Genomic DNA, 963,103 nt, shown 5'->3' with positions numbered 1-963,103 from the left:
GGGAATCTCTCTTTTCAAAACGATCTTATCGGCCGCAATCCCAAACCCAGAATCAGAACCCGAGAAAGAAACGAACGATCCTCCGCAAAAATCGAATCTTAGAAGAATTTCCACGCGAACCGTTTCGAAACCGAGGTGTATAATGGTGTAAGTAGGTGTGGAGTGGAAAAACGGAACGAAGGAAATGGAAGGATGGAATCCTCGCCGGAGGCGTTAAGCGGGCCGGTGATGGCTTGGCCGAGACCTTCTTCTCGTGAAGGCTCGACGAGCAGGCACGTCACGGTTCGGTAATAATCACGGCTGTGGCCGTGTATCGCGAGCGTTCGCGGAGTAATTGAGAAACGTTCTCGTGTTCGACCACGTCTTGGCTACCGTTCTCGCCGGGGCCTTGCTAATAGGCCAGTTGGCACGCACGCGATTCATTCATAAAATCCGAGCTTTCGTCGTGGCCGTGCCTCGACGAGATCTTCCTTGCCAGAAAGTATGCGGATCCCAACTTTCGAAATATTCTGTATTCTATCTATGATGACAATTTTATAACGTATATAAAATGATTCAATTTTTATTAGACGCTTTTTCGAAAATTTTTCTCCTTTTCGATCAATAGATCAATTCTCTCTAACTTTTTTAACGATTGAAAATAGTTTTTAAAATAAGTAAAATATATTAGACGTGCAAAATTAAGAGAAACAATGTTCGTTCTAATCGTTGAAACAGTCAGGCTGCCACAATTTTAAATTACAACATAGAAGAGAATATGTTTATGAATCATAAATATAAGATGTAACATCAAAAAATTTCCATCGAATTTCCTTACAGCAAGATTCAAAAAACAAAACGATTCGATGAACAATAGATAAGAAGAATCTTTCTCCGAAAGAAAATCCGGAAAGTCGATTAACCAGAAACTCGTCCAAACTCGCCCATGCTCTCCCCTTTTATCCGAAGAAACCCAAACAGAGAAGAAGGGATCCTCGTCGTTCATAAACGAGAAGAAACCAGCGGCACTTGATCTCCATCGAGCGTAAAGGCGGAGCCAAGAGCCGACGACTCTTTTCAGGCTTCGCCAGAAGTCTTCGACAGACGCGAAATAGAAGCGAGCACAGCCCGGCTGTGATCCGATCCTTACGTACATACATAGAGCTTCCTTCTTCCGTCATATCCCCCTCCTCCTCCTCCTTCGAGCTCGAGGTCCTCCTTCCAAGATTTCCATGACCTGTAATGAGGTTTTTTTTCTTCTTCTTCTTAAAAAAAAAAAGAAAAATCGCGGGGACAAATCTCGCGGTCGGATTAGACGGGTTCACGATCTCTCTCTCTCTTCCTCTCTCTCTCTCCTCCCCATTTGTCGCCGCTGGAAGGATGATCAGGGAGGCTACGTGTCGTCGGATTGTTAGTCCGCTGGCATTCAGGCAAAACTTTCTTGGGGGGATAATTGCGATTGTAATTAAAATTCTACGGGGTGAAAAGGAGCCGCGGCTGGGTATCCGCGCAGAAATGAGCAAGGAAGAGCAATCGTGGGGTGGAGAATATGTATATAGATACATATATAATATATAATATATAATATATATATATATATGTATATAAGAGAGACGAAGTCGAGTTTCGTAGTCTTCATAAGGGGTTGAGAGAAAAAGAGAGAGAGAGAGAGGTTGTTGGAGCGTCGACAGGCTGGAGTGCCATAATTGGAACGGTCGCGTGCGCCTGCCGCAGGACAATGGACTCGTCCGAGTGCAAATTATTAACGCGGCCCTCTCTCTCTCTATCTCGTTCTCTTCGTTTCGCCTTTGCACCGACGATCCCTGATTCCTTCGACCTTCCTCCTCCGCCACTTCCTGCGCGGGAGCTGCCTTCGAGGAGGAAATCTCGTTCGTTGGCCCACCTGCTCGGCCGCTGGAAAATGGAGACGAATTCGAAGGTTTTGAATGGTGAAAGGGGTCTCCTGGGGTCGGGTTCAGTTTCCTTGGGTAAGGTTTTCTTCTTCTCCTTTTTTTTTTTTTAATTGTTCCTGGAGTTCCTGGAATTTTCGAGTTGAAATATTGAATTTAAGACTCCTCTCTCCCTCTTTTAAGGCATCTGCGAGATTTTTCGATTCATGGATTCGATTCATGGTTCGAGGATGAATTTGTTTTGAAATTTTTCAGAAGAATCTCCTCCGTAATCCAATTTAATATCTCTCTCTATTCTAGGAAATGAAAATCGTAGAATTGTGAAATTTTAATGATGATTCCTTTACGAGGAAATCTCGTATAGAAGCGAGGCATTATTCTCATCTAAAAACATTATTGCAGATAAGCGATTAAGCGAGAAAGAAAGACAAAAAGCATTCTCAACCTGGAAACATCCAACGAGAATACGTCTCGCGTTTCAGTGGAATAGGGATCGTCCCTGGTCAGACACGGTTCTAAATTAAATTCCAATTCTCCTATTATCCTTTCTCGCTTGTTCCATCAAAACCTTCCATTTTAACATTATAATTAAAAACAATCATATATACTTGCTTTATCGCCGAAATTCTTAAAATCTCTCGCACATTTAAACGCATTTTCTAACACTTTTCCTCGAAACGTTGTAATTATTCAAAAATGATTACAATGCAGACAAAGCGTTCGATTCGACTCTGCCGGGCTGTTTATTTCCATTAATCCTAAAAAAGAAAAAGAAAAAGATAAATTTCCTCCCCCTGGAAACACGAGTGGAAAAAACGAGATGATCCAGAGAATGATAGAAGGCGAAAGACCTTTCGAGGGGCAACTCTATCAATACAGAGACTCGGAAGACCACGAAAAATTCGGTCGGTTTCCATCGGCAGCAATTCCACCGGAAATCGGGGTTGATCTCGAATACCGGTTCCACAGTGTTCACGAATTCGTTGAAAAGAGGAGCGCGAGAGCCTCCGGTCAAACCTGGCAGGATCGGGAGAAAAAAGGAGAGAGAGAGAGAGAAAGGTATATATAGAAACGAGAAGGGGAAAAGGAGAAAAAGATGGACCGCGAGCTTCGGCGAAAATCTCGAAAAGAGGATAGCCGAGTTCTCGATACTCGAATTGGTCGGCGTTTCTTTGTTTATCCATCCAAGTTCCAGTAATAAAGAGAGGGAGAAAGAGAGACGAAATAGGCACGATGATAGAAGAGAAAGGGGAGAGGATTATAAAGAGAGGAGTATCGAGGGATGGTGGTTCTCTTCTCGCGGCACGAATCCAAGCAGGCAGAGAATCCTTCTGACCCCTTCGCTCGCTCCCTCCAACCACCTCCCCTCCCGCGCTCGTCCCACGTTCCGCCTCTTCTTCCACGGAGGAAGAAGAGAAGTGAATGGCGTGGAAGGTGAAGGAATGCGAAGGAGGAAAACTAGCCGGGGGGGAGGCGAGGGTGGAAAGAACGGCTAGGCGCCGTTTCGACGCTGGTTTTCTCGAAGCTGATGGTGGTGGTGGCGTTGTAGTTGTGTTGCTGTTGTTGTGCTGCTCGGGAAGAGCCGGATGGTGGTGGCGGCGGCCAATCAGGGGTGAGTTCCATTTAAACTGCGCTCAGGGTGCTCAGCCGCGGCTGAAAGGCATTTAGCCAATCCAAAAGGCCTCCCCCTTTCATTAGACATCTCACTTTGTCTCTTTCTCCCCGGCTCTTCCCGAAGGTTTATATTTTAAATGCTAATTGCAAGTTTTTAATGGGCCGTGCCGAGGCCTCTGGCCTCCCTTATTGTACCCGGCCTCTCGCGCGCGCTCTGCGAGTTCTGCGCCCAAGGAAAGACGAGTGAAAGAGGGGGGAGGGGATAAATGGTTCTGATACACGAGAAGAGAAACTCGGTTGGAGAAACAAGCGGAGAGAAAAAGAGAGAGAGAGAGAGAGATCGGTTAGAATGGAAGGAGAAAAGGGGAAAGGGGTTACAATTGAAAGGTAAAAGCGAAAGGGGAGAGTTGCAGAGAGAAAGATAAAAAAAGAAAGAAAGAAAGCTGGAAAGGACAGGAAAACGTGTACACACACACACACACACCTGCGTATCGAGTTTATACGCGTAAATTCCGCTGCTGGGACGAGAAGAGTGGCAAGAGAGAGAGAGAGAGCGCTTCAAGCAGAAACCGCTACCGGCGCGCGGGTATTTGTTCCGCCGCCGGTTATAATGAAAAAATTACGGCTTTCGCGGCCGTTATATGTACGCGTGCACACGTACACAGGCGCAGGTGTGCAAGTGGAGTGTGCGAACGCGAGAGAACGCGGGGGTACGTGCGTGCAACCGCGTTCATAATTTCTTCCCCCTCCGGAACCAGACCAGCTCGAATTAAGCGCGGCGCGAGCACACGCGTGACGCGCCTCCTCCCAGCGACGCCAATTACCCAGACACCACCACGGGGCCTTGTTACAACCCTACAAGTCTCTCTTCTTCTTCTTCCTTGGCCTCGATGGGTCTATGTTGATAAATCGGCCGAAAACAATTTTCCATGTTTCTTTCTATTATTATTCTTTTTTCTTCTTGCTCCTTTAAGAGAGGATTGATCTTTTGGAATTTTGTATTTGTTTTATCATCGATTCATTGTTTTTTCTAACGCTAGTGTGAGAAGGCGCCACACGCTCGAGATCATGCTGGCTCTCATGGTAATTATTAAAATATTTCGCATAATACACAAATTATCCGTTACACGCGTTGTTACGCGCTTAATTGGTCGGGTCGATGTACGATAACTTGGAAAAGAAATAACCGTTTACCCGGTACGCGATAAATAATTCGCTAGAGAATAAAAATTTACTACGAAGATAAAGATTGATTAATCGCAAAAGTCTTTTCCCCGTTCTTTTCTTCCCCAAATTTTCTCTCCAAGAGAATCCGCCGGAAATTGACCCATCGCGTATCTAAACTTGTTGTTTCTTTCCCGAACGATGTAGCGAAACTGGACGATGTGGCGCGAACCGTAAGGAAAAAACGCAAGAGAAGAAAAGAAGAAGCGAAAGAAACGCGTCGGGAAGAAAGAATGAATACGCAGCGAAGGAAGAGGGAGGGCAAGGAGATGTGGTTGCAGGAAACTGACAAAAAGAAGATGAGGAGGGTAAAAAGAAGAGAGGAAAGAGTAAAGAAAGAGGAAGGAGAGAGGAGTGAAGAGGAGGGCATGGACGGGTGCTCGCATTATTAGCACGTCGAATGCTCGGAAACTTTAGTTAGAAAAGCACATTCATATTTCAGGCTGAATGGCATTATGAGAGCGAAGGGACAGAGCGTACGATAACGAGGTTGCTCACTCGCCCAAGGAGTCAGGAACAGGCGACAGAAGGAGGGAGAGAGAGAGAGAGAAAAGAAGTATCAACAGAAGGAGCAACATGGAGTTATAAGGGAGGAGAGAGGGAGAGGAGCGCGTATGCGAGGGTCTCGGGGAAAGAAAAGAGAAAAGAAAGAAAGGGACAACGAAGGGCTACGGGGATGCCGACGACGACATCGATGGGAGAAGGAAAAGCGACGAAACGAGACGACTTCTTCAGGATCCTTCGAACCGACCATCCCTCTCCCCCCCTCCCCAATGCTGAAAGGAACAACTCGCCGCGCGGAGGAAGAGGATTGAAAAGTGCCGCGACTGAAAGCCCGATTATTTTCCGCTCCTTGTCGTTCCCGCCTAATCAGCGAATTAAAGCAAGCCTTCGGGGGCTAGCATCCACCTCTCCCCCTCGCGTTCCTCGTTCGTTCAACGAAGGAAGGAGGAGGAGAGAAGACGTCGGTTGGACAACGAGATCTTTCTCTCTCTCTCTCCCCTGAATACCTTTCTTCTCGCGAGCAGGAAGTTGGATTGTGTCGATCCTTCGTGGACGAGGAATCGAGGAGCGAAGGAAACCTCCGCGTGGGTTCCTCCGAGTGAAAAGTCGCGTTGGATGATGACCATTGTCGAATGGTCGCGACCTCTCGCTTGCGTTCCAATTTCCTTTCGACTCTCCTTTGGGGGAGGGAGTTTTCGATGGATTTGGGGAAGAAAATCGAGAATCGTTGGCTTGTGTAAAGGAAATTAATCGATCGATCGATTTTTCTCGGTTTTCTTGTTGCTAGCGATAGTATTTTATATATATATAAAATATTTTATTCCCTTCTCCGTATTTTCGATGACGATACACACCGATAAATCGAAGGGAAGCGAGACTGAAATTGTGAAATTTCGTTCGAAAATTTCGTTCGATCGGTAAGAAAGGTTTTCATCGCGCATCGTGAACGCGTTTTAACGGTTCGTGGGAGTTTTCACGCGATAGTCGGCGGGTCGGGGAGAGGAGGGGGACAGGGGGGACCACTCGTGTTTAATGTAAATTCGCAAATTGGAGAGGGCCAGGGTAATCAACTAACCGCCAACGAGTAACTCCGGTAAACTCATTGAAATAGTTCATAACTTCGCCCGCTAGTTTGAGTTTCGGGGGTGGGAGGAGGGAGGGGGAGGGGAGGGGGGCTGCAACTTCCACGGAATTTCCCACATCATACCGACCGACCGACATTGGCCCGGCATTGTTACGACGTTCCTCCTCCTGCACAACTTCGCCTCGGTTCTCCACGATTCACCATTCTCGAATCCGCGAATACGTTCGCATCGAGACTGGCGAGCGATCGATCGAGACGCGGTATCCTTGGGCAGAAAAAGTATGTAAGGATCATCGAAATATTTATAAAAGATGAATATATCTTTTCTTAAACAATCACGAGCAAGCGAGATGATTGACATTGGTTGGTTGAAAATTCGAGTTCGAGAAACGTTCGTTTGTTCCACTGTTCCAGGTGAGTGTTTAGGAAATTATGATTGATGGGTAGGAAAAAAGGTTAGGTGTAAAGAGTGTGAATTATAAATATTAATTGTTAATATTATGAATTTGGAGAATATTTTAGATGGGCAGAAATTAGATCGGTAAAGTGATTAAATATTATCTTGTAATTCGAGTTTTCGAGATATCACGTGATTGGGGATGTTCTTACTCGATTATGTATGCCTGAATTTATTGACAGACGTACAAGGGGAAAAAAGAATTATCCCACGTTGGAGATAAAATTATTTTGCGAAATATACCGATAATAAATGCGGATATACTTTTAATTTGTTTATTTACATTTTCAAATTGCTTGTTTACATTTACGCAACATTTATTTACATCTTCACTCTTGTTTATTTATTTACGCTTTTCATTTATTTATTTACACTCCGCTTCGCCCGTTTACATTTTCGTTCCCGCTTGTTTACATTTCCCTTTGACTTTATTTATATTTTCCGCTTATGCGCAAAATATCGAACGAAAAACAACCCCCTCGTGCACACCATCGTGTACAAAGAATTACAAAGCATTCTGGGATAACGAACTAAACGCAGGCCAACCCAGCAGCCTCGCGATAATAGCGCAGCTAAGCACAGAATTACAAAAATCCCATGGAGAATCGTTTCAAACGCGAAATCCCTCCCCCCTCTCAAACGGTCCATCAACTTCTGCAAACCCACGTTTCCCGCAACCGCGTTTCGCGCAACTGCGTTATCTCTGGTAAATATAAAAAAGAAAAAGAGAAAAGGAGAAAACAAACCGGTAGATAGAGGCTATTTATCAACCATCAAAGAATCAAAAGTCACACTTGAATAGTATCGATCGAATGTAATCGTTTGTCGGGGCGACCATCGAAAAAGGCGCCTCTGAAACGTGGACGAAAGACTGGACTGTCCGTAGGGACAGCTGACCGGGCCGTTTCGTGCCAATCGAATCGATTCGCGATTGTTGGCGCCGTTCCAGCGATGCCTGCTGACTGCAAACGAATAAAACAGTCTGTTATAGTGGAAACACGGAACGAAAGGGAACAAGGGCGCGAGAAAAGTCGGAGGAGGAAGAGGAGCAGGAGGAGGAGCTTCGCGAAATCGTCGTGCTGTGAGGGGAACAAACGAACGCGCGAATAAAATCGTTCGACTGTGACCGTGGAAATAAGAGATACCTTGGTTGAGACGAATAAAAAGGTTCGCTTGAAAATAACTTGCCGATCCGATCTTTTTATAATAAGAGTAAGAGGTGAGAATTTTGTTTTCTCAGTCTCAAAATTTTTGATAGCTGTAATTGTAAGATAATTATTTCCCAATTTTTCGTTTATCGAGCTGAAAGTAGAATATACGATTGGAAGAAGAAGTGGCTTCTGAATACTTTAGAGAAGAGAATTGCGTTGTAGATTTTGAAAATTTGCAAAAGAAAAATAAACATTGCTGTGATAGCAATTGTAATCAAAACACGTAATTTTTCACCGTCCAATTTTACGTCAAAATTTTTCGCTCGCTTATTGAACCGAAAATGAAATAAATCGGATTATAAATATAAATTCGTGATAAATAAATATCTCGCTGCTTTTAAACAAATGAATAAATCATCCCACGACGTAAAATAATTCGTAGCCGGATAATAATAATAATAATAGTAAAAGATAAATAAACCCCCGTAGTTGTGCATATATTTCGAGGTGGAAACACCGACGGGCAAAAAACCCGGTCTCCCGCCATCATCCCAATAATCCCAAACCCCCGTTTTAAATGAAAAATTTCAAACGTGAAACGAAACACTCGAGAGAACAACTACCAGAAACAAATTATCAAACGCAGTGTCTCTCTACTCTCCTTAATCTACCTGCCTCTCCTTCTTCCTCTCCATTCCAATCTATTCTCCATCGTATCCCCCTCCCTCTCCATTCCTGTTTCGCTATTTTTCATTATTTTTTTTCCTTTTCTCCCTCTCTCTCCTTCCTCGCCCACTTTAATTTCTCTGTTCTCCTCTCTGCCTCCGTTTCCACGGCCTCTTCCTCTCTCTCCGCCCCTTTTTCTTCTCTCTTTCCTCTCCTTCCTCCACATCCCCCGCTCGCCAGGACCCTCGACCACGTACACAAAGCCCAACGGGTCTCCTGCTTTTATTATACGAGATACGAGATAGCCCCGACCATCCTCCTCCTCCTCCTCCACCTCCATCCCCCTCTGTTGGCCGCCTCTATGCGCGACAGAGAAACTCGCGCCGCGCCAACGTGTGCAAACCTCTATTGGCAAACTTTGCGAATCTTGGATCACGGCGGATTAGGTATCCTCGACAATATCACCCCGATGCCCGTCCAATTCTATGGGACGCGCCGCGATGGGGATCATTTCCTCTCGCGCACAGTGCAATACATTATATTAGCCTTTGAGATCGGGGAGAAGGTTTTTTGGGAATGTTACTTTTAATTTTCTCCTTTCAAGAGATTTTAATTTTTTTTTATTTCCAAAGATATGATTTGGAATTGGAATAAAAATTCGAGTGAGTTTTGCAAGAGAAAGATTAGAGGTACTCGCATGCTCTTCTTATCTTATCTTATTGAAATTTGAGAAATTTGGAAATTTTGCGAAGATTGTGAAAAAATGGATGAACTTTATAAAATTTAAACTTAAACGATACAAAGAAGAAATTAATTGTATTCTTTCGAATAACTATATATTCTGATAATTTTAAATAGTATCACTGATTGATCTTTTTATTTCGATTCATCGAATAATAATTGTATATTCCTTTTAAAAGATCAATGAAAATAATGCAAAATTAATATCGTGTAATAAAAATCTGCTACGCAGAAATTTGGAACAAAATCGAAAGAAGATTTCGGAAAGAGAAGACTTGATATACGTACCCCCCTGAGAGATCCAATCGTAGGCACGAGTTTGGTCCTTTACGATTCGGGGAAAGGGAGGTCTCCCCTTCGAGATTAACAAGAAGTGGGAAATCGAGATGTTAGGAGGATAGGAGAGAGGGGGAGGGTTTTGCGCACTATGAAGAGAGAGAGACGGATACCGAAGAAGAGAAGAGGCTGGTTCCAATATACTAAGAGCGTATCCGCAAACCCACAGTCAACAGCCAGTCAACGCTGTTCGACGCTGGTTGTTGCTTGCCGCCTATCGCCGTTGCTGCCTCCACCACCATTGTTGTTGCTGCCTTGCTACTCTCTTGCCCGTTTCTCTTCCTTCCTTCCTTCGTCCATTCTTTCGTTTTCCCTTCCTTTGCACGAAGAATGCCTGCTCATTGTGCACGCCGGAGTTTATTCACGTTTCCGAAACTTTTTAATCCGATGAGATAGCCGACTTCCTTAACTCCGTTAGAGACATCGCTTTGGAAATCTTAGCCGATCGCTTTCGAGCGCAATCCGATAGGAGTTAATCGATTTTCGAGGCGACCACATCGAGAAAAACCAATCTCTTCTTGGTTTCCATTTGATCTCGATTCTTCCCAGAAACGAAATGTCACACGTTTATACGTCTTTACCCTATTAAAAAATGCAATATTTCGCGTAATTACAAAAGGGATTAATTAAAAGGGGATCGCAGCTTCGTTGGTAACTACGATAAAAACTTTAATTCCATTACGTTTCGAGAAACGTAAAGAAAAGATAAATGCACATATCCAGGAGTTGTTAGTAAAAAAATTTGCCTCGATGTAATTAATAAAATAATACTCACGTTCAGATTTTTATCTGTATATATCTGTAATTCGAATAGATTTCCTATAAGAGGCAACAACCATTGTTACTTTGAAGGGGAGAGGACTTATTACCCGATACAAAGAATATCCCAACTATCATAAAGCATAAAACGAGCCAGATTGAACCGAATACCTTTCTACCTATCCTCCTAAGAAGCACGCGATTAAATTTAATTCTTCGACGAGTCGCAGAATTTTCCTCGGACCTCTCTCGCGTTCAAAAGTCTTTCTCTACTCTGGAAGGTACTCCGGGGGAGAGGAGGGGCGGCGATACGGAATAACAGAGGCAAAGGCGGACTTAAATCGATTAGAGGATAGCCCCGTGAGATGGAATCGGGTGTGGGAAACTGATAGAGCAACGAGATTGGATAGAATGGGAAGCCCTGCAAAGTGGATGAGAAGAGGAGGTATATATAGGCGCCTCCCCCGCGCTGCAGCGACCGAAGATCGTCTGCGAGAAGTTGCCCAAGTAAATTACTCTTTCTTTCACCGTGATCCGCCAATACGCACCCCCCGCACCCAATCGGCCGGAGATGAGGAAGATCATGGGAATTTTTTGTCAAAAGGTTATCTTTGAAATATCGTCTGAAAGGCGAAGCAATCTTTGGCTATAGACATTTTGCGCTATATTTTTGCGTATAACTTTCGTTTCGCTCTTTAATTAATTGATTAACTTTATATTTGTAAATCTTCGATATTGAAATTTCGTTAAATTTATTTAAAGTTTAGAAAATTTAACCTCGAGGATAATGCGTGGAATCGTTACGTAGAAAATTAAAATTGATATTATACAAAAATAATGATTTCGATTCCAATGATTTCGAAATCAAAAATCGAATTCTTCTCTCGCGAGGCAAAATTCGACGAATTTACAGAATTTCAAGAAACGTTGAACCAAAGAAATCGAAGAAAATTCGAAACTGTGAACTCGAAATTATACAACTCTCGCCGCCACTTCCTTTCCCAAATACCTTTCTCCGCGACCGTTCGACAAAAAAAAATGACGCTGCGTAAAATTCGATATGCGGTTTTCGGAAGTTTGGCCGTGCAATTTTCAGGGCGGGCGGGGCGAGGGGAGGGGAGAGGACGTAGCGCGAACGCGACAACGAAAAACGTGCGAGCGTTGAAGAGAGAAAGAGAGAGAGAGAGAGAGAGGTGGCAAACCGATATGGATTCCATAGTCGGAGAAGGATGGGTGTATAGCGGTGGAGGGGAGGAGGAGACGCTGGAAGCTGTCCGGGTGCGAAAGCCAAAACCGCAGAATGAAATTACTCCTGCTCAATCGTTTATAACGGGAGGATAAATGGATTAAACCGTCGGCGCACGGCTCGCAGTTTATTTGTCATCGTACGCGCAGAGTCGCCGCCCGCCCGGCCACGTTTGTTTACCAAAAGTCGCACGACCTTGACATCCGGTGTCCAAAGGTTTTCGAGACTTGTATGTTCGTGACTCAGTTCCTCGTCGGATCGCGGACAGTTAGACATGGGAAACGCTGTTCCCTCGAACGATAGTTTCGACCAGTGTAGTTTCAAACGGGTAATGCTACGCTCGATCGGAAATAATTCGAAGAAACGAGAGGGATTCTCGAGATGTGAGTAAGATTCTGGATAACAGGTGATATATAGAAATGGGTTCGTGGAGTTTTAGAATTTTTTTGGAGTGATTCGAGCTGATTTTGATAATTAAGAAATTTAACGCACGTAAAATTACAAATTTTCGATGAATTATATATTTTATATTTTTAAATCTTTCTTTCTCTTTCTCTCGTAAGACACCGCAGGAATCTTCATAAGAACTTTTTCTTTTTTTAAACATCTCAGAGATTCTAAAGATATATATATATATATATATACAGTTCTCGGGCTTTCATCTGAATTTCCTTAAACTCCTATCCACGCGAGAGGCAAGGAGAAAAGAATCATTTAGCCGGGGATACGCATTGAAGGCATTACACGTGTACGTAACGAACGAACCGGTGAAGTGAAATATCACAAAAGCCGGCACACGAGGGCTTTTTCATCTAGAGGGGGAGTCTTTCCGTTTGCGAGCCACTTAAATGGCCGAGGAACGAGCGCCTGCCCAGGGTATATGCATTACAACTCCCTCCGTGAAAAAAGAGTCCTGCGTACGATAACGAAACCGCAGCAAGCTGTAAATCCCCAAAGTAATCTCCGCAAAGTGGCGTGTGCCCGTTCGTCATCCGTCGATTCGCCATTTTCGATCCACGATCATATCCAACTATATCCTCGCCACTTGACGTTTGTTAAGCGTAACAAAGTCTATTCTTCGATCCTTCGTACAAATATCTCACCCAAATTAACGTCCATTCTAGCATCTATAAAATACCACTCCATTCCATCCCTCCATTGTTTCGAAATTTCAACTTCACGAAACATGAATATATATGAAAAATTTGTAGTACAAGTTTTATTTCAACATAATCTAAAGTTGATATAATAATTTACGCATACGAACCTTTATCATTTTTAAAATTTATCCAATAACGAAATCAATTCGCACGGAACAGATACCTCCTTCGAAGAGTGATCCTAGATTCCTATCCTTCCCAAAGACGAAGAGAAACACAAACAAGGAGCGGGGGGGGGGAAAGGGGTTATTTCTTCGCTTGTTCGAGCCAATATTCCGCGGCGTGTCGAAAAGAAAACTGTTCGGGCCCCTCCCGGGATGGAAGAAACGGCAACGGGTGGAGATTCACTAATGAAAAACCTCCGTGAAGGGATGGGCGGTTGATACGAGAAGGTGGGCATAGGCGGTGGCGGATGAACGGAGCTTTGAGGGGGGTGGGGCCAAGGGGGTTGTTGGGAAGGAGGGGAGAGGAGGGGGTACGGTTGGTCGATGTTCTCTCGCATTCGTGCGCGGAGTACGTGTGCGGCGGCGGCGAACAAGGGTGCAAGAGTAGCCTGGGTATTGTTTGAAATGCGAACACTTAGTAAAGCGGCAAGTGAAAAGAGACGAGACGAGAGAAGGAAGGACACTTCGGTATATGTATATATATATATATGCACGCCTGAAGGAGAGAAACAAACGAAATAGGAGGAAGAGTGAGAGAGAGAGGAGAAAGTGCGCCACCCCTTCCTCGGTCATCCCCCCAAACGAGTGGCCCTGGCAAAGGCTTTTGCTTTACGCATTGCAATTTTCCTGTCGGAGCTTCCTACGCTTCTCTCTCTCTCTCTCTCTCTTTCTCTCCGTTTTTTTTTAATTTTTTTTTTCGAGGGGAAATGTTGATGGTAACGGTGGACGGACACGGCAGCGGTTATCGCGAAATATCCGTAACTGCGGACGATATTTTTTTTTTTAAACGCGCTTGTAACGTGGCACGACCGTTTTCTGTACACCCGTGACGTCTCCCCCCTCCCCTCCCCCCTCAATGTATCCGGGGTGTAATGGCGCTGGTGGATAGGTTACAAAAAAGTGTACCACCGTGTACGGTCGTGTTGTTTGTGCGCCATGGTTCACGGATTGGAGTTATTGCCGGTTCCGAGGGTGTCGATCGAATGGATTAATCCGTTTTTGGGATTGGTCCGATTGGACGGATGGTTGGAATTTCGTGGAGGGATTCTCTGATAAATGGGTTAGAAAATTTTTCCCCTTCTGTTTAACGATATATGATTCGATATGACTCGTAGAGACGTCGGCCGATGAGGAAGAAGGAAACTTGCACAAAATGCAAAGTATCGATGTAATAATAAGCCTTTTTTCGATTCCTCGAATAAACTTCATATCGTTCCAATAATTCCCATCCTACGATACGACCTCGGATGAAAAGACATCCCTCTTCATCCTTCGATGAAGGTTTTCACCTCGAGAGGAGAGCACTTACTCCACGAGGATCACCGACTAAAAATCACCATCCCGTCCCCTTGAAGAGAGGGAGAAGGAAGAGGGAAGAAGAAGAAGAAAGAGAAGCAGGAGGAGGAGGAGGAGCACGGTCGATTATATGCTCGACGAAAGGGGAGAGGGGGGCAGCAAAATCGAAGGGAGGATCGTCAAACCCTCCCCTCTCCCCAATGGACAAACCAGCCGACTTAGCGGAAATCCAGCGGTTTATGGCTTTCATAAGCGAGGACCGTCGCGGGAAAGAGCGTCTTATGGATCTAAAATCCGCGACCGTTTAAGTGTGCGCCGCTTGTGTGCGCCGCTTACGCTCTTTCGAGGATGACGACGACGATCGCGTCGTCCACCGTTTAACAATGATGCGCGGCGGGTGTATTAAGGCCTCCTTTTAATGCACGCGCGGCTGGAAAATGAGGAAGAGCGAAATAAGGAGCCGGGCGGGATAGCACAATGGGGGGGCTAGCAGGGAAATCGTTAGACGGCTTAACCGCTTTGATTCTCGTCCGGACCGCTTCTGTAACGAACATCCTCGGGATAGACTAATTTCTGGCTGCGGTTTCTACTCGTTATCGGTGAATCGAGCGCTTCGTTTCCTAGACTAGTTTTCTTCCACGAAGTTTCATTCCCTCTTGCCATTCGTGTATAATTTATTACGTTACGGGTGAGGAGATTTATCGTGTGACCAATTAATGGTTAAAAATTAACGGTGGTGCCAATGATGATACGAATGTATTTGATTATTTCTTCGCTTTCAAAGTATAGTGGATAGGAAGTGATGGTGCGAATCGGGTCAAGATGTTTCAAATCGAAGATTAGGTTGCAAAGAGATATCGTTAATAGCGTTATTGTTGATAGACAGTGAGACAGATCTTTGCTAAGTAATAGAAGAATACTCTGTATTGTACTCTGTTACACATTTGAGTTACACATTTATCGAACGTCGTTGGAGAATCGATTCTAATTTTCGAGTCATAAGCTTAAACGAGACGAGACAGAATCTATGATATGATGGAAGTAAATATTTCTTACTTGTATTTAATATCAATTATAACTTGATATTTTTCATTTATTTGGTTTCTCTGGAATGAATTTAGCTTCAACGAATATATTAATATGCTGTATGATGAAAATGTTTTAATTATTGCAAAAAAATAACTTTATTTAGGAAAAAGATTTAGTCGGATGGAATTAGGAATGCCGCCATTTTATTTTTCGTGCACATACTTCGCTTTTCCTTTTCCACCCTCTTCCGAAACGCGCATCAGGGGTTGATGCTTGCTCGCGCAGACCCACACACGCCTCCTCCTCGTGATTTCTCTATCGACTCGAATTCAAGATTAGCTCTCAGAATCTCTCGGAAATTAATTTTTTACAATTAATCTCGTTTAACGAAGGAAACAACAAGCAAAGGTGGATCGAATATATTTGTTTTTCTGTACGAAAATTTTCAATTCAACATTTAAAAGTCGTTTTCATCAATTTATCGCGAAAATACGTTAAATAACGATTGCAAAAATATATTTCGCTTCGATAAAACGCAACATTTTCAGATCAAAATGTATCTCCTCCTCCCTCAACCGGATTTCAGAGGAAGTCAAAGAGTTTATATTTACAAAAATTCGCGAAGAAAAATATCGAATGATGGAAAACAAACCAAGTTATAACGTTTCCTCCCTTATATCCAACCGCTTGCACAGCTTCAAATGATCTTCCATAAGCTGATAAAGCGTCGGAGAAGCAAAACTGAAAAAGTCCAGCAGCCCCCGCGTCTCCGCTCTCGATTACAACGTCCGCTCGAAAACGGCGCTCGTGCAGTATGCAAACATCCGTTGAAATCACGTCAATTATTCAGAAAAATCCGTGGGGAAAAGGGCGTAGCGAGAGGATTTGCAGGACTTAACGAGAGGCGCGGTCGCGAGTAACGACTAGCAGTAACGTGGTGTACTGACAGTGGTATCCAAATCCATGGTGCATGCATTCATGCAAATCATATCTGGCCAAACCGTGCCTCTTACACTCGAAAACGCATTATACACGAGCAAAAAAGGGAAAGGAAAGGAAGAGATCTCGGTTTTAATCGCACTACCGATTATTCGAAATCCTTTCCTTCCCTTTTCTTCCTTCTTTTTCTCCTGAAACAGAAAACAATCTCAAACGTAGACCTAGTTGTTCCTCTCTGACCGCCTTAATCCCCAATCAGCGCCGGTCTAAGCTGAACGTCGAGGCGGAAAGCAGGCGTTTGCCGAATTAGCGGAACAGGAATCTTCTGGCGGATGCAAATGGTCGACTGGCTGGTTTCATATTTCAAGGGTTGCGCTTGGGGTATCAGAGATAAAGAGAGAGAGAGAGAGAGAGAGAGAGAGGAATGGGAGGCGGTGGTTGAATGCGAGGGAGTGTCTGGAGGTCTCGCTCATTAGCGGCGACACAGCGAACCGCGCCCCTTCCTACCCCCTTCGACCGGCAACATTGCCAGCGATTCTCTGGCCACGCTTATCTCGAATATATATATACGATCCCGGTTTCCTTTTGCCGAACTATGGCGAAATTTCTTCTTCCTATTCCCAGAATTCGTGAACCGAATCCCGAATAAGGGATGAAATGGAAAATTGGGGCCGATATAGGGATGATTCGTATTCGTATCGAGAACTGTATCTGGATGGATTAATTGATCTGAGAATTTGAGTCTCAGGAATTTCTTAAAAGGGGATATCAGACGATTCGTGTCTTTATGTGCATCTATCTGCATTCGTATCAACCCGATATATTTACCTAATATTTCTTCGTTTTAATCAATTCGCCAATTCCCGATATACCGGATATAAATAGCCTCTTTTGAGAGAAGTCATCGGGACGGATCGAGAGTAAACCGAGAGGCGGAGATCTCGTCGAGCGAATATTAAAAAAACGCACGATAGGATAGGGTTAACGACCGTGTCAAGGGATGAAAGGAGGAGAGGAAAGGTGGCCGGTCTCGGTATTTAAATATGGCATCGATGATGCGTCCGGGGCAAACGCTGATGAACGCCGCCGGCCTTCCTTTGAAGAATCGCGAACCGCTGCTACTTCGCGGGAGGGGAGGGGGGTGGAAGGGGAGGGGGAGGAAAGGAGGAGTGAAAAGCGCCACGAAATATCGCGGCTGGTGGTCGAACGTTCCGTTTGACGGGGGACGAATTCTGCATTAAGTAAGTCAATTACCGGCCGGAATCGATAATTACGGAACTAATTGAACGAGCCCTTGGCGGGCCGCCCCCGTGATTATTGATCGTCCCGAACGGAAAACTCGGAAAACGGTTTTTCCCACGCGAGTGTTTCTCACTCGCCCAACTGAAAACTTAACTCTTAATCTTCTCCTCTCCTTATCCCCTCCCCATTTCCCTTTCTCCCTCCCCCCTCCTTTCTTCCCTCCACCAACGATGGTGGAAAGTGGCGATGGTTGATGGAGGGGGGCGAGGGGGCAGAAAGCGGCGGCAACTTAATTGCCAGGGCATATCAAACGTGCCAACGTCACAAACGACGCGGCTACCGGCACGCCTGTAACTTTCGCATAAAGGCGGTCGCTTGCTCGAGGACCGATTTCAATGGAAACGTCGCAGGCCGACGTTCACTCGTTATATTAAAAGATTTGTGAATAGGGTGGATGGGGGGACGGGGAGAAGGGGATGAGAGAGGAGAATATGAAGGCGCGGTATAAAACACAGGCATTGTAGCAATTAAAGCCGCACAACCGGCTCGCGACACGTCCATGTTGTTGTTATTATTGACGTTGCCCATTAATTTGTATAACGCGCCGAAATAACGAACAACGGCCGCCATTACGCGCGAGCATGGACGCGCTGATTTTGAATTTTGATTCTCCCGCCAATTTTACTCGCTAATCGAAATCTTGATTTTTCTTTGGTTTCTCGGATGAATTTGTACTAGAATTTTTACAAGTAGGACAGAGTTTTTTGTTAAAGAAATTTTCGTGAGCCGCTTTGGCGAGCTTTATTTTGGACGGCAAGTTGGCAATGATTTATTCCAAGATAATAATTAATATAGGACGAGTAACGAATGAATCGAATATCGAACTTGATTCAGTATGACAGAAACATGTTTTTTTTTTGCTTAAAATTTGAAACCTCAATTTCAACCCTCTTTTTAATAAAAATTAAACGAATTCAACCCGAATGAATTCGCCGGAACGTTTAATTGAATCCTCGTCGGTTCGACGACGATCGGGTGGCGTTCTCTTTTGAGAGAACGCTGCTCCCGCGAGAAGGTCTTAAAGCTCGTGGAAAAGAGATCAAAACAAATCGGCTTTGCCCGGGTTTCCGAGGCCTCCTAGAGGAGGGTGGACGTCGAGGGTTATTCTTAATATTTGTAAGGTTTTCATCTTGCCCCGTCGGGGAAGCGAGTTTCCTCCTGTTTCACTTCGCAGGGTGAGGAGGAGACGATTGGAACCCTCGAGCATCCCTGAAAATACGCAAATCCGGGATTTAGAGGCGGAGGGCGAAAATATGGGATGATCTTCGTTTCTTCGAGCCATCCAGACCGGTTCGTTCACGAACGCGAAGAGGAACGGGGTTTTTGATTCTAGGAGGGGGATGAAGACACGGGGATGATGCACGAGGAGGAAATTAATTAACGAGCGTCGCCCCGGCGCGACACCAACCAAGCCTCGACGATGATTCTCGTATCGAGATGCGAATAGTGCCACTTTGACAATCGAGTCGTTAAATTTATGGGGAATCAGATTGAATAATTAACGGGGGCTTGGCTCGGGTCACGAGAGATCGCCGACGGGTTATTAGCTGTAAAAACTTGACACGAAGACTCCTCTCCGATCTATCTATCCTCCGATTTTCCTCATCAAGTATGTATAATGTAATATAATGGTTTATATACGAATTTCGTTAGAATTACATAAACCATTATTGAGTCACTGCTTTTATATGATTTCATGAACACGGATCAAATTGGGAATAATTCAGAGTGGAAATAAAATATTGTTATAAATATATATTAAACGCAGCTTGAATTAGTTAAAGTTAAAATGATTTTATAAATATTTTTATAAAACTATATTTCGTATATTTTTGATTATTATCTTTTTTCGAGAAAAAACGTTTTGTGAAATTCTCTCCTGATAAACTAATTGAATAAAGTCAAAGTTGATCGACTTTTATTTATTCCCCAACGAATTCTTATAGAACAGAATTCTGTCATAATTGAACCAATCTTAATGGTTATTATCGATGTTTAAAATCAATTGGTTTTGATAAAGCAAAGTGAAAAAAAAAAGGTGTTATGTGCAAAGAGTGGGACGCAACAAAAGATACGTAACAGAAACCAATGCAATAAATCCAGAAGTGATAAGAAGTGGATCGACAGTCGAACGATTTCTGTTCTAAAGCTCATCATATAACCTTGCAATAGCGAGAAAAATAGCATGCGATTAGAGAAAGATAGAACTAGCTTCGAAAATATGCTCATCGTACATTTTCACGAAAAAATAAATTGGCTATTATTTTTCCGTGTTCCCAATCGTGTTTCGAATCGATCGAAACAATGAGAAGCAAGATCAAAATTTACAAATGAGAAAATTGATCCGACTTAAATTCTCAATTAATCGAATATAAATTTCCCTCTCCTCCTCCTCCCCTTCCCCCTTTAAGTTTTCAACGAAATTTCGAATCAATCGCAGCAAAGACCATCATCTCTTAGAGATCTCATCTATTCCATGGAACGTACTCACGATCAATTGTCACGATCTTCAAGCCAGCCAAAGACAGAGAAAGAGAAAGAGAAAGAGAGAGAGAGAGAGAGAGAAAGGGAGGGAGGAAATCGGGGTTGGAGGACCATTCCACGGCAGGTGGAAGGGGGTGGCTGGGAGAGGAGGAGGAGGAGGACCAGTGGAAATTTCGTGGACGGGCAACGCTTTGTGGCGGCCGAGTCCGCGGACGTGACAAATGGAAACCGGTGGCTGTTGGCAGCTCGTTCGTCGCTCTGCCTGGTCCGAGAATGACGCCGCTGGTTGTAGTTACCGTTGATGCTGCCGTTGCCTGCCCGCCTGCCTGCCTGCCTGCCTGCTGTTGTTGTTGTTGTTGTTGGTTGTTGGCCGCTAGACGGAGAGGTTCCAGGCTGCCCTGGGCTCGGTACCGCGGTACAAGGCTCACGGCTACGTAACTAATTACCTGATCCTACAACGCGAACAACCGAGCGAGTTCATTGGCGAGGAAAGGGACGAAAAGGGGGAGAGGGGGAAGTGGGGGCGAGGGGGAGAGGGAGAGGGGAAGGGGTGGGGTGGGGCAGTATGGGGCGGGTGGTGTGCTGCTCTGCTGCTGACACCAAAGACTTCTCAACTTCCAACCGACGCTCGAGTCGACTCTCTGGTGCCAGCCGTAATACAACTTCGCCGCGTTGTATGAATACATTTTAGCCGTAAACCACCCTTGCGACCTCGAAATACACGGCCGAATCCCTCGATGACCGAAACCGTGGAAGAGGGAGGGGGCAAATTCACGCGTGGATTGGACGATTCTTACCGTAGGGGGTTTAGCTTTTGCGAATATATATATATATATATATTTGTATACGCTTGAATAGGATAGTATGCGATTAGCGACGTGGTCAAGTATTTATCCTCTTTTGATTTTCTTTAATTATTAGTAATGTTATTATTATTTTTTTTTTTGGTTACTATTTTCAAGAAATTTTGAATTCATATCGAATAATTTTTTGAACTTATTTTATTGTAGTGTATAATAATATGTATACTTGTACATATTAGAAGATAGAATTTTTAGAGAATAGTCAACGGATATTATTGTACAGTTTATAATTTTGAAATTTTTCGAAACGATTTGTTTCGAAACCAAGTTTGTGCAATTACGAGTGTAAATACTTTCGACAAACTTATTTACTTTAAAATACATCTGTGTATAATGTATACTCAGGTACACAGAAATATTAAAGATAACACATAGAACGTCGACGAAGATTAATTAAATAATCGCATAGTAAGTGCATGATTTGTTGCATCAATCGAACACATTTCCAATAGTATACACGTTGTAATTACGAAATAGAAATTAAAATTTAGTTACATATATATAATTTTGACACAACATTTTATTTAAAACACTATAAAATACATTTCTCTCCGTCTTCTCCAAGAAGAAACTAAACTCTATGAAGAAAAACCAGAATTCTTCCCGATTTCCTCGGGAATCGTCGTGAAGGAGTCATCCTCCTGTCGAATCGAAATCACGCGACTCTCTCCTTTTCCACTCTGTCAAATTACTACTGGGACACGAGGGGAGAAGAGGAGAGATCGCTCGCGTGCGAACGGTAATTCGCGAAAGCTTTCATCCGTTAAAATCCGGAACTCTCCTAAGGCTCTTACACCGATTCCTTCTCCCTTCTTCCTACAGATATACACGCACCACGTTCATCGTGAAACGCGCGCGCGCGCGAACAGAAGATCGTACGTCGTGTAATCACATCACCGACTCCTCGAACGGGCATCCGCGAAGAGAAGAGAAGAGAAGAAAAGAAGAAGGGGCTCGTTGGATGCTCGATCCCGTCCTTAAACCGGAACGCCGTTTGCCACGGATTGAAATCACCGCAAATGGATCCACCTGGCAAAGGGAGAGTCGCCGGTCGCCGGCTGTCAGAGGGGGAGGAAGGAAAAAAAAAAAAAGAGTAGCAGGAAATTCCTTTTCAATGACAAAACCATATATCGGCGGTGGCGCGATATATAGGAAGTCGCTGGCCACATCAGACTGACGCGTTGTCATATCGGCCTCCCGATGATAGGAAGGTATTTACACGTATCCTGGACAGAGGAAGGAAGGGTATTGTATATATCAGGAGATGCGCGCGGAACTGAGATGGGGCGAAATACTGATGGAACGTGGGATGAGGAAGGGGGAGGGAAGTTTCGATTCGATTTTATCTCGCGTGTCCATCCCTCTTTTCTCCTTTGCACCTGTGTATCCGGTGTATGTGTGTATTCGAACTACAGGCGCAAGCCTGGCGTTACCTTTAGCCGCTTAGTGTGTTAATACCTGCAGGCCGCTGGTATGTAGTACTACTACGCACACGAATCACGGCCGTGGTAGGCAGACGTGTCGCGACAATCTGCATGGCAAATGTTTAAGGTTTGTCGCCTAACGACCCGGATCTGTGTGTTCTTGGCTCGGGGACACGCACGTCTTGAGGCGGCCTGGACGGTTCGGGTGGCGGCGGGATTTTAAGGATGTACTTCCATATCCCTTGCTGAAATAGTTTTTCTCTCCTCCGATTTATTTGTACACCATTGTATTTGACATTTTGGCTCAAACAGTTTTAAACGGTCTATAGGATGATTGTAGATTCCAATCGATCAGAAACAAAAATAAAGAAGCTTTATTATTTATCTTTTGAATGATAGTACAATAGCAGTGACGATATCGTAACAGTCAAATATCCAATAATCGTCGAGCTCGAAGGCTTTGTTGCAAGAGGTGATTAATCAAGAAAAAAAAAAACGACTAAACATAGACGCTCTTCTACAAAAATATCCTCCCCAATCGATCAAGCATAACATCATCCTCGCAAGAACATCGTAAAAGGAAACGGCCTATGAATACATCCCGACTTCCCTTCCCTTCCCTTCTCTTCCCTTCCTCGATATCAACGATAAAATCGTCCAAGCCGCCGCGATTCATCTTCGGAAAAAATCCAATCACCGAATCAACGGGAGAATCACCGCCACGGATATCTCTCCCGTGCCCTTTCTCTCTCTCTCTCTCTCTCTCGTGTCCACCAGGATTGGGCCGAGTTACGTAAAGCATCAAGGGCGGGGGAGGGGGAGAGAATCTCCTTCGTCGAAGAACTCCTCTATCAATCCGGCGGAACGCGATAGAAGGTAACCGTGAGGGAGGATTGGGAGGGGGCGGGTAGGGGGTATAAGAGCGAAAAGAAAAGGGAAGTTGGGGGTGGGTAGAAGGAGGGTGGGCGAACACGGTGATGGTGGATCGATCGTATTTTCCAATCTCGGCGGAAACCTATCTAGCCCGGAAAGCCTGGCAGCAGGGGGGAGGGGGCAAGCAGAGCACACCCTCCCCTCGCTACACACCCCCAACGACTGTATTTGAATTCCAGCGCGTAGCTCGGACGCGCGCCGCGCATAGAGCATAGTAGAAGCAAGCAGCTGGTTACCTCTCTCTCCCCCCTCTCTCTCTCTCTCTTTCCCTGTGTATACGTTCTAGGGGTGGCCGAGAGGAGAGAATATATCGGTAGCCGTGTTAGACCTGGCAGCATCCTGCTTGTGCACCCCCTACTTGTACATATATATATATATATATATAATATATATATATACACATATATATATACAATATATATACATATATATACATATATCTCTCTCTGTCTGGTGCTGCTTTATGTGGGTAGTTGCGGCCGGTGCTGCGATTGAATGCTAGGAATTTCATCATGAGTTGAGTCGTGGAGACGGCGGCGCGGGGCACGACGTCGGCGGAGCGAAGCGAAGCGGCGACCAGAGAGGAATCGCGGAGGGGGAGAGAGAGATACGTCGGCGGAGAACCGCCCCCGGGGTTACTATAGCCGAGGCCAGCGGACACCGAACTAACGGGGCCAGCGGCGGCAGCCCCTTGCTTAGCAGCCGGCCGCTTCCAATCATGATTCCACGCTCCACCGTTTGAAGTCTCGATTGAAAAGGGGCGGAGGTTTGACTAAAGAACGAATGCTACGCCGGGTTTAGAGCCCGGTCGCCTCTCTATACCCAAGACCGATCCCTGGCCCGGCCAAACGCGCAACCTGGCCCACCGTGAACGGGCTAATGTATATATATGTATATATAATGGTAATATTAGCGGTGGAGCTTGATTCGGTTGATTCTACGTCGAAAAATAGATGGAAAATGTGCGATATAATGTTTTTTTTGTCTCTGATGAGTAATGGGATGTCGATCAACAGAGAAATCGTTGAAAATGTCGGCTGATTAGATCAAAGCGGTGGGAGAAAAATCTCTTCCCCTGGAAAATGATGATCGATGAGGAATATACAGACAAATATTTTCCATTTCGAAGGGGTAAGTAAAATCGAGAGTGTAAACTTGGAGCTTAATTCCGCGCGAGTTCGAATCTGCTTCGTCCGATAGATGAACACGTCCATCTAAATCCAATCGATGATCGAAAGTCACTGAACTTTCTTCTACACGAGTATGTAACATCCTTTTTTACGCCAATAATGAATGGAAAGCACCGCTACCGCCCCATTTCACCGATCAAAGGTCAAACCAATCCCAATCGCGGAAAAACGCATCGGGAAGGAAATGAAGAGGGGGGATAGTAAATGAAGGGATGGGGCGGGTAGAGGAAGAAATGAAAAACTCATAACGCAAAAGCTGGTAGAGTCGGCCGGCAATCTGTTAATCACCCGTAGATCCGGAAACGAATCACTGCCACAGTTTCGATCATAATCCCACCGATTCTTCCGCTTGACCCCGTGTCGATTCATAGCGCGCGTAGATCGGGAAACGCCTTATTAGCGAAATGGGGTGGCTCTCTCTCTCTTCATCCGGGGTCCTTGGAAAAAAAAAAGAAAAAGAAAAAAAAGAGAGATAGATCTCTCTTCTGGGATATTGCGCACGTATATATACATATATATATATACATATATATACGTATATATATATATATTATATATATATATACCAACCGAGAGAAAGAGAGACACGGTTCTGTATCATTGTGCCGGATCTCATCACAAAGAGTGGCGATAGCATCGGGCCTGCTGTCGATCCAACCCCTCCTGCGCAACCCCTGCTTCTGCGTTCCGTTTCTTCGTCCATTCATCCGTGTTTCGGTTCCCCTGTCGCTTTGCAGAGACCCGGCCAACCTACTACCAACTATATATACTCGTTTATACGTGTTTATACGAAGGCCGGTTGATATGCGCTCGTCGACGTATATATATATAGGCCGTGCAGAGGTGGTTGCTTTGGCCGTCGGTAGGGGTTGGGTCGGCTCCGGTAATCCGTAGGAAATTACATATTATTATGACATGTTATTAAACGGGTAATAACGGGCCGATGCACGGTGCGCCAGGTGGCCCAGAAACAGCGCCGCTCTGATGGAGATCGCGATAAAAAAGTCCATGGGCTGTTACGCGCCGGCGATTCATCGTTCCGATCGTGAGCCGGGATGCTGTCGTTGATTCGACGTCCGAGATTCGGGTGAGATTTATTCTCTCGAGGCGTGAGAGCGAGGGGGAGGGGTTTGAGAAAGTGACTCGGTTGTTTCTTTTTTCGGATCGAAATATTCTCGTGCTACTCATTTGCACGCATTTTAATGTTGTATTATTTTGTTTATCAAGAAAAAAGGCAATGACAATAAGAGGAATTAAAAATGTGTATAGATTAACAATTTATACGAAACGAATAATCTTTAATCTTCTTCTAGTTTCACGCGTATAGAATAGAAAAATTCGGACTAATCCGAGAACACGCTTTGACCGTAAAATTATTTATTACACGTTTCTTTCGTCGTCGCCTCGTGAAGAAGATGAAGGACAGGCCCTCTCTTTCTCACTTTCCCCCAGCTTGGTAAAGACCGCGGAGACGAGAGGAAGAAAAGGGGGGCACCGGCGTATCGGGGGCCGAGCACAAAGTGCCGAGCTAGTTTGCGCTATAATCTACTATCTCGTCGTTTGCAATTAACTTCTCTTGATGATGTCACGTTTCGTTCGCGCCTCATTTCCAACCGTGCCGTATAACAATCTGCCGTTACCCCTCTCTACGTCCCGGGGTCGATCCTTTTAACGCTCGCTTCTAAATTTCGTAATCAAGTTTTTCCTCGTCGAGGAAATTTGCGAATCTCTCTCTCCCTCTCTCTTTCTCTGTCTTTCTCCGTGTTACACACTTTCCGCGTGTTTCTCGATCTTCTTCCCTCGTCCTCTCTCTCTCTTTCCTCGTCTCGTACCACCCCCCGTCTTCCACGATGGATGCCACCCTCTTCTCTAGTACTTTGATGTCAAGCCGTGAACGTCACCAGCCGACCGTTTAATTTATCGGTCGATGTGTTTGAAAGCCTCTCCCCTCCCCCTCTCTACTCCGTTCCGCCCTCCTTCCTCCCCCTCCCCCTTCTTGACGCCCATCAGACATCCGTTTTTGGATCGCCGTGCTCCACTTCTTTCTGCGCCCGTATTTTTCAACCCCTTCGTACATTTTCCGTTAATTTTTCTTCGAGCATTATTATTTCTTCTTCAAATCATCGTCAATCATCAGTTTATAATATAATTATAATATAAAGTAACGTAAAACTCGATAATTATTCCTCGATATACGAAATATCATTAATAATTTCTCATTAATACGAGAAAATATTTACTCGTCATATAAGTACTCGTTATAAAATTATAAGAAAACTCTCTCAAATTTATTTTCCTTCCTTTCAAACGTAAACGAAATAAATAGCAATTCAAATCTAAATCTAAATCTTCCAAAAATAAATACATTCATTTTTTAATTATCTTCTAAATGCAAGATTTATTCCTCGATTTCGATCGACAATTACCAATAACAATCGAATAACTCGATTGCTGAATAACTCGTCCGTTTATCGACAGAATCACTTACTGGAAAATAATTCCAAAACGTGCCCAAAAGATCCGGAAAAAGGGAGAAGAAGGAAAAAGAAAACTCCATCCTCCCAAATCGATCCCCCTCCTTCGCTTTCTTCTCCGTCAACGAGACGACACTCGACAACTAACAGGTAGCGTTTACACACAGTGAACAGAGAGATTGCTGAGTAACTTGTCCATTCATCGACGGAATCACTTGTACTCGTTGAACAGGTATATTAGCAGGTAGCCGCGGCGGTACCTCGTCCCGTTGGCAGCCGCCGACAGCTCGTAGGATATATAACCCCCCGCGAAACTTTTCAATGTCGTCGGTTCGCCACGCCGTTCAGCCGCGTCCGAGGAATCGATGATACCGAAGGCTGCCGCCGCCCGCCTCTCTCTCTCCACCGCCTTGCCCGCTCGCTTGCTTGCTCGTCCGTTCCGGCTCGTCGTACCGGCGTATAATTTACTCGGATAGGCGTGAGCTTGGATTTATGATTAACGAGCGACGACGCTCCGTGGAAATCAATTATTCGACCAGCTGCGTTCGAACGTTGTATGCACAAACGATTTCCTCCTCGCAACGGTGATTTCGTTCGACTTGTTGTCGGCTTCCACTTTCTGTGTTTTAAACCTAAGTGTGTACGTATTTCTTTCTCGATAATTATTCTACGGGGTAGGGAGAGAAAATTTTATTTTATTTTTCTCGAATGGAGAAAGCTAATCAAGGAATGTAACGAATTTCATCTCAGCATTTCTTATTTCATTATTTATTACTCACAGTTAGTTTTTTTTATTAATGTAATTGCAGATTAGATCAGGTTAGATTGTAAGATGGTGTTGGAACGTTTAAATGGAATTATAAAGAGTAGTTGTTGGTTTTATATGGAATTTTGAACAGTATTCTCGAGCAATCGCTCTTGTAAACGTAGTTTTATTCTTTTAAATGTATTCCCGTTCGGTATTGTTTTATATGTGTATTATTCGTGTGCGAGTCTAAAAGAAAAAAATAAACAACATTATAAACGATGAAATTTTCTACGAATCAAATATTGCTTTATTTATTTCGTTTTTATGCTTTTTTTAATATTTCGTTCCTTTCATGTTTAATACTAACCTTGTAACACATCGCTTTCCGTATAATTTATTTTCTTTATTTTGGGGTTCGTTATTATCGTAAAATGTATAGTAGAGAATCATTTGTGATAAAAATACGTGAACAAGTAATATACGTGTCAAGTGTTCAAATATTCTTGGAATCGGTCTTGGAAAATATCATGATTTTTGTAGATTGATTTGGAGCAATTTTTAATATTTTTTTTTTTTTTTAATATTTTTAAAGGGATAGATTATTTCATACGATAAGTAATAAGTAAGTTTAATTTAGGAATGTTGTAGGATTCAATAATAAAATGATAACTTGTATTCCGTAATTCATTTTTATTTTTTGTAAGCGGCTCGAACGAAGCTTTTATTATTCTATCGCATTTTTATTTATCTATAACGAAAATTTTAGTAATAGTATAATTGAATAATAAAAAAACAATATTTATTCGATCCCTTTGCAATGCAACGCTGAAAAATTTCCACGCAAAATCGAATGTGAAAAATGATAGGAAATTCTATTCGATATTTGTCCGGTATTTGTTATCATTGCTGATATGATACATATGCATCTCTCGAAAATTTTCTGTTCATTTTTGTATTTTGATCTATGGCTTTCTGTATACGTACAATTTTAAAACAAATGAAAAGATTTATATGAATTTATATATAAAAATGAAAACATAAATAATATTATTTGTTTGTCAAAGGATATTCGAGGAAATCAAATACATTTTTTTTTCTATTTGAGATTACATCGAGCATTTGTCTAAAAATATTTATTTATTATTACAAAAATATATAAATAAGTAATGAATGCCAATTAACGAAAAAGATCAAATTGTAAGAGTTAAACCAAAAGAGCTCTACTAGATATTTTTCTTCTCTCTTCTGTTTTCGAAAGATCTAGAAAATAAATGAAATTTATAAATAATAAGATTTCATATAATATTAATTTACGAGTCTAAAATAAATTAATTTCAATTTTTTTCAAAACTACTTTTTTCAATAAAATTACTAAAATTTCTCTTTTATTGATTTACAAATATTCATTAATTATACTAAAGAATTACACTACAAAAAAATTGCTTGATCCTTTGAAATTATCGGATGTATAACTTTGAAAAAAGCAATATTAGCTATTTCAAGTAAGATCAAAAAAAAAAAAAAATATTCTTTTACACAAATTTTCAATTCAACTTGAGATTATCGTCTTGTAATTAAAACAATAATCCTGAACTGATATACTTCGATCAATTTTTTTTTTCACGCGATCCGTAATCGACCCTGACAGAAAAGTTGCCAATTTTTATTAACACGCCTCTATATCCTAGATCGTTCAGGCAAGCGTTTTTTCGTCATGATTGGATGGACCTTTTTAATTTCGTTTTCGACGGTTCGCCGGAAGTAGCATCGCGTGTCGGCCACCGCCGCTGGCCCACTGGAAAATTGATTTTCCATTAAGAGGCGTATAATTTGTACGCCTATCGGTCCAATTTCGATTTCCGATAATTAATCGGTATGCGTATGTGTGCGCGCGCGTGTGTGTACTTCTAGTTTTCTGCGCTATTCAACTTAATCGTTTCTCCGAACAGGTATATAATCATCGAAGAAATTAACGCCGAATATTATAATTGCGTTAATATTAATCACGATTATTTATAATTATTATTAATATGATTGTTCGACGTTGTATGTATAAATTTTTTGGAGATATTTTTTTCTTTCTGATGAAATATCACGTTGAGGGGATGCTTAAATTTTTATGCTTCCGCAAATATAATTGAGATGTTCTGGTGATTTATCATTCTGTTGAGAGAAATATTTAATTAAAAGAATAATAATAAAAATTTGATCAAAATCAAATTTTAGTTGAATTAGTGAATTTTCTTATCACGAGATCGGAGAAAAATTTAATTTTTCCAAGAAAAATAGAGGTGAGGATCGAAATCGATCGATTTTTTTTTTCTTTTTACGGCGAACCAGTATTAAAACTGCACACCGTGATTCCGGTGAAATCGTTTCCTCTTGCGCGAACCACAGCGCGATTTTTTAACGACCGCCAGTCGTGCTTTCGAAAAAAACAATACCGCCGATATATTCGTTCCCACGCAAACACCGCCGCCATATATAAAAGCGACGGAGTGCAGAGAGTTTTGCGATAAATAAACTTCAGACCGACTTCTTTTCCACTACAGTGGAATTCGTTAACCAATATATATACCATTCGATCGCTCTCGATTTCTTTTTTTTCTTCCTTTTTTCTTGATTATAAACAAACCTCTGATCCCATATCGTTATCAAGAGATTCGCGATTCATATTTAAACTTTTCCTTCTTACCAAAAAAACATTATCGAAATATATTTCCTTTTCTTTTTATTGAATAACAATATTCCCGAAATGACAGTACAACAGTGGCTGTAATTCCTATAAAAATACAGCGCTAAACTAGAATTTCGCCGATAATATCAACTCGTTTCTCTCGAGTCCCCCTCGATCCGTCGACGACCCTGCATAAAAATCCATTAACCGACTCGAAACTTTCGTCCCCTTTGATAACCCAAAGATCTCAAGATTCCCAACTTGAACCGTCCCCGCCTCTATCGCGTAGCGTGGAATCGGGAAATCGGGTGACCTTGACGCAAGTGCACTCATCCAGTCGCGATATTAACGTGGCGAAAGTTGGCGGAAGTTTTCGACGGACGATGCGCCCGGTCAAAGTGTGCCAAAGTCGAGGACGGGGCGAGAAAACGGCGAGGAAAAGCGAAAGGTGGATTCCTATATACGTACGGATACAATTATGTGATACGTATATTTATACATTTGTACATTTATATATATATGTATATATGAGTGGGTGTAGAGCTAGGGACCCAGAGGCATAGCAAGTGGAGCGAAAATCAGATTTGCTCGTTGTCGCCTCCACCCACGAGCATCGCCACCCACCTACCTCCGGTCTGCCGGCTCCATTCGAGCCACCCCCACCTACCACCCTATCGTTCGCCCCTCTGGCCCCGTTACCGGTCCACCCTCGCCGCCACCCTCCCGCCCCGTGCCTCGAAAGCTCGAACGAGCACCGCCCTTTGATCCTGCCGACAGCCACCCTCCTCGACCCTCCGCCGCCGACCTAACTCCATCCCCCACGGTCCCCAGGCCCTCGAACTAAAATCACCCTTCTTCCCCTTCTCCCCTCCCCACTCCCTCTGTATATCTATCTTTATTTTGAAAGAAGGAACGTTTCATTTCCTTTTTGAATGAATTTTCTCGCGCTTTGCCCCTCCTCGCCTTCGAGCAATTGGTAAATTTTGGAGAAACGATTTTTTGGCATAGAGATATCAAAGTGATTTCGCCTTCTTATTTCGAAGATGCATCGTTCTCATGTAGTTTGGAATTCAATTTTTATTCACATTTTCAATCCTCTTAATTTTGATAAATACGAGAGAAAGAAGGGAGAAAGAAAATCCAAAATTACGTAACCAATGAATTTTCGCGCGTGCGAAAGGATGGATGGAAAAATCTTTTTCATTCTCTTAGAAAAAAAAAAAAGAAAAAAGAACTCCTCGACCGTACGCCATAAAATCTCCATGAGTAAGCTTCATGCTCGCGTATGTTATTAAATCCGCGCAAGCATAATGCGCAAAACACGCAAAACAAATTAACAAACATATATTGCATCGACATGTATCGAGTCCCGTAAGACTTTTCAACGCGAAATGTTAATAATTTCGAATAATATCGAATCACCGCAAACCAAAATCGTTAAAAACCTTCGAAAAATAAAATCACCATCGTATCAATCCGCTTATTAAAAGTCTCCATATGCGATTCCACCGATTTTCGAAATGTAGTATAAATCTCGATCGTCGTTCCTCCCCGGGGAATATTATGCCAATATACACATATACACATATATATGCACACACAAATATGTGTATATTCGTGGAAGAATTTTTCGCGAAAAATTGCCGTTCGGCCCGCTCGCAGTTGCGCCGGGCACAGTTTGCAAGCGCGAGCGGGGGAATATTAATTTGCCGCGCGTCGCATTAACTGGTTTTTAACGAGCACGGAAATTGGCGGCGGCGGTGCGCGACGCGAGACGGTCGCGTTTAACAAATTAAGTTAATGCTGTTTTTGAATACATAAATAAAACGACCTTTTAACCGGCCAATTTCACCCGCGCGTGTTTCACCTCCCACCTTTCGCCCCTCCCCGTGGAAAGAACCGAACAAACGGAAAAGAGTTGAAAGAAAACGTAGGGGGAGGGGGAGGTGGCGCACTCCTCCCCTCCGTTTCTAAAAAACGATCAATTAATCGCTGCTCGCTCCTAAATAAAAATATATCCGTCTGTTGTGATCCGTTCCTCCAACTTTCATCTCGATTCTTTCCCACTTCCCCCCTCCTACCCCTCCCTCTTATCATCTCCCCTCGTCGTGACGCAGATAACCCGAAAATTCGAACTCGAATGGAAGAAAAGGCTTATTATTGAGGGCGAAAATTTGTTTAATTCGCGTTCAAAAGGAGGGGGGAGACGGAGAAGGGGAAAAAGAAAAAGGAAGGGAGAGAGGGAGGAGGGGAGGAATGATCGAATAATTTCATTTCTATTTTCGGCGGGAGAAGCTTTTAATACCGGATGGTGAACCGGTTTTTAAACCGGGTCCGGACTGAGTCAACAATGACATTTGCCGGTGAAAATGCGCGCGAAAAAAAGGGGTGGCCAGTCCACGGGTATTTAAATGGCCATTGGCAGATTACCGATATCGGCGTACTGCTTAGTTAAACGAGTTACCGCGAAAACTCAATACTCGCGCTGCTCGTGCACATAGAGTGGCAGAGAGTGAAAGAGACGTGTATATGAGGAGGGAGGGAGGGAGGGGGAGAGGGGAAGAGGTCGAAGGGTTGGATGAGAAAGACAGATAGAGGGCGGAGGGAGGAGGGCTAGGAGAATCGAGGAGGCGCGATCTACGTGATGAAATCACATGGCGCACGGTTTCGAAATATTCGAAAAATCGTTTTATCGCGAACGATTTCCATCTTTTTTTTTTTTTCTTTTTGACGTTTCTTGTTGTTAGTTTCACGTTCGTTTATAGCTTTACGTTTTAATAAGAATTAAATACCTTCGGTATTGCAATTTTTTTGATTCCTTTGACGCATTGTTAGAAGTGTGATGTGTAAAATATATATTTGAGAAAGTATAGAAAGAGTTGTAGTATCCGTATATTTTCATGGTGTTTGATAGAATTAATTTTACTGAGAAGAGAAACTAATATTATAGAAAAGAGATATTATAATTCTTATAATCTTTATTTTTGCAAAAATTATTTCAATTGATATACATGAAATACATAAGAGATATATTTTTAACAGTTATTAAATAATAATAATAATATGTTAATTATTAAAATCTTACGAATAACTGTAAATATTTACACGATGCGTTACCTATTTTTATCTCGAGAAAATTAATTTTTCCACAAACTTTTATCAAATCCATTATCACACTCGCTTGTTACTCGCATTAGATACAATAAATCCAATTCACTATTGGAAATGTTAGAAACTCTTCACAAAACAATTTAAACGGCAGAATAATTTTAAAGTTGCACGCTTATTCGTTACTCGTTATATACTGCGATTATATCCCAATTTGCGAGCATTCGAGAAATCAACGGGACACGTGAATTCCTGCCAAGTTTCGAAATAAAGGTACAAATTCGTGGCACGCGATACGTACGCGTAATGCAATTATGCGCAAACAATATATCCCTCCTCTGAAAAGCGGTCTATCTAAAAATACACCGAAAAAAGAAATAATTTAAAAAAAAAAATCCCATACACTCTCATCATTTTACACGCACTTCCGAATAGGGAAGTTACATTCGTTGGAATGGGAAGAGGGAGGAAAAAAAAAAAAAAAACGAAAAAAATGTTTTAAATTCCAACGGTATACCGTGAAGTTTAATTCCGCCAAAACGACCACTATAAAATAAAACCGAAAATTCCGACAATATATATATATATATGTCCAGAAAAAAAAGAGGAGGAGGAGGAGGAGAGGTGAACTCCACCGAAACGAGACCGAGCTTGCGCTCGAATCGTCGCGCCGACAGACGCGTTTCCATCGCGTAAAAAAAAATCCACGCACTTACGTAATTAACACGCCGCGGATCCGATGAAAAATTTGCATCGAGATCGACACGGCCGCGGCCAAAGAAAAGTTTAATACGTTTGTCGAGCTATCGCGCACACCTTTACATTAGTTTGCACAAAGAACTAGCGCGGATCAAACGCGCGGCGCCGCGTTAATAGGGCTCGTGGCAATTACGCAGCTTGCGGGGCTTCGTTGCATTTTCGACGAAGATTTCCTTGGCATCGTGCTTGATAATCTTCTCCTTTCCCGTCCTTTTCTTCGCCCGATTTTTTCAAAGGGCAGTCCCGATTTCTCTCTCCTTTCCTTTGAGAGTTGCGTTGTGGAAATGTTTGAACGTTCTTCACTTTTCTTCCACTTTTTTTGGTGATTCGATCGAGAGATTTTGTTTGATGATAAAAAATATTGAATCTTCTCCAAATTTCTCTGAATCTCTTCTATGTTGATTATGGGTTTCAGATTTTTATTATTGAGAATATTAAAAATATGTAACTCCTTTACACGATAGTTGTAATGACAATAAGCTTTATAATTGATATCTTTTCAATAAAATTTTACGAAAATCAATTCCCAATACATTAAACACGTGCATCGTGTTAACTTTCTGTGCAAATGGTACAACAGTGTTTCCTATACTTTTCTTTAATCCTCTTATTCTTTCTTCGACACAATTAAGATTATTCTATAAAATCTCTATCCAATTTTTCCACACAAATATAATATCACCGTATCACGTCAACAATAACGCCGAGGTATTAAAAGTCTCGCTCCTCCACTTCCCTTCCACTTCCGTTCGTTTCGACAATTGTAAAAAAACATAATTTTCCTCTAACAATCTGGGGAAGGAGAGGGGGGAGCAGTAATAAACAATGGCCGACAATGCATTTCTCTCAATCCTCGACTCGCGGGTGTCAAACGGGAAAAGCTGAGCAAGAAAAACTGAACGAAAGAGAGAGAGAGAGAGAAGAAAAAGGAGGAAAAGAAGAGGAAAGTCGCGGAATTGGAAAATCCGCGGCGGGAAATAGACTCGAGCCGCAAAAATTCCCGTAAAATTCCGGAGGGCTGCGCCTTTGGAGAGGAAGAAGGGAAATCGCGGGGATAAAAATGAGAAAGAAGGGGAGGAGAGGTGGCAGAAAGGAAGAAACGCGTCAGACGGAGGGGCATGGATCAAACGCGAGCGCAAGTTAATTGAGCCTCGTGGCAATTACGAGCTTAGGTGGCCGCGCTTAATACATTTTCGTTTCGTACAGAGATTTCCTCGGCTTGCGCCTACCCACCCCGCTGCTTGTAACCGTGCATGATGGCCGTGCACCGGATACACGCGTGTTCTGCACCCTGCCACGCTTCGGTTTCGCGCCGTTTCTCTCTTTGTCGAGCCTTCTCCTTCCCCTTTCGCTCGCTGAGGGAAACCGACAGAGAGTTCGGTCGCGAAAAAGGAAGCGAGGTGGAGGAAAAATTACCGGGAAACCGGGTAACACGTGTGGCGTGGAACACTTGCCGTTACGTACGAAGGTGGTTGAAGGGTGTTAAAGGGTATAGAGGAGGGAGGAGGGGGAGAGGGAGGAGAAAATTGAGAGAAGCGAGAATTGAGAGAGTCTATATACAGTGGGTGGGGAAGGAGAAGTGAGAAAAAGCTGGTAAGGTGATTAAAACGGAGAAGGGAGAGAGAGGGGGGAAGCGGAGTATAAAAATGGACGTGGAGGTAGGAAAAATAGGGAGGAAGATATATACTTAAAATGAAACGAGAATTGAGAAATTTCGTGGACAATTTCCAGGGGCCAACGTGGAGGGAGAATGAAAAATATGAACTGAGTTATAAACTGGTGAGTTATGGATAACTTCGGGATGAAATATAGAAGGTGAAAAAAAAGTAAATAAATAAAGAGAGGAGAAAACAGAAGAATTGATGCAAAGTATTTAGGTTAAATTTAGCGAAACTCGAAAGGAATGGAGAGCAAAGGCGTTGTGAGATCAGTAGTAAGAAAGATGGAGGAGGAGAGTTGGAAGCGGAAATTGCACGGGAGAGAAAAGGAAGATGACAGGAGAAGAGAGATATAAAATCGACGCGACGAGGAAACCTCGTTTACGAGGAGCCGCGATTTCTCGGATCAAACGCGACAGCATGGCTGATTGCTCGGCATCCGGGACACACGTCGATCCTCACGCGTGACGCCTTCTTTCGCTCTCTGGAAAACTCTCTTTCGCGACGCGGTGGCTTCCGGCGCCGCTGAAACGCGTATACACGCATACACGCGTTTTGTTTAGAAAACAAAAGGGTGCAACGCGCGAGTTTGCCGGGGATAAAGCGCTTTGGGCCACCCCCGTCTCTTCGATCGCAGTGCCTCCGTGGATGGTGAGTGGGAGCGATTCGAATTTTTCTTGGAATTTTCTTGCTCGAATTGAAATGTGTTTCCTATGAAAATTCGAATTATTCTTTTGTTCGATACATTCGAATTTTTATTCCTTTTAATGAATTATTATTAGGCGAAAGCGTTTCATTTTACTCGGAATTTTCTCGATCAAGGAAAATGTTTTCTTACTTGGAATTCGGTATTAATGCGCGCACAGAGTTATCTGTACGATATTGAAAATTCCACGAATTTACGATCTTCAAAATGTTAAAAGTGAAAATTTGTATGTAGATTATTGGATTATCGCAAATTGGTAATGGATAAAATTAATTGATAAAATTAGGATCAGAAAAAGGAACCAATTTTTTTTATTTCATCTTTAAGATATCATTACATATACATAGCGTCATACGTTTAACAGCATAATATCCAGATCTTTTCTTCTTAAGTTTTCTTTTTCGAAAGGATCAAGAAAAAGAAGTTATTACCCTTATTTCACGCCAGAGTAGACCGGCGGAAGAACGAAGTTGAACGCGAAGATCTACGACCTCTCCTCGACTCTTCTTCTGTCTCCCACTTCACAATTTCCTCCGGCAAGGTCGAAATAGAGTCCACTAAAAACGCATTTACGTTCGCGAAGAAGTTGGTAATCGTCGCGAAAACATTCTTTTTTTTTCTTTTTTTTTTCTTCTTCTCCTCGTCGAGGAGAAACATGGTTGAACGAACAAGGGGCCAAGGAAAATGGAGAGAAGGGGGGAGGGTGGTTATGCGCACGTTCTTTGATGCCATTCTTGCTCATCAACCCCGCGTATCGTCTCCCTTATTCCCCCAAATAGGTTTTTCAGATTAAATAAACTGTTTGCACCCTCGAAGGCAGCCGACTTTTTCCCGAACACTTCGCAAAGTGAGCGAACAACCACCACCACCATCACCACCGCCGCCATATCCCGAATCAAAAGCTTTTTCTACGTTTGAAACCGCGGATTATACGGAAATGCCTCTTTTTCGCCTGGCCTCCCTCTCTCTCTCTCTCTTTCTCTCGTTTATTTCTCCTTCTGTTTCTTTACCGCACAATTAACGCGCTTACTTTTTGAACGAAGCGGCGAAAAGGGGGAAGCGAAAGAATGCAAATGACATTTCATTAAAATCGAATCCCGAGTGAAATTAATATATATACACTTGAAACAAAATTCTTCTTTTTTTTTCTTTTTTCTTTTTTCTTTCTTGTTGCTGAAAAGTCGCGAACATTCGTGCTGTATTATATATATAGATCCGGAAGGTGCATATCTTTTTTTCCTCTTTTTTCTTTTTTTTAATCCTTTTACCCCTTCCTTTTTTTCTATTTTTTCCCCCTCCCTCTCTTTTTTCCAGAGAAGACGAATCCTGATATCGATTTCCCCGGTAATTCGTAATATGAAGAGGCCACTCTATAACAAATATCGTCGGTCTAATTAAAAGGTTTCCAGCCGATTCTCGCGACAAATTGGCGAACAAGCTGCTGAGCCGAGACAAAATTTTAATTAGCATCTGGTCAGCCTCCAACCAGACATTTTTAACGAATTAATTACCATCCACTTGTGTCACGGTACACGCTCAATTTCCCCGTGAATTAACCCACTCTAACTGGCTACATAGTCGTTTTAAAAAAAAAAAAAAATTAGAGAGAGAAGGAGGGAAAATAGAGGGGAAAGAGAAGGCACGGAGGAGAGGGGGGAGAGAGAGGAATCTCCACTTTAAACAGAGCGGAGGATACTTTATCCGCTCGAAGTGCACGCCGAGACTAAACGCGGGGTTGGAGGGGGCAACTTTTCCTCAGGGTTACGACTGCATCGTCGATGCATGGCATCATAAAATGATGTGTAAAGTTGCCAAGCAGCCGCGGGGGTGGTTGGAACGGTGGAAACGAAGTGAAAGTGGTGAGCATCCTTCCGAAACTTTCTGCTCGAGAAAGAGCACAAATTACTTTTCTTATACGGCTTTTCCTTTTTTTTTTTTCCTTTGTCTGATCCATGATTTTTATCGTTATTTTAGGAAATATCTTTATTTTAAAGATTTAAAAGATTTTAAATAGTTGGAACTTTATTTGCTTGTGAAAATTAAAAAATTTGTAATGTCTTATGTTTAAATGAATTAATTACTTAGATATTCTGGATTTATATATATATTTTCATAAAATAAAAAATCTTTTATAAACATTGTGAAATTAATTTATAATTAATTTATGGATATTATTACGGCTTATACCAAAATTAGTTAGTTGAAAGTGATAAATACTTCAAGCAAAGGAAAAACTAATTTTATAATAATCAGATATATATATATATATTCGTGTATATCGAATAGTTTCGAGTAAACGATATCTAATATCTTTCTCACTTGCCAATATTTCTTATCATCGACGAACTATCCGAAGATATTTTTTTCTGGAAAGCAGGTTTCCATTACATAATGTTCGCGTTTTGAGCTAGGATCACAATAAGCAGCGACTGCGCATGCGCTGACGAGGGAGTGTCCGCCAACCCTCTTGCGAAAGGGCTCTTTCCCCTAAATCTTCTCAGGCCGGCATTACGTAATTATATATTCCGTGGAAATGCAAGGGCAAACGTAATGGGCCGTGCACCTCGTTCCAGGATCGTTCGCTTCCACGGGACTCACGGGAACCTGTAATTTTCCGTTTTCCTCTTTTCCCGCGGCCTTCATCGCCTCTTTAATGGCTACGCTTCCCTGTCGTTAATTAACATCGCTACGATGTCTGAATAGGATTCACGTTTTGATAAACGTTTTCGTTTTTATTTTTGTGCAACGCAGTTATCGATAAATAGAATAATTTCAGTTTTGTTCGTTACAATTTTTGAGTATATATAAAGTATTTATATATACGGTCAGACTTTGATCATCTGACTGTTCAGATTATACAAATTATTCTTTGGATAATCGAATTTGTTTGGTTTCTTTCTTCGGTTAAAAAATAATTGAATAAATATTTCATGACTTACGTGAAATGTATATTCAAATTGGAAATTGTACATCCTTTTAAATATCTATTTGTCTATTTATGTATTTCAGAAATTTATTTTCGAAAAATTCTTCGAGAGATCACATCTATTTTTGAATTTTATTAAATGCAATATTAATGTAATGCACATTGTAAGTATTATTAACAATAACATCAATTTTAATTTTGTAGTTGAAATTGTAACGAGTGTGATTCACGATTACCAAATTGCAATAATTCTTCCCGTCGCGTTCAGTCAAGTAAGCGGACTGTTGAAATTTATATGCATATAAAATTTGCAGGATAAAAAATATATGCACGCGTATATATCACTTGGTATTTAAAGAGGGAAGATTTATAATTCTATTTCTGTGCCCATAAAAATTGTAATTCGCATAAATATCTGGCCATAAGTCAGGAACTATTTGCGTTCCACGGAATCCACCACTTCGAATTGCGAATCGCCCTAATTTCACCTGCTGATACAACTCTCACCACGCCGCAGAATTCGCCACTACAGATCGCTCTAATTTTACTCGCCACTGCAACTGATTTCACCGGGTTTCCCGGTTTGTTCATTTGATTGCAAGTAACCGTGACATGTATTTACGTGCCGTGACATAACATTCGATATGATTTATCTATTTGAAATTATTCGATATAATATACATTAGAAGATGAAATTTTAGAGGAAATTTTCCATAATCTCTATTGAATTTTCCAGTATAAATTTCTCGTTCGTTTCCAGTATAAACTGGGGATAAGAATTGGATTCAATTCAAACGATCCAAACGTAACAATTAAATCTATTTTTTTTTTTTTTTTGGAATAAATTTACATTATCATTGGGGGAGAAATATAAAATTCTCTTCATCTTTTGAAATTATAATTTCTTCGTTTTAATATTTTAAATCCCTCCCTTTTTTTCAGTTAAAAGTTTAATAATAAGATTTCTGGAAATTTTGTATGTTACGTCATTCCACGAAAGTTCAATTTAAAAGGATGATTTTGAGCGACTTGAGTCGATCCATCGATTTATTTGGCTATAAATTGATTTAATATAATACGGGGCGATATAATATAACGAACAATATTATATCCGGGCAACGTGTGTTAAAATGGTGAATAATTTATAAATTGGTTTAATATCGGTTACTTTGGCTTTAATATAACGAAACAGCACTGATATATCAATTTCACAATTTTCGGACGATGATTTAAAGGATTTGGAACTTGAAGGGTTAAATCAAATATAACAGGAAAATCCAATAATAATTCACGCTCTCGCAACGTGATATTTATTACAAACAGAGCTGAGGAAAATTTGAGATAAAATATTTAAAAAACTGAGATATAAGCGAATACTATTTGAAAATATTCTTGTCACGTTCAAGTTGAACTATTTCGAAAATATTATTTAACGGTTAAATTATTCTATTCCATTGTTTATTAAATATTATCGAAAATACCAATCACAAAAACTAAAAATAATATATATATATATATATATAAATATATAATATATATATATATATATATAAATAATCTAAAATTAAAAACTATTTATCTGAAATGTTATTTTCTTGTTTCAAAATAATTTTTATTTTCAAAATATTTAAAAAGAAGGCAAATTTAAAATATATTATCTGGAAGAAAAATCTGAAAATCTATTTTCCCTTCCTCTTTAGCCTTAATTACGAATTAGGAGGGAAGAAAACGAGGAAACACTTCGAATTTTTAGGCTTCAATTAAGGCTCGTAGAACGGATCTTCACCGTGAACTTCGCACAAGATGAAAAGCAAACGAAGCAACACGTTTCTCACATTGAGCATGTCTCATAACAGGCGCGGCGGTCGCAATTTAGACACACTTGTCTTCCTACTTCATGTTTGAATGACTTCTTTTGTACTTTGCGTGGCCCGTGGTAGTGAAGCACGAAGATACATAGGCGGAGGGGGACCCGCGTGAAGTAGAATAAGAAGAGAGCAACCACCAAGAGAAGCAACAGCTAGCTCCCGGTTAGCCGGCTTTTCGTTTTAAGTTTGTCACAGTTATAACTCGCGGCCACGGCTTCGCGAAAGTGGGTTAAACGAAGTTCCATGGCACTTCCTCGTGCCACGGTTCGTCGAACAACCGCTGATGCAATCGACGTCGACTAAAAGGGGGAGAGCGGGGAGAAAGATCACAGAGAGAAGGAGCCTTCGTCGTCCTCTCTTCTTCATCCAACGATCCTCGATTAAACTCAGACGATCTCTCTAAATCGAGCAAGATGCAATCTTCCCTTTTATATTCGAGGGATATAAAGAGGGAAAAGAAGAGAGAGAGAGAGAAAGTAGCGAGCACCGTTGGCGGGAAAAATAAGATCGAAGCATAAAAGTTGAATAAATCTGGAAAACATCGGCGGAGGAGGAGGAGGAGGGAGAGGAGGGGTGGTTCAGCTCGAGGCACGTCAAAGGGAGAGAAACTTGCTGGATTCTAAGTGGCGTGCAAACAAGACGAAGACGATAACTTTATTTACGCAGCTTTATGCACCGGGTGTCCGGAAAAATGACTTTTAAACCCGTAGTTGCTTGTACAACCGTTTCCCCTGAAAACAGGGAACCAACCCACTCTCTTTGACCATCTCTTCCGCCGTCTACGTGCACTCGTCTAAACTCATCCTAGCACCGTTTCCACCTACAAACGGTCGCGATAAAAAGTGGGTTAAAGGCGAAATGGTATAGCGATATACATGTATATATATATAGATGGGGCAGGTTGCTACCCCTTTGGCGACGCGAGGAACAAAGAAAGGAGGGAAGAGGTGTGAGTGGAGGAAAAGGAAGAAGCGCGGGGAAGAAGGAGGGGGAATTGGCATAAAGAGGGAAAGATAAATCGTATTAACGCCTATCCTCCAAGCCACGAGTTCGGTCTTCCACCTCCGATGGACGCACGCAATTTCGTGCACACAGGGGATGCACAAGTGGCCGAATACGTACGTGTACGCGCGAGGTTACACAGTGGAACAAGGGAATACGTCGATACGCGTGTACACGCGACACGTACACAAGATTATCGCGTCGAATTGCGTGTTCGTAGCAGGTATTTGCGCATTCCATAGGTGCACAGACGCGCGCGGCCGATATATTTAAATACAGAGAGGGGCGGCCTCGTAGATGTGTAAGGGCGCCGCTGTGCCACGTTTGCGAGGAACACGTCTGGACGCAGGCGCCGGTAGCCATGGCGACGATTCCTTCGGATTGGCCGCAGCTTCCACTTGAATCCCCTACGTCGACCCCCGCAGCCGGCCTCCGGCTCTGACGTACTATCCGCCACCATCGATAACCCCTCTGGCTCGTACCTCGTTCTCTCTTCCTCCCTCGCGGCCAGACCAACCCCCAGCTTTCCCCTCTCTTTCTCGCCCTCTCTGTTCGCCTTTCCACCCTCCTCGCCGTCTTCTTCCCGCCGTCTCCTCCTACGTTTTTTCGCTCTATGTTTCTCTCTCTCTCTCTCTCTCTCTCTTTCCTATTTGTTCGTCGACTCGTCTTTTTCCACAGGCCCCTGAATCCAGAAGTTTGCTCGGCTCGTTTCTGGACCGTGCTCCTCCTCGAATTTCTCGATTGAGATCTCGGTGGCGAAGAAAAAGTTGGGACGAAAATATTAAGAGATTCAATTATGGATGGATGGATGTAGGGTGATACAGGTGGAAGCTTTGTTGTCGATCTGATAACGTTTATGCAAAATGATAAAGGGGACAATAACAAGGAGTCGGCGTCGGGACATTCCATTCTTATCCGCGTGTAAATCCTGGCAATGGTTATATTATTGAAAATTTTAATAACGAAAAATTTCATTGCTTATTTATTTCAATATAGGTATATGAGAATACAAATTAATAAAGGTGTGTTTTATAGTCTTTCGTGGTGGGTAATAAAGGGATAGTAAATATTTGTTATGACGTTGGAAAAAGGTTGCCTCTTTCAATGAATAGTTTAAATAATTTTTTTGACATCGCGTTTAACCTATGAATTTTTTCGCCGATGCTTAAACAAGTATCAATTGTGCACAGCTTATATTCGCAGCGTAATGCATCGCGAATATAATAAAGGATTCTAGCTTGCTGATTAATTAACCACCATGCATTATTGGCGTATTATTAACGTGCTGCACTCTCTCGACACGACCGGCGCAGATAAGGCTGTGACCACTTCCGGGTGCGTACACTTCGCGAAAGGTGAAACGCGAACTCCAACTCCAATTAGCATTCTCTTTAATGCGAAAAGAAACGGTGTGCAGTTTCTTGCGCACCGTCCTTTCCAACCCCCTGCTTCTCGACGCAATTGTATTTCCTTAAGCGTCCTCTCTCTCTCTCTCTCTCGACACGAGCAACGCCTGTTGCTCCCCGCCATAATTGACGAGCAATCGAGCTTTATTTATCATCTCTCGATACTCATTTCATTTTAAAAAATCGGAAATATATAAATCGTTCCTCAAGATTCTCGACTAATTTTTTGAGAAATTTATCTAGAAAGTTGTAAAAAGAAAAAGAAATACTCGTATTTATCATAGTATCGTTATAAATAATTGAATTCATTTTGCGAAACTTTCGTGAAATTAGATGAGAAATTAGAGAAAATGAAATGTAAAAAGATAGAAAGAACGCTTCGTTAAAATGTAAAAGTGCATATTATATTCTTCGTGAAATATAACAAAATTTCACATACCTATATCTGAACTATAAAAAATTTTAAAAGTCCGGTAAATTAATAAAAAAGTATCATTCGCAACTTTAACGCAATTATTCATCGTTCTCTACCCTCCATCATCAATATCGTACGAAACGTTCTTTTCAAACTATGTTATCCTATCAAAATTCAATCCGATATAAAATCGTTTGCATTATCGATATCTTCTCTCCTAATCGATAAAATCAACGAAAGATTCCACGTAGTTCCACAACTTTGGCAACCAGCCAAAAAAGATTAATTCGAATTGATGGAACGAGTCGAAAAAAAGAAAAAGGCAGGTGAAGACAGTTTGTTCACCTCCAATTAACAAACAACGGCGGCTCGCGCGGAAGCTCGCGCAGCAAAAAACTTAGGAAACATTGAAAACAAGATTACTCGTTGCGACTCGGCGGCATAATGATTAACGCACCCCCCATCCGGCTTCCCCGCTATGGCGCGCGAACCAACATGCTCCCGGAGAAGTGGCGCGCAGCTACCATGGGCTAACGAATATCCGCGCCGTCGTTTCGTAATCACCGTATAGAACGGTGGTTTTTCCGCGAGAGAAATGCGGTTAAATCGTCGGCCGCTCGTGACGGAAATAATGGTAAACGCGCGAACGCGGCGCAAGCTCGTTTAATTCGTTGCGAGCGAAAACAGCCTTTTTTTCGTTCGTCATTGTTATCGGAGGAGGGGAGGAGGAGAACGACGCGTGTGGAAACAACGCGAATTCTGAATTTCGACCGGGGAGCCTGGAATTTTCTACCTTCGTATAAGGGTGGAGATGAGCAACCATTTGTTACATACGATTGAATCGGGCTAATTAATTAAATTCGAGCGCCTAGTATGTTTAATCATTAAGTTTGTATTAAAAGAATTGGAATCACTGATATTGGATCCTACGGAATTCGAGAATTTAGAAATTTGTATTCTTATTATTGTATCATATATTACTCTATGCACATTGAATAAAACGATACATGAGAATTTTCGAAATATTCTCAAAAAATTGTAGGTAACATCATATGGAAAAAATTTCTCGAATAATTAATCATCCATTCTTACTGAAACGCGTTTCGTCTCGTCGTATTCACTTCCTAATTGCTCCGCATTTATCCTGCTTACAGACTATCAAAAATTTACCCAAGTTTTTCTCCGATTATATATCCCCTCGCTTCCAGCAATTTGCTAGTTCGATTCTCCTCCATTTTCTTGTGAAACAACGAAACGAGGCAAGGGGGTGGGAGGGAGCGTCGTCACGGCGGTAAACGTTTCCGATGTTGCCGATGTTGAACGAAGCTCGTTAATGAACGCGTACAACAACCGATAATTTAAAGGAGGCAAGGAAAATGGGTTGAAAGCACGGCTGCCGCCGAAAATCGAGGCTGGCTGGGAAAGGAGAGTCTGGAGGAAACGGGGAGAAAATTTCGCGACGATGAGTTACCTTATTAAGTGTTCGTTAATTGCATTGTTTGTTTCGTAACGGGAAAAGGACTCTTTGATGACGTCTCGCCTTTCAGATCTTTGGCAAAATTATATCTTGCCTGATGTCGTGATATTTTACATTACTTTCACAAATTTATTTTCGTATTATTATTAAGAGGATTATTATTCGACAAGTTTTCGCGACACTCGATAATCGAAATTATATCGACAATTCCAATGGAAAACGATGGGATAGATTTTACATATCTTCGATTTTTCGCGAAACCGTCAAAACTCATTTTCACGAAATATCAAATTTCCTTAAACCTTACGCTATATATAAAATTATTAATTCCACGAAATATATTCCAAGAACAATATCGCAATCCAACTTTTTACATTTGGAAACATTCACAGATACACGGTGTTCAAAATGGAAATATATATCCTTCCCGAAACACCGCATGCCATCGCATCGACCAGCAGTCGGCTAGACGAAGGTATCGATCATTATCATGCGCGAGAAGACCGGTGACGGTTTCCAAACCTCTAGTATTACCGGGCTGGAGAGTAATCCAATCCAAAGCCGGGGGACTAGGGAACGTGTCGCGATACAAAATTCGAAAAGAATCCGTTGGAGGATCGTCCGAATCGGTAATCGTGTAACGCGAGCACATTGCTCCGAGATGCGAGAACATTCGATACCGGAAACGAGGATGCTCGAGATGGTTGTGCAATGCGCCATTCGCCGTTGTCCGATCATAATACCTCCGCCCTGTGGTGGAGAAAAGAGGCGTTAAAAGTTATATTCGACGAGGGATGTTGCAAAAAAAAAAAAAGGAAAAAAGAAAAAAGGAAAGAAAAGAAAGAAAAAAAGTGGAAAAAGAGAAAAGAATAAAAGGGGAAAGGGATAGAAGAGAAGGAATTAACGAAGAGACAACAACGTCTGGCTGGAGATACAAGGAGTGGTCTTGAGAAGAGACGAGTATTGTTCCATTCGAGGAGTAGGAACAAAGGTTTAGGGAAATTGTGAGCTGGAAGTGGGAAATGGACCACGAGGACGTTTCAAACTTTCGTACAAAGAGTTGTTATAGTATTTTAAGTAATAAGATGGGAGAGGGATAAATAATAGAGACCAGAAGGGATGCATAAATGGATAAATAATAGGACACATGTAATAATCGTGGAAAAGAGTAAGTTTTTCGGTAAAAAAATTATTCGAGGAATCTAGGAAATCGATAAATGTGCGACAATTAATTAAACGAAGAGTTATTAAATAAACTGAATAATAAAAGTAGAAAAAGAATCTGTACAAAATTAAATTGAATCAACAATTTTTAGAAAACTGGATAAAACATGAACGTGACAATTGAAAGTTAAATAGATAAACGATAGACTTACTGAAAGGAAAAATCTCTGAAGTAGTAAAATTTTGAATTAACCCCAACAACTTCTCAACAACTTCTCTTCAATGACCGTTCGAATAATCGAATTGAAAAAGGTAATAATAAACGTTGATCAAGAGAAAATCACGGAGAATAAAAAAGATTGATTTCGAGAAATTATTCGATTCGTCGTCCAGAAGGAAAGATGGCGGAAGAAGGGAGAGGATGCATATACAAGTAGGGTGGTGCGTGGGTGGGCATACATGGATGGACCGTGTACAGTCGAATACGTTGGTAAATATGTGGGCTGTAACTAGGAAGCTGAGCACGCGAGAACCGTGTCCGTGGGATAGTCGTCGTCGACTTAAAAAAAAGAAAGAAAAAAAAAAGGAAAGGAAAAGAAAACGAAAAAGGAGAAAAAAAGAGAAAAAAATGGAAAGGAAAAGAAAAAATGCGAAACACCGATGCAGCGCCGGCCATATACGGTATGCTCGGTTTAAATGCGCACGCTCAATTATTTCCCAAGATATACGGTCGCTGGACTGGAGGAGGGTGGAACATTCGTTGCGTTATTACTTTCCGAGACTTTAATATCACTCTCAGGTTCTTTTTTTTTTTTTTTTTTTGAGGCAGTTTAATCAGACTTGCAATCGATACATACACTGCAACATTTTTCACGAGTGATTTAAATTATAATTTTCAGTGAATTATAATTTACTAAATTCAAATTATGGAATAAATGATTTTGAAAAGTTTGTAACAAGAACGAAATCTTTTATTTTTCTTTCAAGGAAAAATGAAAAAATCACTTTACGATTTTAGAGATAGATTTAAATTTTTCTTCGATAAAAATATCCATCGAATACGTTATCTCGTACAATAATTATATCCTAGAAAAATTTAATCAACATTCGATAAGAATATTTTTATTACGAACTCTTTCTCTTCCTCTCCCTCTCTCTTCTCTTATTAATAACACGCGAAAATTTAACGAAATAAAACTTAGAAAATTCGGATCGATTTGTCCGCGCAACGATTCATGGTATCCACAGGCGAGGGGGAACGAATTGTCACACAGGCACAAATATGATACGCGATGAATGCACAGAGGCCACAGGTGGACGTACGATTAATCCTTTCTGGGTAACTGGTTCCACCGGTGAAACCAGAAATTTGTATCCCTTTTCCAATATTTTTTTTTCTTCCTTTTTTTTTTCCTTTTTTTTCTTTTTTTTTTTTTTGTTATTCTTCTCTCTTTATTTTTCGGTGCCATCGGTTCAATCGATATTCGGAGAGAAAATCACTGTTGGGAAACGATGAGGGCGTGAGGGCGCTCTCTCTCTCTCTCTCTCTCTCTCTCTCTCTCTCTCTCTCTCTCTCGTCCCTGTTGTTTTTGCAAAATCCTCCGGAACGAGGAAAAGCTTTACGTTCCAGAGGATCGCGAGAGGAGGAGGGAGGAGGCAGAGGGGTGACATCGAGACACGGAATCGCGATGGAACGCGCGGGGGACGAGGGGGAGTGGGTGGGATGGAAGCGAATTTCGAAGCACGGTAATGATTTATTTTTTACCGAATTTACAGAGCGGGACTGCATTTTTCCTCCCTCCCCTCCCCTCCTCCTCCTCGAATTTATTAAAGGGTCCGACGCGGCCGTTTAATTGAAAAAGCCCCTCGCGCGAATTTACCGTTAAATAATTGTTGTGTTTTTCGACGCGGCGACCGGAACGCCGGCCGTAATTTCGCGGGCGCGAAAAAACGCAATCTCGCCCAATATTTGCCCGTGGCCCTGTTTTTCCCGCCGATAATTCCATCGTTTCAACGTTTAACCCCGAATCATCCTCGAAATATATATATACATATATATATTACACGTGTCATCATCCGTATATACCCCCGTTTAAAATCCTCCTTTAAAAGTACCACCGCGAGGCTTAAAACGTGGGAGGGAGAGCGCAACGTGTCGCGAGCACAAAGGGGAAATTACAAGGAACGATTATTTTAACTCCAAACACCGGCGCGAAGAAGAAAGAGAAAGACGCGCACACTCGCACACAGAGAGAGAGAGAGAGAGAGAGAGGAGGGGAAGGAAAGGAGGGAGGAAGAGAAACTTAACGGATAAAACGGAAGGGAAAGAGAGATCGATTCTCACGCAAGGGTTTGAATAAGGAATCCCAATGCACGCCGCTCTTGCAAATAACCGTGGAGAGATAAATACCCGAAAGCATATAGGGGTGAAAGACACACACGCGATTAGTAGTAACTCTTCACCGGGTAGAGACGGGGAGGAGAATTGGCGGGGTGGCGGGCGGCGAGGCGGGGAGGGGAGAACGATGCACGATTTAAAGTTACAACGACGTCCGCCGGTCGTGTCTCGCCGCGTCTGTACGTGGTCGTACGCCGCGAAGAACGGTCTTTCCAGCCCCTCCTCCTCCCTCTCGCCTCCCCCTCCCCCTCCATTCATCCATCCATCCCATCCATCTCATCCATCCATCCATCCTATCCATCCATCCATCCATCCATCCTATCCATCCATCCATCCATCCGTCTCTTTCCATCCTCCGGGGGCGAGGTGTATAACCACCCCCGCGATGCGAGCATGGGTCTCGGTGTGCAGCGGGAACCCTCTCCTCCGCAACCCTCGTGGCATGGCCCTGGTCGACCGAACGAACGAGGGAGAGAACCCTTCCTCCCTGCCCCCAGAGCGCCTACGCCTCCCGCGTTGCCCCGGCAACCCTGGCTTGGGGTTGGCCTCCGCCTCCTCCGCGGCTCCATTCACGGCAACCCCCCTCCCCCGTCCCTCCTCGCCTCACCTCCGCAGAGCAGTTTCTCTCCTCGATGCCACCACACGACCACCGCCACGAGGGATGGATAAAACGAGAGATACGTAAGGGAGGAAGAGAAAGAGAGAGGAAAGCCTCTTTCCACCATCCTTCTACGGTCGTCGCGCTTCCTCGCTTCGCTACCCTCCTCGGCCACCCTGCTCGCCGGAGCAAGCTGCCTCGACTGCTCGGTCCAACCCCCTCCCTCCTCGCCCTTCTACTAGCCTCGTTTCGACTCGAGCAGAAGAACCGTGGAGGAGAAGAACGAACGTCGCCGCCGTCGACGACGACGACGAGAAGGCGACACGGGTTGGCCGCCTCGATCGCTGTGTGCGAAACAGCGAAATTCGAAATAGGCAGGGAGGGAAGGAAGAAGGATCCTCTGGAAGCCAACCGGATTACCGTATCTCGAATAATTCATGCATACTCGCTTCTCGTGTGCATACGAGAACCGACGACCACCATCGGGCCAATTTCTCTCCTCCCCCTCTCCCCCCTCTTATCCTTGTCTATCTAAGGGAGAGAGGGGGACAGAACACGTATCCGGTGAACCGGCATACCGAGACAGACAGAGAGAGAGAGTTCTTTACCGTATAATAATATCATCCTTGTCCGTGGTGACGTGTATTCGCGCTGTATTGAGAAAATATTATCGATCGAGAGAGAGAGAGAGGGAGAGAGAGAGAGAGCGAGAGGAACACGGAGAGAGTGGCGCGCGCGCGCGCACGACCGCCCCTGCGGGGGCGGCAGTGCCGCCCGCGGGGGCGAACGTGAGAACTTGAGCGTGGTCGATCCCGCTTCCCTCGGTGGGACGACGACGATGCGCAGTTCGGGGATGTAAGCGAGCACCGAGCCGGCCGGAAGCGGGGCGCGCAGGTAATCGGGGAAAGGAAAGTCGGAAGGGCAAATTGGGATTGTTAACTCGTGCGACGAATGCTCGAGCGAGACCGGGACACACTGGTCTCGAATATCTCCGTTGAACCGTTCGGAATTTTAAGGACTTTTCTTTTTTTGGACTGGTTATAATAAAATCTACGGTTATCGGAGTATAGAATTTGATCAGATCGGTATTATGAGAAGAGATGGTTTTTCTTTTGATCACAGGTGTTCCTTTGATGCGCTATGCGTTGGATTGAAAAATTAATTCAATAATAATAATAATCAGATCAAATTATGAGTTTGCAGTAGAGTATAAGTTTATAGTAGATGACTAGTAGTTTATGATTATATAGATGTGAGTTGTAACGATAATCGAATGGCTTGATAATTCTGAATTAAAAAATTCTGAGTAAGAATTAAGTTATATTAAGAGCCGAGAATATTTCGTAAATAAGTCACAATCATTTTGGAAATTTCAAATATATGATTCTGTATGTATAAAAGATGTATAAAGTTTTATATACGAATAAATAAGATCATAAAAGTTTTAGAAAGGCAAGAAATAATATATAAATATATAATTAACGATGTAGCAGCATACAGATGGAAAATGCAAAAAAAAATCGTTTATAACTCGCAATTTTAAAAACTCGTGGTATACAAATATGAAATTAAATAATGATAATAATAATTTGGTGTAAATAGTTATCGATATGTTTATTCTTCAGATTTCTTGCAACATAAGATTTCAATCGAGGCAGTTATTAAAGATATTTATAACTCTCTAACAAATATTTTAAATTTATCTATATTTTCTTTCATATGTATATATAGAAGTTCCTCGTACTTACGAACGAAGTTGCATGTGCATTTTTTCAATCCTTTTACAGGAGGAACCTCGGGGCGAATCGACAAATGTAAAATTTTATATTTAAATATACGATTATTTTCTGTCATATGCACAACGTAATTACTGCAATTTATTGCGCATAAATAAATAAAGTGAAAAGTACTTACGTGACTGGTATTGTAAATGCAAATAATTTACACAATAAAATCGGGTAGTCGTTACTTTTAAACTTCTCATCGGCTGTTACTTTGTAAAAGAATTAAATCTAAACTTGTTTGCTTGCAATTATACCGTTTATAGTATTTTCACTGAGTAATCTACTTATAATAATAATAATAATAATAATAATAATAATTTGCTATTCCTCTTACGAACGTGAAACGAACGGAATTGCTTTTTCAATACTAGAAATAATAAATCTTATTACAAAAGATTCGTATTTTCGTTGAATTCAAATTGTATATTTGTCATAATTAATATAAATTAATTAATGTAATTAAGAAAAAACAAATATAAAAACATATAAAAACAAATATAAAAATATAGAAACAGATATTGTATAAAAAATTATTTTTCAAAATATTATAAAATTAATATTATACCATATATATAAATTATATATAAATTAATAAAATTTTGCAATAAATACATGCTAATCCTTGCATGAATACTCAAAATATTCTAAATATACATTATGATAACGAAATTCCAAAATTGAAACGTAAATCAATAACAAATATGATAAATGATGTGAATCCAGCTGAATTAAACAAGTTTTAATTTTATCTCCGATAAAATGAAACACACTGGTAGCCAAATATTGACATAAGTGACGTATACTGATTCGCGTTAATATTCAGACACCATTGCAACAGATTATTACATACTTTTACATATTACATGTGCTATATGTATGTTCATAATTGTGCTATTGAATTATATTTTTAATTATATTAAAATATTCGTGTTTAATAGTAGTTAAAGATATAAATCTTCAATGTAATAAATTTTTTGGAAAATTATATTATCTAATATCCCAAAAACTCGTTATAATAAATTATTATATTCAATTTGCTTTATTATCCAATATTTATTATATTTTTTTTTCTAAATATAAAATAATATACTTTAACGCCATTGAATCTAAATAAATCTGTGCAATTTCTGGAAATTCGACTTGAATAATTTGAAACTCAAATACAAAATCTTGAAAGAAAATCTTTTTCCTTTGAAACTTGAAATTCAAAGAAAAACTTAGATAAAGTAACCAAGAATAAATAATATTACTAGCTTGTATCTCTCCAAAAAAGATCGAATAATAAAATGAATCACAATTCCCTACTAACAGAATATCAGATAAAAATTATTAATTAATTGATTATTATAAAATATCTCTTATGCATACGTCTTACAGGAATAAACATTTAATCAAATTCTTTTATATTATGAATTTAATTATCAAACTCATTAGTTTTATCATTAGTTTCACAATCTGTAATCCCTTAAAATTATAATAAACGAAACACCAAGATAACCAAATATCGATACTTGCCCCGCCCTCTATAAATACATTTATCTACCTATTTATCTCGTTAAAAATCCGGCCATAAATAATAATCCATTAACAAACGAACGGCTCTTTGAACGATCTCTCGCGCAAATCCTCCATAATACACCCTTTCGCCGGCCCATAAATTTCCTTCCCTCCCGGAACGGAAACTGAAAAAACGCTCGGTCGCGTGGGCGTTTTAAACTTCTTCGACGCGTCGCGTGTTGCACCTACGCGGCTCTGAGCGCAGCCGAGCGGATCGAGTCTCCACGTGCGTGTCAACCGCACAAGAAACCGTAGAGGGTGCAGGAGGAGGGAGAAAGACGAGAGAGAGAAGGGGAGAGAGAGAGAGAGGAGAGGAGAGGGCGCGCTTTCCTCTCCGCGTCAGGCTGTAGCCCGAAAAGCGAACAACCCTCTTAACGTCGCCGAACCCAGTCTCTTACGATGTTACGCGGATGGCGAAGGGTGGCGAACACGGTTGCTCCTCCATCCGCTTTTTCTATCTGAAATAGGGTGAATCGAATTGACGCCGCGTAAGAGGCTGAACGACGCTCGTATTCGATCTTCCGGATGGAGGAGTCGCGAGCATCTCGCGACTTCTTTCCACGAAAGGGAAACACCGCATTCGAGGGGGTTAAATCGGTGGTAAACTCTTATTCGGTTCACGGCGGCGACGGCGTTGAAAAGGAGGAGGAAGAAGATGGAAAGATGGGAATCGTTATTGGTGGGGTGCGCTTGCCTGTTTGCCTTTAATTCCGAATTATTTTATTCGATCGTTTGAAGTGGTTGGAAGGATACTATCAAATTCGTCGAAAAGACGAATTTCGTATGTTTTGTTGAAATGTTACGGATATTTGTTAAGGAAATTATGTATTGTATTTTATTCTCGTTTTAATTATAATTGTTCGTATGCCAAGTTTTTGAATATTCATCATTGATTAAAGTTAAGGTTCGTATTTTACATATGTATACTTTAGAATAATGTTTCCAAATCTTCTTAATTAAAATTAAAAAGTAGTTGGCGATACGTTATTGGATGAAAATGTTGGTATTTGTTATGATTTATTTAGAAGAAGAAAAATATCACACAATATAAGAATATTACAATTTATATAATTACAATTTTTCTCCAATTTTTTTATTCCTAATTTATTTTTAACACGGAAGATATTTATGCTATATTATTGAATGCTTTAAAAAATAATTCAAAACAATTTTTACAAGAATTGCAAAATTTTTCTTTCTTACGTTTAATTACAACTGCACACATTTATAATGTTGCATGTATCGAAAAGATGAAAGCGTTAAACTTCACCTTATAAAAAAAGGAATAGAATAAAAATTAAAAATTCCTCGATTTTCCCTCTCGAACGAAATGAAACGGGGGGAGCAAATCCACGATAATATTCTAAGATTCTATTGCATTCGATATCTTCGACAATTCTCCATTATTCTTTCCCGAACGCCCATACGTTTCGCGGTTAGGAAATATTTTTCTCCTACGAATGGTGCGTTATCGCCATCGCGAAACACCGTGTTGTCATTAATTTTCGCTCTGTCGATACACAGAGCCGGCCCCTGTGTGTCGCACAATGGTGAGGGAGCGGGAAAAGGGCGTGCAGATACGCGATTATCGTCTTTAAAACACGGTTCCGCTCGGGTCAACGGCGGTACATGGAAAAGCTCTCTATATCAGGCCTATAACCGCGCGGATTGACGGCGTTCCGGGACAGATAACCCAATTAAAAGTTACGCGGCACCGTGTGCATCGAGGTTTCCGTTGCAAAGAAAACGCGTCGCGCGCCGGTGATACACACAGCCATCCGGCCACACTTTCCCCGCTGTTTAAAATCGTGAAAACGGGTACGGCCAGTTTCCTTCCTGGGGTGCGGACACTCGTGCGCCACTTTGATATTTTTTTTTCCTCCTTCTTTTTTCCTTTCTTTTCTTTCTTTTCTTTTTTCTTTTTTCTCCCGACGTTGCCGCTTTTTTGCTCTCGACGGTGAAACGCGCGATTTCGCGCTCACGTGATAGCGTGTACGACGCAGTAGTAAGTAATGACTTCGATAGCGTTGTTATATGGAGTTCCTTTCTTCTTCTTTTTTCTTTTTCTTGAATTTTTCTTCGCCTGGTTTGAGAGTCGAGAGTCGTGATTGGAATTTCGATTCGAATATGGAAGGGTATTAGTGCAGTGATGTCGTTTTAAGAACTTGATTAAGAGATGAAAAGGATTGTAATACTGGGTAATGGATAAAAGTTTTGTTTTAATTGAGAGGAATTTGAGAGAGAAATATTCGTTCAATTTCGTTCAAATTTTTGTGGGGTATAATTTTCATTTCTATTGTTTTTGTTAGTTAAGAATAGAATGACGAAATGAAACTATCGAGATTTAATTATAGTCTCGTGATGATATAGAAATTTTGATATTGGTAGATATTGGTTCTTAAAATTTTATGACATGTTATAATTTTCTACTCTAGATATCATTTTGGAAGAATAATTAATCTTAATTTTATTTCATTTTCCTTAATTATATTCTATGTCTTATTTTCCAAAAAAATTCTCAATTTTAAAAACATTATTTTCAAAAAATTATTCGATTGAAAAATTTTTGAACGAGCAAGATACAAAATCATTCATCGTTTCTCGCAGTTTGTTTTTTCATCAGTGTTATCGATTCAACTTATGGTTCTAACATAAATTTTAACGAATAAAAATTTATTAATAAAGGATTTTTAATCAATTACTTTAATTAATTTAACATTACATTAATATTATATTTGGGTATAATTGTAACTTGATGAATATTACAAAAAAAATTATCTCCATTATTTATCATTAATAAAAAATTTCGATAGAAAGAATTTTCTTTAATTTTTAAAATTAATACTTAATTTAATTTTTAGATCAATCTTTCTAATAAATTCCACGAGAAGATTTTCCACCTCATTCTGAGATTAATTAAAATTTATTCTCCATCCATCTTTCTTATTCTTTAAAAGTTGCAGCCGCATTGATCAGATTTTTAAGATCACGGGCGAATCTTATAATAAGATTCCTTGAGACGAGATTCATATTTGAACAAGGGAGGAAGATTTTCTTCCGTTTAATAACGAGAAGAATTCTGAAATTACAATGCCAGTTGTTAATGATTCAATCGAAAGAATCGAAAAGCATCGAATGATTTTCGTGGGAGAGATTACCGATTAATGCCGTACTACGCACGATCCGGATCTACTGTGTCGAACAAAACGTTTTTCAACCACGTTTGCCTGAGCTTTAAGGGCCATCCATACGCCGCTTCTTCAAACTTTGTGCAAGCTCCATTTTGCGTGAATTGTTCTTTCGGTCTTGCTATTCGAGTTTTTATTATAGATTATTGAAAAGGAAAAAATAAATGAATATTCTATTCCTAAAAAAAAAACTATTTTTTTCATCCCAAAAGTGATTTGGAAGATTTTATATTAATTTATTAAAAATTGTGGTCAATTAAAAATCTTTTTTTTTTCATAAAAGAATTTTTGTTTACAGAGTTATATTAATTGAACACGTATTTATATTTATTGAAACGTTTCTCAAGTGATTTCAAATTTTGATACAAGATGTTAAAAACAATTTGATAATCAAAATTATTTGTATTACAGTAGATAAAAATAGTTACCATATTATATACATATAATATAATAATAATTTTTTTCAATATTTTCTGATAAATTCTAAAAAATTAACTAATCTAAAATAAATCGTTCTTCTGTATCACAAGAATAATAGAATTAACGATAACCGGGATTTTTATTTAATTAAATCCGTAACATTTACATCCATCCTTCAAATAAAACGTGATATGAAAGGAAAAAAAAACACATTCACTTTTCACATAACATCGTGCAATCTCCACGAGTGAGTAACAACATAATAACGATTTAAAAAACACTTGCTTCGGAATTTAAACTTACCTATTTTTGACAATATTTGATTAACAAATAAACAGTAACAGCGAAATCATATTTCCTATTCAAGCCTCCTATTTCGCGCCAACCCTCCTTGAATTTACGATTCGAATCCGCCACTCGCCGAGCCTAGAATCTCTCGTTTCCGCGCAGGTGTCGTGTGGACGGGGCTTTAGATCGGATCGCGGTGGCATGCGAGACTCGAATTCCGGACGTGGAGGAGACAACGCGTACCGGAAAGTAATCACGCATATACCCAGGCTGCAGGGAGGAAGGCTCCGATCGATTAGCCTGTATCCGCGATACGTACGCCACCGCCGCGCACCGCAACTACGTGACAAATATTATCGCGATCGACCGACCAGCTGCGTTTGATGTGGACGCGTTTATGAAATGCCGACACGCCGATAATCATGCGCGACCAGCGCCCAAGGCTAAATCCGATTTGCAATATTAAGCCGCCCCCGCGCGCCCCGCGTTAGAGGAGAACGCGAGGAGGGAAGGAAACGGGGTGGAGGAGGGCACACGGTAGTGGGCACGTCGCGCAGCTTTTTTTCTTCTTCTTTTTTTTTTTTTTTTAGACCCTTGCTGGCTAATTAGCGCGAGGAGCAGCAGCAGCTCGTACACGAACGACACGTGGTCGAGATCCGCGATAAGGAAGGCTTGTCTTTTTTTTTAGGGTTTGGGGGTTAGGGTGCGAGGGGGTTTTTTTGTAGGATGTCTGTCGAGAGCTCGTCTGGATGATTGGATGTAGATGAATGATTTTGGAGGGATTTTGAAGGGAAGTTGGGGGGAGTTGAAGGAGAGTTGAACGAGAGTTGAAGATCGAGAAGGTGATCGTGATACGTAGATAGTTGTAAAATTTTTGAAAAATTTATCTTGGATTTGGATACGCTTCAAGGAAAATTGATATTAAAAAGATTTGATGCGTCGAAGGATTTGAGAAAAATTTGTAAGAGAATACATATATAAGTACGATGTTTCGATCAATTGAGCAATTTGCAAGAAAAATATGAATGCCTTTATTTTTATTTTTTTCACTATCGTTTGTGTAATATGCACATCGAAAGGTTTTAGTTTTAAGGATCCCTCGACGAAATTGTTAAAAAGCATCAATTTCTATATTCTATATTTTAATAATATTGCCACAAATATCGATAAGGGCTTTTGTTTTTTTATTTTCTTTTAAAAAAATGTGCGTCACGATTGAAGAACAGCTTTACTAAAATTTCAAACCGTGTTGGTCGGTAAAAATTGAATTCGAACGTAGACACTCGAAGCTAATGGAGCTCCAGGACGCCATCGAGGTTCGAGCCAACACTCGACGCGTCGTTATCGGCGTCGATTTCAATTAATCGTTTCACCAAAGTGAATAGATAGCGAACCAGGTAGATAGGTCACTTTTTTCCAACTTATAATCGGGAACTGTGATATTCCACATCCAATCATCCTTCGTCTAACACTCGAACTCTCTCCATTCTTCTTTTTCGTATTATGAAATCTGAATTGCTATGCCTTTCAACTTGTCGTTTCTATCATCTTATACGTATTCTCCGATCATCGAATGTTTTAAAATCAAAAATGGATAATTCTTTCATTTCCTGTTCCGTGAATTTTAAAATAACATCTTGTTAAAATTAAAAAAGTCCGTGAATAATTCAAATTCTATAAACGAAATTTTGTCGTTGGTCTTATTTATCCATAGATAAAAGGAAAAGGGAAGGGACGAAAAATTAATTAATTAATTCTGGCCACAATTTGCCGAACCTGAAATGTCTGACCGATCGCGTCTTATTCCCCTGGAACGAAACGATAGGGCAATACACGAACCCGAATGGCTGGGAGCGCTGATCTTTCGCTCCAGTTACGAAAAAAAAGCCTCGCGAGAGGCTACCTCTCTGCCGTGCAAATTGGAGCACCGATAAACGTGGCTCGCTCGATCAACCCCCTTTCCAAGGGGAACATCTATTCCGGTAACTGCGTTCTACGACACGGATACACTCAACCCCTCGTGCACCCTCCGCGATCCGTGGGAGAGACCGTTTACACTCCGCTTTAAAACTGTGCACTTTTTTTCCTTCGAACGATAGATAGATGTTTATTCGTTTGTTGCAATTTATTATCCCCGCATATTTCCCCTCCTCCTACTTTTTTCTCCTTTTTTTTTTCCACAAGTCGTTTGCAAGTTGTTAGCGGGTTATTGAGGATGTGGAACGTTTTATCCGGAACGATTATCGATAAGATTTGCAGCCGTGTGCGGGATATGAAGTATCTCATATTAGTTAACGCTCGATTGTACTACTGGAAGAAAAATAAAACGCGGTTGGGAAAAGCTACTGAAGGTGCATGCGGGATAAATATTCTTGATCATCACATGGTACACTCGATCGTCAAGTAAGTCACGAAGAGCAGGCTGTTAGTCATGAAGAGAGTAACGTGACTACAATCTTCAATGGGAAGCATCACTTGTAATGATAGTGCTGCCTCGTGTTTTCTTTTAACTTCATCGAGCCCTTCATCGTCATTCCTTACGATACGAGAATCCTCTTCTGGAATGAAGTGGTGGACACAGTCCGTCCCCCGACTACGAGAATAAACAAAATCAAAATGTCCGGCGTATATATTTCTCTAGTTAAAAGAAGACAAACATTGGTACGAATATTCAATAGTTTTATCGATCGTAAATTTAAACCTCCATCGTTGATGGTTAACGTTAACTATAATTGAACGGAGCTTCTCGAATATGTAACGTGTCTCGCAACACGGTTCAACTTCTTGTCTTGCATCGACATCTTCATTCCTGGAAACGTTCGATACTTCGTATAACTTCTTTATTCTGCATCATCGTATTTGCGCTTACTCGAAAAGATGTATCGATCCATTCGTGAATAACGATTTCTCTCTCGAATCGAGAGAGCAACCGATGAAACCAATGATAGAAACAAATGAACAGCATTCGTTGAATAAAGATGGATAAGCTATGAAATTAGATACGTCGGATGAATATCTTACGCGTATCGCACGTAAATCGCTGGATCCGTGTGAAAGAATAGATAGGTGGCGTATCGCATACGTATGAATCGTTCCCCCTCGACTCGCATCGAGACGAAATTTCTGATGCAGACCTTGTCCTCTAAATTGGCCATATTAAATCGCGATCCGAAACAATTAATTTTTTGCTTTCAAAAAATGTATATATATATATATATATATATATATATATATATATATATACACGTATCTCTTAGCACGAAAAATCTCTTTCATTTATTTTCTTGACGACGTAGAGAAGCAAGATCAATCGAGCCGTTATAAACAAACCGTTCCCGATATATCGGAATGGAAACATAAGAAATTCGGGGGAGAAGAGGGGAGGAGATAAGCGAGACACGAATGGTGTCGCAGTGGCGGGATCAATCGGCACCGCCACTTGATACGATAATTTACGACCTCGCTATTTCACCGTCACCGTGACTTCTCCCAACCTCTTGGCGACTGTACATCCGCCGCCGGGCTACCGCTATCTCTCCCTCTCCCTCCCTCCCTCTCTCTCTCTCTCTCTTTCCTCCCCTCTTCCTCCGCCCTCCAGTTCCTCCTGACGGCAGCAGCGTGTCTCTCTCTTTTTCGCTCTCCCTCTCTCTCTCTCTCTCTGGCTCGGTTCCCGTGGCGCGCGCTCGCCCGTGTTCCCGTTCTCTCGCTCTATCCGCCCCCGCCCCCGTGGCATGCCAACCAACGAGCCGGGGCCGCTTTCGCTTTGTGCGCGCCGGGGCGGCGGTACATCAAAGCCTTCTAGTTCCCGCTCCGGCCTTTGACGGCTGCGTCGCGGCCGCTCGCTCAGTCATCGCTCGGTAGGCGAAGCCGGCACGCCGTGGATGAACGGTCGCGCGCGCGCCAACGCTCGCCGAATCCGTGGGATTCGGTAGCCGATTTAGCTTGGCCAATTTCGCACGGGATTCGACGGGATCCTCCTGCTCGTCGTTGTGGACTATGTCGCCCCGTGGCAGCAAGTGCGCGACGCGGGTCAACCAGAGGCCGACCGCGAAAGGAAGGCGCGGGCCTAATCATCATCATCAGCATCAGCGCGATCAGCAGCATAGGAGACGGGCGGAGGGGGCCGAGGAGGGGGCCGAGGAGGGCGACAAGGAGAAGAAGAGCGTCGAGGGTGGCGAATCGGTCGAAGGAGGTAGTAGTACGACGACGACGACGACGACGACGACGAGAACGAGTAAGTCTGCGGTGGCAGCGTGCGAGGGTCGATCGTCGTGGGCGGGGCGCATGCGCCAGCCCCTGGAGAGCGGCCTCGAGCCCCGTGAAAACGGCACCCTGATGCAACAACGATGGCCGACAAGCAGGCAACGCCGCCGCGATCGGATCGCGGCCGACGAGGATGATTCGAGGAAGCAATGCGGTGGTGACGGGACGGTGTCCTCGTCCATCGCCTCCTCGCTCTCCTCGCCTGCCCTGTCCTCCTCCACGGACGAGGCCTCAAGAGGATCGACCTCGCCTCCGTCGAGCGTATCCTCGCCTGCACGCTCCACCTCGTCGACCTCTGTCGGCGCGATCTCGCGGCACGAGAACGGCAAGCACGGGAAGGAGGAGGAGGTGGACGAGGAGGAGGAGGAGAACGATCGAAGGGAGGAAGACACCGGGAGGAAGGATCCGAGCTCGTCGAGGGTTGGGAACGAGGTGCATCAGGATAGAATTAGGAAGAGGAAACAGGAGAGGCAGTGCTCTACGAGAGGACGGGGTGTCGTGGTGAGCGCGGAGAAATCGGCATCTACGGCCTCCGCCAGCAACTGTATTCCCACCATCTCCTCCCCCTCGCCGTTCTCCACCTCCTCCGTCTCCGACAAGGCGAGCCCCGAACAGGCCAATCCAAGAGTTTGCCCGGCCGTCTCCCACTCGTCCGTTGTCGAGAGCCTGAGGAACGCTCTGGAAAGCTACGACCGAAGCAGAATCTACCTCGCACATGTGTCCTTTCTGGATTGGCGGGACCTGCCCGGACGACGCCGCGCCACCGCCGCCGCGGCTGGCGACGCTGAGAGGGTGTGGGTGGTGGGGGCGGCTGATCACGAGGGCCACCACAGGACGCGGTTGCTGGTAACGGGCCGCCATTGGCGGCCACGTTGCCTTAGACGGGTGAACATGCTCAGCCAGCCGGTGATCTACGCCGGCGGCGGCAGGGGTTCTCTGACCGTGGACCTGTTCCTTTGGTGGTTCCACCGAGAATTCGCGGTTACCGCGATGGCAATGCATCCCGATGGCGCCGTGTTGGTCGCCGAGACAGCCGATTACTTGCCGCCCGAGGCCGACTGCGTCGCCGCCGATGGATTGGTCCGATTGTTCGTCGTGCCGAAGGATTGCCTCGAGACGAGGATCGTGGTGAGGGAGTTGAGGGTGAGGCTCGCGACCGGCGTCCTCACCAGAGCCTGTTACGGCGTCTATCGCAACGCCTCGAATCCCCCCCTTGGAAAGGAGACGACGGCCGACCCCCTCGCCGCCTATCTCAGAAGATTCACGCTGAAGGAGGCGTTCGCCGATCTCCACCGTGCCTGGCTCAGCGTCAGGTCGGAAACGTTCGCGAGAAGTTGGATCCTGCCGCGCGACCGCGACGACGCGGCGCCGATCGGCCGCTCCGGCAACGCGGCAGGCCTCGTAGGCTTCTCGGCCCGCGTCCACGCGGGCTCGAGCGAGGCGCAGGAGGAGGACAGGATGCTGTTGATAGAGTTGCAGAACGTGGCGAGGGAGGCGGGTGTTCGGGTCAGCGACGAGGAGTTGAGCAAGTGGATCCTCGAGGACGAGAGCTGTAACGATACCTCGTTGTCGTCGTCCTCTTCCTCCTCGTCGTCGTCCTCGTCGTCGTCCTCGTCGTCGTGGTGCGTCGAAAGGAAGAAGGAGCATCATCGGCACGAGGAGGAGTTGCCGCGTTGCCGCGTGAAGATCGAGGCGGAGGAGAAGTGGGCCGATTACGAGGGCGCGGGGAAGCAACAAGGGACGGACGGGGAGGAGGAGGAAGAGGGGGAGAAGGAGGAGGAGGAGGACGAGCCCACCGCGGAAGAGACTGTCGGTCTGCTGTCGAGGGTGCTGACTTGGATGGAAAGGGAGCCTCTCGATCCAGGACTGTTACTCGCTGTCAGATCGATGCGCGATACCGCCGCACTCATGGTAAGCACCGACAACTGATAAGAGACAACCACTCGAGGTATCGATCCCCGCCGTCGGTGAACACCGCCGGTGGGAGAGAGAGGGAGAGAGGGAGCGAGAGAGAGAGAGAGAGAGATCGTGCGCTGCGACCTTGCGAGCCTCCGTGGCCAGATTGAACTAATTCTCTTCCGGCTGCGATGGAAAGTAGGAGCCGGAGGTTGAAAGAAGAAGGGACACGGAGTGAGAAGGAGAGTGAGAAGGAGAGGGGGGAGGAGGGATAAGAAGGGACGCGACGAGTCGCGCGAGAGGACGGTGAAGAGCCACTTGAATTCGGCGATACGTCGCTCGAGCCGACGAATGGAAAAGCCGAACGAGAACGAACCCTCGAACGTTCGAGGAGCGCGCGCCGCCGTCTTTGCAAATTAATGCTCGAGCTCGATAAGCGCGCTTTCCCCCCTTCGAGTAGTTTATTGAATTGTATATTATATTTCCTTCTCGACGAGGAGAGAGAGAGAGAGAGAGAGGAAAAGGGAGAGGGAGGGAGGGAGGAGGGCTTTTTACTCGTCCTCGTCCGTTCTCCTTGTTAGACTGACGGAAACTCGTCCAACGGGACGAGCGCACAGCCCCGCTGTTCGAGGACGAACAGGGATGCTAATGTCTATGTTAAATAGGGAGGAACGGAAATGGTACTCGACGGGGGCCGATCAAAGAATCGGATACTACCTTTGTTCGATCGTTAAAACAGCCTGTTGGTGGTATAGGACGCCGATAAATGGGATGGTTTCTCGATACCTGGCTTGTTGATCAAAAGGATAACTATAGTCGCCACTTGATCAATAGGGTTGTATTTCTTTGTCCAATTTATTTGTTATTTGTTATATTAGATCTTCTTATTTTTTTTTTCTCTCAAATTCCGGAACAAGAGAGAAATATATCTAGATCTATATAAATAGATCCTCTCCTTCGATAACACCGTGATATCTTTAAGTTTCGAAATTCGATTAAACCGACAACGACGCATCATCGATCAAACGACAGGGGTACGATGAAAAGAAAAATCAATTTACATATATCGTCTCACGCAAACACCTGTCGATGCTTCCGGGGGCATCAATTAATTAATTGATATCCCCGGGCGGACTGCTAATTACCTGGCTGCATTAACGAAGCATTAATCAACACGGCATTAATTAATTACTCGATAACGATAATGCAACGCTGACACGCGATGCTATATACGTATTTCTATCGTGCCCATATACCGCGTCGAAAACTGCGCAGGATAACATATATTATTATATCTATACTTGTTACGCGATTTCACGACGTGTTTCGTATTAAATGTTTCCATCTCTCTCTCTGTTTGATTTACAGGCGAGCAAGATGGGCTTGGCGGGGACCCATCCGAGCGGTTTGCCCTTCTTTTGCCCCAATGGGGACCACCTGACTCAGCCACCGCCTGCTCATATGGGAATTCCACCGTACGGGACGCTGGATGCGGGTAAAGCAGCCGCAGCGGCAGGTGAGTACCAAAAATATCGGTATTTAAACGAAGGATTCGGATTCGAAAAAGAATGTTTTGGAAATTTTATAAAAGATTGGAAAAAAATTAACACTAAAGTTATCCAATGTCAATGGAAATATACGATATTGGCTTTTTATTGAGAAGCATAATATAAGATTACTTACTGAATATTTAAATATTTATTTAAATAGTTTTAGTGTTAAATAATTTTTTTAATGCGTTGGAAAAATGATATAAAAGTGATGTGGTTGTAAAGGACGAGTATCGGAATGCGATATTAATGTTGCAAATTATAAATCTGAAAAAAATTCAGAAAGAATTTTACATTTATTTTTAATATTATTATTGGAACCCTTTCGATAAACGATTAAGAATTGGCTCTCCAAACTCTTTAAACTTCAATAATTGTACGAAAGTAAATTTGAAACATTACAAAAAATTAATCAAATCATTGTATCCTATTAAACGAGAGCGAGTGTTGATCAAACGATGACTTTTCTATTTCTTGATCTTGAAAATTAGCCTTAAACTGGCCTTCGACTTTTCGCAAAATATACGCAACGGATCCTATGCTATCGGTTAAATCAATAATTCTTTTACGAAGTTAAATCGCTAGTGTCGGTACAAATATTGACAACCCTCTCAAATTGTAATTGATGGAATACTTCTCTCATCCCTGTAATAGAGCAACGCAACGGTTCACGGCAACACTTTGCGTATTATTTCACTGTATCGATCCATGCAAATATTAACATCATCTCTGTGATATGCGAACAATATAAACAGGTTTTCACTGTGACTGGTCTCGATCAACAATAATCAATGTGGAATGATTCAAAGCTCAATCCTTCATTTTATTTTCTCGAGAATGGAATTACTCGAATATGAAAAAAAAAAAATTCAATTTCTATTAAATACTGAAATATCCTACACTGGGATATAATAACGAATCATTGTTCATGGTAAAAAAGACAATCATCATAAATATAAAATGATAAATTTCTTTCTTTCGCTCACGTATCACTAAATCCATTGTCTTTGTTCAACGATAAAAATTTGTCAAAGGAACATGATTCCGTGTAACGATTCCAATTATAATTTAACGAAAAATAAAACCTAAGAATTCCGAGAAATAAAGAAAAATTTCTCTCGAAAGCGACATCTTTATAAAAAAAAAAAAAAAGTAACTCGTCAGCTCGGATCAGGTGTCGCGCAACAATCCCGATTGTAATTTAAAAATAAGAAATAAAATTTAAGAATTTTAAGTAAAAGAAGGAAAAATTTTTCTCTTGACATCGTCTTTTTACATAAAATAAAAAACTCATCTCGATTAAACGCTCCTCTCTCGAAAAAAAGAAAACAACGATCGTCCATCGGATAAAAATGATCGAAATATTTTGAGAAAATTTGTCCCAAGAATTTCTCTCTCTCGTCCTCTTTTGCACTCGAGGCAAATTAAAACTTGTCTCTGTCTCCGCGTGGCCGTCTCCTGTTGGCAGCCGTGCAAACATTGATATTCCTACGGGGTCCTCTAATTGAAGGAATATTTCTTATCGAGTCAAGGGTTCGCCGTCGATGTCGAGGCTGAGGGAGATACAGAGAAGAGGGAACCGGGCGTCCCCAGAGGGGAGGATGGAGCGAGGGTAACAAAGAGGGAACGTGGGAGAGCGAGAGAGATTGATGCGGAAGTGGTGGTGGGATAAGAGAGAGAGAAGAGAGGCTCGCGAACTGGCGTCAAGTAGGAGAATAAGAGGAGGACTCACCATTAGGCTAATCAGCCAGGCATGCAGCCTCCCTCTGGCGGGTCAAGGGGGTTTCAACCCGCCTCTCTATTTCTACAGCTTCTCTTCTTCCTACCCTCGTTGCACCCGCCCCCGAGACCGCCTCCCCTGCCTCTTTGGGGAAACCCTCGCCATCAACTCGCCAGCCAATGTGGATTAACAGTCGATGACCGATGTATCTTGTCGAGGTGGCAATGGTTTTCAGCTAGGATGCTTCTTTGTTCCACTTTTTATGTGAATGAAGTCACGATTTCTTCTTTAGTGGTGACACGGATTTTTCTTCTTCTTCTTCTTCTTCTTCTTCTTCTTTTAAGAAGTGTAGCCGGGATCAGGTCGAGTGCGAGGGAATCGGTTTTGAAGCGGTTCGTGGTTTCGCATTAATTCTCTTGAGAATCTCTTGATATTTTTAGTCGAGTAGAAGTTTCCGTATTCCCTCACATATTTTACAAGATATATATATTCTTAGAGCTCTTCGTTCTTTTTTTTTTTACTACGCCAGAAGTAAAAAAATCGTCATCAATTTCGACAACGCACCGATCACCGAGCCCATTATTATTCTTGTAATACGTTCCTCTACGAGATTCGATCGGGGAAATAAAAATTGGGTGGGAGAAAGGAGAACGATTCGAATTCATCATCTCTTTCTCTCTGTTGAATAATAGGTTAGGTTCTGCGCGGAAGATAGTAGAAGAAGAAGAAGACGAAGAAATTCGAGAGAAATACACGGTAAACCGAGGTGGAGATTCTGGACGTGTTTGCGCGCGCGCTATCTTTCTCTCCTCTCCTTCTGCCTCGGGCCTACCTCGGGCTCGCCACCCTTCCTCTTGCTCACCCACGTCCCTGGAATATGTAGATGGGGTTGATAGCGTTTATGCACGACTACGAGTTCGTACGGCTCGGGTTCTTTGTCTTGCAAACGAGCGAGCATTTTGTCCCTCTTCCCCCTTCTCCAACTCTCCTCCTTCCTTCCCCCGAGTTCGCTCTCCCAGTTTCTTCTGCTCTCGCACTATCGAGAACGGGAGAGAGAAAGAGAAAGGGCGAGAAAGAGAGTCTTCCACCCATCTTTGTCCCCCTTATAGGGGTTCTCGGCTCTGTTCAGCCGCCACCCACTCACTCACTCACTCACCCACCCGCTCTCTCGTGCCACGTAGCACCCGACCGAGAGCACTGCCGCCACCTCTCTCGTTCAACCATCCCCCCGACCATCCTCCTCTTCTTCCTCTTCCTCCACCGCGCCTCTTCATCTCCCCGTTTCTCTGTCCTCCTCTCCGTCTTCCCTTTCTCTTCACCTTGGTGCGTTGCCCAATAATCTGTCCTCGTCCGAGGACGCGCGTTTCACTCGCTCCGTCCCCAAGCATATCCACCATGTCCTCTCTCCTCTTCCACGATTCGAGAGTTTCCAACGTTCGAAACCCCGTCCCCTTCCGCGAAACCACCCCCTCTAGCGCTAGCGCCACCACGGCTCTTTCTTCCTCGCTCGCGATTCTCGCTTCCAGGAAAATATTTCTAATTAGCTCCACTTTTCGATCTCCGCCGCGTGTTTATTTCAGGATTTTCTATGGAACAGAGAAGTGTCGAGGGGATGGGGTTCGAGGAGAGGAGAAGGAGAAGGAGGGTCGAGAGGATCTCCCGGCGTTTTTTTTTTCCACCGGGGCTCCACCATTGATCCGCTTAATTTTTCTCTCCTCCTAGCGCCACCCACGCCGACGGCGATCTCTCACTTCTCTTTCTCTCTCTCTCTCTCTCTCTATTCCACTTTGGTTTTCTTTTCTCTTTGTCTCGGCCTTTCCGCCGTTTCTCGCTTCCGTCGCGATTATGAGCTGTGCTCTACCCAATTTTTTTACCTCCCCCCTCCTTTCCTCTCTTCTCTCTCTTTCTCCCTTTTCTTTGTCACGTTCGTACGGTATTTTTATCCGCCGAGTTATATTTCGATTGTGGACGGAATGTTTCCGTTGTTACCGGCGGAGGGAGTCTCGATGGTTGATTGATTCCTTTGCTTTGAGCTTTAAACGGTTTTGTAAATTAATCTTTTCGCACTCGATGTTGCCATGTATGCAATACAGCATTTTAATAGTAGTGGGTATATTTCTATTTGATGGAACAAGAACAGGTTAAATTTTGATAATTATATCTTCTACGCAAGAACATTGTAAAAAGAATATTTCTCCATTATTAATAATTGGTAAAACAGAATTGTTTTCATAACCTTTAAAAAGTTTGATTCTAAAAAATGATTGATTCAATAGAAATAAATAGAACATTGGCGATAATGATAGGATAGATATGAAATTAGTCTAACACTTTTCGTTAATATATTTTCTTTGTTAAAATTGTTACGATTTTATTTTGCATTACTTTGTTATTTTTTTTTAAATTTTATGTAAACTCGTAGTTTAAATTAGCAATATATTATCATTAATAATATTTAAAATCTTTTGGGATAAATTGTTAAAATTTTATCACAATTTTATTTTATTCTTATTTTAGCTTTTATTTTAAACTTCTATACAGTTTCGATATCTTTTATTACACTAATAAAAATGAATAATATTAATAGCAAAGTATTTTTATTAATGATATTAAATCCTCTGAATAATTTTAAAATTTCTTACTTTGCATCAATCTTAGTTATCAATCTTCTTAATCTTCTAAAATAATCCATTGCTTTATAACGACGTCATAAATTTTCAATCGTGATAAACGAAACTTTCTCCCTATTATTTTCTATCAATTCATATACGAGACGAATAATACAAATTTTTTACACCGAAACGTGTTCTCAAACGCCATAAAATGAAATGGTATACTTTTAATTCGCAAAAGGGTACAGCCTTTCACCCCAACCAATTTGCACCCCATTCAGTCGTGCACAGAAGTGACCTAACCGAACATTGTGGATCTTCATTGAAAGTAAATCAAACCAGTCGATTAATGAACATAATAGAACGTCAAACAAGGCGGGGAGTATCACAGTCACCCCTGTGCCATCCTCGGCGCTCGCGCGCGCGCGCGCAAAGCCACTCGGCCTCTTTAACCGTCGGCTGCGATTCTTCGAGCACCGTAATCCTTCACGAGTAGGTTCTCCAGTTTTCTCACCGCTTCGAGCGGTCACTTTGACATCTTTGTCGGGGTTTCCATGCGTGTGTCGCGGCCTCGCGCCACCGTAAATACACTTTTCCTCTCGTTCGAGTGTTAAAATACCACTTGAACGTATCCTCCTCGCGAGCAGATCTCGAGTGCCACAAGCCTCGAGTGCGCGCGCGCCAGCCGGAGAGCGAAGTCCTTCTTTTCGCGAAAGAATTATTCTTTCGGCAACCCCCACCTCGAGGGGGAGAGCGAGCGCCCTTCAGATTATGATAGTTTTTCCCCTAACGATCCTCTCGTCCGTTGTAAGAAATTAAAACGGTTAGAATCATCTTTTTCTCTATCGTTTTCTGTTATTGTCTATTGTGTTTTTTAAGAATACTTGGTATATTAATTATGAGTAAATGAGAGAGAAATAATTCTACCTCCTTCTAATGAGAGATAAAGAAGACAAATCGTCTCATTTTTTTATTAAAAATGAATCGAAAAATTTATGAATTATATTACTCGTACATCGAAATCGATTAATCCATCCACAAAGGAAAACTTCTATTCTGGAATCGCCTTAACGATGTTTCAGGATACGATTAAATAATCTATACGGTACATCCATCGGAGCCTAACCCTCCCTTCCCACGTATCATATCCCTTTGTCGATTTCGCTCGAGGAGAACCATATTTCCTCCCCTCGTAGCGACATTCCTCCCCTTTTGTGTCTTCCGCCTGTAACTATGACCGGGTAAATGTTAACGATACCCTTTACCAGAGCGAGACTGGACTGGACTTCTCTTCCAGGATTCTCTCCTCCTCCTGAAAGGAAGGAAACGAGAGAGGTAAAGGAGGAGAGGAAGAGAAAGGGCGAGGGGGAGGAAAAAAAAAGAAAATAGACTTCGAAGAGCATCGAAGTCGCCGACGATCGAAGGGAGATGAAGGCAAGGAATAGAAAAGCGTTGGAGGCGGCGAGACGAGGACGGGACGAGGGGAGGGAAGACAGGGAATATCGCGGTATACACCGGGAGCTCGAGTTGTTCGAGAATAAAAGAGTAATTTTCCGGGTGGTGAGACCCCGATAATGGGGTTGCAGACTGCCGAGTCGACTGGAAAGTGATTAAGCACACATGACGGAGCCCGCGGACTCGCCAGGATATTACGAGCCACCCCTTTCAACCCGCCCGACCCGACTCCCGCCCCCGCCACCCTACCAAGCTTCCCTTATATCATCCAGCTTCTTCTGCTCCGCGCTGCTCGTACTTCTAATTCCCGTCCCTTACCTTATTCGTACACGGTATCGGACAGATAACGACCCCTTCCTGCGACCGACCGACTGCACCCAAACTACATCCCTCTCTCCTTTCCTCAGATTATCCTTCTTTAGTCTGTGAACCGAAGCTCTCTCTCTCTCTCTCTTTCTCTCGTTTGTGTTCCACGTTCTTCGATCCTGTGAGAAGAATAGACGTTTTACGAGATGAACGTATCTTAGATATTATATCGTAATGAAGTGAAATGCAGATAAGGATGGATCGAGATGGGTGAGATTTGATTTTTGATTGTTGCATAAAAAGTATATTGGATCGAAATAGAAATGTTAATTGTTAATCGTTGTTGGAAATGGATCAGAAAGAGGGGAGTGGAATAAAGAAAGGAGGAGAATCGATGTTGAAACACAGATGCGAATGAGAGAATTTTGTTCCTTTTTATTTTTTGTGTTAAAATCGAATGAAATTCGAGATTCGAGAGAAGATCGATATTAAATATATCTTGGAATTAATAAAAGTATCTTATACACTTATTGAGTTGTTAAATATCATCATAATAATACAATGATTTCCACCCTTTTCTTTCGATATTTTCATTCGATAACCGACGACTTTGCCAGAATCAGGGATTTATTATCAAGAAATTATACAGGAGCAAAGAAACATCCTTAAACATCGTTAAATAATTTAATCCACCTGCAGCAAACCATGCAATAACTACTTCGTCTTGTCCCTCGAAACGTGGTGAGCGTCCAGTAATCGAGAGCCCTGGGCGGCCGATCTCTCCACACGTGATGGACGGTCGTTATCCGGACCACTAGGGGAGGGGGGAAGGCTTGGAGTGGCCCTATCGTGGAAAACCACGCAGTTGACCGATTTCGTAGTGGCACATGTTCGACCCGCGAAACGCAGAAAGGGGGAGAGGGGGGAAGGTGAAGAGAGAGTGCTATCCGTCCACAGTTGGATAGCTTGGCGTAGTAAAAGAAGGATAACGAGAACGAGGGAGGGCGGGGGGAGGGGAAGAGAGAAGTATTGGCCTCGTCAAGCGGTTTCAGGGCTTGCCGATATTCCGGCCGCTTCTCGTCGACCCTTATGAAGCCAATTACACTTCGCCTCGCCAAAGGCACCCCACTTATAGTCGACGTTTCTGGGGGCCGCGACCGGTTCTGCAACACGTATACGGTATTAGATACCGCCACTGTGAAAGCTGGGCCACCCCTTTTCCACGTCTACGCCACCCTGTGCAAGCCTCGTGTAACGACGATCCAGGGTGACGGCGCGGATCGAGGGAGAGGGGGAGGGGGTTTCGAGTAATTATCGATATGGGGTGGAACCAGGATTCGAACGACGATTTTTTTTCTTTCTTTCTTTTTTCAATTCTTGCGCAGCGAGAAAGGCATGGCTCTTTTTTCTTTATTGTTATTGTTGTTCGAAGGTGAAAGAATTGTGTAACTTATTGCTCATTATTGTTAACATATAATGGATGAAAAATGGAAACAAGAAAATTTAATAAATCTTTATTTTAATCTTTGACGGATCTTACAAATCTCGAAACTGTCCCATTTTGCATCGATATATTATCATAACAAAATACATAATTTATCGATTTATTATTTGGAAATAAAAAAATCATTTCCTTAGAACGTTGCACTCTTTTCGCAGAAAGTAATAACAAACCTATGATAAATCGCTTGTTCTCTATCTAATAAAAACTGGAAAAAAAACTGTGTTTATTCCTTATCATAAAATCACTCCAATCGCTCTAATAATGAAACAAAAAGAAAGAAAAATTGGTAAAAATTTCGTTTAGCGTATAATATTTCCCATAAATACAATTCGCGAAACAATACAATCCAAACTCGATGATAGTTTACGAAGATCATATGCGATGCAAATTATTATCAAACAGATATTGTCGACATAGAGAGAGAGAAAAGGGTGGTGAACGCCGTGGGGGTTGCGGCCAGTAGTGATCAATGCGACCGTTCGCCGGGTCATCCGATTCGTGTTTGTAGTGCAAACCGGCTCGATATTAAATACATAGTCCTCCTTTCCTCCAATCGGATCGTTCTTCTTTGATCTCCCCCGTAATAATGTTTATACTGCATCCGTTGATACGCGGCCAGCAGGCGCGACGCCGACGGCGCACCGTATTGAATAAATCAACCCTGTGGAAAAGTAGCAAGGATAAATTGCGGTCGCCTCCTTCCCAGGAATTTTCGTTAATTATCTCGTTTCGACTGGTCAAACGATGATAATTAAGCGATAAGAGAAATAATTAATTCAACGAATCGAGTTTTTTAATTGAAGGGAGGGGATATATGAGCTTTCTCTCCTTCTTAGAATAAGATCTGATTGATTGAATTTTCGTTCCCGATTAAATTATTTCGAATTATTCGAAATATCACGAAAATATATTTTTTCCTCCGTTAAGAAGAGGAAGCGAAACCTTAAACTTTGTTTTCATCGTCACTCGGATGAAAAAGAACTCGGTTTCTTAACGAGACGCTTAATTAATGAAATTTAATTATTATTTTATACTTATCCCCAAGTTATTACAAAGTGAAGTTTCTTGATGAAGGATCAAGAAGTGTGGGAAGCAACAAACTTCTAAAATTAACTCTTTTAAAATATTCGCCATTTTCTTTGAAAACACCCTCTTTGCTCGTCTTTAATCATCGGACAGAGATATAAGAGACAATGAGACAAACAACACGTTTCGTTTTTTGTTCCAGGCTTGACAAGAGCGCCGATGTATCCCTTCTCCACGGGTCAATATCCGTACCCCATGCTTAGCCCGGAAATGACGCAAGTCGCCGCTTCCTGGTAAGTCAATACACTTTCATCCGTCGATATAAAACCGTCACCGGCAAGAAGGCTGCATAAACGGATCTCATTACGTATCCATCTATCTATCCATCTCTCTTATTATAAAATAACAGAGTTAATTAACCATCTCGTCAATCGTGGGCAACAGATCGGAATATTACGATTCCTCGATAATTTTATGTCTCTGTAATTAAATCGTTCGTCATTTCCTTAAACCTGTGTTATATGCAGCATGAGCTAAAGGGAGGAGGAGGAGGAGGAAGAGAGAGAGAGAAAAACTCGAATTGAATAGCCACGGAATCAAACACGGTCTCAAATATACCGATAAAAGTTAAGTTGGACGAGGGAGAAGTGGGCCGATTTACATGAGAAACGTTCGATTTTTTTCCCTCCTCCACGCTCAAGCAGTCGTTAATTCCTTCTTTCGCGTACTAACGATTCAAACCCTCGAACCCAGCGACACTCGACCAGGATAAACGTGATTTTTATTTAGACTCCCTCTCCTCTTGGGAGCCTTTCTCCTCCTCTCAACCCCTTCTTCTTCTTCTTTCTTTCATCCTCTCCTCGATCCTTTCAACCGATGAAAAATAAAGAAAATCGGGGAAGGGGTGGGAGGAGATGCGGAGGAGGGAGGGGGCCAATGAATTTCTCGATTCGGGTCTCGTTTTTCCGGCCGAATCACGGCCACGTTTCCTCGGTCATCCTCTCAGTTCCGGTCTATTAGACCGGCTGACGTTCACCGACGCCCGACGTTGTACCAGATATAACCACGCCGTTGACCGCACCAACAGAAATCAACCCTCTTGCAGCGCCTCTCTCCCTCCTTGTTATTTGCTTTCTGCTCGAACCGTCTCAAATTGAGATTTTCCACGGATGATTAGGCCCGTTCTTCTCAATTAGGAGGGGCGGAACCGCGGCTTTTCCCCGGCGATTTCGTCGCGTTGGAGTAGGAGGGATATCTTCGAAGGATTTCTGGAGGGGAAATTGCAAATGCGGGGAATTTTAATTTTTCGCGATTCGAGGATTAAGAGGATCGCGATATTTTTTGGAGGGAGGGAGAATTTTCGAGAATTTTTTTTTTGATCTCTTGAGATTTAGAAGATTAATAGAAAGTTAAAGACAGAGTTTTGTATTTGTTAGATCGTTTCTCCTTTTCTCAAACTGATTTCGAGAAGAGTGATAACAATAATTCGAAGACTTGCTTTCAGGCGATGCTTCTGTTTGATCAACAATTTCGTTTTCAGGCACACACCGAGCATGTACCCCATTTCCCCGGCAAGCACTGGTTTCCGAAGTCCGTATCCCACGAGTTTGCCCATCACAAGTTCTAGTTTACCAAGGTTAGTAGGTGATCGAATTTGTCAAGTTCATTCAAACATTCTAATTTCTGTTATACATTACTCTCTCAACTCTGCGTTTCCGTACACGACGAATTCTATCAATGGACAGTTTCAATTTTCAATCTCTTCGCAAAGGAGAAAAAAACTTTGAAATTTTGTAGAAATTGAATAACAAAAAATTATTTAACGTCGAATAAATTAATAATGAGTTGAAAATTTAATTATAAATCTAAAGAAATGTATAATTTATCTCCCATTTTTAAAAATCGTTCCAATCTCTTCTTCAAGAGTTATATTTTTCTGATAATAAAATTCAGAATATATTATTCAAAAATTATTCAATATAAGTAAGTGTAACAGTTTTTTAGGATAATATTTTGAACAAAATTTATTTTGAACGATATATACAAGTATCTTCGATATCTTCAAAAGATTGGAATTTCTACGCCACTTATTATATTTTAATTATCTTTCAATCATCGTGAAATCATATTGTTATTCAATCTAGCATACTTGCAACCTAACACTTTAAATCACCAAATCTTTAATAAATTTTCCAGTGATCTCTACCGGTTTTCGCCGACGGGCCTGATGCCTCCGCATCCTGGACTAAGTCCGCACGCACACGCGTTGGCGTCCCACGCACTGGTGTCCTCGGCGCCGAAGACGGATCATTCCACCCTGGATCACAATCACAGGTTCGTTCCTCGTCGACATTTCAGCGACACCTGGACCCTTTTCAACGAATCGAACGACACGACTCATTCAATAACTCCATCACCCTTTTCCCCCATTTCCTTTCCCTCGGTCACATCCACATTCACCCCGACATAAATATCGATCCGCCGCCCCGTAGAACGAACCCTCCGAAACTGTTACCTTCGATTGATCGAAAAGATATTTCAATGAATAATGGAGCAGGAGGGTGATTACGATAATAATCGGTGGTGATGATCGATTCAAGTGGACTCGATCTCGATCGAATTATCGGCCGAGAAACTGGAGGAGAGCCGTGATGGACGAAGAGAACTTTCCACGAGCCTAATTTTCACGATACGCACGTTTCTTTCTTTGTTTTTTGAGCAAGAATTAACCGAGCAGCAGAGGTTAATCCAGTCGATAATTTACTGGATAGAAGAAACCACCCCATCAATCTCTTTTCGTCCTGATGGAAAATGGATTTTGCAAAACGATCAAGCAATCATCTAAATGGAAACATATATATATAAATAACAATTCTTCTTTCATCATTCAAGATACAATTTATCGGATACGATACGTTCTACGAGTTTTATCCATCACCTACGGATGGACAACCCATGACCGACCGACCCAAGATGTCACGCAAAAACACTCGATACAGCCCCGTGATTGAAAAAAATGGTTTTCACATTCTTCCATATCGATAAAAGGAAACGCCGCTCCATCCACCCCCGTCCGTTGATAAAGAAGCAGCCGGCAGTCACAGTGTATCAGGGGTTGTGACGGATAGTTTCGGTGACGACCATAGGGGGTAGCACGTCACGGGGTAGTTCCAACCCCTCGTGCAGTCGTTCCCCCTTCACCGTCGAGGCACGTATAACACTTATTGAATGACTCTCTTCGCACAGCGTCTGCGCCTGCCGGCGCCGCCACCACCGCCGCCGCCGCCGCCGCCGGTTATGTATTGATCATTACCCTCTTAAACAGATTTCTAATTTGCATTAGTACCCGGCCGATCGCCTGGCCCGAGCATCGTATATACAAAGCCGCATGGTCGCGCTTCCTACATTCGAGGCACGCGTGCACACAACTCCATGCACGCGACACACGCCGCGTTGTGTGGATCAGCTGGCAGCTGCTGGACGACCAGCCGCGTTCTCGAAGAGGGGAGGCCGAGGGTGCCGTGCCGCGTAGCGTCGGGACGCTGTCACGGATTTTTACGAGCCCACGTACGAACCAGTCGTTGCCCCGTCCGTGTATCCTCGTTTCACCACACATTTCTTCTTCCATCCGCCACGTGTGCGCCTCCGTTCGATCGAGAATTCAACCCGTCCTTAGATCTGAGCAATCCGAAAGAGAGAGAGAGAGAGAAAGAGAGTAATCTGAAAGAACGTCGCACGTGGTTACTTATAATCCACGTTGGATAATCGACGCGGGAGCGACAGAGAGAGAGAGAGTAACGAGGATCGATCAGACTCACGTGTAGGATCGGAAGAAGAAGAAGAAGAAGAAGAAGAAGAAGAGGAGACTCGTCGTTGGAGTTTTCTTTCTTATAAATAAAGGTAAAGGGAAAGAGATAGAGGGAGAGAGATCGATAGGAAGGTGAGGATATATAAAAGCAGCTGATCCGTGGAGACCAAAAGAGGACTATCCTCTCCTGGTGTCGTCCGGTGCAGGTGGCACATATCGTGGTGGTGTGCGGTGGTGGTGGTTGTGGTAGTGGTGGTGGTAGTGGTGGTGGTGGTGGTGGTGGTCCCAGGCAGAGAGGGTGTAAGAGGGAAGTCGCCGATGGTAGCGCCACGCAGCCCGCCAAAAAAAGGCATCACGCAGGGAAAGCGGAGAGAATGCAATCTTCACCCCCCACGCGCGAATTATACATCGGCGGATGGTAGGGTGTCGTTGCTGCGGAGCCATGAATCGCGATGATGGCCCCACGGTGCAGCCCTCCACCCCGCCGCCCCTTCCGCACTCGCGGATAATCAATCGTCGTAACACCGCTCGGTGATTCCACCGACGCCAGGAACGACGCATTTTCGCTGGATGCGGGATACACAGGGTGGTGGAAAAGAGGCAGAGGAGACGGTAGTACACCGGTATCGGATCACGAATCTTCTTTATTCTACCCATCTACCGTTATACATATATATATATTTATATGTAAATATATACATATATATATATATATATTTATTTGTATCTCTCCGACGTGCTACTTCTTGTGCGGAATAATCGTGACGAGAGAGAGAAACGATATAAACGCGCGCGTGTGTCCGTACGCTGGTTGAGAGAACGAGACGAGAAGGAGAAGAAAAGATCTCTCGTGTGCGAGAGAGAGAGAGAGAAAGAGAGAGAGAGAAAGAGAGAGAGAGAAAGAGAGAGAGAGAAAGAGAGAGAGAGAGAGATAATCGAAAAGAATAGTGGAGAGGAGAGAGGTTTTTTTTGTCGCCAGGTTCTTGTCTCATATTTTTCGGTGGTGGAACGGATCAGAAGTAGAGAGAGAGAAAGAGTGAGAGAGAAAGAGAGAAAGAGAGAGAGAGAGAAAGAAAGAAAGAGAAAGAGGGAAAAAGAGAAGAGCGGCGGGCCCGAAGAACGAGATGCCGCCCCTGGAGACATTTTACCGTGCGATTCGACGCTCATGAATGTTTGAATACCATCCACACGACGATATGGAGCCGTTGAGATGTACGGTGATACGAGACGTGCAGACACGGATGGACGGGACGTGGCGTGAAAAGTGTTTCCTCGAGTGCTTCCGGGTTGACGCGGCCACCACTACCGGTGTTGTCGTATAGTCTCGAGCGGCAGCAAGCCGCCGTCGTCGTTCCCTTCGTAGATGTTGTCTTCTACGCTTGTACAAGTGCTGTTTACAACCGTAAGGGCCGCTGTTTTTCGACCGCTCTTGTTCGATCCGCCGCGGGTACGATGATAGAGCGCGGGGATGCAAGGATGAACAACGGCGTGCGGACGGGGTGCAACGTAATACGAAGCTGCTACGCGTCCACCGATTGTATTTTCCAGCTTCTCGATCCCGTTTTAATATTGTTACGCGAGGCAACGACGTGCTCGTGCTACGACGATGCTTGCCGCACTGACGAATCGATGAACGAAGAAAGGATCACGATACGTTGCTCGTCGAAACTGTACGCTGTCGATCACTGCGTGATCAACGTTCACGTGTACGGGATACTTGGCACACGAGAACTCGAATAGACGAATATCGAGGGAGGATATAATAGAGAGAGAGAGAAAGAGAGATAGATATACACATATATCATAAAACAGAGGGAATAGAGAAGTGAGATACGCTCGCGGTATCGCGATTTCGATGGATCAGTTTCGAGCGTGTCGGTGGGTATAAACGGGGACCCACGAGTGCGATGGAGCCCGAGTGTCTGGAGCCATTGAACCTGGTGATAAAGAAGGACGACAACACTGAAAGCGGGCCGGCTACCAACGTGACAATCGAGGAGGGCAGCAGCGAGGCATCGTCGATCAACAACAGGTCGATCGACGAGGAGAAGTGCAATATCGATCCCGCCAAGACGACGATCGAGGACAACATGACTATACTCCAGGACGCGATGAAGGCAGGGGAGGCTGGCTTACCCACCGCCGATCACAAGATCCTCACGGCTCTCTATATGAGCAGCCTGATGCAGATGTCGAACATGAGCATGCCGAGGAGCGTGACGCCGCCTCCGTACGGCGCCCAGCACAACTTCGTTCAATTGCTCGCAATGGTCGAGGCCAGGCATCGTATGTGGCAACAGATGAATTGGCCGTTGCCGCAGAACTTCCCCAGGAACCCGTTGACCTTGCCCGCCCAACCTTACTTCGACGGGCCAGCCACGAATCTCACGGAGCAACTGTGCAATTCCCAGAACTCCACGCCGACCTATCCCCTATCCTGCACGAAACCTGACCAACAACCCTTGACGAACCGTGACTCGAAGCAGCCTTACTTCAAACGGTAACGTAACGGGAACCTTACGGGGGGAGGGAGGGGTTGGGCTTAGATAAGAGATGATATCTGTATCCGAGAGATTCTGAACTGAATTTAATTTATAAGGGGATGGGGGAGAATGGGGAGGGTAAATACAGGGGGATGAATAATTTTGTGGATGGTTTTCGTGTTGGCAGGTCCACGGTGGAGCAGAAGAATTCCACGTCGTTACCGTCGGACAACGCGAAAGCACAGGACACAGGGCAGCAGAACAATCAAGGTAAGGGCTCGTTTAACGGACCTGACGGCTTCTGTGATCAGTTTACCGTTGATTTTCACACTGTAGAGTCCACCTCTCATACCCGTCGATGATGTTTGACAGATAAAAAGAAACCCCATATAAAAAAGCCTTTGAACGCGTTCATGCTGTACATGAAGGAGATGAGGGCGAAGGTCGTCGCTGAGTGTACCTTAAAAGAGAGCGCAGCGATCAACCAAATATTGGGAAGACGAGTGAGTAGATGGAACTACTACATTTCGTTTAGAAGTGTTCTTGTGTAACGTTGGAGAGTAACTATTGCATCAGGGTTTGTACGATTTTTATTTGATCAAGATTTTGATTTTTATGAAATATGTATTATTGTATTGTCTGATGATATTCTTTGAGTTTTAGTTGGGATCGTGATTGTTTGTGTACAGGACCATATTTTGGCATCGTTGTTCGTGGTATAGGTATAAGAAAAAAAAAAGAAAAAAGTGAAATAACTTTTTGATGCAAGGAGCCTCATTTTCTAGGAGAATGATAATTTGAATGTTCTTGTGTATCTGATATATTCTTGTATCTGTACATGATTCATATGATTTAGATGATATCATGATATACAATGTTAAAAATTGTTATTAAAAATATTGTATGGTAATTGTCAATTCTGTCAGTCTTTTAGAAAGAAATGAAACGGATGATTGATCTTTTTATAATTATAAATTCGTGATACTTTCTTATTGTGGATCAAGAATTCAAATATTTAATGAGAATTTAGTTTATTGCAAAAAGTACATGGAAAAGTTAATACTGATAATTCTAACGATAAATATATCTAGTAATAGGTGTATATTATATACAGAAATGATAATACTTTGTAATAAAATTACCAATTATTCGATATCGTTCAAAGTAATTCTTTTATAGAATAAAGCTCCATACGACAAAAAGTTATTTGATCACATTGAACCATGGAATAATCTTACTTTACTTGTACCACGAATTACATTTCATTATATATAAAAACTATTTTTTCTTATTGCTATTAACTATAATGAAATGTTTCAGGAACAAATCGTGCGATTGAAATTCGTTTCCATTTTTTTTTCTTTTTTTTTTAATTTCAAGAGTACATAAAATAGAACTGAGAAAGAGAACATTTTCGGAGCAACGAATTAATTCCTAAAACATCTTCCATTATATCGTAGTATCGTTAATATCGTTAATAGCAATGGAAATACTTCAAAAGTGTATTCGAACGAGCCCTGATGTAAAAGAGAAGCGCGCCAAAGTCAAGATTTTTTTTTCGAATCAACTCCTCCAATATATGAATAATAACGACGATTTAATGAAAATGTATCGTCGAAAAAATTATCATAAAAACGAAATGTAACGAGAATCAAGTATCGTAGAAACGAGAAGAAAAAAAACAGAATTTTCCAAACCAAAAGATTAAATTGATTGCTGTGAAGTGAATAAAGGAAAGAAACAAAATCGTATTGATTCGAAAGCAAAATGTTGACTTGGCGAGCGCGAAACGATCAGAATGCACCCTCGAACACGAAAAGTGTCTCGAAGGACGATCGAAAACGCTGATGAGAAAAAAGAAAAGAAAAAAAAAAAAATGAAAAAGTTGCATGCGTTTTGTTAACTCTTTCGTTGATCCGCGAGATTGATAAAAAAAAAAAAAAAAAAAATATCGAAGCACTAACCGTACCTGCTAGTTAAACTCAATACGATTTAGATAGATAGAATAGAATAGAATAGAGAGAAAGAGAGGGAGAGAAAGAGAGGGAGAGAGAGAGAGAGCATCGTAGGTGGGATCTATGGAAGTGTCTCTGCTATGATAAATAATGGGGGATTGTTTTCTTGGGGGATGGATCAAGCGAAACGGGGTCGGGATTATTTAAAAAAAAAAAAAGATGATAATAATAATAATAATAATAATAATAAAAATAAAAGTAAAAATAAAAAGACTTCTCTCTCTTGGTGTGTGCATCCACTCGATGAGGGTAAAACGAGTCTCTAAAGAGTAATAATAATAAGAAAAAAAAAAAAAAAAGTAATGGGATAATAAATTTTCTTATGATAAAAATAATAAAGTATCGGAAAAAATGTACACGTAATAAAATAATAAAAAAAAAAAATGGGACGTGGATAAAAATAAAAAAGGGACACACGGTGCACGGATAAGTACTGTGAGACTGTGAATCTGTGAATCTGAATTTTGGGGGTATGACACGCAGTGGCACTCGCTAAGCCGGGAGGAGCAGGCGCGGTATTATGAGGCGGCCAGGCAGGAGCGCCATCTCCATCAGCAACGATACCCCGGCTGGAGTGCCAGGGATAACTACGGATACGGCAGCAAGAAGAAGAAGAGGAAGAAAGAACGGTCCGCAGATCCCACCGGAGGTACCACTTTCCAGTGCTAGAACAGCAGGCCCTTAATAATTCATTATAATAATAATAATAATAATAATAATCATAATAATAATAATAATCATAATAATAATAATATAATAATAATGATGATATAATGATAATAATAATAATAATAATAATTCATATAGATTACCTATTACTGGTTGATATTGAAACGATCAAAGTCTCTGTGCAAAGTTTCATTCTGTATTTTGTTGATCTCTTTTTTTTTTTTTTTCAACGAACATGTTTTATTCTATATATATATATATTTTTTTTTTCGAATTTTTTTCTAGTCTATCGTTCTTTGTTTTAAGCGTCCATTTTGTATTTGTTGTTTACACGTTCCTCTTATTTTCTTTTTTTTTTATTACCTAATTTTTTTTCAATTTTTTTTTTCTCGTCTCATATATATATATATATTTTTTTTTTATTTCTCCGTTCATTTATTTTTTATTTATTTATTTATTTTTTTTTTTATATATATATATTCCGTCTTGACATTTTCCACTCTTCGACTCGTGCGAACTTTTGTTTTCTCATGTGTTCAAATGAATATCGAGCAGAGCCCTGTCGGAACAAACACACGTACACGCGTGCACACTCTCGCGCTTTCGGGGTTGTGTAACGCGCGATTGCGTGCACGCGCTTACGTACGTACACGTGTTTCCGTTCTTTTTTTTTTTTTTTCGACTCGATTGCATTTATTGGATTGTCTGTTGGGGACGGATTCTTTTGCGGATTCTAATGCGGCCGATTAATTATGCATATGCGGCGGCACAGCAAGAGGGAAAGAACGGAGTTTCGCGGCATGCGACGATCATTACGCAGATTCTTTTTTTTTTGTGTATCTGGCCAAACTCCCTAAAGCGGTATCCGTTCACGGGGATACAAAAAAAGAATGTGGAAAAAAAAAAAGAAAAACGATTAAAAGATGAAAGAAATGTATACCTTTCGAACGAACGAAACTATAGATATCGAAACTGCGATTAATTCGGGCGATGAGCGACGACGACGACGACGACGACGATGATGATGATGATGATGATGATGATGATGATGATGATGATGAGAGCCTTTAGGTACGGGATGTCTGGTAGAGATCGAGGAACTCGTCGTTTTCTCTTCACGATCGTTTCGAACGGGACCGCTCCGCTTCCCTTTTTGGCCCATCGAGACGTGTCGCGGAAAGAACTTGTAAACTTTTTATTTTGAACCAATGAGGACATTTTGTTGGTCAGATCACTCTGTTTCTTCCTTTCTACGATCGAATTCTTTGAACGAACGAAATTCTTTTTTATGATCGTGAACGGTAAGTTAATTGGAAATTGGCTGTCTTGGAAGGATACACTGAAAAAAAAAAAAGTAGAAATAGTTTCCGTTTATATTTTCAACATTTTCAATATCTCAATAGTAGAAAAATATATATAAATATATGAGTGTAACTTGTGATCATAGGATTTTTTTTCAGTGTATAAATCACCCAAGTCAACGTACTCTCGCGAATTCAACATGTAACGTTCTTGTCCGCCATATAAATATCGATTCTCTCTATCAGACACCCTGTATCGTCAAAGTTCTTCACGATAAAAGTAACGATACGACGAGTAGCGGTACAAGCGAGGGGGAGGGGAGAATCTAGGCTGTTCTTCTAGCACTTTAAACGGAAAGTAGGGACCCCAGTGTTACTGAAATATGTTCGAGCAAAATGGCGACGATGCGTTGAACGAGCATATAGATATATATATATGTATATATATATGTATATATATATATGTATATATATACTATTATACAAAGCGCATACGAACGAGAGCAACGAGATTTTTTCGATCGCTTAATACAAGAAAAGAAAAAAGAAAGAAAAAAAGAAAAGAACAAGTTTAAAAGAGAAATACATACAGCTAAAAAAAAAAAAAGGTGCAAATTAGGGTGGCGGTAGTAGCATTAGTGAACCTCTTTTTTTTTTCTTCTTGATTAAAAATAATTGTTTAGCCCACGGTTCATGCACAATTACAAATAGTGTTTGGTTCTCTCTCGGTAGTGGCACGCGCTAGGGCGAGAGGAACAGGCCAAGTATTATGAGTTGGCGCGACGGGAGAGACAGTTGCACATGCAGCTGTACCCTGACTGGTCTTCCCGCGCAAATACCAACCGAACTAAGAAGAGGAAGCGCAAACAAGACACAAACAGTGATCCTGGAGGTACCCACATGCCTCACTCCACACATTCTTACAAGCTCCCCCCGCCCCACGAACAGCAACAACAACTACAACTTACTATTACTACTACTACTATTTACTACTTACTACTTACTACTATTACAACTACCAACACAGCTACAGAAATTTATTGAAATTTATTACTACCCCCCTTTTTCAACAGCCCCCCACCCCCTCATTATTACATATATACTATTATATAATTATTATATACATTCTTATTGCTACACTACATTATGTTGCATGTTTTCCCCCCGTCTTGGGGTTTTGGGACGATATATATACATATATATATATCATATATATATTATATAATATATATTCTACATATATATATGTATATTCGGTTATCATTACTATAATTATTATTATTACTATTATGTACATGCATACGCATATATACATTCATATATATATATATATATATGTAACTTATATCTATTATTATACATGGTCTTTCGTAATTTTTTCAGTTCTTTTTTTCTTGGATAATGAACAAAAAAAAATAATTATATATATATACATACAAAATATATATAGATGGAAGGGAATAAAAAAAAAATGCAAAAAGAAAAGAAAAAGAATAAGAGAATGATGTTCGAGAAAAGTTTAAAAAAAAAAAAAAAAAAAAGATATATAAAACGTATGAATGATCAAAACTCGCGCGAGCGGGCGTGCACGTACGCATGCGCACGTGCGTGCCTCCATAATGTTCCGACAGATTTCCATTATATATATTGGCTGTCAAATATATAACGGGAACCAAAAATAAATGGGACACGAGCGCATTCAGTACACACGTACACGCACATGACACAGCATTATTAATTATTAATTACGTATACAACTTTGGGGACGCTGGCCATCTTGCATTTTTACAGGGACCTATACTCCGCAATCAGACAATCCTAAGCGTTTTTAATTTTCACTCAATCTCTCTGTGTTCACCTCTTCTCTTTTCTATCTTTTTTCTTCTTTTTCTCTCTCCCTTTTCTCGTCTTCTTCCGCCTCTTCTCTCTTTCCACGTTTTTCGTTGCGCTCTTCTGCCATTTCCACCCCCTTTTCGTATCTCTTTATTCTTCTCTTTCTGTCTTTTATGTATTTCTTCTCCTCCATACTCTTTTCATCTCTTATACGCTGGTTTCTATTCACACCTCTATTCTTTCTCTGTTTTTATTTTTTTTTTTCACTCGCCATTACCTTTGATCGTTTCAACATTGCCTGTTAATTATTTCTTTAATTTTTAACTTTTTTTTTTTTTACTTTTTTTCTTGTACAAAGATTATTTATTTGTTCATCCACTATTCCCTTTTTTTTTTTTTTTTTTTTTTTTGATTCTTTCTATGGTCACCTCTAATCAATCACTCAATTATTCTCGACTCTTACATGCGAGTTGTTTCGTTCACGACGCACGAGCGCTCGAGCGTCCTTTCGTTTTCCTATTTTTCTTTTTTTTTATATATATATATATACATAAAATATATATATATATATTCATTTTTTAATATTCATTGTCTAGAGCTTGCGTTTAATACAGATCACGACATTAATAATTATTGAGTAGATATGATCTTTGATCGTGTTTTTTACGCCGTTTTTAACGTTTTTACGCTGCATGCCGTTTTTTATTCAGCTTGATAAATTATCTCTTGTTTATTTTTTTTATTTTTTTATTTTTTAAATTTTCTTGTTAATTCGCAGGTTCATTCTCCGAAGACTACATGTCTTGCGTTGAAAATTATTCAACGTTTATTTAATAGTACTCAAATGGATGTATGTATGCACCTATTCATAAGTCATTAAACATTTGTTAATTTTAAACATAATAAAATAAATTCGTACAAAAAAAATCTTTAAAATTTACATAGGATAAGTTAATTTCTTTTTTCAAAATAATTAACAAGTGGCTGAAAATCATAATAAAAATAATTTTTCAATTTTTCTCAAAAAAGTATTATTCTTTTATAACTGCCTATATTTAAATTATATATACAACACTATTTTATAAAATTGTTTTATTGAAACTGTTATGATTCTCGGCTCTCGTTTCATTATCAAAATTCATTAATTTTGTAATAATTTCGTATGTTTAATTATTCTTATCTTGAATCAATTGTTTAGTGACTTATGAATGATTTTAATTTTAAAAAAATATAAAACTGTCTTCTGAGAAGATCCTGCCTCGCTGGTACATTGTCAAATTTCTTGACCATTTGAGCTTGAGCATCGCGATTTCACATTTCTTGAACGGTTTGAAGGGATTCAAGGGATTCTTCAATGGAGAATTATTAAAGTTTCACCAAGCTAATCAAGCTCAATCGGTCGCGAACATATTGTTGTACGCATGACTAGTTGACAAATAAATTTTGACGCGATCATTGATGTTCAAGATTCATTCAAAAAATATATCGTCCGTTTATTTGCAGAAGAGTAACACAAAGTGGAAATTTTTTTATAGATTTAAAGATCTAAGAAGATATTGTGAATTAAAAGAACAAGTGATTTTCAAGATATTTTTATTGGAAAAAATAAATTGGTATTGATATTGAGTATTTGAAAAAGAGATAGGATACTTTATTTAAGATGTTCAATATGAATGAATGATTACAACATTTTTCTGCCACTTATTGCTTATTTTTTACTTTAAAACGATCACTTAAAAATTCATTATTTTTTAAATTAAACAATAAGAAAATGGTCAAACGTCAGGAATATCTTTTTCTCACTGAATATTAAAAATTGAAAATTACTAGTAAAAATTATTACATATAAAAATTTAAATATATTTTTAATACATTTTGAAGAATAAAAAAAATGATAGATTAAAAGTTTTTAACTAAGAAAGTGATTATTTTTTTTTAGCTGATATCATCATCTTAATAATCTAATAGCTAATTTTTAAAGTCGATAATTATATATCACAATCGAAGTGTATAACTCTTCTAGCAAATGATATTTTATTTTAATAATAATAATTTAATCTTGTTGAGATTCGTCCTATAATATTTATGATTATAGGATAATCACCATAGGAGAATCATTCTATGGCTCGAACGTCACAGTCATTCGTTCAACGAAACGAAAGAAATTCGACAATACACGGTAGTGCTTCGTTAATTGGCCATGGTTCGATTCATATCTGGCCAATTTCAAAAGAGATATCCTTTTTTTAAAAAATCGAAAATTTCATTGGTCGCGAAATTAAATTAATTACTAAATAACGCCAAAAGTTAATAATTTCCTCTTTCTCTCGTTTAGAAGAGGAGAAAGGAAAAATATTTCCAACGAATCAAATGAAAATCATCGCATAGCGAAAAAAAATCTAGTCTAGTTAACGAAGCACTATTGCATTATTAAGTGTTATATACGTGATATAGAACGGGAAAAGAGAAAGAAAAAGAAAGAAAGAAAAAAAAAAAAAGAAAAATAAGGGAAATAAACGCTAACCCCCAATCCTGTTCACAGCCTAAGAAGCTGTGCAACCCGCTAATCGGTGCACGTTTCGCATTTTCTAGGTAACAACATGAAGAAGTGTCGTGCAAGGTACGGATTAGACCAGCAAAGCCAATGGTGCAAGCCATGCAGGTACGTGTGCATCGTGTAGAGGGTTTGACTCGTTGCTTCTTGAGAGAAGAATTTTATATACCGTCATTGTCGACAAGCTGCGCACGCTATTCCGGTCGCGTGTACATACGTATTTCGATATTGAGAAGTGTTGAGAAGAAACTAGAAGTCTCACGTCGATTCATATAGTAGTGTGAACACTAGAGGAAATTACTTTTCTTTCTACATGTGGTAAATGATGGTGAACGATACATCGGATTGTCGATGATCGAGTATCTTCTTGTGAAAGAAAAATTTTTATATACAATGAAAGAAAAAAAAAAAAGAGAGAGAAAGAAAAAGTAGCTCTTTTGAGAATTGACAAAATAGAATTTTTTTTAACAAAATGTATCTTGAAATGGGATTTTTATTTATAAAGGAGGAGCAAAATGGAGGATACTCGTTCACGCAATTTCGACGCAACCGGATAAAGATGTAAAATAAAAGCAATTGACCGGTGATAAATCGCGGACCATCACGTTCGACGTAAGAGACTTGCAAGACCCGGGCACGAAATATAGTATCTCTCGATTATCATCACTTCTTACTGTTATCGTCTTCTACTCCGTTCCGTCATCCACATGTTATCGTGGAACTTGAAAAAAAAAAAAAGAGAAAGGAAAAAGTGTTGAATAGCGACTCGAAATTTTATCGCGGATGTAAAATCCATGAGAAATTAAGTAAAAAATACGAGTAACAAATTCAAAGGGTTTATTAATTATATAATGCAAAAAATTATGTCGAGTCCTCGCGATGAAAATCTAGCTTGTCCGTGTCATGTTCGATCGGATAAAGAGAAAAGAAAAGAAAGAGAAGAACGAACTAGAAGCGACCGTCAGAAAATGTGTCTTCCAAAAAAAAAAAAAAAGAAAGGAAAAAAAAGAAAAGAAAAAATAGATTTTTCTAGCACGCTGTTGGATCGATCCGAAAACGACATCGTCCACTTGTACTTTGCTTGTAAATATCTTGACTAGATACCACACTAGTAGTTTATTTGCGGCATCACGAGCCACCCGTTTTAGCGCCACAATGATTTCCGTTCTCACTGTACGTAATCGCACAGTGCGCCCAAACGCCCCCAACTCCCGGCTGGGTTTGTGAATCTCATGGACCTCATTAAAGGGGCGATGTGACGAATCCCAACCACATTAAAATCGTAATTCATTCAAAAAAAAAAAAAAAAAAAAGAAACAAACAAAATATCACAACACTTGGCTCGAAATTTTGTAATTCTAAAAGTCAAAGGACCGTTGTTCGTCGTTCGACCACTGTTTTCTTAAAAATCTTCCTTCAATGAGATCCCCGGATCATTCTCGATACAGTGGCGACACACGGTGGAAGCTCCGTAAACATGGAGCCAACTTGGGAGACATATTTTCTGATTAGACAGAGCGACAAATCGCTGACAAATCGTTCGGTCGGATCGCCTCGTTCCACCTCGGTTAATAGATCGAGTTCGTTCGTCATCGAGGTCGCCTCTCGAAAAAAATCCAACGCTTCGATCTTCCTCTTTCTGAATGAACGAAATTGACGAAAATAAAAAAAAAAAGAAAAAATTAAATCTGTAAAAAAAAAGAAAAGTACCTCGAACCGAACGATCGTCGATCGTAAATCGTAAATCGCGATTCGAACAACAATTTACGAAGAAACGGAAAAGCGTGTAAATCGCGAGGAAACAGGATGAAGGAAAAACAAAAAAAGAAGCGAGAGCAAGCCGCGAGTCCGCCCGCTTTTGGACAGATATCTCGCGTTGTCCACGGACTCGGGGCCGATGCGTGTGGGTGACGACGATACGGTGTGGGATTAAGATGGGATTAAAGTGATAACGTCGATGCGACGAGCGCCCCTTTAATGGCTGGTGGTTGGTTTTGGCAGCCCAGTGGAGCATGGAGCGGGGATGGGCATCCACGCGAGCATAATCCATCACGGTGTGGGAAGTAGCGCGGGGGCAGGGGTCGGGGCTGGAGGCGGTGGAGGGACGGTAGGGGCAGCGACTGCCCCTCCAAACACCAACACTGCCTCCAATGCCTCCTCGCCTCAGCAAGAACCCACTTATGTTAATCTCTAGTCAAGCCTATCGCCTCCCTTCTACTGCAACACTTCTTCTTAAACAGTGGTCAGTCCCGACTTAAACCTAAGGGCGTAGCTGGCCCTCGCTATGCTCAGCCAACTCTGCTCGTTGCCCGTGAAACTTGTGATGAAGCGAGTGAAATTAAAAAAAGAAAAGAAATGGAAAAAAAGGAGAAGATCAAGGAGTGTATAAGTATAATGATGATTTTTGGGGGTGAGCTCAATCGTACTGTCGTCGTTTTTTTCTTTTTTTTTTTTAACGATACAATTTCTTTTTTCCTAGCAATTTTACATTTTGATAAATGATCCATTTTTTTTTTATCTAATTTTGGAATTTTATCGAATTTTATTCGGAGAGAAATGGAAGAGGGGGAGAGAGGGAGGGATTGGTTAGTGCAATTTCCGGTTGTCGACACGAGCGGGCTGGCATAGTGAGCGGCACAGCGACGCCTTAATGCTCGCATTGTTTCTCATTGTTGTGGCTCTTTGCAGCTTATTATTGTTACATTTGATTTACCCTCGTTTAGTTGGACTTTACTCAGTGTTGCCCTTAGCATGGCTGGTCTGTAATACATATAATACATTTGTATGTATATATTTTATATATATATATATAAATACACACACATACACCTATGTTTATATATATATAAATATATACATTTATTGCGTACGTCTACTACGTGTAACCAAGATATATATATATATTATACTCTCTGTTTACAAACAAACATTGTTTTTTGTTATGTTGTTCGGTTCGGAACGTTTGGCTATAGAGAAGTATACAATATACATATAATATATATTTATTACATATATTTATTATTATGAATCTGATATATTTATTATGATTTTAATGGCATGGCAGTTCGTGTACGGTAATTATTACGACGATTAATGTGTTGGTAACGGATGTGTTGGATCTTCTTCTTTTTTTTTTTTTTTTTTTTTGTTTATTAGTACGTATACATGATGTCATTTTATTCCAATGTTTTTTATCTTTTTATTTTTTTTAATTTTTTTTTACCTTTGATGTTTTCCGTTCTCTCTACTTTGTTTATTTATTTATTTTTTTTAAATAATTTTCATCTCTTGTTTCTTGTAATGTCGTAAGATGTATATTTGTTGCATTATTAATAATCGTATTACAGCCGCGTATTCGTGATCTGATTCGAGATAACACCCGTCTCCGTTTCAGTGGAACGGGACGTTCGATGATCAGACCAGGCGCGTAAGACTTCGAAGTTCAAATTTCGCGCGTCGCCCATCTCTTTCGCTTCGTAGAACGCGTTTCATTCGCTTTCGCGTCCAGCTGCTGAATATATTTTCGAATAGAAAACCATCTTTTATAAATCATTCTCTTTGGAATAAAAGAATAACCCTTTGGAATAAATTAAGAATTCGTGCAGAATAGAATTTCGAAATTTTATCCGTGATCGAATTACGTTTATAATTTTATCTATAAATCTACAATTATATCTTTTCTATTTTGGTTTTCTCAGTTTCGAAATTTCTTTCGTTAAATTTATCTAAATGATACAAAAACTGATTACGGTAAAAGGAAGAGAATTAATACATAATAGAAAAATTCTTTTGCACACATGTGAATACTTTCATGAATACTTTCATACGTGAAAAGTCTTCGACTCTTTTTTTTTTTAGAACAGCCTGCATTCTTCCTATTGTTTGTTCGATATTAATTGGCCACTCAAGACCACTTAGCCAAACCGTGAATAACGTCACGAGTGACCACCTCTTCTCGTCGGCTCGCTACATGCTTCAGTTTTCTTTTAGATGGCCTTTGTAACAATAGGCTGAAACAAGCATAGAGCGAAGATGCAAGAAAAATGTAGAGAAAAGAATAGCTAAAGTCGCATAAATGAAAGGGTTATTCTTTCAAGCAATCGTCGATTAATTTTAAACGAAGTAATAATAAAAAATTTTGCTCGTGAAATTTTTTGGTTCGTGAAAAAATTCATGAAAGATCGAATCGAATTGATTTATTTCTCTTTCTTTCTTTCTTTTTTCTTTTTTTTTTTTAATTCAAGCAGCTGGACAACGATATAAATCAATAACGATCAAAGTGTGTGATGATATATTTCGATCTTTTAAACGCTTTTTAAATTCAGACGTGCCTGCGAACAATTGACGTCCTGCTCCAACAATCGTGATGATATATAATTCATGTGTACGAGAGAAAAAAAGAGAAGAAAGAAAAAGAAAAGGAAAAAAAAGATTAACTGGCTAAGAGATGAATAATGAGAGCCAATGGCAGAGCGATAAATGTCTCGACTGCGATGCAGTTAGCAAACGAGGTCGGTCGGGCTCACTTTTCGGGAACTTTGCAGTAGTAAAATAATAATAAAAAAAAAAATATATATCCTTTTCGTTCCGTTTTTATCGCGTAATAAGAGAAGAAACGAAAAATTTGTCACGCGGTCGAAATTAATAAAATCGGTTATCGTCTCTCTTTTTTCTTTCTGTTCGTTTCAATTTTCATTTCCGTTTCATTTTCCTCGATGAAAAAATTGTAATATCAAAAGAAAGAAAATTAATAATAATAAAAAATATATATATATGATATATTTTTCGATCGAGAAAGAGAGAAAGAGAGCGTGATGAAAGTTCCAAGTTCCACGTAACATTTGATCACATTGATTCGCGCGGGCACTTTCGCGAATTTTTCTTCTAGAAAAAAAAAAAAGAAAAAAAAAAGAAAAAGAAAGATAGATCTTTGGTTGAGCTTTTTTATTTTGCAGCGTGATTCCGTAATCGATTTTTAGACGACGCGATACAAAACAGCGTTTCACGCTGCTCGGGACACGTAGTTCTCGCCTACGGATTAAAACTGCGCCACCCCCATCCTTTCCAACAACTCCACCTCGCCCACCCTTGTGCCCATTTGGCATTTGAATTCTTTTTGTTGAGACTTTCGTTTTTCACGTATACATTTATTACACCACAGTTATTTGCTTGTTACATCTGAAGTTTTTGAGCATGGCATTTGCAGCGAGTGATTCCGTGTCGAACGATAAATTACCAAAGCCGGCTGCGCAGATATCTCGTTCAAACTGTCATTGAAAACAATATTATTATACGTAGTTAAAGTTATATACGAGAAAGAATCTTTGAAATGGGAATACAGATATGTAAAAATAAGAAAAAAATTGGTTATAAAATAACGTTTCTAATTTTTTTAATATTCTTCTTCACTTAAGAATCTAGCTTTCGAATGTTGAAATTATTAAATCGTGATATTCAAATGATACTTAATCTATCATGACTCGCGAGTTTTCAAATCGAATTAATTATTAAAACTCTGTCTCAAAAAACCGCGAATTCTCGAGATGTCTGCGCGGTCAGTCCTGCTACGACCACGAGTGACCGCATGCTCTTTTAGTTGGTATAATAATTCTGGATGTAACCTTCCACGGGAGGCTTCGAACGTTGTTCTAACCAAACTAACACACTTTCAATTAAAAATTTCATCTCGTCGCAAGTTCAAAAGAAAAAACGCAACTTCTAAAAAAGAAAGAAAGAAGAACAACATTTAAAGCCCTCCAAAATTAATTTTACGTAACCACACCATCATACACAACCGTAACGAGCCAAAGGCCAGCAAAGACTAATCTCGAGTTGCTTGTTCGCAGACGTAAGAAGAAATGTATCAGATACATGGGGGAGGGAGGAGAGGGCGACGGCGAAGCGGATGGCGAAGGCGACGACGATCACTCGGAGGACAACCTCGGCAGTGTGGGGGAGGCAGGAACTCCTGAGGAGGACGAGTCTCTGAGCAGCCCCGGGGGCCTGTCCGCGTTGTCTAGTCTGGCCAGCCCCTCACTGGTGTTACAGTCGCCCTCGAGCCTGGCCAGCCCGTGCCCCTGCCCCCTGACGCCCCCGGTGCCGCCCCCACCCCTGCCCAACCCCACGAGCCAGCCGCACAATCAGCCGGTGCAACCGCCGCCCCCGCATCGTAACCCGGTCGGCACCAATCCCCACGATATCAACAACCCCCTTAGCGTGAACCAACTGACCGGCCAGTGTATAAAGAGTGAAGTGGTGTCGGCCCCATCGGGCACGTCCAACCCGGCGATCAGTGTTACGTAGCCCCGGCCGGAACCACGTGACAAGACTGTTGCTGCCACCTTGCGTGTAGCCGACAACAGGGTCCGTGCACGTGTTGAACAGACGACGAGGTGCTGGATCATTAGGACGATTATCTGTGTCGCGATTATCCGGCCGGCCGTTGAAAGCGTGGAGGAGGGCCGCCGCGACCGGTGGCTTCTCCCGGTGTCCATCCACGTTCGGTTGCCCTTCGGGAGAATGGGGGAATCCCCCAGGTGGTGGTGGTGGTGGTGGTGGAGGATAATACCGGAGGTGGATGAAGAGGAGACGGTTTGTCCGATTTGGACCGATTGGATGGAAAGTTTGACGGGTGGTTCGAGATCAAGGATGGGAGATAAGGATAAGGCGGATATGGAGGATCGTCCTCGATCGTGATGAGGGGATGGTTCGATGTGGCGAGACGTGGAGGGGAGGATAGCGAGGAAAGTAGCCTGGGATATTGTGACCCGGGTAAATAATCCAACCCCTCTCCTCTCTCTCCCCTTCTCCTCCCCCCTCCTCCTCGAATGAATGTTGCACTCAATTGATTTGAAGTGTACGAAATGGGGAAGAAAATTGGGGGAAGGGGGAGGGGGAGGAAGAACGTTTACGTTTCGTGCGAGAAGGTGAACTATGGACATGAGCGAACAAGATGTATGGGGGGAGGGGAGGGAGGGGATAGAGATGAGCGAGGGAAAATACGATGCAGAAATACTCAGGACCAAGTGTCTGGCTGTAGTCACCCACTCGAGAGAGAAAGATTGTTAGGTGATCGTGCGTGATGGAGAATGTGATGGGTGAGAGGGAGTAAGAAAGAAAGAAAGATGTGATGCGATTGTAGGACGATTGTGTGTGAATATTGTGTGTGAAAGAGGGTGCGTATATGTATATGGGCGAAAGGCGTGATTAAAGGGTGGCGATAAAGAAGTGCGCGTGACACAGCTTGTAGTCCTTGTTACGTTGTGATGCCAATGACTGAGAGGTCATGTTCCTGTGCCAGGTACTATATTCTATAAAGTAATTATACCGCAGACGTAATAACTAAAGGTTAAAAACGAGGAAGCAAGGAAGAACGAATCGGGAAAATTGAGAAATATATGTATGTGTTACGTGTGCAAGAGAGAGAGAGAAAGAGAGAATGAAAGGACGGATGACGAACGGAGAACAAAAGGAGGAGAAGAAGAAGAAGAAGAAGAAGAAGAAGAAGAAGAGAGCAAGATTTAGAGGATGATGAGTTTGGACAAGACGAGAGAGCAAGACGATTTTCTCGTATTTCATTTTCTTTTTTATTCGACCTCATTGTGTCAAAATACCTATTCTTCTGTGTACGTAATTTGTTATTTTTTTAAAAGTCTATATACACATACACATACCGTGCGATTGATTAGCGTGTAAGATTTTCTTTTCTTTTTTTTCTTAATTTTTTTTTTTTTTGAGTTCTTTCCTTTTTATAAATCTTTCATCCTATGATACTTCACCCTATCTACCCTTTTCACAATTTTCAATTAGATCGCGACGCGATCCATAGGCGAAGAAGAAATTCAATTCGCCTCTTTAATTCTTTAATTCTTGTTTTATTAATCGGGACTACCCCGGGAATCGATCTCCGTTGCATAATAATGAACTATTTAGACAAAAATCTCAGGAATCTTTATCGAGCACGACGATGATTCTCTCTTCCCCGAACGATCTTCTCGTAATAATTTTTCACGAATTTGAGGAACAAAAGTATACGAAAATATGAAATGCGATCGAGGAACGGACGAATGGAGGACGAGTATAAGCCACCACCCCCCGCGCTTTCGAGTTAAAAATCGATCGAGACAATAACCAAGAGACTGTTCTGTCGTCGAACGCGCGTCCCAGAGCTTCCATTAGAAACCATGTCTAAGAGTGGCTATGTATACTCGGCTTCGTTTCTCAATGATCGTTCATGATCGAGGAAGGAGATACGATATAAGTTTTATTATTTAACGAATGTCGTTACCGATCGAGCAAAGAGATCGTTTTTTCAAGTGTTCGCTTCTTCCTCTCTCTCCCTCTCTTTCTCTCTCCCTCTTTCTCTCTCCCCATCTCTCCTTCCCACAATTAGTTTATTTTCTTCTTTTTTTTTTTTTTTATTTTTTTCACGCCACATGCCACAATATCTTCCCTGATGAAACGGGAAAGATCTTAATCAGACTTAATTCGTTAATTAAATAATTAGTTAAAAAAAGAGAAAATTCTTCTTTTCTTCGAAGAAAATATTTTCTTTTTATCTTTTTTTCGTTTTTTTTTTTTTTTATCATTTTGTTATCCTTTCTCCAGAAAATTTTAAAAGATCAAAGAAAGGGATAGATAGATTTTGGAGTTTTTATTTAATGAAAACAAATCCATCTATCCCCGCGATTTTGATGTTTCCTCTTGTAAAATTTTCTTTGGAGAAAGAGGTGGAAATGTGCAAGAATGAAAAATTGAAAAATTCGTCGATATTTTATTTCGTAATTATGATTATAGCGTGATTAAATGTTTGTTCACTCGAATGGTCGCAAGCAACGAGTTTCCGCCATGCCTCTTTTGTCACATTTATCGTGTTGTTTTACGTGTAATAGGTAAACCTCACTACTCATTGTTGTTGTATAGGAAAACAATTAAAAGAAAAAGAAGAATATTTTAGTTGATCGTGAGCCCATTTTACCTTTTTTTTTTTACGTTTCTTTTTTTTCCCCGTCTCCCTTATTACCCCCTGTTTTCTTTATTTTTTTCTTTTTAATTGCGCTCTTGCGTTTTGAATTCTTGTTATCGCGGAATAAGCGCGCGAAGCGAATCGAGGATTTTTTTTGCGTATATGTCTCTGCACACAGCGCGACGATACACGTTTGTATTCACGTTTTATGTTCATTTTATGTTTTTAATTTTTCTGTATTGTAATCAGAGATTCACCGACGATTATTATTCACAAAGCATGAAGAAAAGGGAAAAAATAGGCTGATCGTTGAATAATTTCGCACAGAGTTTTATATTTAGAGTTTCTTTTTTTTTTTCTCTCTATATTTTATAATTATCATACGATTTCTTTTATTGTTTCCTTCTTTCTTCGATATGTTGATTACGATAATTTCCAATGATCGTGAATTTTATATTTTCTTTTTCTGTTTATGCAATTTTAACGATCGACGAATCGTTTATTTTTAATTCGAATTTTATTTTTAATTCCGCGAAATTATTATCGCGAGAAGCCTTTTCAAAATGTTTTCATTACTCTTTTTTTTTTTTTTCGTTTGTATCGTTTCTATGTACATTCGTATGTATGTATAGCGTGAATCCTCGGTGCGATCTCTCTCTTTCCCTACGCTTCCCATCGAAAGAATTTAGATAGAAGAAATCAGAAGCGAAGGAACACGAAAGCGAAAAAGGAAACGAAGAAACGAAACAATTTTACGAGAAATTTCATTATCGAACGTTTTGCGTTTTCTTTTTTTCCTTTTTTTTTTTTCTCTCCCCCGCGTTTTCATTAGCGAAGCATCTTTTATGTACATAAGATAGAGATACGTTTTTTTTTTAAAAGTTGCATTTGTTGCGTCGAATGGGAAAGTGCAATGGAGGAACTGTGACGAAGAAGAAAAAGAAGAAAAGAGAGAAAAAAAGGAAAAAAGAAGAAGAAAAACAGGAAGAAGACGAGGAAAAAGAAAAAAAATAGCAAAAGAGATGCGTTGTATCGAAGTCACACGAAACGTGTCTATACGAGAAAAAAAAAATAAGAAAAAGGAGAGGGAATGAAACTGTGTATGTATGTATGTGTACGTGTGCGCAAAAGTAAACGAAACCATTAAAAGAAATATTTTTCTTTCTTTCTTTTCTTTTCGCCATTTTACGTATTTCTCTCTCTCTCTCTCTCTCTCTCTCTCTCTCTCTCTCTTTCTCTCTTTCTTCCTTCCTTTTCCATTATTTTTCCATTATTTTCTTCTGTGTCTCCATTTCCACGTTTATTATTCTTCTCGATAACCCTGACTGAAGCGACCACAATGATGCCTGTACAGCGTAAGAGCGTAAGAGCGTAAGATTTAAAAAGCTTGTAACACGCGTCGACCGATAAACGTGCCATAACGACATCATGCCAATATTAACGATAATACGATACTTTTTTACAATTACGATCCGTTTCGAACAGCAAAAGAAAAGCCTCTGTCAGTCAGTGTAACGAACGATTATTTGTGCGTTCACCACGGGCTTGCACGCCTCTCTGCTTCTTTTGCCGCGTTTTTACCTCGGCCACCGAGGTTTCTTCTCTCCCTTCATTGCCTCGTTCCCTCTCGATCGCGATTGCACGCGATCCTCGCATTCTAACGCCACGAATCCCAAAGGTTCTTCGAGATCCAACCACGATCTTCCCCCCTCCCCTTCCCTCCTCGATAAACCAATAAATACGTTGGTCTAAGTGATCCCAGTAGGGGCTGGGTCCAAGTTTAACATGCTGACAGAAAGTGTTCGAGCATCGTTTATAGAGTTTATAGATAAATTCGCGTCTTTCGATTTCGATTTCGATGAAAATTTCAGCATAAGTGATATAAATCTTTTGAATAAAATAACAAAGTTCTCATTTTCTTCCAATTGAATTTTTTTCAAAAATTTTGCTTTTGTTTTTTATCTATAATAATAAACTTGCCGAGACGATTCAAGTGGTTCGGTTCGATTTTAAAGTTATTATATTTATAGTTATTATATTTTAAAGGATGGTGGAATACTTTTTGCCAAGAATTGCGCTTGGACGAATGACGAGGAATCTTTTTATATCTTCGACTATACTTGTTATTTAACCCTTTGCGGTCGTAATGATTTGTGGCATCAATGATTGGTTGTAAAATTGCATTGCGATGAAATCAATTTTCAATTTTTTTCAAGATATCCTTATTATAATTTCTTTATAATTTTTGTTTCCCTTTTGAATCAAATATAATTACACGTAAAATTGGATCAATTATTGTATGAAAATTTGATCGATTAAACTGTAAATTTTATTTGAATTTATTTTATTTAAATAAAATGCGATTTCTCGTTCAAATAATAGAAATTCACATTCATATAATGGATTCAATTGGCAAAAGTTCAATCAATCGTGGACTAACTGAAATTTCGTTCCAAATAAATGAAGTTCAGTACGATTGTATTATATTCTATTATCAACAGCATATATACTTTGCCACATATCTCGATCGCAAAGGATTTAAAACTCTCTAAAAATTAACAAATAAATCAACTATAATATTCAACCAGTACTTAATCTATCCTAATTTCTAGAAATAGAGACTTCGATTTTCCTCAAAATTTTCAAAAATTTTTACCACTTTCGATATCCTTTTTTTGTCCACAATTTCAATATCTCATATTTTCCCTCCAATTCCTCAATCCTCTCCAAAAATTTCACGTCTAAAAAGATTTCTAATTTTTCCAAAAATCTCGATTTTCATCTCGAAGATCTTCAATATATATAAAAAAAAAAAGAGAGAAAAACAAATCACACGTGCGAGAGAGAATGTAAAAGCGAAAGTTAAAGAACAACAATGAGAATCGTATCGGATCGAGAGCCGATCGAGGCGTCAAACGAGCGGGCAAGGACGACCAGCGGTTCACGGAACGAGCGCGAGAAAAAGAGAGAAAGATAATGAGCGAGCGAGAGAAGAACTACCACCGATTGTACTGACAGACGTTAGCCACAAAGACTCGTTAAGCCGTGCGATGTATTATTCCGTGAGTGTATGTATGTATGTATGCATGCATGTACGTATGGTGTGTGTGTTGCGTGCGTGAGCGCGTGCGCGTGTGCATGCGATACGATGACTTGTGTGTCCGAGTTGCGGGGGCAGAGAATACGTACGATGAAACGGACGATGCTCGACTCTATAGCAGAATATAGGCATACGAACGAGCATTTAAACGCATTTCCTCCGCACGTGGTTGTTGCAACGAGGTTTGTTAGAGAAAGAAAATTATTCCACGAGCAAGCACGGTCGTCCCGATTACCGTTCCAATCGCTCGAGGATTCGTAGATTCGTTCTCCCGTATAACGTGATTCTTCCCTGGTGATATATCTCAAATCTTCGAAAAGAATCACTGTATATATACGATACACTGTATACGACTCCAAGATTCAAGTTTTATTCTTGATATACGAAAACGGATTCTTCCTTTCGGGTAACGGGAGTCGGGACGACGATTTTTCTTTTTCTTTTCTTTTCTTTTTTTTTTTCCTTTCACCGAGTCAGTTCGTTCGAATCGTTCGTTCGTTCTGCCCGCGACACTCGGCGTTAATTCACTTTGCGAGGAACGAGACGACGTCACGAGGGTCCGTCGTGGCCCCCACGAGTGGTCAAGGACGAGGAAGCTATTCCTCCTCGTGTGATACTTTTTAAGAAGGGAAGAAAAAGGAGGAAGATAGACACGCCTTTGACACGTTCTTGCGATTGAAACGAAAGCAAACGTCGTCGACGAAAGAACGATCGCGGGTGTGGAATAGCTTCCGGGATCCGCTTGTAAACACGGCCTACAGACCGCGTGAGACGTCGATACGTAGAGTCACTCGGAACGCCCTGGCCGTGGCCGATCACGAACCGTGCTTTTTCTTCGAGCTTTCACGAGAAGAGAAGAGAAAGGAGAGAGGAGAGATCCCGCCGCGGTTAGGCTCGTCTCGCTTCAAGGAGTGCTTGTAACATATTGTAAAGTATCACCGACAGTTTCTCAGCTGCGTTGTACAGTGTTTTCTAAGTATCTAGTTTATATAGCGTGTAATTGAAGAGGATACATTGTATTTACACTAAATAAGTGATCTGTATCAAATTCATTCTCGTATAGCCTGTACTCCTACTCATTGTAGATGCTAAAAGTGATTTGTGTCATAAAGAAACCTATAAATAAAATTAGCAATTTGAGAATGTTGTCGACCGCGTGGATTCATTGACTGTTTCACCTCTGCTTGCCCGTTCTTTGCACGGAAATTAATATCCGTTCGGATAGAAATAATTGATGATTATTAATCATTACATGGAACAATGTTTCTTGTAATGTTTTAATCAATCGACTCGTTTTCGTTCGTAATCTTTGGACGAAGAACGGTTTAACACGTGACAGGGTAAATTTTTTGCTACGATTGTAGAGAGATCAATCCCCCATCACTTGGAAGTCGCATAAGTCGACAGTTTCTAGCCTCGAGCTGCGATCAGAGTATATACTTTTTCCCCTGATTATATATTATAGAAACGATTTCGTGGGAAATTCGGAAGAGAGCAAGCGAAGAAACTGGAATGAAAATTTAAAAAATAAAAAATGCTAGTCTTGTGAGAATGTTTGTCTTTTCTTTAATATACTCAACCGACCCAACTCATCATCATTATTGTTGTCAACTAAATCAATCGAACACAATATAAATTTAATCTATACATATATACAACGAAATATACATACATGTATATTTCAAACATATTTCGTTTCGTATACGTAATTCGAAGTAACGTTAAAACTTTAATATATAATATATAACGTCAAATTTTTTTTCTTATATCAGCCTAAGGAAAAAAAAAACAAAAAAATTAAATAATCTTTATTTTTACTGTATGCATTTCGGCGGACAACCGGTCTTCGCATCCGAGAAAAAGTACAAGCTCAACACGTTCACGGCGTTCAACGTGTACACGTTCGGTGTCTTTAGATTGCAATTAGTCACGAACATCTTGGCCATTTTCATGATGTTCTCGCACTTCATAACGCATGCCGCGCCATCGAAACTAGGCCTTCCTTGATCGTTCCTCGCGCAAGGATCGAACAGATAAAATTTCCCGTAATGCTGCATCACAGCGACCGCCATATTCGTTGTGTGAAGAATCCCGGCGCAGTTCGAGCGGAAGAACATGGTTAACGATTCCGATAAATCGAACGCGTGAAGCAGACCAGCCGTGGTATGATTGTGAATGTGTATAGTGGCTCTGAAGTCGCCAACGATGAAGACGGTTAACAACTCGCTGGGTGATAAATTCCTGTTCCCTGGACGGGTTGCCCGTACGCTGTCCGAGTGTAAAAAATCCCCGTATCTCAGGATAGCGTCGATCAATTCGGGCGTCCAGGTGGAAGGCACGTGGAGGAGGCCGACCACGATGCCAACAGCCGCGATCGCCGTACTCTGGAAACCTCTCGTTTCCGCGTCCCAGATCCGATGGTGCATGTGCAGGGTTCCACGAAGTATGCTAAGCTCCTCGTCCACGATATTGTAATCGGTGACCGTCTCTACGTCCAACGTGGTGTTCCTTTTCATGGACATTACCGGGATCAGGGGAGTCGTGCAATCGAAGTAGGATCTGAAACCGGCTGGACAGGGCAGAGGCTCGATCATGGCGGTCTTGATGATGACTCTGCAGATCTCGTAGCGGCCGTACCTGTCCTGCTCGTCTATGTTCGCGAACATAACCTCATAGAGGGGTTCAAGACAGGCGAACCACATGACGCAAGAGGTGCCGTAGAAATCCGGTAAGCCTTGATCGCTTCGCGCACGGGGATCGTACATGAAATAGACGCCCATGTCCTTCCAGATGGCAACAGCTCCCCGATCGGTGACCAAAATTCCAGCCCGATTCTTCTCGAAGAACTGCGGAACACCCTGCTCGAGGAGAATGGGCGGCGGTGGCGGGGCTCGAACCCTAAGAACTCTCCTGGTTCTGGTCCTCCTCCTGTCCACCGTTCGTTTCGTCGGTTTTCTCACCTTCTTCTTGTCCTCGGGATCGGGCGGCGGCATCGCGACTATACCCGCCACCGTAGCCGACTCGATGTCGGCTGTCAGGATATTAACACCCACGTAGAACACCCTGATGATGTCTTTCGGCTTGACACGAACCAGGGTTGGCTTTGCCTTTTGCGTCTCCCTGTGGACGTTGATACCGATCGCCAGAATCTCGTCCATGGTCTTCTTCGTCCAAGTGACCGGATTCTTCACCACGGACATGCCGAGGGCTACCACGCAATTCGCCGCTCCCTGCTTGTTTCGCAACTGTTCCGGGAATATCTCGTCACCCTGGTGGTAACTGCCCCTTAAAAGTGCCCTCGCCTCGCCCCGGACTCTCCTGTACGCGTTCAAGGGAGGCAAGTTCGAAGGGCGCACGGCCGAACTCGGGTCGAACTTCCACGGGGGAAGCTTGTTCCAATTGACCACGTCGATAGCGATCATCTCGTAATCCCCTTCGGTGCCGAGGAAATTTTTAAGGTAATCGATGAAAGTCGCGATGTTGATGAAACGTAACACCTTCGGCTTCACTATCTTCACATCGTCGGATGTGGTTACCCAATCGGGTATCAAAGCGTAGTAATCGTTAAAGGACTTCCAAATAGCTATGTTCCTGTTCTTACCGACGGTCAACGCCCCCGAATTGTATCTCGAGAAGAAGTTGATTATACCCGTTTTCAGATCTTGAACCTTGGGCGGTTTGGCTGTCAGACTGCCGGCCTCCACGCAGTCCTTGATACTCAAGTTGATCCGACGGCTCGAGAGGAAAAATTCCGTCATTATGTCGTTGATCCTAAGCACGGCTCCTTGCCCGAGTCTTTCCACACACTTCGAGTGCAATTTGTCACCGGTCACTATCACCTCGTCGAGCACCGCCTGCGTCCAATATCTCGGCTCGTACACCTTCGCGAACACTATGGCCATCACAGCAATGGCGGCGGTTTGATTGTTTCGATTCGCTTTCTCGAATTTCACATCGTCCATGGCAATCGTACCGTCGATGCTCCACACGCCTTCGGTCATCTTGGGGAAATGATACCAGAGACTGTCCCCTGAACTAGGTTTCGCTGGCCGTTCCTCCTCGGCCACCCTCGTCTCGTACGCGTTGTCCATGGTGACAACGTCGATCACGAAATCCTCGCCCGTGGCAACCGCTTGAATAGCAGCGGCCAATGACGCAATATCGGTGAACCACATCACGGCGGCCGCACCGTCTTTCTCCCTCGGCTCTCCCCTGGTATCCCTACCCTTAGGATCCATCATGAAGAACGCCTCGCCCTCTCTCCAGAAGGGCATTATCACGTGATTCTGCCTGAATATACCCATGGAATTCGTCTCGAAAAACGTTTCCAACATCGATGGCAAATCGGTCGTCTTCCCGGACGTCGTCTCCTCCTCGAGAGTAACGTACATTCGATTCACCCCAACCGCGAAATCCTCGCTAATTTCACTCGGAAGAAGATACGTCCTCGGGGACTCCTCCTCCTCCTCGGGAAGATTCTCCAAATTGTCCATGGTTATTTTGTCGCCTATCTTAAGTATATCGTCGACCACCTCTCTGTACCATAAGTGAGGATTGTACAATTTCGTCATGCCCAATGTTGCCAAAGCGCTTCCGGATTGCTGCTTGTCCCTGCTGTGTCTCTTGAATATCACCTCGTTAGCCTGGTTGAAGCTGCCCAATAATATGGCACCGGTATCGCCCATGTTGAGATAATTGTTCAAGTCGGGCTTCACAGGGATTTGCTTGTCCGCTTCGATCTCCTCTTCGGTCATCTCGGAACCGATCGAGACCACTTTCATGTTATGGATCGAGAACTCGTTGCTTGTCTCCGGATCCTGGCCGGCATTCGTTTCGATTATCTTCGCCAGAACGGACAGATCCAATGTCCTGATGACGCAGGCCGCGTTTTCTATCTCCTCTTCCTCTTCCACCGACCAAAGCCCCTGCCTGTTCCTGGGATTAGGATCGAAGCAATAATACGCTGTTTGAAGAAGAATTTCGTCCTTCTGTTTCACTTCCTCGTCGACTTTCCACACAGCCACTGCCAGGTTCTTCACATCCACGATACCATAAAGATGCTCCTCGAAGAAACGTTTCAAACCATCGTTCAAATTTGGGACGTCGCTATTAGGAGGCGAAGTCAAATCCCCGGTGATGGTGCCCTCCTCCACGTCGATCTTCACCTTCCTGTGTTTAAAGTACAGATTCTTTTTCAAGTTCGATACGAAAAAATATCTCTCCACGTCCTCGCCCACCTCTACAATCGGATTACACCAATTGTAGTAAACGTCCCCCTCTCGAACTATCGTATCGACAGTGTCGTTAATCCACTTTTGAGGGAGTGTTTCTTTCGCACTGATGAGCGCTATCACCGGCATGGCCAATCCCTGAATACCTCTACTCTCGTCCTCGAATTCCTCGTCCTCGTTCGATATAGTCCCTTGAAGAACCCACGTTTCACCCGCAGTTCCGGGCTGAAAATCGTGCCACGCCCTTGTCCCGGGAATATCGTCAGGGATCGTGATGTGCCTGATGGTGAAACGATCGTTCTTCTTGTGCTGTTCCACGTTCTTCACGAATAACGCGGCCAGCGCATCAGTGGTGGGGAATCTTATCACGCAACAATTCCCCTTCTTTCTCTCAGAATTTTCCGCCTTTGCGCCTCTTGCGGCCTTCTCCTCTCGTATCCTGGTACCTATGGAATCACACTGGCGGGGATCGAACATGTAGAAATAATCGTCCTGGCTCCATATCGCGACAGACATGGAGGAAGACTCGATCACGCCCTCGGTATTAACCAGGAAGAATTCTTCCAACGCTTGCTTCAGATTCAATACCGTTGGAATTTTGGACGTGAGGGTGCCAGTTACCGTGATCAGATCCACATCTATAACTATCTTCCTTCCCTCCACATCGATTTTCGTGTCGTTCAAATCGGGGGCGGTCATGTTCTTCATCATCGGCTTGGCGGACTTCACCTCGGCGTACACGGCATCCCCCAACGCCAATATTTCGTCCAATTTCGGCCTCAACCAAGTTTTCACCGGGTGGACCTTTTTCATCGCGATGGCCATCACGCAATTGGCAACATTTTGCGCCCCTTTCCCCTTGTACATCTCGCTGTGCTCGTGGGTCAACCCGTGAAGGATCGCCATGTTGCCGGGAAGCTCCCTGAACGTGGATGGAACGTTCACGTGCATGTCCTCGTACGTGTAACCAGTGTCGAATTTGTTCTGATCGACCAGTGGATCGGTCGCGAAACGTTTGTCGATGCTGAAATTCGAGATGGTGATCGCCAACGGTTCCTTGTGAATCTTGGCCTGCGTGATCGTTTTTATTTTGTCCCCCTTTGGCACCGGTTTCGTACAGTCCATCTTGTTCTCGTCGATGTCGACTGGGTTGATGGATCTCAGCACGTTTCTGTCCACGTGCAACCGGGTTGGACTTGGTAAACGATCAAAGTATCCGCGACCCACCTCGTTCACCCTCAACACCGTCACCTTGTCGATACAATATCTGGAATCGTACTTCGGGTCCATGTTCTTGAGAAAATGGTCCCGGATGTCGTTCAAACATTTGAATCTCATCACGCAGGCAACACCATCCGGATGATGGATACCATCTTCGTCGCAGGGTGCAGGATCGAAGAAGAGGAAACCGATTTCAGGGTGGCGCCACATAGCCATAGAAGTTCCTTGGGCTGTGATCACTCCGGCATCGTTGTTCTTGAAGAATTTTTGCAACCCATCTGCAAAGTCCGGGCAACCAATCGTTTCGCTGAACAGATTCCCGTAGATTCCCGTTTCCTCGACGCAAACTAAAATTTTGTAATTGGCGATGTAGAATTCTGGATGGACCAGGCTGCTCTTCATGTACTCGTTCTCTTTCACTTGATTCCTCGTCACGCTGGTGCGGAACACTTTGTCGCCGTATTCTAATATCTGATCGACATATTCTTTCACCCATTCCTTCGGCTCAAAGAGACGCCCATAGACAATGGCTACGATCGATGCAGGGGCGGCTTGTCGGCCACGGCTTCTGTATTTGAAGTGTTTATCGGTCATCGCGTACGAGCCGCGAAGAATCGCCGAATTCGGTGTTAAAACGCGGAATCGATGCCATCGTTTTCCCAATTCGTATCGTTTTTTCTTCCTAGGTTGGGCATCACCCTCGCCAGATGTACCTGGAACACCTGCGATGCCCACTTTCCTCTCTGCATCCGTCATGTTGATTTTTTTGGATTTACGTTATTACTTGGAAAAACAATTTTTATCTTATTTTCGTAAAAAATATTTATTTTATATATATATATAGTACTTCTCTATGATCAAGCTCTCTACGTTTTAGTTAACCAATTCATGATTAAAAATCGAAAAAGAATGGTACTTTGTCTGTACCAATTTATATAAAATCGATTTCAATATGAATTTCGAAGAATACTCATCTTTAATGAATCAAGGTGAATCAACGAACGTGGAAGGTTTTTTGTAAACTTTTACTTGCAAATTTTCCTTATACATGTCTGAAAAATTTCGCAGATTACTATCACGAAGATCGTCAATGATGAAATGGGACGAAAATCAAAACTGATATCGATACAATAACGTGAAATTGAATTTTCAAAGTATATAGGGGTTAAAAGATAAAAAATCAAGGGATGATTTATTATTTTTTTATTGTAATCCTTTTTAGATATTCGACAATCTCAAGAATATCTTTTCGGAGTAAGTTTCAACAATATGATTTATATGTCACTCATAAATATAAAATTTATGTATATAACATATTGTATACATACCTGATAAATATGTATGTAAGTATATATTTGATGTATAAAGATATTATATCAACAAAATCACGAAAAATTATGAAATTAAGATATCCGGATTAAATATGTGTTAAATTTGATGCAAAAAAATAAATAAATGAATATATATTCCATTTATTATGAAAATTGAAAATAATTCAACTCGTCAGATAAATATTTTTTTATAAATAGAATGAGAAAAATAGATAAATCTGTTCGTAATAATTCTGATCGTAATAATAAATTTTTTTTTTTACTAAACAATAAAATATAATGATGCTTTTAATTTATATATACACAAAAAAAAATTATTTATTTAAAAAAAAACACGTGATAAATGTATTTTCAATCAAAACTAGATACAGTAAAAAAATGCAAAAAAGTAACAGTTGCAAAGTATATACCTAAACTTTATTACATCAACATATGAAAAAACGTAATAAATATTATAAATATAGAATACAATATAAAGTAAAATTGAATACAACTTGCTTTCGTTTTGATACGTAGACTCGTTTTTTTTCCATACTAAACAATTTTGAAGACTTAATAATAATAATAATAATAGTAATAATAGTAATAATAATAAAGATAATAAAAGTATATAATAATAATTATCATAATAATAATAATAATATATATATATATTTTTTTTTGTTATGTACATATGATCTACGGATCATGGATAACGGAAACCAAGATTGTACGCGTATATATCAGACACAGTCGTTGAATAATTGCAGATAGAATACGATCGTATCGATATCTCGTATAGGCACAGAGAAAGAGAAAGAAACACGAATAAATCGCCAGTCATTGAAGAAGCCTATTTAATTGTTAAAAAAATTTGTTTAACGTTTCCGTTAATACAACGGTTAACAAAACCATCATTTTGATTCATTTATTCTATTGAAAAATATTCGGATCATAATGACAGGCAGAAGCTTTCTCTTCAGCTATTATTTTTATATTTACAACATATATTTATAATATATATATATATATATATATATGCTTAACTAATAAGATTATTGTAACAAGTTACCAAAAAATATCTACACAGTAAAAATATATATATATATATATGTATATACATATATAAACACACATACACAGTATGTCGCTCGCTCGCGCATGCGCACGCGTACATACATATGCTACGGCTGCTTCTTTCTCTTTTTATATATTCCTTCTTTTTCTCCCTTTTTATTTAACATTTTGTTCGAGACAACAATTTAGATTTTGAATTATCCCATATATTATTCTATTTTCGATCTTTCTCTTCATAAACATTAACGAGGCCTATTTGTTTGCTTTATTTTTATATTTATCATGTGTGCGTGTAAGATAAATTATTTTCTTACGCGAGTTTGCCTATGTATAAACGCATCTACAAACACGTGCATCATGGAGCACGTTATAACGCGCGGCATGTGTACACTCGATGGCTCATATTTTTTTTTTTTTGGCTGATTCGATCGCGTTTAATAATATCATTCTGGCAGATCATGACGCTGTTATTTTACTGTTCTAACTTGGACTGACATCGCTTTCTCTAAACGATTTCAATAGTAATTCTCTAAATCCACAGTATTGATCTATGCAAGCTTCTTTTGTATATCATCTATACGTTCATCTATATCAGTTTTTAAACATGTCCGTCCAAAAAAGAACAACGACAAAATATTTTGCAAACATATATGTGCATATAGACACAGTCGCACGTGCGATAATCGATATTTGCGATTTCTCACAATAATTATACGCTACGTGGTTTCCATGTTATGAATCGATTCAGTGGCTCGTATATATCTTTGCATGCGTTCAAAAAATAAATATGTATATCTCTTTTTCTTTGCTTTTGTTGTTGTTTTTGCTAAATAAAAAACCGTTGAATATTGCGTCACTTAAAAATATCGCTACGAACCACATTTAATCTTATTAAAATATATACGTGTATTCAATACACGCATCTATACGAGCCTTTTAACTCTCTATGGTTTAATTTATATCATCAATGTTATCTCTCATTTAATCTTTAAATAAATACCAGATTTGACAATTAAATCGATTTTTTCTAAGAATCATAGTTACAATATTGTTAATGACCGGAAATGAATCAGAATGTTTTATATGGTTAATTTAAGTAAAGGAAGCAGACCATAGAGAGTTAAGAACAAATATTAATAACTATAATGGATACGTCATATAAATCGTTTCACGAATGTAATTTCGTTCCACGATCAAGAATTCACGACGACGAATCTGTTTTTTTTTTTTTTTTTTTTTTCATTATCATCACAGACGAAAAGAGACTTAATTACACGTAGTAATAAGAGCCAACAAATTTCATTCAATTTATCCCGCTGCGACCATTTTTTTTTTTCGCTTGGTCGCGAATGTCTCTTTTTTTTCTTCTTGCGTCGTTTTTTCTTCGCGCGCATGTCGAAAAAAAAAAGATTTTTAAAATAGGATCATCGACCGTATCGTTATATTTGCATTCCACTCCAAAACGAACATGCATTATTTGAATGTAAACATCTCGTATAACGAATAACGAGGATTATACACGAGGAGTATTAACAATAAATCGTATGTGCATAAGACAACAAATCGCCGGCAATGTTACTTAAACTATTCACAGACTTTGTAAGCTTAACACTTTCTATCGCAACAAAAAATAATTTCCAATTTTTTTTTTATCTTTCAATTATTTCTCAATCTTTTTTGAATAATTGAAAATTTATATAAAACATTCTTCCATTACACCTTTTCATTGTAGAGATTCTATGATTTTGTGCTATTTATCTTGAAGAAATATTATAATGAAATTAAAAATTGCTCTGACGAATAGATCGGAGCAAGAATCCATAAGAAATTACTTTGCGAATTTATAAGATGATAGAAGAACAAAATAAAATCGTGCAAAAAATGAACTATTAGAGAACATTCTTTGAAAGATTTTATTTTATAAGATTTCTTCCGAGGTTTTATTAGCATCAACACGTTTTTTTTTTTAAATGATTTAATATCATTCACGAGTACGTGACAACATCTGGTATGTGTAGATTATAAAGACGACCTTATTCCGAGGAATTACGAATTTCATTGACATGCACACGTAATACACTTGGTTTCTCAATCGTGTGATCGCAGATAAATTTCATCAATCGAAGAGAACACATTGCGATGCCAAAACGCCAATAAAGACGCTTATAAATCATGATCTAAAAAATAGAGCAAAAACCTGAACATTTGAGAGCTTTTTAATATATGGCTATACGAGTATTCTATTGTCATCACGAAAAAAATTACTCACGATCGCTACTAGAAAAGTAGTACATTTTCCGACTACTCTTTGTATTTGGTCCCACGAAATTGCACGATCATTGGTTGAATTTTAAAACTATGCCAATCTTTCACTAACTGCTTCTGCGATAAAAAATATTCGTTTAAAAAAAGGCTCCAATTTCGAGGGAAAATTGACATGAAAAATTATAAAATAGAAAACGAATAATAATTGACCGATTTAACAATTCGAAAATTGCGATTCGATTGACTTTCATCGGAATAAGGCATACCGCCGTATGGTAAATACAAAGAACATCGTTTTGGTTATTTGGAAGTTGAAAGATTAGAACATATTTCGAACAGATTAATCAGAGGAAAGTCTCGCGGCAATCAAAAATTCACTATTTTTTTTATTTTTTTTACCTTATTTTTATCGAAGCAACACCTTTTTCTATTTTTTTTTTCTTTTTTTTTTTTCATTTTTAATTTTCCAATACGTATCGTTGTTCAAATGAAAAAGATTACAAAAAAATTCGCCTCTTGCTTGTTAATGCTACGTTCAACAAGACAGTTTTTGCATTACTACACTTAACCGAATTACGGTACGGTAGCATAATTCCCTTCTTTTTTTTTTTTTTTTTCTTTTTTTACATCTAAGTATTTCACATTTGGAGTATCTGAAAATAGAGATATCTAGCATTTTATTTTATACACTACTTTGTTGGTAACTTTCGAATACCTCCATCTCTACATGAATTCATTGTGAGACTAAATATCTCGATCTATCATTTACCTAGCCTCTTACATTGTATGTATAAGTCGTATCAAAATCAAGAAAAAAATAGGTTTCGCGATTGGACGATAACGAACATGACGGTACAAGCATTTGTTTTCACTATCGTTCATGTTTTTTATCATAGTTTTCATTATAGTTGTTATAGTTGTCTTTTTCTTTTCTTTTCTTTTCTTTCTTAAAGAAGTGAACACCGCAAGTTTACATCTCGAAATTGAATTTACTCATCAATAATGACGAAAACTTGCACACAGATCTCTCGCACCACTTTCTAGTAAAGCTTTATCTTCATATTTTTATATGCCTAGGTACGTATACATATATGTTTATATATATATACATAAATTACAACAAAGTAACTCCGTTGTTTGACAGCCTCTATCATGAAATCAGAGACAGACATTAACTATCCCGATTAGGGTGCTTGGCAAGGAATCGTCGAGGCCAGGGTAAAGGCCAATCGTATTGTCGTGGCACCGTGCCGCCCACGTTTTTCTCAAAATATTTAAAGATAGGAAACCACCAGAGTCGGGCCAAAAAGTTGTTTGGTTCGTATTGCTGTAATTTTATTTCAATGTATTCAATATCCATGTTCAATCTACTTTATATTCAAAATATATATATATTTTTTTTATTACTAATTATTATTTATTCGTATTTTTTGTAATACAGTATCAATTTTTAAGACAAAGCATTAATAAAAAAAAAAGTTCAACTTACCTTAAGATGTGAATTATTAGCTAATGTATGATAAATATACCATAAGCGTGTAGTTACATAATATGCTATAAAGACATCTACGGTATAATGTCCGTGAGCTACCAAGACCATAATCACCCCAATAAGAACAATAATGCCCGCTAGCCAATGTATTGGTTGACATCTTCTCGGAGAATCTATATTTTTAAATATTCATTTTCTTTTAATTGTTCGATTTTTTATACGTTTTTCGCAAATAAATAACATGTCACGAATATTTCTATATTATTCTAACTAGTATATATATAATAGAAAAAATACTTACATTCTTTGATAATCAGGTAACTAAGTACAAGCACGACTGTATGACCGCTGTAAATGTAATCTCCACAATAAGTATGCTTGCCGTTTATAGACAAGCCAAAGCCAGAAATGAGTTGCAAAACCCTTTTTGTAACGAGTAAAGGACTGGTATTGTTTGCTTTTGGGCTGCAGTAATATGTTTTACTGGCAACAGGCAGTACTGTCACGTACATCGTGATACTTCTCATCATGTACAACAATCCCATCAAAAGAAATATCCGTCTAACAACGATAAACCTAAAAAAACCAATATAATTTGTAAAATAATAAGTAGATACAAACATTACCTACAATAATGACCAAAAATTCTATTCTCGTTAGCTCAAATTTGATGATTTAATAATTTGAAGAAGTGGCAAAATGACTGCCTTGTAATTTTTTTACGCTGTATTAATACTAATGTTACTTGTTTTTTACATCTGATCCAAACCTGTCGAGCAAAAATTCCAATTTTTATATATATATAAATTTATCGATATATTCGTATACAATACGTACCTATGTTTATGAAAAATAATAAAAACCATCGCTGAATTGGACAATATCATAATCAAAACTTCCGACACGTTAAGGGCCCAATCCTGTGCGGCAATATTGTCTAACACTACATCCGGCAGCGGTCCGTATGTATTTCGATCCGGAACTCGTTCGTGCACCATTGCGAGGGACGCGGTGGTTAATATGAAGTTCACGACCATGAATAGAAATGCTGCAACATAAATCATATTTTCAATATCAAAAGATTCCAAATAAAGATAAATTCATAAAAAATTCTTATCGTTTCATAAATAGATTATTTTAGATTATTTTCTTTATTTTAAATATTTATGATATTTCTTGTACGTTTTTAATTAGAATTAAAAACGTTAAACTTGCCGTAAAAATAAATATTATATAAGAGATCAAAATTACATTTAAAAATAAATACATTGATATATTTTAAATTATTTTTTAAAAATACACGTATCTTTTTTTTTAATTAAAATAAGTTTCTTTCTTTCTAAAAAATAATTCTTTGAATCTCAATCTTATTATATTGATCATTCGCAATTAACCACGATTATTTAATTTAATTAAGTAATTCGTTTAATTTAATTAAAATTCGAGGAAATCGTACAATGTATCATTTATTTGCCTTCAAACAATGGCAGCTAACATGCATCAATCGGCTGAAAATAAACTAGTGATTCAAGCATGCGGGTCACCGCAGTTTAGTCAAATATCGCGCGTGCACGATAGAATACAGAGGTAACAGTCATCGTGGTGCATTTTATAGTCTTCTCCGTCGGTGAACATAGAAACGGAGTTAGTATTCCACTTTGCACGGCTATGCTTCCTTTGTTCCGAAATTTCTAACAACTCGGTCTCTCCTCTGTTTCTCTTTCTCTCTTGCTCGTTCGCGCTTTCCTTCTCTGTTTGCCGCTTTTTTTCAGGATATTCCCTTTCGCTTTGATACAATGCATAATAATATATATTTCAAAAGTAAAACGCCAGAGAGCGCATATATCTACCAGATGTATAATACATACTAAAATGCGACAAACGAAATTTGAAATAAATAAATAAATCTTATATCTTCTTATTGTTAATTTCGATTCATTATATCAATTTATTTATAAATTCATTATGTATTTCGTAGCATATATTTTTTTCGTTCGTTTTTCTTTTTTTAAATGAGTAAAATAAATAAGTTCAACGTTCTTATATAAGAGAACATTAAATGATAAATTTAAAAGTAAAAAATTATTATTAAACTCTTCTGTATTAATGATGAATCATCTGACAAATAATATTCTCTTTATTTTAAATTTAACGTCATTAAAATTTATATTAATCATAAAAATATATATTTTAGACTTTCACATATAATTCTCTCTCTCTTTTTCTCTCTCTATTTTCCTTTCTCTCGTTTTCTTAAAAAATTAATTAATTATAATCCATCGCCATTTATCTTAAGACACTCTGCATATATTAAGCTGCAACATAAAAGCTGCTACCACGATAATACACATTCTCAGGAAATGGCATCATGCCAAAATTTAGTTGTTCTGGCTTTCAACCAACAAGAGAAAAACTTTTCCACCTTCAAACCTGTTCATACATCCGCAAACATTCATAGAACAATTTCATTTCTTTTAGTCCCCCGAGTCTAAGAATATGACAACAAAAGAATGGATTAACATATTCATTCATTAACATATCAAGTATTAAAATGTATATTTCAATTGTCGTTAATCAAATTAAACAGAAACTTTTCCCACGTAATACATTGATTGAATTATCATTAATTGAAACCCGAATAAAATTTTGTTTCTAAAATTCTACGTAGAAATTTAATGCAGTAAAGGTAAGATTATAATATGACATATTTATATCTTATCTTGTAAAAAAAATAAAAAAGGAAAATTATTATTTAAACTGTCACTGATAACAACTGAAATGAAACACGAACGGAGAACTTGTTGTCACGCAACAATCCAGTTCTGAAACAAAATCAACTTCAACGGGTGCTGTCGGTAATCCGATTTTAATAAGTCATTTTGGATTTATCGTTCAAGAACACATCAAGCACCTCTGTATTAGATCAGCCAGATCTGCATCGAAATACCAGGCCACGTAGCGACCTCGATCTCGATTTCGATGGACACCCCGTTCGTGTGAATGGAACGCGTGTACGAGAGAAGTTTGGCCCTAAAAAGATCAACGAAGTTGGAACATGGAATATATCTTCTTTTTTCGCGTTATCGTCGTATCTTTCTTATAAATTCATATCTCATGATTTTTTCAAATTAATAACAACATATCTAATCAAAATTTCGTCCAATTGGGATTCAATATCATGATGAATTCAAACGTAAGTCACACACGGCACAATCTTTTTTTTCTTTCGTTTTTATAGTCTTTTGTATAAAATAACCTTCAAATTCAATCTCTCGAGGTTAATAGTAATAATCTTTGATAATCTTAAAGTGGTCATCACAAAGAACTTAGATACACAATATAATAATTAACGATAAACTCCTTAGAATAAAAAGCGTTTTTTCCTCTTTTCTTGAAATGATTAACTGTATATGCGTGTGTTTGTAAGAAATTTTTTGAGCAGGATAATACGTTCAATAAAAAAAATAAGCGATAATCCCAGAAAGATTTCTTACCAACATTGTTGTAGAAACGCGTTATTATATGACGTCAGACTATGCCGTGAATAACAGAGAATAATCAAATTCCTTTTTTTGAAGGAAAATTAACATACTCGATGACGTCTGACTCATACTATAGACAAATGATGAGGATTACTTCGTTTATGGTTAGACACACGACGCGGGTGATATAACGACGTGGGTGTAGAGTGGGAGTGCGAATAATGTGACGTCATTATTCCCTCTCGAGGGAATTTCTGTCGGCGTGATATAGATTCAGTTGGCAGTCAGTTTGTTCGCCCTTTTACTACTTCTAGCGTAAAACATGACGTCAGACGATCTACGTAACCGCCTCCTCCTCCTCAAGTGGCAAATTGTGCACAAACAATCATCTCAAATCTGATCAAAAATTCATATCTCAATACGAAGAGCGGAAAGAATCCTTACCAAGGAACGTTTTCCATTTCTCTTTAGGAAAACGAGGTTCTTCCCGAAGTGGTGCAGGTATGTCGAGTTTAACGACACCGTTCCCGGAGCCATTTGGTATGCCAGGATGCCGGCCAAGACTGTCGATCTTCTCGTCTTCGTCGTCCACGTAATAGTCGGAGCCGGATGCCACGCCGGACCACTTATCCTTACCCTTGGTCGGTGCACCAGGTAATAACGGCTGCCGTTGATAAACGTCGCTCGACTGTGCCATACCGTTGCTACTTCCATCAACCGCCGCCTCGACGTCCCTCTCGTGGCCCTCTCCGGCGCCCAATGGTCGATCGAAGCTTCCGTAATCACTATGCAGACTCGTGACCTTGGGGTCCAATACCATCCTGCGAACAGAAGACGCAACTATCATCGCAATTGCTCGTCGCACCGCATGTCAGATAAGTCGAACAAGTCCCGAGAAGTTGAAAAATTTTTTGTTTGAAAAATATATATGTATATTGGGTGGACTTAGGTGGAAAAAAAATAAGTTTTCTTTTAATCGTTCTTTTCTTTAGTCGTTTCTTTTCAACGAGTTCTAAGATGAAAGATAACAGCAGTGAACGAAAATGGTATGGAATTTTCTGAGCAACGATTAGATTATATAAGAGCGTGAACGATTAAGTACCATTGAATTGATAGGAAGGAGATCGTAAAATTGTCGAGATTGTTCCTTCTTTGTCTTTTTTCGAATCGAAAATGAAAATTTATTATTTTTTTTTTTAACTTTCGCGTATATTTAATTATAAATAAATGAAGCTGTTTAAACAGTTTGAGAGTAAGATGTTGCATGTTCTTTTTTAATTTTACGCAAATTATAAATACATGAATAAATAACAAACGAAGCATATGTTTTGTTTCAAGATTGTGCGTTTCACGATTACAAATGCATCTTGTTTTTATCCAATACGTACATTAGACTCGCGTGTTTAAAATATCGCTTATTTTCCTCGTGTTATTAATATTACATTTTTATCTTTCAGAAACTTCGAAGCGATATTATGTTATGTTATGTGAGATTTTCTAACCAGCCTCGGCGAAATCCGCTCAACAGTTGAACAATTTAATGGCGCCACGAAAAACGACAGATATCAATCTAAATGCAGATGAACCAGATTATTTATAGACAATTCTTGCACGTTAAATTCCAAATCATCGGCTGTACGGCACACAGCATTTTCTATCTTTTAACCAACAATATTATTCTCTTTATCGACGATTTAAAATCATGTCGCTAAAGGAAAATTCGTAGGTTGCTCTTTAAAAAAGCAAAAATTGGGATATGAATTATACATACATATATATATATATACGTGGTACTCGATAAGACGTTCGAAGATCCCGCATTTAAACCGGATCGTTGCCGCTGAACGATACAGTATAACGTTCTACTTTTAGTTATCATCGCATTGGTGGAGTAAAAGGTTATCGTGTTAAGGATACGTGTTGACGTGGCTCGCTTTAAAAGCGACCTGCCTTCGTTGAAATCCTGAAATGGGCGAGGCCGACCAGATATCCGGGCAGGAAGTTTGCGGAAAGTGCAGAGACATTCCGCTGATAATAGCCTCGCGATGACAGAGGAGAACGTTAACGATTATTATCATAACGCGACAGCTTGAAAGATTGTTGATCTTAATAAGTATCCGAATGCTCGGTATATTTTACGAAAAATATCATTTCGTTTTACAACGTTATTCGAATGATAATTTAACATAATCATTAGTCTATCTTGAAATATCTAATTTTATATTTATTTTACACTAATTTATTTGTTGACTGGAAAAAATTTAAATCAAAATAAAACTCATAAAATGAGCTTGAAATTGAAAATCATTACGTGCACAATGAAGGATTAAAAAGTAAATATTTAAAGAAAATAATTTTGTAATCGATTTTACGAAACACAAAACCGTGTTGCAATAATAAAATAAGAAAAAAAAAGATTAAAGAAAAAGAAACAAATTGGATCAAATTTCCTTTATAATTCAACCTCTTTCTAGTAATCGATTTTAACGCTTCGCTAATTTATGGCTTCCAACTTTAATCGTCTGACACAATAAATTCATTCGGAAATTATTTGAAGATTGCACGGTTATCTGATAATGATTCGAATTTTAATTAACTCCGCGTCAAGAGATTGTAAACAACCGGAAACGCGACTTCAATTAATTGTGGATTTATCTTTTTAAAACGTGGTAACCACTGCATACGAAAAATTGTTGATTGGTTTCTTTTTTCTTTTCTCTTTTTCCCTTTTCTTATTTACATTCAATAGATTCTTTCCATTCATGACGAAGAATAAAATGATGCGAAGGAAGAAAAGCTCTATCGTGGGTGGCGCCGACCGATAAGAGGATTTCTTGTAGGCGGATCTTTGGTTTTACGTATTGAATAAAATGATAAGTTCTGCGCAGATAATTCGATGGTTGATCGAGTGACATAAAAACGCACGATGTTTTGTGTTGTTCGAAAAGATAATAAATGAAATATTTAACATCAAACGTGGAATTATAAACAGAATTATGGTGTACAGAATTGTATAAAATAATAATTTTCATAGAAAATTATATACAATGGTTAAATTTGTGTAATTTTCTGCAAATTTGTTAGAATTTATAAGATACGAAATTTTATTCTTTTAATCTTTTTATTAAATTTTTTTATTAAATTACTCTTTGAAAATTATCTGATTTATTAATCTGACATTAATTTTTTAAGATAAGTGAATAAATTACACGCGTGCTTAATCATCATAAAATTTGATCAGATAAAAATTAATAGATAACATAGATTAATAGATAACATAACTTTATAACGTTGTTTAAAAAAGCTTACTCATTTTCTTCATATAATAAAATGATGAAATCGTGGAAAAAGTATCTCTTCTTTGATTTCGAGTTATTTGAGATATTTATAAAAAAGATTATTATTACACAAAAATTAAAAAAAATCATTGAAATTAATCATAAAAATAACAAATAATTAAACATAACAAGTTTATAAGTACTTCTATAAGTATAATAGACAATATACTTATTATAATAGACAATATACTTCTATAAGTATATTGTCATAAGTACTTGAAGATCTGCAATAAAATTTTTCGAATAAATATATCGAATCTTATATTTTTCAATCTGATTTAAAAAAATATATATAATTTTTCATTGTGTTTCTCAAATACTTCAAATATTTCTTCATTTCTTTTTTTTATAATTACTCAAATGTTTCAAGAAAAAAATTTCTTCGTAAATTCAAAATGACTGTGCTTTTATCCATGATTATGTACCGTAAAACTATATACTTATACACTATTATATTCTCGTAGTTATAGATAAGTATATACTTATAATTACAGGGAACGTTATGAGGGACAATGATGATGATAGTAAATCACACAATCTTTGTATAAGTCTAAGAATGCGATAAGAATCAACCCTCCTTCACGAATCTTATTATATATTTACAAATTCGTAAATTCTAATTCTTTGATTTTACTTTATAATTATATTAACAATATCTTTTTCTCGAATTTTAAGAATATTTTAACAATAACACGATTTTGTGAAAAATAGCCCAAGGAAACTGATTAAAACTGATTTTCACACAGATAATATATAATATAACAATTACTTTGTCCCGATAATTTGAGATTAAAACGATCAATAAAAATCTGTTACAAAATTTCTCTTATTATCATCGTAAAATCGGCACGAGTTGGAACTAAAAATAATTCTAATGATAATATTTCGTGAAAAAAGTGAAAAGAATGGAAAAGTTTCAGAAACAATATTCCCGACTTTCACATGATCGTTTGCACGGGAATTTAGAATTTAACTTCTATGAACTTCGATAAACGTCAAATGAGATTTTTTTTTTACGATTCTTTACGACTCCACGTTTTAGACCGATAACCCTTTGAACCAACTAAAATTACTCTATCGCCATTCGTGCTATCGCACGCAAATTTCTTTCTTGTAAGAAAACCTTTTAAAATTCATCTCGATTGCTTTATATATATATATATTTCTCGCGATAACTTCCACTTTTGATCGAATACAAAATTATTAATTTGAGACTGAAATCTCGATCCTCCATCTATCACTTTTTTTTCTTTTTTTTTGGATAACAATTTTAAGTCTATATACAATAGCGAAAATATAAATAAAAAATGTTCTAATTTATATAAACTCAAAAGATAATACAGAAAATTTTTATATTTTAAAAGTAAAGATAAACACACGTATGGTACATTTTATAATAAAAAATACAAAAGAAATTGCGTTTTTTATATCAATTAATTATTTGAAATAAATCATAAATTCTCTAAGCAAAATTGAAGCTACTTGAAGAATAAAAAGAAGCAACACAAGATTTACGCATTCGAAACTCATAAATCTTGTCACAATAATAATAAAAGCGTGATAAAACGAAATTGAACTTCCAACATATCTACCCCACCTACGATAGCCAAATCCGATTCAATTTTGGTCCATGAGCAAGTTTTCAAATAATAAAGATCGTCACAGAGATCTATAAAAAGCCATTAGCGTTTAAATCGAACCAAATTACGAACAGGTCAGCCTTGACACCGAATTACCGAGGTATTAATCTCGATATCCTTTTATCCTTGCAAATTTCAATCGCGTTCTCTTTCACGAATGGCATCTTAGTTTACACGAAGGCCACACAAGCAAACGGAAAGACTGGTTACTAAGTGTGGAAATGTGTATTCCTCTCGGCCAAACATGCGAAAAGCATGCGTCAATGGATTTTCACGTGAAGAACATGAGCGCTGGTTCTGATCCAAAATATATAAATCATTCCTTATTTTTTTTTTCTCGCTCGAATCGTTCCTATCGATCGAAGGATTAAAAAAAAACACCAACGAGGATGGTCCAATCAAGATCTCTTCGATCTATTCTTGCCTCGAGAATCCTATATCGAGAATTATTATTTTTTATGTTCTTGTGTTCGCATAAATCACTTCGATTCATTACTAATAGCGAAAAATATGTCAAATTTATTTTGAAAGAAGAGAATTGTTGTCGTAAAATTGTACGTGGAAACATGGATACACGATGCAATTTCAACAAAGGGAAATCTCGAAACGTAAAGAAAAATATAACAAAGTGTATTAATGATAAGTTTCGTTGAATAAATAATATATAATGTAATATAATATCGATATCGATATCGATAATATAATAACAGCCGATATCTCGGATCAGATCGATTAATTTACTGCGATAAGCATATTCACAGAAAATTAAATTTTTCTCCGGGTTTTCGATTTCGTTTATCGATTAAAGAAGATATAAAATAATGAGTGAAGAGGCTCGAACGAAATTCTGCCAAGCAGAATTCTTTACTCAACTTTCGATATCAACTGAAGATTTATTTTTTAGAAAGTTAACGGATAGAGATTCGTTTTCACGTACGTTTTCTTCGCGATTTCCTTAACCACATGCGTAAGTATTTAAATTTAGTTCCAGTTAATATACAACGAAGCCAACTGTTTATCTCTTTGGCGAAAATGTAAAAATATTAGTCAAGTTTGGTCATCGAATATTCATATACATTTCGTCTTATCATAACTGTGCTACCTTTATTTAATGCCATTTGCTCGAAAAACGATAATGTAACGACCAGTTAACACGGCCTTGTGAATTTTTAAAACGTTTCGTACTCGGGAAAAAATTCAACCATTCTACGATAACTTTAAATAAGAAAAACATAGTCTAGCACGTAGTTTAGCATTTACGATTACATTTGTAGTCATGCATTATTTTTGTATGGAAAGTAACACACGAGATTTCGTGCGTGGAAAGAAAATCTAAAAAGAGAAGCGAACATTACTCATCTGGCAAAATATTCCACTGATTCCTCTTAACGAACAAATTTCCTTTAACTAGATTAATATCTTTATAACCAATCAAAATAAATATTAGATAAGTATATCTATAATTTTCAAATCATTTCAATGCAAATATAACGCAATAATTTCTTTTAAGTTTTATCCTTATCTTTCAAATTTTATTACTTTAATCGGAATTAAAACAATCTCAACGAGGAGGAACGAACATAATCACGAATAACTTTCAAATGACATTGAACGTCAATATCATGATCTTAATAATCTTTTATAACTTTGTGTATCAACATTACGATTTGGAATATTCTATAATGCAAGGGATTTCAATAATTTTTGAAAAATTTATATCGCAGAAATATTTAAATAGAACCGATATAATATAAAAAAAAACAGTTGTTCGAAAGAAAATATATTGGAATCGGAAATATATCTGTTTGTACCATTGGCGATTAAACAATTACACAACCGTGTTTATTTGTTACCTACCAAAATTTTCTCTCCTATGTTAATACATGTACCACATATATCTAAATGATTAGGGTATTAATATTTAAAAAAAAAATTCAATTTTTTTTCCCAAACTTAAAAAGTTATTGCTTCGAAGCGAAAAGAAAAGAAATGCATAATACAATTAATTTCCAATTTATAATCGCCAATTAATCAGTCCGAAACGAACTCGATTGGCAGGCTACGCAAATAACACAATGACGCGTGGTTATAATTAACGATGAGCATGATGGACGACAAAGAAATTATTGTCTACCGATGGATGGCTTCCCAAGTTGATCCCTAAAAGATATGCGGTTCGAATTAAGGTTAAGCTTGTCAAGCGATGAATTCGTATGATTGCGTTTAGCAAATCGCAAGAACAAAATAGATCGAAATAAGTCGGCCAACGTGTTCCGTTCATTAAGCATACACCGGATAAATAAAAATTTTATTAGTCCATTTATATGTATTTTACGTGCTTTAAATAGGGCTAATGTGGCCCTATTTAAGACGGTATATACGCTTTTAAGAAGATATTTTAATGCCAGTCGGTCCTAAAATTACGCGTAACAAGATTTAATGTTCTCAATTAATATATATAAAACTACATTTTCGAGCAAATTTAAGAATATAATTTACATTAACATGGATTCTTTACATATTTTTATATATAGGATTTCATAGGAATATCTATAGAGAAATAAAAAAGAAATTGCGATTTATTTAATTTATATACGATATACTTAATCCATTTTCAACCTACTCGTTGTTAAAAAATTCACTGTACGATACAGAAAAATAATATTTTAACATATAACGCTATTAAGGAATTTCATGCAATGAATGTATATAGTATGTGTATAATATTTAAATATTAATAATAATATTAAAAATATATTTCATTTAATTAAAATATTTCACTACATTCGTAAAGAGAATATGACAATTTTATTAACAATCTAAGAAATCAAAGAATCAATTGAAAAAGTTAACACTGTCAACTATTGGCTTAGAATCAATATTAATTTGTGGCTATCGAGAACTATATAATTTATGGCAATAATAAGAATATTTATTAGGTCAATTATATTAAAAAAAATCTACATGACAATGCCTCCGGAAGAGCGTTCACGTTTATGCCGAAAGGTCAAGTAATTCTTCGCGGAAAGCCGAACAAAGCGATTCAAGTCAATTGTTCCCAAGGCTTTCCATTCCACCCCTTTTTTCCATGTCGCTGGTCGATTTTGAATCGATACGAACATTCTCGAAATTGAAACCTGTACTGTACAGGGCAACTTTTACCGTGGGCACCGGGGAAACCCGCATTCCTCACCAATGACTGTCTTTTATCGAATATCGAAGCCCGAGAAACCAAGAAGTCGGTTTTTTCAAACGTACATGTTGGTATATGGTTTGAAATATTTATCATTGACCCCGTGAAACGTAGCATAAGACCTGCTTATAGCAAAATATACACAGATAAGTTGTATAAGTCGCTATTAAAGATTCTTTAGCAACAGGTTAATAAAACGTGGAGCGATACGATCGTATTCTCAAATTAAACGAGAAGGAATAAAAGTCAAGGAACTTTTACGTCGAAGACACACGATATGTAAGCAAACAAAATATATATATGTGTAATCGAAACTTTGTAAAATAAACTTCTAAGATTTTTAATTTTTTTATTTATTTTCGATTCGAAAATTCCCACAAGTCGAAATATTGAAAATACACCAAATTATTTACCACGTATTTAGATAATTCAATGTTTTTAAAATTAATCTTCTAAGTTAAAAGTTAAAACAATTTTTGCTTTTACAACGAAAACGTATTACGTGTATATGTCATAATTTGTCGACAATTAATCATTCGACGTATTATCTTTTTTTCTTCAAATGTTAAAAATCGCGAATCGAATGCGAAGACAAAGATGACACTTTCAAATTTTTCTTTTTTAAGTAATTAAAAATATATTAGCAAATTCTCTGTGTATTGAATTTTTGTTCTTATGAAATCTCTCTTATTTCGATAAAATGAAATTACCGAACTACTAACTACTCATAGAAAATTTTATTCCCTCTCTTGAGATTCCAAAATTCTAAATATACTATATTATTGATATAAATAAGAAAATCTTAAAATAGTAAAATACCTCTACCATACACGATCGTATTTCAATTTGAGAATCGCGCTCTAAAACTAATGAAACTTCATTTGCACAATTGATCTAATACCTTGTCGATTCCATCGTTTGATCTTCTCGTTCCACCTGCAACCCTCTAATTCCACCCGGGATTTCTTTCCCACGATCGTCCATAGAATAAAACAGACTAATCTGATTCGTTTCATCAAACTGTCGTTCCACAATCACGTTCATCATCCTTCGAAGCAATTGAAGCACATGAACTGCTCGTTGAACGATACGATGATGGCAGCCCGAATGGCATTCACCATCGTCCGATGATCAAGGCATTCGTTATTCAATCACCAGCAGAAAAGAGAATCAAACCCATACAACGAGTAACATTTTTCTACATAATGGAACACTGGATAATTTAAACTTGGATAATCAAGTTCACACCGTGAAATTCACATATGATATGAACGAATATGATCGTCAATAATTGTTTCAATCGAATACTTGACGTTTCTACGAGATACAAAGACTGTTGTATCTTTTCGTTCAACCGTTCTGCGGAATGTTTACGCCAGGCATCGAAGAAGAAAAAAATAAGATAAAACCGACCGAGTTTAAAATTATATGCATATCTCCGTGGTGTATATATTCGAGGGCAACGTAGAGTTTCAGAGAAATAATTTAGGGAATAATTCAGGCAAAGAACGATAACAATAGAAGAGAAAATGAATATTTATCTCGATCCTTGTTCCTCCCAATAATCGTTGCACTTTCGAATGTATGGATAGAGGGTAACTGACTTCTTCCGCGGACAATTAACTCCCTTATCATCGTGAGACGCACGGACAAGTTTTCTCGAGACAATGAACCGATTTAAAACTGTCTTCGTGAATCGATAGTATGCGCAAGAAATGGTTAGATGATTGTGCGTTCGCTATTGTCCATTCTTCACAAGAATGCACAGCGTTCGATGCGAGTCGAATTATAAATAGGACGACTAACTATTAGTCAGAAATATCCCTTTCACTTTTATAATTCTACTATTTACTCTTCGTTTTAGAATTATGTATTCAAGAAAGGATTTATATTGTTTATACTGCTTTTCTAATTATTTATCGATGAAATTGTATACATCTTTGCATACAACAGAAAATAAATAACTTTCATTTCGCGTGTTGGTCGATTAAAAGCTATAAAACAGTTATCTTACGTTTTCGAAAGTTTGTGAAAGATAAGAAACGCCGATTTCTTACAAATATTTCAATCATATGTGCGTTGAAAGTATATTGCATGAGTCATGAGATAATCATCGAGATACATATATATATATATATATATATATATATATATATATATATATATGTATGTATATAAAATCATGTATATCTACTACTTATAAATATTCATAAGAAACTTTGTAGAAAAAGCAAGAAAACTGTAAATGCATAATCCATACATTATTAAATATTCTTTCAATGATATATGCTTCTTTCATTATAAACGAATAAATATTAATTTTTATTTGCAATTATTACTTTCCAAACTTTCTTTCGAATAAGTACATACAATTGAAATAACTAATGATTGACAGCAAAGCAAAAACAAACATCACACAAGATCGAAACCATTGTCTGTTTGCATAGTTTACATAAGTAAATAAATTTCTTTTATAAAAACCGGTATAAGTTATTTTATGCGATTATTAGAGTTTTTAATTATTATCTGAGCCAAAATAATTGCTACGTATTGAAGAAATGTCATTATAACATCGTGCGAAATTACGAAAGATGCAACAATCAAACAGAAATCGATAAAATACAACGCAAATATTATAAAAAGTATTGATTCAGCTGCACGTTTCCAGATCACACAGAGATTCTGGAATGATAAAAAAACAACTGGCTTGGATAAGAAGAACCAAGCTTGTATAATTACGCAACAATTTGCAAATTGTGGGTTATGTAAAATCGCAAAACTATCATAATTGTTCAATAAATGCCTGTATATAAATAATATTATGAAATGTTGAATTCAAAATTTTAAGAATATTCCATATGAATTAATAACCCATATTAATTAAAATAAATAAGCGATTATATAAATTGATAAAGATCACTTCGATGCGATCAATGATATCTGCAATGATATAGAAATATAGAATGATAGAAATATAGAAATATGATATATAGAAATATAGAATAGAAAAAATTACATTAATAATTAAAAATAAAGTACAAATCGATTAAAAGGCTCAATAATGATGATAAGTCATTCGATAACTATTAAACTATTAAATAAAATTAATAAATTATTAATCTTGTTCTAATATTGAAGGACCAATTAAATTTAATGGTAGAGTGAATTTTATATAAAAAAAATATTATGAAATATTAGTAATTTCATTTTCAAGTAATTAGAAACTTTCTAATTTATGAAGTATTAACTAATTTCTGAATGAGTTTAATATTTTATCTTTTTAAAATCTTCTAAAAAGTTGTAAACATGATGAGATCATTTTGAAACTAAATTTATCAAATTTTTATAATTTATAATAAACATTTATAATATAATGATGCATATCATTTTATTATTCAAAAAATATGAATGTAACGCATAAAATAAAGTTCAAATGAAAACAGAAAAAATTGAATTTAAAAAAAATATAGTTCAAAAAATGTTAGAATCCGATGCAAAATAATCTAATAAGAATGTCATTGTGATAATTCTGACAAACCGCGAAAAGTCTTTATGTTCATTATAAAAGATGTTTACGTCATACCCGGTTTGTGACTCATTTCCTTTTTCCTCGTAATTGATTCACAACTCCACCTACATTAAGTGATGCATTGAACAATCTTCGATTACAAACTCGAATACATCAATGGATCGATAGATATTCGAGTTGGCGCCGAAATATTTCAGATGTTCAAAAGATAAAAAAAAAAAAAAAAGAACAAAATAAATATATAAATTTGTGAACACACTTTAAATATTTTTGATAACTTTAAATATTTATAAATAACTATAATCTGTTTCAAAATATGAAAGATTGCATGCCATAGCAAATTATCGAAACAAGTAATCATGATGTGACTGTAAATGAACATAACAATATATGAAAGAAACTCCAATACAATGTCATACTATACATTAAAAAAATTTGTTTTACTGTTTATCATCAATTCAATACAAAACTTTCTAATATAAAATTCAATAATATACATTTTAAATTTAAACCATACCGTACATGTAAGATAGGTTTCTTAAGATTAATTATCTTAATTATTAATAATTATTTATTAATATATATGTTTATAAATTTAAATAGTTATTGATTTTTTTATGCAAAATATTAATTATTTATATTTTATTATTTTATTATTTTATTGTATTAATCTAACAAAACATACTTTTCTGTCTATGTATCTAACAATATTCTTTTTTCGTAATGATTCCAATTTTTTTCAATTTTTTCTATATTATAGACAATATCAATTTTATTTATATTCTACAAATTTAATTTTGAATAAACAATATTGTTCAAGAGACTATTTTCCGAATACAAAGTAAAATATATATATATATATATATATATATATGGATGAATAGTAAATGATTTCAATTTTCAATACGTAAATAAATTAATCATATTAATTATGAAAAATATATATAGAATCGATTATATATTTGTATATCTTCAGAAAATATATTGATCGATAATTCTTTTCGATTATATACAATTTTACTATATTTTGATATTCTATTAATAAACTTCGAACATTAACAAAAGAATTTTTATGCTATAAAAATTAGCAAAAAGTAAAAAATATATGTAATATTTATCACTATATAATTTTTAAAATTTTTTGATAATAAAAAAATATGTTGCATTCAAATATTTTATTCTTTTAATTCACATGAAAAAAATTGTTTTACTCAAATTTCAATAATAGTTTCAACAACAGTTAATTATCTGTCATCTTGCCAATAAATTACTCTAAATTTTATTACTTATTCCTATTAATCATTTTTAATCATAAAATAAATGCAAATCTAATAATAAATAGAAAATAATTATTTTTTCATCAATAAATAAATAATATCAATAAATAAAAATTCTTTACTTGCACATAAAAATGTTTATAAAAAATAAAAATTCATGAAATATTATTGAAAAATAATTATGTGATAAATATAATATGCATTTAAAATCATTATAAATATATAAGTACATTAATATTATTGGAGAAAAAAACAAAAACTAAATAAAACCTAATAGCTAATCTATCTACTTACGCATCCAACAAAATAACAGTTTGCACAGGCTTCACATTCATGTGTAAATACTACGAACCACTAGAGCTTAGTAAGTAGGTAAAGGAAAAAGAGAAAGACAAAACAGAAACCAGGAAATAAACACAAAATCAACAAGAAAAAAAATATAAAACACTACATTATGGTATATAACTGATAAAAATCAACGAAACCATAAAAATAATATATATAATTGTCTATATCTATTGTCATATCTATTAATATGGACATAATTAATTTCTCAAGCAAATTTTAAATTAAAATATTTGAAAATCAAATAGAATGTTTCAAATATAATTAAAAGTGTTATTTTCACATAAATATTGAAAAAATATCAATATTAAATTATTACGTTAGTGAAAAAAAGAAAATGTAGAAAATAAAAATTATTAAAATATGTATTTATACTATTCTGTTGCAATTAAAAATCAACATTTAATATATGTTATTGACAATATTTTACATACTTGATAAATAAGAACTTCCTGATGGAACTTAATGTTATTTCATCACATAAATTCACACATTAACACATTTTGAATTATCACTAACACAAGAACAAAATTAGCTCGAGACTGTCATAATTTTAATGTCCAGCAACAGAATTTTGAATAAAGTCTGAATCGACTATACCAAGGTCTCGTGAAAGGTGCGACACCGAAAACTACCCGAATCATGTAACTGTGGCTGCATTACTCGGCCAGATTCGAAGGTTCCTGCACATTCACATTACCGACAGTACATTAAATAATACATTTTCAAAGAAATATATCAACCATTATATTAATTACATTGCTACAAATATGACCATGACTCAATTCAAATTTCAAAATCAAAGTTTAAATGATGAATATTTTTTACAATATGATTTTTGATTTATATTAAAATGAAAGTTAGAATTGTGACTCGTGAAAAGTACGATGCCAAAAATACACTAGGAGAAACGTTAACATAGGTGAGCAGTCGAGAGTCGAACTGTTCGTACTGTTCTCTAGATCAGTCGTTAGGTGCACGTGTACCCGAGAAACTGCGAATACGCGCGCGCGAAAATATACACAGGTGGTTCAGGAAGAACTCGCATTTACTTCATCGCCCTTCGATAAACGACTACAAATGATCGATCACTTGCTTCGAAGAACACACCATGTCAATTTCAATGAAAATTCTTATTACGTTTTTTTGTTTTCATTGATCCTTTAATCTATCTGATCCTTTCTCTCTCTTATTAAAATTCCAATAATTTTATAAAAAACTATAATAATAAATAAAAAATACGAAAAAAAAAAATTTTTAATTATCTTATTATGAATTATATATTCTTATTATATATTATATACTCTTGTATTATTTAATAATTACAATATTTTATAATATATTATATAATTGAAAATAATGTTGAAAATTAAATATTTAAATAATTTTCGTCACTTCATAAAAACTTGATTTACATCAAATAAATAATAATAAAAATATATAATTATGGATCACATTAAGACTATTTTTAAAACATTAAAGCTACTGTACTTGATGTCTCACGAACGAAGTTCATAGAGAAACTACTAGAAATGTATCATAGGAAACGAGAAACTAAATGATATGAGAGTTAGAGTTAGATGGGTAGGGTTCTGTAACTTGTATTAGGTTTTATGATTGCCAAGGTCAACTGCTTTCCATAAGAATAGCGGCGAGAACGTCTTACAATTGCAGCTCAATTAGTAGAAGAATAGACATTCACTTCTACTATAATGTGATGATAATAGAATTAACATATCTTCATATGTGTTATATATTATATGATAGTATAAAGATTTTATATTTGAAATAAATTTACATATATAATACATATACAATTTTATTTTGTCATAATTATAAATCAAATTTTTATAATATACTTATATTAATATACTTGTATTAAATTTCTTGAATTAATGATGTAAATAATTTTTATGAAATTTTAATTTAACAATAATTTAACGATAATATAATGTAAATAATGTAAGTAATGTAATAATGTAAAATGTAAGTTTATGTTTCGTTAGAATAATTACGATAATATAATCTCAAATAATCTCAAAAATATATATATATAATCAAATCAAATCAGTAGCATTATTTGATTGCATATAATTTTTTTTGATAATATATATAAAAAAATTAGAAAAAAATTAAACATTGTTTTTAGACTAAACTATTTTTTTTAATACTTTTAATACTTAATACTTAAATACTTTAATAGTACGTATAAAATCCAGTTTTATATTTGAAAAATTTTTCAATTCTAAGTGTAATCTAATAAACTTTAATCCAAACTTAACCTAACTTAGTCAAAATTCAAACTCAAATCCAACCTCACTTGCATATAAATTTAATACATTAATTTATTCTTTAATGAATATGCTCTTCTTAAAATAAAAATAACTTCGAATTAGAAATTTCGAATTCGAATTATTATTATGAAAAAATATACAATTCGAGAAAAATTTTTTAATACTCTAATTTGAAATATACATCTTTTGCTGCATTATTTTTTTTCACATTTATTAAAATCAGTATATGTGAATTTAAAAATATTCTTATGTACTATTATTTTTATGATTACTTTGGTTATTTAATAATAATAATTTTATCTGATATTTGTTTTAATAATCAATCAAATCAATAAAATAATAAATCACATTTTATAAGAAATATTTCGTATGATAAAACGACATGATAAAATGATAACAAAATATTAATTATAATTGTTAAACATAAATTATATTATTGAAAATAATATGACTAATTTTTCAATTTTTTTATCAGATAATAGAATAAAATATATTAAATTCTCAAATTTTGTAATTTTATATTATCATATATACATACAACACTGCCAATAGTTCTCAATACAACTAGAAACATGCATAATACAAATCTAAATTTCTATAATTTGCATATTTCTAGCAAACATAAACAAAATAAAAGTTATTAATATTTTAATTTTTATTTTACATTTAAAAAATAATAAATTTGAGCAACAATGTATCGATACTAATATTTTTCGAAAAGTTAATCTCAGAATATAACAATTTCATGTAATTACACTGCTATATTTAAAGCATACAATTACTTAGAGTGTTTTTATGTTCTATAAAAGATATAAATAGAATTTGACTGAATTTATTTGGAACAAAATTGTGTCATATATTATATCATATATTATAAAAAAAAGATAATTAATTTCTATCAATTCATTACCGTAAAATAATTGTTTTGAAAACATGACATCTGAAAATATAATTTTACGATATACACTACATAAAATTATAAGACAATGCATGAAATCAAAGAAAACAGTTTGTATCGATACCTGTAGATCAAATATCTTCATACCTTGTTAAAGCACTGGGCAGCAATTCAACCTTGACAGGTAATCTTAACTTGTGCATTTTATTTCTACATACACACACTACTTTATATTTTCAATTTTTCACTACTCGGAACGTGCTACAGAAGCGTGCGATTTACGGCGATTACAAGAAACATAACCAATAAACGGAGACTCGATTTTCTTCGTTTTAACAATGTGTTTCGCGAAAGTGCAACAGAAAAATAAAAAAGAAAACACATGTATCAAACAACACATAAACTAACCAACAATACTTCAAAGGGGAAGAATTCAAGTGAATGACTTTTACATGGACACTTGGACTGCTAATGACTCCTTTCTGGTTCACAACCTTTCAGGGATGGTTGAAGACTAGATCTACGACGCAAACTCATATCGCGATCATTCTATCATTTCAATTTAGACGATCGGCAGTTCGATGTTCGTTCATTACACTCACTGATCACACTCATAACGTTTTTATGATATCCACTATGTAACATATAATTCCATAAAATTGACACTTAAACAAAAAAACGATTGAAGATGGCGTCAGCCAAAGGGCCGTGAAAGTGTAAAACGAGAAAGACCAGTTGAGAGAGCCAAAGCGTGTTCTGAATCATCATTACATTTTCTTCTTAGTACAAGCCATCACATTCCTTAGAGCAACGCGCACATAGCGGCGATTGTCGTAATTGATTGAAGTTTACTACCGACAGTTGTTAATCATTGACTTTATCGACATATATATTGGCGGTGTATTTAAATGTTTTAAAAATTTCTTATTAAAAATCTTTTAATTTTGACTCAATTAAAACTAATTATAATATAGAAAGTTATTTAAAAGTTATAATAATTGTATTCAGAAATAAATCTAATAGTTATTTTTATAAATGTATAAAAATATAAAATATAAAATAAAATTTCACATTTTAAAAAAAGAAACATAGAATTATTTGAAAATTATTATATTAAATTAAAAATATTTATAATTATAATTTAATAATTTTGTTTAATTTTTATAATTGTGTTTAATGTTTATTTCTGTTTATTGAACGTTTGTTTTTTTTAAAAATATTAATATTAAAATTGTTATATTAATATTAATTTAATATTAATATTAATTTGATTATATTTTTTATTAATAATTTAATGTTTTAAATCTTTGAATATTTTTTATCATGACACAATACAATATTATACGATTATCTAATACCGTAAATAGAAATTTAAACGTTATGTTGCTAAACAAGCTTAACATTAGTGACAAATATTAAAAGCATAAGCAGCTTGTTTGGAATCCTCATTTACTTGCTTACCTAAGCAACGCTTTCCTCCAGCAGTAATCCGTTTCGATTACAAGCAACTGCAATTTCATCATATATGTCGACGTTGCTCAAGACATATAATATTGTCGTCTGATGCTCGTTCGAACACCAATTTAGAATCTTTTCCACCTTCACGAATTTTGTGCGAATGTTCCACTATTCAGGGCGCGACTTGTGAACGACCTAATTCACGGTTATCGATCAATCAAAAACAAAATGCTCATATATGTAGATGATTAACTAACAGGAAAAACATAGCGCAGACTTCCATAAATTTCCTCTATCTTTTCAAAAATCGTTGCACGTTATTCGAAATTTCACAATATATGTATCACGCACCAGGATATACGATGATGAAGTTTCTTCGTTTTTACCTTCCGATTGATTGTTAAATGTTTTTGCAATTTCGTAGCCGTTTAACTTTCTTGAAAAAATACTCCGCAAATGGATATGGTCGCATTTCGTCTGGTCGCAATGAGATTCTAGTTGTGAACGAAAGGAGCTTTCATCAAGTCTCCATTGGAAAGCCCAAGAGCGCCGCGCAGCAAGTCATTTTGAAAAGCGCAAGCGCTCTTTCATAGATCGCGCTTTTCTTATAAGCAACTCGATGGACTAATGGCAACCAGTGACGTCACTGCAGAAAGAAGATTCATTCACGAATATTCGACGCCTTCGTATCTGTAAGGCCAAGGACCTTCTCTTGGAAATTAGGCATACATAACCAATTTAATTCCTAAAAAGTACTTCCATACAGAATATAAATTATGATTCTATTTCATATGATATCTCAGAATAAATTTTATTTATTTTTTAAAACATTTTCTTTACATCTAATTTTAAAAATGCTACTTATTATTATTATATACAGGATATTAATATATTTATAGAACATTTTTGTAAGATTGATTGTAGAATGTCAAACAAATACAAAAATGTTAGTTAAACTTATTATTTTATTATTAAGTTATAAACAATTTAAATTTATGTTATAAACGAGATGAAAATAGAATGAATCTATTCTATCTCCGTTACATTGTTATCGCATTATTTCTATCTTATTTCATCTAATATAAATTTAAGTTGCTTATAATTTAATAAATAAAACTCAATTGATATTTTTGTATATTAACTTTTGTTTGATGTTTAGAATTGATCCTCCAAAAATGTATATTAATCCTGTATATTATTTTAATAGTTAACTATTATGTGAATATTATATAATAATATAAATTCCATTCATAAAATTTGATTAATTATAAGAAGTTATCATGGCATATTATATTATATAAATTTTTATAATAAAATCAATATATCTATTGATATATATTGAAATTACAATTCCATATTAATAAATTTGTACATTTTTAAATTTTAATGTATAATAGAAATTAAAATATTATATTATAAATCCTTTTATATGTTTTATAATTTATAGTATTAAAATACAATTTAAGATAAATTTAATTTAGCATTTTAAATATGTGTAATAATATAATGATTTTACTATTTTTGTATTTTGTTTATTAATTTAATGTATCAACACATATGTATATAAAAAGTATTTAAAAAATATTATCTCTGATTTAAGGATCATAGTTAAATATTAAATATAAAACCAATTTATGATTGGTTAAAGAAACAAACAATGCTCCAAACAGAATTTGTGTTTAGAAAGAAGAACCAATGAAATGAAGTGTTTTATATGATTATATTGTCCGTGAGTGTCTACCTTATTTTAACTTTTTGCCTTTAACCTGACGAACTACAAGTAAACAATAATCAACAAAGGAGCATTGCACAAGATCTATATATTAATTGTTCTTGTCAGTTTAAATATATAGGTAAATTCATAATGGTAAGTTCTTATCAATATTCAATTATTTCTTATAGTGTTTAGGTGATTTATCTTAATATAAGATAACCTCAAATGTAATCGAGATTTTCTTCTTAGGATGTATTTCTAATGATTCGACGAAAAAATATGACAATATTTACTGATGCCAAGGATAATACTACAGTTCTTGAACTTAAAAAAATTATAGAAGGTAAGGAATATATAATTTACATGTATTGTATTAAAGAAATCTTATAATATTTTATATTATATTTTACAAAAGAAATTTCAATTTTACTTTTTCTTTTTTTTTATTTAAATTTTCATAAAATTTATGAATATTTAATAAATATAAATATTTATAGATTTTAATTTAAAATAATTTAGAATTAATGTAATTTTTTTATAGGTATTTTGAAAATATCACCTGTGAATCAACAGCTGTTCAATAAGGATAATGTTCTTATGTCAGATAGTAAATTTTTATCTGATTATGGATTAACATCAGCAACTGCAAAACCACAATGTCCTGCATTAGTAGGATTAGCTATACGTCAAGATAATGGTCAATTCGAACCTTTAGAGATGACACCATTTTCATTACCACCTGATTTACCAGATGTTATGAAATCTCAAGAAACTAATGGACAAGAACAATCACCTTGAAACATTGTGAAACAACTGATGATAAAGTGTTGAATTCAATACAATTTTATAATTGTCAAATATTTCCAAAAAGGCTAACAGCTTAAGCAAACATGATGTGAATATTAGGTACATACAAGTTTATACGAATATTAAAAGTGTCTTGAGGCTTTTTAACTTCTGTAGGTAAGACTACTGTTAATTTTTTGGTTAATTAATTTTTTTTTATTTTTGTTGTTTTTTGTGAGTAATGATCAAGTATTATTTGTACTTGATTATTTGACTGAAAAAATAATAAAATATAAAATTTATAATACAGTATACCATCCAAGTTTATTGTAATCTTTTATAGGTATAAAAATATATCAACACTTTGTTATTATTGCCAAGATAGATCAAATACCTCAGTCACATGTAAATTATGATTGTAGTTTGTATTTTATCTTACAATGTTTTGTAATTTTCCCTATAATTTAACTCATATCTAATTCATTTTTTTAATTTATAAATTTCCATAAATTTTTTTTATTAAGCTTTAAATATAAAACGCCTCAAATTTTGTAAAATATATATAGCAACATCAATTTATTACTTAAAATGCAAAATTAAAAAATATTAATTGTAAAAACTTTGAAAATTAAGTTTTACAAAATAGAAATTTGAAAATGTGATACATTATAAATAGTGTACGTAATTTTAACAAATTGATTACATTTGATACATTAAATCAAGTAAATAATCATTTTGGTATAAAATACAATATTTCTATCAATTATATTTTGCTATACCATAAAATTTTGTTAACTTTATTTGCGTGTTCGTTATTTTATTTATTTGATGAATTGCATGTATATTTATTACATAGAATTATGAATTGAAAAATGATATACTTCTATGCAGTATTATGAATACATTAAATGTATTCATATATTTAATATATATAAAATATTCTCAAATATGTTGCAGTATCATTATTCAAAAATAAAAATGTAACACATTAAATAGCATTAAAAATGTAATGCATTGAATTGTTTGCTCTAAATTAATAATATTATTAAAAATTAAAATATCACTATACTGTAATAAATTAATTTAATTATTGAGTTATATGCATTAAAATATAATATTCTTAAAATTATTAAACAATGGTTAATATGTGTAGACATTATTAAGAAAATTTGGATGCTAATATTTCAAAATGCTAATAACATTTATAAATATACACTACTGCAATAGTAATTTATATAAATTTACATATCTTTAAACTAAAAATAATGGATAATTACAATATATAAACCAAGACAGTTGATATCTATATAAGCATTTAACTAACTTATTACGCATAAAAAATATATTTCATCTTAAATATATCATAAAGTTTGTACGAAAGTATGAATATTATTAAATTAAGTAATTAATATACTCTCTCAAAATAAATAAATTAATAAATAAGGCACTATTCAATACATTTTTAATATGTAATTTAAGTTCTCAAATACTGAATATTTAAAATTAGTAGTGCCTTTTATACAATAATTAAGCAATTTTTAATCATATAATACAATTAATATGAAATAGTAAGCAAATATTGATCAAATTTGAATAAAATCATTTCAATTTATTATTATATTCAAATTCTCTTGGCTATTATATATAACTCCAAATATAAAATGTTAACAAATTTCATTTCTAGTAAATATTATACAATGTTTATTTATAATTGATTTAAATAAATTTACTAATATCGCTCTAATATTTTACTTGTACTTATATTTTACAATTTATATAGTAGATTTATATTGTTTATATTTTAATATATTTTAATATAAATATCTTTTATATATCATAAGATATATAATAATTAAACATTTCTAATTATTTTTGTTTTTATTTAAAAACATTTTCATAATAAATTCTTTATAATATTCTTTCTTACTTGGTACATAATGGCCTCCTTCATGTGTCATTTTCATTTTATTTATAAACATTTCAATAATTTCTTCTGCCATTTCTGTTAAAGAATGTAATAATTATTTATATTATTAATTTAAAAATCAAAAATCTTACCTGTTGGTATAACTTTATCAGTCTTTCCATATATGTGTAAAGAAGGTATGTTTATTTTTCCATCATAGTATATTGCATGAGGTGCACATAATGACTTAAATCCCGATATAATAATTGCAAAATCAAATTTAATTTGTAACACTAATAAGAATATTATTTTTAATATTATCTTATTTTATAATTAATATTTCTTTTAATAATTTCTTTTTATATAAACCATAAACTTACAATTTTTTTGTTGCATAAAACAAAGTATAACAACAAATGCTGCACCTTGTGAAAATCCTAAAATGCCATCAAAAGGTCCAGATTCTTGAAATATCTTTTCAATTACAGTTATACTATCTTCAAAACCTATAACTGAGTTACTTGGCACAATTGCTTTAAATATATGATCTTTTGTATTGAACCACCATCCATATGCTAGTAGTTATAACATTTATTTTCATTTTATTATTTTAATATTAAATTATTTATAAATTAAAAATATAATTATTATTAATTAATTATATATATAATATACATATATAAATTTTATTTATTTATTTAATCAAATATAAAATTTATGAAATACCTTCTTCAACATCATCAATATCAAAATTACTTTTCATTGGAACTTTATGTGGTGCCTTTAAAAATACGAAATCAATTTCTCTTTTAAATCCTTTTCGTAAAGAGCCTAATTTTGTTTTAAAAATATCATCTGATTGAGCATAGCCATGAATTGCAAGTATCTAATATATAATATGAATATTTTAAAAAATATTTTTATTTATACTTATATAATGATTGTTTCTTACCCGCAATTTATTTGTTAAATTACTCATAACGTTAATAAATCACTCAAAATAATTATTATTAAATATATATTTATCATTTAGTTTTCATCTTTTACTAAATTAGGAATATTATAAAAAATAACTTTTTTTATATTGTAATCGAAACAATTTAATCTTATTTAATAAAAGATATAGATTATATAGTTTTCTATATTATTTATAGAATAATAAAAATAGCAAACTTAAATCAAAATTACACAATTTAAATATTAAAAAGATAGGTTAAGGTGGATAAGGTTGTCAACCATGGAATTATATTTTGACAGTTGAGAAATTTATAATTGCATCATGAACTTTTCTAAAAAATATGAAAGATGAAAAAATTTTCTAAATATCTGATTTTTCTTTCACATATAATATTTAATATAAATATTATCCAACTATTACTAGTTACAATTATTTTGTATTTTAATGTATTTACTAAATATTTATTTTGTATTTATCAATATGCGCCATTGAATGTATTAAATTCCATCGATGTTTTAATAAAATATGTCTATTTATATCAAAATCGAAAGTAAATTAAAGAAATGATATTAATTTTATAAAAATTTAATTTATAAATTACATGTTTAAAATCTAACTTTAAAATAATATTAATTTGTATTAAAACACAATATAAATTAAAAATGATTTATTGATATTGGAAAAACCATAAATAAAACATGAAATGTAAAGATGCAGTATTTCTTTTAAATATAAAATTTTGATAATAGATTTTTTTACATATTTCATTTACTATGAAAATTAACAAAAATTAAAATACTAAGTATTCATTTTCTTTGAAATAATTCCATCAACATTAAGAAAATAATATTTCTTTGCATCATTAAATAAAAGTAATATCCTTAAAAATAATATAGATACATAATTTACAATAATATTCTTAATTAATTATTTAGATGAGAATATTTAAAGATCACTAAGATCTACAGCATCAATTTCCATATTATTAATATTTTCATTATTTTGATTATTTTCTTCTGTTTCTTCTTCATTTTTTCTAGGAAAATCTAATTTTGCCCATGATCCAGATTCTGCTTTCTTTAATTTGATCTCAACTTTAGTAGGAAGCATATTAACACTACTTTGTGTGACATCAACAATCTATAATTTATACAAATTAATAATAAGAATTTTAATATGTTTAAGAATTACTTTAAATTATATAAAGATATATATACATACTCCTCTTAATTCTATATCAAGATTATATCTAGAATTTTCTTCTATAAAGAATAAATCTACAGATAATCTTATAGGATTTAATTTAACAAGTGATTGATCTGGTTGATATTTTTTAGCATAAATTGAAACTACAACAAATGATCCCGTTTGATGCCAATCCATTCTGCATTTAACTTTTTTATCAGTATTCTGAAAAATAATAAATTTTTTATAAAAAATTTATTAAAATATTTAAAAATATTATTAAAACTTATATCATTACATAGAATATAAATAAAAAATATTCAAATAAACATTTAAAGCTTACTTTAGAAATCCAAATATGTTTTCCTTGTGTACATCCTGGTTGTTCTAAAAATGTAGAAAAATCTGTAGTTTTTTTTTGGCAACAAGACCAATATTTCATTCCTTCATGAAAAATAGGAGTTCCAGGATGATGATTACATATTTCATTTTCAGATGCAGGACCATTATATGTAGCTTTACATGAATTATTTTTACAACTTTGTCCAATTTGAACTTTAGTATCAAATGTACTTTTTGATACATTAGAAATTAATCCTTTAATTTGTTCTAATAAATTAGGTGACACATTGGGAGTTAATGTCATTTGTGGAGTATCAAAAGGAGGCCTTTCTAAAATAGGTTCATTGATAAGAGGTTGAGCAATTACTTCAATTATTTCATTTGATTTTGACTTATCAATAATAGGCTTTTCTGGCTCTATTGGTTTAATATTTGAATGACATGATTTTGCACATCCTTTAATATTTAAAAACTCTGTGAAATCTGTACATTTCTTATTACAACAAGACCAGCCTTTATAAGCATCATGAAATACTGGATGTCCAGGATGATAAATACAGTCTCCTGGAGAAGTAATACAATAATTTATAACAATTATTAAAATCTTCTTACATGATTTTTAATTATATATTGAAAAAATAAATAAATAATTTTTCAAACTTTTTCAAATTTCTAAACTTTTCTAATATAATTTATTTTCTAAATATTTAACATACCTTCTTTATTGTCATTTGGATCAAACTTTTTTCCACAACCACGATTATAACAGTGCAATAAAGTTGCTTCTTGCGACATTTTTAACTTTCTTTTATTTTAATTTATACACGTATTATATGGGATTATAAGAACGTCAATCAAACAAGTTACAACAACGTTAGCAAATGATTTAGTACATAGTAGTACTTATTATAACCTTTCTGTTTTTACAGTTCCGAAAAACTTCTAGCATGTTCTAGAGAATTTCAACCTCTAAATAAAGCATTTAATAAAAGTTTGAATCGATTGAAATGAACATATTATCATGAACAATATAATAATAAGACAAGAATTATATTAAAATTTATAAAAATTATTTAAAAAATTTAAAAAAACAATTTTTTAAAAATATTTTCTTTTGTGTATACAATTATATTGTGGTTATTATTTATTATCGTCAAATATAAAAGAAATAATAAAAAATATGACATATTTAAAATAAATTAAATAATATTTCAAACATTACAGTTGATCACCACTGAATATATTTTAAAATCAAGCAACATTTCCATGTATTTTATATTAGAAAAAAAATTATTTATATTGAATATTAGTTTTACATGATACAATGATAACATACAATGATAAAATACATGATACAAAATTATAAGAAGTAAAATACTTGTGATGTGAGAATATTCTTAAAAATATTCTTAAAATATAATGATAACAAAATTTAATATGCATACATAATAAGAAATATTCTAATAAATATGAAATTTCAAAATATATTATATTATATATTATTTATTATACAAAACACTTGTAAGTTTATAATATATTAAATTAAATATATATATAATATAAATATATTACATTAAATATAATATATTCAAATTTATTATTTATTAATTTTTAAAATATATGCATGATTAATTATAACTTTTAGATTTATAAATATGCTTTTTCAGATAGTCTTTATAGAAATCTAAAATATTATGAAACTCTTCATATATCTCATTTTCAACATAATATTGTAAAACGGGGTATTCAACACAGTTATCATCCCTATAATAAGATAAATGAATTAGAATTTTATTCTCATGGACGGTAATATATTTAATTATATATATGTATTTATAATAAATTATAAAAGAAATTATTCTATTTATTAATAGGTATTTTCGATTAATTTTAACACCAAGAAAAGAAGTTATTCATTCCAAATTTAAAGCATATGAAGTTAATGGTGATGGAAAAGAAAAAACTATACATTTAGGTAAAATAATATTAATATATAAAAATAATTATTATAAACAATATATTTATACATATTTAATATATATAAAATATTAATATGTATAAGAATATTTTATTTATAAGAATAAAGATCAATTTTTGGAAAATTAAAACAAATATATAAAGATTAAATAACAAAAACAATAATAATAATAATAAAAATTAAAACAAATAGAAAAATTGATATAAAAAAGTGTTAATTGAGGCTGATGTATTAGCAATTTTACATTAAATGAAATGAGATAGAAATAAAATGAAACAATTTTATTTCATATTGTCATTTTTCTCTATTTTTGTTTTATTTATCTAATGAAAAAAACTTGAATTTATTATAACTTAATAAATAATTTAATATAAAAATAATATAAAATAATATAAAATAATAAATAATCTTAATTTTATTATAACTTATATACTAATATATGTATATTCATATTAAATAAATATATTATTTTATTTTATTTTATTTTATTTTCAAATCATAGAAATTGAAAATTATTTTAAATCATGAAATTCACTCTATTTTAGATCATGAAAGTTTTTATCATGGACGAGTATTTGGTGAAATTGATTCTCATGCACAAATGCATATTGACAATGGTATTCTTACAGGCATTATTGCAATCTCTGATGAAACATTTCATATTGAGGTATGAAATAGATATAAATAATTATATAAATTTCAAGAGAATTGTAATCAAATTGTAATTCTTTATTTATTATTTATAATAGCCATCTTGGAGACATTTACCTCATTTAGGAAATGAAACAATGATTATTTATAAATCATCAGATGTCAAATTTAGTTGGGAACATTTTCAATATGGAGAAGGGCATACACATAGTGCTCCCAAAACTTGTGGATATGTAAAAGAAGAATTAGGTTAATTTTTTATCTTAAATAAAAAATTTTATTAGAGATTATAATTCAGATATATAATCAGTAATATATTTTATATAAGATTTATATTACAGACATTCCAGTAAATAATAAAGGAGAGGAAGATATAGAAGAATCTAATTTTAAATTAAATGAACATTCTAGAATTAAAAGACAAACAGAAACTTATGAATATACTCCAACAAAAACAAGATGTCCTTTATTATTAGTAGCTGATTATCGTTTTTACCAAGAGATGGGTGCTAGCAGTACAAAAACTACAATTAATTATTTAGTATATGATTGCATTATTTAGTATAAAAATCATAATTTATTTCAAATAATAATTTAATCTTTGTTTTTTAGATAAGTTTAATTGATAGAGTACATAAAATTTATAATGATACCTTATGGCAAGAACGCCAAGAACAAGATGGTTTTAAGGGAATGGGTTTTGTTATTAAAAAAATTGTAGTTCATAGTGAACCAACTCGCGGAAGAGGTGGTGAAACTCATTATAATATGGTTAGAGAAAAATGGGATGTTCGTACATTACTTGAGGTAAATTTATTTTTTTTGATATCTTTATTTAAAATACTGGAGTCTTGTTATAATTAAATGAATCATATAAATTGTGCTTAGGTTTTTAGTCGAGAATATAGCCACAAAGATTTTTGTTTAGCTCATTTATTTACTGATCTCAAATTTGAAGGTGGTATTCTAGGATTAGCATATGTTGGATCTCCTCGTAGAAATTCAGTAGGAGGAATTTGTACACCAGGTACATTAATAAAATTTACTTTTAATCATTTATAAATAATCTATTAATTTTATTTCAATATTAATATGTTTCAGAATATTTTAAAAATGGTTACACATTATATCTTAATTCAGGTTTAAGCTCTAGTAGAAATCATTATGGACAAAGAGTTATCACAAGAGAAGCAGATCTAGTTACTGCTCATGAATTTGGACATAATTGGGGTTCTGAACATGATCCAGATATAACAGTAATTTTTTATTTGCAAGATATCTAAAAAAAAATTAATTCAATAAGAACAATCTAATTTTTATATATTAAAAGATAATATTTTTAATAGGAATGTAGTCCAAGTGCTAGTCAAGGAGGTTCATATTTAATGTACACATATAGCGTCAGTGGATATGATGTAAATAATAAGGTACATTCAACTTACATAAAAAGAGAATAATAATAGTAAGAAAATACTTATTGTTAATTATTTATGGATTAGCGTTTTTCACCATGTAGTTTAAGATCTATTAGGAAAGTATTACAAGCAAAATCAGGTCGCTGTTTCTCTGAACCTGAAGAATCATTTTGTGGTAATTTACGAGTTGAAGGAGATGAAGAATGTGATGCAGGATTACTTGGTACAGAAGATAATGATGCTTGTTGTGATAAAAATTGTAAACTTCGTAGAAATCAAGGAGCAGTTTGTAGGTAATTGATCATTATTATAATTATATTATATAATATATTATAATATTATAATATATAGTCTACATTCTATAAATTAAATATTTTGTTTTTAAATTTCTATATTTGATATATATCTTTCAGCGATAAAAATTCACCTTGTTGTCAAGGTTGTGCATTTATGCCATTAGGTGTAAAATGTCGTGATGCACAATATGCTACTTGCGAGCAAGAATCACGATGTACAGGAGCATCTAGTGAATGTCCTAGATCTCCACCAATGAAAGATGGTACAGGTTGCCTTGAAAGAGGTCAATGCAGACTTGGAAAATGTGTACCATATTGCGAAACACAGGGCTTACAAAGTTGCATGTGTGATACAAGTATGGTTTTTATATGTTATATTTTATATGTATAATAAATAGATAATAATATAAATTTATATCAAATTCTTATTTGCAGTTGGAGATGCATGTAAAAGATGCTGTCGAATGAGTTTGAATGAAACATGTTTCCCTATAGATCCACAAGATATTTTACCTGATGGAACACCATGTATTCAAGGTTTTTGTAACAAGGTAATGTTATTAAATGAATTTATTTTATGTATGCTTTATGCTTTATGTATACTTTATATAATATAAAATATAAATAAATATTTTCAGGGTGTTTGTGAAAAAACAATTCAAGATGTAGTAGAACGATTTTGGGATATTATTGAAGATATAAACATTAATAAAGTTATGCGTTTTTTGAAAGATAATATAGTAGGTGCTGTTATAATTATTACTGCCATTGTATGGATTCCTACTAGTTGTGTTATTAGTTATATCGACCATAGACGAATTAAAGAAAGTGAAAAAAAGTGGCGTTGGAAACATACAGATGAACTTATTCATCCAGATGAGCAAAGGCAAATTATTTATACTGGTGGACAACGACAAAAAATATCGCAAGTTACTCAATAATTATAAATATTTCATTTATATATGATTGAAAATACCACGCACAAAAATATTTCTAGTCATTAATATTATTATTCATTAATATTAATAAATGCTTTTAATTTTTATATTATATATGATTTTGTTTGTTATATGAAAAATTGTTTTAATATAAATAATATATTCGTAATAAATTTAATAATATTTATAATTATACGAAAATTGTATTTGATTATCATAATATATAAGTAAATCATAAAGAAAATTCTAATTTGAAAAATCCTAATTCCTTGATAAATTTGGATTAATTAAAAAAAGTTTGATTTTAATGAAAATTCATTTACATATAGAGTATAACATAGCATTATATGAAAATATGAAGCAATTTTTTTGAAGAAATAAAATCAATTTTTTTAATCAATAGTTTTAACAGTTATTATATATATATTTTAAATATAATTTTGTCTGAAAATTTTTATGCAACAAAATATAATAGTATAATAATAAAATAGTATAACAGAACAATAAAAATTAAGTATTTTTTATTTAAAAACTTTTACTCTATTTACTCTATTTAGCATTTTTAAAAAAATAAAAAATTGTACACTAAAATTTTGAATATTGATTTCATTTCTTTCAAGGGAATTTTGATAAAAAAGAATTGTTTTATATATAATTTATTATATTACTTATTATATTTTACATATTCATAAAGTTTTATTATAAATAATAAAAATTTTTTATTTTTTAATTTTTTAATTTTTATAGAAATTTTTTATTTTTAATAAACTACTTTATAAAATATAATGAATTATATAAGAAATAATATTTTTTCAGTAAAATACTATCTGAAAAAAGTAAAATCAACAATTTTTTTAAATATTAAATTATGTTAAATAGAAAAATTTTTCAAATAAAAAATATTTATAATTTATAATTTTTAACATTACACTACTATAAAAAAAAATTCCCAAAATTATATTTAAAATATGAAAAAATGCTAAAATTTAATTTTATCCCTCGATTTCTCATTGATCAAAAAAATTATTTCATTAATAATTCATTATATTCTATATTATACTCTATATATAAATTTTTATTAAAAATCAAAATTTTCGGGAATGTGAATTTTTTTAAGATAGTGACTTTTATGATTGACTGTATATTTAATAAAATAGTTTAATTATTATATAAATATTTATATAAATTTTTTATATGTATATATATTTAAATCAAGTTTTAATTTTCTGTATATATTAAAATTTTTAATATTTAATATTAAATTTAAAAAATAATAAAAAATATATTCTTTGTTCGAATGTTATGTTCACCTTTATAGAAACACGTGCTTCAAGTCAGTGCTAACCTCTAAAATTTCATTACGTGTAATTTGGTAACGTGTTTCTTCTGATACATGACACCTTGAATTCGATAATTGCATCAACGTACCAATTGGTACTAAATATTTTCTAAAATAGTTTTCTAAAATTTTATAATTATAAACATGAAAGAAAAACTTCCTGAAACAATTAATTTTTCGAAAGAAGAAGAGATTATTTTAGAATTGTGGAAAAAATGTGATACGTTTCAGAATTCTTTAAGATTGTCAAAAGGAAAACCAAAATATTCATTTTATGATGGTCCACCATTTGCTACGGGATTACCTCATTATGGACATATACTTGCAGGTACAATAAAAGATATTGTAACAAGATATGCTTATCAATCTGGTTATCATGTGGAAAGACGATTCGGATGGGATACTCATGGTTTACCTGTCGAATTTGAAATTGATAAAACATTAAATATAAAAGGTCCTGATGATGTTATGAAAATGGGAATAGAAAACTATAATAAGGAATGTCGAAATATTGTAATGAAATATGCAACAGAATGGGAAATAATTGTAGGTAGAATTGGTAGATGGATAGATTTTAAAAATGATTACAAAACATTATATCCTTGGTATATGGAATCTATTTGGTGGGTTTTTAAAGAATTGTACAATAAAGGTCTCGTATACCAAGGTGTTAAGGTAATGCCATATTCCACTGGTTGTAACACACCTTTATCTAATTTTGAATCAGGACAAAATTATAAAGATGTTATTGATCCTTCCATAGTTGTATCATTTCCATTAGTAGATGAACCAGGTGTTTTTATTCTTGCTTGGACTACTACACCTTGGACTTTACCCAGCAATTTAGCTCTTTGTTGTAATCCTATCTTTGAATATGTAGAAGTTAAAGATCACTCATCTGGTAATATTTATATTATATTAGAATCAAGTTTAGAACTTATTTACAAATCTAAAGATTTATATACTATACAAGGTAAAAGGAAAGGATGTGATTTAAAAGGAAAGATTTATAATCCTCCTTTTCCATATTTTCAAAATTTAAGAGAGAAGGGTGCCTTTATAATATTAAATGATACATATGTCACAGCAGAAACTGGTACAGGTATTGTTCATCAAGCTCCATATTTTGGAGAAGATGATTATCGATGTTGTTTGGAAGGTGGTGTAATAACAAGAGATCAAGAAATTATATGTCCTATTGATAGCTGTGGATGTTTTATAGAACCAGTACATGATTTTGTTGGAAAATACGTAAAAGATACTGACAAAGATATTATTAAGTATCTTCAGACACATAAAAGATTAATTTATAATGGCACTACTAAACATAGTTATCCATATTGTTGGAGATCTGATACACCATTGATATATAAAGCTGTACCTTCATGGTTTATTAGAGTGGAAGCCATAAAAAGTAAACTCCTTACAGCAAATAGTAATACATATTGGATACCAGATTATATTAAAGAAAAACGATTTGGTAATTGGTTAAAAGATGCTCGTGATTGGACTATTAGTAGAAACCGTTATTGGGGTAATCCAATTCCTCTGTGGATATCAGAAGATGGACAAGAAATTGTATGTGTAGGAAGTATTGCAGAATTAGAAGAATTAACTAATACAAAAATAACAGATATTCATAGAGAAAATGTAGATCATTTAACTATACCATCAAAACGACCAGGATACTCACCTTTACAACGTATACCTGAAGTGTTTGATTGTTGGTTTGAATCTGGATCAATGCCATATGCACAAATGCATTATCCTTTCGAACATCAGAAAGAATTTGAAGAAAATTTCCCAGCTGATTTTATTGGTGAAGGTATTGATCAAACTCGTGGATGGTTTTATACTCTTTTAGTTATATCAACAGCTCTTTTTGGGAAAGCTCCATTTAAAAATTTGGTAGCTAATGGTTTAATACTTGCATCTGATGGACAAAAAATGTCTAAACGTAAAAAAAATTATCCAGATCCTGTGGAAATTATTAATAAATATGGAGCAGATGCTCTTCGTTTATATTTAATTAATTCTCCCGTTGTTAGAGCAGAAAATCTGCGTTTTAAAGAAGAAGGAGTTAGAGATATTATAAAAGATGTTTTTTTACCTTGGTACAATGCATTTAGATTCTTAATGCAAAATATTGAAAAATTTGAAAGAGAAGAAAAAATTACTTTTGTATATGATGATTTTAAAAATGTATATTCTAATAATATAATGGATAGGTGGATTTTATCTTTCACACAAACATTATTACAATTTTTCAAACGAGAAATGCATGCTTATAAGTTATATACTGTCGTTCCTCATTTAATAAAATATATTGATAATCTTACTAATTGGTATGTAAGAATGAATAGAAAACGTATAAAGGGAGATGGTGGTGTAATCGATTGTCAACAAGCTTTGACAACCTTATTTTCTGTTCTCTATATAATGGTACGTGTAAACGCACCATTTACACCATTTTTAACAGAATTTATGTTTCAACGTTTGGTTAAATTACTTCCTCCATCTAAAACTAATATGGACAGTGTTCATTATCAAATGATACCAGAATCTAATTCAAAATTAATAGATGAAAAAATTGAAAAGGCTGTATCTTATATGCAAACTGTAATTGAATTAGGACGTGTTATAAGAGATAGAAAAACAATTCCTGTTAAATATCCATTACCAGAAATTGTAGTAATTCATCAAGATGCTGAAGTATTGAAAGAAATAAAGTCTCTGGAATTATATATTCTTGAGGAACTTAATGTAAAAGAATTAACTATTACTACAGATAAGGAAAAATATGGTGTTAAATTAAAAGCAGAACCAGATCATAAAATACTTGGAGCTCGTCTTAAAGGAGAATTTAAATCTGTTACTCAAGCTATTAAAGAACTTTCTGATGAAGAATTGCAAATTTTTGTTTCAAAAAAAGAAATTATTATACAAGGTCATAAATTAGAAGAACAAGATTTACGACTTATGTTTAGTTTCACAGGTCCAGCAGCTGAAAAATTGTCAAAACAGTATGAAGCTCATAGTGAAGGAAATGTTTTAATTTTATTAGATGTTACTCCTGATGAAAATATGCATAATGAAGGAATGGCAAGAGAAATAATCAATAGAGTTCAGAAGCTAAGAAAGAAAGCTCAATTAGTTCCATCTGATGAAGCCATTGTATATTATGAAATACAAGATCAAAATAGTAATTTGGCAAAAGTAATTATCAGTCATAAAGAATTTATTGAAAATGCAACTAAAACTCCACAAGAAAATATATCAAAAATGTCAAATAATGCAAATATAATCATAGAAGAAATGCAAAAAATTAAAAATATTAATATGAAACTTATTTTAGTAAAACCTGATATTGAAAATGATAAAAATAATGTAGAACCTTTCTTAAAATACGTAAATATTGAACTTATAGGCATAAAACCAAGATTTGGTGCAACTAATTGTATAGGAACTATATTATTAGAAACTCCTAACACATTAGTTCCTATTTCTTACGATCAATTAAACTATGAAATTCAATTAATATTTGGTATTTATGGTTGTGCTTATAATTTATATGTTGATAATAAACCACTATCGGAAGAAACAAATATTTTATCATTGCATCAACAAACAATAAAAGTAATAAAAGTAGGTTTAGTTATAACTCAATCATTTTCAGTATTAAAACATCCTGTTTGTAAATTCATTAATATTAATAGCACTTTAGGGAAAGGTACTATTCTTTTAGAAAATCCAAAAGGAAACTTTAATTTAAATAATGCAATGTTAAAAGAACAATTAAATATCTTTTTTAATAAACTTAATATTTCTGAACCTATACCTGAGGTATTAAACGAATTTTGGGGAAAAACATTTCAATTAAGTTAATTTCTATTTAAAAGTGATTTTTCATTAATTATTTATTTTACATACGTACATCATCTTTAAAATGTTTTTCAAAATTTAATAATTTCATTCAAATTTAAATTGAAATTCATATTAAATATTAATTCTACAAACTATACATTGTATATTTAAATACCAATTCTGAATTGGTGGTAACTTTATTCACATATTATATTTATTTATTTTATATAAGAATTTATAAATCATTCAATTTTGTGGAAAACAGTATGTAATTACATCATTTTTATAATTAAGAATTAATAAAAGATTATTATTATAAACTATATAATATACAAATATACCTTTTTTTTCATTGAATTGAGAATTTTTTTAATTCTGTTAAATTCAAATGAAAAATAAATTTTTATTTACATAAAATCAATTGAACTATGAAATATGCTAATACATGAAAATGTCAAATAAATAACTATTTATTTCATATTCAATAAAAATTGTGATATTATATAATTTGATTTTTTTTACCACTATAATACAGTCTATTACAGAAATAAGGATAAATCGACATCATTTGTCAGAAAAAGTAATAAATTTTCTTTTTTGAAAGTAATATAAACTGTATGTTTTAATAAATTATAATTTTATGATTGCTTAATACATTATAAGTTATATGTATATATACACATTGTTAATAACTTTTATTTTTTTTAACAATTCATAATGCTCAGTAATAATGCTCCAAAAAACATTAATATTATGTAATTTTCATTCTAAAGTTAGAAACTTTGGAAGATTTATAAAAAGTATAATAATTTTGTTTCAATAATTGCAATTTATAATAGTTATACATAGTATATTCAAGTTTAAGATATATATAGATCAATTCAATAGTAATTTTTAAATTCAATAAAAATATTATAAATATGTAAATATATAATAAATTTTTTGTTGAAAATGATATAGCATTATTGCAAATTGTCATTTATAACATTTATTATGACTAATTCAACAAATGAATAATATTTATCAAAATTAATTTCGCAAATATATTTAAATGAACAAATATTGGCTAGTTATCAAAATATTAATTATTCGAATTTATAAATTTAATATTATATACGTTCCCATTTATAATCATAGTTTTTTATAAATCCAACGAAATTTCCTTTGTAAATATATAAATTAAAATTTTGAGTTAAAAAAAGAAAAAATGCAGATAAATTGATTTAAAATTTGAAATGCAAATCCATACTATCTAAGTATACTTGATATATTATTCATATGAATTCCTTTATACATTGATAAAAATCACAATAACCCTTCATGTTCTCTTTTATGTCAGGAACCAATGTGTTTAAATGATGTTACACTGAAAACACACATTAATGTTTACAAAATCATATTTCAAAATAATATCTTTAACTGTTTCTTTGCTATAAATTCACGCAATATTTCTGATGTTGCATTGTTGATTGAAAAAGAAATTACTAACTAATGACATAATATTAAAGCTACTGACATTGCGAAAATTGCAGTGAGTGCATATAATGCGAGAGTTGTACTCGCGGTAAAAAATTGAGCATAATGATATCGGGAATACCAAGCGAAACCTAACATGACAGTCAAAATGACCACTAATGGTCTACTCAAATCCCATTCATTATGCACAGAACTAATTCCTGTGCCAACAGGAATATCAGAAAATGATTGAGGGTTAAAATAAATTGGTGATGAATTGTCTAATGTTGATGTTTGAGATGATACAGGATTTGGTCGTGGTTGATGAACCAAACAATGAACTACACAATTGTTATATAAGCCACATCTTTCCAATGTTTGATTGTCAGGTTGCAGTACTCGACCATTAAAAACTAAACGCACTAATTTTTGTGCATCTAGCTCTGTTTGAAAATGCCTCCTGAAAATATGTAATTATGTATTTCATTTCATTATGTTACATTACATATTTTATTTATAAATTAATAAATTTTATATAAATATTTATTTAGTATACAAAAATTAATATATACCTTTTAAAATCTCCAAGCAATTCTTTTAAGCTACCAGTAACCATTTTTTGATCATCATTTATAAACTTAAGCTTGATGCTAATTTCATTAGCATCTGTTGTTGAAAGAGTTTCACGTTCATGTTCTATAGAATCATTACATGTTGATGTTGATATACTTGTTTCTTTAGAAGAGCTTAATTTGGTTTGTTTTTGTAATTTTGTTGTACAATCATTATTAAATGAATCCATAGCTTCAATAAGTACTTCCTCTGTAGCTGTTGCTTCAGATGTTCTATGTGTGTCAGGAGAAATTTCTTCATTTGTGTCTATTGTGACAGACAATAAATAATTCTAATATTTTTATTATGTTCTTAGAAATATTTTAAATAGGACATATCACCTGCAATAGATGGTTCAGGACAAGCTTGTGAATTGCCATTATTATCATCTGCAATTGGTTCTATTGTTTCTTCTTCAGTTACCTCCAAATTTGGAGGTCGTGTAAATGAGCTTGCATTTTGATGATTAGCTCTAAGTTCAGCAAGACGTGTGCGTGTTCGACGTAATACAAGTACTGTGCGGATTAATGGTTGATCTGTAATACTTGTAGAATACCATGCAAGCCATCCTATTAAGAGGACAGCCACAACTATAAAAAAATCTGTCACTTCATCTCCAACACCCTCGATTAAAGTCATTTTTATGATGTAAGATTAACCTGTATAAAAAAATATATAGTAAAAAAAATAATATTGTTATAATAAGTGAAAAAAATAAATAATGTTTTATAATAATGAATAATTCATGAAAAAAATTTATATTTATGATTATGTTTATTATAATAATCTTTTAATAATGAGAAACAATTAAAATTATATTATTTAATTTTATATAAAATAACAATATTATTGTTTTTTTAAATTTTATACGCATATATTTATAAAAAAATAACCCTGATTTCGTTTCAATATCTTTAAAATGAAATCAATAGTATTTTTTTATATAAGTTATTGCATAGGAACAAATGTGTAAGATAAGACAAATAACACCTTGAAAAATTATTATATATTTGCATTAATTTTTTAATATTTTTTTAATATAATAAACGAATGTTATTATGCGTCTCAAAAAAATATACATACATAGAAATAATATAATTTCATATGTTTTTTTTATCTAATAAAATAAAATTTTCATTGCTATATAATCCTTTATCTCTTTTATAATTATTTATTCTCACCTTAATTTTTATGAATTAGACACAACAGAAGAAAATTAAAGATTCGCTAAAATCACTTATAAAAATCTCATCTGCAAATATCTAAAGATGACGCAGATAATTTATGACAACCAGCGACATACGCGATCTAGTTCATATAATTAATAAAAATATGCAACTCTACAAGGCGCGAATTCTTTTTATGACTTCAAAATACATAATATGCAAATGGATAATTATTAATCAAAATATTTTTTATGGTCATGTCAAAACAAAATGATAATGAATTATATTGTGATAATATATTCTTATATATATTTATTTGCTTGTTTAACAAATTTTAAATAAATAAATTTTAAATAAATTAATATATCTATCATTTATTGTAGATTTTTATATCATATTATTTTATTGAAAAATTAATATTATTATATGTTTATATTATTATTTATAGAAGATAAATTTGTGAACATAAATAAAAATGATAATAAATTTAATATTTAAAATAATTTTTTAATAGAAAAATAATATGATATGTTATACTTATTAAATTCATAAATATATTTTTAAATTTAAAAAAATTTTGAATTAAAAAATTTTGCTTATTATGTAAAATGAAAATATGTATATATATATATATATATATATATATATATATATTATATATATTACTATAAAAATATCACGTGTCATAATATTAATTATATATATAATGAATATAAAATATCTTATCGTTAAATATAAGTAGATAAGTATATAGTAAGATTAGTAAGTAAGTATTTAGTTTGATTTCAGTTACACGTCAAAATGGCTGAGTTAATCGCAGTGCCATTAAAAAAACCGTCTGACGTTGATGTAATTAAGCCGCTTACAAATGTTATTAAATCAACGTATAATAATCAAAAAGATTATACAGAAGCAATTGCAGATTTTAGTAAATTAAGAAACAATGCATTATGGCGAGCTTTTGAGAAATATGAAAGTTCTTTAGAGGTTATATATAGGTATGAGTCATTTTTAAGTAATTATTAATTAAAATATTATAATAAGAAATATAAATATTTCATTGTATTCTATTTTTTAGAAATGTATTTATTATAAAATATTACAATAAAATAATTTTTTAAAATAATAAATAATATGATTAGTAGTATTTAACTTTATATTTTTGACATAATTTTATTAGAATAATATTTGAACATTTATCTTTTAAAATATAATGAATATAATTATTAACAATATTATTTTATTTCGATTAATAATCATTTCCTAGATAAAAATTCTTTTTTTTTTTTTTTAGTTACTATGATCAATTATGTGCATTAGAAGGCAAGATACCTGCCCATGAATTACAAATTCCATTTAAATGGAAAGATGCATTTGATCGTACTATATTTGGTGGAAAACTCAGTTTAAGTAAGATTTTTTTAACATATTATTATAAAATTATTTATTTTAATGTATCATTTTTATTGTCTATAGATTTTAAATGATTAACAAATACATAGATAAGATAAAATTATTATTGATTGGCCCCATATTTAAAGCTAAAAAAAAAAAATTTTTGATATTTATTTTATAACATTCATATTTAAAATAAGATATGATATTTGATATTTTCAGCCATTAGTACATTGTCATATGAAAAAGTATGTGTATTATTTAATATTGCTGCTTTACAAAGTTCAGTTGCAGCAGCACAATCTTTAGAAAGTGATGAAGGATTAAAACTAGCTGCAAAATTATTTCAAGTAAATATAAATTCCATTAATTATACTATAATGAGTAAATTGATCAAAAAACTAATTTTTCATGAATTTTAATGGATTTGAAATATCTTAATTTTAATTCATACTGTTGTAGATATATATGCATTCATATATAAATAAATAAATAAAATTCAATATTATTAGCAATTATTGTTTGCAAATATTTTGAAAACTGATTGATGATAATATATATAGAAAAAAGTTATTTAAAATTTTATCCTATAATATATATATATTATAGGATAAATATATAATATATAGGATATAAATATATAATTATTTAAAAATCATAAAAATCCATGAAAATATTATACATTGATAAGTCATTAAGAAATAATTTATTTAATAATTGTTAAATAATTGTTATTGTTAATTATAGCAATCTGCTGGTATCTTTAATTATCTTAAAGCAAATGTTATGATGGCTATTCAACAAGAACCAACACCAGATATTAGTCCAGAAACATTGGGTGCATTATCAGCATTGATGCTTGCTCAAGCTCAAGAAATATTTGTATATAAAGCAATTCATGATGCTATGAAAGATGGAATTATTGCTAGATTAGCTTCACAAGCAGAAGAATTATATGCAGATGCATTAAAATTATTTCAAAAGGAGATTTTTCGGGCATTTTGGGATAAAGAATGGGTTCCTTTAGTATGAATCTTATATTACAATTATATTACAATCTTATAATACAGAATTCATATAATTATATAATTGTATGTAATGAAATAATATAGATTGCAGGAAAACAAGCTGGATATCGTGCAATGACTGAATTTTATCAATCATTAGTATGCAAAAATAATAAGTCAATTGGAGAAGAAATAGCAAGATTAGAAGTAAATCTTAAAAGCTAAAAAATATAATTATGAAAATCATGAAAATAATCTAGATATAATTATAAAAATAAACTAAAATTAATTAGAATATATATTTTTAGCGTTCTGTTGAATTATTTAAAGCTGCGCAACAACGTTCAAATAAACCTCATTTATTTCAAGATTATGCTAATAGAGCTCAAAGAAATCTGACAGAAGTAAAAAAAGATAATGATTTTATTTATCATGAAAGAATACCTGATATAAAATCTTTGGAACCAGTTGGTAAAGCTTGTGTTGCAAAATTAATATCAATGCCTGAAATTTTCAGCTCAAATTTTAAAGGTATTATTTTACATATATAATATTAAATTTCTTAAATTAAATATAATTATTTTTTACATATTTTATGTTTTTAGATCTTTTTAATGATTTATTACCCGTTAGTGTACATCAAGCATTATCATCTTATGAAGTTCGTCGTAATGAATTAGTGAACTCAGAAATATCTAAATTACGAGAAATGACGCAAATTCTAAATGGGTATTAATTTTATAAATTTATTTAATGTTATTATTATTATTTAATGTTATTATTTAATGTTATTATATGTTATTATAATATATAATATTTAATTTATTAAATGTTAAATTTGTAATTAATATTCAATTATATTTTTAGTGTATTAGCAAGTTTAAACTTACCAGCAGCTATTGAAGATACAAGTGGAACTGATTTACCTCAGTCTGTATTAGAAAAAGCTCAACATGTAAAAGAAATAGGTGGAATTAATGCATTGGAAACTTCTATGAAAGAATTACCTGATTTATTACAAAGAAATAAAGAACTTTTAGACGAGGTAAAAAAATTTTCAAATTTCTTTTCATGTAATTATTAAATTTTTTATTTTTTTTTTAGTGTGAACGAATGCTTCAAGAGGAGCGCGAATCTGATGATCAATTAAGAGAACAATTCAAAGATCGGTGGACAAGAATTCCTAGTAGTCGTTTAACAGAACAATTTAATATTACTCTTCGAAAATATCGTGAAATTATTAATAATGCTGTGGCAGCTGATAAGGTATAAATACACATATAAATATATATATATATATATATATATATATATATATATATATATATATATATATTTGTTCAGGATATTAATATATTCATATATATAGGATATTTTTAAAAAATTGATTCTATGTATGAAATTTAAGAGCTTTATTTAATTTGTAAAATAATTGTATATATTGATATATTATATATTGACTTAAAATAATTACATTTTGAAGGTTGTACGTGAGAAATATGAAAATCATAAAGAAGGTATGGAAATTTTGAGTTTAAATGAAAATGATTTAATTAATGCTGTACCAACTGGTTCAGCAGTTCAGGAAAGTAATACTGTTATTCAACTTAGAAAGCTAATGGAAGATGTATGTATTTTATATATAATATTGTTTTTAATCATTTCTTTAAATTATTTGTATTAATATTGATTTTTTTCCAAGGTTGAAACAATCAAAACAGAACGTGATGTTATAGAAAGTGAATTAAAATCTGCTACTACTGATATGAAAACAACATTTTTGTCAGCTCTTGCAAAAGATGGTGGGATTGATGAACCAAATTTATCAATAGAAAGTATAGGAAAAATATATGGACCTTTACAAAAACAAGTGAGAGATAGTGTTTCTCATCAAGAACAATTAATTGCTGAAATTCAGGTAATATTCATTTTATATTAATTATATTCTTGCAATAGCTTTGCAGAATGGATTCTAGAACCCAAAGATTTTCAGTTTTTAATATAATAATATTGATAATATAAAAATTTTGATTGAGACTTATCTATTAAATAATTGATTTATCAATTGATTTTAAAGATCAAAGTCTTTAATATAATAATATCGATAATATAAAAAATTTGATTGATTTTAGATCAAACGAAATGGAAATAAAATAAAACTTTAATTTTATTATATTGCTTTTATCTTATTTCATTTAAAAAAAAATTAAATTACTCATAATTTATTTATTAAGTCCAAACCAATATTTTTGTATTTGATCTCCAAAATTAATGCTACAAAAATATTTATATTTTATAAATACAAATACAAATATATTAATATTTTATATTTTAATTTAAAAATTTTAGAAGTGTCATACAGAATTTACAGCTGAACAATCTGGTAGTGGTAGTTCAAGAGAAACAATGTTATGTAAACTAGCAGCTGCTTATGATGCATTTAAAGAATTGAAAGGTAACTTAAATGAAGGTGCTAAATTTTATAATGATTTAACACAGGTAAATATTATATTTTTATTAAATTATAAATTAAATTAGTTATATTAAAATTATATTTTTAATTTTTTTTCAATAGTTATTAGTAGTCTTCCAAAATAAAATATCAGATTTTTGTTTCGCTCGGAAAACTGAAAAAGAGGAACTATTAAAGGATTTGACAACAAATTTGAGTAAAACTGAATCAATTCCTTCTAACATTTTATCTCATCATGCAGGTATGAGATTATAATTTTATAAATAAAATTACATCTATATAATTAATTTTAAAAATATAGGGATGTCCGGACAAAAGCAATCGGGAACAGAACAAAGTGGAACATCGCAATTACCATATCCTACACATTTTCAAGGAATGCCTATACCTTATGGAGCTGGTCCTACTACACCATATCCTGCATATATTCCTCCTCCTATGCCTACAACATATAATCCATATGCAACAATGCCTTATCCCACACAAGGTAATATAAAAAATGCGAAATCATTCGTTGTTATATAATTTTCGCTTTATTTTTAGGAACTTATAATCCATATCAAGGTATGCCTTCAGCTCCTTATGGTGGATATGCAACTCTTCCCCGTTATGGTGGTAATCAACATTCTCATCAAGGACATCCATTTTGAAAAGCAAAAAATATTTTATATATACTGTGATTGCAAAATAGTCATGTGGAATTTACAAGAATGAGAAAAATGTATAAGACATAATATTATGGAAATTAATATGAAATATGTTTTAATCTGTCCAATTTTGATCAGTAAAAAAAATTATATGTTGAATTAATTTTGAACAAATTATATTCCTTGATTGTTATTGATACTTATTACAGTTGAATTTCTATAGAATGTATCAATACGTGATATATATTAAGCTTTAAATCATGCTTCAAGAAAAAAAAGAGCAATTTATAAATATATTTTGTAACATAATATAACGTAATAATTCTAACAATCGTAATTATTCCATTGTTATATTTTAATCTTTTTTGTATTTATAAACATATAGTTTTATGAATTCTCTAGTATTTTGCTGCATAAGTACTACATTTATAATTGTGTACTTTACTTTAGAAATGTTTATTATAACAATTTTTATTACAAATAAAATTAAAATCAGCATAAAAAAATATATAAAATTTTTTAATGTATTCACTAAGGTAAATTTTATAAAAATTTTATTTTATAGGTTTTGTTATTGTTTGAATTGAATTTTAAATATATTTATACTTATAATATATTTAATTTGATCTTTATATTCAACTTTTATTATTTAAATATTTGAAATATTGAATAATTTGATTTTGAAATCTTGGATATAAATAGTAATATAAAACAAAAAATAATCTTTTCATTCAATATATTTTATAATCCTTTATATGTCCTTTATAATATTTTAAAATCATTGAAATTAGTAAGATATGATTTTGTCTTGTCTTTTTTTCTTGTATAATATAATTATTTTACGCTTGTATTTTTTATTACAATACAATGAAAATAATAGTTATCATTAAATCAATTTATAGTTTTTCTATAAAGATAAATTTAAAAAAAAAGATAAATTTAAAAAAATATAATGTCATTAAAGCTAAGTTTATTTATACATATTGTTATTATATATTGCATTGTTATATATTGTATATTGTAGTATATTGCAGTAATTGTAAATATTTATAATTTATTCAATACAAATAATAAAATTTTTTCTAGCATTTTCAAAAAAAAAATTTTTTATTTAAAATTTTTATTTAAAATTTCATACATTTATCTGCTAAATATTTGAATTTTAAATAGTTTTTTGAATTTTAGAAATATTTATTTTTTATATATTTATCTGTCTTTTACAATAAAATTTATTATTATTAAACTACAGTATTAAATGTTTTTTGATTAAATTTTTTTAATTTTAGAAAATTTAAGTTATATTATTAATTTATATTAATTTATAATTAACATCAATGATGTTAATGTTGTATTAATGTCAAATTAAATTTTAATTTTAATTACGATTAAAATTATAATCATTTTTTATATATTGAAATTTTAATGTCATATATGATTTAAAATATTAAGAAAATCAAATGAACTTAAATTTCTATGTTATGAAAAAGCATTACATATCTAATTTGTATTTTTATCTACTATATATATATAATATATTCTGCATTTATCTGTATTATAACTATCTTATTTGTGCTTATAAATATATATAAGCGTAAAAAATAATATGAATTAAAATTTTTTGTACTAATAATAATCCAAAATTGCAAAAGATTTCATTTATTAATATAATATAATAATCATTTCAGTTTTTAAATATTCGAAATTATAAAATATATACAATCAAATGGTCTAAGAAGTTTAAATACATATTAATACAATTTAAATATTTTTTTAAATATATACATAACAATAAATCTTATTCAATCATTGGCATTTCAGTCCTAATATGTATAAAATTATAAAAAATAATTTACTACATATTAATAACAAGCAATCATTATCAATTTCATTACGCTTGATTTTAGAATAGTATAAATTAAGATTTTTTTTTGAATTAGCAATAATCTTTTGCTATAATCTTTGCTTTATTAAGCATAGCTTCTACATGTCGCGGTAATAGCGCTTGTAATTCAGACGACATTGACATATATTTAAAATTTAATAATCTTACTAAACCATTTTGATAACTAACTACCATCCATAGATAACTCCATGCATTCGGATTCCAAGATATCTAAAATTTTAATATTAAATAAAATTATAATATTAAAATAAATTAAAACAATAATATACATACATACACATATATATACGTACTCTGTTTACTGACATAAATGGATATTCTTCAATTGGAACTTCTGATTCTTCTGCATATAACATTCGTTTGAACATTATTTGTTCATTTTCCTTTAAATATAACAAATTCAAAATATTATTTGTATAAAAGAATATAATTTATATATAGCATAAAAAATGATTAAAAATACTTACTTTTAAATTATCACAAAAAATAATACCGAATCGATCTTGACATTCATCATAAGTTTCTGGCATATAACGATGATCTTTCGGATTTTTATTGTGTTTTTCATCATCCATATTATCTTCTTTGTCTGAGAAGTCCTCTATTTTAATAAATGAACTCAACTAGGAGAATCATTCATATTTAACTTTATGTGAAAGCATTTAAAATATAAAATATTAATACAAACATATTAATATAAAAAAAAAAAAATACCTTGCTTTTTTTCAATAAAGCTTTTTCGAGAGCCGTTTCATATACAAGTTCATGTGCAAATAATGTTTGAACTTCTCCTGCTAATGTACCATGTGCAATACTATTTGCATAATCAGAAACGGCTAAAGCCTATAAATTTTTAAGTAAAAATTTAAGTCATATTAAAATATTTAAAAACGATTTCTAAAATTACTTACATATGTAGAAGAATTTGATCCTAATGTAGGATAATATTTGAATTTATATTCTCTTAATGGAATTAAATGAGAATTTGTATGCTGATTCCTACAATAACATAAAAATAATAATAAAAAATATATTCTATTATGAATTTAATATTTTTAATTTTTTAATAATTACCCTAACGCATCATCAAAACTAATGATAGCACATGGCCAATGTGTCATCCATGCACCATTTACTATAATAGTTTTTTGCACACTAGTTTGTGGAGTATTTATATCTTCTAAATTCCAAAATTTATATGATCTATCTAAACTAGCAGAAGCCAAAAATCTTCCTCCATTATATGGAATTAATGCTACCACTATTAAAATGATATTTTATTTTAGCATTAAAATTTTTTAAATTTTTATAAAAAGAAAAAAACAAGAACAAATGTACTTACTACTCACAGCATTACTATGAGCATAAAAATGCTGAAATGCATTTATGAAATATGTATTTTGTCTTTTTTGCATTGATAATGGTGATTTGTATGTTAAATCCCATAAAGCTATGTAACCATTTGAAAATCCTGCAGCAATGGTACTAAAAGAATTAGAAAAATGATATAATTTTGTTATTATAAAATTATAAAATAATAGATATACATAGAAATATAGAAATATATTATGAAAAAATCTTACTTATGACCATGTTCTTTTGTCCATGACAATTTAGTACATTGCCAAGTTTGACCATTATTATCATATATTGCAATGTTTACAACTAATGTTATTACTGGATCAGTGGAATATATAGGCCACCTATAATAATATTAATAAAGACAAGAAATATAATATAATTTGAACAAATTTTCTACTTACTCATTGTGTATAGATTTTTTAAATTTAAGCTCCTCTGGAAAGGGTAATGAATAAATATGTACATTTCCATCTGAGCAAGCTGCTGCAAGTAGACCCATTCGTTTAAGATTACAAGGATTTTCTTTTTTATAATTATTTAAACTTTCATCTTGATAACATCCAGAAGGACACCATTCTAAACACCATATAGTACCATTGTTATGTACAATTACATATGATAAAGCAGGAGATTCTTGTTTACTATCAATTCTATATAAAAAAGAATATATTTTGAAAAAAATGTAACCATATATTTTTTAGTTCATTAAGTTGTGTTTTTTTATTACTAACTCATGATCTAAATGACCGACACTCCAAATTTGTATCATATTATGTCCAGTGTATGATTTTCCAATAGTATATTCACTTGCCATTGTTGGATGAGTACTAATTGCAATATATTGATGAGGTTTTCTAGAATACATTGGTGATGGAATAGGTAACCAAGCTAATGCCCACACTGGACCACCAGTAAAAAAAATTGAGGTACCTGAAAAGATATTTATATAATATATAGATAACTATGAAATATGAAGTATGTAGGTAAGTAATACCTTCATCTAAACCACCCTCAAATCGTTTCCATTGCTTCCATGGAATTTCTGTATCACACAATTTTTCAGATATGCTTTTTCTCTTTGTTCGCATGGAAACTTCTAATTCTGGTAAATATTTAAGAATATCGATATTGTTTAATAATGTGAATTGATTTGGAAAATAATCATTAAATAAATAAAATTCATAATTTTTTTGTTCACTGTTAAAGAAAGAAAAATAACATTATTACTTAATAAATATGTAAATATTATATAAAAAGATATATTAATTCTAAAATATAGTTATTTACAATTCCATAGTCCATCGTATAGCAGGTAAATATGTTCCTGTCCATCGAATTTTTTGATATTGTTCTTTGCCCAAAAACTTCATCGTAAAAAATACTGTTGAAAAAGAAATCATGAAATTTAGTAACTTATAAACTTAATAATTTTAATTTTACATTACAATAAAATTTATTTTTACATTCATCTGAATTATAATCTTCTTCTTCAAAATCGGAATATCTGTCGATTCCTTCTGTTGCTATATGTTTCGCTGTTACATGTTTTGTTGCATCTTCATAAGATATAGTTGAAAATTTACATATTTTACATATATAAGACTGTAATAAAATCAAGCATGTTTAACTGTTTTGATTGTAATAGAAATAACAATTAATATTATTATAATTATTATACCTTTTCAGGAATGAAATTACAATTTTTAAAATGATTACATATATCTTCAATAGAAGTACACGTATAAGTGCAACCTACATGACGACAATTTGTTACTCCCACTGAGAATAATTCTTTTTTCCATATGCATTTCCATACAGATGGAATAGGCATTTTATGTTTGGGTATTTTGATTAAACTTTTCTGTAATATTAATTTTATATAATTATTTATATAATACAAGATTAATAATAAGATTTTTTTAAAGATATATTATAAAATAATTATATACCAGAAGTTTCATTTTTTTTTCAGGAGGTGGACTGTTATCCTTGAAAAATTCAGAAAATTCTAAAATTTTTGAAACTGCTCTGTAATTAGAATATTATATTAGTATCTTTATTTACATTAAATTATTAAAAATTCAAATATATTAGCTTACTTTTCAGCAGCTTTACGTTTTACTTTTTCATTATCACTAGTACATAACTGTACTTCTGTTACTTTATTTTTTTCTGATAATCTGTGAGTTCTTTCATGTATTTCCATAGAAGATGGCATCATAACAGCACCACAAATTGTACAAGTTACCATCAAAGCTTTCTTTTCCTAATATAAAAAATTATAACATAATTATAATAATTATAATTATTATATATATAATATATATCTTTTAATTATTTCTCTAGTAAAATCGATTTTGAGTTATTAAAAAATAAATAAATATATTTTTTAATTAATTTTTTTTTCAATTTTTGTTTTGTTTTAATATAAATTTTATTAGGAAAATTATTTTTAAATGTTTACAATGTGCACCAATCACAAATAATGTCATCTATTTTAATTTTAAGATATTTAAAATTTTAACTTTAATAATTATAAAAAATTGTACATACTTCTTCTGATTTTCCACAAAATTGCATATGAGATATAAAACCATTCACACTACGTTTTACAGCTCCACATTTTTCACAACACAAATGACCCTTTTTTTTTTTAATTGCAGATGTCAAAATCTTTCTCCATAATTTAATATCACTTTCATAATCCTGAAATAAAATTTTCTAATAGAATATTAGAATAATAAATTTATTAAAGTTTTAAGTTTTATATTTACCATAGGTTCATCACCCTTTATCCAACTCATATTGTTATGATGAAGTAAATTATGTGAATCCCATTTATTTTTTAACATATCTATTTCACATTTGGCACAACTTATTAAATCTACCTAAATTAACAAATATATATTTATATAATTAGAAATAATATAATAAAAAATAAAACAAATATACATATATTTTAATATTTTATATAAAATTTACTTCTGATGTATGAACAATAGCATTAATTTCATTTGAATTTTCTTTTTTTATTTCTTCCATAATAGTTTCTGGTCCCTTTAACGTTTGTATATATTCAGTGTCCAATGTAGAATGAGATGATGCTCTGCCTCTGCCTCTACCTCTACCTCTACCTCTACCTCTACCTCTACCTCTACCTCTACCTCTACCTCTTCCTCTGCTACTTCCTCTGTCTTTTTCTCCTTCTTTTTCTGCTTCTTCTTTTTCTTCTTTTGATCCTTTTCTTTTTTCTTCTCTTTCTATTCTTTTTCTTTCTTTTCCTCTTCCTCTCCCTCTTCCTCTTTTATTATTTGCAATTTTTTCTTCTTCTTCTTCTTCTGCTTTATCTGAAGATATATCTATTATTTTATTTCTTTTTCCAACAATAATTGAAATTGGAATGTTATCTTTACTACTATTACTATTACTTAAGCCATCATTTTTATTAATATTATATAAATGTTCATTATGTCTTCTATTATGAATTACTGTTTCTGCAATAGAAACATCATTAAATTTTTGTGAATCTTTTAAATTTTCTTCTAATTTATTTGAAATGTCCATAATTTTTTCAGATGTAAATATAATTTTTTTAGGTCTTCCTCGTTTTCTTATTGGGGGTGTATTTATTAAATTTTGACTGTTATCATTTTGATTTATTGATTCTGTATTAAAATTTGTTTTGTTTAATGAAACATCTGATGTTATGAGTGACAAATTTATTTTATTTTCATTAATACTTGTATTTTTAACATTTAGATTTTCTGATTTTACACATGATTTTAAACTTTCGTTTATTACAGGAATACATTCAGTTACAGAGGTATTTATTGATTTTATTTGTACTTCATTATTACAATTATTATCATTTAGCTCTACATTTCTCAAATTTTTTTCTTTCAAATTTTGTTTATTTATTATATTTTTATTGTTTTGCAAATGCTTTACATTACTTGTAATATTAGAATGATTTCCAGAATTGTTGGAATTCAAAGGCAGTGAATTTTTTGTTATAGCTGGTGTGATAGAAATAGAAGAAACATATGAATCAAATGTAGTTATAATTTTTTCATTATTTTTATCTTCAATTTCTTTTTCATATATTTTTCATTAAAAACTTTTTTTACATTTGTTTCAATTCTATTTGATAAAGAAGTATCAGAATTTATTGCTTGTTTTAAATCTTTATTAGGAATATTTTTTCTTTTTTTATCTGAAGTTGTAGTTTCTTTTGTGCATTCATTTTTATATTCTATAATGTAACCATCAAATTTAGTTTTTTTGTTGTGATGAATACATTCAGATTTACCAAGTAAATTTTCATCCATTTCATATATATTTTCTGCCTTCTTATTTTCTTCTAAATTTGTATTTAAATATTTTTCATTAGTATTTTGTTCAAATCTTTTATTTGTTCTTTGAGACTTTGGTACATCCTTTGAGGTAGTTTGATTATTTTTTGAGTTTTCAGCAGTAAATTTTATGTTCTCTAATGTATTTTGATTTTCTGAAATATTCGTTGAGTTATTTACTTTTGTGCTGTCTTTTTCTTTTTTTATATTATTATGAAGATTTTGCATCTGTTGTATACAATTTGCTTTAAAAACAGACTTTTCTTCATTTGTGTTAACTTTAGGCACTTCTGTGGTATTTTTTAAGCTTTCATTATCTGCATTATCTGTCGAATTATTTTTATTAATTTTTATAACTGTAGTTGGTTTTATTACAATATTTGAATTTAAATTTCCAATAGATGTAGAAATTTCAAGATTTTTACGTTCTTGAATTTTGATAGGATTTATATTATTATCTTTTTTTATAAATTCTAAAGCTGACATTATACTTTCACCTATAATAAAAAATTAAATTATATACATAATTAATATATATTAAATTTAAATTACATTAAATTTAAATTAAATTAAATTGTAAATCTAATGATAATAATTAATTAATTTACCTTTTTCTATTGAGTTACTAAGACAAATATTTTGTAATACATTTGGAGGAAGGATAAACATTTTTGTATTATTAGATGATTGACTGGATTTATTAATAGATGAATTCATATTATCAGATGAAGTGTCAATATTCACAGTCTTTTTACTCATTATTAATATAATCTAAATAAAAATTAATTTATGTAAAATATAATATATTGAAGGGGATATTTAATCAATTTTTTAAATTATTTTATAATTTTATGGTTAATTTAAAATTTCACATATACTTTGTTATTTTTTTTAGAACATTTTAATATTTAATAAATTCCAAAAAAAACTTCAATAATTTATTAAAAAAAAATTTATACGAGTTGGATTTGAACATAGAACGTTTGATGATGAAATGAATTATATCTATTCTAAAATCCTATAAAAACTGTCATTTCTTAAAGACAATCACGTGGAATAATGTTATTATTTAATAAATATTATTAAAAGTAATTAAAAATAACTAAAGTATATAAAGTTAATATTAATGACAAAATAAGGTTAAATAGTATATATGTATAATACTTTGTCGCATAATTTTAATATTCAATGATTTTTCATTTTTTTTATAAATACTTACCAGAATTTACTAAAGAATTTTTTCTACATTAAAAATAATATTCAATTGAAAAATATAATATTTAATCTAAAATCTGTGAAACATGATTCGAACCAGTACACTTCACCTCTACACACCATTCTCACATTGTAACAAGGCATGGGGCACGGCACGAATCGTACCGCACGATAGATTATTCAATATATATATGTAGTAATTTGCGCATGCGTTATGTTACATTCCGGTATTCAAAGAAAAAAATATTTTTATAATTATTCACATTATTGAAATATTATAGTGATTGTTGATTATATTAATAAATAAACATTATACATTGTATTAATAAATAAACATAATAGACATTATATATATGTCATTTTTATGCAGTTTATATTTATATATTTATTTTCATTAATATGATATAATAAGTTTTTATATAATCGCAAAATTACCAATATTTGAAATAGCTTTAAAAATAGTATTAAAATTTATCAATTATAAATTGAAATATTTAATTATAAATTTAAATTTGTATTATTATTATTAAATAAGTATATAGTGAATGTATAGATAAAATATAACGCAATATAACAAGTTTTATTTAAACTTTTATTTATCATGATTTTTATAAATTTAAACCATTCTCCTGAGAAGTTCATTGATTTTATCTTCACGATTACCAAAATCACCACCTTCGACATAGTGGTTAGTCTTCTTACGCCAACCTCCATTAGGTGTGTTGAGCTAGAAATAAAAAAGATTAAAATTATTAATATAAAATATAAATATTATATTAAATATAATTATTTAAATAATTAATTAAATGTTTGAGTTTGACTAATGAACGCAAAATTACATGCGTACAATAAAGAGAAACTCGTATTGCTTTACGACGTAATAGGAGATTTATAGAATAATGAATTCCTATAATCATGCCTACGTCGATGTTCGAAGAACTAAAAATTTATATACCTTGAATGGCCATAGGAAATTACTTGCAAATTTGAATTTTGGTCCAACTGTGAATATTTCATGGATTAAGTCTTCTATGCAAATAATACCAGAGCGTCCTGTAATAATTTATATTTCACATAATTATCACAATAAATATTATATCAATAAATATTGATAAAAAATATTAAACATTAAAGAAAAGAAAAATATTTTATATAATTTAAAAATGTAAGAACCGTCGCAAACTTGAACGTAAAATATACGAAAAAGTTTTTCAAAGATTCTATTATTTTTTGACAAGATGGAAGGGAACAGATAAATACAATGCAACTCCCATGGACTTGTCAAATGCAATAAACTATAGTACTAACCAAGTTTCTTTTCAATGATGGAGTTACTTGTGATAGGAATACGTTGTCTATTTATTTTAGCAAATCCTCTCTTATAGATCAATTCTCTAACTGATTTTAAATTTGGATATCCCCATGTAATATAAGGTTCAACAATACGAAGCATGTTGATTGTTGCTTTATTTAGTTTCACAAATACACCATTATTAATTTGCTTGAGACGGAATAATTGAAGTACTTTACGTACTTTAGGAGCAACTTGATTTACACTGAAATAATAGTAAATGATTACATTATAATATTGTATAAATTTGAAGCATAATTTTAATAAAAGATCGATTATATTTACCCCCGAATACGAATAACAAATGCAAGACGTGCTTCTCCAGGTATATAATAATTACCACGATTTTTAGCTTGTCTCATTAATCTGATTTCATCTCTTTCTTTTGTCCTATATTCTTTTACATATTTTTCAGCTCTTTTGAAGATTGCTTTCCTTTTCTTATAACGATTTGCACGTTGCTAAAATTAAAATAATTATTATAATCATTTTAATTATTTTCAAAAATTTAAATAATTAAATTTTAAAAAATATATTAATTAAATATTTAATAAGTACCTTAATCGATATTTGAAGACGTGCAGCTCGTACTGCTTCACGAGTTTTTCTTCTTTTAAGAACTGATTCCGGCACTGCCGGTAGCTTTTTTGCTGCAGGCTCACTTTCTTTCTTCCTATGTAAGTACAAAATTATTAATTATATCATTTATATAAAAATAAATTGTATAATACAGAATCTAAATTAGGTTATATTATTTTGAAGAAAAGAATTATTTTGAATACTCATAGAAAATTGATTTAGTATGAGATAAGAATTTATGTTTTATTAAAAATATAATATTTTTGGTATATTATAACAAAATGTAAATTATATTTCATATTGGTTAATGGTATGATTTGTTAGTATTAAGTAAAAATTTTCGTGAAAAACATAAAAACTATAATAAAAATATAATATAAAATCAAAAAAGAATTAATAATAACTTATTTTAAAAATATTAAAATAATATTAATTATTGATGTTTTTAGATTTCGTTAAAATTGTGCAAAGTACTTACGGAACCGCCATTCTTCCACTAGGTAAAGAAATTCTCATTCGTAGTGCATTTCAGAGCTCGAAGCATTAAATTTGAAGTTAGATACAATTCTGGTGAACTTTGAACAATAGCGGGAAATTTTAAATTTAGTTTGAGAATTTCATAAATAATCTTTTGTGGAAAAAAAACATATTAAAAGGAATGGAAAATACGAAATGTAAAATAACAAGAAAAATCATCTTCTTTTTTTATATAATGCATCATTCATACTATTACATTATTTACAATTGGCAGATAAATTGGCATTTTAAGCTCTTTGAAATTGGTCCAAGGATTTTGCTCTTTATTCCTCATAATCATATTATCATTATTTGCCTTTTTTTGAAAATACGAATATCGATAAATTATATTCACTCATTTCGCGTATATCATCATCTCGCTTTATTTAATAAATGTTGGTGATAATTCATTATTAGAGGATCCGAGAGAATACGCAGATTATCGATGATCTTATGAATATTTAATTACACGTGGACCAAAGATAATTACTCGAGTCAAAGAACAAGACCACTGTCAATACTAACCAATTAAAGTTACAAGAACACCTAAGAAAAAAAGAAAAAAAGAAAAATATAAAAAAAAATAAATCACAAATTGTTTGTCGATTGATTGCTAGTAACATTCCACGAAAACAACAAATAACAATGTACACATGTGTCGATCAGTTTTATTCACTCTAAAAACGCAGCAAAAATCATCGAATCAGCAAAAGTTAATACAAAGAAATGAATGGAATACGATACAATATATCTCTATCGTTATAAAGCAGTACAATAAAAATATAATACCGTCGCACGATATTTTAAATTACGGACAAGAGACAATATGGCAAACGTATATAATTACAAATATTTTTTAGCTTATACGCTAATAATGGTAATTTATTTGGAATAATATTGAATAAACTCCTGCGAAAATATCGCTCCATATACGCAACACATTCGCGTCTTCTTCAATTTGACAGAGGTCTAAATCTCCTATAGAAAATCGATGGATTTGGTCCACGTTAAGCAAGCATACCACGCGCTCACGGAATTCACGGATAACTTGAACCTATTACGCAAATAATATATATATGTTTTTTTTTTAATTGTTTTTTCTAAACAAAAGAAAAAAATACATAGGCAGGTTTCATCGTCATCCTCTAGAATTGTCGAGCCGTTGGTACGAGTCGTTCGTTCCGGACGAACGGCTGCCATTTAATCTTACATAAAGCAAGTCGGATCAACAATAACAACAATGCACATTCTCGCAGCAACAATCCATAAATCTACATTCTTTCGTTCTCTCTCTCTCTCTCTCTCTCTCTCTCTCTCTCTCTCTCTCTCGTTCTTTTTTTTTTTTCTATCACGCTTGCTTAGGGTGCGACGCAGTCGCCGCTGATTCTGGCCGGAAACACGACAATAAGAAACCGGTATACATGGCGAATAGGACGGTGATCGCAATTAGCATATATATATAGATGTTCAATTCTGGTTGGCGATATCTATTCTTGCGTAACCAATCTAGTACGTCTTGTTCTTTGTGTAAATCACCTAAGAAAATAAATAAATAAATAATTTAGAAGAATAGTTATTTAAAAAAGATTCTAATTTTTAATCAGATAAAATAATCTAAATAATAAGGAGAATTTTACCTCGATAGATACTGGGGAATCTTTTACGGAAATAGACGATAGCAGGAAGCTTCGTGACGCCCCATTTCCTGGCGTATCTTGTATCTGCCATTTTTACGAACGTGATATCCAAATTATCCGTTTCTCCATCGATGTTCTCTAATTTCTCATTCACTTCTTCGCTTTCTTTATTGTTGTGTTCATCTAGAATCAATAATTATTTATTTCATTTAAATAACATTTTAATATTAATTTAATAATTTTTTTTGAAGATATTTACAGAAAAATACAGCAAGAAATTCATTTTCGTCTAACAATTTATCCAACATTTTTTTATTAACTTCTTCGATTTCGTTTTTAATTTCGAAAACATCTTGAGAGGTCAGCCATTGGAGAATTTTGTCTTCTTGAGTTAGATCGCTGTCGTAAATCAGAGGTGTCTTTTTACGGAAATAAACAAGTGATGGAACGTTAAGAATCCCAAATTTCTCTGCAGCTTCTGTGCTGAGAACTTTCACGAAATCAATACCAAATAAATCTGCTTCCCCATCGATTTTCTCCAAAGCTTCCATAATTTCGTCACATTCGGGACAGTCTTCATCGTCTAATATAAAAAAATAGTCAATTCAGAAAATGAAAATGAGAAATTAGATTGATTCAAATTAAACAGATTTTTTTTAAAGCTTACAAAAAAATACAGCTAAGAATGGAGATTCTTCGAGAAGTCTTTCCAACATCCTCTCGTTCACAGATTCAATTTCATCAGCCAGTTCTCGGTTATCGTCATCGATCAACCATTCAAGAACTGATTCCTCATTTTGCAAATCACCTGATAGATGTAATCAAAAATTATTAGATAATGAATCTACTAATAATTGTGAAATAAAACATCGATTATTCAAATTAATTGGATGATAAATATTTTCGAGTAACCCAATTTTTAGAATAATCAAAGAACGAAATTTGTGAACATATTGCGAAATAATTAAAAATTAAACAATTTTAAAATGTGGATATTTATTACATAATAGAAATCTATTATAAAAAAATTAATTAAATTCCGATTGTTAACATTTTCATATATATTAATTTAAATACGTACTAATTTTATATATTCGATTATTGAATAATCGATATTCTACTATGATTAGAAAATTTAGAAACCTTCGAATAAAAGAGGATTGCCGTTTCTGAAGTACACTAGGGCAGGGAAAGTTTTAATGGAATACCGCTTAGCTAGCTGAGGATCCTGAATTTTTACCAGATGAATACCGAACACGTCGCATTCGTCATCGATTTTCTCTAATCCTTCCAAAATCTCGTCGCATATATGGCAGTTTAGTTTATCTACAATGCAACAATGCGATTTAATCCTTTTTATATATTATATTTAATATAATAATAATACATATACAATATCAAAACTTACAAAAATATACGGCGAGATATTGAGTCTCTTCAACAGACGTTTCTAACATCATTCTGGTAATTAATTCTATTCGATCCTCTGTTTTCTGAGTAATTAACCATTGTAGAACCTCTTCTTCCACTTTTAAATCTCCTGTACGAAAATATATATAAAATATATATCCATGAAAACAAATAAATAAGTAATATCAAATTAACAATGAACCTTCGAACACATTTGGTATTTGGTTCTCAAAATAAACCAGTACAGGAAAATCCGTGACCCCATAATCTTCTGCCACTTTAAAATCCTAAAAATTTTTATTAAAATCTAAAATCAGTATCTCGAATAGAATAATTCCATGTAAATTATTTATCATTTATTATCATTCATATTTACACTCACTTGTGTCTTTATGAATGTAATACCATGTCTGTCGCAATCATCGTCAATATTCTCCAATTCTTCGAGAATACCCATGCATTGCTCGCAATCTTCGGCATCTAAAGAGAAACTGTATCGTTATAAAATTCACGAATTCGTGTAAGATAGATCTCTACTCGAAAGACAACGATCTATGATGATCTAGGTGATGATCTAATGATTGGACGATGATCTAAAAAAAGCGGTTTTTCGGCTTTAACTATAGGGAAGACTAACACTATCGAAAAATTACGAATGATTTTTAATGAACAGATTGAATTCGCAGCTTGTAAAAATATCACTACTATTTATCCAAATACGGATAAATAAAATCGATTGGCATGCTGGTCAGCGAAAGGCAACTATGAGATAGCATTTCTGTAGAGTCTGGCTCTAAGATTTTTTCTGTGCATGCTCTCTAAACATGCAGGTACACCTATGATTGGCAGTGTGAGTAGTGTTATGTAAATATGAAAAAAAAAATATATATATACATTGAAAAAGTTTATGTATATTTACACGTTCAAAATTAACGAATTAAAATTTTGTTGCGAATAAAAAAGTAATCCTCTGAAAAAGATATATTCAAATATAAATATGCATATCTATATCTATATGCATTATTTTAAAAATGAAACTAAAAATATTTGGTTTCAAGTTAAAAAATATTCTTAAAAACATGGATAAAAATATATTGATAGTGAGTAGTGCTGGTGTTTCTGGGTAGTGCACACGGAGATGAACTATCTGGAACACATTCTAAATCGGTAGAATGGTAAAGAAAAAAATTGATTCATCAACTCAATTGTTCTTTTTTTCTGTGTTCACGTGTACCATCGAGTTCCTCGGCTGCATCGTGTTCGACGATCCTTCGCTCCTTGTGGCGGGTCTGCTTCCGCTGATATTTTGCTTGACACAAGTCACAAAGCGTTCTGTTCCCTGCGGCATTAGCAGACAACGTGTACAGCACGTATGGACGGACAAGAAGACAGATAAAAGAAAGACAGAAAGAAAAGAAAAAGAAGAAGAAGAAGAAGAAAAAAAGACAGGCCAAGTAGCAACGATTAAAATGAAGAAAAGTATACGTAGAACACGGACGACGGACAATTTAAAATAGAAAAAAAAAAAATTTTGGTTAATCGTTGCGACACATTAAGCACAAATTGCAAACAAATTACGAGACCAAAAAAAAGTTCGCGTAACATATATACATAGTTTAGTTTCGAGCCGCGTTTTATTCTTGTCGGACAAGAAATTTGTTGCTTCAAAAATTCAATGCCGTTGTTTCCAGAGCAGGAATTAATATATATAGCAGACAAGTTGCTGGCTATGATCAGCTGTTATTCTCTTTAGCAGAGAAAAACATGTAGCGTGGAAGGAAACAGGATATGATATAATAATTAGGTAATCCGCTCAAAATATTTCAATATATACATATGTACAATAGTAATATTATCGATCATTACAGTTAAATGATCGAATGAATTTTTATCAATGAAAAGAGATTTGAACCATATCGATATTTAAATGAGAATATTTATAATTGAATTTTTTATGATTCATAAAAGAAAGAAAGAAAAGAAAAGAAGAAGAGCGGAATGAATTATGAAATGTAAAAAAGAAAATATGAAAATATTAGAAATATAGTGCCGTGCAACAGGCTAGAGATACATTCCTGCTTGGCAGCTGGCCGAGGTTGAAGGACTGTCAGACTTACAGAAGTACACTGCTAATGATTCCGATTCTCTTATCAAATGTAAGAGTTCTTCTCCCTCCAAATCTTCGATTACCTCTCCAGATGGATCTTTTTGCGTTAATAACCATTGCAATATTTGATCTTCATCATACAAATCGCCTTTGAACGGATATTATTACGGAATAAATTAATCAATGGATCAATACCATTCGAGTTCTAATTTATAACATATACCTGCGTAAATGACTGGTTCCTTCGAGGACATCTTAAAGAACAATATCGCAGGCAATGCGAAGACGCCATATTGTTTGGAGAGTTGCTTATCGTCGATTTTGACGAACTTTATTCCCACGCTATCCGCCTCGTCATCGATGTGCTCGATCTCTGTCAATACCCTGCTACACTGTTTGCAGTCGTTGCTGTCTAAACATATGCGCGTTATCGCGTTCGATATGCTCGAAAATCTCATTTTTTAAAACTGTTTTATTCAATGTTATATTAGATAGATAAAATAGAAACTTGTAAAATATTTTTAAACTTTTCGTTATTGGAAATATCTTAATTAAACTACATTTCTCTAAATATAAATTTAATTAATCGATCAGTGTTTCGATTCTATCTTTGCCATGCGATAATATCGATTTTGAAATTTTGTTAAAAATTCCTTTTTAAATACTCGAATACTCACAAAAGAACACCGCCAAATAATCAGTGGTCTGTCGTATTTTGTGAAACATCTTCTTATTAATCCGTTCGATGTGATCGGTCAGCTCCATGTTTTCAGGATTGGTCAGCCAATCAAGGATTTCCTCTTCGTCGTCTATATCTCCGTCATAATTAATATTCTTCCCTTTGCGGAAGTACGTGATACCGGGTGGATTCCGGAACCCGTACTTCTTCGCCATTAATCGATCCTTCATCCTGACGATCTTTATGCCGTATTCAGCAGCCTCGTCGTCGATCAATTCGATGTGCCTAAGTACTCTAGGACTTTCTGGATCTTCCTCTTTGTCTATGAGATCGAGATTTCTTTTTTTTTTTTCGTAAACGAGACGATGCGACATCTACCCCTTAAGCGTTCGTATTTGATTCTTATCTTATAAGGAGGATTAAATAAGGGATGTGATTTGAAAATTTCTTGATTATTTAGAATTGTATTGAACTATTGTTCGAACACTTAAGAGATGGATTTAATTTTATTCAAACTATATCAAATTATAATTTGTGAAAATTTAAGCAAGATAAATAATTAAGTAGAATATAAATTTTTTACGATAATTCAATTTTAAGAGTGTATAATAATTTTTACTTATCAATTGAATTCGAAACAAACAGATTCGTTTTACGAATTATTGAATTTATTAAATTATGAAACTAACTTTCGTTCCCTTTTTTTTTTTTTTGAAGAATATTTACTATATCTTACAGAAAACGACAGCCAGGAATTCTTTCGTCTCGATATATTTGTTCAGGGTGTCACGATCGATCTCTTCAATACTCTCGTCCGTCTTCTGCTTCACCATCCAATCGAGCACTTCGCTCTCGTCTAGCAGATTACCTAAGTTATCACAATGTTGTTCGATGTACTATCATCCCTTTCATATAAGATGTGTTAATCGAAAAAAAAAAAGAAAAGTTTCGTCAAAAAAAAGAAAAAAGAAAAAAAGACTAATAGATTTCTAGATTCTATTTATTTCAAAGATCTGGAATGGCTGTTTTGGAGATTTCTAGATGCACAAGAAAACTTACCCTCTCACAAATCATGTTCAACGATCGACGCCAGAGATATCAGAAGAAAATGTTCATGGATAAATCATAAATCGCTCCATTTACGTAAAAAATTTTTTCTTAAGTTTTAAAAAAATTAAAAAATTGTTAAGCAACGTGCGATTTCTTTTTTTTAATCTGCCATTAAAAGGTTTACATTGAAGGATAACATTGAAAATCCTATGTCGAGTATTTGTAGCAGGAGTACCGTGATATGTGTTTCGTCGAGTTTTATCATTGTGTCTCTGACAAGCTGACATAATGAACGGAAACAAACGGGAAAAATACACGAGAAATACAAAATCATGTCAGAATGAAACGAAATATCAGTTCCATTCAGTTCAATTCGAACGTTCACGAGTTGTACGTAACTTTCATTTTTATGGATTTAACGTTTATTTAATGGAGATAAAAAATCTATTTCTAGCTAGTCTGGATGAATTACAAGGGCAAGGATGCTATATCTACCATTAGCAGTAACGGGCGAAGCAAAATACAAAAGGATACTAATTGGTACTAGGAAATATATTTATTATCGAGTTTTATTATCGTACATGTTGCTCTTATGCGATTAACGAGGATGCCGTACGGCAGAAATTTGCGCAAACGTTTAACGAGCATTAAAATAATTCCATGCCTGATAATCGCGATCACAGATGCAGCGCGATTATTAAATTTATTATCTCTATTGTATGAATAGACATTTGATAAATAATTAATCGATGCAATTTTTATCATTACATTAATTCGAATTATTTTATATTTTACATTTACACAAAATTCAAGAGATTATTAAGTTTTGATCAATGACCACCGAATTAATCGTTTAATTATCGCGCTAGAGAATCGATGATCGCGACAGAAGTACAGTGTCCACGCGAGATTTATCTTTGTATCAACGTAGATTTTGTACAAATTATCATCGGCATTTAATTGATTTTCGGTCGAAAACAACAATGAGTACAGAAATCAACAAATAATAAGATAATTGTACAAATAAATAAATAAATAAATAAATAAATAAGGTGAGCGTTTTTCATCCGATTTTCTTCTGCCTGGTTTTTATCCAGGGAGAAGAAAGAACAAGAATTCTCGATGTTTCGTACTCCATATCTTTTTTTTTCTTTTTTTATGGGGGGGATTTTTCATTAATTATTCATCTTTTTTTTTTTTGATTTTGATATATTGTTTAGTGCTCGCTTGTGCGGCCCAATAAGCGATTAAGCGATTAGTAATAGCTGGCGTAACAAGAAACGCACGTGTTCCTCGACGTTTTATTGTTGAGGAATTTCAAAAGAGGGTATGTTTATGTCGCAGCCACGATCAATAGATAGGAAAGGGGAAAAAGAATAATGTGATCGATATATCATATGTTTTATCCTAAGAAGTGATCCGAAACGATTATAGAATCAAAGATACGTATGTACAAAGTCGAGATTGTTGTGTCGCGTGTAAGTATAAATTATTATTATATAAGTGTAAAATTATCAATACAAGAGAAAAAAGAAGGAGAAAGAATGGCGGAGAAAAAAAAGGATTCACGATTCAAAAGACAGAAATAACGAAATAATTCTCTAAATTGGCAGAATGTCAATCTGCCATAATTTGCATAAGCGCAGAATCTGAAACGAGATAAATAATTATAATCCTCGAATCTCTGGAATGAGATCAAGAAAAGTAGCAGTCGTTTATTCAGGATCAATATACGATCTCCATTGGCTACCAAATGCTATGTCGTTTGCATTGCACTTGACATAAACATACTCTTGAGAGATCTGCAGATTAAACAATTATAACAATTAAGAGTTTGTTTCAACCCTGGAATTGAATTACGAGGATGGTGATACGCTTGGTGATCAAATATATATATATATTGTTTGATCGATGATATATAGGCGAGGTGTTCCAGGATTAAAACCAACGTGAGTGAAAATAATTAATTCAACGAAAATACGTACGTCGCTACAACCTATACCGCGAAATCTAGGTAGAACACTACGGAACGTTCGGAATAAAATATTTCTCCAAAAAAAAAAAAGAAAAGAAAAAAGAAGAAAGAAAAAGAAATACTTCTTCTAAAAGAAAGAGTCCTACCCCGTTCTATCGTGAACGTTACCGACCAAAAATGCAAATGGAATAGCGGTATCTTGTCGTCGCGACGATTAATAATAAAACAACGATACGCAAAATTAATTAATGGCAGGAAGATCAAAATGGATATACCGGTCTGTTTGCGGCGGCCATCTTTGATCAATTGCATTCATTTCGATTCACGCGCATGTAAGGCTTTTTTTGCACGAGAAATGCATGCATGGATTTATTATTATTACTATTTTTTTTCTGATTTTTGTTTTTTTCGTTTTTTAAGTAGTAGTAAAAATCGTTTTAATAGTAGAATGAGCAAGTCTTATGTTTCTCGAAAATGAAAAGCAATGTGCAAGTTTGTTGTTCACTTTTCTTTTTAATGTTTTAACAATATTTATTGTGAATCAAACGTGACGCGTAATTATGATATTATTTAGATTCGCTGGTCTATTTGCAGATTTTTTTTTTTCTTTCTCATGAAAGCTCCGACAAGAACGATTATTTTGCAGTGCTTTTGGGTAAATACATTATGAAAAATAAATATGGCTCTTTTTTTTGGGATTACAAAAATGTTAAATGAGGGATGCAAGACGCATGATTCTTCTATGATCGATGCCGATCATGAATTCTTGATGAAATATTTATTCGTGACGATGAACGTGGAGGAGATAAATGATTACATCGATGATGATAATGTTTCGAGATAGATATTGATGACGAATTGAAAAAATGACGATAACAAGTTTGTTCAGAAAGAACGAAATTTTTTTTTCTTTTTTTTTTACGATCTTTTCTTCTTCAACATTTCTCCTTCTCTTCTTCGTCAGTCTATCTAATCGATAGACGATGAATTTGGACGATTCCTGCTTTCTTCTACTTGATTCTCCTTCCTCATTATCATCTTCTTGCCTTAGATAACATCGGTTTTCTCTCTTTCTCTCTCTCTCTCATTTTGATCCATTTCGTCCTCCACCTCATGCTTCCTTCTCCTCGTTCTTTAGACTTTCATGATGTATGGAAGCCCGGCCACAACTGCAACAGGCCACAACCCCGACCCAACTCTCAGTGAGACGTAGAAAAATTGTATCCTCACGATCCTTTCTCATCGCGGAATTTTTTTTTATTATTATTTTTATTTATTTATTTTTTTTTTCGTTTCATTTTCATTCTAAATTAGATACATTCTTGGTTCCCACGATTATACGTGTATATATATATATATATTTTATTCTTTTTTTTTTAATTTTTGTCTCTTCGGAGTCGACGAATATATACGCCTATGGTATAGTTTTGTGAGTCGCGTCGTAAGCAACCTTTTTTTGTTTTTAATTATCACGAATTTTCGATCGACGATTACAAGGTTCTTGGACAGACATACACAACGTAATAGGAGATAGGAAAGGATCTGATAAACACATCTGTGACGGAGCTATAAAGAAAAATATCTCTAATTACAATTGTCAAAATATCTAATCGAACAAATCCACTTTAATTTAATTCGATCCATTTTAAATTAAAATTCGTTAAAAAAAAAGAAATAAATCTCCAATTAAAGGCAAAATTAAAGAGAATTATAGCTCCGTCGCGTTTGAATCGTTTTAATAGTTACGTATCTATTGTATATCCGGTACGCGGACGCTCTAGAATATTTACAAGATGGCCGATCGAACATGTGTTAGAAGACTAGAGATTCTCGCGGAATTGTTATCCCGACGATTCGAGGAATCCGAGGAGCCAGCCCACCGGCTTTCCTAGGCACGTTTCTTGGATCGTCTTGCTCGTCCAGAACTTGCGGCTCGTGATTCTCTTCATGGACCGCGCGACACACCTGCATCCGAGATACGAAGACGTTTCGTCAGCCGGCCCTTTTCTCACTTAACGTTTCTTTCCAGCCCCCGTCTTCATACAGTCACTTCGTTTCTATATCTAACTACGTCCTCCTTACATTGCCGATCAAATCACTGCCCACATAAACACGTGGACATTGATTTTCTTTTATTACGTTCATGGTACTTGAATATCAAGCAGAGATAAAAAGATGATCACTGAGCGGCCAAATCGATCGAACAAAAGTGATATTTTCGATCATTTCGTGCATGTATTTAGTGTAGTTTCGACGAATGATTCTTTCATCTTCTTCATTGATGTAGTTAGTTGCAAAATTACTATTGTCAAAAGCCATTTTTGCAATATAATAAGATAAATAAAATAAATAATGGATATATAAATAATCCCCTGAGATCCCTTTTTCTTTTTATAATTGCATAAAAATATATTTTTGATAAAGTACACGAATTATTTTATTTTTATTCATGTATGTAGATTAAATGAAAATTAGAAAAAGTTATTAAAAATTTATTATGTTAGAAATAAAATATTTGATACGTATTATATTAAATATTTGATGAATCTTTTTGTTACGATAGGCCATAAATCTTTTTTACTTTATATGTAGATAAATATACTGAAATAAAACAAAGAACATCTTACAAACCAAAAATAATTTTGCAACCTCTTTGGGGAATTATTTCGCAATTTACAGATTGGAAATCCATAATTTAAAGATTTCAATACTTCACTTTTGCTCGATCAAGTTACATAATATATCTCCTCGTTATATTTTATATTATATTATGTTAATGGTTAAAATTTTAAATTTTACAGATGTTAATGAAACGATGAAAACACTTAAATGATCTCTGCGTAATGAGATGTTACGTGTATAATTGGTATATACAATAATTTCGATCGATAACAAAAATCCTATTTTTGTATCCTATTTTTGATGACTAAAAGAAAATGAGATTGTATATTAATGCTACGCTTAACCTACGTTCTTTCCATCATCTTTTCATCTCTGCGCACTAAAATACACATCTAATTCTTCTAATTCTTCCTCGTTTAATTATTCTTCAACATTACCATCCGAATAGATCTTCCATGAGGTATTCGTGTTGAAATACTTAATCTGATCCTGGTCGTGTATGGGGGCAGTGATTCAATCCCGCGATAATCACAGCCAGTCGAGATATTTACCGCTTCCGAAGAATCCTTTCTTAGTCTTCTGGTCACTTGATTTGCTAACCCCAATCGTCGCCATTTTTCTGCTTTCCTTCGCGGTGAGTTTGTTAATTGGCTTCAGGCCGGGCAGTCCCAGCTTTTCGGATCTCTCATGAGCTTTGCCCTTGTCCTTGGCTGCCGGACTGATTTTCGTGGCCTTGGCGATCTTGGTGCCGTGGGCGACTTTGGCAGGACAGCACTGGTAGGGCTCATAGGAGGGAATCTTGGGTTTCGCGCTTTTACCTCCCATGCCGATGTAGAAACAGCCGTCGCCTGCAGTAAGCAAATCATACAACGAGTCAGATATAGAGAGTTTCCAGACAAAGATGTATGGCAGAAAGAAAGACAGAAAGAGAGAAAGAAAGAAAAGAGACATAGAGAAAGAGAGAGAGAGAGAGAAAAAAAAGAATTGATTTATTCCTTCACGAGTCAATGAGGATAGGGTAGATTTGATGAAAAAGAAAAGAAAAAAAAAATAAAAAAAAAGAAGAATTTAGAGAGGAGTGTGAAAGGTAACAAAGAGAAACAGATAGAAGATGAAGAGATGAAGATATTGATAAAAAAAAAAGATGTGAAGAAAAACAGACAGAGATAGACGTTAAGAAGATTGATTCGATTGACTCGTGAGAATTTAACTCGTGAGACGTTAACTAGTGCAGAGAGAATGTGTCACTTCAATCCCAATTGCGCAGCAAAAGCCAAACGTGCATGTTTCTCATTAAGGAGAATATCTCGCGGCGAGTCGACGACTCTTTTACGTTATTTTGGCGTGGACCAGCCTCCACTTAAATTTTCATCAGAAAAAAGAAAATAAAGTTAAAAAGTTAAAAATAGAAATAAAATTGCTTGCTGTATTTTTCAATTTCCATATTTTATCTACATTTTAATCACAATGAGACGTATCGTTAAATATTTTTTTTCAAATTTTTTTTATACAATTTACACGCTAATGAATCGAAGTGCTTTGAAATTTGTTGAAATCACGCGAACAAATAGAATTGTTGGCATGTTTCATGGTGATATTAGTTGCGAGATATTCCGAACGAACCCCTCCCGTGTTATCTCCCCGCTTTATCAAGCGGAAGCCAGTCCGATTTTCTTCGACTCGGAGCTCGCTGCAGACGACAGCTGTCAACTACAACAGGAACCATCGGCTCGCTTTGGAGAAATTGTTATTATTTCTTATGTTGGGTAGTAAAAGTGCGATCGAGGTTTTCTGGAGCTACGATACCATTTGAACCATTTGAACAACAATAATTTTACTTACCTAGAGAGAAAGAGAGAGAAAGAGAGAAAGAAAGAAAAACAAAATAAAACAAATAAAAAATAATGACTAAAGCTTAGCGATAAATGTATATAATCTAATGAATGCATGAACTAGATCAATTTTCAAAATGGCAACTGTATTTGGTCACGTAGCTCCATTGATGAAGGGAAATGTCATAAGGCTGGCATGCACGAAGGTAATTCAAAAATTTTAGAAAGTGGAGAATAAAAAAAAAGAGGGGAGACAAAAAAAGGAATCAGATTGAGTGAGTTAAGGAAAAGAAGAATAAAAAAAAAAAATAACAAAAAATAATTTTAATTTTCATGCAGGTACGCCCTACGGCCACCAGCTCGACCGTAAACGGCGAGTGGACGGCCATGTTTCATTCAAGATTACTTGTTATATCCGAATCGTTTACTGATAATATAAAATACACATATATTTCTACGTTTTGTTTTCTGCAGGGATATCATTTTATAGCATTATTGCTTTCTATTTTATGTTTTTTTTTATAATATCGCGCAATACAAAGCCCGTCACACTTCGATCTCTCACGTGAAATCCTCTTCGGCCTCCTTGGTTGGCGTTGGACCTTTACCTTTGTCCAGGATATTCTTCAAGGCTTTGTTCAATTTCTTATTTTTTTCTTCGTTGTCGTCATCATCGTCATCATCATCATCATCATTATTATCATCATCATTATCATTGTCATCATCATCTTCATTATCGTCATCATCGTCTTCGTCATTGTCGTCATCATCGTCGTCTTCGTCATCATCGTCTTCGTCTTCATCGTCATCGTCTTCATCATCATCATCATCATTATCATCATCATCGTCATCATCGTCATCATCATCATCATCATCATCATCATCATCATCATCATCATCATCATTATCATTACCTGCATATTAACAGGGTCATCGATAACATTCTACGCGACCGGAAATGAGAGCGTGTACCTACGTTTTTTGTGATCGATATGGCCTCTCGGTCCAAGGGATGCATGCATTTTAGAATGGATCACATTATTTATATATCACAACGAACACGTATGAATTTGTTAACGATATTGTTTTCTGTATAAACGATTGCAACATATGTTATATATGTAGTATGTGCAAAAAGATGTTGCATGTTCGCGTGTATTTTTTTAAATGTGTGTATTCGTCGAAATTTTTTCAATTTTTCTGCTTGTACTGTTTCGTCGCCATTGATTTCATTTGTAAAAAGAGAGGAAAAAGTACAAAAACAAATAAGAGACAGTTCTTCCTTTGAATTATAAAATCTTTACTTGCGATCTCTAATTCTAATTAAATTAAAATTCTTCAAATCAAGAGCTGTCTTGTAGTTTTTATAATTTTTTTTTTATATATATATCGATCGACTCGACAGACGACGAAACAGATCAATGGAAACGCGGTCAAAGAAAGACCTCTTGCATCACAAATGTGCTCGAAAGCCTTAGATTTTAGAAAAATTTGATTAATCATCGATTGATCAGGATTTATTGTAGCTATACGCTCTGCTTTTGTATATTTTCTTTTCCTCGCTTGAATCGAAAAACCGCGCTCTCGCCGAAACAGACGATCTATATTGCTGTTGAATATTGCTGCAGTGTGGCGGTGTGATAGAGCATGTGATAAAATGGAATATAAAATTAAAAAAATAAAAAAATAAATCAGATATTTATAAGAAATAATGAATCAGTAATAGAAAGAGAGACAGAGAAAATGGATTCAAGACAAAATTGAAGCTCGCATTGTATGAGTGTTGGTTTTAAATGCATTGTGAACGGGTCAGTTGGCCAGAGCGATTTTGTGCGCGCGCATCGTTAGAAGCTAGATCATGAATCGAATTTATTTTTGTTTTTCACCGAGCTTTGTGAGATCTTTCTTTTTTTTTTTTTTTTTTTCGTTCTTGTTCTTTTCTCGTTTACTTCAAACCGAGCAATGAATATACATTTCATTCACCGCCGATCCTCTTTCAATCTCTTAAACCCTTTAACGCTTAAAGAATACATTTAATTACATAAAATAAAATTAAATATTAAACTAAGCATATATAAAATTAAACCAAGCATATATATGTATATATGTTTAAACATGTACGTATACACTAATTGAAAATATATATATATATGTTCATATATATGCTTATATGTATATGCATGTATATACTAATTAAAGAATCGAACAACAAAAACAACTCTTGCCAATTTTAATTTTTTTTCCAGAAGGATAGAATGATAATTTGGCATGATTAATTTTTATTATTTACAACAAATTAAAATTTTCTTCTTACAAAAATGTTATTTCTGATTATGTTATTATAAAAAAGTAATATCTGATCAATCAAGAAGTTGTAATAGATATAACGATCATACGATTGAATAAAAGTTGTTTTTGCTGACGAAAGTTTCATGAAATCTTCAATTAAGTTTCTTCTTGCTCGAATATATATATCGATTATTTTAAAAGAATATTATAAAGAAATTATATATTTTAAGCGTCAATATTATATGCAAGAAATCGATGATATAATTTTCTTTGCTTCTTATTTTTTTTTTTTTGTCGCGAACACGCGGTCATGAGGATTGCGATTGTGACAGAGTGATCGGGGTGATCACCATGGCGCGAGTATTTATTACTCGTAGCCAGGTGGTATAGTTACGACCGAGATTAACGTCACAAAGAACAGTACACCAATAATAATAATCATCGTCCTAGAAATCTCCTTACTTTTCTGTTCGATTAGCCATTCCAGAACTCTCTCCTCGTTCTTAAGATTACCTACAAAAGGCACACACGCATATCAGGATCAGCTCAGTTGCATGGTGTACCGAGATTTTTTTTCATTTTTTCGGTTTTGCAGGGGGTTTTTTGTTTAAATTTCGAAAGGGGTCGCCAGGTTATTGGTGGCGGGGTACCTTGTAGGATGGGTAGTCGGTTGTTCTTCCTTTTTTTTTTGATTTTTTTTTCAATCTCGTGTTTCTTTTGTTTTCATTTCAATAAGATTTGTTTGTATGATGTTTATTTTATATCGCTTGAGTACCAAAAAAAAGAACTTCTTACTATTTTAATTTAATAATTAAATAACAGAAATATGTATTGAAATACATTTATGATTTATAAAGTAAAAAAATTTAATTAATTAAAAGAATGAAAAGATTACTATAATTGTTACTTATTTTACGGTACTCAAATGATTATCAATTTGTTTTCAAACAAGAATAATATTTACTGTTCGATGAATCTTCTTGAAATCGATCTCGAGTTGATCGATTTATCGAGTATCTGGTTTCTCAATCTTAATTACGAATAATATAATCTGAAACTGATTTTATATCGTGAACCATTTACAATAAAATATTTCGAGCTTCAATGAAAGAAGAACAATGCAGAGCAAAAAGGGATATCTACGAGGAATATAAAGCAGAAATTTCTACGCGTCTTTGTTTCAATAATTAATAAATAATTAATAAATAAAAGAAAAAAAAAATATCATACCAAAAAAAAAAACATATAAAGAAAAAAAGGAAAAAAAAAACAAAATCTAATTAAATCTAATTAAAAGAAACAAAGACGATCGAACGAAGGGAGCGCGAGTCTTGATTATAATCGAACAAACCAAAGATTGAGCAATCGAGACTTACCGTCGTACATGATGGGCACGCCAGTTTCGTAATAAACGAGCGCCGGAAATGCGAAAACGCCGATTTCAGCGGCTAATTTCGCATCGTTTGACTTAACGAATTGGATACCGTGTTTATCGGTATCGTCATCGATGGTCTCTAGATCTTCGAGGATTTCCGGGCACGTTTCGCATTTATCATCGTCTGTTCAAAAGAAATGTCATATTTTCTAAAAGAAGTTTTCTTTTTTACTCTTTAGAATTAATGGTCTCTTAAGATATTGAACTAGATAATAGAACTCTATTTATAACGTGAGCTTATGTTATAATTAATATTATTAAAAATTTTATTTATGCGATAAAATATAGATAACGCGATTTCAATATATATTGATTTCTGTTTTTTTTTATCAATAGTGCAACATTTTTTTATATTAAATTCATGTCAAATTCATGTAAATTATAAAATTAAAATTATCTATAATAGCAATAATTATATATATTTTTATATTTAATCGTATATTTCATTCGTGATTATGATGCGAAATTATTATAAATTTATTTATAAAATAAATTTTTTATTCAATTATTTAAAATCTATTTATAAGCATATATAAGAGTGTTAATATATCTCGATATCTTTGGAGTATGAATTTTAAAGGTCAAAATAAATACAAAAATTGATATATAAAAAATCAAATGTTAAATTATAAGCAATTGAAGTTTGAATTAGTAGATGACGAAATAGATATGATCGTTTTGTTTTAGTTTGACTTTCCTGTTTCATTCAATACGAATTAAAATTAATTATATTATAATAAATAAATATAAATGAATCTTTTTGTTTTATACATTTATTTATTTTGCCTTCTAAAATTGATTCTCTAAAAATGAATATATTAATACTCTATATAATATGTGTATATATTGTATTTTAATTTTTCGATATCCATTGTTTGGAATCATTTAAAATATGCAATACAATTGTAATTTACATTAAGATAATGAAATAATTTTTTAAGATCATTCTAGTAGTAAGTTTTAGATTTATAAATTTTTTAAAATTTTATTCAATATAATATAGTTATTATTTATATAAATATATATATGTTATCTTAATATTAAAAAATAAATGTTTAATAATATTGGAATTAAATGATGATATACTTTAAAAATTATAAATTTTCCGTTTGATATATTAATAATCGGAATAAATAGAGTTCTATTATATTTATGTATTTTATTCAATTAAATATTGAGATTTGATGAGAAATTCTAGGATATAGAATACACTTACAAAAGAATACAGCAAGATGCTCGACGTCATTGATCAATACTTGCAGCGTCTTCCGGTCAACGTTTTCGATCACGTCCGGGGTTTGAGTTCGAAGGTCCAGTATCCAATCCAAAATCGCTTCTTCGTGCATCATATCACCGTTGTAAACCTGACGGAATTTGTGTCTGTAAAACGCCAATGCCGGTAGACCAGGAAGATCATATTCCTTTTCGATTCCTTCGTCCGAAATTTTTACGAAATCGATGTCTTTCTCTTCGCACTCGTCATCGATATTCTCGAGCTCTTGTAAGATCTTTTGGCTCTTCTTGTCACCTTCCTTATCTGGAATAGAAAATCATAATACAAACGATTTTTCATTTAATAATTTTTTTTATTGTAAAATAAATAATATGATGTTAAAAAAAAAGTTGAATTATTATTGATTAATTATTAATTTCCAATAATTATGTGGTTTGAATTAAAGAAATCGATAATGTGATGTTGAGAATACTAACAGAAGAAGATAACGATATAATCGTTCTCCTCAAGAATGTTCTCTAGCATCTTGGCATTCACTTCTTCGATCTTTCCAGGGATCTCAAGAGTATCTTCATCGGTGATCCACGAAAGAACTTCGTCTTCATCTTCGATATCTCCCTTGAAGATCAAAGGTTCTTTGTTCCTAAAGAAAGCCAACGTGGGGAAGGTCTTGATTCCTTGTTTCTTCGCGAAACCCATGTCCTCTGTGGTGACGAAGATGATGCCAGTTTCATCCAACTCATCGTCAATATTCTCCAACTCTTTGAGAATTTTATCACATTCGTCACCGTCTTCACAATCTCCACCTGATAAATCGTATTTACAAAAGTTATCAAACAAAATTATTATACTATTCATCCAAACAAATATCCAAATATTATCATTTGAACGTTTATAAAATAAATTATTACACGATACTTAAAAAAAAAAATATTAAAGTATAAAAAAATAGAGAACCGAAACACTCACTGAAGAATGCGACGACGTATTCATGTTCTTCGATCAGATCGACCAGTATCTCGTCCGTGACTTCCTCGATGGTGGCAGTGTTCTTTTGCTCGATCAGCCATTCGAGAACCTCGTCCTCGTTCAACAGATCGCCCTCGTAGATGGCTGGGATCTTGTTCTCGAAGTAAACCAGAGTCGGAAGGTGATCGATACCGTATTCCTTTGCCTCGGCGTCGTTGTCTATACGGATGATCACGATCCCTTCCTTCTCCAGCTCGTCGTCAATGTTCTCCAACTCGTTCAGGATGCGTATGTCCTGCTTGTCGTCCTTGTCGTCTACGGAAGGGAATCAATTCGTGTCTCGTTTTCGCTCGCGATCGACCAACAGCACCTACCTAACCGGTAACAGTGGAAGAATGTTAAAAGGAGGTAGAAAGACGAATCGATCGCTTACAAAACAGGACTGCCAAGTACGGCGAAGTCTCAATCAGCTTGTCCATCATCTCGTCCGTCACTTCCGGTATCTCTGTGTGCTTCTTCTGATGCAGTAGCCATCCGAGCAGTTGATCCTCGTTCATCAGATCGCCTGTGGAATAGAGATAAATTTTGTTTTGTAATCGAGAATTTTGTAAAAGCAAATAATATGCAATAAAGTTAAATCTTTTAATGATCGATCAACTTTTTTGTGAAGCTCAAGATTTGTAAATTTTTTTTGACAAAACATTTGATGATTTTTATTTAAACGTTTTTTTCGATATAAAAGATATGAAAATACCTTCGTATATGTGTGGTATCTTCTTTTCGAAGAATACCAGCGTCGGCAGAGACTCGATGCCGTATTCCTTGGCTTCATTAAGGTCGGAAATCTTCACGAACGCTATGTTATGTTGATCGCAGTCATCATCGATGTTCTCCAATTCACCAAGGATCTTCTGGCTCTTCTTCTGATCCTTATCATCTGTGAAAAAGATAATAAAAATGAATTCGATGCACGAAACGAATGTTTCATATAATTTTTTTCTATACATATTTTTAATATAAACGTAAATAAATGTTAAAATGAAAAAGAAATTAATCACTGACAAAAGAGGACGGCTACGTGAGGCATCTTGTCGATGACCATATCGAGCATCTCGTCGGTGATATCCTCGATGTGATCGCTCTTCTGTTGCTGTTCCAACCACTTTAAAACTTTTTCCTCATCCTCCAAATTTCCCTCGTATATCGTCGGTATTCCCTTCTCGAAATAGATCATGCTGGGAATTTTCTCGATACCATATTCTTTCGCTTCCTCCGCGTTGTCGATCTTCACGAAAGTCACCCCTATCTGATCGCATTCGTCGTCAATGTTCTCCAGTTCATTGAGAATCTTTTGGCATTTCCGGTCGTTGTTGTCGTCTGATAATTTACAATTTTTGTAAAATTATAGATCATATTATTGAAAGAAAATATATATTATTGATTTTCAAATTAAAAAAAAACCGATTATTCACTGAAAAAGTGATGCAACGATGTTTAAATTATCATAAATATATAATTAAATTATTTATACAATTTTCTCTGTAACACTATTTTTATTTTTCAATAATATTTAATTCTATAATTTAATTTTTGTGAATAAAGGAGCTTACAAAATAGTACGGCAAGAGTTTTCCCATCCTTGATTAGACGATCCAACATTTCGTCGGTAACGTCCTCAATCTCATCCTTCTCCAACTGCGACAGTAGCCACTCTAAAATCTCATCCTCGTTCTCCACGTCTCCTACGATCGTCCAATTTTATTTTATTTAATCTCTAATCATACATCCAATTCTCTTTTCTATTATTCATGTCGGTTTCCCCAATTGTTCCACCCATCTACCCACCATCGTAAAGATTCGGGATTTGTTTTTCGAAATACACAATTGCCGGAAGTGAATTGATCCCGAAATCCTTGGCCGCTTTCTCGTCGTCAATTTTCACGAATTGAATCCCGTGCCTGTCGCAATCGTCATCGATCTTTTCCAGCTCGTTCAACACCTGCATCGAATCCTCGTCACCATGGTCGTCTAAAGGGTTTACAGAACAACAATAGATAAGATAAAAGTATTAAAAAAAAAAATTACGCAAAAGATGAATAGAAAAATGCGTACAGAATAAAACGACTAGGTTATCGATATTTCCGATCAGAGTTTGCAGAGTTTTCGCAGTCACATCTTCGATCACATCCTCTTCATCTCCTGTGCTCTTGTTCGCTACCAGCCATTCCAGCACGTCTTCCTCTCTGCTAAGCTCGTCTACGCGAATTTTCAATTAACATCATGCAAGAATATTCTTAAATTATTTTTTTTCAATTATATATGGAAACACAGACTTGCCTAAGTTATTTAAATTTTTGTGCTATTTCTTTCAATTCTTCTCAATTATATAGATATTTTTTGAATATTTTTAAACTTTTTAATTTATTTCATTGTTATACGATTACTTAAACTCTTTTAAATTTTTTTAAATTTTGAAAAAAAAATTATTCTGTTTATTGTTTATATAAATTCGCAGGATTCTAAATACATTAAAGATTCATTATATTGAAATTATATTTTTCTTTTTGAAATCTTAATCGTTTTAAACATATTTTTAAAATACGGCTTATTTTACAATCGGCAATGCTTACGCTCATAAATTATAGGAATCTGGTGCCTGTAGTAAACCAGAACCGGAAGAGGACCTAGATTATACTCGTCTGCGAGTTGTTCATCCGCGATCTTCACGAAACCGATTCCCAATTGATCGGCCTCGTCGTCGATGTTCTCCAATTCTTGAAGAGCCTTGAGACACTTTTTGCAGTCAGGCTTGTCTGTCCCATTTGAAATAAAGAACAATGTTATTCAAGTTTCGGGATTCTTTAATTGATTACATATGACAAATAGACTTGGATATAAAATTAGGTTAAATTGGATTTTCATTTACGTCTTCTTTTGATACACGAAAATTTAAAAAATCATCAAAATATCTATACAAATATATATATGTATATTAATATATATGTAATGTTTTTATATAAAAATTATTTTACATTTTTTTCTTCTTCTTTGGATTAGTATACAAAATTTGTCTTAGTCATCATTCACATTCCTTCTATTCTAAGGGACAAAGGGATAAAAAATAATGCATATTCTAACATTTAAACATCGTGACTATTTTTAAATGCACACGAAACTTCAAAATTAGTAATTGAATATTTCATTTTATTGTTTTTTTTTATTTATTCTTTTTGGGAAATAAAATATTGTTTATTTTAATTTTTACTATTTACGATTCTCGAGCTTCTTTGTCATCGTTTTCTCTTTAGACTTTCAGACAATTCTTCTAATATTTAATACAGTGAATAGATATATAAATCATAATTGCTGAAAGTAATGCAATATTCTTTAATTTATTATTCGATAATAAATGTTTGTTAAGAACATGTATTAGAGGAATAAATATGTACATAGAAATAACATATAATTAAGCATCAATGATTACCACGTTTAAGAAAATTAAATGAATTTATATATAATATATTTACTACACATATTTTTCTTTTATCAAAATTTATATCGAAATGAAATAAAAATCGACTTCCAAATATTTAAAGATGAGAATTAAAATTCTCATATTTTATGTAATATTCGGAAACTAATTGGTTTAAAAAAATGATTCAGTTAGAGCAAAAATTATAGTATGATTACTAATTTCTTTTTGCAAAATTTTAATTTCATTTTTACGAAGATTTGTATTTATAAATTTTAAATAATTCTAAAAGTTAAACTGGAATTTCGTTGTCACAAAAAAATCACTAGATTTCCAATTTTTTTTCTAAACTTTTGCATAACAGTAATTAATAAAAAAATATTAAAGTTCTTCTATGCCAAATGCAATTTCTTTCATTTTTAAGAAATCACAAAAATGATTTTATACAAAATACAAAATACATTTTTTTCTTTAAACGTAATAATCAGTACATCATAATACATGTATAGAAGCATTGAAAAACAAAAGCTGTGCAACATACATAGCAGTGATTTCCTTGAAGTGTGTACTTACTAGAACCGACGCCAGCACACCGTTGCGTATCCGGACCTATCCATACCAACACACACAAGAACGTTTCACATATATGTATTATTTACAAGTATGTCGTAAGTGTTCGAATCGCAAAGTGGAAAGAATTTCCAAACTTGAACCGCGAAACAATAAACTCATCTTTCACTTGTAATCCATCATTTAAATTCCTTTCTATAACATCGATCTACTTTGCGATGCGTTAATAGTATCACAACGGACAATGATGAATTTTTTACAGACGAATGGGAGAAAGACGAATACTGACAAAAGGATAGAATAAAAGGAGAACGTTCATGGCGCTCTTTTAAACGAAGAAAAATTTTAATGAATCTTCAAACAAATTTTTCTTCAAATACATAAAAAAAAAATTCTAGTGTTTCAAAGAAGATAAAAGAGACGAACGAAATATTAATTAACAAATCTTTAAAATATTTCAAAGACATGGAAATTTTATAATAAATAGATATCTCAAAGAAATAAAAGAAAAAAAAATATTTAATATTTAATACATTTGTAATAATAATTCTAGATATAAAATATTGGAGAAGATGAAATTAAAAGAAGAAAATTGTTCTTCGCGTTCAAAGTTAAAGAGAGCGTTAAGGCGGGACAGGAAAAAGGATATACGAATGATCTGCAACATCGTGAGATGGTAAAAGACGTATCTACAAAGTAACAATATGTAACAATATCTCGATACGGTATAATTATGTGAATATCAGTGAAAATAAAATCAAAGAAATCCGCTTGAGACGTGATGTGTTAATGCAATCGAGCTTCTCAGCTGCTTGAACACTGATCAAAGCTCTGTTAATCGTATCATACATTTATACATAGTGTCTGCACAGACATATTAGTGAGACAATAAAATAATAATAAGAAAAAATTATGTATTATGTACACGAATTATCTGGATCAATGTACAATATATATGCATTTGTGTAATATGTATTTATGAAATAATTCGAAGTAAATGAATTATATATATGTGTGTATAGCTGAAATTTAATTTAATTTAATTATATCCGATTTTTTTTATCCATCTTTCTCGTTGAGAAAATTGTCAATGTATATTCAAATAAAACTTTGGCGGGAAAATTTGATTCTTTTTACCTTCTGGAGGTGATTTTATATAGGTATATGTTCATTATTATATTCTTCCTGATGAAAAGGACTTGCTTTTGGGGGAGAGAAAGACATGATATTTTAAGAGAAGATTGTGCTTGGATTACGGGGGGAAGAAAACTCACAGAAAAGAACTGCCACGAACTCTGTCTCCTCGACGATCTTCTCCAAGATCTTTGAATTAACTTCCTCGATACGATCGGGTAAATCCATCGCTTCTAGACTTGTCAAAAAATCTAGCACGTTTTCTTCATCCATCAAGTCACCTGAAAAAATGGAACGAATAACGAAGGAAAATTGTGGATTTCTTAAAAATAAATTATTATTAATAATATAAATTTTTATAGTATAGAAAAATAATATTTTTTTCTATTTCCAATTAACATATAGATTTAATAAATTCTAGTTTCTAAAATAAAAATTTATTTATTAAGATAATAAAATATTTTAGAAAAGAATATAGAAGAGTTGCTTTCTAGTTGATCCAAGTTATAAAAAAATCTATAAATTTCTAATTTTTCATTTTCTAATAAGTTTAAGAAACATCATTAATTTTTATTATTAGATCGATTCTATATCTACATACTTCGTTTGCAAGACAAAAGAGTTATTACTTAAAATATCTTGGCTTAACTGGCTATATACTAATTCTATACTTGTTCTACGCATAAAATAAATCATTTAACAACATATATCTTTAATCATGATTTCTTGTCGCTTCTATTTATCATCTCGAGGTGTCAAAAATAACGCCTGTTGCATTAGCTACAATGAAAATAGATGCAACCTATCGTTACATCATCGAATACAAAATCAGTCGAAACAATCCTAGGTAAAAGTTAATTTTATCGAGTTTTTTCTTTTTTCTTTTTTCCTTATTATCATTTTATCTCGAACAAAATGTACGAAATATTTCGTGAATCTGTTTAATAAATCTTTGGCAACGTGGTTGCTGGTCACAATGTAACATGATTGATGATCACACTTGTATCTTGGTCCACTTCCGTATTACTTGTCCAATCGTCTCAAATTTCTGAATTTCTTTCCTTGATTTCATTAACAAAATTTCATATTTCGTTTTTATCTTTGAAAACCTATCATTTTTCGTCGAATAATTTAGTTTTTTTACTAATTAAATCAATTAAATATTTTATATAATTTTATAATTAATTAAAATTTGTGCAATATTAAAAAATAATTTTTAAAGAGATATTATTATTTAAAAAATAAAATCGAAAAATATCGAAGAATAACGATATAATAGTGATTGTTGTTGAATTTGGATTGTAATATTATTATAAAATAATTAAACAATATTAAAAAAAATTAATTAGAAAATATTAAATTTATTGTTAATTTATTGGAACAAATGTCTTTATTAAAATGCTTTTAATATTTTAATCAATTAAAAATTTTCATTTTAAAAGAAATTATTATTTATTAAAATTTAAAAAAATGATTATTATGTATAGATTATTATGTAATAATCTATATTACATCATACTATTATATATTATTATTACACATTTTTTATATAATATAATAAATTAATATATATATAGCTACATGAATGCCAGCTATATATTAATTAATGAAAAAACTAGCAAGATTGACTAAGTATAAAAATAAACTAAAAAAAAAAAAAACATTTTTTTCAATCGAGATCTTATTTTTTTCAAAATCAAATTTGAAAATTTATCGAATATATGAATATCTTGCTATTTTAATTCTATTATTTTAATTTTTGATTTTTTTGAAAACAAAAACTTCAATAGGAAGATTTCACTCTATGCTTGTTTTCGGATATAGAATAATCTTCTAGTGATAGTTCACTTAAATACAGTTGGGAATTAGCCACATTTTCCTATATTTAAAACAAATTTTCAAACTTGAAAATCCTGAATGAAGCTTCAAATATTCTTGCTTTTCGATGTATTTTATACAATAATATGTATATGTAATATGTATATAAAAATCACTAAAAAATTTATTACATTTTAACTATAATAAGACTATGAAAATCTAAAATCGTCATCTTGGTTATATTAATCCTTCATTAGTAACAAATTAAATTTTCCAAAGATTTACCATACATTTACCTAATTTAATCTATCCTAATCTAACCTGACACAAGATCAGTTTTTTCATGAAATCGATTTAATGCTTCATATCCGTTTCTCAATATTTTTTTTCGATCCTCTATATAATCTCGTACTGCTAAATTACGTTATAACAGTACCAATTTCATTTCAAGCAAATGTATCCCGATGTATCCCGATCTAAATGTAGAAAGCGAGCATCTCAATGAAACCGTAAGTCTTGCCACGCGACGTTGCAATCGCGTTATTACGTAACACGCGCATTCCTTGCACTCTATTAATTTCTTCTGTTCGGCTGTTTCCGTATCACTGGCCAACCGAAATCGCGTATTCTCGCCAATTCAAAAATCGATATCGCCGTGATTATTCGCATCGTCGAAACGAAGAGTGGTTATATCGAACAAAAGTCGAGCACACGTTGTTCTACAGAGTAACCTCACCGAATACCAACGGCTGGGCGCGGTGCCAAATCACGAAGATGGTCTGACCATTGCTACGTGCTACTACTCGAGTTCGCGAAAATTTGAACACCCGTCACTCGAATAATGCCGATCGTTTTAATCTGACTTAACTCGATTATTGTCTCGATATTTTTATTGAATTGGGAATATTTTGTTTTCTTCTTGGCACGGTATTTTATTTTTTAAATCGAATTTTTAAATGATCATAAAAGTTATTGTTTAAAAACAATTATTATGAAAACAATATTAATATTTCTCTCTTTTTTTTCTTTTCTTCCTAATTTAAATGTCTCATCTAGGAATTCGAAATATATACTAAAATTGGAATTTATCATTCCTTTATGCTTTTTTAATTAATTAAAATGGAACTTTATGTTTTTCTATAGCACATATCTTTTTAAACTTTATTTAAATATTAAAAGTCGTATTAGATTTTAAGTGTTTCAATGTATCTCTAAAAATAAAAATGTTAAACAATTTGTTGCAATTAAAATATGCAATGATATCTAAATATAATTTTTTAATATTATAGCAATAATAATAATTATATTATTTATAATTTAATAAAAGTGAAAGAACTTTATTTATTTTATTATCGATTTTGTTACTGTTAATGCAAGAGAATTTATTAATTTTAGAGACATGTAAAAATTTTTTAATAGTATCGATCAAATTCAAGAAAACTCAAGGAGAATGATACGTCAATGTTTGATTATAACAAATTCGAACTACTGGAACCAGATGAGCTCATAAAATTCGCGAAAATTCGAGCGATTGTTCTGCGGATTCTGGGTCAAGTACTATATCGCGGCGAGTCTCGAACCTTGTTTCTCATACCTGGCAAGGTTACCGAGATCGCGGCCGGATTCTAATAAAAGTTTGGCGAACTTTCAGCCATTAGGAATCATTACTGACCGCTTTTGTTCGTCGTACGGGCGAACATTTTGTTAAATACTTAATAGAGGACCTCCTTTGATTCTGACATTTATTATAAAAATTTTAAAAATCGTTATGTAACCTGACCTTCGTAAATGATCGGTTCCTTCTCGCGGAAGTATGTGAGAGCTGGAAAATTCTTGATGCCATATTGCTTGGCCAGTCGTTTATCATTGATTTTGACGAAATCGACACCAAAATGATCCGTATCATCGTCAATCTTCTCCAGCTCGGCCAACACTTTGTCGCATGTCGTGCAACTTCTCGCATCTGAAAGATACCATATTGTAGTTAAATTTAAATCATAATAATTTATTGAGGATCGCTCGAATAATAAAAAATATTTATTTATTTTTTTTTTAATTCTATTATATCAAAAACAATTATGAAACAATTAATCAAGAATAAATGAAACAATTAACAATTATCAAATTATCAAAATTATGTATAGAAATATAATAATACGATTTCGAATACATTCAACATAAGCAAATAATTCAACAAAATATCTACAATTTCACGATGAAAAACAATATCAATATTTCATATCAGAAATTCTACTTCGAATGGAAAGGGACAGGATTAACGATCATTTCCTCGCACCGAAGTTTTACTTGGGTTTGTACCGGCCTTGCGTTGCAGAAAAAGGAAAATTAATCCTTTGAGCGCGAAGTTTTATGCTTATCGTTGCACTTGGTTGGCAGTTCCAAGCGTTCTTGGCCGGCTTCGAATCATTCCGCTCGCCTTTGCATGGACCAGTTGCGCGGGTGTTGGGTTACAATCATTGGATACGGGTACCAAGGTGTTCTACCGTGATTTCTCCATCGATTCTCCGTCACGGATCTGGATCCACGGATTCGAACGAATCGAGATCGAAACGAAGAGAAACGTGCGGACGCACGAACGAAGAACAGCGGGTGAACAGGTGGACGTCGCCATTTTTGGCGACCACGTCCTCAGAATAGAGCCACAATGGCTGTGAGAGGTGGATTCGACTCTCTTCTTCACTCTTTCTCTTTCTTTGCCGCTTCCTCTCGTACATACCGCTTGGTACCGGTGTTCGATTCTATTTTTGCATGGCTACCAGGAGTTTTGTAAAGCAACAGAGAAAAAGCAAAGTTATCTTTATTTTTTCTTCTGCGACTTATCCACCCTATGCACGTTCGCCTGTTCGCTTTCGTTTCTTTATTTATTTTCGTGTACGCGTGATTTATTTGTTTCCTTCGTCTACGTATTCTTCTTCTTCTTGTTTTGAATTTTTTTTTTACGGCAACGATGTCTTTGAGACGAATAGGATTTAAAGGTTAATTTCAGACACTTCCATAAAGTGAAGTTGAAGAAAAAGAGGAAAAGAGAACAAGCGAGATCGTTGAAAACCGTGTGCCAGTTAAATTGGACTGATTCCACTGGCTTTGTGTTCGTGATGGTTGATAGAAAATTGGGAGAAATTATACGGTAATGATTACGGTTGGAAAATTTTTTATTTACTCGTCGAGATAAACAATATTTAGAAACATTTATTTTATGTCAGCAAAATGAATTTTTTATTTTTTAATTATTTTTAAATTGACAATTAATATATTTTCAATCAAATTTTTATCGATTAAATGACTAAATATGAAAAATATATATATATATATATGTATTTATTCTAATTGTTTAGAACTTTTTACATTCTATTTTAAATGATTAATAATATGATTTAAGTTACTAATTGAAAGAAGATATTCATTCAATGAATATTTACTCTAAAGATTATTAATAAAATAGATTCTATTAATAAGTAGATAATAATCTTCACAATAACTCTTTGCCGGATACAAAAAGATTATTAATAAAATAGATTCTATTAACAAGTAGACAATAATCTTCACAATAACTCTTTGCCGGATTCTCAAACTCATCTTCCCAGTGGAGCAGAGAGCAAACAAATATAAATAGAGCGACACAAAACAATTCTATTTTTATTTCCTATCGTGTCCACCCACTCGTTTCACTCTTAAACGGATCGTCGAATTGGGAACGAAAAATAAGCGATACGCCCTGAACCCGATTTCACGCTTACCCTTTCGATCATCATGGTTCACTCATCGCATATGATTTGTTTATATCGTCTTGGATATTTAGCTGATACAGCTTTTTCTTCTTTGCTAGGATGTTACATCAAAAGAAATTGAAAAAAATGATTGATTACATCAAAAGATTACATCAAATTGATGTTACATCAAAAGAAAGTAAAAAATGATTGATTTTTAATTTTATATTAATTATTTCTATTCGTATTTTTAAAAGCATGATTATTTTTGCAAATCATCTATTTTCTCTAATAATATTAATAATATTAAAAAATTTTATTTAATCTTTGTTGCTAAATTATTCAGGTTTTATTTATTGAACTTTCATTATTCAATATCTTATTATAATTTATAAAATTTAATATTTTTCCACTTTCAATTTTTTATTATTTTTTAGTTTTTCAATTTTCTAATTTCTAATATTTTCTAATATTTTTCATTTTTTTTATTTTCAGTTATTTTTTAATATTTAATAAATCTTAAAGTATAAATTTTCAAATTCTATTCTTAACTTTCAACCCCTAAATTTCTAGGCATCGTGTTCTAATTTTTCTCTCAACATTCATAAAATTAAAAAAAAAAATACGATCACAATTTTTAAATAAAAATAGATAAATGCATCAAAATTCTAATTCCTTTTAAACAATATATCACTTTTTAATCTCCAGTTTGAAATCTCTCTTTTCTACAACAAGGCACTCGTTCACAGTGGCTGTCCATCATCATTTGTCTTGTCTAATCGGCGTCTAAAACAAGGCGCCTGACAGAAGTACATCGATTTAAATAACTTTAGGAACAAATCATCCGTTGATATCAATGAGAGTATTTAGATGAAAAAAATCAGAATTTTACTATTTTTTTTTAATGAAAAATATTTATGTTTAATTTTCCGAATTTTGTGCAAAATATAAATTTTTGAAATATCTTAAAAAATAATATTTCAACTTTTTGCTTTCTTTAAACATATTTTTAAATATATTTCTTACTTTTTATTTCTTATTTTTATATTATCAATATTATTTTTTTCTTATAATACATAAATTTATTCTTATATTAAAATAAGTAATTGTAATACAATATTTACGATATTTAAACAAGTAAAAATTAAAATTAGAAATTTTTGTGAAACGATAATTTTCTATCTTAATCTATTTTCATCCAAAATTATTTTTACATAATAAAAAATATTATTTCTGAAAAAAAAAAAAATAAATTATTCTAAACAAAAATTCATAAGAAATCGACGAAAATTATAATTTTTAATCGACTTGCAGTATTTTAAAAAATTTACTGATTAAATTGCGAGCAATGCAACATTTATTCGTTATTAGAAATCACGAATAATAAAAGGAAATTTTATTTCTATGTTTATATTATTTATCTTATGTCATCTACTCGGTCTTGATTTCTGAATAGAAAAATATCTGATATAATTTTGTTCGATCAGCTTATCGATCTTCTTCGACGTTTCAAGGTGGTGGAATACTTGAGATACTTAAATGTGTGCGCGCGTTTATTCGAAAAGTCAGCCCCTGCTGGTTGAGAAAGAGAGACGACGAGATCGAACGATGGCCAGTGCCTAGTTTACGAGCCACTAAAAATACGAGAACGAACGGCCTCGCCGTCTATTACAACGTTTTACTTGCCGGTGTTTCGTCTTCTCGTGAAGATTTTTTGCTTTGGGGGTTAAAAAGGAAAGATAAACGGACGAAGAAAATTAGGATGAAACGAATATTCATTTAAATAAAAAGAAAATATCGAAAGAAAAGTAATTTGAAACGGGCGACTTTGAATTGAATTAAGAATAAAGAGAAGAAAATCACTAAAGAATGATAATAAATTTATTTTCTGGAAAAAGAAACAGAAAATTGGAGGAAAAGGGTTGAAAGGAGTAAAATGTATAAAAAATTCAAAGATCCTCCTAGAGCAGCAAAAGAATATTATATGACTTACAAATTTTATTAATATTGAAATTTGAAGTTGAAGTTGACATTGAATTGAATTGAATATTGAATTTGAAGTTCGATTCCAATTTTTAAGAAAAATTATAAGAAGAATTAAAAGAGAAGAGATAAATAGAAAAAAAAATATATAATGTACAATTACAATTACAATTACAATTACACATACAATTTTAAGTTGAATGTAAATTTGTTATTTAAAAAGAAATATAAAAAAACTTGAGAAAAAATAAAAAGTAAAAAATATGAAGATCTTCTTAGGACAGTAGAAAAATGTCCAGAAGATTTAAAAATATTCGTTATTAAGGGTAACAAAGGATATATAAAATTTTGAATTCATCAATAATATACATATTATCAATAATTTAAAAATGAAAAAATTGAAAAAGAAGAGATAACAAGAAGTAAAAGTGTACAGAAAATTTTAAGTCCCTTTTGATAATGATTTTTCTTGTGTACGAAAGAGGGAGCATCGCTCAGTGGATGGTTTTATTTATACCGGAAGAAGCATTTGAATCAGAAGCATATCTTCAGGGTCCCAGTCCGCCTCTAAAGATAGCCACTCAATCGGCCGTATTTCTTGTCTCGTTCTAGACGCGTGGGTCGTGATTGTGTTGGTATTAGTGAGATTCGGCAGCGTGAACCAACGATTTGGGACATTGCGTGGGTGCTGCAGCTCAGGTACAACCCGTGCACGATCTTCGGTGTACTACTATTGTTCCAACACGTTCATCGATGATTTTTCTTCGATGATTAATGCACGTGTAAAGCACGTTTTATTTATCCTTTCTGAATCAAAATTCTAATTAGAAGGTGATCCCTGAATTTTTTTTTTAAAAGATCGAATTAATTAGATTGTAAAAATTGATATTGGAAAATTTATGTAGATATATCGCTTTTGAAATATATACGATGATTGGTAAAAAGAAGTTTTATAGATTTAAAAAAGTTTTTTCTAAAAATCTTTTTTCAATTGATCTTTCAAGACTTTTGATTAAGCAAAATTAAAGAAATATGAAATGTGAATTAGAAAGGTTGATGGCCAAGGTTATAAATTCTATGGCATCAAGGTGTGTAGTGATATATTTGGCGATATTATTAGTAACTGTTGTTCTTTTTATATCTTTGCAAATTTTATGCAAATCGAGTTTGTTGCATTTCTTTTAATCTATTACTGTCTATTTGCTTTCTTGACAAGTGGCTTCCTGTAAATATTTCCATTGAATATTTTACATGCCTGCAAATCTATAATTTTATTACCGTCTTGCTCTTACAAACGTTAAACAAACTTGAAAAATCATAAATGAATTGAACAAACGTGAAATTGCGTTTTCTTATCAAATTTATGATTTTCATCAAAATTATAAATTACATAAAAAATTTTACTAATAAAATAATTCATTTCAGCATTCTTAAAAAAAAGTATCTAAATACTACTTTCAACGATCTCTTTTTCAATTCTACGTATTTAATGTACTAAAATTTTTATGAATCAACATAGTGATTTAAAAAGAATAATTCTGAACAGAATGATTACATTGAATTATTTTTAAAGAAGTTTCAAGTACTCAAGTATTCTAACGAGTACTCTCTTCGAGAATGGCTACAATGTTGTAACAAAAAAGAAAAAGAAAAAAAAATAACAGTGCGGTTAGCTTATGATTAAAGTAGCGACGACGTGCTCAAGCAAACATACTACCGGCCATCTACTCCTGAATAAACAACCTATAGTATCGAATGTATATATATCCGAGCAACGCGAATAGTTGGCAGAGAATAAGCGGTGCTTATCACTGAATTAGCAATTTTCTCATTCTCACTTTTTCCTGGCAAACCGATAATTAAATTAAGCCGTGGACAGGTGGCCAAGAATGTTTTCAGATATTTCATCTTTTATATTTCAAATTTTCTCTGAACAAGCAACAAAACTTTTGTCACATTTAATATTGTTTCTTAATATTTCTTATTTTGTAAAAATTATTATTTATATTAGAAATTTAAAAATTTTTAAACATTAATGTTCAATTGTTCGGTGTAAACTTTTTTATTATTTTCAATGTAAAAATATTTGTTTTCCAATCTGATATTCTGATATCAAATTAATATTTGATAATTTATAATTTCCTTTCTTTTTTACGGACAAAAGAATGCAATTCGAGGTGAAAATATTCTTTTGAATGTTCCCCGTTGCCAAATCTCGCAGATGTGGAAAATCATCGAAGTACCCCTCGAAACAATTTTAGATTCTGAAATTCGAAAGATGTATTTTGTTCTCTCCTTTGTAACAATCACGGCCTTGGAATCGATAACCTAACCTCAAACGTGGAAACGCGCGAAAATTTAAACTTCGCACGTTCCGCGATCATAAATCCATGCGTTCAAGGATACAATATTTCCACAGTTTTCAATTTCCCATTTCAATTTTATGTTTGTAGCTAATGAGAGTGAAATTCGAGACGATAGTTAAACCAGTTGCACGCAGCTGAGAAACAGTTTATTAGTGGAACGAAAGCTATAGCGAAACCATTTTCCTCGACGAACAGTATTTCTAAGCCAATGTTATGTATTTCTGGTTTCATCTTTCCTTCTCTTTTCAATGGATTCTTATTAAGTCACGATGAACAACACTGTATGTGAACAAACTGTAAATCACAGTTTACACGGGGATGAAACGTTTACGCGTAAAACGTTACGCGCATTCTGTTGAGCGGTTTTCAAGCCGATTAAAGGGTGATTGTTCGATATACATAACACGATAAAAACGAGGGAATATGGTTGGACAAGAAATCCTCTCCTTAATTGACCGAGCGGAAAGAGCTCGTCTTTTAGGAAGCTCGAAATGAAGGAGAGAACATCTAGAAATATCCACTTGAGAAGACTGTGTTTTCCTATTACATCTTTTGATTCTTTTGGAGTCGTCTCTAAACTTTGAAAATATTTTCATTGTCGATATGGATGATGGGATATAAAGTTTGAGTTTAGTTTGGAACATGGAACATTGTTAAATTATTTTTGAATTTTAATATATTGAAATTTGGAAATTTTTGGATTTTTTTTTATATAAGATTAGGATTTTATTGCTATTGAATTATTTTATTGTAGAATTTTGTAATATTGAAATTTTGATTGTGTCATTAAGTTTAATCTAGAATTTTTAATGAAAAATAATATTGAGATTTGGAATCTTGTTAAATTTTTTGATTTAGAATTTTGAATTATTGGAATTTTGAGTTATGGAATTTAGATTTGAACATTAAATTAAATTATATTTTAATTCAAAATTTTGAAATATTAGATTATTAAATTATTAAATTATTACATTGATGTAAATTTTTGAAATATCTAATGTTAAATTATTTTAATGTAAATATTTTGATAAGACTTTATAAATACCTTTACCCTAACTTTACCTTAACTTTAATTATAAATATCTTAAAAAATGTTGAGCAATTTGATTGTACAATATATTTTCATAAACAAAATGATCAAATCTACTCTTCAATAGTAGATACATAATTTTAAAATTTCAATTAAATTGGCAAACTGAAAATCTCTTGTTATAAAAGAATTACATTTGTTACAGAAGAAATATCTTTTAATATAAAAATACTTTAAATATTTTTTAATATAAATATAATCATCAATTAATTTAGCTTTTTTAATTATGAATTCATTAAACATGAACATTTTTTTCTCTTTTTTTTCTTTCATTTTTTTTTCCTTTTTCTCTCCTTATTATTATCTTTCATTACTCTTTTTATACATTTATCGAGAGAAATTAGTCAATATTATTAACATTTCACAAAATAATTTCTAATAACTTTCATTAAAAGACTACAATAATTCTCCAACATTAAAATCTAAAGAAATTCTACTAAAAATCTATGAAAAATCACAAGCAAAATTAATTCTATTCAAACTTTCTTTTGAACCAATCCAAAAATTTTTCGAGCTTCGTGAACTTCAAAGATTCTTTTGTTATTGACACGAAGAATGTGAAAGCTTTGAAAATCAAAAAAAAAATTTATATTTAAAACACGAATTTCTAAATTTCAGACTTCATTACATACAGAACTTTTAGATATTGATAATTTTGAACATTAATAGATTTCTAATTCAGGGACTAAAAACAGAATAGACTAAATAGACCCTCCAAGTTGGAAACATCTTTTGCAGGAAAAATTGGGATTCGCGCAAAAAAACTGCGAGGACACGATGGCTGGAAATAGGTGTACATTTCGAGCTCGTGATCCGGGTCTTCGCGACGAGTCTGCTCGAAAAACTCATCGCCATCTTGATCTTTCTCCGAAACCTGAATGCTTAAAATCCAGACGTTGAATTCTCGAGTCGCTCGATTGAGGCACAGGTGAACCGAGGTGGATCATAGGTGCAGGGTGGTCGAGGACGATATGTTTTCAGGCGAGACGATAGCGAGAGGCTTGGCGGCAAGCGCTAAAATAACTCGAACGTGTGCTAAAAGCGGCGGCTACCGGAGCGCCGGCCTTGCTACGGCAAGCTTGAAGAGGTGTCTCTTCCCTGCCGATCGACCAGAACCCCGGCCAATGGAGTGTTTCTATAAAAATGCTCGAAATAAATAATTTTCGCGTGTCCATGATCGAGGCCGGGGTAGGAAAGGGGTGGAGCGTGAGAAAGATTTCTCTCGAAGGACTATTTTTACAGGAGGACAGAGAGGAGAAGAGGCGAGAAGAAGCGCAAACGAAACGTTTCTCTCGCTTCACACTGGTGTATTTTCAGAGTAACTTCGTTACGTCACGGAACGACGTCGAGGATGGTTGAGGAAAGAAGCGGAGAGAAACTTGGTTTTTCAGAATGATACGAATAGTGTAGATTTAATACTTTATTATTAAAATTCGCGATCCAATTGTGAATTAGGTTAAATTGGAGATATAAAGAATTTTTATGATTCAAAGAAAGATATTTTGTCAATTGTTAAAAAATAATTCCTTAATAATACAATATAAGGGAAAAAATTTAATCGTATAAGTTGAATGAAAAAGAAAATAGAATTGGCGAATTAGACTGTTGACAAACTGAATAACGAATGAAACACAATAAGAATTCAGAGAAAAATAATTTATGACAGTGTTTCAAAAGTGTTTTCTATCTCTTAAAAAAAAATTAATTAACAATTCCTTTTTTCAACTTCAATACAAAAAAATATTGCAATCATAAGCCTTTTAACAGGTCTCTAAATCATTGATCTTCGAGCCAAATTCCCTCATATTTCTTCTTTTCTTTGCTGACAATATAATTTCCTCAACTAAGTAAGCCTATTAAAAAACCTATTCCAAAGATAATGCTATTGATTAAAAACCGAATAACTAATTAGCGAATAAAGACAAATATAAAGGGAAGGGAATTAATAAGAGATAATGATTAATAAACAACTGATTCGTCGAAGTGATTTCCTCCTCTTGGCACAGGGAATGATGGTCGATACAGCCGTCCGGAGCTGTTTCGGCGTGGATGGTTGCTGTTGGTTATTTCGTCCGTCTTCTAGCATGTTAGCCATTACGTCAGACGGTATTATGAAAACGTGATTCAGGGGAAAATCGCGAGCGGAATGCAGCTTACGTGACACACACGAGTATATGCCAGGAACAGGTTGTCAAGAGAGAAAGAGGAAGACGACCCATAGCCCGTTGACTTCGAAAGGTCTTAGCCCTTATTAGACCAGGTGTTGGTTTATCTTTACACGTGACACTTTGCCCGTCATGCTCCACTTTGCCGTTTTCCGCGCCATTTGACTTTGATCGCCTCGTTTCGATTCACGGTGGATGAATCGAGGATCTTGGAATTTAAAACTGTTGCGGAGAGGATTAGTCGGGTGATTTGAGCAAATTATAGAGCGGAGAAAGGTAAATCGATAATTCTCGAGAAATCAACCTTCTATAATTTGGATTTCTATTTTTGAACCTACAACTATATAAAAATTATCGTCATTACTTTTAGACGAATCATTATTTTTATAGCGATTTGAAGAAAGTGTTGAGAGAAACATTACGATTTGGTAATTGTATTTGTATTTTTTAAAAAAATGTTTCGTTTATTCATTATTTTATTATCGTTGTTTTTATACTAAATATAAAGAATAAATATAAAGAAGAACGAAATATGTTTGTGAAGTTGTCTTGAATATTTTATTCATATTAATGAAACTTATATTTTATATATATTTCAATTATATTTAATCAATCTTTAGTTTAAATTGATTCAAGATTTTTTTCTTGAGAATTTAATCTCAATCTAATTTTTATTAATTTTTATCAATCTTTCCTTCCTTTTTTTAAATATTCAAATCAGTATCGATTAAATTCAATATCAATTAAATTTCCATTCTCTATGCGTTCTTTTAAAAGTAATTTAAAAAAAGCTAATTTTCATCGTTGCACGCGAGCTACATCTATTGAATTAAATAAACAGCTGGCAGTGTATCTCGATATGCCACGATCGCCATCAGTGTGCGTCAACGATGTTGAGTCAGTGGCCGCTATATTTCCTGTATTGGAGTAATAAAATTACAGCCAGACTGACTTCTTGAGTTCCCTTCGGTTCTCACCAAGCTCTATGTCCATTCTTGATTTGAATTTCTCGGTGAAGGTGATCTCGTATGCCTTCCACTTCTCTCGCGTGACAATATCGATATGTTAATTAAATTTAACGTAATTTACATAAACTATGTTTCTTCATCTCTAGTTTTTAAAAAAAGAATTTTAGATATGTATTTTCATCGTGTTTTAAAGTCGTATTAATGGTATAATTATTAGCGATTATAAATAATTTTAGGAATTTGATAGGGGTGTCTATTTTCTTTTTTGTGGAAATTATTTTTTTTACGACGATTTAACATTAAAAAAATTGCAATGATTTTTTTGAACATTGTATAACAAATGAATATTTATGAGTTCGTAATTATGGCCAATTCTAAGATTATTATTTTATTATTTATATTCTAGGTTTTGAACAAGATTTTCTTTTCAATTTATTGTATTATGTCTATTAGAAAACCTCACAAAACTTTATGCTCATCTATGCATTGTGCCAACTAGTTTCAAGCACACACACTGTTTATATCCAATGTTCGATGTTTCGATACAGCCTTTACGCATTATACCAAGGCGTGGCTTCTATATTTACGCGTTTAACTACAATTTTAAACGAATCCGTGATTAATGCCTTCTTCAAACTTCCATCTCATTTAGAGTCCGCAGACGTCTAAATTTATATTCCTGCGTAACATGTCAACACGAGATTTTTACCTTAAAGAAAAGCAACGATATCACGATCGCACGAATCATTATTCGTTTATTCAATTGAAAATATTCCGTAGAACGTTGCAATTTGAAATTTTATTTAAATCATCTCACATCTTGGAAACAATTCGTAATTGCATTTAAATCCTACGAATGATTTATCTGTTCATATTCTGATAAATGTTTCATTGTGCCAAGGTGTTACCAGTTTCTATATTTATGCATCCAAAATTGTATAGAATCAACAATCTCGTTCGACGTCTCTTGTTACATTTTATCACAATTATTGTTGCTTCTTTGACATTTGGACGGTTGAAAATAACGGTTGAACGAAATGACGAAGTAACGAAGGAATGAATCGTAACGAAAAGGATAAACGATAACGCAAAATCACACCGACCTATTGCACCAATTATTACACGTCTGCAAACGTTCACGAAGGCTTGCGTTTACCTCGAGACGGCTTGTCCTACTGAGCGGACCGGCCACTTGGCAAAGGGAGAGAATTTAATACCTGTTAATTGTCATGCGAATGTAATTCGCGTGCATAACATTTATATTATACATAGAGTGTCTTAAGACGAGTGATTTAATCAGAAGATTATTTCATTAAGTCCAAAAATTTTTCGTTTGAGCCTTCTCTCTTTTTCTTTTTTTTTTTTTTTAGAAAATCATGTTCGAACGTACGCAAAATAAAAGTCATTCAATTTTTTGTTGGATATAAATAAATCGGTTGAAGATAATTTTACAGAGAAAAATAAATTTTTCCTTGAAAATATAGCATTGAAACATTTTCGAGAAATGTCGATTCGAAATAGACTTCTAATCTTTCAACAAATATTGTATCAATATAACTATTAATGGATCAGACATTATAGCTGTTTTAATCGAAACGTGCCACGTGCGCTCGACAAATTTTCAAAATGATTAAAATTAATTCCAAATCCCTTCTTTTAGATTTATTTTTACACACGAAATTTTACAACGAATTTTCTGAGATATTTTATATTTATGTTCCACGTCGATACGAAATTCAAATTTAAAAGCGAAGAAATATCATTGAATTTCGCTTTTCTTGACTTCTTCGAAGCTTTATTTTCTTTATATTCTTTATTTTCTCCTGCATCTTAAATGTTACCCTCATTCATCCTGGAGAATCATCGGAAAGGAAAAAGCGAGGAGAAGATCAACGAGATTGGTATCTTTATAGAGAAACAGAGGCGTCAATCTCCTGCTGGGGGATTTATTTATAACGCGCGAACGCGCGTCTCCGCCTTGGTACATTAAACCAGTGCCCATATTGACGTCTCACTTGTCGTCTTTTGCAAGCGAAACGATCTCAATGACGAATCGCGTGCTGCAGTTCTGGCTTTCATCGACACCCACTACGGCACCGCCGCGGATTATGTAATTTCTCGAAGAAGGAGAAGAGGAACAAGGCGAAGAGGACCTGTAGAAACGTGGAAAGGGTAGAAGATGTTTCTTGTAGCCAAGAAAATTCTACGATGAATCCGATTAATTCTACCCGATCTTACATACTTTAAACAGTGTGTTCAATTATTTTTCTCTAATTTACAATACATAAAAACAAATAATATTCTTATTGATAAATTATAATTTCAAATATTAGGCAGTTAGCGAGATCTCTCATCGAAGAATTCAAGTTTTAACCTAGATTTCTTTTAAAAGACGCTTGGAAAAACTTGGAAGGTGGTGGAGGAGAATCGAGAGCCAGCAGAGTCGGTGAACCGAAAGGAATGCAAGAGTGAAAATGGCGAGACGGAATGATTGAGAAGAAGAGGGAGAGGAAAGTAAGGTGCCCCTAAGAATTTGATGACAGTATCAGATGAGTAAAGAGTCTATCGAAACGAAATTACATAATCGACACGTGTCAATGGATGTCTCGCTTCTGCATTTCCTGAATTCCTGACTTTTGCAATCAATTATTGGGATGCGATTTAAACGTATGGAGCAGTTAATCTGTTAATTTTTGACGTGTAAAATTTGATTTTTATTCGAATTTTGCTTAAACATAAATAAAATGCTTGAAAAAATTCTTGTTGAACATTTGTTAATTTTGTGTTTAATACACATAACAAATATATAATATATAAAACTTCAAATTATAAATATAATTTTAACGAAAAAACATATTACGTCACAAATCCAAAAATTGAGAAAATTTTTCAATACAAAAACTGCAATTATCATCGCTATTTCGATCTAACTTCAAAACTATGAGAAAATAGTACATAGTACATTAAGTAAGTTACATACTAATTCTCAAAACGAATTACATTACAAGAAGAAGATAAAAATCGGGAGAATGGCAATCAACGTCATTCATTCGATTCACCCCCATCCTTAAAGAATGTAAATCTTTCATCTACTCCCATCTTTTCGTTAAAAAAAAAACTATCGAATTATACACTTGGCTCAGAAATCGAGAAGACAATCCTAAAAACGAAGCATAAGAATCACGGCCATCATCATCATCACCATTTTGATTCTAACCACTCTTCGTCAAAGAGTCGCCAAGATCCAAACTCCTGATTCACCTGATCCCCGCCAGAAGAGATTAGAAAATTCTCCTGATGGAAAATACACTTACACCAGTACACGGCAACAAAGTCCTTCTCGTTGAGGAGCCGCTCGAGTTGCTTCGCGTTAACTTCCTCGATGACAGGCTCGGTCTCCTTGTGGCCTCCCTTGGGCCGGGATGGCTCGTCAGATTTCGCCTTCGCGGCGGCGTCCACGGTGGCCAGGAGAGCGCATAACACAGCGACCACACCGAGAAGGACGATCGTCTTCGCATATCCTCTCATCGTTGTTGGCCCGCAGGTAGTACTCCTCCTTCGTCTCCGCCAGCACCACCACCACCGGCCGAAACGTACCGTCGAAACGTCGTTCGCCGTCGACATCGCCGCACTGACTGGCACACCGGCTATTTTTGATTTTTCGGACAGCGCCGCAAGAAACCGACGACGACGGCCACGCCACAATCGTTCTCAGCTTCCTCGCGCCATCCCCTGACGAGAGCGAACAGGAGGACCTCGGACGTGGGAAGCAGAGCTTTCCTTCTTGTATCCGGTGAATGGTTTGAATGGTTTTTGTTTTTCACTTGACACTTTGGAATATTTAGTTGTCGTATCCATATTTTTTTAAGATTCTTGTTTCTTTTTTTGAGAGAATCATAGGAGGAATCATAGGAGGTTGGATGGTTTTTTGCATGATTGGTTTTCGTTGGCTTGGTTTGGAATAGTTTAGTTGCTAGCTGCACTTTTCGAGATTTTTGTTTCTTTTTGTAGCGAGAGAATCGAACAGGAGGATCTGGCCATGGAATCATGAGAATTTTTCTTCTTCTGGTATCTGGTAAAATCTTGCATGATTTGTATTTTTATTGGCACTATTTGCGATGGTTTGCGATGGTTTGTTGAGGTTCTTCTTTGTTTTTGCAGTGAGAATCGTGATCAAACAGAAGTTTTCAACTGCCTGCGGGGAAACCAGTGAGAGATCTCCTTCTTGTTTCTGGTGAATTTGCATTCTGGTTTTTGTTTCTATTGGCAACTTGGAATATTTACAATTTTTGAAGTTTTTTTTTCTTTTTGTAATGAGAGAATCATGATATAGATGGATTTTTTATTTGCTGTTGGAGAGAGCTTTTTCTTTTTGTGTTTGTTTTTATTGGAGATTATAGAGTATTATATGTATTTATAAATAGTTGATCTATTCTTTGCTTGAATCTTTTTTCGATGAATGGCTTCTTTTCTTCTTGTGTTGAGAGAATTTTTAGTGGATTTTGATTCCTCATCTGTTGGAAGTTTCTGCGGTGATTTATCTGTCTTCTTGCCTTAAATCTTTTGATTAGTGAAGATGAAAATTTAGATGATTAGTGGAATATGATCAAAAATATAAATCCTTGACTATTTATAGTGAGACAATTTGCTGGATCTTTATGTCTTTGCATTAAGAGATTCAGCGATTTTCGATGGATAAATTTTTAAAGATACTATTTTTCTAGTAGAAATTTTGTAGATAAATTATTTTTGAATCCTTCTATATTGAAGATTTATTATTATAATTATTGAAAATGAATGTTTAATAATTCTTAGAATATGATTTTAAAATATATATATATATATATATCTCAAGCATAGGATAAATTTATGATTATTTATTGTTGAAGACTTATCAATGAAATATTAATTTTTGAAGAAATTCTTAAATATATATTTGAATCGACATAATTATAATTTGACATAATTATGATATATGAAACTGATTTAACTGATTTAATAAAATTATTTATAAGATCTTTGAAATTTTTAAGAATTTTGTAATTTTTAATTTAAATATTTTAATACCAATATATAAAGTGAGACATATAAATATTTTGGTTTGATTAGATAGATAAAAAAAAATGTCAAATAAAACATAGTGTCAAAAATATATAATTTGATTAAATAATTTTTTTGATTAAAAAATTTTAATTACGTGGAAGAATAAAAATCATATAAAGATTAACTTCGATTTTTTAACTTCGAATTCTTTTTGGAATAATATACTTTTTTGCATAATTTGAACAAAAAACAAAATTGATTTCATATGATCTCTATGCGTTACTATTAAAAATCAATATATATTTATATATATATTAAATTATATATCCTTCGATCATGTAAGTTTGATATATTTTTATTTTACCATTAATAACAACTGAGATATTCAAGTGACCTGTTTTAGATGCCTAACTCTCTATATATATATGAGTAAAAGTGATCACTTGCGTGAGAATGAAATTAAATAAACCAGTTTTTATTGTAAGTGTTTGAATTCAGTCATGTTAATATAATCTTTAAAATATTATAATATTATATAAATAACAATATTATTAAAAGCTATAAAATTTTAAAAGCTAAATTTTTAGAAAAATAATATTTTATATTATTCATTAAATACAATTTTTTAAAATGAATAAATAATAAATCTAATTTCTAAAATATTTTGAGATTTAATATTTTTAAAAAAATTAATGAATTTTTACTTCCATCAATAATTATATGTTTAGCAATATCAATTCATTCTTTATTAAAATTAATCATATTTTTTACTTAATTTTTTTTCTCATGTGAACATTGTATAGATACCAATTTTTTTGAATTGAATCATCATTTTTGTCATTGATGAGATTTTTTAAAATATCATTTACATTGATTTCCATTAGTCTTATATATGTTTTTCATTAATATCTCCATTCAAATATCATGTTAAAAGAATTTAACATCATTTTGAAAATCTTATTTTTTTAATAATATCACTATTACTACTAATCACTTGTCAATTTTTTTTAATTTTGTTTTAATAAAATATTAAAATATCCTTGAATATTATTACTTACAACTTATAACTTATAACTGATTAATTTTCATAGTCTATGTGAATTCTATTAATAATCTATTCAAAGGACTTAAATAGTCAAAAAAATTTTAAATTCTTATTCTAAATTCAACCACTGTTTCTGATTTTATCATTATCATATATCGAAAAAGTTACTAAATTATTTTGAATATCTAATGATTAGATAAATCCTTTGTTATTTACAATCTCTTTATTGATTAAAAACTATTTACTGTACTGTGTTCGAAATTTCACTTTAGATTTCTTAACTATGAAAAGATTGATTTTATGAATTCAACTTATTTTTCTTCTTATTGGTCTTTCATTATTCAAATGATTTCTTCAAAAACAAACAGTTATTAATCAGCTTAATATTCTCTTTTTCTTTCTAGAATTTCTAAATTCTTCTCTCTAAAACAGCAAATATATAAATTTGAACAAATCAAATAATTAGACATGTTTAGTTATGAAATTCAGATATATAAATACCATCAAATTGTTGCATATTCAAAATGATTTCCGCCAATTCTGTTATAAATTATACTATGCATGTGTTGAATGACTTTTTAAATTACAGTATCTTTCAGTTTGTAAAATAATAAATAAAATATATATATTTATATGTATATTTTATATATTGAATATATTATATATTGAATATGTTGATCACTATTATGTAAATTATAAAAGTATTACTCAGTAATAGCTTTTGTATGGACATCTTTAACTAAAAAATAATTGATTTGGTATCGTATTTTATATCAAATAATAATATATTAATAATAATTAATATTTATTGGATCTAATTAATATCTAATTAGATTAGAATTAATATCTAATATAATAATTAAAAAACACAAAGAGATACAGAGAATTTTGATTTAATCTCTCTTCTATCTCTCAAATCATCGCAATAAGAATATCAAAATTTTTATAATTTTACAATTTTACAATTATCTCTATCTTTATAAATTATAAATCTCTTCTTTAATTTACTTCATTCTTAAGAACAAAAAGAAAAAGAAAAATTAAATTCAATATTTTATTAATTATTAAGATTGACTATAAGTATTGTAAATAAATTTAGTAAATTTAATATCTGTTGCCTTCAAACAAAATCGTATTCTTCGAACAAATTGTAATCCTGACACGTAAATAAATTGATCGATTTTTGTGTCATTTGCATCTTCGATTTCTTTGTATTTCATTCAGGCGATTGATATTTTCAGAAAAATTTTCAGATTATTAAAAAATTGACAATAATATTTTAGATCCAATGTTAAATGACTCGCTCAGTATGTATATATAGTAAATATGTATGCTTGCACGATTATGCTAAGACAGGTAGTTGATCAGCGGCTTCGGTGCAGGACGGTATACTATGACGGTCACTGATCGAAAGTCGCGAGTCGTCATAGTAGGGGGTGGTTTGGTGCGTGTTTCGATAATTTTTCACAAACGAGATGATTTTAAAATTTACAAGAACTTTAAATCAAACAATGCCGAATCAAGATTTCAAAGATTTTTAAAAATAGTGAAATTTCGATTTTTTTAGGTCGGTTCTCTGGCAGCTTGCTTTTTTGCGAAAAGGGGTCATTCTGTGTCTATTTACGAGTATCGTCCAGGTGAACTTTTCGATTGGAGAATTAATTCAATCGTTTTCTTTTTATTTGTTTATTCAATTTTTTAAAAATGTATAATTTTATTTTATATAGAATTTTTATTAAATTCTAGTTCAGATGACTTGAAAACTTGAAATTGAAATTTTTTTTATGTTTTTTACACTTTTAAGGAAAGAGGTATTTCAAGTATATAAACTTTATTTTTATTTTTTTGAAGAAATATACAAGATAGAAGAGTTCGCAAGGAGCATACGTAAAAATTTTATATAATACGAATACAAAAATTCTGTGGCCACATTCGTTTCAGATATCAGAACAGAGGATTGTTGGGGTCAGAGCATTGATTTGGCTCTGTCAATCAGAGGGCGGGAAGCTTTAAGGGCAGTTGGCCTTGAGGAGGTTGTGGTCGATCACCATGGTATTGCTATGCGTGGTAGAATGATACACAATAAGAATGGATCGCTCAAAGAAATACTTTATGATGGTGTGAATCAAAACGTGAGTGATTTTACAATATTTCGATTTCTTTTTTTTTCCTTCTTGATTCCAAAAGAAAATCGAGTAAAAAATACGAAGTGCATATGAAGTTTTTTTGCTACTTTCATTCTCATTTTTACATTTTTACAGTGCATTTATTCAGTTACCAGACGATATCTAAACATTGTTCTATTAAATGGTGAGTAAAATTTACTATACAATAATATTATTAGAATTTTTCCCCTCATATTTTAGTTTAATCTCTTGTTTTATCTCAGAACAGTTACATTACATTATGTTACATTACAGTTTATCTGATAACGAAGACAAAATATGAAATAATTTACATGCACTCTAATTTTATTTTTATTCACTTATAATGAAAATAAGTTAAATATGTATAATTTTTCAATATTTTGTATTTATCATAGTATCAATTAATAATTAACAAATAAATTAACTGAAGAATCTTTTTAAAGAAGAAATCTAAAAAATCTTTCTTTATTAAATCATATTATTTGTCATTGAGAAAAATAAAAAAATTTTGCATTAAATTATCTTGATAAAATTGAAAATTAAACGTAGATCCTTTTATACTGAAGAATAAAAAAATGGCCACTGAATATCCGATGACGCGGTAGTGCGTGAAGCCACAAGAATTCGAGCGTGTCGTATTTCTTTCTACCACTAGTTTATGCTTCTTACGATCTTCTATGCACTCGTATATTCTATGCGCTTTAGTGCCATTTTAATCCGATATACATTTATTTATGTATGAAACTTTCGTTATAAGCTGATGCATGCATACAAGTGTTTTCGAAGGATTTATTAAGTTTCAGTTCGATCATGGAGGCATTAGATACATTTCATTGTTAGATTGATTTTATTAAAAAATAATATAGAAATGGTTTATAAAGAATTTTTCTTATAATTAAAGCCATAATTGTATGGAAGAGGACATTTTTAATTCTATTTTTGAAAAGATTGAAACAAATTATTGCTTAAATTTTTTATTCTAATCTCTATAATCACAATGTAGAATGTTTGAACGTGTTGTATAAATTTTTTCAGACTTTTATTTATTAAATAAAATATAATATAATAATTGTTATTGATAATTTAAAGTTGAATATACTTTGATTGCAAAAATAATTTAAAATTTAATTTAAATATAGTAGTAAAAATAAGGTAATTTAAATATCAATTAGTTTTAATTCGTTTTGTTATCTTTAGCGAGTTTTTTTAATAGGTTTTCTATGGTTAAAAAGTTTTTGTCTTCTTTTTTTTAATTTTTAATGTAATTTTAATAAAAATAACTGGGAAAAATGGACATTAAATGATGATTTACGTTTCTAATTTTTTTTCCAAAAAGTTTCATAATTTATTTATTTTTTTTTTTTGATTTTATATGACAAAGGATCAAAAATAAAAATGTTATCTTAAATTAATTATCTTAAATTATTTTTTTCGTTTTTCGGGGATTTTGTATCGAAAACATAGCTGCCGAGAAGTATTCCGAAGTAAATCTCTATTTCAACAAGAAAGTCGTGGATGCGGATTTAGACGATGGAAAGCTGACGATATTGGAGTAAGAATTAATAATTAATCGAAAACAATTCGAAAAATATATCTTCATATAATTTCGTTGAATTTTTTAGCACGAGAACTCGAAAGATAGAGAAAACGGAAACTGATTTGATAATAGGAGCCGATGGTGCTTACTCGATCATCAGAAGAACAATGGCGAAAAAGCCGCGGTTCAACTGTAGTCAAACTTATATCGAACATGGATACCTTGAATTATTCGTCCCTTCTGGAAAAAATAACGAGGTAAAAGTCTTTCTTTAACCTTAAAAATTTTAGATGAAAATTAGCTTTCTCATAATTTTAATGAATCTGTTGTAAAAAACATTATTTCGAATAATTTTTTTTTTTTACGATTAGTCTTAGTTTTTGAATTATTCGTATATAAACTTCGATGCTGTTGTATTGAATTTTCATATGTTTATACAGAGTAATAACACAGTAATAAATATCATTATGTATATATCTATAGTAAGATATACTTTGAAAGAGAGAAAAAAAAAAGAAATTACAATTAAAGTAAGATTTATTGTAATTCTCATTGTATTACATTACACATATTAGAAAGGAAATTTTAACAAAAATTTTAAATTTATAAAGAAGAAAAATTTTGAGTTTACCTATTATATAATTGCTAATCACTTTTAATAATCATATATTGTTATTAATGTACGCGTATAGACAAAATTCAATAATAAGTTAGAAAGTTTTTTGTAATAACTAAAGTTAACTATTAATTATATACAAAGTAAAGTTCTTTATAATATATTTTAAGCTCATTAAAATTTTTAAGGAGGAACAAGATAGGTCAATTTTTAAAAATTTTTCCGATAAATAACTTATTCTTTTTAAATTTCCATTTACATGTCTATGCTAATTCTTTTTTCTTTTAATCTGATAAATTTCATAGACATCAATCTATGATTAGTTAAAACAACAAAATATTCGATTTATTCGATAGATTATTCGATTAGAATTTCGATTAGGGATTATTTTTACCTTTTATTTTTATATGAGATTATTTTTAAATTCATCAGTGATAAAAATTGATTTTTATTTATTCATTAATATTCATTAAGTTACATATAAGATATAAGATATAAGTTTTATAATTAATAATAATTCTATAATTCATGTTAGATGAAACCAGATAGAGTGAAACCTTTCTGTCAAACCTTACACCTCTATTTCTATCTTGCTTTATCTAATATGAATTTCAATTTCTTACATAATTTAACATAATTTAACACAATAAATAATAACTCTCAATTGATATTTTTGTATTATTTTTTATATTTATTTTGATCTTTAGAAATATTTTACACATCAAAATCTTAAAATAAAATAAATATTTTTTAAAATATTGAAATCTTTTGGATTTCAAGTTTACGATGAGTAACAAGCATCTTCATATTTGGCCACGAGGAGAATTTATGATGATAGCTTTGCCCAACGACAACTGTACTTTTACTGTTAATTTATTCGCCCCCTTTTTAACCTTGGACAAGCTGAAAACGCCTCAGGATCTTTTGAGTTTCTGTGAAGAATATTTTCCTGATCTAGTGGAATTAATTGGAAGGCAGAAATTGGTTAAAGATTACTTCGAAAGAGAACCAAAACCTTTGATTTCCATAAAGGTAATTTTAATCAAAGTTTTTATTGATCGATGAATAAAATGTAATTGAAAAATATTTTAAAAGAAGTATTTTAAAAGAAAGTTCTAAAAAATTTTAGTTACAATTAATCGATTAATCAGATTGTTTATCTCAAGATTTATAGAGATTTATAAGAGATTTATAAGATTTATCTCAATCATTCAAGATCTTTATTATCCAAAATTTCGATTATTTTGGATCTTTTTATTACATAATATCAAAACTCCTTTCTGTTTTTATAAATTTTTATAATTAATATTTTTCTTCATTTAGTTTAAGGTTTTATTTTAAAAATTTTATTATTACTCAACGAAAAAGAAATAATTAAATTATATTAAAAAATTCAACATATCAAAATTATAATAATATCAAAATTCTATTAAATTCTATTAAAATGTTTAAATCATATTTTATTATTAATTAAACAAGAGAACTTAAACAAAGAGAAAGGAAATGATTGAAGAAAAAAAACAAATTGCAAACACTAAAGTATTTTTTAAGTTTTTTTTTTTAATTTCTTAAAATGTTTATTTATTTAACATTCATTTTATTGTATTAAAATTTTATAAAAATATTATATTTATTATTAATTATGAAGAGGATTTTTTTTTAAATTTTGAAAAAAAATAAAGTTAATGAATTATAAAATTCTATTAATTTACAGATAAATATTAGTTTGAATATAAAAAATTTATGTGATAGTTGATAGAAATTCAAAAATTTTCAAATAAGATAATGATAAATAATAAGTAATAAAAATAATTATTAAATTCTAATTCACTATTAAAACTATTTTCTTATTTCTTACAAACATTTATAGTGCAAACCTTATCATGTTGGAAAAACCACCCTTCTTCTTGGGGATGCTGCTCACGCTATGGTGCCTTTCTATGCCCAAGGAATGAACACGGTGAGTTTCACTCGATCGATTGAACGATTTCACGTCTTCTTGCTCGTCAGAAAATTACCTTTCACGATTATCTTCTCGTACAATTTAGATGTCCATAATTATTTTTGACTCCACAAATATTTTTGTAATTCATTTTATCATATATCAGGGTTTCGAGGATGTTTTACTTCTGGACGAGTTAATGGAACGTTATAACTCGGATTTTAGCAAAGTTCTTCCAAAATTCTCGGAATTAAGATGTGAAGATGCACATGCCATTTGCGATCTTGCTATGTATAATTACGTCGAGGTAATTTTATTACTTTTTTATTACTCATTAAATTTTTATCGAAATTAAAATTAAATAAAAATTAATAATTATAACATTAAAAATTAAAAAAATATATATATATATATATAATGTTATAATTCACGCAAAGAATATTGGGAAAAATTTTCAAATAAGGATTCATTTCATTTTTAAAAATACAGATGTAAAAATAAATTTTAAATATTATCAACATAATACTACTACTATTACTATTAACTTAATATAAAACTTAACATAAAATTTTCCAGATGAGAGATTTAGTGAGAAAGAAATCTTTCCTCGTTCGAAAATATATAGACACGTTTCTCTATAAACGAATTCCCAAAACGTGGATACCTCTCTACAGTACAATACACTTCTCAAGAATGAGGTTTCGCGATTGCATTGCAAACAAGCAGTGGCAGGATAAGGTAGGTTGAAACACTATGAAAAAAATCAACAATCGAATAAGAATTATTCAAAATGTACTCGAATAATTATCTTTTTACAGATATTACGCAGAACCGCTTGGTGCACGATATTCTTAATCATAGCTATATTAATGGCGTCTTTCATCCAAGTATCCACAAAGAAAAGTATTTTATATTAAATTTTAATACAGATTATTATTATACAAAGTGCACAACCAACGTGGATATGTGTGCGTATGCATCGATTTTACAATAAAACTAATTGTTGACTAATTTCATAATTTTTTTCCCTCAATTTTTTTCCTCTAGAAATTAACTAAAATAGCTAGAAATTTACAATTTTCTATTTGACTGAAGATCGATTAATTGTTTGCACAATTTGAGCAAATCTCGTTTAAGGCCTTCACCTTTTTCTTATTCTTCTTCGATGATAGAACATCGGCCAAGGTATATAAATATTCTTTCAATATAATTATTCTTCTATCTTAATTCTATTGGTTCTTTTCTATGGAAAATTCTTAAGCTAATCAATCTAATTGACTAAAAACCTGTCGCCCAATTAGGTATATCTTTCTGTGTCTACTCGGCACTTGTATATCTAAAATCACGCATGATTTGTTTGAACTTTAAAAGTGATTCTTTCGTCCTTCGGATAATCACTATGAGGATTCATTAAAAAATATTTATAGTATCTTGTGTTTGTTATCACTATAGAAACTCAAGCTTCACCGAATCCGCATTCTTCATGTAATTGTGCTTCTGATTTTCAAACAACTCCACCAGGTGATTGACGAATTTCTCGTGATATTCGTCGATCTGTTCCGTTGTAGGTTCCTCTATTTTTGGCAATTCCAATGGACTACCGACTGACAAGAGACAAAAATTTAGAAAATTATGAAAATATTATTAAGTATATTTGTAGATATTTTTATTAAACATTATTTGTTCTGAAATATTATTAAAAAGTAAATATTAAGAAATATTATAAATAATAATATTAAAAATAGATATTATTAAAAAAAATTTTAATGCTACGAATTTGCTATAATATAAAAATTAATGCAAAATTCCTTTTTTTGTAATAAAAATTAATGTTCGAGAGAGATACTAATTATTATTTTGAAAATGGACTAATTCTGATTATAATTAATATTATGTATCATGTCTGATTAAAACACTCACCGACAACCGTGACTGGTTTCCGTCGCGGAATAATGCCAAAAGAATATTGAAAGAATCCTCGACCTTTCAAAAACACTGGCGCCAATCCGATCTTTTTACGAACATAATGCTGTATTCTTCTCATCAATGTGCCCTCTGGCCAATAATATTGATCGTATATATCTGTTTCTCCAAACGAGATGACAGGTACTAAGGGGGCCCTAAAACAAATAAACAAAATTATTAATTAAAAAATTTTAATTATCGATAGTTCATTTCATATTATAAATGAACGATTCTCTTTTAACACGTTCACTGTCCAATATTATAGTACTGTTTTCTATTATTTTAATCCATCATTATTAATGTTCATTTATAATAATGTTGTTAATTATGTTGTTAACTAAATTAAAAAAACATTTATTCAATTTTCTTCTATTAAAATATAATGAATATTTTTTAAGATTAGTATTTTATGTTAGTATTTTGAAGGATTTATTCGTATAATTTTTTTTTTTTTATAAATGAATTATTTATTGTTATGTAAAATTCAATCATGCAAGTAAAAATAGACTATTTTTTATATAATATTATGTATGAATTTAATATGATAAAAAATGTGCATTTTACATGAATAAAAAAATGAAAAATATAAATTTTTGAATACAATTGAAATTATAGATCAAGAATTCATATTCAACATTTAAGAAATTTTTAAAATCATTTTCATTAATGCAAACATAAAACAGAAATATGTTCATTCATAAATGATAATGATTGTAATTGAATAATACTAGATTTATTTATATCATGATTCATTAAAATTTATTTATATTATTAAATTTATTTATATTATTTATATTATTTATTTATTATTTTAATTACTTAATGGAAGAATCATGATCATTGTATGAACAAAGTTGAACAGATTAATAATAATATTTAAATTGATCAAATTTTATCACGTCAATCAATTAAGAAATAATGCTAAAATTTTGAACACTGAACGTATTAAATAATTGCAAAAATTGATGTAGATAATAATCGGTTTGCGGCAATTTACTGCGATTTATATATCTTTTTTTTCTTTTTTTGAAGATTGTTTTTTCTTTTCGAACTTCAATGTCAATTTTTTTAACGAAGGATAAAAAACTGATGTAATACGTTATTGTAAATTGTTTGATTTGAAAAAAAAAATCTAAAAGAATTTAAAATACGTTAGAACAAATATTATCTGAAAATATCATTTCATTCAATATTTAAATCAATTTACATTCGGATTGTCAATAAAATGTTCATTTTTCGTTTAATTGAAATGAAATAATCGTCAAAGATAACATTAATTATAAATTATAATAATTATAAATTATAAACAATTTAAATTAAATATAAATTAACATTGATGAAGCGAAATAGAGAACGACGATAGTATAATAGAGACAAAATGGTCTCACTCTAAATCCATCTCGTTTCGTCTAATGAAAACTTCAATTGCTTACTAAATAAATAAATTATTATATTTTATAATAATAATATAATTTTTATGTTTATTTGATTAAAAATCCTTCAAAGATATCCAATATTGCATAATATAATATAACATGTTTAATTTTATGATTTAAAATCTAAAATTAATAATGTTAAATAAAAATATTTATTTTTATTTATTCATTTTAAAAATCTATTTTTCTCGATCTTGAAAACAATATATCTTATTATTTCATAGTTGAGCGGCAGTGTATATTTCTAATAATGAATATAATGAATGTTTATAAAGTCGCAAAAAATTTTCATAATTTTTTACGTGACTTGTTTTATATAACGTTATTTAATTATGTTAATGTTAAAATATATTGATGACAAACTGCTGCAAGCCGTTCTTTTGCATAATGTTAAAAATTAAAATGATGTGCGTTACGTTCAAAAATCATTGTTTTCGAAAAATTATCATATTTCGTTTTTCTTACAAAGAAATCATATTTTTATGATCTAGTACGAAATGAAATTCATATTAAATATGAATATTATTATCTTTGTTTATTGTAATTTTTAATGAATAATAAAATAAGAAAGATATACTTGGAACATCGTCTAAAAAAAAAGACATATTTCGAATGTTTGCTATGAAAAGTTATATGAGTGAGTTTTCATGTACAGTTTATAACGATGAAAAAAATGAAATCTGATGTAATCTTTTTGATTTTAATTTTTATTTCATTTAAACGTGATTTTCTTTGAGAAGAAAATTATTTAAATATGATTTTTTTTTATAATGATGTTACTTTAATATACTATTTCTCATAAGTTAAATAATAGATGTTTTTTTCGTAACGTACATCATAATAAAGCAGATAAATGCACAATTTTATGTAGGTTTTCTTTTTCCAATATTCTCGCGAACTTGTAATACGAATCAATGTAAACATTGATAATTCTAACCCATGCTTCAGCGCAATCTTAACGAAGCCTTTTCTCCTTTTTAGCAGGATACGATATTTGCCCGGCTTACATTCCAATGATTCCCATGCTCCACCGATAACAAGAATGGTTGCTCTTCCAGTGAATGGTGCCTCGGGCTTCGTCGATAGCTGATGGATTAAACTCCTTTGAGAACTGCTGATACCCGCTATGTTTTTAAACAAAAATTAGAAATATGAGAAAAAAAAGAAAAAAATTGGAAAAATTAAAAATACGAAAAAATTAATTTAAACGGGCTTCGTTTCAATATAAATATTTTTAAATATTTTCTTTTCTTTTGATTTTTAAATAATTCTTTTTACGCGAGAGTATAATTGCTCTGATTATGATTTTTTATTTAGACTTTTCATGCAGTTTCTTTCTTTTTCTCCTCAATTAATGATAATTAATTTTTTGTAAGAAAACTTAATTCAACATACAATTCCAAGAGCTAATATTTAATTAACATGCAATATTTATCACAGAAATATCTAAAAACTAGAAATAAAGTATTTGAAAAATTATACATAGTCATAATTTATTTGATTATGTACATTGTTATCATTTTTATCAGTTTTTATTAGCAATTTTTATTATTTTATGAAAATATTGAAATAAATATCTTAATAATCTATATTGACTTTTTTCTTTAATATTTTCTTCACAACTGATAGACTTTATTTACAAAAAGATTTCACATGGAATAGATAATTTATGTAAGTCGAGGAAAAAATGTACTTTATACTTTGAACGTTTGCTTTGAACATTCTTTGTAACATTCAAATTAGTAACTTTTCGTAACATTTATTAATAATATTACATCAAGCAAAATAAAAGAAAAAAAAATTTTAAAATAAAAAAATAGTAATAAAATTCTGTAAATTTTTATAAATTCTTCATAATTGATATATTATTGAAGTTATAATTCTATCTTTAAACAAAATTAAATAATGTGTTTTTTTTGTTTCGTTTGTGGAAAATATGTAATATGTAAATATGTAATCATTTTACATTACACTTACTTGTTACGCCACATGCGTTAAAATAAAAATTTATTAATGATACGTACCTCCCATGTAGGCATATTCACGGAAGAACGGGATTTTAAAGTGTTGTTCCAGTATCACGACCCGGAAATCCAAACCCGGAAACACTTTTTTACAGTTGAGATGATCCGTTCCGAATGCGCCGAATACTCCTGTGGACAGAATTCCATGTGGAAAGCTGCAGAATAAATACGACTTGGTCGGATCCAGGTCGGTAGTTTTTACTAATTTTATAGGGAAATAGTTGCAAAAGTAACGTTGCCACGCATTGCCTCTCATCAATCTTGTCCATCGTTCGCTGAAACAGAGAAATCGAGAATTCGTGATGCATTTTAATTATAATGTGTAATGAAATAGACGTGCAAAAGGATGAAATAAGAAATATTACGGTTGTTTTTTAATAATGAACGAATTTTACCATTTATCTTTCAGTATAAAAAATTTTTTAATTTTAATTTTTTTAACATAAACTTTCAAGATGTAAGAATCTTGAAGTTTATTTTTATCAAAAAAAATATTTTTATTATAAATTTAATAAATATTATTAAGAAATATTACTAATTATAGAAGATAACTTTTTATTTTAATTAGAAGCCATGAATGGTAAAAAGAAATTATACTTCTATTATATTTGTTTTTAAATTCTTATCGACAGACTATCACGACAGACTAAGAGAGTAAAGGAATTTTAATTAATGTAATATTGAAATTTCATTTGCATAGATCAATATCCGGGATAATAAAAATTAAATATATATATACTTAAAAATTGATTATATTTCATGATTTAATTTATAAATTAATTATATTTGATTAATTTAAATATTTATTTTAAATAATATTACATGGATTTAATAAAATATATATTAAATAATTGATAGAAAAATGTATTAAATAATTAAAATTTTATCACAGTAACTTCAGAAAAAATTCGAAGTAAAAAATTCAATTCTAAATAACAAATTTTAATTCTATTCAATCTATAAATATTTCATATAAAATAAACTATTCAATAATAATAATTCAAAAACATTATTAAATATTTCGATTCTTATTTGCTTAAAAAGAATTTTATCGATTACTTATCTAAAACAAATTTATTAAACGATAAGATCATAAATCATGCCAGATGTCTAGTTAGAAATCAAATGAATTTTGCCAATATTTAAGAATATTTAAAATATCATTTTGAATAAAAAATATTATATATACAATGAAATGATTCTCAATCTTCATTTTCAAAATGTAGTGATATAAACTGCAAATAATTAAATGAATTTAAATTACTTAACTTTTAATGATTGTTTATTTATTAATAATTATTTATTTATAATTATGTTTTACAATTATTTAATTAATGATAATTTGTAAAAAAATAATCCAAAAAATCAATTCTATTCATCAATTAAAAAATATTTCATCATATAAAAAAGAGTAAGTTAATTTATATATTATATAAAATCAATTTATATTGATTTTAAAGTAAATATAAATATTAAAAATTAAGTAATGCATATGTATTTATTACTTTATCATTCTCGAGAACGAAAATACGAATGACAATGTTTGCATATGTATAGTTTTTTTATTCAAAATAACTTTTCAAATATATTGGCAAAATGGAAATATCTTATACAGGATATCCCGTAACTAAAATGATAAAACTCGACAAAAAGTGACATGTAAAAGAATAAATTAAAAATATAGAACGAAATTTTTATTATTTAAAATTCGAGTAAATTAAAAAAAATTTCAAGTACGAGTTAAAATGGTTATTTCTGGATTTGATAAATTAGTATGGATTATCGATAGGAGATAATTTGATGTATGAAAAAAAAGATAAAAAAAAATATAGAATAAATTTTTTTCATTTAAGAATTAATTTTCGACAAAGAATGAATTTGAAAATTACACGTATATATATAAAATTTCGATTTTTAAAAAAATGAAGATTTAAGCGGTAAAATTTTATATTTTTTATTTATTTTTACATCTAGTAGTAATAATAATCATTTATCGATAGTTCATTTTTATTCAATCGGAATTAATCAATTTCACTTGATTTGTATTTAAAAAAATTTCAAATTTGATTTATGAAAAGAAAGTTACAAATCAAAAAAATTTTATTCTGTATTTTCGACTTATTATTTCATGCAGAATCATAATGGGATGCGAATCGAAAGATTAAGAGAAATCGTAAATATATTTAGAATTTACCTTCTGCCACCTTTATTACATGTATCCCAATCGTAGTACATCCAGAGTGTGTAAAGCAGCACGAAATAGCGTGTGATTTTCGAGTACAATAGGAGATAAGCAAAAAGAAGGTAACCTATTAAATCTCCTCCGCTTAGAAGAATGATCCATAACGCGGCTGAAAGCGTTTCTAATCTTCGTTTCAATGGTACATTCAACGGTGCGAATTCCACGCCAAGAATCTTCATTGTTTTTCTTATATTTTCTTCCTCTTATCGTGACATCAAAGCAGTTCTTCTGAAGTAGCTAATAAATCATTAAATTATGATTTAAATGATTTAATTTTTTTTGATATATACCTAAGCTATGAAAAAAATAGTAATTTTAAAATAAAAATGAATTTTTTATGTTGTTAGTATTAGATTTTGCTTTGATAAATAATAAATAATAGTAAAACATGTTTTGTTAAAAAAATTAATAAAATATTTATCGTTTGTAGATAAAATAAATATAAGTAAATACAAATGAGAAGAACAATAATTATGTATTAAGTATTTTTTCTTAAAATAATAATGACAAAGTTTATCTCGATTTGCTATAAATATATTCTTTATAATTATACTATTTATAATTGATCTACAACATTTATTTTATTTTTATTATAAATAATTATTATAAATAATTTCAAATTTTTTCAGGATTCTTTTTGAAAATTTAAAATGTTGAAAAAATTTTAAAAGGATAAAATGGATGGCAAAATACCAAAATATTAATAACTACTTAATTACTTATATATAATAATAATTATTATTATATTAATTCTATCCTATTAATCTATTAAATCCTATTAATTCTATTAAAATTAATAATTTGCTTTGTAAAAAATTAGTTAATAATCATATGTAATATAAAATTTAAAAATAAGATATAAAAAAATAAAAAACTTTTCAGAAATTAAAAAAAAAACCATTTGATTTTTAAATAATCAATCAAATTTATCATTTTAAAATATTTTACATTATCAGTATCATTTTTCAAATTCTTCGTTGCACGTATCTCTATATCCTTATTGCGACGCTCCAAGAATAGAGATATATGTGTATATATACTAAGTACATAAATTGGATGGACATAACTGTGCATCGTATGATTCTTTGACGTAGGACTTAGAAAATCTACTAACCTTGGTAACTCTGCCCCTTCTCCAAATTTTATACCTGAAATGATTCCGGTCGGACTACTTTACTGCCAAGGCAAGTTCTAATGTCTCTCTTAACGAACAAGGTCAACTCGAGGAAAACATGGTACGACATATGCTCTTCGAACAATGTACGATTATTTATAGAAACTAAGCACGAGAAAAGAAATAGAATCGGTTCATTCGATTGGATCAATTTTATCTTCGTTTGCCTCGATGTCTATATATCTTGGGAAAAATAAAATTTTTAAAATAAATGATTTGATTTAAATGGAATAGAATCATTTTTGAACTACATTGGATTTCGCAAATAAACTTCTCTTTGAAATAATAATTACTTGAAGAAATAATATTTCAAATTTTGATATCATCTTATACAAATACTATTTTAAAATGAAAATTTACTGAAATATAAGAATAAATAATAGATATCTATTTCGAATAATGTTTTAATAAATGTAAAAGCGCTTTTATATACGCATGCATTTGTACCGATACAATGAAGAAGCATACTTCTGTTTTCTAATTTTTGACTGTGTCAGTGTCACATGCATGCGATTGTTCTCCAGACATAGTCTAGACGCAGATGCAGTACATTTAGGTTGCGTTTAGAGTCTTACTCAAGTTCATCGTATATTCGTTTTCTTAAAGTGTTTTTAACACTTACAACGAATAATAATTCTTTTTATCTACAATTAGATCTATTTATTCTTTACTGGCAGGGCATCATTCATCATTATTGTTTGTATTATTTGTGTTACACAAATAATATGTATTTCTTTTTTAAACTTTCATTTATTGCATTATTATATAAAATATATCATATAAAATAATAGCTTTGACATGTTGTAATTTGACATATTGCAAATATAATAGTACAAACAGTGGCTATTAATGACATAACTGATTCTGATATTCTGATATTTGTGAATCTATGAATTTTCGATCCGGTATCAATACGTATCAAAGGCAAAAATATCGAAGGAAGTGAATATATATCTTTGATATCTAGAAGAAAAAATATTAGATAGTATTACAGATATTAAATGAGTATTGATCTTTGTGAAGTATCAAATGGATTGATTCAATACAATATTGGCTTGATATTGAATGAAGAGGAATCGGTATCGATAATCGATACTAAATATTTAAAATTTTGATACGTATCGATACTTTCTAGTGAATGCTTTGGTATTCGATTGAATCGATAGTATCATTAATAGTATCGATATTAATACTATTACTGGTTGTACGCGTGAACAGTGATCGAAATAAAGTAATCAATGATAATATGACGAAGAACTCTTTTCTTCATCTCGATTCTGAATCTTTTTTGAATTTCGATATATCTGTATACAATGTTGAACAATTTTTATTTCCATTTATAATACTTTTTATTTATTTATCTAATAAATAAATGTTCTTTGTTTCTTTATCTTATCTAATTGGGGCAATTATTGTGAGTTTATCACGAAAAAATTTTATAATTTTGCTATATTTTAATATCGCAAATTTAAATTATTTTATGGAATTTGTGTAATTGCATTAATAGAAAAAAAAAATAAAAGAATCGATTGAAATATATTTTAAAGTTTAAATCATATCGATATATTCATTTTGACATTATTGTAACATAAATTATTAAACTTATTAAATCTTTCGTAGTAATTTTTTTTTTAGAAAAAGACGTAGAGTTTAGATATGATATATACTTATTTATTATTATTACATTTATTATTATAAATAAAAAAATTTTTATTGATATGGCATGTAATTTTATTTCATATTATATAATATGTATTATCAATATATTTTTGTATGTTTAGATAGCATAAAGAAAAATTAATAAAAAAAAATTTGAAAGAAAATATATATGAAGTACAGAAAAACAATATATTTGTAATGATTTGGACGTTTTAATTAATATTGTCAATGTTCTTTATTTATAATTTTATTTATAAATTGATTTTTAATTAATTAAAATTTATTTTAATCATTTAATTTATTAAACTTATTGTCGTACAAATTCGTAACATTTGATTAAACGTAATAATATTTTTTCTTATTTTGGAATTTCATTATATCTTAAGTTATATTTTTTCTTGACATAATTTTTTATGTTATAAGTATTACTAAATTTATTATTATTAAGTTTATTATTAATAAAACGAAGTTATTAATAAGTTATTAATAAGAAGAATAATACGTAATTGAAACAATAACAGTAATAAAAAATATAATTCAAAAAACAAAAGATATGTTTATTCAAATGATGCAACAATATTTTTTTTTCTATAAAAAATTTATAATTTTATGTTAAATAAGTAATTGATAAATATATATAGTTTCTTTAAATATTTATTTATTTATTATTTATTAATTAATATTGAAAAATAGAATATATTAATTTAAAGTTGAATCATATTATTGCATTTAATCAAGTGTCGCAGAACAATTCTTGTATAATTCTTAATGTATTCGTAGAATATTTTTGACTTAATCTAGAACTAATTCTAGAAATCAAAAAGATAAAAATTGATATATGAAAATATAGATTAGTAATTTAATGAAGCTTATTCATTAAATTAAAAACAAAATTAAAATTTGTATTAGATGAAAAGAGATACGAATTTTATCTCTGTCACATCATTGTCTTTTTATCTCGTCTTAATTTACATAATATTTAAATTTTTTATAATTTAATAAATGGATTCAATCAATCGATATTTTTGTATATCAATATTATGTTTGTTTTGACTTTTAGAATCTTCCACAAATATATTAATGCCGTATATAATTCATAATTATATTGACAATATTTATATTTTTTGATTTATATTTGCTACTTCATTAAAATATAAATATTGTATCCTTGAGAATAAATTGTAATATGCATAAATTTTTATTAAAACTATATTTTATTATAATGCATTTTTTTGCATTTACAAAAATTATTTATGCATTTATACATATATAATCAATCTTATATAAGATATATAAATCCATTTTATTACGTTATAGTATACGTTTTTTAGTTATAATAATGAAATATAATAAATGTTAATAGAATTACATATTGCATTATTTACTGATACTTATAACATGATGTTTTCAAGCTACGATATGAATATAATATGTAACGAATATGGTATAAAAAACATGCGAATAAAAAATTGAATTGAAATGTTATTAATATTTATTAATTAATTTATTAATCATGTAACTAAGAATATAGAAATTATGAAAGTAAAAATTATATAAAAAAAATTTACAAACTCATTTTTGGAAAAGAAGAATTTAAAATTCTGAAATTTTATTTAATAAATCAACGATCTTTATTTGAAATTTTAATAATAAACAAATAAATTCACGGAAAATTGAAATTTTATTGATCAATTACTAATCGGCAGCAATTTAATTTAATAGGAAAAATATACAAGATAAGAAATTTAGTTTAGAAATTACTAAATGTCTATAAAATAGTATTTTACATTATATTTGTTAGAAATATTTTTTAATGAATAACCAAAAAAAAATTTTTATTGATAAGAAAGATTTATTATCGAGATATATAATAATGAATTATAATAATAATTTTTATGCGTATATAATAACATTTGTATAATATGCACAATATTCTATATATAATTTTATAAAACAATTTATAATGAAAATTTCAGAAAGAAAAAAATTATCAATTTACAGTTTAAATTATCGATATAATTAATATTTTAAGAATTGTTGTATATTTACAGAAAATATGTGAATTTTTTAATAATATCTTAATCTTTAATATTACAATAATCTTTCTTAGAATTTAATAAAAAAAATGAATTTAATAATTTCCCGATATTTGTTTAAGGAAAAAAATCCAAATAATTTTTAAGACAAGAAAAAAAGAAAAACAATTTGTATTGAGAAATGGTTAGATTATTTTTTTTTTTATTTTAATCATCAATTTCTGAGAAATTTCATAAATTTTTCATATATTAGATTTTTTAATATTAAACTATCCTTCATACTTAATCACTAGCAATGAGGAAGTAATCATAATCATTATCGAACCACCATGCAAAATCTCTTGCAACCTGACCTGATCTCACACAAGCTTATTGAAGCGATACCAAAAAATTTCTGTTCTCACTCAATGTATCTCCTTTTCACGAAAATCAATTTAGTAGCACAATCTACTAGATTCTCGTTTTAAACCTTGTCCTGACAAACAATTTCGTAATATCATCACCATCCATCTATGTGAAACTTCCATTAATTGATTAAAAATTGGTTATTATAATTGATTGAAAGTTTTAATTTGATGGATTAATAAATAGCAATATCTTTTAAAAGGTAATGAATCATTTAAACATTGCGAATAAATTGTCGTTTTAAGTTAATATGTCTTCATGATTAATATATTGTGATTAATATATTTAATATGTTTAATCTATTTATAATTCTTTAAAATTATACTAGATAATTATATTAGACATATTTGGATTTGGAAAATTTGATTTTTACATTGATAAAAGAATTGATAAAAGAGATAGAATTAGAAACTAAGAAATTATTTCTGTGGAATTATTTATTTGAATATTATATGAAATAAATAAATTAACTAATTTAATCGATGATCAAACAACAAAAAAATTATTTTGAATCATAATTAAATAATAAAATAATTAAAAAAAAAATTATATGTTTGTATAAATAAAATAATATATTTATTTGAAAAAAAATATCTATCTAAATAACATGATATATCATTCAAATAAGAAAATTATTAAGCATTAATAGGAATATATTTAAATATTATATCACAATTACATTACATTTTAATATATAAAAAGATAAAGAAAAGAAAGACATGAAAATAAAATACGAGAATAAAATATTTATGATAAAAATGCGGCATTTCTTGAAAAGAATTTAATTTCATTTTATTTTGACTTCTATCGAAAACAAGATCATAATTTAATATCAAATTTGCCATTTAAATATAAAATTGGTCACTATAAATTTGATTGATAAGTGAGAATGCGAAATTATTTACTATGAAAGTGGAACATTTCCTTTTATATTTCCTTCTATATTATAGTTAAAGTAATAAAGTATATTATACATAACGTAGAAATGATTAAAAAATTATTTTAGAATAAAAATTTTATTTTAGAAATTATTCATTTGTTTAAGCTTAAATGTTCCATACAAAGATTGTGAATTATTTAAATTATTTAATTTTTTTATTACTATTGAAGATTGTTCCTTAAAAGTGAAATTCTATTTTTATTATAAAAAATTATTGATTAATTATTTCAAATAAAAAAAGTAAAATTGTTTATCAATAGATAATTTCGCGATCAATAGATATTAATAGATAACATATCAATAGATAATAGTATTAGATAATAGATACAAAACATTATATAAATTATGATATTATCTTATGTTTTAAAAATAAAACCTATTTCACAGAATTTTAAAAACGATATGGGAAACGATAACGATTCAGATAAAGAAATTAGATATTCAAATGAAAGACAAAGAAAAATAATTATAAAAATTAAATTGTCAGAAGATGATATTTTAGATAATTTAATAATTTGAGATTTATGATATAATAAAATAATAATAAATAATAATAAAAAAAAATATTTGAAAAAATAAAATATAATGAAAAAAATAAACAGACAAGAATATGCAAAAAAAAATTGTAAAATTATTTCAATCAGAAAATTTGTGAATAAAAGTTGCTGGAAATATTACATAAATCTTATGAAGAAAACAAAACGTAAAAATATTTTTGAAGTTTTAAAATATGGTAGATTTTTATAAATAAATATTTCTTTATTTACTTAAATATTCTATGTTATGATATGGCAAAATATTAAAATATAATAAAAAAATTCAAAAAATTTATGCTTATAAATATTATTTAATATTTTTGTGCAAATATTTTAATATATAACAAATTTTAAGAATTTTTTAATATTTCTAAAAGATGAATTGATCACATTTTGATAACAAAAGAAAAAATATGAAATTAAGTTGCACTTTAAAAATAAATAATTTTTGTTCATCCGTTACAAACAGATTATTATATAAATTTTTTCATCAAAATATAATACACATAAAAAACTTATACTTAAAGTTTTAAAAATCTATTTTTTTGTAAAAAAATTATTTAATTTAATTTATTTATTTTTTATTTTTAATTTAAAAATTTTTTTAAATTTATTTTGATTTTGTGTATTTTTCTGAAGGAATCTTATTTAGAATTTCATTATTTTATAAACATTCTAAAATATATATGCATATATCTTATCTCCTTAGTTTTTATTTTTATAACAACTAATAACTATTTTTATTGTCGAAATTATCTTGAATTTATAATTATTGATCAAAAAAAAATTTGTTTTAACATCTCTATTTGTTTTAAAATAAAAGCTTATTGAAAATTTAATAATTATATTTACATTTTTTAAAAGAATAAATTAAAATTTATAATATTGAATTATTTCTAATCAGAGTTTTTATTCAGTTAAAGTTTCTTTCAGTCATATCATTCATATTGTCTTTTTTATTCAGTAAAATTTTACGCGTCTGATTTCATCAAAAAAGTTCAATTTTATCAATGAAAATATCGAATTCTTTTATTAAATATTTTAAAAAGCTCATTATTTCTTTTCATTGAATTTTTTTCTAAAACAAAACTCACGAAAAAATAATAAAATCAAAATAAATATGTTGAATTCAGTAAAAGATCTATAAAAATTTAAAAAATTTTAAAAATTATAAGAATAAAAAAATTATAAATTATCGAAGAAATAATATTTTTATTATTTATAAGAAAATATTATTATTAACTTTTACGATTTCGATTAATATTGAAAATTTTTATTTATTATAAATTATTATTATCAATTAAATCATTTATAAAAAAATAAAGAATGAATGATTATCATTTCTATCCCGGAAAAGAATACTTTATATTAAGATAATCATAGATATTTATAATGATATGACAGCACGTTGCGATTTAATTGAAACATTTCATCCCACACATCATAATCTTCAAATATTATTTCATTTGAAAATTTCATATATATTCATATTATGAATATAAAACTTTTTTGATAAAAATCAAAAAATACAAAATATAAAAAAACACACATATATATGTATTTAAAAAAAATATAACTCTTTTAAAGAGTTGAAAAAAATATTTTAAAATGACAGAAATTAAAAAAACAAAATACAAAATCTATAGACAAACTCTATAAAAAATTATTATTAATTAATATTTTTCGTATCTAAATTATAATCCACTTTAAATATCTCATTATCTCTCAATAAATCTGAATAAATATTGCATTAACATATCAATTTAAATATACATACAATAACAAATAAAATAAATATTTCATAACACGTTTTCCAAGAAAGTGAAGTAGAAACATATAATGAAAACTGAATTGAAACATAAAAAATATTCAAGGCTCTCGAAACGTGTAATGAATATCTGTCGACCCACTCAATCACCAAAATAGACAATACATATAACACGAGTGACATCCGTACGCAAGCGTTTCCTAACGCTTACCTGTGACCACGATGGAGCCTGTTTCCATTTGCAGACTCCAAAAAATTTCCAGCGCCACCGGTCGTCCGTCCTCATGCACTGATCTCCGGCGTCGGTTTTTTCGAGTCCAAGTTTATACAACAATCAGGACGAATAGCACAGGACGAGGTGGAGGAAGGTGAACGCTCGCGACGAAATGCTCAGCTCAACGTTACAATGTTCACTGGCTCGGCGCCTTGCGAGACGGACGGAAGAGGCCCGCGTGCGTGAACGTAACGCGGCGTACAGCAGCACGCGGCTGAATCAATGAAGGGAGAGGAGGCGTATCTGTTGGCGTCTCTGTCTTTTTCTCTCTCTTTCTCTCTTTTCCACCGTAGCATTGGTAGGCCGCGCGCTGTTGAAAAATTGATGCTGCCCGATGCAGTTTTATATTATGCTCTCTTCTCGATCGATAATCCGTGGATCTAGCTGATGAGACGAGTAGACGGTGGAGATTGCAGATTTGTGGAGGGCGGATAGAGGGCGCGTCCTATTTATGGAAAAGAAGAATGTCTTTTCCACTTATATTGTGTTATACTTTGTTTATTTCACTTTGAGGATGTTGCGTGTAAGTACTTACGAAAGTATGCGAATACACTTTTTATAGGAAAATTTTATGAATAGCGCTATGTTAAACTTTATGAAGTATTATTTTAAACTTTATAGCATTATATGCGAGATTATATGCGGGTAAAGTTTGAAATAAATGTGAAAATATATATATATATGTAAGTTGTAAAATGTTTATTATTAATATAAATACTTTGCGAAAGTTACGAAAGTATTTAAATAATTAATCGATGTTGTATTAATAATAAATATTATGATGTTATTTTAATATAATTGTATTTTATTATTCAAATTTTATTATTGAAAGTATTAAAATTTTATATAATAAATTTTTAGCATTAATTATAATTTTTTATCTATTTTTTAAAATATTTTATGACGTCTATGAAATGTATAATAAACATATTATATCTTGTTATAATTTTAAATTTAATTCAAATTTTATCTATATAATCTTGATAGTTAAGTCTTTATTTATGATGATAATGATATGATATAATATTAAAGTTTTATATGACATATATATTATATTTAATTTTTGTAGCAAGTTTTCATATATTTGTGAGTTTATTTTACGCAATTTAAATATTAAACGTAGATTATAGATTTTAATTAATTAAATAATATTTTAATTACTTTAAAAACTTTTATTAAATTAGAGATTATTTAAACCTGTATTAAAAAATATGTGGTAATAGATATTATAAAGAATATATGATACATATATTCTTTATATATGATAATATATGATATTAAATATATATAATTTCATTCCTGTAATTTATTATAATATAAACAAAATAATTAAGTTTTAATAGAGTATTTCATATTATATTATTTTAATATATAATATATAATTCCAAGTTTTACAAGTATCTTTCTTCGATTTTTTGGAAGGGAATTTTGAAATAGTTTATCAAAAGAAATTATTTTCGAATTTGAAGAAATTAAAAATAATTTTTTTTTTAAATTAAGAAAATAGAATAAAAAGACGAAAGAATATAAATTAAAAATTAAACAAATATATCGAATTAAGGAATTATGAATTAAACAGTCTATTAACAGTATTTATTTTTCTTACCAACGAAAATTTTTTAACAAAGAAATAAGTTATTCTTCTGCATATAATATTTTTTTTTTATACAATTTCTTTTTATAAATTCAATAAAAAATTTTCAATTAAATTTTTTACGAAATGTCTTATCAAAAACTTTTTATAATAAATTTAAATTATTCTTTAAATTTGAATTTTATATTTCACTGATATAAATAAGGCCAGCGATAAGATAATTTTACTCTTCTTTTTTTCATATCTTTTCATGAGCCAGCAAAATTACTCTTATATATTGTATCATCATAACCATTAAAAATTTTTCATTTTATTTTTAAATAATCTCAATGATAACATTCTTTAATAGACAATTTCCTTTTTATTTTGAATACAAATAATTTCAGAAAAAAATACAAATATTAATTTACCAATCCAAAATTATTATTTATTCAATTAAAATAAACATTCGTGATTTACGTAACTTCACATATATATAATGTGAATATAAATTCACATTATTCATCACATGTGCGTATCAAATAAATCTTATCTTTTTGATATCTGGATATGGATTGGAAACGAATCAGAAGAAACAATAATTCTGTTGAAACAATAAGTTTATTGCTCGATCTATAAAAAAACAGATGAAAGGGCAAAGTGTGCACCTGTTAGAGGCCGTGCATCGGCACCGAGAGAAAAATATATACCTCGATTAATTAGAATCTATTACCATCGCGACAACAATTATAATTAGGTTAACCAGTATATCGTAATACGCGTATACGACGTATACATACAATAATGCACGTATAATTTCCGAAGCTTCCGATCTCATTTCTCACCGGGTTGAGATTTCACGTTTGATAAAAAATCTTTATTTAGAAAAAAAAAAACATATTCGTCTCCTTAATCGACGAGATTTAACGATTCTCGGGAGAAGGAATTACGAATAAGTAGAAATTCGCAAGAAATCGCCATTGAAATTATGAATGCATCGAATGAAAATTATGAATCCGTCATTTTTTTCCAAAAAACGATTCAATTAAAGAATTAGGTTTTACATTTATGTATATATATATATATTTTTTTTTTCTCATATAAAATTCAGCTTTAATAACACGTTCAACGATTAATCCTAATAATAGCAAAATTTTGTGACTAATGGAACGCAGTTCAACAATTAATTTCAGCACGATTAATAGAACAATATCGCTTCTAAATTTATCTCGTTAATTGATGATTACACAATGATTTGTCGTATCGAATTTTTGATTCAATGATAAAAAAAATAGATGAAAAACATGAGAATAATTTTTCCTCTTTTGAAAATATTATTTTTCTCTTTCTAATAATAAAATATACAACAAATTTTTTTAATTTAGAAACAATTTTACTCAGTACGTTTTAAACTCAGTTTCTTTTTTTAACGAAAATTCTTCTAATAAATTTTCATTTTTATATTTGTTTCTCTTTTGCCTCGAGTCAATTCTTTAATCATTCGTTTAACGAATTACAATTGGAAATATATTACTGTAAGACGGCATCGATCCTGATGCCTATGGCTGTGCACGATCATAAAAGTTCGGAAAATAAACGTGAATCTCAGGATCCTAAGGACGAAACACTACCGTTACGCACAGTTTTACAAGCTCTTCATCATTCGATTTGGCCGTTTTTCGTTTCGCAGTCCTTAAAAGCGAGGAAACAACGGTTTCAATTTAATTTCTTCTTCTTCTCTTTTTTTTTTTTTTAATCTAAGCCATAGATTATCTTCTAAGCATAAAGCCTAATGTTCGGTTGTCTATTTTAAAGTCCTATGCAGTTCAACATTTGTAGCTCATATTCTCGATTTTTTCCCTCGAGATATTTCTTCATAAAGAATTCTAAAAGGAGGACGATTATAAATTTCTACTATTTTTCTTTTTTTATTTCATAAATTTTGAGAGGCATCCAGATCTCTTATTTCTTGCAATTAATCCATGCTAGAATTTTTAATTCATCAATCTAGATTGTTTTGAACATTAAATATTGTAAAGTTGTTTTATGTTCTCTAATTAAAATCAGATTAGGACTTTGAAATAGATCCGGATAGTATCTCAGCCCCCGCTAAGCACGCATTAATTGAATATTGTCACAAATCTTTGTCTTATCTACGACATTCACAAACGCTGCTCCAACGGTTACACGATCGCGACAATAGCAACGTCCGATCGTCCAAACTGTACTCCAACAATCGATAAGCTTTTTTTCATTTTCAACAAACGGTGAGAAGGATGTTTGGACGACACGTTGCGAGACGATTGGCTACTTACTATAAACGATTGTCAGGGACGGACAGTGAGGTCGTTCAACGTAAAACGTCGAAAATAATTGTCACGTGCACGGCCGATCGACCACAAGTGACTTAAGATTTCATATCACGCTCAAATCACTTGTGCCCAGTATACGCAATTTAAAAACAGGTTTTTGAAACAGAAGAAAATTATTTTTTAGCTTCCATTGGTATCTCGTAATTCTTCGTAGAAATATTAAAGAACAATCAATCGAAGAGAATACAAAAAAATGGACAATGAAGATGATACTTTGATAAATGGTAGATAAAAAAATGCAATTTTTGATAAGCATTGGAAGTAAAAAATTCGAATAATAAAATGAAATGCGTCCAATAAAATACAAATATTTTCCGATGTGATTTTCTTTTTTATCATGGAAGAAAAAATGCCGAGTAAATAAAACGATCTTTCGATTGAGATAAACGATTACACCCTTTCATTCCACGTTTGTTTCAACGAAACACTATTCTCTAAAATGCTATTCTAACGTCAACGAACATCACCAAATACAAGTAAAAAGTAATAAAAAGATATCTCAACGATCAAGCATACTCGGGCTATTTGGGGGTTAATAATAAATGTAAAATTATAATATAGATACACATCTCTGAGGTACGGTCAATTAACCCATTGTTCTTGGTTATTTAATCAATCAAAAGCCGTCAAGGATTCGACTAGATTTTTGGATGATTTTGATTAACTTTGACGAGGGTGAAATGACGCGAAGAAAATCCGAGAGAAATGGGTTAATTGAATAATGATCTACGAACGCGATATCGTCAACACTTTATTTTTCGCCTAAAAATGCTTAACAACGAGTATAACGATTCTGTCCCACGAGATATATACATACATACGTACATACACGTACATATGTATGTATATAGATTGCGAGAAAGCTCTTAACGTTTATTGCTTCATCTAATCTATAGTTAAATCGCGAGTACGACCTCGGCACTTAGCCATTGAATTTTTCTGGGATTATCGTTTCGATGATGAATCGATCGAATGTATTTGCAGTCCTTCCGAACTCATGGAACAACTTCAAAATAACATCCTTTGATTCATCATTAAATTTGAAGCTATACATATATATATGCATGTATATATATATGTATATGTATTTATATTATATACATAACGAGTACTTAACGTTAATCAGTTCTAATACGTTGGATTAAGCGATCCACGTTAATGAACCGAAGCTGTAGCGCCACGGAAGGAACCAGCCACTCTCTATTATTATTATTTCTCGTTAGTCGCAACGTTACATTAATAATATTCTTCATCCTTTTAATCCTTTTTTTCTTTATTTGTTTGTCTCTTTCTTTTTTCTTTTTTTTATCGAAAAATACTGCGCGCCAACGACCGCGACTCCATTCCATCATCGACGTGACATAATAAAATACGATGTACAATAATCGACGATTATATAATTCGCTATACAACGACGGATAAGAAAATAACAAAAAAGCGATCGACAGTTTCCATTATTAAGCCGTCATTTAATTCTCCATCCTCTCTCTTCCTTCTAAATCCGTACGAATAGCTAGCTATTTATTTAAGAACAACAAGATCATCACGCTCCGTCGTAACAATGACGACGAGAATACTGATTATTGGTGTTTTGGCAGCCGATATCCGCGCAGCACGCGAAATAACAATCTCCTCATCCTTCTCCCGATCGATCTTCGCATTCTTTGTTACGCGATATCCAACACTCAATGTACTCCCCTCGTAGATAGACAAGGAAGAAATCTCTTTCCATTCCTTCAGGCAATTGATGATTGAGAAACGAACAGGTGGGCAGTGGTTTCTTGATTTTTCAACGATCGATCAATTGTCGCATTAAGTATCCGACTTTTTTCTTCATCCTCCAAGCGTTTGACGCCTTTCGTCTGTCACCACCAGGCACTTTTTCCCGCTCTCGAGAAGCCGATTCTGTCCCTGATCGATCGAAGCAACGCATCTTCTGAGACAGATGGGAGTCGTCGAAATCGACGTGATCGTGTCGAGCTGGCGGAAACGGCGTACGAGCGTCGTTACAGACACTGTACTATCGAGTGGAACGATCGATCCGACTGCTTCGTTCTGTCCAGTGACTCGCAGACTGGGAGGCTGAGTCGGAGAGTTACGTGGACGTCGATGGCGACGGAGAGATTGGGTCTGGCTGGTAATACCTCATTCCGTTTATCTGGAATATGAATATTTCAATTTTTTTGTAGTTTATAGATCATGACGATATGCTTTTTCTTTTTTTTTTTTAAATAGTTTTTTTAACTAGATCTCGCGATTAGTGACAAATTTTCTTCCTTTTAAAGAAGAAAAAAAATTGTATCTTAACAGAAAGAAAAATTCTTCGATTCTTTGTTTTTATTTACTTTTTAATTTTTAATTTTACTTGAAATGATTGATTGAATTTCAGAGTAATATATTTAATAAAATGAAGATTGTTTGCAGAAATGCACACAATTCTAAGTGCAATAATTTTATAAATGATTGTTTGATTTTATCATATATATTTCTATCAAAAAAAAGCACTTTCTTGGTTATTTTTCAAGTAGTTTCGATTTTATTACTAATTGCATGCTTTGAGATACGTATATTTATTACTTTAACATTGTCCAAATAAAAAATAACCTAATATGAATAATATTGTCAGGAATAGCATAACTGATATAAGAGAATTATTTTTTTTAAATTAATTATCAATAATAATAAATAAAATCAATTATTTTTTTTAAAAAAGACAAATATATTTTAGAGAAATTTATAAGAAAAGTAATAGTATTATAAAAGAAATTCTAAAGAATCCTCACCGTCATATCATATTCCGTGATGTAAGCTGGGATCTCCAATTGTTCAGGAGACATCACTTCATAAAGATATTCTACTCCAGGTAGATTGTGAACCTTTTGTTTGATGGCTGGAGCCATGAACGTCGTGAACCACCACGTCATCATCTGCAAGAGATAACAAACGAATTATCAAATAATACTGCCACGTATTTTCATAATTCCACTTAAATCAATTTCATTCTAATCGAAGAATATTAGCATAATTTCTCCTGCCATTATACTAACGAGATGGAACAAAGAAAGAAAGATCCAATTATTTTCCTTCGCCTCATCGACATCCTCGCTCGTCTTATATATGATTCTTTTGAATCTTTAATAATCTCGTATCTAGTTCGTGAGATAATAATTAGCCTCGTGTAAGGATCAAGAATACGTTTCCCATGGATTTGCAAATCACCGTAAAAATGCATTTCGTTAAATGGATACCGGAAAGACAGGAAGTTCGATACGATCGTTCTATTAACACTGAAGAGAACGTGAGAAATGAAAAAAGACTGATTTTGCGTCTTAAAACTTGAAGTTTATCGATATTCTTTATCGATTCTCATTATTAAATTGTTACATAATAAAATGCCACTCCTCGAAAAGATCTTGTTTGACCAGTTAATTTAAAGTTATGAAGTGGATTACATACGGATCGTTTTTGTTCGCTTATTATCTTGTTCAGAAATGCATTGGTCTATTTATTCCTTTTACCGATTTGATAATATTAAAGTAGCTACAATTGTTACAAAAAAAATATTCGTGTATACTCTTATTTTCCTTTAATTAAGCACATTTTTATTAAATTTTCATTTTCATACTCAAATATTAATATACTTGAATTTAATTAACTAGTATATCTTCCGCACTAATTATTTTTTTTATACATTGATTAGTTGCATCATAAATATAAATTGGATTTTTTTCTGTTTGGAATAATAAATATTTATGATAAATTAATGATTTGTTTTGTTCAAAAATCAGAAAGAATCTTTATATATTGTAATTAAAAGAGTATTACAATAATTAGAAAATAAATAGCTGATATTACTTCATTTAGTAGCAATTTCATTATATTATTAGTTTTTAAAGTCGTATTATTAAATCATGATTTAATATACTTAAATATATTTTTTTATTAAATGTAATAAAAAAATAAGAATGTTTCGCAGATAAAAAATATCAATAACTTTGAGAAAAATTAAAAAAATTTCTTCACTCAAATATTCATTTATGTCACGTCAAAAATAAAGGAGATATATAAATCTTCAATTGTGACACATTGTATAAATAATATAATAAATAATATCATGTATAAATAATATGATAAATATAATAATGTACAAATACTTTTCATAGCTATTTATAATATTAAAAAAGAGAAAAAGTTGTATTTTTAATTTAATTAGTTTACATTAATTATAATATTTACCTTGGTCCAAAAAGTCGGATGAATAATGTAAAAGTGTTTTAGATTCTTCTTATATCTGTAACAAAAATATTTCAATATAAGTAATATTTTGATGTTAAAAAAAGGATGATATTATATGTGCATATGCATTTTATTAAATTAAAATAATATATATCTATATCATATTTTATGATTTTTCTTTGAAAATAATCGGTTTGAAAATAATTTAAATCAGTTAAAATTCTTATTATTATTTCAATAAAATAACTTTTTTATTTAGTCAAGTTTCTAAGATAAAAGTATAATGCAAAATTATTATTTAAATTATTATCGCGAATACTAATTACTATAGTATAGTATAATATAGTATAGTATAGTACATAATGTATTTTAAATAAATATAATAGTTTAATTTTTTATAGCTTTACGTAATTGAAATTTGTAAGTCAAATCGACATCAATTACTGCATTTTAAAGAGTATAAATCCATCAGATTATTAAAGATAATTTTTTTAAAAATGAAAAAAACAACTGAACGTGTTATAAGATTTAAAAAAACAGAGCCTGGAAATTTATAATAAAAAAATTAAAAAAAAATTCAACAAATGAAAACACGATTATTGAAAATCTCACTTGTAAGGAAGCACGTTGTATACTTCGCGCAACCAATGTAAACTGGGATAATTGTTGCTAGTCGTTAACGTATGAAAATAAGCGATCACGTAATCTCCTTTGACAATGGGATCCAACAACTGTATTAGATATAGTAATGCCTGAAACAGAAGTAAAAAATTTTTCGTTAATAAATTTTTAAAAATCTTTTTTCGTTGTTATAATTATATATTACATAATAGCTTTGCCATTATAATTATATTCCAGTTTTTACGAATATTTTTCGAATAGAGTCTTATGGATACTGGCAAAAGATTAATGAAATTTATGATACCAATGGAAGCTTAAACAAAATGAATTGCATGAAATATAAGAACACAAATAATTAATGTGACAGTGTAAATTCAGAATGATAATATAGGAAATAGTAATTTTATATATAGAAAAAAAATTATGATTATTCATAAATCTGAAAGGATTCATGAATAATTAATTATTTTTAAAACTAAAATTTTTTTTTTAAAAATTATTTAATCAAAATATTTTATATATATTCTTCAATAAATTCTAAATTATGAGTATTATTATGTGACAGTTATTTTTAAAATGACATTATTTGACAGTAAATTTTTAAAATAAACATTATTAATTTAGTTGTAATAACATTAGTAATTTAGTTTATCAATTTAATTTAGTTGATACAAAATATTGCAATTCAAAATATTTTTTATTTTATTATTTTTGAAAATAAAATTACATAATCCATAATTTCTATTTTTTTTAAATTTTCAAATCAAATCAAAACTACATTTTATATATCAAATTTGTTATATATCAAACCAAATATTATATAATTCTTCAAAATTTTCCAAAAAAATTTTCCAAAAATTTCTCAAAATAAAATTACCAATTTTACTATCCGTTAGAACGATTTTACTATCCAATCATTAATTTTCAAAAAATTTCCTAATTCAAAGCTTCATTTTCATTTTATCATACTTTATAAATACATCACTTTATATTCTTTATATATCACTATTCAATCTATCCAACACAACTCCTCAAAATCAAAACTACCCCATCATTTAATGTATCCAAAAATTTTCCAAGTCGATATAATTTTACTATATATATAATTTTATTATTATATTCTTTAATCTTCAATTATTAATCTGAAAAAAATTTTCAACACAATTCAATTCCTCAAATTTTTGAATCTTCATTTTCTAAAACTAACCAAAATTATTTCAATTAAACCGTGTCATGAAATTGACCAAATGTCACATGAGATACACAGGACAAACGTCAGTCTTTGATCCTGGCAAAGCGCACTCGTCATCACGTTTTAATCGATCGTGCCGCTACAACTAGAATTAGTACTCTGGTTCCTCGCCCCTAAAGCGGAGGTCGTGGAAATCAGGTCGGAGGCCTTGTGACGGGAAAAAGAGCAACCAGAATCTTTGCGCATTGACAGAGAAACGTTCAAGATGGACAAAGAAAGTATAAGGAAAAGTCGAGAGTTTTCTTAATGTCAGATATCGATTCGACAGAACATGGTTAGATGGAATGAAAAAAAATTTGCTAATTTAATTTTTTAATCTTTTTAGCATGAAAATGATTAGATGATTAAAGAAATTCCATTTAATTCCATAAGAAATCTTGAAATTTTAATTTTTTATTATTATTATTTTTTTAAGTTCATATTTATATTATAAATTACCGAATAAAAATTTATAAAATTACGGATAAATAATAATCATTTTTAAATAGTATACGGCATTTTAAATGATTGTTAAATCAAATTCAAATTTTAATAGTTAGAGAAAATATTTTTTGGTCTGTTAGAAGAAAATAAAGAATTAGCAAAAAAAAATTTATTATGTTTCGTTCCGTTCTATAACACACTATGTGGAAAAGTTTGTGATCGAAAGAGAAATAAGAGAAAGTCGATCGTTTCCTTTTGTAGATATCGTTTCGAGAAATGAAGGATGGCTGATATCAGTTGTCGAGGATCTTTACCACCCCATACTGTTTTTTCCCTTTCATATCTCGACGTCATTGATGACGTCAAAAGGTCTGCGCGGGTGTATTTTAATCCGATATCACAGACGTCTAACGTACATATGGGTCGAACGATAACGATATAATATTAAATTCTGCGTTCTGATAAATTAGGGCAGATCGAAAAGAAATGAAAAAAAAAGATCGAAAAATAGGTTTTCTTTTTTTTTTTTTAATAAGAAATTAAAATATTAAAGCTTAGTACAATGTTTTCTTCTTCTTTTTTTTTTTTGATTTTCGTGATTCTCTTTTGTAATAGACAAATGACCTGTGATATCACCCTTATAATAATGATTCAATGGATGGACGAATAAAAAGTATTAAAAATTAATTTTTTTGGAATATAATTTGAATCTAATATTTAAAAATATATTTTATTTATATTGTTATTATATTTTATTATTATATTATATTTATTTATATTATATAATATTTATATTATATAATTATATTATATATCATATAATATATTTAATATTGAATTATTTCAAAAGTTCTTTTTATTATTTTGAAACGTGAAGTTTTAATTAAAATTTGAGAAATATAAAGTTTAGTTTTTTTTCTCCCTCATTTATATTATTTTATTTCTTCCAATTTTCCAATAATGCATCCGTTTCTTCATTAAATATTCTTTTTGTAAAAATTTACCAATTAATAATATTATAAAAAAAATTGATTAAATTTCTATTTAAAATTTTATAATTATATGTCAAATAAAATAATAAAAATAATACAAATGTGATTCTTCAAATAATATTAAATCTACTTTAAATAATTTACAAATAAATTAATATTATTATTAACTTATTTTGGAATATTTGGAATAATAGAATTATAGAAATTCCAAAGAAATGGAATTTGAAGAGACTCTGTTAAAAAGATAAAGATAAAATTTTATAAATGACAAAATACTATTAAAATGATTATTATATTGTTATATGATAGTTATATTATATATTAAATGCTATAATAAAATATAATGCTTTTATGTAATTATTATAAATATTAATTTGGAAAAATGAAATGAAAAAAAAAATAGAATCTAGAAAAAATTTTTAAGATTTTTCTAGATTTTTAAGATTTTTTTAAGATTTTTAAGAGAACTTAACAAAATAATCTATGAATATATCTTCGTGATAAAATTTAAAAAAAATTATATTCTCTTCGCAAAAAAGAATTATATATTTATTTTAAACAAAATTAAAATAAAAATTGAAACACTATTCAAACAAAGCTGCAATTATATTTCCGAATAATATAACATATTGCAGGTATTATTGTAGATCTGAAGATTTGATTTACGTCAAGTCATTTGATTCTAAGTAAATTAAAATGTCATGAGATGTTGTAATTTTTACGAATTATTCCACGAATAAGAAAATAAATTATACGTATATGTTTTTATCTGCGTCAGAATATTTACTTTGTGAGTATTTCATATCTATCAATTCGCGATTAAAAGATGAAAAATTTATACAATTAACAAATTTCCAAACTGTAAATATAAATGAGAAAATTTTTATTTTTAATTTTTAATTTTTAATTTTTCATTTATTTCATAAATGAGAAGGATTATTTTATTCCTTTAATAAATTAATTTTTTAATTAATTCATTATTTAAAGATATTTTTATTATTGATATATTATTTATATTTACTATTGATACACTATTGATTATGACATGAAATAAAAATTATTCAAAAAGAAAAATCAATTTCATAAATATTATATTTATGTTTGCAAAATCAAAATATAATGTGAAATTAATTCTATCAAAAGAATATTTTTATAAAAATTATTTTATAAAAAGATACATCATATATGAAGATTAACTTTAATTTTTTCAATAGAATATAATTTCATGTAATTTTTATTGTATTTTAATTGATGCAGTTTTTTATTTCTATTATAAAAAAAATACTAAATTATTTTTCTTATAGAAAAGATTTTTTTTAATATTTTAAAATTTTTTAAAATTTCAAGTTTATCAAATTTAAATTAAAAGATAAGAAGGAATTGCGAAGTAATAATCTATTTATACTTTTTTTTTTGTTTTTTATATAATTTTACTAATTTTACATTAAGTTAAAATATTTCTTATCTAAAGATTTTTGTCGACATAAATAATTTAGAACTTTCTATAAGAAATAATCGAGCCGTATCGATTAGTGAAATAAAAATTATATTGTTTTATTTATATATAAAATTGAATTTATATATTACAATCTATAAGAAAAATTACATAATGTTTCTTATAAAATCTTACTAAAAACTTTTTGTTTTTGTATAAAAAAAAATTGTCTTTGATAGAGTCAATTTCTCATGATATTTCGATTCTAAACGAGATATTTTGTAGAATTTTTATAATTATTTTTATATAATTATATAAATATATTTATAAATTATATCATGATATTTTATAAAAATTACTAATTTTATAAATATTTATAAAAAAAAATTAGAAATAAGTAATGAATTGATATTTAAATTAATTTCTGCATAGATTTTTAATATTTTCTAAATATGTATCTGAAAATAATCAAATAATTGTATCATAGTAAATCGTCGTTGATCTCACATTTTTGTATACTATTATAAATCTATATAATTACAACATTAATTTATATAGAACTTTATAAGTGTTATAATTCATGTCACAAGTTAAGAGGGAAATGATTTAAAACAAAGAAGATGATTCAATGTTTCGTTTCGGTAATCAAATATGGAAATTTGTAAAAAAATGAAACGGATGCGAATGAAATAAATTTTCAATTGAACGAATTTACTTGCTTAGCATTATCGGCACGAAATCAATTAAATTTAAGTTTTTTTTTTTACGTGCACAAAAATATAGCAATTAGAAGAATAAAGGTTCGTTAAACAAAATGAAAGATATATGTAGAAACAACTAAGTGGCTTTTGTATATTCTTGGAATCCTTGTAGTGCGTGATGAATCACACTGATTTTGCTTTGAAAAAATGCTTCACTTTGAAATATCTCGTGATTCTACGTTTTGCGGATGATGACGTAATGACCGTGAGTCTCGAAGATTTAGTACGTATACGTGAAGAAACTAAAAAACTGTTTGTTTAAGTTCAGAATCTTATATGATATTCTAATAATAAAAATAAATTAAAACTTTGAAATATCGAAAATTTATAAGTTATAAATTTTATAAATTTGGTAACTTTTTTTTTTAAACTTCAAGAAATTAAATTTTAAAAAGTTTAAAAAGTTTGAATCTTCAGAAATTTGATAGTCAAAAAATTAATTAGAAAATGCCAAATTTTCATGCAGAATTCAAAATTTTTTAAAATTGAAATTTTAAAAATTTATTAAATTTTAAATTTAAAAATCTTTCTCTCTCTCTCTTTCTTTCTTAGAAATAATTTTAAAATTTATAAAATTTGCAGATTTGAAGTCTTAAAGAAATTTATTGATATAAAAATTAAAAAATAATAAATTGGAAATCTTTTTTTTGTTATAAATAGCTCTCTTTTTTGTTATAATATTACTAAAATAGAATTTCTTTTTTATTTTGTCAAAAGAGAAACACTTGATGATTTCACCACAATGTTCCGATAATTCGAATAAAAGAACAAAGAAAAAAGAGAGATACTCGACACCTGCTCGATTATAAAAAGTTGGGATCAAAGACAGAATATTGAATAAATAGAGCCAACGACTTTCTCTATCTTATCAAAGAGGAATATCCTTAAATATCGATGACTTAATAAGGGTATATAAATTAAACCTTGTAAAGAGCTTTTAAATACTCGTTATCTGTATCGCGACCCTGAAATTTTGTTATCTCGGCACGTTTAATTAACGTTCGTTGATTGAGCATCAGAACTCACTCTTTCACTCTTGGGTTATATAACATTCGAAAAAGCTCCGCGGAGCGAGAAAAATTTGGACCACCTTTTATCATGCATCCGTATATAATTATACGCGTATACGTAGCATAGTATATTTTTAGTGGCAGCCTTCTACGATGCAGTTATCATTTTTATCTTATTTCGTTTCAAGGTGGTCGAAAGTAAAATTAGTTGTACGTCAACAAAATAAATAATAGATATTCGTTTAGTATTCTTTATGCCTCCTCCATCCCAAAGTGTCTGCACGGAAATATAAATCGGAAAATCATTTTGTATTTGAATTAAATAATGATAATTAGAATATGATTAAAGGAAATATACAGGATGTTGATGGATTCGTGAAACATTTTGTGTCGATTCCAGAGATCAGAATTAATACAAAAATTGACGTACGATATAATGTCAGTTAAGATTTATTTATTAAGTTATAAGTAATTTGCGTTAGATGAAGCGAGAATGAAACAATTCGAAAATTTAAATAAATTATATATATAAATTTCAGTCGATATTTCACGATATATGTTAACACTACATAAGATTTTGTAAGTTTTGATATCAGATATTATCAGATTTATTTGATTATCGAAGATTTTAATTTAAAATAGATAATAATCGATGATATTTTAAATGATATTTTTCTTAAGAATGATTGTTATTCTTGAACTTCGATTTATCATAAGATTGCAATGTAATGTATTATTGTTAGTAGATTACGCAAATTGAAAGTCACCAGAACATTATATAGGATGATGAATTTTAACTAGTACCACCTTAGTAGATTACTATGTAATGACTAATGATATTTAATCATAGAATTAAATTGTGAAAATTTACATTATTAAATTTCATAGAATGTAGATGATATGAAAAAAGATATATTCAATTCAATATATTCAAGATATAATATATTCAAAACAAAATATTTACACATTTAAAAAATGATTTTTATTTCAATTTTATATTATAATTAATGTTAAAAATTAAAAATTAATTTAATGATATGAATTAATATTTGTAAAAGACAATGATGTAATGTATTCACAACTCATTATTTAATTTTATTTAAAATGAATTGAAATAATATTTAAAAAAAAAAGAAAAATCTTCTTATTTTCAATATTGTATGTATAGCATATATTAATATGTTTATTAATTAGTGACTATACTCTTATATTTATAATCTATACATTTTCAATTAACATATTCTAGTGAAATACAGAATGAGCATTACTTAATGTTAACGAAAATTTGTCATTTAAAATTTATCAAGTATGGCATATGATAAAACATTTTTTATTTTCATTTTTTTGTATTAAACTTTCAAAATATTTTATTTTTAATAAAAGTTCATATTTGAGTTAAATTATGTATTTCAAATTATGCATATTTTTATTAATAATATATTTATATTATTAATATTTTTATAAAGTATTAAATTATATTCCTTCACGTTATTTAATTTTATTTATTTTTTTATCAAGATTTTAATTATGCAGAAATATATATAAAATTATAAAAATTCACAAAATATATAAAAGCTACTAAATTTCCTCGACCATTTTAATCTCCAAAATATCAAGATGAAGCCAATCTTACTGGAAAAACATATATTCTGAATGAATATAAAAGAAATCAAAATGAATTCGAACGTTATCTTGATTTTTTGCAGTCGAAGAAAATGGCATGTGAGAGGATTGTCGATAACTTAAACGTCAAGACCACGAGGGTATTGAATATGGAATCAGAACATATTCTTTCGTCGCAATTTTTTTTTACGATCCGATAAATGTGTGACCTGAAATTGGTCTCTCACGAGGTCAGGGGGAGAATGATCGAGTGCGTCCTTGAATCTCGGACACCGACCTACATTCGATCAGGACGAATCATTGTCGCCGATTTCTTTCGTTTTCTTATATATATAACGCTCTATAATATTCTTTTAAATTTCTTTTATTGCCTTATCTGTCACCAGAAAGAACATATATATATATATGTGTGTTATGATATTCTTAATTTTCGCATAATTTCTTCCTCATCCGTTTGAACAATTGATTTATATTCATTTTCTTACGGATAAATTTCGTGATTTTTAGAAAAATCCTTTTCCCTCTTTCTTTTCTTAAAAGAATATAACATTGTACTATAATGTGAATGACAAAAGTCGATTTGATTTCAAGAAAAATGAATGAAAAATGGAAAAAGAATCATTGGATCATATCAATAGGAGATATTTAAAATTTTAAAAAAATATAAAATTAATATTATATTTCAAATTTTAAAAAATTTAGTAATCGATCACGATACTTAAAACTTTAGAAAATATTATAGGAAATTCGAATAAATTTTGATACAATATTATTTAATCTCGATATTTACGCTACAACTTAAAATACAAAAGAAATATAAATCACACAAATTTATAATATATCCAAGATACTCTTGTGTTTCTCTAAAACATAAATATTTCTAAAAACAGAGACAAAAATCGCATTGAAAAAAAAGAACAAGTTTCTTTGAAGGAAAATCGAAGGGAGGAACTCGTTAATACAAGGATATCCCATAAGTCCATCGATCACGATCAACGTCATCCGTGAAACGGAGGGAAAAAAAAAAAAAAAAGAAAAAAAAAGGGGTGATCGAAGCGAGGTCGTCCGCAGGCGTTTCCGTTTCGATCGTTCGCGGTTATTTCCGGCGGCCATGGCTCTCCTCCTCAAAGGAAGTGACACGCGACGCGCAAAGGGTCACGTGTAGGGACGAAAACAAACTTTTTTCTAAAGCGGATCGCTGCGAGACAATGTTGCAGCCTCGTGCGCCCTCGGCTGCTCGGGGAGTTGTTCCGTTGGACGGTCTATTTCTGGACGTGTAAATATCGATTCGCAGCCAGTGGTGCCGCTCGTCGTCACTCACGAGAGGGATGAGGACGAGAGTGGCGAGAGAACGGGAGGAAGGAGCAAAAATGATATTGATACGCGTAGAAGTAATGAGATCCCGGTGCGAGTGACGTTAGACGGAGGAGGCATTATTGAATCGAATGTTTAAGAAGTTGGGCGGATGGAGGGAGATATGGTATTTCGTATTTAGTTGGCTAGAATGGCTTAGTTTGAGATAGATATAGAAATAGTGACGTGAAACAGGGATGATGCAGTAGCAAGCAATTTGCTCGAAATATATCTGAAGAGGATGAGTCTAAGATAATTGTTCATCTTGAAGTCTTTTTTATTAGTCCATGATATAGTACAGTTCTTTTTAATTTATTTAGTTTTTTAACGTTAACGTATGAATGCAATGAAAGTGTGTTAAATTCCGTTCTGAATTAATATTCAAATTTTTTTTTTATAAAAATTATATACTTAGCTTATCTTATTCTGGTATAATTTTAAAATATTATATTTTTAATAAAGATTAATAATAATTTTCTTTGACGGATTAAATTGATGGATTAATACACAGTGTCCTATCGCATCAATGGATAAAGAGAAATCGATGGATAAATCTAGATGTAAAAAAAAATTCATATGCCCTGTTTAATCTTGTTTTTGAGTCATGAATCTTATATTGGAATAATTTTATCGAAAGATATAAAAGTATTAATTTCATTACTTATAAATGGAATTTATTGTTACTATCAGATGTCTATCATATACAGAACGCTTATTATTACAAATGTCAAAATATTTCGAGAAAAGAACAAGGTTTTTATAAAATAATAATTTTTAAAAAGATATAAAGAATAAAAGAATCGAAAATAAAATATTTTCAAATATTTTCAAAATAAAATATACTAAATAAATATTAAAGAAGAAATTCGTTATAACTTGAAAACAAGATCAAATCAGAGCACATATTTATATGAACTTTTTTTATTAATTTTATATGTAAATTCATTGAAGTAGTTTCTTGATACAACATGACTATATTAAGCAACTTGAAAACTAATATCAAGTTCATATTTTATTCGATTAAAGTTTGATTTATATAAATGATTTTGAATAATTTAAGATTGATAAATTTATTCAATCAATCAAGAATTGCTTAATATAAACGTGATTTTAATGAATAATATTTTATTTAATTAATTGGTTCAATATTGATAATTTTGATTTCAATATAACGAAATAGAACATATATAAATATCACAATTTTTAAATAACGACTCAAAAGTTTAAAAGAGGAACTTAAGGAGGAGTTAATAAAAGATGACGTGATAAGAAATATCTTTAATGTCTTTAAAAAATTGTTTAGAGTGCAGATAAAACGAGGATGATGAGAATTTTCTGATAATTTTGCATCATATAAGATATGGATTTGTTTCTAAAGAAGAATAGACACTTGACCTGTTTTATATCATTTACTTTAAGGATATCTATACTATAAAAGATAGAGATTTTATACATTGTGATGTATTACAAGATTCTACTTATAATAACACTTTTCAGAAAAGCTCTTCTATAATTTGAAAGATATTCGAAGATATCAAAAACTTTTGGAAGAATTCCATATTTACAATTCGTGAAAAATTTAGTAGAAGAATTAATAAAAGTTAGAAATCTATAAAAATGCAATTTTTTAAATAAAACATCTAAATAAAATTAGTTTTTTGATTTCGTCTAAGAGTTATTCACTATTAAACTTTCTTATCTTTTTTTGTATCCAATATCAATCTCGACTAGAAAGAGTTGTTTAAACTGTTATAAGTGGCAGTGGAAAGTAGACAAAGTTGGAAGAAATCGTAAACCAAAGAAAAATCGGTCGTCCATTAAAGCGAAAACGTTAAGTGAAATTCAACTTCAAATAAAAACCATTTCTTAAATTTGCAACAAAATACTTCATCATAATTGGAACTATTATACATATAATAAATAAATTGAATAAACAAATGCAATTATCTTGGTTTAGATTTTTTATCTTACCAATTTTTATTATTAAATGATTTAAATTTGACGAAAGAAATATATTTCCGATAACTATTTAATAAAACTTTTATAAATAATTTATATAGGATGATGATGGTAACTATAATTCTACAAAAAATAATTTCATTTTTATACTTTATTTTATACTTTCGATTTATTTTTTCGAAAAAAATCCATTATTCTATTATTATTCTATATATGCAAAATGTTAATATATTCATGGAATTTTTCAAAATCAATTTTATATAAATATTAAAACAAATATAAAAGTTGATATATATGAAAATATTATTTATTAAAACTATAAACAATTTAAATTTTCATCAGATGAAGAGAGATATAATGTGACAGAAACAATCTTATATAAATATTAAAACAAATATAAAAGTTGATATATATGAAAATATTATTTATTAAAACTATAAACAATTTAAATTTTCATCAGATGAAGAGAGATATAATGTAACAGAAACAATCTTACTCTATCTAAATCTTGCTTTGTCTAACTGCAACTTAAATAGGTTATTAGCAAACAAGCAAGATTTACATTTACACCAACTTTTGTATTTGTCTTAATCTCTAAAATAAATTCTCTTAAAATATCCTACAAATATATATAAATATATATGCTATAAAATGCAAAATTTTTTTCTATGATAAAATATGTAATATGCATTAGAAATATTTTCACGAACGAAACTTGAACTTTCACGTTCAACTTTGAACCTCGTCTATCTTGATCAGAGGCAGCGTCAGTGATGCAAGATGATTCACTTAAAGGGCTTAACATAGCAACCTACGGTCAAAGCGATCAAGCGACAATCGTTTCAAAGTGGATACGTCATGCAGGATTTAGTGGAATCATCGAATAAGCAACGTTTTGAATAAACATTCGATCGAGCCAATAAATAATTCTAATCATATCCGGTTATTCTTTCTGACTTAGTAATAAATAATTCGTTAATTTTTTTTACCAACGTCCATTGAATATTTCTTCATATATTATTCATTTTGTTTCAACGAAAAAAACTTTCTAAAATCTAACTCAAATAGTTGAACATCCTTTTTTAATGAATTCAAATTGCAGTTATCTAAATCTATTTTTTATTTGAAATCTATTTCATTCGATTATCATTTTTATTAATCAAACATATAAGATAAATAAATCTGATTTCAATAAGTTAATTTAAAGATATAATTTGATTAAAAGACATAATTAAGTGAGCCAATAAGACAATTAATGGTCAAATATAAAAGATTCAATCCAATGATATAATTATAATAGATCCAAATATAGGAGGATCAATCTAAGATATAATTAGATTATATAGACTTAAACATAAGAGAGTGAAGGATTAATCCATCAATTGAATAATGTAGATTCAATATGGAAAAAACAATTCAAAAATTGAATCATACAGATTCAAATATAGGACCATATAATAGAAAGATTCTCAATAATTGTTATCATAACGTCTTAGATCTTTTTTTTGAAATGTTATTTGAAATCGATATCTGTTCCATAAATCAAATATAATCCTCATTAAACATTACCATATGTATTTTACCAAAAATATATTTTACAATTTTTTTTCTATTCACGACAAATTTTTTGTAAGTATTTATAAAAAGGTACTATATTTTCCATTTTTGATTTTTTAATATGATTTTAATATGTCAAGATCATCACACTGAATAGTTATGAATATTTTACTTGAAAATTATTTATTAAAAAATTATCAATCTAATCTAATCTAATTCAAACTCAAACTCAATATATAAACCATGAAACTAGAAATAAAATAAATTTTTCTAATAGATTAATTTACATTAATTCTAAATTTAATTTTATTTCAAAATTTAAATTAATTAAAAAAAAATTAAAAACTCACTATTAATCGATTTAATAGTTTGCATTAGGTTTGTTTGCTTTCTTAATTGATCAGCCATCACAATTGTTATAACAGTAACCTGACTTAATCTAACTTAAACCGTTTCTAAGAACCGCAATTATTATTAGAACACCGTTTTTGTTAATAAATTTTTGATAAACAAAATCTTAATAAATCATCCAGAATGATAATCTCAATAATATATTAAAAAATTATCAAGATCGGAGGTGGTTACTTTTCTCTAAATAATTATCGAAATTTCCTATAAAATTCGTCAACAAATTAAATTTATCATAAAAATACTCTCATCGCGGAAAACCGCTAAAGACAATTTCCTCCAGATGTCGAGGTATGTTAAAACGGATCGATCAGCTTGTAAAGAACCGCTAAACACGCTAACTATAATAAAAGAGGCGAGGCTAACCTACCTAGAGGCGCGTATTGATTTCGTGCTCTTGCTTTACAACTTTGCTCTATGTTTTCGAATCACGTGGTGGGCCCCTGCTTGTTCACGTGTTCACGACGATTCCAAAGGTGATTAAGGATCTGTGGATGAACATTTGAAGCGGCGCGAAGCACATGTGAACGAAGGTTGATTGCTCTCCCGGGGAGATCTGTTAGATTTTATTTAGCAGTATCTGCGCGTTATTAGATCGATAGATATAGGATGTGCTTTGAACAGTTATAGCTTCGTTTGTGATTCTTCGAACGATTTAACACTTTCGAATGTAGCCCTAATATTTATTTATCGTGAGATTGTAAATTTGTTTTTACGAAATGTTCGTGGGTTCTCTTAATTTATGCAAGGATGCGAAATATTTTGTGAATCTTATAGCTCGCTTGGATGTATAAATATGATGATAAATCTTTAGCAAAATATTTATCTGATATCAGTTGTATATACAATATTTGGCTTGCGATAAATTTTCTTTGATGTCCTCGTGACTCAGATTGTGTTGAACTTTCAACGATGTCTGAAGTGAAAAGGAATAATTTGATCTTTTGTCTATAGTACTTTTTTAGATAGAAGCGTTTTTATTGTTTTCTATATCGATTTAAAATTTCTATGTTATAAAAAGTATCTATAAATATAAATATCTCAGAAGAAAAATTTGATATTACATTTTCTAATATTTATATAAAATAGATTTAAAGTTGAATTTGTCGACTTATTACGCTTATGAATCAAATCGTTATACTTTGAAATTTATTAAATTTCTTATCTTTTTAACTTTAATGGATTAGGATAAATTAAGTTAGGTTAGGCTACATTACATTAAATTTATCTTTTTAAAATCTAGATTTGGAAAATTTGTTTTTTTTCTTTTTCATTTTTATTTGTATAAATTAAAACTGTTCTACCATTTATTTTGATTGATAATAATTTTTGCTTTTGTGGATGAAAAAATATTCCTAAAATGATACTCACATATTTTGAAACATTTGCAAAAATTTGAAAAAGTGGAACGAAACGTAAATGTAATCTTTTAGAATTCTTCAGTAAATATTGGATACAATTTCCTGCATTTTGTATCTTTATGACTGGTAAGAGACAAGGAGAGAGTGTTAATCTTACGCACAGACATGTTCAAACATCATATAATTACATGTTCGTGTTGTAAGTGTGGAATTCGTTGATTCTGAATAATAAGTAATATTATCTGTTCATTGAGAAAAGAAATCTTAATAAGAATCTTTAATAAACTCGAAAGAATGAATAGCTACGTTAAAAATTAATATAGTTATTGTTAAAATTATTCAGATATCGCTACAATGATTTTTATTTTTTAGAAATAATTCTAAGGACTGAAATAAATATAGAAGTTCCAATGCATATCCATTGAAGCTTATTTTTCAAGTTATAAGCTATTTAACTTTATATTAGATGCAGCGAGACTCTATGTCTATCGTATTCTATTTCCGTCTCGTTCTATTTAGTGCAAAGATAAAATATTCATAACTTGAAAAATAAGATTCAATGGATATTTTTGTGTTTGTTTCAGTATCTTTTTTCCATTTTTTTCGTCAGAACATTCTGCAGATATCAGAAAATAAAAAAAATTTTTGACTTACAAATAAATAAATTATTGTTCAAATATTCAAAGGAGAATAAAAGGAAATGATTATTTATGTTGTAAAATGTAAAAGTATTTGAATGTTTTATAAATCCATGATAACGAAGTACTTATGATAATAATTCTTTTTATGAAACGTTTATTTATTTTGGTACATTTTTTGATGAGTAATGTGTTTAAAAAATGTGTTAAACATTATATTTTATTAATAATTATTATTGTATTCTTGTTACTTTTGAAGTTCATTTGCCTCGTAAATTATATCAATATCTGAATATTTTTGGGAATTTTAATTTTTTAGAAAGATTGAATTGATTCTTTAAATTAATCTCTTATATTATTTTAATACAATAAATAAATAAATAAATAATATTTAATTATTTATTTATTTTAATCATTCGCTATAGATATTATATTAAAATAAAAGATACGATATATTTTTTATTTTTAGTCTTAATGATAATTTATTAAAAAAATTAGAATTATAAATCGATAACAAAAATTTATCAAAAAGGAAATTGAATTGTTTTTAGAGTATCATGCAGAGTCTTACCTTGTCTAGATTGATTTTAGTGGCAGGGAACCATTTGCCGACGAATACGACGACTGGTCGACCCTGACGATCGACTCCACTTTGATAGAGGCAGCCAATTCCTGAAACTTCCGACAGATCCTCTGTCTTCGCTCTTCTGAGGAGCCTCTCGTACCTGGAACAAGGTAATAAGAGACAATTCGTGGATTGTTCTGAACATTTGATCATGCTAATGTTAATTTCAACTGATAACAAGTATTTTTTTAGAAAACATTTCTAATGTATCTTTCTCGAAATTGGAAACAGTTTGAAATTATTTAAATTATTATTATTTTAGTATTTTTAGAGCGTGAAGTAATGTTGGCAGCAAAACATCTTTTAAATATTTGGAATTGTAATGAATTTTTAATTAAAATTTTGCACGCGTCTTTTGCTTATTTTAATAAAATGAATTTTTGTACGCATATATCGTATGTTTTTAATTATATTCAGACCGAAATGGAATTTATACAGACACATTTGCAAAGAGATCAGCGTCAAAACGATTTATATTCTAGCAAAGAAGTTCTGTTTGCAAATCATGCACAACGTGAAGATTATTTGAGCCACGTCATTCTGATAACCAAATAAAATAATAATTGTCTCACACTGACATAATTATAACACGCTGACGTTCGATCATTCCTACAATACAATTTAATAGATACAAATAAACAAAGAAAGAAAATATTTATGTTTATAATTACAATTACAGTTTTGTGACACGCAAGTTTTTTCCATAATTATTTAATTTTAAATAAAAGATCAAATCAAATTTACTAATTACTAATTATTTACAAAAAAATAACACTCTTTGATCTTGATGGCTTTTTAATATATTACCATCACTCTGAATCGTAAAAATTTTTATTTGGCGGTCGCTGTTCATTAAAAAGTTATTAATAAAAACGTTCCTTCGAAATAGTTTATATTATGTTGGATTAGTTTTAGCTTTATCGCTACTATTACAATTATAATAGTCAGATTAAGAAAATTAATACAAACCCAATATAAACCATTAACAGCTAAATGAGTTTTTATTTAATTTACGATTTTCTGATTTATATTGAGTCTTAATTAGACTAGATTAAATAAAAAACTTTTTAATAAATAACTTTTTAATAATTGTTTAAATTGTTAATGCGATGATTTTGATAATATATTAAAGAAATCATCAAAATCGAAAGATCGTATATTTTTTTATAAATATTTATCCAGATATTATGAATCATAATAATGAAATAAAAAGAAAAGGAAAAGAAAAAAATTGTTTGAAAATATTATGATTAATTTCAACAGAGGAAATTATAAAATTCCAAAAATTTCATTGCAGAATATCTACGATAATATTTTGTCACAGCGTTTCAAGTCACAGTCGAAATAACGAATCTCAATGTTTCGTCATCGAACGTGAAAATTACATGCAATTTCATCGTTAATCTCCATTCGTTACGGAGAGTTCGTGGAAAAGAAACATAAAGCTGACCAACCTTAAATATCGACGCCATATCACGTAGCGTGAATTGTGACGACGAGAAAAGCGTGCCTGGTTTTGCAAAAACATGCAAGACTCCGGATAACAATCTCATAACACGAACCTCGTCTAATCTTTTTAATGCGAATGTCGTAATTAAAATTTTATTACCTGGCCGTAAGAATGTGAAATATTCGCACATTAATTTCATGGTATACGATGGTATATTAATATGAACTTATGATGCGAAGCTTTTAATACAGAGATTCAAGGGATGAAATTTGTAAATATTAAATTCAAGGCTGAAACGCGTAATTGAAATATGAAGTTTACAACATAAACTTGACAATATGAAGTTTACAAACTTTGAATAATATTAAGAGCGTTGCAATAGAAAGCTTATAATAGATATTTCACAAATGCGAAGCTTTGAAAATGATATAAAGTCTTCACGATATGAAGATTCAACAATTTAAATTTTATGATATAAAGTTTAAAACGGAATGTTCAAAATTTTACAAAGTTTACAATATTTTGTACAACATAGTGCTCGTGGAGCTTACATTAACATGAATCTTAAAATAAGAACTTTATAATATAAAGTTTACGATATAAAATCTTTAATAAGAAGACAAATATTTATAACATCAAAACACTGTTGATGTAAAACTAACATAAAACTCAAGGTATAATAAATTTTATAAAAAGTTTTATTATCAAAGAAACAAATTTTTTAAAAATAAAAAAAAATAAAATTTCTTTTATTTTTAATAAAATTTTATAATTACTTATAGGCAGTAATTTTTTTCAGCATTTTTATCATTTTAACAAAATAAAATGAATAAAAATTTCAATTTTTTTTTTTTTTAAAATATAATTTGTAATGATAGAAAGGAAATTTTAAATTATAAAATATTTTATATCTAATATTAATTAATTTTATATCTCTGTTTATAAATATTCTCAGATGAAATTGTATTCAAAATTAAAAAAAATAATGGAATTTTTGAGGGTTAACTTTACTTACTCAAAGAGATTCATTCATCGAAATTTGTTCCATATATATATATATAAATTTTCAATAAAATCAGAAATTTTCCAATGAATTTTTTTTTAATATAAAAATACTTTTGTTTGTATATTGATTGTATATTAAATTTATGCTTCAAAAATCATAGTATAACTATGTATATCTAATTTTGTGAATCTTGTCGCATTGGGCCACAACACTTTTTCTTTTATGATTTTTCTGTTACCAATTTTGAAATGTATTATTGTTCAATCTAATAAATTACATGAATTCAATATGATTTTTTATATACAAACAGATTTCATATATGAAATACAGAACTTTTAATTGCTTAATCTAACAAATAAATCCAACTTTATAATATATAATTTTTTATATATGAAATCGCAGTTCAAACGCAGAAATCGTAAATCATAAAGAAATTTCAATATTTTTTTATATTAGAGTTGTAAATATAAGAAAAAGGAGAACAACAGTTATTTATATATTTTAACAATAGATTATTGATTTATTGGAAATATGTTTTACATATTTATAAAATATTGATCATTATTTTTAATTTATCTTATTGATATTATTATTATTATTATATCGATTTTTTTAGTTCTAAACTTTAGAAAATTTGAAAACATTGAAATATTTATTGAAATTTCTGATTAGGTGAAATATTAAAGATTTTTTTCAAACACAAATTCAAACACGTTTTAATAAAATTGAATGAAATTTCTTCTCGATCTACAGCAAACTGAAATTACTTGGAGAGACAAAAATGATTTATTGAAAAAAGAATTTATATAATAAAAATATAATCCTCAATAAATTATATCTTCTTTTTCATTCTTTTTAAAATATCACACGTTAACACGTTCTTCATTCTTTACTTACTATATCATATATTAACAAATAATTTTATTATCGAAAATTCCTATCTTATAAAATCTTAAGTACACGAAACTTGAAAACTTGAACAAAAATATCATATTTTTATTATTTTTTTTATTTTTGCATAGAAGACTTTTCCTTTTCTATAATTATCCATTACTCGCTAATCGTAAAACATTCAATACTAAAATGTTAATTAATGTGTTAAATATGGGTTATAAAAATTTATCAAGCGTCAATAAATATCTTAAAAACTTAAATCTACCACGAAATTGTGTGAAAATATTTCGTTTAATTCTAAAACACGATAAAATATTATATCAGATTATAATATCTTTGTTTCGTTGAGTTACTACAAATAGTAACTATACTAAATTCGTGTATATGCCAAGATTAATCATCAAATATCGAAGCTTAACCACGAAATTGTTCGATTCTAAAAAGCATCGATCAGAATTATTTATTGATATACTATCTCTGTTTCGAATATCGAAGCTTAACATGTCAAATATACCATGAAATTATCCACCCTTCGATCGACCCTCGACCAGTGCCATTCCGCCGACACGCGACACAGCGGTTTCGTCGCGTAGCGTCGCGCGTGGACGCGTCCATGAATATTCCATTCGGGTAAAATCAATGAGCACGTTTCACGTGCGCCTCACGAAACGTTCCGCCTAACGTCGTTAATCGAGTCGACCACAGTTGAATGCGATTCATCCGAAGAAACGGAATTTTTTCTTTCAGATGGAAGAACGAATTAATTCTGTTCGACATCGATCCTTTCCAAATCATTTTTTTTTTTTTTGCTTGCTTTTATTTTTCCCGCCGCGAACCTTGTTTTCTTCAAGGCCGCGATACCAACACTACGCTCATATACGGATGATATACACGCATATAAATCAAACGTTAAACAATTTCATCAGCTGATTTTCGCGATGATGACTCGATTTATCTGACAATGGACGATTATATGATTAACGATAGTTACGATTGTTGTTTCTTTAATCGCTATCAATGCCATTGTCTTTTTCTTCTTTTCCTTTTTTTTTTTGCTTCTTAATCTCTTAGAGATATCGTTCCGCGAGGAAAAGAGAGAGTGAGCGTTTTCAGAGTTCATCGATGTAATTATCTGTCGATGCTTTCTTATGTTAGGATCATTAACAAGTTTTGCGCAGTGCAAAGTTTCAGAATGGTTTTAAAAAATTTAAAACCGGAATAAAACTAGATTTTCACAGATTAGATGTTAAATTCGATTTATAAAATATTTAAATAATATCATTAATTGAAATATAAAATTTTATATAAAAAGAATAGTTCACGGATTAAGAATTTTTTACAATTATTCACAGATCATCTATAATAATGAATCGTTGAATCATCCGAGATTGCAGATATATTGATAATTCAGTCAACGCTCGATATGATTTTTCTTTTCATTATCACCTAACATGAAATGTGTAACGACTAAATGCACAAAATACTCGCTATGATATAATAATTAAGTTTGAAAATTGAAAATTCTAAGAGCGCAAACGAGGAAGGAATGAAAATGGAAGAAAAATCCGTGTTTTCCTTCGAGAACAACAAATCTCTCCTATATTTTGGAGAAATCAGTTTCTTGGAGCATTACCAAAAGCCAACGAAGGGCGCAAAACAAAACTGGGCGTTGGACCAAAAGAGTAAGGTTCCCGCGTATTGGAAAACGATTAAAGCTCAGCATGAAAATCCCCTGGTACATGGTATGTACAAAACTGAACTCGAACAATATTTTTACCAAACTCCATCTCGTAAACCAAAATCGGGCAAATTTCCAAAAAAACTCGTTATTCTCGAAAAATGATAATCGTGATAACAGAACCGATCCCGCGTCAAAAATCGGAACGCGTCAGATGCGGAACATTTACGTAACGCGGAAACACACGACGGTTCGAATTACCGACGAAAGGATAATACAGTAAGAAGATACACGATACGATATTCCGTATATATAATACGCACCGGTCCTCGTCCTCGATCACATCCACCATGTCAATCATGACCATTCTGATAATACGAACACCCCGTTGTCGAAAACGTTGCCTCCACCTTCTATGACTGAAAAATCTTCTCCGATCTCTTCTCTCTTGAACGGAGCAATATTAAAATTTCCTTCGACACAAACTCTTTTTCTCTTTTTCTCTCTCTGTAAAGTCTCATATATATGTATATATGTATATATATATATGTATATATACTACTACATTAAACGAAATAATAACGAATCCTTGCTGGCGACATGGTCCAGATGCCAACTACTTCATCGTACGAGGATTCTTATCGTTTTTTCCTTTTTTTTTTTTTTAAATTGAATACGTTTCGAATAATATAATAATATGCACGAGTAAATATATGTTTACGGATCCTGGATATTAAGAAAGAGCACGGGCACACGAACGTATCGCGGGATGGAAGAGTGAACGAGGAACGCGACGAGCCTTGGCGACGAGTCGCGACGCACTGAGCCGCTTGAACGAGGAAGACGGGACTACGAGAGGAACGACGTCGAGACGCCGCACCGCGTCTTCGTCGGTTTCGTGGGCGCGCGCCTCCGCCGGCTGCGTCACGGCGCTTGCTCGGCTTTCGACTACTACGTGTTCGATGAGTAAAAAGCCGGGGAAATGGCAGAGTAGGGGCGCGATCCGTGGTAAGGTTGTTATGTTCGATTTCGCGAGGCGTTGACTAATTGCTCGGAATATCACTCGGTTGACCGTAAAAGGTTCAGTTATGGGCCATATATATATGTATATGATGCTCGTTGGGATGAAAATTGAGAATTTCAAGTTTGAATCATGAATTTTGGAAAGTTTTTTTTTTATTCGCTGGTTATTGCAGCAATTTTGGCAAGTTTGGCGGTTATTTAATTTTATTCGTGATAGAGGGAAGTTATTATGGTTATTTGAAATATATATTCACTTTATGATATTTTATTAAGATTGTCACGTTTGATTTTGTGGAGGACATTAATTAATTGTCGAAATGTCACACAGTTTATTGTAAAAGATTTAGTCGTGGTAAATGTTGGATAAATATTCGTGGTACGATGAAAATTTTGGCAAAATTTTTTTGCTGTTTGATCATTAAGGGTTTTAGAAAGTTTAGTGGAATTAATGTTTGGTGGAATTAATGTTATTTATGGAGATATATCAAAGAGAAATTATGTATATCTATTTGAATTATTTATTACGAGGTATTATTAAGTTTGATTTTGCAGGACTGATTCATTGATTTGATTCATTGCTGAAATATCATTATATTAATATCATTTGGTTGATTGTAAAAAATTTAGGGAATTCTTTTATTGTTTAATCATTAGATTAAGAAGAAATTTTGGTAACTTTGAATATTGAAATGAAAGTTCTTCCTGGAGATATTAAAAAGAAATTATACATATATTTGAAATATTTAGTTTAGTTTCAATGTTTATTACGTGATAAAATTATTACGTTTGATTTCGCAATATGTTGATTTTGATGATGATTGTTAATATAAAAATATCGATTGATCATAAATCAAATGAAATATATTTGTAGTGCGAATTTATTTTGAGAATTATTTTCTTGTTTGACGATTTTTTATTCAATATAAAAAAAAATTATGTAATCATTAAAATATTTAATAAACAGCACGTAATTATTGTTTGATTTCGTAAGATTAATTGCTGAAATATTATCAATTAATCATGAAAACTTCGGTTATTTAATTTGTTTGTAAATTTATTCTGAGAATTATTTCTCAATTATTAAAAAAGTTGAATATTTGGAGGAATTTGATGTTAATCATGGAAATATTTATATTTAATTATACGTCTTAATTATATGTCTGTACGTTACTAATATTACTATAAGTATATTTGTCACATAAAAAAATTATGATTACTATTTGGAAATTTGAAAATTTTAATGAAAATTAATGAAAATAATTTAATGTAAATTTTCGATATTTTAAAGGAAATAAAAAAAACTGTACATGAAAAATTATACATGATGTGCATTTAAATTATAATTTTAATTAGAAATTAAAAAAAAGAATTTATATCTATATAAATTATTTTGGTAAGATATATTAATATATTTAAAATATTTTAAATAAGAATAAAATAAAAAATAAGAAAAAATAAAAATTTCACTTGAAAAAAATTCTAATGTTTTAAAATGAATAAAAATCGAAATATTTTTATTCAACATGTACAGTGAATTAGACATCGTTTCATACAATGTTATTCTGCAGGAAGAGATTAAACTTATAATTTATTATTTTTTCCCTATGTATTTAACTTTTTTTAAATTTTTTTTCTTTTCATAAAAAAATTACGAATATGTTTAACATACTTAATATATTTTTTTATTAATACTTTGATCGTAATATGAACAGTTTAATTAATAGTTTAAATATAAGTATAAAAGACTGTTTTCAATCTCAATATAAATCTATTTTAAGCCATTAAGCATCAAGCAATAATGCGCATTAAAGATAACATTACTGAGAAACAATATTAGAGCAATTTATATATTATTATATAAAAATATAAAAAAATATATTAGAGTAATAAATAGTTTATTGCACTTTTATTCCATTATATAAACTTATAAATTTATAAAAATTTCCATACCTCAAAGGAAAATGTAATTTATATATATCATAATGCTAAAAATATTTATAATATATAATATATAATTTATAATATATAAGAAAGAATACAATTTTAAGAATGAAAAATATATTTAATTATATTCATTGAAATGATTTTAAATTTTTTTCCTATAATAATTTTTAAATGTTTACAAAAAATATTTTTTTCAAAGATAGGAAAATTCAGATCAGATTGATTTTAAAAATATTATGTATCAATTAATCATAGGATTAGTAATAAACAAAACATATTTTGCAATATATATTAAGATAAAATTAAGAACGTGCGAATTAAAAAATTATATTTATATAAAAATTATTGATATTATTAAATAAAAATAAAATAACAAAAATAAATATTTAATGATATAGTTTAATAAAAAATAATAAAAAATAATAAATTTATTCGCACTAATAAAAAAAAATATTTAGTTATAATGTAGAATTCTATGGAAAATTCTAACGACAATATTTTATATAGTAATTGATTTGCAAAAGCAGTATTTCTCATAAAAAAAAAAATTGATTAAATTTTTGCAATTTTTTAAAATTAGTAAAATAGAAATTTATTTCTTTAAAATGATAAATTATATTTTAATATTATAAAATAATTAAAAAATTAATAAAAAAATAGTAGAAGTTCAATTTAATTAATATTAAAAATATTATTTTATATAATTATTTCTAATCAATTATGATTTTTTACTTTTGAACAACAGATATCTTCATAAATATCTAAGTACTTTAATCCGTTTAGACAGCTGATTATTTTCATCTTTGAAAACAATTTTTAATTCCATATACTAAAATGTATGATTAGTGTTTTATTTTTTAAAAATCAAATAATTTATTTTCAAAATATATTTTGTTATTTAATAAAATTAGATAAGTTTCTATATTTAAATATAAATATTAATAATAAATTAATATTAAATATTATTATGTTTACTAAAATTCTCATAAAATATTCATTACGTATTGATGTAATCATATCACATCAATTTGAAAATACTAATAAATCCTAGAGATCTATATTATTCAAATCACATTAAACAGATTTGAAATTTTTATTCGAAAATCCACCTCAACTATTGTAAATCAATGATACCTGCATTCGATGTCGCGAATTATTACAGGAAGCGCATATATTAATTCCAAGTACAGGATTCCTTGAATCAACATTGATGCATGATACACACGTGCAGCTGGAATATGCGAAATTGGCAACATTTCCAAACGGAAAGCCATCTCATTCTATCTTATAGCAGCGGTGTTGACTGATTATACGAATAACATTTGGCTAACGCAGGCTCGACATAGTATGATATATATTTTCGTTTAATGAATTTTTAGCAAGGAATTCCGTAGGCCCCCGTGAATGCATGATACACACATGTTTTGTTGGAAGACCATTTATAGCTCTAGCTATTTTCGAATCGTTATTACGTTGACTAATTCCAAGTATAAGAACCGATTACCATAAAAGAAAAGATCAAATGCATTACTTAATTTTCACAGTAAACGTAAAAAATATTTATATACACTTGTTAAATTATGTATTATTACTATATTATATTATTATATTAATAGATATCTTTTTTATATTATTTTTTTATGTATTAATGTTTTTTTAATTTTTTTAATTTAATACATAATTATAGTATTAAATCAACATATTATTAATTGATATTGTAAATATAAAAGAAAATATAAGTAGATTACGATTATTTATGCAAATTCATATTTTCATTATTATAATTACGAGATAAAAATTTACAATTTAAATATAAAATAGCAAAAATAGATTGCAAAAGAATTAAAATTTAATTAGTATAATGAAATCTAAATCTAAACCACAAAAAATTTTTTTTATATGATTGAAAATCACATATATCTAAATTTCTTAAATAAGACGAACAAAATAATTTGATCTTTTTGAACATCTCGTTTAATTTTAACAATAGGAAAAAAAGTTTTATATAAAAATTGAATGATGCAGTGAAGAATAATAAGTTGATATGAATAATTTATTTGCAAATAAATTTAAAAGTTATATGAAGATCAATTTCGATATTTTTATTTTTATGCAAGTTAAAATCTTCAATAGTTTTTAATTTAATATTAATTTATTATTAATTTAATAAGTTAATAAATTAAATTATTAATTTTTTATAGGAAATGATTTATCTGACTGATACATTAAAAATTTTTTAAATTCTATTTAAACAAATAAAATTGATTTTCATATGATGAATTCTATATTCACTTGCAAAAAAAATTATTAGCATCAAATTATATCTTCTTCTGAATTCAATTTTAATTTTTTTTTTATCATCAACATTAAACGAAATATTCAAGGTAATCAATTTATTTTGCTTATACATGATAAATATATTTTTTAATAAATAAAATTTATATTTAAAAATATGTTTAAAAAAATAACGAAGCTTTCTTCTCATTTTCCTCTGACATCGTTTAATTGTCACACAAATTTTGGAATTCAAATCATTATAATAGAACATTACAATTATTCGAATTAATTAAAAATAAAAAGACAAGTCAAAAAATCAGAAAATTGATCAAAAAAAAAATCAAATTTGTAAATATATCACGAAATAAGTAGAAATTAAATCACTTTAAAATATGGACATTACTATACAAAAACACACATATTTTACAAATAAAGAAATAATATATTTCTTTATATTTATATTTATACTTTACAAGTACAAGAAATAATATAAAAAATAAATTAATCAGATTTTTCAATCAAATAAGCTCTAGAATATATTTTCCAAAATAAATCTTTTCAGATGTTAGTTCAAATATAAATATTCATCTTGTGTTCGTATAATTGATAATTGAATAAATTTGGATAATTGACGTCCTATTATATTTTATTTATATAATTGACTAATTCCGTGATGGATATATTTTCAATGCTTTCATGGTACGATGCAAAATTACGTTATATTTTCACATTTCTGGGTCGATTGGTTTTAATGTAGCGCGGTGTGTTCGTTTAATCGAAACCAGCTGCTACTGTTCGATCGTTACACTCGTTTATCGTTTTAGAGAGCCCAATTGGAAATGTCAGAATACGAAGGATTGAAATCAATGTGATCTTAATGGCTTCGTTATTTTACATTTTTTTAAACCGGCTCTGATAGTATACAGTGAAACGATCTCTAGCAATATATTGTTTTTACATGATTTTCGATTTAAAAAAAATTGAGATTGATACAGAAAGATATAAAAAAATATTCAACTACATAACTGGAACTATTTTAGAAGTGTTATACATAATAATAATTATTAGATTTATAAAAATTAATTCGATGCCTTTTTAAAATAAAATAATGATGAAAAAATTTATTATTTATTTAGAAAGAAACTATACAATTTTTATTCTAAGAAATATTCGTTATTTCATTCTAAATTTTGTGATTTTATATTATCCTTAAAAAAAGAATATATAATTTTCAAATTTCTTAATAAAAAAAGAAAAAAAATGATTTTGATGTAATAAAGTTATTTCTTTTTTCAATATTTGAAAATATGTATCTATAATCAAATGATATTTGAAAAAATTTAAATGAATTATAATCAAATAAAATCAAATTAGATTAATTTATATCCAAAAAAATTTTTAAATTCAAGAAACAAATAATATTTTTTATTATTATATTTTTTTATAAGATATGCTTGAAAGATTTGTGATCTTCTGTGACTATTAAGTTGTTTTTTCCTCTCAAGTTTATTAATTTTACTAAATGATGCTAATGCGATGATTTGAGGTTTACTAATTGATGATGTGAAGATTTGGAATAATTTTACTATACTATATTTTTACTATATTCTTATTTTAAATTAGATATTACAAATATAAATATATTTATTGTAAATGATTGCAATGTATTAATATATTAAATATTATATTTAATATTTAATAAATATTAATTCAAAAAATTGATTTAGACATTACATGATTGGCGAAAAAAGAGCATATAATGCGTTGTTTAATTTTTTTTTTAATTATTTTCGAAAATTTCAAGAATATATTTTCAATTATTTAAATGAATATCATATTAATGAATAAAATATAGTAACAAATTTATTAAATATATATATATATATATATATATATCTTATATATAAAGAAATATATATTTAAATCATGGATGAAATTCTATTCGAAAAGAAAAACAATATATATATACAATTCATATACAATACGATTAATTCATTATTGATTTTCAATACAATTATTTCGATTTTGTACTTTCGATGAAATGAAAATAGGACAATATTCGATTTTTTTTTGCACTGAAAGTTACAGCAAGATTAATCATCGATGCACACGCAACGCGGATAAATCGGGCCTTTCTTCGAACGCGCAAATAAAGAACACATGATTTTAGAATTTCCTGTGGAAGCAGGAAGCATAATTTTGAGTATTTTTCAAGGTTATCTTGAATCATAATAAACAGTGCTTACGTTGCCTCGAATATTGAATATATACTTGTGCTATTATTACATTTTATAAATTCGCGTTGACATACGAGTGTTATATCTATGAATATCATTGAACGTCGTAAAAAATAAATTTAACTATTAGAATTATAACTTCTCGAAATAGTAAGTTTTAAAGTTTTGATTATTAATTATCGAAGATAAAATTAACATTAATATTTAATAAAAGGAAAATATGTTATATAATTATCATAGGATAATCATGATTAATCATCAGCTAATTATGGTTAATTGCATCAGATCAGAAAATGATTGAAAAAATTAATCAAAAAGAAAGAATAAAATTTTTTTATTTGATGCTTCGTTTTCGAATCAAAGTGATATTATTTAATTCTTAATTGAATATTAATTAATTATTGATGAATATAAAATAAAATGAATATGAATAGAAATGTGAATAGAATAGAATATGAATAATATGAATAAAAAATAGATATGAAAATAACCAAAAAATATAGAATATAATTTTATTATTTAATAAATTTAATTTTATTATTTTTTGTTTTTGAAAAAATTAAGATTGAACATTTAAATATAATTAAGAACTTATAACTTAATTTGAATTTTCTGAATTTTTAAAATTTTTCAAAATTTTCTTGAAAATTAATATTTTTAAATAAAATATATTTATTTTATATTTTTTATTTATTTTTATTATTGCAGAAGAATCAATAGTTTCATATATAATGGGAAATTAGCTATTTTCATTTAAATTTGAAAGAAAATTAAATTTTTGATTTATTTGAAAACCAAGCAAATAAAAAAATTTTATTCTTTTGATTTACTTTGTCATAAAAAAATCTAATCTAATTTCATACAATTTCTTGTATAAGTATGATTTTATGTAGAAAAATAAAATAAAAATATAGAATAAAATATTTTCACATAAAATAATTCTTATCTGACTATATTAATTAACACTATATACATATCTTATTTGTAATAATTTAATTAATTTATATTAAGTAATAATTTCAATTGATAATAGAAAAAAGCATTTATCTTTTATGATAAATGTTTTATTTAAGTTAAAATTCCTGTTTTATAGAAAAGGACCTTCATAATGGTTTGGATCGATTTCTCAATTGATCGTATTAAAGATTTCACGAGACCGTGGCCTCAATTATAATGAATCCAAGGTGTTTCATCAACAAAATGATCGGTTGAACCATTTCTTTATCGAAATCATTAATCTTTTAAGACATGTCTTGAATTAGTGGAAAGGATAATAAATAATCTCACATAATGATCACTCAGAATTTATAGAAGATTAAAAGATCAAAAAATAATATTTTATATTGAAAAATATAGAAAATATTAGTAAATGAAAAATGCTTTTACGTTAGAAATATAAGAAAGTAAAGAAATAAAAAAATTTAATAGCTTGCCAATCTTGCATTTCATTTGAAAAATATACGAAAAATTGTTGTTAAAGGCGCCAGATATTCCAACATTTGACAGATCTACGCTAATGTTTACCAGTACTGATGAATTCAAATAAACTATATGTATCAAATAAATATTTATCTCGTGTGGGTGATGCATGAATATTTTGAAAATATAAGATATATATAATAGAAGATTCAAGGTTACGATCACGAAGATACTTCGTAAATGATACTTCGTCATTTGTTCATTTTAATTTGTTGCAGAAATTAACATATTATTTTTTACAAAAAATTATGAAGTTTGTTGTTTGTCATAATAATGATTTTTTTATAATAATGTTATTTTGTATTTTATATTTTTATATTAGATAAAAAAATTAAAATTTGGAATTCGAAAATATTACGAGGATTAACATTTTAGAAATCATGGATATTACAGAATTTTCTTTTTATAAAATAATAGAAAAAAGAAAGAAAAAATGAATAATTATTATATAAGCATCATTTTTCATTTTAAAATTAAATACTATATTTGATTTATCTAATCTTACAAAAATATAATAAATACAACAAAAAAATAGATTCTGTTAAAGTTTTATTCATTCTACAAGAAATTGGAACAAATTGTAGAATCTTGTTTCTACAAAATTCCAAAACTCTAGATTCTTAATTTAATTTTATATTTATAAGATTTCATTGCAATAAAATAGCATTAAAATTTTGAAAAGAGCCTTAAAGAATTTATTTTGTTTAATGAATTGTCACAATTAATCGAATGATGAATGAACCGAATTTCGGTAATGCAAATATGAATGACGAGCTTTCGTAAAAAATTAGGTAAATAATTACTAGAATATTCTAGACATCGAATATGTTTTATGCGTATCATGCTATTTCGAGATACATAAACGAGTTTGCAGCGTAGAAAGGTTACGAGGCCGTTTCTATCAACAATATTATTGACGAAAGCTTTTTATATAAAGAAAAAATTTTTTTTTCTTTCAGTAATAAATAGAAAGAATTCTATTGATAAATAAATAAAAAATCGATATCTCATTTTTAATTATCATTATAATCTAATCTATAAAATTATAAAACAATTATTTAATTTTGGATTATGCATGTATGTTCTTATATTAATATAGAGAAAAACTATAAATATGTAGAATAATTAATAAAATAAATAGCATATTGTTTAAGTTGAACAAGTATTTAAATCACATTACATATTTATATATGTGCAATTAAAGAATTGGATAATCAAATACATCAATATATATATATATATGTATATATATATATATGTATATATATATATATATTATATTAATAAATAATATATATATATATAATAAGTACGAATTATTTCTACAAATAATAATCTTTAAAAAATTGATTTGCTTCATCAATGATAATATAATATAATAATTATTGAATGAAACATTCATAGCAATAGTTGATATTGAAGAAACCTGCATTCGATAAGTAAGAAATTTTGTCTTTTTGAAACATCTTATCGTTATGTTAATAAATAAAAAATAAGAAGATAGATATTTATTATTTTTTAAAAATTAGAGAAAATATATTTTTTAAACATTAAAAATCTTCATTGGAATTATTCTCAGGCATTAAAATAATTCAATTCTATTCTCCTTTTTTATCGACCAATGATATATAATGTATGAATCATTAAATATTAATAAATCAAGATTTAATACAATAAGAAAATATAGCTATTTATGAAAGATTTATAGATATTTACATATGAAAGTAGTATATATTATGTTTCTAGTTAAAATAGTCAAAAATAGCATCATGACATATAAAAGTAATGTGGCTTTTATGCAAAATTATATTTGTAACATTCAAAGAATTAAATTATAGGTTTTATTATATTTTAAAAATTAAATTTAATTTTTGTTTATACTAACAAAGAATATATAATATTCTTTGTTAAATATTTTAGAATCAAGTTAGTAATATTAAGAATTAAGTTGATTTTAATATTTTATATGAAAACATTTCGATATGAAAAATTTTAATCTTTATCGGAGTGCTTCGTATATTTGTCAATAGATTGTCAAATTTAGATTTTATTTTTTTAGATTGTACATGAAAAATGGTGTATTATTTCATATGAATTATATCTATATATTATTTATTTATATTTATATTGATTATTGTTACTCAATATATTGGGGTCCTTAACATAGTTAAATTAAAATGGACACTGAGAACACAATGAGAGTCCGACAATCACGATTTTACATACCTATTTACATCGTCCACTTCCAATACGTATGTTCGACACATATTTTTCAATAAAAAAAAATTTTTTTTAACAAATATTCGTTATACACTACTTTCATACAAATATTTATAATTAAATTACAAAAAATTAATTAAAACTGCGATAGATTTTATTATAAAATTGGACAAATGATCGATTTGTTATATACTGTTCAATTGTTATGTTAGAGTTCAATTGTTATGTTACTATACACTCAATAAAGATTAATTCAAAAAATATTTTTAATCATACCTTTCTTTCTGTTGCATTTGTTTCAGCATGATATCTGCAAGTGGATCGGCAGGTGGTCTTTCTCCAAGAAGTCTTTGTCGATCTAAATCACCCTGCATTTGTGCAAACGCATGTTCACCAATATTCACGGATGTTTCTAATTGCGCAGATAATTCTACACTTTCATCACCTATAAATAAATAAACGTAATATTGTAGCACATAACTCTTTTTTTAATAATTAAAATATATTATTTCTAATAATCGTTGTTGTTACCATGTAAAGCATGTTGAGGATTATCGATGATTCTAATTTGTCGATCAGGAAGTAAAGGTTCTCCATCCGTTCCACCTATATCGTTCGGTAGTTGCCAACACGCGTTATCTTGTTCTGCTAAATTTCTTGGGAAATAGAGTGGAAGAAGAACTTCGTAAATTCCAAGATCACACGGTTCCAATACAAGTACAATACATGTAACAGAATCGCCATATTGCTCTAGAAATCTTCTTATTGTTCCTATTATAATGAAATATAATTGGGGATTATTATCGTATACTTAATGGATTTAAAAATAATATTAATTTAATTAATTTACACTTACTTAGTGCAATATGTGCTCCCGCATCGGGAGGATAATTTCTTCGTACAGAATTAATTACAGGCAGCGCAATCGTGCGTAAACCAAGCTCTCGTGCTTTTTGTAAAACATTTCTAAAAACATGAGTAATATTTTTATATATGTATATTTAAATATTTTTATATATGTATATTTTATGTATATTTAAATATGCTTTATATTATTTATTATAAAATTTACCTATAGCAACAATGTAATGTATTTTGAGCTGCTGTTTGGTACTTTACATTGTATACTGGTCCTACAGTATGAATAATAAAGCGTGCTGGTAAACCATGAGCTTGTGTTACTCTTACTTCACCAGTTTTGCATTCTGTAGATAATTATTTACATTACATAATTCAATATTGATATAATTATTTTATTTTCAATTTTACTTTCTATTTTATAAACAATACCTTTGATTTCATTAAATATTTCCATCTTAAGTGCTGATCCAGCTCGAACAAATATTCTTTGGCACATAGGACTATTATCATCCATTGTTTCATTTGTGGAATTAACTACTGCATCCACTTGTAAAATAGAAATATCCCCAGTCCTAAAAAATAATAATATATAAAATAATAATAATAATAATAATATAACTTTCCGTAAATTAAATAAATCTTTGTAAAATTATTTTATAGCTTATACCATAACGCAAGCTTGTTATTAAGCGTTGGTTGACATGGAAAAGGACTTATAGTATGATGAGTTGGTTCTCCAATAGAATTGGAGTAGTCTGTGAATCGGTGTTGGACGGGAAAGTCGGACCATTTTTTCAATGCGCCCGTCTCCACCACATCCGGGGCAACACCCAAGGGTTCCATGAGCCTCATTCAGCTGAAAATAAAAAATATTCCATGTTATAAATAAAATACAAATTGCTTCTATACATACATATAACCTCACATTCTTCTGTCAACTAAAGTTTAAAATAACCCGATACAAATATTTCATATATTTCCTGAAACATCTATGAACCTCTTCATGCAATATTTCATCACTTTTCCACATCATTCATTCACGAATATCGAATTCGCTTTGTTATACTCTTTCGCGAAATGTCACGCTGACAGTTAAAGCGCATGCGCGTCATAGCGCTCGAAGTGACGCGAAATTCAAATCATATCAAACGCCACGTGTTTTATCGAAACAATATAAGAAACAAGATACCAACATTATACGTTTGAATCATAATAGAAATTAGACGATACTATATACGGATATATGGAACTATACGTGTGAAGGGAAAATTTAAATCGTAAGCAGTAAAGCAGTGAAGAAAAACGAGGTCGATAGATGGAATCTTCCCAAACTGAAGATGAAATAGTTGCTGACGCGCGGACTATCTCCGATATCGTAGAAACCTAAAAATAAATAGTGCCATCGATGAAAATCTGGGACACACCCCGGGCTAATGGGAACAGCGGACGCCCAAGGACGTAACCCCGATTGGGAGTTTCGAAAAACAACTTAATTCGTGGACGACCCGTGCCGTCCTCCTGTGCACATACAGTCACGTGTTATGCGTTAAAGCCCGTCTGTATTTGTCTCCCTCTACAACAGTGTTATGTGTGCGTTCGTTGTTGGACGTAGAATGTAGGCTTCCCTAATGGCAAGGAGACAGAACTTGGCGCCGTCTGTCCTGCTACGGAACTTATATCCTGACGACCTCATAAAGAAGGATCATCGACCTTCTTGTATATAGGTCCTCACAACCTTTTTTGAAAGGAAATTTATTCAACCACCTGAGGTTTCAGACATCAATGTTCGACAAGGGGTAGAAAATTATGTTGATTGGCAAAAGGATTTTTGAAAGGTAAGAATCTCCTTGAAGAAAATAATTGTATTTCAATTTTTATTCATTAATTTTCTAAATTTTATAATTTATTGTAAAACAATAAACAATAATTTTTCAAAAAACAGAACTTCAAATCATTAATTTTTCAAATATTTTCTAGAAAAAAAAACAATTGATGTAAATAGATGATAGACGAGGAGAGTTAAAAATTCAGAATCATCAAGATTCAATTCACAATTCATCAAGATTCATTTCTTATCGATCATTGTCTTTTTTTTCATCGAAACTTTCTATCGAAAGAAATTCGAGATATTATTTGCATAAATCCATTCGTTCAATTTATATTACAAGAAATATTGATAAAAGTAAAGAGGAGAAAGAAGAAGGAAATATCGTGAAAATATCGTATATATATATATCTATGTCTGATGTTTATTAATTTGTATTAATAGGTATATAGGAAAGCAGAAATAGGTTGTGCTTAAGCATTCATAATCTCGTATGAATACCGTTTTTATCAGGAACAGAAACAGAATTCGAGAGGCAAAGTAATCATCGTACAATGGAAAAAATTAGCATTTTTATGGAGGCACCGCGCGCAAGAGATACAAAACCTTGACGAATGTGGAGCAAAATGCTTCATCGATCCTATAAATGAATTCTGATGTTTACCCTGTAAAGTTCTCGAGCGCGCGCGTTAAGAACACATCCGGTTTAATCGATTTTAAAGGGAAACATTGTCTGCAAAGATCGAACCAGAACTACGTGTAGGGTCATGGCCATGTATTCTAGATATTCATTTCATAAAGTGGAACTTCAATACTTTTTAACAAACTTAATCATGTATAATGTGAAAAGTAATAAAGATAAAAAAGTTTCTTTCTTCTTTTTTTTTTTAATAAATAACGATGCAGATATATACTGAGCTTTCATTATTATTCCTGATATTTACTGAAAGTTATTTAATGTTGCAAGTTATTTAACGTTACAAGATTATAAACTTTGAAATATTTCTTGCGTAGAAAATAGCACTTTTGTATAACAAACGAGTACTCTGACGTTCTATTTCTTGGAAAGTTTTTAATTAAATTTAATTTCACCAAGGAGAATGAAAGGTCACTGACGTGAACTAGCAGCATCTTTTAATTAAATGAAACTATCAAACAAACTATAAACATACAAATATATATATAAAATAAAAATTTTTAAAATTCGTGAAATATGAAATATACATATAGTTTTGAAACGATTTTGAGAAATGCAAACATGTTGTTGCACTAAAACTGTTGCTGCTTTTGAAAGATCACTTCAAACTCGACTTGCCACGAAAGGGTTAATATTTCGATCTATTCCAAGCACAAAGGCAAATGGCGAAGAGTTAATCGGCCGTAAAGGACCCTCCACTTTTACCATCAACATCCTTGAAGATGCATTCGAAATGAAGCTTCACAACCAAAGTACTCTTCTCAACCTTGCCTATCTTTCTTTATTTCTAACAAACTTTCAGGCCATCAATCATTGAAAAAAAAAGAAAAATTCCTAAGACAGGAGAAAAGAGAGAGATAAAAATTTCCTTGCACCGAGACACAAAAGTGTTGCAAAGTTTTCTCACTTTTCCTTCCTTTTTTCCAACAATTTTACGCGACATCGCATCGATCGAACGAGTCGTACTCGGCTGTCTGATGCAGTTCTCGTTTCGTTCGAGGAAAACTTCCATCTCCTTTGTCCCTCCTTCTGCCCTGGAGACCTCCATTTCTACGGTTTCGTCTATCCTTGACGAAAGATAAAGCTATCTCCCGCTATGACCTAGATTAAACGATTATCGATAGAGGCTGTTTCCTCTTCTACCTCTACTCAAAAGCTCAACCCTTTAGTTGGTTCTGCGCGATTTTTATTCCTCTTTTATAATTCCATTCTTCAGGTGCAAGTCTTGTTTTCACCTTGCGTGACTATGATTTTTTGCTATTCAACTCAATATATAGAATCCTGCTAGAAGTTTAACCATATATTGGACAACTAAAATTGAAATATTGTCACGCTTTATTAATCATTCAAGTCGTTTATTGAATTCTATTCTATTTGATCGCTTAATTTGTGCTTAAACTTGTTGAACATTGTCTTTTTTTTTATTAAGTCATTTAATACAGTATTTTCTAATCTTTTCTTTTTGGATTAATTATGCATTTTGAAATTAATGAAGATTTTGCAGTATATCGTAACTTTTAGCACGAAAGTTATTGTTATTTGAAATAACAATACAATATTTGTTATATCTTTATTTATTTAACAATTTTTTTTAAATGTATCAATATAAAAATATTTATAAGTGTAATGAAAGATTCAATTATTGATTATCAATAAAATTGATTAATAATATAAATAATTAAAATATTGATTAATAATAATTATAAATGATTTATTTTACTATTTTTTTTTACTATTTTTGATTTATTATAATTGGTTATAATTATCATTTTTATTTTTATTTTAGCGAAATTTTAACAAAATCAGAATATACTTGAAATATTTTCGTAATATATTTATATTTCCACACAGCGCAACAATATTGAAAAATATTGGTTAACACAATTTCATTGTATATATTATTCAATCATGATACACAAATTTTATTAGATATCGTTAATATATTTGATCATAATAAGATTTCATATGAGGGTCGAAGTAATTATATGCAGATTATTTTCCGCTCAGATGATATTATATAAATTTTTGTTTGATTTAATAATTTTTACCTCGATGAGTGAGTTTTTGCTTTTTTGATGGAATGAAATGAAGTAAAATGTATCTTCGTTTCGGATAATTTCGGAAAAATTTAATTAGCCCCGAAGCTATACATTTTCCTCTCAATCTTAACTGCATCAAGCTCAAACGAGTTATTGGAAATTGCCATTACTCAACAAGGTTCGCGGAATAACGTATTCGGCGAAGAATCGATCGGGAACAATAAACGCAAATTAAGTTCAGAAAGAACACTCAAACCATACTTTCCTTTTAAATAATTTTTCAGATTCTTTCTATTCCGTAATTTCATCAATTTTAAATAAATTTTAAGTAAACCAATCAATAGAGTTTACTAAAAATAATTTTCTCAAAAACTTCTTTGATTTTTTAAGCATGATGAAATAAATATGGAATTAAATTCGATATTGCTTGAATAAATAAGGTTTCGTTTGACTGAAGAATATAACTTTATCAAACAAATGTTCATAAGACTTTTTGAATATATTTTTAACTATGTCAAATAGACTTGAATTTTCAAGTATTAATGAGAATTAAAATTAAATTTGACGAATATAATAATATATATGTATAAAATATATACAATTATCAGAATTATGATGTTATTTATAAACTGAGAGTTTTATTTTTTTAATTATATTATATAAAATTATAAATTAAATTATTTTATAAATAAAATTTCAGAAATCTAATTTCAATTATATGGAATAATTTCTTATAAAATTTTAATTTTAAAATTAAATTTTTTCATTTATAAATTATAAACGAAGAGAGATAAATAATATAAAACTTTAATAAAGAAGCGAATTGCAGAAAAATTTTTTAAAAATTCTTAAATAATTTAAATGATATTAATGCATTACATTATACTCAATTATATAATAACATTATTTTATTATATAATTTTTAAATAATAAAATTTAAAAAAATTAATTATTTCAAAGAAGATAGAAATTAGGTAAATTATTACTTATATATTATTTTATTTCAAAATATAATATAAAATGTGATATAAAAAATAAGCATAACTATTGTTAACTTTTATTAAAATAAGATTTTTTACAATCATCATTAGATGACTTAATGAATATGTTATAATTACATATGTTATTTACATATGTTATAAATAACATATGTAAATAATTAACATAATATTATTAAAATAATTGAATATAATAATATAATAAAATAATAAATATAATAAAATGTTTTTGTTTGTAAAAAAAACATATTAATTCTAAAAATACTGCACATTTTTAATAATTGCAAAAGCAGAAAATTTAAAATCAATCTCATCATTTTGATAGTTCAAAAAACATATTTCTCTCAATCCAACCAATCAAAACGTTTTTCTCAAAAAAATTTAGTTCTCCAATCGACAAAAAACGATAATAAATAATTTGATTGAAAATTTAGCCAATTAACAAAATCAAAACCGCGATACCGTGTGATTGCAAACAAGGCTTAATATTCGAGTACTCCAGCCCAGAATTGAAACCAATAATAAATTTAATTAAAATAAATCTAACCCAAAAATAAAATTTAATCAAACTCGTCGAATTGATGTAATTAAAACCTTAATATCATCCATTCTTCGATTATACCTACCTCCAACGAATTCAATCTTCCATTTTTCTTTGTTTTTCTCCATCTATAGAAAAATGGGAGAAGAGGAAGAAGAAGAAGACAAAAAAATAAATGAAACTAATGAATTAACAGTGAAACCATTGCTTGTTCCCATCCAGTTGACCGATCTCGATTACGCTCGCGTTGTAATTGGCCCTGTTTCCTACCTAGTCAAAAGGGAAACCAACCACGAAAGCCACCTCAAGGCTCGAACGAAGAGAGAGAGAGAGAGAGAGAGAGTAGGACTTTCATTCGCCGCGTGTCGCCAGGGCCGTTGCTTTTAGACGAGCTTTGTTTCCCCATACATACAGCCGCCCACCCAGTGTCCCGCAGCCGCCTTTCTATTAAACAACAAACGACCTCACACACGGCTCACCGGTCAATCGATGTTCCACATTCGAAGCAAGGTGAACATTTGCGAGCTATGCCCTTCTCGTTCTCCCTTATCGTAGCTTTCCGATGAAAATGCCTCGACAACTCGAAGAGAAACCAAATTTCCCGCACCTAAAGAAACATGGCCGATCATTGGATATATCAGTGTCTTTTAGAAGAGATTTCGATGAATTGGTGTCGAAATGGATTTTTCTTTTTTGATTATTTTGAAAAGAAAAATCGAATCTTCTTATTATATGATTATAAATAATATACGTTACGTTATATGGTTATTAATAATATATTATATTGTATATTATAAGACCATATGTATATTTATTTATGTTATATTTATAAAGAATATATAATATAAAAATTTATAATTTATGTTATTGATAGATATAAAAAATATATATATATTTCTTCTAGTTTTTAACTCTAAACTTTTTCTAAAATTGTGAAAAAATCAAAATATTTTGAGAATCTATAATTTTATTCAGATTCATAAAGTTTTAAAAAATAGAAAAAGATTTTGTATAAAAATTATGTTAGTTGCAAAATATTAATATTATATATACATCTGACACATTTTACACAAAATCATATATTTAAAAAAAAGAAAAAAAAAAGTAAATCAAAATTTATTTTAAACAAATACAAATATTTGTTATTTTATTATTATGTTATTTATTAATAATTTATGAAATAAAATTATTAAATTGAAGAACAATTGTAAAATTTTATAATAATAATTGATTCAAAATATTCAATAATACTAAAAATAGTATTAAAAATAAATAAAACATTTTTATGATAAATTTTAATACATATTTAATACATATACAATGTAAGTTCGATTGACATTGATCATCTTGAAAAGGATAAGAAATATTTTCAATTTATGTATGTAAGATAAGATAATAGAAATCTAAGAGTAGATAACAATTTTTTTAATCGAAACATAATATTTTAAGAATAAGAAATATATTTAATTCAGATAAGATAAGATAATAAATAAATAAAATAAAAATCGAAAGGAAAAAAATTATTTAATTTAGATACAATATCATAAAATTCAATTACATTCATGATCAACGAAAGAAAAAACACGATCAGCGTGTCATGGAAATAACAAGAAATAGCGGATGCATGTTTATGCCAATTTCGTCTGGTATGATACTCATCCCATTAATATTTTACGTTGACGCGTGATCTCGACCTATACAGATTTATATATGCAAATAATAATACCGTTTTCATCATGATATTCCTCGAATCGTGTAATTGCCTTTGGCTATGTTAGACACATATGTCTTTTACAATGTCTGCTCAGCTTTTACGAAAGATCATAGTCCTTTGATTTTTCTACTCGATTGCAATTATGTATGTAAAAGATACATAATTGCAATATGTCTTATTTTAAATATTACATACGTGGTGAATCGAATTTATCGAATTTAGAATCTTTATTTGGACGCATGCATGATTATTTTAGATATTGAATAATGTTGGATATTAAATATTGATGGAGATAATGTAGGAAATGCAAATATATTTTTAATTATCTTATGTCTTATTTTAAATTTCGAAATTTTTAGAATCTTTATTTATATGAATATTACATTATTTACATTATTTTGAATAATAAATTATATTAAGTGATCAATTTTGGAATTTTTTGATTTGGATTATAGAATTTCAGAATTTTTATTCGAAGGAGTATGTATTATTTTGAATATAAAATGACGAACGATTGCGAAGATTGCAAGATTGATATTCAAAAGAAATATGGATTGCCTCGTTAAATTATTTTTCCAATTTTTTCTCGATTACGATTTTCATATAAGAAATAACAAAGAATGAAATTATCAAATAATTTATAATATATATGCTGATGAATATCAGAAGAATATTAATTATTAACAATAACATTAAACGTTGACAATGAAAAAGAACTGAGAACCATAAATAATCAGCAATGTACGTATAGCATTGAGATAATCAATAGAAGAACCATTGTATTCCCTATTAACTTTATTATCATCTTCACAATTAATACAAATAATCTAAATAATAATATTCATTTAAAAAATCTTTATGAATATTTATCATTAACACATTGGAATAGCTCAAGGCAATTAAGAATAAAATTATCGAGAAATAAAAATAATTAAAAAAGCATTGATAAATAATAAACCAAAGATTATTAAAATCTTGGATATTATTCTCAGTATATTCTCAGTTTTTTAAAGCATGAAAAATTAAAATTAATATTACAATGAACTACAAGGATTGTAATTAACGGAAAATGTATATTTAATAAATGTTTGATAAAAAAAAATAAGTGATAATTTTTGCAATTTTGAGTTATCTGTATTGAATTATAATTAAAATTACAGTGAATTCCAATTCATTAAGAGATGAATAAAAATAATCCAGAATGCATCGACATATTGTATGTTTAAAAGAAAATATTGAACTCTTGCATAAATTTCCAATTATAACAGAATCAAAATTGATAGGAATATAAATAAACGAAAAACGTGTCAATAAATATTTGACAAATTAATATTTTTATATTTTAGTAATTTTCTCGATTCTCAATACAATTAATTTTGATTAAAGTTACAACAATTTCAATTTAAAAAATATAAAAATAACTCAGAAAACATCGATAAATAAAATAAATCGATAATATTCGATAAATAAAAGAATATTCTTAAATAAATAAATAAATATTTACAAAAAAATATCATTTATGATCTCGATGATTTTGTTTACCATGTTTAATTATTATTTTGAATAATATTATGAAAATTTTATTGGTTATTATTTATTAAAAATTATTAACAAAAATATTTCAATTTCATTAACAAAAAACAATTTATGTTAGTTTTAATCAGATTTATTGCTATAGACAATTAAGAGAGATAATCGAATTAAGAAAATTAGTCCAAATCTAATGCAAACCTTAAATCAGTATACATAACATATCATTAAAACATCAAGCTTGAAGGATAATATCTTTTTATAAATAATTATTTATTGAATATTGGACTTTTATGTAATTTTCCAATTAAAATAATAAAAAAAATTATAAAGGATGAAAAAAAACATCTAATTAAATGAAAGATAAATAAAATAAAATATTTAATAAACAAATAAATATTAAATCGCTGAATTCACAATTTCCAGTTAGAGAATAGTATGAATTACCAGAGATAAGAAGCGGCAATAGAATGAAGTGTCACGCGATCGGTTGTGTGCGACCGTATAGGTAGAGTTTAAAAGTGACAACGCTGACCCACGAAAGGGGTAATTGAATGTGTTAAGCGCGGTAGACGAATGCATAGAAGAAGCCTTTTCGATATGCAGTGTTCTGTAATGCGGGGCTTCCAAACAAATCCTTTGTGACCAGCTATTTCCGCCAATGAAGCTGAAAGCAGTTGGCTTGGGGAAAAAAAAAGAATATCAAGGGGAAAAGAGGATCTCCAGATTCCGCTTCGCTCGATCCATTAATTGCGTTATAGTGACCTAGATATATCGTCGAGTTTTTGGTTGGTATCTCGAAGGATGAAGATGTAATTAACTTTTGAGCAACTTGGAAATTAGAAATGTCAATTATCTTTCGCAATTGAAAGTATGTATGTATAAAGCTTTATTTTGTATGTAGATATTCATATATGATAATATATGAATATGATAATATATAATATATGTGAATATGATAATTTTGCAATAAATTAAAATAAAATACAAAAAATAAATTTAATAAGTGTGTATTTAATGTTATTTTTATTTATTTAAATTAATTCTGAATATGATTCGAAATAAAATTAAAATCAAAATTGAGTCAAAATTTAATCATTTTTGAAAAAGTTTGAAGATTTATTTTACTATTAAACTAATATTTTGAAACTTTACAAAACTTCATAAATTTATCTTATTTTTATTTAAAATTGTAACTATGATTTATAAATTATTAAATTATTAAAATATTGTGTAAATATTAAAAGTTATATAATAAGATAACTGATAATAAAATAACTCATTTCTTTTTTTTTAATTTTTATCAATTGTATTTTTTTGATAATTGAATAAACTGATTAAAAATAAACATATGACTAGAAAGAAATTTTTCAAAAAAGAAATCCACGTTCTTAAAAATTATATTTCTCATATGGTATAAAAATTATATTTCTCAAAAACGATTTTGAAAATAAGATTTTTGTTATATTGAAAGAATTCTATCCCGAAAGATAGATTAGAATTACAGCGGATGTTAGAACTCGAGATATCCGACAGAATCAATCTTAAAATGGTCGTGCCATCTTAAAATGCAAAATAGATAAGAACTATTCGGAATGCCGAAACCAATTTCTTGAAAAGTTTTACGATTAAAAATAAAACTCCATGCTTTACAAAACTGAAATGCTTTACAAAATGATAAATACAAAATGATGAAAGCATGTCAAAAGAGTACAATAAGAAAGAAAATGAAACTTTGAAGATGAAGACTCCTCCTTATATTATTTTAGTGAAATTAATTATATATATAATTAGAAATTTTGAAAGCCATTATTAACAATATATTTTTTGGAAAAAATTTATTCTCTAAATTGATGTAATTTAATTGAATGAAATTTATAATCTATTCAAAGTTTTATCGCTAAACATTTTTTAAGATATGCTTATTTATTATTATTAACTTATATATATTAACTTATATTAACTTATAATAATATATATTATATTATTAATTTATATATAACTTATATAAGATATGTTTATTATTAACTTCAAATTAATATCAATTTTAATTTTTTTTATGCATTTTTAATTGTATTTTCATATTATATTCTATGTACATTCTAATAAGATTCTTAATTACTAAGACTTATTTATTTCAATTCCAAATGAAAGCACTACTCTTCATTCTCCATACTTTTAAATTTTCTTTTTATTTTCTTTTTTTATATTTTATGTGATTTTCAATAAACTTCTTTCTCCTAAATAATATAAATAATATAAAATAATATAAAATTATTTCTAATATTTTTGATATATTACAGAATTATTTAAGAACACATTAATTATTGTACTATGATTGTTTTACAATAATTTAATTGTATTTCTATACGAACTATAAGAATTGAAATTCAAGAATTATTAAAATGATTAAAAGAATTTTTAAGAATTTTTTTTATTTCTATAGATTTTTTAAAGGAACGAAAACATAGGTATCTTTTCATCTATACTAAATTTAGTATATATTTTGATGAACGAAAATTGAAAAATGTTGACGTGTCAGAGCAAAGAGCTCTTGACACGATACTTTGTTCTTTCATTAGAAGTAAAGAATCATGATGGCGTGCCTGTCGAGAGTAGAGCATCTTATCGATTAAGTATCTTACATTGTCGGTCGATTGTTGGCCGCGATTGCAATGAATTCGCGATTCACAATTGTAACTGAGAAGCGAGAGTGTCAAGCCAAAAATCAATCAACCCTATCAAATATTATATGTTTCTATATACAGCATCTAGAAAACCAAATTGACAGAAAACTGTATTCAATTTTCTGATTTTAAATGAAAAAATCTTTACTAGTATCAAGAGGAATTACTTGTTTTTTTCCAATTTATCTTTTTTAGATCGACATGTGATATCATCATGAATGAATTTTGATGATTTTTAAATACTTTATAGAGAACAAGATTTTAAACAATTTTTTTTTATATATTATATATATATATATATAAATGTCGGTTAGTTTTCGAGATAAAAAGTCATGCTACGATATTGAATTCTAGACATTACTATATATCATGGTCAGCATTCAAAATGTGTCTTACTTTGCTATTTATCAGTGTCATCTCGATTACATAAAGATTATTTTATATTTTATTTTTGAGATCTGAATCTCAAATTGTCAATGGCAAAAATTAACATAAAATTGTGATGATTTCGGCGGAATGTCTTTGATATTAGTATCTATTTTTTTGCAAATTTTATAATAATTTCGAAAATTGTATAATATAAATAAAAAGAAATTATTCTTATCCTCTATAATTTAAAAATCATTAAAATCTGTGAAGTCATTCATAGATATATTTATTTTTTTCTTGTTTTTAATAAAGATCTACAAATTAAATAAATTCGATATAATATATTATTGTTACATAACTGCAATTAATTTTCAAATAGTAGAACATTATTGTTTTATGTATTTGTTTATTATGATTAAATTCAATTGTTATTTAATACACATAATTTTCTGCAATAAATTAAATATCAAACTTTATAAATATATAAATGGCGAAATTCAGATATTTATAAAAATATTAGGATATTTATTTAGTTAAGAAAAGTAAAACAGTAATTTTTTATAAAAATTAAATATTGTATTTTATATTCTATTTTTTTCTAGGACACATTTTAAGTATTTTAACATGTCAAAAATTATCTTTTGTTTCATAATTTATTCTTATTTTAGACGAATTTATCATTTTTCTTTAATACGTATTATTATTTTTTACATATTCCATTGTTCAAAATAATATTACGTATGAATAATAATAGAACTTACTACACAAAATTCGTTATCTTAGTTTGATAACATATATAAGATGTTAACAATTCTTATATTATTAATATAATTCAGAAAATCGATTTTTAAAGGTCATATACCTTTAGAAATTATAAGAAATATAAAAATTGATATATAAAAATATTGATTTATTAAATTATAAACATTAAATTAAATAAAATGACAAGTATGACAAATATAAAGTTGTCTTACTTTAGCTATATATATAATTTTGTCTTATGCAAATTTTAATTATTTATAACTGTATAAGTTGATAAGTTGATAAATAATCCTCAATATTCTTGTATACTAAGGAGTATTATATTTATATTCTAGAATCTTTTATTATATTAATATCCTATATTTGCAATGCGTTCAAATTATTCTTGTAAAATTAATTTTCCTTTGGCTTATTTTGAATGCTCAGAAAATAAAAAATAAATTCAATTAAATTGTAATAAACAAATATATAGGTAAACCATGATTATATTAATATTAATTCAAATATTAATTCAAATATTAGTTACTTATAAATATATAAGTATAAGCCTCTTATATATAATCTTGAATATAATCTTGACAAAAATAATAAATATTATTTAAATCATTGTATTATTTGTATTATTGTATTATTTTTTAAATTTATCTATTACAAAATAAAAGAATATGAAAATTCATAAGCTTTGATAAAAGTTTTGCAAATAGATAAAATGTGTAATAAAAAAAAAGTATTATATTTTATAAATAAATCCTTTTTAGAATCCTTGTTGCTTCAAATTCTAAACTATATTGATGTAACTATCATCAATTAATAATTGTGCATTAATCATTGTAAACTATATCACATCTTCCTAATATGGAGAAAAGAGAGGAAGAGAGAAAATTTATCGAGTGAAAAAAGAATTTATTTATTTATAATATTTAAAAATGTTAGAAATATAAAAAGAGCGTTTGAAGTTGAGAAAATATATAAATGAATTTTTAATCCATAAATAGTTAAAAAAGCAGAAAAAAAAAGAAAAAGAAACTATGTTTATTTAATAGATAAAATTTGCAATCTTGGATTCTATTAATTAAAAAAGAGCATTAATAATTCAATCATTAAAGCATACACTGTATTTACATCCAAATCTGGTTTTAAAGTATATTAACTTTCTATTATTCATTGCTCTAATTATCGAAATATGTTTCTTATTCATAACATATTGTTCAATTTATCAATATTATTACTGACTCATGATAAATTAATACAAGCAGAATAGAAATTTTGATGCAATATGCAAAAAAAAAAAAAAAACAAGATCAAAGTATTAAAATCGATTTTAAACATTCTAAAATCTTTTTAGAAATACTTACTTTTCATTCAAGATACACAATGTCGACAACTTTGAAGAGAAAACAATTTCACTTAAACGATAAACTTCAGTAAGTAAAATACACAAAGAAATAACTTTTTTCCTTATCGGTCCCCGTTTCAACAACAGACCGTTCGATTTCACTTTTGCTTAAGTATAAACGTTGGAAATTTCCCGAAACTTATCAAAAGGTGGCAAGCCATGCATCGATGTTGGCTTATCTGGCAAAAGGAGCGGCGGATTCGGTTAACATCGTTGATCGTTTGATTCCATGTCGTTTGCGCCGCGATAAAGAAGATCACCTCCTCTTTCATTCCATGCTATGGGCCAAGGTGTGTGTGTGATTTTTATTGGCCCCAAAGGGGAAATTTTTTCCCATCCAATGGTGATCTGCCTTCCAGGTCACTGTTCCCATCACGCGGAATAAATAGAAGAAAATTTGCATAGAGAAAAGAATCCTCTGGGACAGGTGATGACATTAATCCTTGAAGGTTTTGAACTTTTAGAAGGTTTAAGGTCAACTTAAGAAAGTATAGATTGAAAAAGTCGTAGAACTTTTTATTTCTTTTGTTTGAAGTTTGTTTCAAGTACAGAGTTTTTGAAATTATGGTAGATGGAAGTGGCCAGGTGACGATTCTATGCGTAAAAATAAGTTTAAAAAAAAATACTTAATAATATTTTTTTCCTTTTATTTTTAATGTGAAATTTAAGAAATATTTTTAAGTATTAACGAAATTTTCCGATCAAATGACTAAATGACATTAAAATTTCACAAGAATATATAAAAAAAAGAAAAAGAAATAAAACAAATTCAGTATCTAATTTGTATGAAATAATTAAATGTGATTACAAAAGTACTTAGTATATTATTAATCTCCTATAAGAGTTTCTTCTTAAAAAAAAAAAAAACTAATGTTCCAAATTCTATGAATATTTTTTTCGATTTTTCCTTATATATGTGCCAGAATTAATCGTTATAAAGATAATATCGTTATAAGGAATAATCGTCAGCAGAATTAATCGTTATAAAGGAAATTGAGAAGAGAATCGATGTTTTTAATTGATCCGGAAGCGAGGATATGTCGATCGAAAGTAAAATTGCGGATAGCAAATTTTCGACGATAAAATGTCATCTCGTTTCTTATTTTTCGCGGATAATTAGCATTCTTGCGAGAAAAAGTTGTTAAACGAATTATCCCAGTTAGGTCGTGTTGATGGGAGAGAGCGCGGAATTTCCAGCTTTTCGTTTCGGATATTCATTAAATCGAGAGGATTTACACGTAAAGATGTGAAATATTGTGTTTATTATCTTTCGTGAATTGGATTCAGTGAAAAAACAGAATAATAATCTTTTATTTCTTTAATTCATTATTTTTTTCAAGAGTGCTTGTTTTGTAAAGAAGATATTAATTATTTAATAAGTAAAAATTAAAAATATTATTATATTATTTATATACAACAATGAATATGAAAGAGTTAATATAGATTAGCATTCTTACTCAGTATTGGTTTAACAATGATATTTAATCTTAATATATTAAAAAAGATTTAACTAGTTTCAATTATAATAAGTATATAATTATATAAATATTGCCTTTCGAGGCAATGATGAGATATTTCGAAGGAATATAAAAAAAGTTTAAAAAAGAAGAGTCTTTTTTTATTATTTTCCGGAAAATATAAAGAATTGTTTCTTTAAAGTTAATAACGTAATATTATTTAAACTATAGATTATTATAAAAATAACTAATATATAAAAATATATATAGTTATACATATTAATTAATTTTATAGAAATAAAAATATGAGAATGTACATATATTTAATATGTATACATATTAAAACAGGAAAGCATTAATTATATAATATAATGTAATATATGTAATATAACGTATAATGTAATATAATAAATATAATGTAAGCATATAGATTTACAAAATCTGATATTACATTCTGATTAGAAGTTATAAAGGGAAAAAAGCTAACTGGAAACAGAATAACATAACGTGACTGCTACGCCGCCTACCGGAATGAGATTATATTAAGATATATATTATTACATACTACATATAATAAGATTCATTCTTACGCAGCGATAAATTGTTATTTTTTGATAGTCACGATATTAAATGCCATAACACTTTTATTGTCGTCACATTATTGTAATTATTAATTTTAATTTTAATATGACATTTTTAATATGTCACGACGAAAACCATTTAGTTGTGAAAACGTATCTTAATATAGATATCTCAATAGACAGCGTAACAATTGCATGTTATTCTCTTTCCAGTTAACTTTTCCCCTTTTATTATTTCCAATCAATATGTGACGTCAAATTCTGTAAATGTAGAGTTTATTGTCTGGTAATCCTGCATACAAATTATAACAGGTCTCGAAACCAGTTTATCAAGTATAAATCCATTTTTGATATTAAATATAAAATGTTGTTCATAAGTTTTATTTCTTTTGCTAATAAATTTGATTAATTAATTTGTGTGTTTCGTCTCTGTAATTTTCTAAAGAAAATAAATCTAAAAAATATTTCATAATTGAAAAATATTATTCATATGTATTATTCATTTTTATAGATATCTTCCATAAAATTTTCACCCATTCTGAGGTAATCATTTCGAATAATTTCACAATCGATCAGAAAATTTACAACGATTGAAGCAATGATTGATCACGGTTCAACAAATCAGTTGAAGACTCACAGAGAGTCAGTGAACGACGCAGAATCAAGATCTCGGTTAGGTTGTGCTAACAGTTGGTCGAGGATCGATTATCGATCAAATATTAGCTAATTCATTGGTGTTATCTCCGCGCAAACGATTTGTCAACGAAGGTTCCGAGTATTGATAACGCTCTTCAAACAATCATTCGTCTCGATAATTTCTCGAGTACTATACAGTTGATTGTTCAATTTAATCACGTGAAAACTTGAAACGATCGTTTTAATACTTCGAGAAAATTTAACTGATTTTCAAATATTTTAAATCTTTCTCTATCGATCTATTTTATTTAATAACTTTTTATCATTTTTATCTACTATTTTAAAATTATCAATACAATTTTTTATTCAATATTTCTTCGAATTGTAACTCATTTTTATTACAGTTAAACAAGAAAACTTTTCTATAATATTTTTATACTATTCTATACTATTTTATACTATTTCTATACTATTTTATATTTCTATACTATTTTAAAATTATCAATACAATTTTTTATTCAATATTTCTTCGAATTGTAACTCATTTTTATTACAGTTAAACAAGAAAACTTTTCTATAATATTTTTATAAATAATAATGTTATAATAATAAAATATTACAATTTAACAGTATTAAAATTAGTAAATGATAAAACTTCTAATAAAATTTTGTATAAAAATAATTCCAATTATTTTGTTTAATATTTATTTTTCTATGTTATTTTCTAGTATTTTAAAATGGTATTTTTCAATAAAAAAAATTTTGTTTTTCGATAAAAAAAATAGAAATTCAAGAAAATAAAAAAAAAGAATTATGATTATTTTTTTAAATAATTAAACGATCTAAAAATTTTCTTATCATTCTATTATACTTTTATAAAAATAAATATTATAATAGTGAAATATTGCAATATTTATTTCTATATTAAAATAAATGCTAAAAGATTTTTTAATGAAACGTTTATGTAAAAATAATTCTAATTAAAAATAATAACTTAGTTTATGTATATAATTTCTTAAAACTTTTTATATAACCGTTCATGCGTAATATTTACTTGATATAAATTAATATAGAAATAAATATTTATTACTATAATTATAATTAATTCTTTGGTATTTTATTTGATTAATAATTAAATACCCAGTATCAATTGATAATTAAATAAAATTCAAATATAAAATATATAATTTTAAGTATATTGTTATTATATTATATATTTCATATTATTGTTATAAGCATGACAATTATAATGTCGAACGTCATAGTCAATATAAACCACGGTAGAGATGACAACATTGGCCGTCATTGAAATTAGATATATCGATAAAATGAGGTTTGATATCGATCATGAATCAGAACGTACATATTGTCCTCCTCGAGAATATCTTATAATAAACGAATTAACATTGTAAAAATAAATCCAAATTGAATTAAATTATTCAAATTAAATTTTGAATTGTATATTGTATGTGCAAATAAAATTACTGTAGAAGAATGAGTGACAAACAAAATATTTACTTCATTGTTATTTTATTGTTATACTTCACAATTATTAAGAAAACATAAAAATCACTAAAATATTTAAAAAAAATAAATTTTAAGAGGGATAAATTTTTACAAATTTGTATTTGTAGAATATAAAATAATGTCAACATTTTATTTGATAATTTTCTTTTAGTATCTATTTGATATATCAAGAAATAAGATTATAACTTTACAAGATACTTATATAATCTTAACACGTAATTTTGTAGAATTGATCGTATTAGGAAATCGATTCTACGTATTTATTATATGCTATATTTAATCTTTGTTAAAATTAATTTAAAATATGTTTAAAAAATCTTAATCTTTAATGCCATTGAAAAATTACGAGAAAATCGGTTCTATCTTATCCGGTTATCCAATTAATAAATGATGTCAATTTCTTTATTTTTATCTAATAAGAAAATTTCTTTAAAAACTGTATATCGATTTTATCAATTTTATTTTATTTTTAAAATAATTATAATGTAATCACAACGTAATTATTTAAGGCTATTATCTTTAAGAATGTTCATTCAATCTTCATTCTTTTGATATATTCGTAGTTGAAAATTTTTCTTATGCTATTTTATATAAATAAATTCAAAAATTTTTGCCATTAAGATAAAGATAAAAATTATAAAATTTATTATTAACAAATTTTTTAATTAATGAATAATTAGAAAGTTTAAAATTAAAAAACTTTTACATTATATATTCGTAGAGAAAATATTAAATTTTACATATGAGAAAAGTTGAAAGAATAAAAGATAAAAGACAATTATTATACAAACGGTATTTTGAAATGTACAAGTAATAATAAGTATGAAAAAAATAAAATAAATATTAATAACATAAGTTATTATAAATAAATAACAATTTGAAATTAAAGAAATTAGGAATTCGTAGAGTAAAAAATAAGAAAAATAAATGATATAAATTCATACCAAACACTTATTCTATGTAGAAATAATATTTGAAATGATGTGAATTTATATTAGAAATTGAAAAAATGTGTTAAAAACCTTAAATGTTATGATCAAAGTTAGTAATTTATAATGTATATTTAAGATGATTTTTTTTTCAAACAAAACGACTGGAGTATAATAATAAAACGTTTTATACTGTGTTAATTTGACAAGAGAAACGAGAAAACAATTTGCAACAGTCATTCTCGAATCGTAAATGTTTTCAGTTGAGACTGCTTGTCTCTGTAATTGCGTATTTGACAAGAAATTTGTGGCTTGAAACTTTATGTTTGGACTTAATACAACATTCGTAAAATTTTCTTCGGATTTTTATTTTTATTAATTATTATATTAATATTGCATATATTTTTGATAATTCTTAGATAAAAATCCTTCGATAATAAAATAAAATAATCAAATGAATTACTAGTTTAATTATTTTAATATGTAATAAGTAAATTTTATATACAATTAATTAATGAAAATGAGAATAATTTATTATTCAGAAAAATTAGAATAAATTAGATTAAAATGTTTTCAAATTTATAACATGATAATACATAGCGAGTTTAAATATTTATAAGTATTTTTTTTTGAAAAATATTAAAAATATTATTTTTTCTTTCGAAGAACTTTATAAAATATTTGTTCAAGGAAAAAAAAAGACATTAAAAATATTTGCAATGAATTAACAAATAATCACAGGTGAAAAACAGACAACAATCTCAAATTAAATAAATGAATTCGAGAAATAATAAATGCGTATAACGTTTACAAAAAAATCATTGATTTTCTTATCTCATGAGCAATCGAGATTATCAAAGCGAAGTTGTAACAACGTGCGAAAAATAAGGGATAATAGGATTACACGAAGGATTCAGATAAAACTTTTGATAAGATTATACCATAGAACGATATCGAGCTCGTTTGTTACATTTTGTTATTATTATTATTATTTTCTATCTTCCATAGATAAATCTCTTTGATACCACGTGAAGCTGCAATTATGCTGAGAGGATAGTTAAGAAAATAATTAGATATTACTTTAACAAAGAAATACTAATTCTTTTTATGCGTAAATCTTTTGTTCTCTCCATATTATTTTTATCATATTATTTTTCTTATATTGCAATTATTATTATTACTCTTTTATTTTTTCTCACATTGAAATACAATCCTTTAATACTGAATGAAGGTGGAATTATCTTGAGAATATAATTATTTCAAAAAAAAATTTAGATATAAAAAAACATTTTTTTTTATTCATCTCTTTGTTTATCTGTATCATTTATCGTACAATTATTCATATTATCGGTCATCAAAATATCTCTGAATTTGTTATTTTATATTCGTGATATTAAAATATGAAATAAAAATATAAAATATTTGGAATTCATATTATATATAAACAATTTTTAATAATAGTGTAATTTACTATTAAACAATTATATTTATTTGTATAATAGATTTTAAACATAAAAATGTTTTTTCATAGATTTATAAATTCGATTCTAATCGATGAAAAGAAATAATTTATTTATAAAATTTATAGCAAAGTATATACGAATATATTTTGAGAATAATTTGCAGCATCCTAACTTTTCATTAATAATCTTCATATCCTTTTTTCCACACACATTCTTATTCATTCTATCATAATCCTTTTATTATTATATCTCGTTTTTATAATTTCACTAGTTAGTATTGCAAAAAATTTCAGTTTTTCTCAATTATGTTCTAATTTGTAATTTACACTCAACGAGTCATTGTTACAAAAAATTCCTTATAATTATTCTTCGATCTATAATTTACTTTTTATAATTTCAATTCATCTTGTGTTTTATATTTCATAATTGTTTGAGATTATAATAAGAAAAAAGCGCTTTAACAAGTTAAAATTTATGGACAGAGCTGTCGATACCATTGTTAATTAAATCTCGATAGATTGTCACACCAGTTAGATGAAGCGAATTTTCGAGAAACGAATGACCGAGTTCGATTCAATTCCTCCATTATCTATCGCACGAACTGAGACTTGGAACTACTTAATATCATCGTAAATTATTTTCGATCTTTCTTCGGGACATAACAATCGTTAAGATGATATGTAAGAATAATGATTCTTGCTCGTGACCTAACCACCCGAATATTACCGATTTTATCATTTAATACAACAATCCCATTTACACGATTCCTTTTATAAAGAAGAGCAAACAAATATTATACAAAATATTACACGAAATTTTATGAATTACACATTATAATTTAAATTATAAATTCGAGAATTGATTTCTTCCATAATATTATTTAATATTACAACTAATAATCATTTTTTAATATATTCGAAAAAGAATATTAAAAGATTTTAAAAGTCGAAATAAAAATAAAAATTGTATTATGTATAAAAATATTTATTGAAACTTATTTATTTATTAAATTAAGCAATTTAAGTTATGTTAGATAAAGTGAGATAGAGACAGCTAAATAGAGATATGAGAAACATAGAGTTATTTTACTCCATTTATATCTTCTTTCATCTAATTTCAATTGTACACAACTTTAACAAAATTAATAAAATAAAGTCTGAATCGATATTTTCATATTTGTTTTGTGTTTGTTTTAATCTCTATAATCGATTCTAAAAAAAATATTACAGATATTAATATCCTATATATTTAGTTTTATGATTTGAAATATTTCTAAAATAAAAAATAAAAATTTTACAAAAAGTTTCAATGCAAATATTAAAAATAATAATATCTGCATGTTTTTGATATTTACAAAAAAATAATTAAAAAAAACAAAAGTTAATTTTTTTTACAATTTCAATAATAATATTAAACTATTTAATGTTGTTATATAATTATTTAATTAATTTCTAAATAAATATTAATATATTTGAATTTGTTATCAAAATTTTGTTAAGTTATGTTTTAATATTTTTTATCAATTTAATTTATTTATCAATTTAATTATCAATTTAAAATCTATAAATTTTTTCACATTGCATTCTTGAATTTGATTTTATCAAAAACATTTAGATCGAATGACGGTATCTATATAGAAGTTTAAAAACTTTATGATCGTTTGAAAACAGACCATATTAAAGTCTTTTCTTAGATTAAAATTGTTTTCTCAAGAGATTAATCTTTTATCAACCCAGTTGTAAAATCTAGTAAAAGCGCCACGTATATGCATCAATAAAACGAATAATAATATTATTAGATATATAATATAATAATAAATAATTATATAATGTATTAGAGAAATGATATACAATATTATGAAATCTGAAAAGTTTTCGAGTTTTCAAATTTTGAAAATTTTTGCAATTTGATTCAAAATTGTTAAAATGATAAAATCTAAAGTTTTATTCCTTAAATTAATAATTTTTTTAAAAATAACTTACAAAAATATTGTAACCAATATGAATTTATTTTTATTTCATTGATATTTCATTTATTTGAGTTTTTGTTTAGAGTCTTGATTCATCTTAATCATTTTAATACGATTTCAATAATTTATATGGAAGTACAATGAATCATATAAATTTAATTTTCTGTAATTTTCTATCAAAAAAATAATTGTTTTTATTTTAAATTGATCACGAATCTGAATTTGATGAATTTTAAAAATTTATTAAGATTACAATTTTTGATAAAAAATCTTAAAAGAAAGCAAATATTCTAATTTTCGAGATTTTAAGATTATTTTAAAATTTTAAATTCTACTTAGACAAATTTAAATTTAATTTTTAAATTTAAAATTTAAATTTTAACTCGTCTCTAATAAATAACTTAAAAATCCTCTCCATCTTCGTCAAGATTATTCATAGAAATTCGTATCACTGAAATTCCAAACATTTCGCTCATAGTTTCATTGGAAAAATCTCACGTATTTACAATACAGGAGGAGGAACGATGGATGAATAAACTGAACAACATTGTATCGATGTTTTCATATCAGACAGAACATAAGTAACTATATACATAATAAAACGATTCGAGAACAATCACGAGAGAAAGAGAAACGACGAGTGTCTTTGCTTTTAAGTCTCAGTCATTGTTTGGAATGGATGAATATTATTTTTTTCTTACGATCGAAAGGAGTCACATGTATGCAACGATGATATTTGCTGTGATATAAGAATTCGATATTCGTGCACAGATCATTTAAAATGACGTTATCGTCTTACGTCACTGGAGGAGCATCTAGTTGTAGTAAACTTACTTATATACTTATATACTTATATATGAGTAAAATGTGGAAAGAACCGGGTTTATCTCGTTAATTTGCACGATTTTCCTTGAAGATATGTTCATGGATTGTCGTTTGATATTCTTAGCCAATAATAATCATTTATTCCAGTATAAATAAGGAATTAAACGACGATTTATATTTATTGCGGTTTTGAAATACATACAGTGAAAGGCAAAAGTATTCGCAAATTATTTTATCTAATCTAAAAACTTTGATTTTAATGAAATTTTATTTGTATAGAGTATAATGAAATTATATATAAAGCGATTCATTTTTTTTTTTAGCTTTTATGTTTGGAAATATCACTTTATCAGGGATAGAAAGTCAATTTTCAAAGTTTGATCATTTTTTTTTCACATTTCGAGTACAATTTTGCTTAGGAAATATTTTTTATACGATAGAGTGATAGTTTATTAAAACTTCAATGTTTTGTAATTTAAAGTTTTACTCCATCTCGCATTATTACAAAGTTTTAAAAAACCGAGAAAAGAAAAAAACAATGATGCTGTAAAGATTGATTGAAGATACAGAGAGAAAAAGTTAATTAAAATTCCCTTATAGGGAAATGTTCAAGATGAAGAAGATCTGGAGAGCAAGAGAAATAAAAAAAAAATATATATATAAAATACATGAATCATAATACATAAGTCATATTATATACATTTCTAAATTGTAATATTACAATTTATGTAAATCTCTTTCTAAAATATTCACATATACGGACAAATAATATTTACCATTATATTATAATGATTGATTTTTCTCTCTCAATGCAATATAAATTATAAAAGAAAAATTGTTTGTAATGCTATTACTTATTACGCTTGACATACGCACAAAGTTCCATTAAAAACAAATTTTCATTGGTTTTGGTACGATTGATTCTCGTTGATTGAGCTCTCAAAAAATATATGAAAACTTTTGTCTCTCACTGTACATACGTAGATGATAAAGGAGAAGTAGTGTCGCGGTAAATTGTGGTCATGAACGACAACCACGACTCAGTTAATTAGCAAATGATTCATTCCTCGTTGCATGGTTGTCGACGAAACAGTATTATTAAGACATATGTATGTGCGGTACGGAGATTATGCTTAATGTTTCTGGACTTTCTTTATTTGTTCTGGATATTTGTTAACATGGTTCGTGTAACATTATCTGTGATTCATGATAATCAAGAGCATCATTTTATTAAGAGAGCGAGAGATTTATTTTGCAATACAAGATTAATTTTTGTGCGTTTGTTTCAAATTTAAATATTATTTTCTATATTTGTAAAAATTTTAAGGAACTGACATTCGTGTTTATAATTTTAAATTTTGAGATTTGATATAATAGCGAGAATTGTAGTGATTAATATAGTTTTATTTTTTCAGAAATACATGTTTATTAAAAAATATCTTATCGAAGCAGGTTTACAGATTAATCTTGAAGTGTGCATTACATTTCATTTTCTATATATGTCGATGCGAAATATGGAACGTCTGGGAAATGATTTGATACATATATATATATATATATAAGTTAGAAACTTTTCGAGATATTCTTCTTTCCTCGTGAACATATCGAATTTGCATCGAAATGGAAGATAGAAACTTTATAAAAAATTGGAAGAAAATTCGATGATAAAATGAACGTCCATCTTTATCTTGGTTATTTCTTTATTATTTTTTTCATCATATTTCCATTATATCTAGAATCATATTGATAAGAACTATTTTTCACTCATTTTAATATCAATATACAACTAAATTCTTTTTATCGGATCACTTTATATTTCTTAAATAACATAGCAAAAAAAAAAAAAATAATAAAATATTTAGATATATAATAATTTGATAAAAAAATCATGATTTATATTAGTAATTAAATACATTTGAATTGTATCGATATTTAATTATCGATATAGGTACATGTCGAAAATAAATCATTTATTTAAATTAAACATTTTAAATAACATAACCATAAAATAATTATAAAATATCATCACTAATTATGATATTTATATTAATATTATAAATGTATATTGATACATAAACAATATCTTTTGTATTGTTAATTATCAAACCACTTGTTTTTACATTGTTTCTTGATTTCCAGCTAAGCAAACATTTATTAAGACAGATTCTTAGATAACAAATTCAGACAGAAATTAACCAATCGCAAATTTTATGGGAAGTTGGTGATTGGTTTATTTCCCTTGCGACCTATTACGTTACAGCAAATACAGATTATATATCGAATATTCGAAATTTCGATATTTATGAATAAAATATCGATATTGGAATTGTATACATAAATATCGATATAAAATATCAATATTTGAAAAGTGTTGATATTCGGAATATCGATATTGCATCGCCCTTCACTACACAATGTACACCAAACGTAGAAGTTTTATTAGAAACAAATATCGTAAAGAAATAGAATATTTTATAATATCATTTTATATTATTATAATATAATGTTAATTTTTATAATTTTTTAATTCTTTCGTTAGGATCCATACACTAACCAGATTAATTTCGAAACTGACCGAACAAACAGTGTATCATTCAAATGTAGAAACTTGTTCCTAAAGGGAACACCGAAACTTTAGTCTGGTGAAACACATCGCTCCAGAGACTTGTATTCTTTGAAAGGGAATAGCGTATCGTTGTGTTGCAGCAACGCAGTTCAGTGTACCCTTAATCTAATAAAACGGATCCTATGTTTTCTCCGGCTGATTCATGTTGTGCATGCGCTGAATAAATTCGCAGCCTTCATGCTGGTGATACCATGCTGAAATATAGTTCCTTTCGTCCACTTCGCGATTGCAAAATGTTTTACGCAGTTCCACGGGAGATGCTGCGCAATATATAATTATCTGAAGGTGGATTCAATTGTTGTTCGAAACTGGAAAATACTGGTTCTTTCGTAACCCTTCTTTAAATTCAAAGCTAAACAACGAAGACATGATAAGTCCATTTGTGTTTTAGCCGATTCTTATATTTACTATTTATTTTTTTAATTGAAAGAAAGTGAAAAAGTTATGAAATAAGTTGAAAAAATGTTATGAGATTTTTAAAATTTATTAGAAATTTGGAAAATTAATTAGGTACGAAGATGCGAATCCTGCGAAATATGTAAGTAATTATAAATTTGATAATTCGAAATTCAATGACAATGATGGAAAATAAATAAAAATGTAAAATTAAAAGAATTTTATTGGATGAAGAGTTGTAAGAATTGCATTATACATAAGATTTTCAAATAAGAATATATAAGAGTAGATATAGAGGATATAAAAGATAAAAATACGAAGAAAAACAGACTTGACAATTTTTCAGAAACGTAGAATATGCATGACGGAATTTATTTTCATTAGAAATAATGTAATAGTGACATTTTTAATTGCTAAATTGAGTCATTGACGTAAAACCCTCTTATTTTTTTTCATTATTACATGTACGAATAATTCTTCGAAAAGAATTAATATTTATTTAATTCTTTTAAATTTGAATTTTATTGAATTATCTCATCATAATATAACAATTTTTTCTTCGAAAATCTAAAAATTTTTATTTAACATATATAAAATCTTCTGTATTCCGTTATAATACGGAATTGAATGTTTTATTTTGATTGAATAAACAAATGGCTTATATGTTATTATTTATGAGAATATTTTATTTTATAAAATGTCTATTCTTATTTAGAGTTAGAAGTATAGAAACAGTTGTAGTAGTTAACATAACATAAAATTATCTCAATCTATATTCATCTCGCTTCATTTTAAATTCAACGCAAATTTAAATAAGTCTTAATCTAAATTTTTGTACATCAACTTTTCTGCTTATTTTACCTCCTAAAATCAAGTCTTCAAATGTATCCAATAAATATATATTAACTATTGTGTACATTCTAAATTCAAATGAATTAAAAATTGAATATCCAAATAAATAAATATGTAATAAATTGTTTTACTTCTTTCAAACTTGATATCAAGTTATATTATATTATATTATTGACTAACAATATTTTTATAATATAGTATTTAGAAAGCTTAAGTTAAGATAACCGAAAGATTTGCAAGATTTCGAGAATAAAACTGGACAGAGCGATTCATGTGAAAAATTTAAAAGTGTAGAGTCGCTCAAGTTTCAAACGATTTTTCGATTCCTGGAGTGTTACATGATGCCATATATGAAAAATTCACGTTGCAAGCCTTTTGGCACAGATCTGTATGAAAATCGTGAAATTCTCGTTTAAAGGACAGAATTGTGATGCGAAGTGAAAATATAAATATAAAAAAAAATTTAATTATGTTATAATAAAATAATCTAATAATAATAAAATCAATTTCGATTTGATTAAATATAACATCTTTGTAAATAATTATAGATAATATAAATATTTTGCAATAATATATAAGAAACATTTTATTAACTTCTTTAAGATTAATATAAATATTAAAATATACACATACAGTAGTTACGAAAATATTTGAATAATATTTTTTTAAAGGAAAATTTATTTAATTTAAAAATTATAAATATTTTAAAAGTTTATATTTATATAGGATATAACGAGTTATATACAGTGCAATTTTTTTATCGTTAGAAAATTTCTTTATTCAAAATCTTTTGAATAAAATTTTATTGCTGATATTATATTTTCATAATGGAATTTTATACATTTAAAATATGTATCTATATATCATTACGAAATTATAAAGAATTAAGAAGTTTTGAGGTATTTTTAATATTTTACTTTTTTATGATATTTTTTACAATATTTTATGATATATTTTGCTAAAAAAAATCTGGATATGTTTGCATATAATCTCAATACGTATCTTATATTAATAGTTTCAAACTTAAGTTTAATAATATGTATATATTTATATTGTTAACAATTTTATGTATTTACAGCTATTATATATATTATATAATATTATATTATAATATTAATTGTTATTAGCAATAGTATCCTTATATCCTTTTGAGATTATGTTTAAATTAACATTAAAAATTAAAATTATTTCTTTTATTATTCTTCAAAAGATAGAAAATTTTAACTTTAGAGATTAATTCAATAAAAATTCTTTTAAAAAGAAGGGATATATTGTTATGAATCTTTTAATTTTAAATATCAAAGGATAGCAATAATCAATGATAAATTCTCAATTATATCTGTAAAAATTAACGTATAAACATAAGAATCTTGATACGAAGCGAAAGTAATGAAGAAAAGGAATTTAAATCCATCAGATAACAGGATAATTTTAATAACACCACAAGCTGACAATAACCGATGATAAATTTCTAAAATCACGGCCGTTCGGTCTTATCTGCATTATCTTTATTGCCACTCACTCTTGAGCCGGGTTTCCGGGATTCTAATTTAAAATTCTTTCGGGAGACAGCTTTATTGAGAGACAACAACGGAATTCCAATAAAAAGAAAATCGGAAAAATTCGAATAAATTATCCTAGAAAATATGCAAAATTATTATACATTGACATAGAAACAAAAAATTTTTGGAAAAATCGATGTTAAAATATTTAAACGTTTGATTCTACGTTGACAATTTTGGAATCAATTATTTTTATGATTATAAAAAAAATTGAAGAAATTTTAGTTTAGACATTTTTTCGTGATCCTCAGTTGATTTTCATATTTTTCAATTCACTTGTAGTAATTTTTAAAACAATATTAATAAAATTAATTTTAAATTTTGAAAATTCTTATAAGGATTTGTATATAAATAATTTGTAATATAGTTCTTTAACGAATTAATTGTTAAAATAAAATTTTTATAGATATATTTGAAACATAGATTACTTTAATATTTGTTATTTTATTTGATACAAAACAATTTAAATAATAATCATTATATATAAATAAATATATAAATAAATTTAATTTATTTCTCGAATAAAAACTTAAAATATTTATTTTCAAATTTTTTTCAAATTCAAAAATGTCCAATTCTAAAAAAAAAATCTAAAAAAATATGTTCGATTATTTCGAGAGTATACAATTGTGTTTACAATTGTACCAACTAAGAGAAATTTCGAAGTAAGTTTATCGATCGCAAATCGTTCTTTCTTTATTTCACTGAATCGAGAACAAGATAGACAAGAAGAAGACATGATGAAACGAAAGAAACGAAGCATAATGGAGCCTCGAATGTTTCAATGGAATCAAATTCGAGGAGGGTGCATCTCGTGGCACGTGACGTCCCTGATTTTTTGCCCTTTTGTACATAACCTATTTCGTCCCCCATAGTCTGCTTGTTCCATCTTATCCGCGTGATTCCGCTCGTTTTACCTTTTATTCGACTGTGAAGGCGACGCGTGTCCCGAATGTCGCGGAACGAGGATCACCGACTGAGACGAATTCATCCTGATCGATACGAGACCGTCCGTGAAAAACACTGAATAGTTTACGTGGAAATGTAGGCAGAAAGCTGACGCCCACGCGGGTTTCGAGGCCAAAAGAATAGAATGGAAATTATGAGGAGGAATTTTTTTTTTTGGCACAAATTGAATTTAATAAATCGATTATCCTTCGCGTAAACACCAATAACATTTTTTAGCATCACTCAATGATTCTGATTTTCTCTCGTGATAAAATCTCTGGTAGAAAAATTTATCTTGGAATATAAGTCAATAAGAATTATGTCGAATAATGATGAACCAATTAGATTTAAAAATCTTTCGATTTAGGAAGATAGCAAAATTTAAATTTGATCTTAAGTGAAATGGTACTTGGATACTTGGATATCCGGATATTGATATAAGGATAAAGATGGAAAGTATTACAGATGAGATAGAAAGAGAATTGAAGATACTAATGGGAATTTAATTTATTATAGACATGCAAAAGTAATACATAAAATATTCGAATGAAAGGAGAAAATTTTAAAAAATGATTCTCGAGACTAATACAAATACAAAAAATGTCCGTTAAAATTTATTTTTTCAATTTATAAGTTATTTAATTATGCGCTAGATAAACTGAGACGAAGAAAGAGAGAGAGAGAGAGAGAGAGAGAGAGAGAGAGAGAGAGAGAGAGAGAGAGAGAGAATATAATAAAGATAGAATTATTTCAATCTAACTATCTAATGTAATCTATCTAATGTAAAATTATATTGCTTTATAAAAACTATATTGAAATTTTTTTTTGAAAAATAACGAACATTTTCGCATATTTTTATAATTTTTGTGTTTATTCATTTTTATAAAAACATTTTTTAAATTTTCTTTTTCGACTTCATCGAAATGTTGTATAATAATTTTTTTTTTAATTAATTAAATTAAATATATCTTTAAAATAATAATAAATGTTAAAAAATCTTTGTTAGTATAATGATTATATTGCCATGAATTTATGGATTTATAAATTTGCATTAAAAACTGAAAATTCTAAGATAGCTATATATTTTTAAATGCGTAATTGAATAGAGTTGAATGCCAATATTGGTTCTTATGTTGGAAGATAGTGAAAAGTAAGTTTATAGATATATCTCATATATAAGTATTTCGGTAATTATTGCACAAGCGAATTCTATTGGCGACTGTCCATAAGTAAATACTTTTTAAAACTGGTTTTTTGCATTTTTTGACAGAATATATTTTCCATTACAATTAATCTTGAATAAACTTGAGTGATATAAGTCATTGCATCGATTTTGAAATATTTTATTATTGGAAAATATATTTAATTTTGTTTAACAATGTATGATATAATGTATAGATTTTAAAATTTTACAGAAGATTTTTTTCTTATAAAAGCATCTACTATTGAATCTAAAATAGATCATTAAAAAAAAAGAGACAATATCGATATCTGAAGAAGAATTGAAAACATGGAGATCAAAAAGAAGAATATCCTTGAAACGAAATAACGCATGAGTTGATGTATTAATTTAAATGTATAATTATATTTATTTATACATACATCTGGAACGAGTGATAATAGACGAGTCGTATGTAAATCTTGTAAACTCTTTGCGAATATTTATTTTATACATAAAAGTGTATATAATATGCAAAAATATAAAATATTCAAAGTACAGCACTCATTATCTTTATCAACAAATCTTTATTTAATTTTCATTTATTTAATTGCTTTCGTAACATGAATTTATATAAATATCCAAATGTGCTATCATTTACATTACTAAATTGTATATTCATAAAAAATATCAAAAGATATGAATATTATCTTCAAATAGTATGATATTTATAAAAATGGTTCCTGAAATTTGTTTCTTAATTTATGGAAATAATTTATGAAATGGAAATACCAAAAAATAGGATATAAAATTAAAATAAGATAATAATCTTTCTTTATTTTTATAACAATCATTAATAATACACTAATACTAATATCAGGCATTGGTAAATTATTTAATTCGTTTTTAATTCTCGTTTAATGAAGCTGAATCATTTTTGACCCATTATTTCCAACAATGAAAATGATATTTAACATCTACAACTCAGATATGAATCAAAAATAATCCAGATTGGCCATTTTTGGGGTAATTAAGATGTTTATTATATTAATCAATATTTTCAATCTATTTATTTTTAAATCCATTTATTTTACATACAGAGATAGATATTTTTAAGAGTTTCCTTTATAAATCTGATAACAATAAATTTTTGGATTAATAACACTTTTTCAATATCTTAATAATTTAATTATATCAAACGACTACAATACCTAACTATATCTTTTGTTATATCATTTATAAAATAATTACAAATATTTCGAAACAACTTTTTTAATGAATCGATGATAAACACGAAACTTAAAGCACGAATTACATTCGCAACATAAAAGGATCCAAAAATCTTACTATCGATTTCACGAACCAACTTCGAAGAACTCGTAAATCGTGGAACAAATAAGCAAACAAACCAATTAATGTCTTCGCGACTTTACTTACTCTTCCCATTCGATATTCCTCCCCCGGGAATTAACCTAAATTTAAAGTCGACGCAAATAATGGGGTCGTCCGTAAACCGCGCTCGATAAATTCACCACCCATCCCGAAAATATTTTCATCTCGCGCGAAAGAAAGCCTATTTTCCCCCTTGTACGCGACTCCAGTGTGACAGGGCGGTCGGTGATAATTAAAAAATTCAATTTTCCGTGTTAACGCCGCGACCCGAAATTCCACGAGCGAAAATACGAAGGAGGATGATGATAGGATTTTATAATTTTTTCCGCGTGCTTGTCCCCGCTTGGCGGCAGATGCTCGAGAGTGTTGAAGCAGTGGTTTGGAGAATCCTCTCGAGCCGCGAAAAACGTCGTCGAAAACGAAAGGTTCGCTAATTGGAGAACAATCCGCGAGACGCTTTTGCCTGGAACGGCTTGTTAGGTGACCAGTGTTGAATTAAATAGACTAGTGGAGAAAATTTATAATCGCTTTCTTATTGTTCTAATTATAAGTCGAAGTTAAATCAAGCAGGCTCGAGGATGAAAATTTGAGATCGCGGTGTTAAATTAAATTAGGATATTGGGAGTATAATTGATTTCTTATTCTTATTAGTTAACAGATCGAAATTAAATTAAATAGGCTCATGAATGAAAATTTGCAAACACTTTATTATTGTTATGTATTATTTAAGATTAGGTTGAAATAAATTCTCTTTTAAATAATAATTATACAAATAAGATTTTTGTATTACTTTTTACAATTTTAAAAAATTTTACAATTAACATCCAATCTAAGTCTTCTCTAATTTTGTGTAAATCGAATCGTTTCCAAATTACATTAATATATATTTATTTTAAATACATGTTTTATTTTAAATAATATTATTTGAAAAATTCTTATATTTGAAAGATAAATTATTTTAATATTTCTTATTTGATTTGATACTTCGATATCTGTTATTTCATTTTTAGAAAAATATTAAGATATTTTTTTTGGTATAATAGAATAATTTTTCTATGCAGAATTTCTATCTTTCAGAATCAATTTTCTAAATATAAATATATAAATATTTTTCGTCGTAACTTTTCTTAATCTGGAGATAAAATCTGTATTTTTTTTTTGTATAAAAAATTTTATTATTTCCTATCTTCTACTTTTTTTATTGTTATTTTTAAATTAATTAATATTAAACATGTACATAGATAAACAAGTATTAATCTTACAAAACAAGATTTTAAAATATATTTATAAACATTTTTATTTCGAATCATAAATAATTAATTGTTATAGAAAAATTTTTTTTATTTTCGAATTTATAATTTAATGGTATTTTTAAATTATTGTAAATTTCTTACTCTTGTATTTTACATAAATCAGATTATCTTAGATTTTTTTATTTTGAAATATATCTTAGAAAATATAAGTAAAATTTGTCAATATTATTAATTTACTGAAAAGATATACATTGATTATAAAATTAATACGAACTTTTATGAAACATAGAACAATTAATTATAAATAAAATTTTGTATATGTACAAACATTTTAATGTAAAATTAAATTCTAATTGAAAAATGACATTTTTACATAATTTTTATTTTTGTTTCAATTTGACAAATTTTAACTTTTCTTTTCAATTTTACAATCATTTTTTAATTTTAATATACTAAATATGACTTTTGAAATCATTTTTTTCCAGATTTTATATTTTTTAAAAAGGCCAATGTTTTAATCTAACAACAATAATAGTTAATCAATTTTATAAAATATAATTGATACGAAATAAAATAATTATTAAATTATATAATGTAAATATTTTTTTTATTTATTATCTCTTTCATATTTGCAATCTGTCAAAAAAATATAACATAAAAAGCAAATATATGTAATTTTGTTTGTATAATGTCATTGTATTTGTTTAATTAGTTTATTACTTATTTCAAAATAATACAAATATGAATAATAAATTTATTTATTTCAATATATATACTTATTTTTGTCAACATCAATACTAAGTTTCAGAATTTTTTAAGCTTCATTTTTTAAATTCCTAAATTCTGCGGTATGTATAGTAATTTCAAACTTTTGGCTGTTAGTGTATATATTGGATATCTGGGTGATATCACGTAAATTGGATTGAAAAACTTTATTCTTGACCGATATGTTACGTAATTATATGATGAATTCGATTACAACTCGATGGTATACAAACGAAAATTACACCGCGTGTTATTCGAATAGAGAGTTGTATTAAAATTTATAGTTTATATATTTCTTGTTTTTAGAAAAAAACTCAAATTTTTAAATCAAACATGAACATCTTATTTCCAAAAAAATCTATATTTAACTACAATTTAAAGAATCAAGCTTTTATTGCTTTTAATCCATTATAATATAAAATAAAAAATTATATAATTATAATTTTAAAAATAAGAATCACAAGTTCCTTTTATTTTTAATTCATTATTTTTGTCATAAAAATATCTAATGAGAATATCAAGTTTTAAAAATTATTAATACTACTTTCTGTTTATTATAAATATTATAGCGTATAAAATTTTAAAGTAATATTAATTATTCGAATTAATTGGAGAACAAATTCAAATAAGCGATCAGGAAAATAATAAAATTTATCGATATACGAAACAATTAAAAATTAAACAATTCTTAAATACAGATGTGTATTATCTTAATTTTTTATTATTAAAAAGAATACAGTTAATTAAAGAAATGTATTGCAAAAAATAAATTATCATTTTTAAATACTATTCCAAGATACGTGTTCCAGAATGCAAATATTTTTTAGTTTAAATATATTATATATACATTCATCTTATACTCGATATATTATATTCGATAATTGAACAAAACTTTTAATCACTTTTCATATAGAAATAATTATTTAAAAAATTTTCTAGTAAAGGAATTATTTCTTTTTTTTTTAAACACTTTTTAATAGCTTTTATAAATGAAACGATGAAAATTTTTATCTCTTCTCCTATTTCTTTCAGAAGAAAACAATCTTCTTTTTCTGTATTTCATAACTGTAGAAGAACAAAGTTAACGAAGTTAATTATCAGAAAAAAGTTAAAAAAATCGTGCAAATGTTGAATGATAACATCTTCATACAATTTTTATTTGTTTTTAAGCGTAGGAAAATAATATTGTATAACATTAAAGTTGAAGATCATATAAAATTAAATATTTTATCTCTATTATCTATACCTTTTCTTTTTTTCAAAGATAAACAAAATGTTTTCCCGGTCATTAACAATAAGTTTTATAAATCTAGAATAAAACAATTCTAAAGGAATTTTTTTACATAAATCCTTGGTTTTCGTTTATTTACACTCGGAGAGAAGCACCCTTAGGAGGAGTAATGAGTTTTACAAGAGGGTGCAAAGATAAGAACTACCTGAAAAATCCTTTTTTTTCGAGAATCTTTTTCATCGTTAAAACTGGAAACACCGTCGAAATTGCGAAAATATTCGAATTCAGAATTTTTTTTTCTATTTTCTTTTTCAGAAAAAAATCTCGTTTCAATTAAATACTGCGAGTGTTCCCTATTAATATTTAATGAGTTCGTGATAGCATACATCTATCAAAAAATGCAAAACGATAAATGATATATATTTGCTGATATATATTTGCTTTTCGAATGAACGAAGATATGTATTTGAAGGAAAAAGGAAAAAAAAAAGAAAAAAAAAGCATGGAGCAACAGTGATTATTTTACGGTTTTGCGATGCTGCAATACTTTTAACCTTTACTGCAATACTTGTGACCTTTTGAAACGAGCATGAAAATGAAAAGTACAATTAATAACGAACATACGTAATGATTACTGCATATGTACTAATTATCGAAACGATGTGATAAAAACATCAAAAATTTATATTCAAAAAAAAAAATATTATAAAGTGTGATTTGTGATTATCACACATTGAAATACAAATTATCATTTTAATGTGTGGTGATTATTTATAAAAATAATTATTTATCACGCTTCGTGTTTGATAATTTTTTAATATATTATCAAAGTTATCAGTTCGAATAATAATAGGAAGATTTTACTTGGCAGTCGTTATTCGTTAGTTATTAACAAAATTATATTTCTTCAAAACAGTTTAGTTAAGTTTAAATTAGTTTTAATTTAAGATTTATTATTTATTACAAACAATAGATGACCGGCCGCTTTATAGCAGCCAAATTAAGAAATTAAGAAAGTTTTCCAAATGCAAGTCATTATATTTAATGACTAACAATTAAATAAATTTTTATTTAATTATTTTATTAATATTAATTTGACATGAAATGAAATTTAGAATTAAACTAATAAAAATTTATTTAATTTTTTATTTTATGATTTATGTTAGATTAATAATTTGTGAGATTAATAATTTTTTGATAAACAACAACTAAAAAAAGAAAAACGCTATTCAGAATGCTATTCTGTGTGATTTTTACGACGATATTTAAAAATTATCAAGATCAAAGGATAATATCTTTTTACAAATATTTATCTACTATTTTAATCGAATTTAACGAGAATTAAATACATTATGAATAAAAAACAATAATATATCATACAACTTTTCACGCATTTCCTATTTTTTAAAGACACGTGGCGCTTAACGTTTCTTGTTTGCGTGTGAAACGCTCGTAAAGAGAATCGTATTTCAAGGCATCGCTCGTAAAATTAAACTATTCTGTCAATCTTGAAATGCTTATCCTATAAATAACACTTCTATGTCCAGGTGCAAATGAAGGTTTTCTTTGTGCGCCAGTGACGGATGTATTTTAAAAAAAAACTCATCAAATATTATCTCTTACTATATCATTTATGTTGAAACCAAAATTACTGTAAACTTTATCGATATTCCTATTACATCGATCGTAATTTCCTAACTTCTAAACACCTACAGCGTTTATCAGAGTAAATTAATTATGAATTATTCAACTAAGTTATGCAAAGTTTCGCATAACTTGTGGTTCAGCATGAAAGGAGATAAAAAAAATAAAGTAATATAAAAGTAATGTAAAAATGATGTAAAATATTTTTATTCGATGCTTCCAACGAGATTTTAAAATAATTTAATAATAATCGTAATTCAATAATTATAATAATTCGATAATATTAAACAAATTATATAAATTTCGAAATCTGAAGGAAAAATTATCATTTGGAACTTGAATAAGGAGCTTTAACTCTAATAGATACTTTATAAGTACTCATATCTCTTTATTAAAGATGGAATTTAATATTTTTTGTTTTCTAATTTCGAAAATTTTTAAATTTATCGTTATTTATTTTATTACTGATTTAAATTTCAAAAATTTTATATTAGAAATTTATTTATTTATTTATTAAAAAGTTACATTAGATATTGATTATGATAAAAACAAAACTATTTTTGTATTAGTTATTATATTATTTTGATATTATATTATATACATATTTTACTTTTATTTTATTTATAATCTTAAATATGATACTGAAATAACCGGCCATTTATTTATTCGGTCAGAGAACTCATAAGGATCCGTTACAGAGAGTCTATTGTATTAAAATCAAGAAGTTTAATGACATAAAATATTTTTGATACTGATACAAGAATTAAAATTAAAAACTAAAACTAAATATATAAAAATTCTTAAATTGATGTAATCATTTACAGATCAATTTTTTAAACAAATTTTTGAAAACAAGGCATAATTATTTACAAATTACTATTTAAACTCGTCCCCTCTTAACGATACGTCTAGACGTCCACATTATCATCATCATCGATAATCTTCGGTGCCTACTATCATCCATTCAAATTTCAATTAGCCACGTTCGCTTGCTTTTTCTTTACAAGCTCTTCGATCCAAGGATTCTTAAACGGCGACTCGAGAGAATACTTGGAGAATACCATCGGTTAACGCGAGAAATAATGCGCGACCTAAATCGCCAGTTAAGAGATTGTCCATTCCGAGGACGAGGAAGGCCGCTTTGAAGGAATCGACGGTAGCGGTCCAAAAGTGCTATGCCAAATGATAGCGCGAACGAGGCGCGGGTTGGCACGACAGGAGTCGAGTGGAAGATCGCATGGAAGCGTAATGTCGGAACGTTGACCCGACATTTCCCCGAGGAATGTTATCAAACCGGTATCGATTATGTGCCGGAAAACCCCTCGATATGCTCGGCTCGACTCGGCTCGCGGACGTTCCACGGGCTTCGAAAGCTTCTTAACTCGTCTTGGTGGTTTTATAGGTGAAAGATCTTTTTTTTTTTCTTTTTCGTCTCTCTTTTGCCGGTTAAGGATGAACGTTGTTGTTCGAAGATGTAATATTTTTTTTTTTTTAGGATTTGAGGCGATAATTTGGATTTTTAACAACCAATTAAGGGATTTTCAAGGAAAAGGATAAGGGATTTTCGAGGGAATTATAATGAGTAGATTATTTTAGAAGTATAAAATATATTTTATATACGGAAAATGGAGGTGTAAATGAATGAGTGAAGATAAAATTGAAAAATATTGTTTTCAAAAAAAATCTAAATTTATAACTGTACTCGATAAATTCTTAAATTTGATCAATTTTCTAAAATTAATCTTGAAATGAAAAAGTTTTATTCCATATTTATTATTTATTATGGAATAAACATTTTTTTTTATTTTTAACTTCAAACTTTTTTTATTTTTAACGATAAAATGAAAGTATGATATATATTTAAGTACGAATATTGATAATCTTAACAATTTTGAGTTCAATAATTATTTTAGTATCTATACTATCTTTTAAAAAAGTATAAATTTAAAGTTTTAACAAGTTATTGAATTGCATAAAAAGGGGATGATATTTATAGGAAGAGAAAAATAATTTAATAATTCTTTATTATAGAAAGTAATTAATTCTTAACGGATGTATAACTTCTGACGTAACATTGTAACTTTTTCTATCAGACGTATGTCGCCTTTCATATTGTGATATTGTAACTTCACCCTATTGAACGTATCTAGATTAGATAGAACGTACCTATAAACTAAATCTTTGAAATCATACAATTGTTGAACATATCAGTATCTGAATTTTTATTTTATGCATAAACGAAACATGAATAAATGAATTGTTTATATTTTTTTCTATTAAATATGATTTATATATTGGATTATAATTTGAATTAAGTAAGTTTTATCTTTCTTGCGTTTTTTTTCCGATAAAGAATATACACAGAGTATATTTATAGCGTAAACTCGAATAAGAAATTAGGAAAATTATTCGCTATATGCTATAAATCTATCTATTGATTTTGATTCTATCTTTATTCTTGAGCCTAGAAATAAAAAAAAAAAAATAGTAACAACAAGTTAAACTCTTTCAGGGAACAAATTTTTTTATAAATAAGAGTATAACTACTTTTTTTTATTAATTATTAATAATAGAAATTCTTCATAAAAATTTTTTACAAAGATTTTATAACTTTTATAAAAAAAAACATATATATAATGTACTAATATTTTTTCATCTGCAAAAAATATATTATTCAGTTATTCAGTAAGAAATGTCCTTTTTTTGTTAACACTAAAAATGTTTAATCAAAATATAATATCACTTCGGTTATATCAAATTTTCAAATCTAACCCAAGCTATTAATCATTCATTACCCATTACAAAAGTGATTTGAGATTCAATCTCTCCACTACAGAATTTTTTAAACGAAATATTTTTCGCATAAAAAAAAAAGAAAGAAAAAAAATGAATCAAACCACAAAATTTCCCGAATTCTCTCTCGAAAATCGTAATGGTGAACGATGGATCTGGTGTCGAGAGATATCGATTCGCTGTCACTGACAGTGTCGATTCTCGCGATGCCACAGTTCGAACAATAACCGATAGTTGTCGCGTATAATAACGAACCTATGTGTGTGTGTATGCGTGAAAGAGACAGAGAGGAACAGAGGAAGAAGAGAGGAGGAGAGATACACGCATGACCTGAATTACGAAATCGTGGCCGAGCAACGGGGAATCGAATACATCTTTTTATTCCATGCGTTTTGTTGCGTTCGATACACTCGGCTCGCTTAAATAACTAATGGCCGGTGAAGGGTGGAAATCGGTGCGCGCTTCCGTCCGGATATGCGATACGATGGCACACGAACCCTTGTCGTGAGAAATACGATTGAAAAGATCGAAACGCGACTGAACTGCGACATTCGAATTGCGGCGTGCAAAGACAAGGCGCATTCGATAATAGAATCGATATCTTAACGATAATATTGTGAAGATATCGTTAATGGACTAGAGTTCATATTTTTTTTATCGAAAGTTATTGTTTAAGTTACGTAAAAATATTCGTGACAAGTTATAATAATGATAATAAATTTTATTATATAAAATTTATAGTGTAGTTTATTTGAGCCATTTTTATTAGTTATAATAGATATTTTGATATTTTGAAAAAATCAACGAAATATTGTTTATCCATGGATAATTATTAATCTTTAATAATAAATTTGAATAAAAAAAATGCGGGAATTTTAATTATTTTTATCGATACAAATATTATACGATAACGTCTCAATAGTTTTTATCAGGTAATTATTTTGTTATACACATTCGAAATTTGATTTATTTGAGATGCACATATGCGCTTAACTTTTATATAGAATAATGTATAAAGAGGTTATAAAAATACAAATAACAAGACGATCGAGTTTTACTAATTGAATCGAGTTTATTGACGATACTTGGCTCAGAGTCAGTACTTTTTTACGAATGTCACTAATTTTCTTTTTCCTCGATGCACTTTCAAAGAAAAATTCCATTGTTTGTAAAAAGAGACTAACCGTTATGGTCTGTTGATATATAATGACAATTGTTCAATAATATTCGATTACAAAATTCATTAAAATAATAAACAAATTTTAGGTTGAAGTTACAAAAAAAATGATTTCAATGATTTTTAAATATTACTTACAAGGATTAGTTATAAAAATGAGATTTGAAACAATTAATTTTCGAGATATTTGCAAGAAAAGAATAATTTTTTACATAGAATTTTATCTATTATCGCATCCATGACAACGTGCCTAATGCAACTACCACTTATCTTTTGTTAATATAAACATATCGCAATACAACTAACACGTATAACGAGTAAACTCATTAGAAAGTTATTTCCTTATTCTGATAAACTTGAAATATCTTCAATTCATGGTTTAAGCATTCCGCAGAATTTTTTGTATTGTTAATATTTATTCATAGAAAAAAAAAAATTAAACAAAAATAAAATGTAAAAAATTCTCGTAATTTAATAAATTAAATTTATATAAATTATAATTATATGAAATATACTTCCTAGAATTCTTATTACGAATATATTCATTATGAGCTTCCAAAATTGACATACAATTATTGAGATACTTGCATTTTTTTTGAAAATAATAATTATCCGTATGAATTTTTTTTAACGAAACAAAAAAATTTATTCTTGGCATTGTAAAATATATTTTAAAATAAAGAAATTTAAAAAATTTAATTTAATTAAATACAGAAGTAATTTAAAAATCATTTGATCATTTACACTTAATGTTCCTACAATATAGTAGGAAAATTAACATTGGAATTAAATTTATCAAAATGATTTTCAAATTTTTCCTTTATAAATATACAATTTCTTTAAAAATATGCAAACAAAAATTGATTTCTAATGTTGTCTCGATTCTTTGTTTTTCGATATTGTTAGAAAATCTATATAAGTATTTGCGCGACTTAATCGTTTGTTTGATATTCGATAGTCTTAAATGAATTTAAAGTAATAAGAGAATTAGTTATTAAAAATATTTAAGAAGGATTTATTTCTTAGAATTTTTTTAAATGGAGGATCAGATATATCTATTGAATTTTTCTCAGTCCATAAGTGATCAATCATCCTTTGATCAATTACAAGAGATAATGTTGCAACGTAATAGGTATAGTAATTCTTGGATACTGCATAAATATATACTGGCTACGGAAAACGTATTCAATATTCAAGCAAATAGATATATGGAAAAAATCATTATAGAGAATAATTCACGTACTTCATCGAAAAGATCATATATTTTTGCTGCGTTTAAAATTTGATAAAATCCTTTTAGATGTAATAACAATATTTTTGCTTAGTAACAGACAAAACATAATAGCTTTAACAATAAATTGAATCTATAACAATGTCTATTTCAAGAACGTTAAAAGTCATACACAGAAAACAAAATTTAATAACAAATGTTGCAACTTGTTAAGTTTATTATTCAAGTGATTATTACGTCAATTACGAAAATTGGAAGAAAAAAATTAAGTATTCCTCTTATCTCACTAAAACTCTTCTAACGTATTAAAATTATCGTTATTTTCATGAATGGATGTAATTTTAAAACATTTTTATATACAATAACAAACTCTATGCACTCTATGTACTCTATACAATAAAAATGATGTTTTTTTTTTATTCTTAAAATCTGACTACTTCATTAACAAAAAAATTAAACTTATAAAACTGAAAATATTAAATTGAACGAAAATCAAAATCACGAAATTTTATAAACTCAAATAAAATCTAATCAAAATAATAAATTATAAATATAATATAAAAACTAATAAATCAAACATAATTATAAGCATAATTGTAACACAATTGACTTTTTCATTCGAAGTGACAGAATATTATATTTAAATCAAATTTATAGAGAGAGTCAAAACAAATACAAAAGTCTGACAATTTTAAATTGATCATAATTCAATAAATAAACTTCAATGATATTTTTATACATTTTGATTTGCTTTCAGAATTGATCCTTCCATAAATATATTAACATCCAATATAAAATATTGTCATCTTTGTATAATATAAAAATTCAGATACATTTTCCATTTCTGTTTTTTTATTTCAATTTCGTAATAAAGTTATATTATTTTTGTATCTTTTATATTTGTGTCTTTTATTCAAAAAAATAAAATTTATCCATAAATAAATAATTATTAAAATCAAATATTTAAATATATTTACATTTTCTTCAAAATTCTTTTAAAATCGAGTTCAAAACAGGTATTACAAATTATTAAATTATATCAGAATAAATAAATAATCACGTTCCCCATTATACGTTATTTAATCTTACATAGAATATTTTCATAGACCACTGAATTGTCGAATGACATAGTTACATTTATACACTTATCCGGGCGTAACTCGGCGACACAATGAAATTCGTTTAATTAATGCTATCGCAATATACATTGATATGGTTTGAACGTAGCGACTGATAAAGAGGATCGATGTAAAGGCGATGCGCCTCGCCGAAAATGCATGACCCAAATTATTAATGCGTGACCTCTATTAACGCGATAGATCGACCGGTACTGTCGATTAATCCGTAGCATCTTGAGAATGAACCGCAGACATTAGTTCATTTCATGATAGTCCTTAATTATTCTCTTGTGAGAAAACTATCTAATTGATCGATCGCCATTTTGAGAAACGAATGAAGATTTCTTGATAACAATAGAAATACAAGAATTTATATTGTCATAATTAATAAGCTAATTACGATTTGTGCACGAATAATGAATCTCTCTTATCATCTGTATAATCATCTGTACAAAATGACTTTCTATTTTTACATTTGTGCAAGAAAATATCGTACAGATTTTTCTATATTTTTATAATTAAAGATTCGTGCTTTTGAATTTTTCGATTTTATTTCGATAAAATTTTTGGCATAAAATTGGGATTTAATGTTGGAATGAAATCGAATCGTTGGAGGAAAATTTCATTTCTGAATTTCTCCAAAGCGATTTTTATTTTTGCTTAATTATAAACTTTTTAGATATTTGAATAGATGAAAAAGTGTATAATAAAGTAAACATTTTAATAAATATTTCAGAATTTTTAAGAACCTAATACAATGAAAAGAAAAAAAAGAAAAAGAAAAAAGAAAAAAAATATATAAACGACCCAGAGAAAGAAAAAAATTATCAAAAATGTTTGCTTATGAAGGGTTAATTAAGAAAAATTTTTTTAGCAATTTAAAACCACGATTAAATTGAAAAGAATAATTATATTTACATTTGTGATTAAATTTTCTACAAAAATAATTAAATTAAAAATAATTAAAAATATCCATGACAATTTTTTAGAAAATAATTTACCTTAAAAATTGCAATGTTTAGAATGTCACAAAAATTTTTATATTATAAAATTCTCAAAGAGAAGTTTCTAATTAAACATTTTGGAGAAAAATAGTCCAATGAAGACAAAATGATTCAATTTATTTATTAACGCAGGATCTCAAAAAGTTTGTTTGAGCGGACAGTGCAAAGGTCAAAGAATTTAATTTATACGGAAACTTTGTTGAGAAATTAGAGATTACTCTATGACGAAGTTGAACATAATCTTACGCGACGTGCAGAAAGAAGCTTCGTTCGCTTCGAATTATCGTGGACTCGTCAAGATTTCCGTTTAAAGAATCAAAAGCAAATTCTTCGGGCACTTTATATATATTCTTATTACTTTGTATATATTCCGACTCTGCGATATTACTCTATTACCATAAATATCATGGAAAGTTAAGTATTTTTGCATTTTACATAATTTATTAAGCAAGTTTGTTTGTTTTTACTTTCCTTGTACATTCTTACAATTCAAACTTGGAATAGTAATATAAATTTTATTTTTAAATTTAAAAAATTTGCCTTGTCAAGTTTTCAAATAATTCGAATTGAAAATTAATTCAATCATATTATCATTCATCTTTTTTTTACTTCGCTTAGTATTCAAAATTGAAGTATTATAAATTTTACTTTTAAATTACAAATTCTCAACTATGAATTTTAAAATAATGCCTTTACTTTTCATCTTTCTTTGTTTTTTGTATTTGCCTTTTTTATTCAACTATTATTCGAATTTGAAATAACGATGGATATAAATTCTATTTTTTTATTTGTTTGTTTATTTATTTATTTTTATCTTCTTTTTTATATCTAAAATCTGTGTAAAAAAAAATAACCAAATATACGTGATTAATTTTATCATATAACTTTTTCCATCATGCGAAATTACCAAATTTTATTTTTGAACACTAAATCTTTCTCATCAAATTTCCAAACTAGTTTGAATCGAGTAACACGTTCACTTTACATTGTCAAATTATCGACTACTTTCACGTAACATTTAAGCATATCGCTTTTCCTTTGAATGGCTTCAACGACAGAAATAGCTGGGATATCTTTTTGGGATCCGGTTTTGCGACTTTTTTATCATCTGGTTCCGCGGCCGAAGCGCAAGGTCCTCGGAATAATTTACGGTAAATTCACAAATCCGGAACCGTGTAATTGAATGGCTCGATCTGCATCTTGTCATGCTCCGATTATCGCCCATTGTGTCTCGATTGATTCTTGGATATCGAGTTTCGCGATACGTCCACGCTTTTTTAACTCCTTCGCACGATCCCATTATGTATTGCGCGATAAATGACAGAGGTCATTTAACGATCAGATTACTAACTCGTGACGTGACTGCGTCGATCGGTTATCACTTTGAAACGCAAAAAAGTTATGTAAAGAGAGAGAGAGAGAGAGAGAGAGAGAGAGAGAGAGAGAGAGAGAGAGAAAAGAAGAAAAATCGAGTTGATAACGTCGTTTGTTATCGAAGAAAAATTTTTTAACATCTTGAAAGTGTAGAAAACTGTTGAATTATTGTTAGATCGATGCATCGGTATGGTATATTTTAAGATAATTGATGCGATTAAATGGATAAAAGACAAGATATGTTTTTAGTACATGAAAACAATTGAAAAATATTAAAAAAATATTTATCCAAGTATTTTTATTTTTTTAATGAAACTCTTCGGTATACATTTTATTTTATTTTCAAACAATTGTATAATTGTAGAATGAAATAGATAAACATTTATCAAAAGTAGGTCTTGTGTTTTCTTTTATCGATATGATAGAGATATTTTCATATATTCAACAAAAATCAATCAATGCATATTATTATGTTTATTATAATCTTTTCATGAATTTGGTTTAAATAAAAAATTATATAAAAGGGATAATTATTTAAAATTAAGTATTTATTTAATTCATTATTTAATTTTTTGAGTAAAAAAAAAGTAAAAATTAATATTTTGTATCTTACATCTTTTAAAATCTAAATAAAAAATAAATTAAAATTATTAATGAAATTGATAATAGTTTTGATTTTAAATAAATGCTAGTAAATGTATTAGAATTAAGAAATTTTTATAATTTTATTAAATAATTATAGAATAAAAAAAAGTTTTATAATTTTTTATTATATAAAAGGAAATTAAAATTTTTTAATATTGTTATAATAATCGTAATAAGAAATTTCTGCTGTTTGAAATCAATTTAAAATTAATTAATCGGCAGATATTTTACATTCGAATCTTTAAATAATTAAATCTTTAATAATCTTTAAATAATTAAATAATGAAATCAATAACTACATATATTATTAATCCAAAGAATATCTAAAATTATCCTCTGAACATTTTATTCGAATATAAATTTTTGAAGTAAATTTATTATTTTTAATTATCTAATGTTTATTTTTTCCATAAAATTAATTTCTACAATATTAAATACGTAACATTTATATCACATATTCTAAACATTTAGAAAGAAAAAGGAAAAAAAGAACATTGAGATGAAATACTCAACATTTTTCATGAAATCTTTCAATTTTACTGATTAAATTTTTCGAAGAATCGAAGATAATTATCCGATAGAATTTCATTTCTGCAATTTGGCTAAATATACTTGGTCTGTATTAATTACAGTATTTCCATTGCTTTGAGTATATTACAGACTATTGCGACTGTATGTCGCCTTTTGTTCGATTCATAAAGAGAACGATATTGAATACACTCTTTGCCAGGCTCCATTGTAAGACTTTCTGGAAACCTTAATACAGAATGTGGTACATCGAACTTCTGAAATGGAACAGAAAGGAGATTTCCAAGTTTACCTAAGCAAATGTTCAACTAATTGACCGGTTTAGCATTATTTCTACATTTTTTCTTTTGTTATCTCATAGGATGATCTAATGCTTCGTTCTTTTTTTTTTTTTCTTTTTTTAAGTATTTTCCTATTTTCCTATTTCAAGGTAGAAAGTTTTAAAGTTTAAATAAACGATGAAAATTTTTATCGTATTACAAAACTTTAAATTTTCTTTGTAAAACTTGGTATTAAATTATTCAAGAACTTTAAACTTAAGATCTATTTTATTTTCGCATTTGACAATTCTTGTTTTTTATGTAAAATACTGATGATGATTATGACATAATAAATGCTGATTTTTCAATTAACATAAATTGTACAAATGTAAAATAAAATTCAAAAAATATTTTACATATTCAATATATGGATATTTAGAAGAAATATTTATTTTTATTTTCTCATATGGATGTATATTTTTAATATCAAAATAATTTTTTGAGAATTATTTTTAAAATATAATATTTTGAGAAAATATTTGGAATATGTAATATATTTTTAATTTTAAAAAATTACTTATTTCATATATTTTGTTTCACTTCGATCATTTATATATCAAAGATTAATTATTTGTGTGTATATACGTGTGAAACAATAAGTTTTAAATTAAAAATATTTAATTTATAATAAAAGAATTAATCTAAAAGCTACGACAGTAAATTCAAGTATGAAATTTACGAACGAACTTTATTCGAAAATAATTTTAGAAGAAAATTTAAAAAATCTATGAAAAAATATATTCCAAATGCAAACTCAATTTAAACAAATAAAATTTATGAAAATATTTATAGAAAATATATATTCCTTGCATGAATTCGCAGTTTATTCAGAATAGATGCAAATTTGTTTAGTTTATTTAACATTTATGGCAAAAATGATTGAAATTTCGACTTTAATATTTCAGATGAATGCTATAGAAATTCTATAAAGTTCTATGATGAAGAAGAAAGTTTTGCTTCTCCGAAAATCAATCGGAATTGACACATTTTCAGTGAAACAAACTTTTATTTCATCAAAATTTATTCATAAAATTCAATCGTATTCTAAAATTGCAATTAAGCAATAGATAATAATCAAATAATATTGAAAATTATGATATTAGATTAGATTCGAATTAGAATTTATTCCAAAATTAAATTATTCAAAATTTCAATTTCAAAACCACCGTGTGATTTTTATTATTCAATCTTATTCATGATAAATTTAATACAATTTTATCATATATTTTCAATATAATTTAATAATGTAAGAAATTCTAATTTAAAATTTTAATTAGTAAATATTGAAAGTTGCGACCTTTCGTTTGAATACAATGGAATTTATTTTTAAATTATGTTAAGCTATTTGAAATTTCAATCTTTGAATTATCTATTTAAATCATATTTATCATATTTGCACTTTCAATAGATTTAACATAATTCTACATATTACAAATACAATAAATACAATAAATGTAATAAATACACATACATAATCTGTAACTAACTCCCACTCGTATCAAACTAGAAAAATTATTCTACGATACCTCCAAAATCGATATGTTCGAAATTTTATTATTCTATCCTAATTCCTATTTCTTCGAATTTGTTGCTGCCTAATAGTAAAATTTTTCCACGTTTGACAGTTGATAGGCAATAAACACGTTTATACTCAAGGATCGAGAAGGAACACGTTGTAAACAGGTATCGATGCACAGCTGAGAGGGGAACGAGCGGATTGGCGCGAAGACGGCGAATACGAGACAGAGAATGCACGACAGGAATTATCGACGCGCGCGGCTCGAGTATACCGCTATACCAACTGTACGATCAAGGTCGCGAGCGAAGTTCTTCCGCTATATATATTTAGGAAATCTAAGAGAATGCTTAAAGACCGTTACTTTGATCCTTCCAAATCGTTAATTTCGACCATCAATTTGTCTCGATTAAATCTCGATTAATTCATTGATGGAAAAAAGACGAGCAAAATTCGAAATTAAACATTTCGAAGCAGTTTGAAAAGATTGCTCTCTTTTTCATATTCAATCACCGTTTATGCAATCATTTTTTTGAGAATCGAAACAAGAGGGATACGTGTATTTGAAAGATCTGTCAGGAAAGGACAGCATCGATAACGATCCGTGTCTCGAGCAGAGCGCCTCTATTAATCGAATTTCTGTCAGTCTCCTGTCAAATATTCATCGGTCACTTGGAGCTGTCACACAATCTCGGAATCATTCGAGTTCGTGAATTTTCGAACGATAATAGATAAAAAAAAAAAAGACGAAATTTTGAAACGAAAAAGATTGAGTATTGTTTGAAAGAGATATGAATACGTATTCATTGAGATGCGTAGAACTAAATGTCTGAATATACAACGGATAGACACGGAAATTTTTCATTGAAATCCGTGAACGTGACAAGGATACGAGAGAAAGCGAGATGGAGAAACCGCGTGCTTAGTCGCGCCGACGCATCGTTTACAGCTCACTCACCTGCGAATCGTCCGCCTATCAGCGCGGCCAAAGTTGGACTAAAATGCAACTTCAAGTGCTCGACAGGTTCTCCGTGCGTTGGTGTTTCCTATGTACAAGTACCACCTCGATGCTGGTCTTTATTTTTCTTGTATATAGTTGAACGTTCACTGTTTCCTTCTCGTAGAAACGTCACCTTCGTTTCCTCGTTGCTGAGCTGGTCTCGTGAACACAGCTCCGAGCGAAAACCCGCCAAGACGTTCGGGTATTTCGTCGCATTCGTGCACGAACAGTAACTGGCGGCCTTGTCATCGAAGCGATCAGTACGGCACCTGAGCGCGCGTGCACTCCAGAGAGCCGACTCCGGAATTGACCAATAGGAATACGTCGCGGTAGACGAAACGCATGCGCGTGTCATCTACAATATGGCGGCATTTTTCGAAAATTTCTTTTGTTGAATTTTCATGTGTAATGCGCATTACAATAATTTTTCATTGTCACTTTAACACTAAACTTAACTTTCGTTAATTAATTTAATTATAACACATATATATTTCTCTACAAATGATCAATTTATATTAATTATTATTAATTTATTCAAATTTTTCTTTTTCTTTTAATAATTCGTTATATGTTAGGAATATAATAATTTTAAAGAATATACTTAATATGTATGATTTATATAATTTACAGTAATATATGAATTAATCGAATAAAAAAATGAATTTTATTAATCAATATGTTTACAATCAATAATAATGATTTGCGTTTATAAAATAATTTATATTTGAGTTTCATGAATTCAGATTTATAATTATTATATATATACATATATATGCACATAGAAAAAATCATAGATTTAATAATGTAATATATTTTTCTTATATAATTACGATATTTACACTTTTTAACTCTATTACCACTTTTTTGTCATTTTCATCCTTATCAATTCAGCATAGAAGAGATTACAACGCTACCAATGGTTAGAATTGAAACTAAAAATGAAATGGCATCTTATGATACTTCGTGTTCTGAAATACCAACCTCAAAGAAAAAGAATCGAAGTGTTTCTTACGCCCTCTATGATTAATTACAATTATACAAAATATAAGAATTAAATTTTATTTTCGATTTATTATTTAAATAAATAAATTATCTGTTTAATTATTAATCGAATAAATATAAATAAATATAAAATGAATATAATTTTTTGTTTTAATTATAAAAATTCAAAATTCCTAAATTAAAATTTAAAATAAAATAAATTATTCAAAAATTATAAGCCAAAACTTATGCTGATTATGCAACTATAATTTTAGAATAAAATAAAAAAGAAAAGAGAAAAAATTATATTGTCTTTAATATATCTTTAAACTCTCAAAATATCATAATGTATCTCAAATATTTCTATTATTATACATATTATACATGTGATAAACTGATTGCTTTTTATTTTTACTTTTAATCTACCATTACATTACAGACAATGATTTATTTAATATTACAACACATTTTGGTTATTAGTTATTTTTTAAACTTTTTTTTTGATTAAAAAAAATTGTACTATATTTTATCTATTATCTATTATTAAATGAATATTTTATTTTGAAACATTGATTTGAATGTGAATATTTAAAAATGAATATTTAAAAATAATAAATAAAAGACTATTAATATCTGTTTAAGTTTTTACCGGTCACCTACTGAATACTGACTTTTGCATATGATTATTGTTAATTATATAAAATTTATTATATTCTGAAGAATATTAAAAATATTATTATGTAGTAAACACTGATTTTATTGATCACATTGCATGTGATCATAATGATTTGATTTAAATTTAATTTGATATAATTTTTTCAAATCACTTATCAGGAGGATATTCTTCTAAGAATATCTTCAAAGAATATAAAAATAAATTATTAAAATTAATGTAAAATATATAAATAAAATAGTAATAATGATATAAATGATATAATAAATTTAAAAAATTAAAGATATTAAAAATAAATATTGATTAAATTTAAAAAATATAAAATATAAAAAAGATATTTTTTATATAAATCTAAAAAATTTAAATATAAATATTATAAAAATTGAAAAAACACGATATGATCAATAATGTTTCAATTTTTAAATTTTTATTGTTAATTTATGAATCTAACAATTTACAATAAATAATTAAATAAATAAGTAAATAAGTAATACTATATATTTTTAATTATTTTTATAAATTTAAAATAAATTTATACTTTTTGATTATTACAAGTTTCATGGTGTTAAAATATTTTAAATTATACTATAGAAGAAGTTAGAATAGTTATATTAAAATAATCATATGTTAAATCGATTATTAGTCGGTCAGTGTTATACTATTAATTATTTCAATTCGTGTAAAATTAAAAATACTGAAGTATGCAAGATTTGTAATTCTTCTGTTTATTAAATTCTCTATATCAACGATGGTTTGATCATCTCTTCTCAAATAATAAATGCACTTTGAATTCGACTGTTTTCAAAGCGATCTCTTGATCTCCTCTTTGGACTTTGTTCCTCTGTCATAAAATATTCATGAAAATGTATTGCTGTGCACGTGGCACGTTTCATTGTCAGTATACCAATGGAGTTCATTTCGAGAAATTAAGAACGAAATACAGTATCGACGAAAACATACTTGTATATTATACAATACAAGAGAGAGTGAGTGAAATCTTATCGATTTTACACGGTAACTAATTACATCGTACGAATATATACGATAATCGAATTTTTGAGGTTCATACATCAACGCGTGATTGGATCGGAATTTTTCCAAGAGGATGGACTAATCTACAGCAATATCTTACGTTTGAATACGTCACTGTATCACCTAAGAATTTATCGAATTTATCCAATCGAAATATTACGTTTTTACATACTTTCCATCGAGAGGTTATTAAATATTATTATAATAATGCTATCGACGATTCTTAAATTTAATGAATTCGAGGATTTTCTTTCATTTTAATTCCTAATCTTTTTCAAAATTTATTATTTCAATCTTTGATTTTTTCAATCTTTTTTAAAATTTATTACATTTTCATGTACGAGAAATGCTAAGAATTAACCGAATAAAAAAATGCTAAAAAATAATTTGAATGAAATTGGAATTATATGATATTTTTATTATATTTTTCATAATTAAATAAAATGTTAATAATAATAATTAAATAAATTTCAAATTCTAATTTGAAAATTTCTTTGATCTTAAGAGGTTCACGAATTATAATTTAAAAAATAGATACAAGAAATTTTATAGATCTCTTTAATTTTATAAAATAACTTAGAGTTCATTCAAAATATTTAAGAATAAATAATTAATAAGATTAAATAATTTATGAATCATAGCAAATAAAACAATTTTCGATTTCCATCGTTATTTATTAAAAACTCCATATACAGGCATTGCCAAACGTCGATTATCAATTCGTTTATGTGAGCAAAGAAATAGAAATCTTGGGAACCAGTTCTTATTTCCGCTTCATTGTGACCCCAAATGTTCGTCCCCTCGATCTAAGCTCGAATACGCCGGACGTAAGTGGAAACTTGTAACCGGATGATTTCGCAATTTCCGATTGGTCGGTGCAAACGTCAACTCATCATTAAAAATCAAATGAAATTTTTCAGTATGATATTGTCAACGATAATCATATACCCACGATTCTGTCACCGACAATCGGAAACACGGGAAAAATAATTGGATGTAGCCGATCGACCGACAATATCGTTCAATCGTATCGTACGAGGCGATCGTTTGGAGATCAAAGACAGAAAATGGAAAGAACGTGTCGATTTTGCTCGAAATCGGCATCCTTCACAACGAACAGAGTAAAATAAATATAGTTTTATTTTAAAATCTTGTATCCTTTTATCGAATTGTTTTCGTTTTAATATTAGAATATTTCGTTTAATTTTTGATAAGAAAATTATGAAGTTTATATTACAAAATTGAAAAAAATTATGATTTCTTTTTCTTGATTTGAAAAATAATAAAGTTTACATTTACTTGACACAACAATCGTTTTTAGAAAGTAATATTATTTTTGGTAGGATCAATTCCAGAGATTAAAACAAACAAAAGTTAGTATATAAAAATGTCGGTTGAGACTTATTTATTAAGTTATAAACAGTTTAAATTTGCTTCAGATGAAACAAGACAAAAGAAATGAGATACAACTTCTTTTCACTTTATCTATGTTTCATCTAATAAATTTCAACCTATATTTTTATTTTATTTTGGAGAATCGGTTCGCTGAGAATGTTCCATGAATACATTAATAATCTGTATAATTTAAAGTGATTTTAATTTTAAAGTGATTTTTATAACATTTTCAATTTTCGAAATTTAATTGATCGATTAATGATTTTTAGTTGATTATCATTATCTTTTTATTATCGCTCTTTTTCCAAAAAGTTTCCCAATAATACATCATCATAAAAAAATTTTATCTTAGGTTCAGTTTTTAGTATTGCATAATGAACAACTCGTATCGAGAGTGAACCGTCTCACTCGTGACTTAGAATTAACAGAAGCAACTGTGAAAAGCGAAAGAATGGCGCAAACAGTTTTGACAAAAAAATTGCAAGCTTACGAGATGTTCATCGCGGATATGTTTAAATGTCTGAATATTATGGGAACTGTAAAGATTATGGATAAATCAGGAAAAGAGGTATACATTTTATCTTTTATGTTTGTATCTTATTTTATTAAAATTCACTATCTAAAATAATTTATCATTTGAAATATATAAACAAGTTAAAAAATTTGAATCATATCGAGTTTTATGGAAAATTTTAAATTCTATTGATGCAATTATTAAAATAAGAAGATTATGTGAAATGAATTTTCAATTTTTATTAATTCATAGAAAGAAAATAATTATATGTTATTGTTTCAGATGATTGTACAAAAAATAAAACCAAAAGATCTACCTCTAATGCGCGATGAGGCAGGTGATAAACCTCTTCCTATTCTTGAAGTTTCAATGTTGAATCAATCCTCTGAAATGAAAGAATATAATAACGAAGCAACAATAAAAGTAGAACGAGTAGAGAACATTCCTCAATTACCGGTAAAAGTTTATCTGATAGTAAAAAGATAATTATGATTTTTCTCAATTTTAATTATTTCATTATAATGTCTTTTTAAATAGTTTCATTTTATCATTAAAATGAAAAGTTAAGTAAAGGAGATTGAGAAAATAATATATTTTTTAAAAAAATATTTCTATTATTACATAAAATTTTATCTATACATATACATATATGTAGATAAAATTTTATGTAATAGTAGATATATATATATATATATATATTTATATATATTTGTTAATATCAAATGTAAGAGCAGTAAAACTTATTTTTTATTTAAAGTAAACATGATCACGATGGTAAACAACTAATACATGTAACGAATGAATTGATTAAAAAATTACTTAATGAATTGTGAAAAAATTAAATTTGAAATATTTCAATCCAATAGAGTTTGGATATTTCATAGAAATCATTGAATATTAGTATTTTTCTATAGAAAGCTTGCGGAAATATGAAAATAAATATAAAACAATTCTTAAACGATTGAATATAGCTATAATAGTAATGACATGAATTTCATCACTTAGTATCTATTAATAAATCTATTCATAGCATCTCTGAAATGTTTAATCTTTAAATCAGTTAAAGTTAAAATAACTTATATCAGAATTTAGAAAAAAAATAACTTTTCGTTCATCCAAAATTTTTTTATGTTATCCAAAATATATGTTTCTATTGAGATAAACATATATAAAAAATAAATGAAAATCATATATTTATATGCATTTATATGGATTCTATTCAAAAAATAACAAAGCTATTTATGTTACAAAATTATTTAAAGAAATAAAAAATTGTAGTGAAAATTGAGAAAATGAAATTGCAGTTATCGATAAAAATCAACATTTTACAACGATTATGTATAAAGAAATAATTTTCTTTATAGCACATGTTCAAAATAGAGGATAACAAAGAAGTTATGATTAAGAATTGGAAAAAAGATATAGAGTTCTCTGTGAAAAAAGAATTCACGGCTGTCAAAGAAGAAAAAAAGTTTGACATTAGCTTGTCCGTGGAAGAGCAACAGCCTCAGTTCGATACGAATATTTCGATAGAGGCGACAGGGATTAAAGAAGAGGATCATGAGAATCGGCGGTAAGAAACGGGTTGAACTGCAGATTGCAAATCTAGCAGCGCGTTGTTTAATAATTCCAGCGGTTCTTATATAACGAAAGAGGCCACGGGCACAACGAACGAACCGGAAGATGATACATGCAAAGCCACTTGTAAAATCGAACAGTTTAACTGTGCCGAGGACAAATTAGATGATACGAAAAATACAATCTATGATGAGAAAAATATCAGACAAAATATGGATTCGTTGATAAGCGTGGATTCGTTAAAATGTTGTTGCGATTGTCATTTGAATACGTCAAAGACGCTTAGTATTAACAAAAAGATTGATAATGATAATGTGAAAGGTAGATAATAAGATTAAGTAAATATTCATATGAGAATAAAACTACATGCGTATTTTCATTTTGTTTATTTTCTTTCGAAGAATGGGCGCTTCAATGCGAATGTGATTTGGAGATATCCGATGAAATGTATCAGATGATCGATAACTATGCGGAACGGCGTCATAGTAGTAGCATTGACGTGACGAAAAATGGCTTATCCGCGATTCTGATAAAGGGTAGAAATGCCAAATTTGGTGTTATCAAGTAATGAATGTTTTTCAAACTTTTTAATTCTTTTTATTTGAATTTTTTTGAAGTTCCAAATTTTAATCATCTTAATGCACATGTGTATATATATATATATATATCTTGAAATTTGAGATGTCATTTAAAATTCAAATATCTAATTTCAAAATTCCAAATTTTCAGTTTTTCAAATTTAAAAATTTTTTAATTAAAAGATTTTCAAATATTATATCAACATATAATACTAATATAAATATCTTGAAGTTTAAGATGTCATAAATTTCATTTTTAAAATTTTAAATTTTTAAATTCTCAAATTTTGAAATTTTATATTTTTTTTATAAAATTATCTAATTGTAAATTATATATTATATTCTAATGTGCACAACTGAATTCCTAAGAAAAAGCTTTCATTATTTTTATATTGTAAACACAACAAAACAAGTGCATTATGACATGAGTCATCTTTGCAAATATATTTTACAGGTATTAATCCACGAAATTAAGCGGATTCTCAACAACAAGTTCCATCTTGCGAAATTTGTTATTGTTGTCATTTTAATTCGCCTAGCAACAATAGAGAATTTAGCTAGTGAAATTTTGTAAATAATAAAATACTTGATCTTTAAGATAATCTTCGAATTCATTCTCTTTTATGTTAAGCTTGTCACATTCAGTGTAATATTATATCGAATAATATTATACTTTTCGTATATTATATTCAATAAATTCATTCTTACAAAAATCTAAATTTTCGTGATTCACGATCACTTGGCCATGAAAATAAATTTCGTATAATAAATAGTGATAATAAGTCCCTGCATTGTCTCTTAAATTATTTTTAGATAAAAATTCTTATTATATTGCATAAAAGCAGATAAGCTTAATTTGAACAAAATAACGAATGAAAGTTAGTCCTTCATTTTATAATTTTAAAACTTTTATAATCCTATTGTCGATATAACTCGTTTAATGAATTTTAAAATTACTTTTAACTTTATTTAAATCGTCTTAAAATGAACAAAATAATCCGTTGAAGATGATTCTTCATAAATTTTAATTTTAAAATGGTATTATCGATAAAATTTGTTCAATAAATTTTATAATTAATTTTTATATAATTAAGCTTAATTCCTTTTTTTATTCCAATACTATGTTGTCAGGAAGATGTCGTACAGGAAGTTGAGATGTTTCTGTTCACAAACACGTGTACTGCTGCGTCGAATCATTCGAAAAATTGACTAAATATAGATTAAGAGCGGCGCTATTGTTAGATTCAAGTAGTGTTTTCGTTGCGTTTCTTCTTCGATTTCGCTTTCGTATATACTCGTCATGGGGCTAGTTGTAAATTTATGATGCCAGAAAATTTGCCAAGCAATCGCAATTAGTATATGATTTAATATTTCCATATTTTATTTTATAAATTGTACGCAGTTCTTTTGGCATAAGTTTCTTTCTTTTTCTGGAAATTGTTTTTATAAACAGTGATTGACGTTGTCTTTTTATTTGCCAGAATGATGCACGTTAGATAAACTAGTTGATAGTTTCTTCACAATTTGTAAGTTCAAATACTATTCAAGATTTACTGAATGATATTTATCACTTTTAATTTGTGAAAACTAATTTTTATATTAATATAAAATATATATAGAATTAATATACAAATTAATATTAACGGTATATGAACAAATAAGTATGATCAATTTTAACAACGAACATGTGCCAACAGCACTTGAAAGCAGTAATTGCTACTTACGAAATCTTAATAGGAATGTTGGATCATAGACAGACTAACAAAATGTAAAATAAAGTAATAATAAGTGTTACGTTTATAAAATAAATTAATATAATAATAATTTTAACGATATAATGACTCTTTTTGTATATGTTATGATAAAAAATAGATTAATAAAATGATTTTTGCGTATTATATTTGCATATGATAATTTAGTCATTATTTCATGAATTTATTATTATGATAAGAAAATAATTAGATTTGTAAATTCCAATGTAAGTTAATTTATGTATACAATTATATATATATATATATATATATATATATATATATATATATATATATATATATAAATTAATATATTTATATTGTAAAATTGTAAAATATAATTTATTACGAAATTTTTTCTAATTTTTTACGAGTTAATAATTTTATCGTTTATTATTTAATAGTTCGTTCAGATCAAGTTTTATTTTATAATTCGAAATTCAATTACAAAGTTAAATATTTATTGACACGCATTTATTTCACAACATTTATTTCGATATAAATATAAAAAATATTCTAGATAATTGAATTTATATTTTCTTTTATTATTCAGGATTGAAAATATCTTTTAGATTTAATTGCAATAACTAATTCACATAAATTATTTTCAAAATTCAAATAAGAATATTGTTTACGATAAAATGAATTTATCATTAAACAAATATACATATGTCATATAGTATATGTGTATAAGTCATATAACTCTTTATATACAATGCAACAAACGTCAAATCTCTCCTTCTTCAATGCTCGGATCACAACAACATTAAACAACGAATTCGATTCCTCGCCAAAAAACCGATCACCTCAACGATCCAGGAAGTTTACTGAAGCTAAAGTACCGACTCTCTAGATTACTCTACTGGCGTTATACGGAAATGGCGAGCGCGCATGCGCGTCTACCGAAACAAACGCTCCGCCGTCCACGCGCACGCGGTCTTTCGAAACGATATTTTTAGAGAAGTGAGTCGCTGGCCGCAAGCAGCGACGGTAGTCAAGTGTCGTCGTTGACCCTAAGGAAATCGAACCCTATGAACCACGATTCCACGGATGACCACCGGGTGAGTTAACCAACGATCATCCCGAAAGATTCAATTTTCGGAAATCAACTTCGATCCAATCAAATTCACGTCCAAATAGTTTCCGCTCGATTCAGAACCACTGTTTCGCAATTTCCTCTTGCTTCTGCGCAATCTCCATTCGTGACGTAGCGATTATATCTACCAAAACTTGTGCGAACGTTTTTAAATTATATACTCGATAGAATTCGAAGCCGTCACACCGGACCGTTCTTATGGATCTAAATTTGGATCGCGTGTTGAACTGCTCCATACATCTATTTATGATGTATTTACGGCATCCGACTTGCGACTCGTGTTCTCGTTTGTCTCGACCGATGTCCCGTTGAACGTTTGTGTTGCAATCGTAATTGATTATTTGTGATCTTACTCCCTTTTCGCAAATCTGTTCAATCAATCGAATTTATTGTTCGTTTTTTTACAACTATAAATATAAATTTATAAATGTATGAAATCGAAAATGTGAGATATCGAAGAATCATGCATTCATTCTTTTGTTTATCATTTTAAGAAAATTATTTAGCGAATCTAATAACTAATTGATCCATATTCCGAAATAATTCCACTTTTTAAAAATTGTTAAATTTTAATATTGTTTAAGCTTCTAAAAGCTAAGTTAATGTGTCTACAATTTTTTCTCGATGGGATTTAAATTTTCTGCATCATTTCTTCGAATAAGATTTTTTATTATCTTAAAAGCACATTTGTACGAAGCAGTATGAGATTTTGAAGAATGTTATTCTTTGTTTTCGTTTCGCTGGAAAATGCGCGGCCGTTTTCGATCGAGTTATATTTAAGCATATTTACATCGCGCCTCGTATTGCGAGGAAAGACGTGGCGGCACGCGAATCATAAAGCTTGTTCGAGGATTCTCCGCTATAAAAGTGGCACCTTTGATCTCTCTAGCAGAGGAGAGAAGAATTTCAATCATTGAGAAAGAAAAAAAAGAAAAAGGGAAAAGAAATTTTGGTTCATTTGTTTCCATTCAAAATAACGAAATTGCCTTTTCCCGTTTTGTATCTTCGTTTTTTCTTGTCAAGAAAGATTAATACAAATTTTTAAAAAAGATCTAGACCGATCTGTCTTCTAAAAATATGACCCGGTTCGACTTTTTTCTTCTGTGCCAACTCACTCTACGAAGTTAATTGAGATTTCGTGCATTAGCGACAAGACTAACGAACAGATTTGTTTGACTTGGTCCAGACTTGATTTTCTTGTTTCATAACTCTTCGAGGATAAATTGGTAATTTTGGAAAGTTTGAATTGATGTTCGTATAAATGATAAACGAAACTTATGAGACGTCCAATATAAGATATCCAATTCCGCCTTCATGGAAGTTCAGAAGAACTTTTTATTAAAAGTTTCAAACATGAAAGAAGAACGATTAAAAATTTTAAAACTAAACAAAAATTTTAAAAAATCATAGAAATTAAGATTTCCTTACGCAAAAATCCACTTTTCTCATTTACAAACATTAAAAATATCAAAGATCAATTAAAAATTTAAAAAAAAGACTAAAAATAATTCCAACTTCTAAATTCCAGTAATCTCTTTTTTTCTTAAGAAAAAAATTTGTGAAATTGTGATAGAAAAGAATAATTAATAAACTGAAAAATCATAAACTCATATATGTGTGTGTGTGTGTGTGTGTGTATGTGTGTGTGTATACATACACACACACCACATTTTATAAAAAAAAACTTTCAATTATGTAATTATTATTAATACAATAATATATTATATATATTGTAATTAACAAATATCCAATGTCGTTTCAGATATTTTTCTCCAATCATTATCGAGCAGAGTGAACAAATTTCAAATCACGACACGTACGAGAAGATTAACGTTTTCAGTGAAATAAGTGCAACATGGGCGCGGCTGGCAGTAGTAACAGAGCACCGTCCCCGTCGGCATTTTTGAGGGGACGTAACGAGGAGGCGTTTGTCTACGGTGCAGAGGAATCCTGGTGTCCGGAATACGCGAACGAAAATATACGACAAAGGACGAGGGCCAACGCGTTCGACGTGGGTGAAGAACCTCGATCTCAGGTTAAATATAAAACGAATATTTATCGTCTTGTGAAACGGATAGCGGGGCGGATAGCCGCGAGGAAACGCGTTTTACAGGCATTTTACATATTTCGGATTTTATTTTAATTCTGCGGAATCTTGCAGGGTCCGAGTCCTTACGCGACCTTCAGAGATGAAGAGTCATGGTGGAGTCAAAGACCATCGGCTCCGAGTTTGTCGAACTTGCGATCTCCTCAGCGAGAAACATTAGTGAGTAAAGCTTTTTCCTTAAGTTCTGAACGAGACAATAAAGGAGATAAAACTTTTTCTTTTTTTATCGATCTTCCGGGTCTCTTGAAAAAGCCAGTATTTGCCCAGTATTTTCTCGTTTTTTCTTTAAGATATTTGATCGTGCTATTCTGTTGTTAAAATGAATTTTCTACGTATTTTTCTATATTATTTTTATTATAATCAAACCAAAAAGCGACAAAGTTGCTGATTATATATTGTGTTTATTCGAAATGGTTGCGCGTTCCATAAAATTCATAAAATGGAATATTATTTTGTCAAAAATCCATTGAATTAACAATAGTGAAATTATTATACTATTGATATATATAAATATATAAAATAATTTAAAATTAATAACAAAATTAAAAATAGAAAAGAAGATGAAATTCTAAATTTTAATAGTTTATAGTCTTAAAAGTGAAGTGAAAACTTAAAAGTTTGTTCTTGCTTCATTGAAAACGCAGTTTTAAACTGCAGTTAGAATGATTGCAGTTAATCTGTTGAACAAAAATATATTATCGTTCAAGTGAATCGATCTACGTACGAATGTTTGGTACACAGGAAATCCCAGGATGACAAAGGAAGATAGATATTATAAGTAGAAAGTAGAACGTAAACAAGATCATAAATTCATCCTTTGTATATTTTTAGTCGATTAATTTTCTATGGATTACATCACTTTTCAGAATCCTGTAGAATTAATATATACTTTGCATTCGATTTGATAGTTTTAAATATCATACTATTTTTCTGGAAATGGATTATTTAAATACATATATATTAACTATTTGATTCCATAGATCAATACTTGTTAATATCTACTTAATTTTTTCTTATTAATAAATAATACATCTTTTACATATCTCGTCAAAATTCAATTATGAATCTATCGAAAATATGAAATTAAATAATCTTAATTTTTTCGAATTTTCGAAGAAATAGATATCTCACAACTTTCGAGCGAAGTTATATCATCATGTATTCCTGTCTCATACGTATATTTTTATTTCCATCTATTCTGTGATTCTTCTAGAATTCTAAGAAAAAGATCCACAAAATATACAGCAATATCTCCCACATCACTTCCTATGAATTTACTCGAACTATCAAATTACTACAAACAACCAACTACCAACCTTTTTCCAATCCTCGAATATAATAAATATTCTACAATTTTCAAGCCAAAATTCATCTTCATGTCTATATTTTTATTTTCATCACTCGCGTGATTCTCTTGGAATTGCCAGAATCTCAAGAAAAAAAGAATCTAGTCACTTCCTATTAAAAAACAGTAATAAAACTTGTAAATCCTTCACTCGGTATTCTCGAAAACGATATCCTTCTCTCCTTTCCTCTCTTTTCCTTTCTCTCTCTCTCTTTCTCTCTCTCTGTGCAATCGATTGTACGGTACAGTAAACGTTGGTGGTTTTTGTCTTTTCGAGGAAACAGTGGTATCGTATCGATGGAATGCCGGGAGGAAATTTTCCGAGGTGCGCTCTTTTGTTCCGCGGAAAATCTGGCCGGGCTCCAAAAAGCTCTTGGTGATTTGGGAGAACACGCTGAGTCACGGCCACTGTGGCGCGGTGGATTCGCAGGCATCGATAGCGATCACGTGCCCCGAATCTCGAGCCTCCTCAGAGAACTCCCTCATCCTCGTGCCAGTGCATTCTCGTGGATCGTTCGACGTGGATCGAGCTTGAAACTCGGCGACGATCGATATCGTGGGAATAATCGGTCTCCTTTGCAATGTTTGCATGGAACCTTAGGGCGATTTAGGACGGTTTTTAGAACTAAAGAAAGAACTGAGAATATACATATCGAATCCTTTTGGGATCGGCTGGTGCCGTTTATTACAGTAGGATCTTTTGTTAGGTCTTTTATTCGTTGAATTTTCTTTTCTTTTTTTTTTTTTGACGAGTTTTAGTTATCTCTTCTACGATCAATGATGCGACTTTGGAATTATTTTTTAAAATAATTTTTTTTTTATTAAATTTTGTAAGATCGGTGATGATAGATTTAGTTTCGTTTTGTGGATCATTTATTTTAAGAAATATGTCGGTATTTATTTTATCTTTCTATTTATAATTATTTTAAATTTTACTTTTATATTTCTTCATATATTTGAATTATTTCAATTTTTAAATTTCATTAAATCAATTGGAATTTTCAATCGACGATCAAAAATGTATAAAGATTAATAATGATATAATTCAGTGAAATACTCTTGTCTATCTATGAACGAACAACATAGCCATAGATACAACATAGATATATACATAAATTCAACGATAGATTTGTAATTTTTCACATTTAAAACATTAATGAAATCGAACTTAAAATCGATCTTATAAAATTCTGTTGATTGCCAATTCTCATTTCTTTCTTTTTTTTTTTTTGTTTTTTTTTACCATTAAAATCACGTAACACATGACGCAAGATATCTCTCTCATTTGAAATCCGAAGAAAGCATCTGACCGCGTAACCATTCCTTGAACCAGAATTCCGATCGTCGATTGTCTCGATTCAATTAGCCTCTCTGAAATTAGTCCATTTATTTATATTGCAGTTGACGTACGCAGCGCAGATGACAGGTTGGCAGACGGCCGAGGGGCACGGCCCTTCGTTCTCTCATCACCAAGAAACTATGGAGCTGTGGAAAATGATCTCGCATCTCTCAAAGGCTAATCAACAATTGGTCTCCGCGCATACCGCAACTTTGGCCAATTTGGAGGCACTATACATCGAGTTAGCGAGGGAAAAGAAACTCAGAAGACGAGCAGCCACCTCATCTGACACGATGGACGAAGCTTTGAAGAAAAGACTAACGATGGAGGACAGGGTTGATGAAGATGATGAGGAAAGGCGGAGGATGGAGGACAGAATCGAGAGATTGGAAAATCTTTTGGAAGATGGTTGGGACACTTATGAATATAGGCAGAGGGATATTCGTCAGGAAAAAGATAGGAAGCTGAGATCAAGGATAGAGAGATTAGAGGCGATAGTGAAGAACTCTCGAGAACTTGACAAGGAAGACGAACGACAAAAATTTACAACGAATATTTGTGATTCAACGAGGAATCAAGACTTACACTGTCGACGGATAATCGATGATCTTTGTAATAAGCTTCCAAGTAGTATTGAAGTAGTACCTGAACACGAGTTTAAAATGCAAATCACGACCGACGAGGCTCGAACGAAGAGCATTTCTAGAGTAAATATCGGACATGTTGATGAGCAATTCGAAAGATCGAGGTCTAAGGACGAAACAGATTATTTGATGAAGCGTTTGCATTTAGAAGAGCCTAAGGAGCAAGAATGTAGAATAAGTGATGAAGAGGAACGGAGTTTCGATAGGAAGGAAGTGATTAGGTTGTTAGAGGAAATCGAAAGTCTGAAGGCCCAGCGATTGGAATATCGGCATGAAAATGAAAGATTGGCGAAAGATTTGGCGGAGCAGAGGGCGATAGTGAAGAAGTTAACGAAAGATTATGAAGTAAATTTGATTAAATTTTTAATAATATTTTTTTGTTTTACAAACGATATTGATATTATTTTGTCAACATAGTAGTCAATTAGTTTTTATGCATTTAATAGTTAATTAAAAGTAGTCATTTTATGCATTTATTAAAAAGGATATTATATAAAAAAAGGAAAAAAGGATATATTATATTAAAAAGAATATATTATATAATTATTGAAAGTGAACTGTTTTTAATTTTTTGTATAATAAATTATTTTTGCCATTCTTTGATATCTTAATATTTTAGATTTTACATAATATTATTTGATCACGTTATTATTTGTCAAGGAATTATACAATTTGTATAAAATTTATAAAACGTTTACAATATTTTACAGTATTTAATGTTTAATATTTAATATTAATTTTCTATTGAAAAAGTCAAGAGACCGATCAATATGGAAAAATAATAATGACCTTATAAGATAATTATCTTATGCATAAAAAATCAATAATTATTTTTTTATAGGAATCAAAGGCACGACAGGAACAAATAGAATTCAGTTTTCAAAAACATAGGGAGGAATACGACAAACTAAAGATGAAATTTGATGTCGCCACGAAGGAAACGGAAAGGCTGTTGAAGGAAATTGACGAGTTCAATGTGTTAAAGAACATTGCTGAAGCGAGAATCTCTAATCTCGAACAAGATTTGCAAAACTCGTTGTTGGAGAAGGAGGAAATCATAAATATCGAGAGCCAGAAGACTTTAAAATTAAAAGCACAACTATCAGAGGAAGTTTCTGATAAGAAGAAGCAGATAAAGGCTCTTGAAGACGCTTTGGATGAGATTCAAAGACTGAAGGAGACTATCAAGACTGAAAGAAAGGACATGGATGATGACCTAAAAGAAGATATTGGTAAGTTTAAGTAAATTAAATATCACTTGATAAAATTAAGACAATAATTGAAATTAATATGTTTATGTTAGTAGAAATAAAATCTTTTATAACAAATCAATTTTTTTTTATATTGTTATTTTATAAAAAAGATGTAAAAGTAAAAATTTTTAACTTTTATAAAATGTAAATTTCGAATACAAAATAACAATAATATTTATCCTGCCTTTTTCACAACAAATTCTGATTATTTTATATCGAAAGTCAAATGTTTCAAAAAATCCTTCATTTTTACTGAATTTTTTTTTTATATGTCTACAATTTAAAATGCTAAATAATTTTTTTTTATAATTCCAAAAATTTTCTATGATTAGTATTTAGAAAATTAATTGATTTATTTTAAATAAAAAAAATATATATATAAATTTCTAATTTTTTCTATTTCTTATATTATATTTATTATTTTTTAATAGGTCCAATAGAATCAATAGATGATCCACAAGAGAGTCCCCCTACTGATCGCGCAATGAACATTGAAGAATTCAAGAAAGAATTAACCTTGAAGAGGGAAGCCAGACAAAGAGCAATAGCGGCAGTTTCATCAGAAATGGAGCGACTCAGACGAGAATTAGATGCGGAGAAAGAAGCTCATTCGGAGACTTCGAGAATGTTGGATCTTTTGAGATCTGCTCAGAACGATGCACAAGCTCAAACGAGCGTGGTAAATAATACTTTAAAAAGGTGTACAGATATTGATCAGAAACAAGACGAGCGTGATTTAGTTATGCAACGTTTGGAGGCTCAACGATTATCCAACATTTTGAAGGTAAATTTTTTTATGTTTTTATCATTTTAGAAAAAGATTTAGATAAACGTAAAATGAAAGGATATTAAATTGATTAAATATATATTAAATTCGTTGATTTGAATTAAGTTCTTTGTAAAAAGAACTTTTACTTTCAAATTTTGACGAAAGAAATATAGTTAAAATATGAGCTAATTTACCATTTTCAATTGTAAAACAAATTTTTCGTAAAAGAGAAGTAAACTGAACCAAACAATAGAATAAAGAGGCAAAGAGAGATTAAATTGAAAGTATAGTTAAACGCATTGATATAATCTACTTTCTTTTGTCTTAAATGATTTCATATTGCAATAATATTATAAATAATAAATAAACTTTTTAATGATTTAATTACAATACAAATTTTTTAATTTAAGCCTTCGACTTTGATGATTTATAAGTCATATATCCATATATTTTAAAGAAAATTATGAAATTGATTTATAGATCAATTTTTGCTTCTATTTCATTTGTTTTCGTCAAAAATTAATTTGTCAAAAACTTTTACTTTCTATTAACATTAAAATTAAGTGAAAATCAGATACATATTTTTATTTTTTATAAAAAGTTATCATTCTTCGACTTTGATGATTTTTTAATATATTATTTTGAGTTGTGTTTAAAAGATTATCTGACGATCGTTTATTAAAAAATTATTAACAAAAATATTTCTTCGAAATTATTAAATCAATTAATTAATTTTAATTTATTACTATAGACAGTCAGATTAAATTAATCCAAACCTAATCAACACACTTAAATAAATTTTTATTTAAAATATTAAACTTATAATTAATGTAAATTAATTGATATCAAACAAAAGTTTATACATAATTTTTTATTTATACATAAAAGTTAAATTAGATTAATAAACAATATTTTAATCACTATTGTATTAATTTAACCATTATTTCTTATTATTAATTTTTTAATCGACGATAATTTTTTAAATAACGATTTTTACAACTAAAATTTTTTCACTTAGTACGATGACAATTATAGACAATTAGTACTTTGATAATTTATTAAAAAATCATCATTATAGAAAGAAAGATTTCTTTTTATAATTAATTCTATTGAATTTTCTTATTTCGACATTAGATATCCGATGAGTTGAGGAGCGACATCCGCATTCAAATAGACAAAGCAGATGATCTCCGCTATCAGCTGGAAACGGAATCCGACCAGCATCGGTATCGCATTCGTTGTTTGTCAGACTTAACCAACCGGACGCGAGAAGCCGTTTACCTCAGGGAACGCCGTGCCAACGAGCTGAAGGATCACCTAGCGCAGATTCTTCTCCAACTTGGAGACAGAAGCTTCTTGGAATTGAAGGACGACGTTGGTTTGGAGTGCGAACGTCAGCTAGAGAATATCAATAGCCTGAAGAGCCTCTACAACGAAAGGCTGAAAGTGCTGAACGAACTGAAGGAGACTGCCATCAGGGAGCTCGCGGAGACCAGGGTGAGATTAGATCACTCGATAAAACAATGCGAGTGTTTGGAGGAGGACTTAAAGAAGGCTGACGAGAAGGTATTAAAAAAGAGTGTTTTCCCATATATTGAGTAAAGCTCCGTTTCTATAAATTTATTTATTCAAGGGACAAATAGATTTATATAACTAATAAGTAATAGGAATCTATCTAATTCTAATTACTAGTTATAATTTTTCGTTTAATTTATGTTTATTTATTTAAAATTATACCAATTTAATTTTAATTTCTATTATTTAATGAATTGATTCTTTACTTGTTATATATAAAAGATATTATTTTATGTTATTAATGAAAAAGATGTTATTAAATTTTATTAATGATGTTCATATAAACGGAATTTCATTGTTTATATTTGAGATGTATTTTTTTGGGGGGGAGGACAGATCGATGCACAAGATACGGAGATAACAAATTTGGAATCCCAATTGGGTCTCACTAAGGCGGATTGTAGGGATCTCCAGAATCAGATGTCATTAATTAATAGCTTGTTCACGCAAATGCTATTAGGTGCCACTTCTGCTGACATGGATCTTGATCGATTAACTCAATTACTTCAGGTATGAGAATTATTCTTAATTGTTGATTAAATTTGAAATTCTTTTATCAATATCCAGCAGTGATTCATGAAAACGTATGATAATATCTTAAAAAGTTATTTGCATTATATTTTTTAACATTTCTTCTTGCAATCACAATAATTACAAAAATTTTCAAACAGGAGAATCACGATCTGATATGCGACATGGCGAGAGAGGAAGGCACCGAGGCTGCAGCACTTCCAAAACTTCTTCTCGACTTAATCGAACAAGTCGAGGGCAGTAAAGTATCTGAAAAACGTGCTGATAGTGAAAACGGAATTGAAGGTGAAGCAGAGAAGAAAGAAGACGACTTGCAGCAAGAAGATATAGCCCATAATTTGCCCAAAGTAACGCTCAAAGATTTACTTTATATCATTATTTTAATTTTTCTGATTCAAAAAATTTATAACTATAGAGATACTTACTTACTTGTATCAGGTATGGCGTGTTCTGTTGGAATTGTTGAGTTGTCATGCAGAAGGTGCTTCATCCGCTTCCGCAACATCTTCCTCGGACCCCAATATCTGTTACAAGTCTGTCGATACTCCGACTGGTCCCAGATTAGTGATTTCAGTTAGCAAAACATATATTCGTCTGAAGGAATTGATATTAGAGAAGAAACATTTGGAGAAGGAGATGAACAGAATGAAACAGTTGAACGTCCATTTGGAATGTAAACTCGGAGAGCAAGTTAGAAATAATAATCTTTCTCTATCTATAAAATATTATTATTTTTTATAAAAATTTCATAAATTAAATCTGTATGTTTCTAGGAGAAGAGATTATCAGCAGTGTCAGCGGAATTGAGCAAAACTTGGACGATAGTCGATCGAATGCAGGTCCAACACCATCAACTTCACACACATGAGAAAATTTTGCGATACGAATTGCAGCAAAAGCGCAAAATGTTGCAAGAGTTAAAACAAGAATTGGAATACTGTCGCGAGAAATGGGAATCGGCTAGACAAAAAAACACAAATACGGAGTTGGAATGGAGAAGCTTGAGGCGAGAGTTTGCTGCTAGGAAAGCTTTAGTTTCTCATGATTCTTTCAACAACAGGTAAGATACATTTTGTAAAATATATAAAATTAAAATACATTTGTATTTGTAAAATATCTTTAAATTATTATCCTTCATTCTTTATTTATAGTGCGGAAAGTGGATTCAGTGATGAACGAGGAGATGATACTGATGAAGAGGACAACGCAGTGGAAGGAAGAATTAGACTAGGTCCACGCAGAAGACCGCGAAAGGTTGAAAAAATTTATCAGTGATATAATTCGATATTTATTAAAATTTTTCTTTCTTTTATGTAATAAAAATATGTATTCTTTAGGAGAATCCTCGAGCACCGACGCCAGATACAGAATCGGAGCAGCCAACAGACACGGAACTATCCGAGCCGAAAACAGGTTGCTCGGCAACATTAGAACAGCGAACACCTACTCCAGAAACGGAAGCAGAGTTAGATGACAATGAAGTAGCAGATGTAACTTTAAACATTGAATCTACAAATATAACAGAGTCACCAGTAAGTTAAAAACTATCTAAAATCTAACAATTATATTCCTTAAGATTCCTCTTTCGCAGCATTTGATGTCGGAAAGTCCACAGGAACCGTTAAATCCTCTGGATCAAGCTTTAACAAACGTCATCCAGGATCTCATAGGAATAGAAAGCATAACCTCGGCAAACTTTGCGAGTCAAAATGACGAAAGTATGATAAAAGACATGCCCAAAGAAAGTCGTTCAGAAGAACTAGACATCAAGGGGCCAACTATAGAATCTTGGTCTACATCTTCAGAAACCATTGCCAAAGATGATCTTATCTTCGATAGCTCGTTAGATAATCAGTCATTGATAGCAATTGATCAAAATCCAACAAACATGGATGGTGAGAAAACAAAGAACGAAGAATCTCTAATATCGTCCTATGTAACTAATGTGACTAGTCCAACCAGTATACAGCCTGTCTTCTCTATCGGGCCCTTTCCTTCCAGCGTGCCATCTTCGATCGTGAAAAACGTTCAATTTAGCGATCCACTGATCGTCGGTCCATCTAATCCATTTTTTTCTCCAGTTTTTGGCTCGTCTTTGTCAAACATACGAGTATCATCGTCTTTCAATTTATCAGTGAGCGAAGAGATGGAAGCCAAGGAAAGACGAGGCGCTAGATCATTAGACAACGTCGTTGATTCGGATAACGTGTCAATAGATTCATCATCGAGTTTGGAAACGGTCAAAGAGTTCTCTACTGAGAGTGAATCTGGTTCCTCGTGTTTGTCAGGTGAAACTGGCAAACGAGTCACCAGTTTGGAGGCTGGTGGGTTAATGAAACAGGAGGAAAAGAAAGTTGTTGGTGGAAAAAATAGAACACCGGAAGAGGTTTTATCAGCTAGGGAAGATAGATTGAAAAGATTGGAAGAACAGGCTAAATGGTTAATGAATAAAATGAACGCGACCAATAGGAGAGGGTCTGCATTGAGCACTAGACTTGAAGAGCTTCACGAGGTCTATGGGGAACCACCAGTACCTCCTCCTATGCCTGATGTTTTGCCTAGTAGAAGATTAAGGACCACATTGTCAGATCTACCTCGTCAGGTAAGGATATTTTATTTATAAAAAAATTTTTAGTTGAATTTTTAGTTTCCAAGTATTTGGCATGTTTCCTAGTCTTCATGTTCACACAATGATAATTTATGGTTTTGCTTCATATGCTTTTGTATATTGTTCTATTAAAAATGATCAAGTCATAGTATTATTCATTATTTGAAATTTATTACTCGATTTCGAGAAATAGTATTTTTATTTGTTTCTTCACTAAAATTTTTAAATAATTAAAAATAGTCATGGAACAATATAACATAATTATTTAATTTTAGAACATAATAGATGCATTAAACATTAAATATTTTAAAATTAAGTAAATATATTATGAGCCAACAATTTTTATTAAATTACATATTGTAAATTATATCGCCAAAATTATATCTATTTGTCAAAAAAAATTTTTAGCAATATTTTTTTAGTGATTCGTAAAATTTTAATAATAATATTATTAATATAATTATGCAAAAAGGACCTAGGTAACGATTGATTTAATTATTATATAGAATTATACATATAATATATAATATATATATTTATTAATATTACTTATCAATTATTTATTTATATATTATATGTAACGTAATAATAATATAAAGTTTATTAATTGTATATATTTATAATTTAACGATTAAATTAAAAACTAATGTATTTTAATCGTATTATTGTTCAGGTACCTGAATCATCGACTACTGAGGATACTAAAAATATCGAGAAACCCGTCTCGAGTGGCGATTCTAATGAACCATCATCCGATAACACGCCTTGAGACGCCTACACTTTTTTAATTACACGATTACGCCGAGTTTATTTCCGTCGAATACGGAAATGTGAAAATCACGCGTTCCTCGCTCGTGTTTTGTCTCGAGAAACGTGTTGGCTCCCAAAGAGGAATTATATAATTTGAGATGACATGACCAATTTCTCAAATTTTCATCTTCAGAAATAATCTAAGTATAAATCTAAAAATATCTAAAAATCTAAAAATCTAAATCTAAAAATCAGAAATAATCTAAAAAGTAGATTAAGAATAATCGATCTATTTCTTAAACTGAAATTAAAAAAAAAACGTATGAATTAAATGTGTTGTCTCTAATATAATCAAATAATTAAATTTTTGTAATTTTAAGAAAGACTTTGGAACATATCATTGATTCAGAGCTATCAAATATTTCTATTAAATATTCTTTTTTTTTATCTTTATTTTTTTCAAGTACGAATCTTTTTTTATTATCAATATGCCGTCATTTTATCAATGTAACGTCTCATTGTTCCTAACTGAGAATTTGTGATCACTTTTGAATCCGTTCCTGTTTTGTACCTTATACGAATTGTACCTACTAATTTCGCTGTATAAATAAAGAATTTATCAAAAAACCAACAATTAAATGTGTACAATCAACTATAAAGGGCGGGTAAGAGTTTTAAAAAAATTCGAATGAAACGAGAATGTATCGTTGATGGGATCGATATGATTTATTTTAAAATAATTAACAATTTTCAGAGTCTAAAACTTACTCTTTTCATTCGCATATTTGAATCACTACGCTATATGATAGATATGTATAATATTCACAATGCTTTTCGCACTTCGTGGATATAATAAAATTCGTACAAAATCGTTTGTATAGAAGAAAAAAAAAGGAAATTGTGAAACAGCATTAGGTACGCTAAGTTTTTAAGACTTCTCTATGCACTTGTCAACTTTTTTTATCGTCCAACGATAAATTACGATTACGAAAGGCACACGTTATTTTATAAAAATTAAAGAGATTCTAAAATCGTTTCGGTCGATCAACCGAACATGTAATAATCTAAAAATGCTTTCTCAACTATCTTACGATTTATTTTCTTTACAATGATTTTAATGAATAAACTGAGGATGTTTACATAAAAATTTATAAAATATATACGATATACAAAAATATACAAAATAACGAAATCAAGGCACTAAGTAATAATATATTTTTTTCTAAATTTTCTTTAATTATTTTCGTAAAAATATAAATTTGCATAAACATCCCCAATTTAATTATGAAAGTCATACATACCAACGAATACGCACATATACACACACATATTTGATACATTCTCACGAAATGAATAACTATCATGCACATTGTCTATGAGCATTAATTAATAATATCTTACATCACTATGATTTATCTACAGAGTTTATATCCTAATATTGGCCGTCTACGTTTTCCTTTTAATCTTTAATCTTATTGATAGCAATTTGTGTCTTCATGTACAAGAAATATTTAATGTAATATTTAGATATTAAGTATTACATCATTGTCTGTATCACGTTGGTACACCACTCGTCGTAAAATTAAAAGATATAATTAGGATGATACAATAAAAACATGTTGGCACGTTTTGAAAAGGTGATATAAAAATACCATACAAAGATATCGAAAAATATTTCGCAATTTCTCACGCAATATATGTATATTATTATTATTTTTATTGTGCTGTCCAAACAAGCTCTCGATTCAAATAAGATCTCGCGCGTAAGCGTAGTGCTTTCAATAGTCTTATAAATCTATAATTTCTTAGAAATTTCGCTTTAAAGAATTTCAGATGATAAACATGTTAAATATGATTATTCAAAAAATAATAAATTAATAAAATTTTGCACACTCATGCGTTTAGCTTAATTCGTCCATAAGGCACTTCGTTATACAAAAAAACTACAAACGACATTAGCAAAAAAAAAAAAAAAATAACATATTTGAACTTTCTTGTAATCACTTTGATTAATATTAATTAATCATTAATTAATCACCGAGAATCATCCATTCATAAATTTATAATCTACGATTATATAATATATAATAATTAAATTAAGTGATCGATTGCCGATTGATGTTCAACAAATACAAAATACATTTCGTTTCTTCGAAAAACGAAGAGACCGAAGAAATTCTCTAGTCTTTATCAAAAATACAAAAGTTTGAATCGATGTATTCCTCGCGCTTATTAAACGATAGTATAAAAAAGTTGCAATAGAAAATATATCTATTTATATATTTATATATAGAAAATATATCTACATATATATTTCTATATTTATATCATGATTTAGATTCATTGAATCATCTGCAAGTATCTATTCTCTTCGAGCAATGAGCTCAGAGACGAAGTCATGTCGTTTACTACCATATTGGCGCTAGATGGCAATGGCTGCGGCAATGACATTGGATGAGTGGAACTAGAAACGTTTGTCTCATGAGTCTGAGCATTTCCAGACCAATTTCTGCATTGTTGCACATATTCCAATGTTCTTCTGTACGAATCCTGTCTCATTCCTTGAGGAGGCTTTATAGGAGATCCTTGTTGAGATTGACTGATGTCTCTACATTGAATTTCTGGCATAGTAGAACCAGTTTGCTCGTGATAACACTGATCGTAACCCCATTGACAATTACAGTTATATTGGTGATTCGGTGGATTAGTTCGAGCTTGACAATTATGCGTACAAGTGTGTTGCTGCTGTTGCATCCTGCAATTGGTTTGTTGAGCAGAGCACAATTGTGGTGACGTTCTCTTGGATAGAGTATTGTCTGTAATTGGTCGATGACCGCTGTTGGGATGAGCACAATTGGCCATTTGTAGACAGGGAGTAGTTGGTTGTTGAACTTGTTGTTGACAACCCTGGAGATTGGTTATGTTGGTAATTGGTTTGGACTGATTGTTCATATTTAATTGAGAACAGTGCGGCGATATCTGAGCGCATTGATTAGGTACTGTGGTCTGTTGGACAGGATGTAAATTAGGCATCTGACCATTGGGTGTTACTATTGGCCTGGTACATTGATTGGCAACTTGACCACACTGTGTATTAGGATGACTTATGGTTGTCTGATTAGGTATAACTGGTTGTTGGGTACAATGCGAAGATAATTGTTGACAATTGCCAGCTGAACGCATCTGCACACATTGTTGTTGGGTCATAGCGCTGTGATTGGGTGGAGCACATGCGGAATTCGTATGATGGTTCACTTGACCATTTGGATTTCCAGTACAGTTTGCGTTCATCTGTCCTTGGCAATTGTAATTAGGATAATAGCCATGATGCATATGGTTCTGAGGACAGTTTCTGGTTAGTTGAGCAGAATTTTGTGGAAGATTTTGTGGAGGGTGTTGAGGTGCTAAAGCACCAGCTGCTGGTGATGTTAGAGGTTGATCGCTAATATGACTGGAAGCGTAATGAGATCCTGGTGACATGACTTGACCTGCTGCTGGGCTAAGGACTTGTCCACCATTTGGTTGCGATGGATAAGTTGGTGGAGGACAGTATTGCGAGTTAGATTGAGGAGGTCGAGAGCTAGGGCATTGATTATAAGGTGATGGGGAAGTATTTTGATAATTTGTGCAAGGTTGAGCAGATTGTGATGGTGGATAACAGGTTTGCTGATGAGATTGGTTGTAGTTGCATGTAGGCTGTATTTGACGTTGATAATGCAAAGGATTGGTGCAAATTGGTGATTGACAAATAGGTAGAGGACTGCGACAATTGACTTGAGTTCCGCCTGCTTGAACCTAAAGAAAAAATGAACAAATTAATAAATAAATTTTAATATTCATGAAAATCGATTGAATAATCTCTGAGAAAAAAAAACATACTTGATTCAAATACTGCATCATTTCATCAGGAATTACCAATTTATTCTCCACCATTTCGCCTTCTCCAACCTCATCCAGAATAACCTCTTGATTAGGATGATGCTCTGGAAGTTGAGCTGATCTTGGCCTAGGTGGTACAGGAGGTGAATTTCTTTGAGTCTGATGACCCCTTGTAGGTTCTGACATACGACGATCACCGGATAGTTGCGTGCAATGACCACTTGGACCGTTCCAATCTCCTGGTATACCCTGGATTCCCTAAATTCATCAGATGTTGAATATTTCGCGTTATTAACAGACACTATAATCAATAAAAAATTAGAACAGAATATCTATCTACTAACTTGGAGAGACATATTCTGCGTTTGAACAACAAGATTGCTTGTAGAGTAAGGTCCTTGAAGATTGGGTGGATTCATTCGACCAGAAGTAGTGCTCATCTGACTACTCCTTCTTGAAGTTCCAGGACTAATCGGATCGTAGAAGCTGCCAGGTCCAGTCTGACCCATTCTAACAGCACTGACTCCACTAGCTTGGCTACTTCTTCTGCTACCGAAATCCGTGGATTTCATACTACCGTAATAAGTGCTCACTGTACTGTTGCTGTCCCTTCGTGGTTCGCTCAGAGGTTGTAACCTGAGTTGTAAATCGGATAGGCTCGTTTGACGAGCAGAACCGCCACCCTCCATTTTCAGGTCAGTAATCCTCCTGTTCAAATCACCAATGTTGCCTTGAGGACCCATACCACGTGTCCCTCTCATGCTGGATACACTGACAGGCAGATTTGGCATGCCTTTAGCGTTCAACCTGCCTTTCAAACGATTCCTTGAGGCGGGAGGAGGAGGTTGTTGTTGTTGTTGTGACTCCATTCCACCAACCTGTGGAATTAGAAATAGATAATTTAATATAATTTTTTTTGTTATAGATATTAATATTTTATAATGATTTATAGGTTTATTTATTTTTCTAAGTATTATACTTATGATATCAATTTTTCTGGATATTATTTGTTATTAATTTTTTTAAGATGATTCATTTATTATATTCTTTGAGTGAGAATAGTTGTCATGTTTTGATATTTTACGTCGATAATGTGCACATAAAATCAAATGTCCTATCGTATGAAACTTACCATGGCACGAAGAGCAACTGGCAGATCGGCAATGTCCAAGTCATCAGGTTCCTCGTTCCAAGGTTCCTCGGCCAGAGCCACGCCATCGCCAGTTAATGTACCTACGCCAGCAACTTCATCGTTGCAACCACCAACCAATGGACTACCTTGCTGTTGCATCATGCTAGGTGGACTGTTAGCTTCGCTTTCAGATTTTACACTAGGGCTAGACAAACTAGGTGTCTTCGGATGAAGATCCTCGCTTCTGCTAGGGCTGTGACCGCCTGCACCTGCTTCGTCACTTCCTCCGCCATCTCCACCGCCTCCTTTATGCTTTTTATTAGCGTAGAATTCTGCACCATGTACAGTCTTTACGTGTTTTCTTAGGGATGATGGATCGGTATACCTCTTCGTGCAACCTGGAGCTTTACAGACATATGGTTTCTGCAAATCATATTTAAATATAATTAATATTAATGTTTCAGAAATGTTAAGCTTTTCGACTATAATCGACTATAATCACACTAAAACTATTTAAAGAAGTTTATTTACATATAATAAAATTATATAAAGTTAATTTTTATCAGAAATTAATTATGCAATTGTAGATAAATTATATTTTATAATTATAAAAAAGTCTTCATACATTTTGAACATTATCATATAATAGACTGAAAAATAACTGTTATTGAATTTTCAAGGGATTTAGATTTAATTTTTTATATTTAATAATTATATACCTCATTGGAATGAGTTCTATTTTGATGTTTCGCACGATCACTGGCGTTACTAAAGGCTTTGCTGCAACCAGGATATTCACAAGTATATGGTTTTTCTCCAGTGTGGGATCTGAGATGCGTCTTCAGATTTTCCAAACGCGAATATGCCTTGAAACATCCCTCGAACTGCAATTTTAAAATTTATAATATCGATATTGAACTCATTTAACTCGTATATTAAAGATTTTAAATTTAAAGTTTAATGTACTCACTGTACACTTATGAGGTTTTTCTCCGGTGTGCCTTCTCATGTGCACTACCAACATATATTGTGCCTTGAATGGTTTTTCCTCCCTTGAACATTCCTCCCAACCACAAACAAAACTTTTTTTGTTTGCATGTATGTGATCATTGTTAATGTGTTTCACTAAATCGTCCTATAAATAGATACAATCATGTCTTTTAAACTTTACAATAATAATTAATTATATAATAAGTTATAATATAATTTAATTTTGATGTACAGAATGATATTTTTATTGAAGTACGATAAAATATCTTTAAGAAAGAATATTTTTATAAAAATTGTTTAATCGATATAGTTTGTTATTTTTTATAAAAAAATATTATGTCAAAAAATCTTTAGTATAATAGATATTTTGTAAAACATCATATGAAAGACGAAGAGAGCATAGTCACATAATGTTTCTTATATAAAATAAATTTTATAAAATTCAAAAGATAAAATATTTACAAGAAGCGGTTAAAATATTTAAATTCTTATTTTAAAATAAATAATATTTAATATTTTCTTGCAACTATATATTCAATTTATATCTAATATTTGTTTGTTTTATTTTGAATTTTGATAAACAAATTTAATAATATTTTTTTTCTTATTTTTATTTATAAAATATTTAATATATTGACTAAAGATGAAAGATGAATTAATTATTTATAAAAATATGAAAATAAAATTGAATTATAAATAAATATTAAAAGTAATTCAATATAAATCAATACGAATAAAATTGTGATTTAGATTAAAAATGAAATGTGAAATGTAATTAAATGCTATAAATTAAAGAACGATATAAAAATTTCAAATTCTAACCTGGGTTGGAAATTCAAGACCACAATCTCTCCAGTGACAATTCGTCTCGATAAAGTCACCGGGCTCGTCTCGGAGATCTTCGCTGGGGCTCAGCCCTTGGGGATGAGTCGGTGGTGCAGTGGTCGTCGTGGCGTTCGACGTGGTCGTCGCAGGTTCTCTTTTCACCTTGGTCGAAGTTCTCCTCGAAGATGTATCCGCCTCGGCCGTCACCGACCTGGTTGTCGATTCCGACGCTTTTCTGCATGATTCAGCGCTCTGCAATCGCGATAATAACAGATGATTACCAATCTCTCTTTCCATTATCCACTTTCAGAAATCGACCAATTCTGTTTTTATGTGATAGATGGGTACACGAAAAAATCGTACGGAGAAATTTGGTGCATGTCAAGGAATAAAAGAAACATGATTTAAAAATAATGAAAATATAAACAATATATTGTTCATATTATTAATATTATTACACAGATATTTTTATTTGAATTAAATTATTATATTTATTTAATTTATATCTATTTAAATATATTATATATTATATAAATATATAAAGTACTTCGAAAAATATAAATAAATAAAAGTATTGCAAATGTAAATCCAAAGAATATGAAAAATTTAATTCAAATGGATATTTAATCAGAAACAAAATAAGATTTAATTAGTGATACAAAATCGCGCGAATGACTAGATATAATCCCGCGTCAATCTTAACTAATTTAATTTGTTTGAATTTCGTCCAATGTTAAAGAGACGTTTCTCAGTTTCAACACGACAATTACACGCCAATGTTAAATCGAGTAAAATTCACTATAATTTCTCGCGTCACGGAGTAAAAAAGATTAATCACGACCCGTGTACATATATCAAGGCCCAATTCACACCGTGCGAGCAATTACGATTGACTCGGTAGCCACCGATAGCAGATGCTAATTAGATCGCCCGAGGAATTCAGAAGGTAGATATCCAGCGATCTTTGACACTAGGCTAACAATTTTCTGAAACAAACACCGGCTTTCAAGAGATGCCAGTGCTGGAAGCGCCTCGTGACACACGATCTGCACGCGATCTCGCAATTATCGCGTACCAACATTGCCGATCGATCGATTTGCTTGCCCTGGTAAACCGATGGTTGCGCCTCTGCGTTATGATACAGACATAGTTCTGAATATCTCCGCCCACGTTGCGGTTTGTATCTCGTGTTAAATTGAAAGCGAAATGGAAAGGAAGGTTGAACAGTGGTTCGAGGATTTAATAATGTAAAGGAAATAAGAGGGTGTTTGAATTGGCATGAAAGAAGCTTTGTTGTAGGATGTTTGAAATGATATGAAGGAATTTTGAAAAATATTGTTAGAATCTTTAATTTGATCATATTGCAGATATATTTTAGAATGTACTTAATTGTGTTTGGAAAATTATTAGAATTTTAATAATTTTTTTTTTTTGGATTGTAGATTATAGATTTTGGATGTAAGATATCAAGTTTAATGATATTCCTTTTTATTTTTCATTGTAATTTTTGCCTATTTTAAAGCAAATATAAATTGTCTTAAAATTTTAAATTGAATTGTATTATAAATCATAATAAAATACAAATCGATATTATGAATCTAATAAATAAATTTTAAAATAGATATAATTTAAAAGGCAAAATTTCTAATTTTTATTCTATTTTAATATTAACTTGAAAAGAAATTTCTTACAGTTTTTGTTATTTTAATTTTAAATGCTCTGTTTTCGATTAAATTGATATTAAATTGCATTGATTTTGCATACAATTAAAGTGCATTTTTCTCTCTGTGAAAATGTGACATTAATTTTATTTTCAAATTAGTTTTTCTGATTTCTCAAAAGGATAAAAACATAATGAACAAAAAGCAAATTCGAACAATTTTTCTATTCTAATTCCAGGACTCCAGATTTTTAATCAACCGGAATAACAAAACTTGTTTCACGTTGGCAAAAATGTATTGATTGCAATGATCTTTATTTTGATTAATAAAGTTTTGTTTGAGCTAAGATATGTGCATTTGAATTTAATAGTTAAAAATCTCAAGAACTTTCTTTCCAACCTAATATTTTGCTATTACTATGCGATATTCTGATGATGGATCTATCGAATTCTGCAAGTTTTTTTTAATTTGACAATCGACAACATCAAAATTAATAGAAATACAGGAAAGACTCGGATGAAAGTAGTTTCAAGGTTAGGAAGATATTAGGCAAACGTTCCTGGAGAAAACTTTTAGCACTTTCTGGTAGCCCAAGGAAAATATATTAGAACGTAGATAGAGATCATTAACACTTTCAAGGAACTTTCGACGATACACCGTCGTTGCTATATTGCTTATGTGCCGAGAAACGCGTGAATGCTTTACTGGAATTTCCTTCAATTAAGTTGTCCAATCGAGAAATTTATCGCATCCACATCGATGAATACAATAAAACATACGTGTTTATAGTAAACAGTAGCAGCAGTAGCTCATGTTAAACCAACAATCTTTCATCTATATACAAGATAAGAAATTTAATATAGAGATTAAAATGAGAAAATCGGAATAAAAACAATAAATATCGATTTTTTAAAATTTGAATTTAAATTTTTACATTTTAATTTTGATATCGTTTCATTGCTTAATATAATTTTTTAAATCATTTATCAAAAATATATTTTTTAATTCTAGTTTAAAAGTTTATTATATTTCACTTGAATGGCATATCATATTAAAATTAATATACAACGAAATTCTATATTCCATATTTATATTTCAATATATACAAATTCAATATTCCAAATCCAATTTTCATTGCATATTTATTATTAAAAATTTCTTATTGTATGATTTGCTTTCTGCCATCACAGTTTCACGATAAATTTCTAACTTTTTGTTTATTTATTAATCCGATTCAAAATCGTGAACTATTATCCTCTTTTTCGTTAATTCTCAAAAAAGTTAATTTTATTCGTTCGATATTTAAAAAAAGATTAAAGATGAATATACATATTCCACTATTTAAAAGTGAAATTTTCTTTTTCCTTTTTTTCCAAAATATCACAAAAACTTAAATATAACTCAAAATTTGTCTACTGCGTTATATCAATATTTATATCTAAAATAATAAATTTTTAGATAAATTTTCGTATCCAATATTTATCATTCGACTATAAAAATAGATTTATTTTACATCGATACATAAGCATAAAGATGTCATGAAATGAGGATTCACGTTTCTGAAAGTGACGTTTCCAAGCCATCCATCAGACTTAATCCATGCGAAATAAGAGGGAAGAAGCTCTCGATTACGAGGCGCCTATAAATCCATCGATCACCTCTCGGTGTGGGAACGCGGAACGTTGCACTATAGTCGGAACGCAGGGAGAAACACGAGTCGATGCAATCAGGATCATGAAACTTTACAGCGTGCGGACACGCGGCGTGTCGTGTAGAAAATGAAAACGCCGCGTGTGGATATATAAATAAATCAGAGCAAACAGGAGAAACAGAATGCCGGCTAGAAACGTAGATTCGAGAAGGCCGCCATAATGGAACAGGGAGACTAACAAAGAAGCTTGTGATACACGTGGACCGCGATTAACAAGAAGAAGAGGAGAATCCTAGGTGAATGGAAAGAGAGGGAGAGAAGAAGGAGAAAGGGAAGAGGAGGAGGAGAAGAAAAAGGACGATGGTCAGGTGGATGGGGGTGGAATCTGCGAAATAATGTGCGCAAGATTGCTTGTAACCCGAGGACCATGCGAGGGTAACCCAATCTTTTTCTCTTTTTCCCCCTTTGCTCCCTCTCTTGCGTGCCGCGAAGATGAAGCTGAGAAGTCTTCGAGATCCCTTGAGGGCTCTATGAGAGTCCCTTGGACAGTGGGCTTCCCTCAAAAGAAGTCGAAATAGTCGATTAGTTGTTTTATAAATTGTATCAAATTGTTTCTGTATAGGAACAATTGAACAGATCCCTACATTGCACGATCGTGCCTGAGATATTGGATCATTTTATATGGAAATAGATATTATGATTTTTTTTGAAACATTAAAGTAATGTAAGAAATATATTGACAAAGAGTTATTTATTTTTGTATATTATAGGATAATAATAATTATATAAAAATTCATAATTTTTAGGATAATTAAGATTATACTTAGATTATTATAGTATTATAATTATTATAGTATTATTATAGTATTATAATTCTTAAAAATTATTAGACATTAAAAATTAAACATTAGAATTATGCTTTATTCTAAAAATCTAAAGAATTTAGTTAATCTGAATGATTTATTCTAAAAGTAGTAAATAATTACTGTTCAAATATGAGAAATATATCAGTAATTAATTACTAACAGTTATTTATTTTTATTTCAAATTATATTAGATTTTAAAATGATTTAGATATTTCTTAAGAATAAGGTGAACAAGATTTTATTTGAAAACTGGAAAATATTAGAATTGATGTAATTAATATCGAGGTAATTAATATTGAAAATCGTAAAATTCTTTTCTTACCTCAGTTTTGGGCGGCAATCCTCCCCCGTGAGGTCCAAGAGTTGCTGAGGCTGTAGAATGGGGTGGCACGCCTGCGTACAACTGCGAATGCGGCGATAATCCATGGGCATGAGGATGTGGATGAGGTGGTGGTGGAGGTGGTGCAGGGGGTTGCAGAGGATGAGCATGGGGTAGAAGCGCTGCGGCTGCTGCACTCCTCAAAAGATGCGCTTGAAGTTGTTGCAAATGAGGCGCCATTCCCGGATGCATTCCCAAAGCTGGGCTCATTGCTGTAGCAGAAAAATAATTTAAAAAATTAATAACATGTGCATGAGAAGTAAAATATAGAAAAGATAATAGTGTATTTATAAACTAAAATTAATATTTTATTTTATTCGTATATTATATTTTATTTTTTTATTACAGAAGAGATTTATTTTTACTCGTATATTTTCTATTCTTTTTTTTTATTTTTTATTAAAATCTAACAAGAATACTTCTTGTTAGAATAAAATTTAAATAGAAATAAAAATAAAAATATTGAATTCTCATTTCATGACATCTTTATCAATCAGAAATAAGAAAATCTTAATTTTAAGAATTTTTAATTTAAACATTCATACAACGCATATGATATAACGATAAAGCCCATGAGCATCCAGCTTAACGGAACAACATCAAGAAACACGAATAATCCTTCTGACGACTTAACTCGTCACTCCCAATTAACATCTCGAATAAAAGCCGAACGCAATACCAACAACCAACTCGTGTATCTTATCGTATCAAACGTTGCGTACGTTCCTCCCATGCCCGGAGCGCGCTTTCACGATAATTAATTACGAGGAAATCAAGCTGACCGTTGTAGAAAGCCGAAAGCCGATACCGTTACAACGCCGACAAGGGGGGAAAAGTTAACATGGAATTATTCGTGCGAACAGTGCTGATTTCACGAGTCGATATACACACATGTCCAATCCCTGCGTATGTCGTTGTTAGGTTTAACAATTAACGCGAATCTCGATGGACGAGGGTGGCGATATACCGAGGGATAATCGATCGAGAGATCGAAATCGAGACCGCGTCCATTCTCTTGATAGTCGGGACACGCCACGCCGGACTTCCGGCACGTAGACCAAGCTTGCATTTCAATGCTACGAGCCACTCTTACGAAACCATAAGATTGTGTATGTGTGATCGTGTGGGCCGTGTTACCTGCGTTGTTGTCGTTCCTTCTCCCCAACACGGGGACGGAAAATGATAGGACATGACACGCGGTTCGATAAACGTGTACTTTAAGAGAGACATTTATAAAACACCGGGTGGACATCGCGTACCAATGGAATTGAGTATTATCTTTTCTCGTTATAGGGGATTCGCGGTATATAATGAAGTTCGTTTATGTTGTGTTGGTACAGATGAGCGATAGGACATCGCTCGTACGATTGCTGGTTTTAAAGCTGGTGTAAATGAGAGAAATGCGTTATGTCGAAATGTGCCATTGTGATTTTCAGATAGGGCGCGTTGATATTAATTTCAAATATTTCGATTCTTAAGAGGAGAAAATTTTGACAGTCGGTCGTTAATCTAATTGAAGTTTCGTTGGTATGTGATGGATTACATTTTCATTTCCAGTGATGAAATTAGGAAATGTAAAAACGATTATTAATTATAAAATTTTTACGCACAGTTTATATATCTTTGATTTTAAATCGCTCATTTGATTTTTCCTATTCCACATTTCTAATAAGTAGATTACAATAAATTTGTAAAAGAATAAGAAATATAAAATTAATTATGAAAATACATAACAATTTTATAATTCGATGCTTTTTCTTTTATTTTGAAATTTGATTACCATTGCTCATAAAAATATTATATTTCTGATTTTAAATAGTTTATTTAATCTTTCTTACTTATGTGTTTCATAATTTTCATATTTTATCATATAACATCGAAACATATAATATCGAAATAGCTAGTTCTTATGCATTGCATAATCATCATAAATATAATGAAACATAAATGATACAGTGATAAGAAACCGCAACATCTGCATCAGACCATCTGCATTTGTCATGTTACGATCTTTGATTTTATCATCTGATTTGCTCGTGCTACGTCAATGACCTGAATTACATATCCGATGTTGTCGAATTTTAAAGCCGCATATAATTGAATATATATAATTGAATAAAGTGGCAATTTAATCGGTACACGATGAAATATTAACGATACGATACACAGTTGCCATCGAGTTCGCTCAATTGCCACTGGCTAAATTAGCGTTGTCGTTCGATATGGCGATGTCGGTACGTTACGTGACAAGCTTGACGATCATGCTTCCTTCTAATCGGAACCTTTCGATTGACAGACTCCATATCGTTGTTCTATAAATTAGATCTTCCAATATTTACATTCTATTCTTAATTAATTTATTATATTTCGTGCTATTATATTTTATTCATTGATAAAAGAAAAATTTATTTCGAAAAAATTAAATTTTCTAAACAATAGAATAATGAATTTTAAACATATGATTCATAAGATTTACAAAATTGTAAAAATTCTTGAAAGAGAATCAAGAAAAACATTAATTTAATAAAAAATTAAATTTCAGATAGAAAGAAAAATACAGAACAAATTTTACAACTAATAAATATAATAATTTTTAGATTTTCCTTTCGTAATCGCAATGAAAGAAATAAAACCGAATAACGTAAATTAATCGAAAAAAAGGAAAGTTAGAAATGTTGCCTTAACACAATATTGACTCTTAATTTCGAACTTACAATAATTTGTTGAATACAAAGGGAAACATAGATGATGAGAAAATCGCTATTTATGTCCAATGTATCGTCTCCAACGACAATGCAATGAATCGTAAATTGAAAAAATTTTCCAACGCATTCCCATTCAATGACATCGGGATTCGCGTTTTATGAAATTTTTTGCATACGATCATCGGCATCGCACAGTGAAATCATCGGTGATTAAGCGATTATCGTTCAGTGTATGAGTAGACAACCGGTTACCATTACGATTTACCATCAATTCGATAAAATTATAGTGTTCTTGAATAAAGCATCGTAGGCGTGCATCTCAGTGTGTTCCTCCGATTTTATATCCATTCGAATCATGACGAGCGATCAATGCGCCCCAAGATATACACAACTCAACGAGCATTTTACAGTCTCACACATAAAATGTGATTTTTTTTCTTTCGTATATATCCAAGAATAAGACATAAACTTGGCATATGAAATATCAGAACAAATTGTTTTTCTATTTGCTTATAATTTTATAATTTTTCGATTTATCGATTGTTGAAATAAGAAAAAAAAAATGATTTTTTTATTTCAGAAAAATTTATTTGCACGCTAGATTTTTGATGATAGAAGATTTAAGAAATGTTTATTTTTGGATAAATGATATTTATCCAATTCTCTTTTAAGTTTTTCATAACGTTTTTTTTGCAAACAATATTTCTTGCACAATAATTTTGTGAATTAAATATTAAAGAATTTACAATTTATATTTATAAATTATAGAATTTTTTTTCACTTATAATTACATGTTTGATAGAATAAATCAAAGGATTTGATAATTTTTTACAAAATAATTATTTAAATGATTTTATATATTTGTATTTTGCAAATAAGTCAGTTTGATCAATAAAATAATAAAAATTTCAAAAAGATGAAGGAAAATAGTTAATCTTACTACAACACTTTTTATATTAATCTTTCGATGTTTTTTATATGTTTTAAGAATCAAAAAAATTTTTTTAAATTTTAGAATATTTATTAAAATCCCTACTTCATTATACAATAACTCGTTCTGAATGAAATATTTAAAAATTATATCAAGAAGAATTCCTTTTAAGAGATTCAAATATTTAATTTGAAATTTTATTTTATATTATACAATATAAATGACTCACATTTTTCACGAAGAATTAAATAAATATAACAAATTTTATAAGTGATAAAATATTATGTTTATTTTAATATAATATACAATGTATATAATCAACTTTATATTTTTATGAAATATACAAACATAAAAATTTCAATAATATAATCTGTATATAACATGAAAACGAAAAGAATTATTGGGACATTCTTTTTCCACAAAATCGATATTTGCAAATTTCTAAAAATATAATGATCAATCTGCATATTCATTATCAATTCTCTTTATCTACTTTATTGACAAGGATCGATAATTAATTTACGATGCAAAGAAATATATTAAATTCCTGTTTCATATTTCTCATGTTCGACGGTCATTTACAATCTTTTGGAGACTGTTGCGTAATTACTAAATGATACGTTTAACTCGATAACCGTACAGTTTCTCAGGAAATGGCCACCGGTCAATGTTTCTTAAAATTATGAATCCTCTGAAAGTTTCGTTTGATTAATGTCATCGAATTGAGAAACATCCACCAATATTCATCATCGTTTTATAACGAACCACCGATAATCGTTAAGAGTCCGTGTTCACGCAACGTGCTCGCTTTTATGAAGCACCGCCTAGAAACGTAGACAATCATGGGCGTGACCGATCGCCTAAGCACGCGTTGTGGCACCGTTGCATCGACGATTGACTGTTAATTGGTAACGCTATTCCGTATAGAATAGATTTTCAAACGCTCGAATGCATTTTATATCTGATAATATATTTTGCAAAATCGAAAAGTTGAGGTAAATATTGAGATAGCTAGGTGAAATTTATTTCAAATAATAATTTGAAAATAATAAGCGAAGTTATTTATTATTTCATAATAAAATATATATAAAGTATATTGCAATTGAGATTAGGTTATGGCAAATATTTCATGATGATCTGAATATAACTCTGAACAAAATTCATTTTAAATAATAATTTAAAAATAATGATTTTTAATAAGCTTTAAAGCTTTTTATTACATTTAATATTTCATTATTAATAAATATTTTAATTGAGGATATTTCTTTATTCGATTAATTTGAGGTTAAAGATAATAAATTGACTATTTTAGAAAATAATATTTATTTCCTAATGAAAAATTCGTTGTTAAAATAACTTTTAGAATATATATTGAATAATATATATAATAGTAATAGTAATAAGCGTGTAATAGTGTTAATCAAAAGCAATAATAATATAAATATATTGAGAAAGTAGTTATTTTTATCGAAATTAAGTAATAAATAATTTATTTCGTGAAATGTTAAATAAATCATTTAATTGCAAATATATTTTCGTATGAAATGAAATATTCGCATCATTTGAAAAATAAATTATTTCTAAAATAATTTTAAAAACTAATTTTAGAATAATGTAATGAAAATTCCTTAAAATGCCTATGTCTACGATGAATTAAGTGTTTGTGAAAGTACAAGGATTATTGAACAGGTATTTGCAAGCAATAAATATTTTAACATGGACATCAAACTGATATATTATATTTATATTATATTTATATTTATAAATTATAAAATAATAAATATATTATAAAATTATAATTATTTAATTATACTTTATGTTATATATATTTATATTACTTATGTCCTTAATAATAAACTTTAAAAGAACTTTTAATTTAAAAGAACTTACTTTAAAAGAATCTATTAATTTCAGAGAATCTTTTTTATTTAATAATTATATTACACTATACATAATGCATAATAAGAATACATCTTTCCAAGCAATAAAAGAATTCTTTTCATTATTATTATACATAAATGTAATCATTAAATATAATAATATAATTTACAAATCATTCTATATATTTATAAATTCTAAATTAAAATATACTTTATCAAAAATAAATATATAATAACTTTGAACATAATGTTTCATGATTAGTGCTACAAAGAGACAAGATGATTCTATTCATGCAAAAACGTATTCTGTCAAAAAGCATAACATTTTTTAATTTGAAATTTTGTTTAAAAAAAAAATTGAATTTAAAAATTTGTCAAATACAATTTAATTTTTTTTCAGTATAAGATTATTTTATGAAAATAAGTAAAAATAAATATATACATATATACATACTATATAAATATTTTTTTTTCTAATTGAAAAAAAAAAATTTAATATCAATCAATACAATACAAAATTTAACACAAACTTCTCCCATCGTTAAGATGAAAATATTCAATTAAGAGATTGAATACAGATCTCCATTACGCGAAAAAATTCCCACTGAAAGGCAAATTCCACGAATTCTTACTTCTTCCTCGCGACTCAACGCGTTTATAAATGCGCCTTTTTTCTTCGCGAACCTCCTTTCTGAAAGAATGCTCCCAAGAAAAAAAGGAAAGGAATCACTGATCGGTAGCGCGCGATGGCGTATTTCAATGAGCGACAGCGCCCTACGAGGCATCGTACGACGCCAGGCTGACAAACGACGCGCGTCGCTTGAATTTTAATCCGTTAATTACTTCATTTAATCGCAAATTACCGGCTACCCTTAAGTCGCGAGCAAGGAGGTCCGGGTCCCGATTTGTGGGACGAGCGCGATTCCTCGTGCACCCGGCCGCATAATGGCTTCATGCGCATCGCCACCTTAATTCGATGCCCCTGCCCTGCCTCTTCGATTCCCCCTTCTGCACGCCCTTAAACGTCAGGACCTGATCCTTGCGAGGACGAGGCCCTCCTCAACGCAAATCACCAATGACTTTATTCGTTTCGTATAGGTAATTATGGTAATTCGGGCCGACCAGGGGCTCGCGTTTTCCTGAGAAATCGACGATTCAACGTTTTACGACGAATGTTATATCTCTCCATGCGATGAGTAAATGATGTGCACCCGGCAATAATGCTTTCGTGATATTATAACGTGATTCGTGAGAATCGTTACCCTGTTTGGGAATGATGCAAGTGAAGTGTACGTGTATGAGATAGCGAGATGAGAGATATTGATAATTTTGAGGTTAGGGATTGGGGAAGATTTTATAGTTCGTTTAAAAATTGAGATAAATAAAATTTTTTCTTGAAAAGAAATGTTTTGTAGTAATTGATTGTAGTTATTGTGCATTAAATGTTAATTAATGCAGTATAAGTGTACGTATACAAGATAGTGAGATATTAGTAATTTTAAAGTTAGAAGTTGGAAAAAATTTTTTAACTTGTTTAAAATTTAAGCTTGCAATGATACTAATTATCATATATAATAAACACACATTAATTCTTGTAGAAGAAACTTTTTTTTAAATAATTTTTGAATACATTGAAATTATCTTAATATTGAATGAAATTGAAAAATTAAATAAATTATATTTTTAATTATTACTACTATTAAGAATAAATAATTGAAATTAAGTTTGCCTTAAAAAAAAATTCATATCTTCAAAATATGAATTCTTATATTTATTAAAATCAAAATTTTTTAAATTTTAATTATACGTACAACTTGTTATTAGAACTTACGTAACATGACATTTGATTGATTACTGATCTTACTAATTTTAGGAGAATATCAAAAAATACATATTTCCATTATTAATCTATGCCAAATGAAAAAAAAGGAAAAAATATAATCTTAAAAGGATCCAACGTCCATCATTCATCCTTGATTAAGCTTGATTAAGCATAGAGCTGAATTCAAAATCGAGAATGATAAAATACTAAATTTTCAAATTCTACTATCCCTTGATAACTGCGAAACGAGACCAACATACAGCGTACAAAAATTTGACTCCTTTGAAAGCTCCATATCTCCGTGACGTTGGCAATAACTCGGAAAATACGGTTGTCACGCGGTAGTCGCGCATTAACAACCGAGCGCTGCCCGACTACACGTGTAATTACAAGCGTATAATTCACGTGTCGCGTACATACCCCTCGCGAAACGTTTATAGCCGCGCCGAGGCACCGATCGACGATGAACCAGCGCCAGTAATTACGGGCGATCAATCAACGTTACCATGGTGAAAATACGCCGAGTAAACACTCGGTGACTTACGTTTTCGGGGCCCTGTAATGCCTGCGCGGGTGATCTCTTAATTGCTTCTTTCCCTGTCTCTCGCGATTCACCCGCTTATTTATCCGTAGAAAATCGCTCGTAACGTCTCTACCTCTAACGTAACTCCCTTTTCTTCTCGTCCAGGGAGGTGAATAATTAGGCACAGGTGTTTTCACGCGGATCCAAAATTTACAACCGAGAAATGAGTAATCGGGCCGAGCAACTGGTAATAATTATTCACAATTGCACGGAGTTAAGTTCAACGTGTTGGACTCGAGCACCGTATATACCGTTCGATACCGATTCTCTTCGCTCGTTTCGAGTCAACGTTTAATTAATTATGCGGTAAATCTTGTCGGGATATAATTCAATACGTAAAGACAGGTTGGGTAATAATGATACTGTGTAAATGGTCGCTTACCAGCGGAAAGATGGCCGTAACTGCCGCTCGCGCTGCTGCTCCGAGAACCGTTCACGATGGAGGCCAAACTGTTTGGACTGAATCGGATCATGCTGTCGATGTCGAAACGATCCGAGTATGGAGAACTGCTTAGCGCCCGTTTCCGGCTCGCCCTGATCGCGGACGCTCTTGGACTTCCTAGTCTTGATGATGCCGACACTGAAAATTGTAAGTATCATTTTTTATATAGTTTTATTTCAATTAGTTTCGAATTAGAATTGGGTTGAATAATTTTAGTGATGAATCTTTCAAAAGTTGAAATTAATTTTCTAATAGTAGAATTGGGTTTAATTTGTTAACTATTTATATATGAAACTTTTTCAATATGGAGGAAATGTTTACGACGAATTTGGGATATCATTTTATTTAGCAGAAATAAAAAAATTATTGCAAAGGGAAGGAATAAAACTGAGATGAAATTGTAGAGAAATTAATAAACTATTATATATTTTAAATTTTGAATAATATATGGAAAATACATATTTGAAACTTTAATTAACTTTAGTTTAATTAAAAAATTACAGATTAGAATGAAAATATAGATTTCATTAAGGTATAGGTGTAATTTGGAATAGCAGTGATTTCTAATTTTAATTTTCATAAAATTTATTCTCCATTATTATAACATAATCAATTGATTATTTTTTAAAATCTTCGTTAAATATAAATCTTCAAATATTCTATATTCTATCTTCATCTTCAGCAACATAATATTGAAACTTAAAAACTTAAAATGTTATATTTTACATTTTTGAAATATTTGAAAAATTCACATGAAATTATAAAATTAAATAAATAAATTAAATGATTTACTTTAAAGTTTTAACTATATTTTAATTATGATTGAATACTTGCTGAAAAATTTTTAGAAATTAACGTTTTATTTTTACAAATTAATTAATTAAATTAGAAATATTAAAATTACAGTTTTTATAAACATCAAAGTTAATAGAATTTTTTTCAGATATCTCGATATTTCAAATTGCCAATAATATTCTAAATATTTATTTTTTTATTATTCTGTTTAAAAAATTCATAGAATAATTTTTTTAGTATTGCTCTTATCTTGATAATACCATGATAATCAGATCACGAGGACTGCAGTTTATAATTCTATAAATTAAATTTTGCAAACTTTTGATAAATCATTTGCTTGTGACAATATTTTTAATATGCTTATCTTTTTTTCGGCTATTACATTTTTTAAAAAATATCTTTGATGATTGAAGCTAGAAACCATTTGTAAATGAAAAAGATATTTAAACGATATTTAACATTATTATAATGAGAAAGACGAATCCTGAATAGAGATCCACAAAAAAATTTCTGCTTTGAGTTTGAGAAAATGCCATTGAAAAAAAGTTTGTATACTATTTCGAATAAAATATCAATTTTGAGGAAAATCGAAACATTGCATTTTAAAAATTCTTTTTCAAAATAAAATTATAATTATTGAAATTAATACGAATACACTCACGGTTTAACGAATCCAAATAAAAATTAAAGACTTATTTATAATAAATAAAAAAAAATACATATCCATGGTTGATACAATGTCGTAAATATATGAAAGTAAAAAAATAGCAGCAGCAAATATTTTACGCGAGAAATGCGACGATCATATTCAGGATCATCGCCGGGCATTAAAGTCTCTCCCAGCATACTCTCCCTGGAATCTCGCTTTCTCAACAGCATAAATATGAAGATAAAAAAAAAAAATCAAACAACGTTGAAATATCGATATAAGAAGGCATCGAAGGATCAATTCGTAACGCGGATTCACCGGTGCGAATTTCCATGCGAACCGTCAAGACGTTGCAAAACCAGTTCAATTAAGCGCTACGAATTCTTGCGGCTCGTACTACCTCGAAGGAATATTCTCCGACGTGGATTTTAAAAGACTTGCCTTTCGGTGCGCGCGCTCGTAACCAGGTAGATATCCAGAACTGACCAGAGAAGGTGAAGGAGAGAAGTCGGGTAAGGATGGAAAAGGAGAAGATCGGAGGGAGAAGGAAAGCCTGATTTTGCGGCCAGAACGTTTTAGCGGCGATTTGCCTGCGACCGCAGGCCAACGACGTAATATACAAACCACTTTCTTAAGCTCGTGGTGGCGGCTCGCTTGTACAGGACATCGTTTGGTTATATGATGGTGGCGGTTCTTCGCCTGCTTTCTTTCTCCTTCTTCTTCTCCTTTCGATACACCGCTTTTTCTTGCATCGCCAATCCCTATTCCTTTTTGTAACTTTTATCGGAATTTTCTTAATTACACTGTTGTTTTATCGCCTTTGCAACTTGTTCGTAGTTTTCTTAAGCTCTTCTTTCATCCGTCTTTTCTCGTTTCAATCGAATTGCATTTTCTTTCTTTCTTATTTTTCTAATTAGGCTTCCTTTTTTTATTTTATGTTTTTGTTTCAAGTTTATTTTCAAATTTAACACGAAGATCTTGCTCTCTCATATTATATTCCATCAGCGATTGAAAAATTCATAAGAAATTGTATTATTTGATTTTGAACTCGTGATTTTTTAAATCTCGAATTTACTATTCTTTCTTCACTTAAACTCCTACAAATTCTTTTTCTTTTTTATCTTTCTAAAATGTTTATATGCTCATAATTTTCAATAATTCCATCATTTCCTCCTTCCTTTCGTTCCCTTTATTCGCCAATTCTATCGTTTTCTATCTTGAATTTTTCTCAATTTTCCTTATTCTCTTACTCTCGCTAAAATTTCTCTTCTTTTCATAGCATTCTTTTTCTTCTCTTCTTCTCCCTTCTCCGTTTTAACTGCCTCCGCGTGTTCCTTCCCGGGCTTCTCTATCTTCTCGTGTCGTCTCGAACGGGCAACGCGATACAGAGAGGCACGAGGAGGCTCGAAGCAGTTCTTTCTCCTCGGTTTCCACTCGGTTGATCGCTCGTTCGCGCACAACTGGTATAAAGTTACTCGCGGTTGGGGCTCCTCGCCTCTCTTGCGTCCTTTTATTCCCTGGCCCGGTTATTAATTCGAGCACTGATCAAATTTACGATGATCAAGAAGAGGAACGGGAAGAAAGAGGAGGAGGAAAGAAAGGAAGGGGACCTGTCGTGCGGTTTTTCCACATGAACTGAAACGTTTAAGGTTCCTCGTGGACGGTCTCGTGGCTGGATCGAGGTCGTTCGACCTCGTTCCCTCCATTACCTGTTCCTTCTTCTTCTTCTTCTTCTTCATTCGAGGCTTCTCGGTTTCGTTCCGTGACGATGGCGAATTGTTCTTGCAGCGCACCGGTTAGCCGCCAGGCATTTGCGGTTTTTATTATTTTCAATAGAAACTTTGATGGTGTTCATTTTATCTTTGTTGTATGATTTGATTTATTAAATATACCCCTTATTAATTTTCCGCGATTTCAATTTATTGAATGTTTATTATTTAAAATTAGCCAGTTACTTTTCATCCGATGTTACATGTCCATTTTACATGGAGAATCATAAGGATGTATATGTCCAATCGATGAAATGGAATATAAATTATTTCAATATACTCTAATTGAGAATTAAAGTGAAATCTCAATAGTGAAATCGGACAATGTAAAAATATACGAAGGAAAAAATTCTTTTCTTAAATAACAATTTCTAAATATAAATATTCTCAAAATATGTTCTGTGTGATTTATGCCACTATGACTCTCAATTCCTCATATGAATAATAATAAAATTTGTTTTATAGTATTATGCTTTTAAATAGCTATTAAATTAAGAAAAAATCTTCGCTAACGTCTAATAATATTTTTATTGTTATTTTATATCTTTTTGCTATTTATGAAATGACATAAATTTATATCTAGCATTAAAATATTAATAGACTTCTTTAGTAATAAATTCTTTAAGTAATAGTCAACTCTCACCCGATTTCTCTCAAATAATTACTCTTCAATTAATCGATTGATGAAAAAATTAATCAATTAATTCCTTTTAAGAATTAAATAAAACGGAATAAAATATTAAAAAAAATTACATTTACATTAAAAACAAATATATACAAAAATACACGTAGAAAGAAATATATCACAGAGGATTAATCAATTGCTCCGGAGCAAGGATGCTTTCTCGACGCATTTTTCTTTCCCCGGAGGCGAAGAATAAACCGATCGCCTTATCTGTTTCAGGGGGTTGGTTAGCGCTCGTCGGAGAAACCTCGGTCTTTAATGAATATGCGAACGATTCCCTCGTCCAGAGACGAACGTCCTCGTGACCCACGACCCTCTGGACTCTACACGTTCCCTACGTTCCACCAACCCCTTGCTCCTCGGATCCCCTTTCGAGAGACTAACATGGAATTGAGACATGTAAATTGGTGCAATCGGCCACTACGATCGACGCGGCTCGTCCGACTCCGCTTGGCGCACGCTACCACGCTACAGCTCGTTTCAAAATATGGAATCGTGGGAATTTTAATGAATTTAAATAGATAAAATTTATTTAAAAGCTTTCTTTCTCTCTTGGGTTGATTTAATTTTAATAAAGAAATTAAGAAAATTAATATAGATACTTAAAAAATTTTTTGTAATGGAATGGAATATTTATATAATTTTTATTTTACGGTAGATTTTTGATCATTTTTATTCGCTTTACAATAACTACTCAATTACAAAGTATTTATATTAGATATTTTTGTTTCAACAAATAAAAAAATCTTCTAATAATTTGAGAAAAACGAAATTTAAACGAACAATAATTACAATTCTCATTTATTATTCCTATATTTAAAAGAATAAAAGAATACATGTTCTAAAATTTTACAATCCATTAAAATATTGTAAAAGGAGATATTGTCATTCTGTTCAGATACTTTTCAATATTCAAATATTGTTCTTGAATATATTATCCCATAAGAAGTTTTTTAATTAGAAAAAAAAAAGACATAAAGAAATTTTCACTTTTCGTTCAGATATCTCGATATTCAAATAAACCGAATCGGTAACTTCGTTTATGAACGAGTTTCGACGAAAAAGAGCTGGTAAAAGGGAGCAGAGACGAAAGAAACGAAAGAAGGAAACAGAGGAAGAAGAAACGTGAGACAACCTGTAGGGTAGGCGCTAAGGTGTTAATGAGGTCGTGTCGCTCCGAGTCGATTCAATTATGCGGCGGTGGCGACTAACGAGGCCCCGTTTACCCTTTCAGTCGTCTTTTAGCCTCTCGGCCTCTTAACCGGTCGATCTCCTACCTGCTGCTAGCTGCTGCTACACCTACGGCTAGCCGCGGGTACTGTGCATCAGGATCTTTCATTAGATTCACTTGTCGTCCTCGAACCAACTGGCGAAAAAGTTTCTCGTTTCGTTCGTCGAATCGGCTCGCTTCGAGAATTTTAACTTAAAACTTAAACTTGTCCTTGATTCTTGTCCTTTGTTAAACGTTAAGCTTTTATCACGAAATCTTTTATTGTTAGAAAAAAAGATGGTTAATTTTTTATTTTACTTAAGATATAAAATTATGAATAATAAGGTGTAATAGAAGTAAGTGCAACTAGAAGAAAAATAATTGCATTGGATTGGACATTTTGAGAAAGAAATTAAAAGATTGAACTTATTTACTTATTGCTATTATTTGTAATAAATAATAAATTAATTTTTTTATTAATTTACTCTTTCTTTTTGTATATTTATATTTGAATATCTTCAATATATATTCAGGCTTATTTTTATTATTAATTTGGTAAAATAAGCTTGGTAAAATGAATTTTAAAGATTTGTATATTATTGTTAAATAATAAATTTATTTTTTGAATTAATATTTTGTTCCTATGTAAATTAATTTAAAAATTAATAAACAATTGTAGTTAAATAACAATCTATATTTTCAATTATTTCATGTTATCATGAACTTAAAAGAATATATATGAATATAATAATTTTTCAAAAAATTAATTATTATATCTTTTAAATAATTATTGTAAGTAAATATATATCATTAAACTTTATCTTTAATGAAATTTTTAAATTTATATATTCAGGTATGAAATATTGTCGGTAAACCTTTCGAAAAATATATAAAAAAAAAAAATCCAGTTATTATCATATAACATTATATGATAATTGCACAAAATTTATATGATTGAAAAACTGAAGATACGAACACATAGTAAACTGATTTTTTCTAGTATATAAAACCGAGATTATTATTATATTATTTAATATTATTATTAGTTCTTTGCGATTCTTGAAATGGAATTTTGAACGTGTTTTTTATACGTTACCAGAAAAGTTAATGTGGCAGAAAAATTTTTTATGGAACACGTCATTCGAGAACGATAAAGTTATAAGTTCTTTACAGAAGCGACCAAAGTTTCAAGCTTGAACACGTTGGGAGAAATTTTTGACCCTTGAAGACTAAAAATGCGGTATCGAATATCAGTGATTTTATCGATCTTGTCACATTGTATTAAACTCGTTCACGAACCATATTTTGATTTTGATAGAAGATAATTTAGAAGACTATTTTTTTTTTAAATAGTGATGTTTTATTAATATAAAACTAAAGACTTACCGTCAATGGAAAAAGGGAATTCTGAAGAAGCGAGGGTGCTCGCTGGTCCTGCGGCATGCAAGAGGTACTCGGGCCCCAAACCACCCAGTCCTGAGATGAAAAAAAAAAACGATTAGATGGGGGAACAAATTTCATTTCAAACAGGAAATAATACTATCCCGTATCATGGGCCATGTCTAACGAATTCAAAGATCTCAAAGAGATTCTTCCGGCGGAAATGCGGGCTCCTTACAGCTTCTCCGTGTTTAATAACAGGGATGGTATACTCTACTTCTTTTATTATTTTATACCTTTATCGGGGAAAAAATAACGATGAAAGAGAGAAATTGAAGAAAGAATATTGTTAAATTCAAAGGTTTGTTCTTTTGTACAAAGAAAATATATTGTACGATTAATAAATATGCAAGATTAATTTTATAAAATTTGTTCACAAAAATATGAAATTGAACTTTTCAAAAATCAAATTGAAATTTAAACTATTCATAATATTATTATAGGGTTCGTAATAATATTACTACGATATTGTTCAAATTATTATTTATAATTTATATGTGTATCTAATATTTAAAAAATTAAAAAATTAGTATTTTTAAAATTAGATTATTAGAATTATCATAAAAAAATTCTTTAAGAGTTTTTCAAGTTTATAAATTGAAAATTAGAAATTAAGGTAAAATTTGATATTTTGTGTTTTTTTTTATTAATTTTAATTATTGAAAAGTTTTACGTTACGACAAAATATTTTACGTTTAAAGATTTTAAGATTTAAAAAAAAATTTTTTTACATATCCAATCATTAATTTATTTATAAATATAATTAATTTAATTGTCGAATATTAAAAATAAAGTTGGTTTTCATTAACTCTTTTTATTATGACATTTATTGACATATTATACAATTATTGAATGTAATGACTAAGTTAATAAGAATTAAATAAAAAATTGTGGATTGCAAATTCTATAAACTAATTAATTAAGTTATTGAAAGATTACTATAATAATATTAGATTATAATATTAGATTATAATATTAGATTATAATATTAGATTAATAAACTGTGATTACATTTTTGCATCTTATACATAAATCAGTTTACTTTAAGCAATAATAGTACAATAATAATAGTACAATCAGAACAGAAGAACAAAAAATTTTAAAAATTCAAATTATCCAGAATTGAATAAACAAATTTTCAAATTTTTTCTAATTCAAATAACAACTAAATACACTTGAAATATTTAATTTCGAGAAAAATTATATTTAAAACAATATTATAACAGATATACAATATATCGAGATAAACAAAAATCATAAAACTGCATTTCAACAATAAGAAACCTTTTGGTCGATATCCAGGATGTTCAATGGCGAATAAATTTCAAGCTCCCGACATGGACGTGATCGAAATTAGGCAATGTACCCAGCATCCTATCGTTCTAATTATCTCGAAACAAGTACAAGCCAAGGTAATTACCGTGTAACGAGGCGTTGGGACTGTGCGTGGAGGCCTGAAGCTGGTGGTAAAGGTGGTCCATGTAGTTGAGCCGGTAGGCGGGATGCAGGGCCGTATGCTCCGAGAGGGGGTGACTTCTGCGTAGGAAATCACCGCCGGAAGTCCCGTTGCCGGCTGCCCCGCCACCTTCGCCTCCACTACCACCGCCACCTCCACCACTCGTACCGCTACTCGCTCCGCCACCGCCACCGGTGGCTGCACTGCCGATCGCCGTCGTGCTGCTGGACAATCTGAAATGAAAAGAAATTTTAGATTTAGAAATGTTCGTATGTCTTTATGTTTTCAATTCTGGAAAGAATTCTATCTGTGAAATAGAGTCGTTTAAAAATCGTAAGACCTTTGCTATCGCTTGAGGAATTTTATTAATTATTTATAGGATTGTTATTTTAAAATTATTCGAGATAATTTCAATTATCTTATATAGAATAATATTATTTTATGATCTTATTATTTTAGAATAAATTCTAAAATGATAAAATTTTTTAGTTAGATATAAATTAGTTTTAAATTAGTAGAAAATATATTTTTGCAATGAAAGAAAAAGTTTGTAATTATACAATTTGTATTTATTTGAAAATTGGAATTAAACAATATGAGAAAACATCAAGAAGATAAGAAAGTATTAAATGATTAAGAATGATATATTAAAAAATATAATTTATATAATTTAAAATCTATAATTTTCAATAAATATGTAATAGAATTTTATTGAGAATAGAAAATATTTTAGAAATCTTTTTAGGATTCTTTCTAAAATGTCAATATATTTTATTTAATAGACCTACATTTTATGTAAACTTTTTAAAATATTCATTTTTGAAAAAATACATACAGTTCATGTATTTATATTTGTATTATATTGAATATTTAATATTGATGATTATATATAGTATGATTACTTAATATTATTTTATTTATAATTTTAAAATTAATTACTATTTAATAATACATATATATTTTTTCTTCAATACGGGATTTCATTTTATTGGCAAAGTGTCATAAATCATAAATAATATAAGTCATAAATAATATGTTCAAAATTGATAAAGAAGTTTACAATATTAATTCATAAGCAATCTTAGTTTGCAAAAAAATTAATTAACATATTTCAAATAACATCTTAATTACAATACATTATGTTATTTTAGATTTGAAAGATATAAAATAAAAAAGAAGATTTCTAAAGTCGGAACTATAGAAAAAAATATTTTTATAAATATTATAATTATTATGATTTAAAATTAAGAGTTGAAAAGTTGATCGATTGAATTTATATTAAACTTATAATTATTATAGTCAATTCATGTAGAGAAATTTATAGCTTGAAAAATTAAAATAAACAGAGTTTCATTAAAAATTATATTGTTAAATCTTATTAAGAATATCATATTCTTCAAAAAAATAATCTAGACTTTTAAATTTGCAAAAAAGAATAGATCTTAATTGTTTCAAAGAAAAACTAAACTAAACCTTCTTCAAAGCGACGTTTGTCATTTTGATGAACGGTTAAAGAAGCAAAGAAGCTTTCTCGAAACAGAGACGTAATTTAACCAGGAGATTAATCATCCCGAAAGGACAATATAAAGAGAATAAACGCTCGTTTAACGAATGAAATTACGACACGCTCGAAGCCGCGACAAATGGCGCGTGTCACTTCGTCAAATATTCTATTTTTGCCTTAGTCGACAGAATCTTCTAGCAAAAAGAACAGGTGTCTTCTAGCAAGCTTGTTTCCCACCATGTTCCTGAAATCTATGTTCAAATTTTTCCTTTTTTTCGGTGGACAAAGATATGTCTCAAGAAACTGAGAATAAGAAGAAGTCATTTATAAAACCAGGAACTGCGAGTAGAGCGCGCCATAGTTTCGATTCTGAACTGTGGACCGTTCGTTACGCATGAAATATTGGGAAATGACGCGTATCTCATATACCACTGACCCTGTTTATCTTTGAAAATTATCGCTGGTTCGCTTGTGTACCTTTTGTGCAATTTTATTTTCATCCAATTACTAATGACGAATTGACCATAAAATGTTATTGTCTAAATATATAAAGCATTTTATTAATAATTTTGTTCCAATTATATATTAATATATTATTATTAATTTTTAACGTATCTTTCTATTCTTTAAATTTCTAACAACGAAAACTTTTACAACTTTTTTTAAAGTTTTGATGAGTATATATTAAAAAAAATTGGATAATGAATATAAAAATGAATATCAAAGATTATAAAAGAAAAACGGCTAAAAAGTTAATTTTAATTAAAATAAAAATTCTTATAATCATTATTATTAAACATATTACTGAATTGAAATAAAATAATTCTTCATTTGTCTATTTAATATTATTAAAATTTAAACAATTTCTTATTTCCGTGAACGAATATTTTTGATTAAATATAAAGCATAAAAATAGAAATTTCTCCATATTCGGTCATATGACAAGAATCAAGGGAATAACATCTTTACACGATTGCGATCCAAGAAGTCAGTTTTTATTATTCATCCGTGATGTGAAAAACGACAAAGAGTATAGAAACTCGCGAGAATAAAGCAGCTTGCGTTTTGACTGACGACCATTCGCCACGCTCGAATCATCAGGAAATGGCGCGTGTCTCGTAGTTTCAAAGATATTCTCTCTCGACAGTTTAGTCGTTAGTGCCTCTTTACGAGCACCTCTCTCTTTCTACGAGGATCCGAGATTCTTCGAGGATTCACAAAGGACCGTCAGGTGGCCTGAGATCTTTATTGGAAACTTGCTGAGAGGACCTTGTGTCCACCGAGAGAGCCTTCGTGTAACTCACTGCCAAGGTCGAACACTCGTGGAATTTCTTTGGTATTTAGTTGGATACTTTTGAGTAAATTTTGCTATTGTAATTTTGCTAAAATTTGAAAATTATTGGAAAAATTAATATTTTTATTATTATATGAAGAAGATCGTATTTCCTTTTTCTTTTTTCCCATTAAATATTTTGTATATCTATCAATATGTTAATTTAATTTTTAGAAGAATTTGATTGTATGTAAATTGTATATTATCGTATGTAAATTGAATAATTCTTTTTTTTTTTTGAAGAAAGTATTTCCTTGTACTATTTTGTAGGATGTAAATATTTAATTGATGCACGTCTTGTATCTTTCAGAAATTGTATCTTTTATGAACATTTGATAAACAGAACGCTATCTTAAATTCTGAAGTGAAAACGTTTACAAAGGGATCGTAGAAGTCAGAGAAGTTCATTAAAATCACGGATCGGTATTTTACCATCTGCCTTTAAATTAGCTTGTTTGACTGTTTCCTGCATTCCAGTACGTGTTCCAAGAGAAATTCCTGATATTTACGTCCACCCTTCTTTCCAGTCATAAATTTTTATCCAAGGAACGTATGCTTCAGTAACTAGACGCGTTTCTACTCCTCATGTCAACAGGAACGATTTTATGGGGACATTCATTATATCATGAAAAAATTAATGAACTGAAATTCAGTAGTTCAAGTCAATGATTTCCGGTTTCCATTCATTGTATATTAATATTCTTCAAAGTATTTTCATCAATTTTATATTTATTTGATTAATTAATTAAGTTTCATATCAGCGACATAAGACATAAAGAATTCGGCACTTAATCTGTTAAAAAAATTCAATTATAAATATTCTATAACAAGAATAAGGATTCTATAGAAAATTTTGAAAAAATTCGGAAAAAAATGGATATTTAGAATGAAAGAAGGAAAGAATATAATGTAAAAGATTTGAAAATGTGAAGAAATGAAAACAGCAACGAAACGTGGAAGAAAAAAATTGTCAGAAGATAAAGTGAAGAAATGTTGGCAAACAATGGAAGAGGAGTGACAATTTCAACGCTAAATGAATCGCAAGGAAAATAATGAATATAAATACGAAAGAAATGGATTACAATCTAAAAAAGAAAGAAGAAAGAACAAAAAATTATATCTTCAGATTTATCTTGTTCCTCGTTAATTGCTTATCGTATTTGTTTTCACTGTGTTACGAGGAATAATAAAATGGCATGGCGTTAAAAGCAACAGGCACAAAGATGGACCCACGGGGAATAGAGACAGCAATTGGCGCGTGTCATAACGTTTTAACGCGTATTACGATGTTTGAGCCGGTCCCTGTCTAAATATTGGCTCCACACTGGCGCGAGTTTGCTGAGTAAAGACAACCGACACGACTGTTTGACTTTACTTAGAGTCCACGGATCTCGATTACTGCCTACTCGTTACCTGCTTTACGCGGACGCCCCGTGTTAACAGGTTTGTTATACAATACGCGATGTGTCGCCACCGAAAAATGAAAACACTTCTTCACTCGTCTCGTTTCTCTCTGAATATTGAGACATTATCTTGAAAACAGTGAATTTTTTAATCACGATAAATGTTTGTAAAATTTGATTTTAAAGTTTTGATTTAAGTTCATTTTTATTTTTATTTCAAATTCATTTTGGTTTATTTAAAAATTATCTCTATATTATAACTATAGATTTTAAATTTCAAAAATTTTTCTCAAAAGCTTCAAAAATTCACATTTCTTGAAAATATCAATAAACTTATCTTGAAATTTTTAGAAATTTAAAATTTTCTGAGAAATATTAATAATATATTCTTAATTAAATTATGGAAAATCCAAATTTTCTTAATTTTAAGATTTTCAAATTTTCATTTAATGATATCGTTTCTAAATTCTGAATATTTCAAATTTTTTAAACAGACTCTCTCTTCAAACTCTGATTTTTTTTATAGATGGCGTCGAAACATTTATGATCCACAAAATCGGAGCATAATCGAGCACAATTTATTTTACATTCATAGAAAGTTAAAACAACGAAAGAAAGTTAAAGAAAGTCGAATTAAAATCAATTTCTATAAATTTTGTTAAGAACGCAAGTGAAAGAAACTAAAACGGCCAAATATTTTCGTTTCAAGAAATAGGTCAATTTCATTTCGAAATTCACGATGAATTGAAACGGGGTCGTAGAGAAGCCGAGGAACAAAAATTAGGACGCTTTGACAGGCTGCTTAGTAGCAAGGCCGTAAAAAGCTCGGCCACGAGACCAGTGAGAAGGGACAGGGGACATAATTACAATGAAAACATCGTCGATCCCGTCGACTCGACGTCTTTTTGCCCATTGCTTTCTACGCGCTTGTTGCCTAACGAATGACCAACAGAGATGGAAAATAACTTGCCAAGGGAGGAGGGAATGAGACCGATTCTATTTCGAATCCTGCTGAGTGCCAGATGACTCGTAGTGTACGCTTCCACCTTTTCCTTTTCTCTTCCTCTTTCTTTCTTTTCCTTTTGTGCGTCGAATCGCTCTATCTCTTTCCTTTCTAATGTCTCTCTTCCAACCCCCTTTGGTTGTTTTTTCTTTGTCAAAAATTTATTTCATTTTTTTCTTATTTTATTTTATTTATGAGGAACTATTTGAGATGTTGGAAAATTTTATTCTTTTTTTTATGAAATTTATGAAATTAAAATATACGAATGAATGTTGTTTCATTGTTATTATTTTTCAATTTTATCAAAAGATTTTTTTATGATAAATGTTGAAAAATTTTATTACATCTTATTTATTATATCTGTTTAAAATAAATTAAATTCTAGATTAAAATAGGTATTGCAAAAAAATGATTGCATCGAATCATTTTGAATTATATTGTGTTACAAATCATTCAACTTGTCATAAAATACATATGCATATACATATAAAAAATGGCACATCTTTGAAGAATACTAAAAGTATAGAAGAAGAAATTTAGAAATATAAATAACAAAAATCCGTTGTTAAAATATTAATATTTTGAAAAAAAAATTTTAAATAATATCGAAAATGAGAAGTTAATCTTTATAAATCTCAGTTCAGAGAACGAGAGGATAAAATTTTTATGTCATGTTCACCATTTATCCCTTCCGTTTTTCCACACCGTCCTCCAATTAAGCTATTATTAATTTCTCTTTCGGTGTTTTTCTCACCGTGTATGTTCCATTCCCTTTCCACGCTTTCCGGGGCTGACAGTCGGCGAGGAACAAGGGACTTGGAGGGAGGATCGACAGATAAAACTCGAGTCGTTAACTCGACACGCCGGAAACCGACGCATCTATCTTTATCTACGGCCCGTCTGCCGGCGAATCTGGGATCTTCTTGAAATTCCTTCGACGACTCCTTTCTTCTATCCCGTTTCTTTTTTCTATTTCGTTACGACCGATTTTTTTTTTAAATTCTCATTAATTTACTTATTTATATATAAATTTCTTATACAATGTCTTCTTGATCGATTATTTTTCCATTTTTATTTATCTAATTTCTTTTACACTTTATTACCTAATACATATAAATTTTGTATATCAAATATTAGTATTGAGTTGAACATAATTCAATATTTGAAAATTTATTTCAGAAATCATAAGAGATATTTAAAAATATTTTTCTTTGTTCAGCCAAGTATATTAAATTATGATATTAATTAGTTATAAAAATAAAAAATATTAAACAATTTTTGGATAAATTTTAAACATTCTGTCAAAAAATTTTGTTAAAGAATAAAAATTTGAAACTTCGAAAATATATGAAAAATGTATGATCATTTTAGTTACTGTACATTATACATAATCTAATTATTAAAAATTTATTAAAAATTATTTAAATCGATATTATAATTTTAAAAAAATTTAAATTTTATTTCAATCATAAAAAAATAATTATTGTTTTAAATTCCTTTATGTAATGACATTATCAAAAGATTAATATATGTAATGATAACATTAATAATATTAATATACTTTCATATCTTATTTCTTTTCAACATAATATAAGAAAAATAAAAAAGATATTATCGATTTTAATTAATAGAAGAATGCAGACACATGTTCTTGTAACTTATTTTTGCAGATTAACTGGTATTTATCGTAACTTACGTCTTAGCAGGAAAAGAAGGGAAGCCTGGTGAAGTATTAAGGGTCGCAAGCTCATTAACAGGAACTTGTGATAATAAGGCAAGCTAAGCGCTACTCAGGAACATCTGCTAGGTTTCTTTTCTGTTCTAATATAAAATTAAGAATTAGGGATCAGAAAGGAGTTTTTCACATAAATAAAATTTGAAAGAAAATTCATAAATTTTTTTAGTTTCCTATCCTAAAATCCTATATTCCTAAAATCCTATATTCCTATCCTATCCTATATTCCTAAAATCCTTTTATAAAAATCCATCATTTTTAATATCATAAATAGTATTTAATGAGTATTTATTATATTTGCTTTTAAAATTATTTAAATCTGAACATATACAACTTAACATGTAAAATATTTTAAAATAAAATTATATTTTTATTTTCTTTAAATTTTCTAATTTTTTAATTAATTTCTAAAATAATTAAAATTTTTTAATGATTTTATAAATAAAATCAATCCTTTTAATGTTCTTAACAAACTTTTACACCAATTCACTCATTCAATTAAATTAATGGGAAAAAAAAGAAATTATTTAGAAATGTGGTCTTCTAATCTAATTTAATCTAATCTATAATCCATTTTTAATCTATAATCCAATTTTTCTTTTTATATTAGATTATATAAATATATGATTTAACGGATAAAATTTTAATATGTGAAATTAAATAAAATTATTTCAATCAGTTATTTTAATAATTTTTTATTTACTATTTATTCAGTCAAATGACAAATCAAATATAATATTTATTATTTAAAATTATTATTTTATTTGAAATTTTAATTAGGTATTTTTTTAGCAGATTAGTGCTGAATCTCATCAAACAATCACCTATATCAAAATTCAGGCTATGAATACTTATAACGTAGATTAGAAAAGTTTTTTGCAAATATCTTAAAAACTAAGATGATTATTCATAAAAAAAATTGTTCAAAATCTCTAAAAATCAAAATATATTTACGAGAGAATCCCGTTCTTAAAATAGTTATTAAAATATTCTAATTTATATTCTATATTAAACCATATTTAATATCTATACATTTAACATAAATATTAAACACAAATATTAAACAATTAACAAATCGACAAAATTCCTGTTAATCAAACGATTGACAAAATTTCCACTTACAGAAGTTCAAAGTTTCGTTAATCGATGCGAAAATCCCTGGATAAGCAAGGTGTCGTCCATTTCGAAGTGACTAAACACCAACACATACTGAGGGAGACGGCTTTGCCTTGGATTAAGTCGGGAGTCTAACACTTCCACAGGGTTTCAGGTTATGATATTTATTCCCCTGGCTCGGTGAGCAAGCCGCAGGATGATCGAGAGGGAAAGGAAACCATATGGGCGACGTGGCACGCGCTTCAAACGCGGCCACGAAAAGAAAACGAGTCGTGGAGGGGAAAAGTGGGAATTTTTTTTCCCTCCGCGTATTCGTGGGATCTATTCTTGATTTAAGCTCGACTGGAAAGGAGGAAATGGATCAGGAGAATAGTTGGTAGCGATTGAAGAGGTGGGATGGATGGAATGATCGAGTATAATAAGAGTTGACAGGTGTCACGCGTGGGTGGAGTGTGTTGGTGTTTATCGATGGAGTTATTAATTTGAGAGACTGGTAACGCTTTTTGTTGATTAATTTGGATTGGTTGATAGGCTGTCGAATGATTGATGAATGGAATCGGGAAAAGTGGTTTTATTCGTGAAAAAATTTAAATAGTAGATAATGAATGGAGATTAATGAAGAAAGATCGTGAATATGTTAATTATAGGATTGAAATAAACTCTTGTTCAAATAATTGTTCAAATATTGGAATGAAATTTTAATTTTAATTTTTACTTGGTAATATTACTTCATAAGTAATATCATTTAAATAATAGTTTTAGAAGATTATTTTAACATTTGATATCTTATATGGTATTTAGATTCGTTTGATTTCACTAAAAAAAAATATAAAGATATTTTTTTATTATTTTCACTGAAACTATTTTTCTTAAATTTAAATAGATATATCTATTATCAAATTATGGATGTTCTATAAATATTCAAATATATCTGAAAATATAAAAGTTTAAAAAGTTTTCAAAGAATATTTTTTATAAATGAATATTGATTTGAAAAATTTTCTCAACAAGAGAAGAAATATATAATTATATTCCTTTTCGTTTTCACCGTTACTTCTTAATTTAAAATCTATATATTTGTAAAAAAATATTTTTTTTAAATTTCTTATTTTTTATCATTATTTAAATTAATCGAATGTTTTATATAAATAAATTATTTGAAAATAATTTATTCCTCAAACAAAATTTTAAATTTGTAAACATTTCTTGTCAAATAAATATATTTTATTTAAAATAATTATTTATTCTTTTAGATTATTAAAGTAGAAAAAATATCCTAATTTTGAATAAAGGTAAATAATTGACATTTTTTTCCCGTTATATAATACTTATTTTGTTTAAAACCTTTCACACAATTGTTTCTTTTTTTTTCTTCTATTTTTGACTTATATTAAATAAAAGAGAAATGATTGATATTCAAGATAAGTGTATCTATAATACTTCAGGCGCTAATGGAAACACACACTGTCAATTTCAGCGATTTTCTGGTAATTTCGTAGACCCTGTCCACGATTCATCTCGTTGAGTTTGGCACTTTGCCAGGGACGCGTCGAGCAACGAGCGTCGAAAAGAGCCAAGAGAATTTCTTACTGCGAAAAGTCGTGAAATCCTATGTTGTGCGGGGTTATTCTCCTCGTTCATACGGATATAGTCTTTTAAACGACGTTTTCACGGGGTCGTAGTTCATTTGCGAGACTTTATATTTAGCCCCACGATTGCCTGAGAACGAACCTGTAGGGTCATTCTTAATCATCCGACCAAAGCTTGATTTTCTTTCTAATCTTGGATTTTATTTGTTGAAATAATAGAATAGAACATAACATTTTCGAAAATTAGTAGAAATTTTAATATATTTAAAAATGCAACATTATTTTTACTTAAATTTATTATATTTAATCTATTGAATGTTACCATATTGATTTTTAATTAATTTTTAATTAATTAAAATTCTCTTATCTAAAGTTTATGATAGCTTTCTTAAGCTTCAATGTATTAAAATTGTTTTACTTACTTAATATTACGCTATACTCTTTTATAAAAATATTATGAAAAACATTTCACATCTAATTACTTGATTAACAGACCAACAGACAAAAAACGATCCATAATTTCACTACAAATTATTTCAACGTGCAACATAAGTAAAATTTGAAAACAATAGTAAAACCTAACATCAAAAATATAAATAAACGAAAAAGAAAAATCTATTTTTTCTCAAAAATAAATCAATTCATAAACATGAATTTCACATGGAAACGTATTGTGATTATAACTTTTGTTCCGTCAATCGATAAAGAAGGAATTTTCCCTCATCGAACGGTCCAAAAAGCCGGTTAATTCCAAGAAATCGTTCACCACAGTGAGTACATATTACAAATCCAGCAAGAAACGTGTTTCTCGTCAAACGGTTCTCCGTAACGACTCATCGAGCAACAGTTCGAGTCCATAAGTATTCCCTTAATCGACCTTATACGTCTCGTGAGAACTGACCGCAATGTTTTCGTGGCCAAACAAACTGTCCCTCTCTCCCTCTTCTTCCTGTAAACACCTCGACAAGGGCTAAATGAGGGCCTCGTTAATCAAGATATTTACACGCGAGCACGGTCGCCGTGGCATCGATATGCAAGCCGTGGCCGCGGCTCGATCGAAGCCGCTCCTTCGTTGAAAATCCGGCCTAACGCCGTTCTACGCTAGCGCGTTATTTATAGGCTATTCGAACGCTTCGTAGCGCCTCGCGAGAGTACGTGAGTCTAATTCATTTAAAGCGGATACACACATTCGCGGCGAGAATTCGTCCATAGAAAGAAGGGGAATATAGAGGGAAGACAGCGATTTCGAGAGCTCGTTACGACGGAATGTTTCTTCGATTAGCATAACGAATTAATATTACACCGGTCCTACCACGGGACCGTGTTGAAACGCGACGAATCGCGAGATGTAGAGGGAACCTGTTGCGCCTGTTCTGGAGCTATTTATTGAAGCGACGACGAGAAAGGTTCCTTTTTTATCGCTTGTTGTTGAAAGTATCTGATAAATATGTCAAAAATGTAGAAATGTTTTGTATACATTGAAACGAGTTAATTCCTTCGAGAGTTATGGTCCGTTTTGAATGTGTCACGAATTTTACGTCGTTTTTTATTATATTATTTTTGGAAAGGCAAGAATATTTCAATAACTTATAAAAATATACTTAATGACTAATTCTTATGTATATATATGTGTATGTATGTTTGTATTTCTGAGCATTTATAATATTATTGAATCTGAAATGATTGAGATTGTTAAAAAAGACAAGTCTATTTTCGTTCTAAACGAAAACAGCTTATTTTATGAAAAGAATTATTAAAATTTTGTCAATAATGGAATCTAAGAGGTTCTAAACAGTTAAACGTAAAAATATAATAAAGTAATTATTAAAATTAAAATTTTAAAAAAATACCAATGTATTTAATTTCATAATAAAGTATAGTTTTATCATTATAATATCGAGTTAAAAAAAAAAATAATATTTATCATTTATTTTTATATTATGGAATATATATGAAAGACGTATTATTTTTTTTCATTTTTGTTATATTTTATACTTATTATATTATTCCAATATGTAAATTATATATATATATCTTTATGATACCAATATATTTATCATTTCTGCTATATTATAATTTTCGTTATACGATAATTTAACCTAATTTAATCTTTACAAAATTAATTAATAAAATATTTTATTAATTTTCTTTGGTTTTGAGGATATATTTGTTTCTAATAAAAAGAACTTACTTTTTTTTTTAATTTTTTCTAAATAAAAACAGATATAAACTAATAATTATTTAAAATATGAAATGAATTCAGTGAAAAATTAATTAAAAAAATAATAAATTGATAAAAATTAATATATTAATATTAATATAATTAGATGTGATATAATTTTTAATTACGTATTACGTATACTAATTGATCATAATTTTTATAGTTATTAATTACTAACTATTTCATTTAAAAATAAATAATGCAGCTGTACAGGTAAAATAAAAGCATAATTATTTATACTAAAATTATCTATTATTTTAATTTATGAGATCCAAATATTATACAATTATTTATTCCATATGTACTATTATATATTATAGTATAATTATGTATTATACTATTACGTACCTACACATAATTACCATGATGTAAAAATAAGTCAAGTTCTATTTACTCCTTAATCTTAATCTTAATCTTTCGCTAAATCTTTCTTAAATAAAGTAAAAAAAAAGAAGTTGTATTGAACGATCAATTGAAGAGAAAGAAGAAACATCTTGCTCCCCGATGATACCATTTTAAGAGAACTTTCTTGGGATTAAAAGAGCGATCAGTGAATGTGCCGGTCTTTTTTACTTTCTTTTTTTTTCTCTTTTTTTTTTTTCACCGTTGCCATTAGCAGTTTCTCTACGAATGATGCCGGTTACCTGTCTTGTCGCGGGGATGTGCGGTCGAGCGACGTTAATGCGCTTTTTGTGTTTCCGCGAAAGAAATTTATCGCGCCACCCGCTGGATTTATCGCGCCTCTCCCTGCCATCGTTTCTTCTAACCCTTGCGAACGCGACACGGAACGGTCTCGAAGAGGATCTCGACGAAAACAGTTGTTTTCCCTTTCGTTTCTTTTTTTTTTTTTTTTTTTTGCATTAAAGAATTACCGATTTGAGAAAAGAAATTATTTCGTTAATTGTAAATAATGATTGTTATTTTATGTAAATAGAGTAAATGAAAAATGATATAATTTTTTTATGAAATAAAAAGGAAACATTCCGAGAAATCAGTAACTTTTAATTTAATATAATAATAAATATAATTTTTTTTCTCGAATAAAAAAATTCTAAATAATCTATAACTTGATATATGTATATAAAAAAAGCATAACATGAAATTAAAGTAAAACTTTCTTTCTTATTTGTATTTTTTCTTATTCCTATTTATGTATTATATAGTAAAAGATTTTTATTTAATGTTATTTAACACTTTGTCTTCTAGTAATATATTCTGAATATTGATATTATTTAAGAATTGCCAGAGTAATTTTAATAAAATATTATTAAAAAACAAGAATATTTATAACTATATGAGAAATATTATTAAATTTTTGTAAATTTCAACGAACGATTGAACAATCGAATTAAATATTCATATTAATGTATTATATTTAAGAAACGCAGAATCTTTAAATAATAAAAATAATGATAAATAATAAGCTTTGAAAGTATTATTGTAATGATGCTTTTAACATTTTACAATATCCCTCTAAAACTAAAAGTAAAAAAAACTAAAGTAAAATTATTTTAGTTAAAAATTGGAATTCACATTTATTCATCTAAAATTAATACTCAAAATTAACTGACTTGAAAAGCAATAAAATTATTTCGCCCTTCCTTTAATAATCCCTTTCGCTCAAAATATAAGCAAAACGAAGTAAAAAGAAGAAACTCGAATTCCGTCCAACACCTTCCTCCGGTATTATTAAGTCCACAAACCCTTTCGAGAAACAAACTGTCGAAAGCGACCATTAATATTCAGGAGGGCCTGTCACGCGTGGCCAATTAAACGTTGCGCGCCGTTGCGGCGCGAAAAACTCGGGAAACCAATCTCTCGATTACTAATCGAGACGTTGGTCCCCGTCCAAACAGTATTTCCATGGCGCCCATGGAGGCTTTCCTCTCGCGTGCTGATCGAACGGCCCGTTAAATCACCGGCCACGCTTTTCCCTTAATTAACGATGATCCGCTCGTCAGTAGACGTGACGTGGGGAGACGAGACTAAGGGGGGTGACGGCCGATTTACACGCGAGATTCGACTACCGTTCCCCGGTTTTTCAGGGATATAGGGACGTGGATACGTGACGGGTGTACGGTATACACCCCCGGTCGGTTTCATGGCATAGAAAACCTACCGGGCCTCTTTGTCGCCTTCTTCCTTTTCAGGTTTCGGTAAAATCGACATGCAAGGCAGGCAGCGTGGCCTCTGTCGCTACGACAGGATGCGACTGGTCGACTCTAATGAAGTAATTCGTGCGCAAAAACGTCGCGGTGTACACCGTGAATTATTCATCGGAGCGGGGCCGCGCGCTGGAAAACGTTCCGCCCCATGGGGATGGGGAGTTCGAATGCTTATGAGGAGCTTTTCCTTCTACACGGCGCCGTGGTACTTTTTCTTCTTCCCCACGTGGGAATTCGTTAATGTGGAATTGATTCATCGTGAAAGAAATTGAGAGTGTTTTGTCGAATAATTGGCGAGGGAATTGTGGAGGGTTGTTGTGATTTCGGATGGTATTTTATGGACGAAGGAAAGGAAATTTATTTTGATTGTCGTTAGAGAGATCGAATCAAATTGAATCGATTAATTTCATTTTATTGTCATTAATTCAGTTATTTTTAGAGTTATTAAATATAGTTATATTTTTGGAAAAAATTAATATTAGTTTTTCTATAATATTTAATTACTTTTACAATAGTACTTTAATTTTTCATTCATGTTGTTGTTATTTAGAATACATTAAAGAATATATATTATAATATAACTGTTATAATTAAATAATTATTAACTTAAAAATAATCTAGTAAAAATTAGTTATAATCTTTGAAATGACTAATTTAAATACTAATTTTTGAAATAAAAAATGTGGAAATACGTATATATATATATTATATAATCAAGAATATAAACGAAGAAAATGAAAATCAAAAAGGGGAAGTAGATTTCAAAATCATCATTGAATTAATTATTACAGATATGTAGTTTATATTTCCAAATATAAAATTTATAATGTACAAAAATAACAAATGTAAAAGTCAATATACCTATATACCTCATACATTAAATCATATGTTATTAAAACGATATAATATTAAAATTATATATAAATAATAAGATAATACACAATTAGTTGAGAGAAGATATTGTTAATTAGTACATTGTATAATATAATTGCAAGAGAATATCTGAAAGACGTTTACCACGTGTCAGTGAAGGATTCAATATGGAATCTATGGAGCTACGTCAATCCCTTAGACCGCTGGTTATTGTCGACAGCTGCCATATAATAATGCTCGATGATTGATACCTCGCACCAGCTATGCATATCAACTCGATAAATCTCAGTTGGCAAAACAATTGCGATTCACATAGTTATGTAGTAATACTTTTATTCGTGATATTATACATTGCTTAGAACACTGCGAAACTAACCATGGCGGAAATCCGTCACGCGTAATACCCTCCATTTATTTTCTAACTCAAGATTAAGTACTTTGTCCTTTGAATCGTGATTTCTAACTTTTAACTCTAATCGTTCCAACATATGTATTTATTGTATATTAAAAAAAAAAAAAAAATGGGGAAACTTTTCGAAATATAAAATATGATTTTTAACTTTCATATTACAATTTTGTTATTTACTTTTTATCAGAAATTATTTCGTTAAAATGTACAATAATAAAATCCGTTTTTCCTCTAAAATTCATTTCATTCCTCAACATATACAATCGAATAAATTACAGATCAGATCGGAAGATGAAGACTTCTCTCGAATCATATGAACATAAAATTCGGCCAAATATCCCGTAATCCCATCCCACCAATAAATCAAAATACAAAAGCCTCCATCTTCTTTCCCTCTTTCTCCCAACAACGTATCCCGTTCGATCCCAGAGAGAATTGACTCAATATTTGCGCAACACGTTAAGACGTTGCCGAAGAATAGCGGACACATCGTCGAAAGACATTCCGTGCCGTGTGGGAAGTAACGATCCGTGGAGAGATGAGAAAGGGACGAGGCAACAGCGCGATGCAAGATGCTGTGGGCGCGGGGTTAGGTGGAGAAAGAGAGAGAGAATGAGAAGAGGGGAAAAGGGAGTTCGAAGGAGGGAATAGGGCCCCAGGTAGAAGAGGAACGAATATCGTGGGTACACCGAGGGCCGTGACTAATGACTCTATTGACGCTCGGACAGAGAAGTTGGAACCAGAGGAGAACCGAAGGTCGTTTACCGGCACAGAGGAACCGACTTGTCTTCTTTCTTCTCTCTTCTCCTTCTCCTCTTTTCTCTCTCTTTTTCCTTCTCCCTCCACATTTGTTGAACCATCGTCGATGGCCTCCTCTCCGAGTCGCTCGTTATCTCCGAAGGAGTTTCGAAAAGGAAGGTCAGAAAGTGTCGCGGCTGACCTCTCGGTAATGAAGCTAATGCCGAACGCGACGGGTGGCTGTGCGGACCAGCATTTTTCACCACGGTCACGCTCCTCACGGCCTTTTCTTTTTCTTCACTGGATGGACCAGGTTGCATCGACGGTTATTAGGAGATTGAGATCGCTTTGAACTGGTTGGGACTCGAAAGGAGAGAAAGTTTGACGAGGTCGTTGATGAAGCATTCCTTGGGTCAAAGTCGTGGAAATTGTATGAAATTAATCGTTGAAGAAGAAAGGATCTTTAAGATTTGTGTTAAATTAAGATGTATGTTAAATGATTGGAAAATTTAGAAGTTTTGATTGAATATTAAGCAAATAAATAGAAATATAACGAATATTAGGGAATTGAAATATTTTTATAAATAATTATTACAAAAAAATAATTATTTGAAAATAATATTTCCTTTAATGTTTAAATTATAGACAAATTATTAATATTTATTATTAATAAATTTCTATAAGTTTTTATAGCTTTCTATAGGTTCGATGTTAATAAAATATTAAAACAAATATTTTATTCTCAAATAGAAAAAAACATTTATTATATTTATAATATCCGATGAATAAGTATTGAAAATAACTATATTCCATTTTTTATTTCTTATTTCTTACATAGTATTTCTATTTATTCATTTTTATAAAAAATTTATGTTCCTGATAATAATATGTAATGATCGTTAAAAATTTTGAATTTTTTTTCTTTAATTCCTATAATTATATTTATATTATAAAAACTTCTTGGTTAAATTCTATAAGAAATATTTAATGAATCGAGAAGAATGAGTTTTACTTATTATAAATATTATTTCTTAGGCATATAAGTTCCTTATTCAAAAAATATATTGGAATTCATAATCAGTTTAACAACAATCTTAAACCTAACTCTCACGAACTACAATTACAAAACCTCTCAACTTCTACTTCTCACGAAACTTTCATTCCAAACAAAGCCGCCCCAAAAATTTCTAATCCCCATCAAGGCAAGAGACACCATGACCAATCGCACACAAAAAATCTCACCAATCCCCTCTCTGTGCTCACAAGAATTTCCAAATTGTTCAAGTAAATCAAGGGATGCAACAAAGATGATACAAACTCTTCGAAGCGAATTCTTCGAGAGGAAAAAATCGCGATACGATCAACGCAGAAAAACACTCCCGTTTCGTTCAACCTGGTCTCCTGATCGTTCGAAGTTACTTTTTACCCCGAAACTCTTTCCCCTCGAAACTCTCGCCCCATGGGCAGGAACGATGAAGATTTTAGTTATGCCCTGCTCTCCCCTCCCCACCACTATTCCATTCCAAATTGAAGAAGCCGCTACGTTTTGTCACGCTTTTTAGGCAGAACGCTGTAACGCGGCCGTGATTGCCTCGTACAATTACCTTCTCCGTCTGTACCCCGCCACCACCATGGGTCCCATCGGGCCCAGTCGTTTTTCTATCCCCACCGGTGTGTACGCACACCTACAGCCTAATGTACAACACGGTGCGAGCAAGGCATAAAACGACGAGGTGCCTCTTTTTGCCCGGACGCCACGCTTCATTCCGGCCGGGCGAAATTACTGGCCGCTTCTCTTCCTTTCGGTGGAGTGAGAAAGAGAGTAAGAGAGACCTTAGACAACCTAACCTCGATCACGACACGCACTTCTCGCCAACATGAGATTAAGTTCTTCCGACGAATTTCTCATTCGTGGACAAATTTTTAACTCGTGATCTCGTGGTGATGTTGAATGTGGAACAGAGGGAGTATAAGTTGTATAAGTTGTATTTAGTATATAATATTTGTGAGATTGAAAAATTGATTCTAGGTAGCCAAAGTAAATATAAAATATAATATACAAAAATAATTGGAATGATTTATTTATTAAGTTATGAATAATCAAAGTTTACGATAGATTGAAAGAAAATGAGATTACTGTGCTTCAATTATTTATAATTTAATAAATTATTAATCGATATTTTTGTATACCAATTTTTGTTTGTTTTAATCTAAAATTGATTCTCCGCTGTATTCTATGAATATATTAATACTTTGTATGTATGAAGGAAATTCTAGATGTGATTCTAGATGAAGAAGAAGAACTCTTTCTTTAGTAATGAATAATTAAATTTAAAAATTAGAAAATATTATATATAAAATTTAACACAGTAATTATTATTATTACATTAGTAATGAATGATTATTATAAAAAATAATTTTGATATATTAAATATCTAGTGAATAATTATGAATAATTATATAAGTAACAATAAACAAATTAATGAATATAGTCAAATTTCAAAAAATTTTATTATTCTTCATACACAGAAATTTACTAAAAATAAATTCGTTTGAAAGACTTCCTTGAAAATTCTATAACAAATTATATAACGTTCTATAAATCAGTAATTAGCTGACATTGTCACAGATAATGAAGATTAATTTGTGATTAACAATAAATACTTATGATGATTTTTTCATCATTGATACAATTTATAAAAGAGAAACAACTGCTATGGCTGGATTGATTTGATGTTTTGCAAACAGTTGCTTTAAAGTCGTTGACAATACTGCGAATAAAGCGCAGCCATTGTATATTGCACAATATTGTGCAGGTTTGATGTAGACATCTCAAAAACATAACTCAACTTTCTCCCTGTAGACAAGTCTAGTGACTACGAAAACATATCGAACGTATCTAGAGATCCATATCAAGCATATATAAAAATACAGAACATATCAGATCCTGTAGTGCAGCTAGGTTCAAATAATTTCTCGATTTTATATTCAAAATGATTAGGTACAAGCTAATATATATAGAACATGTATTAACGAAAACTTCTCCAAACATGATACACTATACATATCATACTCATAAAGAGAAAGCTAAACTATTTAGACATCCTCGACATCGTTATAACGTATCCTATCATTAACAATAATTAATATTAAATAGACATATAATGGATATGTAATGTAAATAAAAATTTCTTGTACATTATTTAAATCGATTGATTTAATTTTTTATACTAGATAAGATATTTATTAAAAGTATTGATTATTACTTGTGTTTTTAAATTTTTCTTCGTCTTCTTAATAATATGAAATTATACAAAATGAAAAAATGAAAAATGAAATTATACAAAATAAATGAAATATGTATTTTTACTTCAAATATAACAATGATGTACATTATAATTGTAAAATGTACAGTATAATTCAATGAACATGTATTTGCGATTCTCATATTTTTAATTATTTTTATATATTTCATATTTTTATATATTTTTATATAATTTTGCTATGCATTATTTAATATAATGCATATAATGCATAAAATAATATAAAATATAATATAAAATAATAAGAAGAAATAAAAGGATATGACTATTGAGAAATTTTGATATGATTTCTAATATAATTAGATTTGGACCACTTTAAAATATTCTTTAATCAAAAATATTATTGCTTTAAAAATTTTACTTTTTATTATTCCATCCCACTTATCTCTAATCAATTTTTTTTTATCATTATTAATTAAATCTATCAGAATCCTCCCATTATATTTCATTTTACTATATACTCGAATTTTTATGACTCAATTTCACATTTTATTTAATAAACAAAATAACAAATTTGTAATATTTAAACAATAATTTTATCATGAGATTAAAAAAATTCTTTTACATTTTCCACTTAAAGATATCTCATTCTATCATTTCAATTGTCCCAATGCATTCCATCATCAATTTCACATCGATTCATCATCGATCCGATGAGAGCCATCCCTTAACCTCTCTCTAAGAATAAAACAATTCGATCAAAGAAGTATCGTTCGAAAATATGAGGATTGCGTGCGATGACGATCAGGATCTACGAAAAGGGTGGGGGATCGACGCGTCGTCGTTAATTTCTTCTTGATCCTACGAAGCATCATGGTCGCGAGCGCGAACAGCGTCGTAATAGCGCGGCGTGTGCTCGCGCGAAGCAAGGTCGATGCGAGTGCGAGCTTACAAGATTCTCTCCTGGCCCTCCGCCACGCTCACGACCTCTTCCTTCTTCTCTGCGCCACCGTCCTCCTCCTCCTCCTCGTCCTACTCCTCCGCCGCCTCCTCGATCCACCTACCCCGTCGTGGCCGCGCTAATAAAATGCTGCACTCGGCTCGTTCGCATCGCGAGGAGCCCCTCTTTACATTTACATGGCTTGCTCCTCGAGGCCGCTCGCGAGGACATCGCGCTCATGAATTTATCCCGTGAATCGCGCATGGAAGAGAGGGGGGAGAGATGATAGCCGGATAACGTTGGCCGTATCATTGGACCAGTTCTTGGAGATGCGAAACGCGAGTCGCGAGTGAGAATCGAAATGGATAAAATTATTTGAGTATTGGTCAGTGTTTGTGATGTGGTGTTTTTTGTGATATCTATCGTTATTCTTAGAAATGGAGGTTGACTATGTGAATAAATTTCTGAATAAAATTTTGCATTTTGATTTTTTGTGTGATTCATTGAATCACTTGTTTGAATAAATGTGGATGCTAAAAAGAGCACTCTTATGATTGGATAAAATAAAGTGTTATTATAGATTCAAAAATGAATCATTCAGTAATGATTATTAAACTGTGAAAGTATTTATGTATTTATTAGAAATATAAAAAATGTATATTATGATATCTAAAGATTGTAACAGATGTCTATTTCAGTTCCATTTTTTAGTTATGATTTATGAAAATTTAAATTTGCAATCTAATCATGACACGTTTGCATTTCGAATTCATAACGTACCTAAATTATAATAAAAAATAGTATTAGACTGAAAATAAAAGTTAGTGAGACATCTAATGGTGAAAATAGGAATGATTATCATATAAACATAAAAATTGTATTATAAATAATATAATATTTCTTTAGAATTATATATATTATATATAAATTTTCAATATTTATTAAAAAAATTCATTTGAAGAGATATCTATATTATTAATTGATTCGTTATATAACAGTATTACAGAAGAATAAATAAAAGAAATTTATCACATGTCAGTTAAAGATGTAGAATTCAAAGAATTATAAATTCCTTCGATTATTAAATATGGAATATTAATTATAAATATTAATTTGTGTGTTATTTTTCTTAATATTTCTATTCCAATTCTATTTACATTTTTAATATTTTTTACCTAATTCTATAAAAATTTTATAAAATTCTATAAAATTCTATAAATAATATAATCTTATAAAATTTAAGAAAAATGAAAATCTTTATATAATAAATTACAATTTCTTTAAATTAAGAAAATTTATTTTAAATTTATAGTAATATAATTTTATATAATTTTATATTATATAAATATAATATAACATATTATATTATTGTATATCTTTACTAGTATATCTTTTTTTATTTTAATATAACAATATATAATTATATGTATTATATATACAATATATAACAATATTTTTAGTAATGTTTTACGTTTTCATATATTCTTTTCTTATTTGATTCTTTTATTTATTTGATTACAATATAAAGAATTAAATATCATAATTAATTAGTTCAATAATATTCATTTATTCGTATCATGAAACATTAAAACAAGTTATAGATGAAAAAAAATATATAAATGCTATTTAAATTTATGAATTAGTGATGAACTATTATATATTTATTAAGAATAATATCTTTTCATTAAACTATTAGATTACAGAATTTTAATTATTAAATTAAATATGTGATTTTCTATTATAATACTTTAAAAGATAAATTATTTCTTATGAAATAATGATGTAATTAAGTTATATTATAGAATTTGGTATTTATATAGATTATTCCATAGATTAGCAATTATATAAAATAAAATAATAAAATATGAAATCATTGTTTCAAATAAAAATTACACGATATTAAAAATAGCTAAGCATCAAAAATTTAAGCAATATTATACATGATAAATTTCAATAAGATATAGAAATAAAAAAAATGTATATATAAAAAAAAATTGATATATAATTCGTACAATTTTTTATCCAAAACTTCCGTTTCATTATCAATTTCTGTCAACCAAAAACATTTTTCAACAAAAAAAAAAAGAATTTCTGCGAGATAATTTATTAAATGAATTTGAATTTTATCTGTATGTCTTGTTGCCTTTACCGGAATAAAATATTACACTTGTAGTTTTGAATAATATCGCACAAATAAATTGATCATATCTTCATCGATAATGTCCATCTTTTACAATCTTTCCTCCTACCGGTCAAACATCGAAATATCTTGAGACTAATCGATTAAGAAATTTTCCATTTGATAGAGAAACTTGGCTCTATGCAAAACAGATAATTAAAATATTTATATCATTACACAAGAGCCGGCTTCGTGTTTAAAAGATCAGTGAAGCGAATCGAAAGGAATCTACCACAATCCTAAAAAAAATTAATTCGATCGCGAACCATATCTAAGTCGATCGCGCGAAAGTGGAACCTTCCTTCCCTCTCTCCCCTCCCCCTAATTGAATCGAATTTACTATATATTTATAAATACATTCCCAATCTCTTATAGCGCTATATAACGTATAATCCAACCAATCGAAAAATTCCAACAAAAAAAGCCTCGAGAGAATATGTATTTCGTTTGTAAATTTTTGTTTATTTTTATTTATTTTATTTTTTTCTTTTTTTTTAAACCCATGTCCGAATCCAGAATCCTTCTCGATCATTTAAATTCCAGAAAGCAAATCGAACGCTCCCACATCGCGTCGGCCATTTTGCCCCGTTTGAACGGTCAACCAAACAATCTGGTCGCTCGTAAACCCGGTTGATTTATTCGACGGATCAGCGTGGAACACCGGCTAATTAGCGCGATTAGCTTGCGCCACACGATCTTCGTATTCGTACCTAGTGATCATTCGACGGGCATGAATGGACGCCTCGAAGTTGGCTAATGCCTGAAACCTGGCTGATCGGGCGGGCAACGAGCGATCATGTTGAAAGGTGAGTAATATCTAGTTACCACGAGGCTCGTTCCACGCTTCGTCGTATTTTATGAACGGCGAATTCTAAGAGAGAGAGAGAGAGATCGTTGTGTAGACTGTAACACACATGGTCGATCATTATAACCTATTGACGCGACGAAGTTGGTTGTCAGCGAAAGTGATGGAGAATTAACGATGGGATTAATTAGCGAATGATGGAGGAATTTTGAAGCGATAAGATATTACTGCATTGTAATGGTAAGTCGAAAAGTTTGAAATTTAATCGATGATGAAATTCTGAATTATGAGAATAGGTAAGTGGAGATAATTAATTAATGAACGAAAATGATTTTATTTTTATTTTTTCAATTAATTTCTATATTGAAAAAAAAATAAAAGTTCGTTCATCTTGATTTATATTAAAATATGTTGCCATTTCATTTTGAAGATGAAATTTATAAGAAATATATTTAAAAGAAGAATGGTAGTATTTTTTTTTAAAATATCCAACAATACAATTATGATATTTTAAAAAAATCATATTGAAATATTTGGTCGTGGATGTTTTAAATTATCAATCTATTAAAAATGAAAAAAAAATCTTTGAAACTAGCACCATTTTATTAATAAAATTATTTCTTGATTAATTATATAATTTAACATTCGTATTCTATTTATTGATAAATGATTATATTTACTCAAAATCAATTTAAAATTTCATCTTAAAATATTGTAACTTAAAAAAAATTAATAAAATGGAAGACTGAGAAATCATAATAATTAAGTCAAATCTATAAAACTATAATTTATTTTAAATTATTTAGTATAAGTTATTTCAATATATTAGTTACAAATTAAAATCAACCTAACTTTTTTCTTAAATATTAATTTATAAATATGAATTTCTCAAAATAATTTCTATATGACTATCCCTTTTCACTATATACGATCTTTCCATTTTAACATTACATTACATTAACCCAAACATACAACTATCTAATTCTAATACAAATATATTTCTACAAACCAACCTCATATCACACAAATGAATCTAACAAGATAAATCTTCAAAATATTACACATAAATCAAATTCACTGCACCAATTACTTATTTATATAAATCTCCAAAATTTCCTTGTCCATGTGTGAAGCAAATGCATTAACTGTTCTCAGCGGTATCACCGAAAGCACGAGTAAGAAATAACTAAGAGAGAGAAAAGTGAATTCGAGCTCGCTCGTTTCCCAAACGTCTCAAGCACGGCGAAGATCCCCGGGGGCCTCCACCCCCGTGCGCGCCGCGGAAAGGTCATCATAAAGCCCCAGCTAAATTATACGACGCGCCATCGAGCGCATTCAATTAGAGAGGATACTTTACAGCGAGCAGCAAAGCGAGCAAACTCTCGTCCAGGGTTGATCCGCCCCTGGTGTGCGCGATCACGCAGGTTGCGCATAAGGTGGCCACAGGCCCCATTCGTATAAAGAGTGGAGGCCTCGTGGCCTCGTGTGCGCCCTCGTGCATGTGGGTGCGCGCTTCGTGGTAGAAGGTGGTGGAGGTGGAGGTGTGTCGACAATCAAGATTACGTGGGCGGATACACGCGCAACCCAGCGCCGCTGGCTTGGCTGTCCTGTCCCGCTTCTTCTTCTTCTTCTTTGTCGTGGGTCTCCTCCCTCCTCTACTCTTCTTCTTCTTCTTTGGCCTCTTCTTCTGCTTCTTTTCGCTCTATCGTTTCTCGTATGCCTGCATAGGTTTGTCCATGGCCAGGATGTTCTGTACGGTCACGTCTCCGCACTATTTACAATTCCCTTGCAAGTACGGGCGCGCTTCAGGGGTATATATAGTCTAAATCAATCTTCCTCTCGTTTTGAACGGTGATAATTAACTTGTATAATTGTGGAATCTATGCCGAGGATGCTTTTTTTTTAGAGTTTTGAGATTCGTTTCGCTTTTTATATTAGGATGGTTGGTAATTGTAATTAATGCTTTAATAATTGAAAATTATGGTCGATTTGAACTTTTACGATTAATCGAAGAATATGAAAACGTGTTAATTAAATTTCATGGAATAAAAAATGTACATGTTTATGTAATAGTAACTCAATTTTTTTTCAATTCTCAAAGTGTTTTATACATAATTTTTGAATTTACATATAAATAAAATTAGAAAGATTAGATACGATAGAAAATTAAAAAAAAAAAAAAGAAAGTTTAACGTCTTGAAATTTTTCTATTACCACAAATAATCCCTTCAAATGTAACTGTCCTTCGACGATATTCTCCGACATAATCCCAAAACCAAAAAAAAAAAGAGAATCCTATACACGATTATCTTGTCAGTCAACGATGACACCAGGCAAAATGGTTACGTCAAATACAATTCTCATTTCGTTCGGCCCACAAACGACCATCCCAGTCTTTGTTCCCAGCCATATGTTTGCGGGAAACCGCGTGTTTACGCGATTCCATATTAAATCTGCGTGGGTGACCTGCCCTCCTCGTACCCCCTCTTCTTCCCTGCGTGGCATGGAGAAAAAGGGTGCTCCGACAGGGAGAAACCGGGAAACAAATGAAGGGACGAGAAGCATAATGGCGCGGTCGTGGAACGAGGGAAGGGTGGGTGGTTGGAACAGGGGGACGGAGAGGGATAAGAAATTGGATAAGAACGTAAGGAGAGGATCGGTGTGCGCGCACGACTAAATTTCTGCCTGTCTGCATGCGCTTGTGCGTGCAACAGGGCCAAGGAAGAACCATAGGATGGCGGGGGTGGGCAGGGGGATGGAGGCAGGTTGGATCCAAGGTGGAGGATTTATGAACGACCGAAACAGGCTGCGTACCCTGGTTCCCTCGCTGTGCAGAACCTCCGCCTCTTTTTGCTTTGTATTTCGACCTTAGCCTTAGCGCAGAGTATATATATGTATATATATATACTTGACTCTTTCTACCGTGTTTGTAAACTCTCTGTCCTTTGAGATCCTGCAAAAAACGCAACTTTTCCCATTTGAACTTTCGAATAGAGTGTATGTGACTTATTATTGTTGCGAATAGATTGCGAATATTGATTGTTTCGATCCATTATTCTCCCACGTTTTGAGATTTTAAAAACATCTTTGCGAAATTGTTTTTTTAATTTTGGGCATAAGAATTTTTGTAATTTTTTTATCACTATTATTTAATATTAGGAAATTTTTGAAATATAAATTTTCTCAAATAAAAATTACTTCGATCTCTGAAATATTTTTGAAACAAAAAAAATAAGAATTTTTGAAATTTTTCTCTAATTATCTGTTTTGTAGAATATCTGTAATTTTTTTTATTCTATAATTTTTTGAAATTTATGAAACACAAACATTTTCCACATCAACATTAATCACATAATAATCAATATAATAAATAAAAATTTGTTGAAATTTATCAAGATCCAACGATTCCCTCTTCTGGTTATGAGAATTTCTATTTCCTCTAACTTTTCAAATTAATCTTTTTATTAGAAACTCAAATTTTTCTAATTTTTCTTCGATCTTTTCTCTTTTCTGAATTATTTATCACGATGTATTCTGTTCGATCGATCTCGATGAAATTGATTTAACAACTCGAAAAAAAAGAGAAAGAAAAAAAAAATCGTTTAACTTGAGGGAACCAGTAATAAACCAGCAGCGAGGTTTCGTAACACGGAAGCACCGCGAGCGAAGATCCGCGATAGGGGCTACCATCATCGGCTCCCGTCATAATTCCGTAATTCAAGGATCCGCAACTTTATTGAGACGGCAGCACGGATACTCTTAATTAACGCGAGGCCTCTCTCGCCGCGATCCAATCGGTCCTCGGGATCTAAAATCAATTTAGATCCCTGCTGCACGATACTGCCTCCCCCTTGGTCTCCACCGTGCTGATTGTCCGAGTACCATCGAGAAAAGAGAGAGGAGAGAGTGTGTGTGTAAGGGGAGAAAGCCAACGAAGAGAGCACACATGCCGTGCCCTACGGACCACAATCTACGAGGCGAGCGACGAAGATCGACTACGAGGCGTGGAGTACACAGAAGATCCAGCATTCTGAATGTAGACTCGTTCCCGTGAATAAAAAAAATATTGTCGCGTATGGTGGTGAATTTTTTTTTTGTAATTTTTAAGTTTAATTTGAAATTCAAACATTGTCTTATGTTGTTACAAGTGAATGAATACGGTCAATGGCTATATCAAATTAATCTAGATCTAGATTTTATCTTTTAATCTAGATTTTAATTTTCGATAATTATTGCCAAACGTTAAATTTTATTACACCGTGTGATGGTGTGAAGGTGAAACGAAAATTTAAATCCTCTCTCTAAAATTAACCTCTCAACTTTGCTTTTTCGAATTATACAATTTTCATGTGTATAACAGTTCAAATTCAAAGCATTGGTATAATATTAAAAGTTAAGCAGAAATTCTGTTTAATCTTAAAATTCTTAGGTACATTCAATTAATATTCGCTTCACCAAACTCTAAACCAAGCTTCTCGCTTGTCAATCATCCCGATACCACAACTCGATTCAACTCGTCGGCTTCAATCTCCGCCATGTTCACTTAACGAATCGTTCCTCATCCGCTTAATGAACGATTAAATTCCACTGGCTTCGGCCAAAGCGATCGATGGAGGTTGGGCGCGATTAAATCGGCAGAGGAGCCGCGAACGTTGAGAGAAAGAAAGATGGAAAGGGAAGGATGGAGAGAGAGAGAGAGAGAGAGAGAAGGGAGGGGGATCGTGTGCCCATCACCGGCGGTGGTGCTGGTGGTTAGAATCCATGGGGGCCTCACGGTGCCCCGTGGTAACGTGGGTAACTTAATATTCCAGGTAATAAATAAGAGAATGCGGCTCTGTCCGCCCCACAAAAAACCCCCCGCAGGCCAAAGAGCAAGACGCCTACGCTTCTCGTGGTACCCACAGTCCACACAGCCTCTCCCCGTCCACGTTTCTGGGTCCCACCCACCCTCACCCGCTTGACCAAGCAGTACGAAAAGTTTGTGCCTCCCCCCTCTCCTCTCAACTTAACCTCCCGTGGCCACCACGCTCAACACCCAAACGTTATCCGACCATGGCATCGCGTAATTAAGTTATTACGCTCGCGGGGGAACTCGTCCCGCTGCTCGTGCGCCTCCTTTGGAGGGAAGAAAAGTGGCGATGATGGATCTCGCTCTTTCTCTCTCTCTCTCTCTCTCTCTCTCTCTCTCTCTCTCTCTCTCTCTCTCTCTCTCTCTCTCTCTCTCTTTATCTCTGATGCATGAAGTTATTGGTTTTGAGTTATTGGTGAAGGTGAGGACAGTGTTGGAAAAGAGTGATATAAGTTGATAGTTGGAATTTTATGAAATTTGTTGGTAAAATGAGAAAAATTTTCTAAAGAGATCTATTGAACTATTTTATCATAAAAGGTTTAGGATAGACACGTAGGATTTGAAGAAATGATACTTGATAAAGAGATTCGTTGATAAATTGTTGTTAAAAGTTTGGAAGTTGAGAGTAAGATTCGGTAACGAAAATTGGAAAATGTCTTCTAAATGATTATATGATTCAATTCACGTTGCGATCGTGAGTATATAAATATTAATCAAAAGCTTGATGTTTACAAATGAGATAATAATATTGCGTGATATAGGGATGAATTACTTCCTTTATTCTCCGTATATTTTCTATCTTGATACTTGCCAATTTTATAAAAAGAAATTTTTATGGAATTGATAACATGGTATCATGGCTGGTAAAGCTATTGGAATAATTCTGCAATAAAAGTAACTTGATAAGTATAAATTGCGGATGTAAAATAAAATTTTTATAAACACGGAATGGAGGTTAATGCTTTCGATACCGTTATTTAAGGAAAAGTGCTTAAACCCGACGTCCATCATATAATGTATGTAAAATTTTTGTCAATCGGGCGAAGTTTCAAAATAAATCATTAATATATAGAAATCTTTAATAAAAATTGAAATAAGAATTGATACAACATGTGTATCATATTCTCAATATTCTGTGTAATATTTCGTACATTTAAATTGTTTATAAATGTATAAGTATTCGCGGTCGATAAATTAATCAATCATTAGTTTTTAAACGAGCAAAATTATCCGAACAAATAAAACAGGCGATTGAATTTGAAAAAAATTACGAATGCTCGAAATTTTTCCAACGCTCGAAATTTAGTTGATGAAAAATAAAGACATTTAAAATTCTCGGGGTTCAGGACTCGAAAATGGTTATTCATCGCGGCCGATCGCAATTTCCGTTCGTCAACCGAGACCTCAGTGTGTTATTACCGGGATAAAATATGTGTTCCCTCTTCTAAGATCAAGCCGTTCCTTTTTCACGCGTCTAAACCCACCTCCCCCTTGGGAGAGCGCACTCGTAATTTACAATTTAGAACCCTTCCATTTCCTCTGTAATTACGAAACGGCCGACAATCCCGCTCGCTTTATAATACGAAGCTGCAGATGTTCCTTCTCTCCCCTCTCCCTCCCTCCCGCCCTACAAAGTTGCGCACGCAAAAACGCCATCGAATCGCGCGCGTTCCTGCCTTTTCTACGCGAAGAAGATTATCACCTCGTCGAGACTGCAAAAAGCGTCGCCGTGAGATGGGACACAGGAGATCGGGAGGGGGGATTTGTTTTTATTTTGCCATTAGAATTAGGGAAAACAAGAATTTATGTTGATGATTCGATTAGATCTGGTAATTAATACGCTCCATGGTGCCAAAATTTTGAGAAAAATACTCGATATACTTGTACATACGTGTAAATTGTATATCGTGATATGATAATAAAGCTTTAAAAACTTTAAATAATAGATGGCAATAATAGATGATTGATAGATTCGCAATTTCTTTAATATAATTTGTAAGTTGATCGAAGCTTAATTGGGGAAAAAAAATGGACAACTATGTTCAATATAAGTGGACACTTCAAGATCAATCGAAGATCATTCCAAAATTGTGCAAATTTGTGAATCAAAGTTGAAATCAAGATCGATAAGAAATTCTTAAAATAACTAAAAAATTCAGAGACAGTTCAAATCGAGAATAACATAAAATACCCATATTTTCTGTTAAAGTTAAATAAATTTCCTATACTTTCCTGCACTTTCTTCCACCTTCATTATCAAATATAATATAAAACCTGTAGTAGTGGCAGGTGTTTTGCACCGCACTTTGCATGGTAAGACAACACGAAAAAATCGAACCAAAAAAAAGGAAGACCAAATTCGCAAGGATCATCCACGAAGGAAGCCAGCACAGTGTCCCTGGTCCTTAAAAGTCTGCCCTCCCTTGCCTGGACTAATGTTCCACGGACAATTAGTCAAGTTCCAAACTTTTTTCGAAGATGCATTTTCGGGAGCAGGTGAGAGGGCCCGGAGCAACCCTTTGCCGGTTTCACCCAGAAGAATTCGTGTGCTCACGAATACACACTCGGGGAGCAATGCACGGGGAAGGAAGGTGTTCAGCTGGTCGTTAAGCTCGGGAAAACACGAGAGGTGTCTGGCAATTAAAGCGGACAAAAACCACGTTTCGGACTCTTGGATCGATCGAGATGAAGGTCAACGGCAACATGAGGTTATAAGAACGTTTTACTTGATGAAAATAGACTTTGCTTACGAATTATTTCAACATATTCGTTGATGCCAATTTTTTTCTCGTTTATGTCAATAAATATCATATGACATTGTAATTTATTGAGGATTAAAAATTTAATAACTTGATAAATACCAAAAATATTGGGATGAATTTAGTGTGCAATATCAGTGCATTTAATTTTCAATCACTTGAGAAAAATATTTATAATATATTTATAAGTATTTTTATTAATATATAAGATTAATATTATATATGTTATTTATATAGATCATATTATGATATGTTGTACATATTAAAAAGTTAATATATAATTTTTAATCTGCAACGAATAACGATAATTACTAACGTTACTAATTCATTTCTTCAATTTTAGGATAACTGCTCATAAAATAAATTCGAAGAAGAAGAAGAAGAAAAAAAAGAAACCTGTTATGACGATTTCCCCTTTAACAACCCACCAACACGAAACCAACAATATACCATAGATCCATCAGAAAGGCGTCATAAAACAGACGACACCCAATCTACTCATTCTCACGATATAAAGAACATTCTACAACCAATCAGGCACGTTGTCCTGAAAGGTTGTCCAGCTGCGCTTTATCTGGTATCCTAGTGATTTCAGAAAATCCAACGTAGCTTCTCATCGGCTCGTTACCTATCACCGTAGAGGATCGTCGTGTCGGAGAAACGTGTCCAAGAAGGTGGAGAATGACGAGCAGCGAAGTCAAGCTGGATAAAGTCGGCCGGCGAGAAAAGAAGAAGAGCAAGTTGAAGAGGAGGAGGAGGAGGAGGAGGAGGACGAAGAAAAAAAAAAGACGACGAAAAAGAGAAGGTAACAGCAGAGGAGAGAAGGAGGCCAGTGGATGGAGGTAGGAATGCTAGTGCGTGGGTCTGTTGCCTCTTAGACAACGTTGCCTCGAAAGCCGCGTCTCTATCAGCCACCATAAATAATTCTCGTCGCTATGTTCCTTCTTTGTCCAACCGTGAACAGCGGTCTTCGTTGTACGTTCACGGTGTTTTTCGGCCACGTTGTGAACACGGTGGCATCGGTGTGCGTACGTGGACCGGTTGGGCTAGAAGCGTTCGTATATACGAGCTGGGCTCTTTAAAAGAGATAGCACTCGAGAGTTGGGAGGGGGAGAAAAAAGAAACAGGTGGAGGGGAGATGGGGGGAAGCAACGCGGTCTGATCGAAACTGCATCGAATTTGGCTTCGGGTCTTAATTCTTCACGGAGCCTAGGAGTGGCCGCGTATTTTCTCCCTCTTGGAATTATTATCGACAAAACATTGTTGCATAAGGGGAAGGAGAATTTTGGGGGAATTTTTTCAAATGTAGAATGTTGGACAGAGCGTGAATAAGCTGCTTAATTTCTTTGATTGATTGATACAAGATTTGATATTTACAGTGAAGTGTAGCTTTACTTTCTTCGATGTTATATTAGTCTTCGATATACTTTGAGTTGCTTTTTGTTCCTTCGAGATTTTCATAACATTTCAAAGGGATGACTGTGTCATTACGTTTGATCAGGAAAGATATATATCCAAAAAATTGAGTACATTAATTGAGCATTAATTTGTATTTCTTACGTTTATGGAATCATTGCTACGTCATCATGAAACATCAGTTATAAACGTCAGCCGAAAAATACAGCCCGTAAAAAAAAGAAAGAAGCGGATTTAATGATGATACGTACTGGTATTACGCATATACACGCATTGCAAGAAACGCGACTCTCATTAGTGGCACTAATTACGAGCAGTCCTGTAGTCCCCGCGCCTTTAATGATTAGCCTGGCGATGGAATGCGAGAGAAAAAATTCTAATGTCGATGGAATAGCTTTTAATTCACGATTAACCATAGACTTGACCACAAAGATATTGAGGATAAAAGAGAGAAGAACGAGCGTGATTGCTTTTTATCGTTTCTATTGTTTATCTTATACAAATTATATTCCATTAATATATTTTATTTTATTATATAATAAATTCAAATTGTAATTTGGACTTGCTAATTATGAAATTTAAATATTTTTGTAATGCAACTATTAAACATTTAAATAAGTACAATATAAGTATTAATTTATTTCATTGCACTTTTTTTCAAAGTATCTTTCAATTTAAAAAATCCAAAAATAGAATTATCTTCTTAGAAAATAAAGAAATATTTAATCCTATGATATATATAAATTTTCACTTTTCTTCTATTTTTATCACAAAAAGATGAATCATCTTTGATCCTTTTGTTATAGGCAATGAAAAGTCTCAATCACTAATTAAGCACGTGGTAGAGATTACGAAATACACCGTTGCTCTCGTGGATAACAATGTAAATTTTAACCCCAAAAATCCAGAATCTTACGATCCGATCTTTTAACTCGAAGACATCCCTAGCTTAATAGACTCGATGTGTTCCTTTTTTTTTCTTTTTCTTTTTCTGATTAGATCAATGTTTTCCAAAGAAACGGAACGGTGACTGGTTTTTCCACTTAGGTACATGATTCGTCGATAAAATCGTTCGATAAATCCGAGTGAACGGGGTAATTATACTGAGTGAGCTATTTGGAAGGTTCGATTATCTTAGTTTACTATATACAAAGAAAGAAGAAAGAAAAAAGTTTTTCAAGAAATATTATTCGATTCTAGAAACACGATCATATATAATTTTCACAATTTTTAATATATCTAAATATCGATTATTATTCAATATCATATTCATAATATCATACTAAAATATTCGGTTGTTTTAAAAGTATTTTTCTAGATTTCTCATTTTTTTTATTGATTCTATTAATTATATATAATCTCGTTGGAACTTCAAGTTTTTTCCAAAATAAATCTTTGATCTATTTGATCTATTTTTACTATTTAAAAATATCCTATCTATCTTTTACAGACAATCATTCTATTCATCATATAAATTAATCAATTTATAATTCAAGATGAACTATAATTTAAATCATTATAGAGAATATTACGTTACATTTAAAAATTATTCTCTTCGACCGATATAGAATAATTTATCAAACATTATCTTCACTACCGATTATCTTCGACTTTCTGTAACAACTAGTTACTATAGCTTATCCTCGAGAAACACGTCCACGTGAATGAAAAAAAAAGGAAGATTTGAAGAAGAACAAGCAATACCGATTCCAATCGCACGCAGCCTCACCCTCATCGATTCTTCGTATTCCACGAGACAGCGGATTCAATTAGGCCTTTCCTTCTGGGTGTCTGCGTAATTGGCCAACGAAAGTCGTGAGGAAACTGTGGTAACAGTGGGAAAGGGCGATTTCACGGTAGTTGGCAGGCGAACGATCGCCTCATCGGAATCGCGGTGCGTGTCGATTACGACGAGTTCGCCATTAGAAAGACGGAGAAATAAAAAGAAGAGGAAGAGGAAGAAGAAGAAGAAGAAGAAGAAGAAGAAGAAGAAGAAGGAGAAGAAGAGGAGAAGAGCAGGTAAAGGGGGAATCGGTGGCCCGATAGAGAGGCGGCCTGCCAATCGTCCTTTTTCCCTCTCCTTAGCCGAGGCGTGTTCGCGATTCCAGACGAGGCCTCCTTGCCCTGGAAACCAAGTCAACAAGCCGGAGGTCTTTATTCGGATCACGAACGCGAATCACGTCCAAACCGAGGAGGGACTGTCTCGTAACAAATATGCATCTCCCTCGAAACATGATGAATCGTGCTGCGGGACTCGAACCAGTTGTGCGTCGCGTGCGAAACGCGACTGGGCTTGATGGTGCCTCGAATCGAGTACACGACTAATTAAGAGAACTTTCATTTGATCCTTTGATATTTGTTTCTTCGATAAAGAGCGCGAATGTTATTCTACTGGGGAAAACGAGATGAGTGAGTGATATTCTTGGGAAGAGAAATTCTTCTCTTTCGTTTTATGTTGAAATGGATGCTGCATTTGAAATAATTATTTTTATACGATGATGGAAAATATATCATGCCATGTTATTTATTTGCTATATTATTTAATACATATTCTATTTATAATTGTAAAATGAAAATAAAACGAATATGTACAAACGAAAAATAGGAAAAAAACCTGAAAAAAAGAAGTATTTGCTAAAATAGGAAAAGTAATAAATAATTTATACATATTCTCGAAAATAAATTATGCAATTTTATATTATGTATCTTGTATCTTTCAATACATTTTAAAAGTGTCATGACAAATTATTATATCTAGTTACTATTTTGACGAAATATTTCGCTACGCATGATTTAAAAATTTTAATATTGGAAAAAGTAATAAAATTAAGTTATTATTATTTGTTATAACATTAATATTCTTTCGATTTTCATTCCCAGCAAATCGAGAATATTTTCTATATGAAACGAGATTATAAATTAAAGATTTAAATTTTAAAAATAAGAAAAAATATGTATACTATTGAAAAAATTTTATTACTAAAAACTGAACATTATATATATTAAATTTAACTTAATTTAATTTTATTTAATTATGCATTTGTCCGTTAATTTTTAGAAAAATAATTTGCTAATTATGCTAGTTATGCTAATTATAATATATTTTTTTTTGTTAGTACTTGATTATTAAATTTATAAGATTATATACTTATTTCATAAAAGAATTAAATACTCGTTCTACATCATAGATGCTTTATAACAGAAAAATATATAAACAACCAATAATTACGATTACAAAAACCAAATCGCAATTACAACACACAAAAGAAAATCTTATTACATTTACAAATGCCAAATCTCCAATTCTGAGCTCACCGATGATTCTTAAAATAATTCCAAAGAAACGAAGAAGAGATACGAAGCAAGAATTCAATATCCTCGCTTGGACTTGGATCGAGTATTCCGGGGAAAAGCGGAGACGAACGGATCGAGGCTGGAAACAGAGTCAATCAGCGGGGAGATCTTCATTGGAATCGCGGAGGCGAATCACGTCCACGCTGAGAAGGGACATCCCCGTAACAAATATGTATCTCCCGCGGACCTCATACCCGGTGCATGCGACAATGCACACAACGACAGCCTGCACAGTTGAAATATACGGTGTGGCGCACGCACAGGGTCCTACCTACGGCTACCAATGCCATCTTCAGGAAGGAGAGAGAGAGAAGAAAGGATAGAAGAAGAGAGATCGTGCATCGTTTTCTCGGGCCCCGGAGAGTCCGCCAACGGGTCTAACTAACCATCGTACACGTTCCACTCGAGCCCCGACCTACACGCCGCTTATGCGTGCGTCCTCGTAGCGATGTGCGCGAGTTACGAACAATTCTATCCTTTTTCTTTTTTTTTTTTGATGAGACAAGAAAAATTGGGCTTCGATCTATGGATTTTTATTTTCGAAACTTTTGCTGTTTTTGTTGGGTCTATTGTTGCGTGGATTTAATCTGTTATTTATTGGTATTTAAGCTGTTTTCCAACAAAAATATAAACTAATGCGATATAAACAATAAAATAATGAAAGTTTCAAATAATTGATTATTGTTTTACTAATATATTAATCTAATAAGTTATAATAAAAATGGAGAAAATTATACCATTTCTGAATATTCAAATAGAGTATAACAAAAAAAAATATATAAAGTATTAATACGATTATAAGACACAATAGAAACTTTTCATTTAATATACATTCTTCACAAATCTATTTTTGATAAGCAATTTCATCTTATCTTTTATAAAATTTATCATTATCCATATCTTCTACATCTTATTTTACATATAATCCGTTTCTTCAAATTATTAATTTCCAATTGACCAAATCCAAAATAAAAATCGGCACGATATAAGAATATCCAAACTATTATTCCTCGTAATTTCTGTAATCTAATCCAAAGCAGATTATAGCTCAAAGCTTTCACTACGACGTGGAACGAACTAGACCCTCTAACAAAGAGATGTCTGCCCCGTCGGAGTTCTCGAGCGCGGGTGTGTGCGTCCGTCCTCGGTGATTACGTTCGTGTTACTTCGGGCATCCTCGTGTCCGAGTATTCGTCCCGAGGGGCCTTTAAGAGGGATTAAGGGGACGCACACGTGACGTTCACGAAGACGGGGCCTGATGGGTACACAGCCAGAGTAAAAAAGAAAAGCCTTCGATTATCCTGTCGGGACCCACTCGCTAATTATCCCGTGGAAAATGATCAAAGCGACAAATTTTTTTTAAAATAAACGAAACGAATCGATCGCGATTAGCGATCGAAAAATCGATGACTATTTATTTTTGCCTCTATCTCGATCCAGCATAAAGTGGTTTCACAGAAAGGTTGGATCCTCGAAACTTTCACTTTCCCATCCATTTACGATCATGAAGAAACGCATTTATTCAGTTCAATCGATCGATCATGAACTTTTATATTCGTCCTCCAGTTTTTCTTCTTTAACGAAAGAAATTGATGGTGGCCCTGTCATCAATTAATCTTGTGAAATTTTAGGACAAAGTGATGATTTATACGACTTGAAACGTGATCGATTGAAACTTGTATCGAACGTGTTCAGTCCTTGGGCTCCAGTTTTTATTCTTTACCTAAAAAGGATTGATTTTTGATCTCTCGTGAATCGATCTTATGAAATTTTTAGAGTGGTAAATGATTTATGGAGATTAAATTAAACGAATGTTATTGATTAAAACTTGAAACGTGAAATTATCTTTGTATTCTTTATTTTTTCGTTCAACAAAAATTGAATTCTGGTCACAATATAATTTTAAAAATAAGCACAGGAGATTCGTAAATTAAATTTCTTAGAAATTTTATTAGTAATACAAGCACAAATGTAATATCTCTATTAATATATTTAATGTCGTTGGTACAACTTTTAATATAAAATAAATGTACCATCAATGGTACATACAATATTACTTCCTTTACATGTATACAGAGAAAACATCAGAGGTTTGAAGAGAAAGTTTAGTGTGCGTGAAGTACGTATATGAGATCCACGTGCCAGGAAATGTGTTAACCCATGGCATACCAAAGTGGGGTCACTCAAAGATCCCAACATAATACATCTATAACAATAATGGGACTTACATGCTAAATAAATGACATTTATAGCAAATAAAATTTATTTTTATTTCGTTTCATCATTAGTTTCATTATTCTTGACAGATTCAATAGAAACATTGTTATCACTAATGAACGACAATACGACCAATACATTGAAGAAAGTTTTACAAGAAGAAAAAATCAATCGTCTCGTTATGACATGTTAAAAACTAATTGGAAATATATATTTTTGGATATCTCACTTATCCGTAAACTCAATCATTCATCATATTATGCATATGTTGCACAAAATCACATATATTGAATAATACTTCGATTTATATAATCGAATAATAGATATTAATTTATATTTATTTAGATTTTAATTTTAATAGAATTTAATAAATACTTTGGATATATCAAAGTACTCCAACATTCCTTTAATTTTATTAATTTTAAACTTATTGAATCTTTATCTCAAGATCATTTGCATTTTATATTTTTATCTAGAAAGAAAATTCGAATAATCGAATCTTCAGTTAATCAAAATCATAGATAGTTTAATTATCCCTTTCGATATAAAATCATCATCTCAAGGTATTTCACATTAATTCTAAAAATGAATATTTTTTTTTGGCATTAACGATAAGAAACATATCGCAACATACAATTTTATTAAAAATTTTGAAAAATTTTTTCCCATAATTTACCATATTTTACAAATTCTGTTTCATAACTAACAATCGTTCAACCTATCTCACTTATTCTCAAAATCTAAAAAAAAAAAAAATTCCACAGATATCTCATAAACTATCAATAGCTATAAATTCAACAAAACGGGTCCCTCGTACCATCGAATACACAACGAAGGCAGGGTCGATACGCCGTGGTCGGAGTTAAATAAATCGTTATTAGGGAAAACGCATCCCAAGTGAAGCGGCGACTTATCTTTCGTACCTAGACGCCAGCTTTTTCTTTTCCAGCCGGAGCAGTTTCAGGTAAGGAAGGTGGAGCGAGATAAAGAGACGTCGGTGAGCGGAGGCGAGAGAGAGAGAGAGAGAGAAAGAGAAAGAGAGAAATTTCGGCTGTAACGAGGCGCGGCAGGGGTCTACCGTGGTACCGGGGATCCTACTTACTCGGAAGTCGTCCTTAATTCATGCCACGATGCCTTTTTCTTGGCTCGGCCGTTCGCGGAAGGCCCGTCGATTCGGTAGTCTGACTAGGGCTACCGCGTCATCTCTATTATACCATTGGGACCGTCGATAAAAAACTTTGCCTATTTCGTCCAATCAGAGACAGCAGAGACTACATCGTGAATCTCCTCGATCTTTTTCATTACAACCGAATTGGATGCATTGAGAACGAGATAATTGAAATTGGTGAACTTGTTTCATCAATTTTTTTATTTTGTATCACTTTTATTAGGTTAGAAATTTTCAATTAAGATTTTTAATTCTTTGTATATTAATGTATATTAATGCCATGGATAAAAGAAAAAGCATTTAAAAAGAAAGAAAAATAGAAATATCTTGGTTATTAAATTAATGATAAGCAACGACGAATAAAATACACAGTGATCTCTATGTTTTTCAAATATGACGTATTAGGGTTCCTAACGCAAAAAAAATGAAATTAATTAATCTTTCATTTTTAATATTAAGCAACCTTTCTTAGAAGAAAAATTCATTTTCATCAAGATATCATACTTTACGTTCTAACTTCCAACATTCTCTCAATTTCTCATTATATTCCGCATTCCTCTCAGCATTCTTTCAATTTCTTCGAAATGAAATTTCACAACTCGTGCACAATAATTCTCGTAACATCAAATTCTCAACTTTTCAAATCAAATTTTTAGTCATCCCTCATAAAAATAATCCTTCTCTCTCGGTATTCTCTAAAATTTTCTTCACGAAACGTGGCGAGTCACGCACGCTAATCTCTTTGAACGTTAAATCTTCAATTCTTTCTCGAAGCTAATTTCCCACTTGTTTCCCACGTTAAATCTTTTCTTTTTTTTTCTTTCATCTTTTGCATGAAAATCAACAGGTTCGTGCCAGGTTATCGTCGTCGAAGGAGGTCCACGGAACGACAGAACACGTGCCGGTTCCACGGGCTGCCGGTTCGAATCTTATCTCATCGGGTTCGAGTCAGCTCTGGAAAGTTCACGTTGTACACGGTACTCGATCTCGAATCCCCGGCCTCTCACAGAGGGGACAGAAGAGCGCTCGTCGAGAGATCCGTGGAACCGGTAAGAACATCTCGGGCGTTTCGATCGTAACGCCTCGCGAACGTAACGACTCCGCATTCCGACAAGAAAAATGTCGACCGGGAATATTCCTGCTGCTCTTTCTCTCTTTCTTTTCCTCCTCCTCCTCCTCCTTCTCCTACTTCTCCTCTTCCACCGCCATCGTGTCCCCGTCGTTCGCGAAGGGGACACGCATAACGCGGGAAGAAAGAGGGACAAAAAGAAGAAGAAGTGGAAAAAGAGGGGAAAATAAAATGGGAAGAAGTAAGTGGAAAAAGAGGAAGAAGTGGAGAGGAGGTGGGAGGAGGGTTTAAAGGAGGAAGGAGCGATGCTTGCGCGCGAAGAAACGCGTGGAAGAGAGAGAGGAAGGCCCTCAAGCTGCTTCACACGTGGCGACAGTCGCGACGTATTCACGCGTGCGTACGTATTTATAGCGGCTGGTACATTGTCGGCGGTCTTTAAAAAAAGAACACCGGGCTTGACAGCGCGAGGAGAAGGAAACGAGCGGATCTCGCTCGAGCTTGACGATCCGCGAGACTCTACGAACCTTTGTCTTTTCCTTTCTATGGGTATGGCAAATTCTGAGAGAAGTTTTATTTTCGCAGATACTCTTCTCTTCATGTTCGAAAGATTCCGTTCTATTAATTGAAACGTTTTGTTTTCGTTTCTTTCCATGTATGCGATGCGACTTTATACAAATAAGTTTCTTTTATTTCTTTTTTTTTTTATATATATGAAAAATTTTAATATTTCTTTTAGTTTTAGATAGATTTTTTTTAAATGTTTTGAAAGATTCTTTTTTGTTAATTGTTTGTTTTATTTTCGTTAAATTTTTCTTTTCATATTTGGAATTTAAATAAAAATGCGTTGGAAAATTCTTATGAGAATTATTAGATATTATTTTTATAAATTTTTCTTCATGTATGAATGATTCAAAAAAATAAAAAATGTTTTTATCTTCATAAATTTTTCTTAATTCAAGTTTACAAATGAAAATTTTTGTTATTTTCGTTTTAAATTTACGAATGATTTTAAAACTAACATATTTGTTTCATCTCTATAGATTTTCTTTTCCATCCAAAGACATTGAATTTTTGGAAACTTTAAAGGCTTGATAGTGTATTCCTTTGGGGATTTAAAAGAAATTTAAAAAATAGTGTATACTTGCTATGTGTTTATATGTCAGGTGTTTATAAACTCTTGCGGTTTGCCAGAGTCGTTTATTGTGTTTTGCGGTATGTCTGCGGGGGAATGTGACTCAATGTGGCCTTTGATTAGATGTTTGGAACTGATTGTTCAGGGTAAGTGCCTCCAGTAGACAGGGAACAGGAAGTAATTAACTTTGTTAGAGTATAGGAAATTGAGGTAAATATAGAATTATGAATTCCATATTTCAAATTATATCACATGCAACTTATTAAAATTTATCTAACTTTCAAAATTTTTCTAATTTTTTTTAAACTTATCTTATTTTAACAAATTTTAAAAACACATGATATACATGCTGATTTAATTCCACAATAGAAATTCTCAAATAGAATATTTCTAAGAAAACTAATATTAATTACAATTTCATTCCAATAAAAAATAAATTTCTAATTAAAAATAAAAAAAAAAGAAACAAAAATTTTTCTACATTTTCAATACTAAAACTATATCCAACACATAATTTGCATTATCAAGACATTACTTCAAAAACATTCATATAAAATGAGACATCAAAGCCTAACAATCTCGAATAATTTCTGTACAATATTTCTCTCGGTTTGACAATCGTTTCATAATCAAACAAGTAAGTCCAATCATCTCCGTATATCTCTCCACCAGTCACCATCAGTTTATCGTGTATCAAATGCTGACCGCATTTTAAATGCATCGCGATCTTCAGAAGTTTCGTCGACTCGCCCTGAGGTCAGTCAATTAACGATATTTCGAGCGATCATAAACAAGCCTCCTTTCTCTCTCTTTCTCTCTTTCTCCGAATCGCTCCACCACCCCCTAAATACTTGCCTTCGACGCCGACGTCGACGTTCTTTCCCCTTTTCTTCGCGATAGCCTCTCCCGATTCGAAACAATGGCCGATTGTTTCGCGTTGTTTTCGCCGCGGCGCCGATTGTTTGGCAAACAAACGGGCCGAGTTCGCGGCTCATTGTTGGCCATCGAGCATGGCACACGCCTGCTTTTTCGACTCTCTCTCTCTCTCTCTCTCGATTCTCTTGTTTAATGTCTTCCTAACATCCCTCTTTTCCTCGCCCCCTGTCGAACGGTGACCGCGAGCAGCACGCAAAATAATTATATTGTCGCGCAATAAAGTCAACGGGGGTACGTCATGCCGATTTAGTCACAGTCCAGTGGGCTTCTATTGTGGCCGGAAACGCGGTGACAACGCCTCCCTTCCGGATAAGGAGCCGCGCTGGAGCCGCGGATCAGATTAGGGTTGAGGATCGCGAGGGGTGAAAAAAGGAGTGGATGGATGGTAATTGAACGAGAGAAGGGGAGAATTGATCGATGCTTGTAAGATCAATGCGTCTTTGTTGATATATTGACGGTAATCGTTAACCCTTTTTTATAGGAGAACGATTAAGGGCAGCTTTGCAGAAGCAAGGTGGAAGCATGGCACACGCCCAGTTTCCTTTTTTTTTTTCATGTGATCAAAGGATTCGTGATGAAACAATGGTGTATATCGAGATTGAGCACGACGTTTGTACGCTTCGATGAACCCTTTCTTCCGGATTCGAGTTCTGGAAAGTCAATAGACTCGGATGAACGGTGCTTGACTTTCGACTGTTTTGTGATTGGTGAGTATAGAGGTATTTCGTTTTAGAATTTATGAGTAGTTTGTTATATGGTATTTTTTATTCTTTTAATTTTCATAAATTTTTATTGTTAATATTTTTTTACTTTTCAAAATTAGAATTAACTTCTTTCCGTATAATCACAATAATATTTCTATTTTCTATTTTCCCCAATTTTCATAAATCTTCATCATCGGTAACTCAATTAAAATAATTTTCTTATAAACTAATTACATTTATATCTTCATAATTTATATATTAATATTCAAAATGCCCAATTTCAACGATTTTCAATGAGCGAATTCTAAATTATATAATAAGAAATATAATAAGATAATAATAAATATGTCAAATAATAATCGTTTGATTTAAAAACTCTTTCCATAAAAAGATAATAAGCAGTATTTCGTCTTAGGTATCTCTTCATATAATCAATTCATCAACACCTCTTAATATTCTAATTTTCAAATCAATCATTCCTTTTCTAATATTTTAATTCTTAATTTCCTCATACATGACCACAATTTCATCTTTTTAAAAAAAAAAAAAAAAATTTCCATTGAAAAACTCTCATAAGGATTCCGATATCACACGAACAATAATCGAATCACGTGCGTTTTCTCCTCGCTAACCTTGCCCGAATCCTCCAAAGCAAAGCCATACATCCCCCTCTCACCATCACGTAAAGCCCGAACGGCTAACGGCCGTTGTTTTGCTGGCGTTATTCTAAGCGCCAACTCCTTTTCTCTCGTCCCGATTCTTTCTTCCTTCCCCGCGGCCGCAAAAACCGGGGCGAACAAAGACGATCCGCGGTAGGGCGCCGCTGCGAACCATCCAATTTGCATACAACTCTCGCGAAACTATCGAAACGAACCGCGCACGCGAAACGTCTTTATATCCGTGTCGGCTTTCCGCATGATTCGCTTCTTTCACAATTCGTTCTTTCGCAATTCGAATCAAGGCGATGTAAGGTGAGCGCTCGTTAATGCGAACCGTTTGAATTTTGCACGATCGTTTCCGCGTGGATTCCCGCTTTCTGCCAGGAAATTCTCGTGCAGGAAGGTGCGCCACTGGTGGCGCATGCCTGGTGTTAATTGTTCCCCGCCACGAGGAAACAATCGAGTTCCATTCGATAATGGAATGATCAATGTCGATGGAAGGGATTGATCATCTTACCGCGTTTCGTTTGTTTATCGAACCGTTTATGGCATTTTTTGGCGTGTTTCGAAGCAATGTTTTCAAGGCGGACCACCTTCGTTCGCGAGAATGGCACACGACGAGATTAATTGTTTGAATCGGTTGAAAATAATAGTTGAACGGTGGTTGAGGAAAATCGGGGATTGTGTGCAGGCTCGTGGATCGATTTACAGATGGATGGGTTCTTTTTTGAGATTCAAGAGGCGAAGAAGTTTAAATAATTCATTGAATCAGTTGGTGAAGGTGATAGTGGTTCTGTTTTGCTTTAAATATGTAAACATATGTCGGATAAATTATTTAAGGTTCAATTATTTTGGAGTAAATATTCGTTAAAACGTTCAGATTAATTTGTTTTTCCTATAATAAAATGTAATCATGGATACAAATATTTTTTTATATAAAATAGATATTATAATTTTTATATCTATAAAAATCGATCATAAAAGTAAATAAAAAAATTAAATGTCATATAATTTACATTGTTTTTACAATTAAAATATAAAAATGCATTTATAAAGAATTTAATTATTTAAAAATATAAAAAATCTATATAAAAAGAGAAAGTAAAAAAAAATATTTAAAGTACTTCTTAATAATATTTAGAAAATGAAGCAAATCTTCGTTTATATTCCATTTCTTTAATTGTGTTTATCAAATTGTGATATGAATATTCGAAATTTAATTATGTAATATGATTGTTAAAATTTTGTTAGAAATGTCAAAAATCTTAGAAAAAAATAATTATTAAAAAATAAAAATTTAAATTTCTAATAATTTTAATATTGAATTGATTTGCAAATATCAATGATGATTTATTTAATAAAAAATATAACGTTAACTTTTTTTTTTATTAGGCAAATCATTTAATAATAAGATAGATGATATAAATGGAACTTGTTATACGAAACTGCTAATATAATAACCAACGAAAAAACTGTTCCATGAATCAATCAAGAAACATTTGCTTATGCAGTGAATAAAGAAGATAAGATGTTCGTTAAAATGCTCCTTTATGCTAATACAGAAGATGTTCTTAAATACCTCTCTCGAGAAGCTCATTATAAATTCGAAGAATATGCTACTGTTGCTTGGATTACTGAAATTTAGCCGCTAAATTCTATGACATCACATTCAATATCAAGTTACGAAACTGAAAAAAGCCTAATTTTACAAAACGATATCTTAATTCATCCATAAGATTTTATTTATTCTCTTAAGAATAATTAAGAAAAAAAAATTTTTTATTTTTTTTTCAATAAAAACAAAATGAATATGCAATATGTATAAAAATATTAATAATAATCGTATATTTGATTCAGAATAAATTTACCTATGAATATATTACAATAAGAATATCTTAAAAAAAATATTATAATTATAAATCTGATGTAGAATTTATCTATGAATGAAGTAATAATAATTTAAAAATTCATAAAACATATTTAGAATAGATATTTAAAAAACTGAGAACGTATAAAGAATCATTTGTATTCTATCAGTGTTATTTCAATTTCAAATTTCTTGTTTGAAAAATATTACTCTAAAAAATAAATCGTTCCATTTTTCCATGTATCTTATTTTCAAAAATCTCTTTTTTTGAAAAAATTTAAAAAAATCTGAAATAAATAATAATTAAGCAATAATAATTTACTGACAAACCTATTAAGAATAATTAAAAGTCTGAAAATGCAAAATAATTCCACTAAAATTATTTTGATTCAAATTTCTCATCTTCTTCAATTACTTCAAACAATAAATCATATTTTTATATTTTTTACTCATCTTCTTTTTATCAATCTTAGAAAATAAATTAATGATGAAAAATGAATTAAAGAAAAAATTTATTTACAGATATATTAAGAATATATTAAAAATCTAAATCTGAAAAACTAAATCTAATTCAGCACAATTATTTACATTTTCTCCATCTAAAATAATAAAAAATTACATCATCAATTTCCATTCATCCCTTTACGAAAATGATTGAATATCAAAATCTTCTAACTCCTTTTATTGAAAAATTCTGTCATAAAAAATAAATTAACAATTGTAAAAAAAACTTACTTACAAATTAAAAGTAATTAAAAGCATCTGAATTTTAAGAATGAATCTAATTTTATCATAATTATTTAAATTCCCTCTTAAACAATAAATTACACTACCACTTTTTCACTCAGTCTTCAATTTCTTTTACCAAAAAAACTAAATTTAATCTTGACTCGGTTTTTATCGACTAAGTTAAATTAGCAAAAAAGCTTTTATGAAAAAAGATTAAATACCAAAATTCTTTCAATTAAATTTGGAATCTTTTCTGATATAACACGAACATAATCATTTTAATAATTCCTGCACTGGGGAAAAGCAGGATCAAAGCAGATCCCATGAATTGGATCTGGGAAAATACGGGGTGAGCGAAGTTGTGTGCAATCATGATGATCTCTAGTTTGCCAAAGATAATTGCAGGTTGCCACGAGCATGATTCGAAACCGAGAAGAGGCCAGATCTGGCAAACTTGTCCCGTCAAAATTAAGAGATCCGCGTTCATCGCATAATTTCTTCATCTTGCAATCAAAGCCCTGTCTTCTTTTAATTTCCTCGTATAAAAATTCTCGAAAAGCTTGTTGAATTTCTTGGTTAAGGAAGGTCGAAGGTTTCCCTTCGTTGCTGTAATCCGTTTTGAGTACTGAATGGTGAGAAGATTTCGTCGACCCAGATAGCTTAATTGGTTTGATCTTTCGATGGATGAGGCTTGCTTAAAGAAGATCCGGTTCGGATGAAAATCGTCGATTGTTGCTTTAAAAGTGATTGTTTTTTAAATAAAAGTGAATATAATATGTATTTTTTTTTAATGTATTCAGATGCTCATTTCAACGAGATTATAAGCAGAAAAAGCTTTTAATCTGGGGAACTTGGATCATAATAGTTATTTGATAAATTATTTGATAAATTCATATTTATAAATTGATATTTAAGAAAAAAATTGCTTTTTTCACATATTTTTATGTTCTCCCTTTAATATTATATCTGGATTATTTAATAACATTAGCATAATTTCATTTTCAATCTTTCTTTTGTGTTAAAGATGATTGAATATTTATATTTTGAATTATATAGATACATAATTTATTTTAAATTTGTATTATATTATATAAAGAAATAGAAATTAATCTTTTTGTGACACATTAATTAATTAAGCTAAATTAAAAATTGTCATTCTGTAAAGAATAATTCAAGATGAATTGCTATAAACAATAATGATAATATACATTTATGCAAAATTTAAACAAAAATTTACAAAATGCATATGACATATAAAAGAAGTATAAAATATTCAAGTACAATATATTATATATATTTGACGAAAAATAAGAAATCTATTCTTATTAAGCTCTATAGATTCTTTAATCATGTTCATACAATAAGAATAAAAATAAAAACCATCCTAATTTAATAATTAATAATACTCTACGAAATCGGGGAGAAAACAACGTAACAAATTACCTTAAAAATTTGAGAACATAGTCACCCTCGAGTCGATGTAAAAAGATCCTCGTTCAAAGATTTTTTTTACGACAAAAATGGCAACAATCCCAAATAAAGGTAAGTGAACCAAAAAAAAAAAAAAAAAGTCAATGAATCACCACGAAAAAAAGATCAAGAAGCATCGCTGCCCTCCTCCATACATAAATTCATACATTTTCGGCCGGAAATATCGACAAAGGAGGTGGAGCTTGTCAGTCTTCCCGTAATTACCTTCATTAAAAGAAGTATACGACAAAAACAGGGCTGAACATCGAGCGGCATAAAAGCGCAAATTACCCTTTCGCTGCATTAACGTCGAATTAATGAGTAATTTAGCGAGTGATCCCTTTCCCCCTCACTCTCCATCCCCCACCCCCTTTCATTCCTTCACTCCAAAATAATCGCGGTTCATAAATCGGGGGAGGGTTACGACGAGACCGCCCCATGCGTGGGACGGAGAAAGGCGAACGTGGAGACGTGGACGAGATGGACGAAGACAGGGAGAAAAGGAGGGAACGCGCAAAAATAAATACAGAAACCGGTGTGCGTGGCGATGGTGATTCTTAAAGTGCGCAGTTGCAGCTGCCGATGGTCGCGGGATGCGGCCGCGGAGAGACTTTTGCGATCGCTTTTGCCCATGCAGTCGGAGAGTTTAACAACCAGTAATTGTCCGGCCTGGCCTGTCGGAGCCGTAAAATCCGAGCGAGAGCAAACAACCCGTCGTCCCGCGATCTCTTCAGGGACGGCTCGCGGCGCTTTGACGCCCGGCGGATTAACTTTTGCCACAGCCGCCATCGCGGGGGGATACGTGGGGAGGGATGGGGCGAGTTTGCTTCGTTCGATAGAGCTTGCGCGGGAAATGGGTACGAAAGGGAGAAGATTTTGCACGGTGTGTTGTATTTTAGATGATGTTAGAGGCGCGGTGCTTGGTGCTCTGAATTATGATAATTAAGGAATTCTTTCGAAGATTATGTTGGTTTAAAGGCATGGATTGTGGACGGTGGTATGCAATTTAGGGATATTAGGCGGAATCCTCAATGTAATAATGTGGTAAGTAAGATTTTTTTAATTTGGAAGATTAGCTGCAAATATTCCGAGTAACGATGATTTAGATCGAGACAAAATTTATTTCGAAGAATAATAATTTAAAAATAATAATCCGATTAATGCGATTCAATTATTAACAAATTGAAGAATTGATTGTTTGAAGAAAACTCTTCGTTCTTGAAACAAGTTATTTTCATTAAAATAGCAAGTAATTTATTTCGTAAAATATTAAATAAATAATTTCAAATACATTTATTTAAAATTCGGCTCTAATCTAAATGAAACAAAACATTTCAGATAATAATATAAAATTTAAGAAAAAAATGCTTTATCTGAGATAAAAGATCTTTTTTATCTTTCATTTTTTTCCTACTGATACATAGTTTATATATTTTTATAATTTCTAATATAAGAAACATCATCCAATTTCATTATACATATTATATTTTTTAAATATCAATAATGATTAATTATCATTATTTTTTCTTTAAAATATCATGTATTTTATAAAATATTCTTATTTAGTTAGAATATTTCTAGCGTGTCTAATGATCATTTCGCAAATACAAAAACATGCACCTCATCCCGATCATAAATCTTCCGTCAAACATTGTTTAATTAAGCCACGGATCACCTCGGCATTTACCGCTTTCCACGATCAATTACTCATACACCCGATCATCTTCCCATCTCCGTCCATAATTCCATTGAAGACAACCGGTTCATTAATTATTTTTCACCGAAATTTTTAATCGTCCATCGACTGGATCGAACTGGTAAATATATATAGTATACCTACACGTTGAACGAAATGGCGGATTCATTAGATCGGGCTCGAGACGAGCTTCCAGATGATGGCTACCATCGAGGGAATCGCCTCGGTCACGGTGTACTCCCTTCTCTCCCTCCTCACCCTTCATCTCTCTATCTCCACTGTTTTCGATCGTTTAATCGTGACCAAAGTTTAGACACGATCATGTCTCATATTCCTGGGAACATGAGAGAAACGTGTTTCGTTTCTTCGTTCCCCGTACGTTATATTCCTACGAGAATGGAATGCAACAACAAGGGCGCGTGGATGAAGTCATCGCGACCGCGAAATTTATGAACGTCGAGCGTTGAAAGCTCTTGGAACAAAGTTCTGGAAGCTTTATGAAGGTTTATTTTAGAATAACGCGTTAGAATATCACTTCTACGGTAATTCGAAAGCAAACGAAGAATTGGTGGACGAGAAATATGGAGAGATACGGTGTATAAATAATCATTTGGAAATTTCGTTTATTATCATTTAAATATTAATTATTAAAATTCTTTTTATTAAGATTTATATATATATTTTAGAAATTGATTCTTTTCGGGAGAAATTTTTTAAATTTTAGTGATCTCTCAAGAGCCGAAATAGCTCAGTTGGGAGAGCGTTAGACTGAAGATCTAAATGTCCCCGGTTCAATCCCGGGTTTCGGCATCAGTAATTACTGTAATTTTATGTTTGTAGTAATTTTTTATTGAAATGCACAAAGAAACAAAGATGCGATGCATCATAAGATGCATCAACAAAATTATTTCTAACAAATCGAACAAATGAACCAACATATCATATGTGTAACTAGCATAATAAAATCGTTATGATGCAATGGATACTTTTTTTATTTGTTTTTATCCAAATATATTATAGAAACTATATACAACTTTATATAATTTTTTTCAAGAAGACATCTCCAAAGGAATCATTAAAATTGAGCTACACATCGAATAATAATTGTTGTCTCACGACAATCTCAAAGAACCATCATACCACCGTCATTATCCAATCATCGAACGATGCTCTAAATAGAAATGATTTTTATAAGATCGCCTCTTTCACTTTTCGCATGCATGCTCCATCTCAGAATCGCGTAATCGCCGCCGTTTAATATAATCCATAGACACGTCTATTAACATCCACGCGAGCGGACTCGATTCGCTAATTACTCCTCGCGCGAGTCGCACGCGAGGTTGCATCGTCGCGTGCAAAAGGGAGCGAAGAAAGTCCGCGCGATTAACATGTGGCAACAGGTAAACCCGTTCGTACATGCGCTCAAAAGATCGATCATGTCTTTCTTGAACTCTCCCTCCTCTCTTTTTCGCTCCATTCCTTTTTTTCCTTTATCTCACCCGTTTCGTCTCACTTTTCTCATCCCGCACATCACTGTGTATGTATATACCGTCGTTATTCGCGTACGAGAAACTTATTGGCCGGAGTTGTAAACCGGAATGATATCAAGAAGGAGGGAGGGGAGGAGGGAGGAAGAGAAGAGAGAGAAATTAATGAGTTTTTATTGGGAGCCCGACCATTCTTCCCTGTGCATCGTATTATGGATGCAAATAGGATGTAATTTCATTAAAGGGACGTTACTTCGAATTACTTACGACCGCGCGTCGATAGGCCCCCAACCCCTTCCTCTTTCGCCCCATCTTCCTCCCCTCTCTTCCTCCTTTTCGATCTTGTTTACGCTCGATAAGCGGTGTATTGCGCCGCTCGTAATACAGTTATTTGCGATTTTAGCGGCCCCCATGTTGCGAATTATAATGTCCTCGGGAAATTGATACACGAGTCCTGGATATATTGGTTAGCTGGTCTTGACAGGGTTGTTGAATTATCGATGGTAATCGACCGTGGTGAACGATCTTGTAGATTTTTCATTAATTTTCAGTCGATACGTGTTATTATCTACTTGATTTTTGCGTGAATGATTTTCTTTTTTTTTTCTTTTTTTTTTTTTAAGAGACTGGTTTCCTCCTTCTTCAAATTTTTTTCGTTTTTTAGAAAAAACAAAAAATTTGTCGAACAGAATTCCTTTATTTTGATAATTCAAATTATTGATCAATTGGGAGAGGAGTTTTACATTAAGAAATATTATATAATTATAAACGTAGTTCTCAACTTTTATAAAATCAGTAATATCTTTATTTATAAATAGTTCTAGTTACGTTTATGAAAGGGAATGTATAAGATATAAAATGAGAATTAAATGTTAATATTTTGCTAGTCAAACACAATTAGTGAACAATTAGTGAATAATTTTATGTAATGTAATTTTATGTAATTATTGTCTTTATTTCGATTAAAAAATAATAAATGAAATAAAATAAAAAGTTTAAAGTGAGAATTATTTGTGCTTGGATTTGAAGATATTTAATCTATGGTGAAGGGATTAAACAAACACGTGAAGTTGACAAGAGACCAGGGAAGAAAATGGCGAGGTTCGAATAGGAACCGCGAATGCCGGCGGGCAATCGTACAGACGGATGGACATAACACGGGAGAACCAGTTCTCTCATTTCATTGCGTTCGTTGTCCGATAATGACGCATAGCACAGCATGCACGCATCTTGGCATGCGAGCAAATATCACGAGAAGTTTTCCACCCACTGTTCCTCCATCCATTGAAATTTTCTCTTAATCTCGATTCTCTTGAAGAGACTCTAAATAGAATATTAGAATATATTTCTGACTACGTTTTTCGAGAATAATATTTTTAAAGATGGAAAACAGACAATTTTAAAAACAGACAAAAAAAAAGTATGTAAAATATCGGTTAAAGCTTATTTAAACAATTGAAATTTAATTTCTGTTTTGTTTCATTTAGCGCAAAATTCAATTGCTTATAATTTAATAAATTAATTAATTAATTTTCATATTATGATTATCAATCCAAGGAAATTATCATTACTCTTTCCAATTTGCAATAATTATTTTTTATAAAGTTGAAAAGATTAAAAAAGTCATGTCGTTATTAAAGTAAATAATTTTCATATAATTAAATGAAATAGAAGTGATATTACATTAAAAATCTTGTATTAGATTTTAATAGAATGATAATTTAAAAATATTTTCAAAAAATTTAGAAAACAGATTATATGAATTACATAAATAACGAATCTTATATGAATTTACATCAATCAATTAAATAGATTTATAATGAAGATATAAAGTAATTTGAAAAGAATTTAAAATTTTTTTATTTATATTAAATATAAGTTAAATCAAATAATCTTGCTATGAATATAAATATTTATATATCTGATAAAATATTATAATTAATGTATGATCATTATCGATGAATTTTTAATATTCTCTTTAATAACAATTTCAAGAATATCAGGTACAAAAAAATTTCTATTCAAATTGAGGCCAAAAAAAAAGTATTTAAAATATTTTAGATATACATATTTTAAACTAATTAAAGAGATCTGATTCCGAGGAAAAAAAAATTCCAATTTAAATTTTTTTTAAATTAAGTTAATCGCGAAAAACATCTTCATCTTCGAGCAACTATCAGAAAATAATTTAATAAAGTGATAAAGATTAATATTCGATAATGCAGGATGCATGTCTCTTGATAAAACAAAGATCCAGATATGCGATCAAGAAAAGATCTTTTTACTCGTTGAGCTCGCTAAATTTCTCGAATATTATGCTATATCTCGTAGGATGTGTTCAGAACCTGTTATCTTTCACGATAATTGCCGTAAATATTTATGACATTGCCAAGGTAAATCTTATCCGCTTTATCTCGAAAACAATATGGACAAAAGTCGAAGAGTTTATGAGTTTTGCAATTAAGAAATAAGAAGGTTTATCGAGTGGATGATAATTACGACATATAAAACTGGCGCAGTTTATTAATCATAATAACATGATAACGAAATCATAAAAATATCTATGAAACGTTTTGAAATTTATTTAATAATTTCCGCCTTCTTAAATGGATTTATCAACAAGATAACTGGTTTGGTGATAATATTCGATGTGTTTCGATATTAAACCAGATTTTTTTCTTTTTAATTTTAAAAACTAATTTTTTGTTCAATTTGAAACCGTTATTATCACGTTATGTGTTTGATTGATATCGTAAATATTTGCAGAAGATATATCTATATTGCTTGAGAGATAATTTAATTTTAAATGCGCAGAGTAAGATTTTAAAATTATTTACAGTATCTTGAAATTCCTCCTCCTATTATTTTTCTTTTTATTAATAGAAAACAGATAGAGAACAGATAAAATTCTGATTTTGTTAAAATAAAAACTTCCAGATATCTAGTACAATTTCAAAATTCAGAAGTATTCATAAAGATTTCCTTTATAATTCTTTATAATTTATATAATTTTGATGCATAATTTTAATTTCAAATTTTTCTCTTTTTTATTAGAAATGGAAACAATATCTAAGTATGCATTACCAAAGCCTATATATATTCGAATAATTTTTTTTTCGTTTAAAAATTCTTATTATTTCAAATTTTCTTTTTATTTGTCGACTTCTAAATAGTATTATTAAAACTTTATGATTTTAAATGATTTTCTACATTCTTTAAAAATTCCTATTTTATATATATGTATATATCTTTACATTAAAAATCTCAATTAAAATAATTTCCAAGCAAAATTAAAATCATTAAAGTTTTATAATAATTCTAATAATTTTCTTTTCATTAAAAATATCTACTATCACTTTTAATTATTTATTTATTTCTATCTCAAAAGCAAAAACAAATTCTAAATGCACCAAAATTTATGATTTTGAAAAATTCTGATTTAAAAAAATTAAAAAAAGTTTTTGTTATTCTATATTTTGGTTTATTTTATCGAAAACAGAAACGAATTCCAAATATACATTACCAAAATTTATGATTTTCAAAGATGTCCTTTAAAAATTTCTGTTATACATATACATCCCTATAATCTCAATTATCAAATTTTCTTTTTCATTTCCATTATCAACAAAACAAAAATTTATATTTCCAATCGAAAATATAATTTCTAATAATTTTCTCTTCGTTCGAAAATGACAACTAGAATTCTAAACTGACTTTGAACAATTTTTTCCACCTTTAAAAATTTCCAATTACCAAAAATTGCTCTCTTCATTGTCGCAACCAAAACGAAAACCATCGAAAATTCTGAATTCCTAATATGAATTCCCAATCGCATATCTCATCACAACCTCTCAAACACATCCGTCACGCGTGTTTCTCTCAGCAGAATAACCTCGAAAGAAAAAACCGACGACAGCGTGTCCATTCTCTATTCCTCATTCTTAATCCTCTTTTACGGAAATGCAGATCATCCAGAATATTTTCCACCGTGTCACGTTACTCTTCCATCGTCGTTGAAAAGCACCTAACGACGATCTCTCCTCCGCGTTTTTCCATCATGAACATCGCACGGCCATTCATCCCGCGGTCGGTCATCTCCATGACAATAATAGAGATATTTTTCTGCGGCGATGGTCGACTCGAATTCGAGAAAGCAACTCGTGTCCCCTTGTGGGACGTAGTCCTCGACCCAATGGCAAGAGCAACGGTGAGAATAGGAATTAGGAATTAGGCGTCTCCGTCGGCCCAGGGCTCCTTGGGTGAAACTCTGCCGGTGGAAAGAATAAGAAAAAACGGTGAATGGGATCCCGTGGTCGGTGCGCATACCTGGACTTCGCCCCCCTCCTCTACAAACGTTTCTTCCTCCAGGCAACACGAATATCCGGAAAATTCTGGCGAGAAAATGTGGACGCGGTTGGCATTGTTACGAAACTTTGTCGCAATGTTGGGACGGATGTAGGATTCGGTATGAATTTTTTTGAATTTTGAAAAACGAAGAAACATGTGAATAAGTTTGGATTTTAGTAAAGAATTAGTGAAGTAAAGATTTCTTTTTTTTAAATTAATAGATGGAGGGAAATATTTTCTAACAGATCGGCGATTAGAGTTTCGAATATTTCGTGTGCTTTGATATTTTAAATTATTATTATATGAGTATGTAACATATTATACGATATTATACGAGTACATTAAAAATATTATATTTTTTTACAGTAAATTTAAATCTAATTTTTATTAATTGATTAGCATCATAATTAGCAACTAAATGGATTGGATCAATCGATTCGTTTCGGATAAACAAAATTTTTGAATTTAAAAGTAAAGAAAAATATTTGTGTTTTTTATTTAATTTAATTTATTTCTTGATGTTTTATGGGAAATAATCATAGAATAGAACGATAATCGTGTTAAACGAACGATACAAGATTATTCCTAATGATTAAAACAAGATTATATGAAATTGTCATCATCATATTTCCTATAATATTTTCAAATATCGACCAATACTCGTATTAATTCCTTTCCCTTTAACTTCGAAATAAATTTTTAAATAATAGACAAATAATTGTCACGTGTTTTACGGTATCACACACTCTACAACGATAAATCTTTGAAATGAATTTCATTAAGATAATCAAAACTCACCCTGTTCCCCCACTCCCGAAAGGGAGAATCTTCACATTTTGAAGTCCATCGGGAGCCACGATATCAAGCAGAAGCTGATCTCCTCCACTCACGATAATCGTCCCTCAATCGGCAAAGTCTATCGAATCGAGAAATCGAGGATCGATCTACGAATCACGTGGCGCAACATCGGACGTCTTCATCTGGGTACGTGTCCAAGCAACTCGAAGCGATTTCTCTTGCGAAGCTCCTTTCTATCTCTTTTCCACGATATCTCTTCTTCTCTTTCTCGGTTCGCACAACTCACGTCCAGGCAATCAGGTATGATTGGCTCGATCCACGCTTTCGCACTAACCACTTTATCAAAGCGCCCGTTCTAAATAAACCTGCATTTGATTACAGCCCGCGTGCCACCTTGTCGTTATCGTCCCTTATACCATCTCCTTCCTTCGCACCTACCGATCGAATCGTTTCACTTCACCGCCGAACGAATTATCTCGTCGTTTATCCGGCCGCAACCGATCATCGGCTGATCGCCTCTCACGGAGAAACAAAATCGTCAACTCGCGCTTCGGGAATCCCTCTCGATTCTCTCCGATTTATTGATAGCACAATTTACATCGTGAAACTTTTCCTCATCACTACTGTATTCCTCACCAAATAATTCAAAATAAGATTCGTACGAACGAAACAATAATCAAAATATGTGTTCGCGCAAGATTTCGAGAAGGCCCAAGAATGACTACTCTCATCTCACGAGTCGTCAGCGGCTATTAACAATCTCGACGATGGCTTCGGCCAATCCTTCGGCTTGACAGATCCCCGAGTCTGACAGACGCTCGGCTTCCCCAGCACCACACACTCGGTTCCTCCCACGGAACGAGCTTTCTACCTCCGACACTTTTCACCTTCGCCAATCAGCTCCGACTAAACCAATCCCTCCGAATCTCTCTTGTCGTTCCCATTCCAACACGTCCGCGACACGTCCCGTCCTTTTCGTCCTCGTCTGTGAACCCCGCCCGTGCAACCTTCACCCCTGTCACCTTTGAAAATGCTTGCGTGGAGTGGGGAATCACGGAATCAAACACGATCAAACGTGATCAAACGCGATCAAATGCCCGTCCTGCGCATGTTAAAATCACCTTTTGCGGAGGATGGACGAGTGTGAGACGACAGTGTGAAACGACAACGTGTGTAAACCACAGATGATCGATCCAAGTGTCCCTCCTCGTCGACGATCGAAGGAACGGGTGCGTGGAACCGGTAGGAAGGTCCACGGCGTGGCCTGTTCCGCCTGTTCGGTCTGGGGCTCTGGCCCAGTGCAGTTGGACGAGAGAGGCAGCACACGACACCCGTGGTGGATCGAAATAGTGTTCGTAGTGTTGGCTTGAAGCGCGTCGGAACACAACTGAAGCGGTAGGACCACCCAGTCGGTCGAGGGCCCCTGCCCCGTCCGGATACAGTTCCCTGAGTATACCGTGCAAGCTCTCCCACTACCGCCTTCTGCCTCCTCTCCGCCACGCTATACTCCCTGATTGAGCTGGACTCTAGCAGGTGCCTCAATGTCTTACTCCGGGGATGGAAGATTGCTTTGGCAAGGGAGGAAAGGAAGGAAGGAAGAAAGGAAGAGAAGGGAAGGAATCGAGGAAAGGAAGGAAGGAAGAAAGAAAGAAGGAAGAAAGGAAGGAAGGAAGGAAGGAAGGAAAGAAGGAAGGAAGGAAGGAAGGAAGGAAGGAAGGAAGGAAGGAAGGAAGGAAGGAGTAGGTTGGCTGACTACCTCCTGAGGATCGTGTCTGATGCCTGATTGGAGAGGGTGGAAGCAAGGTGGACGCCAGTGATGGAGAAACTCGGTATTTATTAGGGGGTTCCAGCGTCCTCATTTATTCTGCGTATACAATGATGAACCTGTGGATGGAAGCGAGACTTGTTCCCGGAGTTGATGAAAGGATTGGGCGCCGAGAAATTTGTACTTATGAGTTCGTAGTCGATTTTGCGTGATTTAAATGTAGTTTTGTGACTTGTGTTTATAGATATTTATTATTATAGGATATTTATTGGTCGATTTGATCTGTAAGATTTGAGATGTAATCGAAATTATTTGCACAAATGGTTAGAAAAATACGCTAAAAATTTGTTTCAATTTATTTTTTTTTTTTTGTTTTGAATATATTGATTTATATATTTTGCATTTTTTAAATTATATCTAATTTTTGATTATCACACTATTTGCGTTTGAATTTTGCTTTCTTGATGTTACAATTACAAAATAAATTTCTTGAGCGTAATAATATTGAATATTAATTTTTGAAATATTACAAATCTATACAATTAAAGTCTCAACACGAAACATATGCTGTTTTTGTCTATTTCTACATATGAAGATATTACGAAATGAAAAATGAAAAAGAAGAAAAGATATGAGATTTCAGAGAGAATTATTTCAAACGTAAACAAATACAATTATAAATTAATTTTATTCAGTGTAAAATGAGGTTATCTAGCAATGATTTTTTCGTTTTTTATATTCTCTTTTATTAATATTTCTCGAATATTTTTCTATTATTTTTCTTTCTTCTTATATATTATATTTTTTTTTTTCATTTTATTTCACTTTTGAAATTTTTTAAAATTTTTCTTTCATTATCGATTTCAAATTTTAAAAAATATTTTATATTTTAAATAATGTGTATACTTACACACACATTTTTCTCCTTATCATTTTCATTTTCCATTCTTCATAAAAGTTGTACATATATATACCGAATAATCCAGAAAATTATTTCACTATTTAAATAACAATTAAAATTCCAAGATTATTTCTCACAATCACAACAGCAACTATTCCCATTATATAAAATACGTAACACCTTCCTATAAACCTCGAATGCTACTTAATTAAAAAAACAAACCACTGTTCTCAATTTACGAGCTTTAAAACTCTATCTCGCTTCACCACGATTTTCCATCGATTTCTCTCATAGAACGTGACACATCGACTTGTAATTTCCACGAAAATAAAAAAAAAGAAAAAAAATTTGGAAGAAACAACGGTTAAAAAAAGAAAGGGGGAAAAAAAAATAACCAGCAATTAACGCAACGAATCACAATCCGATCTTATCGGCGGCGAGACGATCGTCTTAAACGATCTCGTCCCCCCCCTCAAACGCAGAAGATAACGCAGAACGAATCTCGAGGATTTAAGGACTGTCATTAAGGCGCCTCACCGTGATGTCTCCCTTAATGGGTATCGTTAAATTTGCATCGGAGCGCTTATCGTTGGATGGTCGTGCGTTCAGATTAAAACCGAACCCGGAGGAAAAATCGCGTTTCTCGCCTCTGAGATTCTTACATTCGAGTTTAATTCGATTACGAACTGGCGTGATCTAAATATCGCCCTTCGAATCGACTTCGATCGACGTACGTGGGCACAAGATAAAATGTTTGCCGATAATTTGCAACTTCTCTTATCGCCACTCGGTGAGTAATCGATTCCCCATTGAATTTAATTGCGTTTTCACGGAACTCTTGTAAACTTCGCTGGTAGTGCTTGTGATCATATTTCGTATGATAAAACGTACGATTATTTTGGATTGAATTCATTTTTTTTTGTGTATAATTTTTTTTTATTTGTTATTATTAATAAAAAAAATATCTTCTCTTCAAATAATTTTCAAATCCAATTAGGTCATTGTCATTTGACATATTTGCTATTGATGTATATGTTTCAAGTTTAGAATTCACAAAGGTTAAATTGACAAAGGTTAAAATCATTTAAATATTATTAATAGCATTAAAATATTCGAAAATCATTTTGATGGATTATTGATTATTAATATAAAGAATAAGATAGTATGAAGAATTTAATATAGATTTTTTTTTATATTTTTCAGAATTTTGTTTTTCTTTTTCTTTTTTTTCGAAATATTCTATTCGATGAAATGAAAGTATACAAAATATCACTTTCGACATTTACATTATACTATTGAAAAGACAATTGAAGATTAAATATAAAAATATTCAATTATATTGTGGATTTTTAATTCAAAGTTTAATCATTTTTTTAATTCTTCCGAGATTCGATTTTAATTTTTTTTAATACTTTGTATTTCATGTAAATAATTTCATTGTAAATAAATAAATTAATTAAAATTTTCTGTATAAATTCGAAAGACACAGCACTAAATCTAAAAAAAAACGAATACTAATTCCGAATGACAAATTGCTTGTACTTTGGTAGCGTAGAGAGTTCATTAATTATTTATCGTTCTTCGTATACATATTGAATTTCAATTGAAGATCATGAATGTGGCAATTCCCAATCAAATGGTGAGTAGAATATTTCCCTACGTAATTATGTTTCTTTCAAGAGAGAAATCCTTAATTGAATTATTTATCCAAACCGAGAATTCAAGAAGTTAGATCGTTATCGCAACACTTCCATTCATAATTTTATTCGTTCTTTTAACCTTTTCAACAGCGAGTGACAATTTTAATTGATTACATCTTGATTAAATCGTTAATGCAACACTTGTATATATTGTACAATCTTTTTTTCATGAAACTCTTCATTAATTTATTTCTATTTTGAATAGCATTAACATTAACGCTATCATTGAAAAATTTGAATGGAAAAGAATAATTTATTATGTTATTACTTCTCATTTATTTTTTTGTTGTGCGAAGTAAATTTTATATTGAATTAGTTATATATTAAAAAATAAAATTCAAGATCAATATTAATTCGATATATATATATATATATATAATATTTACTTTGAAGTATTTTTCAATCTTCCTGAAGAATTTTAATCCAAAATAAAAAAAGAAATCGTTTATACAAATTATATTTATGATTTTTTTTATTCAAATACTTTGATTCTCATCACAAAATCAATATTTTTAAAAAATTGAGAAATTTAAATAATAAATTGAAATTAACATTTCAAGATAACCAATAATTTACAAATATTCACATTGTTTTTTAATATTTTTAACAAATATTTCAGAATATACTAAAATTTTAAATCTGTTTTATCAAAAATAAATTATTACCGAGTTTAACAAAATATTACATCATATAACATCAAGCGCGAAAATACTCTCTTTATAAAAAAAAAACGAAAATTATTCACTAAAATTAAACACTATTTTTTCTAACGAAAAAAATCTCACCAACATCAAACCAGAGAAACCATTCTCCTTCTCACAAGAGGAACTCATAACTTCACTTCCTAACAGATAGAAAACCCCACACATTCTCATAAACAGCAAATTGTTCGCGAGCAGACAACTCGATATTTCTCCACGTCAAGTATCTGTCGCATAGCTGTACAGGCGAACCCATCAAAAACGGCGGCGCGCATAAAAGCATGAGACTCAGGCACCGTTCCCAATGGTAAATCACGCCACACCCCCATAGGGGTCGCCTCGATGAAGGCCTTAACCCAAGCGCGTGCGCGAGCATACGCGTTAGCCGCGCTCGTCGAGAGCCCGCTTTTCCACAATCTCGATTGGGCCCGTGTGCAATTTTGTGCGCGACTTACGTGCATGAACGCGAGATTTAAGTATATACCTGCTTACGACGGGGGTAATTCCACGTCGTCGTACCGCCATAAAGCCACGGCGTGCAGAGTTCACGGTTATGGGAGTCTGACGTTCTCCTCTCTTTCCATCTAACCTCTACTCACTTCTCAAAGCGCAGCACGCGCGCGTCTTCTTTTCACCCGAGAAGTCGTCTCTTTCCCACCTTGACTCGGTTTCCGGCCTTTTTTCGTCTCTCTTCCCAACGCGGGTCTTACGAGGCTTTACGGTCAGAGGCATGGGATCGTGGATCCTATGATCAATGGGGCTTTGGCTTAACCCCCTTTACTGGACTGGACCGTGTTGCCTCTGGCACGCGGTCACATACATGCACACGTATACAGACATGATTTTTTACTCGATCACTCTTTATTTCTTCCTTCGTGTTTTCCTTTGGATCTTCTCGCGAATCCCTTACGGTATGTCTACCTTTCGAAACGCGATGGTTTATTGCGACGCACGCGGAGCATTCAACGACGCCACCTAGCAGAGTTGATGGGGATTCTAGTGATTCATGCGGCCATGTTGGGACCAAGCTGAGCTTGAGATATTCGCGATTAAGCGGCGAGATGCTTGTGGAGGACGTATGGCGAGGGTTGATGGCTGCTTAAGAGTTTGGATCGTTGAAATGGCGGTGAAGAAGTAGGGGATGATGGTGGAATCTTATGGTGATAATACGAGTCATTTTCGGATATACATTGTAAATAATGGACGATACGGTGAATTTTGCGTTTGCCATTTGAAATGATTATTGATGTTTGATGTTATTTTACGCGTTTTATATGAATTTATATTATATTTTTAATATTGTTTATCTACAAAAAAATAATTAGTGAAATAGCAAAGAGAAAAGAAGGAGATTTTTGTTTACTTTGAAGAATTCTCGTAAAGAATTCTTTCTATAAGAACACATTTTAACACAATAATTAACACTTTGTTTACATATATATGTGTATATATATATATGGAACGCCACGATGTTTTGAAATCATCACTTATTGCTTTATTCCAATTGCACTCGATATATTCAATTGATCATTCGATTTGTGAATATTTTGGCCAATTATGATAAGACATGTGATATAAAATGTAAGGTGTATCAGGCAATGATCATCTTTTCGAATCGAAACGAAGTCAATAACAATTCTCAAACCAATCTTAAACCTGCCAATTCAGCTCGCTCAATATCTTGATCCACCTATCCCGAAACCTCACGGCACCTTCGATTCGAAAAAACAGCAAACATATCGGGCTATCACCGGGTGGAAGCCGCGAGCAACGAGAGAAGTCATCATTGCGGGGCAATCGTTCGAACTAATTGTACGATTTCGTTACGATTCCGTGCCGATTCTCTGGTGCGTGGCTATGCCCCTCGCAGCCCCTAATAATATGTGAACGTCGAGATCGTGATGGGATCGAAGGGATTATTACGCTCCTCTCCACCATGAGAGGAAGGCCTGTGTAGGGCAGGGAAGGCGGGCGATGTGGATGAAGGGTGGGATGAGGGATCGAGATAAAAGCAGGAAGAGGCCGCGGCCACGAGGGGAACGAGAGGGTTAAACAGCGGTTTCGTTCGAGCGACGAGGATAAAGGGAGGGGGCCGAGTGAGAGATTTGAGAGTAAAAGAGGCAGATAGGCGGATACCCAGGCCCCAGAGAGGATAATTGAGTTATTACTGCAATTGTAGACCACCTTGGAGGGCCCCGGAACGACCATAACAGGTTCTGAAAATCGCATTCGTATCTGCCTACAATTCTCCGGCTCTTTAGCGATAAAGGATTATCGTGTGGGGATGCGCAGGCGCGTACGCGACCACGATTACGCGCGCACGGGTAACCACCGGCGGACGGAATGGCGATGGCCACCATGCCTACTTCTAACCTGAACCTCCTCTTGTGAGAATTTCGCGTTTGATGGGAAGAATTGATTATGTTTGAGAAGATTCAAGTATTGTTAGATGCTGAAGTATTTATTTTGTATTTCATACTTTGCATTTTTGGTTTTTTTGACGTATGATTTTTCATTGCAATAAATTTACAAATGATTGTGAAATGTTTATCTAAAAGATTTTTAGTTAAGTAGATTTTTAGTTAAATATAAGTATTACATTAAAAATAGATTTTGTAATTTTATATGCGAAAAATAATTAATATTTAATTTAATTCTAATTTACATTCTGATTCAATTCATGTATCTTTAGTTTAAATTTTAATTTTGTTATTACATGTTTATGTAAATTCGTTTTTACTAGAATTTAACAAAATTTTTACTAGAATCAAACAAAAATTTAGTTCTTTTTCTGAATATTGCAATAAATATTTAATTTTAGATATTTTATATATTATGTATTTTCTATATATTTTTATACGTTTAATAAATTATAAATGTTTTCACAATACTCACCACAGCCATAATAATAATTTACTAAATCACAAAAAGTCAGGATACTCACCTGAAACAGAAAAAAGAACAGATGATTAGTTGATAATTCTGAAAAACATATGATGAAAAGATGAAAAGGCGCAAACAATATTGTTTCTTGAAACTGAAAACAGATCAAAATTAGAGACTGAAATTATTGAAACTTGATTATCGTTGAAATCATTGATTATCTCAGAACGTATTTAAGTGACCGCACGAATTTTCGAACGAAATTGGCTTCTTCCGTAGACAACTACGCGCTTATCGTTCCAATACTTGGACTTTTTTACGGAGAACACCTGACGCCGTGTATTCTATGGCCATCACGTGGCTGATGCGCTTCCGAAACTTTTTTAATCATATAATGAATATTTCATTATAAATAATTTTTTATTAGTTTCTTAAATATTTAAAGATGGAAAAATAAAATTAATGAAAATAAATTGATGGAAACATGTAATGAAAGATTTTGATTACGAAGTTTTAGAAGCAAAAATATTATTAATTTTACTATCCAGATTTTGAATATTTTCGAACTTTATACTTTAATTTAGAAGATTTTGATTATAATCAATTTTAGAATATTATTAAATTAATTGAAATTAAGGACGTCATATAATTGTGTTCTTGATAATAAAAACTGAAAATATTTGATTTAAAACTCTACTATTTTATTTTAATATTTTTAATCTTTATAAAATTTAATCCCAAATTCTAAATTTATAAAACGTTCTCCATATCGCAAAGAATTGATCATTCACGCATGTTTAAGTTGCAATAAAAAATGTATAATACGTTAAATAAATTTAATATTTCATATAAATTTTCCACAAAAAATTATAATTTTATTTCAATTATATTATAATAATGATCAATTTTTTATTTAAAAACTTAACAACACAATATTATTAATATTCTTCCAATGTTTTAAAATTTTTTAAAATTACATAATCGTAATTGATTTCGCAATTATTAATAATGCGATTTCACTGATTCCACTCATTTCACATTCATTTCATTAGCAAACGACAGCCAAAGCCCCGTAATATCTTCATCCAACCACAACACGATTTTCTCGTTCCCGCCACTCGTTATCAAACCGCCAGCAATCTCGAGATACCGCCACCACGATTTGATAGAAACAACATAATAATCCTCTTTGCGCGTGAGTGAGTCTGACCCAGTAGAGGGAACCTGTGTAACGAGACATGTAGCATGTATACTAGATATTAATGGACGACCACGAATGATACTTGAGCGAGGCTGTTCCTCCAACGTCCTTGGCCAACTAACGTCGAGAACCAAGATTTTAATCTCGAATTTCTTCCAAAAGTCAGATCGCTCTTTGCCACCACGGTAGCTATTGCGGGGAACGCCGTGAAAAAAAGCTTCGTTTTCCGAGAAACGTATCGAAAAGGCCCATTCCGCCACCTTGGCCGGATTAGGCCGAGCAAATTAAGTCGTTATTTCGGCAGATGCTCGGTTGTGCAGAGAGATCGAGCACGTGATCCAAACTCGGCGAGAGAAGAGGACGCATGTAACGAGCGTCAACCTCTTCTCCGGCCATCTGTCTCTCCGCTTAATTGTCGGGGATGGTCCAAGGTCGAATCGAAGTCGCGGTGGTTGCACACACGAAGCGCAGGTGAGTTTTTCGGATGATCGTGTTCTTAGATTGGAAGGAGGGGATCGGGTAAAGGTGGAGAATCTTTTTGGAAGGAGAGAGGAGTTGGTTTTACATGGCTTGATCTTGGTAATTGGATAAGATGGGAATTAGGGAAGTCGTAGAGGAAGCTAATAATTATTTTGGGGAATGCTTGAAACTTGATTTTAGGAAGATATGAGAAGATAAAACATTATTTCTTAAATATTTGTTATTTCAGAAATTCATTATGTTTCATTGTTATGTATCGATACTGATGAAACTTTATATTTTTTATTCCTTCTGTTAAAAGATTTTCAAATTCAATCAGCATCTTTATCTGATAAATTTGTTATTTAATTTACGTGCCAAATAATTAGAATCTTCTTGTCAGAAAGTTATTAGAAACTCAGTTACTTCTCGAGTTACATAAAATTTAAACGATATCGTCTAAAATAATCATCAATCAATGATATCGATATTGATTTCAAAAAAAAAAAAATAATAATCAACATCAGAGAAGCGAACGAATTTTGAAAAATGCAATAGAATTCTCTCTTCCAATCTTGTATTCAGCCTGAACGGTCGTGTTCGTCCTCTTGTCTTCTTGCTTGCGCCGATCGAGCCGTCGAGGATAAATCGTCTTAGCAAGAGTATTAAGAGGAGCCACGAATTCGTTCTCATATACATACGCATACATCTCCGATATTGCGCGGGTATCGGCCGGTTTCAGCCACGAAAAACGTTTCGTTTACGGTCATGTGTGCGTTTCTAATCTCAAAAACCTACACCCCATGCAAATTGCGAGAGCGCCTCGAGATCGTAATCTGGATCAGGCCCTAGGAAAAGGGTGTCTCTCGCGCGCGCAACGTAAAGCCGGGCTCATGACTCAATCTACTATATTTTCTTCATTCATCTTTTATCAAAATAGATTCCAATTATGAGCATAATTTAAAAATTTTAGAAAATTAAATTACGAATTGAAAAAGTTTGTTCTAAATTATGATTTGAAAAATTAACTCCACTTTCCAAGAGATTGAGAAATTTTGTGATTTTGCGGCAAATAAAACAAGAATTATTCTTCTTTTAAATTTTAAGAATTTCTCGAATCTTTCTCTAAACGAGTGAAAAAGACTCGCATATAACTTGAACTTTAAAAAATATCATAGATTCAATCGTGTGAGATTTTAAAAGGCGATGAAGAAGTAGCGATTCTTGATCCTCCACGAAACTCCCTCTCGCAATTCTTCTTCCTCCGGCAAGAAAGCAAGGCTCTTGACGCGAACGAAATACCAAACCCGTTTATTATTGTTTCGTTCAAATGTTTTACGGCGGTTCGGCTGTCAGGAGGAACTTACGGTGTACGAGATATACGAAGGCTAGGGTCCCTTTAAAATGTTGCAAGGTGTTCAATATATTCGGCAGTGTTCGTGTTGCTCCGAGGCGGTTGAAATCGTCTTCATCCCATCACTGGCCGAATTGCCTCCAGCGATGAATTCGTAATTGAGGCGTTAAATCTCGAACGAGCTGTTTTGGCTCCTTCGTGAATATCTATCCGGATAGGGGAGACAACAAAAATTCGGGATCCTCGATCGGTTATAGAATATTATTTTACATCCAGTTTACGACTCCCCAAATGATTATCGAATCATGCGTTTTTAAGGAAATTTTCATATTTGGATATAATCTGTTGGACAATTAAGTTTCTATCTTACACAGTTTAATCATCGTGCTGGAAGTCAGGTAATTTTTGACCCATATTTCGAATGATGTAAATCATGTTTGATTTTTATTTAACAGGATTTCAAATATTGAATAAATTATAGCTTCTTTTTGTTATAGAAAAGTTGATTTATATATTTAATGAATGACAATTCAAAGAATTATCAAAAAAATAATAATTAATCTTACAGTTAAAGAAAGACATGTTAAATTGATCCACATATTATAAATTTTCTTTCTCTGAATTACTGAAAAACGCAATAAAAAATAAATCTTATAAATTGATATTATCGTCGAAGACTTCTTCTATTTCTTTTCAAGCAAAACTGACTTCTCTTTTCAATGTTCATAATAATATATAAAATATAAATTAATTCAATCTAAATTAACTCAATTCAAATAATCATCTCGATCGTTGTAAACATCCAATAATCATAGTGTTTCCAGAAAAAAAAAGCTATTGTACAATTCTATTCAAGCTACGCTACTCAATTCACAAATTGATTCATTCCTGAAGAAGCAACAACCCAAACAAATTCTCCAAGGAAGACGCTAAGTTCAACATCAAACGGGGTTCTCCATTATCCACGTAAGAAAACGAGCCAGTTACGAACGTTCGAACCGCGACCTAAGCGGTGAGAGCTAACCAAAGACGCGTCCATTGTCTTTATTTTGTGTTCGTGGAACCGGCCGGCATGCGGCAGCATATTTCGGAGCTTCTTATACGATCTTCCACGATCGGCGACCATCCTCCTCTCTCTCTGCGTTTCCACGTCACGTATACACATACTCATACTCCACGCTCGACATACTCGACACACTTATATACACGTATAATATGTATACACATACTTGGAGAAGTATTCACAAGCTACATAATAGTCGCGAAGCATCGAGGTTCGAGAGATAAAAAGGGAGTGCAAGAAGGAAGAGGGTGGTTGGCGCGAGAGGAGGGAGAGAGAAACGGGTCGTGGCGGAAGAGAGGGCAGCCGAGGGAATACAGAGAAGGGCATGTAACGGGGATATATAAAGGCACGATGTATCGAGGTATACAACGGGGCCTAGTAAGTTACACCTTCTGCCCTTATCTGTGAAGATCGGTTCGGGTACTCGGATACCCGGCCGCCTTTTGCCTCCACCTTCTTTCTTCTTCCTCTTCTCCCTTTATCTCTCTTTCTCTCTCTTTCTCTCCTGCCTGCCCTCTGAATAACTTTACTACCGGTTTCGTGCTCTGCCTCGCGCCAGCCACTAAACTTTCGGGATAACGCGACTCCTACGCCCGCACCAACTGTTCTTCCCCCCTTCTTCTGCGCGATCTACGATCTCGAAGATCGTGTGGGTGCTGCCGTATGCTATGAGAAAGTGGATCATTGGGATATTAAAGTATATTGGAACGCTGTTTGATGGATACAATAGTGTTATTAATGGGAATAGTTCGATTTGGAAATTTTTTTTTTAATGGATTCAATTGAGATTTCGAAAATTGGAGAGTATATAAATCGTATTTTCTAGTGGTAATAAATGTTATAATAATATTCGAGATTAATTCAACGTAAATCTTATATTGTGAAATTTTAATATAATGTTCCATTATATCTGATATTCAATTCGATTGTTTTCGATTTATTGTTTTAATTAGATTGAAATGAGTAGATATAAGCTGTGTCTTATCTGATTCAATGCTGCCGTTTCTTTTTTATATTTATATCTTTTTTATATTTTAAATTTAATATATATCATACATCATTGTATTTATTTGCATTGCATACATTTAGATACTAATTATAATAATTTTGTTCATTAATACATTTATTAAATAACGATATATCCATATATTTTTTTTAAAGAGCAAATGAATATTTCTATACGTATACAATTATAATTCTCTATTTGTCTAATAAAATCATTTAATAGAATTGCATGAATTGTACTAGTCGCTAATTTAAACTCTAACAGCAGCACTGTTTAGAAGTCACGAATGGAATTGCTCGACGAACCCAATCGACTTCGATACTTTCACCCGGACGTTTATCCCAATTTACCTCAACAGTCACGAAACAATATCGCGAGAGGAGGATCGACTGTCTCGCGTCGTCGATCTCGAGAGACTGATTCTTTCTTTCTTTTTTTCTTTCTCTCTCTCATATATAGATCTACATTACCTGAATCTTTTTTATTGGGAAGCTGGCGTCCCTCTATATTCCCTCTTTCTTTCTCAGGCGCAGTTCCCCTATTCTTCCCTCTTTCATCGAGGTCTGGGAGGATTGCGCACTTTCTTACAGAGAGAAAAGGTAACATTTGCATTCGAGACGCGTTTGCACAGAAGCTGTGACGGCTTATTAGCCTTGGAGCAGCTGCGTGCCGGTAATGAGGCCCAATCTTGTGTATAATACCCGGCCCTTTCGGCGCTGAGTAACCTCCCTCGCTTCTTTTTGATAGTTTCCTCGTAGATAATTATTGGCTTTTTACTTGTCTGATCGCTTCTTGAAGTTTTTCTCGCGAGAAGATTCAATCTCTTGAGAACTGGTAAATAGAAAATAAGCAATTGTTGGGCATTGTTAATAATATCTAGTATCTATATTATTGTATGTAATACTTCTTAACTTAAATTTATAAGTTGAAATATTTTTGAAATATTTATTTATCTACTTCAAAATTCCACCAAAATTCTAATTTTACGATAAGCTTTCATTTTATTTTTGAAATTAGAAATAAAAAAAGTTATTGTATATCTGCTGGGAATTTAAAAGTTATAATGAATTAATATCAGTTATTGATAAATTGATGAGACATCTAATACATCTATCTATATCGGTCACAGTCATTCTATTCAAAATTATTCAATTATATTTTTCGAAAGAATACGAAATATTAAAATTCAACTTTCTATATTCTTCCAATTTTTTCATTTACTTTCCATATTCATCTCTTTCGTTTATACACAGAATAGATAAAATCACAAATAAATTCTATTAAAGGAATTAGTGATAAACTAATTCTCTTTCTAATATATTTCTAATATTCATCTCATTTTGTTATTCTCTTTCTTCTTCCTTCCTTATTTTTTTTTATCGAACAGGATACTGCATATAAATTCTGAAAATTCTACGAGAGCAATCAAGTAATAGAAGACAATTTCCCTAATATATCCTTGCTATTCACTTCAATTTCTCTACATCGTTTAATCTTCTACCTCACAATCCTTCACTCTCCCAATTTTGCCATTTCTTCTCCCTTTCTTTTTTCCCTTTATTGCACAATAATAAATCCCAAAAATTCTACGATCGAGCAATTTTACTTAAACATTCGCTTATACCTTATCTTTCACCTTTCGCCTCATGCTCCTAACTATTTTCCTCCCTCGCTTCTTCTCCTCCCTTCCCTTCTCAAATACAGAAGGACGTTTTCCAACTTCCCACTAGCAGGCATCCTCCACAAACGTCTCGAATTCCAATAGGGGGAGAGATTCGTGTGCAATTTCGGATCCTCCCAGTCAAACGTGGCACGCAAACGCTTATAACCGCTTCATCCTGTTAACCTCCACTGTCGATGGATGGATGGATGGTCCCCCGTTTACACGGGAATTTAATAATTGCCAGCAGACTGGAAAGAGATAAAACGTCGAAGCCGAGGAAAAGGGGGTGGTGAGCGTGTTTACCGGCTGTTTACGCGGCGAGAGGGATGTCGAAACGGCGAGGGTTAACCAATGTGGATGGGAATGATGGAACGCGGCCCTCTTTGTTCGTTGCATGGATACAAAGAGAGGAAGTGGCGTGCACAATGTCTTTCTTATGACGAGGCGGGGACCGGTAAAAAGTCGATCGGTTACAAAGAATCGGAGGCCGCGGAACGTAACGTGGCAATTTAACCAATTTGCAAGGAATGGAAGCGGCCCACTACATTTCATCTACCTGTCGTCGGTCCCGTGGAAATCGCAACGAGCTCTGAATTTTTACGTGTGTTTACTTGCAATTACACAGGGAAGGGACGGGGGAGGATTTTAAGGGTTTGTAGTAATAATTTCAAGCAAGAGAAATGAAAAATATTCTGCAATCAATTCTTTCGATAAAAAATTTTTATTATATCGATATTGAAAGTAAAATATCGAAATATATTGAATAATAACGAAAGGATCGATTCAGGATAACATTAACTCAATATTTTCAGAACAGAATTACTAATAGTAACTGATGTTATAAATAGAAATTAGTTCACAGACGCGAAAAAAGTAATGCATATTTTATTGCTTTGTTTCGTTAAACTTCATTTAAGTGTATCTCTGTTAATTATTATTGGTAATGTTAATAATAATTATATTGAAATTTTGAGCTATTGGATCAATTTCTTTATTTATGTTCAATATCGAATAAAATATATATAAAATCGATAAAAATCGATTTTATGTCAAAAATTTATTGCAAGATTGATTGAATATTTTTTTGATGAGTATTATAAATCTTTAAAAAACTTCGAATTTTTTCATATATACACATATATATTGTGTTCCATGAGGGAATACTAGAAATAATATATAAATATGATTTTTATGACGTTCAAGAATAGCTGCTGATAGATTTGAGTTTTTGCAATACATTATATAATAGAATTTTGAATCTTTAATTGATATGCTTGATGAGTGTCTAAAAAACTTAATTCTAATTTTAATCTTGTATTTTGTAATTTGATGTAATAAAATGTTACATATATAAAATGTTACAAAATATAAAATTCAATTGATTCAATAGTTCAACTCTATTTATTCTGAAAAGTATTTGTTCAAATAATTTAATTTTAGGAATTACTCAATCATTTGGATATTAATTAAAGCTCGATTCTTATCGATGGAATTTAATTTTATAAAATATATTTTATAAATGAATACATTTATATAAAATTTTATTTCTTCTTGAAATTTATCTTGACGATTTATGCGAGAATTATTACAAAATAAAATATTTTAATCGATTAATAATAAATAAATTAATAATAAATCATTTCATTTTTAATTCAAATGCAATTCAATAATTGCAAAAATCCTTTCAAAATCCATTCCAACACAGCAACAAATATCAACTCATTTCACATAACATCATTTCAAATAACATCCTTTTACAACATTTCATTAAGTGATATCCGTCAAACATTGGAATTATCCGAAAAGACAACCGAAACACAAGCTACAAACGGATAACAATAATTCTGTTACATAACAATGGAATTCCTATTATCTCGAACCTTTTCACCACACGTTTCGAGAATGAACAGAGGAACGTCGATGTTGTAACCATCCCGAAAATAATAAAGTTGTTCGTGGACCCATGGCCTCGTTCGTTTTCACGTTGGTTCCTCTTCTCTTTTACTCGTGTAAATGTTATACACATATATACAACGACCAGTCCGAGCATTGTATCCACCGTTTTATGGTAAACCGTCATAAAGTCGTAGTGTACCACCGTATTCGGTATCCATGGTATACGTGAATATCGCGCGTCCAGGTCGCTTTTTACCGAATATTTACGACTTTTCGACGTTCCTTTCCCATTAAAATAACCATGAAATCTGTTGACGGATTATTTCAACGTGTTATGTAAAACCATCGAAGGTGCCAATTCTGATTTGTTTCACAGTTTCTTTTATTTGTTAAAAGAGGTTCCAAGATTTTATAAAATATTACATACATTGTTATTTTTTTTTAATTGTATCAATTAGTTGAAGAAAATTAATTGATTTCTTTTAAAGGATTTCATTAATATCGATTTTATTTAGTTATAAAATGATTCGAATTTCACTTTCGAAGAAATCTTTCACAAATTTATTATTAAAAAATTTATCACATAACGAAATAATAATTTTTTATTGCGGAAGGAATCTCATTGAGATTCGATTCAAACCATACACGGTATCACAAAGGTTAAAGAACTGAAAAAAAAATCGAGTTATCCAGCAACAACAACATTCAACAAGAGGCTCTCAGCCCAGTCGAGCTCATCCTTGTCTACCGCTGCTTCCGAGAACAATGATCGAGCGAAAGCGGGGGTTAGCCAAAGCGAAATGACAAAACGAAGAGGCGATCCTGGGTGAAAAAACTCGTCCCAGTCCCCTTGGACATCGTGGGGCCACTCGTCTGCGGGGCCCGCGAGCGGCGTAGACGCACGCGCTGACGCGACAACCTCATTTGTGCACGACGGCTTCCACCACCACACGATCCAAGAAAAGGAAAAGAGCATCCACTCGGGAAAAGAGGCGACGTGCACTCGTGAAACGAGGACAAAGTAGTAGTATATACTATGGTAGACGGCTAGAGCATCGAAGAAAGGACAGGGGTGAGTCGAGATACTAGGGGGAGGAGAGGTTCCCTATGTCTTCGAGAATGGTGTACAACTGAGAGGAATAGGAGGTGGAAGACGGAGAAGAAGAAACACGGATGGACCGATGGACGGTCCAATCAAGGGAGTCTGGGTATCGTGCTGACGTGATTACAGCTGCCGCGCGTGACCAGAGTTGGTTCGCTGACTTGTTCCTTCCTCCCGTGTGTTTCTTCCACGGAGGAAGCTTCTGCCACCCGCAAAAGGATCGTCGTGTAACACCAACGTTCTTGGGAGTGTCCAGCTTTTTGGTTGGTTGTAGGTGTATCTGCTTGTTTCAATTTTTAACATGCAGAGTATCTGATTAGTGCTGATATAATTAAATAGTAGATGATTTTGATTTTTTTTTTTTTGAAAAAGTCGAATTTGAAAACTGTAAAACGTAGCTAATTTTTGATTAGTTACAAAAAGAATTATCGGTGGAAAGTTATTTTAAGAAATTAAATAAAAAATATGAAATGATTTGTCTTAAAAAAAATTGAAAAGAACTAACAGTTGTGTGACAAATTTTTACATTTGATTCTCTTTAAAAGAATGGAAATGAGAAAAAAATATTTTATATTTTTTAATTAAACAAATTTTCCTATTTGTTTCCAAATTTGATATTCAAAATGAAAAAATCATCTTATTTATTCGTACTATCTGTTACGTTTTCATTTTATTTCTGATAATAAATTCATGATTTTGAATATACAATTTAGCAAATATCTAATAGTAAAATTCTGACAATTATACATATAAGTTTATATTGTATAAATTATATAACTTATGAGATGAAGAGAACTGAGAATTATGAATATAATTTGGAATTAGAAACTTTTTTATTAAATTTTCTAACAATTGCATATAAAATTGTTATGATAAAAATTTAACAAAAAGATCAATCCTTGCTTTGAAAATAAATTTTTCAAATCATCTTCGAATCTGTCTTACATCAAATCTTCACAATTCCAAATTCAATCCAATTGATCAATCTTGAAAATTGAGTCGTTTAACCGCAGTCAATCCGTTATAATTACTTCTTAGAGAAGAAGAAAGAGGAAGAGAAAGTGATGAGGATAATTGAGAAATAGCGAGAGTACATTGTCTCTAGAGATCTGGTCGTCTAAGCCCGAAGAGAGAATGAGTCGAGTAGGATTGGTAGATGCATCCCTGCATCCGAAACGACTTTACAGCGGTTCGCCGGGCCTGTTTTTGCGTCAGGCCAAAGTCTTCAGGGCCTGGTGCCTCCCCGTGTTCCTTTAGGATTGTACGCTCGTACGACTGGTGTAAGTCGATGGTTTCTTAATCACGAAAAGAAAACGAAACTTCTTTGTTTTATAGATTGTATCGATTCGATATCAGGAAAAGTCAATCAATAATGTTTGAATAAAAGTTATTTGACCCTTTTCAGGTTTTGGTAATTTTATCTTAAATTATTTGATTATTATTGGAAATTTACAATACTTATTTATACAATAGTTTTTTAGAAAATACTTCGATAAATAATTCATAATATTATTTGTCGATAATAATTTTATTGAATAAAAGAACATAAAAATTCCCGTAATTAATCAGATTCATAAAAATGAATTATGTACAATACAGATGAATTACTGAATCGTTATAAAATCTTCCACAAAAGAAATATAAGTTTTAGAATCTTCAAATTAGACACAAATAAAAAAAATTAAAACTACAGGATATATAAGAATTGTCTTTGCTTATAAATATTGCATAAGTTAATTGTCGAAAGATGGATTAATCCCATTTCCATTTAAAAGAGATCAAACCATGAATCGAACGCCCAAGATCTTCGCACAAGTAAAAGGGGTTCACCAGTATAAGAGATTGCCCTTGTCTAGAAGCATTAATTAAGACAGCTCATCAAAAGATGGCCACGAAGATCGACGGAACCAGAGGAAAAGAAAAAGGGCGAAAAATATGCCCGTATTAGAAGCTCGAGGGGAACCGCTCTATTTGGTGGACCGTTGCGCTCCATGTAAGGGGTATAGGAGTCCCTACTTCGCCCCACTTCACCGTATCGTTGGTTGCTGGATGCCTCCCCCCTGAGGACCTTGTATGCGCGCCCTTTTACGTCCTACGATCTTCGTCCAGGGGAACGGAACCACGCCAAGGAGAGACAGTCCCGGTGGACATGTTTATTATTTCAACGTCGAAGCCTCTCCTGAGATTTAGTAGCCTGGACATGGGCCCCCTCTGCCCTCTCCCCCTTCACCCATCGCGCCGCTACAAGCCAATAAGATCAGAGGAACGAAAGGCCTGGTGAACAAGTTGCGTGGAACACGTCCAACGGCCCCAACCTTTTCACTTTCTCGGGGAAGGAGGGGGGACAAAGACCGTTTTGGTACGCGATAACTGTGTTACTCAATGATGCTCTATGTTAGGATCACATGGAAATTGAGAATTCAGAGTTGGATATGAGTTTGAGTCGATTTGAAAGTAGATGAATAATTTGATATATAATTTGCATAGATGAATAATTTGATATAGAATTCGAATATGTATACTGAATTATGAACTGTTTTATTTTGTTATTTTTGAAGATCGGTGTTGAGCTAATTAGAAGATGAATGATTTATTGTTTATGATTTACGATAGAGTAGGGATAAAAATTGGAACTGATTTATATCCTACATAAAAATGTTGATGGATTTATCAATTGTGTTGACAATGGTTTGAATAAGTTGAAGATATGTGTGTAAGACGTTTGAGATATGATATAATTGATGGAATTTAGGAAATAAATTAATAATGATTTGTGGAATAAATATATGTATATGATTTGAAATTAGAGGCGATCGGAAATTATATATTTCTGTAAAAGATTTAAAAAATGTCGAAGATAATTTGATTTGATTTATAATCAAGTTGGAAATGATTTAAATTAGTTGGAAAAATAGATAGTAAAATTTTTTTTCTCGCGTTATATTTTACACAAATATAACGCAGAGTTTCAATGGTTCTTGGTGGAATTTCGGCGGAAGATCGTTCGTAAAAAAGACGGTGAACAATCATAAATTTTCATGGTTGCGCCACCCCGATGCAGGTCGATAAATCCGATAAGCCAAGTAAATAGAAAGCTTTTACAACTGGACAATTAAAAATATAGAACATGATTTTTTTTTTATATAAGAACTCATACTTCATTTAATAGTCGTTACATTGTATATAATGAGGCAATCAAGTAGCGTGGAAGGTGGGTACTTAAGTTCGAATTAATTTTTTTCTTATCAATCGATCTTCACGCCACTTTTTGCTCGTAAAACAGCCGATTATCTTACTTGCGATTATTTAAAAACCGCACTCATGAATGTAATATATGTGCGCGCAAATATCTGCGATCTGATAGAATCGATTATGAAACTTTTTCATGTCACGCATAAGATCGTTAATTTAATTCTCATTTAAATTGAGAAACAAGGAAATATATAGAATATAGAAACTCGAGGAAAATTGCACACAATAATGATCTTGAGAATTGATAACGAATTGATCAAAATACTGTTACATATATAAAGAAAAGAAAACGAATTGTAACGTGTATCGGAACGAATCAATTATTATTTTTAATAATTTTTGAACGAATTCTGGCCAATTATTTATAGGTGAATATACGTGTTAATAATGTTATTATACACATGAAATTCTTATATTGTATACGAAATTCTTATTAATAAAATGATGAAATAATTTTCGAGAGAAATTGTAATATTAAATTAATCACTTAATAATAAATAAATGATTAAATATTTTACTGGTTAAATATATAACTTTCATATTTTTTAAATCTACAATTGATCATTTGTACAAAAATATTCTATAATATCTATTTTTTCTTTTCTCCAAAAAAAAAAAGAAAAAGTTTAATTTTTTCATTACATAGTTAAAATATATTCATGAGATAGTTCCAAACATAAAGTTATCATATAAGTTAAATAAAGTGAGACATTTATCTTCATTATAGTATTTAACGCAAAATTGCTTATAACTTGATAAATAATCCACCTTTTTTTTTTATTATCAATTTTTGTGTTTGTTTTACATAATCGATCTTTCAAGGTTTGCAATATGTCTTATATAATATATCAATGTCCTATATAAATCAAAGATCAATTTATCCCGAAGAGAATCGATCGAACCAAAGGATTTTCACGCGTGGTTATTTGCGGTTTACACGCTCACCGCGTCGTAGCTTCCGGTTAGGATCGTCGCCGGCGAAACAGCAACCAATCAGGCGCCAATCGTCTCGGATGCTACCGACTTAACAGCTCTTACCTTCGATCCGCTTCCTTCGACCTTCTCTCCCTCACTGCCCTTCCAGAGGCACTCGCGAGACCCCGCGAGAGACTTGGCAACGTCGCGTGGGCCCGAACCAGAGCGAGGGAAACGGGCCTGGATCGAAGCAGGAGGTAATCGTACGAAGCTCGTAAGGAGATGATCGGCCTGCTTTGTTCATTAGTTAGTTAATCTCTATGATAACAAGATATTTTCTTGTCTTTTTAAGTCTAAATAAGAGATCTAGTAAAAGTGTTTGTTTCTATTTATTGAATTTAAATTTCAAGAAATGCTCTTTTTATTTTATTTTAATTTATGTATTAATAAGAGTAGAGTAACATAATGTTCGAAATATGATGATAGAAGTATAATATAGTATTATAGAGAGTAATATAGTAATGTTAATAAAAGTATAAATATGTATACAGTGACCAAAAAGTATTACTTACCAAAAAGTATTTGCATATATTTTAATCGTTCAATAAAAAGCGTTTCTTTTTTTAAGCTTTTTATCTTATTTTGATTGTATTAAATTTCGTTATATCAAATTTTTAAAATCTTATTCATAAATAATACAAAATTTAATATTTATAACTTGTATCTAATTAATTATTATTTAAATAAACAATAATGAATATTTGATGTGCTAACAATCATTTTGTAATCACTGTATTTCTTTCGTATTTTTATAATTATTTAATAAGATGTAACATATTACAAATAACTTATTAAAAGTAGTAAAATAATATAAACAAGAATATACTATCATGATGTTGGAAATATATATATATATACATATCAAATAATTTGTAAAAAACATCAACAAGTCAATGTATTTTTCCAATACTCTTCAACCATCCTACCATCTTATATATACTTCAACTTGTAAAGAAAAATGCAAAACAAGATTCCTTAATAGACGAGTCATCAAGACCGATTGAAATTCGATTTTCTAAACATCTATTCAAAGAATTAGCCCTTCTTTTTATATCGCTGATTGTTTAATAGATCCAACGTAAAGGGAACATGGAACGAAGAAAACAAAATCAAAAGGATTCATGAAACGAGAACGAAGAAAAGAAACTAAGGAAGAGGAAAGGAGACGAATCTAGAGCACGTGCTTCGTATATCAAAACGGTCTAAATTATCAGTTTGCCAGAATACGAGCGTCTCACGGCCGCTAATACCCACTTTTTCCCTTCTTTCCTTTTCCTTTCTTTCCTTCTTTTCTTTTCATTTTTTAATTTTCTTTTTCACCTTCGGTTCGATGCGTTATTCTGCTCGAAGGAAGGATTCCGTCGGCCGGGAGATTACCAATTAAAGGAGCTGCCACGAAGAGAGAAGTTATGCACGGTTAGATGCGGCCCTGCGCATGCATCGTGATGCATCCTCGAACGAGAAAGGCCTCAAGGGGGGACGAGAGTGGATGGAGCAAAAGCCGGGTCCCGCCTCAGTCCCGCGATGATCTATGGCTCTATCGCGTTCAGACTCTCAGATCACAATCATCCCCCTTTATCGTATTCTCCCCTCGCGAGTTTTCTTCTTTCTTAGCAGGTGCTCACCGATATATTACGTACCGGGTGTCCGGTTCGCCTTTCTATCGTTCGCCGTGTACGATCTACCTTTAAAAATCTTTTATGTTAATTCTTCTGCGTACTCCAATCAACTTGATATCACTTGGTTGAGTTAAGTGGATTTCTTTTTTTTTTTCTTTTTTTTTTTAATATCAGAGACAACGCGCGTGCATGAGAAGATTTTTTTCTATAGGTGATTTTAATATATATTTTTATTTTGCTTATTTATTTTTCTTTTTTTTTTCCGGAAATAATGGTAGCGGTAATCTTGCCGTAACGAGTTGATTCAAAGTCCAAAAGTACCATAATATCTTTCGACTTGGATGTCATAAATCACTCTTAGTGACAAAGGATCCTTCTTCTTTCTTTTCTTTTTTGCTATCTCATTGCCTGCCAATGAAATTATTATACCAATCAGTAAGATCTTCAAGATCTTTGTTCTTTCTCAAGAAGAGATTTATATTTTCAATTCTTTCGTTTTTTGAGAATTATTTGAAACAAGGATGTACGAAGAAGCAAATTTAATATTAATTAATATCTTATCGTGCAAATCGCTTGTCCAACGGAAACGGTAGTTGATGACCTTTCACCAAAATGATTTATAAAAGAATCAGTCACAAAAAGAGAACAAAACTCGGTTCAGGAAAGTCTGTTCTTATCTATTCCTTTTTTTTCTGATTTTCTTGTCTCTGGCCAAACTTGGTGAAGGAGTGGCCGACAATTAGGAAGGACAATATAAATTTGGATCTATTTGTAATTAGATATTGGGGCGTATCGTTGCATCCTTAGCTTTCCTACATTATTAAGAGAGTGTTTAAAATTGGAAAATATTCATAACTTAGATGTTATTTTGTATCTGGGGATATTTGTTTTCAGATGTCGATCGATGGTTCATGTAAACAAGAAAAAAAGGTATGAAAGAAATAAACGTTATTGGAAAAGAATAATACGGGTCAAAAGTGTGACTTATTCTATAATATCAAAATTAGAAAAAAATTCAATGTAAAAAAGAAAAAAAAAGATTCTAAATTTTTTATAGTGGATATTAATTTTTTAATAATATAATAAAATTTCAATTCGAAACAATGTTGAAAATAATTTTTCTAATTTCAGATATAAACATATATATTTGATTTTTCATAACCAATAAATTTAATAATGTTTAAAGTGTATTTATATAAATTGTAATAATTTATTCGAGCTTCATTCAGTTAAAGGATTGAGATTTCGATCTACAAGAATCAGTTATATGATTTTTGCTAATTTCTTCTAATTATTTATTTATTCTTCTCTTTCAATGTATATAAATATATACAATCTAAATTGTTCAAAATTTTCTAAATTTTTTTTATACAGTTAGAAAGTGATTCTAAATAAATAAATACCTATCTCTAATTCATACTAATCATATTATTTCCATAATTTCAACTACAATTTTAATTATTCAATCCAACATAAAAAAAAGAAAATCAATTTTTAGTATACAAACAATATTTAACGAGAAATTTATGAAAATATATTATATTATACTGATCCTTTCATATTCCAAATTTTCCTATTACAGATATCATTAGATTTTTGTCAAATATTTCAAAATGGTGTCACGCAACATGTAATTTTCAATAATTATTCCCCCGTACGCACGTATGTTCGACGTCATACAAATCGATTCAAGAATGTATATATATCAAAAAAAAAAAAAAGAAACAAAAAAAAAGGAAAAGGAGAAAGAAAAAAGGAAATAATAGAGCCCCGTTTCGAGATACTGGGAACCGGCGTAATCTCGAGCGTTTGTCGCGACTGCGGGCCTTGTAATTAAGTGAGATCAATTGCTCCCCGGTGCACCGGTAATCTTGTTAGTCGCCGTTAAATGGCGGCTTCGGTGGTGGCAGTAAAGCCCGCTTTTTGCCTGGATCGACTGTATGCAAATAAGCAAGCAGATACATATTCATATCTATCAGTCTTTACTGGGAAAATAAGCACGTAGAAAAAATATCGATCAATCGGACGGTCATAATTCTATTTCAATCTTTCCCTTATATGATCGCGTGTTTAATGCCAGGCAATCTGTACTAATTTAAACCGAATATCTTTCGTTTAACACGAAAGAAACATTTATCAGTAGGATTAATGTTTTTTTCGCGATGCGTAGGTATATGTCACTTGGTGAGTCTTATTAGAATGGTATGTTGGTTTTATGTTCTATTTGTAATATTAGTTGGTATCGAATAAACAGTCAAGTATATCCTTTAAAGTTAAACTTAAAATTAATAATGAAAAGATTTGTGAAATTTAGCTGAATTATCATTACTATTGTCATAATTACTATCTAATTATTTAATATATGAGTAAATATGAAATATTGCGATAAAAAGAGTAATGATATTGCAGCGCAAATTGCACATAAAATTAAGATAAAGATAAGATTTGGTGAAATAAAATCGTTATCCAAACTGAATCTGCTAAAATAAAATCCATATGATAAACTTTCTTTCTTTATATTTAATTGAATTCAATTTTTGTTTTTGGCGTGAAATTTCATATTTTCCCTCACACAGAAGCAGGGATTTCAAACATGACCAGATCAAAAGACTTCAAGAAATCTTAATCCAGCTCACAATACTGAAAACCCCAACGACAAAACAAAAATCTAATGATCGTTACAAATCGGTGAGACAGCCAACAGTTGAATGGCAGCGAGGCGAGCCACGTGTCTCGAATTTCCTGAAATCGTATACAAGTTCCAGACACACTCGTCGTCAGGCAGTCGCGTCTCGATATATCGCTACTTTGTAGTAGCGGACTCCTCTACGCGCGCGTATATCGCGAGCTAGAGGTATCGTGGAACATCGAATGGTACATCGAAGTCGCGGGGCAATAGAGATGATAGAGGTAGCCGCGGTAGAAAAGAAAAAGAGAGCGATAGAGGATAAAAAGAAAACGGAAAGGAGAGGGAGGAAAGAGGCAATCGAAAAAAAAGGAAAAAGATGAAAAAGATGAAGAAGAAGAAGAGGAGAAGAAGAAGGAGGAAGAAGAAGAAGAAGAAGAAGAAGAAGAAGAAGAAGAAGAAGAAAAGGAGAAAGAGGAAGAAGAGGAGAAGAAGAAGAAGCAAACAGGCCCTTCCCGTATTGAGAGCGAACTCGATCTTCGACTGGTCGACATCAAGACATTCGAGACTTCGACAGGGCAGCAAGATCGACTACAGCTCAATCACTCTTCGTCTCGTATCCTCTTCCATTCCTCCACCTTCCCTCCGTCGTCTCGTCGCCTCTTCTTTCTCTTCCTCTTCTTCTGTCACTCTCCTCTCCCCACCTATCTTATCCTCCTTTTCCTCCCACCACCTGGTCCATCCAACTGGGCCTCTCTCTCTCTCTCTCTCTCTCTCTCTCTTTATTCGCAACCCCTTCTCTTTCATCTCCGTTGCTCCACTCGAGGCTTATCGCGGCCCGATCTCCGGGCCTCTCGGCTTCACGTGGCGTGCCCTAATGACGTCTTGGAACGAACGGGTACCACCGCCATCTAACAAGAGACTTTTTCACGTTCCAATGCTAATCCCCCGGGAGTCGTCCCCTTCTGCTCCTTTCTTTCCTTCTTTCTTCTCTTCTCTTGGCCTCGTTCTTCTCTGTCCTGTACACGATTAACGCAACACGAAACAGGCCCCGACTTTTATTCTTATCGTCGTTCTTTTCGTTTCTCTTTTCGTGTTCTTGGTTCTTTAGCAATTTCCTCTTAGAGGAGAGCGCGTGAAACGAGAACGGAAAAGATTGTTATGTGTGAAGTTTGATTGTAATAGTTATCGTCAATAATTCATTGTCATTGGTTGATATCTTTACAGATATTTATTTGAATCTTTGGAGAAGGAACGAATTGGTGATGGAGTGGATATTGTGAAGGATGTTTTGTAAAATCTTTGAGAAAAGTTAATAATTAATATCAAACAATGCATGTGTATAATATGTGTATATGTATGTTTTAATATCGTATATCAAACATTGTTAATTTTCATAAAATAAAAGTAATAAGTAAAAAGTAATAAGTAAATAATCGAAATATTTCTCTTCAAATGGCAGTAGCAAAAACGTATTAAATTCAGTTATTCTGAACTAATGAAATTTTTTTTCTTTTTAATTTCTTTTAATCTGAATAGCAATTTGACATATCGATGATCAGTATTCATGTTTTCATACGCTTTTTTTTATGATACATCATCTTTATGATACAAATATAAATACTTGATCTATATTACACACAAAAAAAAAGAAAAAAGAAAGAAAAAAAATACCTGACTTAACTTATCCACAATAAATTCAGATAAAACAAAATTACGAAATTACGATCGAAATCCAGAAGCCACCCTAAAGCGTTTCAGGCTATTGGCTCGCCAACATTCCCCGTACACGATCGATTCGTCTTAATTGCTTCTTGCCTGCCTCGTTCGCTCCTAATTATTCCCAGGCTCTTCATTTGCCGAGATTGCACGTTCCCGATCTTTCCCTCCCTCTCCCCTCTGTCGGGGTCAAAGCAGGCCTCCAAGGTCGACTTCTCGCGGGGATTCATCGCGACTCGTCTCCTCGTCCTCCTACTCTCTCTCTCTCGTCGCAGGCAAGAGGGAGAGGGATGGATGGATCGAGAGACATTCGACTGTATACGGGAGCCGATTGAATCGGTCGTGGCGCGCAAAAAGGGCAACCGGGACAAAACAAAGGGACTCGGCTGGAATCTCTATCGGCGAGAGGGTCGAGGCAACAGAGGGTCCAGCGGAGGGGGTGGGAGGGGGGCAGGAGCGACAGAGTCCAGAACCAGAGTTGGCTCGTGGAAAAAAGACCTTGACTGAGACTGTTCGAGTCCTGAGGATGGTCGAACCAACCGCCAACCGCTAAAAACCTAATTAGATGTCATAATTATAGCCAGTGACGCTCAACCAGCATCAAGGGTCCTGGTTTCAAGTCCTGAAGAGCAAGATTTCTGCGGGCGTATGGGGCTTTTATTCATGGGATTTATGTTAAATAGCAATTGGAGAAGGTGAAGAAGATCTGCTCGATGCTTTTTAAGAAGAAACGTGAGATTCTTGTGATGCGTGTCGAGATTGGTTTTGTGATGAGTAGGAAAATTCGGTCCGAGTATTCGAACGTTCTATAGAATTTGTTACATATGTCGTTTCCGAATATGTCGGATCCGAGGAATTGGTTCTTTTATTTTCGTGATTTGAAAATTGCTTTTGCATAAGAATCTAGCAATTTTTCGATAATCTTAGATGCTATAGAATGTATATGTATAAGTATAAATACAATTGATAAAGAGTATAATTGTATCTATTATAATGTCATTTTTCGAGTAACAGATTGTGAAACTTTTAATGATTTTGTAAAATGTTTGTGATTTATATTCGATTTTAATTGAATTTTCCATTTATTAGTAAAATGTACAATATGTAAAGTATATATGAGTACATAAAATTTTAAACGAATTCATATATGCAATTAATTTCATATTGTTTAATTATATGCAACACAATAATAGATTATGAATACATTTTTTAATGAAAAAGAAATATCTTCTAAAACTGAGTTTATTGAGTATTGAATGAGTTTCATTAAGTATTGTAAATTTAAAAAATTGTTTTCATAATTAAAAAACTAAATCTTAGTCTCTGAAATTTACTTTTAGATTATAAATTGAATAAATTGGAATTAATCCTTTACTTTCAAAAACTTTTTTGAAGTATGTTTGTTATAAGAAGAACTAAGAATATAAAATAAGCCAAAAACAAAATATCTGGAACATAACAAATTATGTCATTATTGAAATATTTGAACAACTATAAAAACGATTTTGTAATTCTTGTGAAATATAATATATATAAAAATGATTAAGAAATATATTTACCTATTGCAATATTAATTTTTTCAATCAATTCCATATGAAACTAACAGATTTACTTTCGTAATGCAAAAAATTAAAAGTTAAAATTTATTCAAAAAATATTGATTATGTAAAATAACCAAAAAACAAGCATTCTAAAATATACATAATTCTCTTTAACTGGTACCAAAATAATCAATTTTATCTCTTTCTATCAATTTTATTAATCAATTATCTCGGATAATTCAGTCCTATACAAAATAGTCAAAAAAAAAAAAAAGAATTTACAATTCCAAAACAACCTTTTCTCCATCTTTAAATTTCAAGCCCGCTATCCAACCTCATAAACAACAAGCCCAAAGAATCTCGGCCCTTTGCTCAAGCAGCTCGGATCAAATACCACTTAATCCACCTGATTCGATTCAACATCTCTCCGAGCAAACAATTACTGAGCAACATTCTTGCCAGGGAATCGATATTACGCCTCCGATTGATGCGCTCGGCGTCGATCGGGAGTAGTGTCCGGTTCACGATAAGTTTCGCGCTGCCGCGAATCGATTATCAAACCCGTTCCCTTCGCCTGTATCCCCGTCATTCGTTGACCTCGGGCAGGCATCATGTATCGTCCCGGTGATCGATTTGATCGCGATAACCCCGTCACGCCCCGCGATATGAAATCGCACGGTCGCGCGCTCCAACTTAACAGGTGGTATCATCGGAGGGGCCCATGGAGGAGTATCCTGTTTCAAATTGCGCACTGTTGCTCGGCCGGTAGGTTAATTGCACAAGAGGCGGGCAGAAATTCCATTAACTTCGCGAACAAGTTCATTATTCTATTCGATAGAGTTATTTATATTTGTTGAAGTGTGAGAGAGACAACTTGTTACTCGATTTCCTTATTTTTTTCGTTCCTTTGTTCATTTATATTATTTACATTATTATTATTATGAGTCGATTATTATTGTTTAATTTGTATTAGATTGAAGAGAGGCGTAGATAATTTGTTGCTCGATTTCTTTGTTTTGTTATTATATTTATTATTGCTTCAAATTAGTTCAAGTTATTTGTATTAAAGAGGAAAATTTCTTGTTCAATTTTTTTTTGTTTATTTATATTGTTACGTTATTACTGATTTCATGAATTTTCATTCGTTTATTTGCAAATTATAATATTTGCAGAAATTTAAGTTTTTTGCAAAATGTAATAATATTAGAAAATTAACAGATTACTAAGTTATAAACTATTATTTTGCAATTGTATAGCAAGTATCTATTAAAAGATGATTTAATAATTATCTAATAATAAAATAAATTTTTTAAATGATATTAAAAGTTATCTATTTGCAAAAAAAGTTATATTGGAAAAATAAAACATCGAAAGAATGGTATTTCTCTAAGAAGAGAACCAAGTGCGGGCTCGTTTCGAAAATTGTCCATGAATCTACACAGGCTGTTTTTCACGTCTTTTCACGGCCGTATTCCTCGTTTATCTATATATAATCTATATATAAATATCGAATTTTGAAAAAATAAGATAATGAAAGTTTCAAAAAAATACGAAAGATACGATAGAGTAAAAAAAATAAAAAAATTTTTGAGTCAATTATATAAATATTATATTACATTTATATAAATATTACTTATATAATATTTTTTTCATATCATATCATAATATCATAATTTTTTATTTTTATTTCAATCTTAAGATTATGAAATTCATTAAATATATGGGTATGTTTCTATTTGTACTCGTTAACTATTTTAAGAATGTATAGTGTTGGGTGTAAATTCCTCTATTAGAGTTAAACGTCGAGGAATTCTGTAAAAGATTCTTGATGCTGGTTATGCGGGTAACAAATCAGATAATGAGTGTTCATTTGTAAAGATTATTTTGTTTATAGTAGGAAGTATTATACTAGTGAACTAAGATTCATGAAGAATATTTTAGAGTATTTCGTTCAAGTGTGATGGATTTAATAATATATGTACAACATATGTAGTATATGTACAATTATTATAAATAAAAAATGATTTTTTCTTTATATTTTTCCAATATTAAAAATTCATTTATTTAGCATTAACAATCTATTTAAAAAAGTAATTAATTAATATTTTTATAATAATTTTATAATATAATAATTAATATTAAATAATTAATATTAAATAATCATTAATATTTTATTTAATTAAAAAATCATGTATATATCTATCATAAAATAATCTTCAAATCTAAAATTTTCATACCTTTATTTATTAAACTGAAATAAAAATAATATTGTATATAAATAAAAATAATATTTGAACTCATATTAAAAGACAACACATTTGATTAATCATCAAATATTTAATTATCATCATCTAATTCATTCACTAAAATGTTTAAATTCAGTCGTTACTATTAAACTTCCTATATTTTAATCTTTATCAAATTTCTTTACTTATCTACTTGTCAAATCAAAATAAATAGAATCAAAGTTGATTGATAAGAAAAATATTTATATTAACGAAATAATATTTATATTATGATCAAATATCACTGTCACTTGATATACGTTCATCGAAATTTCCTTCAATTTTCAAAAATATCAATTATTTCTATTATTAAACGATATTCTTATTTTCAAATCTCTATTAATTCATCAAATCAAAACTATTACTATTATTAAATACAAATTGAAATAAACACATTCAAACTGAATTAAAAAAAATTATAATTGAAAAACTATGATCAAATTATAAAATTATTGTTATCTAATGCACATTCAAAATTTTCTTCAACATCAATCATTGTCATATTACTAAATCTTCCCATCTTCAAATTTTCATTAAACACTCTTAATCAAACCAAAATTATATCATTGCTATTTTATTAAATACACACACATTGAAATTGAAACAAACATATTCAAACTTACAATAGATGATAGAAAAACCTATGATCGTATATCCAACAACTATCGTCATTCGGCTCACGTCCATCGAAAGAATGGTATTTCTCTAAGAAGAGAACCAAGTGCGGGCTCGTTTCGAAAATTGTCCATGAATCCATACAGGCTGCTGTCTTTTCACGGCCGTATTCCTCGTTTATCGTTCGTGTCAACGACCGTGAGACAGCGGAATGCCGAGGATATTTTAACAGTCTCGCAGCGTTAATTACTATTATACGGCACGCGGTGACCAAGCATCGCTTGAGTAACAGTGTGCGGCTTGAAACGAGATACTCCGCACCTTGGACACGTTGATACCACCTGTTGTGCCTTAACGTCGAAGTATTTCAAATCGCGAGCCAAAGAGGAAACGACTCATGCGGGGGCCTCGATGGTAGATGACGATGAATTTTCCCCATGTGGATGCTCGAGAACGAGTTGATGTTGCTCTTTGATTGTGAAGAATATGAAAATAGCTTGAAAATAGCATGTTTCTTTGGATAAGTGACGAAGAATATTATTAGCAAGGAGAGAGATCCGAAAGACAATTTCTTGAAGTCAGATACACAAAAATTGGATCTTTAGTGATGATTAAAAGATAATGTGGTGATATAAATCAATGATTATTTATTAACGTTTTTTATGAATTTCAAAATTTCAAAGTATCTAATTTTTAAATATTTTAAATTTTTTAAAAAATGGATATTTTTTTTTTTTGAATTAATTAAGGTTTATTACAATTGCTTAAAATATTTTAAATCGTTTTAATTTTAGAACAATTTATTTTTAAAATTTTTAAATTTTTTAATTTGAAATAATTTGAAATTTAAGAATACTCTACAATTTAAAAAATTTTTAAATAAATATGGAATTCTAATTATAAGTAAGAGGAATTTATTATTCATTGAAATATAATTTTCTAAATTATTTAATACTTTTTTGATTCTCAAATTCAATATAACTTTTACAAAATAAATTTTTCTATATGTCAAAATAGACTTAATAAATAAATTTTTACAATTTAAAAAATTTAAAAAACATTTTTAACAAGATACAATTTATTCTTTCAAATTTTTTACCTCTTCGATCAAAATTCCTTAGATATTATTAAAATAGTTTATTTTGAAAAATTGAAACCGTTAGGATTCCATTGACATTCTTGAAATCAAGTGAAAAACGACAGATCTGACTCATTCCAAGAATGTAAGATGAACGAGGATAGAATGTTACACCTGTTCTGACACGGTTGAGGGTGAAATTGGAGAGAAGCCTGATTTGAACTCGAAAGCTGCTCGACGTATACCTCGGGGCAAATTGTACACGCAACCACCTGTTACTGATATAGTATAATTGTTTGCGATTGATATTCCAAATCTAATGGCGATAATCTCTTAAATTTGCATTTACATGACTTATGTATTGCACATGAATTACACATGAAAATAAATTGAACTTCCTCGTTGTTTTTGCTACCATAACTGTTAATATTTCACTATATATAATAAATGCAAAATCATTCAAAATGTAATTAAATATATCATTAAATAATACTTATTACATATCAATTAAAAGTTTGAAAATAATATGATTTGAAATTTTGTTTATTCATTACATTTTATTATAAACTATATTTTAATATTAAATTTGATTATTTTTTTTTCGTATAGATTAAAAATTCCATATACTATTATGTGTAAAAATTCTTGATAACATTAATTGAAAATTTTTAGAAAAGATTATGTCTGTCATTAATATTAAAAATTTAAATTCTAATAATAATCAATTAATTATTTGTTTTTTAATATTATTTTCAATGAAATTAAAAACATTAAAAATTCGAACATTTTATTATATGTGACAGTTTATATGTAACAGTTTATATCTAACATTTGACTACAAAAAAACTCGATTTCTTTAACTTGATAAATGGAAATATAACATTAATTCAATTGACAATTAATCTTATATTAACAAAATATAAATTTTTTTATTTTTTTGGAATTTTTTAATTTATAATAACAATTACAATAAATTAATTAAATATACAAAATTTATTTAATACTGATTAAATGATTGACATTAAATGCTTAATAAAATATATAGAATTACAGTTTCGAATTAAAATCATTCAAATCAATTTTTTAATTGAAAAATTATCGAAATTCTATAGTTTTTTATTTAAAAAAAAAAATATTTTAAATATTATATTTTCAAAAAAATTCATCAAATCCAGTAAAAGTTAAATCAAGAGTAAATCTATTTTTTTATATCTTAATCCAATTTTCTTTCAATCGATAAAATTATAGGACATTGAGATTTACCATTAGTTAAATGATTTTAATCTAATGATCATGTGTTATACATGTTGTATGAAGTAAAATTATTGCAATCACAAGTATCGATATCTTCGAACAATCTCGGTCTACTTCAAATTCTATTAATTCAAAACTTTACAACGGTTCAAAGATCCAGAAAACGAATAGCCCTCGTTGCCGATGCAGGAATCAAACGTGAAAATAATTTTCCACTTTTGCTCAGCTTTGCCAGCCAGATTGGCGAACGAGATTACGCAATGCAATTACGCATGGATTGCTGGATTTATTACACAAACTGTTGGCCAGTTCAAGATTACCCAAGCGGAAATTGGAAAATTAATGGATCAGACTAGAGGATTCGTAAGCGGGTAGTTTGAGAAATTCACCGAGGAGATCGCGCGATGAAAAGTTAACGAGTTTTTTAAAACGAGTCGAATTAATCATCCGTTTTAGTTGTGCTTGTAATTGATCGAGAAAGAAGATCTATGGTGAACCATGATGAAATATTCCATTTTGAATATCAAATTTATGATAAAAACACCATAATGATTGTATCATAAATAAGAAAACTTCTCTTTTGTCTTTTATTTGTTCGAATTGTTTTGGAGTTCTATTTTCTATCACTTCACTTTGTGTCTACTTTTCTTTTTTTATGAAATTGGTCGAGAAAGATATGGATATTTCAGATTTAACTTTTATTGCAGTTCTGAATTAATGAAATAAACATCATAATTTTGCTATATATTTTGCATATAATTGATATTGTAAAATATTTAGTAAAGTTTATAGTAATTTTTATTAAGATTTTATACGTTTGATTATTTCAAAATAAACGACAAACTAATTTTATGATTTTTTGATTTGGTATTGGGAACATTTCTTATTCAAAGATTTCTTTAACAGTTATAGGAAAAAAAATTAATTTTAATTAATTCGATTTCTGTTATTTATATAAAAATCAGTCATCGTATATTCGCGCTATAAAATACGTACATAATTAATAAAAATATAATGAAATAAACGATTCTCCCTTCTTCTTCTGTAATTTCCATTTTAATTATTTATTATTTTTAAATTTTTTTCATAAATTCTCTATCATTTTTAAAATTTTCATAAAACATAAAATTATTATTATAAATTAAAATCAAAAATTACTCGATTGAATTCAATTCGATTGGATTCTCACGACATTCTTCCATCATCTCCGCAAAATTTTGTATCTAGCAGAATAAACAGTTATGCACTTTATTCTTATACAATCTGAATTAGCCAAATTACATTCAATTTCTAACTATCTAAATTTCCTTTTTCATATTTTCAACAATTTCTATTTCGATTCTTCTTTACAATTTTTCATTAATCCGAAAATTATAGCATTTTCAATAATTTTCAGCCAAACTTTCTTTTTCACACATTTTTTTCTCGATCCTTCTCTATGAATTTATCATCCTTATCATCCTTAAATTTCTACAATTTTTCACGAAAATATAATATTTCATAATAATTTCTATCCAATTTTTCCTTTTCATATCAATTTCTACTTCTCCGTAATTTTTCCACCAACGTGAAACACGAAGATTTCACATAATGTCAAGTTGTTGGTTACACAAATTACACGTCTCAAGCTAAAATTACTCAATCAGACACGATCCGATTCCCAGTTCGGTCGCATTCTCACGGCATTCTTCCGCCGTCTCAAAGGAATCTCGTAGTGAGCTAGCGCGAATCCCTCGACGAATTAATTATCACCGCGAGAATCGCAAATTACGTGGCCGGTGTTTTTGCCTGGCGCCTCCTTGTTGCGCGACTCCCGCGCGGACAAATCGAACCGAGTACATCTCGGGCGGAATACACAGCCGTGTACAAATCGCCTTTAGGCGGCGTGTCGCTCGGTCGGCGGCCGCTTTTGATCAAAAGCGGCCGCCTTCAATAATTCATCCGCGAGTCGAACGTGTAGAACGGAGCAGATCGCTAAGCACGGCTGATTCCGATCTTCGCGCGATCTTTCGATGGGTTGTTCAAATAGATAGTCTCGGGTGTATTTAGAAATGTTTGACATCGGCGCAAAGAATGTTGTTCAAGTGGTATTCGATGTAATGAGTTTTTGCAATGGAATTTAATTAGAATTATGCGAGCGTAATTTGAATTTTTTGATGAAAATGATTCGATCTTTTAAAATTTTCTATCGATTGCTTTGTGCTCGAAAAATTTTTTTTATTGAATTATGCAAATTTTAAATAAAATCATTCGATAGTCGTTCGGAGAATGTTGGTTAATTTGTGTGACGAATTTTTTAAATGGAATTTAAGTAATTTGGATTTTGAGAAATAGCTTGAATTATATTTTGAATTTAAATTTTTTATGAATTGTCAAATTTTTAGAGATTCAAAGAATATTACTTAAGAAGAATTCGTATGATGAATTTTTGTAATGAAATTTAAAAGAATTACGAACGATATAGTCTTTGAAGTTTAATATTGATTGCTTTATATTCAAAAAATCTCTTTTATAAATTGTTAAAATTTTATTAATAGAAGAGAATCAATGCTGGTTTTGATCAATAAATAATTATAATATCATATATTATAATATCATAAATGAATATAACACACTATATTCATTTTTTATTTAAAAAATATTAATCTTTTATGATCTTACACGTGGCAGTACATAAATTGTATTCTAATGAGTTTTTAATATCAAGTCTCTTTGGACAACAATTTTATTTTGATAAATTTTATGTTTAGATTGCATATTTAGGCAAGATATTTGAAATGTAACAGCATTATTATTTTTTCATATTTTATCATAAATTATTTAATTTTTATTAATTTTTATTTATATTAAATAAAAGGTTAATATCATAGGGAGACATGATATATGATGACTATAAAGAGAAAAATAAAAATCAATGTTAATCTGTATGTACTTTTTCCTATATCTATATATTATCCATCAATTAATAATCCATTTATCTTAACATACAATTAATGTAAAGGTATTGTTTGCAAATATTTTTTTGTAACATTTATATATTAATTAATTGAAACTAAAAATAATTATATTTTATATCATTTAATACTTTCATATGTATATTTTTATTGCAAAACATTTTAATATTAAAATAAATTACAATACGTTGACAAATTTTTATTAAATTTATAATGTAATTGTTAAGATTGAAAATCGACTTCAATGAAATATCAACATGAATTATCCCTAACAATATTAAAATTAACAATATTAAATTACACTTATATTTTTGTGTAAATAGATTATATTTATGATAATATATAATTCATTTATATTTCATTTTAATGATATCTTCATTCTTTGAAGGAATCACAATATATTTAATATCATTGCATTTTAAATTTATAATATAAAAGTGAATATTTAATTAATATTTATTGAGCAAAAAATATTAAGATTTAGATGAAAAAAGAGAAAGTATTTTACAAGAATTACGCATTCGAATCTCAAAATATAAATCGAACATCGGCAGGTTTATAATTAATATTATAATATTATAATTTATAATAATTAATTTTATTATATAATATTAAAATTCATGTTTTAAATAATTAAAATTCTATTGTATTACATTTTTTTATCACTTTTGTAAAAAATTTTTTTTAATATATATTATTTTAATTAAAAAACATTATCAAATCTAAAGTTATATTATTGTGATTAAAATTTTAGTAACTTATTTATACCTTAATTAAAAATATCTTAGTAAATTCCCTAATCGAATATTCCTCAGGTTAAAATATATTAAGATACTATTGATGAATAGTAAATATCTTTACAAATAATCAGAAAAGTTTCTTTTTCTTTCAATAACAATATTAATAGACATCTTAAAACTGTGACTTCAATCCAAAATAAACAATACATTATTATTTTTTTAATCCTATATTTCAATTAATATTTTGTTATGCTCCAATTCATCCCAAAAAATTCCCTCCCACTATTCACGAATCAACCCCCCTCACTTCGACTAACTCGAGTCGAACCACTCTCGAGTGGAACCAAATCCCAAATCTTCCCGAACAACTCTCGTAGAATTTTCGACTTGGTCCAAGAAGAAAAGTGCGGCCCTGGCGCAGCCTCCCGTCGTGGACCGGTTCAAAAATACCACGGATGCCCGCGCTGCGGGCGACGGGGGCGGGTTGCCTCTCCAACGAACGAACCTCCGGCGCGAGTAAGATAGAACGACAGACAGGGATAGCATGATCGGGACAAGAGGCATGCGACGACGATGGAGGACCAAGAGTGAGACATAGAAAGGGGTCGGGGTGGCACAAGGGGGTTACATCGGAGGTAAGAATCGTGAAGAAGGACGAACATGGCGAAGGGATGCGGGATATATATAAGAAGGAGAAGGATGGACACGCGAGGACCGTTCGAACGGCGAATCTTCGAAGCAAAATGTACGGCCAGACAGAGGGTAGAAGAGCGGAAGGAGGAGAAATAAAGGAGAAAATAAAAAGATTCCAAGAGAGAGGGGGAGAAAGAGAAACGAGAAAAGAAAGAGAAAAAGAGAGAGATGAAGCGTCGGGCTGGAAGATGGCGCAAGATAGACAAAGAGGGAGAGACAGAGAGGGAGATGTTGGAAGACTGTGCGGGAGAAAAAGAGACAAGGATTAGAGAGAAGAGAGGAAGAGAGAATCCGGAGGTAGCGGCAGAACGCGTCTTTATTATACGAACGGACCAAGAGACTCCAGACCTGCCTCTGATGATGTTGTACTCACGACTCGCACGTTCTCTCGTACCTACTCTCGTACTCGTTTAGCTTTCTCGCGTATATGTGTACGAGCGTGCTTCGTCCACGATGGAAGGACCTTCGAGCCTTGAGGGGGGAGGAAATCGGCGCGATCGTTAAACGGTCAATTATCACTGGACCCTTATTCCCTCTTCTATCTCCTTTGCTTGTTCCTTGTTCTACGTTTCGTATGTATTTCTCTTGCTGTTGCTCTATTTTGAACTTAATAAAAACTCGGACATTTATTTAATTGAGTGACGAGTATCTAAAATCTATATTTCAATTCGAATTATTGAAATATATTCTTGGATACTTGGATTGAAATGTAGGAGTATTCAAATGGATTTAATTATTTGAATGTTTAATCTTACTAAAAATGATTTTCGAATTTTTGTTTCTTAAAATTCTTTTTCGTTTTAACGAAAAGATTTTAAACAGTTTTCAGAAATCTTTACAATAAAATTGAGATAAAAGATTGTATTAATAATGATTTTTCTCTATTTATTTCCCGTTTTAAAGATATTTTAGTAACAGAGTAAATTTATTGTCCAAATATAGAATCTAATTAATCGAAATTTCATTATATTAATAAATTTATTTCAATTTAATCTGTTTAATAAGTTTCAATTTTTGTATCACAATTTTTGTTTTAACTTCAAATATTTTCATTTTTTAAAAATATCCAAAAATATAATATTCTAGATAATTGTAATTATATATTTACGAAATATGTTTTCTAATTCATTTTTATTAATAATTACGATATTCTATATTTATCTATATATCTATCTAATATTTAAAATTATTAGTCGGTATAATTATCTCACTATAATTTTCGAATGAATCAAAATGAAAATATTGCAAATTATACAGAAATTTTTTTGTCATTGATATCTAAACATTCTTATTATGACTATGACTATATTAGAAAAAAAAATAACAAGCAATAATCATTATAAGGAAACAGAAATAATAATTGCTAAACTTATGCCTTCTAATTCTCCTAAAAAATTTAGGAAATCTCTCCAAACAACCGAAAACATGGATTGAATCTTAAACTCTTAATAAATACAGAGAAACATGTTCGAACATCCCAGATTAAATTTTTCACCGATTAAGTCCTCCGACCATCATTCCCCCTTCTCCTTCTCCCTCCAACGCTGCCACACGCTCCTCCAATATCACCTCGACGAAACGGTTCGACCAAACATCTTCACGCACGAAAAATTCAACAAAAACCTCTCGTCTCGTTTCACGTTTCGAAGAATCCCGCCATTATCGAACCACCACTGCATTAACAAGCCAAACAAGGAACCAACTTGTCCCGTATCTCGAGCAAAGGATACCCAATAACCAATTCCACCTCCGCGCTCATCCCTATCTTTCCCTTGTCCCCAATTTTTCTACCTCGAAACTCGTTCAAAACCCGAGTCGCTCGCGCCATCGAAATCTCGACTGGAAACCTATGGAAGGCCTATGGCGTGACATCGGCGGTAGGTACTACCACGGCAGCCGTGCAAACGAAGGTACGACGTGGTAAAATGAAGAAGTTGTGTGGTGGCCGGCGCGAAACTCGCCGGATCTGGATCCACCGGGCCATTAGTCGGCCGATGGTCGGGCCAATAAAAGCTCGGTGCTGCCGTCCACCGGTCATAAAGTCGTAGGATTCCTTGTTATGTGGCCGTGTGAGCGAATCTTGAATGAAAAACGAAAGAAGAAAAAACCGATGGAAGAGACGGAGATAGAAATATAGGTGCTGTATATACGAGAGATCTCGGGGAAAGAGACGGGTGAGTACACCTTTAGGTATATGGATACGATAAAGATGGAGAGATGGACGAAGGGAGAAACACGATAGACGGGTGGGAGGAGAAGAGCTTCCAGGAGGGAGTGGAGGTTAGAGAAGCAGAACAGCTTCCAGATTTTACTAAAGGATAAAGGAAAAAAAAGACTTTATATACTGATAAAGAGCGAGGCAAGGGTAAGAGAAATCTACAGGGAAGGTAGAAAAAGGTAGAAAAAGGCGTTAAGAAGGCGCGGCTCTTATAAAATCGTGGCCAGCTCCTTTATTGGCATCGGGGCGGGAAATTATGTGTACGTTCCGCCGTGGAACCTGTTTCGGCCCGTTTCTCGCGTATAATTGGAACGTTCGACCCAGCTTCAGGACACACAACAACGTTGCATTCGTTTCCTCTTGCTCGATCACTTTCCTTTTCCTATGTGTAGTTCTTGCGCTTTCTGTTGGAACTCTGAAGGAGCAAAAAGCTCGAGACTCGGCCAACCGTTTTCCATAGAGACCCTCGTCCGACCGCGATCGTAACCGGAGAACGGGACCCGAACACTTTTCGACGCTGAAATATCGCTGGCGATTTATATCCTCCGGAAGAAGAGGCGGTAGGGATTTTTCGAGCAAGATTGGAACTACACAGCGAGGAGAATGGTTTGTGATTCGAAATGATTTTTAAATTTGATATTTAATCGGGGAAGAATTTTGATTTGATGAGTGAGTTTAAATAGTTAAATGAAAGAATAATTTAATTTATTTATCATTTTTTAAATGATTTTAGTCTACTGTTCTTTTTTTTTTACAGGTTAAATATTTTGGAAGCAACTAATTGAAAGAAAAGGAAAGAATATTAGGATTTTATGAGATTAAAATGAAGAAAAATGTGTAATTGGGAAAATGTATTAATTCAGTTTTTTTATTAGAAGTTTATTAATTATAAATATTAAGTCATTTAAGGACAATCAATTTTTGAAGCATCGATTTTTATACAAATAGAGATTCAAGATATAATTTATAATTAAAAAATGATTTAATTAAAAAATTATTTTTATAATTATTTTATAAGAAAATAAAACACATAAAAAAAATTATATTGCAATGAAAAAAAGATTAAAACTCAAGAGTCAGTTAACTTTGACCATGACAATGAATCTATTTCAAATTCTTTAAACTATTTTTTTGTTGAAAATATTCTATTTATAATGTTACCTGGGTTCTTTCATCTTGTCAATAATCAAATTATAATTGACAAATAATTGATAAATAATAATCAAACAATTATTTGAGTTGATTTAATTTATAATGTCAGTTTTGTAAGAAAATGAATTACAGATTCTGGAAAATCTTCCAATTTTTATTTTAATATTATAAAAATCATGAATAAATTTATAATTATTCACAATATATATATAGTATAACTAAAGTTATTTTATACATTGGAGAAACATACAATATAAGAATAAAAAAGTAATAATAATATAATAATATAATATAATAAATATTACAAATTAATAAAATAATATAATAAAAATTAATATAATAAAAATTACAAATTAATAAAATAATTTTTGAATATAGTAATACCTATAATATGATAGTAGAAATGAAAAATTTATTATCACTATGAAACTTTTTTTTAAATTATAATGTGAAATAAAGAAAAGTTTTAAATTATTAAAATAAATAAAAAAGAAATTATTCATACAAATGAAAATACCATTAATATCGACTATGAATATTGTTTAATATCTTTTTACATAACGATATTCAACTAACACGAACAATGACAAAATTCATTCTTTCAAAACCATTAATAATTCAAAGCTCACTAAAATAAAAATTAAAATTATTCAACAAAAAGAAAGGAACAAAAGACATCGTTCCTCGAAAAAGAAAAAAGAAAAGAAAAAGAAACGAAACTTAATTCATCGTTATATTTTAAAGAAAAGAAAAGAAAAAAAAAGAAATCCTCGAAAACCAGTTTCTCCGCTATCTGATAAAAACTTAAAGATATTCCCTGTATGCTCCTGAAATTTTTCAAAGTGTCGAAGAATCGGGATACGAAATTACAAGATTTCGCTTATGTCACGCGAGCAGAACGCGAGCGGGGTACGAGACGACGACGTAGCCAGATATTTACGAGGGGAAAAATGTGCCGACGTGGTAGCGAAGATCCGCCGAAAATTAGCCCGGTGACAACGATTAATGATCTCCGCAGGCTCGCTCGCGCGATTTAAATCTCGTCCACGACTATATCCGCGCGTTCTGCCTCGCATCTGCCCGTCACTTTTTGCCGCCTCTTTCACGACACCATCTCACACAGGGTTATCCGAGTCCCATGAACCCGTGAACTCATCCCTGGCCTTGACGAATCATGTTCCGCACCAATATTTGATCAGATTTACTTATCATCTTTTGAACATGTTACAACTCCCTCATAGAGAAAATGTTCAAGCTAAATTTTTTAAGATTTATAGATTTTTGTAATAGGGTAATTCCGAGATGGCTTTGCGGATCAGATGATATGATTATCGTGAAAACTATGAAATGTTCTGATTTTCAATTATTTTTAATAATATATTGCGTTAATTTTTGTTTGTTTTCAATTAAAAAAAAATTAGGTAAGTTATATACATAAAATATGAAAACTGTACTTAAAAATATCTCCGAAAATATTTTTTGTATTTTTTAAATCACAATTTATTGATATTTTATCAAAAAATGATTTTTTCGAAATTCAATGCATTAATATAATGTTTAAAATTTATATTTATCTTCGTATAGCAAAATATTATCGTACGGTTATGGGAAAAACAAATGAATCATCATTTTCTGACTTTTAGGTTTAATGGTTTAATGGTCTAACTTTTTTACCACAAAAATATATATATTTACTTTAATCTAGATTTCACTTTCTCTTTTTCTAAATAATATGTTATAAATGTCAATAAAATTATAGAACCTAATATAAACTTCTAATGAAGACAATAGATACATTTTTTATGTCTCCTTGTTCTGCATCAAGTAATTTTAATGAAATTTTATATTATAAAATATATTTTAAAAAATTTTTTTACACATCATCTAATAAACTAATTCTTCTAACTTTTCAAAAAAAAAAAACTTAAATTGTCTACTGTCAAAGATATGAAATTATTTATTTTAATTTATTTATTATTTATTATTATTATATTCATTTATAATTTTTATTTATTTATTTTATTTAATTATTCATTTATTTTAAAGTATACAATTTTTATGATATTGTTCTATTTTATTTTTATTTTTCAAATTTTCAAATTCTCTAAAAGAAAAAATGGCCATAACGAAGCCATTATGATTTTTACAAATAACGTAAAATTATGAAAATAATTCGTATGCAGGATTTCTTTGTATAAAATACAAATGATATTCTTTCTTTTTTTTCTTTTATACAAAATCTTGCAGTATTCTATAATCAAAAAATTATCTTTTCTTCTCGAATTTATCACATTTATGAATTTAAATTATTTATATTTCATTAAATATGATGTTATGTTTATAAAGAGTTATAAATAATTTGAATAATTATTAAAATGAAAAAGAAATAAATTTTAGACTTAATAATAAATAAAATTTACTTGAAAGATATTGATGTTAATAATATTGAAAATATTTCGTCAAAGTATATAACATAATTATATTTATGATTACTAGAAAATTATTAATTTTTCAATAATGAAAAAATTTTCCATATTAATGAAAAAATTACTATTTATTTAACAAATTTAAATTTTTAAATATTTAAATAATATAAAAATCAAAAAAAAAAATTATTTTTCTTACATTTTAAATAACATAAATAAATAAATTTTATGATAAAATATATTATAACTTAATTTAATTATTTAAGACAGAATAAGGTAAATAAGTATATAAATATGCACAGTATATAATATTAATGTACAAGATAATAGATACATCTTTTATTAGTCATATTTTATGTAAAATGTAATAACTTTCATAAAAAAACTAAAATGAATATAAATATTGCTCACTCGACTTGATAGTTCCAAGAATATATAACTCTATTACTTTACAAAGTTACGAATATCAGATAAAATTAATTGTTCAATGGAAATATCTGTTTTAACTTTCAAATCAGAGACCAAGACCAGTAAATGAATCAACCACCTTGTATATGAAATCGGTCGGTCTCCATCACAGGCAAGCCACTATGTCTTTATTAAACGTCCGGGTCCCTCTTGGAATTCCCATATATTTTGCATAAGCCAATGAATTTTTTCCACTCCCCGTAAAGAACAATCGCGAGAGAGAGAGAGAGAGAGAGAGAGAGAGAGAGAGAGAGAGAGAGAAAGAGAAAGAGAAAGAAGAAGGAAGGGTAAAATGTTCCACGACGTTCCATAAACAATAAATTAAGCATTTATTGCGCGCGCACTCGATTCCCGGAATACAAATGAATGATAATCGCGAACGGTGCGAAAGAGTCTCCGTCGTTCTCCGTTATGGAAGGAAAGAAAAAAAGAGAAGGAAAAAGAAAAAGAAGAAGAAAGAAAAAGACAAGAGAAAAAAAGAAAAGAAAAGAAGAAAAGAAGCAAGAAGAAGGCAAAGAGATGGAGCCTTCTATCCACGGACATTTCATTACCAGCTGTCTCACTCGTTCGTTGGTACCTGGCCTAACGAAACCTCGATATAATCGCCAGCCTACCGAATTAATGAAAGCAAAATTAAAGGGCCAGTCGCTTCTCATTAATCTCCGCCGTACGCGTAAGAAGCAAATGACGGGTGTCCAGGCCACGAAAAGATGATGGACGCGAGTTTTCGGGACACCCCGTAGAGTGGACCGGTCGGTGCACGCTCATCGGGCCCTCTCCGGCTTAAGTGATGGCGGCCATAATGTTTTATGCAACGGAGTAGGCGGATGGGAACTCGAACCCACCGCGGCCTGTCAACGCGCGATCATAATTATTTGGCGGTCCGTTCGACGTGGATTCTCTTTGATATATATGTGTATGAGTGTCGAGGAATGGAGGAAAGTGATTGTGTGTGCGTTAGTACATAAAACTTGCGAAGAGGCGCACATGATTTTATGCGAGGATTGATAATGATAGATGAAGACATCGATTTTGATTTATCATCTCATTTTGTTGAAAATTTGCCGAAGGAACAAGAATTGATAGGAAATGTAGATGGAAATTTTTATGATTTTGAGATACGATAAATATTTAGAAATTCTAGAAAATTTTGAAAATTAGAAATGTGAATATTAAAGATTTTAAAAATGTTTAAAAAAATTAAATTATTAAATATATTAAAAGATTTGAAGGTAAAATTAAACGATTTGAGATTATAAAGGAATAATTCCATCGCAGCCTTCGTGATATCGATCAATTATATTTTTGAAACTTCAAAATTAAAAAATTATTACATTATATTGTTAGAAAAGATCCTATAAAATTATATGTATTTTTATATGTTTATTATAAATAATTTATTATAAATTCATATATTCATATAAACTAAAAAGTATCAAAGTAGCAAAAATTTATGCAATATATTTATTTATTACCAATTATATTATATATTGAAATTAAGCTTAATTTCGCATCTTTTTCATTTTTAAGAAAAGATTTTTTTTTAAATTCTAGTTCTAATTATCTTACTTCTTTCTAATTTTATAAATTAGTTCCTCCAAATTTATCATTAAACTTTTTTCCACAAAACTTTCTTAATTCATAGTAGAATTATTTCAGATAGAGAAGTTTTTTAATCCTTTAATTTTCAATTTTTAATCTTACTCCTTTCTAATTTTATAAAAAATATTTCTCTTAAATCTATCAAACTTTTCCAATTAATGGATTTTCTCAATTTTAATAATTTTCCAATTTTAATCATTCCTCTTCCTAAAATTAAAAATTTTATTTTCCCAAAATCCAAAATTTTCTAATTCAACTAATTTCAAACAAAGAAATTTTATTTCAAACGAAATAAATTTCTGTTTGATTTCCAATTCTAATCATGCCATTTGCTTTATAAAAATCCTCCAAATCTTATTTCTTCCAAATCTATCATTAACAAACCACCAAAAAAAAACAAATTTCCTAATTTTTCGACTTCCAATGCCACGAAATCGCCTTACTTTCCAGCTACAGACCCGCACAGTCCACTTCTTGAAGCTAATCGAACTCCCTTATCCGTACTCGGTGATGCAGATAAAGGCGCACGATGCAAATGGCCACGCACACGGTCCCACGCGAATCCACGTATCCTGCACGTTCGCGTTTTCTTTTCCTGGAACAACCTGCTGAGCGGAATTCTCTCTCGCGATAAGTCAACCAGCCCCTCATGGACGGACGCGGCTTCAATTAACGCGGCCCATTAAGGTCGATTTACATCAGCGGCAGCCCGCGCGAAAAGAATGTCTCGCCATTCAGTTTAATGGACCTGTTTGCACCTACCCTTCGTACGCTCCTGCCGCGTTAACGAGCCATCCGAGTTGCTCTCCGTACTCCTAGCGACGCGCCTACATCCGGATTGCATCGATTACCAACTGGATTACGCTTTTTTATCCACCTGCCATAGCCAGCGCCTTATGGATCGTCCAATTAACCGATGCACGATCATCGATCCGATTCCATAAGCGACTACGAGACGAGCTGGAGGGACGAGGAGAAACCGGGATAAGAGGAGGTTTTCTTGTTGAATGTTTCTTGTTGCGTTGATGCGAGATGGATATGGAAGACGGATTGATTGAGTTAATTCTGTCTGAACAGGGGTTTTATTTGATTATGGGAAAAGAAGTTTTTATAGTTTTTTCGATATAAGAAAATCAAAGTTAAATTAACTTTGATTTTGGATATTTTTAATTTTTTTAAAAATTAATATTAGAATTATCGACTATATTTATATAATATGTATTACATAAATATATCTGTAAAAATGATTTAAAATATTATTATGAAAATAATTAGACATATGCAATTATGTTTTTTCAATCAAAAATGATATATAAAAATATTTAGATTTATTAAATTTATTTATTAAGTTATAAACTTTAGAGACAAAGATGACGAAGATGAAACTATCTCATTTTATAACTCGCTTTGTTTAATATAAATTTCAATTATTTATAACTTAATAAATAAATCTTAACCTTATAATATTTTTGTATACTAACTTTTTTATTCGTTTCAAACTCTATCATATTGGTTCATGTATTTTCTGGAACTGAAAAGAAATTCTAAAGATCAAATGCGATTTTTAATTTCTTCTAATAAAATTCTTAATTATTAAAAATGACATTTATACTATTACCCAAAAGTTTGAAATCTTGAAAAATTTATCATTGTAAGTAATAACAGAAGATTCAATGTAGCTATAAATTTTTAAGTCTGTGAGTGGAAAATAATATTTTTCTTTTTCTATTCTGTTTTAGATAATTCTTCTCAATTCTTCATTATATGTAATTTATTTAATATCGATAATAATATAATAAAATAATTATTATGTAGTTATATAATAAAATAATTATTATTACAATAATAGACAACAAATAAAATTAAAATTAAGATTTTCACAAAAGATTACCTTAGAAATATTATTATTCTCTTTAAAAAACGAAATTGATTGATATACAAATTAGGGTAAAAAATATTTATCATAACACAAATTTTCTTATAATATAATGATCATGCAATAGGATAGTAGATAATGACTGATTAATGAAAACTGTACATTGATGAAGTTAATATAATAAGTAAAAGAGAGCAACAAGACATTGATTACGGTAGCTACACTCGTTGCCGCTATTGTAAATTAGACGCCTTAATCGTATTCATCATTTCTCCATACATTGATGAACAAGCGTAATGCATCAAGTCGCGAAAGAAGTTATTTCTATTAAGTGAATCTCGATAGTTGCCAAGATTTATCGATACGACGTGCGTGGTTTATTCCAACAATCTTGTATGACCACTTGTTACTTGATTTTTCTAATTATAAAATGGTTAATGATCACTGTATAAAATATCTGTGAACAATTTCAAAACTCTTGAATCTATATTTCACTGTCATTTCATCAAATTTCTTTATATATAAGTTTTTCTGTCTTGTAAGTTTCAAAATAAGAATATTTGATTTATCATATTTATTACCATTAAGTTAATATCTTAAGAGCTTTCTCTTATCTTCTATTATTTCTATAAACGTTAAATTTAACATTAATTAATATTTTTATTATCAAATTTTTATACCATTTTTTTATTCAATTTTCAAATACATCGCCGTTATTTCATTTTCTATTATTTTTATATTATATTGTCTCCTATATACTTTTATTACTTCTATTACTTTCAATTTAATATTAAAATTATACTAAATATTAAAATCACAAAATTATTTGAAATAATAAATTTTATTATTAACAAATAAGTAAACATAATTAAATCATTTCCATCCAAGAAAGCATTTAATTTTAAAACATATCATCTCTTATCCACGATTATTTCATCCCATGCAATTTCAATTCTCCAATACAAACCTAATCCACCAACACCAGTATTCTCGTACTCCAATTTACAATCACCAGAGTCGCCATTAATAAACAACTAATCTCTGATTAAATCATCTCCATTCACATTCGTTCCAAAACGATTAAACTCTTATTCAACTTCAAAACGCATCATCCCTTATTCACGATTATTTCATCACACGCAATTTTCATGCATTAATTCCCCAAACATAATATAAACAAAATTTAATCCATTAACACTGACATTCTCGTATCCCAATCTACAATCACCAATCTCGCTATTAATAAATAACTAAACTAATTAAATCGTCTCTATTCGCCATTTCAAAGCGTTCAAAGGCGCCCTCTATCCAACTCCGAACCACGCCATCATTTACCCGCGCCTATTCCATCCTACAACGTTTTCTCCCATTAATCTTCCCGTAATAACCAAACGAACGAGGCTCTGGCCACGGGAGAAAGAGATCGTTCTGTCAGTGTCAAGCTAAGCCGCGTGTTTCGTTAATCGCGGAAATGCATCTACCACCGATCGGTCTCGCTAGAGGGTATCGAGCGCGAAAATATCAGCGTTCCTCTCTCCAGCGATTCCTCCAATTAGAATAATGGAGATTAGGGAGGCGGAGGTGAAGGAGGAGGAGGGGGGAAACTCTCGTTTTGCTCAGCTTGGCGACGAGACGCCGCGGAATTACGTCGGGCTATTTAAATTTATTAATTGAGCGATATCAATGAACTCGTGCGCTAACAGTGCCCTCATTGAATTCGCCCTGGCTATACCGCCTTCGCGATAACTTCTACTGTTTCTTGCGCCACGCAACGATTTTTCGCGACACGCGTTTCTTCTCGCGTCCGCGTTTCGTGGCCCGTTTTTACACGTTGCTGAATGTCCATTGGTGAGCATTGGTCAGGATAAGAATATGTTTGAGAACACTCTCAAGACTAATTTCAAAGGGTAAGAATACGTTTGAGAGTGAACACTCAAGAGTTGATTTTTCACAAGTGGATATGAATAGGAATAAAAATAGGAATAAAAGAAGAAAAGAGCAACTGTCGAGATTTTTAATTTGAAACGTATTTGTACAATAGTGCAAATGTTGAGAGTAAAAATATTTTTTTAAAGCAGTATTGACAAAATACGATTCTCGAGAGACTTTTTTAGTTTTAAATGTATTTGTAAAATGTGAACGTTGAAAATAACTATCCATTAATAAAAACTATTGAGAATTCTTCAAAGTGTATTTAAAAAATTAAAATTACATTAGAAAAAAGTTAATTTTTGAATATATCATGAAACAATTTGAAAATTATATAATTTTCAAATATGAATATTATATAAAAATTATATAGAGTAAGAAAATAAATTAATTGTTTTTAAATAATATCCCACAATGATTAATTAATATTTTATTACAATTGTTTAAGATAAATAATAAAATTTAACTTGGATTTGATATTTTTTTCTTATCATATATTACCGAATATAACATTTGCTTTTATATATTTTAATGTGAAGTAATTAATATATCTTTTGTTTTTAATATATTTATGATACAAACTATAATGAAATTTCTAAAAATTTTATATATAAATATATAAATATAAATATCTATCTTATATAAATATCTATTTGATTCGATTTTCCATATTTTTCTTATTAAAATTTCTAGATTATTTCATAATATTATTGTAATTGATAAATAAAAATCGACATAAATAATTATTTTGTATAAATGTTTCTTCAAACTTTCTATAAAAAAAATAAGAATTCGAAAAAAAAATATCTACTATTTGTTTATTATTACTTACAACACACAGAATAAATAAAAATAAAAAGGTAAGGGTAATAACTACCAATTACATCACTGAATTCTCTACTTTCAAATCTAAGATCTAAGATACGCAAAAAATTAAACGTACGAAATATTTTTCAATGTAAAAAATGGAATTGGCGAAATGTTTCAGAATGTTCCAGTCCGGTTGAAACGGCTTTCGCTTTGATTCATGGGGCGGAATGCGTCGTGCACGGGTACCAGTTGTCGAGGCGACTTGATTATTGCTGGACCAATCATTTTAATGGCTAATGTCGAGGGCGACCGATAACCCCGCACGATAAAAGGATCGTTTCTTCCTCTCTGTCGATAGGTTCAACGAAACGCGATGACAGTACGACTGTCGCGGTACAATATCGACTTTTGCAACGATCGACACGCTCCATCCGTCGCTGTTTCCTCCCGGCCAACTCCTCCATGTCGAATGAGTTTGAGGAGAACTATAAAACCCCTGATACCAAGTGTTATTATCAAATTTAAACTATATATCATAGACAAAGATATTTGTTATGAATATAAATAACAAAGTATTTGATAAGAAATTGTGTATTGTAACAAATAGAGTCTACAAAAATGAAGAATTTTAAAACGTTAAGATTTAATTGAAAGAATAGAAGCAATTTTTCTAAACTTTTTCAATGAATTTTGGAAATATTTTTTATTCTTTCATTTCGTTAAAAATTTAAGAAGAATTATAAAATCTCTAATATCAATATATCTATTAGGAAAAATAAATTGATATGTATATATCATATGTATATGTATAAATTGATGTAAAAATTTTTTGAGTCCCAGAAACAAAGAAAAAATATATTGAATCAGTTATAAATTGAATTAATGGAGAATAGAAAGTTGAGCAAGAATTTTTCTAATACTTTTGTTGAGTTTAGAAATATTTTCTAAGCTCTATAATTTTTTTATTATTTCTAAAGAATTTTTCAAAACAATTAATAATCAAAATCTAAAGAATTGCAAATATCTTAATGATTATACTGTTGGATGTAAGAAAAATTTCAATAACATTTTTTGTATCTTTAAAAGAATAAAAGTCCATTTAAAAATATTGAAAAATATTACGAAACATATTCTAATTTTGTCAGTTTTAAAATATAATAATGAAATTTATAAAGTATTTAAAAAAAAGATAGAATTTAATTAAATATTTAAAAATTTTCAAATTACAATAATTGGAATTAACATTGGAAGAATAGAAAAAATTTTGAATCAAATGTTTGTAAAAATAAACTTTTTCCTTAATTATAAACAGTTTGACATAAAAAGTTTCTTGACAAAAGAACAAAAGACGCGAAAAAATGGCGCAAACTTGAAGAAAAGGGACGGTAAAATTGAGTGAAACAAATCTAAAACGAGCGTTCTCGAAAACGAAGCAAAAACGAAAGATGACCATTTTCACTCGTGGCCGGTTCCTCATTGAAATCAAAGACAAGAAGAGATTTTAACCCTTTTCTTCGACCAGACGTGTTCGCGACAAAAGAGCGTAAAAAGAACGGGCCAGCCACAGATCTTTTGACAAATGGACAGTCGGTAGCGGGAGGAAGAACCGCGTAGAAAAATAAATCAGAGGGCGCAACGTGAAAAAATATCAGAGTGTTTTCGGCCATGAGCGTGCTGCTTAATCCTGATTAATGCCGTTGGAAACTCGCGCTAATGCTAATGCCACCGATCTGTGTGTCCGCGTTCTTCTTTCTTCAACCCTTCGAGCTTTCTTTCTTTTCTTTGAGAATACCTCAAGGAAGAAGGAACGATTTGCACTGTAATCTTTTATTGAAGAATTTATTTCCAAAGACGTTTTTATTTTTGAGACAATTCGTGGTGCAAATTGTGATACAAAAAAATGACTGAAAATTAATTTAAATGATAAAATAATTTAATTATTCCAAGATTTTCTTTCTAAAAGAGAATATGATTTTTAAATTTTAAATACTATTCGAAATTATGAAAAGTTGTATATTAGTTAAAATTTTTTTAATAAATTTATTATATTTTAATTTGTAATATGTCTTTGAAGAATAGATTTTACATATCAAAATAAATTCAAAAGTTAGTATACAAAAATAAATAAGCTTGAGATTTGTTATAAGGAATTTAAGTTTGTCTTAGAAATGAGACAGAAATGAGTTAACAATATGACAAAAGTAAAATCATCTCGCTTATCTCCATTTCGCTTCATGTAAAGAAAACTTAACTGATATTTTTCTATATCAATGTTTGTGTTTATTTTGGCCTCTAAAATCGACCCTCCAAAAATGTTACGAATATATTGATATTGTATTTCTTTCAATAAAAGATGAACTTTTTTTTTATAATTAAAAGTATTTCATAAGTACGGCAAATTAAGAACCTTTGATCTTGAAAAATATATCTTTGATAATTAATTGATGATTTGATTAATTGTTTGAGATTCAATCTATTCAAATAATTTATATTTATATTTTAACAAGTTAATTTCATAAAATGTTTATAATTTCATAATTAATAATATATATTTCTTATAATAAATTTTAATACAAAAAGATTATAAAATTGAATAAAATGAAATAAAATGAATCATTGATATGTAAATGAAACTGAAACTTCAAATGTATAAGGTATTAATGTATTTGAGGGATATATTCATAATATCTATTTATAATATATTTATAATATTCTATATTTATAATATTCTAAAAGCTAAAACAAATACAAAGTTGATATAAAAAAATATCAAAGACTTATTTAATAATTCAAACAATTGAAATTTTTGTTATATAATATGTTAAATAAAGCAAAACAGATAGACACTTTTATTTTCATCATATTTCCATCTCGTTTTGTTTTCCGCTTGCTTTATTTAAAACAAATTGCTTATAATCCATAATAAATAAATTCTTAATCTTCAGATCTTTTTATTTGATCCTGTATAAAAAGATGAAAGATCATTTTATTCCAAAAAGATACTTTTTTCCAAAAAAAGTTCAACAAAGGAATTTCATAGAAAGATATTTACAGAAAAAATTTTACAATTTTAGGCGAAGTCTGAAACCTTATTGTTCCTTACTTTCTATGTACACAAGCGATACAGATATCCATTAAAATAAAAAAGAAAAAAAATTTCTCTTCGATCTCGTGGATGACATTGACCATACTATCTAGCATAAGTCTTTCAGAAAAAATAACAACTCTCTTTCTTTTTCATTTTCTTTTTTCTTTTAACCTTTTTTCTAAAAAGAACATTCTTCCAAAATTTGGTACAATTTAACCAAAAATTTAGGAAATTTTATCATTATTTTGTTCTTACGTTAACAATTATCATGAAACTGGAAAATTCAAAATTTTTTATTGAATTCTTTTAAATTTTAAATTATGAAAGCATCGCATTTTTAATTAAAAAATTATTTTAGAATATATTCATTAAAAAATTAACTTTTATTTATTTCCATCATATTTTAAATTCTATTAATATCATTTCACTATCCTTATTCAAAATTAATTTTTATATATAATATATTCATTATCCTTAATCATACAAAAATTAAGAATATAAAATAGAATATAAAAAGAATATAAAAAACTTAACCTCTTTCATTGCACCATAATTTAGCAAAATTTGATTACAATCTCAATCAAAACACTCAATCAAATATTCTATCAGTGATTTTCAAGCAAATGATACAAAACTTTAATGATTCTCAGCACTTATCTTTTTCATAATAATATAACATATTACATATTACATATTCTACAGAAATATCATTAATTATTCTATAATAAAACTAATATAAAGCCATATTAATGTTTTAAATTTTCTTTATTTTATATATATACAGGGGAGAAAGGGATACAAATTATTTAAATTATCACAAAAGAAAATCGTAATTCAAACACGATTGTAAAATATTGTCCTAATTATTCTAACAAAATTCCAGATCTATCAAATATATTTATAATTCACAATATTATTATATAATTGCCATTTACTTATTCGATCAACAATTAGCCAATAAAATTAAAAAATCCAAAACCAACGAGAAGAAATCCGCTAATCGAATCGATTTCGGAACCAATGTGAGAGCCGCTTAAGGATCGTGACCGGCGATTGAGTTGTATCCAGCGTTTGTTAAGAGTGCTGGAGAGAGGAAGACAGAGGAAGAGCGAGGAAACCGGCGGTGAATAGGTGGGAAAGAGAAGGAGAAACACACGATCGAGACGCACGAGACGATGCATCATCTCCGGTCCGCGATGAATCGGACAAGGACGAGCGTGTGGGCCCTTCGTTGAACGAGAACCGACGCATAAATTCACGTGCACGTCCCCGCCACGTTTGAAAGAGAGATACAAGTGGATGAGAACGAGCGAGAGGGTATAGGGGCCTCACGTGTGCGAGCATGCGGGACAAAGAAGCGCTCGTGCAGTAAACTCGCACGATCTTCGTGGCGCAATCCGCCTATGCCAGTGCTTTCTCTCTCTCTCTCTCTCTCTCTCTCTCTCTCTCTCTCTCTCTCTCTCTCATACGGATCGCACCCACACTATTCCACTTGTAAGCACGCACGTGCGTGCTATGATGGGGGTTGTAAAGTGAAGAAAATATGGACTAGTCCTCTTCAATTGGTTTTTATGTAGGTTATTTTTTTTACAATCGTTAATATTTTTGTAAAATCTATATTATAAGGATTGTTTATTGATATCAATTAAAAATAATTTGATAAATTATTAAAAAATTTATGCTTTTAATTTATATGCTTATGATTTATAATTAGAAACAATGAATGATTTGGATTTCATAACAGAATACTTAGAAAAATTTAATGCTTAAAAGATTAAAAAATTTTTTCCTTAATTATGATTTATAAAATCAAAATTGGTTTTTAATAATATTTTTGAGTATATTTTTTTAAATAATAAAAAAATTTGAAGAAAAAATTGTGAAGAATTATATTTTAAAGATTTTAGAAATACATATTTTCATTTTTTTTTAAAAATTGTATTTCCCAAAATTCCGTTTTTGTTAATTTTTAGATATATTATTTTGGAAAATAATTAAGTAAAAAAATTAGAAAAAAATTGAGAAAAAAACTGGATTTTAATAGATAAAAATTATTGTAAAAAATGAATTTAGAAGATTTTGAGAAAGTTATATAATTTCATAAATTAATAAAATTATGAAACTTTATTTCATTAATTTTTTTCTTAAATCTATTAATACTTCATATTTTCCACTCTAAAAAGTATTCTATATATAATAATTCCTTTGAAAGTATGTAAATTAGAATTTTCCTAGTATCTCACAATAGTTCAATTATTCTATAATGAATTCAGTCTCATGAAACTCTTACATTGTGATTAAAGTTCTTTTTTTTTTTTTTTAAAGAATATCGCTTCGATTTCGAGCATCGATAAAGCTATTTCATAAAGTGATAGGCATAGTTTCCCATAAAACGGTGTTTTAACGATCATCTACATAAGGTCATGGAAGAAGATGAGAGTTGAAAAGTATTTAAATTCAGGTGATTTCCTGTTTTCAATGATTACAGTCATATTCCTCGAGAACCAGGCTGCCTTCGCCTTTGCATTCATGCTAGAGGCGACTCACGCCGCACCAACAAATATACATCATTCTATATATATATGTATGTGAACGCACGAGTAAAGATTACAACATACGATTAAGAATATTTGCGAACTTTCTTAATTTCTTTGTTGAAAGAGCGGCAAAAATATTGATACTTAAAAAATTACTAATCTCGTAATTTTTTTTTACTAAACTTATAATTTTTATTTATTTTGTTTGGCAAGAAAGATTTTAAATAAAAATATTGTATTAAGTAATAATATTAAATATTAATAAAATTGCGATATAAATAAAAAATTTACGAAATCTTCTAAATCCTTCAAAAATTTTGAGATATGATCTTTTTTTGTAATAACCAAAACTTATGAACTCTCCCTTCATATTTACATAAAAATCAGGAAGAATTTGCATGAAAATAATTTCACGTAAAAACATTCATGATCCACAAATAATTAAAATTTTCTTTTATTTCTAATTTTTTCTTTAACATCTTCACTTTATAACATTCTATTATGTAAAATTACACTACCAAATAAAAAATACCTAAATAATTTCCTTCAAAAACTTCCATCAGTTTTAATTTTATCTAATCAAAAACTATTAATTTTGTCAATTCTAATTTTTACATAATAACATAATTTTTACATCCCTCTTGTAAAAATTCAATACGAAATTAAAATAATCAAAAATTTGTATCATCGATCTATCTCAATTCTATTTATTTCCCCCAAAAATCCTCTCGAATTTCCAATCAAAGCTACCACATAATCTCAAGATCTTCACTTCCACCAATTTCTCTTTAACGACTCGATCTTAAAGTAGCTCCTTAGAAATTCCTGCGAGGGCATATGTAAACGTATAATCACGAAGAAATGGTTTCTCATAGTGGAAGATAGGCGAATAGTTAGAAGCGCTTCGCTCTCGTCAATGACTTTGTACCGGTTTTTCCGGGGATTTCGCGTTCCAAGATCGAGGAAGCCGTTTCTAGCTCTTCCTCCATCTCTTCCCTCCTAGATGTTCCTTTCCTTTTGAACGAGAATACACCGTGGATAAACGACGATCGTTTCGACCGGTACAGGGCTAAGTAAACCTAGGCACAACCCTCCGGGTCGGATAAGATCGCGGCGCGGCCTCGAGTGGACGGCGGAGTTAAAGGATAATTTAGTAATTACGGCCAGATGCTTGGCCCGCGGCTAACCTCCACCACTCCCACGAACGCGCACTCTCGATGTGTACATGCTCGATATACAAGCTATATACAACTCCACGACAACGTGGTCAGTTTTGAACCAGGATCCAGATGTCGTGGACACGTTTGTTAGTTTCTTTTCAATATCAATTTGATGAATAATGAGAATAATGCTTGAACATTTAAATAATGAATAAGAGATGTAAGATATTATGTCTTTTAGTCAGTTTTTTTTTACTAAATGATATAATTATGATAAAAAAAAATAAGCAATTTATTGCAGATTAAAACTGATCTCATTATTATTTTGCGAAAATTTATTGTACTTTAAAAAATTCATTCAAAAATTAAGAGAAACTTATTAATTCGAAAATTTATTATTATACCTTTTAATACTTTTTTCATTATTATATTTTTATTAAAACTTATTATATTTTATATATATTATTTTAATAATAATATTATTTTATTAATGTTATGTCAAAATATTTTTACTTTTTAATATATAAATATGAATTATTTTCATTTTCTTTTTGTATAATTTGATAGAATTTTATATTTTACTTTAAGATAAAAATATAAAGTATTTCATATTTTTAAATTATTTTAATTTCTTTTGTTAAATTTATAATATCACACGAAAAAATTTTACAGACTAATAAATAATTAATGATTGAATAAAGAATAAATTAAAACATAAAAATAAAAATGTATTTCAAAATAATTCTGTTATATCTCTTGCAAATTTGATTGTACATAAAAGAATAAAAATATTCTACAAATATTCTAATTTTTTAAATACTAATATTTAAAAATTAACACTAAAAATTAAATTAAAAATAGAAATTAATACATATATCTATATGCATAAATTATCATAGATTATGATTTGATCATAAATAAAATCGAATTTGTTATAAGACAAAAATATTCACAGTATCTTTTACTCAGTATTTTTTCACACTTTTTTAATCACACTTTTAAACATTTATCATACACTACAAAATAAGTATTTGCAAAATTTCATTTACGTATCCAAAAAATTAAACAAATAACATTAAAATCATAACAAGGACAAAAATATCCCTATTAATTGAGTTAATAACACCACAAAGATATAATACAAACATATCAAAAATATAACATAAATTAAAAACAAAAAGACATAAATATCATTATAAATATTAAAAGTAATCAAAAACAGTCAAGATCACTAATCAATTCTAACATTTTCCTAAACACCTCTGCAAAATTCAACAATAAACAATAATTCTGAAAATCGTTTCACTTTATCAAAATCAACGAAAACACAATGAAAACAGAAAGAGTGCAAATCTTTGTTCAATCCGGTTGCAGAATTCGTGGGGCAGCGGAACGGCGCCAGAATAAAGAAAGCCAGTTGAAAAGGGGGTAAAGGAGGAGGTGGAAGCAACTACGAAGATGAAGTTTGCAAGGGAGTAGCACGACCGAGTCGCTGGTACCATGCATCATCGATCCAGACAGCTTCTCTCTCTGCCCTCTCCTCAGATTTCTCTTCGCCGCCGTGTTCCGCTCCGTTTCGTTCCTCCTCAAGACTCCTCCGGTTGGCCTCTTACCTCCACGAAGATCCTCCTGCCTACCTACCGACTCTAACCACCTTCGAATCACCTCCCCGCGAGATGGCAAAAAAGGCCCTGGATGCTTGGCCCTGCGAGGGGTCGAGATCGATCGATCGATTGCGCGGTAACCTGGGACGATGGTTGGTGGCTATCTGGCCACGATCCATGGTAACGTGCTCTCTGGTTGGCTCGTGAAAGCTTCTAAGGAGATTTTTGGGGAAGTCTTTGTGAAGATGATATTAAGTATATTATCGATTTGAAAAAAAATTCTTCTCCCTTTTTGCATTGAATTTTTTTATAATTTTAAGTTTGTTGTATATTTCTAATTGCAAAAAATCATTTATTATATGATTAATGTTAAATTGTCAGAATTGTAGTTTGTATTAATGCAAAATTAAATGAATAATATGCCAATGTCAATATACAGTGAAAAAAATAGTAATAAAAGTTAAACGATATAATTAATATTAAATTCACATTCTCACCCAATATTAAAGAATTACTATTTATTTTTATTATTTTTTTTTTTTATAAAATCTTTGAAAATAAACGAATAATTGAAACACACAAAAATTCATATTTTCGTGCAAAAATTTAAATAATATATAATTTTAGTTCAAATTCATATTTTAAACGAAATTTAAAATATTTGTAACTTATATCTTTCATTTTTATGAATATTTAAATATTTATTTATATTATATATTTATAATATATTTTTTTATTATATTTATTTATAATTATTCTTTTTTACTTTATTTTATTTCTTAAATATTCTTACATAGATTTCATTTTGAATAAGTTTTCTAATTCAACTATACAATATTTATTTCAGAAAATGTGTATAAATTAAATAAAACAAATAGTAAAAAGTCTTTTTTATTTACAAATAAATAAATAAATAAATCGATTCTTTACGATTCAAATTAGGCATCTCGGTAGTAGAGAGTCAAATTCTACATCTATGTCCAACCATTAATCACCTTTCTTCATCCTATTTTTTCTACCACTTCTTTAATCCCCAATTACTCATTCTTTTTACACTCACTATGGCGTCCATCTCGAAAAAAGGATGAAGACACGCCGATCACAGATGCCCGCTGAGAGCACACATTAGGTGCCAGGATGCATTCTCACCACGTATCCTTCACTGTATCCATCCTCTCGACAAAATGCATGCAAACGCTGCTGTTTTACGTCCTGGAGCGATGTTGCGCGATTACCATCGTTATCGTGTGGAAACGATGCTGAATCGCGATGGAAAACACAACTGCGCCTCTCTATAAACGTCTTGGCACTCATCAAGCAACGAATACTTAATAGTAGTGGAAAAAAGAAGAACTATGAGTCAAGTCTAATTTCTGTGCAATCTTGTTAGTCGTATTGGTTTTTGTGACCTAGGTGGATGAACGATGAAAATGAAGGAGTCGCGAGTGGATAGGTGTTTCTTACTGTCTCGATTCTCTTTTAAACAGAGATACTAATTACCAGTGACGTCTGGGAGAAAAGACTGGAAGGCTACGATTGCTGGGCTATCACGATGAGCGAAAGAACGAATATCCTGAGGTTTAAAATATAAATGGTTGTTATTTAGTAGTGTCTACTTTGTGTGCCCTTCATTTTGACGGCACTCTGTTAATTATTATTATCATAATACAAAGAACATGCATCTTTCAAAGAAATAAAGAAAAGTCTAATTAACATTTCTAAATTTTGATTTTTTTTTTATTTAAAATTCTTTTTAATCTTTTAATTCCTTTTAAGATTTTTAATTTTCAAAGAAATAAAAAAAAGTCTTTAAATTTATTAATTAATTAATAATTTGAACAATTATCATTTCGAAAATTTGAACTTTTCGAATTTCAAATAAAAAAATCAAAAGAATTTTGAAAATTTGTGAAGTGTTCAAGTTTTTGTAATGTTTTTAAATCTAAAAGAATAAAGAAAAATAAAAAACCAAATTTCTTTTTATTTCCCATATTATAATGCAATATATTCCTATTCCAATTTATAATAAATTTTAATTCTATTCTAATTCTCAATTCCTCGGCATTCATTCTTATAATAAGATATCCAGGAACCATTAAAAAGCATATGAGAATGATGAATGAATATTATAAAAATGAAGAATGATAAATTATTATTTATCATTTTGAAATTTCTATTTATAAAATTTAAATATTTCAAAAAAATATATATTTTTAAACTTAACAAAAGTCAAAAAAATTATTCGGAAAAATAAAAAAATATTTATATTATTAATCAAACAAATATTATTTTTGAAATTCAGATATTTTAAATAATAATATTTTCAAATTTAAAACATTTTCAAAAAATTTCTATCTTTAGAAAATAATTTCTTTAAAAAATAAAGAAAAATATAAATTACTACTAATTATTATTTTTAAATTTTGAAGACTTCCAATCTCTCTTCGATATTTTTAAATTTAAAAAATAAAAACTTTCAATATATCATAATATTCTAAAATTTAAATAAAAAATGTTCTTTCAAAAAGAATATTTTTAAAGTTAAAAAAAAATATCAAAAAAATCCAATTCATTATTTAAATATTCACCATTTTTAGTATTCATATCCTCCAAAGAATAAAGAACCAATTTCTTTTTTCTCATCACCCAAATAATATTTCCATTCCGATTCATCATAAATCTCATTCTCAATTCTACAGCATTCGGAACAAGATGTCCACGAACCATTATGGGATCACACGCGAAAGACGGAGGAACATCCTTTGGGTTTAGATAGACCGGTCTTTTCGTGAAGCGTTTACGATCGTGCAGAAATTACCGACGGGACAAGATTTTTTTGCAAGAAAGTTTACATCTCACCATCTTTTACGATCCATAAACGCTTTCGGTACCACGGACGTCGTTCGTTAATTTACAACGAGGAAGCCGCGATGCCGGCGTGTTTCCATCTCTCCGTCGTCGATACGAAAATTTACGATCGTCGAACACTCGATCATCCGACTGCTCCACCGATATTCAACGTCGGAAGCCACAATTCCCTTATGCAATCATTACTTCGGAACCGTTTCGACCGATCGTTTCGAGATGATCGAAACATGATCGAATTATCGGCCAATCCGGCCACGAGTCGCTCGTTCGATACTTTTGATTCGTTGACGATAAATATCGCCTCTGGATCGAAAATGGAAGCCGATGAATGTTGTGCAACTGATGAATGTTGTTCTTCCGGGCGATTTGATTGCGGATCTCTATATTATCTCCATATTATTTTATATTTTATATTATATATTTTATTTTATATTATTACTGTTTTGAGAAGAAGATTCATTTAGATATAAAACGAAATTTATTGTTGTTAATTAGAGATTTTTTTTTGGTTAAAGTAAAATTCATAAATGGATAATAATGGATATGATAATTTTGTATGATATAAAATATATATATTATATCATTAATTTTGTTGATATATTTTTTTTGCACACATATATATTACAAATATATTTATGAAGATAATTCTAAAATTTTGTTTATATAGATTTCCTTTGAAAGGAGAATCGAAAAGGCAACAATTGACAATTATTCAAAATCTATAAAAGAAATAAAATTAATTAATAATTGATATAACATTTATATATTATTACAATATTTCTCTACAGTAAAAGTTTATTTAATAAATTAAGAATTAATACAATTTTTATTCGAATAAACAATATCATAATTTTTTCGATTAATTAATTCTTTGAAAAAAATGATAAAAATTACTGATGTTATTTAATTTAATTCTTTATTTACTTGTATAAATTATTATAATGATTTTTTTCAAAATACAATTCCGTAAAATACTATAATTATAATACTGTATTGATTTTCGTTATAGAAAATATTAAGACAAAATTGTTAATCAAAAACAAAATAAAACAAAATAAATAAAATAAAGATTTTATAAAAAAAACTAAAAATATTAAATTTTTATATTATGAAAAGTTAGGAATATATAAATAAAATAGAATTTTATTATTAAAAATTCAAATATTGCTCGGCAAATGTAAGAAAAATTTTATTTTATATTTCAATTAATATTTTTTTTACTTCTTAACAATTTATCCAAAAAAAAGTCATTAACATGAAAATATAATTAATAATTAACTCTTTAATGCGAAATAAATTATAAAATATCTTTAAATTATGTATTCCAAAATTTTCAAATCATCACTAACTGTTTATTCATATTATAATATGAATAAACATATTATATACATATATATACATAACATGTATATATATATACATTTTTTTGTATCAAATAAATATTTTTCATAAACTATATTTAATGATAATTTTACGATATTAATCATTAATTGAAGAAAAAAAAAGAGAATTTCAAGATAAGAATCGAAACAAAAAGCACGCAACTAAAGTTCATTAATATTAGCAATTTTAATCTTTTTTACTTCACATAGTTGACCCCCTTCAAAGAAACGATCACGATAATTTATCACCAATTAGTGGCAATCGCATTAGAAACTTGAATCTTGATACTTTAAATTATTCTTTTTTCCACGAACACTGTAATTTCTTGACTTGTACCGGAATATTGATAAGAAGATCGGCAGTTTCAGAGGCGAACTCTGTTTTTTCCAAGAGTCGAAATTAAACAGAGATTTTCTCTGAAACATCCACATTCAGCTAATGATTCAAATGTTCAAGCAGTCCAAGAAATTCTATTTTCATTGGCGCGATATCATTCAATAACTGATAATTTGTATAATTTGTATAATTTGTATTATTTTGAATAGAAATGCGAATTATGCCACAAAGATATAAATCAACAAATCAACAAATATAAAATATTGATTTTTAATTTTCGTTTCTAATTATTTTTTATTAATTATTAATAATAATAATTAGTGAAAAAGTTATTTAGGTTTTTGATTCTAATGAAGTTAGATATGCTAGAAATGGTTAATATAATAATATTTTATGATACTATTTTTATGAATTACTTTATCTTTATCTGACCTTAGAAATCAATAGATTAAGCTATTGTGATAATTAAACAAGATAATTTGTTTTTAATTATTAAAAATATGAATTTATAAATATAAATATTTATATCTATAAATATTCTTTGAGGAAATATTTTTTGTATATATTTTTAAAATGTTACAAGTAAATATATGTGTCAGTAAAGGATTTATCAAATGTAATAGAATTTCGAATTAAAATACAACATTACACGTATAACGTATATATAACAATGTTTAAATTAAAAACAGGAATTAGAAATATTAAATTTGATAAAAAAGTGATATTTAAATTGGAATAATATCCAATTGTTATGAAGTGTTTTGCATAAGCATATATATATATATATATACTGATTGTATATAGTAACTATATATAGTAATTATATATAATAACAATAGTAACACAATCCTTATAGATCTGAGATCCATACGTATATATTAATCATTGTAGATTCTATCTGATCTCTTTAATATTAAACTTTAACAATAAATTTTCCTTATCATATCAAGTATCGATACAAACAATATTTCTTAACATCTTTTACTAATTTCTCTTCAATTTATCGTCTTAATCTCCTTTAAATTTCAGATGGCCACGACACTTGTCTTAAAAGTCTCGAACGTAGGTGTATTTTATTAAGTGAATTCGATAAGAAAATTTCGAAGGTACTTTTAAATTGTCACCTGAGTTCCAAATCGAGGATATTCGAGCGGTACATGGAAATTCGAGCGATTTCGATTGATGTAATTCCTATAGGATGGGTAGAATGCGTGGGTCGAGACACAAAGTGATCGTCCGCACCCACACGCACACTGATATTGTATTTGTATGTGGATGCTTAATGTGGGTGCACAGTGCAAGATGAACGCGTGCAAGCAGGTACGCAATAATTCTACAATGCACGTGCTCGCGTGATTCACTCTGATGTCTCTGTTTTCGACACGCCATCGATATAGTTGATACGTCGCTGGAAGTATGTGTAGTATTGAGATAACACTGACAATCTTTAAGTAAAAGGACGAAATATTTAAAATTTTGACATTTATGATAAATATGTATAAAAATGTCAATAGATATAAAGAAGAAAAACTTTTTAAAAAAAGAAAAAAGACTATTGTTTTATACATAGTTTAATAAATATTCTTAGTATCTATAAATTATTTCTTATAATTTCATGCTAATAAATTTTCATTTATTTTTATTGAATTTCATTGTTTATATTTAAAGTTTATTTTTAATGAATTAATATTTCTTGTAATAAACTTGAGTTACAAAAAATTGTACTTACTTAAATTAACTTAAAATTACTTTATACGAATTCAACTGATAAAATGTGTTATCAAAAAATGTGTTATCAACAATAATTCTGTTTTATATGAAACTTTGTAAATATTATGTGCAGACCATAATAGATATATGGAAAAATTTTTTCATTAAAATATTTATAATTTCTTCAATATTTTTTTCATTTTTTAAAATATAATTGAAAATATTACATATATAATTTATTGTAACTTAATATATACAAGTTTTCATTAAAATTAGAATTTTCGATTTAAATGAATTTATTATATAAAGATTTTTTTGATTAACTATTTTAATATATATTAACATTATAATCATTTAAATGTAATAGCTAAATTTAAATGTAGTATAACAATATTTTCTTAAATAGCAATGGGCTAAATACAGTTTTGAAAACTTTTCACATAATCAAGAATTTCTCAAAAAAAAATTTTTATCTCGAAAATATCTTAATCTATTGTTAAGAAAAACTTTATTTTATTACATGTATGTATATACATATTATCATGTATATATTTATATATGTTATCATGTCATATATGGTATCATGTATGATTTACAATAAAAATTTTTTAAAATTAATTAAAAAATGAAAATGATCAACAAATTCAGCGAAGTAAACATTGTGTACATAAAATACAATATGTATATAAAGATCGATCCAAAATCGATTCCAAAATTTATTTAAAAAATAATTATATTTGCATTATCATTACACAATTCAAAAGCTAATTATACTTGTCATTCTCATAAAACTTCATATCTTAACAAAAATTGTTTTCCGCTGACGTGGAAATTATTTCAATATATTCCCGTTATTTGATCCATGCTTGAAAATCTCCCTTTCACGAAGCCAGGAATTTCGTGCGGCAAACACTGTTCCAGGAAATGAGGTTGAGACGCTACCGTTCTCAGATCACGATTCAGAAGATTTGATGCAGAAGATCACATAGATCTCCCCTCCCCCGAGGCCTAAGCTAGAAGCGACTAGGCCTCTCTCTGGAGAGCAGAGATTGAGTTACCAAGATAATCGGATGCACGCCCATCCGCACGCGGCCACGCATCTCGATATCTGTTAGGCCCAGTTCACAACGCACAGGGTCCCTGTATCCGAGATACCCTTCTACGATGACCCGAGATTCCAACCGGTGAAGGAAGTTACAAGATTTTCATCCCGCTACCTTTTTCAACCTGTATATATCGATCGATTACCATCGATCGGGGAAGTAAAAAATGATCGTGTTTTGAACGATGATTTTGAAACGTCGGTATGTGTATTCGTTTTGATCGATCGAAGAAGGTAAATACCGTTTGGTTGATTTATTGATTTGAATTTGATCTGGGACATTTATTCTTTGAGAATTCAATTTAATTTTACGAGAGTAATTTTGAATATTGGTTGTTAGTTTTGATTAGTTTTCGTACGGTCCAAAATATAATCGATTCTTGCGGAACATGGATTTTCGATTATACGTGGATTTTTTTTTAAATTTGTAACAATTAAGTCAGTTGCAAACAACTTGCAAATCAAAAATTTTTTGAATTGTATAATATTATTATTATTATAGAAAATGAGTGATATTATATTTTTCTTACGTTTTTCATAATTATATAATATTAATCTTCTTTTTATTTAATTTTTTAAATTTAATTTATTCTAAAATATAATATGAATATAGTAAAAAATTTTAGGGGAAAATCTTCATATTGTTCACATAAGTTCACGTAATATCTATTGGATTTCGATTTTTCGATTTATAACTCGGAAATATTAATATTTAAAAATAAAAATTGCATTTTCGAATGAAGAACGATGAAAATAAAGAAAAAAATTAAAAAATTTCTACATGAAATTATGAAACGAAATGAAATCATCAAACTAAATAGTAACCTCACAAGATAAAAATATATATTTTTAAAGAAAGAAACAGGTGAAAATTCACTTTTTATAAACGACGAAAGGTAGAACGAAGGAGGCGAAGAGGCATCGGCTCACAATGGCGACTGGCCGAGAGTTCTGGCACAGAAATAAATTTTTTTTCGAGGGAAGGCGAACGTTCGCGCAACAAGTGCCTGTGAAAAGATCCCGGCCCTTGGCGGAACCAAGGATCTATAGATCTGACCGGGCCATGGAGCCAGATGGAGCAACGAACACAAAGCGATAAATCAACGTAATAAGGCGGCCCCTGGAAGAAACACCGAGTCTATAAAGATGTTGGTTTAGGACGCGGATTTTCAAGGCGTTCCCCCGCGGCATTGAATCTCTCACTCCCCATAGAAAATCACCGATCGCCTCTGCCTCTATAGCGCGGCTTTCAAGGAATCGGATGATTCATTCTAGATTTTGTTATATTTTTGTTACATAGTTACTTTTTTCTTCTACAATTCTGATGTAACTGATTACATGTTTTCTTACATTTTTGTTGCAATGATTCTCTTTCTTTTATTTATTCCATTGTTATCGTATAAATTTGCATTGTTATTTTTGATTTCTTTAAAGCTTTTCTTTAATGTTTTTCTTCTCTGTTTTACTTTTAGAGTAAAGTTTTTATGTTTTGTTAGATTTTATATTTTTATATTTTTGTCAATCATCAATATCGCTTTATATTTTTGTTACACGTTCCTTGTATACTAATTTGATATATTTTAGTAGATGTTTTATCGTCGAAGAAAAGTGTTTTCTATTTCTCCTTTCTATATGAAGTTTACTAGTTATCCAATCAATTTTTGAATTATCATTATCATAACATTACGCTTAGTATTTGATAATAATTCAGTTTATCGACTTATTAAATTTCATTAAGTATTCGATTGAGAATGATATGGTTGTTCGATTTAATATATTGTATTACCAGAGAAAATAGAACAAAGGTATTACAGATCGTAATGTACTATCAACTTACATATAACTTATAACGTAGGTACCGCGTTTCATTATATAATGAGCAATACTACTCAACGATATAGTAAATAAATTTGATATTGAATGAATTCAACAAGCGTTGTATTATATTTCTGCTTAAATTTCAATACAACTTGTTTTTTCAAATTGTTTATAAATAAATTAGATACAAAATTAAATTCAGAGATGAAATATATTTATTATCTGAAATATATATTTGATAAATATTCTTGAAGATAAAAGAAAAGAATATGAATTCACGTTCGAATTTTATTTTTTCTGAAATATAATACATAATACATATTTGTTAATATTTAATATAACGTATCTAATATAACGTTGATATTTTAAATAGATACTTTAATTTTAATTTTAAATTTGATTTTCTATTCATATTAGATTAACGAATAATTATTCAATTATTAATTAAAAGAAAAAATTCTTTTTTGTCAAAATAACAAAAATATTTTTCAATTTTTTTCATAGAGTAGATAAAATATATTAAAATTTAATTCATCTAAATTAAAATAATATAATATTGCTTATAAGCAATATTAGGGATGAAGAATTGATTAAGTCTTTTTCGAATCAACCATTGTTTCCCAAAAGTGAATTTATCTGTTTATTCCTAAGAACTCGAAGAATGTTTTAATTCATTCTCCAGGAGAGAGATTCGATTCGGCTGGTACAAACCTTTCATTCCGTTCCGAGAACGAAGGAAATCGAACCGCGGTGAGGGTAGAAGCGTAAGATTAAAGGGCGGAGTTAATGGCTCAATTAGCGCGCCGGCGGCCAACGAAACATCGACAGGGATCCCGCAGGAAAAACGCGCTTCCGATTTTTTCGATTTTACAAAAAAAAAAAGCCGCCGCCAGTCTCCCGTTAGAACTACCATTTTTCTATCGGATTGATGATCGTTTCTCGAAGAACCTTGATTTCCTTGGTAGAAGAAGAAAAGGAAATAGCAATACAAAAAGTATTGGTAAATTCTTTTTTGAATTATTGCAATATTAGAAATGTTCAAGAAATAGTATTGGAAAATAATTAGAATCGTGATATAGTGAAATTTTAATAATTTAATTTATCCAGTAATTTGATCCAATTTGACGCATAATTATAATCATATCTTATGAATTATCAATTATTTATCAATTATTATTGCCTTTATATATGAATATATTTATAGAAAGTGAAGTATGAGGAAAACAGATTATTTGAATATCTCGATTGTTATTGGTTGTTCTTGATAGAAAAAAATCAGATTAAACTTTTATAGTGTCAAATAGCATATAATTTGATATAAATAATTTTTTAGAAGTCATTTTATGAAGATTTATTTTATCTTTTATCTTTTATCTGAGTTGTATTAGAAAAATATTAAAAAATGTTAAAATGTTCTATCACTTAATATATAAAACAAATTGTTTATTTCTTCTATTGTTTATTATATTATATATTGGTTATTATATTGTTTATTTTTTTTTTTTGAAGTTCAATTTATGAAGTAATCTTAAATGAACTTGAATCAAATAAGCATGTAAGAAGAAACATCCATTTAAAAAAAATGGAATTGATTTTTATATAAAATCTACACTTATCAAAAAACTATACCAAATTATATGTGCTCTTTGACATCATGCAAATTTGATGTATCTTTTTCTCTAATCACTAATAACAGCTGAGATATTCAAGTGATCAGTACCTAATCTTGTTTTTCTCCTTATATATTCTATATTATATATATCATTTCTATTTTTATGATGATAAATTGCATATATTAACATAATAATTTCTCATATTATTTTTTTCATTCCATTATATTCCATTAGATATATTCGAATCTGACAAATAATAAGTCAATATTAAAGTTCTTAATATTCTATGCATTATACATACATATACATATATATTTTTGTAGCTTACAATGTATATTTTTGTACGTTACTAATTTTATTCTATTTTATAAGTTAATTTATAAATATTTTTTCTAATGGAAGTTATATTGATTCAAATGTAAATCATAATTATAATCTTTTTTTAAAATTTATCATATCAAATTTATCAATTTTAATAATTATATAAAATAATACATTATATTCAAAAAGCATATATTCAAAAGATGAAATATTATAAATATAATACATAATTTAAGTGCACAAATTATATAGACGATTTGCCATTTAAATTTTATTAAAATTAAAAAAAACTAAAAAATGTAATTATAAACATTATAAAAATTAATTTTATTAAAGAATATTTTAAAATTATAGAAAAGATACATTTATTACATCTAATATAGCAAAAGAAATATGATAACATAATTTCACTCATAATAAATCTATTAAATAAACGAATCAATTAAAAGGCAATCCACATTTTAAAAAATCATGTTGATCTACATACTCACACACATTTCAAAACATTAGAAATCTTTTATTTAAAAATTATAATATCAATGGCACATTATTATATATCAAACGAGAAAAATTCTAAAATTCTTCTTCAATATGATTAGCATATTATACATCAATATTAATTGAATCAAAGAAAAATCTAAAATCATTCTTTAAGAAAGATACAAACATACACAACAAGAATATTTCATCCGAAAATGAAATATTCATATCACAAGCGATAGGAATAAAAATTATTTTGTTAAATTTACATTCATATCATAACGAATATAAAAGCCAGCTAGTACGTAATAATCCTCCAAGATTGGAAAGTATATTCATAATGCAGATATGAAATTTTCGAGTTCTTGAAATAATTCAAATATTCTTTTTTTTTTTTTTTTACACGAGACAGAATCACCGAGCATAAGTTTATGGAAATCTCGGTTTTATGCATTGTAACACGAACGAGATACATTCCATTCCGGCCTCATGCATTTCGTATCTTTATTGCAACCCCATTATCACGTCTTATTATACGTTTCCCTTATCACGCGCTCGCTTGGTCGACAAGCGTGTGCAAGCGGAATGCAGCTCGTAGTGGCTCAGAATATTTTTGCGACTGGTTTTATTGAAGCTGGCACAGAACTTAGAGGAAAATGTATCTTTGCGCCGCGAATTCTTTTGTTTAGAGAAAAATATTATCGCCGTCGATAAGGACCGTTGAGTGATTCGAAATTCTTTTCTAGCTGGAGTGTTTTTAATCGCTTTATGTTAATATAAAGTTTGGAATTTGCTATTTTTATGGAAAATTTATTTCTTAATTAAAGTTTGATATAGATATTGAAATTATTGAAACGTTTTATATCGATATAAAATTTGGAATTTGTTATTTTTATGAAAAATTTAGGATTTCTTTTTTTTTTTAATTAGAATATTGGCGGAAATAAAATTGTTAAATAGTTCCATATAATATAAAGTTAATATAATGTAAAGTTTGAAATTTGTTAATTTTATGGAAAATTTAGAAGTTTATTTTTTAATTAATTAAAGCTTAGAATATTGATAAGAATAACTTAATTCAAACGAGTTTAGCATAAATTATTTTTAATAATATCAACAATTAATTCTAAAATCTAAAATTTTAATGTCTCTAAAAAAAATAAAAAAACTTAATATAAAAAATCTTAATATAAAATTTAATATAAAATTTAAAATAAAAAATCAAAAAAGATTTGAGAAATAGCAAAGTTAATAAGAATAGAAAAATATAGAAAAGTTAATTTGAGTTTTATCTTGAAAACACTGTCTTTTTCGTCTTTATCCATAAGTTTAAGAAACTTTAAAATTATCTTTGTAAAATAAAATATTGATATTATTAATATATGGAAGTATACGTGGAAGAAAATAAATTATTATTAATCATTGTTTACTATAATATACTATTCTTTTAACTTATGATATATTAATCTATCTTTCAGATTTTGCACACAAAATTTTATACACATGTAAAATTTTGAAAAAATTCATTGATATATTTTCAAATGTCTATTTTTAGATAGTTAATATAATTAGATATTCAAAAGAAAATTATGCAAGTTTTATATTTAAAATAATTATGCAATATACTAAGAAAAGTTTATTATCTTAGTAACGAAAGATTTTAATATATCGCCAAAATTATTCAAACTATTATTCATCCATTTCTAAAATGAATCAATATTCTTCAAAAGTAACCTTAAAAGTAACCTTCAAAAACTCTAATATAAAATGATTACTTTAAATAATTTATTTAACCTCTTCCAACTCACAAATTTCTCCAAAAATCAAACCCAAACTTTTCTTAAACCTAAACTCTTTAAACTATCAAACTTTTAAAACACTCTATTCATAAACAAATTTCACCTTCTACAGTTCCAAGCAAGTTTCAGGTATTACAAAGGAGCGGCTGCCGAGCCTCGAGACGATGAACGCGTTTGACGATTACCACACGTCCCGAGTAGCTTAAACGGAGGCTGGAATCGATGATAAAATCGAAAAGAGCGGGCCCACGAGGACGATCGGCATTAAAGTTGTCCCCGTCCAAAGCGATTTTACGGTTTCCGCGGTATACGAACGATTTCCAGTGGACGGTTGTGAAAAGAAACCGCGAGGAACACTCTCGACTCAGGCCGCCGCCTCTGTCAGCTGTCATTAAGCGTCGTTAACTTGACAGTGGACAGAAGTCAATGACGGTGGATCCCGGGCACACCGGGATTACCAGTCGCCTTGCCGCTTCTCGAATAGAGCGGTTATCTTTATGTCGTTTCTAAGAAGATTCTCTCTTCCTCCTTGACGCTCTTCCACCACCTTTGATCATCCTTTTAAAGCTTTCCACTTTCTCATATTCCGGGCTCCTGGTTTCTCTGCGCGGACATCGCAATTCGCTTTGGTAATTTTATCTTCAGGTAGATTGCGGTGTTTGTCGAAGAAGGTGTTGTTTGATCTTTGGTGTATAGTGCGAAGAAGTTTGAAATAGAAGTGACGTGAAATGTGAATTATTATTATTATTACTTTTGTGTTACTATTCCTTTTGATAGTTGTGAATTTTTTTATCAAATTCCAGCTTCTAGTTTTTTTTATATGTATTTCGTGATTCGCGTTGTTAATTTTATTTTCATTATATATTTATTTGTGAGAATGTTTTATGCTAACGTTGATTATTCAAATGTTCGATTATCCAAACATAGGATGAATATGTATATAATAATATTTGTATTCCAGGCATGTATGCTTAATTTTTTTTATAATAAATTTGTTTTACAAATATATATATATATATATATTTATTAATAAAATAAATGTTTATATTCGAAAATTATTTAATCTTTAATTGTATTTACAAATTTTGATTCTTATCGAAAAATATTTATCTGAATTAATTATTCGTATATCGATGTTCCATTGTAAATTGTGTTCATTGAACATATGAAGATATAGACATTAAGAAAAAATTGATGATTGTTACTGTAATTCATAAGTTCATACCTATTCCAAGAATATGATGTTTTTATATAATTTTAAAAAAATTATATATAAATGAACCTTACATTTATCTATATTTTTACTTTATTTGATTTGTCTACTTATTTTAAATACATATTTCATTTAGAAATAATTCATAGATCTTATACATTTTGATTCAAAAAGTCAAAAGAAAAAACAATATTATCTTTATAAATAATGATAATTTCAATTTTAGTAACTATGAATAAATTTTCTAAAAAGAAATATTGTACAAAAAATCTTCGGCTATCATATCTTCTCTTCTCGTCCTAAAATCGTGCGGAAGTTCGCGGAAACCAACGAAAACAATCATATCTATCCGACTAACGAATCGATCTCGTATCTCAAGAGAAAACCACGCGACGTGTCGTTTTCTCAGACAACAATGTCTCCGTCCTCTTCATCATCCCGTTGCTCAGAAAGAAAGAAAGATCGACTTCAAGTCCAATCGGTGTGAACACGCCGAACGAAAGAGAGGAAGGGCGGAAAAAAAGCGAGAACGAGGCCGCCGCATCGAACTCTCTCTCGTTCAAAGCTCGTCAGTGAATAGAAAATCGAGCTTCCTCGAAAATCTTCTCGCGATGTCGATGCGTTCTTCTTCGCGCTGGTGCATAAACAACACCCAGGAACCCGTGGAAGCACGCGCAGCTCGCATAAAATCTCATAATGCCCTTGTCCAAACAAACGCACGGTGGCAGTGTTATGGCGTTCGAGAATTTACCACTCTGAAAAGCGGCGAATACAGTGAGGGACGATGAGAGCAGAGGCAGCGATGAAGACGAAACAGAGAGAGAGAAAGAGAGAGAGAGGCGGGAGTGGCCCAAGAAGAGAGATCTTCGCGCGTAGGAACGCCACTCGAGAGAGCTCTGCTCGTTTAAATCCAACTACAAGGTAAACCTCGAACCCTCTGCCCTCTTTCTTTTTCGATCTCCCTTCTTCTTTCTTTTCGAGATACTTCTTTGCCGAGATACTTCGATCCTCGTATCTCCTGTGTCGGGACTACAACCGCTAATCCGATTGTTGTCGGTTTGCCGCGCATCCCCTCGGGGAATCTCCGGATGTGGAATTAAGAAACTATCGATGGATCGCAGACGGAATATTTGTTCTTGACTGGTGTTAGCCGGCGTGTTAGATTGTTAGATTGTTAGGTTTTTTTTTCTTTTGGAAAAAGGATTGAGGATTTTAAGATTCAACGTTTGGTGAGAGGAAATCAAGAGGTGGATTTGTGGATAGATGATGTAATGATAAGTTTGTCGGGAAGAATTTTTTATTTTTCAGTTTTAAATAGATATATAAAAATATATTCGAAAAATTCGTATGATTTTATCAGATAAATTCCGAATTGAAATTTTAAAAGGATTTTTTTTAAGGAAAGTATAGAAGAATAAAAGATTTTGAAAGTATTTTGAAAAATTAAGAATAAAATTAAGATGATATTATAAAACTATTCTAACATTTACTGTTTCAAAAACTATCCTCTCAATAAATAATAAAAATTCTTCCAGTTCTTAAAATTGGAAATCTAAAATTTTTTTATTCATAAATACTTGAAATGTTTATTATTTAGATTTTAACTCCTTAAGCGGTGGAATAATTTTATTTGCCATTAGGCAGTCAACGATATTTTATAGTGTAATTAAGTTTATATTATACAATTTTATAACATAATATTAACGTAAACATAATTTTATAACGCAAAATATGAAGGGACATAAAACGCGAATATAATACTTAAATAACAAATCTCGACATTTATTTTAACAGCAATGCATAGATTTTCTTAATCTGTCATGCAATTATGTTGATGCGCTTTCTCCACATAAAATATTAATGAACCTATGAAAGTATATTCATAAAATTACAAAGATATAACTTTCCAAGACACATCGTTTTAAACATTCCTATTTAAGAAATTTTCTATTTAGAAAATTCAATAGATATTTGAAAAATTGGAACTTGGAAGAGATCCTTAAGAAGTTTTCACCTTTGAACGAGGGTTAATTGGCGAACGGATGGTGCAACCCTGTGTTTTCTGGGGAAATATTAGAAGAAGCAGTTAGACCCGGGGCCGGAACACGAAGCAAACGTGCACGCCACGTGGCCAGGCTTTTCTTGGCCAAACAGATTTACACTGGTGTTGTCTTTAGTCCGCAAACATACGAATGCCGTGCTGCAACCACTTCCGCCGGTTCGAATCTCACCGTCACGCGTGTCGTTGTCCTGAACCACATTGTTTCACATACTAAGCAAATATTTCAAGAGGAAGAATATAGTTTGTTTAACCGACTTAATGAACCAAGAAATGAGTTTTCGATATAACAATATCGGTTTTTGATATTTTAATTGATTGTTAATATATCTCGTTGGAATTAAGAACAATGAATGAATTCTTCAAATAGACATTAAATGTCATTATTTTTTTTTTAATGTTAAGATATGTAAAATTTATTGTATTGTAAATTTTATTATTACATATAATTTATATTATTACATATAATTTCACCCCAAAAATTCATCTATTGATTATTCTTTCAATATAAAATTCTATTTTATATAGATACAAAATATAAAAGAAACCAAGTTGTTTTTAAATTTAATATTCATACAGTACAGTAAAATATTTAAAAAAATATTTTTTTTAGATATCTATAAAAATATTTCACAGAGATTCCAGAATTGTAATTCCAGAAAGAAATTGAAAATATTTGTGATTTTTTATAAAAATTTTTCATAGAATTGAAAGTTTATTTCAAAATGCTTTCTAAATATCGAATCAGCTATTGCATATTTAATAATACAACAATCTCTATACCGAAGACTATTAGTTATAAATATATATATAAAATTCAATATACAATAATAAAAATTTTTCTTTTATTATTTTTTTTATTATTTATTAATATTTCTTTAAATTAATAAATATTAATAAATTAATAAATATTAATCAATATTAATTAATAAATAAAGTTGAAACTTTATATCTCTTAAATTTTGTGTCGATCAGTTATTTTTCAATTTTATTCATATTTTATTTGAGAATAGAAATTTGATTTTCGAAGTTATGAATTTGATTTTCGAAGTTAGGAAAAATTATGAATTCGCATTGATTTTAATTTAAGGGAAAAATTTCGAAATTGAAATTTTGCTCGTACTTCCAACGATTTTCTTGAAAAAATATAAAATTAATAAATCTTTTCATAAAATATCATCATTCAAATAAATCTATTTCATATACATATATTCATACAATATTATTAAACGATTATTATTGATAAATATAAACATGTAAAAACTATTTCTATAATTCGATCAACGTCCGATAAACATTCTTTCGATGGCTGTCTTTCGATTTCCACGAACGGTCATCGATCGTCATGTTGTGAAGCTGCAAATTTATTTATCGAGCAGAGTCGCGATAACGAATATTTACAAGAACGATCCGCGAGAAATATTTGGACACGGTAATCTCTCCAACGAGATACAGCGTCCGGCAAAGCAGACAAAACAAACTGGGATTTATCGGCGGCTATCATCGACTAATTGTCTCGTTAAGGCGATTAGGCCTTTTCGAGCCGGACGAGGCGGACTTGTCGCTGCCGAGTGGCGTGAAAGTCGCGCTTCTCCCCTCTCTGCTAAAACTCGATGAATCTTATTGGTTTGACGAGCACGCTCCTGCTTTATGACACGGGATAAACTTGGGACACGACAGGAGTATAGTACTCTGTGAGAAGAATTCGTGTTTCATTTTTCGGGGTGGAGGATTTGAAAATGTTCGATTCGAGAGGTTTGTTAAATGAAAGAGTAATAAATATATTTGGATTTTAGGGGACAAATTGTTAATCTGTTATTCTTTAAAAATGAAAAAACAATAATTTATTTTTTAATATCGAATTCAATTGTAAATGTAAAAAATTAATGAATTATATAACTTTATGTAAGATAATTATTCTATTATCAAGTATCATAGTTATTACAATCTATTTTTGGAATTATTTATTATTAAATTTACTCTAATTTTCTAAAGATCTAAAGATTAATATCTTTATTAATCTCTTCTAAAGATATTATCTTTATCTTATCACAAAAACTCTTATCAATTGCAATAAAATTATTATCAAAAATTAAAGATAAGAATAATAAAAATCATAGACACTAATCTTATGTGATTTTTTATCAAATTTTGAAGCAAACAAAAATTCTACGCTAATACAAAGCCATAGAATATATCGTTTATTGACGATATATTCATATATAACTCAAAAATTCGTAACTTTTTAAATTATTTTCGTCTGTATTTCTCTTATATTAAAATTTTATATAATAAATACACTAATCCGACTATTTATAAATTTTTGTAATAAAGTAAATCATTTCTGGAAAATCAATTCCATTCTCTTCTATTATCTTTTTTTTTCCTTAAAATAAAATACTTCAAATTTCTATCTATTTCTACAAAAATAACAATAAATTATTTTTCAGAAATTAATTCCAATTATCTTATCTAAAACCATCTTTATCAGTTTCCAAAAAAATTATTCACATCTTTTTCTCTCCTTAAATTTTCCCCTTTCCTTCTAAGAATCACGAAAAAATAATAAAAAACCATTCACGAAATATCATTTATCAAAAAATAAATTTCACTCGTACAAAAACCACCCTTATCTCTTCTAACAAAATTTCTCACTCTTTCTAAATTCTATCTTTTCTCTCTCCTCTCTTCTTCAAACTCCTAAAATAAAACTACAAAAAAAATAAAATAGAATAAAAAACAAAAAAAAAATGAAAGAAGGCAACAAACGAGCAATTCACCCCCTCGATGGATTTCTTCGTTCTCGCGTTACCAGTCTCACCACGAATGCCAATTCCGCGCTACGTGTATACATGTGTACGTGTATATGTGTGTGTGCTTGCGAGTCTTATCCCGCGAGCAAGCAACGTAACAGGCCCACGGTGTAGGCCGATTGTGTTATACGCTATGGTGCTCGGTATCGTCTCGGTATCGTATCGTGCTCGGGTATCGTGTGTCCCTTTCGTTGTGCATCGCGGCGTGTACGACGCGGCATCGTGGCGTTATGAATGCCTGGAATTTATCAATGGATGCCGCGCCAATGATAAATCGCGCGTGCGCTTCGTATCGTACCCGCGGGCCCTTTCTATCCAAGCGAGAAAGGGGAGGAAAGAAGAGCGAGGGTACGCAGCCACAACGGAACGTCTTCCTTCGACGAGCTCCTACCGTGTACATCGCGATCCCGCCTCGCTGACAAATCGGCTCCCGTTTTTACACGCGCAACGCGCCTCGAGCCAGGACGGACAGGGAATACGAGATAGAGGCTTCTTGAAAATCGTTTGCTTCTCCCTTCCCTCCCCTTCCCTCTTTCCCAGTTTTTATTTTTCTCCCCTTCAATTCCTTTTCTTTCATCCTATTTCTTCTTTTTCCCCACTGGTTTCCTTTTATTTGAGGCGAATTCTCGGGCCCATTTAACGCCACCAAGGTGGTATGCAATGTAATTCGTGAATCCGTTTGCGGTACGTCTGAATAATATTCATAACATTTCATATTCGGCTCGAAGAAATATTTATTTTCGATTGCAGGATCTTGAGGTTTGATACGCGTAGATCGGATTATTAAAAACATAAATCACAGTGAAATGATGGCGTGCCAATTGGATCTTATCCTAACTGGTTCGTACTCGATAAGATACTTTCTAAAATCGTTCATAATTAGAATGTATTTCCATATTTTCGTAACCAATCATGTAGCTGTCTACGTTTTTTTACGCTTCTATTAACATTTATCATTCAAACTGGTAGCAATGGTAAACACAAGCTAGCATTTTGCGTCACGTTGCATTGGTCGAGATTAAAATCAGGATTAAAATTTGATTGATTGAGATTAGGTTATAATGTCGTGGCAATCTTTCTAAATTCGCTGCCAGGAGGATTCTTATCAAAAACACGATTCTCCAATCTAACCAATCAAATTCCCTTCATTTTTCTCGATAAAAATCACGAATAGATTCAGAAAAATTATTCCCTTTTTATTATTTCCCTTTTTCACGATCCCTTTTTTTCAAATAAAATATAAATCGAATAGCATAAAATATCAAATTTAACGTGAAGCAAAGAAAGTGAGGTAAGGATGTGGTCCAATAACGCGGTAAATGCAAAAATTTATATTTAATGGTATATTTTTGTTCAAGATACAAAATGAATTCGTATATAAACTGAATTTTCTAACGATTCCACCACGTCTTCCATTTCCTCCACACAGACGAACACTTGAGTTACTCCAATCAAGAGCAACAACTTCCCAGACTTGTACAACCGAATCCAAAGAGGATGACATTACTCGCGACGTCCAAGAATTGCTATCTGCGCCCGCGAACGGATCGAACCCAGCAAACGACCTGACATAATCGTATCTCTCGCTTCTCGGAAGAGGACCGCCGACTTGATCGAAACAATCGGATTTGAGTGGTCGCAGACGAAACGACCGACGCACGAAATCGCGTAAATATATACGATATATTAAATTGTTCCATAAATTCGTGGTATGTAGTAGTATTCGTTTATGTAGTAGTCCATGATGTGAATTTTATCTTTTACTTGTGCTCAATGAGAAAGAATCATTGAGGATAAGAAGTGAATCGGATGCAATGATTCCTAAAGGAAACGATTGGAATGAACAGAAATGATGAAAAAAATTAGAATGGGTTTTTGGTCTAGTTAAATACACATTAGAATTTATTTCTAGAGAATATAAATATAGAATATAGAAGTTGTAAAAAGTTGAATTCAACCTTGAAAATTTTTTGTCTTATTATTAGGAAAATTTAAAAAAAATTTTTAAATTATTTAGAACTATTTTCTAGATATAAAATTACTAATTATAAAATAATAATCTTATTATTTTATAATTAATAATAAGATCATTTTATAATTATTAAGAAATTAGAATTATTCAATTATTGAATTAGTTATTGTACAATTTATCAAAACTTGAAATTGTATAATTTCGATAGATTTGTTAAAAACTGATTTTTTCATCTTTTAATCCGATTTTCTTTCTGCCGATACCGAAATGATGAAATTATGAAACTTCAAAGTTTAATAATTTTTTACTGCTAGTTTAAGCGATTCTAATTTGATGAAGGACTGTGAAATACAATTTACGTGAACTTTCTTCTAAAATATAATTAGGATAGAGCAAACATAGAAAATTTATTTTCGAATATATTTTTCAAAATGTTCAGAATTAACAAAAAAATCTGTTTTTATAGCAACTAGTTTTTATAGCTGGTATAAAATAATATTTTATATGATGATCGAAATGATACGCATTAATAATATATGAAAAATTGATTCTCGAAAACAAATACAAATTTGTAACAAATTTCGAAAAAATTTACTTAAATATTTACCTAAAAATTCGATTTATCTTAACCTATTTTTGCTCAGATATTAACATCTATAAAAAAACTGATATAAAATCGTAATTTTTCAACCATTTCCTAAATAAAATTTTAAACACTTTTAAAATTTTAAACTCAATTAAAATAAAATTAAAATTTTAACACTCTTGTATTGCAGGATCCTTTTACCCCCTTTCTTAATATCCCTCTTTCCGCTCCGAGCTGATAGTTCGTCTCTTCTCGATTTGCGCGACAACCCGCATGTTTCGCGCGCCCCATGTCTCTCTTTTCCCCTTATAACCCTCGTTGGGATGACCGAGATGTGCCCACGCGACCGACAGATTCATAAACGGAACGCAAGCGTTCATTGTTCGCCAAGGGGGACCAGATTTTCCTCCCACGAGCTGTGTGTGGGGCCTCGTCGATCCTGATAAAAAAATGCGCCTAAGGACGACCAGATACCTCGATTTACCTGACGTTATGACCGCTCGCTGCTCGACTTCCTCAGGGAATCTGGAGCTTCCATGCTCGGGCAGATAAGGCAATCGATTCAAGATTCTTTCCGTTTTTTCTCCTTCTCTTTTCTCTTTTCTCCTTTTCGTTTCGTTTTTGTAACTGGACACGAAAACGCGAGCGAAGGGGTCTGGTGTCGATGCTCGAATTATTGGTGCAGTCTCCTCGATGGTGGACACCAGAGGTCTTGGAGATTGTAGATACAAGATGGTACGCGGGATGGGATTTCGTGGTCTTTGTGAATTTCATATGGAAGTTGTTTCGATTTTTTTTGAGGCTTCGTTTTGGAAAAGGTAGTTTAAGTGGAATTTTAAGTTTTTTTATAATATCGAAATTTGAATGTTATTTTTAAATAAATAATAAAGAAAAGGGAGATTTCTTGGGGATTTTAAAATTTCAAATTTTAAAATATTATTTTTCGAATCTTGAAAAGATTTTCATTTTTTATTAATATATTTTATAAACATTCAATTTTATTGTGATTGTATGATGAGATTAAATATCATAAGAGTGTATAATAAAAGAAAGATTTCGAAATAAACATTCCACAGTCAGATTTTTCGAGAAATAATAAAAAATAAATCAGGAACATAAATAATACAAGTTTACTTTATAGCTACAAGAAGAGGATTACAAAAAAATATATATTTTTTCAAATATATCTTTATCTCAACTATAATTTGAAAAATCTGTATATAATAGAATTTCTCTTAGTATGAACATTTCTCTTAGCATGAAAAGTATAGAATTACTTCGAATTCGAATTATTTGCTACATTCCTAGATGTCTTATTTTACTTCTTAAATGTAGTGTAATTCGATCTCTGTAAATAAAAATTTACTTCTATGAGTAAAATTTTTATTGTTACTACCTCAACAACTTGAAGTAATAATACTTTACAGGTTTACAACCTGCCAGTAATCGACCATTCGTCATTAACGACAACTCCTTTCTCTCAACTCGAAAGTTAAGAAAAAAAACACGACACTTACAAATTTTTCTTTCTTTAAACATAATTACAATTGTAAAAATATTAACTCTAATACAAAATCTCTATATATCAAATTTTCGTTTCTTAAATTTCGAAAATTTTATTTTTAAATTTTTTTTAAAAATTAAAATAAATCAAGAATTTATTTTGATATTATTTGATTCATTAGAATTGTTATGCATAATTAAAAATAATGAAAAATTTAGCATACATAAATAATAATAGTCCATATTTTCTATATTTTATTCTGAAGAGATTCAAAATGATTCAAAAATATATTTTTCAATGTTTTTTAATATTCCAAAGTAATATTTTCCATTATTAAAAAATTTCAGAAAATAAAAAATAATAATAATAACAAGAATACAAAACATCTTCAATGTCATAGCCTAATAATCATTAAAATCCTTTCACGAATCGATTCATTTAAAATAACAACAAAATTCTTCGATTATCTTCAAATCTCTCTTCTATTTTTCCTGGCGACGAAAAGTCTTGAATCATAGAGATTATAGCGCGTACAACTGGCGTAATGTATTCGCGGACAGCTTAGGCGAGTGTTACACGCGGGACACGTTTGCTGGAGAAAAACGACAACCGTTTGCATTTGCAATCGGCAAGTGCACTTGGTATCGCATTCACCGTTGGCCAGGAAGTGTCTGCTCGATCCTCGAATCCCGTCGTGACGAGCAACGAGCCGTGGATAATGAGTAACGGCTTGATTGTGCCGGAAAATGTAAATATCATTGGTCTCTCGTATCTTGGGATGAATCCTCGTTAAATCGAAGGGAAACTGACCGAGTACGAATTGTTTCTTGTTTTAAGAGACGCGTACGATTTCCTGTTTACGCTGAGAATTTTCAATCCGCGGTTTGAAGCTCGATCTTGGATCTTCTCCAAGAAAAAGTATCGCGACTTATTTCGTGAGAATAATGATTGATTTTTGTAATGAATGGAATATATCTTACGCTCTTTAGAATTTTGCAATTCTTAATGATATTTTCGTTTGATTCAAGCAATTCAAAAATAGTAAGTAACGAATTTGAAGAAAGTTATAAGATAAGAGAAAATTAATTTAGAATGTTAATATAAATTTTTATTTAAAAATTATTATTCATTGAAAAATATATCATATATGAATGATATGATATATTCAAACTTTAAAAATATTTTAATATAGAGTAACGTTAATTAAAGCATAGATATTAGCAAAAATGTGTTTTATTTGTTCTAAAAATTTTTTAAATTTCAGTGTTTTTTTTATCAAGAAAGAAAAAGAAATAACTTCTATTAAATAAATTAATTGAAAATGATAATTATTTTCATTATTTTTATATTGATTTTAATTTATTACGATAAATTACAGAAAAAATTTTCTATATATATATATAATTTATCAATTTATCAATACATATATAATTTTTAACATTTTAAAATTTTCAAAAAAAAATACTATCATTCATCTTAAAAACAGGCTCGACTTATATTTAAGAAAAAATTATAGCAAAATTATATTATTAATAGACAAATTAATTATTTTTATAAAATTAAATATTTAAGTTTGAAATAATACAAATAAATGTATTTGCATTGCATATTATATGAAATAAATTATTTATTATTTACCATTGTTATTTATTATTTGAATTTAAATGGAAATGATTAATTTTTTAATATACAATGCCAAATGTTTTATATTATTATTATTCATTCTAATTAACATTATTACATTCTTATTACGATTATTACTACATTTATAATATTCAACATGTATTCTGAAAATAATCAATTCTTTAATTTTTTTTTCTTTAATTCCAAATATTTGTCTTACTTCAAATTTCTTCAATTGATTAAATAAAAAATATAACTTCGACTGAAATACATTTATTTATTAAATAACAGATAGCTTTCTTTAAACTTATTTGAAATAAATTTCGTTCATTTTATTTAGATTATCATTGAAATATTTGCTACATTTAAGTTAACCTAATCTAACCTCATTGAAATATATTACACGATATATACATTAAATGCATATGTTGTGATAAATAACACTATTTAAAATTATTTTTAAATTATTATTTCAAATAAATTCCACTCAGATTTGCACGGAAATAACGACTGGCATCACTCCGCTATAAATTCACCAATCGAATGCGTCATATTCGAAATCTCGAAGAAATGTCGGCGCCAGTCGATGATTTTCAGTCAAGGAAAGAAACACGTCGGAAACGAGCGCATCCGCTGGACATTTAGGCTCGTCACGGAGAATGAAATGGACGATATCGCATAGGGTAAGGCAAAACACACGCTGATGGCAAAAATACATCCGCATCTCTCGTATCCTCGTAAAGAGACAAAAATATCCGACGAAACAGACAGAAGGGGGCACACCGAATATGAACGCAAGTCGTGAATTTTACGCCGGCCGACGCTGCTCGATTCTTCGACCATGTTTTAAATCGATTTCAAACTTGATACGTAATCTTACAGATCAATAATTCTCGAATTGTGATCAGTAGATAGCTTTGAGAATTATTAATAAGAGATCCTCCAAGATTTTTTTTTAAACAAAAATTTGATTTGTTTTATTGTGCTATTTCACTGTGAATACAATGAAAATATAATATATATAATAATAATAATTAATTTTCACAATCAATTGCTAAGATTTTTCATTCATATAAATGCAATAAATTTAAAAATTTTTTAAATTTATTTAATGATTAGGAATTAGACAAAGTATTCGATACGAGTAGGATTAATTTCATAAGATTTAAGAACTGTTATTTTCAAAAGAAATTATTAATTAATTATAATTGGAGTAATTTTATTCGTAGATGAAATTATAATATAAAGAAATTGATGAAAAAAAATATTTGAGTAATTATGAATGAATTTTTACAATAGAATTTAATTTATATGAAATCATGAAAGAAAAAAAAATTTAATTGAAATTCACTTAAAAAGATATTTATTTACGAAATTAAAAGATTGCAATGATTTTTATTGAAAGAAATATGAATTATAAAATTTTTAATTGTACATTTTATTGGATTGATACAAGAATTTTCAAATTTTTTGGAAAGATTTTTAAATCTTATGAATCTTTATTAGAAAAATTACAAAAATTATTCAACATATATAACTTAATAAATAATTAAAAAATTAAAAATAGAAAAATAATAAATTATAAAAATGAAATAATAATAAATAATAAATAATAAAAGAAATATCATATTTAAATATTGATATTTTTTGTGAATTATTTATTATTTTTTGTGATTAATTCAATCAAATGTTCAAAACGAAATAGAGATATGAATACAGATCTATTTAATATTTATAGTTTTAGACAAATAAAATGATCAAAAGGGAAAGAATCGGAGGACGAATACGGATTTCACGAATGATTGAAGGGGTGGTATCAATCTGGCTAGCTGGTGTAATTAAACGCTTAATTGAACCGATACTGCTCTGGCCAATTGGCTAATATCGAACACCTGCTACTTGCTTGTTCCTTCGATCTTACGATCGTAATTACAACAGAGAGAGAAAGAAGAGATTGTTTTACTTTTTTTGCTTCCACTTTTTCTGCCCCTATGTATCTTGATTACATTTATCTTGTCAAGTAATTGGTATGTAAGAGACTCGTGCAATAAAATTTTTGGAAAAGATAAACGATACCTATCAACCAAAAGTTGAATTATTAGTCATACAAATTTCACAACTTAATTCTCAATTTTATGTCCTTTTTTTTCAGATTATCTTTCGAATACTTATTCACTTTAGCTTTAATCTTAGATTTAATTCTTAATTGAGAGAGAGAATATTTTCTATTTGTGATTATAAGTTAAAAACTTAAGTAAAATTATCAAGAATTAAAACATAAAATAATGAAATTTTAAATATGATTTTATAAATAATTTAATTAATTTTTTTTTAATGATTTAATGATCTTAATGAACATATTTTTGTATGATATATATTAATTTAAATATCATCAAAATAACACTATGTAACTTTTCCAAATAAAGGAAGTTTTAATATATTAAAACTATTATTATTACTTTTTATTAATGTTAAATTTTAACATTAAATAATAATGTTATTTAATGTAGAAACTTATGATTCATAGTTCATAAAAATTCAATATCTTTGATATCATTCTCAAAGCATGTTAAAAAATTAATATTTATTTCTTTTTTCTTTATCGATCATTCACTAAAAATATTGATTACGAAAATATAAATGAAATGAAGATATAAGATTATAAAAAAAAGTTTAGAAAAAAAATTAGCAGAAATTTCAAATACTAGATTATAAAAGATTTAAATTTGATTTCAAAATGTAAATTTCATCATAATTTTCATTCGATGAAAATATTGTTTCATGAAAACACAAAAATTATAAAAAGAAAATTACAAAGTACAAATTTATCTGAATTTTTTGTTATGCTCGACAAAAATTTAAAAATTACTTTTCAAAATTAAGGATTAATTGAAATGAAAAATCATCGAAACACTGTTCGAATGAAGGCAATCGCTACTTCCATCCGCATATCGTTCGTGAAAAGGGTTAAGCAGACCGTTTAGAAACGTCCAATTATCCTTCGGCGTCGGCTTGAACATTTCCACGAGCCCGTTAACCTATGCCTTAACAAGTCGCCGAGGTAATCTCATTGCGTGCAATAGCGTGTCATGTTTGCAGAACGTGAAAACGTGCGAAACCGCCTTAATTAACTAGATTAAGACGTAAAAAGTCTCCCTCTTTAACAGTCAGATTCACCATCGTTGAGTCGTTCTCCGTTTCATCCCTTTTCTTTTCCTTCTCTCGTTTCTTTCACTCTCTTTAACATCTAGCTATTTATCGTATCCTATCTTTTGTATCCTTATTAAAAATTAATTTTTTGTTTGTTTTTTTTTTGTATAGATGAAGAAACATGACGATTAGAGATAGCATTGTATAAAGTATTGTATAATCAGAAGAATTGATGAAAAATTGTATATGTATCATTATAAGACTGCGGATTTTTAATTTATGCATTTATTGAAAAATATCTACAAAATGCATTTCTACATAATATGGAAAAAAGACATAAAATATTCAGAATATGATTCGCATCGTTTTATTTAAAAAATGAAATTCTGTTTAAGCTCCATTTTTTGAATCGTGTTCGTACAAATTTTATTTTGCATAAATATTTGTAATCTATGCAGTCATTGTATATACATTGTAAAATTTCTCAATGAAATTAATATGAAATGATTAAGAAATTTTCATTATAGTGAATAAAAATTATTTGAATAATATGATAGAAAATAATCGATTATGTAAATGTACGGTAAATCGAAATTTATCTTTTTCTACCTTCTTTTTATACATATATGTAAAATATAATAGAAATATTTGAGAAAACTGAGCAATTTGATATTTGATTTTATAATATGTTTTGATACCTTGTCATTTATGCTTTTATAAATTACAAATTCTGTAACATAGCACGCGAATATCTTTATATGTAATTATAATAAATGTTTATATTTAAATTTTTAATAGTTTATTTCAATAAATTCTAAGATATAGAATCTGTTATTTATTTCGTTATGATGTTTGAATACTTTTATATTCAATATATATAATAAATAATGTACGATTTTTAGAGTATTTGAAAACTAATAATACAAATTAACAGGAGATTTTATATGTGAAAATGAAAAAAAAAAAGAAAATTTTTTCGTGCAGAATAAATTCGTGCAGAATTTAAAAACTTCAAATACAAATAAAATTGATTAATTTTCAATTGGATACAAATGATCAATAAAACATTTTTTAAATGAACGAAAAACAAAATACATTTTTTCATTTAAAAATTTGATATATAATCGAAGTATAATTTCTTAAACATTACCTGTCGTTTCTGTTATATATTTAATATCGATTTTCTAAAAAATAAAAAGAAACTTTTAAACAATAAAATTTTATCTTTACATGTACATAATAATTTTCCATTAATATTATTTTTGAACTCACGTTCAACTATCAATCAATTTCACTTACTCTTGAAATCTTCAAATTTGATTTACTCAAAAACAAAATTTCAAACAAAAGAAATTTATTTCCACTTCATTTTTACCTATACAATCTTTACCAATACCAACCATAAAAAATTCAAAGTGATCGGAAAAAAAATTCACATATAATCAAATCCATGTTTCTTGAATATCAATTGTATTTTTCTGCAAAAAAAAAAAGTATAAATTATCGCGATTCAGACAAAACAACATATAAAAAAAGTAAGTACGTAAATAACCTCGTGTTTGTCAGGTCCCCAAATTCATTAAGAGTAATTAAGAGCCGTGAATGGAATCGATGTTTTGATAGATAAGCATAATCGAGGGTGATTCGCGGCATAGATTATCATTGGGTCGCGGCTCGTTGATTCTCATTCAGCGCGCGTTCCGCGCCGACGAATCGTCGGGACGCGCGTCGCCCGAGTTTTACGCCACTTCAAGGTGCACAAAGTAACCGCAGATATATAATTGAATTAAATATCGCGTGAAGCAAACTCGTATGAGATCACTTGACATGCAAACGCGATCGTTTATTCTTCCAGGATAAAAGAGGTGATACGCTGTTTAAGAATGATCTATTGCGCCAGGAGCGGTTCAATCACAAGAGGAAAGATGATGTAGGAGAACATTGCTTAGCGTTGGAATTCTTAATGATTTTCAATGAGATATTATTGTCGATTATTTCAGAAACTCGTTCCTCTTCGAATAAGAAAATTAGCGGAATCTTAATTCAAGAAGTTTCATAATAAAGACACGGATTTATGTTTAGATCATGTATTATTTTTTTGTAATTTTCATTCATTGAAAAGTAGCTTTTATAGAAGTATGTGTGTTTGTTAATAATTTTAATGCATAATAATATTTTAAATTAAGTGACGAAATTTTTTTGTATGAAAGTATCTAAAGTAGTTAGAATATCAAGATTATTTTTTGTGGTTTTCTTGGATAGGTAATTTGTAAAATGCTCAAAAGAAATATGTTGAGAAAGATTTCTTTAAGAAAAACAGTAAAGTTTCAAATAGTCATAATAAAATTTAAAAATTATCATTCACTGTAATTACTATAATAAGCATTTAATGACATCTAAAATGTGAATAAATTGCAGATACGTGTTTAAAGGTGGATAAATTCAATAATAATAAAATAATTAATGATTTTCTAAATATTACGTAGATATAGTAAAATGACTTAATTATTCTGCATATCTGAATAAATATTTCTTACTAACAATTGTCTTCTTTCATTAAACTTTGCATTTAATAAATTTCTAAGATATTTTAACTTTCAATATATATTTAAATTATATATATAAATTATATATAATTAATACATCAAAGATCGATCAAAATTATCTATTTATTATGAGGTATTTAATATTTAAATTATCATAGTTTGTCACACAATTGAAATCTATATACTGCCTATCTATAAGTCAACCATTTCTGACTTCCTCTATTACTACATCATTCATAAAAATAATTGTATTCGATTTCTAAAAACATCAATCATCCCCAAGTTTTACTATTCTCTATTTTATACACCACATCAACATTCAAGAAACATCTATACTATACTACTTTCTGAAGATCAATCATCTTCAATTTTCTCTTTCACCGAACCTATTCTCAAGTATCTTTTAAAAATCGTTTCAATCAATTCTTTTTCTTCAATTTTGTATTTTTCAAATTCGTTTATTCAAAAAAAGATTTTGAAAAAAATTTCCAAGAAATGCATTTTCAATTCTTAATCTTTATAAACGAAATATTTCACAGTACAATTTTATACACATAACATATAAGATTACATGTTTTAATATTATATTTACATTTTATTTTATCTTTTGTGTATGAATTTTTTTTATTCAAATCTATATTCTCTTAGATTAAAGCATAAACATATCTTCTAAAATATTTCATAAACCACTTTATATCATAAATGATATATCATTCTTAACAATAAAAGAGTTAAATTCAAACTCCTTATTTAAAAAGACTTTCTTGAAACTTTTAAGAATCTTCTTCATCAATCTTCAATAATCTCGTGCTTACAAGTTATTCACAGATACACATTTTGATAAACATATCAAAAAGTTATTTTTTGAGTGATTTTAATAAGTTGTCATTTTTTATTTTTAATTTACTAATAAAAATTTATTATTAGATAATCAGAATATAGACTGTTATCTCATAACAATTGTTGTAACAATTGATACACATATAAATATAATTATTATGATGCGGCTATGTTAGAACATATAATAATATATCGTGTAAAAAATTATGTACATAATTCAAAAATTAAATCTAATTATACAGATTAATATAAAAATGTAAAAAATTTAACAGATCAACTTAGGGATTCAAACAAATAGAAAAATTCTTATTTAAAAATATCTAAAATATCAAATTAAAAACAATTTATTTTTTTTTATTAAAGTAGAAGAACGATTGAATGAGATAATTTTTATTTCTCCACTGTCTCACTTTATCTAACTTAATTGAATTGCTTAATATACAATAAATAATCAATCACTTTGCACACTAATTTTTCTACTTATTTTTTAATTTTCAATACCATTTCTTAAATTTTCTATCTTTTATTTACATATAGAAAGAAATTGCTCAAAATGATAAGTCTAACAATGTTCAATTTCAAGTTCATTGAAATCTGCAACAACGTGTCTCAAGATGCATACACATCAGCGAAAATTATATCTATGAGCTATTTGTAGGCGATAGAGTTGGGCATTAACGAATTAAAAAATTAATTAGTTAAAATTTCGAATAATATTATTTTAAATGGTAACTTTACTTAAAATTTTCACATAACATTTATTCATAGCTACTATAATTGACCATTCGTCGGCTACGTTTAACAGTGATTATTCAATGCTTTGAATGATAAATTGTTATTGACGTAATTTTATTTTTAACACATTATTGGTGTTACGCAATAGAAGAAATAACATATAACTAATGAAATTTCGTTTTATTAAGGAATATTAATTGTATAAAATTCGTTAAATTGTGCAAAATACTTAAATTTATAATTACAAATTTAAGTATAATTTGGTAATGAATATAATAAACTAGAAATAATATAAAAATTCTTGATTTACAAAAATAAAAAGAAAATAAACATTGTTATTCATTGAAAAATCGAAATTTTGTCTTTGAAAGAATAAAAAAAAAGTTACGTGACACATTATTAGAAATTTAATATTCGAATAATCTAACAGATTCGATTTTATTTTTCGAATCCAACGAACTCTTCGTTTATGTGATTATTTTTTTTTATCAAACACTTATTTCGAACATTTTTCAAGAAGAAAAATTAAAATTAAACAAACCATAAACCGATCTCGTGTATCAAATCAGACATTTAATTTCAATAGATATATCCAAAACCAAACTCATTTTAAAAAGTCGTAAGTCTTAATTTTATCCTATCGGCTGATAATGTGTTAAAATTTGAATTCATCTCTAGTTGAAAGCAGTTTCATATCTTCTTAATAAAAAGCAAGATCGAAAAAAGACTTACGGATGAGGTGGTGGAGCGTGAAAAGCGGCGGCGGCGGCGGCAGCCGCAGCGGCCGCGTGATGCTCCCATGCGGCGGCAGCGGCCGCAGCCGGATGAGGCGGAGGTGGCGGTCCATGGTGCGGATGAAATGGTGGAGGCGGTGGGTGCGGATGCGGGTGGAAAGCCGCGTGGAACGCCGAGTGAGGGTGATGTGGGGGTGGCGGGGGCGGCAACAGGGAGAACGCCTCCTGATGATAAGCGACCTCCTTTTCCGGCATTTTGTTCTCGCTGCTCCGCGCCACAGAGGGTGACTTGGCTGCCTGTTCGTCCAGGATCAGGGAAGATCGTCCTGTATGACACCCCGTGCCCGACCACCCTCGATCCACGATTGCATAGTCCGTCGATCCTGAACAGACTTTTCCGCTCTTCGATTAAGATTCGTTTCCTTTCTTGTACAGCTACTTGGACTGATTATTATTGGATCACAGGCAGATGTTTGTTGCTAGTGAATGAATTGTATTTCATCGTATTATTGATGTTGTTGATGAAGGAGATTTGATGACGGTTACTTCCCGTCGGAGCGCGGCGGATGTGTTCGAATTTTTGATATGTTTTGTAAATTGTTATGAATTAAAAAAAAGGAGATTTTCACTGATCATTTGTTTCTCCAGGCAATGGAAATTGGTTGGTTTTGAATGTTTCTTTGAATGTTTCTTTTGAAGATCTGCAAGAAGTTTCTCTTAGGACTTAAAGTTAACTCTTTAGTCACTTAAACAAGATTGATTAAATCTTGAAAATCATATAGTAAGCAATTGCACATCGTACGATCCACTGATATAATATTAATCAGTTGACAAAAGTCAATAATGAAAGAAATTAACACTGAAAAGTTTAAAATTCGATATCGTTTCAAAATTACGATCACCATATAGCAATCAGTCCCATTACACCATGACGAACACCATAATTGGTCAGTTTCACTGATCGTCACACCAGTCTTTCGCTCCAAAACCAACAAAACATCAACGATCACCACTAACGAACAATCGAATCGACAATAACAAAATGTCCACACAAATGGATAAGTAAGTATTGTCGGGATCCAAACACTGGACACGGATCCAAGTCGGTCGCGGAAAAAGTCAGTGGCAAGTAAAGTGTTCCGGGGGTTATAGTCCCAAAAATCCGCGGACATGTGTGCGGCCTGTCACGGTGCTCGTGCTTTGGCGGGTATGGCGGTACTGAGGCTCCACCACCACCACCACCATTACCACCACCATCACGCTCGCCACCACCACTACCAGCATCAACAACACGAGCAACGGAACGGTGGTGGCTGGCGTGTGACGAGGATCGTGCTACGGAGGAAAACTCGCAGTTAGAGCGAGAAAGAGGCTTTCGACGTACGCCCCTGGTTACCGGCGTTGGGCTAGCGACACGAGCGAGACGATTCGAATCGTTGGATACGTTGAAGGATGAAGAGAGAGAAAGAGTGAGAAAGAGAGGGGTCGAGCGTGGATCCACGGACGGTATGGTGGGAAGAATCTCGCAGGGAAAGAGAATCGAGGCGGGGGAGGGGGAGAATTTAGTGGGGACGAAGGTCGAAGAAAGAAGGTCCGTGATGTCGGGAGGAGGACGGAGAACGCGTGTCAGCTCGACAACTCAACTAGCACCAGCCGTCCCTGACTCCCACCTTCGCTTCTTTCTCCCCGCTCCTGGCCTCCCGCACCCTTCGTACGCAAAGGCGTATGAGGCGGAGGATCCAAGGGGAAGGGAGTGCGTGGGTGACACGCGGGGGAATACAAAACTATTTCAGGGGGAGAGACTATCCATCAGAGTGCGAATAGAAGGGCCCGTGTCCACGATGATAGGCACGATTAGCGAGGCCCGTGTCCTGTGCATCGAGTGACGGAAGAAAGGTTTTCAGGGATAAGGTTTTGATTTTTTTTTAAGGGATAAAGAGGATGTTGGGTGGATTTTAAGAGTTGAACTAATTTGGGAAAAGCTGAAGGATGAAGGAAGAAGCAATTTTTTTGGAGATTGATTAAGGGGAATAAGAAAGGGTTAGTACGCGTTAATTTTGAGATGAAATATAAGTGTGATACTGTTATTTATTCTATATTCTTTTTAGCATTAATATTTTAGAATTAAGAGTTAAATATTGTCCATTCATTTTCGATATTTTCCTATTTAATCTAATAACACACATATGAGATGCTGAAACGTAAATATTCGTGTAGAATGAATGTAGTGGATTATAATATAAATATTACAAAAATATTATGCTGTAATAATGTTCATAATATATTTTTAAATGAATAAAATTACACACGAAATTTTATTAGAAGAAATTAAACATTATTTAATTGGTTGTTAATTTAATTTAGCACGAACCACATTGAATTATCAAAACAATAGAATGTTCTAGAATTTTTCTCTGTGCAACAGGCATGATTGTCACACATGTGTTACAACTAATCCATGGAAACACGAAACCGTCGGAAGCGAAAATACGAAGAAAAGATCCAGGACACGTTGACAGTAGGCGGTTGGGTTCTCAGGAATTTGTGTCGTCGACTAGCCAGATTTCTCCACTTTTCGGATTCACGCGCTGAAAAAGATTGTTCTGAGAGCAGGAAAAAATATTTGACCGGCTATCTTTGTGAAACTTCATATCTGCCGGAAGCTAAATACTCCATAAGCCACTTATGTTCCTTGTTTAAAGAAAGTTCAACATTTTCGCACATGTTGCATTTTTGTATTTCATTTGTTTTTTTTAATAACAGGAAAAATTATGAATTTAATGATATATATATCGATTATAAATGTCATTCTAATTAATTTCTGTTTATCTCTATTAAATAAGAATATTAAATAAGAATTTGTTTTCTTATGTTACTACTAATAATTATTTTTTCTTGAAAATAAAAAAAATTCTAACAATACAGATTATCCTTCCATTTTTCTATTTAATTTCATTTTTATTTACTATAATTTTTATTTACTATATGAACTATAATTCAAATCTAAAATTAGATGATAACATCTTTACTTTATTATAGAGGAAATGTAACATGTTTAAAATATTATTTTCTTTAAGATAAATAAATAAAATTGTAAAATTATAAGGAAATCAATATATTATGTTTCGAATTCTGAATAATATTAAAAAACCAGATATCTTTGATTTAATTAAAATGACACAAAGTAAGAAAGTAAAAATGACGATATTTAATTGATTAGTAATATTACAAAACTAAAAAAAAAATTATTAAAATTATTCTCTTGTTATTCTCTAATAAAATATATAAAAACAATATAGGAATTATAATATTAAATAAATATTGATTATTTTCAATCTTAATAATCTTCATAGAGTTTATTCTCCATTATCATAACATAATCAATTAATTGTTTCTTAAAATTTTCATTAAGATATATGGCCAATTATTTCTAGTTTGCAAAATTGGTTAATCGAATATTCCTTCATTTTCAATAAATTACCTTCATTTTTGAATTAGCAACATAACATTAAAATTTAAAATCTTATGTATATATTCTTGAAATATTTGCAAAATTCATACGAAATCAAAATTCACTGTAAAATTATAATGTAAATGAATAGATTAAATTATTTACTTTAAAGTTTTGATTATTATAATTTCAACAATTATTTGTTCGAAAACTTTTGAAAATTGACATTTCATTTTTCCGTAAATAAAATATTAAAATTATAATTTTTATACAAATATCATTGATTAGAAAGAGATTTGCTTTCAATATTTTCAAAAAATAATTAATAAAAATTTTAAATTCGGAGCTAATAACATTCTTCACTTTATATACTCATGAAAATTTAAATTTTTTCAATCAATCATTTTCAAGCCATCAGAACAATATTAAATAAGAATTCGAGAATTTCAGGAAGAGCAAAAATCTGTCAATCGCGTTTCGATTAATCATCTCTAAATTTCTAGAGTAATATCAATTCATGCATCCAATTCGTATTTAAATTATCCTTTCTCCTCGTAGTAAACCAATTGAATTTTTTTGATTAAATATTTCAAAACAGATTTACAAAAAATATTTCAGACCTTCAAAACAGTATCTAGAACACTTCAAGACACAAAGATCTCTCATTCCCTATTTCTCAGCGTTCAAATTATCGGTTTCCCTCATAACATAAATAATCCCGAAAATTAAATTTTCTTGATTCTAAAGCAGTATTCGAATATCCCAGAAAGAATAAAGATTTTTCGATGGCGATTCTTTGATGTCATTCAAATTATCCGTTTTCCTATTAAAGGGGAGATTCTCTCCTTTCTCCTATTCTGCGAGGACGCATCTGCAAGGATGCTATCATCGAGGAACGGTATTATCATCAGGGAGAGCGGTGCAATTAGGGCGGCGCGGATTTTTAGCGAAACAAGACGCTCTAAACGTGTTGCCCGTCTTCGAACGATCCATCCGGATGGAGCACACGCGACACCGGTGGCCAAAGGAGCGCAAGAGCTGTTGTTTTCGTGTGTTGATTGGCTGGTCGTTCCAGGATAATTAGGCTCCGGCCAAAGAGGCCTGGAGTCGGATGGGAGGGGGCCCGACAAAATCAACAAAATAATAAGCGGCCACGGGTGTTTGCCGGAGACGCGGACGTGACGCGTTCTCGCTGATGAAGAGAGGTACCGTGAACGAGAGAATTACGACGCGAGGATTGGTTTAGGGGATGAGGATGAAGCAGTAGAACTGTTGGCTAATGGCTCTATAGGGTTCACTCGTTTCGCTTATTGTCAGGACTGAGGAAAATGAAGTTTTGAAATGGATAAGTAGGAATAAATATTTTATCCCTTGAAGCGTTATAAAGGATTTTGCAAGAAACGTTTCTTTGAAATGGTTGGAATGGTGATGGAATTGTTGCATATGAATTGGCATATGATTTCACAAGTCTGTAAAAATGATGTTTTAAGATAAATGATTAATATAGCAATATATATATATATATATATTGAGCAATATTTGCTGTAAACGTAATATTGAAACTTCAAACTTGATAAATATAACTAGAATATTTTTTGTTATGTGGGCTTGAAATTCAATATAAAATAAAATATAAATATTAACGAATTAATAAATGTTGAATGCCAATTAATAGATATAATCATAGAAAAATAAATTTCGAATTAAATTTAAAAATTTTCAAGCAAAAGAATTTCAACAAAATTCAATGTATATATATTTTTCCAATAAAGTGAAGAAAAAAGTTCACGAATGTTGTCTTTTATTTTCAAGACATTAGTGATTGAAAATAATTGAAATAATTTTATTTATTATTGAATCTACGTATAAGTAATAAATATTTAATAATATTTATAATATTTTTAATAATATTTAATAATATTATATAATATTTAATAATAAGTATTTATCTATGATATAGATTTATTAAATGAAATAATATCTTCAAAATCTGAATTAATTTTCCAGTATTTATTTTAACTTATTTTAAATTTTTTTCAATTCTATGTATTAATTTTAATAGAATATCAAAGTTGGAATTCGAAAAATTCTCAATTGATATTAATTTGAATCTTGGATTTTCAAAATTTCAATTTATTTTATTTTTATTTTTATAATTTTATATAATTAATTTATTTTATAATTAATTTTTTTTATATAATTATATAATTTTTTTAATTAATATGTAAAAATATATAATTTCTTTAAAATTTCTTTAATTTTAGTTTATAATTATAGTTTTTTTAAAAAATCTGTATATCTATATATGTATTTTAATTTTTTTAATTCTACAACTTTTTTTTTTTAATCCTTGCAATTTGTTATTAAAAATCCATTCTACAATAGCATAAATTGTATTTTTATTATTGTATTTTTTGTATATATTTTTTATTATTGTTACATTTTATTATTTTAATCTTTCATTACTTTTATTAGTATTATAATTATAAATTAATTTGTTTTCTGATAGTTATTCTATGAAAGATGATATCAAAAGAAAAGCAAAAAGTTACTTTTATTCCAAAAAACTTATTTTTTTCTTTTTTTTATAGAATTCTTTTATAAAAATGAAAAACTTAATAAAAATAAAAATTTGCACAAAATTTCTAATTCAAAATTGAAAATTTCTTTGAATTATCAACAATTTGATTATAGCAAGCATACTTAATACATAATTTAAATTTATTATCTATTAAATCTATAAAAATCAAATGATTTCTTCCATTCAACAATTAATTTCCATTCAATTTTTAAAATTCACGTACGTAATAAATTATATACATGTATCTTTCAATGAATTCTTTTACGTATTTCTCCTTCCGATTACACCCTTATTATTAATATTTATTAATCCTAATCTCTTTAAAAATCAAAGGATTCCGAAAGAAAAAAAGGAAAGAAAAAATCAAAGTATAACAACGCTCTGGCGCCAACTTCTTTAGCCCATTACTATCCTAGAAATTATCCAGATTTCTAGTCACGTTCGAGTCTTTCTGTTACGTGATATCATACCGATATTAGAATCCATTTAAATTAAACGTTTCTTAGATGGCTTTCCTGTTAAACGATCGGCAAGAAGGTAACGATTATCTTCCCCTTGTCCATGGAGACAGATAAGAAAGATATCAATCAGCGGCTTTCACCGTCGATATCTACCACGTAACCATCAATGACTCGACGATCAACACCAAACTGATATCCAAGTCGGGCAAAAGCATAGATGCCAATGACTTGGAAGACTTGAAAGCTCCTGCAAAATGAGATCCAAGAATGAAAACCGAAGGTGATGCTGTTGGCATTCGTCGTAACGAGCCGCGTTGTTGCCAGTTCACTGGTACCACTTGGATAGAGCATGTAACATGCGTTTCCTTTTTGTTTACACTGCATTACATGAAGCTACCATGAAGCGAGGGAACCGCTTTTTGCCAGAGTTGTAGCATTCGAGAGAGATCGGACTGATTGGATCTACCGGACAACCGCGAGTCTGTCTTTCGCGGGGTTGTTCCAGCAATCGATGATGATATGTTTTCCATCCGCGATACACCGATTTGTGCTGTGGAAAATACTGGAGAATATAATATATTTTATTATATTTATTTATTATAAGAATTTTTAAATTGCTACCAAGAAATTACGAAACTGATATAATTTTAATCTATGGAAAAAAAATTTGATATTTGAGCAGATATATATCGTCATAATAATGTTAATTTGTTTAATAACAATGTAATAGGTATTTTAGGAAATTTTAAAAAATGGACAAAAAAAATAACTTGAAAAATATAAAAAAAAGGAAAAATAACAAATGAAGGATAATATAAAGATCGATGTTAAATTTTTAAATAAAAATCTATTTTTTCGTTAATTATATATTACTATATATTATTACTGATATTGAAACATTTCCGAACCACGATCTAAATTTCTTTTAATATAAATTGATTTTGAAATATGAATTTTGAAACATAAAATTTGAAAATTTCTTCTGCTGTTCAATTGAAATTCAATTCAATTATTTACAACTTACAAATTATTTATTATTTTAACTTTTTAAGTATTTCATTGCCAGATTCTATGTTAAAATTACATTTAGATCAAGATTTTTAATCGACGAAACAAAATGATTAAGAAATTATAAACGAAATTTTACTATAAAAGAAAAAAATAATAAAATCATGAAATTAAATTTTAGTTGAATTAAAATTATTCTATTTAATTTAAAAATTATTTAATATAGACATAACTAAAGCCACAACATAAAAATTACCAACAATTTAATTATTAATTTCTGTTAAAAAGGAAATAATCACATTTTTAAATCATATTTAAACAAAATAAATAAATACGATTAATTTTTATTCAGAAAGAAATTTATTTCTATAAAATAATTGATAAAAAACAAATTAATTCATAACTATAATACCAACATAACAAAAAAGATAGATTTTAATATAAAAATATTAAAAATCATGTCAATAAACGTTTTCTCATTTATGATATATACATAACATTATTTCAAAATTTTAAAACTTAAACAAAGTGGAGGAGTCAAACTGAATTTGTAATGAAGCAATTAAGCGGAATAAAAATTCAAAAATGAAGAATTGAGGAATGTATCAGCTTGTCCGGTCTTCCTTGCATGCGGACAAATTATTCTACCGAGATGACTTAATTAAACGACAAAATTATGCTGAAAAAAAGAATCTCATTAACCGCATCTCGAGTCGCTGGAGAACCATTCTAGGTACGGGATGTAGGGTGCTGACTGCAGAAAGGGAGGACTGAAACCCTTTAGTCAGCCTGTGGTGGGAGAGTGGGCCGGGTCAATGATGAGACTCCTTATGGGGGCCTTACCAGGTACCTGTTGGTCAGGTGGACCCCACTATTGCTCCATAGTGGCTGTGTCTCTTTCCATCCATCGTCTCAGCTTTCTTCCCCTTCTTCTTTCTCTTCCTCTCCTTGTTAATCTTTGGTACACCATCTCCTTTTATTCCGTTCCAGGCATTGGACCATCGCGAGGATTATTTTTCGGACCCGCTTTGATCTTTCGGCACTATTGCTTCTCATCCAACGGCTCTGGTAGAAGTTCTTCGAGTCGCGCGAACGATGATTTCTCAATGCGTCGATTCTTTCGGTGTTCCCTTTGAAGTAACACCACTTCGGCCGCTTTATAGCCCTAAATAATAATAAATAATAATAATGTTTAACAAGCAACGATAAAATTATTGCTTATAACGGAATGATCATTTAAATAGAAAGACATTTGTATTCTAGTTATTCGCATTGTACGATTAATTAATAATTCTTTTTTCTCTCTCTCTCATAAGAAAGGAATATTGATATTCTTGGCAAGTTCAAATTCCATGTGTTAACGTCTAAAAATGATCTTTCTATGATTGTCAATTCCATTCGAACGATTGCGAATGGAAGAGACCGTTTCGTAGCTTCTAGCTATGATGCATTCATTCCTGCGAATACAAACGAGCAGGGCAGGAATTCATTATCGTTAATCACTTCAATCCTCGACCTCCTCAACGAGCCATCGTCATCAGCTCGTACATCTCCGGAAAGTCGTGGTTGTCTCGTTCTCGGTAGTCCAGAACGCTCATAAAAGCGGGCAAAGGTTTCATGCGAGAAACGGAACCCGAGCCGAGTACACGATGGATAGAAAAGGAGAAGATGACGATGAAGCGAAAGAGAGACAGGGATAAAAGAGTGAGAGCAATATGCCGCAATTCGTGACTTCCTAGAAAGGTGGAAGAGAGCCTCCAGGGCCTGGAGCAGCTCCCCCGTGGTTCTAGCTCATTAACCGTCATCCTTCCCTCTACCCTGCTCTCATCATCCTCTTCTCCACGTCGTTGGCGTGACGGCGGACCCCTCGAAGACGTGCGTGTGCGTCTATATACGCTCATCAGGTAAGAAAGAAGCCGCCTGTGCCGACACGCGAGGCGCTAGGCGCTGGATCAGTTAGTTAGTGAGGAAAGAGGGGAGAGAGAAGGAGTTTGAAGCGAGTAGTGGGGAGTTGGGATCGTTTGGTGGGGCGTGCAGTCATGTGATGGGACTAATACCGCTGGAGACGAGCGTATGGTGGGAGAAACGGGCCCCGTTACCCCCTCTACTGGCCAGAGTTAGCCGCAACGAACGGTCTCGTCACGTTTAAACCGGTGTACGTTCGTCTGACGAGATAATTTGTTCCTCGTTTCCTGGGATTTCGTAAGCGGGAGTCAGCAACAACGTGTCCAGGAATCTCTGAAACGAGCTTCCTGCGCTTGACCATCGACTTTTCGTCGATGGAGTGAAATTTTCTCTCCAACATGATTACATTGAAATACATGAAAATTTAATTTTCGCTTGCGTGGTTATCAGGTTAAATTATGGTTACAACTCGTTTTATATTATCCACAAGGAATTTAAAAGCAGAATCTAAGGTATACTGTGTAACGACGATCTTCTTTCGATCGTTATACCTACTGGATATCGTTTATTATGGAAAAATAAAAATTCGAAAGTTTTGGACATCTTTTCTAAATCATTATGATTTAGAAAATAAGTTATCTATTAATCTTTTAAGATTTATGAATTTAGAATAAAAGAAAATATCTGATATGCTTGCACGTGTTGTGTTTCGGATAGAATTGTTCGATTACTTGGAAATTACTGATTGGAAAATAATTAAGGCAAATTTAAAATTATACGATTAATTAAACACGTTTAGAATATATTTGAGAAATCTTGTACTATTTAAAGATATTATTTATGTTTCTTTAAAAAATTTCTCATATATAAAATTCCCTTGCAATAAATGCAATATATTACTGTTAATGTGAAACATTCAGTAGCTAAACTAATCCTGAATAATTGCCTAAAATCCATCAAAATGAACTCTAATCTATCATCATTTTTGACATGTTCTTACAACGAATCACAAATGATCAATCATAATGATTCTTTGATCACTATATTCATTGTATATTCTTTTAAAAGACGATCATTGTCCAAAACCAATTAAATTTTTTAAACTTCAACATTTCTCGCATCCATGTATGTCTTTCATGGCGAAAGACCAAGTCAGGTGCCCTGCAGAAAAGAAGAAGAAGAAGAAGAAAAGGTAGAAAGGGAAAGGAAGCACGGCAAGGATTGGACCAGAGGTGGCGCGAGGCAGACAGGTTGGTCCGTTCGCCACCCGGGGGCGCCCCAAGGTGGCCGGTGCTCGCACGTCGTGATGTGGATAAGGATAGAGCGAATGGGGTGTTATGGATGCGACGAAGATCGAACGAGACTCGAAAAGACCCGAAGAAACATGGTGGCCTCGCCCCACGCGAAGACCTCCCGAACACGGGCCCTGAAAGGCTCGACCGTTCGATAAGTTTATCGATGGTGCCTGGTAAAACTTCGACTCGCAATTTCAGCATAACTTCTGTTTTCATGAAATACAATTTTTTTAATGCATACGAATTAATTTTTCTAGTAATTTTATTTTAATAAAAGTTCATTTTAATAAAATATTTTGTAATCTTTGCTTTAAAATTAAGTTTATGTATATTTTAATTTCAAAATAAAATATTATTATTAAGTATATAATCAATCAAAAAATCGTTGATTATCTTATATTAAAAAAATTGTTAAGGAAATTGTTAAGGAAATTCAAAAATTCATCTCAAAACTCTTGATTTTAATGAAAAAGTGCATAACATTCTCTCATTAATTTTTCTTTTTAAATATAATTTCGTCTGGGAATTTTTTCTTACAATAGAAATAAATTTAAATTTTTATTTTATTTTATACTATTACAAAATTTAAAAATTACAATATTTAAAAAAAAGAAAAAAAGATTTAAATTCATTTTTTTATATAAAACAGAATTATTGATTTTGATAGAGTTTTATTACTTAAACATGTTTGAGAAATGAAGATTTTTTGATTATAGTCCATTTTTAAAAGAATCCAAGAAAAATTATTTGAATTAATACATTTTTGCAGTGGATCATTTTATTTTCTTAAAAACTTAATTTTTTTTATCATAACCTGGTAATTTATATTTTTAAATTTTTGTATGAAATATAAAAATTTTTACAATAATAAAATAAAAATAATAAGACTTTTGAAACTTTCTATTTAAAACAATACATAAATAAAAATAATTTTCATTTCTTTTATTACTTTAAACGAGATTGAAATGAGAAATTTATTAAGCAACAATTTAATATCAAAAGTTTTATTTTATATAGATAAAATTTATATTGAAATAAAGTTATATTAACCGAATATTTTACTCAAGATTGATCGAAATTCGAATTCACTTTAATTGTCATTATTTAATATATTTATTATTAATGCGAAGATTATAATATCATTACTAAACAATTATTAAAATCAAGAATTAAATGAAAAAGTTTCAAGTATATATATATCTACGAATAAAAAATTGTAGAATTTTGTAATCTATTGTTCTATTCTTTTGTTAAATTAATGAATTATGAAATTCTATTGTTAAATTAATGAATTATGAGCATTAAGAACATTTGGAATAATGGAAATGTTCACAAAGTTGAATAAACTCAAATAAAAAGCTTCCATTTTGGTTGAAGAAATTCCTGTTCGGGTTAAAAAGGCAACGCGTCAAGTGGGAACACTAGAAATCAGTGGATTCGTTTGGGTCGATACGGATTATCTTGGCCGTGAACAGAAAAATCCACCTGTCTTTTATTTATGTATCCTTCTTTCCGTGGCCTGACGCAAACATCTTTGTCGGACGGCCGCTTCCGACCCAAGATATTGCCGCGGTCCTATTTACGTCCTATCCTCGGCCATCAGACTACAACGCTAATCTCGTCCTTATTTCGTTCACGATCGTCGCTGAAATCTTTTTCTCGCGTGTTTCACCAGATAGAATCTTAAAACATTATCCACATTGACAGTCCTTTTTCGAATCTCGCTGATTCAGGATCTTTTGGAGAAAGTGATGACTAATTAATTTTGTGTAATTAAATTCAATTTATCACAAAGATCTGTGAGAGAGTCATAAACTGTTGTGATACTATAATTAATAATTGATACATTCGAAGTTTAAAGAATTGTTGAAATATTATATTATGAATTTTTAAAAAATGATTATATCTCTCAATTATTTGATAAAAATAAAATGAAAAATAATCATGTATGCAAATCCATTTTGATGAAAATAAAAATAAAAATTTCTGTAATTGAATTATATTATTTTTTATTCATATTTTTTTTTTAAATTTTAATTCAATAAATATTTAGAGCATCCATTTTTTAAATTTATATTAGATATCTAAAAAATAATGTTACAATATGTTTAAATTTATATGTTAATCTAAGAAATAAAATGTTTCTACTTGATTATTTCTCGCTTTTATTAGGTTAAATAATCGAGAGATGTATTATATTATATATAATGTTATATTGCATATTATAAACTTATGTTATAAACTTTTAATTAATAATAAGATTTAATTTATTTAATTATCTTTAAAAAATTATTAATTATTATTTACTCACTATTATAATATGATATTATAATATGCATGTATAATATTTATAAATATTTCATTAAAAATAAAATTAAATATATTTTTTACTCAAAATAAAATTTAGAGATTTGAAAATTATTAAAATATAAATAAATTGTGATAGTAAAGTCTTTTAAAATTCTTAATTGATTAATTCAATCAATTTGCAATATTTATATGTTGTAACATTATATCTACTTAATAAGAAAATCTTTAAATACTAATAAAAAAATTTTTATTTATTAATTCAATTACTTTAAATAATTATAAAAAATTCTATTTTCCTTTTTTATATAATACAAAATTAAAATATATTGCAAATATTTATATATTCTCATATATATCATATTCATATGATTTTTCAATTACTCATAATAAAAAAGTTTTATGTATAGTTGAATAGTTTCAAGGAGAATATACAATTATATATTCCTTATAAAAAACTATTCACTTATTTATATATATTGACGTACCATTAATTTAGTAATATATTAATTTTAATATTGCTATGAAATTATGATTTTATATTAATATTAATGAAAGATAAAAGAACTAATATTTACATTTTAATATTGTATATCCAAATAATATTTATTATTTATATATAAAACCTAGAACAATATCTATAATACAATACCAACATACAATATTAATATATTATTAACATTATATTATTAACATTATACATATTATCATAAAAAAATAATTATTATAAAAGAATCCGTTTTCACAACAATCATTGAACAATTGACTAAAACATTATCAAATGTAAGTGAGTAAACTATAATTCTATTTCATCGATATTATAGAATACGAGTCAAACATAAAATCTCCAATAACTACAATATGTGTCAAGAATCAATTACAGAATAAATTAACAATCGTTAATCGCTCGAAATTCAAATAGATTTAAACAAATTCGAGAGGGGATGAACAGTGTGGAAGAGACTTTAATCTTGTGGTGGACATGGCGCGGTGCCCCCACCGCGCGCGTATGTCCTCTAATCATGGCTGGAAAGGCCGCCGCGGTCCAGGATAGAGACGTTCCACGGCCTAATTGCTATATATATGCCAAGAGGGGGGGCCCCTCGGCTCAGTCTCGCTCAGTTATGCCAGGGCCTACGGTGTTATTAAATCCTCGGGGCCTCAGCCCACCTTGCTCCACGTGGAAACGCGTCTATTGGAGTAAATGGTATGGACGAAAAACCGCGTCGAAATCGAAGATAAGAATCTCGAAAAGCGTAAAGTGTGTACTTTTGATTATTTTGGAGTTAAAAGAGGAATTTTTGAAAGTAATAATGAGAGAGTTTAAAATTATTTATGAGATTTGAACAATTATTTGTTCAATTTTGGTTTATGTTTGGATTTTATATTTAATGTATTATTGATTGTTAAATGATCATTGAAATTGTCAGATTAGTGGATAAAGATGGATTTAATTTTGAAAATTATTAACCAAAAAAGTTCTGCAATTTCTTTTTGATGGAAAAAAAATATACAAAAAATTCAAAGAAAAATTTTTTATTTAAAGTAAAAATTTATTTGTTTAAGTAGAAACTTATTTATTTAAGAAAAAAATAAATTATAAATACCGATTTTATTAAAGTTACAATAAAACAGAAGTAAAATTATTTTTTATAATATTCTCTTTTTTTTTATTTTTGATTATTTTTTTATAACAGGTATAACGAGAATTACATATGTAATAATATGAGAAGAAAATTTGAATAAAAAAATTTACATCTACAAATCTTCTAATAATTTTTTTTAGAAATGTTTCATGAATATAATTGTAGAAATAAGCAGAAAGATATACTTTTATATATAATTTATATCCAACTTAAAATTTAATAATTATTTGTAATTGTTGATGTACTATAATGTATAAATAGTTGTATATTTTATCATATATTTTTATATCATTAAAAACTGCTTTATGATTATATAATATTTATTTCCAAGAAAAAAATTGAAAAAAAATATTAATTTATATACATAAATTAGTTAATAATGCAGTCCAAATAAATATTTTTACTATTTTAACTGCTCATATATTTCACATATATAATTTATAAGATATATAGATATATTTATATTATGAGTATTTATTAGAAATTAGTTATCGTAAAATACTTTTATAGAACTTTTATAGAAATTATGATCTCCTAAATTTTTTTAAGATTATCAATATTAATTTTAATATCAAAAATAAATATTAAATTTAAAATAATTAATTTAATAATAGTAAGATAAATAATAATTAGTAATTTAATAATTAGTAAGATTAAAAAATATTTAAATTAGATGTTATATAATTAGATGATATGAATAATTGAATTTTGCTATACACATTTGCTAACAATTTGTAGAGTTTAAACAAATAGATTAATAAATAAATTTAACATTTTAGTATTAATACGTACTTACAATAGTTATATTTAGATTAAAATAATACTTCAATTAAAATTATAATTTATTTTCTAAATAAATATTACTTATTATTTTTATACATATTATTAATAATATATATAATTATGTATAATTACATATGGTAATATATATATATTACTTATTAATTTTATATATACCTATTATTACCTATTATTATTATACATTATATACATTATATAATATATTTATAATAAAACCAATAAACATATCTTATATATATATATATATATTCCATAGAAAAATAATACAAAGATAATACATATAAATTGTTCAACAAACAAGATCTTGACCAATAATAGATATTCGATTCACACAATCAACTTATGTACTTAAATTCCGATACATTATAAACTCGATACATTATAAATTCGATACATTATATTCCATCTTAGAAGGAAATAAAAAAAAAAAGAGAAAGAAAAATGAACGAAACACAAGAACAACAGCATTTCTGTCCGATATAAATTATCCTAAGTATTTCCGACAGAATAAACGAATATGACTAATATTTTTCAAGACCCCAAGCCTTACAACACTGAGGCGCACTGTAATAGGTTTCGAAGCAGACATCGTGGCCGAAGAAGTGTCGCGCGTCGAAGGAAAGTCGATAATAAACTTATAATGGATCTGCTCGCCAGATTTACAGCTCCATGTACCATGTTCCTCTATTTCCTCGTTCTTGGTCCATCATCTCTTCAGGTTACATCTCTTGTTCCATTTCATTTTTTCCTTTCTTCTCGGTTACAGAACGAGAATACGCTCGCGGAAAAAACGTTCGAGCGCATAAAACCGCGCGCAAAGGAAAAAGAAGGAGAAAAAGTTAAAAGGAAGAAGATGAAATAAAAGACGTCATAGTGAAAAGTCCGCGGGGGGTGTCCATCGCCCATATCTATTTCCACGCAAAGGAAATTGACGAATTACGATTTACGACGCTACCTGACGCTTCCCGAAACGAATCTCCTCGAGAATTCCCTAAAGAGGATGCTGGTGTTTCGCCCCTGTGAGTTATCTTCCCGACCGATCTGCACGTACCGAGCTGAGATACGTCCATGCGACCGATCTCTTTTAACCAAGCTCTGTCTCGGTTGCGCTGGCACGAGGTGGCTGGACACGAGGTAACAGGGGAGCCAGAAGGGGAGAATTTACCACCGAGGTGTCGAGAGTTAGTAGCTTGCTCCCAAACGAGATTCCGAGATAAGCTCGTCCACGAATTAGCGAAGACTCGAAAGAAGAGAGAGGCCAAAAGAAAGGGAGAGGAAGAGGGGAGAGAAAGAGAGAGAGAAAGAGATGATGGAGACCTTAAAGAAAGTCACACTTTCAGAAGAAGACGGGAGGACGATGGCTCGAGACACGGAATGTTGAGTCTGGAGTGGAATCCGGGGATGGTTCACGTGAAAGTCAATGGATATATTTTTATTGATGGGAATCGCAGTTTGTTTCTTTGTGTTTTTCACTATGTTGCGCTTTATGGGAATTGATTTTTATATGTGATATATCTCGCTTTTTTGGAATTACGCGAGAGATACGTTTTTCGTGCATTTTTATAATATGTTTAAATTTAATTTTTTTCTTTGTTGAATATTAAAACTGTAATAAAATTTTAGAGTACTTGACAATATTTTTAGTGTATATATTGTTGAAATTAGGGAAAAAGAAAAGATAAGGAAAGACTTTAAAACAAAATTAGAGTATTTATATTAGAGTTCGTTAGAATATTTATGATATATTTATATGCATATAATTATATGCATATTAATTAATTACTATATTTTTTATATTATATCATATCATATCATACAATATAATATTATTTTATTATATCATATTTTTATTATTTTTACATATCAACTCAATTCATAAGTTCGAGTGTTAAAAATATATTTAATATAATTCATAAAAATAATTAAAAAATAAGATATAAATGAAGAATTATAGATACAAAATAATTTCGAATTGCTATATATATCTAATATTTAACAATATTTCCATGTTAGATTAAAAATTTTTGTAAATTCATTTTTATCATTATAAATTGTTAAAATAGCAAATCAACTTAATTAAAAATTTGCAGTAATCCAAGTATCAATAAGAATTATCAATCAATAAAATATCATAGTAATGTATCAAGAATTCTCACAAATCCAAGAATAATCATCTCTAAATTTTTTCAGATTCCAATCTTCAGAATCACTTCCAGAATCTGCATATATAAACTTTTCTAACTATTTAACTTCTTTTTAACTACAAATGAAATTCTTAATATATTTGTAATAATTCAAACAAAATATCATACTCTTAAGATTTAAAATTTTTTATTCTAAAAGAATTATAATTTTTTCGTTATCGATTTTCAAATTCTACAATTCAAATCTAACATCGTTTCTTTTGAAATTTGTCATTGTTTACTTCAAAAATTTAAAACTTTATTTTTTTTATTAATTTTATTTTTATTATATTATAACTTTATTTTGTTTATTATAAATTTAAAACTTTTTGTTTTTTATTTTGAATAAAACATCTTCAGAATCTTCTTTAACAAGTTCTGGAATAATTCTCAAAACTAACTTCGTTTTTTCGAAAATTAGTATTACTTAATTCAAAAGAATGATACTCATTTTCTGTATTCTAAGTTAAAGATCTTTGACTTGTCAAAAATTTTTGTAATAAATCCAACAATGTCTTTTTGAAATTTGAAACATTTCATCACTTTTTTCTTCGTTTTGAAAGAGTTTTCACAGATTTTTTTCTGCAATAATCAAATCTAACTTTGTTTCCTTCTTTTAATTCTTAAAAGAATCATAACTTTTCTATATCCCGCGTAAAACATTTCTAACATAAAAACCTAATCTAAATTTTGTAACAATCAAAATCCATCATCCTCTTTGAAATTTAAACTTCCTTAATCCAAAAGGATCAGAATTTCTTCCATATTCTAACTAAAGCGTCGTTAGGGATTTCTGTAGCAGTGAAGGAAGGAACAGAAGGAGGAAGGACGACCTGTGGCAGATGCGCTGGCGAACCAGCCATCGTTCTCGATTTCTTGTTTGCTTCATGGCGAATCAGAAGGGCCGCGGAGCAAGTCCAAGTCCGATCGGGGCCGCCTCATTGTTTTTCCACGGCTGAGGCCCCTCTCGTGGCCTTTATGAGTCTCGAAGGGCCCCACGATCTACGGTCAGGAGCGTAAGAAGCATCACGGCAAGAGTTTCGCAAGTCACCCTTTTGAGGGCATCTCTTTGTTCGAAAGTTTGCTCTGTTTTCTTCGCAAAAAGAGGAAAAAGCAAAATTGATTCTATCTGAAATCGGCTAATCCGATACGCGAAACGCTGATTCCCGCGGGAATGTGTTAATCGTAGGATTCTGTGCTTATTTTACTAATGTATTTGTTGGATTTCTGTGAAAAGGCTTCAAGTTTGTTTATTTTAAATGATGAATGAAGTTGTTGAAATTGCGTTTTTAATTATTTTTTTAGGAAGAATTTATGAATTTATTAAATGGAGGATTGAAAATAATAATGATGTAAATCCAATAGATAAAAGATAGAACTATGCTATAATTTTATGTACACAATTTAAAGTCAATAATAATATGAAATGAATATATAAAAATATATAAAATAAATTAATCTATTCTTAATTATCAACTTAAAAATGTGAATTTCTCAATAATTTGCTAAAATACTACCATGATTTTTACATTCATAAATGATTCTACAATTTTTCTAGTATAATTTTTTTAGTATCAAAGACTTAAAGTTTTTTTTAAATAAATAGAAAAATATATTTTTTTATATATATTTATTTTATTTATAAATTATTAAATATCAAAATAAAACAATAAAGTAATTAAAATTATCATAATAATTAAATTAAGATGAAATTTTGGTACATAATTTTGAGAAATTATAAAATGGCATCAAATACACAATAAAAGTTATTAATTTAAAATAATTTTCATGTAATTTGCAAAGATCACAAATATAATCATTGAAAACATTTGAGAATAAAATATAAGTCCATTTTTAACAAAATGTTAAATCCAATGCCATAATGGGCAATATATTTGTTTCTTTTTGCCTCTCTTGATTTTAGCATTCTAGTTCTTCTTAAATTTATTTCTTAAATTTTTGTTCTTTAATTCTTCTTTATTTATTTTTTTTTCTCTTCAATTATATATATTTTGATAAGAAAATTATTTATGTTTTTAATTTAAAATAAAAAATTTAAAGGAACTCATTGATTTTGAATTCAACTTTATAAATATTTATATTATTGTTTTTATATGAAGTTTATTTTTTGTCCACAAAAAAATAATGAGATACAATAAAATAATAAAAATACAAAATAATAATATATAAAATTGTGAATTTTTTTTTAATGTTCGAATAATTAGATATAATGTTTATTTTTTTTATCATTTTTATTAATATTTATAATTCGATTTATATAATATTATATAATATTTATATTTATTGTTATTTTTTAAAAGAATTTAAAAATTTTGTCTTGTCACAATTTCTCGAATACTAAACTTTAATTAGATTTCTTTATTTTTTAATTTAAATTTTAATTACGGAAATAAAAAAAGTTTGTTAGTATTACTAAAAAGATTAAAAAATTTTTAAGACACAGAATGTATGTATACAGGTGCATTTTCATGCAACACTTACTATCTCTTATCTGTACATACATCAATAACCTTAACAACTTTTTAAATAAAAAAAGAATTTCTGTACTTTCATTCTTCTTAAATTTTTATCTCATAATTAAAATTTAAATTGAAAAATAAACGGTTTCAATTTAAATTTTTATTCGTATTATATTTAATATCAGCTTGAGATAAAAAAATATACACATTATAAATTTTCAGTGTATTTAATATTGTAGAAAATGTAGAAAATGTTATTTTTAAATCATTAACAATATCTGCTTACTATTCGAATATGTAAATGATATATATATATTTTGTATAATATTTTTATTTTATTTGCATTCGTGAAATAATCTCTGTTGATGTTAATAATTTTGATAATTTTAATCTATCGTACTTTTTAATAATTAATTCTTTTATTTAATTACATTGCGAAGAAATTCATTTATATTGAATATTTGTGATAAAAATCAATATTGCAATGAAAATAATTAATTATAGGATCTATATTAATTTAATATTTTTTTTTTGCTTTTTTTGATAAGTACTTATCATAAATTTTTAAATCTTTGCACTCTTAATTTTTTTCAATTTTCTTCCCAATTCCTTATTATTTTAAGTTTCATTTGCAATATATTTCAATAAATTTTTTATATATAGATAGAAATTAATTAAATAAATTAAAACTTTTTTTCACTAATTTTATTAAAAATAATATTTAAACTTTATTGTAATTTCATATTTGTAGAATTTCTAAATATTTTAAAAAAACCAATTTATTTTTTCATATTTTATATTTCGAAGAATGTATGATAATATTTATTTTCTTTTTTAAAAAAATATTTTTCTATTAAAACGAATTATATACTCATTATATTTTTATTTTAAATAATATAAAATATAATTCCATTCAAACGTTCATTTTTATTACTTATTCCAGATTTTTTTAATTTCATTTTTGATACGAAAATCATCAATGATTCTTAATAATTCCAAAATTCTTTATGGATTACGGACTGTTTTCCTTCATTTTTTAGCTTTTTCTTTATCTAGAAAGAATCATATAATTTACTTAAATAAAAGAAAGGAAAAATACTTTTTAATTTTTGAAATATAGTACATATTATATTAGCATTTAAAAAATCTCAAATACGATTCGATATTGAAGTACTTGTAAATGGAGTTCAAAATATCAAAATCTTGGATTCATTTCTTTTAATATTTTCTCTATAACCTTATATAATCAAGTTTCACTTCCTCTAATTTATTCAAAATTTCCTATTATTTCATTATTATGTGCATTTTTTTCTCGCACGTATCGAAAACGAACGAGTTCATAAAGGGTCAGGATAGTATATAAAGGAAATGATCAACAGCGTTATTTACAAGGAAGGAGGAGAAGATTGGGCGCGATTTTTCATTTTCGAATAGGCCGAGGGCAACGCCTGGCCGAGGAAACAGGGCTAGTAAAGAGCCGGTAATCATCTTGTTCTCGACGCCTGAATAACACAAAGGATCGAAACTGGCGCTAATTACGTCGCCATTCCCTTTTTCACGACAAGCGGGGGTTGCCGCCCCGGAAAGAGAAGCAAGCCGCTGGAACGAATGCGGTCCAAGTGGAATGCCGCTGTTCTGAGAAGAATTTCGCTCACGGGTCAGTGAAGATGGTTCATGGAAGGCGGAGTTTCAAGATTGTAAGAATTCGATTCTTTCTGTTCTTTGGATTTCCAGTTAATTGTGATGTTAAATGTGACGGGTAGATCCTTTTTTTAGTTTCTTTTTTTTCCTTTTGACGTGAAAGTCGAAATGTTAATGTGATCCGTGAATGAAGATTATCTTTGGGCGGATTTTTATTTTTGATGTTTTGATCTGAAGAAAAAAGGAGTGATAGAAATTAATGTGAGAAAATTTTATAGATTTAAAATGGTAATAATTAAAATACTAAAATATATATTTTTTTCTTTTTAATAAAGTATATGAAGCAATGATACGTCAATATGCTTATTTAAAGCAGATATGATCTCTATTTATAATAAAATAAACTGCGATTTCTTATAATTACATGAAATGTATTTTTAGAATTAAATTAAATATTTTATTTTTTAGAGATACATCAGACAAGGAAGGAAAATGTCAGTGAATTATTAGTGAAATTAAAAATTCTATTCTAACTTAATCTAACTTAATATAATCTAACATAATCTAGATCATCTTAATATAATCTAGACCAGATATAAATTAAGAAACAATTTAGAAAAAAATGTATTTAAATGTATTTATATACTAGTACCAATATCTAATGTTTAATATATGTATTTTCATGCAAATATTAATTTTAATAAAATATAATTGCAAAATATCTATAAGATACATACTTGCTTTTTCAAATTATTTATAAATAATATTTTATATAATAATAATTTTTTATTAAATTATATTATATTTTTATAATATATATATATTTTTTTTATATTTTATATATTTTATATATATAGAATATTATTACCACATTAAATCGATAATAATTCAAATTGTATATGTATGTCATTTCATACATTGTAACATTAAATTTCAGCTGTCTTTTCTAAATTCAAATAATTTAAAATTAATTATCACTTGAAAAAAAGAAAACATTTTTTAAAATTAATAATTAAATATTTTTCTAAAATTTCTTAAATATTTTTCATAATAATCCCTCAAACGCATATCCTTAACCCTCAAATTTAAACACATTAAATCGTATAATCATATACTATTGTATGAAAGTTAGCCATGCAATGCTAACATAGAAAGATGTTTCTCCGTAAACCATGTCACGGCTGAAAATTCCTCGATTTCCCATGACTTCGATATACTACCAACCTACCTTTATTGCAACACGTTCTGGAGATTTGAAATGCCGCGTGGAAAATAGAAGCCGGTTGATGCGCCGGGAAACGTGTTTCTCGAATAGCGGGTCACCATGGAAAATCGGATTTCATCGTCTGTTTGTTATTTTCGTGGCACGATGAAACGCTTAATGGCCGTCGAGGCAAAGACGTGTCGATGTACGATCTTCCGAAAAGCGCCGACTCTGTGGCGAATCGATGCACACTGCCTTGGTCATAAAATGACACCTCGAAACGAACTCTTGTGGCCATTTATGGGTCTATATTGAACCGCTTGGGAATCAGTTTCGTGTTTGGTTCCAATCGTTTCAAATTATCATTAGTCTTCGATATCTTTAAATTATTATGCTTTCCTTAACGGTTGATAAAGTTAATTTCCAATTTTTATTTCTATATTTTATATTGACAGATTTTGTAAGATATATTAATATCTTACAAGTAATTATATGTTATATGGTAAATTTGTTATTCTTTTTTCTTGATTTGCCCGTGAGATATTTTAGTTTTCTTAAAAATGTATTTAGTATTTAGATTTATAGTTTATAGTTCTCGTTTATAGTTTATTATAAACATATTTTGCTCTTCGATACAACTTCATTATCAACGGTTGCGTAACCCCTGTAAAGAATGCATTGTGTAACCAGACTGATAATAGAGAAATGATGAAAAAAATGGAAACGGAATGAAACGGGATTCGATGATTGGATGTTTTGAAATGAAATAAAATGGAATTAATAAGTAATAGGGAATATTAAATGTTTAATCGTTATAAATGAATAAATAAATAAAAAATTATCTAATTCAAATATGTTAATTATTAATACAATTGCCAATCCCATTTTAAATTCAAAATTTATTATTTTTTAAAATATTAACATTTAGATATTAATATTAATTATCTAAAAATCTTTTATGAAACATTATTTTTACATTAAATACAACTATATATAAAAATAATTCTTACTTACATCAGATTTCTATTTAATTACTATTATTATTCATCATAATCATTAAGATTCTTTTTATTATTCGCAAGCACAGACCAATTCCTTTAAACATAAATTAATTCTAATCTATTCAACAATATCGTTTAACAATTATAATTCTTCCATTATCCTCAAATACCAATTTTCTCATCATCTTCGCAGAACTTCACCCCATTATTCACCCATTATCCACGGTTGTTACCTCATCCACATATATTCCAAAATCTCAATCTTCGTTACAACTCGAAAGCCATTGGAATTCAAAAGCCAACGAACGAGACAAACTCATTCCACTTCTCCCCTTCCTCTAACATCTCTTTTTTTCGAGAGGCCGTGTAATTCCTCCGTCGAATTCGAATAACGTATCGCGGACGAACCGTGAGACGATAGCCACAATTGTCGCGCTCATCGTTCACGGTGAATCGGTCCATAAAACGCCGAAAACCAGACACCGACCGTGACACTCGTTACAACGTAATTTCCCTTGCAAAAGTGATGGATCGGCCATAGTGAACTCGCGTGTTCCGACTGCGATGAAAGCCAGTCCCCGTGGTAAATGACGGGATACATCCGGCTAATGTCCTGACTTTGTGTCACTCTTCACCCTGACGTTTCAGTACCTGTTCACGGTGACCGGCCGCAAATCGCATGCGCCCCGACTCGAAAGCGTTACGCTTGTTAGCCGAGTGGAAAATCGGAGAAAGTCGACAGGTGATGAGTAGATGTACGTTTATGATTTGATTCGAGATGTAGTGCAGGGTTTACCAATGTGTGAATTTCAAAACTTTTTAGAAGGAATCGAAATTATATATATAATTATTTGCGATTATTGATAAAATTTTATAATGGCTCTTATCTTATATTTATTTGTTTCCAAAATGTTTAATTTCATTAAAAATTTATATGTGGAACATGATAGATTTAAGGGCAATTTATTTTTTAATGGAAAATTTCTTTGAACACTTGAAATCAATAATTAAATTTTTAACCTTTTTTCATTCATATAATTTCGCCTGTATATAATTAATATTTTAAAAATTGAAATTTTATTCCATTTCGTATTATTATGAAGTAATAATCTAAAAATTATCTAAAAATTTTAAGGATTGATTTTATCTTCTCAAAATAATAGTTTTCTAATATAATAATTCTAATAATAAATAATAAAACAAAACTTGAAGAATATAAAAAAGTTTTTAATAAAATTTAAAAAATTATACGCTGGAATCATATAACGAATTACAATAAAAGTTAATAAATTCTGCAACAAAAACGTAGATGTAAGTGACAATTTACTGTTAAAGACTTCCCTTTTCAACAAAGTAATCGATTTGATATAAACACAGTGTATATCATCGTTAAAGTAAAAACTAAACTAACTATGGGGTATGTATTCTAAAATAAAAAAGAAATTTATCAGCGAATCATGCACCGATCAATTCGAATGTTACAACATGATATTATCCTCAATTTTATAGTAACGAAACTGCATGCACGAACATTGAAGAAAACGTGTCGAATATTACAGAGTACAGCAAAATGAAACCTGAAGAAGTTTGCTACTCAAAATCGAAACGAGTCTATTAGCAGAAAAGTACCGTGTCATCTCGTCTTCAAAGAACTTCCCTGATCCCTCATTATCTTTAATGATTTCCGGTTGAGATCTTCAACAAAGCGCATTAAGCGCAAGCATTTTCCAAGATTTCCCGGACAAAGAGCAAAAAAAAAGAACAATTTTCATCGAAAAATATCGATTGTCATCATTTTCTGCGCCAATGGCTCATCAATTCCTTTCACATAGGGGAAGAAAGATACCGAGAAGTAGTCGTTTGCTCGATCTACGGATGAAATTGCTCCTTTCATGATTCTTGCACGACAGCTGGATGACTACACGCTTTTGTAATGAATTGCAATTTTCTCAACACTGGGAACATTGATTATATTGTTTCTTATATGTTCCTCACCCTTTCACACGATAATTAAATTTTTTAATAGTTAATTTTTAAAGAGGAATATTACTATAGATTTATTATGGGACAAATTTGATAAGATTGTATTTTGATATTTTAATTAATTTATTAAGGATTTTTATTTTTTTTCATTCGTTTATTTGATTTTTGTTATATGAGGAATAAGAACAAAAAAGAATTTAAATGAAAAAATATTTCAAGGAATGAAGAAATAAATTCAAGGAATAAGAAATACATTCAAAGGAATAAAATAACTTTTCGCTATTAAGATAATTAATTTAAATAATAATTAGAAAAATATTAAAGATAATTAAACAATAAAAAAATTAGAAAATACTTAATAATATTTAAAAAATACCATATAAATATACTGCAAGAATAATCATTACTATACATACATTTAAAAAGTATTTAAAGATTATAATGAATCATATATACAAAGAATTCAACTTCAGAAATCAACTTAAATTTAATAAAAAATTTCAATATAATTTTCGTAATGATACAAGTTACAATAAAATATAAAATTGCAAAATATTTAAGTTTTATAACACAATTCTTTGTTATCCTATTATAAAAAATATTTTCAGTTGAAATTGTATATATAAAATATGAAAAAATAATAAAAATTTGAGAATGAATTTGATACATTCAAGAAGATTTTCGGTTAAAATATAAATTATTATAATCTATTATATTTTGCATACATCAAAAAATTTCATTAAAATTAGATTTTTCAAAATATTTTCCTTGCAAGATATTATATGAATACTTTTACGATTGAGTGAATATATATGCTATTTATAGATTTTTAAAAATCTTAAAAAGAAACTTAACGATCCCATAAATCTGTCATAACACCCTAAGCATTTAACATCATATTTATAGAACGCTCAAACCAAAACAAACGTTTTTCTAAAAATCCAACAAAACCTCCGTAAAAAAAGGGCGAAGAAAAAAATAAAAGAAATTCGACACAATGGACAAACCGTGTCAAAGAGAGTTCATTGAACATCGATAATCAGCCTATCCAACCAGATACGCCTTCGGTAGGCAACCCGGTAGGACCGTTTAAAAATGGCGACATCATTCGTGTTCGAATTTTCTGTGAAATCCTTTTCACGCATCTCGGTTCCGCGCGAGCTGAAAGAAGAACATGCAAGTGATTTTGCGGAGATGAAGAGCCCATGGACCCATCTTTAGATCGCATCGTGTTCCGTCCCATAGATCACGAGGCCTAGCTTTCTTTTTCGTCCCTCTTTCAGGAAGCAATACAATACAAGCTTCACTGGGCATTGTACGTGGCCATGGCCGACAATGGACGTGAACTTGGCCATTGTACCGGCCCGATTCGAAGCCTATAGCCAGTACAGAATGGCCTTACCTTTTCCTCGACTCAGTTACTAAAGAGATGTCTTCATTAGCGCGTCCAGCGTGTCGTTCTGCTCGGTTAAGCCCAATGCAGGAGGGCAACATTATGTTGCTGCAATTTTCACAGTAGTAACACGTTTAGCGATCATACTTATTCAAAAATTTGTGAACAATTTGATATCACTTTTCCAGATATTAATTATATCGAATCTTTTATTAATTTTGTTATTAATGAGAAATTAATATTATGGATATCGATAATAATTTTATTTTTATTTATTTTTGAATCTTTTTACATTGTGAAATTCTAACTTAATTTCTGGATAAATTTTTAAATTTTTATAACACGTTAGAGATTCTAAATTTTTAAATGATATATATTTTTAATAGACAAATTCATTGAATCATTCGAATATTATTGAGTTACTATTGAGGATTTCGAGTTCATATTTTTTTAGATCATTAATAATAAAATTCAAAATTTCTGAAATTTTGTAAAAATTATAACATTATCTACATCAAAAAATATAGAGGATTGAATAGGATTAACAGATTTTGAAGAAAAAAAATTGTATAAAAAAATTACATAATATTTTAACGATTTCTTTGTATATTTTCAAATTCATTATATTTTTGAGGAAAAACAAAAATTAAATTTTTTAAAATGAAATCAATGTTAAAATAAAATTAAATTCAATGTTCATGAGATATGAAACACGAATAGCATCTATTGAATTAAAAAATTTTCTATAATTTGTTTATTAGAAGATATTTATTAGAGAATAAAGAATAGATTATTTTGGCGAATTTTTTTTATTCTAAAAGAACACAGCTTACATTTTAAGAATGATTTTGTGACAATTGAAATTACTATTATATTATTTCTTTTAAACTTATTAAATGAATATTCGTATCATAATGGATAGTTTATCTAATATAACGAGTTCAATTATTTTCATTATAAATGAACATTATACAATTTCTTTTATAACAGATGATATAATTTCAAAAAATTTAAGTAACAGTATTTAGTTTTTAATATGTTTTTTTTTTTTAGCAAAAAATTTATTATCTATTCTAATGGAATAATTTTATTTTTTTTTAACTCCTTAATTCTGTAATGATTATATTATATTTTATGACATTAATTTCCCTTTTGTTACATAATTAGTACTATCATAAATAATTTCTTCAATCGTAGTCATTTCTCTTTTCTATATTTGCATAATATTCCCTCCTCTTTCCATAATTCAAAACTTTAATATCTCACAATTTTTACAAGCAGCATTCTCTCAACTATGTCATCCTAATAAATTCTTCTCAAATTACCGCTCCAAACTGAATCACCTTCTCCTCCATCCATCAACTTCATTCAAATTCTTCTCCTTTTAACCCTCACACAATCTTCATCTCACCGAAAAGAACTCAGAGCTCAGAAACTTTCATGAGAAACCCGTTCACGCGTTCTCGCTAAGATCTCAACAATCTCTCAAACAACGTGGCTTCCTCGACACAGGTAGCCGAATGGAGTTTCCATGCCGGTTAAAGCGGTTTGATCGCGGCGGTATGTCTTTTATGACGGCAATCGATCCGACGGTGGAGCAGAGAGGGAGGTGAAGGCTGGAACGATCGTTATAAATCGTCCGCTCGAGGCTGATCGCGGCTGGTTTACAAACAATGCGGCAAGCGTGCAGCTTGGGCCACAATGGCGGCGATCGGGTGACGAGGATTCACGCGAAGTCCACGGTGATTCCAATGTGCAGCCAGCCACGTGATAGGTGGTAACTGGTAACTGGTACCTGGTGATTTGTAACTGGTAGCCTGTGGTGCCCAGCTAATCCCACAAAGAGCGCCGACCTTTGAAATTTCTGGACAATTTATCTCATGGCATGCTGCACTGTGCGCCAATCTCCTGCGCCGCCATTGTCGCAGCCAGTCGGAAACGAACCTGCCGTTTGAACATCGGTTTTCTCTTTTTCCTTGTTGAGTTCACGACGATGGTGTGACGTGGATCGATTCTTACATAAAAAATTTTATCGTTTGTGATCGAAATGGAATGAAATATTTTCTGGTCGAATTATTAGATTATCATAATGTAATAATATCGTTTTAGATTATTATAATGTAATAATATACTTATTTTTGATATAATAAGAGATAATAATATTTATGTTTATTTTTATTATAACATATTTTTCATTTTTTGAGTTGTTTTGAATAGTTTTTAATAATCTCTTTGAAAGATGTTTTATCTTTTTAATTAAAAACATTATTTTGAATTTTAAATTTTAAATTATATGCATAATCTTTATTTTCAAAAAAAATTTGTATTATAGAAATTTTGCAATGAACAAAATAATTCATAATTTATTGATGTTGGATATGAATAATTCGTTACACATGATATATTAAATTATTTATTCTTTTGCTATAATACATTATAATAAAAAAAAAGAACATTTTTATTATTTGTTGATCATTTATTTATCACAAATTATATAAAATTACATATTATCTATTTAATTTTTCACAATAAATTGCAAATAATTTTATTTCAAAATTCTGCAATAAATTTTTTGGTTTTTTACATTTCTTACAACTGAATTACTTTTAATTAGAAATTAACATGCCATTTTTAAATTACGTATAGAAGCTTGTTTTTGTTAAATATTATCATATTAATTGTAGTATTAATTGTATTTTAAATGAACATAATTATTTTAAAAATTTTATTAAATTAATTTTTTCCTAAAAAAACAAAATATTTTTTTTTTATAAAATTTTCGAATATAATCGAATCTTAATAATTTCATACAATTTCATCACAAAAAAATATATATTCAGATCATTACAATATAAATTTATCAAAAACGTATAATATAACTCAAAATTATATACGTTGACTTGAAACGTAATTAATCAAATCTTTACACATATGACGATCTTATCTCAGAAACAAAGTTTTAAATTTTACAAAGATTTTATTTTATAAAAGTTTTCAAATAAAAAAAGTTTTAAAAATAAAAATTCGATGTACAAATATGTTATAATAAGGATTAATATTTTTTTAATTTTTAAAAAATTTATGAATTATATAAAAAAAATATTTGAATATTTAAATTTTTTTATAATAATTTATAATATTATATAATGTTATAATAATTTTATTTGAGCTTTTTTTTGAATATTTAAGAAAATTTTAATAACACTTTATAAGTAATTTATGTATTATATATTTTATAATATTCAATAATATATAATTTTGGGCTAATTTACTCAAATATATTAACGCCAATAATTATTAATATGAACTAATTTATTAATATTGGCTTATTGCCGATATTGACTATTATCTTATTGTTTTAATAATACTATTATTAATATAAATTTAAAAATGAATAAAGAACATTAGGTTAATTTACTATCACAATAGAATATAATAATTATAAGTGCTAAATATAATATCGAGAATAATATTATTTCGCTATGATCAATGATTCGTGAAGCAAATATCAATAAATGTATAAATGTATAAATGATACTGGAATATGTTGGACTCATGTTAGAAGTTGACTAACAATTAATTAGTTATAAAATATAAAAATAGCATAATATTTAAAAAAAGATAGATTATGTCATATAATTGTTTCGAAGTATCAGATTAAAATTTAAATTATAGTAGTAAATTTCACTTGATACTTTAATTCTAATTATAGAGATAAAATAATGCGCCTAAATACTTACTAATAATTAGTTTTATACAAAAACTTTACAACATTTGTTATACTTTACAAGATTTGTATATTATAGAGATTTTTTTTATTATATAATATAAAAATAATAATAATAATAATTATTATTATTATTATATTTCAGTTTCAACAAAGTAATTTCAACATTTCATGTTTTCTTCCATAAAATGACACACAGTGTCATCATTACAACAATTCTCGCGGTAAGGGTGAAGCGGAAACGATTGTAGGCCCAGTATGGCGCGACAGAGGAAAGATACAGTGGCTTTTTTTCCCGGAATTGTCGGCCTCGACGCGTTTTTGCGACGCGTTGCGCGCGCCTCAGTCGAAATTGGAACCCTTGAGTCCTCGTGTTTCTGGACCCCCGTCGATTTCTCGGTGCTCCTTTTCCTTTTCTCTCTACTTCTTTCGAAGTGTCTTCTCCACCGATCTCACAGATAAGATTTCATCGAAGGAAAATACGAGTAGTCCCTTGAGAGTGGTCCTCGCGCGCCAATGCTCCCCACGGATACCGTGAAAGAAATTTGTAACTGAGTTTTTGGGAATTCCAATTTGTGGATTCAGTTTTTGATGTATGGAGGATCTGGTTTAGACTATCGTTGCACGTACGCGATATTTCTTAGGAATCATATATGAGGATAGATGATTTATTTGAGTTTAAATAGGCTTAATAATATAAATTAAAAATTTATATTATTTATCGAGGGATATAACGTTATGAAAGACAGGATGTAAAAAAATATATTCGAACGATAAATTATGTTTTATCGAAACCTATTATATAAATTAAGTATATAAAAAAGATTTCCGCGATTTGAAAAAATGATTTTTTATAATATAATATAAACGTGAAGATTTTAAAAAAAGTTGCAATATTAAATAAAATAAGGAGCGAAAGAAATATATATTAAGCAAAATTTTTTGGAATTCTATAATTCTTTTAATATAATTATTATATTAAAAAGTCAATCAGCTAAAAGAATAAAAATAAATTTAGAAAATTAAAAAAATGGTAAATATAATAGATTAAAAGAATAATTAAAAAATTTAAAGTGAAATGATAAAATTTCATTTCTATATTATTTTTTATTTAATTTCATATTTTCAATGATTAATTTTTAATGATAATTTAAAATCGTATTAGATAATTAATTACAAAAAATTTATTTAATTTTTTGAATTCGGGAAATTTTAAACAAAATTATTTATATCATTCTTTCTCTTAACAATTAAAAAATTTTATTTGTAAAAATACTTTCCAATCAAATTAATTGAAAATTATTATTGCTTTTTAAAACAAAATTATATGCTAAAGAAAATCATAGATTTTTTTAATTGTTTCTCAAATAAAGAATATATATATTTTACTTTATCATTGCTTTCTTATAAAATTATGAATATTAAACAAAAATTCTGTATGCTTTTTTACACAGAAATTAAAATACATACAGTCATAAGAATAAATTTTTTTATCGTTATCATAAATCAAAAAGTAATAACTAAATATCAAGAGATGCGAGAATTTAATAAAAATCTCAATTTTTTAAATTCCTTAATTCATATTAAATTTTTATATACATAATTTTAATATTTGTGTCTTATTATAATTATAATATTATTTTTGAAAAATCAAACGTATATTTTAAAATTCTATTTAAAATTCCAATATCCAAAATTTTCTATATGTGCTTTCACTGTATGTGCCAAAATCACTTCAAAGTTTATATATATATATATATATATAATTTTAATAGTGTAATTAATATACCTTACAGTAGTTATAATATTATATTAAAAAAATCAAGTGCAACGCATAAATTTTTACCGTTTAAAATTCCAATAGCAACAAACTTTCCGATACTTTTATTAGCCATTATACGTGCTTGACTAGCGTCGAAAGGCTTAAATCCACGGATAACATACAACCTCATGTTCCTCAAGGAACGTTCAAAAGAACTCATCTCCGCCTCGACTTTCTTTTCCAACGAAACGAACAACCGGCATCGCGACGCAAGTCGCGTGTTGCACGTAAAGCTGTGTTCACGTAACGGTCGTCTCGAAAAACTTGCACGCCTGTTCGGTCGTGGTAGTAATTTCAGCCCGATGGCCGGTGTGGGGGCAGGCGCAAAAAACCACGCGTCCGACAAAAGAAGGCCCCGATACCAGCGAAATTACCTTCCGACAACCTTACACGGCTACGGATCGGGGAGTCCCTAATAAGGGGCGACGGTATAAATAAAGTCATTTGCGGTAGTCGTCGTTCGCGCCGGGTCTCTTCGACGAATTGGCCCTTTCGTCGCGTTCGACCGTCCGCGGGCCCCACGAAAATGCCCCGTCGCGAGATGGAGGCACCGAACTCCGGCCCCCTTGGACAGGATCGGTTTGTTTTGCGGATTAGCCTCGTTTTAGCCTTGCAGGCCATGGCTCGCGCCGCGACGAATCGAGAAACGGGGACCGCTGCACGTCCCCGCTTTTTGTGCACGCGAGAATCAAGTTGTTTTCGTTACAGTGGCGTAGCATGATAACTTTGAAAGGTTTTCGATGCTTTTCGAGATTGACGGTGATAATTGTATCGTGGAAATTGTGGTAAGAGGGAAGTGAAGTTGGTTCTTTCAAGGAATAAATTGATGATGAAATTTCATAAATTTTTTCTTTATTTAATTAAATATTACAATTTATTTAAATAATAATGCTATCAAAGTTAGTTGATTTTGATTTTATTTCTTAAATTTTGTTAGTGATTATACACTTAAATTCTTATATATATATATATATATATATATATATATATATATATATATTTTAATTTTAATTTTAATTTTAATTTTAATTTTAATGAAGATACATCTGTTGTAAAAGATAATAAATTTATATATTATAAATGATGTAATTTTTTTTGGTGGAAAAATTGTTTAAAATTTCAATATTCTTTCATATATTTACTTGAATATTTTTTGAAATAAAATATTAAATCATTATTAGCAAAATATATTTATATATTTATATTTATATATTTATATATTTATATATTATATGTTTATTTAAGAAAACAAAAATTAAGAATTCATTTCACTCTTTCAAAATAATATTTGGCTAAAAAAATTTTCATATGTTATAATAATTATAGTATCAAATAGCATATTTTTATTATTAACAATTTTATTTATAAAGAATATTCATGAATTATTATATATTTCGAAACTATTTATTAAATCTGGTATAATGTATATAGCAAAATATAAATAAAAAGAATAATATTTAAAAATTTAAAAATAATATTTAAAATATACATTTACTGTTAATATTTAAAAAATGAAACAAACTTGTATTTTTATTTCATTAATATAGTTTTATTAATAAAAATATGAATATTTATATAAATATTTTTACTCTCATTATAAATAGATGTTATATATGTATTTTTAATCTAATTCTAATAATAATCTAATAACAATTCTAATAACAATTTATAACTGCAAAATGTCATTGAATCAAATGACAATCACTTCAAATTTTTATTCTTGATAAATCTTTCAAACGTTTAATTAAATGAACGATTATATAATGAAATAGAAATTTCAATAATATTTCAAAATTTTGTCATGTTTTTGAAAAATTATTACAATAAAAAAAAAATAATCATTCAAATAATAATGCAAAAAAATACATTTTTGTTCATTTTCTTCCGAATAATATTTTTTTTTTGATAATCCTTGTTCACTAATTTGAATATTAAATCGATTAATTGTATATATTAATTACTTTGAATTATTTTGTTACATAATATGTATATATTTACATGTTATATATTATGTATTTTCAAATTTATTTTCTATAAAATATTAATAAATTTCTTAAGCAAAAAATTAAATAAAACGACCAATTAATATTATTTACTTTTATTAAAATTACATACAGATACTAAGTATACAAAAATTACAATAAAATTAAGTAGAAGAGGTTTTCTTGGAGACGGTATGTACAACAGAATTTATTTATATGTATTATCATATTATATATTATATTATATTTTATATTATGTATAATATATATAAATCAAATATCTCTATATGCATACACATGCGGTATATATATATATATATATATATATATATATATATATATATATATATATATAAAGGAGTAATTTCATTTTGGACATAGAAAAAGGACAAGTTAGTAAGTTTCATGTGATAATACAAGGTACATACGAGGTTCGTTTGTCTTCTTCATTTACGATTACGGACATTCATTAATTCATTTGGTTAAAACGCACGATCTTACGATACTGAGGGGAAATAATTAACAAAAAAAAAAATATATATATATATATGTAAGAAGTATTATCGTTAATGATACACCTGTCCTCTGCTTAATGGATCCGCTTACTCTATTTATTGAGCTGAATAAAATAAAAATCAAGTTAAATGCATGTGAGTTATGCAACACGTTCTGCTCGCTCTTCCTCGAATCTGATTTAGCGACGTTGCCGCGGCTTCGTCACCATCAAGCACAATTCATTCGAAGTCCAATTGACCACCGCCATTTTGTCCCCTGAGATCGATCACGTTTAATTGACTATCGCAAAAGATAATTAAAATCGATGGATTATATAAAACTAGAAAACTGTGAATTGGCCAAGAATATCAAAATATTAAAAAATAATATATAAATCAGAATGAAAGTCGTAGTAAAATAAAATTGTTCTTATAAAGCAAAATTTCAATTATAATCTCTTATTTTACAATTTCGTTAAAAGTTATCGAACCAAGAGGTATGATATAATTTTATTTCAAAACTTTGTATATGAATTGGTTGAGAAAATAGCAAAAAGATCAAATTATTTAATTATTAATTCTATAAAATATAATAAAAACTCTATAAATTCTATAAAATTTAAAATAAATAGTTTTTAAAATTAATTTCACATTAGAAATCGAAGATTAGATTTCATTTTAAGAAAAGAAATTAATTTTGATATTAAAATTTTTCTCTCTTTAAATAAATGAAATTTCAATTATAGAAAGCTATAAATTAATACTATTATTTAAATTTTTAAAAAATAAATATGGAAAATATAGAAAAGATGCTCGGCAAATTTTTTTTCTCCAAACAAAGAAATATTATATATTGTATAATTATTTAATAATATTTTGCTTCCTAAAATTGAAATTAATATCGTTATAGGTTTCTGGGTACAAACTATTTAATTTAATCAAGAATAATTTCATAAAAAAAACATAGTTTGCACAATAAAAATTCTACGTATAGTTATTAAATTATGAAATAATTAGGATGAATTTATCGCGCGAAATCATGAATTAATAAATTGACGAAGCCGGGCAACATGACACGATCCGGCAGAAAATAGACTAAACAAACAAACAATAACAATAATTAATAATAATGTCTGCCTCCGTGGCGATTCGCGCCCTTCGCACGACTTATGACACTGTGTTGAATCACGCGTCGATTCGCATGCAGCGTTTGCCGAGGACCATAGAAACGCTTATAGAAAATTCGATTATGCTATTATTCGAGAACTATTATTTTCATTTGTATTCGTGAAATAACATTGTCATGTTTATTTTAAAATCATATTTGAAAATTAAATCCTTCCTGATATCCTTAGCTTTTTTTGTAACATTTCACTTTTGAATATCTTAATTATCGTATCATTTATTATTTAAAGTTATTAGCAATTCTAACTTTTTTCAGAATTTTTTGTAGATTAGAATACTAATAAAATTTTTAATTCAATAGAATGAATCCAAGGATATTGCAGAAGGTTAATAATCAAATTTTAAAATTTCCTTGTCGATAAGTCTCTGGATACTTATTGTTATAATAGAGATAAATAATCATTGTAATTACAAATAAAATAAAATAAAATAAAATAAAATAGACAGTTGTTGTATGTGTAAATATATCATAAAGAAAATTACATAATATTTTTCAATTATCTTATTATAATTCTATTTTTTTAAACTTCTTATAAAATATGGTATCCAGTTACTTATAAACAGGATTATATTGATTATTTATATATTATTTATAAGTAAATAATTCTAAAAGAAATTTTACGAATACTGATAATAAATAAATAATAGCGAACATTTCGCCACGATAATCAAACTTTTAAAATATTGCGTTCGAGTCCTGGGCGATCGATCGAAGAAAGAAAAATATAAAAATGAGAATAAGAGAGAGAAAGAAAGAGAGAAAAATGAAAACGATAGTAGGAAAGGCGAGAAACAATTTCCCTCGCAAGCCTTCCTATTCATTGGTTGTATTTTGGCACGGGAATGAGTAACCAGCGCATCTCTTTGAATTTGATAAAGTTATATTCGCGTTATGAATATTATCAAATATAATTTTTTTCGAATTCCATCGACGGCAAAGAGAGCGCTCATTGAAAAGTTTTTACGTTATGTAAAAATCATAGTGCAAATATAATAAATAAATAGAGGAAAACGTTGTTCACAAATTTATCTTTTTTTTTTTAAATTAAAATTAACATTGCTTTTTATATAAATCATTTTGGTAATACCAGAAGAATTATTTTGTTATTAATTACATAAATATAATTATTTATATATATATATTTATGTTTTTATCAATATGCTTTCCTTTGAATAAATATCGTTTTAATTTAATAAAATAGATGATTAAAGCTTCCCAATGAGAGAATTAAAGATATAAGGTTCTTGATTCATTTGTTGTTTTAGATTATTTATCAAGATAATTTGTTCAAAAGTTATAAGATTCTTTGATTCAATATCAATGAAGAAGATTTTTCTTTTTATTTTATTTGCTCGATTAGCGAACTTGTGGAGGTCACCGGCCAGCGGTTACATCCACAATCCTCCGTCGACCGGATTTCCTTTATTAATTGCATAAGGTTTAGAGAGAGTCAAAGTTTGATTCTCGATCGCTGGTCTGAAAAAATTATTTTTCATAATTAGATATTCGTAAAATTGTTTTAAATTAAAATAAAAAAAAAATAATTAAAGATTTATTGATAATAAAAAAGAAGAAAAATGTAAATTGGAATTCAAAAAAAGAGATATCGATAAATATAAATTTATTAATTACGAAAGAATTATAAAAAATTTATTTTACAAACTAAAAAAATGAAAAAGAAAAGAAAATTGGAACTTTATGGATGATTTAGAAGTTATTTAATAAAAGTAAAATTTAACTATAATCAATATAAATTAAATTTAACCTAAATTAATGTATAGTTAACAAATAAATTAAATCATTATTTTCATATATACATAATAAATTTTTTTATAGTATTGCAAAATCATTTATATTATATATAACATATTATATTATAGAAGGATATAGAAGAAATGAAGAAATATATTGCAATTGTACACAGATTTTACTCATTAATTATTTCTAATACAGATTCATTTTAGAAGTTTATAAAAAATATATATTCCTTTGCGATAAATAAATATTATATTCTTAAAAATACCTATTAGATGTGTTTCTATATTTAACACATTAATATTTATAATACCTTTAATCATATCATTTTTAATGTTTCATATTGATTACTTTCAATTAATTATTTAATTAGAAGATCATTTATATCTCATATACGTATATACAACAACAAAAGAAACAAAGAACAAAGTTGAAGAAAAAAATATAGAGCTCAAATTTCATTCTTAACTCACTCTGTCCGGGCTGTAAAGAGGCGGATGCTGCGCCGGAAGTCTCAGCGTGCTTCCCAGATCCCTTTCAGCCATTGTGTGTCCTTCGCTGGCACTGTCTCTTGTGTCTCTGTTGTCTCTGGCGTCTTTAACACTGTTTCTTCTAGTATCTGCGACTTTCGTTGGCGGTTGAATCGTCGTTTCACCGCAGGATCTGGCTAGAGTCGAACCAGCTTCGCCTAAATCAAGCCTCAGCTTCGTCGGTGCTTGAATGGTTGTCTCGTCACAGGAACGAGCCAACGTAGAGCACAAATCACCTTGGAGATCCCCGGTTCGCAATACTTTCGTCGCTGTCTCAACTGTAGTTTCGCCGCAAGAACGGGCTAACGTCGAATCGGTATCCATTTGACGAGTTACCGTTGCGGACACCTGAAAAAATATAGACATATTTTTATATAAAAATTATATTGATGTATGTAGATATTAAGAAATATTATAAGACAATAGTTCGAATAATTCAAATAGAATAAGTTATTTGATATAAGAGATTTTTTTTTTTAAATTAAACTATAAGAAATATGTAAATCAATTTTCGTTTCTTGAAAAGAACTACAATTTTTTTAAATCGCAACTAGTTATAAAAAAAAAATCACTAAGTCACTTATGTCAAAAAGTTCTATTTATTTTATTATTTTAAGTAAAAATATTTTTGTTTGATGATCTTAATATTAAATTATTGAATAATAATATAAAAAAATATAAAAATATAAAATTATTTATTGTTAAACTAATTATGTTTAATATGAGATATTTTATGTGAGATATTTTAATTCATATAAATTTTGGAAACAAAAGTGTCTATATAACATTATATATTTTATTTTTCAAGATTATAATTTAATATTTCTTTCATTGTTTATTTATTTATTTTTATTTTTTTCTTTTTTTATAATACACTCATCTATAATTTTATTTCTCATGATTTTAATAAAATTTAATTTTTCTTTAATTCATAATCAATAATTAATCAATTTTAATAATTATAGTAATATAACAAAGAGAAAAGTTTTAGAATTTTAATAAATTTTAATAAATACGAATTTCTTAGAGAAAATTTTCTATTGTTAAAAAATTGAATCATCAGTAAATGATGAAAAGTACCTGGAAACCAGCGCTAACAAGAGCTCCAGTTGGTGCAGCTGGCGCTCTGATGATCTGTACATCAGCCTCCTTGCAATCCTTTGCGCTGGATACACTTTGCTTCCTGTTTCCGGTGTTATGCGTGCCGTTCTCGAGATAGTTGAGCAGCTTGTGCTCTTCTGTCGAGAACGTGCTCAACCCGGACTTGTAATTCTGCGGAGATTGGGGTGCCGATCGATATTTGGCACGAGGGATCATCACTGTCAACGAACGATCTCTTTGTTCGTCGTTCACTGGCACTATAGCGATTTAAACCATTAAACGATAAAAATATTTTAATATTATACAAGCAAATCTAAAAATGAAATTTTTATGATGAAATGAAACAAAAATAAAATATTTTTATTAAAACAAATAAATCTATTAATAAATAAGATTCTATTAATTTGGATAATTAATAAAAAAAGGTTACAAATAAATAAAAAAGATGCTTATTTATAACAATTGAGAAACTTTTTTTTATATATTATAATATAATTTAAGATTTCTAATTTCTAACCAAAATTTCTAAATTTTTTTTTTATATGTAGATATCCTCCACTTTCTTGTAATGTATAATTTTTTTATTTATTAAAATTTTTTAATATAAGAAAATTTATAAATTTTCTTTTCCTATTAATTCCTCATTTTCGTAATAAATAATTTCATTTTTTTTTAATCAAAAATAATTAAAAAATAAATTTCGAAAAATATTTACCTGATGCAGGTATCATGGTAGTCTTTCTTGGCAGATGCCTAGGTTTGGTGCTGATCTTTCGAGTAGGTCTTTTGGTCGGTGGCAAGGGTGCAATCATTTGTGGGGGTGGTGGCAGAATGTGCGGTACGTGATGTGGAATTGCTAGATCTGTCACGCTACCCTCACTACTGGTATCCCCGCCAGTTCCAGGAATCATGGCCCTTCTGTCACCAGTTTTTCGTTTCCGATTTGGTTGACGGAAACACGCCATGCCAACGCACACCGCCAAAAGGCCTAGTAATATTGCACCGGTCGTAACCAGAGCTATCAGTAACACTGCAAACAGATTTATGATATAATATCGTATTACAATACTTTTTAAAATATGAAATAAAATTTTCTTATTTTTTATTTTAATATTTTAAAGATAAAAAATAGATGGTCATTTTGTTATTATATATATATATATATATATATATATATATATATATATATATATATATATATACATTAATGTATTTATGAAATATATTTTTTTATTTTTTATATTTGTAATATTTTAAATTAAAGATAAAAATATATTAATTACAATATGCCTACGAAGTTTTATAATTAAATTAATATATATACATGTTTATTAATTAATAATATACTACGAAGTTTTATCTAAATACAAATGAATATGAAATATTCGTTTTGAAATAAATACTATGAAAAAAAAATATCCTTCTAAAAATTGTTTATATAAGAATTATGCAATATTAAAAAATTTTCTATAAATAATGCATAGAAATAAATAAAACATATGAAATATATGAAAGTAATATTTGTTTTATAAAATAATAGTTTTTTAAAATAAAAATCATAATTTTTTATGAATTCATTACTATTTAAAAAAGTTAATTGCGTTATTTATATTGAAAACATTATTACAATATTTTCTAAACTATTGATTTTTCTATATAATTGATAATATTTTTTATTTTTTTTAAAATAAATCAAATTTCATAAGCTGCATTATATAACAAAGTAAAGAAAAAGACTTTATATAAAAATGTAAAGATTTCTTTCATATAATTTTTATGTATCTATTCATAGAAAAATTAATTATACTAAATAAATTTTTTAAAAAATTTTTTCATGACATTCTTTCCAAAATAAAACATATTTTATAATTTAGTTTTATTCTCCTTAATAATTGAAAAAAATCTATCCTAAAACTTTGCAAAAATATATCAATTTTTTCAACTCGTTCTAACAATTTTATAAATATATAATAAGTTATAATTTTAAAATATAAAAATTTTTACTTATGTCATAATTTTCTCATTTAAATGATAATAATAATAATTTGTTAGTAAACAGAGATTTATTTTATAATTCGAAATTTGATAAGCTACTGTTCATTAATTCATTTGATAAATAATTTTTGAGAAATATTATTATATGTATATGTTTCATAAAAATAGCTGTATTTTTATCTTTTTTAATATAATATAATTATTTGATTAATTATATCTTTCATATAATATAATTAATTGAAAAGAAATGATCTACATTCTATTGTTATATTGTCATTGCTTAATTTTTATTAATTTCGATAAGAATAGAATATTTTATGAAATTCATATGCTTGTAAAATATATCATACATTTAAAAAAATTTTAAAATTAAAAATTGATATAACTTTTTCACTAATTTCAGAAGTAATTTAGTAATTACAGTTTTTTTTGTTTTGAATAAAATAATGTGCAAATTTAAATACTTATTTATTATATTAAGCCAAGATAAATTGCAATGCAAAGATAAATTAAAAAAAAATAAAATACAAATAATATAAATAAAATATAAATATAAATAAATTCAATTATATAAATAACAATTTTGTTAGCTTTTGTTAGTTTGTTAGCTTTTGTTAGCTAGTAAAATTAGTTACTATTATAAGATTTGCACAGATAATTTTACCTTTGAGATTAACCTGACATCGTTGACCACTGTGCCAAGGGAAGCATTCACAGACTTCTTGACCGTTAGTATTCGTTACGCAATGCCCTTTGTTGTTACAATTAGGACAACCTAATGGCGCCTGAGAGCAAAATCTTCCAGGATATGCAGGATTCTCAGACAAATCTGCCCAACCCTCTTTGCAAGAACATTGATAAGAACCTCGTAGATTGAAACAGGCTGCATTTGGCGAACAATCGTGATGAGGGCCTCCGTCTTCTGCTATGCATTCATCAAAATCGATTGCTTCAATCTGAAATAAAAAATTTTTATGTATTAATGATTTGAATCTACAATTTTTTCATTATCATTTTAATATTTAAGCATTATAAAATTTTTTATATGATAAGTAGAATGCAAATATTTATGCATTGAAATATATCAGAAAAATTTATATTTAAATAGAAATTTTATTCCTTAAAAATATATATTAAATATAATATATATTTTATTTTCATTATTTTACACAATTAAATTTTTCATAAATGCATAAATATTCACAATATAATAGTAAAAATGCAGAAACTTTCGAAGATCGTTTATAAAGAATTTAGATCTTTTTGTTGATTTATTCTCTCTCTTTTACAATATTTTTGTTTGAAAAAGAATATTTACTATGTCAAGGTTTTTCGAAGCAAAGACTTCAGTGCCTCCTAAACTATAGTTACTTCCAATCAGATATTTTCGAAGTACTTCCTTCAGTCTTGTTTCATTAGCATTATCACTGAGTTGAACATGGAATTCTACTTTCGTTGGATCAGATGTGAAACCAGCTATCTTCAGTCCCCTATAAATGTCTCTGAGATCACTCTGCATTAAAGTCCTGTCTAAGGCGTCTTTAGTAGGACCTAATAATTTTCTGAAAGCTGTTGACGTCGAATTGTTCATGTTAGCTTCGTAAATCACTGGTTCGTGTCCGATTCGATCCAATCCAACTCGTAGTGTATAGGTATAAGTAGCTACAATTATAGAATAAAAAGGAAAATTAAATTTGAAGAAATTTTTTTAGAAATCGATAGTGGATTGAAGTCAAATGAATATAAGAAAAAACAAAACCGTATTCATTCCTCATTTATTCTATTATTAGATTTTGTTAATCAAATCATCAGATCAAATTAGATAATAAATTGACAATGAAATGTCAAAAATGTTTCATCTTTATCATCAGATAATGCAATGCAATTCTGTCGCTAATCTATAAACTCAATTATACGAATAGAAATAAAATAGAACGTTTCTGGCAGGAATTTGTCTTTAAAAGAATCTATTATATTTCTGTAATTAATCTGTTCAAAAATTCTGTTATAATTGTGTATCAAATTTGCTGCCATTCTGATAACAAATTTGGTATTAATATTTTGAAATGTATGCTAAAAATGGATTTTCTTATTAATTTCATTTATATTTCTTCTTTACAAATTCAATAATTCTCTAATACTTTCTCGTAATATGTAAACCTCTCACTAATATGTAAATCGTAACGTAATAATCAACTTAAAATAAATTAATTTGAATAATAATTTGTAACTTACGTTTACAAGGTCGATCAGGAAACATTCTTGCAAAACCTGGTCGACAAATGCATCTCATTTCAGTTCCAACTTCCGTACATATTTCAGCTCTAGAGGCTTTACATTCAGGAGTACATTGATTGACAATAGGTTGAAGAGATACTATTGGTGCTCCAAGAATTCCACCAGCTAGAACTCTATGAACTTCATTTCCAGCTGGATCTTGTTCATCTCTTGAAATATCACCATATTCAGCTTCCACCTAAGAAAATACTCATATTAAGTAAAAAAATTTTATTATTTTCTATAAATAATCTATAATAAATAGATTGTATTATATAATAATAAATTGTTTATGTATTTATATGAAATTTAAAATTTTAAACAAAAATAAAAGAAATAATATAGAAAAATATATTTATAAAAATGTAAAATACTCTAAAAGTATTGATTTTAAATATTGAAATAAACAACTTGATATAAAAAAAATATCATAAACAATAGGAAATGAAAATTTAGAAACACAAAATTTCAGATAGTCATATATTCATATATTCATATTATTTAAAAATTCTCAAAATTTAATATAGCGTAATAATTTGTATAAATATGTAATTAATTTAATTACATATTTATTTAAATATTTAACATAAATATATTATGTATATATTAAGTATTGCATATCAGAAATTTTCATATAATATAATAATTCATTATATGCTGATATGAATTTGCATATCATATTTCAATTGTTTATTGAAAAATTCAATAAAACAAAATTAAAGTTTCAATGATATTCTTATATTAATTTTTATATTTTTTTTAGAAATTGTTAGAATCTCTCATATGAGTCTTTTATAAAAATTCTATGTATACATTATATATATTATAATATATGTTTTTTTAATTTTTATACAAACATACAATTGCATTAATTTCTGTGATTTAAGAAACATATAATATGACTAAGATTAAAAAAATATTTATAAATAAAATTTATTTCTTACATTTACCTCTTCAGCACCAGGTGCCGGTGGTTTCTGATCGCTCATCACTACGAAGATGGAATCATTGTCGACAATGTTTTCGTAGGATGATGGTATTCTAGTCACCACCGATTGTAAAATCGTTGATGTAACCGTAGAAACCACGCTAGTTGGACGTAATAACGTTTCTGTCACTGTTTCCACTGTAGTTGATGTCAACGTGTGGGTAAGAAGTAATGTTCGAGTTGTAGGTGGTGAACCCAATACAGCTGTTTTCGTTCTCGTTATCGTTGATGTCTGGAATCGTGTCACCTGTATGATAAAGGATTATAACGACAATTGAAACGTAATTTTTTTATAATTCATTTTTTTTCCTACAAAAATTTGTTTTTTAATTTCATCAAACTTTTGTTAATTTTTTAAAAAAAATCTATTACTTAATTACTACTACAATATGGAAAAATATATTCTAGAATATTATAATATTTATAATTATTATAATTAAAGTTTATTAAGATTAAAATTTATAATTTTAATTTATAATTTCAAGTCTATATTTTCTATTGAAGAATATCTATCAAGAGAATTAATTTATTTAAAAATTATATGGAAATTAAAAAAAAATTTGAGTTTTGAATATCATTTTAACGACAAATATTGAAATGATTTTAAAATATTTAATAATTTTGTCTTAATTTCTATTTGAATTAATATATCTCTTACTTCTTTAGGCTTCATGTACATAGTCGTCGTTGTCTCATTAGCAACTTTTCGTATATTGCTGACACTCTTCGTCATCTTAATCATCGATACATTTCTTCTGTCGACATTCTCCAACAACGTATTCGTCACCTTCGTTATCGAACTATCAACCCTGGTGACCATACTTGGCAATTCCTTTAAAACTGTTTCATTCTTTCGTTTAATTTCCGTTACCGGTGAAACGATCACTTTCGAAACTTCGTTCTTTGTCATAGTAGGCCGCGATTCTTTCTTCTGACTCGTGCTTATCACGTAAATCAAACTCTCCGTAGCTTCTACCTTCGATGATGGTAAAACGATATCGTAACTGGACTCCAAAAATACTGGATGCTCTGGTCGTTTTACTGGATTTTGTGGAATATCGATATTGTGAGATCGAGTTGGTTCTACTTCCCTAGTAGAAGACGATCTGCTTGGTTGAATGTGATCCACTTGGACTGGTCTTAGTTTCGTTGGGATTATTAAGTTCGTAGTTAGCATTGCTGTTGATTGCAGCGATATTCTGCAAGATTTCATCATATATCAAATATATAAATAATATATTTTGAAAATTTTAATATATTTTGAAAAAATTCAAAATTGACGATATATTAATTGAAAAAATATTTTTGAATACCTAGATACAGGTCTGGTGTCGAATGGTCGCACTGTGTATATGCTAACGTGCTCCGTCTTCCTGGTTTCGATTGGTCTAAGTATTTCAGGCACGTCTATGACTACTGGAAGATCAACGGTACCGTGTATGATAGGTATCTTCGATTCGATATCTTGGACTACTGGTATGTGGGATGTTGCGACAGCTGTCGCGATTTGAATCGATCCAGATACTGCTACCGCTGGTCTCACAGTGGCTATTTCAAGTGGTCTCGTTGTCTGAGTTACTGGTGGTGGAGGTACCATGTCCTGAAAAGTATAAAACTTATAATAAATCGTTTGAAATGTTTAAGAAATTGTGTTCAAAATTATTTGTATCATTTTCATATCATCATTATCATATATAAATCATTAAATCTAAATTTCAAATTTCAAAGAAATCTCAAAGTACAAACTAGATTTTTATATAAAAGCGTATTTTGATATTATTATTATTATTTTGCATATATTACAATTAGTTAAAATATAAGTATATGCATATATGTTAAATATTTCAATTAGGATTTCATATTTCATTCGTATTTGATTATAAATGATTAAGATATTAATGTCATAATATTTACTTCAATAAACTCAAATTGTTTAAAATATAACAGACATTAAAATACATTTATAAATATTATTACAATCGGTTAGCCTTAATAGATTTCAAAAAGAAATATATTCATATAAACTGTATTATTATTATTATTTATAAAATATATCTAATAGTCATGTAAAAAAAAAAATAAATTTAAAAAAAATATATATCTAAATTATATGTAATGTAGTAAAAGTCAGATCATGTCTATCTAATAATGTCTTTTATATTTTATGATATCAGAACGGTCATTTTCAGTATAAATTAATATTAACTAACAAATATAAATATTTAACAAATATCAAGAAATTACTTGTAATTAAATTACTTGTGATTTATTATAATGTCAATTATTAAATAATTAAAACAAAATTATTAAATATCCAATATAAATAATATTATATATAATATATCTACATTGATTTGTATATATATATATATATATACAAATATATATATTTTTTATGCATATTCGCATATTTTATAAGTATAAATTTTCTATGCTATAACATATATAATAGTTTTTAATACAGCTAGCGATGAAATGCCCAATTTTTAATAAAATTTTAAAAAATTTTCAAAATTTTATTTAATTCAGCAAATTAATATATAAATTATATAATATTTATATAATATATAAATTTACCTGAGACAATAATTCCACGATGAAAGGCCTAGTAAGAGATGGTCTTGGGCTAGGAGGAACCATACTGATACTGGGCAAAGGCGCAACAGAAGATTCCTTCAGAGGAATATACTTAGGAGGAGGCTTCAAACCAGATTCATTAGCAGTAATGAATGAGAACTTATCTTCCATAGGGAGATTTGTTGTGGTAATATCTACTGGTGGAGGCGACAAACCAACAACATCTCTTGAAGGTATGGGTGGTGGTTTCAAATCTTCCTCTTCGTTTTTATTTGATTGATTGAGGCCAATTACAGATCTTAATGGTGGGGGCATCATGTCTCTAGAAGGTATGTTCATTCCTTCCATATTAGTCAACATGTCCCCAGTGGATGTTTCAATAGGCCTTATTCGAATCTTGCTCTCGTGATTCTCGGAATCATCTTTGTTCGCATCTTGAGTTGCAAAATTCATCTGATAAGAAGTATCTATCTTCTCTATGTTCTTTTTTTTGTCACTCGAATTCGTTGTGATCAGCATACTTGGTGGTCGTTCGGTTTGTGTCTTACTATCCATCTCTTCGCCAATTGCCTCCACAGACAGGGAGAATTTAATGTTTGGTCGAGTATTAGATTTGTTATTAGCTGTTGAAATAGTGATTGGGCTAGGTACTTGAGGTTTAGGTTTGGTGACTATGTGAGGATATTCTGGATGAATCTTAGTTGCTGAACTATAATCTTGTTGAATTATCACAGCATGATTCTTTTCTAATTTGACAGGGTTAATGCTCGTCTGAGAATACTGATTTTCCATTTGATGAAAAATGGAGTTGTTTCTATAATGATTCTTCATAATTTCGCTCCTGTTGACCAGAATTTCTTGTCTTTTATCGCCTGCTTTCATTTCATTCTCCCAATTAAGATCCATAAAACCACCTAATTGAAAGTGGCTCTGATTTAATTTTTCTGAATAGCTCAAACTGTTGTTCCCAAATTGTTGTTCTGAAATATCTAGTTTATTTTCATTAGGCCGATTCACATGATCTGGCCTAACTTCTGAAGTTTGACTGATGATCTCTGGTCTAGAATACAACACAGGTCTGGTTTCCACTTTATTTATAATAGTCGGTCGTGGATATGGTCTATTAAGTTTGTCCAATTCGGGAACGAATTGCGGAATGATCGCTGGCGGCTTCAGATCTATAGTATCGTCATGTTCATGATTAAGTGGAGTAGATGTTTGTTCATGCTTATGGTTGATCTGCATCACTTTATTTCCATAATACATCGATGGTACACCCTGAACTATGTCGTATTCGGATGTTTCTTTCCATTTGTAACCATAATTTAACTCTTCGTGTCCAGTGTACACACCAAATGGTTTTCCTTGAACTATTGGCATTTCATGGGGTTTGGTATTGTAATAATTAGATCCATACTGTGTTTGAATCGATATGCCTTCATTTTTATGCGCAAATGGAACTCCTTGATTAATCCAAATAGGTTTTTCCTTTTGATTTTGCTGAGAATCGATTTCACCAACTTTTCCTATCATTGTATTACTAGAGGCTACATAAGAATTCTTGTTTGATGATGTATCGTTACTGTGATCGTTAATCAAAGACGTATCATCTTTCGTTTTATCGTATTTTTCAATTTCTTTCACCTGATTATGATATTTGACCGGTTCAGAGGCACCACTTTCTGAATCCAATGTTTTCTCGGTCTGTGTACCACTGTACCAGGTTTCTTGGCTCTCAGACTTGATGTCCTGATTAGGTGAAGCCTGATTGAAATTTTGCGTTTGAATGCTTGATATAACTGGCTTATCATTTTGTTTTATCTTGAGATTCAAAGGATTGTGATACTCAACCGCTCCAGTGGGCACGTATTCCTCTGTTCTTTCGGTTTGCGGCTTCATCTGTTCTATGCTCGTTGGTTTCTTTTCAGAATAAAAATGAGGTGGCCTATTTTGAAGATTTGTCTGCCAAAAAAAAAAAAAAATAGAAAAATTAGAAATAAGAAAACAAATAAAATTAAAATATAAAAATTAAAGAAATATAAATGTTCCATTTATATAAAAATTTCATTTTACCTGAGGTCGAGTCCCAAATGAAGGTTGTTTCTCAGTTACCACATCTCTTATTAATTCTCCAGGCATAGAAGTTGTCATTTTATGTGGTTCGTGATGAATCTGAAGATTGGTGATAGGACGATGAGGAAGCACAAACGTGTTTGTGTTCTGCGCTTTCGTTGGAAGCCTCTGAGATCCGCTGTAAACTGGTTTCCTGATGCCAGGCCTTTCTGGGTAAATCGGCCTATCCAGAGGAGGATGAATGGTTGTCGATCTCAACGGTAATCGTGGCCTCAACCTGTTATTCATCAGAATTCTTGGCGGTTTCTTATCCGACTTCCAATTGGAATTCAAGATAATCTCGTTTCCTGAGTCTGGTTTAGCCAACAAGATGTATCGATGCGAATTGTCCGATGGATTCGACATTTCTGTTCTTCGAGGTGGCGTTCCGGGCTCTGAAATAGGCTTTGGAATTTTTGGATATTGTCCTCGTGGCGGTAAATGATTGTTGGAATGTATGTGAGGATGAATAGCAGGATGAGGAATGCTTTGAGGTCGAACGTTCACGATTTCCGGTCTGTGGTGAACCAAAATCTCTGTATGCACGTGACCTTGGCCGCCAAGGACACCTGAGTTATCGGGATGTTTGATCAAATGCACGTCAGATGGCTTCTTTTCTGGCCTGACCAAAGATATTTCTAATTTATCTTGCGGTCTTTCATAATCGAAATGAGCTGGTGATAAAGGGATGGTTGCTGGACGATTGGAAGAATGTTTCTCGGATAACGTTTTGAAGTTGAATGGTGGTGATGGGGGTACCATGTAATCTGCTGGATCTTTTCCATTGTTATATTGGGATAGATCTTCTACCTATAAGAATGTTTGAAATTTTGTATTTTCATTCAAATTGTAAAGTTAGATTTTTTTAATAAAAGTTAAATGAAAGTTATATTTATAAGAATTATATCTGTATATTTCTAAAAATTAAAATAAATTGATATTAAAAATTTACAATAAAATTTTCCATTTATTATTAAAAATTATTTTTTTATTTTGTTGATAATGATATAATATCTATACGATAATATCGATATAATTTTTATTGATTTTTTAATTATAAGGAAATTGTGTATTATTCTATATAAATATTTAGAATATTAATATATTTGATTAATTTAAAAATTGAAACAAATAAATCTCGGTATATAAAAATGTTAATGTCAAATTATTTAATAGAAATAATTAAAGTTTGCATTAATGAAACGAAAAGAAAAGATCATTTTGTTGCACTCTGTTTTCATATTGCTCTCATTTAACATGAATTTGTTTGAATTAACATGATGTTGTTTGTAATTTAAGACGTAAGCCTTAACCGATATTTTTGTATATCTTTTATATTTGTTTTAGTTTTTAGAATTTATTTTTTAAAGATATTCTACGAATATAGTAACATATGATAATATTGATATAATTTCTATTAATTTATTATAATTTATTATAAAGGAATTGAAAATTACTTTTCTACATAAATATAAATTTTATAATATAATAATAATATCGTTTCAATATTATTGTTTATTTTTTGTATAAACATTTAAAATTATTCTATTCTTAATAATGCAATAAAATCATTTTTGACTTGAATGGCAAAATTTTTTTCAAGTTCAGATATATACATTATATGAAATTTAAGTCATATGTTTAATTTCCGAATTTAAGAAATTTTAAAATCTACTTACCCTTTGAATTCCAAGGAAACCTAAACCAACTTCTGATTCAGGATAGGGTGATGGATCGTCAAAATATTGTCCACTGATATGAGGTTCGCTCGTGTCACCGAATATCAATGCCTGAGTGCCACCTTGAGGAATTACCACGTTGGCCACTTGACTCGGTTGGATATTAACCAATAAAGGTTGCCCCGTTGATCTGTCGATGACGTGTGGTACTTGATGAACTATGGGTTCCGCTGGTGTCGGTTTGGATTCCGAAGTTTGAATGATAATTGGAGTTTCGGGAAGCAAAGGGTCTTTCTGGGCCCATGGTGGTCGCTTTTGTTCTTCGGATGGAACAGTTGGCCAAAGTTTATCTATCGATGGCTTTCCCAGATCGATTTTCTAAAATATTGATCATAATATAGAGTTGTAATTCGATTTTTTTAAAATTCAAATTTTAAAAAATTTGAATTTTTATAATTTTAAAATATTATAAATCAAAATTATATAAATTGAATTAAAATCGATTGAATCGAATTACAATATTTACAATAAAGTTAAAGCTTTAGCAGTTTTGAGAATTTTAAGAATTCAATATAAAGCATTTTGAAACTCAAAAATAGACAATAAAAGATTCTAAATCTAATTATAAAATCTTTCTTTATTTGATATAGAATAAAACGTTATGAAAATAAATTATGATCTAAATAATTATTCAAATAATTAAATTAAATTTCTATTTCGTTTATTTATCGTATTATTATATTTTATATTATATTATTACTTGCATAATAATGGAAAGATAAATTATCTTATTATTTTTTATTATTATTCGAAATAATCATACATTTGATGAATAATTCATTTTTCAAATAAAATATTAAAATTATTAGTATTTGCAAATATATTTATTTAAATAAATTTATATATATATATATATATATATATTATATATATATATATATATATATATATATATATATATATTTAAGTAAATTTATCTTTTAATTCTAATTTTAATCTATTTTAATTCTAATTTTTTATTTTAATTATTTTTATTTGAAAGATATCCAATCTTATTTTACATATAATATTGTTTTAATCTTAAAACTTAATGTAAAGTACATCGTCATAATAAAACATAATACATGATAATAATATATATTAAAAGAAACAATATTATTATAATATTATAATATTAATAAATAAAAATTAAAAATTAAAAAGCCGTGCATACCTGATCAAACTGAGGATGAGATGGAGGAAGCTTCAGGGGATCCTTAGCACTCCAAGGTCTTCTTGTCTTATCAGGATTCCATTCCGGTTCTTTTAGATTCATATTCGGATTCGCATACTGTTCCACGTTAGGTCTATCGGGTGGTTTCAATAAAGGATCGTTGTCTAACATATCTTGCTTTGAACCAATTTTCTTTGGGGGAGTTGGTTGAACTGGAAGCAACTTTTGAGGTTGTTTTAATGTAGGATTTGTATTGATAGGCATAGAGATAGGTATTTTCAAGTGTTCCTCGTAAATCTGATGCGCAGGATATATCTTTATCTGTGGACCTTTATGGCTCTGAAGATTTTGTTGAGGCTGAGCATCATTCTGATCATTCTCTAGAACTTCGAGAACAGGATGGACTGGAATGTTAGGAACTGGTAACGGTGGTGGTTTCATTCCTATATTCTCTTCGTCCTTTAAGAATGTTTGAGGCGGTCTTGGTGCCATCTTTCCTGGTTTACCGATGATCACGTCGCTATTCGCAGTGATTACCTCGCCTGGAGAAATTGGAATTCCATCTGCCAGGCTAGACGCAACTTTATGACGTGTCTCTGCGATGTAATTGTGGTTGAGGTTTGCCAAATGTGTACCTTGGAAAATTTTTATTATTATTTTATTGTTCAACTGTTGAATGAAATTGATTGATTCTTTTTATATTCTTTCGATGAAATAATAATTATTTTATTTATTTATTTTTGTTTGAAAATATTTCTAGATAGTATTTCTTTTTGAATATTATTTTTATATTATTTTTTGTATTTTAGTATTTGTATTTTATTTTTATATTATTTTAAAAAATCTTTATTATGAAAAATAAATTATTTATTAAAGACAAATAATAAATTTTTAATTATAATCATTAATCACTAACTTAATTAAATAATTTATTTAAATTTCATATTATAAATGAATTGTGTGAATCAACCGATTATATCTTTTTTGTTTTACAAAAAAAATTACCTATATTTTGACTTTCAGCAGCTTCAATGTCTCCATCAGCGAACTCAGCGACAGGTATGTAAATAGGTGATCTTTGCGTGGTGACTTCCTGCGTTTCCATCTGTGGTATCGAATCATTTCTTCGTGTTGCTGTGGTTTTACCCTGAAGTAGACCAGCCATTGCAGTAATCACTGGTCCCAAAGCCGACAAACTATTAATTCCCAACGAACCTAGGCTTAAAAGATTGCTCACTTGAAGATCATTCGTGTTTTGATTGATAGGTTTTTTGTTCTGTCCAGATTCTGCAGAAACTGTTACATTGCTCTCCTATAATTCAAATATAATCAAATTAAAATCTTATCGTAACAATTTTAATTATATATAAGAAAGACGTCGATTATTAGAAATTTAATTATTCAAATTTAAATATACATTTAAATTAACACATCTAACAATATTTGCATTATGGAATACGTATCCTAGAAAAATTAATTTACTTTTTATATTAAATTTTTCTTATTAAGTATATTCCTTTATGTAATATTTGAAAATTATTTATTTTTTAGTTGTAATTATTTATTTTTTAAATGATATGAAATTTTTTAACTGAATTTTTCGATTACCTGATTAATTTGTTCAATAGGTTTTAGATTTGATTCGTTAACAACTGAAGATGGTTCAGATACGAAGCTAGATGAAATCATTTCATCTTTTTGTACTTCCACCGAAGAGGTAACTTCCGGGAAGTTGGTGCTGGTAGTAGGATCGATCTGGTCTTCCTCATCGAAGAAAATGATCGTCGAACCAGTGACCACATTTTTCACAGGATCAGAATGATGTGCAGTTGTTAATAAAGCGTTCATATAACCAGCATCTAGTAAACTAGGTGCTATCGATTCTGTTACTACGTTTTCTACAATGTGTGACCTCGAAGAAACTGTTGTGGAAGTCTCTCCATCTGGTCCCGCCTGAAAACAAATGGAAATGTAATTTTCAAAATTTCTAATTTAAATTAATATCTATCATTTGATATTTTTTGAATATATGAATAAAATATCTTGGCGTAATGTTATTTTTTCATTCGAATATGAAATGTTTTGTCAAAAGATTTGTTTAAACTCCATATCTCTGTAATTAAATATAGAAACTAATTATCAAAAGTTTATATCTCAATAATTTTTTACGTTCTTAAATATCATAAAATTGCTAAACATGAATCGATATAAAAATGCCAAAAGAATAACGACAAGAAGTAATTTTGTAATATTTTTTTTAAAAAAAATAATTCTTAAATAAAATATTTCCATAAAAAAATTAAAAGTGAAATATAATTTTTCTTTGTTCTATTATTTTTAAATTATTGACATTTAATATTTTTTTTAAATATAATCAAACATTACACTTTACAATGAAAAATCCATTTATTGATGATTTATAATCTTGATGGGAAAATGATATATAAAAAAATTATTATATGTTTTTTTCAATATTTTCAAAAATTTTTGTTTTAAATATTTTTTAAACAAATATTTTTTAAACAAAATTTAAGTGAATTCATGTAGGTGTAAATTCAAAATTAAATAATTCATTCTATATATAATATTTAAATATAAATAATCTAATTTAATTATGATATTTTTATTTTATGATCATCATTGTTAATTTAAAGAATTTACTCTGATTATTACATAGATTTCAGAAACTTGTTCATTTTTCTATACTTTTTCTATACTAAATCTATTACTTCTAAAGAAAACATTGAAAAGCAATAGAGTAAATTCTATATATTTATATACAATATATGAATGGATATTCAGTTGCACGCATAAAACTTAAAAGAATGAAACGTTCAAGAAACAAGTTTCTTTTATTTTTTTCATACTCTTTAACAATAAATAATATTCAATTACATTTTAAAAAATTGATAGATGAAATATATTATCATAAAGGATATGGCATCACAATATTTTTTCTATGAATGTAAAGAAGAAAAACCTATTAATAAATTTACAAATGAATTCTTAATTTTTTATTTTTTAACAAAATCTATTTATTCCATAAAAATTTATGCGTAAAATCTTAATTTTGAAATAGAAACCACTATATTTTATGACTATAATAAACATTAAACTCACGATCTCTAATATCTTAATTAACCGACTTACCTGAAGCAACGTCGTAAAATAGGTAAACGTGGTTAGATACGTTTTCGTGGCAAAGATTTGAATAGGTTCCGGAGTAGGATTCACCATAGTTGTCTTTGTGGTTTTCTTGACAGGCACTTTCTCTAATACAACATCAGTCGACGTTGCCACGTTCGTACGAACTACTGTGCTCCCTTTCTCCAGGAAAGTATTGTAATAAGTATAAGTAATGTAATAAGTTTTCATGACGTCTGTCATGTTTTCCTCCGTACTGTCTAACGCTGTTAACGTGGTCGTGACACTAGTTGGACGAGGAGGTGGTGCAGATTCTGTTACTATAAGCTGAAAATTAAATGTTATCAGTCAATCTATTCATCTATTAAAACATGATTAGTTCATTTTTAAAAACTATAGTAATAGTATTTTTTTCATAAAATTTTTTTATATTAAATAAAAAATAGAAAATAAAAAAATATAAGAAAATTTTTTTATATTTAAGAAAATAGAAAGACGATCGAAATGAAAAAGATTTTAATATACAAATACTATAAATAAAAATAAGAAAATTTAATTGAAAAAATATGAAATAAAATATGAAAAAGAATATTTTTTCATAATTTTTTCATAATTTAATAATATTTTTTCATAACTTTTTTTTATATTAAATAAGATTTATAAGAAACATGATAGAAATTTTTAATGTAAAAAAAATTATAAAATTTGATTATATGTAATTATCTGTCTTTTATCTGTCAATTATCTGTACTATGATTATTTCATTTAATATCAATAATTCTTAACTCTATTAATATCAATAATATTTAATTGATTATATTATGTTTTATGTTAATTAGAAACATTCTAAATTTTAATTCTAATTAAAAGTGAAATTAATTAAATTATAATTACATCGAAGAAATAATTTAATTCTATTTTACAAATAATAAATATAAATTCCATACAATTATCACGAACCTGAGTAATGGTATCACTGGTAGTTTCTATTTTAGTACGTCCATCTTCCATGAAAGTTTTTTCCAGTAACCTGGTGCTAAGATATGTGTTTGTTTCCGGTCGTGGAGCTTCTGATGGTTCGAGAATCATATCCAGGTAATGTTGAGGGGCGGTAACCGTATTTGCAATTACTTTAGTACTGCTTTCCAAAGCGTCATTTATATCTGAATGATCGGTATTTAGTGTTAAGTAGGTGTAAGTGGTTTTGAACACTTCTGTGCGTAATGTTGGCGATGCTTCCAATGTTACTGCTGCAGTTTCTGATCCAGGTTTTCTGTGACGTTCTTCAGTTGCCGTGTTTGCTATTACCTGAAAGAATTTATTAAATTCTTATAATACAATTTTATAATATATTTTAAATATTAAATATTTTAAAATATATTTAAATTATTAGATAAAAATATTTTAAAGACATTATATTAGTATTGAATTAGTATTGAAGTTTAAAAAGATTAAACTAGGAGAGAGCTTAAGAAAAAAAGATATGCCATATTTTTAATATAAGTTTAAAAAAACAAATTGAAAGAAATTTTTATCGATGATGACATATAAATATTGCAATATTTCCAAAGAAAAAAATGAGAAATATTTTGAGTGTGAATATTTAAAAACTAAAAAGTAATATTAGCATTATATATGTGATATAATAATATTAGCATTATATGAATTCATATATTATACAATATATATAATATATTATATTCATTTAAATGTTATTCATTCTGAATATCATAAACGAAAATAACATATTTATAAAAATATGATAATTTAAATATGATAATTTTAAATAGTAAAACATATATAATATTTTAAAAAATTAGAAATGAACAAGTGAAATGATATAAAAAAATAAAAATATATTTAATATGTTTTTTATTCATTAAATTCTTAAATTTCTTAATATCTTTTCAATAATATGATTAAAAAAGATAATAAAAAAGGAAATAAAAATAAAATAAAAATATTACCTAAAGGTAAATAAATTCTTGAATCGAAATATAAGAAAATTTGAAAACATAAACAAAAATATTTGTATTCGAAGAAAATTAAAAAAATATAAAAGAAATTAAAAATATAAAAAAGAAACAAATTCATGTTCATATTCGAAATATGAAAGAATAAATTAAAATTCAGGTTGAACGAATCAGAGTTGAATAAAAAATAAAAAGATAGAAAAAGTTAAAGAGAAATTCACAGACTTAAAAACAGGAAAGAAGCGTGACATACATAATAAAAAAAGATTATTCCTATTATACTCTACCTGTTGCTCCGTCGACACGATAGTTGTTCCATCCTTCGTAATAGTTGTAAGATACGTAAAGGTAGTTGTGCATGTCTTTGTGACAAATTCATTCGGTTTATCTTGTGGAAGCATCATGACGACCGCGTCAGACAATGTCAATGTAGGCTGAGGAATCGAGTTTTCCCATCGTAGAGCCGGTGTTGGTCCTGCCACAATCACTTCAACTCCATTCGACATGATGCGGGTGGCCAAGTTAAACCTTCGACCTTCTTCGTCTTTTCCTTCTTGTTCTCCTGTCATTATAATTTCACGATAAAACGATTATAAACGATTATCATATTTACACTTTAACAATATCAAATTATATAAAGTTATTTATTTTTTTTAAATAAGTATATCTGAAATAAAAGTGAAATAATACAGAATATTTATAGTATTTATAAATACGCCTGAGTAATCATACATAAGAAGTATGCTGGAAATAATTATTCAGACGTCACTAGTAGTAGACGATCACTGTACATGGTTAAAAAATAGTTTTTCAGATAATCAAGAAACAAAAATACAGAATAGACTATAGGAATATAATAAATAATAAGAAATTGAGTATGTACAAGATATCAGAATTCATTTACAGTTTTGTACAATTCACTCAAAGTATCTATTGTACAGAAAATAATTTAGACCGCCATAAGCCAATCGAAATGAAACTTAAAGAAACAGTCTGTACATTTTGAGCGTGATAGCCACACGAAAAAAGAGAGTCTAAAGAAAAATATTATTTTTTACAATGATCATCTAGTGTTCTGAACTAACCATTCTTTAACGATTTCATGACTTTCACAATTTTATAAATTTTTTTAAAAATATTCTCAGAAAAGTTACTAGTTTCAATAATCTTTATTTTCAAATATCATTTCATGAATTTTTATGAATTCATATAAATATTTTTAGAATTCAGAAAATTTATTTTCAATTATCACTTTACAAATTTTTAAATTTGAACGAAATTTCTTTATATAATTAACAATGCATTAATTATTTTAAAAAAGGAATATTAACGGGATGTTTTTAACAAAATTTTGAAGAACTTTAAAAAGAAAAAATTCGAAAGCTATAAAAAGCGACAACTTCAGAACACCTAATGATCACAATAGAAAAGGCTTAGCAGAGCCAATTGTAGCTACTCACCAGCAGCGGGTGCCGGGTTATACACAGACGAAACTGAGTACGCTGACGACTCCACGGTAGGAGTGACGGTCACCGTGACGGGCACTGTCAACGTAAGAGTCGTTACTCTTGGTCGGACAGTCGTCGAGGATGTCACTTTCGTCTCCAGTCCGTTTAGTTGCGTCACCACATAAGTATACGTTCTCAGTCGTGTCGATGTAACCACTGTCTCGGTATAGTAAATGCTTGTACTCGGTTCTAAATCTGAGGTTTCGGATCTCGTCTCGTGCTTCACGTGCATCGGTTTTGACGGCAGAATTTCGAGAAAGTCTGGCCTCGACAGGGATAAATATAAGTCGTCTGCCAATCCTGCCTCGATTTCCTCGGGGGTTGGCGATGAGATAGATGTCGTCACTATACTCTCAATGCTAGGTGTTGCCTCGAATATCACGGAAGTATTCTTTAAGCCAGATATATACTCGACACCAAGGGGGATCACGCTTGGAATCTCGGAGTCATCCAAATAGCTGAGAGTGTTGGAGTCATGTAATTGGGATGTTTCTAAAGGTAGGACACTTGCGAAACTGGGAGATACATCAACGAAAAATGTTGAAGACGAAGTGAATTCCATAATTGGTTCTATGGGTTGTACTGTCAGATTATCTTCTTTTTCTTCAAATTTCGTTGTAGTTTCTGGTATTTGTTTAAGAATAAAATCTATCGTGTCTGGAAAAGATCTTTCAGTTTCTGATTTAGAAGTCAAAGTAGAATTTATTATAGTAGAATGATTATCAATTGAATGAGATTGAATCTCTTTATTGAGATATTCGGTAGGTTTTTTTAAAGTTTCAGATTCTATTTGAACCTTTGTGATTTGAGTTTCTATATCCTTTTTCTGGTAATTTTCAATTTGAGAAGAATTTTTGGATTCGATTTGAGTTACCGTGACATGAGATTCGATATCTTTTTTGAGAGAATCTTCTGTGTTTTTAGATAAAGATTTCTTCTCCGGGTCAGTTTCAATTAATGTAGTATTGAATTCTAAATGTTTTTCAAGAAAATCTTCACGATTTTTAGATGAAGTATCTTCAAAATCAATTGCAATAGTTGTAACTTGAAATTCAATATCTTTTTCCTGTGATTCTTTATTTTCTGATGAAGAATCTTGAAAACTAGTTTCAGTAGATGATATAAGATGTTCCGTGTTATTAACTTTTTCTTCTTCCTCAATAATTGTTGTAGTTTCTCTATCAAAAGTTATTATAGTCTCTGTTTTTTCTTCAGGAACAGTGATTACTGTAGTTTCTTCCACAGGTACTGTAGTTTCTATCATCTGGACTGTCGTTGTATGATCTTTTTCTTTTTCATCTTCTTTCTTATTGTCTTCTTTAATCTCAGGATAAATGGTCGTTGGAACATTTTCTTCCAGCGTTTCTTCAAAACTTTCTTGCGTTGTAGTTATTATTTCTTCATCTTTTGTCGATTTTACAGTTGAAACTTCTTCAGATTTCTCTTCTTGTTTCGAATTAACAGATATTGTTCTTATTTCATGATTAGCAACATTATGTGACGTTTCTTCAAATTTTTCCAATGCAATTTCTTTTTTCTTGGACAGATTAGAAGTCACAAATGTAGTTAACGTGTTCTCTCTGTTCGAAACATTTCCATCTTCGTCTTTTGTCGATTTAGTCATCGTTGGAATTTCTTCATTTACATTTTCTTCCTCAGTTGTCATATCCATATATTCTTCTTCATATTCATCTTCATCTTCATCGTCAGATGGTGGAAAGAAGAAATTATCAGTGATAATAATTGGTGAACCCATAATACTTTCTTCGACAACTTTCGGCTCAATTTCTTCTGTTTTACTTTCAATCTCAATCTCGCCCGGTTTACTATCGATGATATTAGGCAGTTCCTTCAATTCAGGCGTGACTGTGGAAGTAATATCCTCTTTGTTTTCCATTTCATCATCATTATCTTCCTCGGAATATTCTTCGTCGTATTCAGATGATGGGGCAGTAAAGAATCCAGTCGTGATAATTGCGAAACTAGGTGTAGGTTGTATCGGTCTAACAGCAATCAATTTCCTTCTAGTAATCCTGGTTCTCTTTTCAGTAGGCATAATTGTAGTCGATCCAATTTTCCTACGTCTGGTGATGGTCACTTTGTGCTTTCCAATTTCCGGTTTAAAACTATCAGTCTCCAAATCACTGTAAATAGAATTAGCCAATCCCAAAGTCCTCACTCGTGTCACCACTATTCTTCTCGGAATGTGACTGGTCACGGTCAACGGAGATTCTTCCACTTTGGAGGTAATAGGTCTTCGTCTGACAACTGTCAATTTATGTCTTCCATTTTTTTTAAGAATAGGAATGCGAATTCTTACGCGTTTTCTGGGAGTTTCTTCGAGGTAGTCCTCGTCAAATGAAATCACACTCCTAGAATTCTCTTCAGACAACCACATGCGTTTGCTATCGACATCGCTCGTTAGTTGGTAGTAGTTATCAGGATAGAAGTCATCTGAAAAGACGACGTTTTCTCGCTTGCGTACACGCACTGTGATCCTCGCCATCACGTACAATATATATTCAAATGTGTGTGTGTGTGTGTGTGTGTATGTATGTATGTATGTGTGTGTGTATGTGTGCGTGTATGTGTGAGTTACAGCTAGAACAATCGTGAGCAACAGGCGAAAGGACATATCGAATCGTCTCAAATGTTAGGCCAGGTCATCCGAGAGTTAAATAAAAATATTGTCAAATACATTCCTTACTCGTTCGATTTCGTGCACTTAATAGAATAGAGTATTGTTATTATATCTTCCGGCGCGATCTGTTGTCCGACAAATAACCATAGACAAAAAAGAGTACCATGCGTTGCGTGTGAGAGCTTGTCGCGTGTGGGCGCGTGTGCGGCGGCGGATTCGAGGCTATGTTAATGAAATAGGGAGGAAAGAACCACAAGTGAAAAGAATCAGGAAGGAGAAAAGAAAAAAAGACTGGGAATGCGAACAGGACGTGAGATGGACGTGAAAAAAGCGGGATAAGTCTTTTCGATCAACCGAAGCTGCGAGCTTTTCCTGAGGCTTTTCCTCTGAAAAGCATTTCTACGAACGAAGAACAAATCTTCGTAAGAATTCGATCTGCACGCGAGACGTATGATTATCTTAGAATTTGTTGCAACACGTGAGCATAAATGAGCTAGGGAAAGGTCATCAGCTTCGGTCTAGGTGGGTTTTTTTAATGGATTTCGTGATGGACATTATTGATCAAATGTTAACTATCAAGTTAAGGACAGAAGAGAGGAAGGATTATCTAACGACATATGTATGTCCGGATGTTAGGTGTGGATAGACGTGGAAATGTGCCGTCCGACATCACCCACTACGCTCTCGAGACTCTGTGTCGGCGCATGTGTATCTAGCGAGTCCTCGCTTCCCGCCAAGACAGTGATCTCCTCCGATCCCTCGTGCAACGCGGGTGGGATAGATGGTCGTACCTCGATGACCAAGTCATCGCTGGTATCTCGTCGTTTTCGGGACGAACTAGCCGTGTCAGTCACTTTCACGGTGCTCAGAATAGTGCTGAATTCCCCTGGCCTCCTACCGGATACGTACAACGTTACTACACTGGACTCTTCCTTAGGTGCATTATCCTCTTTTCTATCGTTCGATTTTCCCCTGCTATTCCTCGTTCTGGATGACTTTTGATACTCTTGAACATCCTCCTCCTCGTCAGAATATTCATAGCTATCGTGTTTGTAATCCGAGTCAGCTGGCTGATGCCTTCTCTCGACTTCACCAGGTAAAGTATTGCTCTGGGTGAATGGAGGAGCAGCGAACAAAGGATCCAATAGAGGATTTGTATTTTTCTGGGGCTGGGGTTGCTGAAGCAACAGTAACAACGAGTTCAAATTCGCAGCTGGTAAAGCCGCCGTGGGTGTGACCACTACCGTGTCTGTGATGAACTCTGTCGCAGTCACTATATCCGTCGAAGTGTCCACCAGGGTCGTAAGGATTTCCTTGCCACGAAAAGTAAGCGGGATCACAGTACTCTGTTGTTTAGTAATCGTGGTCACATACGAGGTGGTACGAGTATTGTATTGCGTGGACGGTGTACCTTGGGGTTGAAGCAAGGGATTCGCCTGGCCTAACTGACCGAGAAGTAATTGTGATAGAAGAATGTTTGCTAGAGGCGCGTTTCCAGGGAGAGTAGGTTGTACTGTGGATATCACGTTTTCTACGGAATAGACAGTCGAGGGTACAATCACTGATTGTGAGGCCCTTCGACCACCTAGAGTGGTCAACGTGTAGGAGACACGAGTAGTCGGCGTCTCGTGAAGTAAGAATCGGGTTATCTCGGTTTGACCTTGAGGATTTGTACCGGTTATCTCGCTAACAATCACTATTAATGGTTTGCCGTTTCCACCTGTCACTGTTCTGTATTGAGATGGACTTAGGACTTCGGTACTAGGTTGCGCGGTAATGATATTTCTGTGCTCTGTGATACCATTGTTGATTACGGGGATTGTGACTTCAGTGGGCACGTAATGGGTAACCGTAATGGTACCGTCAAAGTCTGGATATACAGTGGGCGCTTCTCTGATATCCTCCAGAGATCCTCTTGTTCTGCTGGAAGAACCTCTTCGATTACTATTTCTGTTGGGAGTTCTTGAAGAACTGCGATTAGAAGGAGGTACGCGTCTCGTGCTAGTTGATTCAGAAGATTTATTCGAACCATTTCGCAATCGTGGAGGTCTTACATTATTGGATCTTCCATTCGATCTAGATGTAGATGAATTGGGTCTTTTGTAACTCGATCTGCTAGAAGAAGTTCCATCTTTCTCTCTTAACGTAAATTGTCTACCATTGCTAGAGGTTGATGTCGGTTTTATCCTGGAAGACGTGTTTCTGTCATTATTCCCCTGTTTCGATCTATTTCTAGCCTTGTTCTGATTCAATTCTGCAGACTCTGCTGATGTTTTCTCATTGTTGGATGATTTCGTTGGAGATCTGGATACTGTTAGAGACCTTCCACGATTATTGTAACGAGCAACAGGCTTGGAATTAGACTTTGAAGTTTCTTCTTTGCTGGATACGTTCTCGTTTATGTCTGATTTTTCTTCAGACTTCAAACTTGACTGACTAGGCCTTCTAAATCTATTGGTCAATGATCTCAATTGACTTGCCTGTCGACGTATTCTTCGCCTAATGAACGGTCTGATTTGTACAGTGGGTCTAATAGATTTGCTAGAACGACGATTGATCCTGTCTTCATGTTCAGATCCTTCATAATCATTATCAATTATTTCCTCTACAGGCTCATCTTCGAAATTTTCTTCTCCTTCGGTTTCCAAGTCTTCGTTAGGCTCTATCTGCTCCTCGGTGGGTAGTTCCTGTTTTTTTCCAAATAGGCCTCGAGGCGGAAACAATCCAGTGTTACTTTGCCTTGGTCTCGTCGATATTGGAGTGTTTCTTCCATTAGTTCTGGTGTTAGTTACTTTAGGAACAGTAGGTGAAGTTGGTCTATTCAAATTTCCGTTTCTTCTTGTAGTTGTTGGTGATTTAGGTGTTGTACTAGTTCTTCCAGAATTATTGAAACCAATTGGCCTACGGAATCTTAGTAAGGGATTTGTGGATTTTCTCGATGACTCTGTAGTCGTCTGCAAAGGCGTTGTCATAGTTTCACCATCTTCCGCAATATCGGTATAAGGAGTTTCTTCAGTAATCAAAGTAGTCGTTGTGAATTCGTTAGCATCGTTCTCTTGATCGTCATGTTTAATCGTCGATTGACCTCTTAATAAAGTAGACGACGGTCTAATTGGTGATCTATATCTGGTAGAAACTCCAGGAAAAGCAGAACTCGAGCCACGAGATGCAGGTCTAGCAGACGATCCTCTAATGGATGTCGACCCACGTCTATTACCTTGAAAAACTGAGGATGGAGATATTCTGGATTGAGGCCTACCTCTGGTACTTCCGCTTATGGTGGAAGAATATGAACTGGCTGTATTTGGAGAACCTCTCCTTCCAGCAAATCTCCTGGAGCCTGATGGAGACAAAGTAGAGGAATATGGGCCTATCGGAGAACTAACTCGACCTCTGGATGAAGCGAATCTATTACCTTTTCCAGCCAATGTTGCGGTTATTGTAGGTGTTATGTCTGTTCTAGTAATGGTTGTTGCACCTTGAGCACCTTTCCGTTTCGGATTGAACGTAGGTCTATTTCTAGATGCAAATGGTCTGATTACCGGAGTAAACGTTCTTTTTCTAGTAGAAAAAGTCAGCCTAGACTTTTTCTTAGAACTTTGTCCATCTTCCCCTTCTTCATCTTCTTCTTCACTTTCCTCGTTCTGCTCTGAATCTTCGTCTTGATCTGGAGATTCCGTTGTATGTTCTTCTGATAGAGATGATTGAATTACTGCAGGTGAAGGTGAGATCTCCGAGATCTCAGTAGGCTTGGTAGGCGGAAAGGTTGAAGTAGGTGAAATACTTTCTGTTGGAGTAGCAGAAAAGAAGCTAGAAGTACTCTCTATGATCTGAGCGTATCTACCCTCGATACTAGTTCCAATCACTTTTGATTGATAAAATGTAGTAGTTCCATTATTTTCGATCTGTCCTTGAATTAACCTTACCAGACCAGTTCTGTGACCGTGAGTAGGTGAAATAGTTGCTTTTCTCTCCTCGTTTATCTTTGTACTCGAAGTACTTTCGATGACTTTTGCATATAGACCATCTAATAATGTTCCAATTTGCTTCGTAGTAAAGTAAATCGTAGTGATTTCATCAGCATCTATTACAGTACCTTTATTCATCGATAAAATACCTGTTGGTAGCAAAACTGGGCTAGCTACAGACGATGGCAAAGGTGGTGTCTCTACTTTTGTTGAACTTTCTACAATTTGAGCGTATAATCCATCGATATATGTGCCATGAATATCCGTCATATAATGAGTGGTAGTACCATCGTTAACTTGGCTAGATCTGATCGTTGAGATTAATCCAATTTTTGGAAGTTCACTAGTTTTTGAGGGTATAATTGATTTCTCTTCAGTTGCTATAGTTTGTTTGAATACTGGTCCATCAATTGCTCTTCCGGTTGCCTGTTGTTGGGTGACAATAACTTCAGGTATGGAAACACTTGTGACAGTTTCCAATCTGCTGTTCATAATCGTTTCGTTGCCAATATAGGAAGTTGTGTAGTAAGTATAAGTAGTATAATACGTGGTAGGTTCAGGTGAAATCGTCGTGGATTCTACAGTATTCTCGAAAGATGACGAAATAATGTCTTTAGAAGTCGTAGTGCCTGATTTTTCACCCTTAGAATTTTCAATAGGAATAGCAGCTGAAGGTGTCACTTCGTTATCAGCAGTGACTTTGGATTCTTTTTCGTTGATTAGACTATCACTACTATCCTCAATGTACAATGTCGTTGGTCTATAAGTCATGATTACTCCTAATTCCACAGTAGGAGTAGGTAACACTCCTGGAGTAATAACATTACTGACAGTTTCTTCACGACTAGTGGTAATGGTATCGCCATCTTTGTAGAATGTTGTCCAATAAGTGAACGTCGTGAAATATGTAACTGGTAAAGTACTCGTCTCCATAGGTACTACTGCTGTTGGCCTGATAGTCTCAGTCACCACATTGGTAACCGTCTCTAGTCGACTCACTACATTTGATTCATCACCTTTGTACATTGTCGTGAAATAAGTGAAGGTAGTGTAACTCGTCTGAAGCAAAAGCGTTGGTACTGGCTCTACATCATGATGGTTCGATTCTGAAAATTCTTGATCTTCGGGAACCGCGTTTCTCTTGTCCATCACATCTAATATTGTACCTCCTCCAGAACTAGAAGATGATACCACGTCAGTGATCATAGATCCTAAAATTTCTCCTTCGATTGGTGGATTTGGCGTCACCTGTGCGTTTACTTCGAAACCTCGAAACAAATTTTCTGTAATTGGTTGATCTTCAAAAGTACTTGGATATTCTGTTGTAGTCTCTGTTTTAGCCTCAGGCACAGTTATACTCTCTTCATTATGAGTGGTTCCGTGTTGTTGAACTTTTTTGGCAAGAAGAAACGCTTCTTCTTGCGATTTTTGCCTTTGAATAGCTTCCAAATATGCCAAGATTTCTGGAGGCGGTTTCTTGACTGGTTCCTCTATTGGTGAAGATAATTTCTCAGTTTTTTGGACAAGTGGAATTACAGCGGTTGGTTGAATAGTTTCTGTTACTACATTGGTGAATATTTCTGTTCTTGTTTCTACTTCTGTCTCGTCATCAACAAATATTGTAGTATAATATGTGTATGTTGTGTAATAGGTCTTGATCTGTTTCCTTACTTCTTCAGTCGGCAAAATTGGAGTTGGACTGGGTTCGATTTCAGGAATCGTTTGTTTTGTGTTTTCAACTTCTTTTTCAATAATTATTCCCGATTCCGTTGGAATATTCTGATCAGTAGTAATATCTTGTTCTTGCAACGTTGTAAGAGTATCTTCTGTTGTTTGTTCTAAAGTTGTTGGATATCTTTCAGTCTCTTCCTCACGTTCAAGAGTCGTTGAAGGCAAACTACTGTCCGAAATTTTCGTTGGCAATATTAAAGTAGGTTCATCTTTCTCGAACAACCCTGCAACTACCGCAGACACTCCATTCGGACCAATAGTCTGAGTGATTACATTCGTTTCTACGACTTCGCGACTGGAGATGCTGGAAGTATTTTCCTGGAAAAAGGTTGTCAAATACGTATATGTGGTATATAGAGTCTTAAAGATCAACTCTATCTCTTCGTCCTGTTTAGTAGTCTGCTCCTCTTCAATTGCTTGACTCGTATCTGGAGTGGTTTTGGTCGATATAGATTCAGTTATAGCCGTAGGAACAATAGAGGATATTGTTTCACTTGGTAGAATAAGCTCCGTCAAATAAATAATATCTGAAGACACAACTTCTCTGGAACGTATGGAAGTCGTAGTATGATCGCCATTAGGAATGAAAAAAGTAGTGTAATAGGTAAATGTTTTATACATTGTGGAAGGAAGGAGTCTGGTAGCCAAAGAAATTTTTTCTTCCTGCTCAATAAACTCATGTTCTTTATGATCCTGATGTTCAAGATTGTTCTTCGAGTTACTACTTTTGATACTACGACCCTGAGGATCTCCAGGAACTATATCGTTAGGGATCTCATCATCCAAAGTTGGAGCAATCGATTCTGTGGTACCAAGCACTACTCTTCTTGCGCTCTCCAGAATATCTTTCAATGTCGTTAATGCAGAATCAGTGGTATCTTTGAATGGAGTAGTTAATTCGTTCATCTCTGGAACTTCCTCACTAGTAGTGATTATTCTCGGTGTGGTACCTGTTGTCATTTGCAATGTGGTGTCTTGTTCTTCATCAGATTCAGTAGCAGTTGTTCCATAATCCATAGTAGTATCCTCGGCATCATAAGTAGCAGTGGCTTCATCGGGAAAAAAGTATACGTTCGATGAGGTATGGATAATTTGAGCATAATTCGTACCGATATAAGTACCATAAATCAGACTCTTGTAATGAGTAGTAATACCATCCTGAGAAATAGTAGAATCTAAGACTTTCAAAAGTCCTGTTGGTTTCACTAAATCAGTTTCAATGTCTGGTATCAGAAGAAGAGGTTCCGTGAATGTCGTTGAAGACTCTTCGAATTCTTCTATAACACTAGGTTGAATATTCGCTCTGTTGATAGCATCCAATAAAGGATCATCCGTTTCGCTATGCGGATCAGACGTGCGTTCAGGATATTGTTTGGTCTTTTCTTGGCCAATAATTACGCTAGTAGGCCTAATCTTTACAACCGCAATTCCATCGTCAGGTCTTAAAGTCGCATCACCTTTGATCGTAGTAGCTGAACGACCAATAGGTGCTGGTGACGTACTTGGTGAAAAAACTATAACCGTTTCACCAACGGTAGTAGTGAACTCGGCGAATCCATGATACGTTACGGTTGCTAGAGGTTTTAAGTCCAATTTCTTCTGCACGGAAGTTTTGGCTTGAGGCTTGAAAATTTTGGGCAATCTGGGTCTAAAACTCTTTGGCTGGTCCTCTTCGAGATTATCGAAATTATTGGTTACGTACTCATGTGTCACTGTATAAGTCGGAAGATTATCAGCAGGTCTGATCTTTGCAGGTTTAAATCTCTGTGAATCTGATCCTATTTCTCTCCTACTAAATATATCATTCTCTCTAGATAATTCATCCAACTTCATCGAAGACTTTCCTTCCCCACTCTGACTATCAGAATCTTTTTCTAATCCAGAATTTTCGATATCTTTCAAAGCTTTAATGGGTGCATTATCAAGGGCCACCTTGAGTTGCCAATCATCATCGGTAGTTCTCGAAGGATAAACTACATATGGCGTAGGGGAATCTGGCATAAATTCCTTGTCATAGAATACCCTACTAGATGTGGCCAATATTTTGGCATATACACGACCATTATCTAATGTGGTACCGAGTATCTGAGTGGCGAATTCCGTACTGGCGCCATCTTGGACGAAAGTTCGCGCAGTTTTCGTTAATAGACCGACTGGAGGGATGGATTTGCCGGGTCGTGCCGAGACTAAGAGGACTGTGGTTACACCTGGAGACGGTCATCGAACATGGAACATGTCAGGAGATAGTTCAGAATCATTTAAAAGCACCAAGGGATCGCCGCACGGGAAGCACGTGTTTCGATGAGCATTATATGAATTTACATTAATAGCCACGTGTTCGTTATAAGAAAGAAAGAGATAGTCCAAGACATATATGGTAAATTCATTTAAGTCATTGAATAGTCAAAATCGTCAGTATCGGTTTCAGCCAATCGATTTTTCATTTGTTTTATAAAAATGTATAAATGTACACATGTATATTATTTTTTCCCCGATTTTTGTTTGTTTGATTTGATATTTGCATTTAATAATGTAGGTCGTCGGAGAGACGGAGTGGCGGGCGGACGTTGGAGGCAGACGGCATCCAGTTGTTGAGAAGAGTTGTAGGCGAGGAGCAGACGGGAGCAGTAACAGAAACAGAAAAAAAGAGACAGACGATCTTAGTGGACGAGTCATCCTGTTGGTATTATAGCCTATAGAGAGCAATCTGCTACGTCCCCGTTTTATTATTACGTATAGTAATCTATGCCCACGAGTATCGATTTCCGATCGTTATATATTCACGAGCCAGAATGATCGTCGTTCCGTATCATGCCATCGGAAACGAGACTACGTGAAATGTGCGCGGGAAAACAATAGTAGACGGCACCCAGATGTTAAAAAAAATCATCGAATATATTATATATATATATTATGTATATATAGTATAATATTTACAGCTCGAGAGACTTGAGAACTCGTTCCAGAATTTTGATTGATTACAATGGAACTAAATGGAAGCTTTTTTAATTCATTCTAAATCTACAAGGTAATTTAAAAAAATTCTAGATTTAATACTTACATATCGATAATATTTGAATTATTAAGTTAGAATATTATAATCGTTTGAAAGATTTGTTATTTATCTGTGATGAATAAATATGAAAATTATGAAAGATTTTATCTGTATATATTAATAATAATAATAATGATTTTTTTTAATATGATTATAAAATGTTTTTAATAAAGTTGTTCTTATTAATTTAATTTAAAATTATTTTTATATGAAGTTATGTAACAATATTTAACATTTTTTATAATTGTCTATAAATATACTAACAATCTTTCCTTATGTAAGTAAATTAATTTCAAAACGCAAGAGGAATTGTAATATATATTGTAATTTCATTACAATTCATTCAACATTTTTAGTCAATTTTAACAGCTGAAATAAACATAAAAATTGGTACAAAATTGAGACTTATTTATTAAGATATAAATAATTCAATTTAATTAGATGAAATAAAAATTTGAATTGTTTATAACTTATTAAATAAGATAAATATCTTAATTGATATTTTTGTATATTAACTTTTTATCTCGGCTACAATCCATCTTTCAAACGTGTCTTAAATTAATATCTTATATAACTATAAACTTAGTCTTTTCAAATATTAAGTATATCATTGTCATTCATAGCCTTAAATATCCTATAAATTTTCTTTTGAAAAAAAAAAATTATGACTGACTCTTTAAACCATAGGTTAAATCGTAAACTTAACAAATAAACTTAGAATTGTTAATTTCAATAATGAATTCGTTTATTGATTCCCATAAATAAATTGCCTTCGTATACTCGGTTATAAACATATCATTATTTGTTCTTTGTTTGATTCTTACTTTTCCATTTCGTTGTCAAATTGTATTAAATTTATTCATCTTATTCCATTTTTATCAAATCAATTAATCAAGTCTCTCGAGGCTTCGTATTTACTGTAAGTCATTGATCAGGAATTTCGAACTCATTTACCCACGGAAAATTTAATACAAAGTGACACGAACAAATAAAATAAAAAAAATAAAATAGTATTCGAAAGAATGAGAAATGAAACAAAAAGTAAAATAAAAATAAAGAAACAACATAAACATAAAGAAAACATATACATATTTCAAAATAAGTATAACATTTGATTATGTACACGGCCGCACCTCGCGTCGACACGCACAATGCAAGTTTTTAGAGATAGAACGATCGGTTTTAACTGTGAGAAGAGAAAGGCCAGACAGCGGAGACAAGAGAAGAAAGCGAAAAAGAAAATCGTTATCGATAGAATTACACTCGAATATGATAATATTAATTCTTATAATAAAAGATAAAACTAATGAAATATATTAAATTGAATCTACGATGAAGAAGAAAATAAAATCATATTCGAGCGGAATTCCAAAAGAAATAAGTAAAAATTGAATGCAGATTGAATGCAGACAGTTTCAAAAAATGGAAGACTTACCTTGCAGATCCCTCTCTATCCTAGCTGGTCTAACTTCTATCAACGATCCATTATCTGCAAAAAAAAAAAATATATTTTCAAAATATATTCACATATATTATATTATCTATATACTTTTAGATTTTTTTTTTAAATATGAAAGAGTGTGGACATTATTAAAATTTTTATATAATAATTATTATATATTATTATATTATTTTAAATTCGATTATTTTTTTTCTATTATTCTTTTCTTAGGAAATTCTATAATAATTTATATTTAATAATAATATTTTAATGATAAAAAAAGTTTTTACTATATTTCTTTATCATATATATTTATAATATATAAATTTCAGTGACGGAAATTTGTATGATTATTATGAAAAATTATATTATATTTATCTTTATAATATATATCATATATATTTCAATGATAATTTTTATAATATTTCAATGACACTAGAAAATTTTATTTTTTAATCTTTTAACAAAGATTTAACAAAATTTTCTATTATTTATATATAAAAAAACAATTTGTTCAGATATAATTCTATAAAAAGTTTATATATTTAATACCGATCAAGAATATTTAACAACACTTCACATAAAAGAAGCAATATGTGATGAAGAAATATTCTCGAAGATCGATATAATATCAATAAACAAATAAATAGAAATGAATGACCATAAAATGATATTCTGAAAAAACATTATCTTCTTTAATAAAAAATCTTGTTTAATAATTCATAATAATTCATAGTAATAAATAAAAAATAGTAATAAAGAAAAGAAAATTAAGAAATCAAAATGAAACATTTTGTATTCTATAAAAAAAAAGAATTATATTATTATTATAAATATAAATTCATAATCATTTCATTAACAAATTATAAAAAAAATACAAAATGATTAAAAATTTGTTTTTATTATATATTATATAATATCGAAATGAACATTGCTAATATCTATTTATATATTATTAACATATTTACAGAAATATTATATTTACTTACTGACATTATTAATAATAATTTATAATAATATAATATTTATAATAATAATTAATAATATTATATAATATCGGAATGAACATTGCTAATATCTATTTATATATTATTAATATATTTACAGAAATATTATATTTACTTACTGACATTATTAATAATAATAATTATAATATAAATTAATAATTTATATAATAAAAATTTTGAAAAATGTACGAACAAAAATTAATAGAATATGCATGATATAGAACAAAAAATCGAGAATATAATACAATATAATTTAAATGTATTTATCTAAATCTATATTTATATAAATCTATTTTTACATAAATCAATTTAATAATATATGTAGTTTTTGTTGAAATTAAGAATACGTAACTAAAAAATTTATTTCTATATAATATCAAACAAGAAATTAATTTCTTGTAATTTCATTTTTATTATAATTTATAAATAAAACATCTATATGAGCATATTATATATATATACATATTATATTATATATTTTTCTCATTTTTAATTAAAGAATATACTATCAAAATTCTCTAGAAAAAATCTGAATAATTTATATTTAGATAAAAAAATTTATTTGATATGAATTTATTATTTAAATAATAATAATAAGTAAAATTTTGGTTCAATAAGTAAAATTATTATAGATCATTTATTTTAATTCATATTTTCTATAATTCTATAATTAACATTTCTATAATTAATATAACAATTCTATAATTAATTCTATTAATAAATCTAATAATTATCACAGAAGTTATTTTTTCAATTCTAGTATAATTAAATTATACTATATTTAAATTATTTATTTATTGAAATTAATTAATATTTATGCTGTTATAGAAAAAATTGTTTTACATATATATCTTATCTTGAAATTATAAATTATTTACATCATATGAAATTATATATATTTATATATTTTTTTATATATTATTTACATTTATATATTGCAATTATTGCAAGAACTATTTAAATGATGTTGAATTTATATATTTATATATATATTTATTTATATATTTATATATATATTATTAATATATTATATATATACTATATTATATATATATTATTAATTAAATACAAGTAAATTATATTTTATTTTATTTAATGATACTTATTTTGTTTATTTTATATTTTTAATGATACTTTAGTTACTATACTTTATAGTTACTATTTTGATATTACAAAAAAAAAATGATGAAAAAATATTTTAATGAGTATATATTTATGTAAATATTTTGTAGCTATTATACATGAAATATTCTAGAAATATATACGAAATATAAAATATATGCAAAGCATACAATAAATATTTTCAGTTAGATAATTAAGTATATATATAAATCACATATTTATATATATATTATATACATCACAAAATTTTAACGACATCATTTTATAATAATTATCTTAATTATTACACTTAATTATCTTTATCTTTTATTTTCATTTCTAATATTCGATTATAATGAAATATAACAAAAAACTACATTTCATAAATATCTCATAAATCATGGATAATGATGCAATGGCAACTTAATACTATTCAGATTTCATTTTTCAGAATTTAACGACGATGAAGTGTACCACGAATCGTTTTAGAGTAGGATCTCGGATTCTATCGCAAAATAAGTAAACCAGCGAAGAGACAGTCTAGATTATACACGCGTAGAATGAAGACGGAGATTGAATCGAGAAACATTGAATAAGATGTACGTATGGGAATGAGAGAAGAAGTTTCTTCGATGATGCTGAAGATGTCGTTCAGAGGCCGCGACGTACAGTTATCTGACCGACTCCTTTCTTCTCGCGAGAATCTTTTCCCTTCCGTCTTAACTTGTGCCACGTGCACATTGATTAAATCTATTTTATGCGCACAGAATAAGATAATCTATTTTATGTTATTCCCTATAAATGCAATTATGTATTATTATTTCTCTAAAAATGAATTATTTGTTTGTTCGAAAAATATTTCAAATAAGATTTGCTCTGTTTCAAAATAAAAGTATATAATTGGTTAAATTTAAAATATAAATTAAATTTATTTTTTTAATTATATTCTTTAATTATCAATTGATGTATTACACTATTGCTATGAAAATAACTGAGATGTTTTAATTTCAATTTTAAAAATTGCATAGAAGAAAGGAAAATAATATTCTTGTCAATCTGTAAAATTATTTCTCTCTTAAAATAGAATAAATTCTATTTAATAATGATTTTGAAAAATACTAAAAAAAAAAAAAAGAATTTCCAATGTCACAAATATTAATGAATAAAAATAAAATTTTAAATTAATTTCAAATTTCTTCAACTCAAAGCTCAACTCAAAAAAGAAATTAGAAAATGTTATAGAAAGTATACTTAACTCAATCTAACTAGATCTAAAGATGAAAAAAATGATACAGTTACAAATAATTCAAAATTCTCGATAAAAAATCTATTATCTCAAAAATAATTTCAATGATTATCACCAATTCTAAATCCAAAGTCAATCGTAAGTTAATGATTTAAGTAACTTTCATTCCTTATTCCCAAATTATCAAAAATTCGATTGCACACGTTGCGAAATTCCATCGCAACATTATTACCAACGTTACAATGCCAAATAAATGAAAAGTAAAAATTCAACTAATTAATTTGTTTCTCGTATTGTGGTATGCATGCATGATCCAATCGGTGTCATTAAATCAAACACCGTTGGAACGCAGCCGATCGGATTCTTTTCTGTACACTAGTATTTCATTCATTCGTTAAACTCGATTTGACGAGTTTACCAATTTCGTAGAATTTCGTTCGTCTTGAATAGCCGTCTTCGGTGATCCAGCCTGCCCTACTATCTGCCTCACCTGTTCATTCCCCGTTACCTTTTAGCTTTATTCGAATCATTCTTACATAGAATCTTACGCAGAATCGTCTATTAAGTTGTTCGTCGATATTTATGGTTATTACAATATGTATGGTTATAATTCGTTACATAGTTTGGTTTATTTGTGAATAGCAAAATATATCGAAAAAATAAGAATGATACGAAAAAATGTTTGAAATAAAAGTTGTTATATTATAGTATAAATGGATATTATTAATATTATGTAATTAATTATTTTTCTATAGATAATAATAAACAGAGATTATATAAAAATCAATTTTAATTTTTTAAATAAAACTATATAATTTTTATTGCACATCGATACAATTGATTATTTTTTACAAAAGAAGCTATATATGTGAAAAAATCTTTAGTTTACGAAATATTGTTATTTGAAATTTTATAAAAATTTTGACAATGTATGAATAACAAGAAATGCATATAAACATACTATCATTTCGCGTATTTTTTTCACATGTTTTTTTCTGTATGGTTCTTGAACTATAAATTATAATATCTCTTAAATTAAAGATTTTTCGATATAAATAGTAATTTTTTTTTTAATTTTTTAAAAGAAATAATTAGCTGTATTAAATAGTTCAATAAAAATTATAATTTGATTATAATTTGAAAAATTAAAATTGATTTTCATATAATTTTTATGCATTCGAGAGAAACTATTATATATTATATATTTATATTATATAAATATATATTACATATTTTTCTTTCGATATTAATTTTATTTGTACAATAAATGATTATTATAAATAAAATTAATTATGTTTAAAATAAAAATTTCGTATATGTAATATCAAAAATTGGAAAAATTCTGAATAATTTATCTATGAAAAGAGGAGAAAAACAATATATTATGACATAAATAAACAATATATATGACATTTTGTAAATTTTTTCTTCAATTTAATTTTTTTAGATAAATAATAGCAATTTATTAAAAAACTTTAATATAATATTATAGTTTTTTGTAATTGAATTTATTTTGTATTGAATAAAATTATTTTACAAATAAATATGAATAATTTTGCAACATATATACATATGTTCAAGAGGATATTTGTCAGAATTTGTTATTTACTAATATTGCCAATAAACATTTATATTAAATTATATTTACATTTCTTTGAAATGCAAATATAGAAATTCGATTATAAGATATTCTTATTTAAGAGGGATATATCGTAATATATCATATCTCCTATTAAAATAAGATATATAAGAATCATATATATAATTTATTTTAATATATAAAATAAATGTATAATAATCTAAAATTAAGAAAAATATAAATGTTTTAAAACAATAGCACTTAATTTTCTTTTTATACGTGATTTTTGTATAATTTTGGAATAAATAATATAAAAAACAAAAATAATTCTATTTTTTTATTTTTATTATTGGTATATTTCGATTTAACACAATTCAAATAGCAATATTTTTAAAATATCTTTTAAAAAAAATATATCAATTATAATTATCACTTTCTTGAACAAGACAAGTTAAAATGATAATGAATATTTAACTAATTTCACACGCGTGGATTTTTTATTATTGATATACTCTTTTCTTTGAAAAATAAATATAAATATGTATATATTTTAAATAAATATTTAAAATAAATTTGTTGTTTACATTAGATTTTTAACCACTTCTAAATTTATTCATACATATTTTTTCTTATATTTCTTCACACAGTTTTTTCTAGAATTTTAATTTTTACCACAAAATAAGTTTTAATTATCTTCATTAATGGATTGATAAAAAATTATTTTCTTGTTTTTTTTTGTCTCAATTTTATTTTACAATTCTTTTTTAATATATTTTCAAAATTACTTTCAAAATATATTTTATCATATAAACTCCATAATTTTTTTTAAATCGCTTGGCTTATCATTTAATTCATATATATATCAATCAAAAAATTATTATATATAATATCATTTAATAAATATTTAAATAAGTATAGCGATAAATTAATTTCTGATTCGAATTAAAAAAAAATTAAGAAAAATTTGAATATCAAATCCAACTTAATATGGAATTACAAAGAGTTTATTCTAAAACCAAACGATCAATTTCCCTCGGTTTATGATCACAGTTATTCTACTGAAACTCGTGTTTCAAACATTCCCAAAGATTCGCATTTACACTCAAATTCTTTTATTACAACATTACAGTGCAATATTACGGTAAACAGAGCGTGTAAACTATCTTTCAATATTATGGTGGATGATTATGAAATCTTGACCAGCTGACAATATCTATTCGTTGAACAAGATCGATCAAGCGTCTTCTTTAATTGCTAAGTACTCAATCTTTAACAGTTCCTGCAAGGTCTTTTGATCAATGTCTCATGAAATTATCGATATAATGATGAGATCTACAGTTCTTCTAGAAAATTATATTAGAGACACTATAGAAAGAACATAAAAAGATTGAAATTGAATAAAGAGATTAAATTTGCATAATTATGCTATTTATATATATTATTTTTTTAATGTTATTAAAATATTTCTTTGGTTATAGTGAAATATATATATAAGCAAGAGTAATTTATTTTAATTTCATTTATTACTTTTTATTATTTAATTGTAATTGAAATTTTAATATGATCTAATGAAAAAAGAATAAATAATTCCATAAAAAAATGTTTTAATTTGTTTCAGATGTTTACAAATTATAATTAATTTGCAATCAATGTTTAAATCATTTTGTTAATTTTAAATACTTTTTTACTTTTCACTTTACTTACGATTCCATTGAAATTGCTTTAATATTAATTAATTTAAAATATTCTAATAAAGATTTTTTGGAAAATTGATTTGGTAATTTTGAAAAATACTAAATTATAATATTAAAAATATTATAATATCATAAAATAAGTATTATATAAAGTATTATAAAGTAAATAAATTTCTTATAAAAAAATAGCATTCAAAAATTCAAGAAGAATATTATTATACTCTTTAAAAATTTTTTTTAAAAATTCTTAAAACTAGCGTTCTAATAAATTGTTAAAGAAGAAAAGAATTATTTTATAAGTATCTCTTCATATACTTTCTATTTCCAACATAATTTACAATACATATCTTACAAAAATACTCACAAAAGTATAATAGATACAATCTCTTTATATTTTTTTAATTGACTTCCTTAATAGTTTTTCGAATTTTTTTTCATGAATTTTTTCAAAATTTTTTTCAAAAAAAAGAATTTAAAATTCCAAGAGATCAAAATTTAAAAGTTGACGGTAACCAAACCAGATGACATCCGGTTACCAACCGGTAACCAACCACCACTCGGTAGTCAACTATCGAGATCGACGTACTCTTATGGTTCGAGGTCATCCTTGTCCAGGTGCATTGGGTCACCTGGTCGACTCCGTGTCGCCCTTCTTTCTCTGACATTCTGGCCTCAGGCCAATCGGGGGCCATTTCGCTGCCAAAGAGGCCATGATGCTATTCAATGATCGATAACGATTTTTCATAGGTTTTTGTGTTTCATGAATAAAACGGAAAAAGATATATTTATATCGAAATTATAACAATTATAACAAATTATATTTTTTTGAAATGAATTTTAAAATAAAATATTGGAGAAATTTTTTTTAGAAATTGCTTAGTTAAAAATTAGAGGAAGAAGAAAGATAATTTTAAATTAGAGAAGAAGAAAGTTAAAGATTATAAGATGTTTTATTATAAGATTATAAGATAGAAGCATAAATATTACTATTTAATTATTTTTATTGTTGATATCAATTTAAAAGTTAATATCTTTAATATCTTATAATATAATATAAATTTATATATATATGTTCATTACAGAATTTAATTAATTAGATCCAAATATTTTATATTTAAGTATTTTAATTAATTTATTTAATTTAATAATATATGCTACTATTAATATATTATCATTGCTAAATATTATTAATATTATTAATATTTGACTATTGATATTTGATCATATAAAACTGAGATATAAAATATAAGGAAAAAATACTTCATTGAAAAATAGGAATATACAAATATTTTCTGTAATCAATGAAATACATTAGTAATTGCTATTTAATCATGAAATATATAATATATATCTAAAAAATACAAAACATACAAATATATTTTTTTAAAATTTTCTTATAAAAACCTGTCTATTTAGTAACATGTATTTGATATCTTTAATATTTTAAAATCTTAACAAAGATTTAATTCCAATTATTTGATAATTAAAAAATTAACTAATTATGAAAAATTTATTAATTTACAAAAAGCAATTAAAATTCTGAATTTTTTCAATGATTTAAAAATAAAGAATACTTTTAAAAAGTATTCTAAATAAAAATCAATAAATATTATTTTATTATTATAAAAAAAGAATTATACTTCAAAGAATGTTTTTATAAATGAATATTAAATATTATATATTAATAAATCAACTCTGTAAACAGAATTATATTTTAAGAAATATTTAACATTTCTTCTTTTGCAATTATACTTCAATTAAATAAAAACTAATATTTATTTACCAATTTTTCTTTTAATATTAGAAACATATCAGCAAGAACAAGAATAAAAAAATTGAAATGTAGAATTTATCTGTGTAGTTGATTATTACTTAATTTTATCTGTGTATTGATTTATTCTCGATTATGCGATTGCAATTGCATACATATTTGAATTATCTTTTCATTAAGTCAAGAGAAATTCCTCGGTGATTCTATTTATCAGGAATCTCTTTTTTTCCAGGTATATATAATCTTTTTAGAAAGGAATTCAGTATTTCAAGTGAATACATAAGCGCTTCATCATATTTCTTTTTTATAACAGAAATCGATGAAGATGGTAAATAAAATTGGAGCGTATTAATTGAAAAAAAGATTGCAACTTTATCTCAATTTGACAATTTAGTGCCATGAGAAAGAGAGTTTAAACAGCTAAATAAATGCAAAGTAATTAGTAAATTTTAATGAAAAGCATCTTGAAAAAGATTTTTTTAAGTAATAAAATCGAGAAAAAATGATAGATTAGTAAAATGAAGCACAATATTGAAATAAATAAATAATATTCAAATCTATTATAAAATTAAATTTTAATTTCAATTAAAAATAATCATAATCCACAAATTATAGTTAATAGAATTTGACTATTAATGATTTTATGTATAAAAATGCAATTTTTCTATGTAGAATATTATAAAAAAAAAGTGATAAATTCTCATCAATAAAATTAATTAGTATGATATGTACAATTTTATAACAAAACATATATATGAGCATATTTTATATGCAAAATTTATTTGGAATTTTTGTAAATAATTAATTTATTATTAACTTAACTTCATTATTAAAGTATAATATATATATAGTTATATTGATTATTTATTAAATATTTTATTAAATATTTTTTATTAAATATTTTTTATTAGATTTATTAAATATCATATTATTTTCATATAAATAAAAATTTCTTCAAGATAATCAGGATTTTATTATCTGCACAAAAAATTTTGAATGGAAAAATATATTTTTTCAAATAAAAAAAAATTTTTTTATTAAATGTTTTCTTTTTTTTTTTATTTAAAGCTCTCAAATTTAGTTATTTAATATATATTAATTTTCGAAAAAACAACAAAAAATTAGAATTTTCCATTATATTTCTTATGAATAACAATATATTATATATATATAATATATATTTTTTAAAAATGTATTACAATAAATGCGTAAAATTTTTCCATAATTTGAGATTTTTCCAATTTTTAAAATAAAATATTTTTTTCAAATTTCGCAATTTTATATTAAGAAAATATAATTATAAAATGGAAAGAAATAAAAAAAGAAAAATTTTTTTGAGATTTATATAAATATAATTTGATAACATACATATCTATTAACGTACATATATTATATGTACATATATGGTTCATAAAATTGAATTAACATTGTAAAAACAGATACAAATAACAACCAAAATCATATTTTATATTTCACAAATATATGATAAATGGATTAGAATCTAAAAATTACATTTAAAAAAGAAGAGTATTTGAAGTAAATGCAGATAATATCAAAAAATATATAAAAACGCATCCTTCTTTACATCTGTTCTATTTTAATCCGACTTCGAATCATTTCTAAACTTCTTTCACGTTTCGTACGAATTTTATGAACAATAAGCGGATCGTGAGACAGGTATCATCGAACGTGACCACGCATACATGATGTATGTCCGTTTCACGCGGACGAAGTCACCGACACGTTGACCCTGAGGAAAACGTGTCGCAAGTTTCAACAATCTCGCCAACGCGACAATGTAACCCATTTGACTCATTCTTCAATCGAAAACGCGAAATCTCACTTTCCGATGTGGACGATGTATTTCTCATTCGATTCATAGACGATCTAATGGATGTACTCGATTGATATTCTATCCATGTTTTTGTTGTTGTCAACAAATTATAAATGAATGCAAGCAACAAGTAATTAATAACTTTGAAAACTTTTTTATTGAATGAAATCGGAAAATTTTTGTAAAAAAATTAAATTGAAATTATAAAAAAGATTTTATTGTAAAAGAAAATTTTTTATCCAAATTTTGTTATTTAAACTAAAATTTTGATGACTCATTTTATGAGAGTTTAAATTATTGTAAAAATAAAATTTTAAATTTTCAATAAGGAAATTAAATTAAAATTGCAAAAAAAATTTTTATTTTTTTACTTAAGATAGAAATTTATTTCAAATAGAAGTTTTGTAATTCAAATAGAATTTAAGTAATTCTTAAAAATAAAGTTTGAAGTATTTAAAGCTTCAAATATTTACAATGAAATTTCTAATATCTAAAATAATAATGAGATATGATTGTTGTTAAAAAAGTTTTTGTATACTACATATTTCAAAAGAATAATAATAATTAGAAAAAGCAAAATATAAAAATAATAAAATATTTTTTTAATTATTTATAGATTTTTTCTTAATACTAAGTTATACAAATTTTTTAATGTATTAAATATTAATTATATTCTGTTTATTTCTCAAATCATGTCAATTTTTTTTTTAATGCTATAAATATAATAAATATTTTATAGTAAAAATGTATCTTCATCGTTATTTTCATTACATCTTTTTATTCATTATAAAAATTAAAAAATTAATATTATAATAATATAATTGTAAATTAATAAAATATAATAATAATAATAAAATAAATTTTGAATAGTAATATCCAAATACTATAAAATAATGGAATTTTCCGATGTTAAAAATTTCACTCTATTAAAATTGAGGAATTTAGTTTGTATAAAAGTTTGTAATAAATAATGATTATTCGAAGAAATTTAAATTGAAAGATATATTTCTGCACTTACAAAATGCAATTAAAATCTAATTTTTGATTTGTGATTTATTGATAAAATTTTTGTAATTCTCTGATAGAAATTCATATATTAAGGTGATATATTATTACGAAAATCGATTAAACATGCATCAGAAAACAAAAAGAGCAATCCAATAAAATTTTTTGATTTGATCTTTCGAATCTGAAAATCTAGATGAATTACACATCAATTTTGATTATGAACTAGCTATAATATTATTAACTAACTATGCGTTTTGCCTAAGGAATGTAAAATGTCTAAACACTTGACACGCGTGCGTTAAATCGTAGATGATGATCATCACTTGCTCAATAAGTTTTCGCAATCGAGACATCGTGTATATTTGTTTATGATTATAACTAGCGATTCGAAGGGTAGTTTTTTTTTCGTGAAAATATCATTTTTCGTAGCTTTTTTTATATTTTTCACGATAAAAGACATTGCCTGTTAAGTGACGTAATAGCACTGTGAACATAAGAGATAATTCAAGCGTTAAGCTTTGGAAAAGGTCAGTCCGGTTTTCTTATGTAATGCTAACTCAGACGTTTTGAAACGTGATTTTCTACTGCTCCTTTGAGGTGCTGATAGAATAACAATTTTATAGTATATTATATTTGTAAATTATATACATTTTGTATATATATTCTTTGTATATGATTCTTATTTAATTAAAATTTTCTTTAAATAATATTTTTATTAATTACAATTTTAATGAATGAACGTTATTTGAATATCGATTTGAAGTATCGATTAATAATAATCGATACTTTCTCATAATATTTATCAAAGTTAAACTGTTATAATTTTTTTTAACTTTTTTCTATAAGATATTAATAAAGTGGAAATTTTATTCGATATTATATGATTATAAATTTTTCTTTATATATGATTTTTATTCATTTGTTGTAATGTTCTTTTTAAATCTTTTGAATATTGATAATCAATTTAATTTTTTCAATATCAAAGTTTTGTCACTATTGCTATTACTCGTCATTATTTCTTAATAAACTTTATATTGTATTTATCAAGATTCCTTTCAATTCTGTAATAATAATCAATGTTTATTCATTTATATGAATTTTAAGATCCATTGCAATACAAAGGAAATCAATAAATTTAATGTAATAAGTAAAATTCAGAACAAAATATATACAATATATAATATAAAAATTTGATTAAATCATAAACTTTGAAGTTAAAGATAAAAAAAAATTTATTATTTATTTTCATCAAAAAGAAATAATCATATACATAGAAATGTTAAAAAAATTTATTTATAGCCTAAATATGTTTGAAAATAATGAAATAATATATTTTTGAAATTATTGAAAAAATTTTTTCTTCGATTACATATTGATTACATTAGCAAACAGAATATTATTTTCATTGTGCAATATGGATTTCCCTGTCCACGGAAATGCAGATCGTGTTGTAAGAATGGAGAGAATCGTCGAACGCATTTATTTTGCATGCTTAAACTGCAAAGGAACATGAAATGCTGTGCATCTAACGTACGGAGCAGGTTCGACGGAGAAAGTGCTTAATCGTGGGAACCGGTAACAGTGCTATAATCTCGCCGCGCTGTTAATTCCTTTCAAAATCGTTTTGAGAGTGCTTTAAATACCACTTTTCTCCGTTATTTTAATTATGTATTCGAAATTAAATAAATGAGAATTTGAAATATTCTTGAAATAGCTTTACATTTTATAAAAATTACTCTGAATATTTAGAAAAGAAAATAATGATATTAAATTTTTATTATTGTAATTTCAAAATCATCTTGAAAATGCTGTAAGCACTGTATTTTTCCGTTTTTTTATTAATTATGCGTTTGAAAATAAATAAATAAAAATAGATATGTGAAATATTTTTAAATATTTGAAATAACTTTACTATAAATGTTTAGAAAAGAAAGTAGTAATAATATTCAATTTATTGTATTAGTACATGTTTTTATTAACAAAAATATTTTTTATTAAGATCGAATTGTAATACATAAAATTAAATTATATTTAAAGTAATTAATTAATAAAAAATTTTATTTAAAATATAATTAATTATACTAATAATTATATGATTAATGGAATTAATTTGTAAAGCTACTTATAATATAATTATGCAATCAAAATAATATAACGAAAATAATTATTTCTATTTTAATAAACATCAATGTTAATTTTGTCAAAAATATTTGTACATTTTTATTGAAAATTGAAGTTTGGAACATTTTTATTTCAAAAATTGATATTTAAATATCAATAAATAATAAAATCCAAAATTGAAAATTTGATCTTAAACAGGTTTATATATTAAATCTTCTTTTAATTTTATTATTTGAAATTAATGTTATAAATATTAATATTAATTTTATTCTATAGATATTAATTCGATAGATTTTTAACAAAACAATTTTTTACGATAACAAAATTTAATTATTTTTTAAATAATTAGATTTTAGATTTTAGATTTTAGATTTTAGATTTTAGATTTTAGATTTTAGATTTTAGATTTTAGATTTTAGATTTTAGATTTTAGATTTTAGATTTTAGATTTTAGATTTTAGATTTTAGATTTTAGATTTTAGATTTTAGATTTTAGATTTTAGATTTTAGATTTTAGATTTTAGATTTTAGATTTTAGATTTTAGATTTTAGATTTTAGATTTTAGATTTTAGATTTTAGATTTTAGATTTTAGATTTTAGATTTTAGATTTTAGATTTTAGATTTTAGATTTTAGATTTTAGATTTTATGAAACATATTCTAAACTTTTGATTTACTACATTTATTATTCATCTAATTTTTTATATATAGTACATTATTAGGAAATCATGCAAATAAAAACTGTGAAAAAAATATAATATATATAAAAAAAATAGAAGAATAATTTCAAATATAAAAATTATATAAAAGTCATTGAATAGAATTTTTTATAATTTTAATGAGATTTTCTATTTTAAATATTTATTTAAAATACATATCTCTTCTTATTTAAATTTTAGTGTTATTCAATTTTATTTGTTATCATTTTTTAATAATATCTTCATTCTTTTTTACATGAAACTAAAATTAAATTATTTTTATCTTATTTTCATATTCACTTTGATCATTTTTTTATTTAGATTGCGATTAAAATATTTAATTTTTTCAAAATTCAATTTTAAATATACATGCATATAAATGATAGTTATAATATAAATGTTTTTTTCAAGAGAAAAAGGAAACTAAGTACAATTTGAATTTTCTTAAAAGTATAAAAATAGAAATCTATTTATTAAAATTATTATTCTTATTATTTTTAATTCATATTATTTTGAAATTGCGTATTTTACAATTCTTTCATAATTCTATTTTTAACGCAATAAACAAATGAATCATATTTAGTGAATATTAAAGATATTTCTAAAAATCCAAAACAGTACAAAAAAAATCTCCTCTGACATTTTCATTCAAATCTTTCTCTCTCAAAATTTCTTAAAAATTAATTTATCTCTCAATCTTATCCTTTATTAATTTCGTCAATAACAACTTCGATGTCTTTCATGTCAACATCGTCGAGAAATGAGCAGTTTTATATTATAGATATAAAATCCAATGCCCTGAATGGAACCCTGGTCTTGCAATAATTGCTGGAAGGAGTCCCTGGTGGAAAAAGGCAATCTGAAAGAGAAGCAAAAGGTAATCGCGGACACGAGGATTGCTTTTAACGGTATTGCTCACTACTCCAGTTCGCGCAAGACATGATCTGGACTAAGCATGTCCTTGTCCAGACTCGAGAGCATATATAGAGTGTTAAAAAAAAATTATTTAATATTCACATAGAACATAATGCATATCAAATAATGCATATTGAATAAAAAAGTTTTAATGAACATAGATCAAAAATTCAACTGTTTCCGAGATATATTTATTTTTTATGTTAGCATCATGATTTATTTATTATTGATTTCTATATATAGCATGATATTTTTGTTAGAATTTATAAATATCTATTTTTGAATATTTTCGTTCAATTTCTCGATATTTCTCGATACAATAAATCGGTAAAATTGTGTCAATTTTTTACCGATAAAAGATTTAACGAATCGATTTAATGAATGATTTAATGACGAAAATTCTTAAAGAAAATATGTGTGTATGGAAATGGAAGGAAAAATGAAACGTTTAACATTTAAATATTATGAATATAATGAAACATTTTTTGTAAATATTAAGAAACTAATAGTAACCATGATACTAATATAAATAAAAAATAATTATCTTTCAAAATAATAAATTTTAAGTAAAATATATTTATTTAACTTAAATTCTTGATATATGTTTATTAAAGCTTTTTATTCGTTATATTGTACTTTATATGCTTCTATTGTACTTCATATGAATCTTAATATTTTCCTTTTAACATTCTGTATATCGTTTCAATCTCTCGATGACTAAAAAGCATCAAATATCGAGATATATCATAAACCGTGATCGTGATCACAATGGCGATATCAGAGATCACAATCAACATATTGAGCTAATTTTTTATGAAACTTGGCGAGTTTAATAAATCTTGAAAATGTGAATCATTGGATAAAATTAATTTATTGAGAGATTTTAACAATTTCATTTATTTATTAAGTTGTTTTATGTATTAATAATTTGTTGAGTAATGTGGATTGTACAATTTATCAAATAAATATAGAAAAGTAAGTATTGGAATAATAAAATGAATGATAGAATGAAAAGTGTGATTTAACTATTTTTAACTATAAATAGATTTTTTTTAAATGATGTGTCCACAAGAAAAATGGGAATTTCAAGTTTAAGCATTTCTTATAAAATTTATTTTTTGATAATAACGCAACTTTATATTTTCTCATATGAAAATAAAATATTATTCTTTATTTCTTATTTTATATTTATTCGCATCAGTATGAATATTATTAATGAAACTCACATTTTTTCATTGTACTTTAATTTTTTATATGTAAAATTCGATAAAAGATTTAATTCGCAATAAAAAATATTAATCATAAATTATAACGAATAACTTAATTCTTTTTATTATCAATTTATTATCAGTATTTTAATATCAATTATACATAAATAATATTTTTTAAGGAAAAATTCTTTTTAAATAATTATTTTTCAAATTAAATCAAATTATATCCAAATACTAAGTAATACATAATTAAAATGTTACTGTAAAAATGTGTTATAAAAATTCACATTTGTATATGAATATCGAAAAAGATTTATCGATTATTATGTATAATTTGCATTAGTACGTTAACTTTTCTATGGATGGAATAATTTTCTTACAGTTCAAAGTAATAATACTTTTACTTCGGTTTTTTTTGCATAATCAATATGATAATAATTAGTAATAATTCATGTGTTCAAGAATTGTATTCAATAATCTATACCTATAATGATTTTCTTATCATGATAATAAAATTTATTAAATTTTTTTTAAAATTATGTTATTACCATTTATTTTTCACTTTTACTAAAGATTTCTATTAAAGATCTTATTAAAGAATTTTTATTAAAGATTTTCTGATTTAAATTTACCAGAATTAAATAAACTAATGTTGATTAGCTTATTAATGTTAATTAATTTTTTAATAAATAATTAATTTATAGATTAGAAAGTTGAATATTAAATTCTTTTAAGTATTTCTTTCAAGTAAATATACTTTATTTCAATTAATTATGAAAAAGAAAAAAAGTAAAAAAATTACAGCAAATAAAATCATCTAAGAATTAAATTAATTTTTCAGCAAATACGATAAAATTTTAAAATTAAGCAATTCAATTTAAAAATAATTTAAAGTCAAGTTATTACTAAGACTAAACTATAGAATAATGTTTCCTAACATGTGAACTGTAATTCACAAGCAAGTCATAAAATATATTTTAGTTGATATAATTTTTAATTAATTCCTTGTCTTTTTAATTTAGAGATAATTCGTGAGTGTATGCGAATTAAGAAATACCATTTAATTTCATTCGAAATATTTAAAAATAGAAAATAAAAAAAAATATATTTGAAATTTTAATAATTTTTCAGAATATACAGAATATATAGAATAAAATTTACGATAAATTTCAAAATTTGCATGTTATTTTTCATTATTTTTCATCTTCAATGATCAAGATTACCATTTTATTTTTACATTTATTTATTTATTTTAATATAATTGTTATGCTTTTTTTAGTAACATTATTGAAAATCCTCTCATTACTTAATTCACTAATTTGTAATAATAAAACCTTATTAAATTTTGAAGTTATTTAATTTGGATTACAAGTTATTTGAATACTATATAAAAGAATGTGTCGCAATTCAAAGGAAATTCAAAAACATTGTACTAAAAAATTAATTTTCTTTTCTTTCAACAAGTTGAATTTCCAATTCAATAAATTATTTTTCCAACTTTGAAAAAAGAAATAGTATCTATATAAAAAAGTAAAAGCACTCGTCATAGGCGATTAAAAATGCGGGCTTCTTGTCTTACAAGTGACATTTCCGTCTGCACGCGAAATTAAATAACACCGGGCACCGTATGGTAATTCTGAAAGTCAGTGGAACCGATTGGAAACGGATACGAGATTAGAGGGGAGAACGACCCTGGAGGGACTCGTTGTCACGTTTCGACCTTAAAGAAAGACATGGCAGTGCTTCTCTCGATTACAGTTAAATACTAACAAACTAAAAGTTAATTAATTAAAATCTTGAATAATATTATTTCAAATAATAATTTTATTTAAAATAAAATTTTTAAATTTCTGTATTTATAAATACTATAATTAGCTACTTTTCATAAGCTAGTCATTTGACAATTAACTTATTATTTGAAATATATATTATTTTTTATTTCATCGAAATAACATTCTTCTTAACTTTTTTTTATTTAAAATTTAAAATTGGTCTTAAAATTTATCTTTGTTCTCGGTAGTTGAGATTTTATTTAAAACAGAAAGTAAGTGTGTCTCGAGATTCACGGGTATCGCGCGAACTGCACGCATGTGAATCGAGTAATCACAAGTGGAAACGAATGTTTCCTCGATTATGCGATTCACATACGATTGCGGTAAAAACAGTGTTTCGAGTCTCTTCCGTGGAAAACGAGTAGCGTCTTCCTGATGTTGTAAATTAGAGAAAGCACAGGAAACTCAGTTTAATTTGATTGGAACGCGTGTTCCTTTTTAAGATGAAATAAGAAAAATGTTAGAATAATTTCATAAAGATCGCGTATATTTATAATGACGCTATTTCTTCCCACGTATAACACACGCTTTCACTTTCCATTTTAATGACATTATACTTTGTTTATGTAATAAATAGATTTTCTTTAGTGTTATTTGGATTTGAATATGAAATTTTCATTGTTCTATTAAAAACTTGGAAATAAAAATTTATTCTGTTATATAATATTTAAATATAAAGTTATTTTAATATTATATAAAAAAAAAATTAAAAATATTAAATATTTGAATAGAGATTATTCTAATCAGTTAAAAGTTTGAAAATATAGATTATTCAATTATTCAAATATACAATTATATAACATTTGAATATGAAATTATTTTATTCTAAGATTAAACAATCAAAATTATTTTAATTTTATTCAAAGATGTAAAAAAATATTAAGATATAGAACTGAATTAATACTTTATTAATAATTATTTTAGTATTCTATCAAAAATTAAATAATACGAAATATTTATTCAAATATATATATATATATAATATATTATAGATTTACTTTAATATTTTACCAAAAATTTAACAATAACATTTAAATACTTTGATACTTTGTTAAAAATTTATCGATGAAAAACATACACACATTATGTATAAATATATAAAAAAAAATTCCTATTTAAATTTTTACAATTTTCATTTTTGTTTAAACGATAAAGTTAGTAATTATACTATAAAAATGATAATGATTGAGAACCACGGTAAAATAGGATCCGTGCACAAAGCATGATTACTGCCACGTGACAGACGCACGTGACCGACAGTGTGTTAGAGAGCAAACGAATAGACAGATATACGTGATACTCTTAGCCATGCAAGAACCACTTCTTATATCTTTCGACCCAACAACGATTTGCGTCACAACACGCTATTAAGAATGGAAATAATCCGAATGCAGTTGGTTAATTATTAAGTTAATTATTAGGTTAATCAAAAAATAGATAGATTTGTAATTTAATTAATATTTAATTAATATCTAATTAATTTTTATATTTGTGTTGGTTTTAATTAATTATTCTGATAACAAAAGAATCGATATTATCGATCGAATCGAAGCGAAATAAAACATGTCAATAAATTGAATATATTACAGAAAATAAAATGTAAGCATATATTATATAATATAATTTTACAAGGAATATTTATGAAATATTAAAAATTTTATGTTTTTATTTATGTATGATAAAAATATATATTGGGAAACATAGAAATATTTCTGTAATAAATTTTTATAATAAATTAAATACTGAAGCATCAAAATATTGATTTGAAATATTGTAATTTTGAAATTCTGTTATTGAAATATTGAAATATTGAAATATTAAATTTATAGGCATTGAAATAAAGTTCTTAAGAAATTAATTAAATTATTAGAATACCAAAATACTAATGTATTGAGATTAAAAAATATTAAAATGTTAAAATACCGAAATACTGGATAATTTGAGTAACATTTCAGAAGTATAATCTATGAAATATTAAAGTACTAATATATTATTTATTCTATTAATTATAATATTTTGATGTTAAATGTTATCAAAATTACAAGAATACCATAATACTGACATTTATTAGTTATTTCAAAAAACTGTAAATGATTAGAACATGAAAATATTGAACATTTCATAATGTTGATTAAATTCTGGGTTATTCGAATACCAAGCGAGTATTCATGCACGAAAATATGGGTCATGATAAATTGGTACACATCATCGTTGGAATTTAACGAACCAAATATTATACATCATACACAAGGATGATTAATCATGATCGTTTATGGATCGAAACCACACAGATCGCTGACCCGATTCGCAGGCCCATCGATCGTGGGCTCCGATCCACCTGCGGTTTGCCACCACGTTTGAATCGACCGTACCAGAATACGTCTTCCTTTCGAGTTTCCGCGGCGAAAGGCGGCTCGGCCTTGACTGTTTTGAAAAGTGCCGCGAGTCATCCAGCCGGCACGCAGTTTTCAAGGAGCGTGCATCGCGAAATGAAAACTCGAGGAAAGATCGTTCTGGAAGAGTGAGCGTTGTCGCTTTGCGTGGAAATCCACGTTAACAAGCGAATCATACCACGATGGAAAGTTTTGATAATAGATTTGATAATCGGGAGAAAAAATGTTTCCACGTTTTAATCATTGAAACCGAACACTTAATTACGTCGCAGTTTAATTTTTTTTATATTAATAATATATCTACATTACTTTTTTTTGACATATTACAAAAATATTCATTTATTAAGATTTTTTGATTGTAAAAATTTCGTATATATTAATATAATCATGATATTAAAATTATATATTATATACATTTATTATTTACATGATTTTTGAAAATTTGTTTACTCGTTCAATAATTGTTTACAAATCTTATGAAAAATAAAATTACGATATATAAAAATTTGGGAAAGTAATATAAAATGGATCTTAATATATTTTTTATAATAATCAAAAATTAAACAAGACAAAAAGAAATTTAAGAATTTAAAAAAGATTTTAATTATAAAATTTTTTATTTTTTAAAATTATTTCATAATCAAAAAAAGAAATTAAAGGGGAGAAAAATTATATAATATTCATTTCTTATTTTTATTTGAAAATCATATTTTTATATCATTTTTTTATTTATTTGTATTAAATGTCAATATCAATATATTCACATCAATTACAACATTAAAGGTTATTTAAAAAAGAATCATGTTTCTAACTAACTAACTTCCTAAAATAATTATTAATGTTACGCACACATATTATCGAATCATTCTATTTTCCGTATGATTTATGCTTCCATGTTTCGTATAACTGCGCCACGCTACTGTAATTACCACGATACTATTTCTCAGCAAACAATTTCATTCTCAAACATCGACAAGAACTGTCAATTGACATAGTCACGCAAAACATACGGTCAGTTTCGTAGCTCAAATGTATATCGAGTTTGCCATTTCCGTTCTCCATTCAAATTCCTCGGTTACAGCGATCTCGCTGAATCATTTCACGAGCTTCCGTTTGCTTGATTCCGCAATCTTCAATTCTGGATCACTTACAATCTATTTCATAAAATTTCCGCTGCGTATACAATTGTTTTACATCTTTGTTTTACAATCTTGTGAAATTTTTTTTTTTTGAAATGTTTTTTTTTGAAATCGATTATCAATAATCGTGACCGAATTGTAGAATACTTTTTTATTTTAATCAAATATTATGTAAAATAAATATGAACATTGATATAAATAAAAAAAATGTTAATGAATAAAAATTATAAATTTTATTATTGAAATATTGAAATGATTATATTATATATTGTATTATTATAAATATTTATATTATATCGTACCTATATAAACATATAGACATGAAAAAAAAGTAGACAAAAGTAAGTAAATTTTCATCTTATGAAAGTATTAAAATAAATCTAAATTAAAATAATTTAAATAGGTTCTTATGAAATAACTTTTTATAAAAATTATGTCAGGTTAGATTATTGGTATTAAATTTTGTAATTGATATATTAAGCTTTGTAATATATTTAAACAATTAAAAATTATTTTTTATAAAATTAAAAATTATTTTGTTATTTTTATTTTTTAATTTATTTTTTTTTTGCTGCATATTGATATTTTTTATAAGATATTTTTTTTCATAAGAATCTTTATCTTACTTTAACAAATTTTTAATTTGTTTATTATTTTAAATTTTTACAATACAATAAAAAATGTATTTTTTTGGTTCACTTTATAATGCTTAGACAAAGCAAAATTCTTATTTTCTGCATATCTACATATAATTTACATATCATAAAAGCATCTACATTAAACAACATTATAAGTATATAGTAACATATATAGAATATACAAAATAATAAAAATATAAAAAATAAAACTTTTTGGATAAAAAATTATAAAAAACAAATAATTAAAATTGAAATAGAAAAAAAATAATTTAACAAATTACGTCTTCATAAAATAAATATTTCACTTGAGAGAAATTTTTAAATTATATAACCAAAACCGATTTAATTTTCGCAATAAAAAGGCAAACAATTTTTTCAAACAGTAACACATATATCTAATTATTTCATAAATTGCTTTAGCAACATCGAAAGTATGATTTACGATCTAGAGAAACGCACAACGATCTCTTAACGATAATCGTTACTCCCTTTGATGCATAGATCGGGAACATCGATTCATAGCTACGTAGTTAGGATGTCGAACTTCATTCGATTCTCACGAGGAACCCATGTGTATAATCCCGTTGATCGAAATAATTGGAAGCGATCATGAGGGTCCGGCATAGATCGACTGTGCCACTTGATCTCGATACGCGAAACTTTCGAGATAAACTGGTTCTTCGTATGTACGCAGTGTGGAATTCGTCCTCAATACATCTCATTAACTTTGTGTATTCTATCTGGAGGCATCGATAAGGCTTTGCATTTCACTATTCGAACGGAATCACATCATTTCTTGTGCCATTTATTTGATAATTATGGTTGTTTTAGGTGTTAGTTTGATATTTACGAATATTTAATTGATTCGATAAATATGAAGTAAATTTTTGTTTAGTATATATATATATATAAAATGAAAAATATAAGTGAAGGATGAAAAATTTTAAACTGTAAAAATTTTAAACTAACTTTATTTAATTAAAATTTTAAACTAACTTTAACATTATTTTAAACTGTTATGAAAAAAAATCACACAACACAACTAATTATTGATATTTTACAGATATTACATGATTTGATGTATGTGTTTTGAATAACATATTTTTTATATGTCAATTGAATATCTATTCATTTTTTAGCTATATAAAAATTTAATAACTATTTTGTCATGCAAAAAGCATATTGAAATCCATACAAATTTTAAAATAATTAAAAATAAATTATTGTATTGGTATATTATATTTATTATTCCTATTTAGGAATTGATTAAATATATTTTTTAACAATAAATAAACTTTAGAAAATTAATATTTCACCAACCAATATTTCAGCATAATTTATACATTTCTTGAATTATCATAAATATATAAATTAAGATCAAATCTTAATATTTTAGAATAGCAGAGTAAAAATCACTAAGATATTTTCATAAAATTATGAAAATGTAATTAATAGTAATAAATAAGTATTAAAAATCATTAAGTAAAATAATAATAGCAATTATTTTGTAAATTACGGTTCACTTAGATAACAATCATGTAAAAATTAAACTCATGATGAAGGATAAGGTAAATAGAAGTAGATTTTATATGGTTATAATCTTTTTGTAATCAATTATTGATTCATCTAAAACTACTTTATTTGCTACTGTTATATGATTAGTTATTTTAGTTATTTAAAATTATATATCTTTTACGACTTTTTAAAAACATTTATTTTTTATCTTCAAGCATGTTATTGTTTATTATATAAGAAAAATTATGCAGTAAAAATTGCTTATAATTTATATAATTTTGACTTTACATTAAGATACTTAATCATATCCTAATAGACTTGATAAGATCTGATATCGATTGCAAGTATCGGAGAAAATCAGTGAAAGTTAAACCTTTCTATCTCTTCTCTTTCAATATAATAATTCTAAATAAGAAGTCCGATTGTTTTAGTTTCTTTCTTTGACATTATCTTGCATCAACTTGTAATAAAAAAACAATCATGTCGTAATAATTGCTTTCAAAAAAATTAACTCAAAAAGCAATAAAATAGAAAACAGAAGTATGAATCATTGTAATATCAAAACACATTAATCTTTACACGCTATTAATCTTCTTGTTTGAGTAAATCTTGAAATCATCAAATGAAAAAACTAAAAAGTATATATGCATTCTTAAACTTTATATTATATATATTATTTGATGAACCATTTACATCAAATTTTATAATTTTAAGTAAACTAAGTAAATTAGTAACGAAAATCTGACAAAAAAACTAGAAAAGATAATATAAATCGATTTCAACATGTGAAATAAAATTATCTATGAACAAAATTTACATTCTTTTATATTACTTTATATTACTTTCAAACATATTCTTATATTATTTTCAAAAGTATATACTTTGAAACATTCATTTCTACAAATTATCGATGAAATTTAATAATTATTATATTTTATTATAATTTAATTCATAAAATATATAGATCATTAAATGAAATAATTGCAAAAAAATACATATTTGTTCAAAAACAAAATGAATATATAGAAAGATCAATAAGAGATGAGTATAAGCATGCATAAGATCCATAATAAGATAATCTAATATTTATGTTGATGCATCAATTCTTAATTTTAAATTTTCTTTTAATATTATTGTAACTTTATTTTTTGCTCAAATTAAAGATATCATCAATAATATTACTTTCATTGTTTGTTTTTTTAAAATTAATCTTTAAATTTATTATTATATTATTAATTAAAAAAAATAAAAGATAGAAATATGAAATACTAGAATTGTGATTTACATTAAAATTTTTATCTAATATTAAAATTTAATTAAAATGAAAATTAGATGCGAATTTTTAGTAAATATAATATATTAAAATATGCAAAATATATGCAAAATAAGTAATTACATTATCATATTGCTATTCAAATCAAATTCTATTTGTTTAATTTTATCTTAATCTAAGAAAAATAAAAATAAAAATAATAATAAAAATTCATGAATTTCTTAATATATTTATATTTAGTATTTTTCATATAAAATTTCAAAAAATTATTATAAGTTGTTTATAATAATAATAAATTATAATTTATTTATTTTCAAATTACTCTTTTTATTTAATAATTAATATATCATAAATTACGTATTAAATTTATTATTTATTTATATTTAAAAATTTTCTTATGCCATAGTAATTTTATCAAATAATTCTTCGTAAAAACATATTTAATAAATCAAAGAATTTTTCAAGAAGCAATAATCTTATCGTAATTAAACGTGAAACGATGGCCATTAGCGACAAGATTTAAGAAGAGACAACCAACAAGTTGACTATAAAATTTATTAGAAGCGAAAAGAGGTAATTGGCGTAAAATTTGTTTTCACGTATCATTAGATACACGCGAAAGAAGGCGAGCGCGATGATAGTTCCGCTATCTCGAGATAAATTATGGACAAAACGAACTGTTCAAAAAAAAAGGAAAGAAAATAGAATGTAGGTGCCACTATTCGATCAAATCCATATATCCGGGTCGTGGCTAAATTTATGAAGTTGAAATTTTCTATTTTAAAATCATGAAAATGATGAATTTTAAATGTTTTATTTCTATGAAATTATACAAAGTGATGGAGAAAACTCTTAGAATAAATAATATTTGAAGAAATAGAAAAAAGAAAAAGAGTTCAAATAAATATAGATCAAAGAATTAATATTTTCAATATTAAGTTTTTGTTTTAATTAAATTGTTGATTTTAATTAATATATTCGATAAAAATATTGAATTATCTTATAATTTCTTTTCTGATTGTAAAAAATTTTCTATGTGTTTTCTCTCCATTAATTTTTACTTTTATGTCAATTAATATTTCTTTATAAAGTTTTATAAGATAATCATAATGACATAATATAGTGAAAAGATAAAGATAATCAATTATATATATATGCAGGATAATCATTTTTAAAATAGATAAATCACTATTTTTTGTATTCAACAAATACAAAAAATTTTAATAATGTATATAATATATAATAATTTTAATTTATAAGTATATAAAATTATAATTTTGAAAATATAATATTAATGTTTCGATTCATATTTATTAAAATTTTTTTTCTTTATTTAAATATCATTTAAAATTTGTATATATTTTTATAGTATAATCTATTATCTATTTAATCTATTTTCAAAAATTGATATATATAATTGATATATATATAAATATATAAAATTGAGGTATTGAAATTCTATTGTATAATTTTAATTAATATTTACATTAGTAGCTGCATTAACTCTTGTGCTCCTCAATATAATAAAAACAATAAACTTTTAAGAAAAAATTTTTTCGATTCGAAATAACAGGTTAATTTTGATTGAAAAAAAAATTTTTTAATTAATTCTGAACAAAATTAAGATATTTTTAATTTTAATCCCTCTGATAAAAATAAAATTTTAATATCAATATAAAATATTATAATAATTTAAAATTTTATAATAATAATATTATTATAAAATATTATAATAATATTTTAATTATAATAATATTATATATTGAATTTCTTACACAGAAAATTGAAAAATATAAAATTAAATTATAATGATCACACAATATAATAGCAAACGAAACCAATATTAAACAACCGATTAAAATTACATAATTTCACGAATAATGTATTCTAGATAAAACGAATAATTTTCATTGCAATGATCATAATAATAAAAGATCCAAAACACCTGATGTCACAAGACATTTAATATCCTCAAGGATCAAAACGATTTCAAATGATCTGACAAATTAACAGATCATGAACATTTTTCATTGGATTCTCTACTTCTTTCTTTCCTTCTCATCGACTCATTCCATTCGATTCATATAAATAGGCATACACACATCCGTTTCATTCCTTTTAAGGTTCATTCTTTTTTTTCTTTTCCATTTTCATCTTCTTCTTCCTTTTTTCTTTTTCATCACTGGTCATATGAAAAATCGATTCACGGACCGTTACGCATTCGGCTCAGAGAGACCCAGGCTGAGAAATGAATGTTACGGGGCGACGAGCGTGCATCCGCCTCGAAATAGGAAGCCCTCCACAACGTACAATGAAACAATGAGATTGTTACGTGCAAGGAAGGAAAGGCGAGGAGCCCCGTGCCCTCAAAAGATCCCCTTTCATTTATAAATACATCGGTGAAACTTCTCACTGTTTCAAGAAAATTCTGTGGAGAATAATTCGTGATAATTAATTTCGTTCAGACTCTATTCAACTGTTACATTTTTGAGATTAATATTGATTTCGTTATGAAATAAAAAATCGAGTGGTAATACTTCATTTGTTTACATAAAATATTGAAACATTTCGTTGAATGGAATAAGTGAATACCATAATAAATTCTCGATTAGCAATTAGTTATTCTTTATATTTTTATTTTTTTGATCAAATACAGAATTCTGAAATATAAATTGTAAAAATGTCAAATTGAATTAAAATGATTTTAAGATATTTTGTCAAACATATAAAAATATAGAAATTAATATCTGAAAACCTAATTATCTAATAAAGAAGCTTTCCTAAATTAATAACTGATTTTAATAAAATTTGGACAATATAGTTTTCAAAAAAGTATTTAATTTGTATTTTTTTATCGATATGAAAAACATATTTTTCTCAATTTTTGAAATTTCTACAAATAATACAAAAAATATTATATAAAACATTACTTATTTTTAATAATTTAATTAAATTTGAATATTTAAATTGTTTTTTATTTATAAGTGACAATAAAAATTAATATTTTTTGTAAGAAATTAAATATGATTAAAATACTATTGATACATGAAATATAGCCAAAGTACAATCATATAGAAAATAATTTTAATAAAAACAAAAATTAACAATTTCCAACATGAAAGAATTTTTTTTATTAAAATAACAGTTATAAAATCTGAAGTTTGGTTTTTCAAGCTCTGAAACTTAGATTTATGTTTTGATGCTTCTTGTCTCTTTGGTCCATGACCCACTTCGGCGTTCTCTGTAATTGATGCTTTTCGAAAACGACGGTGAACGGACTATTTGATGTCGAAATTGCAACGAAAATTTATTGCTTAAATAATAATTAAAATAATTATTTTTACAAAAAACATATCTTTATTATAAAAAATAGATGTATCAGTATTTTTTTACTGAAATTTCCAAATTTAAAATTTTATTTCTCATTTTCTTAAAAAATTACTAAAATTAAAAAATGCAATATATCATATAATATAATCATAAAATATAAAATATCAATATAGTCATAATATAAAAAACTCAATTAATTCAGATATTAACAATTTAAATATTATTATAAAAAATAATTTTTGTTTATTATCAAATATCATAAATAGCAAAAAATAATTTTGTTCCAATGTTTCAATCTATTTTGCTAATTTTATATTTAATATTAGTATTTGCTACTAATATCCTTTTCTTTTCTCTATTAAATATCATAATTATCATTCTTTATATAATTTTTTAAAGAATATCATTATCTATAAGAAGTTAAAGAATCAAAAATTAAAAAAAAAAACAATAAACAAATAAAATTTTCTTCTTCCTTTCTATGGTAATAAATCGAAGAAAATAAAACTAACGATTTATCGTTCCAAATATTATTTATTTATCTTCTATAAATTTAATTCGATAAACGGATCATAACTTCGGTCGGTCCATCGCGATTTTTATGGTCTCTCTGATTTTCATAAATTCTTCCGAAACAAAGGCTCATAATTCGAAAGATCTATAATAAGATCAAGGCGTTAATAATTACTAATTAATAATTATTTCTTTCATCTTATTTTTGCGAGATATTAAAAAGTGAATAACCGATATTTAGGTCAGACGAAGCTATTAATTGTTGTCACAGTTCGAACGAATAATCTCAACTTAAAAAGCACCGATATGTCTAATTAATTACATATTTTGCAAGAGTATCCTGTAATATGATCAACCATTTCTAGTAATTGATATTAAATTTCTATGTTCATGGAGTTGTTATTAATTTTGAAAATGAAACAACTATTTTGCAACTCTCTTGCAATTATCTCTTTCTTTCTCTCTCATTTTTTTTCGTAATTGGTTAAAAAAATATTATGTTGAAAAAGAAATTTTTGTTGAATTGAAAAGAAATTTGCAATTTGATCTCTCTCTCGAAGAATTTCTTGAAAAATTTTGTATTAAAAAGAAATTTTTATTGTGATTTTATTGAAATTTTATTTATTTTCAAATGATATATAATTATATATAAGAAATTTAATTAAAAAAATATTTCGTGGTATATATAAGATATTTATAATATATAAGATATTTATAATAACAGTTAAAGATTAAAATCAGAAAAAAATAAAAATAAAAAAAATTATAAAAAAATTAATTAGATTAGTAATTGTTTTGTATATTGATATAACTGTTATTTTTTTGTCTTGGAAGAATTTATTAAAATAAAATATTTTATAAATATTTTTTCTATTCTCTTCTTTTCTATTCTGAAAATAAATCTTATATGATAATAAAAAAATAAAAATTATATTATAATATTTTAATTCAAAAATATAATTAAAAATTATTATTATAAGAGATTGAAAACTTTAAATTTAAATGAATTTCTTAATTTTATTGTTTATTTTTAAAATAACTTGATACTGCTTAACAAATTCTTTTATTAACAAATTAATTTATCTTTCAAGCTATTAATTTTTAATTAGTATCTTTCAAAGTAGGTTACTATCATTGCTGTTAATATAAATAAATATAAACTGTATATAGAGGGAATTTCTTGCATGTTCGATGAAAGTGTTCAGATCTCACTTAATGTAGTGAGAGGAAAACACTTTCACATTTATATCGTTCGACAATATAAACCAATATAATCGATATAATTCAATATCGCTTAAGGTAAAATCAATTTTTTAAATTATTTATTATAAATAAATTGATATATAAAAGATTTATATGTTATACATAATATATTTATTACATATATTTATTACATAAAATATTTATTAATACACATTACAGTATTTGGAAAATAAAATAAGTTTCTATTTAAACTCTCTATCTAAGTTCCATTTTTTAATCATATTCATAAAAATTTGATTTTGCATAAATATAGTTAATTTTAAATTCGAGCCATTTCTAAAGTTAATAATCTACTTCTACATTTGGATAAGATAATGAAAAAAAAGAAAAATTCAATTTGTTTCATAAAAAAGTCATTCTTCTCCAGAATAATACAAACAATGGCTCACATATTATCACTGTGACTGAACTAGCATTTCTTCATCTAGAATGGGAAGTTCTAAATCACCTAGTTTATATCCTTAGAGCATCAGATTTTCTATTTTTTCGGTCAATGCATAGATAACAAAAAAAATATAGCAAGAAGTTCAATCGATTGTAAACTTAAAATTTGATTAAAACTGAAAGTATCATTAATTCCATTAATGAATATAAAAAAAAAATACACTTAATATTTCAAAATTTCAACAATGAAATCTATTATCAATTCGTTGCACTTTAAAATTCACAATTGAATTTGTAATTTTTTATGTAAGCGTAGAAATAAAAAAATGTATATAAATGAATATATGAATTGAATTAAAATTCCTGACTTCAATAATCAAATATTACTCGATATATTGTTGTATTTCAAAGGAATTGTTATGAAGATATTTTTAACACGGAAATTTTCTTATGAAAAAAGTTAATATTTTCGTATGTGCAAAGCTATATGTAGGTTGTGAATATTTGTGCAGCTGATTATCTTCTTTTTTTAATAGAAGATGGATAATATATTAGCAGGCAGAAAATTTTGTACTCCATTTTATTACAAAGAGGACGTAATAAATTTCGATCTAATAATAGGAAACTTGAATTCTTATTTCTTAGATTGTAAGATTTAAATGTTTAATATAAATCGATATGATATAAATCGTATAAACATATCTCAATATTATTCTACTATTCTATATATTATTTCAATTTCCAAAATATTTTTCTCTTTTTCTATATTATACAATCTAAATATTAATTCATAAAATTTATTAGATTGCATTTATTGTGTATTTTAAAAAAATATGTGTATTTTTTATATATATTTTTTAAAAACATTGCGATAAATTAATTGAAATGTAGAGGAAAAAGAAGTCGATTTTGTAGAAGATTGAAGTATATATTTGAAAAACTAATACTTTTTTGATGATATTTGGATTTAATAAGATAATAAAATAAATCTTTTAAATAAAAATAAAATAAAAGAAAAAATGATGAAATTCATTTAAAAAAATGCAACATAATCCAAATTTGAAATATTTGTGAATTTTTTAATATATTTAAGCAATAAAAATTGATTTTTCGAAAGAATTGCCAATTGTATTGATAATTTCTTCATTCTAATTACTCATATATTGTTAAAAAAAAATTATATAGAAATCATCCAATATTCAATATTAATTTTCATTTCTTTTGTTAAATAATATTAAATAATATTCTATAATTTAATATTTTCTTGAACATAATATAACATATTATATTCATTTGTTATTAAAAAAAATTAATATAATAATGTGATAGAATTTATGTAAAAAATGTAATTGAAAACCAATATTGATTCATATTATAAACTGATCGATTTTTCTCTAATTAATAAATTAAAAAATTAATAGATTATAAATTACAAAAAATCATATATTGTAAAAATTATAAAAAATATCACATATCAAATTTTGCTGATCACAATTATTAACATATTCTATCATTGACTTATGTATATATATATATGTTCAACTGCAATATTCAATGAATTCACCAAAAAACCATATCAAAAATCACAATGTACAAACGTTACAACTATCCCAGCTGTGACCAACTTTACAATTCGGTCGAGCTTTGTACACGTGGTCCTATAAAGTCCTATGTGGGCTGCGTGTCCCGCCAAAATCCTGAATCGCCTCAGGCCAATAACGGACTGGCATACTGACTTCTTCTCCACGACCACGCTTCTTCGTAATTGGTCAATGTAAATCGCCATACACAGATTACTCACTCACCATGTTTAATCGATCCCTTTGTCCCGTTCGCTGCTGCAATTTGCATCAAATTTATTATGTGTCCCCATATATGCGTGTTCTCTTTCGTTTGGTCTTACTTTCGAACGACACGACGGATATACGTATAGATATACGTGCTTACATACTTCCATCTTGCATTCTCCGCATTCTTTTTGTAGTTAGATTTCTTTAAGTTTAGAATTCTCGAGATTAAATGATGTTTTCTTTGGAGAATTTATTTTTATTTTAATTTATGATGACTTAGTATGTAGAAGTAAGAATTCTAGAAACCGTATGGAATTAGATTATTATTGAAAAGTATATTAATAATTTTCATGTAAAAAAAAAAGGAATATTTCGACAATAAATTAGAGATGTAAGAATTATAAAAAATTTTTATTTATTAAAATATTTTTTAATCTATTTAATAATATAAAAAGTTATAAATTGTAATTTTATAAGAATCACGGTTTCGCAAGATAAAAAAATTTTCTATTTTTTAAATCTGTTTCAAATGTTTTTGTAAGTTTAGCAAAAGTTATGTAGATAATAAATTAAAAAAAAAACTTCAGAAGAATAAGAATTGAACAAAGGATCTTTTATTTACAAATTTTAAGATTATTTTCAACTTTTTCAAAAATACTTCATGAATTCATTGTACTTTAATATAGTAAATTTTTGCAAAAATGCATAATCCACTAAAAATAACCATAATCCACTAAAAATAATTTTCAGAGAAGTGTTAGCAATTATGCAGAACAATATTATACAAATTATATAAATTTAATTTTTTCTTTATTTTATTATATATACATTTTTCTATTATAAAAACAATGACATTTTTCTTGATAATCTAATATTTATTTAATATTTAGTTAATATAAATGATCACATTTATTATATTATATTAGATTATCAAGAATATTGATAAATTAGAATATTCATCAAATGATTTTTAATTCTTTTAAAATTTTTAATTTATGATAGTCCAGAAAGTTTCTTTAATATATATTGATTTATAAGAAATTTTTTTTATTAAAACTAAGATTATTTGTAATTAGAATTATTTGTAATTTTTAACATTTTTCAAATTATTAATAAAATTTAATGATTTTTTTAATGATAATAATTTATTTTTAATTGAAATCATATTAAGAATTATTATAGGGACATAGCAAAAAATAATAAGATATGATATATCATATATAAATTATTAATATATATGTGTGTGTGTGTGTGTGAATATGTATGTCTAATATATTAGTAATTAATAAAATTTACAATTAAATTTCGTTCAGATTTTACAATTAAAAAATATACAACAAAAAAAAATTGAAAATTATGAATCATCCTCTAATTTTTTAGCCAAAATATAACAATTTTAATAATATATTTAAAAAACTGATATTAAGTTGCATAGTTTGAAAAAAATTGTATAATAATATATATAATAATGAGTCTATTTAAAAAAGAATTTAGATTCTTTAATAATTGTTTTTTAAAGAATTTTTATCATGGATCTCTCTAAGGATTGAATTATAATTTTCAAGACAGCTTTCTCGAGATGAACAATGCTTATCATAGAAATGAAAGCAAAATTACTGTCTTGAAACTGAGGGGAATGGCATTCGACACTTATAAAAGACGACTCTTGAAACATAACTAATTTGCTAGAGAAAATAACGCAATTATATTACTTGCAATTGTCTAAATTGTTTCATATTAATGGTTTGTCATTAGAATTTTATGATGTGAGAAGATAATGAAATTCGAAGCGTTGAAAAAAAACAATAAAATTTTGAATCTAATAATATTAAAAATTCGAAAGTCTTCGAAATTTTACTGTTTTACTCAATTCTCTTTTTTTTTCTTTTTTTATAGAATAGTGTAAACTTTGTAGCTATAGAAAAAATAATATAGAAAATAATATTTGTAATAATTTTAATTTAGATTAGAATTAATAAGAAATGGAAAGAAATTAAAAAATTATTATCTTAAAAAAGTAACAGAAAATGTAAAAATATTAAAAAAAAAAAAGAAAAATAATTATATTCCAAAATTAATATGAAATATTCATTATATTCTTTTAAAATCAAAATGTTACCATTTAATAAATCAAAGAATTTTTGCATAATTATATTCAATAGTATATAAATATTTAACATTAATTAAACTTGTTTCAGAGATATTTTCTTATCAATTTTAATTACGATTTGAAATACATTATTATAGATATTTGATTAATTTTTCTCTATATAAGAAACCAATGGTCAATTTTACTTATTCCACATATAATATAATATAATACATGATTATGTAATATATACAATATCATATACAATAACATATTTGATATTTTAGAAAATCTTGATTATAATAGAAATATGTGTATATGTAAACATATTAGATATTAATAAATTATTTATAAATAATTTTATTTATCATGTATTCAAAATTTCAACATTTTTTCATGTTTTAAATACAATTTTGCTTGAAAATATTTTTTATAATAAAATGATATAATTACTAAATCTGAACATTTTATGTTTTTAAAATCTTATTCGCGTATCATTACAAAATTAATAAAAAAATTAAAAGAAACTTATTAAAAGAAAATTAAAAGAAATTGAAACTTTCAATTTTCCAGTTTATCCTGTCAAAGTAACAAATGATTGTTTACGATGAAAATTCATATAGATTTTGATTATAGTTAAGTATAATATTTTAATATAATTACAACAGTATTTTTACAAGTTTTATTTACAATATATTCGAATATTTTTGTGAGCTCTTACATTGATCGGTTTAGACAAGATTTATGTTAAACTTACATTTCATATAAAGAAACCTATAGTTATAAATACATTATTATGCTTATGCTGCAATAACAAAGTAAATGTCTAAGTTCAAAACATTACATGTTATATCTTACATGCAATTATAATCTTATGTGAAATTAAAACAAATTATAATATGTATTAATAGTTCATTTATAATGTTATTATAATGTATATGAATATTTATTGTTATTCAGATATGAAATCGTAAGAAAAATTCATACGTGACATAAATTCAAAAAAAAAGTGTATAAATTTTTTTCTTCAGAAAAAATATATTTAAATATCTTTTATTTTCTTTTCAAGATTATTGAAATTCAACCATTCTTTTAATATTTATAAGATATTTATAGAATGTTAATATATTTATTACTTATTATATTAATGTTAAAATTTATTTTATCTTTGTTTTACACTTAAGCTTAAATTGCTTATAATTTAATAAAATTCAAATAACATTTTTGTATATCAACTTTTGTGTTTATTTTTGTCTAGAAAATTATCTTTTAAAAATATCGAATATATTAATACATTTTAAATCTCATTTATATATATTATATATATTTCAACTAAATCATTATTAATAACTAAAGTCAATTATCAATTTATTGAAAGAACTTTTAATGAACTTTTAATTTACTGAGCTACATGAAATTATAGTCATTATTACCAAAATATGTATAATCGAAAGCGAATTTCAAATATATGTAGAAAAATGATATTTTTAATAATACTTTAAATCAGAAAGAAGATAATTTTTCGATAAATTATTTTTAAATTAAATCGTCAAAATGAAAGCAATACTTTAAAGGAATATTATAAAATGATATTTTAAATACAAAAACATATTTAAAAAAAAACAAAAATATTTATAACAGAATTTATAACAGAATACTAAAATTTTTTTTAAAACATATTTTTTTGAAAAAAATTCGAAACTAAAATTAAAATTTTAATTAAAATTAAAATTGAAATTAAAATTTTTCAAGTGAAAATTCATTTAAATCGTCGATGTACAAATCGTCAAGCATAGAGAAATAGGAAAAAATGAAAAGAGAACATAAAGATGAAATCATGCTAATATGCAAAACAATGCTGAAATGCGACATAGTATATTTCATAGCAAAAATTAATGGATAAGTCATTTGGCTGGAGAAAGATTGATCGCGGTGACATTCACGGCTCAAGAGGATTGAATTGCAAGTACTTTACGTAGGTGTCCCTGAGAGAGGATTATAATGCGTATTATGCGGCGAAAACGTAGGAATGGAGAAAGGTAATTCGTATCGAAAGAGCAATGATGGTATGTGCATACGAAGATCATAATATCGGTCATAAAAAGGCGCATTCAAAAGATTGTTCACCGAAGATTTCTTCTGTTTGATAGCTATAAATTTATTTCTTCTATATGCATGTAATTATGTATAATGAGGTTTTCTTTTTCTTAAATATCATATTTTGTAATAATTTTTAAGTTTGTTATGCTTAAATTTATTTCTTGCATGCATATGTGTTAATTAAATATTAAAAATTCTTTTTCTAGTTATTTCCTGAAAATTTTTTAATAATTATTATATTTAATATATTTTCTCTATAGATAATTAGTTAGATAATTAGTAGATAATTAGTTGTGAGTTGAAAATGAAATTAATCTGAAATTAAACTTAATAAATAGTTTTTCTGTTTCATATTTTATTTCTTCTATAGATAATTATTTAAGAAATTTAGTAAGTAATTATTTAAGAAATTTTTCGCAGAAATTTAATTTTTTGATCATTTTTATATTTCATTCTTTTATAGATAGTTAAAAATTCGATTTTACAATAAATAACTCTTTTATTTAATATTTTTATTTTTTGTTAATATGTTATTATTATATAAGGAAATATAAAGAACAACCAGCAAAAACCAAAAGTCTCGAAATTCTTTTTCTTCTTCATCTGCAAGCTTTATATCACCCGATTTGAACTTCTTGAACTATTTTTCTTGGCTTTTATTGATTGTTCCTTCGTCAAAAAATTTGTTGAGATCGTGAAATGACTGTACTGCATTCCGATCTTTTTCGAAGTGATAGAGCATAATATGGATATGACTTTCGATATGCATTTTCACTAACTGAAAAGAGAGGATTATTTTTATGAAAAAAATTAAACAAAATGCCAATTTTTAAAGAAAAAAAAGTCGTAAAGAAAACCATAATGATTATGCACCAACTTATTATTTAGCTTCATAAATATTTTTCTTTCAAAATTAGGTTTGATATGAATGTATTTCTGTTACACATGATAAGGATATATTTCTTATAAAATTAGATTTTATAATTCTTATGTTTGAGATGTATGTGTTTCTTCTAAAAATATCCTCTTCTAAAATGTATCTAATTATTAACATTTTTTTTAAATTAAATTTTTTAATAATTTGAAATTATATTCTGTATAATAAGTTCTGTATCTAATCAACTAATTATGATTATTATTAAAATTGTAAAGAAATAAATATAGAATCATTATGGATACACCTTTTTTCATATATATCCGCAATAGCATTTTTCCACGATCTTAACGCGAACTACGGAAAAGGAATGGATGGTCTATAACTTTCGTTCCCAAGAAGAGACTTTTGCCTTCTCTTCGACGAATGATACTAAGATATTTTTCATGTGAAAACTATAGAACTAAATGTGACTCATTATATAATTATTATATAATCATAAACTTATAATTAAAATAATTAAAAAACAAAAGAAAGAAGAAAATTTTAAAATAATCTTAAGAATTATAAAATCATCTTAAAAAAATAATAATATTAAAATCATAAATTTTAAATATATAAAATTATCTTATTTTCTTATCAATATCTAATTTTTGAAATATATTAAGTTTCTAAATTTAAGAGTTATTATATAATCTATTGTTATAATCTATGTTATTAATTCTATTATATTATATATCAAGTAATTAATCTTGAGTCATTTTATTATTTTTTTCAATTTATTTCCTTTTTCTCATACATCTTATTTTAATATCATTTTTGTCATCAATTTTAATATAGAAGCTATTTCTTAACTATATATTTAGAAATATAGATTATAAATAATCTGTGAAAACTATTAATTATAAATTATAGTAATCCAATTTTTAATGAAGCATTTACAATTTCTTGTACAAAAGCAAGAATAAAATAACAAATTTTCAATAAACATAAACATTTTATTTTTCTAAAATTCCTTTTCTCTTTATTATCTCTTTGAAAATTAATAAACTTCAAATATTAGAATATCAATAATTAATTATAGAATACGTATAATTAATTAATATTGATTATCGATAACAAACTGTGCCATTGAAAATTCAAAATAAATTTCAGAAATTAGAATATCTATAATTAAGTAACAATCAATAATGATTAGTGTTTCAAAAATTATATCATCGAAAGAAAAATTCAAATTAAATTCCAAAATTTAGAATATCTATAATTAAATATTCAATAACAATTATTAATTTTCGTGATCAATCAGGACGTATGAGACAACATCGCCAGTTTGCACGTCCTGTATGTGAAGGTATGCACGTAGAAAGGTATTTATGCTAGTAGGTCGTTTATGGACCAAGCCCATAGACGTTCCTCATGTTCCTAGCACCGGGATCTTGTAATGACGCATCACCGATCACTTTATCGAGGCTGAGGGAACCGAAAGTATTTGATTTACAAATGATCTATGATCTTCACTTGACCTTTCTTCGTAATAGATTTAGTTTTGATGGCCCATGTGTTCTTTCAAATCGTTCGTGACTTTATTCTTTTGCATTGTACGTCTCTTAATAGATCGGCGTAATTTTGGATTGATATAATACTTATTGTACTTTCACGATTTTTTGATGTTTGATTATAATATGCAAAACAAAAAAAAATGGAATAATTTTTATTAAATCAAGATTGAGAAATTAGTTGATTTGATTTTTTTTAACCGAAATGTTTCTTATAATGATTTTAATGTTTATAGGGTGAAATTTTTGAAACGGAAGTAAGAATTGCTGAAGATATTTTAATATATAGTATTTAGTTTAATTTATAAAAAAAATACAGATATTTCGATATCTTTCTTTTTATATTAATTATAATATTAAGAAAATATTAGATATTTATTTTTTCATATAGATTTATTATTATTTTTTTTTATAATAAATTTAATGATATTTTATTTAATAAACATACTTAAAATATCTATTATTATTAAGAATATTAATTATTTATATTTGATAATCGTAAGTTTATAACATTAATGATTGAAATTCATTTTCAAGTAATTAATAATATATTTTTTTAAAATATATACTTTATTATTTTAGTATGAGTTTTATACTTTATATACTTTATATGAGTTTTATACTTTATGTATTTATACAAGGTGTTCGCAATAATTTTGATCATCGTTTTTCTCACAAATAATAATTATTTAAATAAAATTGAAAAAAAATATTTTTACTGATATTTATTGATATAAATAAAAATGTTTTTTAATATGTTATATAATTTGTATTTTTTATGATAAATGAATAATATAATGAAAAGTATATAATATATATAAATTGTAAAATTATATAATGTATAATATATATAATTTATTTTTTGCAATATAAAAAAATATATAAAATGTATAAACGTAAATACATATGAAAAAAACATATGTATATATACGTATAAATTCACGTAAATCTTATTATTTTTTGCAGTTTATATTTTATGCACATTGAAATATATGTGTTGAAGGATAAGAAACACGTAGCTATATATTAAACATGCAGCTATTAAATAGTAATTAAATAGTAAAAATTTTTTATAAATATTACATTATTTTTTTCATTTATTTTTATTTATAATGATGAAAATTGATATGATAAAAATATATTGAAATAGATGTACATATTTATAAAATAGATATTTATAAAACAAGACTTTTCAAGATTTCAAGAATTTATAATTATGTATATATATAGAAGAATTTATAATTATGTATATAACAAGAAAATTATTAAATAGAATTTATTTATTTTTCGATAAATAATAAATATTTAAAAAAAAATTTTATTGTATTTTTGAGCAATGAATAACGATAAGATTAATAAAATTTTTATATAATGTTGGATTTAAAAGTTTTTCGAATTTTCTTTTTATAAAATATCTATTAATTATGATTCCTTTCAAAGTAATTTCCATCAGCTACAATATATTTATATTTTTAATATTTTTTCCATTCTCAAAATACTTATGAAACATAATTTTTAGTATAATTTTCAATTTTTTCGGCGATTTTGCTTAATTTATATAATTGCAAAATATTATTTTTATCATAGCGATCAGTCATCATATTCATATTCTTAAAAATGAAAAAAGTCATTAAAGGATTTTATGAATTTGCTTTAATTTTAATTTGCTAAAATTTTAGAAATCGACGCAGTTGCAAGTACTCGATTTCATTATCATCTCATAGCCGTTATATTAACCACATGCGATCTGGCATCCCGGTTACAAGTGAAAACGCTTTCTACCGATCGAACAAGTCGAATTCCACGAGATCGAATCGATCGAATTCGTCGATCGACCGACCATACGTATTTATCGTTTTTTTTTTCTCATTTCTTTCATTGAGAACATAATTTATGGCAAATTTAATATGGGACGTGTTATGCATATGTAGCATGAAATTTTCATTTCTTTTTTAGTTAAAATCGATAGAAAAATCGATGGAATCTTTTTTTTGTAAGTGAAAGAAAATTGAGTTTTTTTAAACTTCGTATAATTAATTTAATTATAAAAACATTTAATTTTAAAAACAGTCTAATAAATTTAAAAATAATGAAATTGTATTTATTATATCATATTACCATATATAACTATACATATATAATTTATTCTTAGAGAATAATTAAAAAATAAACGACAAATAAAATTAAAATTCAAATTACATTCAAGGATTGAAAATTGTTTCAAATTTAACGAATCTTCATAAATTTTATACTTAACCATTTTCCATTCGTTTCGAAGAGAGACGAAGAAAGAAAGCGAGAAATCTTTTACATTTAACGTCTCTTAAATTTCATCTCTGGCAATATACATACATTTCCTCATGAGCAGAATTCCTTATTAAAGGAATGGTGACGATCTATCACTCGTAGAAGTTCGATCCATAAGGAAAGGATGTGCACGATAGTTTCTCTTGCTATAAATGTGTCAAAGGTCGTGGTTACTTTCTCATCGGGATGAATTTAATTTAATAGTGGCGCGTAATCTAGTATGCATGTAACTTGGAAATAGGTGAGCGAATGGCCTGTTCGAGATCGTGGCGACCGATCAGACCTCGATTCATTCAATTCGATACGGAATTCTTCATGTGACCTACTGTGAGTGCAAAATAGTTAAACTTCGATTCGAAGCATTATTTTTCTTTTTGCGTAATCTGATTATAGTAATTCATTTCTAAAATTATGTATTATAAATTAAAATTTTATAATTTTGGAGCATTACATTCAATTCTTCTAAAACTTTTTTCTTTGATTTATATATGCTACATAACTTTGATTATATATGCTACATAATACATTGGAGATGAATCATTAAAATATTAATTTCTGTTAATATTTTTGTTCTATTAATTATATTATTATTATAAGTCTAAATAGCACATCTTAAACAATATAAGTCATCAAAATTTTTTTGAAGGAATATTTATAACTCAATATTTTCTTATGAATGTTAAAGTGTAGCCTTCTTGTATTTTTGTATCTTTTTCTGTTTCCTTATATTTAAATAGTATTTTGTAAATAGAATTTTATAATTGAAATTTATCTAATTTATCAAATGATTCATTATGTTCGAATTATTATGCTATCATTGTAACGATTATTGTAATTTTAATTGCCTAATTTTTTTATATTTTATATTTCGCATTTTTCGAAGAATGCGAATAACAAGTTCTTTAGAGATAAATTTAAATGCAATAAAATTAAAGGTAGTAAATTTAAATGTAGTTAAATAATAATATAAATCATAGTATTTCAAAATATTAAAAACATAAATATTAAATAAATGAATTTCGACATTAGAAATCATTTCGTCTAAATATATTTCAAATATTTCTGAATAATTATCAGATTGTATGAAACAATTAAAAAAAAATGATTTGAATCGAATTTTAAGCTGCAAAATCATTTGAATATTTTCCGATTCGTTGTTTAATTAAATTACTATTTTATTATATTACCAAAAATTTTGAAATATTTATTATTTCTTTTTCTTTTTCAAGGAAAATCTTCTTTTGTTATTAATTTGAAATTAATGTTCGATATAAATAATAATTTCAATTAGTTGGATAAATTTTTGAGGAAAAAAAAATAAAATAACAAATCTCTAACTATATATTTTATAAATATTTGAATTTTAAGAAACTTTTTATTGATAAAATATATTTTTACTAGTTTAAAATCATGAAATTAAATGATTAACAAAATTCAATATCCAAAGAACTTCATTATTCATTCTCCTATAAAATAATCAAAAACATCGAGCAATATCTCATTAAAAAAAAGTATCCATTTTACCCACAAATATCTTTCCACACTTTCTGATTTTCCAACTATCGAATTCCACTCGTGAATCAATGTCACGATTAGAAGGATCTTCTCCGATCAGTCAAAATAACCATTGCTTTCACGAGACGCTTTCTCGATCGCTTTCCGGATCGAAGTGAGATCCGTTCTTCAAGAAGTGGAGATTGGATTGCAGAATCCTTGGAGAAAAGGACGCGTGTTAGTTGCGTAAGCAGCTATCGATTTCACTCGCGATGCAAAGCATCGCGATACACAAGTGCAATCGTTGAGGGCAATGGCTTTTCTGCGCGGAAAATCGAGAACGGTGAAATTATGGTAAATTTCTGAAAAATTGAATTGAATAAGAGTGACTAATTTTACAAATGTTGATTTTAAATTCATTTAAAGTCATGTTAGCGTAATAATCGAAGATATTTGATGAAATACGAATTAATAACAATAAATAAATCACACTATGCAAAACATTTTATAGAATTATAGATTACAATAATTACTTCTAATTAAAATTATTTTTATGAAAAATTTCATCATAAAAATTTTAAAATGAATTTTTTTTTTAAATTTTGTACTTATATTAGATATTTTATTGGGAACAATAATAAATAATAAGTTGCTTCGTTAAAAATTTTTCTGTATGTATATAAAATAATTATTCGGAAACTGATTATTTTGTAACAAAATTATTACTTTAAAAAATTAAAAAATACATATATAATTATTTATTATATCTAAAGATTATTTTATGATTAAGAATTAAGAAAATTAAACCAGTCATGTTCAGATCAAATAGAAATTACTTTCATATATACAATATATACAATTTATAACTTTAATAATATTACACATTACACATTACACATTACATTAACATTACACATTATAACTTTAATAACATGTAATATGTTTAAAAATATTTTTTTATGTGAGTTCAATATTGGATATTTGCAGGTTATTTAATTATTATAAAAAGATCATGATTTAGAAAAATTGGGAAATACCTGAAAATTATGTATGTACATAATACTTATAAATATTATTTAAATTTAAAAAACTTTTTAAAATCATGATTTATAGTTATATAAACCAAATATATTCAAAGACGTCAGATATAAAAAAAGTGCATAAGTAATGAAATATGTAAATATATATTTTTTTTTATTTATTGCACAAGAATTCAATATTATTCTACATTCATAAGAATTGTTCAGATTAAAGGCACAAAAATAAATAGAAATTCGAAATTTACATATCAATTATACGATTAATCAATGCTGAATCAATTAAGTGGGTGAGATCAAGGCGTGATCCTCCTCTATCATTTTCTTTATCTCGCTCATATGTGTGAAGAAAAATCGATGAACTTTAATGTGAGGATTTTAAAAATTATAAAAACAGATTTTATAATATATTATAGAATTAAAAAATAAGATATATTGAAAAATTAAAAGTTTATAATTTTTCTTTATGATTCATTTTTCCTTGAAATAATCCAACTTGGAATAATTATAGTATGTTTATAATATAAAAATAGTATAATATAATATAAAATATAATATAAAAATAGTATGTTTATAAATATTACATAAGTAATTTTTAAATATTTCCCAACATTTCTAAATCATGATTTTTTTATAATAATTAAATAATTTACAACTATCTAATAATGGACTCACATAAAATAAAATGTATCAATGGCATTTAAATTTTAAAATTCAATTCAATATTTCAATTCAATTCAATTATTCGAAAATTCGTTAATATCATTGAGAAGTATGTCGATAGAATTTTTAACATTTGAATAGTATTTTTGATTATATTTTAATTTTACCTTTATTATAATATTATATTATTTAATCTTAATACTAATGATAATTCATTATTTTCTTGCATATAAAATATAGAATTAAAATACAAAATAATAATTAAATAATTCTTCAGCTGCCGATTTTTCAATTTTCTGTATAAAAATGCTAATTTTATTCAATTTTTCGTAAATTAATTATAATTAAAATATTAATGATATTTATGAAAAAAATAAAATAAAAGATTGTTTTGAAATATATATAATAATCTCATAGTTTTTTTTTAAGATAAAACAAACGAAATATTTAAAATGAAATGGAATTGGATACGATACATAAATTAATTCTAATTCAATTCTAAATTACTTACGATATCAAACATTTTTAAAAGTAAATAGATCAACATAAGACAATTCAAAAAAAACCTTTCCTTTTTCTACGGTATTTAGATCACTTGAATTCTACGAATTCCGATGGAAAGATCAAGGAACCTCAACAGCCTCGCCCACGAAATCGAGTTTACAACAACATCGAGTTGGCATTCGTGACGAATGCTTGAGTGAGAATTCACCGTTTATCGATGCAGAGAAGATCGAGTGGATGCCAAAGAAATATCAATGCCTGTCAAACCATTGAATTCGGAATGATAGTGGGGCGAAGAAAATTGTAGCGCGATAAAGCGATCTCCTTGTTTCGCGAATTGGATTTCTCAATGGAGAACGTGACGCGTTAAGAGAGACAATTGGCACGAGGAATAATAGATATTGCGATATTTTTAAAAAGAGAAATTCAAGGGATATAAATTCTTGTATGAATTTTTAAACGTCTTGCATTGTTTAGACTAGTGTTTCCCAATCATTTTTGCTTTATATTCCAATTCTCGAAGATTTTTGTTATATAAAAAACTTTGTTCTAATCAAATTAATTAATCAAATTCTTAAAGATAATTTAAATGTTTTATTCTTCAAATATTTTTATTTAGCATTTATGATTTATTATGATTTAATAAAATCAGTAAACAGAAATATTTTAAATTTGAGTAAATTTCATTTTACCTGAAATTTCTGATTTTATTGAAAGTTTATATGTATATTTTATGTATATAGAGCATAATGAATTATACATAAAGCAACTTTTTTATCGAAAGAAAATTTGAGAGAGTGAAAACAATTCTCAAATTCTTTATCATTTTTTAAATTTTGGAAACAATTTCATCTGGTAATAATTTTTACAACAAGGTAGAAGCATTAAAAACTATATATTTTATGATTTAAAATTTTACTCTATCTCATATCATCATAAAATTACATTTAAAAGAATGAAAAAGCATTGGAATCATTTTTTCAAAGTAATATTCTGCTAAAAAAAATTATCGCATATATAATCCATTATTTTTACATATTCACAAAATTTCATTAAAAATAAAAATAAAAAAATTTTTAAAAATGAAAAATTGAAAAAGTTATTTTTATAACTGTACATTAAAATATTTTAATGTAGCTTTATTTTCTTTTCTTTTTCTAATTTTGAAATAAAATTAGAAAAACTGATGAATTCTATAAGAATTTAAAATTATATTATAAACAGGATATTATTTTTAATTGATTTCCAAAATATTCAGATTATTTGGCTGATTTATATCAATTTACCAATTTTAAATTTTTAATGACATATTTTGAAACTAAAAAGGTTCATAATTATTGAGATGGAAATTTTTATTTAATTTAAATAATTATATATATATTTTATACATATTTTATAGTTTATTATATACGCTATTTTAAGTAAAAATCCATAAAATTTGCGAATATATCTAAAATTCTGAACAAAAAATATACACAATATGAATTGATTTTATTCTCGAAAAGATAAAATGATATAAAACACAAGTAATTAAATATTAGACACAAGTATTAAATGATTATTTAAGATAATTATTTATTTAAAATTATACCTAATATTGATTTATAATTACATATAAAATGTGTTCATATTAATATTATTATAAAATTAATAATAATATTAATGAATATTATAAATATAATTTTCGATAAAATTATTTTTGAATGAAGAAGTAAATTTATGACATTATTTCTATGACGCGATTCTCCTTAAATTTTCCTTTTTTAAAATTATTTCGTCAGTATAAATTAATATAAAATACAATTTCAAAAAAATGATTACTATTAAGAATTAAGTAGTTTAAATATTATTAGTAGTTTTTAACTGGGAGACTTTGTATATTTAATACTTATATTGTATCATAATGTTAACGACCATATAAACCAAGCTTAAAGGTCATGAAATTATGAGAAGTCTTTATATGTTCATATAAGAATTATGATTTAAAACATGACAAACATATTACTCATTACTTGGTAATTTATAATATGATTCTATTAAGTATATAGTAATAAATATTTCCTTTTCTTAATCATCTGTTTTAATGAAAAACTAATGTTTTGTCAGTTAGTATCCAATTTCCTTATTTTCTAAAATATTTAATAGCCAAAAATAAATTTTATTGAATATTATACTTAATTATATACCTAATTATATACCTAAAGAAATTTATTTTTAGGTATAATATATGTACAATTACATAATTATCTGATATTTATCTCATATCAAGAAATCATTTAAAAATAAAAAATGAAATAAAAAAAATTATTAATTTAAAAGAAATTATCAAACAAGTAAATAATTAATAATAAATTAATTAAATTACTTTATATTTAATAATATTAATATATCCAATATATAATATTAATATATTAACATATTAATAATATCCAATTTTCTAAAATATAAATATACGTAATTCCTAAATTTTGTATATATCAAAAGCTCAATATAAAAAATTTCAAAATAAATTAAAAATCATGAATGATTTTTATTTTCTAAACAAATTTAATTCATAGAATGATTTATATAAATAATATCAGAACGATGATATTATGATACAAAATTACAAAAAAAATTAAAAATCATCGACAACTTTCATCTTCCAAACAAATTTCCATACATATAGTTATATACAATAGTTATAACATATAAAAATTTGTTCCGAACACAAAAACACATGACTGCCATCATAAAACAAAGTTTTAAGTTCAAAACAGTCACATCCACGAATGATTAAATAATATGAAAACAGACAAGTATTCTCCCGGTTGCACGCATGATTCATACATATATGCAGAATCTTGAGTGAATCAGGGACTCGTTGCATTCGCGTATTGCGGCGAAAATGTCATTGGCAGGGGCGTAGCAACGTGAGACGCATCCTCGAGGCGCGTGCACTTGCACTTTCGAAATGCATGCCAATGAGAACACATAAACATCGCACGATTCACGAATTCAACTGATTGGAATAATTTACCGTAATCGTCTTCGTGGATCGCATTCGCGGACGACGGAATTATTTTTAGCCATTAACAGAGCTGAGTCGATATCTGGTCCTCCATGTTGATGAATTCTCTCGATTTTAATATTATTTCAGATTATTAATTATTTTTAAAAACAAAAATTATTGTGCTTATTATTGAATATTGGTATTGATATTTGATTATTTAAAAGGAAATTATTTCAATGTTTTGAATATCGTAATATTTAATTTTTTTATTAATGCTATATTACAGATATATCTTATGGATTTTAAAAATACTAAGGTATATAATATTTATATATAATATAATATTTTACAAAGATGTTTTAAAAATATTTAAAATATTTTATATTCCGAAAATATAAAAAAAGAAATTATATTATATATTATATATTATATAATATATATTATATATACATTATACGGTTACTTTTAGTCAATCATAGAGATGAACAATATTTTCTGTATTCAAATCTCTCGATTCCAATATTTGTTGATAATTTTAAAAATGAAAATCTTGTTGATATTGAAAATATAATACTTTGAAAAGGAATTATTATATTTTGAATATTTCTTTTCTTTTTTATTTTTAATTTTTTGTTTAATATTTGGAATCATAAGATTCATTTTTTTTTATTGACATTATATTTATACATAGCTATATCACAATTAGATTTTTTCAAGATTATAGATTTCTTAAAGATATTAGTGATATTCTTAAAAATATATTTTAAATATTTTATATTGCAAAATATTTTATATTTTATATCTTAAAGAAATTATTATAAATTAGATTAAATTTTTTTATAAATATTAGAATTGATGAAAAATATAATCGATAATAATTATTTATAAAATATTAATTTATCAAAGAAAATAAATTTAGATAATAAAATTGAACAAAATCTCAATATTATATGGATTGTGTGTTGTTTGTCAAAATAGAAAATTTAGATGAATTTAAATTTTAAAAAGAAAAAACATTTAGATCTCAAATATTTAGATTCTCAGATAAAAAATTGTAAATAATACAGATTTAGATAATGATTTAGATAATAATAATTTACATTTACTATTAATGGACACCAAATTTAAAATATAGTTATAAAATCATTAATTTTATTTTTCCATTTAAAAAGTTTAATATGTATGCATATAATTTTAAATAATAAATTCATATATCTATAAATCAAAGTACTTTCATCATACTCCATCCTTCATAATCAGATCTTCATATTCTCAAGATCTCATAATTTATTCGAAATAAATTATAACCAATTAAGAAAATACTTTTAATTAACAATAAAAGGAACGGACAGATTCCATCTCTTAGTAATTAGCTGGAAAGCGAAAAAATTGCGTTTTAAAATTGCAAAGAATACGATATGTAATTGCATAGTTGGCATAAAAAGCGAGATTGTGACCAAGAAAGTTATTAATTAGTGTCGTTTCTACGGAATAATTTCGGATGATGTTTGTTTTATCCCAATTACCTATTCTTATTCGTATTCTTGTACCTTACCGTTGAATTTCGTAAATCTCTGCTCGAGTGATGTGAGAAATTTCTCCTTTCGTCACTGGAAAATCTCTCGTAATGGCACAATAATTAATTCTATAGAAGTAAATGTCACACCCTGTGAACGTATACTGAAAAATAAATGAAGTTTCGACAGTTGTATTGATGAAAGTTATATTTCTAAATCGATTTTACTTATGATCATTAGATCATTAGATTATTTTTATGCAAACACGTTAAATACTCAATTTATAGAAAATGTGAAAATATATTATTTTAAATATATATTATTAAACTATATAGCATTTGTAGAATATTAATAATTTTATAGTTATTTTATGTGTAATTATTTATCATAAAATTTATATTATAACTACATAAAAATAGTTTTCTCGTACTTTTCTGATTAATTGTTAGTGTTTATCTAAAAAAATTGAGTTACAAAAGATTGTTTCACAAAATTGTAAGACATTATATATTATATATATATAAAACTATGTATATTGCCTTAATATTATATTATAAATGTTAATATTATATTAACGTCTGCTCGTTTTATGTATGGAGTTCTTTTCTTTATGAAACTATTTTAAATCTTGTTTAGAAATGTCTTAGTTTAAAAATCTCTTTATTGTCTAAACTTTCAGTTGGTAAATAAATTAATTGATTACTTCACTTAATATTAACTTAATTAATTTATCAATTATAAATTTAAACAATAAAAAAACTTTTGTATAATTATTATATATAATAGTTATTATAAATAATTTTTAAAGAATATGATTTATATTTATATTTCTGAGCTCTCCATTCAAATTTTTTTTTATTATTACATTATTATTTTTATTATTATTACTTTTTTTTATTACAGTTTTATTATTAATACATCATAATTAAAAATTTAATTAAGAACAATTTTTTTTCTTTTCTTTTATTATTTAATTGATGTAAATAAAAATTAATATGAAAAAGAGAATAATATTCATTTATACCATTTATATAAAAACATGCAGAAAATAAATATGCAATATATAAAATATATATTTGTGAATAAAAATGATTTTATTTATTTGTTTTTATTTATCTGTATTCATTTGTAAAAAAAAAAAATATTTTGAATCATCTTGAATAGATTTTCATAAATATCTAATAATTATATAAAAATACTCGATTACAACTTTAAAACTTATTTACGAATAAAATAATGAATAAAATATTTAATAAAACTAGAATTCTCCTTAATTAATTAAACATTTTATCAAAACCTATTCTCAAATCTCTTTCTCTTTCAAATTTTCTCTGATTCTTTCTATAAACTTCCTATAAATTAATAATATTATAAATTTAAATAATAAATTATAAATATTTTTTAATTTATTTTTTTTAAAAATCCGATAAAGTCAACTATCTTTTGCCATATAATTATGTATCCGTTGTTTTCAATTAGAAAATACAAGAAAAGATATAATATATAGTCATAATGCATAACATATCAAATTTTATAAATTTAAAAACAATTTTGTAAACATAATAATTATCTTTATAATTACATAATATCTATTTCTAAATACTCTAATATTTAAAAAATTAATTTTTTACTTATTTATATTTATATCTAAATATATTTATATAATATATTTATATCTAAATATATATTTATTATAAATTTCTTTTATTTGTATATATATAAATATAACATATTTTTAATACGTTTACTATCACGCGTTACATGTCTAGATTTTTTATGAAAAACATTGTTTATTAATTTTTATGAATTTTTGTAGTTAATAAAAATAATATGCATAGTATAAAAACTGATGAACTAGATTAGCTCATTATTTTATTTTAATTTTATTTATTTATTTATTTATTTTTAATACCGTATAAAATTAAAATATTTCTCTTTAAATAGCGATTGATGAGTGAAGATGTTAATCATATTATATTGTAAAAATAAGTGAAGTTGTGATATTCGACAATAATTCAGATTTATAGAAATTCATTTACAATTCAAATAATCATTATACAAATCAAATTTCGTATAAATCAAATTTATATATGTAAAGTTCCATTATATTTCATTCTCACTACACATTGCTTAACTTCTTTACACAGTCCCTTAATAATGCGAAACTGTTAGTTCGAGGTGGAAGATTGTGTAGAAAGTGTCTGGGAAACAGTATGGATGCTTGATATGATGCAATTTGTGCTTTCCCTGCGAGCATCATCTTTCCAAATTAAAATTCACAAAAGAAAAGACATCTAACGACTTATCTGACTTTATTCTTTCATGTTATGAATTGGATTGGTAATTACGAAATTGTACAAGAAATGAATTATGCCATAGTACCAAGTATCATAGAATAAATCACATTTGACATGATTTTTTCTCTTATGCATTGTATACGTTAATTTGAGATTTTATTAAGACTTTCGTGTGAATCTCGTTGCAGTCTTGAAACAAAATTCATGTATTACGTATTAAAAAACATTACATAAGTGTATATTTTGTAAAATTCGTCATAAAGCGAATTTTATAAATATTTATTTAGAAATGATATAAATATTTTTAAAAATCGAATTTAAAAAGATAAATTTAAATAAAATTATTTTTTTTTTTAAGTAAAAAACATATTTTTTTTTAAATTAAATTTTAATATATCAATATGAATTTTCAAATTTGAAAACAAATTTTTTTACCAAAATTTAATTTAAAAATATTTATTCAAAGAATGATTTAAGTATTTTATAATTTGATTAATTTTAATAATCAATATTAAATTTAGAAGCATAATTTTTTTTTAAGTTAAATTAAAAATTAAACTTCAGCAGATATTCATATAAAGAAAATTCGTACAAGTACTTTATAATGATTTTTAAAAGTCATGTATTTATAAATATTATTATAATAATACAAAAATTTAAAAAATAAGAATTATATTTTTTTTTATAAAAAGTATATTTTTTTATAAAAGTATATTTATAAAAAGTTTTTTTTATATGAAATAACTACAGTTTATAAGCATACATATTGTTTTAATTTTTGTTTAATTAAATTAATTTACTATTCAATGCAATAAAGATATAATTAAATGTATTATTTATGAAATTTTTCTGTGAATTGAATTTCATAAATTTTATTTTATTTTAAATGAAATTTTATTTAAAATTATTCTTTCATTTTTTTTTCTTTTTTGCATAGCCAATATTGAATTTAAAAGAATCAAAGAAAAGAAAAAAGAATTTTTTCCATCCAAAATTCCATCCAAAAAAAAAATAGAATTTCATTATGCGCAATTGTATTTTTATTAAAATAATTTCAATAAATATTTATCTAAAAAAAACTACTTATTATTATTTTCGAATAAAAGCTTTAAAATTTAGATTTTAAATTTTCAATCATTGAATTTATTATTAAACTCTTATTATTAAAATTTATCTTTAACAAATGTTTATCTAAAAAAGAAATGATAAATATTTTCCAATCTTTAATTTAAGCATCATTGATATTATCATTTATTATTTTTTCAAGCCAAACGTCGCATTACTTATCATTTTTCCTCTTTGAATCTCTCAAATGTAACACTTGATTGCGATTAAATATTTCAAGATTAAACGACTTGTATGCAAATTCCACATTTCACTATTCTGTTTTATTAAGTATAACCATTCTATTCGATTTATTGCAGCCGTATCCTAAGAACGTCGTTAAAACATACGATCAGGATACCATTCATCACGAATTGAATTATGTTATTGATGAGTTTCGATCGTATCGTCATGGATAAAGAATATAAAACACTTTCGCTAACATTGCACGACAAAATACTTGTCCCTGGCAGAAGCCTTGGCAGAAATACTTAAGAAAAATGCACTTTTTTCATCTTTGTTTTTATGTTGCTTTTTTCAGTCTTATTGCTTAACCGATCGATTGCTACATTTATTTGCGAAATAAATGACATAACTTGATAGAAATATTAATATAATTTTTTAAATTGAATTGAATTATTTTAGCACAGATTATTTATAAATAATTTTTTTATTCAAATATATATAATATATATAATATAATAACAATATTATAATAGATCTTAATATAAGATATGTATCTTTTATAGAATTTTCATATAATTATAAAAATAATATTATGAAAATGAAATGTAGAATTTATTATAATTTATTTTACATGTTAATATATGTGCTAATATATCCTAATATATATTTATAATTATTGTATATATTTTTCACAGAAATGAACTTTTTCAAAATCTAATTTAATTAATTAAGCATATAATTTATCATTCAAAATAAACAATGAAATTCGTTCATTTCTATAGCACAATCTAATCATTATTTTTGAAATATTAGAATAAATATATATAAAACAATAATAACCACTAATTTTGAGAAAATTTTTTTTATTTTAAAAGATTATTATAAAAGATTATTAATAGAAAAATATACACATATTCACATTTTTTAATAATCATAATTTTATTTATATTTATTCAAAAGACAATCGCATAAAAATTTAGGAAATTAATTTGCAAATAATAAAAATCGTTTAATTTACTTTTATTATTAATTTTTTATAAGATAACATTTTATAAATATAATATACATTTATATATTTATATATTAATGTATATATATATATATATATATATATATATAAAATTGAAATATAAAAAATTATACAACTAAATACAAAACTATGACTAAATATATTACAAAATATAGTATTTTTTCATATATTGTATATATTACAAAAATAAATGATTATTTTTTAAGAATTACATATAATTACATATATAAATTACTACATTTGATTGAAATAGATGATTATCACTTTTAGTATCTAAAATTGATGTAATCATATAAATTTATAAAATAAAAATAAAATTTTTAAATATTTTAAATATTCCAAATATATCACAAAATACAGAATAAAATTAAAATATATTCAAAAGATGTTGAAATTACAATTCAAGTTATATTGCAAAACATCATTTAATATTCCACAAACATATATTGTAATTCTTTCTACTTGTCCATCAAATTTCACATTTTTCTGTCTCAAGAACTAAAACAAGAATGCTTTCATGATACAAAGATCGGATTTTTCATGGTCGCGCATAAAATACATCAAATGTACGTTGACTTTCAAGCGCAGTGTGCTGAATGGAAATTGAAATAAATACATGATCGCATAATAATCATAGAAAGTCGATTGCAATGTGCATTATCATTGCAATAACTACTCACCGATCAGGATATTCATATCATCGACAACAAGATGAAATGACACTCACCTGAAACACGAGAAAAACGAAAATATTGTCACTATACCGTAAAAATTCAGACAATCATACGATTACTATTTTATATCTAAGTGTTATATATATTTGTTTTAAAGTCGTAATCGTGAAAATAGTCGTTGTTGGATTGGGATCATTGACATTATATCATCGCGAATGCATGTTTAGCTGTAATTGTTTATATGTCTACTGATTTCCATAGGGGAAATCATAGAATCATGCTGTTGTAGAGGAAAAAAAAGTTAAGATGAATTTATGAAGAATTTAAATAACAGAATTATAAATGAATACATTATAGTATACATAGAATTATAGATGATGATTAGAATAATTATAAGATTAATTAATAAAGTAAATGAAAAATCTAATATGATTTAGGATATTTGAATTATTCATTAATATATCTGAAAAAAATTGCTACATTTTGCTACAATTATATATAATTATATTATATTAAAAAGGAATTCATGTTTATTTTAATACTAAAACATTTTTTTCATTATTATATATTGAACATCAGAATAAAAATATAGATAAAAAAATATAAGGTCATAAATAAAAGATACATAAATAAAAAAACAATCTAAAAAATTGCATAAAAATTATATATAATATAAAAATAATAATAAATTATCAGAAATTCAAAAAAACAAAAATAAAAATTATAAGTAAAAAATATGTGAAAAATTCACAAAAAAGACGAAATGCGAAAAATTAAAAACATCAAATATAAAGAAAAAATATGGAATGAAAACAAAAAATAAGAAAATAAAACGTTATATAAAAAATATAATATAAAAATGCATATAAACAATAAAAAATCATATTAAAAATAAAAAATAAATCAAATTATATAAAAATTATTGTTAAAAAATAAAAAATCAAATAAAAATTATATTATTATAAAAAATAAAAAATTTTAAATTTTAAATGAAAAAAAATAGAAAAATATATCGAAAACAAAAAAATTAGACAATAAAAATTCATATAAAATAATATATATATAATATTTGAAAAATAAAATAAAATAAAATAAAAAAATATTTAAACAATTAAGAATTACGCATAACATTAAAAATCAAAATTAGCTAAAAATTATTATACACTTTAATTACAATGTAGAAAAAACTATTACGATAATTATCTTTGCATTACATAATTTTAATGAATAGCTTAAAATTGCAGCTAAAGTAAAATGTTTCAGAAGACTTAGGAGGAAAACAAAAGGAAGCGGCAGTGAAACTAAAACAGGAGGTTACGTCGAGATGCGTCGAGTGCACGCTATGCGTTTTCGTTCGCGTGTAAACTCGTGTTTACATGGTTCAGATATCACACTTGCGCCGGTATCTTGTTAATCTTTATTTGATTTGAAATATCTATAACTCACTACAGAAAGTTCATCATCGACCTCTTCACTTCGATTAAATTTCCTAATTTAATTTTTCAATTCGAGAAAAATGGCAGGAGAAATCATTTCTCTCGTACAAATTATCTTTCTATGATCTAATAATAAATTTTCGGTTTTTAAACTAGACTTTCGATCTTCTTGACTTTACTCGATTATTAAAGATCTGTTATCTGAATAACAGAATGAATCTAAACATCACGCCATAACATAATTTATCTTCTCTATGAAGGATGGATGTTGAAGCACATTCTTAGGATAATGTTTCCGGAAATTCTTCATGCGACTGAGAATGGTGATTGCACGCTACGCCGCCTCTTTCGAACGATCATTTTCCGGAAATCACAACGCTATACCAAAACGCTAACAAATTATAATCAAATATAACCAAGTATTCTTTATGCTTAATCCTTGAACTTGCTACCATATATATATTCTTGTCTATAAATCATTTATTGATTTTAAATATAAGCTTGTTAGTCAAATAATATTAAGTTGTATTTACTTAAGTATTTGATTAATATCCTTTATATAATCGATTATTCTTTTTATTGTAAATTGTACACATATATCTATCTTTGTATTTATACTATCTTACAAATAAAGTTTCAAAAAATGGAAATATAATAATATTCATTTAATCGTGTAATATATTGTGTATATATAATGATTCATAGGCAGGTGCATGGTTCTATTTATTTTTGAAAAAATATTTAACTGTGTATATAAGTGTGTATATATATATATATATATATATATATATATATACTTGTAAATATAATAAGTATTTCATAAAATGTACTTATAATAATTAATATCATCACAAATCGAATAAATATAAATAAATAAATAAATACTTGTAAGTATAATAAGTACTTATAATAATTAATATCATCACAAATTGTTCGAATAAATAAATAAATAAATAAATATATATATATATATATTATAGTAAAATAAACTTTAAAGGAAGTTTGCCTTGGTTTATTTAATAAATATCTTAGTTGAACATCTCTTGTATCTTTTTGTGATGAATATAATTGTATAATTGTAAAATGGGAAAGGAACACGTTTCTTATATAATTCAACCGAAAACAACAGATGGAAATGATACTATTATTCGCGATGTTTCTCAAGGAAACAATACATACCACATAACATTCTCATTCACCATCAAAAGTTTTTTAAAAAAGAAAACTTATTATATATTATATTATATTATTGTTTAAATTACATTATATGAGATAATTTGTTTAAAATTTCTTATAAATATATAGATATAAATATAATCTTATAGAAAAATATATTATAAGTTATATATATATATGAACCATTATATTAAATTTGCAATGAATTAAATATTTTTATATGACATATTGATACGAAAAAGATAAAAATTATTTTTGAATTAATAAAATAATAATAAATAATAATAAATAATAAACGAATAAATTCCTTAATTAAAATATCCTATTTATTAATTCAAAATCTGAAATTTTATCATTTCCTATTTTTTTAGGACAAATAAATTAAATGTTTCTAAATTTCCACAACGTTTTAATTAAAGTTTCTATAATCTTTCAAACTTTTCAAACTTTAACATTATACCACGAAAAAAAAACCTCACAATGTATTTTATTATTTTAATTTTTGACTGATTAGCATTATATATTACATATATAATACTGCGCATTCAATAAAAATCAATACACCATACATATACGATATTATTTGCAATCGTGTTAATTAAAAAAATATCTAAAAGTTAAAATATTACAACACATCTCAAAAAATAAAAAATGATAAAATATTTTTAAAAAAGGCAGTATTGGTATCTAGTAATATAATTGTTAGCTTTCATTAAAATATTAATATTTATCAGATTTCGTATTTAACGATTTATCGTATACCAATTTCACATTTATTACTTCTATTGTTATATTTCATACATTCTCATTTGTATTCGATATGACAAAAGAAATTCAAAAAAAGAGCATAACCAGTAGTTTCGAGCAATTCATGGCCGATGCTTGAAAATAATGATGGCACAATGACAATGATAATTGCTCTCCGCGTACTCCGTGACGATCAATGGAGCAGATTTCGTAAAGGATCCCACGGTACACACTAGGACGCCACTACGCTACTTATTACGGTGTTTTTCACCGAAGAGGAGCCCCCGTCTTCACGCGCCATGTAACCGTTATTATTTACTCAGTCGTTCGCTACTTTCATCCTTATGCAACCAACCTAGATCCTATCTACCTTCCTTTCCTATCCTCTTCCCCTTCTCGTCTCTATCTTCTTTGTGAAATCGAATCACTTGAGAATATACAGAACTTCGTACAACCCAATTCTTGATCAGCCAATTGAACGATCGAAAATGGTTCGATCGCAACGAGATCATTGTAATACCCACGAATTTAATTTGGATACAAAAATTTTGTTTAAGATAATATGAACTGAAATAATAAATGGAAAATTATAACATTAATAACATTAGAATAATCGTTTATTTCGATACAATAGAAAATTCTATTATTCGAACTATAGATAAACGAGATAAAAAAATTTCTTAATAAAAGAATACAAATTTTTTAGTTAGATGAATTATTTTTTTTATTAAATAATTCAAATAACCACAGAATGAATGTATATTTGAATCATTCTATTTAATATTCTAGAGCAATATTCTGAGTAATATTCTTAATTATAAATTTTTTGAAAACGATTAATTTATTTTTTGCAATGAAAATATATGTCTGAAATGTGTGCCATTCTCTTTCTCTGATTTCATGTAATTTATATTTGAAAATTATTTGATTTTTAATTGTTTTATAATATATCAACAGATTTTCTTTTGACTGATTATTCGAGGAATAGCTTTTTGAATTTGTTTTTCAATTAATGGATATTTTGTTATATATTTATTTATAACAAAATTGGAATAATGATATAAGAAATGATTTTTAACTATCAATTTTTTAATATATAAAAAAATATGCACTTTGCAAATAATTTTCAATTCCAATTTTCTTTTTTTTAATGAAATGATTTATCAATATTAATATATTTTTCCAATTTTATAACATTTTTTTGGCTTTCTAATTTTTTCAATATTTTCCATTTCATTAAATTTGGTATTATTGTATTATTGAACGTTAAATTATTGTTCAATATTAATTTTAAAATTTCTAAAAAATTCTATTTTTTGTTGCTGTGATAAACTGTGATAAGATGTTTATTTACATTGTTGTAAATATAGTTTGAATAATAGAATGTTCGGTTAATAAAATGTTTTAATTTTAATTTTAATTTTAATTTTAAAATATTCGAAAAATGGAAATTTTATTGTATTGAATTATTGTAGAAATTATTCGTATTATAATAGTTGGTTCTGAAATTGAATTAAGTTTTATATATTTTTTTAAATTTTAAATAATTGAATTTTGTCAGTACAATCATAGAATCAGTACAATTCCATTTAAACAAAGAATAAATATATATAATTGTAATATAAATTCATTATTTCTATTATTTTTAATTTTTCGTTTAATTATTTTGAATTTGAAATAATTGAAGTTCGAATTCAAATAAATTTAATTATATATTGCATTAGTCTATTATTCTTTTTGTTTTCATTTACAACAGATATATAATTGAAATAATTTTCAGCAGAATAATAAGAGCTAGAATTCGACAAAATTGAGTATTAACAAAAATTTCGTTTTGATAAATAAAGATAAATGAAATTTTATTATATTCAAATTGTAAGAAACAAATAAATATTCACTAATAAAAAACTAATAAAAAAGTCAATTCGAATATAAGAATTAGACTTTGTGAGATTTGATAACTATTCACAAGATATATATATAATTTGTTTTTTATATTTAGAAAACATTAGAATTTAAATATTTAAAAGAATATTTAAAAATTTTTTATGAATTTTTATTACTTTAAAATTATTTTCAAAAATATGTTTTTTATTGTGAAATCGCATAGGAAGTTGTAATAATTATATACTTTTAATATAAATATTTTGGATCTCTCATTTTTAATCAAAATTTAATTTTCTTAAAACTAAAATAAAATTTTCAATAAAATAATTAACAAATTCTATTCCAATTATTCTTTGCAATTACTTTCTAAATTAATATCTCAAATTCTTCAAATTGTCTCATTTTATTTTTATCGATCGAATCTAAAAATTTTAAATTGTCACGAATTCAAAAAATTTCATTACTGCTAAAGAGGAGAGACACAGAATAACATGAAGCAACGAGTTAAACATCTCTGCTTTCTATTTAATTATTCTCCACTTCGTTAGGCAAAGCATCCGACCAAGAGATTAAGCAATAGAATGCAACATAATTTTTTTTTCTTTTTCAATGTATTTTCTTAATTAAAGATAGAGAATAAGAAAAAAATTTTAATGAAAAATATATGATGTATTAGATTAATAAAAAAATTTATATTAACTTTTTGAAATAAATAAGAATAAGAAGGTATTAATCAAAATTCATTTTAGTTTTCACTTTTTTTCTTAGATAATCTTTAGATAATAATTTTTATATGTAATGAAAATTGAATATAATTCTATATAATATAATTCTTACACATCTTCTATTATTTTGGATATTCTAAAATGTTTAATACATATTTATTATATATATATTAATTCTTGATGTGTCAAAAATTATATTTTAGAGCTGCTCTTTTATTTCTTAGTTGAATAACTGATAATGTTCTAAAATATTAATTATATTAGTTATCATAACAATTATTTGCATTATTTATTAAATAAATTTCTCGACGACAGATTTTATTTTTCATCATAAAATATATAGAAAAATAGTTAATTAATTAATATAAAAAAAATCATGATATTGTTATTTCGTGATAATCATCGTAAATTTAAAAAATTCATTTTATTTATTATAAATAATAAAATAATAATAAAAATGAATTTTTTATTTTTTTTTCTATTTGTTTTATTATTTTTTTTTTATTTAAATTTGTCACTTACAAAAAAAAACATGAATATATATAATAATATTTATTTACATTATATGACTATGTTCATTATAACTATATAACATATCTATATTCACATACACGAATTTCATTTTAATATCATCTTTTTATTGACTTATATTGACGCTATTCTAAGCTTACTAAAACCAAATACTACAAAATGCAAGGTAAATTAAAGAATATGTATCAATATGAATATCCATAATTTTCAACAAACATTAATTCACATTTATTATACTTTATTAAAAAAATAAAAGGCATCTTATGATTTTTAAAATATATAGTTTCAATAATTTATAATTCGAATTGATCTCATAACAATGAGAGCATAACAGAACATTGAGCATAAGAGAACATTGTCCTTTTTGCTATTTAAATAATATCTAATAAGACCAAATAAGACCTATGAAATAAGTAATTTCATAGACATTCACAATACGTTATCAAACTAGAGAAATTAAAACTAAGTAAATAAAAAATAAAAAAAATCATCAAATCTTTTTACCATATAATTATATGTCTTTCTTTGTTTCTCGAATTGAAAATAATGAAGATGTACAATCGCGTCGTATATACTGGAGTTAATGCTCTAGATCGTAGCACATAATCAAAAAAAAAAAAGAAAAATCGTATTAAAATTAATCAAAATTAATCGATTGAATCATTTAATAATTATCGTAGAAAAAATCGTTCCATGTTATGTAGAGTCCAGTGTAATGCTATAAAAGAGAGGAAAACGGAATTAATAATTACTATATCAAATATAAAAATATTTTATATGATAAAAATGATAAAAGTTTTACAAAGTTAGAAAAAGATAATTTCGATTTTATATATTAAAAAACGATTTAATAATAATAGAATATAAATGACAATTAAATTGTAATTGTTTATGGAAATTTATATATTTGTGAAATCATAATTTAAAAAAATTCTAAATAATCGTACAATTGTATAATTTTTAATATCTGTAATTTTTTAATATGAATTATATATAATTAATATATAATTAATATAATATAATGTATAAATTATATATATAATATATATATAATATATATAATATAATTATATATAATTAATATAAATTTTTTAATATATTTCTGTGAATTTTTTTAATATTTTAATAAAAATGCTAGACAATAATTAGGAAATAATACTTTTAATAAAATTCTTATTAAACTTATAAAAACATTATTTTATAAAAAATTTTATAAAAAATAATTAATTTCATAAAAAATTTTATAAAATTTTTATTTTTGTCAATTTCCTTCCTTTTCAATTTTTCAATATTTAAAAATATATTCTAGAAAAGTTAATGCAACTTTAAAAATAGTTTTTTAAATTTCATATTTTATAGATTATTATCCATTAAAGCAATTATTTAAATTTATTAGCTACAAAAGGTTAAAAATATTATTTATTTATTTTTAACATCAAAGTCAAATATAACAGAAATCTTTATGATAATTAGTTTTTAAATTGGTCGTTTTCAATTTCTTATTCTTTTAGTGTCTTTAAACTTGTTTTTATGATTTAAAATATTATAATTACTGTATGAATTATAATATTATTCATTTTTTTTAATTTCCACACAAAGTTTACTAATGTTACGAACGTGAATACTTAAAATTCTACTAACAATATAAATAAAATCTATACTATTTGACGAACAATCAATATTGCTATATCATGATCGTTTTTTAATGTCGTTCCCAGTTTTCTCATCAAACCATGTTTCAAAGTTAGCTAGGTGGCCGAGTTTTTGTATTTTTTACGGGAACACAGCGACTTACAAACATCCTATCGCAAAACGAGCATATGTACTGTTAGTTGAATCTGGGATACGAGGTGGATCATATTACTGTCTTCGTCATGCTTCTGTATATGACGGTGACCGATTTCAAATAATTATGATATCATGTTCTAAAAATTTGTTTTTCATTTTCCATTTCTAATAATTAAACAACATTAAATATATCCTGATTTTTTGTCTATTTTCTTATTGATCTCTTTGTTTAAATGAATAGTAAATTATTCTTTTCAGGAATTAAATAAAAGATTTTTAATTATTTAAAATTCTTAATAAGATATTTATATAACATTTATAACTTTATTGATAAATAAATTAAGATAATTAAAGTTTAATTCAAATAATTCATTATCTTTTCTTCATTAAAGGAAAATTAAAATTAGTACAATTAAAAATTTTTTATTATTAACAATTTATTGATTTATATTTGTCTTTAAACTTTTTTAAACTTTATTATTAATAATAAACTCTTATAAAAAAAAGCAATTTAATATTGAAACTTGATATATTTCACTTTAACAATTTTGTCTTTCATAATAAAACAATTGATAAAATGTAAAGTATAAATTGTATTTAGTTAAACTCTAGAAGTTTTAAATTTTAATTAATATTATTTAATAGCACTGTTTAAAAAATTAGTTTACTCATATATTCAGCCACGAATATAATTTTATATTAAAAAACTTAATCAATGATAAAAAGTGAATAATACTGATTACATTATATACAAGTCAACTTTCTATCTTTCTTTCTCGCACTACCCAAATTTGATATTATCGGATTATTTTAATTCTCTGTTTTTTTTTATCTATTATAAAGAAAAAATAATCTAAATTCCTTTACATGGTGAATTAAAAATGAATATATTATAATGCAAAAAACTAGTAAAATTTATTTTTGAAATTATAATAAAACGATATCTAAGATATATTTGTACTTTATTTAATATTATAAAAATTAATTTATTTAAATTCTCATTTAATATATTATCTATTTTAGTTAAAATAAACTAATCTAAATGTAAATATTTATCTTATTTTTATCTTTTATTACTATGACAAAAATAAAATAAAATAAATGGAAATGGTTCATCCTGATACGTCTATTCATTTTAAATATTAGATTTTAAAATTCTTTAAAATTTCCAAATGATAATGAATAAATTAATATAGAATAAATCATGGGAAAATAGATCACACAATAAAAAAAAATAGATATTATTACATGTAATATGATATAATCATGAGGATGTGTAAAGAAAAACGCATCTTAGCAATTACCAATAGATTTCAAATAGAAAGACTATCGCCGATTACTGCCATCTAGCTAAACATATTGGTAAAAGCATATTACTACTATAACAATTTTTTGTTTAATGCTCGAAGGTTCGTCGATCGGTCCCTTTTAATGTCGCTTTTTATATTATCAATTAAATAGCAATTAATTTAAATAGTAAATTTCTATTTACTAAATTTTTATTATTAGCTTTATTTATGAAAAAAATCGATTATTTCTTTTAATCTATATCATATATATATTGCAATTATGTTTAAATTAAAATATGTTATAATTCATATAAAAGTAAGAGAAGTTTAAATCATTGTTTTGCTAATTTTAAAATAGTTTATTAAATATAGATTTTTAAATTTTTATGAAAATTGATTTATTAATAAGATTTTTAAAAAAATTTATAAAACTAGAAAAAAATTAAAATATAAATATAATTAATAAATATAAAATGTATAAGAATAATTAAAATATAATGTTATTAAATAATGTTATTAGATATTATAAATAAATTATTTTGTATTTTACATTTTATATTTTAATAATATTTTTAATATTTTTATTTCATTTTTGTTTATTTACTATTTTATTTACTATTTACATACATAAAGATAGTAAATTATATTTAGAGAAATTTCTAATATTAAAACATAATATTTCAAAAATCTATTTCAAAATCTATTCAATCTATTTTATCTATTTCAAAAATTATAAAAAAAAAGTCACAAATAAATAAAGACTAGTTTCATTGGATATCAAAGACACGTGCGGAGATTTCGATAATCGCGCGTTTATATAACGGCACGAGGAATGTCAACCTACATCGAAAATTGCTATGTTTATAACGGTAATGCTTACGCGGAACCACCAAACCTGTCGTTACATTGTGAAGTTATAGAAAACAATCGTGGAAGAGAAAGAAAAATGAGAGTTTTCAACGCAAAATAATATCCCCGTGACGATTCAATGATATACCTCGCCGGACTTTCATTCGATAGTCAATCGATTTGTTGTTAATTAATCATAAAAACTTCGGAAAAAAAAACTTATCGAGAGATCAAATGATTATTTGTATAAATATGTAAATATATAATAGATACAAAATATATATATAGAATAATTTTTTATAATAGTTATATAATAAAAAATATTAAATTCTAATTTAAAGGAATCTACAAAAGATCAATAATATCAACAATAATATTATTGACAGTAATATTGTTAAAATTTACAATGATATTTTAAATCCTTTGATTTTTTCATATCAATATATCGATATATTATAAAAATGAATGAATGAATATTAAAATTGTTTTTTAATTTAAATTGATTGTGATTTCCAAAAATGCGATCTTTTGGCTTATAAATTATTATATAAAATTATATCATATTAAAAAGAATTTTTTTGTTATTTTTTAAATAATCTTTTTATTATGTTTTCATTTTCAAAAATTTTAATTCTTTTTTTTGTAATTTGTTTATAAATTATATTTCTACTATTATATTTACTATTATATTTCTACTATTACACTTACGAAATTATATTCAATTAAAAAAATTAAATGAATTTTTTTTTAATTGAATGATTTTGATGCGAAAGGATTAAAAAATAAGTATCAGCGCGCTATGATCGTTTAATTGCTTTTATATAAGCAACATTGTTGTACTTTTACAATTAGCTTGTTCCAACGATATTGTATATATACTAATTATACATAAACCGAAAGAGACAAGTTAAAACTAGGTTAAATTATCTTATTGTTCCAACTTATGTGAATCATCTTCAATGTTGGGGTGCACCGATTATAGATATGAATTTAACATGCTAAAGTATATTATTACCTTGTCATTCTATGTGTATGACATTATGTGGGAAAAGAACACAACATAACACAAAACTCGTGACAGGTTTTCGTCCCCACCATTAAGCGATCGCATCATAATATAAACAGAATCAAAATGTTAACCACTTTCTAGAACAGAGAGGAGAAACGTTATACGTGTTGATAGATTAGTTAATTGAAAAATTTTTATAGAAAAATTTTACAAGTACATTTTTCCATAGAAAAGAATAATTATGAAGAATGATATATAAAATTAATATTTTTAATAATCTTTAAAATACTTAATAAGTTTATAAAAAAATTTTAGTCATAATATCAAAAATTTGAAATATTAATAAATCATTGCATAATGAAATATTCAATTTTATAAAGTTACATTCAAAACTCATTCAAAATTTAATACATTTGTTAAAAAAAATCTGCATTTTTCTAAATAAATAAAATTGAAATAGTTTGAAATTTTAGATTTAGAATACATCAAATTACTGATTATCATTGTAATGCAATAATATATGTATAAAAATATAATTAATTATATTTTTATATTCTAAAAATATTTAAATTTATGATGTAATATATTTATTATCTTATTTAAAATATTTACATGTATATTTAATAACAATTATAATAAAAAGAGCTATAATATAAGATATAATTACATCTCATAGTATTTAATTACATTATGATTTCAGTATTATGAAGATTAGTGTTATTTAAAATAACTAAATAAGATGATTTTAGTCATTTAACTAAGATTATTAATTTCATTACTTAGTTAATTATTATAAATTAAATTATTTTATTAAATTATTAAATTATTGGTTATCTATTAACTATTATTATTGTTATTATTATTATTATTATTAATTATTAAGTTCAATTATTATTTATCATTTATTGAACTAAATATAAGATTCAATTTTTCATAGAATATATCAATAAATTTAAAAATATTTTTTCTCCTTCAATAAAATCATATTTTTAAAATAAAAAATTCCATTCTTTCTCATTTCTATTAGATACATGTATATTCTCCTATCTAGAGAAATATCACGTTAAAGATGGAAAATAGCAATAACAGGTTAAGACGGGATAGTCAACATTCAACATTCGAAACATGTATAAAATTATCGAGTGTTTCGTAGCAAGGGAAATTAGAACATAAAATCTTTGCCCATTTCCCCTAATGATAATTAGCAGTAAGAGCGCAATGATATTCATCTAATGCGAGCATATAGTTTTCGTGGATAAATTATTACCACAATTATCGTGGATAATAAAACCTGCATCCACTAACCTAAGAGAATTCTACGAATGCGTGGAAACTCGAGTCTTGGTCGACACCGTTTTCATACTGGGTCAACAGGAAATTTTAAGCAATGTATTATAACAAACTGCCGTACAATCGATACCAAATTACATGCTGTATAAGAAATTTCATGTTAAATATCATTATACACCACATAGTTAATAGTGTTAAACGGTCCGAATATTTTTATTTTCAGATAAAAGATTTTTATTTTCAGATTAAAGATATCTATGAACGTTATTTAAACATTAGAATTATAATGTGTATAAGAATAATAATTGAATAAAATAATAATTTAGATAAAAAAAAATTATAGTTATTATAGTATAGAATATTTAGTTATGTTATTATGATAGAATTTTACTTTAATTTTCATTTTAAAATATATTTTATAAGATACATAAATATATAGATAAGAGTCAGTATGATATAAAATTAAATAAAAAGTTAAAAGATGAAGAATTTAATTTATATTGACAATATTATATTAACAATAGAAAGAAAATAAATTAAAAAAAGAAGGAACTTAATTTTTTGATCATAATTAATTATAACAATTCTAGTTAAATTCTTACATATTTTTAATTTAATTTTCAGTTATCTTCTATTATTTCTCATCATAATCATAAGCAATTGCTTCTATCCATAATTTATATCAAATAAAATATAAAATAAAATTAAAAATTCTAAAATTAAATTATTATTCGAATTTTTATTTTAATAAATCAATTATATCAATTAAAAACAAATAATTCTTTTCATAAATTTAATATTTTGTGCTAAACAATAAATATTGAAAAATTTGAAAAATTTTGGTATATGCAAATTATAAAATCTTTTTCTTTTTTAATCAATTATTATTATTAAAAAAAACAATATATTTTTACAATCTTCTTAAAAAAATATAATGTGCTAAAATTTGAAATCAAATGATTCATTTAAAAGAAATATATTTATTATTTAATTATTTAATATTTTGTAATAAAATATTGTCATATAATATTAAGCAAAGAAAGAGTTAAGTTATTATATATTAGATTTGAATTTCTTCGTTAATAATTTTCCTCAAATAAAATGCGTGTGAAAAAATATAGGTATCGAATTGTGATAAATGAGATGTGATGAAAACAGGTTTGACTTCATTTCGAAAATGACGTCGAGACGCTGAGTAGATTCTGGATCGGTTCACTATGTTACTGTGCGCTTGCGAGCGCATGTGGATTGTTCGGAATACCGATCAATGCCTTACATGATCGATGAGAATACATTGTACAATTTTTACATGTGATTGGGTCAGTAGAATTCAAACAAAATGTTATTGGAATTCATTTGTAAAATGTATCGAAGAAAGAATTATTATAGAATTCTAAAAAAAATAATACTAGAATAAAATTAATTTTATAAAATAGATATAAATAATGAAAAAAAAAATTTAGTAATGATAAAAATAAAAATAATTATTATAATTATAATTTTAACTTAAACTTAAACATATTTTAACTTAAACTTTTAAAATTTTCAAAAGCTTATAACGTTAAGTTTAACCAAATTATGTCAACAATTATTTTGTTTCCATCTTTATCAAATATCTATTTTTTATTATTTATATATATGAATAAAATTATATATTATATATTATTTATTATATATATTATATTATATTATATTTTATCATTTTTCAAAATTAATTCATTTTCAAAATTAAAAAAAATAGGATGTATTTTTTAAAAATATTATGATTTTCTATATATAATAAATTTAATAATATATATTAAATAAATTTAAAAATCTCTGTATTATAAAATAAAAAAAAATGACATAATTGGTTTTGTTCGTAAATATTTACGAACGCTTATAACTATATATTGTTATAATGTATATTAATTATTTTTTGGTTGAAATTAAAAAAAAATTATATGTTACAAATAGAAATGGCAAAAATTACAAATTTACATATAATATTATAATTGAATGTATTTTTGTAAAATTTAAAAATAATTAATTATTATAAAATACATACAACTTTTTGTAAGTATATATTATATTGTAAATATATATTATTGTAATTAGTCAAAAATTTAAAAATATAACTATTAACATATTAAATTATAATGTATTAATTATAAAAGAATGTGGTCAAGAAAAGAAGCATATCTAATGCTTTCAAAAATATTCAAATTTTATATTTGACATTCTATTTTCAAACATGTAATTCATTATTCATTATTAGAATTTGATATAAATTTAGAAAATCTATATGAGATTTTATTTATTTTGTATATTGTTCACATTTATTTTGTATAATGTTCTTTTATGTTTCTATAACGAATATTTTATTGACGGAACTAAGTAACGGTGAAAAATTAATGTTAAAAGTGCCGCTATTTGAAATTAAAGATTTTTAATTTAATAGTTACTTTGGTTTTTATTTATTCAAATTAGAAAATATACAAATATACATTTCGAACAGATTTTGAAAGTTGTCAAAAAACAATTGTTATTGTATCTTTAAATATATTTAAAACTTAATTATTTAACTATTCATCATATTTATATCATATTTATATCATTAAAAATAAAATAAAATATTAATGTTACATGAAATTGAAGTTAAATTTATAATGTTTTTTAAAAAAATATACTGAACTTCGATATAATAGGTAGATTATAATTGCATTACAGTTGAAATAATACATAATGAATTTATAAATAAATAATCTTGAAAATTTTCGTTCCAGTAAGTAATACATTTAATTATATAGTTGTTGTAGTAGTTTAGATGTAGTAGTTTAGAATCTCTTAGGATACATCTTAAATTTAATTTGATCTTATTATTTATTATACTTCGTTTTAATTATTTCGTTATTATATCATAACATTATCGAATTTGTGTTAAAATTACGAATTAAAGTTATTACACATTATATTAATAATCTATTTTTATAATAAGAAATATAATTTTATAATATATAATTCTAAAAATAACAAAGTATTTATACTGTTACACCTCATATACGATATGTGTTGTACATTAATTTAAATTCAAATTTGTATCTGATTTCTTTTTTCTGTTTTTTAAAATCGGTAATTAATTGACAAAATAACGGTAAGCATATGAATTACATAACGCGTTTAAAATGTAGAAATGCGCCGTAGCAATGCGCCGACACTAATTGCGGTCGCAGTAGGTCGAATGTAAAAATGTGCATTGAAACCTACGTTCCGGGAATTTGCTCGAAAAAAGCCGTTGTAATTCCCGTTTTTCCTGAGTTTTCTGCAATTTTTGTCAAATGAATCTATTTTTTTTAAAAATAGATTCAACGAAAGCTCTTCTATCTTTTTTTTTTCATTTTAAATGTATATTGTATGAAGATTCCTTTAAGAAAATCAATTTCGATTTTATTATTTCTTTAATAAGATAAGATAAAATAAATACGACAATTATTTAAATATTATCATTTTTACTCCTATAGAAATGAAAAAAGTAAAAAAATTAAAATCTTTAATTTTGAAAAATAATATAAAAAAAAAATATTTTGTTGTTTTGAATGAAAGATATTCACACTAATATTATAGATAATCACATTAATATTATATACAATACAAAAATAAAATTGTTCAATTATATTATTTCATTTTAATGAATAATGAATCATTTTTAATTTTATTCAAATTTAATTTTTACTTTTACTAATTTTAAAATATATAAAATTATTATTAAATGAATAATTAAAACACAATAATTATATAATTATATAATATAATATAATATTATATTAATATTTTTATTACTTATATTATTATTATATGATTCATGTTCGAAAATATTAGGTTCAAATAAAATTAATTTTAATATGGTTATAAAACAAAAGAGTGTGAAATTTAAAAAGTAAAAATATTTTCATTATTTTTTTTATTAAAAGAATAAAAATTGCATAAAATTTATTATATTATTTAAAAGAATGCACAAAATTATATTTTATAAAATATTAAAGAAATATAATGAATTTAAACAAAATAGCAATGAAAGAATACAAAATTGAAAAAATAAAAATAGTTCTAATATATACTTCACTTTTATAAATTATTATTCTTAAAAAAACAAAATAAATTGAATGTAGTAATAGGGAAAATATACAAAATTTAAAAAATTGAATATTACACAAATATTGTTAATTATAAAACATATTTATATATTTATTATAAAATATTATTCTTAAAGAAACCGAAAGAAAATAAATAAAATTTATTATATAACTTTTTAAATGAGTTATTTTCACATAATATTACATTCAATCAAATAAAAGGAACTTAAATACGAAGAATGAAAAGAACACGAAATTTAAAATAGAAAAAGCATATATACATAATCAAGAGATAGAACGATTATTTAGTAGTAAAAGTTGTGCTAGTAAAAATTATCTGAGATACTTACTTTGCTCAGATGACCATGTACACACCACAATGGACAATGACAATGATTGCATCGCGCAATGCATCACCAAGAAAACATGAAGTGGGCTGAAAGCACGTGACACGTAGGTTGGCAAATATGCAAGCGTACCAACATACGCCCATGTGGATTTCTACGTGAAATGTCAGGTATTTCTATTTAGAATCGTAATTCCTTGTTTGTGTTTTGTATCGATTATTTTTAATAAAAAATAAAAAGAAAAATTGCAAAATTTGCACAATTAATATATATATATATTTGTAATTTTTCTTGATACTTTTCATAATAAAAAAAACACTTGGTGCATTCCATTATGCTAATAAAATGAATTTCATCTCAGAATAAGTCTATTTAATTATTAAATGGAAAAATTACAAAATTTGCACAATTAATGTATATTAATGTATATATATATATATATATATATATATATATATATATACATTATATATATATATATATATATATATATATATATATATATAAATTTTATTTTTAATCTATCGCATTAAAAATATATAAATATAAATAAATATAAATAAAAATAAATATAAATATAATATAAAACGATTATAAATTGAAGAGATATATTATTTTGGTAAATTTTTTTAAAATTCTATTTTTGTTTTCTCTCTTTTATTCTAACGATAAAAATCTTAATTGTTTTTTTTTTGTTTTTTTGTATAATTTATTTTGGCTCGAAGCAAATCGTTCAATTGATAGAAATAAAAAGAAAAAACGAAAATTATATATAATATCGGCTTGTCTATAATGCATGAGAATGCAGGCAAATAGGAATTTCTTCGCTGTACCGTGAAAATTCCAAACATACCGTTAGAAATTTTCGAGCAATAGAAGAGTCCTGTGATTGCTGATACACGTTATTTATTCCGTATCTGCAGTTTATAGCAAAGTAAAAAAAAACTGCATAATATTAAGAAGATTCACATTAGAAAGTTTTATGCGAATAATAACATTAACTTTTCCTTAGAAGTTAAATTAAATTGGATCAAATTTTTAAATTAAAATATTTCGCTGTTGAAAACAATATATTATTCATAATAAAGTTTATTTATAATAAATATATATATTAAAAATAAAAATAAATATTTTTTATCAAATTTTAACAATTTGTTATTTCTATAATATTAAATCATTCTATAATATTCAATCATTTCTATAATATTAAATCATTCAATTATTAAATTCTGTGGATTATCTCTAAATCTTAAATTTATATTTTATCAATTTTTCAGTTTTTTATTTTTAAAAAATTAATCATTGTTTTATAAGAAGATATATTGAGAGAATTAAAAAAAAAGATATTCGTTATAATCAAAATAATCATTTTGTGACATGAAAATAGTCAATCGGATGTAATTTAAAATTTTTTTAATTTTTAATATTTGAAATTACCATTAAAATAAAATAATAGAAAGTTTATTTTTAATCTGTCTATTCTAAACACATTTAATTATTAATTATTTTATCTAATGCAATATAATCTGAAAAGATATACATTGAAAAGTTACGACGAAACTTGAAAAATCACAATCAAAATCAATACTTTTTCTAGAAATTTCCCTGAAATAACAGAAATAAATCGTTTAAATTATCAAACAATATTTTTTTATTTTAATTTTTTTAATATTGATATTGAGATACCACTTTTTTTCAAATTTTTATTACATTTAAGAATATTTTTATTTTTATCATTATCTATTTTATTTTAAAGTATTTCAAAATATTTTAAAGTATTAAAGTATTTTACAGTATTATAAAAATATTTTCGATAAAATTTCTAAATTTCTAGAATTCAATTTTATTTTCTAAGTTTTAGAATATATTTACATTGTCAACATTTTTTTACAAAAATAGTCATTTCCTTTTAATTAAATTAATATGAAAATTAAATTAAATTATTTAAGACAAAACAAACATTATAAACAACATTATAAACAAAAATTATAGTGATATTATTTTAATAATATCATTATAATAGCAAAAAAAATATTTTATAACAAATAATATATTTAATAACAAATAAAATATTTTAATAATTTCAAAATAAAAAATTTATAAAATTTATTTATAATTTCCTTTTAATTAAATTAATATGAAAATTAAATTAAATTATCCAAGACAAAACAAACATTATAAACAACATTATAAACAAAAATTATAATGATATTATTAAAATAATATCACTATAATTGCAAAATAAAATATTTTAATAATTTTAAAATAAAAAATTTATAAAATTTATTTATAATTTATAAAAATTTATTGTATCATCTAATATCTATTTCCAAAAATGCATAAACGTACTATATCAAAAAATTTTAATATTTATTTTAACACTTTTCTAACTTGTCAACACTTAATTTTCTACCGCTATCAGACTCAACTTTAAAGTGTTAACCATCAACATTTTAGCAATGTTGTCCGATTACAAAATGCCCGTATTGCATGTTATTTTAACTCGAACTACCAGATTACCACAACCAGATACTTATGTCATCTAATGAAAATCGAGTGAGTCAAAAAAAATATAATTACATACCGTATTACATGATCGTGTACAGAATCGATCACTTATATGGTTTAATTAGCAATCTTCCATGATCACTTGCGAATGTTACAGTTACTCAAAGCACTTGAAATCTCTTATAAAATGATTGAAAAATTGCAAGTTATAGTAATATGTTATAATAATATTTGCAAGTTAATAATAATATGTTATAAATTATTAAATTTTTTTTATAAAATTTTTTGCAAAACTAATAATAACTTCAATAATTTTCTTTTTTTATGGAATATTAAATTATAAATAATTCTACATGAAAAATTTTTTTCAAATATTTAAAAATATTTATATATTTATTATATACGTATATTTAAAATATATTATGTATATTATATTGATAGTTTTCATTAAATATAATTCGTTTTTTTAATTTACTTGAATTTAAAATTCTAGTTAAATTTACTTTTCATTTGATTTCATTTTCTATCAAATTTATTTATCAAAAATTCTTTTATTGCAAGAATTCTTTTTTGTAAATCATGAATTTAGTTCAATAACTTTACTTTAATAATAATGTTCTTTAATACATAAATTAATAATGCAATTGTAATATTATCAATTTCCGAAATTTTTATTTTCATTTTTAAACAATATATAAATTCATATTAAAATTTATATATATATAAATTTTTTGAATAAATTGATTATATTGCAATCATAATATTATCAATTTCTGAAATTTTTATCTCTATTTTCAAACAACATATAAATTTGTTTTTACAAAACATTAAATTTTTAAAGATTATTTTCAAAGATCTTTAAATAATTAAATAACCTCAAATTATCGATTTTTTATAATTTCATTCAGCTATAAGAAGCATATCTTTTATTAATCTTTTAAGAATTTAAATTCGTTGTCTTTCACTAAAATTTTTGTTCTCAGAATTTCTTTCTTTACATCATTTGAACGCGCCATTGCCCACATATGATAAACAACTTTCTACATCTATTGCGTAAGAAAACTACACTGATATCGTCTCTTATATTCATCTTAAAATTTCGATAACAAGAAAGAAATTAAAATTATAGACAAATGCAATCGAAATTTTTAATTTATATGAATTTATTATAAGAGATTCGATAATAATGTCTTTAATTAAAAGGATATAAAGAAGTCAATTTAATTTTTCCCTTCATATGAATTTTTTATTTTAAAATGCATAATAATGAATTTATTTAAAAACAATAAGACAAATATAATAATTACTTAATGCTTAATGAATTAATTTTTTGTTTATGTTGCATTAAAACATATTTTCAACTAGGAAAATGCATAGTAGTTTCTTAAAAAAATCTGTTTATATACATACATACATATATATATGTATATTCTTTATCGAAATTTAAATCATGTTTTTTTATTATACTAATTTAACATTTCATATGTGTGGAAACATTTAAATTAATGTATTTTATTATTCGATTTTGATTATTTTTCCATGCTAAATTCTAAAAAGATTTTAATTATCATTCATAATTTTCATATATAGCTACATAGTATATTATAATTTTTAATTAAGATTGTCACAATTAAAATCATTCAAATATTATTGAAAAATTGTCAAACTTCAAAATATCATTATTATATTATATTAATTAAAACAAATGCGATCTAGAACTCAAAAAAACCTAGATATTTTTTTCTACTTGTTAAAAACGATCGCAACTGGATGCAATATACTGATTCATGGCACGAGTTTGCTATCTAAAGAGATTTCAAATACTATTTCGTATACGAAATTATAAATATATTTTCGCCATTTTGTATTTTAGACAATATGTGATTTTTCTCTTTTTTTTATTATTATTATCGTAATTGTCAATAATTAATCATAAAATTATTGAATGAAAAGTGGAATTGAATGATATTTAGATTATTACCGATTTTTTCAGTAATTTTTGATTTTTAAAATTAATTAATTAATAATTTAGTTTTTCTTTAATTGATAAAATCATTATTATAATTAAATTCATAATATAACAATCAAAAATCAAAACCGCAAACGAGAAAAATTTTTTTTAAATAAAAATAAAGGAAAGAACAAGAATTTCAGGGTTGCATCATAGCAAAGAAAATATGAAAATTCTCAATCACAACTCCATTAATCTACGATCAGAGGAATGTAAGGACATCTATTATAATTACAAAGTGAGTAATCTTTACGATCTAACTACTGCACACCGATCATTTATCTTACTTTCTTCTTACGTAAAAATATCTTTGACGCAACAATTCGATATCTCTAGGATCGATAATGTCTTCCGTGTTTTATATCATCGGAGATATTTTTATTGTTTAGTTACGGATGAGTTAATACACTCTTACGATATTCGATAAAAATTTGCAAATCGCTTAATATTATCATTTTTATGTTATAACTAATTCAAAAATTTCGCAATAAAAACGTATAAATTTACTTCGAGTTATATAAATTCATAATATCACATAATTTTATTAAAATTATTCTCAAAATTAAAATTTAATTTAATTAATGGATTAAATAAAGCTCATCCGATTTTTCTATTTCGAGAATGAGAAGAAAAAAAATCCTTTCCATTAACGTATATACACAAATAAGAATTTCCTTTTCTTTGAATCTCTGCATTGACATCATAAATAAACACCGATGGTGATTAAATCTGCATCACTATTTAATTACACAACTTGAAATAAAAGAAGAAAAAGAAAACACAAGGCGGAGAAGAAAGAAGAAAGATGACAGAAAGCGGATGACGAAGACCTCGTTGAAACGGTAAATGATGATGACTTAAAACGAAGGACATCGGCCTATCTATTGTCCGTCAACGTTTCATTAAAACATCTGATCATAAAACCAACGGTATTATGCATACGTGGATGTAGGATCTTGTCTATCTTTCTTAGCCCGGATAGCTCGAAAGCAATAATCTAATGAAATCGCGTTCTTCTTCCTTTCTAGCCAGCCTTGATCGTGTGAGTCGAAAGCGATTATTTGTTGCATAGCCAAGTAACAGGAAAATGACAACTATCGACAGATAGCGGTCTTGAATGATAGTATGAAAATACGGATTTCTAGGATATAAGAAGACGATATATTTATTTATTCATTAAATTATTATGTGAGATGAATTTTTTGATGTGACAAAAGAAAGTATAAATGATGAATATTTAACACTTTTATTTAACACTAATAAAATAGGTATATATTTGTATTTTAATAAATTACAATAATAAGTTTATCAAATTTTTTTCATATTCATATTCTCATTTTCATATTCTCAATGATTTCGTTAAAACAAAAAATATGAAATCCGTTATTTTAATAGATTTAATTATTCTAGTGTTAGGAAATTATTATTTATCAATATTAAAACTAAGATATTAAGACTAATACATGTGTTTAAATATCTTGGATAATTTTGCAAAATTAATAAATTACAAATTGAAATTGACAATAACAAATTATTATTTTACAATTATATTTCTAAAATAAAATATATTTAATATGTTGATAAGTTTCTATTAAAAGACTAACAGAAGACACTGAATATAAATATATATAAAGTATATAAAATTTTAAAAATAATAAGATATCATTGAAATATGTAAGTATGATTCATTTCGATTACTATTCTATATATATAATTTAAAAGACGAAAATATATAAAACACGAATATATAAATTTTTTTTTTGAGTGAGATTAACATTTCTTATTTCTAATTTAATCAAATTATGATGATAAATTATCACAAATTATTAAATTATATGTTTATGTCTTTTAATATGAAAATAAAATATTGATGTTCTTTTAATAAATACAATTTAGATATTGATACTAAATTAGGAAAAAATACTATTCAATTTACTCGAATTCAATTTCGACATAGTAGCGTAGTGTTCTAAATTTATCCATGATCGAAATCTATGTATGGTGATCGAGGAAACTGACCACCATGCAAACACGGCTTATACGGAAACATGAACAGGATATATGAACAGACATGAACGTATATATTTTAAAGAAAACATTTTCAAAAAAACAAAAAACAATAATGTACTCAGTCTAATCTTCGATCGAAATTTTGATAATTACGTTAAATCTTATTATTATTAATTTCTTTGAAAAAATCCATCAATGGAGGAATTAATTTCTTAAATTCTTGCATTCTTTCTTGAAATTCTTGAAATTCTTGGATTTTTCCATCATTATTTCAGTTAATTTGTGATAATTTTTTTTCTAGAAATCTAATCGCTTTAAAATTGAATGGGATATAAACTAGACTATGCAAGATAGTGTCACAGATTATTCGAAAGGAACCATTTCATTTAATATCATCTGGTGAATAATAATTTATCTCGATTTTCGTTTAACTTGTTAGATTTCTTGATTTGGAATAATTATTATATAATTATTTGAATTATATAGTTATTATAGATAATTATTTGAAATGTTTCGAGATATTTTTTAGAATTTTCTGAACGAAAATATGTATTGGTGCATATAATATTTAATAAGAGATTCTATATTTGCTTTATCTTTAAAATTATCTTGAAATTAAATTGAGAATTCAAAATTTTAAAAATTATGGAAAAAAGTTCTTTATGCATTTTATTTAAAATTTAGTATTCTTTTTTGGAATATGATTCTGTGATATATATTTAAAATATTTAAAATAATATTAAAATAAATATTGAGCAATATCTATTAAATATTCTTCAATGTTAAAAAGAATTTAACATAAAAATAAATTTCACAAAAAAAATTATTGCAAAATATTCAATTATAAATTTAAATTATTCTGTTTAAAGTTATTTCCACTTTCTATTCAATTATAAATTTAAATTATTCTGCTTAAAATTATTACTATTCCTGTTATTTTCTAAAAATATTACTTTAATTTTATAATTGTATCCTCTTTATCTCGATAAATTATCGCTAAAAATTATTTTAATATTTATTATCATTAAAATTAAGCAATTAAAATTCTTTCAATTATAAAATGATAAATAATAAATTACATTAATATAATAAAGTAATTTTATAATTAATAAATACAACAAAATATTGAATTTAAATCTACTTAATTGCAATATTTTATTTATTGTAATTCTAATGTCAAATGAATTGCCGATTTCAAAAATGTCTAACGTTTTTTTCTAAAAATCAAGTCAAAGATATAGAATCTTTCCTCTTTAAATATATTCACAATGTACAATATAAATTTTCGCTCACATTCCTATTTATTTGTAATGCATTCAACTTCATCTCATTTAATTTTATATCCGAGTAATAAAATTGAGAAATTTGTAAAAAAATGAAACTATTCAGTTTCTACTGAGTTCAATACATAAAATCGGCCAAGTGTGACCAGATTTTTTTTTCTTTTTGCGTATACGCACGAATATATCCGACAGTGTTCGTTTATTATCTAACGAACGATTGTGAAATTGAGTTATAGAGAATTTCTGCATCGCGAGAACCACTTGAATTTCTTTTCTTACTTTCTCCGTCAATGAAAAAGAATCTCTCGCCTTCCACCTCTATACCTCTTTCGGTCCATGGTTTTCGATATTTCAGTATCTTCATGATCGACCACTGCTTTTTTGCTAAGAGCGAATCGTTTGCTAAGAGCAATCGAAAAAAGCATTGTTCGAGAAAATTGATGGATTTCACTAGTTTTAATTTCGTGTTCATTTTTAGTTTTACACTTTCTTTGAAGTTTGAAAACATTTTCTTTGACTTGTGTAAAAAGAAAATATTACATGAATATTTTCGTGAAACGAGAAAGATTCATTTTGTATCTGATGTTTATGATTCGTTAATTTATTGTTTTTTTTTAAATATAAAGATTTTTATTTTATTTTTATTTTATTTTAAATTTATATCATGTGAAATTATGCAAGGTATTCGCGATATCATAATCGATGCAATTTCGTTGTATTAAATTTAGCAACAAATTATAATTATATTATATTATTTATTACTTATATTATTGTCATTATTATGTGTATAAAAGCACACCATATTATTCAATACTATTCATTCTTCTTTCAAAAAAATAAAAGAATTCAAAAATGAAACAATATAAATTAATATTATCTTGAAATATATATGATATTTATCAGAATATTGTAATTTTTTTTCGAAATTAATTTTTCTAAATTATGTTTATTCAAATTTTTTCTTATATTTATTTTATTCATCTAAATTAATCTAAATTTTATAAATTTTATCATTATTATAAAAATTTATCATATCAAGATTTATCATATCATATTCATCGCAATTAAAAGAATTACGGTTTACGGTTAAGTTAAATTAATTATCTAAATTACTTATTTATATATAATATCTTATAATTTTGTTATATTTATCTCAAAGAATTAAAATTTAATTAAAATTCAATATATTTTCTTATTTTAAACAAAAAAAAAATGGCATTCAATCACTAATTCAAAAAAAAAGATAAAAAATAAAAACATATTCTGAACAAAGATTCATTTCATTTCAAAGATATACGTATTGTAATAGAAAATGGTGAACAAGAAGACGGAAGAGGAAAAAGAAGAAAGTACTGGTTAAAGTTTATACTACGTTATTAACAATAAACGATGTGTGTTAAATACTTATTACTATTTTGATGTGATAAAATATGTTTTCTAATCATGATATCACGCGCTATACTATGCAAAATGATATAATATGTGATTTCATATGACGTGATATCAATATATTTTAATAATAATCAATTTTTGAATAACGTGGATTTAATTACATGCACATATTTTTCTTGACAAAAGGCAATGGGAATTTTTATAAATGTTTTTTTATAAATGTTAATACATAAACAAAAGAGAATAGTACGAACGATTTTTTTTAATATTTTTTAGTGATCATAATGAATCAGAAATTGATTGCTAAAGAAAGCTGCAGGAAAACTAGCTAAAACTATTTTTATTTATATATTGAAAATTTATTTAAAAAAATAGATTTTATAAAATAATTTTAACTAAATACAAGATAATAAAATATTTTTTAGAATCTTTTTTTTCTTGAAAAATTTAAACAAAAGAAATTTTGTACAATTTTATATTTATATTATTATATTATATTATTAATTTTTATATTATATATTTTATTATAATTATACAAGGTGGCCATATATTCACATATCATGTATCATACTCCATCAATGGCATATATAACATTAATTAAAAATCTTTGATCTACATTATTTTTTTCTTTTCTTTTTCAATCAGATAATTATTCCTGTTTAATGTCCATTATTCATTTCTTATACAATTAATAAATAATAAATAATAAATAAGATAATGTTATGACACAGAGCATTGCTGTAACATGATCGTAACAAATTTCGTAATTTTCTTTAACATTATGTCGCAACCATACATTCGTTCGATTGATTCTGATTCATTCTCTTGTCTCAGAACTAGTTTTGTGTAAAGAAACAAAAATTTTAAGCTAGAAATCTATTTACGTGTTTCGCGTATGGCCTCAAAAATCAAGGACTCAGAGTGAATTCTGATTTTTCGTTACCTCTTCAACAGCTACGACCTCGAAAACTTTCTATTGATTCCGTTTCCATGTGGAACTCGAACGAAAATGTTGGCCTTTAATGTACCTGTTTGAACTACGTATTTAATTTATTTATTTATTCACATACAGGGAAAGTTTTCATCTTATTCGAACGAAAAATAGCACGAGTTTCTAAGAAGATTTGAGATTTTTAATGTGAAAGGTTTAAAATTGTTGATGAGTTGTCAAGAAAGGATCAACGGAATTTAAGTAGATACTAGCAAACTGAAAACTTATTTATTTTATTGTATTTTGTTGTATTTATTATTTTTATTATTATCTGACAGCTAAAGTGTAGAATATAAATGCTTTCGTCTGATTGAATATCGATTGGTATAATGTTCGTTTTTCATACTACTGTGATAATTAATTGAGGAGTATGAAAAATGTTAGAAAAAAATGTTGAAAGAAAAAGGATAATTATAGCGCTCGATATTTATTTTCAATCAGATAACGAAAATGGGACGGAGAAAATTGAACAATGTCTAACGTTTCTGTAATAAAGAACAAAATGATTTATTAAATAATAATATGTAACTAATATTAACGAATTAATAAGTTTCAAGTTTTATATATTTTATATTATAATTTTATTATAATGTGAAAATTAAATTATTAAATTAAATTAAATTAAAATTCTAATAATTTAGATAATCTTTTAACAAAATTTTTTAACAAAATTATTAAATATATATATTTTTAATACAATAAAGAATAAAATAGAAGAAAGTAATATGAGAAAAGGAACACATGTTTATTATAATATAATTTATTAACGAAATAAAAATTACATATAATACATTATAGAATATATAAAGAATTATATATATGATGATAAAAATTTTATATGTTATTTTATATGTTAGTAAATAAAGTTATTAGTAAAATTCAACCATCTTTTAAAAATTTAATTTTAATAAAAATTATATTTATGTGTATATATATATATATATAATGGATTGTGTATGGATTACTTTATTTTTTAATGAAAAATCTTGTTGAATGCATGAAATCAATTTTCAAATTCACTAATTTTTTATATTTTATACATAACTTTTTCCTGAAATATTTTTTATAGCAATGGAATATTAAAATCTAATTATTTTATAGTTTAAAATTTCATTTTATTTCATATTCCATTATGAATTTATATTTTAAAAACGAAAGGAGAATAATACCAATATTTCAAAGATTGATTCCACTCTCGAAGTAATATTCCATCAATAAAAAAATTACTCTATATATAATCTATTATGATTTACATATTCATAACATTCATATAAAATAAAATTATTGTTGATTTTAATAAATACAATTTATTAATTAAAGTTTCGTAAAATATGACTGATTTCTGTAAACATTAATAATATTTTAAAATTTGCAATGTATTAGAATCATTATAAAATTAAAAATTCAAATAGAAATAATTTTTCCAAATTCTACACGAGATACCATGAACTTGAATTTTTGTAGACAAGAATCGTTGCACGCTCGTATCGCCATTCAAAGATAAGGAAGCGACCACCTTTACCAGTGATATCACGTAACGACCCGTTAGGAAGGCCTTTTGTTTAACACAATTGCATAAGATTATGCAAAAATCTGGGTCACCGATCGAGCAAAACCAATCTGAATCGAGCACAAGCCCTATTATTACGACGCATCCTTTGTTGTATGCCTTTGTTTAGTCAACGGACATGCAAGACACGTATTGATAGTCCGTTAACATTGATCGATTTGTCCTCAAGCAAATTCCATCATAAATATCTTCCTCTCGTTCTATAATTGATTTGGAAAAAGTGAACTAATACAACGTGACATCTTTGCGACCTTTATAATATATTATTATATTATTATATTATATATTATACATATATATTATATATTATATTATATATTATATTATATACATTACATATTATTATATATTATTATAATATTATATATTATCGTACAATTTGACAACTTTAATTTTTATATCGATATCATAGTCAATAATTATAATACAAAATAAAGAATCTATTTTATATATAAAATAAAAATAATAAAGCAATTGGAAAAATTTGTTAATTTATCTTCTTTCTTTATTCCTTAGAAATTAATTTTCTAATAATTTTCTTATCTCTATTTTTAATTTTTATATGAAATTAAAATTTTTAATATTTCCAATTTTTTATTTATATTTTGATTTTATCTGAAATATAATAATTATTATTTTAAGTTGAATTATTATTTTTAATTTAAATTATTGTAAAATATAGATATAATTGTATACTTTAGGATATAACGATAAACAATAGTACGAAAATCGCAAGCTAAATTATAATATTAAATAAATAAATTTTTACCATTTCTTATAAACTACTTTTTGAAATTATTAAAAATATAAATTTTGACATAGAAGATAAGATAAATTTGTATATACATTTCTATATATATTTCTAATTTATACAATTCATATTCGTACATTATTTTAATGATCGTTATTTTAATGATTACAATATAAATTAAAAAAATTTTTAATTTTTAAATTAAAAAAATTTAAAAATTTTGAATAATTAAAAAATACCATTTAATAAATAATTCAACAATTTAATAAAATGTATTAATAAAATTTGACAAAATAAATAAAAAAATAAATAAAAAAAAATTATAATATAAATTAGAGAATGAAATTTGGTTCTCTTTCACCATTTTATCCGATTCTAACCAGAAGATAAAATTATATAGCCTAATTTTAGTAGTAAAAACGTTAATAAAATTACAAAAACAATAAAGATAATAAAATAAAGTAACAATAAGAGTAACTAAAAATGTGATCAATGCAAAATTGAGTGAAATGTTAATTTTAATTTTCTATATAATTCTTCTATATAATATTATTCTATATAAAAAATAACATAAAAGTATATTATCAATGCAAAATTATATCAACATATTCTATTTTATTAACATTACAATTTTATTAACAATTATATAACGTATTCTATTTTCTATCTCATTTTTATATTTATAATAAAAATACCTAAAATTCAGAATATAAAATTCAGAAAGAATATAAAGAAATTAATCTCTTCAGAAACACTATAAGACATAAACATTATTATATTTAATACTATCAAAGCAATAATTATTAAGTAAAATAAAATATTATCAATATTTTGTTTTTATTATTAAAAAATTTCTATGAAATAAATTCTTTGTTTTCATTTTTTTTATTTAGAATAATTTTAATTAAAAAAAAAAACTAAACGCACATATATGTGTTAACATTTCTGAACAGATTAAGACTACAATTAAAGAATCTTTACGATTTCTCAAGAATTTGTAGGTCAATAAAAATCAAATTATAGAGGGAAGTAATAAAGAAAAGCAGAAAAAAGAAACAGACAGAGATGTTTTTCTTAGCCTACGGATGAGTTCACATTCGTGAAATTAGGACCTGGTCCGAAGACTCGATACGAGGGAATGCAAACTTTCATCGCCTGAAGCATTCGGACATTGAGAGAGTGATACTCACGTGTCCACTTTCATGAACCAAGTCTTCCCATATTTTTATCCATATATAAAAAATTTTAATATTTTTCTTTTGTATAAAATCTATTTCTCTGTTGACAAATAAGATCTATTGTTTCTTATAATTCACTTATCTCAATAGAAAATATCAATTTGCAATTTATTAACCATGATTATATATTATAATCGCGTTTAAATTGTAAATTTGAAATAATATGTATAATTATAATAGGCAATGCGATAATAAAGATTTATTCTTTAAATAAATAATTAATTTAAAAAATTGCATGTATTAATGATAGTAAATACTTAGTTAGTTTTTCAAATAAAATAAAGTATAAAATAATTATGAATGATATTATATATGGAAAATATACTTATATTTCATGAATTGATGATTAATATAATATAATATTTCATAGAAAATATTTTGGAAAAAACATTTACCATCAAAATCAATGAAAATCTTCAAATATTTTATTTTTATAAATACGAAATATTTTTCGTAATATTAAAGTAGTATTTGTGGATAAAATAACAGATAATATTAAATTAAATCATAATAAAAGTAATAGACAAATAATATAAAAAAAAATAATATAATAAAATTATATTAAATTTAAATTCAATAATTATCGATATGATGATAATATTGATGACCTCAATTAATATTATAATTATAATAAAATACAATATAAAAATATATTTCTCATTATAAAATAAATTCCATTTATCAAAAATAAAAATACATGAAATCTGAAATGGATTATATAAAATAGGATTTTTTTGCAAATGCATATTTTGATTGAAAATAGATAAAAAAAACAATAGAATTTGGACGAAAGATTTAGAAGAAAAATGTCTTGTAATTAAAAAATTCTAAAAATATATTTCTTTATTTTGCATTATTTGCATAATATGTATTTTGCATATTTTGAAAATATATGCAAAAATACACATGTATACATATATATATATATATATATATATATATATATATATATTATATTATATATATATATTATATATATATATATATATAATATAATAAAAATTATATTGTACAATATGTATTATGTTATATTATACTCGTGTAAAAAATCGTTTTATTTCATCAAATTAATTTCTAATAAATTTTTATATTTATTATAATTATGTATTATCAATAACAATAATATATAATAATACTAATCAATACTATTTACTAAGCAAATCATATTTTTATCTTTGTTAATTGAGTGTTAGATGTAACAGTTTATATTTTGAATTTCATTTATCGCAATTATTATTAAATTTTATGAAAGTGATTTTTTTAATCATGCATATTTAACACTCATATTTTAATAATAATCATTTTAATTTATATTATCACTTTAATTAATATTATAATTACAATTTTAATTGTATAAACATTTTTATTTCTAATTAATTTATTTCTTATTACAAAAATTGTTCATAGATGAAGATATTTCTGATATAAAAACTAAAATAAAAATTCTCATAAAAAATAGAAAACAGGAATTTACATTCACTGCTACTTTCCTTGCGACATTTCTGAAGTAATCGAACTATAATAAAAGCAAAAAGCGAAGTCGAGATTACTATGACTGGGAAACCAGCAGGAAATGTGATTAACGTCATCGTGGTAAGGACACTGATTCGCGATGACCGTGACACTTTCGAATTATCGTCCTTGGTTAAGTCTGAAATCTCTTCACTCAGTATATATTAAATGCGATCCTATCAACTTCTGTTCGATAGCCTTCGATAGCAATGCACTCCCCATCATTTCATTCTTTATTTCTAATAAACAATCATTACTCGATCCAATCAACGATTTTGATTTTTATTTTTATTTTTATTATGAAATAATCTTTTTTTATTAAATATTATCTTATTTTCATATTATTTTGTTGCAAATTCATTTCGATTTCCGTAATATAATTTGCCTCTTAACTTTAATTGAAAGTTCTAATATCTTTCATTTTTTAAATTTTAGAAATCCCATATCAGCATTAAATTTGTATAGTTATAAAAGTTTTCATACGCTATTTTATAAAAAAATTATCGGAATTTATCTATTTTGAAAAATCTGATTTTAATAAAAATTTTTATATATGTAGAATATAATAGATTATACATAAAGCAATTTCTTTTTTTTGGTTAAAAAATCGTTAAATACATCAAATTAAATTTCAAATTTTCACCACTTTTTTATTTTAATTTTATATATAATTTTGTCGGGAAATATTTTTTATAATAGAATACAAATAGCTTAAATTTAATTCTTATATTAATTCTTATATACTTTTTTATATACTTAAATTCGAAAAAAATTTGAATTCTAAACAATATTTAACCAATAAAATATAATACTGTATAATATAAAAATATTATTTTTTATATTTTATATTTAGTTTATATTTTTTTTAAATAATTTATTATAATATATTTTTCTTTATTTAATTATAAGGAAAAAAATTATTATTTATTATTATTTTTTATATATTCTATTTAATTATCAATGTTATTGCATAATCGAGAATAATATTTATACATCATGTAAATGGAATTTTAATATTTATTTGAGATAGATACTTAAAATTATTTCTTCTTATGTACCACATATTTTTTTCTTATTTTTATTTATTTATTCGGATAATTTATCTTCAATTTATTAATTTATTGATATAATTAAAAAGTGAAATGATTAATTATTCTAATGTAAATTTTTATATATTTATTTAATATTAGATAAAAATAATATATTAATTATTTATACAATAATTGAATTATTACACATTAATCTAATGCTCAATTTATAACTTATATAATCAATGTTTTTATAATTTACGCATTAATTATTATAAATATTGATATATTCAATTCTAAATATATAATTAATAAAATTATTAATTTATAATTAAATATAAATATAAATTAAATATCTAATTAATAAAAATGTTTAACAAAATTTTATTTTCAATTATAATAATAAAATATACATGTCAATGATACTTATTATTATAAATATAATATATGTATGATACATTTTTTATTTTTTATGTTCTTTTACTTATATAATTTAAATTTGTGACTCAAATATCACGAAAATGTCACTCTATTGATTCTTGATCGATCGAATTTTACGTGCAAATATTGTAAGTGAATTTATCAAATAATCATTATAACAAAATAACCAAATTTTTTTATTTGATTTGAATATAAAATCTCAAGATGTTCTTTTTTTAAAAAATCTATTTAAGTAATTTTTAACTTTAAAAAATACTATAAAGAAAAGCAAAATATCTTAAAATTTTTAAACTTTTTAAAAAAAAATTATATTTTCATTATATTCTCAAAAAATCTTAAGCAATATTGTCAATTATCTTTTTCTTTATAATATCAAGTATACATATATCTTAAATATTACATTTTTATTATAATCTTGAATAAATGTTATATAATTTTTTCGTTAATTTATTTATTAGATATAAAAGAATTTAAGTTATTATTTTCTTTTTGAATCAAAGAAAAGAAAAAAAATAATCTGAATCTACTAGATAATATCAAGCTTGCATGATACCACAATTTGAATAATTTTATTTGTACAAAGAATAAAGATAAAAAATATGATTTACGCATATTAATATTATGTAATCAATATATAAAATATTCTAAAAATATAATTTTTAAAAATATCTTTTGAATTTATGATTAGAATACAAACAATATAATATAATATATTTATAATATAATATATTTATTTATTATTAATATAATAAAAAGAAATTGAAATATAGTTAAACTTCATTATTTAACTTGAAATTACGTTATGAAGATTAAATGAAATGGATTACTGTCTAAAATATTTAAAAAATATCACAAATTTTTCAAAACAAAATTTTCAAAATTTCAAGAAACATTATAATTTACCTGAAAGTTAAAAATTGAATTAATTTTCAAAGAGGATCATGTTTTTCAACTCATTGAAAGGAATGGAAAATCCAAGTCTAACTTAACATATAACAAATTCTCGATAATGTGCGTAAAAAGCAACTTTTGCGCATTCTTTGCTTTAAGATTTAAACGCGTTTCTATTAGCACTTCGTGGTACAATAGGTTGGCAAAATAAACGACAAAAAAGGAATGTGTCTCCTTTAGACAGGTGACCGAACAATTACGTAAAGTGGACAGAAACGGTGTTTCTCGCTGAGTATTCGAGTTATCGTTCGCTTTTTTTGTTTTTTTATATAGAATAGAGAAAGTTCCTGCGCCAAACCAAGCAGACAAAAGATAAAGAAAAGTTCGAATACTGTTGCAACAGTGAACTTCCCATTTCTGTTTATTCATTTATTTCTATTTTGTTTCTTTTCATTTCTATTCTTCGAAAACAAGGAAACAATTTTTTTCTGTTTATTCTTTTGGTTTACTTCTATCATCCTTTTATGAAGAAACGTTTCTTTCGAAAAATTTAATACAATTTTGTATTTCGAAAGATTCATTTTATGTTTTTTTAATTTACTTAATTTTTTCTTTTTTGAGAAAATTATAGAAGAATTAATTAAAAAAAAATTTTTAGAAAGAATAAGACAAATAATTATAATGTTTAAAAAGTTCTACTTTTTTAGAAAATAAAATTCATAATTTATAAAGAAGGAATTATACAAATGAAACACTTTTATTTAGCATAAGATAATAAAAAAACTAAATGATCATTTTAATACTAATTTCATAGAAAGATCAGTTCATAATTGTACAGAATACAAATAAATTTCTTTACGTATTTACTTGCTTTATTTTTTATGTATTAAAGAAATACATTCATTTATAAATTAATTGTATTAAATAGAACATAGACAATAGAACTTAATATGGACATAATAATAGAATATATTTATGAATATCTAAATTCCTTTAGGCATTAATATTGTAATATAATCGTATTGTATAAATTTTACATCAAACTTATATATTTGAGAAATAAAAAATAACTAATAAGATTCAAAAATAAAAGAAGATATTTTTAATAAAATATATATTTACGTCATCATTCTCATATAATACAAATAATAAGATATATATTAAGACAAATCTAAGAAACTTCACCTAAATAAATAAATTAAGTAAAATGTGTATTAAATAAAATTAGTCTAAATAAAATAAATATATAATTAGTCTAAAATTTATGTAAATAAAATATAAACTTTTATTGTAATAAAATAAAATAATTTAAAACAAAATTATATATTATAACAATTCAAGACAAAATAAAATAATTAATTCTTCTTCAACCAAAATTTAAAACAATCAATTCAAAATTAATTTAATAAATTTCATCAAAAAAAATATTAAATATTCTTTTCATCTTTCTAGAAATATCCTATAATAAATTATATTTAATTCTTTAAAAAAGACACATTTTGTATATTTATTAATAAAATATTTTATTTTCCAGGAAATTTTCCAATTATCAAAATCATTGATTCGATCAGAAAAAGTAATCTAAACTTGGATTTATTTTTCTTTCGATCTGCGACTGAAATTTTCACTTATTTATTAATGCATCTCATGTATGCACCTCATCAATTGAAAGCATTTCCCATAGTTTATTCCAATAAAAACAAATCTTTCCCATAATTGAAAAAAGAAGTCTCATTGACGATTTTCATTAATCTTAAATATTTTATATGTTTGTCGTGGAAATCGACTCATAAATATATATAAATAATAATAATAAATAATAGTTAGAAGAAAAATAAAAAATATTCGATTTTTCGATTTAAACTATGGCGATTTTCTATTTAAAGCTATTTAAAAATCAATAAGTTTAAATAGAAATGTACAAAATGTGAAGTTTATTCTATATCTACAATATAATAGAAAAATTTATTTATGCTGTATTAGCTAGCATTATCAGAATTATATTAAAATACCTTCATAATATAATAAAATTAAAAATATATATTTTATATTTTTAATATAAATTATAATTAATTAAAAACTTTTTTTTCTTATTATATAAATTTACTTATAGATTCATATGTTTTATTATAATAAAACAATAAAACTATCTATTAAAAAAATATTGATGACTTTAAAAGAAAAATTGTCTTCCATCCTCTAAATTACAATATTCATTATTCGACTTTATCTTGGCATATCTTTTTATCTTAATAAGACTTACTTGTAATTAATAATTACTTATTTTATATTAATAATTAATTATAACATATTAAAATAAAAAACTAAAGAATAAAAAATAATAAAAATCACGTATACTTGATATGTAACTTTATGAATTGTAAATAAGTAAATTAAAATTGTTATAATATTATAATACAAATAGTTCCTAAAAATTAAAAATTTTTTATAATAATAGTAATTAAATATATAATAATAATAATAATAATAGACACTTAAAAATTTATCATAGTTTATCAAAAAAAAAATTGAAGAAAGAAATGAAATATATTAATGTATTCCATAGAATTAAAAAAATTTTAAAATTGTTATATCAAAATTCTACAAATTTAGAAAATTTTCTCGAGCAAAATCTGTTAAAATAAGTAAAATTACTATATTGAAATTTATAGCATTAATAATAAGATAATTTAAAGATTTGGAAAGGAGAGTACAATTACAATTTCGTGAATATATTTGAATTATAAGAAATAGTACTAAGTTCTTAATCCTTTGTAATTTCTTTTTTTTTTTTTAACATTTTCAGCCTTAAACAAGACACATTTTACGCAACAAAATTCTTAATTTATCGATATACATCGAAATCCAAGAATCAACTGACACCACTCTAAATCCACTTTGTTACTTAATAAAATCTAAGTTCCCGGAGTGATTGCACCACCGTATTGACCAGAAAGAAACGAGAGAAATGAGGTTCGCGCGCGGAACAGAGGCGATTGATTGCATTATTCGTGGCATTTTTATCGGCGCTGGTTGGCCTTGCGAATATTAGCTCCGTATTCCATTCACTGCTGCAAAACAGGCGAGATCATCGTAGAAGATCTTTACTAACGAGCCGCGAGGAATCGTGCCTCATTCGTTTTCATAGTAAAAAAATCGGCGGTTAAATTTATGATAATTTAATATACGATTTTACCCGGATTCAAGCTGAATAAAGAAACTCCTGCAAACAAAATTTGCAGAAAACTATCTATCTTATGATTTCTATTAAATGCTTCTTTATTTTTTGGAGGATTTATGTAGAAAGTTAAAAAAAAAATTATATCCTTTTCTTTTCATTTTCTTTTATTTCACTTTGCATATTAAGCTATATTTATTATACTTTTATTATTGTTTCTTTTTTTCATATTATATAATTAAAACTAAAAATAATAATATATAAATATTAAAGTAATATTAAAATAATAATGTTAAATTTTTTCTTTTAATATAAATTTTATTAATTTATTAGAAGAATATATTACAAGAAAAAAAACATATTTATTTATTTACAACTCTATTTGAAATTAGATGACGAACAATCCAATTTTATTATATTAAATCATTTAATATCGTTTTTAATAATTTATAAAAAAATTTATTAAAATCAAATATCTTGGAAATATGAGAATGATTAAGTCTTCAATCAACTAAATTTTCCCTTAATAATCTAAATAAACAAATTGATCATAATTGAACAATTTAAGGAAATAATATTTGTCAAAAAATTCAAGTAAAACAAAGAATATGTAAAAATTATTATTAAAAGAATATATATTTATAAACTATCATCAAAAATATTCGTTTGACGGATATAATATTTTATAAATAATTAAAAAAATTGGAATAAATATTAATAAAAAATTATATTTATCTTATTTTATAATGAAATGATTATAATGAAATGATCTTATTTTATAAAAATGATTTAAAAATAAAATGATAATTTCTTTTACAATTTCTTATAGCGTTAACCTTTTGCGATGTTAATTTACAGAGTAATTAAGGAAAGAATATGAATCGAATTATTAAAATAATTTTATAATATAAAAAGTTTTCTTGTAAAAAAAATAAAGATAAATATTATTCTTTTATCCACACATTCATCCTAATTTAATTAAAAATATTACAAAAATTGTCTTTTACTGAAATACATATTCTTTTTAAAAAAAGAACAATATTGATCCTAATCATTATACAATTATATTTATCTTTTAAGAGAAATTTTAGAGATTTTCGTGTAACACAAAGCATCAATCTTAAACTAATCTCCAAATAATAATTTCCAAACAAATCTCCTGATTATAAATCTAATATAATTTAATCTATTTTCGAATTAATTCGATTAAGGAATTTTATTTCACATAAAAGCAAAATTTTCTGAATCTCTTCATTTTGTGATTCTCTTATTTCACAAGAATAAACAAGATACAAATAGGAGATAATGCGATGAATTTTATCTATATAATTCACAATATTTCGCTCAAAAGTGTAGAAATGTTCAATTAATGAAGAATTTGACGTTTGTTTTTCTTTATACAGTTTTCTTTTATACAGTTTTTTTTTATGAGCAGGTCAATTATCGTTGGCGATTCCGTTTTATAATTAATCGAGAAATTATGTGAGCTGGCTCGTGCTGGCGAATAATTACATGCATATTTAATAAAGACTTGCATAAGGCAATCCGTTACATTAGTGAACATCGAGTCGTGAATATTTTGAACAGTTCTATTAATAGGAATCCAGAGTTATGAACGTTCATTTTCTAATTATCTAATTGTTCATTTTCTAATTTTCTAATTATTATACTATATATTATACTATATTTCTAAATATTATATTTTTTTCAAATAATTATTTGTATTTTTAAAATTTGTTTGAGTATAATTGATAATATTTATATTTTTATATTTTAAAGTGAATGTTAATAAACAGAGAAATTATTGATGATTTATGATTGATAGTTGATGGCAATAAATTGAATAAAATATATTAAACGGTTAATATATTATAATATATAATATTCATTTAGAAAAAATTAAAATTTCATTTTTAAATATTTTTTTATTATTTGATTATTATTTTAACTATTTTTGAGAAAATATATTGAATGATAAAATAGAAAAATTAATAAGTAAATTAAATTATTTTTGGAATTTTTGAAAGATTTAATTGTTTGAAAAATTTAAGAATAAAATACAAGATACAAAATACAAGAATACTATAGCGTTAATAAAAAAAAAGAATATCACATTGTATAATATTTATTACATAATTAATACATAGAAAAAGAAATTGGAATTTTTAATCACTATTTTTTATTGTTATAAAATTTCCATTTGAGTCAATTTATAATAATAATATATCAATAAATAAATATGGAATTTTTTCATTATTATTATTGCAAAAATTCAATTCGATTTAATTAATGTGATTGTAATCATAATATTAATGTGATAGTAATCATACATTTAGAATATAACAACTGAAATATTATTAACATATAATAAGAAATTTAAAAAATTTCTAATTGGTAATCTTTGATATTATAGAAATTTAAAAATTTCCATTCACTTTTTTATTAAATAAAATTTTTCATAGATTTGAATAAAAATTCAATAAAATTCGAAAATATGCTATTGCTAATGTCTATTATTAATTAAAAAATTTTTAATTATTGTTTTCTCTCTTTAATATCTCAAAAATTCAATTTAAATTAATTACTTATCACAATTTCTTTATTTTTATTTTTCTATAGATTCAAATAAAAAATACTATATAATTCATCTTCTCAATTTCAATATTCTTGTTATTTTACTTCTAAAATACAAATTCTTAAATTTTCCATTATTAAATTCAAAAATTCAAAAAGAATAACCTATATCTAATAAATTCAAACACATCATCTCGCGCATTTCCACAAGTTCAGTTTCGATTAACGATAAGAATCTTAACGATGTTATCGTATAATCTTCACTTGGCTCGTTTGATGAATGATAAACAGTAGCGCTCGAGTGGATGCGCGCATCATATGCGATAGTTGATTCTTGATCCGATCAAGATATCGAAGAAACGGATACCGGAGTAGAATGTGCGCGAACACCATAAGCTGCTTGTAACCGTTATACCGTTTGTAACACACAATATAGTATCAGCATTATTTTCTAATACTCTCACGTTGTTCGCAGGTCCTAATTTCTCTGGTTTATATATATTACATATGTTGGTATACATCGGCCTGGTGAAGATCGGTTTCATTTCGCCCGTCATTTCCGTTCCTGTTTTTGCATGGAACGATTATTCATCAGTTATACACATGTTTCACGTAACTGAATCTCTTATTTTTAGTGAGAAGATTTTTTCTATTTATATTTATATTCTATTTTTTTTTAAATAGTTGAATTTAAAATTATTTCTAATTATTTCTATATGATTAGAATATATCATCATATCCATAATATATGCCATTATAATGGAATATGGCGTCACGATAATCTATGATAAAAATATGATGGCAAAACACAATTATATATTATTGAGTCAATATTATTTAGTCAAAAAAATAAATCATTATTTTAATTAATACATGCAAAAATAAAAATTATTAAAGCAAAAAAAAAATAATAAATAATAAAAATAAAAAATAATAATTTATACATGCTATTGTCGAAAATAACATAAATTCACAAAGCTTTGTAATTTTATATTTTTTAATCTTGTATTTTTTTATGTAGAATATATTTTAAAAATATCATGACTTATGTCATCTCGAGAGAGTTGTTTTGTTTATGAAATATTTCATAAATTTTAATATTAAGAGCTCGAACAATAAAAAATTAGTATAAAATTTTATATGTATTAAATGATTTTGAGTAACGTATAGTACATGTATTTGATCTGAAAGTTGAAGTCATTTCAAAAATTGCAAAATTATTTACATTTTTTTTGTATATTTTTGTATATGTTAATCGATGCATTGTATTAATATATCAAAATGTATCTATGTATATTAAAAATTGAGATATTAAAAATTAAGATAAGCTTAAAAAATATTTTAATTTTTATTTTATTTTGCGAATTTTAGCAATAATAAAAGATGAGGAAAAGAGCAAAGCATACTTTCGTTGTCTTTTATACGATGAATATATAGAACTAAAGTTAAAATACTTTTTCAACTAATAATTTTTGTTATAATTTTCGATATAATAATATATGTTATAAGTTTACTTATAATTTTTTACTTACTGTAAAACTTACATAATTTTATTTACTATTTTTTTATAGAGAATAAAAGAACGCTTTGTTTATTTTTCCAATTAAATAAATAGAGATCTTGAAATCTTTAAAATGTTTTATTTGGATTATATATAATATATTAAGTAATGCAGTACTAAAACTAGAAATTATTTAGTTTTACTTAATAAAATTTTTATCTAATAGTTTTAAAAATGACTAAATTTAATTGTATATAAAGGATAAACCTTTAATTTAATTTAAAACTGAAATAATTTCAAAATTATTAATTATATTATAAAAAAATTTTAAATAGAAATTGAATGGTTTTGATATAAACATAATTTAATATTGATTTAAAAATAATACAATTCTTTTCTAAAAAAAAAATGTATCAAATTATTTATGTGAAAAATTATTAGTTACAAAAAAATTTTTGTAATTAATTTTGATTTGATTTAATTTTTAATTTAAATTTTTAATTTAAATTTTAATTTTGATTTAATTTTGATTTGATAAACAAAATTTCATAAGCACAAAAAAGTATAAATAAACAAATATCATTTCATCTTTCATATAAGTTTTATAAAATTCATTATAAAATTTAATTCATTTCAAATTGAAATTCATTATTAATTTCATTATTAATATTGAAAATAATAAAATGATATTTTCATAAAATTAAATATTTTTTTGTAAAAAAAATTTTAAATAAAATCGATAAAATCTTAAATAAAATCCATTTAATTAATCTATGAAAAATATGTCATTTTATTTAATAAAATAAAATAAAATAAAATTGATTTTATATATTTTGTATGTATTACAAAAAAAATAAATTATATTAAAATGTTCACTATTAGAATGACATTATATTCATTATGAAGCTATTCAATTTATTCGATATAATAATTTCGAAAATATTTCAGTTTCTAATTTTACGTAATCTTAGCGATTCTATTTATATCAATTGTTTAATATTTAGTTAATTAATTAAAAATAGAAATATTTGATTGAATGAACATTTTGGATATAGTTTTTATTGAACGAATTTGTTTTATCAATATGTATGCATGGGAAATTGGAACATATGATACAACAACAAAAATAATATTATAATAATTTAATTGATTAAATTAAATGGATAATAATCGTTTTATATTTAGATCAATGAATTTAATGATATTTTTTCACTAATTTTTTGTATATATTTTATTATGATTATAATTATATTATATTATATTATAATTTTATTTTAATTTTGTCATTTTTAGACAGTCATCTTATTAGCTTTTAACTATGAAACAGAAATATTTTAAAAGAATTTTAAGCATAGAATTTTACGCATATGAAAAATTAGAAAAACATATTGTAATTTAATTGGACAAATGTTTCATTGATTTTTTTATATAATTTTAATACAATATTTAATTAAAAATATATTTTATATAATTTATTGTAAATATATAAAGTTTTATTTATTTAGTGTATATATTGTAATCAACAATTTATAACTTTATTCAAATCAGTATATTATCATTTATATTTTAAAAGAAATTTTATTATTTAATTATTTTTTTAATTTAAAAATTTTCTAATAATAATAAATTCATTTTCTTCATTCTGTTTTATTTCATATAAAATAAAATAAAAAATTTGATTGATTTGAATAAATAATACTTATTTTACAATACATAAATAATATAAATACAATATATAAATTATTTCTATTTTATCTTGCGAAATTCATTTTATATATAAAAAGAAATAATAAGAATTGATTGAAAAATAATAAATATTTTGCGAAAATTATATTTGTATCAAATGTTACTTCATGGTCTTCCTATTTATTTTCTGAATTTAAATCATAAGAATTTGTGCGATACATTGTTATATTGCACATTGTTACGCGGTTTGCAATACCTCCCCAAGCACAATATTATGTATTCTTTAATGTATTCCTTAAAATAGAAATTCCTTGGCTATTAACGTTAATTCCATAGAGCGTATGCAACATGTTTCTTAAAATTATTTTCGTTCACTAATTCTTCCACCTAAAACCGTTCCTTGTATATATCAATATTAATCTAATACTATTATTTTTGCCTTTTTCCCATTAAATATAAATTTAATTATTTTATGATTTTATATAAAATTTATTAATATATCATTTTAATTTCGTGTAATGTACTTACTTTGGACAAACAAAAAGATTTTTGTTTGTTATATTTTGATTGTTATATTTAAAAATATTTTGATTGTTACATTTAAATCATTTATTATTGTTGAAAAAAATCTTTTAATTATTAATTTAAAAAATCTATTAGATAATGAAATAAAAAATTTTTTACGAAATAACATTTTTTCAGAAAATCTAGAACATTGAAGAAATTTGAAGACAATGAAACGAAAATCCAAGAAATATATATCATATAGGTATCATGTAATTTAAAAAAAAATTATTATAGAAAAAATAATATTTAATATTTATATTAAATTAATTATATAAATTTTAAGTTTAGATAAAATTTATAAATTCTAAATATTTAAGCGTCAAGTCAAAAACAATTTAATAAAAAATTATATGATAAAAATTCAAACTATAACAATTAAATGCAGAAGTAAAATATCTAATATTTAGTTATCAAAAAATTATTAAATAAAGTTCAAGATATTTTTACATCAAAAAATAAAATAATAATTAAGAATAAATAAAAAAATATATTGTAGAAAATATATTATAAAAATATATATATTATATCATAAAAATATATATTATAAAAATATATTATACCAATATCCATTATCATTAATAAAATTCAAAACATTCATGATTATATTTCAGAAATTCAAAAAATCAATCTCTTTATTATCGATTATAATTTAAATAAATTTTCTGATTTAATCTTTTTATATGTGCATGTATTAACAAACCATGCTTAAAAATAAATTAATTGATTTCTATAAAATGAGTAATTTCAAATAATTAAAATATATTACATATTAAAAAAAAAGATACAAGAAATAAATTCAAGAAATAACAATTTTAAATAATTTATTATTAATTTTAAAAAATATTTTCAAAACATTCAAACAAATGCAGAGATTTACATAAATTATGATTTACTAATGAATTATGTTGAATATTAAAATCATAAACAAAAATTAAGGCTATACTTATTATATATCTTATTATGTATCTGATTTATTAACTTATTAATTATATTTAAAAAAAGATTTAAAAGTAGCGATATTTTTCATTAAAACTCTTCTTTTTAAAATATTAAATCGAATGGGTCACGATCCATAAAATTTTAAATTTAATTTTTCATTCTTAATTTTATACTTATATTATACTTATACTAATAAAAAACATATAAAACATTTATTAATCTTTTAATAATATTCATAAAATACACAAATTCAAATTTTCTAAATATCAATTTGATCAACGAATTAGATTCCTCATCCTTTATCACTAACAGCAAGTTTAACGAGTTTGACTCGTCGAACATTCCTGAAAGATGTAATACATAAACGTCATAGTAACAAACATATGAAACATCAGCTAATTTTTATTCTTATAGTTTATCGCAGGAAAATAGTTGTAAGTACACATAGCGAATAATTCCTTCTCGGTGAGAGCTGGCTAGAGTCATGTAAAAGTGGATGTCCTATTAATGGAAAACAACTCGCGTTATCTCGGCTTCCACGCGGAAGAACAGCTGTCACGAGCGAATTGTCGTCGAACTTGTCAGTTTCCTATCGTGTTCTTCTATATCGATCATAACCAAAATCGTTATTGATATATATATATATATATCAACGCGACAAAACTCTTCCTGCATCACATGGAATTGCACAACGCGTTCCACAAGTCTTTTCTCCCTTCTTGAGGCGACGAATTAGAAAGTGTTTCCAACTGTTGCTGGTTTGCGTGATGCAAATATCATTTGCACAAGAACAAGACGGGAAAATTGTATAAAACTCGCTTGTAATATTGATATTTTTTTATTGGATTTGATATGATTAAATTATTTTTATCGAATCATGATTTACATGTTATTTTTCGTTTAATATTATGGAACAGAATTTTTTATTTGCAGATGTACCTAATGTGAGATTGATGTACTATATGATATCTTTTGATATGATATTTTAATAAAATTAGTAATATTTTTCTTTCATCGATAAATTACTAATTTATTTTGGAAATTTAGTTAAAAATTTAAGTCAATAGCGGTTTTATTATAAAGTAATCCTTTTTTTCTTTCTATTTATGTAAAAATTTCCTTAAGTTTATTCTTTTAAAAAATATATTTTTTCGAAAATATTGATGTGTCATTTCTTAAATAACCAAAATTTATTCTCAAAATTAATCTATTTTATAATATTTATAAATATTTAACTTTTAGAAACTGATAGATAGATAATTTTATTCAGACTTTAATCTTCGAATTGAAAAATCAAATATCATCAAAAATATCATCTTTTAATCTCCTTGGATTTCCAAAATGTTATATAATAATTATATTACTTTTTTTATTATATTAATTATATTACTTATCTGAATCTTAATATTTAAGTTTCACTGCAAATATTAAATAAATTAAATTGAAAATAACTGAAAAAATCATATAAAATTTAATTAGAATATAATGCACATTGAAACTTCTATTGTAAAAAGATATCCATAATATTTAATTAATTGATAAATTTTATTTCACTCAATTTAATAAAAAATTAAATTATTATTTCCGAAATTATTAATATTGAATGTCATAACACTTACTCAAAATTATAACATTGTCAAAAAATATAAAATGTCACTAAGAAAAGAAGAAAACTCACCTTCAGATTGTGTTTCCACAATAACGAGGAGCAATACCACCGCCAGCATCAACAATTTCGTGAACCAAAGTCTCCACATGTCTTCGCCCATCTGTTTTCCCACTGTCACCGAATTACGAAATCAGAAGATGCACACTCTCATGTAATTGTCGGTCCAAACGTTACAACGTTACCTTGTTACATCGGCACCAAAATCGATTTTTCCCTTCTTTTACACAATTCCGTACCGATCACCTTTATCGTTCAATCCAAAATCAAACAAACAATCAATTTTTAAAATCTTTATTTTTCATTCAAAAATAATTCTACCAAAACCGATACGTTGAATAAACGTTTAAAAAAAAATAATAATAAATCCAAAAAAACAAATCCAATTTCCTTCCCTTATAAATAAAAAAAAATAGGGGTGTGGAATAAGTGATAAGTCTTTTCCTCTTCTTATTGTCACAGTCTGTTCACGAAGATACTAAAGATAAACAATTTTCCACCTGGTCACCAGACAGTGCGATTAACGAGAGCTTCAGTACTCGAGCAACCGACCGATTGACCTTTCTCCCGTGCGTAACTTTGTCTGTGTCCCGGTGAGGACTGAAGGGGAAGCAAGGTCCGCCGCCGGCTGTTGGGAACCGGAGAAAGGTGTATCGAGAGAGAGGCCAGAGGCGAGCCGGTAAGGCCCCTCTTCTATCACTCTTGTTCCCCCTCCCTATCCCGATTCAACGGTCTTTCTCTTTTCTTCAAGTTCCTTCTTGTCCTCGTTGTCGTCTTTGTAGAGAATCATTTTGCCTGTCGCAATACTCTTTCCTTTTTTGCCAGATTGTTATTGTCATTATAATTGCGCTCGCGTATACGCGCCGTTTCGATTGCATTTGTATTTGCACCAACTTATAGAGGACTATGATGCGGCCTTGTATCTTATCTCTAAAGAGAATATCCTTGTCTTAAATATTTGGAAATGAATGAAGAGAAAGAGTGGGGATCAAAAAAAGAATCAAGGGGTTCTTTAAATCGATGGGAATATAATTAATGTGAATAGGAATAATATGAAAATTAAGAAAGTTAAGGATTTGTAAGATTTGAAAATGATGTTTGAAAATTGAGAAATGAGAATAATAAAATAGTAAAAAGTAATAATAATAATATAAGAATTGATATAATTAAAAAATATTAAGTATTGAGAAGATATTGATGGTATTTATTAAAAATTGATGATTGTGAAAAAAAATTAAAAATTAGAGAATTATAGGTTAGTCAAAATTAAAATATGAAATGATATATAAATTGTAGGAGATAAATTGAGATTATTTGTATTTTATATATTTGTGAGATTTGGAAATGATATTAAGAGAAATGAGAAATGAAAGTAATGGAATAATAATTTAAAAAATATAAAATCAATGATAATCCATTGAAAATATAATTGAAAATTTATAGAATATAGAAATTGTTTGAATAATAAAATGATAACTAATGGAAAGATATGAATTCAGAAATTGGAAAATGAAGGAATAAAAAAATAATAAAAAATTAAAAATAGAAAAGTTATTTAAATAATAAAATTAAATGAAATTACAATAAATTAAAATATATCTATGCATATTATAGGGAGTTAAAACTTAAATTTTTTGAAACTCAGGAAATTAATTTTTTTTAAAAATTAAATCAACATTAAAATTAACATTAAAAAATTAACAAAAAAAAGAATTTCACATTTTTTTTAAAAATCTATAAAACACTGCTGAATAAAATATCTTATGAAATTTATATTCATAAAGAAAGTTGTACGATTAATTCCAATTCTATTCTTTTTCGCCTCTTTTCTATTTTGCCAGTCGTTCCAGTATCGCAATTTTCGAGCTATATTATAAGATCACCCGTTACATGATAATTCAACCGAATGCATCAGTGGAGTCGAGACGCCGTTATAGCTGGCACATTCGCGTTAATTTACTTGTCAAATCTTTGCTCCACTAATTGGAAGACTCATTTTTGATCATTTTCCATTACGATAAACCGTAAGCTCACATTTGATTGCAATTGAATTATCAAAACGATTATTAATGAGCATGAATCATATAGTCATTGTTTGATCTTTATGATAATAAATAATTTTGAGAAAAGAAATCCTTAGGATGAAACGACACATTGATTGAATTTGAATACATCGAGTCTTGATTAATTCTGTAAATTATTCTCAATTAGACATTAAATTAATTTGTATTTGATCGTTTTTCATTTGTTCATTTCTATCTTGTGAACAGGTACGTCCGTTAACCATGGAATACGAATGTTTGATCGATGAATATTTATTGGCGAAAGAAAGGCAGGAAAATATGGAGGTTTTTAACATACTCTACTATCTACTATGTGAATAGAATTCGTCTAAAATTACTTTCAAAAATAACGGATCTTTGATTTACTTTTTTTAAAAGAGAAAAGTAATTTATGCGAAATGATAATCTAAAAACAGCGATCCACTAGTTAGATGTCAATGTTTCAAATATTTGAAAATTTCGTGTGAAATATTCTATCGAAACACTTATCTAAATAATAACTAAAAATTGAAAAAGTGGAAATATTTAAATTTTAATTAAAAAGTAATAATGGATAAAACAATTGTTACATTTGATTACAAAAGTAGAAAGAAATATTATATATTTTATATAGCAATATTTTATCAAATTTTAAATTTAATCTTTTTAAATTTTATTAGATACATATGTATGAAATATTTTATTTGAATTGCTAAATTCAAGAATCATACTGATTATTAATTATATGTAAGTAATTATATATATATATATATATATATATGTTTAAAGGAATAGCAATAAATTATTACAAATATAATACGAAATTAATTAATCGTAAAAATTGATTTTATATATTCATTTTAATAAAATTTAATTGAAAGTTTGATAATCGAAAGTTTGAAAAACATTAAAATTTAATGCCAATAAAACTACTAATAAATTAATTGTTAATTAATTCCTTCTGCCAAAAAGAAAATTTCATTTATAATATTTATGAAATTTTCAAACTAAAATTTTTAATAATCCAATAAATATTTAAATTAAAATGTTGAAAACCATTTTATTTCTTATTTATATTTTATGTGTATTTATTTCATATTTATGTTATTAGATATGTTCTTTAACTAATTTCGTATCACATATTCAAAATTTGCGAGAATAGCCATAAATAAATTTTAAATTATTTGCAATTTTATTTTTATTCTATATTTTGTTTTCAGTGTTTTTAACATATAATGTATTATAATAATAATAATTGATAGAATTTTCGAAAAAAATTGGCTGATAAATATTATATATAATGTAAAAAATAAAAAATTAGCTAATAGCAATTACATAAAAATTTTAATTTTAATATTTATTATTTTTCAATAAAGCTACTAAGAATTTTATCATTTCATTTAGAATTAATATATATAATATATACAATATAATATATAATATATAAGAATTATAACAATATAATTAAAAAATCTACAAATTTATAATAAATATAATAAAAATATAATAAAAGCTAAAAAAATAAAAAATTTGTATCCTACTGAAACATAATATAATATCTAATATATCTAAATATAAATATAAAATAATAATAAAAATTTTAAAAACCGATAAAAATGGATTATAATTACAACAAATGACAAATATAAAAAATAATAAATTTATCCATGAAATTTTCCATATACTTTATTTCTTAAGAATAATAAACGTTCTACCACCTATCGAATCTCTCGACATCTCTTTTAGAATCATCCTGTACGCTTCTCCAAGATTCAGCTTCTTGGAATGCTCCTCTTAAAACCAATCTTACCAACCATCTCCCGATAAAGTGGTCCACCTGTTGATCAGGCTTGAATGAACTCGATGGTAAAATGAGCATGATTCTTGAAAGAAGCTGTACGATAATGGCTCCTCAAGGTGGGAGGTTCGCATTATAGGTGTTGACCCGAGAACCTACATTCACGGAGCGAACTCTTCTCTTTTCCTGGTGTGTCTGCCTCGTCTCCTCTCGAGTATTTGTGTCGATATCAGTTGACTTGCTTACTAACCGATTCTCTCGACGAATACCGTCATCGAAATTCCACTGGAGAAATTACTCCCTCCGATTATTTCTTTTCTTCATATTCTTTTTTTCTCTTTCTATCTCTCTCTTCCTATTTTGTTTCTTTCTTTGCATCACCCAGAAGCGTCATGCTTCTGGACCGCGAAATTGAACGATGTCGAGAAAATAGTCTAAGCAGAGATTTATAAAAGAATATGTTAAACTATCATCGTTAAAATTAAATAATTTAATATTTGGACAAGAAAAATTTGTTTAATCCTTTGTAGTCAAATTTTTTGTATAATTATAAATTAATATGATTAAATGATAGCAAAAAGCAAATAAAATAAAATTTAAAAGATATTCAATTTTATATAGTAATTACATACAGTGTTATACGTTAACATTTTTAGAATAAAAAGTTGTTTATATTTACAAATTAAGATTTTTTAATTAATTTGTATGAATAATTAAAGACAAAATATATAAACCTACAAATTTCGATTCTTTGATATCTAATAAAATTATTTCGATTTTCATTAAAATTTTATGGATATTATAAACAGCATTGATATGATTAAAAAATATTTTTTTAACTCTATTTATTTTTCTAATAATACATTTTTTTTAATATTTCATGAATTTTTGAAAAAATTCTTACAGAAAGTAAAATCTTCATAATGTAAAAATTTTGTTTTGTAATTTAAATTTATTCTTATATTTTCTTATAAAAAATTTTGTTCTTTGCTGACTATATAATTTTTGCTGAATCACTTTATATTAGCAATTCTGTTTTCAAGTAAATTTTATATTTTATACCTTACATTTGTTACATTTTATATTTTATACCTTACATTGTTACATTTTACAATTATCATATCGATAAAACGATAATATTTGGTAAAAACATAACAATAAAATATAATTCCAACATAATTGTATTTCTATTTCTTTTTTGATAATTAGATACCATCGACTTCACTGTCAGTCATTTTTACGCTTGCTTAAACTTTATGATCTCTTGATGTTCTTGCATTTCCAATTATTATCCAATTATTTCCAATTATTTGATGTTAATTCATCCTCTTATTAAACGAACTGGTCGAATTAGTTGATACTACATCTACATCCAATTACATTTTTTCGATTTTTGTCTCTTTCAAATATGCAAAAGAATGATGAAACAATAACATGCATCAGGAAATATGTATCATATATGAAATCAAATTGTTATGGAAAAAAAATTGCAATCATAGTTTGAATTATTTATTCAAAAATTGATAATTTTCATAATATTTCAATAATATTTTTCAATAATATTTGTTGGATTTAAAATCAAATTTTATAAACAAATGGTTTTATTGAAAAAATATTTATTTTAATGAATTACTTGCTATAAATATTACTTTTAATGAATTATTGCTAATAACAGTTCAAAACTATTATAATTCTTGTTTATAATGTGAAATTCTAGAAAGTCTATGTAAAATAACTTATAAGATACTAAACATATCATGTATACTTATAATTAAATAGTTGACGTTTTCAATATTATCAATTAGAATGAAAACAGTTTTTTATTTTTTTTATATCTGGTCTGAAATAAAAATATATTTTTCATATTCTATTATTTTCAATAAATAAATTTTAATATTAAGTCATCATAATCATAATAATTATTATTAATATTATTATATTATTATTATAAATCTATGCAATTTAAAATAAATAAATTATGTATAAGTACATAAATTATGCATAAAAAGTTCACGGAAAATATTTTTGTTAATATTGACAACATTGCAATTATTTTTTTTTTATTATTGGATATTATTAACATTTCTTCATATTCTCTATTATAAATTTAAATTTCACACTTACATAATTTATAATGGTGCACATTTGTAATGAATACTTATTCTTAGCTATATATTACGTTACAATGTTTGCTAATTTTTTCAAAAAATAACGAATTAATAATAAATTAAAAGAAGTATTTTAGAGATGATTGAAATTTTCAAGATATATTGTATATTATATCTTAAAACATTTTTTTAATTTGGTATTACTTTTTTTTTTCAAAAGATCGCAGAATATCTTATTTCATTTGTGATAACAACTAGAAACAAGTATTCATTAAAATTATTACTGAGTGTTATTATATCGCTAAGTGATACAATAATATAATCATAAAATTTAAATTATAAATTATAATAAAAAACATTATTAATTATATAATCTAGTAGAAAAAATTATTGTAGTTGTCAATATCGGAAAACAAGAATCATTCTATGTATTTTTTTAAATAAAGAATATATATATATATATATATATCTAAATAGTGAGAAGATGAAATAGCTTTCTATATACAATATGTAAATAAATATTCTAATATAACCTAACAAATCTCATATATATATATATATTATAAATTATTTTTATTTCTATTTGATCTTGTAAATACTAGCAATATCATTTGCAAATGATTGATTTAATTAAATGATTTTTTATAATTTTTCATTGTAAAATTAAATATTTTTTCTAATATTTCATAAAATAATTCTTCTTAACTGATCATGAATGAAAGTTAAAAGAATCAAAATAATAAAAATTCTGATGAATATCAACAATGAATATTCATAGTTTAGTTTATTAGTCAATATCCATTAATCATTTCACAGTTTATGATTTTTTGAAAATTATTTGAAATATATTATGCATTAGTAAGTCATGTTATTTTAATAATATTTTATGGAATTCTATCAGTTGCAGTCATATTCGTAATTATCTTATTTTTTCATCGTTAATGAAAGACAAACGAATAAAGAAATTAAAAATTTATATAATCCCAAAAATATTTATTAATCTGATTATTTATTATTTTATATTCTTTCTTATTTTAAAATCATTATTATATATATATATATTTAAAATATTAATAGAGAAAAATGATTGAAATAGATTTTGAATAATTTCTTTTTCTTTATTAATATATAATTTTGTATAAAATTTATTAAATTTAATATGAATATATCTTTGCTCATATTTATAATAATTTAAATAGTAATGGATTTTTTTTTATTAACATGGATATATCAAAAGTTATATGATTGAAGAGTTGTATCAATGTATGAGAGTATAAAGCTTTGCTAACTTTCACTTTTATCCACGTGATGAATCCCTCTTTGTTTTTCTTTTCTATACTCTTTTAAAGAAATCCCTTGCAATTGAAATATATTATTGCAATAACTTCATTTATAATATCTATTATGTCTATTTTTGATTGATAATTAATTCTTATAATTATTATATTCTTATATATAAGTTAAAATATTTTATTAAATTATTTCATTACATTAATAATTCGAAGATGAATAAACATTGAAATTGATTTGAGATAATGAAACATAACTTTTAGTATATAATATTATTTTCAAAGAATATTTTTGGTAAAATAATAATTTTTTTTAATGCATTTTTAAAATTAAAATAAGATGCATAACGTAAGTACTTTTAATTCTTTTCGATATTATTAACTGTTTAAATATAATCATAGTATTTATTATCAAATATTTATTTATTAATCATATTATGATTATATTCAATCTTTATTTTGAAGATTGTTTTTTATAATTTTTTGATTTTATCATTAAAATTTATTAGTTTATTATTATTAGAATATTAGCAATTAATATTCGATTTTTTTTATTAAAAAATAAGATTTTGAACACATTGTTTTATTTATATAATTACTTTTTCTCCGTTTTTATATAACTAAACAAAGAAAGAATGAAATACGAAAATGCATATTAGTGTAGTAAATTTATACATGTAATTTATAGATTTTAGTTTCATTCAATATTTCATAATCGTATTTTTTTTCCCCTATTGTATTTTTTATTTTTTTTTAGTTCTTTTGTTATCAGTAGAAAATTGACAAAAACGAGAAAAATTAACAGAATGCATTTCATAAGTGAAAAAACTAAAAATTGGTTGCATTTATTTTTTTTTTAATAAAGGAAAAAAAAGCAAAATATATTTTTATAAAATCTATTCTATTTCCATAATACATTCTATCGATTGATTATTTTCAGATGAATCGATTGATTTATTTAATGAATTTTCAATCTCTTCAAACTTAACTTCTTCAGAAGAATTTTGTGATTTTTTTGAAACTTTTGCTTGAATATCTTTATTTTCTTTTGACTCTTTATTTGCTTTCTTTAATGCATTTAAATGTTTTTTACCAAATCTTCTAAATTTAAAATTAGTCATATATCTTAATTCACCATTCCAATTTCTTAACATTTCGCATTGAGTTGGATTTAAAATATCAGGAATTTCTGAAAATATTTATAAAAATATTTATAAAAAAAATTATAAATATATAAATATGCATTAAAAATAATAATGACAATTATTTTATATATAATAACAATTATAACAATAATATATAACAATAAGATAAATTGTAATTACATACCTATTCCACATGTATCATACTCTTCTTGTTCTTTCTCCCTAGTCATTCTTAATATATCTTCCCTACTTGCATGTTGCTTATTTCTCTTGTAACTTATAGATCTTTTTATAAGAATTTGTTCCATCTCTTCATCATGTCTTGTTATATATCTTTAAACAAAATACAAAAATAATCATATTTCTAATTTGTAATTCTATCTTACCTACGTTTCTAACAAACGAGCAGTTAATTCTGGAGTATAAGGACAAATATCTGGAATCATGTGTTCTTTGATCCATAACATTTTTTCTCCTACTAAATTTTGTTTAATCAAGCCATTAATTTTTGCTTTTCGTCTATTTGTTATTCTAAAAAAATAAAATATTTGTTTTATTAATATATAATATTATATATAATATATTATATATAATATAAAACATAATATAAAAATATAAAATATAATACAAATCATATATAAAAATATATGATATAAGAAGATTGTGATAATTAATTAAATTTACTTTCTGGTTCTTTTTGCAATTGCAATAGACTTTCTACTATTTGGATGTGCAATTTTCTTTGCTTTTAGAAACTCTTTTCTCATTGCAGTAGTCTATAAAATAAAACGACATATACAAATAAATTTTCTAAAATAATAAATCATATATTTTGTTCAAATATAATAATTTTACCATATTTGTCGTTTATTGTAATTAAAATCCTATCTTTCAAAACTTTAATTGAAAACACATGAAAACCTAACCCATTTCTTGAATAAAAAATTAACTATAACCATAGACTATAATTTACTATGATTATAACTTTCATATCAGATCATACTATTTGTATAACGATTAATAAGTTAAATTGAAGCAAAGATAATAAAAAAATATATGAAAATAATAAAAAATATAATTTATATTAAAAATAATAATAAATTCATCAGATACTATCTCATATAAAATTATTAAAATTATTTTATTTTACAATCAATAATTATGAATAAATAATTTTTCTTTAAATATTTGTGTATTATTCTTAATTTTTTTTAATTAAAATAAGTTATAAAGAAATAAATACAAATTAAATGTTATCAACATCTCAATTAAAATTTAATTTTTTTAAAATTATAATATATTCTAAATTATAATTTAGAATATATATTATAATGGGCATTTAAAATTATAAGAGTAAAAATAAATATGATGCAAATAAAATAAATAATATAAATATTACTTAACAATGATTTAATAATGATAAAAGTTCAATAATGGTTATATTAATAATGGTGATTCGCAAATATTTAAACATTGTTTTGAAAATAAAAATTTTTATCATTACTTAGTCTATATCATATAAATAATTTTATTTTTGCTTCAAGCAATTATCTAATATATGTTATGTCTATAAGTATTTATATGATCTAAGGCTACAATAGCGACAGTCATGACATCTAACGACAATGAATGTAACATCGAAGAATTTTATATTACTATACTTCCGGTTTAATAAAATCAAAATTTTTTTCTTCTGTTTCGAGTTATTTTTAGCAATTTCTGTAAATATTAAAATAATAACCTATTTTACAATATTTAATCTTTGATAAATATTTATTAATAGAATTTCATTTGAAAAAAGTTTTTTTTTTGAAATATATTCATTAAGCAAAAAACCCAAACTTGAAATAGACAATGAGAATGAAAGTTTTTATTATTATATTTTTCCTCTTAATTTTAACATCAAATGGAACAAGTTTTGGTAGAAAAAAATCTGCTAAATGTCGAAAGGACAGTGAGAAAACTTTAAGTAAAAACGATGAGAACTTAACAGTCGATTATTATTATAATTGTGACCCAACAGAATTTGGAATAGTACAAAAGATTTCGTATTTGCGTTCTTGTTCGACATGTGACACGATAGAAATCAATTTCTCCTCCGCTTGTATCAGATGTGGAATGTGTCTTGCCATTGCTGATAAGGTTAATCCATTTTCATTTTTTTCGTTCGTCTTATTCCTTTTTCCTTGTACAAGTATTTATTTTAATATGCGCATCGGATTATTTTATATTTTATCGTTTTTCTTATCATCAAAAATTTTTTAATCTTAATATTTTATTTTTTCAAGAAAAAAAATACATTTATAATTTATTGATAAAATTTTTTAAATTTTTGTGTAAGATTAAAATTTTTTTATTCTTATTGTAGAATTATAAATTTTTATGAGAAAGAAATAAAAATGAAATAGAAAAAAAATCAGATCAAAAATTAAAATCAGATCATTTCTCAAATATATTGCAGGATTAAATTATATTCATATAAATATTTATATATTTTTATTTTTAAAAGATTTAATTATATTACATTAGATTATTCGCGAAGTTTGTAGCAAAATTTTTAATATTTTTATTATTTTTATAGATTGCTATTATAATTTATATTTTTAATTGTAGAATGTATTCTTAATACAAATGTACACAAATATTTTAACATTTTTTATAAAAATTTTAATATCAACTCATAATTATATACTATTTATATCTTAATTATATAGTATAAAAATAATATATAAAATTTTGTTATAATATTCATAATTATTATAAATTATTATAAATATTATAATAAAATTAACTTTTAATTCTGCTACGAAAATTATTTTAATATACAATTTTAATATACACCAGAACATTGTATCAATATATTTGTTAGAAATTTTAGTATAAAATTTAGCATTATTATTATAAACATACAATAGAAAATTATTTAATTATAATTTTAAAATATAATAATATTATTTTAATAATTATTTATTTGGAAAAATCTATTTATATTTATAAATAGATGTATAAATAGATTATAAGAAAAAAATTGATTGAAATAATTAATCGTATATTTATATTTTTTATTAAATATTTACATTTATATTTACATTTTATTAATAAGAATAATTAACATATTACTAAGAATATGTTTATATTTAGTAATATATTATATATTAATTTTTATATTATATATATTAATATATATAATATATTAATTATCATATTATATATTAATTTATAACACAATGTTTTAACTTTTTTATCTTGTTAATTTATGTTAATTACACATGTTCATTTCTTCGATGATAATTTCAAATTATTCAGGTCGACAATCGAAATTTGGAGGACTAGAAAATAGTGGTGAACTTTAGATCTAAAATTTTAGCCTCTGGTATTTGTTTTTCTGAAATATTAATAAAAAACTTTCAATATTATATATTTATAACTACATACAAATATTCTAATTCATTGAATGCTGTTATCTATATATTATTAATATAATAGTGTAATTAATTGTTGCAATTAATAATGTTTAATTACCATATAGAATATCTCAATTCATCAAAAATCTAATCATTTGTTACCAAGAAATTAAACATATTTGATTTATCAAATACAAATATTAGCAATTATGAGCAAAATAGAAAAAAACAATTTGTAATATAAAAAGAATATAAAAACATTTAATACACTGATATAGCAATTGTTATTATATTGGATACGCTTCGAATATAATTGATCTCACAAAGTAATAAATATTATGTGAGAATTAAAAAATAATTTTCATAAGATTGCTAATATTTGCAACAATTTTATGGAAATAATTGAAAGTTTTACATAGAAACAGTTTTATTATAATTATTATTAATGACGATAATTTCTACAAGCAAAAGTTATTATATTAATTAGATACTGAATTATCGTTAATATTTATATATTTATATCGTTAATATTTATTCATTAATATTTCGAAATTAATAAATACTTGAAGCTAAAATTTTATATTTGGAATCTATATTCTCTCTCTTACAATCTTTCCATTTCGTATTGATCGATCATTTTCGGAATTTTTCTTTTTTTCTATTAAAATTACAAAATTTTTCAAAAAATTCATGTAAAAAGCATACATATTCATACAATATGAGATTATATATACATATTATATATACATAGACATAGACATGTTATGATATTTATGAATATTTATGAATATATTTAAAATTTTTTAAAAAAATTCATATAAAAAGTATACATATTCATATAATATGAGATATTATACATATACATATACATAGATTATAAACATATACATAGATATGTTATGATATTTATAAATATTTATGAATATGATTACATTTGTGTTTTTTAACGATTGTTTATTTAAAGTTATATTTCTTAGATAAATCAAACACTGTTAGATGTACACGAAGTGCTACCTAATGCGTGTTTTAATGATACCGAAATTGAGCTTCTTTTGAGGACCATATGTGATCATTCTTTTCAATAGTAAATATCTGATAAATAAATTAATTTACTAATTAAAAAAGATAAACATGTCTTTATAATTCTTTAACAGCTATGGTCTTCACGAAGTAAATGGAAGGAGATATATTTCTGATAAATTACCAGGTTCTGTTATAGTGAGTACTACTGCTGATGGACTTTGGGGGAAAAGGTCAGTAAAATTATTAAAAATATGTATTTTATTTTTAAGTAATGATTAAAATATTTAATTTTAAAAGTATTAAATTTACTTCAATAAAAAGAAAAATATATATATAATATATTTATAATATATTTTTTAAATTAATTTAAATATTATTATAATAATTATATAAATATTAATATAGAAAAAATATAGAAAAAAGCATTCATTGATTTTTTTTATAATATAATTTTTACTTATATATATATATATATATATATAATACATATGTATAATCATTGTTTGATCTTAGTTTCCGAAATGTCTATGACAAATCTCAGTATGTAATCTCTTATTTATTATTTTTATAAACATATTATGATGATTAATAAATAATATATCAAGAAGCTATTTCTTTATGGATTTTAATGAATTTATATTTCAATTCAAATATTATCTTGGATATTTTAAAAAATAAAGAATATAAAATAATTTTTAAACAATCGAAATTATAATAATTAAAATTGCAACGATAGATATTAATTGTAATGAAATTGATATCATTGATATCATAAATATTAAAAAAAAATTGTATACAAAATATGTTTTATTTTTCTTTTATTTTTATTTTTCCTTTTTGTTATTCTTTATTATTATTATTATTATTATTATTATTATTATTATTGTTATTGAATAAAATTTCAAAAATTCCAATAATTGAACAATTCGAAATTTGGAGAGATAGGAAAAAGATTGCTTTAAATTTTTTTTTTTGAGTTCTTATTACATAATTTCAATTATTAATTGTTATTTAAATATTAATGACATTCATGATAATATAATAACATTCAGTGCTATAATGCTTATACAAATGCGACTAATACAATTATCTTCACTATAGAAATGTATAATAGTTAATAGAAATGTATAATACTATAGAAATGTATAATAGTTAATATTATATTTATAGAGAATATCTTGTAAAATATTTAATTGCTTCTATGAAAAATTATAAAAAAAAATTAAATTATTAATCTAAGTACGTATCACAATATCCGTATATTAAGTAAATACAAAATCACTTGTATTTGAAGCGAAATAATAGCAATTATGATATCTATATGCTTTTATATTACAATTGGTTTTTTTGTACTCTGGCTAATATTTCATACTTGATTCATATTCATATTATTTCATACTTAATATTTCATATTTGATATAATAAATATGTTTAATTTTTTGAGAATGAATGATTAAATTTATTAAATTAATTAAATTAATGAATTGTAAATGACACATACGAAATCAATAGCAATATTCAGAATTAATTATCAGCTACTTGATATTCGATAATATACTAAACTGTACTATGGTATATTATAGTTATAAATATAAAATTAATGTTTTATTCATATACTTTAATATACATCTGAATAAGCAGCATTCAATTAGTAATATCTTACAATATATAGAAAAATTTTATTAATATCTCATAAATTAATAAATATGTGAAAATTTTATTTTATAATCGTTTTTCTTTTTCTAAATTTATTTTTTTATTGTTAATTGTTTATCAATGATTGAGAATTATAACTTTCTTTTTCTTATTATTATTATCAATTTTTATGTTTAAAAATTAATAAATTATAAAAAATTTAAATTTATGAATTTTAAGCAATAAAAATAATATTTATTAATGTTTAAAAAATATTTCATTTTTATCTTGATATTTTCAATATACAAAAATATTTTCTTCCATATCTATTGAAAAAAATTATAATTATAAATTTTAAGAATTATATTTTTTATATTATATAATTAAAAAATCGTATAATTAATTTTGAATATAAAATTTTTTATAATCTATTATGCAATATATTAATATTATGCAATTATGTAATATATTATAATCTATTATACAATTATGCAATATATTATAATCTATTATACAATTATGCAATATATTAAATATTGCATATATTAAATATATAATAATTTTATTATAATATTATTATTATATAGTAAACATTTGTACTTATATATTTATGATTATATGTTTCGTGCTTTACTTTTTTCTCTTTTTATATTTTATTTTATTTAGATTAAGCGATCTTTGTCATTATTATCTTGATGAAATCGGTGAAATATCATTGTACAAACAATGGCAACAGTGGTACGATGATGAAAAAAATGATGACTTATATAGCATCATGTGTCGGTAATAAAATGAGATCCTCAGCGGAATAAAAAATTGAATGAAAAAAAATGTTTATTAATAACTTTTTTATTATATTTTTGGCGTTTTAGAAATATACATGGTCTATTACGAGATTGTAAGAGTATGGAAAATATTGAGAAATACGAATATCCATGTAAAAGTTTCAATGCTAAAATGAAAATCTCTGCAACTTTCGACAGATATGGTTATCGAAGTTAATATTATCCATCGTGTAATAAACTACAAATATGTAAATACAATTGTAACATATAATTCAAATATATGATTATTTATATACTTTTTCTAGCTATATATTACTCAATATAAATAAACATAAATTTATATTTTGTTTTATTTTCTTAGTAATAATATTATATTATATAATTATTCTGCACATAAAAATTATATAAATAAATATTAAAAACTATTATCATAAATAATCCAAAAATGTTTAACTTTTGGATAATAAATTGATAACAATGCTGAAATCATTTTTAATTAATTTCACTTTATTATTAAATAAGATTAAAAAAGTGTAGTTACAAATATTATTTAACAAATTATTTTATTATTATTGCATTTTTATCGAGTCTCGTGTTAAACAATTACACTAAACCGACAATTAAATGCTAATTTTACTTATACCTACATTAAATTTTTATTTAAAAATTCTGAATGATATATAAAATTTGAGATTACAAAGTAAGAAACAAAAATAAACTAAAGAAATATTTTATTTATTATAATTTGTAATTATTAATTTTATTTTTTTTTCATCCTAATCTCTATTATGTGTATATAAATTTTAATAATTCATAATTTATTTTTGATTTTTATCGAATTTAATTGTTCACATTATTGTATAACATATTGTATAACAAACAAACATTGCAAAAAATAGAAAAAAAATGATTAGTAATGATAATGCATGCATAATATGGAAGAAATATTTTTCCATTGGATATTAATATATTGATGAGACACCTTATAGAAAAGATTCATTTAAATGTCAAAATTGACAAGAATATAAAATAAGAAGAATATTGGTTAAATTAGATTATGCCAAGTCGTTATTAGATTATAAATAATTGAAGTTTATGTTAGAAGAAGCAGAAATAGACAGATATAAAGTCTTGTAAATTTCATTTAAATTAAATTAATCATTAATCAATATTTTTATATATTATATTTTGTATTTGTTTTAGTTTCTAGAAACGATCTTTCTATAAATATATTCCAAAAATATATTAATATTTTCTATATGAAATAATAATCATCGCGTAACATTCATTTAATTCAACCAAATTAATTTTTTAAAATAAATAAATATTAGACATTATTTTTTTTAATATTTAAAATTATTAAATCAATAATTTTTTATTTATTTATTTGTATTAAATTATTAAATTATTATTAAAAAAATGAACAATTAATTTCGTATATTTTAGATTTAATAAGAATTTTTCCTTTTTTTTTTTTTGTGTTTCTGTTTATACCTATTTCGATATGTATTGCATGAAACAAAAAGAAGATTGAAAGAACGGCAAATAATGAATGAAATATTTTCTCGTATGATAGAATGTTACGTGATATTTTTCATGATACTTTTAAAGTTGATAGATATGTTTATTTATAATCATAGCTTATTAGAGATAACAAGATTAGATTTGCATCTTTATATCTTTTGTTCAGTTTTACAGTATATATCATATTGATTACATATGTATTCATATATGTGTGATTCTAATATGATCTATGGATTGGTTCATTGCATGATTAAAATCGTATAAATATTTAAATTTCGGGAGTAATATAATAAGCTATGATATTTGATGATATGAACTAGCTAGTTGTTTTTTATTTATAATTATTTCTTATTTTGCTCATATTTTTCTATATAAAATATATATTTACATTATATTTTGTATATATATTTATATATTCCGCATTATATATGTATATTTTTCATATTTGATATGAATTTTTTTTGATATGAATATGAATTTGATATTTGATATATTTATAATTAAATATATTTATAATAAAAATTCACAATATAATCATAATTAAGAAAAATATATGTCAAGATTAATTATATTCATGATTAATTACATTTTATATGATTTTAGTATTAACTATTTTAAATAATCTTATAATGTGTTTAATTTCATTATTTTGAAATTTCTTACTCCTTTTTGATAATATTTAAAGATATTTCAAAAATAAGTTAAATAGTTTTGAGAAACTAAAGCATTATTAGTTTAGAAAATATTTACATTTAATAATTATTTTTAATAAGTTTTTCTGATAATTCAAAATTCAAGAAAATTTAAAGTTTAAAAATTACTTAATTCAGAATTTATAATTCTTATTCCAGAATTGCGATAATTCATTCTTTTATATCTTGCTTTGTTATTGTTTTTTTGATTTCTAACATTTGTTTCTATTTCATATTTTTGTTTATTTGTTATAATTTAAGAACAAAGCGCAAGTTTTTTATTTCGTACATCTTGTATATTATTATTATATTATTATATTTCAAAGAAGATGTAAAATAAACATTCAATGAAACTTCTTGTTTTATATTCTGAAATACCGATTGTATAAAAAATTAGAGTGTATAGTTATGCTCTCTACAATTTAAAGCGATGAGTATAAATTATATTCAATTTAATCATCGAAATTAGTAAAGAAAACAGAAATATATTATATAAATATAGATGTAATAAAAAAAAATAATTATAAATATAGTTATATTTGTTACATTTTCATATATAAAATCATTATATGTACATATATATATGTGTGTATATACACACATTACAAATTAAAAAATTTCATAAATTTTTACACCAAGTAAGACTTATATATCAATTTCATACAAATTATTCAAAATTTACATTTCTTTTTTTTTCTTTTGGCTGTAGTTCATTATTAATTTCTCAAATTTATTTTAAAAATTTATCTAAATATAATTTACTAAAATTATTGATGAAATGTAAAAAATTAACTTACTCTCTGATCTCTCTGATAATTTTTAAATATATTATAGACGAGATTTTAAATAATTTTTTCCTATATATATTATCATCGACCTTAATTTCGAGATTAATTTCAAGATATTTACAAAAAACTATGCCATATAAAAAAAAATGCTATTATACTATATACTATTCATAAAATATGATGTTATAACAAAATATGCTTCATCATGCTGTTACTATTAATTAACTATTCATATAAACATATCACGGTGGCTGGTACCAAAGTTCTAATATTGATTACACGTGTGAGTAGTGAACGATTGACCCTTGAAAGAAACAAATTAGCAATGACATCACGAAGAACACAATCTTTTTCGAGCAATATATCTACTCGCAAGACCATTCTATTAGTTGCAGTTTTTATAATAATGTATTCAATATATATTTACATAATGTACATAATTAATAATTCACAATAAACTATTAATTTATAGTCATATTTTTTTAATAGTTTTACCATTTTAATTTTTACTATGGTATAAATATTTATATATTTAGATTCTTATATTGTGTTTGTTTTATTATGGATTGATCACTCGTAATCTTTCTAAAAAATTATTTATATAAATATTAATTATCATTATATATATATACAGAAAAACGATTGTTTTGAAATCATATAATTTAACGATTCTTTTTGTGGAAAAAATAGTTTTGATTTTTCTTTTATAAAAATATGTTCGTTATGATCTTGTGATTTTGCTAATGAAAATAAAACTAAATATATAATTAAAATGATTTTATATTGATAATAATAATATCGTGAATCAATCTGCATTTCGCTCACTTTTATTTCCAATAAAATAATTCTTTATCATTCTTTTCCTTTCATTATTATTTATTCTCTTTCAATCGTACATTTTCTTTCTTTGTCACCGTCTAAACAAAAGTCGCTATTGTTAGAAACGAACAATCGAATTACCGATATCAAGCGAAGTTGTGAAACTCGATCATCTAATTGATAAACAACGGCATACCATTTTTTATAATTGACAGAGACTGATCTTAACCTGCTACCGCTTATACATATGATATATATTCTTCAAATGAAAATTGGTATTATCTATATTAAAATGTATTTAGCTAGTTGTGCAAATTTGTCAATAACTGATGTGATGTTATAAAAGAATTTAAAAAATGTAAATTTGAAAATTTTTTCGAGACATTATAATAAAATTATACGCTTTATCCAGAAATATACGATTTCTATTCAATATTTGTTTATCTATTTTAAATTATATATATCATATAATCATCAAATAGTTAATAGTTTTCATTATCATTGATTTAAGTAAAATATTAATTTACATATAAGTATATAAAATTTAAAATATTTTAGTAATATATATACACATATATATACACATAATTATATAATTATATATAATTATATATATATATAATTAGCCATAAATTAAATGTTTTAATTTATTATCATATATAACAAATTATTATTTATATTTAATGTATAATAATGTATATATTATTGTATTATATATATTTATATTAATAATGTATATATTAATGATATAAATTTCTGAAGAAACCATATATGATGAATAAATTATTATTTTACGTCGGTTATGCTTGAAAATCTAAGAAAATGTTTCTTGAAATTTACAAAATTAATGTTATAAAATTTATTCGATGAAAATTGTAAAATTATAAAATTAAAGCATAAATAAAATATATAAAACATAATTATGTATAAAAATATGATATATATCTTATAAATTTCAATATTTCAATATTTCAATATTTATTTCAAATATTTTATTAGATATTTAAAAATATTTTGTTCAAAAAACTGCAAGAAAAAATTCATAATTTTTGATTAATAAAATTAACTTTTTAATAAATAATTATCTAGAATCCCTAATTTTTTTAATGTAATAAGAATAATATTTATTTGATTAATATTTATTTTTAAAAATAAAAACTTTTGCAATTATGATATATTAAAATTGAAATAAATGTAAAAAAATTACAAGCATAATATTTTCCATGCAAAACTGTTCTTATTAACTGTTTTATAATAATCTTTATAAAGATATGTATATTTTAATATAAAATTTTATAATTTTATATTTTGTTTAAATTTTACAAGACTAAATTTTATTTAAGATTTCACATTAAAATAAAAATTATAATTTTAATCACTATGAATGTTATAATCTTATTTTCTATTAAATAACAGAAAATAACATTAATGTAATAAGAGAGCTTTAAAGTCCTTCAAATTGTAATACAAAAAATTTATTGTATGTTATACATATAATTTATATATATGTTATACATATCTTATATCTCATCTTGATTTTGTGTATATATATAATATTTAAGTATACATAAATTATTAAATTTGATAGCAAATTAACACATAGATTAATTATTTTCGACTATTAAAATCAAACTTTAAATTCAGTTATTAACATAAATAAGATATTTATTAAAATGTGAAATATTTTTAGACATTATAACAATCAAAAAATTCATATATGTTCGATAAAAATGTTATAAGTATCATTTTAATATTCCGTTAAATAAAGTGAGACGACTGTAAAGTTAGAAAACAGCTAAATGTGACAATATAACTTTTCAATAATAAAAAAAAAGATAAATTTATATAAAGATTCCGAAATAGTTTATTTTAATAATATGCAACGTTCAAATTATATTTATTAACAATTTATTATATTTTATTTCACAAAAACTTATAATAAATTACATTTTATTCAAATCCATAAGTATAATATAATTTTCTTGTAGAAAAATATATTAAGATACATCATGAAATAACGACAAATTCCATACAAGTATTTCATTGATATCATTTTTTTTCTGCCATCTACATATAAACATAAAATAATGTCAAAAATCTCTACAGAAAAAAAATAAATAAATCCAATAATGTTGCAAAATAATTCACAACTTCTTCAACATTTTTCATAAAGTTTCTAAAGTCTAACCTAACTTCTTTATTAATCAATAATGAAAAGGAAAAACTATATTATCTTTCAATCTATCAATCTTATTTCTATCAAGTTTCGATCTTGGAAATTCTGAAAACTGATTCCAATTCGCTCGTTTTAAATTACTGTATCTTTTCCAAGTGAAAAATTTTGATTCGTAACGAGATCGATCAATATCTTCATCTGAATCTATATAATCATTTTTTTCTTTTTTTTTTTTCAACGAAATTTCTTTTCTCGAATGTTTTGTAGATATGGATAATTTCGATGCGAAACAATCATTGTTTATCGATGAATTGTGTTTGCAATCATAGTGAGAAAATTCGCTTCGAGGATCATTATGGGAATGCAATTGTGATTGGAAAGGGAAATGCGAGAATGATTTAAAACGAGGTAAATGAGGTAGGCGAGAGGGTATCAGACGACGTTGACGCACACGTCGCACAATTGTTTCCTTCATTTGTCGCCTTTTATGCCAAATTTTCTCAGCGATCCAAATGGAGATAGCCACCACACCACCAGCGATCAAGATGAAGAAGGCAGAGTAAACATCGGCTAATCTAGCACTGTGAAACGTAGTTGATGATTTGCATCGAGGCATCTCTGGTAACATTTGTTCCGTTATCCTATTCAGAACACCTCGTTCTCGTATTTTCAGAATGCTGAAAAATATATCGTTAATTAGAGATTTAAAAATTTTCTTTCATTTTTTTCATTTTTAAAAAAATGATATTATATAGATTAATATTATATAAAATGTTAAAAAAATAAGTAAGATGAAAGAAGTCAGGATAAAATGACATTAAAAAGAAATCACTTACAATACCTGAAATATTGTTCAAATATACTTCAATTCATATTTCAATTATAAAATATGTTTTAAAGTGATTAATAATAGAATAATATTAATATTGAAATATCATTTAATAATTGAAATGCAATAATGTTCTAAATATTTTTTAATGACAGTTCATTTTTATATCAATATAATATAAGTTTATCCTTTTTTATTTTAAAAATAATCACGGCAATTGATTATTTTGAGGATCGTGATTCACAAATTGAAAATCCAGAAGATTCAATATTTTAGAATACGTACTTTAAATTAATGATCTTTTTGTAAGGACAAGAATTAGCCATGGGTAAAGCCACCATCGTGAATGTTTGTGGAAGGGATAGCTCCTTCAAAGTGCATCGTTCTTGAATCAACGTGGATCTGAGAGTGCGACGTGCAAGAGTGGCGCTTACGAAGAAACCATAATGTCCTTTCACGGCCTTCATAAGTCCAGAACTTGTATCCAATTTAGATTCTCGGTTATTGTACGCTCTTATGTATAATTGTCGAAGATTGCTATCGTTTACATTCTTTTTGCAATAATAAGGAAAAATTATATATATTTAAACAAAGTTACAAATTTGAATTTTTTTTTTGACAATTTGCAAAAAATTATTTCCTCACTGATTTCAATAAGTATATTTTTTAGACATATACTTTTGATTTAATTATTTTTTATATTTGATGTACTTGATAATTAATCTCAATTTTCTACTATATCATTGAATACTATACCAACTGTTTATATTATGATAAAATTATATTATATTATGATTATGATATATTATATTCTTAACGATATATAAAAATGAAAAAATATATCAAAGTCGTGACAGAAAAGTCAGTTTTCTTAAGATTATCTTACATTGTATTTTAAGATCATTAAAATTTGATTCATTCACAGGATTGCAAATATTTATGCAAATAAATGTATAAATTGAATAAAGCAATATAACTTGAATAAAAAAATATGATTTATGATGATTAAAAAATATATGTTTTATTTTGTATTTTTTGCAAATAGATATGCTTTACATATTTATATTCAAATATATATATAAAAATATATACATGCAATATATATTTCATGTATATGTATTACATCGTGTTTATACATCCATTTCATCAAATTAATTTTATCCATCGATAAATCTTCGTATCATAACCATCAATAATAATAATAATAAATCAATATGTACAAATCATATCAAACCACATTTGTTTTTCTTTAAATTAATTAATAACCGTTAAAGTATAATTTGTATTTTAAATTTGTATAATTCAATCTGATTGTAGCAACAATCAAGTATTTTCTGAAAATTTTCTGAAAATAACTTTCGATATCTAAAATATTAAAAGTTCAGTAAAATAAAATATTATTAAGAGAGAATCAAAAATTCATTAAATAAATTAGAAATTTTTATGTAAAAGTATTTTGATATATTGTATGTGTTTTGGATTTTAATTAAAAAACATATGTATATATATTAACTATTATTATTTATTTCGGTATACATAATTGTGATTATAATTATCTATAATAAATGATAAAATATTAATATCATAGAATTAGAATAGATACAATAGTTGTAATTTAATTTACAACTGTTGAATTAAATAACTGATATGTGTTTCAAGTTTAAATTACTCAAAATTTAATATATAAGTCTCCAGTACAAGCAACCATATATTGATTTTATATGCAAAAATAAGTGGAAAACAAAGAATAATATTTTTTTATTTTGAGACTTTGCTTTCAAATAAATAAAATTTTAAAAATTTTCAAATATAAATGAAATTGGTTATTGCCCAATTAAATATGAATTAATTATTAATAGGAACTAATTTTGCATAAAGTAAGCGAAAAATATAGATTAAATTCTTTCATTTAAAAATTTCGAAAAAATAAAATTTGAAAATTACATAACGCTTTGATAGTTCGATTTTAATTTTCTCAAAAACAAGAATTTAAGCGATAAAACAATTTTATTCTTTTATTTTTTATTTATTTCTACATAGAATAATTCTACATAGAATTTCTATATAGAATAATTATTAATAATTCAATCGAATTCAATCGAAAAATAGTTAATTATTTAAAAATTTTCAAACTTAATTAATTTGAAAACAAAATCTTAAACAACTTGTATCATGATTTTAGAAACACTTTATATATTAAAGTACACTTATTAGCCACAATAAAGAGATTGAAAATGATCAGTTTGACTTTAATAGATTTCATATAAATATTTATAAATTATTATAAAATATATTTATCTATAGTAGTATATATACCCGGTAGTTATGATAAATTGAGAAAAAAATTCAGTTTTAAAAAAGAATCCGAATATATTTGAACTATACATAAAATTGCAAAAAATATTAAACATTAATGAGGAATAATCAGAATCGAAAAAATATATATATAAAAAATATAAATATAAAAAAAGAATATATAAAAATTGTAATTTTTGCATATTTATCATACGTAAATATCTTTAATTTATACATCATTATAGCAACAATAAAAAATATTCCAAAAAGATATTTTTACTAAAATTTTTATTCTAAAAATATAAATCATAATAAAAAGATAACTAAAAATGATTGAAAATTAAAGTCAATTACTGAATATATATGTATATAGATTGCTCAAAATAATGTTTTTAACAATATATTTCAAACTTATTGAAATCGATAAGAAATTACTTTTTTGATATTTTTTTTATCTTTCTTTTAATAAACTCACTCTAATATATTCATCATCAGTAATACTGTATCCCAATTTAAAATCGTGTGATAAAATATCGGTGATGGACTTGATACCACTTGCTTGCACTGATAAAATTGAAGTAATGAAACCTGCATAAGCATTATACATCACCAAAGCGAATATCAAAGTGAATAACAATATTGTTTTTCCTGATGGATTGCATGGTGTCCATGGAGAACCTGTTTTTAATAAAATTCTTTTTAAATATGTATTAATAATATGTATTAATTCAATTATAAATATTTTTTATAAAACCTTGCATGCACATTATACTGATGCACCAAAGTGCAGCTTCTCCTATTCCAACATGTTTCGCTTCCTTATAATGTAAAACAGTTTTTGCTGTGTAAATGATCAATCCCATAGATATTAGTATGACGAAATAAGTGAACGCAACGCAACTTAATAAGTAATTATTAAATGGTTGACGAAATATGTCTCTCATTGTTCCACTTTCTAATGGATGATAATAAATATTCCTCCTGTAAAATATATATACATTATTTATAATATATAATTCTTGATCAAGAACGTAGATTTTAATTTCAATATATAAAGTTATATAAGATAATCTGAAATTCACAATGAGGTCAGAGAGATTTTATGGATCAAAATAAGATAAAAATGAAGAATAACGAAATTTAGAAGCTTCATTTTCAAAATTTATTTGAATATCAATATAAGTTAGTTATCAATATAGAGTTAATAAATATTTATTAATTCATATAATAACCGATATTATTATAGATTGCTGTTCTTAAGATATGAGAATGAAACATAAAAAATAATGATAATAAAATAATCATTGTACTTTCAATTTTTAATTACTTTAATTTATATTATAAATACTTTAATTTTTAATTACTGTTGATTTTTATTTTTTATGTTTATTTCGAATTATAAAATCTTCCTGACTTCATTTGTATTATAAATTTTGAATTCTATATATAATAGAAATAACAAGAAATAAAATGAAAATATCACGGAATTTTTCTATACGAAAAATTGCTATTCTTATAAACTTATATTAGTATTCGACCGAATAATATGTGTCGATAAAGATAAAAAGGAATAAAATTTATTACTTTTGAAGCTTAATTTTTTAAAAAATAGAATTTGAAAAGTTTTATAATATTGGATAAATTCATTTATAATTAATAATAAATAATAAAATTAATTTATAATACAGATTATTAATATTTTTTCATTTATAAAACAAATATCATGCATTTAATTCCAATTTAATTTGAAAAATAAAAAGAAAAATAATATTAATGATTTAATTTACATGGAAAGTTGATTAGAAATGCTTTTGTATTCAAAAAAATAAAAAAATTGCTGATTTCATTTCCTTTAACAAAAACATTATTTTATATAATTCATTCATAATTCATTTTTTAAATTCATTTATTATGTTTGCATGCGCATAATTTTGATTTCATTAAAATTAAAATTGAAATTTAAATATGTGCATATCATATCCTTGTATCAATTTTCGAGTTACATTCAGAATATATTATTGCAAAATAAAACAAATAAAATTATAAAATAAAAATAAAATTATACGAAATAAAACGAGTAAATGTAATCGTATATTTTTTTTTATATTTGAAATAATTTTTTTTCAATTTATTTTATTTATTATTCGTTTGCACAAGTGTTTCACTTATAAGTATTATTCGTTTCTACTTATTATTCATTTCCAAAATATTTCAATATCATTTAATAAAAGAATTCAAAAATCTCATGGAGTTTTTAGAATTTATTTTATGCATGGCTAAAATACAATTTATCAAGCGTCCTGTTTGTAAATGTCTACACAGTATTTACAACTATTGGATTGCAAAAAAAAAAAATATATATAAAAAATACAAAAAAATATTCTAGATATATTTCATTATCGGTTACAATAAGATGTTAGCATCGCATAACGAACTGCATCTTAATTGTTAATGCATATACAAATATGTTTTTTTTTAAAATTTCATTCTATATTTTTTTCTTATTTTTTTTATAAGAAATCGCCATAACAAATTAAATATTATTCGATCGAAACCCATATAATAATTTTCTTTTTTAGAGAAATTTCTTTTTTATAGAAATTTTTTAAACATTTTAAAAATTTTTATTGTTGTAAAAAATTCGTAATTTATAAAATATTCCTCTCACATATAGCGAATTAGAGGATGACTAAACGACATTTCCGCTTGTCGTTCTTTGTTCACAGTGATATATCCCAGTCCAATATCTACTTCTCCACTCACAACATCTCCAAGTAGATTACTCCAAACTTTATTATTCAAAGTACCTAGTTTCTCATGCGACACCAGTTCAATGCTGCAAATATTTCATTCATCTAAATACTAAGCAGATTGATCATTACTTTAATACTGTATATATTTCGTTTACTTTATAGCTATATTACTTTATTATTTTATAAAAAAAAAATTTTATAAATAAATTTTATGTTCGAACTTAAAAAATTTAAGATTCTAAACATTAAACCAAATAAAATTTATTGAAAAAAAGAGAATCAAAAATAACAATTTGATTTTATAATGATTTTACATAATTATTTATGATTTGTATTTTATAATTATTTTAAATAATATTTTTAAATAATGTCCAAATTACTAATAACAAAAAATTAAAATTAGAAATATCCGGATTAATAATAACTCTTTTTTTTAATAATCATTATATTTATTAAATTGTAATAGTTTATAAATTGTAATATTTAAATAAAAAAATAAAATAATTATATAAAAAAAATCAAATTTTTTAAAAAAATTAAAAATATTTTTATTAGATTACAGATTATTCATTTTCACAATTTTAGGAAATATATAAATCATATTTTTTAAATTATTTCTCATACACTTAATTATTAAATTCTGTGCATTGTATCTACTTCTCATTTGATAAACAAGACAATATTTTTTAATGAATTTTCTATCAATTAATAATGTTCACTTCTTATTGATATTGTTCTCGATTATACTTTTGAACTTTTTATTTATTAATAAAAAGAAATAATGGATATATTAATAAAAGAAATTAATAAAAAAATTATTAGAATATAGATATATGTACATTAATTATAATTTTAAATCATACAGTGTCGAGTAAAATTGTAAACTCCATTATTATTTATATTTATTTTATTGAATTGTTAGCTCCAATTTGTTCCTGGAGTTATGAAATATAATAGTAAAATTAATTATTACAAAATTCACTGTTATCAAGTTCGATTCACTAGATCAAAAACAAAGTTTGCCTTTATTGGCAATATGCTAATGACGGTCCATTGTCATTAAAGTTCGAAATTCAAGAAGTTGTGGTTGTTGTTGTTTGATAGTTTCTGTAGTTCCAATGTTCTTGTAGTTCTAGTGTTTTGATTCTGTTCTTTTAGAAATTCTTGCAAGCTTTTAAGGGTTTTTTTTCAAACTGGACTCTGAAGTTCCCGTGATGTTCCACTCGTAAGCTTGTGGATCTTCAATAGGGGATACACATGAGTATTCGCTGAAAATCAATCTTTTGATTGAGCGACACCCCGGATCAAAGAAAGTTCCCTAAAATAGTCCGAAGACTATGCCATTAACAAGTCCGTTATTTTTTCAAAAATGTTCTGCATGTGTTTCCATTTTTCTTTAAATAGAATGATGCTAATTGCCGTTGAGAATGGCTATAAAAATCCTTTCAAAAAACAAGTCCACTATTGACCACTAGTTATGTCGAATTGTTTCTAAATATGTAAAGCAAATGATTAACAATATTTTTTTCTTAAAAAACGACATTATAGCATTATCTAAGCTCTTTGTGCATGTCTGGATATCATCTCTTCAATGTCTGAACACAGTAAATAATTTTTAAAGATAGAAATTTACAAATATTTATTATATAAAATATTTTTGTTATTTATAATAAAATTTTCTTAATTTATAATAAAATTATATTTGTAATAAAAAAAATAGTGAATATTCATCAAATTTGAATCCAAATTTTTGTATATTTAGCATTTATTATTTATTTATTTGAAAAAAATATTATAATATTATAATCTAATGCTATGAAAAATACAGATATATTATATAAATATTTGTAATTTTTTTGATCTTCAATAATTTATTAATTAAAATAATTATAAATGTATATAATAAATTTATAATTTTGTATTCAAATATAGATTTTGAATTTATCATATTATATCATTTGCCTTTTGTTATTTTTGATTTCAATTTGATTTATGTAAAAGGAGTTTATTTATGAAATTATAAGCAATTTATAAACAATTAATTTTCTATTAAATAAATCAACTCCGAAATGTAACGTAATCTTATTTCAGTGCAAAATTAAATTAAATCATTTATAAATTAAACTTGAAAAATACTTATAAATTAATTGAAAAATAAATTACAAGGAATACTTTTTTATATTAATTTTTGTTTTTGTATTTAATCTTGATTCACATCTTAAATTTTCCATTTATTTTGTCTGAACAGTTTGCATAAATATAATTCCGGAAGTTTTTTCTTTGCAAAGAGTTACATAAAGATGACTTATTAAAATAAAATAAAAATATTATCAATTTTATGATAACTAGAATCACCAGACAATTATCTTCCATGATATGTTTTTTTTCATATTTTGTTATACAAACTTATATATATAAGTTTGTCAATATCTTAACATTTTTTCTTTCGATATGACGCAATTTTTAACCTATGATCTGGAATGAATTCAAGTGTTTTATTATAATAATAATAGTAATAATATAATAATAATAACGTATTAATTATTCTTGCATCTACATGAATCTATAAAATTATAATATTATTTGTAATATTGCTATAAATAAAATATGATTGTAAAAATAGAAATATATATTTGTGAACATGATCGATAAATGGTATTGTCGAAATCAAAAAAAATTCTGATTCATGAACGAAACTTCATTTGAACGAAAGTTTGTAAAACATAATAAAATATAATGATAGAATATAATATAATATATTTTTTTTAATGGAATATTTTGAAAATGTAATTGATTATTCAAGTTCAAATTCTTTTTCTATTTCGTTTTTTTAAATACAACTTTAATTTTATGAGATAAAACGAAATTTTAAATATAATTTTATAACAGTTTCTATCCTCATCTTGTAAAAAATAATCTTAGGAAAAGTATATTCAATATTCAAAACAAAAAAAAAAAAATGCTAAAATTTTAAGAGTTGATTTTCTCAAGGAAATTTTTCATTTATAAAAAAATTGCTCCAAATATAATCCATTATATACACTCTCACTAAATTAAAAATTTAATTTAGTGGAATTTTTATCATAGTGAAAAAATTTTTTTATTAAAACATTTTAACTTATAAATATAATTGTTTTTATATTATTCAAAAAAAATCTTCTCAATCCTACTAGTAAATTAATTACATAATAATTCATTAGTAACAATTAGTTCCAAAAAAGTTATTCATGAATAAATTATGATATCGTAAAAAATCTATTTGCTTGATTTGCTTGCTGTAAATATAAGATCAGATTCACTGTAATTCATAAATAATTATAAAATATTTAATTCTTTTGCGAAGAATATAATTCATTCAAATATATTCCTATTGCAATTGAATTTTAATAGAAAGATTATTGGAGAATATTATTTGAAGGATTTCATATAAGAATTTTTAATTATAAAGATATTAATTTAATAATTAAAAATGATTCAAAAATTAGACCTTCAGCCACTATTTTTTCTTTTATGGAAAAATTTGTAAAATTTTAGAAAAAAGTTTAATAAAAATGTATACAAAAATACATTTATTTTTCATGCATGCATTTCATTTCAATTCTACATTATTAATTTCATTCGAAGATCTCATTAAAGTTTGATCTCATTTAAAAAAAAAATACTATTCATATGCTGAAATATTATCGATTATTAATGATAATTAATTAGATAATTAATTGGTTAAAAGAATATTTTCAACAATTGTAATAAAAAAACTATAATAATTCCACAGAAAAAAATTTATAATGAACTTCAAATAAATAAAATACGAAAAATATTTTATATTAGATGTAAATTTCAATCAATCTGAAGAACATTTCAATATATCGCAAAAATATATGCATATATATATATATATATATATATATATATATATGTTGCAATAATTCTATTAAAATTTTATTACAAAATATATAGTATGAAAAGTAATCCAAAAAAACACTTATTATGATTTTTCTAATAGTGAGACAGAAGAAAATATTTTGAAAAAAAGTCAATTTATTATTAATATACTATAAATATATAAATAAATGCTATAAATTGCACTGTAAAATATTTTCAAAATTTTTTTGAAAAGATTACATTGAATTTTTTATATGACACTATATATTTCTTATTTTATATTATTATTTATATTGTAAAAATCATAAATATGGAAGTTGTTAAATTCATTTGGATACATTAAGTAATAATATGAAATCAAAAATATATAGTATTATGTAAAAAATTCAATGTGATCTTAATCTTTTATCGAAAAAAATATTTTGAAATATTTTGAAAATATTATGAGAATTTTTTTATATTTTATTAAAATTTATAGCATATATAATTTATATTTTATATTTTATACAATTTATATATTCAAAAAAGATTAATTTTTCTTTGAAATATTTTCTTATCAGATTTTCATTCCATGAAAAAAATTATACAATTATATCCAATATTTATTTTTAATCTATTAATATTTTATTATATAAGAATATTAAGAAATGTAATTTAAGAAATAAAAATATTTCATTATTGTCAAATTAATTAAAACGACTGAAGAAATAAAAAGCTTATTTTCATATTAAAAAAAATATATAAAATTATTAAATTATTATTTTTTTATTTTATGAAAATGAAAAAAATTATGATTAGTAATTTTTTAATGACACAATTTAGGAATTCTATTTTAAAATTAAAAATTAAGAAAATTATCAATATTAAAAAATTTTTGTCAGTACTATTCAAATCGAAATACTGTTATATTTTATTGATATGATAAATATTTTTATACGTATTATATATTATATATTATATATTTATAAAATAAATATAAAATAAGTAATAAATAAAATAAAATAAAATAAAATGAAATAAATGAAATAAATAATAAATTATAAAAAATATCGAAATATATTATCAATTAAATCTTAAAAATTATAATATACTGTAAAAATTTAATTGTAATTCCTTTAATGATTCTTAAAAATTTTCTATCTAATTCTATTCTATATATAGTTCTATATCTAAAATAATTTAAATCTCATATAATTCAATCTAATGTATTATACCTTGCGTTTACACTATTAGTGACGAAGCTGGCGAAATCGAGAAGTGGCGCAATATCATTCATTTCCTCCTCATTTACATCCATTTGACCATCGATTGTTCCGTTCAAAACGCCAAAGATAATCGGTTGTCCTTTAAATTCGTTTCTTAGTTTCACGCTGATCGGATTGTTTAAAGACCATGAGTTCAAATTCCAGGAACCGAGGAAATTGGTCACTAGACTGGTATTGTCCGAATATCGGATCTTGTACACGTGAATAAAATAAAACAGCAACGTTCCATTTTCAAGAACCGCGTAATTCAAGTTCATCGACGCATTTTCATTGAAATGTTTGATTGGTGGTTCCCGAAAATCGAAATGATTTCCATAATGTTGTAAAGATGCACACGTTCTAAGAGACATAATTTTCATTGATGAATTTGCGATATAATGAAAAATAAATTAGTAATTTCAAACATAAAAGTTAATTAACGATGGTTATTTCATAAATTAAACATTTTGAACAATTTGGTTAATTAAAACTATAGAAATCAGGTTTCGTAGCGAATTAAATGGAACTTTGAATATGATATTGAATTTTTAAGAGATTATTAAAATTGCAAATTTTATTCAAGTGACTAAATATTGTTAAATAAGAATTGAATCACTATGAATCAATATTAAATCACAAAAAATACTAAATTATTATAAATCAATATTAATTTGTATTTAGTGAGTAAAGTTATATGATATATGAAAACAATTTTAATACTATAAAAATATTAAATTTAATTAAATTATAATTTTAATTAAGAATACTGAATAAAACATCAAAAATCAAACAATAATTTAATCATATTTTTAATTTTATAACATTCTTGATCAAATGGAGTCAAAGATAAAGATAAATTTAAAAATTTAGCAAATTTTTGAATTATATATAAAGAAGAACATATTTGAATTATTTTTTTCGAACATCAAAATTCTTCTCAATAAGAAATATAATATGTACATATATAATGAATGATAGTTATAATAATAATAGTCTAATTTGAATTTTCTTATAAGATTTAAATTTCTAATTTCTTATAACATTGAATTAACATTTAAAATATTTTAATTAATTATGTAAATAGTTTTATGTTTCTAGAATTTATTTATACTTTTTTTTCATTATTATTTATGATAGCAAATAATGCGAATGTGACTTTTAACGCATTTCTTATTTAAATAATCGACGATCGATCAAAAATTGAAATTAAAACATTAAACATAACATAATAATTATTTATAAATTCCCACCGATTTTAATGATCTTGAAATATCTTATAAATATAAATATTTCAAACAATGTTTTCTTATAGCATATTAGCATACTTTAATCTTAATCTCTAAGATAATTTAAGATTTCTCAAAAAATTACAATAAATTTTATCTATAATAAAAAATATTCATAAAATGGAATCTCAAATCTAATTTTTTAAATTTTGAATATGTTGAAGCAGAATTCTGAAGAATGCATTTTCTCTAAATATAGTTATATAGTTTTATATATAATATATAATATAGTTATATAGTTATGTAGTTTTAAAATTATAACAAAAAAAAATGGAATTAACTCGTAACTATTAACTCTATTAATTAATACTTTATTGATCCTAGTAATTAGTATAGATTAAATTAAAGTTTAGATTTTTAAATATAGATTAATATAATATATCTTATTATAATTATGATTGCAATTTTATACAAATTTATATATAATTTTATTTTTAAAGATTTATATTCGAATAGTGTACATCTTTTTTTTTATTTTATTTTATTTTATAATTTTTGAGGCCATCTTTTGGACAAAATTATTCAAGATTTTTCTTCCAGAATCCATGTATTAAAAATTTAGGAAAATTCAGATCTCTTTTTGTAAATAATTATTTAATAAATAAACAGAATTCATTATAAATGTATTGATAGTTTCTTGCAAATATTTTAGAAAGTAAAATAGCAATATATGTAGGAAAAAATTATTCAGAATCATATTCTCATATTTAAAATTATTGAAAACGGTACTTTAATAATTTTTTGTAAATAATTATTCATAATATAACATGCATAAATTACTTATTCCAATATATTCGAGATAATTTCTGGATCATTTCATATGTTGTTGAAGGTGTTGCCACTATTACATCGCTATCGATACCAATATTCAAATGTCGAAGGACAGTATCGATTGTTGTATCCATATTTCTCATGGTTATCATCAACCACGAAACATAATAGTTAAACTGAAATTTTTGCGATGCCTGAAATATGGAATATATATCATTTCGAATTAATTATTTAGAACATATAATCCGTGTAAACTGTAATTATGATTACTATATATCTTCTGTTTTTTTACAATAATTTCATAATTATTATGATAATCTATAAATTATTTATAATTTTATTCAAGATTTTAAAAACTTAAAGTCCATAAAATAAAATATTAATGATAAACATAGAATAATTAACAAGAAAGTAACATTGAATAATTAACATCAAAAATTATTTTATATAACAATTCGACAGAAATAAATATTGAAATTTATTTTTTTTTGAAATATTTATTTAAAATTCATAAATTTTATGGAAAAACTTGGAAAAATATTGTCTATTTATCTATGAAAACAAATATGTTATAGAGTATATATTAATATAATCTAAAAACTAATGCTAAAACTATGCAATTCAAAATTATGAAATACTACAAATATTGAAAAATAAATTCTGCCTATAAGATTATTTTCTTACCACGTAAAGTATATTATCAGGGGCCGTTAGGTTAAGTTCGTCCAATAGAACGATCGATCCAATGCGATGCTTTTGGATCATAAGAGCATCAGGTATATTTGGATTAGTAGCTGATTGAATTGACATGCCGATTCCTTCATCGGATAAGCATGCGATCAAAGGCCTGGTGTAAGTAAAGACACAATCTGTGCCAAAGATAAAGTTAAATGAAAGCGGAGATATATTTTAATTGTGAATGATATACAAGGGTCATGTTATTGAAACCTTCGATTAAATTAACATTCGTTAAATTTGATACTAAGCATTACATTCATATTTCCATATATGGAAACGAAGAGTGTCGTGCACGTGAATCATTTTGAAGAGGAAAATATCATCATTGATAATTATGATATTGCAATCAACATGTATGTATGTATATAATTAAAGTTTGCGAAGTTATATTTTGTTTCCTAATATTTTTCATTGGGTAATGAAAAGCGATAATTAAATAATTTGTAAAAAATTTTTAATATAGATATAATTTAACAGGGAAAGTTATAATTAACATTACGTGTAGATTTTTGCTGCGTAATTATACTTCTGTCCTTGACTTTAACATCTTGGAAAAACAAGCAAAGATGATCATACATAAAAAATCATTTGCATCAAGCCTTATAATTAGATGTCAAATTCCTTAGAAATAGAAGTTTTTTCTAACAACCGAGATAACCTTTATTATAACAATAACAATTTATTATAACAATATTTATAACAATAATAATTTATTACATCTTTTATAATTTCTTTTATAATTACATAACTTTTTTCTTATTTTCTAACTTTTTTTATTAAAATTTATCTAAAAGAAGAAAAGAAAAAACTAAAATTTTAAAAAAAATTGGTAATTTTTTAAAAGCAATCAACTTTATTATGATCAATTTTTTTATAATCATTTTTCTGATTCAAATTTTTTAAGTGAAAAATATTAATTTTAATTATTAAAAATAAAATGATATTTATTTTATTATATTTTTCAAATTAATTTATTATCTAAATAATTTTTTTGTTATAATAAATTTTTCGTTTGAAAAATATTATTAAAAGTGACATTAAATTCATATTTTAAAAAATATATACAAGTTTTATTTTACTTACCCAAAGAAGTTAAATTCTCAAATAACACTATTTGATCCCATGTTTTCCATTTAGCAAATTCCAAGATTAATTGCAATGTTAATGGCGAAGGTAAAATACAAGCGCTAGTTACCATATAAAATGGTAATATAAAAAATATCGTTTTCATTTTTGTATAAATATGATGAAAAAAGATGAAATATTTATAAATTTCTAAGAAATTTATTCTAATTCGTTATTCAGAATATCTCACTGTAATAATGTAATCAGAAATTTTTTAATTATTTTTAAGAATTTATTTTTTTAGAAAATAAAATCCATCCATTTAGAATATCTGGTTGTAATATGACAAATTTAAAAAAATTTTTTTTTTTAGAAAAAAATAATGATAATGATAACATTTATTCTTTTAGAAATTTCATCTTATAGATACATAATTTATACATGTATATTATTTTTTATTTTTTATCTTCATAATTATAATCATGAAAATTTGTGCATTGATTATACTTATAACATTAATATTTCTAAATTGAATTCGTATATTATTCAATAATTTATTTTCTAACTTATTTTATTTAATTTATTTTAATAATTATTTTTATAATAATTTAAATTTAATTAAAAATTTAATTGATGAAAATTCTTATTGTTGATCTAATTTCGATAAATATTATGAAATATAAAAAAATAGCTATTTTCACTAAATATATCAATATCTGTACGAAACACGAAACGCTTTAGACAACGATCGAATGTAGACTGAGGATTATTTGGATGTAGTTCTTTTGTCTTTAGTTTCAATGCATGTGAAAATGTTTCAATAAAATATTATTTATTTTTTTTCATCATTGAAATTAAATTATATATAAATAATATCATGCATGATATATATTTTTCTTGTAAATGGAAATTTTTCAACTTTGCATATTAAAGAATCAATTCTAAGTTGAATCATTATTTTAAAAAGAAATTGCCTAAGGTAATAGAATAATTTTCCATAATTTAATGTACTAAAAGTTCATCAATTATTCAAAAGATGGAAATTACGTAAAAAAAAAGATAAGTTCTTTTCTTTATTTCATATTCATGTTTTTTAGATAATAAAGTAATTAAAAGAAAGTGTTTTAATGTTAAAATTCAAAATAATGTTAAAGTTTAAAAAATCACTTAATAAATCTGATGATGTATTAAATCTATACATAAACGTACAGAAAAATAATTGGAAAATAACAAATCTATGCTTGTATAACAATAAAAAAATATCAAATTTTTTCTTTTATGGTCTTCATATATAAGTTTTATTTTTAGCAATTCTTATAATTCTTAATTAATTTGTTTATATAGTTATGATTATATTTTATATTTTATAATTTAATTTTTTTGAAAGTGAAACTATACTATACTATACTATATATTCACACGTGGTTATATATATAATTATTTAGAAATTCCATTTGCTGATGATGATTTGCGAGAGAAAAGAATTATAATGATGGATTCAGATTACTATATTTGAAAAAATCAACGAGGCGTATTGATGATACAAAACTCTTGAATGAGGACAATGATGTGTCGATAATAGTATTTACCTCACGTCGACAGCAAATCGATAGAATTGATGCAATCGATGCAACTGCAGAAAAGAATCGCTATTATCCATGATATTCACGAAACTGTTTCATATATACGTAATAGTACGTATAATAATATAATTTTGTTTTTCAAGAAAGAAAAAAATCAAATTTCATGTAAAAAGATATTTTTTATTTTTTTTTTATATAATTTTTTTATAATAAGTTTAAAGTATTTTTCTTTAATTGTATTAAAATTGTATACATTCATATATATGTATATTTTTCAGGATACTTTTATTAATATTATTTCTAAAATGATATATTTTTATATCTAATTTTATTAGATTTATAACAAACAAGCTTATTTAAATATTAAAGTTTTAAATTTTTGCTTTTTTTTTATATATTTTAAACTTAATAAAAGCAATCAATATAAAAAAATAAAAAAATAATTCATATATGAATAATACATAAGAATAATGCAAACAGAATAATACATAATTGATATTTAATAAATATTTTTTATTATTTATATGAAAATCATTTGCATATTAGAACTCAAATTTGTGAAATAAATCGTTCAAATGTAATTGAATTAATTGAAATAAATAAAATAATTTTTGATAAATAACATTCTTTAAAATTCTTTTTAAATACATGTTTTTTTTTGTCATAATTAAATATGTATATAAAAATTCAATATATACTATAAAAATATTATAAAAAATAATTATAATAAAAAATATTACGCACAAGAATTTATATATATATATATTCAAAATTATTTCTAAAATAGATATTTGACAAAATTATTGAATGAAATTATACTATAAATATCTGTATAATATTTTCCAACGATTTTCTTTTGACAAATAAATATACAGTATTATATATAGACATTCTCATTAAAAAAAATTGTTGATATTCATTATGATAAATTTTTTGTAATTTTTCAATAAATTTTTTTTACAAATATTTTTTTAAAAAATGTAATTTATTGTAATTTTCCTAAAAATTTTTTTTATAAACATATTTTTATTCAATCATATGTATTTAATATGGAAAAATATATAAATATAATTAGTAATTAAAATCAAAACAATTAATTTATTACAAAAATAAATTTACTTTTTATAATATTATAAAAATATGTAGAATTAAAAATATGACGATCTGAATAAAGATTCATGCTAATGAAACTTTAATATATAACTATAGATGTTACATCAGTCATAATTATACTTTAGACTTTGGAATTTAGATTAATTTGACGATACTGATATATAGAAAATTTAAAAACAGCCAATACGATGACAAAGCAATCATTAAATTTCATTGAAATTTCTTTAAATTTTTGTTTTTTTATTGATCTTATAATAGATTTTAATATTAATTAGATAATATTAAAGATTATAATAATATGATATGACATATAATATATATAATATAAGAATAATATAATATAATATAATATAAGAATAAGAATAAAATATAATTCATATATTATTACAAGTGAATTTATGCCAATATACATATTTTCTAAAAGTAAAATTTGAAGTAAGCACTAAACATATATACATATCTGACGCATCGATATATTATATATTTATTAAAAGTAACATGCAGACATATACAATCAAAAAAATATAAATATGTATAAATATGCATTTAAGTTTCAAAAAATTATTTCTTAGAAAAGATTGTTTTTTTGTTGCATATATTTTTTTATATTATAAATTATAATTATATTTAGTAATATACATTACAACATAAGTGGAATTATTAACTATATATTAAAAAATATATTTTAATAAATAAATTTTAATAAATAAATAAATAAAATATGACGATATTAAATTTTAATGCTTAGAACATATTCATTTTCATTTTATTGAAAAACAAAATTATAATAATGTTATGGCTATTTAACCGACTGTTGATAACATTTTATGAAAACAAGATTTATATAAAGCATTAAGGATTATTATAATATATATATATAATTACAAATTATATATTTATATAAATATTAATTAATATTTAAATATATTTTAATACTATTTAAAAAAAATTTATAATAATATTTAAATAAATTTTAATTTTAATTTTAAGTAATGATTAAGTAAAATAATTATATAATAATAATTAAAAAAAATTTTAATCATTGTAATATGAAAAAAAATGTTTAATCATTGAAATATTATTGTACCATTATTTAAATTATTCAATTTTAATTATTATTTTCAATCAATTTAATGCTAATTAAAGAAATATATAAAAATAAATTAAATTTATGAAAATATTTATAAATACAATATAAAAATATTTAAAATAAGAGAAATTGATTAAAACTAAAATCTAAAATTTTAAATGTTGAAATTGAAACGAAAATTAATATTTTTCAGCAGAATATATAATTATTTTCGTTTCGAAAAAAAAAATTTTTTTATTTAAAATGTATGAGGACAAAATATAAATACAAATATAATATAATATTTATATAAATTTATATATTATTATGTATATTTATATAAAATTTTTATAAATATAAATAAAAAATACAAATAATTTTTCTATTTTATCTTTGTTTTGCAATAATGTAACTCGGTAGTAATGTATAAGATGAAATATACAATATTAATGAACTTAATTAAGAATAAAAAACATTTTTTATATAAAATAAATCAATTGCTACTATAATGCGATTTTAAATATATAATTGATCAAATGAAAAATTTATGCATATAAAAATGGATACTATACAGAATAATAAATAAATAAATCTCAAAAAAAACATATTTTAATCTCAATATTCTATCTCTGTCATATAAAAATGTATAAAAAATGTATAATTTAATAATATTTAATATTATTTTATATAATTAATTTAATAATCATCAAAACAGAAAGAAAACTTTTATTAACTTTTGTAATTTAATTTATTATAAATATAATAATTTTTAGTAAATTATAAAATAATTATAAAATAATTATTTATTATTATTTTTTCAAATATATAATTATATAAAATAAAAAAAATATTATAATTATTTTTTATTGATAATATTACAATAAAATGAAATAAATTTGTAATTTTTTCACTTTCTCTTATTTCTATCTTAATAAATATAATATAATAAATAGTATATTAATGATAAAATGTTTTTATAGAGTTTTATTTAAATAAAACATTTTTAAGAATTATAAAAAAGACAGATAAGGCAAGATAGGTATTATAAATAAAGAAATATATATTTTCAAGTTTTTAATATTTTTAATATTTTTAATATTCTGTCATTGATATGAAAGAATACATCAAAAGCGATTGATGTATTTGGTAAAAAATTACAGGCATTTGTTCTCAATATCAAGAAAACTCCGCATCGAGGCGCTGTCTACTACTTCCGTCTAGTGTTAAGCGTTAGTCGTGTTTGTGTTCGTTGGCAATCCTATTTAGTTCCTGCCGCGTGGTGCCGGTGTTCAGTCTTGATTCTCCGTTAGATCGTTCAAGTTATTAGAAAGTGATACAAAATATAGTAAAGTCAGAGATTTGATATAATTGGAGTCTTTTGTGACTATAATTTCATACAGAATCGTGTTTGTTGTACATTGTGCATAATATTGGAAATCGACGTTAGATATATACACATCAACCTAATTCAACAAATAAGGTTAACCGGCGATAAATTTAAGATAAGAAAATAGAAATAGAGGTACGTTTCATTTTCTTTTTATTATATTTTTTATTCATTATTATCATATAATTATTATTGTTGAAAATAAAATTTAATTTAAAAGAATAAAAAATTTTAAAATTAATTATAAAATAATATGTAATAGTCGGATAATAACCGGAAATAATTTTCAGTGAAATAATTTTTTACATACCTTAGATATTCTTTTCTTTTTTTTAAACATTTTCGCATCGAAAGATAAGTCAGAGATTGTAATAATTTCTTTCTTAATTTCCCGATATCATGATATTATTGTATAATAATATTGAATGATAATATGTTATATTTTTTATAATTTTGAAATATTCAAAATGTAACAGTACATATAATATATTATTCTGGATCTGATAATAACGATCAATTCGAAGGATTAATTCTAAGAAATCATTAAATTATTTTTCTTCAAATATGAAATAGTATTTTTTTTTCATTCGAAGAAAGGAAAGTTTTTTTTACAAGATACGTGCTATAACGATGAAAATAGAGTAGAATTCAAATTTGAGAAATAATGAATTATGCTATTTTTTCTTCTATAAGTATCCAATAAGAAAGAAAAGTCAGCTTATAATCGGTCTAATTGATAAGTAGATGATATATTCTTACATAGTTCTATCTAAAAAAAATTCGATTAGTATCGATAACGTAATTTGCATTTATTACATGATGCAATTTATGAATATATAAGTAATAATAATATAAGTAATAAATGTTCTACTACGATTACAATACTGCAATATAAATATTGGCTTGAAAACTCATTTTTAAAAAGATATTAAAATTTTTATTATTATATGATAAATAATAAAAATAAGTAGTATTTTTATCATTCTATTATATTTATCTGTTTAAAAGTTTATTGATCTATTATTTACTATTGAAATTAGATTCTCACTTTCTTAATGATAAAGATTTATTTTGATTTTCATGTAAGTTTTTCATATAAGTTATATTCATATAAGTTTTTCATATAAGTTATATTTCATATAAGTTCTTAATATTTTTCTTAATTTATACAGAAAATCTTATCTAATTTTGATAGTATTATTTGTTTTTTAACATTTTTTTTAATTTATACAGAGAAGCTATATTTATTTAATTTTGATAATATTATACCTTGTAAAAAATATTTTAAATACAAATTGAATAAGAGAGCATATTATTTATAATATTATTAGTTTTTTCACGAAGAATATATAATATATTATGAAAAATATAATATATATAGTTCTAATAAAGGTTACATGGAAATTAACTTTATTTTTTTTTAAATAAATATATTTTAGAAATAAATATTTAATATATTAATCGATATTTTATAAAAAATATTAATTTATATATGCTTAAAATTTATTAAAAAATATTTTAGAAAATATTTTATTTGTTGCAATAATCTAAATAATAAATAATAATAACAAAATAAGAAAATGAACAAATAAACATCATTTTATATTCTTTGTTTCTCATGTGATAAATTTTTACATTATAATATTTTCTAAACTAATAATTTTTAGACATACACGGGTTAATATTTTTTTTTATAGAAGAATATTTTATATAAATTTTTTATAGAAGAAATAATAAAAATATATAATTTCATTAAAAATGAAAATATATAATTTTAAAAAATTGATCTTTATATAATCTTTATGATTTAAAAAAAATTAATATCAGAATATGCCTTTTTTTATTTCATTCAACTTTTATCTAAAATATTAAGTACAAATAATAATAATGAAAAAAATCGAGATATTAAAATAGGATGAGACATTACATATATGTATATATTTATTAGATAAAATTTGATGATTTTTAGATGAATTATTTATTTTCAATATAATAATTAAATTAATTCTTGATTTTGACATACGTAAACATGATTTAATTCGTTATTAATTTATAAAAGATATTGATATTAATATGTACATAATATAATATGTAATAATGTATAATATAATAATATAATAGGTATATATAAAGTATATAATATACATATATTAAGTAACTTTATTGTATAACAATATATTTATGAATTTTATTAATCTATTAATTTACTACAAAAAAAAGGTAAAAAATTACAAATTGTACAAATGTATTTATGTCATAAATAGATGTAAAGAAATGATTAACTTCAAATTTCAAGATCATTTGATTTCAATTTTATAATTTCTTAAGTGATTTCGACAAGATATATCATTTCTTTTAGGCCAAATAGTATGTCAATGTCATATTTATTGAGCTAACTGTTCGTATATATATATATATTTCTTTAACTTTCGTTGTTGACAATATTATTGTGGAAAGATCTTATCGAATTTCTGCCTCGAGCGATTTAGCGGAATATTATAATCTGTACAACTACTTTGAAAGTGAATTTAATAATCTAATAAATATATAATAATAATATATGTAATATAATATTAAGTAGTAGTATTACAATAAATATATAATAATATAATAAATATATTAAATAAATATATTAAATTCATTAAATTTTAAAGATATTTTAGATAATAAAATTAAATGAGAAATTTTACATATAAAAATTTGTCTATAAATAGTTTTTATAAATATGTTTTTATAAATGTTCATTTTATAATCAAATTGTTAATAATATTTGCTTTTTTTGTGACAATTAATTAATTTGTGGTATTATTTAATCGTAATTTCATACATGATCAGATATTAGGATGTAATCGGTAACCGGAAACGTCAATTCGATTAGGGTCGATTAGTGGCACCGCTTCGATCTAGCTTCTCTATACTTCTCTATAAGCCTTTGACGCAGTGAAAAATACTTTTGCGCGTCAAAAAATCAGACGACGCATGATGGATTACGTGAAAATGATATAAATTTACATCAGTCAATGGCAATGTGATATACATATATGTAAGATTTATAATTTATATTAATATATATTTATTAATTAATAATATCTCTAAAAACTTAATCATTTGTTACAAAATTACTATAAGAATTAAGATTAATTAAGAATTAATTAATAAATTAATGATTACTTAATTACAATAAAAAATCAATAATTTAAATATGTTTTATAATATTAAAATAAATCATTATATTTGAAAGTTTATATTTATATATATATAATATATAATATATAATAGTAATTTATATAAGATGAGTCACATAAATTTATAAATGGTTTTCTCTGAAATTACTGCATGCAGATAATTAACACAATTCTTTTTTTATTAACAATTAAAATAATTTAGAGTATAACAAATTTTTGGAGAAGCGCTCTAATGATATAAATTTTTTCTTTTTTTTAACAAAAAATGTTCCTAATAAATATTATTTCGATAAATGATATTTATATAAAAAAATATTAATATATTGTTCTACCTAAGAAAAAAAGAAAAAATCAAAAGGAATTTAAATTTCAAATCACATGATATTCTAAATTATTGGTCATTGTCAATCATTTATTTGAAAAAAAATATATATCAATATCTCTAAATTGTAATAGTTTCAGAAAAAATATATTTTATATGATATTATGTAAAATGTTATATATATAATAATAAAATACTATATATAGATAATAGATAATAGATAATAGTAGACAGCAAACATCTAAATTATATATAAATGTCATTACTTATTCAATTTTGTTCATTTTGAATTTAACTCATTAAAATAAAAAATAAGATATGATATGAGCATGTAAACATATATTTTAAACATGAATTAATATGAATAAATAAAAAATTAAAAATTACATATTTTGATAAAATATGAGCATAATTATAATGTAAAAAAAAAATGGAAACAATTATCTCTAACTATTTGATATATGTGTAATTAATATATGTATCTATAGTACATCTATATATATTTACACAGAGAGAGCATATCTTTAAACATAATAAAAATTTGCCTATAATTTCTAACTAAATTAATTTTCACAAATATGTGATATATGTATATGATTGTATATGATATATTGTATATGATTTAAGATTCTATCATATCGAGTCACTGATAATATATGTATATTATTATATCATTTATTTCATCCAATAATAATATAACACAAAAATTGTGTTTTATTGATTTTAAAGACAGAAAATTGAATATTTTTCTCTAATATCTATAAGAATACATAAAGATATTAAAATTTTAAATTAGAAGCTCAATATTTGAAAACTTATATACTTATGACATAATTTAATAATTTTATTTTCATATTAAAAAATTAAAATTTTGAATTATATAGATTTATAGTAAATAATATAGTAAATAAATGGTATATATATAACATTTTCTCATAAATTATAAATTGCTAGTAATAATAAATGTATTAATATTTTTTCAATAAAATGAATGATTTAATGATTTTATATTATTAATTTATACATAAAAGAAAAGAATTGATGATTTGTGAAAAAAATATATAATCGCAAATTAATATCACAGATATAAAATTATACAATTGATCGAGTACTTAATACACATTGCTTTTATTAACACATTTTATTAACACATATATAAATTTTAAAATCTTATAATTATATTAATTATAAATATTTTTATTTAATTCATCAAATATAATAAGAGAATTGTTTATTTTAAAATTATTTATAATTTTAATTTTATATTATTTATATTAATATTTAATATATATTTAATATAAATTCACAATGAATAATCAATTCATAATAAATATTATTTAAATTCTAATTTTGTTGTTACATTGAATTTGTTTAATGAAGTTTCAATAAATATATGTATAGAAAAGAAAAAAAATATGTATAAATAAGTTTGAATAATTAAATTGTAATAATAAAATTATCATTACATGATATTGAAAATATATAACACTTTACAAATTGTCATATTAAAAATTTTATTAAATGTTTTTAAAATTTATTTTAAATTTCTATGTGATAAAATCTATTCATGATTTTAGTCATTTTTTTTAATGAGAATATATTTTTATATATTTGAAAATTTCATTTTAATGAGAATGTAATGTATTTTTCAAATTGTCTAATAATTAGATTTAATAATTGTTCAAACTGAAAGTCATTCTTGGAATTTGTGAAAACATTTGTTATTTGTTTTTTTGTGCATTTCAATCTTTCTAATATTGAATATTATGAATAAAAATTGAAAAAAACAGTCTAGTAAAATAAGATCTATCTATCTTCTTCAACAATCATTATTTCACAAGTTCTACATTTTTTATATATAGAATGAAATTATAATCGTAGTATAATCAAATAAAAGATGAATTTATTTTAAAAAATAAAAAAAAATTGATATAATTTTTCCTTTTTCGAGACTTCATTTTTGAGAAAATCGATTTTGATGATTGATAATAATTACAAACAATAGAATTTATTTTAAAATTTACAATCTTATATTCTATTATCGATTATCTTTATCTGAAATAATGTTTATTAATAATATTATTAATTCATTTATGTTTTTAATATATCTGTTATTTTTCTTGTTACCATTTTCGATGATCCTTTTTCATAAAATTTTTAAATTAGAAAAGATAAAATCTACAGAAAAGTGAATTATTTAATATATTTTTAATAACAGTAGTGATTTTGAATTTTTTTTGTTTTTTTAGTAAATGATATTTTGATGTTATATTATATATAATTGATATTTCTATAAGTTCGTGTATATTTAGATCCATTGATGTTTATGAAATTATCGTACTTATCTCCAATTTAATTAAATTTTTTAATTCTTAAATTGTAGTTTGAAATATTTTGTTAATAATAATTTTTGGACTATTATTTTTCTTCAATGTTTTATATTTTCATAGAGTTCTGATTTAGCGTTTTATTTTTGTTTTTATCTAAGATATTTATTAATATCTAAGATATTTATTTATTTATTTTTTAATAAAATGATATTTATTTTTTAATAAATGTTCATCTGTAAAATGTTCATCTTGTTTTCTCAAATTTTAAATTATTATTAATAAAAGAAGTCATCTAATAATTAATAATTAATAGAAGAAAAATAAATTCAATATATTGTATTATTATTTGAATGAGTTTTTGAAATTTATTTACTTGTATATCATTAATATGGATATAATAAACTTATTAGAAAATGAATATTTAAGTTTTTTTTAGATAAGTCAAATCTTAAAAATAATAAATTAATAATTTTCTCCTAATATTGAATTTATCGAATATTTCTTCAATTATTGGAATCATTTGTGTTTTATTAATATAAATATCAATAAATTTGTTATATTGATTCTTCTTTATTTGCTAATTAATTCATTAATAATATTCTTGATGGCCAAAAATATACAAATTCTATTATTTGATATTTTGAAAGTAAAGTGAAATTAGTGGGATGAGAAAATTTAAATTTTTGATTATTATTATATATAATTATATATAATATATAATTATATTATATAATTTTTATTTTTATTCCATCTTCAACTTATACGATGATAACTTGTTCTTTTTTTGAAAATATATTATTTTGTGTAATGTTATTAAATTATATTTTAAATAATGTACTAAATTATATTTTAAGTAATGTACAAAATTATATTTTTGGTGCCAGAATTTTTGATTGCTAATGATATAAAGTGATTTTTATATTAAAGTTTTTGTAATTATTATTTCGATATTATTATTAAAAAACGAATTATTCATATAATTAGATGCAGTTTAATATCAGTGTTATAATATGATATAATGTATGATATAATATATTATACATAATATTATAGATTCGAAGTTATTCAGAAATATTTACATTTACAATAATTACATTCGTATTATTATTTGACAATAATCAATAATCAAAAATTCTTTGGATGATTTGTTATTCAGAATTATTCAAGAAAAAATACAAAACAATGAAGAATTTTTTTTTTCAATTTTTTTTATGTTTCTTGCATAATATACGTAAATATTTATATAACAAGAACTAATTTGTTAACTGAATTATATTGAAATTATTACTATTGTCCGTGTTACTGTTGTTACTGAAATAGGATAATTAATTTTTTATATAAAAAAATAAGCATTATTGAATAATGATTAATGTTTTTTAATTATTCATAATATTTATAATATGAAATAATTGAATTAAATATATTTATATAAATTTTAAAATTTCATTATTGTTAGATTATTATTAGATTAGTTCAAAATTATTAGATTATTATACTCTCATTTTTTTAAAAATTAATATTACATTAAATATTACATTAATATTATATTATTATATTATATTATATTACATTAATATTACAGAAAAAAGCTTTTCGACTTGTAAATTTTTAAATTATTAAATATTATATCCTTAATTTTTTTAATTTTAATATTTTTAAAAAAATTCTTGGTTTATTAATTCTTCAATTATTAAATTTCTTCATTTTTCTTTTTTCTAAATTTTTTAAAATTTAAATACAATCTAGATGATATTATATTTTAATTTCTTATTCTCTTTAATTCTTTACATGAATTCTTTCACACTTATGATATCTTTCTCTATTTCAATCGGAAATATCTCTCATTTATCTTTACTATCTCTTCTTTCTTTCTTTCAATAGTCATTATTATATATGGTAAAGAGATTAAAATCAATTAAAATTTAGAATTCGAGCAACTTTTGTCTTTCTACTCTTCTAAATTTTTTTCGAAATTCAGATTGGCAAACAAATTTGTTTTTTTTTTAAATTTTTAATTTTTTTAATTTTTTTAAACAATTTGAAGATAAATTGATGTTTTTCATTTAACTAATTCATTTAACATTTAACTAATAATCAAGAATGATTGTCGTATTAATTCTTACATTTGTAACTTTAATTAATTTAAAATACAAATATCACATTATCAATTACATCGTGTATTACATTATAAAGTATGTTATGTATAAAATATCGTTAAATAATTCAATTAAGCGAATGTATATGTGTGAGTTATTATCAGTAATATAATCTTCCAATGAAATTTAAATTTATCGGAATCGATTTTAATTTCTAATAGAAATATGTGTATTGAATTTGGATTTGAACTAAATCTAGAATTCCAATAAAATTTAATAGAATTCCAATAGAATTTAATAAAGAATACAAGTTAAGAATCAAAATTTTGTATTAAATGTTCATTGATAATTATTCATAATATTATTTATTCATTAAAATTTGTATATGTTAAATTCATATTTGATTTTAACAACAAAAAATCTATTGATCTTGTAGATTTTGTATATTTGATTTGTAAAATTTAAAAAATTATTTTTAATACATAAATTGTCTAATAAATTTTTTTAATATTTTTTTGTCATGTGTGTAATGAATAATTTTTTATGAGTATGTTACTTTTAATGAAGTATTGTATAAATTAATTAATTGATGAATTTGTTAACATTTTTATGAAATTTTATACTTTTACATTTTATACTTATACAATTTTATACTTTTACTTTACATTTTATACTTTAATATATTTTATTATATGATATAATAAAATTATAAAATTCATTAAAAATTAAAGACAAATATTAATTTTAATATTGATATATTGATATTAAATATTAATATAAAAATTTGATAACGATATAATATTAATTTTAAGAATTAATTGATATTATAGAAGTTAAATACAAATAAAAGTTTTTCAAATAATTTTATTGAAATTATAAAAAAAAATTCTTATAAAAGTTCTTTAATATATAAAATACATAAATTAATTACAATTAATTATAAAATACGTAAATTAATATATGAAACAACATATTATATTTGTGTAAGGATACATAAAAATTATATGAATATTAATTTTATTTTTTAAGTAAAAGAATAATTTAATGTGATAATATAATAATTTTTAATACTGATTGATATAACTTTTTATTTTTTTACAAAATAAATAATTATTCATTATTTCAAAGAAATATATATAAGAAATATGTAAAAAAAGTTATGTTCATTTGTTCATTTCTTATATTTTTTTTATTTTTATTAAATTTGCAAATTAAAATATCCATTAAATTAATAATTTTTTGATATAAATAACTTATAAAAAAATAAGTTATATAATTTTTTATACAATATAGTGCTTTAAAATTATTTGAATTTATTTGAATATTGATTTCATTTAAAAAGATAAAATTGATTTTCATGTGATCTATTATACATTTATTTGCAGAAAAATTATTAATATTGTATAATATTAATAATTATATTTATAATTATATAAATAATATTTTAAATAATATAAATAATTATATATAAATAATATTTATAAGAAGACTTTTTTACAATTTTCATGTAAAACATTTCAATTTTTTCAATTAAAGAAAATACTTTAATAATAAGTATTTTATATTATATTATTGATAATATTATAATAATATTGTATTTTATATTATAGATTATACTATATATGATATAAATATGAACAATATAAAAATATAAAAATAAACTCTATTGGTTTTATTTTATAGTATATAAAAAAAATGTATGTTACAATTTTTCTTTTTTTTTTTTTTTTTTATAATAAATTAAAATATAATATTCTCAATATATGAAATATATTACTTATTATGAATACTTATAATTATTCTTAATTAATTAAATTAAATTAGTAAATCTCATTAATAATAGAGATATATTCACTAATAATAAATTTAACGAACTACTTAGAGATCCGTTTAGGATTGTTCCTATATTTGAAAATGATTTATTATCCAAACAACGGGATTGAAGATGAATATATAAGATGAATATGAAGATGAATATATAAGTTAAATAGATGAATGAAATTGCTATCAATTTAAGATTAAGATTAGTATTTTTCTCAAAAAAAGTATCAATATTTAGTAGAGGATAAAACATCTAATTCAAACAAATCTTTAAGACAATGACATTGTAATGTCAGTTTCTAAAACCTAAAAGATGTCGTCATGTGCAAAATCATAAAACAATGCTATATATACTAGACCATAAATGTTTTTTAAGTTCTAATAATTCTAACATCAATTTTTGTATCGTGTATATAATATGTAATATATTTTTCGCGATGTATCTATTTCTTTGAATATTTATACAATGAATATCAATTATTTTATCAATTATTTTACTTGCTTATTATAATATCACATAACTATAATAATAAATTGTTATATTTTTATATCATTTATTTGATCATTGAATTATTAAAAAAGAAAAATTTTATGTGAATTAAATTAATCTTTAATTAAATTAATATTAATATCTAATTAGTTAGTATATAATATTAATATCTACTAGTTAGTTAAATATTTGTAGTTATTAAAAAAATTTTTAACTGAATGAAATGTTAAATTGTTATTAGCTATTATATTATTATTACTATATTATTATATTTAATATAGGTTTGCATTTTAAATAAAATTTTATTATTAAAAATTATTGAAATTAAATAATATTATATAACAACATTAAATAATATTATAATATGTCCTATATTTTTGTATATATAAAATTTTATTTTTATATTAATAAATTAATTTTTTAGATCATTTTTTATAAAAATATTTCTAATAAAAATATATATAATAAATATAAACATTTCTAATAAAAATATTAGTGCCATTACGCACTATAAGTCTATCACTGATGACTAGATCGTACGCTTCCGATGATGATAGGCCAGTAACAATTACGTCATATATTGTATATGTATATGCATATGTATACAACACAAACACACATTTATATTATGAATCCTAGAAATCGATGCACGTAATTTTTCTCGTAATTTTTTTCTGTATAGAGACTACACAAAGAATGCGTAATAAGATTATAAGTAATAACAAATAATAATGATTTTCATTCAAAATTAATATATAAGTCACTGGATGAGAACCGCTGATTCACATACATGCGGACGAGGAAGTATATAAGTACATAAACTGAAGTTCCGCGATTCTCTCATACAGCATCTCGTTCACGTTGTTCACGTGCACATTATACCTTGTCGCGCACGTGATCAACTGTTACACATGCGCGTTCATCATTGGCAAACTGGCGGGTAGCATAATATATAATCTTTTCAATCTTTTCAATATAAAAAAATTTTTTTTTTACATATTAATAATTTTTTACATATTATTTTATCTATTTATTTATAAGTATTCAAGTGATTAGAACAATTACAATTCATTAGATCAAGGTTAAATATGATCTAATGTAAATTTAGCAAGATAAATTTTTTTCAACAGTTACATAAGTAAACATTCCATATACATTGCTACTGAATTATGTTATCTGTAATTATATAATTTGTACCTATTATTTTATGATTTTAAAAAATGAGATTATTATAATTCAAACTAAATTTTGTTATATTATTATTATTTATATTATTTATATTTTTTTATTTATATTATATTGATATATTATTTATTATTATTGTTATATTTTTCATTGACTCGAAATTATAATCGAAATTATAATCCTTATCATAAATATGATTTAATACATATAGAAATAATTTTACTATGATTTAAATTATGATATAATTTGAAATATAAAATATATAAATATATAATAAAATATATCTGATGAAACATATGATTGAAGAAACATTATGATAAATTTAATACATAATATTGTACATTTGATAAATAACATGTATAAGTTTTGTTGACAAACGAATTCGATCAGATTTCATATCGTTATCAATATAACACAAATTCAGTGTTTGAAGTAAAACTTAATATGTATCTATTAAATGACAATTAACATGTCACTTATATTTAAAATAACATAAATAGAGGTTGTTAAAATAAATTGTGATTTGAAATTATTTTATATTAAGTAACATAATTTCCTCGATTTGTTATGTTATATTTTATTTTGTATGTTATTTTATATTATTTATTATGTTATATTATTATAATTTATAATAAAAATAACAATCATATATCTTTTGTTAAAATAATATAAAAAAAATATATTGTAATCAAATTTTATTCATTTCACATAAAGATATTAAGTATACTATAATAATTATATTCTTTATTTTTTTATTCCAGATATCAAGATGTTAAATTTTTTATATTATTTTTTTCAAAAGATAGATATAAATTACAATTCAAATTAACAAGTATATAACATTTACCATTTTTGAAATATGGTATATTTTAGAAAACCAATTCTCTCAGAATTATCTTGTAGCATATATAATTTGTTAAACATGGTTTTTTAAATATTTGAAGTTATATTCGAGTTATTTGTTGAGCATAAAAAGTTGATATTGTTGAAAATATTTCTTGCAAACAAAACTAATGTGTGATAATAAACAATGAATATGACTTATTAGTATTTAAATTTTATTAGATGGAAATTATTCTGTTAGTGAATATTTATAGTTATATACAGTTAATGAATATCTTTTTAATGAAAAATCAAAATCATTTTCTTTATTAAGTTTTTCATAAGAATTTTTTTTTAAATTAATTTGTTAAATGTTAAATTTAAATCAATATTTATCATTAAATAATAATAAATATAATTTATAAAATAACAATTTAAATCAATAATAAATATTATTAATTTAAAAAATTGTTAATAATTTCATATATTTAAATGATAAATAATAATTAAATGAAATATGATATAATAAAACAATATTTATTGTTTTTTCCTTTTTCATATTTAAATTTTATCTCTTTTCATACTTCAATTCAAATTCATCAAAAATAATAAATTTGTATCAATATTGCTCTATACATACAAGTTCAAACGATGAATTTAAACAATAAATCTAAATTCAAAACACGTTTTATTAATCTAAATCTAATCTAACTTAATCTATAATCAATAAAGTTTATTTAAATAAAAATATAAACTTGATTTGAAATGAATATTTGTTAATCTAATTTTTTGAAAATATTATATTTTTAATTATTACTAATATTATACATTTATTTTCAAATTTAATGAATTTTTTGAATATTTTCGGATTTGATTGAATTTACTATATATAAAAAATATAATATATTATATATTATATATATTAAATTCTTATTAAAATAAAAATTTTAAAAAATGAGAAAATTGTAATCTATAATTAATCACAATTTATTAACATATGAAATATATTATATGTAATAATGAAAATTTTTAAAAATTTATTTATTTGAAATCAGTTTTTTAAAAAATTATAATTAATATATATTATAGATAATAAGATATATTTTTGGTTCATCAACATGAAAATTAGAATTTTATTTAGAATTTTTAATATATAGAATTTTAAATATTATGCATAATTAAAAATTTTCATTCATAATATGAGTGATATTGAAAATGCGTGCATGCGATTAAATTTTTTCTTTAGTGAAAATTAAATAATATTACCTTGTATATAATTATAGAAGTAAATATATATATAAAGTTAAACAGATTGAATTAACTTCATCAATTACGTTGTACTTGTAGATTATTATAATACCCATGAATTTTAATTATGAAATATGTTATATTAAGTTGAAAACATTTATAATAGTTTTGTTTATGATATATATTATTAGAATTCAAATATTTGTGTATTTTTTTTAAAGTTATAATTTCTCTTTTAAATTCTAAAACTATAAATATATAATATAATTTTCTATTATACAATATTTATTGTTCTTGTGCCAATAACATAACATATGTACATATATACGTAAATATTTATATTTTCATATTAGATGTTATATTTTCATATTAATGTTAAATATTTGTAATTATTTATATAAAACTATCTGATTATATTAGACATAAAATATATTTTATATTTTTATATATAAATTAACTTATTATTTAGAAAAAAAATATTAAATTAATTTTTAAAATATTAATTTTTTAAATATTTGTTACTTTAAATCACAATTTAAAGTGAAAATTTAATTTAAAATTGAAATAAGTATATATATAATAAATATATAAAAAATATAAAATATATAATAAATATAAAATATTCACATTAAAATAGATTTTCTTCTTATTTATTATCTTAAAAAATTTCATTTTTAATATTTTGATCAAACATTTTAAATATTTTTTTATATAATTCAGACTGACGGTTACATTTACTATTTGAAAATCAGTTTCCTATTATTCAATCCGCTTTGAATTACAAGTTAGTTTGTTTCCCCTTTTCGGACTCTCTTTTAATCTATCTTGCTCGATCTTTGACTCGATAAATTCGTGTTTTCTCGTGCTCATAATACATAGCTGTCTGTCACACTCTACCTACCACATGGACACGTGGTCGTTTGCTGGCGCGCCAAGTACGACGCGGGAACACGTCGATACGATTGTAGTGTACTGTACGACCAGTTCTGTGTATTTCGATGGATACCATTCGCCAGTTTCAGGTGGCGAGAGCAAGCAACATGCAACGCGATTGGCTCAGACCATCTCAGCTGAGCCGTAGGTCGAGCAGCGTCAGAACTTGTCTGATTTTAGGTGTCCCTCTATAAAAGGCCTATTCATTATTATCGATACCATTCTGTCAATCTTCCATGAAATAAACAATATTTATAGTATGTAGTTCTTTATATTAATGTTTTCTGTAATAATAGATTTTAGGTAGTATCAATGTATTGATGAAATCATTCAAATATCGATAAATTAAAATAAAGAAATACAATTAATGACAAAAATATATTATATACATATATATAGATATATACACGTAATATATATTTCACTTTATTAAATATTTTTTATTCAGTTTTTAAAATATAATTTTATATATAATTTTATTATATAATATAATTTTTATTACTTATTTTAAAATTAAATTAATAAGATAATGAATTTATAAAAAATATATTTCAAACATTTTAATTTAATTTTTTTTCTTTTATTTTGATTTTATGTAAAATATAATAAAATCAAATAATATATTTGAGCAATAGTTTTATTTTACAATTATTATTTCAATTTTTATTGAAATTTTTAATCTAAAAATCTAATTTAAAAAATAATAGAATATTACTAAAATTATTAAAATTTTTTTTAAGTTTAATACTTTTTTTTAAGTTGATAACAATTTCATTAAATTAATGTTAAATTAAGATAGTCTTAAGAATAAACTATTAAATTTATTTAAAAAATTTAGATATTGTTATCGTTTATATTCATATATATTGATTTTTTTGAAATTACATTAATATAATTATATTAATGTATTAATATGAAATTTTATCTATACAAATGAATCTATATTTTTTAACTAATATTAGATTACTTAATGTAATAATATTAAATTACTCAAATTTTAAGGAATTAAACATGATATCCGAAGATTATAGGTCAAGGATAAAAATTAGTGATGTAACGGATAAAATGAATCGATCAATCACGTGTTGATTTTATTGCCTTTAAAACTTACTACTTTTATTATATTTTTTTAAAATATTCTGATATATTACAATATGATATCAATATTCAGAAATATCATTTCATTTATGAATGACATATAATTAAGTCTTAAAATATTAATAAAAATATATCGAAGGTCAAGTATTCCAAGTATTTTTTTATATAAAAATATCTTTTTATGTAAAACATTAAAAAATTATCTAAAAAAATTTTAAATACAAATATAAATTAGAAATAGAGTTATTCTATTTTTATTTCAAATATATATTTTAATTCTCTTTTATATATTTAAGCGTTTTGAGATATTACTTAAAAATAGATGCTTATTTTTTATTCAATTCAAATTGATATTATTTATAGAATTTTTCTCATTTATTTTTTTTTAAATTAATATTATCCATTATCATTTGATTATTTTCACAGAATCAACATATAAATGTTATGATTAATATTCGCAAATGAATCATATTGAAATAAATTATACTGACTCATCATTGATGAAATGATCTAGATTTTTATTTTTAATAATATAAATGCCAAATTATAAGCAAGTAAATTTCAAAAAAATATAAATTAGAGATAAAAATTAAAAAATGTTTCGAAGTTTTATTCAGAAAATTATATAAATTTATTATATTATAACTAAATAAAATTTAGTTTAGTTAAAATTAATTTTATATGAAATGTGATTTATTTATTTAACATTTAATTTAATTTTATTATGTTGTTATTATAATTAATGTTTATAAAAATTAATGTTCTTTAGATATCAAATCAATAATACATTCACATTCAAGATATCCCTCAAGATGTTATTAAAAAATTAAATACGATATTAATTTATTTTTATCCTTTTATTTATCATTTCATTATAATTTCATTATTATAAGAAATATGTATAAATATATAAAATAATAGTAATATTTTATAAGACTTGTACTTAATTAAATAAAAAAAATATTAAAATTTAATTTTTTTTACTTATTGAAAATTTTAAATATGAAATGAAAAATCGAAATAATTGCTTAAATATCTGTATATACATATAATATTTGATTGACATTTCATGTTCTGCAAAAATTACACGTCATCTATTCTGTCAATTATCTAGAATTTTGCTTTGTTAATTAATTGTTATTTCCAATAGAAAATTTCAATCATTACTCGAAAATATTTTTGTAAAAATTACATATCTAATGTAAATAATAAAAATGCACGTATATTTAAAATCTATATAATTATACAACATATTATAATCTCGATCAACTGAATTCCTGATTCCAAAATTTAAATATAATATCTAAAAATATCTTATCTAAAATGTAATTTTATTAAGTTTCGAATATCATTTATTTTTCTATACTACTTAGTATTCTATATTATTTAATATTCAGGTAGAGTTATGTATGTATATATTATATATATGTATGTATGTAAGTATTATATATATAATTTTTTTTTTATCATATATGATATATCGCAAAGATTGATCCGTCTCTTCTTATTTATTTATAGTCATATCAAATAACAATTTCGATTTCTTCATAATGACTTTTCTTGATGAAATCTAATGATTAAGTTCATTGAATGATCAATGAAGTTACAAGAACATTGACCGCATAATCTTAGCGTTGATAATTCTAATCATCAACTAAATTTTCTGTATATGTTAATATAAATTATTTTTAATACGAATAAATATGTATACGAATAAATATATTTAGTATGAATAAATATATTATTTCTTGAAACAACTTCAATTCATGAGATACACAGATAAATATTGTGTGTATTTATTAATCAATTGTTTATATTTTTAAACATATTTTTTTCTTCATAATAATAAATATATATAATTAATATCATATTTGTGTCTAATATATCTAGTATATATTAGATATATGACATGATAAACATGATAACAATAATTTATAAATAATCATTGTTAATAATTCCATATTAATAATTTGCGCCATTTGTTATTTTTTTATATATTGTTATTAAATTTATTACAGGCAACAAAAATTAATATATTAATATATTTAATATGGATATTACAATAATATTGTAATACCTACAATATTACAGTAAATAATAATACAACTTCTATATAATAAACTACAATATACTATATTATTTGAAAAATGAAAAAAAAAGAATAGAAAAATATTACAGAAAAACGCGCAACTTTCTTAAAAGTGTTGTAATTTCATTATTAGTTTATATAAATGAGATTAGTTTATATGTATCTTGTTTTGATATCTTTATCTTAAGAGCAAAAAAAATTATAATTTTACATTGAATTATAAATTTCTCATAAAGAAGTCAGAAGTTATTTGATAACGAATAATAGACATTTCTTGAACTTATACTTTTATGCAAAATAAAAATCATAACACGTGTTCTTGATTAACATAATTTAAAATCACACAATATTTAAAAAAATTATTTCAAATAACAAATATATATTAAATTAATTTATATATAAATTATTATTAAATAAAACTAATTATTAAATAAAATAATTTCATTTACAATAATTAATGAATAAATATTGTATTAATTTTACCTGTTATTTTATTTGTCTATTTTTAAACTTCATTATTAAGCCTGTGACTTAAGTTTTCGATAGTTTGGTTTTCTCATTTCTTTGTCTAATTCCTTAACTAATTCGATACACAGACTTTGAATTCTATATGCACACACATATATCGACTTTTATAAATATATACAAATACTAAATAATAAAAACGAGTAAATAATTAAGGAATAAAGTATTAAATTTTTATCCATTTCATTTTTTTTATATTAAGGAATTCTATTTTCCACAACAATCATTTTCTTTAAAAGTAAAACAATAGCCTTTAATGATCTAAAAATTTTAACACCATCTTACAGATTTTTCCATTTTAAACGTATCCATGCTTATTCTATATCATATTTTCCCCTTTTATTTAACATTCTTTTTCTTTTATAATATTTTAAAATATTTATATTCTACGATGCTTTCATTTTTTTTTTCTTTAATTTTTTTCATTATTCTATAAATATATAAATATGTATACGAATAATATATACTTTTTCAATTCTCCAATTATTTTCAAATTAAAATATCTCAAAATTAATGTCATGGTAAGATGCCACTTAATTTTAGCTTTAATATGAATCATTTTTATTTTCTGTAAGATATAATATTAAAATTTTTTAATTAAAATTTCAAAAATTAAGAATTTAATATGCAAAATATAAAATATAAAACTTCATAATACGTAAGTAATAAAATCATACATAAGGATTTAAAAATATCAATAATTAGAAGAAAACTTAAAAAAAATTTTAAATGTTTCATGACATATCAATCTTTTAATATTTCCGTTTTTTAATAAATCATTTTCGAAAATTAAAAAGCCACTATATATCTGCACATAAGTTCAAAAAATCCATATCTAATAAAATAAAATGAATATCTAATAATATTAAAATGAAATAATCCTATTGAGATGATGCTCAATCATTTCATTGTAATATATAAATATCATAATTAAATTAAAAATTCTCCGCGAGAATTGATTGTAATATTCTTATTATATTTTTATTATAATAAAAAAATTTTATTATAATAAAAAATTTTTTTCCTTTATTATCATTTCCTAACTGTTCTTTATCAATATCTCTAAGTTTTTTATCATCCAATTAAATTCTTTATGTCAAAGTTAATGTCATGGCAATGGATATAATTTTTTTACAATCTTTTGTATAGATTAACAAATTTGATAAAAAGTTTCGAATAGCATTGCGACATATTTTAGTATTACATACTATGTAATAAAAGATGTCCTGTATGAATTGGTGGCGTTAGAACAGCATGATGAGCTTGCGTCGCAAGGAGGATGCGCGTCTCCCAATCCAGTTGCCAGTCGATAAATGAACTTGTTCGGACATTGACTGGATTTTTTGTCCTTTTTCTTAGCATTGTTCTCTTTTATTTTTCACAATATATTTTTTAAATCAGCAGTTGCTATTCTTCTAGATATAGAAAGTTACACATAGTTTGCTAGATTATATTCATATAAAGTTACTTTAACATTTAACCATTGTTCGTGCATAAACAACATCATACGTTAACATCTGTGATGTTTTTGCAATAATGTGAAAGTGTCATATCTTATGGACGTCTTATATATTAATTTAAACGAAAAAAAATATATCATATACAAAATTTCAATCTATATTTTTAGAACATTTTTGAAGATTCTAGAAATCAAAACAAATACAAAAATGTCATTAAAGTTTATTTATTAGGTTATAAAAAATTGCAATTACGCCAGATAAAATAAAATGAAAGGAGTAAAACTCCTATTACACCGCTATCGCATTTTCCATGTTACTTCATCTAATGTGAATTGCTACAACTTAATATATAATATATATAATAATATAAAATAATATTTTGACTAATATTTTTATATATTAATTTTTGCATTTGTTTTGATTTCTAAAATCATTTTAAAGATATTCCAAATATTATTTATATTAACATTTTTTATATGTATATTGAATGGAAGTTGTTCAAATTTTAAATCAAGAGACGTTTAGTAAAAATTTATTAAAAATTATTCACCGAAACTTGGTAATTATTAAGTCATTAATATAAATAGATAAAATTTAATAATTGAAATTAAAAATAATGTTACTTCAATAATTTATTATTTATTATTATAAAACGTCACAATATCAAACAACTGAGATTATATGAAGAACAGATCAATTATAATAGTTAATAAATATTATTCAAGCATTTTAATAAGTTTTTATTTTAATAAATTAATTATTTAAAGTAATTTTATTTTTAAAATAAAAAAATTTTAGTCATCAAGTGAATAATGGAAATTATAGATATCAAAAAAAGTCATGATCAAGAGAATATTATTTTCGCATCGATATCGATTTGGATATTCCGTTTTGAAAAAAATATATGAATTTTAAATGGTAAGTTTTCATTGGAAATGTTTCGCGAAATTTTTATGTTATACAATTATAACAAATTAGATAGTATATTGATAACGTTATTATAAAATAATACAACATATATAATATATAAATATATATTGATACTGTGATAATATTATTTCGTTTTTATGGATTTGGTTTTATGGATGGTTAATTTTAATATCTCTTATCGTTGTTTCTTTGTTATATTAATGTTTCATATATTTTTTTAATGTTTTTTTTAAATCTATTTTATATTAATTTTCGAACGATAAAATTAAAAAATAAATTATTTATTTACTTAAATAAATAATTTAATTATTTAAAATAAATGCAATATAAATTTAAAATAAGTACAATATAAAAGTAAAATATTATTTATAAAATGGATTATATATAGATTATAAACAGTTTAACAATATATATATATATATATATATATATATATATATATATATATATATATATATATATACTAGTTCTTAATCTAATTTAAAACACTAACGTTCCATGAACTTGTTACGAATGTTCCGGTAAATTATGAAAGTATGTTTTCTTTTTTTTACTATTATGTAATTTATAATCTATAGTTTTTAATAAAAAAAATATATTTGTATACATTTTTGTTGTTAATTTTATAATTCATATTGAAATGTATGGAATGAATTTTTTTTTTATTTTATGATCGATTTTATGAATAAAATTATTTACTTTTATAATGTTTATAATAAAGAAAATTTTCAAAAAATATAGAATAGAATATATAAATATATAAAAAAATATTTTTTATATTTAAAAATAATGATATAAAAAAAAAATATTGAAATCAATTTCGTGAGACAAAATTCTATGAGATTTTCAAATTCTCCCAAACAATTATTCGTATAACTAAAGCGAATCTAAACGTATTGAAAAAGTTATTTATAAAATGAAGTTGATAAATGAATTATGAATCAATGAGTTTAATTACGTTGAGTAAAACGTAATGAGTTAGTTACGTTTTTGAATATAAATTAATATTTATATCTAATAATTAGATGTAATAGTTTTTAAAAATTTTTCACTTATCCTTTGCCGATTTTTTGCTTCTATAATTGAATATAAATTTTGATTTCATAAAAAAATATAGTAATTTAATTTTTTATATTCTTGCATTTATTATTTTATTAATCGTATCGTTTTTGATTTTACATTGTTTCTTAATTTTGGTGAGAACAATCGAAGAGAATGTATTTCAATTTGAAGTTCTCATTACATAAAGTATATTTTATTTAAGCATAGTTTCTTTTAAGAATAAATAAATATGTATGACTGGCATAGTCAGAATTATTGCATATATATAATGACTACGTATAATGAGCATATATAATTAGTTTAACTTAAGTAAAATGTTAATAGTAATTTTATTAAAATTAATCTTTTCTTTTTCTGTAATCTTTGAAATCATTTCAGATTTGTCCTAGATATTATAACAATTAATTGTTGCTCCTAATATTCATAATAGAGAATATTCATATAAATTTGATTTCTTTTTCTTTAGATTTGCGAAAATATCTTTTGAATATTTTTGATTATTTTTATTAAATTTGTTATCAAATCTTTCTGGATTGCTTCTAAAAAATGTTTTGAATTTAAAAAAATAATGAATCTTTTATCGAATGAATTTCTAATGTATTTAATGTATTTCTAATATATTCTAATATTTTCTTGGATTGTAAATATTTCACATAAGAAATTTAAATCAATTTCAAGAAGTTTGAAAATTAATTTATGTTCATTATCAATCAATTTTCTGCTCAATTTTAAAATCATCTATATAAATATATGATATGATTATATAAAGATATATATATTATTTTTATATAATTTATATAGTTTTTATATAGTTTATATACTTTTATATACATAGAATATTTAAAAATCAGAATAGTTTCACTGTTTTTTTTAATATCAATATTTATGTGTAATAGATTGATATTCCATAAAAATTTTAATATTTAATAATTTAGCATTCTTTTGTCAATAATAATAGCGTTCAAATTAATATTAACTTTTGTTAAATATTTGTTCATTCTTTTATAAAATGGAATAAATAGTTTTTTTCTTTTTGATATATTGAATTATTATAAATATATTTTGATATATTGGATTATTGGGATATATTGCAATATTTATTACATAATTTATACGAAAAGAAATTGGAGTTTTTACATTTTTTTAGAATATTTTTCATTTCAATAAAATAAAATTAATTTTAAAGAAAAGCTGTTTGATATTTGCAAATATTTTATTTTTTTTCTAATTTTCTGATAAGTGCTAATATTCTGGAGAAATTTTTTAAATCATAATTGTTATCATTAAAATTTTTGATAAACAAATTTACTGATTCATATTTCGTGATTGAATAGCTTATAAGGGAAGAATAGAAAAATTTCACGAAATTTCTTTGATTTTTTAAATTTTTTTTCATATTCAATATATCATTTTTATTAATAGAATATACATAATTTATCCAAGATTTTTTTTACATTTTTTTCCTTAACTATTATTAACTATCATGATATGGCTTATAGTCTTTTATATTGTATTTTATTTTATACATACAAATGTTTTCTGAACACATTTAAGGTATAATTTATTAATGTTATTAATTGTTTTGCAGCTTTTGTTCCATGATGAGATTGAATGTTTCCTATGTATTTATTGTTGCACGAAGATATTGAATAAAGATATTTCTTACTTCATAAATTATATTGATAAGATTTTAAACTATTATATTAATATTTTCTTTATTTAATGTTGATAAGAGTAATATTATTGTATATTTGCTCATAATAAATTGAATAAGTGTCAATTCCTTTTCTTTGTATTCCACTTTGGAGATTAATGAATATTTAATATTTTTAGTATTACTTTTGATACCGTGATTGGATTATGTAAAATAGTTATTTCCTATTAAAGTAGATGAGCTATTTTAATAGAACACTTAGTTAGATTAATAGAATTTAATTCTATTCGTAATTTTTAAATAGATAAATCACATAGAGATCTTTAAGAAGGATTTTATAATATTTCCTTTAGAGTTATTTTCTCTAGAGTTATTTTTGTTGGATTCTCACAATGTTTTTTTCTAGCAAAATAAAAGGTTTTAAAAAATTATTAATTACCAAGTTAATAATTTTGATGAATAAGTAGTTGTATAATATATATAATATTTATATGTATTTGAAATATATATATATAATTTTGACAATATATTGTGTACAGATTAAAAATAATTTTTTGGAAAGAAATTTCATTTCAAACAATTGAAAAAGAAGTAACAACTTCAGTTTTATTTATTATCGATGAAACTTATAAACTTATATTTTTTATTTTCGAAAAAGAGCAATTTTTAATATTTGCAGCAAAAATTTTTTTTGTGTTAAAATTTTTCTTAAAAGTTTCTTAGATAAATGATTTCTAAATTGATATTATTTATAAATATTTATTATCTTTCTAGATATATTTTGTATCCAATATTTTATTCTAAGATTTTTATTCTAAGATATTTATTTAATTTTTATTATATTTTGAAAAATATAAATTAGAAAATTTTTCTTTTATTTTAAAATTATGAAAATAAACTATAATTATTTTATTTATTTGAAGATGTAATTATCAGGTTTTTTTAATAATTATCGTGCATTTATTTTTTATCTTATGATCATTTAAATGTATCTTAATCATATTGCTGAGAGATTAAATATTTGTATATATCAATGTTAATTCATATTTGGATTTTTTGTGGTATTTTTTATGACTTTTTAAATTAGTAATAATTGAAAGTATTAAGAAAAACATCGAGTAATTTCACAAAAACAATCATTTTTTCAATAGTTTTTATATAAAATAAAACAAAACTTTCTTTGCTTAATTTTCTTTCTTTATTGATTTTCATATTTTTGATGGATATGATTTATCTGAAGATTCTTTCATTAAAAATAAATCTGCTTTGTTTTGCAATTTTTTAAAATTTAAAAAAAATTTTTTTTATTCTATGAAGTTGATTTGGAAATTATTTTTTTATTATGTTATTGTTTGTTAAATTTTTTTAATGAAAAAAAATTTTTTGTCTAGAATTTAGAATAATTATATGGTTCCAATTTTTGAGTTATTAATAATAGGTCTGATATATTATTATTCGCTGAATAAATATTAGAAATCTTTTGCCAATCTTTTGTCCTTCTTTTTTATTTCAATAGAAATTTATATTATTTCCTAATAAATATATTCTTTCCTATTCAATAGAAGTTTATTTATATTCTCGAATTTTACATTAATTTAAAATGGAAGATTTCTGAAGAATAACATTTGCAATAATAGTTTTATATTTAATTTTGTCTATTCCTTTTCAATAACTTCATATAGTATTACCAACATATGATATTACAAAACATAAAAATATATTTTTCTTGTAATTATTAATTAAACTTACAGATTTATTCTCTGTTTGGATTGTCAATAATGTATTCTGCTATTTGTTTACTTGAATACATATATGAATACACATATGAATATTAAATTCTTGATACAAATCGAATGTTTGTTGAGTTGGTTATATTTCCTTTGTAACTAATATAATTTTTAGTGGAATACTGTCAATGGAATCGAACAATAGAATTTTGTTTTTTGTAGCTGATGTACTACTTTATTTTAGTGTCATAATTGTTATTATGAATTATCGGTATAGCAATAACTCAGTAACTCAATAAGTCAGTAACTGATTAATATTCATATGGCATATTGCAATATTCTTATACTTATATTATTTTTGTTTATTTAATATTAATATATATCTATATTTTTTATTTTATTAATGCGATATTTAATTATATTCGCGATACTTTATTAAATGAATTTTTTTTATTCAAAATTGAATTTCTCTCTCTTTTTTCTTTTGGTTTTTTTTTTTAATTTTTCTTATGCCAGATCCGAAAATATTTCAGAAAATATATTATTAATTATGATATCACTCTTTCAGATAAATATTTAATTGATTAATAATTGAAGAAAGTATGTATTAAATATTTTTTTGAGAATTCATACATAAATTTCATTAGAATTATATATGCAAATTTGAATTATATATTAGAATTATATATGTATTTATTAGTAATTTTGATATTCCGGAAATTTTTTCTATACGTCATCGAATATGATTTCTAAAAAAAATTAAGAATCACTGTTTTGTGCAATTTTCATATATGTGTATATGTAAATGTATATATTTCTGTAAAACAAGATATTTCAAATAAATTTTTATTTTTTGTATTATATTATATTATATTTTGTATTATATTATTGTATTATATTTAAATTGCAAAATATATATTAAATTTATCGAAATATGATTAACGAAATATATGAATATAATACAAATACAAATACGTATTTTTACTATTTTGTATTTTTTCATTTATATTTACATAAATATAATACGAATATTTTTTGTTTATTTAATATTTTTCTAAAAATTATAGAATCTATAGAATATTAGAATATTTTAATTATATTTAGTTAGATTAGTTAGATAGAATTTTATAATATGAATTCTATATACTATATAATATGAATTCTATATACTTTCTACATATATTTATTTTACCAAATCTTGACAAAAAAAATTTAAGAAGATATATAGTTATAATATATAGAATTGTGACATCAAATTTATATTTAAAATGTTATAATAATTAAAGATATAATCTAAGAAATTAATTGAAATAAAAATTAATTAAATTAGGAATTTTAATGTTTAGATATAAGTAATAGATGATTTGCACGTTAATATATTATAATTTTTAAAGATGAATAATATGGTAATAGGTTGAATAATCAGGGCCGCAATTATTGATCATTCTTGTATATATATATATATTCATTATTTGGTGTCTAGTTTTAAGAAGCATAATTTATTTCATTTTATTGAATCTAATTCAAATATGATTATATCAAATTTGAATAGAATTTATATATTTATTTATTATTATTTTATGTATAGAAGATTTAATGAAAACAAAATATGTTACTATTAGCAATATAAAATGTTAGTAAAAAAATACAAAATAACAATAATTAGACAAAATTAAAAAATATTAAGAAAACATAATTTTGAATTTTTTCTCAATTTTGAATATTTATTTTAGTTGTACTTTTAATCATTATTTTATTATGCATAAAAAAATCAATCAAGGAAGCTTAAAAAAATATTATATTAAAATATATATATTATATATATAATTAATTTTGAATATTTATTTTAGTTGTACTTTTAATCATTATTTTATTATGCATAAAAAAATCAATCAAGGAAGCTTAAAAATATTATATTAAAATATATATATTATATATATAATTAATATAATAATATAATTAAAAATATAAAAATATAAATATTATCATAACTAATTAATTAGAAAAATTAGAAAAACTCATTTTTTGAACAGGATTTTGAACAGAATTATTTTTAATCATTTTGTGATGTATAATGAAAAAAATTTTTAAAACTGGTAGTTTGATTCAATTTTTAAAAAAAAATCTAAGAAAATTAATTTATGCTAGGGTATCAAGAGTTAAGTATATTCTAATTCAATTTAAATCCAATATTCATGAAATGATCGGTTATATATATTTATTAATATTTTTTTTATATATTTTAAAAATATTAGAATATGATTATAATTTAAAATTATTTTTCAATTATTTATATATCAACAATAAATTAATTAAAAAAGTTTTTCATTCAAATTCACGAAAAAATAACAAATTTCTCATATTGTTATTTTATTGCAAGATCGTTAAGTTTTTAATTTTTTTTTAATTTTTCCTTTTTTAAAGAAAAAGCCAAAATTAAATTAGAAAATTGAAAAATCAAATTGGAAAATTTATTGAAATGCAGAATTATTAGTGTTATATTAATATTATATTATTATTATTAATAATAATAAAAAAATTTTTTTAAACTATTATAAATTCTATAAAATTTTAACGAAAACCTTATAGAATTTTAATTATTAACAAAATTTCAACAAATAAATAACATATAAATATTTTTATTTTATATTTTTTCTAGAATAATTTAAAAAAAATATCTATATATATTGTTAAAATATTAATAAATAGAAAGTAATAAAAATATAAATATATAATAAGTTATGCATCTTTATAATTATATTTCATTAAATAAAATAAAATTCGCAAAATAAAAAGTTATAAATATATATTGTATAAATGAGAAATATTATTTTGTTAATATAATAAATATAAAATATTATAAATTGTAATTTTAATTTTAAAAAATTATAATTTTTAATTCTAAATTATTATAATTTAAATTTTAAGAAAGATAAAATATATTTTGTAAAAAAATGGAAATATGAAATAATAGCATTATTTATATTATATATTATATATTTTATTTATTTATTATGAATTATCAGAGATTGTTAAATATAATAAATAAAAAAAATCAGAATACTTTTTATACTCATTTACTTTATTTAATTATCAAAAAAATATTTTAAAAATATTTAAAAAATTGTTAAAGCACAATTATTTTATTTAAAAAATATTTACAAACAAAATATGTTTTTATACTCACTTTATACTTATACTATATGTTTATATATTCTATATACTTTATCTTTATTTATTTATTTATACTTTATCCTTATTTATTTATTAAGAAAATTATCAAGATATTTATTTTAAAAATTATTAAAAACAATTATTTTATTTGCAAATTCTTTTAAAACAATCTTTTAATGTGTCGTCAATCTTTTAAAATCTTCAATAAATCAATAAAAGAATTTTTCTTTTGTTTTTTATTAAGTTCTATTAATTTATATTTATTCTACTAATTTATATTAAGTTATATTAATATTAATTACTTTTATTCGATCACAAATAATAAAAAAAAATTTCATAAAATTCAAAAAAAATTTGCATCCTAATTTACAAATGTAATAATTTTTTTATATTCCGTTTTAGAAACAGAAGAAATGGCACCTAATGTAACAAGTACTCCATCAGGTATATTTGATGGGGATAATCGTTCAGATCAAACTATAATCGAGACACCTAAAAAAAAATACAAGAAACACATTATCTGGAGAAATGTGATTATATTCTCTTATCTTCATTTAGCTGCTGTGTATGGATTATATCTGGTTTTTACGTCTGCACAATTTAAGACCACTTTGTTTGGTAAGTGAAATAATAAATTGTTCGGTTAATTATTACTATTCCATAATATTTTAAAGTATTTTACGTTGCAAATGACTTTAACAAATGATTTTAACATTTGATTTTAATAAATAAAATAATTTTTAATTCTATTATTAATATTTAGTTAATTATTTTTAATAATATATACATATATATATGTGATGTTATTTTCATGAATAAAAAATATATAATAAGTAAGATATAAATTAGAATCTTTTATTTAAATATTTAATGATATATAATAAAAAAAATTAAAATTTATATTTTATTTCCGTTTTATAGCATTATTCCTATACGTATGCACTGGATTGGGAATTACAGCTGGTGCTCATAGATTATGGGCACACAAATCTTATAAGGCGAAATGGCCACTTGAGTTAGTACTAGTAATTTGGAATACTATGGCATTTCAAGTAAGTCATCAATTTATTAAATACTATTACTATTAAATACATTACATAAATTTAGAATAAGAGGTATTGATATAAATTAATAAAATAATTTTCAACTAAAAATTAAACTGGAAATTTTATTGTAATTTTTTGTTTTTATGATATTGTGATATTGTAGAAGAGAAAATTTTTTCTATTAAATTTTTAATTGCTATTTTTCCATTCAATTTTTTTTTTTTATAGGATGCAGCAATTCATTGGGCTAGAGATCACAGAGTTCATCATAAATACAGCGAAACAGATGCGGATCCTCATAACGCGACGAGAGGATTTTTCTTCGCGCACATAGGCTGGCTCTTGTGTAAAAAACATCCGGATATTAAAGAAAAAGGCAAAAGAATCGATATAAGCGATTTGGAAAAAAATCGTATATTGGCATTTCAGAAAAAGTAAGCGTGACTTACTAATTCTTTTTCGTGATCAAATGAAATAAAATATTTGACCTTTTTCCTATATTGAATAATAAAAAGTGATAGAAATATATTTTATATTCAGAGTGTGTTAATATATTCATTCATAGAGACCAAAATAAACATATAAAAGTAAAATATACAGAAATTAATTAAAGCTTATTTATTAAGAATTTATAAGCATATTGTTACATGAAGTAAGACAAAGACAAAGTAAACTAGCGATGTGATAAAAATAGAGATGCTTACTCTGCCGCTTCATTTAATGGAAATTTAAATTACTTACAAGTTAGAAAATAAATTTCAATTGACCTCCAAAGATATAATGTTAATGAATATATTAACATTCTAAAAAGATAAAAAAATTTGATTACTACATTCTTAATATATTTCATAATATATTTACAGATACTATTTAATTCTGATGCCTCTATTTTGTTTCGTTTTACCGACTATTATTCCAGTCTATGGTTGGAATGAAACTTGGTCCAATTCATATTTCGTGGCCACAGTTTTGCGTTATGTTTTCGTGTTGAATATGACTTGGCTTGTCAATTCCGCTGCTCATATCTTTGGAAACAAACCATATGACAAGTTAGTGTGATTATCATTTAAAAAATAGATATTAACATCCTACATTTTTTTCTGAAAATGATATAAATAATTAATTATTCAAATAATAATTCAAAAGTTCATTAAAAAAGCGAAAATAATAAACATAATGAAAATAAGCAAATAAATAAAATAATTGAATTATTTTATTCAGGTTTATCAATCCTTCGGAGAATAAAGCGGTGGCCATAGGAGCACTTGGCGAAGGTTGGCATAATTATCATCATGTATTCCCATGGGACTACAAAACAGCAGAATTGGGAAATTACAGATTTAATGTTACAACAGCTTTTATCGATATGTGCGCAAAACTTAGACTCGCATATGATTTGAAATCGGTTCCTTCTGATTTAGTGAAAAAACGAGTGGAAAGAACCGGCGATGGAAGTCATAATCTGTGGGGTTGGGGTGATAAGGATCAAACACAAAAAGATAGGGAAGTGACGATGGTATATCATAAGGCTTATTAAAATATGAAAAAAAAAACATTAGAAGAAACATAATTAACAATGCGAGCTAATTGTTCACTTGTTTCCTACGAAACGATTGGACTATGGCTCACTTTGTACATATTTAGGGGGTGGAGGAATACGAACTATCTGGAAATCATTGGAAATGTTTTGGAATATCGCTTAATATTTTTAATTACCCAGTTATATTAATCTTAGCTGTACTCTATTTTTATCAAAAATATGAATCTGAAATTATTCAACTATTCAGTGATGAGTAAAATATTTATATATTGTTTTGTTGTATTTTCATAAAAATTGATATGCACAGTAATAAGATTTCTCGTTTTTAGAAATATACATTAATGTATGTGTTGCTATCGAAAAAAAATTTTTATTTTTACATTATTATTAAATAATTTTTAGCGTAATAGTTATGCTGTAAATATCGATTTTTACAAATTAAAAGATATTAATCGATTTGAAAAACTAATATATCGAAAATTAAATAACAAATATGTCGATGTTATGCGACTGATTTGAGGTCATTTGGCGGGTTCTAAATGTCCTCAATAATCTCGCGAAAAAATCCTTAGTAGGATATTTCAACGAAATTCGAAATTACAATGATATTCGCATGCGGAAATCATTTGAAATTAGATACAGTAGAATTGCGATAATTCTCTGGAAATGCTTGTCAGATTATCAAATATTTTAAATTCTAAGAATACATCTGAAATTTGATAAGAAAAGATTTTAAAAATAATCAATAAATTAATAAATTAATACAATTTATTAAAAAATATGAAATAAATATTTTTTTACGAAATAAATAATATGCTTATTGAATAACAATAATAACAATAATAAGCTAAAATAGAATTATGCGTCTTGGATTATTGAATATTATCGAAATTCTACTGTATTCTAAAAACTTATATTAATATTACTACTAGTTCGTTAAGTATAATCTATATAATCTATAGATTTTTGATTGAATAAGTTTCCTTTCCATCTAATCCATATGTAAATTCTATTATTGAAAAATTGATTTTCTTTTTTTTTATTTACTGGTTTAACAATTTTAAAAATCGATGTTAAAGAATATAAACTTGAAAACTCTTTTAATATTTTTTATAAGAAAAAAAAATGATTAGATGATAGTTAAACAAGACAATAATCTTTTGTTAAATAACTTCTTTCACATATTCAATAACAAATTAATAATTCTTATATATGAATAATTCTAGTACTGATTTCTATCTCTCGTTTCAACTTTTATTTTCCCGATTATTGTTATTTTTATATTATTTATAAATATTTTTTCTAAATATTGAAGATGTATCATAATAAAACCCCTCCTTCTTTGTTTTTTCTTACTATTTATTCTCTTTCTTAATATTTTTAGTCACAATATAATAAAAATTTTATTTAGTAATTATAATTATCTATTTTTGAAACATGGGTATTCAAATATATTTCATTTTTCTTTTTCTCTTCTTCCACTTTTGTTCGTTTGCAACAGCTTAACTCTAGAAAGCGAAAGCGTGAAACAAATACAAAGTTCATTTATTTTCAAGTAATATATTTTTTAATTGTACTTTTATTAATTTCAACCCAATTATTTTCATAAATTTATTAGTACGAATCTAGATATATAGAATCTAAAAAGATTTTTTCTTTTTGTGTTATAAAAAATAACATTCTTTTTTATTTTTTGAAATTAACAATTTGTAATATGTATATGTGTAAAATTATAAAAAATATAATACCTCTTGTCCTTCATTATCTAATAATGATATTAAATAAAAATAGCAGAGAAAAATTTACTAAACATTATCGAAAAGTAAAGAAAAGAAATATTTCACGCTTTCTGAGATTAATAAATAAGAAAAAATAAGAATAAGGATATGGATCTTTCTAATTTATTTTTTTCTAATAATTTTATTAATAAAAATGGGTGAATGAAGGATATAAAAAATTTGTAATCGACGATTTTCTTTATTGTAATAAATAAAAAGAATTTAATTTTAAAAAGAAATAAAGGAAATAATATAATTGATTTTTTTAAGAAGTAATGATTTTTAAACATTATTTTAAAATTATTATATTCCTATTTTAATAAAATTTTATTAAAAGATATTGTTAACAATTGTTAGTAATTTATATTAATTTCTGATATAAAAATATTTTAAAACTAATTTAAACAATGAAATAAAAAAAATAAGAAAATAATATATTTGGATATATTCTCAATTGGATATATTAATAAATATGCAAATAACGCATAGATTTTTTTTGAAAACTTAATTTAAATAAAAATTGTTTTAATTAATTTATTAACTTATCGTTTCGGTATTCGGTTGAATAATTTTTATGTAACGTAGTAAATCGTAAAAATATATAAGTATATAATAAGGAACACTTTTTTTTTAATTGTTTTTAATTTTATTTATTCAATTATATTTATTCGAAATCTTGTAATATTTAATATGTCGATAAAATAAATATTTGAAATGAATAATATGCAAACAATGAAATTGAATTTTGGTGAATTAATTTAGTTTAACTAATTTTGCATTTTTAATTCAATGTTTTTTAATCAATTTTGTTTTCTCCATATTAAATATAGATTTCTTCTTCAACTTTTCGAGACTATCTTCAAGAGTGATTTCTTTTATACTCATTTCATGAAGCATATCTCTGATATCTTCAGTATCGACTGTTAGTAACGAATTAACCAAATTAAGTTCGTGCGCCATTTTAATAAAGAATGTGGTCCAATCATCATCATAAATACCGAATTCACCACATTTCCAATCCCATGGTATTTTGTAATGATATTTTGGCCAAAATGATTTTTTCAAGAAGAAAATGCTGATGGTTTTTGATGGAATCCTGAAATCATAATTAGATTAATAAATTATGATTGGTTAATACTTCTTTTTGATTATAATAAATATAATATAGAATTATATTTGAATATGAATTATGAATATTTCTAGTTTCAATTTATTTTTTTAATTTAATTTTTAATTCAATTCCTTTTTCTTGGTCAATTTTGAATTTTCAGAATTTTCATTTCAATTGTTACATATTTATTAATTTTTATATTTCTTTAATGTTATTTCGATAATTAATTTAATATTAAAAAATGAATTTTTTTGACAATGCAATTTTCTATTCAATAATTTAATTTCAAAATGCTTCAAATAATTAAAATAATTGTGAAATAACATTAATAATAAAAAAATACAATTTTATTAATATACGTATTAAGAAAATTCATTAATGAAATTATCATCACAAATAAATAGTACCCAAGCGAATCAAATTAATTCATAGAATTTGTATTTTAATTATTAATAAATAAAAATTAAAAAAAATTACATCTATATTTGTATAAATTAATGAATTTTTCAATTTTAATATAGTAAATACAATCAAATGATTATATATAAAATTGTTCATTATTTCAATGATTGCAATGTTTTATTTAATATGGATGCCATTATTGTCAATAATGACAGTAGCATGACTTTGTGGCATTTTAAAAAATAGTTTGTATAATAAGCTAATTGTATCTGAAATGTGTATTAACTTTTCTTCTTCCTTGATATTCCAGACTAAAAATGCACTATTTATTAGCCAGGATATATTTATTATAATAGCAAATCGTAGGAATCCTGTTATTAATATAGTCTCAATCAGTGATTCGTTCCAATATTCCAATGGTGCGTTCAGAGGCAATATAAGTCCAAATATTAAAAATAATGGCCAGTAGAAGCTGTGAATAAATGAAAATTACTATGATAAGTAAATATATTTTAAATAAAAATATGATAAGTAAATATATATTACAAATATATTTTGTAAGAATTTTCGTAAAATATCGAAAAATATGAAAATAATACATATAAATAATATTGTTTTAATTATATTATATTTGTCTAATTATTTTTTGTCTAATTAATTTTTTTTGTCTAATTAAAAAATAGCTTACAGGCAAAATTGTAGTAATAAGTTTAAGTTAATGGCTCACGTGTTGAATTATCACTATATCATTTCCATTATATAAACCATTAACTCAAACTTACCATTTATATAGATATTTTCATTGCAATGTTTTAGCTAAAAAGAATTTAGAATTTATAATTTTTTCATATAATAATATATATAATATAATATAAACATGTTTAACAGAAACTTACATCTTTTGAAAATAAACATAAATATCATTCTCGATATCGCTTAGATCAATTCTACGTTTCATCTCTTCAAAGTTCATATTAGGCGACAATACATTGCTTATATAGTGACTATAGAGAAATCCCTTCTTGTGATTGTAAGGATCTTTATCAGTTCCATAATATTTATGATGGATTCTGTGATATAATACCCAGTTATATATCGAACCCTATAAAAAATATACTATATTCTATAATTTATTAAAAATAAAGATGATAGAAAAAATGATAGAAAAAAAATTAAATAATAGATGTGAAAAATCTTTATTTGAAATTTTATTATTAAATTAATTCATATATATATATATATATATATATATATATATATATATATATATATAATATAATATATAACTTATATATAATATATAATATATAAATATATAAATTAATTCATATATATATATAAATAATATATATATATATAAACAATGTAAATTACGTATATATAGACAATGTAATTACGTATTTATATACGTAAATGTCTAGATAAAAAAGATAAAAAAACAATTTGTTTCATTTTTCTAGTCGTTTCATTAACACAATGACCTTAAGATATTTACCACTCCTGCTGAAGTATGAGCAAGCATGAGAAAAAGTTTAACCAAACTCTCACTTTCATATGTCCTATGAGCCCATAATCTATGAGCACCTGCTGTCATTCCAAAGTAACCGATAGCTGTTATGAAAATTGCTGAAAAATTAATTAATTAGCTAAATTATAAAAAAAAGGAATAATGTATTGGAATTTGATAGAATAACGAGATATTTTCATTTGTTTACTTGCAATGAATAAAGTTATTGATCATTTTTTGACTGATATCAGAATATTAATAACTATAGTTAACAGTCCATATAATTATTATTAATATAATATATAATATTATTAATAATATTAATATATAATTATTATTATTAATAATTATAGCATATAATTATTATTAATTCTATAGCATATTTTTGTAATATTATAATTCTTAATTCTTATAATAATAATTTTTATAATATTTATTTCTTTAATTTTTTATATTTTTTTATAATATACATATATTTCACATATAGTTATAATAAGATCATTATTTCTTCACTTGTTAAATTATTTTACGATGTTTAAATGCGATTGAATTAAATATGATAAGTAAATATGATTATTTTTAATTTTATTATTCGTTTCTTGAAAAAAATATATCAATGATCATTGTTAAGCATTGAAAAAATGATTTGATATAAATAGTATAAAATTAATAATATTAATTAAAAATTTTCTGAAAAATAAATAATGTAGAAAAATTTTCTTACTATAGAATATTGTCATCCATTTGGCAGAAGTGAACATCAACCAGATAGCATACACTCCTAAAACGTGTATGTAAATATACCATAAAATGGCTATCCATTTCACTTTTTGTTTCCTTTCGTTCATTATCCTGTTTATTTTAACAAATTATAAATTATATCATATTAGCAATACATTTCTTGTCATCATTGAATGTTTTACTTATTTTCATGTACTTTATACATTATTTTGAAAATTTAATAATAGTTTCAAGGAATTAAAAAATGAAAAATGAAAATTCGGTATAGAGATATAGTATCTATAGTAGAAATTTTCATTAAATAATTAAAAAAGTAGTTTTCAAAGGTGATTTTTTTAAGAATAAATCATACAAAAAGTACATAAAATTGAATTAATTGGAAATATAGTTTAATTGAAAATATCACAAGAGATTAAACAAGAGAAACATAGATTAAAACAAAATAATTTGAAAAATTAAATTATATATCCAGTGGATCAGAATACTACCTGCTTTATAACACGAAACTCACTTTTGAAAGGTTGGAAAAGAACTAATTGAATAAATCCAAAACACGAGCTTTATTTGATTAACCTCTGGACTCCGTTTGTTTTCTATTATCATCTAATTCACATTGTCATTTCCTTTATACTTTGAGACCTTTTAAAAACTATTTTCTACTTAATTATCAAATATTTTAATTTTTTTATTTAATTTTTTTTATTAAATGAATTGATTTGAAAAATTATTATATTTTATAAGATATTAAATAAAATAATCACATAATTAATAATGATATTTATTTATTTATATTATTATTATATTATTTATTTATTATTTATTATTTATTTATTATTTATTTATTATTTATTTATGTTTATTAAAATGTTCATTATATATATATATAATATTTATAGATGTTAAACGACGTAATTAAATTTAACATGTATTTATAAATTTGAATAAAATAATAAAATAATACAAAAGATTTCATAAAATATTATTACTAAAAGATAATGATTCATTAAATAATCATTTATATATTATTTTTGTCAGAAAATTTCAAATTTTAAAATGAGTACTTATAATTTTAAAAAAAATATATTTCTAAATTTATAAATTTATAAATACTTCAATATTATAATCTATTTTTTTTTATATATTACCAAATTTTGAAAACTAAAAAATATAGTTTATTAAATTCTTATAATTTTAAAGATTCAATTATAAAAATTTAATATCAATAATTTAATATCATTAATTTTTATAATATTACTATAATAATTAGAGCAATTATTATAATAATATATTATAAAAATTAATGATATTAAATTATGAGATGGAGATGTTTTTGAATTATAATTTATTTAATATATATATGTTTATCTAATTTTTAAATTTTGAATAGAAATATTGAATAGAATTTTTAGTTATGAAGTCAATTTTGAATTGGAATTAAATCGTTGAATGATATCCTTTGATAATTCTAATGATAATTTTAAAAGAAATTTATTTTTTAAAATAATTTAAGTTTAATTTAATATTTTCAAAATAAATTTTATAAATAAATAAATAAAAATAATTTTTTTAAAATAGTAATTATATAAAAAAAATGATATTTAATAGGATAGACGACAGTCAATATATTAGTTACATCTTTATATTCAATATATAATACTGAAAATTTTTTATTAATTTTAGAAAATAAAGAATCTATTAATTTCAGAATCTATAAAATATCTTAGAAAATAATAATTTTCCAAAATTAAAATTTTATATTTTGTATTTTATTTCTTTTTCATATTAACTTTTTAAGATTAAATTTTAATCAATTGGTTACTAGTATTTTTTGGAAAAACAATTTTCTTCTTATATAAAAATAAAAAATAAAAATAAAATCACATTTAAAAGAATCAAAAAAAGAATATAAAATTCATTAACTTTAAAATGCTTACCTTTCAACATAATCGTCATTTATAGATATAAATTTCTTCAATGTGTAAGATATATTTTCATTTTGTCAATGAATTGTTAGTATATTCAATTCTGAATTTAAAAATTCAACATCTTCTTCATTTTATTGTGAATATTTGAACTGTAAGTTTTTCAAAATAAGTTTTTGTCTTTTCCAAATATGAAGAAAATTACAAATTAGAAATGCGAGTATGGAATATGGAATTGGAATTCAACTTTAATATCTTTAAAATACTTATGATTATGTATATTACATGTAGATATTTATCAATCTCCAAATGTATCACTCATAAATGATAAAAAATAAAAATTGTTTTATTTATAAAAATAAAATAAATTTGTTCATTTATATATACAATGATATACAATGCTTTCTAACAAACAATTCTTTTAAAAAATTGATAGATTTGTGTTTATGAGAACTATTTGTCACTTATTACAAACAATATTCATAAAATTTATAATTACAATTATAAAATGCAAACTGCATTATATCAAATCTTAACAAAATACAAAATTCAACGATTATCATAATAAGATTACAGTTCAAAAGGCCACATAAAATTCGGATGAATCTAATGTCTTAGATTTTAGATTTAAAATATTAATTTCGAATACTAAAAACTTTCGATATTATATATTGAAAATTTCATCTGTATACAAATATTTTATATATTAATCGAAATAATATTAATACTTCTCATAGTCTTTTCTATCATAATTTTCATTTTTGAGTCAATATCTAGCTATAAAATTTGATATTTGATTGTAGAGTTCTATCTACAATCACTCATTCTCAAGAAATTAAACATATTTGACTTATCAAATGCCAAAAATAATGCTCTTTACAAACAAACAAAAATCAATTTATATATTTTTATAATGTATGTCTTTCGAATAAAAACAATTCTATAATAGATATTAACTTAAAATTTAAAAATAGTTTTTATGATATATTTGTAATTTTTCATAAAAACGATTGAAAATTTTATATAGAACACTCTATATACATATAAATATCGAGATTATTTGATAACAATTTTTACAGCAAAGATGATTATATAATTATTATATAGATATATAATTATATTAATATGTTCAATATATAATTTTTCGTTAATATTTTGAAAATAATAAATATTCAAAACTAAAATTTTATATTAAATAAAATATATTAAATCAATGAATCATCGATATATCTTTTAGAAAAAAATCTAATTTTTTTTTGTAAATATAATCTATGTAGAAAATGAATAAAATAAAATGAAAATTTGTAAAAGAAAATAGATTTTGGTAGAGATAAACGGATGAAAAATGTCGATTATAGTAACATATTTATTATAATAACATATTTTAATTGAATTAAAATGAACTGATCGATAAGTTAATCAAATTTCTAAAAATTTTTATCATAAGTATGGTATTGTAACTTTATCATTAATTTTTAAATTTTCTTATCATTTACGGCAATTATATATTATATAATATTAATATAAAATAATTATGTAATATATCAATGAAACCATTTCATATTATTAATTTTTGTAAGTAATAAACTTAAATAGAAATTTGTAAAGGAGAAAAATAAGTTCATTTATCAAAACAAAAATATATATATAATATAAAATAACAAAATATAATCTCACTATTTTTCTCTTCGAAAATAAAGATTATTTATTTTATACACATTTTATGTTACATAAAAATAATTAATCTTAATTATTTGATCAATTAAATAATAAACTTAATAAAGTATTTACATGTAAGTTCTTTCTAAATGAGAACTACCACAAATTTTTTGAGAAAAAAATTGAGACATCTATGAATTTTTTAATTATAAGTCAAGAATACTGAAATTCATATTTCTGAAATTAATTAATCAATGATTTATCGAACGAGAAAATAAATCAAATGAAAATGATCGATAATTCATACATATTTTATAAATTTGTTTCAATTCATTTAATATAAATATATATTTCGCAAAATTTTTCACGAAAATCAAAAGAATACTACATTAATTTTTTATTCCATCATTAAAAAAATACAATCATTGTTTGATTTTATCCATTAGTTCCAATTCTTGGAGATCTTCAGCTGGAATATCAGAGTCCCCATAACCCCAAATATGACTGCCATCACCAGATCTCTTTGCTCTTCGACGCACCATTGCTGGAGATACGTATTTTCGATCATAAGCCCAACCGAAGCGTGCGAAAGTATCGATGAAGCCTGTAGTCAAGTTGAACGTGTAATTGCCCAATTCTCCAGTCTTGTAATCCCAAGGAAAAACATGATGGAAATTATGCCAACCCTCACCTAGAGCAGCAATGGAAAGCATCGTATTTTCCACTGAAGATATGTATCTGGAACAAATAAATTTTTTTATTATTATTCTTTTATTTTTACTATTATTTTTAATGATTTTGAATGATTATTATAGTAAAGACTGTTGTATTCGTGATATTTATATAGGCAATATTTATTGTATTATTAATATCTGTACATTTTCAATTTATAATAAATTATATATCAGATATTATTATTATAAAAAATTATATATCAGAAATTAGTAAATATTTATAGCTAAAATTTTGGTTTAAGATTATCTTTCCTATTATTTCTCTAAATTTTATATCAATTGGTGACTATAATTTTTTAAAATTAATCTTACTTTCATCCGTATTGATTTTAGATTTAAATTTCAATGCCTTAATAAAAATAAATATTTTTCTTTCATTTCATTTCTTTCGTTTAATTTTAGTTCTCTAAAATTTTAGTTCTCTGGTCCTATTATTTCTCTAAATTTTCATGTCAATTGGTGACCATAATTTTTTAAAATTAATCTTATTTTCATCCGTATTGACTTTAGGCTTAAATTTCAATGCCTTAATAAAAATAAATATTTTTCTTTTATTTCATTTCTTTCGTTTAATTTTAGTTTATGTATTATATTAATAATACATAATTGTTTTTAATAACATTTTTCGAAATCATTATTTTTATTTTATTATTTATTATTAATATTTCATATAAAAATTAATGAATCTATCATTTAAGAATAATGTAATGTTGAGAATATATTAATTAATCAACATATAATTAATTTTTATATTTAGAACAATGAAAATAATATTGATAAAATATATGAATTAATACAATATTAAAGATAAAAAGAGAATTATTATATTAGCATATATTCATTTTAATTAATCAACATTTTTTTTTAACTTTATATATACAGTGTTAATGATTCTGTCATTGTTTTAAATAATTATTAGTAATATAAAATAAATTTTAAATAAATTGTTAAATTATTTTGTACATGTAACTATTTCTGTTATAAAGAAATAATTAAAATTTGTTTATGTAATATTTTATTGCTTCTTTTATAAGATATAGAATAAATAATAGATTCGAACAGTATATAAAATATATAAGTAGTTTTTCTTTCATAAATACTTATACAAATATACTTATGAAAAGAATATCATTAAAGCAGAGTTTCAACTAGAATTTTTTAATGATTATTTCGTAATAATTTTTATTATTGGTTATGAAAATATATAATTATATTAATTATAATTAATCAATGTTATTTTAATTATTGTAAAAACTTGAATTAATAATTATGTATGAATTTTTATGATTTATAATTGTAAATCAGATATTTGCCATTGTTGATATTTATTTTTGTATTGTTTATTATTATTATTATTATTATATTTAGCATATTATTATTTGTAATTCAACAAAAAATTAAAAGTTGATAACTCACTTGTCATAAGGTCGTTGACCCCACATGTGAGCCACGCTGTTTACAAAAAAGGCTATGTTGAGAGTAATACAGAAACGACAATTAAAATTCACCCAGAAAGATGTCCAAATTGATTCTGACCAAAAATACCAAGGCACGATAACTGGAAGTCCGATAGTTAAAAGAGGGAATAAAAGAATGTAATATCTAAAATTGAATATATCTTTGTTAAAACTTATGACATTATTTGATAAATATAGTTTTTTATTGATTGAAACGCCACCTTTTCTGCCACATGACAAGTCGATCGGCCTCCAAATCACTCATATCCACTGCCTTTCGTTTCGAGACAACATCGGGATGCGGAGTTATAAAAAGCCATCCTACGTGTGCGAAGAAAAAACCTCTTTTAACGTTATGAGGATCTGCGTCAGTTTCACTATATTTATGATGCACTCTATGATCCAATGCCCATCTGTATACATCTTTCTATAGACAAGATTTACACATATTTATTAATGAAACTTTTAAATTTTAATAAAAGAGATTCATATTTTACATTTCAAAAAATCTTTACATATTATTTTGAAAAATAAAAATAAATAAATTTTCTAGAAATTTTGTAAAAAAGATTATATTATATTAATAATTTTAAATTTTAAAATTAATGAAAAAGATTTATATTTCATATTTTAAATATAAAATTTGAATTCTTTTATATATTAATTTTTATATTATTTCTAGAAATTAATTTTTTAGAAATTATTAAAAAAATTTAATTTTTTAAAATTATTTGTTTAAAAGTAATTTTGTAGATATTGATTAAATTGTAATAAAGAAAATCATATACTTGTCCAGTTATGGTAAAGAGGAATATTAGAAGTAATCGAAGTGGCCATTTTGCTTTGTATGCCCTATGAGACCACAATCGATGTACTCCTGCAGTTATGCCGAATCCGGTAGTATAAGTAGTAATAAACACTGCAATAGAATAATATGTATTTATAATTTCAATAAATTTCATGACAAAATTATTTTAAATAATATAAATAAATGCAATCATTAATGTTGTTTGATATATTAAGCATTATATGTATAAAAATATATATATATATTTTAAAAAAATTTAATATATATATATTTATAATTCATTCAATAAATAAATAAATAAATATATATATATACAAAGAAATTTAATTAATTAATTATACTATAATATTTATAACATAATATTTTAAGATATTAATAACATAATTTAATAGCATATAAATTACATCGAATTTTTATTATAATTTTAATGAAATATTAATGAAATTATTATTTTGCTTATACATAAAAATTTGATTATTAAATTTTTTCCAAATTAAAAATTCTTTATAATCTCAAAGAGGAAATATTTTATATAGCAATGAAATATATTCTTTTTTTATTAATATGAATCATATGAATTAATTTCTGAAAAATGAAGAACAAATTTGGTTTATTGATAATTATCTTTGTAATTCATTCAATTATCTATTTAAATTACATATAAAATATTGATATCCACGAAACATATAAAAATTAATGGTCAATTGAGAACAATATGAAAATGAGAACAATATTCTAATTCTAAATTGATTGGAAAATTTAATAAAAATTAATTAAATCTGAAAATTTTCTTTTAAATTTTCATTTATTTTTTTTTTTGAGATTATTGAATTTTAATTTCAATTACATGAAATTAATTAATTGAAAATTAAATAGTATTTACTAAAATAAAATTAGAATTAAAAAAAATGGAATTGATCATTTTAATTTCTGACTGGATCAAAAAGTAACTTAAAAATATATTTCATCCAAATTTTCCTTTCATTTCTATATAATACTTTATTAATAATAATATCAGTAACTAATATAATTAATAATCAGTTATCAATAACATAAATGTTCTAATATCTTATTAATAAAATATATCTTTTCAATTTCAATCTCAACTCATTGTTAATTTCTACGAATGCTTTATTTTTAAAATTTTATGAATTTTTTTATGGCAATATTGGAAATATTTATTTTAAATATACTTACTCCATAACGTAGTAGAGAGCTTAGCTTCAACAAAGATGAGGTAAAATCCGTACAAACCACCTATGTGTACAAAAAGTAATCCTATCAGGTTTGACCATGAGATATGAGGCACATATTCCGTCTCGCTACTACGATAACTTCCATCAGCCGTTAAAAAATCATCTATTTCTGCCAATCTACGATTTTTTAAATTATTCTTCTTGGAATCATCTTCTAGTCCTTGATACATGATGGGCGATATTCGTTCCTTATTTGGAGATATTTTCATTTCTCCTTTCATGAATTTGTCTAAAAATTTTAATTTTATAGAGATTGGTCTTCAGTCTTCATCAACTTTCGTCCTTGCATCCTAATTTCTTTTGAAGATGATGTCGAGTTAATGGCATTTGGAACATTAAAAAATAAATTCTGTAATAAGAATTAATAATAGAAATTTTTTTTTCTTTCGTAATTATTCTTAATAGAATTATTCTTTATGAGAATATTCTTTATGAGAATTTATTTCGAGAAATAATTTTTATTTTTATAACTTTAATAAAAATATTATAAAAAAAAGTAAAATATTATAAAAAATGAAAAATAGATTACTTAAGTTTTTCAATTTTAAAAATATTATTGTCAATTAACTCCAAAATAAATGTGAAATTCAATTTTATAAAAAAATAACAATAAACTAATTTACGTCTTTATAATTTTCAATCTATAAATATATTATTCGAAAAATTTATTAAGATTAATCTTGATCAATATTAATGAATGAAATATTCTTTTTTTTTTCTTCACAATAAATTATTTAAGAAACGTACGATATATTTTTTCGTAATCAATATTATGAAATAAGTATTTATGTGAAATCGATCTATTACTGTAAAATTTCACCATACGCCAACTAATAACTATGAAAGACTGAGCCAGACATCTGACTGAATGTTAAATGATATCGCTTATCAATCATATAATATTTCATGAAAATATTTATTTGAACACTATTTTAAAGGGATCAAATTTAGGAAAATTTTATTTTCGAATGAAAGTTTATATATATAATAAATTAAAGCGAAATAAGTTACGCATTTTTTTTCTCGAAAATTTGTTAAAAACAAATGAAATTTTTAAAATTTGAACATTTTTTCATATTTTGAATTAATAATGAATAAATTTTATATTTTGTTTCAAGTTTCTTTTTATCGAAAATAATAGAGTATTTTGAATATTTAAAAATTTAAAATTATATATTTTTTGTCATATTTTGTTTTGTCATTACAATATTAATTTAAAAACTGAAAAATATATTGAAATTTTTTGTTTATTGAAAATATATTGAAATGTTTTGAGCGTTGATTTCATTTTTTTAAAATGATATATTTTGTTAAATTATATTCATATACATTCATTATATACTTCTTCATTATATTCTAAATATTTTATATAATTATAAAATTTTATTAAAAGTTTTATAAACTTTTTGAATTTTTTAAATTTTATAATTCTTTATTTTATGAAAAGTTTTTTAATGAAGTATTTTTAATGAAAATTTGCGAGTTGAAGAATATAATGATATATTTTTTTCATTGAATATTAATTTAAGAAATTTTAATATTCAAAATTTCAGTGTTTTTTTTTTAAATATAATTTTATAATGATAAAAGATATAAAATGTTCAAAGATACAAAATTTTAATATTATATCATCCTTGATAAAAAGAATTCCCAATCAAAAATATAAAAATTAGAAATTGATTTCATTCTCTCAAAGAAATTTTTTAATAAAAAAATTTATATAATCTATTATGTTTTACATATATATATAAATTTTCATTCAAATAAAAATTTTGAAATTAAATATATTTCTTTTCAATATTTTCGTAATGCATTGTAGATATTCTGTAATATAAATTATATGGAATTACTACATACAAAATTATTTATTTTTAGATATCATAATTATCATATAGATTTCATGAACAATATATTTTGGTTTATATGTTTAATCCCTACGATCTTGATATAAATTAATTGTTAAATTGAAAATATTAAATATTATATTATACATAATGTTAAACTATATATTATATTATATATTATATTATATTATAATATAATATTAAATATTAAAATATTAAATATTAAATAATTCACAAGGAAAATTTGAGAATAATTTTCTCTATATTATTATGATTTATAAATAATAATTACAATTAAAGCATAATTCTATTACGATAAAGAAAATTGGAACGTTACGTTTCATTATTGCACAAATTGATTCAAAATTAAGGATAACAATAAATATTTCTTTTCTAACAAATATTATTTTTGAGAAAAATAAAATTATTATAGAAGTATAATAATATATTATTAATATAATATTATTAAGAATATAATAATTATTGAAAATATATATATGTAAAGAAGATTTGTACATCATTGTACGCTATGTATATTTTCTATAAATTTTTAATTCATAACACAAAGCTTTGTATATCGCGATAGATATCTATTACAGATATGACTCATAAAATTATCTTATGTTAGATTATGATTCTCTTCATAATTCATATTTCATGATACAGTGAAACAATTTATATGAAACAGTTCATATTTCTTTTTTACAAATTTTTTAAAAATATTTATTTCTTATATATATAATCTTTTTATAATTTTATAAAATACAATCAATATATTTTTATATCTCGCTTCATTTAATGCAAAATTCAATTATTATAATTTAAATTTTTATTATTTTTTAAATTTTATATTTTTTTCCAAATAACTATGACAAGGAAAGAAAAATAAAAATTTACAATACAATTTTTTTATATCCAATTTTTAATTCTTCCAATCAGAATTAAATTAAATTAAATATTTCTTATTTTTTATTTTTACATAAAACAAGATCAAAAAATCGTTACATATTTATTAAAAAAAATTATCATTTATAAAAAAAATATTCAATATCATTTTAAATATATAAATTTCTTTTCAAATTGATTTTTTTTAAATCAGTATTTTTTAATTAATTGTTTTAATATAACACAAAAAATATTTAAAGAATATGAAACAAATGTCAAATTGATATCAAACTTTTCTAATATATTTTTGTATGGAAACATATATATATATTATATGAAACATATAATATATATAAAACATATATATATATATATATATATATATATGAATATATTTTATTTAAAATATATGGAAAGAAATTGTTGCAGAATGATAAACTTAATAAAAAAAATGTAGAACAAAAGAAACGATGCGACTAGTGCTATATATCTTGAAACTTAAAAAGTAAAAAGATCTTGTATAAGAATATATTTAATAAGCGATGTCAATTGCCTTTGTGCTGATGTTTTATGGAAAAATAAACTATAGATTAAGGGAAAAACAATTCTTTCGTAAAAGATAATTTATTGTATTCTGATTATAAAAATTAATTAAATAATTAAAAAATTAATTTATATTTTAATTAAAAAGAAAATTTCGGTCGATCGATACAAAATTTGGTAGGATATTGGCGAAGGAAAGTAGTGTGACTCGAAATATAAAATTTTAACTTCAACCAATTATTATTTCTTAAAATATTAATTAAAAGTTTCACTAATATTAAATACATATACAAATGCTGTTTAACCAAATATTATTAGTTATATAATTATTAATAAAATTGTGTTTATATAATAATACAAACAATCATTTATTGTTAAATAACGTTTGATATATGCTTAATGATATCATACATATCATATATCATATATCATCCGTATTATAGGATGTCCCATATAAAATTTCAATGATAAGCATTATCAATCCATTTTTCTTCTTCCTCCTGCCTTTTTTCCCTTATCATACTTTCATGTCGATTGATCTTCCGAAATTTTTCAAATTGATTCAAATTGATTCTTTCTTTAAAATGTATGATAATTATTCATACATTTTAAAAAGATTTGAATAATAATTTTTTTTTTAATATTTTGTATTTTTATATAAAAATATTCTTTTTTTTAATTCTTATACTTTTTTAGATTCTTTTATTTTTTTATATAAGATAATAAATACTATAATATACAGAGTTTGAAATTTATTTTAAACAAAGCTAAATATAAGTAGAATTAAACAGTTTTATCTTTGTATGTAGTAACGATATAGGATAAGAACATAATAAATGTGATGATTGTTAATGTATAGCTAGTTATATAGTAATATATTATAATAGTTAGTAAATGTATATTATTCAGTTATTTTGCATTGTTATACTGTTGCATTTATTTTAATTAATTTCTTTTTTTAATCATTTGATTATCTTTTTCATATTTTTTTGTCTTCATGTACTATCTCTAAACTGAAATTGCTTAAAAAATACATTAATTGAAATAAAATTTCAATCAATATTTATATATATATATATATTTTTATATATTAATTTATGTTTATGTTTATGTTTACTTAGATTTTGAAGAATATATAATAAATATATATAATTTATATAATAGTCTTACAAATATTTTATATACTTTATATATTTAATTCAACTGCTCAAACATTATTTTTGAAAGTGTATTGTATTGGATGAACAACATTATTATTTATAAAAAAATCTATTATTTTTAGTGTAAACAAGAAGCTTTATTATATATATAATTTTTTAAGCTTTGTTATTACATATATAAATTTTTAAATATTAATCCATAAAACATAATTCTTTTTTTTTTAGAATAATTTCCCATCTGATTTCATTTTTCAAATAAATATAAAAAAAATTTATTATTATTATTATTATAATCAAACGTTATTATATTAACCTTTCATTATTTATTATTATTATATATATATTTCTTGTATTCCTATGTATATTGCATATATTACTCTGTTATATTATATTATATATTGAATAAAATAATATATAATATAATATATAATATATATAAATTTATTTGATAAAATATTCGATAATAATCATTAAGATAATCTATATTTCCATTCTTTTTTATTTTTTTGATAAAATAAATGTATTCTAATAGATTCGTAATGCATAATTTCATATAAATTCATGAAATGTTATAATCTTTTTAATTTTAATTTTTTTTTTTAATACAAGATAATTATATAATCAAGTAAATAGTTATTTCTACTATTATCTACTATTATATTTGTAGTGTACTAAATATTTCACTCGGAATGTTCTTCGATTCTTACGAAATAACTTCTATTTTACGTAAGGCGGAAGCTCATTATTTTTCAATCAGCATCCATTTTGTTCATTATTTGGTCTTAAGAATCGATTAGATATTCACGCAAAAATTACATTCTCGATCGAAATGATATTTATAAATCTGATTAATAAATCTTTCCATTGGATAATTCTTCTTGTTATACACATCTTATATATAAAAGAATATTACGACATTCAAAATATTAATTAAAAATATTCATATATGATTATGAAGATTAGCAATGATTATTTATATTTCGGAGTAGATTAAATCAATTAAAAAATTGAAAATCAATTTTGATTTTCATCTTTTATTTTTTTAGTTTAATTTATAAATCATGCAAATCATTTTTATTTGAAATAAGTAAGAAATAAATTGTACCAACATTTATAAAAAAATATATATTTAAAAAACTTATTAAATATCAAAGTTTTTTTAAAGAAAATAATAAATCTTTAGATGAAAAAATAAATTATTTTTAAGAAAAATATATTAATTATTTTTACGTAGATATTAGAAAAATAATTTTAAAATTATGTTAATATAAATTATATATAAGAAAATTATTTTGTCAAAAAATATATATTCATATTTTTTTAATAAAATTAAATCTCTACAGACAAACATTAAATGTTAAAATAATTAATGTTTCGAATATATCATTATTGAAATAAAATTATTTAAGGTAAAATAGTAAAGAAAAAGATAGTAAATAAGATAAATGTCTTATTTATTTAAATAATATTTATTTAAATCATTATTTATTTAAATAAAAATTTATTTCAATGACGTTCTATATTTTAATAAAATATAATATAATATAATTCAGATTTAAATTGTACAATAGAAATGACTTTAATGATTTTAATCATATTAGCAAACCTGATATTACGAAATATATGTAGTATAGTATAGTATAGTATAGTATCTGTTTCGTATATAATCTAAATAGAGATTATTGTACAAATAGACGAATAGATCCTAGTATTTGAGAATATACATATATATACACATACTCTGTCTGCCAATAAGTGCTCAGAAACTTATGACGTAATAGTATGATCTAATTATTTTTGTAGCTTTAGTGATTTAAATGGCATGTTGCTGCGTCTTAAGTTCTGAAAATATTATTCCATTGATTTTAAACAAGTTAGCTAAATATATACATTTAAATTATATTTATAATAGATATCAATTGTAGATATATAAAGTATTTTTCTAATTTATATTAAAATTTTGAGTGTACATAAAATTCTAAACTTAATTATTCAATAAAAATAATAATAAAAATAATATATATTCGATAAAAATAAAATATCAGAAACATAGAAAAATTTTTTTGATTCATAATTTCAAAATTATCATTCAATAATATTCTGCACAATTTACTTTAAACTTAATATAATAAAATAATGGCATTAGAATTTTAGTAATGGATATTTAAAAACGCTGAAAAAAATTTTGAAATTTTTGCTTTTGAAAGTTTGCACAATGAATGAAATAAAAATTTATAAAATTTAATTGATAAAATATTCGAATTGTAAAATAGTTTTAAAGAATATTTAATAGCTTTCAGAAATTCTTATTCCGATAACATTAAATCAATTAGTAACATAATTCTTATTTTTTTTTTAAGAAAGTACAATATTATTCACGTGCAAATATATATTAATTTTTTAAATTAGTAACATTAAATTATATATAAAGAATATTTTATAAAAAATCTTTCTATTATATTCTATTAAATATATAATTTTTATATATCGATATATAAAAATGCTTTTTACATACAAATATATCATTTCTGAACAAGAAACAGGAATTAATTTTCTCTAGAATCAATAAAAACGATTTATTATTCATCGATGATAATTAAGGCGATAAAAGATTTAATTAAGAACGATTAAACTTGATTGACCAGCAGGAGCTTCTCTTACCAATTTTTTTTTACAGATTTATCCACACAATCATGTAATTAAACGAATATGATTAATCAAAACATAGTAAGTTTTTAAAAACGAAAGAAAAAAGAAGAAATCTAAAGTAATCACAATTATATCACAATTAAATATATCACAATTAATTATAATATAGAGGCAAAAATTATAATGCGAATAACAGAAATGATTTTTTATTCTATTTTTTGAAATTTTGATGAAAGTTTTAGTTAGAAATATGCTGTTAAAAAAAAACAATTTAAAAAATTATAAAAAAAGCAAAAATAATCGCAATTATCATGTTTGAGAGCTTATTTTATTTGAAATATTCAATAAATTGCTATGTTATTAATACATTTGATATTTGTTATTAGTATGTTATAGATGTTATTAATACATTTGATATTAAAAAAATAATAATATAAATATCTATCTAGAAGTAATAAAGAAAACAAAGAAAGAAAGAAATATTGTTTTTCAAATATTTTGGAATTCAAATATTTCAATTATGACAACTATATTGAAGAAAACAGTATTATTTTTAGCATAGAAATTGTTTGTCTTTATATAAAATTTGAATAAACATGGAAAGATGAGTGTGCAAGAATTAAAGTGTAAATTGGAATAAATGAGAAATGAGAATAAGTTATGTGACTGTGTTTATAAAAGAGAACGGGAATTTTTGTAATCATATAATATAATTCAACTGTATAAATTAAAATACTATATAAATTAAAATACATTTAATTTTATAATTTCCAAAATTTTTTAAATAAAATAAAATTATTTTTTTGTGTTTTAAGAGATATCTATATATTTAACCAGACTAGACATTGAGCCTATTTTTTATGAAAAGCAAACAATAAAAAAAGAAATATATTAAAAGACATTTGCAATTATTTGCAAAGCAAATAATTAAATGACATACAAGGATATAACTGTATTTTATAAATTCGAAATGTAATAGCTCACATTCCATTTTCAACAGCATTGTCTTTAATAAATATTCATTGTTGAGAATTCATGGTTCATGGTCAAATTGTTCTTATAGTGAAGTCAATATAAAATGATTTGATGGCAACAATTATAACGAAACATTAAACGTAAACCTTAATTCTTCTATAATATACATATAATTTGTATTTTTCAATAAAGATTAATCGAAAAATAAAATTAATGATAATTAAAAAAATAGAATTTTCATCAATAAATTTGATATATCTCAAAGAGAACAAGATTTTGTGTATCCCCTTATTTTCGAGATGTTTACAAAAAATAATACTATTATCATATTGAATTTCATTTATATGTATCCATATGTATCTATGACAGTTTATGGGTTGTATGCAATTACTTATCTATTATTTCTTATATATTATACCATTTCATCATGATCATTTAATATTCAAAATATATATGGATAAGTTAATATTATCGCACTTAATATTTATCTATAGAGAGCTTAAGATATATATATTTCGATCGAAATTACAATGATTACAATATTAATTGTTACAATAATAAAAACTGTAGTAATGATACTAAATTATTATAATTTCAAGGAAAAAAATTATTTTATATTTTATTTTAAAATTATTCTAAAAGTTGGTGGATAAATATTAATAATAATATAATGATTTCTGCGGAACGTTTAAATTTGATATAAGGATTGAAATATTTCATCAAGATTATTATACTTTATAAAAATCTATCTTTTTGATTGAATGATTTCATTATATTCTATTATATGAATTGTCTATCATTACAATCTGTTTGCATATCAATAAAAAATAAATGATGTTCGCATGCTTACGTACATCATACGCTCAAATAAATGAATGAGATATTTAAATGAAATTCAATATAATAGATGTAATCTTACAAATATATATCAAAAACTAAACTACCAGTTACATGTATAAAGGTTATTCAAAATATTGATTTCTAGAATATATTCAAAAATCATTGAGAAAAATTAAAAAGAAAGTAATTTTTTTTCATGCATTTTATTATATATTTTGCATGTATTATAATGAATCATTTGAATATATAAAAACATCTAATTTAAAATGCAAAATACGAATATCGATTTGAATTTCTTTATAAATGTTTCATACATTAATTGATAAATCGATAAATTAAAATATTTGTTGTTTTATTTGATTATTATATTTACTATGTATTTCTTATTATATTTACTATGTTTCAAAAGCAAATTTTTCTAAATTATATAAGCATAAATCATCAATCAATAAAATGATTATGATGATTATTTTTATAAAAAAAGAATCGTATATATTATAAATATTAAATAATCGTTACTAGTTACATTATTAATTACGAATTTTCAATTATTAAATTTAAATAAGAGATTATTAGAGTTTTTTAAAATGAAAATAAAAAATTATTTGAAATTGTGAAATATTTTAAACTATTTAATTATTTTTATTTTAGAAATTATATAAAAAAAGTAATTTTATTTTGTATTAATTATAAATAAATTATTTCCAAATAATTTTTATTTAAATTTTAATTGATTAAAATAAGATATCAGATAATTTTATTAATTTCTTTTAAGAGACAATATATAAAAAATCTTTCACACATTGAAAATCTTTATACATAATATAATAATTTAATAGAATTAGAAAATTTTTTTATGAAACATTTATTTAAATATAAAATATTTGAATAGTATTACTAAAATCTACTACTTATTATTTATTAAGATAACATATGATAAAATTTTAAACAAAACTTAATTTAATAAAATTAATAAAATTCTTGATATAAGAATATAATACAAAATTTATAATGCAAAATTTATAGAAAAAATTTTTAAATGAATAATTCTTATTTAATTATAATCAATACATGATTTATAGAAAAAATTACAAGAAGAATATATTAAAATCGAGCAAAATATACAGAAAAGTGACTCTTGCGGAATTGTAACTCGATTCCATAAAGTTCCATTCATAATCAAGAAACAGTATAGCCATCAATTATCGATTAATTTCCGCTCAAACATGTAATTTAATGCTAATAAAATTGAAAAATGTAGATTAAGGTAACGTACTTAGAACTGAATGTTACGTTAGGTATTTTTATGTTAGATGTTTTTATGTTAGATTATTATAAAAAAAATATTATTGTTATACAAGAGATTCTAAAACACTGAAAAATTATTCACTTTTCACTTGAATTAAATAAGATTTTTGTTCTATAATTATATAATAATTAATAACATTTCGACAAATATTTGCATATATATGTATGTGTGACTTTTTCAATTCAATTATGATTCTAAAAATATAAAGATAAACATTATTAAAATTATTTATAAAATTATTCATAAATTTTTTTATGAATACTGTTAAATAGTGTAATTAATGTCTATAATGATTCTATATATACTATACTACTATAATTTATACTAAGATGTTATTTTTTTCAGAAGTAATGTTAGTAAGTAATGTTATTTTTTTCAGAAGAATAAATAATATTTCTTTATTTCTTGATAAATTAAATATATATTTCATTTATTATCAAATATATCATTATTTAATTGATTTATATAAAAATCATATTAATTAACGATGGCAACAATTCTATGAGAACTATCGAATATTTTTCTTTCAAAAAAATAATCTAACAATTTTTTTTAAGTTATTAAAAGTTTTTATCAATTTCAATTTCACATCGAGTCATCAAAATACATGCATAAATATGTGTATAAATCCCTATAAATAATACCTCTCGTCATTGTATTTCAAGGTTAAATTTGAAATACATGATAAATAACGTGAATCGTATAAAATATTTTGAATACTAGCTGACTATATATGGATAAATTCACGTGTGTCTCTAAATTAGATTCAAATATTAATAGGCCGATGCTCTATAATAATATAATATATAATGTATAATTCTTTATTTTAATTTTTAGATATAGTTCGATTAAATTTATATGCGTTTACTTACATAAATTGTATACAATCATGATGAAGAAAATTCAATAATCGATAAAAAGAACTGAAATCAAATTTTCATGATAATATTATAATAATATATATTATTCCTATAATCGTATTATCTTGTATCAAATGCGATGATTATAGATTTCACATGCTTATCTGTCATTTCTACTTAATTCTACTTCATTTAAATTATTATATAAAAATCGATCAAAATCATATGCAAATTGTTTCATAAATAATGCACACATCTTCAATTTTATATTATTGTTTCAAAGTCATTACCTGTTCAATTCTTTGCAATGCACTTTCTTCACATCAGTTCTTTATTTTGATATTTTTAAACTCGAATTTCAAAAGAGCTTTGAAGATACGATTAAATAAGATTATCCGATTGATTAAGAACACGATAAATTCGAAGAAAATTTTGCAAGTGTTTTCCAATTCTTCGAAATCAATCGATTGCACAATGGAAATTCACGAATTACTATAAATCAGATCGAATAAGATCGTAATTACGAAAATCGGATCAAATCAAATCATATTAGAATCAATAGTAAAAAAAAAGAATTTTTTAAGATAAGATAAAAAAAGATTTGCTCAAGTAATGCTTGAATGTCGATTGGATGAAAGTAGAAGCGTTTTACAAATGAATTAACGAATGACACCTGTTTCTTCGCGTGTATTTGACCGATTTCACGATTCGTTCCGTAGTACGCGTGAAATAAACTGTTCTCGTTACAAATCCGCGGGCCTCTAGTAACAAAACTCGTATTTGTGCGCACTGTCACGAGATGCGCCGACTGGGCACGGATTGGCACGAAGCAGAAATATTTGGTTAGATACATATCGTTTTCAGAAGTCTCTTGCACAATAATTTATAAACCAATAATGAACATACAAAAAAGTGAATCGATACGTAAAAAATTTAAATTTTGTTATATAGTCGGTTATATATACAACTTTTATAATATTTAAAAGTTAAGTTATATTGCATATAAATGTCATTTCAAAAGTTTATTTTTAATAGAGAAATTATATTTTATTATAAATCAATAATTCTTATTATTTTGGGAGATCAATTTTAATTTAATTTTAAAGAGAATTTATTATAATGTAATTATCATAATATATTAAATTATTTAATTTATTAATTTTTAATTTAAAAATAGAATTCAAAAATAGTAATGCGTATACTATTTGCTTATTGAAAAGAATTTTAAATAATTCTAATGAAAGCATATTGATTCATTACATAATATTTCGCATTTTATATTATAAAGTTATAATTCGGAAAAATCGATCGATAAAAAATTCGCAGGAGGAAGATAGATTCCAAATATAAAATTTAAAAACTGATTATATTTCATATAGGATACTTTATAATACGAAAATCAATATTGCTATAGCGTTATCGTTATCGGTTATTCGACAATCAATGATAATAACTATTATGGCAAAGACGTTTGTTTATTAATATCTGGATTATGCCATTTAATATATTATTCACGTTTGTATTACGGAATATTTGTATTCAATGTACGATACTGAAAATTTTGTATTATATTTTTATTAATATTTCAGAAAATATTAATTGGTTAAAACTAAAATTTTATAATAAAATTCCTGTCTATTTTGACATACAAGATTATTAGAGTTAGAACCTCTAAACAATTTTATAATATATTTTAAGATCTTTTCCCTTTTCTTTCTCTAATTCAATAAATTTTTTTTTCAACTGAGAGATCTTTTGAAATTATAATTTTGTTATATTTAATTTAATTGCATTTAAAATAATTTGAATTTTCAGTCTTACAAATCTAAGACACAGTTTTGGATTGTGAAATAATGAATTTAAGAAATTAATAAAAATTATTGCTACTATTACATTAAATTTTTATTACATGTATGTGTCCATGATAATAATATATATAGATTATGCGTTCGCTTATCTATTGTTTTTATGTATAAGCATATCGTGATAACTGATTCTTAATATATGTAATATAGGCTATTATCATTGAATTAATACATTTAATTATCCATAGTAAGTTTAGGATTTTTTGAATCCATGAAATACAAAATAAAATATAAAACAAATGATTTTGATTAAAATTATAATAATCGAAGTTACAACAATAAATATTATTAAAGAGACTATTAATATAATTTCATTTGCAACAAAAATTATTTTATATTTTATTTTCGCATTCCATACATCCAAAAATATGCATGTTATTATGGATGCATACATAAAAGAAAATTTAATATAATAGTTGTAAGAATTTTTATTTATTGAAAATTTTAAATCTAGTCTGTAATTCTATTGTAATTCTATATAATGAGGCATAAATTTTCAATCAAATTTTCATAAAATTTGAATTTTTCTTTCAATTCATTGTTCCAATAGTTCAAATCAAATTTAATTATAATTTAAATAAAATTATCAAATCAAATTTTATTTTTATTATTAACAAAAAATTATCACATATTTAAATCATAATTAATTTAAGAAAAAATTTAAAATTAATCTGTGATTAATTTAACTATTAACTTAAAACTGTCTTTAATTTTGCTATTAAAACATTCATATTCGATAACGTTTTACATCTTAAATTAAGTATGTAATGTCATATTTTATATACAACTGTTCATTATAAAATGATACATTACTCATTAAGTAACTAACATGAAATATCATTGATAAGAGCGAGTGATAAAGTTAGATTAACAATTCTAAATAAGAAAATACCTTTCTGAATGAACAACCGCGTGTTCACTTATAGTAGTGAATATGTCATATTTAGACAAAGATTTTTTACTTTTATTTCTAATTAATATGTCTAACTAAATAAAAATTAAATTAATATTAATAAATAATTAAAATAAAAATTATAAAAATCCAATTTAAAAAAAGGAACTTTTATAAAACGAAGATCTATGTTTGAATTTCTTTTTATTGTTACAATCTTTTCGGATAATTTTTATTTTAAATTCTTTTACTGCGTTTAATGCAATCTTTTTTAATAATGATTATTTTTTATTGAATTTTATATACATGTGTTATAGAAATATAATGCGATAATGTTCAAATCGAGTTTTTGCACTTTTTATAAATATTAAAAGATATCTCATATTTATTGAATAATGTAAAGTCAAAATAAAATTCAAAAAGTCAAAATTCTCGTTAGATTAAGATTACAGTTATAAAAATATTCTAATTATTTATTTAATTATCTATTATCTTTTATTATCTATTATCTTTTTTTTTGTAATGAAAATCATTTCATATTAATAAACTTTTATTTTTCTCTTCTTTTTTATTTTTTATTTTTATTATATTATAACAAAATTTTATAATAATAAAAAGAATTCACTTTTATAGAATAATAATAATGATGTTACAAGAGTATTTAGATGTCAAAAATATTTAAAAACAATTTTTTTTTAAATATTTTTATAAATATAGAAAAAAATAATATTTTTTAAAAATATTTTCGTAAATATAGAAAAAAAATGATATTTTTTATACATTTATCTCCTAAATTTAAAGTGATAAACATATTTGGATTCAGTAGTTTGGATGAAAATATGACAGAAATATTTTTTATCTTCAGACAATAAAATCTCGCATTTTTTATCAAGTATTTATATTATCATTTTATCTCATTTATTTTTCATATAAATATATCAAATTTGTAAAAAAAAATATGATTAATCTTCTTCTATATTATTAAAAAAGAAATATTTTACATATAAAATCATAAAGGGATATTTTAATATATAACTATTTTTCTTTATGAGAACAATATACAATTTATTTTCAAATAAATTTGTTTTTACGGTATGAGTTTACAAAGCATTATTAATTTTTAATTTTTTATCAAAATAAATAAAAAAAGAGATATTCAATCTTTATACATGTAAAATTTAAATGTATCGATTAATAAACTTTAATTTTTATATTTTCTATTGATCTTTTTTTAAATTTTTATCCTAATTTTGTATTTGTTTTGATTTTTAAAATTAATTTTTCAAAAATGTTCCATATATTAATTTAAATATATTAATAAATTAATATTTTATTCTATTCTATATATTTCTATTATATTCTATATATTTACAAATAATTTTTTTTTAATATTTCTTTAGTACTATATGAATATTATATTTTTATGTTATATATAAATTTATTACAAGTCATAGATCATTATTTCTTTGTATTAAATATAATAATTATTGTTAAAATATATTAATATTTATTGAATAATGCGCAAATAATTAATATAGAAATTGTCCATTTTTTCCAAATTTCTATTTTTAAATTGGTCGGTAAAACAGGACGTCAGTATAATCGCTACAATCTTTTTTCATATCGATATTTCAGAATACGTTTATTTATTTATGTTATGATTATTGTGCTTTATTACAAATTAGATATATTAAATATAAGATATTTTTATATCTAATTTATAATTTTATTTATGATTGCAATCTGATATTATACTGAATTGATCATGATTTGATAATATCGCAAATTATAAAGAATCTTAATTAATTTTCGAATTCTCGCGATAGAAAAAATCATTTGAAATATTTATATTCTACAATAAAATTTTATTAATATTTACTTTCTAAAATTTTACTATTATCGATAGATTCAAATTATTCATATTAATAGTTCTTATTATTCCCGAGAATGGCGCCACATATCAAATTTGCCGAAAGATCGAATTATTTGCAATTCATTAAATATTTTTGATATAGATTTTTTTTGTATTTTTTGCAACATGTGCATACATGTGATAACTTTATATAAAAAAATAAAATTTCGAGAGATAAGATGGAGAAAAGCTAACAAATTGTGAGATAGAAAATTGTAGTTGAGTTAAGGAGTACGATGGCCGCAACCCTTATTGTAATAGTGTAATTAAATTCGTTTTTCATTTTATAACTTGAAACTGCTGACCGATTTTTTTACGGTGTGATTCATGAAAGTGATTTCTTAAAAATTTCTGAATAATTTTATTAGTCAGAACGGAAAGTAAGTAAAATATATCTTAAGGGATGTTTATTAATAATATTCTTAGGTTATGATTCATAATTTAATGCAGATCATGGATGCAATTTATATTTTAAAGAGAATGTCGAATAGATTTCGTTTAGTGTTTTAAACAATAATGGAAGATATTGAAAACATATCAAAGTCAATTAAGCATAATTTACAAATTATTGGGTGATGAATTTTACTTTATTCAATTAGTAGATGTCGTTTATAAAATTTAAAATTTAAAATATAAAATTTAATTTAAAATATAAAATTTAAATGGAATTTGATAAAAATTTAAAAAAAATTTATGGAAAAATTAGATAATAAAAATTATATTTTGATGTCTATAATAATTATAGAATATATATTACTTTTTATGTCATGAGTTATTATTTATGAATATTTTTAATATTATTTATAAATAAATAAATAATTTAATAAATAAATAAATAATTTAATAAATAAATAAATAATTTAATAAATAAATAAATAATTTAATAAATAAATAAGAAATAATATTTATAGACTTCATGATTAAATAAATACGATTTTATTAATAAATCATTTAAGATTTTTGTAATATTTAAAATTCTTATTTCTAGTTATTATTTATTTTATTACATATTGTTGAATATTTCTTGCGTATAAATCAATTCAAAATTGCTTCAATAAAATTATATAGATAAATTATTTCGTAAAATTATAAATATTAATTCTCGAAATTATATAAATGTTTTATAAATTTTTTTATAATATTATTAAATCCTATTATATTATAATAGGATATAATTAAGAATTGCTTAATTTTACTATTTTATACTATATATTGTATATCCTATATATATTATGCTGTATATTAACTAGTTATTATTAATTTATATATTTTTTTCGAAATCAATTTTAAATTTTATTCAAATTTTTTCCTATATAAGTTAAAAGAAAAATCAGTTTTTATTAAAATCTTATTATTTTATTTGATTTTTTATATAATATTCAAATATTCAATTTTTAAAAATTTCAAATAATCAAACTTCTTTTCAATTTATAAAAATTCTCAGCTATTCGTCAACTTTATGAAATGTAAAATGTGATACATCTACATATCGATGTAACATTTCGCTGAAAAGAAATCTGTTATAGCACAAACTTAGTAATTAAGTCACATGAATCGTGCTCATGAGAACTATGCACCCACTTTCTAAAGTGATATATTATACATAATTCTATTTTATTTTTGGATATAACCTTGTCGTGTCTTTTCATATGTTATATTAAACTTATACGTACAAAAGCTAGTACCGTTTAATCGCTCGAAGGCAACTCGAAAGTTTTAGTTTGAGTTTACAACCTCAATTTCGAATCTTGTGTTTTGTTTTTTATTCTCTTTTATGAACATTTTTTATGTCTTTCTTTATCTTTTCGATTTTTTCTTTGTTAATGAAGAATATCAGTAAATCGCTGAACTAGTTTGATTGTCAGACAAAGTTTTGTTCATTCAATATAAATTTTTTTTTCAACTATAATAATTAAAATAATCGAAAATATTTTAAAAATTATAAATTTAAATTATAATTTGTTTGCTATTTTTTATATGGTTCTTGAATTTTGAAAAGATTGAAAAGAAATATTAAAAAATGTAGTTTTGAGATTGTATGGATTAATATTCTATGACATTAGTTTAATTTTAAGTAGAATAAAATGTAAAATAAACTTAAATATGTAAATAGAAATAAATATTTTTATTTTTTCAAGAATTTTGTAAATAAATTTTTTTTAAAATAGTATAATTTTAATAAATTAGTATAATTTTAATTTTATAAAAAAATGATATTTCATATTTATTTTAATATAAATTAATTTTGAAACGATTTATGTTATATTTCATTAAAATGTAAAAAAATAATATTTAAAATAATAATATTTCAAACGAATTCTTAATTTTAATATTATTATAATATAATATATTAAAATCGTGTTTAATATAATAATATAATAAAGAGATCATGTTATTACTAGCCAATAGTAATAGTCTTTTTTTTATAAATATTAAGCAGTATTATAAATATAATATTAGTGATAGAAAAAAATAAAAAAGAAAAATATTGTAGAGCTTTCTATGATTAACATAAATTTGTATGTATTTCTATTTATTTTATATTTTTGGATTATATTAATAGAATACTGTATATTTTTTTTATCTCATATATATAAAACGTATATTAGACTAAATTTATTATCAATGTATTGTATAATGATCTTTATAATCCTTATAAGATCAAAAATAAAAAAAAATATTTTGAATATATTATATCAATGTATTTCATTATTTAAAAAGATTTAATATATTTAATGTAATTTACTTTTTTTTGTTATTTATATCGAAGTTTTTCCTTTCTTTTCTATTATAAGACAATTTTACCATTATAATATTATTAAATTATAATTAAAAAAAGTTTCGATAAAGTATAAATACAAATAATATCACATTATACAAAAAAAATTTATAAATTATTACAAAATATTATAAATTAATACAAAAAAAGACTTGAATGAAATGTATAAATGAAATATAAAACATAAGAAATGAAATATTCAATTTCTTTTTAAATTATGTTATTGCTTTAATTATGTTACAACTAAATATATTATATAATAATATTTTATGCTTATTTTAAGTTAGTTTAATTAAATTTTATTATAATATAATAAAAATTATACTTTGAAAAAACTATGCTTCAATATCGAATTTAAATGCTTTTCTTATATTTTTCAAAATTTAACAATATATGAAAAATTGATATTATATTTAAAAAAATAAAAATTCTTTCATTAATATAAAAAAATTAAATTAACAAATATAAATATAAAAAAATAAGTTAGTTATTAATAGTAACTATTATTATATTATTATTATATTATAATATTATTAATAATAATTCATAAAATATTTTAATTATAATAATTTTAATATTGCTTCTTGATGGAAAAAGTAGATTAGATTTGTTTTATATAAATCAAAATTTAATCAATATTATTCTCAATGAAAAAATATTAAAACATGTATAAACATTAAAAGTTTTATTAAGAATTTAGTCATTTCATCTGCAACTTAATATTGTTAATTTGAAGACTTTTGAAATTCATGGAATTCATCTTTTGTTATATATGACATAAATATATTCACATAAATATTGCATTAAAAATGAATTAAAAATCAATTTTATTTTTGTAAAAAAAAAAATATAAAAAATATTACACGCGATTATTCTGATTAGAATATAGAAAATTATAAAATATTTTTCATTGTATTCTTTTTTAACATATTATTTATGATAAAAATATGTAACTAGTAATGATATACCTTAAGTAAAAAACTCAAGTTATTATTAGCAAAATTTTACAATCCACATTATACAAATTTTGATATTAAGTTTGGTTAATTTGATTGATTATTGTATTATTGTATTATTTTCAAATGTATATTTTTAATTATAATGAAAATACAAAATTAAGATTTAATTTAATGTAATCTATTTTGTATAATTATATATTTATAATAATTCTTATTTTAATTATAATAATTTCAACAATAACATTTATGAATTAAATATTAGTAAATAAATAATCATTTAAAATGCTGTCGAATTTGTAGTTTTGAGTAATTGATATTATGTAATTCTTTGTAACTTAAATTTACATTCTATTCAATATAGATCTTGTAACTTTAATTGAGATCAATTTTTTAAAAGTTTTTTATATATTATAATTTATATCTTCGAGTATATATACAATATTTTTGATTCTAACTTATATAAATGAAAAAAACTAGATCATAAATATTACTAAATATTATTAAATATTATTATTAAATGTAATTAAAAATTATTATTAAAATAATTATATTAATTTGAATTATAATTATAATAATTATATTAATTCTGAATTTTGATTTTGTTTTTTAGATATTAAACATAATACTAACATATTCATATATTCATGGAATAGGATTATATACGCAATAATAACGACATAAAATAAAAAATGTCGAGTTTTATTTATTAAATTATAAATAAATTTAATTAGATGAATCGTGACGGAGATATAGAATGAGCTGATAAAAAGAATGAATTTAAAAATCAAAAAATAATACAAATAAAATAGAATATCAAAATATACAGTAAATATTATCGTAAAAATAAACTAACTATCATCAACATAATCAAATCTGTATTTTAGAAAGAAAATTTATATTTCAGGTACATTATTACTCAAGTAAAATCTAAAATCTAAAAAAAGAATAAATAATAAATAGAATAAAATTTTTATTTGAATAATTATTTAAATAAAATATTCCTAATTTATTTCCATATTTCCATAATTTATTCAATACTGTCCGATTTACTGTTTCTATATTAATTATCAGAATTAAATTTTAATTAATTATTTTCACTTATATTTTTATTTAAAATATATTTGTATATTGGAAAAAATGTAAATTAAAAATAATTATGTATAAAATATATATTCAAGAAATTAAAATTATTCAAATCAGTTTATTATCAGAATATTGGTCGTTTTATTATTGTGCAATTTTGTATAATGATTATTTATACATTTTTTACTGATTATTTAAAGAAATTTCTCATAGAAAAGTATATCTGGAATATCCGAAGCATGCTATTTAGCAATTTTTATTATTATTTTCGCGCGATCAATTAATTTAAATGATATTTACCATTATCATAATTGAAAGGAAAATATTAATTTATAAAAGTACATAATGCGAAAATACATAAGACAATCATAAAGTAAACTAATATCAGAGATAAGAAAGAAAATAAGAGATGACTTCAATCGTCAAACTTGACTTTTTGTCAATAAATAAATCTGTTATCTTTAAGTCTGAATTCTTTTTCAAGAATAGAAATTATTTATATTTAATATTTTTAAGAAAACAATTTTCTGATTAATAGTTAATAATTAAGAAAAGAATTCTATATTGTAAAAAAAAATGGAAATCCATAGGTAAAATTTATTATAACTTTTTTTTTTTTTATTTTCATCCAATCTACAATTAACTGTGTTTATGTTTTGTTTTTTTAGATAATTAGTTAATTTAAATGATTGAAATTACCTTAAGAATGAAATTTCTTATCAAGAGATAACTGTAAATACGGGAAAAAGAAAGTATCATTTCAAATCGAGAGGTAAAAATATATCCTTGACCTAATGCCAAAATGACCTAGAAATGCGGAAAACTAGCAAAATATTCGGACACAGATTGAAAAAATTTAGATAGACATTTAATTAAAAATTCTAAATATTCTAAAAAATATTCTAAAATAAATAATATAAAAAGATTATTGTGAAATAATATGAAATAAGTGAAATAATTTCTAGATATATAGAATATTATTATATTTGCAAAATATAAAACCAAAACAAATATAAAAGTTGATATCGGTTAAAAACTTAATTATTAAATTATAAGCAATTGAAATTTGTTGCATTAGATGAAATGAAACATAACTTGAGTAAAGTTTTGAAAAATATTGGCAATCGAAGCAAAATTTGAAATAATAAAGAAAAAGAAATAAATTCCAAATATAAAATTTTAGATTCAGCAATTATTTTTTAAAATGTTAATAAAAAAAGTTTTAGCATTGTATATAATACTATATTATATAATAAATAATATGTTAAATGCTGTTTTTAAAGGTATTATTTATATAACTATTTTTGTAATATTAATTCATCATAATATCATTGATAGTTAATGATTTGTGTGTATATTGATTTCATATTATATATATAATTTCATATTACATTTCAATGATTGTAAATGTCGAAATCTCTGCTATAAATAAAAGATATTGTGTGTGTTGTGTGAGGTACAAATTATATACATATACATATTTTATTATTATTATATTTATTATTTATTATTATTATTATATATTATATAAATTATTACATATATACAATTTAAAATTGGTATGAATAACACAAATGAGAAAAAAATTCTATAGCTTAAAGTAAAATGAAAATTAACAATAGCAAAATTACCCAAAAAACTTCCTTTTTGAGTAAATTAAGTTTGAAATTATTCAAATACATTAATTTTAATGTTTATGTTTTTAGGTGCCAAACGTTGCAAAAAAAAAATTTCATAAATATATTAAAATTCTATATTTTTAAAATTCTTCTATATTTTTTATTATTAATTACACATTAATCGTTACAAATGGTTATTTCATATAAAACTTAAACTATTTATGATAAAAAAATTACTTTAAGAGATAACTTAAATTTTGTAAAATTTATCGCATCAAAAAACAAAAAGAGTATCTTTGTCTTTTGTAAATATGATAAAATTCAAGTTAAAATATCTTTAAAATTTTTTTGTTATAAATAACTAAGTAGTTTGTTTTAGGAAATAATTATCTATATTAGTTGATATATTAAAACATATATGATTTTATTTATGTATTAATTTCTTTAATTAATTTTCATATGTCTTCTATATATCTACAAAAAGATGTAATAATAATAACGGAATTATGCTTTTTTTATCATGCAACTGAAATATTTTTTTATATATAAAAGAAATAATTTTTTTTTGTTATTTTTTTAAATGTTCATATTTATTCATCTTGTGCATATTTATATTACATAAATATATATTATATTTATATTATTACGTTTATTATTTATTTATAAATAAAATTTATATAATAAAATATGTTTATCAACGTAAAATAAATTTCTTTAAAAATTATACAATGAAATTACGTTATTATGATAGTATTATTAAATTTCGATGATGGAACTATTGTTAATTATTTGAAAAATTAATTCTAACTAGAAATCGCAATCTTTATTCATCTCCAATATTAACTAATATTTAATGTACTTTATATATGACGAACTTTTTTATTTAAAATGTATATGAAGAAGGTTTGAAGAAATAGATAACAATTTTTATGTTGTACCAATTGGTGATAAAAATCAAGAATATATGACAAGAATATATGACAAAAATTTATGACAGTTCGAAATATGGTTGAACGGTACATGTTCTTTCTCATTTTGATTTTAATGATCTTTCTTCAGATTCTTTTTTTAACTGTATTCTTTTCCTTTTTTGTCAAAATATATTATTATTTTGTGTAATCCTTAAATTAAATTGTATTTTATTTTATTCATGTTATATCGATATATTTTTTATTTTATTTTTATTTTTTTTCTTTTATATTTATTTATTATATTTATTATATATATATATATATATATATATATATATATATATATTATGTGTACTTTTTATTTTATTTTTTTATTTCTTCTTTCTTTTTTTTTCATTTTACTTATTTACTATTTTGAATGATTCATTAATTTCAGAAATGAATATTAAAATATTTCTTCAATATTTTTTAAAAATTATATTTTTAAATATGTAATATAATTTTCTAATTTTTCTTATTAAATATTGATAATTCATTAATTAAACATAAGGATATAATGAAATAAATCTTAATTCAATGTCACTATCAATATGAATATTATATAAATTATATATATTTATAGATACAGCTAATAAAAACCAAATACAATGAATGATTCCATTATATATTGTCAATAACAATTCACATAGTTATTGATTAGAATTAAGTGTACTTTATCAATTATTCAAATATTACATAAATAATATTTACATATATAAATATACAAAGATTTTAGGTCGGATATCCGACGGAAATTGCAATATATCTCTGATTTACAATTTTTTTATTAAACTTTCTGATCATTTTTAATTTTTACATAAATTTATCTTAAAATAACGATTAATTCATGCATTAATTATAAAAATTGTTAAAAATTTTTGAAAATTTTGAAATTTTTCATATTTTCCGTAGAAGTTAGATCTAATCAAATAAGAGCAAAGATTTCATTAAGAATGTGTATTTATATATATATATATATATATATATATATATATATATATATATATATATATATATATCAAAATTAAATAAAAAAAATGCAAAATTTAAGTAAAATATAATGATTCTAAAATTGTTTTTTTATAAAAATTCAAATTAATTTATTCAAATCTTCTATAGTCTTTCTATATTTAATAATAACATGATAGTTCAAAAGAAATTAAACAATTCTATGTTTTTTTAATCTAAAAATTCTTCTTTTATTATTATTCCAAATTATGATTTTTTAAGTTTTTTTTCTTATAATTTTTCAGTTTTAATACAATACAATATTCTATTAAAGAACATAAATTATGATCTATTATTATTATATTATATATATATTATATATTATATTATTATCAATAATTATCAATAATATTATCAATAATTCCTTATTCAAACTAATAATTAACACTATGCCACATAAAAATAAATTCCATATAATATGGATATTGTTATAAGCAACGATTTATATTTTTGTTCAGAAAAAAAAAGTCGTAATAACTTGTTCTCGATATTTAGTCTTCTTTTGCTATGGTACGCATGTTTTGCGCATAAAAATTTACATCTCTGGAAGTTCTTGGAATAGAGGGAATCGGATCAGCGAAGAAACGATATTTCAAATTGGGTTAATGTAAAGAAAAGCAGATGAAACTAAATGGTACATTTGTTTTTAAGAAACTTACGATTTGATGATTACATGTTCTTATTTAGAGAATTTCAAACTTTAGATTTGGAAAATGCGTATGTTTGTTTTTTACATGTTTACAGTTATTTAGGAAATATTGTTAAATTAAACATTGATGATGTTTTCATGTTTTTAAAACTTATGTGAGGTATTTCGTTATTTTAATATTTGAATGATTTATTTTTTTGACGGATTTAAAGAGAAATTTGTGAAAAACTTGAAGGCAAATATTTTTGGAATAGAATTTTGTTAAATAGTTTGTATTTTCTATTAATAAAAATTACATGATATTATAATATCTATTTTGTAATATCTTTCTTTAAGAAAGATTATAAGAAGATGGAATAGAATATGAATAAATTCGTGGTTTTAATTTTATTTATTAAGCCTTCTGTGAATTTATAAAAAGATTTATGAAAAATTTCAGAGCAATTTTATTTTTTCAAAGAAAGGTAAGCGAACTTGGTAAATATGATAAAATATTTTAATAAAATTTCAAATGTTTTTATTGATTTGTATTTATAGTTTTGTAGTATTAATTCGATATATTTAATATTTTTTAACGCTATTATTTTATTTTTAGTATTTTTAATATTTTATTTTCATTACATATATGTTATTATAACGTTATTTTTTTTTATTGAAACGTCAATATGTGACATTGATGATGAATATATTCTTAATTGTTATATTTATTTTTTTGTAATCCAATTTATTTTTATGTTTAAAAAAAAATTATATTTTTATGATTTGAAAATTTGTTCAATAAATAGATGTTTTAATATAAGAGATAAAAAATTATTGATATTACTTATAGTCTAAATAGGAATAATTTGGAGGAATAATTCAAAATGATTGATATAAAAATAAAGCTATTTTAACAAATATATAGATATCTAATTTTAAAATTAACTTAATATTAATTTTAAAATTGACATAGCATTCTGGAAGATTAATTTTTAATTAGAAATAGAATCAGTTTATAAAAATTTGTTATAAGATAATCTTTAGAATAGAAATATTTTCACAAAATATTCATTGTCATATTTTTACAAAAATAAATTAAATCTATTTATTATTTAAATAATTTATAAATAATTGTATTTTCTAAAAACTTTTTATACTAGAAAAAAAAATTAAAATAACAGATTCTTCTATATCAATAAATATATTTGAAGCGAACATATCTTTAATATCAACTTTACAGAATCATTTTAGAATCATTTTATTTATATTTTAATAAATATTCGTTAAACTTATAAATATAAATAAATATAAATTTGTATAAATATTTCTAAAAATGTCAAAAATGATCAAGAAAAAATTTGTCAATGAAAATTCTCTCTCTCTCTTCTCTCCCCCCCTTTTTTCACAAATCACATTCTTTGAGGAATAAATTTAAATAAGAAATCTAGTCTAACGAAATAAAAGCTCTTTGTGTGATTACTTTATTTATCGTCGTTAAATTGATTTAATATCGTCAAATAGTGTTGCATTCATATAATCATTTCGAATGGAGCATGTAAATTGACACATTAACGAGGTGATTTTTCTTTTTTCTTTTTCAATGAACTCTTTGCCTTGAACGTGTCTCCAAAGGATTTTCTTTATGCGTTTCGCGACACGATATGAATGTCATACTTGATGCCTTTTTGTACTCTCTCTATTTGGGTATCTCGACATTTGTCTGTTTAAAGACTGCAAGTGGGGGAATGAGACAAGAGATATGGAAGTTTACTTTTTTTACACCAATGAGTGGTTGAAAATAAAGTTTCTTTTCATCTTTCAATTAAGAAATATTTGTATAATGTAATATTTTATGCTTTATACAAAAATTAACAGATAATACGTGAAATGCACTAAGAGATATTTGGAATAGTATATTTGATATTGTCTATATAGACATATAGACATACTTGCAAATGCAAAGAATTAATTGTTAATACGAATAAAATAAATAAATAAAATTTCATTTTACATATTATTTTACATATTATAATATTTTACATAGATCAAATATAAAATTGAAATTCATTTAATAAAATGATAATAGAATAGAAGTTCAAAATCAGATAAATAAAATTTTAACCCATATAAACCCCTAGAAATTAATCAGATATTAATTCTGATATATTAATTTGAATTAATATTCAATTATTATGATGTTAACGACTATTGTTTTATCTACAAGAAATCTCATCTTATATATCAATCAATGCTTTTCTATAAAAAAAGTATTAAATTATAATTATTAATTTAAAAGATATTTGAATTTGAATTTTTTAAAACTTATTATATGAGAAACAAGAAACATACAAAATGATATTCATCTGTTGATTTTTCTTGATTTTTACGCAATAAGATTTACGAAATTCAAAATAAATTATCTTTTAAATTAATATTTTTTAGGCATTTGCAGATATAGAAAATATAGAGCTACATCGATATATGATTTAAAAAATATATAATTTTATTTAAAAAAAATTGATTATATTATGCATTTATTTACAAAAAAATTAATAACATCAAAATATATTCCATCTTTCTATTTAATTTTTATTTTGTGAAATTTTTTTTGCTTATAAATAATAATTCTGAAAAATATTGCATTTGTTTTATACATATTTGAGATAGTTAACATGTTAACAATTATTTTTTATTTTCTATTTTTTTTATGGATTTTATTATTTTTTTTATTTTTGTTCTTTATTTATTGAATGAATAATTCCGATATATTAGAAATATAAATAATTAAAAGAGATTTGTGCAATTGCATGATCAGTTTTATGTAATAATGATTATGGAATGAATAAAAAATATATAATAAATACAATATAATAAAAACATAAAAATAAATATGTGTGATTTCATTTATTATGTATTTTTTTATAATCATATAATTTTATTCATAATCACTATTATATAAAACTGATCATGCAATTGTATAAATCTCATTTGATCATTATATTTCGAAATATATATCAGAATATTCTCGTAAATTAAAAAAAAAAACAGTTTTTTTCGGTTTGTTTTATAATGCTCATTTTGTAATAATTATAATAAATTAATTAATTTTTTATTTCTAACATATAATAAATCAGTAAAATTTTCATTTTTAATACTTATAATATATTGTATTGCAATATTAAATTTTATACACATTTATGATATTATATATATGTATCCAATATTAAATCTATTGATTTATTATCTGAATATTATAAGAAAAAAATGTATTAATTTGTGAGAAAATTCAAATATATTCAATTCAAATATATTTACAAATTTAAAATATCAAAGTAATAAATTTTGATTAATTTTATGTAATAAATTTATAAAAAAAAACGGTACATACTGAAGAAAAATTATAAATTTATTAAAGGAGAAAAAATATGGAGTTTCTTAACAGAAAATAATTTTTAATATACTAATTATATGATTAATTACTAAATATTAAACCTACTTATCTTAATTTTTAATAAAAAATTGCTATTTATATATTCTTTTAATTTATTTGTTATCTGAATTAGTTATCCAAATATTTTTTGAATTTAAATTTTATTATTACTTAATTTATTATTTATTACACAAAAAACTATATGCATTAAATAAATAAAATCTATATTTGTACTAACTAAGTATTTTAATATGTATTAAAATCAATTAATAATGTATTAAATTCAATAATTATAATAAACAAACATATAGATAGCAATAATTTTTAGTACTCTATATGTTCAAATATTAATTCAAATATCCATATAAAAAATTGATTTTTCAAAAATATAATCTATTTTTCTTGCTTTTTTAAAAAATGATATAAATAAATTTCATCTTTTGCAAGTTAATTAATCAGCTAGATAACCGTGAAAAAAAGATATTTCAATTTTGACGAAAAGTATATCGATATTTTTATCAAATTTTTGGAAAAAATATTAATAGAAACGAAAATTTAACGAGTTTTAATGGATTATATTCTCTTAAATTTCATTATATTACGATACATCTTCATTTATTGCATTAAAACATTATTTATAGTTTTCCTTTTAGTAAAATCAACTTATTTAAATTAGAAATCTTCTTATGTATATCATTTTTGGTTTTAATGATTTTATGATTACAAAACATATATTAATTATGCAAAAATATAAATATAAATTAATTCACCAAAAATGTTTTTACAAAAATCAATTTTTTTTCTACTCTTAATTATTTATTTACATAAGAAATTGATTTTAAAAAAAATTATGAAATTAAAAACTGTATAAAAATATATATATGTATATAAATTTTATAAAAATTCTAAATACGAAAACTCAATAGGAATAAGTTATTTTGAAACAAAATGTATAAAAATTATGAATTTTGTTTAATATTAATATGATAAATTCATAAAGAAGCTAATTTTTTATTAATTTAAACGATTTATTTTTTTTTACGATTACATTCAAAATTATATAATCATAAAAATTACAATTATATGTTGTAAAATATAAAAACAATTAAATTTCTTTAATAAATTAATAAAAATTAAAATAAAAATTTTAAAAAATAACAGAATTATAAAATGATATCTCTCTTACTTTCATTTTAGAAATTAATAAGAAAAAATATTATATTTATAAAATACCACAATTACTAATTTATCCTTTTTTATATTTTTCTATATATTTTGTTTTTCGTATTTATATATATATATATATATATATTTTATATATTTTTTATTTCTTTCTGTTTTTGTACGTTTATTTTGTACATTGAATAGTCAAAAATATATTTATACGGTTATTAATTTAATTTTATTCGTTATTTTTTAACCATTTTTAACCATTTTAGAAAATAATATTATAATATAAAATTATGATACAATATCCTTTGTAATAGAATTAAATTAATAGATAAATAATAGATAAATTTGAACAGAAATTTTAGAAATAAGATAAATCATTTTTAAAAATTATTTAATTTTAGATATAAGTTATTTATTGTTTTCGATCTCTATATACCATTCTGAAATTATGTATACGAAGGATACAAGGATTAAATCTATAATAATTATATAATTATTAACAATTAAACAAATAATTAATTGTATAATATATTATATTTTTTTAATTATATTTTCATTATCTTTCTTTGCTATATAAAAATAAAAATATTTGAAGATCTGAGAATTTGAAATTTTAAAAATTTTGAAATTTTCGAATTATTTATCTCTACAACAAATGGATAGAACAAAACATTTTGCTTTCGTTTAAATAAAAAACGAAGGGAAAAGATATTAGATCTTTATAATTAATATAAATAATTTAATAATATTTATAATTAATATAAAAAATAATAAAAACAATATCTTCAAAGCTTATTTTAATCATGAAAATTAAGTAGCATTATTTCTAATGTTATTCTTTTTGATATTTTTCACATTTCATTTCAATCCAGACCACTCGAATAACTGAGGAATCGTGTGGGGGATTTCGTCGATGCGGTTTTATGGGTCGTCGTAGAGTTGATAAGTAGTACACACGCTCTTACATCTCCGTATTTCGTAGTGAACTTGCCATCAGCTCGGATCACGTCTTCAGTCTAGAGAGTCATCTTAGACAGATTTTTCACGGAGCTCCGGTGATACATACCCAAAGGATCTACTATTGAAGCGAATACAATAACTGGTAGCAGTAAGTTATTATTCAGCTCATGTTAATGTCAAAAAATGATAATTTTTTTATAAATAATTCGATAAACAATAGATGAATGATTTCAAAGAAAGTTGATTTTTTTGAAGTTGGATGGAAGAGGAATTTTTGTTGGATGCATTCGAAGTATGAATTATAGATTATTATTGAAAAGTGAGATTAAGAAAGATTTTTATAAAAAAGGAATTTTGTTTATTTTTATATTTGTGAAGAATTTAGAGAATTTAGAGAAAAATTAATTTATTTATTGCAAATAGATAAGGAATTTTTTATTGGATATTCGAAATAAATTATGGATTATTGTTAGAAAATTTAAGAAAAATTTTTGTAAACAATGATAATTTTTCATAATTAGTTAAATAATTAATGAATAAATTTTTGAAAAAAACTGATTTATTTGGAGATATAAGGAATTTTTGATTGCATACATCCAAATTGAATTATGTTGAAAGATGAAAAATTTTTAATAAAATAGAATAGAATAGAAATTTTAAATAAAAAAGAATTAAAAATACATTTCTTAAAGAATCAAAGAATGATAATAATTTGATAAAAACTGATTTATTTGGAGATATAAGGAATTTTTGATTGCATACATCCAAATTGAATTATGTTGAAAGATGAAAAATTTTTAATAAAATAGAATAGAATAGAAATTTTAAATAAAAAAGAATTAAAAATACATTTCTTAAAGAATCAAAGAATGATAATAATTTGTAATAATATATATATATATATTACTATTTCTTACAATTATATATGTATAATTATAAAAAATGTATAAATATTTATTTATTTATTTTACCACGGTTGATAAGAATTGAAAAAAAAACAAAATTTCATTTTTATTTCAAGACTTTTGAATCAAGTTTAAATATTTTTTAAATACAGTAAATTTAATTCTCGATTACAAATTTATATAAGATTTATATAAGGTTATTCTACGTGAGAAAATAAGTAAGAAAAAAAAAATTTTTTTTTTACAAAATCAAAATTGAAAATATATAATCAAAAAATAATCAATTGCTCATATATTTAATCGATTTTCAAGTTTGATTTTTATAATAATTAATTTTTAATTGAAAAAATGTTATATGTTATATGTTTTGTTTAATTTTATTTGTTGATAATTTATTCGTATTTCATTACAAATTAATTATCTACAATTGATGATTTTATTATATATATTTATATATATAACAATATATATAATATTTATTGCTGTGATTTATAGATACGCGTTTTAATAGGATTTTATTTATATATATATATATTATTTTTAAATGATTATTAATAATATTAAACATGTTAAATATCAAACATCTTCTTTTTTTAATTATAGATTTTTCAAAAATATATTTAAATTTTGATAAAATATTGGTGAAATAGAATTTTTATTCAATAAAGAATTTAATAGAAATTAATAAAAAGTAAATATATTTCTCTTAAAATAAATTTCTTTTTATTCAAAATTTCCATTATATCAATATTAAAATTTATTGAAATTCAGAACACAATCTTTAAATAAATATTCTATTATCATTGATCTTGTCTTTGCAAAAAAAAAATGCTGATAAAATTTATATTTTTTCTTTTCATTGATAATATATTTTCACTGCACAAAAATAGGTTTCAAATTTCATCGAATCAACTTGCAGTGTTATTTGTTTCTTGGGAAAAAAAAGAAAAAAAAAAAATAATTGATTATATTTAGATAATCCTAGAAAAAAAAATTGATTTCCATTCTTTTTTTATGTTTCTTATAATATTTTAATATGCAATTATATTATGAATAAATACATATTTTAATTAATTATTAATTAAAATTAAAGAAAATTATTCAAATTGCTAATATAAAACTTTTTCTTTATTGCTACTAAATTACATTCAAATTTTAAAAAGCTAATTTCTTTATATATAAATTTTTTATTATCTATTAGTTATGATAATTTTTAATTTTTGAAATTAATGGTAATTTTTTAAATTTTTTCAATTATTATAATTTTTAAAATTTTCAAAATTGAAATTTTTTATTTTTTAAAATAAATATTTTTTCCTTTTAAAAAGTTAGAAGTTTGAAAACAATATCTTTTAATTTCTTAGAATATGAAATTATTTAAAATTTATATTATTTATAACACTATATTATTTACACTATATCATTGATTTACTTTCATGAATTTACTTTCAATAATTATAATTTTTTTTTTTTGTAAAAATATTTTTAAAAATTTATTCATTTTTATTTTAATAAAATACGTATATAATTTATCAAATCAGATAAAAAAAAGAAAAATATATTCTTATTTTTCATATATCATCAAAGTGATGATATAAATGATATTATTATGTGATGATATGATATGATGATATTATTTTGATTTTTCTTTTATTTTCTGTAGCAATTTGTGTCGTTCGAATAAATTTCAAGCATGCAAAAGGAAATGATTTCCCTCGAAATAGTGGTTCATGGTTCGTTTTACTATATTGTCGATGGTAGTGATGTGCTATATGTTAAGACATTCCATTCACTTATTATTTCGAGGTCTTGCCATCATCCATCTCACAGTTTAGGTAAAAAATCGGAAAATAAATTTTTCTGACATGAAAAAAAAAAATTTGAATACTAAAAAAAAATAGGGAAAGAAATTAGGGAAAAAAATGATATTTGAAAAAAGCATTTCACAAAAATTTATATAAAATCGATTGATTTTTTGGAATAATTTTTTTTATTAGAATTGTAGTTTTATATATTAATTCAATTTTATTTTTAAAAAAATATTCCTGATAGTGAATAGTTGGAGTTGTTTATTATTATTGATAATTTGCATTTCTACGTTCTATAATATAAATAAATAAGTTTACGATAATTAAAATCTTTTAATTTTAATAATTTTATTAATTTTAATAATCGAAGAATTATAAATATAAAATAGATTGCTTCATTAAAATTTCAATGTATAATTAATATAAGAATAATATTAAATAATGAAAATGAATTTTTTTATACAAATTATAATTTCATTTTTTCAATGAATATTAACACAACCGGTATTGATGCATAACTATAATTTAAACTATTGTAAGTTTAATTTTTGTAAAAATATTATGCGATATAATATTCTATATGTAATATAAATTGTATTAATACAATATAAAAATGTAATGTTTATACAATATTAAACATTATATTATATTACACATATTTTACAATTATATTATAAATATTATACAATATTTATATAAATATTCAAAATTAAATTCTAAATTAGATATTATATCATTTTATTTTTGTATACATATATAAAAATTAACTTAATTATTATATATTATATTCATCATTATGATATTATTATAATAATATTTTTCTTATTATTTTGATTTTTTAGTATTATTGTAATTCTTGAAATAATAGTGATTTGAATAATAATCACAGTTGAATAATATTATATTGTTTTTACGTAATAATTTAATATAATCATGAATAATATAATTCATATAATTCAAATGTTCTTTCTTATATAATGAATTCATAAATTAAAAAATTATATAAATTATGTTATAAATTATGTAAATTATATCGGAAGATTAATTCCAGTTTATATATTTAATAATTATATATTTAATATATTTTAAAAAAACTATAATTAATTATAATTAATTATAATTTAAAAAAAGAAATAATGCATAATAATATATTAAAATTATAAATCTTTTTTATTTATTTTTTAAAATTAAATTTAAACTTTAAATCATTGATTTAAAATCATTGAATTAGATCATTGATTTTCGATATCGCATGTAACATATATATATATATATGTATAATTTCAATATTATATTCTTAAAAAAATTCAAATTCAAAGAGAAGTAACATCTTTTTTATCTCTTTCTTTCGCAAGATTAAAATATCGAAATTTTTCCCTGAAATTTTCGATCATGTATTTATTTCGTTCAATAATATATAATTAATCTCTTTCTACTTGGCATATTTTCTTAAGCGACTTTTCTGCTTACTAGAGTGGAATTGAATCACTTCGAAGATCCGCGATATAATAATATGGAAATAATATGGAAGCATGATCATTTGAAATTTTGATGATGATTTAAAGACATATTGAGATTACGACTTTTATATTTTTTTTGTTTTTTAATCTCGGGTTTTCTTTTCAACGTTTATAGAATCCTTAATTTGATTAAACTTTTTGTGATTTTTAACATATACAACATTATTTATTTCTTTAATATTTAGCAACATAATCAAGTATTAAAAAAAAATTAGGAACTTTTCAATTCCAAATTGTATTAAATTGAAATGTTTAAAAAAGCAGAGACATATGTTATATATACATATATAAATTTTTTCTAAGAGTCTTTCTTAATATTAAATTCTTAACATTAAATATTGTAAGTTTAAGAAATCTAGATATCAAAAATCATAAAAATCTTATTAATATTGTATTTTTAATTAGATTTTTTTTTGTTAATTTTTATTATTTTTTATTATTTTTATTATAATTATAATATTTATTATAATTTATTATAATTATTATAATTTCATCTTTATTTTTGAATAATTTTTTTAATAAATTTAATTCATTTGTATAAAAAATCATGATTTCTATTTATATTCTTAATTTAAAGAAATAAATAATAAATAATTAATAAAATACAAATATTATAATTATTAATGAATTATCATTTTTAATGAATTATATGCCATTCTTCTAAAAATTAGAAAAAGAAAGGTAAAATAAATTAATTAAATTACTATTTCTTAATAATGAAAAATTTAATTTTGATTTTTAATATAAATGATTTAATATAATTCATTGCAATAAATTCTTTTTCAAAATATAGAAAATATTTACTAAAAATATTATTTTGCGAAATAATTTTTAATATAATTTTTAATATAATTATTAAATAGATAATAGGAACAATGATAAAATAAAGGTAATTATACATTCATACATTCAATAAAATAAAGATTTTATTGAATTAATGTATAAAAAAACAATGTTAAAAATATTAAGTTTTCATAGTTCAAGTTTATAATGAATAATTGGAAATGAATAAGTAAAATTAATAATAATTTGTTATCGAAAAATTATCTGATTTTATTTCATATTTTGATTAATATGTCTTTCATTTTTTAACAAGTTTTTATAGAAAAAAAATAATAAATAGAGTTGTGAATAATATATGATGAAATAATATATAATGTAGAATATATAATATATAAAATAATATAAAAAAATAATTAATAATTAATCATTGATGTAAAAAAAGAAAACTATTTTTTTTTGGTAATAATATAATAAATTATTTTATAAATCAATCAATTAAACAAAATTACAATTTCGAAATAAATATAAAAATTGATATGATTGATTAAATAATCATTTCAAATCATTCAAGATAACTAAGATTTATCAATTTTCTTTTTGAAATTTTTCATTTATCTTTGTTCAATCTCAAGAACGTTTCTTCAATCAGAAAGAAAAACTTCGTCGTCTTGCAGATTCTCTGTGCATTGTGAATTATAGCAATTATGCTTTCATCTGATGTAATTTAAACATCTAAGAATTGCGACAGAATAATGTAAGATCGTAAAAAGCAAAATTCGGAAGAATTTCAAAAAGATCTTATTCATTTCAATCGTGATTCAACGATCTCGTGAGTGAAAGCATTGGGCACGAGATCATTCTAGGGTTACTTCGATGATTTTCTATAAATAGAAATTCGTGATGAATTCTGTAAAAATTTTAAGAATTCGTGAATAACGAATTTAATTGGATTATTAAAAGATTTATAAATCAGAAAATTATTTTGCGAGATATTACTTAGATAAAAATATAGATATATGTTAGATAAGAATATAAATAAATAAAGAATTATTATAGAAATTAATTTTTTTTTTATGAAATGAATATATAGTATAGGTTAATAAAAAGTGGAATGTATAATTTTCAAAATAGAGCGAATTAATTTTTTAAAAATTTCTTATCATACATTTTGTGAACACATTTTTCAAAAAAATATTAATATGAAGTTATATGTATCATTTTATTTTGTGTAAATTTTTATTTCAATTCATATTTTTCATTGATGAATGATGATAATTATATATGCGGTATTTATGATTATGATAACTATGCAGTTCATTTTATACAAATTATTGATTTACGTAGTCGATGATATTACAATTTTATTGCTTTGTAAGCGTGCTAACATTCTTATATGAAAGAATTCGCATTTTTGCATTTTATTGCATTTTAAATTGTCAAAGTTATTTGTGTTTCTCCATTTCTTCTTCAAATTTATTATTATTTATAAATCAAATTTATAAAATTTTTTATATCGATTATTTAAGAATATTTAATAATTTTTATCTGAAAGTAAATTATGATTATTTTTATAATATTTTTATAATATATATATATATATATATATATGTATATAATTAATTTTATTATATAACTTTATTATATTTTGATAATTAATTCAATATAATTTTTTATTATATTATATATATTATATATTTTTTTAATAAAAAAATTATTAATATTTTTATAATTATTTTATATTTTTTTAATAATTAGAATTTTTTCATTTATGAAAAAAATTTGTAATTAGAAATAAAAAGATAATGAAATATTTGAAATAAATTAAAATTATTTATTATTTTAATAATTATTGTCAAATATATCATTTATTAAGGTTATTATATTATAAGTTACACGTATATAGAAATATATAGAAATATATATATAGAAATTTATTTGATTTCATATACGAGATTGAAGAACTACGAAGCATATTGACCTAAGTTTCTCAATTGACTCTTCTCGATTGATTACAAGCAAGTTTCAGTATATAGCTGGCCTAAATAAATTTCTATTAAAATATATAAATGTATTCGATATTCTCTAATGTTGGTCTATATTTATTTTTCACATTAAAAATAATAATATATCAGTTATTTTAAATTTTGCTGATAAAAATTTTTGTCCAAACACTTTCTATTTTGGTGGTTAATATTTGCAATAGCTTAATTTGGATAAATTAGATTTTTTTTAAAAGTTTCTTTGCTTGATATATTTTTTTCTTAATTTTATACAAATATAAAATTTTTATATTTTTGATCAGTCTTCTCTATTTTTTTTTAAATTTTTCCAAAGATTTCACTAATTCTTTTTAACTTTTGAAAAGTTTTCCAAGAGGTTATTTTTAATTCTCAAAAACATTATTGAAAAATTTCATTGATATTTTTGAAAGTACATCCATAAATTTTCCATAAAATTTATAAATACTTTATGATCTTTCAATCAAATCTAAAGATTTTTGAATAGTTTCCCTGAAATTGTTTAAAGTTTTTCCAGAAAAAAAATTTAAAATTTGTTTTATTTTCTATACTTCTAAAATATTATAACTTCTAAAATACTTTCTATTTTCAAACGAATCTGCTTTAATCAGATTATTATAAAAGAGATTATTAGTTTTTCGTCTTTTACTAATTCTTTCGAGTACTACTTTTATGAAATTCACATGTTAAAATATAAGCACATTCTCGATACATACTAAATGCCCTATACATTCTTAAAGCCACTTTATATAATCTGTATACTTTGTAAATACTAAAAATGAATAATCATCTTTTGACGATAGCCTCTCATAAAGACAATGATTAAATCACTTCATATGAGTAATACTTGAATTCTATAAAGTAAAATTAATCTCAATTAAGATTTATAAATATAATGTAAAAATAATTCTATTAAATTCTATTAAATTCTATATAAATTATAAAATTTATTTTCATTTTAATTTTTTTGGGAATTATATAATGAGAAGCAATTGAAAATAATTAATTAATTATCAAAAAGCATTAAATATTTTAAACTAATAATAATTATTCATAATTATATATAATTGTTAACATACTAATACATTTAATTATAATTCATTCATAACATAGTACTATAATTAGAAAAATGAAATTTTTGCATATAATAACTCAATAACTCGTAACCATTTTATAATTAGAATTTATTCTATGATATTCATTTTTTCTTTACAAGATACAATCAACTTCTTCCAATATCAAAATCGAATGAATTTATTGTTTATCTATATTTTATTCCATTTTTATTTTATTTATTTTTATTGAATACGGATTTCGGATTTCAATATGGATTTTAATTATTATTACATTTAATTATCTTACTTTCAAATATTATTGTTTTATTTTATAATAAATTTTCCAGCAATAAGATCAATCTTAAGATCTTAAAATCTTCAAAACAATTTTTATTTTTTTCGATATTAAGATTAAAAAAAATTTACAGCTGAGAACTAGTTTTTCTTGAATTCCAAAGTAGATAATTATCTTTTTTTTGAATTCTTGAAATACTTATTATGCTCTCAACACGAAAATCAAAGATCCATAAGGAACATATATATTTTTTTATATTGTTAAATGACATCGAGATCACCAATCTCTTCTACAAAACCTATATATCTCAAAATATCTCACAATAAGTTTCAAATGGTACGTGATCTACAATGATCTCGATTCCATTCGCTTTCTCATCGACAGCGTACTTTCTTGTAACACGTTATCATCGAAGAACGACATTAAGAACGAAACGATAATTTTGTTCGAAGTGGAAAAGCGAGAGATGGAGGAGATTCTCCGGGACCAATTGGTAATGACCTCAAACGCGCCATTGACCTCCTTTACGGAGAACCTGTTCTTCGAGTACAAAACTTCATTTCTTTCCTTCTTCGTTTCTCCTCTCTTCATCCTATTGATCTTTCCTCGTCACTTGCCGCCTTTCTCCGTGGATACTCCCTTGTGGATACTTACGCAGCAAGTACCGTTTTGATCGTGGAGCACTTTTACTAAGACGATCTTCTGTGCGATTTGGTTTTGAACAGGATCTTTAACTTTTACATTTGTAATCAATCATGAGCTTATGGTTTGTCTGAATTTCTTTATTTTTAATATTTTATTTTCTTTTTTTATTTTATAGATTTGATTGATAAGATGTTTTGAACTTTCTATTAAGTTTTTCGAGCTTTGGATCGAATGTATTAGAAAGTTGAAAAGAGAGAAATTGTTTCTTTTTAAAATAAAAAATTTTTTTTAAATCTATTTTTTTTTCAAGAAATTAATCAATAAATTTAGTTTTTCAAATTGAATTTAGATTTCTAATTGTTGAAAAATTAATTAGAATTTGAAACAGAAATATTTAAAAAAGTTCTAAGTTTTTTTTAAATCTTAATTTTAATTTTTTTAAGAGTTTTCTTGCTACATTTGTTGTATTTCTTCAATTATGATTTGTAAATGAATTTTTTTTTACTTATTTTAATAATTTAATAACTAAAGATCAATAAGATCAGTAAGATGAAACTTTGAGAAAAAAATTTTTTTTTCCTTTTAAAATTAATATTTTAGAATATTAATTTTAAATTAATATTAAATTAATATTATATATAACAGATGTCAATGTATTAAATTTAGTTAGAGAAATTTTTTTTATCCGTTTTATAAGTATTTTTAAAGATATTTTTATTCGGATTTTGTTTTTATTCTTATTTTGTGCATGACAAAAGATATAATTATAGAATTCAATGAAGAAATCTGATATTAAACATTGTTTGTACAATTTATAAGTTAAATGACAAATATATTCCAATTTCTATCATAGTATGGAGATGGAAACAATTGATTATTAATAATTAAAAATATCGAAAAAAAATTATATATATTGCATAATTTATTAGTAAATCATTTATCTATTAAATAGATAATTTAATCCTTTTACTGCTAACTAGTTTATATATCGATTTGTTTGTTTGTTCTGACTGTCTCTGTTGAAAACATATTAAATCGACATACATTTTTCACATATTTAAATTAGCAATAAAAGATTTAATTTACAATTGTTAAATCAAAAAATTCATTAATATAATAATAGATATAAATATCTATAAATTTAAAGAATTTATTAATCTAACTATAAATAAATATTAAATAAAAATATTTAATTATAGGAGTAAATTATTAAATTTATTTTATTTTAATATTGATTTAAAAATATTACGATAATATTAATTATAAACGTAAAAAAATTTTTTTTTTATAATTATGAAATATTTTTTACATACATTTATTAAAATACACGAGTTATTTTAGTTTCGAATTCATTTGTATTTTAATCATAAATTAAAAATAAATCTAAAATATTTAGAATTATTATTGCATTACATTACAAATTATAAGATAATAAATTGCATAATAAAAATGATCATTATAATGATCATTATAATCATCTTTTAGGTTTTAATTTTTATATATACGAAAATCAAGTTTTATTCAAGTTTTATTTCTTTGATAATTTTATTTTATTTTCTAATATATTTCGACTTTCCAAATAATTTGTTTTAACAATTTTATTAAAAAAAAATAATAAATTTTAATAAAACATTTCATTACAAAATTTCAATTAAAACAAGAACTAATAGACTTTTATTTCTTATTTATTTTTTTTCTTTAATAAAAGATTATAATTATTTTATTAAAGTATATTATATTAAAGTAATTAATAAAAGCATTTTCTAAATTATGTAACATATTATTTTGTTTGTAAAAAAATAAATTATTACTTAAATTAAATTTATAATAATAAAATAAAAAAATAAATTACTTATTTAAATTAACTTTTAATATTTAATAAATATTCTTATGTTCATTCATTACATATATTTTTTCGTCTACACACATACATACACACTTGATAAAAAAATGAAAAATATTCAATTTTTATAATTTTAATTAACTTATTTTCATATTGTTGTCAATTATTCAATTAAATATCATTTGTAGAAATCAATATATAATTAAAAAATGTTTAATTTCAATTTTTCTCAAAATAAATTTTAATATTAAAACTTTTATTCATTTAGAATAGATTTTTTTTTATAGAATTATTAAGTTATTCATTAAGTTCTGCTAATCGCTTATAAATGATATTGATAATGATTGATAAATGATGATTATTCTAAATTTATATTTTATTTTACATCAATTTTCTTTTTTAATTTTCAAAAATTAATAATTATTATATTATTAAATCGATCATTTTGTGATTTTATTTTTATTTTTCAAATCTTGTACTTTATTTTATCTATTACAATATGACATGAAAAAATAATATTTCAAAATTCATGATGAAATGGAAAATTAAATCGATAATTATTTTATCTCAATTTTGGATTTTAATTTTCCTTGAATATAAAATTGATAAAACTTACAATCATTGAATAATGTAATATTTTTAAATCTATAGATATATCTTATACCAATTTTTAATATTATCATACGTTTCCAACTTGCTTAAACTTATTTATCTTATTAATTTAATTTTATTACTAATTTTTCCATAGTCATCAAACTCAATTCTTAATGGATTTACATATGATGAATAACATTATGGATCATGTGCAGATCTTACTAGAAAATGTAGATACATTGTCAATATTGATAAATATCAGTAATATTATTAATAGTGTGCCTTTTAAAACATAATTAGAAAATTTAATGTTAATACAAGCCATCCTTTACCTTCACTTTCAAAGAAAATAATAAAAGTCTTTGCCATGCATAGTACGTGTCTCTAATATTATTAAACGAAAAGACTAACACACATATCCTTTTATCTGACGAATACAATGTGGTGTGAACTTTCACGCGTTTAAAAACGTGTCGCAAGTGGAACGAGACTAGTGATTTTGCATTTTTTGAAAGTATTTATTACTAGGTCACTGGGTCCCGATCATGAAGATATTTTAACGCAATTGTTGCCTTTCACGGCGAGCATTTCTAACGTTACATATCATGTATCAATATCTGTAAACATTTAATGTTAAAAGATCTTTTAATGCATATTATAATCAATATCGAATCGATTTAAATCTTTTATTTTTCTGAATATATGTTCTTTCTTGTAATTGTTTTTCATTTGAAGATTTGAAACCTTATTTATAGATCGGCAGAAAAAATATATATTTTCAATTTATTGAAATTCCAGATACATTAATTTCTTCTTCATTAATGATGTATTTTATCTGAATATAGGTTTATCTAATTGTAAGTTTAAATGTTTTTATGAATCATTTTCTTAGGAAAGAATTTAAATTACTTTCTAAATTTAATTGATAACAGATTATTAATCAGATTTTTAATGTTAATATTTTTATTTTTATTTTTTAATGTTAATATTTTATCTTTTAAAATTAATAATAAAGAATCACAATGAATATATTTGCGGATAAAGTTTTGAAAATCTTAGGAATATTGAAATTTTGAGATATATAGATATTTTGAAATTTGAAGATTTTTAGGGATATTTTGGGAAAATTTTGGGAAATATAGAAAATTAAAAATTTCGATCTTATCTAATATGAGTTAGATTTTTGAGGCAATAATATTTTTAAAATATTTTTAATATAATTGAAAATTATAATGTTTATATATATATATATACACAAATATAATATCACAAATATTTTATATACAAATATAATAACACAAATATTTTTCATTATTTATATTTTTAATTTTATTACATACTGATATTGTTATTTTGTTGTTTTAATTATGTTACATTACATGAAAACTATTTATGTTCTATTTTTATTCAAATCAGTCTTTAATTCTTCAACAAAAAATATAGCGTGTTACATAGCTTGAAATGTAAAATTTTCTTTTTATTTCTCAATAGAAAGTTAAATTAAAATTATTAATTAATGATAGTATATTAAATATTCTATAAGAATAAAATTTATGTTTTAGATTGTTCAAAATGGCGCCAAATTTATTCGGTTCATCGGCGACATTATATTTGGAGGCATCACAACAGGATGTTCATCAAGAAAAATCGACGATAGAAAAAGAAAATAATCAGAAATTAATCCAAAAGTCATCGAGTTCCAAATCGAAATATAAATGGAAAATCGTTTGGAGAAACGTGATTGCGTTTATTTATTTTCATTTTGGAGGTCTATATGGATTCTATCTTTGGGGTAATGGAAGCACAAAAGCATATACAATTTTATGGAGTAAGTATAAATATTTATTTATATTTAATTATATTTAATTTATTGTATGAAATATATTTTCTATTAAATATATTTAATTTATTCTATGAAGATTATTGAATAACATTTTGAAAATATAATATAGCTTTGATTTTTTTTAAAAAATATTTTAAAGATTTAACAAGAAAATTTTTCTATTCAATTTTTTTATTTAAGTTATAGTAATGGTTTCCAATCTATAAAAATTATTTAAAGAAATAATCTAATAAATATTTATTATAAAACAATTAATATTTATAGAATCAAAAAATATTTAAGAAAATTAAAAAAAAATTGATGATTAATATAAAAAATCTATTGAATCTATTTGAAATAATATTCTATTTATTATAATTATCTATTTATTAAGAGATAATGTATAATTTGAAAAAATTATTTCGCATAAAACAGTATAATAAATATTTATAAAAAACATTTAATATTTATCAGAGAAAGCAGATAAAAATATCAAAAAAAAGCATTAACTAGTACATACTTTTTATTAATTCAGTTTAATATGATTACATTCAAAATCTATAAATATTTTATTAGATTAAAATCCATATCATATTGATTGTGTATATGTTGATTATTATTTATAAAATAATTATTTTCAAACAAAATTTCTTTTTCTTTTTTTCTTGACTTTTTGAAATTGATAATAGTTAATGACAATGTTTAATTAAAAATCATAATATAGAAATTATTCAATATAAAAAAATTAATCTTGAATGTTATTATTATGATTTCAAAAGAAACATTCACTATTGACATTCATCGCATTTTATTTTCTATTTTTGAAAAATATAAACGCAATAAAGAGAAATATAAGATCGCGCGAAAAATCTGCAATAGTCACAACTCACTTTCTTGTTGCTAGAAATTGATGAGAGAAAGCATAGGTAACGCATATTGCGATTTATACGATAGACAAATATTCTAATTTTTTATTTTTTATTTTTTTATTAAAATAGAATTGTTAGAAATTTGTTGATAGAATATTGCAAATTTCTTAAAAATTCACTTAATTATAAAATTCTGGAGCAATAGTTTTCTTACTATTATAGAATATTATTAAACAATGCTTAGAATGTAACAACAATATTTTTTTTAAGAATTTTAATAAAGAATAAGCATATATGTATCAATTTCTTGTTATTTTATTCATACTATATTTACTATATTTTATATATATATTTTATTTTACAATATTATCGTATATGTTCTAAATGATAAATATACTTAAAAAAAAATATTATTTTCTGTCGCATTCCTAAATATAAATTTTTTTTCAATTTTTTTTAAACTTATAAAAATGTAATACGCTAAAATATAATGCTTGTTTTTCGCTAAATTTTTTATTATTAATGTAATTATCTATATATATTGAATATTGTTTTTATTTTATTAGAAATAAATCTATATAATATATAATTTTTTTATAAGAAATATATTTTTAAAACTATTATTTAATTCCAAGTTCTTTTAAATATTGTATTTTAATGAAAAAAATTTAATCAAATTATTTATTAATATCACAATAATTTCATTATGTCTAGATGTAAGAAATTATGTATCATTATGTAAGAAATAGTACGTTTTTTTTTATTTTTGACATCAATGAAATTTCAGAAAAAGATATAATGTTAACAAAATGTTGCGCAATCTCTCTTAAATATAGAAAACATCCAAATATAAAAATCGATAGAAGATAAATAAAATAAAGTTGGAATTAATGGAATTAATTAAATGGAATTTAATAAAATTAAATAAATTAAATTAGAATTGCAAAATAGAATAGAATGATAAAAATATATAAAATAAAAATAAATAAGAATAAACATAAAAATATATAAAGATACATATCTCAAGATGAATATATTTAAATTTAATAAAAAATAAAATAAAATAAATCAGATAAAGTAAATATAGAAAGTGCAGATAAATTACAACGAAGATGAATAATAACGTAGAAAAATTAGACTATAATTGAGAAACATTTTATAACGGTAAAATTAAAATAAATTGAAATAAAATTTATTAGAATGAAAGGATTTGCTAATATATTATACGACACTAAATGTAAAATAAGAATAAATATATTATATTTTAGTTAAAATAATATGTAGAAAAATTTTAATGAAATAAAATATTATAAATTAATTGATATGATAATTTTAGCAATTTTAGTGACATTTTGTATTGCGATGGGTATCACAGCTGGTGCCCATAGATTATGGTCACATAGAGCTTACAAAGCAAAGTGGCCCTTACGTTTCGTGCTGATGCTTCTTCAAACAACCGCTTTCCAGGTAAATTTCTATTTTTTTCCTTTCTCTTTTTATAATTTATTGTCATATTTGTACAAAAAAATGTTGAAATTCAAAAAATGTATTATATTTTAAAATTAATATCTATTAATTACTCTTTTCTTTTCTAATTTTTCACTAATTCTTCATAAGTTTCTGAGTTGAAATTGGAAAAAAATAATTAATTCGAAATAATTAATTATATTGTTTGATATTCAGATTCTTTTATATATCATTTCCTCTTCAAATTTTTAAAAATTTTTCAAATAATATTGTTAGAAATCATATTCTTGAATAATATTGAATATTTCATATTTCAATCTTGCTTTGCAGAATCATATTTACGAATGGGTGAGAGACCACAGAGTTCATCATAAATTCACAGATACTGATGCGGATCCGCATAACGCACAACGAGGATTCTTCTTCTCGCATATGGGTTGGTTATTAGTCCGAAAACATCCAGATGTATTTAAAAAAGGTGCTACTGTTGATTTGAGCGATTTGGAAAAAGATCCTATTGTTGTTTGGCAAAGAAGGTAAAATATAATTTTAGTTTTTATCTCAACTTTAATTTTTTTACATCAATTTCTTTATTAATTTTATTAATTTTAATTTTTTTTTATAAATTTAATTTAATTTCATTGAATGAATATAATAGAAATGTATAACAAAAAACTTTGCTAATTTAAATTAAGTTTATTTATAAAATTGATTAAAATTTTTAAGAAAATTATATTAATATTGTATTTTGTATTTGAAATAAAAGTATATAAAAAATAATGAAATTCTAATGAAAATTATAAATAAGTTTATTCTATAATTTTGCAATAAAAATTCCACATCTTTATATTTTCTTTAATGAAATCACAAAGAATAAATATAAAAATAATTTACTTTTTAAATATTATCTAATATCATTTAAAGTAAAATAAAAAATATAATAAAATAAAATAATATAAAAAAAATATAATATAATATAAATTTAGTAAACTAAAATATAAATATAAATTTAGTTGAAATAAAATAAATTGTGTAAATATTTATAAATTAATCAATTATTATTATTATTTTAATATTTGATTATTAAATATTATTTATTTTGTATAAATATTTATTTTAATAATAATCAATATTAATATAAATTGCATTATATTATTATTGTTGTTGTTGTTGTTGTTGTTATTATTGTTATTATTGTTATTATTGTTATTATTATTAAATATAAATATAAATTGCATTAAATTATAAAAAAACAAGATTTATTAAGTCCGTAAATTAACAATTAATGATTAAAGAATACAAGCAACCGTGAATATTATATAACAAAATATTTTCTATTGAAAGTTGCTCATATAACAATAACCTGAATGAAAGCTGTTTATCCCTTTGAATAATAAACTTTTCTCTTTAATGTTTTTTAGATTGTATATCGTATTAATGCCACTTTTATGCTTTGTGGTCCCTGTATGGATACCCTATTACTTCTGGAATGAAAAATTTATTAATGCTTGGTATAGCAATCTAGCAAGATATGCCTTTTCCTTGAACGCAACGTGGTTGGTGAACTCTGCTGCTCATATGTGGGGCATGAGACCTTATGATAAGTAAGAAATTAATTTATTAAATTTTTTTTAGAAATATACAATTATATCATATTATATATATTATATCATAATATTTATTTTTTAAATTTTTTAAATTAAATTAATAGTTATATATGTAGTTATATAGTTATATATATGCTTTATTGTTTATAATTTTTTTTGCAATATTATATTATAATATAATGTGTTTTAAATTTATATGATATATAAAAATTACAACTTTTTTATTGTTTCTAATTTTTTTTAGAGATTGCAGTTAAATGTTGCTTTTTTAATAATATTAAATTGAGACGATTTTTTCATTCTTTATTTCCATTATAAATATTAATATTAAATTGTATTTTATAAAATTGCAAAAATCGTTTGTTTCTTATTTTCTTCAAATTATAATAAAGTATAATAATTATAAATAATTGTATTTTCTTATTTTTAATAAATAAATATACAATATTTTGTTTATTGTTTTCAATTTTTTTAAAAAATTATAATATAACTAAAAGAAGAATAGAAGATATAAAAAAAATATAAATATTTGATTTTAATTTAACATTATAATTTAATTTTCTATTTTCAATTTTTTTAAAAAAGCACATTATATGAAGCACATACTTCATATAAATAATTTAAAAAAGAATCCATTAAATAAAAAGTAAAATTTCATGAATTTCATGTAAATTTTCAGAAATATTGGCCCGACGGAAAATCTAACTGTATCTATACTTGGATGTGGTGAGGGATGGCATAATTACCATCATGTGTTTCCATGGGATTATAAAGCCGGTGAATTTGGCAACTACAATACTAACTTTTCCACTGCATTCATCGATCTCTGTGCTCGATTGGGATTGGCATATGATATGAAGACTGTTCCTGTCGAAGTGATTAAAAAACGAGCCGCTAGAACTGGAGATGGATCGAGGTATCGATATAATAATATTATTATTAATATACATTAAATCAATAATTATTGATTAAAGATATATTAATTTGACGAAAGATTTTTATTGATTTTTCTAATATATCTTTTAAAATACATATGCAGAAACTTTCAAAAATCCTTTATTGTTTATTGAAAAAAAATATGGAAATCTAGAATTAAAAACAATATAAACATGGAAACAAGGATTGAAAAAAATATAAAAAAATAAATATTTTAAATAAATAACTGAAAAATAACTGAAATTAAAAAATATAAAACAATTATTCATCCATCTGATCAAATAAATTGTTTACTTTGTCAATATTTATAAAATGAATTTTATTATTTATAGAATCTTCATATTTAAAATTTTAATTTTTAGATATGATAAAAATGAAGCTATTTATCATCATAATCACGAGGATATGAAATGGGGTTGGGGTGATACAGATATGAAGCCCGAGGAAATCCAGGAAGTCGATATTTATAACAAAGGCGAATAATCGATTGCTTGATAAATAGCAGAAATGATTGGTCGATAGTGCATGCATAGTCACTAATTGGAAAACAATTAATCATTCATTACATCAATTATTGTTTATTATAAAAATTATTAGCAGTTTGTCGTTATGTTATTTCCATGAAGGGTCGATTACTAAGTCGATAATATGATTAATATAATTTTAATTATCTATTAAAACTCATTAAACTAGGAAAAATAAACACAATGATTTGATTCGAATGATTTACAGTAAGATGATTTTTTATTTTCATTGAAATCTTTATGAAAAAAAGGAAAGACAAAAACATGAAAAGAAAAAAATGAAGAAGAGAAATAAAAAATTTTTTCTGCTAGTAGTCGACTTTTCATTCGAAAATTTAAATTAAATTCGTGATTTTTCGATACAATTGTTCGAAATGTCATGATCTTTTCATTTTTTTCTGGATTGATTGATCCGGAGAATCGGGTATTTGGTAATTAATTGGTTAATTTTATTAACTCTACGTTATACTGAATGTGATGGTGATGTATTTATTTTGAGTAACGTAGATTTATCGTAACCAAAGCTATTAAAGGAACTATATAGTATAATCATTGATCAACTTATTATAGGTACACGGAAAAATATACGCGCTAAATATTGATTCCTAATAATTAATAAAATTTAGGATTTTTCGTGTGATATCATGGGATCGTAGGATCGATAAAATATATTAGAATCAGGCTAAATAAAGTTTGACTATTGGAAGATTTAGAAAAAGTAATATTATTAATGAACTTAGCAGAATATTTTATTTGTGTTGTACTTCTAGAATGAGTAAAAACTTATCCAAACAATAGATACAATAGGATATCCTTTTTCTCCTATTTTTGAGTTTCATTATTAATAATATTTTTTCTTATTTTTTCAGTAACATCCTGATTAGAATGTTACATATAAAATATTTTATGTTATATTTTATATATATATTGAATGTAACATTAAATATAATGAAAATAATATATTTATAATATTATTATTAATAATATTAATAATAATGTAAAAAATATGTGTTTTAGTTGATATGTTTTTTTCACTATATATAAATTTCTTGATTGATACTTTTTGATTTCATATTTTTGATAATTTTATTTTCTGAAGAAAAAATTTTATATTATATTTTTAAAATGATATTTTTATGTTAATATTATATAATATATTAATATTATATAATATATTATATATAATATAATATATTAATATTATATAATATTATATAATTTATATTTTATATTAATATATTAAAAATCATATTTTTATCTATATTAATTAAATTTATTTTAATTCTATATTATATTTTTAAATAAATAAATTTTTTAAAGGAAATTATCAAAACATTAAGAGATAACATTCTTATTCAAAATTAATGAAAATAAACTTGTTAAACTTCATGATTTTAATGATCATGATCTCCTTGATAAATTTATTATGTAACATTCTATTTTATTATGCATCAATTAAATAGATATAATTCTTGATTGGATGATCAGATACTTTTCATTTGTATAATATTATTATTATAAATAATATATTTATGAATAATTATGAATAATATAATATCTATATTATAAACATGTGTGTACTTTATACATAATATGTGTCATAGAAAAACACAATTGGTTATATATTAATTTATATCATAAGATTCGTAATTATTTAATACATTAATAATCAATTTATTTTATTTCATTATTTCGTTACATTAATTTCGAAGCGATATAATTTAATAAAAATTATTATTTATAATAATTAAGTATTTCTTAAAAACTATAAGATTTGTGTATCTGAACTTAGAAATACAATTCTCAATTATTTTCTCAAGAATACTTACTCTCGTATATAGAAATAGAAAATTAAATTGCTTTCATGAGAATTGAATAATATTAAAATTCAAATAATCTTAAAAATTTAAATTTTCCTAATTAAAATATATATTGCCAAGTAATACATTTATATATTCTTAGAATTGTATTTAATAATTCTAGAATGAATATAGAAAATTATTAATAATTATTCTCAAGGATCACTTTTAGCAGTGTTCCTAAAATAAAATCACGCACAAGATGTATTTAAAACGTGACATTTAAAAAATAATGTAAACGCTCTAAATAATATTCTACATGTATTTTATTAATAATTTATATAATATTTTAGAAGTACAATTTTCATTCAATAGTCAAAAATAAGCTTCCAAAAAAATTTTAAATCTTGTCAAGTATTTCATCGTATACATATTATTTTAACACTTGTAATAACTTGTATTTATGAATTTATATGAATAAAAAGTTAATCATTCCACGATCCTAGATATTAAAGCAACAGTTTAATAAGAACAATCGATCTTATTGTTAGATAGAATAAAATGACTCGGCTTTGATTCGTTCGTTAGTCTTCCGTGAAATATTTATGAAAAAATCGAATCCGAGTCGTTTCATTATATGGCAAGTGTCAATTAAACGAAATATATAATATATAATTATATAATTTATAATTATATATTAATCGGCGATTATGAAAAATCATCATAATTGTGAATTATCTAAAATCGTATAAAGAGATATTCGATAATCATTTTTTGAAAAAACGATGAATATTCATGACCAATACGATAATCTAACAAATTAATTTGCCTTGAGAATCCATATTTTATTAGAAATTGATTTGTCGCACAAATCCATAAAATTTGTTTAATGAATATAAAATGTACAATATGTATGAATTGATGATCTGAAAAAAAATCGAAGATTTTTTAGCAGAATGAAAATTTAAAAAAAGTTATATATATATATATATATAAAACTTTTAAATTTAATTTGGAATAAAATAAAAAAATTTAATCTAATTACAAGTATAATATATTCTATATTTAATTCGAAATTATATAATAATATAAAAATTTTAATTTATATTTATATAATAATTTAAAAATCAGAGATATCATAAGAATTTATAAATAAAAATTAAATAATAACTAAAATTTGATTTACAAAGTTGATTGCAAATAAAATAAATATATCTTAATGATTGTTTTTTCTGATTTTATATTACAAATTTTTATTCTTCGATTTCATATTTAAAATTATTTATATTATATTATATTATATATATTATATATTATTTATATATTATATCATATTATTTTAATATTGATGTTTTGTCTTCGTACAATAACTTTTAATCTTTAAGAGAAATGCGCACAATTTTTCTTCATTCAACAAATATTATTTATTTATTATCAAGAATATGAAAATTTTTTGTTTGTTCGCTTTAATGTATAATGTAAACATTGTTTTAATAGAATAAATATTATCAAAGAAAAAAATATACAAAAAACATACAAATTGTTCTTTCCAAAATCTGTTACAATTTAATTTATTTTATATAAATTTAATTTATTGCAATGTAAGTCTCGAATCGTTCTCGAATAAATAAAATATGGATTCTTATGATAAAGAATTTATCTTTTTATTACAAAAGTAATACATGAATACATCTAATACATTATTATTTAATTGTTAATTTTGTAATTTTGTAATCATTCCTGGATATTCTCCTAATTAAACTTCCATTGTAAAACAAATATGTATATATTTATTCGTGTAGAAAAGAAAACTTGTTTAAAGTTCTTAATTATTGCAATAACTTGTAAAAGTATGGGCATATGGGCAATGCTGAAAATCATTTTTTATATATAAAAAACATATTTACAGATATATTATAGAGGGTGATATTTATGCTTGATTATTTAAATATTATTTAAAAAAAAAAAAGAAGACAAAAATTTCTTATGTGTTTTTTCTTTAATACCCATTATATGTTATAATAAAATTTTTTTTTAAATTTCTAAATAATCTAATATTCATTCTTTTTAATTCTTAAATAATTATTAAACAACAACACATTGTAAAATAACTTTTTTCATAGAAAAAATGAGAAAAGTTATTGAATTTTTTATTCAAAAATTCAATTTAAAAAAAAATAGAAACGTATGTTATTATATTATTACTTTTATATTATTATTTATTATATATTTTATTATATTATTATATATATTTTTATTATATTTTACTATATTATATTTTATTATATAATTATATAATAAATGTTTTTGAAAAAATATTTAAGAGAATAGTTTAATAGAAAGTTAATTTAAAGAGAAAAAAAAAAACTTAAACTTAAAAATCTCATAAAAGAATTTCTATAGATTTGGAGCAAGAATAAATGAACATCACGTAATTGTAATATTGAATTAATAAAAATAGAATGTGAAAAAAAAACATAAATTTTGAAAAATATAAATAAAATATAAAAAATATAAACATATATAAATAATGACAAAAGAAAAAAGTACCATAATTTTAATTGTTTATGTAAATTTTGGACAATATTAATAATATTTAATATGTTCATATTTATAGCTTGATATTTGTGATTTTACATTACATATTTTTTTATCGTTATGAAAAAAATTCAGCCCATAGAAGATTAAGATTAGATTTTAATCCCATATTATCCCATACATTTATAATTCTATCCGATTACTTGACTTATTATTTCAGTATTTAAATCAAATTGTTGGTCACTTTTTTCAAATATTTTGCCTTTTATATTTATTTGCAAGTATAATAATTTGTCATATTTTATGACTTATAAAAATCTATCTTTAAAATGATTTTCGTGAAATTTTTATTTTTTTTGTAAATTAATTATTTTCAATAATAAGATTAAAAAAAATATATATAGATAGTATGTAGATAGTTCATAATAGAAGAATATAATAGAAGAATTATAGAATTAAATAATATATAGAATAATTTATAATAATTATAGAATTAAATAATAGAATTAAAAATTAAAAGTGGAAATAATGACTTTGATGATATTTTTTAACAAGAATGTGATGAAAATTTGAGTTGGAAAAATTTTAAATTAAAGAAATAAAAAATTAAGAATTTGCATTTTAAGAATTTATTTAATAATTTTTGCTTATAGTCAATTTTATTATATTAGTCAAAAATTATAAACACATATAAAAATATAAGAAAAATCTTATATTTAATTATTAATACAAAAAAGTTTTATTAGAAATTAAATTTAACTTAAATTTAATTTAAATAACTTAAAAAAAGAAATAAACGATTATTAAATATCAACGATTATCAAATATAAGAAAGTTAATCATTTACTTTCAAAAGTTATAATTTAGAATATTTCTGATTTGTATAAAAAAATTTACTATTAATTCTTTATTACTAAAATATTAATTTTTACTCATAATAGAAAAAATGCATTAAATTAATTATTAACTATTAACTATTCGAGAAAAAATTAAATATTTAAATTTAAAATCTTTATTTATATTTTTTCATAGACATGCTGAATTAATTCATTAAATATTTAATAACATTAAACGCAAATAAACATTTAATAATTAAAGCAAAATATTTGATTTATTATATTACGTTTATTATATAAAATTCATTTAATTAATTTACAGTATAATCATTCCAAACATAAATTTCTTAAACAATTGCGAATAAATGCGTTACTGGTTTACTTAATGTAATTTGTAATTCGATCAGGTATTCATATTGATTTTAATTAAGAACAAGTTTTGCCTTCTTGGGAGTTGTTTCAGTCTTCATTTAATGAGCAAATAAATGAAAGCGCAGAAATTAATTTTTCTGAGTTTTATTTAAACATATAAAAACATTTGTAAAAACATTGAGTAATTTCTGTGATCATCGTCGAAAAAACATTTACGGAAAATGAAAAGATAATCAAAAGTAAATGAAAAATTTAATTGCTTGATAATCAATAGTTTAATTATGATTTAATTGCATGAGAATAAGTGAATGAAAATTCATTGTTTTCTTAATAATGTATAATTTAATTCGGCAAACATTAAGGATATTTTTTATTATTTACCATTGGATATAAATTATCAGAAATTTAATATTTTTTTTTAAATTTATCATTATTTATCTATATAGAATATATACAAAAATAATTTCGAAAGTTAATATAAAGTATTTTTAATAAAAATAAAAAAATTTAGTCAATAATTATATCGTCTGAAAATAATAATTAAAAATTATACTTGAAATTAAAACATTAAATGAACCATAATATATATAATAATTATATAATATATATAACAGAAATCAACATTCTAATTTCAAATGATATTTCTGAATTATTAAAGAAATTGTTTATTTTAAGAAAAAATAAAATCTACAAAACAAATTTCATACAATGAAATTCTATACTTTTCAAACTCTTTAAATTCGATCTTCATATTTGTCATATCAAATATAATTTCTCTAGCAATCGATCATATATCGATTTATTGAAAGATTATGGATTTTCAAACATTTTTATGTGTAAATATTTATATATTCCGATAAATTGCACTTACATAAAATCGTATAAGATCGTATAAAATTTTAGATAATGTCTAAATTTTTTAATTGTTCTAATACTAAAAATACTATAAAATCTTAATTTATATATAAAAAATATATTTATAAAATACTATAAAAGAATTAATTCATCATTTTTTAAATTATAAATTTAAATATTTATATCTTATATTTTGATAACGATTAATCGATATCAATAACTAATGTTTTTGTTAAAAATATGTATATTTATTATGTATTATTTTTGTCGTTGATATTTGACATTGATATTTGATATTTGACATTTTTTAAATTGTAAATTGTTATTTAATTTTATTTGTCAACTTGGCTAAATTATTTTTATTAATAAGAAGAGACAGAGAAAACTAATTCAATAATTCTAGTGAATTTATTCAGTTCAATATCACTTATTCAGTTATCACTTATTTAGTTATCAATATTACTTTTATCAGTGTGCAGATATTGAATTATGCCTAGCGTTTTCTTTAACATGTATGTTGTAATTTGACTCGTAATTTTTTTTTTCATTTTTAAACAATTACGTTTTTTATACATATATTTTGATATTTAGTTGGATTTATTAATATTCGAAAGTGTGATCATATTTTGATAAACGTTAGTATTTAAATAATAATGGATTTGCAATAAAAAAGATGATAAAAATAATAATAATAAAAAGATTAAAATTAAATAAATATCCATTGAATTATTTTATAATATTCAATTTATATTCAAGTTATCGAAATATTATATAAAAAATAAATCATTATAATAACAGTTTATAATAATATATCTATTATTAAACTTCTAATATTTTATTTTTTTAGCATTATTCATCTCAAATTTTATTTTAAATTTCCTGCTTGAATGTTTTTTTTTTTAGATTTATTATGATTTCTTTAGATTTCAAATACAATATTTTATTATTATCTAATATCGAGAAAAATTTCTCAATGATCTTTTCTATTCATATAATGAAAATAATCGAAGTGAAAATTTATTTCTAGGTCAAATTTGACTTTGAATTATCAACAGCGCATGCGCTTTGAATGGCGACAAACATCAAAATAATTCTAGTCAATATTGTATAGCATTCTTAATGAAAACATAGTATAATGTGGAAGTAGTCTTTTTTATTTTACCTGCAGTTTATTTTATGTAATACCTGCTTTATTTTAAATTTAATCTGCACATATCACATTATTAATTCTTTTTGATCAAAAAACTGAAACCGTTAGTTATCAATATCGTAAATATATTTTTCAATTGTCAATTTTTATTAATAATAGCGATCATGATAGCAAAAAATTCAAAATTTTTTTCATAACTCAATAATATTATGTATTTTTTTTATTTTATTTTTTCATATTTCATAATATTAAATACTGAAAAATTTATAAAATTTATTAATTTTTTTGGAATTTATCAAATTTTTATTTTTTCTTTTTTTTTAACTGATAGTATATTTATAATTTTATTACAATTTTCAACTTTATTATATTAATTATATTAATTACATTTAAAATTTTTTTTAAAGCATATGAATGCAGATGTTATCCTTTTTTATTGAGGAATGATTTATTTATATATTTATTAATAATTAATTATTTCTTTTAAATATTCTTCTGGAATTCAAATTATTTTATCATCTATTTTAATATACTTAAAGAAAAATTTTTTTTAAAGCACATGAATGCAGATGTTATTCTTTTTTATTGAGGAATGATTTATTTATATATTTATTAATAATTAATTATTTCTTTTAAATATTTTTCTGGAATTCAAATTATTTTATCATCTATTTTAATATACTTAAAGAAAAATTTTCGATGGATCTGAATAAATGCATTTTGTCTTTTGTAAATGATGCAAAACTAAATTCTATTATTCTATTATGCAATTATGAACAATCCTTGTTTGTGCTCGCAATAATATTGTAGTGATGGATGGAAGCTTGTTAAGTGCATGTATTAAATGCTCTTTTTTAGATATATATTTATGTGTGTAGAAGCTAATATTTATTGTATTATTTATTTATTGTATTTTTTTAAAGATAAGTGAAAAACTGTATCGCAAGTGCGATACGCATGGTTATATCAGATTTAGATCTCTCATAAAATTATAATAGATGATCGTATCCGATGGTCAGAATATAATATATTTATTAGACTAATTAGATTTTTTTTCCAAATAAAATTCATGTCCTCAGAAAATTCCTTAGTTCAATTGAGAAGATTACACTTTTCTTATGAGGCACGATAATAACTAATAATATCAATATCTGACGAAATTAAAGAAAAATTTTTTCGAACTAAAATGATATTCATTAAGTTTGTCATTGAGTTAACTGTGTCTGGAATGTATCACCCTTAGGATCGGGCTTCATTCCAGTCAAACTGAAGTAGAGCAAAAATATATAATTAATAAGTAACTCGATTAAACTTTTCTCAAAAATGTTAATCTTCTCAGATAATATTATTTTTTGTTTAGGTTTAATAGCAACCGATAATAATAAAAAAGAAATTCCATATGAGGAACTTCTTCTAATAAGTTGTTTATAAATTTCGCGAGCAATGAATGCAAAAAACAATATGTGTATTTCTATAACTATCAATTTAATTAAAAATTATAATTATTGTAACACAGTTATTAATAAACTAATTTCTTACATAAAGTCTACCGTAAAGTCTCATGCCCCATTACTATCCATGAAAGCGTTTAATAAAAAACATATGTTGCTAGATGTTGCTATGTCAGAAATGTATGAATTTTTTATTCTAAAAATAGCAAAGCATGCACGTAGGAATCACGAAACACAAAAAGAACATCAGTATGATATACATTTTGAAAAAGCAAAGTCTATTTACATGGCATACCTATGTTTAATCTAACAGTGTTACTATAAGATCTTTTCTTGTAAAGAAAATATTTAATACTTTATGAATGTAATCATTCCAAAAGCATCTATATTTATAAGAAATAGATTTTTGCTTGCGATTTTTCATTTTCTATATATATGATTTAGTTACTATATTTCAGAACTAAATTTCATAGAATTCATATTGATTTTATTACACTTAGACATTATTGTATTTTGTTATTTATATCGAGTTCGGATTTTCTACATGTAAGCTAATTTATTAATTTTTTTTTACTAAAATTAATTCTATTATCAATTATTTTTTATTTGTTCATATGTTGATTCCAAATAAATCTGTCTACGTATAGCTACAGATTTTATTAAACTGATTTAATTAAACTGATGTTAATATTTAATTTCAATTTACTTTTTGTGGAATGTGAAGATAATGTGTATATATTTAGTAACGTTGACTTTAATTTTATTATGTTCTATTAGATTCTAACTAATTTTCGTGCAACGATATGATTCTGAAAGTTGTTGGTAGTGATTTTTGTGTGCGGAAATTATTGTTGCAAAGATTGATATTGCATATTGATGGGAATATTTGTAATATAAATTATGTAAACTTGTCAAAATAATAAGCATGTGCTTTTTCACAGTAGCTATAATAGGACGAATAAAGATTATATTTTTATATATAATATTGTTATTTATGTATAATTAATAAACATTAGCATATATTATATACACCGAGATAGACAATAAGTATTGCAATTTGTGTATCAATCTAATATTAAATTCTGTCAAGACATTTTCGAAATTTTTCAGATTCACGGAATACAAAATTAAAATATAAAAAGTTCGAGCAATAGAAATTAAAAGAATATCTGAAATTATAATAAATATTAGCATTATACTTATTAATTGTAATTTTAGTCGCCCAAAGATTATTTTATTTTTGCATTCTGAAAAAGAATCCATATAAATTATACAAACTGGCATTAAATTTGAAACATTTTAAATTTAATATAATTTATAAACAAGTAAATTTTTGATCGATCTATCCATTATATATTTTGGACATTGATATTGCAATATATTAATAGGAATAATACAAAAGTTTTATAAGTTTTATAAATTTATAAGCAATCACGTATAAAATAAAAAAATATAAAATAAATTCCATTTAATAACTGTAATCTTTTTTTGCAAATATTTCGAAAAGTAATGCCGTATAGTGATAATATTACAAAAGAAAAAGGATATCTAAAAATCAATGAATATTCTCTATTCAAGATAATTATCAAATTTTCTTTTTAAATTTTTAAAATGCTTAACCTCATGAAAAAATTAAAGCTAAAATTATTACATTCCCGTGAAATTATCATATTATCCTATATAATTAGAATAACATTAACATAAAAAAATTAAAATATTTATACTTACATCATAAAATTATATTTGCTTATATTTGCTTATTCCATTAGCCCAAAGATAAAATTCATATAAATTTTCAAGATGAGAATAAATATATATAATTAATAATATAATTATTATAATAATTATATAAATAATGTAATTAATAATAAATTAATAATTTCTCCAAATTTTTCACTTATATTTTGATTTGAAATTTCATGATTTTTGTTTTAATATACTCTATATATATCTAATATACTAGATATACTTATTCTCTTTTTTTATCATTAATTTCTCTTGATAATATTTAATTGGAATGCTTTTTTATTAATGTTATTGATATATCATATAATTTTGGTGTATATATTTTGAGCAATCTAAAAGATGTTGATTCTTATAAAATTTAACATGTTATCACTAACAATTGACAATTTTAATTTAGAAACAGAACTTGAATTATAATACTGAGAATTGCAAAAATAAAATTTTATATAATGAAATTATATAATGGAAAAAAGAATTGAAAGATTAGTATAATTAAAGATATAATATAAATTATAGACTCATAAAATAGAATAGTATAAGATTTGAAAATTTCATTAAAAATAGAACAATATTTATCAAAATATATATATCTTATGAGAAAAACATTAAAACTGTCTTTTAATTCTATATAGTATTTTAAAGATATCTCTATTTTTACAATATCTCAAAAATCTAATTCATAATAAATAACTGAAGACAATAAAATTTTCAAAATTGATATTCTCAAGATTTTCAAAATTTTATATTCAATTATGATTAATAACATTATTTTCTTACGAAATAGATATAAAAAATATAAAATTTTTCATCTTATAAACTATTTCGTCATATATCTCATTTTCATCTACAGATAAAATAAAATCATTATTATGAAAAATTCATGGAGCTTTTCATGGAATCGAGTGAAATTTAAAAGCGAATCAAGACGTGAAAGAATCTTTTTTCACAAATTTTGCTTTTTATAATCTTATATTATTCTATCGTGAATATTAGGGGATATTTGAATGACATCAGATAAAAGCGTAATTACATAACATAATAGATAAAGAAAACTTGAACTTTTTATTTCTAATTAGCGACAGTTATTCTTGAGATTCAAAAAAGGGAAATGAAAAGTTTAATTCATTTCAAATGTATTCAACAAAAAATTTCTTGCCTTTCTTCAACAAAAAAAAAATAATTTTTCAAAATCTTTATTTGTGAAATTAATTATTAAAATATCATTTCTCAATATGTAAATCGTTAATATCACTTATTATTAATATCATTTGCATATTTGATGTGATCCAATTTGGTAGCCAATATTCATTATGAATATTGAAATATAACAGTATATATATTATTTATAAATTCCAAACTACATCATATTTCCCACATCATGCAGGATTTCAATGGAAAAGAAACGGGAAATGTAAAGAATATTCTAGAAGACCGCAATAAAGTAATAAATACGTAATAAAGTAGATTTTGTGATTAAACAAATATTATATGAAATTATATATATATAAGAATGGATGTAATTATAATAATTATATGTATGATTGTTATATTCTATCGATTAAAATTATAAAAATATAATGTAGTTATAAAAGTATAATGTAATTATAATAATTATATGTATGATTGTTATATTCTATCGATTAAAATTATAAAAATATAAAATAAAATAAGAAATATGTATTATTTATTTTAAAAATAAATCCTTTGAAATATAAAAACTTTGAAATTGTTGGAAACTTAAATAATTTTGAAATTTTTGCTAGTTTTTATACAGAGTATTATATGAAAAAGTTCAACATAAATATTTAAATGAATAAAATGAAACTTAGTTTTTCGAAAAATTTCTGTTTTTATTAAATTTTTAATAAATAAATAATTTATATAATATTATAATTATATATATAATTATATATAATATATATAATTAGTAAATAAAGATATTTCTATCAATTAATTAATTATAAATAAATTTAGATAAGTAGTAATTATCTATTCTTGTTAAAAAAATATATATTATATACATATATTATAGTAGAGATATAGTAGAGATATAATAGAGATTATATATCATAATAAAATTCTTTATTCATTTTTAATCATAATATATATAGATTAGATATATATTGATTAGAATTTTATCTAAGTAAAAAAAAAAATTTGCTTATGTAAATTTGCTTATATAAATTAACATATATAATTATTCGAATATTTATGTTGTATTTTGAAAAAGTTAGAAAAAAATACAAATATTATATGAATAATTGCACAAAATTTTTTTAATATATCTTTGAATATCTTTTTTTGAAAAAATTCCATATAACACCATTTGAGAATTAATATAAAATTTAAAGATTTAAAAAAGAGAAAGAAAGAAAGCTAAATATAAAATTAGATTCAAAAATTTATTGATTTTCTTTATTGATTATATTAATGAAAAATTTTGAATAATACATATTTATATAAATCGAGCATATTGACAGTCTTTTATTCTTTTTTTTTTTTTTTGTAATAGATACTTCATAGATATATAATGATTCATACCATAATTGGTCGAGATTTTTATATTGTTAATTCATACAGAAAAAGCATTAAAACGCTGATATAAGTTATTGCGTTTTGAAAATTGAAAATATTTCTCATGAATTTTTACATTTTTATACATAAGCAAAGAAAATGAACGTTTTATTAGCCATTTGAAATATGTCAAATCATGATGTGCATACAAAACATCCGGAGTAAAAAGGTTAAGTAAATTGTATGGTAATATAGTAATATAGCATTACAATATTAATAATTCAATTGTATATTCAATTGAATTTCACAGAACTACTATTATATTGTAAATTGTATTTATGATAATTAATATAACGACTAAGTTATAGTAAACTAAGTTATAAAGTATTCTAGAAAAATAACCAGCACTTTCTTTCCTGTAATATTACCAAAGATTATGTAATATATATGAATAATAATATATATGTGTACTTATATGTTATTATGTTTATACATGATTTAATGCATGCATACTATTAGTAGATCCTACGATTATTTCTAACTTATTTCTTTAATATATATTCATGTATTTCAATTAAAATCTGATATTTATTTTTTTAACTCAAAATAATATCTATAAATTTATGATTTGCAATTTGATGTAATATTTCTGTTAATTTTGTCAAAAAATATAATAATATATATATATAACCTCGATAATTAAATAATTTTTCATATAAAAAATCTTTCGATGTCACCAGCGACTTAACTACATAAAACGTAAACTTGAAGTAATAAATTAATTTAAAATTCTCTTTTCTAATTCTCTTTGATTTTATTTTATTTTTGATTTTATTTTTATTCCATTATTTCTTAGTCGTTAGCTAAACAACTTCTTTTTAATATGTTTATATCATTGGACACTGTTTTACTTTCTGCTATATTAATACTTTGGTTTTTAAAATAATAAATGCTTGAAAAATATATAAAAATACAATTTGAATTTGCTCATCTATTTTTTCTTTATCTTTATAATATTTTAAATTATTTTCTTCAATTTCCTTCTTTCATAATCTCAAATCATTTATTTTATCATTATCTATCTATTCATTTTTATAATCTAATATATTGTCAATACATTGTAATCAATACATTTTATTCATCATTTTTATTAAATTCTTCATATACATTCTATATAACATTTTATGTTACATAATAATTGATTGCTTTTTTCAAAATAGTATTTATAATATCTTTCATTGGCCAATAAATAACAATAATTTTTTATATCAAATTTCGTATATATTTAAAAATTAAATAAAATAAATGAATTTGTTAAAATAATATTTTTATCATTCAATGTTACCCCAATGATAAAATCAATCGAGCAATCGATTCAATAGTAAAAATATTACTTTTAATTTCATCTGCATCATTTAATCTAATAAATAGTATAGCATATTACTACATAATAAAAGTTGCATTTATTTCTGAATAATATAGTTGATACAAATGTTGTGAACTACAACATAAATATGTTTATATTCATTCAAACATTTTTTTGATTCATATATATATATAATAGATAAATTCATATTTCTAAAATGATATATTTTTATGATCTTTTCAACAAGGTTTTATGTTTTTATCAATCAATAAAATTGGTAATTTATGATTACCAATCTATTTGTACAAAGTAAAACAATTATGTGATTGAAAATACTTATATATATTATCTTTATACTTAGATCATAGTTTCATAAAAATATATTTAAGTTTTCTTTATCAATGAATAAATACTTTTTTAACAAATTTAAAAATTAACAACAAATTAATTTGTTGACAATTTTTCACATGACATATTAATATTAGAAATACAACGTGATATAAATCTGAATAATTAAACTTTAAAATTTGAATTTTTTTTCAATATTTCATTCAATTTTAAATTTTTATCACGAATAATTGATTCAGACAAAACTTCTTCACTTTTCTTTTTTTGACAAAACTATATTCATTAATTATTATATTCACTGATTATAATTTGCGTACTAGGATTTAGTTTTACATCAGTCTGAAGACGAAGACAAAATGCATTTTGAGGAAGAGATCCATCTGAAAGAAAAATTCATCTTTAAATTAGAAATTTATATTAAACAAAATAGACGGAAAGGAAAATTCAATAAAATTATTTGAATTTCAGCAAAATATAATTAAACAATATAACATATTTTTCTAATTTAAAAAATAATAAATTTTCATTCACTACTAATAAGAAATAATTTTATTCATTAATTTTCAAACATATATACAAGTTTATGATTGATTATATTGATGATATCTGAAAAAACAAGTTTGAAAATCTTTACAATCTCTATTTGTTATTCAACATTTAAATGTTTTAAATTTAATTGAAAAAAAATAAATAAAATTTAAAATTTCTATTATCAAATTTAATGCATATAAAGTTTATTTAAATCCAAAACTTATTAAATATATTTAAAATCGATTATTTTCTACTATTGCTAATAATTTGCCAAGCTTCAGCAAAAGATAATTGATTTTAAACAAATTAATAAAATATTCGATAACTTCCATGCTTATTTCGAAAATAAATCACCCTTTTCTTCTTGATTTTTTTTACTATATCTTGTATATATATATATTTTGTAGTACATATATGATTGAAAATTAGCATTTTAACTTATTGCCATTTTAATGAAAGATTATAAAATCATTCATTAAAGCAGGATAAATATTTTTGCAAATGTTACTGATAATAATTGATTTATTTATGCATAGTAAAAAATAATGAATATTAATATATAATTTTTATTTTCATAAAATAAATTTAAAATTTTTTTATATTCAGCATTCATATTTCACTAAAATAATTTTCATAGGACTGTACTACTAATCTTAATGTAAATTCTGTTTTAAAAATTAGCTCGAATTAATAAAAAATCTTCAGACATTAATAAATCCAAATTACGATGTTACAAAATATCTGTAAGTGAAAATCCATAAAAATTAAAAAAACTATGTACACAATTTAAAATAAATTATGTATTCTTATTTTATAGATAACTGCATAATTTGACATCCAATATCCAATACTTCGAATTTAAAATTTGTCTCGTGATCATAGATTCTGGACGCAATCGTGATATTCAAATCTTTTTGATAAAATGCTACTAGCTTTTTTTATTATTTAGCTCATCGATTATGATCATGATTTAAGATATTCTTTTATCAAAATTTAAGATATTCTTTTATCAAAAAATATGTAAATATCATTATAATTTCATTTAACTTGTAAAGTAAATCGGGTATCATTCTTATAATACAATAAAATAAATGATGATATTATTGCTGATTTTGAAAAAAGTATCAATATGATAATGAGTTAAGGACAAAAATCAAGATTAACTTATGAAGCGACAAGATAGTTTAAATTTCATTTTTCAATAACTTTAGTATTTTCAACAGTTTAAGTTTCCAATAATTTAAATTTTTAATAATAACCATAATCTTTCAATAATATTTAATTAAACTATCTTTTTTTATACAATATTCAAAGTTATACTTGGATTTTAACGCAATAATAATAAAAAATAATAAATATCAATATCATCAATATATTTCATACATTATTAAAATGTATATATATATATATATATATATAATTAAATAATATTTATATACTAAAATAATTAAAGTAAAATATTTGATTTATTACATGAATTCAATCATTTACACAATCATTTTTCCAAATATAAATTCTTCATACAATTGTGAATATTTTTAATAATGCGAATTGGATATAAATTATCATAAAAATGAGGTTTAATGTTTTTTTTAAAAATTCGAATAAATAACAATAAAAACAATAACAATAAACAGAAATAAAAATTTGAGTTTCAAATGACTTTTTTGAATTAAAGTTCATTCCAAAAAATAAAATTCTTAGAACAAATTTTAGTGAAATTTCACTCTCTAAATTCTCTAAATTCACAATCAGTTATTCAATCTTTATACTTATTTACATATACAGATATTGTGTACAATTTCACTAGCGATCGATTATATATCAAGTATTTGCAGATATCGATTCATTAAAGAATCATCAATATTCCAGTATCATTTTTTATTAATATTTAATACTTACATTAATGTTAATACTTACATATTCTGATAAATTGCACTTTGATAAAATTATGCGTAACATTAAAATTTTGAATGACAATCTTCTAAAATCTTCGGTAAAAATATAAAATCTTAAAATCTCGATCTTATCACTTTTAATGATATGTTTTGACAAATTAAGAATCAAAATCTAATTTTCAAGAAAAACAGGGAGAAAATAAATTACACTATATAAAAGAAAAGAATGTAAGAAATTGATCAACGATTAATCAATATTTATGTTTTGAAAATCTTTTTAATATCAGTTATCTAAAATTATATTTTTATTATATATAAATTATCATGAAATTATTGTTTGAACATTTCTTTTGATTCGCCTCATTTAAATATAATATTTTATTATCTAATATTAAGAAAAATCTCTTAACAATTTTTTCTAAATGTTTGACGAAAATAATAATCGAAATGAAAAAAATATTTATAGTCAAATTTTATAATTTAATTATTGATAACGAATGTATCTCGAATGATGGCAGAAATATTGAAACGTAGTTAAAAAATGCTGAATATTATATAGCGTTTTCCTCAACACAAACATTGAAATAGTTTTGTTTAATCAAAGCAGTTTATGTTTCATTTTAAATTTAATCTATACTTGTTGTTATAATCTGTGTTTTAACCGAAAAGACGAAGCAATATTAAGATTATTTTTTATATTTATATGTACTATCAATTTTCGCTGATAATGGTGATTTTCGTAATAACATATATTATGGAAAATTCTAAATTTTTTCATTATATTAAATTATATAATATTGAAGAAGTAAAATTTATTTATTAATATTTTTAATAATTTTTTTGGAATTTAATAGATGAATTTTTATTTTTTCTTTTTAATTAATAATTAGCATTATTTAAATTTTTATTATATTTTTCAATTTTCATATTAATTATTCATATCATTTTATGTATTTTAGATCTATCAACATAATTATATTTTTATTACGATATATTATATCGTTATTTTTATCAATTTTTTAAGTCTTTTTGAATAAAAATGTATAAATTAAATTTTATAATTATATAAATATATAAGTATATATATTAGTATAAGTATAATATATATTATATAATATGTAGTATAAATATAATATATTAATTATGTTACTTGAATATTATTTCAATATTATAATGATATAAGTTTATTTATTTTCTTTGGGAAATGTTTAATATATAAATGTTTAATTTTATATACTTTCAATAAATGAATAGATCACATATAATGCATACATTTATAATTGTTCCGCGTGTACATCCAAACGTAAGAATAATTTATTTGTACATATTACATATCAATATTATAATATTCAATTATCGAATATATTACTTTATTCTTTAAATTTTTCTTTAACTTCGATAAAATAATACTGAGTTTAAAATAATTATTTATATTTTGTACTATTATTATTATATTTCAAACTGATTAATTTTTATTGAAAGATATATTCTAATAAAATATACAATATATATAAAGTTTATTTAAATTTAAATATTTAATTTTTTAAATAGTTATTTAACTCTTTTTTTTATAAATAGATATTTTTTTAATAATAAAAAATTACAATTTTTTTTCATATGTCTTTTTTTATTATTTCTAAAACATTAGTCTTAACTAATGTTCAATTTTATTTTCATTTGTAGTCTCTCTTTCATTATATCTTTCATTCGTTTATTTAAAAAAAAAAGTTTATTTTAAAAATTTAATAATAAAAAAAGAGCAGATTCCAGAACAGAATACTTAATATTTTAAGTTTACGTTACACCGTTTGTTTTTTTATATATGTTGATTTTTGTCATATAATTCATTTGTGAAGTTTTTCATTAATATATGGACTAAATTTTTAATAAATTTTCTTTTTTATATTTTATGCTTACTTCTTTCTTTATTCAAATATCACATAATTTTCGATCGGTTGATAAGTATGGAATTTTATTCAAAGAAAGATATATTGTATATAATAAAGTAGAATTTCGGATATTATAAATTAATAAAATCTTATAATTCTATTTAATTTTAATAAAATATGTTTTTTTAATATAATTTCTTCTTCTATTCTTTATATTATTTCATAATAATTATATATGTAAATATTGAAATATCATTTTTCTTGCAACCATGATTATCATGATTGACAACAGTGAAATTATAATATGATATTTGATATTAAATTATGATATTTTTGGAAAATGATTAGAACATGCTAGTATCAAATGAATTAGTACGCAAAAGCTAGAGGAATAAAATTTCTATTTCATCAATCTTTTCATCCAATATATATATATCCAAAAATTTGAAAAATGATCATTCGATCATCGAATTCAAAGTTCTCCTGCTAAATAAATGTGATGTTATCTAATCAAGTCTATATTTAATCATAATCTAATCAAAATTTTGTAAAACTATTCATATAACATTTAACGTCATATAATTTCTGCTGATGATCCAAAGTAAAAAATCGAATAAATATATATGTTAATCTACATATATGCTAATCCTCATTATTTTCCTATCTAAATGGATTTTTAATGACTTCTTTAATACATTATATAACTAAGAAGCAAAGATTGTTATTATAATTATTTATAATAATTATTTAGGAATAATTATTTATTAGATTTATTTATAATTAATTAATAGAAATTAATAGAAATATTCTTTTTAATATTTAATAATTTTTTTTAAATATTCTTTTTAAAAACTATATAAAAATATTTTTAAAAATAAGTTCCATTTCAGTTGTGTTATATATAAATCAAAATATCTATTCTAAATTTATTATAACTTTTTCATATATGATATAAAAATAGCAAAAAATTTCAAAATATAAAAATTCACTCTTTGATTTCCAAAAAGTTTCGAGATTTTGACATTTCGAAAGATTTATTTTTAAAATATATATTCCTTTTAATTTATTCTATATTTTCATAGCCCTAATTGATAGAATATTTAATGTCAACTGTATATATATAATTTTAGAATTTATGTTGGTTATTACATACATATGTATTGTTTCAAAGTTCGTTTAATTTTAATTATGACTTTACAATATTGAAGGTACAATCTTTAATATTGCAGAATGTTTTTTATATTTCTGTTTTTCTTTTTTTTTTTTTTTCCTTATCCAAACCAAGCATAACGTAAGAGCTTTTAATTTTAACGTTTTGAGTGACGTTCTATTTTTATATTCGTAATGAACATTAATCATCAACATGGATCACATCAACGTGGTGAGCGATACAAGTGAATCATTATTTATTTATTAAGAAATGATATTTTTTGATAATGATTTTGAAAAATTGATTTTTTGTTGAAGAAATTTTTCAAAATATATTTATGTTTGAAATGAATTATATAAAATTATTAAGATATAATTAGAAAGATAGGAATAGAAAAAATTTCTGCGAAAGACGATTAAGTGTTAATAATTATTATCGAATACTGACCATTTTTTTTATAATTAGTTAGATACTTAATAAATATAAATTTCGAAAAATTTTTTTTATTTAAATTTCTTTTATTCAATTCATAATTTATATATTTATTGTCTATATTTTAATTCTTTTCACATTCGTTCGGATAATTTCCAGTAGATATTCTGCGTGATTTTTTTTATTATTAGCATTATATAATCTTTCGTTGTTGGATTTTTATACATGCTGATCCTTTTTCTTTTATTATTCGTTTTTAATATTTCTTTTATTGATAATACATCTAAAGATTTCTCTATGTTATACTATAATGCATTGAGTATTATTCAGTAGTTTCAATTGAATTATTTTAATTATTTGATTTCTTAAGTTACTTTTAGCGGCTATTTTTGGTGGCTACTTCAGAGAAATATTCTATATATTCTACATATAATAGCTTAATTATTATTATTTACATTATCATCTTATTTTTTATTTTTATCTTCGATTTTTTCAATTAATCAATATAGTAATGTTTTAGCTGTCATTTTCTTTTTTGTATTTTATATAAAAATCTTATAATTTAATTTTTTGTCTAATATGATTCTTAAATATTTTATATCTGATCATATGTTTATGCTTTTTTATTAATTGATTGTTATTTTCCTTTATCATTCATGAGTATAATAAATCTAGTTTATTCATTGAAATAAATAGCTTAGTTTATATACTGAATTATAATTACCAATATCATAGATTATAATATCATCTGCAAATATTAATATTGATCTTTTTAGTTTTCGGGATTTGATATATATATGCAGATCCCGAAATATATACATATATATCAGTATACTTTTTTATGACATTTCTGTTTTATATTCTCTTATGCTTCATTGCCTACTTTCACATAAAAGAATCTAGTTATATAATTGTAAATAATAATAAATAATATATAAAATAATAATTAATAAAATTATCAAGTATGCTAATAATTTTTTCTTGAAATCTTCTAAGATATAATATATATTTTTTAACAAATATTTCTTCAGTATTTAAAAAGATACATTTACAGTTTTCTTTCTATTCATATGCTCCTGTAATTAAATATACTAGTTTTACTCTATTATATTTCACTTCTATTATATTTTTGGTTTGAAACAGAGTGGAATAATTTTTTATTGTTAATAATGTTTTATTAGAGGTTTATTAGAGATTTTTCTTAAGATTTATTAGTATAATATTAGTATAATTTTTTATAAAATTTTTGAGAGTATTGTAAATAATGAAATCAGTTCGTATGGACTAGGAATTTTTGCTGATTTATCGGTTTGAGCAACAAAATGATTTTTGTATTGTATTGAAAAATATTCCAATCTTATAATAGAATTAAATAATATTCTTATATACACGAATGTTTTTGGTTTTAAATTTTTCTAATTTTTCTTATGATTAAATCACATTTATTTTATTTAATTAAAATCTTAATTTCCGTCTGGTTTGTACTATTGCTATTATGTATTTTTCCTTGTTGCTGTTATAAATTTTTTTTATATATTATTATTATTTGAGTTTTCTGATTTCGTCTTCGATATCTTCTGTTGTTTTTTCTGATATTGCAGTTTATTATCTAAAAAGTTTCTTTCCAATTCGTTTTATCGCTTTTTCAGATAATTACGTGATTTATTGTTAAGATATATAATTAATGTATGATCTGAATTTATTACGTAATTTAAAATTTGTTTTAAAGAAATCTATAATATATCAGGGTTTTTTAATGTTTATCGACTATTGAGTTGATTTGTATTATACTATTCCAATTACTTTTTTGTTTTCAATCATTTTTTATATAAGCATATCTTTTGTTATATTTAATCTGATTTTTTATATTAAAATTTCTTATTATTTATTTCGTTTTTTAATATTTTATTTATTTCTTCCTGTATGTTTTGGTAAAATATAAAATATAAAATGTAAATAGTATAATGTCATTGAAATTTATTGTCTTCCTATATATTTTAATACTGATGATCTACATATATTTCTTTTATTTCTTGCATGGGATAGTGTTTTATTCCTTTCCATATTAAATCTTCTTTCTTGCTTTCATGATTTATTTGATATTATGTTTATATCAAATAAATCTATATTCAAATAACTAAGTAATATTTCGTAAAGTATACATTTATTTATATTGATTAAAGAATTTATACATTCTTTTTTTGTTATATTTCCATATTATTTTAGCATATATTATTTAGCGTTTGCATTACATTAACTTTTAATTTTGTTTTGATGAAATGAGTTTTTTGATCTCATTTATGAATATTGTTATTTGTTATATTTGTTATTATTAAATTTGTTAATTTTTTTTTCTTTTTTCCATTCTATATAAAGTTGTATTATTTAAATACGCTCCTTTCTTTTCTATTGAATTTTTTTTTCATTATTGTTGCATATATATGTGATATATTCGATTTGAAAAAAAAGAAATCATTTGCTATTTTGTTTCCTGTGACCGTTAACTGTTCTCATTGATCAATGATTGATTCTTTCTATGTGAAATTCGCGTTTCTATGTGAAATTTTTACAGGAAACTTTTCTGAATTTCTTTTTGCCTTGCAGTTTATAATATTATATAGTAGGATATATATCTCCGCAGTTTACTCATATTAGTCTATTTATATTGATACTGTTTATATCGTTCAAATTATAAGCCATTTGTTTTCTGTATCGATATCTAATAATGTTGGAATGTTGTATATGTTGGAATTTTTTTTTTTTTTGATTTTTTATTTTCTAATAAAATTTTTATTTCTTGAGCTATCAATACTATTAGTATTGAATCTATATTGATATTTATATCTATTTTTTTCCGTTTACCGTTTGATTGGTTTATTCTTGTTGATTGTTCTTTTACTTCCGTAACATTATTTTTCTTCTGTTTATTATTTATTTAATATAATTTTTTCATATTTTTAAATATTTTTATTTGTAAATTATTTTTTTGTTTTCGGTAATTAATATTATTAAATGGATTTCATCGTTTTTGATACAATCTAAAATAACGGTTATATTTTATTATGCAATCACGTCTTGCCCGAGTCTGAAAAAAATTAATTTATTAATTAGACATGAATAGAGAATTTTGGTATATTCAAAGTGAATTATAGATTATTGTTAAATGATCACTAAATATCGTAATAAAAAATTTAAGTATGTATTTTAAAAACTAATAATTTAAAATATTTCTAGTAATTTGTAAATAAAATTTTGTATCAACTTCCATTACTAAAGTATTAATTTATATTTATGGTAAAAAAAGATGCATTTATTCAAAAAAAAATTAAATATTCAAATTTAAATAATCTATGTTTATATTTTTTTATAGATTATATATTGAACTATTTATATTTAATTCATTAAATATTTAATAACATAAAAATAATTTAAGCAAAATATTTGATTTATTACATGATGTATTATAATTCAATTTATATAATTCAGTTAATCAATTTATAATATCCTCATTCCAAACATAAATTTTTTAAACAGTTACGAACATTTTCAATAATGCGGACAAGGTTATTAATTTACCTAATGTAATCTGTTAATTCGACCGAGTGTCTGCGTTGGTTTTAATTAAGAACAAGATCTAGTCTCGTTAGGAGTTGCTTCAGTCTTCATTTGATGAGCGAATAAATGAGAGCGCGGAAATTATCTTTGATCTTTTTTGAATTTTATTTAAATGTATAAAAGCAGTTGAACATTGAATAATATCTATTGATTGTCATCCAGAAAACGTTCACGGAAAATCACAAAATAATCAAAGGTAAATGATTTAATTGCTTGATAGTCAATTAATGCTTAATTACGATTTAATTATATGAGAATAAAAATGAATAAAGTTTTCTTTATCAGCACACATATTATAATATTAAACATATTTTTTATGATTTACTATTAGATAAATTAATTAATAAAAAATAAATTAATCAAAAACTTAATTTATTTTTTTTGTTTTTTATTTTTATTTTTTTATTATTTTATTATTTTATTTTCTTTAAAAATTTAGATATAGATTAGAATATATAATAAAAATAACTTTTTATCAAAAATATTTTATATTAACATTTAAATATGAAATATTATATGAAATAAAAAAGTTAATTAATAATTACATGAATTATTATTATAATTATATATAATTTGAAAATAATAATTAATGATTATATACTTTCAAATAAAAATATCAAGTAAATAATAATAATAACAATAATAACAACAAAAATTAAGATTCGAATTCTAAATAATGCGAATTAATAATGTGAATTGATATGAATTGATTTGAAGAGAGTATTTATTTCAAAAAAAGACAAAATCTCCAGAACAAATTTCATGTAGTGAAATTCTATATTTTTTAAATTCTCCAAACTTACAATCAGTTCAATTTTTAACTATTTGCTATTAGTTATTTAATCTTTAGTTATCAGTTATTAGATCTTCATATTTATTTATGAGGAGTACTATGTAACTTTGCTAGCAGTCGATTATATATCGATTATCAACCATATCGAATTTTTAAAAAAATATCGATTTTAGAACATTTTTTGTGTAAGTACTTATATATTCCGATAGATTGCACTTACATAAAATCGCATGCATAAAGTTTTAGATGGCGTTTGCTATAAAAATAGTATAAAATCTTAACAAGAAAATTAATTTATTCATTCCACTTGAAATGATAAATTTCGATACGCAAAACAAAATCTATTCTTTACGATAAGGAAAGAAATGAAATTATATAAAAGAAAAAAATATAATTTAATCAATATCGACAAATGTCTTTATTCAAAAATATTTATTATTTATTGTTTTAGTTGTTTAACCTAAAATGGCATTTGGCAGTTTTTCAAATGTAAATCATTATTTAATTTTGTGTATCAACTTTTTTCTTTATTGATAAAAAGAATAGAAACAGAGTAAACTAATTCTAGTGAATTTATTCAGTGTTATCAATTCTGCTTTTGTTAGTGTTATGCAGATATTGAATCTTGCATTTCCTTTAATATGTGTTGCAATTTGATCTGTTTTTCCATTTTTAGACAATTATGTTTATTATATATATTTTAATATTTACTTGGACTTGTTGATATTCGAAAGTGTGATCATATTTTGATAAACGTTAGTATTTAAATAATAATGGATTTGTAGTAAAAAAGACGATAAAAATAGTGATAAAAAAGTAAAAAGATTAAAATTAAATAAATATCCACTGAATTACTTTATAATGTTCAATTTATATTCAAAATATCGATAAAATATTATTTAACAAATTTTTTATAAATTTTTTAGTTCATAATAGTATATTTACTATTATTAAATTTTTAACATTTTATTTTTGTTTTTATAATATTATTTATTTCGAATTTTATTTTAAATTTCCCGCTGGAGTATTTCTTTTTTTTTAGATTTATTATATTCAAATGCACTGTTTTATTATTATTATTATTTAATATCGAGAAAAATTTTTCAATGATCTTTTCTATTTATATAATGAAAATAATTGAAGTAAAAATGTATTTTTAGATCAAATTTGACTTTTAATTGAATTATCGATAGCGCATGCACTCTGAATGGCGGCAAAGACATCAAAACATACTTCTGGGGGCGCTGGATATTGTGTAGTGTCGTCCTCAACGAAAACGCAGCTACAACGTGGAAGTGGTCTTCTTTGTTTCACCTGCAGTTTATGCTTTATTTTAAGTTTAATCTGCACATGTTTAACCACATTGTTGGTTCTTTTCGATCAAAAAGTTGAAGCCGCCAGCTATCAATATTGTAAGTTTATTCTCTAACATACTGTCAATTTTTACTGATAATAGCAATCCTCATGATAGCATATAGCGGGAAATTCAAAATTTTTTCTAGTATTAAATTACATACTATTGAACAAATTGTAGAATTTATTTATTAATTATACAATTATATATTATTATACAATACACATATTATTATATTATACATATTATTCACTATTTTTTTATTTGAAATTTATCAAATTAATTTTTAATTTTTTTTTTTAACTGATAATGTACTTTTATTACAATTTTCAATTTTATTATATTAATTACTGCCATTTAGATCTTCCAAAATAATTATATTTTCATTGTGAAAATAAAAATTTATATGAATTAAATTTTATAAATTTGTATTGATATAAATACAATGTTATTTAAATATTATAATATTATTATTTTTTTCTATAAGATATCTTAGCTATGTAATTATAAATACTTCTAATAAATTAATTAATAAATTAATAAATCATTTATAATGCGTTCATAATTATCAACAGCAATAAATTATCTGTAAATATCAAACTATCAACATTAAAATCAATCATCAAATAAATTACATAATTTTACCACATTATAGCCTCAATAAAACATACAAATGGCGCTGGGCTTAAAGTGTTTATTTATATTTCACAATAAAACATTTCTACCGATTAATTTTTATCGCAAGATTATATTCCAACGATATTCCTCTGGTATTGGCTTTTTACCATTGTCATGTAAATATTTTTTTCAAAATCGATAAAATCAACAATAATATTATCATTTATTTCAGCACTCACAGCGATGAATATAGGGATGATTCCCGATTTATCCTTCCGGTTACCAAAGGAAGTAAAACCCCTGCATTATGATGTGTATTTGCATCCGGATCTCGATAAGGGAACGTTTCAAGGTAAAGTCACAATCCTGATCGATGTGTTCGATAGAAGAAGTTACATAGCGCTTCATCAAAAGGATCTGAACATTACGAGAACTACACTCAAGACTTATGACCGCGAGGAAAACTTTGAATTCGAATTGTTAGATATTATACAAATACCAAAGCATGAAATGTTTGTAATATCAACAAAGAATGAACTTCATACAGGATTATACAATTTAAGCTTCGAATTCAATGGCGCCTTACAACCGGATAAAATTGTTGGTTTTTATTCCAGTAAATATAAAGATGCGAAAAACAAAATTAGGTGAGTACATCTTAATTTGAACAAATATTTTGAAATTTTATTTAAATATTATTTAATTTGTTTATACCGAATCATTTCATTATAAAAATAAAATCATTTTTCAAATTATACAATTATCTATAATATATTATTGTATGATGATTTATTCTAAATCCATTTATATAGTTTTTTAACTTTTATAGATTTTATTTACAGATATATTGCAACATCGAAATTTGAACCTACATATGCCCGAAGAGCATTTCCTTGTTTCGATGAGCCAGTTTTTAAAGCGGAATTTACAGTAAGATTGGTTCATCCTTCTGGAGATTATTATAGTGCCTTATCCAATATGAATGCTGAGGTATAAAGAATTTAAAATATTTATATTATGAAAACAAAAATAATATATGATTATATATTAATTATTTTTTAGTGTACACAAATAAATCAACCATTGCCAGGATTGACAACGGTAACATTTGCAAAAAGCGTACCAATGTCGACATATTTATCTTGCTTCATAGTTAGTGATTTTGTTGCTCTTACCAAAATGGCGAAAGGTCAAAATGATCGTCAGTTTCCGGTCAGTGTATATACCACAAAAGCCCAAGAAGAAAAAGGCGCATTTGCTCTCGATATAGGCGTGAAAATCATCGAATATTATATTAATTTATTTAGAATTGATTATCCCTTGCCAAAACTTGGTGAGTTATATAGCAATAATAAAGAATGAATCGATTTCAAGTATATTTAAAAAGTTTTAAATTTAAATAAACTTTAATGAATTAATATATTTTACTATTAAATTTGGAAATAATACAAAATTCAAATTTTATTTACTTATTATTATATTTTTAAATTTAATTCAAACAGTTTTGAATAGCAAATAGAGATTTGAATAACAAATAGAAATTTTTAAACTTAATTTTTCAGATATGGCTGCTATTCCTGATTTTGTATCTGGTGCCATGGAGAATTGGGGATTAGTTACATATAGAGAAGCGAGATTATTATATGATAACGAAACAAATTCTACTTTAAAAGCTTACGATATTGTCAATGTAATCAGTCATGAATTTGCACATATGTGGTTTGGAAATTTAGGTGAATAAAATTATTTTTCAATAATGAAATGAAAATTAAAAACTTATTTTTATATTTTATATTTTGTTTTCTTTTTTTCAGTTACTATGTCTTGGTGGAATGATTTGTGGCTAAATGAAGGTTTTGCTTCTTTCATGTCATATGTGAGCGCGGATGCTATTCTTCCTGATTGGGGAATGGTTAATTAATTATTTCTTTTAACTATTTAATTATTTTGTTTTATTATTTTGTGAAATTCAAATGATTCTACCGTTTAATTTAATGTATTTAAAGAAAAATTTTTCTTTTAGATGGATCTGTTTCTAATCGAACAAATGCATTCTGTCTTTGTAACTGATGAAAAATTGAGTTCTCATCCTATTGTACAAACAGTAAATAATCCTGATGAAATTACTGCGATATTTGATGAAATATCTTACAAAAAAGTAACTTTAGTATTTTTTATCTTATTCTTTGAAAAACAACATAAATAGATTATTCTATTTTATATTTTAATTTATTTAAGGGATCATCAATCATTCGAATGATGGAAAATTTCATAAAATCAGAAGTCTTTTATGGTGCTATTTCTACTTATTTAAATAAATTTATATACGCTAATGCAGAAACTGCAGATCTTTTTAAGATTTTAGAAGAATCTTCAGCGGATAACTTGAATGTGACGGCTATAATGAATACATGGACCAGACAAAAAGGATTTCCAGTAGTAAATGTAAAAAAATCTGACAATACATACATATTGACTCAAAAGCGATTTTTGATCGATCCTGATGCAAAGTTTGATGCTTCAGAATCTGAATATGGGTAATATGATAAATTTAAAACAAAATTTTAGTACTGTTAATTAAAATTATACTGTTTAATTAAAATTAATTTAAAATTATATTTTAATTGTTCTGTATTTTTATTGAAGGTATAAATGGACTATTCCAATCACGTATATCACAGACAAAATATCTAAACCTATTCTTATCTGGTTTAATAAAGATTCCAAAGATTGTAAATATTTTTTCATATTTAACATAATATTAAAAAAATTTTAATATTTTTTATAATATTTTACAATAAATAATTATGATAATAAATTTTATCATTAAATAAATCGAATAATTATTATTAATTTACAGTGGTAATAAAATTCGAAGAACCAATCGACTGGATTAAATTTAATGCTAATGAAGTTGGATACTATCGTGTCAATTATGAATTAAACGAGTGGAATATTCTTTGCAATCTTCTTCGATGCCAACATGAAGTAAGTTTGAATTTACAATACAATATTAAAACACTGATTATCAAAATAATCGACTATGATTATTAGAATTCTTAAAATAATTAATTGCCGAGATCTTGAGTATCAAAATTTCAATTATTGGAATATTGACTAATGATAGATTCATTTATCTGAACAATATTAAACAAATAAGCAAGAAAAATATTTATAATGATATTGTTAAAATATTTATAATGATAATGAATTGTTATTATTTGTCATATTCTAGATAATAAAATTTTCTAGATAAGTTATTTATATTATTATTTACTAATTATAAATTAGATATAGTGCTTATATCAAAATATCAGAAAATATATATTAATATTGCAAATGAAATATGATAAGCAGCAATAATAAATAAATTGGAAAATAAATGAAATGATAGTGTAATTATATTAGTTGATAAGTATGGAATCTATAAATTAATTTATTTGATAAAAAATAAAGATTAAAACTAAAAAACAAAGTTAGAAATTTAATTAAAAAAAATAAATAAAAAAAGTTAAATAAAAAAATACACAAAATAATGAAAGCACTTTTAATAAATATTTAGACATGGTTATGTTTATATAGTTTAAAAAAAACGAAGAGATTTTGTTTGGATTAAAATGTTAATAAAACGAAAACATGTTTAATATGTATTAATAAAACAAGGAATTAATAAAACAAAATATAAAATAATAAATTAATTGAAAAATAGTGATAATTGAAAATAGTGATTAAATAAGCTGATAACTATGGAATCTGTAAATTAATTTGTTTGTAACAAAAACTAAAGGCTAAAATTAAAAGACAAAATTAAAAATTCATTAAAAAAATAATAAAAGCAATTTTATAAATAAATAAACATTAAAATATAATTATATTTATGTGATTTTATCAAAAAAATAAAGAGGCTTTGTGAACCAATTATTTGAAATAAAATTTAATTGGAATTATTGTAAAATTTCAAAATCAGTTCAAAAGATTTATGTCACGTTATGATATTTGTGAAATTAATATTTTAATATTTTTTCTTTGGTGAAAATTTTTCACCAAATAAATTTGCTGTTGATGTATTTAAGCAAGAATTTATTTATTACATTAAAAAAAATTGTGTTAGAAAAGATATAAGATAAATGAGATTAGATTATTATATTGGAGAATATTATTTAAAGAAAACTTTAGTGTGTAAAAAGTTTTTATGGTATCTAAATGGGAAGATAATTAAATAATTGAATATTTGTAATCATTGGTTTGCTTTATGTACATATTTTAGTAATTATAGATTGCTTCTTTTATTGATTGATAAAAACAAAAAATTTTAACATAAAATTTAAACAAAGACCTAAAAATAAACAAAATTTTAAAAATCATCTTAGAAATAAAATTTATCAATTATATATATTTATGAAATATTTTACAAATGTATTTCTATATGTAATTATTAACATAATTATTATCATAAATAATTGAAACATTATTACGTGATAATATATTACACTATATCTTCATACAAATAAATTTATTAAAATAATATTTTTATTATTCAATAATATTTTTATTAGTTCTATTATTGGAAGGAAAATATTATTTTAATAAATTCATTTACTTCGTTTAATATATCATTAATAATATGTTTTTAAACATATATACAAAGTTTGACATGAAAAATTTTTATTATTTAATGACCAATAAAATTATGAATATTATTTTGAAAAGGCAATTATTATTTAATATATTATTATTATTATTATATTATATTATTATTATTTAATATAAAATTATATAAACAATTAAAATGTATATAAATGTTATAAAAATGTTATAAAATGTAATATTAATATATATATATAATAATATAACATATGTTATAAAAATGATTTAATAGATAAGTAATAATGAGTGATAATAAAGATAAGATAAGTAATATAAGTGATATTAAGATATGGAATAATGAAAATGAAGAAAATAATTTAAAAGATGGAAAAAAAAAGAATGAATCTGCAAATTCAAATTATATTTCTATATATTCTTCAAACATTTATTATTATTTCTAAAAATAATTTAATTTTTAATTTAATTTTTTATTTTTTGAAATATAAGCAACAAATAAGCCTGATATAAATACATTTAAAAAAATTTGTAACAAAAAATTTACTAAAATTTACTTAAAAAAAATTAATAAAAATAAAAATCAAAAAGAATTTTTAAATTTTTAATTGAAGTTTTATATTTTCATTTTATATAGTATTATTAAATTATTATAAGAAAGTTATTACGATTTTTTATACAAAAAGTTACTTAATTATCAGAATAGTATTGGATATTATCATGATAAATTTTTTTATTTTTTTTTTTTCATTTATAATTAATTTGATTTCTAAAATGTTAATTAAATATTCATATTTTAATTAAAATTTTTATTGAATTGTTAGACATTATCAGTATCTGATAGAGTGCATCTTTTAGAAGATGCATTTAGTCTAGCGAGTGCTGGAGAACTCGATTATGGAGTGACAATGAATATGACTGAGTATCTTCTTCGAGAAAAACATGCTATTCCATGGAATGTGGCTTCTTCAAAATTAAGAGCTATCGATATCTTGTTATCATCTACAAATTCCTCATTAAAATTCAAGGTATGAATATAACATTTTATTTGTATATTATTTGAAATTTTTATAAGATTTTTTCAACGAGAATAATGAATATTAAATAAATTTCTTCTATTTTTTTCTTTTTTTTTTTTTAGAAATATGTGAGAGATTTAGTAGATAGTATTTATCATGAAGTAGGATGGACCGTAAACAATGCTGATAGTCGTATCTTTCAGTATGTAATAATTTTTTTATTTCAAAATGATTAATTCATATTTTCTTATTTTCATATTAATCATATATTTTTCATTCTGGTTTGCATAGGAAACTTCGAACGATAATTTTACGATTGGCTTGTTCTGTGGAACATAACGAATGCATTAAAGAAGCGGGAAAATTATTTAAAAACTGGATTTCAGATCCCAAAGATGTTCGGCCACATCCTGATATTCGTGATCTTATCTATTATTATGGTAAATTTTTTTTTCTATAGTCGTGCTAATTTTTTTTAATTTTAATGTCTGTTTGCATTTTACAAAAGGAAAAAAATATTGTATTAATAAAAAATGAAAAATATATTATATTATAATAAAAAATAAAATATATTTTATAATTTTTATTTCAGGAATACAACATGATGGTAACAGAGATATATGGGATATTATGTTCCAAAGATTTGTAACTGAAACTGATTCAGCAGAGAAATTGAATTTAATCCGTGGATTAGCTGGAATACAATCTAGTTGGATTTTGAATGAGTAAGTTGCTAATTTATTCAAAAATATCTAAATAATGAGAGACAAAATGATATACATTATATTACAAGAAAATTTATTCAATCCAAAAATTTTGAATAAAAATTCATATGTATATATACTCCAATGAATTATATATGAACTAATTTAATATATTTTTTAATAAAATTTAAGAGAGTAAAATAACCTTCAAAGTTTCAATATTTTTTGAATACAAATTTTATCTAAGATATTTTTTACAACAGATAAAATAGATTAAAATATGAATATTTTGTAATTTATTAATTAATTTTGTTGTAATTTGTTTTTGCATTATTATTAAGTTATATGTATTTAAAATATTGAGAAAAGTAGTAAAATGATATTTTGCTAAGAAAATTGTTTACTTAAAAAGTTTATATTTAAAAAGTTTTATATATATTTTAATAACACAAAAATGTTAATTTTACTTAAAGTATGAATAATAAACTTTTATTTTATTTTTTTTTATTTTATAATATTATAATATCATATATTATTTGAACTCTTAAACAATTTTTAATATAAAGTAATATTTTAATATTTTAATATTTTATATTAATAACTTATTTATATTAATTTATTTTATATTAATAATATTAATATTAAAATTATTTTTATTAAAAAGGAAAAATCTGTACTTCTTAAATTTACTTTTTTAAAATTTTTAAAATTATTCAAATATTTATAGAAATATATAAAAATTTATTATATTATTTATACTAATATTTTTGTCTTTTTTTCACAGATTTATTACAACAGCTACAGATGAAAATTATGTCCGTGCTCAAGACTTCTTTAGTTGTTTAATAGCTATTTCAGAGAATCCAATTGGAACACCATTAGTCTGGGATTGGGTACGCTCCAATTGGGAATTCTTAGTGAATAGATATACTCTAAACGATCGTTATCTTGGTTCACTCATTCCATCTATTACAAAGACTTTTGCTACGGAGATAAAATTAAATGAAATGGAAAATTTTTTTATTAAGTATCCCGATGCTGGAGCTGGAGCTATGAATCGTGCTAAAGCATTAGAAACAGTATCAAATAATATAAAATGGTTAGCTAAGAATAGTGGGAAAATAGAAAGTTGGTTAAATTCTCATGTACAAAATAACTGAATAGAGTTGATAAAGATATTATTTATTATCGTTACATTTGACATAAAAATCCTATTTTTTAAATTCTAATCTCAATAATAGAATTTACAGAAAAAAAAGATGTTATAAAAGAATATTATGAAAGCATAAAAGACAATAATAACGTGTATTTTTTATTTTCTATTTTGATTAATAAATAAATGTAATTATACAAAGAAAATTAATGTGATTATTTTTAAGAAAATTCATTGTAATTAAATGCGGATTGTAATATTTTATAATTCGAATATTAAGATCTTAAAACTATAAATTTTTGTTAATGAATCATAATTTATGGAAAATCGATAAAATGCGAATATAAATTTTATTATAATTTTATTATAATATAACGTAAAATAGATCTGATAAAATTTTTGATTGAAATATAAATCGCGTTTATTAAATCCGAATTAGAGAGTATTTGAAGAATTGGATGAAATAGCATGGTGCAATGACTGACTCATCTTTTGAATCAATGTGGCATAATAATAGCCATAAAATTTCTGAATTAAGAATGCGATACTTGCGCGGTAAAGATATATTGCGGATATCCACAGATATGCATCGACGCTTTCGGTTTTTGAATATGGAGCTTCAACATTGAAACAAATAAGAGCTGATTTCTTGATGATCTGTGAGATATCTTTATTATAATGAACAAACTTAGAGAATATTTTTTATAGAATATGTGCTTTACTATTAAAAAAAATATTAGGATTAGTATAGAATTGAATTATTCATAAAATAGACATTACTATCAAAGAAGTAAAATTCGAAATCTCGGAAAGTGATTGATCATGATCAAATTTACAATATCTATCTAAAACATAAACTAAAATTTAAATCAATAAATGATTAATTTAAGTTGACCAAAAAAGTTTTTTTACACAAAATTATTTGAAAAAATAATAATCTGTTGTCTTATTTGACATTTCTCGATGATGATTTCTCAAACCTAATGTATCTGTCAATATAAATTCGGAAAGATGGGAGAGGAGGATAATTAATTACGATAATCAATTCTTGATGAAGGGAAAAAGAAATTATTTTGGTAATGTCCTTAAAGATAGATTTCAATTGCTTTTTCTGAAGTTATCATTGAATGTTCTCTTCCGCAATAATATTTGAATATGCAATTTTCAAAAAGTAGAAAGATCCACAGTAAAAAATGCATTTGCATATACATTTTCATAATAGATCATTTTTATAACCTGATATACGCATCTTGCAAAAATCACGTGCTACGACACATGTTGGTTGGCCAACTAGAAGGAAATAAAATCACTCGATTGACCGAGTTAGAAATAGTTTGTATTGTTGCTTTCAATTCAGAGTTTCGATTGATAGTGATCTCTCATAAAACAGACTTCTCAAAGAAATTCTATGTTTCTTAGTCGTTTTCGGTGAAGAAAATTATTTTCAGAAATACATATAAGTGTGGATCGGACAACGATTAGGGTGAGCGATCCATTCAATCAATTTATTTTGATCTTATCGTGTGACTTTCGAGATAACTTGATACTGAAAATGAATAATGCTCACTTTGCTGCCGAATTTCAAATATTCAATTGCGCTATTTCTATGGTATGTTTACATATAGGGTCTTAAATAAATAGTCTGATTTTAAATTGGCGAAATAAGACAACATTTATAGCGCCGATTTGGATTACGATCAGGATTATATTATAAGAAAGTAAATAGAAACTTACACAGTCTCTCATAAGAGATCAATCTTTTCTTTTCAATTTTCCAGTTGCTGATGCAGTTTTACAAGCAGATATTAGCAAAATTTTAACAATTTAAAATTACTTTAATGAATTTCTTCAATAATTTATTATTCAAAACATCGAATAATTGAAATGATAAAGAGCGAATCAATTATAATATTAGTTACAAAATAATATAAATATTATTTAAACAAATGTAAATATTATTCAAACATTTTAAATTAGATTATTTCTTAAAATAATTTTATTTGAAATTTTAATATCTATTTAATATCTATTTATAAAAATATTCGGACACTAACATATGTTTAAATTCAATGACCTATATCTTTGTTATTTATAGAAGAAATAAATTTAAACTTGTTTCTCTTGATAAAGTATTTATACATTACAAGAGATATATTTTATATTATAGAATATTTATACTTTATAAATATGAATGACTTATTTAATTGACTTAATATAATAAAATAAAATATTAAAATTTAATGAAATAACTATTTTTCATTGAAATAATATTTGGACAGTTTAGAAATTTATGATAAAAGAATTAAAATAACAATTTTTATAAAAATTAAATATTGATTTTGATATCTTTTTGGTTCTGTAATACATTTTGATTTGTTTAATATTAAAAATTATTTTTGTTAATTTATTTTATAATTTATTTCTATTTTAAACTTGTTTTTCTTTTAGTATGTATTGTTTTTTATACAATTTTTTTTATGATCCAATTATTTACATGAAAATATAACTGCATAATATTTATTAATTTATATTTATATTTATTAATTTGATAACTTAATTTCTTTATATTTATTAATTTAATTTGATAACTTAATTTTTTTATCTTTTCAAAGCTCATTTGTATAAGAAATTTTCTTATCTGCGAGAGATACTTGAAATTGTAATTAAATTAAATTTTTATATATGTTTTCGAATTACGATTTTTTTTCAAATATATTATTATTTTTTGTTAAAGTTATATTATATTATAAGTTATATATATATTATAAGTATAAGTTATATTATATTATATACATGTATAATACGAATAAAGTCTTTTTATGTCAATTGAAGATAATTTAAAATTGAATGTATAGAAAAAAAATTTAAAAGTTTAAGCAATTCTTTCTATTAATATAAAGAGAATTCAGAATTTTATTTTAAGGATTTAATAACAGAATAAAAGTAGATTCTAGAAATATATATTCTGGAATTCTGCATATTCTGCTAATAGTTGATATATTGAATTTATATTATGCATTCGAATATATAATGTGCAGATTTTTTAATGTTGCTTTTTATCTCATTATACATCAATGTTTTTTTTTCGGTGATTTTTGTCACGTGATTCATTTCATTTAATGAATCAAATTAATTAATTACAAATCTCTTATAAATATAAAATATAAAAATCTCTATAAAAATCATTTAAAGTTTATTACTTGATATACAATTAATAAAATAGTTTTCTGAGTTTTTAAATAATTAATTTTTAAATAATTTTAATTTATTTATAAAAAACAAACAGAATTTATTTATATATGTTTCATTAAGTTAATTATAAAGATATTATGAAATGTTTCATAATAAAATATTTTTCCGATTAAATAATTAATTTAAAAAATATGTATTTTTAATAAAGAAATTTTTATAATTCTAGTTAATAAATAATAGTTTATTTATTTTATAAAATTCTTTTTTAAATTTTATAATATCCTTTTCAATAAAAATAAATTTTAAAAATAAGTTTCATTTCATCTTTGTTAAATCAAAATATCTATTATGAATCTTTTCACATGAATTTGCTAAATAAAAATTGTAAAATATTTCGAAATATAGAATATATAATAATTCACTTTCGAAGAGTTTCGAGATTTCGAGATTTCGAAAGATTTATCTCTAAAATAAAATATAATATATTCATTATAGTATATTGTTTGTTTTAATTTTATATTTCCATAATTAATTTTTAATATATTTGTTTTAATTCTATATTTCCATAATGTTTAAATATCTAATGTCTAATGATAGTCATACATATAATTAAAATAGTTATGTTATTATAAACATTATGGTTTCAAAATTTAATCTTAATTATAACTTTAAATTTAAAATGTTGCGATTTTTTTTTCTATTTTAGATTAGTTATTAGATTAGTTATATTTATTTTAGATTTTCTAGATTAGTCATGATGTAAGATATTTTATGTAGTTTTGAATTCCTAAGTAGAACATACGATGTTGTATTTCCATATTCGTAATGAACACTGGTTTAAATTCATCAAATTAAATCACACTAACGATGCGAATAATATTGGTAAGTCATTATTCATGTATCAAAAAATGATATTTTTTGATAATTCGATAAACAGAGAATAAATGGTTTTGAAAAATTAATTTTTTGTTAGAAAGAAAATGAAGAATTTTTCATTATATATGTCTGAATTACAAATTTGTCGAAATAAAAAAATGGGAAAGATTTCTGCGAAAAATAATCAAGTGACAATAAATTATCAAATATTGATAATTTTTTTATAATTATTTAAATATCTAATAAATAATTTCAAGAAATTTTTTTTTTTATTTTTAAATCTTTTTTATTCATCTTCATTCAAATCTTACTATTTATAAATTTTTCACATAATTTATTCTATATATCTATTCGGATAGTTATCCAATAAATGTATTTTATATGGTTTATTTATTTATTTATTTTTTTTGATATTGGTATTGTGTATTTCTCATTGATGGAATTTCGATCTTTTTTCAATATTTTTCATTTTTTAATTTTTTGTTTGTTTTTAATGTTTTCATTAGTTTTAATGTTTCTTTTAACTGATAAAGCATCTAGATTTTCTTTATGTCCTTGTTTTTCATATTTCAGTATGCTTGAATATAATTTTGAGTTTCTGAGCTATTTTGATTTTTATAATTAAGTTTTTTATAGCAGTTGAATTTCAAAGGATTATTCTATATATATATAATAGTTCAATTTTTATTTTACTTTGATTCCTATTTAGCTTTGATTTCTATTTAAATAACCAATATAATTTAACCAATAATTTTGTAGTTGTTGCTTTTTTTTTATATGTTTTATATGAAAACCCCATGTTAGTTTTTTGTCCAATACATTTTCTAAGTATTTTATTTTATTTTCCTGGATTATAATTATTTGGTTTATATGTACCAATTTTTATTCTTATTTATACTTTTTTGCGGTAATTGTCACTTTTTTTTGTATCATTCATAAATATAATAAATTTAGTTTATCCAAGTGTTGAAGTAAAATCTTCGCCAATATTGTAGATTACAATTTTATTTGCAAATATTAGCATTGAATTTTTTAGTTTTTTAGATAGATTTGATTTTATAGAAAAAAATATCAATTTTAATTTAATTAAATACTTTCTTGTATTTTTTTTGTATTCTTTTATGCTCTTTTATGCTTAAGATTATTACCTTTTATATAAAAGAATCTATTAATTTATTGTATAATAAATTCACTAAGTATTATTAATCCATTTTGAAATCGTCAACAATTTCAAGACATTTAAAAACAGTAGCCAGAAGTGATTTATGAAGCAAGATAAAATTAAAATTCACCTTTCAATAGCTTGAACATTTTCAACAGTTCAGGTTTTTAACAGCAATTTATTATTCTCTCACATTGTTTTAAATTTTCAATAACAGATACTACAACAATAGTCATTTCGTAAATCATATTTATGTGACCGATTACCACAAAAATCCTGATTCTATTGCATTACAACACAAGTCCTTGGAAATCTTCCTCTATCGCGATCATTGATTGTTTTTTATTCTTCTCTTATATTAGTTAGTTATATTTTTACTGAAAATTAATACTGGAGAAAGAATTAAGATCCGCATTTTACAAAATCAGATGATCGACATCATAATTGCAATTAATCACTACGAAAATCAATTAGATTAGATTAATCATAATATAATCAAATATTAATTAAAAACATGAAATTTAGTCAATCATTATTTAGTTAGAAAAATAATTAATATTAATCAATATTAATATTATTAAAGACTTATAATACAAATAATTGTATAATTTTGCAAGCATAGCATATTCTTCTATCGATAGTATTCAATTGAGACATTTTTTTTTGTGCAATATTCAAGTCATACTTTATTGGATTTTAATATCAAATGTTCTATTGTAGTTTTCTCTTGAGATCTTCTATTAAATCATAATATGATATTTTATCGTTAAAATATTTTTTCAATATCTAAAAAGTGTGATTGCAGCTTTTCTTCTTTTCATATGTTTTATGAATTTATGAATTTGCCTTATTAAATTATTTTTTAATTTGAAATTAAACTAATGGGAAACTAAACTAGTTTATGAATTTGCCTTATTAAATTATTTTTTAATTTGAAATTAAACTAATGGGAATAATTTTGTGTCTTATTATAAGTTTTGTCTCGTATATATTTTTTTTTAATTTTTTGGAATATTAAAACTAATAAAATTGATTTATATAAACTGAAGTTTTTGTTTTTTGATTTATTAGATTTGAACAATAAAATGACTTTTGATTAAAATAAAACAATAAAAAACAACGATTCAAATATATTGGCGTAACGTAGATTTAAAATATCAATTATCAAATATTAACAAAATATCAATTTCAGAATCTTCTTTACTTTGTCATCAAATTCTTAAAACAAGATTCTCTATCATCTATATATCATAAAAAGGGTTACTTAAATTTTTAAATTTTTTCATTACATTCAATAATTTTGAATCATCCTAATGAATGGTGTAATAAAAAAATTTCATATTACATAATATAATTTATTAACAATATATTTAATGAAAAATAATAATATATTTGAAAAAGAAATCGCAATCTGAAAACATCTATATAAAAATTTAATTTAATATGTCCATCGCAAATATAAAAATTTTACTTTTATACAGATTTCTCTAAAAGATGAAGCTAGAAAATTTAATTCTTTTATCACCGTACTGTTCAATTTATTTGACAATTTATGATTATTCAAGGAACATGCTTCACTTTTCTTATAATTTTTCATATAATTTTAATTAATGTGATTTAAAGTTAAAAACATATATTTGCAAAAATTAATTTTACGAAAAATAAATTACAAAATTTAATAAATTTTCCAAAATCTCGAATATATTGATTCTTAAACTAATAGTTATTAATGAGATTTTTAATATTTATTTTGTGATAAAATAATATTATTAATCACAATTGTGATTAATAATATTGTGAATAAAAATTACGTTATAAAATTTTTAAAATATTGAATATATCGACTTTAAAATTTTATATCTTAAAGTTATTATGAATTAAATTTATGAGATATTAAAATTTTCAAAATATTTTTAATAGAATTGGAAGACATTTCATTTAATATTTTTCCAATAATATATTTTTAGAAATATTTGTAAAAATATTTCACTATTTTTAGCCAATTGTAATCTCTATCTTTACTATTTTATTTTATGAGTATGTAATTTATATTATATCCTTAACCATGTCAATTTTTCGATAATCTATCCTATATTATATCATATAAATTTAAATATAAAATTTTCTTTCTACCCTTCTTCTTTTTTATTAAATTCTAAAAATTAAAATTCAATTAGTTATTAACTTTACATTGTTAAATTTTATAAGAATGAAGATTTTTGTTTTAAATTATTCAAAATAATACCAAACTTATATAGTATATATATATATATATATATATAATTATAGTACATTAATGGTATTATATATGGAGACATTTCAACAAGATTTCATCCATCAAGAAAAATTGACGACAAAAAAAGAGAATAAGCAGAAGAATAGATGGTTAAAAATTTAATAGTTCAAGTTAAGAATAATATTATTTTAATAAGTTGCTTCAATAATTTATTGTTTGAAATAACATCGAATAACCACAAATAAGTATAATGTAATAGCTTCGCAATAATGTAAACAGCCGAGATTATATGAAGAATAGACAACTATAATAGATAAATGTTATTTAAGTATTTTAATAAGTAATTATTTAAAATAATTTTATTTAAAATTAATTAGTTACTTTTTCAACCAATTAATACTTAATTTTAAAAATATTAATCCAGAAATTATCGAATTCTAAATAGAAATATAAATAGAATATCATTTTGATTAAAGTTAATTCAATTATAAATTGTTATTAAAATATAAAAAATTATTAAAAATAATTTTAATATCTTAGATTGCTCAAAATATATTATAAAATCAAGAAGATATCAAATATTTAAATTCCATAAGAAATTGCTACTTTAGTTATTTTAATTTATTTATTATTTTATTAATTTAATTTATTAGTTATTAATTTAGTTTAATTTAGTTATTTTATAAATTTTTAATGTATTTGAATTTTTTGTGACAGAAGAAATAATTTTGATTTCATTTAATTTTTAATATTATTATATTAGATTAATTAAATAATCATTTATATTTTTAATATACTATAGGAATGAAAGAAACAAATTTGAATTCATTTCTTCTATTATTATTAATTAACAAAAATATAATCATTGAATTTAAGCATATATTAGAGTCCGAATATTTTTATAAGTTCAACGAGTTAGTATCTAATTCTATCTATAAATCAATATCTTATTAAAAAAAATAAATATATTTGTAAACATATATCATTTTTCTTTTGAATATATTCAAAGTATAATTTAATATTTTTTTCTATTAATACAAATATTTTTCATATATGAAATATAAATAAAATTTTAAATAACAATAAGAATAAACAAAATTTTATAAATTAGTTATTGTTCAATTTTTAGAATTGAAAATATGAACAATTCTCCTATTTAGATATGTTTATGTTTAAATTTTATCCAAATAATTTTCACGAATATAATAATTAATGCATTAGAAGAAACTAATCACTTATAATAATAGAATTTAAGTATTAATAACATCAATCTGGAATTGTTTTTAATTAATCGTTTTTATCACTTTTATTTATATATGCTTTTTTTAATGACTTTTGACATATGATTTTGTTATAGAATTTAAAGTTCACTGAAATTTTATTTGTGGTTTTATTATTCAATGTTGCTAGCAATATCATTACTTTATAGTTGGTATCTATTTGTTTTTCTTCGATACGCATACTTCAAATGTTTTGTAAACAGATATGCGTATAATCAAATATATTCATTCAGCTAAATCCATATATTTTTATTTGTTGTTTTCACTGCCCAGTCAACAGATTCATTTGCAGATGTAAAATTCAATCAATAATAAAAATTCGAAATAATAATTAATCTTGTCAAATTGATAATTTATTATTTTCATTATATTTCATGTTATAATTGGAATATTCTATATATATTTATATACTAAATGTCTAATAATATTATTCAATTCAATTCTTAAAAAAAATTTTTTTATATATGAAGAAATTAATTATTTATAAAATTTATTGTATAATAAAAATGATATAAATATTATTAATATAGATATGAATCTTCATCTTTTATTTAAATAAATTTAAATAATTTTATATAACTAAATGTATATTTATTATATTATTTATATAAATAAATCTATATTTATTATATTATTTATATAAATAAATCAATATAAATTTGAATAAAAAGATAATTTTAAATAAGATGATTTTCATGTTTTAAAATGACCAGTACATTGTAAATTTAATTGATATCTAAACAAAAAAAATATATATTTGCAAACATAAATACACATAGTTTTATAATATTAAAGAATAAAATAAAAAAAAATTATTATTAGGTTTCGAAAAAAATAATTGAATTCGTATTATTCGGATGAGATAATCCTCGCTTTAAAATATAATGGTCTAAATAAAAAATACATGTTATAGATACATATAAACTTATAGGTATATATTATAAGACATATTATATAATATTAATATAAATTGATTTATCAATGATCGTTCGTAAATTTTAATTAAAAAATTAATGTTTAATTGAACTATGACAAGTATGAATGATAATTATTTAAATAATAATGATACTTCAAATAAAAACGATCATTATATATTAAATTAGTATAAAATTAAAAAATTCAAAACATAAAAAGATCGTTAATATTTGGGAGTTTTTATGAAAATATCTGACAGTTTTATATGGAGACAGTCTATAAATATTCAGACTAAAAATTTATAGTTATTCCATCATTAGTTATTTAATTCGACATTTGTTAATTATCATTACTACACAAAGACAGTTTGTTAACAACATCTGAATAGGCAACATTTAATATATTAATAACGTCTGTATATTCAATGTGCAGTATTGAATATTTTTAATGTATCAAAATTAAAATTTTACAAACCTTCCTCCTTTCCTTTCTTCAATTATCTAATTTCCAATCATATGGAATTTTATCTAAAAAAAAAAAAATATATTACAAAAAAGTGTAAGTAAAAGTATAAAAGTATAAAAAAATATAACAATGATTTTGGATGTTATAATAAGTTATGAAAATCTTTCTATCTTATTTAATTTTTATGAAATATACATTTTTCTTAATATAAATTGTTTGTATAGTTTCGCAATAATTATGTATAAATATTAAGATATCGTCCCTCTCATAGCATGATTATAAAAATAAACTATGATATTTTGAAAACAATTAATCAGAATGCGTTGTTTCCAGGAAGTAAAGGAAGAAGAAAATCTTCATCTTTTTTTACCCAATATATATATATTTCCAGTAATCCATGAAAATGATTTTTTAATATTATAAAATCTTTTGTTGAACAATTATATAATCTATATTTATACTATAATTATATAGTATATCTAATCAAGAAAAAATTTTATGAAACTATTTGTGTAACATTAATGTTTCTGATTTTTTCTGATGATCCAATATAAAAATTAGAATAAATATAAATATTAATCTATATATATGCTAATCCTGATATATGCTAATCTTTTTTTTTTACCTAAATAGATTTTTAATGAACTATACATTACATTATGAGAAGTGAAAATTGTTGTTATAATGGAAAAAAAATTTTATTAGATTTATTTGTAATTTTTCGATATTTTAAAAAATCTGCTTTTAAAATAAATAATACATATTTGATTTAATTTATTCTATATTTTTTAGTTTTGATGAATGAAATCTAATGATAATCATACATACATATTTACAGCAATTATATCTTTCATTGCGTATGTGTATATCGATTTAAAATTTAACATTAACATGACTATGATCTTAATAAATACATATAAATATTATATGATATAATTTCCGATGTCATGATCTTCTAGGATATTTTCCATATTTTTTTTTGTCTCAGATCAAAGAGTAGGGGATTTTGTCAATGCAGTTTTATAAATCGACGAATAGAACATACGTTGTTATATTTCTGTATTCGTAATGAATATGTGCCATCAGTTGGATTATATCAATGTAACAAGCAATACGAGTAAGTCGTCATTCACATATTGAGAAATTATATTTTCTAATATTTAGTATTTAATTTTCATGAAATATACATTTTTCTTAATATAAATTCTTTGTATAGCTTCGCAATAATTATGTATAAATACTGACATATCGTCCTTCTCATAGCATGATTATATAAAAATAAACTATGATATTTTGAAAACAATTAATCAGAATGTGTTGTTTCCAGGAAGTAAAGGAAGAAGAAAATCTTCATCTTTTTTTATATATATGAATATATGTGTATTTCCAGTAATCCATGAAAATGATTTTTTAATATTATGAAATCTTTTGTTGAACAATTATATAATCTATATTTATACTATAATTATATAGTATATTTAATCAAGAAAAAATTTTATGAAACTATTTGTGTAACATTAATGTTTCTGATTTTTTCTGATGATCCAATATAAAAATTAGAATAAATATAAATATTAATCTATATATATGCTAATTCTGATATATGCTAATCTTTTTTTTTACCTAAATAGATTTTTAATGAATTATACATTACATTATATAAGAAGTGAAAATTGTTGTTATAATGGAAAAAAAATTTTATTAGATTTATTTGTAATTTTTCGATATTTTAAAAAATCTGCTTTTAAAATAAATAATACATATTTGATTTAATTTATTCTATATTTTTTATAGCTCTAATGAATGAAATCTAATGATAATCGTACATACATATTTACAGTAATTATATCTTTCATCACGTATGTGTATATTGATTTAAAATTTAACATTAACATGACTATGATCTTAATAAATACATATAAACATTATATGACTAATTTCCGATGTCATGATCTTCTAGGATATTTTCCATATTTTTTTTTTCTCAGATCAAAGAGTAGGGGATTTTGTCAATGCAGTTTTATAAATCGATAAATAGAACATACGTTGCTATATTTCTGTATTCGTAGTGAATACGGGCCATCAGTTGGATCATATCAACGTAACAGGCAATACGAGTAAGTCGTCATTCACATATTGAGAAATTATATTTTCTAATATTTAATTCAATAAACAGAGAATTAATGATTTTTAAAAATTGATTTTTTTGACAGTAGCGAGAAAATTTTTTTTTTGATAATTATTATTAAATATTATTAATTTTTTATAATTATTAAGATAAAAATAATTAGTTAAATAAAAATAATTAATAATTACTCAGATAAAAATAATTAATTAGATAAAAATAATTAGTTAAATAAATAACTTTGAAAAAAGTTTTTTTTGTAAATCTTTTTTATTCATATATTTTTATTCAAATCTTTTATTGTTTTTTTTTTATATGATTTATATTTTAATTTTTTCTATACATTCATTCGAATAATTTAGATTCTGTGTTTTTTTTAGTATTGGCATTGCGCAGTTTTTCAATAGTTTTTATCAATCCTTTTCCAATACTTTTCATTATTGATTTTTAATATTTTTTTTACTGAGATTTTTTCTATTTTATTATTTCTCACATACCATTATACATTGAATATTATTTCGTAATAATTTTGATTGAACTATTTCTTAAATTATTTTTGGCAGCTATTCCAGAGATCTATTCTATGCATCTTATATATAATTTAATCATTGTTATATATATCATCAACTTATTTTTTATTTTTATCTTCGATTTTTTTTTAATTAATCATTATAATAATAATTATAATAATTTAATAATTGTAGTAATTATGGCTATTTTTTTATATATTTTATATAAAGATCCCCATGTTAGTTTTTTATCTTGTATGATTCTTAAATATTTCATTTTTTATCTCTCGAATATAATTGTTTAACTCATACAGGGTATTGATAAAAATGTGGGACATTTTCAAAGAATAGATTCCAAATATCAAAATATCAAAATATAAAAATTTATATATACATGTATTCGAGCCTTAATTATCAAATTATAAATATTTTAAGTTTATATTAAATAAAGTGACACGGTAGAATAGCAAGAACATTCAATCAGAATTCAACCAGAATTGGCATTGAAAATTCATTGGAAAAATAATTAATTAAAAGTTTTGAATAAAATTATTTTAAATAATTAAAATGCCGAATAACATTTATTTGTATTTATTATAGTTAATCTGCTTTATGTATAATCTCATTTGACACTACAATTATTTGCAATTATTACATTTTGGACAATAAATTATTGAAATAACTTTTTTTATAACTTTATAATTTCAACTATTAAATTTTGTTTATTATCGTTCTCAGATAAGTACATGGCAATACCGTTTGTATTGCAATGTTGCTTGTGTAACAGAGTTTCTCAATAAAAGTAAATACACTGATATTCTTTTATACATAAATGAATATTTCTGAATTTTAACGTATATACAATGTATATATTATGGAATTCGTTATTTAACAAAACTTACTTTACAGAATAAGTTTAAATAAATTTCAGAATATTGACATTATACATAATTTTATTTAAATCGATAGGTAAGTCATTGTACAAATATTTTATTTAAATCCAGCTGAATCATTGTATGACATTCAATCTTTTATCGAAATTCATAGGATTATAATATATTATAGGAAAATTATAATAAAATTATAATATATCATAGGATTAGAAAGATTGAATCTTTTTTTATTTATTTTATTACACAAATTTATTTATCCTCATATGAATAAAAAAGTCACTAATGATATTTGAATCAATTTGAATTCCAATTGAGATCAATGTCAATTGAAAAATCTTTGTTTTTATCTCATTACATTTTTTTTATGTTTTTTATATGAGATTAAAAAGAAAAAAATAATTCGATATTTAATATCTATATTTTCTATATTATCTATATTATCATATATTAATATTATGTTTTATATTCATTAAAACAACTATATAAACATTCGACTTTTTTATTTTACATTACTATTAGGAATACTTTTATTCACTATTCACATTTCTTTGAATAAAATTTTTTCGATTATTATTTGTTATCATATAAGTTAATTTTATATGAAGATTGTTTAATTAAAATTTTATTTTAAATATGTATTCAAATATGTATTTTATATCTATTCTTTCATCAAACTCACAGCATGACAATATACTATTGAAATAGCATTGCTAATTACAAAAATAGCATTGAATACTGAATGTGGGCATTAAAAAAAATGAGATAGAAAGAAATGAGAGTAGTATATAGTAATATACAAAATTGAATCTTGTTTATGTATTATAATTCAAGAATACAAAAGCTTAAGTCCATTTTGTTTTCGATCCATTCGTTTACATATCAGAAGTAAAAGTGTAAAAAAAAAAATTAGTAAATTTGTAATATTCGAAGTCTAAACAAAGCAATTATAATATGTATATATTTTTTATGAATATATAATATTAATGTGAAATAATTATTCGTATTATTAATATGTGATATCGATTACTATTTTTCTCTTTATAAGAATAAAAAATATGAGTGTGAAATAAAGATTGTCAGATAATTTTATTTATTGGATTATGTTTAATAATTAATAATCTGAAATTCAAATCATTTAAGTATCATTAATACTTTTTCTGTACTAAAATAATTAAAAAGTAATTATGCATATAAAAACATTCAAGTGTTGCAACATACAATTTTTTGTGGTACTTTTCTTTTATATTTTATTATGCTTGATATTTTATTATTTTTATAAAAAAAAACTATTAATTATCTGTAAATCTATAATAAATACTTACCAAGTATTTTTTTTCTCTTGAAATCTTCTGATATATGGTAGAGATATGGTATTTTATTAAATATTTTTTTGATATCTGAGAAGATATAATTTCTTTTGTATTTCTTATAATTAAACGCATTTTATAAATTTGTTGTATTTGTTATATTTATTTAAATTTGCTTATTATATTATATATTATATATTATTATATATCTATTATATTATATAATATATTTTGCTTTGATTGAAAGTACTAAATTGAAATTAATGCAATGCAATAATTTATATTCTATTTTGTATTCTAGATTTTATTAAAAATTATAATTTTTCAAAAATATAATTTTTTTCAAATTTTTAAAAGTATTGGAAACAGTATGAACTTTTTACTAGTTTATCGGATTTGAACAATAAAATAATTTTTTTTTCATATTTCTATTGTTGGTAAATGTATTCCAATTTCATGATTGCATTAAATAATATTATATTATATTTGATTATTTTTGGTATTAAATTTTTTAGAATTTTTTCAATGATTAGATATTTAGATATTTTGAAGTTTTTTTTATATTGAGGATTTTAATTACAATTTTAATTTTTCTTTGTTTTTATTAGTATTGTGGTTATTAAATTCTTTTACAATTCTTTTAGTTGCGGCGTTAATATTGTGCTTATTGCTCATGTTATAAATTTGTTGGAGATATTTTACTTTCTACTTGCATTTTTGTCCATTGTTCTATTCTAGTTAGTTTTTTTATTTTCAATCATTTTTTATAAAATTTTATAAAATTGTTATATTTAATTACAAGTAATTTTTTGTATTAAAATCTATTTCTATTATATATTTATTTCGTTTTGACAGTGTTTTATTTATTTTGTTTCTCAGAAATATATATTTTCTGTGAAATATAGCGTGTCATTAGAATTTGTTATCTTTTTAGATATATTTTAACACTAATGATTTGTATATTTCTATTATATATGTATATTTCTTTTATTCCTTGCATACAAAAATGTTTTATTTTATTTCGGATTGAGATTACTCTTCCTCCTCTTCTTTTCCTGATTTATTTAATATTGTGTATATGTCTAATAAATGTATCTTAAAATAATTAAATGTATTCTTCAAGAAGTATACGTCTCTCTCGTATTGATTAAGAAGTTGCTGTAGTTTGATATTCTTTCTTATATAAATCTTTATTACAGTTCTATAATAAATTGAACTATTATTTTTAGCACTTGCATTGCATAATTTTCGATTTAATGAAATACGTTTTATTACGATCTTATTCATGAATTTGTTATATTTGTTGTTTTATTAAATTTGTTAATTTTTTCGCCATTTTTTTTATTTTATACAAAATTATGCTATCACTATTTGAAGATATACTTTTTTTTTATCTTATTTTATATTCTTTTTTATTTCTTTTTTGTTATATAGTATATTTGTTATTTATTGTATTTGAAAAAGGAGAAATCCTTTATTATTTCATATTTTGTGGCCATTAACTGTATTATTTCTTGTTGACAAATGATTCTATCACACATTTTTATAATTTTTATATACAATTGGCAAAAAAAGTTTTTTTCTGAATTTTTTTTCGTATCGCAACTTTTATAATTAACAGGATATTGTCTTATTTATTCTTCTTTTTTCTGGGCAATCATTTGATTTTTGGCACATTTTATATTTAAAAATTTTATAATTTTATTATATAATTTTATATATATTTATTTATTATATATTATTTTTTAGTCCATGTATTTGGTACTTTGTATATTATGGAATATTAAATATCAGGATTTTATTTTAACAATTAATAGTTTATTTATTTCATACACTTGTTTGTTATTAGATGCTTTGATTATTTCAATTGAAAAAATTGGTAGTGATTATTTTGTTTGTTCGTTTTTGATGTTATTTATATGTACCAATGTAACATTTATTCGCAAGCACTTATTGCTCACGAAATTTATAAACTTAAACTTATTCGAAGAAATTACTCACAAAGATCCTTTTCTGTTATTATCACTCGCAAATCTTTATTAAACAAAGGATAATGTTATATAAGAAGACTGTCGTTTTTGAGAATTAGTCAATCCCTATAATTGTAATTTTTCACACACTTCAGCCTGAAGCGGAGTTTGATTCTAAAGGTGACATGGCTGATTCAATTACAACCAACATCATTTTAATTCGAGGAATTTTCCTCTAATTTAGAGGTGTCGCGAGTCATTGACCGCGATGTTATTGGTTATTATCATGCCCCACTGAGAAACTGAGATCCTCCCAATTGAACTAGGAAGGGATTTTTTGAGGGCACTGAAGAAAGTATAATTATGAACACGTAGTAGTCTGATCGGGTACGACAAATAGATAGTTTTATTCTAACATTGTATCGTGCTCTGACTATTGAATACAATTACAATGTTCTAACATTGTGACCCAACTCTTTTATAGACCGCACGTGTAACCGCACTAATATAGTCCACTCATCTTTAAGAAATATATCATATAAGGCATTCTACAAGCATCCAACTATTAATTTACGTCCACCATTATCATTACAATATTGTTGTGGGTGCGAAGAGTTCTCAATCGGAATTGAGTAATATAACTTTTACTTTTAATATAACTTTTTACTTTTAATATATTTTGTTTGATAGATAAAAAATAGTTTATATTTCTCTCTCTTATTATTATTTACTTATATATACTTTTCTATTTATTTCAATGTTTTGAGTTGGGATTTTTGTATTATTATTATAAGAATCATAATATATAATTTTAAATTTTAAGCAATACTCATTACTAGTTTAATAATATTTACTTTAACAAATATTAGTGATAGTTTTCTTTCAACCTTTTTCTCTCAACTTGTTTAGTATGCAGTTTCTTATTTGCATTATTGGAATTAAAAGCCACTTATTTTCATTGTTTTCCATATCATTATCTAATATATTTGTTGGAATTTTTTTGTGTTTGATTTTTTTTGCTTTAATAAAATCTTCATTTTCTGAGTTTAGTGCCATTATTATTGAATTCTATATTTATCTATATTTATTGAGGTTTATAGCTGTCTTTTTCTATTTAGTAATTAGTTGATTTATTTCTATTTTTTTCTTCTGCTTTAGTAACAATATTTCTCTTTTCTTTTTACAATTTTTTTCATTTGTTTCATTTTCATTTGAAATTAATATATTTTCAGCAGTTATTCTATAAATAATTCACTTAGGTTTCACTGTTTCACTCGTAATCTAAAATAGCAGAATTTATGTATACATCATTTGATAAATACGTTTTGTCTGATCGATAGTTCGAATTAGAGAATTGATTTGTTGGACATGAATTTTTGATTAGATATATTCGAAATGAATTATAAATTATTATTGAAAGATAAAGATTAGGAAGATTCTTAAGTAAAAGACGATCATAGAGACATAAAGACATAAGACATAAAGTGATAATTATATATAATTTTTCATAATCAATTAATGAAAATCATAAATAATGAAAAAATGATTTTAAAAAAAATTGATATTTATTGGATATATATAAATAAAGAATTTTTGGTTGGGTATGTGTTGGATTTGAAGTGAATTACTATTAAAATCATTGTTATAAGAAAATGGTGAAGATTTTTCTGCTTAAGACCAAAAACAACAACTTAAATATTTAATTAATTTCATCTGTAGAAAATAATCGTGTTTTCCGATTTTTTTATGTTAGAATAACAAATTACAAGTATCGTATTTATTTATTGTGGATCATGTGTCATTTAAAAAAAATAAATCATAATAATAAAATAATAATAAAATAATTAAATTACTATATTTTTTAAAAATGGACTTGAATTTTTGTCTATAATATAAATAATATAATAAATTATTATTGTTTTATTATTTATTGTAATTTATTATATTTATATAATTTATATTATTTATATATTTATATTATTTAATTAATATTTAATTAATATTCTGTAATTATGTAAAAAACAATTACAGAAATAAGTATACAGATTAACATGATTGATTAAATAATTATATTTCAAATACTCTTTTATTTCAAAATAGCTAGCTTTTATTAATGTAAAAAATATTCTTTTATTTTTCGAAATTTTTTATTCTTTTAATTTCTTTTAATTTTATATTCTTTATATATATATATATATATTAACATATATTAACATTTCTTCAAAAAACAAAAATTTCAAGTTTTCTTTTTCCATTATGCTGTAATTATGATCTTATTTGATGCCATTTAAATATCTAATAATTATTAGAAAATGATCGAAGATTTCAAGAAGTAAAATTCTTTAGAATACTGAAAAAATTCATTTGTTCGTTTCGATTTTGATTCGACTTTAGATTTCATTTTATCTTGAGAATGAAAGTTTTGATCATAAAATTTGTTTTGGAATACTTCAATTTTCAACTTCAATTTTTTGTAAAAATCAACTTTAAAAAATTTATAAATTTTCTATGATAACGATATTGATTTCAACTAAAGATAAAAATTATTTATAAGATGCTAAGATAAGGAATTTCACATTTTTAATCTATTTCGTAATAAAATAATATTATTAATCACAATTTAATAAAAATTAGAATACAATGTTTTAAAAATCTTGAGAATATCAATTTTGAAATCTTTAGTTATATACTTTACTATATGAATTAGATTTTTGAAATACTGAAATTTCTAAAGTATTTTTAATAGAAAATTAAAATATTTTAGAAGATAATTTAAATTTTTTTTCAGTAATATATTTTTATATATATTTTTAAAATATATTATATATATAAATGTAATAATATATAAATATATATAAATATATAATAAAAATATTCTATTTTTAATTAATTGTAATCTCCAAATCTTATGTTATTCTATTTTATGAGTCTATAATTTGTATTATATCTTTAATCATGCTAATCTTTTAATCCTTCAATAATTTATTTTTTCATTATATAATTTTATAATGTGAAATTTTATTTTTGCAATTCTCAGCACAAGCTCAGTACATTTCTTTCATTAAATTAAAATTATCAATTAATGATAACATATTAAATTTTACGAGAACGAATATTTCTATTTTAGATTATTCATAATAGCGCCAAACGCGGTATATCGATGACATTGAATAAGAAAGCATTTCAACAAAATGTTGATCAAGAAAAATCGACGACAGAAAAAGAGAATAAGCAGAAAGAATTAATTCAGGAATTATCGAATTCCGAGCCGAAATATAAATGGAATATCGTTTGGAAAAACGTGATTATATTTATTTATCTTCATCTTGGAGGTATATATGGATTTTATCTTTGGATTAATGGAACTAAGGCTTATACAATTTTGTGGTGTAAGTATAAATATTTTAATTTATTCTACGTTAATTATTGGATAACTATTAAATCAAAAATCTACTTACTCATGAATTATGTTTAAAATATTTTAAGTTCAATTTAAAATATTTATGAATTATGTTTAAAATATTTCGTTCAAGAATTGTTTTATATTTTATTTTTGCATTCCGCGAATTTGAAAGTTTTTGAAAGAGATAGATCTGATATTAGAGATTGTTAGACAACAGTTACTGTCTATCTCGCTATATGTGTTAATTTTATTATACATAAGTAATAATTATATTTATATAAAGATTAAAGATACAATCTCTATCTATTCCATCGATACTGATATATCATAAAAAAGCTATAGTATTTACAATGTAAAGTTTATATAATCTACATTGCAAATATTTTCACCAATCAAAATATGCTATATCTTTGAAAACTTTCTAGACAATAATGTTCATATACGAAAATGTTAGAATCATTACCAACAATTGCTTGCAGAATCATAAAAATTATATAATAATATAATATTACATTACTCAAAAATTAGCTAGAATCAAATAAAATCTAATAGAATCTAATAGAATGTAAAAGAAGTTAAAATTAATATGACTAAAAAAATTATTATGAAAAAACAAAATCTACTAAATTTGTTAAATTTTTTGTTTCACATCTATTTTTATATCACATATTAGCAAATATATCGTAAGATTTTCACATAAAATTACAAAATAGATCAATTTTACTTTCTTAGAATAAATTTGGATAAAAGAGAAAAAAAATTGTAATATATATCTATATATGCACTATATATGCACAAAATTTTTTAAATTTGCGAATTAAGAATCTTTTTTTTGTTAAATTAAAAGTAGTAAATAAATTAATAGTAAAATTTTAAATATAAAAAATTCAATAAAATTTTATAATTTATAATTATTTATATATATTAAATAATATTTTAAACAATATAATATAATATAATATAATATAATATAATACAACATAACATAACATAATATAATATAACATAATACAATATAATATAACATAATATAATATAATATAATATAACATAATACAACATAATATAACATAATACAACATAATATAACATAATATAATATAATATAATATAACATAATATAACATAACATAATATAATATAATATAATATAATATAATATAATATAATATTAGATAACATAATATAAAGTAATATTAAGTAGTATAACATAATATTAAGTAACATTTTATAATTAAATAGTAAATAAAATTTCATAAATCAATTGATGTGATATTTTTAGCAATTTTCGTAGAATTTTTTGCCATTATGGGCATTACAGCTGGAGCTCACAGATTGTGGTCACATAGAAGTTATAAAGCGAAATGGCCCTTACGCTTCGTCTTGATGCTTCTTCAAACAACCTCTTACCAGGTAAATTTTCTTTCTAATTTTTTTAATTTTTTGTGAAAAAATATTGAAATTTGAAAGTATATTATCATACTTAAAAGTTAATATCATGAATAGTTCTTTTTTATTTTTACCTATCAAAATATTTATAGGAAGAAATATTAAAATTTAAAAATGTTATTGATATTGAAACAATTTTAATATTTTGTATCCAGATTTTATATTATTGTGTTGTCCTTTTAACGTGTTGTAAAAATTTCCTAAATAAATATTAAATAAATATTATATTATAAAAATTTAAATATTTCAAGCTTCGATCTTGATCCACAGAATCACATTTATGAATGGGTAAGGGATCATAGAGCTCATCACAAATTCACTGATACTGATGCGGATCCTCATAATTCCCGACGAGGATTTTTTTTCTCTCATATAGGCTGGTTAATGGTCCGAAAGCATCCGGATATATTTAAAAAAGGTGCCACTATTGATTTAAGTGATTTGGAAAAAGATCCCATTGTCGTTTGGCAAAGAAGGTGAAATATAATTTTATTTTTAATTTAATATTTTTCAGAATATTTATAATAATTTAATATAATTTCAATATTTCAATAATATTTCAATCAATGAATAAAATTATAAAATTTTTCTAAACTAATGTAATTATAAATTATTTACAAAATTGATTAAAATTTTAAATTATATTAATTAAATCTGTACATCTAAAATAAAAATATGTAAAAAAAAATAATAATAATTTTAATGAAAATAAATAATATAAAGTTTTATTTTATAACTTTACGAAATTTCATACTATAAGAAAAATAAATTTTATTACTATGGAATATTATTATCATATTACTATAAGAAAAAAAAATATAATATTTATATTTTTTTTAAAATTATAAATAACAAATTTTAAAATAATTTATTTTAAATATATTATTCTACACACGTTATTAAAATAATTATTAAAATAATGTAAATAATTAATATAAATATAAATTTAATTAGATAATTTTATAAATTAATTATGAATTAATTTATTTTGAAAAATTTTAATAATAATATAAAAATAAATTATGTTAAATAATGAAAGAAGAAAAAGAATTTATCAAATATTGAAAATTATAAGTTAACAAGAGTTACTGAACATGAACAATATATTATTCCTTTTATCAGTAAAATGGTTGCAGAAAGAAAATATGCACTTTTGCACTGTTATTATCACTGCTTAAACAGTATATCATATGATCAGACTTCTATCAAAATCAAGCAATATATCATGTCATGTGTCTTTGCATGAATAGCAATGGGAATATGATACACATTATGTTCGTCAATTCTGTTCCTATGTATCAATAATCTGTTTATATCACTTTTCTTTTTGATTGTTTTTCAGATTGTATATCGTGCTGATGCCCCTTTTATGCTTTGTGATTCCTACATGGGTACCCTGTTATTTTTGGAATGAAAAATTCATATATTCCTGGTACAGCAATTTAGTAAGATATGTTTTTTCCTTGAACGTAACATGGATGGTAAACTCTGCTGCTCATATATGGGGCATGAAACCATATGACATGTAAGAAATTAATTTATTTGGATTTTAATAATTAATAATTATATTGCAATAATTATTTTTAGTTAAATTAATAGTTATATGTATTATTTAATTGTTTCTAATTTGCTTTAAAATATTTATATATTATTTTATAGTATATTTCACATCTGAAAAGAAATTAAAACTTTTTCATTATAATTATTTATTTTTAAATTACAAATATTACATTTTATATAAAATTGCAATATTTTCTTTATTTTTTTTATTGTTTTTTATTGTTCTTAATTTTCTTCAAAAATGGAAATGATATATCAAATTATATTCTATAATTTTAAATAATAAATAAATAATAAAATAATCATATGTTTGGTAGATAATTGAATTTTTAGATTTTATTATTATTATACTATTTTTTTAATTATATTCTTGTAGCTAATATTGAATCGTATTTAGAATATTATACATGTATACATATATTTTTTATAAATAAACTTATTAATTTTCAAATTTTATGTTTTTACTTTATGTTATTACCGTCGACATAACAATAAACAATAGAAAAAGTTTATTAATTGAATTTTGTCTATCATAATAATTCTAGAAACAATCGATATTTACTTAAGATTTTAATAAAAATATCAACTCAACTAAATAGAAATTTTTATTAATTTTATTACACATACATACACACATACACATATTTATTAAATAATCAATTTTATTAAATAATTAATTTAAGTAATTTAAATAATCAGTAGATTAGTGAAAGTATAATATTAATTAAATTTAAAATAAATCTATTAAATGATATTCTCAAAGTTAAAGAACAGATTTTCCTTTTGCTGTTTAGTAAATATTTGATACTACCAATGATTATTTTGATTATTATTATTTTTTATTTATTTTAATTTCAGTAATCAAAAAATATATTTCAATATGTACTTACCTACTATGCGAATTAAGAACAATCGCTAATATTTTATTATTATTGTATATATCATTGATATTTGATGACTATGAAAATAATTAATTAATAAAAAATGTCTATATAGAGAGAATGCAATATTTTTTTACCGAAATTTATTTCTTTTACTAATATCTTAGAAGCTAATTAATACATAAAACTAAAATTTTAGATTTAAGATTCATGTTCTTCCATCTTTCTCTTGCCTTTCTATCAAATTTTATATCAATCAAAAATATATGTTTTCGAATGATTATCAGTTGAGTAAAAAAACAAATTTCTCGATTTTCATGTAAATTTACAGGAACATTTGTCCAGTAGAAAACAAAATTGTATCTATATTTGCATACGGTGAGGGATGGCATAATTATCATCATGTATTTCCGTGGGACTATAAAACTAGTGAATTTGGTACCTATAATACCAATTTTACTACCGCGTTCATCGATTTTTGTGCTCGATTAGGATTGGCATACGATTTGAAAACTGTTCCTGATGAAGTAATTAGAAAACGAGCAGCTAGAACTGGAGACGGATCGAGGTATCGATATTATTATATATTAACGTATTTCAGATCATAATAAGTAAAGACTAATCAATAATTAAAGACTTAGTTAATAATTAATTTAATTATGAATAATATCTATTAATTATTCTAATGTACCTTTTGAAATACATATAATTAGAAATTTTTAAGATTCGAAAAAACTTTTTCATTTATTCAAAAGAAACATGAAATTAAAAAATTTTAAAACTGAAAATAATAATTATTGGAATAAGGATTGAAACAATTATAAAAAATAAACATTTTATATATCTATAATTTAAAAAAAATAAAAAACAATTCATTTATCTAAATTGATCAAATGGATTGTTTCTTTTGTCAATGTTTGTAAAATAAATTTTACCATTAATTATAAATTTTTAAATTTAAAATTTCAATTTGTAGATATGATAAAAAGGAAGCTGTTTATTACTACAATCTCGAAAATATGAAATGGGGTTGGGGCGATGTAGATATGAAGCCTGAGGAAATCCAGGAAATCAGTATATACAATAAGAGTGATTAATCAATCGCTTTATTAATATTATTAGATGGCATAAATGAATAATCGGTCGTTTCACTGATGAGGATAATTGTTAATTGAGAAAATTGATAATTAATTTTTTAATGATAATTAATTTAGTGTTTTAATTAATATATTATAATATATTATTATTATTATAAATATTATTGTATCTATTATAAATACTTATATCTATAAAGAATTTGATTGGTATAGTCTCTTTGATATAGTCTGATCAATTTTTAATTTTAATTGAATTTTTTTTAATTTTAATGAAAATTTTGTCATTTTGATCATTTATTAAAAATTCACTAAACATAAAAAAATGAACATAAATTTGATTCGACGCATGACTTCTAATTTTTATTGGATTATCATTCTTTGTGAAATAAATATTATTAAAAAAAAAAAAAAAAAGAAAGAAGAAAAAGCCAAAAAAAAGAAAAAATATAAGAAAATAAAAAATAGAAAATTAAATTCATAACTTTTCGATGCAATTGCTTTTTATTTTTTATCTTGAATTAATATAAAAATTTTTTATCTTTGAATTAATATAAAAATCTGGTATATGATAGTTTAAAGAATAGTTGATTAATTTCACTAATTTTATATTATACAGAGTGAAATACGGTGATGGTAACATTTTTTTTTTATATTTATTATAGCCAAAGTTACTAAAAAAATTGTATAATGATTGATAATTTATAGATATAAAGAAGAAACCATTACACATTAAATACTGAACCGCGTATTCATCAATGAGAAATAAGTATTAATTCGAATTAATTGGACAAAATCGGATAAAATATATGAATATTTATGGAAGACTCAAAAAAAATAATAGAAATGAAACTTTGAAATAAAGATAAAAGAAATCATATATATTTCATTGATATTATATTATTAGAATTAAAAATTTATCTAAACTTTTTATCTAAATTTATCTAGTAAATATATAAAACACTTCTTATTTTTCCTATTTTCATTTTAAGTTTCACTATTGTTCACATTGTTACTACTTTTTTCCAATTTTCTAATGTTAAAAATTATATAATAAAGAATTATATAATAAATGTCATCTTCACAATGAAAATAACATATTCATAATATATATTTTTAATGATAATTGAACAATAAATATTGATTTATATTGAATTGTTTTTTCATTATCGTAATATAAATTTCTTAATTACTGTTTTTGGTTTCTTATTAATAATTTATTTTGTAAAGAAGATTGATTTGAAAATTGCATATTACATTTTTAAAAAAATAAATTTATTTGTTTTGAGAAATTATGAAAATATGAAAATATAATATTCTTAAAAAAATAAAAATTTCCTAGGTATTTCTTCTAAAAGTTTAAATTAGGAAATTTTTTTTTAAAATAAAGTGTAAAATAAATAAAATAAAAAATTTAAAAATAATAATAAAAAGATCTTTTTTTTAATTAAAATAATTATTAAATAACAAAAAATTCTAAAATAATTTTTTTCATATGCAAAAAATTGAGCTTTTTTCTTCAAAAAGCCTTTTTAAAAAAAAATAACAAACAAATATATATTTAGATGTTATTTATATGTTTTACTTTGTTATTTAAGAAATATTTTTCAATAAACAATTAAGAAAATGAGAAAATACGAAGCTAATTTGAAAAAAAACACTTAAAAATTTGATAAAAGAATTTTTAAATCTGATGTGGATCACGAGCATCATTTGTAGTATTCAATTAATGAAGAAAAATTTATTACTATCTAAAAAATGTTTAAGATTAGATTTTAATTTTATTGCAATATAAAACATTTGTTATATGAACTAATTCGAGCTGCAAATTAATACAATTAGCAATAAGTCTCTTTAAAATAAAACATTAGTTCAGATAAAATAAGAAAGCGCATATTGAAAGTTATGTATTTATTCTTGAAGATCGATGTTTATTATTCAAAAATATGAAATAATTTGATTTCAGATCAAAGAATTCTGATTTTGCTTGGGGATAGATATTTGAACGTTTATAATTAATTTAAAAGAGAACGATTGGACGAATTAAAAATGATTAGAGAAATTTTGAAAAATAACAAGTTCAAACTCTATATGAGTCATTTTATGATTATATTAATGATCAATAAAGATTATGTTAATAAGCATGTAAAAAGCATGTGAAGTATCCAGAATGAATGCAATAAAGTAATAAATTACATTAAAATTTTAAGAACAATAATAAAAAAAAATGTATTTAGGCTATATGTTTTTATTAGAATATATATTATAATATATTATAGAATATTAATTTCTATTCATAAAACAAAATACTTAAATAACTATTCTAGAAATAATTATGATATTAATATTTATTATAATATTATTAAATATTAATAAATATTCGAATTAAAATAATCTTTATTTTTATTTTCTTCATAGAATTATTTTATGTTGAATTCATTAGATATTTAATAATAAGTAAAACAAAATTGATTTATTATACGAATTTAACCAATTTATAAAATCATTTTCATTTTAAATATAAATTCATTAAATAACTGCAAATATTTTTAATAATGCAGACAAGATTGCACTTAATCAATAAATCGATCAAATGTTCGCGTTGATTTTAATTAAAAATAAGATTTATTACTATTGAAAGCTTTTTCAATCTTCATTTGATGATCGAACGCGGAAATTAATAGTTTTTTTAAGTTTTATTTAAAAGTATAAATATAAATATATAAAAGTAATCGAAGACATTAAGAAATTTCTGATCATTCTTGAGAAAGCATTCAAGCAAAATCAAAGAATAATTAAAATGAAAAATTTAATAATCAATTAATGTTTAATAATATGGTTCTGAGAAGAAAAGAATGAAAATTCATTGTTTTTTTAATTTAATTTTATTGTGTAAATGTATTAAGGATGTCTTTTTATTATTTACCATTGAATATAAATTATCGAAGATTTAATATGACCTTAAAAATTTTCTTTAAAAATTCATAATTAATATATACAATAAATAACTTCGAAAAATAATATAAAATATTTTTAAAAATAAAATGATTAGAAATCATATAGTTTGAAATAAAATCATCAAATGAATAATAATAATTACGACATTAAGAAATCAAAATCCCAAATTTAAATGATTTCCTTAAATTTCTAAAGAAACTGTTCATTTAAAAAAAAAAATAATAAATCTTATGAAATTCCAAATTCTTTAAACTTGCAATTGATTTTTATACTTATTTATAGCCACCATACATTTTTATTTGCAGTCAATCATATATCGGCTATTTGCACACACCGATTTTTAATATCGATATATTACAAGATAATTGATTTTTGAACATTATTTCTTATGTATAAGTACTTATAGATTTCGATAGATTGCACATATATAAGATAATTAAGTGTAACATTAAAAGTTTAGATGGCGTTGGCTGTAAAAATTGTATAAAACTTTAGCAACAAATATATAGAATTGAATTATTATTCCATTTTTAATAATAAATTTTAATAATAATATAATAGTTCGACAAGCAAAATCTAATCTTCAAAATAAGAAAAGGAATTGCATTGTATAAAAAAGAATTGTATTGTATTCGATATTTCAAAAAATTTTCTTAGAAAACGTTTATTATTTATGATTTTAATGATTTAACTTGATAACATTTGATCAATTATTATTCAATTTTATATCAACTTAGACAAGATCTTTTCTGATAATAAGAACAACAGAAAAGATAAAAAGACAGAAAATATGTAATTCAATAATGAACTTATTCAATGTCGTCAATTCTATTGTTATTGGTATTTTGTAGATACTAAATCGTTTCTTTTAATAAAGATATTGTAATTTGATAATTTCTTTGTTCCTTCATTTTTCATCTAATTCCATTTTCCATCTAATTAGGTTTATTATATTTAATTTAATATTTATTTATTATTATCATTCAAAATGACATGATGATATTTTAGTAAATCCATTAATTAGTATTTAAATAATAATGGATCTGAAATGAAAAGTAAAGACAATAAAAAAAATAGAATTAATCAAATTCAGGCAATTTGGACTAGCAAATAAAGATTGTGAAGATTTTTAGATTTAATTTTTCAGATACGTCTATTGTTTATTTTTAACCATATTTTTAATAGTTTAATAATCTAAAATAATATAATCTAAAATAGTCTAAAATAATAGTTTAATAATTTATAAACGGATACAGTTCCCTAACGTTTTAGATTTTTTTAGATTTTCAATTTAAAGTAATAGTAGTCACTTCATATTTGTGCGATTATAGACCATGGAAGGGAGCGTAATGATTTTGAACGTCACAAGCTACAATGCGATCCTGCAAGGACACATCCCTCAAAATAGCCATCCATATCATTGATTCCTTTAACTCCTTCTTAGATTGCATTTTTACGGAAAATAATGATTGAATAAAAAACTAAGGTATGCGAAAATTTTCTAGATCAAATCAGCTAGAATAAAAAAAATATAGATCAAATAGAATTTAGCAACGATACAATTCGCATCAAAGTATTAGAATTAATAAAGTTGTCAATCTGTCGCAAATAGTTAAAGTAAATCACCATTCATTTATTTAAAACTCATAATATAAACGATTGTATTTTTAAGAATAGATAATTATTTTTCGAATAATAGCAATTCACGCACCATACTTGTGCAATATTCAAAAGAATTCGTTCAGTTTTGTATTTCAATACTTATATTGACAAAATAATCAACCATAAATTTGATTTGAAAATTTAAATGAATGAAATTATTTTTTAACTAATAGAATGAAAATTTAATATTTCTTAAATTAAAAACATATCTTTATGTTTTCCATTTTATTTTCTTTTTTCCAATTACTATGTGATAACATATGATTAATCAAAAAAATTTACTTTTTTAATACTTTCATATATTTTCTATATTTTCATCATATAAGCATGGATGCTATAGTTCTTGATTGAGGAATGATTAGCTATCACTTCTTTATTTATTTAATTGTATTTTGTTGAAATTCGAATTATTTTATTATTTATTTTAATATTTAAAGAAAAATCAATATTAATTAATTTATTAGTTCAATTAACAAATAATATTAACTTACAAGAAATAAGAAATAATATAAGAAATAATATTATATATAAATAATAAATAATATTAAATAAATATATATATAATAAATAATATTGTATTAGAAGTTTTTCTTTTAAATAGATCTATTCCTAATTGAACTGCATTTTTCGTGATGATTAAAACGATTAAGTTCTCATTCTAATGTGAAAATTAAACAATCCTTAAAATTTTTGCGATAATCAATATTTTACAAAAAAAATAACTTTATTAATATATATACATTTATACATTTTATATAATTATAATTTTATATAATTATATTTTTCATATTTTAGTCGTGTTGGAGTAGAGCCCGATCCAAGAATGATATATTTCAAACATAATTGACTCAATGACAACTATTATTCTAATTCAAGGAATTTTTTTGTAAGTTGAAAATCGCGAAATATTATTGCGATATTATTGGTTATTATCATATCCAATGGGAATCTATGATCTTCCAATTGAACTAGAAAGAGATTTTCTGAAGGCAAGAGCTTCATTTGAAAGAGAATTTCATTGTAAATAAATCATATTCGCCGGATACAATAAATAGATAATTTATAATTATACATCGTGTTCTGACCGTCGGCATGATCACTTACTGTGACATTACTGTGACATACTGAAAGACACAACTTTCTTATAGACATGCGTATCGCACTTGTAATCGCTTACATAGTCCACTCATTTTTAAGAAATACTATTTGTTACATCTGCCAAAGAACATTCTATCACTCATTTATTAGTATCCATTCACCAACAATTACAATACTATTACTGTGGGCGCGAACATTAATAATATGTGCTTAAGACTATCATAGTGTACTCATATTGGAGAGAATGAAATGATAATTTATGTGAAATCATAAAATATATAAATCTCTGATAAGTTATGACATTCAAAAGATTTCTTTGATCATAGATAATTGTGTTTCAATTTATTGTTTGTTATTTTAATCATTGCTCCTACATCTATATTGCAGAGTTAGACTCTGTTCAATTAAATTGTGGAATTGATGAATCCTATTTATATGAGAAGACAAAAGAAATCCATTGTGAACATCACTTGAATATTCCTCTTCTCTTCATCTTATATAGGCATCTTATATCATATATTATAAATGAAGAAGATGTTGTCCAATTATTTATTTATAAGAATAGAGTTATTTTTTATCAGGATTCATAATTAACGTGACAGCATTGAGAGATGCGGGATATATACGATTATGATAAAAATAGTAAACGAATCTGATAACAATAACGACTATTGCAATCGTAACTGGATTCAATATTTGAAGTATACTGAATAAAATCATGAAAATTAAGAATATACAGATAGCGAAAGATTGAAGAATTATGTTATCTATATTTTCTATATTATCTATATTTTCTGGCTATGCAGTTTCTGTAAGTTACTAAAACAGTACTTAAAAACTTAAAAATTACAAAACTTAAAAAATGAAGATGATTTCTCAAAGATCTTTCGCATAGAGACACTTTGTATAATAATAATTAAGCTGAATAAAAGGCTCGTTTTTTATATAATTATAACAAAGCATATAATAAATAAATATAATAAACATTCTGTTCCTATTAGAGAAAAGATAGCCTCTTAACAGAATAGATGTAGAAAACATGAACATTATTATCGAGAAAATATAAGATATGACGTTCAAAATTTCGGAAAGTTGGTAATTACTAAATTTATAGCATAAAATGAAAATCAACGATGAAAAAAGCCAAAATAATTCTATTAAGGAAGAAGGATTGATTAAAAAAATCTCTTTCCGGCTTATTTATCTACTAAACAAGAAAAGCTATTCGAAAGAATCGTGATTTCGTCTTTCAAGTTAATCATTATCCAAATATAATCTTCAATATATATAAATGATAAAATATGATGAATTCTTTCTTAATTAATTTAATAAAAATTGTAATGCATGATTTATATTTTTTATTCTAAATAGTATTGTTTATTTGTTAGAAAATATTAAATATTAGAAAATGTACAATACTATTGTTTATATTATTTTTATTTATAATTGTTTATATTGTTTATATTGTTAATTATTAATTTTTATAGTTTATATTGGTTTTATATTGGTTTTTATACCATAATTTTATCATAATAATATAAATATAACAATTAACAAATTTATTGATTATTCGTGATGTTGAATTTATTATATTTTTTATCGATAAAAATCGGTACTGTTGTGATTTAACTAAGTTATTTGCTTAGTGATTGACCAATACCTTTCAATAATAATTCATTAATCTCGTAAATGAAGATTTTTGCAAAGGAAAGTATTGTTTCAAATTATATCAAGAATTTATTCGAATATTTTTGAGACATTTTGTATAAAAATATACGATATAAAGGCATATAGTTATAAATATATTTCATATGACACATATCTTGTAATTTATCTAAATCTTACTTCTACTCCCTTAACAAATTTAAGGACAATATAAATTATTGAAAAATTATTGAAAATATCAAAATAAATATAAATTATTTATTGATTATAAAATAATTATATAATATTTATACATTAATAAATAATTAATGATTATATAAATTATTATAAGTTAATAAATATATTTAATATTAATTTATGTATATTAATATATTTTGTATTAATTTATATATATAAATATATTTTATACATATATATATATATTTAAATTAAAATTTAAAAAAATACATATTAAAATTACTATACTATAAATACTAATACTAAAATTAATATTATAAAATTTTATTTTAAATAATAATTGATTTCATGTCTTTTCCAAAATAATATTTAATGCATTGATTATTATATAACAATAATCTTTCATATATATATACATATATATATATTTAATAAATTAATTTCATTATTGTTATTTTTTAATATATAAAGTTTTGCAATAAATGTTTCCTATAACTTCGTTTAAGAAATTCAATTACAATGATGCAATGATGCAATGATAATGAAGCAATATTAAGGGGTAAAGTTTAATAAATTCATTTACTTTTATTACTATATAATAATAATGTATTAAGCAATGAATAATACATTAAATATTCATTGTTTTATGTATTTTTTTACTTTTTAAATAACTTCATTTTTCTAACTTCATTTTAAATTTCAATCTTTAGTTTTTCTACATCTTAAACAGTTAATTTATCGATTCCATATTTATTATTAATTTAATAATATTTTCATCATAAATGTATTAATCATTTTTTAATCTATTTATTATTTCAAATTTTGTTGATACTATTAACACGTTTTTATTTCATTGACATTTTAATATAATAAAAATTATATCTAATCAATAATTATTAAATAATAGTAATTATAATAAATAATTAATAATTAGCTTTCTCTAACGAATAATGATATTCATATTTTTTTTTCATTATTTTCTATAATATTATAATATATAATATTGATCCATTGAATGAAAATTGAATGCGTGCTGAAGCTATAATGTAGAGTTGTTGGATAATATGTTATTTCTTTTATCATTGAAAATAGTTTAATTAGATTATTAGGCAGGGACATATCACAGAATACAATGAAATGTTTGGTTTTAGTGGAAATCTGATTGTGTAATGTATGCTTGCTTATTGTGATATTGATAATAGGGATAATAAGATAATTGTCTTTAATGAATATTCGATGACGTGATATATCTCTAATGTAAGAGAAATCGTGGGAATAGCGTTTAATGTCATATATTTTCTTTCTATGGAAATTTGCAATTTTTAGTAATAAAATGAGTAATGTTGATGTCCAACAATTTTCAATAGGAATAAAAATAGAAAGCATGATTTGAGCTATTCTGCATGTTTACATTTTATATAATGTTGATATTAACACTGGAAAAGACTATATATGGAATTATTGTTTTGAAAATCTTATTCATATTTTATTTTTTAATGAATTATCTTTATTATTTTAAATATATTATTTGAAATTCAATTTTTGATTTCTGTATTTATTATTGTTCATTTTGATATTTTTTTTCTATAATTATTATTCATTCGATATTTTTACTTCAAGTTGCATAATTATATTTATTCTTTAAAAATACTTTGTATCGATTTTTGAAATTATTTTTATTGTATATTCTAATCATAAACAATCTAAATGTAAACTTTTTATAAAATATTAAATCTTTTTATAAAATATTAAATCTTCGACAAATTGCAATGATATTGAAAAACATATTTGTTACATGCTTAAATTATATATATTAGAATATATATTAAGAAAACAATGAATTTTCATTCACTTTTGTTTTCAAAATCAAGTAATTAAGTATTAAATTATTAAATTTTCAAGTTACTTTTTCGTAAACAATTTCTTCGATTTCGATTTTTTTGATAATGAAATATGATAATGAAAATGAAACTTAAATTAAATAAAATTTGAAGATATTATAAATTTCTATGCTGTCATTTTTATACTCTTTTTTTTTTCTTTATGAAATACAAGCATTAAAGAACTGATCTCAATATCAATGTTTTGCTTTTAATTAAAATCAATGCGCTTATGCAATTATAAATTATTATTATAATTTATTATTAAATTATAGATAATAATTTTATTAAAGATTATTGAAGATATGATTTCCTAAATGTTTTAAAATATTTTTAATAAATTAATTCTATTTTAATGAAGATCATTTTTAATGAAGATGATTCTATAAATTGATTAAATTAATTAAATTATAGAATTATGTATTTTTATAGTTATTTTATTTTCAATTATTTAATTTCTAATGAACTAGTTTTTATAGCTTGTATAAAAATATAAATAAAGGATATTTAAATTTGGATATTTTTTTAATATTTATTTGAATATAATAATATTTTTAATTAATGATGATTAATAATAATATTTTTTTATTAATAATATTTATAATGAATAATATTTTTTTTTTTGCAAAAGAAAATAATTCAAGGGAGTTTATCAAGTCAAAGCGGTATATCTGCATTTTCAAATTGATAAACAATGACATCCTCATAAAATCATCATAGAAAAGAATCATAAGTAATAATTAGAATCATAGTTATCACAAAAAATTTATTTTTTTAATTTTTGAAACGTAATAATCTTTGGGGATAGAAAAGAATCATTATCTGTTCAGAAATTAATTGACGCGGCTGTGAAAGCCATCAAAAAGTTGGAGAAACTGATTAATCTTGTCAATTAATTTTATTCAAAATATAACACTGGATTAATTCTAAGATCTTGAATTAGAAGAAAAACAAGATGATCGCTCTAAAAAGAATGAAATATCTACGGAGATATTATTTTCTTATCTGCCTATTTATTTGTTAAGTAAAATAGCTGTTTGAGCTTCTCTAGAGGTTTTTTTAATCATTTATTCTGGCCTCGATCTACCGATACATTTTCGGAAAGAATCAATCCACTACAAACACATCAGAATTCTTTTGGATTCGGCTATTTCATAGGATGAAGAAATATTGACTGATTCATTGGATATAGTCATTCTAATAATCTAATTCAATTCCCTATGGATAATAGATATAGTCATAGATATTTTGCCTATAATATTCATCTTCCTGTAATGCGAAAAAATTTTATCATATTATATTTGTTAATTTAACAAAGATTTTTAACTTGAGAAAAATTTTCTATTTTAATTATATTTTAACTATATGTGTAGCTATATTATATATATCACTTTTGCTGAACATTATTGCAGAAAGAAACTATCATGATTAAATTTTCCGTTCTATTGTTAAAATTTTTGAAATTCTAAATTTCCTAATTTTATTTCTTATTGTTAGTTCTTCAATCTTTATAACTTCATTTTCAGTTTTTATTCAGTATTTATTTTCAATTTTTCTTTTGCATTATTGTATATGTAGTTGATTAATTTTTTTAAAAGTACCTCTCGATTAGTTTTAAAAATCAAGAAAGCTAAATAAAAAAATAAAAATTTGTTTTGAGTTCATAATTTGTTTCATATTAACGGTAAATTAAATATTCCAACAATAGAATTAACATGCATTCAATATTTGAAGAAGAATTTTACAGAAGTTTTTGTATTGCATGTAATTGCATGTAATTGTGATTACAAAAATGTGGAAGAAGAATATAATAACAAGATACTAAAAAATCTCTTTGGCATTAAATAATGAAATTATTTATATATAAAATTGCAATTATAATTCTTAATTATAATTATATTCTAATTATAATTATAATTCTAATCAGTCGATTCAACATATAAATTTAATAAATTTAATAAACAAATAACAAATATAAATTTTAGTTTTTTTTTAGTTTTTAATTTTTATTATTATTCTTTCTTCATTTTTTTACTTTTCGTTTAATTTCATTTAATATGATAATTTTTTTTAAATTACGATATTAATTTTTTAGAAATTTCAGACATTTTGAAATTTCGAATTAATTATACGCTTATTTTGTACACTTTCTTTTAATTTTCAAAATAATATATCTTTTATTTTTTTTTCTAATTTCTTTTCCAACTTTAACTTCTTTTACAACTTTAATAATATTTAAATTTCACATTCAATTTATTTATAATATTCAAAATATATTTTTTAATTATACTTTGTTCAATACTGAACAATAATTTATTTGAAATCTTTTGTGCTTTATGCAATTATTGTTTAAAACAGATTTTCTCTTCTAATATTTTACATTATATAACATTATATTTTTTTAAATAATTTTTTCAGATTTAATAAATATAAACAAAAATTGTATTTATAATTTGATTATTTGCTTCGAAAGAATCAATATCTATTTTAACATTATATCACACATTTCTAAAATATCCTTAAGTCTTCTGGATGTAAAAACATAATATCTATCAATATTATTATTTTCGATTTATAATAATATAAGAAATATCATGATAAAAATCGTATAGTTTCCTTATTAGCTATAGATATAATAACAATTTAACAAATTTATTAATCGCCTGAAAAATATTATTTGATAGAATACTTTACTACATCAATATATAGAGTTAAAAAAAGTAAATATTCTTTCAAAATATGATGCAATTAAACTTACTGCAATTTACTTTATTTATATTAAGCAAAAACGAATTACATTTGAGCCAATTATTTTTTATGTGAGATTTATATGATTATATTTTTTGTGTTTTCCTGTTCGATGAATTTTTTAGGTTTTTAGCAAAATTAAGGTTTTTAGCCAAGTTGAACGTGCCTATATCTAATCTACCAATAGAACAATAGAAATAACAATAGAAATAATATAATGTCACATATTCTGCTACGGAAAAGAAATTGTGTTACATTTAGTATATAGAAAAAGTAGCATATTATTCATATCCCATTCAGCATACTTTGAATATCATATTTTGGAAGAAAAATTGTGCCATATTTAATGTTAGAAAGAATAGCAATTCGCATCCAGCAATTTTGAATATCTATATTCTATATAACATACAAGTATCATGTCAGTTAAATTTTTTCATATATCTTTAAAATATTTACAGAACTTATTTCATATATATATATATTTGGATAAATTCAATCTGTTTTAGCGATATGTACAAAAAAAAGAACTATATTCGTATAATAAAATCCATCTTGAATGAATTAGATAGAAAATTCTTTATTTTTATTTCTAATTAGTTTTTAATTATTGCCAAAGAAATATTTTTTCTGATTATCATTTTATTTAACGTTTTATAATTATCAATGCATATACTAACAACATATATTAACAACAGAAAACTAAAAATCAAAAATTATAATTTTAATTTTGATCTTTCAATGGCTTTATATCTTATCTCGCATCCGATTATTTGCGGATCCGAAAAATGTTCATATAAAATTGATAATTGTCGTATATACTGTCACACATACATATATATAAACAAAATTTAAAATATATTATAATTGTTAAGATATTTAAAAAAGCCTATAGGATGATATTGAGTTAGAACAATGTTGTTTGAAAAAAAAAAAGATTTTATTTAGACGACTTTATTTCTTATTTATTGTATATTTCTTAGAAAAGCTTTTAATAACAGATATAAATAAAATATTTGTATAATTTCTAGTATTAGTAATTATTTACTATTATTTACTATTTTTTATTATTATTCTACAACTGAAAGAAATATATTACAAATGAAAATATATTACGAAAACTGTTTTTGAAATTAATGAATTACACATACAGAATTCATGGTGCCTCATCATAATCTGTGGTTCTTTGATAAATATGGAAAAAATTTCAAAGAAAAAAAAATAAACATATATAAAATTTAAGATTTAATTTAAAATTTAATTTAAAATTTATTTACATATAAAAATTGCAATGTTTTGAAATTTTGAATTATTTCAATAAACATCAGTCACATTGGAAAATCAAAACCAAGAAAACTTTAAAACTTTAAAAATTATTAAAAATTTAAAAATTTTAAAAAACTTTAAAATTTAAAAATTTTAACTTTTGAGCTATTAGAACATTTTCAACTAAAGAAAAATTTAAATTTTGGATAATTTTAATTATTGGAACGCTTTGACTATAAATCGATGAAAAATTTTTAATATTTGAATTATTCAAATTATTAAACATGCGGATTAAAAAAGTAATTTTATAATTTTTAAATTAGCAAGAACTTCTTCTTGAACTTTTAAACTTTTTTGGAAGTTTGAATTATTAATTTGTAACTAATCATAAAAAATTTATGAATTCGCATATTTAATGACGTGTAAATTTTTATTTACATAGACTTTGCTTTTGATTGTTTAAAGTAGCACAATAGAAATTAGTAATAAATCATTTTTATTATTATATATTATATATACTATATTATACTTTATATACTATATACTTTATTATTATATAGTTCTACTAATGAATTAGAGCTAATAATAATCAAAAGTATTTTATAAATAATTGAAAAACTAAAATCGGTTATGCGTAAAGAAAAAAGTTTCTGAAAATAACTACAAGGTCATTAATCAGTAATTTTAAATTTTTAATTAAAATCAGTAAAAAAAAAACTAATCAACATTAGAATTCATAAATAATAATAATGTAAAACTATTGATACAGATATTATTGTACAAATAATAGTAATTTCAATCAAATAATATTCATAATGCAATATATATATAAATATATTTGAATTTTAGAATTAGAAAAAATTTAAAATAATTTAAAATATCTGAAACAATGAAAATTAAATATTTGAAATATTTATATAAAAAAGTATTGAAATATTAATTATAAATGAAATTCAATTCTTTATATAAGATATTTTCGTATTATTATATATCAGCATTTTTTTTTATAAATAATACGTTAATAAAAGAATTAATTATTAGTAAAAGAATAAAAAAAATTTTATAGTATGCTCTAATCGATACAATGGTAATATATCATAACAGAAAGCAAAAAAAAATATTTGAAATTATTTCAGGAATCTTTATTAACAATATATATCCACATTATTAGGATACTTTGTATAAGCTGTATCACAACAATTGTATACCGAAGAATATAACAAATTATAAATGAAACGAATTTGGAAATTTATGAAAATTTAATGTTTTTAATAAATTTTTTCAAGATAATTAATCAACAGATAGTTTTTTTGAAACTTTTTATCATTGCGATGTGATTATAATATGATGTAATGGAAAAAAATTTAAGCTTTTGAATCATTTTTATATTTTTTATTTATAAATTGTTATCAATCTATAGAATATAGAAACCATGCTATTATAATCTTATTTTTTATATACTCTATATTACTTATACACTTATTTTTTATATACTCTATAAAAGGAAGTATCTGAATGAATTTTATATTTTATTAGTATTACATGTTGAATTCTTTGAAATGAATCTTTTGCATTATATTTGATTTAAATTTATATACGTTAAATTTGATTTTATATTTATATAATTTGATAGCTATAAAAGTTATGTATATTAATTCCTAAAATAATTATATAGAAATTTATAATATAAGAAATTTTATTACGTAAAATAATTATCCAAATTAATTTATTTATTAATAAATATCAAGAAAATCAAAATATTTTTTTATTTGATGTTTCGTTATTATCGAATAATAATTAGAAATATGAAAAAGTTATATAAAACGCTGAAGGAAATGAGGTGTTAATTAAATGATAATGAAAAATGAACAGAAATTAATTAATTGAATTCATTGAATTCACTTGTTTAAATAGTTTTTTTTTTTCAATTTTTTAAAAGATTATTTCTTGCTAAATGTCAGGTACAATTTTGATCCATTTGGATTAATATGATTTCATTTTTCAAATTATTTTGTTTTAATTATTTTATTTTCTTTTGGCTACATTTTTTTGTTTAATTTCTTGCAATATTTTTAACTAGATTATATTTCTAATTCATTTGCTAAATTTATAGCGTACGATTTATAGCATTTTTATATTCTTTAAGATCGATTTTTAAATGAATATTTCTATATATTTATATTTGGAATTTTAATTTTTCATCTTTTATTCTTTTAATTTAATTTAAAATTTCTAACTATTATTGAATTTTCGAGAGTTTAAAATAATATTTAATGAAATAAAATGAATTAAAAATTCAAGAAGTTATATTCCATTGTTTGTTATATTTTATTGTGCAAAATATAGAATTTCTAATTTATTAAAATAAATAGGATAATAGAAAAAAAGAAACCAAAGAAACAGTAGTTTTATGGTATATTTGGAATATACGCTATTTGATTAGTATTCATTTCGGGATTCGAAAGAATGATTATATTTTATAGTAAGAAGATTCATAAATTTTTTTCATCATTTTAAAAATATTTTTCATTTTTTAAAAAATTTTTAATTCATTATTAATTTTATATTTTATTATTTACCAAATTACTTTTTTATGTTTAGTAGTTGTTATTAATGGAGATTATAAAATAGAATTAGAATAGAATAAAATTAAAATAAAATTATTTTAAAATGATTATGTTTTTTTTAAGAAACAATTAAACTTAAAAATTGAAAATTAATATATTAGAATTTATCTTATAAATTTTTAACTGATTCTGATTGATTTAAACATCAAATTATAAAATAACTTAATTAATAGATAGAATAGAAGAAGAAAATTTTGAGTTTGTTATAATAATATAAAATAATACGTGTTAAAAATTAAAGAAATAAATATTAGAATTTATAAAACTTAGAATAATTAATTATTATTATTTAATTATTCAATTAAAAATATACATAATATAAATATTTTATAAAACTATTATAGAATTATTAATAATATAATAATAGTATAATAATAATAATAGTATATATAAAATTAAATAATAATTGATCATGAATATAACTATTACCATCTTCACTAATATTTCATTGTGAAAACTGCTAGTAAAGTTATTACGTATTTGTATCATACATGTACTTAATGTCATTCATTGCAAATGAGTTAATAAAAATACATAATTATTCAATTTCCAATGTTGTATTCTAAATAAATTTTAATATTTCTTCTTAATTTTGAAATTAACCAATTTATATCAATTTATTTTTCAACAATTTTCATAACGGTTGCTTTGAAATGATATTCATTTTAGATGTCCATAAAACAAAAGAAATCATACATTTATTAAATTTTTTCTCGTATTCGTTCATATTTTTGTAGGAATAATAAATATCTTAAGATTATTGTATCAATAATCAAATACATAAAATAAATTTAAATATTTGTTATATAAAATAATATTTTGAATAAAAGTTTTCCAAAAAAATTTATGTTTAATTTTATTCTTATTTTATCATTTTTTTTAAACGTATTTATATACATATCATTTTTACATGGTTCAATATGAAAATGGATATTACATCATGGGCTTATTTACAAATATTATCGAATTGATAAAAATTCATATAATCATAAAAAAGAATTTCTCTATAACTATTAGCCATAAGTGATATATTGTCTCCTATTATAATATGGATTTTAGAAAATGAAACTTTTTGAAAAATCTTTAGCATCGATTTATGTTTTTCGACAATGATGTTTATGTTTACTTCCAAAGAATTCTTTAATATGAAAAAACATGTATTTGACGTTCATTATATAAAAATTATTAAATTCTATATTCTCTTTTAAAGCATAAAGAAAATTTATTCAAAGGATAGATTTGAATTATAACGATAATGATCTATAGAATGCTGGAAGTATTCGTTGTATCAATCATTAACAAAAATTCGGTTGTAACATGTATTTATTTTGTAACATATTTTAACATGTTTTTTCTAGAATTAGAAGAAAAAGAAAAAGAAAGAAAAAAAAACAAAATTTCATAATTTAAATTAATTGAAAAAAATTAAAAAAATTAAATGTAATATTAATACATTAAATTGCATTAATATTAATCTTTAATTTTCCTTATTTTTTATATTTTTATTATTCAATTATCATTAATATAATTTTTATTAATTTGTATTTACGGGTTTTTAACCATTATTTTTAATATTTGGATATATATTATCAGTGAATGGATTACTGAAATATTGGAACAAATTATTAATTGAAACTATATTAATAACAAGATTGCTATGATTGCTACGGTTATTGTTATTATGATAAATGTATTTTGGCAGGTGAATAATATCTATACTTGATTTGGAATATCAAGAAAGGAGAGAAGTTAATAAAAAAGAAAAAGAATAAGAAATTTATATTCGATGCAAAAAAAGGAAAATTGATTATTAAGCATTGAATTAAAAATACGAAATTAATTAAACTCATCAAAATTTAATACAATCAATTTTACTGTTCGTATCAATTTCGAGTATTTTTTTTTATTGATATGTTAAATATATTACAATTACAAATATTACAAATATATATTACAAGAATCAATACTTGATGTGAAGATTATTAGAATATGAACTTACAGTACATAATAATCAATCATGTGATTTGGAACGTTTCGAATCTAATTAAATATTTATAAAAAAATTTATTTTGAATTTTGTTTATAATTTTTAAAATTTTTGAAAATTTGCAAAATTATAGTGATCGTCATTTTTGAGCATCTAAAAAATTTTGAAAAATTTGATTAAAATTTAATTTTAGAAATATTGAAGATATATCTATCATAACTTTTAAGAATTTTTAAGCTTTGAATCAATAATTCGAATTTTCTAATCTCTTTTTAAAAATTCGAAGCAATTTGAATTGATTCGAAGTATTTCAAGTCACTTCATTATTTAAAATACTTAATTTTTCGTAACTAATTGCATGACAAAAAATTAGATTTTTTAAATAATTTAAAAAAGAAATAAAGACAATATTTTTAAAATATTTCATTATTAAGCTAATTAATTGCATAATAATTAATTGCATAATAATTTTAAAAATATAAATTTATTCATTTGCTCAGGATAATTATAAACGATAATTATTAAGAGCATAATAAATTAAGAATTATCACAAAAATTAATCAATAAATTAATAAATTTTTATATTTTGTTTCTCATAGCTGCTTTGATCTATACTTTATTTATAGTTTTTATAATAAAATCATTATTAATTTTTAATCATTATTAATGCTATAATAATTTTCTATATTAAAGTGATAATAAGTCAAAACGATAAGAAGATTTTGAATCTCGAATTTCTAAAACATTCGAAAATACAGAAATATTACAATAGTTAAATTCACAAAATTGTTGAGTCTTTGCCTTTGATTCATTTAAAAATCTGTACTCGTAAAAACATTGTTTTTGTTTAAAAGAAAACTATTTGCAAAACATTATTTAAATCGAATATGATAGATTTTCGAAATATCTGAAAAATCTATTCTTTATTTACATAATAAAATAATTTATTCTTATTTTATCTATGAATTCATGTTAAAATATAATTTCAATCTTAACCATTTAAAATATTGTAGTTATTCTAATATTCTAATATTATACTTATTCTACACTGAATAAAGTTGAAAGTAAAATAGAAAGTAGCACTAAAATGATAATGTAGCTTCACAGTTATAAATCTATCGTATATTTTGTTTATGTAATAATAAATGTATATAGATTTTATATAGATTTTATATAGATTCCAATTTTCATAGTAAATTTTCAAAATTTTCACAATGTCATTATATCGCAAAAGTAAATAATATAATTGTATAAATAATATAAATAATAGAATTTTTATTATAAAAAAAATTTATATCTTTTTAAATATCTTAAAAATTTTTTACAAAAAATAAATTTCACACTAATTGCGAAATGAAGAAGTGAAACATCATATTGGCAATATATTTTCAATTATATACGATATAAGACGAAGAAAAAATAGAAAATTTTTTTAAAACGATATGATAAATAAAAAAACATATGATAATAAATAAAAAAATCGTTTCTGTAAACTAAATTTTAAAAAATAAATAAAATAAAATAAACATACAAAAAAATAATTAGACTATTTTTATATTGTTTTAAGAAGACTGTTACTTGAACAAAAATATTTAGCCAATAGAAACTTTGAAAATAATTATTTGACTATATAAATTTTCAATTAATTTAAGAAAAAAATGGACAATAATTTACTTGAAGACAATAATTTATCTAATATTTATATTTATAAAATTTTCATATTTTGCATATTTACATTAATAGTGCACAATACTAATAATTATATTTCCACGTTGATATAGAATCGACATTTTTATGTTTTTTGACATTAGTTTCATCAAATTTTTATTACATTATATTTTGTTTGTATAATTTTATTGTATTTTAATTTTTTTGTGAACTTCATTTTGTGTATTCATTTTAATTAACAAAAAATAATTTCTCATGTCTACAAATTTCTATTCAATTTATATCAGGATTATATCAGGATTGCGACTATTCATTGTATCAATTTTTGATTGTATAATCAATATTGTTTTTTAAGAAGTCTTGTTTCAACTATTTTTAAAATTACAAATACTAATAATTTTAAAAATAAAATACTAATAATTTTTTTATGCATTTTTATGCATCTATTAAAAATGTTATTGTTTTATGTATTTGTAATTTTCTTAAAGGAACAAAATTATTCTTTTAAAAATACAATATATGATTTTCAATCTTCTTTAAAATAAATCGTTATATATATATATATATGTGTATATCAAGAAATTTATATCATGATAAAACATATTGATTATGATACTGAGCATTGCATTACTATTAAAAATATATTATAAATATTAAAAATATATTATAAATATTATAAATATATTATGTAAATACGTTATTTTTTATTTTAAATTCTTATGTTTCAAAAGCAATATTTATTATAAAAAGTTATAATTAATGATTAGAAAAATACGAAAAATAATAGCAATAGTAAAACTTAGAAATGAAAGAAATAACAGATATTGTATTATTGTATTTATTGGACAATTTAAATCTAATCAATTTAAATTCTACCTGAATTTCACATAGAAAAAGAAAATTACAAACTATTAATGATATTCATTACTTTAAATATAAATATAAAATCATTGTTCATTAATCTTTTTTATTAAAAATCTTTGTTTTTTCGATTTCATGAGGTTTCATATCTTTATCGCCCCATTTTGTATCTTCATGATAAATGATTTTGTTTTTGTTGCAGCTACAAATTAAAATTTAGATTTGAAGTTATGCAAGTGACGATAAACTTATTCTACATTATTTTTTTTTTTTATTTTTTTTACTTTTATTTTTATTTTTAGATATTTAAAATATTTATTTTTTATATTCTTTCTAATCTTTGTTTTGGTGGTTATATTCTATATGTATATAGTTTTTAGTTCTATATGTTTATAGTTTTTATAGTTTTTATATTAGAAATTTAATATTAATTATTTTGTATAAATGGAAGAATTTTATCGAATGCTGAAAATTTATACATTTTTATAATTCATAAAAACTATATTGCAAAAATTAATGAACTATTTATTAATTAAATAACTACTAGTAACTAGGTTCAATTATTGATTATTATAATTTAAAATATATTAATATTGATAATATCGATACCTCGATCCATTTCCATTTTTGGCTATTTGTTTTGTAATCATTTCTTCGGGAACAGTTTTTAAATCATATGCTTGTCCCAATAAAGCACAGAAATCAATGAATGCGGTGGTAAAATTGGTTTTATAGCCAAATTCACTGGTTTTATAATCCCATGGAAATACATGATGATAATTGTGCCATCCTTCTCCGAAAGTAAATATGGACACAATTAAATTTTCGATTGGTCGAATATTCCTTTTACATAAAATTCATGAAATTTTACTTTTTATTCAACTAAATTTTTTATTATATTAATATAATAGGAATAGATATTTGTTTTTGATAAAAAGTTTATTATATATTTTATCTATATTTAAATTTTTCCTTTATTTTTTCAAACGTATTATAACTTTAAAATAAAATTGTAAAGAAATAAATTATTTTATGTACATGATTAAATAATAATGTACATGATAAATTATAAGATAATTTAATGTATTATTACAATTTTTGACATATAAAAATAAGAAACAATAAAAAATAAGTGCCATTTTATGTAATATATAATTTAATATAATATTTGTAATTATTAAAAAAAATTATGAAAGAATGAAAAAGTCAATATTATATTATATTGAAAATGTAATATTCAATTAGAATTTTGAAAAAATCAATTGATCTAAGAATAAGTATTGTATATAATCGTTATTATTATGCTTCTGAGAAAATAGAAATATATAAATATAATTTCTTACACGTCATATGGTTTCATGCCCCATATATGATCAGCAGAATTTACCAACCATGTCATGTTCAAAGTCCAAACATATCTCCCTAGATTCATGTACCAGGAAATTATGAATTTTTCATTCCAAAAATAACAAGGTACTCCCACCGGAATCAGAATGCATATGAATAGAAGTAACATAAAACATAATATCACCTAAAAATCATATAGAGAAATATTGAAAATGTATGTAAACAATTTCTATTCGATTTAATTACAGGAATTATAATCGATTCTTAAAAAATTTTTAAAGGTTTGTTTAATTTGAATTTTTAATCATATATTATTACAAACAAATTTTGAAAATTTTTTTCTTAATTTAATGCAATTTTTTTTATAAATTAATATTAATTATCATCAAAATGAATATATTTCATAAAATATTCATTTCATAATATTTCATAATATTCAATTCATAAAATTTATATGTTTATAAGTAAATTTATATTTTTACTTTATTTTAAATAAGAATAATATATTATAAAAATAAATTATTTTATAATATTTGTTACTTGTAATTTCATTAGAGAAAAATATAATTACATATTCCTACAATATGTGCAATTTCTGTTACTATTCTATTACTATCTTTATTAAAATTTCAAGGAAACTTAGCTAATCCTAGTTTTCATTAGGATTGATTTTCTTTATTTATTTTTATTTTAAGCAGATATTGATTGATTGATTAATATAATTTCCTTGTTCAAATTTTATTCTGAAATCTTAACCAATTTTATAAGTAAATTTAATTTAAATTGGCAAAGTTTTTCATTGAATCATATTCAATGGAATGTCAGTTAAATAAAAAATAATGAAATTTATTTAATAAAATTAAATAAAAATTAAACTATTGGACTAAAAACAAAATATTATATTTCACTTTCTTTGAAAAACGACAATGGGATTATTTTCCAGATCGCTTATGTTAATTGTGGCACCTTTTTTAATTACATCAGGATGTTTTCGAACAAGCAGCCAACCTACATGAGAAAAAAAGAATCCTCGACGCGCGTTATGTGGATCCGCGTCAGTATCTGTAAATTTGTGATGTGATCTCGTACCCATTCGTAAATATGATTCTGTAAATCAAAAGCGAAACTTGAAATATTAGAATTTGTAAAAATGTGATTAGAGAAATTATATGATAATTAATTATAAAAAAAAGAGCGAACGGAAATTGAAATTTACCTGATAAACAAGTGTTTGAAGAAGCATCAATAGGAATCGAAGGGGCCACTTTGCTTTGTAAGTTCTATGACACCACAATCTGTGGGCTCCAGCTATGATACCCATCGAAGTAATTATTCCCAGAACAGTAACTGAAAATATAACTTGATTGAAATATCAATTGATTTATGATATTATTTAATTTAAATTTTATTATTACACACTTCTTTGCTTTATGTTATGAATAATTATACTGATATAAAAAAAGGGAAAGTAATATGTAATAAATAAATTAATATGTAATAAATTAATATGTAATATATAAATGTTATGTAATAAATTCTCTATTAAAATTCTCGTAATAAAAATAATATTGGACTAATTACATTCTAAAATTGTCCAATGAAATTTTACTAAGATAATTTTTGTTAAAAATTTTCATAATTTTCATGATCATTTTAGAAATTCAAGCATGTCGATTAAAATTTGCTGACAAAGCAATTAAAACAATTTCATTTAATAATCTCGCTTTTAATATTTGTGTATCGCGTAAATTGTATGTTGCTTTCAAATATCCTTTTTTTTGCTTCTTATAATAAAAAAATGAGGTACCGATATTTTTTGCACAATTTCCTATTTTTATATTCATTGTGTTTTTCAAAAATAGAATACCCGACGATCAATAATAGATTTATTGTTTGAAATCAATTTATTTGATTATACAATTTAATTACGATATTCATAATTGTGTTTTTTAATTCTTTATTATTTAATTTTTTTATCATTCTATAATTTCTTATTACATTATAGTATATAATTTTATTTTTGTCATGAATAATTATTATTCATATCAAACATATCATATAAAATAACCGAGGGAAAAAGAAAAGATTTTGTTTTGTCGAAAAAACGATCACTCTTGAAATCAATTAGCATAATAATATGATTAATGCAAAATTAATTTCAATAAACTAGCAAATAATTGTTTATGCAACTATCATAACTTTTTTGTATTAAATATGATTGGAATCATAATTAAAATATGTACACGAAATGATGATAAAATACAGAATTCCTATAATTAAAACTTATTTTTAAATTTATTTTTGATTTTTGATAAGTATTATTAATTATTAATTTTTATAAATATTTATTAATTATTATTTTATTTTCAAAATAATATTTTTAAACTCAAAATTATCATAACTATTAAATAAACAAATTATTGAACATTATTAATTATATTTTTGGGTATTATAATTATATTTTATAAATTACATTTTAATATTTTTCAAAATTTTTATATGATTCTATAAATATTAACTATTTTATGATAGATATTACAATTATTTCACGAAATAAATTTTACACATTAGAAATTTTTGTTATAAATTAATCTATTTCTTATTAATATATTAATTTGGTAGGATATAATATCCAGAAATAGAATAGAAATTTTTTTTAAATCTTTAAAATTAAATCTGTAATTAATCATATTGTTGAATGTTTTTAATTTTCGAAAATTATTATAAAATATTATTCAGTAATTAACATAGAATAAATTAAAAAATGTGTACTTACACCATAAAATTGTATATATTCTTTCATAAATGTCAAGACAAAATAACCATCCATAGAGACCTCCCAGGTGCAAATATATCATGCCAATTATATTTTTCCAGACAATATTGTATTTGTAATTTGATTTTACGTTTAAACTATTCTGATTCCTTGTCATTTCTTTTTTATGAAATTTTTCTTGAACTGTTTCTTGAGATATCTCCATAATGTTATCAACTATTTTAAAAAACCTAAAACGAAAATTTTTTAAAGTTTAATATCTTATCATTAATCGATAATTTTAATTTAATGAATGATAACTTTTTAATATAAAGAAATGTAAAAAAAAGTTACATATTTGCAGTTATATATTAGATTATCGAAAAATTGAGCATTAATATGATTTAAATGAGAATACATAGTAATGATAGAATACATAGTAAAATAAAATAACAGAATTTGAAGATTATAATTGACAGAAAAGAATAGAAGAATGGAAAGTGAAAAATATTTGTAAATGTATATATACATATATATTGCAGCAAAAACCTTATAATCATATACCAATTTTATTAAAAACATTTAAAAATGTTCAATCTAACTTCAAAATCTTATACATATTAAAAAAAGTCAAAATTTTTAATTTTCTAATGTCACAAAAATTTGATAATTCTGACATCCTCAAATTTCAAACATTTATAATTTTTATAATTTCAAAATTTTGATATTTTCTAGATTTTCAAAATTCTATTTTATGATAATTTTATATGCAGATTTCTGTTTACAGCAATATTAACAATATTTTTTCTTCATTACATTCTTCATTATTCAATAAGTGTTATCACTAAAAATCTATTAATTAACTGATTTTTAATTAAAATTGATAGAAGTGGAGTTATTCATGTACTCACTTAAACAAACGTGTCATAAAACTATTTAAATCAAATAAACTGCATTAGTTAAGATTAAATCAATATATCTAAAGCTTAAATTTAAATTGCAAACATTGCATTTTTTCTATCGATCTTACAGTTTCTAACATGTTCAAATCATTTGATGAAATACAATTGGAAAAAAGATCAAATCTATTAAGTCTAATATTTATTGCACGTATTAGAAAATAAAATATTTAAACAGATCGATTTCTATTATATTATATTGGAATGTTCTTAAAAATAAATATTTACAAATATCGACATGTGGTATATGATATATGTGAAAATGTTCGTGAAAATCAACAATTGCTTATTGCTTATGATTTTATTGGAATATAAAATGTCTTTATAATCGGAATCCAATAATGATATTTTCCAAAAAATATAAAATTATTATTACATATTTTTTTGTTATGAAGATATAACATTGATAAATTTTTTAGCGAAATTCCTTTAAGTTTGCACGTATAAATCTTAAAAATTTTTATAGATAATCATTTAGAAAATATTTCAATACTTTCATTTCATATATTAATAAATATTATCTCATTAACATAAGTTATTTTTCTAATTATGAAAAAATTTATGATACATTAATATCAAAACTTGTCTAATAAAATTAATTATATTTAAAATATGTATAACACATTATTTATATTATATGATGTATTACAATATGTTATAACATGAAGCAATAAAATCATAATATCATTTAGTATATAAATCAATAATTTACGTAAAACAAGTTTCACGGTTAGTCGTAAATGCAATCATGAATTACATTTGCATATAATTATCATTAATAAACAAAAACTATCATTACTATAATTATCATTAATACTATACTATACTATACACTATAATTATCATTAATAACAATTTAGATCGTTAATAAAATATATTTAATAACAAATGAATTTCAAACAAAATGAAATAGTAATTACGCTGAAAATATTTTGAATCTCTCGCAAAAAAAAATTAATTTGTAAAACTGCAATATATTCTCTACTTTTCTCTTTTTTATCTTTTTAATATCTGTGCAAACATTTCTAATGAAATATTTCATGTTCTAATAAATATTTGAAATTCCTTATACTTAACATTTTATTAATTATTTGAGAACATATCTTGTTTTCGTCTTAATTAATTGGTATCATAGAAAATTTACAAATTTCTATTATTTCTTATCTTTTTATTTTTAAAATCGATTTCAAAAAAATTGAAATTGAAATAGTCCTAAAAATTTTGGAACTTTCTTGAATTTTTATGATCTTACAATTAAATTTCTATTTTCGATTAGCCAAAAATATGTTTGAGATTTAATGAATTGAAAGCTTCTTTGTTTTTTGAAAAACAAAGAAATATTACTTTTATGTTGATGAACCAATTATGTTGAGTAAAATACTATTTGAAAAATAATTATATCATCAATCTTTAATTTTTATATTTATTTCACATTTCTAATTGTTTTATTTAATTGATTAATTGTTATTCAAAAATAAAATAGAAAATAATAATCTATTACTTTAGTACGAAACATCAAAATTATATAAATGATTTAATATTAACAATTAATATTAACTTGAATATTTCTGAATAAATTAAAGATTTTATTTTTTCCTTTTAATATTTAGATTTTTTAAAAAATCGATTATTAATTATTTTTCTATGTTAATTATTTTTTTCTATATAAATTTTTAAAAAAATAAAAAAAATATTAAAACAAAATAAAATCATATTCAAGAAACACTATGAATTTTCGATTATAAATTACTATTTTAATTTTAATTATCCATTTCAGAATTTAATATGAAAATTTAATAAATCTTTATCATTGCTTTTTGTATTAATGCAACGAAATTTTTATTTTATTAATCAATTAGTCAATTTATCAGACTAATATTTATTTATAACGAAAATAAATAATATACTCAACAGAATAATATTTTTAGCAAATATATTTTATATTTTCCTGAAAAAATTACTTTAGATGAAAATTAAAAAATTTATATTCAAATAAATAAAATTTTTAAATTTTTTAAATACAATTGAAATTAACGTTGATAAAATATGAATGTTTTATTAATAGATAATTATTCTATATTTAAAAATAAACAGAAAATAAATAAAAGAAAATAAAATGTATGTTTATTATTTTCGAAAAAATTAAATATTTAAGATATTAAATATATATAATTATATATACAGTTATATGTATATAATTTAATATATATTTAATATATATTTATAATATATATATAATTTAATATTTATATATAAAATTAATAATATACATACATACATATTTTTTTTTGTATATATATTGTATATATATATTTTTTGTATATATATATTACATTATATATATAATTAAGAAATCGCATTATCAATTTTCAAATACGATTTTCTTAAAAATTAATTTTTAAATGAGAAGAAAATATTTTATATTTTCATACTTGATTTTTACAAAAATAAATCTGCTTTTTGCAATTTACTTATTTTTTTTTTTTTTTCTTATTTTGATCTTATTTCGAAAATAAAATCTTTCTAGTCTTATTTATAATATAACTTTTAAATATGAATTATTGACTATTTTGTATATTCTAGATTAAAATTAATACTTTTTATAATATAGGTAATATAGGTAAAAAATTTAATAATAATCATTCTTGGCATTGTCAAATGACAAAAAATTTATCTTTTTTAATTTTGAAGATATTATTTAACATATTTAAGATATTATTTATTATGAACTTTATCATCATTATGGTGATCGACGCGTAAAATTTGTGTAACAATTTATGTAAAACAGTTTATATAAAATATATATGTATATACATTATACAATTATATATTAGTATACAAATATACTTAATATTAATTATAAAAATTCGTTAAAAATAAAAAAAAAGCATAAAAAAAGCAATTCAGAAACTTTTAGAAATGTAAATGTTTTTACAAAATTCTCCAACAATTATGTCTTCTTCGATGCCATAAGTCTAATTTGAAATATTTTTTCTTATTACTGATATTTACACTTATTACTGATATTTACATATAAAAGTATATATATAATACATAAATAACAACTAAACTAAAGTTATTATTATTTAACATAATAATATCTCTATAAGCATTCAATATGTTAATTACAAAATGCATCTTAGTAGATAAAATTCAATGCTCAATTGAATGAAAATTTTTTATTAATATTTCAGAAGATAGCTGAAGCTAAAATTTAAGTTGTAATTTTAGCTTCAGCTATCTTCTGAAATATTAATGAAAAATTTTCATTCAATTGAGCATTCTTGCGATCTTGCGATCCTTTTCCGAATTTTTCTTTCTTTTTATCTAAATTCTATATTACGTTCAATTATATCAGTCATGTTATATTTCAATTAAATTTTCTTTTTATCTAAATTATGGAATATGAAATGAATAAACTTTTTCTTTTCATAAAAAATTTGTTGTTCACGTCTGTATCTAACGATGCTGTGTTGATAAATACTTGTTAAGTGCACGTACAGAAATATGTAGAAATACTCTTTTCAGATATATATATTTAAATGTGTAGAAACTGGTGATCATTGATATATTTTCTTAACGATAAGCCTATTGGAAGCTGTACCTATACAAGAATTGAATCTCTCACATAAGTAATTGTATTTGATAATCAGAGCATGATGCATAGTTACAAAAAAACTATTTATTTGTTATATTCGATCGTCAGAATATGCTTTTTGAATGAAAGCTAATTAGACAATCTTCACAAAGTGATATTTGTGTCTCCAGAAAATCTTTTCTTAGTTCAATGCAAGGATCATAGATAGTGGGGCATGACAATATCGTGATCAATATCTGTCTTGTGACACTCCTAAGGTAGAGAAAAATTCTTCGAATTAAAATGATTAATTATCGTTGAGTCAGATATGTTTGAAATATCACTTTTGGAATCGTTCTTCGCTCCGCTGAAGCATGTCAAAAATATATATTAATAAGTATCGCTTAAGTTCTTCTTAATAATTGCAGATAACACCATCATTTATTTATACTTAATGCTGATCAGCTGCCGATAATAATAAAAAAAGATTTTACTATTAATAAGAATAAAAATAAAAAAAAATTAAAAAGATAAGGAATTATTTCAAATAAGCTGTTGAGAAATTCCATGAGCAAAAAGTACTCACGAACATTTCTTATATACTTATTGATTGGGTAGTGAAAACAATAAATAAAATGTATAAATTTAACTGAATGAATATATTTAATTATATAATTATATAATATAATTGCGCATATTTGTTTACAAAACATTTGGAATATTTGTATCGAAGAAATACAAATAGATACCAACTATGAAATAGCGGTGTTAACATTCAATAAGTAAAGCCATAAATAATATTTCAGTGAACTTTAAATTCTATAATAATATATTTTGTTAATATTTAGATTTTTAATTTATCTTTCTCTTATGCAACATATATAAGTTAAAAATATTATAATTTAAATAGAAAATTAATACAATTAATTAATACAATAAAGAAACATTACATTATTTTATTTTATTATTAAAAATTATAAGTAAAAATTAAGTAAAATATTACTTAATGTCATTATTACTTCTAAAAAAAAATTGAAGTAATAATGAAAATGTTGGAACTTTACATAAAATGCAATTTAATATAATATTTGTAATTTCGAAATAAAATAAGAAATAATGAAAGATATTTATTTTACACATTTATTTTATAATAAAAAATAGATTTAAAAAATATAGCAGAATTAGTCAATCAGAGCATTTATATTAGTTAAAATTATAAGACGATTTTTTATTTATGAGAATTTAATTCTTATTTATTTGATGCTTCAGATTTTACAAATATGGTAGTAAATAATAGATTTTTTCTTTCATTACAAAACAATTCACATTCACAAACAAAAATAAAAACTATATTCAAAATTAATATGTCAAAAGAAAAAATAACTTATCAAAAATCTATTTCTTCATGGATTGAGCTTAAATATTTTAAATCTGATATCGGACTTGAGTATTATACGAATGCTTTTTATTTTCTGTTTTACTTTTGATTAGATTTTTCAAATGCTCAAACAAAGATTTGACATATTTTAAGCCCATTATAATTTATAGCTTTTTAATATATTTGTTGTTATATAATCTCTCAGGGATTATATTTCTATCATTAAATAAATTGGAACTTCGACATATCATATCGAATTTTCGACATATCAATGCTCCAATTCGTATTTACGTAAAGATATATAAACTGGACTATTGCAACTCGTTTGTTCGAGAGATTTACAAAGTTATTTACAATATCTTTTAATACTGCATATTATGTAGTAATTATCTCAAATATTTTCAAATCATCGGAGTTGGTCATGATCGCCGCCTTTCTACTTTAATTTTCAAATAGATTTTTTTCAAAAACTTTTTGATCATTACAATATAACTGAAAATTTTTGACTTATAACATTATTGATCCTGTGAAATTGATTTTTTTTTTATTATTATCGTCATGATATTTTTCTATTATGATCTGTCATATGAATTCTTTTTATGTATATCATGGAATAATTTTTTTTTTATATATGCGCCACGATTTCTACCTATTTTATACCCAACATTTCTTTTCTTAGATTCGCAATACGATTGAATCCTATTTTGTTCAGGATCTATTACTCAATAAAGAAACATTTAAATCGCGAAAATGAAGATTGAAAATTTTTATTTTTTTATAATAATGAATACCTCTTACTCGTGTCGTGTCAAAAATAATCAAAATTCATTTCACAAAGAACTATATGCGAAATACACTACTTCGATTAGTCAAATATTTACTTTTTAAATATATATATATATATTTTGATTTTGATATTTTATTAATCAAGAAAAAAATGTCATATAGAATATTTCTAAAGATAAAATCTAATAACTATCGATTATTATGATCAAAGTGTCTTCGAATCTCGAGTGATCCATACGAATTGAATGCGTGAAACTTTGATACAGAGTTACTGAATAATATTCCTTCTATTTCTAAAAATGGTTTAATTAGATTAGGCTGACGCACACAGAATGAAATATTTAGCTTTAGCTGAAATCTGATTGTGTAATATTTCTTTTTCTTAATATGATAATAATGATAGAATAATAGAAATAATGATAATTGACTTAAGCGGATATCCGATGGCATGATATATCTTTCATATAATAGAAGTCGTGGGAATAATGTTTAACGTCATGTATTTTCTTTCTATGGAAATTTGCAATTATTAATAATAAAAATGAATAATATACTCTCGTCCGATTGTCCGATAATTCTCAATATAAAAATAGAAAGCATGATTTGAGCTATTCTATCCGCATGCTCACATTTTATATGATGTTGATGCTAGCACTGGAAAAGATCATACATACTGTTTTGAAAATCTTGTCTACATTTTGTTTTCGAATGAAGTAGTATTACTATTTTAAAGATATCATTTGAACTCGTTCTTGATTTCTTCAATTATTATTGTTCATTTTGATTTTTTTTTCTATAATTATCATTACTCATTCAGTATTTTTACTTCAAGTTGAATAATTATCTTTATTCTTTAAAAATATTTTATATCAACTTTCTATAATATATATATATATATATTATCATTTTTCATTTCATATTTTAACTTCAAGTTTTACGATTATTGTATCTTTATTTTTTAAAAATAATTATATCAACATTCGAACTATTTTTATTCTAATATATTATTATATTCTAATCATAAATAAATTTTTTTATAAAATATTATATTTTTGCAAAATTTATTTGCAATGACAAATATATTAAAAAACATATTTATTACATGAAATGAAATAAAACTTGAAATAGAACTTGAAAATATCAAATTTCCATGCTCTCATTTTTCTACATTTATGAAATGCAAACATTAAAAAACTGATGTCAATATCACTATACTTTGCTTTTAATTAAAATTAACAATCTCCGATTATAAATTATTATTAATATTTTATTATTAAATTATACATTACATCAAAATTTAATTCGCATTATTAAGAATATTTCCAAATATTTGAAAATATTTTTAATGAATTAATTCTTTGTAATAAATTTTATTTATAAATTTTATCCAGAGAATACAGAAATCATGTTATAATAATAAATCTTTAAATTTATTTTTTATACACTTTATAAAAGGAAATACCTAAATGAATTTTATATCTAACCAGTACTACTACACTTCGGATTCTTTGAAATCTTTTGTATTATATTTGATTTAAATTTATATCATATATTATATCACATATTATACATTTGATTTTATATTTTATATAAAATCATCATTTATATTACATCACTTAACATCTGTAAAAGTTATATATTTTAATTTCTGAAATAATTATATAGAGGTTTATAAGAAATTTTATTAGGTAAAATAATTATCCAAATTAATTTATTTATTAATGAAATTTTTATTAATTTATTTTTTTAAAAAATCGAAATATTCTTTTATTGTATAATGTTATTATTGAATAATTATTGAATAATATTATTATTGAAATATCCAAATGAAAAGCTTTATATGAAAAATGCTGACGGTGAAGGAAATGACGGTGTTAATTAAATGATAATGGAAATCGAATAGAGGTCAATTAATCGAATTTGTATTTCACATTTATTTAAATAGTTTTTTTCAACTTTTTAAAAGATTATTTCGTGCTAAAATTCAGGTACAATTTAGATCCATATTATTTCATCTTTCAAATTATTTTGCTTTAATTATTATGTTTTCTTTTAACTATGTTTTTCTTGCTTAATTTCTTGCGATATTTTTAATTCTAGATTATATTTTTAATTCACTCACTGAATTTGATGGTATTATGTACGACTTGTACCATTCTCAATTCTTTAAGATCGATTTTTTAAGTTTTTTATGAAAATTTCTATATATTTGTATTCGGAACTTTAATTTTTCATCTTTTAATCTTTTAATTTAAAATTTTTAGCTATTATTGAATTTCGAAAGTTTAAAATAATATTTGAAGTAAAATAAGTGAAAAATTCAACAAATTAAACTCAATTGATAGTTACATTTTATTGTGCAACATATGGAATTTTTAATTTATTGAAATAAATAGGAAGAATAATGGTGGAAGAAGAGAAACCAGAGAAACAGTATGTGAAATAGGCAGCTGTTTTATGGTACATTTATATACACGTTCTAGGAGTATACGCTATCTGGTTGATGTTCATTTGGAAATGGAAACTATACTGCCAAATGGATGACTATATTTTATAGTAAGATTCGTAAATTTTTCTTATAATTACATAAATACTTTTCAAAAAATTTTTAATTAATTTTTAATTATTTAATTATTTAATTTTTAATTATTTAATTATTTAATATATTTAGTATATGTGAATTAATTATTTTTTATATCAAATTATTTTTTTATATTTGGCAATTTATGAATAAGATCTGAATCTGAATAGTTATGAATATGATGTGAATAGGATTTATAATATATGAATATATGAATCTATATATGATCTATAATAATTTTTGAAACGTTACTTTAAAGCATTCATGACTTTTTCAGAAAGTTAAATATTAAAAATTAAAATATCATAGCTTATCTTATTAGTTTTTAATTGATTCTCATTTAAACATCAAAATTATAATAATTAAACATCAAAGAGTTAATTTAATTATTATATAGAATAGAATAAAGAAATATTAAGCTTAAGAAATATTGAGTTATAAGATAATATATGTATTAAAAATTAAAGATATAAATATTAGAAAATCTAAAATTTATAATAATAATTGAAAATATACTATAGAATTATAGAATTCTATAGTATACTATAGAATTATATACTATAGAATAATATACTATAGAATTATAGAATTCTATAAATAGTTCAGTAGTAAAAATGGCCAGTTACATTATTATATATTTATATTATTACATTTAATTTTTTTCGTTACAAATGAAATAATAAAAGATTATTCTATAAAATTCCAGTATATTTTTTCTTCTGCTTAATCTTTTTGGCTAATTTATAATAATTAACAATATTATAAAAATATATTGTAGAATCAAATAATAAATATATTATTTTGACTAATATTTTGACTAATATTTTAGTCGCGAAAATGACCAATAATATTATTATCTATTTATATCATAACCTAATATCATTTGTTGCATATGAGCTAAGAATACCTTAATATTCTATCAATTTCTATTGTATTCTATTTCTTCCATTTAATTTTGCTAATCAATTAATTTTTCAGCAATTTTCATAATCGCTATTTGTTATCTTGGAGTAATAGCAAGTGCTCAGAGATTATGGGTTCATAAAACATACGAAGCTGTAGGATTTATTAAATTATTCTTTATGCTTGTTCATACTTTTGCAGGAGTAGTAAATATTTTAAGATTATTGTGTCAATGAAACATTTAGAAAAAATCATCAAATGAATCGAATATTTCTTTTTTATCTAAATATTTATGCAATAAAATTAATTTAGATATTCGTTATATAAAGTAAAATTTTGAATAAAAATTTTCCAAAGATTTTTTATTTAATTTTGTTCTTTTTTTATTATTCTTTTTAAAATAAATAATTAATAATAATAAATATATATATATTTATTATAAATATTGTTTATTGTATATTGTATATTGTTTATAATATTGTTTATAATATATATATTAATATTGTATATTGTTTATAGGGTTCGATATATGATTGGATATTATATCACAGGATTCATCATAAATATTATGGGATAAAGATCCATACATCATAAAAAAGAATTTCTCTATAGTCATTATATAAGTAATGTATTGTCATTCAATATGAGTCTTGAGGAAATGAAACGTAACATTGATTTACGCGATATTGATACTTATGTTTATTTTCAAAAGATGTAAGTTTCTTTTAAACATGTATCTAATATTCATTACATGAAAATGAAAATTATGAAATTCTAGATTTTCTTTAATTGAAACATTACATTTAGTCAAATGGTAGATTTGAATTAGTGATATATATAATATTGGAAATGATATAATGATCATTGTATGAGCCATTAATATAAATCTATAACTGTAACGTGTTTTAATTTTTTCTAATTAGGAGAAAAAAGAAAAAAACAAAATTCCATAATTTAAATCAACTGAGAAGAATTGACAAAATGAAATGTTATATTAAACAACAATGTTAAAACAACGTTATTCTCTAATTTTTCTTATTTTTTATTTCCGATACAATAATCTTTACTATTCTATATATCTTTATTATTTTATTATTATAATAATCTTTGTTTTCTTTGTATTCGCAGCTTCTATTGGTCATTATTTTTAATATTTAGATTTATATTATCTCTAAATGTGCCGTTGAAATATTGGGACGAATCAATAATTGAAACTGTATTAATAACAGGATTTCTACGATTTGCTATATTATGATAAGTATATCTTGGTTGGTAAATAGTGCATACTTGGTCTGAAACTTTAAGGAAAAAGAAAAGTTAATGCACAATTAATAATAATTTCTTGTACAAACTGTTTCTTAAAATATGAAGAAACCATTTCACTTTTATTGACAATGATGTCATTTAAAATGATATATTTTAAATAAAACATTATTAGAAATATAACACGTTTGAACAATTGATATAGCGAATCTTGTGAAAAATCATTTGACTATACTTATTGAATAAGATTGAATAATTCGTTAAGTACAGCATAAATATATATTTACTATTATTTAATTTACTATTAATACTTAGAATACAAATTCCAGCTAAATTATTGATATTATTTATAGCATTTATGACATGCTGATATATCATTTATGCCTGAAAAATGATAATATTTGATCTTTTAATGATTATATTGATTATTCAACAAAAAACATTGAAATTAAATTATTTTATTAAATTATTTATTAAATTATTAAAATTTGACAAAAATTAATTTTTTAGCATTAAATTCATCATTAATATGATATTGTAAAACAAATAAATTTGTAATAGTTATAAGGAAAATTATTAATATTACGATAAAATTTAACAAGATAGAACAAAAAGAATTTATACCAAAAATATTTATATGATTCCATTATTATATTATATTTATTCAAAATAAGCATTAATTGAAATTTTGCAATTTTATAATCTTATCGTGATTTCACAATTCTATTAAATATCATGAACATCTTCTTCTTGAAGAAATCATTTTGGCCAAAATACCATTATACAATCCCATGGGACTGGAAATGTGGTGAATTCGGTACTTATAATAATGATTGCGCTACATTCTTTATCAAAATGTGGCAAATGAATTCAATTTAGTTAATTCGTTATTAACAAATGACACCGAAGATACTAAAAATATGCTACATAAAATGAGTACAAAGAAAATTATTCTTAAAGATAATCTTGAAATATTGAATAAGAAATCTATATTCGATGCGAAAAAAACAAAATTGATTTTTAAGCATTGAATCAAAAATGCGAAGTTAATTAAACCAATTAAAATATTGAAATTTAATAAAATCAATTTCACTATTCGCAATATTTTCAAGTATTTATCTCATGATTTATTAAATACATTATCTCATTACATGATCTTGAATTAAGATTTGATTTCTAAACGATCTTAGAAAATATTAAAATTTGAATTTTCAATACATAATAATTATTCATATAATTTGAAACGTTTCCAATTTAATTGAATTATTTAAGCAATAAATATGATTTCTTTTGAATCTGAAATCGTAATTTTAAAAATTCTTAAAAATCTTGAAAACTCATGAATGCTGTTGATTATCTAAGAAATTTTGAAAATTTTGATCTTAGAAATATTGAATCAAAATGTATCAAAATTTTAAAAAATTTTTAATTTTAGTTTTAATTAGATTTTTTACAAAATAAAATTCGTGCCCTCAAAAAAATCTTTTCTTACTTCAATTAGAAGATTTTCCAGTACGACATGATAATAACCAATAGTGTTGCAATTAGTTCCTAACTCGAAGTTAGAGGAAAATTCTTCAAATTGAACTGATGATCAGATATATAGATATAGATATCAAGATGCTGATAATCATTGATCAGTGTCTTAAAAAAATAATATAATAATTTGTACTTATTTTAAATTTCTTTGAATTAAAATGAAGTTAGTTGCCATTGAGTCAACCGTGTTGAAATATGTCATTCTTGGGATTGAACTCCGCACCAGCCAAGTTGAAACATCTTAAAAATATACAATTATAAGTGTTGATTAAATTCTTTTCAAAAACATCAATCTTTTTAGATAACATCATTCTTTGTTTAGGCTTAATGAAGTTTGATGACCGATAATAATAGAAAAAAGTTTCCATACTAGGAATTTCTTTTTTCAATAAGCTGTCATAAATCTCGCAAACTCAAAATAAATGCTCAAAAACATAAGTCATTTTAATCTATATTTTATTTATGGCTTTTATAATAAAGTCAGGTTGTAACTATTAACATCACAATCATTTTCTATACTGAAACGATATTGTTTCATGTCAAAATAATAACGTAAATCTTGAATTCCTAAAATATTATTTCGATAAAACAGAGATATTACAATAGTTAAATACGCAAAATTTTTGGATTTTTGCTTTTGATTCATTCAAAAATCTATATTCGCGCAAACATTGTTTTTGTTTAAAAGAAAATTATTTGAAAAACATTATTTAAATCGGATATGATAGATTGTCGAAATATTTGAAAAATTTGTACTTTGTTTAGAAAATAATCTTTTCTATATTTTATTTATTTTTTATTTTTTACTATTTTTAAAATTACAAATACTAATAACTTTTTAAATGCATTTTTATGCATCTATTAAGAATGTTATTGTTTTATGTATTTAATTTTTTAATTTTAATTTTCTTAAAGAAACAAAGTTATTCTTTTAAAAATACAATATATGATTTTCAATCTTCTTTAAAATAAATCGTTACCAAAAACATGTGTACTGTATCAAGAAATTTATATCATGATTAAAACATATTGATTAATATTGAGCATTGCATTACTATTAAAAATAAATATGTTATGTAAATATGTTATTTTTTATTTCAAATTTTTATTTATGTTTTTTTAAAAAACAATATTTATTTCATTAAATCATAATCAAAGATGTGACTGAAAAAATATGAAAAATAGTAGGGATAATAAAACTCAAAAATGAAGAAAATGAGAGATATCGTATTGCATTTATTGGACAATTTGAATAATTTTACTCGATTTTTCATATAAATAAAGATTACATTATACACATAATTACAATGATTATAATATATATATTCATAATAAATATTAATTGCTTTAAACATAAACAATCCATTAATCTTTTTTATTAAAAATTATTATTTCTTCAATTTCATGAGGTTTCATATCTTTATCGCCCCAGCCCCACCTTGTATCTTCATGATGATGAATGATTTTGTTTTTATTGCAACTACAAATTAAAATTTCAAATTTTAAAATTTTACAAATGACGATAAAATTATTTTACAAATTTTGATAAAGAAAAAAATTTATTTAATTAGGAATTTATTTATTCTGATAGATGAATTTTTTTAACTTTTAATTTTAAATATCTAAAATATTTATTATTTATATTTCTTCGAATATTTGTTCCGGTGATTATATATAGTTCTATATATAGTTTTTAAGAGAGGTTTATATTAGAGTTTTTATTAGAAATTTATTATTAATTATTTTGAATAAAGGAAGAGCTTTTTCGAATGCTGAAAACTTTTATGATTTATTATGGATAATATGAATTAATCATATTGGAAAAATTAAGAAACTATTTATTATTTTAATAACTAACAATTAAACAATTAGTAACTAAGTTTTTAATTATTGATTATTATAATTTAAAATATATTAATATTGATAATATCGATACCTAGATCCACTTCCAGTTCTGGCTATTCGTTTTGCAATCATTTTTTCTGGAACAGTTTTTAAATCATATGCTTGTCCCAATAAAGCACAAAAATCGATGAACGCGGTGGTAAGATTGGTTTTATAGCCACCAAGTTCAGCGGCTTTATAATCCCAGGGAAATACATGATGATAATTGTGCCATCCCTCACCGCATACAAGCATAGACACAATTAGATTTTCGGTTGGACCAATATTCCTAATTATAATCATATAATATTCTTAATTATATGAATTTCCTGAAATTTTCCTTTTTAATTATTTTGATTTTTTTATATATGTATATCAAAAGAATAAACATTTGCTTTTCATAATAAATTTATTATGAAATATATTTTATCTATATTTAAATCTTGAATCTACTTTTTCAATACAAAATCAATATCAAAATTTAAAACAAAATTGAAAACAATAAATTATTTATATATTATTTATATTATTTATATTATTTTATATGATTAAAACTTCTAAAATATAATTTAATGTATCGTTTCAATTTTTAATATATGAAAATAAAGACCATTAAAAAATAATTCCAATTTTATAAAATGTAATATTATAAGATGTAATTTACTTATAAATTTAAAGAAGACATGAACAACAAAGATATCGTTATTATCAATTTTATATCATTCAAAATGTAATATTTAATTGCAATAAGTTAGAAGCAATAAAAAGGTTTTTATTCAAATTTAAAATTGTAATGTTCTAATGAAGCAGTTTCTAAAGAAAATTAAGAATTATGAACTACATTTATAATTGTCAAATTAAAAATAAATTGTAATATTGTAAGATTTGTAAGACAATCATTGTAAAAATTATAAAAATAACCATGTAAACTAATTTCTTACACATCATATGGTCTCATGCCCCACATATGAGCAGCAGAGTTTACCAACCATGTCATGTTCAAGCAAAAAACATATCTTGCTAGATTATTGTACCAGGAATTTATGAATTGTTCATTCCAGAAATAACAGGGTACTCCCACCGGAATCACGAAACATAAGAGTGGCATTAGCACATAAAACAATCTGAAAAAACACTCAGAGAAAGATTTAAGATAGAGCATTATAAACAATCTCTATTTGGTTTATTTACTAAAATAATATTCAATTTTTAATAAATTTTAATAAGTTTGTTTCAATTAAATCTTTAATCATACATTATTACAAATTTTCAAAATTTTTTCTTAATTTAATGCAATTTTTTTATAATAATATCAATATTAATTATTACCAAAATAAAATTTATATCAAGTAAATATATATTTTTATTTTATTTTAAATAATGTACATTAAATAATATATTTTGAAATTAAATTATTTTAAATAATACTATTTGTAATTTCATCAAAGAAAAATATAAATATATTTCTACGATACGTGCAATTTCTTTCATATTATTATTGTATTAATATTATATTAATATTGTATTTTTATTAAACTTTTAAAGAAATTAATTTTATTAAGTAATTTTCATTAGGATTGATTTTCTTTATTCATTTTCAAACAAACATTGAAATATAATTTAATATAATATAATTTATAATTAATATAATTTCCTTGTTCAAATTTTATTCTGAAATATTAACTAATTTTATAAGTAAATTTAATTTAAACTGGCAAAGTTTTCATTAAATCATATTCAATGGAATGTTCAGTTAAATAAAAAATGAAATTTATTTAATAAAATTAAACTAAAATTAAATAAAAATTAAACTATTGGGCTAAAAACAAAGTTATATTTTACCTTCTTTGAAAAACGACAATAGGATCCTTTTCCAAATCGCTCATGTCAACAGTAGCACCTTTTTTAATAACATCAGGATGCTTTCGGATTAGCAACCAACCTATATGGGAAAAAAAAAATCCTCGACGCGCGTTATGCGGATCTGCGTCAGTATCTGTGAATTTGTGATGTACTCTGTGATCCCTTACCCATTCATAAATATGATTCTATGAATCAAAATCGAAGTTTATTATTAATAGTTTTATAAATATTACAATTTTTTGGAGAAATTAATGAAAAATAAATATTATCGGAGAAATTATATAATAATAAATTCTAAGAAAAAAAACGAATTTAAAATTTACCTGATAAGCAAGTGTTTGAAAAAGCATCAATAGGAATCGAAGGGGCCATTTTGCTTTGTAAGCTCTATGAGACCATAATCTGTGAACTCCAGCTGTGATACCCATCGAACTAGCAAATGTCATAATAAAAACTGAAAATATCAATTGATTTATGATATTTTATTTAATTCATATTTTATTACGCAATTCTTTATTTTGATTAATTATTAATATAAAAAAATGAAAATAATACATATATATCATGTATTTTTTCTCTATTAAAATTTTTAAATAAAAGTAATATTGGGTTAATTACATTCTAAATATTATCTAGTATTCTATTAAGAGAATTTTTTTCAAAAAATTTCGTAATCATTTTAGAAATTAAAGCATTTAATATTTATTGATTAAAATCTTCTAACAAAACAACTTACAAAATAATTTTATTTAATAATTTCATTTTTATAAAAGAATACTAAAATATTTGTGTATTTAAATTTACAGCGTAAATTGTATTTCGCTTGTAAATGTTGTTTTATTTATTTTTTATAATAAAAAAATAAGATGTTGATATTGAATTTTTTATTCCTATTTTTTGTTCGTCACATTTACGTATTTCAAAAACGTGAAACGAATGTGAAATGCGACATTAAGTAATGGATATTTTTTTTAAAATCAGTATTTGATTTTAATATACAAAATGACGGTATTCTTTTTTGAGTTATGTTTTAATTCTTTATTTTAATTCTTTATTTTATTCCTTTATCATTCTATAATTTTTTATTTATATAATTATTATGATATCAATAATGATTATTATTCATATCAAGCAGATAAAATAGCCGAAGAAAGAAAAAAAAAGATTTTATTTTGTCGAAAAAAACGATCATGCTTGAAATCAATTAACACATGATTAATGCAATTACAATAATATAATAATGCAATAATACAAGATTAATTTCAATAAATTAGCAAAATAACTGTTTATGCAACTATTATAATCTCTTTGTACTACATGTAATTGGAATCATAATTAAAATATGTACGAAATGAATATAAAATACATTTGTTATTAATTAAAATTTTTTTTAAATTCTTTTTTGATTTCTAATAAATATAATTATTTTTTTTAAATATTTATCAATTATTATTTTATTTGCAAAATAATTTTTTTAGACTTAAAATTATCATAACTATTTAATAAATAAATTATTATTTATATTTTTCAATATTAATTGTATTTTAATATTTTTCAAAATTTTTATATAATTCTATAGATATTAATTATTTCACAATAGATATTACGATTACTTCATGAAATAAATTTTGCACATTAGAAATCGTTATTATAACTTAATCTTTGTTATTGATTTATTAATTTGGAAAAAAATAGAATAGAAAAAAATTTCCTTTAAATTTTTAAGATTAAATTTATTAATTAATTATATTGTTGAATGCTTTTAATTTTATAAAATTCTTATTCAATAATTAATATAGAATAAATTAAAATATTTGTACTTACACCACAAAATTGTATATTTTTTAGTTCCATTACACCAAAGATAGAATCCATATAGAGCTCCAATATGAAAATAGATAAATAGAATCACATTTTTCCAAACGATTTTCCATTCATATTTTTTGGAATTCGATAAATTTTGGTCTATTTTCTCGTTATTTTTTTTTTCTTGATGAACATTTTTTTGAGATATCTTCGTATATAATGATGTCGATAAGTTTGGTGCCATTTTGAAGTCTAAAACAGAAATATTCTTATAAAGTTTAATATTTTTATCTCTAATTAATAGTTTTAAAACTAATTTTAAATCAAAGAAGAAATATTAATAAAAAATGTGTAGATTTTCAAAGAATTGAAAATTGACATGAAAATATAATATATTATAATATAATTAAATGAAAATATATTATATATTGAATTTCATTTATAATTTATTAAATAGAATTGAATGAGTATGATGAACATATTAAATCTAGATAATTTTTATTTTTGATTTGTTTTTAATAGCCGTCAAATAATGATTGACTTCTTCTTTGTGATAAGATTTTGGTAAAAAGTCATAAAAATGTTGCTATAGATTATACGCAGATATATATGGATCATATATACATCAAATTTCGATTTAGAAAGGTAATGGAAAAAATTGACAATTGTTTATTAAAATAAAAATAGGAAGAAATGATCGTTAGTTTTTCGATCATTCTTGAATTAACACGTACAATAAATGCAAGATTTCAAAAAAAAAACTAATATGATAATAAATAAGAAATGGTATAATTACTGAAAAAATGAATAATAATTACGAAAAAACAATTACTACTTATTATAAGAAGTTAGAAATTTACTGAAAAATTGGAAAATTTTTACTAAACTTAAATTAGAAAATTAAATTTTTATTTTATGATTTTATCATTCTATTGTTGTAATAGTATAAATAATTATAATGTAGTATGAGATATAAAATGAGTAGAATGATAAAGAATATTTGTAAAATTTATACATTATGTTATTATAAGAATATTAAATAGCTATTTTTCAATTCTTAATAAATAAAAATATTTTCGAAATTTCAATGTCTCAAAAATCTAATTTATATTAAATAAGAGTTAAAATTTAATAAAAAAGAATTAAAGTTAAAATTTTAGATTCTTTATATAATATTATATAAAATTATTATAATTATTATATAAAATTTTGATATTCCTAAAATTCTCAATTTTCAAAATTTTTATATTTCAAAATTTCAATATTTCCAAGCTTTTTATATTTAAAAATTTTAATATTCTCAAAATTTTCAAAAATTTATACATTATTTACATTTATACATTACATTTATACATTTATACATTAATTTCTTCATAATCATATTCATAATCATACAATTGACAATTATTATTTTTTTAAGATTATAAAATTATAAATCTCATTAATAAGCTATTTATATTTTTTCAATATCATAATATCAATTAAAATATATTAGAATACTTAAATCCTCATAAAAAAATGTTTTATAAAAATATTTAAATCTACAACCAAACATCGAAATAAAATGTCTCATTAATTAAAAAGAAACAAATATATCTAAAGTCTGGAAATTCTATATTTTCTTTATCTTTAAGTAAAATTCAAGTTCCAAACTTGTTAAAATAAAATACAATTATTGAAGTTAATCAAAAATTGATCACCTACATATCAAAATTAGACATATATTATATTATATATAATATATATTAATAATAATATTTATATTTATACATATATACATATATAAATATAAATTATTATTATGTAATGATAATAAACTATCATTTAACTGTCTTTGCAAAAATCTTTCTTATCTTTCAATAATATATTTACTTTGAATATATCAAATCAAAAATCAAAAATTTTCTATCTATTTTCAACAAATAAATTAATTTTTTTCAAAGTCATTTATTCATTAATTATTTTAATTATCAGTATTGGATAATAATTATTATCCAACTTTCTTTTGCAAAAATATATTTTTCATTTTTATTTTTAATCAATAATCTATAAATTATTTCAAATATCTAACAAAAAATTCTTTATTTTTTTTTAACAAAAAATTTTTCTTTAATAAACTTCCTTCAAAGTCATTTATTTATTGTTTATCGAAGTAATTATTTAAATATTATCATTTTTCAATAACAAATATCAATAACAACTTACTTTTCGCTGCGTTGGTATCCGATCTGATTGTAAGTTCAAATATGGAAATACTACAGCGAGTCTCATTTATCAACTCACAACTACAACGAAATCCCCCACACGGTACCTGGTCTGGGAAAAAAAAAATGTGAAAAATATTCTGGAATATTAAAACATCGGAGATTATGATATAATAAATAAATTTAATATATAAACTCATTTAATTAAGATCATAATTTTGAAATATAGCGAGTATGTTATGATGGATATGTTTATTGCGTTTTATTATTATATAATTATATATTATACATATAATTATCTGCCATCAATCAAGAAAAATTTATAGAATGTATGGAATATATTAAAACAAATATGTATTATTTATTTCAGATATGTTGTGCGAAATATTACAAAATTTAAAAAATATCAAATTCTCGAATTTCAAAATTTTTTGCTATTTTTGTATATCATACATAAAAAGAAAAATGAAACAAACAGAAGAAAAATAGGACAAATAAATACAATTGCACTGTAAATATAATTTTTTTCATATAATCTCGAAACAATATTAGAAAACAAAAGTAATATTTTTATTATAGATATATATTTTGATTTAATAAAATCTGATGCAAGGCACTGATGAAAAGAATATTTCTATTATATAATTATTTTTAACATTATGTAACAATTTCTTTAACTATATGTTGAATATCTCACTAAAAATCTTTTTAGGTGGAAAAATAAATCAACATATATGTAAATTAACACAAAATTATTTTAAAATACAATTACTATAATGAAAGTAATTTACATAGAATAGAAAAATTTACATTAAAAAAAAAATAGAATCTATTCTATTAAAATTAAATAGAATTCAAGATTTTCATATGTTTGAACATAATTTATTATTTATATCTAGTTTTCACATAAAAAATAATTTTTTTTCATATATATATAGCATCTTTTTTTCTATATGGTTTTAATTTTTATAATTTTTTCTCAAATCAATTTACCGTGCCATTGAAAATTAGATATAGAAAATTGAATTTAATATTTAAGATATACATAATTAAAAATTTCTTTTCATATAACATTAATTTATGTTTTCATATAATATTTATTTATATTTATATGTTGGCGATTATATATATATATATATATATATATATATATTGTAATTATAACAAAATAAATTATTAAAAAAATTATTTATAAATTATAAATATTAATTAATCTCTAAAGTTTTGTATAAAAAAAAATTTATATATACATAAGAAGATTTCAGTAAGTGATTTCTATTATAAAAAATTCAAATTAATACAAATCAAGATATGCTGTTTGCTGTGATATTTGTATCATATCTTCTTGAAAAAAATCGTAAAAGAACAGCTCTTCTCATATCTTTAAAGAATTGTTTTTGCTATATATATTTATATTTGTTATATGTTTTTCTTCCAGTCTCATGAACTATTAGCAGATTACATATTTTTTTAATTGTTTCGTTATTCATAATCATATTTTATGTGTTTCCTTTCATTATATGTGTAATAGTTTATTCTTTTTTCTTTTATATATTTTTCATTTTTTATACATTTCTTAGATAATTTTATATAATAGTTTTTCATGAGAATTAGTTAATTAAGAATGAGAATCGTATGGTTCCTCGAAAAAAGGAAATGACTAAGATTTTATATACATCAATTCGCATCTCTAGTTAAGATATTTTCAATATAATTAATAACTATAATTCTATATGGTTCTATATAGTTCTATAGTTGTATATATTAGTAGTAAATAAAAATGATATTTAAAAAAGAAGAAAAGAAGGAAAAAATTTTATTTTATATAAAATTTTAATTTCGGGAATTTATTAATTTTCAATTTTTCATATTAATGAAAAACTTTTAGTACTACACGTTGAAAATTGCACATATAGATATTACATTGAATGATACCTATCTAGATTATTACGTACAATGATTATTCTATTAATTTTGAATTATTAATTATTCTTGAGTGTTATTGGAATTCTCACTTTTTGATTATCTATAAGAGTCGGAATTATCTTGGATATTTTACGTAGGAAAGATGAAACACATAGATTTGTTGATTATATTTCATATATTAAGAATTAATAAAAGAGATGGTCAAATCTATCCATTGAAAATCTATCTATTGATAAAAAAAAACACCTCTATTACTAAGAATAATTCAATTCCTTTGAATTTTCGCAGGAAAAGAATATGCATTATCTCCACTGTAATTGTTATATTAAGCAGAATAACAAATGAAATCACACAATTTTTTGAATTTCCATTCATTTCAAATATATTTTTTTTTTACATTTTTCTATAATTGATTTATATATTTATATTATATTTAATTTACTTGTTATATTTATTTACCAATTTAATATTTGCAATAATTTTATAATAATTTCAATTGAAGAAATATTATTCAATTAGATAATTAATATAAATTTTATAAATTAATATAATATAAATTTTAAGATATAAATTTATATATTTATTATTAATGAAATTTCTATATTTCTAATTTTTATACAACAAATTCTATTAATTAATTTCTTCAAATATAACAAGATTTTTCTAAAAAAATAAATCGAATTGATATCACTAGAAATTTTCATTTATTTCAAAAAATGTTATTATTAATAATTCGATCACAAAAAATAATATAAATAATGTAAATGGTAAAACAGAATATTTCATCCACTTTAATGATATGATTATAATGATTTAATGGTATGATAATATGTCATTTATAGGATAATACTTCTATTGTATGTTTATTAATCTTTATTAACCTTTATTAACCTTCTATTATATGGAAATAACATTTTTTGTCTATAAAAAATAGTTCACATAATAATCACATAAAAAGACTTAAGCTGGCCACTTTGAAAAAAAATTCAATCCACAATATTCTTTTCATATAAGATTATCGAAAGTTATATAAATAAAATTTTTATTATATATAGTAATTATTATATAATAAAATATATTAAAAATAGTATACATATAATAAATATGCAAACCCATCTGATTAACTAATCTCTTTAATTTTTTTTAACTAACTACACGATTTTCACTATGATTCACTATTCTTTTCATATAAGATTATCAAAAGTTATATAAATAAAATTTTTATTATATATAGTAATTATTATATAATAAAATATATTAAAAATAGTATACATATGATAAATATGCAAGCCCATCTGATTAACTAATCTCTTTAATTTTTTTTAACTAACTACACGATTTTCACTATGAGTAAATCATTACTATGCATATTCTGTGAAATAAAATATATGATATATAATTGAAGAATTATTATGTAGTTTGCTAATAATAATAGTTTTACTCTTGTAATATTCGAAGGAAAAGTTCTTAAAAGTATGAAAAGAGTATTCTCCTATGACTTTTCTAAACAAACGAAAAGAAATATGAATTAATTTGCAAGTCGACCAGTTCGACATTCTTGACTTAACGAATTTTCTGTTATTTTTACATTATAAAGTTATAATGTATAGAATAAAATTATAAAGTTTTATATAAATTTTAATTATATCGATTGCTAAAATTTCGTATTTTCGTTTCGTAAAAATTTAAAGAATAGAAATATTCACTATTTATTTGTTAATAAAAATATGGAAAATTTAATGAATTAGCAAGTTAGTTAATATCTATTTATCTTGGAATAAATTTTTCCTATGAAACATGCATTATTTTATTTGACAAAACAAAATCTTTATTTTTCATTAAAACAAATGACATCTTTTAATTTCTTTTATGAATATAGGTCGATTCTAGTATTGTAAGTTCTTATTTGGAGTTTCTTGTAACTTATTATAAATCAAAATATTTTTCTTATAATTTACAATATTCATAATATTTATAATATTACATAAAACAATAATTAGTATCACTAATAATTAGAAGATACTGTTATATCACCTTCTTGACCATATAATCAGAATAAGTTCCTCAAGTAGAAATTTTTGCTTTTTTTGCTATTTTCATGACCTATGATGATCCATCATGACCTATTACTTACATTTAATAGTTGCTAAACACTAATTCTATTATCAATTCAGTATTCCAATAAATTATCATTAATTGATTTCTTTTCCTTATATTATCTTTTCTTTGAGTCTCTTTAAGTCTTCAATACCAAAAATTACACAAAATTATCCATTCATTTCATTGTAAAATCAGCAAAAAAAAAAAATGATAGATAAACGATTGCAATATAAAAATATTGAAAATATTAAAAATAATTAAAGATTTTTGATGAAATTTTTCTAATTTCAAATATAATATTTTTGGCAGTAACTATTTAATCACATTTTTTTATCGAATTAATCCAATGAATATTGTATATCAAAATCATATCAAAGATTGTTGAAATTATATGAATTATATAAATCTATCATAAAACAATCAATTTGATATTCAAAAAAATAAGTTTTAATAAGTTAATTCAAAATTTATGATAAATAATTTGACAATTTGTTTGACAACAGTTCGATTAATTCTAGATTATTCTAATAATTAAAATATGGATAGATGTAGATTCAAGAAAGTAAAGGATTATTTTGAATTCAATAATTGATAACAGATAAAATAATGGATAAATAAAATAATATGCAACAGTTTTAATTTAATTTTTATAACATTTATATACAAAAATATAAAGAAATATAAAGAAATAGTTGAAATATTTATATAAGAAATCTCCGAAATTTATAAGTATATTTATATATTATAAATTTATAAGAATTAAAATTAGGGTAAGGAACAAAAAGATGCAAATCAGATTCTACTCGAAACAAAAAATTGTATTTGTATTTTAAGCAACTATCATTTCTATTGTTTTGTTAATCTCATACCGAATCTTATATATATTGTAATATATATTGTATATATTGTAATATATTGTAATAAAATTTTGAAAATTATTTATTTTATCTTTTTATAAATCAAAAAATTATTATTTCAATTTATTATTCTCACAGAAGTGAAATAATTAATATGGAAGAAATAAGCGACTAATGCACAATGTTTTCATTTCAAATAGATATATACAAAAAAAAATATAACGGCAATCTACAAAATATCATAAATGAAAAATTTGTAATAAGAACAAGAAAAGAAATTCAATAAAAATACAGACGGACATTTCTTATTTTAACTTCTTTGAAAAACAGATTTTAAACGATAAAAACGATACAAACAAAAATCAAAATGATTATATTAAATATTATTAAATGTCATATATATTTTTTTTATTTTTTTTTTTAACATTTCCATTTAAATCTAATCTTTTATCTCTCTTTCTTATTATTTTTCTATTTCTCATTCGACAAAACTTACAAAAATAATAACGTACAAAAAATCTAGCGTTATAATTTATAAAAAAGTAAATATATTTTTATAGTTAGGTTCAATTATATAAAATATTTTATATATTATTTACATTTTGAATAATTTTTATATAATATATAATTGAAAATTTTAATTTATATTATATAATAAATTATATATTACAATTTATATTATATAATATATTTATATTATAATAATTTTTATATATTATTCTTTATAAAAATAATGAAAAAACTTTTTTTAATTCTTTTGCAGTTCTTCAAATAACATATTAAAAGCTATTATTTTTTTTTCTCAATTTAATGAAATAATATATTTAATATTCTCTTGTCATTTTTTTTATTATTTCTTTTACATAGTAATCAAAGATAAAATTTATAATTCATTCATCTTTGTAAGAAATTTCAAAAACATATTATTGAGGAAGATAAGCTTCTAAGGCCATCAAGAGAATTGAGAAAAAATTAATAAATTAATAAATAAAATTAATAAATTAATAAAAATTAATAAATTAATGAATTTATAATGATATGATCACATTGTAATTAAATAAATTAAATTGAAATCAAATAAATGTAAATTAGATATTTATTCGTTCTAGATAAACATTTTTTTTCTTAATTTTTTTTCATATCATCTTCCAGAATAATTCCAAGTAATGTTATATGCAAAATTAAAATAATTTATGCAAAATTTCGTTCTAGATAAACATTTTTTTTCTTAATTTTTTTTCATATCATCTTCCAGAATAATTCCAAGTAATATTATATGCAAAATTAAAATAATTTATGCAAAATTTAAGTTGGATCATCTCATTCTCATATATCAATATATCATTCTCAATAAATGCAGAATCTCTCCGAATTCTTAAACATTAAAATTAATTAAATTGTCATAAAATCATTTTTTCTTTAAATTATTGATTATATCAAAAAACATTCCAATTATTGAAACAATAACACAATACGCGGATATAGAATAAATCTATCTTAATGATTTCTAATTTAATGTAATTTGTAATTCAATTGGATATTTTTATTGATTTTAATTAAAAACAAAATTTATTTCTATTTATTTGATAACTACTTCTTTTCTTCATTTAATGAACAATTAATGAATAACAAATGAGAGAAATTGTTCTTTTTGAATTTTATTTAAAGATATAAAAATAATCAAAGTCATTGAAAAATTTCTATTAATATTTATTTCTATTGAGAATATTCATCAAAAGTTAAAAATAATTAGAAAATTTAATAGTATTAATAACCATAATACATAATAAAAATGATAATCATAGTATATAATAAAAATAATGCATAATTATTTCTTAATTATTTAATTCTAAAAAGATGATTCATTGTTTTCTTAATGTATATAATTTAATTGAACAAATATAATAAGAATGTTTTTTGCTATTTATACAACATAAATTATTAGAAACTTAATATTTTCTTTAAAAATTTAAAATCAGAATTTTGAATATTCATTAATCAAAATAAAAAACTTATCATTAATCATCGAATTTGAAATATAAAAATATCAAATAATAATAATTATATAATCAAAATTCGAATTACAATAGTATTCTTGAAATAATAAAAAAAATATTATTATTAATAAAAAAATATTATTATTATTATTAAAATTCATTTTTAAAAATAAAATAAGGATGAAACTTTAAAACAATTTTATGTAATGAATTTTTCTCAAATTCAAGTAGTCAATTGATTTTCATATATATTTATGAGTATTGAACGATTTCAGTAATAATCGATCAGATATCAATAATAACTACTAAAATTTTGAAATTAATTTTCTATATGTAAGAAATATATTATATAAATATATTGTATATTCTGATAGATTGCACTTTAATGAGATCATGTGCAATTATGAAGCATTAAATGATATCTAAATTTTACTGTCAAAATATAATAAGGAGAAAATTAATTTATCATTTTATTTCTAATAATAAATTTTGCTAAGTAAAGCAAAATTTATTCTTCAAAATAAAAAAAAAAATTATATTATAATTAATCGATGTTTCGAAAAATATTTTTATTTCTATAATATAAAAATATTCTCATTTTAATCATTTAAAATATAATCTATTAATATCAGCTATTAATTATTATTCAATTTTACGTCAACTTCTTTTTTTTTTTTGTTAAGAAGAAAAACAAAGAAAAGTAGTTTAATAATTTTAGTAAATTCATTGTGCAGTCATTGAATCACGCTTGATTTTTCCTTTGTTCGATCCAAAATGTAGCGAGAAATTCAAAATTTTCTCTACAATAATTAACTATATAATATTGAAAACTTTGAAAATTTATTTAATAACATTCATTAATTTCTTTTAAATTTAGCAAATGAATTTTTATTCTTTTTTTTTATTAATAATTTTATATTTTTATATTTTTAAGTCTATCATATTAACTATTACTATTACATTTTTAGACATTTTATTTTTCAATCTATACTTTGTTTTATCAATTTTTTTTAATAAAAATTTATGCAAATTAAATTCTATAAATTTATATTAATATATAAATTTATTTAATATTATTTGAATATTATATAAGTTTATTTCTTTTTTTGAAAAATATCATATAACTATCTAATTTTTAATACATTTAATAAATTAATAGATCATATATTCTATATATTTTAGATGTATATTTAATAAAATATTATGCTATTAATCATTTATATTAATGCATTACATGAAATAAATAAATTTATTAAAATAATATTTTTAATCCAATAATTCCATTCATACAATCAATAAATCAAGATATATTATTTTTTGAATCTTTTAAACAAAATTATAGAAAATATTTATTATAATAATTTTTATTAAAAAGTAACAATAAATTTATCAAATATAAATAAATATAATAAATACAATAATAAATACAAATAACAAATTTGATATGAAAGAGTTTTATTTATTAATTAGCAAATGAGTAAAAAGATGATACAAACATTATTTAAAAAAAAACATAGATTTTTACTTAAAATAGAAATATGTGAAAAATTTAAATGAAAATTAATATGACAATGAAATATTTAAAATGTTACAATATATCAAATTATAAAAATTACATCAAAAATGATTTAATTGGAATATATAATTAATGATAAAATAAGTTATATAAATGATATTGAAATTTTGAAACACATAAAAAGGTTTCAATAAAAATGAAGAAAAAGAAAACAAATCTGCAAATTCAAATATATTCCTATGCATTTTGAAGTACTTATTATTTTAAAAACGATATAAAATAATCACTAAAACATAGAATGAGAAATTTAGATAAAAATATATTGATAAAATCAATATATTAAAAGATTATTTAGATAGTGACAAAAAATTGCTAAACAAAAATGAAGATCAAAGAAAATTTTTAAATTTGTTTTTAATTTATTACAAATTTTAAAATAGAAATCTTTTATATCAAAAATTATTCAATTATCCAAATAAAATCATAATTATTTGTGATATTAAAAATTTTACTATATTTCTTCTTCTATTTATACTTCATTTGATTTTATAATGTTAATTAAATAATCATTTTCAAAATTATTATTCAATAAAAATATTTGAATTGTTAAATATTAACAATGTATATTGTACATAACAATATTTAGTGTTCAATGGAATACATCTTTTGAAAGATGTAGTTATTTTAGTATACACTATATTTTGATTATTGACAATAAATATGACTTTTTTAAGAACACTTTATTCTATAGAATATAAGATTTTTTCAAAATTAAAAAAAAAGATATTTTGATATCATTTATTAGTTGTTTATTAAAATGTAATTATGAGATTTTATTTATATATATTCTTTTAGATTTTTATAAGATTCTTTTAATAAGTTTAAATAAATTTCTTGTATTCTTTTTTCAAATATACGAGAGATTCGATATACAATATTTATAATGAAATAAATCAAATCATAACCAATATTAATAATTGTATTTTTTAATACAATTATATAATAAAAAATTATATAATAATTTTTTTATTTCAAATATGAATAATTAGTTTAATTTTTTTGTATTTTATTTTAATCATTTTAATTTTATTTGTATTCATTCTGTGAAGAAAACAAAACAATTGCAATATAGAATTAAAAAATTAAAAAAGGCATTAAAAAAATCTGAAAAATTATTTAAAAACTGGATTTTGGATTTTAAAGACATTTAACTATATTCTGAAATTTTGATTTTATTTATTATTATAGTAAATTTCTTATCCCATATTTTATTATATTTCAATATCATCATATTTCAAAATTTTATAAAAAAATTTATTTTATAAAATAAATGCAAATATTATTAAAATTAATAATATATTATATTATATAATATATATATATTAATTTTAATAAATTTTAATAAATTAATTTTAATTAATTTTAATAAATTGTTATATATATTTAACTAATCATTTATTTATTATATATTTTTGCTAAAGAATTATTAAAAATTATATATCTTGTAATGGATATATTTTAAAAGTAGAGAGATATATTAAATTCTACTGATATACTTTAAAGATTCATAATTGAGATTTGGCAAAAAAATTGAACTTGATGTATGCATTAAATGATATAATATAATCTATATAGAATCTACTAGAGTCTTAATAATTCTTAATTATTTCAAAACTGAATCAAAAATATTTAAATAATTAAAGATAAAAATATTTGACATTATTTTATATAAAAAAATTTTTGAATCGAAAAATTCTGACTTTACTAAAAATTTATATATACATAATATATACAAAAATAGTATAATATAATATAATATAAATATAATATAATAATTCATTTTTTAATGAAATGAAAATTTCTAAGAGAATAAAATTAACTTTATATTTTAAATACAATTTTCAAAATATTTATTACAAGTTGATTAAACATTAAAATCTGAATATTTTATAATTTAAAGTTTTAATTTGTATCAATATAAGTTATATATATTTAAAATAATGAAAAATAATAATTATAATAATTATTTTTAATAATAAAAATATAATTATTAATTTTATTTTATTTCATTGTTCTATATAATTTTTAAATAATTTTTACTACGATATAATGTTTCAATATGTTTCAAATGTTTATTGATTATTACATTTATTAATTATACAATATTAATTATACAATATACAATATTAATATTAATAATTAATATTAATAATTAATATTGTATTATTCTTAACAAAAAAATTTTTTTAAGAAAAATCTCCTACTTTTACATTGAAATAAAAATATATAAAAATTTATAAAGTTATAGATTTATATGTCTACTATTTTTATTTTTTTTTTTTTTCATAAATTTATTACAATAATTATAGTCGAAATGCCCAAATTTCTCAATATTTAATCAATATTTCGAATAATTATATAGAATCATTTTATTAGTTTATGATTGAATATGGTTCAAATAGGAATTTTTAATAATAAATATATATCCTGAATGATATTTCATTTTTAGATTCTATTACATTATTATTAAAAAAGGAAAATCAAAAGAAAAATATCAAATATAATTAGCTACAAACAATAGAAAGCTATTTTTGATTAAATTTTCATGTATAAAATAATTGAATAGAAAACATATTGAATAGAATAAAAATAATTATAAATATAATTTTACATCAAACATTTTTAAAATTCTATTTCATTTGATAGAATTTGCTAAAAAAAAGAAAATGAAATATTATATATAAAAATCTATTATTTTGAAAATACAAAATAATAATATAATGATGCATTTGTTAAATACTTTTTTTAAATCATTAATAAAAAAATAATATAAGAAAAAGTTAGTGTAATTAATCTTTTTTGAAAGAATTCTTAGATTATATAATATATTATTATAATAGTATATAAAATTACAATATTATATAATATAATATAAGATATAATAAATAAAATTATAATTATAATAAATTAATATTTGATAATTTTGATATTAAAAGTTATTAAGAGTAAAGATTATTTAAAATTTTCTTTAATAAATTTAAATTTTAAGATATAAAAAATAATCATCATGAAAAAATAAATGTAAAAAAAATAAATAAATTAAAAAAAAGATTTCTTTTAAAAACAATAGTCTAAAAGAAGATAAAATTTTTGTGCATTTATATAATACAACGATTTTTATACTTATTATTTTTATACTCATTATAAGAAATTCTATCATTTTCTCAATAAAATGTTAACAAATAAAATGTTCTAAAGTAAGTGAACTTTCTTGCTGTTTCTATGAATGAAAGTGATATTACATTTTGTACTACGCTTCAATATTAAAAAGTAATCAACAGAATAAATTGAACCAAATCATAATTATTTATCCCTCAGATATCAAACAATTGGATTGATTCATATTTATTAAATGATCAAGATCATCGTTGGTCAAGACTAGCTGAACATTAATTCATTCTGTTTATTTTGTTTCCGTATTTTTATAGTTTTAGATCATGCACTATCTTTATCTTCAAAGATTACAAAATGATATGACTATTATCTATATCTATTGATATCGATATAATATAATAGTTATTTTAGATTAATAAGTTTAAAATTTTAAAACCTTTTTTTTATTTTTCTATATTCTCTTTGAAAAATTAATTTTAAAAACACAAAATACAAAAGTTGATATATAAAAATGTCAGTTAAAAGTTATATATTGACATATAAACAATTTAAATTTATATAGATTATATGAATGATTAGATGAAATGAGATGAAAATACGAAAATGAGGTATCCTTATCATAGTTCATTTTTCTTCATCTAATAGAAACTTAAATTATTCATAAATTAATAAATAAACATTTTTTTATCATTTTTGTAGTTGTTTGAACTCTAGAATAAACTTCCAAGGATATTTCATTAATATTTCATAATATTAATATTTTTATTTAATATTTCATTAATATACCAATATTGTATATCCTTTTATATTAACTTTTTTTATTGTAGTTTTTATAATTTAATATTAAAATAATGTCAATATATTAAAAAAAAAGGTATTTTTTTATATTTCTAGAAAAAATTTTATTTTCTTAGAGTTTATTTGTATATAAAGAAAATTTACAGAAAAAATTATTATGTTTAAAATTATGTTTATTTAAGAAAAAATTTAAAGAAAAAAATAACATGATAAATATTGCATATTTGTTAAACATGGATTAAAAAATTTATTATTAAATAATTAATTTAAACTCTCGATTCCTTAATGTTTGCAATTGTTCAATTGTATAACTAACTATTTATTCTCTGTATTTATCGATTGCCTGGACACCCCATGAATCTCATAATCTGTCAATTGATCTGTTATTGAAACGAACCACACAAATTGATTCGTTGTACAAATGGAGATTAAAATTAAGTTTCTGAAAATATCAAAGCCATTTATAGAACTAAATTTATTAATTTATTATTTTTTAAACGAATGAACAAATAATTAAAAAAATAAAAAAATTGTCTTTAAACTGATATTTTTGTTAAATTTTTTAATAATTGATGAATAATTATTCAATTTATAAGATGTCAGATGTACATATGAAAAGTTTTTAAATATTAAGTTTATAATTTTATAATTAATATTTGAGATTAATTAATATTGAGTAGAGAGAGAAATGTAATAACTTTCAATAAATTCAATTTTTTTTTAGATATTTTAAAATTCAATCAATGCTTTGAAGGAATCAAAGAAATTAAATGTATTCAAGAATATTTATTCGAAATTTTTTTTATAAAAAAAGATGCAATGAATAATGACAAGAAGAATTTCATTCTTGTATCTGAGAAATAAATTTGAAAAAATAAATATGGAAAAGTAATAAATATCTTAAAATTTTTATAAAATAAAATTTTTATTTTTGTAGAAGAATTATTTTCAATCACTCTTAATCTACTTGATGAATAATCTTTATTAAAATATTAAAATGATTTGTTAAGATAGATTAGGGATTAATCTTACTTGAGATTAATTTTGTTTAAATGTTAAAATCAAAAACAAATTAATTTATTATTATTTTTATTATTATTATTTAACGATTCAATATGATTTGTAATGATTTATTATAATATATGATTTAAATATAATTATTTTAATTATATATTTGTTTGGCGTTAAAAAATTATTTACAAATTAACAATGTGAGTTGTATCGTATTTACAAATATTTTTTAAATTTCATTTACATGTTCGTAAAATGAAATAAGTAAAATTTATATTTATTTCCCACAATTCAAACATTTCATCTATCTGAATGAGGTCGATGATAATCTATTACGTAATCAGTCAAAAGTTATTTTATAAATATTGTAGACTACTAAATGAGATTCAATTAATCATATGATTAATCATATTTTCTTTTCCAAACAAATAATTTATTTTATCATTAAAAGTTTAGAAATATTTAAAGTTTTTAATCAAAATAAATATAATATTTTTATTATACAAAAACAAATTTAAAAAAGCATAAATTAAAATAATAATTCAATTTGAATCGATTTCTCAATATTTATTAATCAATAATTTCAATAGATTATATATATATATATAAAACAATAAAATTCAATAAACAATTTTTTAATTATACGATTTTTTATTACAGAATATTTAATTAATGTTTATGTATTTTTTAATGCTGAATTCCAATCTGAAATCAGATTTTATTCATTATTATAATTTTATATGACATTTTATATCTAATCACTGAAAAATTCTTTAACTTCAAAATTTTATAATTTTGTTTACATTCATCAAAAATAAATAAAAAACAATGAAAAACAAATGGAAATTTAAATTTTTTTTTTCTTTTAATTTTGTTTTGATCAATATCAAAAATTAAATTATAAAATAATTTCTTAAATAAGAATTATTCTCAATTTTTAAATTAAAAAAAAAAATATAATAATTTTAAATATTCTCAAATTTGAAAATAAAAATTTTAACTTATTAATATAAAATAGAATTTAGAAAATTTCTTTTTTTTATAGCATCGAAAATTAAGATTTTTTGTTTATTATTGAAATAAACGAAATGCTTGAATTGAAAAAATATTATTTTTAATAAAATTCTAATCATTTGAATAAATATAAATTGACGCATCAAAATTTCAATTTTCTATCTAATGAAAGTATATTTATCACGATATTCTCATAATATGTCTAAATTTATCATTCATTTTCACTTATGCTTTTTTCTATTTTTCTATTTTTCTATTTACTAATTTACTCATTTCATTTAATGCACTAAGCATACTTAAATTGTCTATAATTTAATAAATAATATTCAATTGAAATTTTTATATTTTATATATCTTTTATATTTGTTTTAACTTCTATAATTATCATGTATGTATTAATATTCTCTATATAAGATTATACAAATTATTAAATATTAAAGTAACTTAGAAATTATGAGAAGCAACGAAACTATATAAAATAAAGCATATTTGAATTTAGGAAAATCACTAAATCATTAAAATCATTAATCTTATGTGATAAAAAACAAAAATTTGATCAACTAGTGTTATTTCTCTTAATCCTACAAATAAAAGGAAACAATGAAAAAGATAATGGAATTTTTTTTCAGTATGATAAATATACATAAAAAAAAAAGGCTGAAACAATCCAATTGGAATTGTTTTCGCAATATTTACTAATCAATGAATTAACTAACTTTCAAAGAATAAAATACATAAAAATAAATAATCGATTTTCTATCTATTTTCTCTTAATATTATAATCATAATAATGAAATAAAAAAATTGAAACAAAGTAGTAAGATTCAACATTTTTCTCAACTCAATTCGAAGTTTGTTACTTCAATATATGTCAATTATCATATTTAAAGAAACAATTACTTCGAATAAAAGCTCTACTGTTCAGGCTTATTTCTACTTTTAGAAAAAGGAATTATTACTTCATTCATCTGAAAGGTGAATTTTCTTTATCAGAAAATAATTTATTAACCGATTTATCTGGTTTCTTTACAATTTCACTAATTTTTTTTTTTATCTATTCTTTATTTCAATTTCATTATTGTCTACCATAAGCATTAGAATTTCAATTTTCTATTTGATGAAAGTATATTTGCAATAATATTTTTATGATATATCCCTTCAAATCTGCCTACTTATTTTCATTCTTTATTATTCTCTTCTACATATCTTTATTTTCAATAAAAGTTTTTTCAGCTAAATATCAATGATTCTTAATCGATTTAAAAAAAAAAGATTTTTAATTTTCCTCGCTGAATTTTTTTCAGAATTCTCTTAGATAATATTTTATATTTGAAGAGTTTAATATAAATAATAATTGATTAATATTAAAATATATTAATTATTTAATATAATGAAAATTTGCGAATAAATTAATGAATAAGTAAATTGGGGATTAAATTACTGAATAATAATTAAGATTAATTAATGTTTAAATATTTAGTTAAATTATTATTAATTGCTCATTTCTGTTTTGAATACTTAAAGTTTAACTCATTAAAGAATTATTAATTATTTTTTTGTATTTATTTTCTTTTTTTCAAAGTATTTTATTTTTAATATCATTTTTATTAATAATTAGTTAACGATTTAATATCGTATAATTTTAATGGAGATATTACTTAAATAAAGTACTAATATAAATTCATATATTTATCCAAGTTTGTTTATGAATTTTATAAATATTTTTATTGAATTCTTTGAAAAAACTTGAATAAAATATATGAACAACGTATTAAAACAAGATTAACAAGACTTAAAAAATTTCTATTTGCAAAAATATTTTTTTTTTCAAGTTTAATCTTATAATTTTTATTAAACTTTATCAAGTTTTATCTTATATCGAGATAAGTGTGAATTTTTTTCATCGATTTTTCCATTTTATGAAATGAAATTCTTATATGGATGAAATATACATAGAGATTTATGCTAATTTATCATATGTTATCGATAGATAAGATTATTTCATATCCTATTTATACTTATTTTTAAATTTTTAAATTTTCAAAATATGAATATTCTAAATTTGCAATATATAAAAATTTCTTTTCAATGTGTCATTATTCATAAATGATCAATCATTTTTCTTTTTATTTTGTGTATTTCTATTGATTTATTTTAATTATTTTATTTTATTTTATTTTAATTATTTTATTTATTTTCTTTTAATTTTTATTTAATAATTTAAATAATTAATAATAATAATTTAATACTATTTGTAATTATTATAAAAAAAATTATATTTTAATTTTATATTTTATATTTTTTAACAAGACAACTTTTTTCCTTTTCATAATAGTTATATTTACATTTATTCATTAGTTATTATATAATTATATAAAAATAGATCCTAATTCGTTCTTTTCATTAACGATGGTTATGTAATATTTTAATAAAACTTAATGAATATCAAATGTAACTGAAATTTCACTGAAAGTAAATATATCGAGATTAAGAGAATAATTTTACGCGGTTGATCACAAAATATGCAAATATGCGAATATGTTTTCAAGATGAACCAGTGATAAATTCCAGCCGAATTAAAATATTTTCAAACATTTTAATTGGGCTTTCGATAATCATGGATAGATTTATCTATGGCGAAGCATAATCGATTCCACCGTTTTACACGATGCATTACAATTGGCATACTGCCCATGTTTAAAACTAGAATACATGCGTATTCGCGTGTTGCAACAACAACTGTTTATTAATGTATAAATTAGCATCGTTTCGAATGAGTAGAAATATTTACCTGTGAAAAGGATTTTTGAATAGAATGTAAAACAGTGTTTTTAAGAAATGAAAATTCATTCGTAAAAATTTTATTCCGTCAAGTCGTATATAATATCGATATTTTTTTTCATAGAAGCTTTTGGGATTTATGGAATTTATGAGATTTTATAATCTATGGATATTTTATAGAATTTATTATAAATTTGATTTAATTTATTTGATAGAAATTTATTTGAATAAAGTTTTCATTAATTTTTGCATTATTTAATATGATTTTCTTATTAGTATATTTTTAAATTAGATTTTCTTGTTTTTATAATTTTGTAAATAATATTTTTTTATGATTTTTATAATATTCTTATTAAATGTTTTTGGTATTTAAAATGTTTAATAAAGTAATTCGAAATTTATATTTTAGAATATACTTTATATAGTATTAATATAATAATTCTTTCATTTTGTCATTTTTATAATAAGATAGTAAAATAAGATTCGATCAATTTGTTTGTATATAAATATTCAAAAGTATTATTTTTATAATAATCATTAATTAAAAAAATAATTTATGTATCTAATACATATATATATTAATTAATAAATTGAAATATAATTATCAATTAATAAAGTTTAATAAATATCAAATGAAATTTTTTATCATTTTATTTACAACAAATTTATAAAAATCAAACAAAATCAATATTTATAGATATAATAATAATATCAACAATTAATATAAATCAATAAAGAAAAAAACAAATAAGACAAAAAAAAACATTTGAAAATTCACAAATAAGTTTGAAAAAAAAGATGAAAGAAATATTTTATTAAAATGCAGACAAAAATGGAAAAATTCTCTCGTCATCGATATTACTGATAATCGAATAAAAAATTGTTTGAGTTATAACGAAGTAATTAATTCTCATTCGATATTTAAACTTTGATTATTGAAAATTTATTATATTTACTATGTGATTAAATGTGAGATCTATTTTCAGTTTTTAATAATTTATTATTCAATGATTCATAGTTTATTTAGATTGACATAAATATGATATTAAGAATGAATGATTCGAAACCTTATAATCTTTCAAGGATAAAAAATATTTTTGAATTTCGAAATTTTTTATTATTTTTATTCGATTTATCGTAGTTTTTTAGTTTAGTTTTATTTCAAAATTTTCTAAAAATCAAGATAAAGAAAGTTTGTATATAATATAATTTACAAAAAAAATGATGACATCAATTTATTTTCATTTAATTTATTAACTTTTTAATAATAATTTCATTAAATTTGTATTTAGTATTTTAAATTGATTTCAATATGATTTTTTTTATAAAAAAAATATATATATAATTTTTTCATGCCGAAAAAGAATCTATTGTTATTGACTATAAAAAATTTTAAAAATAAAAATATAGTAATATTTTAATCTTTGACAAAATAGATAAATATTTAAAAAAGGATAAGTTTAGAAAAAAAAGAGAAAAAAATAAGAACTTTAGCTGTCGAGAATTTCAAGATTTTATAAGATTTCAAATTCTTAAGAAGTCTAAGCGGTTTCAACTCATCTTTGAATAATATATAATATGTAATATATAATCGATTTATTTCACATCTAGTCGATTGAAGTTCTCGTTTTCGCATTTATATATTGTTTTCCAATTATTAATGACACATGGATGTGTTATTTATGCCATATATATTCAATATTTTTGAACTAATATTTTTCGTTTTATTGTATATATTTAATATTACTATACATACATGTGTATATTTAATATTACAATACATATTAAATATTAATATACATTTAATATTTCATAAAATAATAAGGAAAAATCGATTGTACTAGAAAATAATTTTATTAATTGTTTTTTTCAAATAAGAATTAAAATTAGTCATATGGTTGATTAATAAAATATATAATTATTTATGTTTTTTTATTCAGTTTTAATACATAATTTTTCACTATTTTTCTATTTTAAATTATAATTCTTTATTTTTAAATTAATTTTTTTTTTTAAAAATATAAAATACAAAATTTTTTATAAAATATGTTACATTTAGTTAAATATTTTTATAAACATAGATTTTTTTTCAAATATTTAAGTTAAAGTTTAAATTTATAATTTTATAATTATATGTATTTATTTATATTTGCAAATTTTTTAAAATATTTAAAAAAAATTTAAATAATAAAATTGAAAATATTTGAATTTATTTAAATTTGTGAATATATATGTGTATAAATTTTTG

General features: G+C 26.3%; 32 protein-coding genes, 7 long non-coding RNA genes, 1 other non-coding gene and 1 pseudogene across 103 annotated transcripts; 20 read left to right on the top strand and 21 right to left on the bottom strand.

Annotated features, from left to right (window-relative positions):
- The first annotated feature begins 60,470 nt into the window (after positions 1–60,470).
- LOC108004115 (uncharacterized) lies at positions 60,471–101,283 on the top strand. 7 transcript variants are annotated; one of them, XM_062073550.1, is made up of 11 exons: positions 60,506–63,250; positions 64,604–64,751; positions 73,611–73,701; positions 74,949–75,044; positions 75,605–75,742; positions 79,887–79,969; positions 80,072–80,202; positions 82,198–82,363; positions 88,110–88,179; positions 90,073–90,313; positions 93,918–94,058. In XM_062073550.1, the coding sequence occupies exons 1-10, from the start codon at positions 61,073–61,075 to the stop codon at positions 90,263–90,265; spliced, it is 3,294 nt and encodes a 1,097-aa protein (XP_061929534.1). In that variant the 5' UTR covers positions 60,506–61,072; the 3' UTR covers positions 90,266–90,313; positions 93,918–94,058. The 7 variants fall into 7 exon arrangements, 5 of the variants coding, with proteins under 5 accessions (XP_061929536.1, XP_061929535.1, XP_061929534.1 ...); XM_062073551.1 differs by lacking the exons at positions 82,198–82,363; positions 93,918–94,058 and adding an exon at positions 84,417–84,576 and having other exon boundaries at positions 60,484–63,250; positions 90,073–93,900; XM_062073549.1 differs by lacking the exons at positions 82,198–82,363; positions 90,073–90,313 and adding an exon at positions 84,417–84,576 and having other exon boundaries at positions 60,520–63,250; positions 93,918–101,283.
- Positions 75,340–77,519, bottom strand: LOC133665961 (uncharacterized). Its single transcript, XR_009829450.1, has 2 exons — positions 77,227–77,519; positions 75,340–77,128 (listed from the first exon to the last, which is right to left on the bottom strand). It is a non-coding gene; the product is annotated as an uncharacterized LOC133665961 (long non-coding RNA).
- On the bottom strand, positions 100,565–107,779 carry LOC108000085 (uncharacterized). Its single transcript, XM_017060245.3, has one exon. The coding sequence runs from the start codon at positions 107,342–107,344 to the stop codon at positions 101,951–101,953; it is 5,394 nt and encodes a 1,797-aa protein (XP_016915734.1). The 5' UTR covers positions 107,345–107,779; the 3' UTR covers positions 100,565–101,950.
- Positions 107,780–109,379: 1,600 nt separating this feature from the next.
- LOC108000086 (phosphatidylcholine:ceramide cholinephosphotransferase 2-like) lies at positions 109,380–134,744 on the bottom strand. Of its 7 annotated transcripts, none has more exons than XM_062073572.1 (7): positions 133,137–133,809; positions 130,137–130,219; positions 116,659–117,035; positions 113,570–113,780; positions 113,034–113,308; positions 112,730–112,905; positions 109,380–112,567 (listed from the first exon to the last, which is right to left on the bottom strand). In XM_062073572.1, exons 2-7 carry the CDS (start codon positions 130,178–130,180, stop codon positions 112,412–112,414), a joined length of 1,239 nt encoding a protein of 412 aa, XP_061929556.1. In that variant the 5' UTR covers positions 130,181–130,219; positions 133,137–133,809; the 3' UTR covers positions 109,380–112,411. The 7 variants fall into 7 exon arrangements, with proteins under 7 accessions (XP_061929556.1, XP_061929557.1, XP_016915737.1 ...); XM_062073573.1 differs by lacking the exon at positions 133,137–133,809 and adding an exon at positions 130,295–130,479; XM_017060248.3 differs by lacking the exons at positions 130,137–130,219; positions 133,137–133,809 and adding an exon at positions 134,190–134,744.
- LOC133665957 (uncharacterized) lies at positions 117,118–118,650 on the top strand. Its single transcript, XR_009829445.1, has 2 exons — positions 117,118–117,260; positions 117,672–118,650. It is a non-coding gene; the product is annotated as an uncharacterized LOC133665957 (long non-coding RNA).
- A 1,150-nt stretch (positions 134,745–135,894) lies between the features above and the next one.
- Positions 135,895–137,486, top strand: LOC108000070 (elongin-B). The gene is made up of 3 exons (XM_017060219.3): positions 135,895–136,053; positions 136,150–136,243; positions 136,442–137,486. Exons 1-3 carry the CDS (start codon positions 136,051–136,053, stop codon positions 136,696–136,698), a joined length of 354 nt encoding a protein of 117 aa, XP_016915708.1. The 5' UTR covers positions 135,895–136,050; the 3' UTR covers positions 136,699–137,486.
- LOC108000073 (esterase CG5412) lies at positions 135,929–139,789 on the bottom strand. The gene is made up of 5 exons (XM_017060224.3): positions 139,545–139,789; positions 139,319–139,478; positions 138,973–139,167; positions 138,745–138,885; positions 135,929–138,688 (listed from the first exon to the last, which is right to left on the bottom strand). Exons 1-5 carry the CDS (start codon positions 139,569–139,571, stop codon positions 138,549–138,551), a joined length of 663 nt encoding a protein of 220 aa, XP_016915713.1. The 5' UTR covers positions 139,572–139,789; the 3' UTR covers positions 135,929–138,548.
- A 413-nt stretch (positions 139,790–140,202) lies between these two features.
- On the bottom strand, positions 140,203–141,938 carry LOC108000098 (cysteine and histidine-rich domain-containing protein morgana). The gene is made up of 4 exons (XM_017060271.3): positions 141,794–141,938; positions 141,079–141,641; positions 140,772–140,960; positions 140,203–140,690 (listed from the first exon to the last, which is right to left on the bottom strand). The coding sequence occupies exons 1-4, from the start codon at positions 141,870–141,872 to the stop codon at positions 140,496–140,498; spliced, it is 1,026 nt and encodes a 341-aa protein (XP_016915760.1). The 5' UTR covers positions 141,873–141,938; the 3' UTR covers positions 140,203–140,495.
- A 463-nt stretch (positions 141,939–142,401) lies between these two features.
- LOC108000097 (ADAM 17-like protease) lies at positions 142,402–146,599 on the top strand. The gene is made up of 14 exons (XM_017060270.3): positions 142,402–142,598; positions 142,745–142,883; positions 142,952–143,052; positions 143,601–143,722; positions 143,805–143,955; positions 144,048–144,247; positions 144,319–144,513; positions 144,595–144,733; positions 144,808–144,962; positions 145,053–145,133; positions 145,206–145,414; positions 145,535–145,773; positions 145,853–145,968; positions 146,056–146,599. Exons 1-14 carry the CDS (start codon positions 142,547–142,549, stop codon positions 146,356–146,358), a joined length of 2,202 nt encoding a protein of 733 aa, XP_016915759.1. The 5' UTR covers positions 142,402–142,546; the 3' UTR covers positions 146,359–146,599.
- Positions 146,600–147,253: 654 nt separating this feature from the next.
- On the top strand, positions 147,254–153,559 carry LOC108002508 (isoleucine--tRNA ligase, cytoplasmic). Its single transcript, XM_017064231.2, has one exon. The coding sequence runs from the start codon at positions 147,839–147,841 to the stop codon at positions 151,577–151,579; it is 3,741 nt and encodes a 1,246-aa protein (XP_016919720.1). The 5' UTR covers positions 147,254–147,838; the 3' UTR covers positions 151,580–153,559.
- LOC108002507 (transmembrane and ubiquitin-like domain-containing protein 1) lies at positions 152,807–155,107 on the bottom strand. The gene is made up of 4 exons (XM_062073574.1): positions 154,807–155,107; positions 153,967–154,284; positions 153,586–153,892; positions 152,807–153,473 (listed from the first exon to the last, which is right to left on the bottom strand). Exons 2-4 carry the CDS (start codon positions 154,262–154,264, stop codon positions 153,047–153,049), a joined length of 1,032 nt encoding a protein of 343 aa, XP_061929558.1. The 5' UTR covers positions 154,265–154,284; positions 154,807–155,107; the 3' UTR covers positions 152,807–153,046.
- A 352-nt stretch (positions 155,108–155,459) lies between these two features.
- Positions 155,460–160,819, top strand: LOC108000096 (programmed cell death 6-interacting protein). 2 transcript variants are annotated; one of them, XM_017060268.3, is made up of 15 exons: positions 155,460–155,789; positions 156,086–156,201; positions 156,409–156,536; positions 156,934–157,212; positions 157,299–157,400; positions 157,502–157,724; positions 157,799–157,922; positions 158,061–158,238; positions 158,298–158,459; positions 158,677–158,820; positions 158,896–159,111; positions 159,543–159,692; positions 159,769–159,907; positions 159,968–160,153; positions 160,210–160,819. In XM_017060268.3, exons 1-15 carry the CDS (start codon positions 155,593–155,595, stop codon positions 160,314–160,316), a joined length of 2,451 nt encoding a protein of 816 aa, XP_016915757.1. In that variant the 5' UTR covers positions 155,460–155,592; the 3' UTR covers positions 160,317–160,819. The 2 variants fall into 2 exon arrangements, with proteins under 2 accessions (XP_016915757.1, XP_016915758.1); XM_017060269.3 differs by having other exon boundaries at positions 155,472–155,789; positions 160,243–160,819.
- Positions 160,820–161,953: 1,134 nt separating this feature from the next.
- On the bottom strand, positions 161,954–169,311 carry LOC108000100 (uncharacterized). The gene is given in 22 exon segments (XM_017060276.3): positions 161,954–162,426; positions 162,510–162,599; positions 162,684–162,839; positions 162,931–163,059; positions 163,128–163,215; positions 163,291–163,477; positions 163,559–163,701; positions 163,800–163,919; positions 163,980–164,228; positions 164,310–164,508; positions 164,573–164,775; positions 164,866–164,959; positions 165,042–165,180; positions 165,257–165,439; positions 165,528–165,606; positions 165,678–165,844; positions 166,132–166,284; positions 166,353–166,466; positions 166,561–167,672; positions 167,675–168,427; positions 168,539–168,701; positions 169,150–169,311. Coding segments are annotated over 21 exon segments (4,689 nt in total). The 5' UTR covers positions 168,690–168,701; positions 169,150–169,311; the 3' UTR covers positions 161,954–162,246.
- A 405-nt stretch (positions 169,312–169,716) lies between these two features.
- Positions 169,717–171,694, bottom strand: LOC108000068 (large ribosomal subunit protein uL30). Its single transcript, XM_017060218.3, has 6 exons — positions 171,554–171,694; positions 171,055–171,169; positions 170,782–170,957; positions 170,454–170,701; positions 170,101–170,198; positions 169,717–169,872 (listed from the first exon to the last, which is right to left on the bottom strand). The coding sequence occupies exons 1-6, from the start codon at positions 171,589–171,591 to the stop codon at positions 169,762–169,764; spliced, it is 786 nt and encodes a 261-aa protein (XP_016915707.1). The 5' UTR covers positions 171,592–171,694; the 3' UTR covers positions 169,717–169,761.
- Positions 171,695–171,767: 73 nt separating this feature from the next.
- Positions 171,768–213,748, bottom strand: LOC108000074 (uncharacterized). Of its 6 annotated transcripts, XM_017060225.3 has the most exons (28): positions 213,439–213,748; positions 199,605–199,787; positions 196,147–196,287; positions 194,876–194,911; positions 193,461–193,643; positions 192,943–193,086; positions 192,676–192,858; positions 192,441–192,572; positions 191,893–192,207; positions 191,585–191,767; positions 191,264–191,395; positions 190,831–191,145; positions 190,338–190,667; positions 189,844–190,164; positions 188,569–188,751; positions 178,161–178,292; positions 177,423–177,746; positions 176,969–177,157; positions 176,756–176,893; positions 175,873–175,977; positions 175,021–175,118; positions 174,841–174,925; positions 174,637–174,768; positions 174,372–174,554; positions 173,896–174,036; positions 173,488–173,811; positions 173,229–173,411; positions 171,768–173,127 (listed from the first exon to the last, which is right to left on the bottom strand). In XM_017060225.3, exons 1-28 carry the CDS (start codon positions 213,746–213,748, stop codon positions 172,940–172,942), a joined length of 5,313 nt encoding a protein of 1,770 aa, XP_016915714.1. In that variant the 3' UTR covers positions 171,768–172,939. The 6 variants fall into 6 exon arrangements, with proteins under 6 accessions (XP_016915714.1, XP_061929526.1, XP_016915717.1 ...); XM_062073542.1 differs by lacking the exon at positions 175,873–175,977 and having other exon boundaries at positions 175,021–175,120; positions 176,716–176,893; XM_017060228.3 differs by lacking the exon at positions 175,873–175,977.
- A 37-nt stretch (positions 213,749–213,785) lies between these two features.
- LOC108000075 (kynurenine 3-monooxygenase) lies at positions 213,786–223,465 on the top strand. Of its 8 annotated transcripts, none has more exons than XM_062073545.1 (13): positions 213,786–213,917; positions 214,136–214,199; positions 214,286–214,358; positions 217,780–217,849; positions 218,154–218,344; positions 218,474–218,522; positions 219,824–219,911; positions 219,982–220,153; positions 221,293–221,544; positions 222,383–222,472; positions 222,621–222,761; positions 223,031–223,192; positions 223,273–223,465. In XM_062073545.1, the coding sequence occupies exons 5-13, from the start codon at positions 218,273–218,275 to the stop codon at positions 223,369–223,371; spliced, it is 1,125 nt and encodes a 374-aa protein (XP_061929529.1). In that variant the 5' UTR covers positions 213,786–213,917; positions 214,136–214,199; positions 214,286–214,358; positions 217,780–217,849; positions 218,154–218,272; the 3' UTR covers positions 223,372–223,465. The 8 variants fall into 8 exon arrangements, with proteins under 8 accessions (XP_061929529.1, XP_028523589.2, XP_028523590.2 ...); XM_062073546.1 differs by having other exon boundaries at positions 213,861–213,924; XM_028667788.2 differs by lacking the exon at positions 217,780–217,849.
- Positions 223,230–239,132, bottom strand: LOC108000077 (2-acylglycerol O-acyltransferase 1-like). The gene is made up of 6 exons (XM_017060233.3): positions 238,851–239,132; positions 230,074–230,358; positions 227,880–228,154; positions 226,793–226,979; positions 224,375–224,574; positions 223,230–224,058 (listed from the first exon to the last, which is right to left on the bottom strand). Exons 2-6 carry the CDS (start codon positions 230,298–230,300, stop codon positions 223,901–223,903), a joined length of 1,047 nt encoding a protein of 348 aa, XP_016915722.1. The 5' UTR covers positions 230,301–230,358; positions 238,851–239,132; the 3' UTR covers positions 223,230–223,900.
- A 1,956-nt stretch (positions 239,133–241,088) lies between these two features.
- On the bottom strand, positions 241,089–330,943 carry LOC108000089 (protein GDAP2 homolog). The gene is made up of 12 exons (XM_017060256.3): positions 330,619–330,943; positions 280,849–281,037; positions 280,611–280,753; positions 280,393–280,525; positions 280,177–280,286; positions 279,852–280,091; positions 279,597–279,765; positions 263,059–263,212; positions 247,707–247,846; positions 247,095–247,149; positions 245,642–245,785; positions 241,089–245,016 (listed from the first exon to the last, which is right to left on the bottom strand). The coding sequence occupies exons 2-12, from the start codon at positions 281,031–281,033 to the stop codon at positions 244,954–244,956; spliced, it is 1,536 nt and encodes a 511-aa protein (XP_016915745.1). The 5' UTR covers positions 281,034–281,037; positions 330,619–330,943; the 3' UTR covers positions 241,089–244,953.
- LOC133665953 (uncharacterized) lies at positions 305,141–306,943 on the top strand. The gene is made up of 2 exons (XR_009829434.1): positions 305,141–305,400; positions 305,542–306,943. It is a non-coding gene; the product is annotated as an uncharacterized LOC133665953 (long non-coding RNA).
- LOC108000065 (uncharacterized) lies at positions 319,001–319,595 on the top strand (annotated as a pseudogene).
- A 2,228-nt stretch (positions 330,944–333,171) lies between the features above and the next one.
- Positions 333,172–337,511, top strand: LOC108000072 (tax1-binding protein 1 homolog). Its single transcript, XM_028667776.2, has 9 exons — positions 333,172–333,300; positions 333,376–333,531; positions 334,042–334,173; positions 334,267–334,467; positions 335,094–335,309; positions 335,538–335,711; positions 336,620–336,828; positions 336,889–337,154; positions 337,235–337,511. Exons 1-9 carry the CDS (start codon positions 333,172–333,174, stop codon positions 337,399–337,401), a joined length of 1,650 nt encoding a protein of 549 aa, XP_028523577.1. The 3' UTR covers positions 337,402–337,511.
- Positions 337,512–338,514: 1,003 nt separating this feature from the next.
- On the top strand, positions 338,515–353,813 carry LOC108000090 (trichohyalin-like). 9 transcript variants are annotated; one of them, XM_062073539.1, is made up of 15 exons: positions 338,515–340,223; positions 342,021–342,293; positions 342,420–342,524; positions 345,112–346,038; positions 346,535–346,925; positions 347,378–347,730; positions 348,850–349,281; positions 349,627–349,800; positions 349,962–350,168; positions 350,260–350,511; positions 350,595–350,881; positions 350,973–351,075; positions 351,159–351,353; positions 351,413–352,423; positions 353,103–353,813. In XM_062073539.1, the coding sequence occupies exons 2-15, from the start codon at positions 342,114–342,116 to the stop codon at positions 353,196–353,198; spliced, it is 4,713 nt and encodes a 1,570-aa protein (XP_061929523.1). In that variant the 5' UTR covers positions 338,515–340,223; positions 342,021–342,113; the 3' UTR covers positions 353,199–353,813. The 9 variants fall into 9 exon arrangements, with proteins under 9 accessions (XP_061929523.1, XP_016915748.1, XP_061929522.1 ...); XM_017060259.3 differs by having other exon boundaries at positions 351,398–352,423; XM_062073538.1 differs by lacking the exon at positions 338,515–340,223 and adding an exon at positions 340,427–340,587 and having other exon boundaries at positions 351,398–352,423.
- LOC133665952 (uncharacterized) lies at positions 343,171–343,823 on the bottom strand. The gene is made up of 2 exons (XR_009829432.1): positions 343,682–343,823; positions 343,171–343,582 (listed from the first exon to the last, which is right to left on the bottom strand). It is a non-coding gene; the product is annotated as an uncharacterized LOC133665952 (long non-coding RNA).
- A 68-nt stretch (positions 353,814–353,881) lies between the features above and the next one.
- Positions 353,882–531,208, bottom strand: LOC108000095 (transcriptional activator cubitus interruptus-like). 2 transcript variants are annotated; one of them, XM_017060266.3, is made up of 12 exons: positions 529,981–531,208; positions 380,894–381,162; positions 379,420–379,509; positions 372,866–373,063; positions 364,506–364,774; positions 360,003–360,257; positions 359,161–359,325; positions 358,910–359,074; positions 358,191–358,613; positions 357,403–357,936; positions 357,059–357,316; positions 353,882–356,974 (listed from the first exon to the last, which is right to left on the bottom strand). In XM_017060266.3, the coding sequence occupies exons 1-12, from the start codon at positions 530,235–530,237 to the stop codon at positions 355,520–355,522; spliced, it is 4,338 nt and encodes a 1,445-aa protein (XP_016915755.1). In that variant the 5' UTR covers positions 530,238–531,208; the 3' UTR covers positions 353,882–355,519. The 2 variants fall into 2 exon arrangements, with proteins under 2 accessions (XP_016915755.1, XP_061929525.1); XM_062073541.1 differs by lacking the exon at positions 529,981–531,208 and adding an exon at positions 436,863–438,985.
- Trnaf-gaa (transfer RNA phenylalanine (anticodon GAA)) lies at positions 430,968–431,040 on the top strand. Its single transcript has one exon. It is a non-coding gene; the product is annotated as a tRNA-Phe (tRNA).
- Positions 531,209–531,464: 256 nt separating the features above from the next.
- On the top strand, positions 531,465–532,914 carry LOC133665951 (uncharacterized). Its single transcript, XR_009829431.1, has 2 exons — positions 531,465–532,022; positions 532,408–532,914. It is a non-coding gene; the product is annotated as an uncharacterized LOC133665951 (long non-coding RNA).
- A 32,039-nt stretch (positions 532,915–564,953) lies between these two features.
- On the bottom strand, positions 564,954–592,632 carry LOC107999088 (uncharacterized). 4 transcript variants are annotated; one of them, XM_062073532.1, is made up of 21 exons: positions 589,338–592,632; positions 588,165–588,439; positions 586,865–587,212; positions 585,911–586,231; positions 584,369–584,713; positions 583,766–584,072; positions 582,761–583,395; positions 581,548–581,925; positions 579,830–580,678; positions 579,608–579,718; positions 577,757–579,520; positions 576,493–576,779; positions 575,838–576,378; positions 575,136–575,426; positions 574,150–574,390; positions 573,233–573,576; positions 572,579–572,870; positions 570,635–570,949; positions 569,899–570,176; positions 568,762–569,166; positions 564,954–568,009 (listed from the first exon to the last, which is right to left on the bottom strand). In XM_062073532.1, the coding sequence occupies exons 1-21, from the start codon at positions 592,018–592,020 to the stop codon at positions 567,974–567,976; spliced, it is 11,046 nt and encodes a 3,681-aa protein (XP_061929516.1). In that variant the 5' UTR covers positions 592,021–592,632; the 3' UTR covers positions 564,954–567,973. The 4 variants fall into 4 exon arrangements, with proteins under 4 accessions (XP_061929516.1, XP_061929513.1, XP_061929514.1 ...); XM_062073529.1 differs by having other exon boundaries at positions 577,757–579,718; XM_062073530.1 differs by having other exon boundaries at positions 575,142–575,426; positions 577,757–579,718.
- On the bottom strand, positions 591,687–704,489 carry LOC108000099 (mucin-12-like). Of its 3 annotated transcripts, XM_062073534.1 has the most exons (5): positions 703,836–703,924; positions 674,090–674,240; positions 656,907–656,953; positions 602,216–602,269; positions 591,687–599,932 (listed from the first exon to the last, which is right to left on the bottom strand). In XM_062073534.1, exons 3-5 carry the CDS (start codon positions 656,920–656,922, stop codon positions 592,659–592,661), a joined length of 7,344 nt encoding a protein of 2,447 aa, XP_061929518.1. In that variant the 5' UTR covers positions 656,923–656,953; positions 674,090–674,240; positions 703,836–703,924; the 3' UTR covers positions 591,687–592,658. The 3 variants fall into 3 exon arrangements, with proteins under 3 accessions (XP_061929518.1, XP_061929517.1, XP_016915761.2); XM_062073533.1 differs by lacking the exon at positions 674,090–674,240 and having other exon boundaries at positions 703,836–704,489; XM_017060272.3 differs by lacking the exons at positions 656,907–656,953; positions 674,090–674,240 and having other exon boundaries at positions 703,836–704,489.
- Positions 645,043–647,762, top strand: LOC133665939 (uncharacterized). The gene is made up of 2 exons (XR_009829411.1): positions 645,043–645,250; positions 647,187–647,762. It is a non-coding gene; the product is annotated as an uncharacterized LOC133665939 (long non-coding RNA).
- Positions 704,490–711,942: 7,453 nt separating the features above from the next.
- On the bottom strand, positions 711,943–713,201 carry LOC108000071 (translation machinery-associated protein 16 homolog). The gene is made up of 5 exons (XM_017060220.3): positions 713,061–713,201; positions 712,890–712,981; positions 712,596–712,736; positions 712,390–712,538; positions 711,943–712,249 (listed from the first exon to the last, which is right to left on the bottom strand). The coding sequence occupies exons 1-5, from the start codon at positions 713,061–713,063 to the stop codon at positions 711,957–711,959; spliced, it is 678 nt and encodes a 225-aa protein (XP_016915709.1). The 5' UTR covers positions 713,064–713,201; the 3' UTR covers positions 711,943–711,956.
- A 694-nt stretch (positions 713,202–713,895) lies between these two features.
- Positions 713,896–719,294, top strand: LOC108000081 (uncharacterized). The gene is made up of 4 exons (XM_062073491.1): positions 713,896–714,347; positions 716,587–716,693; positions 716,764–716,862; positions 718,934–719,294. Exons 1-4 carry the CDS (start codon positions 714,060–714,062, stop codon positions 719,052–719,054), a joined length of 615 nt encoding a protein of 204 aa, XP_061929475.1. The 5' UTR covers positions 713,896–714,059; the 3' UTR covers positions 719,055–719,294.
- Positions 719,295–724,830: 5,536 nt separating this feature from the next.
- LOC108000078 (uncharacterized) lies at positions 724,831–740,671 on the bottom strand. 2 transcript variants are annotated; one of them, XM_017060234.3, is made up of 9 exons: positions 739,933–740,670; positions 738,796–738,980; positions 738,121–738,305; positions 736,025–736,414; positions 730,844–731,011; positions 728,930–729,156; positions 728,651–728,853; positions 726,166–726,431; positions 724,831–725,728 (listed from the first exon to the last, which is right to left on the bottom strand). In XM_017060234.3, the coding sequence occupies exons 1-9, from the start codon at positions 740,078–740,080 to the stop codon at positions 725,080–725,082; spliced, it is 2,421 nt and encodes an 806-aa protein (XP_016915723.1). In that variant the 5' UTR covers positions 740,081–740,670; the 3' UTR covers positions 724,831–725,079. The 2 variants fall into 2 exon arrangements, with proteins under 2 accessions (XP_016915723.1, XP_016915725.1); XM_017060236.3 differs by lacking the exon at positions 730,844–731,011 and having other exon boundaries at positions 739,933–740,671.
- A 4,245-nt stretch (positions 740,672–744,916) lies between these two features.
- On the top strand, positions 744,917–777,841 carry LOC108000080 (acyl-CoA Delta-9 desaturase). Of its 3 annotated transcripts, none has more exons than XM_062073528.1 (7): positions 764,520–765,229; positions 765,496–765,588; positions 773,620–773,835; positions 774,139–774,269; positions 774,492–774,697; positions 775,127–775,312; positions 775,485–777,841. In XM_062073528.1, the coding sequence occupies exons 3-7, from the start codon at positions 773,631–773,633 to the stop codon at positions 775,798–775,800; spliced, it is 1,044 nt and encodes a 347-aa protein (XP_061929512.1). In that variant the 5' UTR covers positions 764,520–765,229; positions 765,496–765,588; positions 773,620–773,630; the 3' UTR covers positions 775,801–777,841. The 3 variants fall into 3 exon arrangements, with proteins under 3 accessions (XP_016915727.1, XP_061929512.1, XP_061929511.1); XM_062073527.1 differs by having other exon boundaries at positions 765,469–765,588; XM_017060238.3 differs by lacking the exons at positions 764,520–765,229; positions 765,496–765,588 and adding an exon at positions 744,917–745,201.
- A 260-nt stretch (positions 777,842–778,101) lies between these two features.
- On the bottom strand, positions 778,102–781,960 carry LOC108000062 (acyl-CoA Delta12-desaturase). Of its 2 annotated transcripts, none has more exons than XM_062073525.1 (6): positions 781,854–781,960; positions 781,326–781,453; positions 780,590–780,720; positions 779,991–780,196; positions 779,381–779,566; positions 778,102–778,677 (listed from the first exon to the last, which is right to left on the bottom strand). In XM_062073525.1, the coding sequence occupies exons 1-6, from the start codon at positions 781,943–781,945 to the stop codon at positions 778,368–778,370; spliced, it is 1,053 nt and encodes a 350-aa protein (XP_061929509.1). In that variant the 5' UTR covers positions 781,946–781,960; the 3' UTR covers positions 778,102–778,367. The 2 variants fall into 2 exon arrangements, with proteins under 2 accessions (XP_061929509.1, XP_061929510.1); XM_062073526.1 differs by having other exon boundaries at positions 781,831–781,938.
- Positions 781,961–784,943: 2,983 nt separating this feature from the next.
- On the bottom strand, positions 784,944–801,080 carry LOC108000082 (acyl-CoA Delta-9 desaturase). Of its 16 annotated transcripts, XM_062073520.1 has the most exons (8): positions 800,534–801,001; positions 800,256–800,306; positions 789,120–789,407; positions 787,903–788,033; positions 787,336–787,541; positions 787,074–787,259; positions 785,615–785,661; positions 784,944–785,527 (listed from the first exon to the last, which is right to left on the bottom strand). In XM_062073520.1, exons 2-8 carry the CDS (start codon positions 800,272–800,274, stop codon positions 785,346–785,348), a joined length of 1,059 nt encoding a protein of 352 aa, XP_061929504.1. In that variant the 5' UTR covers positions 800,275–800,306; positions 800,534–801,001; the 3' UTR covers positions 784,944–785,345. The 16 variants fall into 16 exon arrangements, with proteins under 16 accessions (XP_061929504.1, XP_061929505.1, XP_061929494.1 ...); XM_062073521.1 differs by lacking the exon at positions 800,256–800,306 and having other exon boundaries at positions 789,120–789,527; positions 800,534–801,048; XM_062073510.1 differs by having other exon boundaries at positions 784,944–785,661; positions 800,534–801,024.
- A 3,940-nt stretch (positions 801,081–805,020) lies between these two features.
- LOC108000079 (acyl-CoA Delta-9 desaturase) lies at positions 805,021–841,971 on the top strand. 3 transcript variants are annotated; one of them, XM_062073507.1, is made up of 8 exons: positions 805,021–805,292; positions 819,414–819,643; positions 832,530–832,795; positions 834,995–835,125; positions 835,456–835,661; positions 836,547–836,729; positions 837,412–837,648; positions 838,031–841,971. In XM_062073507.1, the coding sequence occupies exons 3-8, from the start codon at positions 832,540–832,542 to the stop codon at positions 838,149–838,151; spliced, it is 1,134 nt and encodes a 377-aa protein (XP_061929491.1). In that variant the 5' UTR covers positions 805,021–805,292; positions 819,414–819,643; positions 832,530–832,539; the 3' UTR covers positions 838,152–841,971. The 3 variants fall into 3 exon arrangements, with proteins under 3 accessions (XP_061929491.1, XP_061929492.1, XP_061929490.1); XM_062073508.1 differs by lacking the exon at positions 819,414–819,643; XM_062073506.1 differs by lacking the exon at positions 805,021–805,292 and having other exon boundaries at positions 819,480–819,649.
- Positions 841,972–862,729: 20,758 nt separating this feature from the next.
- LOC108000093 (glutamyl aminopeptidase) lies at positions 862,730–873,131 on the top strand. 3 transcript variants are annotated; one of them, XM_062073502.1, is made up of 16 exons: positions 862,730–862,878; positions 864,669–864,887; positions 865,680–866,094; positions 866,290–866,437; positions 866,510–866,780; positions 867,010–867,180; positions 867,262–867,359; positions 867,471–867,605; positions 867,686–867,984; positions 868,094–868,179; positions 868,308–868,435; positions 870,874–871,077; positions 871,191–871,270; positions 871,360–871,508; positions 871,661–871,793; positions 872,557–873,131. In XM_062073502.1, the coding sequence occupies exons 2-16, from the start codon at positions 864,683–864,685 to the stop codon at positions 872,930–872,932; spliced, it is 2,898 nt and encodes a 965-aa protein (XP_061929486.1). In that variant the 5' UTR covers positions 862,730–862,878; positions 864,669–864,682; the 3' UTR covers positions 872,933–873,131. The 3 variants fall into 3 exon arrangements, with proteins under 3 accessions (XP_061929486.1, XP_061929487.1, XP_016915753.1); XM_017060264.3 differs by lacking the exon at positions 862,730–862,878 and adding an exon at positions 865,485–865,599 and having other exon boundaries at positions 864,745–864,887; XM_062073503.1 differs by lacking the exon at positions 862,730–862,878 and having other exon boundaries at positions 864,668–864,887.
- A 1,128-nt stretch (positions 873,132–874,259) lies between these two features.
- On the top strand, positions 874,260–898,444 carry LOC108000092 (acyl-CoA Delta-9 desaturase-like). Of its 2 annotated transcripts, none has more exons than XM_062073504.1 (7): positions 874,260–874,534; positions 892,983–893,244; positions 894,541–894,671; positions 894,978–895,183; positions 896,050–896,232; positions 897,480–897,716; positions 898,125–898,444. In XM_062073504.1, exons 1-7 carry the CDS (start codon positions 874,478–874,480, stop codon positions 898,243–898,245), a joined length of 1,197 nt encoding a protein of 398 aa, XP_061929488.1. In that variant the 5' UTR covers positions 874,260–874,477; the 3' UTR covers positions 898,246–898,444. The 2 variants fall into 2 exon arrangements, with proteins under 2 accessions (XP_061929488.1, XP_061929489.1); XM_062073505.1 differs by lacking the exon at positions 874,260–874,534 and adding an exon at positions 885,040–885,168.
- Positions 898,445–918,932: 20,488 nt separating this feature from the next.
- On the bottom strand, positions 918,933–923,164 carry LOC108000061 (acyl-CoA Delta-9 desaturase-like). The gene is given in 7 exon segments (XM_062073494.1): positions 918,933–919,038; positions 919,446–919,679; positions 920,180–920,365; positions 921,089–921,263; positions 921,266–921,290; positions 921,400–921,530; positions 922,960–923,164. Coding segments are annotated over 7 exon segments (1,062 nt in total).
- An 8,801-nt stretch (positions 923,165–931,965) lies between these two features.
- Positions 931,966–934,707, top strand: LOC108000091 (uncharacterized). Its single transcript, XR_009829403.1, has 3 exons — positions 931,966–932,194; positions 933,642–933,836; positions 934,251–934,707. It is a non-coding gene; the product is annotated as an uncharacterized LOC108000091 (long non-coding RNA).
- A 2,433-nt stretch (positions 934,708–937,140) lies between these two features.
- LOC108000067 (acyl-CoA Delta-9 desaturase-like) lies at positions 937,141–943,793 on the bottom strand. Its single transcript, XM_017060217.3, has 7 exons — positions 943,683–943,793; positions 941,496–941,729; positions 939,995–940,125; positions 939,651–939,856; positions 938,750–938,932; positions 937,861–938,097; positions 937,141–937,404 (listed from the first exon to the last, which is right to left on the bottom strand). The coding sequence occupies exons 2-7, from the start codon at positions 941,719–941,721 to the stop codon at positions 937,290–937,292; spliced, it is 1,098 nt and encodes a 365-aa protein (XP_016915706.1). The 5' UTR covers positions 941,722–941,729; positions 943,683–943,793; the 3' UTR covers positions 937,141–937,289.
- Between the last annotated feature and the right edge of the window lie 19,310 nt (positions 943,794–963,103).

This window comes from Apis cerana, linkage group LG4 (genome assembly GCF_029169275.1).
Source record: "Apis cerana isolate GH-2021 linkage group LG4, AcerK_1.0, whole genome shotgun sequence".
Taxonomy (NCBI): Eukaryota; Metazoa; Arthropoda; class Insecta; order Hymenoptera; family Apidae; genus Apis; species Apis cerana.
This window is presented reverse-complemented; position numbering and strand designations above follow the sequence as displayed.

Coding starts and splice junctions, on each gene's coding strand:
- LOC108004115 (XM_062073548.1), top strand. CDS start 61,073: ATGTCGCCCCGTGGCAGCAAGTGCGCGACGCGGGTCAACCAGAGGCCG. Junction 75,045..75,604: donor ACAAGTTCTAGTTTACCAAG/GTTAGTAGGTGA, acceptor TAAATTTTCCAG/TGATCTCTACCGGTTTTCGC. Junction 82,364..88,109: donor GTCCGCAGATCCCACCGGAG/GTACCACTTTCC, acceptor CGCATTTTCTAG/GTAACAACATGAAGAAGTGT.
- LOC108000085 (XM_017060245.3), bottom strand. CDS start 107,344: ATGACGGATGCAGAGAGGAAAGTGGGCATCGCAGGTGTTCCAGGTACA.
- LOC108000086 (XM_017060247.3), bottom strand. CDS start 125,432: ATGATGAACGTGATTGTGGAACGACAGTTTGATGAAACGAATCAGATT. Junction 117,036..125,286: donor CAAACGATGGAATCGACAAG/GTATTAGATCAA, acceptor TTCTGTTCGCAG/GATGGTATTGGACCCCAAGG. Junction 112,568..112,729: donor CTAATAATTCACATCTTAAG/GTAAGTTGAACT, acceptor ATAAAATTACAG/CAATACGAACCAAACAACTT.
- LOC108000070 (XM_017060219.3), top strand. Junction 136,244..136,441: donor ACTTAAAAAAATTATAGAAG/GTAAGGAATATA, acceptor ATTTTTTTATAG/GTATTTTGAAAATATCACCT.
- LOC108000073 (XM_017060224.3), bottom strand. CDS start 139,571: ATGAGTAATTTAACAAATAAATTGCGG. Junction 139,168..139,318: donor TATTGATGATGTTGAAGAAG/GTATTTCATAAA, acceptor TATAACTACTAG/CATATGGATGGTGGTTCAAT. Junction 138,689..138,744: donor TGATAAAGTTATACCAACAG/GTAAGATTTTTG, acceptor ATTCTTTAACAG/AAATGGCAGAAGAAATTATT.
- LOC108000098 (XM_017060271.3), bottom strand. CDS start 141,872: ATGTCGCAAGAAGCAACTTTATTGCACTGTTATAATCGTGGTTGTGGA. Junction 141,642..141,793: donor TCCAAATGACAATAAAGAAG/GTATGTTAAATA, acceptor TTACTTCTCCAG/GAGACTGTATTTATCATCCT. Junction 140,691..140,771: donor TTGATATAGAATTAAGAGGA/GTATGTATATAT, acceptor TATAAATTATAG/ATTGTTGATGTCACACAAAG.
- LOC108000097 (XM_017060270.3), top strand. CDS start 142,547: ATGAAATTTCAAAATATATTATATTATATATTATTTATTATACAAAAC. Junction 142,884..142,951: donor GAATTTTATTCTCATGGACG/GTAATATATTTA, acceptor ATTTATTAATAG/GTATTTTCGATTAATTTTAA. Junction 145,415..145,534: donor AATCAAGGAGCAGTTTGTAG/GTAATTGATCAT, acceptor TATATCTTTCAG/CGATAAAAATTCACCTTGTT.
- LOC108002508 (XM_017064231.2), top strand. CDS start 147,839: ATGAAAGAAAAACTTCCTGAAACAATTAATTTTTCGAAAGAAGAAGAG.
- LOC108002507 (XM_062073574.1), bottom strand. CDS start 154,264: ATGACTTTAATCGAGGGTGTTGGAGATGAAGTGACAGATTTTTTTATA. Junction 153,893..153,966: donor TCCTGAACCATCTATTGCAG/GTGATATGTCCT, acceptor CTGTCACAATAG/ACACAAATGAAGAAATTTCT. Junction 153,474..153,585: donor TTGCTTGGAGATTTTAAAAG/GTATATATTAAT, acceptor ACATATTTTCAG/GAGGCATTTTCAAACAGAGC.
- LOC108000096 (XM_017060268.3), top strand. CDS start 155,593: ATGGCTGAGTTAATCGCAGTGCCATTAAAAAAACCGTCTGACGTTGAT. Junction 156,202..156,408: donor TGGTGGAAAACTCAGTTTAA/GTAAGATTTTTT, acceptor TGATATTTTCAG/CCATTAGTACATTGTCATAT. Junction 160,154..160,209: donor AATGCCTTATCCCACACAAG/GTAATATAAAAA, acceptor CTTTATTTTTAG/GAACTTATAATCCATATCAA.
- LOC108000068 (XM_017060218.3), bottom strand. CDS start 171,591: ATGAGAATTTCTTTACCTAGTGGAAGAATGGCGGTTCC. Junction 171,170..171,553: donor AGTGGAAGAATGGCGGTTCC/GTAAGTACTTTG, acceptor GTACTTACATAG/GAAGAAAGAAAGTGAGCCTG. Junction 170,199..170,453: donor CATCATTGAAAAGAAACTTG/GTTAGTACTATA, acceptor AAATTATTACAG/GACGCTCTGGTATTATTTGC.
- LOC108000074 (XM_017060225.3), bottom strand. CDS start 213,748: ATGTCGACGGCGAACGACGTTTCGACGGTACGTTTCGGCCGGTGGTGG. Junction 190,668..190,830: donor ATACGTCGTCGCATTCTTCA/GTGAGTGTTTCG, acceptor ACGATTTATCAG/GTGGAGATTGTGAAGACGGT. Junction 175,978..176,755: donor ATCATTAGCAGTGTACTTCT/GTAAGTCTGACA, acceptor CTAATGCCGCAG/GGAACAGAACGCTTTGTGAC.
- LOC108000075 (XM_017060230.3), top strand. CDS start 217,606: ATGACGGTCACTGATCGAAAGTCGCGAGTCGTCATAGTAGGGGGTGGT. Junction 217,850..218,153: donor TATTTACGAGTATCGTCCAG/GTGAACTTTTCG, acceptor CATTCGTTTCAG/ATATCAGAACAGAGGATTGT. Junction 220,154..221,292: donor CTTCTGGAAAAAATAACGAG/GTAAAAGTCTTT, acceptor TTGGATTTCAAG/TTTACGATGAGTAACAAGCA.
- LOC108000077 (XM_017060233.3), bottom strand. CDS start 230,300: ATGAAGATTCTTGGCGTGGAATTCGCACCGTTGAATGTACCATTGAAA. Junction 226,980..227,879: donor TGAATATGCCTACATGGGAG/GTACGTATCATT, acceptor TTAAAAACATAG/CGGGTATCAGCAGTTCTCAA. Junction 224,575..226,792: donor AAGATTGCGCTGAAGCATGG/GTTAGAATTATC, acceptor TATTTGTTTTAG/GGCCCCCTTAGTACCTGTCA.
- LOC108000089 (XM_017060256.3), bottom strand. CDS start 281,033: ATGAGGCTCATGGAACCCTTGGGTGTTGCCCCGGATGTGGTGGAGACG. Junction 280,287..280,392: donor ACATTACATTGTTGCTATAG/GTAAATTTTATA, acceptor TCATGTTTTTAG/AAATGTTTTACAAAAAGCAC. Junction 247,847..263,058: donor CTAAAATCAATCTAGACAAG/GTAAGACTCTGC, acceptor CTTCTGTTTCAG/GCATTACTATATCTAATACA.
- LOC108000072 (XM_028667776.2), top strand. CDS start 333,172: ATGAAAATGTATTGCTGTGCACGTGGCACGTTTCATTGTCAGTATACC. Junction 333,532..334,041: donor TACATACTTTCCATCGAGAG/GTTATTAAATAT, acceptor CTCCATATACAG/GCATTGCCAAACGTCGATTA. Junction 335,310..335,537: donor TGGATAAATCAGGAAAAGAG/GTATACATTTTA, acceptor TTATTGTTTCAG/ATGATTGTACAAAAAATAAA.
- LOC108000090 (XM_062073535.1), top strand. CDS start 344,008: ATGGAATGCCGGGAGGAAATTTTCCGAGGTGCGCTCTTTTGTTCCGCG. Junction 347,731..348,849: donor GATTATCCAACATTTTGAAG/GTAAATTTTTTT, acceptor TTTCGACATTAG/ATATCCGATGAGTTGAGGAG. Junction 351,354..351,397: donor CAAATATAACAGAGTCACCA/GTAAGTTAAAAA, acceptor ATATTCCTTAAG/ATTCCTCTTTCGCAGCATTT.
- LOC108000095 (XM_017060266.3), bottom strand. CDS start 530,237: ATGCCGGAAAAGGAGGTCGCTTATCATCAGGAGGCGTTCTCCCTGTTG. Junction 359,075..359,160: donor AAAAACCTCATAAGTGTACA/GTGAGTACATTA, acceptor TTAAAATTGCAG/TTCGAGGGATGTTTCAAGGC. Junction 356,975..357,058: donor TGATGCAGTATTTGAATCAA/GTATGTTTTTTT, acceptor TTTTTTCTTTAG/GTTCAAGCAGGCGGAACTCA.
- LOC107999088 (XM_062073529.1), bottom strand. CDS start 592,020: ATGTCCTTTCGCCTGTTGCTCACGATTGTTCTAGCTGTAACTCACACA. Junction 588,440..589,337: donor TAACCCGGCACCCGCTGCTG/GTGAGTAGCTAC, acceptor TTATAATGACAG/GAGAACAAGAAGGAAAAGAC. Junction 584,714..585,910: donor ATTTTACGACGTTGCTTCAG/GTAAGTCGGTTA, acceptor ATTTGTTTTCAG/GCGGGACCAGATGGAGAGAC.
- LOC108000099 (XM_017060272.3), bottom strand. CDS start 703,926: ATGGGCGAAGACATGTGGAGACTTTGGTTCACGAAATTGTTGATGCTG. Junction 602,270..703,835: donor TGTGGAAACACAATCTGAAG/GTGAGTTTTCTT, acceptor TTTTTTTTGCAG/ATAATGGATCGTTGATAGAA. Junction 599,933..602,215: donor GATAGAGAGGGATCTGCAAG/GTAAGTCTTCCA, acceptor GACCGTCTCCAG/GTGTAACCACAGTCCTCTTA.
- LOC108000071 (XM_017060220.3), bottom strand. Junction 712,737..712,889: donor ATTGCAAAAAGAACCAGAAA/GTAAATTTAATT, acceptor TTATTTTTTTAG/AATAACAAATAGACGAAAAG. Junction 712,250..712,389: donor GTATGATACATGTGGAATAG/GTATGTAATTAC, acceptor AAATATTTTCAG/AAATTCCTGATATTTTAAAT.
- LOC108000081 (XM_062073491.1), top strand. CDS start 714,060: ATGAGAATGAAAGTTTTTATTATTATATTTTTCCTCTTAATTTTAACA. Junction 714,348..716,586: donor GTCTTGCCATTGCTGATAAG/GTTAATCCATTT, acceptor TATATTTCTTAG/ATAAATCAAACACTGTTAGA. Junction 716,694..716,763: donor TGTGATCATTCTTTTCAATA/GTAAATATCTGA, acceptor ATTCTTTAACAG/CTATGGTCTTCACGAAGTAA.
- LOC108000078 (XM_017060234.3), bottom strand. CDS start 740,080: ATGAAAACGATATTTTTTATATTACCATTTTATATGGTAACTAGCGCT. Junction 729,157..730,843: donor CATCCTCTAATTCGCTATAT/GTGAGAGGAATA, acceptor TATATTTTACAG/GAGGAATATTTATTATCATC. Junction 728,854..728,929: donor CAGTATAATGTGCATGCAAG/GTTTTATAAAAA, acceptor TATTAAAAACAG/GTTCTCCATGGACACCATGC.
- LOC108000080 (XM_017060238.3), top strand. CDS start 773,631: ATGGCACCTAATGTAACAAGTACTCCATCAGGTATATTTGATGGGGAT. Junction 774,270..774,491: donor GGAATACTATGGCATTTCAA/GTAAGTCATCAA, acceptor TTTTTTTTATAG/GATGCAGCAATTCATTGGGC. Junction 775,313..775,484: donor GGAAACAAACCATATGACAA/GTTAGTGTGATT, acceptor TATTTTATTCAG/GTTTATCAATCCTTCGGAGA.
- LOC108000062 (XM_062073525.1), bottom strand. CDS start 781,945: ATGATAATAGAAAACAAACGGAGTCCAGAGGTTAATCAAATAAAGCTC. Junction 780,721..781,325: donor ATGGATGACAATATTCTATA/GTAAGAAAATTT, acceptor TTAATTTTTCAG/CAATTTTCATAACAGCTATC. Junction 778,678..779,380: donor AATATCAAGGAAGAAGAAAA/GTTAATACACAT, acceptor TTATGATTTCAG/GATTCCATCAAAAACCATCA.
- LOC108000082 (XM_062073509.1), bottom strand. CDS start 790,001: ATGGTGAAATTTTACAGTAATAGATCGATTTCACATAAATACTTATTT. Junction 788,034..789,119: donor GCTCTCTACTACGTTATGGA/GTAAGTATATTT, acceptor ATTCTATTGCAG/TGTTTATTACTACTTATACT. Junction 787,260..787,335: donor CTTGTCATGTGGCAGAAAAG/GTGGCGTTTCAA, acceptor ATTCAATTTTAG/ATATTACATTCTTTTATTCC.
- LOC108000079 (XM_062073508.1), top strand. CDS start 832,540: ATGGCGCCAAATTTATTCGGTTCATCGGCGACATTATATTTGGAGGCA. Junction 832,796..834,994: donor AGCATATACAATTTTATGGA/GTAAGTATAAAT, acceptor TGATAATTTTAG/CAATTTTAGTGACATTTTGT. Junction 837,649..838,030: donor AGAACTGGAGATGGATCGAG/GTATCGATATAA, acceptor TTTAATTTTTAG/ATATGATAAAAATGAAGCTA.
- LOC108000093 (XM_062073502.1), top strand. CDS start 864,683: ATGGCGGCAAAGACATCAAAACATACTTCTGGGGGCGCTGGATATTGT. Junction 866,095..866,289: donor GATGCGAAAAACAAAATTAG/GTGAGTACATCT, acceptor TTTTATTTACAG/ATATATTGCAACATCGAAAT. Junction 867,181..867,261: donor TATGTGGTTTGGAAATTTAG/GTGAATAAAATT, acceptor TCTTTTTTTCAG/TTACTATGTCTTGGTGGAAT.
- LOC108000092 (XM_062073504.1), top strand. CDS start 874,478: ATGAATAATGCTCACTTTGCTGCCGAATTTCAAATATTCAATTGCGCT. Junction 895,184..896,049: donor ATTGTCGTTTGGCAAAGAAG/GTGAAATATAAT, acceptor ATTGTTTTTCAG/ATTGTATATCGTGCTGATGC. Junction 896,233..897,479: donor GGCATGAAACCATATGACAT/GTAAGAAATTAA, acceptor GTAAATTTACAG/GAACATTTGTCCAGTAGAAA.
- LOC108000067 (XM_017060217.3), bottom strand. CDS start 941,721: ATGGCACCAAACTTATCGACATCATTATATACGAAGATATCTCAAAAA. Junction 939,857..939,994: donor TTCAAACACTTGCTTATCAG/GTAAATTTTAAA, acceptor TTTGATTCATAG/AATCATATTTATGAATGGGT. Junction 937,405..937,860: donor AGAACTGGAAGTGGATCTAG/GTATCGATATTA, acceptor TTTAATTTGTAG/TTGCAATAAAAACAAAATCA.